We start from the raw sequence: 953,493 nt of genomic DNA, 5'->3' as shown, positions 1-953,493 counted from the left end.
TTGCCACCACAAAAATATATGGCATGTATACAAAATGCAAAATAGGCGTTTTGTACATATGGGTCCTTTTCCCTTTTCTTTACTCTCTTTTGGATAGAGACATAGTTGTGGTTTTGCTGAGTCAAAGCTTATGTACAGCTTTGTAGCCCTTTGGACAAAATTCCAAATTGTTCTCCAGAATGGTTGGTCTAGTTCACAACTCCACCAAAATGCTTTAGTGTACCTGTTTTTCCACATCCTCTCCAGTATTTATCACTTTCCTTTTATGTCATGTTAGCCAATCTAACAGGTGTGAAAGGGTACCTCAGAGTTGTTTTAATTTGCAGTTCTTTATTCATTAGTGATTTAGATCATTTTTTTCTGTGACTGTTGATAGCTTTGATCTTCTGAAAACTTCCTGTTCATGTCATTTGACCATTTATCAACTGGAGAATGACTCTTATTTTTATAAATTGGACTCAGTTCCTTATATATTTGAGAAATGAGGCCTTTATCAGAGAAATTTGCTGTAAAAAAAATCTTTCCCCAGTTTCCTACTTTCCTTCTAATTTTGGCTGTATTGGTTTTGTTTGGGGAAAACCTTTTTAATTTCATGTAATCAAAATTATCCATTTTATTTCCTATGATCCTGTTTTTTGTTTGATCATAAACTCTTCCCTTCTCTGTAGATTTGAGATAAATTTTTCCATGTTCCCCTAATTTGCTTATGATATCACCCTTCATTTATATAGATCATTTACTCATTTTTACCTTATTTTGATATATGGTATGAGATGTTGGTCTATGCCAATTTCTGCTAAATTGCTTTCCATTTTTCCCAGAAGGTTTTGTCAAATGGTAAGTCCCAAAATTGGATCTTTTGAGTTTATCAAACACTATCCTACAACTTTCTAAAGTTGTTAATTGTTTCAACTAGTTTTTTAATTGATTTTTGAAGGCTTTCAAGTATACCATCTGCAAAGAGTGATAGTTTTGTTTTCTCATTGCCTATTTTTATTCTTTCAATGTCTGTTTTTTTGTCATAAGGCTATAGCTAGTATTTCTAAATACTTGAATATTGAATTGAATATTGAATAATAGCAGTGATAATGGACATCCTGGATTTACTCCTGACCTTATTAGGGAAGGCTTCTAAATTACTATGTTAAGTTACTATGGGGTATAGTGTACTTAATCTGTTCCACTGATTCACCACTCTATTACTTGGCTAGTATCAGATCATTTTGATGATTATTGCCTTGTAATACAGTTTGAAATCTGGTACTGCTAGGCTGCCTTCACTTTTTTTTTTCATTAATTCCTTTAATTTTCTTGACCGTTTGTTCTTCAGGAAGAATTTTGTTATTATTTTTTCTAGCTCTATAAAATAATTTTTGATAGTTTAATTGGTATGTCACTGAATAAGTAAATTAACCTGAGGAGAATTGTCATTTTTATTTTATTGTCTCAGCCTACCTATGAGCAATTAATATTTCTCCAATTGTTTAGATTGGTTTTATTTGTGTGAAGTGTTTTGTAATTGTATTCCTGGGTTTGTGTTGTCAGGTAGATTCCCAAGTATTTTATATTATATAGAAATCCCTATGTAGATTTATTTTATATCCTGCAACTTTGCTGAAGTTGTTAATTGTTTCAACTAGTTTTTTACTTGATTCTGTAGAGTTCTCTAAGGATACCATCATACCATCTGCAAAGAATGATATTTTGTTTACTTGTTTTCTATTTTTATTCTTTTGGGGGGGGGTCCTTAAGGTTATAGCTAGCATTTCTAATACAGTAATGAATAACAATGATGGACATCCAAGATTCAGCCCTGATCTTATTGTGAAGGTTCCTAATTTATCCCCATTACGGGTAATGCTTACTCTTGGATTTAGAAGTACTACTTATAATTTTAAGAAAGACTGCATTTGTTCCTGTGGTTTCTAGTGTTTTTAATAGTAGTGGATGTTGTAAGAGTCTATTTCTTTATCCACAAACTTTCTCTTTGCTCCCAACCCTTACCTTTTACTTTGCAACTCCAAATTGTTTTGATGTCCCTTCCAACACCCTAGCTTTTCAGTTCTTTAACCTCAGCTCCCATAACCTGCATCTTAGTCCATCCATCAGAGATTACAACTCACCATGTCTTCAATAACTGTGCCACTTCCCTTATTTTTAACTTTGAAATTCTCCTCTTTAATCATAAATTCCTGTCCTTTGATTTCTACTTCTCATGCCTAAACCTATTTGCTGTCACTAAAAGTTCCAGTTCTTCTATGCCTCTTTCCTCCTTTCTTTGTTTTTCAGTCCTTCACTCCTGCTCTTTCCTCAATTTTCTTTCATTACCATGACCCTATATTTAAAAAATTCACTCTTGACTCCTTATTATTCCTGTTATTCAAGCTCTGCCTATCCTGAACCCTGGCTCACCACCTCCACCTTTCCCCCCCCCCCAGTCCTTTGTTATGTAATCCCTTTGATTGACCCTATACCACCTCCCTTCCACAACTTTTTCAAAGTTTTTCTCCTTAAGAGTAACCATTCTTCTTGACCAAAGAAGCCCATCCAATATGACCATTCTTAACTTCCCAGTGTGACAACTCAAAATTCATCCTTTCATCTATACTATAATTCTGTAGTCTCTTTTTTAAAAAATTTTAAAGATTTTTTTTATTTTTAGGCAATTGGGGTTAAGTGACTTGCCCAGGGTCACACAGCTAGTAAGTGTCAGGTATTTGATCTGAGGCTAGATTTGAACCCAGGTCCTCCCAACTCCAAGGTCAGTGTTATATCCACTGTGCCACCCAGCTGCCTCTCTTCTGTAGTCTCTTGAGAAAGAAGCGACCCTCCTCCTTGCAAAGGCTTTCACCTGTGCTTTGAGCCTGTCTTCTTCAAGAGATTTCTCCTCATTCTTTGCTGTCCTGTTTCTATTTACAATCTCCTTCCCATTGCCTACAAATTTTCTCATGTTAACCATATCCTTTAAAAACCATTGCTTGACCCTACCAAACCCCTCAGGCTACTATATTTCTCCTCGCATTCATTGCCAAACTCCTATAAAGAATTTGCTAACTTTACATGTACTACTTCTTCACTACTCACCCCATTGCTAGCTGGCTTCTGACTTCATCTCTTTACCAAAACTACTCATTGCAAAGTTACCAATGATCTCATAACCACTAAACTTGATGGCCTTTTATCTTAGTCCACATCTTATCTGACACTTCTGAAACTTGGCACTGCCCATACCTCCTCCTAGAAAATCATTTCTTGTTTTGCTTCTGTGACACTTTTTCCCCCCTACTTCTCTTCCTGCTTTTTAAACTCAGTCTTTTTTGTTGGATGACCATCCATTTCCCACCCCCTTTACTTACATGTCCCCTAAGGCCATGTCCTGGGCCATGGCCACACTCTCTCTCTACACTCTCCATCTGAGATTATGAGCTCCTATGGTTTCAGTCATCACTTCTACACAAATGATTCCCAACTCCATATATCTAGTTAGAATCTTTCTCTTGAACTCGTCCCACATGAAAAAGTATCTCCTGGATATCCTATATTCATTTTTCAAACTCAGTATGGCCAAAATGAGCCTCATTTTTTTCTTTTCCATAAACATGTCCTTCCACAGTCCCTGTTTCTGTTATGGTCACTGTCATCCTGAGCAGCGGTGGCCATCTTCCAGGGTTGTCATTGGCTGTTGGTGGTTTTTTCCCCCCATTTTCAAAGGTAGTAGTGTTGTTTTTTGTGTGTGTGTATGTGAGAGAGAGACAGAGGTAGCTCTCAGTATATTTAGGATTGACTCATTGTCAGCTGTATTTGTTAGCCCGTTGGCATACAAGAGCGTACCTCAGGTAGGGTCATTTTTTTTCCATTTTCACTTGCTGCCCCCCTCAGTGATATTTCTCCCAGACTCCCTTGATAATTTGGGATGGATGAATTCCTTTAATGTTTCATCATACCTGTGGCAACTAGCAGGAGGGCTGTACATATTTCTCTAAATCTTCAATAAACCCTCAGTAGAGACATAATGCTAGAAAGGATTGGAAGGATCTGGTAACTTTTTCCCTTCATCAGTACCTCATTCACTTAATTAAGTCCAGGAACCAGAGGAGGAAACATGGTGGAGGACGTTTAGGTGAAGATGAACAGAAACAATATTATAATTGGAGTATACTATAGACCACTTAGAAAGCAATAGATGAGTTCAGGAGACAGATCACAAGACTTCATATAGATAGTAATGAGGAGCTTCAATTATCCACATGTCAGCTGGAGTTCTTAGTCAAAAAACAGAGCAGCTAATAATTTTCTGGATTGCTTTGGTAATTCTGTTTTTCAAAAGGTGGAGAAAAGGAGAGGACCTACTGTCCTGGACCTGATTCTCACCAACAGGGAGGTATTTGTCAAAATGTTGGGAACCTTAGTTGAGAGTGACCATTCTGTTTAAGAATTTGTTATAAAGGAGAGGAAAACTGAGTGTAATCCAACATACATGTTATATATGGGAACAACAGATTTCAAGGGTTCAAAGAAAGAATAACTAAGATTCATGAGATAAAATTCTACAGGGGATGTCATCCCAGGAGGCATGGAGAAGACTCAAGAGTGGAATTCTGAAGACACAGAGGAATTCTGTGGTGTAAGAAAAGGAGTGAGGATCTAAAGAGGTGGATCAAATGCACAGCGATTCATTGAACAATTTTCAAAAAAAAAATGTATATATAAGATGGAAGCACAAGCAAGTAATGGGATAAAGAAGAAAATATGTCATGGTCTTAAAAGAATAGTTTCAGGATGAGCATCAGAATAAAAAAGCTAAAATGTAAAGCAGACAACAAAAGGTGGTGGGTTTTTTTTAAAGTTATAGGGGGAAACATCAAAAAAGGATCACAGAGGATGTTACGGTAAGGGTTGACAGACAAAGTGGAGCTACTTCGTACTTTGCATATACTCTCTCTGCTAAGTAGAATTATATTTAGACTGGAAAATGATAGCACAAAAATAAATAATAGGAAATAGAAACCTAAGATGGAATTGTGGACATAGTAAGAGAGCAGCACCTAGATTTCCTTAATGATTTCTAGATCTGGATGAACTACATCCTTGCAAAATGAACAAATTGATTAATGTCATTGCTGAACCACTGTCATTAACCTTCGAAAGATTATGGAATTTGGAAGAGGTACCACAGAATTGAAGGACAAATGTTCTATTTTTCAAAAAAGGGAAGATGGAAGCTGTAAACTATAGCCTAGTGACTTTCATCTCTGGCAAAATTCCAAAACTTACTACTAAAGGAATGGTTAATGAATGCCTAGAAAAGGAAGCATTGATAATTTCATCAATAACAGGTTATAGTAGACTAACCACATTTCCTTTTTGGAAACAATTACTAAACTGGATAATCAGGTGACTACTAGATGCTTTTATTTGGCAAAGTTTCTTGTTCTATTCTTTTGGGAAATATGCAGAGATGTAGACTAGGTGATATCCAATTAGGATTTGGAATGTTAGAATGACCAAATTAATGGTTTTGTGTTAGTTCTGGGGGAACGTCCCAAGGATCTGTGTTTGGCTCTGTGCCTTTTCACATTTTTAACTGATTTGGTTAAATGTCCAGATGATATAACTATTAGATTTGGAGATTAAATTTAAAGCTAGGAGAGATAGCTAACGTGTTTGATGATAGAGACAGGATCCCAAAAGATATCAACAAGCTAGAATGTTGGAACAGATCTAATAAAATGAAATTGAATGAGATTAAATATAAATTCTTATGCTGGGTTAAAAAATTTAACTTCACAAATACAAAGTAGAGGAACTGTAGCTACATGGGTATTTTTTAAAAAGTGGTACTTGAAGCTTAATGTGAGTCAGTGGTGATATAGCAGCCAAACATGTGATCTTGGGTTGCCTTAAGAGAGGCAGTGTCTTGGATTAGGGAAGTGACAGTCCTACTCTGTCCCTAATCAGACCACATCTGGAGAATTATATTCATTTTTTATGCCAAATTTTGGAAGATCATTTACAAGCTTACAGCATGGCATAGTGTATAGAGAAATGGCCTTGATGTTAAGAAAAGCCAGATTCAGATCCAATCTTCAATGCAAATTATGTGACCCCATACAAATCATTTAATTTCTCAATACTCCCAGGGCAACACTGAAGACTGTAGGTTACCAATCTAGATTAGTAGGAGAATTTCCACAGTGGGAGTTCCTCACAGAAATGAAATTATATAGGTTCAGAAAGACAAATTATAAATTGACCAGCCTTAGAACATTCAGTGGAATGCACTGAGGATGCTAAAAGGTTCATGAGGGTCAGATGAAGGAATTGGTAATGTTCAGTTTGGAAGAGAGAATACTTTGGGTATATGTGTGCACATGTGTAGGGAGGGACACATTTGAAGGGATGTCAGGTAGAGAGGATATGACAATTACTCCACTTGCAGGGTAGAACGAGGAGAAATGGATAGAGGTTGCAGAGGCAGATTTAGATTTGATGCAAGGAAAGATATCCTAAAAATTAGAGCTAGCCATAAATGGAATGAACTGCCTCAGTAATGAATAGGTTCCTGCTCACTAGAGATCTTCAAGCAAATGCAATTGAATGACCCCTTGCCAGGAATGCTGTAGAGTGGATTTTTATTCAGGTACAAATTGAATGAGAAGACCTTGAGATCCTGTCCACATCTGAGATTATGTTATGTTGTTTAATTTTCTTCTCATTCTAGTCAAAATTATTTCTTCAGGTTCTCTGATAGGATAGGTTTTTGTCCAAGTAGTCTGAACTCTAATTGTTTCCATGATCTGATATGCTGTAGTCCCTGTTAATGAATTTTCAAATAACAGAAATTAATGAAGGCTCTTGTTTTCAAGTGTTTTGAAACTGTGCTTTAATTTTCCAAGAATGTATAATGTCCCTAATGATATTGGTTGTAGTCCCTTGCTAATGGTGTCCCAAAAATTCATCACTCAACTAAACTTGTAATATAAATCTTTGAACTTAGTCTGGACGTTGGACAACAGATATTGGCCTCCACTAACAACATAAAAAACTTTCTTTTTATTGCTTCTGACCCTTTTAAGATGATTCTTTTACTTTTTATCACTTTTATGTGATTTTAAAAATCAGATGTATGTTTATATTCTAGTGACAGTGTAGTCAAGGTCTAGAAGAATTGTGTTATTTTTTAAAATGACATAGTATGGCATTGTCTCAATCATATTAAGTAAAGTGTAAAAAAAGTGACTTCTTGTGAACAGTGTTTAGAAAAATTATTTTAAACAATTTACAGATTCAGTTTTTAAATTACTTACAGGTTTCTCCATGTTTAATGTAAATACCTTCAAATCATTAGTATCACTCAAAATTTGCACTGGTATTTGTGTTTCTTGCTGTTACTTTGAAGGTTTTAGTCTACAAACTTAGCGCTCCAAAAGATGCTATCTATATTGAGGACTGTGACTCCATTTTGGCAAAGTGGCTCTCAAGTAGAGACACTGGTCTCAAGCTCCAAACAGGTGGGTTTTCATAGGCATGATTAACTGAAAAAACAAAGATTAACACACTTTTCCATTAATTAGACTTTTTTTCCCCATAAAAAGGGGACATAAACCAACTAAATGTAAACATTAAAAGAAAATGCAACTTAGAGCAAAATTTAAAGTGATATAAACACCTGTCTACAATTAGATATCTATTTCTCAACTGTTAAACTGTTCTCAATATTTGACTAAGCTAATCCTAATTTTTTTAAAAGTAGAATATACTTTTCTAGTTCAATACAAACATATCTTATTTGTTCTGTCCAAATCTTATTGTGGTTTATTCATGATTTAAGAACCATTGACCATATTCTAATAAAAAGTTTTTATAGGATTCCATTTAGCTTTGACTTTTTGTTGCTAGACACTATGCAGATACAGCTGCCTCAAATTCAGGAGACAGTGGAGGTAAATTGGATCCTTTCATAGCTGCAGCTTATCCAAACCATCTCAGAGAAGGGAGAGAAGAGAGCTAGCTCCATATTTAGGAGCTTAAAACGCCATGCACCACACACCCCATTCACCAAGTGTGACAAATTGTAAGATCTCTTTGCACTTGCAATGCACTTGCATTGAACTGAATTGCTAACACTTTGGCCATGTTTTGGGTTTTTTTTTTCCTTTCTATTTGCTCCCAGATTCTGTTGTTAACTAGTTAAAGTTATATAATCATACTCCTTTGTGGTGGTCATACTGTGTTTGAAGACCTAGGTTTTATTATCTGTGAAATATACAACCTACCTTTCCACCTCAGTTCATTCACACTGCCTAAATGACATGCCTTTTTTATCTTGTACTCTATGCCCCCTCCCATTGAAGCATTGAAAACTACCAGCCATCTCATGCTTCCAGTCCCACCCCAGCAGAGCCGGGGGAACAGACAGGATAAACCTTTGATTGCCTAATAACTTATGATAGGAACTGCCTCGTTTGTCTTCCTAGCAGCAGAAAGATGTTCTCAGCAGGAGGGTAGCTTGGAGCCCTTGCTGCAGCAGAAGAAAGACCTTGAGAAGTATCCAGGCAACCTGTATCTGAACCACATGAGGTGACAAGACCAAACAATTCCTGCATAAGGTGCAGGCTAGTCTTAGCCACTACACTCAGGACCAAGCAGAGGCTGCCTTTACCATCCAGGAGTACAGGAGTGAAATGTGACCCAAGGCTCGAGATATAAGCAAACCAAAGAAAATGCAAACTCAGTGAAGAAATACCTTGGACTAATACGCCCGAGGGGCATAGCCAGAAGACTAGAGTAACTCCATAGCAAATCCAGTGGAACCTCAGAAAATAAAATATCCTGACCACAAGGACTACAAGAGTATCTGGGAGAAATGAAGGAAGACACAAAATAAAGTAGGAAGGAAGGAAATAGTGGCAAGGAATATTGATCCCTTAGGACAGAAAATGAGAATCCTTATCCAAGAACTGAATGCCTTAAAAATTTTAATGGGTCAAACAGAAAATAATGATTCAATGAGACAATAAACATTAAAATAAAAAGATTGTAGAAATGAAAACTTCCCAGATTGTTTAATATCACCAGGCAGAGTGAAAATAAAATCCACTACTCACCTCCTAAAAAAGAAAAAGAAAAAAAATCCCCAGGAATGTCATAACCATAATTGAAAGCTAAGAGTACTAGAATGGCAGCTGCCACTGTAAAGGAGAAGAGAGCTTGAAATATGGTAATCCAAAAGGCATAAGATAAAGGCTTAGAAAAAGAATGAGCTATCCAGCAAAACTAAGAATAAGCTTACACACACATCCATATCCATATATATAGTGTATATATATATGTATATATATGTGTGTGTGTGTGTATATATATATATATATATATATAATGAAATAGAGGATTTCCAAGTATTCCTAGTGAAATAAATACTTTGAAATAGAAATACAAAAGCCAAAGCAATATAGGAGGGTATGTACATTTATTAAATTGGAAGGGACTGCATGAAGATGACTTTACATGCCAGTAACAGTATAAGAAAAAAATGTTTTCTCAGAACCTTTCAGGGTCACAAGGAAAAGTAAAAATGACAAGGTAGACTCCTAGGGATAGTTTTATTCTATTTTGATGGGCTTAGGAGAAGAAAGAAATGGGAGGGATAGAGACTATACTGGGAAGGAAAGGGAGGGAAATCACTCACATAATAGAGATGCATATAGTGAAGAGTATACAAACATGGGAAGAGAAGTTGGGGGAATGAACATCCCATGAGACTCACATTCATCTGAAAAAGACAAAGGAAATTGGAGCACAGTTATACAGTCCTCTCACTCCCCTGCACATGCAAAAGGTTGCAGTATAGAAATACATTAAACTTAACAGGGAAATAAAAGGGGACCAAAAGGGAAGAAGGGAAGGAATGGGGATATGAGGGTGGGCAGGGTAGCTAAGGGAATAGTAATAGACATAAACTCTAACATTGAAGGTAAAAGGGGAAGGAGGAGATTAAAAGGAAATGAAAGTAAAAACCTGGCAGAAGGTAAGGGATAAGCGGAGGAGAAGATCAATAGAAATTGATCCTTTCATATGTAGATCACAAATATTAGGCAAGCTTCCTCTCTTTTAGCACTTTATAAGAAAGAGGAGTGGGGACAAAGACAGGATAAGTACAAAAGGATGGGGGGAGGGAAACAATAATCACAACTTAGTAAATATGTGAATTAACCCATAAATCAGAAAAGTAAATAGAATATATTTTTAAAAAGAGAATTCAGCAATATGTTCTTTACCAGAAACAAACTTGAAACATGAAGATTCACAGAGTTAAAAAGATGGGCTAGATTTGTAGTATATTTTATTATTATTATTATTATTATTATTATTATTATTATTCAACTATAACAACTAAAAAAAATGAGGGACAGCAATTATTTCGATTAAGGTTACAACAAATACAGATACAGGGGCAGTTAGGTCGAACATCAGCCCTGGAGTCAGGAAGACTTATCTTCCTGAGTTCACATCCAGCCACACATCTGTGTGACCCTGGGCAAGTCACTTAACCCTGCAAAAACCTCAGTTTCCTCATCTGTAAAATGAGCTGGAGAAGGAAATGGCAAACCACTCTAGTATCTCTGCCAAGAAAGCCCCAAATTGGGTCCTGAAGAGTTGGACACAACTGGAAAATGACTGAACAACTGAAAAAAAAATAGGCATAATAAAAATATAGTGAATGCTGAAAGGTAACATAGATAAACCAAGATTTAATAGTAATTCACTGAATATCATAACATCTAAATACTTAAATAACAAGTCATTTGAATTTCAGGGGGAAAAGATAAAATTATAATAGTGGGGGACCTCAATGTACCCCTTTCAGACCTAGAAAAATCCAACAATTTTTAAAAAATTAATGAGCTAAATAGAACTTTTGAAAAACTAAAGATAATAGATCTGTGGGAATTACTATATGGGAACACGAAGACATTTACGTACTTTATATGACACCTTTACAAAAACTGATCATGTATTGGGACATGCAGACCTCACCAAAAATTACAGAAAAGTGGAAGTAGTAAACTTGTTATTTGCTGATGACAATGCAATGTAAATAAAGGGCTTTTGAAGAAAGAATTAAAAATTAATTAGACACTAGTGAGTCAAAGAATAAATTATAGGAAAAATGGAAAATTTCATCAGAAAGAAACATGAAATGCAGCTAAAGCAATTCTTATGGAAAATGTTATTCCTCTAAATGCTTTCATCAACAAAAGAGAGAAAGGGCAACTAAAAAAATAACAAGAATTAAAAAAAACCTAAATGTAAGAATTCTGAAAATCAAAGAAGAGATTAATAAAATTCAAAGCAAAAAATGAATTGATTAATAAAACCAGTAGATTAATAAGCTGCAAATATGATTGAAAGGAAAAGCAATTTGTTCATATAAAAATTAAAAAGAATTCACCTCAATTGATGAAGAATAAAGGAAACTATCAGAAAATGTTTTACTCAATAATATGCTCACAAAACTGATAACTTAGAGAAAGTGAATGAATACTTTAAAAATATAAAAATGCTCAGGTTAACAAAAGAAGAAAAATATTATCTAAAGAATTCAATATCTGAAGTTCTCTGATAATGGAGAGATGCAACAGAGAAGAAAAATTATAAACCAGTATCCCTAAATAAACACATAGAGGTTTTAAATAAAATATTAGCAAATATGCTATAACAGCTTATTACAATGATTATACAACTAAATTGTATAGCAGGATTGGTTCAATAGAAGTCTACCAACATAAATGATAATGTATGATAACTATATGATTATTTAAATAGATTTTGAAAAGGCTTATGACAAAATCCAATATTCATTTCTAGAACACTAGAAAGAATAGGAAGGGATTTTTCTTTACTATAGTAAATAATATCTATTTAAAACGAAGAGCAAACATTGTTTGTGAGAGAGAAAAATTATAGGTCTTTTCAAAATGCAAGAATGTCCATTATCACCATTTTAACATTGTGCCAGAAAATGCTAGCTCTAGCAACAGAAAAATAAATGAGGGGTAGCTGGGTGGCACAGTGAATAGAGTACCGGGTAGGAGTCAGAAGGACCTGAGTTCAAATCTGGCCTCAGATTAAACACTTGACACTTACTAGCTGTGTGACCTGGGCAAGTCACTTAACCCCAATTGCCTAAAAATAAAATAAATAAATAATAAAAAAAGAAAAATGAATGAAAAGAATAAACATAGATGAAGAGGAAACAAGAATATCATTTTTCACAGATAATATTATGGTATATCTAGAGAGCCCTAAAAACTCAACTCAATTAATTGAAACAAATTCATCAAAGTTATGGATAAAAATATGAATCACATCCATCATCAGTATAAAACATTTGGGAGTCTATCTGTCAAGACATACCAACTACAAAACACTCTACAAAAATACAAACCTGAGCAATTGGAGAAATATTAATTGTTCATAGGTAGGTCATGCCAATAAAATAAAAAATGATAATGATGTCTATTTGTTCATTCAATGCAACATCAACATGCTAACTTATTTTATAAGGCTAGAAAAATAATAGTGATTTGTATGGAAAAACAAAAGGTCCAGAAGCTCAAGGGAAATAATGACAAAAATAAGTGGGAAAGAGAGGCCTGGAAATACCAGATCTCTACACAATAAATCAAAATTATTTGGTACTGGTAAAAAAAAAATTAAAAGGTCAATCAGTGGAATAGATTGAATACATGACTTGCAGAAGCAAATGGACACAGCCTAGTGTTCAGTAGATCCAAAGACTCCAGTTACTGGGATAAGGACTCACTATTTGACAAAAATCTTGGGAAAACTGGAAAGCAGTCTGGCAGAAAATTAGATATAGACTTAAAATTTCACAATCTGTGCCAAGATAAACTCCAAATGGATATGACAAGCATAAATGGTGACGTAAGCAAGTTAAGGATAAAGGAAGAGTTACCTTTCTGTTCTATATAAAGGAAAGTGTTTATAATCAAACAAGGTATAGAGAGGATTACAAAAGATAAAATGGACAATTTTAATTACATAAAATGAAACCTAATTTTCAAGTTTCCAGCATTTTTTGTTAAATAGTAACTTCTTATTCTAGTATTTGGAGTTTTCAGATTTAACAAACACTAAGCTATTATATTTGTTTACTACTCTGCTTTTTAATCTAACTTGTCCCACTGATCAACCTCTTTATTTCTTTACCTGTGCCAAATTGTTTTGATTAAACTATGTAAGATTAAAGTTTTTGCAGAAACAAAGTCAACATGGTTAAAATTAGAAAGGAAATAGTCAATGGGGGGAAATTCTTACAGCAAGTTTCTTTGATAATGGTCTTATATCCAAGATATAAAAGTATCTTACTTAAATTTATAGAATAAAAGCCATTTTCCAATTGATAAAAGGATAGGAACAGGCAATTTTCAAAGGAGGAAATCCAAACTATTAACAAATATATTAAAAAACACACACCAAATTACTAATTAGAGAAATTAAAATTAAAGTGACTCTGAGGTTGCAACTCATACCTATCAGATTGGCAAGTATGACAAAAGGTGTTGGAGTTGTGTGAAAACTGGTACAATAATGCATTGCTGGTGGAACTGTGATTTGTTCCAGCCATTCTGGAAAGTAATTTGGAAATATGCCCCCAAAGTCACCAAACTGTGCATGCCTCTTGACTCAGGATGCCATTACTAGGTCTATATCCCAAACAGGTCGAAGAAAGGGGAAAAGGACCTTTACATACAAAAATATAACGGCTCCTTTCATAGTAGCAAAAAACTACAAACTAAGAATACTCACCTATTATATTCACAATTAAATTATAGCATATAGATATTATTGTATCATAAGACATGATAAAATGGACAGTGTCAGAGGAAACTGAGAAGACATGTATGAAGTAATGCAGAGTAAAATGAACAGAATAAGAACAATTAATACAATGATAACTTTATGAAGAGAAACAACTCTGAAGGTTTTTAAAACTCATCCAATGACAAAGCCACATAACAGAAAACCAAAATAACAAAAACCAAATAAGCTATACAATTGGAAATCTAGGCTTCTATTTTCAAGTGATTGAATTTTTTAAAAATAAAGGATATGTCTATTCAATGATTTTAAGTTGCTTCAGATCAGTGCCCTTAGCTTCAGTTTCTCCAAAAGGAATATCTGTGATGGATGTCTGTGTGTGTGTATGTGTGTGTGATTCTCCTCACTCTTGGAAGTGTTTTGTTCCTCCAAAATTTGGTTGCTTTGCTAGAGTGTTCCTTGGCTCTCTAGTCAATCCCCTAGAATTTTCTCACTTGGCCTAAAGTGCTAAATTACCTAATTCGGAATAACCCTTTTGGAATTTTCCACTCTGAAACAAAATTTGGTAATTAATTCTGATTCAGGTTGCCATTAACATTTAGTAGCTTTGCTACCAGTAATATACATTACTGATAATATATTTTCTTATAAAATTTTCTATGTGTTATAGAATTTTCAAATTCAGAATTATAATTACTGTATGTAAAACATTATAATCAGAAAGTGATGGTGTTGGTTTCTCCATATTTTGACTTTGTTCAGTTGTCAGTCAGTTAATAAACATTTATCAAGAGCCTACCATGTGTCAAGCTGGGAGTGAAAAAAGGTAAAAGATAGTCCGTCTTCAAGCTTATAGTCTAATGGAGGAAACAACAAACAAATATGTGTAAACAAACTAACTATAGGACAAACAGGAAAGAATTAAAAGAGAAAAGGCACTAGAATTAGGAGGGTTTAAGAAGATGGGATTTTAGTCGAGACTATAAACTAGGGAGGCCAGTAGGTGGAGATGAGGAGGGAGAAAATTCCTGGCTTGAGGGACAGCCAGAAAAAATACCCTGAGTCAAGAGGAGTGTTTTGTTTGTGAAACAGTAAGGAGGCCATTGTCACTGGACTGAAGTATATATAGAAGGGGAATAAAGTGTAAGAAGACTGGGAAGGTAGGAAGGGACTAGGTTATGACAGTCCTTGAACACCTAACAGATAATTTTATATTTGATCCTAGAGATGATAGAGAACCACTGGAGTTTCTTAGGGGGGTGACATAGGTCCCTCTAATGGCCTAATGGAGAATAGTTTTGAGTGGGGAGAGACTTAAGGCAGGCAGACCCACCAGTAAGCTATTGCAATTGTCCTTGCATGAGATGATGAGGGCCACTAGAGTGGTGGGAGTGTCAGAGGAGAAAAGGAGGTATATTCAAGAGATTAGCAGGCCTTAGCAACAGATTGGATTGGGGGGAGGGAGTGAAAGATCATGAGGAGTCAAGCATGACTCTAGGTTGAGAGCTTCAGGGGCTGGGAGGAGGGTATTGCCCTTGATAGTAATAGGAGAGGGGGAAGGTTTTTGGGGGAAGGATAATGACTTCTGTTTTGGACATAGGGGGCTTAATATGTCTATTGGGCATTCAGTTCAAGATGTCTGAAAGGCAGTTGGAGATGTGAGATTGGAGGTCAGCAGAGAGGTTAGGGCAGGATAGGTAGATTTGAGAATCATCAGCTTAGAAGCGTAATGTCTATGGGAGCTGATGAGACTACTAAGTGAAACAGAGGGAGAAGAGAAGACAACCCAGGACAGAGACCTGTGGGACACCAATGGTTAGAGGACATGATCTGGATGAGGATGGAGCAAAGGAGACTGAGAAGGAGCTGTCACCATTATAATAAAAATATGGTACGCTTTGCCTTAGAAAAGTGAAGGAGGCAAATCTAAGCAGCAGAGTGGCCAACAAATGGGTCTACGCATCATTAGCACTATTGGGCACTCTTCCTCTCTGTTCTTGGCTTATCAGCATTTTATTCAGCAAATGATAGTAATAGGGTTTATAATAATTGTGCTAGAAGTTGTCATATAACTAAGTACTGGCATTAGGAATCAATTTCTAAATTTCTGGGGAGCAAATTTAAAAATAAAAGACATTCATTAAAACCTTGGTTAGGTGGAAAATACTTATATTGTCTGGAAATTGGAGACACACCACCTGATACTTCCAAACCAACTCAAACTGACCAAATAATGCCCAAGGAAATTTTATAATTGATTGGCAAATAAATGGTTCAGCTGAATGCTTGAAAAAACAGGAACTAGAGGAATCCTAGGTGAATGAAGAGGAAGAAAGTTGAAATAACAGGGAAGGAAATACAAAGGGCAGGAGTATATAGTGAGAGAAACCAGTCAGAAGAGAGGTGAGTAAGCAGATGATAATTTTAAAAAGTAAACTTGTATGGAATGTCATATTAATTTGTACACATCAACTCTCTACCAGCTATATACCCAATGAGAACCACTGTGCAGAATGATGAGCTCAGCTGGTATCTAGAAAATCAATAAAAGTCATCCATCAAAGAGAAAATTATACCATATACTTATGGACATTCAAAAAAGTATTAATACATTTGAAAGATTTCTAATAACAAGAATGAAATCAAAATAGGTGTGGTATCTAATAAGGTCAATGTTTGTCTATTAAGATGACATAGTATGGTGCATAGGTCATTGGACGTAAAGCTAGGTATTGGTTCTAGGTTCAAGTACCACTTCAAATGTTGTCTCTGTGACCCTGATTAAATCACAAAAACCTCTCCATGCCTTAGTTTCCTCATTTGTAAAATGACAGGGTTAGGTTTGATAGTCTATAAGGCCCCTTCCAGCTTGAAATCTATAAAATCCTATGAGCCACAACTCTGACTTATGTGTGTATCCCTGTTGATTAGCATGAATCCAGATCTTAGCTGCTCCTTTGCTCCAATTATGATCATGGTGTAATGGAGAGAAGAGGTCAGCTCTATTCCTGAGTTAATGAGTCAAGAGGTTTTTGTTTTTATTGGCTTGGTTGATTTGTTGATTACATTTGTATGGGGAGTTCATAGGGCTTTGTGTAAATTCTATCTGAGAGGGAATAGTCTTCCATCTTTTACTAAGACAGAAATGAAAACCACCAGAATTGAGTGACTTACCTCAAGGTCATTAAGCCGTTGAATGATAAATTTAGCCAAGCAGAAGTAGGCCTTTCACCTATGTGTTAAAATTAATTCACTAGGCTATCCAGGAAAGGTCATCAGTCTTCATGACCATGGCCTAATAAGAGTCAGGCAGCCTGCCTAAAAGAGATTTCCAAAAGTTTCTCCTTGTATTTATTTTTTTATCTCCTCTAAATGAAAATTTATATTTATATGTAGAGTATGGAATAGCTATTTAATTAGTTATTCAGATATTAATTCAGTGTCCTTATGTGCAGGTTACCATACTAAGTTCAAAGAAAGATGGAAAGAAATATAAATCACAGTCTCTGACCTCTTATAATTACAGGATCTTATTGTTGGAAGTCACCTAGGAGACCATGTCGACTAACATGTACCTAAGCAAAAAGCCCTCGATACTATCCCTGGCTTGCGGTGTCTGTCCTTTCTTCAAAGGCCTCCAGTGAAGGAGAGCCACTGGACCCTGAGGCAGGCAGCTGCAGTTCTAGAGAGCCCTAGTGGTGAGGGATTTTTTCCTTGCATTGAATCTAAATCTGCCTCTTTGTATCTTCTTCCAGTGCCCCTATATCCTGCCTTTGGGACCAAGCAGAACAAATCTAATTCCTATTCCACATAGCAACCAGTCAAATGTTTAAAGGTAGCTGCTGGGGCCTGCAAAGTCTTCTTTTCTTCAGGCTAAACATTCCTAGTTCCATCCTCATAAGTGTGATCTCCAAGGCCCTGCACTGTCCTGGTTGTTCCTTTATGATATACTCCAGCTTATCAAGTTCCTTTTAAAAATCCAGTACCCAGAATGGATTTTAGACCTCCAGAGATGGTCTCACCAGGTCAAAGTACAGCATGACAATCACCACACTTGAAGTGGATATTATGCCTTACTAAATGCAGCTTAAAATGGCATTAGCTCTTTTTGACTGCCAAATCATACTGTTGGTACGTATTGAAGTGGCAGTCCATTAGGAAACCCTCCCCCCCCAACCAAGGCGTTTTTTTGGATGAACTACTGTCTAGCTATGTCTTTTTTATCTTTTACTTTATTTTTTTTTAGCCCAAGGGCAACACTTCACATGTATCCCTATTAAATTTCATCTTATTAAATCATCTCACCATTCTAGTCTACTGAGGTATTTTTGAATCCTAATTCTTTTATCTAATGTATTAGCTATCACTCTCAATTGCAAAAAAATACATCATGTATACACATGTATATCTGTGTGTATACACAGATATACATGCTATATATACACGCATATACTCATTTATATGAGTATATGAGGAAAGGAGGGTGAGAGATTAGGAGAGAATGGTTATGGTTATAATATAGACATACAGACAGGGAAGCCTCCATGGAGGACTTAGGACTTGAGGAAGGCCTTGAAGGAAGAATCAGATCCAGGCACACAGAAAAAAAGTGGGGAAAGGCATATAGGAGGTGAACATGTATGCTCTTAATCTACTGATAAGGGGATACAGTAGAAAGGACCTCTGAGGGTATTTACTTATATTAGGAAATACAGGTGAAACTAATGCAAATTTTGTTAATGAAAGATTTTATGCAAGCCTGATGGCCCTTGAAAACTGCTGATGAAGCTAAATCGTGTTGCCTCCTAATTCTGCTGATGTTTCTTAACTGGTTAACATGTTTATGAATGTATTTTGTGATCTGTGATTTCAAATTGTACCATCACTAACATTTTCAAGAGGAAATAATTCCCTATATTATTTAACATCTAAGTAGATTACATTAAGATGTTTAAATATGAAAGGCTGAAAACAGTTATGAAAGTTACCTTTCTTCTGTGTAAAACAGAAACTTTTATGAAATCAGTATTAACTTGACTAGGGACATATAGAACCTGGGTTTTTTTTTAATTAAAAAAGTTAGCTTCATAGAAACACTTAAAATTATTCAATATAAGATCACATGTAAGTATTATTATCTGGAAATCCATTTTCTACAATTTTAGCCCTTGGCGAAGTAAATGCTGGTCCTTTTAGTTTGTGAAATCCAGACTCCATGGAACTCCATCACAGAATGATTAACTACCTAATAAATAGCTTATTATCCTTTTTTGTAGCCTGATTCTCATACGTTACAAATAGCTCCCAACCCTTTGCCGAAAGCCAAGCGTGAAAACAGATGTTTAAGAGCTGAAGTTGTAAAAAAAATTTGGCTTTTCTTTTAAAGTGGAAATTCTTCTTGAGAAAATCAATTCCTCCAACAAAGCAAAATTGAAAGTAATATATTTATGGATTCTGGGCCTTAATGCAGTTCATGTTTATTAACTTGTGATGTGTTAATTCTAAAATCTGAATTTCCTTTCCAGGTCCTGCTGGTTTTGAATTTATGTTGCAGATAGCAACACTATTGAAATGTAATTGCTTTTTGTTAACTAAACAGTGGAAAATTCAGAGAATTATAGAGTTGGAAATTTAAGGGACCTTAGAGTTCATCTATCAGGAAGAGTTGGACATGACTGAAAAAATGACTCAACAACAGAGTTCATTTAATCCAACTTGCTCATTTTACACAAGAGGAAACTAATGTTCGTTAAGGAAAAGTGCCGTGTCCAGTGGCATGTCCAATGGCATGTAGTTAAGTTTATGGAAGTACTAGAAACTGGGTCTCCTGATTCCCAGCAGCAAAAACGACAGATTTAGGGACAGGAACTTAGAGAGCCAAATGCCATCATCTTATAGATTAGGAAATTGAAAGTCAGAGAGTTTAAATGATCTGCCCAAGATCACGTAGGTAGAAACTTGTAGAGACATGACTAAAAACCAGGTTACCCTTAAGTAGTCCTCTTTCTAATATATCACATTACCTCTATAGTAGGAGATACAGTGGATGTAGGAAATACATTTGGTTGGAACTTGGAAAAAAAAAGTCTTCCATTCTTAGTAGACATACCCAGAGGAGTAGGGCATTATCCAGATTAAACTATTAGTAAAGACTAAAATTATAACTTGTGGTGCCCAACCAACCAACACAGCAGTACTTGGCTTCAAATTATGAAGAACTGGAAGTGACCATCCAAGAAAGATTAATGGTTACACACTTAGAGATGTTTACTAGATGATGTAAAAGGTCCAGTGGGAATCTGAGGCCCAGTAAGCCCTGAAGTAGGGGCATCTAGGTGGAGCCATAATGCATAGAGTGCCAGGCCTGGAGTCAGGAAGACTCATTTTCCTGAGTTCAGATCCAGCCTCAGACACTTACTAGCTGTGTGACCGTGGGCAAGTTGTTTAATCCTGTTTGCCTCAGTTTCCTCATCTGTAAAATAAGCTGAAGAAGGAAATAGCAAATCATTCCAGTATCTTTGCCAAGAAAACCCCAAATGGGGTCATGAAGAGGCAGACACCACTGAAAACAACTAAACAACAACAAAGCCTCTAACCCCCAGATCATCACCTGGCTGCAGCAGATACCTCTCAGAGAGTGGACTCTGTGCTCCTGGGATGTGGTCAAAAAGAAAGAACCCTGCCCTCTCCCCCATTTTCCTTTCTGTGGCACAGAGCGATTTGTGTGGGGCAGGAGAATCATGGATGGGTTGTTATCTGCATCACTAATCATTCTGTCTTTCCCTCTGCTTTAATTATTGATTATTCCACTGCTCACAGTGGCTATTCCAAACTTTTTATCCCTCCTCAAATCTCCCAGGGCACTCTTTCCCTGTATGGAGTCAGGAAGACACTTCAAGTGTTTAGTAATGTGAGTTTGAGACAGAGGAATTAGTGTTCTCTTCCAAATGAGTGATTTGTGGACACTTCCTCATTTAGAAACCACATATGAATTTCAGGTGAGACAATCAGGTGTATTTATTTACTGTATTGTAAATAAGTAATGTATTATGCCTACTGCTTTACATGTCTACATTCAGCTTCATAGCACTATACCCATGGAATTCTATTCAGTATATGTTGATTACAATTCCAAGCTGATGCAAAAGGACATTTTCTTCTAACACTTTCAAATAAAGCAAGTTCATCCTTTGGCAAAGCATCATGACTTAATTTGGGTTATTAGACTATAAAAGCCCATAGGCCAAACATTTATTTAGAAATATTAAGAAAACACAGAGCAAATGAAATTGTGTTATGGTAGAAAGTTACGAATTTATAGTTAAGGGAGGGTGTGTGTCAAGGGGTCTGTTAGCAGAACTGAATTAGTAATTAGTCTGATTTCTCAGGCACAAGAAAAGCTAATTGTCTGTGATCCATTCTGAGATAAGTGTAGACCGTTAAAACTTTCCATCCATTGAAAAATATCTAAGAATTCCCTGCTGTGTCTGAATTCTTTCCATTAACTAAATGCTCAAACTTGGATCAATATGTTAAATATATATTTGGATTTATATTTTTTGTCCTCATTTTTATTTGTTCTCTCCCCCTCCTTCCTTCCCTCTTCCTGGAATTTCTTAGAGCCTAATCTCTCTCTTCCTAGAGTTTTCAGTATTCCCTCTGTAAAGGGACCAGAATCAAAGCATGTTATATCTCCGTGACCTGCAGCTTCTTATCTTGGAAATCATGTTTCTGAGTAAATTAAACCTTAGGAAACTCTTTAGTCTTACCATGTATAATCTATAAATCTTCATTTTACCAATACTTGGTTCCAGTGCTTCTAGGTACTTTTTTTATTTCCTCAAGTATGTCAGATTTCTTATTTCATCTTGTTTTCCTGAGAGGCCAGTGATTCTTAAATTATGTCTAAAATACTTCAGGTCTGAGGCATTGTTTTCCAGATTGATTGTTTTTTATTGTAGTATTCTTGTGTGTTTTTTCCAGTTTTGCCACCTTCCAACTTTGTGCTAGTACTCCGCGTTGTATCGTTGAATTTTTGAGCCTTGTCTCCTTCATTTTCACCCGCTTCCACCAGGGTATCTCCTGTTTAGCTAAACTCCAATGTCTAAGTCTCTGACATTTCTTTCAAATTTTTTCATCAAGAACTCTAATTTCATTCTATTTCTCTATTTTTCTTTTTTTAATTTGATTTTTCAATTAAAATTTATTTTCCTCCTAACTTCTCTAATAAAAAAGAAAAAACTTTGTAACAACTATACATATCCAAGTAAAGCAAATTCTTTCATTGGCCATGTCTGAAAAATATCTCTATGTCTGCACCCTGATTTCATCCTCTTTGTCAGGAGGTGAGTAGTATGTTTGTTTCATCATGGATCTTCTGGGATTGTGGCTGGTCATTGCCTTGATTAAAGTCCTTAAGTTGTTTGTTTTCACAGCATTGTTTTTGTACAAATTGTTCCCTTGATTCTGCTTCCTCTACTTTGCATAAGTTTGTAAAAGTCTTCCCAGTTTTCTTGGAAACTATCTCCTTGAATATTTCTTATAGCACAGTAGTATTTCTTTACTGTTTCTCATTTCTTCCTTCTATTCTTTTATTAGACCTTTAAACCTCTCTTGTGGGAGTTCTTCGACTGTTCCATTCTCTTTTCTGAAGTTCTAGTTGTTATTCCAGAATTATTCTCTTCTGTTTTCTCCTGGCATTCTCTTATACTATAGTATTTATTTCTTGCATTAGGAAGATTTCCTCATTCTTTCTTTTTTTTAATAGGAATTTCTTTCCTTTTTACTGTTTTAGAAGTTGTTGGTTCTTCCCCTCCCCCAATTTATTTGGCACCTTTCTACCTATTTGAAGTGATGAAAGGATGGCATGCTTATTTAGACATCTTTTTGGAAGTCCTCTTCTATTAGCCCTTTCCTGGACTTTTGTAATTGTTTCCTAACTGATCTCCCTGTGCCTAGTTTCTCTGATTTCTATCCTTTACACAGCTGTTAAGGCTTTTTTCTAAGATATTTGTCTGAACACATCACTCCTGCCTAAAAACCTTATTCTTCCCATTGTTCACATGATAAAATGCAAATCCTTTATCCTAATATTTGAGGTCCCCACAGTTTGTAATCCAATCTGCCTTTCTAATTTAATTTCATGTAATTTCCATTCATGTACTCTACATACTATTTCATTTCATTCTGAACTCTCCTACCTTCCTGAATATGTGTAAACCATTCCTCATTCCTAGAAGAGACTCTATCCTTATTTCTACCTGTTGAAGTTTACAAAGGGCTTCACATATATCTTTCATTAGAGCCTCACCACAACTCTATCAGGGCAGATACTAAGATATTATCAAAATTCACAAACAAGGGAACTGAGGCTGAGATGAATTAAATGCCTTGACCAGGGTCACATAGTAATGTGGACTGGATTTGAACATACTGAAGACAGGATTGGAACCCAGGGCTTCCTGACTCCAAGTCCAGCATGCCATGACAATATGCTGGGCTATGAAAAAATAAAAAACCACTAAGTCAAACTTTGGTAATTCTTCCTAGAAGGAGAGCCTGAAGATGTTCTTACCCTCCAATAAGGCTTAAGGAGCTATTGGTCTCCAAAGAGGCCTCTGTCTAAATCATGTCTTTTCTTACATAGAAATTAATTTTTTTAAAGCTAAAGTGTTGTTTAAAAAATAGCTTTTAGAGTTCACTATGGGAAGTCAGAGAAAGTTTAACTTGAGTCGAACAGCCTCTCTGACCCTCAGTTTTCTTATCTGTGAAATAAGGGCATTGGACCAAATGATGTCTAAGATTCCTTTTTTTTGAATCTCTGATATATGATCCATGACTTCTTCATGAAAGGACTTAAACTTTTCTCTGGAGTTGCTGTTTTATAAAGATGAATCAATTTTTAGGTTACCTCCCTCTTGGTTCATAGGATTTCCGCACATTAAGTGATATTACTGATATGATGTTTTATCCTTATTATGCTACTTTACAACTCACAAAATACTCACCTCACTATTTCTGAGGAGCATGGATTTACCGATGAGGAAATGGGTTCAGAGAAACAAAGCAACTTACCCAAGTTCATGCAATAAGGGAGAGGTGGCAATCCAGACTTGGTCTTCTGTCCCAAGACTCTCTTTCAGAAGCACATTCTAAATACTTTCTATATTATACTGCAGGGAATCTTTAATATCCTCCTATATGAAACCAATAGCCTTTAGGATCTATATTTCTGTCATAGCCTTTCAGTGTGGCCCTGAAAGATTCACCAATTTTGCTCAACTCAGATGGGGCAATCATAAATGAATGTTGGCCACTTGAACTGAGGAACATCTGGAATCCCAGCTACTGAGGAGTCGGAACATCTGGAATCCCAGCTACTGGGAAGTCAGAAACTGACTGATTTCTTGAGCTCAGGAGCTCTGAGTTGCAATGGGCTATGCTGATCAGGTGTACAGATTAAGTTTGGCATTAATACAGTGAAGCCCCAGGAGGGGTTGGGGTGAAGATGACCAGGTTGCCTAAGGAGGGGTGATAAGGCCAACAGGAAATGGAGAAGATCAAAAATCCTTTGCCTATCAGTAACAGGATCAGGCCTGTGATTAACCCTGTAAAACCAGATTGGGTGAGATGCGGAGGTGAAGAAAGAAAGAAAGAAAGAAAGAAAGAAAGAAAGAAAGAAAGAAAGAAAGAAAGAAAGAAAGAAAGAAAGAAAGAAAGAAAGAAAGAAAGAAAGAAAGAAAGAAAGAAAGAAAGAAAGAAAGAAAAGAAAGAAAGGAAGGAAGGAAGGAAGAAAGAAAGAAAGAAAGAAAGAGAAGGGAGGGAGGGAAGAAAGGAAGGAGGAAAGAAAGAAAGAAAGAAAGAGAAGGGAGGGAGGGAAGAAAGGAAGGAGGAAGGAAGGAAAGAAGGAAGGAAGAGAGGGAAGGATAGAGGGAGGAAGGAAGAAGAGAAACAAAGAAAGACATGATTGATTATGTGAATGTGATGGAAATATCATATACTTTACTACAGGATTGAACTTGACAGATAAATTAAAGATATACAAAAGGGTTTATCTTCTGCATGAGTCCTTGTCTGGAAAGCTGACCTTAGCAAAGAATAAAGCAAGCTGAGGCTGTTTTCTTTTCCCTGTCCCACCAGGATTATCTACCATATTTTGATGCTCCTCTCTTACAAGCTCAGTACTTTCTAGTCCCCAGCTACCCTAGGGTTCTCCATTGTGATAACAGACCACTAGGTGGCGTGGCAGTCCAGGTTCCAAGCTGTAACCTACCTCCTCCCCTCTAATGAGACTCCCTGATTTTGTAACACAGTGACATTTTTGTGTTTATATCCTTGGCATCTAGCATAGTGCCTGGCATGTAGCAGGAATTGTTGACTGATTGACCCTTGGATAGCTAACAGTGGAAGTGACTCTGTGGGAATTTCACATAGTTTAAAGTCCAGAGGAAGGGATATTTGGAGTCAAGTGAGCCTCTTCAGGTCCCTTCAATCACATCTCTTTGTCTACATGGGGAAGCGGACAACAGTGTGGGGCAGAGGAATGAACATTAGAGTTGGAGATTTTTGAGTTAGAATGCTGACTCTTCTACTGATGACCTTTATGTTCTTGAATGAGTCACTCAACCTCTGGTTTATTTATCTGTAAAATGAAAACTTTCCTATTCTTCATCTCCACTCCCCACAGCAAATGCTGGAGCTATCCATTTCAAGCTTTTGTGTATTTAACTCCTTTGTATATATTTGTTTTGTTCACTTTACATTTATGCTGAAGATCTTTTTTTTAAATTGTCTTTGAGATAACAGTGTATTTCTTTTTTTAAGCTTTTGTTTAGCGTTTTATTTTTCCTCAATTACACATAAAAACAATTTTTAACATTCGTTTTTTGTAGATCTTTATATATGTACTTTCCCTACCCCTTAGAATATAAGCTTGTTGTGAGTAGGATTTATTTTTATTTTTGATACTTGTATCCCCAGTGCCTAGAATGGTACTCATCAAATAGTAGGTGTCTAATAAGTACCTATTTATTGGTTGAAGTGAAGATTATCTCTAAGGTCCCTTCCAGTTCTAAATCCATGGTCCTATGAATGGGCAGCTTGGTCACTACCTGATTACAGAAGGCCACTGATAAGTAGGGTCCCCTTTACCTAATGGAATATTCCAAACAAAGGCAAGTTAGAAATATTTTCTAACCTATATAAAATATTCCGTTAGCTAGCCTTCTTCCACTCTGGTACTTGGCAGCAAAATGATGAATATCAATAACAAACTTGGTATTCTTTTCTGTTACCCTGACCTAAAGTCCTGCTTGTTCTGGCTAAGTAGGTTAGTGGTTATTTCAGAGATGGGAGGAGCCTTATTCCTGAAGCTCGTACCTTTATCTTCAATTGTGACAGAGTCTTCTCCTAGGTAAGTATATGTGATGAAATAGGATCTTTAGCCACTAACACTGGCTAAGAAGCAGAGGATGGCAATGAAGCACAAAAAAGAGAGAACAGTGAAATGATGAATAAAGAGAAACAAGAAAAGGATTCTATGAACTGATTGCAGAGTGAAGTAATTGGGGCAGCCAGGTGGAACAGTGGATAGAGCACTGGGCCTGGAGTCAGGAAGACCTGACTTCACACTAGCTGTGTGTCTCTGGGTAAGTTTCTTAACTCTGTTTGCCTCAGTTTCCTTATCTGTAAAATGAAGTGGGAAAGGGAATGGCAAACCACTGCAGTATTTTTGCCAAGAAAACCCGAAGTGGGGTCACAAGGGACTCGACTGAAATAACTAAACAACAACAAAAGAGCGAAGTAAGCAGCACTAAGACAGCAATGTACGCAATGATTACAACAATGTGAGTGGAAAGAAAAAATACACACAAATCACAAGTGAATATTGGAGAATTGTAAAGAATCAGCATGGCCCCAAAGAAGAGAGATGAGAAGGCTCTTTTGCAGAGTTAGAAGGTCTACAATGTGGCACATTCCACATATTTTTCAGCCTTTTTGGATACATTGATCAGTTTTGCTGACTTTTTATGTTTATGTTTTTATCCAAGATCTTATACTTAACAGAAGCAAGCAAGAAAATAAAGCATCATCTCCTTTATTGATGTGTTCTTCGTGAACAACAATAACAAAAGGTTTCAGACAGGCAGCTCTGTCTAGGTCTCCAAAGAGAGACTGCTGGGAAACAGTTTGTAGTTTTCATTGCCAATGCTGCAAGACAGGTTGAATTAGAATTAGTAGAGTTAATTCACTGGGTGAGAACAGTGCTGAAAATTCTGTGTATTGGTGCCTGGGAGACATGGGCTACTGACTCAGGGGAATGAGAATGAGTATAGGAGGAATGGATAAATCTTCACATGAGAGAAACGAAAGAGCAAGTCTGCCCTGATCATAATGGCAACTGATATTATAGCACGCCAAGGTTCAAAAAGTGCTCTACATATCCTCTCTCATTTGGTTCTCAAAATAAGCCCATGACCTAATGATTACAAGTTTATATCCCATTTTACGGATGAGGAAAAAGAGGTTCAAGGATGCTGAATCTTACCCATAGCTGTATGGCTAATAAGTGCCAGGGGAGGGATTCGACCCTAGCTCTTTCCTGACTCCAAGACCAGGATTCTTTTAACTATAATGTATGATAGAGGGTTAGGAAAATCTTTTATTTTTCTAACCCCGAGAAAACTTAAAGCACTCTTAAAATATGACAGATTCCATTGGAAAAGACAAAAAAAGTTCAAAGGTAATACACCATTTAAAATTAAAATACCAACCAATCATTAATGAATTGAATATTATTTACTTTTGATTAGGTGGCAGGAGTGTGACTCCTTGTCTCTAGAAACATAGAGGAATGACTGGATCCTTAGTCTGAATCCTGCTTCTGATAGGGGTGTGACCTTGGGCAAGTTCCTCTGCTAGTCACTTCTGGAATGTCAATCCAATATGTGCCTACTATGTGCAAGGTGCCATGCTAGGTGCTGAAGATTCAAAAGCAAAAATGAAAAACATTCTCTAAACTTAAGGAACTTATATTCTATACTCTGTGTGTGTGTGTGTGTGTGTGTGTGTGTGTGTGAGAGAGAGAGAGAGAGAGAGAGAGAGAGAGAGACAACAGGTAAAGAGATCAGTACATATTAGGTGATTTGAGGTGTGCAAGTGGGGAGAGACGGATCAATCAACCAACATGCATTTATTGAACATTTACAATAGGTCAGGTCCTATGATAACTGCCCAGGATTAGAAGAAAAAGCCAAAACAGACCCTGATCTCAAGGAGCTTACATTCTAACGGGAGAGATCACACACACACACACACATATATATGTGTATGTTTGTATGTATGTATATGTAGATATAGATATAAATAGCTATATCTGTTATCTATCCATCTGTCTGTATTGTGATAAGAGAATTTTTGGTTCAGATTTCTTAACAACAAAACAAAACAAAACAAAACAAACAAAACAACCCTCTGGCCCCGACTCCATCTTGAGCTTTCTGGTTTTGTTCGCTCAAAGGAGGTGGGTGACATCTCCTGCTGAAGTCTGCAAAATCAAGCTTGGGACATAAATTACAGCTCCAGTTTTGACCGATTAGTTCCTAGACCTTCCTGAGGCACATATCCTTATCTTCTCCTTCTTTTGTTTGTTTTCTGATGTGTACACCCTTATTTTCCCCTTCTGCCTTCTGTAAAATTCCATTGTTCCCATCTGCTTACGTATCCACAGTCTGTATGAGGTTGCTGAGACTGATGCTCAGGGCTTACTGATGTTTTGTATAAGATCTGTGCTCTGAGTGTGATAAAAATTGCTGTTTCCTATCTATGTATAGTGTACTGGTGATTGGCAGCAGTGCCTAGTCAGTGGACACTCAGAATTTTGTTGCAGTATACAAGCTATAGGCAGAGGAAGTGGAAGGTCACCTTAGAGGAGAAGGTGCTCAAAGACACTTCAGCTGAGTCTTCAAAGAAACTAGGGATTCTAAAAGGTGGAGGTGAGGAGGGGGAGCATTCCAAGCTCTGGAATGCAAAGACATGGCAGGAGATGGAGAGTCATGAGAAACAGCAAATTGATCAGGATGGCTAAATCATCCTGGCCAGGCCATAGAGTTCACAGAGAAGGGAATAATGTGTAAGAAGACTGGAAAGATAGAAAAGCACCAGGTTATGAAGAGTTTTAAATACCAAACTGGAGTTTATATTTGATCCTAGAAGTAATAGGGAACCATAGGAGTTTGTTATGTAGGGGATGACTTGGTGATACTTGTGTTTCAGGAAAATTATTTTGGCAGCTAGATGAAGAATAGGTTGGAGGAGGGGGAGACTTGAGATACAGAGACCAATCTCGAGGGTATTTCTTGCTGTAGCTCCTTAATCTACTATTATTATTCCTTCAACTCTGCCTCGGTCACACGCAAAAATGATCATACTCTTGATTTTGCCATCACCTACAATTACACCACCTCTCTTGTCAAGAAATCCCCTTATTTGACCACAATCTATTAGCTTTTCCCCTCTCCCTCAGTCTTCTGTTACAGAGCCCTACTTTTCATCCACAATTTGACCTTGAATTCCTTGACACTTCAACTCTCTCCCAGGCCATCTCCCTGATACTAGCCACTCTCTCCTCTTCTCCCCATCTTGACTCCGTGGTGAACTAATTCAACTCTATTTACATTTTCCTACTCTCTTGAATCACTAGACCTATTATCATATAACCAATTACACCCAGCCAAGCCTCAGCCTTGAATCACTTGCACCATTCACTCCTACACACATGCTACTGAGCAAAGTTTGAGAAAAAGCATGCAACTGTTTTGACTGGGTACACTACAAATTTATGTTAAAGAACCTCAACTGGGCCCTAACTGCTGCTAGACCATGCTATTATGTTGTTTAGCTCTGTCTGACTCTTTGTGACCCTGTACACCATACTGTCTGTGGGTTTTCTTGGCAAAGATACTGGAGTGATTTGCCATTTCCTTCTCAAGTGGATTAAGGCAAACAGAGGTTAGGTGTCTTGCGCAGGATCTCACAACTAGTTAGTGTCTGAGGACATATTTGAATTCAGGTCTTCCTGACTCCAGGCCCAGTGCTCTATCCATTTAGCCACCCAGCTGCCTCCCAATCCTACTATACTTCCTTTATCAGCTCATTATCCCACTCTGGAGTGGCTCTTCCAAAATCTTTTCATTCCTCCTCAAATTTCCCATGGATCCCTCTCTCTCCACCTTGTCAGCTGAGAACCTTGCCTCATATTTTACAGAAAAAATTGAGGCCATTCACTGTGAACTCCCTCTTCTCCACTCTTCTTCATCTCCTGTCACTCAGATACCTTCTATCACTCTCTCCTCTTTCACTCCTGTCACATGTGATGGTGTGGCATTACTCTTTACCAAGGCTGACCCTTCTACTTGTTCAAGTGATCCCATCTCCTCCAACAGAATGCCCCCTCTCTCATCCCCACGTTCACTTATTTTCAACCTTTTCCTTTCTACTTGCTCATTCCCTACTATGTACAAACATGCCCATATCTCTCTTATCCTGAAGTCACTCTCACTTGATCCTTACATCCCTGCTTACTATCACCTTATATCTCTTCTGTCCTTTGCAGCTAAACACCTTGAAAAGGCCATCTACAATAGATGCCTCCACTTTCTCTCCTCTCATTCTCTTCTTAACCCCTTATAATCCAGCTTCCAACCTTATCATTCCATCGAAACTGCTCTCTCCAAAGTTACTAATGATTTCTCAGTTATTAAATCTGATAGCCTTTTTTTCATTCCTCATTCTCCTTGACCTCTCTGTATCCTTTGACACTATTGATCAATCTCTCCTCTTTGATACTCTCTTCTTTTTAGGTTTTTGGGATACCACTCTCTCCTTTTTTTTTTCTTCTACCTATCTGAACTTTGCTGGAACTTTTTCCAGATCACACTCTCTAACTATAAGTATCCCACAGGGGTCTATCCTGGGCTCTCTTCTTCTTTCCCTCTATACTACTTTCACTTTGTGATCTCATCAGTTCCCATGAATTTAATTATCATCTCTCTGCTAATGATTATCAGATCTATTTTTCCTGCCCTGAACTCTCTGCTGATCTCTGATCTTGCATCTTCAAATGCCTTTCAGACTTGAACTGGATGTCTTAAACTCAATATGTCCAAAATAGAACTCATTATATTTGCCCTTAAATTCTCCTTCCCTCCTCTGCCTATCTTCCCTATTGCTGTGGAAGTCAACACTGTCCTCCCAGTTCCTCAGGCTCACAAACCAGAAGTCTTCCTGGACTCTTCACTATTTCTCACTCCCCATATCCAAGCTGTTGCCAAGGCCTATCAATTTCACCTTTGCAACATCTCTCATATGCTCCCTTCTGTCCTCTAACACTGCCTCTACTCTAGTGCATGCCCTCATCACCTCATATTTGGATTATTGCTGCCTGCTAACTATTATTATTATCATTGCCTATTTGTAGGTCTGCCTATCTCAAGTCTTTCCTCTCTCCAATCCATTCTCAATTCAGCCACTAAAGTGATTTTCCTAAAACACAGGTTCAGTCATGTCATCCTCCTACTTAATAAACTCCCATCCTATTACCTTCAAGAACAAATACAAAATGTTCTGTTTGGCATTAAAAACTCTTCGTAATGTATCCCCCTTCCACCTTTCCAGTCTTCTTACACCTTCTTCCTTAACATATACTTTTTGATTCACTGACACTGGCCTCCTGGCTCTTCCATGAACAAGACACTTCATCTCTTGGGCTCTGGCCTTCTCTTGAGCTATCTCCAATCCCTGGAACACTTTCCCTCCTCTGCTCTGACTACTGCCCTCCCAGACTTCCTTTAAGTCCCAATTCTGCAGGAAATCTTCCCCAATCCCTTTTAGTTACAGTGCCTTTTCTCTGCTAATTATTTACTATTTATTCTGTATGTAATTTGCTTTGCATGTATTTGTCTGCATGTTTTCTTCCCCTTTAGATTGTAAGCTCTTTTACGGCAGGGACTGTCTTTTGTCTCTTTTTGTATCCCAAGCACTTTGCACAGTGCCTGGCACATAGTAGGCACTTAATAAATGTTTGTTGGTTGATAGTGCCTGTGAGAGGTGATAAGGGCCTGTAGTGTAGAGAATGGGATGTATTTGAGAAATGTGGAATAAAGAAAGGACAAGATTTAGCAATTGATTAGATATGTGGGATGAGTGAGAGTGAGGAGCTTTGAGTGACTTGGAGGTTTTGAATCCAGGTGACTAGATGGTTGGTGCTGTCCTTGACAGGAACATGGAAATTTGGAAGAGGGATGGTTTTGGAGAAAAGAAAATGAGTTCAGGGTGAGAGATGGATCAGGAAAGACCTCCTGAATGAGTAGCACATGAGCTGAGTCTTTAAGGAAATCAGGGAGTTTGAGGTAGAGGTCAGGACTGACTGCATCACAAATATAGTAGAGAGTGGGTGCAAAAAGCCCAGAAATGAGCCATGCAGTGGATAGAGCAGTAGGCCTAGCATCAGGAAGACCTGAGTTCAAATCCTGCCTCAGACACTTACTAGCTATGTGACCATAGGCAAGTCACTTTGTCCCGTTTGCCTCTATTTCCTCATCTGTAAAATGAGCTGGAGAAGGAAAGGACAAACCATTCCAGTATCTTTGCCAAGAGAACCCCAAATGGGGTCATGAAGAGTTGGACACAACTAAAAGGACTGAATGACAACAACAACAAAATGCGAAGTTTTGGGAAAAAGTTTCGGTCCAACTGGCTGGGACAGGGAGTGCATGAAAAAAAATAACATGGAATAATCCTGAAAAGGTGGCTGGGGCAAGATCATGTAGGGCTTTAAATACCGAACTCAGAAATTCATAATATATTTTATCCTAGAAGCCAAAGGAAACCACATAGTCTTGTGCTATTGGAAGATGGTTTTGGCAGCTGGGTGGAAGATGGATCAGAGAGGGTAGAAAATGGAAGCACATTCAGTTAGGAGATTATTACAAGCATCTATCTAATAAGTGATGAGGGCTTGAACTAGGGTGACAGCTGTATGCCTGGAGAGAAAAGGAAGAATAAGACATATGTTGTGGGGGTAGAATCAGCAAGACTAGGCATTTCACTGGATGTGGGAGGAAGGTGGTGAGGAAGAGGGAAGAGCCAAGGATGACTGTGAGGTTGAGATTTGGGGTGAGTGAAAGAATAGTGATGGTCTCAACAGATATGGAGGAGTTTAGGGAAGGAGGAGATTAAGAGAATCAATAGTCACTAAACTGTTATTCAGTACCTACTATGTGCCAGTCACTGTGCTACACTTTAGGGATACAAAAAGAGGCAAAAGACAGTCCCTACTCTCAAGGGGCTCACAAGCTAAAGCAAAAGAACCAGGAGATCAGAAGTCAGAATGTGAGTGATGTGGTCCAGATCTACAGGTGACCAGATATGAGGATATAGGGGCCATTCACCTTAAACTCATACAGAAAAATAGGTAAGAAAAAAATCAAACTCTTCTAGAGAAGGAAAGGCGCTTAAGAGAAGAGAGGACACTGGCCTATCCCAAGGGATGAGGATGGCAGAAATCAGGATTGACATACAAGAGTAGGAGTCTAATATTTTTCCTCTGACCCTACTTCCTGTCTATAGTTGGAATATAAGCTTCTGGAGGGCAGGGATTATCTTTTGCTTCTTTTTTGTGCCTCCAACACTTAACACAGTGCCTGACACATAGTAGGTACTTAACAAATGTTTATTAATTAAGTGATTATAATGTATGGGGAAATTGTCATGGTAATTGTTTATAACCATTCATTCACCTTAACAATCCTGGGCCCACTAAGTTGTGAAACAGTGATGGAATATGGAAGAATATAAATACTTTCTGGACAGAAGTTCAGGCTATTGTACGTTGCTGAGATTCTCACCGTTTCAGCAATCAAAACCATCGGAAGTTCAAATGCCTATTAAAAATGAAACTCATGACAATACAGAAGTTCTGAGAAGTGGCTTTCTTCTCTGTGGAAATACAATGGCAAGACAGTGTTTTTGTCCTGACCTCCAGGTAAGGAAAAGGAAGGACAAGGGAGATACTGTTCTGAATACTAGCCTTTGAGGAAAGATGTGTGAAAGTTGGACATCTTGAGGTTCCTGCCTCAGAGCATTGGTCCCTTCTGAAATGAAAGCCCCATGAAATGAGATATTTTTCATACCTTGGTGCCTCAGGGCAGAGAGCAGTGGGTACTCAGTGCTGCTAGTGGTCCTTTGGGGAAATGATGATGAATGTTGGGAACCTCTCCCTCAGCCTGGGCAGCTTTTCTGCTGACCAGCATGATTAATGGTAAGTCTTTTCCCTAAGATATTTCAATTTGTTAGTGATTCAAGTCATTGATTATGGTTCTCTCTAAGTTGGTAGGAAGGTCCTCTCCCCACAACCTTCCATCTTACCTCTCCTCACCTTATATAAATCAACACTGTGCTATTAGAATTACAAATGCAAAAGGACTGATGGTATTTTGAACTGAATGTTCCCAGGGGTCTACTTTGTTTTCTTTTTGTCCTTTTCTGTCTCTTTAAAAAAAATCGTCCATGTTTAGAATATGCCTTTAAGTGGTGAGAGTGAAAGTCACTCTGGTGGTGGGAATCTCAGGCAGATGAAATCCAGTCAGCGAAGAAAATATTTTAAGATAGGTGGACCTTTTGGGGTTTTTCAAATCACGCTCCTCCCTTTGATTACATGTAGGTCTAACACTTACAGTGCTGATATAAAAAGGTATCAGGAATTCAGAAGGCCGAAGGAAAGTGGCACTTCCTTGCCCTAATAAAGATTCCAGTCAGGGAGACAGATAACTGTAACTAGCACGGTATGGATGGAACTTTGCCTCAGGTGTTAACATCTAAAGAGGCGATCACTGTATTGATCCCCTCCTATTGGCCTCTGGTGCAATTGCACCCCTCCCCCCCTTCCCAGGCTTCTAACCTTAGTATACTGTCACAGTGACACTCATCTCCCAGAGCAGGATCCATTTTCCTCCCCAACTCCTGTGAGGACGAGGGAGATCAGGACTCTTTGGGGACCATTCTGCCTCCTTTCCCATCACAACCACTCTGGGTTGGATTGTCTCTGCATCATCACCCAAAATGTACATCTATCTCCATTTTCCTGCACTCAACTCCCCACAGCAAAATTTATCCCAAGAGTAAGCTCTTGGTAGATTAGTCTGAAGAATATTCAGTCCATGAGGAAAAGTTAAACATTCTTAAAAGTTTTGAGTTTTAAAGCTCTAGATCCTCAGTTATCTCGGAAAATGACTATTTAGAATAACCCTTTCTACAGTTCAATAGTTCAAAGTAGCTTAGGATTTACTATCTAGCAGTGTGGTCAAACCCAAACAGAAGCACGTTTCAGTAAACCTTACATAAGGATCCCTGAAGGCTACACTTGGACTTAGAAAACCATATATTAACATTACCTATGTTCTATTGTATTTTAACTTATTTTGTGAAATATTTGCCAAATATATTTTAACCTGGTTCAAGCCATACTTGGGAGGGTAGTGATCTGCTTCATACCTCTGCTATGCAGATTTTCAAAGGGAATTTGAATCTGCTCGTGTTTGGCGTCACCTGGCTTAGTACAATGGAAAACCTGCCATTAAAATTGTGCTTTGGGTTTTCATGAAGAACTTTGTAAGCATCATTGCTGTAATTCACAGATCAGTAAGTCAGAACTCAATTGGAAATGTAATTGACTTTAAGAATGAGAAGCAATACGTGCATGTAAACCAGAAATGCAGGATTGGTTTACTATTAGGAAAACTATAAACGTAATTGACCATTAATAACAAGAACAACAAAAATTCTATGATCATATTAATAGATACAGAAATTTGTTTTGACCAAATATAATACCCATTTCTGGTAAAAACAAAACAAAACACTCAGAAACATGAATAAAGGGGCATTTCGTGATCATGATAAATGCTTGTTGTTTTTCTTACTCACAGAGGACCAAAATGACATCGCTATATCAGGGTCAATGTACAGTGTGTCTGACTGTGGCTGATCAGACCAGTACAAGCTTGGAAGACTCTATCACAGGTTAGGAACAAATAAACCATGTAAACATTTGGAATGGAGATGTTGCTAAATCTGCACATCTCACAAATAGTGTATATGTAAAATCAGCTTTATATATAATGTAGAGATCTTCAAGTAAGATTAGAGCTGGAGGTAGGATGCTCAAGGGTCACCACTTCTCTTCTAGATTGTCTATGTATGATGGGGCAGAAACACCTGTATCAGATCTGTAAGAAGAAGAAAGATTTTTCCTTTGCCCAATCAGCTTTGCCTCTGGTTTGGACATCAACTTGACACAAGTATTTTTCTTTCTTTCTTTCTTTCTTTCTTTCTTTCTTTCTTTCTTTCTTTCTTTCTTTCTTTCTTTCTTTCTTTCTTTCTTTCTTTCTTTCTCTTTCTTTCTTTCTTTCTTCCTTCCTTCCTTCCTTCCTTCCTTCCTTCCTTCCTTCCTTCCTTCCTTCCTTCCTTCCTTCCTTCCTTCCTTCCTTCCTTCCTTCCTTCCTTTCTTCCTTCCTTCCTTTCTTTCTTTCTTTCTTCCTTCCTTCCTTTCTTTCTTTTTCTTCCTTCATTCCTTTCTTTTTCTTTCCTTTCTTTTCCTTCTCTCCCTTTTTTCATCTCTCTCTTTCATCTAAGATGGGAAGGGAGAGAAAATAGATTTTTGTTAATTGAAAAACAAATAAAATTTTAAAAATACAGTTGCCTTAGAGGCACTGAGACACTATATCCTGCCCATGTTGATTCAAGTCAAGAATGGAATCTTCCACTCTTCCTGAATCTGAGACAAGGACTCGATTTACTATGCCAAAAATTAATACAACATGGTGGAGCTGGTCTAGTTGAGGCATCCCTGACAATCATCTGCAGGCCCTGGGAACAGAGATCCACCAACCTGGCCCAGAAACAGAGAAGTTCCACTGATTACCAGAGCCTAAAAGGCAGCACCTGCCCATTCATTTCCAGACAAGGCCTATATGAGAAAGCAAATGGATCCCATTCATTGCTGGCTATCACAATCAACCAATCAAAAATCATTTATTAAGTTCCTACTATGTTATAGACACTGTGCTAAGTGTTGGCAATACAAAGACAAAAAAACAAAAAACCAAACAACCAAATAAAACAGCTGTGGCCCTCAAGGAGTTTACAGATATACTTTATTTTTAAGATATATTTTGTATATGAATACATACATGCATATGTCCATATATATCTATACACCCACATATAATATGTTCATATTATGTATGTGTACAAAATAAACAGAATCTCTATGTTCTCCATTAGCTAGGGCTGTCTAGTTAATGTATTAACATAGCACCTCACTTGTTTTTGGTGCAATAATCTGGTAGGACTATAGAACCTATGGAATACTGCTATTGCAGTTGAGCAAAATCTGCTCCTGCCTCTCCTAGTGTGTGGATTTCACATGGCTGATATACCTTTAAGGGCTTTGTCACTTGCTCAAGACAGAACTGTCTTGCCATCTGTGTTCCATTGAGGGTACGGTCCTATTATCTGGACTATTGTGATAGGGTTCTCAGGAGCTCATCTTGTGATAACTGAGTCACTTAAAGAATGGGGATCTTTGAGGAGGTTTGGCTCACAGGCTGGTTTGAGGTGGGGTGATCAGAGACTCCATCTTTATTCAGTAATAGGCAGGTAGAGAGTAGGGAAATTAGCTCACTTGTGACAGGAAGTATTTTTCTTACCTACCTTGAGAGGGAGGTTGTGAGGAGAAAATGACATCACAGATGTACAAGCCCATCGGGAGAAAAGGTTAAAAGTACTTTAGAAATAGGAGGCAGAGCCAAGATGGCAGAGTGAGAGCAGTGACTTGCTTGAGCTCACCCCCAAACCCCTCCAAATACTCATAAAAAATGGCTCTAAACAAATTCTAAAGCAGCAGGACCCACAAAAAAGACAGAGTGAAACAAATGTCCAGCCCAAGACAACCTGGATGATTGATCAGAAAGGTGTATCGCACCGAGCTGGGAGAGGAATGCTTCTCAGCGTGGGCTCGCAGGCCATGGCAATGCTGGAGAAGGTACCAGAGGACTGAGTCACGGGCAGCTGTGGAGGTTTCCAGACTTCTCAACCCACGAACGCCAAAGACAACTTAGAAGGTCAGTGGGAAAAGTCTGTTTCTGTTGGGAGAGAGAAGTGCAGGATCCTAACCCCAGTCCCCAAGCTTGGCCCTGGAGTGGCAGCTGCCTCCTGAGCTTCCAGTCCACAGACTGAGGAGGAATCAAGTGGCTGATCAGAGGGGCATTGCAGAGATCTCTTGCCAGTGCTGAGGCAGGAATCTGTTGCTTTGCCTGTGCTTGGATCTGGGTCACAGTTCTGGGTGGTGGTCCCGGGGTGAGGAGGAGTGCTGGCCTGGTGGAGCTTGTAGTGGCTATGAAGAGAAAATCCTCCTCACAGTTCTAAGACAGAAAAGAGAGCTTGTGGTCACTTACAGACCAGAGCACAGGCCAGGAAAGGAGTAAACACCTCGCCCCTTATCATTCCACCTTGGAAGAACTGAAAATTTATAGGTCCCTAGAAGTATTTCTAAAAACAACTGTACAAACCCCCAAAGCTTGGGACAGTACATTCTCCATATTGGGATCAGACCTCTACCTTAATAAAGAGTTTATAACTCAAGTAATTGGCTGGGATCACGAGCAAACTTCGCAAGAAGTGTCAGACCGTAGAACCTTTTTTTGGTAACAAAGAAGATCAAAACATACAACCAGAAGAAGACAACAAAGTCAAACCTCCTACATCCAAAGTCTCCAAGATAAATATGAATCAGTCCCAGGCCTTGCAAGAGCTCAAAAAGGAGTTTGAGAAGCAGGTAAGAGAAGTAGAGGAAAAACTGGGAAAAGAAATGAGAGTGATGCAAGAAAATCATGAAAAACAAGTCAACAGCTTGCGAAAGGAGACCCCAAAAAATACTGAAGAAAACAATACCTTAAGAAATAGCCTAACCCAAATGGCAAAAGAGGTCCAAAAAGCCAATTGGCCAAATGGAAAAAGAAGTCCAAAAACTAACTGAAGAAAATACTTCCTTAAAAATTAGAATAGAGCAATTGGAAGCTAGTGACTTTATGAGAAATTAAGACACTGTAAAACAAATCCAAGAGAATGAAAAATTAGAAAACAATGTGAACTACCTCATTGGAAAAACCACAGACCTGGAAAATAGGTCTAGGAGAGATAATTTAAAAATTATTGGACTATCTGAAAGACATGATCAAAAAAAGAGCCTAGACATCATCTTTCAAGAAATTATTAAAGAAAACTGCCCTGATATTTTAGAACCAGAGGGCAAAATAGAAATTGAAAGAATCCACCGATCACCTCCTGAAAGAGATCCCCAAAGGAAAACTCCTAGGAATATAATAGCCAAATTCCAGAGTTCCCAGGTGAAGGAGAAAATATTACAAGCAGTCAGAAAAAAACAATTGAAGTATTGTGGAAACACAATCAGGATAACACAAGATTTAGCAGCTTCTACATTAAGGGACCACAGGGCATGGAATATAATATTCCAGAGGGCAAAGGAGATAGGATTACAACCAAGAATCACCTACCCAGCAAAACTGAGTATAACACTTCAGGGGGAAAAATGGTTATTCAGTGAAATAGAGGACTTTCAACCATTCTTGATGAAAAGACCAGAGCTGAATAGAAAATTTGACTTAACAAATACAAGACTCAAGTGGAACATGAAGAGGTATGGAAATCTGTCCTACCCTACAGGAAAATAGAGGGAGAAGGGACAAGGGAGCAGGGGAATGATAGACAGGAGGGCACATTGGGAAAGGGGGTAATCAGAAGCAAACACTTCCGAGGAGGAACAGGGTCAAAAGAAAGAATAGAATAAATGGGGGAACAGGATAGGATTAAGGGAAATAGAGTTGGTTTTTCACAACATGACTACTATGGAAGTGTTTTGCATAACTGCACATGTATAGACTATATTTAGTTGGTTGCCTTTTCAATGAGGGTGGGTGGGGAGGGAGGAAGAGAGAAAATTTGGAACCCAAAGTTTTAAAAACACATGTTTAAAAAAATGTTTTCACATGCAACTGGGAAATAAGAAATACAGGAAATGGGGTACAGAAATCTATCCTGCCCTACAGGAAAATAGAAGGGGAAGGAGATAAGAGAAGAAGGGGAGAGATAGAAGGGAGGGCAGACTACGGGAAGGGATATTCAGAATGCATGCCATCTTGGGGTGGGGGAGGGGTGAGTTGGGGTAAAAATTTGAAACTCAAAATGTTGTGGAAGTAAATGTTGAAAACTAAAAATAAATTTTAAAAAATAATAGTAATAATAAAAAAAAGTACTTTGGAAATACCAAAGTTATCAATAGAAGCTAGTTGATCCATCCAAGATCACTCACATAAACTATATATAGGCAGACACTGAATAAAGCCATAAACACTGGATCAGTCAGTCAACCAACAAACATTTATTAATGTTTGTTGGTAGTGTGTGCCAGGTTGTCCTACTGTGCCAAGTGCTGGGGATACAAAGACAGGCAAAAGACAGTCCCTGTCCTCAAGTTGCTCACAGTCTAATGGAGAAAGACAATATATAAAAGAAGCTGAAAAACAGTAGGGCACATGGCGGTTAGGGGGCATGATGAAATCCTGTAGCCAGGTGGGGTGAAGAGTTGTCTGCCCTGGGTCCCCTCCTTAAATAGAGGATCTGGGAGGAGGTCTCTGATATCCACCTTCTCCAATCAGAGGGAGGGGCTCAAAGGGCAGGGGGTGGTGAGGAAATGTGTTTCAGAATGGATTTGATCTTGTAGGAAGATGAGTTTCTGGGGACAATGAAGAATTGCTAATTCAGACAGGATGAAATTATGTGAAATCAATATATCCTTTGAGAAGAACTTGAATTCTCAGAAGAATCTCTAGACTTGGAGAAGTTATGATTTAAGAGAAAGAAAGAAAGAGAAAAAGAAAGAAATGTTCCTGATTATTTGACTATAAGACTTTTGGGGAGAGGTGTCACACTGCAAATACCAATTCTTTATGCAGCAGCTTCAGCCTATTTCTTATTGTCTTGTCCTTAGGGGAGGCAGCCTGACATAGTTTATATAGAATAAAGACTGGATAGTTGCTTCCAAATGAACCTAGACACTCAAAAAACCAAACCAAACCAAAACAAAAAATCCCCCATAAATCAACCAACCAACCAAACAAACAAAAAACCAACAACCCAAAAAACTGAGATAAACAACTAATTCAGATGGTGTTTTATTTAGTGGCACATTTCACCTAGAATTTTTAGGAGCCCAAGGTCTGTTTTTTTCCATTCTCAAATGGATGTTTAGAAGTAGCTCCTCTGCCCCTAAACTCTGCAAGAGGACTTCCACTGCTTCTCCAAGTCTGTTTGTGAAGAAAACTTGGCATTTTTAGTTTGGAGTTTCTTCTCATTCATTTAGCCGTTTCACTGACCAGGGCTCCTCAAGTTCTGGTTAATTATTAACTATTCACCTGTTCTAGGCTTATTTCTTTGGAGCAGGAATTCCTCTGGCTCAGTTCAGCCCCTGGCCAAAGAGAACAATGGCAGGTAAGGCTAAACTTGTTTATTGGGTATCCCTTCAACTTCTCTTTGGCTGGACGCTGGCAGTGCATAGTGGTGCATGGAGCTAGGGGTGCAGTTTTGGGGGGAGGGTGGCAAGCTATAGTAGTAGCTGGCCCAGGTGGCCTGCTCCAGGAAGAGTTGGAGCCATGCCAGGGGTTTCAAATGTCTTGAAGGCTGTCAAGATTTTGCTGTTTTGTCTGTTCGTTGCAGCATTGGTGAGCACAACAAGCCCCGAAGGAAACAGAACTGGGTAAGAAAGAAAATTACCAAAGTCCCCTGACCTTCAATTTTCAAGTAATGTCTTGAGGGGGTGTATGTCTAGCTCTGGGGAAGGAGATTTAGGGGCTGCCTTGTGTGCCAATGAATCTTTCCTCCCTTCCCCAAAGAGGAACATGTTTGGTGCCTCTTAACTGTTCGTGGTTATTGTGTGACATGCTCAAATGTTGCTCACAAGGGAGAAGCAGATAAGGGCTCCTAGCAAACTTGGATTAAAATTGCATTGAAGTACCATTCCATGCTTTTTTTTTCCTCCATGTTTTTGGGGGTTTTTTTGCCCTCTGTTATTCTGAAACTGTTAGCTTACTAAGAGGAAAGAAACCTCACCCTTTGAGTTCAGAATCTAGTCTAGATCAGTGTGCATGGTGTAAAAATTAATTTGTTGAATTCCTAGGTTTCTAATTAGGTACAGTGCTAAAGTATAGTCCTTGCTGTGATCTCTTAATGGGCCCTCTCTCTTTCTCTTTGTGGAGGGAGCAGTTTTGCTCCTATGGTGAGGAGGAGCTCCCCTACCTACCAGCCTTCCCAGGTGGGCTTGCCCAGCCAACTGTTCTCATCACTTCCTGCAAACGAGGTGTTCTTGAGCCACCAGTCAGAGTACATAAAATTAAGTCACCTGCCACTGGTGCAGTGTTCAATTCAAACCATAGTGCCTCTGATGTGCTGCATTGGAGGGACTGGGCTGAATGACTCATTGTCCTGAACCATGTTCATGCCCCTTTCCCAGGGCCTGGATGAAATAGCGTATGCATGTGCTGCTTTCCACTGAGCTTCATAGGTTCTTTATTTGGGAATCAGTCAACATTAAAAAAATTCTTCCCGGGGTTCAGAGCACATTATCCATTATGGAAGGTAAATGGATTATGGGATCATAGATTAGAGCCAGAAGGGACCTCAGGGGTCATCTAGGCCAACCCCTTTATTTTAAGGATGAGGAAATCAAGGCTTAGGGAGGTTAAACGATTCATCCAAAGTCAGGCATATGGTAAACTATTTTAGTGAAAAAACAACAACAACAACAACCATGTTGAATGATTTGCATACAGGAGACATGGAGGTTGGAAAGTGACATGGACATGGAAAGTGAGTGGGATCTCAAGTTGGGTTCAAATCTCAGTCCTGTCACTTAGCACCTGTAGGACCTTGGGTATGTCCTGTCATCTTCTAGGCTTTGGTTTCGTCAGCTGTATAATGGGAGATTGGACTGGATGGCTTCTCTTCCACTTCTAATTGAAGAGACCATGATCCTCTGGTGAGGCTGAGAAAAAACCCTTGTCTTCCTTTCATATCATCCTAAACTCATTGTTTTCTTCCCTAACAGACTAAGCCCTGATAAAAGATAGTGTCTGGGTTATCTGCAGATGACTTCAAGATTACAGGGTTTGGGATAGCAAAGAGAGGATGAAGATGTATGTAGCTTTCTTACCTTCATTATAATCACTGTCCTAAGAATTGATCTGCAGGGTTCTGTTGACCATGAAGCAGGAATGGGAGTCCCTCAGCTGACAGCCCATCTCCATCCAGGAGCAGATAAGCAAAATCAGGAGGAAGTGAGACAAAGATGGGAGAAATCCATGGTAATCAGGGACCTTTTAAAGCCTCAGAAGTGTACCAACATTTTAAGGTGTAGAGAATCTGGCTAAGCTTGATTAGATTCTTGGAGAGATTTACAATGTACCTTCTAAGTAGCTCTAGTAAGGTGGTATACAGTAACCAGGAAAAGCTTTCGACCTACAATGCGGATTCTTCTTCCATAGAATCTAAGACTTCACGTTAGGGATTTTGGGCAGCCTGCACGTTAAAGTAGAGAACAAATGTGGCACCTTGTGTCAGTAGTCATTGTGTCTTATTTAGTTTTTAAAAAGTTCGTTTTTAAAAGTACTTTATGACTCTTTATGTATATTTTTGAGGATCATCTTTTACCCATTCTTTTTTCTCAATTACATTCATTTTTAAAATTTTTGGTTCTCTAATTCTTTCCCTCCTTTTCTCCCCTCCCCTTCATCAAGAAGGCAAGCAATCTGATTTATACAGGTGCACTCATGCAAAAATTCCCATATTCTGCTTATGTTTTTGAATGTTTTCACTCAAATTGCTTATAGAGGACTCTTGATACACTTGTTATATATCATGATTTGATTGTTTATACAGTTTTCCACTTGTTCTATTGAGTTTATCAGTCTAGAACTTTTTGAACTGCAAACATATGGTTTTATTAAATAATAGTCATATAAAATTGAAAAAAAAGGTCTTAACCAAAAAGCTCACCTTTGCCCTTCCTGTACTGAAGTGGTTTCCCTTCCTGATTAGAAGATGACATTGGAACCCTGGATGAACATATTTTCAGCAAAAGCCAGATCACCTACATAAACAGTTCCATTAGTTAGTCTGTGCCTATACTCTTGGCAAAGCAGTCTTTGTAGGGCAACCATTGAGAGAGAGAAATTTAACAGAGCCATTAACTAGCAATTTCTGCATATGGGGCAAATAGCACATGCCTGGGGCAAGTGAATGAAGCATGCTACTGGGGATGCTGCCATTGGCAGGGACGAAGGGCAAACCAGGAAAAAAGCTTATGTGGTGTAGCCTCTAGCACATCATCTGGTATTTTCTCATTTTACCTAATTATGCTTGTTAACTAGGTGCTAAGCTCAATTGCTTCCATGCTGTAGCAGAACTGTGCTATAGCATCCTTTAAATTTCAGTGCCCTAGGGCAAAGGTCTGATTGCCCCTACCAGAGTTACAATTTTGTCAACAAATGTTGATTGAGCACCTAGGATGCTCTGCACTAGAGGAGAGAAGAAGATGAAAGAAATGATACAAATCCTGCCCTCAAAGGACTTGGTTATATAATTAGAAGAATAGTACAAATATATAAAATATTGCAATACAACTTAGAAGGAGTGCATAGGAGCAGTACAGAGCGGTAAGAGAGATTCAAGAAATATTAAGCCTGGCTGAGGGAATCTGGGGATGCTTCACGGAACAGGTGATACCTGTTCTGGGGAAGGAAGGAAGGGAAGGAAGTAAACAGGTTTGAGATGTGGAGAGATAATCAGCTCAGAAATGAAGAACGAAATGAGCAAAGGAGGAAATTATATGTTGTATCACTGACTCACAGAACCTCAGATTTGGAAAGGAGCACAGAGGCCATCCAATCTAACCCATATTTGAATAAAAGTTATCTCAACAAATCTGGTCATCCAGACTTTTCTGGATCAGTTAGTGAGGGAGTACCCCCTACTTCCTGAGGCCCTTGATTCCTCTTCTGGGTGGCTGTAATTGTTAGGAAGCTTTTCCTTACACTAGGCTTAAATCTGCCTCTCTTGTGACTTCTCTTCATTATTCCTACTGCTGCCTTCTGAGGTCAAGCAGACAAACCAAAGCCTCCTTCTACCTCCCCAGCCTCTAAGTATCTGAAGACAACTATCATGTCTATTCTAGGCCTTCTCTTTTTTATGTTAAACATCTCCTGTTGCTTCAACGGATCCTCATGTGTCCTTACCCTGAAGCCTTTCAACATCTTCTTTGCCCTCCTCTAGATGCCCTGTGGCTTACCAAAGTCTCTCCTACAAGGTGATGCAATGACCACAGAACTCTCAGAAACAGAGACAAGTAAAGTAGAGGCATTGCCTTTTTAGATACTATGCTGATCTACAGTCTAAGATGACCTTAACTTTTTCGAGTTCATGTTTCACATTATTGACTCATATTAAGTTTACAAACTGAATCTTTTTCAAATGAAATTTTTGTCTACCTGTGACTCTCCCACCTTGTTTGTGAGATTTTTTTTTAATCTAAGTGTAGGACTTTACATGTATCCCTATTAAATTTCATCTTATTAGGTAGCTCAATGTTCTAGCCTACTGAAACCTTTTTAGACACTATTATCTCCATTTTATCCTTATCTATCTTGTTTGTTCAGTTGTTTGTATATTATCTCCCCCATTAGACTATGAGCTTCTTGAGAGCAGAGGCTCTTTTGCCTCTCTTTGTATCCCCCAGCACTTAGCACAGTGCCTGGCACATAGTAGGCATTATATAAACATTTATTGATTGATCATCTCAAAGTTTTGGTTACCTCTCTTCATTTTGTGTCATTTGTGCATTTGATAAGCATACCACCTTTGCCTTTATTCATGTGATGGGTAAAAATGTTTAGCAGCTCAGGGTCAAGCACACAGATCACTGATGCACTCCGCTAGAGACTTCCTTCCAAGCTGACATCAAACCATTATTGAATATTGTAATCAGGTAATCATATTGTGCTAAGAAGTTTTATTTTGAAACTGATGCCTCTTTATGACTTTTTTTTAAATGTCCTTATTAAGTCAAATTAATGAGCATTTATTAAGTACTTTGTGCCAGGCATTGTGCTAAGTGATAGAAATACAACTACAAGCAGAAAGAAGGTCAGTTATTGCTCTCAAGGACCTGAATTCTCATGGGAGAAAATAACACATAAAAGAAAGCTTAAAGGGGGTGAGGGGAACTTGGTAAAGAAAGTCCAGAGAGTCAGGACTGCAGCCTGGAGAGGATTGATGACATGGCTGGCCTAGGTTTCCTCCTTAAAATGGAGCTTCAAGGAAGATAAGGCTGAAGGGACAGAAGGTGCTTCTAATATGAGAAGTCTAGGGGTGGGGAGAGAGCTTCCAGGGGGAAGAGTTTTCTGCAATCAGGTATATCATGTGGAAACGTATAAGATTCTACAAGCATAGTTTCCTTGATACTGATGATGACTTCCTTGAGGAGGTACTACCTGGTTATTGAATATGGGACTGACATGCACTTACATGCCCAGTCTGAAAGTGTACGGAGCTAATATGGCAGCATAGCAGCAGCAATTCAACAAAACTCTCCCAAGATTCTCCACCAAACAATTTTAAAATAACACCTCAACTTGAATTCTAGAGAGGCAGAACCAACAAAAGGTCAGGGAGACATTTTTTCCAGCCTAAGACAACTTAGGAATTCAGCGGGAGAGGTCTATGACACTGCAGTGGGGGCCAGTCTGTAGCACATATGGTGGCAGCACCAGCCCCAGAACCAGCACCAGCACCAGTGATGAGCCTTTGCAGTGACTGCAACATCAGTAGCAACAGTTTCAGAAGCTCTTAGCCCAGAGATGGTAAGGGGGTTGGGCAACTGGTCAGAAAGAGATCACAGAAAGAGATGCCCTTGAACTGATACTTGGCACAGAACCCAATTGCACTGACCATTGTTTCAGGTCTAAGCTCCGGTGCAGAGAAAAGCACTAGTGTTTGTGACTTCAGGAGAACAAGGGAACAGAAGCTTTTCCTGGGTAAAAGATCAGAGCACAGGGCAAAGAAGTAATAACAACACATCTCTCAGGATCATACTTCCTTGTAAACCACAAAAAACTTACAGGCCCCAAGAACTAACTCTGAAAACAGTAACTGAAAAGCCTGAAGTTTGGGAAAATGCCCCACCCTACCCCTGAAACAGAGCCTAACTTTAACTTCAAGTTAAAACTCATGGAATAGGCTTGAAAACAAACAAACGAACAAACAAAAGGACCTGACCATAAAAAGCTACTATGGTGACAGGGAAGATCAAGACATAAACTCAAAAAGAGATAACATGAAAATAGCTATAAGCAAAGTCACAAAGAAAAAACTGCTAATTTGACACAAGAATTCCTGGAAGAGTTAAAGAAAGAGATTAGAGTGGTAGAGGAAAATTTGGGAAGAGAGATGAGAGTGATACAAGAATATTATGAAAAGAGATTTAACAGCTTAATAAAAGAAGCAAAAAAATACTGAAGAAAATAACTTTTTAAAAAATGTAAATAGTATTTTATTTTTCCAATTACATGTAAAGACAATTTTCAACATTCATTTTTATAAGATTTTGAGTTCCAAATATTTTTCCCTCTCTACCTCATCTTCCCCCTCCCCAACACAAGCATCTGATATAGATTAAACATGTGCAAGGTAAAACATGTTTCCAGAAAATATTTCCAGAAAACAACTTAAAAAACAGAATTGGCCAAATGGTAAAAAAGGCACAAAAATTCACTGAAAAAAAGAACTCCTTAAAAAGAAGAATTGGCTAAATGGGAAAAGAGATTCAAAAGCTCATTGAAGAAAATAACTCCTTAAAAAATTAGAATTGGGCAAATGGAAATTAATGACTCCATAAAATGTCAAGAAAATAAAACAAAATCAAAAGAATGAAAAAAATATAAGAAAATGTGAAATATCTGACTGGAAAAACAACTGATTTGGAAAATAGCTCAAATAGAGATAATTTAAGAATTATTGGACAAGTGAAAGCCATGATCCAAAAAAAGCCTAGATATCATATTTCAAGAAATCATGAAGGAAAATTATCTTAGATTATCTTAGAATCCAAATATCTTAGAATCAGAAGGTAAAATAGAAATTGAAAGAATCCACCAATCACTTTCTGAAAGAAATCCCAAAATGAAAACTCTCATGAATATTATAGTCAAATTCTTAAGGTCCAAGGTCAAGGAGAAAATATTGCAAACAATCAGAAAGAACCATTCAGATCCCACAGAGCCAGTCAGGATCACACAATTTTAGCAGCTTTCACATTAAAGTAATGCAGGACTTGGAATATGATATTATGGAAAGCAAAGGAACTAAGATCACAATCAAGAATAACCTACCCAGTAAAACTGAGTATAATCTTTCAGTGGGACAAATGTATATTTAATGAAATAGAGGACTTCCAAGCATTTTTGATGAAAAGACCAGAGCTAAATAGAAAATCTGACATTCAAGCACAAGACTCAAGAGAAGCATAAAAAGGTAAACATGAAAGAGAACTCATAAGGAATTCAATAAGGTTAAATTGTTCACATTTCTATATGGGAAGTTGGTAGATATAACTCATATTATTATTAGGGTAGTTAGAAGAAGTTTACATAGGCAGAGGGCATGGTGTGAGTCAATTATGATGGTATGATCTAAAAAAAGTGGAAGGGTGAGAAAGAGGGATACACTGGAAGAATGGGGAAGAGGGGAAGCATGGATTATTTCACATAAAAGGCATGCAAGGAAGAGCTTTTACAGTGGAGGGGGAAATGGGAGAGTGAAGGCAGGCAATGCTTGAATCTCACTCTCATCAAAATTAGTTCAAAGAGGGAAGAATACACACACAAACACACACACACACACATATGCACATACACATGAGCACACACACTCAGTTGGATATAGAAATCTATCTAACCCAATGGGGAAGTAGGAGGGAAAGGGAATAACAGAAGGGGAGTGATTAAAAAGGAGGGAAAATTAAGGCAGTGGTCAGAAGCAAAACAGACTTTTGAGTTGGGACAGTATAAAAAGAGAGAAAGAATGAGAAATAGAAAAAAATAGAATGGAGGGAAATACATAGTTAGTAGAGGTGAATAGGATGAACTCACTAATAAAATGGAAGTTGATAGCAGAATGGATTAGAAACCAAAATCTAATAATATGTTGTTTACAGGAAATGCACTTGAAACAGAAAGAGATACACAGTTAAAATGGAGCAGATTTTATTATGCTTCAGTGGAGGTTAAAAAGAAAAGACAGGAGTAGCAATCATGATCTCTGACTAGGCAAAAGCAAAAATATGCCTATATAAAAGTGATGAGCAGGGAAACTACGTCCTTTTTTTTTTTTTAGGCAATTGGGGTTAAGTGACTTGCCCGGGGTCATACAGCTAGTAAGTGTCAAGTGTTTTGTCTGAGGCCAGATTTGAACTCAGGTCCTCCTGACTTCAGGGCTGGTGCTCTATCACTGAGCCACCTAGCTGCCCCAGAAACTATGTCTTGCTAAAGGCACCACAGACAATGAAATAGTATCAGTACTAAACATATATGTACCAAAAGGCATAGCATCCAAATTTTTAAAGGAAAAATTAGATGAATTACAAGAGGAAATAAACAGTAAAACTATACTAGTGGAGGACCTCAACTTTCCCCTCTCAAAACTACATAAATCTAACAATAAAATAAATAAGGAAGAAGTTAAGGAGATGATTAAAATCTTAGAAAAGTTAGGTATGATAGACCTTTGGAGGAAATTGAATGGGAATAGAAAGGTGTATACTTTTTTCTCAGCTGTATATGGCACCTTCACAAAAACTGACCATGTATTAGGAAATAAAAACATCACCAACAAATGAAGAAAAGCAGAAATATTACGTGTATCCTTTTCAGACCATAATGCAATAAAAATTACATTAAATAAAGCATGGGTTAAAAATTAAGTGGAGGGGGCAGCTAGGTGGTGCAGTGGATAGAGCATTGGCCCTGGAATCAGGAGGACTCAAGTTCAAATCCAGCCTCAGACACATAACACTTACTAGCTGTGTGACCCTGGGCAAGTCACTTAACCCCAATTGCCTCAACAAAAAACAAAACAAAAATTAAGTGGAATTGGGGATTGGCTGAACAAGTTGTGGTATATGAATGTAATGGAATACTATTGTGCCATAAGAAAGGACAAGCAAGCAAACTTCAGAAAAACCTGGAAAGACATGTATGGACTGATGCTGAGTGAAGTGAGTAAAACTAGAAGAACATTGTACATAGTAACAGCCATGTTGTGTGATGACTAACTTTGATAGACATGGCTCTTTTCAGTAATGCAAGGATCTAAGACATCTCCAGAAGTCTCATGACGGAATAATGCTACCCACATCCAAAGAATGAATTGTAGAGTTTAAATGCAGATTGAAGCATACTATTTGCTCTTTTTTTCTTCTGTTTTATTTTGTTTCTTCTTTCTTGTGGTTCCTCCTATTGGTTCTAATTCTTTTTTACAACAAGACTTATGTGAAAATGTGTTTAATAGGAGAAAAATAATTGGAAACTAAATAATCTAATCCTAAAGAATGAGTAGGTCAAAGAACAAATCATAGAAACAACAAATAATTCCATTAAAGAGAACAACAATGAGACAACATACCAAAATTTGTGGGATGCAGCTAAAGCAGTACTTAGGGGAAAATTTATATTTCTAAATGCTTCTATCAATAAAAAAGAGAAAGAGCAGATCAGTGAATTGGGCATGTAATTAAAAAAAAACTGGAAAAAGAACAAATCAAAAATCACCAATTAAACACCAAAATGGAAATCCTGAAAATGAAAGGTGAGATTAATGAAATTGAAAGTTAAAAAAAGCCATTGAACTAATAAATAAAACTAGGTGCTAGTTTCATGGGGGGGAAAACCAATAAAATAGATAAAATATTTGTTAATTTGATTAAGAAAAAGACAGATGAAAACCAAATGACTGGTATCCAAAATAAAAAGGTTAAATATTAAAGCAATTATTAGAAGTTATTTTGCCCAATTACATGCCAACAAATCTGACCATGTAAGTGATGAATGTTTACAAAAATACAAATTGTGCAGGTTAACAGAACAGGTAATAAAATACTTAACCCTCTCTTAGAAAAAGAAATTGAGCAAGAAAAAGAACATGAGCTCCTTAAGAAAAAATCCCCAGGACCAAATGGATTTACAAGTAAATTCTACCAAACATTTAAAGAACAATTAATTCCAATATTATATAAACTAGTTGGGGAAATAGGCAAAGAAGGAGTTTTTACCACATTCCTTTTATGACACAGAGATCGTTTTTATACCTAAACCAGGGAGAGCAAAAACAGAGAACGAAAACTATAGACCAATTTCCCTAATAAATATTGATAAAAAAAATTTTAAATAAAAATACCAATAAGGAGATTACAGTAATATATCATAATGATCATATACTAGGTAGGGTTTATATCAGGAATGTAGATGTAGAGCTTGTCCAATATCAGGAAAACTATAAATGCCATTAACTATATCAATAACAAAAACAACAAAAATCATATGATTTTCTTCATAGATGCAGAAAAAGCTTTTAAATAAACACGACACTCATTCCTATTAAAAACAATAGAAAGCATAGTAATAAATGGAGCTTTCCTTAAAATGAAAAGCAATATATATCTAAAACCACCAGCAAGTATTGTCTGTAATCGGGATAAACTAGAAACCTTCCCAATATAATCAGAGTGAAGGAAGGATGTCCATTATCACCATTATTATTCAGTATTGCATTAGAAATGCTAGCTCAAGCAATAAGAGAAGAAAAAGAAATTGAAGAAATTAGAACAGGCAGTGTGGAAACAAAACTGTCACTCTTTGGAGATAACATGATGGTTAGAGAACTCTAGTAAATTAACTAAAACACTAGTTAAAAAAATGAACAACCTTAGCAAAGTTGCAGGATATAAAATAAACCCACATACATGACCAATATTTCCATGTACTACCAACAAAACCCAGCAGGAAGAGATAGAAAGAGAAATTCCACTTAAAGATCTAAATAGCTGGTAACTAAATAACTGAAATATTAATTGCTTGTGGGTAGTCTGAGCCAATAAAATAAAAATGACAATTCTACCTAAATTTACTTATTCAGTGCCATGGCAGTCATAGTACCAAAGTATTATTTTATAGAGCTAGAAAAAATAATAGCAAAATTTATCCAGAAGAACAAAGGGTCAGGAATGTCAAGTGAATCAATGAAAAAAAATGTTAAGGGAGGGAGGCCCGCCTACTTGTACTAGATCTCAAACTCTATTGCAAAGAGTAATCATCAAAATAATTTGACACTGACTAAGAAATAGAGTGGTGGATCAGTGGAATAAATTAGATACACAATATATAGTAGTAAATGACCATATCTAGTATTCAATAAACCTAAAGACTGATGCTTTGGGTGAGGGGGGGAGCAAGAACTCATTATTTGACAAAAATTTCTGAGGAAGCTGGAAAGCAGTTTGGCAGAAAATAGGTATAGACCAACATCTCATACCATATGCCAAGAAAAGGTCAAAATGGGTACATGATTTAGACATAAAGGATGCTATCACAAGTAAATTAGGGGAACACAAAAAAAATTTATCTGTCAGATCTATGGATAAGGGCAAAATTTATTACCAAACAAGAGATAGAGAGGATCATGGGAAGTAAAATAGATAATTTTGAATTCATTAAATAAGAAGTTTTTGCACAAACAAAACCAATATCGTCAACATTAGAAGGAAAATTGGAAACTTTCATTCATTTATTTATTTATTTAGCTTTAAGATTTTATTGATATATTTGTTTTATATCACTTTTATTTCCATGTCTATTCCTCCCTTCTCCCTACTAAGCAATTCTGAGAAGGAATCCATAGACTTCACCAGACTTCCAAAAGGGTGCATGACACAAAAAAGGCAAGGAATTCAGGGGACAAAGGGTTCCTGTGGTTCCAAAACACACATCAGATTTTTTTCCCATTCTTCCGTAAGGAATGATTATATTTACCAGTCTACAAGTTTTTTTAAAAATAGTCTTCTTTTACAGAAAGCTGATCTCAGAATGTTTTTAAATGCATAAAATAAAATACACAGGGTTACAAAAGAAACCAATTATATTGAAATATATTTATTAAATTATTAAAATGTATTTGTCAAAATATTAAAAACAAATGAAAACATTCAAGTTGTCAGACCCCAGGATAAGAACCCTTGGTAAGCAATGAATGGTGGTATTTGGCCACTACATATGAATAAATCTTATCAGAAGAGGAGACAAAGGCCTCCCCCCCATCTTTGACAAGCCAGTTTTTTTTTTTAAGATGAAGGAGATTGTTATCTATTGCCCCAATCTAAATGTGCAGGGAAGAGCTTGACCTGACTCTCCCCCTCTCTCCTACAATCTGAGTGTGCAGCCAAGTGGAGAAGATGGGGTGGGACAGCACAGCTTCTACCTCACTGGTTAATGTGTCCTTGTAGTCTCCGCTTCTGAACTCCTTTTCTCAAACATCGCTATGAGCTGGAGGGTGAATGGTGATTAATTACAGTTTCCTTTCTTAGCAAAGGCCTTTCCCCTGGCCGGGCATGCTGACTTTACTTGACCGTGGGTTGTTTGGCCTGATTCTTCATTATGGGATTTTTCCTCTCTACTGAGCCTCAGAGAATTGGAAACTAAGACTTGTCAGTGACACCTTTTCTAATCCATTTTCTTTGGAAAGTAATAAGTCTCACCTAACCCAGAGAAAACAGTAACAGGTAGGGCCTTCCCCAATGCCCCTTATTTCTAGTGCCTTCCTTCTGTTAATTATTTCCCATTTATCCTGTGTATAGCTTGCTTTGTATGTATTTGTTTGCATGTTGTCTCCCCTGTTAGATAGAATGGAAGAATGTGGCTACCCTAAAAAAGTATTTGGGGCTCCTTTCTTGAATTCAAAATTCAGTGGGAGAGCTTGAGCCACAAAGAGACTCATCGCATTGTCTTGTTAATTTTAAAGATGAAGTCTTTCCAGACTACAACAAGCCAATCAAATGCAGCTACCGCCACTCATCTGGTAGGGGATGCAGAGTGCCCCGATTTGGGCATTCCCAGGGAACCTCATGGAAGTGAGCATGGCTGGGACGGGCCCCTCTAGGAGAAGTGAGCATGACGTGAGAATGGCTGGGACGGGCCCCTCAAGAAGCTTCCTTGTTAGTAGAAATGAGCTTCCTCTGAAGACTCCTGTACTTTTCAGAAAAGGAGAAAGTTAATGACAAAATGAGGGGTAGCTGAGCTCAAGTTATCTTTCATGAGGTTCGAAAGCTAATGCTAGAGAACACTATGTCTCATTGAATCAGTTCTCTCAGTTGTGTCTCTCCTGTTTTCTTCTAGGTCAGAGAATGTTGTTAGAGGCCCATCTTGCTGGTTATGTGACTCTGAGCAAGTCATTTAACCATTTAGAAAGATTCTTTAAGTCTGTGAGAAGCTGGTGGTGGGTTGGGGGAGAGGGATTTCCTCAGCAGACGCTCCCTAGCCTATGGAAGAAGGAGACAAAAACCTCCAGCCTGGAGTCTGACACACAGTAGGTGTGCTGCAAATGTGCGTGGAATGAAACTGAATTGTGGGAAACTTTGTATCAAGTTAGCATTTCTGGGGGAAAAATATGTGAAGGAAAATAAATTGTAAGTAGCTTACTAGGTCCTTGTTTGATATAACTATTTATGGATTTGAGCATGTAATTTCTGCATATGAAGCATGGATTTTGCTGATTTAGTCATGCTTATATCTTGCTAAATGTAGGACCTTTATTTTAACTTCTCAGGAACCATCGGGTTTTCTCCCTTGGTGTAACTAAAGCAGAATTATTTAGTTTTCAAAAATAAAATGGGGGGAAAGGCCATTATAATTAAAATGAGGCATTGTTTACCAATGTTCTGAATTCCACAGCCCTTGAAATGTTTCTATTTTCGTACCAATTAGATTTAACTCTGAAGCACAAAAACCTATGTTCCATGAAAATTTGTAGGCCTCTGTCTCACAGTTCTTATGTTCATGAGGCACTTGGGCTCTCAGACTCAGCTGCCTCTCCTGTAAAATGGGGATAATAACACTTACCTCCCAGGGCTATTGTGAAGATAGAGATAATATCTGTAAAGAACTTTGCTCACCTTAAGGCAATGTATAAATTTTTGCTATCTGTGGACTTTAGGTATTAACAACAATAATAATAATAATTTATATACACTATTACTTTAAGGTTTTCAAAGTGCTCTACAAATATTTCTATTCTTACCACAGCCCAGGAGGTATTATTATTATTTCCCATTTAACAGATGAGGAAACTGAGTCAGGCAGAGGTTAAGTGGCTTGCCTGCGGTCACACAGCTAGTAAGTGACTATGAGGCTGAATTTGAACTCCTCTTCTTGACTCCAGGTCCAATCCAGGTCCAACACTCTATCCACTGTGCCCCAGTATATCCCGATACCGTATAACTGTAAATATGTGCTTTTCTTCAAGTAGGAAGACAATGCCCTGGTTCTGGTAAGTAATGCCCAGTTAGCTGTTTTTTGCAGTTGCAGTGACCAGTAGGAATATAGCTCTTCCTTCTTCTTCTTCTTCTTCACCCAATGGTCACTTAAAGGTGAAAATTTAGTGTAATGTTTTAAGAGTATGGTTTATTCAATGATTCTGTTAATGAACATTATTTCTTTTATCTTTGCAATTTTATGGTCTATCTTTATTAGTTACTATGAGCAATTAATCTAGTGAAATTGAAGGAATATTGACCCTGTAGTCAGAAAACCTTTGTTAAAGTCTTGACTCTTCCAGTGACTTGCCATGTGATCTTAGACAAGTCACTTCATGTTTCTGAGACTCAGTTTCTCCATCTGCAAAATGGGTATAAAAATAATATTCTCATTCCCTACCTTACAGAGTTGTTGGGAGGAAAAAAGGGATAATTAAAATGTATATTCATATCTAATTATATATTATATATGCTATTATAGAGTATATGTAATATAATAAATATATGTTAATCATATACTTAATATATTGATCGATATATTAATATAATAATGAATATGTTGTGTATAATTACATGTGATTATATATAATTTCTTTGGAACCTTAGAGCACTAAATAAATATTAGGTATTCTTGTTATTGGCTACTGGGAGGAGGCAGTATGATGTAATGAGAAGAGCTGTGGACCTGGATTCTTATTCTGGTTCTGGCTACTCAGGTGGAATGACTTCATGTCTTTGAGTCTCAGTTTTTTCATCTGTAGAATGGGGAGAATAATGCCTATAATATCAACTTTATAAGGTTGTTGTGAGGAAAGTGCTTTGTGAATTGTAAAGTGCTATAATAAGAGAGAGATTATATAATTTCATACTCAATTTATGTATTTTATGCTTATGTTTTTGGCCATTATTTCAGCTAGCTTTTTCATTTGCTATTAATATTTTAATTATGCTTTTTATTTCTTCATGTGTCCTAAGGCTATTTGAAATAAAAACATAATTTTGTAAATTGAATGAATAGATACGGTTCACTTATAGAAAGGAAACAAAGAGAATGATAAGAGGAAAGTATGATACTTTCTGCAGTGGTTACAAAGCAATTTCCTTAATTTCAACCAAGATCTGCTTACCTATAAAATGCTATGAATACTAGAACACAGCTTTGCTTCCTAAAACAGTAAGTTATTTCCCCCTTTATTTAATAATAAGTGTTTGCATATCTTTTTGTTTAGGGCCACTAGGTTGCACAATGGACAGAGTGCTGGGCCTGGGCCCCAGACACTTACAATCTCTGTGACCCCTGGCAAGTCACTTAATCCTTAAACTCAGTTTCCTTATCTGAAAAATGAGCAGGAGAAGGAAATGGCAAACCACTTCAGTATCTTTGCCAAGAAAACCCCAAATGGGGTCATGAAGAGTTGAATATGACTGAACAACCTCAACTATTTGTCTGTATATCATCTATTCATTAACGTTACCTGGGGTACACACTTTTATAAAGGGGTCCACCAGCAAAAGCATCCAGATTCCCAGACACCCTGGGAGTCAGTACCTACTAAAAATCATGGCTATGAGCCACTCTCCCACCCAGGTGTTTACTTTGATATTTCATTAAATCAAATGAAATAATATAGGGAAAATGATTTGCAAACCTTACAGTGGTATATGTGTTAACTATTATTACTAGCAGGCCAGAAGATACGTAAGTTCAAACAAAAGACATTTAGTGAAAAAGTCTGTCAAACAATGTGACAAGATAAGATTTTCCCCATGTACACATAGAGTATACTCTCCTGCTGATAACCATACCTCCAATGGGGGTAGGTATCCAGATAAAGAACATTTATGATGAGGGATAATTCATGGATGGTACTCACATGGGAATATGTATAGCCAGGGCTGCCGGTGCTGCATGGCTGCTGATGTCTCCTGGTGATGGCACATACTGGTCTCTCTGCTCTCCCCTGCTTGTGTCATCTCTGATAGGCATTGCTCTACTCGTTGGTCACTACTAGGCAGTGGGATGCTGGGCATCCTTTGGGTGAATGGTTAGGAGCCACCAGAATCAGTAAAGGGCCACCAAAAGAACGTGAGCTACACAGAATGCTTCAGGCTAAGATTAAGTCTTTTCTCTTTTAACTCTCTGTGTTTGGGTCTGAGTCAAAGTCTCTTTTCCCAAGAAATTATCTGACTTTGGTTTAGATATTCCTTGTAAGTTTTGTGGGCATCTTGTGCCCCTAAAAGGTCATTTTGGGAAGTTCTGCCAAAACAAAATCCCACAAGAGCTTCAGGGCAAATGGGCCACAGATCTCACTTCATTTCTAAGACCTTCTTTGCAAATAAATCTCGGCAAGAGCAAAGACAAGTGAAGGTAGAGTTATTTTCCTACTCCCTCCTGGACCACATTCCTTTCATTATTATTGTTACCCATCAGCAAAAAACCAAACTTACTTTTCTTTTTAAAGCAAAAACCAAAACTAAGTTCTTGGAGCTGTATTCTGGCCAGAAAAACTTAATTGCATCACTAGAGGTGGCAGGACAGTGGGTAGGGCCTTGGGTCTGGAGTCAGGAAGACCTGAATTCAAATCCAGCTTCAGATGCTAGTTGTGTGACCCTGGACAGATCACTTAACTGCTTTTTGCCTCAGTTTCCTCATTCGTAAATGATCGCATATGCCTCCTAGGGTTATTGTGAGGATCAAATTAATTAGTATTTATAAAAATTATTCTCTTCCCTTCCTTTCTTTTCCCTTCCCTTGATTGTACCACTAGATATACCTAGGACAACTTCAAAACCATCATATAGATTTGGTATTAAAACAAATCAGAGGGGCAGCTGGGTGGGTCAGTAGATAGAGCACTGGCCCTGGAGTCAGAAGGACCTGAGTTCACATCCAGTCTCAGATACTAGTTGTGTGACCCTGGGCAAGTCACTTAACCCCATTGTCTAGCAAAAAAAGACCAAAAACAAATCAGGCACTATAGAAACCTGACATCAGCTTTGAGCTATAGTATGGTAAAACTGAGGGGTAGCATGTTATACCAACTTGGTGAACTTTTAAAATGCTACGTGTGTCAATGCATATTATTGTGGTTATTGTTATCAGCATATGTGGAATCCTGCATATATGTAGAAAGGTACTATAACATTTGGGTTCTTACTCTGAGCTCCCAGTTAACTACTCTGAGTTCTAAGTATTTTGTAGGTAAAGATTTTCCCCAATTCATATGCTTTACTTTTACTAGTCATCCTGGTGACTCAGGTTACAACAAAGGCATTGTAATAGTAGTGTGATAACATTAACAATAGAATATCTTTCCCCACTCCATAAACTTTGAGCCCATTTCTCAAAATACACACACAGACACAGACACAGACACACACACACACACACACACACACACACACACATTCACACTCCATTTAGAGGAAGAATTATCCTCCATAAAATATCTGCATGTGGTCGATACATGTGATCAGGGCACCTCTGAGAAGGAGCACACGTATGGGGAACTTGTATGATCAGGGCTCATGAATGAAAGGAAGATTCATGACTTCTGATGCTAAAATTTGCCTTTTTTTTTTTTTTACTGATATCATTGTGCTGCTTTCTGCTGTATCTAATTCTTACCAGTCACTATTTCCCATTGAATTTCATCAGGTGTTGCATCTCATCTGCTCCCTACTGAGTATGTCTGCTGCTGCAGCTGGTCTTTAGCTCTCCAACTATTTTTTGGAATCACCTGTCTAACATTAACTAGTGATACTGTGGTTAGTAATCCACTTCCCTGCAGGGAAGAATTTGTTGATCAGGTCTTTTAGCTACCTTCTTCATTCACGGGTGAGTGCTATGGTTAATAAGCCTCTTGTGTGTGTGTGTGTGTGTGTGTGTGTGTGTGTGTGTGTGTGTGTGAAAGAGAGAGAGAGAGAGAGAGAGAGAGAGAGAGAGAGAGAGAGAGAGAGAGAGAGAGAGAGAGAGAGAGTTTAGTACTCTCTTTGGAATCACCTACTACTCTGGCCTTTGTCTACTGGCGATGTTGTGATTAAAAAGCCTATCCCCCATAAAGTAGGGTTTATAACTCTCTTCAGCCCTCAGCTTTCTCAGCCAGTCAGTATGAATCTGTTTCCAGCTTTCCTCAGTCAGCTCAGCCAGTCCCTATGAAGCTCTCCCCTTGCCCTTTTCCCCCTTAGCCAGCCTACACTAGAAGCTTGGCTAAGGCCAACAACCCTGCTTTTTTACTTATCTTTTGACTCCTATGTTAATTGCTCTTGCCTTTACTGTCAGTTTTGAGTATCTTAATCGAATGTTATCTAACTTATGTTCAGAAGACTATTTTGGTTCTTAGGTCTTATACCCCATGACTGAAGTAAATCTCCCCAAAGCTCTGCTTTCTCAAATGGAAAAAGAACTGTGATATCAATGGTGAGGAAACTTTTTACCCCTCTCTCTATCATGTTCTTCCATTCTATGCAAATAGCTGTAGTGGTATTGGTTAAAGAAGGCTGAAGAGCAGGTGTTCTTTGACTTATTTCATGCTAGAAATGTTTCTTATCCAGATCTTTCCCACATTTCTCTGTAGCAGAGAGGAGAAGTTGTAATATAATGGAAAGAGTATTTGACTTTGGATTCAAAAGACCTTGTTTTGAATCCTGGTCCAGACAAGTCATCTAATGTTGCCAGCAATCAGATAGTGCACCGAATGGGAGGGTGTGAAATAATGAGAGAATGGGCCAGGCAGAGCAGTAAAGACTGACTCAGTTTATTCATCTGAGGGTTCAGGTTATATAGAGAAAATCCAGCCTATCTTCAAAAAGTCCTCCCTGTGAGACACTCCCCAAAACATCTACTGAGGATGTGACAAAATACATTTCCTCGTTATCAGGGTTCCTAGATTGGGATGTATTTTCCAAGGCTTTTTCCTGGCGCCCAGGTGCCACCTGCATAGAGGAGTAGTATGTAAATCTAAGGTTCAAAGAGTGAGAAGGAATGTCTCAGAAAACCTCCCTTGTAGGGGGAGATTTGGAGAGCCCTGCTTTCTAAATAATTGAGCCCTGTGGGTTAAGACTGGGCAAGAGTCAAACTCTGTCCTGGATCTTAAACCCAGATTGGATTCTTTAGAGCCGGCCCTCAACAATCTAAGTCGTCTAAGCTTCATAAGCTTAAGTTTCTTCATCTATAGAATGGTTCTAATAATAGCTCACATTTTGCATTTCTCTGTTACTTAAAGGTTTCTAAAGTATATTGCTCACAACAACCCTGTGAGGTAAACAATACAGATATCACTGCCTCCATTTTATAGAAGAAAAGATTGAGATTTAATGACTTGCCCAAGGCCACATGGCTAGTAAGTACCAGAGCTGAGACTCGAATTCATGTTTTCTGATGTTGGGTCCAGTGTTCTTTCATTACCTTCAGGTGACTCTGGATTGTGTTATAATGATGGATCCTAGAAAATTGTGTGCAAGTACTTCACAACTATGAAGTGTTATAGAAATGTCAATTTTCGTTAGGAAGCCAATATAAAAGTCCTAGGTTCCTAAAGGCCATGCTAGAGGAATGTCCTACTGAACTGGAAAGACCACAGACACAGATCTGAAAACAGACTGAATTTGTTGATTTCAGCCTAGTTAATTTCAGAGAGGCTTATTATCAGAAGACTGACCACCAGGTGATTGAAGATTTTTGGCCAAAGTACCTCATAAAATCATCTAAAGCATGGAGGGAATAATTACACAGACAAAATCACAGATCCTTGAAGGATTATAGCATTTTTAGGAATAGGTATAGGTGAATGACCAGATTCCTGATGTGCAGGTATGGAACTCATTTTGTTGCCAGTGATTTAACTTGCAAAACTTTGAATTGCTGTGCTTGCTTTTTATGGTTTTACGAGACAAACTGTATAGTGTGGATTGTATACTGCACCCCTTACAACAGGCCTACACAACATATGGCCCTCCAAAGGATTTTGGGCGGCCCACAAAAGATGTAGGGTTGCCACTGTGCACTCTTCTATTTGTCACTGACCTGCAGCAACCAACCATTGTCAGTCTCTAGTCTAACCTACCTGCAGCCCAAGGAAATTTACAAGTCCTGTAAGTCTGCCTTACAAAGTCTGTGACTTTCGGGGATTTTTGTGTAGAGAAGAGAAACAAACACTATTCATTTTACCCATCTAATTAAAGTCATGGATCCAGATGTTCCATCTAGGTCATTGGGCATCTGGGAAGGAACAATACTGAGTACCTTGCATATAGTAGGTGCTCAATAAATGCTGGCCAAATTAAACTGGAAACAGTAATTGAGGTGAAAAAAAAAGCCACTTATTGGAAAGTTTGTCCTCTGCGTCTCTGTGTGTGTTTGTGACTCTGTCTCTCACACCCATGTACAACTTGTGAACTCATTACAGCCCATTTGACTGGAATCATATTTACTATGTTATGAAAACTGTCTGAAAGGTGCTGCCAGCGACTGCCTGGGCGAGGAGGTCTCTGTGAAGCTGTTTGCACCAGTGACAGTTATGGCTGTTTTCATGTGCTCAGTCATTCCTAGCCCCACTTTGCTGCCTGTAAGAACTGAGGGGAACAGCTTCGGGGCAGAATCTCAAGTAATCCTGCCATCTCCTGGCGGGGCCAATGAGGCTTTAAGGCTAAGTGCAGATGGAATTGAATTCGACTAGCATTTATTAAGCACTGCCTGTGTACCCAGTGACTATGCTAATTGTTAGGGCTACATAGATAAAACACTCACTGTCTTCAGGACTCTTACATTCTACTGGATATTAATAACTTCCTCTGGAAGGCAATGTGGCACAGTGGGAAAAGCTAATGTTCTCTCTTCTCCCCCCCCCATCAGAGATGTTAGATTCAAATGCCACTTCTTTTTTTTTGTGAGGCAATTGGGGTTAAGTGACTTGCCCAGAGTCACACAGCTAGTGAGTGTTATGTGTCTGAGGCCGGATTTGAACTCATGTCCTCTTGCCTCCAGGGCTGGTGCTCTATCCACTGTTCCTCCACCTAGCTGCCCTGTCAAATGCCACTTTTGATACTATCTGTGGATGTCTTCAGGCAAAATTGTTTAACCTCTTCTGCCTCAGTTTCCTCAGCTGTAAAATAAGAGATTGAACTAGATGTCTTTGGAGCTCTCTAGATCTATGGGTCTGCCAAGGGCTTTACCTGCATTATGTATTTGATCTGGACAAACACCCTGGGAGGTAGGGACACAGGATCATAGCTCTAGGGCTGGAAGAAACTTTATGGCCAGTAGTTCAACTCCTTCCTTTTACAGATGAAGAAACTGACGCCTAGGGAGGTTAAGTGATATGTCTGAGATAACACAGGTGGTAAATAACAGAAGTTGGATTTGAATCCATGTCTTCCTGACTCCCATTCTGGAGCTCATTCACTAAGCAGAGATGCCTGGTCTCTGATGCTGCTTCAGTCCCCTCTGGACAATCCCTCAAGTTCTGCCTCCCACAGGGAATAGGGGTGAAGGCAAGGAAATGAAGGGAGGGATCCATCAGTCTGACAACAGATAACAGGGGATGGAGTCAAGGAAATTGGGCAGGGAAGAAGCTTCTCTAAGCTGCTGTGGGGCTGTGGAGTTTCAGCCGGAATTGCCATAACCATAGACACTGCAGCATCCAGGTCTTTGTGGGGCAGAGAGACAAAATTGTGTAGAGGAATGAGCCCTGGGATGGGAGCCCTGAAATTTTAGACCTTGGCTCTGCCATTTACTTCCTGTGTGACCTTGGCCAAATGACTTTACTTCTCTGGTGTTATTTCTTTAACTGTCGAATCAATGGGTTGGATTAGATCAGGGATTCTTAACCTGGGATCTATGAACTTGTTTTTAAAAATAGTTGGCAACTCTGTGTCAATATGATTGGTTACCTTTGTAATCCTTCATGTTTTAATCTGGATCCCTGGGGCAGACATAATGAAGATGACCAGTTAGTACAAGATGTCTGACACGGTGATACCCAAAGGTTCCTTGAAGTTGCTTTTGTTGAATAGGCCATATTTCTGTCTGTTCTACACTTCTGAGTACATGGCATTCATGGCTACCTCAAGGAGCAAAGAGAAGAAACTGTTTTGCAATCCCTTCCTGATCAGCACCATATTTGCTAGAAGTGACTTGAAATCTACTGAGTCAATCACTTGGAAGAAAGAGCTCTGGAAAAGGATTTGACACTAGCTAACATGGTAGTATTCATGGCCTAGCTGGGAAGGAATTTTAGGGACAATTTTTCACTTTCCAGCCTCATGTGGACCTGGCCTCATAGCTATTTGGTTCAATTTAAATGTTGGATGAAACTCCTACTACTGGATCTATAGATTACTTACTACATACTGAAAATGCCCATGTAACCAGAGTTTTGCCAGATTCCTTTCTTAAGTAGAAGAAACACTTATATTAAATGTGGGTCATTATTTGAACATTAATTTTCAAACATTAATAGTTAACAGTTTTATTTAAAGTAGCCTCTTAACTGGCCTATTAAAAAAATTCATTTTTTTCTTCCTTTTCCATAACTTTTGCAAGAAACCCTGCTGGGATTTTCTCCCTAGCACTCTAAGATAAGATTTCCAAGGTCACACGTTTAGAATAATTCTTAGTATCTGTACCCGTCAGGTCCTGAGATTACAGTCACCTCTCACTGTTTCTAAATGTATGACATCCTCAGGCTAAAAGAGACTACCCAGTACAGGCTTCCCATCCAGATAACAGCCACCTGTATATAAAGGCACTGAGATAATTGAATAGATGCCAAGGTCAAAGCTTTCCCAGAGACCCGAGTTCGGAAACACTGTCTGTGATCTCAGCCATATATATGCTGACCAACCAATACTGCTGAAGTCTTTAAGGCTAGATTGAATGCATACATTTATGCTTACGGTGAGGATTTTTCTCCATATAATCAAGGGTGATTCAAGCTCAGATTGCACTCTGCCAAAGGCCTATTGCTAATGAGCACTCTGCCGGAGATTGAGTCACTGATGCCTGAGAAAAATGTGGGAGCTGATGAGATGTTTATATTCATCATAGGCCGGGAAGGAACATGAGATAGTGGGGGTCCAGTGCTTGCTATGTCCTTCAATAAACCTACCAAGTTATGACCTAGACTCTATTTTTACCTCTTATGGAACACTAAATAACCATTCATTTTGAGAGCATTTGCTGCTAAATGTTGGGGGAATGAGCAGAAGAGTACCTCTCTGGCTTTTCAAATTTAGAATAGATGCTAATAGAAATAGTGAAGTCTGACATAGGCTCAGATTTAGGAGGAAGAAGAATAAAAACTTAGTTTGGGGTACACCAAGTTTGAGGCAGCAGTGGGACATCCAAGTGGAGATGTCCTAAAGGCGACTGGATGTGCTCTTTGGACAACAATTACTTTTCTGTCATATGGATAGTAGCGGTTATTATCTGAGGGTTTGAGACAAAGCGCTGTACAAAGACAACTAGAGAAGCAAGAATTAACTGATGGGGTTCATAGGTTCATAGATTTAGAGCTTAGGGACTTCAGAGATCATGGAGTCCAACCCCCTCATTTTGTAGATTTAGGAAACTGAGGCACAGAAAGGTTCAGTAACTTATCCAGGGTCCTACAGCTTAAGTGATTGAAGGGATTTGATCCCAGGTCTTCCTAACCAGTACTCTATCTACTATACCATCCTTCATTACTAAGGCTTGAATTCTGATAAAGACACAAAAAAGGAATACTTCTTTTTTGGGAGCTGTTAAAAGGAGCACTGCCCTTTGTACCAATGATGGGTTATAAGGAAAATGTGTTAATGCAATGAAACCTGCTGAAATTAAATTCTTAAACTGTATATAGAGAAAAGTTATCTGTCTAGATAAGGTCAAAGTGCCTGACAGAGTCAAACGCCTTAGATCAGTTTCATTGTGAAGAAAATCCCCACAGATCATTCATGTTCATGGTACCTTTCCAGTCTTTGTAACCTTCCCTTGTAACAAAATACATAGCCGACTGGGGCACAGTCCCTTCTTTTCTAAGCCTCTAATTGTGATTTTGGAGAGTCTGAAGGAAACGAGAGGTAGGTGGGCACTAAGAGACAGCCAGAGGAAGCTCAGCCTGCATCCTCTAGCAAGGTTGCTGGGCTCTGCGTTTGCCACAAAGATGAAAGGGATAATGATGAGAATATTAACTTTCTGAAGAAGAGGTTTGCCTGGAATGGTAGGCTCTGATAAGAAGCCTGAGAGGCAGGAAGCTGGAGGGCTAATCTGGGCCCAAGTGAGATCAGGAGCTTCCTGGGAAAGGGAGCCTACAATCAGCACCATGCAGGAAAACAGCAGGGGCACTGAGAATTCGATTTTTTTTTTGGAAAGTCAGGAAGTTGGCAGTTGAGTCAGGGTTATAGAACCAGCTGGAAAGAGACCTAAACACTTGGCTCTATGTCATAGAGCAGCAAGGGCTTAGTAAGTGAATTTAAAAATAGCTAAGTTTTTTTTTTTAAGCTGGACTCAGAAAAGAGTTCTATTTGGTAAATACTCTAGCCTACCAGCAGCCCAATGATATGAATTCAGAAAGAAAGAGTTCATGCAGGCAGCTGCCTCTGTAATATTCCCAAATCTACACAGAAGCTCTTTGCTCCCTCCTTGTTGAAGCTGAATTTGAAAATATTTTGGCCAATGGTTTTTCCCTTACTTTTCACCTGACGACCCAGAGGTCTGCCATCTTCTTAAGTGAGTTTGTCCTTTGATTCTGATCGAGATAGCTAGAATTGATATAGGGCTTTAAGGTTTCCAAAGCACTTTACTTGCGTTCTCATTTGGTCCTCAGGAGGACTTTGGGAGCTAGGAGCTATTGTTATCCCCATTTTACGGATGAGAAGACAGAGGCTAGAAAGGCTCAGTGCCTGACCCAGGGTGACACAGCTTGGAAATGTTTAAGGCAGGATACAAAGTCAGGTATTCCTGAATCCAAGTTCAGTATTCTCTATACTAAGCCACCTACCTATTTTTAAAAAAAAAGTTTATTTGGAAGTATAGTTATCTGGTTCCAAACCATGATGTGAAGTCTGGTACTGATACAGGTTGGTATTGTACTTACTTACTTAGGGCTTTACAATGAGTAATAAGCTTGGGAGGTACCTTGGGACAGTGGGAAGGTACTGTATTTGGAATCAGAGGACCTGGGTTAAAATACTGTCTCTGTCACTTAGTACCTGCATGACTTTGGGCAAGTCACTTAACAATGGCAACAATAATAGTAATAATGATAGTAGTAATCATCATCACAACAATAATAATTATCATTTGCATAGCACCTGCTCTGTTCCAGGTACTGTGCTAAGTGCTTTACGAATATTATCATATTTGATCCTCGTAACAACCTTGGGAAGTTGGTAGGTATTTCATCCCTACTTTACAGATGATGAAATTGAGACAAAGGTTAAGTGACTTGCCCAAGGTCATACAATGAATAAGTATCTGAGGCCTCAGTTTTCTTATCTGTAAAATGAAAGGATTGGCTTTCATGGAGCCCAAGGTCCCTTCCAGCCCTAAATCTAGGACCTTAACAAAACTCAGCAGTCTTTCAAGGTGACAAACCTCTGCTAGAGCTGAATGGGGCTCTTAAATTCTAAAACCAAGCATCACTGGACACCAACCATGCTCAGGGCAGGCTTTGATGAAGAGAAACTGAAAGTTATTTGAAAAGGAAAAAGTCAGGTGTGTACAAAAGCCAGCTCCTGGTGAAGGCCGATTGTTAAATTTTCTGTGTGAGCATTTAAGCTTGAAAATTTACAAATGCTACAAATCAGGGATTGATTGATTGTTCTATTGATTGTTTAGTCTTAAGAAATTGATAGAGAAAATGCATTAGTAAAATAAAGATTAAACTTAAAAAAGTGTGTTGAGAACACATTTTTTCCCCTTAGAGAAATGATTGTTAAATATTTGCCAGCATGCCCCTGGAAAAATGTGACATAGAGGCCCCTTGAAATAAGATATCTCTGTCTAAGGATTCTTGGAACTTATTGTCACTGGTAGAAAAGTCCTAAGTTCTTATATTCAGTATCATAACACCTCCCTTCTGTGCCAACATCCCCTCCACACCCCTACATTTCCTATGCATCCAAGCAGGGTAGTATAGGAGTAGCCTTGGGCTGTGGGCTAACTGACTTGCATTCCGTCTCTACTTTCTCACTAGCTAGTTGTGTGACCTTGGGCAGTAGTTTTATAGGACACAACCACTCTGGCATCTTAGTTTCCTCATTTGTAAAATGAAGGGAGCTAGACTAGATTATCTCTAAGGCCTTTTCCAGCTTAGAAATTCTAGGATTCTATGATTCTGAACTCATTTAACAACAGAAGAACCCTAGTTTCAATTAAATAAGGGCTATCATAGAAATGCTTTGGGAAGAAGGGATAAGTTATATTCCCCCTAAGTGTCACTCATTGACCCTTTGAAAATCGTGAGTGGAATACCCAAGTAGGAAATTCATAGCCTGGGTACCCCGTGGGTGCAGTGAAAGGGAAATTATGACTTGGAGATGAATGAGCTGTCTTCTTAATGAGTTTAACCAGAGCTGAAAGTCCAGAGCAACTGGTCATAGGATTAAAAGTTCTTAGAAAGAAAAAAGAACAGAAGTAAATTTTGACCACAAGATGTATCTGTCTACAGTATCTTCAAACCCAAGTGAAAATAAACAGAAAACAATATCTATTTCTTAGTAGGCCCAAGCTGAGTTGAGAAGAGTGGGGATCATGTTACTGAGTGTGCAATCCCATATGCTCTATAATGTGTCTCATGACACTAACCATAATAAAGACAATAGGAACAGCCCACTTCTATCACCAGGGCCTCTACAATATTTATGATGCAGGGAGATAGCCATCTTAACCAGCAAGAGGAAAAAAAGAGATGATGTATCAAAGTTCTGGAAATGGCAGCTGGTAGATAACTGGCCAATCAATTCATTTATAGCCTGTAACTGCTGCATGGAAATACTGAAACCAATACCCCTAATTAAAGGCGTAATGACAATTAGTTGTCTCCCTTTAACGGATTCCTAATATTTCAATGACTTGTTTTTATACCAGGAGGATTTAATCAGAAGGGGTCATAGAGTCCTGTAGTTTTATGTTTTAAAATTGATGGGCGTATATCTTTACTCTCATGCATGTGATTTTTGTACCTGCATTTGTTTCTGTTGTTATTGAGGCTTTCAGGAAGTGAAATTGATCTTTGATGACAAATAGGTATAAATATTTCATCTGCAAGAAGGAAACTTTATCGCACTGTAAAACTTGGTCCTATGTTGCTCCATCACTTTCCCCGCAGTCTCGGGTCTTGGTGCTCTTGAGAAAAGCTTCATTTGATCCTGCTGTGCAAGGTGACCCAGAAGAGCTCGGTTTCTAAAGCAAGTAGAGCATTTACCTGCCCCTTCTCCTTCCTTTTCTCCATTAGTCCTTCTTGTTCAGTCATGTCCAATTCTCTGTAACCCTATTTGGGGTTTTCTTGGCAAGGATACTGGAATGGTTTGCTATTCCCTTCTCCAGTTCATTTGACAGATTAAGAAACAGGCAAACAGGGTTAAGTGACTTTCCTAGGATCACACAGAGAGGTCGAATTTGAACTCAGGTCTTCCTGACTCCAGTCCCAAGGCTCTATCTACTGTACCACCTAGCTGCCCTTAGTGGATAAGAATAATTCTGAGGATGAGTAGTAACAGAGGTAGGAAGAGTCCTTACTGTGACTTTTGATGTATTTTCTTTGTGCTGGACTCTGGATTTTTTATTTAAAAAAAAATTCTGAACTTAACACCAAATAAAATGGGTATTTGCATATACATAGAACAGAAAAAGAGGCTTATCCTTTAAACTACGCATCTCTATTATGTACAGCTTGTTTTTAAGTATACAGTATAATCAATATATAGCTTTCCAAGCTATCCTGCTTTTCTAGTCTTCCTTCTTTTCTCTCCGTTAGAAAAAAAACAATGCTTTAATCACCCTCTTTTCTTTTGACTATCCTATGCCTAATCCTCCTTGCTCTCCTGTGTCCTAAGCCTATGGGGAGCAAGATAGAAAAACAAAGCTCTTGAAGCAGATACACATAATTAAGCAAAACAAATTCCCACATTGACTATTTCTGAAAATATGTCTTAATCAGCATCTTGAGTCTATTATCTTTTTCAAGGGGTGGGTACCATGCTTTATAATCAATCCCCTGGAATTGTGGTTGGGTTTGTCATTGCATTGACCCAAGTTCTTCAATCTTTTGAAGTAGTCTCTACAATATTGTTGTAGAAATTGTTTTCCTGTTTCTGCTCTGTATCAGCTCATATTCCAGTTTTTTTGAAATGATCTATTTTACCATTTACTATGGTAAAATGATATTCCATATTATATTTTATTATTATATTATAATTTGCTTAGCTGTTCCCCTAATAGATGGGCACTTCCTTAGTTTTCGGTCATTGGCTACTTCAAAAAGAGCTGGCATATTTTTTGAGGGTATATATGGCTACTTTCCTCTTTGAAAACTGCTTTTAGTCATATGTGGTGAACGACACCTGTAATCCTATGTACTGAGGAAGCTGAGGCTGCCAGATCTCTTGAGTTCAGGAGTTCTGAATTTCACTGGGTATGCTGGTTAGGTGTCTCCACTAAATGTAGTATTTAAATAGTGAATCTTACATTTACTAGTTGTGTGACCCCGGGGCAAATCACTTAAAGTCTTCCAGCCTCAGTTTCCTCATCTGTAAAATGAGGATAATAATAGCACCTATCTCACCTCACAGGGTTGTTTGGAAGATCAAATGAGATAACACATAAAGCTCTTTGCAAACGTTAAAGTGATATGTATGATATATAAAATATATATATGAATATATGTGATATGTTAATATATAATGTGTGATATATGTAATGTGATATGTAAAGTGATATATATCACTTTAAAGTTTGCAAAGATATTTACACATATAAGGTTTGAATATATATTATTACTTATTATTATTAGCTATTAATGTGTATTATTAATTATTATTACCCATCATTACCAGTCATTTGAATTTATAATTTCAGATTCATCTTTTATTCTTTCTTTCTTTCTTTCTCACCTTGGTCAATTGATCTCTATGTCCTTTTGATCCTCTGTTTTTAAAGTCTCAGATATGGCTCGTCCCAACTATTTCCAAAGATAATCAAATGATACCATTCTAATTCATGCCCTTTATCTTTCAATAGCCTCCAATAGCTGGTCTGCCTGTGGTCCCTTTGTCAGCCCAATGCATTGTCCAGAGCAGTCCTAAAGTGTGCCCCCTTCTCTCACATCACTTCATTAACCCTTCTGGGGCTTTTCAGTGTCCACAGCATAAAGTGCAAATTCTTTAGACTTGCATTCGTAGGCCTCCATACTTTGGTCAACATACTTCTTACGCAGTCCTCTTTCAGACTTTACACAGGATCACAGGTTTAGAGCTGAAAGATATCTTAGAAGTCATTGACTACAACCTACTTATTTAGTAGTTGTTGGAAAATGAGGGACATTAAGTGATTTATTTAGGGTCACATGGTTATTATGTGTATCAGGCAAGAATTGAACTGCACTATTCTGGGCTGCCTGTTCTACAGCATCCCCGTTGTTCTGTTCATTATCTACCAAACAAAAAACACCTGCATTTTCCCACCTTTGAGTCTTTTCTTCCTGTTTGAAGTGGTTACTCCCATAATTTCTTGTTCAAATTCTGTTGTTGTTCAGTTGTTTCAGTTGTGTCTGACTCTTTGTGCCCCTATCTGGGATTTCCTTAGCAAAGATACTGGAGTGGGTTGCCATTTCCTTCTCTAACTCATTTTACAGATGAGGAAACTGACGCAAACAGAGTTAAGTGATTTGCCCAGAGTCACACAGCTAGTAAGTGTCTGAGGCCAGATTTGAACTCAGGAAGATGAGTCTTCCTGACTCCAGGCCTGGCATTCTATACACTGTGCCACCTAGCTGCCCTAACCAAATTCTATCCATCCTTCAATGCCTGGTTCCACTTTGTCCTCTCTCCATCCCCAACCCCGCCCTCACCCCCTACCCCATGAATGTTGCCCAGCCCATGATCATTTTTTGCCCTTCTTTAAAATGTATTGTTTATGCCAGTCATATAGTAAAGATCCCATATTGCCTTCTGACACTTCTAATATTCTTCTCTTATGTTGTTTTTTTTTAGCCTTTCATAAATATAACTTGTTTTTGTAACTAGATTTTTAAATTCTATGGACTATCTCTCCCGCTGAACCTAGAATGGCTTGCACATGGTTTTGTGTTTGGTGAATGTTTATGGATTGATTCCTGAGCAACCCCAAACAAAAGAGCTCTTTCGTAATTTTTTTTGGAGTGGTTAAAATAAACTTAAAATAAGGCAGGGATTATTTCATTTCTGTCATTATATCCCCAGTGCCTCCACAGTGCTTGGTGCATAGTAGATACTTAATATGTATTTGTGCAGCAGTGACTACCCTGGCCCCCTTACCTGAAAGCCAGATTTGTTGTATTTCACCCCTCCCCCAGGGTTTGCCTTAAAAAGTTTGGAGGGAGCCTAGCTTTTGTCATTGGCTCAAGCCCCCACCATTTGTGTTGCCTTAATTTGGGGTAATCCTCAGAACCCCAGTTCCATTTAAGCATTTGACAGTCATATTAGTTTTTAACAAAGAAATATTTATGTCAGAGGTATAGTAATAAGAAACATACATCCCCCTTACAACATTTTGGTCTCTGGGAATGGAGGTGGTGGTGAGGAGTAGGTTCACAGCTTATTTTAATTCCTATATAGCACCAGTTCTACCGAGTTCCAAGTCCCAAACCTCATTAAGCTTGACCCCTGGCACCTCAACTTCTCAAAGCTTCCCTCCTGGGTTGTCAGAAACATCTAGGCCTGAGTTCTTGGCTCCAAGATCACCATACTTGAGCTCCTGGATCTGGAGACTCTTCTGTGTGTGTCAAGAACTGAAAAGGACAAATGAAACAGATCTAAACTCCTAGCCCAATTTCTGGGGCCATAGGGCCTGAAGAATGGTAGAAGGTAAATCTTCTTCCCAACACTCAAGTTTAGTGCATGGTACCCATGCTTCAGGTGAACTGATATTCACCCCTGGACATAGCTGGAAAAGAGAGCGCAATTATACCTTAGTCAAGTAGATTTAGGGATGAAGATGTTTCTGCCTGTGCGGCCAATGAAAAGAGTTTGTTCCCACTCAAGTGGCAGAGGAATGCAGAATGTCTTCTCTCAGGTCCCTCACGTGGATGCTGTGTCTTAGGTGATCTGTGCATGCCCAAAGCCTCTTTACACTCGTTGATTGATTGATTCTGCTAGATTGTACTCTTCATTAGGAGCTCACAATTACTTTTATGCCTCTTCCCAGTCCCTATGCTTGCACATAGTAGGTGCTTAAGAAATTAGTGTTGAATACATGAATCAGACCTTAGAAATCACTTGGTCCCTCTCTCCCTTATTTTACAGATGACGTAATTGAGGTCCAGAATAATGAAATGACTTGCCCAAAGTCACTCAGTGAGTTAGTGGCAGACTTCTCTCCCAGTTCTCATCATATTGCCTTCAATTTATTACCTAAATTTATAGACATTCTTTTGTTGAACATCAGTGACAACTTCAGGTTTAAAATGAGTATGACAAAATCGTATTTTACTGATTTATTATGAGCAGCCTCTGATTTTATTTTTAGATTTTAGAATAGTCTTTCATTAGCAAAGAGTTTACTCCCTACAGTTCTTTTTAAATAAAAATTGACAGAAGGACCCTTCAAACATTTACTCACATTTTAGAAAGTCCTGAGGCCTATGTAGATAGGCTCTTGCTTGATTAGAGCACGCATTATGTATTTGGGTTATTATGCCCTAGGAGAGAATGCTGTCCTTTTGGAATATGGCCAAAAGTCAAGTGAGAAGAACAAAAACTGTTGCCTTTTTGAGCTAGAATTGAATCCTAGCTTAGAAAGGACCTTTAGTGATTTTGCAGCCCCTTAACTTGATTTAAGAAAGGACTCAGGGGTCCCTTCTTAGAAGCCTTTCTTCATTCCCACTTCCCTGTCCCCACATAACTTTGTATTCACTTATTTGTGAATGTGTTACATCCTGCAGTAGAATATAATTTCCTTGAGGGCAGGAACTCTTGTTCATTTTTGTCTGTGTAGGATCTAATAGAGTGCCTTGCATTTTATGTTATTTAGTTGTTTTCAGTTGGGCCTGACTCTTTGTAATTCCACTTGGGATTACTGGGATATTGGAGTGGTTTGCCATTTCCTTCTCCTTCTCCTTCTCCAGCTCATTTTACAGATGAGGAAACCAAGGCAAACAGGGTTAAGTGACTTGCCCAGGGTCACACAGCTAGTAAATGTCTGAGGTCAGATTTGAGCTCAAGTTTTTCTGACTCCAGGCCTGGCACTCTATCCACTGTATCACCTATCTGTCCAGTGCCTTACATAGTAAGTGCTTAATAAAAGCTTGTAGAATTCAATTGACGATTCAAAAGCATTCTAAACAAAAGACAATCTCTAGTATTTTCTTTTGGACTATTATTAAAGTTTCATTGGTGACTTTTGTTTTTATATCAGGGTCATCCGCGTATCCCACCGCTACCCCCAATCTGCTTAGTCTGCCCTCATCTAGCAGTAGTATGCTGGTAGTACTTGGCTGGTGAGAAGTGTAGCTTCTCCTCACTGTCCACTCAACTTCTGTAGAGGGTTTGATCTCCTCCTCCTCCACACACTCACCTTCTCCCCTGGACCTGTCTTTCTTTCCAGCCACTCCCTTAGCTCCACCCTTTGTTTGGGCTTGGTTTTCCTTTCAAACCCAGCTTGAGAAGACAGTGGGAAGGGGAAATAGGCGGAGCCCAGCCTCAGCTCATCACAGTCTCCCCCCTACCAAAACTACTTAGATGTTTGCCTAGAAAGGTCCAAGTTCACATTTCCTTCTTTTTACCCACAGAGTTGTAATACCTCTTCATCTGTGTTATCTACCACTTTGTTTTGAAGCTATGGCTATATTTCTCTTTATACTTTGGTTAACACCTCATTATCTACGATTACATCTTTGGAGGGGGAATCAGTTGGTCAGGGACTAGCTCAGGCCCTCCCTCCCCCTTATACACTGGCTAACCACATTCATCTTACTATAAAAAGACAAAAGCAAACCATTCCTTAAATAGAGATAGGAAATAGGCACACCTCCCTGAGGCTTAAGAAAGGAAGAAAAAGGCAGTAAAGTAGCAAGCATTCCTTTCTAGTGCCCAATCTCCTTTGTAGCCTCAAGGGGGCAATATATTCACAGCAAAGAACAGATAAGCAGAATAATAGACTTGCCCATATCCAATAGTATAGTCAGTGGTTGGAACCATACTCCTTCACCTCCCTAATGAAAGACTATTCTACAATCTAAAAAAAAAATCAGAGGCTGCTCATAATAAATCAGTAAAATACGATTTTGTCATACTCATTTTAAACCTGAAGTTGTCATTGATGTGCAACAAAAGAATGTCTATAAATTTAGGTAATAAATTGAAGGCAATATGACGAGAACTGGGAGAAAAGTCTGCCACTAACTCACTGAGTGACTTTGGGCAAGTCATTTCATTATTCTGGACCTCAATTACGTCATCTGTAAAATAAGGGAGAGAGGGACCAAGTGATTTCTAAGGTCTGATTCTAAGGTCTGATAGGGACTGGGAAGAGACATAAAAGTAATTGTGAGCTCCTAATGAAGAGTAGGATCTAGCAGAATCAATCAATCATCTTTTCTCAGGGGCCCAATTTAGTCAATATAGTTGCAAAATATTCGGTTCTTTTAGTGTTCTTTTGGTTTATGTTGTTTATTCAGGAGAATCTTTTTTTAAAAAATAACATTTTATCCCCGCCATTACATGTAAAAACAATTTTCAACTTTTTTTTTAAAGTTTTGAGTTCCAAATTCTATCCTTCCCTCCCTTTCCTCTTCCTTCTCTGAGACAGTAAGCAATCTGATATAGGTTATACATGTGCAATCATGTAAAACGTTTCCATATTAGTCATTTTGCGCAAGAAGACAAAAAAAGAAAGAAAGAGAAAAAAGGAGTGAAAAACAATATGCTTCAATCTGTATTAAGACGACATCAGTTCTTTCTCTGGAGGCAGATATCATTTCTCTTCCTGAGTCCTTTGGGATTGTCTTGCATCATTGTATTGCAGAGAATAGCCAAGTCATCCACAATTCTTCTTTGTACAATATTGCTGTTACTGTGTACAATGTTCTCCTGGTTCTGTTCACTTCACTTTGTATCAGTTCATGTAAGTCTTTCCAGGTTTTTCTGAAATCATCTTGCTTGTTATTTCTTATAGCACGATAACATTCCATTACAATCACACCTCTACCAATAGTACATTAGTGTCCCATTTTCCCCACATCCTCTCCAACATTTATCATTTTCCTATTTTGTCATATTAGCCAATCTGATAGGTGTGAGCTGTTACCTTGGAGTTGTTTAATTTGCATTTCTCTAATCCATAGTGATTTAGAACATTTTTTATATGACTATAGAAAGCTTTGATTTCTTTGTCTGAAAACTGTTAGGAGTATCTTTTTAAAAATACTCTAAGAAATAGAAGCCTATATCCACTATTCTAGTATCTGATAATCTTCAGCATTTAGCCTCACAACCATAAGGTTCTCATACCTAACATATTTCACAACTCATATCTAACTTAACCTTTTAGTGATGACAACTTCATATTTCTAAAGAACTTTAAGATTTCCTCATAATTGTACTAAGAGGAAGATATTGCAAGTATTGTCACTATTGTTTTTTGTTCATCCTTCTTTCTTTCTTTCTTTCTTTTTTTTTGGTGAGGCAATTGGGGTTAAGTAACTTGCCTAGGGTCACGCAGCTAGTGAGGGTTATGTGTCTGAGGCCGGATTTGAACTCAGGTCTACTTGACTCCAGGGCCTGTGCTCTATCCACTGCACCACCTCATCCTTTCTCAAAGAGGACCAATGATATCATGCGAGTGATGATTTGTGCCTAAATTGGATTTAAATGAGGCAGAGCTGCACAAAATCATCAGTCTCACTCTCTCCTCCAGAGTCATCAAAGTCCAGTAGAGCCTGAGGAAGAAACAGGCTTAGGGAAGGGAAGTGACTTGTCCATGGTGCTTGGATTGCAACCCAGATTTCGATAACAGATCCAGCAGTCCATCTGCTTTATCCACTTTGCCTCTATGCCTGAGTGCATTTCCCTGGGCAATGGGGTGTGTGTGTATGTTTTAAAAAAATATCAGTCAACAAGCATTTATTAAGCACTTAATATAGGTATTTTGCTAAGTCATGAAGATACAAAGAAAAAATGAAAACAGTCCCTGCCCTCTAGGAATTTTATATTTTAATGGGGGATACAACACACATGTATGTATATACATACATACATACATACATACATACATACATATGTATATATGAATGAACATACCAGATACACACAGACTACGTACAAGGTAATTTTAGAGAGGAAGGCACTAGCAGCTGGGGAACTCAAGAGAGCATAGAAAATTGCCCCAGCCTATATAACAACCCAGAATTTATTTGAAGATCAATAACTGTTCCCCTAATCTTTTCTTCTCCAGACTGAACAATCCTAGGGGTTTTTTTTTAGTCTTATTAAATAATTCTCATTCTCCTGGCATTTAATTATCTTCATGGTTCTCCTTTGAACCTTCTCCAAGTTCTCCATTCCTCTTGAGCTGTGAGTACAGAGCTGCAAAATTAATTACACATAGTTTCTGAAGGCCAAAGATTAAATCCCAGAAGTAATTGTTTCCTAGTATCCATTCTTTTCTTGAGGGTAAAGTGAAAGTGTAAAATTTGCTGAAGCAAACACTGCCAGATCCATAACTAGGGTGCGTCATTGAGGGCTTTGCTTCAGGTGTAGGTTGGTAGCCAGCATCCAAAGGGCTTGCTTCCTCCCCTTAAGTGGTAGGTGATGGTGGTGGTGGTGGAAGTCCACTAGGATTCCCATTCTTGTGCATCCCAGTCCTCTAGTCATTCACCATAGCCCCTGCATCCAAAGCGTGACCACACCCATTCCCTTGCCTGGCTCCTTATGGTCATTGGATCATGGAGTCAATCACAGAGTCAGAGCTGGAAGCCATCTAGTCCAACTCTCTCCTTTTACTTATCCATTCTGAAATGTGAATTGGGGCAAGGAATCAACCAAAATCTCCCTACACAGGGGCCAAATCTTCCCAGATTTGCCAATTTACCTTGTTCAGAAATTGTTGCTTAGGACTTTCAGCATTGCTTTGTGTGTGTGTGTGTGTGCGTGTGCGCATGCACACATGCACTCACATGTGCACCAACAAACAAACTGCGTCTAATTTGTTTCTATAACAGGAAAGAAAAGTTAACAAATTCTTTAATAGTGTTTCTTTTTATGCTTTAAAGTACAGAGTGGATAGTTGTGAAATACTTTCAACTTAATCTTAATAAGCTCATAGAAGTACGGGCTAAGGTTATATCCTTGGCTGGATCTCCAAAGGCATATACAGGCAAACTTTGCTATGAGCAAAATTAATGTTTGAAAATAACACCACACAATATTTAAACTCTTTAAAACCAAAGAACAAAGGCTGATCTATATTGGTAGAGGGAGTTTTCTCACTGGGAGTTTCCTATAGCAACAAAATAATAGATGTGGTTAAAAAAAAACAGGTTGCAAAGTGCTTTCTTCACAACCACCCTGTGAGAGGTAGAGGTAGTGTAAGCATCATCAACCCCATTTTACAGTTCATGAAATGATATTCAGAGAAGTTGAATGACTTACTCAGGACTGTATAGCTGGTGCCTGAACCAGGTGTTATGGTTCTGGAGTTACAAAACAGAAAATTGGAAAGCAGTTATTCACTTTGCAAAAATACTCTTAACTAGGGATTTCCTTTGGTGTATTTCAAATATAATTCATTTTATAAAAATATCGTTACCAAAATGTTCAGTGAAGCTTCTGTTGCATAAATGAAGTTTTATACATACATATGTGTATATATATATATACACATGTACATATACATGTAATTACTGTTCATTGTTGGGTTTGTATATATTTATGACTGTGTTTTGACACACAAAAGATTTTCCCCATATAGAAAAATTTTGGGATTGAAAATGAGCAAATTAATTTTACATTTGAATGCAACAGGGAAATCTATTTAATATGGTGAAGAATTCATCTTCCCAAGGGACTAAACATCACCAGATCTCAAATTATACTATAAGATAGCTATCATCAAAATTATTTGGTCCAGAGGACCGATGATAAAGAATGCTACATACCACCTGGAAAAGAAAAGATGGACTCAGAAATGCAGTGTGAAACATACATTTTTACATGGCTGATGTGGGAATTTGTTTTGCTTGATTAAACATGTTTCTTACAAGGGTTTTGTTTTTCTTTTTTCTTTTTCTCAATGGAGAGAGGTAAAAGAAAGAAAAAATGAATGCCTGTTAAATTTTTAAAAATTTTAAGAACAGATTTAGTGCTGGTAAAATTTAGAAAACTTGATCAGTGGAAAAGACTAGGTAGGCAAGAATCAGAAACAACAAAATTAAATTATTTCCATATTGTCTCCCCAATTGCAAGGTCAATAGATTGAGAACTTGAATAGTATTTATGCCTTTGTATCCTCAGTGCTTGACATAAAGTAAGCACTTAATAAATGATTGCTGACTTAGTAGATTACTGTTTGATAAACCCAAGAACACTCACCACTAACGTAATACACTGTCTATCCTACAAAAACTGCTGAGAAAACTAGCTAGGGTATTATTCTTTAAAAGTCAAGACCATAAAAGATAGAATAGTCAATTTTGATTGCATACAAACAAAAAGTTTTTGCATGAACAAAATTAATGCAGCTAGAGAATCAGTTAATTGGGAAAAATCACTGTAACAAATATCTTCAAAAAAGGCTTGATAATCCAATACATGTAGGAAATAGACACAAATATATAAAAACCAAAGTAATTGAAAAAGTCTGAAAACATAATCAATGTGTAACACTTATGGACCTCTCACCTCCATGGAGGTTGGGGATATCTTCTTATACTTAATTTGAGTCCTGTTAGATCTTTATACATTTATTACATTCACTTTAATTCTTGTGTGTGGTTATTCTTTCTATTTACATTGTTGTGGTTTTGTGTATATTGTTTTCTTGTCTCTTCTTACTTCACTCTGAATCACTTCGTATAAATCTTTCCATGCATCTCTGTAATCTTTACATGTATTATTTCTCATAGCATATTAATGTTCCTTTAAATGCACATGCCGCAATTGGTTTAGCCATTCTCCAATTGATGGGCATCTACTACTTTATGTCTGATTCTTTGCTACCACAAAAAAATGCTGCTATAAAAATTTTGGTGTAAATGAGTACTTTCTTCTTATCAGTGGCAGAAGCCCAGTAATGGAGTCTTAGGTTTAAAGGGTATGAATGTTTTAGTGATTTTATTTGCATAATTCCAAATTGCTTTCCAAAGTGGTTGTACCATTCACAGTTTCACCAACAATGTATTAGTGTACCTATTATTCCACAACCCCTACAATATTGACTATTGCCATCTTTTGTCATTTTTCCAATTTGCAGGATGTGAAGTAAAACTTCTGGGTTGTTTTGATTTGCATTTCTCTTATTACTAGTGGTTTGAAACATTCTTTTATGTGGTTGTGAATACTTTACAATTATTTTGAGAATTGTTTATTCATAACCTTTACCACTTATCTATTGAGCAATAGCCACTAGTCTTGTGTTTATTTATTAATTTTATACATATCTTGGATACCAAACCCTTATCAGAGAAATTTATTACCAAGGTATTTTTTCACCATTTGAGTGATTCCTTTCTTATCATAGGTGTTTTAATGTTGTCTGTGCAGAAGCTTTTCTGTTTCATGTAATCAAAGTTATCTATTTTATCTTTTTAAATTATCCATAACTGTGAGAGGTATATGATCTACTTCTCTACTATTTTTTAATACTATGATCTTTAATATTAAGGTTGAATATCATTTTAGAATATATTGTGGAATATGGTTTAAGGTGTTAGTCTAAGCCCAGTTCCTGCCTGATTGCTTTCTAGTTTTCATAGCAGTTTTTAATCAGATAAGGAATTTTCCTCTAGGTAATATATATTTTCCACTTTACTTAGCACTGGATTATTGAATTCCATTGTTTATGATTCTACCTTGGCTAGTCTGTTCCATGTAGTTATCTATTTTTTAACCAATACCAAATGGTTTTGATGTATGTTGATTTACAGAGCACTTCTTAAACTGTTGGTCATGATCCTATATGGGGTTGCTAAAAATTTGGCAAAAGTAAAAGGTTTCTGAACATGCAATGACCAAAAATTAATTAAAAATCAAACATGTAATGAATCTGAGGTATTTCTGGCAGCGCTTGCCCATGTTGCCTGATGCAACTTCACTTTAGGCTTGGTTCTGAACACAAATCATGCGCACTTTGCACAGTGCATGCCCTCGGGCCACGCAATGGCAGGCAATGCTGCCAAAACATGAAAAGGGGTTGCGAGTGGAAAAAAGTTTAAGAAGTCCTGATTTATAATATAGTTTGAGGTCTGGAAGTGCTATTCTCTGTTTTCAGCATTTCCCTTGATAGTCTACACTCTTTTAATCATTTCCCTTGATATTATAGATGTTTTGTTTTCCCACATGAATTTATTTCATTCAACTTATCAAGTATCCCTTTAGTAATGTCATTGGTATAGCATTAAAAGCATAAATTAAATTTGGTAGCATTGTAATTTTTATTATATTGGCATGGCCTAGCCATGAACATTGAATATTCCTCCAGCTATTTAAGTTGTTCTTTATTTTTTAAGGAGCACTTTGTAATGGAAACTGTAAAAGTCTTTTTAATACTTTGTTGGATTTATCCTCAGATATTTTATGCATTTTGTAATTATTTAGAATGGGATTTTCCTTTCTACTTTTTCTTCTTTTATTTTGTTGTTATTATATAGAAATATAGTTGATTTTTGAGGGTTTATAGACTGAAATTTTGCTGAAGCTAATGTCTTGATTAGTATCTTTGTTGATTCCCTAGGATTTTCCAATTATGCCATCATATCATCAGCAAATAGGGATAGTTTTATTTACTTTCTTCTCTTCTAATTTTATCTGCATTGACTTTGTGCATTCACAGTTATGATTATTAATTATATATTTCCCTTCATTCTATTCTCTTACCCTTTTCCTTCTCTTTGTTTCTTGTTCCCTTCATATAAAGAAGAAAGTGGAGAGGAAGAAGTGCACTCAGCATCAGTGGTCTAGGTTTGGTGAGATCTGCTTCTGTTTTCTTATCCCTCTTCCCTTCCTCTCTCCCAGAGACTAATCACAGATTCTTACACCTTCTTTATTACCTTTTAAACCCTTCTTCTTCATCCACTCTTCATGGTTAGAATGGTTTCATTTATGACTGTTGTGTTAATCCCTCTTTGGATCTACCTTTCATTTTATTCCTCCATCTTCCCTTTCTGCTTTCCCTATTGAATGAAATATATTTATATACCCAATTATGTGTGTGTGTATGTGTGTGTGTGTGTGTCTGTGCGTGCGTGTGCACGCATTCTTTCCTCTTTCGACCAGTTCAGATGAAATTGAAATTTTTGTCCCTGCTTCTGCTACCCCTACCCCTTCCTGATTATATGAAATTATCTTCCCCGTCTTCCTCTCCCTCTCCCCAGTGTATTTCTCTTTCCTTCTTTTTTTACCCTCTTTTTTTTTTTTGTTTTTGGTGAGGCAATTGGGGTTAAGTGATTTGCCCAGAGTCACATAGTCAGTGAATGTTATGTGTCTGAGGCCGCATTTGAACTCAGGTCCTCCTGACTCAGGTACTCTGTCCAGCTTTAAAAAAACCCATCCCCAAACCCTCTGTTTTATTAAACTGCTTCTGATAACCTTGATGATAGGGTTATGAGGGGACACATGTACCATTTCCTCATATTAGAATGTAAATATTTTATCTTTATTTGGTCTCTTATGATTAGTTGCTCATATTTACCTTTTAATATATATATTTTTAATGACTCCTGTATCTGCACTTCAGAGTTTTTATGTATCTCTGGTCTTTTCATTATGAATGTTTGGAAGTCCTCTATTTTATTAAAGATCTCTTTTTTCCCCTGTAGGAATATGTTCAGTTTTGCTGGGTAAGTGGTTCTTGGATCCTTTGTTTTCTGGAATATTGCATTCCAAGCTCTCTGTTTCTTAATGATGGCAGCTGAATCTTGCGTGATCCTCACTGAGGCTTCTAGGCACTTGAAATCTTTCTTTCTTTCTGGATGGTTTCTTTGATGTGAAAGCTCTGGATTTTGGCTACAATATTCCTGGAAGTTTTCATTTTGTGGTTTCTTTCGGGAAGCAACCAGTGGGTTCTTTCTCTTTTCACTTTGCTCTCTGAGATCTGGACAGTTTTCTTTTGTGATTTCTTGAAATATATGTTGTCTAGTCTCTTTTTGGGGGGTCATGGCTTTCAGCGAGTATTGCTTTTCCAAGATCTCAGCGACAGTTCAGGTTGGAAACTCAGAAACTTTCAGTGCTCCTAAAGTGCTCTGATCTAGGCCCAAGTCTAATCATTCCCCTTTGATTTGAGTGCTGCAAACTTCTGATCTGAGTTTGGGTCTAAGCAACACACCTGTGGGCTTGCCCCTGGTTGGAGCAGCAATTTATTAGTTGTTATTGTTCAGTCATTTCAGTCATGTCCAACTTTTCATGGCCCCATTTGGGGTTTTCTTAGCAAAGATACTGGAGTGGTTTGCTCCAGCTCATTTTCAGATGAGGAAACTGAAGCAAACAGGGTAAAGTGACTTACCCAAGGTCACACAGGTAGGAAGTATCTGAGACCACATTTGAACTCAGGTCTTCCTGACTCCAGGCCCAACACTTCACCTACCGTGCTACTCATGTGACTCACGCACCATAAACCAGCTGGAAAGCTCTGGTGGTTCAGAGTGACAGACTTTCAGCCTCTCATTTGTTGTGGGATTCCCATAGTTCACATACTAGGGCATGCTACTGATCCTCACTCTGAAGTACATCCCATAGCTGTAGATCCTGTCCTCAATCCAGAATTGTGTCATAAAAAGTAGTAAATAATAAGGTTGTTCCTGTCTCTGCACGAGGTTGAATCCCTCTGGCTGGGTCTGGGACTTCTTGTCCTGGTGAGCAGCCTCAGGGTTCTTTCAGTCCCTGTGCTGGCTAGCTGTGTGACCTTTACCAGCTAGACCCTATTTCCAGGATTTGCAGATACCTCTGGCTCCATTTGATGTCCTGAGCTGGAAAAATTGCTCACTACGATTTTTTTTTCTTGGATTTACCAATTAGGACTCAGTCTGGTATGTTTTTCTTGTTTTGTGTTGGTTTTGGGGTGGTTTTTTTTTTGGTGAGGTAATTGGGCTTAAGTGACTTGCCTAGGGTCAAACAGCTAGTAAGTATAATGTGCCTAAGGTCAGATTTGAACTCAGGTTTTCCTGACTCCAAGGCCAGAGCTTTATCCACTGATCCACCTAGCTGCCCTTGTTAGGTTTTTTTAGATCTTTGTTGAGGAACTGTGAAGGATAGCTTATCTATAATTCTTTCTCCTAGTCTGCCATATTTGTTGTGCCCTAAACAAGCAGTTTTCAAAAGAAGAAATGCAAGCAATCAACAATAATATGAAAGGTGTTCGTTCCAGTGTTGAAAGACTTTAGAATACTGCTCAATATAATATCCTATTTGATCTCAATTGACAGCAAATCATGCATCCTACTCTTAGCAGAGATGGTGGGCTACAGGTGTGGAATTAAATGTGCATTTTCAGACATGGTCAATGTACTAGGTTTTGGTTTTTTTAATTTTGTTACCAGGAAGGGTTTTATTGGGGTTTGGGGAAGTCACTGGGAAGTGACATTAATGTTAAGGGAAAAAGCACCAATAGAACTTTTTTTAAATGACATTATCCTTTTCCAGGTTTCAGATGTTGGTTATGACTTCTTTCTGTTTTGGTCTGTTTTAGGAATTTAGGTGGGTTATGTTTTAGCTAGGGATTAAATTTTTTGTTTTGAAGTATCCCTTTGTACCCAAAGTTTCAACTCATGTCTCAGTTTTGGTGAGGTCTGTTGAAATATTAATTTTCAGAGCACTGCTTTTTCTCCAACTGGAGGGAACTCTTGAAACTTTCCACCATGAAACCAGGTGTCTGTCCCTGGCCCTTCTTATTGCTAACCCCCAAGAAATCCAGCAGAGGGCATGATTTCTCTGCTTAGCTTCTGTTGCTGGGACAGTATTTTTTCCCTGCTTTCCTTTTTCTGATTTACCAGAGACCACACACCGAGTCCATCCTGGTATTTAAGGCTATTTTCCTACTGCTAAGGGAAAGAACATGAATGTCTGCTATAATTTTACAAAACATCCTTGTTCATCCTTTTCTCTGATGATGCTGTCTCCTTACCCAAGAATTGTCTGGCCAGATTTTTCTAGCTGGTTCTTAGCCTTGGTTATTACCTGCTTCCCTCTTACTGGATCATAGGACTTTTCGACCTGGAAAAGGACACGAGGGGTCACTTATTCTAACCTCCCTTCTTTTTAAGATGAGAAAACTGGAGCCTAGAGAAATTAAAGAGACTTTCCCAAGGGCACACCAGTAGGATTTGAACCCAGATATTCCTTACTGCAAATCCAGAATTCTGCATTGTGCTGCCTGTCAAACCCAGGTCCTCTTATTCCAGGGAACCAGCATTTTCTTTGTACTGAGATTTCCTATTTCTCTATACATTCTAAAAAGCTGATTACCCACAAAATAAAGAATTGAATATAGAATTCAAAAATGTTGACAAAGTATAGAATTGAATCCTGTTTGACAATAAAGTGTATCAAAATTATCATGGTTTTTACCAAGTGAATGATGTCATCCTGGTGTGCCCACCTCCCAGGCACTAGTTTCCCTTATTCAGTATATGAGCACCAGTTATGTCCAAGGCATTTTGCTGTGTGCTCCCACATTTTTGCTAGTAGTTTGTGTAAAGACTAATCATAGCTAATCTTCCTATTATCTTTTTCTTTTAAAGGATAGTCCATTTATGTTTTTGTTTGATTATATACGTCGGTAACAAGGGTTTTATTTTTCTTGCTAAGGGAAGGAGGTGAAATGGGGAGAATGTGGACCTGCAAATAAAACAAAATTGAATCTTGAAAAAATAAAAAAAAAAGGCAGTCCATTTAGATGGCTGGAAAGAGTGAGAGAGGAAAGGAGGGGAAAGAATTATTGCTACCTGATAGCATAACAAAAGGCATACAATTAGCTCAACTGTAGCTAAATTCAGCTCACTTCTCATTGTCTACAATGTAAATAGCTCACATAGAAGTTCTTTCTTTAGACTGACTATAAATGGAGATGGACCAAAGAAAGCATTTGTTTCTTATCTAGTATTTGTTGTAAACAGATCAACAAAGCACTATTGCTATGAACTATCTACCAGGACACTGAAAAAGCTTTGTTTCAGAGAACATTTTTTTTTTACATTGGCATTTACCTGGAATGCAAAATAAAAGTACATAGAGTTAGATCTGGAAGACTGGCCTTGGAGTCAGGATGGACTCCAGCCTCAGACACTTGACATTTACTAGCTGTGTGACCCTGGGCAAGTCACTCAACCCCGATTGCCTCACTAAAAAAAAGCAAAAAAAAAAAAAGATCTGGAAGAGATTTTAAAAATCATCTGGTCCCACCCCTTTATTTTACAGTTGAAGAAATGACCTAGAAAGGTTGAATGCCTTACCTAAGGTCATGTAAGTGGCACAGCCAGGATTCAAACATAAATCTATCTACTCCCATCATGGTGATTCTCATTTTTAATGCTTCCTGTTTCTACTTCTGTACCTTTAATATGAGAATTTGCTGACCTTAAAATGTTTTCTTGGGTCATTTAGACAAAAAAATATAGATATAGATAGATAGATATAGACCTCTCTCTCTTTATCTCTCTCTCTCTTTCTCCCTCGCTCTGTCTTTCTCTCTTAAAAAGAGGAAGCAGCAATGAAAAGCCTGCTGCACGTGGAGTTGGAGGATCTGAGTTTGAATCCTGGTTCTGCTACTTACTTTGAGTGTGATGTGGGCAAGTCACCTAACCTCTCTGAGCCTCAGTTTCCTCTTCTGTAAAATGAGGGTGCTCTACTGGATGTCCTTTGAAATTACTTCCAGCTACAAATATATGATCTGAAGAGAAGCCCTTCAAGAAGTGGACTTATGATTATCCAAATGCATCCTTTCCACCACCACCATGCCCAATACAGCCCATAATCAGCCTGCATATTCTGCTAATGCACAACTTTTCCATTTAAAAATATTGATCTTTAAAAAAAGTCAATTTGGAGGATTTTGTGTTATTTAATAGTACTTATATAGAAATACAATGCTAAATTTCTTAAAAGATCATTTCTACAAAGATATATATATATATGTATATGTATATATGGGGTGTGTATGTGTGTGTGTGTGTGTGTGTGTGTGTGTGTGTGTGTGTGTGTGTGTATACACTGGTTCCTTTGAGCATCTTATCTAGGAAGATGAAGGAAAATGCTATCCATTGTTGAATGTCAGGTATTCTTTTGTGCTGTTGAGGAGAAGAGCTGGTCAGCAAATAGCCTAACAGCTCTTTCATGGTATCAGCCCCAGGTTACTGTGGCAACCCTAGTAACTCTAACTTCTATGTCAGACACACTATATTCACTGAAGTCAATAGTGATCACTATCACAGGGTAATCAAATTCAGCAAATGTGTTGGCTCTAACATGGCTACACCTTTGAAAGCTGACTCTTCTATTTACTAGTTTACAGCTAAAGGTTGGCTAGAGTTTAGCAAGAAAGAGTACTTGGCTGACAATGCTTTACATGTAGTAGGTACTCAGTGGATACTGCTGGTAATTCTTCAATTCTTTTTTTCCAGATTAGATTCAAAAGGACGAGTTGATTGCTCAGAATAATCTTGCTCTTGGCTTTGCTGTTGATTAGCTGTGTGAGTTCTGGCAAGGTCCATAATCTCACTGAGCCTATTTTCTTACTTGTAAAATAAGAAAATAACAGTTTCTCCCTAAATATTAGAGATATTTTGAAGGTTCATTAGTTATGGAAAGTTTACTCTCATAAGCCAGTACATCTGTGATCTCTTGTGTGGGTATTCCTTTAATTGACACAAATCATAATCCATCCTTGCTGGATGAGTGATCTTGCCCTATGTCTTCCCATAATTTGCCATAGGAGGTATACCACCCTGCTGAGGGTTGGCCTCAGATTCACTTTATATTATGTGGGTACCAATGGAAAATAGAGATTTTCCATCAGTTATCAGTCAATCTTTCTGTGTGACTGGCTCATTTTTTTTCCGGTCATATATTTCCTTGGTGACATTCTTTAAATTGTTTCTTCTGAGTAATTTCTTGTTTGTAATGCATTGTAGCTTGTCCATGCACCTCTCCATTATCTTTTGGGTAATCCTCCACTCAATTCTATAAAGATTATAATATGTCATGGCTTACAGTTACAAAACAACTCATGAAACAAAGAAGTAAAATGCCTTCGGTCCTTGTGTGTCCACCTTCAGCCTCTGAAACAGCTTTGGCAGAGTGATAGAAAGTCACACACTTTTTAGACCAGCTATAAGCATTTTCTTAGCTATCAGTAATCTACATATTAAATCCTTGTCCAGTGGCCAGTGAGTGAACATACTTACAGGTAGAACTGCATTGTATCAGTCTTGACATTCTCACCTAAATGAAACCAGAAGACAAATGGAAGTTGCAGCTACATGGAAAGATGACTAGTAGGTTGATAGAATTGGTTTTTATCATGGTCCCACAAAGGCAACAAGAAACATGATTTCATGAGATACCTAATCATGTCATATTCCAGTGCTGATGATTATGGAATTAATATAACAATAATACAATAGTTTTAAAATATCTAGGAGGGAAAAAAGAAGATTTGAATTTTTAAAAATAGAGATGAGATTCAAAAATGTTGTGGTCCATTGTGGCAAGGTATGCCTGTAATCCCAGTTACTGGGGAGGCTGAATTTGATGGATCATCTTGAGTCTGGGAGCTCTGAGCTATAGGAGGGGCTATAGTTGACCAGATGCCCAACACTATTCTGGTGAACCCCTGGAATGCCCACCAGGCTGCTTAAGGAATGGAGAACAGGTTGAAAAATAAAGCAGGTTCAAGCTTCCTCACCAATCAGTATTGGGATCAGGCTGTGAATAGCTTCCAGCTAGAATGAGTTAGAAAGACCCAATCTCAGAAAAAAAAAAAAGGTGTAGTGACTAGCCTTAGAGAGGAGAACAAATTAGGTCAGAATTTTGGAAATCTTTTTTCTTATTCTACCATGATGTGCCCTTTATGTATCTAGAAGCTATTCGGACACTGAATCAGATGCTGAGGCCATGAAGAAGGAAAAAAAAATGTCCCTGCCTTCAAGGATGTTTCCTTCCATAGGACCCACAACTTTCTGGGGTCATTCAGGACAGGTTTGATCCAGAAACCAGTTCTTCTACCATGGAGACTCCAATTTCCAACTTTTAAGTTCTGGCTTGACTTTTAGCATCACTTGAAATTGAGGGACAAAACCCATGAAATGAAAATATGGGTATGAAAATAGAGCAGAGAAATGGATTATTTGGTTGTGCTAAAGATAAATCTGTTTACAGTAAAAGCTAATAGAATGTTCTTTGGAATAGGGAGGTAGAGAAAACTAGAAGTTGTAAGCTCAATTTTTCCTTCTTTGTATTTCTCTAGCAGCCTGGGGGTAGGAACCTGAAGCAATTCATTTTGTATTAAACCTTTTTAATATAAATTAGAGTCTTACTCCAATGTCTCACGGAGGCGTGGAGGTGACCTTGTGCTCTGGAAGGCTATGCCAGTCAGCAGTGAGGCTTTGGCAGGTCCTTCCAAGGTAGAAAGCTTTGACTTTGAACGTGCACGTGGCCCTGGATTCTTTGTCACCTGCAGTTCATAGGAAATTAACACCAGAAAGCTGACCACTGGCTGATGAGTTTTTTGGCTACAGACGCTCAAGATCACCAACTAAGGTGTGGAGGGCTGTATCAGTTGAAGGAATACCCTTAATAAAAATTCAATATATCACACGAAAGCTAAAACAAACTTTTATTATCTGTGAGATATTCTGCTGTTTAGGGATCAATCAGTTACAAGCATGTATTAAGCCCCTGCTGTGTGCCAGGTACTTTATATTATATACAAGATACATACAAAATAAATGTGAGGTAATTTTTTTGAGGGGGAGAGGGGAAGCTCTCCAACTAGAGAGATCCAGAAAGGCCTCATGTAGAAGGTAGTGTTTAAATTGAGTTTTGATGAAAGTAGCAGTTCTGAGAAGTCCAGGTGAGGAGAGTGCATTTCAGGCATTTGCAGGTCACCACATAGATTCTGTGGAAATGGGAGATGGAACATTGTGTACAAAAAGTAAGAAAGCCAGGAAGCTGGATGTATGATGAAAAGTTAAGAAGGCTAATTTGTGTTGAAAAGTACATGAAAGGGAGTAATATATGATAAGGCTGGAATGCTAGATTACAACCAGGTAGCAATGAGCTTTTTAAAAAATCTATTTGTTTTTAAAGGAAATTAAGAATAAAGTCCCTTATTTAGGGGAAGCCTACTTTCTGGGAACGTGTTTCCCTGAAGGTGGTTCTGTGTGAGTTTAAGAATAACCGTAATGATGTTGTAATAGCTATTGTCTCCATGGCTTTGGAAAATAAGTGCAGGCATAAGTGGTGTGGTTCTGTTGTTTTTCAAATAGGGAAAAGTTGCTTCCCAAATTCAAGAAATGACCTTGTGAGGTAACCTAGTCCACCCCTTGGCCTGAAGGCAGTACAGTACTTAAACCATTTCTGGAAAGATGGTTGTCTATACTATTATTAGTATCCATCATTTTTTTCTCTCATTGGATTAAGGGAATTTTCCACATATCTTCCCATCAAACAAAGCTATTTCCTAACAGAAGTTCCAGAATCGTTGGCTTGTGGCCTTATACTATTCTTAATTCCTAAAACACTTTGTGGTTATTTGAAGGTATTATTCTACAGAATAAATTATACTTTCCATAGCTCATAGACCTTACTTCTTTTGGGGTCTTTACATAGGTGACTCTGATAAAGATGGCAGCTCGTACGCATTTAAATGAATGGATTGTATCTAGTTTGCCTTTTGTCAGTTTTGAGGCCTGTTACAGAAGAGAAATTATGCAAATTGGTGTCCTGCTATGCAGTGGCAAACATACTAGCTATGCATAGCAATGAGCCTCTTCAGTGGAAGTACTTTATTTTGAGCAGGATGTGGCAGCTACACGTGGCATCTTTTTTTCCCTTTTATATTTATTAATAATTTTTCTCATTGCCTTTTGTTTTCACATCACAGTCATTTTCAGATATATTGCTTCTCCCCATGAGCCCTTCCTTGTAAGAAACAAAACCAGTGAAGCAGAGTCAGTTGAAACCATGAATGTGTCTGAGAATGTATGCCACATACTGCTTCCCGTAGTTGCCCTCTTCTCTACTGAAAGGAGAAAGAGGCATTTCATCATCTCTTCTCTGGGGGGCCAAGACTGGTCATTAAAATTAATTTGGTTTTTTAAAAAAACTTTTATTGATTGTTTTTTGTTCTTGTTGCATTGTGGACATTTTCAAATATGTTTCCTCTTGTTAACCTTCAGTGCAACTTCCCTTGTAAAAGCAATAATGAAAAACTCAGCTAAGTGAAACTAACTGATACAGCTGTTACTTATGCAACAATTTTGCATGCATAACTTTCACCTTACTAAATTATGGAGGGAGGTACATTTCCTTATCTCTTCTCTGGGACCAGGATTAGTCTTTATAATTACACAGCATTTAATCTTGATTAGTGTTCTCTTTGTTTATATATTGTATGCTGTTTTCCTGGTTCTTCTGGTTCCTGCTTACTTTGTCTGCATCACTTCATAAATACCTTATAATATTCAGAATTGCTTATATTCATTATTTCTTGAGGCACAATAATTTCCCTCATTACTAATAGCTCCTACTCACAAAACACTTTAGGGCTTGCAAAATTCTGCAAATCTATTATTTTGTTTGATCTTGACAATAAATCTGGAGGTAAGAGCTATTATTACCCTCATTTTACAGATGAGAAAATTAGGGCTGAGAATGGTTCAATGACTCCAATGACATCTAGGAAATGTCTAAGTTGGGATTTGAACACAGGTCTTCCTTACTCTAAGTCCTTAATTAATATGCCTACCCAGACATCTCTAATCAATGGACACCCACTTTGATTCCAGTTTTTTGTTACTATAAAAAATGCAATGCTATAATTATTTTGGTACATTTACAGCCTTTCCTCTCATCTTGAGTTCTTTGGAAAGAGGAATTTGTAACAGAGGTTTGAAGGCTCGTCTGGAACACACATGGATTAAGCATCAGTGGTGGGAGCAGGTGGGAGCAACAGAAGTAGCAGCAGCTTTAGGAGCTCTCAAGCCAGAGATGTCAAGGGGACCTGGCAACCGGTCAGAAAGAGATTACAGGGGGCCCCTGTACTAATGCTAGATGTAGGACCAGACTCTGTTTGGCAGATCTATTGCTTATACTCACTTCTGGGTTATAGTTCAAGTGCAGAGAGGAGCACTTTTGGTCAAGAGGGTGCTGGAACCCTGAAAAGTGGTATCACTTTTGGTCACAAGGGATCAGGAGCCCTTTCAGGGTAATGACCAGAGTGTAGACCAAGAGAGCAGTGACTACCTATTTCCCTGGATCCCATCACCTTGGGAGCACCAAAAACTTCTAACCCCCCCCAGAACTAGCTCTGAAATCAACTGTGTGAAAAAGCCTGAAGTTTAAGATAGTGCCCCATCCCCTGAATCATGCCCAAAACAGAGCCCATCTTTAACATAAAACTCAAAATCAAGAGATAGGGTGGATAAAAATGAACACACAACAAAAAAGAACCTGACTATAAAAAGCTACTATGGTGACAGGGAATATCAAGACACAATGAAGTCAAAATACTACAAACAAAGCCACAAAAGAAATAAATGTGAATTAGACATAAGCCCAACAAGAATTCCTAGAAGAGTTTAAAAATGATTTTTAAAATCAAATAGTAGTGGTAGAGGGAAAATTAGGTAAAGAAATCAGAACAAAGGAAGAAAATGGTAAAAAGACAATTCATAGCTTGGAAAAAAGAGACACAAAAAACACTGAAGAAAATAACACCTTAAAAAACATAATTGACCAAATGGAACATGGAGTACAAAAATTCAGTGATGAAAATAACTCCTTAAAAATAGAATTGGCCAAATGGAAAAAGAGATACAAAAGGTCACTGAAGAAAATAATTTCTGAACAATTAGAATTGGGCAAGTGGAAGCTAATGACTTCTTGAGACATCAATAAACAATAAAATAAATTCAAAAGAATGGAAAAATAGAAGAAAAATAGAAGAAAATGTGAAATAGTTCATTGGAAAAACAATTGGAACAACTGCAAAATAGATCAAGGAGAAATAACGTAAGAATTATTGAACTACCTGAAAGCCATGATCAAAGAAAGAGCCTAGACAGAATATTTCAAGAAATCATTAAAGAAAACTGCTTGATATCCTAGAACCAGAGAGTAAAATAAAAATTGAAAGATTCTACTGATCACTACCTAATCTTCCAAAATGAAAACTCCTAGGAATATTATAGCAAAATTCCAGAGCTCCCAGGTCAAAGAGCAGCCAGAAAGAAACTATTCAAATACAGTGGAACTTCAGTCCAGGTTCACACGAGATTTAGTAGCTACCAGGAGTAGAGGACTTAGACTGTGATATGATTGAAGGCAAAGAAGAGCTGGGATGACAACCAAGAACAACCTATTCAACAAAACTGAGTGTAATCCTTCAAGGGAAAAAATGAATATTAAATGAAATAGAGGACTTTCAAGCATTCCTGAGGAAAAAACCAGAGCCAAATAGAAAACTTGACTTTCAAATACACAAGATTCAAGAGAAACATAAAAAGGCAAACATGAAAAGAGAAGCCATAAAGGACTCAAAAATGATTAAACTATTTACATTCTTATCTGGAAAGATGATATACGTAATTCCCAAGAACTTTTTCATTATTGAGGCAGTAAGAAAGATTCTTTTTTTAAAAAAGGCAATTGGGGTTAAGTGACTTGCCCAGGGTCACACAGCTAGCAAGTGTTAAGTGTTTGGTCTGAGGCTGGATTTAAACTCAGGTCCTCCTGACTCTAGGGCCAGTGCTTTATCCACCGTGCCACCTAGCTGCTCCAGTAAGAAGGATTCTACATAGAAAGAGCGGGTGGGAGTGAGTTGATTTTGTTGGGATGAAATAAAAAAAATGGATGGGCAAGAAAGAGGGCTGCCCTGAGAGAAGGGAGAAGGGAGAGGAAGAATGGGGAAAATTATCTCATATAAAAGAGGTGTACACGTAAGAACTTTTACAGTGAAGAGGAAAATGGTAGGGAGGGCAGCTCTTGAACCTCACTCACATCTAAATTGGTTCAAAGAGGGGGAAAATATACATATATGCATACACATATTCAACTGGTGATAGAAATTTGTCTTATCCAATAGGGAAGTAGGAGAGGAAGGGGATAAGGGAAAGGAGGGAGGGGTGATAAAAGGGAGGGTAGATAAAAGAAGTCAGTGGTCAGAAGCAAGAGAGACTTTAGAGGAGGAACAAGATAAGAAGAGAGAGAAGGATAAACAGAAGAAAATAGGATGGAGAGAAATGTACTTGTTAATAATCATAACTGTGAATGAGAATGGGATGAACTTACCCATAAAACAGAAGCAGATAGCAGAAGGGATTAGAATCCAGAATCCAACAATATGTTGTTTACAAGAAATACACTTGAAACTGAGGGATACACACAGAGTAAAAATAAGGAGCTAGAGCAAAATCTATTATGCTTCAACTGATATGAAAAAGAGATAATTGCTGACCTTGGAGAAAAGGGTTTCAGTAGAATTATGAGGTCATAAACCAGATTGCAAGGAGTTGAGAAATGATTGGGAGATGAGGAAGTGACACCATTAGGTATAGACATTCACTAGCTATAGACACTGCTTTTCCTTCCTCCCAGCATGCTGTTTATCACATAGATGCTTTCTCAGTAAGTTGATGGATGTTATTCAAGAAATAATTCCTTTCTTCTGGAATCTAGCTTAGAATCTTGTGAGGTGCCTCTTAGACTCTCTCTCCACCCCCTCACTACCTATCCCCGCTCCAAAATTTATTAAAGTCAAATTAGGGATCCTGGAAAATGATCAGTTTTGATTGTATGGTATGTAAAATGATGAGTTATGGTGACAAAAGCACAAAAGACAGAAAAAGAAAGATATGTGTGTGTGTGTGTGTACGTACACATGTACATATACACACATATGTATATATACATATCTACACATATGTGTATATATACATGTACACATATATGTGTATGTACACATGTACATATACACACATATGTATATATACATATCTACACATATGTGTATATATATACATGTACACATATATGTATATATCTATATCTATCTCCAATTGAGCTGAACTGATTGGCAAGTGAGGGAACATAAATTTGCCTAACCCACCATATTTAGTTAGCCCTAGGCCACGCTCCACCTCCTGTTTGCTTATTTTGCCACCCTCCCCTTAATCCCTCCCTTTATGTCTTGCTGTGGGAACACTAAGTAATCAAATAAAGCTATCTGGGCAAGGCCAGACAAACTTCCCTCACCATCCCTGTGACTCTCCAGATGAACACTCCCTTCCCAGGCCGCCATTCTCCTCTATACGTGTGGTCCCTTTTCCCCCGCTCCCTCCACTCCCCTTAGAAAATAAGCTCTTGGGGCAGCTAGGTGGTGCAGTGGATAGAGCACCAGCCCTGGAGTCAGGAGGACCTGAGTTCAAATCCAGCCTCAGACACAAAACACTCACTAGCTGTGTGACTCTGGGCAAGTCACTAAACCCCAATTGCCTCACAATAAATAAAAGATTGATTATTTTAAAAAAAAGAAAGAAAATACACTCTTTGAGGGGAGGGATGATCTCACTTTTGTATTTATAGCCTCAGCACCTCGCCCAGCCTTTGGCACATAGTAAACATTTAATAAATGCTTTCTCCTCTTTTCCTAAGGGATATTAATTCACGAGCTGGCACACGTGGCTATGTTGAGTAGCTAAGTTGTTTTGATTCCGTTGCTTATAGAGATAGGAGACAGTAAATGGATCAGGTTCACTACCAATTAGCATCACATTAATCTCAGCTAATAATGAAGAGAGGCTGCCAAGGCTGGAGCCTATTTATCTGCCCTTTCCATAACAAGCACCTTACAGTAACACTTGGCACATTGTTGGGCTGAAAGGCCCTGGATGACAATGTGTCTCCTGTCCTGGGCTGCACAATCCTGAAAGACACAATTTCCAGGTTCTGAAGTATTCTGCTGTTATTCGGAGGAAGGAAAAATTCAATCTCAGATAAGATGGATTCAGAAAATAGGTCACTGATGTAAGTTTGCAGCTATTTTCTCCCTTGCTTTCTGTGGGCGCCTTCTTCAAATTGCTTTTTTCAAAGGGCAAACGAAGCCATGGGGGCTGTCAGGATGAGGGAGGGCGATGATAGTCCTTCTGGTCTCAGGGATCACTGTTTTGTCAGGGGTCTTGTACCCTTACATCCCCATGACTGGTGTCCGCATTTTGTCCGGGCTGTTAAATTGCTGTTAAAGGAGAGGCTGAAAACCCCTTCTTGGCTATTGATTTTTTTCACACACCCGGAGCATAGTTCACAGTCACTTGATTTGCCACCTGCAGTTTATAATGGAACGGACTCGTGGGATTATGAACCACTTTATTTCTGTGCAGAGTTTCCCAGCTTGAGGCCAAATTGAAGGGTATTAGTCATCAGCAATTTGCAATTGTTTTAATGTACTTCACTTGGAGGAATTGTAAGCAGCTAAAGCGAAGATAAATTTTCCAGCACCAATGCGTAGCATTAATGAGCGAGTCAAAACGTGATGATTTCCTTAAATAGGTTTCATAGGCTGGTAAGTTTGTATGAGTCCAGGGGGCAATGTGAGCTAGAAGGTTCTTTATTGAATCTGTGGTTTTGATAATAGTTCACATTCAATGATTTTTGGATTAAATATATATGGTATAGTTGCTTTTTGATGTTTGCATATGTTCAGGGTTTGAAAATTATTCAGAGATATTTTGCTTTACATGGGCTCAAATCAGGGTGGTGGTCTTGTATAATCATCAGCGTTTATAATAGCGCAAAGGGGCTGGTTGTCCTTTAGCAGTGTTTGTACATGAGAAGGAGAATTTCCCTGTGATGAGCTCTGCTGTGATGTGATGTGATGATTTCTGAACAGGGGTGAGCTGGCCAGGCAAACAGCACTTCAAGAAAGTCGTGACACACATAAAACCTTTGAAAAAAGTTGAATTACTTCAGTCCCCAAAGCTTGAAAAGAGACAGACAAAAACCCAAACTGAACTGCTAGTTATACAGTATTTTCCTTAGCCCACAGTTTTTTGCCTGAATACACATTTTTTAAAAATTCAGACTCTGAAAGCAGCAAAGACCTTTATTACTCAATTAGTACAATCTGACCAGGAATTTCCTCTTCAACATCTCCAATAAGTGATGATCCAGTCTCTACTTAAAAATCTCAGCTCAATTATTGCCACCTTCTAGAGGCCTTTCCTAATTCCCCCAGTTGTTAGTATCTCCCCCCCCATCACTTTGCAATATATGTATATTTACTTATCCTTTATTTGCTTATCTCTTGACATTTTGTATTCTCCCAGGAGAAAGTATACTCTGTGAGTGAAGGCACTGACTCAAATTTGTAACTGTATCCTCAGTACCTAGGGCAGAGCCTGGCACATAGTCATTCAGTCATTTCAGTCATATCCAACTCTTTGTGACCCTTTTTGTGGTTTTCTTGGCAAAGATACATTTCCTTCTCCAACTCATTTTATAGTTGAGGAAACTGAGGCAAACTGGGTTAAGTGGCTTGTCCAGAGTCACACAGCTACTAAGTGTCTGAGGCTGCATTTGAACTCCGTTCTTCCTGACTCCAGGCCCACTGGTCTATTCACTGTGCCACTTAGCCGCCAGGCACGCAGTCGTCACTTAATAGATTCTCTTTGATGAAGTGATTGATTGGTAAAAGGAGCCTGGATATGGAGGCAAATGACTTAGGTTTGAATCTCATCTCTTCTCCTTATATCTATGTCTTCTTGAACAGGTCACAACCTCTCTGGGCCTCAGTTTCTTCATCTACAAAATAAAAGAGTTGAATCAGTTTCTAAGCTCCCTTTTCAAAGTGGCCCCAGAGGGCAGAAGTAGGAGCAGCTAGATGTTACAAACAGGCAAATATAAGTCTGATATCAGGAAAATCTCCCTAATAATTACTGTTGAACTTTCCAAAAAGAGAAGGGGCTGCCTTGGGAGGTGGTGAGGAAGGATGCCCTTCACTGGAAGTCTTCAGACAGAGGCAGAATAACCACTTGTCATTCCATGTTAGTGGTATGTTAGGCTGGGGATTCCTCTTGGTTATGGGTTGGCCTAGATGGCCTCTGTAATTCTGTGACAGGGAGTCACCACGCTCGTATTGCTTAAAAAATCATAAATCCAAGGTGGGGCAGCTAGGTATCGCAGTGGATAGAGCACTGGTCCTGAATTCAGGATGACCTGAGTTCAAATCCAGTCCCTGGGCAACTCACTTAACCCCATTGCCTAGCAAAAAAAAAAATCATAAATCCATTGTGTAAGTCAACATAGAGGAAATCAAGAGCCTTTTTATACAAAAGAAAATTGTTGCATATAATCAATACTTTTTATTTTATTTTTTTTGTTAATAATTTGATGGCTTTATTAATAAAATGATTAAATTACCCAGAAACTGTCTCTAGAAAGAACCTTTTTAAAATTTGTTTATTTTGATTTATCAACAACCACTTCCATAAGCTTTTGAGTTTTGAATTTTTTCTTCCCCTCCCTCCCCACCTCCCTCCCCAAGACAGCTTGCAATCTGATATAGGCTATACATATACATTTCTATTAAATACATTTTCATATTAGAGACGTTGTAAGTAAGAATTAGAACCAATAGGAGGAACCACCAGAAAGAGGAAACAAAACACAACAGAAGAAAAAAAAATAGCAAATAGTATGCTTCGATCTGCATTCAAACTCCATAGTTCTTTCTTTGGATGTGGATAGCATTTTCCATCATGAGGCCTTGGAGATGTCTTAGATCCTTGTATTGTTGAGAAGGGTTAAGTCTATCAATATTAGCCATTGCACAATGTGGCTGTTACTGTGTACAACATTCTCCTGATTCTGCTCACTTCACTCAGCATCAGACCATACAGGTCTTTCCAGGTTAATCAGTACTTTTTTACACAGTTTTATGTCATATTTGATCACCTACAACACTTTAAGGTTTACAATTCGGGGGTAAGTAGAACTTTATTATCATCATTTTATAAATTATGAAGTTATAGTCCTGGATTAAGTGACTTGTCCATGGTCATATAGCTAATAAATATCAGAGCCAGAATTCAAACCCAGGTCTCTTGAGTATACATCTAGGGCTATACTACTGGGGATAATATTGCTGGCATAGCCATTTTCTCATAGATCCTATTTATGTTACATTTTAGGAAATGCTGGTGTAAGGCTTTTTGTTTCTAGTAGCTATAGCAAATGGGATATAAAAAGCTCTCTGCTATGACCACTCCTCTTTTTTCCATTTGGACCTTGCAGGGAAGGACAACGGTACATATAGATGTTGATGGTGTGGCTTGGGGACACAAAGATTAAGTAAGATTTATCTACATTTCAGAGGAAATTAGTGAGTCTCTGGGATATTTCATCCAACATCAATATCAGTGAGAGATGAAGCCTCTGGACAGTGGGGACTGAGCCACAGCTGATGAAGAAATAGAACAGGAGCTGGGGATGCTGCCTTCTAGTCCAGGTCCTGGGGAAGTAGCGTAGTATAGGAGGAGGAGAGATGATAGGGGTGTAGCCTTCCCCAACCTTAACTTCCTTTCCTTCTTAATGCCACCAGTTCTGGATTGGACCATAGGCCTTTTCTTGGACTGGTTCTGGGATGAGGTATGGAGATCAAGGTTGGTGGTATTCCAGGGAAAGAGGTTGTCCTGAGCTACTTCTGTGGAGTCAAGGGAGAAAGGAAGGAAGAAGATGAGAGAAGCAGTGGTAGCTAGAAGGGAAAAGGAAGGTGTTTGTGGCCATTTGCCTGGGGCAGCCATTCCTGGGTGGCCATTCACAGGCATGACATATGTAGATAAGTACAGTTATCCCTTCCACACTGAGATTTTCCCCACCACAGTTTGGATATATAGTGGGTTGGTGCAAGAAATTAAGTGGGAATTTTTTGAGAGTTTTGAGGGGGCCACAGAAGACAAAGGCCAATAGACAACACAGAGCCTATGACCAAATAATTAACCCAAATTTTACAATGAGGTACTGTAAACCCCCCATAAAAGAAAAAGAAAAATTCAGACTTCTTTCATAGAACAAAGGGAGGGCCAAAAAATTTTACACAGATTTTCCAGAAGCAAGGGTGCAGCACTCCTAACCCCAGCAAAGTGGAAGGGATAACTGTTGATGTTTCTCAGTGGCCTTTGTCAGTTTGAGATATATGTAAGTCCTATACATATGGTTGCTGGTATGGGATTAAGTATGAGAAAGTGTCACACAGATGGTAAGCCCATCCAAAGCTGAACCTTGAAGCATTAGTCTAGTTTGGATAGAGCAGAGAAAAGTGGGAAGTACTTTCTCTGGTGGAAAGAACAATAGGAGCAAAGGTTTGGAGACAGCAATGAGTATGAAGTTCAGGGAACAGATAGGACCAGACTCACCTGGCTAGAGAGGCATCAGGGCCTGGTGGATAGAGCTAGACTTGGGGTCAGAAAGGCCTGGGTTCAAATTCCATCTCTGACACTTACTAGAGATATAGTTGTGGGCAATTCCCTTAACCTCTTTCAAGTATAGATGCCTCCTCTATAAAAAGAGGATATTAATACTGTTATTTACTTTATAGAGTTGTTAGGATATTGGCATATAATTGGGTGAAACAGATCCTAATAATTATTTTATTTCTTTTTCATTAGTTATGAATTCACTTTTCAAAATTTTGAAACTGGACATTTGGTTTTCTTTTTCTTTTTTTTTTTTTAAACAAATCAGCTAATAGCTTATCTATTTTATTTTTTAAAAGCTTCTAGTTTTATTTATTAATTCAATGTTTGTTTTTCTACTTTTAATTTTATTAATTTTTTGGTTTCCAGGATTTCTATTTTGACATTTAATTGGGACTTTATAATTTGTTGGTTTTCTGTTTTTTTTCTTAAGTTGCATGCCACATTCATTGATTTGCTCTTTCTCTGTTTTATTGTTGCAAGCATTTAGCGATATAAATTTGTAGTGATATAGCATATATAAATGACTTGAAAGCCTTAAAGTGCCAGAAAAATGCCTGTTATTATTGCATTATATCTTATAATTTTATTATTAAAATAGTGGATGTGTGTTGTGTGTTGAGAGAAAGGATTGATTAGACTGGTTTTTGTATGTAGACAAACCCCGAGTGAGACTGAAGAGTTATGTTCTCAGATCAGTATCTAGCTCATGATGGGGTGATGGCCCTGTCACTTGGGTTATATCTGTTAAGGACAACAATCTTTACATACTAGGAATCCTAATGTTCCCACAGGAGTACTTGAGTAGTAGAGGGGGTGCATCACATAGCTAGTCGAGAACATATGATAGAGTAGGGAGAGCCCCAGGAAAGGCTTCATGAAATATCCCAGGATCAATGAATAGCAGGCATGCCCCAGCTTATACAGGGAAATCTTATATCCCCACTGTTTTCTGGAACAAGGACTTTGTCATCTCTCCTTATGACTTGATTGATGAATGAAATGCCTGTGAAACACTTTGGAATTTCCTAGAATTAAGAGTTCATCTAAGTATGAAAGAATCTTCCTGCCCAAATAGAACCCTCATTTATCATATATAATGTGCTCTAAAATCCTATTACCTCTTGCATAATATTTTTGTAGGGCATACCTGATGGACTCTTCTTGGAGCTGAGCTACCTTGGTCACTTCTGAGGACACGTGCTCAGTGATGAAGTTCTTTAGGATGCTGATACCTTTATGGGAGAGAATGCCCCTGTGCCTTGGTTAGTAGGGGTTCATCTGGGAACTACTGCTAATTCCCAATCAACCTAGAGAGCTTAATCCCTTTTTGAGAGTCCCACACATGTTTGGGGCTGAATTTAGCTTGTTTGCTTGCTTGTTCTAGTGCTAGATGAATTCAGATCTCTCCTGGGTGGGCCCCAGGGATTGTTAGGGAAAGCTGAAGGGATTTTGTCCAGAGTTTCATCTGGATTGTACTGTATATTGGCAGGGGATTTGTTGGGGGAGAATCCATGGGTTTCTCTATGTTGCAAGAACCCGTGGAGGTGTTTTCACTCAGGACAGTTTGGTTTCTCACTTGAAAGTAAAAAGACAACATTCAGTTGGCCCTAGGTCCTTAATCCTTTTGAGGAGATTTCTATGTGTTCTGGGAATTTATTTGGGATTATAATTTTTTTTTTCCTGAGGGGAAGGTTATCTCTCTTATTTTAAAATTTTGTTAATTGTTTATTTACTTCAATTTAAAATCCCCCCACCCCCAATTGTTGGGTTGGGATAGACTTTTATAAGTGCTAGGTAGGCAGTAACTTATGATAAACTTTATAAAATGTCATTTATTTGTTGTATTTGCTTAACTCTATATTGGAGAATGATTGAAACCTAAAGACCTGCCAACTGTGGCAATTCTGGACCATCACAAAAAGACTGTTCATTTTTGAATTGTCTAAGAACAATGCTAAGTTTTGAATTTAGGAGGTCATTAAGAACTATACAAGGCACACTTTGTTGAGACTTTTTGTTATAAGGCTTCTTCTAGGGGAAGGCACTTGAAAGGACAGTGATTAAGCTTCTTTTGGTCTCCAGAGAACTTTCCACAATTAGGATATAGACTAATGTGCCATGTGTACCATAGCTGATTTACTGAGGGCAGGTAGAATACACCCATATTTGGGTATGCACTGAATTCCCCTAACAAACTTAGATTATACATATGCTCAGACTTGAAGGATTTTGTGATGACACAGCTATCCCTTGGTCCTCATGATGACAGTATGGTAAAAAGGCTGCCTCAAAAAGGATCAGTCACTGAATATCCATGAAGACCCACTCACTTTGTAGGTTTTTAAAGCAAGACAAGTTCCATTCTCACTCCCTTTTCGTTTTCTCTCCTGAATGTGTAGCTTGGAACTCATTCTGGAACTTCCTGGAGGTGGGAGTTAGGGAAGAAGGATGCCACCCCTCCCTCCAACTGCCATGTTGACTGCTCCCACATAGTATGTAGTACAAGTGCTGGCTAAGTAACCCTGAGAACGGATTGTAAGGTCCTGGTTGCCTCTTCTGCTTTGACTTCTTTCCCTGAGCATAGGTGAAGCTGCAGGGTTCTTGAGACGAACATTTCCACCTTTGGAAACAACCTTGGGATTTCAAAATGTCAGGGACTCTTGATAACTGTCAGAACCGTCCAGCAATAGGAGTTTTCTATAATTCTGTGCTACTTGAATATAATCACTTTGTAAGAAGATGAGTCTAAGCCCTGTCCTGGCTTGCCGGGAGATAAGGACTTTTCAAGATTTCTTTGAATAGTGCGGAGCTGAGACGAAACTGAAATAGCTATTCACCCCTCCTATAAAATGTCTCATGTTTTAAATATTGATCTCCTGGAAGAGCATAATAGGAGTTATAGGTTATTGTATCTCATTTTAAGTCTTTCTCAAGGTCCTGTTGATGAGTCCTTCACTTTTTAAAATGTCTCTTTTGTGAGGAGGAAATAAATATGTCCTATACCTGATCTACATTGTTACCTTTTTAACCCTCTTTTGGGGAGACTTTAGACACAGGTCAAACCTAAGCTTTAAGTGATTTTCCCTGGGGCTCTTGAGTGGGGACATAAGGAGCTAGAAAAGGCCTAATAAAGAAGTCTGATCTTTCTCTTTAGATGTCAAGCTCCCCCCAGGACTGAACCTAGTCTGCATAAGCCCATCATTTGGGTGCTGTAAGCGGGAGGTGGTATGTTCATTCTCCTCGGGCCAGTGTTATTCTGTTGTTACATATAAATACTGTTGTGGTTTTTTTTTTTAATTTTCCTATTGTGTACCTTGGTGATTTTTTCTTTAACCAACAATGGTGTCTGAATTCCATTTCCTGAGGGAGGACAAGGATTTTCATAAATGTTTCTCAGACATAATTCATTTTGCAGAGGAATTTAGCCCTTTTCACAGAAGGAACACATTTTTAGGTGGCTATATGGAGATTTTTTTTTCCTACAGAGCCATTTTCCAGAGTCAGAAATGATGATAAATGGCTTTTTCAGCAATTCATGAAAACAATGATTTCCTCTGATTTTTTTCTAAGACTTTTTTTTTTAAAATCAAGCTCTGCTTTAGCACCACATCTTCCATTGCTTTTCTGGCCCCCTCCCCCTCACACAGCTGTGGTTCAGCTGTGTTTATCAGGGGTGGGTGAATTAAGTCAGTGAAAAGAAGAATTCCCTGATTGAGCTTTGTTATTTCATTGACAAGGCTGAATAGGACACTTCCCACCCCCAATCTTGTGCAGTCTAGTAATTGTTATTTTTGATCCACAAACAGGAAAGGGGGCAGACTACTGGAGTTTTAACGTCTCTTTAACATCTCTCTTTGGGCATCAGAGTGTACTGAGAAGGAACCTTGGACTTAGAGTTAGAACATCCACTTTTAATCCAGCCTCCACTGTATAACCTTGGTAAAGTCGCTTGATTTCTCTAGGCCTCTGTTTTTTCATGTGTCAAAGGGTGACAAGTGCTAAGCTGCCCAATTCATGGGGCTCTTGTGAGAATCTTTAACTATAATGTGCCATGTAAAAGCCACTGTTATCCTTGTTCCCTTCTGAGTGTCCCTACTAGTACTTCACCCTGTTCAAGATAGGCACAGCTAATATATATATATATATATAATATATATATATATATATAATATATATATATATATATATATATATATATATATATATATACACACACATTTCAAAAAATCCAATATGAATAACATGATGTGAGATAGTACACCTATTTGTAACCAGTTGCAGCCCAGTGCATTCTGAACATATATTTGTGTGAGCCTGATTCTGTGTCTCTGGATACTTTTCTGGATAATCTCCATGAAACTTTTCCTGAGACTATGCCTACTCTATTTTGGTTCATTCATTTGACAAATATGTATGGAATAACATATAAAAGGCAATGTGCTATATGAATCTGGAGGATGCAAATTGAAGAAGGCAGTCATTCTCTTCAAGGAGCTTATAGGATCAAATATGTAGCTTCAAGGATCAAATCAAGCATGGACACAAATAGCTACAACATAAGGTAAATGTGATAAGTGCCATAGGAGGCCCAAACCAAGGTACCATGGGGGCTAAGCTGAGCAGACTAGACACTTTTAACTGACTTTCACAAGATGATTTCAACAGTGAGAAGGAGAAGGTATTCCAGGTACAGGGATCAGAATGAGTAAAGGTACATATATGAGAGGTATAGATTTAAAAGTTACTCAAGCAACAGAGAATACATTCATTGGACTAAAAGCATACGGTTTATATGAGGAGAGAGTCTGAAGATTTTGGAGGAGGGAGTGATACATTTAAAACTCTGGGTCAGGTAGACAAATACAGCATAAGTGTGGAGGGAAAAAAGACTAGAGCAGAGCCATAATGAGAAATTTCTAAGGCTGACAATTGAGCAATGTTTGGGAACCCTGTGAGGTAGGTAGTTTTTAAGAGTTATTATCCTTATTTTACAAACAAGGAAACTGAGGCTTAGAAAGGTGAAGGGACTTTTCCCAAAGTTACACAGTTAATATGTTTCAAAGCCTTAACTACAGTATAAGAGAGTAAAGATAAGTCTCACAAAATTCTGTAGGAATCAAGAAGGCTCTGGCTTCCAACATTTCTCTCCCCACTTCCATCCAGAAGAGAGGGAAGGAAAAGGGAAGATTTAGGAAGAGAAAGGGATAATTACCAACAATGGGTATAGTTTCAGGGAGGGAGTGGCCTGTCTTCTAGAATGTCCAACCCTTTTCCCCAATGGCATGGGGAAAGATAGGTCATTGGGGAAAGGCACTGTGGTGATGGGATTTTGAGGATGTTGTCCCCAGGGTGACTGGACAGCTGCTAATCCATTGCATCCCCATTTTAGGGATTCTCCTTGCCTCCCAAACAACTGTTTCACTCTGCAGCAACAGTGGAATCATACAGCTGGTACCTAGATCAGAGGATCTAACATGATTAATGCTTATTGCTCCCTGCGGCTTAAATATGCTAACAGATCACGGCTATTGCTAAAAAAAAAAATCCTCAGGAAGTTTCCCAGGGCAACTGGACCTGCACCCTCAGTTTCCTTCTGCACTGTCCTCCTGTTAAAGTCATTGGAGAAGAGAACCAGAACAGTATAATGTTGTGGCAGTAAAAGGAGATGGGAGAATCCAATACAAGAGAACAGTTAACAGTATCAGATGTTGTGGAAAGGTCTAGGAGGATGAAAACTGAGAAAATACCACTGAATTTTGTTGAATATAAGCTTGCTGGGGACTTGGATCAGAGAAATTTCAAAGGAGACTAGCTAGGAGGGAGATGGGAAGGAGGGGTGTTGGAAGCCAGAGGCTTCTTGACTCCTATAGAACTTTATGACACTTGCCTTGGATACATATTAACTGAGTGACTGGGAAAGTCTCTTCACCGTTCTGAGCTTCAGTTTCCTTGTTTGTAAAAACAGGGATAATAATAGTTAAAAACTATTTACCTCACAAGGTTGTTGTGAAGAAAAGCTTTTGAAAGCCTTAAAATGCTATAAAAATAGATGTATACAATGTATATAATGTGTGTATGTATATATAAATATATATAGATAAAGATAGATAAATTGATACAGGTATATCTATATCTTCTACTAGACTGTAAGCTTCTTGTTAGCAGGGACTGTGTTTTATTCGTCTTTGAATCCCCTTTAAGGCAGCTAGGTGGCGCCATAGTGCATAGCATGCTGGGCCTGGAGTCAGGAAGACTCATCTTCTTGAGTTCAAATCTGGCCTCAGACACTTACTAGCTGTGTGACCTTGGGCAGGTTACTTAACCCTGTTTGCCTCAATTTCCTCATCTGTAAAGTGAGCTGGAGAAGAAAATTGCAAATCACTCCAGTATTTTTGCCAAGAAAACCCCAACTGGGGTCATGAAGAGTGGGACATGACTGAAAATGACTGAACAATAACAAAAGCACCTATATTAGGACCTTAGGACACTGTAGGACTGAGAGGGAAAGACAAATGCAGGTGTTTCCTTGTGGCTGTGGAGGATTTTCTCCCTATTTCTTCCTATTGTGAGAGCAACAGCAAAAGGAGGCAAGAGATCATAATTCTGTGAAGGGAGTATTTAGAAGTACTGTGAAATAGGTAGTGCCCTGGTATTTGTATTCCTATGGAATCAGAGGCCAGCCAACTTTGAGGGGAGGGGCAGGCAGGAAATACTGTATTTGGGCAGGCACATTAATGCACTGTTGGAGCTGTGAATTGGTCCAGCCATTCTGGAGGGTAATTTGGAGTTGTTCCCAAGAAGTCACTAAATTGCACATATCTTTTGATCCAGAGATAACATTGCTAGGTCTATGGCCCAAAGGAGATCAAGGAAAGGAACTAAGGGGCAGGAGTGCCCATAATTTGGGGAATGGCTGAACAAATTATGGTATAGGAATGTAATGGAATGGTATTGTGCCATAAATAATGATAAAAGGGATAGTTTCAAAGAAACCTGTGAAGACTTGTATGAGCTGATACAGAATGAAATGAGCAGAACCATGTAATGATGATACCATAAAGACAAATGATTTTGAAAGACTTAGGAACTCCAGTCAATGCGGTGATCAACCATGATTCCAAAGGATCATGAAGAACCATACTATCTGACCTGACAAGTGACAGACTCAAGCAGAATGAGACATATTTTTGGACCTGACCAATATGGAAATTTGTTTTGCTTGACTATGCATATTCGTTACAAGGCTTATTTGTTTTTGTTTTTAGGGAGAAGGGAGGTGTAAGAGGAAGAGAAAAAATACTTATTAATTGGAAAACAAACAAAAAAGAAATAGGATACATGTTCAAGTAAGAATTGAAAGAGACAGTGATTGCACTTAATTTGTGCTTATAGTATGTCCTAAAAGAGGAAAGGGGCAGTGGTTAGGTAAAGAGATTGAAGCCTTTGCAATATTCATCTCCAGAGTGATCTGATAGGTAAAAAGGATAGCGAGTAAGTGTGGAAGATTGAGGTTCTTGGTGCTCCGTGATTTGTCATGGGTCTCCTTTCCTTGTATTGGCATTGTGGTGTACAAAGGAGTAGAGCTGTGACCTGGTTGCTAGTCCATTTCCCCATGGAGCTCTGATCTTGGAGTCCAGAAGGGTTGTATTCAGATCTAACCTCTGCCACTTAACTGTGCGTATGTATGTGTGTGACCCTGGACAAGGCACCTAGCTTCTTTGAGACTCAGTTTCCTTGGCTGTAAAATGAAGGGTTTGGACTGATTACTTCTAAGTTCCCTCTTTCTTCAAATCTTTAATATCCTATGAATATAATATTTGAATAATAAAATTTGTCTTAGTGGTGAGCAGCCAAGCTCACTTGGGATCATAGAATCATTGATGTAATGATAGAAAGGATCTTAGAGTCTATCAGATCTTTTGGGTCTGTGTTTCAGATGTACATTGCTTACGTTAATGGATGGGTAGGGACCTGTGTGGGAGAGGGCACACATTGGGCAGTTTAAGAATCTTACATATGGGGGCAGCTAGATGGCACTGTGGATAGAGAGCTCTGGCCTTGGAGTCAAGAGGACCTGAGTTCAAATCTGACCTCAGACACTTGACACTTAGAAGCTGTGTGACTCTGTGTAATCCCGATTTCTTCACTAAAAAAAAAAAAAGAATCTTACATATGCACAAGGAATAAGGATTGGATCTATGCATTCATTGCTACAGGGAATTCTCAGGTGAGGAAACATTTGTATGTAGGTCAGCACCTTCTCTGCAGGTCAGAGTGAGTTGTTGATAATACTGACCTTAAGTGATTTGCCTGTGGTTATTTGCAGCTAATAGGTATCAGAGGTGGGAACTTAAATGCAGGTCTTCCTGGCTCCGAGACCACCTCTTTATCTCCATTTGCTGAATATAGACAGTGCTTGATAAATATTTACTGAATCAATGTTGAATGAGCTTTACTGAAGAGCAGATATCTCTTTTATTCTAGTGAGAACCATCTTCATTAGTCTCCCCAATCCCAACCCTAGCTCATCATAGGGGGAAGGAAGGAGGGACTGCTTTGTCGCCTTTCTCTCACCCCGCAAGGTTCCTTTAGGAATCTACTACTAGCAATGATGAAGTAGGGTCTTTATTTACTTACCAGCTAAAATGTACGAGAACCATCAAAGACATTTTCTTACTTTGAATTCTCTTAGTCTTTGAGGTTATTTAAGATGCATTTGTAGAAGGAAACTCATCTGAAAATTGGTGGATGAAATCTAAATGCAAAAAAAGTCAGGATATAGGTATTAAGAAGCCATGAAATTAATTCTAACACTTCTTTTAGTTAAAAATAGTGAATTTTTAAAATTACTTTAGGATTAAGAAAATAAATATAGTCCAAAAAGTAATTTTATAAAAACAGTCTTCTTCTTCTTCTTCTTCTTCTTCTTCTTCTTCTTCTTCTTCTTCTTCTTCTTCTTCTTCTTCTACTACTACTTCTACTTCTTCTACTTCTTCTTCTTCTTCTTCTTCTTCTTCTTCTTCTTCTTCTTCTTCTTCCTTCTTCTTCTTTCTTCTTCTTCACTTTTCAACTAAGCAGAAGTGTTTATGGATTGATTTCTTTTATTTTTATGGCTCCAGTACAGTGGCTGGCCTTGTGTTATGTTGGTTGACCTTGGGCTACAGACATTAAGACATTGGTTTGGCTGTGGACTTCAGATATCAAAACTTCAAAGATACCTTGGCCTGAGATTCTTAGATATTAGCACTATTATCTACATTACAATAAAATTAAGGTACCAATGAAAACTTCTGAAAGATTTCCAAAAGAGGCAAATGAAAAGCCCTACCACTCAGCAAACCATCCATGTAACTCTCTAGTACTGATTGATTAAAAATAATTAATAGCAAATTATTTATTAGTTTATTTTATTTATTTTATTACATCATTTAATTATTTAATTATATTGATTTAATTATTTATTATCTGAAATAGGGTAGTTAGGAGAGAAGTAGACTTTCATTTGCAGTCCCAAAAGGGTTGTTTGGAAGGAAGAACGTATTGCAACATGGTGAAATGTGAAATCCCACCATATAGCAGAAAACCTCAAACTGCTACAAAATCTAGGAAAATTAATGCTTGCTGCATCCTACCTAGAGTTTTATCAATCCACATAGATTGTGTTCTACGGGGCAAGAGGACTACAAAAATTTGTAAAAATTAATAGTTTTTTTTATCTCAATGATTTTCCAGCTCAGTAAAAGTATTTTAAAGTTAACTTTGTTAGTTTTGCAGCTCTCAGACAAATTTCTCTTATGTGTCAATCGTCCTATCTATCAATCTGCAGATGGGTTCATCCATTTGTAAAAAGGCCAATTTTGAAAATTGGCTTTAATAATTCCACAATCTTTATCATAGTATCCTGCACTTGACTTTAGGTTGTCTTGAAATTGTTCTCATCATTTCATGTGTTATGATAGAATTTAGAGAGCATCTATTCTGATGCCTTAATCATATAGACAAGGTTAAGTTATTTGTCCAAGATCACACAGTTATTAAGCAGAAGGACCAACACTCAAGTCCAGGTTTTCTGACTCTAAATCTAGTACCCTTTTTTTCATTATACCACGTTGCTTCCTTAGGCAGGTGGCTCAGGGAATAGAATGCTGGGCTAGGAGTTGGCTTCCTGAGTTCAAATTCAGCCTCAGACACTTACTAGCTATGTGGCCTTGGGCAAGTCACTTAACCTCTGTTTGACTTAATCCACTGGAGAAGGAAATGGTGAACCACTCCAGTATCTTTGCTGAGATAAGCCCATGGACCATAAGAATCAGACACAGCTGAATCAACTGAACAGCAAATGTTACTTCCTTAAATTTTGTGTTCCTAATTTGCCTCCTTTGAATAGAAAGGTAGGGAAAGATGGATGCTGAATGTTGAATATGATATAAGGTGTGATTTTTTTTTGCTCGACTGTTTTTGTCAAATGGGAGTGTTTGATGGAAAGTGGTTATATTGGGAAAGGATTTTAGTGTCAAAAAAACTAGACATCAATTAAAAAAAAACTCAACCTGAGGTCCTGTCTAAAAGGTACGTTTCTGAAAATAAAGGTTCTCTATTTCCCCTCTAATGCTTTGCATACAGTACACATTTAATAATGAATGAATGAATGAATTAGGGTAGTTGCTTCTATTATGGGACAGAGTAGCAGAACATAAGGGCAATTGGCAAAAAGAAGCCCTGACTCTGGTTAACTGAGTGGCAGGTGCTGGCAGTGCCATCAAACTGAAAACACAACCTTATGCCAGAGTTAATGGGAATTGTGTGTAATGCTCACTTAAACACAGGAGGAAATGATCTCATCCATTTGCTTATGACTCTAGGTGGGATTTTTAGCTTCTGGGCCTCTGCAGCATGTAACAGGTGAATGAACAAGGAACTTACCCAGGAGCACCTTTCTCTCTTTTCCTTAGTTAAATTTTTCTCACTGTTTACCACAGCTTGTAGGGTCCCTCCTGAAATCTGCACCCCTTATTGACTTTTTCTCATCTCCTTGGAGGTTGATGAGAATCTATAATTATGTTGGACATTGTCTTATTCATTTTCTTGCCTCCCTCTCTTCTCACTTAAATACAGGCTTAGAGACAGGCTCTCAGGTGGGAGATATTCATTTCTCTATTCCATTGTCTGACATGCATTTTCAGTCTTGGGGAGATTCTGTCTCGAACAACTCTTGATATTTCTTTTCAGAGACCAATGAAAGTGATTGTCAGGCTTTGCTCTGATGGGTTCTTTTGTTCACTTTGTTTCCAGATATTGATGTGTTCTCTCCTTTCCTCCTTGAGGAAGAAAGAACAGGAGTTAGATGGCAAAAAGGAGGTCACTTACTCTTCTGACTATTGATTTCTCTGGGTGCTGTTCAAAGGTTCATTAGTTTTTCCTAACTACAACTCTGTGGTTAGCAGCAGTTAGGTTGCGTTGGGACATCAGCCACAGCAGGAGACTGGGCTGAAATAGCTAGGGGTAGGTGACTTTCTTTCTTTTCTTGAAAACACTTTCTTTTCACTTCAACTTTTTAATCCCTGGACAAAGATAAAATTTACTTCTAAAAAAAAGGAGTGGAATGCCTCTGTGTGTGTGTGTGTGTGTGTGTGTGGTGCCATGTCAATGTTTGGTTACCTCCCACTTGAACAAGCAGCTGGTCCACAAGGGATGCTAAGATTGTTTTTAGTCTGACTGTAGGGAGTCAGGGAAACAGGGCTTTCTGTGTGTGCAAACACTGGAACACATGATTTCTGAGAGGAGATGCTAGGATTGTATAGCGGATGGCATCAGCTTACGGTGGGATGTTTTGCTATTTGCTCTTCAGCTCTATGACCTTTTTGAGGCCCTATAGACTTGACAATTATAATAATGATGGTGGTAATGATAATAGTAAGAGTGATCATATTAATGAATCATAATTATATAACACTTCAAGCCTAATAAAGCGATTTCCTTATAACAACTCTATAAGATAGGTTGTCTAAGTTTTATCAGTCCCCTTTTAGAAATGAAGCTATTAAGGCACAGGAAAGGAAAGTCATACACCTAGCATTGTGTCAAATCCAGGATTCCAACTCAGGATCCTGATTACCAATTGAGTACTTAACAAATGCTTATTGATTGATTTAAAGTTTGAAAGGTGCCATATATATATGTCATCTTGTTTGATCCTCACAACAAACCTGTGAGATAGGTAGTGTAATAATTATGATGCCCATTTTACAAATGAATATAAAAAAGAAATTGAGGCTCTAAGAGATTAGTTAGGGATAATTAAGAGGTTATTTAACTCATTATTATGTAGCTAATCAGTATCTGAGGTGAGATTTGAACACAGATTTCCTAATTTTAAGTCAGTGTTGTATCAATTCTGTTCAATTCAACAAGTATTCATTAAAGGCCTACTGTATTCTAAGCAGGTATGTTCAGTTCTTTCAATCTGTGGCATCATTTGAGGTTTTCTTGGCAAAGATACTGAAGTACTTTGCCATTTCCTTCCCCGGCTCATTTGATAGATGAGAAAACGGGCAAATAGGGTTAAGTGACTTGACCAGGATCACACAGCTGGTGTCTGGTGTCAGATTGAACTCAGCTCTTCCTGATTCCAGGCTCAGCACTCTATCCACTGTGCCACATAGCTACCCTTAATAGAAGTCTCATACTTTTGCAATTATCCACATCAGAAAGACTCAAAAGCCCAATCTGTAACAGCATGATAGTGGGCTTCAAACAAAATGAAGTTAAAAGATACAGAAATGGAAGCTCCCAACCTCTAAGAGATCACAATTGTAAATGGCTGATTCAAATAACATGAACTCAAAGAGCCAACAATAAACTACTAATCGTTCACTCATTCAGAGTAAATCATTGCAATGGGATCATGGACTCTTAGGAAATAGCTAGAAAATTTGTGATTTGAGTATTGGAAAGAGAGAGCTATTTTTCAGAATTGAGTAATGTGATGGACAGGCAGTGAGTAAGTTAATATTCTTTTGGCAGTTACAGTAACCTTGTTTCTAGAATGGGATTATCTTTCTTGTTTGGTGTCACCTTTATCCTCCAGATAATTGGTGATTCTTTTAGCAGAAGTGTTGAATTGCAAGAGTAATATGGGATACAACAATACTTTACTCAAGGTGAATAGTGACATTGGTAAAAAGCCACTTAGACCATCTACTAAATACTAACAGTATATAGAAAAACAAAAGCTTCATTTTAGCACTGTTTTCTAAATAGTTTTCAGACAGATTGAGGTCCATGGAATTTTCAACTGGTCCCAAAGTTTTGTATGAGCCTCCTTCACACTAAGAGGAACCCTCAGTGGTAGATAGAAGGCTGGCTTTGGAGCCAGCAAGACCTGAGGTCAAGCCCACTTCTGACCCATACTGGCTCTGTGACTATAGGTGAATTACTTTAATTCTCAGAGCACTAGGCCACTCTTTATGCCTGGGGGACTGAGGCACAGTAGAAGGTAGTGGAGACAAAAAGGAAAACTACAGCTTGATATTAGGAGAAATGTCCTAACCATTAGAGCTGTACCAAGGTGAATTGAACTGCCTCAGGAGGAAGTGGGTTCTCCCCCCCTCCCCTGGAGGTTTTTAGGAGACCAGATAGCACTTCTTTTTTTAAATTTCTTTTTATTTTTTATTTTTCAACATGTGTTTTTAAAACTTTGGGTTACAAATTTTCTCCCTCCCTCCTCACCCCCCCCTCATTGAAAAGGCAAGCATATCAATACAGGTTATACATGTGTAGTCATGCAAAACACTTCCATAGTAATCATGCTGTGAAAAACTAAGTATATTTCCCTTCATGCTATCCTACCCCCTATTTATTTTATTCTCTCTTTTGACCCTGTCCCTCCTCAGAAGTGTTTGCTTCTGATTATCCCCTCCCCCAATCTGCCCTTCCCTCTATCAACTCCCTGCTCTCTTGTCCCCTTCCCCCCTTATTTTCCTGTAGGGTAAGATAATTTCTATACCCCATGTATGTTATTCCCTCCTTAAGCCAAATCCTATGAGAATAAGATTCACTCATTCCCTCTCACCTTCCCCCATTTCCCCTCCATTGTAAAAGCCTTTTCTTGTCTATTTCATGTGAGATAATTTATCCCATTCTACTTCTCCCTTTCTCCTTTTCCCAGTATAATCCTCTCTCATCCCTTAATTTTATTTTCCAGATATCACCCCTTCATCTTCACCTCACCCTGTGCCATCTATCTATCTATCTATCTATCTATCTATCTATCTATCTATCTATCTATCTATCTATCTATCTATCCATCCATATAATTTTTTTCCCTCCCACTACTCTAATACTGACAAAGGACTCATGAGCTACAAATATCATCTTTCCATGCAGGAATGTAAACAGTTCAACCTTAATAAGTCTCTTATGATTTCTCTTCCCGTTTACCTCTTCCATGTTTCACTTGAGTCGTGTATTTGAAAGTCAAATTTTATATTCAGCTCTGGTCTTTTCCTCAGGAATGCTTGAAAGCCCCCTATTTCATTGAATGACCATTTTTTTGCCCTGAAGGATTATACTCAGTTTTACTAGGTAGGTGATTCTTGGTTGTAGTCCTATCTCCTTTGCCCTCCAGAATATTAATATTCCATGCCCTATGTTCCCTTAATGTAGAAGCTGCTAAATCTTGTGTTATCCTGATTGTGTTTCCACAATACTTGAATTATTTCTTTCTGGCTACCTACAATATTTTCTCCTTGACCTGGGAATTCTGGAATTTGGCTATAATATTCCTAGGAGTTTTCCTTTGGGGATCTCTTTCAGGAGGTAGTTGTTGGATTCTTTTAATTTCTATTCTGCCAGAGGACCACTTCTCAGTGATAATGCAGAAGGAATACTTGATCCGGTACAGACTGAGCCATAGAGCCTCTGAAAGTCTATGATTCTGTTAAGAGTATCAGGAAGAATTATACAGAGGAGAGATCTGGATAGGGGCGGGCCTGTGATTTCATTAGTGTGGGGAACTCCCATTAATGCAGATCAGTTCCTTCCTTCTGTGATTCAGACTCTAGGCAATAAACACATACACACACACACACACACACACACACACACACACACACACACACGCGCGCGCGCGCGCGCGCACACGCGCACCTGTGAGTGCCTACTTGGATATTGTATGGCTTCTTTCCTACCCTCTATATGGGAAGACTGAATGAGCCCTTGTAAATGTTTACTGACATTTTCTGTAGGTAGAAAATATAAAGGGAAGTTTAATCAGGAAGGGAAAAACTTTAATAATCAATTTCATCAGTTCAGCATCTACACATAGAAAAGCAACCCAAACCATTAAAACCACCCCAAAATAAACAGAGCAACCTTATTACAGGTACTGGAATCTCTCTTCCAAATCCAGTTATTACTATATCTGAAGTCAGTAGAACTGGGTTTAAATTCTTATTTGATAATATACTATATATGGGGTTCTCACAAATTACCTAAGTTGCCCTCACTTTAAAATGAGGGTGATGGGCTTATCAGGGGTTCTAAACCTGAGGCCTTGGAACTCTGTTTTAAAAATATTTTTATATTTAAAAATAATTTTGACATAAATATTTATATTTAAATATGATTGGTTTCACTTGTAATCCTATGTATTTTATTTTATGCACCTAAGTCATTATTTTCTAAGAAAGAGCCCATAGGCTTCAGCAGACTTCCAAAGAAGCCTACGACACAAAATAGTTTAAGCATACGTGGACTTAGAAATGAAGTACACGGCTATCAATACATAAACTAATTGTGGTATGGAATATTGCTGTGCTATAAGAAACAATATGTGATGAATACAGAGAAGGATGGAAAGATCTATATGAACTGATGCAGAGAGAAGTAAACAGAGCCAATGCAAAGAACAACCACATACACAAATCAAAAGTAAATATAACAAAATTATAGAGACCAAGCAGAACTCAAATGTAGAAATCTGAGAACCCAGTCTACCCGTTTGTGAATGTGGGAGGTCCACAGATGTTACAAATTGCTCCTGTTGTCAGACTTTTTCAATGTAATGATCAGTTCTGCTGTCTTTTTTTTTTTGTTCTCTAAGAACTGCTATTTGTCATATGGGATGGCTCTTTGGGATGAAGATGGAATAACTATGATGATGTAAGAAACAGAAAATATCAATAAAAACTTACTAATAAAAAAGAACACTTGGACTAGATTATTCCTAACTCTAAATCTCCGATAATGTGAATCTTTGATTGGTGTTGACAGCTACCATTGGGTCAAGTGAGGTGAAATCAGGTGTTCTCCTGGGCAAGGGGAGAGTAGCTGCCCCAATTATCTGCAGGGTGCACCTGCATGGTAGAATCCTGTCAAAACCACAGAAACAGGGAATCAAACAGTTTTGGAATCAGAAGGGTCTTCAGATGTCATCTAGTCCAACCTGTATGTGAACATGAATCTCCCCTGCAACATTCAAGTGGCCAGCCTTCAACTTTCCCTTAAAGGTTCTTTAGTTATAGAAAAATATGCTCCTAGAACAGCCTGGTCTACTTTGAGATAATGCTACTGGTTGGGAGCTTTGTCTTGGCATCAAACCTAAATTTGTCTCTCTGCAACATCTACTTTTTCTTTTTGCAGTCAAACAGAGCAAATCTAACCCCCTTTTATGTGATAACCCTTAAAATACCTGAAGACAGCTCTCATGTTCTTGTTTACTCTTTTTCTTTGGGGTAATTTCTTTTCTTTTTTTTTTTTTTGGCAATTGGGGTTAAGTGACTTGCCCAGGGTCACGCAGTGTCAAGTGTTTGGTCTGAGGTCAGATTTGAACTCAGGCCCTCCTGAATCCAGGGCCAGTGCTCTATCCATTGCGCCACCTAGCTGTCCCTTCTTTGGGGTAATTTCAAGGCTCCACATCATAGGGATTGCTCTTCTCTGGACACTCTGGCTCTCCCCCAAGTGTGGAATGCTCTCCCTCCTCATCTTTCACCTTCCTTGTCTTCCTTCAAGTCCCAGCTAAAACCCCATCTTCTACAAGAAGCCTTTCCCAATCCCTCTTAATTCTAGGTTCTTCCCTCTGTTCATTATCTCCCTCTGTGTGTGTGTGTGTGTGTGTGTTTGTGTGTATGTATACATATATATATTGCTTGTACATAAGTGTTTGTATGTCGTCTCACCCAGTAGATTGTGAGTTTTTAGAAAGCAGGATTGTCTTTTACCTCCTACCTTCCCTATTCCCATGGAGGGCAACACCATCCTCAGGCTTATTCTTCACTATCTCTCACCTTCTATATCCAAGCTGTTGCCAAGGTCTGTCAATTTTACCTTTGCAACATCTCTTGAATATGTCTCCTTCTCTCCTCTGACATGGCCACCACTGTGGTGCAGGCCCTTATTACCTCATGTCTGGATTGCCTGGTGGTGGGTCTGTCTGCTTCAAATCTCTCTCCACTCCAATCCATCCTCCACTCAGCCACTAGAGTGATTTCCCTGAAACTCGGGTCCAGTCATATTACCCCTCTACTCAATAAATTCCAGCAGCTGCCTATTACTTGCAGGAGCAAATACAGAATGCTCTGTTTGGCATTCAAAGTTCTTTGGAACCTAGCCCCCTCTTACTTTTCCAGTCTTCTTACACCTTCCTCCCAGTCACTTACTCTTGGACCCAGTGAAACTGGCCTCCTGGCTGTTCCATGAACAACTCACCCATCTCTTGGCTCCACACATTTTCTCTAGCCAGTCCCCTATTCATGAAATACTTTCCTTCCCCTGGCTTCCTTTATGTTCCAAATATAATCCCACAGTCTACAGAAAGCCTTCCATTATCTGTCTTAATTGTAGTGCCTTCCCTCCATTAATTATTTCCTATTTATCCTCTATATAGCTTTCTTTGCACCTTTTTTTTTCCGTTTGTACCTTTTTCTTTGTTTGCATGTCCCCTCCCCCCCATGATTGTAAGCTCCTTGAGGGCAGGGACTAATTTTTGTCTTTTTTTGTATTCCCAGCTCTTAGCAGAGAGGAGGCACTTAATAAATGTTGATTGATTGATTGATTTGTATCCTCAAGGCTTAGGCCCCTGCCTACCACATAAATGCTCATTAACTCACCAGCTTATCAATGTCCTTCCTACAGTATGTTTCCTAGAACTGGATATGGTGCTCTAGTTGTTGCATGACCAGGGCAGATCAGAGGTGTACTGTCACCTTCCTAAACCTTGGTGCTATGCTTCTCTTGATGCGGCCTAAGGTTGAATTAGAACTTTCGGTTGCCTTGTAGATCATTGAAACTCCCATATCTTTTTTCAGATCAGCTGCAATCTAGCTGATTTTGATGAGGATAGGTTCTAGACCCCAGAAAGGAAAAATCCTGGACTTTCCCACATGGCCAAGTCTCTGGCGGTGCCTAAGGCTATAATCCCATCAACTAGCCTTTCATTGTAGCTACACCGAATCCCCCCTCCATTGTCTTGCCTCCCTATAGCCTCAGGACACTTCCCACCCTTGGTAATTTCATTACCTCATGGACTACTTGGCCACTTCTAGATCTCTCCCACAGGCTTTCTGTATATATGGTCCATCTTGTCTCCATTAGGATGCTTAGATTCTCGGCCAGATTCCTAAAATCTAGCCACTGCTTGGATTCTTAAAATCTAGCCACTGGTCAGATTCTTATAATCTAGCCACTGCTTACCCATGTTCAGGCTCCTTAAGAGTCTGCCCAATATGACATTGTTCAAATAAACCTTGTCTTTGGGTAAAAGAAGGCTTGGGTTGAATTCTTTTGGACAGGACCCACTTGTTGTGATTTTGGGGTCCCAGCACCCCTGAACCTCTAAACTGCATCAATTTTATTGAACTCAAATGTAAGATCTTGCATCTGTCTCTGTTAAGTATCATCAGACTAGATTGGTACCATTATTCCAGCTTGGTAGAATCTTTGGGGATTCTTCCTCTATCATCTAATGTGCTAGCTAATCCTTTATGTCAAATTTGACAAGCAAATCATCTCTGTCTTTTATCCAATTCATTGATAAAAATATTAAGGAGCACAGACCCAAGCACAAATCCCTGGGGCACCTTCGCAAGAGACCTCCTTCCAAGCTGACATCCATATTATGGATCCAATGAATCCATCTCCTTCCACATAGCAGGGCCAAATTCAAACCATCAACCTTTTTTTCCCCTTTAAATGCTTTAGAAGACATTTTTCAACCTCAACATCAGAGTTTGACTTGAAATCCATCCCAACACCTGAGGGAGTCATCCTCATGTGGAAATAGTCAACAACAGTTGGTCAATAAACATTTTGTTGTTGTTATTCAGTTGTTTCCAACTCTTTGTGTGACACCACCTGAGGTTTTCTTGGCAGAGATCCTGGAGAGGTTTCCCATTTCCTTCTCCAGCTCATTTTACAGAGGAAGAACTAAGGCAAACAGGGTTAAGTGACTTACACAGGGTCACACAGCTAATAAATGTCCGAGGACAGATTTGAAGTTGGGAAGATGAGTTTTTTTTTCTACCCACCACTTGATCTAACTACCCCCAATAAGCATTTACTAAGTTCTTATTATGTGGTTGGCACAAGTTGAATTTGCTGAAAAATCTGCTGTGGGCATTTGGCTCAAAAGAAACCAGCCATTTTCAGAAACTGTTTTCTGTTTTGTTTGGGATAATACAGCCAAAGCCTAAAGAAAAACCCAACAACAACAACAACAAAACCCACAACATTTTCCAAATGCAATGGCTTTAACATACACTGAGCCCATGGGGGTGTTAGGTACCATTTATTTATTTATTTATTTTTAACCTTCCCATTCTCTTCTTCATTGTCTTTTTAAAATCTACATTATTTATTTTTAGTTTTCAACATTCACTTCCACAAGATTTTGAGTTCCAAATTTTCTCCTTATTTTGTCCTTCCCCCCCACCCCCCAAGATGACATGCATTCTGAAAACCCCTTCCTCTAATCTGCCTTCCCTTCTATTCCCACCCCCCCTTCTCTTATCCCCTTCCCCTTCTATTTTCCTGTAGGGCAGGATAGACTTCTATACCCCATTGCCTGTATATTTTATTTCCCAGTTGCATGTGAAAACAATTTTTAACATTAGTTTTTAAAACTTTGGGTTCCAAATTTTCTCCCTTTCTCCCTCCCCACCCACACTCATTGAGAAGGCAAACAACTTGATAAGGTTATACAGGTGTAGTTACGCAAAACACTTCCATTATAGTCATGTTGTAGAAAACTGACTATATTTCCCTTCATCCTATTCCCCCCCATTTATTCTAGTTTTTTTTTGACCCTGTCCTTCCTCAGAAGTGTTTTCTTCTGATTACCCCCTCCCCCAATCTATTTATCATCCCTGCCTCTCTTGCCTCTCTTATCCCCTTTCCCCCTATTTTCCTATAGGGTAAGATAGATTTCCATACCCAATTGAGTGTGTATGGTATTCTCTCCTTAAGCCAAATCCAATGAGAATAAGATTCACTCATTCCCTCTCACCTTCCGCCATTTCCCCTCCACTGTAGAAGCCTTTTCTTGTCTGTTTTATGTGAGATAATTTACCCCATTCTACCTCTCCCTTTCTCCTCCCAGTATAATCCTCTCTCACCCCTTTATTTTATTCTCCAGATATCACCCCTTCATCTTCAACTCACCCTGTGCCCTCCATCTATCTGTCTATCCATATAATTTTTTCTCCTCCAACTACCCTAATACTGACAAAGGTCTTATGACTTACAAATAGCATCTTTCCATGTAGGAATGTAAACAGTTCAATCTTAGTAAGTCCCTTATGATTTCTCTTTCCTATTTACCTCTTCATGTTTCTAGCCACCATTTTTTAATGCGTGTACCATTTATGTTTCCTGTAAGGTCTTAGATCAGACAAAAGCTTGAAGGCATCTTCATGCTTTTTCCCCCTTGTTCAAAGGTTAAATTTAAAATTGAAAACATGTTTTTGTTTTCAAGAATTTATGGATTACAGCAAGGCAGCTCCTTTCAAAGGTTAGGTCTCTTCTGTTGGCTGTCTCTATGCTACTTGAAAGGTTCTTACTCTGGTATCTCTCCAGAGCAAGGAGGTGACCTTGGTTTCTCAAACACTCTGCCCATGGAGCCCAAACCATTTTAGATCCTACTGAGTTGGAAAGGTTTTGAGTACATGACCAGGTATCAGACCTTGTATTTCCATCATACAAGGGTCAGTCTAGTTAAGTTAGGAAGAGGTCAAAACCAGGAGGTTGGACACTAGGTGATGAATTTGTGGGGTAATAGTATGGAAGGGAGGGGTGTAATCTTCATCTACGGTCAAAAGACCCACATAGATAAGATCAAATTGTTGAAATAAATCCCTGAGGATTTATATCCAATATATTAAAATTATTTATATATTTTGAGGGATATTGGCAGGAGGGATTCAGAGGCTGCTAAAGCTGTAGCCTTATTTATCCTGTCTCCCTTTGTGATTACCTTTCCCCAGTACTAATTCTGAGCTAGAACACCACTGTTATCTATACTCAGGCTTAATATTCTAGTATTAACCAGAAAGATTTTTCTTTCCATAGGGTTGGTTTTAAGCTATCAGATAGGCTGCCACCAGCTGCCTGTCAAAGTGAGGGCATCACTATCTTCACAGAGCAGTATAAAGCTGCTACTGTTTGAGCTAACTGTTTAATCAATGCACTCGTTTATAGAATCAGGGATTGATGGAGAGAGAGGGTGAACAGCCAAGGTAGTTTCAAGACCTTTAACCTTCAGTGTATTCTAGATGCCCAGACAATACTTGACAGGTGTGTGAATTAACAAGCAATAACCTTTCCACATCTTCTTTCCTTGAAAAGTGGTGTCTGCCTTAAATATACTGTGCCATTTGGATTCACTATTCATTCTTACTTTGATATTTTGGGTCTATTTCATGGACCAGTGTGCATAATCCTTCCACTGACAAAGATCACCATTGACCCCACACCTTCTCATCCTGTGTGATGTTTATTCATGTGTTTCTATAAACACATGTATGATCCATCTACTATTTTGGAGACCTTACTCTTGGTCTTGTGATATTTCAGGAGTGCTTATGTAGAATTTGGTTTATCCTTCTATCTTCTTTCATTTTTACCACATGCCCAGAACATATCCTTTTCTGGTTGTGTGTGTCCTTGAAGATGTCTTTTATGTCTCTTCTTTCCCATTATTCTTTCTTACCCCTGGATAATTATCTATTGTGTCTGAGAGAACAAATAGGGCTGTGATAATTGTCCAGTGAGTATATAAGCAGTAGGTAATGAAAACTAGTGTTCTTGGAAGCTGTGTGAATAGAGCCATAACTAGCAATTTTAAGGGCCTGCAGGAAAAAAAGTGCACCCTGTACAAGCAAAATTAAACTCACCCTTCAAATTTGAGGGGGAATCTACCTCTGTGGATGGAAATTCTGGAGCATTTTACGGCATCTACTGGGAGATCATCATCTGGGGAAGGGGAGGAGGACTGAGCACATTAGGCCAGGGATGCCTCTATGAGAGGAGAAACTACATGGAGCATCTTGTAGTTTCCTCTTTTAACTAATCATTTTGGCTAACTAGAAACTAAGCTCAGCTGTTTCTATACTTTGGAAGTATTGCAGGTGCTCTCAATGCCCTCTAAATTTTGACAAAAATTTGGGGAAAAGTCCTGGGGAAAAGCCTTGATCATCCCACCCTATTATAGCTCTGGGTGTGAATGGAAACATATGCCCTCTTCTCACTATTTTTCAGAGATATATCCTTGCCTTTGTTTCTCCTCCAATATGTAAATTTGAAAAATTCATGTTATGTATAGGGGAGACAGGGTGGCATAGTAGAAACAGCATTGGCCAGAGAATCTGGAAACAAGGATTCTAGTCATAGCTTGGCTGCTAATTTGCGGTATGACTATGGGCACATCACAATATTCCTCTGTTTCAGTTTCTGTAAATGAAGGAGAAGGACTAATGAAGCATTATATATGTTCTAGATCTAAGATTCTACAATTCTGTTGCTTCATTTACACACATTAAATCTATGCCATTTGGCTGAAAAAACAAATTCTAGTTATTATCTCGTTAGAAAAATTGAACTTTGAACCCAGGTTTGCTATGCTCTTGGTAAAATACTTTTATTATTATTGAAATTATAATAATTAACATTTATAAAGCACTTTATGATTTAAAGCACTTTCCTTAAGGCAACTTTGCAAGAGTTATTATTTTCATTTTACCAATGAAGTAATTGAGATCACACAGTTTGCGTGTGGCAAAACCAGGACTAGAAGGAGTTCTCTTGACTCCCAGATTAGTGTTCTTTCATTCAAACAACCATTAAATTACCGCTCAAACATTTGTTAAACTCCTGCTAAGTGTGAGGCACTGTGCTAGATGCTGGAGACATAAAGTTGAAAAACAAGAAAGTACTCTAAGAATTTATAGTAAAAAAAAAGAATTTATAGCCAACTAGGAAGTATGGGTTAAGTCTAAAAATAAATGGATACAAGGTAGAGTGTGAAGGGGCAAAGGAGAGAACTTTACTTGATCTAGGTAACCTTGAGAAAGGAGAAATCATTTGTATGTGGAAGATCAGGAAAGCTTCCTAAAGGAGGTAGCACTGAGTTGAGCACTGAATGAAGAGAAGAATTTCACAAATTGAGCAGAGAGCAAGAGAGTACGTTCTAGGCATGGGAGATGACTTCCCTAAACATGGGGTGCAAGAATGAAGGACAAGATGGGAATAAATGTCAAATTCTACATTTGGATTTATGAGTTAACTTGCACAAAAGTTGGGTGGGGAAGACTTGGCCAGACAACAATTCGTGTATAGAATTTGGAGTTTTTAATAGATTACAAAATGAATATGAGTCCGCATGTTCACAGAAAAAGCTATAATGTTATCCTTGTTTACAGCAATACAAGCATAATTTCTAAAATGGGTCCATGAGTCCCACCGCAGCTACTCTGAGTCAAATGAAAGGATAAGATGCAAACATAACTGGAATGCACAATGGTTAGAGCACTAGACTTGGAATCAGGAAGCTCTAAATCCAAGTTTTACCTCAGATTCTTACTAACTGTGTGACCCTGGACAAGTAACTTAACCTCTGAAGAAATTTAGTTTCCTCATCTTTAAAATAAGGATAATAATAGTACTCACCTTACAGGGTTGTTGTGATGATAAAATGCGACAATATATGCAAAATACACTGTACATCATATAAACATCAATATATATATATATATGTATGATTACATGTACATAATATGTATAAACAAGATAATATCTGTAAAATTCTTCAAGTACTATATGAATGTTAGGTATTGCTATTATTATTTCTCAGAACTCCCATAGCACTCTTTGTCTGTAGTATTTGTTTTGGTACTTAGCTATATAATAAAAATCACACTTCATGTGTCGCACATTGTAGGCAAAACAGGTTACAAAACATTTTCATGTCTGTGACCCTTTGAGTTGAGAGCAGATAGAATGACTTGTTCAGTGTCGTGTGGGGACATGCTGTTGAAGTCCAAAAAACTCAGAAGAAAAGGTGGGCCCCTTCTCAAAATGGAGGTCCTAGGAAGAAACCGTAGTGGGAGAAAGGGGCTGGCATGATGAAAGGATGAACCAGAGTGAGGAGGTTGCAGAGGGAGAGGCATTTTTCAGGATGAGATCCCAGGTCCTGAGGCAGCTGCACTGTGGCAAGGTCCAAAAAGTCAGAAGCAAAGTCCAAAGGGGGAGGCCATAACTGCCAATTAACTATGCTATTCATTTTTAAAGGTACTATCCAGTTTTAAATCAATCGTTCCATGATTTCATTTGAACCTCACAATAACCCTATGAGGTAGATGTTATCATTATCAACATTTTATAGATGAGGAAATGTCTTTTTCTAATTCTAGCATAAGATGTTCACTATTAGACAGTATACAATAGGAAGACAGTAATGGGAAATGCCAAATGTCCTTTTGGAAAGATAGCTGAATATTCAAATTGGAGGGAATTCTTTCTGCTTTTTGTCTTCAAAATGATCCTATAAGAATGATTGGTTTTGTTTGTTTGTTTTCATGCAATAGAAAGAGACCAAAAAGTAGTTGCTGATTAATCCAAGTAAGATTTCAATAAAATAATTTCAAACATGTTTAAGATTAATCTGGTAAACTTTATAATTTTCTTAGCAGAATATATGAAGACAATACAGAGGGTAAGTAGACTGCTTGTCCCAGGTCAAAAGGCTAAGTTTGGAAGGCCATGAGACAGAAAAAAATTAGGCGTGGAAGTGCAAATTGAAATTACACAGCATGAAACAGAAATGCCCTTTTGGGGTAACCACCAAAACCCAACAACAACAACAACAACAAACTGGTTGAGCTCATTAGAATTTGCTGTTGGAGCCTGATGGCTCCTCCTCTTTGATATCATAGCAGAGAGGGCGTGGAAGCCCAGTCATTGAGCCCCAACCCAGAGCCTAGTGGCCTTTGTGTGGGACCAGCCACGGGTGAGCTTGCATTCCTGCTGACGCCAATGCTGGTGGTTTGGCTTTGTGGATCTCTAATCTCAGCGACAAGTGCCTCTTAGAGAAAGGGCTAGGAGTTTGCTGTTCATCATTAACCCTTTCATTGTAATTCCTAGGAAGCTGCTGTGTTGGGTACTGGATTGTTCTCTTCCTTTGTATATTTTGAAACAGGTGCTGCTATACTTCTGCTAAACATCTTTATAGGTTTTCCAATAGAGATTTGAGACCTGTTTCCTTGGCCTTTAGCCTGAATTTGACCTGGGGTCCAGCAACCTGCAAATGGCAAAGGTTATGGAGCCTGAAGTCATTTCCCAAGCACATTACATCTCAGGCAGCACAGGTTTGTAGATTTAGAGGAAGAAGGTACCCAGTTATCTAGGTCCATCTAGCCCAATCCTCTCATTTTACAGATGAAAAAAAGCAAAGATACAGTTTGATGACTTGCCCAAGGTTACATAGGGATTGTAAAGTCCTTGAGGGCAGGAACTGTTTATTTCCCCACTTTTGTATCCCTAATGCTTAACACAGTGCCTGGCACATAGTAGGCACTTAATAAATGTTTATTGAATTAAATTGAGTATGTGGAAGAGTTTGAATTGATTGCACTTTCACTCTAATCCCAATCATCTTTCCACTATATCCTGCTTTTCTTTTCCTAGGCTAACTATGGCATTAACCCAGGATCAAGTCATAACTGATATATTCCTCCTTGTTTCTTCTTATTCTCCCTGAAGGGTTTTGTGTGTGTGTGTGTGTGTGTGTGTGTGTGTGTGTGTGTGTGTATGTATTTGTGTGTAAAAGAGAAAGGGAGCTAGAAGGAGAGATGGGGATGGAGGCAGAGATTTGTGTGCACACACATGTATGCATGTATACATGAGTAAGAGATACAGAGAGATAGAAGGAGATGGGGAAATAGGCAGAGGGAGGGAGGCAGAGACGTGTGTATGTAATTTTCATTTTTATTGTCTTCTGTGCAGAGGAAACACCTCATTTTTGCCTCTCATTCTCTCCTCCTCCTGCTTCTATTCCTCATAGCAACTTTTTCTTTTCTCAGCTCAAAAACAAAATTAACCAAACCCAGTCAAAATGCAGTATTCTCATGTAGGAGGTTAAGATAACAAATGCATAGTTTTTTGTAAACTTTAAAGCATCATATAAATGCTAGCTATTCTTATTATTGGGGCAGCCAGGTGGCACGGTGGGGAAAGTGGTGGGCCTGGAGTCAGGAAGACCTGAGTTCAAGTCTGGCCTCAGACACTTACTGGCTGTGTGACTCTGGACAAATCATTTAACCCTGTTTGCCTCAGTTTCCTCATCTGTGAAATGAGCTGGAGAAACAAATGCAAACCACACCAGTATCTGTCAAGAAAACCACAAATTGGGTCAAGAAGAGCAAATCATTATTACTATTATTGTGAAACATCGTGTTATATAAAAGAATGTTCTCCAGTCCACTAATACATTGATGATGACACATTTTCCTCCCCACCAGGAAACCTCTGTATGGATTATTTCAATATAGTCCCAGCATGCTTGGACTTGAGTCACTTCCAGATCCCTCAGACACCTGGGAGATTATAGAGACCATTGGGAAAGGCACATATGGAAAAGTCTATAAAGTAACAAATAAGAAAGATGGGAGCCCTGCAGCTGTAAAAATCCTGGATCCAATCAGTGTGAGTAAAATTAGCAACAGCAATCACATGGTGGTTTTTTTTTTCCCATTCTTTTTAATGCTCACTGAAGTTTCCACTTATTTTCCTGGCCCTTTGTAAAGGTACACATTTTCCTGAAACCCAGCAGGGACTTGAAAGCATTTTGAAAAGGGTAATGAGTTGTAATCACAACTAAGAGAAAGAGACATGGCTAGAAATTTGCCTGGTTTTTATCTTATTGACAGTTCTGTTGTTGCTATTGTCAAGGCGTTACGCCTGGATTCTTAACTTTTGAAATCATTCTCTTTGAAAGACTGACTCGTGTCACTCGTGGGCTATTGGACGGTGGCAGTGTAATTACAAAATGACCCCAACTCAGAACATTCAGACATAGTGAGTTGACAGCATAAAGGAATAATGTGTGCTTATTTTCTCTCTCAGCAGGGTGAAGAAAATTAAGCCTTTTTTTTTTTTTGGCCGCAGCATACTAGGCACCAAGGGTATAATGTGGCCTGATTTATGCATAATGAGGTTATGTGCATCCTGTCCTGCATTAGGCCTCTTGGAGCTAAGCAGCTGACTGCATTGATAATGCCATTAAAAAAAAAAACAACTTGGAGGAAAAAAGAGAATTGTAAAAAGTTGTACTATTAGCATGATGGGTGATTTTTTTGGGGGGGGCAATTGAGGTTAAGTGACTTGCCCAGGGTCACACAGCTAGTAAATTTCTGAGGCCAAATTTGAACTCAGGTCCTTTTGACTTCCACTGTACCACCTAGCTGCCCCTGCTGCTGAGTGATTCTTAATTGGGACTTAAATGTTTGAATATTTTTAAGCCAAAATGTTTTGGAGACATTGCGATGACAGCGGCATTCAAATTATTGTGCAGATATACTTCATTAAATATTTATTTGGCTATGATGATAAATTTGTCTTCTTTCCTTGGAGAGATGGACTTAATCCAAGATATGTTTTCCTCTAATTTAGGATATGGATGAAGAGATTGAGGCAGAATACAACATTTTGCAATTTCTTCCAAATCATCCAAATGTGGTCAAGTTTTATGGAATGTTTTATAAAGCTGACCCAAATGTGGGCGGACAACTATGGCTGGTCCTAGAGGTAAGAGGGGATGGGTTGGGCATGCTGAATCTGGCTTTCACCTTCAACTTAGGAGGATAAGACACCTTCTCTTGGCAATAATATTTTGCAATGAACATTTGGACAATCGTTTGTACTTGTTGTCCTTTCTCTAATAGACCCTTATGAAATGATAGCGATCTTCAAAAAATAACCAAGTCAGTCTCCTGCGTATTAAGCATATCTTGTTGCTTAATGCATTTGCCTATCTTGGTCTTCAAGTCTTGGCATTCTTCTTGTTTCTAAACCAGAATGTATAATAGCAGGAAAGAATGGCTTTTGACTAGCAAAGACACTTTTTCTCCAAAGCCTTGGAAAAGGTAGATAGGAATCTCATTTTCACAAACTTGATAACCCAAATTCTGTTTAATCTGCAAAAATTACATTGGCTTCATTCATATGTACCAGTTTTTTTTTTTACCAGCTTTTTCCCTCCCCTCCATGTGGTTAAGATAAAAGATTATTAGTGTCTGGATACAAGGGAAGAATTTCTCCATTATTTTTGACTGATGGGTCAATTCTCTTTAGCCCTACCTGGACATTTTTAGACCTTGAGCTTCTAGACCAAAGCTTATTTTCAGGGCGCAAATGTAAACCACACATGTGAAGTGCCGGAGGTCCTTGGAAGAAAATTAAAATGGGAAAGGCAGATTGCCTGATTTCCCTTTTAGGCTCTTCCTTCCTTTTAGTTTCTATCATCTGATTATGTAGAGGCCTCAGGACTGTACTAATTGGCTGTGCTCTTGTATGGATTGACTTTGTGAAAGTCAGACGTTAGCTCTGAGGGACGAACAGGTTGAAGGGAAAGAAGCTTCACCATTTCTGTCCCATTAATGGTCTTCCCCTCCCAAAGTGGGATGTTGAGGGGTTTGGCATCCAGGAGATCTTGGACTATTTGGTTGACTAATTAGTTTATATTAGAACATTCATCTATTATCCTCCCATATTTTTGAAACTGTAATTTTACCCTAGAAATTGGCTTTAAAACAAAAAAATTCCATCCCCTCCCCCCAAATTGGAAAGTGTCATTTCTGGAATTAAAGATTCAGTTGTCATCCATGCTGTTGCATTGCAAGGTTTAAGTCATTGATCAGTAAGTCTAAATTTCTGCTTGTTTATACCTGACTCCTAAAAGATAAGTAGGGAAGATGCCTTTTTAGAATTTCCTAGTTTCTGCAACTCAGACTGAGGAATTTTCAGGTACCTTTATTTCTGCTTTAGCCTAGTGGTCAGACCTCCTTGTAAATGCTGTGATCAGACTAGCCAGCCAGAGATATGTTTGCTAGATCAATTCCCAAATGGATGTTGCTTGTTAAAGATAGTAACCAAATGGTGACCCTCACAAGTATAGGTTGGGTATCTCTGAAAAGACTCCCTGTGTCTGTGTAAAATGAGAAGCAGCCTGAAAGTATCTGCTGATCCCTAGACAAACTTTATTTTACCCCACTGACTGTCTCATGTTCAAAGTTGGATAATTAGGCTGAATTACTCACTGAATTATGCATGCACCCCCGCAATATAATATCCTTGAGATTTATGACTTCTGCATAAAAGTTGTTCTGTGGATGGGCCAGACTTGTTGGCATGGTCATTGGGAAGTTCTGGGGTCCTTTCTTTGCTGCACTTAAGTCGCAAAGGTCATTTGCTGGATTGCTAGCTCCAGTCTCTTCAATGGCTGTGATTTTATATAGAATTGTAGAATGACATATTATTCAGAGCTGGACTGATCCTTAGAAATCATCTAATTCAACCTCCTCATTGATGAGTAAGCTGAGAGGCTAATTTACTTGCTTAAGTTCTCAGTCAGTTAATTGCAGACTTAAGTCTCTAACTTGGGTTTCCTGACTTCCAGATCAGATATTTTTCTATGATACCACCCTGCTTTATCATATACTAAAGTCTGTCACCATTTGGATTTGTCTGGTATCAGTCCACCTTCTAGTCTTTCCCAGCCTTGTCTTTCTCCACTCTAGTCCATCCTCCATGCAGCTTCCAATGAGATCTTCATAAAGTACAGGTCTGACCAGTCACACCCTCTTTTCCCATTCAATAAATTCCAGTGGCTTCCTTTTACCTCCAGGATCAAATATAACATCCTCTTTTTAGCTTTTAAAGCCCTTCATAATCTGGCCCTTTCCAACCTTTCTAGTCTTCTTATACTTTAATCCCTTCCATGTACTGTACAATCCAGTAATACCAGCCCCTTTACCTTTCCTCTTACAAGACACTCCATCTCCTGACTCTGGGTGTCTTCACTGACTGTCCTCCATGCCTCATCTCTGACTCCTGCCTTCCCTGACTTCCTTCAAGTCTCATCTAAAATCCTACCTTCTGTAAGAACCCTTTTTTGGTACTGCTTAATTCTAGAGCTTTTCCTTCCGAGATTGTCTCCAATTTACTGTGTATATGTATTGTGTAAACATAATTGTTTGCCTGTTGTCTCCCTCCTTAGATTAAGAAACTCTTTTTGCTTTTCTTTGAATTCCCAGAGCTTAGCTCAGTGCTTGCTGTGTAATAAGTTCTTAATAAAAGCTTGTTGACTGACTGACTGACTCCATTTGTGGTGGAGATGAGAGTTTTGGACTCATCTTCTGCCATATGCATAGCATTGGTAGAACTCCTCATAGTAGACTAGCTAAATGTTCCTGGTAAGAGCCACCCTCAGGTGGGTAGCAGCCCACTGCTGTTTCTACCTCTAAGTACAGGTCACTGAACAAGTGCCCAGATATTGCATAGACTAGTTTTACTCCATAAGTCCATAAAATAACTATTCCCTTCTCATAGGTTGAAAAGCATTATTGAATCTAGAGTTTCCAAATCTTTGTTGATGCTTAATTATCTGAAATTTTAATTTCCCTCCATTTAAAATTTATTTATTTATTTTTAATTTATGGAATAAAACAAGCATTTCCATAACATAGTATGATAAAAAAAAAAGATGATTGCATATGAAACTGCAAATCTATTATGCACAACTTGCTGTTCCTTTTAAATATATAATTCCTTCCATTTTTTTGCTCACCTTTCAGATACATTGATGGAGTCAAGGATACAGAAATTTGTTCAGTTAATGTGAAATTCTGCCATGTCCAGATGCTGCTATATAAATAATATAATTTGGGATCATGAGGATTTCTTCCTTTTCTTTTTAGGGGTATGGACAGAAATAGGGACTGGACCTGTGATTTCATTAATATAAGGTTCTTTCAGATGAAGAAAACTCCCTCTACCAGTGTAGGTTGGCCCCCTCCCTATAGCTCAGAGACTTAAGAGAGTTGTCTAAGGCACCAAGATGTGAACAAGGGCTGCGGGCCCAACAGCAGATGCATTGGTGTCAGAAGTGGGATATGAGCTCAGGCCTCTCTGATTCACAAGTCATCTCTCTAGTCCCTGGGCCATGCTGCCTCTTTTGCTCTTAAAGTCATTCAAAACTCACTTTTGGTTTCTGCTTAACCAAAATCTTTATTTCTAGGCCTCGCTTTATGTATAGATAAAGTAGATGGCTACTGACCCAAACTGTCTCCCTTACTGACCTGTCAAATGCTTGAAATTTCTAATGTCACTCCTTTGGATTCATCACCAGAAGGTTCTCTGCAAGAGGATGAACATTTCAATTATGGCAGCTCACAAAGACAGTTTTATGTCTCGTCTACAGCCCTTTGACAACCTTCTGAAAGAAGACTGTCACAAGGTTGCTGTATGTGGGAGTGGGGGAGAGTCCTCACACCAATGAATTATAGATTCCTAAGTATTAAATATGCTAAGTAATGTCATTCTGTAAGGGTCCTCAAAAGGAGCCATCTATCTTAACTGGATTAAGGTACTTCTATAATCTGGGAGGGAAAACATATGGGTTATTACACTTATTATCATATAGTAGTCAGGGGGATTCTTTTTAATAAATATTCCCAATTACATGTAAAAACAATATTTTTGAATCTGTTTTTTTTTAAATTTTTGAGTTCCAAATTCTGCCCTTTCCTTTCTCTACTCTTCCTCCCCCAACCCCAACCCTGAGACCTCAAGCAATTTGACATAGGTTATACATGTGCAATCATGCAAAACATATTTCTGTATTAGTCATGTTGTGAAAGAAAACACAGACCAAAAAAATGGAAAAAAAATGAAGTGAAAAATAGTATACTAGTATGCCTGTATTCAAACTCCATCAGTTCTTTCTCTGGAGGCAGGTATCATGAGTCCTTTGGAATTGTCTTGGATCATTGTATTGCTAAGAATAGCTAAGTCATTCACAGTTGATCATCATATAATGTTGCTATTACTCTGTTCTCTTGGTTCTGGCTCACTTCACTTTGTATCAGTTCATGTAAGTATTTCCTGCTGAAAACATCCTTCTCATCATGTCTTTCCATTATGGTCATATACCACAACTTGTTTAGCCATTCCCCAATTGATGGGCATTCCCTCAATTTCCAATTCTTTACCATCACAGAAAGAGCTGCTATAAATATTTTTGTATATATAGGACCTTTCTCCTTTTAAAATAAAATCTCTTTGAGATACAAACCTAGTAGTGCTATATTGCTGGGTCAAAGGGTATGCATAGATTTATAGCCTTTTGGCCATAGTTCCAAATTGCTCTCTATAATAGTTGGATCAATCAGTTCACAACTCCACCAACAGTATATTAGTGCTCCAGTTTTCCCACATCCCCTCCATTTATCATTTTCCTTTTCTGTCATATTAGTCAATCTGATAGGTGTATATGACTAGAGATAGCTTCGATTTCTTCATCTGAAAACTGCTTATTCATACCCTTGGACCATTTATCAGTTGGGGAGCAAGGAGGATTTTAAGAAAAGTTGTCCTAAGATGAATTTTCACAGTAAAGAATAAATTGAAGTGGTTCTTGCCTTGGTGGGGGGTGGTCCTGGGAAGCCAAGAGGCAGCTTGAGATTCCTGAGAATATGGTGGCATGGGGAATGGTAGGGCAATAAACTTCCCAGATTTATGACCTTGGACAAATCATCTCATCTATTTCAACCTCATTCACCAAATGAGGATGAATAATACTTGCACTACCTACTTCAAAGGGTTTGGGTAGTATAGACAGCATGCTGTGTGAATGGAGGAAAGGAGACCTCTATGAGTGATATTGTGGAGGCAGAAATGACAAGATTTGGTAACTGACTATATATATAAAATGAATGAGAGTGAGGAGTCAGGGATGACACTGAGGTTTCAAATCTGGGTGGTTGGAATGGTGGTGGTATCCTTGACAGTTACTGGATGGATTTGGAGTCAGAGGAACAGGGATTCAAATCCCTCTTGCTATGGGACCTTTGGCAAATCACTTAACTGCTCTTGGCCTAATTTCCTCATCTGCAAATGAAGGAAGGGATTAGATTAGATGACCTCTAAAGGCCCCTCCTAGCCCTAGATGTATCTTCCTCTGAAATGAGATAATATGTACAAAGTGCTTTACAACAATAAAGTACATGTAATATTATTTTTAATGGCAATTTTAAAAAGATGGTGGTGGGAGGAGGCTGAGGTGCCAATACAAACAGCTTACTTCACAACTCTTCTCAGAATACCTCCCCCCCCCACTTCCATCTCTTAGAGATATTCAGATATATCTTTTAATGAATTCATGGGGCCATGACCTTCTAGCTGGAACTTTTCTCCTTACGATTCCTTAGTATCCTAGATAGCTCTGACTTTTTCTCCTGAATCTCTCCAAAGATCATGGAAATATTTTGTGGACCTTCTATAAGAGAGGCACATCTGCCTCTCTGCTTTATGGATGTAGGGTATTGTGAAGGCTCACAGAGGCTCTATGTCCAGTCTTCACTAGAACAGGAATCCCCACCACAAAATCCCTAACGAGCAATTATCTATCCCTCTTCTCACATTCCCCATTGCTGTCAAAGGCACTGCCATTGCTCCAACCACCCAGATTTGAAACCTCAGTGTTATCCTTGACTTCTTACTTTCATTCACCTGATTACTTATGTAATTCTTCAGTTACCCAATTACTTACCAAATCTTGTCATTTCTACTTCATGATATTATTCATATATTATATATACTTCTTTTTCCCACTCACATAGCCATCGCTTTACATAAGGCTCTTGTTGCCTCTCACTTGGACTATTGAAATGAGTCTCCCTGTCTCAAGCCTCTCCTTATCCCTGTCTTGCTCCACTCAACTTCCAAGTGATTTCCCTCCCTGTAGCTGCAACCCTAGAAAAATGGTTCCCTATTACCCCTCGAGTCAAATACAAACTACTCTGACATTTAAACCTTTCCATAACTTAGACCTTTTGTATCTTTCCAGGCTTCTTATACATTACTCTTCCCTGGCCTACTTGCAATCACTTAAACAAAACACTCCATTTCCTATCTTTGGTTGTACTCCATGCCTGGAATGGTTTCACTCTTCACCTCCATCTTTTAGAATCCCTGGCTACCTTTGAGATTCAGCTCAGATGCCACCTTCTACAAGAGGCTTTCCCCTAGCTGCTATTGTTGTTCCCTCTAAAGTGGATTATGTACTCCGTGTATTTTGTATAAAACTATTTATGTCCATATTGTCTTCCCAACTAGAATGTCAGCTTCTTGAGGGTGGGGTCTATTTTTTGCTTTTCCTTTTTATCATTGGAGCTTGGTCCACTGTAAACACTTAATAAATGCTTGATTGATTGACCAGTCGATCAGTTCTGCAAACAGTGCCAGTCTATATCATACTTTAAAATTTTCTCTTCCCTTGCATTTTAGTCCAGCCATGCATTTTAGGAGAGGGTTTATGAAAAAAACTCACAAAAGAAAGTTCTAATATGTTGAATATTGTCCTGCTTATTCAGAATATTGTGGCGAGATTTATGTTGGCTTTGCTACTACCACACTCCCTTTTCTTCCCTTTGCTCATTTATATGCAATGCCAGATGACAGGTTATCCTATGGAATAATTCTAGAGGATGGAAAAATCTTATTAAAAGGCACCTTAAATCACCTCAACTAAAAAAACAAAAGCAAATAAAAATGTAATTTCCAAAATGCATTACCAATTGTTAACAAAAAACAAACAAAGAGCCCTCTTGTGATAGACAGCTATTTCATTTGGGAGATGAAGGGAAAACACATTCATAGGCAATATGCTGTGGAAGAATTGGTAGATAAGTTTTATGCTCAATGAATATTAAATCTAAAAAAAACTCAGGGAAAGATCTATAAGTTCTGTGATGGGAAACCATCTAAATGAAATATAATGAGAAGAAGTTATATCTTCATGAAAATCTTACTTCCCAGAAAAATATTTGGTTTTTTGCTCTAGTAAGGCCAGTACAGTTGTTTTCTTTTTAAAATTTCAATGGAAGAATTTTGGAAACTGTAAACTATGGATTTTCTCCATCAGAGGCTTTAGGTAAGTATTCAGCATTCAATCTGAAAATAATGGTTTGAGGCAGGAGAAAATGAGACTGGAATTTTGAAAGAATTCCCCATATTTCTGCACTTGACTGAAGAATTAACATATTTTAAAATCCAGAGCTTTCCCAGAGTTCTAGGTTTTAGGCTTTAGGATAAGGTCTAGACAATGATGAATCCAGAACACACAGGAATAACTCCAAAAGACTTCTCTAATCCAGCATCTTCATCTTCCAGTACCCAAAATTCACATTTTAGTTACTTCTGTTTAAAGCATTGAAAATGTAGGAGGCAAAAATGTAACTTGGGAGGGAAATATTAAGCCATTGTCACCTGTAATACATTATAGTGAATTTATCACATTTTCAAGTCATCAATATAGGCAGTCTAGTTTAAAATGGTAAAGAGGACAGGCCAGTTTTGACTGAGGGAAAGCAAATTGGGTAAGATTTGGAGGACTATGTGAACAGCAGGCCCTTGTAGTGGGCCTGTAGTAGTAGAAGAGAGAGGGAATCCTGGGTCCAAAATGAGGAGGAAACCAGGCATCTGGGAGTGAGGCCAATAAAAAAAGGCTTAGGAAAGAAGGTGCTGAAAAGTAGCATGGTCCAGGGGAAATCACTTGTGGAGTCAGAGGACTTAGATTCACCTCTGCTAATTAACTTCTCTGGGTATCAGTTTCCTCATCTGTAAAATTATGGGACTAGGAGACCTCTGGGATTCCCTCCAGTCTTAGTTGTATGATCCTGTGAATTCTTCTGTTTGCCATTTGGTGGGGGGGACACCTTAAAGGAAATTTATTGGGATCCAATGATTTTTTTTTTTTACTGGAAAGGATCTCCCATTGCTACAAAGTCATATGTTATGATTACAAAGACTTCAGGTTTCCACCTGGGGCCTTCAGAATTCTCCTGTGAATGTTATGAAAAACTGATGTGGAGAGTAAATGATTTTTTTCTATTTCTCTTGGGGCTAGAAAAAGAGTAATGCTCATTAAATTCAAGATTCTTTAAGCAGCCACATCATCCTGATGATGATGGGAGCGTAGGGAGAACTCTGGGAATGGAAACATGCTCTTTCCGCTGAAACAGATTGTCAGCTGTGTGGGAGGGAATGAAGGGGCTGCCACCTTTTCAAGCTCTAGGGGAGGAGGAGGAGGAGGAGGAGGAAGAGGAAAGAGGCTTAGTTGCCTCCTCTCTTCCTCCCCCCCAACTCCAAGGGGGCTATTTTATTTTATGCATTTATAGATAGTTCCCTGGTGTGCCTCCAAGGTGATTCACCCTTTTTTGTTAAGCAATGTCAGCTAGCATTTCTCTTCTCTGGCTAGGGCTGGGTGCTGAGTAGTCCACCCCCTGCACCGTCAGACTTCCATGGCGAGATTGTCAACTTTCAGGGGCCACCTTCCTCCAAAGGGGACCTGTGCAGTTTAATTGCATGTTTATGAGATTCACTGGAAGGCAAGCAGGCAGGCAGGCAGGTCCTCAAACACTGACATTTAAACAAACAAAAGACACCTGCTTAATGAGAGCATCTCATTGTTCTGTGGTCTGCAGCTGAGCCGTTGGTCCTGGTGACAACATGAGCGCTCTTAATTCTTATATGGGCTCTGGAGGTATAGAAAAAAAAAGTTTATAGGTCAGCTTGCTGGATATGATATATTGCTGCGTTAGGGCTCTGTTGCAGAATGGGCTGTTTTCAAAGTAGGGCAGGAGAGATGCTATAATGTGGTTTTGGGAAAAAATCCCAGGAATACTCTGACCATAATATAGCATTTCACTGATATTTCCTCTCTGTAGAGTTTTAAGAGCAGAACTGTGAAATGTTCTGGGGTGTACCTGATGTAGGTGGGTGCCTGGGCTATAGGTCTGTGATAATGAAAATACTATCATGATCCGTGTTTGAAGAAAGACCCTTCTTTTTTTTCAAGGACTTACAGAAATTTACAGCAGGAAGGACACTGGCTCTGAGGTCAGAGGGTCTGGGTTCAAATCCCACCTCTGATCCTCTTTATGTGACTTTGGACAAGTCATTTAACCTCCCTGTGCCTCAGTTTCCCCATCTGTAAAATGAGGCTATTGGACTAAATGGCTTTTGGGACTCCTTTCAGTTCTAAACCTATGATCCTATGGAAAGTTGGTACATGCATTTCTTCCTAATCAGCTTAGGCCAGGTGAGGGAGAGGGAAGAGGAGGGGGCTGTCCACCCCCTTCCTCCCTTGTCCCCCTTCTCCAGAATCTCCTCAGGCAGCCCATGGGTCATTCATCGCTCCCTGGGGCCCCCAATCACTGTGGGGTAGGGGAGATGACACTTATATTTGAAGCGAAGGGTGGGACAAATACTTATTTTTGATGTTTCCTTTAAAGGTTCCTGAGCTATCTGGCTAAAAACATTTCTTACACTTGTTACTATGGAAACAAAGGACACATTTTGACCTTTGTCGCAGTACCAGGTGCACATTTTACACACTGGTGAACGGAGTTACTTGACATTCCTGTAAAATCTATCCTGGGTGGTTGACTCCCATGGGGTCTATTGTGCGTGTTGCTGAGGGTTGGTGCTCTTATCTGTGATTAGTTGGCTAGCCAATCTGATAAACAGATACACGAAAAAGTGTAAATACCCTCTCCCACATTTGCTTTTTTTTTTAGGCTATCGGGGTTAAGTGACTTGCCTAGGGTCACAGAGCTAGTAAGTGTAAAGTGTTTGGTCTGCGGTCACATTTGAACTCAGGTCCTCCTGATTTCATGGCCAGTGCTCTATCCACTGTGCCACCTAGCTGTCCCCCACATTTGTTTTTAAGAATGCTTATGTCCAAAGGAGAGAGTAAGTGGGATTTTAAAACACAGAAGCACATTTGGGGTTGGGGGTGAGGGAGACACTGTCTAGATAAGGAATTATTTGACTTACTGATTCTCAAGGCCCAGTATGTGAGACTATGCAGACATCTGAGGACCACCTGGTCCCTGTGCATTCCTGATGGTGCTATCACGGAGCCGAAAGATGGGATAGGACAAAGTAATTCTCAATCTAAAATAAAGAGGACTGGAGGCAGCTGGATGGCTCTGGAGTCTGAGTTCAAATCAGGTCCTCAGAACTTACTAATTGTGTGATCCTAGGCGAATTATTTACCTCTGTTTGCCTTAATCTGCTGGAGAATGAAATGGCAAACCTCTCCAGCATCCTTGCCAAGGAAACCCCATTAACAGTAGGGTCCACGGGGTCAAGAAGTGTCAGACATGACTGAACAACATTATAATACCAAAGTAGCAACAAGAAAGGTCTTTACTGGAGGCAAAGGAATTATAATTTGGGATACCAAGCATCATCTAAGTACTGGAGTGCCTGTGAGGAACAGAAGGAGCAGGGTTTAAATACACTTCAGCAGGAAGGGAGGGAGGGAGTCCCTGGAAGGCACAGCCTTTCCAAGCTGCTACTTAAGTTGTTTTGCAAAATAGCCCAAAGTCTGAAAGTCTGTAGAGAAGGCTGGGGAGGCTGGAAGAACGGTGACATTTGGTCAGAACAGTGGGCTCCGTGTGCAGCAGCAGGGAGTTTCCAGAGAGACCATAATATCAACTCCAGCTGGTTCCAACCTGTTCTACTCATGGGGTCAGGGTCAGGCAGCCCCTCTGATGGCTATATTCAACACAGTTCTTTGTGCTTTTTTCCCCCCCCTTCCCAAGCAGATATCCACAAAGCTCGGTTGGGAACTGTGGTTATGTCTTCCCTCTGGCTTCATTCTTGCGATATCCTGTCCCCTCAAGTTCCTACAGGGGAATATTAGCAATTGTCTGGGTGATGATTTCTTTCTCAAGTCTTGACCCAAGAGACTATAACAGCAAGAACCTTCAAATGGGAGATTATGGGAGGCCCCAGGCTTAGTTAGACAGGACCTGGGTTAGTTACTTCCCTTGCTTCCCCGAATCTCTGTATCCACATCTGTACATTGAGAAGGATGAAGCAATATAGTCTCTTAATTGCCTAATATGATTTCCATGGAACCACACATATTTCTAGACTAGATAGTTCTGCCATTCTTTGACTCTGTGTGATATACCAGCCATCCTTACGTGCTTCTTAAAAAACTAGATTATATAGATAATAGCATATATATATGTATTACATTTACATAGCTAGGTGCTTTTACAAACATCCCAATCCTTACAGCAACCCTGGGAGATAGATGTTATTGTTATTTCCATTTTACAGATGAGGAACCGGAGGCAGGAGGAGGTTAAATGACTTACCCAGGGTCACACAGCTCATATGTGCTTGAGTCTGCGTGAATTCAGGGCTTCCTGACTCCAGGCCCAGCACCTAGCTGCCCCAGAGATTTAAACCTCAAGAGTTGTTGTTTCGCTTTCGTTTCTCGAAGACATAAGGAGGGTGATGTCTTGACTTGAAAATGAATTAGATTTTGATGCATATCAGCTTGGTTATTTCTTTTTTATTGGGAGAGAAGGAGAGAAAGAGAGGTTCAAGAAATAACCTAAATTATTAATGGATCTTAAACTTAGACTTAATTTTTTTTATAGTAAGCTAAACGTACAATCCATTAGTCTGCAATAGAATAACACACGAAGTTTGGAAGCAGAATAACTGAAATAGTCCCCCCACTTCCCATGTCCTGGCCTGTGTTTTAAAGAGCACTTAGTCACTTGTTTTACATAAATGTAATTGATCATTCTTAAGATCCTCTTGGGGATGGTGAGGTAGAGTGAGTGGTCAGTAAGACTCCTTTCCTCACTAAGGTATTTTTAAGATATTTAATTATGTCATGCTAATGCACTTGTAGACTTGGGCAATTATTTTATCTTAAGATTTTATGTTCATTTTGATGTTTCCCTACCCTTCTTAATAGAATGCTCTGGAAGATGTCAGATGTAGGCACTGGGCCCAGAAAAGTCTGAAAATGTCTATGTTATCTACAGAACAGAGAGAATAAGGTTTGCCTACTGATTTGTCTGGTTCTTTCACTTTTTCTTATGGGGCTGAGAGGTTTATGGAACATAAAATCCTGAAACTCTCTCTGAGGTAGGAAGAAAGTATTCTGGGAGGTGGAAATCATGATGTAACTTCATAGAAATTATCCCATTCCTAGTTTCTTGAGTTGTCCTGATTCCTAGAGAGGGCTTCCTTGCAAAGAGGTCCAGTTAGCATTTCTAAAGGGAACTGTTCTTTTGATTGGATGATACTTGCCAATGCTGCATCATTCTCCATATGTTTCACCAGTGATATTTAACTATTGGCTAATGTTCAGTATCGCCCAGATGATATCTGACATTGATTTGGCTAATATCCAATGTAAACTAAAATTTAAGAATAACCCTTCCCCTTACCTCTTCTTTTGAGCATTTTAATTTACTAGATTAAAGTAAAGTGGTTCCTAGCCTTATATTTTCTCCGGGGAGAGAGTATGTGTGTATACATAGACATGCCACATATATTACATACAAAATATTGTAGTCATTGCCAGCCTGGCAAAACCCAGTTCTATAAAGTGATGGTCATCACCATAGCATGCAATGGCAACTCTGGAAATGAAAGAGACACAAAGATAGGGGAGTGGTTAGGAAGGAGGAGGAGGGGCTGGTAATTTGAAAGCAGAGTTGAAAAGTCCTGTCTAAGAATGATGAACTAATGATATAAATAAAAATAGCTTTGTGTGGGTCCTAATTGTATTGCGCCCTTCCCCTCACCCAAACTTTGATATATGGTACCCCATTAATGGGAAGCGCACAGCTATTTTTCCCCTTTAGATCAGAATGTTTCATCTAAGCTGTTGGCAGCACACGCCATCAAGTCTGAGCATAGAGATATGGCCGCTGCCAGGTTTATATTGCCTGCCAGCGGGAACATTGATGGAGTGAAGGTTTGAAATGACTATAATTTGTTGCCTTCCAGTTCTCAAGTGCATCAGTCTTGCCTCTTCTAGCCTTTTCTCATCTTCTCCCTAACCCCCAGACGAAGTTAAAAAAACATTTTTTTTAAAGATACAGCTCACCAAGAATGAAAATATTGAAATACTCCCCTAAATTATCAGAGACTATATATTTATGTGCCTTTCCCTCCCAACTCCAAAATAAAGACTCATTTACAAAATATTTCTCTTGCAGTTAAATTTTATGTCATCTTTTTGGTTATAAATTATCAGCCACAAATCATCACCTTGACTAAAGTGTCACCTTATGGCAACTAGATCAGCCTGTACAATGCAAAGCTGACTTCTAATTAGTTTGTTCTGGAGTTTCCGAGCTGAGGATTTACCTAGTAAACTCTAAAAATCTAAACGAGTTTGGTGAATAATCAAAAGATCTTTGTTTTTCTTTTGTATGTGTATGTTGTTTCTCCTTCTCCGTCCTCTTTTCCTACCCCTTTTCTCTTCTCACAGCTGTGTAATGGAGGCTCTGTCACGGATCTTGTCAAAGGCCTACTGAAGTGTGGTCAACGGTTGGATGAAGCTATAATCTCCTACATCTTGTATGGGGCGCTTTTGGTAAGGATGCCTATGAAGCAGAGCAGATCATGAGAGCACAGGGTGCAACTTGCCATCCCTGTTTTCCATGTATACGATGAAAATACAACAATACTGTATTATATGGAAATACAACAATACTCTTGGTTGAGGGGGCCAGTTGAGGAGGAAGGAAGGGGAGGGGTAACTTCCAAGTGATCCCCCAGACAGATATTTGTTTAGTTCAAGTGCAGACTGTCTTCATTAGATTTTTTTTTAATAGCAGGATAATTGTTTTCAAATAAGAGCACTAACTTTTTTCCTTTGGTGACTGCCGTTTGACATGCAGGGTCTTCAGCACTTGCACAACAATAGGATTATTCACCGTGACGTCAAGGGGAACAACATTCTTCTGACAACAGAAGGAGGAGTTAAGCTCGTTGACTTTGGTAATGACTGTTTGCCATTTGTTTTCTTGACTGTCTCTGTCTAGCCAGAGGCTGCAATTTATTGTCTTCTTACTGGGGGCCTTGCTGCAGCACCACAGGCTGTGAGGGGCTTTTCCAGTTGAAAGCATGGCTCCACGGGCTGCACAGTGGAGGGGGAGCAGATGGAGCACCCTAGGAGATGCTGTCATGGCCTCTAGTTGGGGGTTTTAAAGCATTTCCTATTAACAATAAAAATGTTACCCCAAAAAACCTTTTAGTAAAAAAAAAATGGTTGGTATTCTAGTAAGAGTACTCTGTGTCTGAGGGCAATTGCCTTTAATTTGATTTTTGACATTCCTTCTTTTGCATATGAAAAGAAAAAGCCATTTGGTCTCTCACACGACTTTTGGTTGCTTCAGGCACATTTATTCCCAGTGAGCAGAAGGTAAAATGGTCCTGTGGTTCTGAGAGCTAACTTCCATTTAAATTATGATTATTGCTGTTGCATGTGAGGTTGGTTAAACTGGAAACATTAGTATGAAGTAGAAATGGTGAGAGGAAATATATACTGATCTATATTCCCACAGATCTTTTCAGCATCTCCTCGGGAAATACGTTTACAAGGATAGGCCAACAGGCCCTAGAAACAGCATGGTGTAGCTGATAGAATACCGTACTTGAAGTCAGTAAAATTTGTGTTCAGATCCTGCCTCTGACACTTAGTAGCTTTGTGAGCCTGGACACATCAGTGTATTTCTATTTACTTGAGAATATTCCATAGGACTTATCTACTAAGTAACAGATGAGTTGTCATCTTCTTTGGTGGAGAAAGTTCCCACACCTGGAGTTCTCCATGGTAATCACAGATTATCCATGTAAACAAGCATGCCATCTGATGTTTTTATTGTTTATTGTTGACATTTTATTATTGTTTTTTGTCAATTAGTTGTGTCTGACTCTTCACAACTCCATTTGGGATTTTCTTGTTAAAGATACTGGGGTGATTTGCCATTTTCTTCTCCAGCTCATTTGACAGATGAGGAAACTGAGGCAAACAGGGTTAAGTGACCTGCCCAGGGTCACATAGCTAAATGAGCTAGTATTTGATTGAACTCAGGCTCTCTTGGCTCCAGGGTCAGTACTCTATCCACTGTGCCACCTAGCTGCCCGAAGGGTTGGTTATATTCCAAATAGAAAAAAACAAAAACCTGGTACTAAGCAACCTCAAGAATCCACTAGTTTAAAAAAAAAGAAAAGAAAAGAAAAATGCAGCACTTTTATCTTTATATATTTATTTACAAAATGTCAAATATAAAACCAAAAAGAAGATTTTTTAAACAGTTCTATTAGGATATTTGCCTAGAAGTATTAGTCGTTTTAATAATAGAAAGGAAGCCAGGAGAATGAGATCCTTAAATGAGTTAAATGACTAATTTGTGCAAAAAAAAATTCATTTGAAAATAGATCATGAAACTGGTTGGGGTTGCTTTAGTTTTCTTTATTTGCTAGTGAGAGAATAGGAGAGAACAGAAGGCAGCATTGAGCAATCATGACCCAGACTGGAGTGGATCCTACGACATCAAGGCCAGAGTCAGAACTAGGGTTGGATAACTGGAGCTTTGCTCCAGGGAGCCAAATTTAAGGAATGCTGGAGTCCTTCAGCAGAATAGAAACAACTGAGCTTAGTGTTAAGTTAGAAAGAATGATTAATTCAAATAGGAAACTATCAGATGACGGCTGCCAGGGACCTCTCTAGCAAAGGACTAACGTTGAGGTTGCACAGTTTCCCCTAAACTTCTTCCCTGCTGAGGAAATGCTTCCAGCCTCGTTCTCTGGACGAGATTTTCGGTACTTGTCTTGTGCACAAAGAGCCCTAATTATGTGCCTGATCAAGCCACTTGGCAAAATGTCTTCCAGTGGATAGTCAGTGATCTCTCCTAGGCTGAAAGTGCAGTGGTCACTAACAGGCCCAATCCCACTACTGAATGGCGGGGTGGCTTTGCCTTGATTTGTTTCCTGCCTGATCTGATTTGCTCCTCCTTACTCAGCCTCTATCATTCCCCACTCCAGCACACCATATTGGTGCTGGCCTCCATGCACACACCAATGGCTTAGCCCATTGCAGCTCAGAACACCCAACTAGGTGGAGCAGTGGATAGAGTTTAGGGCCTGGAGTCAAGAAGACCTGAGTGTTCACGTCTAGCTTACTGGCTTACACTTACTGGCTGTGTGACCCTGGGCAAGTCACTTAATTTCTGTTTGCCTCAGTTTCTTCATCTGTAAAATGGGGATAATAATAGCACCCACCTTCCAAGGTTGTCGTGAGGAACAATGAGACAATATTTGTAAAGCACTTAGCACGATGCATTCACAGTAAGCACATAGAAACGTTAGCTATTGTTACTATTATTGTTATTATCCTTGGCCTCCCCACCAGCAGGGGATTATAGGCATTCTCACCATTCTCAGTTTTTCCTTCACTTCTATACTGCCCCCCCAACCCTCCATTTTAAAATGTTTGATTGAGTTGACCTGAGTTATTTTACCTGGTTATTCACCAACCAGTTTGGTTAAAAATCAACAAATATTCACTGGATTAACCATTCGCACAAGTTGGGTGTGCAAATAGGGAAAAAGAACACATTAAGAGCTCATGGTAACCTACTGACTACCAAGCATGTGCCTGATTTCCCTGACCCTAAGGGAAGGCAAGCCAGGTCTGGATGTGACCTGGAATAATCCCACGATTTCCTGGCTCTGGTAGGGAATAATGGCTTCCTGGTTAAAGTCCAGATCAATGTTCATTTGAAATGCAGTGCTTATGGGATTAGATTGTTAGGATAAAGGAGGCAAATGGGACCCTACTCCACAAGCATCAATCAACTTTATATAAGCAACTCCACTTTACTACATAAGCATCCCTTTCTAAAGGCAAACATCTGCCTTCCATATGTTGGGATGTACCAAATGGAATTGCTTCAGCAAAGGTGAAACCTCTAGGTCTGGCTCTTAGTAGGTCAGAGATTTAGCATTAGAAGGAGAAAACCAAGACTTAGAAATTCTATGATTTTTTCAAGATCACCCAGGTAGAAAGGGGAAAAGCTGGGCTTTTGAGCCCCTCCCCCCTTCAGAAAATTCATCGTTCCTGAGGGTCACATGGTTAGTGCTTTTTCAATCAAAACCAAACTTGATTGGAAGGAGTTTGTATGTGAAGAGGGCTCCATGACATTAAAAAAGTTTAAGTTCACCCTGATCCAGTCCATTATCCTCATTGTATTTATTTATTTATTTTCAGCTTCCTCATTTTATAGATGAGGAAGCGGAGACTCAGTGGGGATACTTAGCTTACCCAAGATCACACAGGTCATAAGGGACAGAGCAGGGATTCCTACTTGGAGCGGTGACCCCAAACCCAGAAATTTCCCCATTGTACCTCACTGCTAGTTTTTGGTTGCCCCATCTATGAGAATGAAGACAATCCCATGATAGGCCATGCTTCCAGTCCGTAGTCATGTTTGTGGCCAAAACATACTCCTCTCTAGTGAATTAACTAAAACTGAAAACCGCGTGAAACAGCATCACTGGCTCACTGCCATTTTCCATCACTTACTTTATTTTAGGTGTTTCAGCTCAGCTAACCAGCACACGTCTACGAAGAAACACTTCAGTTGGCACACCATTTTGGATGGCTCCTGAAGTAAGTGATGTGTGTCTAGACTATGTCACTGGGGGTTTCTGCGTGCTAACGCAGTGTCTTGGTGGTATATTCTTCTGTAAAGTGTCAAGGGAATAACATAGGAAGGAGAACATTGGTTATTGTTGTTTTTTTTTCCCTGGCTATATAGTGATAGTCATTGTCATTGCTTAGTCAAGCATGGTTAGATAGCAGTTTATCTGGAAAAAGTGTGGCATAGTGAAAACACTATTTGATTTGAAGTCAGAGGACCTGAGTTTAAATCCTATTTCTTATACTTACTACGTGTCTGACCTTGGGAAAATCAGTTAACCTCTCTGGGCCTCAGTGTCCTCATCTGTAAAATAAAGGGGTTTGACTAGTTCCATTCCAGATCTAAAACTATGATCTTGGGAGTTTTAGAGGACTACAACCTTAGTACGAGTTAGCAGTGCAATGTGATATCTGAAAAAGCAAATGTAATCTTGGGCTGAATTAGGAGTGAGTCAGTTTAGACAGTCAATTAACATTTATTTTTATTTAGTTGTTTTTCAATTGTGTCTGACACTTTGTGATCCTATTTGGGATTATCTTAGCAAAGATACTGGAGTGGTTTGCCATTTCCTTCTCCAGTTCATTTTACAGATGAGGAAACTGAGTCAAACAGGGTTAAGTAAGTGGCTCAGGGTCACGCAGATAGTAAGTGTTTGAGGCCAGTTTTGAACTTAGGAAGATGGGTCTTCCTGACTCCAGGCCCACATTCCATGCACTATAGTGCCACCTAGCTTCTCTAGCATTTAATAAATACTTACTAGGTGCCAGCAGCCATAACTAAGTTCTAGGGACACAAATAAACGCAAAAACCAGATCCTTCTCAAAGAGACCACATGTAACCAAATATATACAAACGAGCTATGTACAGGATGCATTTGAAATAATCAACAGAAGGAAGACTCTAGCATTAAGGGAGGTGAGAAAAAACTTCCTGTAGAAGGTGAGATTTTAGCTGGCACTTGAAGGAACAGGAAACCCAAGAAGAGGGTCATGTGTTTCAGGAACAGGAAGGTGATAATTTTACTATTTGCAGCTAAGTGGCACAATGGATAGGACACCAGGCCTGGAGCCCGCGAAAGACTCCTCTTCCTGAGTCCAGATCAGGTCTTAGACACTTACTAGCTGCATGACTATGGGCAAGTCACTTACTCCGTTTGCCTCAGTTTACTCATCTGTAAAGTGAACTGGAGAAGGGAATGGCAAACTACTCTAGTATCTCTGCCAAGAAATGGGTCACGAAGAGTCGTACACAACTGAACAACAACAAATTTTACTCTATTCCATCTTTGTCAGATCATATCTGGAGTATTGTTTTCAGTTTATTTGCCACCATTAAGGAAGGATATTGATAAACTAGAGGGGGATGGTGAAAGGCCTTCAGTCTATGTTGTATGAGAATCAGTTGGAGGAATTGGAGATGTTAAGTGTGGAAAAGAGATGACTGAAGAGTTAATGGTAGCTGTTTTTAAATTTGTGAAGGGGGGCAGCTAGGTGGCGCAGTGGATAGAGCATCGGCTCTGAGTTCAAATCTGGCCTCAGACACACAACACTAGCTGTGTGACCCTAGTCAAGTCACTTAACCCTATTGCCTAGCCAAAAAAAAAACATTGTGAAGGGTTATCAGATGGAAGAGAGAGTAGACTTGTTCTGTTTGGCCCCAGAAAATAGAACCAGGAACAGTGAAAGGAAGTTGTCAAGAGGCAAATTTAAGCTTGATAGCAGGAAAAACTTCTTAACAGAGAGGTCCCCAAGTGGAATGGGTGGACTCAAGCACTCACTGGAGGTGTTCAGGCAGAAGCTGGATTACTGCTTGTCCATTTGTTTATAGTGGGGATTCCTGTTGTGTGTAGGTTACACTAGAAGGCTAGAGGTCCCGTCTCACTCTAAAATTCTGTGACTTTGTTCTCTGCTACCTGGCATACAATCACTCCTCTTGCGCTCTGCGGTTGTGGTGGTTTTTACTACTATTATTTTGACAAAATGAAGGCCTGGGCCCGATTCAGTCCCGGTGCCATCTAAAACCAGTTTACAGGACCTACTGTGACATGACGCATGTGGTGGTTTGGGAAGTCTTCCAGCTAGATAATAGCATGCTCTGAAGCAAGAATATCTAGTCAAGTGAACGTTTAATTTGTGCAACATCCTGCCATAAACATGACTGTGCCTCCGGGATGGTACAAAGTGGCCTCTTTAATAAAAGGACTAAAGTATGGAAGATGTGCCAAAGGGATTAGGAGGAATTTGGGGGCAGTGAGAGAAGGGCTCTTCCTTCCTCCGGTTTAAGACTAGCGGGTCTCTTCTTTAAGGAAAAGCATAATTGAGGTCACTGCACTCTTCTCCATGGTGGAACAGCAGTGTGCTGTGCAAGGTCCTGTTCACATCACAAGGAGCAGCAAGATGGTGGCCTCAGAATCAGCAAGTGTAATTAAAAGAAACCTACCCTGAGTTTTGCACTTTTCCAAAAGGTGTTTGGAATAAGAAGAAAAAAAAATTTTTTCCCACCTTTCCAACTGTAGTAGCTGTATTGAACAAAATAGGTACAGTATTTCTTTAGGGGGTAGTTTCGTGGTCTAATAGTGAGCTTTTAATATCCAGATTCCCTGGAACTGGTTCAGATCTCAGCAGGGTCAAGTCAACTCTCCATCCTGCTGAGGTGGATAAATTGAGTAGAGGCAGTTTACTGTGCGGGAGTCCCCTGGATGTGCCTTGGAAAGGCCGACTGGCTGACTGCTCTACATGCAGGCGCCAAAGATTCCATCACAGACATTGAGATCTGCTCTGTGGCCCTTCCTGCAATCCCTGGGATTTAGCTAAAAGCCCAGGACTACCAAGCATCATTTCACTCCTAGTGTTTATTGTCCAAACGAAAACTATATTTAGCTAATACAATGATGGAAGCCTACGTCCAGTGTTCTTCTCCTTTTGCATCATCCACAATAACAAATTAAAATATTAGACATTAAATATTTAATTGGTAATGATTCAAAATGAGGGTATTAATTGTGGAGTCATGAGAAGAACACAGACCTGAGTCTGAATCTTGGCTCTGACACTTAGTAGATATGTGACTATGGTCAAGCCACTTTATACCTCTAGGTCCCTGTTTCCTCATTTTGAAAATGAAGGGAGGAGGTGGAGGAGGTGAAAAATACATAAATTTTGAAAAAAACAAAAGAAAGGGGTTGAACTAGATGATGGTCTCAACCAGTTCTGAAATCTTAATGCTAAATCAATATTCTTTCCTACTAATGGACAATAGGAGGTGAAGGTTCATACAGTAATTTTACTATGTTCTCACTTTTGATTATGGGCATATTTGAATATGGGCAGCTAGGTGGTACAGTGGCTAGAGCTCTGGGCTCAGGGTCAGGAAGACTCATCTTCTTGAGTCCAAATATGGCTGTAGACACTTACTGTATGACCCTGGGCAAGTCACTTAACCCTGTTTGCCTCAGTTTCCTCATCTGTCAAATGAACTGGAGAAGGGAACAGTATCTTTATGAAGAACTCCAGTATCTTTGTGAAGAAAACTCCAAATGGAGTCATGAAGAGTTGGACCCAACAGAAAATGACTGAACAACAAAATATTTGAATAAGGACCCTTTGCTAGAATACTACAATCACACACACTACTAAAAGCAACACCAATTATTGATTTGTATATATTTAAAAGAGGACAATATTACTACTGTTGGTTATTAGTCATTAAGCCTATTTTTATTTAGAGAGATTTAAATATATTCTTAATTATTTTTTTTTACTACTTTGATTTTCCTCCTCATTTCAAAAGCATCAGCAACTGAGATTTCTAATTTAAAACGTGCTGCTCCCCAAACTAAATAGCTAAGTGAATGTGACCCTCCTCAGATTAAATACTGGCTAGCTGTCAAGGAGCACAGTTCTTCCAGACAGTGCAAAGTAGCAACATAAATTAACTGTCTCTTCAACACTGCCCATTCATTCTCACTAACTTCTTGATTGAAGCTACTAAATGTTGTAGAATAGAAACTGTCAGTCAAGCAGAACAGTAGAAGAAATATGATAAGGCATGACTGACTAAGTGGAAACTCTATACATAGAATTGTCATAGGATTCTCAGATGCTTTTGTGCTACCTGGACTTTTGGGAGAGGTAAGAGAACAAGATACGTTGTGGCTGTTGTTCAGCCTTTGTTCTTGAAGAGACCTGTGACATCAGGAAGAAGATGCCGTGACTTGCAGGTGAATTGGATGTAAGTGAAGCAGGGCTGTGCAAAGTCACCAGTCTCACTCTCCGCCGCGGTCATCTGGGTCCAGTGGCCAGATATAGATCAGGATGACTGGAGATGACCCCGAACAAGATACATGTAGAACAGATGAAAAATAACCTTAGAGGGAAAAGAACTAGCAGCTGGGGCTGGGGGGGGGAGGGAAAGGCTAGAGATGCCAATGGGAAGATTAATAAATATAACAAAAGAAAGTTTTCAATGATGGGTACAAATGGAAAGAAGAGCTAACATTTCCCAGTCAGGGTTGGAAGAGAAGGCCTGAGAGAGGGAAAGGCTTGGTCAGAGCCCATGTGGCCAGAATAGAAAAAATCCCATCTCAGATAGCCCCAGGGGTTAACATTGCTGCCATAGGCTACCCATACCTAAGTCTGCCCACCCCTTCATTCCCCCCTCGCTTTATAGATGGGGAAACCAAGGCCCAGAGAGTCAAATATGGAAAATAAAGACTAGTTATAATTGCAGTAGTTTACATTTGTATAGTGTTTTAAGGTTTACACAGAATGATTTCCTTACAACACTGTAAGACAGGTAGTACAAGTATTATTATCACCATTTTACAGATGGGGAAACTGAGGCTGAGTGGTGAAGTAACTTCCTCAGTGCCACTCAGCTAATAAGCATGAACAGACTAGATGAATTCTCAGGTCTGTGCCAGCATAAAATTCTATGACACTATGATTCCTCATATTGTGATGAAGCTATTACTTGGACTCTAAATGACCGGTAAAAGTGGGTGATGGTTTGGGTAATTTATCATTGAGAAAGGATGAATTATCACCTCTGGAGCCAGCTATTTCAGAAAAGGCAGAGTTCAGTCAGATGTCTTGCTTCAGGTCACACTGTCCCAATGGGTGGTACACTTGGGACTACAGCCACTTCTTACTGCCATAGCTAGTAAGCGTCTAAGGCAGGATTCAAACCCAGAAACCTGATTTCTGGAATTGTACCTTTCCTACTACATAACGCTATAGTCAGTTTAGAAGGCAACAGGACATAGGTAGGGAACTGGAATATGCTAATATGTGTCAGGCACTGAGTTAAGTACTTTACAAACATATCATTTGATGGTCACAATAATCCTGAGAGGTATGTGCTGAACTCCATTTTACAGTTGAGGAAACTGAAGCAAAGGTTAAGTGACTTGACTAGGGTCACACTGCTGGTATGCGCATGAGGTAAGATTTGAAGTTAGGTCTTCCTGACTCTGGGTCCACTGTACCACCCAACTGCCTCAGACATCAACTGTATGACTCTCAGCTAATAACCTCTTATAGTCTCCGCTATAAGAGTTCTTACCAGGGGGCTGGGATTGAATCCCTTCTAGCTTTAAAATTGATGATCAATGATTATATGAAATAACAGAATCAGGATTGACACTCAGGTCATGGTGACGCCAAATGCTGAGCTCTATCCACTACACCTTGCTGCCTTTTTGTGTCACTGATTATACACAAGTGAACAGCCCACAAATACACCACTTAATTAAAGTTCATTTGTCCAATTTAAGAGATATTTTTACTTCAATTTTTAGTTCTGTTCTAGATCAATGAAGCTCTCTCTTTAAGTCTCTGTTCCTCATTGTTTCTGTGTATATCACAATTCACATCCTTAGGCTTACTCTTTTTGTCATTTCTCTCTTGCCTCTCTTTTCTATCAGTTACCAAATTCTTGACAATTCTACCTCCTCAACATGTGTCCCTTCTTCTCTCTTCCCTCTTTAACAGGGGCCTCCACCACCATCCACATGAACTATTGCAGTGGTCTCCAAACAGGTCTTCTGGCCTCCATGAACTATCTGGTTTAAATCCATTCTTGGGTCCATGGTCAGGAGATCCTTTCTCCTAGACTTAGTAATAATGCCACTAATGCGCATGAAAGTCTTCAGTAGCCCACTGTTGCCTCCTTTGTAAAGTTGACTCAGTAAACATTGTAGTTAACATTCATTAAGCGCTTAGTATGTGAATTGCATATCTCTACCAAGATAGATATGAGCCTGTTCTCCAGGATCTGACAGTATAATAGGAAGGGGCATAAGAACCGAAACAACCATGATACAAAGAATAGTGAGATAAGTCAAAGGAGAGCTCTAGGCAAAGTGTTATGGGAAATTTGAGGAGGGAGAAATAGTTTTCATTAGGAAGGACTATATAGAAAGTTTAAAGGAGGAGGTAGCAACCAAGTTGGCCCTTGAAGGATAGGGATAGAATTAAATGGATTATTGGTAGGGGTGAAGGAATCCATTCCAGACAAGTTCAACATATTTTGCCTGGCATTCAAGGCCTCCCACAATCTGACACCATTTTCCTTTTTCAACCTCATCTCACTCAATCAATAAGCATTTATTTGTCCATTTATCTATCTATCTATCTATCTATCTATCTATCTATCTATCTATCTATCTATCTATCTATCTATCTATCTATCTGAGTTAGGCAATGGGATTAAGTGACTTGCCCAGGGTCACACAGCTAGTAAGTGTTATGTGTCTGAGGCCAGATTTGAACTCGGGTCCTCCTGAATCCAGAGCTGGTGCTCTATCCACTGCGCCACCTAGCTGCCCCAATAAGCATTTATTAAGCACCAACTTGGAACCAGGCACTTGGATTCAAAAATTGGAACCAAACCTACTCTCAGGAAGTTTATATTGTATCAAGGGAGATGACATATAAATTTAGAAGCATGTATAGGGAAAAAACTATATGTATACACACACGTATATATATACACATACACAAAATAAATACAAAGTATTTTGGGAAGGAGGGCCCTAGCAGTTGGGGGAATAAGGAAAGGTATGTAGAACAGAAGTTCTTAACTTGAGGTCTGATGGGATCTGTGGATAGATTTCAGTGGACCCATGAACTTGTATGGGAAAAAAGTAACATCTTTATTTCAATATGATTATTTGATTTTTTTTTTTTTGTAATCTTATATATTTTAAAAAACAGCATGCTGGGAAGATATCCATAGATTTCACCAGATTGCTGAAGGACACAAAAAAAAAGGTTAAGAACCTCTAGTATAGAAGGAGGGTCTTGGACTGTGTCCTGAAGGAAGAGAAGGATTTCTGTGAGGCAGTGGAGAAGAAAAAGGGCATTCCAGGCATGGAGACAGAAAATGGAATGTAGTGTATGTAGAATAGAGGGCAGTCCACTACATACCCTAAGACCTACCCAAGCAAGACCACCCTCTGTCCCTCAAATGTGCCATGTGCACTCTCGCTTCCTTTGTCCGTGATGCTCTCTTTCTCTATTCTTCCCCTCAACATCTTAACACTCCATCCTCTTTTTAAAACTCATCTCCAATGTTACTCCTTCCATGAACCTTTTTTGATTCTCCTAGTGGATAACTTTTTCTCTTAGTCCTTATATATGACTCTGTTTTGCAACTCTCTCAAGAACTTCTCATGAAATTTTGTCTATAGTTTCTTATTTTCCCAGAAAACATTGAATTTTATAATACCAGTGGCTCCATCTTATCTAAAGCTATATCTCCCCAGTGCCTTACACAGTATTCTAGGGGGCACAGTGAATGAAGTACTAGGTCGGGAGTCAGGAAGACCTGCATTTAATCTGGTCTGATGCACTATATGTGAGATCTTGGGCAAATTTCTTCACCTTTATTTGCCTCAGTTGCTCACTTAATTAGCATTTTTAATTTGAATTTGAGTCTTACGATAATGCAATAATGTGGGCAGGGTAGATATTATTATCCCTGTTTTATAGCTGAAGAAAGAGATCCAGAAGAGATAAGGGATCCAGGTCTCCTTATTCTTGATTCGGAGCTCTTTCTACTACTTCCTGTGGAAAATACATGTGAACTATACGAGGAAAGAATTTTAGGAAGAAGCAGCAGCAAAGTGGAGCGTAGCAGAAAGAGCAATGTGTTTGGAGTCAGAATAACTGGGTTCAAATCCTGACTTCGTCACTTACTAGCTGTGAGCACACAACCCTGGGCAAATCACTTAAATTTTGTGGTCTTTAGAGTAGACAGCCTCTAAAAGACTCCTGTTAGCTCCACAGTCCTACTACACTAAATCACTTTACCCCTATGTCAGTTTCTTCATCTATATGTAAAATTAGGGAGGCTAGACAGATGATTGCTGAGGTCCTTTATAGAATTTGCTGATTCTTAGATTTTAGAAAATAGTAAATATGTCAGGGAAATATTGTGAAATAGGAATGGGAAGAAATATTTAATAAAGAACGCCCAGAAGGGAAACACCATCTGTGATTTTAAAAATGAATTCACTCTTAAATCCCACCAACACATGAGAGATTCCCAATCTACAAGGATCTGATTCACACTATATCTTGCTAAAACAGCCAAAGGTCTGTTTCTGTATTGGAAACAGGCCTGGGAATACAGTAAACATTTGTTTCTTTTTAGAAAAAATATTTTTTTCTTCCATCTGCTCAGTGTTGCAAAGGAGAGCTAATCAGTGGTGCAGAGAAACAAATCTGGTGTGATAGATCTGAAAATGGGTCTCCCGCAGCCTGGCAAAGGGTCCTGGCTATGGTACAGTTGCCATAGCAACTCCTTTAAACCAGAGCAGAAACACAACACACTTTTAGCAACTATCATGTGACTATTAATTGTGCCATCAGCTGACTTAATGGCCCTATAATAGCAGCATTTCTTTTGGCATTGCCAGGAAATGGCATGACAGATGAGATCAGTGAAAGCACTCTGAAAACCGTCTGGGGCTTTTGAGTTACACAGATTATACAGATGCCGGATTATCTTTATCAGATTTTTGACTGATGGTAAAGATCTAGTCTTAAATTTTTTGGCATCAGGATCCTTTTACATTCTTAAAAATTTTTGAGTTCAACTCCCCTCTCCCCCCATACACATACACCCTTACCTTTCCCCAAAAGCTTTTGTGTATATAGGTTATATCTACCAATATTTACTCTGTTAGAAATTAAAATGTCTTAGCATCTTTATGAAACTAGTTTTGACCTTGTGGACCCTCTGAAAGATTCTTGGGAAATCCCAGGTCTAGACCTCACTTTGAAAACCAACAGTCTACTCCAAGGGCTTTAGCTGTCCAAACCATGTCATTTAAGAAACTTCCTAATAGTAACCTACTTAATGGTAATCATCAGAAGGAACCAACTTAAACAACAACAAAAAAAAGAAACAAAATTAAACAAGCCATCTAAAAATAAAATACCATATTCTAATCATTTAAAAAAGTATTAATCTTTCGTAAAGTTATTAGAGGGAATTCTGGAGGTGGAGCCAAGATGGTGGAGTAGAAAAGCACTCAGTTGAGTCCTCTCAACATTCCCCTCCAAACAACTTTGAGATAACAACTCAAATTGAATTCTGGAGTGGCAGAGCCAACATGTGGTCAGAGTGAGATATTCTTCCTACCCAAGACAACTTAGGAGAGAGGAAAGAGAAATCTGTGATGTCGGGGTAGAGGCTGAGCCAGAGCCATGAGATTGCACAGTAGAGGTGAGCCTTGTTGGTAGTGACAGCAGCAACAGTTTTAAGAGTTCTCAAGCCAGAGACAGTAAGGCAGCCTGGCAACTAGTCAGAAAGAGACCACACTCTCTTTGGCAACTCCATTGCCTATACCCACTTATGGATCATAGTTTAAGGGTGGAGGGGAGCATTTTTGGACAAGAGGAAGTGGGAGTACTGAGGAACAGTATCACTTCTGGTTCCAAGGGATCAGGAACCCTGAAGAACAATATCATTCCCAGTCCCAAAGAAGCAGAGGCCCTGAGGAGCATTAGTGATTGCAGACCAAGGGATCAAGGGTCCTTCCTGCGTAAGAACCAGAGTGCAGACCAGGAGACCACATGTCTCCCCAGATTATATCATCTTGGAAGCACGGGGAACTTCCAAACCCCAAACTAGCTCTGAAGATAGCAGTATGAAAAAGCCTGAAGCTTTAGACAGTACTTCTCTCTCCTCCCTACCCCCCAATCTGGGAAGAGAGCCCACCTTTAACATAAAGTTCAAAATCAAGAAGCAGGATGGAAAAAGAAACAAACAAAAAAAGAACATGAACATAAAAAGGTACTATAGTGACAGGGAAGATCAAGACACACACTCAGAAGAAGAAAATAAAGTCAAAACAGCTACAAGCAAAGCTTCAAAAGAAAAAAAAGTGAATTGGAGATAAGCCCAACAAGAATTTCTGGAAGAGCTAAATAATTATTTTTAAAATTAAGTAAGAGTGGTAGAAAAAAATTAAGTAGAGAAATGAAAGCAAAAGAAGAAAATTATTAAAAGACAATTAACAGCTTGATAAAAGGCACCAAAAATACTGATGAAAATAATACCTTAAAAAACAAAATTGGCCAAATGGAAAAAGTGGTATAAAAGCTCACTGAAAAAAATTATTCCTTAAAAATTGGAATTGGGCAAGTAGAAGCCAATAATTTCAAGAGACATCAACAAGCAATCAACATTAAAAGAATGAAAAAAAGAGAAGAAAATGTAAAATATCTTATTGGAAAAATCACTGACCTGGAAAATAGATTGTAGAGAGATAATTTAAGAATTATTGGACTACCTGAAAACCACGATCAAAGAAAGGGACTAGAACATCATATTTCAAAAAATTTCTCTAGGAAAACTGCCCTGATATTCTAGAACCAGAGGGTAAAATAGAAATTGAAATAATCCATGGATCATCACCTGGAAGAGATCCCAAAATGGAAAATCCCAGGAATATTAAGGCCAAATTCCAGAGCTCCCAAGTTAAAGAGTAAATACTTCAAGTAGCCAGAAAGAAACCATTCCAATACTGTGATCACACAAGTCAGGACCACACAAGATTTAGCAACTACTACATTAAAGGAGTTGAGGGCTGTGAATATGATATTCTGGAAGGTAAAAGAACTGGGATAACAACCAAGAGTAACCTACTGAGCAAAACCAAATACAATCCTTCAAGGAAAAAAATGGATATTTAACAAAAGAGAGGACTTTCAAGCATTCTTGATGAAAAGACCAGAGCTGAATAGAAAATTTGATTTTCAAATACAAGACTCAAGAGAAGCATAAAAAAGTAAACATGAAAGAGAAATCATAAGGGACTCAATGAGGTTAAACTATTTATCTCCTATGTGGGAAGATGATACATGTAACTTCTAAAAACTTTATCACCATTAGGGCAGTAAGAAGGATTCTACATAGAAAGAAGGGGTGGGGAATGGGTTGATTATGTTGGGATACTGTAAAAAAATTAGATGAGAAAGAGTGATGACCTGGGAAAAGGGGGGAAGGGAGAGGAAGAATGGGGAAAATTACCTCACATAAAAGAGGCATGCAAGGAAGAGTTTTTATAGTGGAGGGGAAAATGAGAGGGTAATGGCAGACAACACTTGAAACTCATTCACATCTAAATGGTTCAAAGAGGGGAGAAAAGTGTGTATATACACACACACACACACACACACACACACATAGATGTATGTATATGTATGTATATAAGCATATGTGTTTGTATGTGTATATGTGTGTATGTACATAGACACACGCACACACACACACACACACTCAATTCACAATAGAAATCTATCTTACCCAACAGGGAAGTAGCAAGGGAAGGGGATAATGGAAAGGTGAGGGTAATAAAAAGGATGACAGATAAAAGTAGGCTGTGGTTGGTGGAGTTGTGAAATGATCCTACTATTTGGGAGAGCGATTTGGAACTATGGCCAAAGGGCTATAAAAATGACCCAGCAATAGCACTTCTAAGGCTATATCCCAAAGAGATCATACAAATGCAAAAAGGACTCATATGTACAAAAATATTTATAACAACTCTTTTGTGGTGGCAAAGAATTGGAAATTGAGAGGGTGCCCATCAATTGGGAATGGCTGAACAAGTTGTGGTATATGAATGTAATGGAATACTATTATGCTGTAAGAAATGAGGAGCAGGCAGAGTTCAGAAAAGCCTGGAAAGACTTGCATGTACTGATGCCGAGTGAAGTGAGCAGAACCAGGAGAATGTTGTACACAGTAACAGCCACATTATGATGACTAACTTTGATAGACTTAGCTCTTCTCAGCGATGCAAGGATCTAAGACATCTCCAAAGGTCTCATGATGGAATATGCTATCCACATCCAAAGAAAGAACTATGGAGTCTGAACTCAGATTGAAGCATGCTATTTTTTTCTTCTGTTTTATTTTGTTTTCTCTTTCTTGTGGTTCCTCCTATTGGTTCTAATTCTTCCTTACAACATGACTAATGTGAAAATATGTTTAATAGGAATATATGTGTATAGCCTATATCAGATTATGCACCATCTTGGGGAGGGGAGGTGGGGAGGGAGGGAGGGAGAGAAAAATTTAAAACTCAAAAGCTTATGGAAGTGATTGTTGATAAATCAAAATAAATTAATAAAAATAGAAATAAAAAAGTAGGCAGTGGTCAGAAACAAAAAAAACTTTAGAAGAGGGGATAGGATAAAAAGAAAGAAGGATGAATAGAAGAAAATAGGATGGAAAAAATGCACAATTAGTAATCATAACTGTGCATGGGATGAACTCACCCCCAAAATAGAAGCAGATAGCAGAATGGATTAGAACTCATAATCCAACAATATGTTGTTTGCAAGAAGTATACTTGAAACAGAGAGAGATACACACAGAGTTAAAATTAGGGGCTGGAGCAGAATCAGTTATGCTTCAGCTGAAGTGAAAAAGGCAGGAGTAGCAATCATGATCTCAGACAAAGCAAAAGCAAAAATAGACCTAATTAATACGGATAAGCAAGGAAATTTCATCTAGCTAAAAGGCATCATAGATAATGAAGTAATATCAACACTAAGCCTATATGCACCAAATGACATAGTATCCAAATTTTTGAAGGAAAAGTTAAATGAATTGCAGTAGGAAATAGACAGTAAAACTATACTAGTGAGGCGCCTCAACTTTTCTCTCTCAGAACTAGATAAATCTCACCATAAAATAAATAAGAAGGAAGTAAAGGAAATTAATATAATCTTAGAAAATTAGCTATGATAAACCTTTGGAGAAAACTGAATGGGAATAGAAAAGGGTATACAGGAATGCAGGAAAGCACAATTATTAAATACATCATTTTCAGACCATAATGTAATTAAATTACATTTAATAAAGGGCCATGGAAGTATAGATTAAAATTAATGGGAAATTAAATAATCTAATCCTCAAGAATGAGGGGTCAAAGAACAAATCATAGAAACAATCAATAATTTTATTAAAGAAAATGACAACAATAACATTTACTTAGGGAAAAGTTTATATCTCTAAATGTGTGCATCATTAAAATATAGAAAGAGCAGATCAATGAATTGAGCATGCAACTAAAAAAAAAAACTAGAAAAAGTACAAACTCCCCAATTAAACATTGGAGTAGAAATCCTGAAAATCAGAGGAGAGATTAATAAAATTGAAAGTAAAAAACTACTGAGCTAATAAACAAAACTAGAGGAGCAGTTTTTATAAAAAACAAGAACAACAACAACAAAGGGGCAGCTAGGTCGCGCAGTGGATAGAGCACCGGCCCTGAAGTCAGGAGGACCTGAGTTCAAATCCAACCTCAGACCAAACACTAGACATTTGCTAGCTGTGTGTCCCTGAGCAAGTCAGTTAACCCCAATTGCCTAAAAATTAAAAAAAAATTTAAAAAAATGAAAAGAGGGAATGCATCACCAATAAAGATGAAGTTAAAGCAATTATTAGGAATTATTTTACTCAATTATATGACAATAAAACTGATAATCTAAGTGAAATGGATGAATATATACAAAAATATAAACTACCCAGATTAACAAAAGAGGAAATAGAATATTTAAATAACTGTCTTAGAAAAAGAAATTGAAAAAGCCATTATGATGAGCTCCATAATAAAAAAATCTCCAGGACCAGATGGATTTACAACTGAATTTTACCAAACATTTAAGGAATTATTAATTCCAAAATGATACAGATTATTTGGAAAAATAGGTAAAAAAGAAGTCTTACCACATTCTTTTTATGACATAAATATGATTTTGATACCTAGACCAGGGAAAGCAAAAACAGACTAACTACAGACCAATTTCCTTAATGAATATTGATGCAAAAAGTTTAAATAAAAATATTTAGCAAGGAGATTACAGCAATATATAAAAGATCATACACTAAGATTAAGTGGGATTTATACCAGGAATGCAGGGCTGGTTCAATATTAGGAAAACTATCAGCATCATTGACCATATCAATAACAAAAACAACAAAAATCATATGATTCTATGAACAGATGCAGAAAAAGCCATTGGCAAAGTATAACATCCCTTCCTGTCAAAAACACTAGAAAGCATAAAAATAAATGGAGTATTTCTTAAAATAATAAGTAGTGTCTATCTAAACCCAAGACCAAGTATTATCTGTAATAGGGATAAACTGGAAGCCTTCCCAATAAGATCAAGGGTGAAGCAAGGATTTCTGTGATCACCACTCATTCAATGTTGTACTAGAAATGCTAGTTATAGCAATAAGACATGAAAAGAAATTGTAGGAACAAAAATAGGCAATGAGGAAATAAAACTATCACTTTTGCAGATGAAACAATTAACAACTTCAACAATGTTTTAGGATTTAAAAAAACCTGTATAAATCACCAGCATTTCTATTTATTACCAACAAAACTCACTACAAAGAGATAGAAATAGAAATTCCATTTGAAATAACTGCAGACGATATAGAATATTGGGAGTCTACCTGCCAAGACAAACCCAGAAAGTATATGAACACCATCACAAAATACTTTTCACAGAAATAAAGATAGATCTAAATCAGGAGTGGGAAACCTTTTCATGATGGAAGGCCCCATTTAACTGTAATCAAATAAGGCCGCATTCAAGAAACTTCAATTAGATATACTTAAAAATGTACATTATTTTGTAAAAATCTAACTGCTATGTACTTAATATTTCAAATACTTAACATTTCAAAAAATGAAAACTATTTGTTAATTTTAAAGTTAATGACTTTCTTGTGTCTGCTTTTTGTTGGAAAGCATTTGAATATTTGGTTGCAGCATGGAAGTCTACAGTTTCAGCTGATCCTCTAGATGGGTATCAGTCATTTATGACCTTAAGGGCGTCTTGTTTTGGGTTAGGTAGGAGAATGTAGATTTGCAGCAGTAAGTGGTTGAAAAGTCAGAAAACATTTTTTGGGGCATGTTGCCAAAGGCTTTGGTATTCTACTGTATTTTTCCATATTTCAATTGGATCTTTCTTAGCATCAAACAATGACTTCAAAATGTCATCTGCTGAGAGCTCAGTCAATTCCATCTGTAGCCCTTTAGGTGCCTTGGTGATATTAACTAGGTGTGGCTGAAATGCTAATTTGAGTGTAATGTCATGATTCTCAAAGTCAGGGAACCTTTCATTGTATTTTCCAGTTATTAGGTCTGTTGACAGCTGCGTATTTTTCAAATAATTCACGTATATCATCCTGTTCATCAGTGACCTTTGCTAACTCATGAAAATGTTCATCTGAAATTTCCTTTTGAAGAAGAAATGTTTTGAAAAAAGATAGCTTTTTTTGAAATGCTTGAATTTTTTGGCCACATATGTATAGACTTAGTTTTACATTGCAAAGAAATATTCAAGTCATTTTGATTTGACATGATATCACACAGAAATGCAACATTTTTATAGAAATCTTCTTTCAATAATTCACATTGCTGATTCTGTTCTTCATAAGATATAACTATCTGTCCTTGCAGAGATAAAATTTTGACTAATGCCTGTCCCTGTGATACCCAACGCACTTCGGAATGATACAGTAAATCTACCCTAAATACCTCATTGTTCAACTTTAGCATATTATGAAGCTGACAATGCCATGTTGCATTTGCACAAATATAGTTAACAATACTTATAACTTGTTGCAAAGTGCCACTTAAAAGAGTAGCGTTAGCACAGAGACTTTGCTGATGCAGGTTACAATGAAAAGAAATGAGAGTATCTGGATCTGTTAATTTTTTTTTTTATCTATGCAATAAACCTCTCATGTTTTTCTGTCATGGAAGGTGCACTGTCTACATGCACTCACTAATTTTACCAAATTCAGTCAACTTCATGACATTTATCTTGAAAGTTGTTGAAGATATCTGTTCCCTGTGTTCTGTTCGCAAGAGTGCCCAAAGCAAGTAACTTTTTTTTTTGGCTAGGCAATGGGGTTAAGTGACTTGCCCAGGGTCACACAGCTAGTAAATGTCATGTGTCTGAGGCTGGATTTGAACTCAGGTTCTCCTGACTTTAGGGCCGGTGCTTTATCCACTGCACCACCTAGCTGCCCCACAGGTAACTCTTCAGAGCAAAAAAAGTCTTCTGTTATGACCTGAATGAAGTATAAAACCTATGCCTGAGTCAATAGTATCAGCTGATTCATCCAAAGTGATTGAATAATATATATTTTCCTTTTGAAGTATTGCGTGAAGTTGTTCTATTAAGTTGAAGGTTAATTCATGCTGCTGGTCAGTTATGGTTCTCCTTGAAAGAGGCAGTTGTTTGTACTTTGAAACATTATTGAGGTCTAACCATCCTATAACTTTGACAATGCATTCTTTCACAATTTCTACTACACTGGCTTCCCTTTTTTCTATGAATATATAAGCTACTTTATAAGTTGCTTCAGTGGCATTATTTCCAGGTATTATTGCTGCTAGAAAGAATTGTCTTAGCTTTTGCTTTTCATCTTTTAATTTCTGCAATACAACCTTTCATGCCTCTCCCTCTAATTTAAAATATTTGTGGTCTTTATGAGTGTTATAATGCTGATGAGCATTGAATTTCTTTAATGTTGATATTGCAGTATCACAAAGCAAACAAATCATCTTATCTTTAGCAGGAACAAGATAATATAATTCCCAATCCTCATTAAAAAATCTATTTTCTTACTTCAGTATTCTCTTGGTCTTCTTTGACATGATGGGCTGTTAAGCAGACAGAATTTAAAAAATTCTGTTGAGTTGTACAACTATTCACAAATTCCACTTCAAACAGAAACACAGTACACCACTGTCAAAAGCTGATAACAGACTGGTGTACTCGACCCCATAAATTCTCGCCAACCAGTCTCCTGTGGTAGTGGTGCTAGTCAGGCAGGGGAAGTTAGAACTAAATAATGAGCATGGCAGCTGCCAATTTGGCCCTTATGGCTTACAAATGTTCTAATTGTGCTGGTCAGTCTGGGAGGATTATTTTGTTGAAGCTTATTTTATTCTTTGGTACTTTAAATAGGTTCATTTTAAAAATAAAGTAAAAATATAAAAGATGAAGAAAAATGTATTAATAAAAATAAAAGGGCTTGTTCTGTAAAATTTGGATTTAGTCAAAAGGCTTAAGGACCTAGAAGGCCACATGTGGCCTTAAGGTTGCAGGTTCCCCACCTCTGTTCTAAGCAATTGGAGAAACATTAATTGCTCATGGGTAGGCTGAGTCAGTATAATAAATATGATAATTCTATCTAACTTAACATGCTTATTCAGTGTCATATCAATGAAACTACCAAAGAATTATTTTATAGAGCTAGAAAAAATAACAAAATTCATCTTGAGGAACAAAAGGTCAAGAATCAAGGGAATCAGTGAAAAAATGTGAAAGAAAGGAACCTCGAGTTCCAGATTTCAAATTATATTACAAAATGGCAATCATCAAAACGATCTGGTTGTTGGTCAGCCATGTCCAGTTCTTCATGACTCCGTATGGGGTTTTCTTGGGAAAGATACTGGAGTGATTTGCCATTTCCTTCACTAGCTCATTTTTCAGATGAGGAAACTGAGGCAAATACAGTTAAATGACTTGCCCAAGACACAGCTAGTTAGTGTCTGAAGCCAGACTTGAACTTGGATCCTCCTGACTCCAGGTCTGGCATTCTATCCATTGAACTACTTAACTGTCCAAACAATCTGGTACTGGCTAGGAAATGGATAAGTAGAATGGATTAGATACACCATAGTAAATAACCATAGTAATCTAGTACTTAATAACCCTAAAGATCCAAGCTTTTGGAATAAGAACTAAACATTTGACAAAATTGCTGGGAAAACTGGAAAACAGTTTGGCAGAAGGTATGGAGAAACCAACATCTTATACTGTATGCCAACATAAATGGATAAATGATTTGACATAAAGAGTGATATCATAAGTAAATTAGGGTAGCATGGAGACATTTACCTGTCAAGTTTATGGATAAGGGCAGAGTTTATAACCAAACAAGAGACAGATAGGATCAGAGGAAGTAAAATAGACCATTTTAGATTATGTGAAATTAAAAAGCTTTTGTACAAACAAAACTAATACAGCCAAAATTAGAAGGAAAACAGGAAAATGGGAAAAAAACTTTTTACACTAAATTTACACACACACACTCACACACACACACATACACATGCACATATATGGAAATGAGCCAAATTTGTAAAAATAAGAGACATTCTCTAGTTGATGAATGGTCAAAGGATGTAGAAAGGCAGTTTTCAGAAGAAAAAAATCAAAGCTATCAATAGTCACATGGAAAAATGCTCTAGATCACTACTGGTTAGAGCTATGCAAATTAAGACAATTGATATACCACCTCACACCTATCAGATTGGCTAACAGGACAGAAAACAAAAATGACAAACGTTGGAGGGGATGTGGAAAAGTTGGAACACTATTGCACAGCTGGTGGAATTGTGAACTAGTTCAACCATTCTTAAAAACAATTTGTAACTATGCTCAAACAGTTATGAAATTGTACATAACCTGTGACCCAGCAATGTCACTACTAGGTCTGTGTCCCAAAGAAATAAAAGAAAAGTGACAAGAACCTATTTGTAAAAAAAAAAAATTATAGCTGCAATTTTTGTGGTAGCAAAGAATTGGAAATCGAGGGTATGACCATCAATTGAGGAACGGCTGAACAAGTTATGGTATATGATTGTGATGGAATACTATAAGCAGTATGATTTCAGAAAAACCTGGGGAATTCATGTAAAGTAAAGTAGGCAGGACCAGAACATTGTACATAGTAACAACAATATTGTAACAGTGATCAACTGTGAAATACTTGGCTACTCCTATCAAGACAATGATCCAAGACAATTCTAGACCCATAATGAAAACTGCTATCCACCTCCAGAGAGAAAACTGAATGCAGATTGAAGCGTACTTAAAATTTTTTCTTTATTTTTCTTGTTTTATTTTTTGTCTATGTTTTCTTTTGCAACTTGGCTAATGTGGAAATGTTTTATATACATGTTCACATGTATAATTGATATTAAATTGCTTGCTTTCTCAAGATGGGGTTGGGAGAAGGAGGGAATTTTGAACTCAGAATTTTAAAATATAATTGTTAAAAATTTTTTGCATGTGATTGGGAATATTTAGTGAAATAATTAAAATAAATTTTTAAAAACTTATTAGGGTAATTTGATATCCTATCATAACACTAGAGATCAGATTATTAGGTACAAATAGCCTCTTGAAAAATTCATAGTAAGAAAGAATGTATCTTTGAAAGAGGTACCATAAAGTAAGTGATGTTGTTAGGGATGAAAGGCAGGGGGAATTTATGCTCCCTCCATCTCTGTCTCTCTCTCTCTCTCCTTTTCTGTCTGTCTGTAGTAGATGTTGCCAAAATAAACACTTCAATACATATTTGAAAGCAATTCCTTTTTTAAAGGAATACTTGAGTGTTTTAAACATATTTTATTATAAATTTAACATTAAGCATCATTCTGATCGATTCAACTAGCTTTGCAACAATTACATTGAAATACATGAATTTGAAAGCATTTAATATCAGAACTTTTTAAGACCTCTAAATCTCCATCATGATTCTTTCTTTATTCCTAATTCATTTTCCTCTTATGTGAATATAATTAATATATACTCATTTCTTCCAATTGTTCTTTCTTTGCCTTTTTTATAAAGGCCTTTTCATTTTTTTAATGTTAGGTTGTTTTTGTTTTGTTTTGGGCAATGACAAATAACATGGCTACAAAGATTTTTTTAAATAGTTCTTTTTTGATAATTTTTGTTAACACTCTCAGGGTGTATGTATACATCCATCTATGGAATTATTTCATCAGAAAGGATGATCATTTTTGTGTGTTTTTTTTCCCTAAAGCTTTCTAAAAAAGATTCTGCTAGCTTGTTTCTACCAATAAGGAGTGAATGTACCTGTTTTTCTATAATCCCACCAGGATTGACATTTTATTTCTATTAATTTGGGGAGGCGTTGAAATGAGCACTAGATTTGGAGTCAGAAGACCTGAATTCAGATTCTGGCTTTGCCACTTACTTGAGCAAGTCGTTTTGCCACTTGGGGTCATCTGTAAAAAACAAAAAAAAAATAGGGTGGACTAGATGATCCATTAGAGAGTTCTAAATCTATGATCCTATAATTATTTTGGTCAGCTTATTAGGTATGGGGTGGTACCTCAAAGTTAGTTTAATTTGTGCCAGCAATTATGAGTAAGGTAATATTTTTTCAAGTGACACTTAACACATTATATTTCCTTATTTGGAAATTACTTGAAAATATCCTTTGACCATTTATCTATCGTGAACTAGGAGTTGCCTTTGAAAATTCTTAATAGTTTCTTTTTTTTTAGATGCCAAACTTTTAAGTTATATTTGTCATAAATGTTTCCCTAGTTTCTCTTTATGATATTATTTTTAGTTGTAAACATATTTATTTTAATGTAACCAAGCACATCTATCTTGTCCATAATAATTCCTTCTATTTGTTTAAAAGGAAAAAAAATTCTGCCCAGAATTGAGATAGAAATACTATTCCATTTTCTTCCATATATTTATAACATTATAATTTTATAATTTTGTAATTTTTATAATATTCTTAGATGTGTTTGTGAAGAAAATAACCACCTCTTATGTTGTTGATTTTTGTTTCTTAGTTTTCACATTCATTTATTGAATTTACTTTGATATTGCAAGGGTTCTTGATTTCCTCTCTTCTTCAATTAGATTGCAGCCCCTTCATATCTTTGTGAATGGTCTTTATGAGTTGCTGTGACTGAAAAAAAATTTATGAATCTGTTTGAACTTAGCTGGGTTGTCCATTAGTGATAAATACCCAGTCTGATCTCACTCAAAGACTTCTCAGCTTAGTAGGACGTAGTACTCAGGGTCACCTGCATGACATGATGAAGTATGACAGGAAGACTTTGGTAGTGAAACTTACTTCCAGACTTTCCTCTTAAATTCATGCCATCAAATCCTTTTGCTGTCAGCTATTCATCTTCAGGCCTTTCTCTTTTTTCCTTAAGGGCTTTAGCACCATCTTCCCCTCTACCAGAACCTTTGCAATCATCCCTGGTAATTCAAGTTGATGACCTTTCTAATACTCTTGCCTTCTGATTCATCAATCACAATTTACTTCAGCTACCAGGAGATGGTTGGTAGTACCTTAGATCTCATCACCACCTAAAATGGAATCCACTATAATTTCAGGCTATTTAAACTTAACTAGACCATCACCCCTTCACAATAATCCCTTTGTTTATTTGATTGACTCTTTGTCACTTTCCCAGAGGGGCTATTTCCCAACCATCTCCTCTTTCCTTAATTCCCCAAATACTCTTTCTTAGAAGATGATTTCATTTCCTACTTACCTGAGAAGATTGAGGTCATCTGCCCTGAGCTCCCTTCTCTCCCGTTTCAAAACTTTTTTTTCTTCACTGACTTTCTCCTTTTTTCTTTCTTTCTTTTTCTTTTTTCTTTTTCTCCTTTTTTTTCTATAGTCTTGAAAGCTGAGGTTGACCTCTTTGTCTAGGCCAACCTCTCAGTTTTTACCATTGGTCTGATGCCTTTCTGTTCTCTCTCTCTCAGAGATTATTCTATCAATCATATTCTCTGTCCTATTTCCTTTCTCCCTTTTCTTCAGCCCCTTCTTTTCCAGTTGGCTTCTTTCCTACAAATACACTCAGGTTTCTCCTGTGTTAAAAAACACCTCACTCCTTGCCTCCTCCCCTTCCCCAATCCTTTTCTTTGACCCTGTCATTCCCTCTAGCCACTATCCTCTCCCATCCTCTCCCCTCTTCATTGTTAAGCTTTTAAAGAAAGTCTAGTCTATAACTATTGTCTCCATTTCCTGAACACCTATTCACTCTTCAATCTCTTGCAATCTGGCTTCCAAACTCACTATGCTACTGAAACTACCCTTTCAACAGTGACCCTTCTGATGCCACATTGTGTGATCTTTTCTCATTATTCTTTCTACTTGGCTTTCCTGCAGAATTTGACCCTCTTGACCAAAAACTCTCCATTGTGTCACTCTCCTTTGGCTTTGGTGATGCTTTTCCCTCCAGGTTCTCCTTCCTTGTTTGTTCCTTTACTACCTCCTTCACTGATTCACTGTGCTTCTCCTGCCCTTTTTCTCTCTACTCTGTTTTCTCCATGACTTCAATTATCACCATTATGCAGACAACCTCAGGTTTTATATTCAGTTTCAGTGTCTTTCCTGAGCTCCACTTCCGCAATTCTATTAACTGCTGGACATTTTCAGTAATATTACCAATACCTGAAACTCAACATGTCCCAAGCTGAACTCTTCCCTAAACCATCCTTCCAGGTTTTCAAGATCAAAATCTTAGAATCACCTTTGGTTCCTCTGTCTCTGTCTCTCTCACTCTCTGTCTGTCTTTCTCTTTTTGTTTTTATATCTCTGTCTCTTTCTTTCTCTCCTTCCCTCTCCCTCCTCCCCTCCTCCCCAACAGCCAGTGAGTTGATAAATCTATTAATCAATAAACACTTATTTTTGTGCCATCAGTTCTGCCTCTTAGATCTTTCTTGTCTACATTATCCCTTCTCCATTTGATTCATACTATCATTACCTCCTTTTTTAGGCCCTCATCAACTTCATTATTTTAATGGCCTTCTAATTCTCCATGCCTCCATTCTCTCTCCATATTCAATCTATCCTCCATGCAGCTGGTGAAATAATATTCTTAAGGTCCAAGCCTGACCAGATCATTCCCTGTGTCCAAGAACTTTCTGTAGCTCTCTATTGTTTACAGAAGGAAATACAAGCTCTTTAACCCAGTATTAAAGGAACCTCCACAATTCAATACCACCCCTGCTCTTCCAACCATATTTCATGTTACTCCCCTTCCTGAATCCTTTGTTTCAGCCAAGTTGGACTTCTTTGTTTTTTCTTTTTTTAAAAAAATTAATTGTATTTTATTTTTTCCCAATTATATGTCGAGATAATTTTTAGCATTCATTTTTATAAGATTTTAAGTTCTGTATTTTCTCCCTCACTCCCTTCCCCTCTTCCTAAAATGGTAGGCAGTTTGATAAAGGTTTCGCATGTGCAATTGTGTAAAACATATTTCCATATTAGTCATAGTTGTGAAAGAAGAAACAGATCAAAAGAAAAAAAAACACAAAAAAATAAAGTGCAAAAAGGTATGCTTCCACCTGCATTCAGAGTTCATCAGTTCTTTATCTGGATATGGGTAGCATTTTCCATCATGGGTCCTCAGTACTTGTCTTGGACCAGTGTGGTGCTGAGAAGTGCTAAGTCATTCATAGTTGATCATCACACAATGTTGCTGATATTGTGTATGATGTTTTCAAATTGGGCTTCTTAGCTGTTCCCCTATCTTCTATTTTCCTTTTGAATTGTAAAATTGAAATTTTATTTTAATTCTATTTTTGAGACTTAGTCAAGCTAGATTTAATATTCCCTTTCTCAGTTCCTTCCCCTTGGAAACTTTACCCACCGCCCACATGTGAAAAAACTAGCCTAAAGGTCAAGCTTTTGTCTTACAATTACCTCCATCTTTGTAGGCCCACCCATCACCCATTTTCCAAAGAAACTTCATTAACCTAAAAGATCAAATAACATCAATTTAATCTAATGTAGCAACTTCCAAGCCTGAATCCTCCTCCTATACCTGAGGACCTTTGTCTTGTGACTCAAATCACATATATTGACTGTGGTTAACAAAGTTTTAGAAGTGTGGGTCCAAATTATGTGATCTTAATTCTGATGATGTTGTTGATAGCCAATCAGAAGACATCTATATTGCTAGAGATTTTGTTCTGTCATCTTGCTAATTGTTATGAAAGACCCTATCAATCCTTACTCAGTGTCTCTGGAATAGCTGAGACATTGACCATCTTGATTAATAAATCTGTGCTTTATCAATAAATTGGTAATGGTTACAACTCTGCGCCTCTGTTACCTTAATTTCAAACATGACAAAATATATAAAATTTGCTCTTTAAAATAGGAAAAGAAATAAATTGAAAAGCTTATGAGTTGATAAGTAGGGGTAAAGTCACTCCAGGAGTCAAGGCTGCTCAGATTTCCTGGATTAGCTGAGCTCCTAATTTTGTTCTTTAATAGTCTAATTCTAGCACTAATCTCTATACAGATATGAAGAAATCTGGTCCCTAAAATCAAAAACATATTTTACTTTGTAGATGAAATCAACATTCTTGGAAATTTTAAAAATTTCTGCTCTTTGGTACTACTCATCCTCTATTCCTGAAATGATCCCTTTCCTCCAAGGTGTTCCTTAGAATGCTTATCCTTCAAGGTTCAACTCAGGTGCCACTGTGTCTTTGAAGTTTTTACCTCCCACTCTCTCCCCAACTTATGGACCTGTCCCTCCTCAAATTTCCCAGGAACTTTTTGTCTGACCATCCTTTGCCCTGTGAGTGTTGTACCTAGTACCCTCCTTGTTTGGGTAAGTGATCATCCTGTTTTTTTCAGTCGTTGTACTGGTACTTCTTAGTAAAGCACCTAACACACAATGACCAGCTAATAAATGTCTGCCGAATTGAATTAAAGAATATTCTCATTAGATCAAGATGTGACCTTCACCTTGCATTGCAGCTACCGGGTGGTTTCTAATTAGGTCAGCACAAACCTGACTTTAGATTTAGCTTAGGACAGAAGCAATGACCAATTACTAAGCACAGTCATCAGTACTTCTTATAAAACAAGAGTGGTTTTTGTTGTTTTTTTTTTAGAAACCGTCTCATGCAGGCATAATTCCACTTTCTATGTATGAGCCATCACATCCCTAAGTCAGAGGAATTTAACTATTTTCATTGCTGCTCTTAGAATTATTTGGTTATCATTCTCCTAGCTATCATTTCTTTCTTTCTTTTTTTTTTTGGGGGGGGGCTAAGCAATGGGGATCAGTGACTTGCCCAGGGTCACACAGCTAGTAAGTGTTATGTGTCTGAGGTCGGATTTGAACTCAGGTCCTCCTGAATCCAGGGCTGATGCTCTATCCCCTGCGCCACCTAGATGCCCCCTAGCTATCATTTCTATAGGTCTTTTTTCAAGACTTTAGTCCAATTTCCTCTCAGATTCTACTAATTTTTTAGAACACAAATATTCACTAGTGCTTTAAGCATCTCTGTGAGTCATCCTAAGGACCAAATGTCTCTCTGCAACTTTGGATCTCAGCTCTCCCCTGCTTCCAGAGTTCCTAACTTCTACAGTCCTTTCTCTACAGTGGCTTGAAACCACTTTTTACATGTGGTGAATAGTTTTACTGTATCTTATCTCAGCTATTCCATAATTTGACCACTCAGGGCTGGCTCCTTCGTAGAGAAGGATAAAACTAGGCTTCTAAAAAGGGCCTGGCTTTGCTTTTTAAAAACCTCTGCATATGTTTATTTCATCTGCCAAAGCAAAATATGTTTTTTATTTTAAGGACCAGATTTCTTTGTATCTATCTGTACATAGACTAGTGTTAGGATTGAACTATTAAAGGGGGAAATTTGGAGAAATCTGAATACCCTCAACTCCTGAAGTGACTTTACCCATAAGCCACTCATCCCGTAAACTTTTCCTGGCCTTTAGATAGTTCTTTTGCTGAAGAGCAGCTTTCCAAAGGAAAATAGATGCCCTGCCTGGTGTCCTGGCATTAAAGATATTTCTTCGCCATGTTTGAGAAGTTTCTGTGGTATTTTATACAGTATAGAACTCTCACTTCTTTCTTCTCTTCCGAGCACCCTAGCTTTTCTACCCTTACAATGGTCTTAATTTCTCTGTCTTGGGGTCAGAGTAAGCTATTTTGGATTTGACTCATCACAGCCACAAAATTTAGACAACTGAGTTCTCAATGGTCAGTTAGCAAGTAAATTGTGGTTTTATTTTAGTTGGGCCTCTGTTTTCCTTAAATATAAGCTACAAAGTGGCTCTCCCAGGTGTGTGCTAGGTGAGGATGATGCTAGGATTTCAGTTTAGTTCAACAAATTTATTAAGTCCTTAGTATATGAGAGCACTTTAGTTTTCCTGATAATGCAGTAGTTGTTGTTTTGTTTTTTTTTTGGCAAGGCAATTGAGGTTAAGTGACTTGCCCAAGGTCACACAGTTAGTACATGTCAAGTGTTTGGTCTGAGGTCAGATTTGAACTCAGGTCCTCCTGACTTCGGGGCCAGTGCTCTATCCACTGTGCCACCTAGCTGCCCCTTGATAATGTAGTATTTGAACAAATATACAGCTCCCATGAGAAAGCTGAACATTCAGCATTCCTTCATTTATTTGAGAGGATTTTGGTTAAAAATTTTTAGTCAATATTCATTAATGATATTGTTATATGGTTTTTTCCTATTGTTTTTTTTTTCTTTCCTTGGTTTAGGTATTAGGACTATATTGGTCTCAAGAAAGGATTCTTGTAGGGTTCATCCTTTCTCAATTTTTGAGGATAATTTACGCTCCCTCCTTCTAATCCTATTACACCAGAAGAGAACTAAGTTGATGGCTTCAGGGAAGTGGAAGGCACTTAAGCATCTAGCAGAGGTTTAATTCCCGGAAATTTCCGATGTTACTTGATGTTCCTGAACAAAAATGCTTTGCTCGTCCCTTATTCGCTCATCTGTGCTCGCTTAGTCTCTCAAGGGCATCAAGCCATTTTATTCTGAGTCTCCCTGCCCTAGAGACAGATCATCCTGTGCTTTGGGAAATTGTGCTTGGCTTCTGAGGCTCTGAAGAACAAGATAGGCTCCCAGGGGGCTCCAACCGTGAGATGGGTTCCAGGCAAGTGCTCAAGATTGTGCCATGACCGAATGTTGTTTGAGCTTTGAATCTTAGGTCCAGCTCACATCCCTAGCTGGAGCCCTGGCAAAGCTGAGTCATATGTCGGATGTCAGATGGCAGGAGGGAGGTGGGGATCTGAATTCAGGACGTGGGAGTGGCATATCATCAGCTCCTTCTGAGGGGACTAAAGATAGTAGCCCATCTGGAATGCAGGGAGGAGTGTGCTCTGGGGTGAGGCTCTGGGTCCCAGAAGAGGAGGGGAGAGCACATTCAGCTCTGAGGATCTGCCTCCAGTTAGCTCCATGCTGAGAGAGGAGATGGAAGCTAATTGCTAGGATGAGGCTTTGAGGCTTCCCTATTATTCTTCATGTATTCCTCCTCCAGCTTTCTGTTCCTTCACCTCTTCTCCTAACATAGACATAATCAAGGGTTGCTTCAAGGTCTATACTGAAACATGACGAACCAGATCTAGGATTTCATGGATGTAGGAAGCTCTTGGCAAAGAAACGCCCTCTACCAATGGTGATCTGCACCTGCTTCGTAGTTTATAGAGTTAGTGTTTCCTGGAGGCACTGACAGGTCAAGTCTGTCCAGGCTCATAAAGCCAGAATGTGTCGGTCTAGACTTGAACTCAGGTCTTCCTGACTGCACATTAGCCCTTCATCTTCCACATGATGACTGATTCTAACATTAAAAGAGGAAAAACAGGATTATGTACTGGCTGTTTGATGTAGAACTTTGGGTTTATCTTGATTCCTTATTTGGTATCACTAATACCATCTAAGCATCTAGGTGTGGCAGTGGCCTGAGTCAGGAAGACTCATCTTCCTGAATTCAAGTCTGGCCTCAGACACTTACTAGTTATGTGACCCTGGGCAAGTCACTTAGCCCTGTTTGCCTCAGTTTCCTCATCTGTAAAATAAGCTGGAGAAGGAAATGGCAAATCACTCCAATATGTCTGCCAAGAAAACCCCCAAAAGGGGTCACAAATAGTCGGACTCGACTGAAAGACTGAAGTACTATAACCAGAATCTCAGAATTGAAAGGAATTTCACAGGGCGTCTAGACTGACCCATACCTGACTATGAATACACTAGTGGTCTTCTAACCTTGGCTTGGAGACCTCCAGTGAAGAAGAAATCCACTACTCCCTGATGTATCTCAGTTTATAGCTCTAATTGTTATATCAAGTCTAAATCCAACTCTGCTGTTCTGTTTCCTCTATTTCTACTCTCTTTGCTCAAGCAGAAAAGTCTAATTCTTTCATTTCATAGCCCTTCCAGTACATAGAGAGAGATATCATGTCTCTCAAAGATGTTTCTTCTCTAGGTTGAGTATCCTCATTTTCTTCATCTGACCCTTCTTTAGCATGATCTAGAAGCCCATCACTATCCCAGGTGCTCTACTCTAGACATTTCCAGTTGGTCATTGTCCTTCATGATGTGTCAAATGATTATTTAATCCCTATTTTATTCCAATCAATATTATTCAGTTTAGTGTGATTCCATAAGGGTAGCGATTATTTCTGTTATACTTGTCTATTGATAGACATTTGGTCAGGTTAGTTGACTAATACTGGTGCATGTTTTTCATACCTTATATTAATTAAATAAGGTTAGACAGTTTCTTATATTAGGCCCCAGAACTCTAACAGTTGGTTATAAATTCACTTGCTCAACCACAGGAAGCTAATTAGAGGACTTCCACCATTTCTTTCCTGATGAGTAAGTTACCAAGACCAGTGTGGTGGAGATGACCTAATAATATAGAAAACTCCCCCAATTCCCCAACTTATTTTTCTCCTTCTGTCCTGCATCATCCCTCTCTATTGCCCAACATGAGGAAATGACCTTTATTTGGCCAGTGGATATTCTTTGCCTTGCTTTGCCAACAGGTGACCTTGTCTACTGGCCTGTCTGCTAGCCCTCATTGTCCCAGGGTCAAGGCATAGGTCTGTCAGCCAATGAAATCCTGCATTTTACTCTTCTTCATCTGTATCATCTGGTTATCAAACACTATAAAACCTAAGGCCTTGGAAGAAGGGGGCATCTCAGACCGTGAGGAAGATTGCCATTCATTAAATTGGGCCATGTCCCTTCAGTAAGGGATTATTGGCTTGGAAGCTCTACCTCAGCTGTCTTTTATTGCAGACTGGACAATTTTTGGACCCACACTAAAATGTGGTGCCCAGTACAGAACACAGGTAGTCTGATGACCTGAGTAGAGTCCAGCAGCACTATCACCTCCCTGTTTCAGATGCTTTGACTCTCTTAATTTAGGTTAGACTAGGACTGCATACCATTTCTTTGGATTATTGTCTCATACCGTTCATTCCAATGGAACTTGTAATCTTTTAAAGCCCTCAGTTTTTTTTTTTCATGTGAACTACTGCCTAGCTATAAGTTGTTTGTCTTGTACTTGTGAAATTGCCATTTTGAGCCCCAAAGTAAGACTTCGCATTTATCCCTTTTAAATTTCATCTTATCGCACTAAACTCAAGTCTAATATGTCAAGATCTCTAGGGATCTTGGTGTATCATGTTGGCTATTTCTCCCAGCTTTATGCCTTTGGCAAATTTGATAAACATGACATCTATATCCTTATTCAAGCCATTGATTAAAATATTAAACAACACAGGGCCAACCACCAGTCTTCAGGGTGTTCCATTACAGACTTTTTTTTAATTTGACTTGAACCATCAATAACTACTCTTTTGGTCCAGCCACTTAATTTACCTATAGCCCACATCTCTCCATCTTTTCCATATGAATAATCTAAGAGAATGTCATGTTTTGTTCAAATCTAAGTATAGCGATAGGATCTTAGATGCAGAGCTAAAAGAGACTTTGGAGGCCATGTAATCCAATCTTCATTTTACAGATGAGACAGCTGAGACCAAGAAATGTTAAGTAACTTTCCTAAAGTCATTTCACTAGGTTGGGTAAATCACAGAGAGAATTCAGGACATGCACCATACCCAGCTCCATTCTCTTTAAAAAAAAAGTGACTGACTTGTTCAGCTATAATATCTGCCAGTTTTTTGGTATCCAAAGATATAGTTTATTTGGGCCTGATAACTTGGACTTAGCAAGAATGACTAGGCATTCTTTTACTATGGCTTATTCTTTAGTATCAAATCAATATTAGCTATTTGTGTTTTGCCCTTTTCTATCCAAAGATCATTCTCTTTTACAGAGAAAACAAGCAAAATTAGTGTTGGGTAAGTTTGCTTTCTTTTTTATTAGTTATAAATGTCCCATTCACTCCAAGCAAAAGTCTTAGATCTTATTTGATCTCCTTCTTTCCTTAATATAGCTAAAAATTCTGGTTTTTTTGTTCTTACCTTTTATCACCAGCATCAGTCCATTATGAGCTTGATTATTCCTGACCTCAGTTTTAAAGGACTGTGTCCTGCTTTTGAATCCATCCTATTTGTCCTTCTATTTTATACATATTTATTCTTAAAATCTAAGTCAGTTGATGAGTTTCCTGTGTGTCCACATCATTCCACATTGTTTTCTTGAAACAACTCTCCCTTTTCATAATTGTTTCTCTCTGGGTCTTCAGAATTTTATTTTTACAAATTTCTTATCTCTCCTGGACTGACATCCCATATAGAATTTTAATACATGGAATCTTACTTTTCCTTTCTCTGAACTCTTTGAAATCTGCTCTCAGAACATCTGTGTGTGTTAGACTATCCCTGGTTTTCTTCTTTATCACAAATTTTAAGATGGATTGGTCATTCTCCCACACACCTAAGTTCCAATCATTTCTACCCCAATAAGTTTTACTTTGTTGGTAAGAATTAGGTCCAAAATATCAGTTCTACCCATTCATCTACTTTTTGAGGCATGAAATTATCATTAAGTCAAGTCAAAAAATTATTAGCTGTTTTATTTTGGGTAGAGAGAGAGAGATATCCTGCAGATAGATGTCTAGATAATTGAAGTGCCTTTTCACTAATATGTCATGTCTCCATGTCAAGCTTGTGATCTTTTTCCCAAACTTCTCATCTATTTCCTCTTTTTGTCCAGATGGTCTCATAGTATACTCAACTGACAATATCCCTTCTCTTTCTGCCTCCTTTTTTCTTCATCCTAATGTTCTACACCATTGTTCATTCCTCTGGTTCCTGATTTTCCTCAAATGAATATATCTTCTTAGTGCACAATGCTATTTCAACCCTCCTTTTTTAAACCTGTCTTACTAAAAAAAAAAAACCAATGAGATAAATTTTTTTCAGAGCCATATTCTAGTCATGGGTCTATGTATACCTGTGTGTAGGCTCCCAAAACCTTAGGATTTATTTTTGATTCCTTTTTTGGGGTTTTGTAAATTTTTTAATGCATTTCTAAAGTTATTCTTCCTTGAATTAGTTATTGATTGCTCCTTCTTGCTCCAGTTGCTCTTTGGTAGCTCCAGTTGGTGAGGAGGATGACTGGGGAGCGGGCAACCAAGAGATAGGGAAAGTTAGAGGATAGCTAATTTGCTTCTTGGCTATTTAAAATGAATGAATGAATGAAAAAAATCTATTAAGTGCTCAAGCCCAGAGGACAAATGCCCTTCCTTATTTCATCTTCTTAAATATCATTGCCACTTTCTCATATACTACACTGGACAGTGAGGCGGTAGAGTCCAAATACTCCATTATTGTAACAAATGAAAATAGATCACTCTAGAAACATCTGGAAATCTGTTTCATTTCAGATCTGTTTGCTGTCAAAAAATGTTTTAGGGTTGCCTGGCCAAGGTCAACCTTTGTCAACTTTAGGGTTCCTTTGCTAAGATTTACCTTATTTCGAACTCAATTGTTTTTCATTGTTTTGTGACACAATACTCTTTGTAATCTTCTATCTTCCTTTTCTACACGTTTTAAAAATGAGTCCATGCTCTAACCTAGTATAGCGCTTGGTTTCCATGCTTCCCTTTGCTTAGCAGGGAGATCAAGTATCCAGCATTTTTTGGCCTCTTCACTGTGGCAACAGTTTTATAATAACCGTGATTCCAGCTCACAATATAGTAAAATGAAATCTCTAGAGAACCTCTTCTTCTCTATATCAGACAGGATGTCCAGTTGAGTGTCTTAGGGAGATATCATTGGCTCTAATCCTGGCTCTGCAATTAATTTGTGTCATGATCTTAGGTAGTTACTTTAGCTTAGCTGAAGGGATATAGTATGTGGCCAATGTGTAGTTCAGGGCAGCCTGAACAAAGAGCTATTGGCATTCAGAAGTCAGGGAGATGGCACTGGAACTCAGAAAGCATTTGAAAACACAGAGCATGGTGGCATAATGTTAACACAAAGCAGTGCTCACTCTGAGTAGGTATGCTTCACCCCTAGGCTAGTGGAGGGCTAGGGAAACACACCTACCCAAAGTGATTCCTGCCTGCTTTGTTTTAAATTGGCATTGTGTAACCATTCTGTGTGTATGCTTTTAATTTGAGCCTTGTTTTGTTTAAGGAAAAAGGAGTAAGCTTTGTGTTATGATCCTGGGAAAAAGGCTTATAGACTTCGCATTTTAAGTTACGACTCTTTCTGGGTTTCATAAGAACAATACATTTTTAATTACTTCAGACACTTTCTCACTATACAAAACCTACTCTTAATTTTGGTTCCATGAAACGATTTTTTAAAAATGTATAAATTTCAGTCCCTCCAACTCTGCCTAGTCTAGGCCTTTTGCCTTCCTCCAACATCTTTCCCCACTCCTTTAACCCTCCTCACAAAAGAACTTTGGCTTCCTACTTGAAAGATGCCATAGTTCTTTCCTGGAGAACCTTTCTGTGCTAACATAGACTATTCCTTTGTAAAACATTAAGATGTTGGAATCTACAAAAACCTAAAAACATCTTGTACCTGGCATTGGGATGTTTCCAGTTGCTGCCCAATTGTGAGGAAACTCTATTCTCTATCATTTCCCTCAATAACAGTTTTGTGAATTCTGTTGCATGAATTCTCTCTGGAAGTTTAAGAGTCAGAGTTTCTTCTTAACCATCCAGTTCCTCTTATTTATCAGCATGTCACCTGCATTTTGGGCCTTTGAGGTCAGCCAAGGACTAAGGGCTTTGGGCCTCTTTGCTTTACAAAGCTTTTCGGCTTTGATGTAGCTGAATTTAGCTCTTTAGAAGAACAGCATCTTGCCTGTGTACTTGAGTAAAATTTCCATCTCAACCCCAGGCTGTAATTTGGGATTGCACAATTGACTTTAGGAAGGTGAGAAATCAGAAAGAACACAAACAAACCTATTTGGTTTTGACTATAACTGAAATGAAGCTTGGATTTAGGACTTCTGAACATCTTTAAAAACTGACAGGAAATTGTTAATACCAAATGCTGTATTAACTGTCATGCTAGCGATATCAGAATTCCAGTAATGTCCTTGCAGATTAGGTTGAGCTGAGCCACCCTAGAACCTTTCCTTGCAAACAAAGCCAGCCTGAGCCAGACAGAAGCCCCTGATGCCCTTGCCCTTTCCATTGGGATTCATGGCATGAAGGTCAAACCAGCCAGAAGGAAGCAGTTTTCCTTGCTTGGATTGCCATGGGTCACTGGGGTCTCATAACCAGGCCTTGCTACTTCATGCTACTTCTTCCTCCTGTTCTCCCATAGGTATAAAAACCTTTTTCATGGGTCTTTGGATTGGGAAACCCATTGCGCTCTGCACTCACGGGACATAACCCAGGGTGGCAGGTTTGCTATCCTGTTATCTCAATTAAAGACACTTTATTCCTCAACTCATGACTTTGATTTATTTCAGGACATTAAACAAAATAAGTGTTCATGGGATGGGGGTGGGGGGAGCAGGAAAGAAATTAAATATCAATTGCTTTTTTTTTTTTAAAGAAATTTGTTTTCCATGGCCACACATAACACATTCTTCCAGGGTGGATGGTGGTGACGTTTTAATGGTACTTGTAAATTGTAAGGTACTTAATTACTTTGACAGCATTTGTTAAAAAGTTCATGATGAAAGTAAAATTCACTTCAGTATTTTCCCTTCTCCTTAGGTTAGACAGAGGCTTTAATAAGTGCACTGAATTAATTATCATTCTGAGGAAATCTAGGCTCTCCGAATGCCAGGGTTCAGATGTTGGCAAGTTTTATCAGCCCTTTTCCTTCAGCTCAACACAGATGGTATTTGCTGATTGTGAAAGTCCTTGAGATGAGGGGACATGGTTCTTACATAGCTGCACAGGGTGGAAATTTCAACTGTCCCAAGGACTCTCCTTATCCTTTATCTTCATTTAGTTCTAAGAAGTAGCTTGAGGCAGAAGGGTCTGGAGGAGGAGTTACTCTAGCTCCCTGAGCCCTGTACTTCCCACAAGGAGGGGGCTTAGCTCATCTTTCTTGTATTTATTGGGCATCCTCAAAAATTAATTGTGTGTGGGAAGCCTAGTGCTTCAGGCCTTGAAGCTACAGCCGAGGTGCTACAGTCTAACCACTGGTAGAGCCAAGAATAATAATAATAGGTAATAACAATAAGAGATTACAGTAGCAGGCATTGGTATAGTATCTTAAGGTATGCAAAGTGCTCTAAATATGGTATATTAAATGATCTTTACAACAACCTTATGACATAGGTGCTATTATTAACCATTTTACAGATGAGGACACTGAGTGAGAGAAGGATCTAGTGACTTGCCCAGGGTCCCACGGCTAAGTAAGTGGAATTTGAACTTGGGCCTTCCTGACTCCATGTCTAGGGCTCTGCAGACTTTACCACCTAATTGCCTGCCAAAGAGAAATTCTTTGCCCTAGTTTCAAAATTTCATCCCTCAGTATTTGAATATTGTGCCATTGGTATGTTGGGTGACTGTCGTAGTATTGTAGACCTTAAGCTGGAAGTGACTTTGTAAGATGAATTGACAATTCCGTAAATGAGAAAACTGATGTCCAAAGAAATAAAGTGATTTGCCTTAGGAAGTAGCAGGCAGGATTTGAACCCAGGCTACTGTGTGTAATACCGGGTACTACATGTGCCACTTGACTTAGACCAGACCTGTTTTAATTGGGGTAAGGGACTCCCAGGGTGGAAACGCCCTCTGTCAATGTAGAGCTGCAGATGCTCTTCATCTTCTATCTTAGGGAATTACCAGGGCCATTGAGAGGGTAAGTGACTTGCCCAGGGTCACACAGCCTCATCTGTGTCAGAGTCAGAACTTAAACCCAGGCCTATCTGACTTCAAGGCTGGCTCTCTAACCACTGAGCTATGCTGACATTTCACTTACCACAAAATAAATAACCACATCCCATGGAAAATGCTATTTCTTGTCATTAAAATGTATTTCTAAGATACAATATTAAAATATATCTTTCATTTTGCGCCTTTACACACATACACAGTGTTGCACCTTAGGCTTTTGTCAATCTTATATATTCCTGTCCCAACTATATCATTCAGTCAGTCAACAAGCCTTTATTTAGTACATACTATATGCTAGGCACTGTGCTATGTCTGGTAGCAATTTATTCTAATTGCATATAAAGTAGCCAGGAGGGAATAGCACATCCCTGGCACATAGTAGGCTCTCAATAAATGTTTCTTGATGACCAGATAAACAGTATCAAGTGTGCTGGCCTTGGAAACCCAATCTTCTCACAGCCACATTATACATTTTAAGAGCTATTTATTTAATCAGCATTTTCCATGGGCTGGGAGAGAAGTGCAATTTGGAGGTGAATATGGTAAGGCTCAGAGAAGTTAGATAACTTATAAAAATCAACCAGCAAATGAGTGGAAAAGTCTAAATTAAACTTTGCAGCTCAGGGAATTTCTTTATCAAGCAGAGTCCCTAGTGCCTCTTCAATAGAAGAGCTGCTGACAGCTGGTTTTTCCCTGTCATTGCACTGAACTGCGTGACTCCTGTAGCCAAGGAAAATGTAGGCAGTTGGTAATAACAACAACAAAAATCTATTGATGATCTAAATAAATACTAAATCTCTTAAAGTAAGAGAGGAATGCAGGGAGGTAAAAATGCTGGCTATGATTTAGTGTCCAGGCCATTGTCCTTCCCAGCGAACCCATTCCTGGAGGGAGGGCAAGTGAGGTCCAGTAAGGGATGAGATTAGTGGAAGACTTGGTAGGTACTTATCTCTCCTAGGGGAAGGGGAGCTAAAGGACAACTGACCTGCTTTCTCCTTGTCTCCTAATTCTGAGACTTGGTGCTCATCAAATGCATTAACTCCCAACCTTTTCAACTGGAAATTAGATGGATTGAATTGTAAAGGAGTCTTGTTATTTCTCTGGCGTGCAGAATGAGTGCCCCTTTCACTTCTAAAAGGAAAAGGCTATCTGGGTTTAGGTGATGTAGGCTCTGCTTTGTCTAGGCCATAGAGCCAATATTTGGGAGATTATTTGGCCTAGGAAAAAAGAGCTAGGTTTCTGATAGCTTCCAAATGCGTTTGTCTTCTGATTGTTTATTAAGTTCCTACTGTTTACAATTTACTTTGCTAGAAGACTGACACCCTTCCCTCCCCCTTAACAACATGACAGATTAATAAAACATATACTTTGAATATAATAAATGCATAAGAGAAATGTGGCAAACTCCCACCCTCCACAACCCCAGGACCTCATTCCTACACAGGATTCCTACTGTGTACTCAGACCATTGAGTCTTGGGAGTGAGGAAAAAATAAGTTTTGTTTGAACTTTCTTGCTTATTACCCCTGCACCAGCATCAAAGAAAATCTCTTCAACAAGGCTCGTGGATTGTGCCTGTGATTTCCCCCAAAAGGAATAACAGGGTACTTTTTAGAAAGGGAATCCCTCTACAAAGTAGTGGATATTAGGTATAGCATAGTAATTTATTTCTTTTATCATAAAAGGAATGCTTACAGAATGAAAGACTCCTAAGCAGATATTAGCATATTCTTAAGAGGTGAAACATATTTCCCCTCTTCTATCATACTATCCCAGGAGACGAAGATTCTTCGAAGACTTGTGGGGGTGCTGAACGTTGGAGCTCACATTCACCTTGGAGCTCTGCTGTCTGAACATTCACACATATGAAGTCCCAATCCTCTGACCATCCAGGAATGGCTTAAGTTTTCTTCTTCCTTTCACCTGGGGCGTCCTTCTCCTTGAGAAGAGCCTAGTTGCAGGAAGCACTTCCCACTGGGAGAGCAGCCCTGATTCAAGCCCTCTGGGCTTCTTGAATTCTTGAGGCTGGAAATGTCTCTCTCTCAAGATGACCGTTCAGTGGCCTGTGCTCGGAAAAAGAAACTCAAAGCAGAAGAGGCATCCAGGAACCTGAGGTCACTGTCGCCATGGGCTAGCTGGGGGCTGCAATGGCTGCCGGGGAGGGAAGGGTAGAGGGAGCAGAATCACCTCTTTCCCCTTTCCAGAGCTCCAACGGACACCTGGCTGGATGTGATCCAAAAGAACAGAAGAGAAAGAGAGAGAGACAGAGAGACAGAGACAGAGAGAGATGGAGAGAGACAGAGAGAGACACACACAGAGACAGACAGAGACAGAGAAGAGAGAAAAGAGAGACAGACAGACAGACAGACAGAAGCAGAGACACAGAGAGAGACAGAGACAGAAAGACAGAGCTTTTGGGAAGGTCTTACGCTGTGCTGAGGGGTGGCTCCACCTGGCGTTTTTACTAATTATCTTCAGCATAGCCTTTAGTAGTGGAATCCTGGAGAACCAATAAGAGCCAATGAAGGACCTTTAGCAAGAGGCCAGAACACATGCTCATCGCCATGCATACTCTGTGGAATGGCTCCCCTGCTATACTGGTATAAACTGCTATGAAATCAGATTATCCCTTTGAGTGAAGAAAGATAGCCCTGGGAATGACAGCCTTAGTTTTATGATTCTTCCCAAAGTAGCGCTTGACTTTCAGCCTACAAAAGCCATTGCTTTGTGTTCAAGTCTGGATATGGTCCGTTCACCAACATCAAGAAAAGCAGCGTGGTGTAGCGTTGGATGTGGGAGTTGAGTAGACCTTGGTTTGAATTCTATGGCTGACACTAGCTCTATGATCAAGTCACTGGTATCTCTGAGTCTCATTTTCCTCATCAGCAAAATGGGTATAATAATGATGCATATCCCACAGGATTGTTGTAAGGATTAAGCGATTTCGTGTATGTAAATTACTTTTCAAGCCTTAAAGCACTACGTAAATGTTAGCTATAGTATTTCTTGCTCTGCTCCTGACGCTCATTTTCCTTAAAGGAGTTATTAGCTCAGCTCAGCCTGGCTTCTACTCAACAGATGCTCAGATATTTTATGAATTACTGGGGAGGAGAAGCAAATCTCCTCATTTCCTCTTTCCATCAACCTTCATGGTGTAGTGAAAAAAATACACAGACCTGGAAATCTGGAGGTCTAGAATCTGGGCCTGAATTTGCTGTGTTATCTAAGAGAAATGACCTCACTTCTCTGGGCTTTTGTTTCCTCATTTATAAAGTGAATGAGTGGGACTCGATGATCTCTAAGTTTCTTCTAGTATACTTTGAAAATAAGCATTTCTTTCTATTTCCACAGAAAACCCATGTCTATGCACAAAAATCTTTGTTATTTGAGATAATTAATAGTCATAGAATGTTAGATTCAGAAAAGCCCTCTGCACTCATTGCAATTTGTGTGACCTATATGGCATTTGTCTTATGCTACCTTCTGGGTTTATTATATATGTACATATTTTAGCTCTTCTACTAATCCATTGTCAGCAAGGTGGTGCTATAATGCTCAGAGCTCCAGGCCTGGAGTCAGGAAGAGGAAAAGAGCCGAGTTCAAATGAGACCTCAAATAATTCCTAGCTGTGTGACCCTGGGTAAGTCACTTAACCCTGTTTGCCTCAGTTCCTCACCTGTAAAATGATTTGGACAAGGAAATGGCAAACCACTCTGGTATCTTAACCAAGAAAACCCAATTGGGCCATGAAGTGTATGAAACAGTTGAAATGATTGAACAACAATAACTAATCCATCAATCAATAATCATTTAAATTAAAAACAAATTTTAACACTAAAAATTTTTTTCAGTTCTGAATTCTAGTCCTCCCAGCCCCTCCCCCACCCATTAAAAAAGCAAGTAATATGATACCCATTATATATTCAATAATAGTTTATTAAGAGCCTACTGTGTTGCCAGGCACTGTGCTGAGGGATACAAAAGACAGTGAAAGAGTTCCTTCCCTCAAGGAGCTTACATTCTATCAAGGTGAGACAACATGTACATAGATAAAGTACAAAAGAAATACTAAAAAACCTTATGGAGGGAGGTGATAGTGATGGAAGGCCCTAGTAGCCAAGAAAGACTAAGTCTTAAAGGGAGCCAGTAACTTTGAGAGGTGGAGGTGAAGAGGACAGCCTTCCAGGCCAGGGAGCCAGCCATTGCAAAGGTGTGGAGAGGGTAGATGGTGTGATGTAATGTGTGAGGAATGATAAGTAGGCCAGAGAGTGAGTGGAGGGGAGCAACATGCAGGAAGGGGCCAGGTTGTAAAGCATTTTAGTGGTAATACAGAGCTGTTGAAGTTTATAGAGTAGGAGGGTTGAATGGTTAGACCATGGTCAGGAAAATCACCTCGGCACTTTGCTGTTTACTAGTAGTTCTTGTAACTGCCCTGAGAGAAGGAATTGTATCTGTTATTAGGATTGTGATCTTAGAATTCAAGCTGAAAAATACCTTTGAGGTCAGTTAGTCCCACTACCTACTTTACAAATTAGAAAAGCAAGAGGTGAGTGACTAGTCCACAGTCATGCCATCAGTCAGCTGAAGATCTAGAATTTGAACCCAATGTCTTCCAAACATAAACCCAGGATTCTTTCATCTATTTCACACGTGTATACCTGGTACCTAACAAAGTGCATTGCTCAGAGCAGGTACTTAACAAATATTTGGGTGGATAAGTAAAATCTGTCTCTCCTTTGTTTTTATTCATATCCACTATACCACACTTGAGTTCTAAGCGCAACAAGGCATCAACTGATTCCATGTATTCTTTTGGGAGGTCTTTTCCTGGAGAGTGAAGGAACAAAGACTAATCAGATGTCTCCTAATGTCATTGCCAAGGTGCCAATTATATGTCACCTGGAGACAAGGAGAAAGCTGAGCTAAGGAGAAAGATTATTTTTTCTTTTCTTCCTAAAGGAATTATTTCTGGCTTTTCAGGTTAGATTGATAGAGAATCTGACTGAGAAAAGGGATGACCTTCAGGGGATATGCCTTCTCCTAACAGCTTCTTAAAATCTTCTCACTTAAAAGAGCTACATCAATAGAAGGTTGCTCTAGGAAAGTGCTTTGAGAGGAGAGCAAAAAATTGGCAGGCTTCTGTTTAGGAAGGATGTTTTTCTGAGGCAAGGTGATATAGCGAAAGAAATACTCGAGTCAGATTAGAAGCTACCTCTGGCACTAGCAGTTTGACCTTAAAAAAGTAACTTAATCTTTCCAAGCCCCAGTTTCCTCATCTATAAAATGGGGATAATGCCACCTGTCATCTTTACCTCACAAGTTGGTTTTGATGAGCAAGGGAAATGACCTCAGGAGCATCCCTTCTACCAAAGGATTTCGAGCAGCTTAGATGAAGCAGGCTGGTGGGCATGAAAATCATGTTTGTCTGGATCCACTGACTAAAGAGAGACTATGCTTTGAAGAAACGATCACCTTCCCCCGGTCCTGGCAGCTGAGTTTTAGTAGAGAAGAAATGTGTCTAGGGTAGGGGTGGGGATGGAGTTCTTTCTAAATACAAAGATCCTGTGGTTGAATGAATGAATGAATGAATGAATGACAAAAAGAATTAATGAAAAAGAGCATTTATTAATATACTTCATTGTGACTCAGGCACTGTGCTAAGAGATATAAATACAAAAGTGAGACAGACAGTCCTTGCCCTCAAGGGGCATACATTCTAACAAGGGAAGACAATATACTTAGTAAAGTGATTGTCAAGAAAGAGTGTTTTAGTTTGGGATATCTATCTCCACAGATAGCTGGGGTTAAGAAGTGGGGTCCTAGGACAGGGGTTGCAGCTGAGTGGCTTAACTCCTTCTAGGCATGGACCCTGGAGGTCTGGTTTGCAAGGCAACCGTGGCAGTAGTTGACTGGAAACTGATCAGTCAGACCTCATAGTGCTTTGCATGTAGTAGGAACTCAAGACATAGCTGGTAAATTTAATTAGACAGCAGTCCAGAATATCTATTGCTTGGCATCATTGATGAATCAACAAGCATTTTTTAAGTGTCTGCCTCTTGTGGCACGTGCTGTGCAAAGTGCTAGTGATAGGAAGACAAATAATAGTCCCTGCTCTCAAGAGGCTTACTTTCACCTGGAGAAAACAAATGCATACATAAATGTAACCACTAGGAGGACTTTCACCAGGCTTAGTTTGTGGTCTGATGGAGGCAGATTCAGGGATGTTCTGAAGCCAGCTCTGACCAGCTGGTGGCAATGGCCAATTGTTAAAATATCAGAGTGAACATTTTTACATTAGAAATGAGCAGTGGCAGCTAGGTGGCGCAGTGGATGGAGCACTGGCCCTGAAGTCAGGAGGACCTGAGTTCATATCTGGCTTCAGACCAAACACTTGACATTTACTACCTGTGTGACCCTGGGCAAGTCACTTAACCCCAATTACATGGAAAAAAAAAAGAAATGAGCAGACAAATCAGGGCTCAAATTATGGTTTTGTTAATTTTCTAGATTTAAAAAAGGGATGGAGGAAATATTAATACAGATTGAACTTTAAAACTATGTCTTATGTGCTTTTTTTTCCCCCAGAGAGCTAGTTGTTAAAACATTTACCAGCATACCCCTGGGTAGATTGAAAACGCCTGGGTTTATAGTAATTCATTTTGGTCTTGGGAGTATACTTTTGAAACATATAAATGTCTTCTGATTATGCCCCCAGTTAGAAGGGGATCCCAGCCCTGCCAAAGAAAATTTCACTCTCTCCTGTGTGGCTCCGAGAGCTGTCCATGCCATGAGCAAAGTAAAGGTCACAAAGAGATAAAAGGAACAAGGTTAACTCCAAATATCTATGAGAAAGATCAGTCAGATGAAATCTTTAACAGGAAAAAAATTGTTGTCCTGTCCCTTGCTGCTGCCCTGCTAGCTTTTTGCCTGTCACAATTTCCCTTGTAGGTGTGAATTTGAGGAGAAATTGCTGATATTGATATCAATGCCCTATGCTGTCAACCTCCTTCCTCTCTTAAGATCTCTTGAAACTCTCACTATGATGAAAATCCTAACCTTCAATCCTGATAAGCCATTAGTTTCTTCTCTTCTTAAGTTGGGAAGAAAACAATTCCCAGGGTCTTTTGTGATGTAGGCTCCTCTCAAGGCAACCAGTTTAAGCCTTACCAGAGGGACATGTATATACACAGAATAAATAAAAAACAGAATAAGTAAAAAAAATAAAGGTAGTTTAGGGATGGAGGGTACTAGAGTTGGGATTGCGAAGGGAAGGTCATGAAAGGTTTTCTGTAGAAGGCTATGCTTGTTCATGGAATCATAGGTTCATGCTGGAACAGACTTTAGAAGTCACCTAGACTCAGTTCTCCCTAATTTTATAGGTGGGGAAACTGAGACCCAGAGAGGTTAAGTGACTTCCCTAAGATTACACAGGTAGTAACAGAGCTGGGGGATTGCACCTAAATACTGTTCCCAAATCCAGCACCCTGTACTAGGCATTGTACTCCCTACAATCAATGGATTGACACATTTTTTACTTTTGGATTAGCAATCTTGTTGTGTAGACAAAGCCAAAAACATTTGACTGCAGGGACCGTGCCAATACTAAATCACTGCCATTCACAAATGCTTCCATTCTGCAGATCATGTTTAATTTTTTTGGTTATAATTCTATGAACTTTGTTGTGAAGGTGGGTTGCTCAATAGTTCTTTCTGCCAGGTGAGGGATATATTTTAGAAAGAGAAGAATTTGGCCAGTTGACAATTTTCAACCATTAAACAAGCTGACCTCATCTATTGTCTGTAGCCAAAAGAGTTTTGCACATTTATGAAAATAGAAGAGGAAAAGTGGGATCTCTCTCTTTTCTTTTCTAGTTTGTAAGATTATAGGTTTGAGTGCTAAGGGACATAGAAGGTCACTGTAGCCACTTCCCTCATTTTACCACCATAATACAAGTTCCCATCACCACATGACTGGATTCTTGTAATAATGTCCCAATACGTTTTCTTGGCTCTACTCTCCTCCCCCTTTATCCATTCTCCAGGCTTAGTCCTGTTGATAAATAGAATGATGGAGGGTGCCCCTTTCTGTAGGAGGACTTTCCTGAGGACACTTCTCCCCCTTTTTTAGAGGTGTCTCCAGGGGTGTGCTTCCAACTTTAATATTCTGTGAATCTATGAATTCCATTTAAATATAGAGTCGAGTCTGCATAAAACCAGAATATGAGCTATAGTTGGGCTCGGTAATCTGTGCCTTCTCCATTTTCCGTGCACAGCAGCTCTGCCTTCCAAAATCTTGCTTGCCTGTATTGTAGCAAAGGACACGAGCCAAGGACGGTGCTGCACACCTTTCCTTAGAAGCTCTGACCCATTCAGTCTGAGTCTCTTTTCAAGAGCTGGCAGGTCAGTGGTATTAATTGTACAGTGTGTATCTCTCGCTAGCAACAGGAGCAGAAAGAATCAGAGCTCTGTGCTTTTACCAGAGCAGTGTTACAACACTGCCTCCAGCTACTACTTCCAGCATGTGCCAACATTTTCTTTTTGGCCTGGAAGAAGAATGTCTTGCTCCAGGTGGCCCTCAAATAGATGAGGGAAATGTTTCAGTTAAAAAAAAAGTACCCAAAGCACCTCCCTGTCCTCCCTCCCTCCCCCTTCCTTTTGCCCATCATTTGATCTTTCCTAAGGCAGCCTGAATACAAGGAGTCTTTGCATTTGTCTCAGGAAGCTCATGAGAACAGATCCTCCCCATAAGATTTAGTGTTCACCAAGCAATGACAGATGAATAGCTTGGTGACAGCTGGACAGCTAGGTGGCACAGTGGATAGAGTGCTGATCCTGGAGTCAGGAAGACTCATCTTCCTGAGTTCAAATCTGGCCTCAGACACTTACTGGCTATGTGTCCCTGGGCAAGTCATGAGCCCTGTTTGCCTCAGTTTCCTCAGCTGTCAAATGAGCTGGAGAAGGAAATGGCAAACCACTCTAGTATCTTTGCCAAGAAAACTCCAAATGGGGTCACAAAAATTTGGATATGACTGAAAAAACAACTGAACAACAATGGGAGATGACAGAAGACTAAGAATGACAAGTTTGGTGGCATTCTGTCTCTGTAACTTTTAGACCCAATCAAAGCAGCTGATGCTGCTGAAAAAAAGAAAGAGTAAGGTCAGATAGACATTGATAGGAAGAAGCAACATTTGAGGAAATTGAATCTTTTATACTGATTGTGTCATGGATCAGAGGCAATACGGCATGATGGAGAACATGCAGGCGTGGGAGTCAGAAAGAAATGGATTCAAATTATCCCTCTGACACTTAATAATTATGTGACTAAAGGTCTCTGAGTCTCAGTTTCCTTGTCTGTAAAATGGGAATGATAATTCTTGTCACACCTACCTCATAGAGTTGCTGTGGGGCTCAAATGAGATAATATATGTAATAAAGTGCTTTGTAAACCCTTAAGGCACTGCATAAATGTTAGCTATTATTTTTATTACCATGAGAAGCAAAATGGTACAGAGGAAAGAATACTGGACTTGAAATGAGAAGATCCAGGTTTTAGTCTTGGCTCTGCCCCTTATGAGGTGGGTGACTTTGGAGAAGTGGCTTCTGTGTGCTTCAGCTCCTTCATTTGTTAATTGGCAGTAATTTTACTTTCATTCCTTGTCTTGCACAGTTATGAGATGCAAGAGAGAATGTTATTTAAAGGATCTTTAAACTGTAAATTTTGATTAGTAATGTTAGATCTCTGGGAAACATGATAGAAATTAGCCATTTCAGTCCCACTTTTCACAGATGAGGGAGCTAAGTCCCAGAGAGGTGACTTGCTCAAGGTCATAGAGCTTGTGGAAGAACTGACATTAGCTGTTGGCATTGGCTGATCTAAGGTTCTGATCCCCATTTTACAGATGAGGAAATTGAGGCAAACAAGGGTTGTGTCCAGGGTTACCCAGCTAGGAAGTGTTGGAGGCTGGCCTTGAACTCAGGTCTTCTTGATTCCAGGGCCAACCTTCTGTCCACTGTATCATGCTGCCTCTCTCTATTCAGTATTTTGTGAATAGTTACAAGTATAAGGACACTGACAATATTTTTGTTTTGTTTTTGTTTTTATTGAACATTTAGGTACAGATTGTCTGGCTAGTGGATGGGTGTGTGTGTGTGTGTGTGTGTGTGTGTGTGAGAGAGAGAGAGAGAGAGAGAGAGAGAGAGAGAGAGAGAGAGAGAGAGAGAGAGAGAGACATAATATTTTAAAAACCAACTTCATGGCTGTTCTGTGAAGACCCTAAGACAGCCAGGTGGTCATATGTTTTGTCTTGCTTTTTGTTTTTTTGTCAAGAAACACACGGAGTGGTAGAACAGTCAGTCATCTTTAAATAGAAAAAAATCAGTTTCCTCTTACTTTAGGGATTCTAATTCAGCGTAGGCAGGGCAGCAGAGAGGAGGCTATGATTGACAGAAGACCTCTTATGACATTGAGGTGGGTGTGGCCTCCTGCCTAGTGAAGGTTAATGTCTCACATCCTGCTTTTGTCCGATAGGTCATTGCTTGTGAGCAGCAGTACGACTACTCTTACGATGCTCGATGTGACGTCTGGTCCCTGGGGATCACGGCTATAGAGCTGGGGGATGGAGACCCACCCTTGTTTGACATGCATCCTGTGAAAACCCTCTTTAAGATTCCAAGGTACGGCACTAGATGGCTCTCTTGATTCATTAGTTTGATGTTTGGGGGGGAAAGAGTCTAGTTAGAAGGATGATAAATATTTCATAAACAATTTGCCACTGAATTCTAAGAAAGCTTCAGTGGAAAAATTATTATTTTTTTTAAGAAAGAGGAAAAATGGTCTTGTAAGAGAACCCACAAGGAATAATGACACCTTGTTGAAACAATTGCTTTCAATCCTTTCCTGATTTTCTTGGATGTTGATTTTCTCAGCTCCCCACAGAAGACTATAGATATAACTCCGGATAAAGGCATTCGTCTTTGCGTCTTTTATTTTTAAATCACATAATCATGCATTTCAATATTATTCAATCTGAATGTTATTTCAGTGTATTGGAGAAAGCATGGCAAAGAATGTGTGTGTGTGTGAGTGAGTGTGTGATAGATATTCCATCTTTTACTGAGTGAGTCCATCAGAAATGTCTTAGAGAGGCTTCTTACTCAGGTGTGAGTTGGATGAGACAGCCTTTGAGATCAGGTGGTCCTCCAAGTCTAACATTCTGTGAGCCTGTGATAACCTTCAATAATGATCTCAATGAGAGCAGAATCTATGGAGAAGAGTCATCTGTGGAGTGTGTTTAAATGTAAATGTATTTTATACCTGTCTTTATTTAATAAAGGGTTTGTACATGAGTCTGGATTACATAGCAAGTAGGATATTTATTTTATTGTTTATATCTGGTTTTTCTTCTGAATTGGACCTGCATCTGGGCAGCTTTAGGATTTTTAGTTACTGGAAAGAACTGGGGAAAGAACAATAAAAAGCTGCTATCTGAGGACTCTGTCCTAGGCTGGGTGCTGATTGACATATATTTACGTCTTCCACATTTCATTTACAAAGGAAGCCTGGGGGCTGGCTGATAGCAGTTTAAAGGCATTAACAATACAGGGGTTTGACCTTTCCTTATCTGCACAATCACATAGTTATCACAGGCTTTCAAAATTTCTCTTGATTGCAATTTGCATTTCTGATTAGGTCTATTTATATGCAGATGAGGCTCCCTAGCCTTCTGCGTCATAATGTTATCTACGTCTTCTACTTCCACTCAACCCAGATGGGAACATACAACCACTCTCTAGAAATGCTCTGGGCCTAAGCCTCTTTTTGCTTTTACAGAAGCATAGGACTGGTTCTGGCAATTAAAGGAGAGAGGGAAAATTGAGGTCTTCTAACAGAATGGCAGGTCCCTATAGGGCAGAAAGGTGCATGCCCCATTTTGTTAAAGTGAGGTGCAGAGCCATCAGAGGAGAAGTGTGGGTCACTCGATTCATCTTTTTGGAAATGGCCACAATGTTGGTATAGAGACAATATAACTTCCCCTGGTTCCCCAGTAGAATATAAATTCATTGAGGGTAGAGACTATTTCCTTTTTATCTTTACATCCTTACCACGCAGCACAGTGCCTAGCACATAGCAACCCCATAAATAATAGCTTCTTTTTTTTTTTTTTAAAGTGAGGCAATTGGGGTTAAGTGACTTGCCCAGAGAGTCACACAGCTAGGAAGTATTATGTGTCTGAGGCCGTATTTGAACTGAGGTCCTCCTGACTCCAGGGCCCGTGCTCTATCCACTGCGGCACCTAGCTGCGCCCCATAAATAGCTTCTTAAATCAATTGATAGGAGCAGCTAGGTGGCGCAGTGGATGGAGCACTGGCCCTGGAGTCAGGAGGACCTGAGTTCAAATCCGGTCTCAGACTAGACACTTTACTCTTGACCCTTACTAGCTGTGTGACCCTTTGCAAATCACTTAACCCTACTTGCCTTGCCAAAAAAAAAAATCAATTAATCAATGATTCATTCATTGACTAATTCAACTAATTCAATGACTAATTCAATAGATGTTTATTAAACCACTGCTATATGGAATACACTTTGTTACAAATTGGGCTTCCTTAGACCCTCCCATTGTCTAATAAACAAGCCACACTGTAAGTTACAGAATAGCTGATAAGCTGCATGGTGGGTAGAAGGAGTTTCCTCACTGGGGGACTCCTTATACCATTGAAATCATAGGTCTAGACACCCAACCCCCAAACTCCAAAAGTACATGGAAGGCTATGACATAAGCATTTTTGTTGTTTAGTTGTTTTCAGTCATGTCTTATTCTATGTGACCCCATTTGTTGGTTTTCTTGGCCAAGTTTTCTTTGCCATTTCTTTCTCCAGCTCATTTTACAGATGAAGGAACTGAGGCAAACAGGGTTAAGTGACTTGCCCAGAGTCACACAACTAGGAAGTGTCTGAGACCAGGTTTGAACTCAGGAAGATGAATCTTTAGGCCAGGCACTCAATCCATTATGCTATCTAGATGCCCATGATATAAACATAGATAGAAAGTAAATTAGAATGTAATAAATACCTGTCCTAGTGCACAGAGGGCTGGTCTAATGTTAGGAAGATCTGGGTTTAAGATCTCCCTTTGACACATACTGCTCATGTGACCATGAGAAAACCACTAATTCTCATGCTTTAGGTCACTCTCTAAGACAGTTCAGAAGAGTTGTGATTCTGTATTGGTGCAGGCAGTGTCCTACAGTGATGCAGACACAGATTTGGACTCCACCCTCCCAACCTGAAAATCACAGTTAAAGACAAATCAAAATGACCAATCAAAGACAATCAAAGAGGAGAGCAAAGTATTACAAAATTAAATGATGGAAAAATTACTTCCCCTTGGGGATACTTGTGGAGGAGGTGTCTCACAGAAGAGATGCATCTTAGCTTTATCTTGAAGGGTGCCACCAGGAGAGAGGATGTTGTTTGATATAGAAGGTGAGGAAGGGGAATGTCTTTCAGTTATATGTAACAGCCTTGAGAAACTAATTATTTTTGATTCAACAAGACAAAGCCGAGTTAGACAGTGGTTGTGTTATTTAGACTATTAAAAGACTTCCTCCTGGAGATCGAATTCTCTCTCTACTACACCTCTCTGTTTACACTCCTCCTTGTATTTGGGCAAACTTTCTCTTCCTTTGCAATTTCCTCACTCTCACTTCCCTAGTCTATGTCATCCAGAAAGATATCAATGGTTCTAGGGATAGGGAGTAGCTTGGTAAAGAGAAGCAGCTAGGTGGTACTAAAGCTCTGGACTTGGAGTCAGGAAGACCTGAGTTGAAATGTGACCTCAGATATATACTCATGGGTAGCCTTGGGCCAGTCACTTAAGCTCTCTCTGCCTCAATTTGTTTATCTGTAAAATGAGGACAATAGCACCTATCTCACAGATTTTTTTATGAGAATAAAATAATATTGGTTAAAGTATTTCACTTATCTTAATGCTAATTATTATTATTATAGCTGAAGTATGTTTTGGAGGGGGCAGGAAATTTGGTCTCACTTCTTTAGTCTAAGTTACAGTTTTATTTACAGAATCTTAGAATTAGAAGAGACCTAAGAGGCCATCTTATCTCACTCCGTACATGACCATGAATGTATAAAATACCTAATAGGTAGTCAACTAGCCTTTCTTTGAAGACCTCCAAAGAGAGGTCCTCACAAAGCTGACTTTCACTTTTGGACAGCTCTAATTACTGAGAATTTTTCCTTACATCTAACAGATTATGGGTCCATTGATTTCTTAATATATCAGTCCTGGCATCCCTTGAGCTTGGCCCAGTCCCATTACCATTTTCTTTAAAGGAGTCCAGTCAACAAGCACTAATTACACACCTTCTATGTGCCAGGTGCTGCTCCAAGCCTTGGACAGATCTTATAACCTTGGTAGAGCCTTATTTTTCACAAGATTACATAGCTAGTCAATGACAGAACTGAGACTGGAAGCCAAGTCTCCCTTAGTATAACCTTTGATTTTTTACCTCTGTTTAGTTCTTACATAGGTGCTGGCCAGGTCAATCAATCAACCTGATCAGTCAGTATTTATTGAGCACCTACTGTATGTGCCTAGCAATCTGTGAGGGGCAAGTAATTGTTAGCTCCAGACTTTTACAAGTCCACTTTGTATTTGGGAAAACAATATAAGTAGAAAGCTAATAAGCAGGTTCTTATGGTCCATCTCTAGTCACATAACTCCCACTACTGAATATCTGCAATCGCTAGTCAGGAAAGGCAAGCAAATGACCAACAAATCGAAACATTCAGTTGTGGATTCCCTTTAGAGCATTTGCCTGCATTACTTTTCTTTTCTTAAAATCAGGAAAAGTATACTGTGATCATTGTCACAAAATCACTGACCTGGTTGTGCTGGATCACCCTGGATCAGGCTAGTTGATACTGAGTGGTCAAGTGCTGGGGACACTGGCTTAGCAGGCCAACATATATTCTGTTTTCCAGCTCAGACAATGTTTCATTGCTTAGTCTCACTGTTCTCATGTTGCTCTCAGTAATGGACTTTTCACTTTATTTGCCACTGGCCATGCATAAGCTAGACCCTGAAGTATGTATTGCGCTATAGGCCAGCCATTTTTCTTCCTGGCAGTGGGGCTAGGGTCAGGCAGAATAATCCAGTAGATAAAATCAACATTTGGCTCACTGTTGCTTGCAAGTATGAGCAAAATAGTCCTTCATTAGTTGGTTTTTTAAGTCTGTTGGCCCTACTCTGTAAATATGTGCATATGATGTTGATTTTTGTGGCCAAAATTTTCTTCCATTCCCTAGGAAGGCTTTTTAGTGGAAAATGGAGAGATCTGCCATGATGCTTGACCATCCTGTTCTGTGGCAAAATAAAGCCCTAAACACCTCCTATATATGTGCCATTGACTCCCAATTATTTACATGAATAGACAAATCTAAATGGATAATCCTCTAACCATTTGTATTTGGCTTTAGAATATATATTTGCCAAGCTGTTTAAATATGACCTTGTTTAATATTCTGTAAATAAGCTACAAATCAAATAATGGAGCTTGTCTGTGACGACCTGATTAGAAAGGGGCTTCTGTTTAACTTTTGTTAATACATTCTGAGTTGGGAGTAGGCAAGAATTGCCCAGTACCAGCCTCCAGGCCTTTCTCAAGCCTTCCTGAATCAGGGAAAGGTGGTGAAATGTAATGTATGGATTTCAGAGTACCCTTTACTCATGTGTGAAATGAAAGGTTTGGAGTAAATGTCCTTGAAGATCTGCTCTAGCTCTTCTGTTTTTTATGATTTTCCACAGAGATGCTGGTTGATATGTACAGTGAGAACCCCAGATATCAAAAAGCAGGTAATTGAGGAGGGTGCTTGCTTAGGCACTGTTAGTGAACTGGAGACAAAGCTGGCCTGGTTGAGGACTCTCTTGCTCTCTTTTCTCTTGGTGTCTGTTTTTTTTTGTCTTTCTCCCCCCTCTGTTCATTGTGATATGACAGTCAGTAACATTTTTACACATAAAACCTATCCTTTGGTTTAGCAAAACAGTCAGCATCTGACATTCTGTCTGACACTTTTACCCCAAAGATTCCTGTAGGATTTTGGATGGTGACAGATGCTGCTAATTGTCCCTGGCTGTTTCCAAAAAGAAAAAGAAAGTGCAACCATCCTAAGTCCAGGGTCTGTCTAAATACCCTGTTACAACAGTGTATCTGTTCTGCCACTTTTAAGGTGCTAAACAGCCAGCTGTCCAGATTTGGCCTCTCTCCACTAGAGATCTTTTTGAACTTTTACAAGTTCTGGAAAATGGCCTGAACTGGACATACTTTTTGGTTAAAAGAAAATGAGTCTCTCAGGCTCCCTGTTTCAAGAGCCAATGGAAAGAAAAGAAATACAATTATTTTGGTCTCTTGGCAAACAAGGCAAATCCCCCTTCTTTACAGGTCTTTGGCTAATGGTTCCTTTCCTCCTCCTCTGTCTTTTGCAACTCTAAAAATGGAGTAAAATAAACCAGTGGCTGCTTATAATGGGTACACCCATCATATAAACGAAGTGAGTCTGGTATTATTAGCATTAATCCGAGTTCAGGCACCAGAATCAGTTACCAATGTATCTCAGTACACATTGATTAGTTTTACTTCATTCATTCCTCACAGAAAGAAGCAGACAATTTCCAAAGATCCCAATAGAAATATTTTTAGTTGAAGGTGAATTTAGTTGTTTGTTCATTTACTCATTTGTTCATTCAACAACTATTTATTAAGGGCTTACTAAGTAACTAGCATTGTGTTGGGAGTTGTGAGAAATACAAAGATAATTAAGAGTTCATATAATATAAAATTCACAATCTAGCAAATATACTATGTTGTATATAAATATTAAATAACCTTAAAACAGAATAGATTATAGCACAAGCATCCTCCTAATCACCTAGGCTTGTAACCTTGGAGCTCTTTGACCTTTCCCTCTCTCTCATCTCCCATATCTAGTTACCGAGTTCTGGCCTTTCTACATCCATCTGGCCTTTCCTCTTCATTTTCACTGAAACCATCCTAATTAGATCTCATCTCTTCTTACCTAGACTAATGTACTAGTTTCCTAAATGGCCTGCATGCCTCTCTAGTGTATCCCTCTCTGCAATTCATCCTCTATATTTCTGCCTGAGGAATCTTCTTAATACATTGCTATCCTATTATTTTTCTGCTCAAAAATCTTCAGTGTTTCCATATTGCCTACCACATAAAGCATTGGTATTCTAGGTCCTTCACCTGGCTTCAAGCTGCCTATCCAATTGTCATACTCCTCTCCTCATGTTTGTCATTCCAGCTATACTACTCTGTCCCTGACTTTCCTTCTGGTGCCTTCGCTTGTGCCATTCTCCATGCACAGAATATCCTCCTTCTGACTCTGTATTGTTCTGCTGAAATCCCTCTCTCTCCTCAAGGCCAAACTCAGATGCTTCATTCTCCATGAAGCCTTTCCTGACTTTCTCTCTCAAATTATTCATAGCATGTTGTCTGGACTTCTCCTTTGCACATATCTCACTTTCCAATTATAATAGTTATTTGTATGCTTGTTTTCCCCACTGTTACAATTCCTTACCAATAAGGCTGGTATCCTAGCTATCTTTGGATTCCCACAACCTAGCACTTTTCACACAGTGAGTGCTTAATAATTGTTGAATTAAATTGAATAGGAAAAAGCATACAAGGTACAAAGTGTTATATGAAATCTGAGCAAGGAAGCATCATTTCCACCTGGGGTAGATCAGGGAAGGCTTTCTGGAGTACTTGGAACTTTGTATTTTGAACTGGTCTTTGAAAGATAGATAGGGTTAGAGATGTGTCAGGGATGGTAAGTAGCCTTATGTTTTGTGATGGTATGGATTCGAGCAGCTTCCACGACCACAAGATGCTTGCAAAAACAGATTGTTTGGGTCCAATACAAAAATGCTTGCTAAAGTTTAAACTCTTCCTTAAATAATTTTATTCTTGTCTCTTTTACTTGAGAAGTTAGCTTTTGGGTTAGTGTAGAGGATTGTATCAATTAAGAAATTAAAGAATGACTAAGTCATTTTGACTACTATAAATACCCAAATTAACTACAAAGGACTTATGAAGGAAGACCTGTGAAGGATATCTGCACCTGGAGAAAGAACTGGTAAATAGAAGTATGTACAGAATGATTTCTCACACACACACACACACACACACACACACACACACACACACACACGTCTAATGGTAGCCATCATTAGGGCAGGGGAGGGGGAGGAAGAGAAAAAGGTGAAAAAAAAAGAAATTTACATGATAACTTTATTACATATTGTATGTAATGGATTTACAATTTCATGTGCAATCATCGTTTTTGAAATTCTTCTGTGTTGTAGAAATGCTTGTTTTATTTCATAAATTAAAATAAAATAAATGTTTAAAAAAGGAAAAGAAACTAGAGAGTAGAAGCCAAGACTAGTCAAAGTCATATCTAAGCATGTATCAGCATCTAACCTTCCCCTACATTTATGGACAGTCAATTTAGGAATGATCTGAAAATAAAAACAAGTGGATTTTAAGGATTTGGAGCAACTAGACTTTGTTCTCTAATTCTGAACACTGGGGCAGTGTAGAGACCTACAGACTGTAGGTCAGGTCAGTGAAGGCTGTTTGGGGAGGAGTGGGTTGTTGCAAGCAAAATAATTTTTGAGCCTTAAAAGTCTCTACAGAAAGAAGGTGATGATTCAAGTTGATCATTTTATCCAAACCATTAGTTGTGCTTTCTGGACTGATGCTGAGCAAAGAATACCCAGCTGCTTTGGGAATCTCAACGATCTTTGCTTCCCATCTAGCGCCAGCCAAAAATATTTCTTCTGGGAACCCTGGAAACCTCTGCTTCTTTCTCCAAGGAAAAGAGAGAAATGAATCAATGACATGCCTGGAAATGATCTTCTCTTATGTGAACTGGGAGGCATACATTTTTTGTATACAAGGATAAAGTGTTAACAAGTTACAGGAGGCCAAGACTGTCAAACCTCCTACACTCCCAACCCCCCTCTACTCCAAAGACCCTGTATACAGATACTTGGGAACATGATGTTGCAGGAACCCCTGATATCATTCCCTGTCAGGAGAGTCCTTCTTCCAGGATTTAGAGGTAGGAGAACCTTGGCATCCCAGGTTGGCTGGTGTTTTTGGATTTCTATGTATTCCTTGTGCATACACACACACACACACACACACACACACACACACACACACACACGTATGTATATACATACATGTATGTATGCAGGCAATGTCCAACTGAGAGACCAGTTGTGTTCTAATAGTTCATTTGTAAATCAATTATTTGGAGTTCAGAACAAATATTACCATAAAAATGATTTGTGCCAGGTGGTGCAATGGATAAGGTGCTAGGCATGGTGTCAGGAAGACCCGAGTTCAAACTGGGCCTCAGACACTCACTCCCTGCATGACCCTGGGCCAGTCGCTGAACCCTGCTTGCCTCAGTTTCCTCATCTGTCAAATGAGCTGGAGAAGGAAACGGCAAACTACTTGAGTATCTTTGCCAAGAAAACCCCAATGGAGTCACAAAGAGTTGGACACAACCAAAGATGGCCAAACAATAACAATAAATTATAGGCAATGTTTAGGGGAATCATATTTTCTTGACAAAAATCAAGATACCTGGGTCTGACAAGGGTTATTCCTTTTGAAAAGCCTCATAAAAAGTGCATTCATTCTTCTGGTGCCAAGATGGCAGAGTAAGGAAGGAACCCTCGGAAGCTCTCCCAAATTTCCCTCCAAACAACTAGAAAACCACCTCATAATTGATCTAGGATCTGGGAAGCAGCTTAAAGCCCAGCAGGAAAGGTCTTTCTCACTGGAATGGGAAGGGAATGAGGTCCAAGAGCAGCAAAGGCTGCAGCCAGCCTCAAAGCTGGGGGCCTGCAGCAAGGGTTCAAGCCTAGGGCAATTCACCAGTGAGGCCACACCCTCCTACAAACCAGCTGCCCCCTAGGCAAGTGAGCAGTCAGTGAAGTTGCAGCAGAGGCCTCACCCTAGCAACTCCACCCCCAGTACAGCCACCAGCTGGGCCTTGACCCCATTGCTGACCAGTAGTGAAAAAACCAATAAGTAGATACAACATTGGTTAATTTGATTTAAAAAAGTAAAGAAGAAAACCAAATTACTAATATCAAAAATGAAAGGGGTAAATTTACCACCAATTAAGACAACTGTTAGGAGCTATTTTGTCCAATTATATGCTAATAAATTTGACAATCTAAGTGAAATAGATGAATATCTACAAAAATATAAACTACCTAGATTAACAGAAGAAGAAATAAAATACTTAAATAGGAAAAGGAATTGAACACGCCATCAATGAACTTCCTAAGAAAAAATCCCAAGGACCAGATGAATTCTGCCAAACATTTAAAGAATAATTAATCCCAATACTGTGTAAACTATTTGGAAAAATAGGCAAAGAAGGAGTCCTACCGAATTCCTTTTACAACACAAATATGGTGCTGATACCCAAACAAGGAAGAGCCAAAACAGAGAAAGAAAATTATAGACCAATTTCCCTAATGAATATTGATGCAAAAAATTTAAATAGAATACTAGCAAAGAGATTGCAGCAATATATCACAAGTATCATGCACTATGACCAGGTGGAATTTATACCAGGAGTGCAAGGATGGTTCAGTATTAGGAAAACTGCCAGCATAATTGACCATATCAATAACAAAATGAACAAAAATAATATGATTATCTCAATAGATTCAGAAAAAGCCTTTGACAAAATATAGCACCCATTTGTATTAAAAACACCAGAGAGCATAGGAATAAATGGAGCTTACCTTAAAATGATAAGTAGTATTTATCTAAAACCATCAGCAAGCATTATCTGTAATGGAGATAAGCCAGAAAGAAGCCTTTCCAATACAACCAGGGTGAAGCCAGGATGCCCATTATTCATCTCTATCACTTAATGTTGTAGTAGCATTGTTAGCTATAGCAATAAGAGAAGAAAAAGAAATTAAAGGAATTAAAATAAGCAAAAGGAAATAAAACTATTATTCTTTGCAGATGATATGATGTTATACTTAGCGAATCAACTAAAAGTTGAAATTATTAACAAGTTCAGCAAAGTTGCAGGATACAAAATAAACCCACACAAATCATCAGTATTTCTATAGGTTACCAACAAAGTCCAATAGCAAGAGATAGAAAGAGAAATTCCATTTAAAATAACTGTAGATAATATAAAATATTTGGGAGTTACCTGCCAAGACAAACTTAGGAACTATATGAACATAACTATAAAACATTTTTCACACAAATAAAGTCAGATCTATACAATTGGAAAAATATTAATTGCTTATGGGTAGGCCAAACCAATGACAGTTCTACCTAAATTAATCTATTTATTAAGTGTCATTTCAATCAAACTATCAAAAATTATTTTATAGAGCTAGAAAAAAAATAATAACTAAATTAATCTGGAAGAACAAAAGCTCAAGGATATCAAGGCAATCAATGAAAAAATGTGAAAGAAGGTGGTCTAGCTTTACCAGATCTCAAACTCTATTATAAAGCGGTAATTATCAAAACAATCTGGTACTGGTTAAAAAATAGAATGGTGAATTCAGTGGAATAGATTAGGTACAGATTACATTATAATAAATGACCATAGTAATCTAGTATATGATAATCCCAAAGATCCAAGCTTTTGGAACAAAAACTCATTATTTGACAAAAACTGCTTGGAAAATTGGAAAACAGTATGGTAGAACTAGGTATAAATCAACATTTGGCATACCAATATAAGATCAAAATGGGTACATGATTTACACATAAAGGTTGATACCATAAGCAAATTAAGAGGGCATGGAATAGTGTGTCTTTGAGATTTATGGATAAGGCAAGAATTTAAGACCAAAGAAGATATAGAGAGCATTACAAAATGTAAAATAGATAATTTTGAATATATAAAATTCAAAAGTTTTTATACAAACAAAATCAATGCAACCAAAATTATAAGGAAAGCAGAAAACTGGGAAAAATTTTTACGAGTATCTCTGATAAAGGCCTCGTTTCTCAAATATATAGAGAACTGAGTCAAATTTATAAAAATACAAGTCATTCCCCAATTGGTAATTGGTCAAAGGATATGAACAGGCAGTTTTCAGATGAAGAAATTAAAGCTATCTATAGTCATCTGGAAAAAATGCTCTAAATCACTATTGATTAGGGAAATGCAAATTAAAACAACTCTGACATACCATCTCATATCTATCAGATTGGCTAATATGACAAAAAAAGGAAAATGATAAATGTTGGAGGGGATGTAGGAAAACTGAGACACTGATACGCTGTTGGTGAAGTTGTGAACTGATCCAGCCATTCTAGAAAGCAATCTGGAACTATGTCCAAAGGGCTATAAAACTGTGCATGCTCTTTGATCCAGCAATACCACTGGTAGGTTTATATCCCAAAGATATATAAAAAAAAATTAAAAATTAAAAAAAAAGGAAAAGGACCTATTTGTACAGAAATATTTATAGCAGCTTTTTGTGATGGGTAAGAATTGGAAATCAAAGGGATGCCCATCAATTGGGGAAAGGCTAAACAAGCTATGGTATATGATTGTGATGGAATATTATTGTGCTATAAGAAATGTCAAGCAGGATGATTTCAGAAAAACCTGGAAAGACTTATATGAACTGATGCATAGTGATGTGAACAGAACCAGGAGAACATTGCACACAGTAACAGAAATATTGTTCAATGAACAACCGTGAATGACTTAGCTATTCTCAGCAGTGCAATGGTACAAGAAAATCCCAAATGACTAAAAATGAAGCATACTGTCTGCCTTCAGAGAAAGAACTGATATTTTTTGAATAAAGACTGAAGCATGCTATTTTTCTCTTTTCATTTTTCTTTTATTCAAGTCTTGTTGTTCAAAATGACTAATATGGAAATGTTTTACATAATTGCACATGTATAACTTATATCTGATTTGCTTACCATCTCAGGGAAAGGGGAGGGGATAGAGAGATAAAATTTGGAACTCAAAACTTTAAAAAAATGTTTAAAAATTGGGGAAAAAAGAACACTCATTTTCATGTTGTAAGGACTGCCCCTTAAAAATTGAGGGCAGATGGTCAGGATATGTACAAGTGAAATTGTATTGTTGATCATTTGCCTTGGATATATTTTGGGGTTAAAAACTTGTGGGCTAGCCTGGGAACCTGATCACCATGTATAACGTAAGTTTTTAGCAACTGCTTTACAAACAGACTTTTGGAACATGTGTCATGTTTAGGTTGAGGACCCAATGAATCTTTCCTGCCAGGGTCTCCTTCCTTTTTAGCCTCGATCTCTAACAGCAGAACTCAAGAGAGTCCATATGGTCCATATTGGGACACTGGCAAATCTAAGGCGCAGTTATCAGTGAAAAAAAAATGGAGAGGAAAGAGAGGAGAGTGGGGTACAGTGCTTATGGTAATAAGTATTAATATGTGTAGGATCATAGGTTTAAAGCTAAAAGACACATTAATGATCATCTAGTTCAACTTTCTCATTTTACAGATAAGGAAAATGAAGCCTAGATGGGTTAAGTTTCTTGTCTATGGTCACATGTTGCTGATCTGGGATTTGAACCCGGTTATTACAATTCCAAATAGTGTCTATAACACTATTCAATGCTCTCTATTATCTGTGCTTATTGGGAACCAAATCCCTCAAAAGAATTTTCACACAAAATAGGTTTTAAAAAAAAAAAGAACAAAGGCAAGTGTCCCTGTTTCCTATTTCAGAAAGATATCATATTATACGTAGTGGATAAAATCAGTTGACAAGTACTTATTAAACACCTACTATGTGCCAGGAACTGTACTAGGAGCTGGGAATGATGAGAAGATAAGGTTATAAGCCTAGGTGGCGGGGGTGGGGGAGGGGAGGAAGAATGGTGGTGCCAGTGATGAAAATAGGGAAGAAGATAAGGCAGAACTGATTTGTGCAAGGTGTTTAGTTTTGGACATATTAATTTTGTTGATGAAAAGTCTCCAAAGTAGAAATGTTCTATAGGTATCCAATGATACAGAACTGGAGTCAGGGGTAAGATATCAGGACTAGGCATAGAGCTCTGAGAGTCATAAGTGTAGAGGTTATAGCTGAAGAGATGAGACAGAATTAGTCCACTGAGAGGAGTATGGAGAAAGAAAAACAAGGGCCAAGAAGTAAGCTTCAAGAAATGCGCACTATAAAGCTTTCCTAATCCTAAATTTTCTAATTCACCAACTAAATCATCCCCACAAAGAAACCAGTCATTTTACCCTGCTCCTCAGCTGCAAAAAGAGGTTGGGAGGGAGGAAAATTTCAAGTCATCAGTGATTGCCTGACAATTAGAGAATTATCAGCCAGGTGTTTTCCTTTAGGGCTATGGAATATGAGGAGAAGGAATGAAAACTAAACTATCATTGAAGTGATGAGTTGAGGGCTGGTTTAATAGCAAAGGATGCCTGCTTGGATTTACTCACAGACCTGTGGTTTCCTTGCTAACACACAACATTTAGCTCCTTGCCTCTCAGGAACCTTCCCACATCTAGCATTTCTCATAAAGCAGGAGGCACTAGAATAATTGGGATCATTTAGCACTTCCTGAGTACCCAACATTGGTATGGTTCTGATGGTTCTTCAGTGAAGACGCAGAACATCTTTTTAATAGTCTCTCCTGGGGAGGCTCCTAATTCCACTTCCAGCTTCTTTTAATGTGAACTATTCAGTATTATTTAGTCAGTAAAGCCTCCCCTCTCTGCCTTGTGTTTTCTCCAAGGATTGCTGGTGGGGTGAGGACTTTGACACTCCATTTCCTTGGATAGCTGGAGGCAGGAGGCAGAAGTGCCCCAGAAGGATCCCCCATCTGAGTAACATATTTGGTAATTCTTTTTTTTTCTCCACCAGAGTAGAGCAGCTGGGGCTATTGGTTCATGCTGAGGTGATGCTCTGTGCTTTCTGGGCTTTAGAAGAGGGGGAGGATTCAATGCTGCATGTCCACTGACTGGGAATGAGTTGACAAAGCAGAATGAGCTGCCAGAACCTTTAATTCAGTCCCAGGCTCTGTAAAAAGCCACCCAATTAGAAGGGAAAGATCAGTCATTGTTATAAGTTATTGGTTTACTATAAAACAGATGAGTAAATGCAAGGTAATCTGTGGAAGGAGAGGGCTCTAACAATGGGAATCATCACTGGGAAAGGTTTAGTGTAAGAGGAGGCACCTGAAGAATTTAGGCATTCTAAGAGGTGGAGGTGAAAAAAAAGTGGACGTTGAACATTCGGGACAAATTGGGCAAAGGCATGAGGTTATGAAATAGGATGGTGACCTAGGGGTCTGGCTAGAATATGGCAGAAAGTGAATCTGAAAAGTTAGAGGAAAGTGTTAGATTTTAGAAGAATTTAAATTCCTGGCTGAGAAATGTGCTTTTTATCTGAGAAGATACAGGGAGCCTTCTTGAATAGAGGAACGACATGGTCAGACCCATGGCAGCTGTAAGGATGATGGATTAGAGAGGGGAAAGACTAGAAGATGATTACAATTTTCCAGGAAATGGACAATGAAGGCCTGCAGTAGGGTAGAGAATGAGCTTTTTGGTGATTTCTGGTAATGACCTGATCCTATATATCGGTTATAAAACATATATTCTATAAACCAATATGTAAACCATATGTTCTATAACCAATATATTCTATATTGTTGTTGTTACCGTTTTTGTTATTTGGGTCTCCCAGGCCAGATTGAATTCATATTCCGTGTTAGGCTTATAGCTTCATACCAAAATGGAGGGCTTATGAAGCACAGAATCTTTCAGGTAGCAAGCAGTTGGCTCCAAACCTCTGAATCCCCAGAAGCCAAGCTCCCTAGTCTAACCTTTGGTGCCCTCCAGCTTGGGGCCTTTACCTCTCTGTGCCTCCATTTCTTCCATCTATAAAATGAGTCAGTTGAACTCGATGGTGTCTGTGGTTCTTTAGTTCTAAATCTATCCTTCTGCAGCCCCCAATCTACTCTAGATTGATGTTGGTCATCTTTGACGTAGAAGCTTCTGGCTTCTTGGGGTTCAAGGTCTCTAGTGGATCTAAGTGCCCTCCAAAGCTGGTCTTTCTATTTCTTCTACTGTATCCATACAGTTTTGCTTAGTGGTGTTGATTTTGCCTTGTGTGGCTCCAGGATTGGGTTATTTTTCCATGAAAAGAGTTTTCTATATAATATGTCAAATAATGATTCACTCCAGTCATTCATTTCAGCTTCTCCTGGGAATAGAGTCTTGCTATTGGCACTATAGTTGTCTTAAGAAGACCATCATTCATATCAAGTCTCCCCATTAGCAGATACAATCCAGAAAGTTGCAAGAGCCAGCATCCTGTACTTGAAAGAACCCTGGACTTGAGACAGAATATTTGGATTTAAGTTCCAGCTTTGCTATTTACTAAGCTATATAACTTTAGGCAAATCACTTTACCCCTTTGAGTATCAGTTTCTTCATCTGTAAAATGAGGGGATCAGACCAGATGATATATGTGGTCTGTTCCTGCCCCTATCATTCTATGAGTCTTTGGAAACTGACTTCCCTCTAACCAAGGGACATTGTACAAGGGGAATTAAATGAAGAAATTAGATTTAAGAATTATGTGTGTGTGTGTGTGTGTGTGTGTGTGTGTGTGTGTGTGTGTGTGAGAGAGAGAGAGAGAGAGAGAGAAACAGACAGACAGACAGACAGACAGACAGACAGAGAAAGAGTCAATAAGCATTTATTAAGTGCCTACTATGTTAAGTGCTGGGGATAAAAAAAAAAGGCACAAGACATTCTCTACCCTCAAGGAGCTCACTGTCTAATGGAGGACAAACCAAGCAAAAACTTATGTACAAGGGACAGCTAGGTTGCTCAGTGGATAGAGCTCCAGTCTTGGAGTCAGGAGGACCTGAGTTCAAATCTGGCCTCAGACACTTGACACTTATTAGCTGTGTGACCCGGGGCAAATCACTTAATCCTGATTGCCTCACTAAAAAAAGCAAAAAAAAAAACCAAACCCAAAAACAAACAAAAAAACTTATGTAAAAGCTCATGCTCTCTTTCTCTCTCTTTATATATATATATATATATATATATATATATATATATATATATATATATATATATATATATATATATGACTGAGAAATAACAAAGGGAAGGCACTTGCATTGAGAGGGATCAGGAAAGTCTTCTTCTAGAATTTAGGATTTTAATTGAGACTTCAAGGAAGCTAGGAGATGAGAAGTGTAGAGAATTATAGGCATGTGGGACAGCCAGTGAAAATGCCCAGCACTGGGAGAGTCTTGTGTGAGGATTTTATATTTGATCCTGCAAGTAAGAATAATAATATTCTTATTATTAAAAAACTGGAGTTTATTGAGTGGGTATGTGTGTGTGTGTGATGATACGGCCAGACCTGTGCTTTAGGAAGATTTATTTGACAGCTGAGTGGAGGATGAACTGGAGTGGGGAAAGAATTGTGGCAGGGAGACCAACTAGCTGCCTATTGCAATAGCCTATGCATGAGGTGATGAGGGCCTGCACAAGACTGGTGGTTACGTCAAAATAGAAGGATATGTATATATGTATGTATGTATGTATGTATGTATATATGTATGTATGTATATGAGATGTTTTGAAGGTAAAATTGAGAAGATATAGCAACAGATTAGATATGAGGGATGAAGGAGACTAAGGAGTTAAGGATGACATCTAGGTTGTGACCCTGGGTCACTGTGGGGAAGGTGATGTCCTCAAGTATGGAAGCAGGGAGAGTTTGGGTGGCAGGAAAATGAAGTTGATTTTGAACATCTTGAGTTTAAGGTGTCTATGGGACATCTAGTTAGAGATGTCCAGTAGGCAGTTGGAGATGTAGTCTGGAGGACAGGAGGGAGGTTAAGACTGGATAGAGGTCTACAGATTGTCAAATGATTATACAATTTATAAGGGCTGATTAAATCAATAAGTGAAATAGAAAGTAAAGAAAAGAGCCCAAGGGGACACCCATTGAAGATTGAGATAGGTAGAAGAACCAGACTAGGCTAAATCGTGTCAGGGAAACCTAGAGAAAAGAGATGATCCAGGGGAAGAGGGTGATCTGCAATGTCAAAACCTACAAAGAGATCAAAAGAGATGAGGACTGAAAAAAGGCCATTAGAAATGGCAGTTAAAGAATGGTGTGTCTCATGTATTGTTGGTAGAGTTGGGAACTGATCCAACCATTCTGGAGAGCAATTTGGAACTATGCCCAAAGGGCTATAAAACTGTGCATACCCTTTGATTCAGCAATACCACTAGTAGATCTGTATCCCAAAGAGATCATAAAAAAGGGAAAAGGACCCATATGTACATTGAAAATTGAAGGCATGCCCATCAATAGGGGAATGGTCAAACAAGTTGTAGTATATGGATGTAATGGAATACTACTGTTCCATAAGAAATGATGAGCAGGCAGATTTCAGAAAAGCCTGGAAAGACTTACATGAACTGATGCTGAGTGAAGTAAGCAGAACCAGGAGAACATTGTGCACAGTGATAGCAACATTGTGTGATGACCAACTTTGTTAGACTTAGCTCTTCTCAGCAATACAATGATCTAAGACAATTCTAATTTCATGATAGAAAATGCTATCCACATCCAGAGAAAGAACTGTGGAGTCTGAATGCAGATTGAAGCATATTTTTTTTGCTTTCTCATTTTTTTTCCCTTTTGTTCTTATGCTTCTTTCACAACATGACTATTGTGGAAATACGTTTAATATGATTGTACATACATAGCCTATGTCAGATTGCTTGCCATCTTGGGGAAGGAATAGGGGAGGGGAAAGGGATGGAGAAAAAAATTTGGAACTTAAAATCTTATAAAAGTGAATGTTGAAAACTATCTTTACATGTAATTGGAAAAAATAAAATACTATTAAGTGGGGGAAAAAAAGAATTAGAATTGGAAGGGCCTTAGAGACCATCTTATTCAATGCTCTCATTTTATAGATGAAGAAGATATGGTTCAGAGAATTTGTTATTTATACCAGTACACAAATATAGTAAAGCCAGAATTTGAATTAAAAAAAATGGGGTGTGTGTATATATGTGTGTGTGTGTGTCTGCTGTTTGGCATGACCCTGTGATTTAATATGTGTAGGTAACTCCTAGTGAGAAAACTTTTGGTACCAAAGCAGATCAGCAAATAGATTTCGAGTTGTGGGGGGGCGGGGGGGCAGGGGGGGGCACTGAGAAGATGAAGTCAAACAGTCAGTATGGAGATTAAATCCAAGTGTTTCAGACTGTCAGCCATGCCTTTCTGCTTTTCAAAGAAAAACAGTAGATAGCATCTAAATGTTCTAAGGTTTGCAAAGCATTTTGTATATGCTATGTTGCTGGAATCTCACAACAACCCAGTAAAGTAAGTACTACTATTATTTCAATTTCAATGAATCACTAACATTTATTAAGTGCCTAGGATGTGCTAGGCACTGTGCTGAGCACAGAGGATACAAAAAGGGGTAAAAGAGTTCCTGCCCTTATGTAGCTTACAATCGAATGGGGGAAACAATATACAAACAAATATGTACAAAGTAAATTTTATGCACACACACATATATACACAGTCACATATATATATATATATATATATATATATAATATATATATATATATAGAGAGAGAGAGAGAGAGAGAGAGAGAGAGAGAGAGAGAGAGAGAGAGAGAGAGAGAGAGCGGATTAATAGGAAATAATTAACAGAGGAAAGGCACTAGAATTAAGAGGGGCTGGGGAAGGCTTCCAGTAAAAGATGGGATTTTAGTTGGGACTTAAAGGAAGACAGGGAGGTCACTGGTCAGAGAGGAGGTGGGAGACTGTTCCAGGCATGGGGCACAACCAGAGAGAATCCCTGAAGTTGAAAGATGGAGTATCTTGTTTGTGGAACAGGTAGGAGTCCAGTGTCAGTAGATCAAAGAGTATGTGTTGGGGAGCGTAAGAAGCCTGGAAGGGTAGGTGGGGGCTAGGTTACAAAGGGCTTTGACTATCAAATAGAACATTTCATATTTGATTCTGGGGGTGACAGGGAGACGCTGGCATTTACTAAGTGGGGAAGTGACATATTTGGGCCTATGCTTTAGGAAAATCATTTTAGTGGTTGAGTGAAGGATGGATTCACGGTGGTGGAAACTGAAGCCGAGTAAAGTGAAGTGACTTATGCCTGGTTTTGAGCCTTCCTTTAAGTCTAGCACTTTCCCTCCTCCAACATGCTACTGCTGCTTTTTAAGGCTGCTAGCATCCTGTAGGCAGAGCTGAATGGGATGTTCTCTTTGTGGTGCCTTTGGCTGTATGTGCTGAGTAATTTATTTGCTAAGTGGTATAATCATCACCTGCTTCCCTGCCCCCACAGGCCTCTTACCCTAGCAGCTGGGCCCACTTAGCCAGCGTCTATAGCCTGGCCCAGACAATAGGGCCAATTCTGTCCCTTGGCAGGGGTTGGGGGGGTATCCTGAGGAGCTCAGTCTGTAGCTCCCTCAATCAGCATTGAGTTAGCTTTGCTGTTGCTCCTACTACTGCCTTGTACTCAGTTCCCTTATGACCGATCCATGGCTTAATTTCCCCATCCCTGCCTTGCATCCCTTCTTCTGTGCCTAGGGTCCTATCTCATATGCCAGTTTCCCAGTAAATGAGATTCTGCCTCATTCTCCATTTTCCCTGTGACTTTCTTTTATTCTCCTTTTGACTAAAGTACCTGACTTGTTCTTAACTTCCCAGGATGGGTTCATTTTCCTGTTCTCAGGGCCTCCTAGTGACTGTATTCCTGTCTTGTCCCTCAATCTCCCCAGTGACTGGATTTCTCAAATTTTAGTCTCCCTGGGACCAAGTCTTCAATATTTACTGCCAAACCTCACCAATGTACCCACCAGTTCATCTGGATCTCTGTAAATTGCCTTCTATACTCCCACTTGGATAGATAGCCTGGATCTAGGATTTGATTTGAACTTTTTTGTAGTAGAACTCATTCTGGCTGTCTCTTCCTCTATGGACTCATTTCCTGATTCAGAGACATAGTCTATCTCTAGGATAACCAAACCCTGCTTATACTCTCATGTTCTGACCTCCTTTCTTTACCTATTCCTGAACATCTGCCTTGACACTGGGGCTTTACTCTTCCGGATCTGGCCTGTTCTTTCAGCGACCAAACTCTGCATCTTACAAGCTGTGCTTCATACTTCAAAGGATCCACAGTTTCATCAGTGTCTTTGTGGGTTCTTTCCATCTCCTCATCTCCTGGATGCCTTCCAGAGAAGTGATTAGGGATTGGTGGGGGAGGAGGATGTATAAGTCACTCACTGTTCTTTCCTGAACAGTCCTTGACTGACATTTCCTGGGAAACCAAGAGGCAGGTAGATGTCACATGGCTGAGAACCTTCAACATCCTTCCAAATAACAATAACTCCTATTCACACAGCTTTTTAAGGGTTTCAAAGTGCTTTCATTATAAAAAGTCTGTAAAACAGGTAATATATTATTATTCCCATTTGACATACAAGCGAACTGGAGCTCAAAGGGTTAAATAAATTGCCAGAATTTTACTTTAACAAATTAAAAAGCTGTAGGCAGCTGCTGGATGGTTCTGATCCTAGTGTCAGAAAGACCTGAGTTCAAATCCAGCCTCAGACATTTACTAGCTTTGTGACCCCAGGGAAGTCACTTAGCTTCTGTCTGCTTCAGTTTCCTCATTAGTAAAAGGAAACTAGTAATAGCACCTATCTCCCAAGGTTATTGTGAGGATAAAATGAAATATTTTGTAAGTGCTATGTAGGTGCTAGCTAAGTGCCAGATCTGTGATCTGAGCTCAAACCTAACTCCTAGTTTGGTGCCTGTCCTTCTATACCATGCCACCTCTTGTACTTTTATTAGAATCTGGAAAAATGTGTGCAAACACCCCACCCTCAGTGGGTACCCCTTCCTACTCACACACCAAGGTATACCTTGGAGTATGCTCCAAGGAAGGGAGGAAGGAAAGAAGGAAGGAAGGAAGGTGAAAACAAGAAAAGGAAAGAAGGAAAAAGGAAAATAAGCATTTATTAAGCACCTATTATGTGCCAGGTACTGTCATAAACTCTTTGCAGACATTATTTCATTTTATCCTCACAACTCTGAGGTAAGTTCTGTACCCCCAAGAGAAAGAAGGAGGTAAAAAAGCATCCAATATACTACAAGACTATTTTAGTCTTCAGAGTAGTGTGAGATGCTGAACTTAATTTTGGGTTCCTTTCTTCTCTCCACCCCCCCCACCCCCCCCCCAGTTCTACTGGTCTAGAGGGTTGAAGAGGGGGAGTTGATTGGAACAAAGAGTGACAAGAACATGGCTCTTGGTCTTCACCTCTCCTATGCCCCAAATGGATGGGTGACCAATTAAGAGAAATATTTCAGTTATAGACAGATAGCTATTCCCCGTGTTGTGAGAACTAGAATTCCCAAAAGGCTAATCCTTTGCTGTGTTTACCAAACAGTTGTGGATTCACACTGAGTCTTTGTGATCCTAATGGTTGCTTTCACTGGGTCTAGGACTTGAAAAAATTCTAATGGAGAAAAAGCCCTGGAGTTGAGTTGGGCTAGTTGAACTCTCTGAGAGTTCAGAGATCTCTGGACCTCAGTTTCTTCATCTATAAAATGAGAAAGTTGAACTAGAAGATCCCAAAGATTCATTCCGTCTCTAAATCCTATCATGTGATCACTGATAATTTTACTGAGTCAGAAGTTTCAGGGAAATATTTAGTGGCTCATGTAACATGAACTGTCAGGCCCATCCCAATTTGTTCATATCCCCATTTTCCTGGCTTCCATACTGATCACAGGCTTGAAGAGGATTCTGGAACTGGTTAGATAATGAAAATGGATTCTACATTTGTCATCTTTCTCTGTTCATATTCATGGACAGGAAGGGAGTGGGTTGGGAACTCAGCATTACTCTTGGGTCCAGGAATTTGGCATTGTCTCTGGAGCTATCTATCTATATCCATCTGGCTCAGCTTCCCTCTCTGCTACTCTCATCAGAGGAACAAAGGAGAAGTGAGTTGGGATCCATTGGTCTTTGGATAATAAGTTCATATGTGGCTTGTAAAGGCTCTCCTTCTTTCCCTTCAACTCCCACTTCTCTAATGGCTTTCACATGTTGGCACCAACGGGACTGTTGGAAATAAAAAGAGAGGCAGAAAAAAACCCCTCTGGCTCTAGCCAAATATGCATATCAACAAGGAAATAATTAGCTGGCTCAGAAATGAGAATGCTCTCCTAGAGTAAGACAAAAAGTAAAAGGATTTCTCCTAGCTGAAAGGGAACTAAAATCAGCATACATGGGACAGACTGACATTTCTGAAACAAATGACCCAAGAAGAGAAATGATATACGAGTGCATTTGGCAAAGTATGAAATCTTTACGTATTAAAACTTTATTACATTTCCCTGGATGTGTCTCTGTGTGAGTTCCTGATGTAAGAACAACTTGTGTTTTCTAAATTCAGGAACAATATTATGAAGGGAGGTAAGATTCCCAGATTAACTTGTAAAAATATTTAATTCAAGATTTAGATGAATCATAGTGCTGATAATACCATGGAACCTAACAACTACCAACAACTTTTTTTTGGTCTAAGTGTTTGATTTCATTCATGTTGAGAACTTCTTGTGAGGAAACTGTCTCTACCAAGGCAGATTGGCAACTGTTCTGCAATTAATAATTTTAGAGAGTTGCCTGCAGCCATGAGAGAGTCATTGACTTGCATAGGGTCTTACAACCAGTATGTGTTAGAATGGGGACATGAATCCAAGTCTTCTGACTCTGAGGCTGTCCCACTATCCATTACAGAATATTTTAACTCCCTATAATATTGTTTCTATTGGAAAATTCTTCCTAAGTTCTCTCCCTCCAAACCCCCTGGATTTTTTTTTTGTCCTCTAGGCCTTCAAGTGACTGGATGCCTAGCTTGTCTTAGTTCCCATTTAGAAGGACAAGAATTTTATTAGTTTAAACATTAGAAGGAGAATCCCAGCCCTAGTCTCAGCTCCTTTCCCCCTAAGGGAGCAGAGATTTCCCAGTTCATTGAATGAATGGAGCTTTCCCTGACTCTGACCACTATTATTGTGGAGGTGGGTAATGGACAAAGACTGGGACAGAATCTTTACCAGTGGCTATTCCTCTGGAGAGTAGGGATGGGTAAAGGAGTATTGGAGGGAGAATGTGACAGTGGAACCAGGGAAAAGGGGCAAGATTATATCTAAAGTGGCTTTCATTGAGATGGGAATTATGGTGCTGAGGGAGTCAGGGAAAAGTAAGAAGCAGAGGCTTCAGATAGTCTATACACTCATACCCACATGTATAGTTCTATAACAAAAGTAATGAAATTTAGGGGGCAAGGTTTAAGGCAATTAGAGGCAACAGGTCAGTCACAAATAGTCATAGACAGTTGGCTCTGTTCCACTGGGCCAGAGAGCTCAGGCAGAGTACTAGTACCCTGGATAGCTCTCCTGAGGTCTCTACTTAATCTAATACAGTATTCAACATTTTTTTTTAAATGACTACTATGTACCAAGCATGTCTTTAAGTGCTGGATGATATGCAAAGAATAAATAAGGCATAGCCCCTGCCCTTGTGAAACTTACATCTAATAAAGGGATATGACACGCAGTGATAAACATAATGTAAATATTTGTGTACGTGTATGTACAAATAGTAATAGCTAGCATTTATGTATATCACTTTAATATTTGTAAAGCACTCTACAAATATTACTTCATTTTATCCTTATAACAGCCTTGGGAGGTGGGTGAAAGTATTATTTCCATTTTATAGATAAGGAAAATTAGGCAGACAGAGGTAAGTGACTTGTCCAGTATCATGTAGCTTGTAAATGTTTGAGGTCAATTTTGGAGCTCAGGTCTTCCTAACTCTAACTTTAATGATCTATCCATTTTGCTAACTACTTGCTTCATCTAGCTGTCTCATCTTATTATAGTGATTTCCTCTGGGAACCAAGTTTCCTTCTGTGACATATAAAAAGTTCAAGAGACTAGTTTCCAGGTAATTAATCATTTTATTAATCATGCTAGCAAATAATTAGCAAAAGGGGTCAGTGACACTCTTGAATGCCAATGACCCCTCATGGAACTCATTCAACAATTATATGCCCTTGGAAGAGTACGTGTTCCTGAAGGTGGCAATCAATTCTGATTGCTTAACAATTAATGAGAAGAATGAATATTTGCATTATAGGTGGGCTTATTCTAATGAGGGGTTAGGGGACACGGCTGATCACTCAGTGTTGGTCAAACAGACTCAGCTTTACCCATATCGCTGTGGGGCAATCTAGACAAAAGGGAGAATCCACCCCAGACCTGTTTGAATAAAACACAATGAGCTGGAATCCATCAATTCATCTAAACTAAAATTTCGTTACCTTTTGAACAGATCTGAGTTTTCCCCTCTCATTATCAGCCCTTTACTTCAAAGGCCTCCTGAATAGCCTACAAGGGCTGATTTCTGAATGAGGAAGTAGAAAAGGGGAAAGATCTTAGTCCTAATTCAATAATTGGTTATTAATATGAGACAAATTATTATTTTCTTCCTCTCTTCCTTCTTTCCTTCCTCTCTCCCTCCTTCCTTTCCTCCTTCCTTCATTCCTTCCTTTATTAGTTCATTCATTCCTTCCTTCTTCCACACTCCCTCCCTTCTTCCTTTTTTCCTCCTTTTCTCCTTCCTTTGTTCCTTCCTTCCTCCCTCTCCCTCTTACTTCTTCCCTTCTTTTCTCCTTCTCTCCCATTCTCTCTCCCTCCCTGTTCTAATGGAAATTACCCTCCCCCATCTCCCCACTTTCCTCTCCCTTCATAGACATAGAGCTGGAAGATACTTCATCTCATCTTATCTCCTCATTTTACATATGAGGAAATTAAGGCACAGAAAAGTTAATTGACTTTCACGAGGTCACAGGATAATAAGTGTCAGGGGAGATATTTGAGCTTAGGTTTGCTAACTCCAGAACCAGTGCTCATTGTCTATATAGAAACATTTCTAAGACTAGCTTAAAAATGGAAATGTTAAAGTAAATCTGCAACTCAAAGATAAAACTCTGTGTGTGTGTCTGTAAGAGAGAGAGAGAGAGAGAGAGAGAGAGAGAGAGAGAGAGAGAGAGAGAGAGAGAGAGAGAGAGAGAGAGAAACAGAGAGAGAGAGACAGAGAGAGATTTGGAATCTGTTTATGAATGACATCCAGATAGCTTGTAATCACTGAAAAGATGTCAGTTTCCCAATTCTCTGGTATCAGGGCTTGCTGTGCCATATCTGACAATGACACAGATGAATCTTTCCTTATTTTATTTCATTTTAAGAATAAGAATATGATTTTAAAGCCCAGCATACTTAGCTTTTCTTTCCCTCTTTATACAGAGGGTGTCTGGCCTGTCCTCAAAATCTTTTGAGCTGCAGTTGGAGGTAGATAATTAAGATTATTTAGCTGCTCCATATTTTTAGACTCAATTTCAGAGTAATGATAAATTTCTAGCCTTGAAAATCGCTGCCCTGGGGATTTCAAACCCCTAAAAAACGGCCTTTAATATATGTTTTAGATTGAAGCACTTTCTGTATATCACTTGGAAGATAGCTACAGTAGGAAACTTATTCCCATTTCCTCTTCCCCACCAGCACTACCTTCCCTTCCCCTGCCTCCCTCCCAGCAAAATCTCTGCCAATCTAAGAATGATTGCAAACTCCTAGAGGCAAGGATGAGTGAGCTATAATTGTTGAGGACCAGGTGTGGAATGGAGCTGCAGGCACCTGGATGGTACAATGGATGGAGCTCTGAGCCTAGTGTCAAAGGGACCTATGTTCAAATCCAGCCTCAGACATTTACTAGCTTCATGACCATGGGCAAGTCACTTAACCTCTGTTTGCCTTCATTTCCTCCACTATAAATTGGAGATATCAATATCAGTCACCTCCTAGGATTGTTGTGAAGATCAAATAATATGACATTTGTAAAGCACATAGTCAGCATATAAATATTAACTACTACTACTGCTATCACTGCTTCACAGGTAGTCCAGTTCATAGGAGTTGGTTTTGTAGCTTATCAAATTATATATTCCTTTATAATTTAAGAATAAATTAAGTGGAACAATAATGGATTGGTGTGCCCTCCAACAGAGCACATCACAGTCTGTAGGATTTTTGTTCATTTCTCCTACAAATCCTTTTTAGAGGGATCCACCCAACAGGTTGAAGGCCTTTACCCAAGTCTTTTAGCATTTTGGGGATAGCACAACACTGGGGCTATCCATCTGTATGCATAATTCTTTCTATATAACTTCCTTTTCTAATCATACATTTCCTAGATGGCAGCTTTTTCCCCCTTTTTCTGTGCAAGACATCGCTGGTAATATGCTGAAAGCTACTTATTCCCACCATGCATCTTGCTATTGCTCTTTCAGTCACCCAAAGCATGAATTATTCAGTTTTTGGTATTCCATGATTCTTAGCCACATAGTATTACCAAGAGATTATCATAGTAATTTTATTTTTAAAAGAAATTATAGTCTTACTTTTATGTGTTTTTATTGATATTTTCTGTTTCTTATATCACTATAGTTACTCCAAATATCCCTCTTCTTTTCCCTCCCAGAGAGCCATCCCATATGACAAATAATATTATGTGTGTGTGTGTGTTTTGTTTTGTTTTTAGGCAATTGGGGTTAAGTGACTTGCCCAGGGTCACATAGCTAGTAAGTGTGAAGTATTTGGTCTGAGGCCGGATTTGAACTCAGGTCCTCCTGACTTCAGGGCCCGTGCTCTATCCATTGTGCCACCTCGCTGCCCCTCAAATAATATTTTTTAAGAGAGGAAAAAATCAGCACAACTAATCAATACATTGAAAAAATCCAAAAGTATGTGTAATTTGTAACACCTGTGGACTTCTCACCTCCATGAAGAAGTAGGTTGGAGTTTTAATTTCTTTTCATTTGAGTCCTGCCCAACCTTTATAATTTTGTTCTATTTATCTATTTTTTGGTATGTCATTATTTCCATTACATTGTTGTAGTTGTAGTTATTGTGTATGCTACTTTCTTGTCTCTGCTTACTTTATTCTGCATCAGTCATATAGATCTTTCCATGCTTCTCACTATTTATTACACACATTATTTTTTACAGCACAGTAATATTCCATTATAATCTTGTGCCTATTAGTATTTTGTAAAGAAAGATTTTGTTGTGTTCATGTCAAAGAGTAGCTTAGAATCTTTGAAAGTACAGTATAATTTCCCAAATATAATCCTGACTACTTCCTTCTACCTATTTAGTTCTAGACCCAAGGCCTTATACATCTGCAGTACTCGTTCAGGATATATGTTCATCAACTAAATCAATGGACAGTAAATCCAACTGCATGTCTTAGTCTGCACAATAAGCATTTTTCATAATTTTTTCCTTTCTATATCTTGGGAAGCCAATTTCTCTTGCGTGATTGTAAGTCTTATTGGGTGGCTAGATGGGAGATGGGACAGAGAGCCCTGTAAGGTTCCAAGAATTAATGTAATCAGCACAATGTCATTCACAAGCAGAAGCATGTAAAGAACTTCTTGATCCATAGTGAATCCCTTTATCATTTGGACACTAAGACACTGGCAAGTACTTTTGGCAAACATATGCCTCCTTGTTTTATGTTTCATTTGAAAATCAGTGTATAATTGAAAAAATATTATCTATTTGGTTGTATCTATAAAGAAATATTCTATGATCTCATACATATTAGACATCTATGAGAGGGGAATCTTTTTTTAAAATTTTCTTTTAATTTTTAGGCAATTGGGGTTAAATGACTTGTCCAGGGTCACACAGCTAGTGTGAGAGAGGAGAATCTTTAAGGCTACATTTTGATCTATTAAATCCAGTGCTTTTTTTTTGCAATCAACAAATAATAAACGTGGTAGAATCTGTGTTCTCTACACTTTTTAGTCAACCACATGACAATTCTAAGAACATGCTGTTCTAAGACTATGAAGAATTCTGCTGTAGAAAATCATCTGCAAAACCCTGTTCATTTCCTTCCATACAAGGATACCCTTGTTATGTGAATAGATTCTCAGTGGTTTTCAGTGGTATGTTAGTGGAGTTTCTACCAAGCTGTAAAGACTTTGAGTGTGATGTCATAACAAATTGTCTTCTGTCTGTGGACCAGCCTTGCTAATTTTAGAAAGACTTATTACCAGTCGATTGGCCACTAGATAATGATTTTTTTTTTAGCTACTGAAGCCCACAAAACAAATTAAAAATCGGACCCTCAATCCTCTTTGTCCCCTTTCTGATTCTGTAGAGAGGATGCAAAAATGTCAAGAAAAGGTAGGGTACTAAGAGGGTACTAAGAATCACTTAGGTCTTTTAAAAAAACTTTGGTGCCTATGAATTTCATGGTAGATAACATAAATTTGAGATGTCTGTATATTATTATAATAACTCTTTATATAGCACTTGACAGTTTGCAGAATGTTTTACATTTTTTATCTAATTTGATTCTCCTAATTATCTTACAAAGCAAAACCATAGATACTATTTTTCCTATTTTTCAGAGGAGGAAACTGAGAATAAATGACATGTCTATAAACATATCTAATAAGTGTTAGAGGCAAGATTTGAACCTAGGTCTTACTGAGTCTAAAGCTAGCATTCTATCTACTTTATTATATTACTTCTGACAGGCAATTATATAAATTATAGGGACAGCAGGGCATAATGAATAGAGGGCTGGCTATGGAGAAAGGAAGACCTGGGATCAAGTCCAGCCTCCAATACATACTAGCTGATATGACCATAGGCAGGGCCATATAACCTCTCAGTGCCCAAGTAATTCCCTAAGATTACAAATGAAAGAGGTAGAAATAATGACTTATAGTGATAAAATAACAGTTCAAGTCTATACCACCCTTTTCCCCATTATAATATCATGACTGGGATTTATATAGGGCTTTAAAATTTTCAAGGTGCTTTCCTTCCCATTACTCATAAGGTAGATAGATTTAGATTTATTATCCCCATTTTACAGATGAAAAGACAGGCTTAGAGTCAACTAAATTACTTTTTTTTCTTTCAGTTTTGTTAAATCTCCTAACTGATTTTCAAAATTTTTACTTTGGTGTTTAGTTGTGTCTTTTAAATTTTCTGGCTTTCTACATATTTTAGTTTCTTGCCCCATTAATTAATCTGTTCTTTCTCTCATTTTTTTTGATGAGAAATAATTTTTTTCTTCAGGACTTCTTTGAAAGAGTCCTAAAAGTTTTGGTATGTTATCTTGCTGCCATTTTCCTTGGTGAAAGTCTCTACTGTTTCTATTATTCTTTGACCCATGAATTATTTAGGATTAAGTCAGTCAGTAGCCAATTAATTTTGAATTCTCTTTTACAAAGGTCCTTTACTGAATAATTTTTTTTCACATTGTGATTAGTAAAAATGTGTTTTATATTCCTGCTTTTCTGCAATTGTTTGTGAAGTTTTTGTGCTGTAATACATTGCCAGTTTTTGTAAATATATAGTATGTGGCTGAGAAATTAATCTATTCCTTTTTAGTAAATGCCAGATATGATATTGATGATGATCATAATAATACTAGCTCAAATTAAGTAACACTCTACTCTTTGCCATGGACTTTACAAATAATATTTCACTTGATCTACAACAATGCTGGGAGGTAGATGCTATTATTATCCTAATTTTATAGATGAGGAAACTGAGGCAGGCAGAGTCTAAGTAATATGTCCAGAGTTACCCAGCTAGTAAATGTCTGAAGCAGAACCTAAATTCATGTCTTCCTGATTCCTCAGTGGTGCTGTATCCACTGCATCACCTAGCCACCTCATCATATCTAATTTTTCTAAAGTTCTATTCAGGTCCTTGATTTCTTTCTTTCTTTCTTTCTTTCTTTCTTTCTTTCTTTCTTTCTTTCTTTCTTTCTTTCTTTCTTTCTTTCTGTCTGTCTGTCTGTCTTTCTTTCTTTCTTTCTTTCTTTCTTTCTTTCTTTCTTTCTTCTTCTTCTTCTTCTAATTTTTAATTAGATTTGTCTAGGTCTGAGAGGATACTTTGAGATTCCTAATTACTATAGATTTACTCTCTAGTCTTCCTGTAAATCTATTGACTTTTCCTTTAAGCAATTGGATGCTATGCCATTCAGGGCATATATATGTATGCATATATGTATATGAAAAATATTTTTGATGAATTATAACTTTATTGTTTGCATGCAACTGCTAATGAAAAAAATTATGGTACTACTAAGGTTCAACAATCTTAACAGCAGAAAACATTTTACAATTTATTGTCTATGGTACATTTAAATATAGTAGAACTTCCCACTTCAGCTCTGTTAATTAAATTTATTTTTGCTGTTGCCTTATCTGAGATTATGATTGCTACACCTGCTTTTTTCAGTTCACCTGAAGCATGATTTTGATTCAGCCCCTTATTTTAACTCTCTTTATATCTTTTAGTTTGTGTATTTTTTGTAAACAGCATGTTGTTAGAATGTTTTCTAATCTGTTCTGCTGCCCTCTTCTGTTTAATGAATGAGTTCATTCCATTTATGTTCATAGTTATGCTTATTAATTGCACTTCCCCTCCATCCTGTCCTTTTATACTTTTCCTTCTTTGTCTCCCACTTTCTACAGTGAAGAAAGGGGTATTAAGAGATAAGGAATTCAATTGACATCTAGTGATTTATATTTTATGCAATCTACTTCTATTCCTCTTTTCTTCCCTTTATCTAATGTTCAGTCACAGGTTCTTACTCTTTCTTTCTTTATTTTTATCCCCCTTCATACTTTAGCCTCTAAAGATAAAGTTTATTAAGCTCTTTGTGTCAGTGTGTATATGTATGTATGTATGTGTATTCAATCCTTCTTTGTCTAATTCAGATGAAAGTAGCCTATTTCCTCCCTTCCTTCTCTTGCACCCTGATTATGTGACATAATTACCTCTGCCCCCTTCTTCCTTAGTGTATTCCATTTTTGGTTTTGTGCAGTTCTGGGCTGGATGAAGGGACTTATTGAAGTTTCTCTTTTGAATTTTTGTTTATTATCAAATCTAGTGTTTCTTTTAAATCATTGGTAGAGTAAAAGTGGGAATGTTTGTCTCTTGTATGATCTACCAATGTCCATCTTGGCTAGAAGTGGCTAAGTGATTTAACATTCACATAGCTAGGAAGGGCTGGAGGTGGGGCTTGAACTTCTAATTCCAAGTCCAGTATTCTTTGTATTATATCAGGTTTAGGCTAGACTAAGTTATGTTTTACGTATGGAACTGTTTGGCAGTATTAGTTGTAGAGGATAGCCATGCTCAGCTAGGACTGGAGTTAGGCTGTTCTACTGGTAAAGCAGAGTGCTAGGTGAGGGCAGCAAGTTCCATGGATAGCTCCTTGGGAGAACTACTGTCCTGATAAAGTCTAACTCTGTACTGAGTCCTTTTATCACAGGTAATGTCAATTAACTATACTACCTAGTCATGGATATCTGATAGTTAAAGAAGTCTTGCACATATTTTTAGCTTATTTCTTATAAGTAATGGGACTCTCCTTATCCCAAGAGCTTTTAATTTCTGCATCAGACACAATGGTCATATCTTCTGGCTTGACCTGATGTTTATGTTCCATGGGAAGACTAGAAGGTTTATTTAAGGGACCTTGTTTTCATCTGGGTGTGCTAACAGTAATGACATTGTATTGATGTTAGTGTCCTGTACTAATGTTTGTATGAGTAGGAGAAAAATGCCTCACTTCCACTACTGATAGAGAAAAATGATTTTCTGAATTGGATTGGTGTGGGATCAAACCCAGGATGGATGTTTGTAAGTACTGTATGAACCTGGAGATAAAGGAGAAGGATTTGTGAAAAGAGCTCACTTAGGAGGAAAAATGAGAACTTGGGAATCAAGCAGAAAAGACTACTTTCTCAGAGATCATGGGAACTGAGAAAAATAACTATTGACTTGGATTTGAAGGTGAAAGTTAGAATGAATTATTATGAAGGGACAGGGTGACCAAAAGGATCAAGGTACAGAATAAGTCAGCCAAACTAGGAGTGAAAGAAGGAAGAGACTGAATAATACTTTAAGCCAAGTCAAATCAAAATGAGCAATATACTTGGAAACTATTCTATTTGGTTCCTTCCTTCCTTCCTTCTTTATGTCCTTCCTTTCTTCCTTTTTCCTTTCTTCTCTCCCTTGGGAATGAGCATGGTATGTTCATGGAGACTGTGATACGATTGGCTTGACTAGTATGGAGTGCTCATGTTGGGAAACAATGAAAGAAAAGATTTGATAGGTAGAGTTAGATCAATTGTGGATAACCTTAAATGTCATGTTGGGGAGTTTGGATTATATCCTTGGACAATAGGAAGCCATTGGGAGCTTTATAGATTTAGAGATAGACAATTAGAGATTGAGAGATAGAAGGGACCTTTAATGTCATCTTCTGTAACCTCCTCATTTTACAGATTAGAATATTGAAGCCCATGGATGTTAAATGACTTTCCCATAATCACATAGTTAGAAAGTAGCAGAACCAGAATTGGATCTCGGCTCCTCTGATTGTGATACAATCAGTGCACTGCCTGTTCCCTGTTGCTATTGCTGTCTTTCAGCATGGTCCAGGGCTACTTCTAGCTTAGTCCAGAAACTCTTCTCCATTCAAATAGCAGCTACTTTCTCTCTCTACTGCTATCAGCTCATATCTTTATTGCCCTCATCCAAACCCAACCTCTTCTATGTGGCTGCTTTTTACTCCCAGAACCCTTGTCTCCTCTTCTTTCCACATGTACTTTGAGCCCATGTTATTATAGGAAAGGAGTTACCATAGTGTAATTTATTTAAAAAATGAGCCATGTGGTAGAACAGCTCGTCTAGGGCTGGCCTTGGAGTCAAGAAGATCTGGGTTCAAGTTCTGACCATGCGATACTAGATGGGTCATAAACCTCTAGTGCTCTAGGCAACTCTCTAGGACTATAAATTGCAAAAAAAGTACTGATCTGCATTGATAGAACAAATATCCTCATCAAGAAGTTCTCTATACTAAGGAGATCTCAAGTCTAGTCCCATATTAAAACAATAAAGTAACATGGCCTAATAGAAAGGGAGAAGGAAAGGGAACAAGCATTTATTAAGTGTCTACTATATGCCAGACAGTATGATAATCACTTTACAAATGTCATCTCATTTGACTTTCACTACAATCCTGGGAGGCAAGTGCTATTATTATCCCCATTTTACAGATGAGAAAACAGAGACAAATGGACTTTAAATGACTTGCGTAGGGTCACACAGCTAGTAATTGTCTGAGGGAGCATTTGAACTCAGGTATTCCTGACTCAATGCTTTACTCTGAGCCAGGCTCAGAGTGCAGAAGCTGCGGGTTCAAATTCCACCTATGACCCATACTGTCTGGATGACCCTAGGCAAGTTGCCTAAGCGCTCAGTGCCCCAAACAGCTCTGTAAGACTCTAAATTATGAAATAAGTGCTAGTTTGCATTAATAAGACCATAGGCTGGAAGGGACCTCAGTGGCAATCTAATCAAATTACATTTTTACAGATGAAGAACTGAGGCACAGAAAGATCAAGTGACTTGACCAGGGTTTCACAACTAATGTGTCAGGTAGGATTTGAACCCAGGTCCTCTTGGTTTCACAGCCAGACCACTAAAGGGAATTTCCCTCTGGGAAGTTTCCTCTACCATCAAAATCATGGGTCTTTTCAGGTTTTCCCCTTCCCAAAAGTCAAAATAATATTTATTTGAGAGTAGAAAGAATAGGGTTCATGGAATAGTTTTTAAGTGAGAAAAATGACCTTGACTTTGTCAACTCGTGGTATGAAGTCAGTATAACAATGTTGTGGAGTAAGTGGAAGAAAATGCAAGAGGTTAGGAATATGTGCATGTTTTAACCCCACATCAATACTGGAAAGGTAACCTAATCTTAAAATAAATGTTATTATTTTATTTCTGAATAATTTACCTCTGTCTCCCTTCCTCCAAATGGAATCTTCTAGGTAGCTCATAAATTTCCTGTATAGGGACCTCCAGTGCCTAAAGATATAGATAAATCACACTGAGAAGACACTCAACCATGAAATGATTCCGTTAACATGTCATCTGTCTAGACTATATTTTCAAATCTCTAACAGAAGGGTCTAAATTATGAAGGGAGGTGGTCTTGCGAAGTTGATAATTTGGGATTTGATACTTTTCACCCCTTCCATCTGCTGCTACCTCTTAAGAGCGCCTTGGCTGGCACAGTAAATAGAGTAAAACATGTTCCAGTGTTGACTGTCATTAGAATTAACCATTTTAACATTAAATGGACCCATAAATTCTTCAAGCTATGTTACCTCATGAAAAGTGTGATACATCAGTGATCCTCATTTAGGCTTACAGCTCTAACACATTTTGAAATTTTGAAAAGAAGACTAATAGCTGGATTAAAAAATTTCTCCACAAAGATAGGAGTCTTTTGTAATACCACTGATTTTTCGAGAGCTTATGCGTGCACAGCTTAATATTGGTTGATCTAGAAAATTTGTTCATTCATTCATTCTCATTCATTTCCAACATTATTCAGGGCAATGAAAGGGTAAGTCCACTTAATACCAAAATTGATGGCCTTGTCCTGTTCAAACAGCTTATCATTACTGCTGGCATTTGGTTTTTAAAAATGATTAATAGGGGCAGCTAGGTGGCGCAGTGGATAGAACACTGGCCCTGGATTCAGGAGGTCCTGAGTTCAAAACCAGCCTCAGACACATAACACTTGCTAGCTGTGTGACCCTGGGCAAGTCGCCTAACCCCATTGCCCAGCCCCCCCCCCAAATTAAAATGATTAATAGTTTATGGTCTTCAGTTACCTTTTATTTTTTTACCTGATCCCTAGGTATGATCATTTAGCTCAGTCAATGACCATTCCAACCAACCACTCTTCTTCTTCTTCTTCTTCTTTTTTGGCTAGGCAATGGGGTTAAGTGACTTGCCCAGGGTTACACAGCTAGTAAGTGTTATGTGTCTGAGGCCGGATTTGAACTCAGGTCCTCCTGATTCCAGAGCCGGTGCTCTACCCACTGCCTCACCTAGCTGCCATTCCAACCACTCTTCTTGGAAGGGGATCCATAGCAGGGCTTCTTCTTATCTCTGAAAGCAGAGAGAACAACAACATGATGTTTTCTACCAGCATTAGGAAGGTTCCAGTCACACAAGAAAAAGAGTGCATTGAGAGCTTTAAAGGATTTACAGAGTATCTTAAAGATTTGGCTGCTGCCTTCAATGAACTTAGACTTCTGCCTATAAATAAAAGAAAGACATATATATGGGCAGCCTATTTACTTTTAGACTTAGAGGCAACATAGTGTAATGAAAAACATATTTAACGTGGCGTCAAGAGACTTAGGTTCACGTCTTCTCTCAGATATTTATTACCTGTGCGATTTTGGGCATGTCACTTAATCTCTTAGAGCCCTAGTTACATTTGTAAAATGGCAATGATGACATGTTAATAGCAGCTAGCATTTCTATAGCACCTTAAAGTTTTCAAACATTTTACAAATATTTCATTGGCTATCACAACAACCCTCTGAGGTAGGTTCTATTATTTGTTCCTTTTATAGATGAGGAAACTGAGGCTTAGAGGTTAAATGATTTGTCCAGAATCACACAGCTAGTAATAGCTGAGGCAGGATTTGATTTACTACCTACCTTACTGGGTTGCAAACCTTAAAATGATCTTTAAGGTTAATTGTTCTTATTGTTACATCATCACAGTCATTATCTTTATTATTATTATTTACTTTTAGTGGAAAGAACACTGACTATATAGTCAGAGGATTTGATTTAAATCCCTGCTCTGTCATTTACTTCCTGTGTGAGCCTGGGCACTTAGCTTACTGGGTTTCTGTTTCCTCATCTGTAAAATGAGAGGTGTAGATGATTTCTAAGCTCTGTATAATAAGTTCTAAAACCTATGATCCTATATATTTTGTCTTTTGAAATAGTAATAAATCTCACTGAGGAGGCATTGTACTATTCTAGGGCATTATACAATCAGCACATCCATTCCATCCAATAAGCCTTTACTAAGTACCTCCTAGGTGCCAGGCACTGTACTAGATGCTGTGCAAAGACAAAAAGGAAAAGAGTCTCTGCCTTCACGTCAGTTACATTCCACATTTTCCATACAAATGGATCTTCCCTTGCAGCTCTGCATAAGACAGCCTCCATGACTCTGGGGAGTTCCTTTGTCTAATATGTATATCACCCTGTTCTGTGCTTCTCTTGATGCTGATAATCAGGGAAGTGGGAAAAGGAAGAGAGGAATTTTTTTAAAAGCCTGGTTGATCATTTTTCATCCAGCTAAACCCCCAAGGTTTTGAGCCACTGCAGGGCCAGGATGATCAAAAAACCTATTTTTGTGAAATGATGTTTTTAAAGTAATCTTGCGTATTATTCCCATAAATTATGCCTGACCACATTTCTACAATTGACTCCTCTTATTCAGGAGTCATTTTAGCTCCCTGGTTGTGAGTAGTAGGAGAACAAAAGAACCTGTCTGAGGAAAGAAATTGGTGTCCCTGAGCTCTGGCATTCTGCAAATGATGGGCACTCAATATATGTTACTTGCATGACTGAGAGAGCTGAAAGTGATAACTATTATGACTAGTACCTTGAGCTTTTAGAGTACCTTTCTGTTTGAATTTGCTTTCTTTGATCTTCACAAGAATTCCTGAGGAGAGAGGTCCTATCCTGAGCTTATCTCCTCTTTCCCAAGAGAAGTATGGGTCAGTAGAGCAGTTACATGAGACCTCTTACCACACCCCATAAAGCCAGAACAGCACACTTGGGTGACCCCCCCCCCCAATGTAGGTTGAATAAATTCTCATGAATCCACATGGTTGAGCCTTCAAAGGAAGCAAGGTCACTGATGGATCTTGCCTTTCATACTGCCCAAAGCGGATAGGTCATTGAGTGAACATGGCAGCTTCTCCACCCTGTCCTCTAAGTCATTGCCATTCAGCCTCTGCCTCTTTTTAGTTAGATGTAATTAGAAAAAAAGTTTTTAAGCTCAGGGGATCCATAAACTTGGTTGAGAAAAACATTACATCTTTAATTTGACTAACTTCTAATTGAAATTTAACCTTTCCTTCAATCATTTAAAAACATTATTCTGAGAAGAGGCCCATAGGCTTCACCAGGCTGCCAAGGGGATACATGATACACAAAACAGGTTAAGAACCCTTGAATTATAGGCAGCATCATGTAGGGAAAGAGTGCTATAGAAGGAGGGGGGGTGACCTGGATTCTCATTCCAACTCTGCCTTTGGCTGACTGATTTAGGATAAGTCACTGAGGTCTCTAGGCCTCTTCTGTAAAGTGAGGACCAGTGTGTTAGAACAGAAAGAGCACTTACTCCTTCTGGGGTCAGCAGATATTGGTCCACATTCCACCTCTCATATTTGCTACCTGTGACTTGGACTTAATCTCCCTGGAACTCCATGGCCCCACCTAGAATGTGAAGAGGTTGGACCACATACTCTTTGAGGTCCTACCTAGTTCCCCATCTGTGAACACTGATTAGATGATTTTTGATGTACCATCTAGTTTGAAGCCTGTGAGTATAAACTGAACGGGGTTGTTGACAACTTTCTGACTTAAAACTCTTAAACCTGGAGCGTATGGTTATTCTGAGAAAGGGTCCATAGGCTAAAGCCTATTCAGCATTTCTTGTGTCTCCCTTTTCTTTGATCTTCTGTTTTAGACTTTGGGTCAATCCTTTCATCTGAATAGCTGCTTATGTCTTATATACACCTAGAGGAGTGGGACTGATCATAAGTGTAGTCACATATATTTAGACATTTTAATTTATTTAATATGTACATGGAGTTAGAGTTTCCTGAACTTGTTATTCATGTTTAGAGCTGGAAGGGACCTTAAAGTTAAATGAGGAAACTAAAGCTAGAAAGGTGAGCTGATTTCCCTATTTGCTTATCTTTAACATTAATTTTTAAAAAAATGTTGAGCTCCAAATTCTCTGTCCTGCCTGCCCCTCACTTAACCCATTGGAAAGGCAAGCAACATATCAGTTATACATTTGAAATAATGCAAAACATTTTATTTTTTATTTATCCTTTTTATTTATTATTTTTAACATTTATTTTAAAAATTTCCCTATTTGAAGAGATATGGAACTGTATTTGGAAACAGTACTAGTCTTAGGAGGGAAGATTGGAGTTTGAATCCCAAATCTAACATTTAGTAGCTGGGCCCATTAATTTTGCCTCTCTTGGACCTTAGTTCCCTCCTCCATAAAATGAGAGAGAATAATCATTGAACTACCTATCTTAAACATGGGTCTGTAAGGAAAACACCTGGAAAACCTAAGAGCTCTGTAAGTAGGTGTGCTGTTTTCTAGTGCCTTTCACATCAACTAGCCTGTTAATATTCTGAATTGAATCACAAATGATGTTCACCTAATTATTGTGCCACACATCTATCAAATCTGTGCCAAATTACTTGAATGTTCATATGTTGTTTTTATTAAGAATCCAGGGCTGACAAGAAGAACTCAGTCTTGGGACATGCTTTAGAAAATTTTTAATCTTTCCTTTTGGCTTCTCAGGCATGTTTTTATTAGGGAATTATTTTTTGTCTTATACAAGAAACATGACCCCAAAATAACCAGTTAATTAAATGAGAAAAAAATTCAGTCGAACTTCTTATTTGGCACAATGCAAAGGAAAAATAGTTGTTTTCCCTTTTTTTCACTTTTTAAATTAACTATGTGAGCATTGGGATTTGTACCCAGGCCTCCTTTTGATTCTGAACCCAATATTCTCTCTATTCTCTCTCTCTCTCTCTCTCTCTCTCTCTCTCTCTCTCTATCTATATATATATATATATACATATATATATATATTTTTTTTTACTCTATACACTCTATAGTCTATTCTATATTATCCATGTCAACCAATGATATCTTCAAAAACAGAAATCCTAGTCACTTCCTCTAAGCTCGATCTACAGAATGTCCCATTGTCCAACAAGCTTGTTTCTTTGAGGAGTGGTCTGGAATTTCCAATTCAGGCCTTGATATGTGTGGGGTGCTGTAATAAGATAAAAAAAAGCAAAAATAGTCTGGGATATAGTCTGGGTCACATATCAGGACAAAACCTTACAGAGACCCCTAGTAAGTAGTCAAAACCAAGTGGTTTTGTGTAGGTTTTAGCTTTATGACTATTGTTCTAGAACAGGAGTTCTTAACTCCTGGGGTCCGTGAACCTGTTTTTTTTTTTTTAAATTGATATTTGTATTTCAACATAATTAGTTTCTTTTGCAACCTTGTGTATTTTATTTTATACATTTAAAAACATTATTCTGAGGAGTCCACAGGCCTCACTAGACTGCCAAAGGGATCCAGGATAAAAAAAAAAGGGGAAAGCACCCTCGCTCTTGAGTATAGATTTCTTTCCTGCACCCAGTTCCTTGGAGCTGTCCTTACCTGTTTATGGAAGTGGTTACCGGTGTATTATCCTGGCCGGGTTGAAGTCATAACAGAGGCATTTTTGGTTTGGGATTAACTTGAGGTCTTTTGAAATCACCAGAATACAATATGAATAGTCCTGCCGTGCCACTCTGATCTACAAACATGTAATCACAAAATCACAGACTTCTTAGAGATGGCAAGAGATCCAACAACTTGCAAAGACCAACATCTCAGCCCCTTTCTTGGGATGCATTGAGAGCGCTATTTGATTATAAGTTTCTTAAAAGCAGTTCTGAGTTGTACCTGTCTTTGTCTCCCCAGCATCCAAAACAGTAATGTGTACATAATTTATTACTTTGGCACTTAAATCAACACTGTAATTTCACTCGTGTGGGAATTCCATCCACCAATGAAGTTAGTAACACTCCCTACAACCTAATAAATAGTCATTTAAACCAGTTGTGGCCATCACCCTGCGGCCTTTCCTTAGTCTTATCCTCAGGTGACAGAGCTACAATTTTCCCCTGGGGCTTGGATACACACACACCCCTTTCAGGTTGGTAGAAACTGTTAGACCTTGATCTCTGCTGCCACAGCCTCCAGGAACCTAGGGTGACCTCAGCCCTGTGAAGAGGTACTGTAGGAACGCTTTAGCAGAGGTTCTTGCACACAGGTATTTTTAAAATGCATATTGAATTGAATTTTGTAGAACAGAATCTAGTCTATACCCTTGGTCTTAGACTGTGTAAGAAAAGTCCCATTCCTCGGTTTCTACCTCATAAATACAAATTTTACATTTCATTGTATGAAAGCTCATCCTAATGAAATTAGCAAGGATTAAATGGATTGTGTGTATTTTGTTGCAGAAACCGTACTCTGATTTTAATTGTATGGTTTCTTGCTGTAATTCACTTGTATATCTGTGAATAGGCACATCTGGATAAAGCCATATGAGATACAATAATTCATCATTAGCGTACTATTATTGTTTGGAAGATTAAAAATTATTACCATTATAATGACAGATATGATTAATATTAGTATTCAGCTCCTTGCAGGTGGATAATGTAATTCCTGACCAATATAATTCATTATCTGTCCAGTAAACATAATTCATTGATCTGTTTCCTTTTTTTAAGAGGCAATTTTCTATGTAAATTCCACCCACACATAAAGACTTGATTCTTTCTGAAGCCAAAGGTTTTTGTCTTTGTTTTCTTTGTATTGTTTTGGTCTCTTATCTCTATCTATATAGCAAAGTATTTCTGGTAAAGAAGGTGAAGTGTCTTCCCAAATAGTTTAATTAATCCATATGCTGCCCATTTCATACATTGTATGTACAGAAGCCATTCTTGCAAATCATCTCTCAAAGGGAAATTATTACTATTCCAGCGTCCCTTCTGTAAGCAGGAGGGCATTCCTCAGATCCAGTCACTACCATTTTGTTTGGCTCCAGTGAAAAATTTCCTGCTGACAAGGTCAGACCCTGGATCTGAGTGCAATCAAGTAGGGAGAGGCAGCACCAACATCTGGGGCCAGGCTGTATGGATGGCCAGCCACGTATTATTGTCTGCCATATGCCAGGAGATCATCGAAATGCAGAATTCTGGATGAATTTACAAGCTTGGGCTTAGCCCTGGATTTCAGTACTTTGTAATGATCACATGCATAATCCTGATGATTATTATTGTTGTGCCCCTGGATGGTTGTGTGTTTCTAGGGCGTGTTCTTATGCTTAAAATAGGATTTCCATAGAAGCCAGAATAGTTAATGGTATCTTTCATATATCACAGCTGTCCTAAAGCATTCTTTTGAGTGGTAAACCTTTAAGCCTGCTTCTCTCCCATCTTTCCCTGTAAAAAACAAACACCAAGTCATTAAATCAATGTATCGATTTCTGATTTTTTTTTTTAAAAAAAGGCATTTTTGACTCTGGGAAAGTGTGTATACATGGAAGAAAATACACTGTGACTGAGTTTGATAATGTGGGGAAATCTCTAGGCTCCCTTTTCACAAAATGAAGGCAAGTTGGGAGAAAAAAAATCTAGCCCTTAAAAATAGTTAACAGTCTGTTGTTCATCATTACAGCTAGGAAACACTTTCAATTAAGCTGGTAGGCTGCAGTCAACTGTCTCTAATGTTGGTAATGTTTTTGAGAGTAGAATTCTCTGATGCATCATAAGAGGAATATGTTTTCCTGTGGAATTTGATTCTTCAAATAGAAAAGTGGCTGAAGTCTGGGAGATTAGTGTGGGTTTAGATAGCTCTGTTTTAAATACGTATTTATCTCTATCATTATCAGAAGTCCCCAAGAGGCCATTGATGGTTTATTAGATGGGCTCAAATAGAATAACAGCAGTGCTAAGCTTTTTATTCCAAACAGAATGGGTTACCAGAGTCAGAAACATTACAATTATTTGTAGATGCTCTGTAGCCTTGGAAACAATATGGCAGCAATGACATCAGCAGCAATTATGTGTAATTTTTCTCTTCAGTTTATCACCAAGGTAACCAGAGCAGGTTTCCCTGCTTGAAATTTTAAGAATGTTGCAGTCCTATATACCGGGAGGATGCATGAAGAATATATTCAGAATCCCTGATAAATTATTTTCTGTTTCCCTTATAAAAACAGCCCTTTAGGACTCAAATAGTGCAAAATATCTATTTTTGGCAACAGTTGCAAGCTTTTGAAGCTACAGTGATGGTTCCAAATAGTCTAAATAATAAAAGAGTCCACAGTAGGGTTTTCATTTCACGTGGCTATTCTCTTTTACCAGAGATATTCCTGAAATAACAAGTCACATTTCTATAGCCCTTTAAGGTTTATAAGTCACTTTTCTCCCAACAAAATGGGTAGGTGGGTAGTCTAAATATTATTATACCTATTTTACAGATGAAGAAACTGACAGAAACAAAGTAAACTTCCCAAAGTCACTCAGCTAGCAAATATTAGAGCCAGGATTTGAACCCAGGTCTCCTGACTCTGTATCCATCACTACACCAAATTGCCTCTGTGATAAACAACAGTTGTGGCACACAGATGAACTTTGGACCTCTCCTAAAGCTATAGGGATGGGAAGGCCAATGGAACATCCTTTTCCAAACCTGCACAGAACTGGTACCTTTCCTAAGACTCACGTCCCTAAAGCTACAAGTCAACATAAGCGTTATGTAATTTGAAAATGATTATAGTCATTGGACTCACCAAGAGAGTTAGTGTTTCTTCATCCTTACTAGAAATGGTCTAGGTCATGCTTAGCTACATTCATCGTAGGGTAAGGACCTCAACTATTGAAGAGATGTGTGACAGTACCAGTTAAAATATGTCTGGTAATGTAATAGCAACTCCAATGGGATACTTCTCTTCTACCCTGGCAAATCCTAGAGCTGACTTCATGCAATTTGGTTCCTTTACACTATTTGTTTGAATGAATAAGCAGATACACTTATGAATGAAAGAATGACGCTAGCTGTTTGATCTTGGACAAGTCACCGAAAATCTCTGAACTTCATTTCTTCCTCTGTAAATTGGGGGTGCTAATATGCCATCATCATTATTACTACTTCTACTGCTCATCCACTAAACTCTTCTTTTGTTGTGGTTTTTTGTTATTTTGTTGTTTGTTGGTCCCTTGGGGACTTTGCTGGCGGAGAAAAACTAACAGGTCCTAATCTGTAGGGAATGATTTTGAGTAAGAGCCTAGCGATGGTCTGGATGCCTGGCAGCCAAGGACCAGCCTCACTAAGTTCAAAGAGGCACATTATTATTTAGGAAGGCCTAAACTGGTTGCAGGGTGATGAATTTTCCCCCCCTACTCCTACACACATCCCCCACAGTGACTCTTTAAATACTATTTAGTAACTTTAGAAGAGTTGCTATCTGCATTTCTGGAGAAAGTACTCATACTGATAAGTGCCCAGATCCTTGAAGTTTTGAAGTATGAGACATCATAATCATAACCATCCTCTTCCTCCTTATACTTCAAGGATCTGTAATTTCCTTGATGTTGATATTTTCTCTGACAACACAGATCACGTTCCCTCAATACTTCAGAAGTTTCATGAGCTGTGAATGGAGGATGTCATCATCTGCTGACCAATCTTTGGTGGTGAGCTTTTCAGAACTTAGGCTTGTCTTCAAATGACAAGCAGATAGTAATAAGTCCATTCCTGGTCTGGTACTCAAACCTTTCTATTTGGTTGGACCTATTCTATCATCATGAACTTTGGAAACCTAAAGTCACCTCCATGCTTTGATGAGACATCCGAATTTTTTATTTTATTTTATTGGTGTTCGGTTGTATCTGACTCTTCATGACTCCTTTTGGGGTTTTCTTGGCAAAGATACTGGGGTAGTTTGCCATTGACTTCTCCAGCTCATTTTACAGATAAAGAAACTGAGGCAAACAGACTTAAGTGACTTGTCTAGGGTCACACAGCTACTAAGTATCTGAAGCCATATTTGAACTGTGGTCTTCCTGACTCTAGGCCCACTGCTCCATCCACTGCAGTACCTAGCTGCCCATTAGAATAGGATTTTATATTATAATAAGGAAACCCGAGAGCTAGGTAGCTACCTCACGAAGACTAATAAGATTCTATTAGGTTTCAAAAAGGAAAAGGGGAATCTGTTATTGATCCTTCTATAGAAGAGACATGAAAAAAATCTAAGCTAAAAAACAAGAAGGGCAACATAACCTCTTGACCAAGAGGTCTGTATGCCATTTTAAGACGTTTTCCCTTTAGAAAAAGCTTCTCCTCTTTAGAAGTAGCCATAATAATTTTCTACAGATTCTGAATCAGGCAAACCATCTAGAACCAAGAGGAAATGGTCTAGGGTAAAGAAGGACTTCTAAGAAGCTAAAATCATCAAAACCATCTGGGGGCCAAAGAAGACAATTGGAGAAGTTCAGTGGAGGAAGTCCTCAAATCCTGAGAGGATTCCATGAAAGCCAGAAAGGTAAAGGTCTTTATCCACTGGGGACCCAGGAGTGAATGGAAAGCATCAAAAGAAGTTAGACCAGAACCTGTAGTTCCAGGTTGGGGAAGCAGTCTCTTTCAAGGTAAGTTCAAGATGGCCTATGGACTATGGAGCAGATTCTAACAGAGACCAAGAGTCCCCAAAACTTTGGCAATGTGAATCAACCTTGGCTAACAACCTAAAAGCTTGACTTGACCAAGCATTTAAGAAACCATGCAAGAACTGAGGTCAGCTGACTCCTAGGACAAGATCTAGCCACAATCCTCTGTGCTATTTGTATGTAGTCAGATCATCTCATAATAACAATAACAACAATAATAGCTAGCATTTAGATAATGGTTTAAGGTTTGCAAAGTGTTATACCTATGTTATCTCATTTGATTACTGCACCTATCTCTTTTGATCTTCTTGTCTCTGAAGTAGATGCCATTATTATTTCAGTTTTACAGATGAATAAACTGAGGCTGAGAGAGGTTAAGTGGCTCATAGTCCAGAGTCATACAACTAGTGTCTGAGGCAATATAGAACTCAGGTCCTCCTGACCCCAAGTTCAGCAATCTTACCCATCATGCCACCTAGATTAAAGTTCAAACTCAAACAGAAGGAAAGCTTAGAAGATTCTAGGCCTGCTTCTCCCTACATTTTATATGGAAGATTTCTCTAATGTAATTTATTACTTCATAATTTGAACTTATGTGTGTTTCCATGTAGAAGTGATTAGCTATCAAAAACCCTCTAAAAACTTAAAGAAGGGTTGTGTGATAATTTCAGAGAGAGCAGAACAGGCGAGAAGAGAAAGGGTCAAGTGAGGAAAACTTGGAAGAGAACAGAAGTGGCATCAACAGGAAGCTAATAGACAGAATTTGTGAGACAGACCCTGGGGTTCACAGATAAAGAACAGTGAAAGCCATAGGGCATAGCAAGTCTGAGGAGCCTCAAAGGGAAAGGGCTTCAGAGAAAGGAGAGGAGAAAATGGTGCTGAAGATTAACTTCACAGTTGTTGCTAGCACCAATCAAGGTTGCCTAAACCTTGGTCAGTTCTTCAACGGATGGATTTAAAATTCAGCCATTGTTTGATGCATGGTCTAGGAGTGCCTTGCACCTAGAAGTCACTTAATAAATGTTTATTGACTTGAATCATTCCTTCATACATCTTTATTGTAGGGTAGAGTTTATGGCAGCTAAGTGATGCAGTGGTTAAGAGTACTAGATCTGGAGTCAAGAAGTCCTGAGTTCAGATATGGCCTCAGACATTTCCTAACTCTGTTGATAACAGCACCTACCTCCCTGGGTTGATGTGAGAATCAAATGAGAGAATATTTTTAAGTGCTTTGTAAACCTTAAAATGCTATATGAACATTAGCTATTATTATTCTAAATGTAATGAAATCTAAGTATAGGGACCAGGAGATGCCTATAAAATTGAGCTAATATACATTTGAAGTCCTTTGTATTTGCAAAATGTTTTGTAATTTTGACTACTGGATCTCTACAGTATTCCTCTGAACTTAATTCTGTCTTTAGATTTTAAATGGCAAAAGGAAAAACAATATCACATTCTTCTCCATTACCTATCCTTCTTGTTCTCCCACCAGTCATTCTGAGTAATGGGGCAAGGAGTCGTTTTTGATGCATCTTCCTCATGTCAACTAAAGGAGAAGGAAATTAATCCAGGGGGCAGTAACTATGCATTTGACTGAAGTTCTGATCCCTCTTTCCCCCAGGATTTGGAGGGAAGGTGGGCAAGGGGAGGATAGCAGTACTTCAGTTCTGTTGGAGACTTTAATTTTGGATCCTTATTTTAGAACAAAATTTTCTGGGTTGTGTTTCACTTCTTCCCCTCTCTTTGTCTTTTGGAAACAAATTTTTCTGGCTCATGCTTCACTTTCTTCCCTCCCTTCTTTTTCTCTCCTTATCTTTTTCCTCTCTATTCTTACTTTTCCTTCTCCTTACTCTTCTCTTCCACTCCACTCCCCCACCCCCAGCCCCAAATGACAGAGGAATAATGACAAGGCTGTGAGATGGGGAAGGAAGGACCAGAGGGAAGGTGGTCAGAATTGTGAGAGGGGAGAAAATCTCCCTCAAAGCCTCCATATCTCCTCAGCACCTTATCCTTTTTTCATCTAATTCTACCAATCAACAAGAATTTATTAAGTGTCTGTTATATGCTAAGTAGTAGGGAATTCAAAGACAAAAATAAAAGTCCTTGCCTGTAAGGAGCTTATGGTTTATTAGAGAGCCACATATATAAAAGTAACTTGTGGTAGGATCAGTATCTACCAGGATTCTTCCTTTCTCATGCAACAGGTATGCAACAGAGATTAATTTCCCCTAAAAGGCAGCAAAGCCGTCTCCAGGACCTGACTGGTCTCAGCCTTCCTTTGAAAGAAGCTTCCTAATCACCTAAGGGCATAAAAAGTCGGACCTTTCCAACCTCGTGAATGTTAAAAGACCATAAGAGTCACCATACTCTAACCTGCTCACCAGATGCATTGTCATAAATCTGTGTCTGTAGAAGTGCCAGTATGTCCTTGTTGAATATCATTGCTATGTTAGAGCAAAGTAAACTTCTTTTTGTTAACTGTTTAATGACTTATGAGTGTCTCATGTCCCAAAAGCTAGCAAGGTACTGGTGTCAGGCTTACCCATAACACAGAAAATAAATACAGCCTGGTATTAAGGCATTCAGGGAGAGATAATAGGTGGACACCAATATTCCCTGTCAAACAAAGCCTTGAATTGAGGTCACATGAGTTATCACTAAAGAAGAGCTGAGTTTAGGATTCATAGCTGAATTTGCCTATTCAGTTCCTTAACTCCTTAAGCTATTCTGCTTGTCAAAAAGCAAAACCAAATTTGGTAATTTCTCCCATTTATTAAAAAAAATGCCTTGGGGTTTGGCTAAAGGATACCACTTCATAGCTTATGAAATATTTTTGTCCCAATTAACTAGGAAAAAATATAAGATTATTCTTTCTTAAAGGGAAAAGAAAGTCAGACATTTAAAGAGTAATTCTACCCTATGAATGTTTACCTTTTCACCCCACTATTTTTTTTCCATAGAGGAATGATGGGAAATATGATTTCATTTTCTGGAAGCCTCTGTCTGGGACAACTAGAGTGTGTCTGATGAGATAGTTAATTTCTGGGCTTGCATTAGGTTTCTATTGCAGGTGTGCCAAATAGCAGCCTCTTATATCAAGCTCATAGGCCTTTAGTGTCAAAAATGGCTCTTCAGATATTAATATGTGTGTTTTAAAAATAGCACCTTTTCCCTTTCTGTTCTTCACTTAAATCTTTCTGCACATATGTCCTTCTAAACCACCACTGAGCTAATTCTCTTCTTGCCCCCCTGACACCTCCCAACCTAACATTATGTTTGCATGATCACATGTGAACATAATGAATTAGAGTGCAGCACCCAAAATGCACACAACCCAGTTGTTTTGTGCAAATAGAGTAGGCATTTGCTCATGAAAACTGGTTAATTACAATTGTAGACCTGGTCTGTATTGGATATTTACTAACCAGGTATTCAGTTAAATGATAAAAGGAATGGAGTTTTTTATCACCTCAATTTTGTTTTAACATGGAGCATCTTGCTGGTCTGTCTACTTTTGTATGGTGCTCAAATAGGTGCTCATCTGTGTAAGTGTACACTTAATGGAAAAGGACAGGCCATTGGGGCTATTGTGTCTTGGGCATGGTTGGGTAGGTAACAGGGCCGAAGCTTCAATGGTACTATAGATGTCCAAGCAACAGTAACAACAAGCCTGGAGCAAAGAGATTCTTGGTGATTCTCCCTTCTCTTCCCTTCCCTCTCCTCCCCTCCTCTCTTCTCTCCAACTCCCATTTTTCCTTCTTGCTCAGGACAGCCTCCTTGGTATAAAGGGGGTGGTATTGAACAGTCCAACTGGAGGAAAGTTGTTCAAACTTATCTTGCTACCAGGAAATCTGTACAGTGTCAACATAAATACTCATTTGATGGTTTTCCAGCTATTGGGTGAGCTACTAAACAGTATTATTAGCACTGGATGGGAAGGGGAAGTCCAGCCTGAGTAGAAATGTGTAAGGAAGAAGGAGCAGAACCCAGGGTGTGGGCATCAGTGTATGAATGTGGACAGTCCATGGGAAATCCCAAATACTTTCTGATTTGATTAATTGGTCTCCAGTACATATGGAACTGAAGGGTTACCAGTAATGTGAAAGCCCTGGGGGATCATCATATAAAAAGCTGTACAATCTTTGTGAAAAAGTGAACCAGTGAATGAAAAATAATTAAGTGCTATGAGAACTAGGGATACAGATTCAAAGGCAAGACAATCCCCGCCTTCAAGGACCTTACCTAACATTCAAAAAGGAGTAACCCTGCTGAGGAGCGGTGGCCAGAGAAGAGAAGAGGTTTTGGTTTGGTCTTTAGGTTTGGTTTGGTCTCTAGGATGTTGAGTGAAATAATTGAGCAAATTTTTGATACGTCGTTTCTGGAAGTAATGGTATCATTGATCTGATTATAGTACCCTGAGAAAAGTGCGTGTGCGTGTGTGTGTGTGTGTGTGTGTGTGTGTGTGTGTGTGTATGTGTATGTAGGAGTGCTATAGAGAGGCACTGTGTTCCTTACTGGCAGGAGAAAGATTCATTTTGGAAGCAGCCTATCTTCCTCCTGGTTAAGCTGATCATTTCAAAGATGGACACATTAATGGTTAGCCAGAGACTGAACAGAAGAATAGACAGACCCACAATAGAGTATGGTTGTTGTCACAGATTAGTGAGAGTATGCAGGTCCTTTCACACCTTTGCAAATTGAATTGAGATAAATTTTATCTTTCCATTTATAAAATAGTGATAGTCTCAAGTTGCAGAGTGCAAAATTCTGAGATCGCCATAGTAACTATGCTTTTCATGGAAAGTAATTGAAAAATAGATACTTTTTTTTTTTTTTACAAAAATGGAATACTGATGCTCATATCTATAAAGGAATTAATTTACTGACTGATAGAGGGGAGAAGGAGAAAGATGAGCCATCTAGTTGCATTTTAATGTGATTGTAATTATGCCCAGGGTTGCAGTCAGCTTGAACTTGTTCTTGATTTTTACAGTGGAGAGTGCTATTTGCACAGTCTGTCTTTAGATGCTGTTTCCAGAAATACGTATAGTAATAAGGAACCAGCAAATGTATTTGATAAAAATTGAAAGGAGGCTCCAATTTGTTTCTTGCCATTATCAGTCTGATGAATGTTAAAATTGCTTGCTGGGTATTTAATTGCTATTCATGATTAGTGCAGCTCTGATACTATAGAAATATCTTCTGTATGTTTGCCATTAGCAATTAGGGATCTCTTCCCTATCACAGGTGTAATCATAAGCCTGAAGATATAAAAATTTTGAAGGAAAAATGATTGGGGTAGGTGACAGCTATAAAGCATGATAATGATCTTGTTCCAGAAATTAATAATGTATTTAGTGGGTTGGTATTATTTTAAGGAAGGCTCACATGTGTACAAGCTACATATTTATGTTGGTTTGTCCCCTGGAATTCTTCTGCAGTGATCTGGGGTTACTTCTAGGATAACTTGTGCTGCTTCTGAATCAGGTACCATGGAGCAAAAAACTGACTCAAAGGAATGGTCCTTCAATACTGGAGTATCAGACACTATGACAAGCAGTAGGGGAAATGTTTTGGAGAAGAGTCTCATTACCAAATCACACCATTCAGCCTTTGTCTATAAGGGTATTCCCTCTTGATAGGAGTTGTGATAATTTATCACCTCTCTCAGAACTATTCATATCATACTAAGGGCAAAAGCTTATCCAAATGCAGAATTTCAGATGTCAAACGGCAAATAGAAGACTATTTTGGAGAGTAGGCACTCCTCCTGACCTCCTGACACCATATAGTAAAGTAGCATCATCTAGGGGTGGCCCACTTTGCCTTCTTGCAAGGTCAACTGCTTTCAGTGGTTGCCATTTCTGGGATGCCTTGGTTGAAATACACAAATATTTTTCTCACCTCAGGGCCAGTAAACACTTTATTTCCTTGATTGCTGCAGATAAGATTACCAAAGATAAAACTTGTTTAAAACCTATCGCAAAATCATGTATGAAACCAGGAGGAGGACAATGTAAGACAGCAATCAGTATTGCCTTACAAAGCAGAAAAGAGAGTTGCCTGGAGAATGAGTCTGCAAAGACCTTGACATAGTAGACCCAGATAAGTCTTACGATCCTGAGAGCATTTCTAGATGAAAGTGGAACAAGGACAACAAATGATCAGGAAAACAAAACAGGTCTGCGGTCATATCTTTAGTGACCTTGACTCATCGCCAACTATAGTAAAACTGTAACATTTGGAAATAACTACAGCAACAATAATCCATTATAATCTTAACTTATATTAATGTTAGTAGATGATATAGACTCATATGTCCAAAACTGAACTCATTATCTTTTCCCCAAATCCTCCTATATTCTAAACTTCTTTATTTCTTTTGAAAATGCTCCTAAATTGCCACTATTCTGGGTTAATGCCCTTGGCATTTTCTTGGACTCTTTATTTGCCCTCACCTCACATATCCAATCAATTACTAAATCTTGTGATTTGTACCGTCACAACACCTGTCCCCTCTGATCCCTTTTCTCTACACACACAGATAGAAACTACTTCAGATCAGGTCATCGTCACTTCTTGCCTAGATTATTATAACAGCATCCTAATTGGTTTCTCTGACTCATCTCTTTCCCATTCCAGTCCATCTTATGTGCTGTTGCCAAAGAAATCATCTTTTAATGCAGTTCTGACCATGGGATTTCCCTAAGTAGTCAGACACCCCCCCCCCCATCCCCCATGGCTTTCTTTTACTTCAAGAATAAAATATAAATTTCTCCATTCAACCTTGAAAGTTCTGTACCACCTGGCCCCCATATATCTTTTCAACATTATTGGACATTAGTCCATGTTCTGCATACTTCAGTATAGTCAAATTGATGGCTGACCTTTGATACAAGACCCTCTCTGGTCCTTGTGAATGACACTCCAACTCCTATCTCTGTGCCTGGCTGTCCCAGATGCCTGGAGTACACTCCCTCCTAACCTCTGCCTCACTGAGTCTCTCAGTTCCTTTAAGATATAGCTTAAGCACCATTTTTTCCATAGTAGTGCCTTCCCTTTCAATTGTTGTTGATAGGTTCAATCATTTTCAGTCATGCCTGACTCTTCATGACCCCATTTGGGATTTTCTTGGCAAAGATACTAGAGTTGTTTGCCATTTCCTTCTCCAACTCATTTTACAGATGGGGAAATGGAGGCTAATAGGGTTCAGTGACTTGCCCAGGGTTACACAGCTAGTAAGTGTCTCAGATCAGATTTGAAATCAGGAAGATGAGTCTTCTTGACTCCAGGCCTGGAGCTCTGTGCACTATGGCGCCACCTAGCTGCTCCTCCCTCCCAAACTACTTTGTATATACTTTGTATATAATTGTATTTATTGATTTTATGTTAATGTTGTATATATAAATGTATTTTTAAATACCTTTTGTTTATTAATAGTGTTTGTTTTTACTTTGCCTAAATTTCTCTAAGTATCTTTCCCTTTCCCCCTCCCAGAGAGCCATCTCTTAAAACAAAGAATTTTTTTTTTTTTTAGCAAAACCAGTCTATGCATTCAAAAATCTGAAAATATGTGCTTTGCTTCACTGCTGTGGACCTCTCCTCCCTCTGGAAAGGAGTAGGGGGGGATCTGTCTTCTCATAGCTCTCTTTGCAATTTGCTGGCCCTTTGTAATGCTACAACTTTCACTTTTGACTGTCTTGTAATGGTTGTTCTTTCCATTTACATTGTGGTAGTCATTGTTTAGAATTTTTTCTTGGCTCTGCTTACTTCACTCTGCATCAATTCATGTAAGTCTTTCCATTCGTTTCTTTATTGAGCATATTCATCATTTCTTACGCATAGTAATATTCCATTACATTTATATACCACAATTTATTTAGCTATTCCCCAATCTATGGGCATCTACTTCATTTCTAATTCTTTGCTACACGAAAGTACTATTATAAATTTTTGGAGTACATTGACCTTTCTGCTTGATAGCCGCCTTGGGGTAGAGGCCTAGGAGGGGAGTTATATGTGTTTTTATATATACTTGTTTTCTCCCCCATTAAAATATAAGTTTCTTTCAAGTAGAGATTATTTTATTCTTTGTACTTTATTCTAGGCATCTAGAACAATGCCTGGTACATAACTGGTCCTTAATTAATATTTGTTGTTTGACTTAATTTGGATCACCATGTGACATTTCCATATGTGTAGCCCTGGTGCTCTATGTATTACTGTTGCTATGGATGATAATGAGAAGAGTTATTATGGGAGATGTTCAACAGAAGGGACCTCAGAATGAATATATGGGAGGGCAGCATGTTCATGTGAATACCCATAGACTACCTGAGAAAGGCACTCTTTATGTAGCTTTGCCCCCTTTTTCTTGACCAATAGCAGAGCCTAAACCTGAGAATGTACTTCACTAGGGCCCTCTTGAATCTTGTTTGTTTAATTCTGGGTTTTTGACCCTGCTTCTGCTTCAGTTGCTACCTTTATTCCCACACCCTTTCTGCTCCACAATTTACATAGTTCTTGAGCTTGACTTATCTCTGGTCCCTTTCTTGAAAGAAACTTTTTGGAGGCCATTTTATAACCCTGAATGCTGCCTTCCCCCTCCCCACCTCCACTTCCCCAAATCAAAGAGACTTCATTTAGAAACAAGGGACCCTGCTCAGGTACAGCCCTGGATAAAGTAGATAATAAGGTACAAAGGACAGGAAACTTGAATAATTATGTTAATAATAATTTATGCTTACATGGTATTTTATAAGTTCAGAGGGCTTTCACATACTCATTTGGGTAAGGTCCAACTCATTTGATAAAACTATAAGAATTGATGTTCTTTCTCCTCCCTCTTTCCTTTTCTCTTTCTCTCCCCTCTTACCCTTTCCCCCTTTCCCCTCTCCCCTTCTCCTCTCTCTCTCTCTCTTTCCCCCTCTCTCCTCTCCCTTCTCTTTTTCTCTCTTCTCTTTCCCTCTTTCCCTTTTCTCCTTTCCTTATCAGTATCTAATCAGGAAGATCAGCCAGGTTCTCATTTACCAGATCTCTAGGAGATAAAAACAATTGTTAAGGAAAAGAGGTGCTGAATTACTAGGAGAGTTTTATTCAGTTAGTTGATGAAGCTTGGTGTGTGCTGGCACACAAATGCATCAGGCTTTTACAGGCTACATCTGGGCTGTCAGGTGGGAAAATATACAGGCATTGAAAACATCTTCTATCTATATAGAACCTGGAATTTGATCTGTTGACAACAGGGAGGGTAATTTCCTCTAATACTAAATCAATCTACTTATCAGTGTGTGGTGATCACACAGCTGAAGTTTAAACATATTCAGTTTCTGGCATCATCTGTGATTCAACCAGATTTTATTTTTTGGCAATTCAATTAATAAAGAATTTTCTGCTTATATATCATTGAAGATAGCCTGGTTTTAAATACACATCTTTGTCCTGGTAATTTAATTGGGAAGTTGGGCATATTGGTGTATTCCTTGTAATAAACTCTAGCAAATAGGATGCTTATCTGGAATTGAGAAATGAATAAATGCTTCAAAATCCAGTCACTCAAAAAATCCCCAGTAAGTTCATAGGATCATAGATTTTGAGTTGGAAGGGACCTTAGTTGTTCTCTTATGCTTCACATTTTCAGATAAGGAAATTGAGGCCGTAGACGTTAAATAATTTGTTCAAAGTCTTGTAAGTATAAAGTAGCAAAATGAGGATTCAAACCCAGGTCCTTTGATTTTGGAATTCAGGCATTTTTGAGTTTTGTTAAACTCAACAAAGTTTATATACAGTTCTAATGATATCCAGTTCAAAATCAAAGCAAAAAGTGGTATCATGAGTATTTGATATTTTGAGGCTACATGGTGCAGTAAAAAGTGATGGATTTTGAGTCGGGAGAGATCTGCAGTCAAATCTCATCTTCAACACTGGTTGCATGATCACGGACAAGTCATTCAACACCTCTCATCCTTAGTTTTCTCATCTGTAAAATAGGAATAATAATTCCTGTAGGACTTAGCTCATAGGCTTATTGGGAGGATCAAATGAGATAATGTGTGTAAAGGGCTTTTCAAGACTTCTAAGCATTATATAAATATTAGTTATTATTATTAGTATCATTAAATGGAGAAGAGAAAAGGGCCAGGCCCTTTTATGGAAGATGTCTTTTGCCAGGTCCCAGATTCCAAAGACTTGCCAGAACTTGGTCAGGTGAGTTTAATGAGTTATAATTAGTATTTTTATGGAATACGCTTGTGATAGCAGCGGTGTTTACTTTGAGTGATTGTTAGGGAAATACATTTACAGGGTCTATGATGTGGGATTATTCTTGACCAAACATAGACTGTAGGATCATAGATCTAGATTTAGAAGGGACCAAATGGACTATCTAGTCCAACATCCTCATTTTATGAGGAAACTGTGTCCCAGGAAGCATAAGTTTCTTGCCCAAGGTCAGCATCAGAAGCAGCATTTTAACTCAGGTCTTCTGACTCCTTTCTTCTGTACCACATGGCCTCCTCTATATTACATGTAATTTTGTTTCTTTTCTTGTTCTAGACAGTCTGTAGGGAAAAGGAGCAGAATGGTCTCTGATACCCAATGGGGAAAGCTGTAGAGAGCTAACTGGGTTTCTCTCAGACACCAGAGAGATGATTATATTTAGCAAGAGGTAAATTAAAGCCTTCTCTAAAAAACTATAAATGCGTAGGTGTGGGCTGAAGAGAAGAGCAGGCCGAAAGTGCTTTCACTGATCGTACTGCTGCTCTGAAATCCTAAGACCCAATGCATTGCCAGAGTGAGTCCAGTATAGGACTCTTACTCTGAGAAATGAAAAGCTAAAGTCTTTAAATTTGATTACTAATAGGCAAAGTCAAATGTAGGTGGTAGGGTACTTATCTTGTAATTAGGGCTTGCATTTCTTTAAATTTTGCTTCAAATCCTCTTTTCTTTTATGTTGGTGTTAGAGCTTGATTAATATTTTTTTTGCCTTTTTTTAATAGAGTTTATTTTAATAGAAAAAGCACAATAGTAGGTGAAATTTTATGTTTCATCTCTCACCTGTCTCAGTTATCTATACCGAGGATAAGTCTAACTATTGGGCTTACCTTACATGAAGGAGGTACCACTATCTATCTTGTGTCAGCTACACAAATTTCAGGCAGAGTGCCCAAAAATGAACCGTTTGCTAAAGGATATTCCTATTATAGGTATAGACAAAGTCAAGGGATCAGGAATCAAGGAGAAGAAGACCACAATAAAGTAGGGCCCAGGATATAAATTCTGTAGCAATAATTGAAGTTGGTTGAAGTACCATGATGCAATTGGCTAGTTTAGAATGTGGCAATAGTAATCCCAGACACACATCCTTGGGAGTTAGAAGATGTTCTGCTGAGTATTTGATCATGTTCTGTTGAACCTATACCATAAATACTAGTTGCTGGTTTCTTGCCTTTTCTACTCTAAATAAGTAACTCAGTTTTTCATGTAGGTCTTGAATGACAATGGAAAAATTATGAGAAAATGGTTGCTAGACTCTGCTTTCCCATGAGTACCTTTTTTAGCCCTGTATCCACACCCCTTGAAAGATTTGTCCTAGATTTGGCATCCTTTTTTAGGTCCAATGCATGAACCTCCTCAGTATTTTATGGAATCTGTGTTTAGGTCCACACACATAAATAAATCAGTTTGAGAGATAGGTAGTGGTAGAGAAATAGGAGTTGAGTTGGAATTTTTAAAAAAGTTATTTGACAATAGTTTTTTGTTAACCTGCTACTAACAAGTTGCTAAGAGATTATTGAGTTCAAATAGTTGTTTTCAAAATAGAACTGCTAATCAACTCAGGTGGCCAGAACATTTTGTTAATTGGCCTAATATCTTATAACTGGAGGTGGCCGTAAAGGCCATCAAGGGCAAATCCTAATTTTGCAGATAAGGAAAGTGAGACCCAGACAGGTTAAGTAATTAAAATCAGAGTAGTAAAACTCTGGGGCTGGAAAGAATGTTGGAAGTCATATAGGACAGGCCCTTCATTTTATAGATGTGGAAAGTGACTCCAAAAGAAGTCAAGTAATATAGATCCAGAGAATTGTAGATAATCAGAGCACCTTAGACATCATGGAATGTAATTTCCTCATTTATAACCCAGAAACTTTTAATGACTTTCCAAAGTTCCTACAGCTACTTAATTACAGGGCTAAGAGCCAGATATGATGAAGCCACAGTCATGGGTATGATTCTCATGAGACAGCATTTGCTCTCTGTTCCATGGACCTAGGCTACATCTGTAATGCCAACTATCTTGGAAATGTATGCTGTGGTTACAAGAACATACTCTTGGTGGATCCACCTAAGTCTCTCATCTCTTCCAGAAGAACAATCCCTACCCCCCTTGATGGTGTTGGTCAGTGGTATCAGCTGTATACATGAAAGGGTACATATATATATATATATATATATATATATATATATATATATATATATATATATATATATATATATATATATATATATATATGTAGATTGTACACATAAATATGTGTATTTCCCCCTACACTAACATGTGTGGCCACAAATCAGTGGGAGTAGGGGAATATTTTTCATCATTTCTGTTTTCCCTACAATATTATTGCAGAAATCTACACTTTCTATGTCCTTTTAGAAATTATTATGGTACTTCAAAAAGTATGGAACTATAAACTGCATTCAAAAAAGCCCTAGTAACTACAAGAACTTGAAAGAACTTTTGCATAGTTGTGATAATATTAAATTCTGACCATGCCAAGAATTAAAAACAAAGCGTTCCTAACTAAGAGGCATCTTTCTTACACCAGAATCTTTGAGATTTCAAAAATGTGAGGCTTTGAGACTTCTGTTGTTTAAGTAACAATATTCCCTACTTTTCATTTCAACTAAATGACTTATAAAGTGATTTTGGGTCCTTAGGTCTTCAGGGTAGTGGATGAATTTACCTTTTACCACAGCCAATGTCAGTAAGATGGTATATTCTCATTTGTTGGGTCAAAAATTTTTGTGACATTTGATCAATGTGATGAAGGCTTTACTGAATTATCTGCCTTATATACATGACATCATGAAGTCATTGGACCTACAGTATTTGATTTTGTATTCACATTATACCTTTGTCCTATGTTTTTTCCCCCATGATACTCCAACTGCTAACTTATCCCTATGAAGTACGAAGGCAATTTTTTCACCTTCATGTCATGAACCAAGAAAGTGAGGCTAAATGGCTTCTGTTGGGTAACTATAGTAATAAGTCATGGTATAGTTTGGAAGAAAAAAATTGAAGTTGGAGGGAGAAGATTTGTGCTCCAGTTCCCACACTGATGGCTTCCTAGTCATATAACTTTAGTCTGATAACCTAACTCTTTGGACTTCAGTTGTTACCTTTGTAAAATAAGGATGCTAATATACTACTTACTTCATAAGACTGTTGTGAACAAAGTGTTTTGTAAATATTAAAGAACTATATAAACATTAGTTTTTATTGAGGCCAGAGCAAAACTTTGAATGGAGAGGACTTCATCAGCTTAGCCTCATTGTCTTGGAGGACACTGATAATCAATTACCCCCCTTTTCCCAAGCAAATTTGATGGCTCATCTCTTTGCCTCGTCCATCCATTCAATCAACAAATGTTTATACAGATTACCATGATAGGCATTGGGGGAGATATAAAATTTAGATAAGACATGGTCCAGACCCTCAGAGCTTAGAAGTAGCACCAATATAGTATGTTGAGTACTAGACATGGAGTCAAAAAGACATGGGCTCAGATCTTGACTTTGATACTATGTGAATATGGGCAATCTTTCTGAGCCTTCATTTCCTACCTGTAAAACGGGGATAAAAATACCTTCAGTGACTACCTCATGGGATTGTTATGAGGCCCAAATGGGATATTTCATACACACACATACACATATAAATACACACACATATATGTATGCATGTATATATGTATATGTATTTTGTGTATATATATACACACAAACATATATACATACATATATGTAACAAATATATATAAATGGGATTTTATATATTTAAGTATGTACATATGTATATACAAATCATTTTCTAAACTTGAAAGTGATATATAAATGACATTATGGTATAGTAGCAAGATAAGAAACAGACACAGTTAACCATCATACATAATATTACACGAAAAGTACTTTAGAGGGTTGGGAAAGAGAGGGCCACATGAAATTCCAGGAGAAAGGTTGCTGCTGGCCTTGCACATTACAGTAGTGTTGGTGTCATTGCTGTGTTTGTACCCTTTGTAAGTCTCTCAGGCTCATGTTAGCTAAAAGCAAAAGCTGAATAAAGGAGAGCCTACTTTAATCATTTCTTCTTAGCTGCGTTGCTTGAGGAGAAAGACACACTTGGCTTCTTTGCTTCCTTGTCTTTCCCAGCACCAAGACATTTCTCTGGTATGGCAGGTGTTAATTATTACTACCAGTACTGAGGATTTGTGTCAATGTGAGTGCAGAAATCATTGATCCTGTAACAATCCTCCATTATGCAAGGTCGATGCTGTGTTCTGCTAGACCTTGCTTTGTGGTCCTTGCAGTGCAACTAATCTCTCTGTGTATGTGTGTGTGTGTGTGTGTGTGCGTGCACGCACACACATGCATTCTGAGCTTCAGAGCTCAAGATGTCTGTCTGGTTTCAGACACCCTTAAAATTGATCTCATTTCTCACCTTCCCTTCAATGCCTCACCAGTCAATCCCTTTGTTTCTTCCTGTCCAGAAAATTCTGTTGCATTTTTGTGGCAAGGATGATGACCCTTCTCCACCTTGTTCTAAACCTTCTCACTAAAAAAACAAAAACAAAAAAGTCTCAAGAACACACCACTAATACGCTTAGGGCCATTGTCTAGTATGACTTCATTTCCTCTTTAATTTATTTTTAAATTCTGAGTGATTGGTTGCTCATGAATGGGAGATTGGCTGAATTGGTCAGACTTAGTCCTCACAAAGTCAACCCCAGTAGCTGACACACACCTTTACTCAGACTCCCTCTCCCCTCTCCTCTCCTCTCCTCTTCCACCCCTGCCTTCTTACACAAACATTTTCTTCTGGCTTCCTCTAGCTTTTGCTCTGAGCAAACTTCCTTAGAGGACAGGCAGAGTTTGTCCATCAAGCTAAACCAAATTGTGATTTTGTGGTAGGGGATACTTTAACACTGGTTTGAATGGAATAGAAAAATGTTAGGGTGGCAGAAATCTGTCAAAAAGGGTGCCTCTTGCTGTACCACATTGCCTGCAAAACCAAGATTCCCAAATGCAGGTTAATCACATCTCATTCCCAGGGACAGTTCATCCTCACTGATGAAAGCAATGTGGCATAGCGAATAGAGTGCCCCATTTAGAGTCTGGAAGACCTGGGTTCAAATCTTCTATCTACACATACTTATGTAATCATGGGAATGTCACTTCATTGTCTGGGCCTCAGTTTTTTCATCTGTAAAATGGGGATAATAATACCTAGAGTAAGTTCCACACCTATGTAAAAGTACTTTACAAATTTTAAAATTCTGTTTAAGTGTCAGTTGTCATTTTAATACATGGAAATAGGTTTTTTTTGGTGACCTACAATTTATCTTAGATTTTAGGCATTCATACTTCAAAGCAGTAACTTCACAGAAGGGGGGATGTTCCAGAAAGGAGGTGGCATGCTCTTCCTTAGAAATACTTATTTTGAAATTAAGAAGATATAAGGGATAGAGACCTCCATGAAATTTGTTTGGAGGGCTCAGAATTTAGACTCTTTTGCTAATAGCCCCATTCCCCAGGGAGAGAACTCCCTTCATCCATGTACCAGCGAAACAGAGATTATGGAAAAGGCATTCACTGGATTTGGGGTCAGGAGACCCGGATACACATCTGGGCCCTGGTACTTATTACCTGTATGACCTTGGACAAGTAATTTCTCCTGTTTGGGCCTCAGTTTCCTCATCTGTAAAATGAGAAGTTTGGATCAGATGATCTCTAAGGTCCCTTCTAGCTCCAATACCTATGATTCTAAATGAATCATGTAACTTTTAGTACTAGAGGGGCCTTTAGGGGTTGTCTGATCAAAGCCTCACCTTTCTACAGATGTTGAAATGATTTCTACAATGGGGAGGTGGCTTGCCCAGCATCACATGGGTAGTAAGTATTAGAGTTAAGATATGAATCTAGACTCTCTTATCTCAAATACAGTGAGTGCCATTTCCTCTGCTGCATTTGCTTCATTGGTGCACAGGTGAAGGGGGTTCAAACAGATTTCTGCCTCTAGAGATTGAGGTTATTAACATAGGGCTGTAAGTTAAAGTTTGGGCTCCCCAGCACAAATTTCATAGAGGATTTCTATATCCTTTCTTAATAGCATAAATAAATATTCCCAGGGAAGAACCTGCTTCCTCTTTTCTTGGGACTGGTTTCTAAAAAGGAATTTCTTTGAAGATGTGTCTATCTAAACTCAATGACCTCAAAAGCCCCTTCTACCTCTAATTCTATGATCCTATGATATCAAAAGCTCAGATTGATCTTAGTGACTTAAAAGTATCGAAAAAGTTTGATATTAATTTAATATGTATGATGATGGTTTGCAATGTCACTAAGTAGAGTTGTTTGTGTTCTCTTTAACTATCTCAAGAATTTTGTTTCCTTTCTAGTCAGGTGCTATAAAATCATTAGCATTCTGTTCACTCAGTCCCCTCCCCACACCTTAGTAATTTGGCATTCTTATTTCTAAATTCATAGATCTATGATTTTTAATAGGAAACAAAACACTACTTGGCGAAATGGTTTGCAAATAAAAATTCCTTATGTTATTTCTTCATCTTCTAGAACTAATTTTACCTGCCCCTTCAGTCTAGAAGGTCATTTCACAAAGATAATGCCATCATGGAATCAAGGATCCATTCAGTTTAATGTCTTCTCGAAAGAGCAACTTTAACTGGAGAATAAGGTGGCATTTAATCTGCTCCAGCCAAAGCCTTTTTTGGGTTGTTTTTAAAAGCAGTCCAACCTGACCTGTCCCTGTCTGAATGAAACCAGAAATCAGAGGCAAATGACAGAAATAAATGACTCTGTTAGCCACTAATGAAACCTTGCCCTTGTGAACTTGGTCTGTAAAAGGTAACATTTCCAAAAAAAGGGTCAAAGACAGTCCAGCCTTCCTAAAGGCTTCCTAATTTGTATTACCATATTTTACTTGACTCCTGTCAAAGTCCATAGCTAGGATGAAAAGGCCTTGCAGAAAAATGAGAGAAGGCAGCTATTGCTGAGGACAAGCAGGTCTTTTATTTGGCTTGTTTTAGAGAGGGTCCCAAAGGGGAAGTCAATGTGGTTTAACTGGAGATATCCAAGGAAGTAGGAGGCAGGGACAAGATGGAAAAAATGCTGATCCCTCCCTCCCTTGCCTTCACATTGGGCGTGACATCTCCAAAGCAGGCCTGGGAATAGGCAAGGAAGGGATTCAGTCAGGGAGCTTAGACATGACTTCCTTTGAAGAAAAAGAAAATCCTTGATTGTCTACCAAAAGGTTACTCCTAGGACTAGTCACATGTTTATACCAAATTCTTGCTGGGACTCCTGGCTCCATACTTCAGGGGAATGTAGACAGCTGATTTGCACAATTGAAGAAGGGAGATTAGGAGCGATGGGTAAGGAGTCATCATAGCTCAGAATCATAACAGCTTATATGTTTTCTAGAAAGGAGTAGACTCCCTTGAAGGCAGATCTGATTGGTTTCCCACCCCTGAGTTCACAAGCAAGAAAGCATCAGTCATCCAGGAAAATGGAAACCTCTCTGTATAGAAGAAGCAGATAGGCAGAGTGTCAGAAGAGGGGCAAAGGACATGTGCAGGCAATATCGTCTGTTGGACCAAGAGAGACTCAGCAGGGAAAGTCAGAGGCTTTGTTTTGTTTTGTTTTATGGATGGCAGCAACTCCTCTCTGATCTATTTGAAAATGAAGTTTGCTGAAGCATAACTGTTAGGAGGACCTTGAGGGGATTAAAGAAGTTCTACAGGTCTCTGGTGACTTTCTGAAATATATATCTATATGTATATGTATATCTATATATATACACACACACATACATACATACATACATATATATATATATATTTATTTTGATTTATCAACAATCACTTCCATAAGCTTTTTTTTGGGGGGAGGGGTTGGCTAGGCAATGGGGTTAAGTGACCTGCCCAGGGTCACATAGCTAGTACGTGTCAAATGTCTGAGTCCAGATTTGAACTCAGGTTCTCCTGACTCCAGGGCCAGTGCTCTATCTACTGTGCCACCCAGTTGCCCCACCTTCCATAAGCTTTTGAGTTTTAAATTTTTCTCCCCCTTCCTCCCTATTTCTCTCCCCAAGATGGCGTGCAATCTGGTTTAGGCTATACATATACATTCCTATTAAACATATTTTCACATTAGTGATATTGTCAGTATATGAAAGATATTTTTAATGTCACCTCTCCAGCCTTTGACTAATTCTTGCTGTTCAGCTTTGAGACTTTGCTGAATCCATTGAACGTGCATTCTTACTGGCTTCCTTGGTCAAGTCTGGACTTGGATCTCTTAGAGGACATCCACGCTGACCAGGCACTACCTCCCCCTCCTTTTGGCAATTTCTCTAAGCTCTGGATGACCTATCTGTTGGCCTCAGGAGGAACTGAATGAGAGTGTGGATGGCTCAACACAGCCCACCTCCACTGTTCAAAAAAGCAACTCAAAGGGAAGATCCTCCTTAAGCAGAACTAGGGACAGGAGGAAGTTTGTCTCTGGTAGATCTTTTCATTGATCTTTTTGGTACCACTCTTTACCCCAACTGCGGTATCTGCTGCCCTTATGCATTGCTCCCCACCTCTTCAGGTCGTTAGTGTTCTTCCCTGAACTACCCTCTATGTGCATGCTTTGTGCTTTCCCCCTTTACACTGAGTCAGGGCAGGGAGGATGCTGTAGGAGTCAGAAGCTTCAAGTCCAGGCTTTACCATTTCCTAGCTGTGTGGTGCTGGGTAAGTCACTTACTTTCTCTGACCCTCTATATAAGATGCCCTGCTTCCTTCATATTGTGAGGGACTAATAATATAAAATAGATGATAGAGCATAGCCAACTGTGAATTGTGTGTCAGGGACTACGTACCCCATTATGTACCCCATTCCACCCTAATAGGATTAGATAATTTTATCCTTTTCATGAGCAGCTAGGTGGTACAGTAGAGAAAGTGCCTGCCCTGGTGTCAGGAGGACCTGAGTTCAAATCTGGCCTTAGACACTTATTAGCTGTGTGACCTTGGCTAAGCCACTTAACCCTGTTTTCCTCAGTTTCCTCAAGTGTAAAATGAGCTGGAGAAGGAAATGGCAAACCACTCCAGTATGTTTGCCAAGAAAACCTCAAATGGGGTCGTGAAGAATCAGACACAACTGACTTCCCAAACAACAACAAAATCCTTTTCATGTTTTCCTGAACCCCAAAGAGTGACTTAGATCCGTGAGAGACCATTTTTGGTTATTGCTTTGTTACCCATCACCTCACACTACATAGAAAATTGCCTGATCTAGTAACATAGTCAGCCCAGCTCAGAGGACTTTGGCTCTGTCACGGAGCACAGGCAGGGAGGATGCTGTAAGGAGTCAGAAGCTTCCAAGTCCAGGCTCTACCATTTCCTAGCTCTGTGGTCATGGGTAATTCACGTACTTACCTTCTCTGATCCTCTATATAAGATGCCCTGCTTCCTTCATATTGTGAGGGCCTAATAACATAAAATAGATGATAGAGTTTAGTCAGCTGTGAATTGCTGTGTGAGGGACTATTAGCCATAGCATATTAAATACACTGCAGCTAGTTATAATAATATCTTACATTTATAAAGCACTTTCATATAAATAGCAGCTCATAAATGCCTCAGATGTGTCTGAAAAACCATCACATGCTTTCTGTGTGGGTTGGGCAATGTTCATTACTAGGCTACCTGACTCCAAAGCTCAGATCTATTTTGTCTCTATATTTTTTCTTCTCTCATGCTCTGTTCTCTCTCTGTTTCTCTCTGTCTCTGTCTCCCTTTGTCTCTGTCTCTCCCCCACCCCTTTCCTGCCTTCTCTACCACCGGACCCCCTCCCTCCCCCTCCCCTCCAGGCTGATTTCTTCACCTCAACAGCTGCGGGGATCAACTTTACTCCAGCTGTCTGTCAAGTCTTCAGAAGCCAGCCAGAATGTAATTGTCATTTATTTTTCGCCCCCTCAATAGTAGTGGGGAAAAAAGCGTCGCTCAAAATTGCAAGGAAATGGGAGCCAGCTCGGCTTTGTGACTTGCACAGAGCCCCTCGCAGATAATTACTGCCATTCATGACTGGGCCCAGGAAAGAAAACAAGGCTTCAATTTGGGTTTTAGTGAATCAAGAGCCTGGTAGGGGGTGGGAGGTGGGATTTTTTTTTCTTTTCCCCTTTCCTCCCCTTACAGCATTTCCAGGAAAATAATACCCTGCTGGAGGCCTCCTTCTAGCTCTCATATTTTATTATGCTTATTTAATGTCCATTTGAAACCTGGCTCTTGGTGCCAAAATTTTGAGTCCCCCACCTACCCCACAGCTCCAATCAGATCTAATTTGAATTTTCTGATTTAAAATTTTATTCTTGCATTCTAAGATTGCATTTCATTGATTCATTCATTCATTCATTCAGCAAATGTTCATTGAATGCCAACCATGGGCAAAGCACTGGATAGCACAAAGGAGGATAATGAAGTCATGTTCTTTTACCTAGATTCCCCTCCCCCACTTACATCTTGGCCACTCGGAGTCCTATCCATCTCTCTCCTCCTGCCAGTTACCTCCCTGTAAGAGCGACCTCTAACCCCAACTTTGCCCTCCAAATTCCTGGAAAATTTTAATTGTACCTCTTATATAGCATTCATCACATAATTATTGCATTGTAGCTATTTGTATGCACACTGGTGTTCCCTACCAAGCTGAAAGTTCCTTATGGAAGGGATCGTGTCCTGTTCTTTTTCTGTCTCATAGAACTGAGCAGTGCATATAAGTCACTCAGCAGCTATTTGTTGAATGAATGTGGGTTCAGAGAAGAGAGAAATTGCTGTGAGCTAGGCTGGTTAGGGAAGGGTTTGAAGAAAGGGCTCAATCTGAAGGATGAGTAACATTTGGGTAAGCAAGGAGACCAGAAGGCTTTTTTAAAAAACTTGGATACGATATATTTGTTGACTTCATAATTACATATGTATATATGTCTATTTTATATGAACTTGCTTTCTCTCCCATCAGTGTGTAAGCTCATTATGTAGGAATTGTTTTATCCTTTTACTTGTATCCCCAGTACATAGCTCAATCCCTGACCCACAGTAGGGACTTAATAAATGCTTCTTGATTAACTGATTAATAAATGATTATTGAATTGAATTGAACTGGAGTAAAATAAAGTGAATCCTTGGTGTAGAAACTCCCTTTATCCTTAACTTACAGTCTGAAATGGGTTGGCTGAGGAGCTTTTTACTTGTTTTGCCTAAAAAGATTGAAGGTTTGGGAAATTTCCAATTTGAATCTATAAGTTCAGAGAACCTGTTATACTTTACCAGCCGATTCCACTCTCCCTTACCCCAGCCCCTCTTGGGTTCAGTCTAAGAAGGACAGAGGTGGGGAACCTCGAGGTCGCATGTGGCCCTTTAGGTCCTCAAACGCAGCCCTTTGACTGAATCCAAACTTCACAGAACAAATCCCCTTAATAAAAGGATGAAGTGAAGCTTGGAATCAGTTAAAGGGCCACTCTTGTTCTATACTTTCCTATTTGGAATCTAAAAACCGATGATCATGTCTATCTTCTGTTTAAAGCTAACTCACTGATTCTTGGAAATCTGCAGAAAAACAGACTGCAACTTCCCTTGTTTCTGTATTCTGTCATATGCAGAATTGCCTTGGACAAGTTTTGCTGTCAATAACCTCATATTCTGTTGAATTGGATAGCTAAACATCCCTAATTACACAGCTGTCTTGGTGTTCTAGGCCTTACAAGGATAACCCTGGTCACATCCAGGAGATCAGAATGATTCTGTGTGATTTAATCACACAGAGCTCTAGTGCATGAAAATCTTTTATAATACTTCTGAAACTAAGCTATTCTTTGGGGTGAGGGAAACAAACCAGGGTAAGTACTTAAAATAAGATCTAAGTCAGAAGTTTGCTTCACATTGGCAGTCAGATTCTAGTGGTAATTGTGATTATTTAAATCTTTTCCATCTATATTTTGGGAATTCTGGCTTCCTTAGTCTAGTAGGAACCTTAGGTGGTCAGACCTTTTTTCTTCTAATATTTATTGTTAGCATGTTTTTTTTTTATTCTTCTGCATTTCCTAATGTATCTCTCCCCTAGAGAGCTATCTTTTATAACAAAGAAAAAAAAAGAAAAAAAAAGTTCAGCAAAACCAAAATAATTTATCAGCCAAGTACAGCATTACATGCAGTATTCCACACCAATTGCTTCCCACCTTGGCAAAGCAGAGACCTCATATTTTTTCTTTGGGACCAGGCTTTGTCATTATAATTTTTCTGTTTCAATTGTTTTGTTGTGGTCATTCTCTCCATTTACATCACTGTAGTTGTATAAATTGGGCAGCTAGGTGGCACAGTGAATAGAGTGCTGGGCCTGGAGTCAGAAAGACCAGAGTTCAAACAGACATTTACTAGCTGGATGACCCTGGGCAAGTCACTTAACTGTGTTTGCCTCAGTTTCCTCATCTATAAAATAAGTTGGAGATGGAAATGGCAAAATACTCCAATATCTTGGGCAAGAAAGCCACAAATGGTGTAACAGAGAGTTGGACCTGACTAAAATGACTCAGTGACAAAAAGTCTTGTGTGTGTGTGTGTGTGTGTGTGTGTGTATATATATATATATATATACACACACACACACACATACATATACATATGTATATACATATACATATATATATATATGTATGTGTGTGTGTGTGTGTATATATATATATATATATATACACACACACACACACACACACATACATATACATATGTATATACATATACATATATATATATCTATATATAGATATATAGATATATATAGATATACACACACATATATATATATATCTATATATAGTTTTCCTGGTTCTACTTGCTTTGCATCAGTTCATTTAAGTCCTCCCGTGCTTCTCAGATTAAATGGAAAAGCATTTATAGAGTGATTACTATGTGCCCCTCCCCTCCTTCCCTGGAGAATCTCAGTACTGCATTAAGTGTTGGGGACACAAATACAAAAAACCAAAATGGCTCCTGCCCTCAGGAAGGGAATCCTAATAAGGCAAGACAACACATATGGGGGGAGAGTTGGCCAGGGAGGGAGTACTTTGGGTAGCAGAGTAACAGGGAAGGTGAATGAAGTTGTATGGTATTTTCCAGGAGTGCTGATTTGATTATTACTCCCAGAACAAGAGGTGTTTTTGCGGGGAGGGGGTATTCAAGTGAAGGCACAGCAGGACGGTGGCCAGGGAGTGCAAGCAGCATGGTGGGTCTTCACATTCCTAGAATGCCCTCCCAACTCCAACTCTTAAAAGCCCTATTTTCCTTCAAGACTCAGATCAGGTCCCACTTTCTCCTTGAAGACTTTCCTGATGTCTCCAGCTGCCAATGCCTACTTCCCCACCCCATTACCTTGTTTCCTTTTGTATATGCATATTCCCTTCCCCCTTCATCCTAGATTATCAGCTCCTTGAGGGCTAATTATTGTCTTTGTGTACCCAGATCATGACATAGCACCAGGCACACAGTAAGCATTTAATGCTTGGTTGATTATAAAATTAGAATAATACTATTTGTACGTTGTGCCCCATAGGGTGTTATGTAATAAAGGTTCTATATTATTGGAAGTCATCATTATATTGGTACTTGGCATTGTTTAAAAGCATGGGAGAAAGAGCATAACATTAATAAAAAAGGCTTAGGAGGCGATTCTTTGTTTTTTGTCTTACTATTCTGTTTAAATGCTTTTGCATTGAATTAATAGATAGGTCTCTGTTTTGGTCTAGTAAGAGAGAAATACCAGATGGAGGCTCATGAACTGTGGTTTTTTTTTAATTGATGGGACAGAATGGGGGTCTTCCTAATAAGGACATATTTTCGTTAGACCATGGAATAGCCTTGTGAAGTAATATTGAGATTTCTCCATTTGCGTTGAGACAAAGGAAGCTATTAATACAATAATACTAGAGAGAAAAATCCCTCAGTGACTAAGCTTAGACCATTTCCATTTTGTCCCATGATTGTGTTTTTGTTTGAAAAGATCGATTTCACATTCCTTGCTTTTACTTGTGACCCTCCTCCTTGAAGTAGGAAAATGACCCATCAATGAACATGCATTCACTAAGTGCTTTTTATGTTCTAGGTCAGGCCAGCACAACTTAGCGTCCTTGTGCCATAGAGGATTTCCTCTACATACAAAGGATATTTTCCTCTACATTTTTCATGGGCCATTCAAAATCCTTTGGCTTGCCACAAGTGACCTGAGGGCCCCAAGTTGTGCTGGGAATTCAGGTCCAAAGGATAAATCTAGGAGTTGAAAAATTTGAATTCTAGTCTCGGTTTTGTCACTAACTATTTGTGGCAACTTGGGAAGTCACTTTACTTGTATGGATTTTATTTTTCTTATGTGACTTCAGTCTTGCCTCGACTCTCTGGACTCTATTCTCCTCGCCTTTCACGTCGCCACCTGGGAAATCTTTGCCCTGGGACCCTTCTCCTCTCGTTGATGGCTCCTTCTGTGGCACAACCATTGTAGCAAAGACTCCAGCCATTCTGAAATCCTCATTTGTACCTCCCCTTTTTTCATATTCCAAATCGTGTACTCACTTGATGCATTGTGGGTATCCTTCTTCCTTCCGCCCACACCAGCTTTCTAGCTCCTCTGTACGTTGTCTTCCCTAATCAGAACGAAAGCTCCTTGAGGGTAGGGGCTGCCTTGCTGGCTTGTACTTCTATCCCTAGTACTTAGCACATTGTGCTGCACTTAGTAAATGCTTAAGAAACACATTCCCTATCTGCAAAATGAGGAGGTTGGACCAGATAATCTCTAAGGCCCTTTCCAGATCTGCCATCCCATTATTTGACGTGCTGCAGAAAGCACTGGGGTCCTTATAATAACAACAAAAATAGCTATCATTTATTTGGCATGTTAAGTATGTGAAGTGCTTTACACATATATTACACATATTATCATTTGATCCTTGGATCAATTCTATGAGGTAGGCGCTATTGTCATTACATAATATATTACATGTATATCTATAATATGTGTAATATACATTAATTTTACAGATGAGGAAACTAAGGCTCGGAAGAGATGCATAAGGTTATACAGCTAATAAGTATCTGAAGTAGGACTCAAACTCGGGTCTTCCTGACTCGAAGTCCAGCACTCTACAAACCAAGCAATGTCCAAGGAAAAATAAGCTCACAGGTTCTACAGGATGCTTTCTTCTCTGATTGACTTTGGAAAAGTCACTTGACCATTCAGTTCACCATTTCTTCATCCCTAGTTACAATTCAATACTTTGAGAATTTTCTTCCAAAGTTTTTCCTCTGACAATACAGATTCCAAATCTTAGGAGATCATCTTCACGGATTATTCTGATTTTTTTTTTTTAAATCAGAGCTTACTGAGTGTCCAGTGCGGTAATGATTAGTGTCTTTTAACTTAGCTAGACTGGTCCTTGGATGACAGGCATGTAGTCTATTGTCAGGCTCACCTGTGATGTCTCTGCAGCTTGATAGAACCTGCCAGTATTTGCCATCCACTGGCATAACCTTCCAGAATCCAAGGTCACCTCCATTTCACAGTGAGTCATTGAAAGAAACTAGTGAAGCTTCCTCATTTATATAAGGGAATTATTGAATCTTAGTCATTTCACAGTTGTGCTGTGAAGATAAATAATTACTACATTTGTGGGTAAATTCTCTAGCTTCCTTAGCATTTGGCCCAAAGAAAAATGTGAAATAGAACAGATAGCTTCCAAGGTCCTTTCTAGTTTTTGACTTCTACTGGTACTCAGCAAATGCCCTTAGGTGTGGGTTGATTTCCTACAGACAATTATTGAGTGGTAATAATACTGCTGTTTATGTCTTTGGTTCAGGAAATGGGCAGTCACATATGTAGGATAGGCAAATAAACACTGTGCCCTGAACAATGTTGCCCAAAGGATTTAAGGAGGACAATGGTTTGGGTGTAGGTGCAAGAATGTGTAGGTATAGGTGCATAGGCTACAGGTTTTAAGTTCTAACTTAGTCCTCCAGCATGGTTGAGTAAAGCTCTAAGCTAATCTGTATCATCTTGGCTCTAGTAGCCAGAGGCATTATGGAAATTTAAAGGAATTTGTTCACACCAAAACAAATATCAACTGAAATGGGTGGGGGGTGAGGGGAAAGTACTCTGCTAAGATGACTGGGTGGCTGTGGCTGTGAGATTGATGAACAGAAGCTGAGGTGTCACTTAGAACATGGGTTGGCTCACAAAAGAATCTCACTGTTGTGGGAAGGAGCAGCTTAGCCACAATTCAGCAGAAAAGGAGCAGATCAGCCTATCAATATAAACATTTATTAGGCACCTACTGTGTGCCAGGAACTGTGCAGTAGTAGCTCAATGGAGATGTTAACTAGCAGCTACAATTTACTGGACTAGTAGAAGTTAGCAGCATCAACCCAGTGGAGAAGCTGACTAGCAGCATCTTTAGTGGAAAAGTGAGGATGGCAGTAACAGCTCAGTAAAGGAACACAAGGTAGCAATCAGCAGAGAAGACAACCCAGCTCATGGTATGGTATCAACAGTAATATGGGGAAGCAGTAAGAAGCAAGTTTGGAGGCAGAGAGATGTTCCGGCTGGGCCAAACCGTTTGAGCTATGAGTTTTCTCTATCTCACCAGTGTTGTGGGAATCTGTGAGAGAATGTGCCTTTGTATTTTATAGGTTTGTGTATATGGGAAGAGGGGAGGATGGGAGAGGTACCATGGTTATTTACCTTAGTATTCTTTTAAGTTAAACATTCTTGCTTTAAGTTAGTTTGTACTGTAGTTTATTCTGGGAAAAGGGAAGTATTAAAAGAGGGCTCCTGAGCTAATGAGTTCTTTTTTTAATATATGCTGTCTCAAAGAGTGCCTTGAACTTAGGTGTAGCTAGAGCTGTAGCCATAATAGAAGATGATTACTTACCTTAATATACTGTTTGACTCAGCCCTGTAGAACACTAAGTATTCAAGGAGCTTAGATCTACTGAATCTCATTGTCTTTACCTACTTCTCTCCTCCTCCCATCCTAGGAAAATATCAGTCATTTATTCCTTTGTTTCTATGGATCTATCTCTACCCATGATATTATTTTATGTATTGTTGTTTTTGTGGAGTGGATTAATAACATTCATTAGAGTATTTTTCAAGGAAAATCCCAACTCCTGTTGGAGATGGGCATAAACTTAATAGATTTGGCTAAAGGATAGATACTTATAGATGACCATGGTCAGGGTCCTTCCGTGTAAGGAGTGTAGTATCTGATTTATGGGGATTTGATCCAACTGCTCTAAATCGCTACCTCAGTTGTATAGTGCCTAAATTTCTTGCCACTAGAATCATAGGAACAGACAATACTAGAGCTGCAAGAGCATATGGAGGCCATCTTGTCTAATGCCACCATCTTAGAGATGAAGAAATTGTGACCCAGAAAAATTATGGACTTGGACCAATCTCACAAAGTGGCAAATCTATTAAGTAAGATACTGGTACCCAAATCTGTTTAGAGCTAGAACTTGTGCGATCAGCTTAGGCATGGACTGTTAGGGTACCTGATAATCCAGCACCCCATAAAATAAATATGTAGTATTTTTCTCAAGAATGAGAGGGTGGAATTTAATGTAGACAATCAGGATAAATTTCTAGTGCAGCACCAACATACAAATATGAAACAAAAGGTTTGTACAATGAAAATAGAATTGATAACTGTAATCTCAATGGTGTGAAAAATGCATAAAATGTTACTCCAAAAGAAATAGGTTATTTCTAGGCATGTAACCCAAAGAAATCAAAGAAAGAGGAAAAGGATATTAAGCTATCCATCTATCTATCCATCAATCTATCTGTCTGTCTGTCTGCCTATCTATCTATCCATCAGTCTATCTGTCTGTCTGTCTGTCTGTCTATCTATCCATCCATTCATCCATCCATCTATCCATCTAAGCTCTTTTTGTCATGGCAAAGAACTAAAAAGTAAGGGAGTGCCCACCAATTGGAAAATGGCTGAACAAATTACACGAATGTAATGGAATACTACTGTGTTACTGCTTCTGGTCAAATTAGGACATACGTTAGTCCCAAAGCCTATTTCTTAGTTCTTCCTTCCTGAAGGTTATAACAGTGTTTTATCCTCTTCATCCTAAACTGTGCCAAACATGGTATTCCGCTTTCCTACTTCCTTTCAGTTATGTGGAGTAGCAGTCTTCACCTTAACTCTCACTATTCTCTGGTAGCTGCATGGGAGGTTCTGTTTGGCTTAGGGAAGGTATCTATTGGTAATCCATTTCTATTCCTTTTTATAGTACTAATCCCTCCCTTTATAAGTCAGAAAGATTCATCTTCCTGTGTTCAAATCTGGCCTCAGACACTTACTAGCTCTGTAACCCTGGGCAAGACACTTAACCCTGTTTGCCTCAGTTTCCTCATTCTTAAAACGAGATGGAGAAGGAAATGGCAAACCACTCCAGGGTCTTTGCCGACAAAACCCCAAATGGGGTTACAAAGTCACAAAGAGTCAGACACGAGTGAAATGATTGAACAACAACAAAAAGGCATGACCTGGAACTGGCCAGATTGCAGATGCCCTGAGGCATCTGAGCCCACCCTGAAACTTACCACTGAGGTTGTAAAGGACTAATGGGCTAAAAATGCATACTTGGTATGTTTTTGCTGCTGTCGATGTTGACAGATTGATTTTTCTTTCTCCTTATTAACATGCAGCCGACAGAGGGAAGCAGTTCCATTTGCCAGGTACATTTGCCTTAAATATACTTACTGGCATTCTGACTTCTTTCTAGAGGTATATTAGGTATTATGATAAATTAGCTTGGCCCCCTGGGTCATGAGAGATAGATTGATTTAGAAGACTGAGGAACAAATGCCAGTTCACTCATTTGTATGTCTTCAGTGTCTTCCTCCCTTCTTTTCATTCAACTCATTCCGCCATTTTCCTTTTTTTTCCTTGTCTCCTCTCTTGTTATGGCTCTCCATATACATTACCATTTCTTGTTTGTTCAACCACATTTATTCTTAGGCTCTGTGTCCTTCCCAGACCTCTACTTTTGGTCCACTGGTTGGGCCTGTTTAAGCCAGAGATCTGACCACAGGCCAGAGAAGTCAGAATTAAAGAATTGAGAATTATCCACATAGAGATGACTGTTGAAACTGAAAACAAACGAGCTTGTGGAGGCTTTTCCCAACATAGAACACCCCTCTTAAGGCCTGACTCCTTCTCCCATTGGTGAGTTTCTCCTAGAGCCTCCATTTTGTGAAGGGGTCCAAGTGGCCTTTACTTCCTACCCAGCCCTATTCCTGGCTCCTAGACTTGAAAGTTTCAAGATGAGACAACATGGTTTGGAAGAGCCAGAGCTAGGAACTTGGAAATGCAAAAAGTATTGAGTGATTCTCAACCACTGAGGAGAGACTTATGCAAATGAGCTTGAGCCCCAGCTTGTAGTAGAAAGGCCTTTGGAGGTATTTGTAAAAGCAAATGTAGAAGCTAGTGTTAGGAGGGAAGAACAGTCAGGAAGGACATCCTGGGGTTCTAAGGAAACCTCAATCATGTCCTATATCAGGAAAGTTGTACAATTCTGATTTATTTATATCTATGTTATGTCCCCCTTCTACCTGTCTCTTAAGCTGGCCTATTCACTTAGAAAAATTTCAATAATCACATGTAACTGATTCCCTTTGTGATTTTATGCATAAAAATATTGCTGTGAGAAGGTGTTCTTAGGCTTCACTAGACTATTGGTGGGGTCTATGACACAAAAAAGGTTAAAAACTCCTTTCCTCATAGAATGTAAGCTGGTTGAGGGCAGGAGTTGTGTCGTTTTTCTCTTTGTAGCCTCAGTACCTAGCAGAGTGCCTTGCATACAGCAGGCATTTAATAAATATTTGATGAATTGAATGTTGCGTAAAGTGGTGGTGTCAAACTCGTATAGAAACTGGTATATAAGAATCCCTGTGAGCACATATTAACTTAGAAAACCACATATTAACATTATTTATGTTTTACTATGGAGGCAGCTAGTTGACTCAGTGGATAGAGGGCTGGGCCTGGAGTCAGGAAGACCTGAGTTCAGATCAGGCCTCAGACACTCACTAGCTGTATGACCCTGGACAAGTCACTTAACCCTGTTTGCCTCAGTTTCCTCATTTGTAAAATGAGCTGGAGAAGGGAATAGCAAATAATTCCAGTATCTTTGCAAAGAAAATCCCAAAAGGAATTAGAGTCAGACATGACTGAAAAACAGCTAAACAAAATGATTCTTTTACTAGGTGATCATAATAATTGCCAACATTGATATGATGCTTTAAAGCACTTTAACAGATTATCTAATTTGCTTCTCACAACAACTCTGTGACACAGATTAGCTATTGTCATCTCCATTTTTACAGATGAGGAAGCCAAGATATAAAGAGATTAGGTGACTTACCCAGGATCAGTTGGCAATGTCTGAGGCAAGATTCAAACCCAGGCTTTTCTGATTACAAGTACAGTGCTATAACTGTGCCACACATATGTTCTAGGAGTCTAGGGGGGAGAAAAGATCGTGTCTGGAGATTAGCCACTTTTCCAATGCTATTTCAGCTTTCTACACAGCTCTCCTTAGCCCACCAAGACATCTGGAAACTAATCCAAGGAACATTTTGTTTGGGATGCTGAGTGATCAGTAATAGAGAGGATGAGCTGCAAATGTTTTCATCTGTCAGGTTTTATGTGTTCACTGTTGTTCAGCTACCTCCAAAGTCACAGCTGGTAAAACCAAATGGGTCATTTTACCACAATCAGACCAACATCATGGTTCAGTGAACACCATTTGTCCTAGAGGGTGAATGAAGCCGGGCACCTAATTACAGCTTACAGTTAATATACTTATAATAGGCAAAAAGAAAATGACTGCTTTGAATGTTTTTCCTCCAACTAAAATCATTTAAACGACAGATTGTACATATATTCCTTTTTAAAATTATTATTTCAATAGACTTAGCAACCTAGTCTATATGAGGGGAAAATCCCAGGAAAGGCCTTAACTGAACAGATTGTATCATCAGATCTTACCACACTGTTTCTAATAGGGGAAATTAGCAGCTGAACATCAACACCAGTCACCATGAGCAGACTTTGGCATGCAGGCCCCGGTAGAAAAGCTAAGAATTTTTTTTAGTGTGCTTTGAAATTAGGCCACTAGATAAAATGCATGTCAGAGCTCAAAAGAAGCACACCCAGGCAAATTTGCTCTGAAATGAAGTCTGTCTTCTATGTTAAATCTCTAGGCATAAGGTCTGATATCTGAATGAAAGAAGGGAGGGGGCTCAATGATTGTGGTATGGTAGGGCTTGTGGTGAGTGAATAAATGAAAAACGTGTAGAAATAGGTAGTGTCACTAGCTAGAGATGGTTTTTCTTCTCCCCTTTCCAAGAACAGAAGACACCAACCAGAGAAGCCCTCCCTAACTCCCACACTTTTGGTACCTCTGGCTGTGTCCCTATGTACCTAGGGAATAGAAAATGGGGCTTTGCCCAACTGCAGGAAATTTAGAGGACAACAAAAATACTGCCCCAGGACGTATTCCTTTTACCCAAAGGCTTCTTAAACTTCTTAAACTTCCTCCAGTAGTAGACTCTGGTACCCAGAAGCAAAGACTTTAGTCTTGGGAAATATCAATCTTTACCCTGGGAAATATTGTGCAATTTTGAGAAATGACTTTTAAAAATAGATCCCTCCAGGGCCAGATACTAAAGGAAGTGAATACCCTGTCACTTAGTTTAGCAGGGCAGAAGCCTAAAGGTGCCCCTTGTCAGGCTTCCTCTGTCAGATGACATAACTCGGGCTCATCTAGCACCACCACCCCTGCTTCTTTCCTCAGGCACAGAAATGTTAGTTATCACTTTGGCCACGTCGACATGTTCCAGGCACTTAGTAGGGCTATGATCCTTGTGATTAATACTGATGATTACAAAATGAATTGATTAGGCTGCTGTTAAGGCAGCCAGAATCAATAGGTCTTTTCACATCTTCTGTAGCTGAGGTTTGGTCTCAGCCTCATATGAGGTCTCTGCTCATTTGTTTTACCTGGTGACCCAGCAACTCCCATGGACACATTTTATGAACCCAACACAATTGCTTTTTATTTGTCATTTCTGCTATTTTGGGAAGGCAGCAGAAACAATCATTTATCTTTCCTGTCATCGCTTCTTTTTAGATAGAGAAAATAAGGTCTTTTTTCTAAATTTTTTTTTGGGTGAGGCATTTGGGGTTAAGTGACTTGCCTAGGGTCACACAGCTAGTATTACCCCCTAGCTGCCCCAGAAAATAAGTTTTCTAGACAGCAGAAGATCTATTTCCCAAGTGACCCCTGAAGAGCTGCTCAGGAGAGAAGGGGTTTGAAAGTCAGAATAGAAAGAGTGGCCCACGGCCATTCCTCTAAGTTGGAGTTCGTGATCAGGTCTCTGTTTCATTTAGGGTGAAGTCCTGGGAGAGGAGGAAAAATATAGGCAGGAAAAAAGGGGCAGAAAGTGGGGAGATGCCATAAAGGCTGGCTTCTTTCTTCTTCAACCTGCAGAAAGCAAGAGGCATCAATCCTCTGATAGATGAGTTCACCTCTACGGCATCCTTAAGGAAGTAACCACCCCAGCTATGCTAGTCTCAAACCTAGCTCAGCCCATGACACCCCAAACCTTGACCTTCCGCTCCTCCAGGTGGTCAGCTTCTCTTTATGTTTGGTCTTCCCCCATTAGAATATAATTTCCTTGAAGGCTGGGACTACTTTTATTTTTGCTTGTATTTTATTCCCAGCACTTAGCACAGTGCCTGGCACATAATAAGAGCTTAATAAATATGTTCTCTCTCTCTGTCTATCTCTATCTCTGTGTCTCTGTCTGTCTCTCTCCTTATCTCTCTCTCTCTCTCTCAAAACTGGCTCAGGTTGAATTGTGATGTATTATTGCCCAGTGTGGTGGTACATTCCTGTTATATCTGTTACTGGCAGGGAAGAGACAGTGCCAGGAGTTCTGAGCTGAAACAGTCTGTACTGTTTGGTGCCAATATAGGGAATCCCCAAGAGTGGGAGGTAACCAGGCTGTGTAAGGAGGGATGAACTGACCCAGATTGGAAAAAAGCCTGATAAAAACTTCCATGTCAATCATTAGTGGGATCAGGTGTGTGATTGGCTACTCTTCTTCCAGCCTGGGTGAGCTAGGAAGAATCAGTCTCAAAAAGAGAAAAAAAGAGTGAATTACTCAAGCTTGTCTTTGGTATCCTCCTAATATCACTTTTCAGTAATGTCTCTCCCTGCTTTGGTTATTCTTCTACCCTCCCCTCTCCCTAATACTCTGCTTTTGTACAATTCCCATAAGGTTTTACTCCAAAGATGCTGTCTAGCCAATCCCCTTCTCCCACATTGTATGATAAAGACTGAAGGGCGTAGCATTCTTCTATAATATCCATTTAATAGTGAACATCTGAAGAGTCAGAGGAGTGAATTTTGAATCATGAGTAGACAGAGATATTTGGGGACAAGATTTCTTGTTGTTCAGTCGTTTTTCAGTCTTGTCCAACTCTTTGTGACGCCATTTGGGATTTTCATGGCCAAGATACTGGAGTGGTTTGCCATTTACTTTTCCACCTCATTTTACAGGTGAGGAACTGACGCAAATAGGGTTAAGTGACTTGCCCAGGGTCACACAGCTACTATCCAAGGCTGGATTTGAACTCAGGAAAAGAGTCTTCTTGACTGCAAGCCTGGTGCTCTATTCACTGTACCACCCAGCTGCTCGTCTAGCATCCCTCATATCTAACCATGTGACTATGCAGTTTACCCTTAAGGTGCTGGAGGGTAATTAAAGAAGTTTCTCTGTGAGGACTTTGGATTTTCCCAAGCCACAGAGAAGTCCTCCAGAGGAGATAATCCTACTATACCCAACTTGGTAACCTGTTCCAAAATTTGATGATCATAAGCATTTGCAAAGATAACATTCCTTGTGCATAACAATCCTCTTTAAAATTATTCATATGAAACCAGGTATGAAGAAAAATACACTAACAGCATCCATTCTATATAGGAAGTATATTCACCAAAGGCACTGTGAGAGTACTTCCATCTCTGATGAGCCCTGGGCATCAACGGCTGAGTTTGATTATGTTACCAAATTCCTTACTGAAGCTGTTATTTAAAGGAACATTCTCCCGAGGCGGCTACAGTGAATCACACATTGAGACTCTCACCCACTCATCCTTTCCATCATCATCTCTATCCTTTTCTGTCCTTGACTTTCTCATATATGTTAAATGAATCCATGCTCTGTTCTGCAGAGAAAGAAAGCAGCAGGCAAGAAGGGATCCAGATGTGCTTTGGGGAGACTGAGATTTGAACTTTCTAGGAATACTCCAGCTAGAATGTTGTAAGAGTGGCTGGGTATTGACAAAGTTCAGTAACAGCAGCCAGTTCAAGCACAGGCCTTGGGAAATCATTATCTTTGACCTGGGGAACATTATATTTTGAGAAATGACTTTTACAAATAGATCCCACTAGGGCTAAATACTAAAGGAAGTGAAAATCCTGTGACTTAGTGACTGACTGTCCATGATTCTGTATGGGATGATTCTGTGCCATGACTTGACATAAGTCAACTTGTGTCTTTAAAGGACATACCTGTACTGTGTTAACTAAAATTTAGTTTCAGAAGAACCCCCCAAAACTTGAAAAGTAAGTACAAATCCTTGCTCATTTTCTTAATGCTACCTTACTTCAGTATTGGGGGAGCTAGGTGGCACAGTGGATAGAGCACAGGACCTGGAGTCAGAAAGACCTGAGTTCAAATCTGACCTCAGATACTTACTGGCTGTGCAACCTTGGGCAAGTCACTTAACCCTGTTTGCCTCGGTTTCTTCATCTATAAAATGAGCTGGAGAACAAAATGGCAAACCACTCTGGTATTGTTGCCAAGAAAACCCCAAATAGGGTCATGAAGAGTCAAACAAGATTGAAAACAACTGAACAATGACACCAGCAATCAATATCATGCTCAGTTATCTAGAATTAATTACCTGCAAGTCAAATTCTTATTTCCCTAGGCTGGATTTCCTGGAGGCAAAATTGTGATGTAGGAAGCTTTTCTCCTTTTAGTGCTGCTATTCGTCTTGAGACAAACATCTCTCCCAAAGGACAGTGTTCTTATGCTACTCCCCTGGCTTCTCAAGACTCTTTCCCTCCCTCAGTACTCCTCTTATCTTGGGATTCTCATCAAAATTTACTTGTCCTGTGTTCCATTCCATCTGACCCTTATCCTCTGTTTAAGGTAGAAACTGAGAAACTCTTTCGTGTATTTGTGTGTTAAGGTGTACTAAATCTAGTCAACAGATGTATTAAGCACGTATCATGTGCCAAATGCTATGCTAAGCATTGAGGAGCTAAAGAAAGACCTTCTTCTCCAATAAGCTCTCAACAAACTCAGTCTAATGGGGAAGACAACATGCAAACTTTGTACAAACACTATATACAGAATATATTGGAGATAATTAACAGAGGGAAGGCACTAGCTTTACTAATGACTTAAAGTAGAGGTGTCAGACTCATGGCCTGGGCCTAGTGCCGCCAGAACCAAATTACAGTGTAACTGGGAAATGTTTGATAACATAAATAAAATACGATAAAACGGAGATAACGTTAACTTGTGGTTTTCTAAGTCAGTGTGCAGCAGGCAGGATCTGTTTCTATTTAAGTTTGACACCATCAGGGTTTTGGGGCACAAAAAACAAGTGGTGGCTCAAATGGCAAAGATTTTAAACACAGAAATACTCTGATAAGGAAATAATTTTTGAGCAGGGGAGTTTTTTTCTTTAAGTTTTCTGAAAGCCTTTGGTTTATACATCATAGTTATTTCTGGCTATATGGTCACCCTGACAGCATCAGCCTTTTCTTGTAACAGAAGAAAAAAAAAAGACAGTTAAGGAAAACCAAACAATTAACACAGTCTGACAGCATATGTGTGTTTCACACCCCTAGCACTCCAACTCTCCAGCTAAAGGAGGGAAGTAAATTTCCTCCTGTCTTATGGGCCTAGATGGATCATCAATGTTACAAGATGGTTCCATATCATCTTATTGTTCTCTTGCCTTAGATTGTTGTAGTTGCTGTGGTGTTTTCTTGGTTCTGCGTCCTTATCTCTACCTTGGTTAAGGGTCCTTTGTTGTTGTTGTTCAGTTGTATCCGACTCTTTGTGACCCTGTGGACCATGGTATGCCAATATTGTCTGTGGGTTTTTCTTGACAAAGATACTGGAGTGGTTTGCCATTTCCTTCTCCAGTGGAATAAGGCAAACAGGGTTAAGTGAGTTGTCGTGGGTCACACAGCTAGTAAATGTCTGAGGCTGGATTTGAACTCAGGTTTTCCTGACTCCAGGTCCAGTGTCCTATCTGCTTAGCCACCTAGCTGCTTCCTTTAGGAGTCCCTAATTCCCTTAAGGACAGGGGTTGGGGTGGGGGGTATGGAGCTGGGGGGGGAGGCCCTCCATCCTTCTGAACCAATTTTGTTTAATTTATGAAGCTATGGCCTTGTTGACCATATCCTTTTTATGATATCTAATTTCAAGCTTAGAAAAGTTTTTCCCAACTTTTACCTCTTTAGCAAAAATTCTGTTTATGTGTGTGTGTGTGTGTGTATGTGTGTGTTCATGGATGTGTGCATGTGCATTATTTCTTTGAATCTCTTCTCTTATTTTCCCTCCTGTTCAGCCACTGGAGGCCACATGGATTTGTGGTAGGAGCTCTTGAATGGAAATCAGGAGAACTGAGTTCTGGTCCTGTCATTGTGCAGCTTCAGATAAGTCATTTAACCTCACTTGGCCTCCATTTTCTCATGTACCAAATGAGGAGGTTGGACAGGATTGTCTCCCAGGTCCCTTGCAGTTCTCAGAGGCTGTGAGTCTGTGGGTATTTCATAAATGTTCTCATCTGCACTCTATAATTTTCACTTTCTGATTCAGAGCCAGATACCACTGATTGGTACCATGCCCAGGGCAACAGGTTCTCAGAGGTAGCAAAATTAGCACTCGTAGTGTAGGCTTTACATTTCTCAGTAATGGCAACCTCCTTTACCGTTGCTGTGTGGAAGAACTGCCTGCTCATTCTTCAGGGGGCAGGACAATCAGTGCTTGCCCAGGGCTGCAAATTAGCTCACAGCTTTCCTGCATTAAGAATTATGTAGCTTCAGGATTGCTGGTGAGAGCTATTTATTACATGCAAAAACCAAACCCCCCTAAATTCACATGCTTTTAAAGTACTTTATTTTGAACAGGGTATTTGTGCCTTAAAACAAAAGTAACCGTTGCAGGCGTCTGGAGCCTCACACCACCTGAGCACTCAGAGGCTGCCACACTGGCACAACATTTAGCTATTCCCACATTCTCATTATAAACTTGAATCCCATTAGTCCAACATGCTGATATTACTGGAACAGCAGGCCTATGCATAGCCCGAACCAATGTTCTCAGAATGTTTGGAGCTCAGATACCTTGCTTTATTAGAGCCTTCTTGTGTGTCTAATGAGCAGAGTACATTTGGAACACTTTCCTAACAGAATATCTAACTGGAGAACCTCCTTGACATGGAAGACACTTGGAATGGACATTTGTGCTTTCATGCCTTGTAGTTATGCTGTTTCCCCAACTTGGGGGAAACACCCTTACCTCTTGCAGTTCTCATATTGAATCCCTCCTTCTAAGCCACCTCTTAAGGGAAGCCCTTCTTGATTAGCATCACCCCGCTGTTATCAATCTGCTCACCTGTACAGTAGATAGACACACATGCATCCATTTTAAACAATCACCAAAGTATTTATTAATTGCTTACAGGGTGCAATGTACTAAGCATTGGGAATCCGGGGAAAAAGTGAGAACAGTCATGAACTTCAAGGAGCTTACTTTCTAATAGAAACCCATCTCAAATCTGTCGGTGAGTTAGGGGGATGTCTACCCCAAGCATATGAAGACTTTCACCTGGCAGAATGGGTGGATGAAAACAGTTTCTCCGATGACCACGAAGGCAGCTGAAGCAGGCACTGTGGAGCACTTGGAGCTCGGTTAGACATGGAAGACACCAAGGTCATCCACTGCATCCTGGGCTATTGCCAGCCATCTTGACTTTTGTTCTGCCACTGGGCTTTGATGACTCTGGAAGAGAGAGGGAGGCTGAAGACTTTATTCCACTCTGCCTCACTTAAATCCAATCCAGATCAATTCATGATGTCACTGGTCCTCTTTGGAAAACAAAGAACAGGCAAACAACAACAACAATATGACATGGATGTCATTGGTCCTCTTTGAAAACAAAGGAGAAATAACAACAACAACAACAATACATGAGATACTGGAGTTTATTGAGCAGTGGAGCGATGTAGTCAGACTTGCATCTTAGGCAGATCATTGCGTGGAAGATGCGCTAGAGAAGGGACAGACTTGAGTCAAGGAGACCAATGAGGAGGCTACTGTGATTGTTCAGGTGAGGGGTGATGAGGCCCTGAGCTAGGGTGGTAGCTGTATGAGTGGAGAAAAAGGGATACACATGCAAAATGGGGTAGAGAAAGAAATTACAAGAGGCAGAAAATAAGATATATGGGAGGAGAGTGAGAAGTCAAGGATGACCCCAAGGCTGTGAAACTGGGTGACTGGAGTGGTGATAATAACTTAGACAGAAATAGGGAAGTTCAGAAAGGAGGTGGGTTTTGGTGGGAAAATAAAGGTTTAGATAGTGTTGAGTTTGAGATACCTTTGGAACATCTAGTTTGAAATTTCCAGTAAATTATAAAAGAGTTGCCAACCTGCATTGGTAAAAAGAGTCATTCTGTGAGTTTTCCCACACTGATGAAATCTCAGGTCTGGAAAAAACCAAAAACAAGTTGTAATGAAAAGGACCACAAAAGGCTAATCTATAATTATATAAAACAATGGAATCCATATTGCATGGGTCTATCTGAATTTTCCCATTCTTGCCATTTATCAAGTCATATGCAGATCTCCATTTTTTCCATTAGCTCATCCTTTACATGCTTCCACATATTGTCTTTCACTAGTGAAAGCTTTTAGCACAGTGCCTGGCATATGATAGGTGCTTAATAAACATTTACTGATTGACTAGTGAAAGATTATATCTATTTATTTTAAAGGCTTGTAGGGCCACAGAAGTATAGGTTCGGAGCTGGAAGGGACCTTAGAGATCACCCCTTCATTTGATAGATGAGAGCACTTCAGCCCATAGAGGGGATATGACTTGTTCGGATTCATGTAGACAGCTAGTGGCAGAGATGGGATTTGAACCCAGGCCCTCTCCATATCCAGTGTTCTTTCCATCCTATGCTGCCTAGTTCTATTCCTTGGCCCATGTCTGCATGACTATGTAAGTTAATGGACTCAGTTTCGGTTTAATTAAAAAGGGATGATAGTGAGTGATCCCACTGTCTTGCTGAGTTTGAAATACAGTAACATCTGCAGAAGAGATAGAAATGGGGAGGAGGTGGCTTTCTCTTTCATTAAATCCCCCCAGCATGTTGTGCCGTTCAGGTCCTGGGGTACCTTTCAGTATAGCACAGTAATAACCGAGGGACTGTGGCACATTTGGAAAGTGCGTAGGACTGAGAATCAGTGGCCATTAGATTGAATCCTTCATCTGCTACTTAAACTGCCTTTGTGACTTTGGACAAATCACTTAAACTATCTGGGCCTCAGTTTCCTCATATGTAAAATCAGAGGATTGGACTCCATGACCTCTAAAGTCTCTTTCAGCTCTAAAGCAGCCTTCAAGAGATATTGAAGGAAGAGGGGAAAGCTATTTACCCTTCTACTGAGCACCCCCAGTCTGTCATTGTGGCCTAGGTATTATTTCTTCTGTATCTTACACATGTCCCTCTTTCCTTATTATCTGGTGTCTTTTTTCTCCACTGTTAGTTGCAGCCCATCCCAGTTTCTGTGGTTTTCTCTTCCTCTGGTCTGCTGGTCTCCTTGCTCTACTTTTCCCTTTTCTTTTTTCTTGTTCCTTGCCCCTTCTCCCAAAATTCTTGGCTTAGATGTTGTTGGGATTTTGTTTCCGTAGCTTGTTTGCTTGCCAATGAGATCATACATTTTTCTAGTTTAATCTACCAATCATGTGACATCTCCTTCAATTTTTGTGTCTTCTGTTCTTTTAGTAGCTGCTTGTGCTTGCAGCTTTGGGGGATACTTTGGGGTTTATGACTATTCCAGATGGCTGATGATATCAGTTGTCTCTGCACCAGATAAGGGGCATTTCCCTGAATGAAACAATCTTGGATTATCTACTCATATCAGCATGTTACTGTTCTCCTCCAGTTAGCAGAGTTAGCAGAGGTAACAAAGAATTGACATGTACACATATATAAGCACATATTTATAAACACATTTAACAAAAAATTGACATATACATACATACACACATACATGTACTTACATATACAAACACATAATTAACAAAGAATCAACATACATATATACAACATTTAAAAAGGAAGAAGATTTTCGAGGAAATAAATACATTCTGTCTCTAAATCTTTCAGCTCTAAATTCCAGTTATATGGTCCCATATATACATACAGACATACACACACACATATGGATATACATATATGTGTGCATGTATATATTACATTTATGCATACGTATGTCCATTTGTTGAATTAAAATATTTGTAGAGTCATATGTGATCATATATTACTATGCAGTATATGGTCATACATACTATATATGGTTCATAGTTACCTAGATAGCTATGGAATATATCTACAGAATCATAGATTTAGAATTGGAAGAGACTTCTTTCTACCTCCTCGCCAATTTATATGCACACACAAACATATATGCACGCATACACACACATGCATATATATGTCAATTCTTTGTTAAACTGTGCTAATGGAGAGGAGCAGCAAAATGCTGATATGAAAGAAAATCCAAAATTATTTTATTCAATGATGTCCCACTTTTCTGGTGCTCAGATAACTGATGTCATGTATATGTTTGTAGGCAGGCAGAATAGAATGATGGAATGAATAAATTTTCTTTTATCTGCCCATGAGGAAATGACGTGGTCTCTAGACTTTGTAGTAAATTTCCTTGACTTTGTTTCAAATCCTCAGTCTGGAACCATAAAATTTCTTTTTCCAGTGCCTTTTTTTTTTTGTCAAAGGTAAGGTCTGAAGAGTACAAGTTGTTACCTAAAGCATAGGCTTGTTATGCTGAAAGATAATTTAAGTATACATTAGTCTACCCTGTTCATTTTACAGATAAGGAAACTGAGGCCCAGGTAAGTGGAATGATTTGCCCACAGTTTCACAGCTCATAATTAGGGAAAGCCAGCATTCAAACACACGTCTTTTCACCCCAAATCCATTGCTCTTTCCTTCTGCCAATGCATTTTATTTCAGAAGTTGGGTTTGTCTTTTTGAATGGCTCACTGATTGCAGTTTTAAGTTATCCACTAATCCTGACCTTCCTGTCCCAGCACAAGGACGCTGATTATTTTCACCAGTAAGAGTCTGGATTGCTTCCTTGCAATTTCTCTGAGCCCTGAGCAGATAAGTGCATCTTTTAGGATGCCTTCACTGGGGATCATAATGTTCTCAGAAAAGAAAAAGCTATACGTTTATGATAGGCCACAGAAATGCGTGGAGCTTTAGCTAGAATAAAAAATGTTCCCTCTTGTCTGAATATTCATGGAGCCATTTTGACTCTGCACGGTATTTGGCAAGAGGTCATTGACTTTACATTAGTACTCCTCGCAAGGCTCGGTATTATTTGATAGGTGTTTCTAATGAGCTCATAAAATGGATTCTTTGTTTATAAAACTCCATTATGGAACATTCCACAGACATTGAAGTGTCTCTTATGTTTGAAGCCCTGGGCTGGGGTGGGCAGGATGGAGTTAAATCAAATGAGGTCTGATTACTTATGGAGCCAATACTCTAATGAGGGCTATAAGGCATATACAAATAACTATAACATACATTAGAACATGATAATATATAAGAGAAGGGTAGCATGCATGGTGTAGTGGATAAAGAGCTGGGTGCAGAGTAAGGAAGACTTGGGGTTAGATCCTTCCTCTGCCATGGACTGGCCATGTGATCTAGGCAAGTTACATAATCTCCCAGTGCCCTCGGACATCACTCTAAAACTACACAGAAAAAGTGTCTGCCTACACTTGTACAAGCTTCCTCGTTCATGAATTTCCTATGTTAATGAGCCACAGGTCCAGTCTCTATCCCTATAAGAGAAGCAATAATAATAATACATTATATAGATTTTGACACTTTACAAGGGTCTCCCTCATAATTATCCTGTGAGGTGTTGTTGTTCAGCCGTTTTAGTTGTATCTGACTCTTTGTGACCCCAGTTGGAGTTTTCTTGGCAAAGATACTGGAGTGGTTTGCCACTTCCTTCTCCGGCTCATTTTACAGATGAGGAAACCGAGGCAAACAAGGTTAAGTGACTTGCCCAGGGTTACACAACTAGCAAGTGTCTGAGGTCGGATTTGAACTGATGTCTTCTTGATTCCAGGCAAAGCCATAACTAGAACAAGTCTACTAGGACTTTGACCCACAGAATTGATAGGTAGAAGGTTCCCTTCATTACTTTATTTTTCTGGTTTGTTATGCCTGTGCCTTGGGTCCCTCACCAGCCTGTACCACATATTGTGACTTCTCCCTTTCCCTTTTCCAGCCCTGGGCTGCCACTCTCAAAGCCCTGTTGTCATGGCATCCTCTTTCTAGGCCCACCTTCCCAGTGCCCCTCTCCTGCTTTATCCCCTCAGGGGGTGTGGAATGGAGACAATTAGCTATGCTGATTCTCTATGGGATGGGCCATTCATTCTCCTATCAAGACTGTACCTGGGATGGTCTGTCTGCTGTGCTAATTCCTAGTTATACCTCTGGAGTTGGTAGAGCAAGTATTATTATCCTTATTTTAAAGATGAGAAAACCAAGACTAAGAAAAGTTAAATAACTTTCTTATTATGAATCAATTAATAAACATTTATTAAGCAGCCTCTTGTGTGCTAGGCACTGTTCAATGTCTTGGGGATACAAAAAGAAGCAAAAGACAGTCCCTGCCCTCAAGGAGTTTATGATCTAATGAGGGAGACAATATGCAAATATATACAAAGCAAGCTATATATACACAGGATAAATAGGAAATAATTAACAGAGGGAAGACATTGGAATTACGAGGGGTTGGGAAAGGCTTCCTGTAGAAGGTGGGATTTTAGTTGAAGCTAGAGAAGTTAGTATCAGAGCAGAGGAGGAAGAGCATTCCAGTTATGGGGAACAGCCAAAGAAAATGCCCAGAGCCAAGAGACAGAGGGTCCTGTTTGTGGAATATCCAGGAGGTCATAGTAACTAGATAGAAAAGTTTGTGCTGGGGAGGAAAGTATAAGCAGACTGGAATGGTGGGAGGGGACTAGGTTATGAAGAGTTTTGAATGCCAAACAGAGCATTTTGTATTTGACTCTGGAGGTGATAGAGAATCGCTGGAGTTTACTGAGTAGGGGGTAACATGTGCTGCCCTTACTTTACAAAAATTATGTTGGTGGCGGAATGGAGGATGGATTGGAATGGGGGAGAGACTTGAGGCAGGCAGACCCACTAGCAGGCTATTCCAATAGTCCTGGTGTGAGTGATAAGGGCCTGCACCAGAATGGTGGCAGTGTCAGAGGAGAGAAAGGGGCATATATGAGAGATTTTGCAAAGGTGAAATCGAAAGGTCTTGGCAACAGCTTGGTTATGGCAGGTAAGAAATAATGAAGAATCCAGTGTAACTCCTAGTTTGTGAGCCTGAGGAACCGGGAGGATCATGTTGTAGAATTAGGGAAGATAGGAGCATAGGACAGTTTGGGGGATAGATTATGAGTTCAGTTTTGGACATATTGAGTTTAAAATGTCTACTGGATATCCAATTTGAGATGTCTGAAAGGCAACTGGAGATGTAAGATTGAAGGTCAGCAAAGAGGTAGATAGGTTTAAGAATCATCAGCACAGAGATGGTAATTCTATTCATGGGAGCTGGTGAGATCACTAAGAGAAGTAGTGTGGATGGAGGAGGAGAGTCAAGATAGGAACCCTGAGGGACACCACCTATGGTAGTATGGTGTATGATCTGGAAGAGGATCCAGCAAAGGAGACTGAGGGGCAGTCAAATAGGTAGAAGAAGGTCTGGAAGAGGATCCAGCAAAGGAGACTGAGGAGCAGTCAGATAGGTAGGAGAAGAATAACAACAATCACAATAATAGCTAACATTTACATCATGCTATCATGTGCCAGGCAAGAGAGTATCAAGGAGACAGAGTGATCAGAAGTGTCCGAATCTGCAGAGAGGTCAAAAAGAATGAGGATTTAGAAAAGACTATCCCCATGATTTGGCAACCATGAGATCATTAGGAGCTTTGGAGAGAGCAGTTTTGGTGGAATGATAATGTTGAAAGCTGAATTGTAGGGGTTTAGAAGAGAGTGAGAGGAGAGAAAGCAGAGGAGCCTATTGTAGTTCCCTTTTTGAGGAGTTCAGCTATAAAGGTTAGAAGAGATATAGGAGGATAGCCACTAGGGATAGAAGAATCAAGTGAAGGTTTTTTTTTTTAATATGGAGGAGACATGGACATGTTTGTAGGCAATAGGGAATGAATTAGAATAAGCATGTGGATCAGAGTGCAGATGACAGAGGGGGCAAACTGTTATCACATAGCTAATGTCAGAGCCAAGACTCGAACTAGAATTTTCTGCTGCCATATGCTTTTTTCTTATATGCCACAAAGGTGAGGGAAAGTCACTACCATATATAGGGTTGGGGGCTGAATCAGGAAAACTTCATGAAGGATGTAGCATTTAAGTTGGTTAGGATCACAACTGGTAGAGAAGGAATTAGAGAGAGGAAAACAGGTATATGAACAAAATCAGAGAAAAGTAGAAGCCATGTTTAGGTCATGGATGGGTGTTTAGTTTAGCTTGAAGGAAATGGCAAACCACTCCAGTATCTTTGCCAAGAAACCCTCAAATGGGGTCACAAAGAATTGGAAACGACTGAAAAGTGACTCAACAGCAAAAAGAAAACATGAAAAGAAGTAGAATAAGATAAGGCAAAAAATGTAGGTTAGAATCAAATTGTGAATACCATAAAGCTGTCCGATTTTGCAGTGGTCAGGGTAACAAGGAACCAACCTCTATATCCAAACTGTAGGTGGAAGTGGAGGGAAATGAATATTGAATACAATTCAATCATATTTATGTCACTGAGTAAATGCTCACTTGTATTTCCTGCTGTTTGTAAACGTTCTCTAAATGAGGTCTGACCACTTGAATTCAGCAGGCTCCCTGCCTGACTCCTCCTCCCCTCCACACACATTTTTTAGGGATCCTAGGCATGTACACCCATTAAGAGTAACATATATAACGCTGTTAACTGCACAGTAGGGCACTGACTCCACCATCATGCTGAGCAGGAAGCCCATCATCTCTCTTTAGAGATGGACCCCTCTGAGGAGAGTTACAAACTGTTGCCAATGGGGGCAGCATGGACAAAGATGTGCTTTAGATGGAAATATGTTTTGCGTGACTGCACGTGTATAACCTAAGTCAAATTACTTGCCTTCTCAATGGTGGGTGAGGAAGAAGAGGGAGGGAGGGAGAGAATTTGGAACTCAACATTTGAAAAAAGAATGTTAAAATTGTTTTTACATGTAATTGGGGAAAATCAAGCATTAATTAAATAAAAAAAAAGAGATGCGCAGCCACCATTTGGTACCTCATCCACAGATTGAGAGAGAACTACTATTTCTTGGGCACGCCCAAATCAAAGACCAAATATTCTACAAGCTCTTCTTTCTTTATAATACTACCTGTTCTCCCTCTGTTTATGGTAAAAGAAAAATCACTTTTATGGAGACTCATTTGACAAAGCCCAAGCTTGGTCTCTGTGGGTGCAGGGTGACCTAATGGGGTCCAGGAAGCTTCACTCAAGTACTTTCTGAACACGCCCAGCTTTACAAACGGAGCCCTCTCAATATGCAGAATAAGACATACATTTTAGGACATTGCCAATTTGCTTGACTATGTATATGTGTTTTTCTTCTTTGTTTTCCTAGTGGAGGAGGTGGGAAAGCAAGGACAAATAGGGATAGGGCTGAATAAAAAGATGATTATTGAGACTTTCTTTTAAATGGAGAAAAAGAACAGAAGGAAAGTGAAGCAAGCAGGATAGCTTTGAAAGCTATGTTGATTTTATTATATACTTAAAAAGAAAAGCAAGTTGTGTGGTATATAGTGGAGATCTATGTCATGTTCAATCCTCTTTTTCTTACCTATTATGTATATGCAAATATCTATTCCATTTGATATTTAAATTTGGCATAAAAATTAATTAAAAAACAAGTGGGGCTGCACGATCAGGGTTTAGATAGGTGCTTTAGAGTCCTGGACTTGGAGTCAGTAAGACCCGAATTTGAATCCTGCTTCAGATATAATCATAATAACAATAATAATAAATAATAACAATAACTAACATTTATATAGCGCTTACTATGTGACATTGTGCTAAGCACTTTATAAATATAATTTCATTTGATACTCACAACAATCCCGAGAGGTAGTTGCTATTATTATTATTCTCATTTTACAGATGAGGAAACTGAGGCAGACATGTCTATCTGACTCACCCAGGATGACATAGCTAATAAGTGTCTTAGGCTGGATTTCAATTTAAATCATCCTGACTCAAGGCCCAACACTCTACCGTTCCACCTAGCTGCCCTAAGAGGTTAATTGACTTGCTAGGGCTCACAGAGCTGATATTTATTAGATGTGGGACTAGAATGCGAGTCTTCCTGACTTAAAGGTTGACCTTCCATCTACTGTGTCATGCTGCCTTTCATTATGTTGTTGTTATTCTGATTACTTGTAACTCAGCATGAAGTACAGGGCCTTGCATAGAACAAAGATTTAAAAAATATTTGTTGAATGAATGAGTGAAAGAATGAATGTATGAAAGAATGTGTTTTAGAGGTTTCTAGGTTTTCTACCTAGAAAAATTATGCTGACTGTGTTTAGTGATATTAGCAAATATATTGATAAGGAAATATTAATACTGTTTTTCACCTTTAACAGAACTGGTTTTTTTGTTTTTTAAAGAAAAAAAAACCAATGCTGTTTTTATTTTCAGAAATCCTCCACCTACTTTACTTCATCCGGAAAAATGGTGCTGGGGTTTCAACCACTTCATTTCACAGTGAGTATGTCTTCCATTAAAAATTGCTTATCCAGCGAGGCTTTAAAGAATAATTGGGGTGAAATCTAAACTGTGGAATTTACTTGGCATTCAGAGTTATTGTATAGACTAGTAGGTTACAGCACAGAATTTATTCTGGTAAAAGACAGAAGATGCTTCTGTGGGATCTGAAAAATAAGTAGTTGATCTTGACCTCGTCTCACAATTCGCCTTGTTAGATGCAATGAACCATATATATCTGAGAAGTTACTTTGACCCAGAGTAAGCCTGTTAACATTTTTTGTTTGCTTGACACTCTATGAAGACTTGATACCTGAAATTTGTCATACACATTGGAACTTCCTGTTGGGGGAAGGGAAAGAGTGGCAGTTCTTTGGAGAATTGTTAAATAATAGTGGTATAGCCTGCAAAAAAAGATTCCTTTGGGTTTTATAATACAACACAGAGCCCAGGCCATAGCAATAATTCCTTTTAAATCTTCATTTTATAAGTTTTATTTTTCAATGAGAAGTTGTACTGGGTTCAGAGGAAAAAAGACCTGGGTTTAAATTCTGCCTCTGATGCTTATTAGTTATGTGAACCTGGGCAAAGTATTTAATCTCGATGTACCTAGAGAAATGCTTTAGGACTCATCTACTGAGCCATGGAGGGGTTGTCACATTGGGAAGTTATGCTGATGAAATCACAACTCCTTTGGGTATTTACCTTTTTAAAAATCAGCAAACTATTCACTACAAAAATGAAGGTAGTAAAGCAGCTGAATGTTCCATTAGCTAATTTATTCATGTGAAATGGATTCAACCAGTGAATAGTTGAAACTAAATGATAATAATAATAATAACAACAACAATAACAATAACACATTTACACTGTGTTTTAAGGTCTACAAAGTGCCTTTTTCACAGCAACATTATGACAGAAGTATAAATAGAGTCAAAGGGTATAGGTTCGCATCTTAGATTTGTCATTTAACTACTTGTTTGATCTTGGGGCAAACCATTAATGGATTTCAAATACTTTGCAAATCTTAAAGTCCTTTTAAAATGTGTACCATTATTTTTTACATATGTATTAACGCATTCTATATTTATATAAATGTGTACACTATATTTAAAAAATCCTTAACATTTGATAAACATAATTATTAGTTTAAAGTTATTGATATATTTTGTTTTCTATCACCTTTCTTTCCTAATGTATTCTTCCCTACATTTCTCTATCCAGTGAGTCATCCCTTATAACACAATTTAAAAGGCAGAGGAAAAAAAGTAGTTCATTAAATCTAGTCAATACCAAAGTCAAATCGTATGATACATGCTGTCACTCACCTCCAAATACCCCCACCTCTGAAAAAAGGGAGAGTGATGCATTGTCTTATCTCTTCTGTGGGGCTAAGCTTGGTTATTACAATGATATAGCTTTCATTTAATATATTTGTTATTTTTGTTCTTTCCATTTATATTGTTGTAGTTATGTGTATGTTATTTCTTGCCTGCTTTCTTTACGTTTTATCAGTTTTTGTGTCTTCCCATGTTTCTGACTAGTCTTCATATTAATCTTTTCTCATAGGCATTGTACTCATTGGCTGCTAGAATATAGGCCTTGATGGCAAGGAATGTTTTTGTTTGTTTTTTTCATTTTATCCCCAGTGTTTAGCACATCTCCACGTACATACCAAGCACTTAACATATGCTTATTGATTGATTGACAGCCATGGGTAACTGTTTTGTTTCTAGTTCTTCACTACCCCCCAAAACACTGTTAGAAGTATTTTGGTGTATATTATACCTTTCTTTCTAATTGACCTCCTTGAGATATGTGTTTAGCACTGGGATTTCTGGATCAAAGGGTAAAGACAGTCACTTTTAATCTTATTCTTAGTATAATTCCAGATTATATTCTAGAGTTTCTAGAGTGGAAATTGCATTTCCGCCAATAGTATATTAGTCTGCCTGCCTTTTTACAACCCCCAACACTGATTATTCTCATCTTTTGTTGTTTTGCCAATTTGTTAAATGCAGTTTGAAACCTCAGAATTGTTTTGATTTGCATCTCTCATATTACTGGTAATTTGAAGCATTCTTTCATATGGGTATTATTACATTGCAATATAAAATTCTTTTGAGAACTGTTTACATGCTTTGACCACTTAACTAGGGAATGACTTTTGGTGTTATGTGTTTGTGTTATATATCTTGGTATGTCTTGGATGTTAGACCCTTATGAGATATATTTGGTATGGATTTTTTTCCTAATCAGCCCCATCTAACAACATTAGTTAAGTTGAATTTATTAGTGAAAAATATTTTTAATTTCATGAGGGACAGAGCTGGGTTGAAGAGGAAGAAAAGAATCTCAAAAGGAGTATAAGGGTGATGGTTGAGAATGAGAGGGAGAGCAAAGCCATCCTTCACCTGCTGCATACTTTTGCCCACATCTGTCTACACAGCCCTCATGCCCATGCACAAAGAAACAGAGTAATTAACTGTCTCTTGGTCTTATTTTTTGACTTACTTACAGTCTCTTCACTCTACATCTATAGCACTTAGATTGACAGCAAAAGGCTAGATCTACCAAAACCTTCACCTGGGGGTGCTAAGAATATCTAAGTCTGCTGAATACTGAGTTTGAGGATGGCTATCTTATGCTTAAAAGAAATTTATCTTCAGAATCATTGTCTTTTGTTTCAGTTTGGGAGTGGTAGGATTTTTTCTTTTTTTTCCATCTTGGGAACAGTGTCTCCTAATGGGTTTCCTAATTGGTTCTTATCTTACCCTCACTTTAAGGCAGGCAAGTCTACACGCTCTTTAAATAAACAGTGCACCTACATGAAAATCCAGAATTACCAAAAATATAAAAAAGAAATTCATCAATCACTTCGTGAAAGGATTTTTTTTCTGGACAAAAAATATTAACAATAGGATTCCATTAGGATTGTGGATCATAGAATTATATATTTAGAACTGAAAGGGACCTTAGCAACTCTTAGTCCATTATCATTTGATTTAACAAAAAAACATGGACTTCCATATAGCTTTTCAAGAACACAGAATTATAGAATTACAGAACACAGAATTATTAGATGTAGATTTAGAAGTGACCTTTGATACCCTTTAGTCCAACCTCCTTCATCTTGCAGAAGAAGAAACTGAGACTCAGAGAGGGAAGTGAATTTCCCCAATTTCCTCAAATAGTAAGTGATTGAGAAGTGATTTGAATAGAAGTCCACCAACTCCATAGCCAGGAGTTTTTCTACTGTATTATAATGCTTCCTGGATCTGTTGAAAATGAGCTTCCCCTCAGCTGAGGTGGAGGTGAGTATGGGGGCATAAGGGTCACTGGGAAAAAGGGGATCCTTATTTACAGTGAGGGTGTGAGGCCATAGGTCACATTAGCACAATCCACAGAAAGTGACATCCTCACCTAGAAATCCCATTTTCTCACTCTTTCAAAGGCTGCCTTACTGATTGACCTTCCTAACCTGAACATTACTCAGCCTAATGAAAGCGATTCAACTTTATTTCTTTGATATACCTATTTAGCCTTAACTAAAAGTAAACTCTAGTCCACCCTAAGAGAATGCCATAGTTGGCTGTTATACTTAACTCACTATAATCTTTGCCCATTTACCTCTCCATGAGACACCCTTATTCCATGCTGCTTCTTCTCCAATTTATGCCGCAAGTCTAAGCAGAAACATCCTAGGATCCTGATGTCGTAGACTTTATTGAACATCTGTTCCCTTGCCTAGCCATGGTGAGCATGAAGCTGAACTAGAAAGTTTCCATGAAAAACAGACACTCTTTTCCCATAGTCTTATCTGAACAAATGTATTTTTTCTTTTAAAACAATTTTATTGATACCTTTTGTTTTTACATCACCTACGTTTCCAAATATATCCCTTTCCCTTTTTCTATCTGGGGAGTCATCCCTTGTACCAAAGAATAAAGATGAAATTCAGTTCAACAAAATTAACTAGCACATCAACCAAATCTAACAGTACATGCAGTATTCCCACACCTCCACACAGGAGGAAAGGAAGTACATTTTCTTTTTTTTTAATTTATTTTTAAAATGTATGGAATAAAACAAGCATTTCCATAACACAGTACAATAAACAAGATAATTGCATATGAAACCACAAATCCACTATGTACAACTTGCTATTCAAAGTTATATGTGTGTATACACACACACACACACACACACACACACACACACACACACATTTCATTTTTGTGCTGCTAACAAAGGATTACAAGGAAATGAAGAGGACAAGGGCAACCATAAATGTGTCTGACAAATAAGATTAAACCCATCAGGTGAGTAGCAGGAAGTTCAGTCAGGCTGCTCCCAAACCTACTCCCCCAACCTCAAAAATGTACTAGACTGACTCCTGATCAGGAAATCCAAGAAAAAATATCATAGTGAGTAATTTTTCTAGCCCAACTCAGCATAAGGAGATATGGTCACTGGGGCCAGGGATTTAGCCAGAGACAGCTGTGAGAGAGTGACTATGTATCACAGCAAAATGTCCCAAATTCAGGAACAGAGAGGCTTAAATTTGTTCAGGGTTCAGAAAGAGGTACAAACTGGCATCTGTGTCACTCATTGTGACCCAGTTTCAGGTCACTGATTCAGGGATGACTAAGGAAGCAACCTGTGCCTAGGGGTAGCATTCCAAGTGAGAAGGGGTGGCAGACCATAAGCTGTGTCCAGAGCAAGGGACAAGTTCAGAAGCAAGCAGTAACTATGTGACCTGAACCCAGGGAACAGAGTAGGGTCAAGCCCAGTCTGAAGCCTGCGATGGAATAAGCAGTGTAAGAATATCAGCCCATATGGGAACCTGTAGGTCTGTCACTTTGAATTAGCAGAGCTTTCCAGCTGACTGATAGTGGCTGAGTCCAGCAGCAGTTTACTGGAACTCCAAATGGCGCAAGTCCACAGACCTGTTGCTCAGACCTAAAACCAGATCAGGAACTTGCAGAGCTCAAACTAAAAAGGTAGAAATCAGACTTTGCTCTGTATCAGATTACTATGAGAAAACTGAAAGTTTTTAGGACCCCACGTTGAATAGTTCCTGAGATCCTGGAATAATTATAATAATAATAATTATATCCACATCCCAAGAAAGCAGCAGCAGGACCAGCCCAGACATTCCATCTGAAGGTGCACAATACCTAGCCCTAAAAAAGTTTGGAGTCAGAAAGTAAGCTAAAAGAATGAACAACCAAAAAAAAAAAAGAATCCCATCACTAAAAACTATTATGGTGACAAGATGCTCAAGACACAAACTCAAAAGAAAGTTACTTTAAAATGTCTAAAAGCAGAGTCTCAAAAGGAAAAACCATAGCTTGGTCACAAGTTCAACTAGAATTTCTGGAAAAAATGAAGGAAGAGTTTTTAAAAAGCACTAAAAAAGTTTTTTTTTTATAAATGAAATGAGAGAACTAGGGAGGGGGAATTGGAAAAGAAATATGAGTTATAGAAGAAAGAATTAGAGAATTAATAGCTTGGTACAAGAAGTATAAAACCTTACCCAAGCAATAAACTTGCTGAACCAAACATAAGGTAACACCCCCATGAGACAACAGAAATATTAAAGATAATGTCAAAAGATTAAAAAAGTAGAAGCAATGTAGGATATATCACAGCATAAGCAACTGATACGGAAAACAGACTGAGAGATAATTTAAAAATCGTTGGACTAACTGAAATCTATGAGCCCCCTCAAAAATAATAAAAGCCAGATACAGTATTATAAGAAATCATAAAATTGTGAAGATCTCTTAAAGCCAGAGAGCAAAGAGGAGCTCAAATGATTCCACTCATCACCGCCTGAAAGAAACTCCAAAATGAAAACTCCCAGGAACATTAGAACCAAAATCCAGAGTGTTCAGATCAAAGAAAAAATACTACAAACATCTAGAAATAGAAAATTCAAGTAATGAGAAGCAACTACAGTCAGAATCACATATGATTTAGCAGCTAACACTATATAGAGTAGAGAGTTTAGGCTATGATATTCTAGAAGGCAAAAGATATAGGCTTACAACCAAGAATAGCTTGTCTAGCAAAACTGAGTATAATCCTACTGTTGGAAAAAAAAATGGATCTTTAATGAAATAGACTACTTCCAAGCTTTCCTAATGAAAGACCAGAGCTGTATAGAAACTTTGGAGTGCAACAGTCAAGAAAAACGTGAAAAGGTAAACATGAATAAACAATCACTAAACAAGGATACACCACTTACATTCTGATATGGGGAGATGACACAATGATGCACATGTTCTTGAAGAACTTTATTATCATCAGAAGTCATAGAGGGGGTCTAATTACATAGAGGGCCTGGGATTGATTCTATTATATTTTGATGATTTTAAAAGAAAAATGGAGATGAAGAGGAAAAGGAACATGCTAGGTGGAAGGATGGGAGGGAGGAGAAAGACAGGTAAAGTTATCTCATGTAATTAGCAAGATTCTACAAACAAGGAAGAAGGGGTTAGAGGAACAGGTGATACTTGAACCTTACTCCCATCTGAACTCGTCAAAGGAGGGAGGAAAACACACACACACACACACACACACACACACACACACACACACACACACAGAGTTGGGTACAGAAATACTTTTACTCAATAGGTAAACAGGAGGGAAAGAGGAAAATAAAGAAAGGAGAATAAGAGAAAGGGTAGGTCAAGGGAGGAATTAGTATTGAGCAAAGCAAACTGTAACTAAGGATGTACAATTTTTGTTGTTTTTAGTTGTGTCCAACTCTTTGTGGCTCCATTTTGAGGTTTACTTGGCAAAGATACTAGAGTGGTTTGCCTTTTCCTTCTCCAGTTTATTTTACAGATGAAAAACCGAGGCAAACAAAGTTAAGTGACTCACTCGGGGTCATATAACTAGTAAGTGTCTGAGGCTAGGGTTGAACTCAGGAAAATGAGTCTTGTACCTGCACCATCTAACTGCCCCCTCCACCCCTCTCACCCAAATCATATAGTACTCTTTTTTTTTCACTTTCAAATAATTGGAAACTACCTATCAATTGATGAGCAACCGAACGAGTTATGGTATGTGTATGTGATGGAATGCTATTGTGTTATAAGAAATGATAAAGGGGATAGTTTCAGAGAAACTTGAAAGGATTTATATGAATTGATGCAGAATGAAGTAGAAAGAACCAGGGCAACAATATACACAATGACAGCAATATTGTACATAAAGACAAATACCTTTGAAAGACTTAGGACTTCTGATCATTTCAATGACCAACCACAATTCCAGAGGACTCATGATGGAGCATGTTAGCCACCTCCTTAGAGAGAGGTGAAGACGACAGAGGAAACATTTGGAGCAGAATGAGGTGGCCAATGTGGGAATTTGTTTTTCTTGACTATACTTGTTTATAACAAGGGTTTTACTTTTATTTCTTTCTTTCTTAGTAAGAGTGAGAAGGAGAGAAGGCAGATTTTTGATGATTGAAAAAATTTGATTTTAAAAATATTAAATCATTCTTTAACAGAATAAAAAATACTCTTGGTAGAAATACCAATCTCATCTAGCTGAAGTAAGGCAGGAGAGGGAGTAAGGACTCCTTTTATTCTCTCATTATTTATTTATTTATTCCCTCCCCCCCCCCCCCCCAGTTCTCCAACCTCTCTTGAGTGAATGACTGCAGCAACCACAGCCCCAGTCTTGTACCTTTCTTCTTATCCCTTTGGCCCATGCCTCTCCAGTCTCCAGGAAGGCATGGTTTTGAGAAGGGGTCAGTGCCTATGTGCAACCACTGCTACCACCCATCGACATGACTGGGAAAAATGCCACCATCTCCCTCCTAGTTTGTCCTTTCTTTTCTTCTCCCCCCCATGCCCTTCTCCTGATCTTTTTAAAGTCCTAAACCATGTATTATTTCCTTGCTTTAGGAGTTGAGCAAAAATCTCCAAAACCCAGAAGTCTTTGAAGACTCAGACCTCTAAAGCCACTCTAGAGGAAACATTGTACTTTTCTGAAGTGTCCATGTTCATAATTTCTTATTGTACTACATTATGTAATATTGCATTGCATAATATTGTATGTCCTACTATTTGTATAGTAATTCCCTAGTTCATAGGCATCTATTTCATTCCAAGTACTTGGCTACTACAAAAAAGTGTTTATTTTAGTATATGTGGATTTTTTTCCCCCTACCTTTGTCCTCTTTATGTTATATGTAAGATTTCCAGAATTTTATGATTTCCAAAATGGTTGTACCAGTTTTCAGCTCCACCAACACTGTATTAGCGCCCTTTGAACAGAAGTGTTGATCTCAACCATATTCTCTGTTTAGACCAGTTATCACAGAAAAACGGATCTTTTGCTAATCTCAGAAAGAGAACCATAGACTGTTATAGCTAAAACGACCTCAGGCTTAGAATTGAGTTCATTCCCTGCCAACCCAAACTATAGTGTAGTCAGTTGAAATTATTGTAAATGTATTCTGACCTTTGAAACCTTAGCATAGGGGCTCTCAGTGGAGTCAGGGAGTGGAAAGGGAAGAAGCCAAGGTTAGGTGAAGCAGGATAGAGGGAGAAAGAGGAAGAAAATGTAGTGTCTCTCTCTTCCTTCTTTCCTCTCTACATCTGTCTATATCTATCTATCTATCTATCTATCTATCTATCTATCTATCTATCTATCTACCCTTTGTCTGCCTATCCCTCTATCTATTATCTATTTATTTGAAGACAGGCCAAGAGGAAGGCTATCTACACCAAGGTCACACAAGGAATAAGAAACACAATATGGAATTTGAAGCCATTTCTGACTCAAAACCAAGTTCTCTTCCCACTTTATTTTTTGAAATGTATAGGGTTTTGTTTGGTTGGGTTTTATAAAGGAAGGACCATCACTAGTAAAAGCTTTGTGAGTTAGTATTTGCCCTGGACAAGATGAAAAGCCCTGATCTTGTCCAGCCACCCCATTTTACAGATGAGGAAACTCAAATTCAGAGAAGTTAAGCATTTTGTCCCAGGTCACACAGTGAATGGGACTAGAATCCAGGGCTCCTAACTGCTGGTCTTTTGTTCTTTCCAGTACATCAGCTGCTTGGCAGGCAGTTGTTAAGATGACCAGTTTTAATAGATTTGTCTCACCCTAGTCTAGTCATGCCTCACAAGATGAGGAATGAGCCAAATATCATTAGGAAAAGGTTGCCCTGAGATGAACCTCAGAATTTTGCAGGTTAAGAGTATCTAGCATATTTAATTTGGTGAGGAAATACCTTTAAAAGTGGGCCTAGAATCCCATCAGTAAACCAGGTTGCTGGGTTTAAAATAAAATAATGAAAACATCAGGCTCTTTAGTTGCAACCCTTAGTCATTAGTGATAATTGACTCATTTATATGTGTTAGTTATGCATTTGTCACTGTGTGAGTCCTGACAGCTTAGTTACATAAATTTAAGGCAAGACTCCTATAATTCCGTATTGCCTTTTATCCTGGCTAGGAGCCTGCCTGAGGGTTTTTTTTTTTGTCACTTCTATGACAAGTGGTTGGCTTTATAGCAATTTCTTTATCTGCTGGTTTCCTGTTGGCTAATGCCATTTGCATAACAAGTTTATCTAGGCAAGTACCAGTCCAGACCTCAGAAGTGACATCCCAGCTACATTCAGCATCAGCTTTTTAATTTTGATCATATCATAGCAATGATTGCCTTCTTTCTCGGTATTGCCACACCCTGTCCAGAGCAGATTTCCCCATCTCCTTTGTTATTTCAGTTTATTGTACATCTTTCAATTAAAAAACTAAATGGCTACTTTTGCCTCGTCTCTAGGTTTTTTCCTGTTGTTTTTCTAAAATATGGTAGGGCTTATCAGCAAACAGATTCTGGCCTTATTTTGTCCAAGGCTTTTGCACTCTAAAATTAGACAATAAAGATAATTTTTATTCCTTTTAGTTTCACTGATGCCATTTGTTCTTTATATAATACAGATAGTTCTCCATATCCTCCCTTTTACTCTTTCCCTCATATATAACCTTTCTTTCTTATAAAGAAAAATAGCATATATGACATTTAACATACCTAGTCTCCCAACTCTCTATTGAGAAGAGAGAGATGTGTTAGGGCAGGAATGGGGATCCTGTAGCCTAAAGGACATATGTGGCCTTCTAGGTCCTCAAGTGCAGCCTTTGACTGAATCCAAACTTCACAGGCCATAGGTTCCCCACCTCTGTGTTAGGTCATCTATCCTTTGGACCCAGTTACTTGGGCATTACTGTTTAACTGAATTTAGCTGGCTTCCAGTGTCTTTGTTATTGTCATTTAAAATTATATTATTGTAGTCATTGTCTATGTTGCTCTCTGGGTTCTGAATAACTTCTTAGGACTCTTCCCATGTTTCTGGGAGTTTTTCGTATCTGTCATTTCTTATGGTACAATAATAGTCCATTACTTTCCTGTGCCACAGTTTGTTTGGCCTTTGCCCCAATTAATGAGCACCTAGTTTCTTTCTAGTTTTTTTTTTCTTACCAAAGGAAATGTTGCTATGAATACTTTGCTGTATATAGGAAATTTCCTTCTGCCTTTGACCTCCTTGAGGAACATGTCCAATAGTGGAATTTGGTGCATCAAAGGGAAAGTGATTGTTTTTCATCAAGGGTATAATATAGTTTGGTTTTTTAAGTAGAATTATACCTAAGATGCAGTGACTAGAACTTCTTGCCAGAGAACTGAAATTTAGATGAGCATGATTCCTCTTTTGGCAAGCCTACACATTGTCTGCACCCTGGATCGCCTCACCCAATGGTCTATCACTGTCACATCTTTCTTTTAGGTTTTGATGACCCACTTCTTCTGCATCACATTCTCTTTACCTCCTGGGGTTGAGGAAGATGATAACTATCATACCTTCTCCTAGTGCCTTCCCTCTTCCATGGTCCTTGCCTGAAAGGCACCTATGAAGGAGAAGGCCAGTGAGTGCTAGAGTTGGGATCCAGAGTTTTTTCTGAACCCTACGTGAACTCCTCTGCTGTCCAGCTCTGCCCTGTCCCCAGCCTCAGCAGTGTCCTCGTTGTGCTTGACATCATGGTCTCTGCCTGATATCTCCTTCATGAGCTCCACACTTGCCTTATGTTCTAGATGTCTTACTTATGGCTCTGGTTTTGACTTTTTTTCGTGTCTCCCAGTCATTAACTGTACTGATTACAGCTTCCTGCAGCAAGATGACTTGTTGACATGTTTGATTATCAGACTCAGAATTGGTGCAAAAAAGTTCACACATGAAATTATGAGGCATAATTTTCTCTCTTTCTGAGCAGCATCCCAAAGGGTAGAAACACTTTAGTACTGGGATTCTTTTTTTTAAGCTGGATTATTAGGGGCAGCTAGGTGGTACACTGGATAGAGCACTGGCCCTGGAGTCAGGAGGACCTGAGTTCAAATCCAGCCTCAGACACATAACACTTTACTAGCTGTGTGATTCTGGGCAAATCACTTAACCCCAATCGCCTCACAAAAAAACAAAACCTGGACTATTTTTAATTCTGTAGCTACTCAAAATGATAAGCCTTTACCTTATTCCTCTGGTTAGCAGTGAAATTCAGCTTTAGGACCTTCCTGCTTTCCCTCTGAGCCAGAATGTTTATGAAGCTAAACATCACTTTGTTTGTTTTCTATATATTGATCATATCTCCCCTCAAGTCAACAATTCAGCTCTGGTATCCTAATCTTGTTTTGTGTTTCAAGGATGCTTAATTCTTCCCTGGCTTCTGCAATGTCAGTAAATAACAAACTTTGCAAAGATAAATACTCTAGCTGGACGATTGATAAAGCTCCCACAAATATTCTTCTTGGTCTTTTAAATCTTCTTGTATTTATTCTCAGGAGGGGGTGAGCAGAGCTAATACTTCCTGGAGCAGAAGGATACAATAACCTTTGTTTACATTACTTCAGAAATTTGCAATTTTAATTAAAATGAACAGTGGTATCTCCATTGACAGACTCTCTCCTTTTCAAATTTATTTGACCAATGATTAGCTATTAAGGCTCTTTGAATTAATTAGTATCTCTTGAGCTAAAGGGAATTAGTAAATTAATAGAAATTCAGGGAGACACCCAAAATACAAAAAAAAAAAATGAATTTAAGGCCTAAAATATTCTTCTCCTAATATGTAATTTTACAAGTATATGTACAAATACAACCAAGATTATTCTCTAATTGTGAAAATTGTGAATTCTATAAATATTTTATGAGAAGCTCAGATAGAGCTATTCGTTTCAAGGTTGAATTTCCCTGATGAGATTCTAATTTAGATCACCTAATTGATCATATAAAGACTCCAAGGGCCCTACTCTGTTTTCACTCATGGCCCACTTGTAATCTCTCTTTTCCCACTGGATATCAGATTTTCTTATAATTTGAACCAAGAAGTAGCTCTGCAAGATTTGGAACTTGCTTCTACAAAACAAATACCTCACCAGAGTCATAGGATGCAATACCTTCCCAGGGAATGGCAGGACTTTTGGGGGCCTGGGTTCTGAAGAGGAGCAGAAGCCAGGAAAAGAGGGTGAACAAAGAGGGTGATGCCAATTCTAGTGGGGAAAAAACAACAAATAGCTCCACATGTATAATAATCTAACAAATATAATAGATTTCACATTGACTGTAGGGGAAAAAAGTTAAACAATCCAGATGTGTGTCACTGTTGTAGATTGTAATAAATTCTAATCCTAGATGTATTTTATAATCTCCTGTGTTAATTTTCATGCTACTGGATTTTTTAGCAACACCAACAAAAATAATGTCCAGCATTTGTTTTAGGGTTTACCAAGTGCTTTACATATGTTATCTCATTTGAGGTAACTCTCTGAGGCAAGTACTTTTATTATCACCCCCATTTTACAGATGAGGAAGCTGAGGCTGAGAAAAGTTAAGTGACTTGCTAAAATACACAATTAGTGAGTGTTTGAGGCAGGATCCACCACTCTTACCCACTATATCACCTAACTGTAATCACAACCAGTAGGTAGTTAAATAAGTATCAGACCTCAGATACTTACTAGCTGGGTGACCCTGGGCAAGTCACTTAACCTTGTTTGCCTCAGTTTCCTTATCTGTCAAATGAACTGGAGAACACAATGGCAAACCACTCCAGTATCTTTGCCAAGAAAACCCCAAATGGGGTCAGGAAGAGTTGGACAGAACTGAAAGACAACTAAGCAGTAACAACAACCCTATGTACAAATTCTTGAGCTAGGTGCAGGGAATACAAGGATGAAGAAAACAACATAGTCTTTGCCCCAAAGAGTTTGCGTTCTATTTAGGAAAATTCTTGGGTCATCGAATAAGAGCTTCTGAGACGGAAGGCCCCTTAGAGGTTATTTAGTCCAACCTTTTCATTGTATAGATGAGAAGCTAATTCCCCAATAGTTAAAAGCTGCTTAAGGTCACACATCTAGTTAATAGCAGAGCCAAGACAAGATCTTCTGTTTCCCTCCTTAGTATTCTTTCTATTCCTTAGCCTTTCACAAGCCAAGGGCCAGTCTTGCAACCAAGCAACTGTTTCAATTATGCCTCAGATAAGTACTTTGCAAAGATAAGTACTCTAGCTTGATATTTGATAAAGCTCCCCCAAATATTCTTCTTGGTCTTTTAAATCTTGTATTTATTCTCAGGAGATGGTAAACAGAGCTAATACTTCCTAGAGCAAAAGGTGTCCAAGACTAGGGGGCTTCCATTGCACTTTGCCCATTTCAAATCCGATATGAAGTATTGTTTTCAGCTCTAGACACCAAGAATTTGGACATATTAGAGTGAATCTAGAAGCGGGTGACCAGGCTGATGAGTAGACTGAAGGCCATGTTTAGCTTGGCCAGAAGACTTAGAAGAAGACATGATAGTTGTCTTCAGGTATTGAATAGCTGTCAAGTGGAAAAGAGATAAGACTTATTCGGCCTGGTCTCAAAGAACAGAGTTAAGAATGCTGAGTAAAAACTGAAGAGAGGTGAATTTGGGCTTGTTATCAGGAAAACCTTCCTAAAATAAGAACTATTCAGAAGGGGAATGAGCTGTCTCAGGAGGTAATGATTTCCGTCTCACTGGAGGTTTCTAAGCATAGGCTGGACAACTATGGGTATATTGTAGAGAGGATTCTTGGTCCAACTTGGCTTATTTTTATTGTTCTCTAATTCTGTGACTGATGTAAGGCCATGAACAAATAGCCAAAGTCTGTCTTTTCCCAGAAAGAGAGGAACTTCAATTTTTTAGTGTGGGTACTTTCTAAAGTCCTACAAATCACACCACTAGGCAGCAACTTACTCTTTCTTCATTTGAGACTCCTTGATATACTCATGTTCTAAGCTGAGAGAAGTGGCCAACATTAAGAACCATGGCAGGGCAAACTATGACTGCCCCCTCTTCCAGCTTTGAAACCGTGACTGCCACTTTGGTGCCATCCTAACTGGTTTTCAGTCCTCGTGACTCTTAACCTAGGCCCCTTACCAATATTCAGAAGCTTGGAATAGCAGAAAGATCACTGGACTGGGAGTCAGGAGACCTGAATTCTAATGCTGACCCCACATAAACTCCCAGTAAGACACTGAGCAAGTCATTTGAACTCTCTGGGCCTCAGTTTCCTGATCTATAGAATGAAGGAGTGTGATTAGATAATTTCTAGCTTCTATAAATTTTTAAGTCTCAGTGACCTGCATCTGAGGAATACAACCATGAAGAAGGCCCAGGGACAAAAAAAAAGTTGAACATATAATTTATGCTACGAGTACTTTCTCCTTTCAGGTTATAGCTGATGACTACCAAATGCTCTGTTCTGTTCTGGTCTATTTTATCCATAATGTTATATGTTGTAATATATAATAAATAATTGTATGTTATAATGTTATATCATATTAATCATGTTATACGTAATACATATATATTTATAGATGATAAAACTGAGGTCCAAAATGGTCACACAGATAATAAGTGACAGGATGATTATTTAAACTCACAGCTTCTTACTCTATATTTCACATTCCTTGCACTATACCACACTGTATCTAATCTAACTTCCTCATTGTTTGGCTTCATACACATGTGTGTGAGTTAGAATGTTAAAAAGACAACATGCAATTTATGTTACCTAGTACTCTATTCTTTTAGGCTGTAGTTAGGCAGGTAGGTGATGCAGCAGATAGAGGACTACTGGGCCAGGAGTCAGGAAGACTCATCTTCCTGAGTTCAAATCTAGTCTTAACTAGCTGTGTGACTCTGGGCAAGTCATTTAACTCTGTCTTGACTTTCCCATCTGTACAATGAATTGGAGAAAAAAATGGGAAACCATTCCAGTATTTTTGCCCAGAAAACCCCAAATGAGGTCACAGAGAGTCGGACATGATTGAAAACGACCGAACAATGGTAATGATGCCTACCAAATCAGATATAGATCTATATAGATATAATACAGTTAGAGATACATATTCATAGATATAGATAAAGATTTGAGTTGGACTTAATCTTTATGGTTCTATGATTCCTTACACCTCTAGATCTTATATATGTTGAATGAACGTAATAAATATCAGCCATTGACCTCAGGTGTCAGTGGGGCAGGGGCATTTCTCAAATCTTTCCTGGGGCCTTTTGCCTAGAGCATCTTAACCATCAGACTGAGTAATCATTTGGTAGGAAAACTTATAATTGGTTTTTTGCAAGGATGGCCATATGTGTATATATCTATGTATACACACACATACACACACACACACACACACACACACATATATATACACACATATATGGGGGTTACGGAATAAAGACTGCTAAAACATTTTTAAGGTTGAGTAGGGGCTGAGTCTTCCCACAAGTAATATGACAAGGTGGCTAGTTGAATTAGATACCCCTCCCCACTATAACTTTTGCACAGACTAATCTTCTTGAAAGAGACTTATACTAACTCTCTGAGAAGTAGATATAAGAGGAGAACCCAGATATACACTGGCAAAGGGTTCCAAAGAAGGCATTCCTCTCTCCATTTTTGTCTCAGGGAAGCTTGTAAACATTTCTAGTTTATAAAATTTTGATTCAATTCAGGTTAGAAATCTCTCTCTGCTTACTACTTCTACTTACAACTTCAGGGTCAGAAATCACTTCTCTACTGCCTTTTCTTCTCTGCATCACATGAGATGCATGGATAGCCCTTTTTGCTCAGTCTCCTCCTGCTACCCTCCTACTTGGCATTGCAAAGGAGAACACTGATCACACAATGAGAGCTAGTCCCTTCTGATTTCTTTATATGACAATGGGAATGAATGGTAGTAAGGGAAAGAACAGAAAACTCAAAACTTTCATTCATTGCATCCTCCCAACAACCCTGGATGGTAGATACTATTATTATTATTCTCATTTTATAGATAAGGAAATTAAGGTGGGAAGAAGCAAAATGACTTGCCTAGGGTCACAAAACTAGCACACGTCCGAGGCCACCTTTGAAAGCAGGTCTTCTAGATTCCAGGTCCAGCACTCCTTCTGCTCTAACTTCCTTGCTCCTCTGGGTTTTTGTACCTCTTTAGGAGTCTACACTGTGTAACCTGAGCATTCTGTAATAGGCTTATTTGATCATTAAGGAATCTATTTGCTAGAGTTTATATCTCTGAATCTGTTATTTTCTATTACCTCTTACCAGGGGTATCAAAATCCACTGAATACTCAGTGACTGGAAGGCCTTTTTTTTTTTGAATAGGGTTTCTACTTCTGCTTAGAATTATCTAGCCCAGCCCAAATTAGAATGTGTTAAAAGAAATTAGGTTCCAGTTGATGGAAATCAGGTTAGGAGCCTGAGAAATCAGGTTCAAAGAGCCAAAGAAATATTATCTCATCTTTCTGGTGAACAAAGAAAAGATCTGAGAAATTTATGCTTTGAGAGCATACTTAGTGTCTCATACAGTCACACATCATATGACTTCTAGTGATTTGGAAAAGATTGAAGTCTGACTTCTCAGACTACGAAAGCCTGCTCCAGACCTTCTCGGTGGAATAGGGATTGGCTACCCAGGGTCACCTTCTCTGTAGCTTCCTCCTGCTCAGCCAAGCCCTCACTCAACCACCTACCTCACTGGAAAGATCTGCATGAACTGAAACACAGAGAAGTGAACAGAACCAGGAGAATAATTTCTATACCACCATTATAAAGATAAACAGCCTTGAGAGATGTAAGAACTCTGATGATCAAAGATGAAGTAAACTACCCACATGCTGAAAGAAGGGTGATAGATTCAGGGTGCAGAATGCTGAATGGACATAATAAATATCAGCCATTGACCTCAGGTGTCAATGGAGCAGGGGCATTTATCAAATCTTGGGACATAACTGACATGAGATTTTGTTTTTCTTGACAATACATGTTTGCTATAAGTTTTCCTCCCTCATTAAACTATAAACTCCTTAAGGGTGGGGACTATCTTTTACTTCTCTTTGTATCCATAGCACTTAGCATGGTTCCTGGCACATAGTAGGCACTTCATAAATGTTTATTGATTGATTCCCTCCCCGGTGAAGGGGGGGAGGGATGAGGAGAGGTGGGAGGGAGGAAAACTAGGTTTTCTTTAATTAAAAAAAAAGATTGAAAACAATATATAACACCAAAAACAACAACCACCTGTCTTGAGGTTTTTTTTGTTTGTTTGTTTTTTGAGAGGAGCACTATATTACTTTCACTGCCGTAGTTTGTTGGCGTTAGCCCTTTCCATGGACTTTGAGAGATCAGTGATGGTGCCCTCATTTTACCAAGTGAAGAACCAAGAATCTTAGATGTTAGATGACACCCTTAAAGTTTCACATGGGGCCTGGGGTAGCCAAGCAGAGGTGTTCATGTAAGGGTCCAGCCTCTGGGCTGCCCTATCTCTCACTGTAAAGATGATTTACCCTCCACATAGGAATGGGAGGGTCTTCAGCTTTGTGTTATGACTTGTTTCCAATTCATTTTGAGGCAGGCTTATGGCCCATGGTGAGGGAAAGGAATTTTGGGAGCCCAGAAGCTCTTAGCCCATATATTTGTCATCCCTTGATGTAAAATTGAAGTGGCATCCCATATCACAGATGAAGCAAGCTAAGGGTTTGTTTAAAAGTGTGAGATGGCAGCTAGGTGGTGGCTCAGTGAATAGAGTGCTGGGCCTGGAGTCAGGAAGACTCATCTTCATGAGTTCAAATCTGGCCTCAGACCCTTCCTAGCTGTATAACTCTGGGCAAGTAACTTTCCTCAGTTTCTTCGTCTGCAAAATGAACCAGAGAAGGAAATGACAAACCACTGCAGCATCTTTGCCAAGAAAACCCTAAGTGGGGTCACAGAGTATTAGATATAACTGAAATGACTAAACAACAACATGATAGAAAGAGCTAGATCTAGAGTCTGAGTATCTGAATTTAATAATAGTTCACATTTACATGGCCCTTAAGAGCTGGCAATGTATTTTTCATGCATAATTTCTTTTGATCTCCATGATAGTTTTGTGAGGTAGGTGGTATCAATATCCCTGTTTTATATAGGGGAAAACCTGAGGATCAGAGCAGTTAAGTGATTTATCCAGGTTTACACAAATAGTAAATATCCAAAGTGGGTTCCAACTCACATCTTCTTAACTCTGAAGTCCAGCTCTCTGTTCACTACAGCACACGGCCATGGTTTGAATCCCAGCCTCCATCTTTCTCTCTGTGGGAAAGTCAGTCTCTTTTTCTAGGGCCCAGTTCCTCATCCGTAAAGTAGGAAGGGCAAACTAGATGACTGTTGGGGTCGATTCTAGCTCTAAATCTTACAGTTAAGAAATATAATTCATACAGAGGCACAAACAAGTATTGGGTAGATTTTTTTAAAGAGAATTATTGTGTTTGGAGATTTCTACTCAAGTAAAAGTATTCTTCAAAAGGTCAGTCAGTGAGTGTCTCTGGCACTTTCCCAAGATCTCCCAGGGTGTAGGCCCTTGATGTGTATAATATTTGGCAGGTTCCCCCATGTGCTTCATCTTTTTTGACCAAACATAAAATAAAATAAAACCCGTAGTTTCATGCTGCTTCTTTACTCTTCCAGCTGCAACTTGCAAGGGGATTTATTGAGAAAACAGGAGTTGGTGGCATTCTGTTATTAGAGTATTTATCATATGGTTATGGAAGGCTAGTAATTTATGAGCCTTGCTAGCAAAGCCAGATCAATACAGAGATAAATGTGCTCAGTGCAATAGAATTTATATCATCCACATGATAATTGACCACTGTGTCATACATTAAATCATTCATCTCATTATCTGATATTACTAGCAGGAAGGGTAAAATATATGTGATTTATTAAAGCACACAAGTTTGAAACCTATGACCCATTTAACCTGTTACATGTCCTTGGCTTCAAATTATGCAATTGCTGATCTGCACTAACGGGATCCCACCTAGAGAGCTAGATAGGTCTCTTTTTTGGACCCAGACATTTCCTGTCAAATTAGACTCTATAAAGAAAAAAAAAAGGGGGCTTACTTATTCCTTTCTCTTCTCCTCCCTTCCTCCTTCTCTTCCTTTCTTCTTTCCTTCCTTCCCTCTCTCCTTCTCTTCTTTCCATTTCTTCTTTCCTTCTTTTCTTCCTTCCTTCCCTCCCTTTCTTCCTCTCTCTTTCCTTTCCTCCTTCCTTCCTTCCTTCCTTCCTTCCTTCCTTCCTTCCTTCCTTCCTTCCTTCCTTCCTTCCTTCCTTCCTTCCTTCCTTCCTTCCTTCCTTCCTCTCTCCTTCCCTCCCTCCCTCACTCCTTCCCTTCCTCCTTCCCTTCCTCCTTTTCCCTCCCTCCCTCCCTCCCTTTCTCCCTTCCTCCCTTCCTTCCTTCTTTCCTTCTGTCTTTCTTTCCTTCCTTCCCTTTCTTTTTCTCTCCCTCCCTTCCTCCTTCTCTCCCTTCTTTGCTTCCTTCCTCCATCCCTCCCTCCCTCCATCCCTCCCTCCCTCTTCCCCTCTCTGTTTCCCTCTCTTCCTGCTCCTCATTCAAAGACTAAATCAAAAACAATAGGAATAAAGGGACAGGCAAGTGGGCCAGAGAGGGATATTCACATCACCACCAGATCATTGCTATATATGAAGCTGATGAAATAGCCCCTTTGCTGCACCTGTCTGTTACATGTGACAGGCTAATACCAGCTTAATGCTTAGAACACAGCATTGTACACTTGGAAGGGTAGAGCACATGTGAGTGGGGGTGGTGGGTTAGGGAGACAGAGAAAGGAAAATGGAAAATTAACCACTTAGAATCTGCCCAAAGGGTTTATCTCCTTGACGTAATAGGAATTTTTTCTCTCTCCTTTGTCCACTCTCTTGCAGAGCATTCATTACCCATGATGTCTGTCTTCAGAACCGTTCTTCTTGCAGTGGTTAATCAGAATCCCTATTATTCGCTAAATTAAGGTCTCCAGGCTGAGATTTCCTTTCAGAAAGGATTAAAGTCTCCGATGAGACTTTGATATAATAGATGGAGCTGTTCTGCTCCATCATGTCAATGATTGAGCATTAAGGAGTCCCCAAGCTCCCGTTGGCAGTTAGTGTCTTATTCACTTCCTTTCCTAAAAAAGAAAAATATTTTAAGAAAATTTAGTGCTTGTGAAAAGCACTAGGTGATTGGCATCCCTAGGGAGCAAATTTTCATTTCTTGGTCTGAAAGCACAGGGTAGCAGCTTTTCCTTCTGGTACTGCAGCATCCTCCTAGGCAGAAGGGAAACCATTTCTCTGGAGAACAGTTCAGGCATCACATTTTATTTCCATTCTCGGCAGCTCTGCTGAGAAGATCAACAAAGGGATCTCCTGGTGACCATCTTGGTGGGGATTTGAGAATAATGACCTTCTTAGGAAGAGTGTGAAACTCACATTTCAGTCAAACCTGCAGGTTTTTCTACCATTTGATCAATCACATGTTTTAGTCAAATGTTATAATGAGCCTACTTAGATAATCTTTACGCGTTTTGGTTCCCAAGAGGCATTGTAGTATAGTCAGGAGGGTGCTGGACTTGGTGGTCTAAAAGACCTGTTTTCATACCCCATCTCTGACACTTATTAGCCCTGTAACCATGGACAAATCACTTAATTTCTCCCAGGCTGCAGAAGGTTCAAATTAATGTATGTGAAATACTTTGAGGTGCAGCTAGGTGGCATATTGTTTAGAGTGACAGACGTGGAGTCAGGAAGACTGATTTTCATAAGTATCTGGCCTCAGACACTCTAGCTGTATGACCCTGGACAAGTGACTAAACCTCGTTTGCCTCAGTTTCCTCATCTGTCAAATGAGCTGGAGAAGGAAATGACAAACCTCTCCAGTATCTTCGCCAAGAAAACCCCAAATGGGGTCATGAAGGGTCAGACATGTTTGAAATGACCAGATGACAACAATAAAGTACGTTTTTGCAAACTTTAAAGCACAATAGAAATGTCATTTATTTTAATATCATCATTGCCATCATTATCATTATAAAAAGGCATCTATTAAGTGCTTGATCTATAACCTTGCCGGAGCGGCCTTCTGTCTGTCTCTCACATAATGTTCCATTTTCCTTCTTTGTAAATTTGTACTGGTTCTCCTCCATTCTTGGAATGCCCTCCTTCCTCACCTGTTGGAATCTCTGGTTTCCTTGAAAACTCAAGTCAAGTGCTACCTTCTGAATGAAACTTTTTGTTATTCATCTAGCCTCCAGAAGCTTTCTTCCATAAACTAGTATCTAGTTTGTGTATGTTCTGGATATACTTATGTGTATTCTCGGGGTCTCAGTTCCCTCATTTATAAGTGATAGGATGGACTGGATGACCTCTAAGGTACCTTCTAGCTCTATAGCTGTGTTCCTATGATTCCCCTCTTATATAACATACCCAAAAAGTGCCCAGACAACCTTTGCTCGAAGACCTGCAATGAGAGAGAGCCACTACCTTCTACAACAGTCTATTCCATTTTTCAATAGCTCTAATCATTAGGAACTTCGTCTTTTTATTTCCTTCTTTACAACTTTTACCTATTGTTCTTTGCTTTAGCCTCTGGAGACAGGCAGAGCAGTCCCTCTTCTACATGCTGGTCCTTCAAATGCTTGTCTTGTAGGCAAGGACTGTCCCATGTTTACTTATGTATCCTCAGTCCTCAGCACAGGGTCTGGTGCACAGTAGAGGCTGATTGAATCTATGGTAATTTTACATGAGCTAAATACTTTGTAAAGAGAAATACTTCCAAGAATACAGTTAATAAGCATTCTCATACCTGAGTGAAGCTTAACTTGGGAGAGCTGGATCACCACCAAACAGCATTAGCAAAAATACTGGGGAAACTGCTATATTTCAATGTTATCTTATTGTTAGCCCAGTTACAGTGTAAATGGAATCTTATTGCTACTAGGAATCTAATGTTCTTACTGAGACCATCGTTGCCTCAATATTTTTTTTTCAGCAATCTTTTGGAAACATTCTTCTGTTGTTTTGTTTGCCTCACATAGACTATATTATGGAATTAATATCATTAGTCCATTCTGTGAAAACTCAAAGTTAGGTGAACCAGTTAGTTAAAGGTGGCCAATTAGTTCCAAAGGAACAATGGTCTAAATGGGTGATTGGCTAAACAATGTTATAGCATGGTTTTATAAACTTTTTTCCTTTAAAGCTCTAGTCAAATGCTAAGTCCTACACAAGACCTTTTCTGATCTTCCTGCCTCCTTTAGTGTTATCACCTTCTTGAGATCACTTTGTATTACTTGGAATATATACTTTTGTATTTATCTATTCATGTATATCTTATATGTCCCCTCCCCAAGAATGTAAGTTCTTTGAGGGCAGGGACTGATTCATTTTTGTTTTTGCGTTCTAATGTCTCCCACAGTATTTTTCACTTGCTAGTACCACCTGCTTTTAGTTATTGCTGCATATGATCCCTATATTTATTTTTGCCCATCTGTTTTCAGCTAGAATCTGCAGAAGAATGTAAGATTTATTTTACACTAGAAGAACCTTGAACAGTGACATCATTTTCTCCATAGCATGCAACTTCATGTCTTCACGTGCATTTTATCCAGTCAGTGCTCTTGATAATGATGGCTTATGAGTAAATCAAGAGCCTTTGTGATTAAGTATTTATCAGAGTCCCTGGGCATAAATACACTTTCCTTCTATAGGTACTTAATTCATAATAACCATTAAAAATGGCCCCATGTGATTATTAGCATATATCACAGGACCTGTCAGCTCTTTTAATGTAAGATGCCCAGTAATCTTGGTTCATTTCATATTAATACAATAGCATGTCTTAAATTTCCTGAGTCCTTTATGCCCATTTTGTACAGCACTTATTTTTTAAGTGTTTCAAAACCAGTTTTATTTCAACTACCTGACATTCTTTGTAACTTATACAGAACGGTGCAGTCATTAAAACTCTTTCACATTGTATAGTACTTATTAAAGGACCAAAGTATGCTGGTATTATCTTTGTTTGGACATGCAACATGCATTATGACAGCCAAAAAAAGCTAATACAAAATTAAACTGCCTTAGAGGCCTGGTGTGCAGGACCAGGGAGGGAGATGAGAATCGGTCCACAAGCATTAGATACCTACTATATGCCAAGCACTATGCTAAACATTGGTGATACACAGAAAAGTCCCTGCTCTTAAGGAGCTTTGAGTCTATTGGGGGAGACAATATGCAAACAACTGTGCACAGACAGGATATATACAAGATAATTGGAGATAATCAACAGAGGAAAGACATTAGCATTATTGGCATTAGAAAAGGCTACTGTGCAGAAGGTGAGATTTTAGCTAAGACTAGAAGGAAGGGAAATTAGGAGGTAGACATTAGAAAGAAGAGAGTTCTAAGCATGGCAGATGGCCAGTGAGAATGCCAATGAGTCAGGGGATCCAATGTTGGGCTTCATAGGACTACTGCACTCTACCCTAGTCAGATCCAATCTGGAATATTGTGTTTAGTTCTGAGCACCATATTCTAGGTAGGATATTAATAAGCTGGAAAGCATATAGAAAAGGTCAGTTAGTGTGGTGAAGGGCCTTAAGATCATGTCATGTAAAGGTCAGTTGAAAGAACTGGAGTTAGAAAAACTGATGAAGGGATAACTCGAGGGAAGGAGACTTATCTAGCTTCAAGTGTTTGAAGGACTAGCATGTAGAAGAGGGACCTGTTCTGCCTGTCTCCAGATGATAAAGCAAAGAACAATTGGTAAAAGTTGTAAAGAAGGAAATAAAAAGACAAAGTTCCTAATGATTAGAGCTATTGAAAAATGAAATAGACTATTGTAGAAGGTAGTGGTTTTCTCTCATCGTAGGTCTTCAAGTGAAGGTCGTCTAACCACTTCTTGGGTATATCATATAAGGGGGAATCATAGGAACATAGTTTCAGAGCTAGAAGGTACCTTAGAGGTCATCCAGTCCATCCTATCATTTAGGAAGGAACTGAGACCCAGAGAAATTAAGTGACTTGCCCAAGATCACACAGAAGGTAGTAACTGAGCTTGCTTGTTCCTATCTGGTTAGAACCAAATGGTCACTTTCAGTTTCCATGTTCTATGATTTCATGAAGTAGACGGTCCTTTCCCTCTAGGAACTTGCTGGATCAGAATTCTGGAATCCTGGGCTTTGGTCTGGCTCTAGAATGATACTAACTAGCTTTAATGATGATGGGGACACCTCTTAATAAAACGTAGACTTAACTGTGCAGGCATTGAACAAGATAATCGCTCGGATTCCCTTCCTGTTTTAGCAATCAATAGTTAAGCTTGTAGTTTTCTCTTACAAATCTGTCACCCACTGGCTTCTCCCCTTTGTGATTTTCCCATAGCCTATTTCCTTTGTTGTTTGTACCCCAAATTTGGTACTTGGTTTTATTCTGCCTCATGTTTTTCTCTGTTATTTTAGGTGAACAGATTTCGTCTTGTTAGAAGCTCATTTTAAGCTCTTAAGCACCCTGAAGGACAAGTGTTGGGTCTTTTACTTCTCATGTGCCCTTCACAGTGCTTGGCATACAGTAGGCTTTGAGGTTGAACTCAATTATTTTGTTCCAATCAGATACAAAAGGACTGAATGAGGCAGATAATTAAGAAATAAAGAGGGCTGTGGATTTGTTTAGTCTAGGAGGGCAAGTTGGGTCTGGAGTGGAATTAGAATTCATGCCCTCCAGGTACTTGAGCTTGGACTGTGAAACAGACCATTATTGTTTGTCAAAATTGAAATTGATTTTAAATCAAGGAAATTAGCCAGACTTTCAAAAATAGTAATGCCCAAGGATTCTGATGATGGAACTAAAATTGCAGAAGTTTTTGGCAAATTGTCCAGCTCTAAAGTTTCTTTTTTTGAACAAGTCATTGCTCAGCCCTGAATGTCTGTCAATTACCAGACACAAACATTCTAAACCTTATCTTCTATTCTCAGTCACTCAACTCTACTCTAAGCTCTTTTCTCTCCTCATAGGACCTCACCTCATACTTTCCTGAGAAGATTAAAACCATCCAGCCTAAGCTCCCTCATATCCTTTCTTCCCATCTTCGTCTATCCTTCATCTTTTGTTCCATGCTAGGAGGATGACATAATCCTGCTACTTGAGACCTTGATCTCATATTCTCCCATTTCTTTTAGGAGCTTGACACATCAACCATTCCCTCTATTATCTTTTTGTTTGTTCGTTTGTTTTTTGTTTTTTTGCTTTTTGGTGAGGCAGTTAGGGTTAAGTAACTTGCCTAGGGTCACACAGCTAGTAAGTGTCAAGTGTCTGAGGCTGCATTTGAACTCAGGTCCTCCTGACTCCAAGGCCAGTGCTCTATCCACTGCACCACCTAGCTGCCCCCCTCTCTTATCTTTAATCTCTGCTTATCTACTTTAACCTGCAAATTAAAAGATCTACCTTTTCTTAAACAAAAATATTCCCTTACCCATCCTCCACAAACCTCAAACTGATGTATTATTTTTGTTGTCCCTTTCACTGCTAAAATACAAAAAAAGAGTGGTTTTCATTTACTGCCACCATTTTCCTGTCAAGCACTCACTCCTCAACCCTTTGTAATCTTACTTTCCCACCAACTTTTTAGTGTTGCCAATGACCCCCCCATTATAACTAATTCAGTTGAATTTTCTCAGTACTTTTTTCCCTTGATCCTTCTATCCAATCCTTCCTCCTGCATATTGTCCCAAACTTTGGCTTCCATGACACAACTCCTTTCCCGAATTCTTTTCCTAATTGTCTGATCATTTCCTAGCCTTCTCTCAGTCCTCAAGCTTTCGGTATCCCCCAAGGTATTCTCCTGGACCCTCATATCTTCTCTCTTTCATGGTGATCTCCTCTGGTCTGATAAATTCAGTCCACCTCACTTCAGGAGCCTCCCAAATCTTCGTATCCTCATCGTATCCCCTCCCATATCTCTAACCACTTGATGGACAACTCCACTGGCACTTTAAACTCATTATGTCTAAAAATGGACTCATCAAGAATTAGAGAGAGAAGGCTTGTCCCTCTGTCACTTAGTCCCCGTGTGATCTTGTTTTTTTGGGTTTTTTTGGGCTAGGCAATGGGGTTAAGTGACTTTCCCAGGGTCACACAGCTAGTAAGTGTTATGTGTCTGAGGCCAGATTTGAACTCAGGTCCTACTGAATCCAGGGCCGCTGCTCTATCCACTGCGCCACCTAGCTGTCCCCCATGTATGATCTTAGATAAGTCCCTCTCAGGGTCTTAAGTCCCCCATCAGTAGTATGAGGATATTGATCTGGATGGCTTTTAAAACCCTTTCTAGGGGTGGCTACGTGTCTCAGTGAATAGAGCTGTGGCCTTGGAGTCAGGGAGACCTGAGTTAAAATCCAGCCTCAGACACTTAACACTTACTAGCTATATGACCCTGAGCAGGTCACTTAATCCCAAGTGCCTCACCAAAAAGCAAAAAAGCAAAAAACCCAAAAACCAAAAAACCCAACCAAAAAGAAAAAAACAAACCTTTTATAGCTCCAAATATATGATCACATGGTTTAGTAATAAATAGTAATAAATAAGTTAAAGACAGTATTTCATTACTGCTTACTATGTGCCACTGTGCTGAGAGCTTTATGATCATTATCTTATTTGAGCCTGAGAACAACCCTGGGAGATAGGTGCTATTATTATCCCCATTTTACACATGAGGAAATTGAGGCAAACAGAGGTTAAATGACTTGTCTAGGGTCACACAGCTAGTAAGTGTCTGAGGCCAGATTTGAATTCAGGTCTTTCTGACTTCTGTCCCAGTGGTCTATCCACTGTGCCACTTAGCTACCTGATCCCCCAACCTCCCACCCAAAGCTATTCTCTCCTCTAAAATTCTAAATACTTTAAAAGAAAACACAAGTTTTGGCCAGCACCTCTCTCAGCTACAACTTCCCAATTGGTAAGCTATGACTTCAGCTAGGAGTGAAGGACAGTCTTTCTGTACCTTAATTTAATGATGGTAAGGCTGTGTCTGCTACCTACGTAGACTATAGGTTCACTTCTCCAGTATTGTAACCAGGCAGCATTCTTCCCTGGCTGTCTTTGCCTCCATTGTTTGTTTCCTTCCTCTGTCAACTTTGTGAACTACTAAAGGTCTAGAGAGATTGAAGTGGCAGAAGCTGCCCCTTGCGTAGAAACCAAGCAGCAAGGGGGGAAGAGAATGCTTAAATAGCAGCAGACATGGGTGGGTGCCAAGAGAAGAATAGGCACCCAAGAGAGAACCAAGGCATTCAAGTAGGTACCAAGTAGGCACCCAAGAGAGAGATTAGGATTGGTTGGTTATGCTTAATAGAAGTGAAATGTGAAATGGCTAATTATCAGCCTTGCAAAAATATGTCTATGTCCCATTGAGGCTTGGATATTGGCCTTTCAGGTGACTATTCTAGTGGTGATGTATGAGCCAGTGAATTGTTGTGGTCATTCTGTCAAGTGTGCTGTGATTTTCTTGTACTTATCTTGGCTTACTTCAAGTAGGAATAAATTTCCTGTCCTGAACCCAATTTGTATTCTTACATTGGGTACTTCTTTTACTTTCCTTCTTTTTGGAGAAATTCTAGAATAGAGTCAAAAATATAAATGTCTATATCTTAGTCTGACAGTTTCTGTGGTCGAATACCATTTCTTTTTTTAAAAATTTTTTTATTAATTTATTTTGGTTTATCAACAATCACTTCCATATGCTTTTGAGTTTAAAATTTTTCTCCCCCTTCCTCCCCACCATCCTTCCCAAGATGGCTGACAACTTGATACAGGCTATACATATACATTCCCGTTAAACATATTTTCACATTAGTGATGTTGTAAGTAAAAATTAGATCCAATAGGAGGAACAATCAGAAAGAGGAAACAAAACTCGACAGAAGAGGAAAAAAAATAGCAATTCAATTTCCATACTTCTTTCTTTGAATGTGGGTAACATTTTCTGTCATGAGGCCTTTGGAGATGTCTTAGATCCTTGTGTGGCTGAGAAAGGTTAAATTTGTCAATATTAGTCATTGCACAATGTGGCTGTTATTGTGTGCATCGTTCTCTTGGTTCTGCTCACTTCACTCAGCATCAGACCATACAAGTCTTTCCAGGTTTTTCTGAAGTCAGCCTGTTTGTCATTTTTAAAAAATTTATTTTTTTAATAATTTATTAATTTTTTATCTTTAACATATATTTTTAAAACTTTGGGTTGCAAATTTTCTCCCTTCTTCCCTCCCCACCCACCCTCATTGAAAAGGCAAGCATCTCGATAGAGGTTATAGATGTGCAGTCATGTAAAACACTTCCATACTAGTCCAGTTGTGAAAAACTGAGTATATTTCCCTTTATCCTATCCTATCCCCCATTTATTCTATTTTCTCTTTTGACCCTGTCCTTCCTCAGAAGTGTTTGCTTTTGATTATACCCTCCCCTCTATCAACCCCCTGCTCTCTTGTCCCCTTCCCCTATTATTTTCCTGTAGAGTAAGATAGATTTCCATACCCCATTGTGTGTTATTCCATCCTTAAGCCAAATCCTATGAGAATAAGATTCACTCATTCCCTCTCACCATCCTCCATTTCCTCTCCACTGTAAAAGCCTTTCCTTGTCTGTTTCATATGAGATAATTTATCCCATTCTACTTCTACCTTTCTCCTTCTCCCAGTATAATCCTTTCACATCCCTTAATTTTATTTTCCAGATATCACCCCTTCATCTTCAACTCACCCTGCACCCTCTGTCTATGTATGCATGCATATATAATCTTTTTCCCCTCCCACTACCCTAATACTGACAAAGGACTCATGAGTTACAAATATCATCTTTCCATGCAGGAATATAAACAGTTCAACCTTAATAAGTCTCTTATGATTTCTCTTTCCTGTTTACCTCTTCTATGTTTCACTTGAGTCTTGTATTTGAAAGTCAAATTTTATATTCAGCTCTGGTCTTTTCCTCAGGAATGCTTGAAAGTCCCCTATTTCATTGAATGAACATTCTTTTACCCTGCAGGATTATACTCAGTTTTGCTGGGTAGGTGATTCTTGGTTGTAGTCCTATCTTCTTTGCCCTCCAGAATATTAATATTCCATGCCCTACGTTCCCTTAATGTAGAAGCTGCTAAATCTTGTGTTATCCTGATTGTGTTTCCACAATACTTGAATTGTTTCTTTCTGGCTGCTTGTAATATTTTCTCCTTGACCTGGGAACTCTGGAATTTGGCTACAATATTCCTAGGAGTTTTCCTTTGGGGATCTCTTTCAGGAGGTGATGGTGGATTCTTTCAATTTCTATTTTGCCCTCTGGTTCTAAAATATCAGGGCAGTTTTCCTTGATAATTTCTTGAAAGATGATGTCTAGGCTCTTTTTTTGATCATGGCTTTCAGATAGTCCAATAATTTTTAAGTTCTCTCTCCTGGATCTATTTTCCAGGTCAGTTGTTTTTCTAATGAGATATTTCACATTCTCTTCTTTTTTTCATTCTTTTGGATTAGTGTTACAGTGCCTTTATTTCTCAAATTGTCACTAGCTTCCAATTTCTCCATTCTAATTTTTAAGGAAGTATTTTCTTCAGTAAGCTTTTGGACTTCCTTTTCCATTTGGCCAATTTTGCTTTTTAGGGCATTCTTCTCCTCATTGGCTTTTTGGACCTCTTTTGCCATTTGGGTTAGGCTATTTTTTAAGGTGTTATTTTCTTCAGTATTTTTTGGGTCTCCTTTAGCATCACTCTCAGTTTTTCCTCTACTTCTCTTACTTGCTTCTCAAAATCCTTTTTGAGCTCTTCCATGGCCTGGGACCAATTCATATTTTTCTTGGAGGCTTTGGATGTAGGAGCTTTGGCTTTGTTGTCTTCTTCTGGTTGTATGTTTTGATCTTCTTTGTCACCAAAGTAAGATAATATAGTCTGACTCTTTTTGCGCTGCTTGCTCATGATCCCAGCCAATTACTTGAGTTATAAACTCTTTGTTAAGGTAGGAGTCTGTTTCCAGTGTGGAGAATGTACTGTCCCAAGCTTCAGGGGTTTTGTGCAGCTGTTTTCAGAGATACTTCTAGGGACCTGTAAATTTTCAGTTCTTCCGAGGTGCTATGAATAAGGGTGAAGTGTTTCCTCCTTTCCTGGCCTGTGCTCTGGTCTATGAGTGACCACAAGCACTCCTTTCTGTCTTGGAACTGTGAGGAGGAATCTTTCTGTACAGCCACTACAAGCTTCACCACGCCAGCCTTCTCCTTGCCCCAGGACTGCCATCCAGAACTGTGACCCAGATCCAAGCACGGGCAAAGCAAGAGAATCCTGCACCAGCAGAGAGATCCCTGCAATCCCCCTCTGAACAGCCACCCAATTCCCCCTCAGTATGTGGGCCAGAAGCTCCAGAGACAGCTGCCACTCTGGGGCACACATCAGAACTGGAGCTGGGATCCCATGCTTCTCTCTCACTGTAGAAACAGACCTTTCCCACTGACCTTCTAAGTTGTCTTTGTGTTCGTGGGTTAAGAGGTCTGGAAACCGCCACAGCTGCCCGCAATTCAGTACCCTGAGGTCTGCTCCAGGTTCGCTGCAGCCTGCGTGCCCATGCCAAACTGTGCTCCTCTACCCGCGTAGCACGATATACCTTTCTGATCAACCATCCAGGATGTCTTGGGCTGGAAATTTGCTTCACTCTGTCTTTTTGTGAGTTCTGCCGCTTTATAATTTTTACCATTTTTTATAGGTATTTGAAGGGGTTTTGGGGGAGAGCTTAAGCAAGTCACTGCTTTTACTCTGCCATCTTGGCTCCACCCCACCCTTTATCATTTTTGAATACTATTTCTGCATGGAGAAAATAGTTCCACAGTTCTTAAAAACGTTCCCTCCCTCCCCCAAACAATCCTCTTTCTTTACCTGTTGTATTACAAACCATGACTGCAATTCTTTGATTTACACTCTGTTATCTCCAGTCCCAAACTGAATTAACTTCTTAGCACCACAACTGATCTCTAAAACAATATCCTGTCCTAGGTTTTCTCTGTTGACCTCAAGCTATTTGACAGTCTCTCAGAAATTACCTTTTTAAGGTCTTTCCTGGCTGCCAGCAGCTTGAAGTGGTGTTCATTTGCAGCTGATAACAAGGACATGCCCTCCAGAACAAATGTGCTTTTTCTGGATATAAACAACCTTTCATGTGCTCAACTAGAGTCATGACCACACAGGTACTGTCAAGGGAGCCAGGCATTATGGTTGAGAGATGTTAGAGGAAGCAAAGTTGTGCACTGAAAACAAGCTGGTGTAAAGCACAGCTGAGACACTGTAACTCATCAGCTGCTGTCCTCACTAAAAGCAGTTAGCCTAGAGTTCTCTTATCTAACACACCAGCATCAAAGCCTCCTTTGATGCTGGTGATGTGATAACAACCATACCACCCTAAATCCCAATTCCAAGTTTTCTAGAAGGTGAATGCAGTGGGCTCCTATGTTTTTGCAACGTGAAAGCCTGTGAAGGATTAAATAACTTGAGGAAATCATCCTTTTCAATTTCTGCTTTTCTGTTCCCACTGGGGCTCCTGGGAGTTTGTTTGCCTCACTCTAGGTCAGCAGTTCTTAACCTGAGGTCCATGGACCATCAAATGGACTATGGATAGATTTCAGGGGGTCCATTAACTTGGATGGGAAAGAATTTATGTCTTTATTTTCACTGACTTCTAATTAAAATTTAAGATTCCTTCAATTATGAATGTAGGCAACAAACATTCTGAGAAGGGGTCTATAAGTTTCACCATATTGCCAAACAAAAACAAAAACAAACTAACAACCATTTGTAAGACCTTGATCACTAGGGCAAAGGAGGCTTATATGGTCTTTGTGTTCTCAGAGGAAAAAGAAGCCTGGGAGTAAAGGGAGGTGCCATTTTGTGTCAGTCTGTCAAAAGAAGAAGGAAATGGAGGAGCTGGTCCAAATTGGCTATACTGCTAAGAGTGGGACCACTGATGGGAATGATTCCCAGACCTGTCTACCCAGACTTGTATCTGAGTACATGACCCATCTCTGTCAACAAGAACAAGAACAAGGCAAAGAGGCCTGCATCTCAGATGCTGCATCCTGTCTGGGCCTCAAAGTTATTTTCCTGACTTCAAGCCCCGGCAATTTGTATTCTTGACACTCTCTGCTTTCTCTCTTGCTCTAATACGATCTACGTGTTTTCCCCAGTGCATCCATATCTTTCAGTTCTGATTGGCTTGCCCTTTGTGTGTCTATCATGTTCCCAGGATCATAGGATAATAGATTTTAGTGCTGGAAGGTAACTTAGAGGCCCTCTTGTCCAATCCTCTTATTTTACAGAGAAGGAAACTGAGGTCCAGAGAATAGAAGTGATTTGCCTGACATCACACAAATGGTAGGGTTTCAACCCAGGCCCACTGACTCCAAATCCTATTCTCTGCTCACTGTTTCTTGCTGTCTTTTATGGAAAATATACTCAGAATCATGTAATCATAGTTCTAGAAGTCAGAAACCATAAAAGTCCTCTGGTACAACACCATGAGAATCTAAGTCCCAGAGAGGTTAAGTGATTTGCCCAGTGTCACATGAAGTAGTAAGTGGAAAAGGGAGAATTCAAACCCAAATCCTATGACTAAAGGTTCAACCTTCTTTCCATCATACCACACTCTCTCTAAGAGAGTTTCTTAGATGATAATGAGTTTCCTAACATATTGTTTCAGCCTATGATGTGGACTTGGCATCCCTAGCATTTCAGCCAAGATCACAACTGCCATCTTTACTTATAGCTATGCTATGTGCACCTCTCTAGCTTTTGTACATGTGTTCTCACTTCCCACCTACAGAAGGCAGTCCTTAACAATAACAAAAATAATAATTGCTATCATTTAAGTAGTTCTTTAAAGTGCTTTACAAATATTATCTCATCTGATCCCTGGGAGGTAGGTTTTATTATTATCCCCATTTTACAGGTGAGGAAACTGAGGCAGAAAGGAATTAAGTGAATTGTTCAGGGCCACATAGCTAATAAGTGTCTGAGACAGGATTTGAACTCAGATCTTCCTGACTTTAGGTCCAGCACTGTGCCACCTGTCTGGCTCCTGAGCCTTTTTCTGTTCTCTCAGTTGTGCCTATGTGAGAAGTTGTGAGAATTATACAGTCAGAGGCTCCAGGACCCTGACATATGCACTATGAAAAGGAAAGAGATAATTCAGTTTTCTTTAAGATTAATCACCTAATAGATTCAAGGGGAAAAAATCCAAGCTCTGTAAGCCACAAGAAAAAAAAATCCAAATCATGAATAATTCAAATTAAAAAGAACAGTGAAGTTCTACCTCATGTGTATCAGATTGGCAAAGTTGACAGAAAGGGAAAATGGCAAATGTTGGAGGGGCTGTGGGAAAACAGGCACATTAATGCACTGTTGGTGGAATTGTGAACTAGTCTAACCATTCTGGTAATCAATTTGGAACTATGCCTCAAAAGTCATTAAACTGTTAATATTCTGTGACCCAGTGATATCACTACTAGCCCTTACTCCAAAGAAATCAAGGAAGGAGGAAAAAAAAAATTGGCAAAAGAGAACCTGAGGTTAAATCCCAGCTCAGAGTTTACTACTACTTATATAAGCTTGGTAGAATCACAATTTGTTAAAGCAATACCACTACTAGGCTTAAATCTAAAAATGAGAGAGAGAGAGAGAGAGAGAGAGAGAGAGAGAGAGAGAGAGAGAGAGAGAGAGAGAGAGAGAGAGAGAGAGAGAAAATAGACTCGTATTAACAAAAATACTCATAGCATCTCTTTTAGTGGTAGCAAAGAACTGGGAATTAAAGGGGTTCACATCAAAAGGTGAATGACTGAATTAATTATGGCACATTAATGTAATGAAATACTATTGTATCATAAAAATGATAAAAGGGATGGTTTGGAAGATTTGTAATGAGTTGATACAGAGTGAAGTGGGCAGAACCAGGTGAACAATTAATACTATAACACTAACTTTGTGAAAATACGCAACTTTGAAAGTCTTAACAACTCTGATTGGTACAGTGTTCAGTTATGATTCTGGTGGATCAGTGATGAAAAAACTGCCCACCTCCTGTGAGAAAGGTGATGTATATACAGAATGAGGCATGTATTTTTGGACATAGCCAACAGGGCCAAAACAAATCATTTTTTTGTTTGTTTGTTTGCCTGGGTGTATTTGTTAACAAGGTTTTTTCTTTCTTTGGGAGAGTGGGAACAAGAAAAAAAAAGCTTATTAATTGCAAAATAATTAATTTTTAAAAACCAACTGTTTAATTTTTATTAGTCCCTCAGGCTGATTGCTTTTTGCTCACACATAGGCCAGTGATTCTGTCTTTTCAGATTAGCTATAAAAACACCTACGTACAGTTTAGCCCTACCCTCCTGAAGGGATATTTCCTTTGCAAGAGAAGACACTGTGAACTGTTACACTGAAGGAGACAGGGTAAATGTAGACCCTAGAGGACATTCTCCCCTTAATGACTAGGCCTTCCTCTTCTCCCACTTCTATTTGACAATCACTGGAGCTGGAGCTATAGGTAATACAATAATACAGCAGTAATGTTTCTTCTTAGTATGAATGGGGATGTTTTAGAATGCTGAGGAGCGTGCAGTAGGAGAATCAGAAAGAAAATGAGAAAAAAAGGAATGAATTCTAAGTCTTATCTACATTCCCCCTGTGTGCTTAGTGAATGAGGGGTTTCACCATTGTGGTCTTATTACATTCCTCAGCATTTTCAGCTTTTTTCCCCTTGGTCAAATGTCCCTATTTGACTGTGATTCTTGATAAATCATTCCCTATCCTTGCTCCCCTCCTCCTTCTAGGCATCTGATTTTCTTGTAACAAAATGGCAGTTTACATGGATAGAATTGCTATTTCTTCAACAATGTTATCATGTGGGTGCCAGGGGATGTACGGCTGCCATTGGCTCATTCGTCAAGGAGGTGCTTGCTTGCTCCTTGCTAATAAATGCTTTTGATTTTTTTTTTTTTGCTGGTAATTGTGGGAAGTGGAAACAGTATTTAGGAACCAGGCTGTGAGAGAGCAGCAAATGGCTGCAACCTGTGTTTAATGTGGTGACACTAATGAATTCTGAGAATTAATTTTCAGCCAAGAAAGCATGATGGAAGGTACTAGAAATTCAAATGAAGTAATAGATTGACTTTCATCAAGGCCAGCATGTATTTGTGTCTCTTGCTTCCTCTATTATTTTTTCCTTAATGTTCAAGTAGCCTACCGTGTGCTTGTCATTCCCAGGAATATATGTCACACCATGAAGGGATGGTACCAAGTATGAATGGGGATGTGATTACTAACAAGTCCCTATAACTCTAACAATCTATAGTCCTTCAGTATATACTTTACAGTAGTTTTTCAGCAGCCTGACACTGTAACTTATTTTAATAATAGATGACATTTATGTAGAACTTTAAGGTCTGAAAAATACTTTACACATTTTTTCTCATTTGATTCTTGAGAGGGTGCTATTATTATTGCCATTTTACAATGGGGAAAACTGAGGTTCAGAGACATTAAGTAAGTTGCCCAGCATCATACAAATGGTAGGTATTTGAGGCAAGATTCAAATTCAGGTCTTTCTGCCTCCAAATCCAGTGTGCCAATCACTATGCCCTTTGCCTCCAAGTGGAACCACAGAGACCTCAGGACAGAGACTTCCACCAATCAACTGAGTTTGAAGAATGGGTCTAAATCAATTACAATGGGAGCAATGAGATGACAGAGGGGAAAGGAGCACATTACTCTCAACTTGAGAGGTATTGTCATCACTTAATGAATTCCTCGTTCCACTTTTCCTTGGAAGAGAGTCCAATTGAATAGATACAGGAAAAAATAGCCTTGATCATAGCATTCCCTTGGTTCAGAAAACATTACTTTTCTGCATAAGCAATTTTTAAGGACACTTCAGGAGAGATGACAGCAGCATGAGCCTTTGTCTCTCCTGTCGCCTCACCTCAGTCAAATGAGAGAGCTGGCACCCACAGAGAAAACGTCTTGCCATTTCTTTAACAATGTGCTCCACACTAGATGGCACCCTTTTTACACTGCAAGAGATAAACATTTGTCAAATACCTTTAGGCAGTCAACATGTTGGAAGAAGATCTGGTCATATTAAAAGGTGAAAATGCATAATAGGAAAACTTGTGTCCCCCAACCCAGTCTGGTACATGCCATTCCTTCTTTATCAAGGAAATCAAAAGTGTATGGGTGCTTCATCATTTCTACAGTCTCACATAAGACACCAGACAAGTTTGTCCATACATCTTTTGTGGACTATCTCCTATGCTTGGGAGCATTCTTCTAGGAATGCTGAAGATCTATTATTTCTCTCCCCCTCCCTCATTAAATCAGTCTTCCCACCCCCCAGCAGGTGGACATGGAAGAAATGATGAGCTGAAGAATGTGTACAGGTTTCTGTCATCAATTTACACTGTCGCTGGAGACAGGTAGGTAATGTAGATGGACCTGGAATCAGGAAGACCTGAATTCAAAATTTTGCTTAGATACTTATAGGTTGTGTAATCCCAGGCAAGTGACTTAACCTCTCTGAGTTTCATCTTCATCCTCAGTAAAATGGAGATAATAATACCAACTTCTCAAGGTTACTGTGAGAATTGAATGAGATAATATATGTAAAACACTTTGTAAACCATAAAGTACTATATGAATGAATGAAGCATTTATGAAATACTTATTATATGCAAAGCAATGTGCTAAGGCTAGGAATACAGAGGAAAAAGTAAGACAATCCCTGCTCTCGAGGTACTCACATTCTAATGGGAGAGACAACACAGGTAGAAGGTTTCATCTGCAAGTCAAATGGAAGAGTCCCAGAGTCCTTAGGGTAAAGTGGCAAAGAAGATGTTAATGTGTCTTTTTTTTTAATCAATTAATTTATTTTTAGTTTTTAACATTCACTTCTACAAGATTTTGAGTTCTGAATTTTCTCCCCATCCCTCCCCTCTCCCCACCCCAAGACAGAGTGAAATCTGATATAGGCTCTACATATACATTCATATTAGACCTATTTTCACATTAGTCATGTTGTAAAGAAGAATTAGAACCAATAGGAGGAACCACAAGAAAGGTGAAAACAAACAGAAAAAGAAAGAGAGCAAATAATATACTTCAATCTGCCTTCAGATTCCACAGTTCTTTTTCTGGATGTGAATAGCATTTTCCATCATGAGTCTTTTGGATTTGTCTTAGATCCTGCATTACAATGTCTCTTCTTTTCTGTCATTTCCACTGATAAAATCATACCGATTTCTGATGTTGAACCATCTGGTGGTGCCAAGGACTCTGATGGCAAGAACTCTCCTTTCTGGGTCTTTAGTAGCTGTGGCTGTGGCACCTGCGGGAGCTATTGCCGTGCTACATCTGCACAGGGGCTGATTCCCAGGATTGTGGCTGAGGATACTGGGCTGAGCATTGCTATTCCAAAGGTTCTTGGGTTCAGGGACCTGTGCTGTCTCCATCAAGGTCTAAGGGGGAGATGGTGGTCAAGGTGATCATGATGGTTCAACTTGCCTGGTACATGATGCCTCCTGTCTCTCCCTCAATGTTTCTTGCTGCATCAGCTAGGAGGGCTTGCTAGCCCTGTGTGTGGCAGTTAGTTGACAGATGGTGAGGGTGGCTGACCATTTCTCCACAAGAAGTGCTTCCCCAAAGGATAGCTTTGAGGGAGCTATGGCTATAAAAGCTCACTAACTAGCAGCAGCAGCAGCAGCAGCAGCAGTATTGCTGTTAACAAGGGGAAAGGAATAGCCTTGTTTAATTTGGCAAAAGGACTGAAAAAAATTGAGCTCCAAGCTCTTCTAAGGAAGCTACTATAGAAGCAAAGGCAAATTACTGCCTAAATGACTGGATCCAAGACAGTATCATTCCAGGTACATACAGATATGCATGTCTTTCTTGTTTCCCTTGCTATGCCTGTGATCATGATGTTCTCACAGCCTAGGGCACCCTTTTATTTCCCTTCTACCAATTCTTGTACATAATTTCCATCAAAACTCAGATCATTACAAAAATATTTATAGCAGCTCTTTTTGGGGTGGCAAAGAATTAGAAATTGGGAGGATGCCCATCAATTGGGGAATGGCTGAACAAGTTGTGGTATATGAATGTAAAGGAATACTGTTGTGCTATAAGAAAAGATGAGCAGGCAGACTTCAGAAAAACCTAGAAAGACCTGCATGGATTGATCCTGAGTAAAGTGAGCAGAACCAGGAGAACATTGTACACAGTAACAGCCGCATTGTGTGATAACTAATCTTGATAGATTTAGCCCTTCTCAGCAATGCACGAATCTAAGACATCTTCAAAGGTCTCATGATGGAAAATGCTATCCACATCCAAAGAAAGAACTGTGGAGTTTGAATGCAGATCAAAGCATACTATTTGCTATTTTTTTCTACTGTTTTGTTTAGTTTTCTCTTTCTTGTGGTTCCTCCTATTGGTTCTAATTCTTCCTTACATCAGTAATGTGAAAATATGTTTAATAGGAATATATATGTGTAGCTTATATCACGTTGTGAACCGTCTTGGGGAGGGAGGCAAGGAGGAAGGAAGAGAAAAATTTAAAACTCGAAAGCTTGTGGAAGTGATTATTGATAAATAAAAATAAATTAATAAAGAAAACTCAGATCATGACTCACTTTCTCTGATTGACTCCAGCCCATATTGACCTGCTTTTCTGTAGGTAGGTAGATAGACAGATAGATAGATAGACAGACAGATAGACAGATAGACTATAGATAAATGCTATAATCTTGCATTTTCTCCCCCAGATGTTTCATGTATTGAGGCCTTCTAGGTTCCTCAAGGGCATAGACTATGTCTTCCACTTTCTTGGCTGTGTCTAACACGGTGCACATAGAAGGTACTCAAGCAGTGCTTGAGGAATGAATAATATGAGATGGAATGTTATTCTGAAACATAATACTATCCCTTAATTCATGCCCAGCATCCATCTTCATCTTTGGACAGCTATTCCTAAGAGAGTCTACAACTTCTTGTCTCATTGTTAACTGAGAGACTGTGTGGTAAGGTGAATAAAAAGAACATGGGACTTTGGTTCAAATCCTGACTCTGTCTGATACTTTCCATGTGACCATAGATAAGCCTCTGAACCTCAGTTGCCTCATTTGTGAGATGGGAATAATAATATTTACATTACCTACCTCACAGTATTGTAAGTAAAGTTCTCTATAAACCTTATAAAGCTTTTTAAAGTGTGAGTTATGAATAGTGGGAGCAGCGAGGTGGCACAGTGGATAGAGTGCCAGACCTAGAATCAAGAAGACCTGAGTTCAAATCCAGCCTCAGACACTGTGTGACCCTGGGCAAGTCACTTAATTGCTTCAGTTTCCTCATCTGTAAAATGAGCTGTAGAAGGAAATGGCAAACCACTCCAGTATCTTTGCCAAGAAAACCACAAATAAGGTCATGAAGAGTCAGACATGACTGAACAACAACAACAAATATTAATAGTAATAGAAGAATGATAAATCGCCTTCAGCCCACCTCCTATTTCCACATAGGTATATTCTCTTACAAGAGTATTAAGATTTCTTAACCAGAGTCTGAGGCTTGATGTCTTCATAGCCTTCAAGATACAAACCTTCAGCACCATTGGATGTACACACTACAATTCTGTTTTGTAACTTTTAGACATTTAGCTCTTACTTCATAGCTCCAAAGGTACGAATCTCTCATAATGAGCAATTCCCCCCCCCCCCCATGGCAGCTAGGTGGTGCAGTGGACAGACTGCTGGTCCTAGAGTCAGGAAAACCTGAGTTCAAATCTCACCTCAAACATTTACTAGCTGTGTGACCCTGGGCAAGTCACTTTACCTTTATCTGCCTCAGTTTGCTCATCTGTAAAATGGGGATAATAATAGCACCCACTTCCTAGGAATTTTGTGAGAAAAAAATGAAATGATGTTTTAAAAAACCCTTTGCAAATGTTAAAGCACCATATAAATGCTAGTTATCACCATCACCATCCTTATTCTCACTAGCAGGGCTTTGTTTACGTCCAAACTGAGTAAAACTAAACTATACCTCTTAGTTGTGATCCCTATGCATAAAGGGAGGAAAAAAGGTCTTGTCAGTTTTCTTCCCTTCTTAGATCTTTAAGTGGCTCCCAATTGATGTACTTCCCTCTGGCTTTTCTTTTTCTTTTCTGCTTTAGAGGAAAGAAGGCAGTGTGGTACAGTGGAAATTGCTCTAGCTCTTGAGCTAGAGGACCTGGGTTCAAATCTTACTCCTAATTCTTACTACCTCTATGACCTTGAGCAAGTTAATCTCTCCGAATCCAGTTTTCTCATCTGTAACATGAAATGGTTGGACTAGATGGTCTCTGAGGTCCCTTACTTCTAGGTCAATGATTCTCTGTTCATCCACAAGGCCTCTTTCCTTTCCTGGGCTTGGTTGTTTGTTTTGTAGGGGGGAGATGATATTGAGAAGTGGCTTCCTCTTGAAAAATGATGATAGTGGCATTGCTTTTCCATGGGATTTTTAAAAATCTAAAATAAGACATAACACTTTTTGATTGCATCCTGGAACTCTACCAAAATACCCTAAGAATGGAATTCAGGAGGAGATTAGCCCATGTTCTACTTTATCCAAGGAGGATTAGTTACTGAAGAATGAAATAGCCTTTGTCACATGGTAGTTTCACCTGTAAGCCAGCTGGCTCCATGGCACAGACCCAGAAGAGAGTGTTAGAAGGATGCTTCCTTTTTTTCCCTCCTTTTGTATGCTGTGATTGAAGTTGTCTTTTCTCCCATCCTCAGACTCTACTAGAAACCATGAAGGCAGACACAATGTCATCTTAATGTACTCTGAAAGAAGGGCTTTTTTTAAAGCAACGCACACTAACGCTGCCAGTCTCTAGCCAAACTGCTCCTCACTCACGCTATTCTCCACCTTCCATCCTTGTGCCTTTGTACTGGTCATTCACCATGCCGGCATTGCACTTCCACCTGCCCGTCACCTCAGGAAGTCCTCCTTCTTTCTTTAAGATACAATTCAGACACCATCTTCTACAAGAAGCCTTGCCTGATTTCCCTCAACTGCTAGTAATCTCTCTCTCTCTCTCATGGAAACCTGAACCTAAATACTTTATGTAACTAGAGAACTGTCCTTAGAGTCAGAAAGACATGAGTTCAGATCCTGCTTCTGACATTTAACAGGTTGTGTGACTCTGGACAAGTCACTTAACTCCTTAGCGCTCTAGGCAGTTTTCTAAGACTATAAATTGCAAAGATGGAACAGACCTGCATTTGTAGAGAGAGTTACCTCACCCAAGTATACTAATGAAACCACTGTTCGAGGCCCTAAGTCCAACTTTTCCAGTTATGAAAAATATGCTTAAATTCCCCCCCCCCCATTTTCACACAGCCTCCATTAAAATACTCTTCCTATAAGCAGAGGTAACCCTGAGTTCTCAAAGGCTTTTTTCCCACCTGCAGAGCACAAGTTAAACCAAGCCAAGGAGGTTTATTAAGTACCTACTGTGTGCCAGCCACTATGCTAAGCACTGGGTATATGAAGAAAAGCAAAAAACCAGCTCCTGCTCTCAGGGGGCTCACTGTCTAATGGGAGAGACAACATGCAAACAACTCTGTACCAACGAGCTATGGACAGGAAAAACTGGAGATAATGTCGGAGGAAGGGCACCAAGATTAAGGAGGAAAGACTCTCTGGAAGACCTTCCTGGTCTAGAAAGTCTTTGAGAATGATTCCAATAACAGACTGGGCTGTAGCTCTGCCATTCGACGACCAGCCCCTTTAAGTACTAAGAAGCTCATCAACAGCTTGACCATAGACTGATGGATTTTTCATCCACATTCACTCTTGAAGCTTGGATTCCGAAGGGACTGTAAGCCCTATAACCACACTGATGAAATGATGGCTCCTTGAAGCATTGTTGTAAGCAGCATACATATAGCAGGCAGAATTGCAAAAAATTAGGAGGAAATTTAAGTTGAAAAAAAAATTTAAAGCAACCAAACACACACACACACACACACACACACACACACACACACACACACACATTACAAAAAAAGGTCCCCTTTTCCTCAACATCTTCCTGCCCCCACCTGTAAAAATCAAATGATTGATTTCTTTCTCGGTAAGGGCCAAGGGTGGTATTTATAGCCCCACAGTCAGCAGAATGGAGATAATCTAAGTTCTATTGGTTTTCCTAGCTGAAAGCTATTTTAACGGATGGGGGGGGGAACCCACAAAACTCATCTCCCCTTGATCAATTGTAGAAATGACCAGCAGAGAAATTTACAGAGTATCTTTCAGTTCTAGTGAACACAGCAGAGGCTTAAGACCTTTTGTAAGCTTACTAGTAAAGGATTAATGCAGGGATTGTGCTTAAATGTTCTCAAAAATATTCAAGGTGAGGCAGGATATTTAATAATTTGTCAACTAATTTCATAACCTATAATGTATTTTGTTTTAGATGTTGATGGTGTGTCAGACAGCTTAGGGCAACTTATATTGCAGCAAATTCATCCCAGACTCCACTGTGTTTAAGTCTTGAAGTGCTTAAAAGCGTATATGTTGTAATTGTTTCATACAGCTATTCAGTGTAGAAATGCCATGGTAATTAGTGAGGATATTCATCAGAGTCGGTTTCACTAGAAATTTCCTTGTGTCAAAATCATCTTTAATAGCACGGGGCATGAAGCATGCAATTTTAAGTCATTGTCTTCTTTAAAAAGCTATTGAGTGTGAAATACAAAGGTGGTTATACCAATTAGCCACAGGAGGAGCTTAGATGCTACACCATTTTGAAAAGGTGGGATTTCCCCCCTCCCTCCCTGTTTGGATTATTTCATTCCAATTTACCTGAGTTATATTTCAGACAGTCATTTTTCAGAGCTCAGGTTTATCAGCTTCCCTCAGAAGTCCATTAGAAATCAAGGGTTGAACTTTGCCCTGTGATTATTTGTTTCCTTACTGGATACTCCAAAATGCATTTTCCCAAGATCAAGTAAGGAGACCTTTCTGTATTTTGGATTTCCACTCAGGGCCAGCACCCCATTCTCTTTGTCATTGAAATCTAGGAGGTAGACTGATCCACTAGATTTTAACTGAAAACATTTATTTGAAGGAACTTTAATTTACTAATAAAAAAAATTCTGTCTTCTGTTCAGAATATTTTGAATGGTTGAAAATAATGTTAACTGTCAACATAGTGTATTTTTTTGAAAAAAGCTAAAATAGTATTTGTGCTATTTTAGAAAATGAACCCAGATAATAAATTAAATGTTGCCTGTCCTGGATATCAGTTTAAAAAAAACTGCTATGGACGGTGAAATATTTAAGTAATATTAAGGAAATAGGACCTTCTTTCCAATACTTGCATTAAGTACACACATCTGGATGGCTAATAATGTTCTTTGTTGTTACTGTTTTTTGTAACCAGGTGTCTTATTAAGGATTTTGAAAAGCGCCCATCTGTCACACATCTCCTAGAGCACCCATTTATTAAAGAAACCCATGGTAAGGATTTGGCTTTGCAGAAACAGTTGGCTAAGCTTCTTCAAGACCAGAAACCATATCGAAGCTCTGTTGTCAAATCCAGGTAATGTGCCCTACATTTTCCTACAGCCACTCTCTGATTATTCCTAAAACATCCTTTCAAATGTCTTCATTTGCTAGCCATTATGACCAGTAATTATTATATCTCTGCATTTTCAAGAGCTTTATTTACATTTAGTTAAGTGCTCCAAGCTCTGGGAATGAATGCAGGGCTTTCCATTTGTGCTTTTACAGCTAGTTTCATTCAATCAGAGCTGAAATCTCATCTTGTTCTGGTGGCCATTCAACTCTTTTTATATTTATTCAATGCATAAAAGTATCGCCAGTAAAGGCAACTATAGGAAATAAGTAACTGGTAGATCCTGTGAAAAACTTTCTTTGGGTGAGTGCTAAATTACAAATATGACTGTACATGGAAAAATAATTTGGGAAAGATTAAAAACTGAAAGGAGCGCTTTTTCTGTAGTATGGTCAAAGGTTGTTTTCTGCTTAATTAAACATGCCCAAGAGACAATTTAATATTTCAGATAAGTCACATAATCCTTGGTCCTATCCTTTAAAAAATTTTAACCAAGTTTCTTCCTTTTTTTTTAAAGATAAAGTTTAAAATGAAGGTTCATTTCATTCAAGATCGCTTAAAGAGTGTTGGTTGCTAAGAAATAGTTCTCTGGTTTCTGTCCAGGAGGTGGCAGAATTTCTCTTTTAAAAAAAATGAATTTAAATGCTAATGAAGATTCCTTCCTCAACAATCATTTGGTGATGTACAATTTGCTTGGACACAGATAAGCTTCAGTCCATTTTTATTAAAACAACACTTGAAATAATGTTGATGAAGAAAATTAAATGTCATGATTCGTAAGTCATGGAAATATATGCTTATTCTATAAGAACTTTCCTGATTATAAGCAGAATACTCCAAATATTTCTGTGAGGCTAGGAATGCTAAGCCAGGGAGAAGTATAGTTTCAGTGTGAATGTATCCTGCTGATTTCTCTTCTCCTGCTACAATAGTAGCAACTTCCTGCTCTGTACCATTTTGGCCTTCCCCAATTTTTTCATCCTCTCCCTCTGCATTCTTTTAAAGAATTGACTTACCATATAGTGAAACCAGAGAATTTCTACTGGTTTAGTGTCCTAAGAATACCAAATGAGTCCCATTTGGCTTCATTTCTCTACTTCCTCCCCCCTCCCCCTTTTTGGTTTCCTTGTCTTGCCCAGAAAGCTACTTTTAAATAATCCAAGGCAGGTTAGCCACTTCCTTCTAGGTTATATTTTGAAGGCTGGCAGAGAAAATTTCCCAGACTTCCTTGACAAGGTCATTCAACTCTGCTATTTGTCGCTTTCCCTCTCATGCCTGACAGCTGTCTCTTCAGATACAGTCTTTTTCTTTATTATCTCTACAAAAATAGCTACCAGCTTGGCTTCCATTACCTGAGAAAATCTGTCCTTCACTCTCCCTCAGTGCTTCTAATTCCTATTGTAATTCTTGTGCTACTTTGCCAAAACCTGAGTTTTTCTTTTCTTTTCTTTCCTCACAGAGAAAAGAGAGGCTTAGCCATAGACTCAGGAATCTTTGATCCCACTTAGAAAGTTGAAGTTTCTTTGGACAGAGAGATCTTTATTGATATCACTTATAGGGATAGGCATAGGGATAGGGACTATATCTGCGATTTCACTGATGTAAGGAAGTCCTGGATAAAGAAACTCTTTGTACCAATAGAGGTTGATCCCTTCTCTGCACCTTATACACTACCTTAGAGAGTTGTCTCCAGAGCAATGAGAAGTTAAATAATTTGCCCAAGGTCATATAGTAGGAATGTGTCAGACCAGGACTTGAACTCAGTTCTTCCTACTGTGGGCCCAGCCCCCTATCATCATGCTGTCTCCCAAGATGATTTATAATACTAGTAGATGACATTTACATAATGCTTTAAGGTTTGTAAAGTACTTTGCATACAACACCTCATTAGAGTATCACAGCTCTTCTAAGTACTGTTAGCCCCATTTTGCGACTGAAGAAACAGCAAGTGTTAGAGGCAGGATTTGAACCCAAGACTCCAAGTCCAACATTCTGTCCACTACCTATGAAGTTTATGTACAACACACAGTAATTTGCAAAATGCTATAATGTACACAATCTCATTTAATTCTCTCTCTCTCTCTCTCTCTCTCTCTCTCTCTCTCTCTCTCTCTCACACACACACACACACACACACACACACACACACACACACACCCTTTGAAATGGACAGGGCTGGTATTGTTAGACCCATTCTACTGGATTAGAGAATTGAGTCTTGGCATGATTAAGTGATTTGCCCAAAGTTACCTTTCTAGGGAGTAGTGAAAAAGAGATTAGAACCCACCGACAGTTTCCATCTGTTGGTATTGACATCGTAGGATTTGGGGCTTGCTTTCAGTATATATTTCTAGAATTTCATTTGAATGCCTAACACCTATTTACTAGCCTAGAGTGACAATGTTTATAATCTTTTTAAAATTATTTTTACAAAGTGTAATAATGCTGTGGCATGAAGGGTCAAATTTATCTTTCAATATTCTCACCCAAAGACCTGGTAGCCTTTGTGTATTGAATAGCCCCACTATACCTTTAAACTCGTAAAAATGATTGGATTAAGAGCTAGAAGGGACCCTAGAGATTATAGAGCAATGTGGGACACTGGAAAGAGCACTTACTTTGGAGTCAGAGGATCTGAGTTTGAATCTTGCCTCTGTTACTACCTGTGTAACCTTGGCAAGTCAGTTGCTCCCTTGGGCCTCAGTTTCCTCATCTGTAAAATGGACTAGACAGTCTTTGTGGTCCCTTCTACCTCCAAATCTAGGAACTCCCTCATTTTATAGATGAGAAAACTGAAGCTAAGAAAAGTAAAGAGATTCATCCAAGGTCACACAGTAAACCAGTGGCAGAGATAGTTTTGGTGCCCAGCTTTCCTAACTCCCAGGTTTATGTTCTTTTGCAGGTATCCTGGCTATAATACACCTAAAGAAAATTTATTAACACACACACACACACACACACACACACACACACCCCTTTTGGCAGAACTCCTGGCCATGAGTCCTAGATCATTGCTTGGTTAGCTCCTTCTGTCTTCTGATCTAATGAAGTTTCCACGTTGTCTTGAATTACCTATCACCATTTACAGCCATTTCTTTGTTTTTGCAAAAGGAAGTAGGAGCTCCTCCTAAAGTAGTCAATGATTACCTCTTTTTGCACAAAGTGACCCTGGGAAAGTCACTTAACCCTGTTTACCTCAGTTTTCTCATCTGTAAAATGAGCTGGAGAAGAAGCGGAAAGCCACTCCAGTATCTTTGCCAAGAAAACTCCAAATGGGGTCATGGAGTGTCAGACACAACTGAAATGACTAAACAATAATAATTCTATTTGTATTAAATATCTCCCCAAATAAAAGGGATCTTTAGGACTACATTGCATAGTACAAGTCTATTATTTAGAGCCCAAGATACTAGGGAGATTTTATTGTTTGTTGTTGTTTAGACTTCTAATCTGAATCTATTCATATAATATAACTATGTGATCAAATAGTATGACCAATTCAACCTAGCCCAGGTATCCTTTCAATCTTCTTAGAAGGGAGCTGAGTGTCTATATTCTAGCCATTCAAGAACTGAAAAATCACTCTACTTTCTCCTTTTTTTTAATTAGACCCTGGTAAGTAAGCACATTACTAGAATCTGGCAAGAATAACAACTAGAAAATTGCTACTAACCCCCACTCCCAATCCAATCCAAAAAACATTTATTAAGCACCTGCTAAACACAAGGCAACATGTTAAGCACCAGGGCTATAAAGACAAAATGAAGATAAAATCCTTTCTCTCAAAGAGTTTTCACTTTATAGAGAAGATATGACTTGAAAAAAAATAAATGAGACAGTAATACCTTAAAGATGGAGAAAGGTACCAACTAGGAGAGAAGTATCAGGAAAGTCTTCCTCTAGTAGATGGTACCTGAGCTGTACCTTGAAGGAAGTTATGGACTCTTAAGATACAAAGATGAGGAAGGAGTGCATTCCATGAATACGTGATAGCCTGTGCAAAGGTGGAGATAGGAGATGATATTAAAAGTTCCAGGTATAGCACATAGACCAGTTTGACTAGAATAGGTAGTATATAAAGGAGAAATACTGTGAAGTGAATAGAAAGGAAATAGAGACTATGAAGGGTTATCCTAGAGATCATAGGATACCAGGGGTTCTTGAACAGAGAAGTTGTGTGGTCAGATTCATGCTTTAAGAAAATTATTTTCTCAAAAGCAAAGAGAAACTAGAAGTCAAAAGACCTAATAGAAGGCTGTTGATATAATACAGAAGAGAGTTGATGAAGCATTAACTAGGGTGGTGGCTGTATGAGTTGGCAGGAGATAAAGATGCAAAATATGTTATGGAGGTAGAATCAATGACTTGGCAATTGATTGAATGTGGTTGGTGTAGGAGAGGGAAAAGTTGAATATGACTCCAAGTTTATAAATTCAGTTGACTAAAAAGATGGTGGTGCCCTCAAAAAAAAAAAAAAGAAGTTTATAGGAAGGAAGAGTTTAGTGTGGAAAGTAATAAGTTCCATTTCAGATATGTTGAGTTGTAGGTGCTGATGGGACATCCACTTGGACTTATCTGGAGAGCAGTCAGTGATACAGGACTGGAGACTGGGGTAGATATATAGATCTAGAAGTCATTTACACAGAGGCCCAGGTGATAATTAAATCCATGGCAGATGATGAGGTTACTAAGAAAAGAGTATGGTGAAAGAAGAAAAGAGAGCCCATGCTAGAGTGCTCTGGGGCACCCATGGTTGGAGGACAAGAAATAGATGACAATTGAGCAAAGAATACTGAAAAGGAATTGTCAGACACATAAGAAGAAAAGTTGGAGGTGACAGGGTCATGAACACCTAGGGAGAAGAAAGTACCTGGGAGGAAGATGAGCCACCAGTGTCAAATGCTGCAGAGAACTCAAGAAGGATGATCTCTTGAGAAGAGGTCATCAGCTTTAGCAATTAAGAGGTCATTGGTAATCTTGTAGAGGATATTTCCAGTAGATTGGTGGGGATGGGAAGTCATCATGCAAGAGGTTAAAAAATGAATGGGAGGAGTAGAGACAGTTTCGTGTCTGTGCCTATGTTATCTTTCCTCAGGAGAATGCGAGGTCCTTGAGGTCAAAGACCATTTTGCTTTTGTCTCTGAATCCCTTGTGCCTGATACAGGATTTGACACATAGCAAGTACTTAATAAATACTCTTTGAATTGAAATGAAATTTAATTGAGTGTAGATGCTTTTTCTAGTACCTGACATGCCAGATAGAAACTACCTTATAAACCCATCTTTGGGTACACAAATGCCCATAATCCTCTCATCTCTGATGTAAAGCCTGGGAAGGTCAACATTCAGCATTCCAACTCCAACCAGATGGGCGTGTGTGTGTGTGTGTGTGTGTGTGTGTGTGTGTGTGTGTATACATATGTATCTACCTTGATTTTTATCCATTATCTTCCCACATGAAGCCAAGTTTACCACTCCTAAGGAAAGAAGTAATAATGTTTAGAAAGAAATTGATCATGTACTTAATATCATTGACTTATAGGCAGCTGCTGAGTCTCTGTCTCAATCTACTGCTTCCAGATCATAGGGGAAATAGAATTTACGATCAGATTTTGCTTGGTGAAGATGGAGAACCTTGACTGATGCTTACATATCCCCCAGCACAAATTTAATGATAAATACATTCAAATTCATAGAATGTCAGTGCCTATCTGGCACTTCCAGATGCTCTGGATAAACACATTTTCCTCAATGAACCTGGTAAATCAAGTGGCATTGATCGTGTTGAGATGTTCTTGAAATAAACTCTCCGGGCTTAGCATATGGAAGAGTGCTGTAGTTGGCTTGGCAGTTGTTATGTTCCTCATGACAGATGGCCTTGAGTTCCCTAATGTTTCTTCTTTGAAAGAGATAAGAGCCCAATGTGGAATGGTGTAGCCCAAAAGATTAGCCAATTATAGTTTTGAGTTTGAGGATAATGGATGATTTAAAAGTTCAGAAATGCTTTTGAACCATGCAGTTTCTGAATTTGGATCCAGTCCTAGAACTATATATCCATTTACTTTTGACCAATTATTGTGTCTCCCCTTCACCCCAAAGAAAGCAAATAATAAAGGATTTTTTGAATTTTGAATGCAAAATAATTTTTATGAGTTATATATAAATGAATCTTACATACACAAGCTAATTTCTTCTTATAATATCCATAAATTTAAAAAGAAGTGGTAAAAACATCTATTTATATGTATAAAAATGCATGTATATTTATTGCTGTACAAGAGCATAGTCAATAGAAAGTAGGTCCAGGAGCCAGGAGTTCAAGCCTTTCTTCTACTACATACTAGATATGTGATCCTGGGCAAGTCACCCTTATAAGTGCTCTAGATATCTCTCAAAGACTTTAAGTTACAGAGGAAGTGCTGTCTTTCATTGATAGAAGGAGTATCCTTATTCACAGTTCCTTATACAATAGAATTCCAGGTCTAGTCTCTATACCTAAAATATATTAGAAAAAAAAGTGTATTTGTGGATCGCTGGAGTTCTAGGTTTTGAATGATAGCTCAGGCAATATGACCATTGTTTCCTGTATAAGTGCCGCTGTGAAACAGGATGAAAATGTCTTCACTATAGTGAACAAATATGTAGCTCATACAAAAAGGATCGACCTTTGTTTTCAGAGCAATAGTAGTCTACTATTTTTTTTTTCCACAACCTGGGCCTGTTTAAAAACTGTACGTATTATTTATTTAAAAACTACAGGTCCTATTTTGTCGTCTCAGTCCTGTCCCCATAAGCTTTACCTCCCACAGGAGGCTTTTCCTCAGCTGCCACAGCCTTCCCCTCTAAGGCCTTTGGCCTTCTCTGTTAGGAGAGGGAGGGTAGGACAGCATAAAGAATACTGTATTTGGAGAGAGAGGAAATCAGAGGACTTGCCTTCAAATCCTGGCTTATTTATTATTTGTGTGATCTTAAGCAAATCACTTCACTCCCTTAGGCCTCAGTTTGTCATCTGTAAAATGAGGAAGTTGTAACAGATGACTTCTGATATACTTCCAACTCTATATCTTTTTGTTTTCCTCTTTGCTTATGTTTATTTCCTTTTTTATTTATTTGCATTTTAGTTTTCCCTAATTACATGTAAAAAACAATTTTTAACATTCATTTTTACAACTTTGAGTTCCAAATTCTCTCCCTTTCTCTCTCCCCACCCTCCCCAAATTGAGAAGGCAAGCAATTTGATATAGGTTACACATGTGTAGTCATGCAAAACATATCCATAACAGTGATGTTGTGAAAGAAAACATAGACAAAAAATAAAGTTTTTAAAAAAGTGTGCTTTGGGAAGCTAGGTGGATAGAGTGGATAGAGCACCAGCCCTGGAGTCACAAAGACCTGAGTGCAAATCTGGCCTCAGACATGTAGCACTCACTAACTGTGTGACTCTGGGCAAGTCACTTAACCCCACTTGCCTCACAAAAAACGTATGCTTCAATCTGTATTCAGATACCATCAGTTCTTTCCCTGGAGATGGATAGCACTTTTCATAAAGACAACTTCAGAGTGGTCTTGGATTGTTGTATAGCTGAGAATAGTAAGTCATTCATAGCTGATCATCTCACGATATTGCTGTTACTTTGTACATAGCACATTTCACTTTGCATCAGCCCATGCAAGTCTTTCCAGGTTTTTCTGAGAGAATCCTGCTCATCATTTCTGATAGTGGTCCATCATAATCACATGCCACAACTTATTCAGGCATTCCCCAATTGATGAGCATCCCCTCAATTTCTGATTCTTTACCCCCAGAAAAGAGCTGCTATAAATATTTTTGTACATAGCCTTTTGTTTATCTCTTTTGTTTGGAATACAGACCTAGTAGTAGTATTGCTAGGTCACAGGATACGCATGGTTTTATAGCACTTTGGGCATAGTTCCAAATTGCTCTATAAAAATGGTTGAATCAGGTCACTACTCTACCAACAGTGCAGTAATGCCCCACTTTTCCCATATCCCCTCCAACATTTGTTATTTTTCTTTTCTGTCCTATTAGCCAACCTAATAGGTATGAGGCAGTGCCTCAGAATTGTTTTAATTTGCATTTCTCCAATCAGTAGTGAGTTAGAGCATGTTTTCATGTGGCCATGGAGAGCTTTGATTACTTCATCTGAAAACTGTTCATACCTTTTGATCATTTATCAGTTGGGGAATGGCTCTCATTTTTATAAATTTGACTCAGTTTTCTATATGTTTGAAAAGATGCCTTTATCAGACAAACTTGCTTCAAAATTTTTTTACAGTTACTGTTGCTAAATGTATTTTCCTCCATGCTATTTCCCCCCCAATTCATTCCATTCTCTCTCCTTTCACCCTATCCCTCCTCAAAAGTGTTTTGCTTCTGACTGTCCCCTGCATTCTATCTCCCCTTCTCTTATCCCTTTCCCCTCCTATTTTCCTGTAGGGTAAGATATATTTCTATACCCAATTGAGTGTATATATTATTCCCTCTTTGAGCCAACTCTGATGACGGTAAGGTTCACTCACTACCCCCCACCCCTACTTCCCCCATCTTCCCCTCTACTGTAAAAGTTTTTTCTTGCCTCTTTTATGTGAGATAATTTACCCCATTCTATCTCTCCCTTTCCTCTTCTCCCAGTACCTTCCTCTCTCACCCTTAATTTTATTTTTTAGATATCATCCCTTCATATTCAACTCGTGCCTGTGCCTTCTGTCTATATATAATCCTTCTAACTGCCCTCATAATGAGAAAATTCCATGAGTTACAAATATCATCTTCTCATGTAAAAATGTAAACAGTATAATCTTATTAAGTCCCTTATGATTTCCCCTTCCTGTTAACCTTTTTATGCTTCTCTTGAGTCTTCTGCTTGAAAGTCCTCTATTTCATTGAATGTCCATTTTGTCCCTGAAGGATTATACTCAATTTTTCTGGATAGTTAATTCTTCATTGTAATTCTAGTTCCTATGCCTTCCAGAATATCATATTCCAAGCCCTCCAATCCTGTAAGTTAGAAGCTATTAAATCTTGTGTTATCTTGACTGTGGCTCCATGATATTTGAATTTTTTTTTTCTGGCTGCTTGCGATATTTTCCCCTGGACGTAAGAGCTCTGGAATTTGGCTATAGTATTCCTATGAGTTTTCATTTTGGGATCTCTTTCAGCAAGTGATCAGTGGATTCTTTCCCTTTCTATTTTACCCTCTGATTCTAGAATATCAGGGCAGTTTTCCTTGATAATTTCTTGAAAGATGATGACTAAGCTCTTTTTTGATCATGGCTTTCAGGTAATTATATATACACATATATATCTTGGATCTGCTTTCCAGGTCAGTTGTTTTTTCAGTGAGATATTTCACAATGTCTTCTGTTTTTTCATTCTTTTGGTTTTGTTTTATTGATTCTTGATTTCTCATAAAGTCATTAGCTTCCATTTGCTCAATTATAATTTTTAAGGAATCTTTCCTTCAGTGAGGGTTTGTACCTCCCTTTCCATTTAGCCAATTCTACTTTTAAAGGAGTTTTTTTTTCTTCAGTGAATTTTGTGCCTCTTTTTCCATTTGGCCAATTCTGCTTTTTTAAGGTATTCTTCTCATTGTCTTTTTGGACCTCTTTTACCATTTGGCTTTAACTTTTTTTTAAGATGTTATTTTCTTCAGTATTTTTTTTTTGTCTCCTTTACCAAGCTGTTGAATCGTTTTCATGATTTTCTTGCACCACTCTCATTTCTCTTCCCATTTTTTCCTTTACTTCTCTTACTTGATTTTCAAAATCCTTTTTGAACTCTTTCATAGCCTGAGACCAAATCATATTTTTCTTGGAGGCTTGGATGTAGAAGTTTTGACTTTGTTATCTTTTCTGAGTGTATGTTTTGATCTTCCTTGTCACCATAGTAACTTTTTAAGGTCAGAGTTTTTTTCTACTGTTTGCTCATTTTCACAGCCTATTACTTGACTTTTAACTATATGTTAAAGTAGGGCTCTGCTTCCAGGGTGGAGGTTACACTGTTCCAAGTTTCAGAGGTTTTGTGCAGCTGTTTTCAGAGATACTTCTAGGAACCTGTAGGTTTTCAGTTCTTCCAAGGTGATATGATCTAAGGAGAGGTGTTTACTACTGTCCTAGCCTGTGCTTTGGTCTGTGAGTGACCACAAGTACTCTTTTCTGCCCTGGAATTGTGAGGAGTGTCCCCACTCCAGTGTGGCCTCAAGCTCCAGTGTGCTAGCACTCCTTCTCTCCCTGGAATTGCCACCTAGGACTATGACTCTGATCTAAGCATGGGCAAAGCAACAGAGTCCTGCCTCAGTCATAGCAAAAAGACCCTTGTAATTTCCTTCTGACCAGTTGTTCAACCCCCTTACTGTCTGTGGGCTGAGCTCTCCAGAAGCAGCCACTGCTACTGCTGATTCAATGGCTCCCAAGTTTGCTCCTGGTTTGCTGGGGTCAGGGCTGTGTTGGCGTGGCCTGTGGACTGAGAGGTCTGGAAACCACCACCGCTGCCAGTGATTCAGTCGCCCTGAGGCCTGCTCCAGATTTGCTGGGACATGGCCTGTGATGGCCCGACCTGTGCTGGACTATGCTCTTCTCTCACCCTGGTACAGCAGAGCTTTCTTGCATACCTTCTAAGTTGTCTTGGGCTGAAAATTTGTTTCATGCCATTATTGTGGGTTCTGCTGCTCTAAAATTTGTTTAGAGTCATTATTTAAAGGCATTTGGAAGGGTTTGGGGGAGAGCTCAGGCGAATCCTTGCCTTTACTCTGCCATCTTGGCTCTGCCTCCTCTAATTCCATGCCACCTCCTATTAAAAACCTTTCCTGGTCTCCTCCACTGTTAGTGTATCATGCCCCTTCAGATTACATTGTACTTATTGTTAATGTATCTGCTTAAACATTGTATCTAAGGGGCAGTTAGATGGCCCATTGGATAGGGCACTGGTTCCAGAATCAGGAGGACTTGACACTTATCAGCTGTGTGACCCTGGGCAAGTCAACCCCAATTGCCTTGCAACAGACAAACAAACAAACAAACAAACAAACAAACACCAACATTATATCCAGCCCACTAAAGAAGTAATTACTCTTTCTCTCATATCTCCAATTGAATGAATTTCTCTTAGGACTTAGTGAACTGACAATTCTCTTCCCTTGGCCCTTCAGTACTGAAGAGCAACTCTATCCAACCACAAATGCTTGTAACCTTATGTAGCCTGAGTCCAGCAGGCCTGGGAAGGCAAACAGAACAAGAACAGGGCCACTGTGTGCCGGGCTCTGGTTGGGGTGGAGCAAAGTAGTTGCCCCCTAAACTGAAAAATCTTACAAGTTAGGTTGCCAACTTCAGCTCTGGTTTCAAAAAGCAATTAGCTATAAGGAATCTGATTGCTTTCAGCTGTCATTTCCTCTAAACGATGGTAATAATAGCAAGCAAAATTTTGAAAAATAGGTTTAGGTGATTACAAAATTCTCTCTAGGCACAGTTTAATGGGGGTTATATTCAGATTTCCCAAACCCCTCCACATGGCTAAATAACAGGTATCATTAATACCAAATAAAATGAAAACCTAATTTGGGCAAAGAAACACCACTTTGGGAGATGGTTATACAGAACAGTCCTTATTCACATTGGAAATTACACATCATTCTGATCCAGGCCAGCTATTTGAGACGTTACAATTTAGTGATGTCAGTGTTTCCATTATTAGTTCGTGGCCGACACATCAGAAGTAAATACTAGGATTCACGATGCATGGGAAATTAGCCAAGGAGCTTTCAGGGATGTCAATGGGAGTCTGACTATTAGTTGTCTTCTCCTTTTGGTAAACCTTTCTCCCACCTAGCTTTCATCCCAGAAGTTCTCCTTCGTCATTTTTAGTTTGAGGTTGGGATAAGAGCTGGACCAGTGTTTTTATTGACTTCTCTGATTTTTTTCTGGTATGGAGCAGCTAGATGATAAAGTGGATAAAGCTGAGACTGGAGTCAAGCAGACTTGAATTCGAATCCAACTTCCAACACTTACTAGTTGTGTGATCCTGGGCAAGTCACTTCATAACCTCTTTGCTTTAGTTTCTCCATCTGTAAAATAGGAAAAATAATAGCACCTACCTTTTAGGATTATTGTGAGGATCAAATGAGATAATAATTGTAAAGCACTTAGCACAGTGCTAGCACATAGTAGGTGCTATGTAAATATTAGCTATTATTAATATTTATTATTATTTTCTGTTTTATCTCCAGCTTCTTAACATCAGTGTTATTGTTGCTAATTTTAATAGGTATAGGGAGTGGACCTTTGATTTCACTTGTCTAGGGAATTCCCATGTGAGGAAACTTCTACCAATGTTTGTCAGCACCTTTTCTGATCTTGTCTTCTTAGAAAGTGCTCTAAGGTGTCAAGAGACTAAGTGATGTGCCCAGGGACACATAGCTCATATGTGTCAGAGGTAGTATTTAACCTCAGGTCTCCCTGACCCTGAGACTACCTGTCTATCTATTCTGCCGTACTACCTCTCTTACTTTTGGAGGTTGTTAAGTGGATAGAGTGTAGGGCCTGGAGTCAGGAAAACCTCAGATAAGTTTGGCCTCAGACACTTATAAGCTATGTGACCCTAGGCAAGTCACTTAACCCTGTTTGCCTCAGTTTCCTCATCTGGAAAATGAGCTGGAGAAGGAAATGGTAAACCACTCCAGGATCTTTACTAAGAAAACTCCAAATGGGGTAACAAAGAGTCAGACGCAACTGAGACGACTACACAACAACAACAACAACAACAACAACAGTAACAACAGTAACAATGACCTAGGTAAATAGGAGTGAGATAAATGTACTCTAAAACTTTACATCATAAGTATCTACAATTTAAGTTCATAATGGCAGAGCCATAACCGCAAAAGAGCTAGCATGGGGCCAACATAAAGGACTTTGAATTGACTGGAGAATGACACAGATTGTCATTCATCAATACCTTGTGGTTCTTCCTTCATGCTCATTTCCCTTTCCCCTCAACTCTTCAGAATGCTTCCCAGACTTCTCTCTTATGATTCCTTCCCAGTCCTCTGGATTTGTTTATCCCTATGCATTCTTTGGCTGGACCTCAGCATGGCATCCCCTTTACTCTTTGGGACCAAGCCCTCCTTCTCCCCTATCCCCTGGCCCCCCAACATGTAGGATGTTCTCTCCCTTAAGTCTATTACTTGTCTTTAATCATCAGCATTCTTTGGTCTTCTTCCCCATAATGACTATATATTTATAATTCATTGTATTCTCTTGGAGGAGACATTACAATTATCTGGTGTTTATATGCTTTACAGCTTCCAGATTCTTTTACATGTATCATCTTACTTCTGGTGCTTCCCTCTTGTAAAACAAAAACAGAGAGGTTTGGGCCAAGAAAGAGATCAACTCTTATAGGCAAATTTCCCTCATGAGAAGATATTTTGGTTTTTTCTCTTTCAGAAAGTTGAAATCAAGGAAGACCTTTTCTTTAAATTTCTGAAAGGGTTCCCACAACTAGCCGGGGAAAAAAAATTGTTACCCGTGGAATTAGGAACAAGAACTTGCTCATGTCTGGGCACCAATTCCCATAGGCCATGAGGAACTTCATTGTGTCTCTACTTCCACAACTAATTATGACCAAGACAATTCTGGCAGCACCTAACCTTTTAAAATGAGCACACTGGGTAATGTCATTAATATCTTTTACCAGAATGGAACTTGGGAAGAAGATTGAGCTATTAACAGAAAAATCTCCTGCTTATAATGCTTACACAGTCACAAATAAATATAATACAAAATAAGACAGGGTAAAATGCTTAAAATCAGGGTAGAGAGAGGCTTCATGAAGGAAGCAAGTAGTACCTTAGTACCTTTCCAGTCTTCTTATACCTTACTTTGTATCACTTACTCTTTGATCCAGTGACACTAGCCTTCTAGCTGTTCCACTATCAAGACACTTCATCTCTCAGCTCTGGGCATTCTCTCTGGCTATTCCCCCATGGGTGAAATGGTCTACTCCAACTATTGACCTCCCTGGCTTCCTTTAAGTCCTAACTAAAATCCCACTTTCCACAGAAAGCCTTTCTCAACACTTCTTAATTCTGGTGCCTTCCCTCTGTTAATTATTTCCTATTTATCCTGTGGTTTGTCTTGTATATATTTGTATATTGTGTCCTTTATTAGACTATAAACTCCCTGAAGTCAGGAACTGTCTTTTTCTTCTTTTGGTATCCCCAGCATTTAGCACAGTTCCTGGCACATAGGAGATACCTAATAAATGTTTATTGATTGATTGGCTAACATGATAAAACAGAAAAATGATAAATGCTGGAGAAAATGTGGGAAAATTGGAACACCAATGTGTTGGTGGAGTTGTGAACTGATCCCACCATTCTGGAGAGCAATTTGGAACTATGTCCAAAGTGCTATAAAACTGTGCATACCCTTTTGACCCAACAATACCACTTCTAGGTCTGTATCCCAAAGAGATCATACAAATGGAAGAAGCATACACATGTACAAAAATATTTACAGCAGCTCTTTTTCTGGTGGCAAAGGATTGGAAATTGAGGGGATGCCCATCAGTTGGGAAATGACTGAACAAGTTGTGTTATATGAATGTAGTGGAATATTATTGCTCTATAAGAAATGATAAGCAGGCAGACTTCAGAAAAACCTGGAAAGACTTATATGAACTGATGCTGACTAAAGTGAGCAGAACCAGGAAAACATTGTAAGCAGTTAATAGCCACATTGTATGATAACTAACCTTGATAGACTTAACTCTTCTTAGCAACACAAGGATCTAAGGCAATTCCAAAAGACTCATGGTGGAAAATGCTGTCTACATCCAGAAAAAGAACTATGGAATCTGAATGCAGATTGAAGCATATTATTTGCTCTATATCTCTTTTTTTGTTTCTTCTTTCTCGTGGTTTCTCCCATTGGTTCTAATTCTTCTTTACACCATGACTAATGTGAAAATAGGTTTAATACGCATGTATATGTTGAGCCTATATTAGTTTACATGCTGTCTTGAGGTGGGGAGGAGAGGAGAGATGGGGGGGAAATGTGGAACTCAAAATATTATGGAAGTGAATGCTAAAAACTAAAAATAAATAAATTTATTATTTTTTAAAAGGAAAACTATCAGCATAATTGACCATCTCAACAACAAAACCAACAAAAGTCATATGATTATCTCAATAGATATAGAAAAAGCTTTTGACAAAATGCAATGCCTATTCCTATTAAGAAAACTAGACAGCATAGGAATAAATCGGGCTTTCCTTAAAATGCTACATAGCATCGATTAAAAAGCATCAGCAAGCATTATTTGTAATGGGAGAAAACGAGAAGCCTTCCCAGTAAGATCAGGGGTAAAGCAAGAATGCCCATTATCACTACTATTATTCAATACTATACTACAAATGCTAACCATGGCAGTAAGAGAAGAAAAAGAAATTGACAAAATTAGAATAGACAGTGAGGAAACAAAACTATCACTCTCTACAGATGATATGATGGTATAATACTTGGAAAATCCTAGAGAACCAACTGAAAAACTAGTTGAAATAATTAACATTAGCATAAGTTTCAGGATAGAAAATCAATCCATATAAATCATCAACATTTCTATGTATTACTGTCAAAGTCCAGCAGCAAGAGATGGAAAGAGAAATTCCATTTAAAATAATTGTAGGCAATATAATATACTTGGGAGTCTGCCTGCCAGGAAAAATCCAAGAACTATATGAACACAATTACAAAACACTTTTCACACTAATAAAGTCATATACGAGCAATAAGAAATATATTAATTGCTCATGGGTAGGCCAAGCCAATGTAATAATAATGACAATTCTACCTAAATTAATTTACTTATTCAGTACCATACCAATGAAACTACCAAAAATACTTCATAGAGCTTGAAAAAGTAATGGCAAAATTCATCTGGAAGAACAAACAATTCAAGAATATCAAGTGAATTAATGAAAAAAATGTGAAAGAAGGTAGCCAAGCAGTACCAGATTTCAAACTGTATTTTAAGGCAGTAATCATCAAAATAAATTGGTATGGGCTAAGAAACAGAGTGGTGGGTCAGTGGAATAGATTAGATACATGGTATACAGTAGTTAATGACCATAGTAGTGTTTGATAAACCCAAAGACCCTAGCTTCTGGGTCAAGAATTCACTATTTAACAAAAACTGCAAGGAAAACTGGAAAATAGTTTGGCAGGAACAAAGTATAGAGAAACACGTCACACCATGTGCCAAGATTAGGTCAAGATGGGTACATGATTTAGACATAAAGGGTAATACCATAAGCAAATTAGGGGATCATGGAATCATCTATGTGTCAGATCTATGGAGAAGGGAAGAATTTATGGCCAAACAAGAGATAGAGAAAATTATTGGATATAAAATGGATACTTTGAATACATTAAATTAAAAAAAAAAGGTTTACACAGGTAAAACCAAGGCAACCAAGATTAGAAGAAAAAGTAGAAAACTGGGGAGAAAATGTTTACAGCAAGTTTCTCTGATAAAGGCCTCATTTCTCAAATATATAGAGGGCTGAGTCAAACTTATTAGATAAATGGTTAAAGGGTATAAACTGGCATTTTTCAGATGAAGAAATCAAAACTATCTATAGTCATATGAAAAATTGCTCTAAACCACTATTGATAGAGAAATGCAAATTAAAACAGCTCTGAGTTACTGCCTCATACCTATCAGATTGGCTAATTTGACAGCAAAGGAAAATGACAGATATTGGAGGGGATGTGGGAAAATCAGGACACTAATGTACTATTCCCAAAAGGCTATAAAACTGTGCATACCCTTTGACCCAGCAATTTCACTACTACATCTGTAGCACAAAGAGATTTTTTTTAAATAAGAGGAGGGAAAGGACATATTTGTACAAAAATATTTAGAGCAGCTCTTTTTGTGGTGGCAAAGAACTGGAAATTGAGGGGATGCCCATCAATTGGGGAATGGCTGAACAAGTTGTGGTATGTGATTGTGATGGAATACTATTGTGCTGTGAGAAATGATGAGCAATATTATATGATGATCAACTGTGAATGACTTAGCTATTCTCAGGAGTACAAAGATCTAAGACAATTCTGAAGGACTTATGATGAAAAATTCTATCCACCTCCAGAGAAAGAATTGGAGTGTGATTACAGATTGAAGTGTATTCTTTTTTACTTTATTTTTTCTTCTTTCTTTCTTTCTTTCTTTCTTTCTTTCTTTCTTTCTTTCTTTCTTTCTTTCGTTCTTTTTTTCTTTCTTTCTTTCTTTCTTTCTTTCTTCCTTTCCTTCCTTCCTTCCTTCCTTCCTTCCTTCCTTCCTTCCTTCCTTCCTTTCTTCCTTTCTTTCTTTTTCTTTCTTTTCTTTTTTCCTTCTTTCTTTCTCTTTTTTCTTTCTTTCTTTCTTTCTTTCTTTCTTTCTTTCTTCTTTCTTTCTTTCTTTCTTTCTTTTTCTTCTTTCTTTCTTTCTTTCTTTCTTTCTTTCTTTTTTCGTGTTTTTTTTCCCACAACAGGACTAATATGGAAATATGTTTTATGTGACTATACGTGTATAACCTAGATCAAATTTCTTGCTATCACAAGGAGGAGAAATGGAAGGATGGAGAAAATTTGGAACTCAAAATTTTAACCAATTAATGTTAAAAAAATGTTTTTGCATATAATTAAAATATTTTAAAAAGACTTCTCAGGTTTTTCTTAAACCATCCTGCTCATCATTTCTTATAGCACAGTAGTTGTCCATCACAATCATATATCACAACTTCTTCAGCTTTTCCTCAATTGATGTACATCCTCTCAATTTCTAATTCTTTGCCACCATGAAAAGAGCTGCTACAAATATTTTTGTACAAATAGGTCCGTTCCCTTTTTCTTTGATCTCTCTAGTATATGGTCCTAGCTGTGGTATTGTTGGGTCAAAGGATATGCAGTTTGATACACACACACACACACACACACACACACACACACACACACACATATGTATATATATATTAGCATAGTTCAAAATTGTTCTCCAGAACAGTTACATCAGTTCACAGCTTTATCAACAGTGCATTAGTATGCCTATTTTTCTACATCACCTCCTGCGTGTGTCATTTTCCTTTTCTATCATGTTGACCAATCTGATTCATGTGAGGTGGCTACCTTCTTCTTACTTTAACCCATGCAGAATGTGCAATGAGGTTTTGAGACTTTATCCAAAGACTTTCTCCATCTCCTGTATATTCTGCCCTAATACTTCCAACGATGACGCTGCCAAGTACTGAATTCCTATTCAGGTTGGTTGACACCCAGATGGACCTGCTAGAGAAGCTGTCATTGTTCTGGAAATCTACTACAGTCTCCTCTTTCCCCTCTCTTCTCTCTAAGGTTTTGGATCCCAACAAACTTAAAAAAGATCTCTGGCAACACATTTAAGGTGAAGTAAAAAAGGAGGGGTAGAAATCATGAGCTAAAGCAAATATATGTACTCACTACTTGCAGTTAACGTCTAATTCACTTCTCTAATGTGAATTTTTCATAAGAAGTTGTTTAGAACACATTTTAATTCATATTGATTGTGATATCTTTCTGGTCATTAAGATTACTTGAATTCTTTCTATTCACTTGCAGCATAACTGCAGGACATTAAGCTAATAGAGAGCTGGTGAGTCTGTCAAAGAATTTAAAGCTTGTGTGACACTATGCTTGAAACATTCTGCTAATCTAAATTTAAACAACAACAACAACAACTAAGTGAAGACGTCAGCATTTTCCCCAGTTCACCCAGCATACCTCTTCCACAAAAACTTAGAAAACATACCAGGCCATCTGATTGGGAAGCCAAAAAAAAAAGTCACCATAGTTTATTTTCCAGGCTGGGCAGCTTAGCAAGGTAGAAGGGTCTTGCATAATGGAGTGGGGCCTGGCCAGAAGCACAGTGAAGTAGGAGTGGGAAGTGTGGTTGGGAGCATTCCAGCACCCAAACATGATAAGAAGGCTGAGAATGAACACAAAGTTAGGAAACACTGGGGCAGAAAGAGATCCAGGGGATCCCTGAACCAGTCCTAGGAGTAGGAACAGGTGATACATGGCAGCCCTGTTGCACTTTACTCAAGAGAAGCATAAAAGGGGAGGATACACATAGCCTTTCAGAACTTTATACTCACCAGAGGTTTTGGAGGAGTCTAATTAGACAGAGAGAATGAGTATGTTTCTATTATATTGGGATGATCTCAAAAGAAAAATGGAGGATGGAGAAGAGAAATGATTTCACTTAGAAAGGGGGAAGGGAGATAAAAATAGGGAAAAGTATCTCACATAAATGGGTTGTGCAAGGAAAAATATATTCACATACATACATACATACATACATACATATATACATACATATATACATATATACATACGTGTATGTATTGAAGAGCAGCGGAGGCAAGAAGAGCAGGTACTACATCTCAACTTCATTCTCATTTGAACTAGTTCAAGGAGGGAAAAATATGCATATATATACTCATATGGATATAGAAATTCATGTTACTCAACGGTGAAATAGGAGGGAAAGAGATTAAGAGAAAGGGAGGGGGGGTAAGAGGGAAAATAGATTAAGAATAGCAGTGGTCAGAAGCAAAACATACTTTTGAGGATGGAACAGAGAAAAAAGAGAAATACAAGTGTAAGAAAACAGGATGGAGAGAAATACACAGTTAGCAATTATAAGTGCAAATAGGAATGGGTTATATTCCTTCATAAAATGGAAGAGGATAGCAGAATAGGTTAGAAACCAGATTCCAGCAATGTGTTGTTTACAAGCAATACACTTGAAAGAGAAAGACACACAGAGAATCAAAATAAGGTGCTGGAGCAGAATCTATTATGCTTCCCCTGAAGGAGCAGAAATCATGATTTCAGACAAAACAAAAGCAAAAATAGATCTGATTAAACAAGATAAACAGGGAAACTACATTTTGTGAAATATGCCATAGATGATGAATTAATATGAATACTGAATATGTATAAACTATGTGGCATAGAATCCAAACCCTTAAAGGAAAAAAATTAATTATAGGAGGAAATAGACAGTGAAACTATATTAGTGGGAAACCTCAATTTACCCTAGATAAATCTCAGACCTAGATAAATCCAAATAAAATAGACAAAAAAGAAGTTAAGGAGATGAAGATATGATATGATATGATAGACCTCTAGAGACTATTGAATGGGAATAGAAAGGTGTATACTTATATCTCAGCTGTGCATGGCATCTTCACAAAAATGGACTAACTAGTAGAAAATAGAAATCTCACAGACACATAGAGAAATATTAAATGCATCTTTTCCTGACCATAATATATAAAAATTGCATTCATTAAAAGGCCTTTGAAGCATAGATTAAAAATTAATTGTAAATTTTCATCCTAAATAAAGGGTGGGTCAAAGAACAAATCATAAGCAAATAATAATTTCACTAAAGATAATGACAACAGTGAAAAGATACACCCAAATTTGTGGCATTCATCCAAGGCAGTACTTAGGGGAAAATGTATATTGACAAATATTTACATCAACAAAGAGAGAAAGAACAGATCAATGTATTAGACATGCAACTAAAAAAAAAACCAACTAGAAAAACAACAAATTAAAAATCTCTAATTGAACACCAACATAGAAATCCTGAAAAACAAAGGAGAGATTGAAAAAACTAAAAGGAAAAAAAGATTAAGCTAATAAAACTATGAGCTGGTTTTTGAAAAAAGAAAGGATAAACTATTAGCTATTTTGATGAAAAAGAAAAAAAATTATCAGTATAAAAATGAAAAATGTAAATTCACAACCAACGAAAAAAAGTAAAAGCAATTATTAGGACCTATTCTACCCAATTTTGTGCCATAAAACTGGCAATCTAAATGAAATGGATGAATATTTACAAAAATATAAAGTGCCTAATTTAGCAGAACAGGAAATAAAATACTTAAGTAATTCTATCTTAGGAAAGAAACTGAAGAAAAAAAATAAAGGAACTCCCTAAGAAAAAAGTGCTAGGACCAGATGGATTTACAAGTGAATTCTAATGAATATCTAAAGAACAATTGCAATGCTATATAAATTGTTTGAAAATATTGATAAAGAAATCCCATCAAATTCCTTCTATGACACAGACACATATGATTTTGATACCTAAACTGGGAGATTAAAAAAGAAAAGAAAATTATAGACCAATTTCACTATAGAATGTTAATACAAAAATTTTAAATAATATACTAACAAGGAGATTGCAGCATTATATCACAATGATCATACACTATAACCAGATGAATTTATGCCAGGAATGTAGGGAAATTTGATATTAGGAAAGCTAAAAATATAATTAATCATATCAATAACAAAAACAAAAATCAAATGATTATTTCAATAGATTCAGGAAAAACTTTTGGCATAGTACAACATCATCCCTGTTTAAAAAAAAAGGACTTTAGAAAGCAAAGGACTAAATGGACCTTTTCTTAGAATAAGTAGTATTGGGGCAGCTAGTTGACACAGTGGATAGAGTACTGGCCCTGGAGTCAGGAGGACCTGAGTTCAAATGTGGCCTCAGACACTTGACACTTACTAACTGTTTGACCCTGGGCAAATCACTTAACCCTGATTGTCTCACCAAAAAGAAAGAAAGAAAGATAGAAAGAAAGAAAGAAAGAAAGAAAGAAAGAAAGAAAGAAAGAAAGAAAGAAAGAAAGAAAGAAAGAAAGAAAGAAAGAAAGAAAGAAAGAAAGAAAGAAAGAAAGAAAACAATAAGTAGTATCTATCTGGAACCAAGAACAAACATCTGTAATGGGGATAAAGGAAAAACTTTCTAATAAGATTAGGGATGAAGAAAGGATGTCCCTATTACTATTTGATATTGTACTAGAAATGCTAGCTATAGCAATAAGACAAAAAAAATAAATTGAAAGAGTATGCATAGGCAATGAGGGAAAACCCCCCCCATTACTTTTTGCAGATGATATGATGGTTTACTTATAGAACCCTTGAGAACTGACTAAAAAAACTAATCAAAATAATTAACAACTTCAGCAAAGTTGCAGGATATAAAATAAACCCACATAAATCATCAGCATTTCTCTATGTAACTGACAAAACCCAGCAGGAAGAGATAGAGAAATTCCATTTGAAATAACTATAGACAATATAAAATACTTGCCAAGTCATGCCCAAGAACTGTATGAACACAATTACAAAACACTAAACACAATTAAAGACAGATCTAAATAACTGGAGAAATAGTAATTTCTCATGGGTAGGCCGAGCCAATATAATAAAAATGATAATACTACCTAAAACTACCAAAGAATTACTTTATAGAGCTAGAAAAAATAATAACAAGATCACCTGGAAGAATAAAAGATCAAAAATATCAAGGGAATAAATGGAAAAAAATGTGAAGGGGGATGACAGCTAGCAGTACCTGGTCTCAAGCTATACTACAAAATTGTAATGCTCAACAGTTTGGTACTTGGTAAGAAATAGAGAGACTGATCAATAGAACAGATTAGGTATGAAATAGACAGAAGCAAATGAGTAAAATGACCTAGGTATTTAGAAACCTAATTTTCTCAGCTACCAGGTAAAAAATGCGCTATTTGACAAAAACTTCTGGGAAAACTGCAAAACTGTCTGACAGAAACTAGACATAAACTAACATCTCATACTCTATACCAAGATAGGATCAAAATGGGTGACATCATAAACAAATTAGTAGAGCAGAGAAGAAATTGTCTTCCAGATCTCTGGATAAGGAAAGAATTCATAACTAAACAAGAGATAGGTTCACAGGAGGAACAAGGATAATTTTATCACATAAAATTAGAAAGTTTTTGCACAAACAAAATCAATTCAAGTAAAATTAGAAGAAAAGCAGGAAACTGGGAGTGGGGTATTTGTAGCAAATTATTCTGATAAAGTTCTTATTTCTAAAATATATGGAAATAGGGGCAGCTAGGTGGCGCAGTGGATAGAGCACTCAGGAGGACCTGAGTTCAAATCTGGCCTCAGAGACATAACACTTACTAGCTGTGTGACCCTGGGCAAGTCACTTAACCCCATTGCCTAGCCAAAAAAAAAAAACAAACCAAAAAAAAAATGGAAATAGAGTCAAATCTACAATACTAACCATTCCCCAATTGATTTTGTGTGTGTGTGTGTGTGTGTGTGAGTTTTCAGAAGAAATCAAAACTAGCAATAGTCATATGAAAAAATGCTCTAAATCCCTAAAAATTAGAGAAATTTACATTTAAGAAATCTCTGAGATAACACCTTATATCCACCAGGTGGGCTAAGGTGACAAAAACAGATGTCAGAGAGGATGTGGGAAAATAGGTACACTAATACACTATTTTTAGAGCTGTGAACTAATCTAACTATTCTGGAAAGCAATTTGGAAATGTGCCCAAAAGGCTGTACCTACCCATTTACCCAGCAATAACATTACTACTCTGATAACCCAAAGGTGTCAAAGAAAGAGAGAAAAGACCCATATGTTCAAAAGTATTTATGGTAGCTTCTTTTTGTTGTGGCAAGGAAATGGAAATTAAGGGGATACCCATCAGTTGGGTAATGGCTGTAGAAGTTATGGTATATGAATGTGATGGAATATGATTGTGCTATAAGACATGATGAACACCTGGGAAGACATGTATGAACTGATGCAAAGTAAAGTGAACAGAACCAGAAAACAATGCATATAGTAACAGCAATACTGTAAAAATAATCAACTTTGAAAGACTTAGTAAGTGATCAGCACAATGACCCACCATATTTTCAGAGGACTCATGATGGAACATGCTATCCTCCTCCAGACAGAGAACTTATGGACTCAGAGTGCAGATTGAAATTTTTTTTCCTCTTTCTTTTTCTTGCTCCCTTCCCCACATTTTTAAACGTTGCTAATCTGGAAATTTATTTTGCTTGACTATACATATTTGTAGTGGATTTTCTTTTTTGCTTTCTCAATGGGTGAAGGAGTAGAGAGGGAGATGGAGAGAATTTGAAACTAAAAAGAAAACAGAATAGAAAGTCTTTGCTTTAAAGAAGAAACTAATGCAAGCATAAGAAAATAAAAAGACTTCATGCTTCACTCTTGTGTGACTGAGAATAGTTGTCTTGGTGACTGGCTGATAGAAGGTAAAGTTATAGCTTATCACAATTAAACTGACTCCTTTAACAATCTTGGGAACATTTATAAAAGAAGTTTAATGCCTTTGTTGTTGTTCAGTCATTTCTGACTCTTTGTGACCCCATGTGGGGTTTTCTTGGCAAAGATCCTGGAGTGGTTTGCCATTTCCTTCTCCAGCTCATTTGACAGATGAGGAAACTGAGGAAGAGTTAAGTGATTTGCCCCGGGTCACATAGCTAGTAAGTATCTGAGGCCAGATTTGAACTCTGGAAGATGAGTCTTCCTGACTCCAGGCTCAGCACTCTATCCACTATGGCACCTTGCTTGTATGGACTGCCAAGTGAAACAACTTTGCAACTGGCAAGACATGGGAGTTGGGGGTGGACTGGAACTAGCAAAGGGGAACTTAGCACTTAGGTCTAGATGTCGGCTTGCACAGGACGTGTACTTAGTGCTCCCCCCTCCACCAAATGTGGTTGGCTTCACTGACCTGTGTAAGTTGTTAAGCCAACTGACTGGGGAAAAATGTTGCTATGACAGTTTTTAGTTTGATCTTCATTATTAACATTTTCTTCATCACTTTCTTGTCCAGACAATCAAGAAAACCATAAATTGAGCCCTGCTTTATAGTATTTGCCAATTTCTGAGGAGCAAATGCTCACACAGAACATTCAACTATTATATCTCAGTTAGAGCTGACTGTAGCACAACCCTGCCTGTCCGTTCCTCAGAGTCCCTCACCCTCCCACTTCCTATCTTCCCTCCAGAGTGGGGCATGCTATTCTTTTACTCACAATATGCCCAAGCTGGTCTGGGGATGCCCCAAATCAGAGATCAATCAGCTGATGGGATCACCTGTGAAGATGATCAGTGTTGGCCATATGATCTGCTTCCACTCTTTCCCTCCCTAATGCTACTTCTATAGTAAACTTACCCTCTATTTCCCCTTCATTTCTCTTGCACCCTTTAGAAGCCTCCATGATTATCACACATGAGCAAGATTTCTGACTTTAGAGTCAGAGGACCTTTGTGGCCTTAGACAAGTCACTTCATCTCTCCAGGCCTCAGTTTACTCAGCTATAAAATGTTGGGATTAGACTAGATGCCCTTTAAGAATGCTCCCAATTGAAAATATATGACTTACAATCCTAGATCTCTTCCTTTCATCCTCTGGCACTCACTGAAATCTAAATTTCTACTTAAGGCATCACATTTCTTGGTACCTGATCTAAGGCTGGCTGTTCCTTCTCTCCTACACTCTTATACCCAGGTGAGGTGGAGATTTGGCATATACCTTTCTCTCCTCTGTCATTTTCAGACTCTTCCTCTGCTGCCATCACTTGACACCTTTTTTCCCTTAAAGTTTTATGTATCCTGTCTAGATTCTTGTTGCTGTCTTCTATGGATCTTCAGATCATTCTTCCTCCTCAATAAGTTGGGTAGCTGGCTCACAGTCTTCTTTACCCCGCTGCTTGCTCCTTTTGGACTCTGCATTCCCCGCCTCCAACAGTTCCTTAATGTCATCAATTGCTACATCTGTCTCCAATATATTTCATAGACAATGGTTCCATCCTTACTTTCAAACACATACACGCATATGCATTTGTGCACATACATGTACGTACGTAATGCACATATACACATTCTCTGGACTTAGCTTCCATGCCTAGTTTGCTTCTTGATTCTACTTCTGCAGACCTCTTCTTCCATTAGTGAGTTCTTCCAGGAACCTCCATTTTGGGGAAGAACCCCAGAACAGACATTCCTCATTCCAGGTACTGCCTTCCTCACCTCTGCTTTGTGACTCCCCTTTCATGTGTTGCCTTCTCCCATTAGAATACAAGCTCCTAGAGGGCAGACACTAGCTTTCTTTTTACTTGTATTTGTATTTCCAAAACTTAGCAGTGTTTGGCAAACAGTAAGCACTTAGTAAATGCTTTTGTCTGATACACACCTATGCACACATATATGATAACTGATTTTGCTGTGGTTGCTAGGATTCTTAATTATAGGTTTGAGAGAAGTCTAGGATGGAATATTCTCTTCTCCTACCTAGGACACACATAACTCCTTCCTGCCTATCTCTGGTTCTGCACGCAACACATGCCAGAGAACTTTGAGAGAGTTCATCTCACTCCTGGAATTTGTGGCCCTTAAAGGTAGTACAACTGAAAATAAGTGTCACTGCCCATTTCATGAGGTAGTCAGTCATTCTTAGAACATTCCCTACCAGGAGACATTCCTTGGTGATAGTCCTATCTTCAGGGAAGGATAGTTTTGCCTATTTGGTTGGTGAGAATATATGCCATAATAAGTACTCCTTATTCTCATAGTAAAAAAGTCAAATTCTACAGGTAGTCAGCTAGCATTTATTAAGCACCTGTAACAAGTCAGGCACTGTGCTAACATTGGGGATAGGAAGAAAGGTAAAAATCAATGTCTGCTTTTTAGGAGCTCACAGGCTAATGAATAAGATAGATAAACAACTATGTATACACAAGATTAAACTGAATAAACTGGGCTTAGTCTCAGAGGGAAGACATTAAGATTATGAAGAGTTTCCTTCTTTCTTTTCTTTTTTCTGTTTTTTTTTTTTTAGCCAATCAGGGTTAAATGACTTGCGCAGGGTCACACAACTAGTAAGATTTGAACTCAGATCCTCCTGACTCCAGGGCCAGTTGGTCTATCCACTCTACCACCTAGCTGCCCCTATTATGAAGGATTTATTGCAGAATGTTGGTCTTCAACTGAGACTTAAGGGAAGTTGGAGAAGCTAGGGGTGGAGATGAGGAGGGAGATCATTCCAAGCACAGAGGAAAATCACAAAAATGCCTAGAGGTGGAAATGGAGCATTTGTATGTGAGGAATCTCAAGGAGGCCATGGAGGAAAATGGGAAGACTAGAAGAGAGGAAGGGGACTGGCTGTGAAAGGCAGCCTTTGGGTACCCAACTCTATAACTGGGTAGGCAAGCACTTAGAATCACAGACTACTACAAGTGGGAGGGTCATCGAAGATACCAAATCCAGCATTTTGCAAATGAGAACAATGATAGGGCAAGTGATTTCACCAAGGTCCTCCAGTTTAAAAAACAGTATTACAGATCTAGAACTTAAGACCAATACCCTTTCCATTCCTACAGGATTCCTGAAGCATGCCATTGTCCCCTGGAATCCTATCCCTAAAGCAAGAGTGGTATTGCCGAGTCTACCACAGAAGCTGGGTTACAAAACCAAAATTTGACAGCTAAAGAAATGGCAAAAAATAACGTATATGTTTTCTTTGCAAAATACCTTTAAATTCAAAATGTATGACTCAATATGCAGAGCTTCTGAGTGTACCATTGCTCCCCTCCCTCCCTGCTGTCTGTAACAATGTGCATCATTGGTTAGGAGAATTTAATCACATGACTCTAACTTTCCACATGGTAACTCATGCAAAAGCAATCTGTCAGAACCTGTCATCGAGGATCAGAGCTAAATATCACCCAGTAGGGTAGAGCTGTAGCTCAGTGGGTGTCCTTCTCTGATGCTCTGATGGTGATTGTAATGAAAGGCAGGATGGGGAGAGCCAGGCAATGGCTGTGTTTCCCCTTCCAAGGTGATTATAACATGTAATTTCTGTCCCTGGAGAGGATGCTTTCCTTGTTCTCCCAGTTAGTTGCCTATTTTTCCATCATGTTGTTGAAAATAAGTCACTACTTATTATCACAATCATTTGGGATTAGCTAAAAAATTTTAAAAATTAGGTGAGTGCAACAGATTAAATCAGCAAAATACAGAAGCAACCAAACACAGTAGCCCAGTCTTTGAAGAGCCCAAGAACATAAACTACTAGAAGAAGGGCTCCTTATTTAATAAAAATAGCTGGAAATATTCAAAAGCAATTTGGCATAAAATAAATCTAGACCTATATTTTATACCATATTCAATAATAATGGATACTTAAATATAAATGATGATATCCTGAAAAAAATGGAAAGAACAAAAGAAAAAAGTACCTCTCATGTCTGTGGTCATGGTCAGAATTTGTAAGTGAGCAATATATTAAAATGATTATGATAAATAAAATAATCAACTTCAGTTATATAAAGTTTTTAAAAAGCATTTGCAAGAATAAAATCAATGCAGCTTGAATAAGAAGGAAAACTGTCAAAAGAGGGAAAGCTTTGGATCACATATCCCATTTTAAAAATCTGATATCCAAGATATGTAGTAATTAACACAAATATTCCAAAGAACAATTCCTCAATATATGTGGTGAAAGTATATGAACAGTGTTCCAAAGAATAAATATTATCAGTAACCATCTGAGAATATGCTCCAAATAATAAAACAGTAAATTAAAACAACTCTGTGGTTTTTACTTACAACAATCAAGCTGAAAAAAGATGATAAAATACAGAACTATACAATGCTGAAGGATCTATGAGAAGAGAGGTATATTAATATATTATCGATGGGAGCTTTGCATTGGTCAAGTCATTCTGGAAAATAGTTTGTAATAATGCAAAAAAATTACAAAACCATCCATACACTTTGGCCCAGCAATCCTACTACTAGGTATATACCCTAATTTGACCAAAGACAAAGAGGAGGGTGCCAAAATATTTGTAGAATGTTTTTGGATTGTTTTGTGGTAGTAAAATCTTGAAAACTAAATGGGAGGGCAGGATAGGATTAAGGGAAATAGAATTAGTTTTTCATAACATGTCTACTATGGAAGTGTTTTGCATAACTGCATATGTATAACCTATATTGAGTTGTTTGCCTTTTCAATGAGGGTGGATGGGGAGGGAGGAAGAGAGAAAATTTGAAACCTAAAGTTTTAAAAACGTATGTTTAAAAAAAATGTTTTCACATGCTACAGGGAAATAAGAAATACAGGAGATGGGGTATAGAAGTCTATCCTGCCCTACAGGAAAATAGAAGGGGAAGGGGTTAAGAGAAGGGGAGAGAGACAGAAGAAAGGACAGACTAAGGGAAGGGATATTCAGAATGCATACCATCTTGGGGTGGAGGGAGGGGTGAGATGGGGCTAAAATTTGGAACTCAAAAAATTGTGGAAGTGAATGTTGAAAACTAAAAATAAATAAATTTATATTTTTAAAAAAATCTTGAAAACTAAGTATGTGCAAAGGCTGAATAAACGTAATGGAATACTACTACATCGTAAGAAATGATGAATATGAGAAATTCAGGAAAGATTTGTGTATACTGATAGAACAAATCTAAAACTAGGAAAACAATACATACAGATGATGGGGGGTAGATGATGGAAATTACATTCACTATCAAAAGAGGTAGTTTTGTTGGTCAATCTTGTTTACCTGTTTTTCTTTGTTACAAGGAAGGGTTTGAGTGTTGGGAGGAGTATATATCAGAGAATGCATTGTGGTACAAAAAAGAAATGGCCACAACATAACTTTTTCAAGTCCACTACTCAACTTTTGAATATTTATTTTTATTATTACCATTTTGATTTTAATAATAATGTGAGCTCTGACTATTGTTACCTTTTTAATTCTACCTCTAGAATATCTGTTGCATCTATCCTCTTCTCTCTACTCATATAGACACCTCCCTCATTCAGTCCCTCAATCTCTTCTCACTTAGATTATTACAACAGCCTCCAAACCATCTCACATGCTGCCAAAATAATCTTTCTAGAGCACAAGTCTGAACATATTGCCTCCTGCTCAAGAAAGCTCAGTGGTTCCTATTGCCTCTAGAATGAAATAGCAACTCTTCATCTTGGCATTTAAAGCCCTTTATAATTTGGCTCTACCCAGTGGGGGAAACCCCTCCCACTAATTTTGGAATCAGAGGAGTGTCTGTCACACTTACTACCTGTGTGACCTTGGGCAAGTCATTCAGCTTCTCTCAGCATCAGTTTCTTATTATATACAACCTTTATAAATTATATATAACCCCTTCTAACTGCAGGGATTGTGTCATGTGGTCTCTGAGGTGACTTCCAGCTCTAAATCTTTGATTCTATCATCCTACACCTTTCCAAGCTGATTTCACAATAATCACATTCACAAATTCTATCTTCTACTTCTTCTGTACCTTTAATACCATCTCCTGTGGGAAATCTTGACTAATTCTCCTGTTAATTGTTTTTTCCCCCTTTCTCTTCTAGATCATGTATATATACATATGTATCTGAATATCTTCTTCACCAAGTAGAAGGACTTAATAAATGCTTTTTCATTTCATTCCATAATCATTTATTGATGAGCATAAGCAAACAACCATGAAAATAATTTTAACAAGTAGAAAAATTCTATAAAGACTATAATGAGCAAAAACAAATCAACATATTCATTAATACTTTCCAACTTTGAGATGAAAGAAGGCCAAAAAAAAAACCCAAAACAAAAACAATGTTGAAAAATATGATTCAGGATTGAAAAATGAATCCAAAGATTAATGGACTGCTGAGAAGACTGCTCTTGCCTATGTGTCATAAATAACTTCTTTAAGGAGCCAATTAGACAACCCTAGACTAGGTGTCCAATGAATACCATCCTTTAAAATAAGAAATTATTTTAAAATACAGAAAATAACTGACTGTCAGTTTGAAAGAAAAATTCACGACTTTGGCACAATTCTGAACTCTAGATCCAGAGATAAATTTATTCATTATCAATCCACACATGATTGCTTAGAAAAAAAGAAATCCAAATGTGTAGTTTCACTTGCTTATTGAAAAATCTCTGTCTAAGCTACATTTTTATAGTGACAGTGAAACGAACAAACAAAAATTCTATTGAAAGGCAAAGCAAAAATATGAAGTTTAATTTTAGAGTTTTGGATTTACTTAAAATAATAACTTATAATACTACATATACTATAATATAATAATATTAAATGTCAGGGCACCCTGGAGAATCATTTTCCTAAAACCATTCAGTCTTATTGGAGAAAGAAGTAGGCCTCTTAATTAGATTAATCCAGGGATAATACTGATCTTCTAATCATCACCCACATTGATTTTCAGTGAGTTCAAGGTTCCCCTCTGAACTTTGATCAAATTTCCTTTTAGAAAATGTTTAGGCCTTTGATAAGAGGATAGAGGTGGGAGTAGAGGAAGGAGATATCTATGCAGGACATTGTTTCCTTGAAATTTAAGTACTGATACGGTTTTTCTTCATTCAGATAAGTCCAAGGATTTCAAAATGAGCATACTATCTTAATATTAATTCTTAATATTTCAAGAGAAATAGGAGGCCTTAATAGATATGCTTCTATAATGACATAATGGTAATTTCAGAATCAGTTTTCTGAGTGTAATTAGATGATTGACTGGTTAAAGCAAAGTTCAAAATAAAATTCCAATATGAAAGAAAATGATAAAGATAAAAAGATGTGCTATTAATTTATACTACTCCAACCCAACACTCCTTCTCTGTGCTGTGGGCATTCTCTCTAGCTGTCCCCCATGCCTGGAATGCTCTTCCTCTTCCACTCTGAATACTGACTTCCCTGGTTTCTCTTAAGTCCCAACTAAAATCCCACCTCCTACAGGAAGCCTTCCCCATCTCTTAATTCCAGTGTTTTCCCTCTATTAATTATTTGCTATTACCTTCTATGTAACTTGCTTCATATATATTAGTTGGCATGTTGTTTCCCCCATTAGATTGTAAGCTCCTTGAGGGCAGGGACTGTCTTTTGTATCTCTGCATTTAGTACAGTGTCTGGCACATAGCAAATGCTTAATAAATGTTTATTGAATTGAATAAATGAGCTGTCAACTCCAAAATATGGGAACTAGGTAAATATAAAGACATGGATTATGATTAGCACCATTACTTAGAGAACCTGCTGCAAAAGAATGACCATAATGAAAAGACCAGAAGACACTTCCTTCTCCTCAGGAAGCAAAAACTGGTTCTCCTTGGCAAGTGGAGGAACCTAGCAACAAGAACAGCACTGATTTAGACGACATTCGCAAAATGTTAAAAAGAAAGAAAACTGAAGATTCCAAACAATGTTTTCTCACAGCATCAGTGGAGGGGAATATGGAATTCTAGAAGACTTGGTATAAGACAAGATAAGTTAGATCATCCTAAGAACATTTGCAGATGAAGCTGGAGGTATTACAAATAGTCATTAAATGGATCAAATCTATTACTATTTTGTAGTGATATATAGTATTCTCATTAGCAATAATAATGGAACCATCCTTTGAATTTTACTACTTCAGTACCCAAAAAACTAAATTAAGAAGTATTAATTTTGGGGCAGTGAGGTGGTGTAGTAAATAGAGGTCTGGCCTTGGAGTCAGGAAGACCTGAGTTCAAATCCAGCCTCAGACACTTAACACTTGTAAGCTGTGTGACCCTGGGCAAGTCACTTAACCCCAATCGCCTCATCAAAAAAAAAAGTATTAATTTCACTAAAGTAGATTAAGTTGGAAAGAGCTGGGACATCTGATCAAATATGTAAAAAACAAATTCATGTTGGCAGCAATGTAATTTTTAAATTTATTTTTAAATATTCTGAATATAAATACCAAATAAAATGAACATTGCTTTGTACAAAGTAGATCTCAGTTTTCTCATCTGTAATGTTACGGAGTTGGACTTGATCTCAAAGGTCCCTTTAAATTCTAAATCCCATAATTCCATGGATCTATTTACCAATTTTCAAAATATCTAAGAGTGGAAGATTAAAAAATGGAAAATATCATTTTATTACCTCTAAAATATCACCAAAAAGATAGGAACTACTGAATTACACACCTGCTTTCTTGTCACTATAAAATCTTTATGAGAATAGTCTGACCACACATCAAGGCTGTTTCTGATGAAAACATTGAAGGAGAACAGGGGGTCTTTTGGAGAAGACTTTTCTAAATCAGATTATCACCTTCCCAGTCACATCACTGTTGGAGTGATGATTCAAATATACGAACCTCCTATAATCTCTTGTTCGTTGATTTCTCCCAAACCTCCAAAGCGCACCAAACAGCAATTGATTCAGCAGAATAAACTGTAGCCTTAAAGGCTCACCTAAACAAACATCTCTTATACATATGTTAAACTCATATAAGTTTCTTCAGTAGCAAAAGAGATACCTTTGTCCAATGATCCACTAAAAATTAACATCAAGTGAGGCAGTAGACAGGAACACATAAATATGGAATATATGGTTAGTGTGTATCATGGATTATATTCATTATGGTTGTTCATTCATTTCAGTCGTGTCTGACTCCTTGTGACCCTCTTTGGAGTTTTCCTGGCAAAGATACTGGAGTGGTTCGTCATTTCTTTCTCCATTTTACAGATAAGGAAACTGAGGCAAACAGGGTTAAGTGACTTGTCCAGGGTCATACAGCTGGCTAGTGTCTGAGGTCAGATTGGAACTCAGGTCTTCCTGACTCCAGGCCCAGCAGTCCTCTATCCACTGTGCCACCTAACTGCCCTTTGCAGAGTCCCCAGCCAGACCCCTCCTCCCCCTACAAAAAAAGGTGAGCTATTTCCATATTTATTATAATAGTAATGTTTCCAGCTGGCATTATTCTTCTTGATGCCCACAACAGCTCTGGAAGTGGTGCTTTAAAGCTTACAAAATGGTAAAATGCTTTGGAGAAATACTCCTTTTCAGGATAATGTTTTGTGGGTTGTACTGAGCTTAAGAACTCTCCAGGGGCTCCTCAATGAGATCCTTAGTTATTTAGTCATTTCTTATGTCTATAGTGGAAAAACAAAATGGATGAACAATGCATATTGCCCAGAATTAAGCATGCACTTGAACGAGCAGCCCATTGAATTAAGTTTGTCTGCTTTTCTCTCTCTCTCTCTCTCTCTCTCTCTCTCTCTCTCTCTCTCTCTCTCTCTCTCTCTCTCTCTCTCTCTCTCTCCATCCATCCATCTACCTATCCCTTCATCCCTCTAATGGGGGAGACAAATACATAGAAAGATATGCACTACCTAAATATACACCTACCTACCTACCTACATACATATGTACACACACACAGAGTATTTAAGTCCAAGCTCCATGAGAGAGAGATCATCAGCAGTTGAGGGAAATCAGGAAAGGCTTCTTGTAGAAAATGGTGTCTGAATTGTATCTTAAAGAAAGAAGAAGGACTTCCTGAGGTGACGGGCAGGCAGAAGTGCAATGCCTGCATGGTGAATGACCTGTATAAAGGCACAGTGATGGAAGGTGGAGAATACCGTGAGTGAGGTGCAGTTTGGCTACAGACTGGCAGCGTTAGTGTCCACTGCTTTAACAAAGCCCTTCTCTCGGAGTACATTAAGATAAGACATTTGGTCACTGTGTCTGCCTTCTGGAAGGAATGCTTTCTTCTTGTGAGACATCTAGTTTATAGTATAAACACTGATGCTTTGCCGCGAATTCACAGGCACGAAACCATGTATACTAGAAGAACTTATCATGTGGAAGCTCCGGAAGAATGTTCCCTGGATGATGATTTGGTCAACCTGGAAGTTCTAGATGAGGTATGGTGCCCTGAGAGAGGGAATTCTCATGCTTGTTGACATGATTTCTTATGAATTCATTTTTCATTCCTATTGAAGCCTTCCTTCTACTAAAGTCACATCAAAGTTAATTGTTTGTAGCCTTGGCATGAAGCTGAGGGAATAAGTAGGCACTGCGATTATGATCTTATATTATGCATTCATTTATATTCTATGGAGTGATAAAGAAAAAAGTGGTTTCAATAAATCCCATTTTGTTGTAGGCCTGAATGATGGATGACATCCACTGAAATTATTTTCTGTTATAAAATTTTCAACTTATCCCTGAAAATCAAGATTGTTATTTCCTCCTCTTAAAGAAGAATCATATGTTTAGGGGAAAATTAAGCTTAGCATAGCTTGAATTCTAGAATGAAAACTGTGATAAACCCTCTGTAAAATATGCATGTTTAATAGAGCTGTTAATTGCAAGAGACCTGTGTCTTCTAGCTCTGGGGAACCTTAACTCTAATGCCTAAATCACTGAAGTATGATAAAGAAGTGTTTGAATTCTCCATCCCCACAACATAAATTTGAAGCAGAATGCAACATGAAATAAAGTCCTCCTTTGTGTGTGCTTAATCAACAGGAATTTCCTATTAAATAAAATTCTAAGTGGAAAGTTTTAATCAGGCACAGCAAGTTAGAAAAAAGGAAAGGGAAGGAAAGAAGGAAGAGAAAGGAAAAAAAAAAGAAACTTCCCTGGTTATTTCAGAATCTGTTATGCAGTCCAAAGCATATGAAAGCCTTTCAAATTCATTCTTCTTTTCTTTTTTTTTTAGTGAATGTCTATAATAAAGAAATAACTTTTGGATTTAATTTGGCAACTTTATCTTTGAGAAAAAATATTGTTCATGTCAATAATCCAATTCAATAAATCAAGCATTTATTTAGAGCCTACTCTGGTGTGCAAGATTGTATGCTAGGCACCGAGCATAAATAGACAAAAAAAATTACCTGACCTCAAGCAACCTACATTCTGGGGCAATGACAACATATATTCCGATAAGTGTTTGGGGGGAAACAATACACTTGTTTTTGAGTAGCAGAATAAGAGAATTGTAGAATTATAAAAATAAGTTCAATACTTCTCATAGACTCTGTCTTCACCAGAAAACAAAATACTTAATTTTACACTTAAAATATCTTATTCTTTTCAGGATACAATTATTCACCAGCTGCAAAAACGTTATGCAGACTTACAGATTTATACATACGTTGGAGACATCTTAATAGCCCTAAACCCCTTTCAAAATCTCAGCATATATTCCCCACGGGTAAGACACACCTCAAGGTCTGTATCACTCCTTTGTAGCTGTTGCCTCTCAAACTGGATCTCTGCATGTTAGGAGTCATGGTGACTTTTAAAACAGATATTTTAATAAATGACTTTAGATCTTTTCCAAATGTGGGAGAGGTTAAGGGAAAAAGTGTTTTTTTCATTAATGAATATTTGCTCAAAAATTTTAAACAAAATTATGTCTTATGGATTACAGGGACTAATCCGAAAATCGTTCCTTATGACTAAGGGGGATTTGTGCCATGGTTGCAAGGCTGGGTTAACACTAGGAAAACAATCAACATAATTAATGATATTTAAAAAAATGAAACATCCCAAACCACATGATTAGAAAAAAAAAGCCTTTGACAAAGGACAGTGCAAGGCCAGGCACACATCCCTGAGCCTCTCAACTAGGGAGTGGAGGCCTTCCACCAAACTGACATAGACTCCTAAGGTCTGGCTATGCAATCAGGGGGAGAGTATTTATTAAGCACCTACTATGTGTAGGGAACTGTGCTAATGTACAAATGTAATCTTTACAAATGTAATCTCATTTGATCCTGACAATAAGCCTAGGAGGTAGATGTTATTATAATTATAATATATTATTATATTATATTATAATTCCCATTTTACAGTTAAAAAAACTGAGGCAAATAGAGGTTAAGTGAATTGCTCACACAGCTAGAAAATATCTGTCAGGATTTGAACTCAGGTCTTCATGACTGTAAGGCCAGCACTGTGTCCCCTGTGCCACCTAGCTGCCTTGGGCATCATGTTGTAGGTTATTAAATTTCAAGATTTGGGTAAAGATGCATTGTCATAGAGAATTATAGATTTAGTAAGAATGAGATCTACAGATTTTACAGATGAGAAAATTGAGGCTTAGGAGGTTAAGTGATTTGCCCAAGGTCACATAGGCAGTTTCAGAGGCAAGATTTGAACCCATGCCCTCTGACTCTAAGGGTTAGTGTTCATTCCTCTTTATAACATACTTTTTCCTTTCTGCAGTTTTCCAAACTGTATCATGGTGTGAAACGGTCCTCAAATCCCCCCCACATATTTGCCTCTGCAGATGCTGCATACCAAGGCATGGTAACTTTCAGCAAAGACCAGGTAAGACTTCATACATCCTTATTCCTAGCACTGTCAGCAGGAACACATTGTTCTGCCCTGCTTCTTTCTATTCAGCATTCGCTTTGCCACTTGCCCATTGTTCAGAGAGCCTTCCATCCCAGTTACTGACAGAACACAGCAAACTAAACTGTCACCCAATCAAATCCAGCAGTCCTGGAGAGGTCATAGGAGCAGAGAACATGAAAACACTTCCTAGGAAATATGAAGCATTAACACAAAGAACATTCATTTGCCTTAGCACAGCATAGTAAGGACATGTCTAATAGGAATATAATGGGGACATAGAGCAACACAAATCCAATTATATAATGATGATTGAAATAAGAATATATTGTACCACCATATAAACTGAATTATTTCTTTTTAAAATCTTAGGATTGTTATGATGGGGCTTTTCTTTTTTTTCCTTACACGGTTAACAGTGACCACTCCTGTTAACGTGGATGTTGATATATGATTATGGAATTGTGAAAGTGCTGTATTAACCTTCCAACTATTGGCTGGTTAAGAACAGACAGACCATCTATTTTAATTTTATGGGCTTTCCATTTACAGTTGTGATGCATTCAACGTTACAGCTGTAAAAAAGTCAACCTCTGACCACCCTTGACTTTACTTTCCTTTGCCCTGAGAGCTGAGTTTGAAGCTGTGACATTAGAATGTGATGGATTCCTGCACTTTTTTTTTTAAAGGAGAGAATAATTTCCCCTGCGTTTGAGGTCAGACTAAAGGATAGCTAGCTAAGATTTTCGGCTTTGTTGAACAGCAGGATGAGGCTGTGTCCAGGGAAACTACACTGTGCAAGAACTGCGTTCAGTTAGTTTTAGAGACAGCAAGGCATCCTTGGCCAAGTTTCTTACCACATGTGGAACTCTCAGAGATTTCAAAGTGGAAAGGGTGGTGAGAATTTCTAAGTGGAGAGATTGTCCAAGGATGTAAAATCGTATTCTTAGTAGAGATTGATCCATTTCCTTAATCTTCTAGAGTAGTAATGTCCAGTTTGAAGAGAAATGGGGATAACTAAACTGGGCAGCTAGGCAGCACAGTGCATACAGCACTGGGTTTGGAATCAAGAAGACACAAGTTCAAATCCAGTCTTAGACACTTACTAGCTGTGGGACCCTGGGCAAGTCACTTAACCCTTGTTTTTCGCAGTTTCCTCATCTGTAAAATGGGGACTGAAGCTGTGGAATTAAAATGTGATGTGAACCTGAATTTTTTTTTTTGCTTGATAGTTTATTTTAATCATAATGACAAATGTCTCTAATAGTGATAGTTTAAAATCATAATTTCACAGCATTCAGATGAAAAGTGGAATTAATCTTTTTAAGTGTTTTTTAATTTTATTATTTATTAATTTCTTAGTTTTCAACATTCACTTCCACAAGATTTTGAGTTCCAAATTTTCTCCCCATCCTATCCCTCCCCCACCCTAAGATGGCATGCATTCTGAATACCTCTTTCCCTAATCTTCCCTCCCTTCTATCTCCCTCCCCTTCTCTTATCCCCTTCCCCTTCTATTTTCTTATAGAGTAGGATAGATTTCTATACCCCATTGCCTATATAATCTTATTTCCCAGCTTCATGTGAAAACTACTTTTAACATTTCTTTTTGAAACTTTGTATCCCTGAATTTTTTAAAAGAGAGAACAGCACCTACCTCCCAGGATTTTTGTGAGAATCAAATGAGATTAATAATTATAAAGTACTTAGCACAGTGCCTGGCACATAGTAAGTACTATATAAATGTTAGTTATTATAATAAGAATTATTATTACATAAAGATTCCTGTGGGTAACATATTGTCTTAGAAAACCTTATATTAACATTATCTACATTCCATTATATTTTAATTTATTTTGTTAAATATTTCCCATTTACATTTTAATCCAGTTCTGCCTGCATTGGCTGATTGCATGTTTAACACCTCTTCTCTAAAGCATCTCTTTACTCAACTGAGCCTATTTAACTCCTTGTCCTTGAAATGTCTTTCTACTCTTATAGTTTTCCTCTGCTTTGAATTTTTTTTGTCATTTAGAGTTTTTGGAATTATGATTTGCATAATGGATTAACAAAAATAGATGTGTGCTATTTATCAAATAATGCTGACTTGATTCTATACAAAAATCATAGCTGAACATCCGCTTTTGTTGATTATATTCTGAGTTTTCTACTTGACCTTCTGTTTACTGTATCAGTGCATTATCATCAGTGGAGAGAGTGGTTCTGGGAAGACAGAAAGTGCCCATCTGATTGTCCAGCATTTGACCTTCCTGGGAAAGGTATTTAATGAACCATGTAACACAGTGATAAGAATGTATTGCCGATCAAGTATTTTGTAAAGAAAAAAATGCACAATACTTATTCTTACTCATGCAAAAAAAAACTTTGTTGATTGATTCTTCTGTTAATGTATCCCCTTTGGCTAATGACATGCCACCTTCTCCCACGTAGTAGAAAAAAACAGGCCACATGAGCTTCATTATATGCAATTAAATTTTTCAAATTTTAAACAATAACATCAGGAAGTAAAAGTGGCAAAAGTATCAGGAGAGTTTTAGGGGTAATGTCCCAGGGATGACTTAAATGATGGAAAAATAAAGTATTTGGGGGGATATTGAAGGAATAGGAATTTTTCAGCGTGGATTCAAGATGGTGAAAAGTGTCCTTAAAAACAACGGTCTTCAGATAGCTGAAGGCTTAATATAATATATAGCCAGCCGCAGACCCAAGAGAAGTATGAATACGCTTCTGTAGTGTTCCTCACGTAATGCATTGTAGGTCCACTGCCCCTGGTAGTCTTGCCAGGTACTTCTCTTCCCTGCCACAGTGGGAGTTTAGGTTAAATCTGAGGAAGAATGTCCTAATGGTAAAGGGTTTATTAAACACTAGATTACTAAGGAAGGTTTTCCCCGGTGTTCTATGTCTTTCATCTGTTGGGATTGTTTAAGGTGTGACTGCCTCCCAGCCCTTCAATTCTATGGAAGACAGTGCTTTCTGCTTGAGGATCCTTGTCTTGAAAGTCATTCTCTACCACTAGCTGCTGCGAACACATTTGGAGCCCTCCTTCCCGCATCATAAGGAGAATTTAAGAGGACAGGTGCTGTGGGTGAACATAGCAAGTGTATTCATTTTGGAAGTTCTTCACGCCCTTTCTCTGTTGTGTATAGGCCAACAACCGGGCTCTGAGAGAGAAAATACTCCAGGTGAACCCCTTAGTGGAAGCATTTGGCAATGCTTGTACTGCCATCAATGACAACTCGAGTCGTTTCGGGAAGTATCTGGAAATGATGTTCACACCAACGGGAGCTGTAATGGGGGCAAAAATTTCTGAATACCTCTTGGAAAAGTCCAGAGTTATAAAACAAGCTGTGTAGGTGCAATGTTTAATCTTTTTAAATCCTTATTTATATAAAATTATATAAGCATTATATAATGGATACAATGCTGGATTGGAAGTCAGTCAGACTTGGGTTCAGATCCCTCCTGGCACATATGCTAGCTGTGTGACCATTGACAAGTCACTTAACTTCTCTTATTTAACTCCCAAATTAGGATTACAAGTTATAGAAAGGTTGTGATTTGTGTTGGTAGAAGAAGACTGGCAAAAACAAAGTTCTCTTGTACAATTGAATATGAACATAAACTACAATTTTTTAAAAATGGTTCCATTATCACACATATTACAGCCTCTGTGGTTAGAGAAGAGCAGTCAGTAGTTTTCTTTCCTGGGCTAGAGACCAGTAGCACTTCTTTGTCCAACATTTGTCCAGAGCAACATACAAAGCTGTATTCCCAAGTGGATCTTGTCTAGTAGATTAGCACAGCCATGTATATAGTAATCAAAACCATTAAACTTTACATTCCTATTTTGTCAACAAAATTCACCCTGGATTAACTCATTCACCAATGCTGCCAGCTTTCTTCTAAAAACTTCAATCTCCACTTTATATTCTGTAAATCATCTGCTTACATCATGCATAAAGAGTTCTCCCCAGGAGCAGAGAACACCATGACAATGAAACAAAAAGGCAGTAAGGCGCAATAGCGTATAAGTATGCCTCTTTAGTATTCCTCATGTAGTGCATTCTAGGTTCACTGCCCCTGGTAGTCCTGCCAGGTACTTCTCTTCCTCTGCCATCCAAGGCAATAGGAAAACTTGGGGATTCACCTTAGACAAAAGGAGAGCCCCAGCTTTCTGCTTGCATATATGATTGTGATACATTTTTAATATTTTTAAAAATAGACTCAAACTGGTGGGAATTGTTATGTCTCTGAAGGTATATATGTAAAGCACAGAACTGATTCTGCTCTAATGACCTAAAGAAACCCGGGCCAGGATTGACTGGTGTTATTGAGGCTCCTGAGCAAGGATCAAGGTTTCATAATAAAAAACGGGCTGTAGAATGATATATTTAGCCAGAAGGGACCTTGGAGATCACTTCAATCCTCTGTCCTTATTTTGTAAATAAATAAATTGAGCACCACAAAGAAGGAAAATGACATAGTTCAATGTTTCTCGAATTTTTTGGTCTGTTCCACTTTGCGCTCTTAAAAATAATTGAATATGGGGAAGCTAGATGGCGCAGTGGATATAGCTCTGGCCTTGGAGTCAGGAGGACCTGAGTTCAAATGTGGCCTCAGACACTTGACACTAACTAGCTATGTGACCCTGGGCAAGTCACTTAACCCCGATTGCCTCACCAAAAAGCAAATTAATTAATTAATTAATTAAAAGTTTGAGTGTCCCTTTATACTTTAAATTTTTTTAAAAAGCTTTTGTTTATGTTGGTTACATCTATTAATATTATTGATATTTGTTAATATAAATGTCACATATTTATTTAAAAATATTTTCCAAAACAAAATGTAGTGATGAGATGCCATGGAAAAGCTATTTAACTCTGGAAGCCAATTTCCTCAAGTGTAAAATGGGGATGATGCTCTAGCATCTAGTTTATAGGGCTGTTAATGTGGTTCACAACAGAGTGATGTTGGTAGAATGCTCTGCAAACTTTAAAGTACTTTATAAATGAGAGTCATTATTTTTGCCCAAAGTCACACAGGTAAAATTTCCAAAACTGAAATTTGAACCAAGATCTTATGACTCTAAATCAGAGATTTTTCCATTGGAGGCAGTCAGGACTCTGAACCAAAAGTATCATGAGGAAAGCAGCATGAAGTAAGGAACTTTGAATTTAGAAAAATAGAAGAAGAAAAAGTGAAAAGCACATAGATTTAGAGCCATAAGAAACCTCAGAGCAGGGGTTCTTAACCTGGGGCCATAGATACATTATAGTATGTCTATGGACTTGAACAGGAAAAAAATGCCCATTATTATATTCATTAATCTTTGGTTTCTTTTGTAATCTGATGTATTTTGTTTTATGCATTTAAAAACATTATTTTTGAGGGAAAATCCTTAGCCTTCACCAAACTGCCAGAGAGATCTATGACATATAAAAAAAAAGAACTCTGCCTTTTAAAGGTCATTTAGTCCCACCCTCTCCTTTCATAGATGAGGAAATAGACCAGAGTGGCATAGTGATATGCCTAACGTCCAACAGAGAGTTAGTGGCAGTGTAGGGATTCACACAAATGTCTTCTGGCTCCAGCTCTAGCCTTCATTCTACCATACCATACTGCCTGTCTGGAAGACACCCATAATAGCTGATGCCAGGATGGTGAGTGTAGCACATGGAAGGGGGATTCAGACATCAAAGTCCACTCAACTAACTTCTAAACAAAAGGAAGAATAGAATGTACCTGGAAGGAAAGAACAGGAACAGAATAGGACTAGGAAGAAAGAGATACTGGCAGATAGGATTTTCTAGATTAAGAGCTAGCCACTTTGTAAGGAAAATGACTATGTGAGGCCATTTTTAAAAACCAGGAGCCAAAGAGGTAGACCTGGCAGTCCCAAGAGGGAAATACCCTTGTCTTCTTGAGACCAGAAACGTTTTGAAAGAAAGTAGGTTGACCCAAGACTGTAGTACTTTAGACTGGTGACCTTAGTAGAAATGAGGACAGGCAGAGCTTGGTAGGTTCTGCTGAGGATAAGTTTAACTTGGTAGGGTCACAGTCCTGGATTTCACCTCCTTGGATAGGGAACCAATGTGCAAATCCAGAAATATTATGCTTTGAAAAGAGTTCTTGGATATCACTTTAACAATATTCCATTTTTTTTCCAGAGGAGAGAAAAATTTTCATATTTTTTACTATATTTATGCTGGTCTTTATCACCAAAAGAAAATTTCTGAGTACAGTCTGCCAGAGAAAAAGCCTCCTAGGTAACTATATGGTGATTCTTCTATTTAAATAAATATGTAATTAGCAATGAGCAAACACTGACATGCTGAGTGAATGCTTTCTTGACTGAAGCTACACAGTCTATTTAGCTGAGACTAGTAATAGGTGTTTAATCCAATATTCCCTTGTTAAAAGTTACCCCCCAAAAGTAGTTTTACATGGCAATGACTGTAGTCACTGCCTGGATTTCCTATGGAGGGATTAAATTTTCATTTGTAACCACGTTATCCGTCTACATGCATAATTAGTTCCACTTGGTAGTTATAGTCTCTTAGACAAATGCACCTGTGAGAAAATGGGTTGAGGCATGCATGGCATTCGGGGTGCAACTTTTTAGACAAAAGCTAGTACTGTGTGGTAACATTCCTTTTCATTTAGGTACATAGATAATGAGACAGGAAGGGTGATGGAAGATATTATTGCTAAAGAGTCATATGGAAAACAATTTGAAGAAATTCAGCACTGCTTTAAGATTATAGGGTTCACTGACGAGGTAAGTGTCTGCCAATAGATAACTCCTCAAATACTAGAAGGCAATATTTCTGTAGAACAACCTCTCCAAATGACATGTTATACTCTGGGAGCTTGGGATTGGTCGAGAGAACCCTCAGATTCTGGATTCTTTGAGAATCCTGGGTTTCTTTCAATTCTTAGTTCCAGTTCCTCCTTCCACATTAAGCCTCTCTCCATCCTCCCAGCTATTAGTGCCTTTCTTCCCCCACCCACATATCTTATATTTGTTTTGTGTATATATCTCTATGTGGACATGTTTGTCTCTCCTGTTAGAATGTAACTCAGGAATGTGAGACTGTTTCTCAAGTGCCAGAAGCGCTTCACTTTTGTCTTAATGTCCTTACAGCCCATTTCCACTCTTGGCACATGGGTAAATGCTTAATAAATGCTAGTTAATTGATAGAGGGTATCTTGAAAACATGGAATAGGATTGTACCATTTTAGACTTAGAATTTGAAGGGACTTTAGAAGCCAACAGTAGAGGCCAACAATTTCATTCTACAGATGAGAAAAATACCGTGAGAGAGCTGGGGGAATTTTGGAACATAGTAAAGGCAATTAATACCATTTTTACATAAAAAATTGACACACATAATATGTCCTTTTCACTACCTTCTTTCTGATGGGACCCCTATTCACATTCCATTAATCACCTTTCAGTAAATGCTGCATTACAGTTCTGGGACAAATATGAGCCAGGTTGATGGTGGTAACTGTCCTGGGACACCTTGATCCTAGAACAGCATAATGGCCAGGCCCCAGGGCAAGGCTGGGGAGGCTATGGAGGGAGAGGGAGAGGTGTGGCAGGGAGGAAGAAGCAGAACAGGAAGGAAAGTGGACCATCTAGTAGCTTCTTACTTCAGCAAAGTATTATTGTTCCCTAGGTGCTAAAAACTCTGTTGTTTCCAAGTTTTGAAAGAAACAGAAATGTTAGCAGCATCCCCAAACCCTAGGACAAAGCTCCATTCACCTCACCCTATTTAAGGCTGTGTCCTCTGCTTTAGTTGGCTTAGAGATCAAGGTACCCACTTTTGACACAATGAGCTAATTGCTTTCCGAATTCCATAGGGATTGGGTTATGAGCACCACAGAGCTCTATATTTTGGAATTCTCACTAATGCAGGCTAGCTGTGATAGCAAACTTTGAAAGAATCCCATTTTCATTAAATGATGCTATCTTTCTCCATATTTGTGGCTGTTGTTGTAGTCATTAAATTGAATCATTTATGAGAGTACTTTGTTGTCTAGTTTATACTCAGGGATGTTTATGGAAGTAACTTCTTGAGTGCCAAGACAAATTCATTTATGCCCCTTTAACTTGTGCATAGTAACTTAATTCTGTGAGAGTATATAGTCATCCATTTTTTACTGTATCTGTGATTGTTGTACTACTCTTATCATATAAGATACAGACTGTCTCTATTAAATATATGCTAGAGGTGACAAGATATTTATAACCCTGTGCAAAAAATATTATTCTGTGATATATTCATGTCACAGTTTCTGGGCTTCATGCCATAGTTTTTGCAAACGATATATATTCTTTTGCTTTCTCAACAAAGGAAATGAGAGATTAGGCACTAGGAGGGAAAGTTAAATCTTAAGGGATGAGATTACCAGACACTCCAGTTACCCTGGGACAGTCACTCTCGGTAAAAGACTGCTGCTCTAATCCAATGAGTTTGGCTGAGACTTCACTCCCCTGTGTGGTTGGATTTAATCATAATAATACCTTTCCTCTTTCTAGCCAGCTGTTAATTTGCACTGTCAGCCTCCCACAGACTTTAAACTGACTGACAGTGGAAATTCCCAAAGGTTGGGTAAAAATAGAAATATCTTTCCCTTGACTCTTTAGAGGGGAACAATTAAACACACTCAGGCATCTGTTAAAAGAGCTTTTGTTAATTTATAATGCTGCTTTTGTTAATAATTATGAGAAAGAATCTAAGAACAATTACAATGCAAGAATATAGTTTCAAATAGCCTTGTGCAATAGGTTTAACATTTCCTTAAAGGTAGGTTTTAAGAATGGAGATCTCAGATTTGGGGGCAGAGATCTGTGCAGTCTTACAAAAAGAATAGCTCCATCTCCTAGAGGAAGTGTACAGTGATAGTGTCTAGGATTAGAAATTAACTGGAGCTGGTCATGTTGGTGCATACTTGTAATACTTGCTACTGGAATAGGCTGAGGCTAGTGGAGCCCTTGAACTTGGAAGTTCTGAGCTGCAGTAAAACCAAGGCAAATTGGGTATCTACATTAAATCTAGCACTAATATGGCAAGCAGAGGGGCCATCAGGCTGCCTAAGGAGGGACAAACTAACCAAGGTCAGAAACAGAGCAGGTCAAATCTCCCGTGTCAGTCAGTAGTGGGATCAGCCCCATGAGAAGCTGCTGTTCCTGCCTGGGCAAGATAGAAAAAGAAAGAAAGACAGAAAGAAAGACAGACAGACAGACAGAAAGAAAGAAAGAAAAGAAATTAGCTGGAAAGAAAAGTTAAGTGGTTCTTTATCTGTCATAATATTACAAAAATGCAGAATAGAAATAAAAAAATAAATTGCTAGATTTAGTAAAATGGTAAAAAAATGCTTTTACTTCAATTACTGTTGAGCACGTTATGAAGAATGGTAGTGTGTGTGTGTGTGTGTGTGTGTGTGTGTGTATCTTGACTGCTTCCCATGTTAAATGCTAGGATACACCTTATTTTGATGCAAAGTGGGAAGGAAGGTATCATGGTTTTTTTGTTTGTTTTTTTGTTTGTTTTTGTTTTTCCCAAATGAACTTATCTTTCTAACCCGTGTACATTTACAGACAGGTCTACTATACTGAGTGGCTACTTTACCTAAAGTCATGTCTGTAAATAAGAATAAACCAGGTGTTGACTAGATTCACAAAGATTCAGATGACTTCAGTCAAGCTTCTTTCCTAGTCCCTTTCCTTTCCCACATTATTTCCCATATCAGTTAGTTGAATTGACTAAACTTTGCACTTTTGGCCCATTTTATTTTTTAAGGAATTCTTCTCCTCAGTGAGTTTTTGTGTCTCCTTTTCTGTTTGGCAAATTCTGCGTTTTAAGGAGTTGTTTTCTTCAGTTAAATTTTTGTCCTTCCTTTTCCAAGCTATTGACTCTGTCTTGCATACCTCTCTTTTCTTTTCCCAACTTTTCCTCTGCCTCTCTTATTTGACTTTTAAAATCCTTCTTGAGCTCATCCAAGAAGGCTTTTTGGACTTCAGTCCAGTTCATATTCCCTTTTGAGGTTCCAGATGTGGGTTTGTTGACAATGCTGTCCTCTTCAAAATTTTTGCCTTGATCTTCAGTCTTCCCATAATAAGAATCTATGGAATGCTTCTTTTTACTCATGGTGTTTGCTTATTTCCTGGCCTTTAAAAAGATTGAGCTCTCCTGCTGGGGAGCTTCTTGTATTGGGAGCCTGGGGCCTGGTCATGGGCTTTATGTACTGGGGCCTCCAATGCTAACAGTTGGAGGCTGTAGGGTTCTGACAGTTTACCTGGTGTTGGGCTGGAATCAGCAACACTGGATTGGGTAGTCTGGCCCCATGAAGTTGCCTGCTCACCCCTGGCCTTTCCTTTCACTTTCTTTAGCTCCTTGAAGATTGATGTTTCTCTGCCTGGGGCTTTCTCCCTTGGAGCTGTGCTTCCCAGAGTTTTGCTGAGGCACTGGGAGACTTAGGTGCCTTAGAACACTGTGGCACATGGTGGTTTTATGAGCTGATTTCCACTGGTTGCCCTGCCCTACTGAGGCACTTGGGGGTCCTGGTGTTGGTGCTTGCTGCTCCACCACCTGGGGTTCAGGATCTCCCCCTGCTATGTTGAGGTGGGGCTTTCCAGTAGCTTGCTGGGATGTCTCCCGTTCTGTACTGCTCCCCCTCTCCCAGGGCAAGAGGGGCCTTTCCCGTTAATCCCTCCAGCTTCCTGGGCTACAGGATTGCTGCACCCCATCTTTCTGCTGGTTCAGCTGTTCCACAGTTTTTCCTGGGGCAATATTTTCTGGGCTTTCAGAGATTAATAAGGGAGGGTGAGAGTGACTTACTTCTAACTCTGCTTTCTTGTCTCCCAGAAGCGGAACCCTAAACTTTGCACTTTTTAACTAACAGTTCTGGTATCATATAGAGATAAACTAATGAGTCAATTGAAAAATTCTGTCACATTATTTGGCTGTTACTATTGAAATCATCTTAGCTAAATGGAAGTCGCTGTCCTTTTCTATAATACCTATTAGTATTTTTAAGCATTCTTTCCCTCTGCCTCTTCATTTTACTACCAGGTCCTTACAATAGTATTTTTGGGACTTTTTTTGAGGGGTGGTAGTGTCTAAATTTGAGATTTCATTAATGTGAGGAACTCTCATTGTATAGAAATTTCTTCAATCAATGTGGATTAGTAAGTCAACATCAAATGAGACAATATTTTTTAAGTGCCAGGCACATAAATGTTTGTCTCCTTGCTCTCATCTGCAACTTTTGTGGCCACTCAAAGATTAGGTGAATTGCTTGTGGTAATACATCCACATCTTCCTGACTCCAAAGCTGGCCCTGTATCCACTACACTAAATCAAACCTTCATGTGTTCTAGTCACCTACTAGTTATGTGATCTCAGGGAAATCACACAATCTCTTTGCATCCTACTTGTCCTCATCTATAAAATGAGAATAATACTCTACCTACCTTATGGGCTTATTTGTGAAGATCAAATTAGACACTATGTAGAAAGTATTTTATTGCCTATAAGGTGCTATATACATGTGAGCTATCATCACCATCACCACCACCACCATCATCATCATCATCATCATCATAATTCTCAATAGCAAAGCAAAGATTTCAGAAAAAGCCTCTTGTTGCAACTGAATACCTCCAACAGAGATGAGTCCTTTTCTTTAAATGAAAGGCTGCTTTAATGAAAATTATCCCCAAATCTTTTTGATGTAGATCAGTGAGTCTGTCCTCCATTTTCAGTGATGTGATCCTGTATAATTGTTTGACATCATCACATGTACTCCCTCCAAAAAGGGCGACTCAGTAACACATGTTCTCTGCTCTCAATCACCCTCTAAGACCCATGTCTACTTTAGTCTCCCTGTGTACTTTCAGGGGCATTTGGAGTTGTGCCTTCCATATACCTCATGGATTAGGAGTTTCTCTTCATTTTTCTCCAAATACTGATATTTTTTCATGGGAGGGCACTGTGACTGAGCCACACACCATCTTAATGCTTTAACAACCAGTGGAAGAATGTGCCAGCCTCCAATAGCGCCAATATCTACTCTCTCCATGCTCCTACATATCAAGTTAAGCTTAATCCTCCGGGAGTCTGCACAAAGATTAACTCACAAACTGTCAGGGGTCCATACCTGTACATGCCCTAAAATACCAGTCCTGACTAATAATCATTCAATTTCTCTCTTAGCTCCTGATACACGTTACTGCTCTTTGCTTTAATTCAATTATTCCAACCACAATATTAATTCTCTGACCATTCTTCACTCTCCACCTGCTCCATATACTATTCTCTACACAATTGTGTAGCCGGATCTAACACTGCCCTGGCAAAGGCAGTCATCAGCATCAAGAAATGGTCTTGAATTCTTCACACCTGGGGAGTAATTAGCAATTACAGGCATCTGCAAATCCCTTTTGCCTTCCATGCACAGATGTCTGCTTTTCAAGTCAAGTATCCTGAGAGTCTAACCTTATACAGTATGGCACCTCTATATTGTAAGACAAGAATAATCATAATATAAATTTGATTTATATATATGTAACACAATATATATAACACAATATATAAACACAAATACATGCACACACACATGTTTGTGTGCGTGTGTGTGTATGTATTTGTGTTTCATACTGAGTGTTAACTTTTTAGGAAGAGGCCTAATTTTTTTTTAATCCACTAGGGATTTCCCAGGATAAGATGGTGGTTATCTTTAAGATATAATTGTGTGTTGTATATCCCTGAAAAGTTACAAAGTGAATGGATACAGACTCAGGCTGCAAGGGCTCTTTAGGTGATTTGGGATAACTTTGTATTTACTCTGTTTGTATACGTATATGTACACATGCATGTATATGTATATGTGTGCATGTGTATATGTATACACATATATGCATATATACAGACATACCTATTGTCTCCTTTAACAGAAGATAAGCTTCTATTTCATTTAGCACTGCCAGTACCTAGTTAGCACAATGCCTGGCACATAGCAGGTGTTAGATCCCCAGCCTTCTACATACTCTGCAATCCAATGACAGTGACCTCCTTGCTGTTCCTTGAACAAGACATTACATCTCCTGACTGTAGGATTTCCTGGCTTCCTTGTAGTCCCAGCTAAAATCCTACCTTCTGCTGGAAAGCCTTTTTTGATTTTCCTTAATTTACTGCTTTTTCTCTGGTGATGATTTCCAATTTATCTTGTAAATTGGGCAGCTAGGTGGTACAGTGGATAGAACTTAGACCCTAGAGTCAGGAAGACATAAGTTCAAGTCCAGAATTAGACACTTACTAGCTATATGACCCTGGGCAAGACATTTATCTGCTGTCTGCCTCAGTTTCCTCAACATAAAATGGGGATAATAATAGCACCTACTTTCCAAAGGTTATTGTGAGAATTAAATTATGTAATATTTGTAAAGCACTTAGCACAATACTTGGCATATAGTAGGTGTTTAATAAATGCTTATTCCCTTCCTTTCCTACAAAATTTGTTTATGTATCGTCTCCCCTGTGAGCTCCTTAAGGACAGGAGCTGTTCTTTTACTTTTCTTTGGATCCCCGGTGTTTAGCATAACATTTAGTACATAGTAGATGTTTATTGGCTGACTTTCATGGTCAGATTCTTGTCAGTAAAATTACTTTGACAAATGTCAAATTGAATTGGAGAGGGGAGAGACTGGAAGCAGAAAGACCAACGAAGAGATCATTTCAGTAGGGAAAGGAATGTGAATGAAAGATATTGTGGAGACAGAATCCCCAAGACTTGGTACATACAGAATGATGGGAAATCAAGAGTCAAGAACAAGTCTGATTTGCAAACCCACATGATGGAAAGATGGTAGTACCCTCAACAGGAACGGGGAAATTTGGAGGAGGAGCAGGTTTTAGGAGGAAAGATAATGAGTACTATCTTGGATCTGTTAAGTTTGAGATGCTGATAGAACACTCAAGTATAGAATATCTAATAAGCAGCTGGGCCTTGGGTGTTTGAAAGAAAGATTAAAATGGGGTACATAGATTTGGGGGTCATCTGCATCACTGAAGCTACGGAAGCTCATGAAATAACAGAATATATATATATACACACACACACACACATATGTATATACACATATACGCATATAGGTCTATACATAATATATATCTATAAACATGCATACATACACACATACACACACACAGCCCGGGGCAAAGCCTTGGGAGTATATCCAAGTTATAACTGGGAGATGAATAATGATTCGGGAGAGGAAATTGAAGAAGAGTGGTCAGACAAAGGGTGAACACGACCAATGGAGAGTAGTGTCACAGAGGTGAAAAGAGTAATGCACAGATCATTTCTGGATCCTAAACCCACCCCTCCTCTAAATTCCTTATTTCTTTTGATGCTACCACTCTCCTCTTCCCAGTCACCCAGATTCATAGCCTTGGAGTCATCTTTTCCTTTTCATTCTCCCTCTCCCCCAATGCATTTAATCAGTGGCTAAATTTTGTCAACGTCACCTCCACAGCATCTCTCTTATCATATACTTCTCTCCATTTATTTTTAAAAAATGATATTTTATTCCTCCCCCAGCCAAGTACAAGGAAAAACAATTTTTAACATTTGGATTTTTTAAAGTTTTGATTTCTAAATTCTATCCTTTCTTCCCTCCCCTCAACCCTCCCTGAGATAGGAAGCTGCCTGATATAGGTTATACTTGTGCAACCATGTAAACCTATTTCCATATTAATCATTTTGTTAAAGCAAACATGAACCAAAAAAATTGAAAGAAGGAAAGAAAGTGAAAAATAGTATGCTGCAGTCCGTATTCAGATATCATCAGTTCTTTCTCTGGAAGTAGATAGCATTTTTCATCATGAGTCCTTTGAGATTGTCTTAGATCATTGTATTGCTGAGAATAGCTAAGTCATTCACAGTTGTTCATAGAATGATATTGTTGTTGCTGTGTGCAATGTTCTCCTGGTTCTGCTTACTTCAGTCTGTGTCAGTTCATATAAGTCTTTCCAGCTTTTTTTCTGAATCATTCTGCTTGTCATTTCTTCTACTTCAAAAATATTCCACTGCAATCATATACCACAACTTGTTCAACCGTTACCCAATTGATAGACATTCCCTCAATTTCCAATTCTTGGCCACTACAAAAAGAGCTGCTATAAATATTTTTGTATGAATAGGTCCTCTTCCCTTTTGAAAAAAATCTCTGGGATATAGCTTCTCTCCACTCGTAATGATGCTACCACTCTAATCCAAGCTCTTATCCCCTCTGGTGTTAATTATTATAATGATCTTATTGGACTATTGGTACTTATTGGTACTATTTTTGTACTACCATAGTAGTACTAAACTATTATAATGGTACTTATTGGTCTCCCCATTTCCAGTCTCTCCCCTTTCTAGTCCATTTTTCATGTACCTTCCAAAATAATCTTCCAAAGCACAAGCCTGACCATGTCACTCCTCTTCTCAAAAATCTTCAGTGGCTCCCCATTGTCTCTAGTATATAATGAAAATTCCCTAGCCTAGCATTTAAAGCCCTAGGTAATCTGGCTTCCACCTCCCTTCCTAACCCAGTTTCATACTATTCTTCTCTACAAACTCTGTGTTTTAGCCAACCTGGGCTTGTTTCCCAAACTGGATATTCCATCTCCTGCTCAATGATATTTGAACAAAGTGTCCCTCCTACCTGGAATGAGATCCATCTTCATCAGTACCCCTCAGAATCCTTGTCTTCTCTGCAAGGCTCAGTTCAGGGACTCCCTCTTCCATGAAGCCATTTGTGATCCCTTCTCCCTAGCTGTTAGTGTTCTCTCCCTCCTCAAATTACTTGGCATTATACTTATTTTTATACCCACTGTACTTTCCAAAGTTTAATCTAAGTGCCTTCAGGGCAGGGACTATTTTTTGTCTTTGTTTCTCTTCTTTGAACACTGTACCTTTTTTGTACATAGTAGGTATTTGATGAATGCCTCTCAGTTCTCCATGTGCCATAGTGAAATTCCTAAAGGGTAAATCTAGCTATGTTATTCCCCTACTCAGGAAAGCTCTGCCTCTGGGATCAAACACAAACTCCTTGGTTTGGCATTTAAGGCTCCTCACCACCTGGCTCCAACCTACCTTTCTAGGCTCATTGTATATTCGTTCATATGCTTTCTCATCTTGGCATTCTTGCTCCTCACGCCACATTTCCTCTTCTGGCCCTTTTGCAGACTCTCTTGAATGCCTGGAATATACCTCCTCCTTACCTCTTCCTCTTAGAATCCTACCTCCTTCTAGAGCTCAGGCTCACTTGTCCTCAAGCCTTTCCTAGTCTTCACACACACACACACACACACACATATACACACACACACATATACACACACACACATCTTGTATTTATTTTGTATAAATTTTGTATATATCTCAAGTCCCAAAGCCCATTGTTATGGGACTCCCTCTTCACTGGTGGAGATTAATGCCCTGGCATACCAATGGGCTTTGGGACTTGGGTTATACTTGTATACTTAATGTATACTTATCTCCTGAAAGAACATAAGCTCCTTACAGGCAGGGATATTTCGTTTTTATCTTTGTTTCCCTGGCACCTAATACAATGCCTGGCCCATAATAGGCACCTAATAAATGCTTTCTGATGGATTGAGTTGAGTTGACTTGAGTTGAATGGAATGTATTAGGCAACCTGGTGGGAGTCTGATTTAATGTGGTTAACTGAATGAAACTGAGCCTAGTAAGAGACTGTGAAACTATGGCTTAATTCATCAATAGAGAGCTTAAACTGTGGAACTTTCACATGCTCTAGAATCAGTAAAATGCCCTCCCTAAAACACACATACACACAGAGTACACACACACACACACACACACAGACACACACACACACACACACACCCCACTACCACCACCACCACCACCACCACCATTGTGGACTTCCCCCCGAAAAAAAGCTGCCTAAGTCATATGACTAACATAATAATTTGAATAACTCAGAAAAGGCCATTTTGGCTTTCATTTAAATCTGATATTTTCCTAGAGCGGAGACACTTTTTAAAAGAAAATCCTCATTTAGCTTTGCTATATTACCAGGCAGCCAGCAGATGGCACTGTTGCAGACGGGTTGGCTCCTACTTATTTTGTTTTTGTTTTTTGTGCTTATCTGAATGCTGTAGGCATGGGGGCATCATCATTTAGGAGCTATTTATTTTAGCACTAATATAGATCTCCGCCTGAGTGTTTTTATTCTGGAAATATTTCTTGGCTGTAGAATTGCTGGTTACAGAGAAACAGGCAGAAAGAACATGGTGCAGGAGAGAATCAGAGAATCTGGGTTGCAAATCCCTATTCTGAAACTTACTCTTATGAGCTTCAGGTCCCTCTTCTGTAAAATGGGGAAATTGGACTAGTGAAGGGCTTTTAACCTGGGGTCCTTGAATTTGCTCTTTTAATATCTGTATTTCAATATAATTGGTTTTGTTTGTAATCCTATATATTTTATTATATGCACTAAAAACATTATTCTGAGAGGGAATCTCTAAGGGTCACCAGGCTGCCAAAGGGGTCAAGGCATAAAAGGGAAGGAGAATGTAAAGGGAATGAGCATTTATTAAGTGCCTACTGTATGTCAAGCACTGTGCTAAGTGCTTTACAAATATTGTCTCATTTGATCCTCACAATAACCCTGGAAGGTTGGTGATGTTATCATCCCTGTTTTACAGTTGAGGAAACTGAGGTAGACAAAGATAGATGACTTTCCTGGGGTCACATAACTAGTAAGTATCTGAGACTGAATTTGAACTTGGGTCTTTCTGATTCTAGGTCCAGAGCTCTCTCTATTGCAATACCAAGCTACTTCTAGGAGGTTAAGCAAAGATCTAGTACAGGGTAACTTCTAAGAGGTTAACAAAAGAGGATAAAACCCGTGGACTAGATAATCTCTAAGGTTCCTCCCATCTCTGAACCCATGAATACAGTGGAATGATAAAATGAATTTATCACATCTATGTTATTTGCTCGTACCATCGTGAACATGGGGGCTTATCCTTTTCTCTTTAAGCTGTTTATTCTACTCCCACATCTTGTTCATTACAAAGGCAGCAGGGTCCATGAGGAAGAGCAAGGACTCTGGAGTTTGAGGACCTGGGTTAAAATCTCACCTCTGATGCTTATTACCCATGTAACCTTCAGTCATCAACGAGCATTTATTAAACCTTCTTATTTGCCAGACACTGTGCTAAATAATGAGAAAACAAATACAAGAGGAAAGAAAGATAGTCCCTTCCCTTAAGGAGCTTACATTCTAATAGGGAAGATAATATTAAAAGGGAGCTGAAGAAGAGAAGTGGAATGTACCCAAGCAGAGGAGTTGAGTCAGCCATGTGGTCTGAGGAAGACTAAAAGCCATCTTTGGCCTGGGTCTCCTGAAAATAGGGGAAAAAGGAACCAGCCAATTGGAAGGTGAGGCCTCAGGGGTGAGGGTACTTCCAAAGAGAGAAGCAGTCCAAGGGCAAAAGGAGTTTGTAGATTAAAGAGGTTTTTATGGCATGGTAGACTATGTCCTACGGAGATGAGTCATCAGAGCATCGTGGAGGGGAATGAAGCTTTGGACCAGTCATTTCACTTCCCTGGGCTTTATCTGTAAAACGTGTGTGGAGGGGTAGATTTAATGGCTTCTAGGCCCTTCCCAATTCTAGATCTGAGATCCTACAGCTCACCTTTATTTTAACCTCATGGCATCACAGGCACATCCCTCCCCTTCCATAAAAATCACATTCAAAATCAATTAAGTTTTTCTCCTTGTTTAAGAAAACAATGCAAAAATCAGAATTTGAGAACTATAGTGTTACTGTAGTCTGATTAATAATGATTCAGAAAAAAATGGTTCTTGGTGTCCTTTTCAGGAGGTGCATTCTGTGTACAGAATCTTAGCAGCGATTTTGAACACTGGGAACATCGAGTTTGCATCAATATCTTCGGAACACCAGACGGATAAGAGTGAAGTGCCCAATTCAGTGGCCTTGGAAAATGGTAACTATTTGATGCTCAGGCCCTGTGTTTTCCTAGTACGTGTTAATGATGCTACTGTTTCTGCTACTACTGCTGTGGCTGCAGCTGCCCTGGCTGGTGACAGTTTCGGAAGGCCCTGGGCTCGAGCCCACATCTGGGTTCTGTTGTATTCCAGCTGCCACCCTGCTTGGCATCAGCTCAGAGGAATTCCAGGAGGCTCTCACCTCACACTGCGTGGTTACCAGAGGGGAAACCATCATCCGCACCAACACCGTGGACAAAGCTGCTGACGTCCGAGATGCCATGTCGAAAGCCCTGTATGGGAGGCTTTTCAGCTGGATTGTAAATCGCATCAACACGCTGTTACAGCCAGACAAAAATATATGGCAAGTCTGTGTGTGCATCTCTGTGGGTAGAGGGTGTTGGGAGGGGAAGGGGATGGAAGGAGGGGAGGAGAGGGAGGAGAGAGACAGAGGGAGGGGGAAGAGGAAGAGGAAGAAGGAGGGAAGCACAGAATAAGGAAAAGAGAGGGGAGAGTAGGAGGGGGAGTGAGGGAGAAGGAAGGGGGACAGGAAAGGGAAAATGGGAGGGGGAGTGGGGAGGAGAGAGTGGGAGAGAGAGAGAGGGAGGGGAGGGAGAGAGGAAGAGGGATGAGAGGAAGGGAGTGACAGAGAGTTTAGAGGTTTGCTCAGAAGATAGCATTATTGATTTTTTTTTCAAGAGAAAGGAACAGACATGTATATTTTGAACTTTAAAACAGGAATCATCTGTTCTTTATTTTTTTCTTAGTAAGACATAGCTGGCTATACCCTTACTTACAACAAGTTGATGAGGTCTCATTCCATACTGTGTTTATTCCCAAGGGAAGCATATAACTTATTCTTCCCACGGGCAGTTTGTTGTTGTTGGTGGTGGTGGTGGTGATGGTGGTGGTCCTTCATTCTTGAAGAGAACGACATCAGGAAGGTAATGTCTTGACTTGCAAGTGAATTGGCTTCAAATGAGGCTGTGCAAAGTCACCAGCCTCACTCTCTCCTCCAGAGCCATCAGGGTCCAGTGGCAAGATACAGATCAGGACAACTGGAGATGGCCCTGGAAACAGTGAGAGACCTTGGCCTCTTTAAGCTAAGGTCTTTCCCAGGTCTCAGTTTGTCTGAGGCAACACCCATTCAGGGAAGTCAGTCATGTAATAGAAAAAGATGAGAATGTCAAACCCAATAGGAGTAAATGAGAGGCAGTACAGTGTAGCAGTATCAGGGCTGACCTTGGGAGTTGAGAAGGCCTTGATTCAAGTTTTGCCTCTAACATCTCCTGGCTCTATGATCCTGAAAAAGTCATTTAACTTCTCAGGACTCCAGGCAACCCCAAAGACTAAATAGGTGAATACCTGCCTGATGTAGGCATCTGCTGATGAGGTCATACGTGTAGACCGAAAGAAGGAAAAGAAAAGAAAAAAAACAAGAGCAACTGGGGGGAGAGAGACAGAGACAGAGAGAGAAACATAGAGAGACAGACAGAGAGAAAGACAGAGACAGAGAGAGAATATCATCTCTATATGGTCTCTCCATGTATACCAAGTTCTATTTAGCAGGGAATCTGTTCTTCCTACGCATGCACACAGGTTTGTAAATGTGCGCATTTTATCTGCTGTCCAGAAGTGCTTTCTCCTTGTGAGGGATATCATGCTTTTTTCCCCATGCAGCCGTGCAGAGCGTGGGATGAATGTTGGGATTCTGGATATCTTTGGATTTGAGAACTTCCAGAGAAACTCCTTTGAGCAGCTCTGTATAAACATTGCCAATGAGCAAATCCAGTACTATTTCAACCAACACATTTTTGCACTTGAGCAGGTAAAATTGAATTCTGAAATAATTAAATATGATAATGGAAGTGTTGAGGGTAGGAGATGATAAACTCCCTCCAAATTGCCTACGGCCCAAAGCAAAAACTCTGGTAGAGAGGCTGAAGAGGTAAGATTTTGGAGAAAATGGGCTGGCTAATGAGGAGATTCTGTTTTTAATAGAAAATTCCTGTCAATAACATGTAAATAGTCTAAATTTAACCCAAATAGAGAAGTCTAGATCTTTTTAGAAAGGTGCGGTTTCCTACGTGTGTGGAACTGGTGACAAGCCAATTATTTAAATACTCCTTCAAAACAAAATCCCTTTATCTGTGGACTAATTCCACAGGTCATAGTCCTCCCCCCCCACCCCCACTCTATTAGAAAATATGTAAGATATTAGCTAAAATGGGACTGATGAGCTTGCAAGTAGGACCTAGTTCCTTGTTGCTCTCAACACCCCACCAATGCCCCCATACCATAAATTGTGTTGCCCTCAATAACCACCCTTGCTAGAGGTCTTGCTCAATTTTAAGGTTCCATAGAAGGGCAGTGAATGTCCTTAGTGCTCTAGAGATGGGAATTAAGTCCCTATGAGGCTGATGGTAAGTAAAACAGAAGGTATTGGGTGTAGCAATGAGCTGGCTTCTAGTTTCCTGCTTTTGCTATTGCTCAGGGTTGCTCTTGTCGTTAGCTTAGAGAATTTACCAAGACCTTCCTCTGGGATACCCTTCCTTCTATACATAACAAGATGGTATGATAAGAAAAATCATTCTGGCCAGTCTTCTCATGTATAGCACTTTACTGGAAGAAATGATGATGGGGCAGCGATGTGGCACAATGGATAGAGCACCGATCACCAGCTGTGGAGTCAGGAGGACCTGAGTTCAAATATGGCCTCAGACACTTGACATTTACTAGCTGTGTGACCCTGGGCAAGTCACTTAACCCCAATTGCCTCACCAAAAAAAAAAAAAGAAAAAGAAAAAGAAATGAGGATGAGATACATATAAACTAGTTATTAGTTAGGACATTCTCAAGACCTAAAGTAAATACCAAGTGCCCTTTGGTCCACCTTTGGAGAAAATTCTGATAGCTTCTTCAGTTGTTCTGGATAAATCTACCCAGGGCTCCCTCCTCTCCCAGTCCCTGTTGCCAATTCCCAATCCTATCTATTCCCAGTCAAAAATCTTTTTGTCTGCTTCTTTGAGAAATCTAATTCTCTCTGAGTCTGTCACGCTAGATTGACTCACTCCATTGCAAGAGAAATCTTACCTCCTGGTCTAAATCAGATGCTTAATGAAAAGGCTTTCTCCTCTCATCAGCCTCCCTCCTCTTCTAGCCGTCCCTTTCACTCTTCTTTGTTTTTGTTCTAAAAACCCTATCTCTCTTGGGAGAAATAGACAAGCATCTCCTTTTTATCAACAATCAGTTGTTTGCTACAAGTCATTAACAGGCAGAGCCAAACAAACATTTCTGCACACAAGAAAGCATACAAATATCAGTGGCACTTTATCACAGAAAGTTTAATGCTATCACTCACTAGAAATTTCACAGGGATGATGACAGGGACCATAATGGTACCTGTGATCTCATTGATATGAGGTACTCCTGGATAAGGGAACTCCCCCTACCTATGTACATTAGCACCTTCTCTGAAAGACTACTTGGGAACTAAAAAGTTAAATGACTTGTCCAGGGTCACACAGTCAGCGGGTCAAAGCTAGAACCTGAATCCCAAGCTTCCTAATTTTGAGACTGGCTCTCTATTCACTCTGCTGCACTTCCTGTTAGAAACTTCACAGCAAAATGATATGTTGTTTGTAATTTAACCAGTCAAGTGTTGGGGGGTAGGGATGGGGGAGAAAGGGATTTTGTGTATTCTTATTAAATTATCCAACAGATGGAATATCAGAATGAAGGAATTGATGCCACAGTAGTGGAATATGAAGACAATCGCCCTCTCCTGGATATGTTTCTCCAGAAACCAATGGGACTGCTTTCTCTCCTTGATGAAGAAAGCAGATTTCCCCAGGCAACAGACCTGACATTAGTTGGTATGTATTTTTTCAAGAAAGGAACACACATTCAGTCCAGAATGTGGCATCTGTTCACCTCCTCAAGGCAAGGGGATCTAACATAAAGCTTCACATATCCTGTAATTTTTTCAGCTAGTAATACGTGTGTAAAATGTAGCCCCCTTTAAAATTAATTAGAACATTTAGCAAGTGACAAGTAACATTTATGCCCTACCATCTTCCTAAACTCAGCATGTCTAAAATTGAACTCATCCTTTCCACCCACCCACCCCAAATCCTTCTGACTTTTCTATTTCTGAAAATAGAGCTACCAGAATCCCAGTCACCAAGGTCTGAGAGTTGTATTCATCTTTGACTCCTCTTTCCCTTCCCACAGGCAGTCAGCAAATCTTATCATGTCTTCTTCAGATCTGGCCCACCCTTTCTGAGAGGCAGGGTGGCCCAGTAACAGAGAGCCAGCCTCAAAGTCAAGATGAGCTCCACCCCAGTGCTTCCTTTGACACCTATTGACTGTGTGACCCCATGGAAGTCTTTCACCTTCTCTTGCTGAGAAAGTGGTCGACCTAAATGGTAAAGGGAGTTTCCTTGCCTGAGCATTCCCTAGATCAACAAAATCCCAGGTTCAGTCCCCATCCCTAACCTTCCTTTCCACACTCACTGACACAGCCATAGTCTAAACCCTCATTATTACGTGCCAGAATTATTACATATACTTCCTAAGTAGTTTTCCTATGTCTGTCTCTCTTCTACTTCCATCCTGATCATGACTGCTAGATTAATCATCCCAAAATGCTAGTTTTATTACATCATTCCTCTGCTAAAATATTTCCAATGACTCTCCACTCTTTATAGGTTAGAGATAGAGCCTGGAATTCAAAGCCCTTGACAGTTTGGCTCCAAATTCCCCTTTCAGCCATAACTTTTATTAGTTTCTTCCATGTTGTCTTCATAGAAGCCAGATTGATCTATATATTCACTGCTCCCCAAACATATGATTCTCATTGAGGCAGTTAGATGGTACCATAGATATAGTGCTGGGCCTGTAGTCAGGAAGACCTGAGTTCAAATCCAATATCAAACACTTAGTAGCTGTGAGTGACCAAAAGCAAGTCACTTAACCTTTCTCAGCCTCAGTTTCCTCAACTGTAAAATGGTTTAATAACAGCACGTATCTCCCACAGTTGTTGCGAGGATCAACTGAGATGATATTTGTAAAGTGCTTATCATAGGGCCTGGCACATAGTAGGTGCTGAATAAATGCTCATTCCTGTCCATTCCCTTTATTCTCACTTATTCATTTTTACTCATATTATTTTCTCTTTCTCTCTGGGCTGCTTTCATAGCTTATTGTTGTTGTTCAGTTCTTTCAGTCATGTCTGACTCTTTGTGACCCATTTGGGGTTTTCTTGGCAAAAACACTGGAGTGGTCTGACATTTCCTTCTCTAGCTCATTTTACAGATAAGGAAACTGAGGCAAACAGGGGTAAGCTGACTTGCCCAAGGTCACATGGCTAGTGAGTGTCTGAGGCTGGATTTGAACTCAAGTCTTCCTGACTCCAGGCCTGACTCTTTCTACCGTACCACCTAGCTGCCCTGTTTCCTTTGTTTATTCATCTTCTACTCATCATTAAAGGCCTTGTTGAATATTCAGCTGCTCCATGGATCCTTCCCTGACCATTCTAATACACAGTGATTTCTCTTTCCTATGAATCATAACAATTTTATCTGTTTCATTCATTTCATGCTTAATCATATACTACCTTGTTAATATTTCTTACATTGTTATTTTTTTTATCATAACCTCATTTTATTTGTTGTTCAGTCATTTCAATTGTGTCTGACTCATGGTGACACCATTTGGGGTTTTCTTGGCAGAGATACTGGAGTGGTTTGCCATTTCCTTCTCCAGCTCATTTTACAGATTAGGAAACTGAGGCAAACAGGGTTAAGTGATTTGTCCAGGGTCACACAGCTAGTAAGTATCTGAAATCAGATTTGAACTCAGGAAGAGGACTCTTGCTGACTCCAGGCCCAGTGTTCTATCCACGGCACCACCTAGTGGCTTTTTTTTCCCTTCACCTAAATTATAAGATCCTTAAAGAACGGAATCAAATATTACTGTATAATCATGGATATCCAACTATTACTTCTCTCTCTCTGTCTCTGTCTCTTATATTGTGAATATTTTGTAGTTACTTAGATGTGTGTACCCTCTCAACCCCCAGTATGCCATAAACTTCTTGAGGACAGGGACCTTTCTGTTTCTTTATCTCTGGCACCTTACACAGTGCCTTATAAGTAATGATTGCTTAATAAATGCCCATAGGACTTAACTGAAGTTTTTTGTTTGTTTGTTTGTTTTTCAGTACAGCACTGTCTGTCTTCCTGGCAGATAGTTAGTAAATACTTGATGACAGACTCAATGAATATTTCTAACCTTTCCCTTATTGGGTGGGTGAGATTATTCACATAGCAGATTGCATTCTGCATTTTTTGAAAAGTTTAGTCTATTGACACCTCTATTAATTTCCCTGAGCACCTATAAATCTTACGTGTTGCCAAGATGAATTAAAACTCACATTATCTTCATCCCCTCGGGACAGCTTCTGTCCTGAAGTAAATTGGTGATGTCTCTGGTATTGCAAAAAACATTTGTGGGGAGCTCTTAGGGAGAACAGGAGCAGCATCATGCTGGGAAACCATGAACTCTGGGAAATATTGCCTAGTCAGATGCCTAAAGAGGGGGTGAAGTCACAAAGAAAATGTCCAACAGAAACACCCCCCTTCTAGCCTGATCTCTCTAATCCAAGTGCAGTGACTCTCTCAAACTTAGCCCTAATTCTCTTTATTTAGAATCTAACCATCTAAGTTTCTTTATTCAGAAGCTAAATTTAAAAAAATCTAAGTTTCAGATGTACAGGGGCTCTTAGCAGGCCCCTGTGTCTGGTTTAAGTGGGAAGGCTGATCCAGACGCTCTCAAGGGTATTTCATGCTATGGTTTGCTTGTGTCTTTAAACAGATAAATTTGAAGATAATCTTCGATGTAAATACTTCTGGAGGCCAAAACGAGTGGAGCTATGCTTCGGCATTCAGCACTATGCTGGAAAGGTAAAAGGTGTTTGACTGTTATTGGGTCTGAATTTAACAAGAGATAAGTGGCTACATCGCCATATCTGTGAAGCTTGGGTAATTGCTTGCAGATTTCTTTCTTTTTTTAAATGCTTCTTGAATCCCTACTCATAACTCACAAACTTTCACAGTGGGATTGATCACAAAAGTTGCCTCTGGCATAGAAACAAGTTTCTCACAGGGGTGCCCTAGAGAGGGGCCATCTGCCTCTTACCTGAGGTATTGCCTAGAAGTGACAGCTCTCCAGAGAGCAAACATATTACATCTTTTCCCAGTGTGTTTAGCTGTGAACGTTCAAATTTTAAAGTAATTCTGGAATGGGAATAAAACTGGGAGGGCTGATATAATTTTAGGCAAGGCCTACAGGGAACCGTAACATCCAAATAAAAAGCCAACAAAATCAATTAAACGTCCAGATGTTTATTCTACCCAACACCAAGCATCAAAATATTTGGAGACATGGGGTCATAGATTTTGAGTAGGAAGGGACATTAGAAGCCATCTGGTCCAATCTTCTCACTTTATAAATGAGGAAATTGAAGCTTAGAAAAGTTCATTGACTTGCTCAAATTCACACGGATAGTTAACAGCAGGGTCAGGATTCGAATGGAGGTCCTTTGATGACAACTCTGCTGGGCTAAGCTGTTGATGACAATCTAAATCGTTTTCTTTTTATCCAACTACTGTGACATTATATGTCAACTTAAATTTCATGTTCCAATAGCAAAGTCGAGGCAGACATTGAAAGTTTCCTTTTTAAAAATATATATGGCTTACATTTATTTGCCTACATTATCTTGTTATAGCCTCACAACAACCCATGAGGTAGGTACTCCATGTATTGATATCTCCATTCTATAGATAGGGAAATTGAGGTGTCAAAAGTTAAAGTGACTTGCCCACGGTCATGCTGCCAATAAATATGGGAAAGGGGATTTGAACTGAAGTCTTGCCGAGTCCAAGTCAAGCATTGTATCTACACATACCATATTCTGCCTAATTATATCATATTATACTATCTACCACATTATACCTTACCTTTGTATAATGCTTTAGTTTTAAAAAGGGCTTTGACACCCACAACAATGTTGTGAGTCAGGTAAGGCCAGTGTTATGTCTGATTTATAGAAGATCCTTATATCTACCTCTCAGGATTGTTGTAAAGGTCACATGAGAAAATGAACATAAAGCATTTTGCAAACCTTAGAGTGTCAGCCATGATGATTAGCATGATGGTGATAAAACTGAGGCTTGGGGAAGCTATGGGTTATTTTCAAGATTATCCAGTTAATTCACTTCCTAATAGAGAGATGAAGTACTGTACTCAGAATGCAAAATGAAACATATTTTCTTTTCACATGGCTAATGCAGAAACGTGTTTTGCTTTACTATAAATGTTTGTAATAGGGGTTTTGGTTTTCTTTCTTTCTCCTTTGGGAGATGGGTAGTGGGTGGGTAGGAAGACAGATTTTTGCTGATTGAAAACAATAACATTTAATTTAAAAAAAGAGATTATCTAGTCTGCTGTGCACAAACCACTATGCTAGGTGTTAAGGGGGATACAAAAATAAGTAAAGACAGTGTCTATCCTCAATTAGCTTCCATTTTCATAGCAGGGATAAGGCAGATATACAGCTAGCTGTGGTATAAGGCAGAACATGATATATGTATCATAACACTGGTTAAAACAAAATAGCTAAGATTTATATAGTGCTTGCAGGTTTGTTAAGGACTTTACATGGGTTATCTCATTCCGTCCTTACATCCTGTGAGGTGGGTGCTATTATTATTCCCACTTTATAGATGAGGAAGGTGAGGCTAAAAAAAGTTGTTACATGCGCAGGATCTTACAGCTAGTAAGTGTCTAAGTCAGAATTTGAACTCCAGCCTCCTTGATTGCAAATATAGTGCTCTCTCTACTATGCCACTTAGCAGCCTAACTGGGGAGGTAAAAAAGGATACTTCATGTAGGAAATAACATTTGATCTGGACCTTACAGGGTGAGAAATTTAGGAATTGTGAGAGGTGGGAAAGAAGAGATAATATTGGTATAGGGAATGACATAAACAACAGCAAAGAAGTAGAAAAGCTGGTGGGTATTTGGTGGAAAATAGTTAGTTGTAGAGTTTTAGAAGAGCAGGGAATGATAAGGCTGCAAAAGTAGGTTTAGGGACTGTGGTGAAGGTCCATGAGTGTCTCGATAAGGAGTTTGCTTTTTTCCCTCTAAGCAACAGGAAACCTTTAAAGGTTTACATATCATTTTTTGCCACTCAGTTGGAAAATGCTACTTGAAATAGAAGTCTGAAGATTATTCCATATGGTCTCCTGTTCCCCCCCAGTTTATTGAAATTCACTTAGTGTGTACATATGTATATGTATATATATATATATATATGTATATACACACACACACACACACACGCACACACACACACACATGTGTATATATATGCATATATGTGTGTGTATAGGTATATATGCATATATACCTATACACACATATACATATATACACATACATATGTGTGTGTATTATGTATATAGATAGATAGATAGATATGTATACACACATATTAAGGAAGTCTTTATTCATTCCACAAATGCCCTTGGGTGTCTCATCATTATGTATTTTCCTTAAAACATTTATCTGTTCCACCAGTCTGGGATCCCTCATTGATCCTCAGCAATTGGTGTGAAGGTTGTTTTACCACTAGATGTCTCCTAGTGTACTTTTTCCACCTTATACTTCCCTAAAAGTGGTAATAACAATGTACTAAATGTATCTTTGTAATCCGTAATAGTTAATATGGTGTAAGACACAGTAAAAATTCTTGGACTACAAGTCTAAAGCCCTGGTTTCTAGTCCTGAGTCTGCTACTTATTAGTTAAACAGTCTTGCGTAAAACATTTAGTCTTGTGTTTTTGTTTTCAGTCAATCAATCAGTATTTATTAATTGTCTGCTGTATGCCAGGCAATATGGTAGGGACTGGAGTGAGTTCCTTGAGGACAGGGACTGTCTTTTGCCTTTCTTTGTAACCCCAGTATTTTGCAGAGTTCCTCACACATAGCAGATGCCTAAATAATGTTTATTAACTGACCAATTAAAATATAAACACAAACAATCACTACTCTCAAGGAGCTCATATTCTTTTAGAAGAGACAAGCACATCAGTATGCACGCACAATAGCTATTATGAGAATAAATACAAATAAATGCAAGGAAGTTAAATATGAAATAATTTGGGAGGGAGGGCATGCACTAGCAGACAGAGATCAGGAAAGGTTTCATGTAGAAAGTGGTTCTCAAGCTGACTCTTGAAGGAAGAGAAGGATTCTATGAAGCAAAGAAAAGGAGAGTGTGTTCTAAGCATGAGGATTGGTCAGTGCAATGACAGAGAGATAGGAGATGGGGTGCTGTGTGTGAGGAATAGACAGAAGGCCAGTTTGGCTGAATCAGAGTCCAGCAAAGGAAGTCACGTATAATGAGAATGGAAAGATAGATTGAGGCCAGGTTTGAAGGGCTTTAACAGTTCAACAGAGGAGTTGATATTCAATTATAGGCTATAAGGAGCCACTGGAGTTTTTGAGTGGTGGAAAAATACAGCCAGTTCTGCACTTATGGATAATCACCTTGGCAGCTATGTAGAGGACAGGCTGGGATGGGGAGAGACTTGAGGCAGGGAGACCAAATTAAGAGGCCATGAGAGGTAATGAAGATCTGAGATTAAGATGGTAGTCACGTGAAGAGAAGAGGTTAAATGTAAGAGTTGTTGTCAAGGTTAGATGTGAGAGGTATTATTGAAGTAGAAATGGCAATATTTGGCCAGTGATGGACTGTGTGGAGTGAGGGAGCATTAGGAATCAAAGATAACACCAATCAATCAGTAAATAAACATTTATTAAGCACCTACTAATGTGTCAGACACTGTGTTAAGTGCTGGGGATATGTTGTTAGTCATGTCAGACTCTTCATGAGCCATTTGGGCAAAGATACTGGAATGGTTTGCTATTTCCTCCTCCAGCTCATTTTACAGATGAAGATACTGAGATAAATCGGGTTAAGTGACTTGCCCAGGTCACACAGCTAGTAAGTGTCTGAAAACAGATTTGAACTTAGGTCCTCCTGACTCCAAGATTGGCACTCTATCCACTGTGCTGCCTAGCTGCCCACTGGGATATAAAAAGAGGCAAAAATCTAGTCCCTGCCCTCAAGAAGCTCACAATCTAGTGGGGGATACAAGAAGCAAATATGTACAAATATGCTACATACGTTATAAAAGAAGGAAGACTCTGGAATTAAGAGGGGTGAGGAAAGTCTTCCTAACTTCCTAACTTAATGTGAGATTTTGGTTGAGACTTGAAGGAAGCCAGTAGGCAGGGATGAGGAGGGAGAGCATTCCAAGCATGGAAGATGGCTAGAGGAAATGCTCAGATCTAAGAGATGGTATAGGGGCAGCCAGTGGAGTGGAGAAATCAGGAAAACTCATCTTCCTGAGTTCAAATCTGGCCCCAGACACTTACTAGCTGTGTGACCCTGGGCAAATCACTTAACCCTGTTTGCCTCAGTTTCCTCATCTATAAAATGAAAGGGAGAAGAAATGGCAAACCACCTGCTGAGAAAACCCCAAATGGGGTGATGAAGGGTCAGGCGTGAGTGAAACAACTGAACAACAAGAGATGGCATATCGTTTGTGGATCATAAAGGAGGCCAATGTCACTGGATGCAAGGGTATAGAGCAAGGAATACGGTATGAGAAGACCAAGAAGAGGCTGGGTGAGGGGCAGGGGGAGCTGTTAGATTTTGAAGTTCCTTGAACATCAAACTGAGGAACTGGAAGAATGGTGGACATTTGGAAGATGAGTGGGTTTGGGGGTGACAGATAATGAGTTTTGCTTTGGACATGTTGAGTTTGAGATTTCATCTGTAAGATAACTTGTTCTGCCCCTCTCAAAGAGATGTCTCATTAAATGAAATAATGCATAGGAAATGCCTCAAAAGCTCCAAAACAATGGAATAGTAATAACAGTAACATAACTATAATGTAATATAATACATAAATCATAATTAAATAAAACATAAATATAAAACAATATAGATAATAATAGAATATTAATAATAATAATAATTAATAATAAACCATGAATACAAAGAATATAGAGAAGTAAAGGAAGATGTATATGAATTGATGCAAAGTAGAGTAAACAGCACCAGGAAAACCATATACACAATGACTACATTGGAAGGAACAACAATAACAACCAAAATTGAATACTTCAAAATTAAATGACCAAATTTGGCCCCATGGCAGAGATAAGAAATACATCTCCATCCTTATTTGCAGAGGTGTGGAGATTAGGGGTGCAGATATATTCCACTGCATATAATGGCGGTCTTGTTTAATAGTAGTTACTTTTGTTGAACTGCTTTCCCCCTTTTTATATTCTTATTTTAATGGATGATTGAAAAGGGAAGTGAGGTGAGATATATTGGAAAATGAAGGTGATGTAAAAAAGGATACCAGGTTTTTAAAAAAGATAACTATAAGATGCTATATAAATGTAGCAAAGCTGTCCCTCACATGTAGGGTAGAGTATTGTGGTATGGCTTGAAGGGAGGCAGAATAGACATCTCCAGCCTCTTCTCCCCCCTCACCTCCTTCTCCGAAGGTTGAAGCCAGAATCTTGGCTGCTTTGATCAGGCTAGAATAATGTCTATCTACTCCTTAAATATTATCAGTCTAAAGAATTTGGTTATCAGGTTCAAGCTAAATTTTTGATTGCTCTTTCTTTCATGGGGAGAGGAGGATCCAAACTTTATATCCATGCCTTGCCTCTCTTTCCATCAAACACCAGTTCCAAAATAAAGACACATAGAAAGTAGCAAAGAAACCCATTTATCCAAGTTAATAGCAAATCAGAGAGAGTACATATAGGAGAATATATACCAGACAATACAGGGTAAAAGTTCTCTCATTGGGAACAGGTAGCTCCGCTCAAATAAGAGAGTCCTAGATCTCAACCAAGGGGAGATTCCCTGAAGCCTCTAGTAAGTATGGCAAGCAGGAGACAGAGACATGATGGAGATTGACAGCTCTTCTCACATCAGCTTCTTCCCAGGGTCTTATTTTCCCCTCAGCAATCTTGGGTGGGGTTGGCATCATTCATCTTCTCTCTCAAGCTGGAAGCCAGAAATGTCTGAAGCAATTACAGAGATCAAAGACTCAAGAGACTCAGAGAGACTGAAGAGGTCTCCTCTCTCCCAATCTTGCCCCTCACACAGGAGCAGGGCATTGATTTCCACCGAAGAGGGGACAATAGCAAAGACAGGAGACAGTCCCATACCGATGGGCTGTGGGACTCAGGTTACATAAACATAGGGTTTTACCAAAAATAGACAAGAGACCGACTTCTTAGCAGGATTGGTTACAGGACACTTCACACACATTATCTCATTTGATTCTCACAACAAGCCTGTGAAATAGGCTGTTGTTGTTTAGTCATTCCAAGTTGTGTCCAGCTCTTTGTGACTCCATTTGGGGTTTTCTTGGCAAAAATACTGGAGTGGTTGCCAGTTCCTTCTCCAGCTCATTTTACAGATGAGAAAATTGAGGCAAACAAGATTAAGTTACTTGCCCAGGGTCACACAGCGAGTAAGTGTCTGAGGCTAGATTTGAACTCAGGAAAATGAGTCTTCCTGATTCTAAGCCCAGTGCACCATCTAACTGTGTGAAGTGGGTACTATTATTATTATTATTATTCCCATTTCAGATGTAAGAAACTGAGGCTCAAAGAGTTTAAATGACTTACCTATAGTCACATAGCTTCTAAGTATCAGGGATGAGATTCAAACCCAGGTCTCTCCTGGCTCCTTCACAACACCATATTACCTCTAATCAGTAGTAGTTGTAGTAGTAGTAGTGGTAGTAGTGGTAGTGGTAGTGGTAGTAGTGATAGTGGTAGTAATAGTAGTAGTAGTAGCAGTAGTAGTAGTAACAATAATAATAATAATAATAATAATAATAATAATAATTTATTTCTACACTTGACTAGATAGGCCAGGGACTTGACCTTTGATTTAATTAGCATAAGAAATTTCTTTGTGAGGAAACTCTCTATCAATTCAGATCAGCACATTCTCAGCAACTAGAGCATCGAGAGGTTGCAACTTGCCCTGAGTCAGAATGCGTGACAGGAGGCACTTGAACTCAGGTCTTCCTGGCTCTGAGGCCAACTCTTCTCATCTTCATGTTGCTGTACTGGTCCTTCACCGGGAGAGGTCTCTGACAAGAAGTGAAGGTGAAGGGGCCCATCAGCAGCTGCACATCCACCGTGCTTTATTTTGACTTCCTTGTCCAGATTTAGAAAGCACAGCTGCACCAGGTTTGAATTCTCTTCAGAAGTCTATTTTTAAACCACTCTCTGTCACAGCTAATTACCCACCTTAGGCAAATTCTCCCTGTTACTGACAGCAGGCAGCTTATTTTTTGCTTATTTACTGTTTCTGATGCAGGTTTTATACGATGCTTTTGGCTTTCTGGAGAAGAATAGAGACACATTACCTGCTGACATCGTCATGGTCCTGAGAACGTCAGAGAACAAACTTGTTCAACAGCTCTTCTCCATTCCATTAACCAAAACAGGTATTTATTCGTCTGCTAGGCTAGGCTGAGCCACAATGCGCAGGTGGTTTCCATTAGCCTTGTGGTTCTGCTAAGCCTTCTAATCCTAGACAGCGAGTTCAGAGGAAAAAGCCATTCTTAAAACTTGAGAATGAGATTTGAAAACTGCCTTGTAGGTAAGGGGTACAGGGGGGTGCTGGGGTGAGTCGGGAGTGGGGTTGATGTGAACAGTCTCCTGCTCCAGAAAGGTAGTTTTAAGTAGGGATTCTTCGCAGGGTTTTTTTGGGTTTTTTTGTTTGTTTGTTTGTTTGTTTTTAGCACTTGACTATTTTGTTTTGGTGGCACAGTGGATAAGACTGCAGTCAGGAAGACTCATCTTCTTGAGTTCAAATCCAGCCTCAGACACTTATTAGCTGTGTGACCCTGGACAAAGCTCTTAAATCTCTGTTTGCCTTAGTTTCCTCATCTGTAAAATGAGCTGGAGAGGGAAATGGTAAACCATTCCAGTATCTTTGCCAAGAAAACCCCAAATGGGTCACGACCCATTCAGACACAACTGAAAAACAATTGAACAACAAATTACATATATGTGGATGTTGCCCTAATTAAACAGAATCCTGCTTGTCATTCAAATTCCTTCATAACCTGCCCCCCTACCTGTCCAGTTGCTCTTACATCTGACACCCTCCCCAATCCTCCACTGTGTACTACACCATCTTTGGTGCAGTGACATTGGCCTCCTTGCTATTCTTCCAACAAGATGCATCATCATCCAATTCCCAGCATTTTTCCTGTCTGTTCCCCATGCCTGGAATCTCTCCTTCCTTGTCTTTTCCTCCTGGCTTTCCTGGCTTCTTTTAAATCCCAGCTAAGATTCCACCTTCTATAGGCAGCCTTTCCCATCTCCCTTAATGCTGGTGCTTTCCTTCTGTATCTTGTTTATACCTAATTGTTGGTATGTTGTCTTCCGCATTAGATTGTGAACTCCTCCAAGGAATGGGACTGTCTTTTGTGCATTCCTAGCACTTAGAACAGTGCCTGGCACATAGAAGGCACTTAATAAATGTTTATTGAATGAATGACTGACACATATTAGATGTAGATATACAGTTGGTCCTTATTGTTCTTAGATTCCATATTTATGAATTCACCTACTTGCTGAAATTTATTTATAACTTGAAAATCAATGCTTGCTGTGCTTTAGAGGTCATTCTGAAATGCCAAGTCTTTTCTGACTAATTGAAAGTGAGATTGTGAATGCCTTGAGGCCTCTCTGTTTTCAAATAGGAAACTTCTATTATTTCCCTTCTATTTTTGATCCGATAATATGGATTTACCTCTTTGTATATATAGAAATACCAACCCAAGTCATGATCTATGACTCAGAAAAAGTCTGCGGTAGGCGTTTTTGTTTATTTAATACTATTTTATTTTTTTCCAATTGCATGTAAAGACAATTTCAACATTCATTTTTTAAAAATCTTGAGTTCCAAATTTTCTCCCTCCCTCCTCCCTAAAAAGGTAAGAATTTTATTTTATTTACATTGTGTATGTGCAATCATGTAAAACATATTTCCATATTAGCCATGTTGTGAAAGAAGAAACAGACCAAAAGGGGAAAAAAACATGAAAAAGAAAGAAAGTGAAAATAACATGCTTTGATCTGCATTCAGACTCCATCAGTTCTTTCTCTGGATACTGATAGCATCTTCCATCATGAGTCTTTTGGAATTATCTTGGATCATCATATTGCTGAGAAGAGCTAAGTTATTCATAGTTGATCATCACACAACATTGCTGTTACTGTGTACAATGTTCTCATGGTTCTGCTGACTTCACTTAGTATCAATTCATGCAAGTCTTTCCAGATTTTTCTGAAATCTACCTGCTTGTCATTTCTTATAGCACAATAATATTCCATTACATTCATATGTAGAGTAGGTATTCTTAATTTTTTTTATGTCATGGGTCCTTGGGCAATATGGTGAAACCTATGCGCCCTTGATGATCTGTACAATCCTGGGCAAGACTCTTAACTTTTGCTTGCCTCAGTTTCCTTAACTATAAAATGTGAATAACCATACAGCATCTGCCTCCCAGGATTGCTAGGAGGATCAAAAGTGTAGAGCAGCAAAAAAATTGAGTCATCAGATGCACACATTCCCAGCTGAGGGTGAATGAGAAGGTAATAATGCTCTGCCTTCTTGTTTTAACTTTCATATTATAAATGGATATCTTTTTCCAAGTTTAGTGCCATTTTTTTCACATTTTTGTGTTCTTTGATGGTGATTTCACCCCAGAGGAATACTGAAGTGTTATCTAGTTTTCCTAAGCACAAGAAGGCTGTGATATCCCTTACAGAGAAAATACAGGTGTTAGAAAAGTCTCATTCAGGCAAGAGTTATAGTATTATTGGCTGTGAGTTCAATGTTAATGAATCAACAATGCAACACACCCAGAAAAAGAAAGAGGAAATCTATCAATTTGTACTTGAGGCTGCTCTGGAAAAATGCTAAAGTAAATGTGACTAGAGGCTTGCAGGAACCTAACCCTGTATGTCCCCTAGGAGCAATGGCTCAGTATTCACTGATTCAGTGTTTGAGATGATTTTATAGAACATAAGTATTCTGAATAATGAGAAGCAACTGTAGATATAGACATTGACATAAATATAGACAGATGGGGGTAAGACATAGATATAGTCATAGACATAGACATAGATACAAATATAATGGGGAGTTATCAAGGACGTCCCTTCACTGCTGCCTGGGACACCTCCAATGTAGCGGGGCATGTATACTCTGGCTCCATGGAGAGATATGTTCTGGTTAAGTTCTAAAAGGCTTGTGCTTTGAGTTGATGAAGTGGTTCCTTATAACAGGATGACTGAGAAGGTTGTCTACTGAGCTTGGAAATGTCACCCACTCACTATGCTATAAACATAGAAGAAAAAGGCCCATCCACTCCCTCTCTTCTTTTCTCTTTTGAAATTCTGCCAGCTCTTTCTTGGTTTTCTAACAAGGCAAAAAGGGAATTTCTCTCTCTTTTACCCACCCAGTAATCATGGCAGTGAGAATATGTGTCATAGTTGCCATGGTCAGTGCCTATTATTTCATCCATATAGGAAGCTCCCTCTACCAGTGCAGATCTTGACCTGCTCTGAAAATTAGAATTTTAAGGAGTTGTCCATAGCCCTAAGAGGCTGAGTAATTTGCCCAGGGTCACACAGCCAGTAGATATCCAAGGTGAGGCTTAAATATAGGACTTCCTGACTCTGAGACTAGTTCTTTCTCCATTAAGTAGCTCTGTCTGTTTATTGGTCTCTCTCGCTCTGTATACAGACACACACACATACACATACACACACACATACACACACACACACATACATATACACATATTATATAACATATAGTGTTATATTAATTATATCTTATTATTACATTACATCACATATAACTTCCTTCGAAGTGCATAAAGCCTCATTGAGGCTTCTTATAAGCTGTGCCAGGGAAGTATATGCTTGGGTAGGTCCTATGAATCCGAAAGGGTTTGGAAGACTGAATGTCTGTTGTCTAGGACCGACTGAGCAGAGAAGTTTGTCACTAGAGCAACAGCAGGGAGAAGAATTTCTTGACTGAAGCAATTGTCAGAGAACATCTAATAAATTGTAAAGGTGTGATCTGATGCTGCATGGAGAGAGCACCTACAACCCTGTATATTGCTCTTTCCCGAGTACTTGAAGGACTGGCAGGTGTAGAAGAGGAATTTAAATTGTTCTTTTTGGCTCCAGAGGGCAAAAGTTCAGGAGCAATGGAGGGAGATTACAAAGAGACAGATTTAAATTTGCATTATGGAAAAAAAAATGATTCCTACTACTTAGAGCTATCCAAAAGTGAAATGATCTGCCTTGGGAGTGGGTTCCCTCTCTTAGTAAGTCTTCAGGTAAAATCTAGATGTTTTCCTATACAGTTTTTTTGTAGAGGGAAACTCTTGAACATTTACAGGTTAGTCTAGATGGCCTCTGTGGTCCATTCCAACTTGGAGATTCTATGATTCCATGAATTAATGGAAACAGGAAGTGCTAAAGTCTCCATTTGAATAGAGAAGAAATAAGCCTAGAAATACCTCTGGTTACCTTTACATTGAATGGAAAATTTTTGAATGGCTTTGGCAAGAGTTAGATCTTTCTGACTAAAGAAGTTTTTAATTATTTACCTTTGTCTTGGGAATGAAATTTTGTCACTCAGATTTTGAAAGCCATTGGGATAGGAACTGGTCCTGTGATTTCCTTGGTAAAGAAAACTTCTAGGTAAAGAAAGTCCCTCAGTGCAGGCAGAAATTTATGTTCTTTGTGAATATAAGACTTCTCTGAAACTAATATTCTTTAACAGTTGACTAGAGTATGTTGCATGTCAAATTTATCAAAAAGGTAAACTAAGGCAACTTCTCCAAGCAAGATATCATCTATTAATAGGCATTTGTTGTTCAGTCATTTCAGTCTGACTCTTTGTGATCCTATTTGGGGTTTTCTTGGCAAAGATACTGGAGTGATTTGCTATTTCCTTCTCCAGCTCATTTTACAAATGAGGAAATGGAGGCAAACAGGGTTAAGTGACTTGCCCAGGGTCACACAGCTAGTAAATATCTGAGGCCATATTTGAGCTTAGAAAGATGTATCTTCCTGACTTTAGACCCAGCACTCTTTCTAGCTAGTGCCACCTAGCTACCCCCAACAGGGGCATACAGCTTCATAATAAAAGGTCAATGACTTGCCTCCATTCATGCCAAAGACCCCAAATTAAAGATGCAACTAATTTTCATAAGCATAAAACAAAGAACAGAACAGAAACCATATTATTGGTCAGTATCACAGGAATGAAGGATCATTATTAGTTACATTAAAGAAAGTGGATATAGCCCATAAAGTGGGCATAGCCCACATGTGGGATGGAGACCACTTCTTTCCATCCCTAAGAAATGCTTTTGGGAAATTTTATGGGTCCTGGCTGCATTCCGGAGTCACTGCTAGGGACCCAGGCAATATAGACTCACTGGCACCTGGGGATTAGATAAGACCACCTGAATTACTAAAGATGGGACAAGGTCAGTAGTTAGTCCAGCTTCTCAAGGATAATGTACAAACCTTTCAGGAAATGCTAATGTTTTATGGGAGTATTGAGAGCAAAGTTTTTCTTTAACTAATAGTCATTGTGGGAAAGCTTAAGCCTTTGGTATCTAATTCAATGAGAAAGGAGACTAAACTTTGAAATTCGTGAGCTTTTTCACTCAGAGACAGAGAGAAGGCTTTAGGCTTATTCCATAGATTCAGAATATGGTTACAGAATAAGGTCACTTACAGAATAAAATCAAATATAAAATACAGGATTACGAGTTAATACTCACAAGTACTTGGAGGTTATACATTACCAGTAGTCACACAATAGATGTCAGAGGTGAGACTTGAAGCCTGATCTGCGTGGCTTTCGGGCTAGCCCTCCATCTGCTATGCCATACTGCTTCTCAAATAAAGTGAACTGTTTCTGAAATGTGATCTTTACTGGTAGCCAGGCCATGCTATGTTAAAATGTTTGAGTCTCCTTTATGCCAAGAAGACATTAAACACGTCAGGTACATCAAATGCCAAAGCTGTGAGGAAGAGCTCTCTTTAGAGCTTCAGAAAGTCGTCCTAATTTAGGGCACATCTTTCCTACCTTGTTTTTCCCCTTGGCCTTGTAAGCATCTTCCTTCAGTCATTATGCCTGAAGTTTCTGTCATTTCATTCCCAATAGCGAATCTTTCTCTTTTTTCGGTTCTTGATTAATTCCTTCTCTCTTCTCTCTCCTTGACTGTACCTAGTTCGTCTTTCTCTCCCCCTTGGTGTTTCCCTCTCCTACTCATCCTCCTTTTCTGACCATGAAGAAGGATACATCCTATCCTTCTCCCAAGACAAGACACAAACCGAACAAACTGAGATCTGTAGCATCTAGACCTAGAAAGGAACTTCTGAGGTCATGAAATTTAATCCCTCCATTTTACTAGTGAAGAAACTGAGGCCCAAAGAGGGATGGTGACTTAGCTGAGTTCCTGCAGATAGCAAGGGGCAGATGATGGATTACATCATCTAATTCCAAATCCAAGAGCACTTACTCTTATACTAAGCCCACCTTGAAACTTTGATCTAGGGAGGTGTTGATATAACATTCTGTACCTACCCCTAACACAATTCAGTTCACTTCAATTTAATTCAGTTGAACAAGACTTCATTAAATACCTGCTCAATACCTTGCATTGTGCAGGGCATTAGAGATACAAAGACAAAAACCAAAAAGTCCACAACTTCAAAGAGTTTCCATTCTATCGAGGGGAAACCACAGGTACAGAGATAGACAAATCCAAAAGGTATATAAAGAAAAAATAAAAGAATTTTGTTAGAATAAGTCACTTTACTCTGCTCAGGGTAAAATGAGGGTGGTGCTATTCTGATTACCTCTCTCATGAGTTGTTGCAAGGAAAAGCTTATAGAAATGTGAACTATTAGCATTACTTTTTACTAATCAGTGCTTTGTAAGCAGAAGTGTACATGAAAATGTTTGACAACCAGCAGGAAAAAAAACCCTGAAAAGTTTAATCTGCATGATTAACATTTTCTCCATCACTTTCTTAAGTACAGGCCAGGGGTGGGGAACCTTTGGCGTGGAGGATACACGTGGCCCTCTAGGTCCTCAAGTGAGGCCCTTTGACTGAATCAGAATGTAAAGTTTGGATTCAGTCTACAATAAACAAAACAATAAATCAAGCCCTAATCTGTAGTGTTTTCCAAATTCCCAAGCGTAAATGTGCACACTGAACATGTACCAATCAGCTCTCCGGAGTACGAGGAGCTGGCTCCAGCACACCTTTGTTTGTGGCATTTTTGAGACCCTCAGAGGATGGTTGTCAAGCACATCAAAAGTTTCACAGTCCAGAAGAATAATTTCTTCACTGGGCTTGGGCCAAAAAAATCTTTCTTATAGTAACTCAAAATGCCTTGCATACGGCGGGTACCCAAATATTTGTTGATTACATTTTAATTTCATTCTACAAGGAAAAAATATCCTGCTATAGAGTCTTTATTCAAATAGTCTCTAATATAAGTTCATTATGATATTATCTATTTCTGTCTTTTTTTTCCCCTCTAAGCACCCTCCCTCCACCTCCTTCCAAAACAAAATAAAAACCTTGTGGGAGTTGTAGTGGTATCAGATTATCTTCATTGTTCCACCCTCCAAGGTATGAAAGTAGAACTAATTATGGGTGCCTTAGAATAATTATACTTTGCTCAAGAGAGAGAGGGGGTGGGTTTGTGAACTAAAAAGACCCTTGCTTTTTAGTCCGGAAGATGCATCCTAAGCAGTTATTCTTGTTGCTACATTTTTCTCTTCCCTTATAAATCCCCTCTCTTTTAACAGACTGTTTCCCTAGTACAATTTTATGAAAATGTATTTAAATTTCAGTAGTACTTACAGTGAGAAACCCACCTGAAGTACCTCATGTGGATCAGTTGGCAAAAAATTTTGTATTTTGCAGCAAGTACACAGTTTTGCAGTTATACACCTGTTTCATCTACATCTGTGGCCAGCTGTGATGAGTAATGAGATAAGCAAACAAGGAATTTGAGAGTAAAAGATAATGTCAGGGTGAACTGGTTCACCCAGTCATTGAATTCAGGAAGAAAAAACAGTGTCCAGGGATGAAGGTGTTGAAAGGAACCAAAGAGTAAAGGGAATGCTGCAAGTAATGAGGACAAAAAAACGAGTTTGGGGTCAAAAGGCATACGGAAAGACAGAATAATGAAAGATTGTGGTCAGGTAAAGGAATTTGGAATGTAATAAACATGGAAGTGGAATGTTTGTGGGTGATGGAAAGGTCAAGAGTATGTGTAAAGCTGAGACAGAATAGAGGAGTGGATCATGAGAATTGAGTAGACTGAGGAAATGGGAAGTTAGGTATATTAGAAAGAGCATAAATACATATGGTAATCTCTGAGTCATTCCACTAGAGATCCCTCAACCTAGAGAAAGGTCCAAATTTTACCTAAAGGAAAATTCCCTCAAGTCTCTAGGGAGGAAAGCAGGAATCAAAGACATGTAGAGTATCTGGGTTTCACCTACCAGAAAATTTGCTGCTTCCCAAAGTCCTTTCTTTCTCTCTCCTTGGAGTCAGTCCTCTCTGAAAGCAGGAATGAAGATTCTCCCTTCTCCACAGCTCTCTCACCAACTCTATTGCTCATGTGAGCAAACAGTATTGAGTCATCATTCTCATCACTGAATTAGGAGTCTTGCCTAACCATTAGCTCACAAAATGCCTCAGGCTTGGAACCAGCATTCTATAGTGCTAGGGTATAAGAGTTCCAAAAATTGTTAGAAATCATTGGCCTATACACAGGTCACAGGCTTCATTACATTAATCTTTATGGCTGGTTGCACATTTAATCTTTCAGCAGAGGCACAGGATAACGGATGCCAACAATGACCTCCAGATCTTTGCTTTTCCTCAAAAGGGACTCTAATTGGGGCAAGCCTCCTTTGATTTGCCAAATACTTGGGACTCAACTGTTTCTGCCCACAGAGCCAACTTCATCTATGCACAGGGGTGTACTCAGAATTTTATCTTCTGTGGCTCTGTTTGGAAATAGTTGTGTGAGAGCTTTTAAAAAGGAAGGTGAAAGAATCCCTTTTCATCATTGTTTCTCTCCATCTCCCTCTTGAGATCATTGGCACCCTTGCTCAGCAAAGGGTTTATGCATACTAAAAGAGGGAGGTTGCCAGGTCTGAGTTTGGCAACCTACAGGGGAAAGGAAAAGCCTGGCTGAGCTGTATAACTATGGCTTGCTACCTTTGCCTTATCTCAACTCTGAAATAAAGATGAAACCAGGTTTTTAACTTTCTTTGAAAAGAAACTCTGTAAACAAAGTATCAGAGAGCCTATCACTAACCTGTTCTCTAGCCCTCTCTTGAGACTGGGAGGGTAAGAATAAATTCTGGGGGCAGCTAGGTGGTGCAGTAGAGAAAGCACTGGCCCTGGAGTCAGGAGGATCTGAATTCAAATCCTGCCCCAGACACATAACATTTACTAGCTGTGTGACCCTGGGCAAGTAATTTAACCCTTTTTGCCCCCCCCCCCGAATGAATTCTGGAGCCTCTTCCAGAAAAAAATAGTGACAAGAAGCAATTGAGGAATACTTCCTTTCCTTCACCCTTTTCTAATCTTTAGACTGTTGTATACATGCCTTCTACAATTATAATAATTGAGAGACAATTATAATAATTCCAGTGGCTATGTGATCTTGTATAAGGTCACCCACTACATCTTGAGCCTTTTGCCAGTAATCTTGACCTTTGTCTGGGCATTGGATTTCAATGAGTCTGAAGGAGAGTGTGAGGCTGGTAACTTTGTGCAGCTCTGCTTAACTTAAAACCAATATGTGTGCAACTTAAGACATCACTCTCCTGATGTCATTGGTCCTCTTTGAGAATGAATGACAACAAATCCTTGTACAAAATACTAAGCTTCTCCTTATCTGTGAAAAGAGAGGGTTGGAATAAAATCACATTTGACTTGAAATGTCTGTGGTTATATGATTCTATAATTGTTTAGCAGAAATGATTCATTAAAACATAGGGACATAAAATGAGAGCTGTGAGGAATTTTAAAGGCCACTGAATCCAACATCTTCATTTTACAAATGAGGCGCAGTAAGCATCACTATCTGACCCTAAGTCTTATACCCACCTTGAAAATCAAAGGAAACACAACTTTCAGCTTGGTATTTGTAGTACTATGGGAAATCTGAGTAAGGCCTTGTCAGATCTGTTCATAGCTTTAGAACTTCTAATTTTCCGGCCTTTGGTAAAATTCAACACTTTTCAAATTTGTGGACACTAGATGGCGATGTTCCAGAATTAAGAATTCACAGCACAGCCCCTACTGTTGTGTTACTTACCTTAAACATCAATAAGGACCAGGAACAAAGAGATAAAAATCATCTTTCTTCTTCTAACCAAAAGAACTCTCTGGGTGTCATGTAAGTTTATCTGATTCCTTCCTGGAAATGACTTTGCCCTGCAAACTGAGATGGTGGTGAAAAAGAAATGAATAGAAGAAAAGAAATTTAGCTCCAAAAGACAAATACTTTTTGCCTGTAGAAGAGTTTTGTAGTATGTATCTATATATCTACACATGCTTGTAGATGTGATATATACATAGATGGATGTATGCATATAAACATGTATGTATGTAGATGTCAAACTATATATATATATATATATATATATATATATATATATATATATATATATACAGTTTGACATCCACATCAAACATAATAATTCCTTTGATTTACTCAGTCCCTTCCCCCAAAAAAAAGTTGATTGTATTTAAGATGCCATTTCTAGAGTAATAAGTACTGTTGGATTTTCTAAAATTATGTCAGCTTACAATTTCTTTTATCTTTATCTGGAATTGGGACACCAATTTGTATTGTCCTATAAAGCTTTTTAACCTCCCACTTCAATTCAAAATCCTCACCAGATTTTGAGCATAGTACAAAAATAATATTAAATTTCTGAATTTTCCCATCACTTCCACATCCTCTGCCTTCAGTGGGGGTGTAAGTGTAGCCTTTGAAAGGAAAGTGGGAAGTATATGAAAGGAGAATGTACAGCATGTGCTGAAACAGCATGCAATTTCTCAGTCTCATACAGTTGGTGTGGGGGTGAAGCAGCACATTTGCCTTCTGGAAACAAAGTTCTAAGTTTCCTGGAGTTTAGGAAGAAGTCTGTTTCATATCCTTGGTGTAATGGAAAGCCATCAGGGGCACTGCTGCTCTTTCTCATCTTATTTTCTTTCACTCTCTGGTATTTGCCACCATGATTCATCTGTCCTCTCCCTCTGACTTTGTGGCCCCCTTCTCCCATTGGTGAGTTCTTCCGGGAATCTCCATTCTGAGGAAGGGACCAGACAAATGGTACTTCATTCTCCAGACTTTGTCACCATCTGGATCCCTCTCTCCCCAACCTTTTAACTCTCTTTTATGTTGCGTTATTCCTCCTTTTCCATTAGAATTATGCTCCTTAAAAACAGAGACTGTCTTTCTTTTTGCTTATGTTTCTATCTCCAGGGCTTAGCAAAGTGTCTGGCACATAGCACCTATTAAAGGCTTGTTGACTTGGCCTCTTGATTTGACGTATACCCTGAGTCTTCTTGAAACAGCTTGGTACTATCTTGGTGACTATAGCTGTTACCAAAGTTATTTTATAAACTTCTCCTATGTTGGTAGAGCTAAGGGCAAAAGCAAAGAGGCTCAATTTTGAAATCCATTAATGGTTTCCACCAAAAATTACTAAAATTTAAACCTTGCAATTGGATAAATACTATAACTGGTTGCCTTTGGAGAGAAATTCATGCTGCTCAGAGGAGCCTTTCATTAAAGTCTAAAAGAATGGTTTCTTTTCACTGTATAGTTCTTGGTCTGATTGTATTGTCCTGATTTCCAGTGTTGGACATGGGTTTCTTTTTTTAAGTTGTTTTTTTTTTAAATTCAGTTCCATTTTATTTTCAGGGCAGTGTCTTTCCCTTTCTCCTCCCTACCCTCATCTACTCCTCTCTTGCATTGAGAAAGCAAGAAAACCAAAATCCTTTACAAAGATATATAGTCAAGCAGTTACTGCTTTGGCCATGTCCTAGATAGATAGGTAGATAGATAGATAAGTAGATGGATAGATAGATAGATAGATAGATAGATAGATAGATAGATAGATAGATAGATAGATAGATCTGTACTGAGTCCATCCCCCTTCTGTCTGAGGTAGGTAGCAAAGACATGAATTCTGTTGAAGGGAATAATAGAAAGAACACTGGCTCTAGAATCAGAAGAATTGGGTTCAAACTCCATCTCTGTCACTTACTATCTATATGACCTTGGGCAAGCCAATTAATCTCTCAAGGCCTCAGTTTCCCCAAACACAAAATGAGGGAATTGGACTAAATGATTGTGAAGGCCCCTCCTACATCTAGAACCATGATCATGTGGTCCAAAGTACTGCATCGCTAATAATTTCCTTTATTAGTGGATCTCAAAGAAAGAGATAGCAAAACTTTTTTTTCCACAGCAGTTTTACTGAAGCTTTAGCTCTTTTGTTGGAAGCCCATCACCTGAATTCAGGTGCAGAGAGATTCCTATCATTTCTCCCATTCCACCTCGCTCTCTCTGTGTATCCTAGAGTACTGAAAAGGTTAAAAGGATGGGAAATGATTTCATGAGACATGGGGTCATAAAGAGACATGCATGGCTCCTCCTGAATTCCTGAAGCAGCAAGCTAACTGGTTTCCTCTTGGTGGTGTAGAAAGTGGTAGAAATGCATACTTCTCCCCAGCAATTTCTGATTTCTAAGATTCCCAGTTATGATCAGGTAAGTGGTGGCAGCTGGAGTCAGTTTCTCCCCCTCCTCCTCCTTCCATTTCCTTTATGTCTTTTTTTTTAATTGTTTCCTCTCCACATGCCTGTACCACCATTTTGCCTTCTGAAGAGCAATTTCAGATGTAGCAAAACTTGGTTTGTAACCCTTTCCAGGGAAGCTGAGTTTTCTGAACATTATATGTGTAGCGACTCTATCCATTTAGAAATCTTCAGCTAGGACTATTAGCACATGAATGGTATAATTTAGAAAACATTGGAGTGATGTTTTAAGAAGATGTATTTTCACTAGTAGAAAAGAGTTCTGCTTACTAACCAAGAGCTAAAGAAAAGTGTATCTGAGTAGGAGGGTGAAGTTTCAGACAGATTCCACAAAGTCTAGTTCTTTAGATCTTTTGAATTTTGGTATTGGTTCGGGAAGGAGCCAAAAAGTTGTGGCAAATCAGAGCAAAAATAACCCAAGGAGATTTGGCTTAAGTCAACACTTAGAACAAAAACTGTTGGTTGGATCTAGGTTTGAACCAAGGTGACTTTGGTCCACTCCTTATTCCTTCGAATCCCTCTGTGGAGCTCACTGACTGCTCCTTTGAAGTCTGGTAGGAAAAAAAAAATCAGCTGCAAATTTTGACAATCTCTCCTGACAATTCGCTGCCACAAATGAACTTTTTCTTTTATTGAAGCCACTGAGGGGGAAGTGTGTACAATTTAGGATGATATGTCAATCACCTGAAAATCATTTATTAAGCATCTTTCTGCTCTTAGTGCTATACTGAAGTGGTTTAAAAGTTGAAAGAATAGAGTACTAGTTCTGACCTGGATTAATTTATAATGACAAGATCAATGAGATATACACAAGCTGATGTAAATATCAAACGAGCAACACTATGGAACACTGTGAATAAATAAAGATTAATAATATGTAAGTGCAAATATTGCCCCCACCCCACCCCATACACACACTGATACTCACTAGTTAACTGTATCCCTAGGCAAGTTTCTCAGCCCCTCTAAATATCCCCTAAGCTCCCTAAGCCAATAGTTCTTAATGGGGCTGTGGTTAAATTACAGGAGGTCCCTGAACTTAGATGTAGGGGGGAATCATCTTTATTTTCACTAAACTTTGGTTTCCTTTGTATTTTATTTTATGCATTTAAAAACATGAGAAGGGGAGGGAAGCATTTATATAGCACCTACTCTATGCCAGGCAAGGAAAAGTTTTCCTTTTAATTAATATTATCTCATTTGATCCTCAAAACCACACCCAAGGTAGGTGCTTGCTATTTTGTAGTTGAGGAAACTGAAGCAAGCAAAAGATTAAGTGACTTTTCAGGGATTTCCTAGTTCATAAGGTTAAGAACTCCTACCCGAGACCTTTTCCACTAAGTCACAGAGCTATTGGGCTGCATGATTTAATTATCAGTTCTCAGCAACCAAGATTTGTCTGTTAGAATTTAAAGAAATGGGTACATATAGGGAATTCATCTGTTAAAAATTCTTTTCCTTTTTCAAGGACCAGCTCAGGTACCTTCATGAAACTTTTCTAGATTACCCCCAACTAGAAGTAATCTTTCCTTCCCCAAATCTCTCATGCTTCCATGTTTGACCTCTTCTATTTATTTATTTCATTGTAACTTATATTTAGTTTTTTTATAGATGTTCTATCTCTTTGCTAGATTGCAAGTTCTTTGAGAGCACAGATAATTTTTTTCATATTTGTATTTCCAGTGCCCAGAACAGTGCCTTGCATATAGTAGATACTTGATAAATGTTAATCACATGAATAAATGACTGATTTATATAAAAGGGAAAACATCACGATTTAGCATAACACCTGTTCTATCTCCTTTGGCAAGGTTATGGTGAGGGTAAAATGAGGTATAAAAGTAGTATAAAATGTATGATGACTATATTATAATGATGCCTTAATTAAAAGGATTCCTGGGAAGAAAGTGCTCTGAAAATAATCCAGTGTGCCATTGGAAAAGATTTAGGTTCAGTCTACTTAACCCTGAATTAGTAGCAGAGGCTTCTCTCTTGGGAAGGCTAAGACCATAGTACATGGGACAGGTATTCTTATCTCTTTAACCCTATATTATCCTTACCTCTGCAAATGAAATTTTTGATGACAAAATGTATCATTGGAATGTAACCTAGAATTGAAAGATTTAGAGCTGGGAAGGGACCTTAAGAGATTATCTAGCACAATCTAGCACAATTATCTTCATTTTACAGATGAGGAAACAGAGGCTGAGATAAATTGATTAACTTATCCATAGTTACATAACTAGTAAGTGTTTGAGCCAGGATTCAGATTCAGATTTGCTAATTCCAACCCTAGTGTTCATTCCATATACTAAACTTTATTAATAGATGCAATTCCTATGCTAATATTTGTTGACTAAACTGACTGATTAAGACTATTAAAGTACAATTGGGGTGCAACAAATCATTCCTCTCAGGAGGAGGTGGATAAGCGGGTGCGATGGCAAAGTTCTTGAGAGTCAGAATCACAGTCTGGAGAGGAATAAAGCAAGACCTGTCTGGGCCTATCCCCAAATGGAAGCCCTTGAAGGTAACTCACCAACAGGAGAAAGGGGCTGACCTGGCAGAGTGATATTGCCTAGTGAGAAGGTCCTAAGAGCTGATGGAAGGTTTAGGATATGAGGGCAGCTGTAGGTCGTGGTGGCAGAGTCCTTAAAGTCAGAAAACAAAGCCAGGTGGGAAATGAAGCATGGCAGGTCTAGGCAAGTCTCTTTACTTCCTGGGACTCATTTTCATCATCTATAAAATGAGGCATTTAGACTAAATAATCCTTAAGTTCCCTTCTAACTATAAATCTGTGAGTCTGTGCTCTTAGGAAATTTCAGAACACAACTTATTATACTGTTTAGTTACAGAATTCACCTTTGTTCAGCCTAACGCACCTGGTTTCTCACTTTTAACCTGTTTCATTCCCAAATCAGCAATTTCTCTTAGTTCCTGTTCCTCAAGGAAAACAAGGCCCTTTATGGCTGGGTTCCAGGTGAACTCAGGATGAAATGACTTTCTCTGAAGTTATCTGATATGTTATGCTAAATTGAGCCACCATGGTTCCCATGACCTGAAAAGATAGCTAACATTTTGAACTGCAGAATTAAAATCCAAAAAGATCTCAACTAGGTAAAACACTCATCCAACAGTCTGATAAGATGAAAAGTAATAAAGATAAATGTAAAGGCCCAGCTTGGGTTCAAAAAATCAACTTCACCAGCAGAATATAGGGTGGCTAGACCATAGTTCATATGATAAAGATCTGGAGATTTTAGGAGACTACAAGCTCAAGAACTGACACAAACTCAAGCTACAAGAAACAAACTGCCCAGAAGGAAGTAATAGCGCTGCTGTCCTGTGCCCTAGAGCACCAGGTCCACATTTTAGAAATGCCAGTGAGAAGCTGGTTCCTGTCTAGAGGAGAGTAACCAAGATAGTGAGGAAGATGGAGCCCTGTGAGAGGAGGACCAGTTAAAGGAAGCGAGGATATAGAGTCTGGAGAATACTCCTCAGGGACAAGCTACCGTGACAAGTCATTTAAGGTCCCCACACCTCCATTTTCTCATCTGTAAAATGATGGGGTTAGACTCAATGGATCCTAAATTCTCTTCCATTTCTTAATCTATGATAAGTTTGATCATAGTAGGCACGGGTCACCATACAGAGAAGGAGATTTATATTGATTGCTCGTAGGCTAGGTCCTTTGTGATTCTTTTGGTCCTGTCCTATTTTTAATGTTTTGTTACTCTGAGTGCTTGAATCGAAACTAAGGGCCCCTTTTCTATTGCAATGAAGGCCTAGAACACAAGTCAAATTCTCATGTTCCCAGGGTCATTCCTGGGTGGGATCTCAAGCCAAAAAGAGAGAAATTAGTAAGAAGCCCCCTTGATCCATGCAGACCTAAAGTTTACATGTATTAATAATAATAGCAATAAAAATAGTTAGCATTTACAGAGAATTTTAAGGTTTGCAAATGTTACTTCTTTTGATCCTTACAACAACCCTGGGAGGTAGGTACATTTTATAGCTCTGCGTCCGAAGTCATGCAGATAATAAGTACGTGGCAGGATTTGAACTCTAGTCTTTCTGACTCTAAGCCCTGCACTCTCTCTACTATGCCACCTCGTTGCCTGTATTAAATGGGTCATGGATTACATATGTTATTGTAAGCTCTTTCTTGCCCAGCTCTTAGGTTTATTTATTAATTCAGTGCTTTTCTTTCAATTTTGTTAATCTCCTATTTTATTTTTAAGATTTCTATTTTTATTTTGTTGACTTTCTTTTTATTTATTTATCTATTCTTTCTCTCTTTTGCTGATGAAACTCTTTATGGATATAATTTCCCCCACGAAGGATGGCGTTGGCTGGATCCCAAAATCTAAATGGAATAGATGAATATTTACAAAAATTTTTAATGCCCAGATTAACAGTTTGTGGACAGGACTCTGGAGGAGGGTGATAGCCTCTGGCTTAAACAAGCCCTTTGTACTTTTGATAACCTGTGACTCCAGATGACAAAGGTGTTTGATCAGGAGAGCTCAATCAGCTTCTCACTTATGGATCAAATATTTGGTTTAACAAGACTTTGACCTCCCTGTAGTGTTTAAAGTACCTTACAGCATATCAGAAACATGCTTAATCCACGTAACTCATTGCTGGCTTAGAGCCCACCAGATTTGGTGCTTAGCTAGACCATTTGAAAAAGTAGTAAAATTCAGAAAGAAACTCAAGGAAACCCAGACCCATAAAAAAGCCCTCATATCCATTTTCCGGCTATCTACATAACAAAAAGAGAACAGAGACTACCATTTAATCTAAATGTTACATTGGCATTAATTGGGGATGCCTGTAAGCAAACATGGCACATGAATAATTAAAATAAACTAGTAAAATGTGCACCCAAGTCACACACTACTCACCGGACTTTCAACCTTCTGATGGTATTTTAGCCAGTCTCCACTTCTCTTCTTTAACTTTTTTGTTTTTTGGGGGGGAGGTAGCCTTCTGGCCCCTCTCTTGCAAAACCATCTGGGTCTCATCTATGGAAATATGTCTCTGCTCCTTCCAAAGTGGAAAAATAAAGGGGCTGAGAAACATCTTGGCTTCTGAACTAGCCTCATAGAACACCATAGAAGGGAATAACAGAGCAACTGCCTGTGATTAGTAGAAAGAAAGCAGATTTTGGAATCTAGAGGACTTGGGTTCAAATCTCAGCATTGCTACTTTCCATATGACACAGGGTAATTCACTTAACCTCTTTGTGATTCAGTTTCCTCATTTGTAGAATGAGTTTTACTCTGGTGATTTCTAAAGGCTCTAAAATCCTGTTATCTGCTAATTAGGAATAATAATAATACTAATAAGAATTATAACTAAGGAGGGAAGGAGGAAGGAAGGAAAGAAGGAAGGAAGGAAGCAAAGGGAAAACTTGTGATTAGACTTTGAGGGAGGGAAAGAGAAGCTAAGCAAGGAAGTTAAAACAGAATGAAATATAGAGCACCGATGCTGAGCATACCCCTTGCTCACACCCTCTTCTTTATGAAGAGGAGTTGCAATAGAGGGAAAAGTATAAGACAATAGAATGGGGGGAATATACAACTATTAATCATAACTGAATGTAAATGAGATGAACTCATCTGCAAAACAGAAGAGGATAGCAGAATAAATAGGAAAGCAGATTGCAATTGATCATAAGAAACAAAATTGATTACAAGAAATATACAAAGATCCACAGAGTTAAAAATAAGTTGCTGGAGCAAAATCTATTAGCTTCAGCTAAAGAAAAAAAGGCAGGGATAGCAGTCATGATTTGATAGGAGGCAAAAAGAAAAGTAGACTTGATTAACAGAAATAATCAGGGAAACTACATTATGCTGAAAGATACCATAGACAATGGATTAATATCAATACTAAACATGCATGTACCAAATAAAATAGCATCTAAATACTTAAAGGAAAAGTTGATGAGACACAGGCAAAAATAGAGAGTGAAACCATAATATGGAAGGAGGGGAAGAAGAAAACAAGCATTTATTAAGCTCCCTTTTGTGCCAGACACTATGCATATCTCATTGGATCCTCACAATTCTGGGAGGTAGGTGCTATTATTATCTTCATTTTATATTTGAGGAAAATTAGGGAGAGGTTAAACGACTTGCTCAGAATTATATAACTATGATTATAACTATAATATAAGTGTCTGGGGCTAGATTTAAACTCAGGTCTTCCTAATTCCAGGCCCAGTGCTTTATCCACTGTGTCACTTATATATCCAATTTCAATGTACCCTTCTCAGACCTAGAAAAATCTAACCAAAAAATGAAGCAAGAAAAGTTAAGGATTTGAATAGAACTTTAGTAAAGTTAAATATGATAGCCTTCTATTAATTATTGAGTTAAAATAAGAAAGGAGTATTGATACTTGTCAGCTATATATGACATCTTTGCAAACTTCACAAACAAATTTGAAAAGCAAAACTATTAAACACTTTATGGATCACAATGTAATAAAAATTATATTCAATAAAGGGCTGCTGAAGATATGACTAAAATCTGTTAGAGACTATATCACTTAATCTTAAAGAATAAGTGGTTAAAGAACAATTAATAGAAACAATAGATAATGTCTTTAAAATAATTACAACAATGAAACAAAATACCAGAATTTTGGGACGTAGCCAAAGCAATACTTGGGAGAAAATGTATATCCATGAAGACTTTCATCAGCAAAAGAAAGAACAGATCAATGAATAAAAAAAAAAGAAAGCCATTAAAAAACACTAAACACCAAAATAAAAAAATCCTGAAAAATCAAAGAAATTAACAAAATGGAGAGCAAAAAAGCCCTGAATTAAAAAAAACAAACTAAGAATTAGGGTTGGTTTTTTTTTAATAAAAAATAAACCATTAGCCAATTTAATTAAATCAAAGAAATAGAAAAACCAAATTACCAGGATGAAAATTTTAAAAGGTGAATTCACCACAAATGAAGAAGAAATGAAGGAAAGCATTTGAAACTATAAAACTAACAGTCTAAATTAAGTGGACGAACATTTACAAAAATAAAATAATGCCCTGATCAACAGAACAAGAAATAATGGCCTTAAATAACTCAATCTCAGAAAAAGAAGTTAAAAAATTGAAAAGCCTCCTTTGACAGAAGAGGGAAAGGACTGAATGGATTTACAGTTGTATTCTATAAAAAAAAATTTAAAGAACAATTAATTTCAATATTATATAAGCTATTAAAAAGTAGAAAGAATCCTACCAGACTCTTTCTGTTATATAAATAAGTACTTAATACCTAAAACAGAGTAAGAAAACAATAGACCAGGGTGGGGAAGCTGCTTCCTCAAGGCCAAATGTGGCCTTCTAAGTCTTCAAGTGCGGCCCTTTGACTGAATCCCCTTAATAAAATAATTTGTTCTGTAAAACTTGGACTCAGTCAAAAGGCTGCAATAGAGGACCTAGAAGGCCACATGTGGCCTCAAGGGTACAGGTTTCCACCTCTGCTTATAAACTAATATCTCCAAAAAAAATTGATGCAGAAATTTTCAATAAACTATTAGCAAGGAGACTACCACAGTGTATCACAAAAATGTACCTATGACCAGGCTAGATTTCTATCAGGCTGGTTCAGTATTAAGAAGACTATCAACATACTAGGCTAGACTAGAACATACTGGAACAATAAAAATCACATGGTTATGTCAGTAGAAGCACAAAAAGCCTCTGAAAAGATACAACACTTATTTTTATAGAAAACACAAGAATACAAAAAGAAGTTACTGCTTTCCATTTGTATGGCATGAATTTATCAATGGGGCCTTTAAGTGTTTCTGCAAATGCAGCAAATAAGATGCTTTCACTATTATTTCTAACCCCAAACCTCCATACTGGTGCATTCCTTCACATTATCTATCTTTGATTTTTTTTTCCCAAAAGGTTTATCTTTTTGTTTTGGCAATTAGGGTTAAGTGACTTGCCCAAGGTCACACAGCTAGTAAGTGTCAATTGTCTGAGGCTGAATTTGAACTCAGGTCCTCCTGACTCCAAGATCAGAGCTCTATCCACTGTGCTACCTAGATGCCCCATCAAAAGATTTATCTTGTTTCTTAGTCATTGTTACCTGGGTCTTTGGATATGTCCTTTAACACATCTTGTCCTTTAATAACACATACTGAAACAAGAAATTCCAAAACCTCAATGTGTAGAGATTTCCATAAAAACCTCTGATGTTAAAAGAGTTAATATTAGCTGGGAATCATGGCCACTTTTCTCCTATGACTATCTGTTTAAGGCTAATACTATAATTCTTAAATATATGCATATATATACCACAGTTTTTATTTTGAAACATCACTTTAATTTAGAGCCATTTTGTTGCTTTAATGCCGTTGTCAAACATAGCATAGGCAGCAACTCTGATTTATCAAATGGTCAGAAAGAGGAAAAATCACTCCAGTTCTCTTGGCCAGTGTTTGCCTTCTTCATTGAAATGAAATATGTTTCCATTTAAGATTAAAGGTTCTTTCCTTTTAATTCCACAGCTCATACTAGAGAAAAAGAATCCAAAACCATTTACAGTTTATTAATTCATCCCACTATAAAATCTATTTATAATAGGACTTTAGGGTCATTTTTTCCTACTAAAAGATAACTGTAGGCACTTTAAATCAAATGAATTAGAAACCAAGTCATTATAATTGTAATCTCTCTACTTAGAGATGGATCATAATTTAACATTTTTCTAAGAATTTGGGTCAAGTTAATAGAAACTGTATTTTCTCTTTAGAACCCAGGAGGTTTTCCTGCTTCTAACTGTCTGATCTATATGTTAAAAGCATATAAAAGTTAATCGTTTTCGTTTTGCTGCCAGTGTGTTGTGTGCAAAGGAAAGCTTTAAACCACAGCTGTGCAAAAATGTAATAATTGTGAACTTTGCCAGGTTGCAGATGTGGGACATCAGTAATCCAACTTAAATGGAGCTTAACTGAACATGAGGGTTTGGGAGAGAAAAAGAACTGATTATGCTTTATTTAAGTTCATGTTCGAATGAGTCTCCTTTAGAGAGTGCTCATGAAGTTGCCTGTGGTTCCAAGGGTCCACAGGTGAGTTATAGGTTTTCCAGGTACTTAGGTGTTGTCTGGTTTTGCTAACGGGAAATGGCTAAACAATCCATGGAATTCAGGGTGACCAAAATAATCAGAAAAAGATAGAGTCAATCAGGTTGACAATAATAATAGGATTTAGAGCTAGAAGGGTCCTTATTTAAATATCATCTGATCCAGCCTCCTCTGTCTCCACTGGAGAAGCCAAAAAAAAAAAGTGAGAACATCTATTGTTGAGATATTTATATTTAGTTGAATGGACAAACTTTAGAGATTGCATATTGGTGTGTATACACACACACACACACACATACATATATGTATGTATACATATACATATACACACACACACATATTGATATATGTGTATATATGTAGGTATATGTATATGTGTGTGCATGTATATATACACACATATGTGTATGTACATATACATACATATATACATATATATCAATATGCAATCTCTATAGCTTGTCCATTCAACTAAATACAATTATATATGTGTGTGTGTGTGTATGTTATATATATGTATATATATGTATATATATACATATATAAAATAGATGCTGCAAGTAGACAATGAATGAGTTGGGCTCAGCATTGAATAGGAGGAGAGTGGCTGAATTACTGCCTTTGGGCAATTGCAAAGATCTTTTCTTGACCCCAAACATTTTCCTGGAAGCAAAGGCTCTTTTTTAATGTCAATATTTTCCAAGCGTTATTGAATAGGAACGCTACAGTCTCTGAAGAATTGAAATGGACGATCACTCAAAGGGCAGTGAAGGGCATAGCATCAGTATAAGCACATGACGAAGAATTGTTGTTGTTTGTCCTTCATTCTTGAAGAGGGCCATCACATTAGAAAGGTGATGCCATGACTTGCAAGTAAATTGGATTTAAGTGAGGCAGGGCTGTGCAAAGTCACCAGTCTCACTTTCTTCTCCAGAACCATTTGCATGTAGTGGCAAGATAAAGATCAGGATGACTAGAGATGGCCCTGCACAAAGAATTATGGAGTAGCTGTAAAGGTATTTTCAGACAGGTGGTAATCAAAAGGTGTTAAGAATGATGAAGGAGTGGTATAAATGATGTTATCAAACCAATTTATATGCAAAAATGGAGAGGGTTGATCATGAAAGAGGAGTTAGAGTTCATCATCACTGATGAACAACCCATGTTCCCCAATGGAATATTCATAAAGTCAACATGTAGTAGTCTGGCACAGAGGGTAGAGCCCTGGACCTGGAGTCAGGGAGACCTGAGTTCACATCAGGCCTCTGATACTGTGTAGCTCAGATTGTATGGCCCTGGATAAATCAATTAAGACCTCTCAGCCTCGGTTGTTTTTTTTCATCTGTAAAATGAGTATAATGATAAAGCTACCTTACAGGATTATTGTGAGAATCAAATAGAATAATATTTGTAAAGCATGTTGTAAACCTTAAAATGCTATATAAATGCAAGCTATTATTATTAGCTAGTAGAGTAACTGGGTGTGACTGCATTTTGGGATGTGATGAATTTAATAATAATATGTAGTTGACAGCTGCTCAGTATAGTATCTTTTTGTCCCAAAATTTTTAACATTTCTATTTAAAGTTTTGAGTTCCAAACCCTGTCCCTCCCTCCATCCTTAAGCAATCAGATATAGGTTGTATGTGTGCAATTATGTAAAACATTTCCATACTATTCATTCTGTACAAGAAGACTCAGACAAAAGAAAAAAGAATGAAAGAAAGAAAGTGAAAAATAGTATGCTTCAGTCTGTATTCAATCAACGTCAGTTCTTTCTCTGGAGGTGGATTGTGAGCTTCATTATGAGTCCTTTGGGATTGTCTTGGATCATTGTATTGCTGAGAATAGCTAAGTCATTCATAGTTCTTCATTGAACAATATTGCTGTTAACTGTGTAAAAAATTCTCCTGGTTCTGTTCACTTTACTATGCGTCATTCACTATGCATCAGTCTTTCCAGTTTTTTTAATCATTCTGCTTGTCACTTCTTATAGCACAATAATATTCCATTATGATCATATATCACAGCTTGTTTAGCCATTCCCCAATTGATGATCAGCCCTTTGATTTCCAATTGTTAGCCACCACAAAAAGAGCTTCTATAAATATTTTTAAACAAATAGGTCCTTTTCCTATTTTTTTTTATGTCTTTGGGATATAGACCTAGCAGTGGTATTGTACAGGATCTTTTTTAAATGATTTTTTAAGTTATTCTAAAAATTTTATACTTTATGAGAAGCAGAAGGATAATTTGCTTAATATCACCATAGGAACCAATTAATCAATCAATAAGCATTTATTACGTGTCTACTATGTGAGAAACAGTATAGAATAATGGATAGAGTGGGCTTCAGAACAAGGAAGACCCAAGTTCAAGGCCCACCCTTGATACATGTTAGCTCTCTGAACCTGGACAAAATCACTTAATTTCTCAGTGTTCTAATTTCTCTGAGACTATATATGGCAGAGAAGATGCAGATCTGCATTGGTAGGGGTAATTTCCCTATACCAATAAAATCACAGGTCTCATATTTATCTGTATCTTACCATGCACTAGGAATTATGGTAACCCAAAGGATACCAAAAAGCAAAAGCAAACAAAACAACAACCCCAAAACAAAAGGGAAACAGTGCCCACCTTTTAAGATTTTACAATCTAGCTACAGAAGGCAACTTTATAAATGTACTTATATACCAAATAAATAAAAGGTGACTTAAGGAGAGGGCATGAGAAGATAGGGAGTAGGGGTAGAATCACGAAAGAGTTTATGAAGAAAGTGATGCTTGAGCAGAGCCTTAAATGAAACCAGGGATCTTAAGAGAAGAAGGGAGAAAAGAGTATGTTTCAGGGATTGGGACAGCTGGAGTAAGGCAGAGAATTACTGAACTGGAAGATGGAGAGCAAAGAAAGGTCCAGTTTGGCTAGGCCACAGAGTATGGGAGAGGGAGAAATGTACAATGAAGCTGGAAAGATAGACAAATTGGGGCCAATTTAGGATGGGCTTTAAAAGCTAAATGGAGGAGTTTATATTTGATACTTGAGGCTGTAGGGAACCACTGGGCTTTATTGAGTAGTAGACAAAACCTTCAGACTTATGTAAAGAAGTAGAAAATGGGGAATGGTGTCTAGGGGTTTGGGGATGAAGAGAAGGAATGAAGAGGGAGCTTACACTGAATGAGCTCCATTTTCTCTGTGAAGTTTGAGGCAAGGTCCTCAGTTGTAAAGGAAGGGGGAGTAGGGGTATTTATGTGTGCATAGAGTGGGGTTAAAAAGAGAAGGTTCTTCAGTAAGTATAATATGTAATGGGGACAAACTAGAAGCATTTCCAATAAGATTGGGGGTGAAACAAGGATGTCCATTATCACCACTGTTATTCAATATCGTACTGGAAATATTAGATTTAGCAATAAGAGAAGAAAAAGAAATTGAAGGTATTAGAATAGGCAAAGAAGGAACAAAGCTATCACTCTTTGCAAATGACATGATGACATACTTAGAGAATCAAATAAAAAAACTAGTTGAAATAATAAACAACTTTGGCAAAGTTGCAGGCTATAAAATAAACCCACATGAATCATCAGCATTTCTATATATTACCAACAAAGCCCAACAGCAAGAGACAGAAAGAGAAATTCCATTTAAACTTACTGTAGACATTATAAGATATTTGGGAATCTACCTCCCGAAACAAACCCAGGAACTCTATGAACACAATTACAAAACACTTTTCATACAAATAAAGTCAGATCTAAATAACTGGAAAAACATCGGTTGCTCATGGGTAGGCTGAGCTAATATAATAAAAATGACAATTCTACCTAAGCTAATTTACTTATTCAGTGCCATACCAATGAAACTACCAAAAATATTTTATAGAGTTAGAAAAAATAATAACAAGATTCATTTGGAAGAACAAAAGGTCCAGAATATCAAGGAAAATAATGAAAAGAAATGCAGGGGAAGGTGGCCTAGCAATTCCAGATCTTAAATTGTATTATAAAGCAGCAATCATCAAAACTGCTTGGTGATCAATGGATCAGTGGGATAGATTAAATATGTAAGACATGGTAGTCATTGACTAAAGTAATCTGTTATATGATAAACCCAAAGACCCCAGCTTCTGGGATAAGAACCTACTCTTTGAAAAAAACTGCTGAGAAAACTGGAAAAGAGTATGGCAGAAACTAGCCATAGACCAAAATCTCACACCATATACCAAAATAAAGTCAAAATGGGTTCATAATTTAGATATAAAGGCTGATACTATAAGCAAACTGGGAGAGCAAGGAATGGTTTACCTATCAGATCTATGGAGAACTGAAGAATTCATGACCAAACAGGAGATAGTGAACATTATGAAAAGCAAAATGGATAATTTTGATTACATTAAATTGAAAAGTTTTTGCACAAACAAAGCCAATGCAACTAAGATTAGAAGGAAGGTAGAAAACTGGGAAAGAATTTTTACAACCAGTCTTTGTGATAAAGGCCTCATTTCTAAAATATACAGAGAATTAAGACAAATTTATAAGAACAGAAGCCATTCCCCAACTGATAAATGGTCAAAGGATATGAACAGACAGTTCTCAGATGAAGAAATTAAAACCATCTTTAGTCATATGAAAAAATGCTCTAAATCAATATTGATTAGAGAAATGCAAATCAAAACAACTCTGAGGTACCACATCACACCTATCAGATTGGCCAACATGACAAAACAGGAAAATGATAAATGTTGGAGAAGATGTGGGAAAATTGGAACACTAATGCACTGTTGGTGGAGTTGTGAAATGATCCAATCATTTTGGAGAGCAATTTGGAACTATGCCCAAAGGGCTAAAAAAATGTGCATGCCCATTGACCCAGCAATAGCACTTCTAGGGCTATATCCCAAAGAGATCATACAAATGGGAAAAGGACCCACGTGTACAAAAATATTCATAGCAGCTTTTTTTGTGGTGGCAAAGAATTGGAAATTGAGAGGATGCCCATCAATTGGGGAATGGCTTTGTGCTATAAGAAATGATGAACAGGCTGACTTCAGAAAAACCTCGAAAGACTTGTATGGTCTGATGCTGAGTGAAGTGAGCAGAACCAAGAAAACGTTGTACACAATAACAGCCACATTGTGCAATGGCTAATATTGGTAAACTTAACCCTTTTCAGCAATACAAGGATCTAAGACCTCTCCAGAGGCCTAGTGATGGAAAATGCTATCCACATCCAAAGAAAGAACTATGGAAGTTGAATTGCTATCTTTCTTTCTCTTCTGTTGAGTTTTGTTTCCTCTTCCTGATGGTTCCTCCTATTGGTTTTAATTTTTACTTTCAATATCACTAACGTGAAAATATGTTTAATAGGAATATAAATGTATAGCCTATATCAGAGTGTATGCCATCTTGGGGAGGGTGGTGGGAAGGAAGGGGGAGAAAAATTTTAAACTCCAAAGCTTATGGAAGTGATTGTTGATAAATCAAAATAAATTAATAAAATAAATTTAAAAAAGAGAAGGTTCAGAACAGCTGATAATGGGAGGGTTAGAAAATCAGTTAGAGAGGAACAGGAAAAAAAATTGCCTTGATGCAGTGAGTATCCAGTTTATATTACATAACACAAATTTGCCATGGCCTCATCTACCTGGCTGTAGGTATGACTCCCTCGGTTGTGTTAAGCATCATGTGAATAGAAGCAAAGAAGACAGCTTGTGGGAGTAATGAGGGAACAGGAAACAAAGGATTCAAGAGCTACAGGACAGGTTTGGTGATTAAGCTGTGGAGAGAACAGTTGGCATAAAACATAACCTTAAGTGGCAGCTGTAGCTGGAGTTTATGGGAATAGCTGGGAAAAGCAACCTAAAAGAAAATCAAATCAGCAACTGGTGAATTATTAGGTGTCCCAATATTTCTTTCCATTCCTAATAGTTCATAGCATAAGGAGGATAAAGCAGAATTTGAGAAGAATCTCTGACCTCTTACCAGAGTGGTTGAGAAGCCTCAATTTGGATAACAACATTAGCCAGTTTGAGCAAGTTACCTATGATGTTTTTATGAGGAAAGAGGTGTTTGAATAGAATGCTGTGCTCTGGATTGCATTTAAACACTGATAATATTAAAAAGTGATAACATCAGGGACGTTATTATTAAAATAATAGGGATAACATTATTAAAAACAGTCTTTCAAAGATGTTCTTACAGATCTGACATAGGGCAGAGAGACAGACCTTTTTGCAAAAGTCTTTGGCCAAACAACTATTCATAATTTCTTTTATATTTTGCTATTTTTAATTAGACACTGGCTATTTAAATGTGCATTTGATTACTGCCATTTTACCAGTGAAAAGTCCTAGTAAAAGTTTTCATTTCCATAAGTTACTTTTAAATACTTTTTTTTTGCTATTTTGAAATATTTTATTTTTCCCAATTACTTGTAAAAATAATTTTTAACACTAATTTTTAAAATTTTTGAGTTCCTAATTCTCTCTCCCTCCAGCATCTCATATCTAAGGCAAGCAATTTGTTAAGGCTATACATTTGCAGTCATGTAAAACATATTTCTGTATTAGACATGCTGTGAAAGAAAACACAGACAAAAAAAAATTAAAGTAAAAAATAGTATGCTTTGATCTACATTCAGACTCCATCAGTTCCTTCTCTGGAAGTAGGTAGCATTTTTCATTATAAGCTGTTCAGAATTGTCTTGGATCTTTTTATTGCTGAGAATAGGTGAATCATTTACAGTTGACTATTGTACAATATTGCTGTTAATGTGTACAATGTTCTCCTGGTTCTGCTCACTTCACTTTGCATCAGTTCATGTAAATCCAGGTTTTTCTGAAAGCGTCTTGTTCATTGTTTTTTACAGCACAGTACTATCCCATTACATTCATATACCAGACTTTGTTCAGCCATTCTCCAGTTGATGGGCATTCCCTCGGTTTCCAAGCCTTTGCCACCACAGAAAGCGCTGCTATAAATATTTTTGTACATATAGCCCCCCCTCCCCCTTTTTGGGATCTCTTTGGGATACAGACCTAGTAGTGCTATTACTAGAACAAAAAGTATGGGGCATGTACAGTTTTATAGTCTTTTTGGCATAGTTCCAACTGGCTCTTCAGAATAGTTGAATCAGTTTACAACTCTACCCAGACTGCATTAGTGTTCCAGTTTTTATACATCCACTTCAACATTTGTTATCATTCTTTTATGTCATATTAGCCAATCTGATAGGTGTGAAATGATACCTGAGAATTGTTTTAATTTGTATTTCTCTAATCAATAATGATTTAGAGTATTTTTTATGTGACTATAGATAGTTTGATCTCTTCTTTTGAAAACTACTTGTTCCTATCCTTTGACCATTCATCAATTAGAGAATGACTTACAGTTTTATAGATATGACTCAGTTCTCTGTATCTTTGAGAAATGAGGCCTTTATCAGAGAAACTTGCTGTAAAAATCCCCCCCCTCCAATTTTTTGCTTTCTGTTCAATCCTGGTTGCATTGGTTTTATTTGTGAGAAAACTTTTTTATTTAGTGTGATCAAAATTATCCATTTTACATCCTATAATGCTCTCTATCTCTTGTTTGGTCATAAATTCTTCTCTTCTTCATAGATCTGACAGGTAAACTATTCCATGCTCTTCTTATTTGCTTATAATATCACCCTTATGTCTAAAGCATGTATTCATCTTGACCTTATCTTGGTATATAGTACGAGATGTTGCTCTATACCTAGTTTGTATTATACTGCTTTCCTGTTTTCCCAGCAGTTTTGGTCAGATAGTGATTTCTTGCCCCCAAATCTGGGATCTTTGCATTTATCAAACACTAGATTACTATGGTCGTTACCTACTAGGTATTTTGTACCCAATCTGTTTGACTAATCCGCCATTCTTTCTCAGCCAGTACAAGAGTGTTTTGATGATCACTGCTTTGTAATACAGTTTGTGATCTGGCATTACTTGATCACCTTTCTTTACATTTTGTTTGTATTGATGCCCTTGATAGTCTTGACCTTTTGTCTTTCCAGATGAATTTTGTTTTTCTTTTTTCTAGCTCTATAAAATAATTTTTGGTATTTTGATTGATATGTCACTGAATAAGTAAATGAATGTAGGTAGAATTGTCATTTTTGTTACATTGGCTCAATCTACCCACGAGTAATTAGTATTTTTCCAGCTGTTCAGATCTGACTTTATTAGTGTAAGAAGTGTTTTGTAATTGTGTTCATATAGTTCCTAGGTTTGTCTTGGCAGGTAGACTCCCAAGTATTTCACATTTTCTACAGTTATCCTAAATGGAATTTCTCATTCTATCTCTTCCTGCTGGACTTTGATGGTAATATAAATAGAAATGTGATGATTTACATGGATTGATTTTCTATCCTGTAAATTATCTCGACTACTTTTAAAATCGATTCTCTAGGATTCTCTAAGTATACCATCATATCCTCTGCAATGAGTGGTAGTTTTGTTTCCTCAGTTCCTATTCTAATTCCTTCAATTTTTCTCTTATTGCTTCTTTTATAGCTAGCATTTCTAGTGCAATACTGAGTAATAACAATGATAATAGATATCCTTGATTCACCCCTGATCTTATTGAGAAGACTTCTTGCTTATCCCCTTTAGAGATAATACTTGCTAATATCTTTAGATAAATACTACTTATCATTTAAAGGAAAGCTCCATTTCTTCCTATGCTTTCTAGTGTTTTTAATAGGAATGAGTGTTGTATTTTGTCAAAAACTTTTTCCACATCTGTTAAGATAATGATAAGATTTTTGTCACTTTTGTTATTGATATTCTCAATTATGCTGATAGTTTTCCTAATATTGCACAAGCCCTGCATTTCTGGCATAAATCCCACCTGGTCATAGTGTATGATCTTTGTGATATTTTGCTGTAATCTCCTTGCTAGTATATTACTTAAAATTTTGCATCAATATTCATTAGGGAAATTGGTCTGTAGTTTTCTTTCTCTGTTTTCTCTCTTCCTTGTTTAGGTATCAGATCCATAATTGTGTCATAAAAGGAATTTTGTAGGATTCCTTCTTTGCCTGTTTTCTCAAATAATTTATGTACTAATTGAATTAATTGTTCTTTACATGTTTGGTAGAATTCACTTGTGAATCCATCTGGTCTTGGGTTTTTTCTTAAGGAGTGCAATGATGGCTTGTTCAATTTCTTTTTCTAAGATAGGATTATTTAAGTATTCTATTTCCTCTTCTGGTAATCTGGGAAACTTATATTTTTGTAAATATTCATCTATTTCACTTAGATTGTTAGATTTGTTGGCATATAACTGAGCAAAATAGCTCCTAATAATTGCTTTAATTTCTTCTTAAATAGTGGTGAATTCATCCTCTTCATTTTTTTTAAATTTTGATTTATTTTTAGCTTTCAACATTCACTTTTTATAAGATTTTTGAATTCCTAATTTTCTCCCCTTCCTCTCCTCCCCCTTCCCTAAGACAGCATGCAATCTGATATAGGCTATACTTGTACATCATATTAACCACATTTCCACCTTAGTCACGTAATGAAAGAAGAATCAGAACCAAAGGGAAAAAACACAAGAAAGAGAAAATAAACAAACAAAAAATGATAAAATAGTATACTTCAATTTGCATTCAGACTCCATGGTTTTTTCTCTGGATATGGATAGCATTTTCCATTGTAAGTCCCTTGGAATTGTCTTCAATCATTGTATTGCTGAGAAGTTGGTCATTGCACAATGTTGCTGTTACTATGTACAAAGTTCTCCTGCTTCTGCTCGCTTCACTCAACATCAGTTCATGTAAGTTTTTCCAGGTTTTTTCTGAAATCTGCCTGCTCATCATTTCTTATAGAACAATAGTATTCCATTATATTCATATACCACAATTTGCTCTTTGTCTTATTTTTTGATAGACATTAATACGCCACAACTTGTTCAGTCATTTCTCAATTGACAGGCCTCCCCTCAATGTCTAATTCCTTGCCACCACAAGAAGAGTTGCTATAAATATCTTTGTACATATGGATCCTTTCTTCTCTTTTATGATCTCTTTGGGATACAGACCTAGAAGTGCTATTGCTGGATCAAAGGGTACGCACAGTATTATAACCCTTTGTGCATTGTTCCAAATTGCTCTCCAGAATGGTTGGATCAGTTCACAACTCCACCAGCAATGCATTAGTGTTCCAATTTTCCTACATCTTCTTCAACACGTACCATTTTCCTTTTTTGTCATATTAGCCAATCTGATAGGTGTGCACCCTCATCATTTTTGAGACTAATAATTTGGTTTTCTTTTTTCTTTTTTTTAATCAAATTAACCAATGGTTTATCTATTTTCTCATTTTTTCTATAAAACCAGCTCCTAATTTATTTATTAATTCAATGTTTCCTTACTTGCAATTTTATTAACCTCTCCTTTGATTTTTCAAGATTTCCTATTTGATGTTTAATTGGAGGTTTTAAATTTGTTCTTTTTTGTAGTTTTTTTTTTAGTTACGTGTCCAATTCATTGATCTACTCTTTCTCTATTTTATTGGTATGTGAATTTAGAGACAAAATTTCCCCCTACATACTGCTTTGGCTGCATCCCACAAATTTTGGTATGTTGTCTCATTGTTGTCATTCTCTTTAATGAAATTATTGTTTCTATGATTTGTTTTTTGACCCACTCATTCATTAGGATTAGATTATTTAGTTTTCAATTAATTTTTAACCTATCTTTCCATGGCCCTTTATTTAATGTAATTTTTATTGCTTTATGATTTGAAATATATATATTTAATATTTCTACTTTTCTGCATTTGGCTGTGAGATTTTTAATGCCCCAATACATGGTCAATTTTTCTGTAGGTACCCTTACCCAGTGGTAAGGAAAAGATATATTCTTTTCTATTCCCATTCAGTTTTTCTCCAGAGGTCTGTCAAATACAACTTGTCTAAAATTCTTTTCATCTTCTTAACTTCTACCTTCTTTATTTTTTGGGTTAGATTTATGTAGTTCTAAGAGGGGGAAAATTGAAATTCCCCCACCAGTATAGTTTTACTGTCTTTCCCCCCTTGTAACTCATTTAACTATTCCTTTAAGACTTTGGGTACTATACCATTTGGTGCATATAATTTTTGTAAAGATATTACTTCATTGGCTATGGTACCTTTTAGCAAGATGTAGTTTCCTTGCTTGTCTTTTTAATTAGATGTCCTTTTGCTTTTGCTTTGTTTGAGATCATAATTGCTACCTCTGCTTTTTTTTTTTTAACTTCAGTTGAAGCATAATAGATTCTGCTCCAGTCCTTACCCTTACTATGTGTGTGTGTCTCTGTTTTGTGTGTTTCTTGTAAACAACAGATTGTAGAATTCTGGTTTTTAATCCACTCTGCTATTTTATTCTATTTTATGGATGAGTTGATCCCAATTATATCACAGTTATGATTCCAACTGTATTTCCCTCCAACCTATTTTCCCCCTGTTTATTCTTTTCTCACTTTCTCCTTTCACCCTGTCCCTCCTCAAAAGTGTTTTATCTCTGACCACCACCTCTCCCAATCTGCCTCCTCTTCTACCAGTCCCTCCCATTTTTCTTGTTTCCCTCCCCTCTTTTTTTCCTGTAGGGTAAGACAGATTTCTATACCCAACTGAGTGTGTATTTTATTCCCTTTTTTAGCCAATTCCAATGAGAATAAGGTCCAAGCATGCCCACCATCCATCTTTCCCTCCACTGTAAGAGATCTTTTATACCTCTTTTATGTGAGATAATTTACCCTATTCTACCTCACCCTTCTCCCAGTACATCCCTTTTCCTCATCCCTTTATTTTGTTCTTTTTAATATCATCCCATTATAGTCATCTCATACCTGTGTTCTTTGTCTATGTATACTTCTTCTAACTGTCCTAATGAAATTCTTAGGAATTAAAAGTATCATTTTCCTATGTAGGAATGTTAAAAGTTTACCTCATTGAATCTCTTAGGATTTCTCTTCCCTGTCTGTCTTGTATACTTCTCTTTCATCTTGTATTTGAAAATCAAATTTTCTATTCAGCTCTGGTCTTTTCATTAGGAATACTTGAAAGTCTTCTATTTCAATAAATTTCCATTTTCCCCTCTGAAGGATTATACTCAGTTTTGCTAAATAGGTGATTGTTGTTTGTAATCCTAGTTCCTTTGCCCTCAAGAATATCATATTCCAAGCCCTCTGATCCTTTAATGTAGAAACTGCTAAATCCTGTGTTATCCTGACTGTAGCTCCACAATATTTAAATTGTTTCTTTCTGGCTGCTTATACTCTTTCCTCATTGACCTGGGAGCTCTGGAATTTGGCTAAATTATTCCTGGGAGTTTTCATTTTGGGATCCCTTTCAAGAGGTGATCAGTGGATTCTTTTAAATTCTATTTTACCCTGTGGGTCTAATTTCTTGAAATATGATGTCTTGGCTCTTTCTTTGATCATGGCTTTCAGGTAATTCAACAATTCTTAAATTATCTCTGGTTTCCAGGTCAGTTGTTTTTCCAATGAGATATCTTACATTTTTTCAATTTTTTTATCCTTTTGATTTTGTTTTATTGTTTCTTGACATTTCATAGAGTCATTAATTCCTACTTCCTCAATTCAAATTTTTAAGGAATTATTTTCTTCAGTGAGCTTTTGTGCCTTCTTTTCCATTTGGCCAATTTTATTTTTTAAGGAGTTGTTTTGTTCAGTGAAATGTTGTACATCTTTTTCCATTTTTGCGCTTCCTTTACCAAGCTGTTTACTTTTCCCCTGATTATCTTGCATCACTCTCATTTCTTTTCCCATTTTTCCCTCTACCTCTCTTATTTGGTTTTTAAAATCTTTTTTTTTTTTGATATCTTCTAGGAATTCCTTTTGAGCCTGACACCAATTCACATTTTTCTTTGAGCCTTTGCATGTAGCCAGCTTGACATTATTATCCTCTTCTGTATTTGTATTTTGAGCTTCTCTATCACCATAGTGACTTTCTATGATCAAGTTCTTTTTGTTGTTGTTGTTTGCTCATTTTCCCACCTATTTACTAATTTTTAACTTTACGTTAAAATTGAACTCTGCACAGGGTGAAAGGACTGCTATACCAAGTTTCAGGTTTTTTCATGCTCATGTTTTCAGAGCAAATACCGAGGACCTGTAAGTTTTCAGTTCTTACAAGTGGCATGTTCACTGTTCTCCTGCTGTACTCTCTGGTCTGTGAGTGACTACAGTTACTGTTTTCTGTCCTGGAACTATGACCAGAAATACCCTACTGTCCCATAGTAGGGAGCTCTAGAGCAATAGCACTCCTCTATCCTGGGGTCTATGACCCTAGCCTGTGACCCACATCCCTGTATGGGCAAGGTAATTGAGTCCTGCACCCAGGGCGAGTAAAGTGTCACCTGTAATCTTCTCTGACCAGTTGTCTGGCTCCCTTATCAGCTGTGGGATGAGAGCTCCAGAGGTCCCCACTGCTGGTTCAGTCATCCCCAAGGCCTATGCTTACTTGTTAGGGTATGGCCTGTGCTGAATTGTGCTCCAGTCTTGCTCCAGTCTTACCCCAGTAAGACGGACTTTTCCTTTTAACCTTCTAAGTTGTCTTGGCTTAGAAATGTTTTTCACCCCATTGTTTTGTTAGTTCTGCTACTCCAGAATTCATTCTGAAGCATTGTTTTAAAGTTGCTTGGAGGGGAATTTGGGAGACCTCAGGAGGGTCTTTTCCTTTTCTCTGACCTCTTGGCTCTGCCACTTTTAAATATTTTAAATGAATCGTGTCTTTTAAATTACTGTAAAGTTGAATTCCTTGATCTTAGCTTCTTCTTCTTCTCCTCTCATAAGTACACCATAATTAATAAGGTTATGAAACACAAAAAGGTATCCAGGCAATTTTATTGGTGATAAGGTGTGACTAAAACAATGTAACTAACCCCACAAACCACAAGGAACATCTGCCTCATTACCTAACCTGTTAACAACAGTACCTACACTGGGGGAATATGACACTATGAGCCCAGTTGTAGAAAGCAAGAACCCTACATCCTCCCAGGAGGACTCATTTATGCCAGAGGACTACCTCAAAATAACAATACATTTACACTTAGAGATAAGCCTTGATATATTTGTTAAGCAAAAATAACAATTATTTTAATGGTCTTTTGGTTCTCTCTACTCCATGGGAACCACAAATGACATATGACAAAATCTATGCATCTAGCCAGTTAATAAACTAACACAAGAGGGCAGGTAGGTGGTGCAGTGGATGGAGCACTGGCCCTGGAATCAGGAGGACTTGAATTCAAATCTGGCCTCAGACACTTGACACTTACTAGCTGTGTGACCCTGGGCAAGTCCCTTAACCCCATTGCCTAGCCAAAAAAAACAAAACAAACAACAACAACAACAACCCTCCCCCCCCCATAGTAAACTAACACAAGTTAACAGCACAAGAGAGGGGTTCAAGCCTTCTCCTGAGCACCTATTTTACAACCAAGATAGAAGAGCTCACATGCTTTCTTAACTAGAGGAGTAAAATCTCATCTGTAGGATTTAAAAATTAGTTCATTAATTTTTCTAATCCACAGGGACTAGACCTATGATTTCAGTGGTATAGGCAATTCCAAGGTGAGAAAACTGCCTCTACCAAGACAGGTTGACTCCTTCTCTGTTCCTAATAGTTTTAGAGAATTGCCTAGATCAGGTTAAGTGTCTTACCCAAGGTCTCACAGTCCATTATGTATCAACAGCAGGACTTGAATGAAGACTTCATGGCTCCAAGGCTAGCTCTCTGAGGACTACATATACCACAATGCCTCTCACTGGTACCTTGGGTCCTCTAGAGCAGGATTTCTTAGCCTGGGGTCCACTGATAAATTTTAAGGGGTCTGTGAACTTGGGGGAAAAATAACATGTTTATTTTCATTAACTTCCAACTGAAATTTCACATTTCCTTCACTTATGCACAAAGGCACTAAAATATTTTTCTTAGAAAGGGTCCAAGGCTTCACTAGATTAGCAAAGAGGTCCACAACACAAAAAAGGTTAAGAATCCCTGCTCTAGAGAGAGCGTGCAGCTCACTGCATATGTAGCAAAAAATATTCATATGATTGATATGTTTATGAAGCATACTGAGAATTTAAGTAATGCATACCAACATCTATGAAGGACAAAACAGGATTAGAAACAATAACGATGTTTCCCAAATGACTTCTGGCACACAACTGATGGAGCAGTATACTTCATATTGAGAATTTCATTGCACGACTGAACACATGTTAACATGTCCCAACCTGTCTTGTCACACAACACAAAAGCTGGGAAGAACAAGGCAACTATTGACTTCTCCCTGTCTCACCTCCCCCTGAACCAATCCACACTTCATTACCATCGCATATTGCATAATGTAGATACAAATTCACATTCACATATTGCTTAATAAGTAGAAGTGATGGAGAAATTCCATTTGAATTACTGAATTCAGCATAAAAACATAAAACAATCAATTAATTTCTATATGACAAAATGCATATTGAACAGTATCATTAGTAGTTCTGAACAATTTTTCAGATGGCTATTCATAATTTTTATTTCTTCCTTGGAAAACTATTTATATCCTTTAACCATTTGTTTACCAGAGAATGGTTTTTATCTTATATATTTGTGTCAACTACCAATAAAACATCAGCTTCTTGAAGAAAGAGACCATTTTGTTCTAGTCTTTGAATCCTTAGCACACAGACAATGTGTGATACCCAATAGGTGCTTGATAAATGCTTGTTGAATGAATGAATTAGATTTTGGATGCCAATTTTTTGTCAATAATTTAATGCAAAAAAGATTCCCCAATCCATACTTTCTTTTCCTATTCTTTTTTCTTTTCTTTTACTAATTTATTTTGATTTATCAACAATCACTTCCATAAGCTTTTGAGTTTTAAATTTTCTCCCCCTCCCTCCCCAAGACAGCATGCAATCTGATATAGGCTCTACATATACATTCCTATTGAACATATTTGCACATTAGTCATGTTGTAAGGAAGAATTAGAACCGATAGGAGGAACCATAAGAAAGAGGAAACAAAACAAAACAGAAGAAAAAAAATAGCAAATAGTATGCTTCAATCTGCATTCAAACTCCATAGTTTTTTCTTTGGATGTAGGTAGCATTTTCCATCATGAGATTTTTGGAGATGTCTTCGATCCTTGCATTGTTGAAAAGAGCTAAGTCTATCAAAGTTAGTTATTGCACAACGTGACTGTTACTGTGTACAACGTTCTCCTGATTCTGCACACTTCACTCAGCATCAGACCATACAAGTCTTTCCAGGTTTTTCTGAAGTCCACTTGCTCATCATTTATTATGGCACAATAGTATTCCATTACATTCATACGCCACAACTTGTTCAGTCATTCCCCAGTTGATTGGCATCCCCTATATTTCTAATTCTTGGCCACAGCAAAAAGAGCTGCTATAAATATTTTTGTACACGTGGGTCCTTTTCCTCTTTGTATGATCTCTTGGGGATGCAGCCCTAGAAGTGCTATTGCTGGGTCAAAGGGCATGCATATTTTTATAGCCTTTTGGGCATAGTTCCAAATTGCTCTCCAAAATGGTTGGATCAGAGAGGCGGAGCCAAGATGGCAGAGTGAAAGCAGTGACTTGCTTTAGCTGTCCCCCAAACCCCTCCAAATACTTGTAAAAAATGGCTCTAAACAAATTCTCAAGCAGCAGAACCCACAAAAAGACAGAGTGAAGCAGATTTCCAGCCCAAGACAACCTGGATGGTTGATCAGAAAGGTGTATCACCCCAGGCTGGGAGAGGAGCACAGTGCAGCATGGGCACATAGGCTGCAGCAAACCTGGAGCAGACCTCAGAGGACTGAATTGCAGGTAGCTGTGGAGGTTTCCAGACTCCTCAATCCATGAACATCAAAGACAACTGAGAAGGTCAGTGGGAAAAGTCTGTTTCTGCAATGCTGAGAGGAGAGCATGGGGTCTCTGCTCCAGTTCTCCTACAGAGCGTGGGTCCCCGGGGCGGTGGCTGCCCCCTGAGCTCCTGGCCCACAGACTAAGGGGGAATCGAGTGGCTGATCAGAGGGGGATTGCAAGGATCTCTTTGCCAGTGCCGAGGCAGGAATCTCTTGCTTTGCCCGTGCTTGGATCCGGGTCACAGTTTTGGGCGGTGTTCCTGGGGCGAGGAGGAGTGCTGGCGCGGTGGAGCTTGTAGTGGTTGTGGAGAGCAAACCCTCCTCACAGTTCCAGGACAGAAAGAGTGCTTGTGGTCACTAATAGACCAGAGCACAGGACAAGAAAGGAGTAAACACCTCACCCCTTATCATACCACCTTGGAAGAACTGAAAATTTACAGGTCCCTACAAGTATCTCCGAAAACAGATGTACAAACCCCCAAAAGCTTGGGACAGTACACTCTCCACATTGGAAGCAGTATCTTACCTTAACAAAGAGTTTAAAACTCAAGTAATTGGCTGGGATCATGAGTAAGCAGCAAAAAAAGAGTCAGACTATATTATCTTACTTTGGTGACAGAGAAGATCAAAACATACAACCAGAAGAGGACAACAAAGTCAAAGCCCCTACATCCAAAGCCTCCAAGAAAAATATGAATCAGTCCCAGGCCTTGGAAGAGCTCAAAAGGGATTTTGAGAAGCAAGTAAGAGAAGTAGAGGAAAAACTGGGAAGAGAAATGAGAATGATGAAAGAAAATCATGAAAAACAAGTTAACAGCTTGCTAAAGGAGACCCCAAAAAATACTGAAGAAAATAACACCTTAAAAAATAGCCTAACCCAAATGGCAAAAGAGGTCCAAAAAGCCAATGAGAGAACAATGCCCTAAAAAGCAAAATTGGCCAAATGGAAAAGGAAGTCCAAAAGATTACTGAAGAAAATACTTCCTTAAAAATTAGAGTAGAGCAATTGGAAGCTAGTGACTTTGTAAGAAATCAAGACACTATAAAACAAATCCAAAAGAATGAAAAATTAGAAGATAATGTGAAAGATCTCATTCAAAATGGTTGGATCATTTCACAACTCCACTAACGATGTATTAGTGTTCCAAATTTCCCACATCTTCTCCAACATTTATAATTTTCCTGTTTTGTCATGTTGGCCAATCTGATAGGTGTGATGTGGCACCTCAGAGTTGTTTTGATTTGCATTTCTCTAATCAATAGTGATTTAGAGCATTTTTTAATATAACTATAGATGGCTTGAATTTCTTCATCTGAGAACTGCCTGTTCATATCCTTTGACCATTTATCAATTGGGGAATGACTTATATTCTCATCAATTAGACTTAGTTTTCTCTTTTTCTATTCTTGCTGCGTTAATTGAGGAAACATAGGATCAGGAACTCTGTCAAATGCTTCTTTGAATGTCCCCATTGTATTTCTCTAGCACAGTGCCTTGCACTGGAGTTGAGTGACTTATCCAGGGTCATGGGGTGGGGGGGGAAGCAAATGACAGATCCAGAAGTTAGTTGAGGTCTTTGAACTCCAAGTCTAGTGTCCTACATCAAATTGGCTTTTACAGGGAATTATGTTCAAAGTAAAATCTTGATTAACTGGAAACATTAATAGAAATCCCTTTGGAGCATGCCAGGAGAAAATGTTCAAACCCAGGATGGTAATGGATAGAATTTTGTCGCTCACCATCTTTAAAAAAAAAAAAAACAACCAAAAACTTTTGAGGCATATCCTAGGATCTGCATGGATTCCATTTAATCTCCTATACTTTCAATGCTTACATCTACTGCAGTGAAACTGATCTGAAAAGTTAAATCAATCAGAACTCCTCATTCATGTAAGCATTCTGTTTAATCTAATCAGCCAGTATTTACTGAGCGCCTACTGAGCAACCCACTGTGCTTGGCTAAATAAAGAAGAATATGGCAGGGTCTCTGGTTTCAGATTTAACATTTAGGATCATAGATCAAAGGAGCATAGATTTAAAGCTAGAAAGGACTTCTTGCATCATCTAGTCCAATCCTCTCACTTCACAGATGAGGAAATTGAGACCCAGAAAGACTTAGTGATTCTAATCAATACAACAATCCAAGACAATTCCAAAAGACTCATGATGAGAAATTCCATCCACCATGAAAGAGAGAATTGATGACTTCTGAGTGCAAATTGAAGCATACTTCTTTACTTCTTAAATTTTTCTTGCTTTTTTTTTTGCAACATAACTAATGTGGAAATATGTTTTACATGACTTCACATGTATAATTGATATCATATTGCTTGCCTTCTCAAAAGGCAGGGGAAGGACTCAAGGGAGGAAAAGAATTTGGGACTCAAAATTTAAAAAATGAATGCTAAAAAGAAATAAATTATACATAAATAATTTTAATTAAAAAAAAATTGAGACCCAGAGAGATTATATGACTTGTCAAGGGTCACATAAATATTAAGTAATACAATTGGGCTTCAAACCCAGTGTTTCAGACTGTATGTCATGTGCTCTTTGCCCACCCAAATTTAGTTGGGCCGATGACATACGTGAAAAGTTAAAAATTAAATAACAAAGCAGGGCTAAATAATTCAAGACAATAAAAGAGTTCTGACAAAGCAGTACATTATTAGTTGAATAGCGCATGACAAACATAAAATTCTGCGACAGTTTTAGGTTTTGTATTACCAATGGAAATCTTTGACCTTTTGCAAAGAGTCCTTGGTACAGACTGGCCTATGACCTCCATCTCATCCATCTTATTGGACATACTTAAGAATGTGCTGCTGACTGTGGTATGGGTAAGCTTCTGTATGTCTTATAGTCTATATTTTGAGTATGTATATTCACAAGCACTCAGTAACTCCCATATAACTGTGTCCAGGGAAGTGAATTTATAAAGTTATGTCAGGCATGGCCCTTAGAGTAGGTAAATGTAGACAACTTCAAACTGACCTTTGTAAGTAGGAAATTATTTCATTATTTGTATTTCTATCCCCAGTACTTCGCAAAGTACCTGTCATATGCACTCAATAAATGCTTATTGATTCATTAACTTTAGATTATCATTAATAAGCATTTCTTGAGTTCCTGCTGTGCATAAATGAGCAGTGAGTATCAGCCCCAGGCCCTGCCTTCAAGAGAAACACAATATTTTTAAAGAGAGAGTACACATACACACACACACACACACACAAAATAAATAGCAATATGGGATGCTATAGCTATCTGACGTTGGACAAGTCACTTAAACTCTTTGATCCTCAGTTTCCTTATCTATAAAATGGGGGAAATGATGTTTGCTGTCCTTCACCACTTCCTAAGAATTGTTTGTGGAGATTTAACATACCACATAAATGTCAGCTACTGTCCTGTGAAGGCTTGACTACAAACTATATTGTGTAGCAAAAGTAGCTAGAATTAGCATGAAGAGAAGCTAATTCTAATGTTCCATAGTCAGAAAAGCAATCCATGTTTTTCCTGTGCTGGGCATTTATCCCAGTTGGGATAAAAACAAATCTAAATTGATTTTGACTTGTCTAAAAATCTATAGAAAAAGACCTTGCTTGACTTGGAAATTAATTAATATCATATACTTATTCTGGAAATCGTGCCACAGCTATTCAAATTAGTGCAGCTGCATGGATCCAGGAGCTGCAAGAGATATAAAATCCAAATTTGTTTTGAATCTCTAAGAAATCAGACAATGGGAATCCACAAATATTCTCAAAAACTGAACCTTCAACCAATAATTTTGCATTAGTCCTTCAAATCCATTAAGTTCACTTTTTTTTTTGTGGCATTATCCCTATGGTTCTGGGGTGGGATATCCTCATTGAAACTTTCTTGGCTGGTGGGGATTTTTGTGAACTGGTAAAATGCATGTGGTCCCAAGTTCTCTAAGATACTCAGCTGTCCTCCTGTGGTGTTGAAAGAAGGGCCTCAGCCATTGAGCATCATTGCCAATTTAGCAGAGTTGTCCTCCAGCAGTTCAGAGTTCTCTTACCCGCATGCTTTGTAAGTCCTGCCCTAGCCTAAACTACATCCCAGAGTGAAAAAAAGGATCATTAAGAGTCTCTCACGTGAGTAGTGATTTGTTTAGCATCTTGCTTAATAAATTGTTCAACATCCTGTTGACCCCTAGAGGGCAGCTGTAATGTCCTGAATGTTGAAAGAGCTGGGAATGAAGGACATGATTGAGCCACAGAATTCTAGAGCTGGGAAGGTTCCCTAGAGCTCCTGTTTAGGGGTTCTTAACCTGGGGTTCTTGAACATTTGATTCATTGTATAACTTTTCTTAAAAATTATTTTATTTTTAATTTATGGAATAAAACAAGCATTTCCATAACATACCACAATAAAAAAAAATTACACATGAAACTGCAAATCTATTATGTATAACTTGCAATTCCTCTTAAATATATAATAAAATTATCATGTAAATTTATTTTCCTTTTTTCTTCCGTCCCCAGCCCCTAGAGATGACTACCATTAGACACAAATGTGTGTGTGTATATGTGTATGTATGTATATACATGTATATGTAAAATCATCCTTCTAGTTATCAGTTCTTTCTCTGGATGTAGATAGTGTCTTCCTTCATATGTCCTTTATAGTTAATTTGATTTTTAAAAATACATTTTGATAACTATATTTCAATATAATTCGGTTTTTTTGTAATCCTATGTATTTTATGCTTTTAGAAACATTCTTAGAAGAGGGCCAAGGTTTTGGTAGGCTGCCCAAGAGGTCAAAAACATGAAAAAGGTCCAATTTAGTCCAATCCCCTTATTTTGCAAATGAGACATAGAAAGCCCAGGGTAACGGAACTAGAACATAGGTCTTAAGCAGTGTTCTTATCACAGTCTCCTTGTCAGTAGATATCATTTTCACACCAGCTTGCTCACATCCACTTATACAAATCCAGATGACACCTCTAATTTGCATATCATATGGGGGGCAGGGGGAATTCCAGAAGATTGGACACAAATCAGGAGATTCTTTCCTTGGCTGGAATCAGGGCCTCTGCAGGGAGACATTATAGTTATCCCTTCCACATCCTGACTTTCCCAATCAGGGTTCTAGTATATCCTGCGCTGGCATAAGAAATTAAATGGTCCTGTAAGTGTTTTGTGCCTGAGATTGGAAAATACCTTGCCGGGAAAAGATTGACGTTTTAGGTGTTATTGCTTCTGGACAATGCGCCTGGCAACCCAGAACCCCATGAATTTCACATTGAAGGTGTTGAAGTTGTCTACATGCCACCTAATACATTTCTCATTCAGCCTCTTGATCAGGGGGTAACATGGACATTTAAGGAGTACTACCCATGCTACTCAAGTTTTTAAAATGTCTTTTGTTATACATGTAGTATGTCCAGCATTATTCTCCTCAAATTTGTTTCATTTAAAAAAATTTTCACATTTATTTTGTATTTTTATTTTTTTATACAGTAATTTTACTTAACATTGGCCTACATGTAGCCTATGATCAAATACTTAACCCATATTTTACAATGAGGTACTGTAAACACCCCTAAAAGGAAAAGAAAAAATTTTATTTGGATTTTATAGACCAAGAGAGTTCCATGCCTCTCCCCCCACAGGTGGAAGAGATAACTGTATTGTTAATGGGGTTGTCAGTGGGAGACAAATCCTGGGAGTATTCACAGGGGTCCCACCTGGATTTTTGATGAGACTGCTTCTGGAAGTTTATGATGAAATTGAATGGAGGGACCCAGGTCTCCACTTCTGAGTATTCACAAGTATTTGGTGACTGTTTACTATCTTCTTGTTCTGTGCTGAGGAAGGGACCTGTTTGACTCCTAAGCTAACCCGGGAGTGTGTTCAAAGGCCCAAACAGAAAAATTTGCTTTCTTTCCTTCCTGTTGCCACAAGATTTAAGAGCTCTCTGAGTTCTGGAGGGCCAGTGGGGAGGGAAGGACTGCCTTTCTCCTCAAACCAGGACCACGTGGGGGCACGTGGCCTCCCAGGCAAGTCCACTATCCCTCAGTTTTCCACCAAGGCTTTTTGTGTGAACATCTAGGTAGTACAAAGGATAGAGCTCTGGGCCTGGAGTCAGAAAAATCTGAATTCAAAATCTGGTCAGAGACACTAATTATGTAAACCTGACAAAGTCACTTCACAACATTTGTCTGCCTCATTTTCCTCAACTGTAAAAGTGTTGTACTAATAGCACCTACCTCTCAGGAGTGTTGTGAGAATCAAATGAGATCATATTTCTAAAGCACTTAATATAGTAGTTCCTGGCACATAGTAGGAGCTTAATAAATGTTTGTTTCCTTCCTTCCTTGTATAAACTCCTAATTTTGTCTCAAGAGTCAACCAAAAAGGCAATTTCCTCACCACACAGCAAGTAGACAGGAAACAGTTACCAAAAACATGTGCCCGTTCTCTGGAATAGGGTACCCTCCATTCCACTTTAATAATCATAAACTTCCACAAGCAGGCTCACCAAACATCTATGTGGGTCCTCTGTGCATGTTCGCTGGCTTGAGCACTCATTGACCAATTCCCCATTACATTAGAACTGTCTACCCAACCAGGGTTTCTCTAGACTAAGAACCAACCTGAGTTGAAAGTATGGAGAGAGTAGCTATACATCTTCTGCATTCCACCTCAGACAGCTTCAGACTCCTTCTTGAATGTCCTGGATTGTAGAGAAAGCCATGAGTACCTTCTATTTATTAGCAGTGAAATCCTGGTCTAAATAAAGGGTGGAAGATCTGTCAAATTTCAATTTCACTACACAGTGCTGGCTGCCTTTCTAAATAAGCATTACCATTTTTCCTGTGTTGTTTCACCTCATTTTCCTTTTATGAATAAATCTAGAAAAACATAACAAGATGCCCTTTGAAGAGGCACTCATGAAATAGTCATTCCATTAAAGGAAAAAAAAGTCAGTATGTATGAATGTTGCGATTCCACATTTGATTGAACAACATTTCCCATAATTGCTTTTAGGAACTCAAGGGAAAGGACTTAAGAGCCAGTTAGACTTGGATTCAAGTCATACCTCAAACACTTAATTGGATGACTTTGGCAAATTTGACCTCTCTGTGCCTCAGTTTCCTCAGGGAAGAACTGATGGCCTCTGATATTCCTTCTGGCTCTGCAATCCTGTCTTCTCACAGAACGTGACTATATTCCAACTAGCATGACATAAGAAGTGACTAGCAGTATCTAATACAAAACTAGAAAGAATGCTCCATGGAGATTCAGGAAATAAGCACCTTAACTTCTACAGGGTTACAAAAAGGCACAGAAAGAAACAAGCGAACAGAGCCCTCTCCTTCTCAAATGTGAGTGGATAGGAGTAATGACCAATATGTCACTAAAGGGCTTTTTGTGAGTGGAAGAGATTAGACTTGTGCTTAGCCCCAGAGGATAGAACTAAGAGCAATAGGTGAAAGATGTAAAGAGGGAAATCAAAGCTTAATATAAGGGGGAAAATATATTCTAATAACTGATAATTAGATACTGCCTAATAGAATTAGTAATTAATCATTAGAATTAATAAATTGATTATTAGAATTAACAACAATTATTAGAATTAACTGATAATTAGAGTTATCCCAAAGTGGAATGGGTTGCCTTGGGAAGTAATAGATTCCACTTTACGAGAGTGTATCATATCATGGGATCACCAATCTAGAACTAGGAGGAACCTCAGGAACTATGTCATCCGACCTTCCAATTTTACAGATTAAAAAACTAGGATCATAGATGTAGAGCTAGAAAGTGTGTTAGAAATCAGTTAGTCCAGTCCTCTTATTTTGAGGATCCTGAAACTGAGAGAGATTTAGGAATATTTTCAAGATTATCCAGGTTTGTAAGTAGCAGCACAGGGTTTGAGAATAGATTCTTTGACTCCCTTTTTCATGATAACATGGTTTTCTTCATTTCTCTTTACTGATTCATATGAGCTTACCCTTTGTTGGTACTATGTCACATGAACTAAGTTGGCCAACTGTCTAGCAGCCCTGAGTTCTTTACCAGCATAGGAAAGCCTCAACCCCAAGAAGGTGGGGTAAGTGTGGAATGACTGGATAGTATATATATACCCTTCTAGTAAAGGGTAGGGGGTGCTCACCAGAAAGGTGGGTTGCTTGACTTCATAATAACCCCAAATTATTTTCCTACATTGTTGGAGGGTGTCGGCCTCAACACAGGGTGATGTTCAAAATTTGAGCAACTCTAGTTGTGCCAGGGAAAAGTGGGGCCCACTAGAGGGGAAGACATTCTTGACCCTTTGCGTAATTTGCTTCACATCCTTTCTGTATCCTTTGTTGTGTCTAATTAACAGTTCTATGTGTTATGTATTATTAGCTTAGTACTTGCAAAGGAATGAAGACTCTTTAGATGAGAGCTAGAAATAAGCCAAGTTCAGATATTCCCAGAGCAAACCCTAGGTGGGGGCGCAAAACATTGAGTTACTTTTGAGAAACTTCTAAAACTGAACTCAATTCATGTGAATTCATTTGGTGGTAGGCCACAAGTTACATTTATAAGGCATTATTAAGAGACTTACCTAAAACTAGGAAGTCAATGAAGTGTGATGTAATGGAAAGGGCTGTGAGTTGGGTTCTAGTACAAAATCTGTTCCTAACTTGCTGTGTGAGCTAGGTCATGTGTCTGGTACTCAATGACTTCATCTGTAAAATGAGTAGTTTGAACAAGATGATCTCTGAGGCCCCTTCTAGCTCTCACATGGTGTGATTTAAGGTATATTATGTGCCTTTGTTGAATAGTCATTCTTTTATGAAGAATATCTTAATATTATCTAACTAGACTCAGTATTAGCTTAGGTTTGTATAAATATGTTCAAATTTAAAAAAAAACAACACAACACAACAACCCTGAATTAAAACTGACATGGTGAATTAAAAAGTTAGGTTACCTTTTTTGTTAACTTTTTTTTTTTTAAGTGAGGCGATCGGGGTTAAGTGACTTGCCCAAGGTCACACAGCTAGTACGTGTCAAGTGTTTGGGCTGAGGCCGGATTTGAACTCAGGTCCTCCTGACTTCAGGGACAGTGCTCTATCTCCTGTGACACCTAGCTGCCCCATTAGGTTACCTTTTTTGAGGAAAAAGAGAAAGTTTGATGTAATTCCCACATGACTAGATTTCAGAGAAAAACAGAACTAACTGTACAGAGGGAAGGTACGTGGAGATTATTCCTGATTTTATTAAAACATGGAAGGGTCAGGAATCTGTATGGGGTGAAGTTTATCCTTCCAACTGTCCCTATCTCAGTTTTCAAATTAGAGGTCAAAGATTTGTAGTTTGGAATTTCTTCCTCTAGAAATATTAAGAAAAATGGGGGGGGTGGGGATTGCCTGCCTCATGTGTTTGCAATTCATAATTGTTTGGAAGCAGAGAAATAAGTTCAATAGATCATATGATATATAGAACTGGAAAGGACCTTGGAGACATTTTGTTCAGCCTTATTATTTTAGAGATGAGGAAACTGGAGCCACAAAGAGGAGACTGGCCCAAATACACATGGATACGGAGCAGTAGAGCTACTACTTTCAAACTCACCTTCTTTGGACTGATTAATTTGTCTCTCTCCTAAATTCTTAATCCTGCCCCTCCATTCTCCATGACCAGTCCAGTGTCCTAGGCCCTGCCCGTCACACTAGTGGTGAAACCCAGATCCTAGCCAGATTTCTTGGTGAAATCCAGATCCCAAACCAGCAAAAGCCCTACCCCTGCATCACAGAATGTTGAAAAGACTTCAGAGGCCATCTGATTTAGGTTAAATATACCCAGGTTCTTCTACCAATCCCCATATAGCATGATCTTGCCAATTGAAAACAAACCCCAAACCTAAAAAAAAAAGTTTTTAGAAAGAATTTTATTGTTATTTGGCAGAGGAGAGAGCTGGAAAAAAAGATATGGCTCCCAAGTCTCTGTGAGTTTTACATCATATAGAGTTCAAACAAGGGTATAAGCAGAGGGGCCATTTCCAAAAAGGAAATCAGTTTCTGAAAAGGACAGTTTCAGATGTTGGTTGTTATGTACACCAGCAAATAAATATAGACAGTCAAGAAAACTTGGTGGAAGCCAAAATACAGGTGTTAAGTGAAGACCCCAGGCCCCCAAAGAGGGAACCTAACATGAAACGGAGTCCAATCACAGATTACAAAGCATTTATTGTCTGAGAAAAAGCTTGCAGGGAAGAGATCTTTCAAGGGTGCATGAACTATGGGTCAAGCACAGTGTTAAGCACTGGTAATACAAAGAAAAGCAAAAAGAGCCTTGCCCTCAAAAAGCTCCCATTCTAATGGGGTCTGGGGAAGGAGAGAAGAAAGCATGTAAAAGATTAGTACGGGGATATATGTAAGTGGGACTGGAGCTGAGTTGTGAAGGAATCCAGGGCAACTAAGAAGGAGAGGTCAGGAGGAAGAGCCTTCCAGTGTAGGGGAACATCCATGACAGAGAAATAGAGATAGGAGATGGAGTGTCAAGTCTGAGGAATTATGGGTAGGCCAGTGTAGCTGGATCATAGATATACATAAAGCTGAAACAGCATGTAAAAGGATTGGGAAGTCCAGATGGGGCCAGGTTACAAAAAGTGTTAAATGCCAAACAGAGGAGTTTATTTTTTTCCAATATATTTTTACTTATTTCGTTAAATACTTCCCAATTACATGTTAAAAATTTTAACATTCATTTTTTGAGATTTTGAGTTCCAGATTCTCTTTCTGCCTCTGTCTGTCTCCTCTCCTTGAGAAGGCAAGCAATATGATGTTGATTATACATGTGAAATCATACAAAACATTTCCATATTAGCCATGTTGCAAAAGACAAAAAAAAAAGAAAAGGAAAAGAAAGTTTAAAAAGTATGCTTCAATCTGCACTCAGAGTTCATCAGTTCTCTCCCTGGAGGTGGATGGCATTGTTCATCATGGGTCCTTTGGAATTGTCTTGAATCATTGTCTAGATCGTAGCAGCTAAGTCTTTCACATCCTTACAATATTGCTGCATAAAATGTTCTCCAAACAGAGGAGTTTATCTTTGATACTCAACCTGGGTGGATTAATACATTAATTAAGTTAATTAAGGGTTAGCAAAATAGACTAGGATTAGTTTGTTGGAATAATGGAGCCCCAGGGACAGAGAAATTTTGATGGAAGGGGCTGCTTAATGTCGATATAATAGATCAAATCTGGGGCATGTGGAGTGGAGGGGTGTGGGAGTGGGGAGGCAGCATTAAGGACACTGAACATCTGGATCAAGGGTAAAGAAAGGAAGAGGGTTACAGAAAAGGGGGCACCCATTTTACCCATTCCATTCTTTTTGTGCCTAGAGTAATATTGGGCTATAAGTGGTCCTGACTAGGGATGCTTACAGGCAATTAGTGTTATTGGTTTAAAGGTTATCCCATCTTCGTGCTTTTCCTGAAAGGACACATGGGCTCCAGCATTCTCTAACACTTGTCTAATGGCTTTTATTTCCTTCTGGGCACCTTGAATTGGCTTGGATGGACCTTGATGTTATCCATGAACGTTCCCTGGGCTTTGTTGAACATATGTCAGCCCATGTGTCTGTCATGTTATTTCTGCCCTGGCTAGACAGGGCATGGACAGCAAGCTGAGTTTTAATACCCAGGTTTATCTTCATCTAGATCTTTCTGGAGATAATGTGTACATTATGACAGCATGAAAAATTTAGGTTTTATCAATTGATACTCTTCATAAAAGGAAGAAAAATTAATTGCTTTTTGGTGGGGCGGGAAGCATGATGCAGTAAAGGGCTCTGAGTGAAAATAAACCAGAGAGATCTGGGAGCAAGCTGATTCACTGTTTACAGAACAGGGAAGAGAAACTTTATTACCTCCTGTGAAACATCCTGGTTTTTAGATGGAAGGCTGTTTGTAGGGCCAAGGATCTGTTTGTTAGTTTTAATGGTTTAGGAAGCAAGAAGTGGGGAGTTACTGTTCTTTTAAAAAGTAATGTTTTGAGACCATCGGATCACAAATCTTTAAAGCTCTGATTTATATTTGGCCTGGGAAAATTTAATGAAAATATTTGTTTCAGCTTTGCTGAAGCAGGAATTCTACAGGTAGCACCAAGAGTGTCAAAGGAAACACAAATAAAAGCTGTTGGAGACACTTACAAAGAGATATCAGTGCAAAGGGAGGTGGGGGTGGTGTAGCCAGTGAGAGATAACAGTGGCCAGCCAGTGTCTACTCTTGGTAGGTTGGTTCCCATTTGATGTCAAGAGATTCCCCCAGCATAATGGGTAGACCCCTACAAAGGATTTATGGGAGGATGTAGACAAGAGTTTCTACGGGTAAGAAGACAAGGATGGATTGCAGTGTGCCGTGTTGAAGCCACATCCATAAAATTATAGATTCTCTGACAGGAGTTAACAGTCATGTTTGAGGTTTCAGTAAGGCTTTAACCTTTCCCAAAGGAAAATAAAGGAAAAAACTGTCTGTTCTGAAAAGACAGTGGAAATGTTTATAAATCCCCTCCCCTGCTAAACCAGTCTGGAAGAAAGAAAGGCTCATCCCTTTCTACCCCCTCTTACTCTCTTCCTTCCTCGTACCCCTCCCTGCACAAAACCACAGCTCCTCCCATTGAAATGAATTCCCCACATTCTTAGCTTGGCACTGGAGAGGGGGCACTTTCAAGCCCTCAGTTACAATTGTAATCACCTTCTCCCAGCTATTAACATTCATCCTCTAGTCTTAGATAAACTTCCTTTGTGTTGGGAGGAAAATTGAAGACTGCAGGGCAGATCCTAACACCATCTAGCCCAGTCACATTGGATAAATGGAAAAACTTTGCCATATTTTGAAGCTATTTTAAATTGACTTAATGGACCAAATATAAAACAGATTCATTTTGGTAGGCTAAGGATGTGATGGTTTGATAGGAGCAAACTGTAGCATATTGCTTTTAAAAATGTAATATATGATTCTTCCTACGCAGCTTAAAAAAAACTTTCCACAAAAACCACATTGTAATAGCCATAATGTAATTAAGTGTGAAATTAGAACATTCTAGGCATTACAAATATAACAGCGACCACAAGTAAGTAGACTACCTAAAAGACTGAAGGCAGAGAGAGAGGAAGATGAGATGATAAATTTTGTTTTATAAACTAATTAGAAGCTATTTAATAATAACATTTATGAAATCATTATGTACATTTAAAAAGCATGTAGAAAATTGTGTTTTATACTTAAATCACAAAATTTAGAGCTGAAAGACCTTAGAAATCATCTAGTCCAGGGATTCTTGACTTTTTTTGTATCCTGGACCCATTTGGCCTGGGGAGCCTTTTAGTCTGCGGAAGCCCATGTATATCCCTTTTCGGAATGTTTTTAGATGCACAAAATAAAATACATAGGATTGCAAAGGAAACCAAAAATTAATGAAAACTATGATATATTTTTCCCCATCCAACTTCCCATACCCTTTGAAATCTATCCATGTGCATGCTTCATGGATCCCAGGTAAAGAAATCCAGATTCTAGAGACCGAGGGGGTTCTTAATCTAAGATATGTGAATATTTAAAAATAATGGGTTTCCTTTGTAATCCTATGTGTTTTATTTTATGCCTTTTCTGAGAAGGGGTTCTTGTGCTGCCAAACAGATCCATGATTCAGAAAAAGGTTAAGAACTCTAATCTGATCCCTTTATTTCATCTAGTCTAATTCCCCTCTCAGGAAACCAAGGCACAGAGAGGTTCATTGATTTTCCCAAGGTCACACAGGGAGTAAGGAACAAAGCCAACAGAATCCAGTGCTCTTTCCTTCCAACCCTGGAGTAGACATTTCAAGTATCATTATTCCTAGTTTGAAGATGAATAAACTGAGACTTCAAAAAGTGTTATCCAAGGCCACAAAGTTAGTTAAGTGGCAGAGGCAAGATTCAAATCCAGGTTTGGGCTACCTCTCCTAACCCTTTGAATTTTTTTATGTTGAAAAGTAGCTTCATAATACTGCTAGTTTATTAGTATTTTTCTTTTATATTTTTATTATTTTACTTATTCATATTATTTTTTAATAGCTAAGAGACTCCAAAGGGGGGAAATTTCCCTTTCCCCTTTATAGCCTAAATTTTTCTTTCCAGTAACAAGCTAACAAATTACCTTCCAACCAGAATGCGTCCTGAAATCCTAAAACCTGCAGAGGGCAGTAGAGACAGGCTGAGACGTACATTTGACTTCTGAAATAGGACTCATAGGATCTTGCCCCAGTCCTTTCTGTTAAAGGGGGATTGGTATAGAAATTGTGAGCGGTAGTTTCTTGAAAATAGATGGAAATCCTCTGAAGCAAGAAATCACCCCCTTTTAAATGTACCAGCTGAGATTGTCTCAGACTGTTTCTTCCTTTTCTCATTAATTTGGGAGCACAGAGATTGCCAGGGGTTCTTTGCAGTTGGAATGCAGCTTCTATCTCGACTCTAGTCCCTTATAGGATATAAATTCTTTTAAATGCTTTTTGACTTCTGTTTTCTTTCCTGTGCATTCTTTAGTGGTTACCATTAAGGGAGACTCAGAAGGGTATTTTGGAGCAATGAACCATCTCTAAACGGAAATCGCCAGATAGAGTGTTGATGCTAACAGGCTGCTTAACATTTAAAAGAAGTGTGAACGCTTTATTTACATTTAAATTAAAATGGAAACTTATTTATGTGTTATGTTTCTGAAAGGTGTGGGGTGCTTCTGCTGGGGCCTATTGTTTATTCATTCTGTAAATCCTTTGAAATGTGTTAAAATGCTTCCCCCTCATTATAAAAAAAAAACACCCAACCCTGCCACCCCTGGATTAGGACTTTGATGTCACCAATCCTGCTTCAAAGGGTTCTTTCAGTGCTATTAATCACAGTTTAGCCTCTGAAGACACAGCCAGAGAAAACATTTGGACATCTTGTGCTAGACTTGCTAAAACTTTGAAATCTTCAGTGTCTCGCACATGTAAAATTCACAGCGGTACCTTTCAGTGACAACTTTATTTTAAAACTATTGTCTTGAGCAACCTTTATTTTCCAGAACAATTGCATGATGTGACATCCTTTAGCATAAGGATCAGATTGAGTTTACAAACAAAAAGGCCCAAAAGATATACTTCAGGTCACTTAGTGCAGAGGGCAGTGATTTCCTAAGAGGACTGTAAATCTTATGAGAGAAGTCTCCTTACAATCCGGAGAGGTAAAAGCCACAAGGATTAGGCAAATCTGGGAGAGTTAAAAGTTCAAAGGGGAGATTGTCTTATCATTTTTCTCATCTTTCGTTAGCTTTAGGGCCAGGGATACCCTTCAGAACACAGCCCAGAATTGAAGGGATTTCATGGTATTAACTTCCTTCCTACCCTTTTTTTTGGGGGCTGAGGGTTTGGTACAAATTTGAAGAGGTCACAGAAAAGTAATCACACTTGCTGTCCTTTTATGAGGACTATGAAATGTTATGCTGTGTGTTTTCAATGTCCCTGTCCTGACATCATCCTGAGAATCACAGAGAAATGACAGTTTTTCATGTTCACTCCTCATTGACACAACTATATTTTGGTCCCTCTCCATTCTTGTGCATTTGTCTCTTGTGATGGTTGAGCAATGCTGATGAACCTCTATCTATGTCCTCATTTTTTCCAGTAATGGAGTACAATTATCTTTCCAAAACAAGATATCCTTTGCTTTTCATTCAACTCATGTTCTTTGTCTTTCTCAATAGGTAACTTGGCCCAGGCAAGAGCAAGAGTGACAGCAGCATCTAGGTCTTTGCCTCCTCAACTCAGTGCTGGGAGAGTCAAGGTTAGTAACAATCAATCCCCTAGCCTCCCAACCCAAACAACCAAAAAGAAAGGGGCTTCAGATATATCCACCTCCAAGCCGAATGTTGTATGTGTTTCTCTGAGGAATAGAGGATTGCAATATAGGGACCCTGATGAAGAGGTGTGAAGACGTTCAAAGAATGTCAAGGAAGTAGTTGTGAAATGTGAGTTGTCTGTCACAGTGCCCTTAGCAGTCCTGCTGTCTGGAAGGAAGGATCACTTCCAGGTAAATAATAATGCTCCTTCATAAGTATTTAGTGCCAATCTGTGAGAAGATCAAAGTATTTCTCCTTGGGTTAGGAAGGTGACGTTCCCAACCAAAAGAGACATCTATAAAAGAAAGTCAACAGTGGACACTTTTCTGGGGATGAAAGTCAAGCTCTATTGGAAATAATCCTGCCCAAGCTAAGGGCATCTTATTCATAACATATTATTTCCATGACAACACAGTATCAGCATATTGATAAAATGGCAATGACTTGTAGTGTATTTTAGCTTAAGAAGGAAAAAAATAGAAAGATCTTAATTAGGATATTGGAGAATATAGATTTAATGCTTTTAATGATGGCAAGCTTCTTCTCTCAGGCTCAAAAACCTATCTCTCTGACATAAATGTTCTCCCTATGCTATGTAGTTTTGAATTATTTGGCCTCCATGATGTCTAAAGAATCAGAGCAACCTAAAAGTCAGTGGAAGTGATGGTAGACAAGAGGAATGAACCATATTTCCAATGATGAGCCTTGGTAAAGTCAGGGAAGGAGAAATCCGGGGGGGAAATTTATAACTGAAAAAAAAGAGGTGGACCAGAAGATATGAGAAGCAATGTGAAAATTCAGTATTACTCCTTACCTTGACTAATCAAAAGAAGGAAGAGATCCTTGTCTTCTCATCTGTGTCCCTCCCATTCCATCCCAGGTGATACGGGATAAAGTTGCCCAGAAATACACTGAAAATCATTACTAAAAATGTATTTTCATGTGCTATGTCATGGAGTGATCACAAGAAAGATTTTTTTTTTACTAGGGTATAGACAATTTAGAGAAACAGTATGGTAAAGAGGGTCAGCCTCAGAGTCAAGAAGACCTTGGATCAAGTCCTAGCTTTGACATGTACCTAGGGAAAGCTATTTAACTTTTGTGGCTCAGGCTGCTGATTAGAGGCAGCAGATAGGAGATTGCGCAGAGGAGGTCCACCACACTGATGACATCACATATCTGGACTCTCCCCATCCCCCCCTAAAGATAATTTGATAATAGTAAAAACCCTTGAGGAAAGATGTTATCAAGCAGGTAAAGAATGTTTTAACATTTGAGACTACAAAATATTTATCATTTATTTGGACTAGGAAATCCCAATGAGAATGATAGAGAAGTCTAAATCCTTTTGGGGATCTTTCCTGGGTCTACTTTCCTCCTCGGGCAAGTTTATTTATTTATTTCTTTGTTTGTGTATTTAGGAGGCAATGAGGTCAAGACTTGCCCAGGACCATACAGTTACTAAGTATCTGAGGTTAAATTTGAGCTCAAGTCCTCCTGACCCTAGGGCCTGTGCTCTATCCATTGCGTCACCTAGCTGCTCCAAGAGCAAGTTTACATTTCAGTAAAGAAAACTTTTAAACAATGCTATACTCTCAGGCCCTAAGAGCTGGCCCAAAATGCATAGAAAAGGCATCTGTATTCACAAAAGGGCCTACCCACCTTTTCATAGAATTTAGAATTGGGAACGATGATAGAAATTATTTAGTACAACTTCCTCATGTTATAGATGAGAAAATCAAGGCCCAGAAATGGTAAGTGATTTGCTTAAGGTCATCTAGGTAGCAAATGACAAGTCAAGATTTCCCTGGTCTTTTGACTCCACATCCGATGTTCTTCCAACTAACATTTCCTTTCTCTTCTTTCCTGAAACTAGAGAAGAGGCATCTACATATGGCGGTAACAACCAAGCAGGGAGGCTTATTCACTTGCTAGGGCTCTGTACGTGTAATTTAGCTTCTAAAGGCACCATCTGACTAGTTTTCAGGCTAGTAAGTCTGGCCTGTAAGTGTATCTGACATACTTTATTTCCTGGGCAAAAAATCCTGTTTGTTCAGCTCCAAACTGAGTGGGGCTTTAATCTGAGTTGAACGATAGAATGGAAGAATTGGAAGGGATCTTAGAGTCACTTAGTTTAAACCTCTAAATTTATGTTTAAGTGATTTGCTCAGGGTCACACAGCTAGTTAGTGGCATAACCAGGCCAAGAATTCAGGTCTCTTGAGTCTAAGGCTAGATCTCTTTCTTTTATTCTCTGCTGCCTCTGGGTCAGATACTAGCTTAATTCACTATTTCAGTTTTCTAAACTCTCTGGCACTGGTTATTTGGAAATTAGAGCTATTCCAAATTGGACTGGCTTACCTGAGTAGATAATGGATGGACCTCACGGGAAGTCTGAAAGCAAAATCTGGACGGCCATTTTCTGGATATGTTATAAAAGAAACACTTTTTATGGCTGGGTTGGACTAGACAGTCTTTGGGGTCCCTTCCAACTCTTCAAATTCAGGTTTCATAGAAAATAATATTTCTGTAAATTCAGTGGGAAAAATGACTGGTTAATTTCATGGTTCCCAGTTTTCCAGTCTTATTATTGATTAAATCAGACACCTCTGTTCTTCCTTACATCCTTTTTAACTTTCTCACGCTAAAGCTTTCTTTTTTCTTCTAGATATATTTTTATTTATTTCATTAAGTATTTCCCAATTACATGTAAAATTTTTTTAGCATTCATTTTTTAAAAATTTCAGTTTCAAATTCTTTCTTTCCCTCCTGAACTTCTCCCACCCCATGAGAAGTCAAGCAATATAATAGCGATTATTCACATGTAGTCATGCAAAACATGTTTCCATATTAGCCATATTGCAAAAGAAAACACACGCAAAAAAAAGAAAACAAGAATAATCATAAAAAGTTAAAAAAAAGTTTGCTTCAATCTGCACTCAAGAGTTCATCATTCTCTCTCTGGATATGGACAGCATTTTCCATCATGGGTCCTTTGGACTTGTCTTGGGTCGTTGTCTTGATCAGAGGAACTAAATCTTTCACAGTTATCATCCTTCCAATAAATAATTGCTCTTATTCCATACAGTGTTCTCCTGGTTCTGCTCACTTCACTTTTCATTAGTTCACGTAAGTCTTCCCAGGTTTTTCTGAAACTATCCTGCTCATTATTTCTTATAACACAATAGTATTCCATCACAATCATATATTACAACTTCTTCCCCAATTGATGGGCATCTCCTCAGTTTCTAGTTTTTTGACACCACAAAATAGAGCTGCTATAAACATTTTTGTACAGATAAGTCCTTTTCCATTTTCTTTTATCTCTTTGGGATACAGACCTAGTAATGGTATTGCTGTGTCAAAGATTATGCAGAGTTTTACAGCCCTTTGGGCATAGTTCCAAATTGTTCTACAGAATGGTTGAACTAGTTCTTTACAACTCCACTAACCATGCATTCCCAACAAAACTTTTGTGCTTATTGAATGAGATTTATCCTATCTAGTTTTTCCCTCATTGATTCTTTGGAAAATCTTTGAGAGAAAGATGGTGAAAAATTATGAGCAGCATTCCTTCATAAAACAATGAGGAACACAAAGGGGAAAATAATTTAAATAAAGTTGGAAAAAAAACCCAGGAAAGCAGTTACAAGGAACTTTAAGGATGAAACTGGAAGGAGGACAATAAACAGATAAAAAAGGAAAAGCTCTACCAAGATTTTTATAACAAACTCTCTTCCCTATCGAGGACCTAAAAGCCATGCCATTAGAGTCCCAGATGAGTGCTAGAAGAATTGAAAATGAACATGAAGGGAAAAAATAGGAAAAGTAGCTGTAATAGACAGGCAGACAAGAGATCAGTGATGGAAGCAACACAATTTTGAGGGCACTAAGGGATCAATTCTCAAGATAGGTTATAGAGAGAAGGACACAGAATGTATAAAAAAATTGGATTTTATTATTATTCCTCCCCACGGCAACTGATAATTAATTTACAAAACTATGGAATGGGAGCAGGTACACCCAGTTCTTTAGGTATGTGCTAGGAAAGCCCATGGTGGCAAGCAGGGTGCAATCACACTTTAATAAAGCACAAAGGTTACAGAGACAAGCAGCAAAAGGGATACAGAGTTAAATGCTGTGGGGATGGGATGGAGTGGTGAAGGAAGGCAGGCAGCATGGGGAAAAGGACGGGGATGGGAAGAGGCAGAGAACATGCGACACGTTACCATGGATCAGGGGTACTAGGCATCATGGACCCAATATGGAGATGAAGAAGTACTTGGACATAGGAGTCTAAGGTCTCATTTTTAAAGGGATTTTGGGGAAACAGACTAACTCTTATCTGTGCCACCTTGGGTTTAGTTCATTAACATATCCAAATCATGTCAAAGTTGGTAAAACTTTAAAATTAACATATCATCTCAAAATTATCAGCACCTTTTGGTTTTCTGCTGGTCTTACTGCAGAGACCTTGACATATCCTAGGACCAAAGGATTCAGACAGCAGCACCTAAATGGCTTCTGGTGATTCAGCACATATTACCAGGATGTGAATTTTGGTTAATATATGATACAATTTGTAAATTATGGTCCTTTGATCTTTCGGAGCATTTGTATGTGACTTCCAGGTTCCCCTTTGCAATCATTTCCTGCTATTGCGTATTTATATTGTCTACTTAAAAAAATCACTTACTAACACTATATGGAAAGGAGTAGGGGGACCAGGGAGATGAGAACAAGGTACACTTTTAACACTTTCGACACAGCAACTGAGAAAATATAAATAATTGCCGACTGATGTGCCTATCTTCTCATCAATACATTTTATGAGAATAATCTACATGTGCATTGATGGCATCCTTGATGAGGACATTAGAAAGGAACCAGGCATTCGTTTGCAAATGGTATTACACAGTAGATAATATTTTTACTATAACATCATCAACTAAAAATGTAGAGAATATGCAATGCCATCAATTTTCACTGATTATAAAAAAAATTTTTTTTGATTCACTGGAGTAAATCAGCAAGCTCTCCACCAACAAGGTGCCCATACATATATCAAAATCAGACAAGATATTTTGAAAGGTATCACAGTAGAATTAACTTTATTTGATGACCATTAATTTGATGATCATTAATATCAAGTGAAGTATTAAACAAGAAGAGATATACTCACCCAACCTATTTACCACTGTAATGGAGGAGGTCCAACACAGATTAGAAGTTAAGGAGAGATTCTCAGTTTATTTTCCAGTTTACAGATAACACTGTGCTAATTGCACCAAGCCCAAGAACACTGGTGAACCTCCTAAATAAAATTAATAATCGCTTAATAGACTTTGGCCTAACTTTCTACAAAGGAAAAAAAATGGATGGATGAAGAATGTTTACAATCTAGACCAGTGGTCCTCAAAATATAGTCTGAGGACACTGGAGAATTCCCCAAGACCTTTTGAGGGAATCTGCAAGGTCGAAATTGTTTCATGATAATATTGAGATGTTATTTGCCTATTAAAATATTATTCCCTTTTCCAATTACATATCTATGTGAAGCTCTACCAAGAGTTTTGTAACAAACTCTCTTCCCTATCGATGATCAAGTAGCCATGCCATTAGAGTCCCAGAAGAAGTGAAAATGAACATTAAAGAAAAAAAATAGAAAAAGTAGCTGTAATAGACCAGGTAGACGAGGAAAAGATCAGTGATAGAAGCAACACAACTCAACAGATTGGGTGCAGAAGCAGATATGAGAATCCAGCTGTTTTTCATTATGCCAGACATTAAAAAGATTTGCAAAAATATGTAAAACAATTCTACTTGTCACACTAAATTTTTTATTTTGGAAAAGTTATTTCTCATAGGAATACATTGTTTATGTCAACATGTAATGATTTATTATTCTTATTTTAAATGCTTAAGAACAAATATATATTTAATTTTACCAGTTTTAATTTATACTAATTTAATTTCTAATATGATAAATATCGATAGATATAATCTGCATAAACAGAAACTCTTTGGGGGTCCTCAATAACTTTTAATAATGTAAAGTGGTCCTCAATTTTTTAGAGTGTAAAGGGGTCCTAAGACCAAAAAAATTGAGAGCCACTAATCTAAACTATAATATACATTTAGATAGACAACCCATGGAGGTCATCCATTAGTATGTATATCTATAATAGACACTGCAAATGGAAAGTGAACTGGACCCAAAATTGAACAGGAGGAGAGAAGGCTGGACAGCTTTTGGGAAATTTCTCTTGCTTCTTGAGTGCAAAGCCCAACTTTTTTATTTTTTAAAAAATAGTTAATTATTTTTATTTTTTTAATTAACAAGCATTTAAAAATCACTCTATCCTTCTAATTCTCCCATTATTCCACTGATCCCAAACTCATCTTTTGAACCCCAGTGTTCTTCTAGTAATGCCAAATGACTGTGAATTATGAATTACTACTGTCTTTAAAGATGTGAAATTAAGGATGAGAAAGGGTAATAGAAAGGCACATAGGAAACGGAGATTGGCCACAACATGTTATACATGAGGAAGTCTACTAAAGTGGTGTGGGGGAGAGCATGAGAAATACGTACAACCATACAGAAACACACAACAGGGGAAAAAGATGGGCCACTCACAGAAGCCTTTGGACTGTTCTTCTAGTTTCCCTGTTGGACAATGAAAATCCCAAAACACGTCAGGTGGATCCACTGTGGCAAATTTATAAGAGAACATTGATGAAAATCACCCAGGTTGGAGAAGTATGGATAGATTTTCATCTGTAGCACTGGAGAGAATACCCACAATGTGAGATTATTGATCCATTAGAAAACTAGTGTATTAGTGAAAGAATACCATTATCAGAGACTTTATTTTTGTAGAATTTTAGAATCAAAAGGAAGTTTTTATATTACTTGATCTAAACTCCATCATTTTACAGATGAGGAAACTAGGGCCAAAAGAAGTGAAATTATTTGCCCATAGTAGCAAGCAGCAGAAAAAGGATTTGAACCCAGAAACTCTTATTCTAGATCAAGTGTTCTTTTTCACCAGACTATGTCAGTCGAGCACTGGACCTAGAGTTAGGAAGACTCATCTTCCTGAGTTCAAATCAGGCTTCAGACACTTACTAGCTATGTGACCTTGAACAAGTCATTTAACCCAGTTTGCCTCTGTTTCCACATCTATAAAATGAGCTAGAGAAAGAAATGGCAAACCATTCCAATATCTTTGTCAAGAAAACCCCAAATAGGGTCATGAAGAGTCAGACATGACTGAAAATGACTGAACAACAACAACTGCCTTTTTTTAAATGGTGTATTATTTGGTTATCTGTTTAATGTTAGTGTTAAAATGTCATATAGTGTTACAATGAAATTTCCTGGAAAAGATGTCCTTAACTAAAGATTCCAGAGATGTCTCTGAGTAGTATTTGTTAGAGTGCAAAGTAAGCTAAGGAACCCTTTTTTGCAATTTTATTTTAATGTATTTTTATTTCCTTCATTTTATTTTATTTTTTAATGTATTTTTATTCTGAACACTAAATAAAATGGGGGGGTTATATACATATATACATATGCATATATGTATGTATATATATATGCACACAAATATATATGCATACACACATACAGTAGGACAGGAAAAGAGAAACTACAGATCTATGTTAGGTACAGCTTAGCTTTTCACAAGTTCAGCCAGTAGCTTTCAAAGCTCTGATGCTTTTCCAATATGTCATTCTGGCTTTCCTTATGTTCTCTTCTAAATTATTTTTAAAGATACCTCAATGTTTTTTTTGCTTTTTTTGGAAACACACTTCTTACTGTGCAGTATCCTTATTTGGTCTGGACAGGGTATTTCATCAGCATAGGGAATTTCATGTCAGTATGAATCACAAATGTATAGTCTTAGAGAGTTGACAAAGACACTGAGTTCCAGGATTTGTTCCTAGGCACACAGTTACTATGTGTCAGAGGTGAGACTTAAACCCAAGTGCTCTTGGGTCCTCTATCCATTAATCTACTCTATAAGAGCTGTGGATGTTAGTGGGAGAGAAAACTGATCTTTGATATCATTCCTTTTGATTCACACTGGGATGAAAGTATTGAGAAAAGGTGCAGAAACTGGGTGCTGTGAGTTTGAGGATGATATCTCCCCAGAAATTTGACCTTGGAGGTCAAAGAACTGGAGCCTGCAGAATCGTATTGATTCGGAACAGCTGCCTCTCTTACAGGAATGAGCCTGATACCCTTAAGGTATTTGTTAGCTCATTGTATCCTAAAGGTAAAACTGGAAGGGACCCAACGCAAACACCAACTTGTTCAAACTCCTGATTTTACATATAATGAAACTGAGACTCATAGGCATCCAACTGACTTGCCTACAGTCTTACCAGGAATGTCAGATGATGCCCTCTCTAGAATTCTCCCTTGAAAGTGAATTGGGAGCTCAGACCTCGGAGTCAGAAGGATCTGAGTTCAGATCAGGCCTTAGACACTTGACACTTACTAGCTATGTGACCCTGGGCAAGTCACTTAACCCTGATTGCCTCAACAAAAAGCTGAAAAAAAAAAGAAAGTGAATTGCTTGGATTGGCCTTTTGGTGTTTTGAGGATCACCTTCGTTATGGAGAAAATTGACCTCAAAGAAGAAACACTCTAAAGGCAGTCATTTTGGTTTGAATTCTTTAGGCGTCTTCTGAAGATGCTGTGGCATAAAAGACAGAAGCAGAATCATAGAACATCAAATATCAGTAAATACTTATTATTAAATGCTTACTATGTGCCAGGTGCTGTGCTAAGCACTGGAGATATGAAGGAGCAAAAGACAGCCTTTGCCCTCAAGAACCATACAATCTAATGAGAAAGTCATTTAGATGTCCTCTGAAATTATACCTGGATAAGCCTCTACTCTGTAGCATACCAGCGATTAGCCATTCAGCCATTGCTGGAATATTTCTAGAAGACAGATTGGTGGAGGTAGAGGGGAGGGTTCCACTATTCTCTAGTTTAGCAAATGTCGCTTCTGGAGAATTCTAATTGTTAGGAAGCTTTCCTTACCTCAAAATGAAATTTGGTTCTCTGAAACATCTGCCTCTCTGAAATTTTTATACATTGCTCCTAACTTTGCCCTCTGTGGGGCTAGCCTATGAAGTCTAATCCTTCTTCCTCCAAGTCACTCTTCAAATACTTGAAGGCAATGGTCATGCCACTCCTATATTTTCTATTCTCTAGGCTAAACAGCCAGAGTTTCTTCAATTGGATCTCATATAACATACTCTCTAGTCTGTTCACTCTTATCGGGGTGGCTCTTTTCCAGCTAGACTTTCTTAAAATGTAGAACATAAAACTGGACACAATAAATATGGGCTGACCATAGTAGAAAACAAGATTATAATCTCATTATTTCTGGCTATTATACCTCTCTTAATGATGCCTGAGACAGCATTTACTTTTTTGGCTACCATGTCACACTAACACACATTGAACTCATGGTCCACTAAGACCTTTAGATCTTTTCCACAATTATTATAATAGATATAAATACTCCATATTAATATGAATACTCCCTTCAATGGTGCCAATTTAAACTCATAAAAATAATAGTAATAGACAGCTTTATCATAGTACTTTATGTTCTACAAAGCACTTTATGTACACACACACACACACACACACACACACACATATATATATATATATATATATATATATATATATATATAAACTCATTTGATCTTCAGAATAACCCTTGTGAAGTAGGTGCTATTATCATTCCATTTTTTAGATGAGGAAACTGAGGCACAGAGAGGTTAAATGAGCTGCCCAGGGTTGTACAGCTAGGAAGCATTGGAGACAAAATGTGGACTCAAGTTTTTCTGATTCCAAGTTCTATGCTCAAGGCACTGTCCCACCTACCAACTCATCTACACCTTCACAGAACCATAGAATCAAATTTTTAATCAAATTGCCTAAAACCAATTCACCTACAGCCTATGGTAGAATCCTTTCTTAGTCATTTAACTGAATGACTCAAGGGGGCCAATGAATGAATGAATTTCCCCTGTAAGCTGCTGAGCAGAGGCCTGAAATTTTCCCAATTCCTCTGGAGTAAGGCCTTGTTTCTACCCAAAGCTAGATCAAAATGAAAATGTTTGATTCCAAAGGGTATTGAGTCAATCCCTCAGCATCCATTAGCACATTAGCAGGAATGAATTAATTGGGTAACTAGGTTTGCCTTAGTGGAGTAGGATCCTTAGGGAAATGGTTCCAGGCTAGTAAATTGTGTTGTCAGAAGTGAGGAACTATAAACAAAGACTCCCCAAGGCAATCTTAAAACCCCTAAGTCACCCCATCTAAGTAAGATCCACAGGAAGAGTCCTGCCTGCTGGGAATCTGAATATCAACTAGCCAATTCTCTAGGAGTCTTCTCTCCATTCCGCCAGGCCCACCGTGAATCAGCCCCAGGTCCCCAGGTCTGGCTCCTCCCTCTCTCTTCTCTTTGCCTAGTCCTGCTCCACCTGGATGAGAACCCTGTTTAAACAAACAAACAAAACACCATCAGACTTTCCAGGTCTGGGTGCCCAATTCCATCAGGCCCCCAGTGGATCTGACCTGTTTCCACTGTCCCCAACTGCCCATCTTTAGTGTGAATATTACTTCTCAATAAAGCTGACTTGTTTTATTTTTCCTGTTTTGTGTGCTCTAATGTTTCCTTACCCTGAACTTTGGTATCCTGACTCTTCCTAAATCTGTAATAAGATGAGAAGCTAGAAGAGAAAGGGCCAGACCGGAACAGAGATCCCTGAGAACAGCATAAATGTGAGGGGTGTAGACTGGTAACTAAGACATTTTACCTCCTCAATGATGTCCTCTAAATATGCCTCAGGCTTCTTTCTTGCAAACTTTTTCAGCCTGGGCTGTCCAAAACATCTCTGGGCTTTCAGAGTGCTGGGGTTCTATTGTTCAGTAGAGGTGCTGTAGAGGGAAGAAGCTCAGTTGATAATCTGCTTGTGGAAAGTTTGCTGTTAACTCCAGATGAGGGTTTTCTGCTCCAGGATCAGTCCTCTGACTCTTTTCCCTCTTACCCCATTAACAAAGTCAAACAAAACTGAATGTTACAGTTTTGCTTCAGCTGCATATTAATGCAACCAAAGCCTTAATTGGCCATTAGGCCACAGGCTACTTATGAAGAATGTTACAGAAAGTTTTTGTGGATTGTTTCACCCTCAGCCCTCAGGGAGTTGCACATTAGTCTGAGAATATCCCAAAGCTATTCCCAAATAGGATCCTAGGACTTAGACCTGGAAAGGGTTGTAGAGATGGCCTCAGGTTCCCCACTCCTGGCTATAGTCCAATTCCTTCATTTTATAGGCCCAAACCATAAAATTAGATGTCCTTGAAAGGAAAAAAAATGCAATGTATGTTAGTATGTCAACTAGAAATATACCTAGAGGCTGTACTAAGATTTTATTCAAACCAGATTTGGAGTAAAAGCATGGCTTTTCTTCAAGTCAATGTGGTTAATCCTCTGTGTAATTATCTAGATTTCATGTGTAACTTTTGAAAATTTGTTTCCGTTTTGATTCCTGGTCTTATGTATGAATTGATTTCCTTATCAAATGACATTTAAGCTTTCCTTTTCCTTCTTTGGCTCTTGCATGCAGTCTCCTAAATACCTTCTCAAGGTAAGATTTGTACCTTTATTTGAGTTGAGAAAGGTTGTGGAAAAAACTTACCATACCTCAAAAGCGGCTGCCCATTGTGTGATCCATTGAGTGCATCACATGTGCTGATAATGGCAATATTTAGTTCAAGTTCATAGTTCGTAATGTCACCTGTTCAGAGTGGATGTAACCTGCCATAGACTAAGTTAATGCTAACATGTTTTGTGAAAACCAAGTTGCTTCTTATATTTGCTTGTTTTGAGGTTGGGTTTTTGTTTTATTTGCCCAAGTTGCAATATAGCAACATAATCTGCTTGCAATTGATAGCTATAATTATTTTCATTCACAATTCCCTCTTTCAGAAGAAAGCTCCTGGTCTACTACAGTTAGGAGTGACAGATAAGTGATAATCTTTTAGTTCACTTATGCCCTTTGAGAGATTTTGTTCTCCATATTCAGACTGGAGAGAACATTTCTAAAATGCAAGTTAATCACTAGAGAGGTGTGATGATTTCAGAGTTTGACTGTCACAGAAAGAAATTGATCATTTTCCATGTCTTCTGGGGTGGTCTGCACATTGTGCTTTTTCCTGTGGACAGAGAAAGAAATAGTAGAATCCTTCTGTACCTGGAAATCTTTCCTTATGACCTGACATCATGGGATGCTCTTATTAGACATATTTTAAATCTACATGTTTTTACTATGTATCTCAATGATTGAAACATAGGAAAATATGGAGTTAACTTGGAAATTATTTTACATTTGAAAACACTTTACAGGAGTGAGAACAACATAATAAATGAATGAATGAAAAGGCATTTGTTAAGCATTTACTATGTGCTTGACACAGTGCTAAGCACTGGAGATGCCAAAACAAGGGAGTGAGACAGTCCCTGTGCAAAAGGAGTTTATGGCACTTTTAGGAAAAGACCACACACAAAAGGTCAAAAGTGTATGGGGGGGCATGATGACAGGGTACAAACGCAGCAGCATAGCTTTGGGGATAGCCTAAAAGTACAGAGTGGCTCGAGGGACCTGTCAAGATAAAGTCATATCATAACCAAGTCACTAATCATAACCAAGGCCCCAAGAAGCAGGACTGAGGTCCAGTGGAAGCAGGAAAAGGCCAGAGGGTGGGCAGCATGGCTTGGAGAAGACTGAGATGTAACATTAAGACAGCTCATTCCTCTATTTCCTCCATAGCTGTACCTACTATGATGCCAATTACTGAGACCACTCAAGTGGCTGACCATGAAGCCTTTCAGGTTCTAGAGAAACTCATAGATTGATCCAGTATCTATTTTCTCATCACTTTCTTCTGGTGTTCTGTTTGTAGGTGGACACTCTAGAAGTGATGAAGCATCCAGAGGAAACTACTAACATGAAGAGACAAACTGTGGCTTCTTATTTTCGGGTATGGTGCCTTCTGTAATTATAATGATAAAAGTAAGCCCTTGATTTATATAGATATGTGTTTCTACATAGTGCTCAAATTCTGTGACATAGAATGTGCCTAAATCTACCAGGATTTAGGCTACCTTTGACTATGAGGCCACTAAAACAGCTATGTCTCTAATATCCTAAGTTATGCTAAGTGGGTGAAAAAGTTAATATGGCTTCTAAATGTGCCTAAATTATAACCAGGGCTCTGCTTAAGCCCTGAGAAAATCTGATTCAGCATCTGATTTAACCTTCCAGATAGTACTGGTCCATATCAAGATCCTAGTAGTCCCCAACTAGTTTTTTTTTTCCTGTGGCTTGTCATCGTTCCTGAATTTCCCACCAGTAGAAAAAAGTTTGGCCAAAACCTGTGTCCCAGAGACCCCTGTTAAAGGCATATATGTTGCATGAGAGGGATAACCCATTATCCCTAACATGTTACCACAGAGTAGATTATAAGATTAGCTGTCATGCTAACTTCCAGACATTCTGAGGCAGTGAGACTTAGGAAAGGATTTTTTGGGGGAGAGAGGGGCAGGAAAGAGATCAACAGCATTGAGTATTGCCTGAGAAGGCAGATCTAGATGCAATATCATACTAAGTGGCCAGATGTAGGTAGCCTAGCTTAGATGGCACTACTTGTCTTAAAGAGAGGGATGAAGGAAACACAGAAGATAAACTTGGCTTGCTTTAGCATTTTGCCTATGACTGATTTTGCTCTCAGCATTTTTATTCAAAAAAATTTCACAAGGTGTTTTACCAATCATTTATCCTGCTCGTAGCCCTGTAAGTTAGGTAGATGGTAACTGTTATTTTATAAATCATTTTTATAAGTAGAGTTTTCTATGGAGGAAAAGAGGTGGATGAGGTACAAGCTTATGATTTCATCTGTGGGGGGAGCTCAAATATGAAAATTCTCCCTGTCAATCCAGATAAGCAAATAATCTATAATATAGTTTTAGAGAGTTGCATGGGGCTCTGAGAAATTAAGTGATGTACCCATGGTGACTCAGTTAGTATGTGTCAGAGAAAGGCAAGGCTTAAACTAAGAAATTCTTGTCTCCAAGGCTGGTTCTTTATTCCTTATTTCATGATGTTTTTCATACAGATAAAGATATAAAAATGAAATTGAGTTACCTAAAATCACAGGAGTAGAATTTTTGGCTCCCAGTCTAACAATCTAGTCATAAGCAAGGAATGAATGAATGAAAAAGCATTTATTAAGTTCTTACTAATACTATGTTAAAGAAGAAAATAAGACTCTTCCCTGAAATGTTTGTATTCGTAAAAGAGAAGGCAACTTACTGGTGATTTCCAAAAGACTTAGTGTAGTTTTAAAGCATTTAGGTTACTTCCAGGCACCAAAACAACTAGCAATCAGACCACTGTAGTTAGACCCTTTAAGTTAGCTGATTTAATTAGACTGGATTGTCTAACCCCTCTGTTCTCAAACAAGTACATTAATAGTCTTTTATTCTCTTAAGATCCTCCCCATGTGGATCTTAAATATGTTTTTCATAGTTTTCCAAAAGAAGAGTTGTGTTTGGCTTTTGTTGTTGTTTTAACTTTTTTTTTTTAGATTTGGTGCTTATTTATCAATTATAATTTGACTGTGACCAATTTTCTAATGAAATTCTGGAGGATCCTTCAATCTCTGTTTTTAGAATAAAAAGTGAAGAATGATATAAATGTGGGCTATACATAGAAAATTTTTGCATTCCTAGAAAACCTACTCATTTGTCTCTCTGAAGAACTTTGGACTAGATTGTGTGACATGGGAGACACTGGCACAGGGCTACCCAGCATGGTGTGCCTCCACTAAAGAAGGCACTGTGCTCAATGAGCAAAGCAGAGCTACAGTAGCCCAAAAGAAATGTGAGATGTGCTAATTTAGAGACATGTTCACTCCAGATGTTCACATGGACTATTTGTTCCCAACCTGTGATAGAGCCTTCCAACCTTGTATTGGTCTCAGCAGCCACAACTGGACGCACTGTACCTTAACTCCAACATTTTGGTCCTTGTCGAGAATCAAGGACAACAACCAACCAACTAATTTAACAGTTTGATAAAATATGGCATATCCCTTTCTAGGTATAAAGGGAGGTGTAAAAATACCTTTTACAGTCTGAACTAGCTAAGGCTTTGGTACAAACAAACCCATTGTTCAGTCATGTCTGATTCTTTGTGACCCCATTTGAGGTTTTCTTGGCAGAGATACTAGAGTGGTTTGCCATTTCCTTCTCCAGTTTGTTTTACTGATGAGGAACTGAGGCAAATTGGGTTGAGTGACTTGCCCAGGGTCACACAGCTAATAAGTGTCTGAGGCTAGATTTGAACTCAGGAAGATGAGTCTTCCTGACACCAGGCCCAGCATGCTGTATACTGTGCCACTTAGTTGTCTCATAAATAAATGCCATGATTTTTCTGAGCTGTGAGTTACCTTTGTTTCTGGTCAATGATAAAAATCATGACTTCATAGATTTTGCGTATTCTTATATTTCATAGTTATTCTATAATGTCTTTTAAAAAACCCCAGGCATGGAATCCAGCAATAATCATTTAGGGTCATAGGTCATTGTGGAATCATAGATTGAAATTGTGAGGAGACTTCAGGGTTCAAAAAGAAAGCTTACGCTTTGTCTACATGAAAACAGAATTTTTTGGCTAAAAATGTTATTTGGCAACCATTTTCACAACCGCAGAAAATTTTTTTTCAGAGAGAAGAAGCATTCTGTGGGTGGAATTTTCTACGCCTGAAAGTGTTACATCCTCTGGTCACACTTTTTCCTCCTATGTATAATGTCCAGTTTGTCACCATCATTTTAATCATCAGTACTTTTTACAAATAACTACTCTCAAGGAAGTTGGTTCATATTACTAATCTATCCAACTACTTAGATTAGAGTTTTAGTTTTTTTTTTTTCAAAAAGCTTATCAAATCTCCTATCTTAACCACCCTCTCTGGAAATTTCTTTAAGGATAGGCAGCTCACTGGTGTAGAGAAGAGAGTACAGAACCCAGAGTAAGGAAGACCTTCATTCAAATTTGGCCTCACATAGTTAGGGCAAGTCACTTCAAATCTCTCTGCCTCGGTTTCCTGACACATAAAATAGGAATAATAATGACACCTTCCTCTCTGTGATGAAGATCAAATGCGATATTATTTGTAAAGCACTTTGCAAACCTTGAACAGCTGTGTAAATGTTCCTATTATTATATTTCGTATTTGCTTATCTATGTCTTTGTTGCTCTCAACCCCTGAAAGGGATGTAAGTTCCTTAAGGGCAGAGTATTTACATTTTTTTGGATGTATCCCCAGTGCCAAAGCACAGTGCTTGATGGAGAGCAACCAGCCTTTTAATCTACCCCTCAACCCCTATTAAAATGGCTAATTATTCATTGGGCACTTATGGTATATCTTGCCATGTGGAATACAAGGACAAATGAGACATAATGTCTCCTTTCTTGGACTAGGATTCGTAACCTTTTTTCTCCTATTACGGACTCCTTCAGCATTCTAATAAAGTCTATGGACCCCTTCTCATAATGATATTATCAAATGCATAAAATAGATAGGTGGTTTTACAAAGGAAACAAATTTTGCTGAAATGTGGTTATCAATTTAAAAATTCATGGATCAGAGGTTAAGGACCTTACTCTAGAAGCTTATTACCATAAAGGTAAGATGTAAACACAGGAAACATTTAAATAATCATATAAGACAACAAAACAAGCTATATCACACAGTACTGTGAACTTATAGAGACAGCAAGTAAGACAATAAGCCAAGAATTCAGAAGAGGAAGAAATCACTATTAATTGAATTGGTCTGGGAAAACATCATAGAAGAACTGAAATTAGCAGGGACTTAAAAGATGGGTATAAATTGTGAAAGGAAGGAAGTCTTTCTAGAAAAAAAGGGAAGACACCCAGGTCAAAGAAGCAAAGAGAAGGGAAAATATCTCCCAGGGAATAAAAGGAGGAGAGAAATGCCTTTCATTGATCCTTCCCAGATAGATTCCCCCCAACCTTCTGCTATTTCTCTTTCATCCCTGAACAAACCTTTTCACTAGGTGTCAGAGTGTGCCTGAATTTCTTCCAGAATTGGCTTCTGAGGGTCAGGTCCATCCCATTCACCTGCCCTATACTCCCAGCCTATCCTCAGTTTCTTTCCTTGATGGTACTGCTCCATGATTGTCAAATGGTTCATTGCTAATACTGCTGGCTCCTCCCCCTTAATGTATTGTCATTATTCAGAGTCTATACAGAGTATATGCTCTTAGATATCAACTCAGGCAAGGTTAGAACAGAATAATTGCAAATAGCTAACAACTGGTGAAAGTTCAATATATGGCCAGTAAAGTTTCACACTACTTTTTGGGGTCCCTTGCAAGATGTTCCTCATTTTTTATATCCCTAATATCTAATTTGATATAATTCCCATTCTTTGTAAGCTTCCTTGTGGTAGATAGAGAGAGATGGATGGATAGATGGATGGGTAAAGAGATGATTGATAGCTTGATGATAAAACATTTATTAAGCTCTTATGTAATAAATACAAGCACACAAGACAGTGCTTGTCTTCAAGGAGCTTACATTATAATGGAGTGGGGGATGAGAAGAGTTTCAAGGAAAGAGCAAGGTGGCTGATGATTAGGGAAGTCCAGAGAACAAATCTACCTGGAAATGAAGTGACCATGGCTGGGGCACTTTAAGAAAGAATTCTTAGGGTCTGGGTTAGGAAGTTACCAATCAGGAGAACAGTGCTCAGGGTGAAGGTTTCTCTCTGGTGAGAAAGAAGCTGAAGTAGGAGTTGGATAGAAAAGTCTGAAGAGTGAATGAGTTCTACTTCCTTCAGGAGTCTACATTTTTTAAAAATGCCTTTTCTCTGCAAAAGCTTCTTTAATAGGATGCTACCTCTTAGTTATGTTTTCTTTCTTTTTTCAGCATCTGCTATTTTTGGTCCTTAGAATACATTTACCTTATGCTTTCAACAAGGTATTTTTAAATAGTTTTCAGATTTCCTGTGGATTAAAGACTTTTTCAACTTTACCTTTCAATTTTTTCCCTTAATGCCTGAATTTTGCTAGTTTCCTTTTCTAAAATTAAATATCTACACAATACATCTCCTTTAATTTTTCCCTCTCCCACTTGGATGTTGAATTTAATTATGTTGTGTTCACTATCATATATTAGTCCACCCACCAAAAAAGAGTCATATTTCATAGAATAATATCCCCATCTTACAAACTGTTTTTTTTTAAACCACCACTAAAGTCTTTTAAAATCATGATGTATATTCATGGCATTCATGGGTTTTGCCAGTGGGGAAGAGATATGCAGTAGATAGTTAATTTTAGGAAACATAGCGTGGACAGAGGTCAAAATTCCTGTCTCTGAAACTTGCTGCCAGATTTCCCTGAAACTGACCAACAATCTATTTGAACTTTAGTAGCTAAAAACTACACTAAGAGTTTTGGAACATCCTGTATATAAGAGAATAGTAGCCACAGAGGAGTGTCTCCAACAGGAAAGGCAGAGAATGGTGATGTTTTGAAGATGCCATTTGAAGTGGAAGGGGAAGAGTGCAGGATGAAAGATGAATAAAAAATACTCTTTTTCTGTAGGAATCCTTTCTTACGTTCTTTCCTCATCCTTCTCTGATGGTGGGATTCTTTTCATTCTATGCCTGCCTGATTTGCAGGGCTTAGGGATTTAGCATCAATTTACGTTCTTACTATACAAATATAGTATGGGCTACATTCAAATATGCACTTTCTGAGAGCACATATACTTATGGAGACCAAACTCATGATGAAAAGTTCTATTACAGAGAGAAGCAAATAATATTGCCAACTACAGGCCTATTTGGATATGGTCTGGGGAAGTACTCTTTGATTTTCAAAATATGACTGATCCAAGAGACTTCTAGGTCTGTAGTTGCCACTACATGGCAATGGCCATCATATTTTATTGTTAGAATGTAACTTTTAGGTCATTTCAAATTTGTGAAAAGGAAGTCTATTTCCTTCACTGTTAGAAAAAGACTTTGCCACAGGATGATGTTGATGATTGATGATGATGGTAGGACAACAGCAATAGCAGCTAGCATTTATATAGCACCTTAAGGTTTGCAAAGCACTTTACATACATTATCTCTATTTGAGCCACACAAAAACCCTATGAGGTAGATATTACAGATAGTTGTATCCCCATTATATGAATGAGGAGACGCAAGCACAGAGAGGGTAAGTGACTTTTCTCTGGTCACACAACAAGTATCCAAGAGAGGATTTAAACACAGATCTTCCTAATTATACTCTATCTAATGTTCCACACTGCTGCATAGAGACATATATGTTTTTCTGGACAACTTCTAGAATGGGATGCTCAAAAGGAGAATCTGTTTTTTTTTTAAATGACAATTTCTCATACTACTACCCAGGATCCAAAGCTGGAGGTAGAAGGTATGGGAGAGAATGGCCTTCTTCTTTGGGTTATATATGTAGTGTATATATATATACATACACACACACACACACACACACACACACACACACACACACACACACACATATATATATATATATATATATATGTATGTATGTATGTATATGTATTCTTTGAGAGTGCATACCTTACTTCTTTCTTTTATCTGGTACCCCTACTAAGTCATAAATTAACTACTATGTAACACAGAATATACTCTTTAACATAGAGTATGAGATTACATTGTTATAATGTGAACTAATTCAAAGTAGATATTAGTATATTAGTTACACTGTATAATTACAAAGCGCAGGGATCACCAACTTTTTGTGAGAAGGAAAAACCTTTTCAATTCCCCAAATGCTTTGAAATCACTATGATACTGAGTGGGTTGGAGAGGAAATGAAGGAGAATACGTATGTTAAGAATAAAGTCAACAAGTATGGAGAGAAGCACCATGGATAGCTCCAAGAGAAGCTAAGGTGAGAGGGAAGCAGTGTTGAGAGAGTAAATGGTGAGGACAGGGTAACTTTCTTAGGGATCTATAGAAAACCCTAGAGATCTACTGATTGGTTAGGTACTCAGATTTAGCCCCACCCTGACTGACGCCATTTTATTAGATAAGAACCTAATCCTTAATTTAGCGCTGCCCCCCCCCAATTCTACTATACCCTAAGGTAGCTAGAACCATTTTTCTCAACTTCTCTGGTCCTTTAGGATTAGGTTCTTTCCTGAATGATCATTCAGATGAATTCCCCCTTTAGGCAGAGTGCAACTCCAGGCAATGCTAAATACATTCCAGAGCTCACATACAAGTCTTTTTGAACTAATTTTTTTTGGTGGGTGTCCAACCTATTTTAATTTCCTAAAATATCCTTCTTTTTGCTCCTGATCTTAGCTATTTTAGTTCTAGCAGTGCAGCATGATGGATATGGTGTCAGGAAGACCTAGGTTCAAATCCTACCTCAACTATGTCCCTCTGGGCAAGAAATTTAACCTTTCTGGTCCTCTGTTTTCTCATTTATAAAATGAGCCAGTTGGACTCAGTGACCTCTAAGGTCCTTATCAGATCTAAATCTACTATCTCATAATCTCTGATTTATTCTTCATTTTACTCTTGTAGTTAAGTTTCTTCCTTCTCTGACTCTCCTCTATCCCTCACATATACCGGGTTAAAATTTTCCATTCCTAAATCCCCTTCCTTTCACTTATTAACCTTTTAAAGCACTTATATTGAAATCTTACAAGTCAGCTTTTATCTTCTGTACACAATTTTTGCATACAATTCAGGGAAAGGGGTATTCTGGACAACTTATTGGTAGGCAATTCTTGTGTTCCTAAAAGGGAAGAAGTATCCTGTGCTCTACCCCAATACTAACAATGGGTCAAAAGGTTTATTTAGGAATTTCTCTTCTCTAAATGCTGCCCCCTGTCCCCTTCACTCTGCCCTTCTCTGTCTATCCAATGTTGCCTGTCCATTCCCTATTCATGCACACTATACTTGAGCAAACACATATTTTTATTACATTATGAAGGGATATATAGTGAGATATGAGCTCCACAGCCAAGATTATTCTCACAAGTTCCAGTTTTGTGTTGTTTAGTCAACTTTGACCAAGATGATGAGTATCAGATAAACTCTTCCAGATGCCACTTACTGTTTGTTCCCTTGGTTAAATCCTTGAACTCCTTCCTACTCTATGGCAAAGGGCTCCAAATAGATTGTACACACAAACCTTTGAGTCTATGTTATTGGTACCCCCATCTCGTGATCTCCTCCAGCTTCTCCTATTTCCTTCTCACAGATTTACTCCCTCCCACAATCTCCCCAATCTCCTCATGTACTCTTTGGTTCTTGTACTCCAGTGTCCTCCTTACCCTCTCCCTAGTGCAGGGGGCTATTCCTAATTCCACTTATTGTCACAACCTTCTGGATATTGTCATACTTACAGTAACTCGCTCCCACATACATTACATCTTTGCATGCCTAAATTAAATTTGCCTTCAAAGACTCTCTATGACTACACAAAAAAAATAGTTTCATTTATTCTATAGTCAAACCTACTTTTGGACCCCATAAGTATTACCCTGCTTGATCACCCATTGTGCTTGATCAGTATTGACTTCTGGCAAAGATTTTTCACCATTTGCCTGCCTTTCTTCTCATTTTAGCTGCATTAGTTTATGATATTTATTTAAAAATTAGTTTTATGTTCTTATGGTCACTCCTCACATGAAGATTCTATTATGATAGAGACAACCTATGGGCAAGCCATTGGAAGACCCTGAGTCAATTGTCCATCATATCTCCATCCATATGATGGATCCACTGTCCATCACAACCAACCTTCTCACCTCTACCCTCCCTGCTTCCCTCCTTTCTTTCTTCCTTTCTTCCCTTTCTCCCTCCGTCCCACTATCCTTTCCTTCCTTCCTTCTTTCTTCCATTTCTCCAAATCTATCATTCTTTACAGGCTCTTTCCACTCATTAAAAAAATTCCTTTTCCCCTAATTTTAATAACAGTTGCAGTTATACCTATGGTCATGCCTTGGACTTATTGGTGACATTTAATTCTAAACAGGTTATCTATTTACAACCAGTCTTTGTGATAAAGGCCTCATTTCTAAAATATACAGAGAATTAAGACAAATTTATAAGAACAGAAGCCATTCCCCAACTGATAAATGGTCAAAGGATATGAACAGACAGTTCTCAGATGAAGAAATTAAAACCATCTTTAGTCATATGAAAAAATGCTCTAAATCAATATTGATTAGAGAAATGCAAATCAAAACAACTCTGAGGTACCACATCATACCTATCAGATTGGCCAACATGACAAAACAGGAAAATGATAAATGTTGGAGAGAATGTAGGAAAATTGGAACGCTAATACATTGTTGGTGGAGTTGTGAAATGATCCAACCATTTTGGAGAACAATTTAGAACTATGCCCAAAGGGCTACAAAAATGTGCATCCAGCAATAGCACTGCTAGGGCTACATCCCAAAGAGATCAAACAAGTGGGAAAAGGACCCACATGAACAAAAATATACATAGCAGCTCTTTTTGTGGTGGCAAAGAATTGGAAATTGAGAGGATGCCCATCAATTGGGGAATGTCTGAGCAAGTTGTGGTACATGAATGTAATGGAATACTATTGTGCTATAAGAAATGATGAACAGGCTGACTTCAGAAAAACCTGGAAAGACTTATATGGTCTGATGCTGAGTGAAGTGAGCAGAACCAAGAGGACTTTGTACACAATAGCAGCCACATTATGCAATAACTAAGAATGTTAAACTGACCCCTTCTCAGCATTACGAGGATCTAAGACATCTCCAGAGGCCTTGTGATGGAAAATGCTGTCCACATCCAAAGAAAGAACTATGGAAGTTGAATCGCTATCACTTATTTTTACCTTCTGTTGAGTTTTGTTTCACCTTTCTGATGGTTCCTCCTATTGGTTTTAATTTTTACTTACAACTTCACTAATGTGAAAATATGTTTAATAGGTATGTAAAAGTAAAGCCTATGTCAGATTGTGTGCCGTCTTGGGGAGGGTGGGGGGGAGAAAAAGGGAGAAAATTTTTCAACTCAAAAGCATATGGAAAAAAAATTTTAAAATGAAAATGAAAATAAAAAAAAATAAACAGGTTATCTACTCCTGCCTTAAAAGCTTACCATTAAAAAAAGACAACTAAAGAGACAATGTAGTCTAGTCCAATAGGTGTGGCAGCATGAAAGTGTGGGTCTGGATTATAAGTCTAATGATTAGTTTAGTAGGAGACCTTGGACATATCATGGTTTAAACATAACTGAGTTTTTGCCAAGCATGAGCAATGCATAGCACTAAATAATTACAACTGAAGAATTTTAAAGTATTAGTTATAAACTAAATCCTCATTTTCCCATATTTTTCTCCATTTCACTTCAAAGATGCCAGTAAGTTATTATAAATATAATTTATCCCGTTTGGCATTAACTTTCTGGAAGTCATTTTGTTTAGAATCTGAGATAATACGTAGTTTTTTTCCTGATAGTATTCACTGATGGATCTGCTCTCCAAAATGGTAGTTGGACAGCCTCATTTTGTCCGCTGTATTAAACCCAATGATGACCGAGAAGCCCTGAGGTTCTCTAGAGAGAGAGTGCTGGTACAGCTTCGATACACTGGAATTCTAGAAACTGCCAGTATCCGCCAACAGGGGTATTCCCACCGCATCCTCTTTGAAGAGTTTGTGAAAAGGTAGGACTAGCATCTTTAATGATATTTCTTTAAATGTGTTTATCTTCCAGTCCTCCTAATCCTTTTGTAATGGCTGCTTTTGTATAGTTTTCTCAACCCTTATATGTAACTCAATAGTTGCTATATGTATAACTCAGTAGTTATCATATCCTTACTTCAACATTGCACTGTTTTTGTTGTCAATTCAGTCATGTTTGACTCTTCATGACCCTGTGGACCATACTGTCCATGGAATTTTCTTGGCAAAGATATTGGAGTGGCTCGCCATTTCCTTCTCCAGTAGATTAAGGCAAACAGCAATTAAGCAACTTGCCCAGGGTCACACATCTACTAAATGTCTGAGGCTGGATTTGAACTCAGGTCTTCCTGACTCCAGGCCCAGTGCTTTATCCACTGAGCCACCTAGCTGCCTCAACTATTACATTATAGTTGCACTTTTATCTCCTCAACTCCATTGTAAGCTCTTAGAGGGCCAATTTTCATCTAGAGTTCTTAAGCTTCACAACTGGCACTCAATAAATGAGTAGACGATTGAATGAAAAGCATTTATTGAACACTTACTATGTACCAAGCAATCTAGAAGGGCTAGAGCCACAGTACAAAAACAAGAAAGTCATAGCCCTCAAAAAGCTAATGTTCTAATAGGAGGAGGCAACTCCATAGGAATATGGTGAACAAGGAAGGGGATTTTGGTCTGGGAAATTGCAGAGATGATGAGTGGAACTATAGAGGAGTTGACAGATAAGACACACTCTTCCCAGAAACAATGGTGGCATTGATTTAATTCTAGTTCCCAGAGCAAGAGGTGGAAAGTGGGGTAGGGGCAAATAAGGGTGGCTGAAAGGCAAATGCTAATAAGGTTGCTGGAGTAGACGGCTGGATAGAATGTAAAGTATAGACTGGTTGATCTGGGACTGGTCAGATATAGTAGGGTTATGTGAGATTGTACATACTCATGCATTGATCAAGTTCAACCCCAGGGTGAGAGCTCCAAAACCGAACAGATTAAGCCCCCAGCACATGGTGTCTGGAAGTCTAGAGTGTATTATGACAGGGAAGTTAGCAAGAATATGACTGTGGTGGATGGCTAGATGGGATATGATATATAATCTGGTTCATTTGGGGCTAGCTACACATGTTGGGTTATGCTTTTTGGATGAAGATATGTGGGGACCAGTTGTAAAGGACAAAAGTATAGGAGACCTGGGTTCTGATTTGATATAAAACCTCTTATAACATGGTAAGGCTTCCATACTTCATCTGAGAGCCCTAGAAAGGGCTACCTAGATGAAGTTACTTTATCAGATAGTCTTTGCTCCTTTCTAGTCCCCAGTTTCTTGATCTACAAAATGAGGGGATTGGATTAGATAATCATTAAGGTACATTAAAATGCTAGTATTCCAGAATTCTGAGTTATTTCCCACATTCAGCTGACAAAGTGTGCTATATATGGAGTTGAGAAGATCTGGATTCAGATTTCACCTCAGATCCATACTAGCTATGACCTTTGGCAAGTCTCTTAACCTCTCCAAGCCTTAGTTTTCCTCACATGTACAATGGGAATGATATCAGAGAATTGTTGTAGGTGTCAAGTGAAACAATGTATACAAAGTGATTTATAAACCTAAAAAAATATGACCTATTACTACTCCTACTGCTGCTGCTGCTGCTGCTACTGCTACTACCATTACTATTACTATAATTACCACTGAGGACCAAAAGTAAAACAAACAAACAAAAAAACCTTCCCCTTACTGCTGTTAACACAGGGAGAATATATGTATACATGGTTGCTTATAAATATAATTTACACAGGACTTTTCTATCAAACCTTACAACAAAGCGCTATTAGCATGAAGATGTCTGAAGCACAACCCTCCAAAATTAATCACACCACATCAGCTATTATTTGTCTTTCCTTTATGGTTATTCTATGACATGCCAAATGTAATCTCAACTACTTCTCAGTAAGAAAATGGATTCTACAGATGGTTGGTTGCCTCACTGAGTTTCTTGAAGCCTCTCTAAATCCACTGAGAAAAGAAAAATTAATAATGATAATCATAGCTAGCATTTATATAATGCTATAAGATTCACAAAGAGCTATACTTGTTATCTGATTTGATATCAAAAAAAAGAAAGAAAATAAACCTTGAAATGTAAAGTTTATTCTAAGACAGGATGGGGGATGCCCTTAAAAAAGAAGTGGTCTTTTAACTCTTTAAAAAATTCTGAAGTAGATCATGGGACTGGGGGAAATCTCCCTTTAACTTAGAAATGTGACTAGTCAAGTATTTTTAGTAGCTAAGTAGTTGAATACATGAAAATATTTAAGAAAACAGGTCAAATGCTAAACAGATTGGCACTTCTTTGTTCCTAATCAAAAAGCCATTAGACAAGTATGAACAAGAGTTTCAAAATGTCAGTGATTCTGAGGATATCAAAGATTTCTAAGCCAGCAAGTTAATTGGTATTTTGATCCTTTTCAGCAACTTAACAACAAAATGGATGAGCTAGCAGTTTTCCCCCTTGATGTTATTAAACAAATAGGTGAGCTTCTTATCTTCCTGTTCAATAGTGCTATTTTGTAAACTCTTAGCAGGAAATATGCAGACAAAACAATCAAAAGCAGGGAACACAGCCATTCAGGGTTTATCAAGTGAAGGTAAATAAAAGATAAAGTCTTGTTTAATGTAACTCTTTACCTTTTTGTATCTTCCTGTATTGGAGATGGAAACCCTAAAGTGTGGGCCTGAAGAGTTCAGAGATTGTGTTGTCTGGTTGCAGGATGTTAAAGGCCTTCTTCTGAAGTCACCTCAAGTTATAAACCCTGATTTATTGAACCTTAAATAGAGCCTCCTTCTCCTCTTCCTGCCTTAACATTTTCAAACACCACCTAGAGTCGCGAGCCAATCCAGGGTCACCTAGCTCCAAAGCCATCATGCTGCTGTTCTCTGACCATCTTCTGTCCATTTAACAACCATCTTCCTGACATACCGTTGCTCATATCCTCTAACCTCCTATTCCACCTTTAGCTCTGGAATAGTAATCAAAGCATAAGTCTTAGAGCTGGGAGATATCTTAGAACTCAGTGAATACATCCTTCACATTTTACAAATAAGCAAACTGAGGCTCAGTGATTTGCTCAGGTTCAAACAGGTGGCAAGTGTTGGAGGTAGATTTGAACTTCACTTTTAAAGACTCATGATGGAAAATGCTAACCACATCCAGAAATAGAACAATTGAGTCTTAATGCAGATTGAAGCATTGCCTTGCATATGGTAAACACTGAAATTCTTTTTCATTCATTCATTCATTCAGCAATGAAGCTTTTAAAGTTACTTCTTGGTGTGCCTCTCCCCTCAGCAACCACGCTGAGGGCCAATTGTCCTGGTCACTGGAAGCCCAGTGAGCAATCTTTCCCATTACAAGTTCAGAAGCAAGAAGTGAAACTGGTGACCTAGGAGATCATAGGGTGCTTTAGCATCTCTTTGGTTTCTGTGTGTCTGCCACAGTGTGGACAGCTTGGTATTTATGCCCAGTTTCATGTCCATATGCACAGGTAAGATATGTTTGTATGAGTTCTGACAAAAGTCCATAGTCTAGTAACCCAACCAGGATTTTTTTATACATCTAGATACTTTATTCCTTTACATGATTTAATTTGAATGTATACTCTCTCCACCAATACAGATAGCAACTCTTTGAAGGCTTAGTAGATGGTCTTTGCTTATTACTTTGGTAAAAAAGAAAGAAAGAAAGAAAGAAAGAAAGAAGGAAGGAAGGAAGGAAGGAAGGAAGGAAGGAAGGAAGGAAGGAAGAAAGAAAGAAAGAAAGAAAGAAAGAAAGAAAGAAAGAAAGAAGAAAGAGAAAGAAAGAAAGAAAGAAAGAAAGAAAAGAAAAGAAAAGAAAAGAAAAGAAAGAAAAGAAAAAGTTCATCACCCCAGCCTGAGAGTAAGCCTCTCTAAACATAGCTAGAAGTTGGTCAGCAGGCCCATACCTGATGCCTTTTCAGCTTGGTAGGACTTGTCAAGGCTTACATTCTCTTGGAATATCCCTAGAGGCCCCAGGGCCACTTCCATGTTATAATGAAGCCATGTAAGACCCTAGTGGAGGTTTCAAAACCAGGACTGGAAAGGTCAGAGAGCCATATCTGCCTTACCTACAGAGGAGGGAGGCTTTCAAGCATCTTGCCCTTCTCCCTCTCACTATCCTTTTCCCTCTAGATATCATTCTTGTAGCCTTCTCTATCTACCTCTTCTCTTCTTTTCCCTTTATCCTCTTCATTATTCTCCCTCATTACCCTATCAACTTTTTCATCTCTCTTTTTTAGAACCTTTTCTCCCCTAGTCCTGATTTATGATTTGGTACATAGACTCCTTCCATAGGATGCACATGGTAACTGTCTAAAATTTACAATTTTAAAAGAGTTTCCTGGGACACTAAGAGGTTACTTGACTTATCCATAATCAAACAGCTAACATGTGCCAGAAGCAAGGCTTCAACCGAGGTCTTCCTGACTCCAAGGCTGGCCTTGCATCCATTTTACTACCGTTTCTTGCTCTCACTAAACTTTAACCAACTGGCTGATGACATGCAGTGACAAGCCTCTCATAAATGGTGTTTCACTTCCACGAAACATTTTTAATAGAATACTGACAGATCATAAGACTTGGGGTAATTTAAAAATAATTCCTCATTAGGAAAGGATTAGGGGCTTCTTGGCTAGATGATCCCTAAAATTCCTTCTAGCTAGAAATTCTGAGATTAGAGGCTGTTTTCTTTAGGAGCTTTTAATATATCCAAAAGTTGATTTTTTGAAAAACAAAAGAACAATAGAGTTAGAATGTTAGGATATGATATGGTAAAAATACTACCTCTGACATTTATTAACAGTGTGACTGGTCAAATCATTTAAATCTCCCTGCGCCTTAGTTTCCTCATGTGTTTAAAAAAAAAAAGGGATTTGGACTAGATGGCTTCAGAGGTCCCTCCTATCTCTAAATCCTGTGCTCTACTACTTAAAATCGGTGTTTCTCAGGGGCAGCTAGGTGGTGCAGTGGATAGAGCACTGGCCCTGAAGTCAGGAGGACCTGAGTTCAAATCCAGCCTCAGACCAAACACTTGACACTTACTAGCTGTGTGACCATGGGCAAGTCACTTAACCCCAATTGCCTAAAAAAATAAAAATTAAAAAAAAATAGGTGTTTCTTGGGGACAAAAGAAAAAAGATGTATGACATCACATTTTTGGTTTTTGTTTTTGGCTAGGCAATGAGGTTAAGTGACTTGCCAAGGGTCACACAGCTAGTAAGTGTTATGTGTCTGAGGCCAGATTTGAACTCAGGTCCTCCTGAATCCAGGGTGGTACTCTATCCACTGGGCCACCTAGCTGCACCTACATAACATTTTTAATGTGCTAATTCTCTCTAGACAGTGAGATGGAAAGAGCTGGGGCCTCGGAACAGGAAGACCTGAGCTTGAATCTTGGCTTTGCCACTAATTAGATGTGTGACCTTAGTCAAGTCTTAGTTTTCCTCATCCATTAAAAACGAAGGGGCTTGGTTGACCTCCAAACTACCTTCAGTCTCTGACATTTTGTGACTTTTTGATTCTGTTAAAGACTGAGACTTTAATGCATTATTTATTCAGTACACCATTGCTTTGCTGCCCATAGATAACAGCTGTAAGTCACTACTTCCTCTTAGACTTGCTAGAGTTTAGGTGTATAGATTGTATAGAATTTATGTCCTCTGGTTTATGGATACAGTTTGGTACCATACCTATAGTAAATGTAAGTAGTATATATTGGAGACTGACTGAATATGTTGTATGTAAATAAATTCATTCACATGATGTAGAGGAAAGATCATGGGACTTCTGAATCAGGAGAAACCTGGGTTCAATCCTGACTTCCACACTTATTAGCTATGTGACCTTGGGCAAGTCACTTCTGTCTTCCTCTATTTCCTCATCTGCAAAATGAATATGAAAATACTTACAATTCCTACTTCCCAGTGTTGCTGTGGGGGATGAACATAGCAAATCCTTTAAGAGCTATACAAATATGGGTTGTTGTTTCATGGAAGCAAAGTCCACTTAACTCCAAGTGGCAACATAGTTCCCTTTCAGAGTTTGAACAGGTAGTCAGATTAGTGTCAGCCATTAACTGCTGCTATTTTCCTATGTTTAAAGTTAGTTATAAAATAAGGGGTCACTGAGAAGCTATTTTCTTTGTATATAGGACATGCTTTCATTAATGCTAATGGCAGCGATATACCTAGGGAGTGGAGAAGGTAGCCTCAGCTTTGATCTCTGCTTTTATGTTTCTGTATATGTGAAATTTCAAGTAAAGGTCACTTTTCATGTTCTGTTTCTCTGGCAAAGCGAATTGTAACTGAAGATATATTCGCATATGCTTTGTTTATTCTACAACATTCTAAGTAATAACCATTTAAATTATGACTGTTTTAGAAATTAGTTTTATATTCTGACAATCCATCCACCTTGCTCCCTCTTTCTTATTAGAGACATCTAATTTTCTTTTCAGATGTCTTTCTATTGCCCTCATCTAGAACCTTACAATTTTGTGTCATCTGGTTTAGGGAATTTCCAGCAAGGAAATAAGGCTTCCCTTTCATGTTGGTTTTCAGACACAGTAATCCTAGGACTATTTGGGATCTGTTTAATGTGTACAACGCCTTAAATTTCTCCTTTTCAGATGTTTCCTTTGAACAGTTTCATGTTTCTAATTGTTCTTTTTCCATGTTTTTTCTTTGTGATTAAAATGGGATTTATTAAGGATTGTAAATTTATCAGAACACCTGGCTATGATAGAGAAAAAAAAATGAAAGAGCTGGATAGTGGGACCACGGCACATTCACACAAAATGACTTTAAAGTAAAAGGATAGATTTTTTTTATAGCAAATATAGTAGAATTTTCATGTCCAAATGAGTATTGTTCTCTTCCTTGTAGCCTTCCTTAGAAGTTAACCACTTATTCAAAAGATGGAAGCATTGCTGAAGACATTTTTAAAACTCCTATTTCATAATTGCTCTTAAAGCCTTTTAATGAAACTCATGAGAAATGGCAAGTCAAGTCAACTGATTAAGCCCTTACTGTGTGCCAGGCATTGTTCTAAGTTCTGGGAATACAAAGAGAAGTGAAAAGTCTTTCTCCTCAAGGAGCTCCCAGTCTAATGAGGGAGACAACATGCAATCAAGTAAGATATATGTGGGATAAATATGGTTTCATGATTTTGTAGCAACATCTTTTTTTTTTAACAAAAGAAATCATTACCACATTTGCTCGCCCACTTTATTCATTAGATTTGGCTATGAGTGGTTCTAAAAATCAAATCTACCTTATTTGTAACCTTTTGAGAATGCTTGAAAAAATGTATCACAGGCTCAGAGAATTTTTTTTCCAAAATAGTTTCAACAATGAGTTTTTCAAGTGCAAAAAATATCCAGCCTCCCAAGATGACAACTTTACAAAGGAAAACATTCATCTGGAAGTATAAGTTTTGGAATGCCTGTTTAAAAATAATTCTTAAGGACAGATGTCATAGAATGGCAAGATGCAGGGCTGCTGAGAATACTAAGTATTTGGGGTTATAAGCATTTACTGTCTAACATTTATGAAGCCCTGATGAAATGTTATGCTCAGTGCAGAAATAGAAAAGGACATGGTCCCTGATTTAATGGAAATTATTTTTTGAAAAGAACTTAGCCCTTGCCTTCAAGTTCCTCAGCCTCCTCACCCCCATGACCTACATCAATCACTCCTTTTCTGCCTTATATACCTCCATAATTTTGACACCTCCATGATCTTAAAATGTGAAATTCTTCCTTCTAACCATAATGTCGTACCCTTCCATCTCTCTCCCTCTTCTCTGTCCTCCCAATCCATCATTCCTGTTCTGGCTTCATATGCCTTTCTTCAAAGGCTTGGTCTTTAAGTTGACTGGCTAACTAACCCCTGTCCTCTACCCATGACTCTTTGCTCCATTGTCCTGTTTCTACTCGTGTCTTGCCAATCCTCAAACCTAGATCATTATTTCCTTTAACTCTACTTCTAAATTGCTGGAGAAAAATCATATCACTTTTTCCACTAAAAATTCATGTTAACTAATCTCAACTGGACCCAGTATGCCAAAGAGGAAAACTCATTCTTCTTCAATTGACTTTCCATTATGGTTACCTCAGCAACTGTATTCAAATGTCAAAGGCAGTTTGGTGTGGTGGGAAAATGCTGGATTTGGAGTCAGAGGACCTAAATTCAAATTCTGGCTTGGATACTTATACCTGTATGACCTTGGGCCTCTCTGGGCCCAATTTCAAATTCTACCTCTCTGGGCCTCGATTTCCTCTCCTGTAAAATAAAGGGATTGTAGTAGATGACCTTTTAGGCCCCTTCCAATTCCAAATCTATGATCTTCAATCTCTCCTTACCTTCATCCACTCCCTTATCAATAGACGACCTTGCCTCCTACTTTACCAAGAAGATAATAATAATAATTGTAATAATTTTGTTGTTGTTCATTTGTTTCTGATTCTTTGTGACCCTATTTGGGGTTTTCTTGGCAAAGATACTGGAGTAGTTGGCCATTTCCTTCTCCAGTTCATTTTACAGATGAGGATACTGAGGCAAACAGGGTTAAGTGATTTGTCCAGGGTCACACAGCTAGTAAGTGTCTGAGGCCAGATTTTAACTCAGGAAGATGAGTCTTCCTGATTCTAGGCCTGGCACTCTATCTACTGCATCACCTAGGTGATGATGATGATGATGATGATGATGATGATGATGATGATGATAAAAATGACAACATTTATATAACTCTTTAAGGTTTTTCAAGTGCTTATCCCCATTTTATAAATAAGTAAACTGAGGCACATAAAGGTTAAAAACCTTTGCCTAGAGTCATACAGGTAGTAAATATTTGAGGTAGAATTTGAATCCAGATCTTCCTGGCTTAAATACAGTGCTCTATCTATTCTACCACCTAGCTGCTTCTAGATCACAGCCTCTAGAATCTGTCATAAACTGCTTTATCTCCCTACTCTCTCAGCTCTCCCTCTACACATACACACACACACACACACACACACACCCCACACACACACCACACACCCTTAACCCAATGTCTCCTTATTTGCTTCAGTCTCTGAGAAGGGAAGTAGCCCTTCTCCTTGTCAAGGCTAACTCTTGTTTAGTTTCTTCCTATCTCCTCCACAGCACTGGCCCAACAGTCACTCCTCTTTTCTCTCACTTTCAATTGATCTCTTTCTGCTAGTTGCTTCACTGTGACTTAAAACCTGCCCAGTTCTCCCCCAGCCTTAAAAAAAAAAAAGCCTTCACCCAACCTTGCTATCTCCTCCTTTTTGGTGCTGAGCTCCTCAAGGGGGTTGTCTTCTCTCACTAGGCTCTCCCATACCACCAACTGACAGTCTTCCAACCCCACCAATTACCTAAAATTGTTACCCTCCAGGTTACCCTCAATCAGTCAATCCAAGATATCTGATGACTTCCCATTCTTCATCCTCCCTGACTTCTCTTTATCTTTGAACACTTTTTTAACCACTTGCCCTTTCTCTAGCTGACTTGTTTAACTGTCACATAAGTAGTAAGTGGCAGAATCAGGATTCAAACAGGTCCTCTATTCCAAATCCAGAGTTACTTTCATTGCATCCTACTACTTCCCTGAATTGGCCTTGTAAAATACTTCCATTAAAATATTCTATACTATGAAATTTCCTTGTGGACACTCTGATCAACTTAGACAATGAAGGTAAACAGGATGTTGTGTGCTGTTAAGGAGGCTAAAGAAAATGGGACCCAATCGACAAGCATTTATTAAGTGCCTACCAGGTACAAGGCATTGTGCTGGATTCTAGGGATGAGAAGACAAACACGAAATACTCTTCCCCCTCAAACAGCTTATATTTATATGACCCATGAGGTTGGTTATCGGTGGGAGAAATTTCCTGGAAAAGTGAGGATCTCCAGCAGGTACTGTGCCCCATTTTGTCAGACTCACTCTTTAGCTGTGTTTTGTTTTAGTCTCTGACCGAAGGGAAGAGCACCTGACATAAATCATTTTTTTAATGTGCATCTTAGGAAGGCTTGTATATCTCTCTGCAGTAAAGCAAACACCTTCCAAAATTCCTTGGAAATTGATTTATGTTGTATATGTCATGTTAGGAGATAATATTTAGAGATGTTAATGGGTTACTCTGACATAATGATTATGATTTATTGCATTCTCGGGATCACTAGATTTCCCTCTAGGTGTTTCTTGTGGTTGGCATTCTCAGTGAGGCCAAAAAACCAAAAACCAAACCCTCTTCCCTCCTTTCAGTAGTGTGGTTTCTGACCATAAAATTTCATACAGTTTAACTCAGGAATTATGGTTTTCTTCCCCACCTCCATGCCCTCTCACTCTCAAAGGTCAATGTGCAACTATTGTCAAGTTCAAAATCTGAGTTCCCAAGCAAAAAATACTACAGTTGCTGACAAAGTTTCTCTTTGCTAATTATCTAATAGATATTTGTCGAGATAAAAAGGAACTTTCAAGAGTCCTTAAGTACTTAAGTGCCACCTATGTGCTCAGTATTTTGCTAGGCACTGGGGGCCAGGGAGGAAAGCAAAGACATATAATTCTTCGTGGCCCTTGTCTTGAGAAGCTTATAATCTACCATCAGTCCCACAGTGCTTTGAATTGTAATATCATGGGTGCAGCTTATCCCTGCCTTCTCATTCTGTGTGTTCTTCATCATCGTCCTACAAATACACTACAGAGTAGAGAGGGTCTACCCAATGTGTCATAGAACTTCCTCTAGTCTTTTAATATGCTGTGGATACTAGTACAACAGCCCAGCTGTCCATCTCTTATCCTTCTTTCACTATATGATTGGCTCTTTTCTTTTTCTAGGCAGATACATCCTTGAGGAAATATGAATGGCTATAATTACGATTAAGTTTAAATGAAACATTTGGAATATTTTAGAACTTACAAATGCATGATACTGAAAAAATGTGATGCAAAACTGAATTAAGCTGATTAATGTTTAGGTTTTTAGATTCTCATCTCATGGAAAACCAAGATCTCAGGGGTATTAAAGTTACAAATAACCTGCAGGGTTACGATGGGCATGAGAAGACTATAGTATATTAACAACAACTTACCCTCAAGGTTTCACATATAGTACACTATTTAGGGTATATCTGTACAAACACCCACATATATGCACATTTCTACACATACATACATGTACATTCTACACATACACGAAAACAATGTGTGCCATGAATAATTATATGCATGTGTATGTGTGTATACATATATGAATATGTATCAAGTTAGTCTGTGAGGGATAGATCCACATGTGTACACACACATACACATATATTTCTATGTTTACATGTGAATATATGTGTGGTTATAGTAGCATATATACGGCACATTGTATATATACATAGACACATGTCTGCATGATTTGCTAGAAAAACAGATGAATTGGTCATGTACCAAGAATGAGAAACAATAGGTAGATAGCCTGATTGGTGCATTGTTATCTCCAAAGCAGTATAGGTCATGAAATAGAGCTGGAAGAGACCTTAGAGGTTATCTAGCCTATCCCCCTTTTGAACATGAGGAGACTAAACCGGAGAGATTAAGTCACTTATCCAAAGTCACAACAGTAGTGACAGAATACAAACTCAGGTCCTCTGATTCAAAGCTTGATGCTCTTTCTATGACCTGGTGGTGAAGGCCTGTCCTGTGTAAGGCATATCTGCCATGGAACATTTATGGAAGCTCAGAAACAAGAATCAAGAAGGCATGGAGGGATGTGCATCTCTGCCTCTATAGGGAATCCACACTGCTGGCTCCAAGAAGCTGTAGCATGCACAGCAGCCACACCCTGGTAAAGCTGACAGGCTGAAAACTAGGTTGAAGGTAGTTGATAAACCTCAAACCTGTTAGTGAGTTAGAGGAGGTGTTTACCCCCAAGTAGGTGAAGACTTCCCTGATGGAAAGGGCAGATGAGAACATTTTGCTCCAACAGACACAAAGGCAGCTGAAGCAGGTGCTATGGAGCTTCTGGAGATCAGACATCAAAGACACCAAGGTCATCCACCGCATCCCAAGCCATCACCAGTCATCTTGACGTTTGTCCTGTCACTGAACTTCAGTGACTCAGTAAGAGAGAGTAAAGCTGATAACTTTGTGCAGTTCTGACTCACTTAAATCCAATTCATGGGCAAATCAAGTTATCACCCATGATGTCATTGATCCTCTTTGAAAATGAAGAATGAACAAAAGCACTGATTACCAATTTTTTTACAAATTACAAATTACAAAATTATAAATCCATCATGGCATCAAGATCCACAGTAGCATTGAAAACATTTATTAAAAATCTGTCTTTACTCTATTTATAACTAGAAGGGACCTTAGAGACCATCTAGAGCAACCGTTCTTCCCACCCCCTCATACACACACACACACACACACACACACACACACACATACATACATACATATGTGTATAAATATGTATCTATAGATATATAGATATAGATGTATGAAACTGAGGCTCTGGGGTAAACATAGATAGGATGTATCAGAGGCAGGATTTGAACCCAGGTCTTCTTGATTCCAAGTTCAGAACTCTCTATGAAATACCTGCTTGAAAAATATTTGTAAATGGTGATGACGGTCATTCCCTTCTTAAGCGTCATGGAGGTGGCCATGGGTTCTTGAAGTCTATGCCACAGAAACATAAAATCTGGCAAATTCTGCTAAGCAAAAAAGGTTTTAAGTATAGGCCTGGTAGCAGACTATGTGTTGTTGTCCAATGACCAGCCTGGCTAAGTTTGGAGAGACCCTTTACCAGATGCTTGGCCACCAGTTAGTGAATTTTCACAGGTGTAGCTATTCATAAAGACTATTCCTGGACTAAGGTATGGAGGGGTTGCCATCTTCACTAGGAAGGAAGTGCCAACACTGATGAAATTGCATATCTTCAAAATATTAAGCAACAAGTATCGATCAAGCCCCTACCAACCGTTAAGCCCTGTGCTGGGTACTAGGAATGAAGATGTAAAGAAAGGAATGATTCATGCCCTCAGGCAGCTTACATTTTAAAAGGAGACAACAACATATAGGAATATATGCAGAATAAATACAAAATACTTAAATACAAAGTGCTTTGAGAGGTTCACGTAGAGAGTGGTGCTTGAGCTGCACCTCAGATGGGATTTTATGAGGCAGATATAAGGAGGGAGAGGGCATTCTAGGCATGGAAGACTCGGGGACAGGCAATGCCAAGACAAAGACAGGGAGGTAGAGTGTGGAGAGACAGAGAGAAGGCCGTGTTGACTGGATCTAAGAGGACAGGAGACAGAGTAATGCACAGTAATCCCTAATAACGACCAATAGCTCAAAGAACTCCTTCACAGAGCTGAAAGAAGAGTTTCAAAAAGACAAAAGTCAACTGTTAGGAAGCTCCATTGGGGAAGTTAGGATAGAGTGCTGGGCCTGGGGTTGGGAAGACTCTTCTTACTGAATTCAAATCTGGCTTTAGACACTTACTAGCTGAGTGATCCGGGACAAGTCATTTAGCCCTCTTTGTCTCAGTTTTCTTATTTGTAAAATGAGCTGGAGAAGGACATGGAAAACCACTCCAGTATCTTTGCCAAGAAAATGCCAACAGAGCCATGAAGAGTTGGTCATGACCAAATACCAACAAAGGAAGCCGCATTTCATTTTGTTGCTTCTTTTCCTTAGCTGTGGGGACAGGTAGATGTTTGATCTGCCTCATCAAGTTATCTATTCTTCCTCCACCACTGTCATTTGTAAGAACAAACATCAAAATCTGTAATAGTTTTAGAAAAAAATGTATCGTATCATTTGGTAGAGGAGAATGAGCTAGAAAGAAGGTATGGCTCCCTCCCATCCAGTCTCTGGAAGGTTTACATTACACAGGATTTAGACAAGGGTACTTACATATGAACCCACAGAAACTCAGGCAATTTTGTCAAAAGTGCAACTTGAAAGCAAGGTAGATTGAGATGGATATCAGTGAACATAAACATTCAAGAAAATTTGGGGGAACCCAAAACACAAGTTTGTATGGACCTGAAATTAAAACTGTGTGAGTGGACCCCAAACAGACATGTTTTGGGTGGACCTGGGGAGCCCCAAATTCTTTGTAGCCATCTCCAGCATTTCTGGAGAGTTACTGTGGCCAGGTAACATTCTGGGTTCAAACAATCTTGAGTCACAGAAAGTTAAATTTAAACAGTATAATAAATTAAGTTTTCTGAACACTATAATAAAGTTTCCACGCCTCCAAGGGGAGAAAGAGGAAGAGAAGGAGACAGACAACCATAAACAGCTCTGATATATCTTGTACCTTCCTGTTTGCCTCATTAAATGTCCTTCCCACAGCCAGAGTCTGCTCTAATTCTTATTTAGCCCTGACTATGTGGGCTAAATAAGAGCACCATAGGATGATAGATTTGGGACTGGATGGGAACTTAGAGGCCACCTTGTCCAACTCCCTCACTTGAGATATGAGAAAACTGAAACCCATTGAGGTGGGGTCACTTGACCAATGACTTCCAGGCAGGAAATGAACTTTCTGGACTTCAGTTTCCTCATCTATAAGGTCCAGGGTAGCTCTAACAATCTTTGATCTCGTGATCTGTAATCTTATGGCAACTAATTGGCTTTTTATCCAAATAATCTTTAAGTTGACTGAATCTAGCCTCCTTTCTTTTTGAATAATCTCCAGTCCTCTACACCACTTTTCTTGTAATTTGTGTTTTCTTTGGGAGATTCCCTATTAAGAACTTATGAAGAAGCATTATCACTCCAAATGTTCACTGAGTGACTACTGTGTGCCTAAGCCTAGGGGTAGATAAGTTAGGCACACCCCTAAGACACAACATAGCAGAGACAGGGAAACAGAGTGAGAGATACTTTTTAAATATTACTTGTTGTGGATGCACATCTTTCGGATGTCAGAAAAATGTTGCTTTCCATGGCATTCAGGCATTTATTTTGTGAAAAGTCAGAGTGCATGGGCAACAATGAGGGTTCAAAGCCGCTGATTGACAGTGGGGCGTGGTACACCATGGGAGGTACATCTTTGAACTTTGTCTCAGGTGGCTTGTCCTGGCTTTGCACATGGCATGATGGTAGCTCCTCCAGGATGTGGGCTGAGAAGGAGGAGGACAGGGCGTGTGCAGGAAGTGGCTAGCCTAATATTGGGAAGGAATGTACAATTTTAGAAAGGTGGAGTCTGAGCAATGCAATGGCTGCCAAATCTCTCAAAAGCTGCATTACTACACAGAGGCCTAAACTCAGGGATTTGATGCTTCCTAAATGTGTGATGACTTACTTTGTAGCAGATGGTGGCCAGCTGTTCTTCATCTCCTGTGAGGACAAAGCATAGGGGGGGAAAGGGATTTGAAATAAAGGGGCCTAAGTCTAAAGGTGAGGAAGATTTTTTTTAAACAATGAGCCAGTAGTCACATATACAAAGTAAAATGAACAATTAAGGCAATTATTAAAAACAACTAAGGCCAAAAAAAGTCTCTTTTACTTTAGCTGGCTGCTTTCTTGGGCATCATCAAGTGTTTTCTAACTACTAAATTGTCCAGGTAGAATCATAACTTGGGCAGGTGAGGGTTGAGGAGGGCTTTTACAAAGGGATGTTTACTTCAAATGTATAGCAAAAATAAGCATGCCAGCATTTCCCGCAAAACCTCAGGGATAGACTCTCCTCTATGCCATCTTGGTCTCTGAGGGGGGTAGGCTTATAGCATAACTCAGTTACTACATTAGCATTAGTCCCACCAAATTCATACCTAAGTGTGTCATGACTGCTGAATGAATTCTTATCTCAGCTTTTGCTGGCCTGGGTCCAAAAGGTCATTGCTAATGATAGTTCTTTGCTGCTTGGGACATTGACACTACACTGGTTCAAGAACCCAGACTCTGGAACATCAGAATGCTGAAACATCCTCCTGACCTTTCAAAATTACAAGGTCATAGGTTCCACTTGCCTTCTCCTAAAAAGGAAAACAATGCAGAGGCCAAGGACCACGGCCTTTCACAGAAGCACAGGACTTCAGAGGGGAGAAGGCCCCCAGTCTTTGCCTCTTGTAACTTGGGTTCTCACTGGAAGCTAGAAGTGGAGTCATTAAGTGAAGCAAAGAAAGCAGAATCGGTGCTTTAAAAAATGCCCTCAATTTCCTTGTTCATGCTGTGGCGCCTTGTTTTGTTGTTGTTGTTGTTTGCCATTATTAGGGATTAGATTCTTTTTGCCTTGGAGAGGCAGTATGGTATAGAGAGAACATTAAACCTGGAATTAGAAGACCTGGGTCCGAATCCCAACTTTGGCAATTAGGAACTGTGTAACTATGAGCAAGACTCTTCCCTACTTTTAACTTCTTTCTTCACCTGTAGAATGGGAATAATAATCCTCTTGCTATCTACCTTAGAGCATCTTGATGAAGAAAGTATTTTGTAAACCTTGAAGTGCTAATAATTATTATTCACTCTGGAAGCTCGAGTCAGTGGGAGGAAGTTGCAGAGAGGCAGATTGTAGTTGGATAGAAGGATAAAACCTGGATAAAAACTGGAGCTGTCCAGAAGCAGAATTGGCTGCCTTGGTGAGGAAAGGCCTCTTAAGCCCCGAAACTCTTCACACAAGAGGCTGGATGACCACTCAAGGAGAGTATATAGCAGATTCCTACTCAGGTAAGGGTTGAATTATGTGATGTTTGAGATCCTTTTCAACCATAAAATGTGATAGGAGGAATCCCCCCACCATGATCAATTCTGCTTCCATCATAACTATTAGAATTGCTGATATATGACTTTCAAAGTGTTTACATTAAAGAATTAGGCATTTAAAAAGCTATCGGACTGACTGTCACTCCTATGGGTAACTCTATTATTTAATAATAATAGTAATGGTATTTATATAGTACCTTAAGGTTTACAAAGTAATTTACAGATTATCTTTTTTATAATAGCAGGTGCTATTATTATCCCCATTTTACAGATGAGGAAACTGAAGAAGTCAGTGGTCAAGTGACTTGCTCAGGGTCACAAAGCTAGTATCTGAGGCCAGGTTTGAACTTGGGCCTTCCTGACTCTAAGTCCAATGTTCTAGCCATTGTTAAAGGCCAAGACAGCTTTTGGAGCCTAGATCAGGGACAAGAGTTTGTTAACACCAAGTAGAGAGCCTCACTAGGAATCTTACAGTTAGGGCTGCCAGTCATAATCTCAACCAAATATTTTCAAATGCTCTTTACCAAATCTTCCTGTTCCCATGACAATATAAAGAAGAGGACTAGGAACAGTCACTGTATAGTGGTTCTGATATTACTGTTTTGTCTAGCAAGAGCTGGTTAATTAATTACACTTCAATTTGTGCAGTTAAGAATAGGACGGGGGTTCTTAACTTTTCGTGTGACATGGAACCCTTTGGCAGTCTGGTGAAACCCATGACCCACTTCTCAGAATAATGATTTTAGGTACATTTTAAAAATATACAGGATTACAAAATAAACCAGTTATATTGGTTTTTAATTTTTAAATTTCATGTTTTATTTTCAGTTCTGAAATCTTGTCCTCCCCCCTCCCCACCCATTGAGAAGACTAGAAAAACAAAACATATTACATATATGTATAATCACACACAAAATTCCTTCTATGCCCATGCAAAGAAAGAAGGAAGCAAGGAAGGAAAGAAAGAAGGAAGGAAGGGCACAAAAGAGAAGAAAAGATGCTTCCTTTGGAATTTGGAAAATATGTGCTCTTTGGAATTGTGGTTGGTCATTGTATTGCTTAGAGTTACTAAGTCTTTCAAAATTGATTATCTTCATAATAGTGCTATTGCTGTATAAATTGTCCTCCTGGTTCTGCTAACTTCACTTTGTATCATTTCATACAAGTCTTGCCAGCCTTTTCTGAAACTCTCCCCTTCATCATTTCTTATAGCACAATAATATTCCATCACCGTCAATATACCATAACTTGTCCAGCCATTCCACAATTGATGACAATAACCTCAATTCTTTGACACCACAAAAATTGCTGCTATATTTTTGTACATATAGGTCCTTTTCCTCTTTCTTTGATCTCTTTGGGTTATAGACCTAGTAGCAGTATTACTGGGTCAAAGAGTATGCAGAATTTAATAGCTTTTGGGGTAAAATCCCAAATTGCTTCCCAGAATGAAACCAATTATAGCAAAATAAAGTTACCCAAATATTTAAGAACAAATTCTAGGGTAAGAACCACTGAAGTATGATTTTAACTAGAAATTATATTTAAGAATGACTTCTTCTTAACCATATAACAGTAATTAGAGCAATTGACCAAGAGTCTGAAGGCCTAAATTCAAATCTAGCCTCAGACACTTAACTAACTGTGTGTCCATTACTTGGACTTCCACGTGAAGATAAGCAGAAGGAAAGGCGGCCAGCAGCGTGTTGGAAAATATGGTTGCAGATTAAGAAATGAAAGAAGCTGAAGATTTGTGGACCACTCACAAACCTCTCACCTATGTTATTGTGAGGTGTCAGAAGTTCCAGTTGAATATGGAAAGCAGTGAACAGTATCACACCAAAAAATAAAACTGGGATCTCTTAACAAACCAGAAATGACTGATTGGTCCTTTTGGAACCAGCAAAGGTCAAAAATCACCTCCAAATGAGAAGAAAAGGTAAAGATTTCATTTGTTATCAGAAGAAGGACCAGCATGGACTAAGAAATCAGGGAAATTCCTTAGTGGAGGAATTACTGATTAGCAGGCAGGGGAGGAGGTTAGTCCAGAGATAAATGAAGAGAAAATGCAATCCAAAAGCCAAATTCACTGAGGACTATTTTCCAAGGCATCATTATCACCTCACAAAATATCAAAAAGCATTGGAGGAAAAAATGAGCCTGCAGAAAGCTTGTTGTGAGAACCATACAAACCAGACTATTTCAAGAGCCTCTATAGGTGATATGGAAGGGTGGTAACAAATCAACATGAAATGGAACAGATTTGTCAGGCTCTCTATTGATCTAGTCTCACCACTGATGAGAGTTGGAATGACCACATTTGGACTCAGTCATCTCAGCATCCATATTTTATGTGAAGAAATGGAAATTACATTCAAGAATAAAAGTTGGGAAGTGACTGGAGTTGAACAAATAAATGCAGAAGAAATCCTTGATGCAGGTGGCACAAGTTCAAAGGCAGTGGGAAATTGATTTTCAAGATATTTCAAAAGGGAAGATTCCAAAATAATAGAAATGGTCACAGACAGCATATTTACTACAACGGTGAACAAAAATGCATTAAGAACTGTTAAGATATATGCCTGTTTCCTCCTTCCTACAAGACATTTATGAGGATCAGCTAGGTTTGTATTGAGGGTGAAATATTAGAAAGGAACAGGCAGCTTACTATAAACTATATTTTCCATAGTCACACAAGGTATAAAAAAATAAAAAAATCCTGAAGTATTTATAATTTGTTAGTTTTTAAAAAAAAACTACATTTGACTCAGTAGAGCTGATTACTGCTTAAAGGTTCTCTTCAAAGATGTTGACCATATCCATGCTAACATTATTAAATGTTGTCATTGGTAGATGAAACCGCAAAGATGACTTTGATCAATATTCCTTTGAATACTAATATCAAGCAAGACAGGAAACAGAGAAAGATGCTTGCCAAAGGTGTTTGACAGTGCCATGGAGGATATTTTGTGCAAAGTCCAAATGGAAAAAGGATTTCCTGTAAATGGTGGAATTCTCCAGATGTTCTTGTTTGCTGATGATATTGTGCTTATTGCACTTAGCCCCGGAATACTACAGGGCTTCCTCAATTAGATCCATGACAACTCAAGATCTATTGGACTAATAGTCATCCACACAGTTAAAAAGCAACAACAATAACAAATGGATGAAGACTACATACTGCCCAGATTATCACGTGTAATTGGATAGAGAGACCATTCATTTAGTCCATTAGTACATGTACCTTTGGACAAGGCACTGAAGCTGAAAAGTAAGCTGAACCCAGAATTGACTAGGAGGAAGAGCTACAGCTGGATTGAATTTGAGAAACTGTGAAGTGCTTTCAACAGTTCCAAGGTGCTCCCTATCAACAAAGCCCATCATTTTTTGTTTGTTTGTTTGCATCATTATTCTACTAGTGGTACTATATGACTATGAATTACAGAATACCATGACCTCAGAGGAATTAAGTTACATGTGATACAAAGGGCAATGGAAAGATGTATAGTGTGTGTGTGTGTGTGTGTGTGTGTGTGTGTGCATATGTGTATATATATATATATGTATATATATATATGTATATATATACATATATATGTATATATGTATATATATATATATATATATATATATATATATATATATATATATATATATATATAAAAATAGTATATCACCAGTGATGACTTCCATGCATGAAGGGAAAAAAGCCTCTTCCTTCTATCCGTGAGTTATTCAAAGAAGACCTTGAGTATGCTGGGTAGTTCCTTTATGGAGGATTCATGAAGGATCTGGATGTGACTCATACAGGATGTGAAGGCATGGATAGGTTATGATCTCTACCATTGGAAGGGGTGCGCATTTGAATGATATTAAGGATATGTAAGCAAATACGATTTGAGGGGGAAATTGGTTAGTCACCTGGTCTTAATGAGGTCAGGAAAAGCAAGGTTTTAAGATTCTTATCTCGACCCTTCAAATGATTCTTTGGATGATTCTTAAAGAAGCTGAATTACTCCTCTACCTCTCCATTTCATTAAATATAAAATTAAGGTAATATTGAGGTCCCACAGAAAGCCTTTCCTGATTTCCTTGATCAGTAGCATTGTAAGCTCCTTGAGGGCAGGGACTACTTTTCATTTGTTTTGGTATCCCTACTGCCTGTCACGTAGTATGTGCTTAATAAAATGCTTGTTGTCAGATTTGTGGAAGGTACTACAACTGAAATTTTAAGAGGCTTAGATGGCAGTCATGTAGTCTACAAATAGACTTGTAGAATGTTAAGAACTAAGTCTTCAAGCAGAAAACGAATACCAGTTCTCATGTGTCTTCCAGTCAAAGAGAGTGATTACGGCTTATGTTTAATATAGATCTACCAAAATTGAAAATCATGGCAACAATTGCTGAGAAAAGGCATAGATAGGAAAGTCTAATTTTAAAAGCATTTCACCTAGAAGGGCAATAAATGGTAATAAGAGAGCCGAAATAAATTGTGAGAAAACTTAATGCACTGCATGACCCATTTGAAAGGGTGAAGTTAAAACGCTATCAGGCTGTCACCACCAAAACAACCAAAACCCAAAGCCTTTGAAATCCTATTATTGGCTCAGAGCTATACAAGGATCCCATATTAGAAGGAACAGATAATTTGTATACCTCTGAGCACAAAATTTCAAATTGGAAGAAGAATAAAACCAGCATGGTTAGGGAATGATCTCATATAGATGGGGCTTTGAAAGGTATCTTTTAAAAGGTGCAAATCCTGTCCAGACAACCTAAAAATGTGAGAGCACATTGCCTTGGATGAGGCATAAAAAATTGGACATTTAAGGGGAATGGAAACAATGTGCAAAGCTCATAGAAGAGCTATGTAAACTACATAACCTCTTCATCTTCTCTCTCCTTGCCCCATTCACAGCAATTAGAGTAGCATTTCTAAAACTGTGTTTATGGAACCCTGGTGTTCTGCCATAGGCAAATAAAGGTTCCATCGGAAAATTGCAATGCTGGTTATATTTTCCTCTCTAAAATATTAAATGTAAAAGTATTTATATATAAAAATACTTATTGCATATGACAATTTTCTGATCATGGAAAAACAGGCTTAATTTCCTCAATTTTCTTCTAAAATTTTTTGAACTTCTGTTTATCCCAGAGAGTTTTCCATATATTTATGGAGTTTGTCAGCATATTACAAGGCCCAAAGGTTTCAGGATCAAAAAAATTTAGGAAATACTGAGTTAGAGAAGCATTTAAGAAAAATAGAAAGAGTCAAATTGATTATTTCCCATAGAAAACAATCCAGGATATCCTTCCCACCATGTTATAACAACCAAAGGGCAGCATAATGCAGACCACCTTGTATTAACCAAAATCCATCTACTCCCAAAACATTTTCCCTCCATTTTAAATGAGTTCAGTGCCTGATTTAGTGTTTCTCTCTCCATCCCAATTCATGTTATCATATGAGGGTACTTAATGTTCATGTTGATGTTCTCTCAAACATCCTAACCTCTAAGTTACTCTGTCTGTTCAACTCTCCCAAACTACTTCTTAATGCCACCTTGGTTATGCATGAAGATGCCAACATCCTTGATCTTACCATCACCCATAAATGCTCTACTTCATGATCAAGAACTTAGAAATTCCTTTATCTGGTCAATATCCTGTTATTCCATCTCTGCCCATGCCTTCCACTTTCTAAACACATTCTTCATCCTCATTATTACCTGTAATCTCTCCTACAATCTCTCAGAACTTTACCAGGCTATCACTCTTGCTCTACCCACACTCCATTCCCTTCCCAATCTCAACACTTTTGTGAATCCAGGTTAACCCTATACTATGTCCCATAAGTCACCTCTACAACACCTTTCACATCCATCCTCTTCTCTCTACTCACACAGCCACAGTCCTAATTCAGGCTCTCATCATCTCTTGACCTTTGCATGCTTTCATGCAATTGCAATAATGTCATAGCTGATCTTCCTGCCCCAAGTCTCTCCCCACTCCAGTCCATCCTCCATTCAACTGCCAAAGTGATTTCCCTAAAGGTGCACATTTGAAACTATCACCACCTTCTACGTCTTCTTACCTCTACTATCCAGTATCTTCTGTTTGGCATTTACATTTCTTCACAACCTAGCTCCTTCCTTTCCTACGTTCTTGCATATTACTTTCCTTCCTCACACTCTGCAATTCAGTCACACTGGCCAATTCCATGTTCTATGCTTAGGACATTCTAATTCTTGTCTCAGTGTCTTTGCACTGGGTTCTGCCATGCCTGGAAAGCACTAACTCCTCATCTCTAAGGCTTGGAATCCTTGGTTTCCTTCTAATCTAAGCTCAAGTCTCCCCATCTGAATGAAACCTTTCCCAATCTCCCTAGCTGCTTGTACAGTCTCTCCTCAAACTACCTTTTATTTATTTTACATGGAACTGGAGATTGAAGAGGGCGTGTACAGAACTACCCTACCTTATTCCAGCACACCTTGACTATCACAGTGCTTAAGTGCTTTGAGGATTACAAAGCCTCTAGCTGCTTTTAGCCAACTGTGAGTCAGCACTCAATGGTACTTGAGAATGATGAAATAATCCCCTCATTGGTGACCTGGCAGGAAAAGCCAGTGCCTCAGTGAATCTTTACAGTGAATGACCTGCCCTCATGTGAACTCTCTTCTATTTTTCATTCTGACTGCAGAATGTGTGAGTTCCCCTCAAACCTTTCCTCTGAAATTCAAAAGTTCATCCGTCGGGTCAAGGGTAGGAGAGAGAGAACTCTGTCCTCTCCTCCCCACTAAGACAGAGGTTAATTGACTTGCCTAGAGTCACACAGCTAGTAAGTGTCTAAGGCTTGTTTTTAACTTGGGTCTTCCTGACTCTAGGCTCAGTTATTTGTCCACTGTGCCACCCAACTGCCTCAAGAAGGCCTGGAAGTCTGCCACGATTGGCCTTGTGACCCACCTTAGGTCATTGGGCCTCTCTGGGCCTCAGTTTCCCCATATCAAATGAGGATAACAGTATTTTTATTACCTACATCATGGCTATGGGGATGGGATGAGATAGAAAGTGATTAGACTGCCTCAAGAAATAGCAGATATTCTCTCAAAGACTAAAAGATCACATATCTGGTATGCATAAATGGGATTTTTCTCTTGGCATGCATTGGAGTATAGCTCTTAAACAGCTCTTAAATTCTGTGATCTGTGATCCTGGTTTATAAACTTTATGGCATAGAAATATCAGCTATTAATACCTCCCACCAAAAGAAAAATAACCTACTCTGTGATTTCATTGGTGTGGGTATTTAATAGGTTTCCTGATAACCAACATAAGCCCAATTTCCACTCTTTTATTCATCAAAAGCACAAATCTTTGACTCCACCCCCAGAAAAAATTTCCTCTACCTCCTCATATTTCTTAATTTGTTTAGCAGCTGCATCCCTTTGCCTTGATCACATTCTACATTGTGTCATGCTGACTTTTATACAGCACGTTCTAATGGAAAGAATGGTGGGCTTTGGAGCACAAGACCTCAGTTGGAATCTTGGTTCTGTTTGACCATGAAAATATCACTTAAACTTGCCAAGCCTCAGTTTCATTATCAGTAAAATGGTGGTGATAACACATTCACTAATTACTTCAGAGAATTATTGTCAGTGAAGCACATCTTAAAGCACTCTATAAAAGCAGTGTGGTACAGCAAAAGAACATTGACTCTGGAGTTAGGAGTAACACCTGGGTTCATCTTTTTATTCTGGACCTTAGTTTCCTCACCTGTAAAATGGAGTCAATGGCCTCTGAGGTTGCTTTAGCTCTAAATCTATGCTTCTGTGTGAGTTAGTATTATTATACCATCTATCCCCACCCCCTTATTAGTTTGTGACTTGAACTCAGGGACAGTGATTGTTTTTTTCATTTTTGTATTTCTGGAGAGTGCTAAAAGAAACATTTGTGGAATTGAGTTAGTTTGACTGTCAATGACTTTAACCAACTGCCCTTTTTATTTCTTTTGCACATTTTGTACATTTTGTTCTAACATAACCACTTTCCAGTGTTTGATTGCCACCTCTTTCCCTCTCTTTTGAGGGAAAGAAATGTAACTAAACAAAATCATTTAACGTTAACTATCAAGACTGCCAGTTCTGCCCTCTCCTATAGTTTAACATTCTAACCACTCTTTTAAAAGATATTTAGATCAAATTTAAAAATAAATTGATGTCTGTAGTGCCATTAGCAGGTTTTTTTCATAAATAGTCAATTCTTTCTTCACTAACAAGCCTGCCCGAGTCTTCCTGGTGGCTCATTCATAACCTTTGTGCTGACTCAACGTCAAAGTGCCCTAACATGCTTATCTCTCAATGAAGATGGTTTTCTCAACCACAGATGATCTTTTCACTTGCCTAAGCTTGTCAACAGCAATATGCAGGAAAGGCCTTTATGACCAGTCTCTATGAACTTGAAGTTCCTATTTCCTTTCTCTATCTGTGGTAGAAGAGAATGAAAAATTCACATAGACTGTCTACAGTTGTTTTAAAGGCCCTATGACTACTTTTCTCCCAGTTACAAGGGTAATTTTTTTTCGCTTCTATCCTTCAGCTATTTTACTATTTTAACCAGAGTTGGGTATAGTTTGTTTGAAACATAATAGGATATTTCTCTTTCCATTCCTTTTTCTGTCAATGCTCCATCTCAAAATGTCCTCCAAAGATTTAGATACCTGTTTCTAAGACTTATGATGGAACATTATGAACAGTAATTTTAAACAGAAATCAAATGGGATTTTTGGACAGAGACATACACTAATCTCACTATAAGGGCAATGATTTGCATGTTTAGACAAGGTAGCAACAGGGGAAATAGATCAGCTCAGACCCCTGCAGCTTTTCCTCCAAATTCCAAACTAATAACCCTATTAGGGAATGCAACATAGAAATGAGTCTTTACATTTCCCTAAATTATCCAGGCTCCCATGACTGATTTTTCCCATAGATAAACTTATTGATTTATTGATTGCCTCCACCAGATCCTCTGCCAGTTCAGTCTATGAGAACAGGTCCAGAAAGGAAATTACATGTGCTCATTCTTTTGGTCATCTCCTGACTATAAGGCTCAGTAAAGCACTCCAACTAAACTACAAAACAAGATGTATTTTAACTATTTGGCTTGGGTCCCTTCAGGTAAGACATGGCCCTGAAGCCCCTAGGATGTCCTACATATCTAGGTCTCCTTTGCTGGAACATCTACTAATACTGTACAGAAGGAGGGAAATAATGAAGAACATTTTTATTATTACCCAATTGCTTTAGAAACTTTATGTTTCCTGGGCAGTTTGATGACCTCACTTCTTTTCAGGTATTGTAACCTGATTCTTCTGGAGCAGAAGGCCCCCGAGCATGAATCGGATTAGCATCTCTAAATAAACAATATAGTAAAGTCCATAATTAATTTCTCAGGGCACATTAGCCCATGTGTATACATATCCTCCTCACTTGGAAATTAGAAACTGCTGACCTCTACCACAAACCAGTTAGGACAGTCTGACATAGTCTCCTGGAGTCAGAAGGGGGTCTTAGAGGCTGTTTAGTTCAACATATCTTTATAGATGAGGGTTCTGACTCTGTTTTAAAAAACAAACAAGCAAACAACTCCTTTTCAGATCTGACACCAGGGACTTTTTCTTCTACATCTGGTGTATTCCACATAGTGTGCAAAGTAGGTGCTCAGGAAATATTTTATTATCACCAGCAACAATTATGAGAATCTACTATGTGCAAGGCTCAAATGATTGATGTACAAGTCCATGTAATGTCACGGTCTAGTGGGACTGGATACCAGGTAATCAATCAATAAATGTTTATTAAGCACTTACTACATGTCAGGCACTGTACTAAGGGCTGAGAATAAAAGTAACAAAGAATGCAAAAATACATATTCACAAGGAACTTACATTCTAATGGAAGAGACAAGTACATCCTAAATATTAAAGTTAATACAAATATTTACAGAGTAGTTACATGCAAGGTAATTTAATAGGGAGGACATTAGCAGTTGGAATCGGGAAAGACTTCCTTCAGAATGCAGTGCTTGAAGCTGTGCCTTGAAGGAAGAGATTGAAGAGCCAAGGTAAGGAGGATGTAGAACAGCTAGGAGGTGCAGTGCATAGAATGCCAGGCCTGGAGTCAAGAAGACTCATCTTCCTGAGTTCAAATCCAGCTTCAGACACTTACTAGCTGTGTGGCCCTGGGCAAGTCACTTATCCTTATTTGCCTCTGTGTCCTCATCTGTAAGATGAGCTGGAGAAAGAAATGGCAAACTACTCCAGTATTTTTGCCAAGAAAACCTCAAATGGGGTCACAAACAGTCAAACACAACTGAACAACAACAGCAAAAAAGGGAGTATGTTCCAGGAGTCTGGGGTGGCCAGTGCAAATGCAGAGAAATGGAGATGGAGTGTCATACTCTAGCTTCCAGTCTCAATCTAACTACTGACTTTGCATGCCTCAGGCATTCTGTGCTTGGGTTTTCTGTCACACACCCCACCTCCTTCCCCATATACTTTTTCACACATCCATTCCCACTGGAGATACTTACCTTTCCACCATCCCCAAAATCAGATCAGGCCAGGCTGTGACAGGGAAACCATACTGAGCTATAACAGTGGGGAGCTAGAGATGAGGCAGGGCAAGGGAATCTGTGCTGATGTCATTCCTGCTGAGGAGGGGCAGAGGCCGACAGCTGGCTTCCACTGCTCCTCCTCCACTCCCGTAGGCTCCAAAAGCCATCTGTCTCAGTAGGCCATTGGGCAGTGGCCCAGATGCCCTGTGGCTTTGCCCAAGCCTACCCACTAGAGTCTCTGCACTAGAATGTGCCTTGCCATTTCCTCACAAAGGTGGAAGTTGGGATATCTTAGAGGCTGAAAGGGTTCCCAGGATCTCTGAATACAAATGTTTCCAAGGAGCCTGGCAACAAACAAATTAAACTTCTAAAAAAATCTCCTAGGTCTGAGCTAAAAGGTTAAAAGTATTAAGTACTAACCAAATATCTCTCAGGAGAATGATATGAGAGTGGTAACGAAATAGGTTTTTACAACTTTTATTTAAATGGAAGAAGCTCTCTATTTGAGTATAACCCAAAGGTAACAGATTAGGGATGTGTGTGTGTGCACGCGTGCGTGTTTGCATGTATGCATGTGTGTGTGTGTGTGTGTGTGACAGAGAGAGAGATGGTAGAAAAATCTTTTTGGCAAGGAAATACAGCTCATTTTTAAGCTTCTAAGGGGTTAAATTTATTATATATGGCAGCAAAGAGGAAAGGAGGAAAACATCTTCGAATTTCTTTTTTAAAGAAAAAAATGATGGCTAGGTTTCTTAAAGTGATATGTTCAAGAAGTTTTGTTTTTGTTTTTGTTTTTAAAGAAAAATGGAAAAACTCTTTAAATTATTCTTTGAATTAAAAATAAAAACTGACCTGAAAATTCAGAAGTATACCAAAACAAGTCTGTAAAACAAGAGAACTGAAATATTGATATCATGAAAATAAATGTATTTACACGAAGTATTATTCCTTAAATGTAGGTACTGTTTTGCAGATAGTGCTGGTTGTATTATGACAGTCTGCATACATTCTGCATTGCCTACATATTGCTTCCAAAGGTCATTGAAAATATGCACAATAAAGTTAAAAATTATTTTGAAAATAGTAATACTGTAGCATTATAAAATTATAACTTGCAGAGCTCGTTCCTATCTTTACTGATAGACATAGAGGGAATTTTCTTATAGGGAGTTCCAACATTAGTGAAATCATAGGTCTGGTTCCCTACCTGCCACAAAAGAAATGCAGTACCATCTACTTTGTTTCTTCCTTCTGTCCTTCCTTTCTTCCTTCCACCTAGCCACCTAAGGCTAGAAGTTCTGCTCTAGACTTTTGACCTGCTCCATTTCCTACTTGAGACAATTGACTCCTCCTTAGGCAACCAGGTATCCCATACTCCCAAGAGGCCTATTGTATTAATGCTCAACTTAGTGTGAATACCTAATTGGCATAGACCATTACCTCAGCACTCCAGAGGATAACAATCAGGTGGCCTCAGTCTCCCAAGTAGTGTGATTTACCACCACCATTTTCAGTGTTTTCTTTTAATATATAAGCTGCTAGCATCTAACTTGAGGCACGAATGATTTAGTTTTGCATTCAAAAGAAGCTATTATCTAGTATTTCAAAATTGCATATTAAATATCAAATCCAATAAAATCATACCTAGCAGAATAACAAAATTAGGTAATTTGGGGAAAGGATCCAGATCTGTGATTTCATGAGAATCAGAACTCCTGATGAAAAATCCCTGTAGTAAGGCAAGCTAGCAACTGCTCTGCAATTTATAATCATGGAGAGTTGCCTGGGGCAGGAAGAAGTTAAGTGACTTGCTCAGGGGCACCAGTAATCATTTTGTGCTGGCTGGACTAGATCCTGTTTCATTCTGACTCTGAAGCAAATGCTCTCTCTGATATGTTGTACTGCCTCTCCCACAACTAAAAGCTAAATGAAACATTACAGCAAAATCTCAAGGACATGGGAAGTATAAACCACAGATTTCTACTTACCCACTGTAACATTACCATCTTTGAAGTAATACATGACACATTATTATTGGTATGCCGAAGAGTTTCACTAATAATAAACAGACCATAGAGTGTTATTGTGTCCTTCATAGTTGTATTTCACTGCATTCAAAGACCCTGAAGCATGTACCTAATTGTTCTCTTTGCCTCATAGGTACTATTACTTGGCATTCAGAGCACATCAGTCACCACTTGCTAACAAAGAAAGTTGCGTTGCTATCTTGGAAAAGTCCAAACTAGACCACTGGGTGTTGGGGAAAACAAAGGTAATTTTTATCTTTGCTTTTAGGCATATCAGTCACCATCACGTCATAAATGTTTGCCTCTGTTCTCTGAAGGTTCTGTTAAATAAATGATCTGAATGACTCTGTGCCCCGCCCCCACTTAGTAAGTAGCATCTTAATTTAGAAGAGACTTCTGGTGCCTTTGGTCAAGTATGGCAGGACCTTAAAGGGGAGAGACTAAAGCTTCCTTCCGGTTAGTTGCACGGCCTCTCTGGCTGGGGCTGTTTCCTTTTTTTTTGTCTTTATATCCCCATTGCCTTGAATATAATCAGTATTTAATATTTATTAAGTATATAAATTGAATTGAATTGAATATGGAGTTATAAAGCAGTTGGATATTTTTTAAATGTCTTTTCCTTTTTTTTCATGCTCCTGCCTATGCCCTGCCTTTATTGGACATGTCATTAAAATCAATGACAGTGATCAAACTATTTTTTAAAAATCTGAATTTGGATAGAAGGAACATGTAGCTACATTATGTATAGGTGTTATATATGCAGTAACTAAGTGCCCTCAATGTATTTCATCTTTGGTAATTATTCCATTTGGTGTTACTATCTCTTTCATATGAAATAAAATCTTTAAATTGCCAACCACAAACTGGACCAGGAATCCAGCTTGAACATAAGTATTGAAATGCTCTTGTTATTATTATTCAGGGTTCTGAAGAGCTCATTTGTGGACTACACAGGTCCCTTCCTTCTCCCTTCTTTTTTCTACTGGCCTCTAAGCTGCTTCTGTTTGTTAGCATTTCCAGCAGAGGGTGTACAGGGTCAGAGAGATGAGATAAAACCTCAAAGCTGGTAGTAGCTCAGGTAAAAGCTGTAGCAGGAGAGAAAATCAAAGTTATTGGCTGAACAGAAGCTCAGGGGTTATCTTTTGATTTCCTTTGTCATATTATACCTGCTTCCTGTTACTGCACATATTAGAAGATAAATTGTCCTTTACAAATGGAGTGTATTAGAATAAGCTATACAAGTCACCTATGTAATGAGAATAATGAAAATAAGGGAGTAACTTACTATTACTCACTGTGGCAATACCTACATTTCACAGGTTAAACTAATGACAGGTTGCTTTGGCTTCCCCCTCCCAGCCACAGATGATTATTTGTTTGATTTCTGATTGTACTGATTACAATGCAGCAATGACTTCCTGGTGATGAAGCTATTCATATTTCTATTTAGAATATTGTGTCTAGAGTGTCATGCCTATGTGCGTATAATACAGTGCTTAGCAGAGTGCCTGGCACATAGCTCCTTTTTAAAAAAATTTTTTTAATTAAAAAAATTTCACACAGCTTCTTAAAAAATGCTTGTTGCCTTGACTAATACTGAAATTGTTGTTTGTTTCAGGTTTTTCTCAAGTATTACCATGTAGAGCAGTTAAATTTGCTGCTTCGAGAAGTTATAGGCACAGTGGTGGTCATACAGGCTTATGCCAAGGGGTGGCTTGGAGCTAGGAGATATAAGCGAGTTAAAGAGAACAGAGAAAAATGTGCCGTTACCATCCAGGCAGGTAAATGTGCTCATTACCTCTCTCCTATACTGGGTTGGCATTTCAAGTTGTGAAGTTGTCTGCTAATCACCTAGAGCTTGGCCTAATAGTGCAATCAGAGTAATAGCCCTCAATATCTTTTTCTATCCCTACCTAAAAGAGACACATTTCAGAATCATCACCAAATTATCTACTGTGGAATCGGGGCAAGGTCCTGGCTTCAATGTTTTTACCCTTATGGACAATACTAGGTTCTCCACCCATCGATGGAAGAAATGTATTAGTCATGCAGATCTTTCAATCCATTCCAACTCATCTCCTTTTTAATGTAGAATGAAAGCCTCTCATGGGAGGGGGAAAGAAACAGATAGAGACAGAGACAGAGTGAGAGGGACAGAGAAGGACAGAGAGAGAGAGAGAGAAACAGAGAGAAAAAGAGAGAGAAAGACAGACAGAGAGAGAATATTTATTAAGTTCACTACGTGCAAGGTGCTAGAAATACAAATACAAACAAAAAGAAAGACTGCCCCTGTCTTCAAGGAATACCACCCATAAAAGGGAACTGAAATGGGGAGTGGGTGGGAAGAACATATCTTTTATTAAGGAGATTGGGACCTCCAAGGTGGGGGGGGCAGTCCGAGGAGTCATGGGCTGGTCTAAATTTGAAAAGAGCAATGATGGGTAATGTGGGTGTTTTTTAAAATGGAGATATCCCCAGCACCTAGCATGATGCCTGGCAAATGGTGGTTAAAACATGCTTCTTGAATGAAATTGAGTATTTTTTCATTAATGTATTTGATAGTATTTGAGTGAATGGGTTTTTGTTGTTATTGTTATTATTATGGATAGTTTTCCTCATTCCTAGGGGAAAAAGTGCTGGGCTCAGGACATATATTTCTATTGTTATTATGCCCAAAGCACTTTACTCTACCCAGGATTCCATTATTGAGCAACTTGGAACCATTAATTGTGATAGTTATAAAGATGAGTGCTTAAATTGGGAAGGAGCTGTTCCCCACCTTCTTTTTAGGCATTAATTCTACTCCCTGATGGCTAGAAAATGCAAATTACCCTTTTTCAAATCCCTCCCTTTTCCATTTTCTCCCAGATCTTTCCTCATTCTCTCTCCTTTCCCATTTTCTCCAACTTCCTTTTCTTCTCTCCCATTATTTTCTTCCCTATGTTTCTCTTTCCCTTAGCTTTCCTTTTTGTCCCACTTTTCCCAAATCCAAAGGGACAAAAGAGGATTACTCCAGTACCTCAGTGCTAAACCTCCACCAACCCCAAGTCCTAAAGACTCCTTGTGTGATAGATTGTATGATAAGAGATCTTGGTACCTCCAATCTCATCCCCACGTGATGAGATAGATGTCTAGATCTCTCCAAGTGACTGGAGTCATTTACTTTCTCAACCCAGTTGCATGGAAGAGGAAGCTTCAGGGAGGAATCTGAAAATGGAAGATTACAGAGGTTAGCACAGCCTCTCCATGAAGATGGCATATAATATTATAAAACATTCCCATATTTTTTTAACCACAAGGTAGAATTCTAGGAACAAGGAACTCATTAGAACTGATGACAATGTAAAAGGGAAGAGCATCAATAAAAAAGGAGAGAGAGAAGAAAATGTAAGAGGAAAAGAGAATGGAGCGAGGTAAAAGATTAAAAAAAAACCCAGCCAATCTCAACAGTATAGCACTTTCTTAAATTAATGTCATTCCCAGCACATGGTTTTGTATTTTTAGCCTGGAGAGGATATGATGCTCGCAGGAAGTTTAAGAAAATAAGCAACAGAAGAAGTGAGGCTGCTGTTCATATTCAAGCAGGTAATTAAAACATCATTTGCATGGTTCCACTTCCTATACTGAAATTCAAGGCAGAATTCAATATTGGTGCTTTGGCCAGAGGGTCACAGGATTTAGAGATGGGAAGAGTCCACAGAGACCATTTAATGTACAGCACCCTTCTCTGCCCCATGTCATAGATTCTCTCCCTTAGCAGCTCCTTCCCTCTGTCACAAAGGCAGAAAAAATGGGGGGGGGGGAGAAGGGATTTCTTAACAAGATGAATCCCTGAAAGCCCAGCTCTCATAGTTGAAACTCTGGCTCATTTCACTACTGTATACTAACTCCTCTGGGCTCTCAGAGGGTTAAGTATGACATGCCTTTGGTGGCACAGCTTGGCTGGGGCTGCCTGGGAAGAGCCAACCCTGGCTGCTGGGCTCATCCATCCCATCCCTGGCTGTTGTCATTTTGATCTTCTACAAAACATCGGTGCCTAATGCTGCTGTTAAGGCTGTTCCTGCCAGATTGGTCTCTTTCCCTAAGTCTCTAAGCACTTCTCTTCATCTAAAGCTGACTATGTGTAATTGAGGGTCTTGAAGAAATAGGCCCTAGAGTACTACTGGAGTCTCCTAGAGAGCAGGAAATTAGAGACTGAATGGAACATAAGTGACCAGTACAGTGAAGTCAGCAGCGGCAGTAAGGGATATTATTTTAGCTATTATCAGCCTGAAGCAAAATTGAAAAGCAACAAAAAATATCTTATGGTATCTCTGCCTAGAATCCAGGCAAGATAAAGTTCAAGATCCCAAGAAAGCTCTGTCTCTGGCCCAGGAAGTCTCCCACCATAGAACCATTGCTTCAGTGAGACCCTTCTATGTTCTATTTGACTTCTTGACATCTTCATTCACAATGAAAATATTTGGAGTCGGGAATAATTTAAAAGTAAATTTGTAATTTTTAAACAGACCCTCTTCCTCTGCTCTTCTTCTTCTCCCCACCTCCTACCCCCAAAGAACTCTGGGCCTTACAACTTCAAAGGGTTAGGAAGAGGAATGTAATTCTACTTACAGAATAAGAAAGGAAGGTTGGAGTTTATATAGCCTCAATCTCCCAACACACATATACACAGACTGTCTCCTTGTTAGAAAGAGATACTGCACTGATTTCTGGTTGGCCAAGAGCCCAACATGTGTTTTAAAATATAAACTTAAAGCTCAGATGTTGGAAATCCACTACAAAGCTCACTTGTCAGTATATAGAAATCATAAGCCAAATTCTACTAAATTCTGAAAACTAGATTGCATGTTTTAACTTTGCAGGTTTATTCAGTTATGCCCGTGTACAAAGGTGCATAGCAAGTAATTAACTGTGATAATCACATATGACTCTGTATAGTAGACTCATAGGAATACACATTTTGTAAGAATAAAATAAGAAAGCCTGAATGTCTTTATTGCTCCAATCCTCTTCTGTCAAGGGGCATCCTTAATGGTAAACCTGAATGAATATATGCTGTATGTGCTGTGGGTTAGCCATGCTTGTGGGAGGAAGAAACTTGGAACTTGGGCAGAGCCCTCCTGTCATCACCAGTAGAACTCATGTATAATATCTGAACAAGCTAAGATGATGGGTTGAACACAGTAAGATGAAATTTAGTGGGAATAAATGCAAAGTATATTATTTAAGCTTAAAAAATCAACTGCACAAATGCAAGATGTTTTGGGTAGGCAGCAATTCATCTGAAAAAAAGATTTTAGTGAACTGCAAGCTTATAAGTCAATAGTCAAGGCTTCACCTTCCTGATGTCATCAGTCCTCTTTGAGAATGAAGGACAACAATAAATTGGTTACCTGCTTGGCCAGAAGACTATATTAAAACAGAAATGCAGAGGGAAATGGGATTTTAGCTGTCTTCTGAAACACCAAGATTGTTAGCTCTTCCTTGGACTTATTACATGTATGACCTTAGGCAAAACACTTAATTTCTCTGGGCTTCAGTCTCCTCATATATGTAATGGGGATAAATTATATTTGCCAAATTTACCACAAGGTATTAGGTTATACATGTTAGTTAAAATGTATTTAAGTACTTTGTAGCCATAAAGAATAACCTATTTGAAGATGAGTAGCTGTTGACAATAGCAAGGTTCAGATGCATTTAAGGAGAGTGATATCTAACGTTCTAAGGAGCAGTCAATCTGGTAACTTTCTCCTCTTCATAGGGTTGTAAGATCATAGCACTGAAGCTAGAAGGCACCTCAAAGCCCATCCAATTGAACCACCTTCATTTTACAGACAAGGAAGTCAAGTGACTTATCCAAGGTCATACTGGTCAAAAGAATCAGAAACAAGATTTTAAGCCAGGGGCTTTCTGCTGTACCATGCTATGCCCCCATTTTTAGATTATGTAATACTTTAGTATTTCTCTTAAAGGCCTAATTGAGTTTTTGTTTTGTTAGCTTTGCAAAATGTCACTTTCTAACTGTGAGCCCCTGATCATTATTGCACTGTTACATTTCAAGGGTAGCTCAGGTCTCCAGACAAAGTTGGTCCCTTGCTTTTAAAAGTCTCTGGCAAGAGGCTAAGGGGTGTTATTATAGCACAAAGATTATGTTTTCTGAGTTCTTTCTTTAATTTATTATTTTTTAAAACAAACCACTGCATTTGAAATTTAGATGCTCTGGGATTCATTTCTTGTATTTCCAATTCTGCCCCTTCCCCCAAATATTTCTTTTTCAATGGTGTCACTAAGATATGTTGTATGTTTTTTAAGGAGCAGTTCTTGAAATTTAGGAAGCATTTGGCTTACATGTTTCTACAGAACAGCGCATATTGAAATTTGTTTTCCTTTCATCTCCTTCCCAATAAAAGCAGCAGTAAGGCTTATCCCTTTAGCTTTCTCAGAACTTCCTTTCAGAATTCCCGACCTATTACAGCACATTCACATACCAGGAACAAGATGCCTTTTCATGCTGTCAACCTTTTTCATCTGAAATGTAAATTAATTCTTGCTAGTGTGCCTTGACAGAGATCAAAGTAGGGGTATTAACCTTATTGGGCCTTCTCCTCATCAGAATCAGTTCCAAGGACTGGGAGGTTGGTGCTAAGAAGTCTATGTTCCCTGTTATCTGTGGCCCTCCTCCAGGCAGGCCTCTGTCTACAAGTCCACATTTCAAAGGCTCTGATTCCTTTTGTAAATGACCTTATCATTACTTTAAACTGTGTGGAAAAAAAAAATTATTTGCTTGAATAATTCTTGAGGGATTATCCTGCTCATTTTAATTGTGGGCCACTTCATTCAGATTCCTGGATATCATTTAAGTGGTTCTGACAGCAAGGGATCCTACAGTGATAGGAAGCGGGAAACACAACTCCTGATTGGGAACCCCTGACTTGCTAAGATTGTTCATTTCTTGCCTGTCAGTCTTTGAGGTAGGCCACATTTGCATTTTAAAAATAAACAGATGCCTTTCAAATACATGAGCTGGTGGTCTGGAGATCTCTGTGGGCCCAAACAGTTCACCATCCATTGATCAAATGTTGGAAGAAAAAACAAACTGAAAAAAATACCCAATATACATGAGGATACATTTCCTATGTGTATAATGTTACGCCAACAATGAAAGGCTTTTATGAGAGAAAGGAAGGGTGGGGGAGGGGGGATTTGTAAAAGTGTAACATTTTATGAGTTTCAAACTTAAAAAAAAAAGAAGTTTGAATATCACTTTGACCAGAAGCCTCTTGTTTTGCTGTGTACTTATTTCTTAGTACCATGCCACCTTTTTATGGGCCTACCCCTGGAAAAGGAACAAACCAACCCATCTAAACACTAAATAATTTAAAAAACATCCCTGAGCAAGAGAAATCAAAATGTATGTGTGACGTTTTTAGCATTAAAATGTTAGGCGTTGGAGATAAAAGCTGCTAGTTATCCATGGTTCCATTACTGATGGAGCTTTTATTAAAAACCAACAAATTGCAGGACACTGATGATAGATTAGCTATTAAACTGAAAATGCCTATTTTGCTCACTGAATAATAATAAAGCAAGCAGACCAAGAGAGACAAAGAGAGCCTGTTCTTCTGGGCACTTAAAAAATTTTTTTTACACATGCATTGGCATTAAAACTATCCCTATAATTCAATATCTTTTTGAAAAATTAGAGCAGCCAAACTAGGGGGCCTCCCTGATGGGAGGGGAAAGGCTATCTCATAGATAATATCATTAGCCCCCAGGGTTGTGAAGGGAATTTCAAATAACCTTACCCTAGGTTTGTTTCTTCAAGCCCTCCCCATTCTCATCCCAGCCCACTTCTTCCCCCATCATCTCTCTCTCTCTCTCTCTCTCTCTCTCTCTCTCTCTCTCTCTCTCTCTCTCTCTCTCACACACACACACACACACACACACACACACACACACACACACACACACACACACACACACCCTTGGGAAAGTGGAACAGGAAGAGGCAATTGGTTTACAGCACATTCTTATCTAATTGCTTTAGTACTGTGGAAATGTGTTGTTTTCCCTTTCCCCCCTGTCGTCTGATCTTTCCTTTCCCTCTCCCCAACTAAAAACCAGATGTTATCAGAATATAACCCAGGGCATTTTCAATGATGGTTGATTCCCCTTCTGGCCAGCTGGAGTTGAGGGTGCTCTAGGAGACCAAACTAGGTAGGCTCTGCATCAGCCAGAGAGAAGTCTATTTTCTTTTTAACATGGGAGCAAGTGTATGCTATCCAGCCAAATCAGTGGCCCCTTAAACCACCAGTTTAATCTATTGTATATTGTATATATTTGCTACTCACATTTCAGCCAAACTAACCTGTTTGTTTTCCCTTGCACAGCCATGCCCTACCCCATGCCTAGAATGCGATCCATCTTCAACTCCACTCCCCCACAACCCCAAGATTCCATCCAAGCTCAGCTCTAGGGCTACCTCCTAAAGGAAGTCTAGACTGCTCTCCCCAGTTACTAGTGCTCTTCCCCAGAAATTACTTCATATAGATTTTTATTTTTATTTAAATTTAAAAATTTTAATATTTAATCTTTTAATTTTGTATTTAATTTTTATTTTGTATTTAATTTTCTGTGTATGTGTTGTTTCTTTCCCCTCCCCTATAACCCCTGTTCTTAATCTCCACCAAGAAAATATAAATTCCTTGAAGGGCATGGACTATTTCGTTTATTTAACCTTTCATTTATTTAGTCCTTGTTCTCTTCCCTTGCCCACTCTCTCTCTCTCTCTCTCTCTCTCTCTCTCTCTCTCTCTCTCTCTCTCTCTCTCTCTCTCTCTCTCTCTCTCTCTTTCTCTCCGTGTATGAGGCAATTGGGGTTAAGTGACTTGCCCAGAGTCACACAGCTAATGAGTATTATGTGTCTGAGGTTGGATTTGAACTCAGTTCCTCCTGATTCCAGGACCAGTGCTGTATCCATTGTGCCACCTAGCTGCCTTGTCTTTCTCTCTTTTTAAAATTTTCTTCTTTCTTTCTCTTTTTTATCTTATTCTTGCAGAAATTTTTTTTTTGCATACTTCCTCTCCTGTGTTTAACATAGTGCCTGGAACACAGTAGGTGCTTAATAAATGAGCGAATAATTATGAATTTCAGCCATTTGGAAGAGGTTGTTATAGGTGATCAGGGCTGCTCTAAATGCTGCTTCTGGAGGTAGAAAGTCCCAACCCACATTCACAAATGCCCTATGCTACATTTTAGCCCAAATTCCTCATGGACATTTTTTTTTCATCCTAGAAGAATCTGGTTTAGTCAGTCTTGATTCACTTGATTGTAAGAGCACAGACTTTTTAATGTTTGATGGAGCTTTGGCCTTTAAACTACTTTCTGTGAAAGACCTCCAAGCCTTTTCTGCCCTTAAAAGAGATTCCCTTTTTCTCATTACTTCTAAGTCCACTGTAAACAGGTAGTAGCGTTTGGGACTAGATTTCCAGAAATAGCACTAGGACTTTAGGGCCAACAACAACCATAAGATAGATATGTTTAAATTGGTTCCTCAATTTCTCCATTGGTAAAATGGAGGTAATAAAACCTGACCCACCTCAGGGGGACAATGTGTGGAGAGAGGAGGTGATATGTCTGAAAGTATTTTGGAAGAAGCTACTGTAGAAATCCAAACCCGATATTAATAATAAAAAGCACTTGCCCACATGAAACACACCACAAGCCTCATGCTTCTTGTAGGCTAAGAACTGCTTTGCACATTTCCTACCCAGAAAATAACTGTGTTCCAAAGTACACATGACCACAAGGTTGACAGGACCCGGATTGTCAGTAAGCATTGCTGATTGGAAGAAGTGAGCAAAGAGGGCTGGCCTTAACTAATTCACAGTGTGACTAGGGGCTGGCCCTATAAGCAAACGGCCAAGGACCAATGAAAAGAAAAAGGCCTTGGTTCTCTTACCTCTCCCCCTGTCTTTCTCTCTTTAAAAATTTTCTCCTCTCTTTCTCTTTTTTATCTTTATTTTTTTTTTGAGAAAAATAACAGTACTCATGGGAAAATAGATTTAGAAATGGAAGGTACCTCAGGGGCTGTTGAGTTTCAACCTCCTTATTTTACAGATGAGAAAATTGAGGCTTGCCCAGGGTCACATAGCTAGATCATATAGATCTTCTGGACTTCAAAGCCAGTAAATACTTTATTCATTACATGGGAAGAGGCTTAATTTTCCCTAAGAGAGATAGCATGGCACATTGGAAAGGAGACTGGATGTGAAATATGAAGACCAGTTTTTGAGACCCTCTTTTGCCATTTGCTAGCTATATAAATCTGGACAAGTCACATAGTCTTTCGTGGGTCTCAATTTCCTCATGTGTAAAATAGGGATAATAGTATGAACACAACCTGGCTCTTAGGGTTGTTTGGATGAAAGTGCTTTGTATACTACAAAGAACCATCTTTATGTAGGTTATGTAGAAACTCTATACAGGGCTTGGCTCACATTAATCCTAAAATTGCATATTCCTAAACTTGCTAGCAAATGACTTAGGTACAAATAGGACCATTAAAATATATTTGGTGAAAAAAACCATATTTGATGATGAGAATGAAAATGATATAACCTCAAAGAAACCTATTCCTTCTTAAAATGTAATTTAAAAAATTAAGACTGGGCAAAGTATAAATACAAAGTGTAGATGAAAGCAAGCTGAGCTTAAGGTTCTAGTATAAGATGGCCAATCTGGCCTGATAAAGGTCAATGAAACTTGGTTTGATGGGACCTATAACCACGATATAGTTCTGAAAGGGTATACCTATTCAAAGGAGACAGTTTATAAGGTATAAAAAGAAAGGGGGAGGGGAGAGAAGGGATAGTAAATACTGTATACTGAGAAAACATACACATGAGGAAATTGAATAACTAGAGTAGAAATGTGGTAGTTTGCATTTGGGTAAAAGTCAATAGAGGTGTTCATCAATTTGGGAATAGTTGAGCAAACTGTGGCATAAAATGTGATAGAATACTATTGTGCTTCTGAGATTTGGATTCAGAGAAACCTGAGGTCTTGTAAGAACTGATGCAGAAAAAATGACTAGAACCAGAAGAACCATTTGCATGAGGACCATAATAATGTAAAGGAAAACACCTTTGAAAGACTTCAAAACCCTGATCAATGTATTGAATACTCATGACTTCTAAGGAATGATGAATTATATCTTCCTCCTAATTAGTGAAGAGATGATAGACTAGAGATGAAAAACAAAACATATTCTCAGACATGGCCAATGTACTGATTCATTTTGTTTGGATATATATAATATGTATGCTTACATATATGTATAGACACATATATACACACATGTATATAAGTATAAAAGGTGTGTGCATATATGTATATACATGTATACACACATGTACAGTTGTTGTTGAGTTGTTCCAGTTGTACCTGACTCTTTGTGGTCCCATTTGGGATTTTCTTGGCAAAGATACTGGAGTGGTTTGCCATTTCCTTCTCCAGCTCATTTTACAGATGAGGAAACTGAGGCAAACAGGGTTAAGTGATTTGCCCAGGGTCACACAACTAATAAGTGTCTGGGACTGTATTTGAACTCAGGAAGATGAGTTTTATGACTCCAGACCCAGCACTCTATCCACTCTGCCACCTAACTCTGTGTGTGTGTGAGTGTATGTGTGTGTGTGTGTGTGTGTGTGCATGTGTAGAGATAATACACATATCTATATCTATCTATCTATTGTGAGAGACAAACAGACAGATTACAAAGATGACCCGTTTTTAGGGTTTAGTTAGTAAATAGAGATATAAAAAAGAGAGAAAAGGATGTCAATAAAACATTAAAAATATAAGGAAGAAAACAAAAAAGTCCTAGAACACAAAAAAAGGACAATTTTGTCACTACCGTTTAAAATTTAGTAGATGCTTAAAAAAATCAAACTTTATGTAACAGCAGTTAATGGTTTCATGTAAAATCTTTTTTCTTTGTACCTCAGAGATATTGTGGGTTTGATTCCAGACCACCGTAATAAAGCAAATATAGCCATAATGTAAGTCACACAAATTTTAGGTTTCCCAAAAACATATAAAAGTCATGTTTACACTATGCTGTAGTCTATTAAGTGTGCATACTTTAAAAGATATTTTATTGCTAAAAAAGGTTAACCGTCATCTGAGCCTTCAGCAAGTCTTAATCTTTTTTTCCTTGTGGAAGGTCTTGCCTCAGTGTTGATGGCTGCTGACTGATCAGGGTGGTGGTTACTAAAGTTGGACAATTTCTTAAAATAAGACAACTATGAAGTTTGCCACATCAATTGACTTCCTTTCACTTGGACACTTAGAGGCCATTTAGGGTTATTAATTGGCCTAATTTCAATATCATCTCAGGAAACAAGAAAACTGGAGGAAAGGGAGAGATTGGGAATAGATGGTTTGTGGAGCAGTCAGAATATACATTCATCAATTAAGTTCACCTTCTTATATGGGCACAATTTGTGGTGTCCCAAAGCAATTACAACAGTAACATCAAATATCACTGATCACAGATCACCATGATAGATATAATAATAATGCAAAAAGTTTGAAATTTGTAAGAATTATCAGAATGTGGCACAGAGAAACAATGTAAGCATATGCTGTTGGAAAAATGGCACTAATAAACTTGACTGATGCAGGTGCCACAAACCTTCAATTTGTAAAAAACACAATATCTGCAAAGTGCAATAAATGAAGTGCAGTATAACAAGGTATGCCCATATGAAATGCCCATGTTTGTTGATGTTTACATTTATAATAAAAATTATTTTAAAAAAATAATAAGGAGAAAATAGAGAGAAAACAAAAGCAATATTCTCATCAGTATATACTAGACTTCTAGACTAAAAGAAGGAATAGATGAGGAAACTTCACAAGTCTGGCAAGGAGGCATAACATAGTGTCTTCACTACAGGGAATTTTAATTATTTGGACATCTGCTAGCGCTCTCTCTCTCTCTCTCTCTCTCTCTCTCTCTCTCTCTCTCTCTCTCTCTCTCTCTCTCTCTCTCTCTTTCCTGGCAAGATGACATCTGGAGTATCATATGTAGATCTAGGCACCATGCTCCAAGATACTGACAAATTAGATTGCATCTACAACAAGGTGAACAAGAGATAATGGGAGAACTAGAGACCATGACATGTGAGCATAAATTTTTTAAAATAGGGGTTCTTAGCTTGGAGAAGAGAAGACTAGCACTTGATAAATGTCTTCAAATATTTGAAGGGCTGTCATGTGACTTGGTCCCAAAGGGCAAAACAAGGCAATAGATATAATTGTGGAGGGGTAGATTTTGGATAGGTGTAAGGAAAAAATTTCCAAATATTTAGGACTGCCTACAGATGGAAGGAAGGTCTTGGAAAATCATGGGTTTTCCTTAATTAGAGACATTCAGAAAAGGGCAGGATGACCAATTGTCTGATATATCATACACTGGATTTCTGTACAGGTACTAGTTGGACTAGGCCTCTAAAGATCCTTATAACTTGGTGATTCTTTGAAATCTCAGTGCAATAAATACAATTACAGAAAAATCTGTTACAAAAAGATTTCCAGATGCCAATTGATCTGATAGAAGAAAAATAACAACCAAACAATTCAGGGGATTTCTTGGAGGGTTTTGTGCTTTTGTTTGTTTTTTAAAGACTGGTTCTCCCAATCTTGTCCAGGCTAGAAGGGCAACTCACTACTCAGTCCCATTCTGAGAAGTAGAGAACCTTAACCTACTCCATTTCCAACCTGGGCCAGTTCACCCCTCCTTAGGCAACCAGTTCAGACACCTGATTTGCTTAGCCTTACTACAAGCTAGTGGTGTAGTAGATAGAGCACTGGGGTTGGAATCAGGAAGACTCATCTTCTTGAGTTCAAATCTGGCCTAAGACACTTACTAGCTGTGTGAGCCTGGGTGAGTCACTTAACCCTGTTTACCTCAATTCCCTCGTCTGTCGAATAACCTGAAGAAGGAAATAGTAAGACTGCTCTAGTATCTTTTCCAAGAAAACCCTAAGTGGGGTCACAAAGAGTCAGATGTAACTAAAATGACTCAACACCTTGGAACATCTGACCACAAGAGATCCATAAGCCTAAGTTTTCCCAGCAGCAAGTAGCAGGGATTATAGGCATCTGCCAGTGGTGTTTTGTTTTGTTTTGTTTTGTTTGTAAAGAGATGTCATGTGTATCGTAGTGGATTTAGGCCATTCATATAGAAAAAATTTTTCTATGACTTGGGATGTTCTGCTGTTTCTTTTTCCCTTCACTTGTGTGACATACTCTAAAGTTGGCTCACTCCAAGTTCATGCAACTTCTCCTACAGCAAAGTCACAATCTCCAAAAATCCAAGAGTTAGCTATCTTGACCTGCTGTCTGCTCATGGGAAGAACCTCTCTCTTCAGATTAATCCAACGAGTTAAATATTCCAGATAAACATTGTGTTTAACACTTTGTGAGTAATAAGTGAAGGAGTAACATCTGAGTGACATCCACTTGGCTGTGAGTTCAAATCCCAACAGCAGAAGCCATTGCAGGATCAGGATTTGATCTTTTGGGCTGTGAAGTTTGAGTCATAAACTGCTTTGTCTGGGGGAGGGAATGACAGCTGGTACCCATTCTATTCCACAAAGTTGTGACTTGAAAAGCACAAGCAACAGGAGCCTGCTCATTTCATAATCTTTGAGCCAAGTGCTTAGTGTCAAAACGAGCACTAGTCAGTGATTCAAATTGGTGTGATGAAGTTACTCTCTTCGTAGTCAAATATCTCCCCATTTGATTCTTTTCCAAGCTTGTTTGGAAGCAGGAGCTTCCTATTAAAAGAGAACACTTCCAGTTTAAGAAGAAGGTGTCATTGTTATGAATTGGAGAGGGCAGTAAATAACATCTTTTCATGGGAAAGCAGGCTCTTAACCAAAATAAAGCAAGATTCTAATGGTACAATTGTTCCCTCACTAACCAATTCTCATAAAGCTACATTTACTTCTTTTAGTCAATCAGTTGTCTAAAAGACAGCCTGGTATAGGGAGCCAGTCTGGGAGTTTGGAATTCTGGGTTCAAATCCTCCCTCTGACCCATATTGAGTACCTGTCATTTAATCTCTCAGGTGCTCTAGGCAACTATACATTGCAGTGGGAGGGAATGATCTTCATTGGCCCAGAGAGTTTCCTCATCTCAGGTTCCCTGTTGTGATGAAATTATCAGTAATATTCTCCCCCTTCCCGCAAAGTCAAATCAGTTAAGAACATTTACTGAATTTTCATATTGTATTTAGAGTAGGTCAACAAGCATTTGTTTTTCCATTGCCAGACATTGTGTTAAGTGCTAAGGATTCAAAGACAGGCAAAAACAGTCCCTGTCCTCGAAGAGCTTGCATTCTAATGAGGGAGATAACATGCAGACAATATATACATACAAGTTATATACAGGATAAATGGGAGGTAATCTTAGAGGGAAAGCAATAACAGTGGTGGGGACTGGAAAAAGCCTCCTGCAGAAGGTGGGGTTTGATCTGGGCCATGAAGGAATCAAGGAAAGGGAGAACAGTCCAAGCATGGACAACAGCCATTACCAAGGCAATTTTACTCCCTTGTACACAGAGTCCTTCCTAACGGAGTTAGGACATAATATAAAGAACAGCAAATAAGCTGGTGTAGCTGGATTGAAAAGTAGTAAAATGTTAGAAGATTGAAAAAGTATGAAGGAGCCAACTTGTGAAGGGCATTAAATGCCAAACAGAAAATTTTATATTTGATAAGGAGCCACTGGAATTTATTGAGCAGAAGTTTATTGACTTGGTCAGAGCTGTGCTTTACGAAAATCACTTTGACAGCTGAGTGGAGCTCTTGGATGGAAAGATTCTTGAGGCAGGAAGACCAGTGAGAAAGATGAACACAATAGTTTAGTCAAGGAGCAATGAGCACAGTATGTACTGTTTTTTTTGTTAAATACTTTAAGGTCACACGCAAAATAGAAAGCACAGATTCTCCCTGAGGGGACCCACATAAAACTGACTTAAGAGAGATTTAAAACAAGGACAAATATGAAGAGCAGAACAACCCTGATGGTGATGAGAGTTAGGAGAGAATGGAATGATCAGAGCCACTAAGATGCTTCAAAGGAAGGGAAATTCCTGGAGAATGAAGAAACTAAGGGATCAAGCTGTTCTAGTGCTGATTGTAAATGAAGTTCTAGGTCTAATGAAGTTCTAAGTTCACCTCTCCCTCCAGCTATGCCATGAAGCGAAGGATACCAGCTTTGAAGAAAGTCCAAGCCGAAGTAGTCCTGCAACCTGGCCCTAGCCTATCTCTCCATTTAATTTTTCAGAGGCTTTTACATCTGTTTTCTTATCTGATCTGCCCAAGTACTCTTCCCCCAAAAAGATTAGGAACCTACAGCTTCAGACATGAGGCCAGAGTCATTAAAATACGAATACATGATCTTAAGATGACATTCCTCCTCCTCCTCTCCTCTATGATCCAGCCGAACTAGTCTTCTCCCTGCTCCTCACACATGACCTGCCTGGAATGTTCTTCCTTCTCATCTCCACTTCACTGAATACCTCTCTTCCTTGAAGATATAGCTCAGGCACCATCTTCTGTATGAAAGCTTTCCTGATCCCCACAACTGCTAATGCCCATCGTTCCAAATTTGTATTCAATTATTTTGTATATATAGTTATTAACTATATGTTGTCAATATTTACATATATGTACTTGGTTTTAGATTTGTATCCTCAGTGTTTAGCACAGTGCTCTGTACATGGTAGATGCTCGCTAAATATTTTTTTCATTGTTTGATTCAAGTACAGAAAGGCTGTGATTTTGGCACCAGGGATCAAACTAAAAATGTCTAAAAAAAATTCAGGAAAGCCTAATTTGGGATTTAAAGGGATTGACTTGAATTAATGGCCAAGAAGATAACTTCGGAGATTGACATTTAGATAAAGGAAAAGGGGACATGTTTCAGAATCCTTTAAAAAAAATTACAATATTTCTAAGCTGTATTCCAAAGGTACTTGCTCACCGTACTGACCAATAGTTGGGATCTTTCTGTTCTGATATGATGGCTGTCGACCAGCTGTCACTAGAGCCAGAAACTGAGCAGGCGTCTTGTGTAATCAGTCGACAATGGTTATGGAGTGGAAGGCTGATGCTTTTACACCTCATCTGTATGCGCTTTCTCTGGCAGATACAGTTGGTGGCTTTTGCCAACCTCATTATCAAGGGAAGAAAGATTACCCTTCCTAGATCATCATCCTTGGATAATGAATGAAATCCATGAAAACAGTGTCGTTTACTGGGAACAATGTCTGTGTCTGTCTACAGGTGGGTCACTGAAAATTAGTTCAGGTCAGGGAGGGCTGTCTGGTAGAAGAAACAGATCTGTGGAATCCCCAAAGACCCAAGTATATTTTAGAAGTCAGGAAGCTCATCTTTTGCCTTCTTGATGGTAATGGGGGTTGAACAAGTATTCTCTGATCAACTGAGTCTCCCTACCCTGTACTTTTATCAAGCAGGTTGGGAGAACTCCAGTGTCAGTGTCTATGATCAACTCCCCACTATATATTTATGAAGTGTAAGAAACAAAAAAGAGAGCAAAGTTTAAATGAGTTTTTAAAGGAATATATTTTATTTTTCTTCCTTCTCTTTCTTTTCCTTTCCTTAATTCCCCTTCCCAATTCCAAGTCAGGTTTACTTCATTTCCCTATCTTTTCTCCATTGTACTCTCCCACCATAATCTAAAAAAAAAATCCTTTTATCATAATATTTTACAAATATATAGCCCTTTAACTTTTCAAGGACTTTTACATGTATTCTTTCATCTGATCAGTACAAATCTTCTTCCCCAAAAACATTATTGTAGGTTTAATAATAATAATTAGTATTCATATAATACTTGAAGTTTTGCAAAATATTTTACAAGTCTTATCACATTTTACCACCACAACAACTCTGAGAGTTGGGTACTACTATTATCCTCATTTGATGAGAAAACTGAGGTAAACAGAAGTCAAATGACTTGCCCAGAGTCACATGGCTAGTAAGTCTAAAGCCCAATTTGAACTCAGTTCTTCCACACTCAGGCAGGTAAGTGGCTGTATGGGGTGTTTAGGGAGGATTAGCAACTATGGTGTGAGGGCTTGCCAATCCCTTTTCAGGACTGCTCATCCACTTTTGGTGTCCACCTTCACTGTGGTTCCAAGAAGCTGAAGCATGCATGGTGGCCACGCTGCAGTAAAACCATCTCAGCAGATGTGCTAAACCAGATTGAAGGTAACCAACAGGCCTCAAACCTCTTGGTGAATTAGGGGGATATCTACCCCCAAGCATTTGGAGACTTCTCTATATGGAATGAGTGGATGAGAACAATTTGTTCCAACAGCAATGAGGACGACTGAAGCAAGTGCCATGGAGTATTTAGAGCCTGGTCAGACATCAAAGACACCAAGGTCATCCACTGCATCCCATGCCATCTCCATTTATCTTGACTTTTGTCTTGCCATTGGACTTTGATGACTCTGGAAGAGAAAGTGAGGCTAAGGACTTTGTGCAATGCTGTCACATTTAAATACAATTCACACACAAGTCAAGACATGGCCCTGTGATGTCACTGGTCTTCTTTGAAAACAAAGGACTAATAATAACAGCCAGGTGGCACAGTGGATAGAGGGCTGGGTCTGGAGTCAGGAAGACTCATCTTCCTTGAGTTCAAATCCAGCTCAGACACTAGCTGTGTGACACTGGGCAAGTCATTTAACCCTGTTTGCTTCAGTTTCCTCATCTGTAAAATGAGCTGGAGAAGGAAATAGCAAACCACTCTGTTATCTCTGCCAAGAAAACACAAATGAGGTCAATGAAGAGTCAGGCACAATTGAAAACAATTCAACAACAACAACAACAACAACAGCAACAACAAAAACAACTTGTTCCGTGTCTGTTTCTCAATCAACTGAGCCACCCAACTGCTAGCACATGGCATGGCTACAAATAACATAGATTATAATGTGATAAATGGAGTACCGAAAGAAATGGTAGGAAAATGATAAGGAAGGAGAGATTATTTCTGGCTAGTGGTTGTCTGGGAAGACTTTGCAGAGGAAGGCCATTAGACTGTGAGGTCCTTGAGAGGATGTGGGAGTCTTGACCTTTTGGTATCCCCAACACTTTTACAATGCCTTACACATAGTAGTCACTTAATAAATGCTTGTCTTGGTTTGACCTGGAAAGTTAGCACCTAGATCTTGCAAAATATGAAAAAGCCTAACAGATGAATCATAGATGCAGAGCTGGAAGGAGCCTCACAGGGAGATGAAAGGGGATGATTTCTAGGTCCAGTAAACAGTTATTTGTGCATAGGAGCATTTGGAGAACCTCACCATCAGCAGGGACTCCCCCTTTTATTTGAACTCTCTGCAGGACATCTTCCAAAAAATGAAAGACACCTTAGCTGAGCCTATGTCTCTGATTTATACAGTCCTTGTAGGCAATACTCACTAGATTGTTGAACAAGGCTCTCTCCATAGTTGCATATGTTATACATTTTCTATATTTTTAACATTCATAGGAGAGGCTCCATTGGAAGAAAGCTTCCAGGGATAAATTTTCTTCTACCAAATCAAATGCTTTTTTAAAAAATCAATAAATTATAGACACAGGGGATCATTTAACTCTCAGTCATTTCTGTGACTGTGAAGATGTGTAGAAAATAATCTACAAAGACCTGTGTGTTTTCTTCTCACATTTTTCACTAGGCTCTTCTCATAAAGATTTTACAGAGATGTGAAAGTTGGCATAGGTCAGTAGTTTTTAATACCTTCTTAGCTGACTACTTTTGATAAAAAAAAAACACCATACATAGTTTTTTTTCCCATTCTTTTGGAATATCCCCTTCTTTGAGCTATATTGAAAACAAATTTTGAATGCCTTTAAATTGTGTTGCCTTCAGCAGAGATTTCTTCTTTATTTGGTCAGGTCTACACATTCTTCCCAGCTTAATTTTCTTAAGTACTACTGCCAGTTCTTTACATAGTTAATACATTAGGTACTGAAGGAGTAGAATCTAAATGTAGTGGTTCCACTATGGCCACCAATGATAATAGAACACAAGACAAATATTTACAAATCTGGACCATTTCATTCATCTATATCCATATCTATATATGTGTATGTATGTGTATATGTGTATACATATGTATGTACATATATGTGTGTTCATAAATATTGTGGTTCTTCTATCTCCATTTCATCTACAAAGAAGAATAATCTGATTTAGCTAGATAGCATACCAAGCTCTCTAGGCAGACTTTCATTTCAGCAGCCTTTTATTATATTTTGAGAATTTTTTTGTCATTCACAGTCTTATTGTTTTACAAATTTTACTTAGCTCAGGGATTAAAGTTTGCTATATAAGTTAATATCCAGATTTTTAAAGCTTCCTTCTACTAATGAATGTTTAGCATCACTTCAACTTCAAGAAATGGAGATAAAATCAAGTCTTAATTTTTGTTTGTTTTCCATTTTTCTTTGTAATAGGCAACCTGCTTTAACAGGCCATATTGATTATAATTGATTACGGTATCTCCTCATCTTTGTTCTTTCCTATAATTTAATATTTACCTTGACCTTTGCCATAATACTATAGAGTTCTATTCCAACACCTCATCAAGGAATGGAGGTTCTCAAAGGCTGAGCCATTGGAGCTCAAGCTCTGGCATGGTCTACTATGCTAGAACAGCTTTCATGAAAGTCCTAGAAATAGACTGCTTTCTGAGGACCAGATGAGCTAAGTCTGGAGAATCTAAGTATGGAGAAGTCTAATCACTTGGTGATGAATGGCCATGACAATCCATTAAACAAAGAAAAACCAAAATGATCCTCCATTCTTCTTTGTCATTTAAATCACTGGGTATCTAGTATCCACTGAATTAAAATTCTCTGTATCTTCGTCCTCTGCAACACATAGTGGTACACATACTGCAATTCTCTTCATGGCTGTTTGTTTGTTTATGCTTATGACGAGGCCAGATCATCAAGCAACTCATGAAGTCATGTTTCTTATTCATTGTCTTTGAGTATGTGATGGAGCAAATTTTGCCAACTTCTTTATTTGCTTCTCTGAGGAAAACCTGAATCATAAAAAAAAATTGCCTTTTTGCTATAAATGTTAATGTTTCATCTTTGCTTTTACTTATAGGGATAAGTGTCAACCTAGAATTATAGGAACATAGAATTTACAGCTTAAAGGAATCTTTGAAATCATCTTGTCCCCCCCCATTTTATAGATTAGAAAACTGAGGCCCAGGGAGGTTGTAACTTACCCAAGATCACACACGTGACAGAACCAAGATTCAAACCCAAATTTTCTAACTCCAAATCCAGTGCTGTTTCCATAATAACTAATACTAATGTCTTTCTTCAGTTGTATATCAACCCCTTGGTCAATTGAAAGAGTCCTCCTGTATGCATCTTTGGACAGCGTGTATGCTTTGATTCTAGGCAATCCATGTCAGGAAAAAACTGGCAAATAGGAAAGCACCTACAGGAGGGCAACCAAAATGGTGAAAGTGGTACCCAGTCAGGATTGGTGGAAGAAAGTGGGAATATTTAGGCTAGAGAAGAGAAGCTTTGAGGGCAGAGAGGATGATAGTTGTCCTGAAGGATTTGTAGAGCTGTCATGGGGAAGAGGGATTAGACTTTTTGTGTTTGGAAGGAGAAGGCCAAGCTTAGGGTGAATGTAAGGAAATACTTCCCAAGAGCTACAGCTTTCCAAGAGCTGAGAGGCCCTGGAAAGTATTGGCTTCCCCCTCAAAAGAAATTTTAAAGAAAGGCTGGATATTCATAGATTGAGCATGCTTCAAAGAGGATTGTTTTCAAGAGGGAATTTTAAAGCACTTTACATCCTGGCATCTTCCTGCCTATCTAAGTCGTCTTATGCTTTCCCCTTTAGAATTGTTTCCTTTTAGCTATTATTTATATATGACATTGTATCTTCTGACTGCACCTTTTTACTGGCTTTCCCTCATGCTGGAAGCCCCTCCCTGCTCACCTCCAACTCCTGGCTTCTTCGGCTTCATTCAGTTCACATTCCATCTTCTTCAAGAAGACTTTCTTAGTCCCCTCCTTTCCCCCAGTACCTTTCCTCTGATAGTACCTTCCATTTATACTGCATATATCTTATGTGCACAGTTATTTGCATGTTGTCTGTCCCCATTAGATTGTGAGCTTCTTGAGATTCAGTTTCCTTGTCTTTAAAATGGGATAATAATAGCACCTACCTAAGGTTGTGGTGAGGATCAAAGGAGACAATACTTGTAAAATGCTTTGCAAACCTTAGAGCAATATATAAATGCTAGTTATTATCCTGTTATCTTTGTTACTCATGTTATTATTGCCACTGGAGGCAACCAATTCCACTTTTTGATATCTGTAATTTTTATGTCATACTTGAAACTTTTACATGTTGGCAGGCTTTATCTCAGAACTTGCTTTGTAGGTGTATAACTTCTAACCACTCACATTTCATCTCCATATAGTCATGGGGTGTTGAAAATTGACTTTTATAGTGGGGCAGCTAGGTGGTGCAGTGGATAGAGCACCAGCCCTGAAGTCAGGAGGACCTGAGTTCAAATTCGGCCTCAGACCAAACACTTGACACTTACTAGCTGTGTGACCCTGGGCAAGTCACTTAACCCCAATTGCCTTAAAAAAATTGACTTTTATAGAGGAAGCTAAAATATGAATTTGTAATATAATAAACTTAATGGAGGCAAGGTCTCAAAAGGCTAAAAATTTGGTACAATATAAATCTTAGGTGAGTGTACTATGCCCAGAATCATTACTGAAGGAAATAGAAGATGTAGGGAAAATGGCTCTCCCTTCTCCAACCCAAATATTTTTATATTTATTAGGTTTAGCTAATAATAATAACTGAAATTTAGATAACTCTATTACCTAAGCTTTCAAACTGTTTTCCATAGATTATCTTATTGGATGAACATCAAATAAAGTCTTGAAGTAGAAAAGGAGCTATATCACAAATAGATAGAAAATGTATGTCTCAGGGGAAAGATGTTTTGTTGTTGGGCAGCCAGGCTTAGTTCCATATATGTATATATATATATATATATATATGTGGTTTTTTTTTTGGTCCTTCCATACTAGGGTCCTGGGTTTACAGATCTAGAGTCGGAAGGAACTTCTGAGGCAATCTAAGCCAACCCCTTCATTTTATAGGTGAGGACACATGAGGCACAGGAAGATAATATGATTCACCCAAAGTCGCAGAGATGGTATGTATCAGAAGCAGGCCTTGAGCTTTTGGCTGGCACCATCTTATTCCAGTGATTTGCCAAAATGAATAATACAAAAGGAAAGAGGCGAGGGACATTATGCATGTTCTCTTGGTCTCTTTGCAAACATGGTATTCCCTTTGGCTGTATATATATGTGAATCTCCAAGAAGGGTGATATTGTAGATACTGAAAGTACAGACAGAGTTCAGTAGTGAATGCCACATAAATATTGTCATGAGGAATTGACCTGTGGTGTTATTCGGCATGCTGTCAGCATTGTTGTAAACAAGAAGGTAAAGGCAAAAGAATTAATGTGAAGTTGGAACATATTCTAAGAGTTGAGCTAACTTTATGGAAATATGTTTTGCGTGATTGTACATGTATAACCTATATCAAATTGCTTACCATCTCAGGAAGGGCGGGGGGGGAGAATTTGGATCTCAAAATTTAAGAAAAAGTGTTAGAATTGTTTTTACATGCAATTGGGGAAAGAATATTATTTTTTAAGAAAAAAAGAGTAGAGCTAACTTCCTGAAGCGTGTGAAAGAAAATGATTAGAAGAAGGAAGGAAAAGAAAAAGGTTCATGGGTCTGACCGAAGCATCAGTTTGCTCCACCCAGAGAAGCATATTTTATGAGAACCAATGGCAAGGAGCCTGAGTTATTGAGACCAATCTTCTATGAATTCATGGGATGAAATAATTGTAAAAATAATAAAGATTTATTTTAAGATAAAAAAGGTTTTTAGATCAGGGAAAAAAAGCAGCAAAATTTGGACTCAGGTCTTCCTCACTCCAAGGACAATTCTTTATCCACTATATCAAGCTACCTCTTAATTCCTTGTATACATGCTGACATGATCCCCCAAATGCTAATACCTTTTCTCCCAAACAAATTTAACAAAAAATATGCATCTGTGCATATTTGTAGTTATTAATTTTATATTTGTGCCACATATATTTGTTGTTTTTTAATAGTATCTTATTTTTCCCAAGTTACATGTCAAGAAAATTTTTAGCATTCAGTTTTACAAGATTTTGACTTCCAAATTTTTCTCTCTCTCTCCCTCCCCTCCCCTCTTCTGAAAATGGTAGACAGTTTGATATAGTTCATGTATGTACTATCATGTGAAAATATTTCCATATTAGTCACAGTTGTGAAAGAAGAAACAGATAAAAAAAAGCATGAGAAGGACTAATGTAAGTGAAAAAAAATATGTTTCAATCTGCATTCAGAGTCCATCAGTTCTTTATCTGGATAGCATTTTCCTTTGTGAGTCGTTATGCTTGTCTTGGATCATTGTTTTACTGAGAAAATGATCATCACACAATGTTGCTGATACTGTATACAATGTTTTCCGGGTTCTGTTCATTTCACTTTGCATCAGTTCATACAAGTCTTTCTGAAAACTGCCTGTTCCTCATTTCTTATTGCACAATAGTATTCATTCATATTCATATTCATACGAATAACATTTATATATCACAGTTCATTCAGCCATTTCCCAATTAATGGACATCTCCTCACTTTCTAATATTTTGCCACCACAACAAAGGCTGCTATAAATATTTTTTTACTTGTAGGTCCTTTTCCCTTTTTTATGATCTCTTTGGGATGCAGCCCTAGTAGTGATATTGCTGGATCAAAGGGTATGCACGGTTGTGCTATATGTATTTGTATATGTGCTTTTGGTCTCACCTCTTAGAATATAAGGTTTTTGGAAATAGAAATTCTTTCTTTTATTTCATACTTGTATCCCTGGCACCTACCACCATGCCAAGCACACAATAGGTGCTTAAAATGCTTGTTAATGATTGATTAATGCTGATCACGTATATCTGAACTTCAGACTTTTCTTTAATAATCTTTTATCCCTTCTCCCCACTTTTGCTCAGCCTTCCTGAAGTCCTGCCAAGATTTGTTGAATACTAGAGACAGGTTTTGATTCTATTTATTGCCTGAAGTAAGTCAAAGCTTATGAAACTTTGGCCTCTCAAGAAAAAGTCTTTCAGTGACTCTGGCCCTAAGGTGCATAAACCTCAAACTTAGAGAGACCAGAAAGAAACTAGAGGCATTAATAAAGGAGAGAAAAGATGGATTGATGGAGTGAACACTTTAGTGAGAGGCCTTGGGTTCTTAGTCCCAGTTCTACCACTAGTTGACATTTCTGAGAATCTTCTCTATGAAGGAGGCCCATAGTCAGCGTTATTCTGCTAAACCTGGAACATCTGGTCTTCTTTGATCTGAATTTCAGCCATACTGAGAGGGAATCTGGTATGATGAATAGAGCACCAGAAGTGGAGGCAACACAGCTTGGGTCAAACTTGTCTCTGACACCTACTAGCCGTGTGGCACAGGATAAGTCGCTTAACCTATCTGAACCTCAGTTGCCTCAACTGTAAAATGAAATAGTTGGCCTTGGAAGGCCTCTTCCTGCTCTAAATTTATGAGCCTGATTGATTCCATAAGCAGTGAAACCCTGCAAGGCAATCAGTCAATCAATAAACGTTTATTAAGTACCTACTATATGGCCAATCATGGTGCTAAGCACTGTGAATACCAAAAGAAGAAAAAGACAGTCCCTAACCTCTAGGAGATTACATTCTAATAGGACTACTATCCCAATGTCTTGTTTGGAATCTGTTTGGGTTAATCAATCAGCATGCTATAATGGGAGGAATCACTGGTCTTGGAATCAGAAGATCTGGGTTTGAATCCTAATTCTGCCTCTTATTAGTCATGTGACCTTGGGCAATTTGCTTCAATTGTTTCCTTATGATGGGGAAAAATTGTATTTTCACTACCTTCTTCATAGAGTTTCTGTGAAGAAAATGCTTCTATAAAAAATGTAAGCTTATTAATGTGGGCAGCTAGGTGGTACTGCAGATAGAGTGCAGGCCCAGGAGTCAAGAGGACCTGAGTTCAAACACTAGCTGTATAACCCTGGGCAACTCACTTAACTTTGTTTGCCTCAGTTTCTTCATCTGTCGAGTGAGCCAGAGGAAGAAATGACATCTGTGTCAGAGAACCCCAAATGGGGTTACCGAGTCAGACATGACTGAAAACAACTGAACAAAGCGATTAATATCACCATCATTGGTAAATGCACACCTAGAGAGTTGAGGAGAGAAATGCAGAAAAGCACTATGGGAATGAGAGGTTGGCGTGTTGAATCATTAAAAAATGTTAGTTTTTAAAGGAGGATTGAGGGGAGGTGGGGAGTGGTCACTGGTCTAGGCGAACTCCATGTCCCATAGAACTTTTTCCTGGAGTAGACTCTCAGGTGTTTTTTTTTCTTTAGTTTTAATTTGAAATAGATCATAATCTTTTATTCATTATCTCCTCAAATGAATGCAAATCTGCTAAGGGTTACTTCTAGATTTTCCCCAGATATGCTTGAATCTTTAAAAGGACTATATCCCTGTTACAGGCACCTGCCCTTGGTTATCATTTAACCCCATTCAGGCTAGGAACACCCAGCCATAGAGCCCTTGCCTTTGGTGAAGTCCATTTTTGCTATACTTTCTGCATGGCCCTGGGTCAGTATTTGGGGAGTAGGGGAAAGGGGTAAGGTGGAGTGGTTTTGGTATTTAAGTAAATACTCATTTGATTTATGTATTTTGTTATTTAAGACCATAATTTCTCCTCATGGCTTAATTTCTGTAGACTAGTTAATAGTCCTTTAAACCAGATATTTACTTGAAATTTATTAAGGGAGTCACTTAAGTCATCTTTTAGCCAAGCAATGCTTTACTTCCTCATAATTCAGGCCCTTTGGTCAGTTTGTTCAGCTCTGAGTTTCCCAGACCAGCATACAAGGATTAGGACATTCTCCAGGGATTAACTAAAGTTATTTTGGCCACACTTGGAACTGCTTAAAATTCAATGATGATCTTACATTCCAACCTGAAATCACATCTTTTGTTTATTCATTTGTTTTTGTTTTGGGCTTTTTTAACCCTGGCCCAAATACCTTTCTTCACTTTTAAGACAAAGCCAAGAGGCACTGGGGAAGATTAGACTTCTTATAGTTATATTAAGAAGATTTCACATGGTTCTATAAGAGTTCTTAAACTTCAAATAATTCTCCCAAATCAATATTTTGATGACTGAAGTGTAAGTGAATCAGAAACATGAAATAAATAGTCTCCTCAATTACAGAGAGCTTTGAAAATGAATAGAATGATCATGGACTTTGTTTTTTAAAAAAATAGGAAGAGAGTAGCTGGAGGCATGGGACAATCCCCAAATAGAGAGGATCACAACCCTCTCTTTTAATTATGGGGTATGACACCCTTATATCTAGAGCCCGGAGTTGTGATGTTTTTGAGCATCTTCCTGGAGCTTTAAAAGTATTCATCTTTTTAACAAGTCTGTTAATGAGCTGTTGTTGCCTCTTTAAATAATGGGAACCCCCTAAAAGGTATTAGCAAAAGTTTTCCATCAAAGCTCTATATGAAAAATGTCATTCATTATGCCTTAATTGTGAGATATACATTGCAGTAGCTCATGGTGCTATCAACTGAGGCCAAGAGAATGAAGACTACAAAAGGAGTCACTAGTATAAGATCTCTCCCTGCCTTTTCTTCCTTAAAGCTGAAGAAGCCGATGCCCAGAAGGGGAAGTAAATTGCCCAGTGTCACACAGGTAGTGGATTATTAGAATACTCAAGTCTCCACCTCTGAGCACCATGCATCTTCCATTATACTTTGTTGCCACTCCAGTGAACAATGAAAATTCTGTAGGTTGTTATTGATGGGAGTAGGAAAGATGGTGTTTCCTGGCCCTGGTGGGAGTGGGGTGGAGAGGAAAGGAAGAGTAGTGAAGCAAAGAAATTGTTTTTGGTTTGGGGATGAATTGCTTGGTGGAAAAGGGCACTGACTCTTGAGCCAGAGGACCTGGTCTGACCTAGGACTTTTAACACCTGTATGACCAACAGTAAGTCATTTCAACTCCAGTGCTATGACCTCCTCCTCTGTAAAATGAGAGAGTTGAACCAAATTGCCACTGATGCCCATTCTAGCTTTAGGGCCTTGATTGTATGATCCTTCATTGCAGTATCAGTCAATATAAATACAGTGCTTTGCTAGGGCAAAAGAACCTCTTAGATCTTTATGATAAAGCAGTTGGATTGCCAAGACAATAATTTATTTAATATAGATAGATAGATATAGATATAGATATAGATATAGATATAGATATAGATATAGATACCTACTTATTTTCTTAAATATTTCCCAATTACATTTTAAAAAATTTTAGTGTTCACTTTAAAAATTTTTCAGATCCAAATTCTCTTCCACCCTCCAGCCCCTTGAGAAGGCAAATAATGTGATGTCGATTATACATGTGAAGTCATGCAAAACATATTTCCATATTAGCCATGTTACAAAAGAAAACACCACCAAAAAAACCCCGAGAAAAATAAAGTGAAAAAGTATGCTTCAATCTGCACTCAGAGTTCAAAACAATCATTTTTTTAAAGGGTCACTTCATCTCTTTTGAACTCAGTTTTCTGGTTTTTAAGATGAGAGAAGCTGAACTAGAAAAATTCCTAAAGTCTCTTCTAGCTTTAATATTCCATTATTATAACTTAGAGATGCAGAAAGTAGAGGTGTCTCTTTGGAGAATTCCAAAGTACTCAGGGTAGTTATGAAAGAGGAAAATGATAGAAGAACTATAGGGACCATCCCCCTTTTGAAAATTTTATAACTGGGATTGATAAGGAAAGAATCCTCAGAATCGAAATTTAATAGGCTAATAGGTTTAATAACTTTGTTGTTGTTGTTGTTGTTGTTGTTGAGTCATTTCTGACTCTTCCTGGCCCCTTTTGGGATTTTCTTGGCAAAGATACTGGAGTGGTTTGCCGTTTTCTTCTCCAGCTCATTTTCCAGATGAGGAATTGAGGCAAACAGGGTTAAGTGACTTGCCCAGGGTCACACAGCTGGTAAGTGTCTGAGGATGGATTTGAACTCAGGAAGAAGAATCTTCCTGACTCCAGACCTGGCACTCTTTCCACTCTACCCAGCTGCTCAGTGATTTATATTCTAGAAGTCCTTTAATCCAACCCCAATATTTGCAATGAGGAAACCAAGTCCCAGAAATGTTAAATAACTTTCCCCAAGGTCACACAGGTAATAAATAGTGGGAGAAAGATTCAGACTCCATCCTTCTGATTTCAAACTGAGCAATCTTCATCACAGTGCCTTTGAGTTTCTATAGGATGTGACTCTAACAGGGCCTCTCTTATATAGACAAAAAAGTAGATGTCTCTGTAGCATGACCTGAGGGGCCCTGGAAAACTCAGCTACCAAAGAATGTCTCTTACCCGCTGCATTGCTTGGAATTTCCATTATTAAGGTCCTTTGGATTAAGCTATTATGTCTCCAGAAAGATCCTGTTCTAATGTTGTAGGTATAATATGATGGGTGGATTGGCTGTGCCAATCTGATGTTGATGAGGTCACCATGGTCCAGTGTCTTGTCTACAGATTTGTCAGTTTAGAAACTTAATTTTATAAATTCACTTAGGGGGATCAGGCTGTAGGGAATTAAGTTACACTTATCAAAATCACCAGACTTTTAAACCAGAATACTAAAATATTAAATTATAATATAACATATATCTGGCCCAAGAACCAGGACTGGTTATCTCCACAGGGTAATCTCTTTCTCATGGATAAATCCACTCAGAAGCCATATTATAGACTAAGGAAGAAAATATAATATTTTAAACTAATTAGCCTGATGAATTTCCCTCCTCTGCTCTAGAGATATTTCTGTCAAAGAATCAAGATGGAAGATTTATCTAGAACCAGAGCCCCTCTCCCCTAGTGTTATATTTCTGACAAATTCTAACTCCCTGGTTATCCTTTCCTACATTCCATGCAAACCACTGCCCTCATCTTTACAAAATCACCCTCAATTTCCAAAGGCTTTCATGTTAATGATCTTTCAAATTATCTGTACTGGTTACCCATTGCTTTATATTGACCACTTCCTGATACCATAGAGAAAGGCACCTCAGTCTCATCAGGAACTGGAAGTGTTCCTCAAGATTCTGTCCTGGTCCCTCTTCTCTTCTTCCTCTATACTACATCGCTTGGTGATCTCATCAGCTCCCATGGATTCAATTATCATCTCTATGCTGATGATTTTTAGATTTACTTATCCAGCCCTAACCTCTTTGATGAGTATCTGGTATCTCTGGTAACTCATTTCCAGCTGCCTTTCAGACATCTCAGACTGGATGTCTAGTAGGCATCTTAAACTCAACATGTCCAAAGTAGAACTTACTATCTTTCCCCCAAAATTCTCCCTTCCTCCTACCATCCCTATTTCTATAGAGTGCAACACCATCCTTCCATTTCCTCAGGCTCACAAACTAGGAGTCATCCTGGACCATCACTATCTCTTACTCCTCACATCCAATCTGTTACCAAGACCTTTTGATTTTCATATTTGCAACATTTCTCGAATACACCACCGTCTCTCTTCTGCCACTGCCACTATACTGGTGCAGGCCCTCATTGCTTCATGCCTATATTATTGTAATAGCCTACTGGTGAATCTCCCTATATCATCTCTTTACTCCAATCCACCCTCTATTCAGTCACTAAAGTGATTTTCCTTACGCATAGGTCCTATTAAGTCACCATTCCTCACCCTTACTCCCTATAAACTCCAGTGATTCTCTGTTGCCTCCAGGATAAAATACAGAATGCTCTATTTGGCATTCAAAGATCTTTATGGCCTAGCTCCCTCCTACCTTTTCAGTTTTCTTATTCCTCACTACCCATCCCATACTCTTTGGTCCGGTGACACTGGCCTCCTGCTGTTCCTCAAGCAAAACGCTCTGTCTCTCATGTCCAGGAATTTTTTTCTGACTGTCCCCCACACCTGGAATGCTCTCTCTCTTCTACCCTAACTACCCACTTCCTTCTCTTCCTTTGAACTTTCCAACTAAAATCCCATTTTTTCCTGAAAGCCTTCCCCATACCTTCTTAATTGTAATGCCTTCCCTCTATTAATTATTTACTATTTATCCAGTATATAGCTTGCTTTTTATCTATTTATTTGCACGTTGCCTCACCCATTCTTTGTGTCCCCAACACTGAGCACAGTGTCTGAGACATAGTAGGTGCCTAATAAATGTTTATTGATTGATCAGTTGATTCTTTTTTTTTTGCAAATCTATTCCTCTTAAATACGTAATAAAATTACGTAAATTTCTTTTTTTCCCCTATTTTCCCTCTCCCTGCCCTAGAGATGGCTACTATTAGACACAAATACTTACATATACATATATACACATATATATGTATTGCATATATGTATATAAATCTGTTAAAATCATTCTATACATACTTCTATTTATCAGTTCTTTCTTTGGATACAGATAGTGTCTTCTTCCTTCATAGTTTATTTGGATTGGTTCATTCTTACATCTTATAGTCCCTCTCCCCAACATACTTTGTTATCCTATGACACCGGCTTCCATGCTGTTTCTCAAACAAGACACCCCATTTCCTGACTGGGCATTTTTCCCGGCTGTCCTCCATGTCTTGAATGTTCTCCTTCCCCATCTCTTGTCTCATCTTTTGTTTCCTTGCCTTTATTCAAGTCCCAGCTATAATCCCACCTTCTAAAGGAAGCCTTTCCCAGCTCTCTTTAAAGTTAGTGTCTTTCCTCTGCTGAATGTTTTCCAGTTGATATTGTATATTGCTTGTTTGTACATAGTTATTTGTATACTGTTTCCCTCTTTAAACTGTGAGCTCCTTGAGAGCAGGGATTGTCTCTTACCTTCCTTTATATCTCCTGCATTCAGCACAATGCCTGGCATGTAGCTGTTGTTGGTCATTTGTGTCAGTCCTCACTCTTCATGACTCTGTTTTTGGAGTTCTTTGCCATTTCCTTCTCCAGCTTATTTTTACAGATGAGGACTCTGAGGCAAAGTTAGGTGACTGGCGTAGTAGGTACTTAATAAATATTTATTGAGTGACTTGATTTTCAGCCCATGATCCTCTGTCTACTTTCTGATATTATCAACCATTATTACAAATTACTTTTTTCAATAAATTACCTGTGACCTAGCACAGAGTTCAGTCTTGAGAGAATGGGAATTGGGATTGGCAAATTTTGGTGGGATACCTCAAGGGGAGATCCAGGGAAGCTGTGGAACAGCATGAAGAACCTGGGAATCTAGTGTTGGGAAAGAAGGTACTGAAGGTGGAGAAGAGGAAAACAGTGGGGAAAGGACATTAAAAGGGGAAATGGCTACCAGAGAGCAAGTTCATATCTCAGGAGCTTTAAATGTCTGTTTGTTTGCTCTCAGTTTTTAGGGGTTATCTTCTCCGAAAAAGCAATACAGGACCCCAGATCCTCCCTGGCTTTGCAGAAGGTAGAGAACCCACTAACACTGCGACTGGAAACCCTCATGGAAGCTGGTAAGTCTTAGTCCTTGAGTGTGACAGGGCCTGAGCATGGTCACCCAGCATCCAATCAACACTTAACTGGGGTATTGATTCTTTCCCCAATCTGGAGAGTTAGATGATTTACCTATTTTTTTAAAATGTTATTTATAGACCAAGTAGTGTGTGCTTATTATCCTTGTTTCTGGGCGAAGCTAAGTCTGATGGAATGCTTGAGCTTGGGAATGTTGAGCTACAGTGGGGCTAACATTCAGAGTGAAAACACTAAGTCTAGCACCAGAGAAAGGGAAGGAGGATGGGAGGGAGGGAGGGAGAGAGAGTGAAGGAGGGAGAAAGGGAAGGGAAGAGAAGGAAAGAAGGAGGAGGGCAAGGAAAGAAGGAAGGGAGAGAAGGAGAAAGAAAGGAAGGAAGGAAAAAAGAAAGGAGGATGGGAGGGAAGGGAGAAGGAAGGAAAGAAAGGAGGGAGGGAAAAAGGAAGGAAGGAAGGAGAAGGGAGGGAGGGAGAAGGAAGAAAGCAGTCAAGGAAGGAATGAAGAAAGGAAGGAAGCATTTATTAAGTGCCTGCTGTGCTCCTGATACTGTGCTAAGTGCTTTACAAATACTATCTCGTTTGACCCTCATTATCTCCATTTTACAATTGATAGTTAGAGGTTAAGTGACTTGCCCAGGGTCACACAACTAGGACACATCAGATTTGAACTCAGGTTTTCCTGACTCTAGGCCCAGAGCTCTATCCATTGTGCCATCTCACTGCCCTTATGGAGGGGCAATCTGGCCCAGTTCAGAAACCAAGCAGATTTAAGCTTCTGGGCTAATAAGCAGTGAAGGCAGGCCTATGAGCAACCAGAGAACTTCCAGCCTAAGTGAGATATGGGGACCCAGTCAAAAAAATTATTAAAATATTGTGGTTTGAGCTGGCAGTTAGTTCCCAAACCGTACCCAGACAAAGCCCACTATAAAATATGTTCCCCAAAACCAGTTTATGGGTTGTTAAAAAAGAAAAGAATGCTCTGTCCTTTAACTCTGTTACTAATATGGCTTGTTTTGCTTGACCTAAGTTTTGTTGCCTCTCAGTGCTGACTTTATTTATGCCTTTGTAGTCATTGTTTGTACAGATCTTTTGGTTTTTCTTTCTTCGCATCTTCCCAAGTTTCTATGAATTCTTCTTATTTGATTCTTTATGACACAATAATATTCCATCACACACACATATACCATAGCTTGCTTTTTGTTATTGTTGTTCAGTTGTTTTTCAGTTGTGTCCAACTCTCCGTGACACCATTTAGGGTTTTCTTGGCAAAAAAATGGCAAAGTGGTTTGCCATTTACTTCTGCAGCTCATTTTACAAATGAGTAAACTGAGGCAAACAGGGTTAAGTGACTTACTCAGGCTTAAGTATCTGAGGCCAAATTTAAACTCAGGAAAATGAGTCTTCCTGACTCTGGGTCTGGCACTCTATCCATTGTGCCACCAAGTTGCCCAATATATTACTCATAACACTCTATAATTATTTACTGCTTAAGGTGCCTTTAAGGAATTTTTAGTATGAACTTCTTGGATCACCTTCAAGAACTCCCAAGGGATTCACACTAAATTGGAACACCTGCTGTACATGGACCTAACTCCATCAATCATTATCTCAGTAGTTTAACCAATTTTCAATTAGCATTTATTGAGCACCTACTAGACTAGAGATTTCTAAATTCACTTTAAGCTCTTAATCTGCAATCCTGTGATCTACTTTTAGTGGAATGATGACTTCATCCTAAGGTTACCATTTTTTTTCTCTTTAAATAACCAGTTCTTGTTGGCTAGTCATCTATAAGAAAATTAATTGGGCTCTCAGGTACTTTTTTAATGGAAAAGTATGTAAAAGTTGTTATGAAAGTTCAGATGCATTTTGTGTAGCCGGGAAAGCTGTATAGACATCAGTGGATCTATGACTTGCCCATGGCTGTGGATCATACTTTATCCTCATCTCCTGTGTTGTTATGATTGCCTTTTCCCTCCCTATTAAGTGTCTATAGTGTATTTACCCACCCAATGTGCTGGAAGGTGGGCTCTGACCTTTTAAAAATATTTTGTGGATACCAGTGCAGTACTCAGACTGTCTATCTGTTATCCTCCTATTTTACAGATTGGCCTGCTTCCTTTAATTTTCATACACATATGCCACTTTTCGTGTTCAACTCACTTAAACTCCTTAAACCTCACTCTGCTTCTTGCTGTTGCCCTTCCAATCATCTGCAGTTTTTATTTTTCTGCTATTATGGTGTTTCATGATTTATAACCATAATGTATTACCAGAATATTGCTGCTTAAAATATGAGCTTAGCATCAGGGAACAGCTTGGAATCATTGAAAATGCTATGCAGTTTCCAGAAAATACAATCCAGCCTGATATTTTTCACTCTGGGCCCAGAACATTGACCATTTGTAGAAAATGTCCAAGACTAATTCAATGGATATCCATCCAACTGCACCTCACCATCTGAGCTATATGCATTCTTTCTCTTTTAGTCTTTTTTCCCATTATTTTATTCTCAGCTTAAATATAAGATAAACACTTCCATTAATCACAGTAGAACAGAAAGAGAGGTTTGCACAGGAAACTGAGAACCTCTATGATATGTAACTTGCCTTTCTTTTTTAGTATATAAGAAACAGAATATATTACTTTCAAGGCTGTCCTGCTTGTCTGTGATTTCTTCTGGTTGCCCTCTGTTCCTTTCTGTACATTTCAGAAACCTGTTTCAATGACCCTCTCTCACTTTTTCTTTCTTTCTTTTGGGGGAAGGCTGCATTATTCCTAGCTTTCTTCTCCATTCTTACTTCTTTCCACCCTCATCCCCCATGAAGGAAAAAAACCGTTGTGACAAATATGGAGAGTAAATTCCCGCTTTGGCTTTGTCCAAAAATTAATCTCATTCTGTAACTTGAGTCCATTACCTCTTTGTCATGAGGTGGGTAGCATGTTTCATTACCTATACCAGAGTATATCTGGGAAAGCATGGCTGGTCATTGCGTTGATCAGACCTCATAAGTTTCTCAATGTTATTTATTTTTTGTTATTGTTGTTGTTCAGTTATTTCAGTCACGTCCAACTCCCTATGACCCCATTTGGGATTTTCTTGGCACAAGTACTGGAGTGATTTGCCATTTCCCTCTCCTACTCATTTTTACAGATGAGGAAACTGAGGCAAACAGGGTTAAACAACTTGCCCAGAGTCATATAGCTAGTAAGCGTCTAAGGCTAGATTTAAACTCGGGTGTTCCTGACTCCAGGCCTAGCACTCTATCTATTATGCCACCACACTTAATAGATATCTATTGATTGAATAATTAAATCATTTGATGTGGTAGGGCGAAATACAACCATAAAGGTTATCCTCCAGCAAGACATTTCTCATTAGTAAGGCTTCCTCAAGATCCCTTGGTGGATACTACCACTGAAGTAACATTGTTTAACCATATTATGAGAATCTACATCAAATAAAGCAGAAACAACTAATCCATCAATCATGCAACATTTATTAAGTACCTCCTATGGGTCAGACATTGTGCTAGGTGCTAGGAGCACAAATTCAATAAATGCAACAATCTCTGTTTACAAGAAACTTATATTCTAATGGGGGAGAAAACAAGGACATATATGTAGATATACCTGTGTATCTGGATATGTTCCTGTCTCCTCCATTAGCATATAAGCTCTCTTTTGAGCAGGGATCTTGAATATATAATGTATATATTATATATTTGTATATATGTAGTTAATAAATAATAAACAATGATGGATCTTCAACTTTATCTCTCACTTGTCTATGAAAATATGCTCTATTATAGAAAATAATCTCTCAAAGTTTACCTCTTTTCTTCTCTTGCTTTCATCAAGAATATATGGACCATCCTTATAAGTATTTGTAGAGAGGGGCAAGTCGATGGCACAGTGGATAGAGCACCAGCCCTGGAGTCAGAAGGACTTGAGTTCAAATACAGCCTCAAACATTTGACACTTACTAGCAGTGTGACCCTGGGCAAGTCACTTAACTCCAACTGTCTTGCCAAAAAATATATATTTATAGAGATAAGAAAATTGGTATTTGGGTCAGTAATTGCTGATGTCTTTTCTTGATGGTATTAATGTCCACGACAATACTCATTGTTTGGAATCTTCTCCTTTTCAAAATGTCTTGAAAAATCTATCTCTAAGTGACTTTAAAGTTATGTTGTATCCCTCTGCTTTTTCCGAGGTAATTTTAACTTCTTCCAGTAGCCCACCAGATACTGTTGTATTACAGAATCCAAATGTTGTAGTCTCTCACTGTCATTAATGATAAAGATAGATTTCCATAGAAATAATGGCCTATCTATCTATTACATGTATCTCATGTATATGTGTTGTCCTAGTTTCATCTATGAACGTTCTTGGGATGACCAGTATCAGTTAGGTATCACCCCAAGCCTTTTACAGGTTCATATTCCTTTCCACTGCTTTTTCAATTTTTCTGAGTTAATATTGCTCTTACTCTTTGCTAGTTACTCTGTGTGTATGTTTTTTAAAATGAGCTTATGATCTAAATTGTGTTGCCCCTGGCTACCACATCTATCTGCTTGGCAGGGGGTTGGAATAGCAAACAACTGGTATCAGGTCAGTACATAACCCATGAGAGATTAAAACACAATTATCAGTACCAGGAAGAAAAGGAATAGAACATTAAAAAAAATCTTCTGGAAAAAAAAATTACTGATACGGGCAATCCTTGGCAGATACAAGATGGCAGGTTTCAAATGTATAGCTTAGAATCACAGTTTATAGGGGCAGCTAGGTGGGGTAGTGGATAGAGCACTGGTCTTGAAGACAGGAGGACCTGATTCAAACCCAGCCTCAGACCAAACACTTGACACTTACTAGCTGTGTGACCCTGGGCGAGTCACTTAACCCCAATTGCCTAAAAAATTTTTTAAAAAAAGAATCAGAGTTTATATCATAAGACTGAGAGGAGAGTTAGTAAGCAGATGTAATTTCCTAGTGCCAGAACTAGCTTGTCCAGTTAAGCAGATGAGGGATGTGGCTGCAACATCAACATGGTTTTAACCAGAAGCCAGAGGGGTAGACAGTGGGATTCACATAGGAAAGACTAATGGCATATCAAAAAAGGGGATGTGTCACAAGACATGAATTTTGTTTAGTCTTATTGTGGTTTGGGTAAAAATGATGTGTTGCATTTTAGATTATGGTTGATTTTTTAAATAAGACCTATAATTTAATCAGTGTAGGCAACATGACTAATATGGAAATATGTTTTGCATGATTACATATGTATAACCTATATCAAATTGCTTGCTGTCTCAGGGAAAGGGGGAGGGAAGGGAGGGAGAGAATTTGGAATTCAAAAATTTTTTAAATGAATATTAAAAATTGTTTTACATGTAAATGGACAAAAATAGTATTCCAAAAAAAATTCCATCAGTGTAAGGAGTTCTTAGTAAGGAAACACCTTCTATCAATGCAGATTGATACCTGTTCTGTAGCTTATAGTCTTGGAGAGTTGTTTGGACACTGTGAAATTAAATGACTGGCTTAAGGTCACACAGCCAGCATGGATCAGAGGCAAGTCTTCCTGATACCAAGACCAGTACCATTTCTACTTAACCAAGTTGCCTTCCAACTTGGATTATATATTGTACTATAAATTTAAGTGATAGGAAAATATGGGCATGATCCTTTAACAGGCTGAGTCTACCTGGAATGTTGCCTTCACTTCTGACGTTGTCCAAATATTTCATGTCCCTTAGACCAGGGTATTAAAAAGACATAGCAGGCATAGTGAGGATCAGTATGCTGAATAGACAAGATCAGTTGATTTTAATTTAGAGGGAGCACACTTTTAAATTAGTTCAGTTAATAGAGCATTAGCTTAGAGAAACAATTTGGTTTTCTCAAATACCCTTAACCTGAGGTGCTACCATATTCTGAAAGAATATTGATATAGTTGGGGTTAGAGACTGAGACTGACTAGGTCAGCTTATGAGAACTCAGCTCAGAATTACTCAGAGAAAATAATCACTTCACTGACCTCTGTAAATGGCACTCATTTAAGAGCTATTTTACTATTAGTTTGTCACTTATATGCTCTGGGAGAGATTTCTATTTAAGTTACTGACATGTTAAATTTGTTTTATCATTTCTACACAAAAGATTTAGAATTGAATGGTAGGCATTCATTGTCCTGACTGGTGTTATCTTTGAATCTTTATACATTCCTAAGCTTGCCAGGCCCATTCAGTCATCCCTGACACCTAGCTGGCAGCAGCTCACAGATGGTGACAGCAGAAGCAGAGGGCTGAGGGAAAAGTCCTAGGTGGACTCATTAAAATCTAGCTCAGATTGTACCCCAAGCTTCAAGTAGAATAAATAAGAGACAGCAAGGATGTCATAGACCATTTAGCATTTTAAAACCTGACCTGTCACTTGTGAGTAAGGTCTTTAAACTAGAGTTAAAATGGCTGAATTACACCAAACTCTAGCTTCTGATATAATCTCCATCATGTACCATTCAGCGTTCCAGCACCATGTTACTCTGAGCTGTTGTAAAGTTTGGTTCCATTCCTTCCTTCCTTCCTTCCATCTTTCCCTCCCTCACTTCCTTCTTTCCCTCCCTCCCTTTTTCCTTCCCTCCTCCCTCCCTCCCTTCCTCCCTTCCTTCCTTCCTTCCTTCCTTCCTTCCTTCCTTCCTTCCTTCCTTCCTTCCTTCCTTCCTTCCTTCCTTTCCTCCCTCCCTCCCTTTTTCCTTCTGTCCCTCCTTTCTTCCTTTCTTCCTTGCTTCAACAGACACATTACAGCATCTCAAACTGAAAATGTCCAAAATAAACCCATCTTTTCACTAGGTCCTCCCTTCTTCCTAACTTCCCTACTTCTGTTCAGGCCACACCGTTCTTGTGTTTACCCAGGTTCACAATACAGGAATTATCCTTTACTCTTCATTCTCACATATACAACAGAAGCAACTAGGTAGCACAGTGGATAGACCCCTGGATCTGGAGTCAGAAAGACCTGAGTTCAAATCCAGCCTCAGACATTTACTAGCTGTCTGACTCTGGGCAAGTCACTTCACCTCTATGTATCAATTTCCTCATCACTAACATGGAGATGATAGCAAGTCCTACCTCCTAGGGTTGTTGTGAAAATCAGTGAGATAATATTTGTAAAAGCACTTAGCACAGTGATCGATACATAGTGGTTCTTAATAAAATGCTTGTTTCCTTCCTCCCTTGCCACATCTAATCAGTTGTGAAATCTTGTCATTTCTGCTTCTGCTACATTTCTTTTATCTGGTGTGTTCTCTCCATGCATACTTCAGCTAACCTAGAGCAGCACTGCTCCCTTCCATAGACCTTCTGATGCCCTCACTTGGTAGTCAGACAGCCGTGTCTGACTCTTTGTGACTCTATTTAAGGGTTTCTTGGCAAAAGCAATGGAGTATTTTGCCATTTCCTTCTTCAGCTCATTTTTAAGGTGAGGAAACTAAGACACATAGGGTTAAGTACTTGCCCAGGGTCACACAGCCAGTAAGTGTGTGAGGCTGGATTTGAACTCCGGAAAATGAGTCTTCCTGAAGTCAGACCTAGCACTCCGTCCACTGCGCTGCCTCTCTGCCTTGTTGCTAGTGCTCCTCTCCAAATTATTTTACATTTATTTTATATATCATAAATCTCACATCTCTTTTATCTATGTAGATGTTGTATCCATCTAGTAGAATGTATGTTTTTGACTGGATAGCTCCAAGGTTTAGTACCATCCTTGTAATTCTTGTTATTGTCATTGTGGTTTGTTCTATATTTTTTTGAAGAGGACCAATGACACCATGGGGTGATGTCTTGACTTGTGAGTTAATTGGATTTAAGTGAGACAGGGCTGTACAACTCATCAGCTTCACTCTCTCTTCCTAAGTCATCCAAGTCCAGTTGGACAAAAGTCAAGAAGACCATTGATGGCCCTGGGATGCTATGTGTAACTCTCTAGATCAAAGTGTTCCCCTTCCCCTACAATCATTACTCCTCTGTGTGTTGTCTCCTCCCATTGACTGTGAACTCCATGAGAGCAGGGACTGTTTTTTGCCCTTTTTTGGGTATCATTTGTACTTAACACAGTTTGTGGCACATAGCAGACACTTGAAAATGCTTGTTGACTGACTGGCCTAGCACATAATAAATGCCTAATAAATGCTTTTTGAGTTTAATCGAATTGAAATAGAGTTGCTAGAGGGAGTAACTACATCCCCAGTTGTATGTGCTGAGGATACAAATATAAAAGCAAAGACAGTCCCTCCCCTCAAGAGGCTTATATTCTAATAGAAGGAGACAACACCCATAGGGGAGTGGGTAGGAGGACACTTTATGACAAGTTAAAGGTATAAAGGATAGGTGGGCACATCCCATCCAGGAACAATGGTGGGTTTGGCAATGGTTTGTGGTTCCACAATTAGAAGAGGGAAGGAGGGCCAGAATGTGTTTTTGACCGCAACCTTGAGAGCGCTGTGGAAGAGGCGGCCGTATAAAAGGCAAAGATGTGAAGCATGGTGGGTGTTTCCCTGAAATTGTGTCACCAACCAGGACAGGGAATCACCAGGGCTGAGATGCCTCAAGGGCAAATATGTGGCACCAGGCAATTGTTGAGGACATTGTGGAGCAGAAGCCTGGAGAGGAAGGAGTGCACTATATGACAAATAATATAAGAAAAGAAATGGTTCTTTCTTCCATGATGTTTTCTTCACCTATTGATAATCTCCCCCCTTTTAATCCTGATAAATAAAATAATAAATAATTATGTCCTTAATTCAATTTGTCTTCCACATGGCAGACTTCACAGGTGGCTTTTATCTGAGGTTTCTTGGCATAACTAGGGTAGCTAGTTGGCACAGTGGATAGAGTACCAAGCCTGGACTCAGGAAGGGCTGAGTTTAAATCTATCTGTGTGATCCTGGGCAAGTCACTTAACCTCTATTTGCTTTAATTCACTAGAGAAGGAAATGGCAAGCTACTGCAGTATTTCTGCCAGAAAAATCCCAAATGGGATCATAAAGAGTCAGATATGACTGAAACAGCTAAACAACAACAACAAAACCTATATTACCTCAAAGGTCCCATTCTATGAACAATAGACAAGCAAAGAAAATAATCAAGGTAGAAGGCAAAGGGTATGGAGGCAAAATTTGCTTGGTTCATTTAGGATATTGGTTTCCTATTCTCTGTGAATGCTGCCACGTGTCTTCAAAATGTGCCATTCATACAAGTGTTTGTGGAGATATGTGGCAATCTGTATTCCCTAACCCACAGAGAACCTGGCCCACACTCTGCCCTGCTGTCTGGGAGGCAGTTTCACTGCCTCATCACTTCTGAGATCAGCCCAGTTGGCTCCCAGCCCCCAGAGCTGCAAAGATGACACAGAAGAAAATAATGTTTCCACCTCAAAAGTTGCCAGCTTTTTTTTTTAACTGACTGAGTCACGTGTGTTCCCATCTCTGGGAATTTGAGTTCAAATATAAGCAACCCACAATAAAGCTGCCCTCTGTTGGACTGTGTTGTGAACTACTGGGTAAAACCATCGATATCAATATTATCAATCTCCCTCCTTTTAAGGCACTTTTCCCCATGACAGTAGAGCTAGGTTATGCTTTGTTGTTCAGTTGTTTCAGTCATATCTGACTCTTTACTACCCCATTTGGAGTTTTCTCAGCAAAGATACTAGGGCGGTTTGCCGTTTCCTTCTCCAGCTCATTTAACAGATGAGGAAACTGAGGCAAACAGGGTTAAGTGACTTGCTTAAGGTCACACAAGTTAGTAAGTATCTGAGGCCAGATTTGAGCTTATGAAGATGAGTCTTCCTAATTCCAAGCCCAGTGTTCTATCCAGTATACCACCTAGCTTCACCTAGGAAAGTTTGAGGGAGCATTGATATAGATACTGAAATCCTCTATCATAAGAGCAAAATCTGGAGAAAAGAGGAGGAAGGTGAGCTCCATTCCAACTCCGAGTCTATATGATTCTATTAAGTGCCTACCATGTGTGATAAACAATGTTAGAAGCCAGTTCTGCCAAGATGAAACATGGTATAATACCAAGAACATTAACATTAAAAGTATTTTTACATAAAAAAATATCAATAATGGGAGCAAATTAGAGAGGAAGCATGTTTAAAATTGCCTTAAGGATATCTGATAAATTTCCATTTAGTTTGAACTTCCACATCTTTAGGCTTTTGCTAAAGCATTTTCTCCACCTGACACTCCTCTTTTCACTCTGTGCTTCAATACCAGATCAAATTCTGTCTTCTCCATTAAGCCTTCCTTAGTAACTCTCTCCTTTGGCCTCTCATGGCACTTAGTTTAAACCACTGCTCTTGGGATATTTACCACATATTGCCTTTTTTTGGGAGGCTGCGTGCTATAATGGAAAGAATATTGGGTTTGGAGTTAGAGGCCTGAGCTCACATCCCCTCTCTTCTATATGTATATAACCATGGGCAATACTCTTAACCTTTCTTAGTCACAGTTTCCTCATTTGCAAAATGAGAGAATTTAATTAGATGACCTCTACTGTCCTTTTTAGCTATGTCTTTGATACTATATCTTACTCTTTTGCTAGACTAAATTCAATGAGAGCAGGGAATTTAATTTTTTGTATCTCTTCAATGCTTAGCATAGAGCTGTGCAAATAGTAGATATTCAATACGTATCTGCTGAATAAAAGAATTCATTTGTATAAAAAAAGCTGAATTTTTATTTGTGTTGGGTTCAGGGGCAAATCTGAGTCTCTTGAAACATTTATTTTTACTCTTCTAACATGCTTCCAGCCAGTCTTTATCTTGGCTTGAGCCTCCTGATTTCTTCCGCAAAAGTGTAATATTGGCTTTTGCTTAAGAAGCCAGAGACATTAGCTAAATAAGGAACAGAGTTTCTATTTGCACTGAGTGCTGAATTTCTGGAACAGATCTATCTTTATAATGTGACAATGAGCACCAAGTGTGGGACGATGCTTAAATGTGCATTTTCTTTAGGAAGCTGTTATTCCCATGTGCAGATGTTAACTATTACTAATCCATTAGCAGACCACTTGCTATTGCTAACACACTTTTTGAAGGGTAGCTTGTTAGATCTAGTTCACAGATTAAGAGATGGAAGGGACTTTAGGGATTATCTAGTCCAGTCACTTCATTTTACAAAAGAGTAAATGGAGGCCCAGAATGGATAAAGAACTTGCCCAAAGCAATACAAATATTAAGTGGAAGAGTCATGAACTGCTCCAAATCCAACATACCCTCTCCACTATAATAATGTGGCAATCTTAAATGAAAATGACAGGTGAACATTTTTTTCATATTACAGAATCTGTGTTCTTGGTCTTCTATTTCAATTCAATTCAGTAAACATTTATTAAGCACCAACTATGTGCCAGGCACCTACTATATGATAAGCACTGGGGATACAACAAGAGGCAAAAAGGCAGTCGTGCCCTCAAGGATCTTACAGTCCAGTGGGAGAGGCACCATGCAAACAAACATGTACAAAGCAAGCTACATATGGGATAAATAAGAAATAATTAACAGAAGAAGGTACTGGAATTAAGAGAGGTTGGGGAAGGCTTCCTATTGGAGATGAGAGAATTGTGATATATCGGAAATATCTGTTGGCTTAGGTGTGGTTGGAAGTGGGTGGGATGTCACATGATCAGACCTATGCTTTGGAAAAATCACTTTGGCAGCTATCCTGGGTGGAGGATAACCTGGAACGGGGAGAGACCTGAAGGAGTGAGACCAACAGAAAGCTACTACGATAATCCAAGCATGGAGTGATGAAAGCCTAAAAAAGATGGTTACTGTGTGAGTAGAGATAAGGGAATATATTCAGGAGATATAATGAAAGAAACTGCAATATTTGGCAACTGGTTGGATATTTGTGGCAATTGAGAAATAGGAGTCAAGAATGTTATCAAGGTTGCAAACCTGAGTAACTGGAAGGGTGGTAGTGTCTTCAACAATAGTAGGGAAGTTTGGAAGTGGCATGGGTTGGGGGGGAAAGATGAAATCTTTTTTGCCATGTTGAACTTAAGATGCCTACAGGCCATCTAGTTCAAAATGTCTGATGGGCAGTTAGTGATGCCAGACTCATGCTCAAGAGAGAGACTAGTGTTGGATAAGTAGATTTGGGAATCATCAGCATAGAGATGTTAATTGAAATCAAGAGAACCGATAAAGAATCCAAATTAAAGAATAGAGAAAAGAGAAGAGGACCCGGGAAAGAGTCCTTGCTAGTATCCGTAGTTGGTGGAAATGATGCGGTGTACATGATATACTGATGAAGATCCTATAAAAGAGATTGAGAAGGAATGGTCAGACGTGTAAGAGGAGAACCCAGAGAGGAAAGGGTATCCAAGAGGAGAAGGTAATCAACAGCGTTAAATTCCACAGAGAAATTAGGAAAGATGACTATTGAGAAAATGCTATTACATTTGGCAATTAAGAGATCACTGGTAACTTTGGAGAGAGTTGCTTCAGTCAAATGATGAGACAGGAAGCCAGATTGTACAGGGTTTAGATGAGAGTGAGAGGAGATGAAACAGAAGCATTGATTGGGGGTAGCTTTTTCAAAGAGTTTAGCTGAGAGATCAGTCAACAAGCATTTATTAAGCTTAGAGAAGGAATGATAAAGGAAGAAAGCTGGTGACCATGATCGGATCTAGCGAGGGCTTTTCAAGGATACAGGAGGCCTCGGTGTATTTATAGGCATCAGGGTACGAATCAATAATTAGGGAGAGATGGAATGTTGGAGAGATAGTGAGGATGATGGTGGGGGCAATCTGCTTGAGAAGAGAGAAAAGGATGAGATCAAGAGTACATGTAGACGGGTTGGCCCTGTAAGCAGAAGGGCAACCTCATCATCAGAGACTTCAATGAGAGAAGGATAGGAAATCAGTTAGGGAGAAGGATTGCCTTGCTGAAGCAAGGGTCCATTTAAATTAGCTAGCATAAATTTGTAGTATAATCAGTCAGTCAGGTCTTGTGATTTTTTCCAATTCTGTATAGCATTACATAAGTAAGGGCAGTTGAGTCAAAGAGTGGAGGGCTGGGATTTGGCAAAATGTGATTGTCAGTAGGACCCTAAGTGAACAAGAGATTCAAGAGCAGAGGATAGTGTGGTATTGAATTGGTTCGCCAAAGGGTCAAGACTGGGAAAGGAAAAGAGTGCAGTCAGGTCAAGGGTGATAACCTGGGATAGCACTGAGAGATGCTGGGTTTGGAGGTCACTGTGAGGATGAAGAATAGGTTTAAAAGGAGTAAGACATAGGGAAAGATGGAAAGATAAAAGATTAGGCTCAGATAAAGTAAATTCAGCATTCTTTACAGAGAAGTGGAACATTTATGGGTTGTGGTCATTGCAAACAAGAATTTGACCATCCCTGTATATAACTAAAACAAATTGGAAGAGTAGATCATAGGAGTGGAATAGTTAGAGGAACTGAGAAGTTGGAGTGTTTGAGGGAGCTTCAAAATGTATGTTGAAGTTTCTTAGAATGAGGACAGAAGTTAGGGTGGAAAGAAAGACCGAGCTAAGCACTGAACTCACTGACACCGAAAATGTCCTGGGAGTTGGTAGATAACCCCAGAATTGCATCAGATGATAAATTTGAGCTAAAGAGTCTCAAAGAAGGAGAAGCAAATGATAGTAGCAAAAGGAGAGCCGAGAAGTGACACTAGGGAATGAGGAACGTTCTGACTCTTCCACCGTGACCAAGAGTTTGGAGTATGAGTCTAAGTACAATGAGTACTAGAATGAGTTGCCAGGGACTCAGTGTCATCAGGAGGGAGCCAGGTCTCAGAGAGCACCAGAAGATGGAAGGAATAAGAGAGGCAGTGGTGTAGGATGGGAACAATTTGTTAATTGTAGAGCAGGTATTCCAGAGAGTACCTTGGAAGGGGATGGCAGATCTGGAGTGGGATAATGTGGGTAGATAGGGTTGAGGAGGAAGGGAATAGGAAAGCAGATAGCTGAGGTTGGGAGGAGGGTTATCCTTTGACAGCTAGAGGTTCTATAACATAAGGATACAGAACATAGGAGGAGGGAGTAGATTAACCATTGAGGAATGAGTCCAGGCAGAATAACAGTGATATTGGTTAATAAAGGCAATGATAAGGAGGTTTAAGATTGATCTTCTAGGTGTCATCAGAGACTTCAGCTGCCAAACCTCCATATTACTGTGACCTAGGAAGTATGTGATAACCCAATTTGTAGTAGATATGAGTATTTGTCCTAAGGCCTGGCTAGTTGCACCCACCTTTCCATCAGGAATTTAGTCACTAGGCATTTATTAAATACCTATTATGGTCCAAACAGAGAGTGAGGAGATATATTTGTCCAGAACACAGCTTTTCTGTTTGCTATGCTCTTTGGCCAACCCAGTAGCCTAGAGAAGAGCTGGGGGGTAGTTTGTACTAAAATGGAAGCCTGTTAAGAAGGAAGGAGATGGTTTGTCAGAGTCTGTAAGCATTCTGGGGACTGTGTTGTTACTATTTAATATACTACTGTGCACCTTTATTAATATTACTACTGTGTAATATTCTACAGTATGCCAAGAGTGGTGGTATCAGAGAACTCGGTTTGTTGAAATGGTTTTTGCAAATCTTTTTCATATGCCTTCTGTTTGTTGTCCTTCTTACCTTCTCATTCTTGAATGTCCTTGAGGTAACTTTGTTTACTCAGATATCTTGCCAAACTTACTTTAAACTGGTTTTGCCCTACTGCTGAGTCTATTTTTATAAAATGACACTACTCATAATTGGACATGACCATTCTTCACAATATTTTATGGACAAATATATATTCTAAATTACTGTTGACTTTTGCAGCCACATTTCCCCTTTGGGCAAGTCAGATATATACTGGCTAGGGTGTTTTCTGAGTACTTTTGGTTTCCTCATCGAAATTCATTTAGATTGTTTTAAACTTCTAGATGAAATTATTATGGTCAGTGTCGATGTAATTTCCACTGTCCATTTATTATGTTTGATTTTAAATAGTATTTAAATAATAAAAACTTATATCATTTTAATTGTACAGCATATCTTTGTACCTTTTCCTCATTATTGTTATTATTATTATTTTAAATTCTTAGTTGTGATACGTCCATGATCTGATGGTGCACAGTTAACTCAATGGTAACTTTCCCATGAATAAAAAGTCCTTTCCAATTTGGTAGTCCTATTCCCCACTTCCTAGTGATGGTGGGTCTCTCCAATAGGCCATATTCTCCAGTGCATCCTAAGGACTCCCTGGCCTTGCTGCCTACTATATGTCCTCTTAGAATTCCAAGCCTTGCCATCCACTCTGTATAATCCCCTTAGGACTCTGGGTCTTTCCATTTACCTGGACTTGAAGGAAGCCAGGGAGGGAGGTCAGTAGTCAGAGTGGAGGAGGGAGAGTATTTTCTTCTTCTTCTTCTTCTTCTTCTTCTTCTTCTTCTTCTTCTTCTTCTTCTTCTTCTTCTTCTTCTTCTTCTTCTTCTTCTTCTTCTCCTTCTCCTTCTCCTTCTCCTTCTCCTTCTTCTCCTTCTTCTCCTTCTTCTCCTTCTTCTCCTTCTTCTCCTTCTTCTCTTCTTCTTCTTCTTCTTCTTCTTCTTCTTCTTCTTCTTCTTCTTCTTCTTCTTCTTCTTCTTCTCTCCTCCTCCTCCTCCTCCTCCTCCTCCTCCTCCTCCTCCTCCTCGAGGCAATTGGGGTTAAGTGACTTGCCCAGAGTCACATAGCTAGTGAGTGTTATATGTCTGAGGCAGGATTTGAACTCAGGTCCTCCTGACTCCAGGGCCAGTGCTATATCTGTTGCCCCTGAAGTAATGATTCTTGTAGCCTTTGGGTACATGATAAAATCTATTGGGCAAACTCCTTTCTTGGCCCAGCTCTCCAAAAATATAAAGGAAATAAATGCCTGACACACTTTTAAGTTTAACCTGCATTATTAACATTTTCTCCTTCACTTTATGAAGTGTAGGAAATCAACAAAACAAATCAAGTCCTAGTTTATAGCATTGCCAATTTCTGAGGTGAAAATGCTCACCCTGAAATTTTAACAACTGGCCCTCCAGCTGGTATAAGCTGGTTGCAGCCCAGCCCTACCTTGTCAACCATCCTTCCATTTAGATATTCCTTCTTTCTTCTGATTTATAGCAAGAATGGCAAGATTGGCATAATTCAACTCCTCAAGCACTATGTCCACTCATTGGTTACTGAACCAGGGTCTCATGTTTAGCGTGCCAACAGTCAAACTGAAGTTTGTTTACAAGCTAAAAACTATCCCTTCCCCAACACATTTTTTCCACCAAACTTTCTGTACATGCAAACTTAAGAGGAATTCCGTATGTCTAAATAAAGTCTGCTATGTCCCAACTTAGACTTTCCCTGTATTTTGAACACAAGATCAGCATTTCCCTTTAGAGAAATCATCTGTCTCTGTATTATCTGTCCAACTTTAGCAAATTTAAGAAGAAAAAACTTGCTTAAGTCGAAATGTTGAAGGAAAAAAAAACATGTTTGTCTGGAAATGAATTTTAAATAAGAGCATTTCCTTACGGACAGTTTAAAGTCTCTGCTTCCTGGAGAAGCTTAGATTATATTCTTAAATGCATAGTGAGAGGAGGTTAATTCTATGTCATTTCCTATTGCAGTTACAGGCTTTGTCATGGGAAATCATTAACTTTGTTCCATTGTCTTTTCTTAGTTATGAGAATGAAGTATTTGCATATTAATGCCTGAGATGTTTTGTGAATCTCAATGGCACTTTGCTGCTAACTGCTCTGGGTAAATTTGCCTTGGTAGTCACAGTGCCCAGTAGCAATTAAAGAAAAAAAAAACCCAAGAAGCCATAGTCATCTAAAGGCCTTTAAAAGGACATAAAGCTATGTTCCCCTTAAAGACCACTGCCTGACATAGTGGATAAAGTGCTGGATTTAAGTCAGAAAAACCTGGGCTCAAATCCAGTTTTAGACACTCACTAGGCATGACCCTAAGCAAATTATTTAAGCTTTCCCAGCCTCAAATTCCTTGTCTGTAAAATGAAGATAATAATACTTACATTCCTAACTGCATGACCCTGGATAAGTCACTTACATGCTGTGCTTCATTTTTATCATCTGCAAAATGGAAATAATAATAGCACCTACCTCCCAGGGTAGCTATGGGGATCAAATGAGAAAATATTTGTAATATAAATGCTAGTTATTATTATTGTTGTTGTTATTATTATTATTATTACTTAACTCACAAGCTTATTGTGATAATCAAATAACCTAATGTTTGTCAAGTCGGCAAGCGTTGAATAAGCACCTACTATGTGCCAAGCAATGTGTTAAGTGTTGGGGAGACAGAGAAAGGCAAAATCAGCATGTAAAGTGTTTGGCAAACTTTAAGGCACTGTGTATATCAGTAATTATAGGCACTATAAATTCTATCAATCTGTCAACAAGCGTTTATTAAAGTCCTTACCCTCAGGGATCACATCATCAATCATGAAGATAGCATATTCATAAACAAGATAAACATGGGCTAATTTTTTTCCAGTGAAAGAGGGTACTTACTAGCAGCTTAGATAGTCAAAAACTAATGGATTTTCATTTTTGAAGTGCCCTTCCTCTTCTCCAATATTACCTTGTATTTATTTCACATATGTTCTCCCTCTTGTCTCTCCACCCCAGAAGAATATAAATTCTTTGAGGACAGGGGACCAGTTTTGGTTTTGTATTCCTAGTCTCTAGCTCAGTGCCTGGCACATAGTAGGTATCTAATCAGTGTTTGTTGACTAAATGCATGACTGACTGTTGTGCAGAGACCTAGAATGTTGAGCTCCAGGGTAAACAAAATCCTAGCAACTGCTGGGATTGGGAAATAAGATAATAAACAGTTCCTGATACCAAGATTTTAATGGTCTAAGATCAACGTACCCTGGAGACGAAAGGCGGGAAAGGGCCATCCTCCACTCTGGCTCATATCCTCCCGAGAGAACTGTGTGTATCCACAAGAACAGCCAGCCCTTTTGGCTGTTTCCCAGGGCTCAGAATGGTGCTATCATTTTTGTTTGCTTTGCAAATATCTTAATGGGAAATGGTTCAACACCACCCTATGGGTTAATCTTCAGAGTTCTGCCTGACAGCTGTTAGGTTTAGGAGCCACATGGTCATCTTCCGTCGGGATGGAGCTGAAGCTGATTGCTGCATACAGGGCCAAGGCTCTGCAGATCTTCTTTAGTTACCGAATTTACAGTCTGACGAGGAGTCCCCCACTGGCTTATATTTTTATTTTGTTCTGCCTGAGAGGGTCAGTCGCTTCCTCATTTGCTTTCTCTTCCTTTCCCTTTCTGCCCAGATGAAGCCACTTGTTTGAATTCATCTCACTGAACAACAATCATGTTTTACTGAGCCCATGCAAGCACTTACAGGTTGTTGTTTTTTAAAAGAAAGAAAGAAATCAAATGAGCTTGGTACCTTTTCTGTGTGTTTATTTGTTTTGAATTATATTGCAGGAAGAAGAGGCTGGAATGTTTGAGGGGAGGGAGGTGGGAGAGAATCTGGTCTCTTTTCTTTCAACCTCGTAAGCTTGAATTCACCTGAGGATTTTAATATATATATTTGGTAAACAAGCCAAGTCATCATGATACTTTATGAGTCATTTCTTCCTTTCAGGTGGTTTGCTCTTTTTCTAAAGCTGTTTTTCAATTGCTACTCTTCTCTGAATGGAATTAAGTCTTTGCTTCCTCTAATCTAGTGTGTTGGCTGCTGTGACATTAATAATTACTTTCCCAATTTCTTTCTGACCTTTGTAGTAAGGTTGGACAGTACCTGCTAAACAGGCTAGATAAAATTCCTTTGAGGCCAGATTTGGTAGAGAGTGGGGAGGTGGTGTGTGTGGGGGGGGAGGTGAGGAAAGGAAGCAGAAAGACTGTTTCCCATCTCTAAAAAATGCAAAAAGTAAATCTTACAACCATAGGTCATAGATAAATGTCCATTTACCTCTGGGGTAACCTAATTCTATTTATAAGGCACCTGTCTTCTGATTTTTCCCTATGGTCCCAAGTTTTCTGGAGCTTTCATCCTCAATGTCATACTCTCTCCCTACAGGAAATCACTTTTAAGTCTGCCCTTCTTAACCCTTTAATACACACTCACTTACACTACCTGTTTGCCTCAGTTTCCTCATCTGTCAAATGAGCTGGAGAAGGAAATGGCAAACCACTCCAGTATCTCTGCCAAGAAAACCCCAAATGGGGTCATGATGAGTTCGATATGACTGAAAAATCTCTGAACACACAAACACTATACTTCCACTTTGGTCTGGGTCCCTGAGATACACTCTTATTTTTTCATTTAGATTAGTGACCACCTCAATTTCCTTGACTTCTACGTCATCTCTAGCACCAGGGTTTCCTTTGTATCATGCCTGACTCCTGATCCCCACCCACCACATTCTTGCCCATTCTCTGTAAATTCACAAAAATGTGCTTCTGTTGATCTTCATTCAATGCCACATATTAGATGTATTCCACTTAAGTACCTCTTAGCCTTCTTGAAAAAGAGGAAATAAAAGTGGACCTTGTTGTTCTAGATGTTAAAAGTCAAAAGCAATGTTAAAACACAGCTTTTGAGGTATATAAAAGCTATAATGATCACCCACTGAGCTCGTCTCCCACTTCCCTCTTTAAGTTACCTATCACAAAGTAATATTAGGACAATATTTTAGTCTAAAGTACTTGGTACCCCATGCATAAGAAACCTTTCTCAGTATTTCTTAATATTGTCATCATCATCATCATCATCATAATTAGCTTTTGTATAGCACTTTAGGGTTTGCAAAATACTTTATTCGTGTTAACCCATTTGACCCTCACAGCAATCTTGGGAAGTAGGTGCTATTATTATTTCCATTTTACAAATAGGGAAATTGAGGAATGGAGCAGTTAAGCAACTTGCCCAGGGTCACACAGCTGGTCAGTGTCTGAAGTGGGATTCTAACTTAGGTTTAATTGATTCCAAGGCCCCCCACTCTATCCATTATACCATCTAGCTGCTGCTGATAAAACTCCCTGAACTGAATCCTCTTTGGCCCTTTACCAAAGGCCTAACCACTTTCTTTAAGGAAGCTAGATGAAAAGATCTGGAGGGAACCTTGTCTTCCTTGAAGATAAGGATGCCATCCTGCTTGACCAAGGTAAAAGACCTCTTAATGGATCCACTTATGGCTAGTATCCTCTCTCCATTCTGCTTAAATCTGATTAGGGTAATGATCAGACAAAAAGATGGGAGAGAAGTCTTTAATTAGTTCAATTACTAAAGGGATCCTTAACCTAGGGTCCCTGTGGATAGATTTCAGGAAAGTCCATGAGCTTGGATGGAAAAAATTCAATCTTTATTTCAATAGATTTGATTTCCTTTATAATCCTATATGTTTTAGTTTATGCATTTAAAGATATCATTTTGCAAAGGAGTCAATTGGCTTCACCAGACTATTGAAAGGCTAAGAACCAGAGTTCATGAAAGTGTCTCTTAAATTTACCTTGGACCAGATGGAAAGAAGAATCCCTAGAAGAAGTGAGCAAAGATGGATTAAATAATTTTAGGAAAATCTCTAGGGCAGATGCTCTCCAACTTTTGGGTCTCAGAATCCCTTTACATGCTTAAAAATGATTGCAGACCCCAAAGAGCTTTTGTTTATGTGGGCTATATTTATCAATATTTATTGTATTAGAAATTAAAACTGATAATTTTTTTTAAAAAATTTACCTACTCATTTAAAAATAACAATCTCATTATATATTTATATAAATAATATTTTTTTTTATTAAAAAACCCCTAAATTTTCCAAAACAAAAGAATTTAGTGAGAAGGACAGAATTCTTTTACATAGTTTTGCAAATCTCTTTGATGTATTCCTTAATAGAAGACAGCTGGATTTTCATATCTGCTTCTTCATTCAATATCTCTTAATATTGTTTTGAATGAAATATGTAAAGAAAATATGACCTCATACAAATGTGTAGCTGGAAAAGGGAGGAGTATTTTAATAGGCAAATAACTTCTTAGTATTATTTTGCAAATAGTTTTAATCTTGAAAACCCCCTAAAAGTGTCTTGGGGAACCCCAGGGACCTCAGAGCAGACTTTGAGAACCATACAACTTTAGAGTTTGCAGACATTTTAAGTTACTGTTGTACTGAGACTGTTAATCTAAGCTCTGAACCTTTGTTCAATATTGATTGTAGAATATTGTCTATTATTCAAGGATATTATAAATTACAAATCCAAATTGGCTTATGTTAGAGAAATTTTCAAAGGCTCATCTTTTGACCTCTCTAAGCAGAAAATGTTTAGAATTAGTTCAACCTGAATGATAGAAACTGTTTCTGGAAGTCTTGTGGCTAAAATGCAGAGAAAAGAATTTTCTTCCATACAGTTCCGAGGTTGCCTCCTGAGTCTACCAAAGTGAAACAGAGGAAACCCTGTAAAGGAAGTTTCTCAGAGTCATTGGAATCCTTAGACTTTATCCCAGGTCCAAAGGGTCTGTGCTCTGGCATTTGTTTAATAGAAATCAATTACTGTTTTTTTTTATTTTTTATTCATTTTTGTTAGAGTCTAAAATCACAAATAGATTTATTTGTTTTTTTCTGTATATATTTTATTTTTAAAATTAATTTATTTTGAATTATCAACAATCACCTCCATACGCTTTTGAATTTTAAATTTTTCTCCCCCACCCTCTGCCTCCCTCACCAAGACAGTGTGCAATCTGATATAGGCTCTACATATACATTCCTATTAAACATATTTTCACATTAGTGATGTTGTAAGTAAGAATTAGAACCCATAGGAGGAACCACCAGAAAGAGGAAACAAAACACAACAGAAGGAAAAAAATAGCAAATAGTATGCTTCGATCTGCGTTCAAACTCCACAGTTCTTTCTTCTTTTTTGATAGCATTTTCCATCACAAGGCCTTTGGAGATGTCTTAGCTCCTTGTATTGCTGAGAAGGGTTAAGTTTATCAATATTAATCATTGCACAACCTGGCTGTTATTGTGTACAACGTTCTCCTGGTTCTGCTCACTTCACTCAACATCAGACCATATAAGTCTTTCCAGGTTTTTCTGGTCAGCCTGTTCATCATTTCTTATAGTACAATAGTATTTCATTACATTCAGATACCACAACTTGTTCAGCCATTCCCCAGTTGATGGGCATTCTCTCAATTTCCAATTCTTTGCCATCACAAAAAGAGCTGCTATGAATATTTTTGTACATGTGGGTCCTTTTCCCATTTGTATGATCTTTCTGGGATATAGCCCTAGAAGTGCTATTGCTGGGTCAAAAGGTATGCACTTTTTTATAGACCTTTGGCCATAGTCCCAAATTGCCCTCCAAAATAGTTGGATCATTTCACAACTCCACTAACAATGCATTAGTGTTCCAATTTTCCCACATTTTCTCCACCATTTATCATTTTCCTATTTTGTCATGTTAGCCAATCTGATAGGTGTGATATGGAACCTCAGAGTTGTTTTGATTTGCATTTTTCTAATCAATAGTGTTTTAGAGTATTTTTTCCATATGACTTTAGATGGCTTTAATTTCTTCATCTGAGAACTACCTGTTAGAAATGAATTATTAAAAAGGATAATTATAATCACCTTATATTTTAACATTCTTAACCTGAAAGACCACTTTTATATTTATCATCTCATATGAATTTCACCAGAACCCTGTTAGACAAGCGTTAATTGTCTCTACATTATGGAATGGTAAAATGATTTATCTAAGATCATCCAATTTGTAATGTGCTTTTGAGTAAATGGAATCAATGGTGCAAAGAGTTGTTTATCATTTTGCCTGTGTAAAGTTCTCTGTTTGTTATAGATCGAATATGGAATCCCTGTTCTGTAGAACTGACAACCTAAGGCATGTTGGAAGGCTTCAGTTATCCAAAGAATATTCTGAAGGCTATTGAGAGCTGTCAAGGCCTTGCATGCTTAACATAATTAATCTGGTAACCTCTGCCACCAGATTAGATACTAATGTAAAGAGACATAGTCTTTAAATTTTTTCACCTTTTTGTTATTTTGAACTTGGCATATGTTAATATACATGAATGCTTTCATATACGAAGAAGAACCAAAAAATAAAAATAAAAAAGAGACTTCTGAATGAAACCATAAATCTTTTCTCTGAACCACATGGGGATTTTTCAAGTATATTTCAAATTTAACATGGTAGTCAAGGGCATAATCTTAGTGTTTGCCAAAATCATTTATTTATCCAAATTCAATCTTATATCAATGATATATATTCATTTCTGGTTGGCACAATTTAGGAATGACATTGACTAGGTGGTACATTGGATAGAGCACTGGGCTTGGAATCAGGAAGAGACTCATCTTCATGAATTCAAATCCAGACTCAGACACTTCCTAGCTGTGTGACCCTGGGCAAGTCACTTAACCCTGTTTGCCTCAGTTTTCTCAACTGCCAAATAAGCTGGAGAAGGAAATGGCAAACGACTGCAGTATCTCTGCCAAGAAAACCCCAAATGAGATCACGAAGAGTTGATCGTACCGGAAACAACCCAACAGCAACCACAACAACAACTTGACAATCTGTAGGGCTTCTTATGGAGGACAACTGGTATGGTGAAGGGCTTTACTGTGACTATGGTTAAAGGAATGGGAAATTATGAAGAAAAGAATTTGGATTTAATGTAAGGGAAAACTTCCTAACCACTAGAGCTTTCTCAAAGTGAAATATACTGCCTAAAGGAAGTAGGGGGTTCCACTCAATGGAGGTTTTCAGGCAACAACAGTATGACTAGCTTTTGTGTATATTATTGAGGGAATTCTTGTTCATATACTGGTTCAGTTAAATCCAGGAAGCATTTATCAGGTGCCTAGTATATGCCTGACACTGCTAGGCTCTAGGAATAGAAAGCCAAAAATGAAAATGGCCTCTGCCCTCAAGGAGCTTTTGTTTTTTTAACTAGGAAAGACAAAGTGTACTAGGAAAATATAAAATATCTCCAAATTCTATCACGCAAACCATCAACAAGCATTTATTATTCGCAAGGCATCATGCTAACCATTGAAGATACAAAGACAAAGGTGAAAGTCACTGACATGCCTAATTACAATTAAGTAATTTGGGGATGGAGAATTGATAACATTTGGTGGAAGTAGGAAAAGCCTTGAGTAGGAGGTAGCACTTAAACCAAGTCTTGAACATGGGTAAAGATTCCAAGAGGTAGATGTGAGGAGGAAGAGCACTCTAGGCATGAGGACCAGCCTTTGCAAAGACATGGAGGTGGGAGGTCAAATGTCATATATTAGAGGGAGTAATGTGAAATTAGTCTAGGAAAATAAATTGGAACCAGATTAAAAAGAGTTTTAAATGTCAGAGACGTTTGTATTTTATCCTAGAGACCATAGGGAGCCCCCTGACCTTCATGAGCAGAGGAGTGACGTGGTCAGATAAGTGCTATGAGAAAATAAATTTGACAACTGAGAAAAGAATGGATGAGAGAGGGGAGAGACTGGAGACTGGAGACAGGTAGATCCATACAGAGGCTATTGTAATTGTTACGACTGACCTGAACTACTTGTACTAAACAGCCCCTGAAAGCCCTTCCAACTCAGATTCTGTGGTTCTGTGAGCACTGGAAATGTCTGGCTTTTTTAAACACCAAAGAACACACAGACAAAGTTATGGTGGTTGTAATTTGCAGGCCACGAATGAGTAAAACAGATTTCTCCCCCATGAGTCAAGAGTACTTTATGGAAGAAAGGTTCCCTATTTCTAGCTGAGTCTTCAGCAATAATTGTGGCCTTCAGAGATAAAGATTGAATTAAGGAGGTAGAGAAGAATACAAAATAGAAATGAGATTTTTTAAAAATAGCTGGAAAATTAAGAATGCATGGGCTTATGGGGAAGGGGAGTAATCCTGAGTCAAACAAATACTGTCAAATAGAAGCCCCAGTGGGATTTGTGGGAGCTAGTGTGTGTATGAATATGTCTGTGTAGACATAGATATGTGTAAAATACTAACTTGGAGCAACTGCTTTATGAAATATTTATTATCTGTTTCTAGCCCTGTTTATAATTACATCCTTGAGAGATGTCTTCTAGATCTTAAAGCAGCTATACTATCTTTGGGCAAACTCATAAATAGCTATATATATATTTGAATATAACTTGCTTTCAACTCAAATGGCTTGAGGCTCCAATTAGAGGAGTACCCGTTCAAACTGGCCATTAGGAAAAGCAACATTCTGTGGACGGTGAGTTACATGGGAACCGTGGTACAGATGGTTAGTTTCTCAAAATCCCTTTAAGGCAGGATTTTATGACCTAAAGGTGGGGTTTGATTATCATTTGTTGCAAAGGGATCAGGACAATATTTTTCAATGTATGCCCAGAATTTGAGAAGGATCAAGTCTACACAACTTGTATTTACTTATCTCTATCAGTTCAGTCATTTTTTCCAGTCATGTCTGACTCTTTGTGACCCCATTTGGGGTTTTCTTGGCAAACAGACTAGAGAGGTTTGTCATTTCCTCCCCGAGCTGATTTTATAGATGAGGAACTGAGGCAAACAGGGTTAAGTGACTTGTCCAGGGTCACACAGCTAGTAAGTCTCTGAGGCCTGATTTGAACTGTCTTCCTGACTCTAGGCCTCTAGGCCTGGCACTCTATGCTCTGTGCCACCTAGCTGTCCACTTATCTGTGAACCCATTGTATTCCGCAGAATAATGTAAGCTCCTTGAGGTCAGGGATTGTTTAGTTTTTCTGGTCCCTAGGGCCTAGCACATACCCTTGTACATAATAGATGCTGGTTAAAATGTGCTGTGAATTCAAAGATTAGCAGACATTTTGCTTATCTGGAACCAGTGAAAAATTAGTAGTTGCCAAAATCTATGGTGTCCAAACTTTCCCATTTCTTTTCTCCCCTGTTGTAATCTTTCTTAATAGTACTGATTTAAAAAAAAATGTTTTCTCCTCTCTCATTTATGCCAACCTAGAAAATCTGAGAACAAATTTTAAGGCTTCACCACCCCTTTGTGGTCATTTGCTTTGGGGAAGAAGGTAAACACCTACATATTTGTGTACAGAGACTGGTTATTGGTACAACTGCTTCAGGAATTTGGAATTTTTTTTATCAATTTGGAAAATAATTTAAAAAACTTGCAGTGGAAACTCTGATGAGCAGAACAATGAGAAAAGTCATGGCATTCCAAATGTAAACAGAGAAAACAAAATTGGGATCCCCTCTGATCAGCCTCCCCTACTCTATCATTAAGGTTAAAATTGTCTCCAAAATGCAGTTCATGGAGAAATTTAATTGGCTTCATCAACATATGATGATAACAGTAGAGATTAAGAATGGATTATCCCAACTCTCTCTGACCATTTGTGTAGCATTGACATTGACAAGAATGTATAATCTTTTCTCATTTGACCTTCATGATAATCTCATGGGGTAGGTGCTATAGGTATTTGTGTATGTGTGTGTGTGTGTATGTGTTTGTGTGTGCACATAGACTTGTGATTTCTTGTTGTAAGGAGCTCCCTGGTGAGGAAGTTCCCTCTACCAACTATAGGTATAATAATCAATATTACTACATATTATATAGGTTATTATACCTCTAGAACTTTTGGTATAATAATCCTCATTTTACAGATGATAAAACTGAGGTCCAGAGAGGGAAAATGACTCACCTAAAGACACATAGGTACTAAATGTTAGGGTGAGAATTCAAAATCAGACCTTCTGACTAGTGTTCTAGCATTATATGACACAGCTTATTATGTTGATGAGTGAATAGCAGAAAGTCATTGAACATAAGAGTTTTAAGGACCTGAGGGAACATTAAGTCCATTTCCCCCAATGAGGAAACTGAGATCTAGAAGGTTAAGTGATTTGCTTAAGACCATACAAAATGCAAAATACATGATCATACAAAAAAAATGTAGGACAGGTAGGTGGTGTAGTAGACAGAGTACTGGACCTGGAGTCAGGAAGACCTGAGTTTAACTCTGGTCTCAACATTTACTAGCTGTGTGACCCTGGGCAAGTCACTTAACCCTATTTGCCTTATCCATCAGTGACTTTCATCTTTGTCTTTGTATCTCCAATGGTTAGCACAATGCCTTGCACATAAATGCTTGTTGATGGCTTGCTTAATTGAATTTGGAGATATTTCATATATTCTTAGTATATTTTGTCTTTCCTAGTTTGAAAAAAAAAAGCTCCTTAAGGGCAGCTAGGTGGTGCAGTGGATAGAGCACCAGCCCTGGAGTCAGGAGGACCTGAGTTCAAATCTGGCCTCAGACACTAGATACTTACTAGCTGTGTGACCCTGGGCAAGTCATTTAACCCCATTGCCTAGCCAAAATAGTAATAATAATGATATTAATAATGATAATAATAATAATGATAATAAAAGGTACAGCCTTTTTTAATAAAAGTGTTTAAAAAAAAAAAGGAGGGCAGCTAGGTGGTGCAGTGGATAGAGCACTAGCCCTGGGGTCAAGAGGACCTGAGTTCAAATCTGGCCTTAGACACATAATATTTACCAGCTGTGTGCCTCTGGACAAGTAACTTAACCCCAATTGCCTCACCAAAATAAATAAATGAATGAATGAATAAGCAAATAAACAAACAAACAAACACAAACAAATGAAAGCTCCTTCAGGGCAAAGGCTATTTTGATTTTGGGCTTTCTGTTCCTAGAACCTAGCACAGTATCAGGCAAATGCTAGGCACTTGATAAGTGGCAAACCACTCCAGTCAGTATCTTTGCCAAGAAAACCCCAAATGGGGTCATAAAGTGTCAAACACAACTGAAATGACACAATGACATATAACATAATGCCAGGGGGAGAAAGGGGTGACTAAAACCAAGTTCTCCTGATTCCTCTTCTAATACCTCTTCTATGATACCATTCACTCTGTAGAGCCTCATATAACTAGTCTTGAACACAGTTCAGAAAAAAAGTAAGATAAAACTAAACTGGGGCTACTTATCTCAGCCCCTCTAAAAAACCTTTACCTAATAACATAACATAATACTGATCACTCCCCACACTCTTGTCCCTCATAGTCAGCGCCATCCCCAACCCCACAGTGAAGACCTTGATTGTTCTAGAATTGCTTTTTGTCTCGCCAAAAAGAAAGCAGACAACTTGAGAACAGTGATATGTCTTATACTGTCTCCTCTGGTGTCTAACAAGGTGCTGGGCACGGCGTAGTGGATGCTAAAAAATAGCTGTTTATTGTTCAAGCGATTGGTGCAGTGATAAACAGTGGAAAATATCAATATCATCAAGCAAAATTTATTTACTCAGGAACATTAGCTGTATAATGTCTCATAAATTATGCATCAGCTTATACTCTTCTGATACATTTAGGCTCAACTTGTGTTTTCCTCAAAACATTTTCCATTACTATTCCCCAATCCCTATCTTCAAAGACATTCAAAAGATAATGTGTGAGAAAAATATAAAATACCCACCTTATGCAAATATGTGTATGTGATTTACATACTAATGATGCTGAGAAATTTTGGAACTGTTTCATACTGCATTTATGCCATTACATCAGATAGTCCAAATGTACAGATTCTATGTAAAAACATAAAGAGGAATGTAAGAATTAGGATTGACTTTAAGGTTCATGAGGACAGGGATTGCACTGAATGAATGAATGAATGAATGAATGAATGAATGAATGAATGAACAAATGAATATTGGGTCAGACCAATAATTATTAAGACTGAATATTAGATCGGTTCAAAGCCGTATTTTGTCTCTGGCAGCAACACTAAAAATTGTATGGAAAGGCATGGTTGTTATCTTTGTTTAATCTCAAAAATTTAGAGTCTCCCCACCAATTTCTCTTATTAGCCTCTCATAGTTCTGTCATCCATTAAATTTAATTCAACCTTTTGGAAGATTATTTGTTTTACATTGTCACTCCTTGTGAAAACAGCTAATCTCAAAGTTGAGTAGTTTTTCTTATTCTAAATCACCCTCCCTAGGGTCCAAATAGTTCTCCCTTGCTCTAATTATATCCTGATCTGGGCCTATCTCTTGTATTATGGTGAGTTGGTTGCTGTTTCTGGGACCCAAATCATTGAATTTTGTCTGAGGTGCATGAGTGCAAAGGAATTGAGATGAAGCCCCTTTTTTATTGGATATGGTGACCCCGTGAAAAGTAGAGAGAAGCTACAGGTTTCATAAGTTAGCTTTTATTAAATGGTTTCAGTCATGTCTGACTCTTTATGACCCCATTTGGGGTTTTCTTGGCAAAGATCCTGGAGTGGCTTGCCATTTTCTTCTCCAGCTCATTTTATAGATGAGGAAACTGAGGCAAACAGGGCTAAGTAACTTGCCCAGGGTCACACAGCTAGTAAGTGTCTGAGGCCAGATTTGAACTCCTGACTAGGCCTGGAGCTCTGTCCACTGCACCCCCAGATGCCCCTAAATTAGCTACACCTCCAAGTAGAAAGAAGGGATCAGCAAGTGACAGACTTTAAGTGAGGTCAACAAAAACAACAACAACATGAGATTAGCTACAATCCCTCCTACATTGTAAATTGTATATGAGTTCTTTTCTCTCAAAGCTGTTACCTTTGCTTTATAGAATTTTACTTTTAGAACTAGAAGGGACCTCAAAGACCATCTTGGTCCAACCTCCTCATTTTGCAGGTGAGGAAACTGAGGCCCAGAAAAGTTAGAATTGCCCAAGGCCACACAGCTACTGTGTATCATAGGTAGAATTTGGCCTCAGTCTTCTGATTCCAGAGCCAGTGCTTTTCCAGCTGTACTTGTTATATTTGCTGCTTCATGCATAAACCATGATTTTAGAAATTCTAAGTACTGAAAGAAAGAAGGTAATCTGCATGAGATCACATATGTTAAGCATTCACTGTGTGAGGTAGCATGATGGGCATCATAGATACCGAAATGGATATTGACATAGATTCTGATCTCAGTGAATTATAATCTAATAGGAAAATGGCATGTGCACGGGTAACTAGGATAGAAGGAAGAGCATATTGATTGAAGAAGGGAAGGTCCAGGCAGAGTTCTATAAGAAGTTTGAAGAGAGGGAACTGACTTCCAGCTTGGGGACATGTGGGTGATCAGGACAAAGCTTTATGGAAGATATGGCACTTGAACTGGGCCTTGAGAAAAAGGAAGTGGGGTAAAGTTGAAAAAGACAGTGAGGTGGTGCAGTGGATAGAGTGCCAGGCCCACAATCAAGAAGACCCGAGTTCAAATGTGACCTCAGACATTCCCTACCTGTGTGACTCTGGGCAAGTCACTTAACCCTGTTTGCCTCAGTTTCTTCATCTGTAAAATGAGCTGGAGAAGGAAATGGTGAACCTTTCTAGTATCTTTGCCAAGAAAATCCCAAATGGGGTCATGAAACATCAGTCATCACTGAACAAAAAAATTGAAAAAGCATTGGGTTTGAAATAAGGACCTGAGTTAAAATTTCTGCATCATTACTTGCACCTATATGATCTTGGGAAAATATTTAATTTTTTATCCTCTCCCTCTCATCTCTTCTAAAAATTAAAGTATTGGATTTTTAAGGTCCAATTTAATGACTTTTAAGGTCTTATCCAGCTGTAAATCTTTTGTTTTATTATTCTTATGTTATTATTATTTATTAGCAAATAGAGACAGATGAAAACAAGGTAAGAATGGGGGGTGAGGTAGAAAGCAGTTTGGTTGAACTGGAATATGGACTACATTTAAGAGCCTGTAGATTGGAATAAGATTGTGAAGAGCTTCAAATGCCATCCAAAGTTTTCAAGTAGAAGAATGATATGAATAGAGGTCTCCATTTGGGTCCTTAATTTTTTTTTCAATTTACCAAAATTCATTTTCTCTCCTGCCTACTTCTCCATTCCCCTACCAATTGGAAAAAAAGAAAGGAAAACAAAGCCCTTGTAACAGATATGTATAGTCAAGTAAAATAAATTCCACATTAACCATGTCCAAAAAAATGCATCTCTCACTCTGTGCTGAGTCTGTTACTTCTCTAAGGGGGCAGGGAATATCTTTCTTCATGACTCCTCTGAAATTATAGTTGGTTCTTAACTCTTTTGAAGTTGCTTGTTTTTAGCATATTATTATTATTGCTAAATTATTCTCCTGGTTCTGTTCACTTCGCTCTACCTCAGTTCATACAGGTTTCTCTGAAACCATCCCTTTCATTATTTCTTACAGGATAATAGTATCCCATCATTTTTATATGCTGTAATTTGTCCAGCCATTCCCCAATTGATGAGTACCCCTTCAGTTTCCAGTTCTTAGCCTTCATTTAAAAATGCTATTATAAATGTTTTTGCATACATGGATCCTTTTCCTCTTTCTTTGATTTCTTTCCAGGGATGGGGGAGGGCATTTAGAAACCTCGTTATGGTATTGCTAGGCCAAAGGGCCTAATAGTTTAATAATTTGGGGGGCATAGTTCCAAATTGCTTCCTAGTATGGCTAAACCAATTCACATGTCCACCAAAATTCATTAACATACCTGTTTTTCCCCAGACTTGTTAGCATTTATTATTTTCCTTCTTTGTCAACATTGCCAATCTGATAGGTATGAATTGATACCTCAGAGTTATTTGAATATGCATAGGGTTGTACTGTGGAAGACAATAATAGAGTTATAAATTAGATCCAGGAAGACCAATTAAGAAACTATTACACTAGTCCAGAAGAAAAGTGATGATAGCCTGGATCTTATTGATTGCAATGGAAATGGAAAGGAGAGGAAAGATACAAGAAATACCATGAAAGTTTTTCTTAAGGGATGGCTAGGGAGCATCCAGAAAGAATAGTGATCACAAAGAGCCAGCAAGAATGGGTTACACAAGGTAAGCCTCATTTCCTGTTTTGACTGAGTTACTAGACTGGGTGATCAGGGGAATTCCAGAGATACTGTTTACCTATATTTTAGCAAAGCTTTTGACAAAACTTAGGGTGTTTGGTCACTGTATCCTCAGTATTTAACATGATGCTTTTATATAGTAAGAAGTTCACAAATGCTTGTTGATGGGACTAGATGCCATCTTTGTAGGAAAGATGGAGAAATGATAATTACATTAGAAGTGTTAATATACTTAGAAAGGTTAAGATATGGTTGAATGACTTGGCCCAAAGAATGGTCTTTAGTGGTTTAATGTCAGCTTGGAAAGAGATCTCTGGAGGAGCACTCTAGAGAATAGAGAACTCTATTTGGCCCTATCCTGTTTTAATATTTTTATCAGTGACTTCACTAAAGGCATAGATGCCATACTTATCCAATTTGCCTGTAACACAATTGGGAAAGATTGTTAACACATTGGATATCAACATTGAGAAAGATCAAAAAGAAAAAAAAACCCACTGGGCGAGACCTAATAAGATAAAATTTAGTGGGGATAAATTTTAAAGTCTTATACTGGGGTTCAAAAATTCAAGTTCACAAGTACAAGATGGAAGAGTTGTAGTTAACACTTCATCTAAAAAAAAGTTCTTGGAGTTTTATAGTTAACTTCAAGCTCAACATAAATTAAGTGTGATATGATAGCAGAATATGCTGATGTGATCTTAGGTTACTTTAAGAGAAGCACTGGGTCTAGATCTAGAACAGGAAAGGACCTTGGAGCTTATCTTTTGCAGCTCTCTCATTTTCCAGATGAGGAAACTGAGGCCTGAAGAGTTTAAGTGACTTGTCTGAGTGGCCAAGGTGGAATTCAAACCCAAGTTGTCTGGCTTCAAAGCCAATGCTCTTTCCACTGTACCCAAATGTCTCCCTAAGTAACAAAGACAAGGGAGATGACAATCCTGCTATACTTCACACTGGTCAGATTATATCTAGTGTTTTTTTGTTTAGTTCATGGTTTCACATTTTAGGAATTATGGATAAGTTGGTTGGTACACAATGGGGAATAACGAGGATAGTGATACGTCTTAAGTTCATGCTTTATGAAGATTGATGGAAAAAACAGAGAACCCTTAGCCCCAGAGAAGTCAACATTTAGGATAGAATAAGATAGCTCTCTTTAAAAACTTGAAGGGCAACCACATGGAAGAAGGATTATAATTGTTCTGTTTGAGTTCAGAGAGAAGAACTGGGAGCAATGGGTAAAAGTGGCAAAGAAGCAAATTTAGGCTTGATATAAAGAGGAAAAACTTCCCAACAGAATTGTCCAGGAGTGAAATGGGCTTCCTCTTCTAGATCGGGCTTCCCCCTCACCATACCTGTAGCCTTCAAAGAAAGACAGAATGACCACATGTCCAATATCTGGTGCAAGGGTTGATTGGACTAGAGGTCCTTTGAGATTCCTTCCAACCCTTCCAATCCATGAGATTCTATGATTCTGTGAAGATATAATCTACAGGACTTGGCCACTCATTGGTTTGGGGTAGGGCAGAGTGAAAAATAGGAGAGTGGAAGATGACTCCAAGATCCGAGAAGACAGAAATAAAAAATTGAGGGAGAAGAGCAGTGTTGGGGGAAATATGAATTCAATTTTGGACTATTGAGTTTGAGATGCCTTTATGATACCATGATGGAGATTCCCTCAGCGGGCAGTTTTTGTTATATTATGTTATGGATATGCTTGTTTTATTCCATGAATCAAAAATAAAATAAATTATATATAAAAGAATTTTATAGCTGGAGCTCAGAGGATAACATAGAGTTGTGACAACGGAAAAGAACATTGGTTTTAGAGCCTAAAGACCAGGGTTTATATCTCACCCCTTTTACTTATTATCTGTGTAACTATGGGTAAGTCATTTCACCTCTCTGAGACTCAGTTTCCTCATGTGTAAAATGAGAGGTTTGGACCAGATGGTCCCTAAGGTCTCTTCCAGCTTAAAAATATGTTCCTATGAAAGTTGGGAGTCATCTGCACAATGGTGATTTTAAAAGGAGAGCTTACTGCCCTGGCCTTCTGGCTTTTAAGTCAAGCCCTATGAATCACTTTCCTGGAGCCTGATTACCCCCTAAGTGAATTGACAAAGCTGAGTCCTTTCAAAGCTAAGAACCAGCTTGACTCCATGGTAAAGCCGATAAGCTTTGCCTGTCTTCAGTATAGTCCCCCTCACCCCTGAAGACAAAAAGGAGAGAGCTCCTAAGACATTCTCAGCCTCTTCTTCTCCTCAGGATGCCTCTCTTCCCCATAACAAAATAACAGTGGGGTAGATATTTCAATAGAAAGAATAAGGTGTGTGTGTGTGTGTGTGTGTGTGTGTGTGTGTGTGTGTAGTGTAGTTTCATTGAATTTCAGAGCATGTGGTGAGTGAAGCATTCTCAACATTTAAGTGAGCCAAAAGTTAGAATTTCTGAAAAGACACCATTCTCTAAAACAAACAAGAGAAGACTATTAAATGACTAAGGCTTGTGGGTAACTTGATTTGTAGATTCTTCATTTTATCATTTAGCACGAGCCTTTACTATAACCCAGTGATGCAATCACAGACACACAACTGCCCATGTGTAACCACAGGCATCCATGGTAACTGGAAATTCTGGGGCTTCTGAGAACATGGGAATAGCTGAAGGGACCTTATTTGCAGACTTAAGGCTCAATGATACTGCTGTATTCTTATTCAAAGAAACTGATGATTATCTTTCCCTTACAACTTCCCCTCAATTCTCCCTACCATGAAACAGACATCAGCATGCCTGGTGAAGTCACTGGCAGGGAATTAGGATTCACTTCAACTTTGGAAGAGAATTAACTTGTGTGATCACTGTTTAAGGCAAAACAAAATTTGGCAGGATGGATTATTCCTAAGGGTTTGAGTGTGGAGGAGAGGAAACTGAAGTGACATTTCCCAGTGGGAGAGCATAAGGGTTGTCATCTGTCCGTTCGGTCCCTATGAGCCCATGTCAGTTAGAGGACTTTTCAAATGTTCAAACTGAGTAGGGTAAAGGTGGGGAGGCGGGGTCGGGGAAGGAAGATAAGAGCATAGCTCCTGGACCAAACTAGCTTCTCTACTTTGCCTCTAAATCCTCTCAGGACCCCTGGAGGGGCCGGAATCAACCTGTCTCTCTGATGGCCCTTTATATCCTCAAGGCTGTCTTGGGACTAGAGCAGACCTCCCAGGGAAACTCAAGCATCATAAGGCCTATTATTCTTGTATTTGGTCTTGAACTTTAGGGGCTATAGAGTAAGGTCCCAGAGCCCCAAAAGCCCAAGATTCACAAGAAGGATATATCTGTTACACCATGTGGCATATCCACAATTTGAAGGTTCACCCAGATATACTGTAATATTCTGATATTCTTTGAAAGACCCTAACACATCACCAAACACAGCTGTGTTGCTTAGATGCTTCCATAAACAGATGGATGTCCAAGTTAATGTCATATCAGGACAATAAGCATTTATGAAGCACCTACTGTGTGCTAGGCACGATGAAAAGTGCTGGGGATTTAAAGAAAGGCAACAAACTGATTCCTGCTCTTTAAGGAGCTTACAGTCTAATGGAAGAGAAAAAACCCCACATTAAATAAACAAACAAATAAGACAGCAACATGCAGACAACTATGTACAAACAAAATATAAGCAGGATAAAATATACATAATTAACAGAGGAAAGGCACTAGCATTAAAGAGGGTCAGGAAAAGTTTTTACAGAAGGCGTGATTTTAACTGGGGCTTAAAGGAAGCTAGGGAATGGAGATGAGGAGGGAGAGAATTCCAGGCATGGGGAGAGCCAGTCAAAATGCTTAGAATCAGGAGATGGAGTATCTCGTGTGGGGAACCACAAGGAGCCAAGTGTCACTGGGTCACAAAGTTGGGCAGAAGACTAGAAAGGTAATAATGTCTCCAAAAGTCAAAAGTCAACTTCAAGATTTACATATACAAAGAGTTTTGCAGACATTGATACATTTGATCTTCACAACAACTGTGTAAAACTGTGGACATCTTATTATCCCTATTGTACAGATGAGGAAACTGAGCCTCTGAAAGTTTAAAGGGTTACAACAGCAATTAAGCGATAAGCCCCAAACTCAAGTCTTCTGACTGCAAGTCCAGCATTATTTACACCATACCTCAATGCTTTTTTTGTGTATTCAGTTTGAGTAAAGACCATAGATAACTGAGGCATAGCATCATAGAGCTGGAAGAAACCTCAGAGAGCATCTAGTCCAATGTCATCATTAAATAGATGAGGAAAATGAGAAAGGTCTAGAGGGATGAAATGGTCAAGCCAAAGGCACAATTGTAATGGAGAGAAGCCTAGAACCCCTGCTTCCTGCTCCAGGATGATCTCCACTACTCTGTAACCTCTTGTTGCCATATTGCTCTGCCTCCTCTGTAGGAGATTATTATAACTCCAGCCCAGTAATAACAGTGACAGCTATATGTCAAGATCAGCACATAGTCAGAGTCACTCAACTCCTGGTCCTACTTTTATAGTGCTTTTAACTTACATAGTACTTTGAGATTTGTAAATGAGGAAGCTAGATGGCACAGGGCTAGAATGCAGGACCTGGAGACAGGAAGATTTGAGCTCAAATCTGGCTTCAGACATTTACTGGCAAGTTAATTGGCCACTGCCTGTCTCGGTTTCCTCATCTGTAAAATGTACAATTTACCTCCTATGGTTGTTGTGTGGATTGAATGAGATAAGATGTGTAAAGTACTTTGCAAATCTCCAATTATCATAGGATGCTAGCTAGTATTACTATAAATTGGCTTACAGACCTCTCATTTGAACCTCACAATGATCCTATGAAGTATGTGCTATAGGTATTATTGTCTCAATTTTAAAGTTCATGGATATTAAAGTGGAGATATATTGAACCCCTTCATTAATTCATCCAACAAGCATTTTTAAAGCACCTACTAAGTGCCAGCCACTAGGTTAGGTGAATACAAGAGAAAAATGAAAGTGTTCCTACCTTCAAAGAGCTCAAATTACAACTAAACTACATAGTAAGTGGGTCCCTTTACCTCTGGACCTCAGCTTCCTTATTTACAAAATAATATGGTTAGACTAAGGGCAGCTAAGTGGCACAGGGGGTAGAGCGCCGGGAAGACCTGTGTTCAAATTTGGATTCAGACACTTAGGATCTGTGTGATCCTGGGCAAGTCACTCAACCTTGTTTGCCTCAGTTTCCTTGTCTGTAAAATAAGCTGGAGAAGGAAATGACAAACCACTCCCATACCTTTGCCAAGAAAACCCTAAAAGGGGTCATAAAGATTGGAACATGACTGAAACAACTGAACAACAACAATAAGATGGTCAGACTAACTAGACTTTAAAGTTGCTTCAGCTCGCTCAGTTCTGTGTGGGGTGATCTCATCAGGCAGACGTGCTCGCTGGAATTGTTCTATCTCACAGTTGTAAATACTGCAGTTGGTTTTGTTCTGTTGTTGGAATCCCAGAGCTGGCTGTTGCTGCACTGTAATATTTAAGAACTGTTATTGGGATATGCCTAATTGAAGCTGATCATATCCTTTTGATCAGGGGGTAGGGGTGGGGGGAGAAGGGAAAGGACAAAGCAACATGTGAACTTAATAAAACTGTGTTCTCTGATGAATTTTTGGTGAGGGAGGGAAAACAATCAATTCAAAGCTTCTTTCATTAAAAGAAAAAAAATTTTAACTGTTATTTTTAGGCAACAGCTTGCCCAGAGCTCTCCCAAGGAGTCTGATGTTCTCCCCCTGCAAATAAACAAGGTAACTGAAAGTTTGGATGCCCCAAGTCAGGGGAGTCTCATTTCAGAGACTGGTCTGAAGGATGCCTGGATCTATCTATTCAGTCCAGCTATCCCCACATGAAACTGTTAGTGAGGTTTTGAAGTCTTTGAGACAAAAAAGCCAGCTTACTAAAGAACTCTAGTTCAGCAGAAAGACAGGGAGGTACAGTGAACACAAGAATCAAAAGGCTGGAAATTTGCTGCTGAGAATAAATGCGAGCTGCTCCCTGAGGTGATTTGTCTGCGCACTTCACTTTCTACAGATGTTAGAGCCTCTTTCTGAGTGAGGACCCGAGGTTCTCTGGTAGCACTTTGATATCCTGCTCGAATTCAATATGTGAAATGGGGGAGTCGCTCTGTGACTTGGAGCACACAGCCAGCTTTGAAGTCTGATCCAATTTTGGCTGCTCAGTATTTGATGTTGAAAGGATGAAATGAAGAAAATGTACAGTTTTTGCCAGTAACTCTGCTGAGCATATGTAAGATTAAAAAAACAAAATCCTTTGGATGATGTACTTAGAAATGTTAAGTAGATTAATACCTTCCTATAGGCCAGTGGGGCTTCCCCCCACCCTTTCCCTTGCTTATAGATACAAATGGAGTGTAAGAGAAAAATAAGCATGTAGCTGTTTTTTAAAGATTATGGTCTAGAATGAACTTGGGAGAATATGAAGGTCTACAAGTTCAGGAGAAGAAAAAGGAAAGAAAGAAAGAAAGAAAGAAAGAAAGAAAGAAAGAAAGAAAGAAAGAAAGAAAGAAAGAAAGAAAGAAAGAAAAAGAGAGAGAGAGAGAGAGAGAGAGAGAGAGAAAGAAAGAAAGAAAGAAAGAAAGAAAGAAAGAAAGAAAGAAAGAAAGAAAGAAAGAAGACAAGAGAAAGAGAAAGAAAGAAGACAAGAGAAAGAGAGAAAGAAAGAGAGAAAGAGAGAAAGAAAGAGAAAGAAAGAAAGAAAGGAGAGAAAAGAAAGAGAGAAAGAGAGAAAGAAAGAGAAAGAAAGAGAGAAAGAGAGAAAGAAAGAAAGAAAGAAGGAAAGAAAGAAAGAAAGAAAACAAGAGAAAGAGAGAAAGAAAGAGAGAAAGAGAGAAAGAGAGAAAGAGAGAAAGAGAGAAAGAGAGAAAGAAGAAAAAAGAGAGAAAGAGAGAAAGAAAGAGAGAAAGAAAGAGAAAGAGAGAAAGAAAGAGAGAAAGAAAGAAAGAAAGAGAGAGAGAGAAAGAAAGACAGAAAGGAAAGAAAGAAAGAAAGAAAGAAAGAAAGAAAGAAAGAAAGAAAGAAAGAAAGAAAGAAAGAAAGAAAGAAAGAAAGGAGAGAAAAGAAAGAGAGAAAGAGAGAAAGAAAGAGAGAAAGAGAGAAAGAGAAAGAAAGAAGAAGGGAAGGAGGGAAGAAGGAAGGAAGGAGGGAAGGAAGAAGGGAGAAAGAAAGAATGTTAACAAGACACAGGTGACTGGTTTCAGTCACCAATAGCCCCAAGTATGACCCCACTTCATTCCAGTAGAGGGTTGAAATGTTAGACAAAGTGAATCACATTGGCTTTGCTTCTTCCTTTACAACCAGGGTTAAGGGCTATCTTAGTTAAATGGGAATAGCATTTTCTAGGTTCCTTATTCACAGTGTACAAATAGTTTCTTTCCCCAATTGGTTTCTTCTGAAGCATGCAGTCTCCAGGAGTGATTCACTACAGTCTACTCGGGTGTCTGTTGGTTCTCCGGATCTTCGATTCTCAAGTCCTAGGGAAGACTCACAAAAGCCAGGTAAGAAGTGCCCTGAGAAATAAGGTTACTGCTCTCAGTATTAACAAGCTATATGTTGCCTGTGCTATTTGTAAGTTTATTTATTGACGAGTCATTTCCAGCAGCCGTCTCCTGAAGACAGGAAGCAATCGGTGAGGAAAGGAATTGATTGTAGACACCCTCTCTACAGACATGAAGGTCAGGTTTGTTGGAAATAGGAGCAAAGGGTTCAAGTGTCAGAATCAGAACGGCAGGAAAGGAAACCTGAATCAAGGGATACAAACAACTCTCTACACTCTGTAAAAGGGAACTTTCCTTCTAAGCGATGAAAATGTGTGTTGCAAACTCTATTTCTCCCTGCAGTTGCAAGCCCCCTGCACAAGGAAGCAGCTTCAAAACTTCCTCCATCTTATAAAAAGAAAGACAGACAGACAGATGGCTGGCTTGCATTGTAGCAAATTTGTTCAGCCAAACAGAAAAATCCGGAATCTGGGCATTGATATGGTGCAGCTCCTCGAGGGCAGAGACTGTCTTTTGTATTTCTTTGTATCCTCAGTGCTTAGCATAGTGACTGGCACATAGCAGATGTTTAATAGAGGCTTATTGACTAACTGACTGCATCTGTGTTGGGAGTGATTCTATCCTTCTTGCTAACATTGTCATTTTTTAACCCAGTAGGATCAGTCCTATCTTTTTGCCTTCTATGAAGTGGTCACTCCTGGCACTTTTTTTTTTCCTAAATTCCATTCTACAAAGTGTGATAAAAAGTTAATTTTCATCATATGTATATGACTATGATTTACAATTACGTAAGTGCCCAAACTGATTATGAGGAATATTTATGAACCAAAAGAAAATGCCAAATAGAGTATGTGAGTGTTTAGGCTACTTCAAGGGAAGAAACCTTTTCAAATTGAAAGCCTTGGTGGTAACCTCTGATGCGTGATCTCTTTCTCTGACATAGGCACATGGTTCTCAGCCCATACCTGACACGTTGGTATCATTTTCTTGTTCTGCAGCCTATTTGTCAGTGACAAGAGAGAATCTTTGTAGAAACGTTGTACAGAATAGGAAATTCATTATAAATTTAATATGACCTTCAGTCCATATGGAGCTCGAATTCTTGGAGAGAGACCAGAGAGGGTGTGCCCATCAAAGCAGAACTCTTTTAAATAGATATATGTTAAACAGTAAACCTGTCAAGGAGAAATATTTTCCATGCCCCAAGCCAGTGTTTAGGGATGGGTTAAGGAGACACTGGGGAGAAGGGGGGCGCAAGAGGAGGGAGCAATGTGATAATTTTGGTTCCTAGAGTGATTCAGTAAAACTATACATTAAAGCATTGGCAATTATTGTTGTTCAGTCATTTCAGTAGGTCCAACTCTTTGTCACTCTGTTTGCGGTTTCCTTGGCAAAGACCCTACAGTGGTTTGCCACTTCTTTCTCCAGCTCATTTGACAGGTGAGGAAACTGAGGCAAACAGGATTAAGTCACTTGCCCAGGATCACACTGCTGGTAAGTATCTGAGACCAGATTTGAACTCAGGAAGATTCATCTTCCTGACTCCAGGCCCAGTGCTCTATCCACTGCTCCACCTTGCTGCCTCTAAACAGCAAGTGGGAGCTGAGATGGAGGAGGGGAAAAACAGGAAGAAAGGAGGGAGGAGATAAGAAGCAAAAGAATGCTTGCTTTTCAGTATATGTAAATGTAATATTGGTTTGTTCAACAGAAGAATTTAACAAGATAAACTAACAGAGAAGCAAACCCAGGAAAACAAAAATATCATCATAAAACATGGTTTTCAGGAGAAAAAAATAAAATATCTCATACTTTAAATGAATAACTAATAAGGAAACCATTTCTTCTATAAAAGGAAGCCAAAACTTTTGAACATTCCAAATTATTCACATACTTGGTTGCTATTCATTTTAAGTATACATTTTTGAATTCCCAGTGCCATAGAAATTGTAATAGAAGCAAGAATGCAATGAAACAGCAAGTAAGCACCATTTAAGTGACAGCTCATTTTAAATGCACTTGTGATAGTCTTGAATGGAAAAACAAATCAATTAGAACTCCTCTACTCTCACTTCTAATAGGTGCAGCATGCTAGTAGAAAAAGTTAGCATGACTTGTTTTTTGGAGGCAAACATGAATGTTTATCATTGCACACTTTCCAACCAACTGTCCCCTTTTGGATGATGTTCTTCCCCACCAATGGCCTGTGTTTGATCTGAACTCAATTTTTCATGGAACCTGGTGTCTAGTCCTTTTCTAATCTGTTCATAGTCACATGGAAAAAATGTACGTTGGCACTTTCCACTTCAAAAACACGAACATACAAAAATGTGTTCTCATATGTGGTGAAAAAAATGACTTCATCAAAGCCTATGTGCTTTATTAAGCAAAGGTGGGAAAGAAATATTAATTAAGATGATTAAATCATGACAACTATCTTGAGCATACTGTCAGGAGATCTAAAATGAAATGAAATGAAAGTATTGTACTAGGTGATCTCCATGATCCTGGCTTTAACATTTATATCTCAGTGAAACACTACTGCCTTACGAGTGTGATTATTGAGAGTTGATTCATTTTCCATATCCTAATAGGAAGAGATTGCATATAACAGGTAAAGGATATTCAGAAAGCACAGGACTTTGCTTCCTTATCTAAAGCATTTAATTTGTGCTGCACCAATAGAAAAGTCTGGAGTTCTGACTGACTGTTTTTGCCACAGTAAAGCATTCTTTTAACCTTATACACTTGGGAAATCAACTGGCCAACATAAGTGACATTTCCCAGATAACCTAAAAATCTCTTTAAACTGCACAGTTTTTTCTATTTTACTTATTTAGAAACTCTCCTATGTATCTTCTTAAAGATCTCTGAACATAAGTTAAGCATTTTCTTGATATCATCATGAACATCAGGTGTTGTAACAGGAGTAGACTTCCAGAAACTATGAATGACTGACTGAATAAATGAATGAACAAATGAACGAATGAATGAATGAAAAAGAAATGATTAAGTGCTATAAGGATGTATGTATATTAGCTTTACTATGTTCTATAGAGAATAATGGGCAGCTATGTGGTGCCATAGTGCACAGAGAACCAGGCCTGAAGTCAGACAGACTCTTCCTGAGTTCAAATCTAGCCTCAGACACTTATTAGTTATGTAACTCTAGGCAAGTCACTTAACCCTGTTTGCCTTAGTTTCCTCATTTGTAAAATGAGCTGCAGAAGGAAATGACAAACCTCTCTAGTATCTCTACCAAGAAAACTCTAGATTGGGTCATGCAGAACTGGACACAACTGAAATGACTCAACAACATTATAGAGAATAATACCGTACTGTATAGAATGAGGACCCGTTCTTAACTCTAAAAATTTTCACAGACTCCACACATGATAGTAAATATGCTATTTATGTCTGTTAATTGAAAAGCTTTTAAGTGAATTTATACTTTATTTATCAAAACAACATCTAAAAAATAGTGTGGATTAGTGGAAAGAGGGCTAGTCTTAGGATCAATATGACTTAAGTTTAAGCATTGCCTCTGACATATGCCAGCTCTGTGACCAGGGATAAGTTACTTAACTTCTCAGTACCTCAGGCAACTCTCTAAGACTATAAGTGTATATTCTGATCTGCATTGGTGGAAAGAGTTTTCATATCATGAGTCATCTACACAGATGAAATCATAGGTCTGATTCTCTACCCACACTCACCCCTGAAAGAGAGAGCAACAGAGAATGAAAGAAAGAAAAAGAAAGAAGAAAGAGGAAAGAAGAGAGAGAAGAAAGAAAAAGAAAGAAAAAAGATTAATACATAATTTTGAAAAAAAAATAGTAAAACATAAGTATGAGACATCATTGTCTGGAAAAAAAAAGCTTGCATATATGTTATACTGAGTCACATTCAGTATTTTATTGAAGCTTACTGAAGATTAAAAGGACAATCCTTGATATACACATGAATTTCTGGATTTTCGGCAATTACTCTACATCTCCTGCAAGGGTCTGCAGTCCATAGTCTAGGAACTACTGCTGCCCTGTTAGAAAGAAGGCAACATGGTTCAGTGGAAAATATACTGGATTTGAAGTCAGAGGATTTGAATTCGTATCCTGGCTCTACCACTTACTACATAGATGATCTGATCTGGATCAGTCATTTAATTTCTCTGGACTTCAGTTTCCTTACCTGCAAAATGAGAGAATTGCACCCGATGATTTCTGAATTCTCTTCTAGCTCTAAACTTGTGATCCCATGATAACCTTTCAAGAGCCTTAATTCTTCCTGACCATCCAGTACAAACTTGACAGAACTGTAAGCAAGGGCTATTGAGATGGTGATTAATTACAGTCTATGCTGTGCCTTCTTACATTGATCTGATTTTAGTATTTTTTTTTTCTTACACAAGACAGGTCTTCTCAGCAAACCTCAGGTACGTAGAGTTCATGACTGTTTTTAAGGTACACATTGTATTATCCTCCTGTGCCTTTCATGGTGCACATTACTGGTTCTCCTTATCTTGGCTGTAATTCAACAACCAGAAAGAAAACACCAGGGTGGATTTTTCTCCTTGGCCCTCATAGTACTGGAACTTGAGCTCAATCTGGACAAGAACTATTACAAAAATAGAAAGCTACAACAGGCAAAACAAGCCATTAGGTCAATGCAACAGAGCCCCCCAAAGCTGGCAAAGGCCAATTGGAAAGGATTGAAGTACTTTGCCAAACTGCAACCACCCTTATCATAACGAGCTCAGATGTCATCCATTTGGAGATAAATGTTTACACAATGGAGTCTCAAACAAAGTCCAAATAATCTCTCTGGGAATCACATGGAAACCAGACTGCACTCTTGAAAGCTTGGCTACTGCTCCTTTGAGGTCCCTCCCAAATTTCATTACCAAATGTCACATACAATGCTGGGTAAGCCACTCACTCTTAATTTCAGGGCCGTCTTTAGGATTCTGAATCCTTGCTGTTTTTAGCTCCCTGGTTGTTGATGCTGTCCTCTACATTTTGTCCTATCCCATCAAATTTGCCATAAGCACATCAGTTGTATTTATTCATTATGATCATGAATGTCATATTAAAGAAAACACAGGCAATGTACCTGATCACCAGTATGTGGTTAGGAGGAGACACACACACACAAATGCCTTTTCCCTTAAAGAACGTTTTTAGATGGGAAGATATTTCCCCATTACCAGGGTAAATGTTATATTTGCTTACTTCTTAGAAGCAATGTGAATAGATCGACTACACGCAGATGTGCATGTGTGATCACATGTGCACAAGAGGGGGGAGGAATGATACTTTTTTGTATACATGATTTCTAAGAGATTGACAAGTCTATTGACTCAGTTTGTTATTACATATATTATATTATATTATAGTATAGCATAGCATAGCATAGCATAGCATAGCATAGCATAGGATAGCGTAGCATAGCGTAGCATAGTAGTATAGCGTAGCATAGCGTAGCATAGCATAGCATAGCGTAGTATAGTGTAGTATAGTATAGTATAGTATAGTATATGTTATTATATTGTATATTATAGTTATTCCCAGTGCTGGCTTTATGATTATTACAGTGTCCTTAGCTGTCTCAGGTATTGTTATGAATTTGCATCTTGAGATTAAAATTAATTTTAATTCCCTTTATATATATTTGCTACAGAGTAAGAAGGAATCTTAAAATAGAGGACATCTGAACTGCCAAAGGTTTGGGAATTACTGCTTTAGGAGAATGTTATTCCCATCTTCCTTCAATAAGGAGAAATTGTTATCCTAACCTCGTTTAGCTTAGTTATTATATAGCAATATCAGTGAAGTGAGAGGCAAGTGTAGCATAGTAGGACAAGAGCTAGATTCAGAGTCAGGAAGACCTGGATTCTAGTCCTGCCTCCAACACATGTTAACTAGCCTCCAGGCACTCTCTAGGTTCATGAGCTACCTGAGCTACATCACCCGTGCTACTCCAGGTGTTCCTCCCATCATTGAAATCACAGATCTAGTCCCTCTCTCCTCTTCCCTGCAAATCAGTGGAGCCCCTAAAGATCTGTGTATGGAACCAGGGATTTGGGGTGTCCTGGGGCAGGGAAATACCATTATTGCCTTGTGGTTATAAAGAATAGGATTTCCATTTCAACAGGCAGTCCTGAAATGCATAATATATACAAAGCACTGTGCTTAGTACATAGACAAAAATGAAACCATGCCTGTCCTCAATGAGTGTACATTCTACTGGGGGCATGCAGCACATACATACAAAAAATTAATGCAAGATAATTTGAAGAAGAAGGGAACACTCTTAACTGCAGGAGAACTCTAATAACTAATAACTACTTCCTTCTTTCTCTTTTCTTCCATGCTGACACACCCAGCCTCAATCAACTGAAACCTGTTAAAGACCTTAGTTTAAAAAGGCCAAGGTTTCTCACTGCATCCAGGGCCATCTTTAGTCATCTTGATCTATATCTGGCCACTGGACCCAGATGGCTGTGGAGGAGAAAGTGAGACTGATGACTTTGCACAGTCCTGCCTCAATTAAATCCAATTCAGTTGCATGTCATGGCATCACCTTCCTGATGTCATGGTCCTCTTCCAGAACAAAGGACAAACAACAATGCTGACATACCTAAGATTAGAGAGAGACTCCTGATGGGCCAAGTTAGAGCAGGAGCACAGAAGCCAGATAGAATAGCTTAGAAAATTTTAGTACCTGATTAATCCAAGATAAATTAATATTTTTATTTATAATTACCTTATCTGAATTTGTATGTTCTTTTCCCTTTTAAATAAATCTTAGATAATGCACTGATGTGTGGAGGTATGTACATTTGATGTATCCCTTCAGTAGAATGTCAACTCCTTGAGAGCAGAGGCTATATGGGGAAATATCTTCTCATGTAGAAATATTCTCTAAGTTGAAAGTAATTGTCTATATCTGTTTTCCTAACTAGATACTGCTATGTTGAAACCCATGCCTGGTAGCCTCAATAACTTGCACATTTTGGGGGGAGCCAGATTCTATTTTTATAGGGAACTCCCAGTAAGGAAACTCCCTCTACCAATGCAGATCAGTACCTGCTCTGCAATTTACAGAATTAGAGAATTTCCTGGGGGCTGAGAGGTTAAGTGACTTAATGTTACATAGCTAATATGTATCAGAGGCAGGATTTGAACCCAGGTCTTCACTTCTATGCCAGCTCTGTATCCACTATGCTACACTGTCTTGCACATAGTAGGCACTCCATGAATGGGTTTTTTTTTTCATTTAAATGTAGCAGTAGGGTTCAGTGGAAAGAATGCTGGATTTGGGATCCAGGGTTCAAATCATAGTCTGTATGACTTCGGGCAAGTTAGTTAACCTCTTTGGGTCTCAGTTTCCTTAGCTGTAAAATGGGGTGGGGAGGGGTGTGGAAGTAGATGATCTCTAAACTCTGAATATGTACCACTATAGTCCTCTGAAGTGAATAGGAACAAGGTGTCAAATATTGGTGGCAGGGGTAGAAGCTGGAGGTGATAAGTAATCAGGGTACAAATACAATAGATAGCTAAACCCAGGGAGCCAAGCTGGCTTAGAGCCAGAGGCAAGTCCATATAGCTCGGTGCCTTAAGTTTGGGACTTAGTGAGTAGATTAATGAAGATAGCCATAAGTAAAAGTAGAAGCCCTGGGGGCCAAAGGCAAAGGACAGTTTCTGAAAAACAGCTAGAACTCTCAGGAACTTACTCAAGACTCACTGAGGCCTGCAGCCCCAATCTTTTCCGAAGTGTCCTTTCGCTAAAGCAGAATTCTGTTTTCTAATTTTATACTTATTTGCTTTATGTGAAACCTCTCATACCTATAGTCAGTCCTAGGAACATTTGTCTTCTAGTTTGACTTGAAGAACTTTTTAAAAATGAAATATTTTATTTTCAAACAAACACACACCTTCTCTCAATCTCTCCTCCTTTCCCCACTGAGAAAGCAAGAAAAATAAAATACCTATTGCAAACATGTCTAGCCAAGCAAAGCAGATTCCTGCATTATCCATATCTAGTATGTCTCATTCTGTACTCTCAGTCCATCTCCTCTCTATCTAGAGATGGGGAACGTGTTTCAAACGTGTTTCATCATGAGTCCTCTGGAATCATGGTGTTGGTCAGAGTTCCTAAGTCTTTCAGAGGTGTTTGTCTTTACAATGTTGTTTTCATTATACAAATTGTTCTCCTGATTCTATCCACTTTATTTTGTATCAGTTCATAAAAGTCTGCCCAGATTTCTCTAAAATTGTCCCTTGAAGGACTTTCTTTAAAGCAGATGAGATCTGCCACACATTCTCAGTTACCCTTACCCTGCAGAACAAATTAGACAAAAAAACCCAAACATGACAGCAAATATATTAAAGATGTAATGGTTCACCACAACTTAGACCAATGTCTAAAACTGCATGTTGCAAAAAGGTTTAAGTAAGAGTATCTTTCACATCTGTCCTCACCTTTTCATTTCCAAACACACCAACCGAATTCAGGCTTTCATCATGTGGGGAACTGTACTCGATGCCTCCCAAGGTGCCTTCAAGCTCTAATATTCTAAGATTCCTTCTTGCAAAACAACTGCAAAATGCGTCCAGAAGGATAAATTACTTGTCCAAGGTCACACAGAAAGCAAACGGTAGGATTTGAACCCAGGTCCTCTGACTCCAAATCTAGCATTCTTTCTACTTTTTTCTACTTGGCTCTGCAGAGAGGAACTAGGAATAACATATGAATGTTTCAGTGAGGATGTATTTAGGCTTGATATGAGGAGGAACTTCCTATCAAGTAGCACTGAGAGCCAAATCCACCCTGCCACCTGTTTTTTTTTTTAATTTTTATTTTTAGGCAACTGGGGTTAAGTGACTTGTCCAGGGTCACACAGCTAGTGTCAAGTGTTTGGTCTGACGCTTGATTTGAACTCAGGTCTCCCTGACTTCAGGGCTGGTGCTGTATCCACTGTGCCACCTAGCTGCCCTCACGTGTTTTGTTTTGTTTTGTTTTTTAAATGCCACATCGTATAACCCAGGAGTTAAGAATAGGTTTTAGGTTTGTTTTTTTTTTGTGAGGCAATTAAGTGACCTGCCTAGGGTCACACAGCTAATAAGTATCATGTGTCTGAGGCTGCATCTGAATTCAGGTCCTCCTTACTCCAGGGCTGTTGTTCTACCCGCTGTACCACCTAGTTGCCCCTAAGAAGAGGGTTTTTAAAAATTTTTAAATGCAATAAAATTTTATGTAAGAACATTTAAAAAAAACATACTTAGGTCCCAACCAATATAAAAAGAGGGGGAGGGCTATAATTTGTCCACTCATCAAAATGATGATCTCTAAGGTCCTTTCCAACTCTTAAATCCAGTGATTCTGTGCCACCCCCATTGCCCCTGAATATGTAGAGCTGGAGAATAGTAAGGGATCTAGGTTGAGTACTCTGTTTCTGCAGTCCATCCTTTTGCTCTGACTGTGGAATAGCTATTTCCTGGCTTCTCACACCTATTTCAAAATGGTGGTAGAAGTGATAAGAACTCTGGATTTGGAGCTAGAGTGCTATTGCTTAGTCATTTTGAACTGTATCCAACTCTTCATGGCCCCATTTGGGGTTTTCTTGGTAAAGATACTGGGAAAGTTTGCCATTTCCTTCTGTGGCTCATTTTACAGATGAGGAAACTGAGGCAAACAGGGTTAAGTGATTTGTCCAAGTTCACACAGCTAGTAAGCTCCTGAGGCCAGATCTGAACACTGAAAGATGAGTCTTCCTGACTCCAGGCCCTCTATCCACTGTGCCACGGTGACCTACCTTCAGATCCCACCTGTGTGACCTTGGATAAATCACATCTCCTGGGTTAATTTTCTGATCCATTAAATAAGTGGGTTGGACTGAAGGAATTCCAAAGCCTCTTTTAGCATTAAATCTTCAGATTCCCCTAGTGGTGAGAGGTGGGTGTAGTAGGCATGTGACAAGCCACAATGCCTGAGACCATAATCCTTTTGGAACTGGGTTAAGGGATGGAATTTTTGTGGACCATTATCTTGCATGCAAATTATCTAAACTCATTTAATCTCTTTGCAAACTTGGTTAGTTTTTCTAAATCATCTCTAGACAGATTGTTACTCCAAACATTTCTGAGGGGAAAAAAAACCCAACCCCACTAAATTTTTATTTTGCTTTCCTAAATGCTATTAGGTCAAGATGCAATTTTTGTGTATGCCAAGTTCCAATTTGGCGGGTTCCCAGGACATCAGGAATACAGCTGTCAATGCAAGGAGGGTCAATTTCTGAGTAAGAATGTCAAAGTTTGGCTTCCAGAATTTGATGTTCATGGCATAAATGCTTATTGCGCCTAGAGAAATTTTATTTCCTAACTTGTGATTTATTTGCTTTATTAGGTATGTATCATATTATGCAGGCAGTTAATTCTGTTTAACAATAACCTTCCAGGTTTCGTGTTTGGCTTCAAGAACTTAACTAAATTTCAATAGATGGGTTCTCTCCTTTCTCCTTCCCCTTTCCTTCTACCACGAGTAGAGCCCCATGAAAAAGAGAAAGTAGCTAGGTGATCACTTACTCAACCGAAGACTGTATCTAACATGGTTTGTGTGTTACAGGAGGCCTTGGCTTATGCGACTTGTCATTTGCATGATTTTTTGTGTGTCTCTAAAGAAGGAATGTTTTTCCTTTGGACTTCAGTTTTTTATTATTTTTCTTATTCTGTTTATCTTCCAATTCATTGTCTGTAAGTAAATATTCTTTATTTTTTTAGTATATAATAGATGTTTAATAAATACTTGTTGAACTGTTGCATGTGCAGATTTTTGTGAGTGCTCTTCACCTCCCATTTTGGCCTACTTTGTGGGTTCAGATCCCCAAGTAAGTATTCTTAATGCCAGGATAGGCATTAAGTATCTCCTGCCCCTCTTTAAGACTGCTCTCTAACAGCAATTAAGACTAATGAAAAGGTTGGGCAGAATCCAAAAGACAGAATGGGAAAAAACTGCTCAAAACTTGCCCTATGGGAAAAAATAAGCATTATATAATGCCTACTATGTGCCAGGCACTGTGCTAAGTGCTAAGTTGAGCTTCATAACAACCCTAGGAGGTAGGTGCTGTTATTGTCTCCATTTTACAGCTGAGAAACTAAGGCAGGGATGAAGTGACTTGCATAAGATCACACAGCTAGAAAGTGTGAAGCTGAATTTAAACCCAGATCTTCCTGACTCCAGGCCTAGCACTCTGTCCACTGCACCAGCCTCTGCCTCTATGGGACCTTCCTAATTTCCTCCGATCTTGATCAGGTGGGTTATGTTCTCTTCAAGCAGAGCCTTTTTATCTGTTAATCTATCAACGTTCTAGGCTTGGGAGCAGAGGTAACAGTAACATCTGCAGCACAGCGCCATCATCCCCCCACCCCAACCTCCCAACTCCTGCATTGTTACTAGAGAGACACAGAGAACAACAAGGAGGGTAGACATTGATACTTTGTGTGCTACAAAGCATTTTCCTCTCAGCAACCCCAGAAGCCAGGGGCCTTTCTCCCTCTATCTTTGCTAATTAATGAGGGATGTGGTAACTCCTGAAATTTTCGCTTGCAATCAGGGGTATGTTGGAGCTAGCTCATACTGACTCCACTGATTTTTTTTTAATTTTCAGTGTGAGCATTTACACCACTGAAATAGAAAAACTACAGAGCAGGGCTTGATTTATTGTTTTGTTGATTTCTTGACTTAAAGCGAAGGAGAAAACAAAGATAATGGAGATTAAACTTAAAGTATGTTGTGCTTTTGGAAAACTCATTGTTAAATGAACTCTTTCTTTCATTTTACAGATGAGGAAACAGGCAGACAGAAGTTAAATGATCACACACAACTAGTTAAGTGTCTAAGGTCAAATCTGAACTCGGGTCTTCCCGATTCCAGGCCCACAGCTCTAGCTGTGCATTGTCTGGAAGTGTCAGAGTTATGTTCTGCACACCAGGCTGATCTCCACCAGTGCATTTTGAGCTATCATATACTGCCTCATCTTGGCTCAGAGAATCCAGGGCTGAGAAGGGAGATTGTCACTGCTTCTCCAAGAGCTCTCTTGAGGCAAAGTATGTTATGTTGGATAATGATTTTATTTTCTTAAATGTTTTTCCTCTTCATTATAGCAAGACCTATAGAAAAAAATAGAAGCCTTGATTTGTTGAGCATTCAGCTTGGTGTTTAGCCCTGGGCTATGGCTTCTCTTACAAAATGCTTTGCTTATTGTTTAGAACTCAGAGGGAGCTAAGGTGATTGGACTCAAAGGTGAGAAGTCAAAAAAGGAAGACATGCCCATCCCCCACCTTCCCCTTTATGGATATTGGGTCTGGCTATTTCATGGAGATGGTTTTTTTTATCTGGGATTGCTGGTAGATCTGGACCAAAATCAGTTGAGATAAAACTGAACAAATACATCTCTGATTTGGGGGAGGGGTATGCAGAAAGAAAGGTAAAGAAATTAAATTCAAAGAGGCAGCTTTTTTTTTTGTCAATGGAAAATGATTCACAGAGATTTCCTGACCCCGACGTTGAGCTTTTCCAAGCTCTATTTCCAAGCTCTAAAAAAAATCTGCATAAGCCTTCTCCTCCTTCCTCCTCTTTTCTCCCTCCTTATCCTTCCTCTTTTTTCTTACTCCTCAGTCAACCAATTAACAAGTATTTGTTAAGCACTATTTCTTAGGCCCCATGTTAGGTACTAAGGATATAAAGGCAAAGATAAAAACTGTCTCTGCTCTCAAGGACCTTAAATTCCCCAGGGAATTTAAACAACAAAATTTATACAAAATAAACCAAAGGTAAATTGGGAGGGATGGCACTAAGAACTGGTGGGAATAAGGAAAAGTTTCATTGTAGAAGGTGTCATGTGGAGTTTTAAGGAAACTTGGAATTCTGAAAGGCATAGGTGAGACAAGGGTACATTCTAGGCATGGCAGACAGCCAGTACAAAGGTGTGGAGGTGGGAGATTAGAGTGTTATGGTTTTGAGGAAGAGCAAGAAGGCCGGTTTTATAGGAGCTCAGAAACCTGGGGGAAGGGGAGGAAGTAATGTATAATAAGGTTGCAAAGGTAAGTTGGGGCACAAATCATGAAAGACTTTAAAAGTTAAGCAGAAGAATTTGATCTCAGAGGTAATAGAAAGCTGTTGGAATTTATTGAGCAGGAGAATGACATAGTCAGACCTGCACTTGAGGAAAATCACTTTGGCAGCTGTGGGCAGGATAAATTTGGAAGAGAAGAAAGTTGAAACAGGAAGACCATTTAGGGGGCCATTACAGTAGTCCAGGTGAGAAGTGAGGATGGCCTGAACTAGTTTGGTGAGTATATAAGTAGAGGGAAAAGGATGGATGTGAAAATTGTGATGGAGGTAAAAATGACCAGTTCTGGTAGCTGATTAGACATGTGGGGTGAGATGTGAGTGGGAATGGGTAAATAGTAAGACTGTAAACATAGGTGAACAGAAGGATGGTAAAGACTTTGTCAGAAATAGGGAAGTTTGAAAGACGGCAGGGTTTAGGGCAGGGGTGGGGAACCTGTGGCCTAGAGGCCACATGTAGCCTTCTAGGTCTTCAAGTGCAGCCCTTTGATGGAACCCAAACTTCACAGAACAATGTATTCTGTGCTCTGTGTTTGTGATTATGTTCCACAGGTTCCTCAGCCCTAGTTTAGGGGAAAATTAACGAGTTCTGTTCTGGGCATGTTATGTTTGAAATATCTTGGGGCAACTAGGTGGTTCAGTGGATAGAGCACTGGCCCTGAAGTGAGGAGGAACTGAGTTCAAATTCCACCTCAGACCAAACACTTGACACTTACTATTTGTGTGACCCTGGGCAAGTCACTTACCTCCAATTGCCTAAAAAAAGTCTACAACACATCCAATTTAAAATATCTAATAGACATTTGAAAGATGCAGGACTGAAGTTCAAGAGAAAGATTAAGGGTGAATTGTTGTCCTATTGTTGTTTGTCCTTTATTCTCAAAAAGGACCAATGACATTAGGATGGTGATGTCTTGGCTTGCAAGTGAATTGGATTTAAATGAGGCAGGGCTAGGAGTGAAAACATACAGCGCATGAACATATATCGTTTGTTTAGAGATGGTAATTAAACTCATGGGAGCTAAGGAGATCAAGTGAGAGAATATAGAGAGAAAATAAATAAGGGCCAAAGACCGAGACTTGGGGGACACTCATGATAGGGACATGATGGGGAAGGTGCATCAGTGAACAGGGCTGTTGGAGGGGAACTAAGAGAAAGCAGTTTCAAGAAAAATCCAGAGAGGCAAGATTATCTATGAGGAGAGAGGGTAGTCAGCAACACAAAATGCTACAGAGAAGTTGAGAAGGATGAGTACTGGGGAAAGGACCATCAAATTTGGAATTTAAGATATCATTTAACTTTGGAGAGAAGTTTCAGTCGAATGATAAGGTTGGAAGCCAAATTGTCTCTCCCTTCTCATCCTTTTCCTGCTTGATAATACTAGTTCCTTTAACCCTGCCCCTCCCCCTACTTTCTGTCTCTTTCTCAGGGAGTAATAATCAAATAAATATTACCTTTGCTGCTGTGAAGGAAGTACCAATCTGCTACTTTCCTCTAGCTCTACTCAGTATCTCTGTGCCTCTGAGCTGTAGACTTAAGACCATAAGATTACGCATAGATCTAGGAGTGGATGGAATCCCAGAATCCTTCTAATCCAACCTGACTCATTTTACAGATGAGAAACTGAGGTTTGAGGAGGCTTGGTGAGTTGTTCAAGGTCACACAGGTGTCAAAAGTGGGTTTTGAACCACTGTACCCCTCTGCCTCCTTAAAAAACACCAGTATTGTCTTGGATACAACTGAACGACAACCCTCTCTGAAATACTCTTTATTTTCCCTTTCCTACCTTTCCACTGGGGATCCCATGAAGACCCCTGTTCTATTGTTATCGAACTGCCCTTAATATCAGGCTTGTACCCTATCCCTCCTCAGAAATTACTTTGTATACATTTTACATATGTGTAAATAATGCACGTATACATATGTGTCCCCTCATAATAGAATATAAGCTCTTTGGAGGCAGGAGCTATTTCATTTTGTCTTTGTATCCATAGCCCCCAATATAATGCCTGGCACATAGTGGGGGCTTAAAGGGTGCTTATTGAATTGAACTGAATAAGTATAAGATTCCTAATGATTTTTCATAAAGCTGGAGTAACTTTGTTTGTGAGACTTAGTCAGTGAAATTGTCCTCCAAAATAGGATCCCATTAACACGTTCCTCGTGACGAACCACGTTTCCAAATACTGTGCTCTCCAGGTTGTCTCCTGTGTTTTCTATTATCCATTTTCTATTTTGTTCCTTTTTATTTTTTCTATTATTAATTTTTAAAGCATTGTAGATTTGTCTAGGAATTTGGATAATGGCACTTTGTTCTGGGTGCTATACGCAGTGAAAGGACCTCCTGCTCAAGAGTTTATCATCTTGTACTATAACCATTACATAAGATGAGAATGTGACCCATTTGTTGGCATGTCCCATGTTCAGCAATTTACATAATGGAAGCTAGTTATGTTTCATTGATTCTCCTAAATGAGATCATTTAATATTTAGACTTCTTGTTTTCTTACACTCGTATTTCCTTTTCCATCCTCAACCAAAAGTGCATTCAGTAGTTGTTTCATAATGAGCTGTTAGAAAAATCATTCTGTGCCAGTTTTGAGGCAGTTTAGTCTGACCGTAGATGAAAAAACACAAAGTTTTGCCAAAGGGATCCTTCTGTCTTAAAAAAATCATTACAAACTTAATAACCACAAACATTAAAATGCACAAATTAAATATAATTACATGTGAATCAATTAACTCCAAACTACACTATTTTGAAGGAAAGACAGTGTGTGTAAACTTTAATGCAATGTAGCAATAGCATTAAAAGCAGAAATTAATAACATCCCTTTTTTCATTAAAATTCTGCACAGTATTTTCATTAAGCAGACTATTTGAAAGAACAAATTTAAACAAGCTAAACAGCAAACACAAGAGATCTACAATGTATTTAAAAGATGGGTTTATACACTATTCTAATTTCAAAGGCAAAGATTTTATTCAGAGAAGCGCTAGATATGTATAAAGCTTGCCCACTCATCTCACTATATCTACTGGCCAGCCCTAGACATCAGAATATGTTTTCCCATTCCTATCCCAGTCAGCCAGACATCTCACTGCCTGATTCTGCTGATCTTTTCCTCCCAACTTGGACCTGTACACTTCACATTGGAGACCCTGAGACCTGACCTTCCCTACCCAAGGGTCTTCCTCTTGGATGCATGCTCTAGCTCCTGGGGAAGTAAAATCACTCATTTTTGGAGATCTGCCACAAGGCCCAACCCAGTTGATTAGTGGCTGAGTATATACAAAATAACTCACAGTCCACTGTATCTACTGAGTAGCCTTGGACCCCAGACCATGCTTGAAGTTCACAACCAATCAAACCACTCAGCAAACTGAAGTCATCGCACCATCTGCCAGCACATCTTCCATATTCCTGAAGCAAAACTCTCCCCTGTAACATACTGTCTTTCTCTATCAGAATGTAAGATCCTTGAGGGCCGAACTGTCTCTATGCTCCTCTTTGCCATAGTTTTTGGCATATAGTAAGGGCTTAATAAATAAATGTTTTTTCATTTATTCCTTTATTCCAAAAATAGGCATACTGCTTAATTTAAATGTTAAGCTCTATATTTGTGCATAAATCAGAAAAGTATAGCTAGCTCTTGGATTTCTCTAAGCTATTGCTGATTTGTCCTCATAAAGACAAAATGTTTCATGCTAAGTCATTATGCTGGCTTTGAATGCTATGCAGTAAGTATTCTAGAGATCGTTTGCTCCTCTTCTTTTCCCTTGCTCTTTAAGGCACTAGTATACACACACACACACACACACACACACACACACACACACACATTTATTAGAGAAGAACAAAGACTAAATTTCTCAGAATGTTGTGGGCCAAAGGCACAGGGGAGAACGCACAGATCCTGGGCACTGAATGGAGAACAGTGGACACTACTGAGAACTGGAAAGCAGCAGGTTTGCCCAGCAAAGAAAGGGCTGTGGCAGTGGTGGAGGCACTGCTGTTGGGCAAGGCCTGGGGCTTTCAAAATGGAGGCAGGAGTTACAGCAACCTTGTTGTGTATACAAGTGGGCCAGTAGATATAGACTGAGTGTGAGGAAAAGGATCAAGCAGAGAGCAACGCTCCAAGGGTTGAGCCAGAGGCAAGTGAGGGTGAGGGCCAAGAGGGGATATCCATGCTGTCTCCACTAAAGAAACTCCAACTCTATCCACATTGCAGGAACTTCTCAATTGATGTCTTGAGTTTTTTCCTTGCTAGTAGGCTCAGTCTGGAGTCTCATCTGTGTCCTTATCTGTTTGTTTTAATAAATATGCTTATGTTTGAACTGCTTATTGGTTGCTAGTAAGTGATCTGATTTGAATACCCTAAAAGTAAGTAAAATTCAGAGAGACAATGAAGGACCTTTTGGGTAGAAGATAAGACCTAGATCATTTGAGAATATTAGTCGTTATTAATAAATCTTCAAGAATGAACCCCATCTTCCTTCAATTGACCAATGGGTTGAAGTTTATTATATAGGTGAAGATCTGGATGGGGTTGGTGGTCAGAACTCCTAAGGAGCTACCCCTAATCTCTAAAAATCAAACCACACCATTCATTTTTTAATCCTTTACCAGAGTATGTAACTCTCTTATTCTCCCACGCAAAAGTCCCCTTCTCTCTCAGGGGAAGACTACAGGAACTTTCTGCAAAAGAATTCTGAGTTTGGATTCTGGAACTCTAAGCAAAAATTTGGAATGGTTTTAGGAATGCTCTTGCCACTACAGGCCTGCAAGGTGGATATTACAGGGGTTGTAGGCTAGTTAGACAAATCTTAACCAAAGTTCTGGCATTGTTAGACCACTGCCGATGAACTAGGCCAACTGGAACTTTTGGCAGGGCTCTGGAGCAAGAATCGATTAGTCACTAAGTGCAATTAACTGAAGCCAGCCTCCATTAGCATGCCTTCCAGTGAGAGTTTCAAACATCAGAAAAAAATTGAGGTGATACAGAAAGGAAATGGGATTCATTCGTTTATTCCACAGACATTTATCAAGCACCTACTACAGAACATGATGCTAACAACCTGGTGAAAAGTTGTTTCAATGAGACACAGCCCCTTATAGAACGTCCAGTACAATAACGAATGAAGCAGTCAACATTAATAATAGTAGAAGGAATTTATTCTTTAGCATTTTATTTTTTATTTCTTTTTTTAATTTGGGTATTTATGTAAGTTTTTTTATTTTATTAATTTATTTTTAGTTTTCAACATTCACTTCCATAAGCTTTTGAGCTTTAAATTTTCTCCCCTTCCCTCCCCAGGACAGCTTGCAATCTGATATAGGCTCTACATATACATTCCTATTAAACATATTTGCACATTAGTCATGTTGTAAAGAAGAATTAGAACCAATAGGAGGAACCACGAGAAAGAAGAAACAAAACAAAACAAGAAGAAAAAATAGCAAATAGTATGCTTCGATCTGCATTCTAATTCCATAGTTCTTTCTCTGGATGTGGATAGCATTTTCCAGCATGACACTTCTGGAGATGTCTTAGATTCTTGCATTGCTGAGGAGAGCTAAGGCTATCAAAGTTGGTCATTGCACAATGTGGCTGTTGCTGTGTTCTCCTGGTTCTGCTCACTTCACTGAGCATCAGTCCACATAAGTCTTTCCAGGTTTTTCTGAAGGCCTCCTGCTCATCATTTCTTATAGCACAATAGTATTCCATTACATTCATATACCACAACTTGTTCAGCCATTCCCAAACTGATGGGCAGACCCTCAATTTCCAATTCTTGGCCACCACAAAAAGAGCTGCTATACATATTTTTGTACATGTGGGTCCTTTTCCCATTTTTATGATCTCTTTGGGATAGAGCCCTAGAAGTGATATTGCTCGGTCAAAGGGTATGCACATTTTTATAGCCCTTCAGGCATAGTTCTAAATTGCTCTCCAAAATGGTTGGATCAGTTTGCAACTCCACCAACAATGCATTAGTGTTCCAATTTTACATCTTCTCCAACATTTATCACTTTCCTGTTTTGTCATGTTAGCCAATCTGATAGGTGTGATGTGGTACCTCAGAGTTGTTTTGATTTGCATTTCTCTAATCAATGATTTAGAGCATTTTTCATATGACTATAGATAACTTAAATTTCTTCATCTGAAAACTGCCTGTTCATATCCTTTGACCATTTATCAATTGGGGAATGACTTGTATTCTTATAAATTTGACTCATTTCTCTATATATTTTAGAAATAAGGCCCTTATCAGAGACACTGGTTGTAAAAATTCTTTCCCAGTTTTCTGCTTCCCTTCTAATCTTGGTTGCATTGGCTTTGTTTGTGCAAAAACTTTCCAATTTAATGCAATCAAAATTATTCATTTTGCATTCTATAATGTTCTCTATTCTCTTGTTTGGTTATAAATTCTTCTGTTCTCCATAAATCTGACAGGTGAACTATTCCTTGCTCTCCTAGTTTGCTCTGTTTAGCATTTTAGAACATAAATAGACCATAAGATCCTGGCAGGGATTTTTTTCTGGTTGTTGTGGTCAGGGTTCTGCTAGACCTGGTATAGTGCCTTACATGCAGTAGATGTGTTGAATTGAATTGAATTAACTTGAACTAAAGTAACTTATTAAAAATTCCATGAAACTTTTTCTGATTTCTGACTGCAACGTGTTGAATTTCAGTTTAGAATTTTATCCTTTTTTTCTTTAGAGAAAAACAGCAGAAACGACAAAAATCTTAATTACCTTAATTACTCTGTAGTCTTTCAATTAAAAGCAATTGGCATCTGAATTGACCTGCAGATGGACCAGTAATAACACATTTTTAGCTGGATTTAACCAAGCCTGACTTAGGCTTTTGGGACCTAATTGCTCTCCTTTTCTCTCAATGATTTTGATGGCTATGACTTTTAGATATGGCCCTATTCCATGAATCAGAGGTTGGTAGATGGCATCTTGCTTGGGTCATAAGTTGATGTTCTGCTCTTCTCACCTGGGAACTTTCCAGAGTCAACTGAACTCGAGAGCTGTTCTCTGAAGCTGTAAAATTTTTAGCTCTTATTGACTTAGCATCAATTTGTGGTAGTTGTTTTCTTATTCCTTTTTCCCTTCCCCCTCACCTTCCATCAAGAAGACATCAAAGTGATATACTTGACTTAGCCTTAAGAATTCATTTACCCTAATTGTTGGGCTTTGACATCACCAGGTGAAGACTCAGTGTGGTAGGGATGAAGTACTAAGGTCATGCCCCTACATGGCCTTCAGACATGAAAATAATGAGAAAATCCATTTTCCTTCTCCCTAATTCCTTCTCTCTCTCTCTCTCTCTTTCTCTCTCTCTCTCTTTCTCACACACACACACACACATACACACACACTCACACTCACACCCTCTTTTGTAATCAATAAGCATAGTCAAGCAAAACAAATCCATATATTTGGAGGCAGCTAGGTTACACAGTGGTTAAAACACTGAACCTGGAAACAAGAAGACAAGTTCAGATCTAGCCTCAGATACTAGCTACGTGACCCTGGGCAAGTCATTTAATCTCTGCTTGCATCAGTTTCCTCATCTGTAAAATTGGTATACTAATAGCATCTGCCACCCAGGGCTTTTGTGAGGACAAGATGAGATAATATTTGTAATGCTATTTGTAAACCTTAAGGCACTATATAAATGCTAGCTATTATCATTACTATTATATATTCAGCATGTCTGAAAAAGTATGTGTCATTCTGTCCCCCTAGTCTATAACCTCTCTTTCAAGAGGTGGAAAGAATATTTCATCATCATTTTAATGTCAGTCATTACATTAATCAATACTTTTATGTCTTTCAAAGTTATTTTCCTTTGCAATATTATAGTCATTGTATAAATTGTTTTCTTGGTTCTACTCACTTCACTCTGAATCAGTTCATACAAGTCCTTGCAGATTTCTCTGAATCTATTCCTTTCATCATTTCTTACAATACAGTATTATTAGTATACCATAATTTATTCAGCCCTTCTTTAATTTATGGGCACCTCCTAAGTTTTTAGTTCTTTGCTACAACAAAAAGAGTTTCTCTAAATATTTTTGTACCTGTAAGTCAATTTTCTCTTTCTTTGATCTCCTTGAGGCATAAACCATTTAGGAAGGAGTATCACTGTATCAGAGGGTGAACATAGTTTAATGACTTTGGAGACATGGTTACAAATAGTACTGACAACTCCACTGAAAGTGAATTATTGTGCTTATTCTCCCACATTCTTTCCATGATTTTCACTTTCCTTTTTTTGCCATCTTTGCCTATTGAATGCATGTAAGGTAGTTATTATGTTACTATAATTTGCTTCGATCTTATTAATGAGTGGGCATTTTTTCACGTGATTGATGACACTGTGCTTTCTCCTTTTGTGAACTGCCTAGTCAATAGCTAAACTTTGACACTTTATTTATTAGAGAATGGTTTTCATACATTTATAATTGAATCTATTCCCTGTATATCTTGAATATCAGACCTTTACCAAAGAAACTTGCTGGAAAGGTTTTTTTTTCTCACTTAACTGTTTCCCTTCTAACTTTAATTTCATTGATTTTGTTGGTGCAGAAGCTTTTCAATTTTATGTAATCAAAAAGGTATATCTTATATCATATGATCTACCCAAATCCCATATCTTGCCAATATCTCTTTTCCTTCCTATTGATAGTTGAAAAATATCCTTCTTTCCCTGTTCCTCTAATTTGTTTAAGATGTGACCTTTTATCTTGATCACGTGTCTATTTGTAGCTTATCATATGTGGAATGAGGTCATGATCTAAATCTTATTTCTGCCAGAGTGTTTTTTGTTGAGTAGCAAGGCCTTCTTCTTGGAGTGGGGGCTCCATATTGAACAATGTGTTAACATGTTCATTTCTTTCTGGGTCTTGTGTACCTAATCTGTCCCAGTAATCACTTTTGCTATTTTTAAAGCAGTACTAAAAAATTTTTATGATTACTACTTTGTAGTGTAGTGTGAGATCTGGTGCTGTTAGATCCAGCTTCCTTTATACTTTTCTTTTTCATTGTTACTCTTGAAGTTCTTGATTTTTTGTTCCTCCAGATGAATTTTGTTATTTTTCTAGCTCCATGAAGTAACCATTTGGCAGGTTGATTGCTATGGCACAAACTATTTCTTTTTTATTAAGCTAAAATTTGTTTCCTTGATTTGCAACCATATAGCATCACAAGGAGCAACTAGCAGATAGAGGGCTGGGCCTCAAGTCAGGAAGACCTGAGTTCAAATTTATCTTCAGATGCTTACTAGCTGTGTGTCCCTTGGCAAATCACTTAACTCTGTTTGCCTCAGTTTCCTCATCTGTCAAATGAGCTGGAGAAGGAAATGACAAACCATTCCAGTATCTTTGGCAAGAAAACCCCAAATGGGGTCACAACTGAACAACTAATGAGCATCATAAGAAGAACATCAGTGTTGAAGAGTTGGATTTTTTTTGTCAAGGGACAGCTTGGGGTCATTGAAAGTATTGCACAATTTTCCAAATGCAATTGAATCTCTTGTCTCTATCCTTTTAATTTTGGGTACTGTTTATTGTCTCTCTATAGTGCTTGTCTAAGATATACTGAAATAATTCAATGACTTGTCCATCAAACCTAACTAGACAATAGGTATTATTCATCCACTTTAAATGCTTATGTGTGTATATATATTTGTAAATATTTTCACTCCAATAAAGGTCTCTCAGATGTTTCATTATGATTTATAGGTGACCCTGGGTCCTACATAATTAGCTCTAATAGGTTTTAGTAATTGTAAAGTCTATAAGAATGGTCTGATGATGGACTGAATATCTGTTGGCTGAGGACCAGAGTAATTAAGGCTGAAGAGACCTATTTTGCATATGAAGAAACTGAATTACTGATCAGTTAAGTGACTTGTCCAAAATCACATAAATAGTAAACAACAGAGCCAGGATGCAAACTTGGATCTGCTGATTTTAAACCCAATGCTCTTTCTATTGTACCACACTTTAAATATAAGTAACCAGACAAGCAGCAGTAATAAGATATGAACCTAAATTAGGGATAAAAATGTCCTCGTAAATTATATGCAAATCTTCACTGCCTTCCTATTTGCCATTCATGGGTGTGGGCCCTCCAAAGGTACTAAATATACTTCTCAACATTTCTCCTCTACCCAATCTCCATCTTGTCTCTGAAGTCCAACATCATCTCAGTGGGTAGAAGACTGAGCTGATCAGCCTCTTCCGTAGGTAGGTCAGATGAGGCCAAAAAGAAGTTTCCAGGTCACATAAGGAATATGTGTTAAACCTATATTCTTATGCTTGGGCCTCCTGATTCACCATGGCCAAACTTCCTCAATTACTATTCTACTTTCACTTCCTATTTATAATATAAGCTCCTAAAATATCTGTTTGTTATATCACTATTGTAACTTGCCAAATGCCATGTAAATTATGACTATAAATAGATTGGTTTTTCCATTGTGCTTAAAATAGTTATCTTATCACTTTATAGGCATGCCTTTTACATAGCTAGCTGCTAAAAAGAAGGAATTAATTGATGAATAAAGAGTGAGCTTTCTGTCCCTGGACAAACCTGCTAACAGGAGAATTTATATCACTGACAAAAAAAAAACACAACAGAATTAGGGGAGTTTCCATGAAGTCTGAAGATGTCTTCAGATTGTGGTCTAAAATGGATTACTCCTGGAATCACTACTTGTGGACAGGTAATCCTAGCTATAGTGCATTAGCCTTGAATGTTATGATTAGACACTTGAACTTTGTGTCGTATAAAATAATTTAACGAGGTGATGAGGTGATATAGTTAAAAAAACCCCCTTGGTTCTAGTCCTAATTCTGCTTTTGTTGTTTAGTTGTTTTCAGTCACGTCCAGCACTTCATGATCCTATTTGGGATTTTCTTGGCAGAGATACTGGAGTGGTTTGCCATTTCCTTCTCCAGCTCATTTGACAGATGAGGAAATGGAGGCAAACAGGATTAAGTGATTTGCCCAGGGTCACTCAGCTAGTAAGTATCTGAAGCCAGATTTGAACTCAGAAAGATGAGTCTCCCTGACTCCAGGCCAGGTATTCTATCCACTCTACCACTCAGGTGCCTTAGTTCTGCTCCTTACCTACGTAACTGTGGGCAAGTCACTTCCCTTCTCAGTTTCTTCATCTGTAAAATGAGAATGAAATAGATATCCCCAGGGTCATCCAAGTATTTAAGAAGATTAATCTGGCAGTATTCTGGAAGACAGATTAGAGTACCTCTGATTAACAGAAAGGAGACAATTTGCTGAGAATTTTGTAGATAGATTTCATGATTTGGTAGGGATTGGACTATTTGACAACTAAGCCTACTATTCTACGATGTAAATTTTGAGATCATTTCTATAATACAAACATGAAGTGATAAGGGTCTGAGCTATGGTGATAGCATTTGGGAATGGAACAAAATGAATGAATGTAAGGCTTTATAAAGAAAGGGGAGGGAGTAAGAGTTTATATAGCACTTGCTATGTGCCAGACCTCTGTACTAAGTGCTTTATAAATATCTCATTTTAGCCTCACAGCAACCCTTCTAGGTAGATGCTGTTATTAACCCCATTTTACAGTTGGGGAAACTGAGGCAAACAATGGTAAATGACTTCCCCAGAGTCACACAGCTAGTAACTGTTTGAGGCTACATTTGAAATAAGGCCTTCCTGACTCCAGAGCCAGTATTCTCTCTATAAAGAAAGTATTGATAGGACCTGGTGAGTTACTGGATAGATATGATAGTTAAGGGAAAGCAGAGAATTGAAGATTGGGAGTTTAGGTACCTGGGAATAGTGCCGGTGATAGAAATGTCCCACCCCCTGTGGTGGAATATGGGAAAGAAGGATGACTTTGCTTTTTGCCATTCACTCATTCATTCCACAAACATTTATCATGGGCCTACTGTGTGCAAGACACTTGGAGACATACTGAGTTTTAGGTAACAGAAGGCTGGATGAGTAGAGAAGGCTAGGAGGATGCTGGAGTACAAGATTATAGCTCAGAAGTACAACCAGGGCAAGGGTTCTGGATCTGGGAGTCGTATACAATCAAAACTATGAGAGTGAATGACCTTAGCCTACAGACTAAACTTGGAAGTGTGCTTTCAGTTAGGAGGTGGAAAGGGAAGAGGAGCAAGCAAATGAGACATAGAATGATGCTGTTTTGTGTCCTGTTTGGTTATATGAAATACTTGACATGAAAAAATTGGAGTGGAATGACATAGTAGTAGCATGGTCTTCTGATTTTTTTTCCTTTTTAAAAAATGTTTAATGTATTTCATTTTTAATTTATGGAATAAAACAAGCATTTCCATAACATAGTATAATTTTTGAAAAGATAATTGCACATGAAACTGCAAATCTATTTTGTACAACTTGCTATCCCTTTTAAGTATATAATAAAGTTATCATGTAATTTTATTTTTTTTCTTTTTGCATAGTCTTTATAGATGCGTCTGCTAAAAGAGTCACAAGACTGGTAATCAGGGGACTTCTGTAGACTTTAGCAAAGTTGTTAATAAAAATGTCCTTGGAAAAGATGGAGAATTCTGGACTATATGGTAGCACAATTAGATGGTGAAATGGTTGGACCCATGTTAACATGGAAAAAAGTTTCCAGTGGAATGCCCCAAAGACCTTTGCTTGGCCCTGTGCTGCTTTAACACTTTTTTCAACCACTTAAACAAAAAGTGTGCTGAGCATATTTACTGATAACACAAAGCTTGGGGGGATAGCTAATACCCTAGGTGATAAAATAAGGAATCAGAATCTTGTAAGGCTCTAGTATTGAGTCATATACAATAAGATGAAATCTAATTGAGGTAAATGTAAAGTCTTGTATTTGGGTTCAAAAATTCAACTTCCCAAGCATGAGATGAGTGAGTCATGCCAAGACAGCAGTTCATCTGAAAAAGATATGGAAGTTTTGGTGGATTATAAGCTCAGTGTGAGTCAACAGTGTGATATAGCAGCCAAGAATACAAATATGATCTTATGCTGAATTAAAAGAGACAGAACTTACAAGAATAAGAAATTGATAGTTCTGCTGTACTCTGCCTTTGTCAAAACACTTCTGGAGTATTGTGTTCAGGTCTAGGCTCTTCACTTTAGAAAAAGATCATTGATAATCTGGAGTGTGCACAGAGAAAAGAAATAAGAATGGTCAGTTAAACAAACACATTTATTAAGCGCTTTGTGCCAGACACTGTAAAGGACCATAAATTCATGCTATGTGTTGATTGGTGGAAGGAACCAGGGATGTTTAGCTTGGAGAACAGAAGACTTAAGACGTATATGGTAGCTATCTTCCAGTATCTGGGGGATTGTTATGTGGAAGAAGACATACACTTCTGTCTAACCTTAGAAGGCATGACAAGGAGCAGTAGGTGGAATTTTAATTTTTTTCCAGTTGTGTCCAACACTTTGTGACCCCATTTGGGGTTTTCTTGGCAAAGATACTGGAATGGTTTGCCATTTCCTTCTCCAGCTCATTTGACAGATGAGGAAACTGAGGTAAACAGGGTTAAGTGACTTGTCCAGGGTCACCGGACCGTAAGTATCTGAGGCCAGATTTGAACTCAGGAAGATGAGTCTTCCTGACGGCAGGCCCATCATTCTATCCACTGTACCATACCACCTATGTAAATTTAGGCTAGAAGTAAAGAAAAACTGCCTATTAATTGAAAATGTTCAGAAATGGAATGGCCATTGCCTCTAGATGTTCCTTTTCATTAAACATCTTCAAGCAAAGCTAGACAACCATTTGTTAGGTACATTATAGAGAGAATATTTTCCCTCTCTTTTTTTCAGATATAGATTGGCCTCTGAGATCCCTTCAAACTCTGAAATTCTGTGATTCTGTGTTCTGTTATCTACCCTTGCTTCCATATTCTGTACATGTCAAGGCAACATACATTTATTAAGTATTTACTATGGGTTACATTGTGCAAATCCCTAGTAATACAAGTAAAAACAGAAAGAAAGGCAGTCACTACCTTTAATAACCTTATATTCTAATGGGAGAAGACAATACATAAAAAGCTGAAAAGGGTATGGGGGTTGAGGGAAATGAGGGTATCCAACTAGAGGCACTGGACTCTCTTCAGAGCGGCAGGAAAAGACTAGTCTGGAGAGGAATGGAGAGATATTTGACCTGGACATCCTACTTAACACGGAGGTTCTGGGAGGAGTCATTCAATCAGAGGGAGAGCCACAGGGCCAGATGTGAGAAACAACTCAGAGGTGAAATGAACTTCCAGGCTGAAGAGGTTTCTTTGGCATGGTAGAAAAAGTTCTGTTGGAGGATCAGAATGTACAGCCTAAAGAAGAATGAAGACTTGTCTTTTTAAAATCTGTATCGAGTAGTGACTCAACCTGTATGTCCACCTCAGTCTCTTTTGACAGTACTCCATTTTCCTCCTCACCAGAATTGTTGTTCTTGTCTTTGGGCATTTGTGAGAGATATCTATCCCTCTTGGACTGACATGCCTTGTATAATCTGGGTCCATTGGATCTTACCTATCCTGTTTCTGAATCCTTTGGTATATGTTCTCCACAAATCTATATGTATGTAAGACAATGCCTAACTTCTGTCTCCTCTATCACAAATTCTAAGATGAAGTGGCCCTTTCACCCCAAGGTTCCCACCAGTTCCATCCCAGCAGCCAGTTTCTCCTCCTTGGTGACAATCAGATCCAGAATAGAATTTCCCCCCTTTGGCTCCTCCACCATCTGAAAGATGAAATTGCCATTAAGGCAAGTCAATTATTAGCTGTTATCCTTTTTTTTTTTAAGGCAGTTGGGGTTAAGTGACTTGCCCAGGGTCACACAGCTAGTAAGTGTCAAGTGTTTGGTTTGAGGCTACATTTGAACTCAGGTCCTCCTGACTTCAGGGCCTGTGCTCTATCCACTATGCCACCTAGCTGCCCCTTAGCTGCTATACTTTTGGAAGAAAGAGGATTCACACAGTTGTTTGGATCATTGAAGTTCCCCATCATTACTGTGCCTTTGTGCCTTCATGCCATACTTCTGATCCGTTTCTTTAGCTCCCTGCTTTCCTCTTTCTGTCCAGGTGGTCAGTAGGATATTCTAATGAATATATCATGTCTCTTTCTGCCCCCATTGACCATCACACAAATGCTCTCCACAAGTTTCCCTGTTTTATTTCCTGGATTTTCTTAATATACAATGTTGCTCTGCCCCTACCCCACTCTTTTACCTAATTTCTTTTGAATAAGTTGTATCCTAATTCTAATCATGAGTCTCATCCCATACAGGCTCAGTGATACCAATGAAGTAAATTTTGCCACCTTGCCTTAGATTCTCTAATTTATGTTGCTTGTTACCTCATCTTTGTACATTTGAGTCTAGACCGCTAAGGCCATGGGTTTTATTCTTGACTCCTTTCTGGGCAGCTTTGTGACAGAGTGGATAGAGCACTGGACCTAGTAGAGTCAGGATTCAAATGTGATTTCAAACACTTATTAGCTGTGTGACCCTAGGCAAGTCACTTAACCTCTGTCTACCTCAGTTTCCTCAACTATAAATTGGGGGTAACGATAGCAACTACCTCCCAGGGTTATTGTGAGGGTCAAATGAGATAATAGTTGTAAAGTACTTAGTACAGTCACTGGTACATAGTAAATACTTGATAAATACTTGTTTCCTTCCTTCTTTCCTTCTTTTCTCCTTTTATTCCTTCTTTCCTTTTTTCCTTCCCTCTTTTGTCCTTGCTTTTTTCCTTCCTTCTTTCCATTCTTCTTTCCTTCCTTTCTCCCTTCTTTCTTCCTTCTTTCAACTTCTATGTGTCTCTATCTATGTATCTTCTATGTGTCTACATCAAAATCACTACATCTTCCAGAATTTCTGGACCAAGATCAGTTGGTCATGTCCACTTGGAATATTGATTTTCTTATCACTAACAACAGTACACTAAAATGGAATTTAAGGATAAGCAAAATGTCAAAACTAGATCTTGCTGAAGGATGATAACATCTAAATCTAGAACTGGATGGGACCTCAGGGGTCATCTAGTCCAACCACTTCATTTTTAAGAATGAGGAAACTGAGGACTAAGGAGGTTAAATGATTTGCCTTAAGCCAAGCAATCTGCATCAGAGGTGGGCTTTAAACACAGTTCCTTTGACTTTGGTTCCAGTCTCCTTTCCACTGTATTATGTTGAACAGATTGTTTATTTATTTGGGAGGGGGAGGGTGGGCTTTCTTCATTCCACAACCAAGTTATGTGCAAGTCATTTAATGTCAATACTTACTAAGTAAGAATAACATACCTCTTACCTCTTAATTTCCCAGAAAGGGGTGTGGCAAGGATTAATGGAGTCATATTTGGGAAATAGGTTGGTCTCATTGGATGAAAAGCACGACTTAAGTACATGGTGTGTTCTGACTAATAACAGAAAAATTAAAAACAACACATGGAATATTGCATTAATATTATTATTATTTTGATTGTCAAAGTTCCTGGAAATTTTTATATGGGAAATTTATAGGGTTATAATCGACCTCACAATTGAGTCTTTAATTAAATACACATTAATTGAAAGGGTGAGACTAGGACTATACCCCCCCAATTTTTTCAGGATGTGCTAACTCTAGCCACTAAGTCTTTTATCCATTTTATGGAGCAAGTTTGAATTTTGAAGAATCAATGAGCAAATTCTAATTTCCTTTGCAACATTTTTGACTGATTAAATCATGGCAATGCCATGTGCTCTCAGCTTATTAAAATGCTGGAATAACCATGTCGTTAACAGACAGTGCTGGTAAGTAGGAGAAAGGGCCCCCCTTTTTTCTTTTCTTTTTTTTTTCTTTGAAGCTGCAGCTAGTTGTGAATAGGTCCAGTATTTAAAGATGTACAAATGGGCTCTGCACTTAGAAGACAACTTAGTGTAAGGCAAGAGTAAATCTCCACGCATAATTCCAAAGTTCAAATGTTTTTGATTAGCATCCTGCTGTCTTATTGGTACCTCCTGGAAGGCAGTAAGATTAGAGAGTGCGTGAGTTCCTTATATCTCAGCAAGATTGAGTCCAGGTCCAGAGTGCAGGGCAGGAACAAGATGAAGAGGAGCAGCCATAATCCAGGCTCCTGCCCCATGGCCTCAGTCCTTCAGTCATGTTCATATGGTCATTTTTCAAGGATTTCATCTTTGATATATGGTCATGTTTTTGGCAAAGTGGCAAATGGGTGGTAGTCTATGGGATCTTTATGGAGTAATCTAAAATGGAAACAAAACCTGGTGTTAAGCCAGATGCTTGTTTGCATGGGTAATAGCACATGGGTGAGAGGGATATTCATTCATTAAACTGATGAAAGGGAGGAAGAAGAGAATGTTACTTGGGTATAAGCCTGATAAAAATTGACATAATATAGAATCATGATGTTAGATCTCAGAGATCACAGAGTATGACTCTTTTTATTTTTCACAGATGAGGGAACAGAGACCAAGAGAGATCAAAGTGACTTAGTATAGTACTGCAGAAGGAGCACCCAGTATTGGTGTATAAGAGGACCTGGGTTCAAATTCTACCTATGTCATTTGTGTGTGACCTTGGGGAGGTCACTTGGATTTCCTTCTTTCTAAAAGGAGAAGTAATGAATTCTTCAATATCTATATGACTTGTCCAAGGTCACCCTGGTAGGACTGACACTAGAACCTAGACTTTCTGAATCTCAGACTCGTGTTATTTTCATTCCATCATGTGTTAGTCAACTTCTTCTAGTAGAAGGATTGCCCCAATACCGTATGTAGGTGGTTTTTTTTTTTTAAATAGAGAAGAATTTAAAGGAGATCTTGGTGAATTGTTTTAAAATCCCCAACTGAAAGTTTAAATTTGGATGCTGGAAGTAAATGGAATAAAATCTGATCTTTCCTATGCTACATTTTGGATGGATTATGCTCATAAAGATAGGGGATGGAAGATGGAGGGGGAGTGTGGACATGGAGTGGGGAACTTGTAGGAAAAGACTTGGAGGCTTTTTAAAAAATTCCCTTTGTTGCACTCTTCAAATACGTGACACCTGAAACTGTGAGCATTGCTTCTTTGATAGAACTACATGATGAACTGTTTAAGGAAGTTCACAGAGTATAGTTCCAATCTGGAGGAGGAAAGAACAAATCAGAATTGCGTGCTCCCTGAGCTCAGCTTCTGATTAGCCTGAGATTTCAGGGTGGTTTTTTCCCCCCAGGGTTTTTGGCTGAATAGTCTGGGAAGCAAGTTGACAGGCTGGATGGCTCTTCTCAAATACCACTGCAGAGCCTTTGGGAAGAAAAACCAGTAGAGGAAAATGAAATGCAGAGTGATAAACAAAAATGAATGTCCCCATGAGGAAAAACACACCTTTTTCTGCCTCATGAGAAAAAAGAAACCCAGCAAAGGAAAACTACAACCAGGATATAATGAAAAATAGGTGGGAAATAGGGTCTAAAGCAGTAATCAAGCAAAGTGAACTTTTAAAAGTATGATTGGATTATTTTAAAAGGAATTTGATGATCAGCCGACAGTTGGCCATTTTTAAAATAATACACTAAAAAGAATTTCTAGTTTCCATGTAGTGATTGCTTAAAAATTTATTGTGTTCACATAATTAAAATATTAATAGGGAACATATCTTTTTTTTTTGGTACTTTCATCCTCAGCACCTAGCACAGTGTCTAGTGCATAAGAAGAGCTTAATAAATACTTGTTGGATTGATTGATTGATTGATAATTCATTCTAGGGGGTTTTGTGGTATAGTGGAGAGAATGCTGGCTTGGGAAGGAGAGCCTGGTTCTGAATGACAGCTTTTCCACTTACTGCCTTTGTATGGTAAGATAAATCCCTTTTACCTCTCTGGGCCTCAGCTTCCTCATCTATAAAATAAAGGAGTTGTATTAGCTGAGATCTAAGGTTCTGTCCAGGTGTAAATCTGTTATGAGAAGGCACAGCCTTTACAGATATAATTTCACCTTCATAATATCCCCGAGTTCTGAAGGAAGTATCATAACCATAGTTTTAAAGATCAATAAATTGAGTCACATAGAAGTTATAAGTACTTACTGTGTTGCAGCGAAGTTAGCCACCTTACAACCAAAGTTTCTCTGGAGTATGCTAGGGACTCTCAAGGCAGAGCCCAGACTGAAGCCAAGGGTCCTCCACTTTCTGGTTTGCTTTCTGATTTACTTGACCACACCCAGAGTTATCATAACACTCTACAGGATTAGTTCTGCCTAGGTATTAGCTCTACAATAGCCAGAATAAGGGAGGTTAAAAAAAAAACCCAAACAATTTCCCACAGATGGCATTGGTTAAGTCAGTGAATGATTTTGCTCGGCTCTTTTCTGGCTCGAGGAAAAAGTTGACGAGAAACACAAATCTTTTTTTTTTAATTTTACTTTTAGGCAGTTGGGGTTAAGTGACTTGCCCAGGGTCACACAGCTAGTAAGTGTCAAGTGTCTGAGGTCAGATTTGAACTCAGGTCCTCCTGACTCCATGGCCAGGACTCTATGCACTGCACCCCCTAGCTGCCCTGAGAAATACAAATCTTGTATGTGTACCCTGTAGTTTTTTCTTACCCACCTCCAATAGAATCACAGCCCTATGTTCATAAGGTCCCTTCCCTTAGGAGACCACAGTACTCTTCCAATTTGCTATACAAGAGAGGGTTTGGTTTCATTGGGTCAGTCTTTGGTTCTTAGGGCCCTTTAGAAGTCAAAAGTGATGGCTCTTCTACATGAGGAGGTAAGCCAGGAGAAGAAGCCTTGAAAAATGCAGTGCACCATTAGAATACAGACAAGTGCTTGGAGAAGGGATTTAAATATTTAGCCTACACAGTAGAATTACTGAAGCAGGATGTTGGCCAGCAGACCAGTGCTGACACTGTCAACCAGCACCACTGAGAAAGGTTTTGTAGAATTCTTCATAGCTGCCTGGGGACACGAACAGAAACTGATCTTCCACCATGAAGGAAGTCAGTGGCGTATGTATATCTTGTGAGACACATTGGTATCCCAGCTGGTCAAAGACACTAAGCTTTGGGATTGCTAGAGAAAGCTAGATTTGGAAACCTTTTTTTGTTCAATCAATCTGATTGTAACTTATCAGGCGTCAAGACCTGTCAGTCACAGGACTGTGACATTACAGAGAACACCAAGTAGAGCAAGGCTGAGATATCACGCTTGATCTTTTCCCACCACCGCAATGGAAGGTCAACATCATAGATATTTCTTTTCCCTTGAAGTTAACTTTTACTTTAGGTGAGCTTTGTTGTTCAGTTGTTTCAGTCATGTCCAATTCTCCCATTTTGAGGTTTTCTTGACAAAGATGCTGGGGTAGTTTGGCATTTCTTTCTCCTTCCAGCTCATTTTACAGATGAGGAACTGAGGCAAACAGGGTTGGGTGACTTTGTCACACAGCTAATTTCTGAGGTCAGATTTGAACTCAGAAAGATGAGTCTCCCTGATTCCAAGCCCAATGCCCTCTCCACTTTACCACCTAGCTGCCCTTTTTAAGTGAGCTCTTATTCTTTAGAACAGTCAGGACCTTGTTTTCACAATTGTCCAGAAAGATACATTTAGCAAGGCAAGAAAATGTAAACTGTGTAAAGGCAGGGCTTTTTTTTTTCTTTTTCTTTTCAAGTACTGTGCCTGGCATGTTGTAGGTGCTTAATAAATGCTTGTCGGATGTTAATAAACTTATTCATGCTACAGCTTTATGTAGACTTACATAAAAGCTTATCTGGAGCCATATGGATAAGCAGGTCCACTTTCTTAGCCATTCCCTTTTGGGTAGAATGTTCTACTTGAATCCATGAAAATGCAGTTGAATTTTCAATTGTACCCCAACCATGAGATTCATTTCCTCTTGTAGAGTTTGTGAAACAAAAAGAGAGACTGTACAAACTCAGTTTGGTTATTTTCTCAAGCATCAAGCTTTGAATTGATATGCAGGAAGAATGCAAGTCCTGAATTTTTTTTTTTTTTTACCACTTGATTCCCTGAATCCTGGAATTGAGGCTTGATGTTTGTTTTGCCAATTTCCTCTGCCAGAACTGACTCTTTCTCTAAACAAGGATCCTGTTATAAGAGGAGGTGGATTATTTGAACATATGGATATTAAGAAGTTCACATCATTGATAGATGCCTCATCTGCCACAGCCAATTTTGTTAATTTGGGAAGGAATTGCAGGCTCTGGCCTGATTCTGGGGGAAGATCCAAGATGAATGCAATAAGTTGCCAGAAAACTATTGTTTCAAAAATTGTGAAACAAGATTTAGATCCTATGTGTGTAAATTCCTGGCTGAAGAAAAGACTTTTTCCAGTCCAGAGAAAAGACCAACGCCTCTCAACTGTTATGATAGAGGCATTATATTCAATTCATATCAATTCAGGAAACATTTAAGTATGTTTTAGATGCCAGGTGCTGTGCTATATACTGAGAATCCAAACTCAAAAGCAAAGATGCTGCCCTCCAGGAGCTTACTTTCCTTTGGGAATAGAAATGGAGAAAGATAGGGATAGAGATATGGATATGGACATGTATTTGAATATGGATATATATTTGTATTTGTGTATAATATATAAAATGTTAAAGGGAAAGGAGGCTTGGATAAAAGTCATATAAGTAATAAATCATTGTGGATTTTCTTTTGTGGCTTTTAATTTAACCCTCACCTCACCACTAAGTAAAGGTTGATCTTTTATTTCTAAATATAAAATTTGTACTAGTTGATTTGGGAATATCTTTGAATTAGGAATCAGAACTGAGAATTCAGAAGTCAAAAAGCCTAGGTTTGTTAAAATGATCATTATTAGTATTCTCTAATGGTTAATGGAATAGGTATGGTATTAATGAGTATTGCGTTGTTTTTCTTTTTCTTTTTTTGCATATGAAAGATAATAAAATAGTACTACTGTTCTACTCTAGTACCAGTGTGAAAGAACTGAATATACAAATACATAATATGAGATAGTCCCTATGCTCAAAGAGCTTACATTCCAGTCAGTGAAACAACACACATAGGGGACTGGTGGTCAAAGGGAGATGTTTTGGTTTGAGAAATGACTGCAATGGGAACTTAGGGAGTAGATTGGCACATTCATTTTGAGTTGAGATTTAGAGAAAAACTTCTAGCTTTGAGAGTTTTTAGATAAGTAATGACCATTTTGTTCAATTTAACCAATGGCTGGATTACGAATTCCTCAAGTACAGAGGTTATTTCACCTTTGTCTTGATGTTTGTGTATATAGCACTATACCTGGAACATAGAGAGTACTTAATAAATCCTTGTTGAATGATTAATTGTTCAAATAAACATTTAACCAGCTTCTGTGCTGGGAATTGGGAATACAAAGATGAAAAAAATGGCACAGCCCCTGTTCTAGTTGAGGAAATGAGAGAAATACACACAGATAAAATAAAATAATAAAAAAATAATAAAAGTATATGAATAAGGGTGCTCTCTGGAGCAGAGCCCATGCCCTGAGGGACTTAACCTATTTAGCTCTAAAATTCCCACCATGGATCTTGAGCTGTCCTGATTGGTAAATGCCTCATAGGGCTACCTAAATCTAGCGGTCTTATGTTTCACCTTGTACTATCTTCTTGCCTGCTGCTGCCCTCTCTCCCTTTTCTAGATACTGAAAGCATAGGTCAATCTACTTCCCTAAAATTCCGCACAGTGTTCCTGTATCTTTTCAAACCAAAACATCGTTCCTTGACCTAGAACTAATCTCCAAATGTAAGAGTGTCTCAGTTTTGTATTTGTGTCTCCAGTACTTTGCAAATAAGAAATGCATATTCATTCATTCATTCAAGAGAGGCCAAACGTAGCTTGAAAAATTCTAAGGGGGAAAGTTGCATGGAAGAAATCAGCATGTGATTTTTAAGGAAGGAAAGGATTTCAACAGGTAAACATGTGGGGACAGTAGGTAAAGTGTGTACAAATGCCCGAAGGCAGGAAAGGACAAAATTAAATTGGAGAACAGAGAATAATCCAGTTTGGTTAGAATATAGAGCACATGAAGGGGAACAGTGGTAGACAAGGCAGATTGCAGAGAACTTCGGTTGTCCTGTTTGAAAATGAAGGATAGGGGGCAGCTAGGTGGATAGAGCACTGGCCCTGGAGTCAGGAGGACCTGAGTTCAAATCCAGCCTCAGACGCATGACACTTACTAGCTGTGTGATTCAGGGCAAGTCACCTAACCCCAAATGCTTCACCAAAAAAACCAAAAAAAAAATGAAGGACAAACAAGAAGGAGTTTATACGTTATCCTGTAGGTAATGTGAAGCCCCCAAAGGTTTTTCAATAGGAGTGATGTGATCAGAGAAATACATTACCAAGAGGCAGGAATAGACTAGAAACAGGAAAGTTAATTTGTTGGCTAGTATAATAGTCTTGGGCCAGAGTAGATGACATTTAAATAGCATTTATACATTTGCAGAAAAATACATTATTTCTTTTGAGCCTCAAAACAATCCTGTCAATTAGGCAGCATAGGAATTTGGGTCCCTTTTTTATAGTTGAGAACTTAAAACTTACGTTAAATTATTTGCCCATAGTCAAATGGCTTATGTGTGTGTGTGTGTATGTGTGTGTGTGTGTGTGTGTGTGCATGTATGTATATATCTATATCTATATCTATACATATACACACACATACATACATACATATTATATATAATATATACATATCAGAAGCAGTTTGAACTCAGATCTTTCTGACTGGAGCACGGCACACTAATCTACAATGTCATTCTCCTTCTTTAAGAGGATTCTAAAGTTATGAACGTAGGTTAATGGGAGACTGATGGTACCATCAATAGCTATAACGAAATTAAGGGGAAGGGATATGTTTGAGGATTAAGAAGACGTGTTCATATTGAGTTTGAGATGTCCACTCAGGATCACATTTTTATTATGTTTTCTTGATCATTCCTGCAAAAATGTATAAAGTTGGCTTTAGGAGTGTATTATTGAACTATACTGTGGTATCAGATGGACCTCACAATAGCTGGTATAGTTAACCTAATTGTTTTGAAGTGTTTTCCTTAAGATATAGATATTTCCTCCTTTATTTCCCATTGCTTTTAGAGTATTATAGCATGTCAGAGCTGGAAGGGACCTTAGAGATCATTCTAGTCTAGCTCCCTCATTGTATAGATGAGGAGACAGACCTAGGAGTATGAAATGACTCATCTAAGGTCATATAGCTGGTAAAAAAATATTTTTTAATATTGGAATTTTCAAAAATTAATCATGTGGACTTCTAGATATATGGTTACTGAACAGATGGATAACAGCCAAGGCCCATCCTATCTGCATGCAGCAGGCAGGTGATTAAAGATTGCTACAATTACACTTCTCCTGTTGGTTTGCCATGACACCATTATAGTTTCCCCAGAATTCTTCTGTAAACATAATGCACGTGTCACTCTATGGAGGAGAATACTATACTATAAGACCTAATTCTAGTCTTAGCTATACTTCTATATGGCTATGTAACCTTGGGCAAGTTACTTCAAGTCTCTGGGCTTTAGTTTTCTTTCCTTTTGTGAGGGTAGACTAGGTGATGCTTTAAAATCTTTTCAAATTCTAAAATTCCATGATTCTGGGTTACCTGAAATAATACACTAATGCACTTTGTTCATTAGACTACCTAGTTGACATCTAACAGAGAACAGGGCCATGAAGAGATGGCATACAGGTTAGAAGAATTTGTTGAGGGACTTAAGGGGCTAGAAATTCCATAACATCAGACGGTACCAAGAAGAGTACCAACAGTGGGCCTTAGAAATTTAGGCCAGAAGGAAGGCACTGGTGGCCTGGAATGATATGAGAATTTGTGAGGGAAAAGAGGTTGTTGGGACGAGGTGAGATGGCTCAAGAGATGTGAGGAGGTAGCAAAGACAAAATTCACCTCGGTTTGAGAATGCATCTTTATCTAGCCAGCTCTCCAATTCAGAGGTGGGTTATTCAGTTATAGATTGTCTGAGGCCCTGGGCTCCTTCCCTATTCCAGCATTTTCTAACTTTTTTCATTCTCTACCAGAAGGCCAACAGAGGACAGGGAGAGAAGCAAAACTGAGGTTCATATTTATTTTTCATTGCTGATTCCTAAGTCACCATGCTACAGTGAATCGTGGAGATATTATTGTGGAAAATTTGTAAGCAATGAGAAGAATCACTACTGTATCTGTCCTGCTCCAAAATTCAAGTGAATTCTAGGGAGATGCACAATTTCTAAAATAATCTCTACAAATGTTAAATTCTACATTTTGCAAATGTATACAGCATAATTAATGGTATAAGTAGAAAGTATAACACATGCTATGAATTTGGTCCAATTTTTCGTTCTCCAGCCACTGGCTGTTGTATGAGTTAATCTTCTTCAGAGTTTTCTTCTGAATAATTTTTTTATATCATGACCCTTCAGCACCTAACGTAGTTTTTTATATTACCTTGTACTAGTTAATATCCTCTAGTTTTTTTCTATGTTTTATCCACATCCTTAGGGTCAAGTATTTGACTACAACATATGTTGTTTCCTTAACTAGAGTATAAGGTCCTTGACGACAAGGATCCTGCTTTCTACTGAGCTTGTCTACTGAGCACTTAGAATTAAACCTTTAAGAGTTCCATGCAATCTGAACAAATAAACTTTGATTTTTTGTGTGGTAGACTTTGTAGAGACTGAGCCATTGTTTAAAAGAAACACATCTCGTAATATCATTTTCTTGGAGAAAATAGTATGAAACAACCAAAGAAATAACAAAGTCAGCAGTAAAACTGAATTACTTTAAAGAATGTAGGATGTATATGGGTCAAAGGACCAAAAGCATATACTGTGGTTACCTATACTAGTACAGGCTGTGCCAAAAGTCTTAGCGCTGTTCTAAGCTTTTAAGTTTTAATAGCTTAAAAGTGCACTAAGACTTTTGGCACAACCTGCAACTCAAGGTAAACCTTTAGACAAATATAAGATTTTATTCTTCCAAATATAATGAGGACAAACTTTTGTGTAGTTTACAAAGGGGACCAATTAGTTAGTTAAAACTCTGGGCAGTTATGCCCAGGAGTAATATAAGAAGTGGACTTTTTAAAAAAGAGGCAATTGTCATTCTAAGTGCAAAAATCACGATAACTGTGCAGAAATTGTTGGTAGCATCCAGCAAGGAGAAAGACTTAGAATTCTGTTTGACATAAAAGATTGCTGAAAATAAAAATAAATTGCTAAAAATTTTAAAAAGATCTCTCAAGTCCCAAGGGTGAAAAAATTACCCCAAGAACAATACTGAAAGAAGACTACAAGTTAATGGTTGCTAAGATAATAGTATTTAGAAGGAATAGATGCAAAACTAAATAATATGTGCAAACTCTCCTGGCTGCAGTTTAGTTCCACTATCATATTTACTTAGTTGCCCTTCTTCTATAAAGTCAATACTGGGCTAATAATTAACTAGTTTATAGTGAACTTAAAGATACTAATATATAGTCACTAACCTGCATTGTATCTGGATAGTACAACCCTATGTAGTGAAAGTGTCTATCAATATCTGAGGAAAGCTTGGTTTTTTTCCATCTCTGTGACAGTCAACTCAAGTAAATCACATAATCTTAAATAGGATAACACTGAAATGTGATTATGTTAATACAAGGTATTTATTTTATATTTCTTATACTGATCCTGGAGTCTTCTTATTTAAGGTTGAGAACTATTTAGGCATAAATGGATTAATTTTACTTGGTCACTATTTAATTTGTTGAGATTGATCAATTTAAGGTACAATTGTCAAGATTTCCACCCAATTTGGCAATTTTAGCAATGCAGATATTTTCCTTTTGCCTAAGGCAATAATAGACAGGGATGCAAACATCCTTTAAAGAGGGTGTCAGCTGATTTACATATTTTAAAAGTATTAAGATCAAAAGTAATGAGAATTTAATCCATATGGCATGTAGGAGATAAATAGGAATATTAATACTATATCAAACACTAATTGCAGAAAACACCGGAGATCAGATTTTGAGAATGAAACAGAAGGATAAAAATGAACTCTTTATGAAGTTAAGCTCTGGTTCTCTTGGGGGAGGAAAGGGACAATTAGGGTTGGTGGGTTTTATCCAAGGATGAAATAGAGGCTTGGAGACAATTATTTATATATTTCATTTTACTTTACCAAGGAATATGGAAAGGCCTTTTAAATGAGCTTAAATGAGTGGTATATATCTTTTTGGTCCAAGAATTCTTTTATTTTTTTTTGTGTGTCCCCTTCCATTAATTGTCCCACAGAAAATTGCAGAGGCTAGGGTAAGGCAAAATCAGAGCTTATGAAAACTAAAAATCCTCCATCGATGATACTAATTAAAATATCTGGAATTCACGTAGCACTTTAAGGTTTCCAAAGTATTTTCCATGTATTATTTCATTTTATCTTCACTACATCCTTGTAAACTTAGATACTATAGGTAGTATTGTCCCCATTTTACAGAAAAGGAAATTGAGGCCCAGAGAAGTTATGTAACTTTACCCTGGTCACACAACTAATGTATTTTAGGAACAGAACTTGAAAACAGTTCTCTCCTGACACCTTTTTACAGTATACCATAAATGGAGAAGATCTCAACTAAGGCAAGCTCTGGTGTAGGTGATTGCTGTATTTTCTTTCATCTGTGTCCAGCTCTTTGTGACTCTATTTGGGGTTTTCTTGGCAAAGATACTAGAATAGAAACTTTTATTTCCTTCTCCAGCTCATTTTACAGATGAGGAAACTGAGGCAAATGGGGTTAAGTGACTTGCCCAGGGTCACTCAGCTAGGAAGTGTCCGAGGCCAGACAATGAGTCTTCCTGATTCCAGGCCTGGCACTCTGTCCACTGTGCCTCTGCAAAGGCAGTATTTCAGTGGTTGACTTTGCTCAGATAAAGAGCAGACATAAATGCTTAGGAATTCACTGTCCAATTCAATCCATATGAAGACTGTGCTATTCACCCATCTTTGCTAGAACATATATTTCAGTGGGTTTTTTTTTCCAGTAGTAGTTGTGGTTAAGGGGGCCAACCTCTTTGTCCCTCCCCCCCTCAAATGGGATGCATTTATTATACAACTGGTCAAAATGTTTACTGGTCAAAATGAGACAGTTTTTCCTCTATGTGAAGCTAATTGGCTTGTGTGGAAATTAGACACGGAATCTTGGTTTCAGTGGTAACATACTAACAAGCTTAGGAATAGCTGGAGTTGAAATTAAATTACAAATCAGGGAAAATAACCAAAAATAAAACTGACTGTTCTCTATCCCAGTTATTTTCCCACCTGACTGTTTCTTTACACGAAAATAGGAAGTAACAGAAAGATCAAACGTATTTTAATATTAACATCTCCAAGACTGTCAAGCTTGAGCAATTCTGGTTACTAATACAATCCATACACCTATCTTGAATTAAGCCTATATACCAGCACTCAGACCTCCAAATAGGACCACTAACAGGGAGAATCTCTGGCTCTTAAATGAGCCTTGAGGGAAAAGATTTGAAAAACAAATATCCTTAGGTAACTGCCACTTGGGAATTATAGCAGGAGTAATGGAAAAGAGTGTAAGACAGAACCCACTAGGACTGCTCCAGGTTCCTATATGACCTCCCCTTCTTAACACAAGAAAACTGCAGCTAAGGACATTAATGGGCTTTTCTGAATTCCCCAGTATCTCCTCTACCTTTTTTTTAAACCTTTTTTCCCCCTTGATCCTTATTTACTCCCTACACATGAGCAGCAAAATATTGGGCAACAAAGACTAGGGTCCAGCCCTTCAGAAGGTGAGCCCAGGGAAGATAGAAGACAGATAGATTCTATAGGGAGTTTTAAGGATCTTCAGATTTTAAGACATTAAGAAAGGCATACCTATCCTGAATTAGCCTGCCAATAAAGAGATAAGAGTAAAGTATCTGATAATAAAATGGTTTCCAGATAATGATTATCTTGGGCCTAACCAATATCAGTAAATCTAAGTTTTAAGGAGTTTTAACATTCTATGAATTTATAGATAGATAACCACCTATTAAGGATATTGAAGGAAGAAATTCATGAGTCGGGTAGGATAATGCAAAATAACCTTCTAGGTCTTTTCTAAGCCTCCAGCAGTAGTAATGAATGAAGCCAAGATCCTAAGATTCCATCCATATTCTGAAAACATCAAGTATATCAAAAAGGAAAAAAACAAGATATTGGACTTGACTTAGTCTTATGACCACATTCATCTGTCTGATCCTTTCCCTAAGTTTTTAAAAGTTTTGAGGTATTTGGCAGTTTTTCCAAAGTTTAGTGGTGAGGAATATACTATAAGAATATTCAAAGAGTTTTTAACTCCATATACCCTTTGACCCAGCAATACCACTAGTAGGTCTATTTCCAAAGATGATTAGGGAAAAAGGAAAAGAACCTATATGTTCTAAAATGTCTCTAGCAGTTCTCTTTGTGGTGGCAAAGAACTGGAAATTGTGGGGATGCCCATCAGTTGGGGAATGGCTGAATAAGTTGTGGTATGTGATAGAGATAGAATACTACTGTGCTATAAGAAATGATGAGCTCAGTGATCTTAGAAAAACACGGATGGACTTGCACAAAACAATGAAGAGAGAAATGAGCAGAACCAAGAGAACACTGTATACAGTAACAGCGATGTTGTGTTAAGAACAACTTTGAGTTACTAAGTCATTTTGACTATTATAAATACCCAAATTAACTACACAGGACTTATAAAGGAAGATGCTATCTGCATCTAGAGAAAGAACTGACAAATAGAAGTATGTGTAGAATGATTTTATAGGTGTATGTTGTGTCTAATGGTAGCCATCTCTAGGACAGGGGGGAAAGAAGAAAAAAAAGAAATCTACATGATAATTTTAATATATTTTTAAAAGGAATAGTACGTTGTACATAATAGACTTGCAGTTTCTTGTGCAATCATCTTTTTATTATTCTACTATGTTATGGAAATGTTTGTTTTATTTCATAAATTAAAAATAAAATAAATTTTTGAAAAAGAGGCAGCTTGGTGATACAATGGATAGCACAATGGTCATACAGTCAGAAAGATCTGAGTTCAAAGCCGGCCTTGGATACTTACTAGCTAAGTGTCCCCAGGAAAAGTCACTTAATCATTATTAGCCTCAGTTTCTTCACCTGTAAAATGTGGACAATAACAGCACCCATCTCTCAGGCTTGTTGTGAGGATAAAATGAAATATTTGTAAAGTATTTTGCAAACCTTAAAGTGCTATATGAATACTAGCCATCAAGTTCTATGAGACACCGTATCTGTTGCAGGTGTTCACATACCTGATGTAGGCCATGCACCCTGTGAGTGTTTAATTAATGTGTTGATTGAAATTCCCTTTGATGAAAGCCTGCCTATTCCTTAGTATTTATATATCTCCAGTTACAAGATACTAAACTCTGCAGCTCAGAATCTAATTTATGTTCCCTTTATAGCTATTTAGATTTTTTTGGCAAGTTGCTTCCTTCCCTTTTACCCTGGGTCTTTTCATCCATTTGTCTCTGATTTGTCTCTCCCTAGTACAAGGCATTTTTTTTTAGTTTTAGTCCCAGGTGACCACAGGCCTGGACAACCCTATTGTAGGTTGCTCAGTTCTTCAGCCCTTTTTCCAGATTCGTGAATTATCTGCCTGAGAATCAGCGACTCAGACTCCTCATTCTTGAGGATGTTTCAAGCCAAAGGCCTACAAAAATGTGATTTCCTCAAAGAAGATTGTGAGTTCTCCCCTGTCCATGATATTTTGGCTTTTAGATGATGTTTAAAAAGTCTATCTTAAATTTGAGAGGATTCATTTTCCTGCAAGAGAATTTAAACAGGGAAGCATTTCATCAGCTCCTCTCCCCAAGTCCTGAAGTACTTCTGAAATGTGAAGCAAAGAAGTCTCTCACTGCCCTGGAGCTCTTTCACAACATCAAAAGCTTTAATGAAAATGTTTTCCTCAAACCTCAAGCATTTCCAAATATTAAATGTGAAGAGGAAAGCTTTTTCTCTGTCCTGGAAGTGTTCTAAAGCTGCAGGTTTTTTGTGGGGGGGGGGAGGGGAGAAGAGGAGCTGTTTTTCCTCCCTTATTATTCTGAAATAGATTTAATCTTATTCCCCAGTCCCCTAAACAGGGTAACATAAACAAACATACCTGTGTGGGGGCTGGCTGGTCTCCAGTGTTATTCTCAATGGTTCATTTGGAAGAAAGAGGAGGAGCACAAGTCCACCACAAAGAAAAAGCAAGCTGTTAGCCTAGGCTCGCAAATGCAGTGATGGGAAGTATGAGGGATAAAAGCTTAATGCCAGGCCAAGAGGTGAGCTGTTCTATAGAATAGTTATAGTGGTGGTTATGATGGAAAGGAAAGTAGCAAAGCAGGTTTCATTCACAGGTGATCCATTTTAACTGATAAAGTCTTGTGGGCTAGTTGAGGCTTTCCCTAGGATAGCTATTTTATTTTAGTTGGAGTTGCATCCTCTCTTGGGATGCTTTTTATTGTTTTTAGATAAGTGATATGATCCAAAGGACCAATCTGTGAATGGAGATAGAAAACTTCAGTGTTGTGTGATTATTTTCTGCTGTTATATGTCACTAATGAAGCATTTCAGGCATGTACAATAATACTCCTTATTTTTAATTTACCCCAATCTAATTATCCCTAATTTTTAATTATAGTTTAATTTTTTCTGAAATTTGTCCCCCCCCCCTTCCCCCCTGGAATTAAATATTCGAGAAATAAAGACTTCAGTAGGGCTCTGTGACTTCATTAAGATGAGCATTCCCTCCAATAGTTCAGATTACAGCCCATCCAGACCCTTTCATGTTGTGTCATTCTTGCTACCTTTCCCTCCAGGTTCTTTAAGAGTACTCAATAGACTAGAGGCCTTTCTTCGAGTCTTTTAATATTTTGTGGCTGCCTCTGAAGCACCTGGACTTCATTTCTCCCTCTCTCTTCATGACCAGCCCAAGTCCTTTTCATATATGTCGATGGATGATGTCTTTTGTCAAAAAACAACTTTTTATGTACACATTATTGTCAAGAATCTGCTGCAGCTTACTTAGACCCACCAAGCTTTTCCCACTGCCCTTGAAGCCTCAGCACTCTATTCCTGTGAGGTGGTGGTGGACCATAATTCACAGTCATCTGTCATTACCAAGAGAGAGGTTTCTGCGGCAGTCAGCAGTTCGGGATTTTTGAAATGTAATATAGTTAGCTACCCAGATGTGTTTAGCCTCCTTCTATTCTTCCTCTTCAGTTCTGGGATCACCTCCTCGTGCATTCGCAGGACCTGTCCAAGGTATATGTATAGTCGAACAAACTCATTGGGTTGCCCATCCCTTTGCGTGACAAGATCTGGGAAGTATTCATTCTTGGCCGCTTGGTTTGTCTTGTGTAGATTGTTGTAGGTTTCACTGAGGAGCTGCTGTTGCGTTCGGTTGCTTGGTGCAACTAGCTCAGTCATTTGGTGGCTCCCTACTGCCTTTAGGGGTAAAGCACAGACTCCCCACCTTAGCACTTAAACCCTTTCACAGTCTGGTTTCAGCCTGCCTTTTGAAACCTTTCACATTACTCTCCTTTATGAACCTTATATTCCATCCAAACTGGCTTACTAGTTGTTCCCATATTCTACATTCCATCTGCCATCTCTAGGTCTTTGCTGTATGCCTGAAACTCACTCATTTCTCACCCTTGCCTCTTGGACTCCCTAGCTTCTTCGAAGGCTCAGTTCCTATTGAAGCCTTTCCAGAGTTCCCTAGTCATTAACGTTCTATCTTTCCTCTGATTACCTTGTATTTCACCTATGTACCCTAACAGAAGCTTTAAACTGGACTAAGACTTTTAGTACACCCTGAATAAGACATTTGAGGGCATGAATTATTTTTGGTTTTGTCTTTGTACCCTCTTCCTTTTTTTTTTTATTTAGGAGGCACTTGATAAATGTTTGCTGAATTGAATCTAGGATTATCTACAGACACTCATTCCCAATCAGGACTCCTTTTTTTCTTTTTGGACTTTGCACAAGATGGCCTCTGTGACTACACAAACACTGGTGAACAGAGTTTGACCTAATTTTATGCCTTCTTTGATGTTGATATTCAGCAAATCTTTAAACGTCGTCCTCTCTGAGAGCCTCCCTGTCAGGGAATCGTGCCAGAGCTTTACTTGCATGTGAAGAATCTCCACTTTGTTTGAAGAGAGCCTTTCAGGTTGTGTTTCTGGTTTTGAAATTTTGTTAAAACATGTGTGTGTGTGTGTGTGTGTGTGTGTGTGTGTGTGTGTGTGTGTGAAAGTAGAAAACCCAGTCTAATCACCTCTAGCTCTTCTTTCAATTATATGTCCATTAAGATATGCTATGGTGGAGAAAATCCTCTACGGTAGTCTGCTTCTTCCTCTCTTGTATTTTTGGGAAGGATAATCTCAGTGTATACAGGCCATTCTAATGAAGATTCTTCAGAAGTCAGGAAGTGGCTCAGTAGTTGCTGATGTCTTCTGGGTGGACTCTTTTTTCTTTTGCAATAGTATCATCTGTGATACTTTCCATTTGGGTAGAATCTTCCCCTCTTTAAGATATCTTGACACCAATCCCTGAATGCCTTTAAGACTGAGTAATTCCAGGCTCAGGTTTCTTTCAAACAAAAGCAAGGAAAAATTCAAAGCTAATTTAGCAGACCATTCTGAATTCATTCTCTTATGCCTTAAGGAAGTGGCATGGAGTACTGGAAAGAACACTAGATGTGAAATCAGGAGACCAGAATTCAGACTCCAGCTACTTATTATCTACCTTTGGACAAGCCACATGATATGTGAGCTTCCAGAGAGGACCAAGTTTAAAGATCTGCTCAACATCAACATCGAGCAAGTCATAGAATTGGGAGATAGTATTCACCAAAGTGTTTGCTGCTGTCATGGAGGATGAACACTGTAAACTCCAAGTAAAAGGACTCTCCCTCTCTCACTCTCTCTGTCTCTCTTTCTATCTGTTTCTCTCTGTCTCTCTCCACCTGTCTCTATCTCTGCCTGTCTCTGTCTCTCTCTCTGTCTCTCTCTCGCTCTCAGTGCCACAAGCTCTTAGCACCTCAGTTTCTTCATCTACCATTTCCTGAGTTCTGTTCCTCAAATCGGAGGCAGAGTTGGTCATACAATCATTACCATATGAGAAGCCAGAGTCATGACATAACCAAAATGAAATCTCCAAATCAAAGATTTCAAAGCATTTTGATGAATGCGTTAGTCTTAGTCTCAGGCTCAACTAACAAACATTAGCAGCATTTTGTAGATGGGGAAAAGAAAGGATTAACACTTTGCCTAAGATTACATATAGGGAATCAGGATTCACATTTAGAGTTCTTCTTTCCCAGACTTAAAACTTTATTTTCTCTCTTAGTTCAATTTAGTAGGATCATGCGTGATGGTGGTAGATAGAACGCTGGAAACAGCGAGACCTGAGTTCAAATCCAGCCTCAGACACTTACCAGCTGTGCGGCCCAGGGCAAGTCACTTCACCTCTCTCAGTCTCAGTTTGCTCATCTGTAAAATGGAGATAATAATAATAATATCTGCCCCACAGGGTTGTTGTGAAGATCAAATTAGATAACATATGTAAAGTTTTTGCAAACCTTATAGCACTATGTAAATGCTAGCTCTTGCTGAGATATGAGACATTGAGGGGTAGGAATGATGGCGAGGACCCCCCCCCCCCAAAAAGGAAATCTTTTCCTTAAGAAATCTGCTAAAGACTAAGTGGTTGTCGTTGCTGCTATTCAGTCATTTCATTTATGTCTGACTCTACCTGACACAATTTGGATTTTCTTTCTTTTTTTTTTTTTTTAGCTAGGCAATGGGGTTAAGTGACTTGCCCAGGGTCACACAGCTAGTAAGTATTATGTGTCTGAGGCCACATTTGAACTCAGGTCCTCCTGAATCCAGGGCCGGTGCTCTATCCACTGTGCCACCTAGCTGTCCCTACAATTTGGATTTTCTTGGCAAAGATCCTGGAGTGGTTTGCCATTTCCTTCTCCAATTCATTTTACAGATGAGGAAACTGACACAAACAGGGTTAAGTGACTTGCCCAGGGTCACATAGCAAGTAAGTATCTGAGGCCAGATTTGAACTTAGGAAGATGAGTGTTTCTGACGCCAAGCCCAGTGCTCTAACTACTGCACCACCTAGCCACACCAGGACAGAGTAGATTAGGGAATAAATATTTGCAGGCCTGAGGCACAATAATATTTGTTGTATGTGGACAGAGTTGACTCTATCACTTACTATCCAAGACATCATGCAACTCTCTCAAACCTCCATCTTCCCTCAACTTCCTCCTCAGTAAAATGGGGATAATCATTTCAACACCTACCTTACGAGATTGTTCTAAGGGATCGTATGACAGTCTGTATATAAAAATGCTTTGTAACTGTAAATTACTACATAAAGCTTAGACAGACATTGCTCTTTTTTTTTTGCATGTTTATGTAACCCATTTTTACCCTAAAACTAATTATTCACATAGACACAGTACATTTGTATAAAAGAAGATAACAATTATTTTTTTCCCTGCCTTTCTCTTGATGTTATGACTAGTAAAATGAAGAGGACTGAGGACAGGAAGGACAAGGAAACTCAGTATCATTTAACTAGAGAATTTTTGTATATTATTTCCTGTCACAAATGAGAACCGGCAATTGGCATATTTTTCTTCATTTTATTTGCTTTTCATGTAACCCCTGCTTTTATAACACTTCCAGAATAATGTGATTTTGTAATAGCGACACCCCTGGTCTTGGTTCTAAAAGTCAGTGCTTTAATGCTTTTAAAGTAAGACTCTGCAAAACCTTCTTGAGGACAAAGTTTTGTCTATTCCTGCCTTTGTGAATTTCTCACACCACCAGGAGCAGGTACTCTCCTCACACAGTTAACTCCCAGTTGACTGAAACTTCACCAGCAGAGTTGTAAAACCTATAGTAGCCATATTTTCTAAACAAAAAAAAAATCAGGACACATGGTCTGGCAAAGGATATTTCTTTCGCAAAGGCTCATTAAAAGTGCACTTTCTTTTCCTGGAACTGGTACTGTCCCAGGAAATCTGGGACGAATTGTTCCAGAAAACAATTTGGAGTTCTACTAGAAAAGTCATTAGATGGTACATTATCTCTTGACTCAAAAATCCCACCACTAGTCATACACCCCAAGGAGGTCACAAACGGAGGGAAAGGACTCTTAGGTAGAAAAAGATTTATAGCAGTCTTTCTGTGGCAATAAAAAACTGGTAACAAAATGGGAGCCCTTTATTTGGGGAATGACTAAACAAATGGTAGTACATGAATAAAATGGAATGTTATTGTACTGATAGAACAAGTAGGCAAAATTCAGGGAAATTTAGAAAGGTTTGTGTGAGTTATGGGTTTACCCAAAGTCTATGTCTTTTCTTCTCCAAAGTATTAGAGTAAAGACAGGGAAGGATAAAAGATTGGGATGGAAAGATGGCATGGAAAGATCACTGTCTCTGGAATGTAAGGATTTTGGTTCAAATCTCACCCCTGGTGCTCACTACTTTGTGATCTTGAACAAATCACTTCAGCTCCTTTGGGCCTCCCTCAGTTTCCTTACCTATAAAATGAGATTTGGATTAGATGGCCTCCAAAGTCCTTTCTGGCTCTAAATCTAAGGATAAGGTAGCCTACTCTTCTAGTTCTTATCTTCTAGGGCTGCATGGCATTCACATCCTTTTCAATTCCTTTTTACTTTCTGGGTCCAGTTAAGCCATAGAAATTACATGTGTACCTAAAACTATCAGAAATCACAACTGGTTCCTGCCATAAGCCATGACTCTCTGCTAACAAAGTGAGTGTTACATGAAAGAACCTCATACATATCCTAGAGAAAAGAGCACTGGGTTTGGAAATAAGACCCCTGGGTTCAAATCCTGGCTCTGCTACTCACCTGTGTGGTCTTAGGCAAGTCAGTTTACTGGTATAATTGGAAAGAAAATCAGATATCAATAAAATTTTAAAATTACACATTAGAGAACAGAACGATGTTTAGAAGGAGAGAGACAAGCAAGGCAACATTGGTGTTACCAATAAAATTTAAAATTTATTTTAAAAAAACAATCTGCAATAGATTCACCATTTTATATATAATCAAGCCCCATTTTAAGGCTTTCTTTGAATGTGGAAGTGTTTATATTTACTGATGATCTTCTAATTTATATATATATATATATATATATATATATATATATATATATATATATATTTTTTTTTTTTTTTTTTGGAGGCAGTCAGGGTGAAGTGAATTTCCCAGGGTCACACAGCTAAGTGTTGGAGACCAGATTTGAACTCAGGAAGATGAGTCTGCCTGACTTCAGGCCTGGCACTCTATCTACTTCACCACCTAGCTGCCCTGATGATTTCTTTTTTAAAGAGGAAGAGAACATCAGGATTGGAGTCAGGAAGACTTGAGTTCAAATCCAGCCTCAGTCATTCACTAGCTATATGACCCTGGGCAAATTACTGAACCTCTGCTCGCTGATTACAGATTAGTTATCTGTAAAATGGAAATAAAACAGTATCTACCTTTCGTTGAGTCAATAAATATTTATTAAGTGTTTACTATGTGTCAAGCATCATTGTAAGTGCTGGGGATACAGAAGGAGGCAAAAGATAGTCCCTACCCTCAAGGAGCTCACAATCTATCTGCAGGGTTGTTTTGAGGTTCAAAAGAGATAATATTTGTAAAGCCCCTAGCACAGTGCCTGGTACATAGTAGGTGTTTAATAAAAGCTTATTCCCTTTCCACTTTTTGTATGACTATCACAAACTCTCCATTTCTATAAACAGATCCTCATATTTCAGCCATTTGTTTTATTATTGTTTGTCAACATATTTTTAAGTTCGTGTGGCTGTCACTCAGAGTGAGCCTTTTGGTTCCACCCTCGGATCCTTGACATTTCAGACTTCTTTAAGTCTTTAATCTATTTACCATGTAGTCTCAGAATATCTATCAGTCCTTTTGCTTTTTCCTGGTTTTTTCTTTTTTGGAGAAAATATTTATCTTCTTATACCTGCCGTTGGGTGATAGGTCTGACATTTTGCGAATATTTTAGTGTTTTTGTTTTGATTCTTTCTATATCTGTTTGTCCATTTTATTAAAAATATGTATTTGTATAGTATTTTTCTTTAAAAAATGTATGTATATATGTATATGTGCTTTTTTTCTGGAAAACTAACAAAAAGCTAAACTACTTAGCTAGTTACAAGATAAACTGGCAAAATATTGCACAGAAAAATTAGATGATCAAATGTGTATGGAAGCTCTTTGAAAAGCAGGTCTTCTACAGTGGATAGAGCACTGGCCTTGGAGTCAGGAGGACCTGAGTTCGAATTCCATCTCAGACCAGAGACTTGACACTTACTAGCTGTGTGACCCTGGGCAAATCACTTAACCCCAATTGCCTCACCAAAAAAAAAGAAAAGAAAAGAAAAGAAAAGCAGATCTTGTCAATGAGCCAATTTCTCTTGGGGTGGAGGTGGGGATCAGACAGGGGGAGGTGGAAATGCACTTCATCCATTTTGAAATGCTTGGAAATAATAGCTGAAAAAAAACCCCTCAGAGTTGCTAGTTATTTGTTTTTTTTAAAATTCTCTCAAGAATGGAAAGTACCAATAATATTCTATTCTGATGCCTCCCTATGGTGTGGAGTTGACTTTGGGTTCTTGAAGATTAGAACAGTTTCTCCCAAGCCAGACAATGGACATCTGAGGACTAACCTAGCTAAGTTCCAAGAGGTCCATCATCAAAAGACTGGCCACATATTTGGTGGAGCATGAATTTTTTATCATTAGCAACTCAAGAAGGCATGTAGGGGTTGCAGTCTGTGTCATGGACAGACTATCCTTATCAGTGAAATCACAACTTTCTTTGGAAGCAACAATGAAAAATGTATTAAAAACCTAATCTCTACCCACTGCTAGTGCTAAAGATACAATGTTATGGTAGGATGACAAATGGAAAAAATAAAGCAGCAAAAAAAAGAAGAGGAAATAAGGAAGATGTGACACGATATGATATTATATGATTGATATGATATATGATATGACATGATGTGATGTAATATAATATTATGTCATAACTATATTTTAGGTCCACTAGGTAGCACAGTAGATAGAGCACCCAGCCTAGAATCAGAAGGGCCTGAGTTCAAATGTGGCCTCAGATACATACTAGCTGTGTGACCCTGGGCAAGTCACTCAACTGCAAAATGAGCCAGAGAAGGAAATAGCAAACCACTCTAGTATCTTTGCCAAGAAAACCCCAAACGGGATCACAAAGAGTCAGACATTACTGAAAACGACTGAACAACATGCTATATTGTATCATATTATACTATATTATATGTTATGTATTATGTTTGATGATGGTGGTGATGATGATAGAATGTCTACACGATCATTTGGTTTGATCTATATCCAGTAAGTCCGCTACCTAGTTAGGCAACCTTTCTGCACAGTGGGTCTGGCAGATTCCCACGACATTGAGCCATTGCAATTTCAGAGACATGATTTATTGAGAGCATAGAACTTCCAGGAATTGATGATGTCCTCTTTGATGTCACTAGGGGGTAGGATTTGTAAAGAACTTAAGGGGAGATGTGGAATTCAGTAGGTGGCAATTACTTCTTCTCTTAAGATACTACAGAAAAGAACAGAAAACTTGACAAGTGTGAATGAATGTGAGTGGAGAAGAAAAGGTATTTCCTCTTCTTTCACATGAGGTGCATTGCCAAGAATCTAGTCATATACTTCTGTTGTTGTGCACCATATAATCTCAGGAGCTCACCAGCAAGTCTGTGTTTCCTATTATGATCAATAACTAGTCTTAACTCCCCTCTGGATCCAAGACTTCCTTCCTTCCTTCCTTCCTTCCTTCCTTCCTTCCTTCCTTTTTTTCTTTCTTTCTTTCATGCCCCTAGAGAGTTGTGGCTCCAGTATTCCCCAGGATAGTAAGTTCAGGATAAGCAATGAGAATTACATATTTAAACCTTTTGTTAAGAAAAGCAATGGTTATTGTGACTTGCCTCTCTTGTGGGGAGAGGGGTCAGAGAGGGAACTGGTAGTATGTTTTGGTCCCTGTATTGAGCATACCTTCTATCTGAGGCCAGGTAGACCCTTCTAAGAATAACAGAAAACAGTCCACACCTTTTCAGATAGGCCTGAAAAACAGAACTAGCTCGTTACAAAACAGACATTGTAGCCAAACATTTTAATGAAAGCTTCTCTCAACTCCCTGACTGCTCCAGCCCTTATGAAATTCCCCATTTCTGAACTTTTATAGTATTTCTGTTCTACATCCTACCCACAGCTAGATCCTTGGCCCCTTCCACCATTTCAGTGACATGTCTACCACAACTCTAGATTCTCCGCTTAATCTCTGGTTTACTCTCTCCATTTCTGAGTAACTCCCACCATGTGCTCTTTCCTTTCCTAATCCTCACTACAGTAAATTACAAAAATGCACTGGGATTTAGTTCCTGTAATTTTATGCCATTGAACTGGAACTTGAGTCCTCACTTCTTTTTGATAACCCTTTCTCTCATCAGCTCACATCGTAGATGCCAAGATCATGCATTTCATGCTGGGCCATTGCCAGACCTCCTGACTTTTATCTTGCCACTGGACTTCACTGACTCTGAAAGAGAGGATGAGGCTACCGATTTTGCACAACTCTGCCTCACTGAAATCCAAGTCTTGTAGAAGTCACGACATCACCATGATGTCACTGGTCTTCAAAAACAAAGGATGAACAGCAGCAGCATCTGTCTATAAGAAATGCAGCCAGCCAGCTGGAAAACCCAGGCCTGGCCCAACCACGTTCTCGTCTTCACCTTGCATCATGAAGCGAGGTGATGTCTGCCCTTCCACAGCTGATTCGTGTTCGGCAGGTCACGTCATCATTTTCAGCCTCAGTTCTCTCGTGTGTAAAATGGGGATAGCTGCTTCCCTGAGTTGTTTGCATGATCAAATACAATCATGGCTTGGAAACCAAAAAATGCTACATATGTAGGGATAAAGTTATTATGACTGCAGTTAATTAGAGAGAAAATATAAGCTATCAAACAAACCAGGCAGAAGACATGGAGGGAGATTTTCAGGGATGTTTAGGGTGAAAGCTTAAATCAGGGAGGTTGGAACTATTACCTTGGAGTCCCTCCTATGTTGTTGTTATTATTCAGTCGTTTTTCTGGCTGGAAGGGGCCCAGAGTTCCATTAGTCCAACCACCTTATTTTATAGATGTGGAAGCTGAAACCCATAGAGCTCGTGTGACTTGCCCAAGGTCACACAGCTAAGTAAGTGGCAGAGCTGAGATCCAAACCCAGGTCCTTTGAGTCCAGCTCAGTAATAGCTAGCATTTATATAGTTGTTAAGTTTTGCAAAGTGCTTTAAAAATATTATCTCATTTATCCATGCAACAACCCTGGGAGGTAGGTGTTACAATGATCTCTATTTTACAGATGAGGAAACTGATGCATATAGGTTAAGTGACTAGTCCAGGGTCATGCAGTGATTAAATGTCTGAGGTTTTATTTCAACCTGGGTCTTCCTTACTCCAGGTCCACCATTCTATCCACTGCATTACTTATCCTCTGTGGTTTGCCTTTGTGTAAACAACAACACATCCATGTCTTGCATGACATCCATATATGATTCTTGTGTATGTCTTCCCACACATCCTCCACTGAGAATCTATCCAATATACTAGAGGCCTTCCTCGTAATCTTTTCACATTTCACAGATAGCAGTGCAAGGCTCAAACTGTCTGACATCCTTTCTTCTTGTCACATGACCGGCTCACCTCCTTTTGCAGCCATTCATTTCCTTGGTGATTGATTGAGTGGTTGGGTGGTTGTCCTTCATTCTAGAAGAGGACCAAAATGACATCACTATGTTAGAGTCAAGTTACAGTGTGTCCGACTGTGGCTGATGAACACAAACAGTCCACGTGAACATTTGGGTGGATGCTCTAAGTTTGCGTATCTCGTGTTTCTTTTGAGCTACTTCAATTCTGCTTTGCTCATAGAGCACAGTGTGTTCTTTGATGAGGGCACACCATGCTGGGCAGTCCTGTGTCAGTGTCTCCCACGTTTCACGACTGATTCCAGACACCTTTGGAGTGTCCTTATATCTCTTCTTCTGACCACTATGTGAGTGTTTTCCTTGTGTGAGCTCTCCATTAAATAGTCTTTTAGGCAAGAATATATTTGACATTTGAACAACATGGTCAGCCCATCAGAGCTGTATTCTCAGCAGCAGAGTTTGAATGGTTGGCAGTTTAGTTCAAGATAGTAATACTTTACTTGATGATGCACACTTCTTACATGAAGGTTCTCAATGGATAATATTTGGTAGAGCATGAATGTCTCAATCTTTGGATACTGCATCTGAAGCCCATATTGAATGCAGCCCTCTCCTTTCTTCTCCACAAAATGATGAAAAATTACATTCCCTTAGCCAGAATGATTTAGCTTTTCACGTACAGTTATATCTTTAAAAGACTGGACCACTTAAGCAATCCTGTGACACGCATGAAATTACAACTTCGTTCTTCAAAATTGTCTTGGCAAATATCTTTGTCTTTTGTAAGTCACTCTTCCTCTTTCATTCTCCCAGGCTATGCCTACACAGTGCCAGACATCTGGATGAAAAGTGACAAGTTCATCTCTAAATCCAGATGTTCTATGTATACAACACAAAACATCTGGTTCATTAAAATCATCTGGGTTTTCCACTGAATTTTTCACTTTTCAGCTTCATGTTCAGGGTTGTTTAGATGCAACTTTTGAACAGTTATCTCTCTGTGTATCTTTCTCCCATTTATTTTGAAAATAATATAAAATCAAGCTGAAAGAGGAGCCAGTGGCTCAATAGGAACTGGTAGATAAAGTTTTTTTTTAATTAAGAAAAATAGCATCTGTACTCCTATCACAGTTTTCATGAAGTATTTATTTACTAATTAGTCAGCAATGTGAACTGGTTGATTTAATGGTCTATCATATGATTTATGTATAACTTGTATTAATTGTACCAGTGAAGATGAAGGGAAAGTATAAATTAATGCAGAAAGTGTAGTCCTTGTCACTCCTTTAAGAAAATATGTGTAATTCCTTTCTACTTGCTTTGTCTCCCCCACCCCTTCCCCACACCTTGAAGTGTTTCTTGGCTTTTAGAAATGTTTACTTAAGCACCCTCCAAATAGTGGGCTGTCTTTCTGTTATTGCCCCCCTTCAATTACTAGAGAGGAACTAGGTTTTGATGTTGGCCTTTCACGCTTGTTAACACAGTGTTAACAAGACTTTTTATTGATCTGTAACTTGACTCTTGATAGTTCCGGTATTTCAAAGGGAGAAACCAATAGGTCTGAATGAAAAGACAACGTCCAGCATCATGGTCAGAAGGGAGTGCCTCTGAGACAGAGGTTTTCAGATTTTCCTCTTGTGATGCCACCCTGCAGGTGGGGGGAAAGAATCAAAATAAATCACAAAACACCTCAGAACCCTAAGAAGTTTTTTGCTATAAACTATGAGCTTCTTGAAGACTAGCATCATTTATTTTCCCACACTTGCCATAGGACCTAATACAGTTTTGTACATAGGGGAGACACTCAGTAAATGTTCCCCAAACATTTCACCGATCTACGAAATGCTTCCTAGCTATACACGTCATTATTTCTGGTGATTCCTCCGATGCTTAGCAACAGCAGCAGCACTTTGAGGAAGGGAGCCTCTTGAGGGTAGGGACTGTTTCTTTTTTGTCTTGGTATCTTCAGCAGTCTCATACATATAGTAGAAATGTTTACTTAATAAACATTCAATTTAATTTAATTGAAGTTTGAATCCTAACTCAGTTATTACGTGAGTAAATTTTATATTTTGTTTAGATATCATTATATAAATTTTTATGTAAGTGTATATTGCATATCATACTTATAAGTATTGGTAAGCTACTCTTCACTCTGGGCCAATGATTTCAGCCTCTATCTAAATCATGTGATCCAGGGCAGGTAGGTGGTACAGTGGATAGAGTGCCGGCCCTGGAGTCAGGAGGACCTGAGTTCAAATTTGGCCTCAGACATTTGCTACCTGTGTGACCCTGGACAAGTCACTTAACCCCATTGCCTGGCCAAAAAAAAAATTAAATCATATGATCCAGTACTATCAGAAAGGCCTACTATACAGGTCGCTTTCCCATGAGTAGACCCAAGTTCCTTTTGTGCCACAACTGAGCTGGCCCAGCAGAGTCAGAGGTATATTTTGTGGTCATGGAACAGAGCAAAACAGTAATGAGGATGAAGCCAGTATCCTGGCCCTCCTTGGCACCATGTAAGGACAAAGGAGACTGCCGGAAGAAGCCACACAGCTGTGCCAACTGGGTCTATTACATATTTTCATTATCTAATCTCAACTGAGCCCTCCAGACTGTATTGTATGAGGTCCTGCCATATGAAGGTCAGATGAAAGAACTGGGGATGTTTAGCCTGGAAGAAAAAAAAAGGCTTCAGAGGAACATAATCACTATCACGTATTTGAGGGGCTGTCCTGTAGAGAAAAGATACAATTTATTCTGCTTGGTCTCAGGGGGCGATATTGGGAATAATGGGTGGAAGTTTCAGAGACATAACTTTAAGCTGGAAGTAAAGAAGAAATTCTAATGAGTGCTATTGAAAGGTGGACTGGACTGCTTCAGGAGGTAAGGGCTCCCTTTCACTGGAAATCTTTAAGTGAAGGCTGGATGACCACCTCTTGGGTTTTTTTGTTTGTTTGTTTTTGCTGCTGAGACTGGTTCTTCCCATCTCATCCAGGCTGGAAGTACAATTAACCATTCGTATTTGTTGTTGTTCTTGTGTCATTTCAGTCATGTCTAGCTCTTTATGACCCCATTTGGGATTTTCTTGGCAGAGATACTGGAGTGGTTTGCCATTTCCTTCTCCAGCTCATTTGACAGATAAGGAAACTGAGGCAAACAGGGTTAAGTGACTTGCCCAGGGTCACAAAACTAGTAAATGTCTGAGTCTAGATTTGAACTGAGGAAGATGAGTCTTCCTGTTTCTAGGCCCAGCCCTCTATCCACTGCACCACCTAACTGCTCACTCATGAGCCTGATACTAATACTCATCATGCCTGGAAGCTCCAACCTACTGTTTCTGATATGGGGTGGTTCACAGCAACTTAGGCAGCCTGGTGCCTCCCTCCATCTCGGGGCCTCCCTCCATACTGGGGGGCTCGTGACTTAATATGATCAGCTGATGAGTGTTAGCCTAATGCAGCTCAGAACTTCTCAAGTAGTCCACCAGCCTCAGCCTCCCCAGTAGCAGGGATTTCAGGTGTGTCACACCATACACACCTTGTTGATTATGTTACGGGAAGAACTGTAGTTCCAATAGGGGTTGGATCAAATCACTTCTAAGGTCACTTGCAATTCTGTTCTTCTGTGAGCATTCCATTCATGTTGTATCCAAAGGAATGAGAAATAAAATCAAGAGAATGTAGTTGCCTAATTCTGTTGTGTATTAGACTCTCCTAAATTAAGAGAGACCTCCGTATTTGGATGAGCTCTTATCTGAAAGGTAAAGCCATTAGTATTTTGGTCATTTATTTAATTGGGCCACCTCCAAGCGTGCTGATCTATATCCCGACACTGGAGTCAGATGGCTCCTGAGGAAAAAGTGAGGCTAGTGACTTTGCATAGGTCTCCCTCGCTTAAAGCCAATTCACTTGCATGTCATGGCATCACCTCCCTGATGTCATGGTCCTCTTCCCGAACAAAGGACAAACGACAACAACAACATTGATTTAATTATAAGTAATGTCGTGTTTTACATGGGTCAGCTAAGTGGTATAGTGGCTAGAGCTCCAGGCCTGGAGTCAAAAATAGCTTCAGACACTTATTAGCTGTGTGATCACTCAACCCTTGTTGCTTCAGTTTCCTCATCTGTAAAATGAGCTGGAGAAATGACAAGCCACTCTAGCATCTTTGCCAAGAAAACCCCAAATGGGGTCATGAAAAGTCAGGCATGACTGAAATTGCTGAACAACAACCATGTTTTATACAAGGTTACTTATCTGATCCATCTTCCACATAGCTGCCAAAATCTTCCTAAAATTAAGAATGGCCAGGCCATTCCCCTTCATATTTCCTATTGGTTGGTTCAAAATCCTTAGTTCCATTTCTGTCTTTACAGTTGGAGTCCAGACTCTTTCCCCATTAATCCCCTTCATATTCTCTTGACTTTTTTTAGATCTTCCAAACATAATTCTTGTCTTTTCACAGGCTATCATCTTGTCTAAAATACCTCCTCCTCCTCCAGGAAGCTTTTCCAGATCTACTAGTTACTGATCCTCTCTCCTTACATTATCATGTATAGATTTTATCTATTTACATACTATAATCCCAGTATAACATAAATATAATATAATTCACCTGCTGTATCCCAGTATAATATAAACTCCTTGAGGGCAGAGGATTGTTTGTCATCTTTGGCTCTGTGAGGTTGACAGGAATTGGCCTGGACCAAGTTGGAATGGATTGGATTAAATTGACGAGTTATTTCCATGATTATAGACTGGGCTTTTACCGATGTGATTTATGTGTTTTACTTGGAGATACTGCACACTGAGACAATGTTTTCACACAGAGATTTTTCTGATTATCTTTTTGTGTGCATCAGTTCACCACATGGTCCCTTAATTTAGAAAATATTCAGCAATTACATGTGGAGTTGATATTTTACATAAAAGCAAAGATGGTCCCTGTTATGTAGATTACTTGGGGGAAAATCTCTTTCTTTCTTTCTTTTTTTTGGCCACAGAGATACATGGCCCCAGAAACAGCTCATTATTTTTGAGTTTCTATAAAACAAAAAGTTCTTCATTTAAAAACAGAGCTGCTCCTGGATGCTGGGTGAACTTTGGCACTTTGGGCTTCGTTTGTTCTAATCTTATTCGAAGGCATTGTAAGTTTTGCCTTGTGCTTGAAAGGTTTAGTTGTTGTTGTTGTTGTTGTTATTGTTGTTTGATGGATTTAAAACACAAAACTTCCCTCCTGTGCTGATTTCCCCTGAAGAATTTCGGTTCATAGGATCCTACCTATCTTTCCTCTGAAAGCTTTGAAATCTACTCTCCCCAAATCTAAGAACACAAGATCCTTGCTTTATTTATAACTGGAAGGGAAGGGACCTCAGAGGTTATCTAGCCTAACTAACCTCCTTATTTTACAGATAGAGAAACTAGAAGCCCAGAAACTAAAAGTCTGTGATTTCCCCAAATATGCCTTGTTAAAATGGTATAACTCCACAATTTTATTAGGGGTATATTCTTGGCCTATTCTTCCAGAGAAAAACATAATATGACAATTTGTCAACTAAGAATTTATATGAACTTTATTTGAACAACATTCAGCTAAAAGCTTTAGGACCCAATTAAGAAAAATATATAATATATTGGATTGTTATCTTGTCAAGCCTCCCTTAATGCCTGAAAGCAGCAGTTTCAGAGTTTAATTCATGGAAGGCAAAAACAATTCCTCAACTGGGCCTTCAGAATCCAGAGAAATCAGTTCATTTTAGTCTGAGCAACAAGAATTAGCTAGATTTTCAGGCCCAATTCTGAAACAACGTAACACTAGTTTTTTGTAATGCTTTGTTGTTCAAGAAAAGGCTTGAAAAGGCAGATTTTCAGACACAGAATAATGTCAAGTTCACAGCGGGATAAGCCAAATCAAAGTATGCTGCACATGTGTCCCATTGAGTTGCATTCTCTAATGAATGTACTCTATCTTAACCACTTTATGAGGCCCCTTCCCACTCTAAATCCTCTGATCCTCATATTATAGATGAAGAAATCAAGTCTCATAAAGAGAGACAGCCTGGGGCAAAGAACAGAAGTCTGGTCTTGGAGTCAGTATAACCCAGGTTCAAGTGCTGCCATCTTACCCACACTGTATCTGGCACTCTGGGAAAATCATTTAACTTCTCAGTGCCCTGTGGAAACTAAGATTTCAAGTCGCAGAAGTTACTGATCTGCATTGGTGGCAAGAATTTCCTCACTAGGACTTCCTCATACCCATAAAATAACGTTTATCTTGGGGAGGGGGGCAAAGATAGAGCACTGAGCTTGGATTCAGAAAGATTCCTCTTCATGAGTTCAAATCCAACCTCAGATAGTTACTAGCTGGGTGACTTTGGGCAAGTCACTTAACCTTGTTTACCTCGGTTTCCTCATCTGTAAAATGAGCTGGAGAAGGAAATGGCAAACTACTCCAGTATCTTTGCCAAGAAAACCCCAAATGGAGTCATGAAGATTTGGATGTGACTGAAACGATTGAACAACAACAGGTCTTTTGTTTTTCTTTTCAAATTGTGACTTGCCACAATTTCACAATAAGTGTCAGAATTAGGATTCAAACCTAGGTCTGGTGTTATTTCTACTATTTATCTTTTTCCCATATCAATGAAATAGTAAAGATCCACAAATTGAAATTGTCAGAGGCTTATTTTTATCTATGATGGTTTTTCTAGTTGGGGAATAATCAGTCTTCCTGTAGATTTCTAAAACTTAACAGGCTTATCAAGGTTGACATCCCATTTCTTTGCCTGACAGGTTTTTTAAATACAAATGGAAATTCTCTTCCATTTTTAGTTTAAGGTTGAATAAAATTTCTCATCGTAGGAAAGGGGAAGCTGGTCCTTGTCTGAACTATATCCTGTGTGGTTCAGTGGAAAGAGTCCTAGATTTGGAGTCAGAGGACCTGGGTTCAAAATGTAGCTCACTCACTTGTTGTGTGGGCAGGTCGTTAAATCTCCCTGGGCTTCACTTTGCCTATCTGTAAAATAAAGGAGTTGGACTAGTCGACCTCTTAGGCCTTTCCAGCTATAAATCTAGGGTCCTGTATTCCTGATTTGGGGAGGGCAAATTTCAAAGCTTTCAGAGGAAAGATAGATAAGATCATATGAACTAGAATTCTTCAGGGAAAGGTCAGCCCAGGAGGAATGGCAAACCCTCAAAAAAGAGATTTCTGAAAACATGAAGAGAATTGATTTTGTGATGAAGAAAAGGGAAAGCTGTGTAAATGTGCAGGGAACTCTAATTCAACTTAGTTTTTTTTTTTAAAGACATTTGTCGGAAAGGGAAGCAAGGGCAAATAATGGAGGATGTACACAAGAGTGTGTCACCATCCTTTAAAAATAATGTCGGGGCACTGAAGCTCAGAATAAGTTGACACTAGTGAGGGTGAACAAGGCAAACCTATAATTCTATGACAAGAAGAAGGGTTTTTTGAAAGTTATGTTGGTGAAAAGAAGAGTATAAAAGAAAGAACAAGATAGCTGTGTATGGTAGATAAAATGATGATAATATACGATGGAGAGAGAACTATACAAATTTTATTTTGCTTTGGATCAGAAAGAAAAGAACAAAAATGACTGAAGAGAAGTAGAAGAAAACAACAAAGCACCCAAATATCCTTGCTGAACCCAAGTCACCCAGGACCAGATAACCTATTTCCCAAGGTATGATTACTGAGTCACTATCAGGGCTCTTTGGAGGATTGAAGACAATGGAAGAAATGCTGCAGAATTAGAAAAGGGAAATGTCACTATTTTTTTTAAGAAAGGAAGAAATTAAAATCTGCAAATGATAGATCAATCAGCTTGACTTCACTCTGGTAAAATTCTAGAATGTGTCATTACAATCAATGGTAAATAAGTATCTGTAGGGGAGGAATGATCAGAAAAATACAACATGGCTTCATCAAAAACGGGTCATAATGGACTAACCTCATTTTCTTTGCTTGGTGGGCTTACTAAGCTAACAGGTTAAGGAAATATCACAAATATTTTACTCAATTTTTACCCAGAGAAGCATTTGGCCAAGCCTCTCAGGTTATTCTGATGAACAAGATAAATAGTTATAGGCTAAACCTGCGGTTTTGTTGATAGCCCTGCTGTTCTCTGCCCTGATCAGATCACATCTGGATTATAATGTTGAGTTCTTCGCTTCCCATTTTTTTAATATAAATTTATTTATTTTTAGTTTTCAACATTTACTTCCACAAGATTTTGAATTCCAAATTTTCACCCCATCTTTCCCCTCCCCCCACCCCAATATGGCATGCATTCTGAATACCCCTTCCCCTAATCTGCCCTCCCTTCTATCTCTGCCCCCCCCTCTTATCCCCTTCCCCTTCAATTTTCCTGTAGGGCAGGATAGACTTCTATACCCCATTTCCTGTATTTCTTATTTCCCAGTTGCATGTGAAAACATTTTTTTAAAACCATATGTGTTTTTAAAACTTTGAGTTCCAAATTTTCTCCCTTCCTCCCTCCCCACCCACCCTCATTGAAAAGGCAAGCAACTCAATATAGGTTGTACATGTGCAGTTATGCAAAACACTTCCATAGTAGACATGTTGTGAAAAACTAACTCTATTTCCCTTAATCCTATCCTGCCCCCCCATTTATTCTATTCTTTCTTTTGACCCTGTCCTCCTCAGAAGTATTTGCTTCTGATTACCCCCTTTCCCAATCTGCCCTCCTCTCTATCATCCACCTGCTCTCTTGTCCCCTTCCCCCCATTTTCCTGTAGGGTAAGACAGATTTCCATACCCAATTGAATGTGTATGTTATTCCCTCCTTAAGCCAAATTCTATGAGAATAAGATTCACTCATTACCTCTCACCTCCCCCTGTTTCCCCTCCATTGTAAGAGCCTTTTCTTTTTTTGTGAGATAATTCTCCCATGTTACTTCTCCCTTTCTTCTTCTCCTAGTATAATCCTCTCTCATCCCTTAATTTTATTCTCCAGATATGACCCCTTAATCTTCAACTCACCCTGTGCCTTCTATCTATCTATCTATCTATCTATCTATCTATCTATCTATCTATCTATCTATCTATCTATCTATCTATACATATACATACTTACAATTTTTCTCCCTCCAACTACCCTAATACTGACAAAGGTCTCATGAGTTATAAATATCATCTTTCCATGCAGGAATGTAAACAGTTCAACCTTAATAAGTCTCTTATGATTTCTCTTTCCTGTTTACCTCTTCATGTTCCACTTGAGTCTTGTATTTGAAAGTCAAATTTTCTATTCAGCTCTGGTCTTTTCATCAAGAATGCTTGAAAGTCCTCTATTTCACTGAATGACCATTTTTCCCCTGAAGGATTATACTCAGTTTTGCTGGGTAGGTGATTCTTGGTTGTAATCCTATCTCCTTTGCCCTCCAGAATATTATATTCCATGCCCTGTGGTCCTTTAATGTAGAAGCTGCTAAATCTTGTGTTATCCTGATTGTGTTTCCACAATACTTGAATTGTTTCTTTCTGGCAGCTTGCAATATTTTCTCCTTGACCTGGGAACTCTGGAATTTGGCTACAATATTCCTAGGAGTTTTCCTTTGGGGATCTTTTCAGGAGGAGATCAGTGGATTCTTTCAATTTCTATTTTGCCCTCTGGTTCTAAAATATCAGGGCAGTTTTCCTTGATAATTTCTTGAAAGATGATGTCTAGGCTCTTTTTTTGATCATGGCTTTCAGATAGTCCAATAATTTTTAAATTCTCTCTCCTGGATCTATTTTCCAGGTCAGTTGTTTTTCCAATGAGATATTTCACATTGTTTCTAATTTTTCATTCTTTTGGATTTGTTTACAGTGTCTTGATTTCTCATAAAGTCACTATCTTCCAATTGCTCTATTCTAATTTTTAAGGAAGTATTTTCTTCAGTAAGCTTTTGGACTTCCTTTTCCATTTGGCCAATTTTCTTTTTAGGGCATTCTTCTCCTCATTGGCTTTTTGGACCTCTTTTGCCATTTGGGTTAGGCTATTTTTTAAGGTGTTATTTTCTTCAGTATTTTTTTGGGTCTCCTTTAGCAAGCTGTTGACTTGTTTTTCATGATTTTCTTGCATCACTCTCATTTCTCTTCCCAGTTTTTCCTCTACTTCTCTTACTTGCTTCTCAAAATCCCTTTTGAGCTCTTCCAAGGCCTGAGACAATTAATATTTTTCTTGGAGGCTTTGGATGTAGGAGCTTTGACTTTGTTGTCTTCTTCTGGTTGTATGTTTTGATCTTCTTTGTCACCAGAGTAAGATAATATAGTCTGACTCTTTTTGTGCTGCTTGCTCATGATCCCAGCCAATTACTTGAGTTTTAAACTCTTTGTTAAGGTAAGAGTCTGCTTCCAGTGTGGAGAATATACTGTCCCAAGCTTCGAGGGTTTATACAGCTGTTTTCAGAGATACCTCAAGGGACCTGTAAATTTTTAGTCTTCCAAGGTGGTATGATAAGGGGCAAGGTGTTTCCTCCTTTCCTGGCCTGTGCTCTGGTCTATTAGTGACCACAAGCACTCCTTTCTGTCCTGGAACTGTGAGGAAGGTTTCCTATCCACAGCTACAAGCTCCACCATGCCAGCATTCCTCCTCCTCGCCCCAGGACTGCTGCCCAGAACTGTGACCCAGATCCAAGCATGGGCAAAGCAAGAGATTCCTGCCTCAGCACTGGCAAAGAGATCCCTGCAATCCCCCTCTGATCAGACACTCAATTCCCCCTCATTCTGTGGGCCAGAAGCTCAGGATACAGCCACCACCCTGACACCCATGCTCTGTGCTCTGCGCTCTGGAACTGGCTCTGAGACCTAGGTCTTCTCTCACTGCAGAAACAGACTTTTCCCACTGACCTTCTAAGTTGTCTTTGGCATTTGTGGGTTGAGAAGTCTGGAAACCACCACAGCTGCCCACGATTCAGTCCTCTGAGACCTGCCCCAGGTTCCCTGTGGCCTGCTCCCCAACGCTGCACTGTGCTCCTCTACCTGCATGGCGAAATATACCTTTCAGATCAATCATCCAGATTGTCTTGTGCTAGAAATTTGCTTCACTCTGTCTTTTTGTGGGTTCTGCTGCTTTAGAATTTGTTTAGAGCCATTTTTTATAGGTATTTGGAAGGGTTTGGGGGAGAGCTCAATCAAGTCACTGATTTCACTCCTCCATCTTGGCTCTGCCGTCAAAAATCCTGTTGCTATATGTTGTTTTTGATTGAAGTATACGAAGAAAATTCAGCCTTGTACAGATATGTAATTGGAAATTGAGGAATATGTAATAGGTAAATAACATCTTACTAGCATTATGAAAATAATTTTGATCTTGCAGACCCCCTGAATGAGACTCGGGGAGTCACAAGAGTCTTTGTGAAGATCTAGGATGACTACAGTAGTACAGTTAGATATGTTAATAATTAGTTGAATGGCCAGACCTAAAGAGTAGCGATTAATGGTTTTTAATGTGAACTTAGAAGGAATTCTCTCCTGAAGAGTTTAGATAATTCCATTCTCCATAATCTTTCAGAGAGCACTGATAATGACTCAGTAATCACAAGTTCCAGTTCTTTCAATACCTTGGAATGTGGGTTATCTGAGCCTGGTGATGAGCCCGGTAAGGACATTTGGGTATGTTCTTACTGTCTTCTACTTCTCTAGGCTTTCAACTCCCTTTTGGCCATTTTTGTGCTTTTTTTCTGATCCAAAGCAAAATAAGATTTGTGTAGTTCTGTCTTCTCTCTCCATTGTCTATTATCACTGTTTCATCCACCACACACAGCTGTCTTATTCCTTCTTTGGTCCTGTGTGGTTGAACATTTTTATCAATGATCTGCATAGTGGTGAAGACAAAATGCTTTTCAAATCTTCAGGTGACATGAAGTTTGAAGGGATGACTTAAAAGGTGAAAAACAGACTCCAAATAACATAGAAAGATTGCAACAGACTAGAATGAAATGAAAGCTAATAGATATAAATGTAAAGTCCTAAAATTGGGTTCAAAAAAATCAACTTTACAAGTAAAAAGCTCAGGAAAATGTGACTAAATAGTATTTTGTCTGAAAAACATCTAAGGAGGTTTTAGTGTACTGAAAGCCCAATGGGAATCAACAGTGGGGTGGATATATCAAGCCAAGAAAGTGAATCAGATAGGGGGCAGCTAGGTGGCTCAGTGGATAGAGCACCGGCCCTGGATTTAGGAGGACCTGAGTTCAAATCCGGTCTCAGACACATAATACTTACTAGCTGTGTGACCCTGGGCAAGTCACTTAACCCCCATCGCCTAGCCAAAAAACAAAAAACAAAAAAAAAGTGAATCAAATGGTAGATTGCATTAAGAGAGGTAAAGCATCTAAGACAAGGGAAGTGATCATCCTGCTGTACTCAGCTCTCTTCAGACCACATCTGGAGTGCTACATTCCATCCACCATACATCCTAGGAAGGACATGGGCAATCTGGATAGCTGCCAGAGGAAAACAACTAAAATAATAAAGGACTTTGAGCTTGTATTATATAAAGTTCTCTTGAATAACTTCAAGATATTTAGCCTAGCAAAAAGAAGATTTGGGAGGGTGCTTTGGTTGTGGGGATTGGACATGATGGCCATTTCTTCAAGTAGTAGAAGGGCTGTCCTATGGAAGATGGATTAGACTCATGTGTGGCCTCAGACGTCAGAACAATGGGTAGAAGTAGCAGAGAGGTCTATTTAGGCTTCAAATAAGGAGAACTTCCTCACAATTAGAGCTCCCCAAAAGTGGACTGGGCTGCTTCATTGTGACCCCTTTCCCTCCTCATGAGAGATATTATAAAAAGGAGGCTCTTTTTCGGTTACAAATGAGACTAGATGGCCTCTGGGGTTTCTTCCAAGTGAGATTCTGTGTTTCTGTGATATACTGATTGCCCCTGCACCTAACTGTCCAGTGGTGAAGGGAAGGACAGAGGAAGGGATTGGAGAGAGGAAAACAAAAATAAGAAGGGGGGAAGAAGAAAGAAAGATTTAAAGGGAAGGATTAAAGGAAAAAGAGGGACAGAGACAAGACTGAGATACAGACAGAGACAGATTCCTCTATCTGCAAGCCCCAGAGAGTCCATTTGTCAGCCCTTTTTCCTCCTGTCACTAAAAGGAGAAGAACAAATCTGTTAAAGGGAGAGATCTTGCATGACAAATTCATTCTCTCTTTCTCTCTCTCTCTCTCTCTCTCTCTCTCTCTCTCTCTCTCTCTCTCTCTCTCTCTCTCTCTCTCTCTCTCTCTCTCTCTCCCTCCCTCTCTCTTCCCCTCTCCCCTCTCACTTTTCCTCCCCAAGGGGTAGGGTTCCATGCTAACAAAGTCAAGCTGAATTTTGAAAGGAAAGAAAAGAAGGGAGCACTATCCTCTTTGAAACATGAGGACAGGGTATATTATCCTTTGATAGCAAATTTGGAGTCCCACTAATACAGAGTCACTGAACAAAGTGTTTGGCAAGACTTCTGGGGTGCCATTGTGAACAACACTCTTGATAGAATCTGTAGCTCTGCAGTGACACTGATTCGGGGCTTGGAGATGGAATCTCTGAGTCAATTGATTTGAGAGAATGTGTCCTAATTGAGGGAAACCATTGATGTACACTTAAAATAAGGAGACCCATCTGATAGAAAACTAAATATTTTCTAACTCCTAATCCCCTTCTTCATCAGAATATCAGCTCAGTTCTCAGTATTTACAAGGTATGCGTAATGAAACTGAGCTTTTGGAAACTTTGTTCTAGGTTTTTCCATCTTCTGCCCTCCTCATTTTACTATTTATTTGTTTTATTTTGTTGACAACTTGAGGTATCGAGAAATTCTTTTTTTCTGAAAAAATAATCATAGCAATTAATTTGGGTCTCTGCTGTCTTTTGCATGCATTCTGCTGGCCATGGATTTAAGAGATTATACTGTATCAATTAATATGTGCCCTATTTCAGGTCTGCCTTCCCAAATGCAAATCTCCTTCCTATATAGATTAAAATTCCAAGGTCCCTGTGCTAGTAGAAACATAGGGCTGTGTTTCTCATGATTAAGCTAAATGAATAGATACTTCTTTCCCTAATTTCAAAAATCAAAGTTAGACATCTGAAATATAAATTTTATCATCTTTTTTTTCCTATGAAAATCCAAGGTTATATATACTGGAAAGCCTTAATTAAAAGCCTGAAAGGGGAAAGTAATAATAGGTCAGATAATAAATTTCATTTTTTTTTAAAAAGGTCACTGACAAAAGATAGGAATAGGCAGTTTTCAGATAAAGAAATCAAAGCTATTTATAGTCATATAAAAATGTTCTAAATCACTATTGATTTGAGAAATGAAAATTAAAGCAACTCTGAGGTGCCACCTCACACCTATCAGATTGGCTAATATGGCAGAAAAGGAAAATGATAGATGTTGGAAAGGATGGGGAAATTGGGACACTAATATGCCGTTGGTAGAGTTGTAAACTGATCCAATCATTCTGGAGGGCAATTTGGAACTATGCCCAGGGGGCAATCAAATTGATCCAGCAATGCCACTGCTAGGTCTATATCCCAAAGCCATAAAAAAGAGGAAAGGACCTACATTTACAAAAATATTTATAACAATTCTTTTTTATGGTGGCAAAGAATTGGAAATTGAGGTGATGCCCATTAATTGGGTAATGGCTGAACAAGTTGTGATATGTGAATGTAATAGAATATTGTTGTGCTATAAGAAATGATGAGCAGGTGGATTTCAGGAAACCCTGTACTGATGTGAAACACAAACTGATGCAAAGTGAAGTGAGCAGAACCAGGAGAACATTGTACACAGTAGCAGCAACATTGTGCAATAATCAACTATGAATGACTTAGCGTTTCTCAACAATGCAACTATCCAAGACAATTCCAAAAGACTCATGATAGAAAATGCTGTCCTCATCCAGAGAAAGAATCAATGGAGTCTGAATGTAGATAAAAGCGTACTATTTTCACTTTCTTTAGTTTTTTTGTGTTTTTTCTCCTTTTAGTCCGTTTCTTTTTTCATAGCATGACTAACATGGAAATGTTTTATACAATTGCACATATATAACCTGTAGCAAATTGCTTGCTGTTTTAGGGAAGGGGGAGGGGAAGGAAGGAGGGAGAAAATTTGGATCTCAAAAAAATTTTAAAATAATGTTAAAAATTGTCTTCACATGTAATTTGAAAAATAAATTACTATTAAAAAAATGAAAATAAAAAGGGCATCAACTGTACCTTAGTAAATCACATAAATTCATTGACCTTAATGGCTCCCTTTCCCAACTTCTTGCCAAGACCACTAATGATTATCTCTATGTTTGTAAACATATACAAACTCTTCTTCCAGGTTCTAAAGTCATCAATAATCTGATCACAACCTACCTTTCCAGATTTATTTAATATTACTACCCTTCATTCACTCTGTTCCAATTAGCGGTTCCTTTGATACATTTTCTCATTTTGTGCATTGGCCCCGGGTAATCATTCTGCCTGGAATACCCTCCCTTCCTCTTCTCATCTCTAAAAATCCCCAACTTTCTTCAAGGCTCAGCTCAGGTGCCATAGCTCTTACCTGAAGCCTATTTAGATCCACCGCCATTATTAGTGGTCTCTCCCACCTCAAGTTACTTTGTATTTACTTATTTGTGTACTAAGTGGTACCACCACCAGCAGCAAGAGCAGAATTTAGGTCAGGGGCTGTTTGTGTTTTTGTATTCTCAGCACCAGTTTATTGAATATATGTATATACAATAGCTAATTCTTGTTGAATTGATATGTAATACACATATACAAATAAACATATATTGTTTATATGTGTTATACATAGTATGAAATCATTATGATTACCACTTTGTAGTGTAGTTTAAGAGATTTAGCACTGCTAGGTCTCTTTCTTTCCCATTGTTTTTCATTGATTCCCTTGATATTCTAGATCTTTTGTTCCTTCAGATGAATTTTACTATTTTTTTCCTTGCCCCATAAAGTAATTTTTTGCTAGTTTGATTGGTGTGGCACTGAATAAGTAAATTAATTTAGGTAGTATTATCATTTTTATCATATTGGCTCAGCCTACCCACAAGCAATTAATATTACTCCAATTATTTAGATCTGTCTTTATTTGTGTGAAGAGTATTCATACAGTTCCTGTGTGTGTCTTGGCAGGTATACTCCCAAGTATTTTATACTGACTCTAGTTATTTTAAATGAAAATTTTCTAGCATTCTTCCTGGATTTTATTGGTAATATGTAGAACTGATGATGATTTATGTGGGTTTGTTTTATATCCTGCAACTTTGCTGAAGTTATTGTTCTGATTACTTTTTGTTGTTGTTGTTGTTGTTGTTGACGCTCTAGGGTTCTCTGAGTAAACCATCATCTCCTCGGCAAAAAGTGACAGTTTTGTTTCCTTGTTGTCTATTCTTACTCCTTCAATTTCTGTTTCTTGTCTTATTGTAAAGGTTACAGCCAGAATTTCTAGTATGATACTGAATAATAATGGTGATATTGGATGTCATCGCTTCACTCCTGATCTTATTGGAAAGGCTTCTAGTTAGCTTCTTCACAGTCTAACTCAAGCCTACCTTCCTAATCTTATTGCATATTATTCTCCTTCATATATTCCATGTTCCAGCCAAACTGTTATACTCGCTATTACCCACACATGAAACTCCATTTCCCATTTCTATGCTTTTGCGTTCCTTCCTTTTTTCTACCTCCTGGAATCCCTAGCTTCTTTCAAAGTTCCGCTTAATGTTCACTTCCTATAAGCCTATTATGATCGCACTGGTTACTGGAGTTCTCTCCAACCAACATTACTTTGTATCTACTGTGTATGAATTTTGTATTTACTTGTCTGTGATAATATTGATTCCCCCTAGTAGAATGTAAGTTCCTTGAGGTGAGAGACTATTTCATTTTTATCTTTATATCACCAACACCTTAACAGTGCCAGGCCTGCAGCAAGCACTTAATAATTGCTTATTGGGTGATTGAATGATTTATCCATGGCAGTAAGTGGAAAAATTGAGTATAGTATCCAGAATGAGACGTGATAGCCCCAACATATTCTGCCTTGATAAGACCACCTCTGGAGTATTGTCTTCACTGAAAGACCCTGTGGTCATTATGGATCTTCCTAAGTTCCATTAGGTCCCCATATTTCCACTGATCCAAATCCCACCCATCCTTTGGTATCTTAGTAAAGTCTTACCTCTTGCATGAAACTTGCCTTAATTAGTCCAGCCTTTACTGTCTTTCTCTGAATTACAGTGACCTTCACTTATAATCTAGTATTTAGTTGTTTTATTTTCTCTAATTGTTTCATGTATGTTAAGTCTTGCCTCTCCAAATAGACTTTGTGGATTATGATTTAGCATTTATTAATATTGTTCAAACCTACCTTTAAGTGGCTAGAAAATTGTCTTAACAAAAAAAGCTTACTGCAGAGGTCAGGCTGATCCCAGAGACACTCTTGGGAAGCTAGATAATTTTAAGAAATGCTTAGATCCCACCCAGTGTTTGTTTTGGGTCCTCTCAGGTCTTGTTTTTCTCTCTTTTTTTTTAGTTTCTAGGTAATTTAATCATTTTATCAATAATGATAGTTTGTTTACTAATAAAAGGATGTTCATTTGGCCATCTCTTCTCTTAGAGCAAAGACCCCTCATGGCATTGGGCTTATAGTTTAAATGCCCTTAGAAGAGTAAGTGTTCCTGAAGGTGTCAGTCAACTCTGATTGGTTAACAATGAGAGAGGGGCAGCTAAGTGGCACAGTGGATAAAGCACTGGCTTTGAAGTCAGGAGGACCTGAGTTCAAATCTGGCCTCAGACCAAACACTTGACACTTACTAGCTGTGTGACCCTGGGCAAGTCACTTAATCCCAATTGCCAAAAAAAAAAAACAATGAGAGAATGAATATTATAATGGGAGGTGGACTATATTACAATGAGGGTCTTGGGGGTACATGGCTTGGATCACCTAAGTCTTGGTCAAAGAGACATCAATTTCCATACCATCAGGTCTTGTATTGAGTCCACCCAAGTTTGTATTTTGTGTTTCCCCAAACTGATTGACTTACCTGCTGATATACATCTCAAACTGCCCTTCTCTTGGAGACTAGCTGCTGCCTACATGAGGCCAATCAGGCAAATGTATTTATACCTTTGTCTGAACTCCTCACAAAGACTTGTACAGGGAGCCACCTTTCTCTCTTCTCTCTCTCTCTCTCTCTCTCTCTCTCTCTCTCTCCTCTCTCTCTTCTCTCTCTCTCTCTCTCTCTCTCTCTCTCTCTCTCCCCTCTCTCCCTCTCTCCCAAATGGCCTACTAATTTTCCTTCTAAAACTATTTCAGATTCTGGGGTTTGTTCTTGTGAAAAATAATTTCAAGTTCCTTGAGGACAAGGATAATACCTCCTATTTCTCTGTATCTTTACTAGAGACTTGTAAAGTTCCAGACACATAGTAGGTGCTTAATAAATATTTATAAACATTTAATAATGCAACTTGACCTACATGGTATTAAATAGTAGGGGTAAGAGACTAAGGATCACAGTCTTGCCACAATCATGGCCCCAATGTGGGGATATGATTTGTTTGACTATGTATATTTGGTACAAGGGTTTATTTTTTTTTCAATCGGGGGTCAGGGTGGGATGAAGAGAAATTCAATTGTTGTTCACTGAAAAAAAAATAAAATTTAACTTAAAATTGAAAAGAAAAACCAGTCTTGTCACTGGCACAGTCATTTATATGTCATTAGCATTAGAGGCTTCTAGACATGGTCAAAAGTTGGTTTGTGACTCTCTAATGACTCCTAGACAAAGAATCCAGCCAGAGGCACAGCTTGAAGCAGCTGAGATTTGTCTTCAATTTATCAGGGGAATGCATAGTATGGTTGAAAGAATTTGAATTTATAGTTAGAAGACCTGAGTTTGAGGTCCATCTGTAACCTTGACCAAGTCATTTCACTTCTCCAGGCCTCAGTTTTCCCATACAGAAATGAAAGGATTCAAATAGTTGATCTCTAAGGTCCCTTTCTATTCTAAACCTATGATCCTATGTCTCTGACTCCTTTCTCTTCCCTTTCATCATCACCTTAGACATGTACCAATGCCTTCGTAATTCCCCTGGAGGCCCAGAGCCTTCCCTTCACTATCTTCTTCTCATACTCCATGCTTAACCAGACTTTTTCTATTCCTGCCTCAATCAAACATGGCTGTCCTACATCAGATATTAACTTACATGACAAAAGTAATGTGATATGTTTGAGGATAATATTATTAATAGAACCTTAGGGCAACTAGGTGGTACAGTGGATAGAGCACTGGGCCTGGAGTCAGGAAGACCTTAGTTCAAATCTGGTCTTAGATACTTACTAGCTGTGTCAACCCAGGAAAGCCATTTAATCTCAGTGTGCCTTAGTTTTCTTGTCTATAAAATGGGAATAATAATAATAGTACCTACCTCTCAGGGTTGTTGTGAGGACCAAATGAGATAATTATACAGCACTTAGCACAGTGCCTGGGCCATAGTAAATTCTATATAAATGTTAACTATTGGCTATTATTAGAATCATGGAATCTCAGGATTGTTAGGCTGTCTAGTCCAATCCACAGCTGAGTAGGAATCCCTTCTCCAATATATCCAATAAATGATTGTCCAACTTCCACTCGAAAACCTCTGTTGATGGGGAGCTCTCTACCTTCTAAGGCAGCCCATTTCATTTTTGGGTAGCTTTTCTTAACAATCATTTGGAATCTTTCCCATCTATCAAATTTAAATCTGTTTCTCTGAAATTTCTATCCATTGATATTAATCATACCCTCTGAAACCAAGAAGAAGAAGACATCTTTATTCTATAAAAGAGCTATTTAAATGCTTGAAGACAACTACCATGTTACCGCCAAGTTATCACCCACATGAACATTCGTCCTCAGTTTTGTCAGTAGATCTTTGCATGACCTGGTCCCTAACTGAACAATAGAATCAGGATCCAGGGTCACTATGCCAGTCCCCTTTCTTTGGAAGTCTTCTAGTCTGTCAATATCCTTCTTAAAATGGGAAGCTCAGAGGGGTGGAGCCAAGATGGCAGAGTGAAAGCAGTGACAGCTCTCCCCTAAACCCCTCCAAATACTGGTAAAAAAAAAATGGTTCTAAACAAATTCTAAAGCAGCAGAACCCACAAAAAGACAGAGTGAAACAAATATCCAGCCCAAGACAGCCTGAACGGTTGATTGGAAAGGCATATTGCGCGAGGCAGGGAGAAGAGTGCAGTTCGGCATGGGCGCACAGGCTGCAGTGAACCTGGAGCAGGCCTCAGAGGAACGAATCACAGGCAGCTGTGGCGGTTTCCAAGACTCCTCAATCCAAGAACACCAAAGACAACTTAGAAGGTCAGTGGGAAAAGTCTGTTTTTTCAGTGAGAGAAGAGCTAGGTCAGAGCCAGTTCCAGAGCTCAGAGTGCGGGTGCCAGGGCGGTGGCTGTGTGCTGAGCTTCCAGCCCACTGACTGAGGGGGAATCAAATGGCTGATCAGAGGGGGACTGCAGGGATCTCTTTGCCAGTGCTGAGGCAGGAATCTCTTGCTTTGCCTGTGCTTGGATCTGGGTCACAGTTCTGGGTGGCGGTCCTGGGATGAGGAGGAGCACTGGTGCGGTGGAGCTTGTAGTGGCTGTGGAGAGAAAACCCTCCTCACAGTTCCAAGAGAGAAAAGACTGTTTGTGGCCAGTCACTCAAAGACCAGAGCACAGGCCAGGAAAAGAGTAAACACCTCGACCCTTATCATACCACCTTGGAAGAACTGAAAATTTACAGGTCCCTAGAAGTATCTCTGAAAACAGCTATACAAACCCCCGAAGCTTGGGACAGTATATACATTGGAAGCAGACTTTTACCTTAACAAAGAGGTTAAAACTCAAGCGGTTGGCTGGGATCATGAGCAAACCTCGCAAAAAGAGTCAGACTATATTATTTTACTTTGGTGACAAAGAAGATCAAAACATACAACCAGAAGAAGACAACAAAGTCAAAGCTCCTACATCCAAAGCCTCCAAAAAAAATATGAATCTGTTCCAGGCCTTGGAAGAGCTCAAAAGGGATTTTGAGAAGCAAGTAAGAGAAGTAGAGGAAAAACTGGGAAGAGAAATGAAAGTGATGCAAGAAAATCATGAAAAACAAGTCAACAGCTTGCTAAAGGAGACCCAAAAAATACTGAAGAAAATAACACCTTAAAAAATAGCCTAACCCAAATGGCAAAAGAGGTCCAAAAAGCCAATGAGGAGAAGAATGCCCTAAAAAGAAAATTGGCCAAATGGAAAAGGAAGTCCAAAAGCTTACTGAAGAAAATACTTCCTTAAAAATTAGAATAGAGCAATTGGAAGATAGTGACTTTATGAGAAATCACAACACAGTAGAACAAATCCAAAAGAATGAAAAATTAGAAAACAATGTGAAATATCTCATTGGAAAAACAACTGACCTGGAAAATAGATCCAGGAGAGAGAATTTAAAAATTATTGGACTATCTGAAAGCCATGATCAAAAAAAGAGCCTAGACATCATCTTTCAAGAAATTATCAAGGAAAACTGCCCTGATATTTTAGAACCAGAGGGCAAAATAGAAATTGAAAGAATCCACCGATCTCCCCCTGAAAGAGATCCCCAAAGGAAAACTCCTAGGAATATTGTAGCCAAATTCCAGAGTTCCCAGGTCAAGGAGAAAATATTGCAAGCAGCCAGAAAGAAACAATTCAAGTACTGGTGGAAATACAATCAGGATAACACAAGATTTAGCAGCTTCTACATTAAGGGACCACAGGGCACGGAATATAATATTCCTGCGGGCAAAGGAGATAGGATTACAACCAAGAATCACCTACCCAGCAAAACTGAGTATAATCCTTCAGGGGAAAAATGGTCATTCAGTGAAATAGAGGACTTTCAAGCATTCTTGATGAAAAGACCAGAGCTGAATAGAAAATTTGACTTTCAAATACAAGACTCAAGTGGAACATGAAGAGGTAAACAGGAAAGAGAAATCATAAGAGACTTATTAAGGCTGAACTGTTTACATTCCTGCATGGAAAGATGATATTTATAACTCATGAGACCTTTGTCAGTATTAGGGTAGTTGGAGGTGGAAAAATTATATGTATGTGTATAGATAGATAGATAGATAGATAGATAGATAGATAGATAGATAGATTAGAGGGCACAGGGTGAGTTGAAGATGAAGGGGTGATATCTGGAGAATAAAATTAAGGGGTGAGAGAGGATTATACTAGGAGAAGGAGAAAGGAGAGGTAGAATGGGGTACATTATCTCACAAAACAGACAAGAAAAGGTTCTTACAGTGGAGGGGAAACAGGGGAAGGTGAGAGGAAATGAGGGAATCTTATTCTCATAGGATTTGGCTTAAGGAGGGAATAACATACACACTCAATTGGGTATGGAAATCTGTCTTACCCTACAGGAAAATAGGGGAGGAAGGGGACAAGAGAGCAGGGGGATGATAGAGAGAAGGGCAGATTGGGAAAGGGGTAATCAGAAGGAAGTACTTCTGAGGAGGGACAGGGTCAAAAGAAAGAATAGAATAAATGGGGGAGGCAGGATAGGATTAAGGGAAATAGAGTTAGTTTTTCGCAATATGTCTACTATGGAAGTGTTTTGCATAACTGCACATGTATGGCCTGTATTGAGTTGCTTGCCTTTTCAATGAGGGTGGGTGGGGTGGGAGGAAGGGAGAAAATTTGGAACCCAAAGTTTTAAAAACACATGTTTAAAAAAAATGTTTCCACATGCAACTGGGAAATAAGAAATACAGGAAATGAGGTACAGAAATCTATCCTGCCCTACAGGAAAATAGAAGGGGAAGGGGATAAAGGGGGGGGCAGAGATAGAAGGGAGGGCAGACTAGGGGAAGGGGTATTCAGAATGCATGCCATCTTGGGGTGGGGGAGGGGCAAGATGGGGTGAAAATTTGGAATTCAAAATCTTGTGGAAGTAAATGTTGAAAACTAAAAATAAATAAATTTATATTAAAAAAATGGGAAGCGAAGAACTCAACATTATAATCCAGATGTGATCTGATCAGGGCAGAGAACAGCAGGGCTATCAACAAAACCTATTCACTAACTTGTGTCTCCATTAATGTAGCCTAAAATCACATCAGCTTTGGGGGCTGTCATGTCACGCTATTGGTTTATGTTAAGATTTCAGTTAACTAAAATGCTCAGAATTTTTTTTTCCCATACAAACTGTTTTCTAGCCAAGAACTCCCCTATTTTGTACTTTCGAAATTGATTTTTGGAACCGAAGCGAAAGAATTTTACTCTCTGTTAAATTACATCTTCTTTCGATCAAACCAGAGTTCAACCATGCCAAATTCCCTTATCCAACACATTAGCTTACCCCCCCAGCTTTGTATCATCTACTCATCTGATATGTATGGCAATTGCACCATCATCCAAGTCATTGATGAAAATGTTGACCCGAACAAGGCCAGGTCAATTCTCTGGGATGCTACACTAGAGACCTCCCTCTGGGACCATGTGAACTAAATAATAACTACTGTTTGAGACTAGCTATTCAACCAATTCTAAATCTATTGAATTATACAGTCGTATAGCCCATATCTCTCTATCTCATCCATGAGAATAGCATGGAAGACTGTTGAATGTCTTGCAGAAATCCAAATATGTTGTCCGTGGCATTCTCCAGCTCTAGTAACCTGTCAGATGAGAAAGTGAAACTGTCTGGTAACAAGACCATAGATTTAGAGCTGAAGGAACTTCAACACGTATCTACCTCAGCCCCTTTACTTTGTAGATGAGTAATTAAATGATTTGCCCAAAGTTCCAAAGATAAGGACTAGGGAACTGGGATTCAAACCCAAGCCCTCTGATTCCACATCCAGTTTGCACTTCCCCACACAGTCTTTCATGACCCTTATTTGACAAAAACAAGATGATTCACAGTGATTGCCACTTCTCTTTCTAAACGCTTACGAATATCCCTTTTATAGTACAGTATGTTCTAGAATTTTGCCAGGAACTAACTTAACCTGATAGCCCCACCCTCATTAGAAAATCATCATCTTTTTGCCTGTCCCCAGGCCTATAGCTCCTCTCTGGTTCATGACAGCTTTTCAGAGTTAACTGACAGTGATTCATCAGTCATGTCTGCCAGTTCTTTCAGTGCCCTGTGATGTTCAGACCCGGTGACTTGAATTATCTCAGAACAATGCTTGATGCCCTGTTGCCACCTCCTCATTTATCTTGAGTTCCATATCCCTGTTAACTATTTTTTTTGGTTTTCTTTTCTAAGTCCAAAGATCATTCTACTTGACAGACAAAACAGAAGAAATCTTGTGTTTGATTTTATCATTGTGTATCATTGTCCACATTTTTCATATATTCCTCTGCTTTCAAATGGGGGGCCCTTCTCATGCAAGCTTTTCATATTAATAAGGACCATCTACATGTACAATGCTTTAACCAAATGTCACTGTGCTAATTTCTGGTTCTAGGACAAGGAGGTATCTGAGAACAGGCCTCAGATCATGTCACGTAGATGACTGCCCATAGATATGGTGGGTTCACCCTAACTCCACCTCCTCTCCTCAGACCAGGCTTCCTAGCCCTGCCCTCTTGCTCTTGAAGATTTCAGATGGACCTCAGAGTATAACTTCAGTCTTACAGGCCAGTGTTTCTAGATATTTAAATGCTTAAGCATAATCACAGCCTCCTCATTGGGCTTTCTTTGGTTTAAGATTTCCAGCTCATAAGAATTTGTGAGAAAATAGTAATTCCTTTAAAACAAACATCTCTCTGTTGTCTTTTCCCCACCCAGCCAGTCTACCACTTCTCATTTTTACCCTTCTCTTCTTTGCCTACTTTGCCCTCTAATCTTGTCAACCTCCCTTTTAATAGAGAATGTCCTTCAAATTTAGCATTTTGAGAATGGAAGCATTTTAAGGAAAAGAGTCCTAAATTAAGGTGGGTTCAAAAGATCATTTTCACTAACACACCATAGGTGGCTCTGGGATGATTTAATCTATTTGTCTTTGATTATGTAGGAAACAGGATACCAGCATCAGCTCTGATATCCCATACTTACTAGATACTAGGTATTGCTTCAGCATCTCTCACCTTTTTTTCACTGTCTACATTTTATTTTATTTCAGTTTACCTATCTTTCTGCTGGAACAAGAAAATTCTAATAGTACATCTTGGATTTGGTGGTGGGTCCTAAGCTTGAGGTGGCAAAGTTTGCTGTTTAGGTATTTGTAGTAGTACTTAATGTTAGTGTCACTTCATCTGCCTCTGAATTTCTGGCTTATTTCTCTGTGGTTCTCTTATTTGTTGTGCATGGAACAATAAAGCTTCCAATAAAAAAGTAATCAGAGCCAAGTAGATGGATACTGAAATGCCAGAGTATTATGGGGTGGGATGGGTGATAAGTAATTCTAAAAGGAGTTAGTTGTGTAATTTATTTCAGCACAGCATCTAAGAGTCATGATCATAGGGTCTGGGGAAAGCCAAATGATTGATTTTGCAGAAAATATTTGTTGTTTTAATTACAGAATCATATGGGTCTTTTGGCAACCAGCAGATGCCAAAACAGACTTTAAGCACCATCCTGAGAAACTTGTGATTTGCTTAGTGTGCTTGTAATTTAAAGCATATGGCTTCACATTCAACGGCAGTGTCCAAAATGGAGACATTAGTCATGAATCACCCCATTGGAGAAAATGCATGGCTTCTGTAACAAGTCTTTTCAAACTGTGTATTCAAATGTTTCTGTTTAGGGGTATAAACAAAAATCAGCTCTCCCCATTTTAGCAGCATGTTACTGGGATGCACATGGCATCAAAGAGCCTTGCAAACAAATTTCCCTAGCAATCTATGGCTTTTGGCAGTATGGGCTGCCTCCATCTGAGTAAACAAAGCAATTTGGTGACTGAAATGTGGGCTCCGAGGTGAGCAGAAAGTCTAGAAGCATATTTTCTCTTTCAACAGCCTTTCCTTCCTTCACCCTCTCTCCCATTCAGCTCTTCAAAGTACAACCAACATTCAAGGACAGCAAGGCCATTTGGGACCATGGAACTGTGGGTGCCTCAGCCTGTAGCTGCTCTTCCTACGGGAAGCTACCGCTTCTTTTAACTGGAACACTGTGGCTTCTATAAATATGGTCTTTCTGCTCAAGAAGGGCTAAGCTATTCATGGCTGAGGATGTGGCTGTAGCTCTCTGCACCTTTGCCTTAAGGACTGTATAATGTGATAGTCCAATGGAAAGAGAGATGGAATGGAGAGAAATTTTGGAGTAAAAATTTTGAGCCTGCCACTTAGTAGCTAAATAACCTTAACTGATTAAAAATAATAATAACAATAGCTAACATTTCAGGTTTGCAAAGCACTTTCTAAATATGATCACTGTTTATCCTCATAAAAACTCTAGGAGATAGGTGTTATTATTTTTTCCCATTTTACAGATGAGGAACTGAGGCACATAGAGATTAAATGATTTGCCTGTGGTCACGTCTCTAGTAAATGTCTGAAACTGGATTTGAACTCAGGTCTTCCTGACTCTGGGTCTAAATACTCTATCCACTGTACTACCTAGCTTCCTTGAACCAGTTCTTTAGCTTCTCTGGGTCTCAGTTCCTCAAAATGAAGAGGACTAGTTGACCTCCAAAGTCCTTACCAGCTCTAAATCTACGATACTATTGTTCTGTGATACCTGTGATTCAGAATAAGCCATTCTGTCACTGATGACTTAGAGATTTAAGGGATCCCCAAAGCCATCTAATACAACCCCCCCATTTTACAGATAGGAAAATTGAGGCCTGGGAGATTATGTGACTTTCCAAATAAGACATACTTGTAAGGGGCAGATCTTGAACTCAAACCCAGCCTCTCTGATCCTAGAATCAGCACTCTGTCCCTTGCATCAAGTTGCCTCCCAATAATGGCTGTATTGGCCAGCCTATTACTATTGTTTCCCAGCAGCAGATGTTAACTATTCATTTAGTTTGCCTGTCCCCATTGCCTTCATTTTTTCTACTCACAGTGCCTTCAGCTCACCATACAAGACCTCTTTTGATATCCAGTTGTCACTCACCTACTATATACATTCAGCCCAGTGACACTGGATTCTAGCAAACAGTTCTTTAATAATATGGACTGACTGTGCTCCAGGGTTTCATAGTCAAGTATATCACATTTTCCTACTTAATAGAAAAGTTTTGCCCCCAGATGACAATGACACTACTCAGGAGCTGAGAGTGGCATCATGAGGAAATTGAAGACAGTCACTTCTTTTTGGATAATCAAGTTTGGTACTGTGCTGGGATCACATTCTGGGTTACTTTCCCAAAGAATGTTCTGCCTTTCTTGACTGAAGTGCCTAATGGATTTTAAATAAGAGAATTTTGAATGAAACTAAAAAAACAATTTGGTATTTGTAAATTGTGCAATTCTTCAAACATGTATCTAGGACAAAGTGTTTGCTGAATTGGTATGAACAGATGTACAAAACATTTTGAAGGAAAAATTGATTGGATTTGGCAACTAGTTGGATGTAAAAGATAAGACAGAGGTAAGTCAAAGATGATTCCAAAGACAGCAAATCTATAGGGTTGTGTGGCATTTTTGTAAATTCTTTAAAGGTAGAAATTATGTTATCTTTCATCTTTGTATCCCAAGTACCTACTAGAGTAGATGTACATAGTAGGTGCTAAACATCATTTGTTGAATTGACTGCCAAAAGCAGTTCAAGCACAGCATAAGGTGACATCCATGAGTAGTTTTCAAAGTGAGCTTTAGCTTGGTGCTCTGTGCGCTAGAAAAAAATCTACCCATTGAGTGAATGGAGTGAAGGTGGTAGGTATCCATCTGGAAAACCATAAGTGGAGCCAAGGATCAGAGGATCAGAGATACAGAGTTGGAAGGAGGTATATATCTATTTATAGCCCTCCTACTTCGGAGACAGGAGGCCCTTGATTCTTGGTTGTAGCTTCAGCAATAGGAACTTGCACCAAATAACAGTATTTCTGCTTTGTCAGCAGCTTGGTCAATGACAGGCACCAGTTCAATTCAACAAATGTTGATAAAGTGCTTACTGTATGTAGTGCACAATGCTGGGAATACAAACATGAAAAATAGCATCATCCCTCCCTTAAGGAGCTTACAATTTAGTAGTGCCTCCCCCCTCCCCGAGTTCAATAACTTGGGGTCATCTTTGACTTACCCCTCTGTCAGAGGTTCTTAAGTTTGGGGGTGTGTCATGGATCCCTTTGGCAATCTGGCTCTCTTAGGCATAGCCAACTAGGGCAGAGTGAGCAGGGCTTTGCTCAGGGCACCAGAATTTATAGGGTGCTGATAGCACTTGAGATCTTTAGTGGCATACAAACTACAAACTTATCCCTTAATTAGCTGTAATAATTAGTTAAAATAGGAAACTACCAGATAGCCTACTTCCTTCCAATGGGGCAGCACCTCCAATGTGCTCCTCCCCCACTCCCCTTCGTGGTAGTCTCACCAGTAGCACATTGGAGGGCATGTTTGTTCCCTGGCTCCGGGTGCAATTTGGGCTACTTGCCTTAGGCACAAAAATTGCTAGCTATTGTTCTGCTTTTAAGATCTTTCTTTGGGAGAGCTTAATGCTCTGTTGATACTGTCTCATTTATCTTTACAATTTCCCCCTGAGATAAACAGGGGTTGGGCATTCATTATTAGTAACTGTCGGATTTGATGAGGACCAAATATTCGAGGCACAGAGAAGTTGGGTATCTTTCCTTAGGACATGCAAGAGGCCAGTGGTGATGGTTTGCATTCCAGTCTTTTCTTGGATCGTGACTGATAGGAGATTTTTTTTTTACTTGTATGGTATGAAGAAACCTGGGCAACCTTTTTAAAGCGCAGGCTAATTTGCATAGAAGTTTTAAGATGTTCAGAAAAACAAAGGTCTAAGCAGGAGTTCTTAACCTGAAGTCTGTGAACATATTTTAAAAATATTTTCATAACTGTATTTCAAGATAATTGGTTTCCTTTGCAATCCTGTGTATTTTATTTTATGCGTTTAAAAACATTATTCTGGGAAGGGATCCATAGGTTTGATCAGACTGCCAAAGGGGTCCATGACACAACCCCTTAGAAGCTAAGTTACAAAATGAGGGAGCCACTTACCCTTGGGGGAGGGGGATATGTGAATGGAGAATGAGGGATTTCAGGGTGAACTTCTGGGAGCAGCATCATTTTGTAAAACACAAAGGTAATATTTTTCCATTTCAAGAAAACAGCTCACCCAATCGCCTCACCAAAAAAAGAAAGAAAGAAAGAAAGAAAGAAAGAAAGAAAGAAAGAAAGAAAGAAAGAAAGAAAGAAAAAAAGAAAGAAAGAAAGAAAGAAAGAAAGAAAACAGCTCAGTACCATGCAATAGGGAGATAGAAATGCTGGTATTTTATAGAATACTTTCAGATAGATAGTAGATAGGTAGCTAGATAGACAGATAGATAGGTAGATACATACATACATACATACACATATACATACTGATACTGACAGATGATACTTTTAGACAGATATTAAAATCTCATTTGATCTTCACAGCATTATGAAATATGTTGGGCAGATATTATCCCAGTGTTTCAGGTAATAAGTAATAGTGTATTTACATAGTACTTTGTCATTTACAGAAAGCTTTCCTCGCAATAACCCTGGGACATTAACAGTGAAAATATTATTAGCCTATTTTACACATTAGAAAACTGAGGCTCAGATAAGTTAAGTAGTTTGCCCATAGCCATCCATCTAGGTTCTGGTGTTTTTTGTTTGTTTTATTCAGTCATTTTTGCGGGCATGACCACCTCTTCATGACCTCATTTGAGGTTTTCTTGACAAAGATACTGAAATGGTTTGCCATTTCCTTCTTCAGCTCATTTTACAGATGAGGAAATGGAGGCAAACAGGGTTAAGTGACTTGCCCAGGGTCACTCAGCTAGTAAATATCTAAGGCCAGATTTGACTCAGGAAGATGAATCTTACTGATTCCAGGCCCAGTAGTCTATCCACTGGGCCACCTGGGCCCATCCTTGACACCAGACCTTCTAATTCCAGTTCTTTCCAAGTCTGCCATGAGGGCTCTAGAAGCACTCTGGTATTTGAAGTTCAAGAAAGAAAACCACCTATGTCCTAGTAGAGACAAATTAGGAACCCTTAAGACTAAGAAATTTAGGGCTGTATTAAGAAAGTGGTTGACACCTATCATTCATCTTTGTATCCCCATAGACCCTAACACACAGTTGTACATAATAGACACTCAATAAATAGACATTTGACTCCCTGTCGAAAGGGAGATCACACACACACACACACACACACACACACACATACACACACATACACATACACACAGAGCAAGGGAGAGACAGAGACAGAAAGAGAAAAAAGGAGGGAGGGAGAGGAAGAGAAAAAAAGAGACAGAGAGAAAGATAGAGTAAGACAGAGACAGAAAGAGACATAGAGAAAGAGGAAGAGAGGGAGAGAGAGGGAGAGAGAGAGAGAGGAAGAGAAAGAGAGAGACAGAGATAGACAGAGACAAGGAGAGACAGAGACAGAGAAATCATGGGAACAAATTAAAATAAATGTAGTTGAAAAACAATGCAAAGGTCTTGGATGTTACCAGAGGTAGGCGGAAAAATGTTGGCTTTTATCTAGGTACAAAGTTAAACCAAGTCTATAATAGTTAAATCATAAAAACAGTACTTAATCTATATTTGGACATTGTGTTTAACCCTTGCTCTTTATAATTTATTATATTGCTTATAAGAAGCAAAAGTAAGCACTCTAGGTATTGTTTTCTTAATGAATGATTCTATTGTTGAAGAGTTAGCCTAAGGGAGAGGGCATGGTGGTTGGCTTAGGACCCATGCCTGACTACAGCCCACCCCTGCTCATTGTGCCTGAGTGATCAAGTTTCTTCACCTGGTGTCAGTTGTCCAGAGTGCAAAGTATATCACCTAGAAGGAGTTAACTCACTTGCATGGGGTAATGGGCATCCCCTATCCCATTTTGTGGCAGAAAAACCATATGGCACAGGAGGTTTAAATATATTTACATGAATGTTCTAAACTGTTTCTCAAACAATGATCTAAATCTGTTTATGTTTCACCGAAGTAAAAACTCAAAGCTTTTTGAAGTCAATCTTTCCAAACGGTCATAGACATTCTCTCCAAATCTCCTTTATTAGCTTTGGGTAATTTAAATTTTGTGAGGAGGAGAGTAATGTCATTAGCGACACTTTGGTTTTCCATCTTTTAAAAATAAACAGATGGACTTCAGGAGAATTTTAATAGTTATCCTCCTGATTCTGTTAAGTGCTGGGTGCAAGAGGCTAGCAAGGACATTAGGTAAGGTTGGTAAGCTGTGAGTTTTACTGTTAATTTGCCAACTAATTTGCTTGGTACCTTTCTTTCACTTCAGACCTCTTGCTTCACTTTCCCTTTTTGAAGGACAGTGAGAGTCCTCCACAAGTACCTACCTAGAAGAGGTGTAACTGGGAATCTTTTCCCCTGGGGCAAAATCAACTGAGAACCCTTTCCCTAAGCAGAAGGGAGAACAGCCTGAGGGAGGGAGATAAGGACAAGATGGAAGGATGCTGCATGATCCCAGATGCTCCACAGATAGAAGTCAGACTGCTCTAGGGAGGGGAAAATTCTTCCTTAAAACAGTGCCCACCAAGTGAGGGCACTTGAAGGTCAAGATCTTTCTGAATAGAGGCGAAGCTGCTTCAGAAGGGAGGTGTACTTTTGCGGACTTCAGAGGGTCCTAAGGGCTAGACTTCTTCAAGGGAAAGAATTGCTTTTCTTGAGCAGGAGCAATGTCCAAGGGGGCAGAGGCCTTCAGTGCCTCAGAAATGTCAGGAATGAAGTATTCCTTAGTCATGGAGAGAAGAGGGATTTAATTAACCAGGCCAATGCTCAGACATAACAGGGCCAAAGCATGGACAGAAAGAGGTCCCTGGGCCTCCATCCTCTTCTCTTTGAACCTGCCTTCCTCCCCTATCCTCTCCCCTCCCCAAAAACTCATAGGCACAAGCCAGCTAAGGACTTTATGGAGGGAAAGATACAACTTCCAACCCCAGAATCATAAATCATAGATTTAGAGCTAGAAGATGCCTCAAAAGCCATCTAAGTTCAACCCTCTCATTTTACAGGTGAGGAAATTAAGGCCTTGGGAGGTTAAATCAGTCAATCAAGTGCTGAAGATACAAAGAAAAGTAAAAGACAGTATCTGCTCTCAACAAGTTTGGAGTCTGATGAAAGAGACAGCATGCAAAAACCATATAGACAAGCCATATACAGGATCCACTAGACATAATCAACAGAGGGAAGGCACTAGAATTAAGAAAGATCGGGAAAAGCTTCCTCTAGAAGGTGGTATTTTAGATGGGTACTGAAGGATGCAATGAGGCAGAGATGAAGAAAGAAGGCATTCCAGGCATGGGGACCAGTCAGTGAAAGCACCTAAATCTGGATGGAGTGTCTTGTTTGAGGAACAGCAAGGAACCCAGTGTCACTGGATCTCAGGGTATGAGGTATAACAAGACTGGAAAAATGGCAGGAGAAAGTCATGAAGGGCTTTGAACACCAAACTGAAGACTTTGCATTTTTTTCTTAGAGGTGATATGTACCAACACGGAGAGCTAAACCCCCACCAGCCCACCCTAGATATAGCTATGCTTCCTCAGCATAGTTTATAAGGGTACATGGCGCGTTCAGGAGCACCAGCTCATCTGTGGCTTGCTGAGCCCTTTTCAGGCCTGCTCATCCACCTTTGATGTCCACCTGATTCACCCAACTCTCACCTGTGGCTGAAAGAAGCTGTAGCATGTACAATGTCCACCCCCTAGTAAAAGCATCTTGACAGATGGGCTAAACCAGGTTGAGGGTAACTGACAGGGCCTCAAGCCCATCAGTTAGTTAGGGATATGTCTACCCCAGGCATGTGAAGACTTTTCCCAGCACAATGCCAGATAAGAACAATCTATGCCAATGGCCATGAAGGTGGCTAAAGCAGGGTCAGGCATCAAAGATGCCCAGGTCATCCACTGCTTCCCAGGCCATTGCCAGTCATCTTGACTTTGTTCCAGCCACTGGACTTCAATGACTCTGGAAGAGAGAGTGAGGTTGATGACTTTGTTCAACTTTGCTTCACTTAAATCCAATTCACCCAAAAATCAAGACATCACCTGTGATGTCATTGGTCCTCTTCAAAAATAAAGGGCAAACAACAATAGTTTATATGAGCTTTCATATTTGCAGGTGCATGTATAAATTACAAAAAATGTTTTCATTAATAATCTACCTTGTTTGTAAACATCTATGAAATAAATTCTAAAGAGACTATGCAAGGAAGAAAAGAGATCTATAAACACACAGCAAAAAAAAATGTATTTAAATGATAAACAGCTAGTGTCTTTCCTTCCCCACCATTCCTTCTTCATAATCATATTATGAATTTTATGTATTCTCACATAAAATCTACATGCACTTCCTCTCGTCATGGCAAGGAAGGCTAAAAGTATGGCCATTGGTTCCTTAATGTTTAAAATTTCTTTCATAAGAAAACATTTTGGCTCCTTAGAATCAACCACCTGGCAGAGAAGATGCAAAATTATCCTCAGGACTTTCTATCTGCCCCAACTGGCTTTTGGGAGAGCCCAGATGAATTTCTTCCTTCAGTTACCAGATTTACACGAAGCTAACCACTGCACTGAAAGACAGATATGCAAATCTGGGTGAAACTGGAATCATTCCAAGGAACATAAATAAATGTTAATCATATAAGGAAAACAACAAGGAAGGTTTTTGTTTTCTACCCAAATCTCCTCCCCAGACTGTTAACAATGCTGCACGGGGCCTGATCAATATATTAGTGCTTGAGAACCAAAATCCTTTGGAATAAATTAGTCTGGCAGGAAAGAAATAAACAAAGAACAAATTAACATGTTTTTAGACATTGCTTAAATTTTCATGAATGTAGACCTTGAGATGGTATGATGAGTTCCCAGGAGTCCCTGCTAATATTTGGCTGTAATTAAGAGTTGCCCTTTCATGTTTTATCTGATGTAGGTGGGAAATCACCAACATGCTTGCTGTGTTCCTTCCTCATGCTTCCTAACAAATGCCTCTGTTTACTTCATTAATAATAAATGAAAGCCATGTAAGTAGTCCTGTTACCCTGTCATACTTCACTCTAGTTTCACCTCCAGCTCAGAGTTGCCACATTTCAGGATTCTACATCAGTGAGACACTACAACAGACATTCCTTGGTAACCCACAGACATTAAATTTTCAGGCAATCAAATAGAGTTCATGACTATTGCTATTTCTCCCTATGTGTCTGTGTAGGCAGGATAGAGTTAGGTTTTGTTATTTTAGGTGTTAAGGCTGAGCCTGCCTAAGGACTTTTGATAAGGATTTTTGGGTAGTTCTAGGTAAGGATTACCCAATAAATCAAGGTCTTGAGTTTGAAGGGTAAGAGAGAATTTCAGGAACAAAGACCGAGGAGGTACCGTTAGGCAGGGGGACACTTAGACTCCGTGGCCTCTGAAGTAAGAAAAAGGTTGGAATCAATGGCTTCTTAAGTAACGTATAGTTCTAAATTTATAATCCAATGGATTGAACCACAGTTTTATCAGGCAGATACTCAGCATAATCTTCCTATAGAGGAGAGCCAGAAGCAGTGGTATCCAAGATCCTACTCTGAGGCCTAAGCCCCCTTCCAAGGGTGGACCTGTAGTACTATGAAATCTTTTCTCGTAAAAAAAAAAGTTTGGTTTTTTTTTTACAATTTATTTTCTTACATAAAATTTCATGTGACCCTTAAAGAACAAAGTGAAAGACATCAATTTTAAATTCTCCTACCAATTACAGACAATCTCTCAAAGGAGGTACTTGGGAAAGGATATTTTTCATTGGATATTTTTGCCATCAACCTAGCAATAATATATTTAATGTATTTAGAACTACATCATGGAATTCAGTTGTACTAGTCTTTTTACTTACTTTTAGTGCTAGGTGTAGGGAGAAAATTTTTAAATAGCCTTGGAATGTTAAGCACCTTTAAAGATGATAGCTTCCGGACTAAAATAACTTTTTCAAACAGTATCATTTCATAATCCCAGCACTGAGTGGTAGCAACTACCTAAAATATACGTTTTGTCACAACCATCTTCTTGCTAATGTAGACAAATATATCCAAGGAGAAAACAATATGTAGGAATACATTGAAAATGACACCAAATTACTGAGGGAAAAATCACGAGACTTTTTATGCATTTCTATTTATTCATGGAAAGGTCATTTAAAAAAAACGCTTGTTTTGATGTGTTTGAAGTAATCAGCTTCTGAAATAAGTAAACTATAATTGGCATGTTTCTAGTTCAGATGGGCTTAAGTGTCCCGTATTCTCAATATTCAGAGATATTGTATGAGTATACTGACCTAAGGTAACTGTTAATTGACCCTAAGGAAAGGCAAGGTTCAGCAAAATATTGGGGGGGGGGAGTAGTTAATTCCATAATAGTTAGGTTCCAATGAATAATAAGCTTTCAATGGACAATAGGCCAAATAGCTTTTCAGCAGGGTTTCACAATACTATTGTAGGATTTTTTCATAATGTGTTAATGATATTGTTGTGAAATGTCTAGTCACAGCAATGTTCTATAGAGTATGCCTCCATGTCAAAGCTACCATTTACTTGTTTTTCAGTAAAGAGGGGTTAAAGAGGACCAAGCAAACCCCTGCACTCCAAGACCAGAGGATGCCATAGAGTTACTCTTTATATCCTAAAGACTGAGATTTTTAACCCAACTTGTTATCAAGCTTCTTTAACCTTCTTAAAATATTCAGACTCTCACCTGCTAAAAAGTAAGGCAAATTCATTACAACTACAAATATGCTACTTCCTGTAATGGATTTTTTTAAAAAGGCAGTTTACCCACCCCCCCAAACTTTATAATTAGAGGCAATATCTAGATACCTAAAAAACCAGGCTAGTCTTTTTTGATACATCAGCTGATTTTATATATCATATATGCATATATGTGTATATACATATATATGTTGTTGTTTTTCAGTCATTTCAGTAGTATCCAACTCTTCATGACCCCATTTTGAAGTTTTCTTGGCAAAGCTACTGGAATGGTTTGCCATTTCCTTCTCCAGCTCATTTTACAGGTGAGGAACTGAGGCAAACAGGGTTAAGTGACTTGCCCAGGGTCACACAGCTAGTAAGTGTCTGAGGCTATATTTGAACACATGAAAATGAGTCTTCTTGATTCCAAGACTGGTGCTCTATCCATTGCACCAAGTATGCATATGTATATGTGTGCATATACATCTCTATATAGACATATATATGTATATGTGTGTATACATACATGGAGAGAGTGAAAGAATTTAAAGTTACTTAGACACTTAAGAGACCAAGCAGAATGAATATATTTATCTCATGACTGGGATAGTTTGTTTAAATAATTTTTAAAAGACGTGCCCAAAGTCAAGGGAAAAGATTGGATGCATTTTCAATGTACTTCCGTGCCCTCTGAGCTCAGCTGAAAGTACTATCACCCTTCTCATAAAACTTGAGAGTACTTTGCCTGGACCTCTCCTTTGCTTTATCACGTTCTGTCTTGTATCATAGTTTCTTGTGCACAAGTCATTCACACACTGTTAGACCAGTCTCCCTGAGGGCAAGAACTATGCCATTTTTCATCTTTGCTTCTCCACTCCCTAGAAGAGTGCCTTGTTCATGTCAATGCATAATAATTTTTAATATTGAGTATAATTTCAGAGCTGACAATCTATGACTTCTCAAAAATGAATATCCATTGTGGCTTGCTTGCTTTTGTTATTTGGAGACAAGTCATAGGCCAACTTTTTTTAAATTTTTTTAATTCTTTTTTGTTAATTTATTTTTAGTTTTCAACAATCACTTCCATAAGCTTTTGATTTTTAAATTTCTCTCTCCCTCCCTCCCTGCCTCCCTCCTCAAGATTGTGTGTAATCTGATATAGGCTCTATATATACATTCCTATTAAACATATTTGCACATTAGTCATGTTATAAAGAAGAATTAGAACTAATAGGAGGAACCACAAGAAGGAAGAAACAAAACAAAACAGAAGGAAAAAAAGAGCAAATAGTATGCTTCAAACTTTATTCCAACTCCATAGTTCTTTCTCTGGATGTGGATAGCATTTCCTATCGTAAGTCTTTTGGAGATGTCTTAGATCCTTGCATTGCTGAGGAAAGCTAAGTCTATGAAAGTTAGTCATTGCACAACATGGCTGTTGCTGTGTACAGAGTTCTCCTGGTTCTGCTCACTTACAAGTCTTTCCAGGTGTTTCTGAAGTCCACCTGCTCACCATTTCTCATAGCACAATAGTATTCCATTACATTCATATACCACAACTTGTTCAGCCATTCCCCAATTAATGGGCATCACCTCAATTTCCAATTCTTTGCCACCATAGAAAGAGAAGCTATAAATATTTTTGTACATGTTGGTCCTTTTCCCATTTTTTATGATCTCTTTGGGATACAGACCTAGAAGTGCTATTGCTGGGTCAAAGGGTATGCACATTTTTATAGCCCTTTGGGCACAGTTCCAAATTGCTCTCCAAAATGGTTAGATCATTTCACAGCTCCACCAACAATACGTTATTGTTCCAATTTTCCCACATCTTCTTCAACATTTATCATTTTCCTGTTTTGTCATGTAAGCCAATCTTATAGGTGTACCTCAGAGTTGTTTTGATTTGCATTTCTCTAATAAGTAGTAATTTAGAGCATTTTTTCATACAACTATAGATAGCTTTAATTTCTTTGCATGAAAACTGCCTGTTCATATCCTTTGACCATTTATCAATTGGGGAATGACTTGTATTCTTATAAATTTAACTTAGTTCTCTATATATTTTAGAAATGAGGATAGACCACTTTTTATAGTTTTATTGATAACTTATTTTTTTCATACCAGTCATTCCCCAGGTACAGTGGATAGAGTGCCAGGCCTAGAGTCAGAAAGACTCATCTTCCCGAGTTCAAATCTGGCCTCAGATACTTACTAGCTGTATGACTCTGGGCAAGTCATTTAACCTTATTTGCCTCAATTTCTTCATCTGTAAAATGAGCTAGAGAAAGAAATGACAAACCACTCCAATATCTCTGACAAGAAAACCCCAAATAAGGTCACAAAGAGTCAGACACAACTGAAAAATGATTGAACATTTCCCCATATATGGCCTCTGTCTCATTGAACCCTCTTTTGTAACAAAGAAAAACAGTTATTTAAAATCGCCTGACAAAAGGAAAACATCCAACAGAAATGTAGCAGTCTGCACCTGCAGTCCCCCACCTCTCTACTGAGAGGTCTTATAAGTTCCATGGGATCATAGATGTGGTGTGTTCCATTAGCTGTTCTCCAGGACCAACACTGGTCTTTATAATTAAGCTGAACAGGGATTATATACATTTTTATTGACAAGATAAAAACACCAACATCTAGATCCTGAAACACTATTGGAAACAGACTAGATGGAAGAGCTGGCAACCTTTTAAGAAAGAAGAGCCATTTCCACACAAGTCTTTGAATAGAACTTTTCAGAACTATATTATCAACATTTTTCAATTAATATCAGGAATGTCCCCATCCCTGGAATCTACTCCATTCTTATATCTGTCTCTTAGAATACTTACTTTCTTTCAATGCTCAGTTGATGAGGAGAAGGAGGAGGATGATGAGGAGGAGGAAAAGGAGGAAGAAGAAGAGGAAGAGGAAGAAGAGGAAGAAGAAGAACACCAATAGTTGCCAGCTTCTAAACTAGATTATATCTTTCTATGTAAGGGCCCTTTCAGCTCTCAGGTTACTTCTAGACAGCCTCTGTCTTTGGATGTAGAATTTGTAGCCCTCACCTATGTGACCTGAGGCCCTGGTCAGGTACCTGAGACAAGACATATATAAAAACCACCTTAGAAATTGAGTGTTTTGATTTATTTTTTAAGATCGTAACTTTAAAAATGATCAAACCAAATATGACATAACTAGAGCTGACTGATTTTCCTTTTTTTGATCTTAGATCACATTTTTAAGTTTAAAGACAGAGCCCAGATTTGTTATTAATCATGAGTCCTGTCACGATACAGGTGCCATAGGTACCAAGTGGGTTATTGTACAATATATGTAGATTAATCCGAGTATACACACTGAAATTAACAGGACAAAAACTTTAGTAAAGAACCATTGCAACAAATCGTGTGTAACCAGCTGTGGTCGCCTTAGTTTTCGTTCTTTATATACTGGAATGTTCATGTTTGTTATTAATTGTTAAATTCACTCTAAAAAGAAAATTTAAATTAAAACCAAAAAAATGAGGCATTGGTGTCCAGAGCAAGAGTCTATACAGATTATTGAGCCCAGTGGGGTAAGGGACTAACACTGGGTCAAGAGAAGAGTAATACCTCATTCCTTTACCTCTTCTGTCTGTATTCCCCAGAGGGAAAACTATGAAACAATAGAGAAGTCTACACTGGGAACCAAGCACTACAGAATCCAAACTCTGCGAGGTGTTTTTCCAAGAAGGGGATTTGAGCTCCATGATTTAAAAAAAAAGAAAAAGCCAGCCTCAGTAGAGTTCACTTATCAGCGATGAGCAGCTTTTCACCCCCGGTCCAGATGGTACATAGAGCCAAGCCAGGCAGAGACCCTTAGTCTCCTGCTGCCTTTTTATGCTGGCCCTTGATTGCCAATGACCCCCAGCTGGACTGGCTCCCTGACCCATTTAACCCCTCTCGGCTGGACCTCTCCAGCTCCTGCAGGGAGAGGAGAGGTATGAAAGTCGGGGATGGAATGATGCCAAGTCGTCCAGGGCTGCCACCCCTAGGTCTGAGACAATGAAGTGTATCTCAGCACCATCACCAAAGGTCTTTCTGAACCATCCAATGGAGAATACATGTTAATCCATTTTTCTATAATAAATGCAACCTGGTAAATATGACCAGCTTTTCCTATTGTCACCATTTTATACAAATTAAAGCTAAGAGAAAATGGTTCTCTAAATAGATATTTCCTTCAGGTACGTAGAATAGAGAGCATCAATACAACCAGAAATAAATTTTTGTTAGTTTGAAAATTTTAAACTAACCTTTGCCAAGGCTACTGGATGAGTTTAGGAGAATGCAAAGGCAATATGTCATGATGTGAAGCCAGGGTAAATGCAGCATAAGGGAAGAAGATCATTTCCTGAGGAGATCCTGTAATAAGGTGTATCACATAGGAAATACCTTCTTTTGCAGTTGCATTTATAACAGCTTTATATATTTGCTTTGCTTGATGATATTGTTGTAAATTCTTTTTTATATATTAATTCATAGAAAAGCCTTGTGTCCAAATTCGTGGAATCTTATAAGCACTTTATTGTAGGATAATCTGTTACTAGAGGGAGAAAGATCACCAGGCTATGTCTTGTTGCTATAATTGGGCTGTGTTGTTCTGTCTTGTCTGGTTAAGGAAAACCCCTTGAGTTCATTGTAGGTAAACAGTACAATGAAGCCGAGTGGTTCTGTTACCCTAAAGAACTAAATGCTAAATTCTTAATTTGAATACAACTACAAAAGCATTCTGCCATCCTCTTTTTTTTCCCTCCATCTTTGAATTTTTTTATTGGATTTTTGGACCAAATTTGCATCCTGCATAATGCTACAAAGATTTCCCTAAAGAGCTAAACAAGATAGAAAGTTAACCCAATGATATTAATGTGGATTTTTTTTTTCACTTAGTACAGTTCCCTTACTATTTTCATTGGAATTCTAGAGAACTGGGACTAACGTAACCTTGATACTCTGATTTCTCACCACTAATGTGGCAAGTTGGTTTTTTTGCTTTGTTTTGTTTTGTTTTCATTTCCTTCACCTAAAGTGAAGCTCAGTCCCATATTTCTAATTCCATTTTGGCTTATACTTTACTTTCTTTTCTGTTTCTGATTAATTTTTCTCTCATACCCACTAGCCATTTGGTTGCACAATCTCACCAAGCAAAAACAGTTCAGCTTAAACATATGTTATAAACCAGGCTTATTCAGGGAATCTGTGATTTCACTAGTGTGAATCCTTTCTCCACTAAGAAAACTCACAACCCCCACAACCCTTAAGCCTGGGTAGACCTTTTTCATGAGAAGCTAGAAGCCAAAAAAGAAAAAAGGTAAATCAACCTATAGCCAGTCTTCAAGCCTTGGCAAACTAAGGTAGTATCCAATGATAGTTCCAGTACCAGTGGCTCGTCCTTGTAACCTTTCCAGACTGGTGAATGTTTTCTATTCTTTTAGCCTTTGAAAACCCTGGGGCCACTTGTACACCGTGGTAAAGCATCAGAAGGATAGTGTTTGGGAAAGTTTACAATACACGTGGACATATTTCTCTTATTGAATGCATTACTCATATAGTATAGTACTGGTAGAGTCTGTGATGTTAACTTGTACTCTCACTCCTTGCTGTTGTACTGCCGTAGTAGTGGGGTTGCCTTATTGTAACATCTTTGCAGCACTTTAGTCTTACTAAACCTCTTCAGAGGAGATCCATTTCCTTTTTTTTAAATTACACAGTCAGGGTTAAGTGACTTGCCCAGGGTCACACATGTATTAAGTGTCTGAGACCTGATTTGAACTCAGGTTCTCGTGACTCCAGGGCTGGTGTTCTATCCACTGTACCATCTAGCTGCCCTTCCATTTCCTTTTTATAATAAATAATATTATAATAGAGGGGCAGTGTGAAAAAATTGGATTGAGAGATGGTCTCAGATGCAGGAAGACCCAGATTCTGGGTTTGGTACATACTAGCTAGATGACCCTGGGAAAGTCACTTAACTTTTCAATGTCCCCAAATAACTTTCTAAGACTATAAATTGCAGAAGTGCTGACTCATATGGATTGACAGGTCCAATCTCTATTCCTATCCTATAACAAAGTCTCAGCACATTTATATATTTTTTTCTGAAGACCAATTTGAAGTTATAATACCTGGGTTAATATTCTGGCTCTACTACTTACTATCTATGTGATCTTGGTTCAACCGTCCTAGACTTCCCTTTTCTCATCTGTGAAACAGCAGGAATTTTAATAAGATCCATAGTTTTTTTATCTTGTCTGTGTCATGGGCTCCTTCAGCAGCCTGGTAAAATTTAGAAACCCCTTCTCAGAATAATGTTTTATTGCCACATTCATAAGTGAAGGAAATACTAAAATTCAGTGAGAAGTTAATGAAAGTAAATACATGATGTCTTCCCATTCAACTTCACGGACCCCCTAAAATTCATCTGCAGATCACATGGGAATCCATAGGTCCCAGGTTAACATCTCCAAGGTCCTTTTAAGCTTTAGGCCTGTAACAGAATATGCTTGGGGAAAATGTCAGATTATCCGCCTTCATTAAAATCCTGGATTTAAAGCTGGAAGGGACCTCAGAGGTTCTCTGCCCCATAGCTTCATTTTACAGATCAGTCAATTAATCAGTAAACATTTATGAAGTGCCTTCTTGGGCCAGGCATTGTGCTAAGCACTGAGGATATAAAAAGAGGCAAAAGACAGTCCCTGCCCTCAAGGATCTTACAATCTAATGGGGGAGATAGTGTACAAACAAATAGATATAAAGCAAGCTATCTGCAGAATGAATAGGAAATAATTAACAGCAGTTAATTAATAGCACTAGAATTAAGAGGGGTTGGGGAAGACAATGCAGGAGGTAAGATTTTAGTTGGGCCGGAAAGGAAGCCAGGGAAGTAAGTAGCCTGAATGGAAGAGGGAGAACATTCCAGGAAGAGGGGATAGCCAGAGAAAATGCTGGAAGCCAAGAAATGGTATGTCTTGTTCTTGAAACAGCCAGGAAGCCAATGTCACTGGAACAAAGAATAAATGTCAGGGTGAAGAAGATTGCACAATCATAGAATTTGAGAGTTGAAAGTGACCTCAGAGAAGACCTAGTCCTGCTCATACATGAATTCCTGCAAAAACTCACCAAAAGAAAGGATTGTCCAGCCCCTGCATAAAGACCTCCAAGGAAGAGAACCTTGAAGACCAGGACATTTAAGTGACTTTACCCAATGTCGTGCAGGCATTAAGTGGCAAAGCTGGGCTTTAAACATAGACTTTCTGACTCCGAGTCCAGAGCACTGAATTGAATTGAGTCAAATTATTAGGAACTCCAGATTGCCCCACAATGTGTAATTATAGCTAATACGTACATATCACCGCATATTTTACAAAGTCCTTTCCTCACAACGCTAAAACAGTGTCTCAAATTTTCCACATGGTGACATTTCACAATAGTTAAATTCACTTATCATTGTGCATAATTTCTATCACAACTAGAAATCCTTCCACTGCCCCCTCAATCTGTGCCATTAAGTAAAGAAGTTTGAGAGCAGCATTGTGAAGGTGGGCTCAAGAGAAGCAACTAACTAGTGTTTTAACATCCAAGTGAAATGTGAGGAATAAATGGGCACTTATTAAGCGCCTACTATATGCTAGGCACTCCATTAGGGAATATAAAATACAAATATAAAAAAAAGTTCCTTTCGTCAGAAGCTTACATTCGAATAATGGGATACAAAATATATTGAGAAGTGAGAGCCAAGGAAGGGTGTTTCAGTCTAGGGAATCACAGGGATGGTGAATGGAGCCATAAGGCAATCAATGATTATCACACTCTTTCCAGATTTCCAGCGCTGGTTGTAGGATTATTTGATTACTGCTCACAGAACAAGATGGCAAGATCCTACTGGATCTGTTGATGCATAGCTGGAGCAAATAGCATGGTCTAGAGTACTGGACAATAATAATATAATAACTAGTATTTTTATAGTGCTTTACAAACAGTTATCCCGTTTGTTCATCACAAGAGCCCTGGAAGGAAGATGCTATTACTATCTTCATTTTACAGATGAAGAACCTGAAGCAGATGGAGGTTAAATGACTTGCCCAGAGCCACAAAGCTAATAATTGACACTGGATTTGAATTCAGATCTTCCTGACCACAGATCTAGTACTCTATCTACTCTATCACTGACATGCCTTCATTATAGATACAGATACAGGGGTTAGTTGAACATATTACCATTCATCCACTGCTCAGTATAACTCAGTCCCAGGAGCAGGGCCAAAGTTGAGTGAATTAACTCCCCAGGGTTAGGAGGAAGGGCATCATTTATGGGGCTGTGGTCCTCCTGGGGAGAAGGGAGGAGGCAATGAAAGGACAAATAGAAAGATGCCCATGTTGGGCAGGCTCTGATGTTCCTGGAAACAAAAGATTGTGAAGACTTGGAATGAGTGAGTCATGAATAAATTCTTGAGGGAGATATTGCATCATACAAATATTCTGAATAATAAAAAGTAAAACAAAATGGAAGGAAACCCAAAGGCAGTCAGCAACTAGAAGCACATGCTGAATCTGCAGAAACTATTGAAAGGACAGTGTTTTTCAAAACTTTCCACATCAAACCAACCCTCGTGAGACATTAGAGTTTTTGCCCTAAATTTCTGGTTTGCTTTAAAGAGAATTTCACTAGGTCAGAATGACTTTTCAGCCTTGCCATCTATTCACAGTTCAACCTTGGCAAACTCACTTTAGAGCTTCAGACTTCTGGAAAATGTAGATAGTATTTCTTTATTCAGCAAAATTGTTCTCTTGTACTGTTAGAAATTGTTTCCCTGCCTCACAGGGGATTAGAGGCCATCATGCTCCACTCTTACCAACCCCAACTCCTTTCATGCTGTCTCTAGTCCAAAGACCAAAGGACTTCCTAAGTCCTTCTTTTCCTGCTGACTTGGCTTCCCAGGCTTCTCCTGCATGCTCCATCAAACTTTACCTGTTCTATGTTCTCTCCTCTCTGAACACTGTCTATTTTATAAAGATATCTAACTAATCTAGTGTTGTAGAGTAGGGCTGAATCAGATTAGTTCTCTGGTAGTTTAGGTCTAATATTGGAATGAAATGAAATACTCATAGGTCATTCAACAGTCAACTAGGGGAAATTTAGTTAGCAATAGCAAAGACATTCAACAATGATATTCAGTGATATAAAAAGGGAAGAGAAGCCTCTGTTAAGAGCCTGCTATGTGCCAGGCACTGTAGTGAATGCTTTACAAATATTATCTAATTTGAGTTTCCCAACAGCCCTGTGAAGTAGATGTTATTATTATCCTCCTTTTACAGTTGAGGAAACTGAGGCAGAGAGAGGTTTAAGTAACTTGCCCAAAGTCATAGAGCTAGTAAGTGGCTGAGGCTGGATTCAAACTTAGGTCTTCTTGACCCCATGTCCACTTAGCTGCCTCACTCTCCACATTGATTTATCTGAGCACAGCTTCCTGGTATTAGTTATACTTTTGTTCCATAGGCAAAAGCCTCAGAGAAGGAGCTGGAGCTTCTTATGATCTTTTATATTCAGTAGAATTGGAAGCCATTCCAACACCCTGAGCCATTCTTTTGAGACAAACAAGTCTCAAGAAGAATTTCAATACCTCCCAAGGAAAATTATTTGTCTAACCCACATTGGGTTAAGGCCTTAGGAAAAGATAGACCAGCCTTATGTGGCAGGGACCTTGGAAATATTGCTTCTATCATACCGCACCTTTTGTTTTCAGGATCCTAAAGGTCTTTAAAGTAGCTTCCACCATTTAAATGGTTTTAGGACTGTTACTGGACAACCCTGATCTTGGAGATGTAAGAGGCCCATCATAGGCAGAACCGGAAGAGGAAAAGTTTTTAAAAAAAGGAATTTAATGAATGGCTGCCTGAAGTAATGGCTGAGTATGGGAAAAGGAAGACCAAGAATGTCAGGTTTTGCCTTATCCCTTCAGAAGGACTGAATCCCAAATCTAAAAAATCTGGTCTAGGAGGTAGGGGATAGCAAAATCTCTGTAATTCACAGTGGGTCTGCCAATCAAAAGAGCTGACTGTGAGCAGAAGTATCAGGAATATTAAGGCTAAAACAAAGATACTTATCATTCCTGCATGGTCATTTATCCTCATGATGGGTCAGGGTCATCTATAGTAAAGTAAATAAGAGGTCTTTGCCCTCTTACATGTAACCTGTCCTGATGCCAGAGCCAATCTTGAAAATTTCCCTGTGCCACCAGCCACTTAGTATGAACTGGCCACCACCTAGGACCTCTCATTCCCAGAGAGCATATGGAGAACATAGGAAAAGGGGGAAAAATAAGCTGGGTAGAATCACTTTCCTCTTACTGAGAGAAAGCAAGCCATCTCTCGACAGTGCCACCCTATTGTCCTCCAAATCTTCTCTGCAGAAGAATTGTCCGGTGATCACTGAGCGCCATACTGGCAATAATATGGAATGACCAATCAGTTCTAGAGAGCAAAAAGAATGGCTTCAATGGGCCTACCTTTGCCATTGACCATGTCAGTGTCAGCACCCACTGGGGCCCTCATTTTTGCCAACTGCCACCACGGTCCAGCAGCTGCCACTGCTGCTGGGACCCAGGCCCACATCTACTCTGATGCATGCTGCCACGGATGCTGGCACCTGCACCACTGACCACTTTGCCAAGCTCAAAGGCTACCCCTCTTCTTGTGCAGGTGGTCATGAGTGCTGTCACTGTGCTGCTGTCACTACTAGGGCCTAACTCTGCCTCCCCCGCCCCCCCAGACACACTTTATGCAGCGACAGAGTATTGCCATGGGTCTGATTACTACCCCTGCTAAGAAGATCTTCTCCCCCAGCCCCACATACTAGGGAAGGGCACTGAGGGCCTGAGAACTGCTTTGTTTCTTCTCTTGTACCAGAGCAGGAGCACTGCCTGGGGTACCACCATTGCTGGGGTCCGACTCTGCCTCTCTAAGCCAGGGCAGGCAGTTGCCATAGACTCAGTGCTGCTGGCTAGTCCACCATGTTGATGAAATCAGGAATAATGCATTGAGACGGTTCAAGTAACTCAGAGGGACCACTCAGGCTCATGGTCGTTCACCTAAGCTCAAGGAAAAAGGCACAAAACAAAAGAGGTAGCCACAAATTTCTCTAGGCTAGTACACATATCATATCTACCATCTTAAAGTAGTTGCTGGCATTTCTGCTAAAGTGGGAGAGGGCACCTGGGTCTTAAAGTAATTCTTCAGAACACCTCATTCACCCTTCACTAAAAGTCTCAGAAAGCAAAAGAGACTTACAATGCATAGTTCCAGATCAAGAGGGGAAGCTATTTCTCATTTTTAATTGATTCAGCCCTCCCTCCACCCCAATAAGGGGCAGCTAGGTGGCACAGTGGATGGAGCATGGACCTTGGAGTCAGGAAGACCTGAGTTCAAATTTGGCTTCATATACCTACTAGCTGTGTGACCTTTGGCAAGTTATATAAAACCTCTGTTTGCCTCAGTTTCCTTACCTGTAAAATGGGGACAATAATAATAGTACCTACCTCCCAGGGTTTTTGTGAAGATTAAGTGAGACAATAATTGTAAAGAGCTAAGAACACACAGTGCCTATTACATAGTAAGTGCTACATCGGTGTTAGCTATTATTATTTATCATTATTATCACTAACGGTGGGAATGTATATATACCCCTGGTACAAGAAAAGCCTCTAGGATCCTGGAGAGGATCAGGCAACTTCCTTTCAAGGGCTTTTCCCAGACCCTCGTAACAAAAAGTACAAACAAAGTTCATCTAGTCCAGCACTTAATGGACTTCAGATGGCCATTAAATAGACTCAAACAGTTTTTTAGTGCAGTGTTTCAAACTATACTGAACTATCCCCAAAGGTGGGAGGGAGGGGCAGTCCTAGGCCCAGTCCGAGGCCTAGCAAAGTGGGCCTAGAGACCACTATCACCTGGAAATTTAAAATAAAAAATCCTACAAATCCAACAAATGACCACTTACTGCTATTTTTATCAAAACATAGTTCTTTTTTATTATTTATTTTTGGTTTTCAACATTCACTTCCATAAACCTTTGAGTTTCAAATTTTTCTCTCTCTCTCCCTCCTCTCTTCCCTCCTCAAGACGGCATGCAATCTGATATAGGCTCTACATATACATTCCTATTAAACATATTTTCACATTAGTCAAGTTGTAAAGAAGAATTAGAACAGGGCAGGTAGGTGGCACAGCAGATAGAGTACAGGCCCTGGAGTCTGGAGGACCTGAGTTCATATCCGACCTCAGACACATAACACTTACTAGCTGTGTGACCCTGGGCAAGTCACTTAACCCCATTGCCTAGACAAAAAAAAAAAAAAAGAATAATTAGAACCAATAGGAGGAACCACAAGAAAGAAGAAACAAAGCAAAACAGAAGGAAAAAAAAGAACAAATAGTATGCTTTGATCTGCATTCAGACTCCATAGTCCTTTTTTTGGATGTGGATAGCATTTTCTATCATAAGTCTTTTGGAGATGTCTTAGATCCTTGTACAACATGGCTGTTACTATGTATAACGTTCTCCTGGTATTGCTCACTTCACTCAGCATCAGACTATACAAGTCTTTCCAGGTTTTTCTGAAGTCTGCCTGCTCATCATTTCTTATAGCACAATAGTATTCCATTAAGTTCATATACTACAACTTGTTCAGCCATTCCCCAATTAATGGACATCCCAGGGTACAGTTCTTAATGATACAGAACATGTTCACATAGTCTCTCCTTGCTGAATGACCACAGATATTTTACTCCCAGGAGTATTGGAGGATGCCTCCCCAAAGTTCCACTTTGCGTCTGCTACTCTGCCTGGTTTCAATTCTACTGAAAACGCCCTTCTTGGGATAAGCTCATCACTGCTAAATTCACCCCTGTGCTGCCAACTCGAGCCTTGATTGACTTCACCTCCCTCAGCCTCCTCTCCCCTGTGTGGAGGCCAGAATACCAAACTCCTCCCAATGCTTTCCTTTTTTGAGGGAAGAAACTGGACTTTCAGATCACTCCGCTTTGCATCTGCTGCCCTACCTTGTTTCAGCTCCACAGAACCAGGTACCTAAGACATCCTGTTCCTCCCACCACTTTCCTGACTCCTTGTGTGTGTGTCTTTCCCTTTGTAGATTGTAAGCTCACTGAGGGCAGAGACTGAGTTTCTTTTTATTAATTGTATCCTCAGTATTAGTATAGTAGCTGGCACATCATAGGGGCTCAATAAATGTTTATTGAATTGGACTGGGGAGCAACTATGGCTGGAGATATAGATGGTAGAGATAGATAGATAAACATAGAGCCACAAATATACACATTTCTGTATATATGTATATCTATATACATGCATGCATACATATACATACACATATGTGGATCTGGGTATATCTGGGGCTCATCTCTCATCTTCAGAGAGATGATAGTTAAATCTCAAGTTAATGAGGCAAAGGAGTGTAGAGAGAGAATAGATGCAGGTTAAAATAATAACCTTGAGGCCTCTAACTATAGGGGCTATGGATATGATATGATATAGGGGATATGGATACGAGCCAGCAGAGGAGACTTACTTAGAAGTGGTCAGACCAGAGAGTGACATCATAAAAATCTACGTGTAAGAGATGACACTTGAACTGAGCCCTGAAGGAAGAAAGAAAATCCAAGAAGAGGCAAATTCAGACCATTTCCAGGAGAGAGTGAAAGCCCATGTAAAGACCCAGAATCAAGATGCTACTAGTGAACTGAAAACTCACCATCACCAGAGCTCACTGCCAAACGTTTAGAAGTTTGCATCAAATACATCATTTCCTCCAAAGCAAACATTTATCCACCTCCATACCCTTTAGGAGCATACTGGAAGCATTAGAGATAGTTTGTTTTTTCAGTCATTTCAGGTTCTTTGTGACTACATTTGGGGTTTTCTTGGCAAAGATACTGGAATGGTTTGTCATTTCTTTCTCTAGCTCATTTTACAGATGAGGAAACTGAGGCAAACAGGATTAAGTGACTTGCCCAGGGTCATACAGTTAGTGTCTAAAGCCATATTGGAACCCAGGTCCTCCTGACTCCTAGAGTTCTATCCACTGTATCACCTAGGTGCCTTAGAGATAGTTACTTCCATGGAAAAGAAGGAATCTTATTTTTTTATGCAAATGTCATCATGTGGGTGCAACTTCTTAAAGCGTTAGTACGATACTAGTAACTGAAACGTAAGTGTAAGTGGAGGTCCTCACGTGACATGACACAGAGATTGGATGATTTTCTGATAAGTAAGAATAGTAAATATATCAAAGTGAATGATTAAGACCCAAAAATGGATTTTATGGGTTGAATCATCCATTTTGGCTTTTTAGATTGAACAACTTATCCAGATAATGTTATCAGCTTTTACAGAGTAAAGATATAGCCCATGATTTATTTCAAATCTGGATGAATATAGGAATTATTTCCTCTGGTTGGAAATCCTGAAAATTCAGTCAGATTTACAAGCCAAAAGGATGGAATTGAGCATTATTTGTAGCTCTGCCTCACATAACCTAATTGTTTTTCCAGGGCCTCTGTCTATCATCCTAAATAGTACAACACGATGAATTGCAGGATGGATCCCATTCATGGCATTAACCCTTGGAGTGCTGTAAGGACCTTATTCTAATTTTGCTTCACCTATAACACAGTCCCTGTTGTATAGGTCCTGAGGTCTGCACCAATATCAGTCGAGGAAAACAGCTGAAAAAAATTCAATATCTGCTTTCTTTGTGAAGGTGGGGAACTTAGGGTATGGAACATTAAGCATACTGTCAGAGCTGGTTGATACTCGAGAAGTTTTATTGAACTGTTTTTCCCCATTCTTCAGTTTTATTCTTTGTTAATACCTCTCTGATAGGGTAAGAGGGAAATGATGTATTGGAAAATAAAAGTGATAGGGCAGCTAGGTGGCACAGTGGATAGAGTACCAGGCCCGGAGTCAGGAAGACCAGAGTTTAACTCCAGCCTGAGACACTTACTAGCTGTATGACCTTAGGCAAGTCACTTAACCCTGTTTACCTCAATTTCTTCATCTGTAAAATGAGCTGGAGAAAGAAATGGCAAACCATTCTAGTATCTTTGCCAAGAAAATCCCAAATGGAGTCACGAAGAGTTGGACGCAACTAAAATGACTCAACAAAAACAGCAATGAAAACAAAAGTTAACAGTGTTCTTTTAAAGTAAGAAATTCTCTGTATTAATTTGATATGTTATAAAATACAGAACTCATCAATGGTGTATTAAGAGGTAGGGCTATATAAAAGAAAGAGCATTGGGTGTCACTAGGCATAAAAAGGCCTGAGCTCAAGTCTCATTTTCCTCAACTATATGACTTTGGGAGTGATTTCTCTTTAATCCCTCTCAGCTGCCATTTCCTTATTATAATACTGATAATACCTTTACTATCTATTCAGAAGGTTGCTATGAATAGCAAATGAGATGTCTATATGTGGAAAGACTTTGGAACCACAGAGCACTAGATAAGTATAAGCTATTATTATTGTCAAATGTTCCAGGGTGTTTTCCACCTAGATCCCTGAGACTGTTCCTGTGCCTTGTCCTTAATGGGGGCTGGGGCAGCCCATGACTGACCAAGGTTCATTGTGCGGATGGAAACCACCCTTGCTTGAGGAATAAGAAGAGTCATACCAGACAAATATCAGCATAGATGGAGGTCAGAAACACAGAGCGTCAAGCTAATATTTGGATCTAGAGAGACTAGTTACTCATACGGAAAAACCAGAAAAGGGCTTAAAACCAGGGGTTTGCTACAAGGTCATAGAAGTGCGGCTGGGAAGAGGGAAAGGAAAAGTTCAGGTTCTGGCCTGAAATGTCTGAGTACTGGGGAAGGGGTCAATGTAGACATGGGTTCAGTTGGTTGCACTGAAGGAAGGGCTTTGTGAATACCTGAGAACCTTAAGCCTGCCTTCAGTTTTTGCCAAATCTGCTTTGCATCCTGCTGCTGCCTCCAGGGAATCCATAGGCCAGCTGACATGTGGAGGATGTGAGCAGTGACATTTACTTGATGCTCTTTGGAGGAAGGGCACCATTCCACATTGCAAATCATTACAATCGTCACTGAGCTCATTCTTCTGTTTTCCTTTGAACTGTGACCTTTGTGTCAAATACGAGTGTGCTTTTCCACTTTAAGGAAACAATGTACAAAACCCTCTAACTAAGGAATAATTGCTTTGAATAGTGACCTCCCCTAGGGAATTTTAAAATAGGGTTTAACTTACAGAAATCCATTTTATACACAACTTTTCAGGAATGTATTTGTATTTATAACTGTATTTATTTGTATCTCTAGGACATAGCATAGTGCCTGGCGTATAGTAGGTTCTTAATAACTGCTTGTTGGTTGACTGATTGAATGAATGCATTTACTACATAGAACAAAGTATATCCATAACAGGTTTGACCACTTATTATTTTTCTTCACTTTTTCAAGTGAAGAACTCCACCTAAATCACCTTCCATTCACTTTAAAAGGAAGTGTCCCCAGTGTTTAAGGACAGAGCTCCATTAATGTAATTTCTTCAGCTCCTGTTAAGTAAAAATAAATAGGTGGTTCAATTTTACATTTGTGCCATGATATGAATATTAAAAGGGTACATTTGTTAAAAATCCATGGGAGAAAAATTGAAAACAAACTTGATAATAAATCTGCCATTGTCAGACTTGGTAACTTAAAATACAACCTTGAAATACTTCCTGGGGTTCAGAAGATGCTAACAAGGGTTACTACTCCAATCATTAGGAACATCCCTGAGAGTTAAACGGGAAATACTGTGTTTGTTTATTTGAGTTGTGTTAGCAGAATTAGATCAACCAGGAAACCCATTAATAGCTAAGAGACCAGCTTATACTGATGTGCCTTTCTCTCCCTCCAAAAGTACTGTATTTTAATAGTTTACTCAAGTTGACTCAAAATGTCCTGAAGCACAATGAAAAAATGAAAATACTTTTCCCTTTCTTAGATTACTCTAGAGCCCTTTTGGAGGGGGAAGGGGACATTAAGGATGGGTGTTCTATAGGTTGTTGTCTATGTGTCTCATAAGAATCAGATCTCATCTCAAAGTTGCAATGGAAAGGACACTAGATTCCATGAAATCAATTATTTGTAAAGGAAATGGACCATGGCTTAATTTGACAAGTTATTTTCTCTTTGGAGATTTTAAGCATGCTCTCGTAGGAGGATTCCACAACCAGGTCTTTTACAAAGTAGCTTCTTAGTGTTACGGTTCAATCGACCTTTTCCTCCTCTTATTTCCACCACCTCTAAAGAATGCAGAGATCAATTATAGTTTTCAAAGCATTTAACTAATACTAGCACGGGCACTGTTTTCCACCAACTACAACCCTCTAAAAGCTTTACTTTTTCTCTGCCCAGCAGAGTGTGTGCTCCAGATGGCTTTCAACTCTCTCTCTCTGATGAACTGCAAATTATCTTAAAGCAGCATCTTCCAGATTGGCCTCATTGTTTCATGCCCTGATAGCCTACCAAGGGAAGCTGCCCCTCTGTGTTGGACTGAAGCTGACCACTAACCAGGAGATTCCATTCCTGAATGCTCAGATAGGAGCTTAGGAAAGATGAGGGCAGAAGACCTGCAAAGAAGTTAACACCTAACCCTTTTCTTAAAGATAACTTCTCTTAAAGCTACTATACTATGGAGTGTTCTCCGAACATCTATTACAATGGAACAAATTGGTTGTTAAGGACATTTGTAGAAAGTACTTTTTTGGGGCCTAAAAATACTCAAAGATTTTTCGTGACACCTGGGATGGCTCAAAAATGTGTTCTCTTATTCTAGGTTCAGAAAACTGTGTCGAACAGAAGCTGAGAACACCTCGCAGAAGATGTCAGCAGCCCAAAATGCTGAATAGCCCTGAGGATAACATGTACTATAACCAGTTAAACGTGAGTTCAAAGTGGCCATAAAGCGTTTTACTGGCTTTGTTTCCAGTTAATAATTCTGTTATTAATACCTGTTCCAGCCCCTCCAGCCCCACCCCCATGCTCTTCTCCTCTCCTCCTGAACATGTGCTTATGCTCTTTATCTGTTGCTTTCATGTCAGGATGTCTGCCTTCACGGTGAATAATTGATGCGGTTTATCAAAGACGAGCAAGATGCATGCTTCATCAGGCTCACTTGAGCCCTTTGATCAAAAAAATTATGCTGTGACTTCTGATATTATCAGCATCTGCTTGCATTCAACACAAAATCACTTTGAATTAAAAATTAACGACTTGCTGCTTTGCTTTGACTGTGTGTTCTTGGCCCTCTCCACAGGGAACTCTAGAATATCAAGGGAGCAAGAGGAAGCCAAGAAAATTTGGGTAAATATCTGTCTTCTTAGTTCTAAGCAACTGTAAACAGAAGGAGTCCTTTGTGATATTACAGAAAATGCAAAACTTTCTAGAGAGATTTCTAAAAATAAGCAATTAGAATACTCAGCCATTATTAACACTGGGAACTTAAAAAAAAATAGCAAGTATACAACTTGTATCTACTAGTATCTAAGAAGGCTCTCCAATGAGGGGGTTGGATTAGACAGTCTTTAAGGTACCTTTTGGAAGCAACATTCTAGTACTCTGGGAGTCGGTGAAATTGGCTCCTACTGGCAAATGTTCTTTTCCATTCTTTCCCATAGGTACTCCCGAGAATTTTAGTTTCCCTTTAGTGTGGGAGAGATAGGAGGTTGTAGCCTTTTATCTACAAATTATATGTAGCATGCACATATTCACACACACACACACACACACACACACACACACGTACTCTGCAAGTATGACAACTTTTACAGAATAACCCATGGATCAGAATTCTATCTTTACCTGCAAAAATCATCCCCAAAGGTCAAAGGGGAATTTAGGCTTCTGATTCTTGGATAGTAGGGTGAAGAGACAAAAAAGAAGAACTCATCAGGGCTCTTACTCAGGCTCTTAGAGAAAGCACTTGCCTCTCCAAGGAACCAGAGACAGACAATTTGTTTCCCATAAATCAGCAGTCCCAATACGATAACAACTTCCAGCCACAGCTCTCTTTGCCTCATTATAGGTGTGTGACCCAGAAGTGAAAGGTGTAGCATACAGTCATTAATCTCCCTAGCCATACAGGTTCCCTAGAAAGTGATTTAAAGAGAGAGAGAAACCCTCTACCCTTAAAGCAATGATGCTTCCATATGATTCCAGCCCTGTCCTATTCAGACTGTTTGTATAACATTAGTAACACTACTGATGGTACTGAAAGCATCAGGAATGCTTTCGCTCTGTTTTCTTTTCCCCACAAAATTAATTCTCTTTCCTTGTCATAGCCAAATCAAAGTGCTTGATGGGGGAGATGAATATTACAAATCGCTGTCTGCTGTGGATTCCATCCCTGAAGAAGATGGCTCCGTCCACTGTTCACCGCTTTCCTCATCTTCTGGAGGACAGCCTTTGGCTAAAAGCTGAGCTGTGCTACCTGCCCCTCAATCTGCTGCTGCTGGTAAGAACAATCATTATTAAATCCCTGAAGCAGCCTTTAACCTGAAGGCACTGAAATCATGCCGGGGAGTCTGTCTCCCCCTTGTTAAGTGACCCACCTTAACAAACAGACACTGTTGTTTCTAGTACAAACCACCGTAGTTCTGGTACAAACCATTATTTCAGGCTTGACTCAGCAATTTGATGCCACGTGGCAAAAAAAGAATGACTTCTCACTGAATATTGGAATAACCCCTTAGCAGAAAAAAAAAATTAAACACACACACAATGTATGGCATTACATCATGTCCTGTTTGAGCAGAAACATCTGAAAACACGAGTTTGATTTTCAAAACCACCCAAAAAGAGAGCGGGGAGACGGATGTTAAAGTTACTAGGAAGACTGGGTCTGGCTTTCCAAAACGTGCTCCTTAAAAGTGGTATTTTGACATCCTCCAGCTCAAAGCTAAGAATCTTGCTCACAATGCTGCTGGCTCCTACCACTGCTCTGCACATTCAGTGTTTGCTCTCTAATTGATGGACTCCTTTCTCTGTGAGTAAAAATGAGTTAAGCTGGAAAGACCAAATCAATTGCAGTAACAGAGGAGCACTAGAGGGAATCATTTAACTGACCACATCATTATGCATTGTAAGCATTAATACAGGTTTGGAGGTACACATGAAGCAAATGTGTAATGGGGGAGGAGGGAATAAGGTGTTTATTTTATTAGGCATTGAGATGCTTACAGAGTAATAGATGGCTGACTGTCACCAATAGGGAGCAATAATAGCTCTCCATTTGTATTGCAAAATTCAGAAATGGTTTATATAGTCATGATTAGAATTTTTTTAATTCAGTATATTTCAGTGGGAAAGTATCATCTCCCACTCATTCATCATGCAGTTTTTTTCACATTTCATAGCCAGAAAGAACTTGTATTGTCTGAAATAGTTACAGAGTCATGTACAACCTTCTCTATTCTTATCTGGATTTGGACTGACACCCTTCTCTTCCCTCCTCTTCTCTTCTCTTCTCTTCTCTTCTCTTCTCTTCTCTTCTCTTCTCTTCTCTTCTCTTCTCTTCTCTTCTCTTCTCTTCTCTTCTCTTCTCTTCTCTTCTCTTCTCTTCTCTTCTCTTCTCTTCTCTTCCCTTCCCTTCCCTTCCCTTTATTTCATCTTCTTCTTCTCTTTCTTTCTTTCTTTCTTTCTTTCTTTCTTTCTTTCTTTCTTTCTTTCTTTCTTTCTTCTCTTTCTTTCTTTCTTTCTTTCTTTCTTTCTTTCTTTCTTTCTCTTCTCTCTCTCTCTCTCTCTCTCTCTCTCTCTCTCCTCTCTCTCTCTCTCTCTCCACTTTTCCTTTAAAAAGTGGTTTTTGCTTAAATTGACTAATCACACTACCTACTCTTTAATGGCCACTAACTGGTTATAAATCAATTTGAGTTACAAACTAAACTGAATGGCAAGTTAGAAAAGGCGGTGTGGTGGAAAAAAAATCCATCAGACATGATTTCAGAGGAGTTAACAGTGACACTTATATGCCTCCTGATTCTCACTCAGCAACATCTGATGAACTATAGGTATGGAATGAGGAAGACATTATCAAAAATGGTCAGTGTGTGGACAGGTGGTGCAGTAGATAGAGCCTCGGAGTCAGGAGGACCTGAGTTCAAATCCAGCCTCAGACACTTGCCACTTACTAGCTGTGTGACCTTGGGCAAGTCACTTAACCCCGATTGCCTTATCAAAAAAAAAAAATGGTCAGCGTGTTGATTTGCTTCACTTACCTGTTTTTTGTTGTTCTGTTTAGTGGGGGATAATCAGAGATAGGGAAGGAGTGGGAAAGAGTGATGTTGATATAAAAAAAGAACATTGATACTAAAAGGAAAAATGAAAGAGAATTAGGTTTAGAAGTAGGTTTTAGAAGTGGATTTAAACATTGGAGGTTAAGTCCTGACTGTCACTGACAAAGTATGTGACCAAGTCCCTTGATCTCTCTGACTACAATTTCCTTACTGAGAGGCAGAGTGTCTGGCACATAGCAGGCGCTTAATAAATGTTTTATCACTATTGACTGCCTGACCAACTGACTTCTCTGTAGAATAGGGGAAATAATCTTTGAACTATCTACCTTACGGGGTTGTTGTGCAAAAGTGCTCAATAAATGTGTGTTCATTGTCACAATATTATATATACAAACGAGTATGACTGGTGTAACAATGTGACCAGAACCACCAGTTTTTCAACCAGTCAAGACTGTAGTACCCATTTGTGTATTTAGACATAGCATCTCAGCACCCATCCCCATGCCCCAGTTTGTTTACACAATTATCTCACTATTGGGCATTATATGAGTTTGTTCTTATCATTGTCATTCAGTCATTTCAGTCACATCCAAATGTTCATGACCCAGTTTGGGTTTTTTTTTTCTTTTAAATAATATTTTATTTTTCCCCAGTTACATGTAAAAGCAATTTTTAACATTCATTTTTTAAAATTTTGAGTTCCAAATTTTCTCTCTCCCTTCTTCACCTCCCCCTCCCTGAGACAACAATTTGATATAGGTTATAAATGTACAATCATGTAAAACATATTACCATGTTAGTCAGGCCCAAAGGGGTAAAAAAATACAAAAAAAAATACAGAAAGTGAAAAATAGTATGCTTCAATCTGCGTTCAGACTCCATCAGTTCTTTCTCTGGAAGTGGATAGCATTTTTTATCATAAGTCCTTTGGAATTGTCATGGATCATTGTACTGCTGAGAATAGCCAAATCATTCACAGTTGATCATAGTATAATATTGCTGTTACTATGTACAACATTCTTCTGGTTCTGCTCAATTCACTTTGCATCAGTTCATATAAGTCTTTCCATGTTTTTCTGAAATCAGCTTCCTCATCATTTTTTATAGCACAGTAATATTCTGTTACAATCATATAGCACAATTTGTTCAGCTATTCCTCAATTGATGAGCATCCCCTCAATTTCCAATTCTTTGTCACTATAAAAAGAGCTGATATAAATATTTTTGTACATATAGGTCCTTCCCCCCCCCCCACTTTTTAAATCTCTTTGGGATACAGACCTAGTAATGGTTTTGCTGGATCAAAGGGTGTGCACAATTTTATAGCACTTTGGGCAAAGTTCCAAATTGCTCTCCAGAATGGTTGGATCAGTTCACAACTCCACCAATAGTGTATTAATATACATTTAGGGTCTTCTTGACGAAGATACTGAAGTGGTTTGTCATTTTCTTCTCCAGATAATTTTACAGATGAAGAAACTGCAGAAACAGGGCTAAGTGACCTGCCCAGAGTCACCCAGCTAGTAAGTGTCTGAGGCTGGATTTGAACTCATGAAGATGAGTTCCTGACTTCAGGTCTGGCACTGTATCTGCTGCACCACTTAGCTGCCCCATTAGTTAGTTAACAAGCATTTATTTTAAATGCCTGCTGTGTGCTAAACCCTGGCACATGGAGTTGGAAGCATAGAATTTAGAGCTAGTATAGGGATGTTAGAGTTTCATGAGTGCAACCTATCAACTTATAGATGGATAGAGACGCAAGTTTGTGGCCTGGGCAAGTGTCACAAACCATACCTTGTGCAAGCAGTATGGAAGGTACCCACAAATCTGTCTAACATTTTAGACAAATTAATTTTGGAGGACGTAAGTAGCCTAGGGAGAAACCTCAAGACAGAAGACCTGTAGAAGAGGACAGATCCCAGGGACATTGGCCCCTATGGATGGAGACCCTGCAGCTGCTGGAGAGGTCATCTCAAGGGGCAGAAGCCCAGCAAGGCTGGGTTGTAGACCCACCACCTGGTAGCTTCCTATTTTAGTCAATTATTCTACACAACTAGTTGCTAAGATCCCTTGTTTCTACCTACTAAAGGAGTAAAAATGTCATAAGTGTCCTCTAAATTTAGGTACCTTGAGACAAAGCCCTGATTGCTCCACCCTAATTATGTCTGGGCTGATGAGGAAATTGAAGCCCAGAGATGACTTCTACATAGGCAATACATTGGCAGTCATGTAGGCAGTAAATAATAGTGCCGGGATCGGACTTCGTTTCAATGGATACTTATCAAGCGTTTCCTATGGACAAGGCACTCTGTTATTTGTAGGGGTGCAAAACCAAAATGAAACCATCCCTGCCCTCAAGGAGCTTATATTCTACTTAGAGGATATAATATGCATATGGTGGTGGTGTTTTTGTTATTGTTGTTGAGTCACCTCTGACTCTTCATTAGTCCATTTGGGGTTTTCTTTGCAAAGATACTGGAATGGCTTACCATTGCCTTCTCTAGTTCATTTTACAGATGAGGAAACTGAGGCAACCAGGGTTAAGTGATTTGCCAGGGTTACACAGCTAGTAAATATCTGAGGCTGGATTTAAGGATCTAAATCCATAAGAGAACAAAGCTATCAAAGGAAGGCTTAGACAATGGGCTTCAGCATTTGAGAATAGAGCTCACACTAATTCCAGGAAGGATCAGGGATGGCTCCATGGACATAGTAGCACTGAGCTGATCATTAAAGGGAGGAGAGAAGGTTTCTCTAAGGCTAAGATGAAGAGGCAGTACATGCCTAGCCTAGAAGGCCTGCCTGTGGGGGTTCTAGAAGCAGGGGATGGCATGTCTACCTTGGGGAATAGCTAGTAGACTGAATATGGCAGTTAGACTGAAATATGGGGTGTGTAAAGTGAAATAATGTGGGGAACAAAGCTAGAAAGGGAAGGCCAGATTGTGAAGAGGTTCAAATAGTAGGATAAGGATAGTTCAGGGGGGCAGCTAGGTGGTGCAGTGGATAGAGCACTGGCCCTGGATTCAGGAGGACCTGAGTTCAAATCCAGCCTCAGACACATAACGCTTACTACCTGTGTGACCTCATTGCCTAGCCAAAAAAAAAAAGAATAGGATAGGATAGTTTATCCTTAGGATATCCTAAGATAAGGAAAGTTTATCCTAGAAATAATAAGGAGACCTTGAAGGTTGTTTGCGTTTGTTTTTGGTTTTGTTTTTTAGCAGGGGAATGTGATGGTCAGGTGCTGAATCTTACGTAAATTATCTTGGCAGCTATGTGAAGGTTGGATTAGAAAGGGGAGACTAGAAGCAAGAAGGTTAACTAGGAGTTAATTAGAGAGTCCAAATGAAAAGTAATGAGGCCTGAACTAAGGTGGTAGACATATGAATGGACAGAAAGAAATAGATGAGTGATGTGTAAGTAGATGTGGCAAGAAGGCAACTTATTAGATATGAGGAAACATTGTGGTACAGAGGAAAGAGCATTAGCTCTAAGTTCAGATCCCACTTCTGACACTTACTATGTACGTGACCCTGAGTGAGTTTATAACCTTCTTGGGCTTCCATTTTCTCATCTATGAAAAAGGAGAGTTGAACAAATTTCTTTCTAGTTCGGCATTTCCCTGTGATGAGGGAAAGAGAAGAGTCAAAGATACTGAAGTGGTTTGTCATTTTCTTCTCCAGGTAATGAACCTGAGTGCCTAGGTCTTTTGACTGTAGACCCAGTCCTCTTACCACTACCTAACCCTCTCTTCTCACCTATTTCATTAGTGTGGCATCAACTAAGATTTGTCACTCTCCTGTAGATGATGCTACTGGTGCCGGTTGCTATTCAAAGCCAACCTTGCCTCTAGACTGAATAGGAAACTACTTATGTGGGGTGAGCACACACCCCAAAAATCATCCCCCCCTAAAAACACCCCCCAAAGAAGTCTGTCCCACTGGATATGTTACCAATGCCTAAAATTACCGTGTTATTCCTTTAAGTTCTGGTGCCTACATCAATGTTTTGCTTATAGTGAACACTGAGTACTATTTATGAATTTTACTTGAAGCCACTAAATACTACTGCTATAACAACCACAGTAACCACAACCACAACCACAATAATAATAACAACAATAACTCCATAATAAAAGTACAGATCTCAAAATATCCTTTGGAATTCGACCAATTAAATGTACTGGAACCAGATGATTATCACAGACAGAATCATCTCCCATAATTGTCCCAGTATAATATTGAAATTTAAGATCATATTTAATAGATGTAGCTGTGCCAAATATGCCCAATTCCCAAGTTACACAGGATAAAAAGCTTTCAAAATATAGAGAAGAAATCTCTAGCAGAAGAAATAAATATGTGGGAAAAGGATGAAATACAATTCTTCCCCATTGTCCTGTCTGCTGCTATTGTCCCAAAGATGCTTCCATCAAGCCTACAGGATATTTGCTGACATCCAAATACTATTATTCAATTACAAAAAATTATTTTTTTCATCTGTTTAAATAGGTCACAAAACATTAAATATAAAGCAGTAATAGTAGGGTAGTGACTTATTCCAGAACTGTTTTTTTTTCCTGAACTCCATTGGAAAAGATGAAAAGAGAAATGAATAACATTAATATACCTACATATGGTGATTTTCAGATTATTAAATGCTTTCTTTCTAAAATACTGTAAGGTAGATAGTATAGTTATTATAATTCCCATTTTGCAGATGAGTAAAACAAAGCTCAGAAATTAAATGACTCTAAATGAATTGTGGTAAAAATTTCTCAACCAGAACAATATGAAGCTTTGAAGATAAATTAGTTTATCACGTTAGCTAATTGCTAAAAACAGGATCCCAAAGGATTTCATGTAGGATGGGTAAGTTTTGCTCTGAAAAGGTATAAAATGAGAAAATCTGGAGTATAAGGCACAATTAGGTAGAGATCTAGAGGAGGGAACACAGAAGTGGAAGGCCTGTGGGCAGTCAGGAAACATCATTAAGTCATTAGGTATCTATTCTTAAAGGAAGACTGAATAATTGAGAGAGGGGAGGGTTGGAGGGACAGTGAAGATATACATCACCCAGTGCTCAGTTTTGCTTAGGATCAATCCTACTTCATTTATGATTATGACTATAGGGACACCACACATCAAGATTAAAAACTTAAAATGTTAGTGGAATATCTCATTTTTATGTTGTTGTTCAGTCCTGTCCTACTCTCCATGTCCCCATTTGGGGTTTTCTTGGCAAAGATATTGGAGTAGTTTGCCATTTCCTTCTCCATCTCATTTTACAGATAAGGAAACTGAGGGAAACAGAGTTAAGTGACTTGCCCAAGGTCACACAGCTAAGTGTCAGGCTGGATTTGAACTCAGGAAGGTGAGTGTTCCTGACTTCAAGCCCAGCACTCTATCCATTGCACCACTTAGATGCTCTGGCAGGTTTTATTTACATAAAAGCAAACATTTGGGTATTCACCTTTAAATATCTGGGTTACTGAGCATACATGAAAATATTTTGTTCAGAATTTCTGAAAATAAAATCATAGAATCTTACTGTTTGAATAGATTTAGAAGTCATCCAGTCCACCTTCCCATACAATTCAGGAAACTTTCGCAGCATCCTTGACAGTTGAACATCGAGCCTCTGCTTAAATATTCCCTGCTTTAAATCCTACAATCCTGTGACTCCCAATGAAAGGGAATTCACTACCTCCAAAAGCAATGAGTTTCATTGTTGGATAGCTCTAATTGTTAACAAGCTATTTCTTCATATTGAACCAAAATCTGCCTCCTTGTAACCTCCACCCAATCACCCAAATGGATAATTATCATGTATCCCTTACTGTCTTCTCTTCTTCAGGCTAAACACTCTCCATTCTCTACCTGCTCCTCCTGTGACGTGGTTTCTAGACCTGTCACTATCCTGGATGTCATCCTCTATCACAGGTTCCCAAAGTGGGCAATACCACCTCCTGGGGGGCACTGGAATGAATGGGGAACACTGAATAAAAATAAGGAGGAGGTGGAAGCATAAGGGAAGAAGACATGGAAATTTTGAAAAACTATTCGTACATGTTTCATCTGTTGTGTAACACAGTTAAAGTTGTAGTGATTACATTATTTTCCACACGCAAAATGAAATTTATAACTATTCAGCGGTCAGGTCCACCAACAGGTCTTAACAAGCAAGTGTTTGCAGGCAAGCATATTGGGAAGTCCAGCATGCATCAGCAGGAATATGTGTGTATAATAACTTGTTTACAATATGATACTGCGTGGTTACATGATGCAATAGTGCATCATCAAAATTTCAATGCAGGAAAAAAAATCCCACAAATTTACAATAAATTATTAAATTTAAGATGCATCATTTTTTTTAAAAGTTTTTTTTTTTGGCTAGGCAATGGGGGTTAAGTGACTTGCCCAGGGTCACACAGCTAGTAAGTGTTATGTGTCTGAGGCCGGATTTGAACTCAGGTCCTCCTGAATCAGGGCCAGTGCTCTATCCACTGTGCCACTTAGCTCCCCCTTAAAAAAGTTTTTTTTAAATGATAAATTTTAAAAAACTATTAAAGGGTTAAAGAAAGTCGATTTCCAGGGGGCACTGAGTAATTTTTTTTAAAAGGGAATGGTAGGCCAGATAAATTGGGGAACCTCTGCTCTACATGCACTCTTGTTTAGCAGTGTCCCTATTAAAATGTGATGCCTAGTATATGACACAATCATCCAGATATTGCCTTCCAGACTAAAGTACAATAGCAGTATTACCTTCTGTGATCTGTATGTTTAAACTTCTACTAATGCAGCTTAAGGTTGCGTGTGTGTGTGTGTGTGTGCGTGTGCGTGTGTGTGCGTGTGTGTGTGTGTGTGTGTGTGTGTGTGTGTGTGTGTGTGTGCTTATAAGACATAGCAGAGTATCAGGCCTGGAGTCAGGAATTTAGAAGACCTAAGTTCAAATACAGCCTTAGATATTTACTAGCTGTGTGACCCTGGACAAGTCACTTAACCCTGTTGCCCTCAGGGACAGAAAGTATTTAGGAATCTGATAATTTTTCTTGATAATTAAGCCTAAGTATAAAGGGCAGCTAGGTGGTACAGTAGATAGAAGACTGGGCTTAGAATCAGGAAAACTCTTCTTCGTGAATTCAAATCCAGCCTCAGACACTAGCTAGGAGACCCTGGGCAAGTCATTTAACCCTGTTCGCCTCAGTTTCCTCAACTATAAAATGAGCTGGAGAAGGAAATGACAAACCACTCCAGTATCTCTGCCAAGAAAACCCCAAATGGGGGTCACAAAGAGTCAGACATGATGGAAAAAAAGACTGAAAAGACACATCATACTATTCATTCATGTTAGTCAAATAAAATTCCCAGACCTTTGACATATGACCAGCTAAGTCAAATCTCTTCTGCACTTTTGCAATTAATCACTTTAACACCAAGTGTATGATTTTTACATTTATCTTTGTCAAGTTTTGTCTTATTTAGCTTTGTCCCACCATGAGTTTTCCATTAATTCTAGCAGCTTCTTGGCTTGTCCTTCATAATCTGCCTGACTATAGTCACATCCATGCCAGATACAGGTGAATTTGGAGCAACATTCCTTAGCCTGCTGAGGTCATTTTGAATCTTATTCTTTCATTTAGTTATACTTCCAGTTTGGTTTGACTTGCAAATATGATAAACGTGTCATCAATATCTTTCTATAACTTGCTAATAAAATGTTGATAGGACAGGTCCATGAATGTATAAGTATTATGTTTGTTGCATAACGAATAATCCTTTCTTTGCTGTATACATATCATGAAATTGCCTTTCATTTTAGGTTATATTACACTCTTCCTCCCCCCCCCCCGCCGCCACGCATTCTTTGTGTTAGTCACCTCCATTTTCTCTTTCGTGATTCAATGAGGCAAAATAAAATTAAATCATTCCAGTGCATTTACCAATTCTTAGAAACTGAAACTTTCTCTTTAATCCTAAAAAACAATGGAAGGAAATCTTAAGCAATTGAAAGATTTCCCCGTCCCTTCAGCCATCCCGTCGTTGCTGATGTCCTTTTGACTTCATTGTGGCTTAGCTCACTTGATCTTCCTACTTATCTTTACAACCTCTCCTCAGATAACACTAGAGAAGCAGTCTGTGTCAATAACTTTTCAGCTTCAAATGCTGCTCCTACTTAAGAACTGACCTTCAACTCCAAATTTCTAGAAGAAATACCCTCTGCACTGTGCTATCCATTAGTGACAGCTCATTTTTACATGGAGAGACTTGAACTCACAGAGCAACATCAATAACTTATGTCACAAGACTCATAAACTGCATGTAAAATATTTTTGCTACAGATCACTGCCATTTTTAGCCATTCATAAATTTTCAGATTTCTCCCCCGAAATATACCAAAAAATGTTGCATTTTTTGAGTTTACCTTTCCCAGACATAAAAAGGGTAAATCAGATGACAGGTCGGAGCTACAGACTGTCTACACTCACAACCCAACATAGCTTTATGTGAATAATAGTCTTACTGAGAGTTAACAATTTAGTTTGTTACTCAAAACAAAGCAAACAAGCAAAAAGAAACAAAAACAAAAACAAAAAATAATCTCGGAAGATATTAATGTAGTGGCTACACATCACAGAATCCAAACTTCACAGAACAAATTCCCTTCATAAAAGGATTTGTTCTGTAAAACTTTGACTCAGTCAAAAGGCCACACCCAAGGACATAGAAGGCCACATGTGGGCTCGAGGCCACAGATTCCCTACCCCTGGAGCCCATATAAAGACTATGGGGGTCCTTATCCCACTTCCACTCATCGTGATGAGTTGGGTCTCAAGAGGGCTGACTAGCTACTTCCCCTCTTCATTGTTCTAGGTCTATCCCTGTGGAGCAATGAGGTTTTCTCTAATCTTATCAGCTTGAGTTCACTTTTTCCAATGTGCTCTCTGTAATATCAATCACCATTTACAGTTTATATCTCCCATATATAATTAATTAACTCATGAATAGTGCTCCAATATCAATTTGCTCCATTAACATCAATTCTCTTTTACAAAGGGATATTTACAGAGATGACATAGCAGGAACATTGGTTATGTTTTATAACACTCTACCCTAATGAGAGTGAACTCAAACTTGAAGCAATGTGTCTTAATTAACGGATAACCAGCTAGGACATAGCACCTCGATGCTGGTTCCACAGCTGGACTGTGTTCTTGCAGATTGGTTCTGCAATAGGTCCTACCTTATGCTCTGTGCGAGGCTTGGCTGCTGGCACACTGGGGTGTGGCCTTCAATTCCTGAACCTCTGATGGCTGACTCTTTTGACCTTTAGAAGTTCACAAGGCATAACTGTCTCTAATACTTCCTCACCTAAAAGCATGAGAGAATAACACACCGGAGACAGAAGCAACAGCAGGGTCATATGTTCTTGAGCCCTGGCTTGGCTTGGCTTCTCACTCTGAAGTGGAGAGCAGAGCCCTCCATTACACACGCCCAGAATCAGGCTCACCTCAGTCCAAGAGGACAGTTGCATCCGTCAGAGCACACTGTTGGATAATCCTGAGGATTAAGTTCTCATTGACTTGTTTCTCTTTAAATTCACATATAACCAGAAGGATAAAAAGACTCAAGGTCTTTCTCTCCACCCAGAGGCTTATAGCATTTCATCCTCCTTACTAAAACACAGCTAGGGAAAGAGAGGAATTGGTCACAGTTAGGGACCTTTGAATGCACACTTAGTTTCCCTTAGCAGCCAATTAAAAGTTCCCTCTTGGTCACACAATGAGCTAATAGGAAATAGTCATAAAATATCTGCACATACTCTGAAATGGACAATGAAACCCTCTATTACACATGCCCAGAATCATACTCACCACAGTCCATGAGGGGAATTGCATCAGGCAAAGAAAGCATACTGTGGATGCCTCTGAGGACTAGACTTTCATTGACTTGTCTCCCTTTACATTCATATGTAACCAAGAGTACAGAATGTGGAAACTAACAATATTAATAAATTAAATTAATAGACACTTGTCAACTGTGAGGTAATCCTGTTGACCATGTTTTGATGGGATGGCGGAGGATCTATGGAGGAAGACAGGAGCAAAGACAATAAAAAAATAATACCAACCTCTGCATTGGACATACTTGGAAATCAATTCAACTCAACAGATTTCTAAGTACTTATGCAATCTAGCATGTTATGGACCCCCTTGTGGAGTGTTTTTAGGAGGACAAGAATTACATGAGATGAGAATGCATCACTAAGTTGCAACCTACACTAACAAAGGTATGCCCATTTTAATCAGAGATCTACATATTTATAAAACATGTAGTATAACCATTTCCCAATTGATAAGTGGTCAAAGTATACAAACAGACAATTTTTTTAAGAAATAAATTGAAGATATCAATAGCAATCACATGTGAAAAGCACTCCACATTATCAACAGAGAAGTGTGCACTAAGGCAGCTTTGAGCTTCCACTTTATATCCATCAGATTGGCAAAGTTGATCCCCAGTAGAGAAATGACAGATATTTGTGTGACCATGGTAAAACAGGCATCCCATGAGTGTCAAAGGGAAGTTAAATACGATGCCAAGATTTTGAAGATAGGTGACTGGGAAAATCATAGTGTCATCTGTAGACAAGAGGGAATTGGAAGGAGAGATGGGCTCGAGGAAGATTTTATTTTTGAACCTGTTCAGTTTGAGGGGCCATTGGAGTCCTGGCAAAAATGTCTAGGAGGTAGTTGGGAATTCCTTGCTATTATGCTCAGAGGATTCAATGATCATGTTCTTTTTAAAAAGATATTTATTCTATTTTTAATTTATGAAATAAAACTAGCATTTCTGTAACATAGAATAATAAAAATATGATTGCACGTGAAACTGCAAACCTGTTATGTGCAACTTGATATTCATTTTAAATATGTAATAAAACTTTCATGTGGGGAAAACAAAAACACAGGCACCCCACTGTTGATGGAGCTGTGAATGGGTACCGATAGTCATTCTGGAAAGTGATTTGGGACAATGTCCCAAAAGTTATTAAACTGTACATACCCTTAACCCAGCAATGCTCCTACTAACTAGGTCTAAGGTTACCTCAGAAAGATCAAGAAAAGAGTAACGGTATCTATACGTACAAAAATATTTATAATAGCTGTTTTGTGGAAGAAGTAACTGGAAACTAAGGGGATGTCCATCTGTTGGGGAATGACTGAATTAATTATGACATGTAAATTCATTATGCCCTAAGAAGTAATAAAGGGATAGTTTCAGAGAAAACTGAGAAAATTTGTATGAACCGGGAATGGCTATGGAAGACCAGAGCAAGAGATATGGACAACAGAATCAAAGTTCTTTTCTAGTCCAGTCCCTTCACCTTTAAAATGAAAGGAGATTATATTTGATTTTAAAGTCCCTTTTAGCATTAACTTTAAGTCCTTAAATGTACATTAGATTCTTAAATCTAGAACTGGAAGGGACCTCAGGGGCCATCTAGTAAAGTGAGCAGAACCAGAAGAAAAATTTTTAGAATAACAAGAATGTAAAGACAAACAACTTTGTAAGACTTCAGAACTCTGATCAAAGCAATGACTAGCCATGATTCCAGAAAGCCAGCAATGAAGAATATTACTTACCTCCTGACAGGAAGGTAATGGACTCAAGGTGCCGAATGAAACATACATTTTTTAATATGGCCAACACAGAAATTTGTTTTGCTTGACTGTGTATTTGTTACAAGCATTTTTTCCAGTTGTTGAAAGAAGAGGAAAGAAGTGCTTGCTTGTTAAGTGAAAAAAAAAAAGTAAAGCCATTTAAAATAAATATGAAGAGCATGCTCAGTGCTAAGGATACAAAGATGAGAAACAGCATAGTTCCTGCCTTCCAGTTGTTAATAAACCAATAAAAGTAGGGGAAAAGTAACAGAGTACCAGAACAAGAGAAATGGAGAGCAGGATCAGAGGTCCTTTCAGGGTTCCTTCCAACATCAACTATAGGCTTTTAATTGTTCATTAAGTTCATTAATCTAGAGCTGAAAGAGACCTCAGAGGCCATCTAGTCTAACTCCCCTTGTTTTATGGGTTGGGAAACTGTGACTCAAAGAAATTAAGTGATTTGCCCCCAAATCACAAAGGGAGTAAGTGTCAAAGGTGAGATTTGAGCCAGGTCTTCAAACTCCAGAGCCAATGTTCTTTCCACAATACTCTGACTTCCCAGGCTAACTCTCCCAGTTCTGGAGCAACTACACAAACTACTTTTAGATAGTTCTAATTATTAGGGAGCTTTTTGTTGTTCTGAACTGAAATCTGCCTCTCTGCAGTCTCCACCCAGTGTTCTGCCCTTTAAGCTAAGTAAAATGAGTTTAATCCTTCTTCCAGTGTCTGCTTTCACAACTGTTGGTCAGAATTGGGTCAAGAAAGTCCATTCCCCTCATCATTTACTCCTTTTTAATTCAGTTTTATTTTCTTTTCAGTTCCAAACTCTTTCCTTCCTTTTCTCCCACCTATTGATATAGCAAGAAAACTAAAACCATTACAAATATTTATAGATATGTAAAACAAATTTCCATGTTATCCATGTTCTGAGAAAAAGAAAGAAATAGAAGACAATAAGTTTCACTCTTCACCCTAAATCTATGCACTCTATATCTGGAAAAGGATAGCTTGTTTCATCATGAGTTCTTTAGAACTGTGATTGGCCATTGTATTGATCAGAGTTACTAAGTCCTCCAGAGTTGATTATCTTTACAAGATTGTTCTTACTATATAAATTGTCCGCCTGGCTCTACTCAATTCATTTTGCATCAGTTCATACAAGTCTTCTCAGTTTTCTCTGAAACCATCCTTTTCAACATTTCTTCCAGTACAATAATATTCTATCACCATCATAAACCACAACAGGTTCAGCCATTCCCCAATTAATGAGTATCCCCTCAGTCTCTATTACTTAACTACCACAAAAAGAGCTACTACAAATATTTTTGTATAAGTACTCCATCTTTTGATGGATGAACTTATCTGCAAGACAAGTGAAGAATATCCTAGCTTCTCTGCTTTTAGCAGAGATATTTCCAGCATATGTCCAAATAATAGAAGTTCTTCATCACCACTGTATCCTGCCTTGGTTTGACTGAGGCAACACCCATTCAGTGATTAAGTTTAGGTAAGAAATGAGGCAAGGAATGGCCTCTTTTACCTAGTTTAAAATAAATCAATCTGGGAGGGTAAGACCCTTGGGGTATCTTGGCAAAACAGAAGCAATTGCTATTTATACTCACTTTCAGTCAAACTGAGACCTGGGAAAGACATTAGCTTAAAAATGCCAAGGTCTCTCACTGCATCAGGGGCCATCTCCAGTTGTTCTAATTTATATCTTGCCACTGGACCCAGATGTCTCCAGAGAAGAGAATGAGGCTGGTGACTCTGCACAGCCCTCCCTCACTTAAATCCAATTCACTTGTGAGTCATGACATCACCTTCCTCTTTGAGCCACGGTCCTCTATGAGCACAAAGGATAAAAAACAATCCTGCGTTGGTGCCAAATCTATGATCTGCTTTTAGAACTCAGCATTCGATTTCTCCCTTGGGCTGAGCAGTGTTTCATATACTACCACCACAGTAACACTTCAGCTTATCTCACCATCTACCCTCACCTAAATACTTTCTACCACACTGACACTTCTGGTTAGTAGATTCCCACACAGTAGTATTCCCTTTTGCCTGTACTTTCATATCATGAAAAGAGTTTGGACTCAGCTAAAAATAGGATCACTTTGAATTCATCTAACCATTCGCCCTAAAACATTGTCTTTTAGTATTGTTTTTCATGTACTTGCTTGAGGGAAAAGCCCTCTTACTTCTCCTTTCTCCCTTCTCTCCCTTCTCTTTTATTTCTCCTCAAACCTCGCCTCCTCTTTTTCTCATCCCTAGAACTGAGAATATGTATAGGCAATTACTTGAAATACAACACACTGAGTAACTTTTTAAAAATTGTTTTTTATAGATATACTTTTTTTTTCAATTCAACAAACATTTATTTAGTAGTCACCATGCACAAAGTACTATGTTGGGCTCTTGGGATAGAAAGAAAAACAAGCATCCTACTAGGGGGAGGGGAGAAGGATTCAAAATGTATATAGATAAATTAAGTACAAAGTATATACAGAGTAATGCAAGTAAATTTAAGAGGTAGTGGTTACTAAATGGGGTGAGGGAAGGGGAAACATGAATCAAGAAAAGCCTCACGTAGGTGGTAAAGTTGCACATTTATGACACAAAAAATATTCTCACTCTATTGTGAGTAACTATTTTATCATATGTTAATGCAAAGCCTCAAAGCTTCCAGTTATGTCATTATGAACACAAAAAGATAAACAAAAGTAAAACACAAGTTTTCAACTTTATCTAGGCATACAAATGCCTTGACTCTGTCCATGCCCCTCCCTTTTCTTACTGGTCACCTTTACCATCTCCCTTTCCTCTATCGTTGACTCTACTGAGAGAAGGTCATGGAGTCGATAATACCTATACTAGGATTCAGTAGACAAACCCTTACTAAAAATGGCAGCGCTTTAGATAGAAGCTGGTTGATCAATTATCAAGGATGTTATAGGAGAAATTCCTGCATGGGATAATAAGTTGGCCTGAATGACCTAAGAAGTCCCTTCCAGCTCTCAAAGAGTTTTGAAGAGAAGACATATAAATAAGAAGGTATAACTAATAATATTGATCAATATATGAGAAGTACCAAAAAATGTATGTAGATAATAAGTAGTATAGGATTTGAGCAAAAAGAAGAAAGATTGATCTAGGAGATGCTCCAGGAAAGCATCAAGGAAGATGTGGGGTGTGAGTGGAGCCTTGAAAGATAGACAAGATTTGGATAGGTAGAGATAAAAAGGCAGTTCATTTCAAGCAAGGGAGCAACATGCAAAAAGTCCCTAAAAGGAAAAGCTTGGTTGGTGAGTAGGCCAATGCTTTGGGCCAGGTCTGACTTAAGCCATTCTGGTGGTTTAGGTTCCGGATTGGTACCAAATGAGACGCTTATTGACCATCTAACAATTAATAAAAATTTTAACTACAGCTGGGAAAGAAAGGTTCAGCAAAGATACAGCACTGATTTCATCTGGGCACAGCTTACCTACCTCTGCATTTGCCCTGCTGGTGCACCCATCAGAAGCATGGGTCAAGCCTGATGAACATTATATTATATTCCTGTTTCCTTGTTCTTTTGTACTTGTGAGCAGGAAGCTATGTCACCAATTTGAGTCTTAATCCCCTTGGACCAGTTAATCTTAGAGGATGGTTTTGTTACCTTTTAAGGGACAACTAGCCTACTTTGTATGGAGGAGATGTAGCTCCTATGACAACCAGAAGGTTTGGGAGAGAAAGAATAGGCCAGAGCCAAATTGTGAAGGATCTTGAACTCCGGACATTTGAGTCTTTTTTCAGTCATGTCCAGAAAGGATAATGCCATATACTAGCAGCCAGTTATTTTCCAGTCTCTTCTAAGAAGGATACTTCAGTTATTAAATTAGGAAATATCTTTGTATATCTCTCTAAATATAGATATAGATATACATTAGCACATTTATTAAAAACCTGTGGTGTGCTAAGTGCTATGGATATGACAGAAGTGACCCAGTCCCTGCCTTTTTATTTTGGCTGGAGGAAACGTGTACATATATAGGCATATGTATAATATAAATAAAATAAGTACAAGATAATTTGGAGGGCAGTTCACTAGCAACTGTGACGATCAGGAAAAGATTCATATAGAACGTGGTGTTTGAGCTGAGCCTCGAAGGAAAAGAATGATAAGATGCAAGAATTAGGAGGAAATGCATTGTAGGCATGAGGATATCACCAATGCAAAGGTCTGGAGAAGGTAAATGGAGTACTGTATATGAGAAAGAACATTTCAGCTGGATTGTAGACTGTGTGAAGGAGCATAATAGATAATGCCTGGAAACGTATATTGGATCCAGGTTTTAAAGGACTTCAATTGTGAAATGGAGTTTATATTTTGTCCTTTAGGTAATGGAGAATCACTAGGGACTTGTTGAGAGATTTGTGGAAATAGGAATGACAAGGCTTGTCAGACATAGCTAAGTGTGGTGAGTGAGAGGGAGGAGTTGCAACCACAGTTCCAAACCTTGGTGACTGGAAAGGTGGTGGTGCCCTCCACTGAAATAGTAATGTTCAGAAGAAGGATGAATTTTGGGGGAAGGATGAGTTTGGTATCAGATGTGTTGAGTTTGAGATGCCTAGAGATCATCCAGTAGACAGAGATACAGGTCTGGAGCTCAAGATAGAGACTAGGGCTGGATACAGAGATCTGGCAGTCTTCTGCTTAGGGGTGATAATTAAACCCATGGGAGCTGATGGGATCACCAAGTGAAAGAGTATATAGAGAGAAGAAAACAGGGCCAGGACAGAGAGTTGGGGTATACCTTCAGTTAGGGGCCATGATATAAATGAGGATACATCAAAGGAGATTGAGAAGGAGCAGTAAGACAGATAGAAGATCCAAGAAAGAATAATATCATGACAACAGGAATGGGAGGAAAGGGGAGAAGGCAACAAAAAAATTATTGTTCAGGAGTACCTGAGTTCAAATCCAGCCTCAGACCAAAACACTTGACACTTACTAGCTGTGTGACCCTGGGCAAGTCACTTAACCCCAATTGCCTAAAAATTTACAAAAAAAAAATTTAATTATTGTTCTTTTCCTTCTGATTCCATATTTGATTTAGCTTTCTATTCTGAGTCTATGACAGTGTTATTTCCTTCAGGGTGAATGTTCCTAGAAGGCAAGGCCAAATCTATTTCAAATTTATCTCTGTCTAGTACAATGCCATGTACATAGCAGAGTTAATAATTGTGTTTTCCAGTTCTAAAGCACTTTGTAAATTGAGAAGTTTATAAATACAATGTGATGATGATAAGTGAGGAGTAATCTGAACTATGTAAGAGAAGAAAGAGCAAGAAGAGAGGTTTTGTGTTAAGAAAGAGAGAAATGTTGCAGAAACAGAGAGGAGGGGGAACAAAACCTAGATTTTGGAGATGCTGCTAGAGCAATAATAGCCTTGTATATTTAGGACAATGGATGGCATCTAAGCTATTATTCAAATGCAGGAAAGTTCCTAGTCACTTTGGATTGAATAGAGTGAAAAAGATAATGAAGTTATTTAAAGTAAGCTTGCAAAGGTAGGGGCCCAAGCTACTTTGAAGGAAGAAAATGTTAGTTAACTCCAGGAGAACTACACTTACGTTACATCAAAGTATGGGAATGGGGAAGGATGAGCAGAGGAAAGAGGGAAAATTAAGAGATAATTCAGAATATATGTGAAATATTATCTGTGTAATATTCCCTGCCTCTTGAATCTTGCTTCCCACTCCATCCTTACATGTATATTTTATAATAATCATTTTGTGGAAACAATTGTTCTCCAATGAAAGCAACCAGTTAATGGAAAAAGAAGTGTCAATTATGCATTGGCAATTATTTTTCTCAGTGGTGAGAGAAAAATTGGAGAAAATAAAATGGAAACTATGTGAGTGAACTCAGGAGAAGTTACTTATTGGTAAATGACAATAGGAGCAAAACCTAAGAAATTAAAACTCCAAAATGTTTTCAAGTATCCAAAGGGAACAGTATCCTGTTATAAGATAATTATATTATTTCTGCTGTGTCTAAGAAAACAATTGTATACGTGCATGTGTATGAAAAGCCGAAAGTATAGAATGTGAAATCTTGAAGGACCTTGGAGCTTATAGGAGTTAGAGCTGGAGATAATTTATTCCATTTTGTAAATGAGGAAACTGATGTCCATAGAGGTGATGCTATTTGCCCAAGTTCATGACTGGTAAGTGGCATCCTGAAATGCCAGTTGAATAACATTTCCTTGCTGTTGCTGCAAAAATATCTTTGCATGTGGGCAGAAAGAGCACTGGGGATGCTTGAAAACAATTCTTCCCTAACACAGCCTAAAACAATGCCTAATTTTAAAAATATATATATTATTTTTACTTGGCATTGGGATGTGTTTTAGTTCTTATAGTTGAATATGGGCATAACATGTTCTGAGAACACAGAGGACTTCTGACTAAATTAATCAATCAAGAGCTACGTGTTGATTAGAGCAGATGCTCCAAATGGATTTATTGATTAAAGCATAAGCTCCACATGGATATGCAATATAAAAATAAAAGTTCATTTCATAAAAGCATCTGGGAAGGGTGAAAGGAGGCACCTTTCACAATTATGGCTAAGGAAAGAATGCTTAAATAAGGGACAGAGAAAATCATAAAAGACAAAGTAAATCATTTCTTTCAAATGAGATTTAACATCTTTTTCATGATCAAAATCAATGCAGCTAAAAATAGGAAGAGAAATTGTCAAGAGGGAAAAATATTTGCATGAAATATCACAAACCATTTCCCAACACACTATTAGTCAAAGCATATTAACAGATAGTTTTCAAAAAATGAATTGCAAACCATTACACCTATTTGGAAAATTGCTCCAAATCACTAATAATAACAGAAAAGAAAAGACAATTTTGAAGTTTCACATCAGATACATCAAACTGCCAAAAATGAAAAGAGACAGAAATAATGCTAGGTGAAGTAGGGCTGTGGGAAAACAGATACACTAATAATCAGTTGGTGGATCTGTGAATTGGTCCAATCATACTAGAAAACAATTTGGAATTATGTGAGAAAAGTCATTAAACTCTTCCTGCCTTTTGACCCGTAGCCTCACTACTTGGCATATACCCCAAGAAAGAAAAAAGCAGAAATAAAGGCCACGTCTACTTAAATGTTTCAAATATTCATAGCTGCGTTTTTTAATATACTAGGAAAAACTTGGAAACAAAATGGATGCCCATCAATTGGGATTGGCTGAACAGACTGTTCTATTATGCATATAAATTTAGTGAAAGCTATTATACCATAACAAATAACAAATAGTCATAATAACATGGAAAGACTTGTATGGACTTATGGAGAATGAAGTAAACAGAGCCAGGAGAACAATATCGACTATAATGATGTAAAGATAAACATTAAAACAAGGCTGATAACTGAGTAACTGTAATAAGAAATTTTGAACCAAGATACCCTAGAAATGACTGTGATATAAAAACAAAAGGCATCAACAAAATTATTTTAGAAGCCCAGATATTTACTGAGTATCCACTAAATGCTCTGTGCAAGACATGGGGAGTTATCACCTGGAATGCTTTAACTGGACTACCCTGTCCTCAGGAAGCTTAGGTAGAGACATTGTTCAGTCATGTCTGACTCTCTGTGACTCCGTGGACGATACTGTCCATGGGGTATTCTTGGCAATTCTTGGAGTGGTTTGACATTTCCTTCTCCAGTGGATTAAGGCAATCAGAGGCTAAATGACTTGCCATGGGTCACACAGCTAATAAGTGTTTGAGGCCAGATTTGAACTCAGGTCTTTCTGACTCCAGGCCCAACATTCTATCCACTGAACTATCTAGTTGCCTCTAAGGTAAAGGCAAGAACTAAATAACAAGAAAAAAAATCCAATATCAAAGCTGTTTAGAGACAGTGTTTTACGTAATTAACTGATGGATGAAAATAGGTTATAAAAGTATTATGCCTTTAGAGATGGGTGAGATCACAACATGGCACTAGGTTTTGTTAAGAAAGTTGGGCATTTCAAACCCAGCCTCAGACACTTAACACTTACTAGCTGTGTGACCCTGGGCAAGTCACTTAACCCCATTGCCTCAGCAAAAAAAAAAAAAAAGTTGGGCATGAGGCGGGGAGGGAGGTCAGCTTGAAGACCATGTAGGATTTGGATGAGGAGGAGGAATCATTAGAAGATGGAGGCAGAAAGAAAGAGACTACACTATATGTAATCACTTTGGTCAGTAGTGGTAGACAAGGTAAGAAAGGTAAGTTGGAGCACTGGAGCAGAATGGAAAATGTTTGAATATTACATAAAGATTTTTCAATTTAGCTTTTGGACTAATGCAGTGCTAGGAGAGATGGGGTGTTGGTTTCCAGGGTAGGGGTTGGAAAGGGAAGTGGGTATAAAGATAAAGTCTGTCAGAAGCTGGGACACTATCTTGCTTCCTCATCTTGCTTCTCTGTTTGCTCCTTATTCTGTGCTCTCTAGTATCAGCGTATGCTAAACACCAGCCTAAATAGAGCTGACCTCCCTCCCCACATACACACACATCTCTTGTTTTCTCTCAATTTTGAGTATTCTCTGGGAAAGAAAGTATTTAGGAATCTGATCATTTTTCTTGGTAACTGAGCCCAAGTAGAAAGGGCAGCTACGTGGAGTGAGTAGAGCACTAGCCTTAGAATCAAGAAGACTCATTCTCGTGAGTTCAAATCTGGCTTTAGATACTTACTAGCTGTGTGACCTTAGGCAAGTCACTTAACCCCATTTGCCTCAATTCACTCATCTGTAAAATGAGCTGGAGAAGGAAATGGAAAACCACTACAGTGTCTTTGCAAGAAAAATGCCAAAAATGGAGTCACAAAGAGTCTGACACAACTGAAAATGACTGAATGAAAACAACAACAAATAAGGCATGGTGATAGAATGTCTGTGAATGCTTCAAATCAAGAAGCAAGTTACCTATTATACATTATCATGCCTTTTAGAAATAGGCTATCCATCATCTTGCATGTGGAGATTGAGCTTCATTATACTCGGATAGAAGTCTAACTGTGCTATCATCCATAGCATCATAGCTTTGCATCACAGAATCTAAAGGCTGAAAGAGACCCAAAAGTCCATCAAGTCCAGCTTATAGCTGACCAAGAATATTGTCTACATCCCCAGTTAAGTCATCCAGCTCTGTTTGAAAATATGCAGTGAGGGAGAACATTCAACTCATGAGAGTTCTAATGCTCGGCAGATAAATCATGATGAGGAACTTGGGTAAGGAAGTGTTGCTCAGCTGACCCAACTTGAGGCGTTCTCAATTGCCCATCTTTGTTGGTGACCCTTCTCTGCTATGGCTTGAGCATCTCCTTGCTTCCCACCTGGTGGGAAGCTTCCCACTGCTTTGTGACTTCTCTAATTTCTTCTTCTTGCCCCTGGGTTGGTTATTTTCTCTCTGGTCTCCTTTACAGCTTCCTGTTATGTGTTATTTACCTCCCCATTAGATTGTAAGCTCCTGGAGGGCAGGGACTGTCTTTCTTTTTCATATTTGTATCCCCAGGGCTTAGCCCTTAATAAATGTTTGTTGGCTGACTAATTCTTAGGAAGTTTCTCTTTACTTCAAGCTGAATTCTACTCTCTGCCACTGCCACATGTAACTCCTGGTTTTCTGCCCTCTAGGGCCAAATAGAATAAGTCTGATCCATATCCTTCAAATATCTAAAAACAACTATGATACCTACCACCCCTACATCTTTTCTACTCCAAATTTAATACAAGTTCCTTCAGCCAATCCTTATGTGGCATGTTCATCAGAGACGTGCTGGTATTTAACAACCGACTCTTGGGGGAGGAAAGTGTCTGTGATGTAGTTTTAAGTTTAATCTGCATTATCAATATTTTCCTCATCACTTTCTTAAGCCTAGACAATCAGCAAAACAATAAATCAAGCATTCATTTGTAGCATCTGCTGATTTCCAAAGTATGAATGTTCACACTGAGAATTTAACAATCAGCTTTCACAAACCTGTATGAGCTAGCTCTAGCATATCTCCATGTGTTTTCTGATTCTTTTAGCATACAGATTGCCTTCTTATGGATGTGCTATTCTAGCTTGTCTATGTCACTCCTAAAATGGGATTAAACTCAGGATTAAACACCATGCCCCACCTAGATGCATCTAACCAGGGCAGAGTATCTTAGAACTATTACTTCCCTCATGACTGACACTATGGTTCTCGCCAGAACCTAAGTGGTGTGGTGAACAGAGCATTGGACCTGGAGTCAGGAGGACCTGAGTGTAAAGACCTTTACTAGACCCAGACCTAGACCTCTACTAGCTATGTGATTCTGACCAAACCATTTAACCTCTCTGTGCCTCAGTTTCCTTGTTTGTAATATGATTATAATAATAGCATCTACCTCCTAGGGTTGTTGTGAATATAAGGTGAAATAATATTTTTAAAGTGCTAGTTATAATGACAATTAATAATAATATTTAGCACTTACCTAGCTGTTTAATGTTCACAAGGTACATGTTAACTCAGGTCTTCCTGGTTCCAGATCCAGCACTCTGGCTGCCTTTCTGCAAGTCACATCCATGTCTTGTTGTCTTGTGCGATTCTTCTTCTTGTCTTCCCATCCATTCCATGTACAGAGGACCTACCCATTATGCGGGAGGGCTTTCTCTTAAGTTTTATTTTATTTGTTTGCATTTTACATTTCATAGAGACCAGTGTAAGACTCAAGCTGTCTAGTGGCTATCCTTCCTTCTTTTTTTCTTTTTTTGTGAGGAAGTTGGGGTTAAATGACTTGCCCAGGGTCACACAGCTAGTGAGTGTTATGTGTCTGAAACTGGATTTGAACTCAGATCCTCCTGACTCCAGAGCTGGTGCTCTACCCATTCCACCACCTACCTGCCCTTACCCGTCCTTCTTGCTACATATCTGACCCACCTCTTTTGACAGTCATTTCATTTCCTTGGTGACACCTTATAGCACTTCTCGAATGAAGGTCCTCGATGAAAATTAGTTGGTAGAGCAGGGGTGTCTCAATCTCAGGGTGCCTTCATGTGGATACCCATTTGGCTTCAGCCTTAATGCAACTCAGAGTTCCTGTACTCAAGCAATCCATCCACATCAGCCTCCATTAGAAGAGAGGATTGTAGGCATGGGTCTCCAGGCTCTTTAAAAGATCACATCTGCCAGTTCTTTCAGCACCTTAGGATGAAGCTCACCCAGGCCTAATAACTTAAGTTCACTGTGCTTGATGCCTAATCATTTTATTACCCTGAGTTTCCATTCTCTGTTAACCAGTTTGATTCTACCTTTTTTTTTTCTTTTTTAAAAATTTATTTTTTTTATTTTCAACATTCACTTCCATAAGGTTTTGAGTTTTAAATTTTCTCCCTCCCATTTCTCCCCCTACCCCACCCCAAGATGGCGTACAATCCGATATATGCTCTACATATACATTTGCGTTAAGCATATTTTCCCATTAGTCATGATGGAAAGAACAATTAGAACTAACGGATTCTATCTTTTGTAATATTAAGATAATTCATATTCTTGGAGGAGAACATAGAAGGAAAAAGTTGCATAGTTCGGGATTTTCATGACCTCCTGTTATCGTTAGTCCATTTACCTTAGACCTCCTTTGATCATTCTCTTTGTCCTCAAGAAAGTTTTTAAAAAGGAACAACCTCCCCCCCCCCCGCTTTTTTTTTTTGTGGAAAGAGCACTAAACATCTAGACTCTGTTTGGTTAAGTCTCTTACTCTCTCTGAGCCTCACAGTTTCCTCATCTATATAATGAGGGAATCTCAGGACTTTGGAGTCATACGGCCTAGAATTCCACCTCATCTCTGCCTCCTGCCTTCCCTGGCCTCCTTCAAGTCCCAGCTAAAATCTCACCTTCCCCCTGCATGTTGTGCCTTCCCTCTGTTGATTATCTCCAATTGGTTCTACATATATCGTGTTTGTTCATACAAAGTCATTTGCACGGCGGCTCCCTTCCTAGATCACGAGCTCCTCAAAGGCAGGTGTATTTTACCTTTCTTCGTATCCTCAGCCCTCAGCACCAGTTCCTAGTGCATAGTAGGTACTTAATAAAGATGTATTGATTGACTTATCATAAATCAAGAGCTGGATGGGAATGGAGAAGTGATCTTATGCAACTCCATCATTTTACAAATGAAGAAGGGAAGGGAAAGGAATAAGTATTTACATGATAGTTGCTATGTGGAAGGCACTGTGCTAAGCACTTTTTACAAATATTACCTTATTTGGTTCTCATAACAACCCTGTGAAGTAGGGGTAGTTGTGGGAAACTAAGGCAAACAGGTTAAATGACTTGCTGTCGGTCATATAACTACTAAGTGTCTCAGGCTGGATTTGAACTCAGTACTTGCTGCCTCTAAGCCTAGCATTTTATCTACTGTGATACATAGCTGCCTCTTAATGAATATATCAAGGCCCAAAAAAGTTAAATGATTTGTCCACAGTCATGCAGCTTGTAAGTGAACTGAGCTGGTATTCAAACTCAGATTGTATGATTCTAAATTCAAGATGCTTTCTCCCACTCATCAATGCCCCCTATATCCTCCTCCCTTATTGGAACAGATAATCTCTAAAGTCCCTTTCAGGTCTAAAATTATATGGTCTACACAAAATTTAATTTTGAATGTAATGAGAATCATATTTAACTGAATAAAAACCTTTATATTATAGAAGTACTTTATTTCTTTTTTTTCTTTTTTGTTATATTTTAAGTTCCAAACTGTCTCCCCTCCCTCCCTCCCCAAACTAGAGAAAGGCCACCATTTCACACATGCATGCACGCATGTGCACACACATATGTGTATGTGTGTGTGTGTTGTGTGTATATAAAACCACACTATGCATGCTCCTGTTTATCAGTTTTTTCTCTGGAGATGGATAGTATTCTCCTTCACAGGTCCTTTGTAGTTTATTTGAGTTTTTATAATACTCCATAACTTAGTCATTCACAGTTATTCTTCAAACAGTATTGCTGTTACTGTATACCATGTTCTCTCGGTTCTGTCATGTTACTCATTAGTTCATGCAAGTCTTTCCGTGTTTTTCTAAAATCTATTATAGAAGTATTATAGATAATCCCTTTCTCCCTCCTACGGTAAATGTGTAGACTTTTGTTATTTTTCCATAAAAACAAAGCAAATGTACCACCCTGAGGATTGTATAGCCAAGAGGAAAAACAACAACTCTGCAGTTTCAAACATCCAGAGTACCAGGGAATCCTTAGGCATAAAACATTGGAAAGGGAAGGAAATAATTTATAATAGAAACACGTCACTCAGACCAGCATATTGTAAGTGCCAGTTGATCAAGTTATGTCATGGCAATTTAAGTGTGTAATTCTTTTCTAGGGGTGGGGTGGGGGAGGGGAGGAAGGGGTTGGAGAAGAGTTGGATTAAAAATTCTCCTGTTACATTATAGTTTATGCGCAATCTGTCAGCAGGCACTGGTTCTCTAAGGAGACTAGCACATCACTAGTACGTTTATAGAAACCAGATTCAGTATATCTTAGACAGTAATTGATTCAACTACAACCTGTATTTAATGATCTTTTACTATTCTTCAGCTGTCCAGACCAATGCTGTATCTTCTTGACTTCAAAACACCTGGATGAATAGTAAAATCATTCATTTCTCCAAATAAAGACATGACTGACATTGAGTGAACTGAGAATCCAGGCTAAATTTTTCACTTCTGATCTAGATGTTTTGCTATCACTTCCAAAGAGAAGTCCAAAAATGATTAAAATTGCGGTGTAAAATGGATACAGTAAAAGCTTGTTAATTTGGACTCTTCTTCAGAATTTGCAATAATTTGGATAAGGGCTGTGTGATTTTTATTGAAGAAAAATTGGTCATTCTATGAATTTCCAAAGTCTTACTAATGAGAGAGGCAGTATGGCACATAGATAAGGGCTGGACTTCAAGGCAGTTAAGACCTTGGTTTAAGTCCTGCTCTGCTCCTTCCTTCCACCCCAGAGGGCAAATTACTTAACCTTTCAATTTCTTAAACAACTGCCTAAACTTGTAAATTGAGGAAAAGTTCATTATCTGCAGGGTAGCAAGAGTTTCCTTATGTTCCATATATTCCACATGTTCCTTATGCCAATGAAGTCTTTGGTCCAGCCTCATGAAAATTCATTCATATATCAGTATAATATCCATTTCAAATCAAGGGCTCAAGAAATTAAGAGCACCTTCAATGTTCCTTTAATTTATGAATCTATCCATAGTAGTCAGAGACTATAGTAATCTACTTTTTGATAAACCCAAAGACTCCAGCTTCTGGGATTAGACCTCACTATTTGAAAAAAAATTACTGGGAAAACCAGAAAATAGTATGGCAGGAACTAGGCATAGGCCAACATCTTATACCCTATACCAAGATAAAGTCAAAATGGGTAATGATTTATACATAAAGGGTGATACTATAAACAAATTAGGAGAGCAAGGAAATGTTTACCTGTCAGACCTATGGAGAATGGAAGAATTTATAACCAAGCAAGAGATAGAGAACATTATGAAATGCAAAAGAGTTCATTTTGATTACATCAAATTAAATAGGTTTTGCACAAACAAAGCCAATGCAACCAAGATTAGAAGGGAAGCAAAAAGTTGCGAAATAATTTTTACAGCCAGTATCTCTAATAAAGGTCTCATCTCCAAAATATATAGAGAACTGAGTCAAATTTATAAGAATACAAGTCATTCCCCAATTGATATATGGTCAAAAGATATCATCAGGCAGTTTTCAGATGAAGAAATTAAAGCTATCTACAGTAATATGAAAAATGCTCTAAATCACTAGTGATTAGAGAAATGCAAATTAAAACAACTATGAGGTATCACACCACACCTATCAGATTGGCTAATATGACAAAACAGGAAAATGATAAATGTTGAAGAAGATGTGGGAAAACTGGAACACTAATGCATTGTTTGTGGAGTTCTGAATTGATCCAACCATTCTGGAGAGCAATTTGGTAACAATACCCAAAGGGCTATAAAACTGTGCAAACCCTTTAATCCAGCAATACCACTTCTAGGTCTGTATCCCAAAGAGATCATAAAAATGGGCAAAGGATCCGTGTATACAAAAATGTTTATAGCAGCTCTTTTTGTGGTAACTAAGAATTGGAAATTGAAGGCATACCCATCAATTGGGGAATGGCTGAACAAGTTGTGATATATGAATATAATAGAATACACAAGAAATAATGAGCAGGTGGACCAGAAAAACCTGAAAAGACTTGCATGAACTGATGCTGAATAAAGTGAATGGAGCCAGGAAAACATTGTACATAATAACAGCAATATTGTGTGATGACCAGCTTTGATAGACCTAGCTCTTTTCAGCAATGCAGTGATCTAAGACAATTCCAAAAGACTCGTGATGGAAAATTCTATCCACATCCAGAGAAAGAACTCTGGAGTCTGAATGAAGATCAAAACATACTATTTTTCCTTTTTTTTTTTTCATTCTTTTCTGTCTCATAGTTTTTCCCTTTGGTTCTAATTCTTCTTTACAACATGACTAATGTGGAAATATGTTTAATATGATTATACATGTATGGCCTATATCACATTGCATGCTGTGGGAGGGGGCGATGGGAAAGAGGGGGGAAAATTTAAAACTCAAAAATCTTATAAAATGTTGAAAATTAAAAGTAAATAAATAAATGAATATTTTTAAAAAGAATTTTTTCTAAATTTATGAGTCTATCAGTTAATTCTTGTAGGTTAAAGGTCAAGATAATTTCTATAATTGAGGTCTAATGCAAATGATAGTTTTTTTCATTAACTGACCTCATTTAGTTTTTACTCTTCATTTACATCTTAGCCTGTAATTTGTATTATATGTACAAACTGCAGTAAAAAGTTATTTCTTTGAAAATATCCTATAGTTCCAACTTTTCACAAAATCAGACTGGTCCTCCCTCTGTCCCATCTAATTTTAATCCTAACCTTCTCTCCCTCCTTATATATGAACATATAGGACAGGAATACATATATTGCCTTCTACTAAAGCATAGGTCTGATCATGTCATCCCTGTACTTAGCAAACACCAGTGATTCTCTGTTGCCTCTGGGATCAAATATAAAGTCCTCTGACATTTAAATCTCTTTACAACCCAGCTTTCCCTACCTTTACAGCCTTCCGGTGTTCAAGGAGGACTATTACAGCCTTCTGCATGGGGTGTTCAGGGAGGATTGGCACCTCTGGTATAAGGGCTTGCCAAGCCCTTTTCAAGGCTGCTCATGCACCTTTGGGGTCCACCTGTCACCCATTTGTCATCTGTGGCTCCAAAAAGCTGTAGCATGTGCAGCAGCCACACCTGGATAAAACTGGTCTTGGCAGACAGGCTACCCAGGTTGAGGTTATCTGAAGGGCCACAAACCCATCGTGAGTTAAGAGGGTATCTAACCCAGGCACGTGAAGACTTCCCCACATGACATGGGCAGATGAGAACAGTTTGTTCCAACAGCCAAGAAGGCAGCTAAAGAAAGTACTGTGGAGGGCTCAGACCTTGGTCAGACATTGGCTTTGGTCTTGTCATTGGACTTTGATGATTCTTGGAAGAGAGAGAGTGAGGCTGATGACTTTGTGCAACTCTGCCTCACTTAAATCTAACTCACTTACAAGTCAAGAAATTATCCATGAAATTACTGGTCCTCCTTGAAAATGAAGGACCACCACCAACAGCTTTCTGACACCTTATTCCCCTCGGTTCACTATAATCCACTTCTTTTGGCTTAGTTGCTCTTCCTCACACACATAGCACTCCGTCTCTGGCCTACATGCCTGAGCCGCTCTCCCTCCTCACCTACATCTTTTAGAATCCTTGGCTTCCTTCATGAGTCAGCTCAAATGCCACCTTCTACAGGAGGCTGTTCCCATTTTCCCCAATTTCTAGTGACTTCATCTCAAAAATTACCTTCTGTGTTTCTTGTATATTCCTATTTGTTTACATGTTGTATCCTCCATTAGAATATAAGCTCCTTAAGGATAGTCAATCAAGTAGCATTTATTAAGTGCCTACTATGTGCCAGGCACTGTGCTAAGGTCTGGGGAGGGCTTGTATTTCTCTTTCTTTATACCTCCAAAGCTTAGTACAGTACCTGGCATATTGTTGTTAATGTTCAGTTGTTGGGTTGTGTCCAACTCTCCATGACCCCATGGACCATATAGTCCATGGGGGTTTTCTTGACAAAGATACTAAAGTGGTTTGTCATTTCCTTCTCCATTGGTTAAGTGACTTGCCCAGAGTCACACAGCTAGTAAGTATCTGACACTGCATTTGAACTCAGGTCTTCCTGACTCCAGGACCAGCACTCTATCCATTGAGCCACCTAGCTGCCCCCAACCTGACATACAATAGACACTTAATAACTGCTTGTTACCTGACTTACTGAATATTCTTCCCCGATTCTACATTAGTGACATTTAACTATTAGAATATGATATGTAGTTGTATGGATACCCCATAGAACTTAGCTATCAGTACACATATCTTAGACAGAAACAGCCAGTGGACAGAGAGCTGAGCCCAGAATTTAAAAAGAAGTGAAAAGTACATTAGATTGTCTTCGGGAAATTGCACTTTCTTTTCATGATCCCAAGCTTCTTTCTAAAGCAAAGGTCCATCTTCTTATTACTGGTATTCTTCCAGTGATATTTCATGGCTACAAGCGATGGAATAACAGAGTTTCCAAAGAATTGAAGCCAAGAATCACCCAAAAGGCAAGTAAGAGAGGGAATGTGGGTACAAACAGGCTTCAACATATTGAGGAGTTATAAAGATAAAAACATTTAAGTGCTTACTGTATTCCCAGCACTGGTGATACAAATAAAAAAGCAAAACAGTCCCTGCTCTCAAGAAGCTCAGATTGTCATGTGGGAGAGGACATTTCTAAGAGGTTTTAATTGCTAGGTAGATGCAAAGTCCAGTGGTCCTTACAGTCCAGTGCAAAGCAGATGGTAATGCAGCTTCTTTTCATCTCATTTCCATTGATTAAAAACCATATCCTTCTCTGATTTTGACATATTTGACAAAGCCAAGAACTTGGTGGTGAAAACTTCCTTTTCCAGGTCTTTAAGTAGCTATGGCTGCTAAGGAGACAAGGGATACAGCCCCTACTGAAATAGTCGACCAGTCACTTCTCCACAAGCATTACTTCCTTGGACAATGCCTGAAAGGACACTGTGCTGGAAGCAAGGCCAAGAGGCATTAACATTTACAAGACTTTTCAGCTGACCTCCTTGGCAACAGCAGCTGGTTGGTTGGTGGTAATGGGGATGGTGGGCCTCTTCTTCTACATAATTTGCTCCCCTTGATAATGGCTGCAGAAGCACTATAGACAATGCTATAGAAACAAGATCAGAAAAAAAATGGGTCAATGACATAGAGAGTGAGAGATGACCATCAGGCATCTACCTCCCCTGGTATCTATACATTGCCAAGCAAACAAGAAGATCCCCAGCATGTTAGATGGACCCTGGTAGTATATTTATAGAAGGACATGGACCAGAATTGTTACAGAGGGTGGACAGATAATGGAATTGGGATTATCATGGGAGAGAATACCCACACGAATAAGCTCACAGATCTGCTGGAGTCTGATTTTATAAAAAATCATTGCAGAATGTTTTCTAAAATACCTATTTTAGTATAGAGTGTACATAAAGAAACAGTGAAAAGTAAGATGAGGTCAGGTAATGAAAAATAATTTGCATTTAGAACTTATTATATAATTATAAAACCTATTCCTTTACCACACAAGAATATCTCTGAATTCAGAAATTAAAGTTGGAGTCTCTAATTCCTCAAGCCCTTGATTTGAAAAAGATACAGATATTTGAATGGGTTTCCCTCATTCTTGAGTAAGTCTGAAAATTCACAAAAAGAGATTTAGATGTATACTTTTCCAACAAAAATAACTTAGTGTGCTAGCATATTCCTAAGACCTTACCCCAAAACCTGAAGATGAAAGCAATGATTTTAGTCTCCGGTGATAACCTATGTTCCATTTAGCTTCCTCAGTGTTCTTTTCTAACTTTAAAGAGGTCAAAAAAAAAAGTTTTCCTATCACCTTAGAGACCTTTTCATTAGCATTTTTTTTTCATTAGTATTTTTTTGTAACATTCACTCTTCAGAGCTAGGACTCTGTTTATCCCATTTTCCACAAGAGTCTATAATTTTCCACAGATTTCTATACAGAAATAAGTACAACTTCCCTGCCCAACCCACAATCTTCACTGTAACTAGAGTTAGAAAAAAAGTTAGTCCTGTATTGTCATCTAGTTTGATTACCTCATGGTTAATTAGCTAACATTCCTAAAGTGCTTTGAAGATGAAAGTCACCCTAAAAGTGCTAAGAATTGTTAAGTATTATTAAAAGAAAACATAAAATCGATCCATTGTTAACATTAATTTGTACTTTATCATGTCTTACTATCTTCTCCTTGACATTTAACATTTGTCTGTGGAACCTCATAAAGTGGTGGGAGTTCCTATGTCTATTTCAGTTGTGATATACATACACTAACCTCATATTACCATTTGGCTAAATTTACTCAATGAAAGATGGAAACTGGAGACAGCAACATATTGACTGTCCAAAGGTAGCCATACTTTGTGGTAATTGGACAACTAACTAGTTAAGTGAACACACATCTGCATTCCAGATCTGCAGTAGGAAGTGGAGCTGAAAGGGTTTTATCATTTGGAGTTGGAGTTCTTAACATGAGGTCCATGAACTTGTCTTTTAAATATGTTGATAACTGTATTTCAACATAATTGGGTTTTGTGTAACTCTGTGCCTTTATACATTTAAAAACATTCTACGGAGTCCAGAGGCTTCACCAGATTGTCAAAGGGGCCCATGCCACGCCCCCCCCCCTAAAAGGTTAAGAATCCTTGATTGAGAGGTATCCAACTAAGCATTTCAGCTTTGCCTTATGTAATGCAAAATACACGAAGGAATAGTAACCTTAAGTAAGCCTTTACTTAGCTGTATGAGCTTGAAGCTTGTGCCATTTCTTTGCACCGATAGCTGCTTGCCGACCCCCACTGAATAGATTAGGACCTTACATTATGTAGTAATGACTCTTCCCTACATTCTTCTGTCCTCATAGGGATTTAAACTTTTCTGAAACCGGAGAACTGCTCCCTGCTATCTCACCTCTTGTTCCCTCCTCCCTTCCCTCCCCACATCTTCCTACCCCACTAAATCCTGGAAAGGACAGATGGACGGAAAAAACTACACCTCCAGACTGTGTGGCTGGCAGGCTGCCATTGTCTGATTGGCGGTAGAGAGGGCAGGGCTATACAGTCCTCTAAAATAAAACGTTCTTAAATATATTCTATTAGGAAAGCATATTTAATACCGGAAATTATCGATCAAATACATTCAAAACATTCGCAATCTTGCGCGCAGAGTAAAAAGCAAAACAAGCTCTTCTTGTCCTCCCAGCTCACTGGCTTGGTTCATTCATAGTAAACACCACTTCAGTTCTAGGGAAGTTAATCCGCAGCCCTGTTACAGGAAACCCGTACTTATTAAAGTAACATTAAGTGCTCTTTTTTTTTTTTTTAATATTGATCTTCTCCTCTAGCTTAATGATAGGAACTCTGATGTTTTAATAATAACCTTACAAGCCTTATCTCATTTTACTTCGCTGTATTACTAAAAGATGCAATGGAAACTAAGTTAGCATAAACATTTTGCAGATGTCTTTAAAGGCTAGGCAAAAAAAAAAAAAGATTCAATTGCGCTGCATGTTAACAAAGATGCCTGCAAAACTAAAAGATAAAAGGGATCCTCCAGTGTGAACATCAAAGAATTGTTAATGACAAGAAATACCATTAGGGTTAGCATCTCTTTTGTTTCAACCCCTTCACACCTGCAGTGTGTTGGGAGCTAAGCCTTTGTTCAAAAATTTGAATTACCTCCATTAGCATTTATAGAAAAATGGTTGCAAAACAAGAGAAATGTGCTTTTGGTTTTCCCCTGGCTTGGAAAGTCAGAAATTAGTTCTTTTCTCTCTCTCTCTCTCTGTAGGTTTCCTTCAAGTTACAGTATATGCTGCAGTGAAAACTATAGGTCAGAGGTAGTTGAAGGCAAGTGAGCTTGGTGGAAATGTGGGGATCTCTTTTGTCACCACACACACACAAAAAAGGAGGATATAAGCAACTTAGAGAATCACACATAAGAAACTCAAACATTAGCAAGAGCAAAATCAGAGCGTGAAATTCAGATTAGCCCTCCACAGGCTGTGAGAGGAAGGGGGTACTGGGAGACTTGGCATGGCTAAAGGTGTAACCTGTTTCATTTGGCCCCTGAAAAATTTTAACAGATGGTGGGACCAGCTGTCTTTTTCAGCCATTTAATAAACTCTTCGGTGGTAACAGTTTGGGAAGTGGGGGTTTTGAGTTTTAGGCCAGAGGAGAAAATAAAGAAATCTGTCTCAATTGTCTTTGCCAAGTAGTCAAGTCTGGAAACATTGTGAGAAGTTAAAGTGAAAAACCTAATCGATGATACTGTCTTCATCATGTGGAGAGGAAAAAAATTGGGAGCAGGAAAAACAAATCACTTTCTGCTAGAGTAGACAGCTAAATGCAAGATTGCTTTTATATTAGTGTCTTTATCTTGGATCTTCATTTCAGCTTTTTAAAAGGCAATATATAATTAAAATGTTTTCAAGATCCAATGACAACTTAGCTACATTTTGAGGCAACTCTCCATCCACAGCCCTGGAAAAAGTGCCCTTTATTAAAATGTAGAACTTACATAATATAAACACTTGTCAAGATGAATGAGTCAGCGAAGTCCCTCCAATTTACATCATTAGTCAAAAAATGGCAGAGAAACCTGTTAGTTATGTTGCTGTAAATACACAGGGCTGAAATCCAGACCTCAGTGGTACACCCATTTGCTCACATTCTTAGCCGATTTTCAAATTGACCTATTTTTTGAATACCTTTTTTGACTGAACAGTTAAATGGCAATTCTCAAGTACAGTATAGGAAGGTCATTTTATTTCCAAAGCATATCTGCCATCTTAGAACACAACCATTCTTTCTGCAGACTTAGATGTTAACCCAGTTGAACAACATCCCCTTCCTTTTGATAAGTCTCTAGGTTCTGTCTACGATAAAGCCTATTATATACACAAGTCATGGACTGCCCTTCAATTGCAACACATCAGAAACACATTTTAAGTTAAGAGAACATTTACGTATTTTTAGATGCCTGGTACATGTGAAGTTATAATGACAACAGAAACAGATCTAATAAATCTCTGCTGACCACTTCCACACTACTTCCCTTCAGCTTCTGAATGGCTTGTGAAACTTTGATTTCTAAGCAGGGCAGCAAAAGATGAGGTGGGAGGAGCAGAACTGATTCTGCCTTGAATGGGAGACCCGGTCCATCCCAACCCTTAATGAGTCAAAGGCAGAGAGAGACACAATTCTACTGCCACTGATTTATCAAATGCATAAGACAAATTGTTTCCCTTCCTTTGTGGTTCAGTCTGTAACACCAGAGCAACCTTACCTGCCACTTCCCTAGGTGTTTAAAAGTTTGTAACAGAAATGTTTTTAAAGTCCTTCACATGAAAATTCTAAATGCTCATACACACGTCATCAAAATGACCATCTCAGTCAGTTGCTGTTAGCTTGATCAGTTAACTGAATTGGAATTCAAGGCAGAGAAACAGTTTCAATTTATTACTCTTTTGGTTCTGTGCATATTTTGGTTATAAGTTGGCAATGATGACTTACACATGAGGAGTGATATAAACAACATCATTAAAGACAAAGTTTGACAAGGAAAGGAGATAATCTGATCATGTAGCAATTGGGAGATGGATAATCTGGGTGTTGTACTGGCACCCCCAAAATGTTAAAAGAATTAAAGGGGGCCCTCCTCTGTGGAGGATTCAAAGATGTAAACAAGGAAAGGGGAAAATGTAGATGGTTTGCCATATGCACCTGCAGAGGGAATTCCTACAGGAGTGAGAACATGGATACATCCAGGTATCAAAGTAAGTACAGCTCACGTGTATACAATGCTTTGTGATCTAACGCCAGTCCTTTGTTTAGAGCCACTCCCCAATCAATGGGAATGCCACCAATCACATAAAGAAGGTCATACTTTATCTCTAAGCTTTGCAACTCTAATGCTAATAAATTTTCTGAATTTATGTAATCTTCAGTAAGGTATAGATCATACTCTTTGGGAGAAAGACACGTCTTTCACTATTACAAGAGCTTTGCAATATTTTAATAAGTAAAGTTTTAAGAAGGAAAAATAAATCAGGTCTAACTTTATGGAAGTAGCAATAATAACATATGAAAACAAAGCTAAATGTGTGATAAGAATACTGGAAGTTTGCTCAAAGGAATTTCCTTATATCCTGATCTCTACAGCTTCATAGATAAATCACAAGGAACTACCTAAAGCACATTGGGGTTAAGTGATTTGCCCAGGAACCCACATCTAGTGACAGAGATGGGATTTGAACTGACACCAAGCCATTCTATCCATAAGCAGGCTACTTTCAACTAATTCCAGCTACTCTTCCAAAAGGCAATACCTTTCTGTCTAATAAACTGGTTAGAAGTACTTAGTCAATTCAGATAGTTTGATTATTAACATTAATTCTGTCAGACTATGAAGGGTGTAGAAATTGACCCTCAAATGAGTATATGGGGAAAAATCCTAAATTCATCACTGTCTCTTTCCTTACATGAAGGACTTTGCTCTATTTCATGCCTTCAAAATAATGTAATTAATGTAATTCACTTCATTTCAACCAACATTTATTAAACTCCAACTGTGCAAGGCTCTGGCATCAGTAAATAGAATTGAACATATGACAACCTTGCCTCCTCCCCCAATGCCTAATACAGGTAAATTATAGTTGGGGTCAGTGTTAGGGAAAGGACTTCCACCGGTTGCTACAACTGCCAAATTCTTATGGGTCACCTGCGTGTGAAGAATACCCACATAGGGGCACCTAGGTGGCACAGTGGATAGAGCACCGGCCCTGGATTCAGGGGGACTCAAATCCCGCCTCAGACACATAACACTTACTAGCTGTGTGACCCTGGGCAAGTCACTTAACCCTCATTGCTCAACCCCCTCCCCAATTAAAAAGAATACCCACATATACACGTGGCCCCCTCTTCTACAGCTGGTCACCTTGGCATCATTGCAGCTAAGGGTAAAGTTCCCAAGAGTGGCAGTGGTGATTAGCCACCCCTTTGCTGTAAGATAAAAGGACTTCTCCAGAATGTCTACAATTCACGAGTAGCAACAGCAGTAGCAACCATTAAGAATTATCTCATTGATACAAGCTAGGGTTATTCAAGTTGACTAGTTGGGCTTTATTTATGCTGCTTCCTCTGTGCTATTATCCCCCCTATAAATATGCAAATATTTAAGCAATATCTGACATTTATTTGACTTAATTTTGCTGTGGGGAATCTCCATTTGGATCACAAAGGACTACAGTGCTAAATCAATCAATCGGAAAGTATTTGGTACCTATTATATGCTAGGCATTCTGTATGTGGATGCCCAGGTGCTTTCCATAGTCGTAAGCAAATCAGCATTATTCTTACCAACCCATAATTTTCCACCTACCAAATGCTTGCATTACCCATATTTCTTCAACTGAGTTAGGTTTTCAGCTATCTTTATGTGGTTTGTTCTTTGTTAAAAGCTACATCCTCTCCATTTACACACTATTCAATGAAGGATATTTTTAATTATGTACAAAAGATAGGATAGCTGTAATTGAAATAGTAAAGGCACTGAAGCATGACCTGTCCTTGTCGTTTCACTATTGATTCAAAAAGGGGTAGGGGGTGAAGGGGAGAATGGGATCTTTTTTTAAAAGCTTTTTTAGTTCAGAATCAAAATCCTTTAATAATGAAACACCCCTTAAAGATTGGGGCAACATTTTATTTTACTAATTCCAGGAAGAGGTAAGTTATAAGCACTGGTGAGATTTGGGATCCCAGACACCTGTTCAGTGGAGGGTAGCTGATTACGGGGTCCTTTGAAGAGAGAGTAGATGTTTTATTGTTTTAGCCATATGTCCCTAGAGTGGCTGTAGCATTTGCTTTGAAGGAAGCCTCCTGTTGGCTAACTTGTCTGCTATCTGAGAAGAGGTTCAGGGATCATATGCGTAGGAGGGGCCAAGAATCATCTGAGAAAGAAACAGGGGGAAATTTCAACATGAAAAAAGGTTGATTTTGCATTTTTCCTCCTATAAAAAGTAACAGCAACATAAGCCAGCTGGAAGCCTTCAATTCTTACTAAACATTGCACTCCTCCTGCTCAGAGCTCCCCCAGTGCCCAGGGGGATCTCCCCTGTGGCAATAATGAGTTGCCTCTGACCACTATATGCACATCTGTTTGAATATTGTTTAGGCAGGTATTAACAGGAAGAGGAAGTCCATTGAGAAATAAGAAAAAAAAATTGTTGGCCTACAGATTTCTTTGGACTAGCCAAAGCTAATATGTTGTTAGCCTCAGAGCCTCTGTGTAAACAGAGAAAATTAAGTACCTAGAAGACTTTTGTCCTTCTCCCATAGAATATGACCTGTCCCTTACTGAAGATTACATAAATTCAAAATGGGAGGGCAGGATAGGATTGAGGGAAATAGAGTTAGTTTTTCACAACATGTCTACTAAGGAAGTGTTTCACATAACCACATGTACAACCTATATGGAGTTGCTTGCCTTTTCAATGAGGGTGGGTGGGGAGGGAGGAAGGGAGAAAATTTTGGAACTCAAAGTTTTAAAAACACATGTTTTAAAAAAATGTTTTCACATGCAACTGGGAAATAAGAAATACAGGAAATGTGGTATGGAAGTCTGTCCTGCTCTACAGGAAAATAGAAGGGGAAGGGGATAAGAGAAGGGAGGGGGGAGAGATAGAAGAGAAGGCAGACCAGGGGAAGGGGTATTCAGAATGAATGCCATCTTGGGGTGGGGGAAGAGGTGAGAAATTTGGAACTCGAAAACTTGTGGAAGTGAATATTGAAAACTAAAAATAAATAAATTTATATTAAAAAAAAGATTACATAAATTCAGTAAATGCATTAGCATCAGAGTCGAAATGCTTAGCAATAGAAATAAACTCTCAGACTGTTTCAGGCACCTTTACAGGGGTCACCATGGTTCAGGGTCTGGTTCCCAATTCTGCCCTCATGATATCAGAGATTTAGACTTGGAAGAGATCTTAGAAGCTGTCGAATCCAGCTCCCTTACTCTATATATGAGAAAACTGAGGCACAGAGAGGTTAAGTGACTTGTTCAGGGTAACACAGCTATTTAAGTGTCTGAGGCAGGATTTGAATACAAGTCTTCCTGACTCCAAGTCCAGGGCTCTAATTATTATGCTGTCTAGCTGCCACTTAATTTTCTTCAATTCAACAAATATTAATTAAGCATTTATTATGTACAAGGCATTCTGCTAGGCACTAAGCATATGAAGACGAAATTGAAACATATTCTTATGTGTATAGGAACTTAATTTTATCAAAGATGATCAGGTTCTTTCAGAATGCTTCTTTCTGACCAAATTTATGAGAGATTGGTCTGTAAACAGAATGTATTTTACGCATTCACAATGAGAACTGTAACTGACAAAGGACCAGAATACTTTCATTGGCTGTTCAGATCATTCTCTTCTCAATATGAAAAAATATTTTAAAATCAAATTGAAATTTGAAAGTTACCTTGTGAATAGAGGCAAAGCAAAGAGCTTTGGATGGTCTTAAAGGGTAAGATCATCATAGTTTGGTGCCCCCTTCTCCACTGTCAGTAAATATAGTACTTGCCAAGTTTGGGGCACTCTCCTCATAGTCAGCAACGGAAAAACATGACTCCTTAGCCAACATTCTTCTCAATGTTCCTTATCAGTCTCAAAGCTTCTAGCATTATTACATCACAATCTTGAATTATAATTACCTTTAATTTTTTGTCAATTACATGTGAACAAAAATTTTTAACACTTGTTTTTTAAAATTTTGAGTTCCAAATTCTCTCCCTCCCTCATTCCCCTTCCTTCTCCTTGAGAAGGCAAGCAATTTTAAATTTGTTATACATGTACAGTCATGCAAAACATTGAAATACAATTAATTACACCACAGCTTATATTATGATAGGCACATTTTGGGATGAGATTGGGGAAAATACCCTAAACCTCATCAATCACATTCATAAATAATCTCTTAGGGTGGATTATTTCCTGGACAAATTTCTACTGATGACTAAACTCATACATTTTATATTGCCTCAATCTCATTTTCAGAGGATAACATTTTCTGACCTTGTTCCATGAGTTATAGGACTACATCTTATTTGGGTTCTATAGCACTCTAAGTCCAGACTACAATGAGTAAATTTACAATGATTCTTTTCATCTGAGATGCATGATAGATAATGCGTGGGCCTCAGAGTCAGAAAGACGTTGGTTTAACTCTTACAAAGATCGCTTTGGCTCTTCCAAGCTGTGTGACTGTAAGCAAGTAATCACTTGGGTTCTCTGACCTTCAGCCCTCCTCATTGTAAAATGGGAATAATGATACCTGTAGTACTAATCTCACAGGTTCACGGCGGGGTTCAAATGAGAAATTATATGTGTATAGTGTTTTGCAAACTTTAAAGCCCTACCTAATGTATGTTATGATGAGTTTGAATTAAATACAGCTTTTTAAAAAGAATATAGTTTCCCATCAGAAAGTAGTAACATCAGACCCCTGGATCATTTTCCTTTCTTGCTATTAGTCCAAGTTCCTTTTATTTGATCATTAGGAACTTCCAAAGAAAAGATAATGTCCCAAGAGTCTCTCCCCTTCACAGAGTTACATATTTTGGATTTGCTGACAGCAGAGTTTAGAATATAAATCTTGGCAGGACATTATTCTTTGAGAATGGAAGAACTGCATCCTGAATCTTTGAAACAGCTGGGGCCAGATGGAAGGAGAGTGTGAATGTGACAATACCTATGAAAGTTGTTGGCTTGACTGCTCTAGGGAACCAAGTTCTCCATCGGCAGAACAGATACAATATGGGCAACAACACTGACAGGCAGCCCCTGTCACTCTGTGTCTCAGCCTTGCCTGTTGGAGATACCCTCTTGGAAGAAAAGAGTAATTTGGTCTCTGTGGTGATTTAATCCATTAGCCTAGCTGCTGAGACCACACAAAGGGTACCAATGGTAAGAATGACCTGGGTTTTTAATTTTAAGCACCTGTGTGTTAGGAAGTAGAGTTTGACACCCCCCCCCCAACTCTTCACACAGATCCACCAGCTGTCATCAGATGGTGGCAACTTCTGGTCACTCCCAGAATCTGAAGCCTATGGCCAGTCACAAGTCTCCATGGTTATATCATTAGTATCATCCAGATTGCTCATTAGATTGTGGCATTTTAAATGTGCCTAAAACAGCTACCAGAATCTTCTCCATGAATGCCTCTTGGAGTAACAGGAAATGTTTTGGTTTCCTCATCTAAAACACACACACACACACCCTTTGTGAATTTATACTTCCATGATTAACTCTTCATTCTCTTTCCTACAAAGTGCATTTGTGCCTTTGCCTATACTCGTCATGCAGACCTGGTTTGATTTCCTGTATAACGTATGTGCCTGTTCAGTAAAGGCAGTATGATCTCAGTCACTAAAGCCTTCTTCTCTTGGGTGGGAGCCTTGGATTGTAATGCCTTAGAATGTAATCTCCAAGAAGGCAGGGACAGTGACCAATTTATGGCTAATCCTCAGAGAAGCTTCCATTGGAGTAGAAAAAACAACGAGCCGGAAGATGGGCTCAAGTCCTAGCTTAGCTGCTCACTAGCTGAGTAATTTTAGGTAAACCATTTCATAAAGTTGGACTCAGTTTCCCCCTATGTAATAAGCAGAGATTAGATTTAATGATCTCAGAGTTTCTTTCCAGTTGTAAATCTCTGTTTAGATAGATGATGGCTAAGGCTTATTACACTTCAAACACTGTATGATTCAAAGTATCCTTTAGGCAGTAACAGGACCGTGTTATTTAAGTCCAACCAAACCACCCCTGACTACAACTTTTAAGCCAGTAACAGGTACCTTACTTTCAAGACAACGAAAAGGATAGTAATAGCTATATACCATTTTAAGGTTCTCACCATGCTTTATCTCCTTTGATCCTCACAACCCTCTGAGACAAGTGCTATAATTCTCCCATTTTTAAGATAAAAGAGACTGAGGTACAGAGAAATTAAGTCACTTCGGTCAGATATTCCTGATTCCAGGCCTAGCAATCTATTTACTCTGCCACAAGGCCTCTGAGGGCAGTTGGCCTATAACAAAATCCACACTTTCCATGTCATCTTTTTGGTCCAAATTTAACTTACTCCTTCAGTTCAAGGTCACAGATACAAAAATATTTAAAATGTGCTTTGGGGAATGAGGTTAAGAAACTTTTAGCTAAATCCCTGAAAATGAATGCTTAGCTGGATAAGTGTTTGGGGGGTAGGTAGAGATGGCAAACGCAACATGCTGGGATGAGTAAGCAAAAAATACAGAGAAGTGGTGAGGCCGCTTACACAGAGCCCTTAAAACTGCCTTGTGGCTTGTCCTAGGGGAAACAGTGGAATATGGCAGAAAGCACACTGATTTGAACTCAGGGATTTGAAGTCCCAGGACACCTGGAACTGGTTATCCCCTAGACAGTTTAAACAGGTCCAAAACTAAATCAATCAATCAATAAACATTTGGTAAGCACCTACCAAGTGCCAGGCACTGTGCTAAGTGTGGGGATACAAAAAGAAGCCAAAGGCAGTCCCTGCCTCCAAGGAGCTCACAATCTATTATCATTTTTTTCCCCAAAAACCATCACCTTCACTTAAATTTCCTCTTACTGTGGGGGTGGGGAGGGTACCACCATCCTTCCAGTCACCCCAGGCTGACAACCTCAGTGTAATCCTCATTTCCTCACTTTCACTGCTCATATCCAATCAATTGCCAAGTGTTAGAGGTTCCATCTTTGTTCTGTCTCTTCTATATCCCCTTTCTCTCCTCTGGCACTGCCATCACTCTGGTGAAGGCACTCATCACCTCAGACCTGGACTATTTCATAGCCCTCTGGTCAATGTCCCTCAGTGCCTCAAGTCTTTTCCCACTCCAGTTTATCTACCACTCATGTGTCAAATTGATCTTCCTAAAGCACAAGACTGACAGTAAATTTCAGGAGTTCCCTAATACCTCCAAGATCATATATAAAACATGTTGCTTGGCTTTTAAAGTCCTTCACAACCTGACTCCTTCCTACCCTTCCTGGCTTACTCTACTCTATTTTCCTCCCCTTATTCAGAGACCCAATGATACTGGCCCTCCTTGCTATTCCTTACACAAGACCCTCCATCTCCCCACTCTGTACATTTTCATTGACTAAAATTGTCTGTCTCTTCAATTCTACCTCCCAGCTTCCCTTAGTATAAGCTAGTTGAAAGAACAAATGAGTGGTGTGTTTCCAATAAAGTAGAATTCTACCCTACCCTACTTCCTCCATCCAGTCCTACAATAAATGACCTTCTACAAACACCCAAATCACCCAATAACAACAACAGAGGACCGTTCTCTGTGCTGGAGGTTCTAAATTCCCAAGGTGCCAATTCCCAGAAAGCTGACTTCACAAATAAAAATTGACTTAGTTTTATATTAGGAACATAATCAAAAAGCAGCAAGAGCTCTTCACAATATGGAGAAATTAGCAGTAATAGGATGGCAATCATTTGGTATCAGTAAATTGTAAAGAACTATATCTGCTATATTACTGATGTGTCCCTGTGGAAAGTGGAAAGATTCAACTGTAACACTATGGTTTGGAGCATGGCTGAATTGGGATCATAGATTTAAACTAGGAAGGGAATTTGAAGGTCATTAAGTCCAACAGCCTCACTCTACAAATGAAGAAAATGTAGCAAAAGAGGATAAGTGACAAGCTCAAGGTCAAACAGCTGTTAAATAGCAGATCCAGGATTTGAACCCAGGTCATCTGACTACAAATCCGGTGTTCTGTGTATAACACCATTATCACCAGTTTTATAGACTAATCTTATTTTGCAAAGTCTTTTTGGCACGTAGTTCAAGAAATGTAATTTTACTATGATTCCTCTTTGTTGTTGTTGAGGTGCTTTAGTAGTGTCTGACTCTTCTTAACCCCATTTGGGGTTTTCTTGGCAAAGTTACTGGAGTAGTTTGCCATTTCCTTCTCTGGCTAATTTTACAGATGAGGAAACTGAGGCAAATAGGATTAAGTGACTTGCCCAGGGTCTCACAGCTAATAAGTATCTTGAGGCCAGATCTGAACTCAGGTCAATGAGCCTCCCTGATTCCAGGCTCAGCACTCTATCCACTGCACCACCTAGGTGCTCCATAGTTCCAAATGCATATAATAATGAACCAGATTATTTTCCTTTCCAAACCAGCTGACCTTCCACATTTCTGATTTTTTCCATAGTCTATCATTTCCCCAGTCACCCAAGCTCAAAAGCTAGTCTAACATGTTCTCTTACCTTTGGTTCTTCCACTACCCTTTCCTCAAGTCTTATGGATTCTTTCTTCCTGATGATTCTCACACCATTTGTTTCCCACTACCACCACCATATTTTATCCCCTTCATACTTCTTACCTGAACCTGCTTTTAATCTCTCTTCTCATTTGCCTTACATATCACTACTAAATTAATCTTCCCAAAGCATAATTCTGATCAATCACAAACTCATCCCCTAGATCCCACTCAAAATTGGTGGTGAAGTGGATATAGTGTCAGGCCTGAAGTCAGGAAGCTCATCTTCCTGAGTTCAAATCTGGCCTCAAACTGTGTGACTCTGAAGAAGTCACTTAGCCCTGTTTGCCTCAGTTTCCTCATTTGTCAAATGAGCTGGAGAAAGAAATGGCAAACTATTTCAGCATCTCTGCCAAGAAAACCTGAACTGGGGTCACAAAGTGTCAGACACAACTGAAACTACTCAACAACTACAACAACAATGAGGACATAGAGCAAGGTAGCCCCATCCTTCATTCTGAATTCTATGACTCTCCTAATGTAGCCTAAGATCACATTTACTTTCTTGGCTGCCATCTCTTACTATTGACTTCTATTGATCTGGAAGCCCACTAAAGCTCCCAGGTTATTTTCAGACCAACAGTTTATCTAACCTTGCTTGCCCCACCTTACGCTTCTGATAATTATTTTTAGAATCCAAGGGTAGTACTTCATTCTCATTCCTATGTAATTTAATCTTATAGATTTGATCCAATGCTCTAACCAAGTTCTTTGGAGATCCTGACACTGTCACCCAGCTCTTCACTATCCTTTCTAGCTTTGGGTCATCTGAAGATTTGATACATATGCCATTTATAGCTTTATCCCAGTCATCTATCAAAATGTTAAATTGCATGGACTTGCTGGGTACTTCATTAGAGACCTCCTCCTCCTTAGCTGATGTTGAACCTTTAAAAGCCATTCTGGTCATTCACTGGTGCTAATTCCATTTAACTTCATTATCATCTAGAATACATCCCTTCATCTTTTCTATGCGAATTGAAAGGGAGACGTTGCCAAACACTTGGCTAAAATCTAGATAAACTATATCGAGAACATACCACTTTGACAGAAAGGAGATGGTTAGTCTGGCATGCTCTGCTCTTGGTCTGGCTCTTTGGCGTCACTGCTTTCTTTTTTAGATAGTCACTAACCATCCTTTTAACAATATGTTTTAAATTTTGCCAGGAGTCAAAATTAAGCTTATTAGTCTAAAGTTTGCATTTTCTTCCCTTTAAAAAAAATGGGGATGTTTTCTCTTCTTCCATAACATTGCTCTCATTCTTTATACTCTTTTGAAGGTCTCTAATAATGGTTCAGAAAACACATTTGCCAGCTCTTTTGATACATGCAAATATAATTTATCTGGGCCTGGTGACTTGGGTTCATCAAGAAGAGTTAGATTTTCTCTTCCTACTTCCCTCCTCAATTTGGATGTCAAGTTCCTATTAGCCATTTTTGGTTGGTCCTCTCCACGCAAAAACTCATTCTCTGTGGCATAAAAAGAAGAAGCAAAATTAGTTGAGTAGCACTGCCTTCTCTCTTCCAGAAGGCTGATGAGCATGATATAGTAGAAACAAATCCTTTTATTAAGGGGATTTGTTCTGTGAAGTTTGGATTCAGCCAAAGGGCAGCACTTGAGAACCTAGAGGGCCACATGTGGCCTTGAACCTGCAGGTTCCCCACCTCTGAAGATGCACCTCCTACTTCTGATACATACTAGTTGTTTGACCATGGACAGTCACTTCATCCCTTTGAGCCTCAGCTGCCTGATCTATAAAACAGGCATAATGAAATCACCTATGTCAGAGGGTTGTAAGAAGGGTCAAATAAAATAATGCATGTAAAATGCTCTGTAAACATTTAAAGCACTAGATAAGCATTAGGTATTCTTATTATTCTTTCTACCCTCAGCAATAGTCTTATCTCTTCTTTGATTTATTCTTCCTTTTCCTCAATTTAGGGATAGGAGTTAGACTTATAATTTCAGTGATGTAGGGAAATTCCAAATGATGAAACTTCCCTACCAATGAAGATCAGCACCTTCTTTGAAACTCATAGTCTTAGACAATTTCTTAATATAGCTTTTTTAAAACCTTATCTTTTTTGTTATCCTTAGCTTTCCTTGCCTGCTTCAGCTTATTCTGAGTTTTTACACTCCTGACAACATTCTTATTGGGTTGACTCACACTTTTAATTTAATTAATTTTTTCAATCAGTGAAAATCTATCTTCTCTCCCTTTCACCTCCCCCATTCACCTCCCATCCTTGCACTGAGAAAGAAAGAAAAACATACTTACTTACAAACATGTGAAGTAAAACAAAACAAATCCCCACATTAGCCCATGTTCTCTCTCTCTCTCTCTCTCTCTCTCTCTCTCTCTCTCTCTCTCTCTCTCTCTCTCTCTCACACACACACACACACACACACACACACACACACACACACACGTGTGTGTATGTGCATGTATATACATACATGTGTATGTATATATACATACATGTGTATACATATATGTCTCAATCTGCATTCTGAGTGTATTATCTCTCAGGTAGGAGCTAAGTAGTATGTTTTACCATGAAACCTCTGGAATCATGGTTGGTCACAGCACTGATCAGAGTTCCTAAATCTTTCAAAGGTGCTTGACTTTATGATACTGTTGTTATTGCATAAATTGTTCTTCTGATTCTGCTTGCTTCACTCTTCATCAGTTCATAGAATTCGCCAACTGTCCTGTCATCATTTTTTACAGCCCAATAATATTCCATCACATTCATATACCATAATTCATTTAGCCATTCCCCAACTGACGAATACCCCCCTCATTCCAATTCTTTGCCTCTGCAAAAAGAGCTGCTGTACGTATTTTTATATGTGTAGATCCTTTCCCTCTGACTCACACTTTTATACCCATCCTCCAACACGTTCCCTTGTTTCTAGTTTCTGTTTATACCTTTTTAAAAATCTAAATTGGTTTGTGAGTCCCCTGTGCATCCATATGCACCTTTTTTCTTCTTCCCTATTATTTCTTGTGTCTTCAGCATTTCATTCCCAAAAGTTTTCCAAACCTCCTATACTGACTGTACTGCAAAATTTTAGTACATGGAATTCTCCTTGTTTTTTTCTGTTTGAAATTTGCTCTCTGCAAATATAAGAGTATACATCAGACTATGCCCAATTTCCTCTTCTGTGTCACAACTTCTAAGATGGAGTTATCCCTTCCTCCCCAAAATCCAACCATTTCATCCCCAGCAACTAATCCCTTCTTATTGGTGAACATGATATACTTTCCCTTGTTGGTTCCTCTACTTTCTGGAGAAGGAAATTATCATTAATAAAATTCAAAATTATTTGCAGCTCTGATTTCAGGAAGGAAAAGGAAGAGCTCCAGAAAATATTGGCTCTACTGAAGTTCCTGTTTGCTTCTAAACCATTCCCAGTTTGTAGTCTGTGTCCCACACTCCTTATCTAGCTCTTCTTTTTGGTTTGTAGTATTCTCCAATGACAACGATCACTTCTTTTCCTACCTCAGTGTTTCTATACCAAAATGCTCTCCCCACTGCTTCCTATCTCTGGTTCCTTGTTATTCTCACATAAGTATCTCTTCTTTTTTAATATCTGTATTGATAGCTTTAGTTTTTACATCATCCACACTTCCCAATATATCTCTCCTTCCTCCTTTCAGAAAGCCATCCTTTATAAAAATAAGAAAGATGAAAAAAAAAAGAGATCAGTAAAACTAACCAATATGTCAACCAAGTCTGACTTTATATATAGTGTTCAACACCCTTAGTGCAGCTTTGCAAAAAACAGCACGTGGTAAATTCTCCTATCTCTTCTTTGGGGACAAGCTTGGTCATTATAATTTTGTAGATTGTTGTATTGTTCTTCTTTCCATTTACATTATATGTATTATTTTTCTGATTGTATTTATTTTACTTTTCATCAGTTCATATAAGTCTTCTCATACATCCCTGTATCAATCACATTCATCACTTCTTATAGCACATGAATATTTTATTGCATCCATTGAATTTGTTGAGACACTCATCGATCAGTGGACATGTTTTGTTTCTTATTCTTTGCTACCACACAAACAAAATGCTGTTATAAACACTTTGGTGAAAATTGAACCTTTCTCTTTTTATCATTTGCCTCCTTGAGATATGTGCCAAGCAGTGGAATCTCCGTTTCAAAGAGTATACATACATACATATATATATATATATGTATGTATGTATGTATATATATATACACACACATGCATATGTATATGTATATATGTGTGTATATATGTATATGTGTGTGCATATATATATATATATATATATACACACATTTTAGTTTCTTTCTTAATATAATTCCAAATTGCTTCTTAATTTATAATGGTGCTCTTCCTTTTCTCACCTCTATCTCTGTTCTTTTACCCATTCTGTTCCTTTTGAATAACGTTTGCCCCCACAGAGCAACATCCCAGTCAATGGGTCTCATGCCACCAAGTCTCAGTGTTACCTGTGAGATTAAATTTTATTCTTTATATTAGTAACTCTGACTCATAGTTCTTGTTACCCACGTTTTATGAATTTATATATCTGAAGTCATGAGTTTTCTTGTTAGATTCTTTCTTGAATTTTTGTCTTATGAATTTCTGAGTGTTCCAACAGTTGTTTTTTCTTCCTATAGTATAGCACTTTTTATGGTATCCAGTTTGGTAGATATATAGGTGGTGTTTTTTCTCTGCTTTTCATTAGAAAGCCCTTTTTAATGTGATTTACAAGAACTGAGGCATGTGCATTCATACTGGCCCTTTGGTGCATTCCATCTCTGTGCAAAACCATGTTACTTCTATATTTTGAAGCCATGGTCTCGAAATCCAAATTTTTCTCAAGCACTATCTTATTATCTTCCCAAATCTAATGTTGCTTCTTGCCTTCAATCAGTAGCAGTGATGAAAATATCACCTGTAAGGTCTTCTTTAGTGCTACTTTCTAGTTTCCTTCTGGCAATATCTTTTGTTTTAGGTGCAGTGGATAGGGTGCCAGGCCTGAAGTCAGGAAGGCCTAGGTTCAAATTTGACCTCAGACACTTATTATCTGTGTGACCTTGGGCTAGTCACTTAACCCTGTTTACCTCAGTTTCCTCATCTGTAAAATGAGCTGGAGAAGGAAATGGGAAACCACTCCAGTATCTTTACCAAGAAAAACCCAAGTGGGGTCACAAAGAGGGGAACACCACTAAACAACAACAACAGAGAAATAGAATGGTAGATCAGTTCAATTGATTAGGTACACAAGACACAATAGTTAATGACCATAGTAATCTAGTATTTGATAAATGCAAACATCCAAGCTCATGAGACAAGAACTCACTATTTGGCAAAAGCTGCTGGAAAAACTGGGAAGCAGTTCGGCAGAAACTAAGTATAGACCAACGTCTTATGTCTTATACTGAGATAAAATCATAATAGGCATATAATTAAAACATAAAGTGTAATATCATGAGCAAATTAGGGGAGTATGGAATTGTTTACCTGTCAAGTCTATGGATAAAGGAAACATTTATGACCAAACAAGAGACAGAAAGCATAATATAAAATGGATAATTTTGATTACATTAAATTAAAAAGGTTTTGCACAAGCAAATCCAATGCAGCCAAGATTAGAAGGAAAGCAGAAAACTTGGGGCGGGGGGGTGGAGAAATTTTACAGCAAGTTACTCTGATAAAGGCCTCATTTCTCAAATATATAGAGAAATGAGTCAAATTTATAAGAAGATAAGGCATTCCCCAATTGATAAATGGTCAAAGGATATAAACAAGCAGTTTTTGGAAGAATAAATAAAATCTATAGTTATACCAAAAAAAATAGATGCTTTAAATCGCTATTGATTAGAGAAATACAAATAAAACAACTTCGAGGTACCACCTCATTGGCTAATATGACAGAAAAAAGAAAATCACAAATGTTGAAGGGAATGTTGAAAAGTTGGGACACTAATGCACTGGTGGTGGAGTTGTGAACTGATCCAACCATTCTGGAAATCAATTTTGAAATATGCCCAAAGGGCAATCAAACTGTGCATACCCTTTGACCCAGCAATAGTAGGTCTATACCCCAAAGAGATGAGAAAAAAAAGGATCAGTATGTACAAAAATATTTATAGCAACTCTTTTTGCAGTGGCAAAGAATTGGATATTGAGAGGATGCTGAACAAGTTGTGGTATATGATTGTGATGGAATACTATTGCACTATCAGAAATGATGAACAAGATGATGTCAGAAAAACCTGGGAAGACTTATATGAACTGATGTAAAGTGAAAGGAGCAGAATCAAGAGAACATTTTATATATATATATATATATATATATATATATATATATATATATATATATATATATATATATATATATATATATAGTAACAGTAATATTGTACGATGATCAACTGTGAATAGCTTAGCTCTTCTCAGCAATATAATGATACAAAATGATTCTGAAGAATTTAGGATGAAAAATTCTCTCCACTTCTGGAGAACGAACTGATGAAGTCTAAATACAGATCAAAGCATTTCTTTACTTAATTTTTCTTGGAGTTTTTTGGCCTGTGTTTTCATCTGCCACATAACTAATATGGAAATATATTTTGCATGACTGCATGTGTATATTGAATGGCTTGCTTTCCCAAAAAAGGGGAAGGGGAGGGAGAGAATTTGGAACTCAATTTTTTAAAAAATAATGTTAAAAATTATTTTTACATGTAGTTGGAAAAATAAATAAAATATTAAAAATTTTTAAGAGAAATCTGAACATTAAACACTATTAACAAGCATTTATTAATCATCTGCCAGGTGCCAGGCACTGCAGAAACAAAAACAAAGAATGAAACACTCCTTACTCTGAAGAACCTTATGTTCTATAAAATACAACAAGTACGCATATAAGGACATGTGTAATAAATATTAAAAGAATAATTACAAAGTAATTAAATACAAGATACTTTGGGCACTAGCGCTTATAGCAGTCTGGAAAGACTACATGTAGAAGGTGATGCCTGAGCTTCATCTTGAAGGACAAGGAGTCTATGAGGCATGGGGGAACGGCCAGTGAAAAGGCATGGAGAGGGATGACAGAATGCTAGGGGACAACAATGGAAAAAAGGCCAGGTTACTTGGATTGTAGAGTGTGGGAGGAAGAGCAATGTACAATGAAACTAGGAAGATAGGTTGAGACCTTGTTGTGAAGTGATTTAAAAACTAAAAAAGTTTAAATTTTATCTTAGATGCAATAGAGAGCTATGGTAGTTAATTGAGTAGAGGAGTTACATGGTCAGATCTGCGTTTAAGAAAGATTACTTGGACATCAGCATATAAAATGGACTGGCACAGGGAGAGACTTGGAGAGGCACGGAGATGAATTAAGAGGCCATTTTGATCATCTAGGTGAGACTTGATTAGGGCTTGAACTAATGTATTAGATATCAGAGCAGGGACAGGATGTGAGAAATGTTATAGAGGTAGAAACCACGAGATTTGGCAACTTACTAGATATATGGGTTAAGAGACAGTATAGAGGCAAGGCTAATGCCTATATTGTGAACCTGGAAGACTAGAACAATGGAAGCTTTGAACAAAATAGGGAAGTTTGGAAGAGGGGTGGATTTTAAGGGATAGATAAAGAATTTTGTTTTGGACATGTTGAATTTGAGATAGCTCCAAGATACCCAGCTTAAAATATCCAGTAGGCAACTGGTAACATGTGATTGCTGTTTTGGTCACACAGGAGTGGGGAACCTGAAGCCTCAAGGCCACATGTGGCCCTCTAGGTCCTCATGTGTGGCCCTTTGATTGAATCCAAACGTCACTGAACAAATTCCCTTAATAAAAGGATTTGTTCTGTAAAATTTGAACTCAGTTAAAAGGCTGCACACAAGGACCTAGAAGGCCACATATGGCCTCAAGGCTGCAGGTTTCCCACCCCTGGATTGGAACTCAATATGTTAATCTGAGTCATTAGCATAGAGATGATAAACCCAGGGTTGCTAATGCTCTCTCACTAGAGAGAGAGAAAGTAAAAAGAAAAGAAAGAACCCAGGACAGATCCACTGGTACATCCATTGTTAGAGGGCATGATATAAATGATGAGCCAGGAAAAGAGAATAACAAAGTGTTTAGACAGGTAGGAGGAGAACCAGGAAAGAGTAGTATTGTGAAAAGTCAGAGAATAAAGAGAATTCAGGAGAGGATGGTCAAAAGTGTCAAATGCAGCAAATAGATGCTGAGGGAAAAGGACTGAGAAAAGAGCATCATATTTGGCTATATAGAGTGGTTAACTGCGGAAAAATCAATTAAGTGATGAGATTGGAAAAGGTTGAGGAATGAGAGGAGAAGAAGTGGAAGCAACAAATGTATGCACATTTTTCAAGAAGTTTGGCTGAAAAAGGGAGTAGATATAAGGGATGATAATGAAATGGAAGGGAATGGCATCAAGGATATCTATAGAGACGTTGGCCTTGGCAAGAAGAGCCTCCTTGTCACTCAGTATAGGTGATTACACAATTCTTCCTGCTCTCTATAATTTCTGGAAGTGAAATCCTAGTTGTTGTTGTTCAGTCATGTCTGACACTTCTTGACCCCAATTGGGATTTTCTTGACAAAGGTACTGGAGTGGTTTTCCATTTCCTCCTCCAGCTCATTTGACAGATGACAAAACTGAGGTAAACAGGATTAAGTGACTTGCTCAGGGTCACACAGCTAGTAAGTGTGTGAGGCTAGATTTGAACTCAGGAAGATGTGTCTTCCTGACTTCATGCCCAGCACTCTATCCACTGAGCCACCTAGCTGTCCTCCCTTCCCCACCCCAACAACAATAACTAAAGGTAACACAACTCTTCCTGCTCTCTATACTTTCTGTCCCCCTGCCCTCCCCCTTAGTACCTTGTCCCTTGGTTAGCTCTTTGAGCTAGTTTCTCTTTCCTGCCCTCACTTACTTCTTACTTACCTCTTATCAACTTGCCTTTATTACCCTGTCTTCCAACTCCCTTTCTTCTTCTTTCTAGAGTCCTTCTCTTTCTCCTTTGCCTCCAGTCCCTCTCTTTCTGACCTGCCCTCCTTGCCCTCCCTCATTCTTAGGTCTTCATTCCCTTGAATGAAAGATACCCTCATTTCCTTTTGAAATACCTCTGATTGTTAGCAAGTCTTTCTCTATATGAGCTGAAGTCTTACCCCTTTGAAACTCCCATCTTTTTCTCCTAGTTCTGTCTTCTGAAGGGAAGCAAAGCAAGTTTATATATATATGTATATATATATATATATATATATATATATAGTTTTTTTCCTACAATTATATGTTAAAACAATTTTTAGACATTTGTTTTTTTCTGTTTTGAGTTCCAAATTCAATCCCTTCCCTTCCTTCCTCCCCTCACCGCTTCCTGAAATGATAAGCAATCACATGTAGACTATACATGTGTAACCATGTAAAACATTTAAAATCATGTAAAACAATTTCCATATTAGTCATTTTGTACAAGAAGACTCGAATAAAAGAAAAAGAATGAAAGAAAGTACAAAATAGTATGCTTCAGTCTGTATTCAAACAATATCAGTTCTTTCTCTGAAGGTGGATAGTACGCTTCATTAGTCCTGTGGGATTGTCTTGGTTATAGCTGAGAATAGCTAAGTCATTCAGAGTTCTTCATGGAACAATATTGCTGTTACTGTGTACAAGGTTCTTCTGGTTTTGCTCACTGCACTTTGTATCAGTTCATGTAAGTCTTTGCAGGGTTTTCTGAAATCATCCAAGCAGAGCAAGTTTAATTCTTTCCAATATAATAGCTCTTCAAATGTTTGAAATCAACAGTCATGTCACCCCTAAGTCTTCTCTCCTCCAGGGTAAATATCCCCACAACTGTTCATTTATATGGAATTGATTTTCAGACTTTTCACCATCCTGATGACCCTCCTCTGGATATAATCCAGTTTGCCAAACTGAGCACAGAACTCTACATGGGTTCTAATCAGAAGAGTGGGACTTTGACATCTTAAATGACATTTGCCAAATGCGGGTATTTCCAGCTTAGAACATCTAATATAGCACTAGTAGTGCTACCAGCTAGGGTGGCACAGTAGAGTGCTAGCCTTGGAGTCAGGAGGACGTGAGTTCAAATCCAGCCTCAGACCTTTACTAGCTGTGTAACCCTGGACAATTCATTTAACCTTTGTCTGCCTCAGTTTCCTCAACTGTAAAATAGAGATCTTAATAGCACCTACCTCACAGAGTTGTTGTAAGAATGAAATAATATTTGTAAAGTGTGGTCCTTGGCATATAGTAGGTACTTAATAAATGCTTGTTCTCTTCCCTGCATATTAAACTAAGGTGTACTACCCCCTTAGGAAGCTACAGTGTCCAACATCATTTATGTGTTCATCTTTCACATGACTAATTAACAGAAGCCCTCGGAGCAAGTAACAAATTAGAATACGATAAAATGTAAAGTAAGCTAGTTTTTCCAGAAATAGGTTTTTTTTAATTGCTTTACAATCAAGTATACTTTTAAATTTGCAATCTTGAATCGGCACTGATTATGAGCAGGGCAAACAATCAACAATTTGGATTAATACTACTGGAATTTTGCCTTTTTCTTTGGAAGTTCTCCCTACAACTTCAGGGTGGCTTAAGATGAAGAAAAGAGGTAGCTTTTATGACTGACAACTCCCCCAGTATCAGATCGCTATAAACATGGGAGCCACCTGTGTGCCCTAACATTGAGTTTACTACCGTGCCCAGGCTAGCTGTCTGAGCAGCTGCAGGAGCCCCACGGTGAGCACTGGAATGCATTTCTGGTAGGAGCATCTGGATGGATGGCAGGCAGGTGTGCTCGCTGGCTTCTCTTGTGGCCTCTTAGCCAGCTAGCTGGCCTGGTGAAGGTATTGGCGCTGAGTGGAGGTCAGGCTCTTGATGAGCCCCTTTGTTCTCTTCAATACCATTGTTTCCAGACTCACCTATTGTTGGGAAAGATTTGCTGATTTTTGTTAGGAACACAAACCACTACAAAAAGTCCTTTTATGTTGATGAGGGGCATTTTCCTGGCTCCTCTTTGTTTGATATGGAAATGCCTCAGGCTTGCTTTATGGCCACACACATTCTAGAAGGAAGTGTGAGAGAGACATAAAATTGCACCTGCCATAAAGGTGGCTGCCCTGTGGTTCTCTCTAGTAGTCTTTGAAGAATAGGCAAAGAAGTCTCTATCAGAGCAGATTCCTTTTATGTACCTAAGTATGAGTGTATAGGGATATACAAGGTGTCCTAAAAGTCTTAGTGCAGTTTTTTTGTTTTTTTGCTTTAGTAGCTTAAAGCTGCTCTAAGACTTTTGGGACCCTATATTATGTGTGCACAAACATAATTAGTCCCATTAAGGAATCCATGAGAAATCAAGCTCCTCCAGAATGAGGCCACCTGTGTTAAGAGAATATTGGCTATCATAGGAAGTCAGTCAGTCAGTGAACCAGCATTTACTAAGTGCCCAAGATCATGTGTTAGCAAAGAGGAGCCAATAAGACAGGAAGTATGGCATAATGTCAGAGGAGGCCTTTGTTCTAATCCCAACTCTGAAATTACATGACCTTGGGTAGCTATTTTCATTTTCCCATCCTTAGTTTCCTCATTTTGGACTAGGCAAGGGATAGTAACCTTTTGGTGTCATGGACCCTTTTGTCAGTCAGGTGAATCCTTCTCAGAAAAATGTTTTAAATGCCTAGAGAATGAAATACACAGGATTGCAACAAAAACCAATTATATTGAAATAATTATTGATTTTATGTATTTGGACATAAATAGATGTGGGTATACATAAATGTGTATACATGTATATATAAATGTATAAATACATTTCCATTACACACACACACACACACACACATATGTGTATATATATATATATATATATATATACACACACACACACATATATGTGTGTGTGTGTGTGTGTGTGTGTGTGTATAAAACTGTGGCAGGCCAGAATATATATGCCCAACTTCTAGCTAAACAGGCTGGCTTGGAAAAGATGATGAAGTTGGAGAATTCTTCCTTAACCATCCCCAGGCTATAACTTCTCCTTTCTGTACCCTTTCCCTCATTCAGAGGTTACCCCCCTCCTCCACTCAAACACCTACTACCTCCCCACCTCTCTCCTCCATTTAAAGAGATATTCCACAAACATTTATTAATCACTTAATATGTGCTAGCTATGTATTTGTTGAGGATATAAAGATAAAAAATAAAGTACATACTAATGGAGGGTGGGTAGAAGGAGTTACAACACAAATAAATGTAAAACTAGATAGGGATAAATGGGGACAAAAGAGAGATCCAAAGTACTCTAGAAAATTTTGAAAAGGAGAGAACACTAATGGGGAAGGGTCAATGATCTGTAAAGGCTCCACAGGGGAGGCACTTAAACTTAGCACCTCAGATGAGCCTTGAAAGAGGTTGAGGAATGTGAAAGATAGACCTGAAGACTGCATTTCAGGAATGGAGAGAAGGAGGACAATAGCCTGTTCCATACATAGAAAGAGAAACCGCCCTTTCAGTTAGAATACAGGTTAAGAGGTAAAAGATCTCATCTCTGTCATCTTTACCTACTGATTGAGTGACTGAATGATTATACTTTATTGTAAATTACCTTTAGGCCAAGTGTTGCCTTAAACTGTCATTTGCCTTTTCACTCTCACCTATCCAATGGAAGGTGATGTCCAGTGTTGGAGAATTTAAGGCAGGGATTCTTACCTTTTTTGTGCAGCATGGACCCCTTTGTCAGTCTGGTGAAGACTGAATCACTTCTCAGAATAATGTTTATTGTCTACATTCATAAGTGAAGGAAACACTAAATTTCAGTTAGAAGTTAGTGAAAAATAAAGATGTAAATTTTTTCCCACCAACAGAACCCTTAAAATCTATTCAATCTGGAGACCCCAGTTTAAGAATCTCTGATTTAAGGCTTTAGTAAGCAAGTGAGATGTTTCAAAAGGAGAATAGAACAATATTCCAATTGTCTCTAGCTCTTCTTTCCCACATCTTCCTTTTTCCTTCTTTCCCTCTTCCTCCCTTTCCCCTACCCCTGCTATATAACTAAGTTCCAAGTCTTGTTAATTCTACTTCAGCATCTTTCTTATCTTGTTCCCTTCTCTCTGTTCATCTTGCTATCACCCCAGGTTGGGTCCTCATTATCTTTCATAGAGACTATTTCATAATCTACTAACTGGTCTCCTTGCCTCCATCTTTTCCTTCTCCCCACCATTCTTTACACCATCCCTTGCTTAAAACTCACTGGCTTCCCATGCTTACAGTATAAAATACTGTAAAAATACTGAAGAAACTGAGAACATTTAGCCTGAAGAAAAGAAGGCTTGGGAAGGGACACAATTGTTGTCTTCAAGCATTTTTAAAGGAGAAATGGGAGGAAGCTGAAGACAGGCAGATTTCAGTTCAATGGAACACAACAATTCCCAATAATTTGAGCTGTTCCAAAGTGGAATGGCCAGCCTCAAGAGACAGTGGGTCCCCTCTCTCTCTGGAGGTCTTCAAGTCAATCTAGGTTGACCAACTCATTGGAAATGTTGTAGTAGGTATTTTTTTCCAGCTCTGGGCTAGACTTTTGTGGAAAGGCCTTTGTGTACCCTTCCAACTTGGAGATTCTGTGATCCTGGGTGGGTAGCAGTTGGGGAAAGAGAACAGTGTCCCATTCATTACTCTGCTCCTAGCAGCCTGCTCTTGGGTCAATCACTTATCCTCTTGGGGTTGGCAGGATGGAAAAGAGGTATTACGTAAATATGCATTATTTCATACTGATTTGTTGCTCAAACAAAAAAAAGGTTTTTTGAAAACAATATACTGCATTGTATTACTGTTATGAGGAAACTACTCAGGTTTTTTTTTTTTTGAGTAAGCAGGCTGATAATTTTTTCAACTCCTACTGGAATCTGTTGTGGGCCAATCTTGAAGTCAATCAATAAACATTTATTAATCAACTACTATGTGCTAAGCACGTGAATACAAAAAGAGGCAAAAGATACTCCCTGTATAACACAATTCTTCCTTGGAAAAAATCCAGCCTTCCTACTATTGTCCTCCACATTTTCAAATGGATCACTGCCTCCATACTCCCCACTTTCCTCTACAGTGTTTATTAAGACCCTGACTTTGCTCACACTGTTTCCTGTGACTAAAATGTCTTCCTCTTTTCCTCTTCCTTCAATGCTGAATTCCTACCTATTTTTTAAAGCCCAATTCAAATGCTGTCTACTTCAGAAAACTGTCCCTGCTCTCCCTACCCCCAGTCATTGATGAACTCCTCCCAAGGTGAATTTACCTAGCACTAGGATTGCCTCCCTTTTATGTCCTTGACATGCTTTGTGTGATAGTTATTTGTGGGTATGTCTTGTATCTCTACTAGAATATAAGTTCCCAAAGGGAACCATCTTACTTAAACTTTGTAACTCCCCCAGTATCTAGCAGCCAGTCACTGAGTAAACAAGTATTATTATGTTCTATGTACCAAGCTCTGTGCTAAGTACTGGGAATACAAATATAAACAAAAAGAAAAAAATAGTCCCAGCCCTCAAGGAGCTTACATTCTATTTTTAAAAATTATTTATTTTTCACATTCATTTTTTTTTAATTTTGAGTTCCAAATTTTCCCCCACCCCTCCCACCCCTTCCTCAGTCATTGAGAAGGCAAGAAATGGGATATCAATTATACATATGAAATCATGTACAACATATTTCCAGTGGACCTCAATTTAAACCCCATCTCTGATATTTATGACCACTGTGACATTAGACAAGTCATTTAACCTCATTGGGATATAATTTCCTTTTCTACAAAAAGATGAGCTAGGAGTAACTGACATGTTACGTCTCTTCCAGCTCTAGACATATCATCCTTTGAGTTAAATTACTTGCTCTAAATCAAAGATATAGTGAGTAGATGGGAAAGCCAAAATTTGAGGCCCGGAGCTTCTGATTTCTTGCTGATTCCCCTGTACCACACCTCACTGTCTCTTTTTGTTTTAATACTCTGCCTTTTTTCAAGAGATGTCTATTTGTTTTAGAAGAATCTTTGGACCTTATAACACCTTTCAGAAAGAACAAAGAAGGGATTGTTATGACCAAGGAAATACTGTGAACACCCGAAATCCTGCATTACAGAAACACCAAGTTTTGACATTATTGTTAAAATGATCTTTATCATTATTAACTTATGCCTGGTGAGGTTAAAGGCTATACCCAAGATAACTAAAGGTCATAGACCTCACTTTTTTTTTGTTTGACTGTACATATGACCCAAAGGTCAAACCAAACACCCAAGAATGCTTCTGTCTAGATAGAACTATGTTCATAAAATTTCCTTTTACTACTTCTGATAAAATTGAAGTTAACTGAGTAACTGAAAGATTGCTTATGATTCAGAGTTCAATTTTTAGATCTAATGTATAATGTTTAAATAAGTAAACATTAACTTCATAAATGACCCAGGCCTGGAGAATGGAGAGAAAGCTTGGAACACTGGACTTGAGAGGCAGAAGACCTTGGATCAAGTCCTAGCTCAGTCACTTACCTAACAGTTGTGTGACCTTGAGCAAGTAACCTCACATCCCTGATCTGTGAGAATAAAAGGGTTTGATCTCCAAAAGTCATTTGTAGCTGTCCTATATTGTGATTCTTAGTTGTGTGGGGAACAAATGATATTAATAAACAGCAATATGGATATAGGGTGATATAGTGACTAGAGTTCTGGACTTGGAATCAGGAAGATCTGAGTTCAAATCCTGTTTCAGACACTAGCGATGTGATTCGGAGGCTGGTCACTTAGTCTTTCTTAGCCTCAGTTTCTTCATTTGCAGAATGAGGATAATGCTAGCACCTTCCTCCACGGGTAGTTGTGAAGATCAAATGAGTATGTAAAGCACTTTGCAGGTGGGAGAGCCAGTAGAAAAGCCAGAACTGGAGCTGACCCTCTTCTGACCCTATGTTGGTTTCCCTACCATACCACACTGTCTCTCTCCAATAATAACACTCTGCCTTTTCTCAAAAGATTTCTATTTGTTTTATAAAATGAAAATGAGTAATGAAACTGGACTTGTGGCTAAACCATTTGTGCCTTCCAAAAACTATGTATAGCATATGAAGTTGCTTTTGAAGCCTCAGCAGCCCAGGGTATGTATGCTGTGTTACAAAGAACATTGTTGGGAAGGGGTGCTAGAGGAAACATAAAGGAGAAATATCATGGACCCAAGACCAGAATTCTTAGAACAAAAGGCCTTATCTCTGATTCCCCTAAGTAATGTCAACAAAAAGTTACTCCCGGAGAAAACTGGACAAAAAGCTTTCTGATTGTTGGTTGCTGGGGAGCAAGATTTTATTATAAGGTGAACAGCCAAACTTGGATGTTGGGCAAATCACTTAATCTCATTGAGGGTCAGCTTCTTCATCTGTTCAATGAAAGGGTTAGACTAGATAACTTCGGAAGGTTCCTTCCGGCTCTAGAGCTATGGTCATAGGATGATTCTTTTTATAATAAATCCCTAAATAAGCCATAAAAATGTGCTATACTTTGTATATCAAAATTATGTTTCAGTCTTACTTTTAGTAGGGCAGGTATACTGAGGGAAGAGATCTTGGGGGGCATATCTAAACTGTTCTGTACAAATTTGCTTACGTGACCTGGAGAAGACATTTTTCAATAAACTTTGAGGGTATTTTTAATGGTGGGTTATTGACTATAATCTCTATGATGTATAGGTGTTCTAAGGTGGCTTACTTGTTGAGAGAAGAGATGTAGGGATGCAGGGGTAGTGCCAAGACACAGCCAGGTAAAAGGCAAGCTTTACTTATTGGCCAGGGGCATGGTGCTATTAATGGACCACACAAAGAATGGCAGAAGCTGGGCAAAGTCTAAGCTGGACCTTTTATCCCTGAAGAAAAAGTAGCTATTAGAAAAAAAGAGGCCCTAGGAGAGCAGGAGCCCAGAAAGGTGGCTCTTAAGTCCTTTCTAGGTTATGGTGAGAGAGTCCATGAGCTATCAGGTGACACCACATGGTAGGCCTCAAAAACCAAAATGCATTTAAAAGCTTGAGAGGCTCCAGTTATTGCACCAGAGGAATGCTTTATTAGTACTCTTATTGTCCTTATACCCTCTATACAATCTGTGAGTTTACTATTTTTCCTGTAAACAAATGCCCTTGATTAAAACTCAGGACAATTTGGGTTTAGCAAAACGAAAGGATGGCTGCAGAAGCTAGAACCATCTGGAGACTGGTGTAGTACAGAGATCTGAGGACAGGAGTAAGCATCAAGTTCAGGATGGGTTAATGCATTTTACCAGGGAGGCTTTAGAACATCAGTCAGTGTCTTTTAGAGATCAGTTCATCCTGGGCCCGGATTAAGACAAATACTTCGTAGATCTTGGCTTATCAGTCATGATAAAAATCTACTCCATCTGTAAGGTTGTGTGTCCTTACAGTGACCAGTGGTATGTATTTGCATGCCCAGAGTTGCAGTCTTTGGCAGCTGAAAAAAAAAATGAAAATAACTCATTTATATGGAGATAAAGTCCTTAAGCTGAGGACCTCATTAGCTCTATGCTTAAACTAAACCAAATCACATCAATCATTGGGTTTGGAGGATAAAGGAAAAATCAGAATTTTGTTTACTTTTTTTTTAGGAAAACACCCAAATTTATCATTTGAGCCTTTATTAGTAGCTATTTAGTACATATTGATACTACCACCAAGATTTCTAGAAGTTTGCTCTCTGGATTAGTTGTTGTTGTTAGTAGTTCTGCCCCATAGCATGTCAATACAGTTCATGGGGTTTTCTTGGCAAAGATGCTGGAGTGGTTTGCAATTTCCTTCTCCAGTGGATTAAAGCAAATAGAGGTTAAGTGACTTGCCCAAGGTCACATAGCTAGTAAGTGTCTGAGGCTAGATTTTAATTCAGGTCATTCTGACTCCATGCTCAGTGCTCTATCCATTCAGCCACCTGGCTGCCTCCTAGATTAGTACTTTACTTAAATGGAAGCTTTGTAGCTTTCAAATTTTAAGAGAGTTAACAGAATATGTGCCACCATAAATGGATAACAAAACATAAAAATTATTGCTTCTTATCTGTTCTATATTTAATTATCAGCAGAACAATAATGTCACTGTGCTGGTAATCTATGAAAGAGAAATCAGAGAGAAGGGCTAGTCCACAGTGTGAAACCTCTTACTCCCTGCTAGATCTACTATTATCTTACTGGAAGGCTGAGCCAGATGATCTCATTATATCTTTAGTTCTTCGTATAGAATAATGACAGCTGAGAGTCAGAAGACCCAGACACTTCTGGCCCCATTCATAGCATGTAATTTGAAGGGTACCAAAAAGCCCATGCCTGAAATTATCTCTGTCTCCCCAGGTGGCTGAAATTTACACCATAAAAATCACTCCTTAAGGCACTGTGTGCAGGAAGTACTCCTCAAGTGCAAATATGCAATCTGACTAATATTGACTGGTAGCACGTAGTTTACAGCTGATTATCAGTTTCCTCTTCCAATTTTAAGGCTCCTTCTTGAAATTTGAGCTCCAAGAAGACTTGACTGTGTCTGTACTTTTTTTGTATCCCCCTCAGTACTTAACACAGTCCTGATTATATATTAAAAGTTCAGTAAATAGCTGTTAATTCATCAAAGCTGAAAAAAGCAAAATGGAATTTTACTCTTTCTTCTTTCACAAGATCTGTGAAACATCTGGATGAATACTCTTCTATCCATACAGATCTCAACTCAAAATTCCAAAGACTCCAAGATTTACTAAAGAGTTTTCATGAATTGCTGTGGGTGAAACAGTATCTATGGAAGCCAGTGCTCTGGGAATGCACCTCTCCTACCCTTACTAAGGCTGATTCCTAGAAGCAGTCTCTAGGCAGGCTGGTCAAAGCCTTCCTAGCTTGGTTGGACTTTCTGGAGTTTGTGTGGATATTGGCATAGCAAGAAGAGCTGAGTTACCTCCATGCCAAAATGATATATTAAAGAAGGGTTGTTAGTGGCTTATTTTGGGGAGAGAAGGAAAGCTGCACACAAAATTTTAAAATATTTTCAATGGTGAATTTAATTTTTTAAATTTTCATTAACTTGAATCACTTCATTCGTGATGCTGTTAATAACTGGGATTGAATCCAGAAAACCCTGAAATCCTCCTACCTGAAGCAAAACTGTAGTTAGGGACTATTCTGAAATAAAACTGGTGCTTACTGAAGCATTAAGTATATATTTTGAACAGGATACTCATGTTGTAAATGGGACCTTACAAAGAAAAATAATACTAGAGACAAAGACCAAAAAAAAAAAAGCAGTGGGATTGGATTAAGTAGATACAGGTTGTCTCAAAAGTTTCAGTGCAGTTTTCTGTTTCTAAAAGCTTAAAACTGCACTAAGACTTTTGAATCATATGGAGAAGATTCATGCATGTCATGAGGAGGAGTCAACATCCAAAGTATCCAAAGGAGATGAAGATACCAAAAGGGTGAGGGGAAATAGATCTGATAGAAATAGAAAAGAAAGTCAACAATGGAAAGGACATCAACAGCTAATTTCCCATGTATATAAAACTTTCATGCCAAAGATAGAGCTGTTATGGTGCAATAATCGAGAGCTCCTGACTTAGTAAGTCTTGATCTGATCCCACCTCTAATGCTAGCTGTGTGATTCTGGGCAAATCATATGACATCTTTGAGTCTCAGTTTCCTTAGCTGTAAAATGAGAGGGTTAAGTTAGATAGCCTTGAAGGGTCCCTCCCAGCTCTAAATCCTAGGATCCTGTGATCTCTGGAATGGACTAATAATCCTTTAAATGACACAGACCTTTCACCACACATTCCTGTAAAATCATGTCATTCTGGGTTCCTCAGCCTTGTCCCGAGGTTTGGGGTCATGAAGAGTCAACACAACTGAACAACAGCAGCAGATATTAATTGAACCATTACCGAGTTCTACTTGACAAGAATAATAATAATAGCAATAATACTATCTAGCATTTATATAACACGTTGAGGTTTGCAAAGCATTTTACAAATATCTCATTTTATGCCCTCAATAACCCAGGAAGTTAGATGCTATTGTCCCATTTTATAGTTGAAGAAACTAAGGTAGGCAGATGTTAAGTGACTTGTTCAGTGTTAGCTAGCTACTAAGTGACTGAGGATGGATTTGAACTCTAATATTCCTGAGGGTTACCCAATGCACTATCTAGCTGACACACTCCTAAACTCATCCTTCCTTACAAAGTAATAAAAATATAGCAGAGATGAGGCAGTGTGTTCTCATGCAATGGAGTTAGAAGCCTAACATGTTCTCGCCCTTGCCTCTAACGCTCAGGAGTTGTGACTGTGGGCAAATCATAGGATCATAGATTTAGAGCTTAAAGGAATCTTTCAGGTCATCCAGTCTAAGCCCCTCATTTTACAATTGAGGCCCAGAGTGATCCACAGCTGCAAAAACAGGATTCATACCCCAAAGCACTGCTTCTAAATCCAGAGCTCTGTCCATTGCACCACACTGCCTGTCTACTTCATCTGTCAACCTCAGACTCTCCCTCTGCAAAATGTTGATAAAAATACCTATGTCAAGTATAGGGTTACTGTGAAGAACAAATGAGATTTTTACAAACCTAAAAGCTATATAAATGAGAGATGTATGTAGACATAGATAAAGATAGAGATATACACAAATTCAGCTTAGACATAAAGGGCTGAAAAGAGGAAGTTTAAGTGGTTTCTAAGATAATTTCCTGATCTAATATTCTGAGATTCTGTAGTATCCTAATGTGCTAAGAATGCTACTTTTTTTATTGTAAAAGAAAAAGAAAAGTCACTCTTTTCCTAGGACTCAAAGCTTTATTACAGCTTGTGGCAACACACAGATTTGAGTATTTATGCCAAGGAGTGTCAGGGCTACTAAAGACCCAAATCTAAGTAAGAGCAACTGTTTTGTGATAAAGAAAAAGAGAGAGAGAGAGAGAGAGAGAGAGAGAGAGAGAGAGAGAGAGAGAGAGAGAGAGAGAGAGAGAGAGAGAGAGAGAGAGAGAGAGAGAGAAGGAAAGGGAGAAAGAAAGGAAGGAAGGAAGGAAGAAAGAAAGAAAGAAAGAAAGAAAGAAAGAAAGAAAGAAAGAAAGAAAGAAAGAAGGAAAGAAAGAAAGAAAGAAAGAAAGAAAGAAAAGAGGGAAGGAAGGAGAGAAAGAAAGAGAGAAAGAAGGAAAGGGAGAAAGAGAGAAAGGAAGGAAGGAAGAGAGAAAGAAAGAAAGAAAGAAAGAAAGAAAGAGGGAAGGAAGGAGAGAAAGAAAGAGAGAAAGAAGGAAAGGGAGAAAGAGAGAAAGGAAGGAAGGAAGAGAGAAAGAAAGAAAGAAAGAAAGAAAGAAAGAAAGAAAGAAAGAAAGACAAGAGGGAAGGAAAGGGAGAAAGAAAGAAAGAAAGACAAGAGGGAAGGAAGGAGAGAAAGAAAGAGAGAAAGAAGGAAAGGGAGAAAGAGAGAAAGGAAGGAAGGAAGAGAGAAAGAAAGAAAGAAAGAAAGAAAGAAAGAAAGAAAGACAAGAGGGAAGGAAAGGGAGAAAGAAAGAAAGAAAGACAAGAGGGAAGGAAGGAGAGAAAGAAAGAGAGAAAGAAGGAAAGGGAGAAAGAGAGAAAGGAAGGAAGGAAGAGAGAAAGAAAGAAAGAAAGACAAGAGGGAAGGAAGGAGAGAAAGAAAGAGAGAAAGAAGGAAAGGGAGAAAGAAAGAAAGAAAGAAAGAAAGAAAGAAAGAAAGAAAGAAAGAGAGAAAGAAAGAAAGAAAGGCAAGAGGGAAGGAAGGAGAGAAAGAAAGAGAGAAAGAAGGAAAGGGAGAAAGGAAGGTAGGAAGGAAGGAAGGAAGGAAGGAAGAGAGAGAGAAAAAGAAAGAAAGAAAGAGAGAAAGAGAGAGAGAAACAGAAAGAAAGAAAAGAAAGAAAGAAAGAAAGAAAGAAAGAAAAAAGAAAAGAAAGAAGAAAGAAAGAAAGAAAGAAAGAAAGAAAGAAAGAAAGAAAGAAAGAAAGAAAGAAACCTCAAAGGTAAATCAGGGGATATCATATTACAATTCCCTTGCCCACTTCCTCTGTCCTCAGGCCCCCCCTCCCCCACCAAAATCTTTCAGATTGAACAGGACAAAGTTTGATCTCTTCCATGTTGAGAGTTTGGAACAAAAGCAGCTTTCTGCTTGAGCTGAACTTCAAAAGGCTGCTGAGTGACTGCTCTAAGTAATACTTTGTTGTAGATCTCAGAGGAAATTCACAGATGTCCTTCTGTAACTGTGTGCAGTTCCAAGGACCTTTTAACCGAGCAGAGAGGTGTTACTGTATTAACCAGACCGATGTCTTGCATTGGGAGCAATACTAGGGAGACCCACGAAGACTAACCGAGGTGCCAGATGTAGTTAAGTTCAGGACCCATTTTTCTTCAATGAGGTTACCTTATGGGCCAATAAATGTAAAATTCGGTTAGGTGCCCGAGTTGTTTCTAGACTAGGATTTTTATTTTTATTTTTTTAAGTAGAAGGGAGTTAATCTCTGGTTTGACAGAAGCCAATGATACTTATGGAATTACTCCAAATGAAAGCAGGGAAACTCGGGAAGTGGGTGGTTGACCCGGGCACCAGGTAGTGACCCAGGTGCCACATATGGAGGAACCAATTTAGAAACCGGATTGGGGCAGACCGGCTCACGGCCGCCCACGGAGAGTGCTCCCCTCCCGGTTTTACAACTCGCTTCTTCTTCCCGCAGGTTGCCTTTGTTCCCTTTCTCCGTCCGCCTGCCTGGAAGAAACTGCGGAAAAACTGACTGCGGAAACTTCCCTGGTCCGGAAATCTGCCCTTGGCTGCCGCCGCGCTAGAGAGCTTCTGCTGGGCTGTGGCCGCTTCGCTCGGCTGCGCACCAGGCTGCGTCTCCTCGGGTGCTGCAGCGGCTCCGGGCCAGCCGGCAGGGCTTCCAAACTGCCCCTCACCAACCCCCGGTTCAAGTTGTCTCGGCATTCAGGTAATGCCTACTCCGGGGTGGAAGACCCACGTGGCATTCTTGCTTCCACTTGGTGGAGAGGGAGGAGGGAGAAAATGAAGTACAGTCCTTTCCCCCTTGTTAAATCCGTGACCCAAAGGCTAAGTGGTGAAGCTGACTTCCCACCTTTTCTACTCCTCCCTCGCCACCCTCCACACCGACTCCCCTTTTTTTCTGCCTAGGCTCCATGCACTTGTTTGTGAGCTCGGCGCGCAGCCCTCATGGGTTTGCTCCCCTTCGGGCTTCTGCAAGCTTGCAGTGCGTTTGGTCTTTTCATGTCTCTTTATATTATGGCGGAGCAGCCACACACTTTTCATGAGAGCAGTGCTTTGTGTAAAAGCATTGGCATTTGGCCTTGATACCTGTATCTCTTGATGATTGCAACAAATTTCTAAAATAAATATTGTACTTTGATCTCCTGCCCATTGCATTTTTAATGGAACACCACTTCCTTAAGAATACATTTCAGGAGGCCCGGAGGGCTAACCGTGCTAATTATCGGTGAAGAAAATGTTCTCAAACTTCTCCATAAGTCAGAGAGATCTGGAACCAGGGCGATTGTCCCCATTGGGTGACAAGAGAAGCTAACCGGGCAGGTGCACCTCTATCCAACTTGATGCCCAAGTACTCTTTGACCCCAGTATCTTTTTTTCCCCCGGGCCAGGAGGAGCGAGGAGAATGCTTTCGCACAACACCGGATTCCTATTCTTAAGTGGGGACCTATGTAGAAAACTCTCTGTCGTAGTAATAACAAACTTTGGAATGGGGGCAGGGGTTCCTTTATGTCTTTTTACTTTCTTAAAAACAAAAACGGAAATCCTTTTAAATATATATAGGGTGTGGTCTATCTAAATGGACTCGCCCATAGCTTCCAAGCTTTCTCGATACCTGGGCTTTTGCCAGCCTGGTGACCAGGAGCTGAGTGTCTAGTAGAAGAAGGGACTGGGATGAGGGGTAGAGGCCGGATGGGTGGCAGAAGGTGAAACTAGAATCGGACCTAGGGGGAAAAAAAATTGAAAGGGAAAAAAAACTTTTTGAAGTTTCGAAACTTGTGCAGAGCGAAACAGGGTTGATTTGTGGAGTGCCAGATATACACGTCTGGGTGTCCTGAAGGGGAAGGTTTTCGTTAATCAGCAGGAGATGAGATGTGGGCTGTGAATCCTTGCTGCAAACGCCACTCTTCCGCCCCTCCTGCTGAGCCGGACTCCAGCCCCACCTCCGGGCTAAGACTTAGCGAGCCGAGAAAGGGGGTGGTCTTCAACCCCCCCTCCTCTAAACTACTGCCTTCTAGGTTGCACTTCAGTGTCCAGTGGAGCTGGACGATTTGAGGCGGCAAGGGTATACGGGGGGGGGGGAAGGGGGCGAGAGGAGGCTCCAAAGAGTGGCTCGGGACGTGCTCCCTGAGATTCCTCCCACGCTGCTTATGGGCAGGATAATCCCGCATTTTCTATAAATTATTCACATTTCACAACTCTCCGAGCTAAGGAAGGAAGCTCACCGATTCGAAGCTGTCGGTGGAGCTGGTGGGTCGCCAGAACAGAGGAAGAGGGAATGTAATCTGATATCCTAAATTGGATGGGGTGATGGTGAGGAATCGGAAGGGATCCCAACATAAATCCCAGATTCTGAATATTCCAATGGGTCTCCTCCTTCCCTTCACCTTAATATTCATCCAGGACAGATCTGTGAACTACTTCCAACCACCTCCAGGTCCAACTAACCCGTGCTAGGAAGCACCTAAATTGTACATATTATGTATAGTAAATCCATCACATCTACTTAATCGATGTCGGTTGGATACCCCTTTTACCCTTGCTCCAGGATTCTGGTTAAACAGTCGGAATAGGGAGGAGTGAGGAGAGAGACCGCCAGGGTATGAGCCACATGCCCGGGGTGGGGCAGAACATCTAGGGGCCCTAGCAGGGCGGCCAGCTCTCCCCAGGCCTTGGTCCAGAGCCGTGGGAGAGGACTCCACTTTCCTAATCCCTTCAAAAGGCTCCGAGCTAATACAGGCCCTAGTCATCCTGGGAAGTCTTTGAGGGGACAGAGATTGTTACTGTGGGGAGGTCAGATAAAGAAATCTGTGGGCCAAGACAGGAGGAGCACAATCTAACCTCTGCTACTGACTGCTGGGTCGTATTACCTGCTGAGTAACAGTTGCAAAAATGTAAACTCTGGGCAGCGGTGGGAAGCTCCTAGTCCCCCTGTGGAGTCTTTTTTTTTCTTCCTCTTCTTTCTTTTTTTCCTTCTTTTTTCTTATTCCTGGGGCATTACTGAAACAGCTTTCAAGACCTGCCTCTCTACCCAACCTCCACCCTGACTAGCATTCAATTATACTGATTTTCCACTCTGATCTTAAGTAAAAACTAAATATATTGTAGTCCATACCACCTAGAGAAGGAAGAAGGACTACTGAGCAGGGATCAGATCACCTGGGGAAAAGGAAGTTCAGAGAGCAGGAGACAAGAGTATAAGTCTAGAGGAGGGGGAGGCAGGGCCTCAGCAGGGTGTCTAGGCCATGCTCTTAACCTGTCAACGCCTTAACCCCTTAGCCCTTTAATTACTAAGCAAGGATGGAAAAAGTGAAGGAGGGAGTTCCTCTGTCTTTTGAGAGAAGGGTAAGAGGAAGAACATAATGGAGGACAGTAGAACTCTTCACAGTTGACCCCCTGGAAGATGTTATTTTCTCTTCCAAATGTGACCAGGGATCTAAGTTGGTGTGGCACAACGTGGTTGTTGGGGTGAGCTCTGTTACTTTGTTTTGTTCTTTTTCCCTTATGGGGGTTCACTTTGTGTGTTGAGAGATTTGTGAGCATTACTGTTTATGTTTTTGTTGTTTAGTATCTTTATCACTTCTCAAGCAAAAACTTAAGGCTGAGACCATGATTTTCAATAGTTCCTTTCAGTCTGCTTTGGTTCATCCCACATCTAGATTCAGATTGTGTAAAAAAAAAAGTCCATCTCCATCCATTTATGACAACAATCAACCTTCAGAATAAATAATCACTAGCTGTGTTTTTAATGGCCTTCCAAGTTTCTATCGGAAAAGAACACAACCCTTGGATGGACTTTCTTTTCTCTCTGGTTTTGGCGTTGTGTTATTTTGGGTGTTCTTTAATTTTGAAGTAGTATTGCTGGTGCAGGTTTGCTTTTAAGCATTTCATCAGCTCCCTAAAAGAAAAAGTTCAGATAATTACTAAAGAAGCCTTACTAACTGACCCAGCATTTCAGCCCAGCTACGCATTCAAACTGCCAGCAGCCACCAAAAGATAGAGAAGCAACATGTTGTTTACAGTCTCTGCCCTCAACTTTCAGGAAAAACGAAGTCTGGGGAAATTTTACCATTATTTTGTGAGTTAGAAATGGACCTCTATGGGCCATCGCTCAGGTGAAATTTTAAGTTGGCGTGGGGGGGGGGGGTATGTGCGCGCGCGCTTGTGTTACTCCCAGCCGCCAAACAAAAACTCCTGGAATCCGGAGGCAGATTTCTCTGGAGATAACAAAGACACATTGTCACTTTAGGCTCAGCCTCTGCTACAAATCCTTAATTGCAAGTAAAGAGGGGAAAAAAAGGCGAAAGGGGATCTAGTGTCTCTAGCAGCCCCAGTGAGGGTCTCCAGGCGGTGAGGCCCCCTTTGATCAGGAAAATCCAATTATTTGTGTATATACATTTCCCACATAGTGATTACTTCATTAATTGTCCCGCCTTTATCTCCTCCCTACCCATCCCCCCTAATAATCAGTTCTTTTATCCAGACCAACAAACACACCATAGGAGCTTTGTGGATTCAAAGGATTTGCTTTCGCTTCTGAAAGAGCCGCTATTCTTTGATGATTGGGTAGCGGCAAACTTCAAAGCCATAAATCTTCCCTCTGACTGGCTGGCGGCCCAGCAAAGTCCTTATCAAATTCTTGGAGGTGATCCTAGAGCACTCAGACAGTCCGCGGAGAGCGCGGGGCACGGGGCGGCCAGGCAAGGCAAGGCAAGGCGTGGGGCGGGGAAGGGGGGCAGGACAGCCGGAAAGCGGGGGAGCGCACCCCTGGGGGGGGCAGAGGCGAGCAGAGAGGGGCCAGACACACAGGCGAACGAGCCGACCGGGCAAAGAAGCTGGGCTGCTCTTCGTCTTCGCCTCGGAGCCTCCATGCCTCTGCACTGCCCTGCTGCCCTCCCGTCGCGCCAGGAGTGGTAGCCATGGCCGCTGTGGCGGTCCTGCGGAACGACTCCCTGCAGGCTTTCCTCCAGGTCAGTGCCCGGGGGGCCTCTGGAGGGGATGGGTGTTGAAGGATAAGGAGCCCGCTGGAAGGAAGATAAGCGAAGTGTTTGTTCTTGTATCTTCCTATCGCCTCGGAGTGCTCGGAAGTTTCTAGTCTGCATCTACTTCAAGACAAGCTCAGGAGGAGAGAAATAGATACTTATGTCCAAGGAAAGTCAGGCCTGAAACTTTCACTACCTCTCTTTCCTCTGCCAATATCCCCTCCAGTCCTAACTTTACGCATTATTGGCAGCCAGGTGACTAGGAGTTTGATACTTGGGGCTATAGGGAGTTGGCTGGCCGAAGTGTGTCGGTGGGTGTTTCCGGCTGGAGTGAAGGAGGAAGGAGGGTGGCGTGGAGAGAGCCTTTACAAAGCGAAAGGTCTGAGGCTTACCGGGTAGGAGCTTCCTGCTGGGGGAAGCGAAGGGAGAACCCTCTGGGAATGAGGAGGAAGAGAAGGAAAAAGAAGGAAAGAAAGAGGAAGAGGAGAAAAGGGGGGGAAGAGGAGAGAGGAGAATGGAAGCAAAGCAGGTCACTACCGCAGTCGATGTTTATAGATACTTTTCAGATTGCATTGTCTGAAGTGAGCTTATGTTTACTAGAAGGCAGCCGTTGGTATTCATCTCGCCTCTCACTTTGTGCCAACTTTTTTTTTTGCCCTCCTCCAAATCAAAAGGATTAATTATGCCTGTTTCCACTAAGTTTTTTTTTCTTCAAATGGGGAACGATGTGCGTTTTGTTCCTTTTTGGCTCATGCATCAAAAACTTCCCCAGCACTGGCTGCAAGAAGTGTGTGCCGGGCGAGTTCTGTGACTGGGGCGGTGGCGGGTTGGTGTGAATTGAAGGGGGTGAGGGGTGGCAGTATAACAACTGGGTGTAGGTGTGGTGAACGGGGCTCGGGATCCTGTGGATGGAGCGGTAATCATTTGTTTCTTCTCCTCCCCAACACGTCCCCACCCCACGACCTCATCACCTCTTCCTATGCAGGACCGTACCCCAAGCGCTTCTCCGGAGTTGGTCAAACACTCGCCGCTGGCGCTCCTGGCGGCCACCTGTAGCCGAATCGGACAGCCGGGTGCGGCCGCCCCTCCGGACTTCCTACAGGTCTCCTACGACCCGACTCTGGGCTCACCCTCCAGGATTTTCCACCCGTGGACTACCGACATGCCAGCCCACTCTCCAGGAGGCCTACCTCCTCCCCACCCCAGCCTGGGGTTGACGCCTCAGAAGAACCACCTGCAGCCCTCTTTCGGGGCGGCCCACGAACTTCCCCTCACCCCACCGGCAGACCCCTCCTATCCTTACGAATTTTCACCGGTCAAGATGCTACCCTCCTCCATGGCAGCCCTGCCGGCCAGCTGTCCCCCAGCCTACGTGCCCTACGCCGCCCAGGCCGCCCTGCCACCTGGCTACTCCAATCTGCTGCCCCCGCCGCCGCCTCCGCCACCGCCGCCGCCTCCCCCACCGCCGCCACCTCCCCCGCCGCCCTGCCGCCAGCTCTCCCCTAACCCTGTCCCGGAGGACATTCCGTGGTGGAGCATCCCGCAGGCCGGGGCCGGGGCAGGAGGCCCAGGCGTGCCCGGGGGCGGCGTCCCAGGGGGCTGCAGCGGGGGCCACCCGGGTCACCACGCCCCGCGCTTCCCCGCAGCGGCTACTGCTGCGGCCGCGGCAGCCGCCGCCTTGCAGCGCAGCCTGGTGCTGGGCCACTCGGACTTCGCCCAGTACCAGAGCCAGATCGCCGCCCTGCTACAGACCAAGTCCCCCCTGGCGGCCACGGCCAGGAGGTGCCGCCGCTGCCGCTGCCCCAATTGCCAGGCAGCGGGTGGAGCCCCTGAGGCGGAGCCCGGCAAAAAGAAGCAACACGTCTGCCACGTCCCCGGCTGCGGCAAGGTGTACGGCAAGACGTCGCACCTGAAGGCGCACCTGCGCTGGCACACGGGCGAGCGGCCCTTCGTCTGCAACTGGCTCTTCTGTGGCAAGAGCTTTACGCGCTCCGACGAGCTGCAGCGGCACCTGCGGACTCACACGGGCGAGAAGCGCTTCGCCTGCCCGGAGTGCGGCAAGCGGTTCATGAGGAGCGACCACCTGGCCAAGCATGTGAAGACGCACCAGAACAAGAAACTCAAGGCTGGAGAGGCCGGGGTCAAGCGGGAGGACACCCGGGATCTCTGAACGTCCCCACCACCACAATCCCTGATTCAGGCCACTGCGCCCTCCCCGCCATTGTCCCGGGACCTCAGGCCCAGGGAGCCGCTTGCACCGCGGGGAAGCTTTGGATTTGTTCAGCACTGGGGCCTTAGGACAGACTGAGGATTTGCCCCCAGCCCAAGCTTCTCGCCCCATTCCTGGCAAATTCGGCGCTTTCCCGGGAAGCTTTCAGTTGTTTTCCTGGCAGTTCTCAGAGGTCTGAGAGGTCAAAAGTAGTTGGTTTAAGGGGGGGTGATGGAGCGTGGTGGGAGGGGAGGAGGTGGAGCAATAGGATTCCGAAGCCCTAGACTGGAGGTTGCCCGTCGAGTCTCTGTCATTCCTCAAGAGGAAAGACCCTAAGACCTCCAGGGGAGTGCAAGGGTCAGGCCTTTATGCTCCAAGGCTTTCCTGACCATCTAAGTAGTTTAAAAAGCAGCTCAAGTCCTAAACAATTTGGAGGCTTCTAAATGCTATGGCTTTTGCTGGGACAGGAATGAGCTTTTGTGTACAGGTTATTTAATAGCTTTGTTAAATAATTATTATTATTATAATAAAGTGTTTTCTTGTCTTTGGCTCCATGCAGGGGCTCCAGCATGAAATGTTTCTGCGACTGCAGTGTGAAAATAAATACATTAACAAGGGGTCACCTGGGGAAGATCCCACTGAGTCAGTCTCATGTGATCATTTCTATCTTCGAATGACTTAACAAAAAGCTTAGGTTTCTTCAAGTATTGGTGTGGTTTTTTTCCCCATTAGACAGTGTCTTGTATTTAGCTTGGTTTGGGTAACAGGTTTGAACCTGAAGGCTATTCAGCCTGACGTGGGCTGAGGGTGGGAGTGGGAGGTCTAAGGGAGACAAACCTAAGTGTATCAAACAATTTTTAGCAAACTTAGGGGAGGGGCTGAAATTTCCTAATTGTACTTTTATTTACTGACACCTCTGGCAGTGTAGTCCTACTGTATTAACTAAAATATTTAGGATTAGAACAGGGAAATTCCCTTTTGAGTTTTATTTGTTTGTTGCCTGCTGGAAAGTGCTGACAAATCTATCATTTCCTACCCTGTCAAGCAGACTAATCTGCTGATTGCATACAGTAGATTATTGGGAAGTAGACTGGGACATCTTGGAGAACAACACTTTTGTGCAGGCTCACCTCACCTAGTTATTAAACATAAGGACAGAGCTTCACAGAAGGTTTTGGACCTAACTTGTTCTCCAAGATTGACTGAATTGCAATATCACTTTACCTTGATGTTCAGCCTTGTAATTAAATGTATCCTTTCTAGTAAGAAAATTAAAAATTGTTTCACTAAGGATAGTAGCTGTATATGGACAATCCATGTAGGGAAGAAAATCCAGGCCCCTTTAATATCTTTGGGTTGTACTTCTTAAAAGATTCAAATAGTCCAGTGTTTCCCCATTAGAAAATGTGAAGTATGGTCATATCTTGGAAAAGTTAGACCCACATGTAATTTTTCCTAAACTTTTGGAAAGGCATTCCTGTTTCTATACACTAGTGTCTTTCCACTATTGACTGCCTAATTAGAGATGTTTTCCTTTTCTAATTGGAGTGGCTGCAGTATCTAGAAAGGTTAGAAACTTTTGAGTCCATAATTATTAAAGGACTACTTTTTAATTTTTGTTAAAATGTTGAAATTAAGCTAGTGTTATAAATACCAATTTACTCTATTAGTAATGTAAAATAAATACATTTGTTTCTGAAATTTTATGCTGCTAGAAATCACACTGGTGAAGCAACTTAGTGTAAAATGCTAAATGAGCAGTGGTGAGGTGGTTTCTTTTTTAATTCCTTTCAAACATGTAGAAATAACTCCTGGAACCATTCCTATAATGACAATACAATTTAATCTGAAAAGCTGAAACTGTTTACCTTATTTAAGCTACATTGAAGGGCAAGTGTTGGTTTCCTAAACAAAAACAACAGAAGAAACTCCTAGTCATAGAAATTGAAATCTGAACCATTTGAAGGTAAGTTAAGATTCTCTAAATCAATTCCATGAAGAAATATAATAATAAAATATAGGGGGAAATGCACTGAAAAATCAGAGACAAAGAAGATTTTTATCACAGAAATGCAAAACCTCCCTTAACCTATCAGTTGAAAAATATCCTGAAATATGAAGAAGAAATGAACAGTAAATGTCATGTAGGGTATTTAAGGCCACAGTGGTAGAAAGAGCCAATTTCAACTTTGACAGGAAAGGCTCTTAGCTATCATTTGAAAAACTTTAAGACAATACCAAAGATTAAAGTTTTTTGGAAGAGTTTTCATAAATAGGTATTTAATACTAAAAACAAGATAAAACTTATACCTTAAAAGTATATTGGAAAGCAAAACATGTATTTGATGATAGGATAACTTTTTTAATGGCTTTATTTCACTGAACCACAAAATTTAAGAAAGAAGTAGGATGATCTAGTATAGCTGAAAAAGAGTTGGTACTTTTTTAATTGAACCACTTGCAAATCTGTGTTGTAGTAAGTTTAAAGAAAAATGTGTTTATACCTGAGCCAACTGGAGACAAAAAAATGTGTTTCTGTTTTTCCAAAGCCTGGAAAGTTTTTTTTGGTGCATTCATAATGAAAAACAAGCTAATAAATGTCTCAAAATAGTACCTATTATTCAATGCAGAAATGATTTAGATTTTATAGAATATTCAGCTCTTACTTTTTTATGTGTTGTTTCCTTAATAAAAATTGTTAAGAGTACCATCAAATTAAGGCATCAATATGCAAGGATAAGTAATGAAATCAGGTATAATTATGGTTAAATAGTATCTATCAGAAAAAAAATAATGAAATTAAAAAAAGTTTTTAAATCAACTTGCTGTTGAATTCAAATCGAAAAGCAATAAATTTTTTTTCTTAATTGCCTAAAAAAAAAGCCATAGTTTAATCCAAGTACCTTTATAGTAGTTCCTGTCAATAGTGCAACAAAACAATTATTCAATTCAATCCCACCACCCAAAAAAGGGAAGTAGGCAGTTATTTAGAATCCTCAAATAACTTTGACTTGAAACCACAGGCAAGCTACTTTGAAGTCTCAGTTTCTTCACCTGTAAAAGGGAGATAATAGCACTTACCTCATAGGGTTGTTGGGAGAATGAAATGAGGTATGGTGAATATATGGCCCTTTGCAAACCTGAACACACTATTTCAATGTCAGCTTTTATCTTTTGATATGTGACCATGACACAAGAAAATTCAAATTTGCTGGTTGCAAAATGCAGCTGCAGCTTGAAAACTGTCTCACCTAGACAACTTATCTCTATGACCTTCATAATAAGGGGTTGTATAATACTAAACTTGGTAGCAATCTTTCATTTTCCATTTTTTAAAAAGAAAATATGCAGCTACTACTATAGTCAACCAGAAACATTATTAATACTTTTCAAGAAAGTGCTTCATTGTGTGCTATCTCCCTTATTAGCACAGTTATGTTGTATTTCATCCAAGATCAGCTCAGCTAAAGTTCTAATCTCATGACCATATACATCACACAGCTTACAATGCTTGGTATAGAATGATAATCTGAAACAATGACATTTGTAAGAGGCAATAGCTATTCCCCAAAGTTTCTCTATGTTACTCAGTGAACACTAATAATATTTAGTAGATAATCAGTTTTGAATGGTGGCTTCAGTGTTTTCTCCCTAGTTTGCCCCTGTAATAACAGGCTCACAGCATACATATCGGTAACTGTGACTACAAATTGCTGTAAACCAATACCAGGTAAATAATGATACGGGGTTTTTATAGACATTAAAATGTTATGGTGTATAAATATTCCAAGGTATCCAAGCACAGGTCTGATTACATAAAGACCACAGAATTAGACCCAATCTCTAAATCTTTGATAATAATTTTAATTACAGTCACCTATGGCTTCAAATTTAAGATAGTTGAAAACAAGGCATTTTCTGTTAAATGTAATTCCCTTTCTGCATGGCTTGCATGAGAAAAATGTAGCTTCTAAACAAGGGGGCCAAGTTTTTTAAGGAAGTAGAACTGCTTGGTTTTTCAATGAGATAAATACTGAAGTGGGGAGAGAGGAAAAATAGGGGAGAAAAGGATAGTAAAAGCAGATGGGCTTTTGTTTGTCAGAATTTTGCAAACCAGATGCCATAATCTTTCATTCTCTTCTGTGTTATATCCTCCCAAATAAGAGTTTATTGAAACTGTATCACTTTTTTTCCCTCTCATTTTCCTTTCCTCTAGGCTTGCTTTGAGACTACTCCATGCAACTGAAGGCTTTTGTCCCATGATTCATCTCTTGCTGATAGTTTTATTCACATTTTCCTCCTTATCAAAAGGAAAGTGCTACTTTAATATTATTAGAAAACTGATAGGTGATAGGCTTCATGCAAGAAAATTTTCATTTACCAGTGGTTGGACTGGTAATTTGTCCCTTGGACATTTAGTCTAAGTAAACATCAATGGGAAAAGGTGGCCCTCCAGTATGCTCACTGATTTTTGCTCCAGTGTGCTTCTCCAGTTTGCTATTTGTTCATCATCTTTTCAGTGCATTAGATAGGATCTCTGTTCTGGTCCCAGTGTTCTCTAAGGACCTTCTGGCCTTAATGGTTATATTTAAAAGAACACCATGTGAAGTGAAACTGGAATACATGTTAGGTTATGTAGACATCTGATACAGGTAAATTCAAGATCTAATATAGATTGGATGATGACTTGGTTTGGCTATTTATATTGGTTAAATTAACCTAAGAGTTCCCAAAGCTCTACTTTGAGTTATTCAGACTTAATGAATATACTCTGGTCTTCTGTAGAGCTATTTGCTGTCCCCTCCCTTCTTGATTAATATGTAATTAAACTGAATAAGAAACATCACCAGGGACAGCAACTTTTCTCATTATTTCATTTGCTGGCATCCTACAACAAATAGCTAAACTAGTGTCTTTGAATGAGAAATGTTATTTGCAGAACAGAGATTTAATGACACTGTTCTAGACCTTAGAACCTTTTCAGAGACTACACTTTACACTAAATTTTTATCATCGCTCCCATATTGCTAATTGAAGATTTTCAGGTGCTGATTGCTTATGTCATAGACTCTGTTAGAACAAAACAGGCAGTGTTAACATACTTTTTTTCATGCTGACATGTTGATTGCTTCACTTATTAGACATTATGAATATTTCCTCTTCAGTGTCTTTAATGATTATGCTGAAACATAATCCCCAATGGTGCATTTCACACTTGAGCATAATCATGAGAGACATAATTCAGTCCACACATATGAATTACAGTGGTTTCCACACACACACAAAAAAATAGCATGCATTAACTAATACATGAGACCAAAAGAATCAGTCACCATGGTAGAGAAGAAAAATCAAGCCAGTTGTTTGACATCATTTGATAGACAAATAAGTTGGTTGATTGAATTTTTCACTTTTCAGTGAGTCTTCTAGTCATTGTGAAGTTCAAAACTTTATTGAAAAAGTAAAGCCCATATTATACTTAAATTTCACTTTTAAAGCATTTAGATGTAATCATTGTGTGTGTCCACATCTCAATTTTAACATACAAAGCATGTTGAAAAATTCTAATCTAAATTATGCCAAATACTAAGATAAAAACTTTAAAATGCAGTCATATGATTATTTCATTTTTTTAAAATAATTTATTTATTTTTTGTTTTCAACATTCACTTCCATAAGATTTTGAGTTCCAAATTTTCACCTTATCTCTCCCCTTCTCCCATCCCAAGACAGCATGTAAATTGATATAGGCTCAACATATACATTCATATTAAACCTATTTTCACATTAGCCGTGTTGTAAAGAAGAATTAGAACCAAGGAATAAACCATGAGAAAGAAGAAACAAAAAAAAAAAGAAGAGAGAGCAAATAATATGCTTCAATGTATGATGTTCTCTTGGTTCTGCTCGATTTACTCAGCATCAATTCATGTAAGTCTTTCCAGGTTTTTCTGAAGTCTGCCTGCTCATCATTTCTTATAGCACAATAGTATTCTAACACAATCATTTACCACAACTTGTTCAGCTATTCCTCAACTGTCCAGTTCTTTGCCACCACAATGTGGGTCTTGTTCCCATTTGTATGATTTCTTTGGAATACAGACCTCCGATTATTTCTTAATATTCAACTATGTGGCAGCATTTAGATAGGAGTTCTTAATCTGGGGTCCATGAACTTTGTTGTTTTTATTTCTTTAATCCATATAATTGGTTTCCTCTGGATCTATATATTCTGTTTTATGCATTTAAAAACATTCTGCAAAGTTCAAAAGCTTCACCAGCCTGCCAGAGGGGACACAAAAAGATGTTAAGAATTTCTGATTTATATGAAGGATGGAAAACCATCAGTTCTCAACTTCATTTCATCCAGCTCTCAAGGCAGGTACCAAGAATCAAAATCCTTATCTGTGCCCATTGTCGGGAAAATGCTGCACAGTTCTAAGTTTTTAGCAGCAATGCCTGGCAAGGCCACAAGATAGTGATTATAGGATCATAGGTCCAGAAAGGAACTTAGACATTATCAATAAGGAAACTAAGGTCCAGAAAGTTAACTGACTTGCTCAAGGGTCACACAGGTAGTCAGTGGCAGAGCCACATTCAACTTCTACAAGTTCAACTCTCTTCCTTCAATAGCAGGCTGTTTTCTATTTTCCCCATTTGTCTTTGTAGTTTTTTGTGTTCTAGCTTCTGCCTTTATTTCAAAATTTCTCTTCTTTGCTATTTTTTGGGGGGCAAAGAGATATACCCACGTTTCCCTTTGTGACTCTTTGCATATCTCTTATTTTATTAAAAGTCCTATTACACGATACTAATAAGGGAAAATGCTTTCTCCTCCTTCTACACGTTTCAACTAGCTATAATAAATATAAATGTGAAGTAGGTTGTTTTGTTATTTTGTTCATTGACATTTTAAAAGTAGATGAGTGAGATTTTTTTTCTCCCTTAAAGAAACCTAATGTTTTTGTGGGTTTTGAAGAAAAATAATTTATGCAGCCCTGTATTTTTGCCATGGGTTACTGACTCTCAACAGAAGAAAAAAATAAAGGTCCTCAAAAAGTGATTGAGACACAAGATTTAAAATTCAGCCCTAGGTCATGGCTTAAGAAGCCTCTCACAGGTTAGATTTTCATTACAAAAGCATACCAATTATCAAACAAACTATTACCTAAATCTGTAAATTTAGCCTTTTTCATTGTCAAGCTGGAGTTTTGATGAAGAGGATTGAAACCAAGACAAACTTGAGAACATTTAACTTTTTTTCCCCCTTTTTTTGTACTCTCATTGAGGCTACTCTACTTGTTTAAGACCTTTCTCTTTCTCTCAGACCCTTTATTCTCCCTCTGTTTGATCCTACAATGAAGTCTGTGTCTTCTGTCAATAGTACCATAGTCTACTGCCAGGAAAGCAACTGTGGTATCACAAATTCGGTATTATGATTCCAGGGCAAGCTCAAACTAGGGTTTGGAGAAGAACGTTGCTAAGATGTTTTCTAAGGGAAAAGCACTCCCCTCATCAATCATGAGAGCGCTTGATCTTAACCCTGCCAAGAACACTGTGTTTTATGCCACAGAGCAACCATAAGAATTTTTTCCACTATAGTTGAGCCAGGGTCTCTCTTCCACTGGAGGTCTGAGACTGGGGCAAAGGGAAATGGATCGTGGGGTAAGATGCTTCAGTTCATCTGGAGAATCATGAAGCAACCTAAGAGGAAAGGAAAATAAGAGAGAAAAGTGAACAACTTAAATGTTCAGCCAAATCTTATTTTAGAGGACTACAAACAGATGAACAAATAGAATGAAAGATTATAACATCCTGTTTACAAAAATCTAATTAACAAAAGCTCACTTGATTCTAGGTCACTAGAATGGTCTCAAACAGAAATTAGAGGAAAGCAAAGAGTAATTAGGTTAGCTATTATGCAAGCAATATTTATACCTTGAGATATTGTATCAGCATTAGTGTTGCATTAGTTCTGACAGCATATCTTGTTCTCTTATTCCAGTCATATGTGTACCACTTATGTTCTCTATATAATGAAGGGGATGGACCAGAGCAGGGTTTCTTAATCTTTTTTATGCCATAGACCTCTTTGGTAGCCTATAGACCCTCTCATAGAATGATTTTAAATTCTTAAAGGAAATGCTAATAAAGATGCAATTTTTTACCCCATCCAAGTTCACAGATCCCCTGAAATCTATCCATGGAGCCTCAAGGAGTCTCTGGACTCTAGGTTAAGGATCCCAGAGCTAGGGGATATCTAAGGTCCTTGATATGTCTAAATGTATGATTCTATGATACTTGAATGGCTATGATGTTATCAGTGTGAGTCTTGGCCCCATTGATGCTATGGGAATGACACGCTAAATAAATGCAGGGTAAAATGAAGCGCTGCCATATTTCAGTATCTGTTTGGATTGTCCACTGAAATCCTGCTCTGATACTTTAATATGGTGTGAAGGTGAACCTGGGTTCTCAAGGACCATGCCTATAGTTCAGAAGTTCTAGGGAGATTCTTTGAATATGGCCCAGTTACAGATTATGCCTGTCATCTAAGGAAAAACTACCTAAATACAGAGAAACTCGTTATTGAAAGTCAGACATCAGCTGATGATCTTACTGTATGCTTTTGTTTTTTAACCACCCAACTCATGAAACTATCTAAGAAATTGAGGAGCTGTAGTCTTTGTTGGTGAAGGGAATACTTATCCTAATTAAATCACACATCTTTTGAACTGCTGAAGTAAATATATTAATCAGATTCTCTACCAAATTCCAAACTTTGTTCCCAAATTGCTAAAATGAGTGAAACTTCATTTTTTCTCCTGAGATTTCTAGTGATTCAAGTTGATATGTAGACCTACATAACATACCTACAGTAGATTCAAGTCACATATATGTATGTAGCATTTGCCTATTTGAGATTATTGGAAATGACTATGGATTTAAAAACATTTGGGCATTATACTAAATGTTTTCTCATTGCAGAGATGCTTTGTTGTAAACAAATCCCATACAAGTGGTTCATCTGCACTATTTTCCTTCAGCTTTGGCTTTTAAAAGGACAGATTTTTCTGTCCTCCACAAGTGGAGAGGTAGGGACTTTTTAGACTTCTTCAGAATGCCAGTGTATAGAATTAATTGTACTACTATTATGAGAAAGGCTACAGAGAGTAACTGCAATATGTAATAGGTAGAATCTTTATTGGAAGAAGCTCAGAGAAACAATTCACTGAAATAGTTGTCAACCCCTTTTTAAATAAGGAAAAAGTGGAGATCTCTAAGAAATGAAAAGCGGGTAAGTCATTTGGCCAAAGTCCAACAACAAACAAGAACAGAATTCTCCTATTCCAATGAGAATGCAACATTAAGAGTTGTGTATGCATTATGCAAATCATTGTGTAAACAATTGTTCTTTTGTATTATTTAGTACCAACAGATGATTTACATTTTCTATTATAAATCACACATATCTGTTTTACATAGTAATTAGTTAAGTTGCCCACCCCATAAAATTAAACCATGACACTTAGCAACATCTGGTTTCTTAAAAAGAATGCTCAGCTAGCCAAGCAATCTGATTTTCTACTGTCAATGAATGATTAATAACTCAAACACAAACACTCAGGGCATATATAAACTTCAGTGCAATAGTGGGAAAAAATGTACCCTCAGATAATGAAGAAATGCAATAGTTGCCCTACCAAAAGACAAACATGTTCAGTGTGAGCCCCAGAAATGCTGAGATATCTTTAAGAGATGAATTCATAGGTCTGAGATTTGTTATAAAGGATCATCCATAGTCTTCAAGGTGGACTAATTGTGTATCTAAACCAGCTGACTGCATTCCAAATCCCGATTCATTCAGACCCTGTCCTTCAAATGGTCCTAGAATAAGAACAAATATCATTCTTTCCATAAATTTCTTTCAGAACTGGGCCTCAAGCCAGAACCTAATTTAGGTTTTGATTTAAAACAATTGTTGGTAAAATAAAACAATATAACTTAAGTTAAGAACTTCAGCCACTCAAGCTCCCTTTCTGGATCCTTGGAACTAGGTTCATTATGCCTTACAGGCTAGAGATTCTTAAGGAGGTCCAGCTGCTTCTGATTACCTTGCAGCCCATAGAGATGGGGATAACATGGCAGTTCTTGCTGTCTAAGGAACACTAAAGATCCTCCCATGGTAGATGAAGGACTAGAACTCTGTTCGCTGTTCCAACCAAACAGAGACAACTCACTTTTCTCAAACCAGTGATGTCTATGGCCTGTTTATGTTTCCTCAAATTCTCCTCAAATGTTTTTATTTTTATTCTTTCCCAGACCAGGGATTTTTAGTGCAGAAACTCCCAACACCGATACAGATGGACAATTCTACTGCAATTTACATTCTTAGAGAGTTGTATGGGACTCTGGGAAACTAAATGATTTACCCTCAGTTGCAAAGGGTCACCTAGCCAGTCAAAGTCAAGACCAGGTCTTCCCAATCCCAAGGCTAGCCCTTTATCTGCTCCACCACTTTGCCATATCCTTTTTATGGAAGGAAAATTGATTCCAGAGATGTAAATTACACACATCTATTAGTCTAATAACTCTTTCAAATCAATAGATGCATTTGGTGAATTATGATCCTTGAGAACTCATTAGGCTAGGAAGCTCTTAGCATAGATACACCTTCTACCAATGCAGATGCACATTTCATTGGTAACTTAGAGTCTTAGAAAGTTGCCCATTGATAAGTAGTATGTGTTAGAGACAAGACCTAAACCCAAGTGTTCCTGAGTCTGACTGGCCTTCCATTCACTATGCCATGCTGTTTCCCTTTGCTGTTATATGTGTTTAAAAACAATTTAGCAAATGAAACAATAAATAAGCTTGATGCTAGTTATAGCACATATCCTGAATGATTAGTAGACATCTAAGTGATCAGGTGGAATTTTTTTTTAATAGCTGCAGGTTCCCTAGCTGTTTGCCAAAGTTAATATTATATCTGCTTTTCCACCCTGTTCCTCTTATTCTTCTTCTGCCATTTTGTTTCAGTAAGATGAGGTAGTTGTTAACCCATGATGAAACTGAAACCTGACACACTTAGATGGAGTGAAAAATGTATCAGGGCTTAAGAAAGATCTGGAAGTAAAAATTCAGGGTCAATGGGACTACAAATTACTAAGACAAAAGGAGTAGAAGTTGGGGAACTTTCTATACCATTTGACAATACATAAATGACTAATAAACATCTTATTTATCTTTTTGCTTTAGATTCATATGCTCCCTCTCCCCCCTCCAACTCTCATGATAATGTTCTTTCCCAGCTATTCACTGCCTCTTAAATCTTGTTACTTCCCATAGCAGGAGGCATTCTCTATTTTAAACATCTATAGAACTTTTAAATGTTTGTTTCATTTTTTGCTGAAGTTTCCTTTCCCCCTATCCTCCAAGGAACTTGGTTCTTTATTTGGAACACAAAGTAATGGATTTTATTGTGTACTTTTTTTTTTTTAGAAATTGGCTTTTAGAAATTCAGATTTTCCTTTGAAATCAGAGTTCTAGCTTTTCTTCTCTTCCCTGATTCTTCAACTCTTTGCCAATAAAATGATCCCCCATTTATTTGTATGGCATGATTCTTCTCATCAACTCCATTCGTGGCTCAAGTTACAGTATCCAGTTAGAAGGAGGAGGTAAGGGGAAGGAACAAGTATTTATTGAGCTTCTACTATGTAAGTAGCCAAACCCTAGGCTATGTACTGGGGATGCAAAGAAATGTAAAAAACAGTCCATGCTTGCAAAGAGCTGGAAAAGGAAGACAATATGCAAGCAACTATATACAAACAAGTTATATAGAGAACAAGTTGGAGATAATCATCAGAGGGAAGGCCCTGGAATTAAGAAAGGCATCCTTTAAAAGGTTGAATTTTAGCTGGGACTTGAAGAAGAAAGGGAAGCCAAAAAGTGAATGTGAGGAGGGAAAGTATTCCAGGCACGTGGGGCAGCCAATGAAAATGCCTGGAATTTGGAGGTAGAGTGTCTCGTTCAGGGAACAGCAAGGAGGCCAGTGTCATTGAATGAAGAATAGGAGAGTGGGACTATAAACCAGGAAAGTGATAGCAGCTGGGGCTCTATAACCATCTGGCTCTCTCCTACCATTAGTTTAAATGGAGGCTGGAAATCTCCAGGATTTTTTTAAAAGGTCTTCATTTTCTCTATAATGGGGAACCAGCCCTTGGGAATCCTGCCTTTAGAGAATGTTCTGCTTGATGGTAACTCCAGTGGTGACTTGAAGAGCCTGCTTCCAGAAAAATGAAATGGAGTCCCCTACGCTCCACCTCAGAGCATGTGGAGATATTTTATGACTGTTTCCTTTTGGCTTACTATATGATAGTAAATGAATTTTAACTGGCAGCAGAGCCAGAACTGCATGTGCATGTAAGAGTTACCAAGACGCCAAATTTCTCTCTTTTCTTCCTGTTGACCACAAAGAGTAATAACACCCCTCTGAGCTCAGTGAGCCTCTCCTAGACAAGACTGTATCAGGAATGGGGCCACCTCTTTCCTTTGGTACAGGATCTTGTGAGATCTCAATAGGGTGGGAAAACTACCAGAGGTCCTGCAGCAAGTATAAGGAAGCAGCTCAAGGCATGACCTGCTTGAACCAGCACAGAAGTGGATAGATCTGGCAATTGAGATCTCTCTTCCGATCTATTGGCTATGCTGCAATCAGAAGTGAACTTGGTAAGTGAATGCTTTGCAATAGCTGCTGTAAGTTTTCGACTGTTCTCCCCAAGGACCTAAGTGGTAGGGGGAAAATTGTGCTCTCATTTTGTAGGGGTGGGGGAGAGCAGACCTGTTTGTACTTTCTTTTCTTTTTTGAGGCAATCATGGGTAAATGATTTGCCAAGAATCACACAGCTAGTGAGGTTCAAGTTTTTTCCATTCTCCTCACCCCTTCTTGTTTGTACAGACTTCTACTTGTGATTATGTGAGATACTTTTCCTCATCCTTTCTCTCCACCCCTCCCCAATATATTCCTCTTCTCTTTCCTGTTCCTTCTTTTAATATCATCAAGACATGACAGAACCACTCCCAGGTCCTCTAATTAGACTTCCTCCAGGACCCCTGATGATGATGGAGCACTAAAAGCAGAGGCCTGCTAACTTTGGCCTGGCCCAGAGTAAATTGTTATACTGTATGGTGCTGAAGTGTCCATCACTCCTTCCTGGCAGTGATTTGACAATAAATTCAAATTCATTTTCTTCATGTATTCCTGCCATAGGGCAAGGAGGAGATAGTCAAATAAAGTACCAGAACAGCCTAGGGTATTTGATAGCAATCTGAAGGAGAGATACATACTGACTGTAATAATAATCCTGGCTTACGTGTAATTATTGGTATACCAGCATTAGCTAAAAATTTGTCAAGAAAGCTACATATAGAAATATCTCCAGAAAGTCTTCCATATCCTTCTATACTTTGAGGCTAATTGTTTTCCCTTAGTCTCAGGGTTCTATATGTTTTAAAAATGAAAAAGTGGTTAATGTTACTTTTAAGCCACAGAAAACATGCTAACATGTCCAAGTCAAATTGTATTATCTTGAGTGATAATCATTTTATTAATAACTTTCTTGTTCAACAGTTTTCTTCCTTTGGGTTTGTACAGTTGGCTTATTTGGAAAAGTTATATCAAAATGGGCACCCCATAAATTTAGTTAGTATTATTATTTCCATTCTTAAGGTAGGGAACTGAAAGTTTCAAGGTTAACTACCAAAGTGGGACCCTCCCCCTCAAAATAAGCTCTTGGCAAATAATATCAGGAATGTATTTCATGGAAGAAAACGAGAGCATAAAAAGAAGAGATGAAATAATCCATCATATCCAGAAATGGAATGTTTCCTCATCTCTGTTTCTAATATGAGACATATTTTCTGGTGAAACAAACCCCTTAAATGATATAAAATTGGGGAGTGATAAGATTGTAGTGAACTCGAGGGCCATAGTATAATGAGTAGCTGACTCAGGAGACATGGTTTTAAGTTTAAACTCTGACATTTACTAGGTGTGTAATTATGAACGAGACATTTAACCTTCCTGAGCCTCAGTTTCTTTATCTGTAAAATGTAGATTATAATGCCTCCTGTCAAAGGGTTGTTTTCAGGAAAGAGCTTTGTGAATTGTAAGGTGCTACACAAATGTAAGCTTTAACAAGCATAACTTGCTTTACACAAACCTACTATACATGTTCTAATCTGGATCATTCACTTTACAAAAGGATTCATAGTAAGACTCCTCAATAACAAACTTCCCTCCTGCATTTAAATTATAGTTAACAAAAATTCCATTTATAGCCAACTTTTCAGAAATCCATGGTATATAAATTTAGCTATAGTTATATTACACTGCCAACACATGCTATGGCACCTAATAGAGGGGTCTGGTATCTCTTCTCTTTTAAAAAATGTAAATCAATGCATATAATTGATGCTTCCTTGTTAGTCTTCTCTAGCATCACAAAATTTGTCTAAATGAAGCAAAACAATCAAATACAAAGAATATTCAAGGCATTTGGGTTCTTAGCAAGGTTTCTGGCTAATTCTTAACTCTGAAGTGAAGGTACACTAACTCTTTTCACAGTTAGTTTTTGATTGGGATGATTTAAAGCTGCCCCACCCCCTAGATAGGCGTATGAAAGCTTTCCAGGAAAAAAAGAAAAAAGATGTAAAAATTTGGGACGTTGCTGTTGCTATTGCAGTGCTGGACTGGGGCATCCATTCTGGTCCCTTTGTCAAAGAACATATCCTTCAGTACAGGGTGAGAGCACATGTCCAGCTCCATGAGAGGTGCCTCCTGGAAGAAGGTTCAGTCTCAATCCAGTGTACATAATCTATATCCCTCCCGCAGAAGTTTAAACACATTACTTCTTATTGTGTGTAGACAGTGTGTGTGTGTGTGTGTGTGTGTGTGTGTGTGTGTGTGTGTGTGTGTGTGTGTGTGTGTGTTTCAAGGACGACTCGGAAAGATATGATCTGAGATCTGGCCTACTCATCATAGTTGCTGTTGTTTGTCCTTCGATCTCAAAGAGGACCATGATATCAGGAAATGATGCCACAACTTGCAAGTGAATTGGATTTGAGTGAGGGATGGCTATCAAGGTCACCAGCCTCACTTTCTCCTCCAGAGCCATCTGGGTGCAGTGACAAGATATAGATCAAGACGACAGGAGATGAGTCCCACTCATCATAGAGAAGGATAATCACAATGCCTACCTGGGGGTTGGAGAGATGTGAAGGAAGTGGGGAGAGTGAGAGGAGCAGGTTTAATATTATCAAGACGTGACAGAGCCACTCCCAGGTCCTCTAATTAGACTTCGATCTCAAAAAGGAACATGATATCAGGAAATGATGCAATGACTTGCAAGTGAATTGGATTTGATTCAGGACCACCAAGGCTGTAGGATCTTTCTTCCAGTCTCCAAGAGGAGTATTGGGCTAGAATTATGTCTACATGCTTCTTTTCTTATGTTTAGTCTAGGGATATGATTTTAGGGGTTCAGAAGGAAAATACAGTCTCCTGGTTACTGATTGTGTGACTGTGGGCAAGTAATTTAACTTGAGTCTCAGTTTCCTCATTTTTAACATGGGAATGGTAATACCTGAACTACCTACCTCACAGGGCTGTCAGAACAAGTATCGTCAAGATTTACAAGTGTATTCAGCTGTTTCAGTTATGAACAACTCTTCGTGACTCCATTTGGGGTTTTCTTGGCAGAGATATTGGAATGGTTTGCCATTTCCTTCTCCAGTTCATTTTACAGATGAGGAAACTGAGGCAAACAGGGTTAAGTGACTTGCCCAGGGTCACACAGACAGTGTCTGAGGCCAGAGTTTGAACTCAGGAAGATGTTCATGAGAACAGACCCCAAAATTTGAAATAATTTTAGAAAGAAATTTATTATGTTGTTTAGTTGAGAAGAGCATGCCAGCAAAGAAGTAGCTCTCTCTCCTTAGACTCTGGAAGATTTATATCATACAGGATTTTGACAAAGGTTTCTCACACAGGAACCCCATGCACCCCACATATGCAGTTAAGAAATTTTGTTAAGAGAGCAGCCAGAAAGCAAGGTAAATTGTGATAGATATTAGTAATTGTAACCCAAAACAGAAGCTTGGGGTGGACCCCTCAGGAGTTCCTGGGTGTGATAACCCAAAACAAGAATGCTTTGTGGTGATCCATGGCCTGGAGGAATTGGAAATACCTTATGGACATCTCTGACATTCCTAGAGAATTACTGAGGTCAAGCAGCATTCCGGGTATGGAATAATTCCCCACATACACTCCCTACACAATATAATAAATCATTTCTCCCATGGAATTTATGATCAAAGGACCTATGTTCAAGTGCTAGTGTTACTATTTACCATGTGTGTCCTTGGGCAGATTACTGAAGCTCTGTGGGGCACAGGTTCTTCATGTGAAAAATAAAGGGGGGGGGCAGCTAGGTGGTGCAGTGGATAGAGCAACAGTCCTGAAGTCAGGAGGACCTGAGTTCAGATCTGGCCTCAGACCAAACACTTGATACGTTCTAGCTGTGTGACCCTGGGTGAGTCACTTAACCCCAATTGCCTAATAAATAAATAAAGGCTCCTTAAGGAGGTGCCATTTAGCTCTAACATTCTAACTACGTACATCATAATATTATAGCTATCTCATTTATTATTAACTATCTATAGCTCCAGTCTTACATTGCTGCTGTTCAGTCATCCAGTCCATTCTGAATCTTCATGGCCCTGTGGACCATATGACAGTACGTCCATGGGCTTCTCTTTACAAAGATATTAGAGTGGCTTGCCATTTCTTGCTCCAGTGGCCTCAGACAGCCTGGAGATTAAGTGACTTGCCCAGCTGTAGTTGGTCTTTCATTTTCGAAGAGGACTGATGACATCACAGGATGATGTCTTGACTTTCCCGTGAATTGGATTTAAGTGAGGCAGAGTTGCACAAAGTCATCAGCTTCACTCTCTCTTCCAGAGTCATTGAAGTCCAATGGCAAGACAAAAGTCAAGGCAACAGGCAATGACCAAGGATGAAGTGGATGACCTTGGTGTCTTTGATGGCTGACCAAGATCCACAATACCTGCTTCAGCCACCTTCATGGCCACTGGAACAGTTGTTCTTATCCACTCATTCCACCAGGGAAAGTCTTCACATGTTTGGGTAGATATCCCCCTAACTCACCAAAATCTCTGAACCTGGTTTAGCCTGTCTGCAGAAACGATTTATTGAGGTATGGCCACCGTGCATGCTACAGCTTCTTGGAGTCAGTGCCAGATTTGAACTTAGGTCTTCCTGATTCTTGACCCAGTGCTCTATGCATTAAGCCATCTAACTGCCTACATTACCAACTGCCTTGTGGACCTTTCAAACTGGATGTCTTATTGACATCTTGAATTCAACCAGTGTGAAACAAAACTCATTTTATTTCCCCTGTAAACCCTCCCCTCTTCCAAACTTTCTATTATTGTAGAGGACCCTGCTAATTGCCCAGTCATCCAGGCTCATAGATTTGGCATCACCCTCTTTTCTCCCACTCACTTCACATATTCATTATGTCAGCAAGTCTTGTTTCTACCTTCACAATATCTTTCTGTGTCTGTTTCTCTCTACTCACACAAATACTGACCACCCTAGGTCATCTCCTCCTGCCTATTCTATTCTCATAAGCTCCTATTTGGTCTTTTTACCTCAAGTTTCTCCCTATTCAAATCCATCTTTCACACAGCAGTCCAAGTGATTTTCCTAAATTGAAAGTCTGACTATATTATTCCCCTACTCAATAAACTATAGTGGTTGCTTATTAACTTTACAAAATATTATTGAATCTTTATCTTATCCTTTTTATATTTTAAAACAATCATCAGCAACATTAGTTTATACCATAAATATTAATTTATATGTATATAATTTATGAATAACTAGATTTTACTTTACATACAAACATTAATTTGCATGTATGTATTATAAATATGTACTATACATATATTGAGGATGCATACTTAAGTTTTTTTCACTGATGGGGTGGAGTGTATGATCAAAAATGATGGGAGACCACTAGTCTAATAGAGGGATAAGACACTATACTTTACCCTACTTAGCAACATGTAGAATCTTGTGTTTGGTTCTGGAAGGCACATTTTAGGAAGATTGTTGACAAACTGGAGCGAGTCCAAAAGATGGTGAGATGTAATAAAAGAATACACCAAACAAAGTACAGGTTGTTTAGAGAAGAAAAGGCTTGGGAGTGGGGGTGAGGGGACAGAAGAAGGAGAGTGAGAAGGACAGAGCTGATATCTGAGCAAGTATTTGAAGGCATGTCATATGGAAGAGGGACTCAAGTCATTCTGCTTGATAGAAACATAAACTTTGACTTGAAATAAGGGAAAACTTCCTAATAATTATTGATATCCAAAAGCAGAATGGGATGCCTTGGGGAAGTAATGGGTTGCCCTTCAAGAGAGGTCCTCAGTCAGAGGCTAGATGATCAGTTTAATTCACTTTTCCTGTATTATGTACAACTTACACTTCTTTTTCAAATAATGATAACTTTATCATGTATGTAAAGTATATAACTTTCATAGTCATCCTATTTTTCTGCAACTTTTTGTTATCTTCTGTGAATTTTTTTCAAAAGTTGCCTTAATTACTCTCTTTCTTTTCTTCTCTTTTTTGCTACCCCATCCCCATTTCCTCACCTACTCCACAATTGAAAAAAGAAAAGGAAAGCCCTGGTAATAATGATGCATAGTCAAACAAAAACAAATTCCCACACTGATCAGGTTTCAATTACTCTGCATCATGAGTCCATCACTTATCCTTCAGTTGGTGGGATAGAATGCTTGGGAACTGTGATTTGACCAATTTAATTCATTCAACACACAGCACATTGTGCTAGATGCTAGGGATACAAAGAAAAAAAGACTTCTAAAAAGTCCCTGCTTACCTTTTAGAAAGGAATACAAGTAAAGAGAGGAGTAAAGGGAAGTAAATAAAAAACAATTTGAGGAGGGAGAGATGACTAGTAATAGGGGAATCAGGAAATCTTTTGGTAGCTCCTGAACTTATCCTTGAATGAAGCTGAGGATTCTAAAAGATGGGAGGTGGGGGCAGCTAGGTGGCGCAGTGGATAAAGCACCGGACCTGAGTTCAAGTCCGACCTCAGACCAAACACTTGACACTTACTAGCTGTGTGACCCTGGGCAAGTCACTTAATCCCAAATGCCTAAAAAAGTTTTAAAAAAAAGATAGCTAAAAGATGGGAGGTGAGGATGGAGTATATTCCAGACATAGGCAACAGACTGTGGAACAAACTGTTTATATAGGCAGAGATAGAAGATAGAAGACCAAATTCTGGGAACAGCAAGTAGGTCAGTAGGTTTTGTTGGAACCTAGGGTATTTAAAGAGAAATAATAGGAAGCAAGTCTGAAAAGGTATGGGGGACCCAGACCACAAAAATTTTTTTTAACAAAAACACTAATTAAGTGCTACTACTTGCAAGGTACCATTAGGTGATGGGAATACAAAGATAAATGATGAATAATCCCAGCCTTGAAAGAGTTTACAGAAATGTCAAACTGAGAAATTTGTATTTTATCCTAGAGGTTCTTGAGCAGGGGAATAACAGGGTTTTTGGAGGGTAAACCCAAAGACTTGGGTTTTTGGAGGGTAAAATAGGTAACTGTGTAGAAGATGAACTGAAAAGAAGGCAGGCAAATCTGGGGATCCAACGAGTAAGCTATTGAAATAGTCTTGGCATGAGCATCCAAACTAAGATGGCGGCTGTTTGAGTGGAGAGAAGGGGATTGTAAATACAAGAGAAGTAGTAGAGATAGAATCGATACAATCTGGCAAGTCTGGGGATATGAGAAATAAGGAAAAGGGTTGGAAGACAGTAAGAGTTAAGGTTGATGCCGAAGTTGTAAGCCTGAGCTAACCAGAACAGGAAAAGGAAAGTTTGGAGGTGGGGTAGGCTTAAGCGGAAAGACAATGAGTTCTATACTATATTAATTTTGACACGCCTAAATGATAGCCCAAGAGGAGCTGTCCAGAAAGGCAGCTGATGATATAAACCTGGGATTTAGGGAAGAAATTAAGGCTGAATTTATAGGCTTGGAATACCAAGACTTGGGAATCATCTGCATAAAGATGATCATTGAATCCATGGGAGCTAATAAGATCACTAAAAAAGAGGACAAAAAGAGAGGAGACCACTTGCCAGGAATGTTGTTGAGAATACTCCTGTGAGATAGGGGTTGGATTAGTTGGCCTCTAGGGGTCCCTTCCACCTCTAAGATTGTGTGGTTCTGTAACATAAATACAAATCATTACATGATAAGTACACTAGAAGGCTGTAAAACAAAAAGCCCATAAGGACTAGCCAGAAATACAATAAATCTTATTAGTTACAATTTAAGCAAAATAATATTCAAGGTTGATATTTCACAAACATGCAAATCCACCAACTCATCAAAAATAATGGGAAAACAGCTGTTAACACGAGACCTCCAACAAAAATGTTTTGTGCTCCAGGCTCCCCCTACTGGCTCTGTAATTGTAAATAAAGGGTGCGTAGAGCTGAGCTAACAAAATGTTGGAAGTCAGAACAAAGTTTCCCTTGCTATCACAAAGGACATCTTAGTAAAGCAATAAGGACACCTAGCACTGGGGCAAAGTTTTAAAAGATAACTACCAGTTGCAGCAACTGTCACAAATTCTATCTTGTCTGAACGCAGCCTTGTTCTTCACTTATAACCTTTCAGAAATCTGGTTGTACTCTGTCCAGTTATTTTTTGTCAATAAATAAGAGTTTATTTTATGTTAAGAAGTGGGAAAATGAAAACTGTTTCTCCCATTGGACAGCCTATTAAAGGAAGGCAGAAGAGTCTTATGTTATAAGATGGGGGAGGGAATAAGCATTTATATAGTGCCTACTATGTTCCAGGCACTATGCTAGGGGCTTTACAATGACAATCCTGCAAGGTAGGTTCTGCTATTATCCTCATTTCACAGTTGAAGAAACTGAGGCAGACAACGGCTAAGTGAAGAGACATAGCTAACAAGTGTCTGAGGCTGGATTTGAATTCTGGTCTTCCAGACTCCAGGCCCACTGTGCCACCTAGTTAACATATAAACAGTGTGACCTTGAAAAAAATAAAGCAATTGGTACAAACTTTAAACATCCTTAAACAATTAAGAAAATAAGCATATCCCACTTGCAATGAGTCAAAGAAATGAAATTAGAAGACAGAACCAATGCATTTTGAATTCATGATGGGTTTCCAGAAAACTAATGACTATGGATTTCCTTCATAAATCTCTACTGTTCATGTGATGAACATGAGTTCTGCTGTTGATCTATTTTATACCTGATGGCCAGCGTTCTGAACCTTTTTAAATTTAGTTAGGCTGGCCCTTCCATGGATCTGTCTTTAGGTTTATAGTCTATGCATTTCCGATTTAGTAGTGTTAAAGAAAAAATATTCATACTGTACTTTCCATTTAGGTTCCAGTCTGCCAGAAACAATTTTATTTAATTTAAGATTAGTCTAGTTCCAAGTTATTTCTGATAGAGAGCAAGATGTCCAAAATGACAATTTCACTATGCCCTCTGACATGTCTTTACCCCAAGACAAGTTTAGATTACATTCATAGGAATCTCAAGGAAGAAAGTCAAGACATGTAACAATGCATTTTTGGGTTAACATGCAAAAGTTGAACATCCAAGTCTCTATCTCTTTCTTCTTGGACCAGGCCACTCTGAGGAATCAATAGCGTTCCTCCCAGAGATCAGTATTGAGAATCTAAGCTGGGTTGGAGCCCTAAAGAGTAGGATAGAAGCAAGTATATTGGTAAATATTTAACAATCAGCTCTCAGAAAAAATGTACCTGGCACACATTTTAAAGTTTAATGGGCATTATTAACATTTTCTTCATCACTTTCTTAAGTCTACTGTAGACAATCAATAAAAAATTAATCAAGTGCTGATTTGTAATGTTTCTGAGGCTCACAAGGAAAATTTTGCAATCCTCAAGGCAATACACTCCAGCATACACCTGGAAATAGGGCTTGTCTCATGGAGTGAACCGTAGTCAAATTTCTTCAGCGGATAGACAAGAAGAGATTGTTTTTAAGATGGGTCAATGTCCTTGATATTTCCTGAGTGAGGAAGGCAATGAGGTCTTTGGCTATTTTTCTTTTTTTTTCCTGCATCACAAGGTTGCTCCCTCTTTTTTTATAATTAGTTTATTTTTAGTTTTCAACATTCACTTACATAAGATTTTGAGTTTTAAATTTTCTCCCCCTCCCATTTCTTTCCCCCCAAGATGGCACGCAATCTAATATAGGCTCTCCTTATACATTCATGTTAAGCATATTTTCCCATTAGTTGTGACATAAAGAACAATTAGAACTAATGGGAGGAACCACAAGAATGAAGCAATAAAACAAAACAACAGAAGAAAAGGAGAGCAAATAGCATGCTTCCGTCTGCATTCACACTCCATAGTTCTTTGTCTGGATGTAGACAGCAATTTCCATCTTGTGTCTTTTGGAGTTGTCTTATATTCTTGCATGGCTATGAAGATTGGCTATTATGCTTAATCCATTCACTTAATGAAAGGCTTTCTCCACCAATACCCCCCTTCAAACTGGGAGTTAAAGAAAGGGTTCTTTAATAGTGCAGAGCGCAAGATTTTCAGTTTAAAAAACACTTTTAAAAAATATATTTCCACAGTGGCAACTGGTGCTCAGATCGGACAGAATTTTTAGTGGAAATCACTGAATTTGGAGTACTATTTTATGAGTTAAAAACTGAAGAAAAATTAATATTTTTTAAAAAACTACAAATGTGACTTCCCCAGACTGGGGTCAAAGTATTTTGGACAAATCATTAACCTCTCTGAGACTGTTTCCTCATCCTCATCTGATCAGTTTTCAAACAGGTAAAATGGAGATAATAATTCCTGTGCTTCTACCTTCTTAACATCGTCTATCCTCTAACACTGCTACCACCTGGTACAGGCCCTTATCAGCTCGAACCCGGACTATGGAAATAGCCTGCTGATTGGTCTTCCGGCCTTAAGTCTCTCCTCACTCCAGTCCATCCTCCCCTTAGCTGTCAAATTGATCTTTCTAAAGTGCAGGTCTGACCATTCAATAAACTCCTGTTCAATAAACTCCAGTACTCTCTAGTATCTCCAGGGTCAAATATAACACCCTCTGTTTGGCTTTTAAAATCCTGGCCCCTTCCTACCTTTTCAGTACTGCTACTACTAGGAAGCATGTATAATGCTTTAAGGATTGCAAAACATTCTACAAATATTACATCATTTTATCCTCACAACAATCCTGGGAGGTAGGTGCTATTATTCGACCTATTTTATTAATGAGGAAATGGAGGAACTAAGGTTAAGTGACTTCACCAAGGTCATACAATTAGTAAGGATTTGAATTCAGGTCTTCCTGACTCCATGTTGAGCACTCTAGCCACTGTGTCACCTAGTTGCCCCTCAGGTCCAGTGACACTGACCTTGCAGTTTTTTGCACAAGACACTCTATCTCCTGACTTGGCATCTTCAGTGGCTGTCCCCCATGCCTGAAATTTCTTCCTCCTCATCTCTGCTTCCTGACCTCTGTAGCTTCCTTCAAGTCATAGCTAAAATCCTACATTCTACAAGATCCTGTTCTCTCTCAATGCTCGTACTTTCCCTCTGTGACTACATATCTTGTTTGTACAGAATTGTTCACATGTTGTTGTTGTTCAGTCATGCCTGACTCTTTGTGACCCCATTTGGGATTTTCTTGCCAAAGACGCTGGAGTGGTTTTCCATTTCCTTCTCTAGCTCATTTTACAGAAGAGGCAACTGAGGCAAACAGGGTTAAGTGACTTGCATGTTGTCTTCCCCATTAAATGATGGGCTCCATGAGGGCAGGGACTGTTTTGCTTGTCCTCAGCACTTAGTACAGGGTCTGGCACACAGTCAGTGCACAAGAAATGCCTAGACATTGTGCTTTTCACTCTTGCATAATTATTAGTTACTAATACCTTTACTACTTAGGAAGTACCCCTTTCCCTAGGGTCATCAATATTCATTAGTTCCTCCCTTACAGACCAGGAAGTAAGATTTTTACATCTAACATTTTGTAAACCAGTTTTGATCCACTGCTATATGCTATTTAATTAGAGGTCATGATGGTAGTGGGGAGTTTCCTTTGTTTTTTTACAGCTTACTTGGATAGAACAAGGAAAACAGAGACTTGTCAAGGATTTCTCCTATTAGTTAGTAACATAGCAATTATAAGTCATGAAAACTTAATTTTAAAAATTGTTTTCAGATGTTGCCATTTTGCACAAGATGCTCCATTTCTTCACTCTGGGCATTTTCACAGGCTGCCTCCATTCCAGGAATGCTTCCTTTTTCATTTCTGTGTCCTAGCTCCCCTCAGCCCCTCTTCCCTCCAATCTCAGCTAAAATCCCACCTTCTTCAGAAAGCCTTTTCTCGTCTCCCAAAATGCTAATACCTCCCCTCTGAGATTGCCTCCAATTTACCCAGTATTTATCTTGTTTGTATATGGTTTTTTTGCATGGTATCTCCCCTCATTAGATTGTGAACTTCTTGAGGGCAGGGCTTAGCACAATGCCTGCCACATAGTAAACAATAAAAGCTTGTTGCCTTGACTTGTTGACCTGACAAACAAACACAATGAAACATTCTTTTTGGTTTATTTTGCAGGATAAAACCTAGTTTAACCAAGGTACATTTTTAAACAGTCTACTTGAGGGAGAGAGGGTGGTAATTTGCCTTTGTCTTATCAAACAAACTGTGAGTTATTAGCAACTCCACTGTGAGCTTGAAACACTTCCACCCAATGTTTAACCTACTAGCCAGAAATCTAAATTGAACACTAGGAAAGATGAAGCTGAAAGAATAAAGAAAATGTGAGTGGGGGCAGTTGCTCTGAAAAAAGGTGGAATAAAATGCTCAAACTTAAACTTTTTATTTATTCAAATTCAGTAACAGCCTCACTGATTTCTATTCTAGCAATAAATCTTTGCAGACAATTCTCAAATGCAGTAAAGTTTCAGATACCTAGGGTCTATTTCCTAGAAATGTACAAATTTCTTTTCTGTAATAATGGGGGGGGAAATGACGGATAATTAAAATTCTATAGGTCAGCAGTTCTCAGACTTGTTGGTCTCAGGACCACTTTACACTCTTAAAAATTATTGAGGACATCCAAAAGAACTTCTTTATGTGAGTTATATCTATCAATATTTACCTATTACAAATTATGTCTTATTATTATTATGAAAATAGTTTTGACCTTATAGACCTCTTAAAAAGGGTCTTGTTGCTGAGGTTGAGCCACGTTGCTGTCCACACTTCCCAAGAAGCAGATAAAAAATGTAATTGGGAAATTGCTAACAAAATAAATAAAAATAGAATAGAATACAGATAATGTTAACGTGTGGTTTCTAATTCAACTTGCAGCGCAGGGGGATCCTTATCTATGGCTTCTATTTGAGTTTGACAGCACTGTTGGAAGCAATCTCCTCACCTCCAAAAATTCTCATTTCCTCTTTCTGCACCTACTCTACCCCTTGGTGGTGACTAATTAGCAGCCAAATGGGTTAAAGGCAAGCCCCCAAAGAAAGAAAACCCAAGGGCCTGGATAACTTGGCCAAAGCAGTTTGACTACATGATGATTCACTGTATTAAAAGCACTAATTCAAGACTCCTTGAGCTATTTTGTGCTTTAGAATTCCCAAGAAAACTATGTTCTTCCTCTGATGTCCTCGTTTTTGTTTTTGTTTTTGTTTCTGTTTGGTGGTTTTATTCCTATAAATTCCTCTAAGAGGCATGTTTTCTTGCAGCCTCTGGGGACTTTGCTTTTACTCTATGGTCAAAAAGCAAGTCTAGGAAGAAGCTTATTAAAATGGAAAGAGTAAAGAAACTGTGAGTCTGGAGCTCAGAGATCATTGAAAAGTCCAGCTCAGACACAATACAGTGTGATCATGGGCAAATCACTTAACCTCGTTGATGTCAGGCCTATCTACCTCTTGGGGCGGCAAGGTGGAGAGGTGGAGCTGTGGGTAGACTCATCTTCCTGAATTCAAATCTGTCCTCAGGCACTTACTAGTTGTATGAACTTGGGCAAGTCACTTAACCCTGTTTGCCTCAATTCCTCATCTATAAAATGGGCTGGAGAAGGAAATGGCAAACCACTCCGGTATCTCTGCCAAGAAAACTCCAAGTGGGGTCACAAAGAGTAGGACTAGACTGAACAACTGCTTCATACCTTTACTGGGAGAAAATCTAAGTTCAGCAAATGGGAGACTCTGCAACCTTTCTTTCTTTATGTAAGAGGATGGGGAGCATGAATTACTACATGCCCTTCACTCTTTTTTTCATTTTTTTTTGTCCCTCATTGCAACTTAGGCTAAACCTTTAGTCATTTGTATATTTGTTAGTCTGACTCCCCTCTTTTCAGTCAACAGAACATGTTTGAGCCCCAGCAAAACTTTCTTTCTCTACATCCTCTCAGTCACAAACATTTATTAAGTGGTTATTACCATGTGCCAGGCACTGTGCCCCTCTCTCTCTTTTCCCTTCTGCTTTCGGCCCAGGCCCCTCTTCCCAGATCTACCAGGCTTTCCTTCCTTTCGGAGCAGCCTGGTTTCAAAGAGCCCAGGTATGTGCAGCCAAATAACCCGGGCTGGAATCCAGCCTCTTGCTTTTGCTACCTGCACGACCTGGGACCAGTCACCCCATTTCTCCAGGTCTGTTTCCTCATTGCTAAAATAAAGAAGGGACTGGAGTGGATGCTTTCCAAGGCCTTTCGCTGCAAATCTATGACCCAGTGATCCCTTCGATTCTGCTTTCCACTCATTTTCTCGTTCTCCTCCTCTCTTATTTATTCTTCTCTCCCTCCACCCCGCGCCGTTTCTTCCCCTCTTCTTTTCTCCTCCCTCTTTCCTCCTGTTTCCTCCTCTCCTTCCTCTATTCTCTACCCCTCCTTTCTATTTCCTCCCCCCTAAGTGCTTAAGCTCTATTGTCCCCTCTTTGCTCCCCGTTTTCTCCTTCCCTGCCCAGTTTCTTATTCTTTTCCCCCCCTCCCCATCTTTTCTTCTCTTCCCTGTTTCTTTTTTCCTCCTCCCCTGATCTCTTGCCTCTGTTTCTTCTTCGTGGCCCCTTAGTGTTTCCTCCCTTCTCCTTTTCTCTCTTCCTCCCATTTGTTTTGCCCATTTCTCCCCTCTCCCTTCTCCCCCCTATTTCCTCCCGCAGTCCCCTCGGGCGTCTCCCTCCTCCTCCCCTCGGGTGTCTCCCTCCTTCCCTTGGAGTTCTCCCCTGGCCCCGCCCCCTGCCATCCCTTGTGGGCGGGACTCGCCGCTGGAACGCGACGGTTGCCTAGGGGACGGGGCAGCTTTGGAGGGGGCTGCTCAGTGTTTGTCTAGCTGGGCTGAGGGAGCGGGGCGGCTGGAGCGAGCCCCCCGAGGGCCGGGGGACACTGTTTGTGGGTCAGTCGGTCGTTCCTCCTCTTGGGTGGGCGGCACTTCGGCGACTGGAGAGGGGGCGATGAGCCGGTAAGAGGAGCCGGGGTCCCCTCTCCCCTCCCTCTTCTCTCTTGTCTGACTCTGCTGCTTATCCCCCAACCTTCTCTTCCCTCGCTGTAGGTACGGGCCTCGATGCTCCGGGGCTTCCAGGACGGTGCTTTCTAAGGTAAGGGCGAAGCCGAAGCTTGGGATCGCTTTCTACACCCCTCTTACCCCACCCCCAACCTTACTCTGGCGATAATCAGATGAGAGAAAAAAAGATCAATTCAGTTCCCCAAGCATTTATGAAGTGCCTTCTGTTTGCAAGGCGTCCCTCCGCGTGGGGCGCACCTAGAAGCATCAGGCAAAGATACAGGTCACTGCTCTCCCTCCACTCCATAGCTCCCACCCCCTTCCAACTCATTAAAAAGCCTTGGACTGGAAGTCATAGTTCTCGGGCTCTTGTCCCTCAAAGAGTCTGTGACTCTAGGGCCTCTCTCTTTGTCTTTTTGGGTCTCAGTGGTTCCATCTATAAAGTGAAAGGAATTGTGACTATGGTTTCCAAGGCCCCTTCCAGCACTAATAAGTTTGGTTCTATAACACCGACGTTCTACGTTCTTGAAAGCGCAGCCTTCCATCCACACCAGCTATTCCATTTGTAAACTAGTAGTGACGATGATTGCTCACACCTGTATAGAGAGACAGGGCTAAAAGTGGCCAATTTCCCTTCGTGGTAGATCCCCGTGGAGGAAACTGAGCCTCAGGTAGGTTAAGTGTCTTGCCTAGATCCATAAATCGTGTGATTCCAAATCCTATATACTCTTTTCCCATTACTTCAGCTTCTGTCCCTAAAATAGATTATTCTCAGTGTTGTATAATACACTCCAGTGGCTGGATGTGGTCTCTCTTGTTTTTAAGTACATAGTTTTCTCCTATTCAGACTGTAAACGGCCGCAAGAGTAGAGTCTGTTCTTCCCTGTATTTCCAATAACACTTGATAGACTAGTGAGTCTGCTTTATTTGCTTAAAAACATACATTAGATTATTTTGCAGGGCTAGAGTAGACCTTGTATCCATGTAATACTACAGAGAATGTGGGTATTTATTTGTCTATGCAAACTAGTTTGAAGCCCTCAAACTGGGATCCTGGTGGGGTTCATTTATTATTGGTGGTGGTAATGGTTTGTGTTTTCAACAATGGTATCAGACTTCTGTCTTCTTTTGAATAAATTTAGAGTATTCTTCGTAGAAGCATAATCAGTGCTTGCTTTTTTAGAGAGGTTTTGTTTTCTCCTATTTATAGTCAACAAATGGCTGACTGTATTATCCAACCAAGTGACTAGAAGTTTAATGGGAATATATGAAAACCTGGGGGGAAAATTTCCCATCCTATCATTTCCTGGTTTTCCCTAATCTATTCACTTTATACTTTCCCCTTCATATTTTTACCTTCTTAGTTCACTTAAACCTTGGCTTTTGGACACACAACAAAAATTCCCTGAGCACAGATGCCCAGACAATTGAGGTCTTCTGGCTAATCTAATTTTCAGGTTAATTTAGATTTGACCAGAACGCTATTTTTATCTTCTACCCTTATTGTAAAATCATCTGTTCTTGCCTTATAGTAGAATATCATGAACATAATTGAATTTTTTTATTTTAGCATCTTGAAGTATCTGAATCATTTTGAATGTTATGATAATAGTGAGGCACTTATTAAGTGACTACTATTTGCCAGGCTCTGTGCTAAGTGCTAGGGATATAAAAACAGCAAATTAAACAATTTCTGCTCCCAAACAGTTTATATTCTATCAGGGCAGGCAACATTTACATGCATAATTATAAACTGACTAAGAATCTACAGAATAAATACAAGGTAGTTAGAGAGAAGGAGCAGCCAGGTGATGCAGTAGAGAGAATTCTGGCCCTAGAGTCAGGAAGACCTGAGTTCAAATGTGACCTCAGATGCTTGCTAGCTGTGTTGATCCTGGGCAAGTCACTTAATCCTGTTTGCCTTAGTTTTTCCTCATTTGTAAAATGAGCTAGAGAAGGAAATGGCAAATTGATCTAGTATCTTTGCCAAGAAAATCCCAAATGAGGTCACAAAGAGTCAGGCATGGCTAAAAAAATGACTGGATAACAACAAAACTTAGGGAGAAAGGGCTCTAACAATTGAAGGAGGATCAGGAAAGCTTCATATAGAAAGTGGTACTTGAGCTGCATCTTGAAATAAGTGAGGGATTCTACAAGATAGAGGTGCGGATAAAGGGAGTACATTTCAGGTATGAGGAATGACCAGTGGAAAGGCATGGATATGGGAGATGGATCACCATATGCAGAGAAAAAGGCCAGTCTGGCCCATAGAGGTCAAGAAAGATTGCAATTATAATGAAGTTGGAAAGATAATGAGACCAAGCTGTAAAGCATTTTAAAAAGTAAACGAAGTGGAAAGTATTGGGCCTCCTGCAAAGACCTACCTTGGATTCATCCTTATAATGTGGAGGTAAACTTAGGTTCTTAAAAGTCTCTGCATTAAGAATGTAGCTCTGGTGGGTCCTGCCAACCTGGAAAGGTTTCAGGTAGTCTGTGAAATATTTGTTTACCTCAGAGGACCAGCCTAGCCAAGATCAAAGTAACTGATCACCAAAAAGTTGCCCATCAATTGATGGTTAATTTTTTTTTTAAGCACAGCAACTCATGACACTGTTTACTAAGCTATGAAGGAGTTGTAATCTACTTTAGTAGAAAGTACCCACAACAGTTATAGTCTAATCTTCTGAGATATTGAATCCTAAGTATATAGCATTGTAGATGGCACAGATTGAAATCTCAGTTCATGTCCCAAGATCCAGACATTCTTTAGAAGTTGCTTTTAAAAGTAAGTCCTTGCTACAATTTGTTTCTTTGTGTTTGGCCTTTCAGCTAAAAATTTAATGTCCCCATTTTTCTCTTAAAACACAGGTTAATTAAGGTTTCCCTGTATGCAGAACGGTATGGTTTACAGAACCCAGGTTGAAAGGAGCCTCAGCAACTATTAAGTCCATTTTGAACAAGAGTCCCTTTCATAACATACTTGACAAATTGATCTTTCAGCCTTTGCTTGAAGACCTCTACTGAAGGTAGAGACCTTCACTACCTCTAGAGACAGCCCATTCCACATTTGGCTAGCTTTAATTGTTAGTTGATCTTTAATCAAGATGAAATCAGCTTTCTGCAGTTTCCATTTGCTCATATTTGGGTCTTCTAGGAGCAAGCAGAATCCCTCTTTCATGTGATAGCCCATACATCAGCTATCTTGTTTCCCCAAAATCTTTTCTTGTCCAGGCTAAATATCCCCAGTGCCTTCAACCTACCTTCATCTGGCATGACTATGAGGCCCTTCACCATCCTGATTGCCCTTTGGATGGTAAAATTATCAATGCTAATATAACATGAACCCACAAAATCATATCAGCATTTTATATATATATATATATATATATATATATATTAATATTATATATATATATATATATATATATATATATATATATATATATATATATATATATATATATATACACACACACACACACACACATATATGTGTGTGTATATATGTGTGTGCATGTGTGTGTGTGTGTGTGTGTGTGTGTGTGTGTGTGTGTGTATATATATATATATATATATATATATCACCCCAACAAAGCCCTGCATGAAGTGGTAAGAGATATCCCATTTAAAATAACCATAGACAGCATAAAAATACCTGGGAGTATACCTGCCAAGACAAACCCAGGAACTATATGAACATAATTATAAAGCACTTTTTATACAAATAAAGTTAGAGTTAAATGATTGGAGAAATATTAATTGTTCACAGGTGAGTCAAGCCAATGTAATAAAAATGATGATTCTCCATGAAGTAATCAACTTATTTAGCACCGGTCCAATTTAACTACCAAAAAATATTTTATTGAGTTAGAAAAAATAATAAAATTCATTTGGAAGAACAAAAGGGCAAGAATATCAAAGGAATTAATAAAAAAATTTTTTTCAGGAATATAATAAGGAAGGAGATCTTGCAGTACCAGATCTTAAACTGTATTATAAGGTTCTAATTATCAAAACTATATGGTACTGGCTAAGAAGTAGAATGGTGGATCAATGGAATAGAGTAGATATACAATACACAGTAATAAATTATTAAAGTAACCTTGTGTTTGATAATTTGTGTTTGATAATGTAAATATCTAAGCTTTTGGGATAAAAACTCACTATTTGGTAAAAAATTGCTGAGAAAACTGGGAAGCAGTCTGGCAAAAATTAGGTATAAATAATATCTTATACCATTTACTAAGATACGGTCAAAATGGATACAGGACCTAGACATAAATGGAGATACAAGTAAATTAGGAGAGCATGGAACATATTACCTATCAGATTTATGGCTAGGAGAAGAATTTATGAATAAACAACAGATAGAAAGCATTGTGGGATATAAAATAGATGATTCTGACTACATTAAAATTTAATAAGTTTTTGTACATATAAAACCAATGTAGCCAAGGTTATAAGGAAAGCAGAAAATTGGGGTAAAATTATACAGTTTCTTAGATAAAGGCCTCATATCTCAAATATATAGAGAACTGAGTCCAATTTATAAGAATGAGTTATTCTCTAATTGCTATATGGTCAAAACAGAAAGTTTTTGGAGAAAGAAATCAAAACTAGATACAGGCATATGAAAAATGCTCTAAATCAGTATTTATTAGAGAAATGTAAATTATAACAACTTTGAGGTACCATCTCACACCTGTCAGATTGGCTAAAATAATAGAAGGGGAAAATGACAAATGTTGGAAGGGATGTTGAAAAATTGGGACACTAATACACTGTTGGTGTAATTGTGAACTGATCCAGTCATTTTGGGGAGCAATTTTGAATTATGCCCAAAGAGTTATAAAACTGTGTATACCTTTTGACCCAGCAATACCATTATTATGTCTGTTATCAGGGAAAAAGGAAAAGAACCTATAGGTTATAAAGTATTTGTAGCAGATTTCTTTGTGATGGCAAAGAAATGGAAATCGAAGGGATACCTATCAGTTGGGGAATGACTGAATAAGTTGTAGTATATGATTGTTATGCAATATATGTATATCATATATATATATATATACATATATGCATATACTGTGCTGTAAGAAATGATGAACAGGTTGATTTTAGAAAAAAATGGAAAAACTTGCATGAAATAATGAAGAGTGAAATGAGCAGAACCAAGAGAACACTGTATAAAGTAACAGCAATATTGTTTGAAGAGTAACTGTGAATGACCAAACTCTTTTGAGTTAAATGAACATTCAGATCAACCATGAAGGACATATGAAGGGACGTGCTGTTCACCTCCAGAGAGAACTGATATATGGAAGTATGTATTGTATGGTGGCATGTATATATCTATATCAAATGTTGGCCTTCTCTGTTGTGGGGCTGAGAAGGAGGAAGGGAGACAACTTGGAACTCAAAATGTAACCAAAAAAAACCCAAATAAAATAAATATAAAAATAATTATCAATGCCCTTCCTAAAATGTGATACTCAGAACAGAACATAATACTCCCAAGTGGCATAGTGGAAAGATAGACAGATAGACAGGGCATTTTAAGTGCTTATTATGTGTCAGACTCTGTGGTAAGCTCTGGAGATAGAAATACCAGTAAGCAAGACAGTAAACAAGAATGTTACACTCTAATAGAGGGAAATACAGTGGGTAGGGGCATGAAGGACATGATTTGGAGCTGGTGGCTGGGAAGTGAGTTGAGAGCAGAGCCAAGGCTTTGAAGTTAGAGCAACATGATTTAAATCCGACTTTGGACAATTTTTCTTATCGCTGGAGTCCTTATCCACAACAGCGCAGATACTCTATGGCCCCTTCCAGATATGGTCAGATCAGGGCAGAGTACAGGGTGATTACCAACTTCCTGGATATTATGATTTTCTTATCAGCATCTTAAATTTAAATTATTTTGTTTTAATAATAAGGATAGTTGACATTTATATACTGTTTTAAGGCTTGCAAAGCACTTTATATATGTTATTATCTCATTTGAACTTCACAATTCTTAACTACCTGTTATCATCTGCAGTTTACAGATAAGGAAACAGCAGCTCCAAAACCCATGTGCATTCCACAGCATCTCTTTCAGAATTTTAGCACCATTTTTCTCTCTCGTGAATGTCAGTTTTTTTTCTTTGTCTCATCTCCAACCCTTCTATGGAGAGCCTGGGCATCTTGCCATTTACAAAAAAAACAACCCTATCAACTGGTGGGGGCCCTTATAAAGGTATGTAGGACCACTTGTTGCCTATAGGTGAATGGTCTGGACCCTTGATGAGCAGGATCAAAGACTGACAGACACCTCAGTGTCTCTAAGCAAAGGAGACCACCTTCCAGTTATTCAGAGAGTATGTGATCCAAACAGTGGCTCTGAAACAGACATTTCAAGTGAGGAAGATTCTGTGTACAGCCCAACCACCAGTTCAAATAATGGAAAAGACTGAACCGTGAGGCAATATCTGTTCTGCCTTAGGGATTCCTAGGGTACAGACGCACCCTGTAGAGCATAATACTGATAGCCTCAGCCTTCTACAAGTTCAGTTTTTGCAAGGCAAAACTATACAGTGGTGTATAAATCACTTGGTACAAATTAAAATTATCAAATAAACTTTATAACTTTTTATATCTTTAATTGTTTAAAACATGCAGGAGATCTTTTACTTTAGTCACATGTTACACAAATTGACATTTGAGTCTATAAGACATTAGCATTCTTTAATTCTTTCATTATGAAACCACCCTTTTGCTCTAGTGGGTACCAACACCTACCTTTAATGAACAACCCATTTTCCTAAGTCTAGTCTTGATTATAGCCCATATATTTTCTTTCATTCGATTTTTCTTTATCTGTCGCTTCTGTGATTTCATCATGTGGGCTGAGGTTGGGAGGGACCTGTTGATTAAGGGGTGTCTTTATCAACCCTTCTGCTATGACAGAAAGATATTTCACTTCTGAATATGGGTTACGAGATTCTTATCAATGCCCCTCATAGGACAGGTCGGGTGGGTCTGGAATGAGAGAGGAATGGCTTACTTTGAAAAATAATCTAATAACCTGTATCTGAAAGAAAAGCATATTAACTGGGGCAATTCTTCTTCACTTATTACCTCAGCCATCTAGCTTTGTGACCTTGAATACAGGCCTCAACACTTTCCAGAGTCAAGAATTTAGAGCCATGTAGAATAAGTTCTATATGTTAGTTGGTTTGACTGTATGAGGTAGATCTGCAGACAAATACAAGGACTAATGAAAGGCTATCATCATGGGCCAGACCCAGCAGACACAATCCCTCTTCCACATGGACAATCTTTCAAACACTTGAAGAAATCTCTCTTGTCTGTGAAGAGTCTTCTCTAGTCTGAACATCCTAGCTTCCTTTAACTGATCCTCATGACACATGGTCCCTGGTTCCTTCTCCGTCTTGATCACCCTCTAGACCCTCAGCTTCTCATCAGCATTTCTAAGACATGGCACGCAGAATTGGAGCTGGTGCTCCAGGGCATAGTGCAGCAGCACTGTTACTTCTCTTTGGGCTATTTGTCTTTTAATGCAGCTTGTGTTTGCGTCAGTTTTTTGGGTGCTGGTCATACTATTGCCTGATTGAGCCTGTAAGTCTCCTAAAATTCCCCAGATTTTTATCATGTGAGCTATTGTTTATCCACCTCATCTTCTGCTTACAATGTTGTTGTCGTTTTAATCCAAGTGTAGGAGTTCACATTTATCTCTTTTATTTTTCTTCTTTTTGGACTTGACATTTTTGGTTGAATAAATAATCTTTTTTGTTTTTTATCTTGAATTAGCTATCCATTCAGGTTGGTGGTAACCATGGTGGCTCAGTCTAGCGTATCAGTTAACTTCAAAGAAAGTGGTTTCAACATGGGTTCTACCTGGAACACAGCCATAAGAAGGCTTGTTTTCCTTGAGGAAGAGAAATAGATTGGCTGATCAGGGAGTGAAACTGAAGTGAGAAGCCAGATATACTCAACAGAACAAGGATGATTCTGTAAACAGATTTCATAAGATCGAGGGATCAGATTTAGAGTTAGAAGGAAACTTAAAAGTCATCTAGTCTGAACCCTACTTTTACGAACGACAAAACTGAGGCCCAGGAAGTAAAGTGATTGCCCAGACCTGCCATGTTTCATTTCCCCATCTGACTGTGCTTCTGATGCTGCTGTGACTCAGCTGCCCTCTCTCACTGGACCTTCCCTCAGCACCATGGATCTTCTTATCTGATGATTTCCTTCTGCCATTCCAGCCCAATGGTGAGTTCTTTTTGAAACCTCCGTTTTGGAGACAGGCCCAGACAGACCATGCTTTATTTTCCATCCTGGCTGTGCTTGTGACTCTAAGGACTTTGCCACTATGGCTTCATATCCTCCTCTTCCCCTTTTATGTATTGTCTTCCCCCGTTAGAATTTAAGCTCCTTGAAGGAGCTTTCTTTTTGCTTCCAATTGTATCCCAGGCACTTAGCACAGTTCATGGCACATAGTAAGTGCTTAATAAATGCTTGTTACCTACCTACTTTGCCCAATGCCACACAAGGTAGTAAGTAGTAGAGCCAAGATTTGAATGTAAGTCTTGTGACTCCCAAGTCTAATTCTTTTTCCAGTGTTCCACATTTCTCACCTGATAACATTTAATATTCTAAATATGGTAGGAATATACTGTTCTGAAGCACCCCCTATGAAGGATGAGTAGTGAGCTTCTGTAACTTCTTCTATTATAGAAGCAGAAATAACCAGCAGTTTTTACAGGAAAACTGTTTCCAGATGATCTAGATATTTACCTCAAAAGCAAACAAAAAGAAATGAGCTTCTGTACTAGTTGTCTATACTGCACAATCTAGGATTTGATAATATATTGATCTAAATTGTTTCCAGTGGAATGTAAGCTCTTTCAGGGACCGTCTTACATTTTTATTTATATCCTCAGCCTAGCAGATAATAGGCACTTAATAAATACTTATTTGATTGATGGTTCTTTATTGTTTTATATATGTGAGGCTTATTTTGACCAACTAAACTCTGAGGCTCCTCGGGACAATGATTGTGCCTTATATATCCTGTATATTCCCCCAGCCTCCAGCACAAAACAATGCTGGGCATTGGTGCATAATAAATACTTGTTAAATTTTATTAAGGAGAAGCAAATTTGGTTAGGAGAAGCAAATTTGGTTAGTTTTATTGATGTTTAATACTAAATTTTTATAAATCACTTACACACACACATATGTATATGTATGTATATATTTAGAAAGAGTGTTCCAGACATAGAGGCATAAGAATTTGGAGAATTACTTGGGGTCTTTGTTCTCATTTTTTCTTGATCATAAACCATGATTTCCAACATTTTTCATTTTTTACCATCTTGCCTAAGTCTACCTTTTCACTGAAGTCAGCTTCAAACATTGAGTTTGAAGAATTTTTTGAGGTTCTTCATTTATTTCTCTGTATCCCCAACCTCTGCAATTGATGGTGTTTAAGCTGCTGTTATCTTCATCTTGATCTTTAGCTTAGGCTCATCAGTCAGCAAGTATTTATCATGAATAGTGCAATAGACGAAGTGTCCCATGAAATAATGTGTGCCTTGTTGCCCTTGGGCACACAATAAAACCAACTCTGGTGACTTCATTATTTTATTTTATAAGAACTTGTGAGCTTTCCTTCTCTTTAGCTGTACCTTCCCTGTATCTCCTTGTTTAATTTGGAAAAGGATGCCAGTAAATATTTGATTTGGTTTCTCCAATGCAATGGTGACCAGATTGTTCTCACATTTAGAGTCACAGCGGTTATGTTAAAAGTATATAAAAACTATGATTCTCCAAAGCTTCTGCCCTGTTTTCTGCAAATTAATCATGGTCACTGTCAAAGCTGAAGGGAACTGGACCATACTGAGGGCTATTTTATACTTTTTTTTTCAAGGATTGTCATGAGCAAATAATTCATGACTTTGTATGCAGATGCCTGGATGTCCCTCTGCTTCTTAGACGGGAGACATAACCTGTCATCAGAATTAGAACCACAGCCCTTCTAGCACCTCCAAGACCTCTCATTTCCAAGAGCCACTCATTTTGATGATTACTGCTTTGTGTATAGCTTGAGATCTGGTACTGTTGGGTTCCCTTCCTTCCCACTTTTTTTTTTATCATTCCCTTGAGATTCTTGACCTTTTGTTCTTCCAGATGAATTTTGTTATTTTTTTTTCCTGGCTCCACAAGGTAATCATTTGGTTTGATTAGTATGTCACTAAATAATTAATTTAGTTAGTATTCTCATTTTTATTATAGTGAGCTACCGCAAGTAATTAATATTTTTACAATTATTTAAAAGTCTTTATTTGTATGAAGAATGTTTTGTAGTTTATTCATAGAGTTCCTATGTGTGTCCTGGCAGGTAGACTCTCAAGCATTTTATATGCTCTGTAGTTATTTGAGATGGAATTTCTCTGTCTCTTCCTGCTCCTTTTTACTGGTAATATACAGAAATACTGATGACTTATATGAATTTGAAATCTTGCAACTTTGTTAAAGTTATTGTTTCAATTAATTTTTAGCTAACTTTTGAGGATTCTCTAAATCTTCATAGCATCTACAAAAAGTAATAGTTTTGTTTCCTCTTTGCCTATGTTTATTCTTTTTCTTGTCTAATTACTATAGTTAGCATTTCAGCACTGGGTGATATTGTAATGTTGATGTTGGACATCTTGCTTTTCCTTTGATCTTATTAGAAAGGCTTTTAGTTTATCTCCATTAGGTTTAATGCTGGCTTTTGGTTTTAGATAGATACATGCTAGGTGGTGCAGAGGATAGAGTGCTGGACCTGAAGTCTAGCTGGCAGTTTCTCAAATACTTGAACAAGACAGGTGTCATGACCTCCTTAAGTCTTTTCTTCATGTGGCTAAAAATCCCCAGTTTCTTCAAATCCTTATATGTCTTATAATTAAAGCATTTTCTAGGGTGTATTGGAGCCAGCTCAAACCTGCTTGAGAGATTCAAATGTTAAATTTTCACAGAGAGCATTTACACTTGGAAATTGGTAAGTGCTATAAATCTGGGTGTGATTTATTGCTTTGTTGATTGTCTAGGCTTGGGAAAATGATGGAGAACATGTTAATAATGCAGATTAAACCTAAAAGTGTGTGGTGAGTACATTTTTTTTGAGAGTTAGTTGTTGAACATTTAACAACATACCCCTTCCCTTCACCATCCCAGTTGCCTTCTGAATATTCACCATCCTGGTTGCCCTCCTGTTTATCAATGTCTTTCCTAAAATGTGATTCCTGAGAACTGAACACAGTACTCCAAATCTCATACCAGAATAAAGTATAGCAAGGACTATATTATGGACCACCATAATCCTGGCTGCCACCTCTGAGTTTGCATTAGGTTCTTGGTTTTTTTACTTCTATATCACCCTACTGACTCAGACTAAGTTTGTAGTCCACTAGAACCTGCAAATCTTTTTCAGATGAGCTGCTATCTAGCCTTGCCTTTCCAATCTTGTACTTGTGAAATTGATCTTTATACCCAAGAGCAAACATTTTTCATCTATCAATGTTAAATTTCATCTATTCAGTTTGTACCCAGTGTATAGTGTAAAATCCTTCCTAGATTTTTTTCATCATGTTAGTTAAAAAGAAACATCTGTTTTCTATCATGTCTTCTTTTAACATACGGTCTTTGACTTGTGTGAACTGATGCAAATTAAAATGAGCAGAATCAGGAGCACATGATACACAATATCAGCAACATTGTATGATGATCAGCTATGAATGACTCAGCTCTTCTCAGCAACACAATGATCCAAGACAAGTACAAAGGACTCATGATGGAAAATGCTATCCATATCCAAAGAACTGATGGACTCTGAACGCAAATTGAAGCATACTTTGTTTTTTGTGATTTTTTTTCTTTTTTCTTCTTTTTCACAACTACGACTAATATGGAAATATGTTTTACATAATTGCACATATATAACCTATACCAAATTGCCTTCCATTTTAAGAAAAGGGGAGGGGATGGAGGGAGAAAAATTTGGAACTCTAAATTTGTAAAAATGGATGCTAAAAATTGTCTTGACATATAATTGGGAAAAATACTATTAATTTTTTTTTAAATCTATGCAAACTCTAAAAAAACATACTATCTTTGTAAATAATTATTATCAGGACTACTATACATATAATCAGTAGCTAAAATCATAAGATGTGAAAATAATAAAATAATTTGAATGAACTTTTTTTCCTTCAACAAACATGGCATTTGTTTGAATGCACATCCCCTTAAAGGTACACGATTATCCTGATTTCTAATGTAACACTTATGCTTTAGTCTTCTCTGGGCCATGCCTACTGTATCACTCCAGGGTTCCAGGGACTGCTCGGATGTTTCTTCTCTAATCCCATTGAATTGTCTCCCCACTTGCCACCCCCCTTTGTTAGGAATCTGCTCTTAGCACTCCAGTTCCATTTAATGATTTACTATCAAATAGTTTTTGCAAAGAAATATTTATTCCAAAGACAAAGCATGAACAAATTTGTATTTTCCCAACACCTCCAGAGCATACTCTCTGCTATATCACCTTAGTCTCTGGGGCAGAGTAAGCTCAAATCTAGCTCAGTTCCTATTTAGCTTTGGACCTACCAAGTTTATGTCCAGATGTCACATGACTGCCTGTTAAGTCTTTATGCTGGACTGGGGTCCTGAAGTTCACTCCTGAAGTTTGTGCCTTACTCCTTGGGGCATCAGTGCTGTGCCAGCTCCAGTTCTGAGTCCCAGATGCTCATTCTTCTGACTCTGGTTCAAGCATCTGTTTCCTTCTTAGAATGGAAAGAACACACTAAAGGGCCTGAGACCTGTTGGGCCTCAGATGTCCCTAAAGCACTTTGCCTTCTAACACCTCTCACCAGATGCGAGGGTCAAAGAATTCATCAAATGAATAGCTGAAGCTGACAGGTCTTTATGAATGCCTCCACAGCCAATCAATGGGCCTCCTGGATACCACTCATGTAGCCGAAGGGGACCAGTTATGGAATATCTCCAAATACCTTACCATCCCTCTAAGGCACTTTTTTTTTTTACAGGTTATCATGATTCTCTGCTAACATAATTCCCAAGCCATACCTCTGTGTGGAGGCATTTCATCAATCAAAAAAGGTGATGGAATCTGCTCATTCAGAACCTTATTACACCAAACACTGAAATTCTTGATCTCTCTCTGCATCTAAATGGCTAACAGTGAATGAGTCAATTCCTCATCCTAACCTCCCCTCCCTCACCTCCAATTGCTCTCTAGTCTATATTTTTAAATGCATAAAATAAAATTCACAGTATTGCAAAGGAAACCTACTATGTTGATATTTAGTTATTAAAATATTTATTAAAAAATAAGTCCATGGACCACAAATTAAAACCCCTTATCTAATCCAGGCCTCTCATTTTCCAGATAAGGAAATTGAAGTCCAGTGTGGTTAAGCAATTTGCCCAAGATCTTAGCTAGTAAGTGAAAGAGGTGGATTTAAACTCCAGGTCTCTGACACCAGATTCATTGCTCTTCCTTTTACACTGCTTTGCTTCTGAAAGCACAGTACACATGTGAGTTATTATTTTTGCATAAAAATGTTATAAATGATGGTTAGGTATAGTTGAAATAATATTTGTAATGCATTTCCAGTATGTTATGGATTACATAGGCTTTTGAGGAGGCAGTGTGGTGCCAAGATATGAGAAGTTTTTTTCCCTGTGACTTATATGTTACTAAAAAATTTATCACTTCCTGGCTTTTAAATAAAAACCTTTAGTCTCCGAGCAACAACTCTCAAATGTCAAGATTTTCACTGCCAGCTTTCCTCTCTAAATTGCCAGTAAAAATCATTGGCCTACATTTAGTATCTCCTAAGTCAGACTATATAGGACTTCGGTTTTGTATGCTTTTTACTAATCTATCTTGCTCTGCTGACTCTGCAAAGTAATATGTAGTATTCTTCATGTCTTCTTGTTGTTGACTCCAAAAAACTACATAGAAAAATCTTCAGATGTGTCTCAAGGACTTTTTTAGCGATGTTCATAGACTTATCCTCAAGCTTACTGAAAGAGAGGATACCAAACACATGGAAAAAAATTATTATATAGAAAAGGTGACCAAGAAAATAATAATTACCAATCTATATGCCTACTTTGCCATTTCTTCAAAATCTGTATGAGAATAGCACACAGGCCTCACAGGCATCTCCATACTTATGAAGGTCATACAAGTGACTGAAAGGTTTAGAGAATATAAAATTGCACTGCATTTATTGTATGATGATAATGAAACATTTGATTCAGTACTTACATTCAGCAAATATCTGTTGAGCCTCTTGTGTGTCTAAGGCAAAGCGTTAGGCAATAGAGATCCAAAGACAAAACAAAAAATAATCTTTGCTCTGAAGGAGTTTATATATAGATAGAGAGAGAGAGAGAGAGAGAGAGAGAGAGAGAGAGAGAGAGAGAGAGAGAGAGAGTGTTTTTATATATATGTGTATATGTGTGTGTGTGTATATATATTTTTTTTTTCTGGGAAATTTTCAACTGTGTTAATGATTTTCTTTATCCATATGAGATATTTGTAAAAGCAACAACAAAAAACAACACAGCACAGTACCTGGCACATTGTAGGTGCTATTTAAATGCTTATTCCAATCTCTTCCCACGTATCACATGGATTGGATGGTCCTTGAGGATAAGAACTATTTCATGTCTATGTTCTACACAATTTCTTAGTCTAGCATCTTGTGTTCCATGCTCACTAAGTAGTGGAGATGTGCTAATCATACTTTGATATGGTTAAGACAGAAAAAATAGATATTTTAAATGTTTAGAGTAAAGCCCTTGGGCCTTGGCAATCATGACCAAGAGATCGTATGTCACCTTTTAAAACTTGGAAAGCGCTATTGTTAATTTCCTTGAAAGTTCTTTTCCAATAGTTTGTTTCTCATGCATATGTCAGAAATCATACAAGTTTCCATGAGACATGTAACAAGAGGGATAGCTCTCCTTAGCCTTTCAGTTATTAATATCAAGTGAGGCATAAAACAGGAAGATGAATACTCACTAAAGGTATATGCCACTGTCACACAGATGTGGTAGAAAGAGCGATACAGGTAGGTAGAGGCATTCCCTATAGTTTTATTTGAACATGTTTCTACTCTCCTCCGCATTCCTCTGCTTCATGAGGTGATATTGCTTATAACTGCTTATTTTCTTTCTTAAGATTGTATACATGTTTATATTTTAACTCTGTATTTCATCTTCATTTGACAAAAGTCAAATATATTTTCAGATGAGCTGCTATCAAATATATTTGCTTACTCAAGTGTTTTCTTTTTTATTCATTTTTTCATTATTAATTATTCATTTATTAATTATTCATTTTATTTGTTTTATTTTTAAATATAAAAAGACAAAAACATTCCTTGTACACAGCACAACACTAAAAGAAAATTCAATATGAAACCACGAATCTCCATTTCAGTTCGCTTATTTTTGAAAAACTATGTAATAAATATTTCACATCATTTTCAAAGCTACCCTGCTTTTTTGTGCTTCCTTCTGAGTTTTCTTTTGTTTGCTAATGTGCACTTTTATTAATTTTTTTCTTTCTCCCTGTTTACCTCACACTAGAGAAGGCCACCATTAAACACTGATATGTATATGTGTGTGTGTGTGTGTGTGTGTAAAACCATACCATACATCTTTTTTATCAATTCTTTCTCTGAAGGTCAATAAGCATCTTCCTTCATAGGTCCTTTGTAGTTGATTCTAGAATTTATAATACTCAAAATAGCTTAGTTGGTCAGAGTTGTTTTTCGAACAGTATTGCTGTTACACATTCTCCTGTTTCTGCTCATTTTGCTCTTCATTGTTTTCTGCAAGTCTTTCCAAGTTTTTTCTAAAATCAACCTGTTCATCATTTCTTATAGCACAGTAGTATTCCATCATAATCATATACCGCAGCTTGTTTAGCTGTTTCCCAATTGATGGGCATCCCTTCAGTTTCCAGTTTTTTGCCACCACAAAGAGAGCTGTTATGATTATTTTAGAACATATAGGTTCTTTCCCTTATTCCCTAATCACCTTGGAAAACAGACCTACTAGTGGTATTGCTGGGTCAAAGGGTATACCCAAGTTTTATAACTCTGTAATGCTAGATTGCTCTCCAAAATGGTTGGATGAGTTCACAGTTCACCAACAGTGTATTAGTGCTCCAATTTTTCTATATTCCCTCCAACATTTTTCATTTTCCCCTTCTGTCATTTTAGCCAATCTGATAGGCGTGAGATGATATGTCAAGGTTTTTTTAATTTGTATTGCTCTGTAATCAATAATGATTTAGAGCATTTTCTCATATGCCTGTATATAGTTTTGATTTCTTCATCGAAAAACTGCCTGTTCATACCCTTTGACCATTTATCAATTGGGGAATGACTCATATTCTTATAAATTTGACAAAGGACTAAGGTGTTTTCTAGACTCTTGCTCTCTTTGTTATGGCAATTACTTTACACTATACAATAATTTCTTGGTAAAATTATTATAACCAGCACTGATGTATTTTCTTTTGTCCATTTCCTATTGTTGATGGTTAATTAAGAGTTTAAATAGTCCAAGATTAAGTTGTTTCAGTTATGTGCTATATCTTTTTTCTCATTACTCTTTCTTCTTGTTGTTTATCAATTCCAATCTTAGCCCTGCCAAGCCAGTCACCAAGCATTTATTAAGAGGGATTACTATGGGCTAGGCACTTCTAAGCATAAGCATAAGACAGAAAACAGTCCCTGCCCCTAAGGAGCATACATATTTTAATGGGGGAGGCAACATGCAGCTGACTAGGTACGTACAAGATGTATAGAGAGTAAATGAATATAATCTTACAGGGAAAAGCCTCCTGAAGCAGTTTGGCTTTGAGCTGAGTCTTGAAGGAAGCCAGAGGACTATGAGTCAGAAGGAGGGGATACATCATTTCAGACACACAAGAGAGCCAGTACAAAGGCACAGAGATGGGAGACTGAGCATCATATTCAAGGGTCTGCAAGTATCCCACTGTAGCTCAAGTGCATGGAGAGGATTAAGGTGAAAGAAAGCTAGAAAAAAGTTGGAAGGGGTTGGGTAAAAAAGAACTTTAAATGCCAAATGGATGATTTTAGATTTGATCTTGGAGGTAATGGGGAACTACTGGAGCACATGGTGGTAGGATTGGCATGGTCAGACCTGTGCTATAGAAAAATCACTTTGGCAGATGAGTGGAGGGTAATTTAGAATGGGGAGAGACTTGCAGGAGGAAGAGCAGTTTTAGAAGGCTATTGCAGCAGTTTCAGGTGAAAGACAATGAGGTCCCAAATGAGGGTTGTGGCTATATAAGTGAAGAGAAAGGAGTGTGTACTGGATATTTTGTGAAGTTAAAATGACAAGATGTGGCAATAGATTGGCTATGTGGAGTGAACATGAGTGAGAAGTGGAGGATGATACCAAAGTTGTGGGCCTTGGTGACTGGGAAGGATGGTGGTGCCCTACAAGTTTGATGAGAAAAAGTGTGAGATCTCTTTTGGACACGTTGAATTTGAGATGCTAATGAAATATCTTATTCAAGATGTCCAAGGAGCAGTTGAGGATGTGTGACTAGTTCAGCATGCTAGAGCTGGGTGTATAGATCTGGGAATCACCTTCATAGATATGATAATTGAGCTAATGAGATTGCTGAGGATGAAGTCACTAGGCTACACAGGCAGCTGTTTGAGAGATAATTTGCATCAAAAAGTCCTTTTCCTCCATCTTAAAATACAATATTTTTCATTTATATAGGGCTTTTTGGCACTCAACATGTCTAGCACCAATTCTTTTCTCAAAGAAAGTGGTCATGACATAAAGGTTTGAAGCTTCTGTGTAATCTACAAGTCTTGGCCTCTCATTTCTTGTTCCTAAATCACACTTTCCCACATATTTCTCTCCATCCTTACCTTTTTATTCTATTGAGTTGAACTCAGCAAATACCAATGTGATTTAATTTGAAAGGTCTTACCAAGTTCTTTATAGAATTTGTTTATTTCATGATGGTCTTTTTGCAACTATTTATCATTAGTGTTACAATATATGATGACTAAATGTTCTGTTAAATAAAGGTTCTTGTTGCCTTTGGATGTGTGATAAAAACCCACTTCCCTAACTCATTTCTTTGACCCTCCAGGATACCCATGAGCCATCTTTCCATTTAGCTGCAACATCCTTTTTCTAGTTTGTTTATAGCAAGAATGTCAAGATTGGTATGACATCTTTTCCAATACCATGTTCACTTGTTGACTATTGGACAAGGATATCACATTTTAGAGTACCAGTAGTCAAATTAAAATTTATTGACTGTCTAAAAATTGTATGAATCTAAGTAACTGCTGCCCCTTTTTCCAGAAGGGAAGGGGGCCATATAGCTCTGGGGATCATTTAAAATTTTTATAGTTTCTTGGGTTGCCATGGCCAAAAGAATTGATCAGGTGGCCAGCTTACTGCCTTTTCATAGGGCCATACTTGGAGACCTTCCAGCATGATAGAACCTGCCAGGCTCCACTGATAATAGGCTTAGAGAACCCAAGATCACCTCTATTCCATGATGAGGCAACAAAGTTAGACTTTGTGGATAACCTCAGAGAGCTATATGATCTATATGTCTATATTTCAATGGAGACCAATATCTATATGTCAATCAGAGAGCTATATGTCCTATAACCAGAGTGAGATGTAACTGGTGACCAGTCCATATGCTGCATTGAGATAAATAATGCGAGTTTTATCATCCACATCTTACAAATGAGGAAGCTAAGACTTTAAGTGATTTGTTTACGGTCACAAAGCTATTGATTATCATAGTTCGTTCATGATACAAATTAAGTTCAGCATTCTTCAGTTCATATTCAAAGACTGTTAGAATTGGAGATGACTTCAGAAGTCATCCACTAATACCTGTACCTGAGTGAATAAAAGCCTCCTTTATAAGATATCTGATTATCCTCTAGCCTTTACTTGAAAACCTTCAGTGGAAGAGAAATGGCCACCTCTTGAGGTAATCCCTTCTACTTTTGGATAGCTCCAATTATTAGGAAATTTTTCCTCGAGTATGTATGGTAGGTTAGGTATGTGCCCATATAAATTGTTTAAATGCAGTTAGAGGAGAGGCATGAATAGATGTCTCCAGAATCTTGCCCACCCCTTTCCAAGGAAGCAGGAGAAGGGGCCACAAGGATGGCCATACTTGTTCCCTCTCTGAGAGAGAGGGGGTGGGGTACTAGACCAGAATCATTATCTGCCCCAACTAAATATTGCTGATCTAGGGAAATGTTCAAACCTCTTTGCTAGTCACTATTCCTTAAAGGGGAAGGTATATACTTCAAACTTACACCTTCAAATTTACTTCTTCCCACCAAAAGCTAATTATGCAATCAATTGACCATCACAAATAACGAATGAGTAAACTCAGTTATCCAAGAAGATGTCTAGCAAACAGAAATCCAAGAAGTTGTATAGATAAGACTATACCAGAAAATACACAATGAATGAATTCTCCCTCTGGGAGCAAGATAACTCAACTAAGAAAGAGAAGCCCCATTCTGATCCAAAGGGACGTACCCTGAGTGGCTAGGCATCTGGCATATGCTGAGAAGCTGGTTTTCCCAATACGTCTGCCTTCCAAAGCCTGTTCTCTCTCTCCACAAATCTCTCCCTGAAGAGAGTCCAGAACATTGCAAGTCCTCTCTCAAAGCAAGATTGAGGAAGATTTTCTCCCTTCTGAAGCTCTCCTGCCAATTCCACTCCTCACATGGTACCTGATGAGTAATCATTCACTCCACCAGTCTGGATTTATGCCTGAGCAGCAGCACGCTAAGTGCCCCTGGGCAATCCGGGTTACACTTATGTTAAACTTAAATTTGCCACCTTGCAGTTTCCTATTTCTTCTTTTTCTGTCCTTGTAGCTAAGCTTAACAATCTCTGAAGCTGATCTCTCTTCCATATGACAGCCCTTAACAGGAAGCTAAAATGTGTCCTTCTCAAGGTTAAACATCACCATTTTTTTTCCAACAGATTAGCATACAGTATCATCTCAAAGTCTTTAACCATCCTTGTTGCTCATCTTGGGACATTCTCAAACTTCTCAACACCCTTCCAGAAATGTGGCATCCAGAATTGAATGTAAAACATCAGTTGTGGTTAAATCAAGTCGGACTACAAAGTTATCGTCACTTCCCTGGCACTAGACTTTTTAATGGAACCTAAAAATCTCTTTTTTTGGCTGCCATATCACATTGTTGACTGATAGCTAGCTTTTAAGCTACTAAAACATCCAGCTCTTTTTATACAAACTGCTATCTACATAGATACCATCCATCTTGTACTTGTGACTGTCTTTTGAACCAAAATGTAATGTTTTATGCTTATTCCTATTAAATTTTATCCTATTAGATTGAGCCCAGCAGTATACCATATCAATCCTTTTTGGATTTTGATTTTGCAGCCAAACTTGTTACCTATCCCTTCTAAGCTCTGTGTTATTTGCAAATGCGATAGGCCTCCTGCCTATGTCCTTTGTAGCATAGACTCTGGGCTCACTTTCCCAGCCCTACCTGAACTGGCAGTTTGTAGACTTTCTGCACCTAGTTTATGCCTTTGGTTGACTTACTGAATAAGTGTCTAGAAAATTTTCACATCTATTTTACATCTTTCATTCTGTAACTCAGAGACCTATTATCACATAAAAGACATCAGAGCACAGAACATCTTGTTAGTTATTTTAATTAGGTTAGTGTGTATGACACACCCAGGGATGTTGTGAAGTTCATATGAGATAATGGATTTAAACGTACTTTGCAAACCTTAAAGTATTATATCAATTCCAATCACTCTTACACTCTTACTGAACTTTGGAATATATACCTTCTCCTCCAGTGGACACACACACACACACACACACACACACACACACACACACACACACTACCCCGGATTCTAGCTTCAGGCATTTTCTCTGGCTGTCTGCCATGCCTAAAATTCTCTTTTTCCTCATCTCTGCCTCCTGGCTTCCCTAGCTTTCTTCAAGTCTCAAGTAAAATCTCACCTTCATGAAGCCTTAATTAATTCTTGTGCCTTCCTCCTGCTGATTATTTCCGTATTATCCTGTATGTAACTTGTTTGCACATTGTTGTTTGTGTCATGTGTCCCCCCTGTCCCCACCAGATTGTGAGCTCCCTGAGAGCAGAGGCTGTTTTTTTTTTTAATCGCCAGCATGAAGCTTTGTACCTGGCACATAGCAGGTGCTTACTAAATGCTCATTGACTGACTAACTATCCCTTTAATAATATATTCCAGAATTTTGCAGGAATCAAAGTCAGCCTTATTGGCCTAGAAGAGTCTATAGACTCTCTTCTCTTTTTTTCCCCAAACTGGCACATTTGCCCTTTCTAGTCCTTCTCTATTTCCCCTCCCTCCTCTCCATCATTTTTTAGAAATCACTGACCATGGCCATTGATCATATCTGCCACTTTTCAGCTCCCTAGGATGAAGTTCACTTGAGCTTTGAACTCATGTAGGAACACTGGGTTCTTTCCTATTCCTTATCCTGATATCTTTAAAAAAATTTCTTCCAGTGGTACATATTTTTGTTTTTGGCTGAGAAAACAGAAGTAAAATAAGAGTTGTTGAAATCATAGATTTAGAGCTGGATGGCACCTAGAGACTGATAGATCCAATTTATTTTGTAATGAGGAAGTAGGCACAGAGAGTTTAAGTGATTTGCTCAGGGTCACATAGCTAGTAAACATCTGAGGTAGAATTTGAACCCAAGTCCTTATGTCTCCCAAGTGGGTGCCCTGCCCACTCTGCCATTGCTGCTCCCTCTAGCTCTGCCTTCTCTCTTCACTTGTCATCAACCTGCCTACCTCCAACAGCAGCCCTGTGCTTTCTTTGATCCTCCTCTTCTGTCTAGTCCAGCCACACTTTTGTAAAAGAACCTTTTTGTTCTTGACATTCCTTGACACCCTCAGCATTTTGAATTTTAGCATTCCTTGGAAGATTATCCCATGTTTTTGTATTCCTTTTCCATTATTGGTCCTTGTTTCCATCTTTTGTGCATGTCTTAAAAATTTAAGTTGGTTAATAATTTCCTAGGGAATCCACATCATTTTCTTTAAACAAATTTCTCCTTTCTTTACTCATTGGAATGGCTTCCTTTCAAACTTATTTCCATCCTAGCAGTCCATTCTTCCTTGTTGGTGAGAATCAGATTCAGAATAGCAATTCCACTTAGTAGTTCATTCGCTTTTTTGTAGGAATAAAGTATAATTGTGCCAGCTCAAAAGATTGTTTGCGGCTATGCTTTGAGTATGGCTCCAGCAGATGTCTAGATGTCTAGCCCCCATCATTTTTATATCAAGCCTCTGGGCCAGGTTTGTGATCAGTTTCCCAAACTCTTCATTTCTTTCCTCTGACTAGTAGTTGGTAGTATATTCTGATGACAATGTTGCTCCTGCTATTCTGCCTTTATGGAGCTTCATTCACTCAAATACTCTCTAGTATACATCTCCCCTTTGCTTCCTGGGTTTCCTCATGTGAGTATGCTTCTTAACGTGCAGTGCTACACACACACACAAACACACACACACACACACACACACACACACACACACACACACACATACTAATTTTACCTATACTGGTTCTTTTGAGTAAAGTATACTACAGCCAAATCCAGATTGCAGCTGTGGGTTTCATTTCATTAAGTCTCAATAATATCTGAGGTCAGAATTGCCTCTCTGTTTTAGGATCTCCAAAGCAAGACCTTGATCTTTTCAATTTTAGATTATTGCAGATCTGCTCTTTACCCTGTATAATCCATCTCTTGCACTGATAAAATACTCTTCTACTGAAAAACCTTCCATGGCTGTATGTTGCCTATAGCAGTAGTGTTTAACTCAAAAAGAAAGGGGCCCACTAAACCATATATGAGGATTCCTGTGGGCTGAATGACTTAGAAAACTGCATATTAATGTTATGTATGTTCTATTGCATGTTCATTTCTTTTGTTAAATATTTCCCAATTACATTTGAATCAGGTTCTGAGAGCAATGGGGGCTTGACACCGTGGGCCTACAGAAAACACAAACTCTTGTCTTTGGCCTTTGAGGTTCTCACACCTTGGCTATACCCTACTATACATCCTTACATACTTTATGTACTTATAGCAGCTAAGGGCATCTGGAGTCAGGAAGACCTGAATTCAGATTTGGCCTTAAACACTTACTAGCTGTATGACTTTGGGCAAATCATTTAACCTCTGTTTGCCTCAGTTTCCTCAACTGTAAAATGGGAATAATAACACCTGCCTCCCACAGTTCTTGTGAAGATCAAATGAGATATTTGAAAAAAGTGCTTAGCAAAGTACCTGACACATAGTAGGCCCTTAATAAGTGCTTATTCTCTTTCCTTTCACTTATCTCATACTGTTCCCCTTTACATATTCTATATTCTAGCCAAACTAGGCTCTTTCTTCCAGTTATTTTCCTGCCCTCTCCCATCAGGCCCTATGCCTGATTCCTACCTGTTTTCTGTCTGTTAAAATCCTTTCCTTCTTCAAAGGTCCTACTCAGCTGCCTCTTTGATGAAGCCTTCCCTTAGATTGCTTTATATAGTTGCCTATCAGTAAAGAGTGAAGATAACTTGGATCTTTTCATAGCACTTTGCTTAAATCATTCCTTTGTGTCTTATCACTCTATCCTTTCTATCACTGTTACATCACTGCATGTGGGTCTTTGCCCTTTTTTAAATAGTAAGCTCCTTAAGGCCAAGTTCTGTGGGATAGGTTTTATGGGATAGGTATATTCAACACCTACTACTATACTTTGCATGGTAGGCATTTACAAACGTTGGTTGATTAAAGCATAACTTTAGTGAAGTTCTCGACTACATCAGCTGGAATTTTACGTCAGATTAACTCTCACAATTCGTAGTTTGGTTGTACAGTGCAAGAAATTCTCTGCATGTTCTTATTTTGTTTCTCAAACTATTCAAATGACCTCAAATCTAGAAGCAGGGATCTGTTGATGCACTGTCTGATCCAGTATAGAAATAGCTTGATTAAATTTAATTGTACTGTGACATTAACCTAAAGTACCTGTGCCTGGGTGAAAGTGAAAATCAACACTTTTCCTAAATTAACCCCCAAAGCAAAACACAGAGGATCCCATAGACAATGACTGCTTTAAAAATGAAGTTGTGGACTAAAAAACTTACCTGGGAGACTGCTAAGAAGAGAAATTGTCTTTGTTGAAAAGAATACTGAAGGTTCTTTACCTCACTATTGTAGCATGCAACAAAATTCCTACAGGCCTAACTTCACATTGAAATAGTGAAATATCAAGAATCAATATATTTGCTTCAGTTATTTTTTAGTATGATTTGTTGGTGGTGATGCCTGGCTAAATTAGAGTCACTCACTGTAGCAATTGGAGTGAATGTTTGCTGAAAAAACTTTAAAAATTAATAAGAGGCTTGATCAGTTTCTCCTACCTGTTTCATTTCTTTCATTTGTCATCAAATCTCTGTCCAAATGAGTGATTGTACGGTATTAAGTGTCCCTACCTGAAAGGGGAAAATAAAAGCCATGCATAAGATTTAGAAGCTTAAAGGTGATTTATTAAAGGATATTCTTTACAGTCAGCCGGAAATAGGAGTGGTATGCTATAGGACTCCAAATTGACATCCAGACCGTAACAGTTCCAAAAATGGCTTGTCTTCCTTCCTTTTTCCTTAAGAAAAGTCCCTTCTCTGACATGTTGTAGATTCTAGTTCTAGGTTCTACGATAATGATTAATTGAGAGCAAGATATTACCTGTAATTACCTGTACCTCCATCTACAGATCTATGGGATCTCTGAGCATAGTAATTGGTTGAGGGGAATGAGAGTATAGAACTATAACATTTCCTGATTTATTCAAGGTGAACTAAGAAAGGGGATATACAGGGTCTTTCTCCATGATGTCAGTTGCTATGTAGAATCTAAGTCCCATATTTAAGAAGTTAACATTGAGAAAAGGAGAAACCATTTTTACCCAATTTTAGGGTAAAAGTGAATAACAAGAATCAACACTTATGGAACACATGACGATTATCTGGCAAGTACCAGAGAATGGCCTTGGGTTGTTCTTTCAAATGATAAATCAAAGGTCTTATCAAATCGTTCATGAGGATGTCTTTCTATCTTGGGATACTGTGTACGAAATACTAACTCTGATTATATAGGACAGGGGAGAATAAACTTCCAGTATATTAAAGACCCCAACAAAGTCTTATTTATTAATATTATTGTTTGACCTTCATTTTCAAAAAGAACCAATGACATCATGGGGTGATGGTTTGTGTGTGAATTGGACTGAAGTGAGTCAGAGCTGCACAAAGTCATCAGCCTCACTCTGTCTTCCTGAGTCATCCAAGTCCAGTGGCAAGGACAAAAGACAGGATGCCTGGCTGTGGCCCTGGATACAGTGGATGACCCTGACATCTTTGATGTCTGACCAAGCTCTAAGCACTCCACAGTGCCCGCTTCAGCCACCTTCATGGCTATTGGAGCAAATTGTTTTCATCCACCCATTCTGCCAGGGAAGTCTTCACGTGCTTGGGGTAGACACTAATGGGTTTGAGGCCTGTCAGTCACCCTCAGTCTGGTTTAGCCTGTCTGCAGAGACAGTTTTAACAGGTTGTGGCCTATGCCCTTGCTACAGGTAAGTGCTGGGTGACTGCTAGTCCTCCCTGAACGCCCCTTATGCCCCATTTACTTATTTACTAATGTAGTTTTATATAAACATATATAGATATAATCTTTAGCAAGCAATGTTGATTCATTTACTTTCCTCAGAGTGAGAAAGACTAGCACTTGGTGATACAAAATTCTACAAAGCAAGACAGTGTCTTTATACGAAGGGGCATAAAACTATTTTTTGTTTAGTCGTTTTCAGTCATGTTTGACTCTTCATGACCCTGTTTGGGATTTTCTTGGCAAAGATACTGGAGTAGTTTGTTTTTTTTTCCTTTTCCAGCTCATTTGACAGATGATAAAAGTGAGGCAAACAGGGGCAAGTGACTGGCCCACGGTCACACAGCTAGTAAGTATCTGAGGCCACATTTGAACTCAGGTCGTCCTGACTCCCATAACTCTATCCACTTTGCCACTTTGCTGCCCCACTAATAAAACTATAGAGGTCAAATATTATAGAAAGCATTTGTAGCAGTTAAGGTTTCATAGGCCCCACCACACTAGGACAGGAGAGAACTTTCTAGTTTTTACCATCCAATACCTTTACCAGGGTGAGATAAGAATAAGAGATAGCTCTGTAATTCATCTCAATTTAAAATATATATATACACATACATATATATACATATATATGTATGTGTGTATACACACACACATACACATACACACACCCACATATATATATAAAGGTCTGTCAGCAATAAGGTTGCAATTACTCAGTTAATCCAAATCCTCACTAAGCCATGATATTCAAGTGACAGCAAAACAAACTTACCGTGATTTAGAAAAACAAACAACTTCTAGGAGATGCTTTAGGAGCAGTGCAATTTGTCCCAATCTCCACATTTACAAAGTCTGGTAACTGATATAATGCAGAAGCATTGCAAGATAATAAATTGCACCTTCCCCTCCCCCCAAAAAAGATTCAAATATGCTCATTATATTGAACTTGCCAGTCTATGAAAATAAGAGGATGATGACAGATAGGTTACAACAATGCATCAGTGAGGAGAATTTCCACACCGAGAGTTGTGAAAATGCCAATGAAATGCTAGCTCATGACAGTGCAGTTTATTCTGATTTTTTTCTATCTGTTTTAGTAATTTAAATTACAGTTATAATGTTGTATATTACATTTGAATGAGAAACTGCATTTATAAAGCTTATTTTCATTTCAAGTATTTTGTAATCAAATATCTATTATAAAAAAAGAGTTCTACCCATTTTCATCTACTTTATAGTGTAAATGTCTATCCATGTCTCCATTTTATTATATTGTATACAACACACATGCCTGAATTGGCTAGTACCTGTAAGTTTACCTGAGGAACTTTGAGATTTTTCCTGTACTTAAATGTTTAATATAATTTTCTATCTCTTTTTAAGAATGTGTGGCATTTTCTCTTCTTAAATACTAAGATGATGAATATTCAGTATAGATTCCATATGAAAGAGATCATTTCTGTAGTCCATTTTGCCACAACCAAGTATTTGCTGTATAAGTGTTTATCACCAGAGATGTCAGTTTGCATTTTCTTGTTGCTTAGGGGATGCATTGTGGATTTTTTTTTTTTTGCAAGTAAAGCTAGGCATTTTATAGCGTTTGGAAAGTTTTATGTTTCTTTGACATACATTTACTGGTTCTCATTAAGAGCACTTTGTGTAATTGAATTGTATACATTAACATTATGGTTAGCAACCAACTGGTGATTTATTAATGAGCTCTTTCTGTAATTTTTTCAGGCTCCAAGAATGCTAAAAGTAATTGGCCCTGAAGGTATTTTGAATAAGTTTTTATTTGTTTTGAATGAAAAACATTGTTTAGAAACATTTGAATGATTTAATGTTTATACTTGTATAGCTATATTTTCAATCCATTCATTTTCTTCTACTGAAGCCCTACTGTGATGTCTCTTATTGGTATGAAGGTGACTGTATGTAGGTTCTCAAACGCTTATGCCAGCATTCATTCATTCATTCATTCATTCATTCATTTATTCAACAAGCAGTAAAAGACAAAAAACAAACAGATCTTGACTTTGAGAAGTTTATTATATGGTATTAGCAGACACAATATCTGGTTGATTCTACTGAGATGGAAAAGTTTCAAGCATGGACTTAGTGATAGACTGGACTATGTTATTGCCTGAGGAGCAGCCTAGAAAAGTTCAAGGAGACTGGTTACTAGGTTGACTACAGAGTGATTAATTTTTTTTTTTAGCAGCAACTCTCAAAGACCATCTACTAAGTTACAGGGGGGGCTGTGTAGTGTATCAGTAGAGGAAGTACCCCCTGACAAAATTATAGCTTCTTGAAATGTTAAAATAAGTTATAACTGATATCATATTACATTATAAATTATAATTATATTCTCTTATAAGTTATCCAATAAGTGAACACTGCATTTTTTTTATAACTTCTTAACATTATTACTCTGTATTTTTAAAAATGTTCTACACTTCCTCTCATTTTAAAACCAAGACCTTTATTTTTCTAAAACTAGTAATAGTAGTGGAAGGGAAGGGGTTTCCCTTCTCTATTAGTTGATATAGTCATACATGATGCGATTTTGATGTATAAACAAGGTGGGTGCATCTATGACCTGATCCTTTTATGAAGTATGACCACTTTTCTGATTAGGTCAAGAAGAGAATACCTGAAAAAGCAGAATTACTTTTAAATAGATGAGTTTATGAGTCTGAAAGTTCAAAGCTGTTGTGGAGAAGGCTCCTTAAGGGGCCTTAAGGGAGGGGAATGGATTTTCTCTTCTCTATCCCCCATCATCCATCCTATGAGAACTACTGGAGCAGAGAGGGAGCAGAGACATACACACTCCTGATAGATTTCAGGTACAGAGAGACAGGCACCCAACATTGAAAATAGATTCAAGAAGCATGATTGCCGGCAATCAGGAGTGAGGCTGTGGAGCAGAGCAGACCCTGGGAATTCAATGTAAGGATTCTGCAAAGCGAGAAAGAACTTGTAGGCTACATGGTACTAGGAGTTGCCTTTGCCACATGTGTATCCTACATATACTTTCATTCCTGCCTTCCATGTCACTCCAAGTGTGAACCTACTCTTTCTATGGATGTGTATTTACGAAAGTGTGGTCCAGGTTTATAGGGTGGGTTGGAGCGGAGGTGGGAAGGGGGTGTTTTATACATACTCTTTGTACTATGGTATCTTAGTAAATGCTAGAAGCTAATTGTGTCTGTTGTTAATGGGAAGCACACTAGTAAGGACTTACTAGCTTTCATGGTAGGAATACAGCCCCACAGGGTACCCCTGGAACCTAAGGTAGCAACTACCTTCTTGGGACTCAACTTGCAAGTTTAAGTTGGGGGAAGTAACCCAGAGGATTTCTTAAAGTATTGTTAAAGATTTTTGGTTGAAGATTCTTCCAGAGGAAAGCTTGCTCATGAAATTATTAAACTTTTTCATTTTTTCCAGGCTCAAAGTAGCAGTAGAATTATATTGTAGGACATAACTATTAAAATTGTCAGCAAATTTGAAATAATAAACTGTTCGATGGAGAGACCTTAGGGCAGGGGTTTTTAACCTGGGGTCCATGAACTTATTTTAAAAAATATTTTGATAATTATTTCACCATAATTGTTTTACTTTGATATCTCATATATTTTAGCTTAAAAACATTATTCTGAGAAGGGGTCCATAGATTTCACCAGACTACCAAAGGAGCCTGTGGCACAAAAGGGAATCTATTCTGATAATTCTCTTACTTTAAAGATAAGGAAGCTGGGGCCCAGAGGGACTTGTCCAAGGCCCTGTGACTGGTTGGTGGAGCTGGAGCTAGTAACTCTCCTGCCTTTCAAGCCAATGGTGTTTTTACTACATCTCACTCAGGCACATAAAAGGTCAGATTAGGAAGGTAGGTTCAGGCAGACAGGGAAGGTCCCAGGGAGATAAGGAAAGAAAAGATAATCAACACACGTGAAAACATGAGGTTAGAAAAGCACAGGGACACAGAATTCTTAACATTTTGCTGCAGAAAAAATCATATTGTTTTTTATTCTAAAACAGGGGTCAGCCATTGCTTGAAAAGTGGTAGATAAAATTTTCTTCATAGAATCTGGACTAATGGAAAATGCCTTACCTTAATTTGAAAGATAAGAAAGTAATATTTAAAATAAAGTTACTATAGTTGCATTTTAAATTCAATTTTCTGATTTTTTATAAGTTGAAATTCAGATACACTAGAAAGTCTATTTCTATACCAATGTATGTTATAATAAGACATTTCAAAAGAGATAGTTGCTCTGCTGAAACTTGTTCCATTTCCACTTTCCCTATTAATATCCATCCTTTGGAAGTCTAGAAATAAACTTGGTTTAAGCACATCTGTTTTAAAATTGCCCTTTTTTGTTGCCTTAGTACCTTTTCTCTCTCTCTCTCTCTTTTCCACAAATTGTATATTCCCATGTCTAAGAAGAGTTTGTCTATCTGTTAAAGCCAGTCTCATCTAAGTAACCTTTTAGGTAACCTTTAAATTTATGCCATTTCTCATTTTATATGGCAGGATTCTTAAATCCAGAAATTGGGTAGATATATGAACCTAGCCAATATCCTGAATTTAAAAAATATATCAAGCTTTTTCTTCCTATTTACTAACATAATTCTTCATCCATTAAGAAGGGGAAAAAACAACTTCATAAAGTGGTTTTCCCCAGCTGGGCAACTGCTGAATAAAACTTGGAGTAAATCTTGCCTTCTAATTTAAGTGGTTTTATTTCACATTATTCAAGGACTCACAGTTATGTGGTCAGTAAGTTGTTTCAATACCAACCCCCACCACTCAAATGGTCTCGTATTCCATTCATTTACTATGGGGTGTGAATTTGGTATTTACTCTATGTATTCTTTTCTCCCTTTTCTCCACTTCTATTTTTTTCTTGTCTTTTCTGTCTCCTGCTGCTTCTCCCATCTCTCTACCCAACCTTTTAGATTTTGTACCAAAAGACATCTATAGTCTTTGGTAGCCAGAGTGGTCTTTTCTTTGCAAATGACAAACTGACCACATCCCATCAGGTATAATCTTTGGGTCTTCACCATTTTGGGGTTATGTTTTATTTTGTTGTTTCTGGGTGTTGAAGGACTGCTTTGCCTCCAAATACTTTTTTGTGGAAAGGGATTTAATTTGGGGTTCTTAACTATTCTTAAAGACTATTATTACATAAGTCGAAATGCAAGATACCTGAGGGTTTACTAGGATTGGAACTGATGAAAAACTTCCCACCAAAAATTAATATTCCACTCTTAAGCTGTTAAATATGCTAAACATTACGGTAAAATGTTTTTAATTCAGATTTTTTATTAGTTTTAATTACTTTGAGAAAATAGAATTTTTAAATATTAAGATAAGGCAGCTCCATAGAATTCTTACTGTGCCTCAGCCTGTAAGGAAGTGACCTGGATTCTTAAAGATTCTGCCAGCAGAGTTATGATAAGTTCTCATAAATTTTAGGACCCTGGAAAGACTTCTAGTAAAATATTGACAGCTGTCCACTAAGTGGTGAATTGTCTTTTGCTTTAGTATGTAGGCTTTTTTGTATTTCAGTTAGTTTTTCTTTTATGTATTTATTTGCTGTGATATTTACTGTATATATATATATATATATATATATATATATATATATATATATATATATATATATATATATATATATATTTGCTATTGATATTATTTCATTATTTTTGGTGCCTTAAAACATATATTAGTTTCCGTGTATATCTTTTATGTCTTTGTTGAGGGCATCTATTTTTTTTTAACTGTTACTTTATCCAAAATCATAGCGACAACTGATGTCTTAAAATTCTGCTGAAGTATAATAGCTTTTATTTCAACCCCTTACTTTAAATGTATTTCTATGGTCTAACTGTTTGCAGTGTTTCTAGGTAATTTTCTTTGTATGATTTCCTAGAATATCTCTTTGGTTTATCATGTTTTCCAGGACAATGATAGCATTTGACTCTCTTGCCAAGTTCTGTTTTTAAGGTCAGTCTTTAATTTGATTTGTTGTTATTTGTTATTGTTAACATGAGTCTTCATGTGTTCTTCCAGTTTTGCTGGTTCAAATTTTTTCTAATATTTGTTCTTTCATTTGGAATTTTTAAAAGTTCCATCTGTCATCTTTTCCATAGGATCTATTGCTTAACATTTTTCCCCATTGTATGTTCTAAGCTATTGATCATTGTTTAATCTTCTTGTATTCTTCCATAAGAGGCTGTGTCACCATCCTTATGGTTGTTAGATCCTCCTTTATTTCTTTTATTGAGCTTCTAAATCACTCTGTAGGTTGTTATAGTTTTTTTGTTCTTTCTTCTGGGGTCCAGTTAATAGTTTTAAGTGGTTTTTCCCCTTTCTGGAGATTTCTTGCTCCTTTTATCTTGGTAAAATACTACTTCTTGCTTTATAGAGGCTCAATAGACATTAAATGATGGTGAAATTTATCTTATGGCATTTCCTACCTAGTCAGATTTTTTGGGTGCAGTTTAGCTTTTTTTTCATAATAATAAACATAACCCTAAAGTACAGCCAGACTTGTGGAAGAAAAAGGAAATTCAGAGAGAATTGAAACCAATGAAAGCACATTACAGGTATGAGAGCAGATTGGGGGTTGGGAGTGGTCTCCTCACCTATAGAGGAATGGTTTGCTGATTAAGACAAAAAATAAAAACTTCCAAGAGTTTTCCACAGATAGCAGTGGTGATCTTTCTGGTCATGTCATCTCAGGAGCTGGAAAGCTCCATGGCTTCTACCATGTTCATGCCTTCTTACCGGGCCAAATCCCGCAAGCTTACTGTCCAACCAGTTAGCCTTAGCAGTACAGAAGAATAACTGGGAGTAATATGTGTTGGTCCCAGAATTTGTCATGGACAAGATGCCAGGACCAGTGTACTTCAGGATTAAGTCCTCATCAGCGAATTTCTCTGTAAATGGACTTGCTTCCATTCCAGTGAAGTTATGGTATGTGAAATCACTATGCTGGCACATGGACCCAGAAATGATTCTGTGAAAGCAGAATCCCTTGTAACCAAATCCCTTCTCTCCAGTTTCTGCTGTCTTTGGAAACTTGTCTGAAAATGGCTCAAAAGTAACTTGAAACAAGAATTAGTTATTGACGGCAATATTGAAGTACATGATGGAATTGGCCTTAACCATGGATGGTTAAGCTAGGGGTGGTGGTGGAGGCAGTAAGGTTTGATGCCCAATGGATCACGTGAAACTGAGGGTTCCTTGTGGCAGCATCTGCAAAACCTCAGAGGGATTATTTCATAGTAAGAGGAGATGTAACAATGTTAAAACTCATAAGTCAGGTCTGAGTACCTATCGCTTCACTTTTGACTTAAGTGGAGATAATAGAGTTCCAAAATGGAATTACTTATGCCAAAAGAGGAAAAATATAAGACCCCCTCTCTCTGTCTTAATATTTTCTTCCCCCCCCAAATATTTATTCATTATGTTGACACTCGTGTTTTGCTTACTCACTTTTCTTGAGTCAAGTAGTTTTTCTTTGAAGTTTCCTTGGGAGGATTTTAATTGTTTATTGCAGTTGCAGTTTTGAAGTCATGAAGGGGATTGTTTTAGATACAACAACTCAGAAATCTAACTGGTTTTCCCAAACCCATCTTTTAAAAATCACTATTCTTCATGTGATATGACTACAAATCCTGGAATACCACAATCCTTGATTAATGAAAATTTCAAGGACAATGGAAAAATTCTTGATGGGCAGGGGACTTCAGGGGGGAATAGTAGAATAGGGTCTGTATCAATTCAGCTAACCAGGTTCTTTTGAGGGAATCACTCAGCATACTCTGCTGCAAGTGTTGAATCATTTTATAGCAATAATAAAGTATACATGTATATTTGAGTCACATCACCCAGATAATCAATTTAAGTCCCAGAATTCCCAGATTTGTAGCTTAACAGGTGGTTTGTCCAATCAGCAGGATTCTGAGCCATTCAGAAAAGCACCAAGAGTTTTGGTCCAATTCCCTTTTGTTGCACACCTCCATTATATTCTCAACAGAAGAAGAATTGTCCACAAGGTTAGCATTAGCTAATTAGATAATTTGTTGGAGTGGTAATTGGTCATTTTGCAAGGTGTTCTTACTTTGGGCTACATGTTCTTTGTGCTCATTCCTTATTAGATCATTAGCCAACATATGCAGGTATCTTTTTCTCAAATACTCAAATGGAGCTGTGAGCTCATTGATTAGAAATTTCCCTCCAATGGTGCAGATTGCAGTCCACCCATGCTTTCTCATCTGTAGGGTACCTTCACACCAAATTGGGTGGCCACCTTGCTGGAGGCCTTCTTCACTTTCTCTGAACATCTCCAGGGTACCTGTACAGGACTCTGTATATTGTTATCCCTCATTCTTGCCATGTCACCACACTTCTTTTCTCCCTGTCATATAATCCCTTAATGTTATCCCTTCTTCCTGTTCTTCAGAATTCCTCAATGGTTGTATGTTGGCAGCCTGGTCATACCCACCATGCATCTCTCTATTGCCATCTGTGTGCTATTTATCTTTCAGAGGCAGTTATTTTCCAAGTCTTCCTGCCAAATAATGACACTGGCAAAATGTTGCTTTTATTTTTTAAACATTTATGCATTCGTTCATTTATTTTGTCTATTTATTTAGATGGTCACTAAACAGCGTTATTTTGTTATTACATCTTCCAAAGAATCAGGAATGAGCTTGATGTATGGATGGGAGTAACTTTGCTTTAAAAGCGCTCATAAGATAGTGTGTAGTTCTACCAAATCAAATAATTTTTTTTGTAGTCCATAAGCACTAACCCAATGGGATCGTTTATTCATTAAATCTTTCAGCTAATTGTGATGTGATAAATATGTAGTCCATTTTTTAATATCACTTGTAAAACCCTGCTCATTCCCTTGGTATTAACATCATTGAGGATGCCTGTAATTCATAAACATTTTGCATAAAGTAGAGTAGGCATATAGGTTGGTAGTTATTGATGTCCTCTTGGTCACCTTTTTCAGTTTAACAAGGTATGAGATTTTTTTATACCTTTGGTATCTTCCTGTCCTTCATGTATCTTGTACACTGGTCCCTCACTACCCCCTGAGCTGTACTACCTCCAGCACAGTCATCTTCTATATATACTTGGTCCCATCGGGCAGCCATGTCTAGGCCAATGAAAAGAGTGGGGTTTACTCTAGGCAGCTGAATGGGTGTGTGCCTGAATCAAATAATATTTTGCTGAACGACAAGATGCTGTCCATGGGGTTTTCTTGGCAAAGATGCTGGACTGGTTTGCCATTTCCTTCTCCAGTGGATTAAGGCAAACAGAAGTTAAGTGATTTGCCTAGGGTCACACAGCTAGTAAGTGTCTGAGGCCTGATTTGAACTCAGGTCTTCCTGATTCCAGGCCCAGCTCTCTTTCCACTGAGCCACCTAGTTCCAGTCTTAATAACTGTTGCTTATTCCCACGCTATTGAGCTGCTATACCTGTTCCTCTTGATCTGCCAGGCCCCAGTAGGGGTGGATGAGTGTAGTAAGGGTGGGAGGGAAGAGAAAAGCTGTGAGTCAGTAAGGTGCTTGCCCTCCATTCACATCCTGTGAATCACTTGTGAATCCTTGTGCTCACACACAAGGTGAGAGCAGAGGATGGCTGTTCACGTGGCCTGGCCGTAAACCTACTTGTGGAAGAACATGGAGACTGTCTGGTACGGTCCACTTGGGGAACCAGCAGGGGAATGGAGAGCAACAGAGACAGGCTGTAGCTGAACATGCTGAACAGCCTTCCTGATCTCCTCAGCTTTAGTATTTACCTCCTATACTTATTGGGTTATTTTGTACACCACCTCAGGTGCACACACCTGAAATAAGTGTTTAAACTTTTTATTTGGTGTGCCAGACCATTTTTCAGTATGAAAGCAGTAAACGTCCTAGGCTATAAGTCAAAACATTAAACATAAAGTTGTTTCTTTTCTTTCCATTGATTGTTGTAAAATAATTTCATATGAATTACAGTAGAAACAGTCCATTTAGTGTATATGATAAAATAAGTACCCAAAAATATAATATATAAAGTATCACATGGAACTCTCAGCTAAATACAATATTAATTTAATTAAAAAATTAGAGATTCAAAAATTTTTTATCTTTTAGCTTAACTAGTTATGTTTTTGTTTTTAATTTGATTTCTCTACAGGTGAAGTGTTTTTGGAAGCTGACTTGAAAATTTCAGGGTAAGAAAAAATAATCCATATGACAAATTAATGTTTTAAGGCAATGGATGATATAGCGGGAGCAAGTTAGCACCAGGGGCAACTAGGTGGTACGGGAGATACAACACTAAGTCTCTGGAGTCAGGAAGGCCTGAGTTGAAATCCAACTTCACATACTTACTATCTGTGTGACCTTGGGTAGGTCACCTAACTTCTGTCAACCTCAGTTCCTACAATTGTACAATGAGGATAATAAGAGCACATACTTCCCAGGGTTGTTAGGATAAAATGAGGTAATAATTATAAAGCACTTGGCACAGTGCCTGACACATAGTAAGTGCTATGTAAATGTTAAGTTATAATAATAATAATAATAATTATTATTATTATTATTATTATGTTTTTAGGCTTGGAAAAGTTGCTTGGGCAAGTGGTTCAACAGAGCTGGTCAATATGTTGATGTTGTAGCATCTCCAGGTTATCTCAGATAATGTCAGAGGATATTCTTTTATGCTTGGGATCATTTGATTTGAGATTATTGTTCTAAATGCAGTGTAGTTTCCATACAGAGTCTAAAGAATGTACTATGGACTTCTGGTGATAGAGCCAAGATGGCAGAGTAGAGGAAGTACTCAGCCTAGCTCTCCCAACATTCCATTCCAAACAACTTTAAACAGTCCCTCAAATTAAATTATGGAGTGGCAGAACCAACGAAAGGTCAGGGTGAGACATCCTTCCAGCCCAAGACAACTTAGGAGGTTGAAAGGAGAGATCCATGACAGGGGGTAAGAGCTGGCCCAGAGCCCACATGGATGCAACACAGGTGGTGGGACTTGGTGATAGTGACAGAAGTGGCAGCAGCTTTGGGAGCTCTCAAGCAAGAGATGGTCAGGGGATCTGGCAACTGGTCTGAAAGATTACGGGGGCTCACTGTGCTAGCCCTGGACCCAGGACCAGACGCTGTCTGGCAACTCCACTGCCTATACCCACTTTCAGGTTACAGTTCAAGGGAGGAGAGGGAGCACTTCCCTTCACAATAGAGCAGGGCCCTGAGAAGCAATAATGCTCGGAGCTGCAAGGGATCAGGAACTCTTCCTGGGTAAAGACCAGAGCACAGACCAGGAGAGCAGTGACCATGCCTCTCCCCAGATGACACCACTTTGGAAGCACTAAAAACTTCCAGACCCTCAGAACTAACTCTGAAAACAGCAGTGTGAAAAAGCCTGAAGCTTGGGACAGTCCCCTACCTTCTCCCCTGCCCCTTCTCCCAGGTGAACAAAGCCCAATTTGAACATAAAGTTCAAAGTCAAGAAGTAAAGTAGAAAATGAGCAAACAAACAAAAAGAACCTGACCATAAAAAGCTACTGTTATGACAGAGAAGATGAAGACACAAACTCAGAAGACAATAATGTCAAAACAGCTATAAGCAAAGCCTCAAAGGGGAAAAAATGTGAATTGGACACAAGCCCAGCAAGAATTCCTAGAAGAACTAAAACTGATTTCAAAATCAAATCAGAGTGGTAGAGGAAAATTCAGGAAAAGAAATGAGAGCAATACAAAAAAATATGAAAAGACAATTAACAGTTCAGTAAAAGAGGCATAAAAAACTTGAAGAAAATGACACTTTAAAAAACAAAATTAGCCCAGTAGAAAAAGAGATATAAAAACTTATTTGATAAAAACAAATGCTTTAAAAGCAGAATTGGCCAAATGGAAAAAGTGGTACAAAAGCTCACTGAAGAAAAGAATTCCTTAAAAATTAGAATTGGGCAAGTGGAAGCTAATGACTCCATGAAACATGAAGCAACAATAAAATAAAGTTAAAAGAATGAAAAAAATAGAAGAAAATGTGAAATATCTCATTGGAAAAACAACTGACCTGAAAAATAGATTAAGCAGAGATAATTTGAGTTATTGGATTCCCCAAAAGCCAAAATCAAAAAAAGTCAATACATCATATTTCAAGGAATTGTAAACAAAAACTTCCCCAATATCCTAGAACCAGCAGGTTAGTAGAAATTAAGACTCCACCAATCACCACCTGAAAGAAATAGATACCAAAATGAAAACTCCCTATAATATTATAACCAAATTCCAGAGCCACCAGGTCATAGAGAAAATACTTCAAGCAGTCAGGAAGAAACCATTCATATACTGTGTGGCCACAATCAGGACCATACAAGATTTAGCAGCTACCACATTTAGCCCCCCGGTTTTCTCTCTAGAATTCAGCTCATTTCTATGGGTGGTTATCTACCTAAAAATTCATTAAAGACAAATTAAATTTCACAAAGAGAATCTGTGGGATAAATCATATGACCTAAAGAATAGATTGTCACTTGTTCAAATGCCCAGATTTTTTTCCCTGAAACTTAGTTTATTTCAAAAACACTTATCAAGCTCCTCTTATGTACCATCTCCTGTGAAGGCTACAAAGCTGAATGGAACACGATCCCTGCCTGAGTAGGTTTACACCAGAGGTATCAAACATGTATCCTGGCAGCCTTGAGGTCATTGAACCAGATGACAATATGTGGCCTGTTGGAATCCTTATATGTGGTTCGGTGGTATTCATTTCTGTTTGAGTTTGACATTACTGGTTTACACTGTTATAAGGGAGATTCCATTTATACATCTAACTATGACACAGAACAGAATGTGATATATGCTACCAGCACATTCCAGATTATTGTAGGGCTTCTGAGAGGTCATTTTCTGCTGGGCAGATCAGGAAAGGCTTCTTGGAGTAGATGACATTGGAGCGAGACTTAAAGGGATGGGTACAGTTTGGAAAGGTGGAAACAGGGAGAAAGGAGGTTCTGAGCATAGGGAATAACAATGAACAAAGTCATGAGTGTTTGGGGAGCAAGTAGTCCAGTTTGGTTGGAACATAATGCATGAATGGGAGAAGTGGAAAAGAATATAGAAAAAGTAATATTGTGATAAAACTTTAAGAGTTACAAAGCACTTTGTTCACATCAGTCCTGTGTGATAGATTTAGGACAGATTCTGAAGGACCTTAAATAGCAAGTGAAGGCCTTTGGACTCTCATCTTACAGACAATGAGGAGGCATTAAAGATTTTTAAGCAAGAGAGTATCAAAATCAAATCTGTGCTTTAATAAGATAATTCTGGCCTTAGTATATAGGATGGATTGAAATGAAGACACACTGGAAGTCAAGGGTCAAGATCCTAGCCTAGGCCACAGATAATGAGTTCTTGAACTCAGTAGTAGGCAATGACTCTGAGAGTATAGAAGTAGCATAAAATGGGCCAGGGGTAGGAAACCTGAGGCCTCAAGGCCACAGGTAGCCTTCTAGGTCCTCAAGTGTGGCCCTTTGACTGAATCCAAAGTTTGTCTAGCAGCTAGAGTGCCAGGTCCAAAGTCAGGAAGACTCAAATTCCTGATTTCAAATCTGGCCTCAGACACTTAGTAGCTGTATGACCCTGGGCAAGTCACTTAGCCCTGCGTGTCGCAGTTCCTCATCTGTAAAATGTGCTGGAGGACGAAATGGCAAACAACTCTAGTATCTTTGCCAAGAAAGCCCCAAATGGAGTTACAGAGAGTTGGACCTGACTGAAATGATTGAAAAACAACAACGAGAGTAAGGAAGTAGCATTCATGGTACAGGAGAACGCATTTAGTTTCAGGAAAAATGGAGAGAAAAGAGTCAAAATTGACTCCATAGCTTCCTGACTGGAGGATGGTGGTGACATTAACAGAGACATGGGGAAAAAAAGGCAGAGCAAATTTGCAAAGGTTGATGATCATGAATCCAGTTTTAAGTGTGTTAAATTTGAAGTGCTACACGGCACCCAGGTGAAGTACAGGAGGCAGATGGAAATGTAGATCTGGAGGTAGAGAAGTTGGGGCTAGAAATATAGACTTAGAAGTCATCCATGTAACACTAACCTGTAGACTAGGAAGGATGAAAGAGAGAGATTGTTTAGAGAAATTTGTGGGAAGAATTTAAAAGGAAATAACAAAATTACCTATAGGTGACATGCAGCTTAGGTTCTGAATTTTACATTCCAAAAAGTCCTGGATTTTTAGGGAAAAATGTTTAAGATGACATGTGGGTATAGGTCATGGTTTAGGAAAAACATATGAGGGCGCAGTGGATAGAGCTCTGGCCCTGGAGTCAGGAGGACCTGAGTTCAAATCCAGCCTCAGACACTTGACACTTACTAGCTATATGTCCCTGGGCAAGTCACTTAACCTTGATTACCTCACTAAAAAAAGAAAAAAGAAGAAAGAAAGAAAAACACATGAGCTTTTTGCCGTATAAGAAAAAGATGTTGCAAGCATTTATGGTTGTCTTCCCCTGTTAGAATGTAAACCCCTTGAAGGTAGGATCCATCTTTCTTTTTTGTTTGCATTTGTATCCCCAGCCATATCACAATACCTACAACATATTAAGCACTTGCTAAATGCTTGTTACCTGCTTGATTTTGCCCCAATCAAACCACTGAGTAATGTAAGCAAGGCGGAAAATAAATAGTATAATTGGATAACCATCAAACCAAAAAATGAATACAAAAATAGTCTAACTTGTACCTATCTAGGCATTAACAAACATGTGAAAGCCAAGTAAAGTAATGGGGGAAAAATAGGAATGGTTGTTGTCTAGTGTCAATCCATGCTACAGAGCAGCAAGTACCAAAACTATTTGGTTGAAAAACAGAAAAAGTGATCAGTTGAACAGATCAGGTAAACAAAGCCCAGAAACAATTGAACATAGTTATGAGGTAGAAAAGAGTGCTTGAGGCAGATGGAGCAAGCAGGCCATGAGATAGGAGAGAGAATGCAGGATGTGACCAGCCAGAAAAGTGATCAAAGGAGACTATGCATTGAAGCCCCCACCTGGACTTATCTGTGTGCTTTCACAAAGCATCCTCGATTCCAGAACAATTCTTCCCCTCCCCTTCCCTGTTGGCTTTGCTTATCACCTGATATCCCAGGCATTTTGGAGCCGTGCTTGCTCCTCCCATTCTCTTGTCCCCTTCCTTTTATTCCATAAAATTGTATTTAAGCCATACCTTTGACCTGGCTAACTGCCTTTGCCTCCTATGGGAAGCAGGGGCCGCTCTGTGGCCTATGCTCTGCCTCCCACATGGTGTAGAGCCCACTGGGGCTCTGCTTCACAGGGAACAGGCCCTCATGGGTCCTCCCCCAAGGTGGTCCAAGTGAATTCTTTCAGGACACACTAGGACCCACACATCTATTCCTCATCATTTCAGGTATCACTCCAATATTTTTGGCATTCACCTTGAACTTATCACCAATGGCTACAGAGAAAGTCTAAGTGAATTCTTTCACACCTGAACCAGCTCTCCCAACTCTAAACCTCAACAACAGTAGCATAATGTTAAGTAAATCTAACAATAACAGCTACTAAGATAAAGACCACTTATTATCTGACCAAAACTGTTGGGAAAACTTGAAAGCAGCCTAGCAGAAATTAAGTTTAGATCAACATTCACATTATATATCATAATGAGCTCCAGATGGATGCATGACCTGTATCTATAGAAGGTCACATCATTAAAAAATTGAAGAATAAGGGAAGAAGATACATTCCACAACTATAAGGAGCAAAATTTTTAACTAAACATGGAATAGAGATTCTGACCCTGTCCCTTACTTTCTGGATTTCAAAACCATCCCTCTTCTACAATCTCATCCTTGAACTTCCCCTAGTGCTGGGCCCTGCTCATCTTAGAACATCCTATCACCCCTGCAGCCTACTTACCTTGGAACACCCCTGCATAAGGCCAGACTCCATTTTGTGAAAGGGCCCAGGCTGACCTGCTTCCATTTTCCTCCAAGCCCTGTTCCTCATCTTCCTGATTTCATAATCATGCTTCCTTGCCAGGTACCTTCTTCTCCAGTCCTTCCCTCATCCTCCTCAGCTCCTTTCCTTTATTAGAATGGAAGCTCCTTGAGGGCAGGGACTCTTTGTATGTGTATCCCAGTGCTTAGCACTGTGCCTTTCACATCGTGCTTAATGTTTGTTTCCTTTCTGCCTAATAAAAGACAAAATGGGCAATTTTGGTTACATAAAACTGAAAAACTTTTGCACAAACAAAATTAATGCAATAAAATGTGAGGGGGAAACTTGTTAATTGGGGAAAATGTTCATAGTAAACTTTTCTGATAAAAGTCTTAATATCCAAATGATATTGGTAATTAAGACAAATTTAAAATAATAGGAACCATTTAGCAGGAGATAACTAATTAAAGGATACAAACAGATAATTCTCAAATTTTAAAATGCAGGCTATCAATGCTACATATAAGAGTGCCCCATATCAGTAAATAGAGAAATGGAAGTTAAAATAACTCTGAGGTTCTTTTACCCTTCAAATTGGCAAAGATGGCAAAAGAAGACTTTTTGTAAGGGGTATAGGAGGACAGGCACTAATGAACTGTTGGTAAAGCTGGGAATTTGTTCAACTCTTCTGGAAAGTAATGAGATCTTTATCCCAAAAGTTACTAAACTCAGCAATAGCACTATTAGGCACATGTCCCATAAAGATGAAAGAATCTATGTACAAAAATATTTATAGCAGCACTTTTTGTTGTTAAAAAAAAAACTAGAAACAAAGTGGTTACCTATGAGTTGACGAATGGCTGAACAAATTGTGGTACGCTACATTAATGAAAATGAAAATTATTGAGCCATAAGAAATTGAAAGTCTGGTGGGAAGCCTTGAATGAACCAATGCTGAGTGAAGCAAATAAAATACGGATCACAGTTTACGTGACTGCAGTGATGTAAAGGAAAGCAACTTGGATAAATTTCAAAATTCTAATTGATGAAGTATCCTGTTGACTCAGAAGATTGATGATGAAGAGTGTTTTCCCCTTCTTGGAGGAGGAATGATGGAGAAGAGGTGTGGAAAACAGACCTAGATTTGGAGATGTAGCCAATGTGATTTGTTTTACTTGACTATGTTTAGGAGAATTTAATGGGTGATGAATGCAATACAAAAAGAAGGGAAAAAGGAGAGAAGAAGCTCAGTTAAACATTTAAAAATACACAAAAGAGAAGAAGGAAGTTTACATGGGGCACAGCTAGGTATGCCATTGTGTTACTATAATGTTAAATTTAATATGTATTTAAATATGTTTAAATATTTAGCATATAGTAATTAATAGATTAATTAAAGATAATTATATTTATATTTGTGTATAATTACATGAAATATATTTTATGTAGTAATTGATATAATCCATATTAAATATGTTAATATTTTATGTATTTTTAGAGGTAACAAATTCTTCATTTCAGTCATAATTCTCTGTTTTTAAAAAATATTCATGTTAAGTTCATAATAAGTTATAATTTTTAAAACACATTGTCAAACCTGTGTAAGGCAAGAATTATTTTTCTTAAATATTTTTGCTGGAGGAGAGCAATATATATTTCTTGCACGTGCTTACTTCTAACTTGGTTAAAGAATATTGGATTTTTTTTAAAAGTCCCACTTCTAGTTCATATAGTAATAATTTTTTCCTACAAGTCTAGGAAAGACTTATACAAATTGAATTGTACATATTATACTATAATAGCATTATTAAGGGGCAGCACATTCTCTGCTTTGTTCTTTGGGGGAATACAGTGGGGGTGTATACAAGAACATTGTGAATATGAGCCGAACTCACGTTTTTTTAGGTTACAATCAGTGGGGAAGAGAGGAAAAGGAAATTCATAGGGGGAAAGAAAGGAGATTTTCTGTTTGTCTTTGGATGTTAAAATCTCAGGGCCTTAAAGTTTATGAAGAGCAGCTAGGTGGCACAGTACACACAGCATTAGGCCTGGAGTCAGGAAGACCTAGGTTCAGATCCAGCCTCAGACACTTACTAGGTGTGTGACCCTTGACAAGTCACTTAACCCTGTTTGCTTCAATTTCCTCATCTGTAAAATATGTTGGAGAAGGAAATGGCAAACCACTCCAGTATCTTTGCCAAGAAAAGCCCAAATAGGGTCACGGAGAGTAGGACATGACTGAAAAACAACAAAAAGTTTATAAGCTGAGTCAACATTGTATAACATCATAAGGAAGGGTAGATAAGATTAGAGGTTATCCCTTCTGTCTCTTTTTTCCAGGCAAAGTCTCAGCTGAAGCTCTTTTCTTATCACTGAAGAGGTTATCAGTGTCTCTTGAGGCATTTTACAACATTTTTAACCCAAGAGGATGTAGCTTGAACAGACTAAAATTAATATAATTGTATTGGAAGTAATCAGTACCGACCATGAATTCAAATCAATTCAGCAAACATTTATGAAGTCTTTCCTGTGTGACAGGCATTGTGTTACTCACTAGTATACAAAGATGAAAACTCTCTGGACCCTGCCTTGAAGGAGTTTACATCCCACTGAGTAGGGAGGGAGTGGAGAATAGCATGTCAGCATGCAAAGAAATGTGAAATAATAGTGGGAGGGGGAAGAGCCAGACCTTACAAAGGCATCAGCTGGGTGACAGTAAGCAGGATGCTTAAACCTTGCAGAGCCTTAATCTCCTCCTCATAGGTTGTGCTACATGACTGAATGCTAAGATTCGTTCCAACTCTAAATCAATGATGCTGTGATCTGTAAAATGGGCATCATAATTCTTGTATGGTCTACACCAATGGCTGGTGAGAGTTATATGAGTTAATGGATGTGAAGATTTTTTTGGAAACTTTAAAAAACTAATAAAAGTTATTATGAATAAGGATATACTCAGTATCTTATAGATAAAAAGATATTTTGTTTTCCTTTTAAATATGTTCTAATGACTAGATAATTATGGAATATTCTTTTAAAATATTTTATTTTCTAGGCGGAATTGTTTAGACAGACCAGAAACTACTAAGGTAAGAAGAAACTTTTGTAGGCTATTCTTTAGAGTGCTTCATGGTCATCTGGTCATGTATGTGTACATATGCATGTTTTTTACTTTATTAAAACAAGGCGTTTTAGTTTATCTGTTAGAAATGTTTATTTAAAGGATCTGAGTAAATATTTTTAAATATCCCAAACTGAAATAATGAGGAAAATGTTTATCTCTTTTTCTGTTTTAGGAACCAAAGGATAGACACTATGGCAAATTGCAGGTGCTTGATCCAAATGGTAAATAATTCATTACTTTAACAAGAATATATTTGTAATAACTATCAGTTTATCATAATTATTAAGGAGAAATATCACAAAATGGCTGGCTATGTAACTAAGTAGCTTTAGTAATACAGTTCTTTATTACAGTATCTTTATTTCAGAAAATAAAGGCTAAAATGTTTGGTAATCAGAATTTACATCAAGGGAACCAACATTTAAGATACTGAGGCTATTTAACTTGTTTTTCAGAAGAAGTGGTTATTGAACCAGCTGAAGCAATGTCACGGTAAGGAGATGTCTTTGGTTGTGCAGCTGATCTATTACATGCCTCTTAAGCAATTAAAACGAGATAATGCAATCATTTCTCACTCAATTAAATTTGAAAGACCGGAAATGCATGGATTAGCACTTTAGCCTTTACTTCAGTTAGTACAATTGTTACTTAGATTGAAGGGCATTAAAAATGGAAAAGTAGATATTGATAAAAATTGTATAAGATATATATTGGAGAAAACATTCGTTTCAGCCTTGTAAATGTTATAATGCTGAATATTTTATGATTATTTTTATGTTTATTTAACTTATCACAAAAATAGCATTTACTATTCATTCTCCAATCCCTTTTGGTATTTCATGATTCTTTCAGGACGTATGTGTAAGGGAATCTTTGGTGTTTAAAATAAAATTGACTTAATATTTACTAATACCCTACTAGTTATAGCTTCTCAAAATAAAAATTACCACCAAATGTTAGTCAAAATAAATTGAGACAATGTTGAAAATAGCTATAATAGTAGAACAATTTGTTAAAATTATTACAGATCTCTGTTCAGCCACCAAAATAGAGGTGGAAACAAAATACATGCTTCCTGCCAATTTTGATTTCGAAGAAAAATTGTAAAGGAAATGGTGATCTATTCATTTAGAAACATTGTATCCAGCATGTTTTATAAGGTTCTGTTCCTGATTAACTGGTGTTTATTTATTGTAGAATTCCATCTGATCTTATTTCAACCAATAATAAAAATAAAATAAATTCTACCATTTGACTTTTTTTCAATTTTCCAAATACCAGACTGATCTTATTTTAACCAATGTGGAAAAAATAAAATAAATTTTACCTTTTAACTTTTTATAATTAATGTTTAGGCAAAGTATACTTTGGGTTTTTCAGTGTTGAAGCTATAGCTCAGGTTACATTTCTTCTGTGCCTGGAATATTCTCTCTGTCTCTGCCTCTGTCCCTGTCCCTCTGTCTCTCTCTCTCTCTCTCTCTCTGTCTTCCACCTCTTTGTTTCCCTGACATTTTTAAGACTTATCTCAAATTACACCTATTGTAGGAAGCCTTTCCTAGTCCTCCCAAGTGTTGTCTCGCCCATTAAAATTTTAGCCTCTGGAGCTCAGGAACTGTTTTTGTCTTCCTTTGCAACCCCAGCACTTGACATAGTCAAACCTACACTTTAGGAAATTGCTTTAGTAGTTGTGTGGAGGATGGTTTGGAGTTGGGAGAGATAAGTCAGAGGCCAATTAAAGAAGCTATTGCAGTAGTCCAGGCAGGGTGGCAACATGAGTGCAGAGAAAGGCATTGTATAGAAGAGATGTTGATGGGACTTGGCAGTAGATTGTATTTGTGGGTCAAGTGTGAGCAAGGAGTCCGGGATGATAGCAAGGTTGTGAGCTTAGGTGACTGCGAGAGGATGTTAGTGTCCTTAACAATTATGGGAAAGTTGGGAAGAGGGGAGGGCTTGGGGTAAAAGACAGTGAATTCTGTTTTGGACATGTTGAGTTTTTGATGTCCACAGGACATACAATTCAAAATAGCCAAAGCAAATTGTTGATACATGACTAGACTTCAAGAGAGAGACTAGGGTTGTGTGTGTAGACTTGGGAAAATTTGCATAGAGATGATCATTAAATCCATAGAAACTGATGAGGTCACCAAGTGACAGTGTGTTGAGAAAGAATAGACAAAAAGTCCAAGATAGAGCCTTGGGGCATATGACAATTTAAGGGACATGATGTGGATGATGAAGTAGGAGATCCCAGAGAGAATAATACCAAGAAGACTCAGAGATGACAAAGTACATAGGAGGAGAGGGTGGTCAGAAGTGACAAATGAGATAGAGGGGCCAGGGAATATGACAATTGAGAAAATACTGATCCTATTCCAATTGTCCTGCTTCCCAAGTTGCAAAGAACATATACAACGCTGTTCTGTGGAAAACTAAGTTTTTTCATTCCAAATTGATTTGCAAGGAAACTGTGAGAATATGGCTTACTTGTTATTGGTGGCCTATGCATTGGAAATGTGTTTCCAGAGTCTGCAGAGAGTTAACATAATACAATGGAAAGAATGCTGAACTTGGAGTTCGAAATCTGGGTTTGGCTCCCAGCTCTGATTTTCTGATAGCTATAGGACCATTGCCAAGAGATTTAAGCACTCCGAATCTCAGTTTACTCATCTGTAAAATGAGGGGAAAAAAACTTGTACTACCTATTTTATGGAAATGTAAGGAAAACACTGTGCAAACATTAAAGTGGCATATAAATGTGAACTGTTCCCTCTAAAATGATCATTTATCTATGGGCCTGTAGTTGGTTTCACTAAGAAAAATAAGTGTTTGTTTCCCATAGGAGCCAAGAGCAAAAGACCACTGCCCTTCCCAACATGTTGTTGTAAACTTCTCCACAGGATGGGATGTTCTTATGTGACATTGACTGCATTAGGCATTGTAAGCTTAGCGTGGTGGCCAGGAGCACACCCAGTTCTGTAAGCCTACCTTATTGTAAGGGTGACTCAAGCTGCTTTCAGGAGCATTCCACTTGTGGTCCCACAGGCCCACCTGCACAAGTGCAGTCTGACTACTGTTCCAAGGACACAGTTCAGCTATTGGGAAAGATAGGAGGAAATGAACTCGCCATTTCCATTTGTTGAACTCTAACTCTGCATTCTGGGGCAGCCAGGTGGCTGAGTAGATAGAGCACCAGGCCTTGAGTCAAGAAGGCCCGAATTAAAATCTGACTTCAAACACTTAGTAGCTGTGTGATCCTGGGCAAGTCAGTTTACCCTGTTTGCCTCAATTTCCTCATCTGTAAAATGAAGTGCAGGAGGAAATGGCAAGCCACTCCAGAATCTTTGCTAAGAAAACTCCAAATGGGGTCATGAGGAGTCAGACACAGCTAAAACAACTGTATAACAACAAATATGTAATTTAACAGGATTTTTCAAGAAGGTAACTTTCTTCCTAGAACTAGAACATCTTATTTCAGGAGCTACTATGTGAAGAAGCAGCATGATAATCCAGTGTAACAGAGATTCAGGAAACACGGGTTCTAGCCCTGGCTGTACCATTAATTAGCTATGTATGTGACCTTAAACAAAATAAGTTAATCTGTCTATACCTGAGTTTTATCACTATAAAATGAGAGCGTTAACCCTTTTGCCCTTACTGCTTCTAAGATTCAGTTTATTGAATATTTCAGAAGTGTAAGAGATGGAACTCTGTGTTAAATGGTTATTTCTCCTAAGACTATTAATAATTACGTATTAAAAACTAGTTTTTTTAAAAATGTATGTATTTCATAATCAGTAATTACTTGATTACAAATAATTTTATTTCTTTCATCAATGTGGAAATTCACCCTACTGATAGAACTCTGTGATTTTTATAATCTTAGCAAGTTGTCTGGGATGTTGAGACATTAAGTGACTTGCCCGGATCATACAGCTAGTGTGTGTTAAAGGCAAGACTTTGAACCCCCATCTTCTAGACCCCAAAGCAATGTTTCTAACTGTCATTCTAGGTTGCTGCTGTACAACTAATTACATAAACTCTATGTGAAAAGAATATTCTATAGATTATTCCAGCTGTTAGAACAATGCATGAGAACCTTCAAGATAGAGTAAATATTTCTCTGCTTTGTAACTCCCAAGGAAAGTCATGCAGTAATGAAACCTGCTTATCAATCAATGAGGATCTCCCTTTTCTTTTGTTCAGTTAGATGTTAATTATCTTTGAAAAAAAAAGCCAGTCTCACTACCCCCAAAAAAACACCCTCGCAAGTGTTTTCAATCTATATCAAATAGCAGGTTGTTAGAGGTTTGTTTTTTCTTTTTAAGTGCCACGGTTTGGTCTAAGTGGCTATCTAAAACTGGACCAAATATAGTAATTCATAACCTCTATTACTTTATTATTCCAGAAATGAAGAATTTTTTAAAATTAATTTCATCATTTTACAGAAATTTTACACAATTGGTATATCTTAGATTATTACGTCTTGTGTAATTCTTTTCATGTAGAATTGTAGGCTCAGATTAAGTAGTAACAAAATTTTTCCAGTTCATATTAAATTTATTTCCAAATCAGATAGATTTCAATTTAAAACTTGGATAGCAGCAATGAAAATATCGATATATCTTGTTATTTATTAACATAATTATCTGCATTATACTTTGACTTCTAGTTGATTGACTTTTGGGTAGTCTTACAATTCTATTTAAGATAGAATAAAAAACACAATCTGACCAAAGCTGATGAACATTAAACTCCTTCTGTGAGAACTGAGAATTGTTTAATATGGGTAGTTATAAAATCATAGTTTTATAACATAATTTATCCCTATAGTAATGACAAACCATTTTTTATCTTGTTGCTGAAAATACTTTAAGTAAAGTACTCTTGGGAAGCAGACGAGAATTGACAAGCAAACCTTACATGGCAACAACAAAATCCTCTCTAAGTATAGCTAAGATATCCTCAGAAAAGTAAGTTTTAACTGATTTTGTTTTCTACTTTAGGCCTAAATTAGGAAAAAATTAAATCATTTTTAAAATGTTACAAAATGAATAACTTTTTTTAGGTGTTTCATCACTTCATGGATTCATAAATATCTGCAAATATCTAGATATCTCTTAATATTCCTTTAAAATTGCATAAACATCTATAAAATTATTTTTAAAACTATCTTTGTTTTCAAGACTGTAAGACCATTTAAGATGTTTAAGCTAAGTAGTTAACTTGTCTTCAGACCTGGTAGCTTACAATAATCATCCTAGTTAAATATTTCAAGGATCTGATTTTGTCAGAGCAGATTCTTCCTCCCCAAATAACAAATTGTAATCCCTCTGCACCTCAGTAGTTAGTCGTTTGAGTTCCTGTGGCCAATTTGGTGATAAAATTCTCTCAGTTTAGCTAGTCTAGTTGTCAGGTAACAGGCATACATGGGCTGTCTCCAGACTTGTCTTAATGAGCAGAATGGATAGAACTTGTCAGAACTTTCCACTTAACCAACACATTGAAAACCAAGACTTGCCTCTATGTACAGTGAGGCATGAAAATAGGACTTTCTTCTTCTTCTTCTTCCTCTTCCTCTTCCTCTTCCTCTTCCTCCTCCTCCTCTTCTTCTTCCTAGGCATTGGGGTTAAGTGACTTGCCCAGGGTCACACAGCTAGTAAGTGTTATGTGTCTGAGCACGGATTTGAACTCAGGTCCTCCTGAATCCAGGGCTGATGCTCTATCCACTGCGCCACCTAGCTGCCCCCAGGACTTTATTCTAAATGATATCCAATAAAATACTTCCCTCATTATCTTCTATACACTATACCCACAAAGGTTACCATATGATAGAAAGTAAAAATATATATCTTTCTACAACTTTTGGGTATAGTGAAGTAAAGGCTAGAAAGAAGAATCAAGACTATCTTCTTTCCCATCCTCCACTCCCCAGGACTAGAGGTGATTACAAAAAAATAAGCTACTACCAAAAAAAAAATGCCTAGGCAAAGGAGAAAGAATCCAACCATAGAGAGTTACTATGGGATTAGAGAAGACCAGGGTTCATCTTCAGAAGAGGATAATAAAGCAGAGAAATCTTCTTCTACCCCAAAAGTAATGTCAAATGGTCACTTGTCCAAAAAGATTTCATAGAAGAACTTAAAAAAGACTTTAAAAATCAAATGGGAGAGACTGAGGAAAAATTTTTTAAAAATAAGAATAATCCAAGAAAAAGAAGAAGATTATAAAAAGAAAGTCAATCAATTAGAAAAGGAGATCCAGAACCTTAAGAAAGAAAATGACTCCTTTAAAATCAGAATTGGGCAAGGGGAAGCCATCAAAGTCATAAGAGACCAAGAAATAATAAGACAAAATATAAGGAATGAAAAAATAGAAGAGAAGGTGAAACATCTCATAAGAAAAACAACTGATCTGAAGAACACAACAAGAAGAGAATACAAAAATAATTGGACTACCTGAAAGCTATGATAAAAAGAAAAAAAGAATCTTGATACAATAATACAAGAAATAATGAAAGAAAATTGTCCTGAAATGTTACAAGAAGGGAAAGTAGAAATAGAAAAAATCCACCAATCACCACCTGAAAGAGATACTACGAGGAAAATCCACAGGAATATTATAGTCAAATTCCAAAACACCTCAGCTCAAGGATAAAATATTACAAGCAAACTTACATATGGCAGTGCCACAGTTAGAATCACACAAGACTAGCAGTGGCAACACTAAAAGATCACAGGTCTTGGAATACCATACATAGAAGAACAAAAGAACTGGGCTTCTGGCCAAAAATCTCATACCCAGCAAAGCTAAACATAATCTTGAATGAAAAAAAATGGATATTTAATGAATTGGCAGACTTTTAGAGCTTTATTAAAAAAAAAAGTATGACCTTAATAGAAGATCTGACATACAAAAGCCAAGAGAAATATAAGATATGTACCAAAGACTAATTGCAAGAAACTCAATAAGGACAGACTGTCTACTTTTTATGTATGTAAAATATAAAACATATGTCTAAGATTGTTATTGGGTAGTTCATAAGAAAGATCGGGTAGCCCTAAGCATGATATGAATTCAAAAAGTAAAACCATTCAGGAATGGCTAAAAAGAGTAATTATCTTATACAAATGAGGTACAAGAGGAAAAACTGACACAGAGGAATTAGAGGGGGGAGGAGAGCTGGTAGTTCTGGAAACTTAGTTTCATCAGGAAAGGGTTCAAGAGGGAACAATGCGTGCACATTCAGAAGAGTATAAAAGGCTTCTAAATTTAGAAAGAAATAAAACAAGGGGATAGGGAGGGAGAAGAGACTAAGGGAGGTGTCTTTAGAGGGGAAGGTGAGAGAATAGATTAAAGGGGGATAGAGAATGATGTTTAGACTAGTGGGAATGGGAGGATAAGGGAGGGATAGTTGGAGAGAGGGGGTAGGTTAAGTAATAACAGGGCAAGATAGTGGGCAGAAGTAAAGTAGAAGAGTTAGGAGGAATAGGAAATAAGCAATACACACAAGTATACAAAACAAAGATTAGGAGTAGAATCTCTTAGGGAAAGTATATGTTGATGTGTATATATATGTGTCTATATCAATATTTGTATATAAATATATCTATGCTTAATTATGGGGGGAGGGAGAGGGAAGAAGAGAGGAAAAAGAACAAAGTAAAAAGTGTATAGCAGAGAACAAAAGAAAACCTACAAGGAAGCAAAGAAAAGATGAACAACTTTTAATACAAGGTATAGTATTTAATATATAGGCTTTCTTGAAATGGAAATTTATTACTATATATTTTGAATCCTCTCTTAGGTTCTGCTGTGCACTTGATATTTTTTTCTTATTTTATATTTAAGTTTTAATGTTTAAGTTTATAATATGTTTCTTTTTTACTACGTTTTCAAGTTTTAGTATTCAGGACTAAAATTTAAAAAATAATCTACACACACACACACACACACACACACACACACACACAAGTATCTACTTTCTCTTTTCTTCTCCTAAGAGAGGATTGATCTTATGGTAGATCATTTACTCACCTCCTGCTTACCTCTTGCCTAAGGTATTTTCCTTTATTTTAAAATTTTACTTTGTTACTTAAGCTAACAAATGCTCAACTATTTGTATTCTATTTGAGATAACTGTTCTAGAGAAATGAAATGTTTGGTTCAGACTGAACCTGAGGGCTTGGGAGCTTCTCTGAAACAGTTGGACAAAGTGGAAGAGCAGTATTGAATGGTTAGGAGCCTGGCAATTCAGGATTTTTAGAATTCTCTCTAAATAAAATTGTGAACTGGTGAGAACAGCAGGCTTTAAGAAAACAAAGGTAGACATTTTCCCTCCTTGCTGTCTTTTCACCAGCAGCAGCCCTTTGCCATATCAGGCTTTGAAAAGAAAAGCCATACCTTGAAAAGGTGGAGAATGAGTTCCTTGGAAAGGACCAGCCAAACTCCTAAAGAGGAGTGACTTGTTAGGGAAGCTCCAACCACATAAAGAGGAGGGAGTGAGTTGGTTTTTGTTGTTACTGTCCTCTCATTTTTTCAGTCTTACCAGATTCTTCGTGACCCCATTTGGGGTTTTCTTGGCAAACATACTGGAGTAGTTTGCTATTTCCTTCTCCAGCTCCTTTTACAAATGAGGAAACTGAGGCAAACAAGTGACTTGCCCAGGGTCACAGCTAGTAAGTGTCTGTGGTCAGATATGACCTCAGCTTCTCCTGACTCCAGGCCCAGCACTCCATCCACTGCACCACCTAGCTGCCCCTGTGAGTTGCATTATGATGCTCAATAGATCTGCTTGCTCAGTAGATAACTGATATCTTTACTGCCTTCCTTCCCAACTCTATTTAATGCCTACATTTGTCTAGGGTGATTTAGGTAATGGTATTACCTTTAAGTAGGACTAGAATGGCACCACTTACTTAGTTGGAAATCAATAGATGTTTGTTGTGGTAGAGGATGAACTTATAGATGTACCCGAGAGTCCATAGTTTTGTAAGGTCCTACTGAAGAGAACCTATGGAAATAGGGAGATAAAAGATACATATTAAATAACTCTTGAGCTGATGATTTGTTCAGTCTCATTGAATTAATTCTTAGTGGTTCCAAATAATAAACTTCCAAATTCATATTGAGACCATAATGATGTTGGCCTGTTGGATGTTTTTTCATAGAACTGTTGAAGGCATTACCACATTTCCCCAGCTGTACTGGTCTGATTCTATTTTGTATAAATAGAACTCAGAGAATTCATTTAACATTTATTTATTTATTTATTTATTTATTTATTTAGCCATTCATTTATTTATTTGCTTATTTGTTTGTTTATTGAACAAATATGTTTTAAGCAACTGTACTGTGCTAAGGATGAGGTACAAAGATGATATATATTTATATTTAATCTTTATATAGAGTGCCTAAAGAGTCTACAATATTCTTTGGAAAATAAAGATATGTACATAGATAAATGCTTTGGTGATGTTATCAAAGTCCTTACTCTCTCCACTGGTATCATACTTGCCCCAGATAAATATAATGCCAGTTAGAAGAAGAGTAGAAAGAGTTTTGAGATCAGATGAAGGAGAAACCAGGCTGAGCTGGAAGAATCAATACCAGATTCATGGAAGAGGCATAATTTAGTCTATATCTTCAAAGATAGGCAGGATGTCAACAAGGGAAATGGGGATGGGAGATTCTAGGGGCAGAGAATAGTGTGAGCCAAAGGCGCCCAAGTGGGATAGTGTATAAGAGAGGTTTGGAGAACAGCAAATAGTGAAGTTTATCAAGAGTTCAGAATGTGTGAGTATGTGAACCAGTAGCTATTAAGGGAGCTATGTTGCTGTTTCAGTCATGTCTGACTGTTTGTGACCCCATTTGTGATTTTCTTGGCAAAGATATCTGGAGTGGTTTGCCATTTCCTTCTCTGATTCATTTTACAGATGAAGAAACTGAGGCAAACAGGGTTAAGTGACTTGTTCAGGGTCACATGGGTAGTAAGTGTCTGAGGCTGGATTTGAACTCAGGTCTTCTTGACTCTAGGACAGGCACTAACATGTTACATCCAGATTGTAGAAGGCCTGGAATGCCAGGCTAAGGAGATTGAATTTTATTCCATAGATAATGGAAAGTTACCCAAGTTCTACCACACTGGAGTGATACTGCTGGACTTTTGCTTTAGTAAGATTAATTTCATGACAGTGGTTTGGGAGAGGAAAGCAACTGGAAGAAGGAAGACTTATTACAAAGTCATTGCATGTGAGAAGTGTTTATTGCAGAGACAAAATTCACAGGACTTAACAGTTATTTGAATGGATGGAGGGAGGTAGAGAGAAAAATTTTTAATGGCTCTGAAGTTAGGAGGATGGGTGACTGGGAGAATGGTGAAACCATTGCCAAAAATTAGAAAGTCGGGAAATAGTGCAGATTTAAGGAGAGAGGTGATTTATTTCAATTTTAGACACGTTTAATGTTTAGACATTTGAGGTACTGATGGGAAATCCAAGTAGAAGCCCAGCAGTCAGTTGAAAATTTGAGTCTGGAGTTGGGGAGAGGGGTCAGAGCCAGAGGTATAAACTTGGCAGGCAATCAATAAATTAAGCACCTACTATTAGACATTAATTGTGGTAGACACTGAAGATATATAAAGAATGAAACATCTCTATTTGCAAGGAGCTTACATTCTAAGGGGCACTGATACAGAATTAATTAATAGCTGAAGCTGTAAGAATAGATGGCATCACTATTAGAGAGGTATGAAGGGAATAACTTGTATCAGAGCCTTCTGAATTGGGAAAAATCATACGGGGGCCCATTTTGTCTATGATTAGATGATGTACCATATGAGATAGAGATTTTCACCTAGTAATTCTATCTAGCAAATTCCAAGGCTCTCATTTCACATTTTGGATAGTAGAATTTTTTTGTTTTATTTTTTAAAAAATCTGTTTTAATGATACCGTTTGCTTTTTCTCATCATAAGTTATTTCTGGATACACCATTCCTACTTTTCTGCCAGACAGTTGGAATTTGACAGTGATAGCAATTGAATATTGAGTGATTAACCAACTTCTAATCCTGTCAGTTTCTTCATAGATGATTTCTTTCATGATAGCAACACAAATGGCAGATATAAAATGTCTGCATAATTATCTTTATTGTGCATATTTAAGTTGATAAACAGTGCCTCTATTTTAGGAGCATATCCATTAGAAAAATATATAGAAACAGATAGAAGCCTATGTGGTTATTGTAGCAAACTTTTCATTTCTAAGTTTTTCAATTCAAGTCACTGGTTAAATAAGTGTTAGTGCTATAGATTGGTGTATCAAATGTAAAGATGTAGAACTATGAAAAAATTTAAAATATTTATGTGATATTTTTCTGTGAAACATACATGTAGCATTTGTCTTTGTTTTTAATCTTGAAAAAGAAATTTGATTAATGTAAAGCATTATGAAATTGATTTTTATTTTACCAGTCACATTGGATGCCTATCTTTCCTGAATAATATATATCACATGAGTTTCTCTCATTACTGCCAGATTTAATACCCATTAACATCATTAAATATTTTCAGAACTAAGACCTAAAAATGAAGGTTAGACATTTATTACTTGAGCTTCTTATTTTAAAAACAAGATTTTTTATATTATCCTCAGGTAGTAGAAATACTATTTAACTCTGTTCACAAGTACAGGGTGTCCCAAAACTCTTAGTGCAGTTTTAGATCCTAAAGATCAAAACTGCACTAAGACTTTTGGGACACTCTGTATGTCATTTAGCAGATGATTTATAAATTGTAAAAGAAATATTGGCTTAAGACCAATATGTCCATTTTCTTCACTTCAACCACAACTTACTCTTCCAAATAAGGATGGCACCTGAAGGAGCTAGCATGCCACACTATGGAACTTTCAAAAATTTCTAGAAATGCTGTCACAGTGACAAAAAATGATATAGAAATGTGATTTTTGTCTTTAGTGATTAGTTTGGTGCTATTATAATATAAACACCAAGTACTTGGAAAAAAATCATGGACTTTAACAAAAAAAAGACAAGAAAAATGTTAATAACTTCTGACCTGTGTGCCCTGTTTTCCAGTGCTACAAAATCTTTATAATACTAACCTACATATGTATATCAAAGTCATCCTTATTTAAAGATGTGAAAAGTGAAGAGGCAGACTTTCATAAGTGATACTCTCCAGTAGACCATATCTTTACAATCACACAATTAATTGACTGAAGGGATGAGGGTGGGAGGGGGGAGGTGAAGGAACAAACATTTATTGAGCTCCTACTATGTGCCAGGTACTATGCTAAGGACTTTACAAACATTTTCTCACTTGATCCTCCCAGCAAACCTGTGAGCCAAGGACTATTATTATCCCTATTCTATGTAAATTGAGTAAACTGAGACAGACAGAGGTTAGTGACCTGCCCAGGGTCACACACTGGTAAGTGTCTAAAGCCAGATGTGAACTCGGGTCTTCTATTGTCTGTACCGTCTGGCTGCCATGATAATACAAGATCTCCTTGTGCTTCTTGTTTTTTGATTATAGGAAGGTATTTGATTTGGTGGAAAGAAGTACCACCTGAAAATATCTTCTCAAACAAGGTGTTTCCCAAGCATCACCCATGACTCCTTGACCTGCTGCATCAGGGATAGCACTTTTTTTAATTCAGTGATCCTCTGATTCTTAATACCCAGGGTGACATGTAAAACAGCTGTGCTCACTGGAGTTATTTTTGACTGTCATGGTGACTGTCCAGCACAAAGTCCAAATAGAAGAGATGAATGTTCTCTCTATATAGATGGATGTTCTTGCTTGTGGATTATATTGTGTTGATTACTACAAGCCCCAGAACACTGCAGAGCCTTCTAAGCGATAACCATAGTCAGTCAAGAGCATTCTGCCTCAGTTTTCGCCATACAGGAAAAGCCAAGGGGATAAAGAATTGCTGTTGCCTATACTGTGATGTGCAGTTTAATGGACATGCTGAAAATTCACCCTTTAGAAGAAGCATCTTGAGCAGAATCTGCCCAGAGATAATGTGCTGGGCTTGGAGTCAAATGTAAGGAGAGCTGGCTGGATTATTTTTGGAAAATCACAGAGTTTTTTATGACTTTGCAAATGAAAGGTTGTTCTTTTTAACATCAGGCCGTGGAGTTCCACAGTCTCTTCAGAACTCAAGTTTCGGGTCGCCCATAGAGTCACGGAGGGCTATGGAGACGGGCATGAGTAAGCTACAGCACTTTACTGATGGAGAATCACACTGGAGAAGTAGTTTAAAAAATATATGTATGAGAGATTGTGACCAGAAAATAGGGTGGATCACTTCATGCGGCGGGAGGGAGGGATAGCCAATAGATAGCCCATGTGCCTCCAATTTCATTCATAGACTATCAAGCAAGCTGGAGGAAGGCAGACCGTCAGATGCACTGAGTGGACCTTCTGTAGAGGACGTATGGCAAGTCGTACAAGGGAGTCACATGGGCTGAGTAGATACTGGATGGGTTGTAGTTGGAGAGGTAGTAGTCCCATCAATGAGATCATTGATCCATCAAAGTATTATTATGAGAATATTGTATTTGTATTTTTCTACCTATCATTAAAAAAACCACTGCCCATGTTAAGTCCTTATAAAAGAAACACAAAATATTCTGTTAATCATCATTTACTTTAATATTTAGGAAGAAAATTTCCTCGAAGAGTAGTGAAAATAAGGATTTCTTTACAAATTCAGACAATAAGTTGTGTTCATCTTCCTTCTTACGAGAAAAAACAGGTAACGGTTTTCATTCAATTACAGATGTGTCTAAATTAATTATCTGTCTTCATATAAATCTGTGAATGAAGGCTTACTTGTCTTAATAGATAGTGTTTGGTATAATCACTAATTAAAAGTAGGTCTCATATTTGTCTTATGAAATTTGAATAATATAGTATTTATATTTTTGCTAAGAAATCTACATACATTATCTCATTTGATGTTCACAACAGTCCCATGAATTAAATACAGATGTTATTATCCCAATGGTGGTAGAGTAGCATGAGTTCTTCTGTATGGTGCTCCTGGTGTGAAAACTCCCTCCACCAAGGCAGATCCATATTACAGATGAGAAAACTGATGCTCATAGAGGACAAGAAACTTATTTCTTGCTGTACATCTAGTAAATATTGGAGGAATTTGAGAACAGTTCGATCAAATTCCAAATTCTATGTCCAGAACTCTTTCCAGGATGCATCTTGCCTTATTGTCTTTGCCATTCATTATATAGTAGATACTTGGCTTTAGGGCTTGTCACTGTATCTTTACCTAGAGAACACACAAATTCTAGGCCCTTTAGGTCTAATTTTAAGTAATAACTGGTTCCTCTGGCTATTTTAGGGTAAGGTAACACACCCCCAACTAATTCTTTTTTATAGCAACAACAATGTATGTGTTTTCCAAATTTTAAATTGCTATGTATCAGCTACTGTGATGATAATGATGATGATGATAAAACATAGTTCTGTTTTGTGTAAAAGAAATTTTATTTCCTGAATTGTGTATCTGAACATCTTGGATATATGTCATACACACATGTAGAACATATCTAAATATTTAGGCTAGTTTCTGTGTGTATGTGTGTATGTATGAATTTTCAGAAACCAGCCTATATCCTTGGGCCTATTGTCTAATGGCAGATGAGCCCTGTCCATCTGCTTGTTCCTTAAGGATACAAATACTTGACATTTACTACTGTCATCCATCTTTTAAATTATCCCAATTTTAAATTCCCCCTGAAAGTTCTGGATGTGTTGCTCCTGCTCTCACATCAGCTGCTTCTCATTATTGCAAGTCAGGAAAGGCCTTGGCTCTGAACTCTAAGTAGAAGCACTTTGCTTTGCTCCTAGTGAGAGGAGTCTAGCTTTAAAATTCTGCGATTCTTTGATTTCTAGTGAAAACACCACATCTTCTCATTTGGGATTGGGACTGGTGGGCCTGAATGGGCATCTACTCTTCCCTTCATCCTGTCACTAATGTGTCCCCCCTGCTCCTTGGCCTACTGATCTCCGCTGTCATTCGCATCTTCATTTTGTTGTAAAACAAAGCAGCCTACTTAACCCTACTTTATTTCCTATCTAACTCAGCCCTGTTCACTCTCAGCATTTGGTTTCACCTGCACTCTTGAAACAATGTGGTCGAGTACTTATCTTGTGATCAAGGAAGACCTGGGTTCAAATCCTGCCATCCAACAGATACTGTGTGGCCATAGAAAGTCACTTAACTTCTGAGCCTGAGACGTATTATAAAGACCAAATAAGATGATGTAATGAAGGTATGTAATATACAGAATGCCCCAAAAATCTTAGTGCAGTTTTAAGTTTTAATCACTGTACTAAGACTTTTGGGACACCCTGTGTGTAGAAAGAATTTTATAAGTGAATGCTAACTACTACTATTACTAGTAGAATTAGAATTATCCAATATAATATAAACTTCTTGAAGTCAGGGGCTATTTTGTTGTCTTTATATGCCCAGCATCTAACACATGCTTGTACATAGATGATTAATAAATGCTTGTTGAATTCCTTTACTACTTTATAGAATTTGTTGAGGTTCCTTCATTTTTCCTTCTTTCTACCTCAAAATATTATTGTCTATGCCTACATTTTCTCTCTTTTTTATTTTTAAATCTCATTTATTATATTCTAAACTTAAGAAATAAAACAGGCATTTCCATGACATAGTCGAACAGAAAGGTGATTGTACATGAAACTGCAAGTCTATTACATACAACTATTCCTTTTAAATATACAAAAATAAAGTTATCATGTAACTTTCTTTTTTTTCTTTTTTCTTCCTTATCCCTCTCCACCCTAGAAATGACTACCATTAGACACAGACACAGGCACACACAGACACACACACACACACACACACACACACACACACACACAAAATCATTCTATATATGCTGCTATTTATCAGTTCTTTCTCTGGATGCAGATAGCATCTTCTTTCATACGTCCTTTGTAGTTAATTCGGGTATTTATAACAGTCAAAATGACTTAGTGACTCAATGTTGTTCTTAAAACAATATTGCTATTACTATATACAGTGTTCTCTTGGTCCTGCTCATTTCATTCTTCGTTATTTTGTGCAAGTCAATTCATATTTTTCCAAGATCATTGAGCTTATCATTTTGTATAGCAAGTAGTTGTCCAGCACAATCATATACTACAACTTATTCAGCCATTCCCCAACTGATGGGCATCCCTGAATTTTCCAGAGCTTTGCCACCACAAAGAGAGCTGCTATAGATATTTTAGAACATATAGGTTCTTTTCCTTTTGCCCTAATCATCTAGAGAAACAGACCTCATAGTGGTATTTCTGGGTCAAAGGGTATATGCAGTTTAATAACTCTTTGGGCATAATTCCAGATTGTTCTCCAAAATTATTGAATCAGTTCATACTTCCGCCAACAGGAAATCAGTATCCCAAATTTTCCACGTCCCCTCCAACGTTTGTTATCTTAGCCAATCTGGTAAGTGTAAATAATATCTCAAGGTGGTTCTAATTTGCATTTTGCTAATCAATAATGATTTAGAGTATTTTTTCATATGACTATAAATTGTTTCCTATTAATGTCCTTTGACCATTTATCAATTCAGAAATGACTTGTATTCTTGTAGTTTTGACAAAGTTCTTTATGTACTTGAGATATGAGACCTTTATCTGAAAAACTGTCTACAAAAATTTTTGTCCCAAATTTTCTGCTTCTGATCTTGGTAATATTTGTTTTATTTGTACAAAACCTTTTTAATTTCATGTAGTGGAAATTATCCATTTTATAGCTCTCACTGCTCTCTGTCTCTTGTTTATTCATAAATTGTTCATGTATCCATAAATCTGATGGGTAATATGTTTCATGTCCTTCAAATTTTTTTGTAATATATTCCTTTATATCTTGGTCATGTATCCATTTTGACCTTATCTTGGTAAATAGCGTAAGATATTGATCTATGCCCAATTTCTGCCAGACAGCTTTCTAGTTCTCCCAAAAATTTTTTTTTTACCAAATAATGAATTCTTGTCCCAAAAACTTAAGTCTTTATACTTGTCAAATACAAGGTTACTATATTTATTTGGTGTTATAAATTGTATGTCTACTCTGTTCCACTGATCTACATTTCAGTTTCTTAGCCAGTACTAGATAGTTTTGATAATTACTGCCATATAATATAGTTTAAGATTTGGTAGTGTTAAACCTCCTTCCTTTACCTTTTTTTCATTAGTTACTTTGATATTGTTGACTTTTTGTTCTTCCTATTGAATTTTGTTACTGGTTTTTCTAATTCGGTAAAATAATTTTTTGGTAATTTAGTTATGATGGCATTAAATATGTAAATTAGGTAAATTTGACATTTTTTTACATTGGCCCTGCCTACCCATGAACAATGAATATTTCTCCAATTATTTAAATCTTATTTTATTTTTATAGGAAGTTTTTTTTTTTTATAATTTTGTTCATACAGTTCCTGGGTTTGTTTGGCAGGTATATTCTCAAGTATTTCATACTGTCTAGAGTTATTTTAAATGGGTGTACCTTACTATCTCTTCTTACAGGGTTTTGTTTATGATATACAGGAATTATATGCCCTTCTTTTCTCTCTCCCTTCTGTCTGATAGGAGGAAGTGTGCTAGGAGATTGAGAATTTGGAACTAGAAAAACAAAATGAATTTTAAAAAAGAATGTGGGTATAGAGTTTAACATGGGAAAGACAGAGGTCTATTTCTTCCTGTAAGAAAGGACAAGAGAAAGAGCAGGGGATATAAGACACAGAGGAACAGTGAAGGTGGTGCTCAAGCAGTAGCACCTTCAGTCTCTTAGGGATATCGGATCCAGGCTGTGTGCTAAGAATGGGAGGGGGAAAGGATCATCGATGTTAGACATTTTAATGTGATGTGATGAATAAGGGGGATATTATCCATTTACTTCTACAGATCTGTCCCACTTTTGTCAGGGGTATCTCTCTGGGGAGAGAAATATGGAAGAAGTGTTTGTCATTCTGACATGTCATGTAATGAAAAGGGATGAGAAACAATGTCCTACATAATTATTGTGAAGAGGAATTCACTGTGTAGTCAATGGTGCCCTAGTGTCATGAATGAGTGTAATAATGTACTCTCCTAAATGCCGGATTATCTAACTTACCTTGAGATCATGATTTGGGCAGTGGGAAGAACATAATCCACTAGGTGTAGGGGGAAATGTAATTAATTACTAATATTGAAAAACCAGTCAAAGAGGGGATTCCATTATATCTAATCCATATATTTGTTTTTAGGTTTTGGGAGTAGAGGGAGAAGATTAGGTAAACTAGTCAAAGAAATAGTAAAAATTTAAATTTAATAGCTGTTATTTATTTTTTATTTAAAAAGATTCTGTTTGAAAGTACTATTAGGTAGAAGGATTTTTTTTCTGATCTGAGCAACAGATTTAAAAATATACATGCTTCTAAGGACAAAAAAATATATATATGGTACTTATTCATTAGCCTGTATATGAAATTAAGCAGCTTCCTCCATCAGAGTGGCTAACTGATTTTAGATATGTCTAGGTACAAGAAAATAAGGAAAAAAGGAAAAGGAAAAAAAGGAAATGAATATAATGTCAATTTCATATTGAATCTTTATAATATTGAAATTAAAGTGTATAATAATTAAAGATAAGTACACTTTGATCCATGTACACAGCAAAGAATGGGTCAGGAACCAGACTAACCTCTCTGCTCCATATTTTCAATTCCATGCTTCCCTTTCAGGGTCTTGTTCTCTCAATTATCACATTTCCCCTGGCTTCTTCCATCTCCTCTTTTCTACCTGTGCTTTCCTTTCTGCTTTCCAACATACACTGATTTCCCCCATCACAGAAACATTTGCACGTGATCTTATTGCCAGCCATCATCTTGGTTCTCATTTTCCTTTTGCTGTGAGATTTCTTGAGTAAGTTTTCTATACCTAAAACTATAGTTATCCCTTCCACATCCTGGGGTTTAGGGGTGTGGCACCCCCAAATCTGGAAAATCTGCATGAAGTTTTTTGCACCTACTTTGTACCAGGGTAGATGTTGAGGGCTGATCTTAAGAGTCTGATATGGGTTTAAGATCCAGGACAGAGTTTGACCTTTGCCCAGGCTTTTACCCAAAGGGCTCAATAATTAAGAAGCATGGTTCTCCAAATCTCTCCCTGTTAGGAGGTTCCTGAGACATTCCTTCTCACTCTTTGAACCTTAGATTTACATATTCACTCCTCTGTACAGGTGCCAGGAAAAAGCCTTGGAATTTACAACTCTATCTAGGAACTCTGATAAGGAGGAAATGTATGTTATTACATACTTAGCAGATGTTTCGAGGAGTGTCTCATGGGGAGGACTCTTTGAAGTTAGGATGGATTTTCTCTCTATATCCTGTACCCTCAGAAAAATAAACTGAGTCAGTTTTTCTGCTCCGTCTGGCCCACTTCTTCACGTCTTATTTCATGCCTTTCCGTTCAGTGCACTATCTGGTTGCGGGCAACAGGTAGAAGTCTGAATTATTATGCTATTAGAAGATAAAATATAACGTTGTACATATATTTCATGCATTTCTATACTTTTTCTGTGTCATCTGCTGGCTTTCACATGTTGTCTGTGGCTTTCACAAAACTCCCCAAAAATTCCCATTTAATTTCTTATGCCAACCAGCAACGTAGCAAAACCACAATGGGGAAAGTCCTGATGTGGAAGGGGATACCTGTACTCATTCTGCAAATATTCCTTGTGCTGTCCTTGTCTTTGTACCTTTGCCTACCCCACCCTCTCTGCCCCCCAGCACCTAGCTGGTTTCTATTTTTAAATTCACCCATTCAAGTTGTACCTGTCCTTCACTTGGCAATGAATTGTACATCTCACGTACTTTGTTATTCTCCACTTGTAACCACAATACATTCCTGAAAGCTGTATCCTGGGAAGCAGAGTATATTTTTCCATAAGACCAATGTTAAAATTGAAGTTTGGTTTCCTTGCCAGAAAGTCAGTCAGTATTATAGATTTACAAATATGATGAATAATGAGATAAACAACACAGTGCAAGCCTTAAAAATGGGTATAAATATAATATATACACTAATTATTTATGGGTCTCCAAAGAGCTAATATATTACGTACAGAGCTTAACATAAAAATCATCCCCATTCTCGCACCCATTCTTGCCCTTTACAATCTTTGATCTCAGTGGAGTTCACATTTTCCAGCAATATTTCTGGGTGATAGATATACTCCCAACCTATGGTCTGCCAGTCCCCACTTCCATTAACATTGCCTCTTTTACTTGTGCTGTTACTGAGTCTGTGAGCTGCCCTTCTCTCTTTAGGAGACACATAAAAATGAAAAGCTGCGTTTCTCATTGTTGGAAGAGCACACACCATTTACTTACATTTACCTTATGCTGTTAGTCCAGCTTTTTTAGGACTGTTAATAATAGCCAGGTAATGCTTCCCCTTGCTCTCTTTTTCTCTACGTTAACCTCCTTCAAAACCCACTAGGCTAATCCCACTGGGTCAGTGGGAACCCACTCTGTCCTATTGAGAAAATTCTCCATGTGCACATAGTCAGAAGCTCCCTAGCCATAGATAGGCAAGACTGCTGTATGTCTTTTCCCCACTTAAACCAAAAGATCAGACACAAGATCATCCTGACCCAGTTCTAACTAATGCTAACTAAGGTGAAATGCGCTAGGCTGGGCCAGGCTCAGGATTTGAATAAAGATGCTCATACATCACCCAACATTTAACCAGAAAAAAAGTTTATTTTTGACAGTACTGGGTCAAGTAGATGCAGGCCCCTCCCCTCCATAAAGAAACATATAATTGTCAGAACCATGTGTTGACTTTCATGGCAGGGCGACGTCCATTAAATCTGAGGCTCACTGACTCCCTGCACACTGTCCTTTTTATATCCTACACAACTGAGAAGCCATGTCAGAGGCTTAAATCCTAGTTCCCTGGACCAAGAAAGTCTCAGAAATAGCCTTTTAGTAAAAAATTAGCCCAGCCTACATGACAGGGACCCTAGTAGATATTGCTCCTATCACAGGGCCATTAGCTCAGCTTTGAGAAGAGTTTGAAAGATGAGAATTACTAAGGCAAGAACAGTATCTTGACTGTCCAGAATGTTGTTAGAGTTATCCATGCACCAAATGAACAGAATTCAAAGCAGCAATATGAAGCAACTGAGTGTGCTATTATTTACTCTCCTATCATTACTTTCTTATGCCTTATCTTACCTCCTCAACTAAATTCGTCAATCCTGGAGGGTAGGGACTTTCTCTGATTTGTATCCCCACAATGCTTTACACATCAGAATTTATGTTCATATCATCTCTTCTGTTAGAATGTAAGCTCCTTGAGGGCAAGTTCCATTTCACTTTTGTCTTTGTACCTTCAGTGCCTTCATATGCTTATTGTTCTGTCATTTCAGCCATTTGGGGTTTTCTTGGCAAAGATACTGAAGTGGTTTGCCAGTTCTTTCTCCAGCTCATTTGACAGATGAAGAAACTGAGGCAAACAGGGTTAAATGACTGGCCCACAGTCACAAAATAAGTGTATGAGGCAGGATTTGAAGTCAGGTCTTTCTGACTCCAGGCCCAGTATTTTATCCGCTGTGCCACCTAGCTGCCTTGTATATAGTAGTTGTTTAATAAATGCTCAATTGATTGATAGTTGTTCGGTAAGTACATGTTTTTGGTTGATTTATCTGAGCCCCAAATTTTCCTTTGGTTTGATTCCCTACTTAAATACTACATGAATCAAAGCATCAAATGTGAGAGCTATGAAACTGTAGAGACAGAATTTAAGTGACTTGTCCAGGGCTACAAATCACTCATTTTTATCTTCTTTTAATAGTAATAAATTAAGGGACTGAATTTCAAATAGATTTAGTTATTATAAAAGAATTGTACAATCCTGATCCCACCTTAGCAAAGAGAAAAAGATCTGACATCATTTTCTAGAACAGCAACATGAAAATTGTCATTGGTCAAACCAGTGTTCCGTCCAGCCCAGAGTTCTGTTTCTGACTATGTCACCAAAAGAATGGCATATAGCTTTCCCTCTTGAGTGCAACCTCAAAGATTAAGGAGATAGATTAGATAGATAGATAGATAGATAGATAGATAGATAGATAGATAGATAGATAGATGATAGACAGACAGACAGATAGAAATATAAAACAAAGCGTTCAGATTTCCCTTGACAATCCATAATGAGTGTGCCCTAGATCACTAAAAATCGCAGAATGGGAAAGCCTGAAGGGACCTTGCAGAACATCCTTTTCAGACCTATCATTTTACCTATACAGAGAGATAAGGAGCAGGCCTATGATTTCACTGGTGCAGAGAACTCGTAGGTGAGGAAACTCTACCACAATGGATAGGCCCTTCTCTGCCACTTGAGTTTGAAAGCGTTGCCTCACGTATGGACTAATCAGGTGACTTGCCAGGGTCACATCACCAGGCTTTAGAACCCTGGCCTTCCTGGCTCTGGGACTAACTCTATACACTATATCTTTTACCCCTCATCCCTGAAATTACATAAGCCCTTTTTTGACACGTACTTCCATAATAGTAATTTTATTATTTATATATCAGACATCAAGGCAGTATATTGGATAGTGTACCAGATTTAGAAAGATAATTGAATTTGGATGCCTCAGACATAAACTTGTGACCCCGGGGCAAGTCATATCACCCCAGTCAGCCTCAGTGTCCTTATCTATAAAATGGGGATAATAAAAACACCTTTTGTTGTTCATTCCTGTCCAACTCTTCGTGACCCCATTTGGGATTTTCTTGGCAAAAATACTGGCGTGGTTCACCATTTCCTTCTCTAGCTCATCTTACATATGAGGAAACTGAGGCAAACAGGGTTAAGTGACTTTCCCAGGGTCACACAGCTAATAAGTGTCTGAGACCAGATTGGAAGTAAGGAAGATGAGTCTTCCTGACTCCAGGCCTCACATTCTATCTACTGTGCTATCTAGCTGCCCTTAAAAGGACCTACCTCATAGGATTGTTGTCAGAATCAAATGAGATAATATACATAAAGTGCTTTGAACACCTTAAAATGCTACATAAATGGCTAGCTCTCGTTGTTATTATTATTATTGCGATAAGCTTCAAGAAAGGCTTATATCCATTAATTTATATGAGCCTTTTTTGCAGCTGACTTCCATAATAAAAAATTTATTGATACTGTACTCTAATGACAACTATAGGTACTGAATAGGAAATTAAAATAGCCAGATTAAATAATTCACAATAGCCCATTAAATAGTTTATAATGCATATTATGCCAAATGGCAATATGAGGGATCTAAAAATGAACTCACTTTATTCAGAGCTAATTCCTAGTTCCTTAGAAGTTCTATTTACATATGAGAAGTGTAGTGTCATTAGTTACAAGGAGAGAAAAACTTCCTTTCCTGATTGGGGATCCCTAGTTTCTGTCTACAATTCAGGCTCGTCCAACATTGTTCCTCTTTTCATCCTCCATTATGAGCTCTTCTGTGATGTCAGTTGTAAAGTTGGGTAAAGCCAGGTAGTCAGTCCTCAAGAAAAAGGGGCTGATTGAAATCCGGATATTACCCTAAAGGATCCCAACATGCTTAAGCCAATGGAGCCTCAGAAACACAGAACAGGTAAGTCTGGTCATCAATTCCACACCTCTGGACATATTGGGTCTCCTTTTTGAGTGCTTGGTTTTTTGCATGTGTTTTGCCACCCAGAAGTTTTAGTGATGGTCTTTTGTGCTTCCCTAATACTTTCTTTTCAACTTTCTGATTTTCCTCATTTGCTTCACTCTTAAAATGTTGGCTTCTATATTTACCTAGATAGTCCAGCTCCAAGTTACTCTGCTTCCATGGAAACCACCTCTCAGGATGGTCCACGCTGTGACAGCTCTGGAGATACAGGTGGGTACAGCACAGGTCCACTTTAGAAGCCCCTAAGATTACTTCCATAAAGGTAGAGGCTAGCACTTTCAGCCTCTCATTAAATAAATAGTCTGAACTGTGGAATTTTATTATTTGTCTTGATTAAAAAATACACAATTATTATTGGAACAAATATATCGTGGCTTTGATCTCAAACCACTTTTTACAATGATCATATTAATTTCTCTTTGCTAATATTGAAACTACTTTCTTCTTATCTCTACTCCTTTCCTTAATTCAAAGTTCTTTAATATTTTTCTCTCAGATTTCAGGGTTTGAAGAGACTGTTCTAAGAAGTATTCTTCATATCTCGACCTCCCCTGTCTTATGCTTCATTATTAGCTCAATAGTTAGGCTATTTATACCTCATATTTGATATAGGCAGCGAAATAGCATAGTAGATAGAGCACTGAACCTGAAGTCAGAAAGACCTAAGTTCAAATCCTGCCTCAAACATTTCTAGCTATATGACCCTGGACAAACCACTTAACCTCTGTTTGACTCATTTTCCCTATGTGTAAAATGGGAACAATAATAATACCACCTATCCTTGTTATGAGGATCAAAATGAGATATTGTATGTAAAGTGCTTTGCAAATCTTTTAAGTGTGATATAAATGCTAGTTATTATCATTTCCTTTTGTGGAGGAGTCAGAAAATATTTCTTGGGGAAAACATTTAAATGACTAGCATTCATTTCTTGTTTTATAAAATGGTATCTTGTTTGGTCCACTGAAATCTCTAGCATTTGACAAGAATATGGTCCTTAAACATAATAATTGCTCACATTTATATAGTGATTTTCAGTTATAAAGTGCTTTATGTACATTGTATCATTTCAACCCCACAATAATTGTGTGAGGTAGAATACAAGTATTATGATCTCCACTTTAGACATGAAGAAGCTGAGTTCCAGATAAGATCAGTCATCAGGTTACACGGTAACAAGTGCTGGAATCTTTCACTTCTTTCTAAGCCCAAGGCCCAATTGTCATGAATCGTTTTCTGACTCCCCCCCATACTACTGCCTCCCCAAACAAAGAATTTTCTGTTTACTTTGTTTATATTTGATATTGCTTGTATGTGTAGATATCGTTTCCCATAATAGAACATAAGCTTCTGGAGGACAGGGACTGCTTCATTGCTATCTGCATGTGCCTGGCATAGAGTAAGCACTTGACAAACGCTTGTTGACCAATTGATTGATTGATCAGTCCAAGGTTGTATCTGACCACAAATCTGATATTCCTGCCATCCTTCCACACCGCCTCTGCACCTCAAGTGCTAAGTTGGTTGGTGTTTTTCTTCCAGTTGCACAGCAATGCTGCCTTTAAAGAAAGTGTCATGAGGATTTGGTTGGTGGTGAGTGCCTCACGAGGCATCTCTGCCCATGGAGGAGGAGGTGAGAGAACCTGCTTCTGGGATATCTGATGAGAAAGAGTTATGAGGAAGTGCCCAGGAGAGGCTGGGGAACACCCAGAGACCCCTTCTGGTCTATGAGCAAATGAGAAGCTCTTTGGCTGCAGAGGTATTCAAAAATGAGATCGGTTTATTGTCATTGTCTTTGACTTTGAAAGGATGTGCTCCAAAACAGAAAGCCAGAGGGCAGAATCAGCTCCAGATTATGCTGTTGTATATCACAGGTCTGGGAATATCAGCTTTGGATTTCTTAGTTTTTGAAGGCTGATCATCTAAAGAATATTCATTCTGTGTTTTGGTTGAAATATAGGTCAAGATATAGAAGTTGCAAAAAATAATGAGGACTCCTCACAAAGTCCTGATGACAGGCTGTCAGAAACTGCAGAAGATGACGAAGAGAAGCAATATATTGATGAATATGTTGGGGAAAATGTTGCACCATTGGAGTTAATGACAGAGGTAAATTTGCTTATACATTATTATATATGTGAAAGTCATGTTATTACATCTTTGCAAATAATAATTTTTTAAACTTACCTATACAGACATTTACCTGGCCACCATCTTTGGGACCCACTTCCAGATTCTTCTTGGAGTTTCTCTGTTGTGCTGATGGCAGCACTAATTGAGGAAGGGGCTCAGGGCAAAGCGGAGTTAAGCTTCAGCAGCTCTGCTTCCTCTCACTAAGATTGCCTTGAGATGTGTCCTGAGGGCCATCAACAGGCCCTTTACTCTCTCTGTTTGCTCCCTTGGCCCGCAGTACCTTTTCTCCTCCCCTTGGATTTCAAATTCCTATCTATATTTTAAAGCCCAATTCTGATTTTCTTTTGCAACACTCTAATGTGCTTAGTTGTGTAATATTTTGTATTACAGTTGTCTTATATTACAGTTTATGTCTTATCTTCCTACTAAGACTATCTCCCTGAGTTAGACATGATCTTATCTAAATTTTATAAGGCATAGCAGTAACTGTACAGAGATGCTTAATAATGAAGAAAAAAAAGAAGGGGGTAGGAGATAGAAAGCAGGATGAGGGAGGAGGAGATATGAAGTATGTTTATACTTTTCTCTTCCTGTTTTTTTTTAACTTCTTTCCCACTAACACCAGGTAGAATTAAATACCTTATTTGTGAAACTTGAATCAGGCATCCCAATGTGCTAAATACTTCTGTAGAACATTTATTGACATGGAAGCCCTCCAGTTTGTATCTTAAGATGAAACAGTGTATTAGAACACATAACTTATATGAACATGTAATGACCACTTTGTTGGGGAGAGAGAGGAAGTCCCCCCTTTTTTTGGGTTCAGCAGCCAGATCCAGAATCCCAAATCTAGAGTTAAGAGGGTGCCTTGAAGCTAATTTGATCCCAAACTCATTACACTGTTAAGAAGATGTAAGCAAAGAAGAGTTAAGTAATCCAGGTAATAAGTGGCAAAGCCGCATGGGATTTGACGCCAGGTCTCAATTCCAGTTCTAGTACTTTTCCCCCCACAACTACCCTACCTGGAAAGGAGTAAGATATACTTACTCCCTATATTTGTCCAATTGTTTTTATTCATAATATTTAACATGGATATTTGGAAAGTCTAGAGTTATGACCCAACCCATTTACTAAATCATCTGTTTAGTTAAAAATTAAATATAAACACTTTGTTTTTACTGTCCTCATTTAGGATATCTAAGCTGCAAGAAAGGTTAAGATAATGAAAATTTGACTTAGCTACTAACTCACTTGTGTCTTTAGGAAAATTGTAATTTATAATACATAGTTTTTATGTTTGAAAAATAAAGATAATTTTTCTTGCAACTAGATTTTTTTTGAAGTGTTCTGAGATTCCTGGGTGAAGGATTAAATAGATACAAAATATTACCTTCCTTCCTCTTGTTATCACAGAGACTTGAAAGGTATGAATAAATCATCCAGTTTTGGGGACTTTCTTAAAAAAACCCTCTTTTCTTACTCCTTTAACCAGGGGTGGGGAACCTGCAGCTTCCAGGTCACATGTGGCCCTCTAGGTCCTTAAGTCAAAGACAGGAAAGGGCCACACTTGAGAACCTAGAGGGCCACATGTGGCCTTGAGGCTGCAGGTTCCCCACCCCTGCCTTAAACAAAAGCTTAAGTTCAATAACAGAGGTGTAGTAATACTAATATAAAATATCACTTCATTCTTTTTTTCTTTTTGGTGAGGCAATTAGAGTTAAGTGACTTGCTTAAGGTCACACAGCTAGTTAAGTATCAAGTGTCTGAGGCCAGCTTTGAACTCATGTCCTCCTGATTCGAAAGCCAGAGCTCTATCCACTGTGCCACCTCACTGCCCCCTCACTTCATTCTTAACATGTTGTCTAGAGAATGGATTTTGGTTATACAAAAGCATATTACCAAAATGTAGCAAACTGAATTCCTGTACTGTTGACTCCATTTACATCTTCAACTTTGCGTCTTCACAATTGAAAACCAATGGGTGATGTCAATTTGTATGCTAATAAAAATGCATGGTTGCAAAAAATTTTACTTAAAATGGTTAAGTCCTTTTATACCTATGTCACTGTGCCATACATTTTGGAGTATAAATAAATGCACACCAATGAGAAGTTTCCTGATGCCATCTTTCATGGTTCTTGGTCCTGCTTTCTTCATGAACTGAAGCTCTTCATTGCACAAATCTTCTTAGTTTCCAGAACTAAGTGGAAAATTATTAAATGTTAATATTTATGCCATTTAGGTTTTGATCATCAACTATAGAAAAAAATCTAAAACTTTTTTTTATGAAGGTAGATTACTACCACATCCCCACTATGAAATTTCATGGGGAAAGAAGAATTCCTCTGGCATTCTTCCATTAAAAGTAATAATGCATAAGAAAAATGAATAGAAAAAATTATTTTAATCCACATTATTTGAAATCATAATTATATACATTTTGGTCTTTGCTTCCAGCTCAATAGAAATATACAGTGTGAATTCAAATAGTTCGACCACCTCAGGAGATTTATTAGTCTTCTAATCAGGACCCATCTGCAGTGCCTATGCTCATGATTTTATCATTAAGTGGTTAGAAGGAGGCTGTTGAAATGTAGCTTAGCTGAAAAAAAGATTCCTTTAAGCAATCTTCATTTAGATAAAGGAACTAAATTACTCATCATACAAGGCCCTATAACTATGATAGGAGTGTTGCCCATTTTCAAAGAAGAGGTATATTCATCTATCATGACCTATCTTTTTATAGTAAAAACTCACTCATATAAAACTTTGTTTTTTTATTTTAAATAGTTTACGTTTTCCAATTACATGTAAAAGCAATTTTTAACATTTGTTTTCTTTAAATCTTGATTTCCACATTCTCTCCCTCTCTACCTTTCCTTTTCCCCTCATTGAGAAGGCATGCGATTTGATATAGGTTATGCGTGTGCAGTCATGCAAAACATATTTCCATATTGGTCATGTTGTGAAAGAAAACTCAGATCAAAAGAACCCCCAAAACACAGAACTTTATAAATGCTTTTCTCACAACTTCAATTTGAGGTGGGTAAATAAAAAAAAGTATTATTGTGCTTGTTGTATAGAGGGGGAAACCAAGATTCTGAGGGGTTAAATGACTTGCTCGTGGACACAAAGCTAGTAAGTACCAAGTCAAGTCAACAAGCATTTCTTAAGCATCTTCTATATACCAGAGAGTGGGTTAAGCACTGAGTATGTGAAGAAAGGCAGAAACAGCTCCTGCTCCGAAGGATCTCACAGTCTAATCTAATAGATGATACTGAGGCAAAAATACAAACTCAGGACTCCTGATTCCAAGTCTAACATTCTTTCCACAATAAATATCTGGCTATCTCTCACATATATTTATATTTATAAATCCTTGTGATTTTAATAGTATAAATAATTTACAATATTTTTGATTCGTCATTCTGTTTTTATGTTAAATATATATTGTTTATTTACATTCAACAATCACAGCAAAAATTTTTTAACCTTCATTTTTTAAAATTTTGAGTTCTAAATTCTCTCCCTCCTATCCACCCCTTTTCCACCCCTTGAGAAGGTAAGCAATATGGTGTCAATTATACATGTGAAATCATGCAAAATATATTTCCATATTAGCCATGTTGCAAAAGAAACCACTCCCCCAAAATAAAACCAAGAAAAATAAAGTGAAAGAAGTATGTTTCAGTCTGTGTTCAGAGTTCATCAGTTCTCTCTCTCTCTCTCTCTCTGGAGGTGGATAGCATTTTTCATCATAGGTCTTTTGGAATCATCTTGCATCATTGTCTTAATCAGAGTAGCTCAGTCTTTTACAGTTGATTGTTACAATATTGCTATTATTGTGTACAGTTTCTTCTGGTTCTTCTCACTTTACTACGTATCAGTTCATTAAAGTCTTCCCAGGTTTTTCTGAAACCATCCCCTTTATCATTTCTTATAGCACAATAGTAATCCATCACAATCATATATGCGACAACTTCTGTTCAGCCATTCTCTAATTATAGACAATTCTTTGCCACCACAAAAAAAAAGGTGCTATAGATATTTTTGTGCAAATAGGTCAATTTTCCCTTTCCTTTATTCTCTTTGAGATATAGACCTAGTATTTCTGGGTCAAAGTGTGTGCACAGTTTTATAGCCCTTTGGACATAGTTCCAAATTCTTCTCCAGAATGGCTGGACCAGTTCACAACTCCACCATTGCATTAGTGTCTCAATTTTTCCACATCCTTTCCAGCATTTGTCTTTTTTCTTTTTCTATTATGTTACCATTCTGACAGGTATGAGGTGATACTTGAGAATTGTTTTAATTTGCATTTCTCTAATAAATAGTGCATTTTTTATGCAACTGTTGATAGTTTTGATTTCTTCTTCTGAAAACTTCCTGTTCATATCCTTTGATTTATCAATTGGGGAATGGTCTGCTTTTTTTTATAAAATTGACTTAAGACGTTATATATTTGAGAAATGAGGCCTTTATAAGAGAAACTTTCTACATATTCCCTCCCCCCCCTTTCCTAATTTCCTTCTAATCTTAGCTTATTCTGTTTTAAAGATAATTTATTTTATGTTCTCAGTTAAGTCTGATTGTAGTCATGCTTTAGCCCATTGTCCATTGACAGTTAAAATACTGTCTTTTAGTTAAAAAAAATATTATGTAAGCATCTGCCCTGGCATTCTGCCTACTTCATTTTGTGGTGAACAATGCAGCCAGAAATAGGATGTTTTCATGATTGACAGCTATAAGTAATGTTTATTCTTCTCCACCACTCCTTCAGTAGATCCATGTTTTCATTGATTCTCCTATTTATTGCTTCCATTTGAATTGTCTTAAAGGGAAGATTCTGAAGATCACCTGGCAGGATAAGATACCAGACAGAGAGGTCCTTTCTCAAATCAAACTGCCAGACATTCAAACTCTACTGCAGAGAGCACAACTTCAATGGGCTGGCCATGTTGTTCAAACACCAAACATACAGTTGCCAAAAAGGCTATTTTATGGAGATCTCACACAGGGCAAGCATTCACATGGTAGTCAGAAGAAGTGATACAAGGGCACTCTCAAGGTCTCTCTTAAGAACTTTGGAATTAGTTGTGTGACATAGGAGACACTGGCACAGGACACCTCACTATGGTGTGCCCACATCAGAGAAAGTGCTGTGCTCTATGAGCAAAGCAGAATTGAAGTAGCTCAAAAGAAATGAGAGATGTACAAATTTAGAGAATCTGCCCCCAATATTCTTATGGACTATCTGTGCCTGACCTATAGTAGAACATTCCAAGCTAAAACTGATCTGATCAGCCACAGTCAGATGCACTGTAACTTGACTCTAGCATAGCAATGTCATTTGGGTCCTCTTCAAGACCGAAGGACAACAACCACCACGATCCTCATGTTTACTCTCACCTATCTACTATGCTTCTGATTCACCTCTTGTCCATGACACAGAACCTCAGGACTTCCCATTAGGAAAGGATATTAGCAGCCACATAGTGTAACCCATAACCAAGCAAGAATCCCTTCTACAAAGGAAGAGAAGTCCAGCCTTTGTTAGAAGACCTTAAAAGAGGGGAACTCTTGACTTACAGAGGCAACCCATTTCACTTTCTACTTGCCCTGCTTGTTAGGAGTATTTCCTTATAACAAGCCCAAATTAATCTCTTTGCCAATTCTACATGTTGTTCCTCTACGGTCAAGCAGAATGAATCTAATACTTTTATGTTGTAGCCTACCAAATACTTGAAGATAGTTATCGTTTCTCCCTGAGTATTTGAGGCTGACATTTCTAGGCCCTTCATCTGATCCTTATATAGCATAAAATCTAAACCCTTTACCATCCTGGTTGCCTCTTCTCTGGATGGTCTTCAGCTTATCAATGAACTCTTAAAATGTAATGCCCAATACTGAATACAGAACTCAAGATTTAGTATAAGCAGCATAGAGTACAGTGGAACTATCACTGCCTTTTTCCTGGCAGTCATGCCTCTCTTAATACAGCCCCAAATCACACTATTTATTGAGCTTGGAAATAAGGTAAAACGTATATAGTTATCCCTTCCATGTTGGGGGGGAGGGGAATAGGGGCATGGTGCCCCCTTGATCTGGAATATCCAAGGAAAATTTTTTTATCCCTCCTTTCCTATTAGAGAAGAAGTCTGAATTTTTTCTTTTTCTTTTATGTGGTATTTAGAGTACCTTATTGTAAATTTTGGTTTAAGTATTTGGTCATAGGCTCTGTGTCATCCATTGGAGACCCCCTTCTAAGTTGATATTGAACAGTTAATATTCTTTGAGTCCAGTCATTCAGCTAATTATGAATTCATGTAATGATACTATTGTCTAGCCCACAACATTACATCTTTTCCACAATAGCAGGAGAGACTAAATTTAGTTAAATACTTTGCCAAAATCTAGTAAACTGTATCTACACCTTTCTCCTGATCTACCAATTAGTAATCTACCTGTCCAAATAAGATTAGTCTGGAATGACCTATTTTTATATAGTCATGCTGATTCTTTGGGATTACATGTCCATTTTCAGATACTCACTCACCAGCACTGCTAATATAAAATAATACATTATAGAATTTTGCTAGTAATAATAGTCAAACTTATTGTTAGCAGATTCCATTCTCTCCCCCTTTTTTTTAATTGGGACAGTTAATTCTTCCTTAATCTTTGGATACCTCTTATTAGTGGCTTATCAAATTCTCCTACCAATTCTTTCTATTCCTGAGGATATAACTCATCTGGGACTCATGCAGTGTTGTTAAGTGCTCTTTTAATACCTTACTTATCTTGGGTATCAGTTCTCTCAGCCATTTTTGTTCTATCCTTTCCAATTCTTTTTTTTTTTATCAACTCTTACTTTGCTTCTAATTTTTCAGCCACTGGAAAGGGTAAAATAAAAATGGCTAGCAGGTTGTTGATATCCAAGAAAAGTAAAGAGATATTAAGTTCTTTCTTTTTTTGAAGAGGAAATAAAGTAAATTGTTAGAAACTCTTCTATTCAATTATATGCTAACAAAACTGGTATCTTAAATAAAATGGATGAATATTTACACAAATATAAAATTGCCATATAAATAGAACAATAAATGGAGAATTTAAACAAGCCTACCTTAGAAAAAAATTGAATAAACTGTAAATGAGCTTCTAAAGAAAAAACCACAGGCCCAGATGGATCTACAAGTAAATGAACATTGAACTCCTACATCACTGTTTGCAAAAATAAAGAAGGCATCCTACCAAACTCTGCACCTATGTATAAGACAAATGTGGTCCTGATACCTAGAGTGAGAGAAAGCAGGGGGAAAACTCCTTGGGAGAGAAAATGAGAAAATAAGAATCAAGAGACTCTACCTTCTCTTTGATGGCAGTTGTCATCCCATCTGCCCTTAACAGGGATCCTAGCCTCCTTTGATCCTCCTCTTTCCACCACTTTGACTTTCAGAATGCTTTTGTGTTCTACCTAGCTCTTCTCCTGCTAAGGAATTCCTCTTCCTAGCACTCCTGACACACTCTTACAGAGCCATGCCATGCCTTTGTATCCTGTCTCTTGCTAACTGACCCTTCTTACATTTTCTACACCTAGCTTTTAAAAACCTAAGAGAGTTTTTGTGTTCCCTGTGTCGCCATGTTGGTCTCTTCAGACAACCCCCCTTTTTCTTCCTCATTGTAGTTGTCCTTCTTTCTTCAAGGTTTCACTATTGAGAGCTTGCTATCCCACCTAGATTGACTTCTATAGAAACAGTCTGAAGGATCTTATCTTTCCCTCCTTTGAAGCCTTTAAAATCTTTTCTGTCCCTAGAGGAAATTTATGTCCTTATTTCCTTTTCCATATCACAAAGTCAGGAAAAGGGGAGTGGTCACTTTATCATAATCATGCTCAACAACAAGCATTTATTAAGCACTTACTGTGTGCCAGGCATCGTGCTTAAGGGCTAGGGATACAGAGAGGCAAAACTATGATTCCTGCTCTCCGGGAGCTCACATTCTAATGGGGGAGGCAACATGCAAACAACAAACATACAAAATATATACAATGTAAATGGAAAGTCATCTTTAAGGGAAAGTTCTGGGTAAATTTGGAGAGGGGTGTAATAGGCAAGGCCTTCTGCAGAGAGTGGGATTGAAGCCAAGTCAAGTGGGAGAGCATTCCAAGCATGAGGGATGGCCCATGAAAAGGCACCTAGTGGGGAGACAGAATGTGGCATTTGTGGAATGGACAGTGCTGCTGGATTGTAGAATGTGTAGAGAAGACTGGAAGCGAAAGAAAGGGCCAGATTCCTCTCAAGGTTCCCACTCTTTTCCCTCCAGCAACTGTTTCCTCCTTATTGATAAGAATCAAATCCAGAATCAAAGCTTCCTTTGTGGGTTCCTCTACCTTTTGAAGGCTGCTCTACTTTTAAGAGAGAGGAAGCTCCAGCAGCAGATGTCTGGATAAGCCCCCATCATGGTTACATCATTGCTCTTTGCCAGGCTTGTGGTCTGTTTCCCAAGCTCCTCATTTACTTCTTTTCTCTGTCCAGGTGGTCTATTGAATCTCCCTCTATCAAAATTACTTCTGTTTTTTGCCTTCATCAGTCTTCAACCAAATATTATCCACCATGCATTCCCATTCAGGTTCTTGGATTTCCTCACTTGAGTTTGTCTTCTTAAAATGTAGTGTTACCTGGTCTTATTTTATCATCCCAGTTATGAAATAACTTCCCTTAAAATCACTGCTGGCAGTGGGGCAAGGGAATACCATCCAATGTTCTGGAGGCCTTTCTTTTGATCTTTTGACACTAGAAGACTAGGCTGATATCAAAAATATGTTAGAGATCTTTGTGACAGATTCTAAGTTTCATGAAGACAGAGATCACATCTTACTTATCTTTGTATCTCCCACAAATGTAATTATATAGCATACTGTTTACACATATCAAGTGCTTAATAAGTGGTTGTTGAATAAATTAATGATTTATTTGGGGTTCTTTTTTAAAAGACTTTTTCTATGGCCCTGTGAGTCTACATTTCTTCCAACTATTTTCATTGTGAATGTATGCCAGGGTTTCAAAGAAGTGTTAAAACTATATTAAATCAAAGCAGTGTGAGGAAGAGGAGATGGGAGTGACCCCCTGACCAGCCGCTGCAACCTGTGCCCTGACTCTGCTACTCCTACCCCTCCACTGTCACCACCATGCCCAAGAGAAAGGCTGAAGGAGATGCTAAGCAAGACAAGACCAAGGTTAAGGATGAACCACAGAGGAGATCAGCATGGTTATCTGCTAAACCTGCTCCTCCAAAGCCAGAACCCATACCCAAAAAAGCACCTGCAAAGAAGGAAAAGAAGTAACCCAAAGGGAAAAAGGGAAAGGCTGACTCCAGTAAGGATGGGAATAACCCTGCAGAGAACTGAGATGCCAAAACAGACCAGAGACAGGGGAGCAGAGCCAAGATGGTGCAGTTAAAGCAGTGACTTGCTTGAGCTCTCCCCCAAACCCCTCCAAATACCTGGAAAAATTGTCTCTAAACAAATTCCAGAGCAGAACCCACAAAAAGACAGAGTGAAACAAATTTCCAACCCAAGACAACCTGGATGATTGATTGGAAAGATCGGTTGCACTGGTCTGGGAATGGAGTGCAGTTCAGTGTGGGACACAGGCAAAGACCAGGCCTCAGCAAACCTGGGGCAGGCCTCAAGGGACTGGCAGTCTCCAGACTTCTCAACCTACAAACACCAAAGACAATTTAGAAGGTCAGTAGGAAAGGTCTGTCGGACCATGATGAGAGAGGAGCTTGGTCCCAGCCCCAGTCCCTGTGCAACCCTGGGGTAGTGGCTGCTTCCAAAGCTCTCGGCCCACAGACAGAGGAGGGATTGAATGGCTGATCAGAGAGGGATTGCAGGGATCTCTTTGCTGATGCTGAGGCAGGATTCTCTTGCTTTGCCCTTACTTGGATCTGAGTTGTTGTTCTGGGTGGAGTTCCTGGGGTGAGGAGGAGTGCTGATGTGGTGGAACTTGTGGCAGTAGTGGAGAGGGAATCGTCCTCACAGTTCCAAGGCAGAAAAGAGTGCTTGTGGTCACTCATAGACCAGAGCCCAGGCCAGGAGAAGAGTAAACACCTTGCCCTTGATCATACCACCTTGGAAGAACTGAAAATTTACAGGTCCCTAGAAGGTATCTCTGAAAAAAGCTACACAAAACCCCTGAAGCTTGGGACAGTACATTCTCCACACTGGAAGCAGACCGTTACCTTAACAAAGAGTTTAAAAGTCAAGTAAATGGCTGGGAACATGAGCAAACAGGGCAAAAAAGTCAGACCATAGAACCTTAGTTTGGTGACAAAGAAGATCAAAACATACAACTGGAAGAAGACAGCAAAGTCAAAGGTCCTACATCCAAAGCCTCCAAGAAAAAATAAGAATTAGTCCCAGGCCATGGAAGAGCTCAAAAAGGATTTTGAGAAGCAAGTAAGAGAAGTAGAGGAAAAACTGGGAAGAGAAATGAGAGTGACATAAGAAAATCATGAAAAACAAGTCAATAGCTTGCTAAAGGAGACCCAAAAAAATACTGAAGAAAAAAAACAGACCAGGCACAGAAAGCTTTGAAAGTGCTAGAGAGGCCAAGTGAATTGTGTGAATTTTTGATAACTGTGTACTTCTGGTGACTCTACAGTTTGAAAAACTGTATTTATCAAGTTTTATAAAAATGCAGAATTTTGTTTTACTTTTTTTAAGTTATGTTGTTAGCACACAGAACACTTGGTTGTTTTGGGGGGATGAGGCAGATGTTACAGATAGGATGGCTTAGAGGTTGAAATGGGTTGGAATTTCTTCCCCTCCTAGTTTTTGAGAGTACTTTTCTTGAATACTAAAAAGAGGTTCCCACGTGCATGTGCACATGCGCATGATACACACAGATATGAACACTGATACCCTCAGCCTGTCTGGTGGGGGTAGAAGTGGATAACTTCAAAAATTTGTACTTCATCCCTGTCTGCCATAAGCATCAACTTGACTCCTCCAAACCCAGCAGCCTATCAGGACCTGCCCCTATTTCCCTCTTTCCCCCCAACCCCCAAATCAATTGTGTTGAATACCAGTTTTTCAGGTGATCCGGACTTGAATTATGGCCCTGAGAAGACCTCCCCAAAAGAGCTCAAGTTCCTTTCATGTTGGGGATCTTTTCCAATTAAGAATTCTTCAGTTTTTATTTCATTTCTTCAAAGTCAGGGTAGGCTCATGAAAAGTTGTTAAACAATATATGCTCAGTGTGGAAGTATCCACCCTCACTCTAAACTTCCTCTGTTTAAAATACAAAATAAAGACTCTTCATTGGGAAAAAAAACTATACTAAATCTATTTGATTTTGCTGGAGAATAGTGATGAATTTCTTCCCTAGTAGCATCAAAGTCCCTAACAGTTTGAGCCCATGTATTCTTACAAAGCAAAAGCTATAGCATGTAGTTTATCTCATGTAAAGCAAGAGCTATTCTACTTACTCCACTTCAAACTCCTCTCTCAATGGAGGCAATGAGGTTGTAGTAGAAAGTGCATTGAATTTAGAGTTAGGAGGGAGACCTGCCCTGAGATCCTGCTTCTCATATTTCATTGCTGTGTGACTGTAGGCAAGTCATTTAGGCTCTCTTTTATAAGCAGGTATTATTTTGTAATACCTATGACTGTTGTGAGGAACAAATTAAATAAGGTGCATAAAGTGCTTTTCAGACCTTAAAGTACTTTCTTAAGTCAGTTATTATTGTATTATTTGAAATGACCAATCATAATAAGGCACTCAGTAAATAGTTCTTTGTTGTTTGATTGAAGGCACACTCCTAAACGATGTGTATAAATAATTAATAGCTAAGGGAAGAGGTAATATCATAAGTCTTACTTAACTCTAAAACCTACTAATTGTTCATTTTTCTTTTAGTTCCTAAGAGCAGTAATGAGCCGAAACTACGCTGTGGCAAAAAAATTATGTCAATTGAGTAAGTACAGTTTTCTTATGCTTTTCTTTCTTCCTTCCTTCCTTCTTTCCTTCCTTCCTTCCTTCCTTCCTTCCTTCCTTCCTTCCTTCCTTCCTTTCTTTCTTTTTCTTTCTTTCTTTCTTTCTTTCTTTTTCTTTCTTCCTTTTTTTCTTCCTTTCTTTTTTCTCTCTTTCTTTCTCCCTCCCTCCTTTCTTTTTCTTCCTCTCCTTGTTTATTTCTCTCTTTATTTCTTTCCCTCTCTCTTGGTCTCCCTAATCTTGCCCAGGCTGAAATTGCAACAGCTAGCCTGTCAGTCAATAAGCAGAAAAGCAGGAGGAAGGTGGGGAAGTACCTGGTGTGGAGGCATGATGCAGAAGTCATGAGGAATACAGCCAGGTGGGAAATGAAGACATTGCTGATCTGGGCTCCTCCTTGAATGAAGGTTCTGGGAAGAAAGCTTTCTGCTTCCAATCAGAGGGAGGAACAGGCCCCTGGGGCAAAGGCCTTCAACCCATTGCCAATAGGCGTGGAAATTTGGACATGCTCCATTTCCAATGTGGGTTGCTTTACCTCTGCATAGCACCTGATGTCCCCCTACTCTCATGGGCTCATCATATTAGGCGTGGACTTAATATCAACTTCAGCCTTCCAGTAGCAGTGATTATAGCCATGCTTGGTTCTCTTTTGTATTTCCAAATAAATAATTGTCAGATGTGATTTCATAATAACAAATATAATTAGCCAGATTGCCCATAAATTCATATAAAAATAAATATACAATTTAATACATACACACACACTAGTTAGATAGAAGGTAATTTTGGGAGAGGGCATCAGTAATTTGGAGGCTCAGAAAAGGCTTTATATAGAAGATAGTTCCTGAACTTCATCTTAAAGGAAGAGAATGCATTCCAGGCATGGATGGATGCAAAGGTGTTGAAATGGGAAATGAAGTATCATGAGAGAAGAACAGACCAAAGACCAGTTTGGACGATAATAGATGTCATGTTCAAAGAAGCAACATAATTTGGGGCCAATTTCTGTGGGACTTGAAAAGCTAAACATGGGATTTTATATTTATTCTAGAGATAATAGGAAGCCACTAGAGTTGGTTGATGAAGGGAGTCACATGGTCACATCTGCACTTGAGGAATATTACTTTGGCAGTAGTGCGTAAGATGAATTGGGAATAAGGAGAGATTTGAGGCAGAGAGACAAGTTAGTAGCCAATGGTCTAGGCAAGAGATGAAGAGCTTGAAATAGAGTGGATGGAGAGAAGGGATTAGGTACCCAAAATGGTGTGAAGTAGAAACAGCAAGAGTTGGCAACTTCATGGATACATGGAGTGAAGAAAAGTGAAGAGTCAAGGATCACATGAGATGACAAACCTGAGACACTGGAAGGATGGTGGTGCCCTCAACAGACACCAGGAAGTTTGGATGAAAGAAAGGTTTAAGGGAAAAGAAACTAAGTTCAGCTTTCGCCTTGTTGACTTTAAGATGTCTGAGAAATCCAGTTTGAAGTTTCCAACAGACAATTTATGATCCTGGACAAAACTTAGAGGGGATACTGGGCAGCAGGATATGTAGTTCTGGGAATCATCAGCATGGAGATGATAGGGATGCCTGCAGCACTGAGTGATTAAGTGACTTGCCTAAAGTCTCAGCCAGAATATCAGAGGCATCAACTTGAACCAAGGCCCTCTGAACTCTGAGGCCAATTCTCTATCCACTACCCCACAATGCCTCTTTTGGAAATCCAAAGTCCCATTAATTTTACCTTTGCAATATGTCTTACATCCTTCTGTCCAACCCCTCCTCTCCCTATATACCCAGGTACAGGTCTCCATCCACCTGGACTCTGCAACAGTCTAACAGCCTCCAGTTTATTTGTCCTGCAACCTGTTCTTCGTACCCCTATCTTCCTTACTTGTAGATCTAGTCATGTAATACTCTGCTCCAGACCCTACAGAGTACTGTTCAAACTAACTCCTTTGGCTCACATTTAAGGGCAATCATGATCCTGTGCTACTCTTATCTTTACAGCTTTAATTTATATTAATACTCTTCATGAGCTTTGTACACTAGCTCAACCATTTGCAATCCCTCATTCACATTCTATGCTTTCTCACTTCCTTGCCCTTATTTGTACTATTCCATATAAAGTTTTCTTCCCTTTTAACCATTGAATTCAAACTCGATGTCTTAAGAGACATCTCAAATTCAACCTGTCTGAAAAAAAACTCATTATCTATTCCCCAAAACCTTCCCCTCTCTTGAATTTCCCTAATTCTGTCAAGGGTACCGTTATTCTTCCAGTCTCCCAGGTTCATAACTTTGGCATTATCCTTGATAATTCTTCCTCTCCCTTTGTCTCACTCATCTCACATACTCATATACCTCTCACATTCAATCTCCTCTTTCTATGTATAGTCACAGGCCTTATTATCTCTTGCTTATACTTTTACAATACTATCCTAATTGTTTTCCCTGCATGTTTCATGGTTGATTCTTATCAATCCTTTAAAGTCTAGCTCAAATCTTTTCCAAGAAGTTTTTTCTTAACTGCCCCCTCCAAATATGCATTCCACTTGGTAATATTCCTTTCCTATATCAGACCACATTTTCAATTTAATCATACATCTCTCATACACTTGTGAATTACTGTGTTGGTTAATTGTGTGTGTGTGTGTGTGTGTGTGTGTGTGTGTGTGTGTGTGGTATTTCTTTACTAGAATGTAAGCAGAGACTTATCCATGAGTTTTCTCTGTCATCTGAACTTTGTATATCTCTCAGTGCCTAGCCCAGAGAGAGAGAGATTGATTTCCCTCCTATCACAGGCAACTAAAGATTCTAAGTGGGAGAATTTGGGTCTTTTAATATTTACTTCATTACTACTTTGATGGACCCAAGATCTCATGGGTAGTGTTACTCCTGCCCTCCCCACACATGAAAACCTGTCTAGTCCTGTCTCATCCGAAGTGATTCTTGTTCAAATATTTCCATAAAACTTCCATAGAGGGTCTATAGTACACTGGAGGTTGTCTTCTGAATCCTGTATATAATGCAACACTTGGGCTGTCTTCTATATTCCTTTTGGTTCAATTAACAAATAGTTGTTAAATGCTTACTATTTGCAAGGAACTGTGCTAGGTTTATACAAATACAGAAAAGCAAATAATCCCTGCTCTCAGAGAGATTACATTCTACTGGAGGTAATCAACATGGATTCGTAAGGGTAAATAGAAAACATATACAAATTAATCTGGGTGAAAAAGTATGAAAGGTCTCATGTGGTTGGACACTGCAGCTAAGCCTCAAAGGATTGAGGGATTCTAGAAGGCAGAGGGGAGAAGGGAGGCACAGCCTGGGCAAAGACTATGGAGGAGGGAAATGGAATGTCATGTTTGGGGAAAAACAAATAGGACAGTTTGGCTGGAATGTAGAGTGCATCAGGGTAACTAATAGAAATCAATCTGGAAAAGTACAGTGGAGGCAAATTATGAAGACTTCAAATACCAAACAAAGGACTTTCTTGAATAAGAACCTGTGATTTCATTGGCATAGGGAACCTCCTGGCTGAGGAGACTCCATTCCAGGGCCACCCCGTACAGACAACTTGTATTCTTAGGGCCCTAGAGCACTGAGAAATTAAGTGCCTTTTCTAGGGTCAGACAGCAAGAATGTGTCCAAAGGAGGCCTTAAATCCAGGTCTTCCCTCCTGACTCTGAGGCCGGCTCTTTGTCCACTATTCCACACCAAGTAAATCTTCCCATCAATTCATGATAATTTTCCTAGGGAAAATTTGAACTATCATAATATACTGTGGGGTCAGGGTCTACTCCCTAAAACATGTCCTGTCACAGCCAGTGGAAGCTTCCCCTGGAAAGAGGGAGCTCTGCTAAGTCACACCAGTATATCGGGGAGTAAAGGAAGTTTACAGTCACCTAGAGTGGACCTAGTCCCACTCTCTAATCTTCTATAGCTCCCTGTATCCTGACTCCTTCCTTCCTCTGCTTAACAAACATGCTTGTGTTGTTCCCACTTACTTGACCCCACTAGCTATTATCCTCCATCTCTCCTTTCTCCAGTAAACTCCTTGAGAAAACTGACTGCACTAAATGTATTCTACTTCTCCTCTACTTGCTTCTAAATTCTCAGCAATCTTACTTCTGACTTTCTGTCATCTAGTTCATCAGAAGCTGTTCCTTACAAAAGTCCTCTCCAAATTTGGAACCCAAAGTTTTAAAAACTAATGTTAAAAATTGTTTTTACATGTAATTAGGGAAAAAATAAAATACCAAATAAAAATTTTAAAAGGTGTTCTTCAGTGATCTCTTAATTGCCAAATCTAATGGCCTATTCCCAGTCCTCATCCTTCTTTGACCTTTCTTCAGCTTTGGCTACTGTCTGTCATCCTCTCCTCCTGGATACTCTCTTCTTCCTAGATTTTTGTGATATTGATGGAATCTTGTGATTGTTCTCCTACCTGCCTTACCTCTTATTCTCAGTCTTCTTTGTTGGATCTTCATCCAGGTCATGTCCACTAACTACAAGTGACTTCCACAATTACTCTGGACTCTATTCTCTTTTTCCCCCTCTATACTATTTCACTTATTTCATTAGATTCTATGGGTTCAATCATTACGTCTATGAAAATGATTCCCGGGTTTATATATCCAGCCCTAATCTCTCTCCTGAGCACCAATTCCACATTATCAGCTTTATTTTGGACATCTCAGATCAGATGTCCTGTAGACATCTCAGACTCCACACACACAAAAACAGAACACACAGTCTTTTCCCCTAAAACTTTTCCCTCTTTCCAACTTTTTTCTTATTGTTGAGGGTACACCATCCTTCTGGTCCTCAGCTTTCCACTCACACTCTCTCCACGTATCCAGTCTGTTGTCAAATGTCATTTTTATCTTCACAGTTTCTGTATCCCCATCTCTCTACTCATGTACCCACTACCCTAGTATGAGCCATCCTCATCTCTTACTTTATCTTGTGTGAGAGCCTTCCTTTCTGTCTGACCTTTCTGTTTCAAGTGTCTCCCCATAATCCTTCCTCTACTCAGCTGCCAACATGATTTTCCTAAAATGCAGGTCTCACTGTGTCACCCTCCTCCTCAAAAGACTTCAGTGGTTCCTTGTGTCTTCAAGGATGATGATAATGATGACAATGATGATATTAACAATAATAATAACTAACATTTATGTAGCACCTTCTATGTACCAGCCACTGTGCTAAACATTTTATAGATCCTATCTTCTTTGATCCTCATATTGACCTGGGGAGGTAGATGCTATTATTATCCTCCTTTTACAAATGAGGAAACTGAGGCACACAGGGTTAAGTGACTTGCCCAGGGTCACATAGCTAGTAAGTGTCTGAGGCCAGATTTGAAGTCAGGTCTTCCAAACTCTGGGTCCAGTGCTCTAGCCACTGCACAACCTAGCTGTCCATCAAATATAAACTCTTCCTTTTAGCATTTAAAGCCCTTGACAGCCCAGCTACTTTCTGTCTTTCAAGTCTTCTGCTTTTCCCTCCTCCACACACTCTGTGAGCCAGCTCTAGCGGCCCACTTATTGTTCATTACATGGACGTGCTCTCTCCAAACTCCTATTTTTGTTCTGACTGCTTCCTGGATTTGTAGTTTTTAGTTTCTGTTTCAGTTTAGTTCCTGGCTTTTAGTTTCTCTGGCTCCTTCAAGACTCAGCTCAAATCCTGTCTCATACTAGAGGTTTTTTCCAGCATCTCTGTGCCCCAGTTGCTAATGCTTTCTGTTTGAAATTACCTCCCATTTACACTATATATGTATATATCTTGTGTGTGTGTGTGTGTGTGTGTGTGTGTGTGTGTGTGTGTGTGTACAGAGAGAGAGAGAGAGAGAGAGAGAGAGAGAGAGAGAGCAAGCAGCTAGGTGGCACAGTAGATAGAGTGCCAGACCTGAAGTCGGGAACTCATCTTCCTGAGTTCAAATCTGGCCTCAGACACTAGCTGTGTGACCCTGGACAAGTCACTTAACCCTGTTTGCCTCCGTTTCCTCATCTGTAAAATGAGCTGGAAAAGAAAATGGCAAAACATACTAGGATCTTTGCCAAGAAAACCCCACATGAAGTCACAGAGAATTGAACATGACTGAACAACAACCACAAATTGCAATGTCTTCCCCAGTTATAGTGTGAGCTCCTTGAGAGCAAAGGGCCTTTCTTTGTATCCACAGTGCCTAGCACATAGTAAGCACTTAATAAATATATACTGACTGACTGCTGTCTCCCAGATACCAGAATGCTGTACAAATAATATACCTTCCTCCAACTTTTGATAGTCAAACAGCTTATCAGACAGGAGAGGAAACTGACTGCACCTTGACCCTAAGATCCATACCAAGAGATAACCTCTTTGCCTCTTCTCTGATGAAATAAGTAGCCTATTCTGACTGGCAGAATCATACCATTGAAAACACTGCTTTAAGCCATGGTCTAAAATTTACAAGAGGTTAAAGGTTATTTTTTTGCTTTGTTTTATGGGCTGCCATACCATTAGATTTCTGGTGACGTTCCTCTCTGTTGTTAGCCAGATTGGTCCTTGGAAAACAGTTTCGATCTGTTGTCAAGCCCATACTCAAAACCTTTCAAGCATAATAGAACCTTCCAGAATTTATTCTTTCCTGGAATAACATTGGAGGACCTAGGGTCACTTGCACACCATAATGAGGCATCAGAATAACATTTTGTAAAGAGCTATAATCTGCATAATTGGAGGGAACTATCCATTTGCACATTAGAGTAAAGATTATTAGAAATTTCAAGAAACTTTGTCAGGAATATATCAATCATACTTAACACATCTCAGATGTGTGTTACTTTATTGTTCTTTTAAAAATCTGTATGAAGGGTTAGTAAATTGATAGTATCTTCCCTCAAGCTTCTAATAGAAGAACTTCATAGTTAGATAGCATAGTGCTGCCAGTGAAAGGATATAAATTGCTTGTAGAACACTAAATTGTCTGCTATTTGCCAGGTTATGAATATACTAGGTTAATAACACACATGATGTTCTGCCCACCCCCCTGGAAGCTATGAAGATGAGCAGTATGTTAAGTAGATTATGAATGAGAGGAATTAAAAAACCCTGAGAAATAGGCCAAAGAAGACCATTGGAAAGGGCTCAAATGGGGGTGAGAGGATGGAGTATGTGAAAATATTTTTGATCTATATGACATTAGGAAACCACTTTGCAGCCTAATAAGGAAGTGATATGACCATGTTACATGAACTTGAACAGACTTCGAGAGGTAATGGAGGATAGAAGGGCCTGGCGTATTACGATCCATGTGGTCACAGAGTCAGACACGACTGAAAAACTGAACAACAAAAACGAGTACGTTAATGACAATGACAAAAAGGGTCTATGAGAGGAGAATAGTATTGATGGTCCACTCAAGAAGACATTCTAGTAGTTCGATCAGGGGCCTGTACTAAAATGTGTTCTGTCAGGATGAAGATGAAGGAATGAATGAATCAGAAGTGTGAAAAAGCAGCAAGTGTGAACAGAAGCATGGATATATGAAGTAAAGAATAATGAACAAAGCTGACTTAAAATTTTCTTACTTGAGAGGTGAATGGAAAAGTGCCATTACTCCTATATTGAGAAAGCTAAACGTTTGGGGGCTTGCATAAGAAATATAATATGCTTTGTCTTTGTCAGACATGGTAGCACATACCTGTAGTTTCTGCTGCCAGAGTGGCAGAGTGCTGGCAGACTTCTTGGTCTCAGAAGTCTCAAGCTGCAGTGGGCTAAAAAGGTGGGGTGTACTTCCCTGAGTTTAGCATTAATATAGTAAGCATCTAGGAATGGGGATCCACCAGGTTGCCAAAGGAGACCTGAACCACCCCAAGTAGGAAACAGAACAGATCAAGGCTCCAATGCCAGTTAGAATGGCACCAAGCCTATAAAAATAACCCCTGCCTGTACTTGCAGTCTAAGAAAGCTAGAGAAACCCAGTATTTTTTATTTTTATTTTTATTTTCTTTGCTTTTTGGTGAGGCAGTCAGGGTTAAGTGACTTGCCCAGGGTCACACAGCTAGTAAGTGTTAAGTGTCTGAGGCTGGATTTGAACTCAGGTCCTCCTGACTCCAAGGCCAGAGCTCTATTCACTGTGCCACCTAGCTGCCCCAGAAACCCAGTATTTTAAAAAACTTCTTTTAAAATTATTTTCGTGTATTTGTTAGATATTTCCTGATTACAAATAAAAAATTTTTGAATAATTGTTCCCAGTTACATGTAAAAACAAGTTTTATCATTTTTTAATAAATAGAAGTATGCATTTTACATATATATACCCATTTGTGTCTAATGGTAACCAACTCTAGGGTAGGGAAGGGAAGAAAAAAAGGGGGGGAAAATTTACATGATAATTTTATTATATATTTAAAAGGAAAAGTAAGTTATACCTAATAGATTTGCAGTTTCATGTGCAATCATCTTTTTTATTATACTATGTTACAGAATTGCTTGTTTTATTCCATAAGTTAAAAATAAATAAAAATTTACCATTTAAAAAAAGTTTTGAGTTCCAAATTCTCTCCCTCCGTTCCTTCCCTCCCCCTCCCTGAGATGGTAAACAATATGATATGGGTTATCATGTAAAAAAAAAATTTAAACAATCATTAAATAAAAATTTTAAAGGAAAAATGCCTTTCTTCATCATGTTTAACTAGAATTAGCAATGAGACATTCAATTAGAGATAAATTAGTGAACAAAAAAGTAAACAACCCTCCCTTCCCTAATCTCATCCATTAGCCTAGCTTGTCCTGCAGCTGGATTACATCGTCTTTTGGGAAAAGAAAAAGACACTGTGTCCAAGAAACGTTTTGGATCCCAGATAATGAATGAAGCCTAATTGAGATGTTAGTGATTGATCATATTTGTTACTTACCTCACCATAGAAATGTAATGAGAATTAATAAGGTAATATTTACAAGTAAGGTTATATAAGTAAGGGTTATATTTTAATATTTTTGATTTGTTACTTATAGTTGTTATTTTAATATTACTATATAAATAAAACATTCTACTTACATATAGATATGCTTTTGGTTATGATTTTTAGTACTTATAGTTGCATGCAGTTTCATATTCCATGACTGACAATTTAACAACTTTTCTCTATGGGATGTCTATTTACTAGAACACTTTGACCATTAATAATGTGAATTGTCTCTTTCAGTTCTGATCTATGAACCAGAAAATCCTGAAGCCAAAGAGTTTTCCTCACTGATTGAAGAAAAGTTGCTAATGGGTATTTTTAAAAATTTGAAACTACTTCTTTGTTTCATAACCAGTTGTCTAAAAATTTGTTACCAAGAGAGTGTGAATTTCATTCTCAGATGGAGATAGTTAAGAAAAGAGCAGACAACTACCTCTAATGTCTTAAGTTCAGACAAGATTGAAATCAGAGGCATGAACCCTCAAGGTCTGTTTCCTAGGGTTTCATTAACTACACAATGCAAGCTAAAGTAATTCCCATGATTTCTAGACCCTAGGCAGAGCTTTCAAAGACATGAGGCTACTGCTGATCGCTTTCCTACTCTCTAGTGCTAAAAGCACAGGTTATCTCATAAGCCACAGGAAAGGCCTAAATTGTCTTCATCTTTATATTTTTATTAAAAAAATAAATGCTTTGCTAGAAGAACTATGCAAAAACCATGTTTACAACTTTCTTTTAAAAAGATCTACGGTAAATTTAAAGTTCACAAACAATTATATTCAAATAAGAATGTGCTCCTTCATTGATATATGATGTCATCCTGGGAGCAAGTTTTCAGCACTAACTTTGTGTCTTAAAATAATAATTTATCAAGCTTCCAAAAATGGCTTATTGTACATTGGGGAAATCTCTTCCAATATTTTCCACTGAATTTATTCAAGGTAAAAGCCAAAACACAAAACTTCTATTTGACCCAGAATTTATTATCTAAAAGTTTATTTATCTCTGTAGTCTTCAAAAGAGCATATTATTTTGAAGGAGGAAGTAAAGTGTTTGCAAAAGAACAATGCTTTAAGCAAAATGATTAACAATTCTGTTTATTTCTGTGGCAGAAAAAAGCCATGCTGGAGAAGAAGAAAGTGACGATAGTAGTGGTGATAGTGAAGAAGACAGCAGTGATGATAATGATCAAAGTGAAGACAGTTCTGATGAATCTGAAGATATATAAAAAATCCTATGACTTCCATGGCCTAATGGTTTTTCATTCATTTTTAGTAACATTCACATTCTTTTTTATTAGCATTTACTATCAAAACAGAATGATAAAAGTGAAATTGGCTCTGATGAATCTGAAAATATCTTTTTAAAAACTCTATTACTCTCCTGGCCTAATAGTTTTCAATTCATATTTAGTAATTCCCATTATTTTTATTAGCATTCAAAATAAAAACATTTTCATCTTTTTTGTTTGTTTTACAGCATTAGCATATTTGTTCTTGAGATATCATAGCTATTAAATAACCTAATTACAGTGGAGTGGATGTGTGAGAGTAAGTCTAAGTTTAAATAGTGCCTCTGATACTAGTTGTGTGTCATTGAGCAAGTCACTACCTCTCATCTCCAAGTAACTCTCTTAAGGCTATAAATTCTAGAATTGATCTGTATTGGTGGAAGGAATTTTGTCCATAGGGAACTTGATGTACTAATGAAATCATAGGTGCTGATCAAAACCCAAGTAATACAGGGAATACTAGCTCAGGCCTTTAGGAATGGGTTAATCACCATTTTCATTTCTATTAGTGATGATAGCTACCACACAGGTAATCAATGCAGTGACTCCCACCTGAGGAGTGCTAAAACAAACAAACAAAAAAACCCAACCCTCTAAAGCCAAATTGTGTACTGATTTGAAAGTGGGAGGAAGAAATAATGAAAGAACTGAAGTTTTTCAAATAGAAAACTACATTGCAGAGCAGGAATACCCCCAATAATAAGAGTCAATATGAAGTCATAAGCCATATATTTCTCACCTGTAGGGTATGGGCTTATTTTTTACTTTTAAACTTGATTACTATGATGACCAGTGATTAATGTCCCTGACCCCCTCAGATTATACCCTCTCCTGGTGAGGAGTTGTTGAGGGAAAGGGTACCCAGGTGGGGGCACTTAAATGCTATTGAGTGAGAAGCACAGGTAGGAGGGCACAAAGCATGGCAGACCTGGGCCCACTTTCCAAAATGGAAGGCCCAGAAATAACCCACCAATGGGAGAAAGGGAACAGCATGACAAAGGAGTCTTCCAGGGCAAAAAAAAAAATTTTAGGAATTTTCAGGGTAAAAAAAGTTCCATCCACAGTCACATCTCAGAGGGTTACCATCTCATAGAATTTCACCACATCAAAATTTTCCAAAGCCATCTCTCCATGATTCTACCTTTCCCATTCCACTATCATTCACACTGTACCTACTCTCTGACCTCATCATGACCTCCAGTCTCTTGACCTCATTTTATCCTCTCAATCTTGATAACATTTACCTGAACACTCAGTCTTGACTTCACATGCCACTTTAATGATTGATTATTGACTACCCTAAGATCCTTTGTCTCTCATACTTTCCACTATTTCCAAAACCCTAGGTAACATCTCTAGGTCTTCTGTTCATGATCCCAGGCTGCTGTATCACAAGACAATGTCACAAAATTAAACTGTTTGCCTGCTATACACTTGTAGCATGATTTCAGCTGGGCCCCCATTGCTGTTCAGCAGGTCTGTTACACTGCTCTTACTGAGTCTCACAGTGAATGTTGCAAACATTTTTCTTCCCATAGGCTCCACATTGCACCCTGCTCTGGTTTCACACCCAGCTAATGACTTAGCCTCCTACTTCACTAAGAAGACTGAAGCCATCTAACTGAAATTCAATTAGCTTTTAATCTTCACTATTCAAAACTCAGCACTGTCACCCCCTCTCCTTTCTGGATGAAAAAATTTCTCAGCCTTAAAGATTCAGATTTAACATGCTTATGCCTCTAATAATAAAGGGGTGAATAATATGTATCTTCAACCAAATCAGAGAACAAGCAAATAATTTACTCACATTTTAATAGCCACATTCAGCAACCACTTTGTAATGTGTGGAAAATGTGAATAGATCACAGTATCTAACTTTTGTTTTTAATTTGGGGAAGGCAAAAAGAACCTGAAAATTTCAACTGTAGTTTGTAAGACAGAAAAAATCCATTCCCTCTTCTGTGACATATATGTTGCAAGAGAACCACTGAAAGGCCTTTAGTTTGCAGAATATGTAGAAAAGAATTTTGTAACAAAAATTTTTAATGAACCCCAATAAGTCTCCTTCCTGACCAGCCTGGTCACTCCTTTGGAATGTCCATCTTCCAACCTTCTAAGGGTAAGTGTGCTCCGTCTTTGACCTTCCTCTCTTTTGTCTCTACACTCTGCCCTTGTGATCTCAACCATTCCCCTGGCTTCAATGACCACTTCTAGAAAAATGATTCTCAGATCTATATGTCCAGTCTAACCTGTCCCTCCAGCACCATAGCTAGGAAAAGCCTATAAGATTTTGCCCCTGAACACAGAAAATTAGAGGATGCTGATAGAACATGTAATCCTTCAGCAGGATAGAAACAACTGAGTTTTGCACCTCATTAACAAGGATAATTAATTTAAATAGGAAGCTATCAGGTGGCAGTCCTAGCCCCATATTGGCTCTTCCCCCAGCCTGCTGACCCTCATTCCCCCATTCTCCACCACCACCAGCATTTAACTGGCATATTTTGTGCTTGTTTGCCCCAGCACAAACATTGCTAGTATTAAGTCTACCTCTGTCCTCTGAGTGCCAGTCTTGTATTTTCACCTGTTTGTTGAATAGTTCCACCTGAGTGTTTCTCTAGACCCTCAAACTCAACATGTCAAAATTTAAGCCTTCTCTCTCTCTCAAATGTGCCTTTCCTCCCAAATTCCATATCCCTATTTAGTATCTTTTCAGTCACCAAGCTTGCAAACCTATCATCTTTGACTTTTTTCCACTCTCACCCTTCAAATCTACTCAGTAGCCAAATTGTATCAACTATACTTCGAAATATGTCTCCCATTTGTTTCTGTCTCTTCATTCACACACTTATTCAAGGTGCGTATCACTTCTCACCATTGTAATAGCCTCCTCAATGATTTCTCAGCCTCAAATCTCTCCCATTGTATTGTAGGATCATAGATCTATTGTTGAGTTAGAAGGGACCTTAGAGAACATGTATCCCAACCACCTCATTTTACAGATGAGGAAATGGGCCCTGAGAAGTTGAATGATTTGGCTCAGGCCATATAGCTAGTAATCTACAGAGTCAGGATTCAATCTAGGTTTCCACAATCCTAGTCTCTGTGCTTCAGATTCAGCGTTCTTTCAAATTCAGCCGCATCATACTTCCTCGAATCCAATCTATCCCTAACACAAGTGCCAAAATAATATTCCTAACAGATGGGTCTTTAAAAAACTTTCAATGGCTCCCTAGTCTATATATAATAAAATTCAAATTATTTATGCTAGTATTTGAGGCCCTGCACAGTCTGGCTCCAACCTACCTTTCCAGACATTTCACATGACTTCCCTTCTTTTATTCTATACTTCAGTCAAACTAGTCTCCTTACTAGTATCCTGGGCTCAATCTGATGCTTTCTACTTCTGTGCATTTGCCTAGACTGAACTGAATGCTTAGGACTTAGACTCTCCACATTCTCTCTAGCTGAAATCCTTCAAGTTTCAGCTCAGCTATCACCTCCTTCCTGAAGACCTTCCTAATCCCAATAACTGCTTTTTACACAGTAGAAACTTGCTAAGTTATTGTTGAATTGAAATGTTAAAAACCTCATAAACATAGTTTAGGCTTGAAGCTTGAGACATAAAGATATTGAATACTCTTTTCCTGCCACTTGAAGGTTAATAAAGTTGTGTCTGAACAGAAGAATAAACTAATCCTCCCCTCTTACCCATAGTTCAAATCCCACCAGTCTCTTATGATACCCATTTAAAAAGATGCTAAATCTGGAAAGGGTACAAGAGAGGTTTGAATGTAAATTCAGCCAGAACTTGAAATTTTATTAAATCCAGCAAGACCCAAGCCCTATGGTGGAACTATGGGACTGTCAGTAAGCACAGTATTCCATTAGAGATTTTAAATCTTAAAAATCCCTAGGGAAAGTTTTGAAAATTTGTTTTGGATCTAGTCAAGTGGGCATGGGTAACCTAAAAATGTCTTTAATTTTTCTGGCCAACACAAAATGGTTGGGTCTAGATTTTGCTAATTTTCTAGTTTCTATTTGTGAGAGTATAGGAACAGAAGGACGTCTTTGCTTAATGTCAAAAGACCCCTTTTTCTGCTGATATTGTTTTGGAGATGTCAGTGGTCTCCCGACCCTTTCATCTGAGGTCAGGAATCCGTATGTGCATCATCAGCTCACGGCATTCAGCCCTTTCAGTCCCTCAAAAGAAAGGCCTAGCTTTGGAGAATGTTAGTTACATGAAAGAAAACTAGAAAGATCTTGGTTCTTCTTTGTTGCAAATACTGTTAATTTTTTGTTGTTGTTGTTGTTACTTCCTCAGAAATTGGAAGCTACCGCCACCTGGTGGTATTTAAAAAATTCTTTAGCGGTTGAGACAGCAAGGGTTTGGTGGTCTATTGAGATTTGCATACGGCAATATGCAACAAACATAAATCACTCTGTCATCTTGATTAATTTCTTTTGGAATATTTTCATCTTCTGGATATTAAGGGGAAGTCAGCTACTTACAAATCACTCCGAGGAATTCGATTCTCTTCTTTAGAATGAAATGGTTGTGATTTCTAGAGTAGATTCCCTAGCTTCCTGCCTGGAGCCTGGATGTATGCTTTTGGCGCTCTGACGACTGCTTTGAATATGATTTAGATTTAGCCATGGTCCAGCAAAGAAAATCCTATTTGATTTTTATGGTTAAGATAAAAAATAAAATAAAATAAAATAAAATAACACCTGACTTCGATGACCACAGAAGAAATCCCACACAAGAAATGCCGAGTTCAACATTAAGGCAACATTTCCGCACAATCTCTGTCTCGGGAGATAGACGTTTAAGTGGTGAGCACTGCCATTTTTTTTTTTGGCCATAAATTAGAGACTTAAAATAGACCTTAAAGCATCAGCTGAACTGAACTAGCCTTGCAATTTAAAATTATCTTTTCTGGAGGCTAAAAATGCTAAATGTGCCGGGGAAACGAGATCGACGTTTATCTACTCACCTTGATTCGGACCACATTTTATGCTCCACATCTCCACAGCTGCCTGTTTTAAGGCTCCCCTTTTGCTTCCCACGTCTCCTGTCCTTCCCATCTCCCCTCCCCACTCCCATCTCTGATCCACTAAGAGGACCTGGACCCAGAATCCGGGATGGAATCTTTAAACCTCCCAGGGAAAAGAAAGCGTAGGCGAAGGGACAGAATCCAAAGCCCCAGATACCTCTGACCCGAAGAAAGATTTTCCTTCCAAAAGTGAGACCCCAGCTGTGCAGTTCTTCACTCCAGGGCTCAAAACCACACATGGGGTGGGGGGTGGGGGGACAGTAGTCTGAGACCAGGGAAGAGGAGATGGCGCAAATCGCCCCCCTCCCCTTCTTCTGGCTTTTCAACGTTTGTTTTTATTTCATCAAAGCTTTGGATCCTGGATCAAATGAAAACAAACAGCTGTGGGGATGCCACTCCCTTCCGCCTGCAAATCCCATTGCTAGTTCAAGTTCTGGAGCTGATTCCTTTATTTTCACCTTTACTCTTCCTCTCCCGCCCATAAAAAGAAACAAATACATGAAAAAGTGGAAACAGACAAAATAAGAAAACTGCAGACCATAGATATTCCAAACAGACAGCTACAATCACCCTAAATCCGTTACCGAGAGAGGAGTGGAGAAACTTAACCCTGGAAAAACAAATATAGTCCCTGAGGGAGATGGGCTAGGGGACCTGGAGGGCTATCCGCGAGAAGACAAGAGTGGATTGGGGTTGAAGGAAGTCTGGACGCTGTCCTTAGTGCTGAACTTTGGCTGATCATCCCACTTCAGGTTTAGGAGGTGATAGCACGGGATGAAAAATCAAGCCCATCAGTTCCTCTTAGTCATTGCAGAGAGGTCACCTGAGGTGCCTAAGGCATATTGTGTGTTTGTGCATGTATGTGTAAAACAACAAAATGAAACAGACAGCATGACCTCAAGTCCGACATTCATCTTGCACAACTATACCACAAGCTTTCAGAACAAAGGCTACTTACAGAGCTTCCTCTCAAAAAATCGAATTCCTGTCCCCACTAACCAGCAGATTTTAAAAAATCAAACAAAACGTCCTCAAACCAAAAACCCTTTGAACTCTCACAGCTGGAAGGATTCAATTTTAACACGAATTCCTTAGTGTCATAGATGTTTCCATCCAAGCTATATATGTATTTTTTCCCATTATCTGAAAGGTTGTAGTGTATATGTTTAAAATGTGAGATCAAAGTGAGGATGTTTCGAAATTTCTAAGTCCACCAATCATCCAACAAGCACTTAGTAAGCGCTTGCTGTGTGTCAGGCAGGAATCAAGTGTTGAACAAAAGTATGAAGTAAACGAATCTCCTCTTCATCTAAACATGACAGAATTCCAAGGTCTTAGGGAAAGTTAAGCGGACAGCGAGAGAGCAATTTGGATTCTCTCACAGTGGCAACTGCAAATGAAATAAGCATTTATTTCCCTCTACCGGCTGGGCTCATTGTTCGATTGCGTCGCTAATGATTTAATATGGGCAAAAGATCTCCCTGATTGGTGAGAACGACCGCTTTAGGGAGCAGATCAGATGAAGTGGAGTATGAAGGAGAAGAACGAGAAAAGCAGAGCTTTGCTCACCGTATGTAAACTGCACATTTCTATTAACTGGTTGAAATTCAGGCTGCCTTTTGTGCGCTATTTTTGATAATGTGTCTAGCGCCTGGAAAACACACGTTGTTCTTAGGTGAGACCTGGCTAAGAGAGCAATGCCAACTATTAATTAATGCCAACTGACCTGCCGATTAAGATTCGTTTGTGGATAAGGGTTTCTGGTAAGGTTAGGAGGAGGGTGGAGGGCATTTCCCCGTGTGAATTGGGTAGCATTTATTTAAAAAGGGGGGGGGAACCTCACGGCTACTCCCTTTTGCTTATCAGAAAATATTTCCTCCTTTCCTCCCCGTGGAGTCTTCTGCTTCCCTTCCGGAATTTTCGGTGGTGTATTGGGAAATTTCGAGTTTTCTACTGTCCCTGTGAATTTCGAAGAGTCATTTTAAGGAAAGGGAGAAATAGGGTTCTTCTCAAGAGAGTTGTGGGAACCCTCGCTGCCACCAGCCATTTGAACGCACAAATAAAGAAACCCAGTCACCAGCACGTGCAAACCGTTTGCTCGCTGGGTCGCAACACGAAAATGTTGCAGAGTAAAAGATTTTTTTCATCCCAGTTGACCACACCTAGTTGACCTCACGAAATTTTCTTCGCCTCTTTATGTAAACAAAACAAAACAAAACAAAACAACAAAGGAACTGAACAGGCTAGAGGGCTTGAAGAGGAAAAAAAGAGGAAGGAGGCGGGGAAAGAAAACGTTAAAGGGGGGGGCTAAAATCCATAGTGGCTGTCAGTGTAGCCCCCTTAGCTGCTGTACCCAGGTGTTTTCATTCCCACTTCAGCAAGAGGACAGTTCAGTCTTTGGGTGCCTGGCGCCCTCTGGTGGAATGTGCCTCATGAAAGGTTTCCTTATAAAGAGGGGCATTTTTTCACCCATGCATTGTTATCTATGAATTAATTATTGGGTTCATTCAACGATTGTCAAAACAAAGATACTATAAGAGGGCGTGAAAACAGAGGAAGAAATTCGGCTCAGCTGCAAAGTAGACAGACATTCATTCTCAGTCAACTCTGTCAACACCTGGATCCTGTACCACTTCCTCGATTAGATGCTTACACGTTTCTAGAGACGCGTTCATACTTGCAAATAACCTTCACGATTTTAAAATATGGCCAAGTGTTTAATAACGCTGAACTTTCGTGCCCCACTCCACCAGACTACAGTATTTTAAAAAGTGAGTGCAGCTAGGACGGGAAGAAAAAAGCTCAAGAGGTAAAAAGATTACTCTCCACCATTTAAATTATGTATACATTCCTGTAGGTGGAAGTATCCAAGCTCGGCTGAGGTGATCTTTTAGGGTTAGAATCAAAGGCACCAGTCTGTCCCCAGAAAAAGAGGTGGAAAATTGTAAATATCTTTGTTATTCAGGCGATACTCCTACAGCTCTCCCAGATCCTTTCTCTCTATGAGCAAATGAAGATGAATTCTGGCGCATTTTTCTCACCCTTCGGTGTGTCCAAGTGTCAGGTCGGGAGGAGGAATGCCAAGGGACTTGAGAAAGGAGCGAAGTGAAAGCCATTTTTCCATCTCCTCGGAAATATATTAGAAAAGGGGAGGGGGAAATGGCTCAGCAGAATGTGATGGAGGAGTGAAAGCGTTTCTGCCCTCCAACTCTTATTCCCACCCACTAGCATTCCTTGCTCTTTCAGAAAATGGAGCGTGTTGAGTACGTACTAGATTACTCATTCCGGGTGCAACTTCGTGATCTGGATCGATAATGGAGCTATAAAGCCCATGCACCTGCAAATAAGTCACAGCATTCAGCCCGAGGAAAGCCAGCCGGCTTTCACAAAGCCTCGTGATTCTCCCACCAACGTCTTTCCCGCCTCCCCACTCTATCCACACCCCCCAAAAAAAGAGAGCACGAAGAGAAGATGAGCCTTTAGCCTCTCTCTCTCTCTCTCTCTCTCTCTCTCTTCTCTTCTCTCTCTTCTCCTTCTCTCTCTCTCTCTCTCTCTCTCTCTCTCTCTCTCTCTCTCTCTCTCTCTCCCTTCTTTCTCTCTCTCTCCCTCTCCCTCTCCCTCTCCCTCTCCCCCCTCTGTCTCTCCTTCCCTCCTCCTTTCTCTCCCTCCTTCTCCTCCCCCCTTTGCCTCTCTCCTCTGCTCTCCTCCTCACCCTTCCTTGCCGGACCTAAGGAGACAGCTGAGAAGAAAGCAGCCACTGCATCTACTAGAGGTGACGGACAGTAAGGCTGTGATTCATGCCTGCGTAGGAGCGGAGCTGAGAAGAGCAGAGCCGATCCGCCTGCCTTGCATAGAGCATCCAGTAGCGCTCCTGAGCTGAGGAAGAGCTGAGAGCAGCCAGTCAGCCCCAGGTGCATTTTCAACACCTAAGTGCTTGCTTGGTATACGGGCGCTGTGCCACCTGGAGTTTATAAACGTCTGTCCTTTGCCCAGCTTCTGAAGTGCGCTATTTCCCCCTTCATCCTCCAGCTTTCCCAAGACTCGGAATCCGTCAGCCAGCTCGCGCAGTCTACCTCGGTCCGCAATTGTAAGTGACTAGCCAGACCCCAGCCGGCCAGCTCCCTTTTGTGAGCCGCACAGACCGTTTCCTTTCTAACCCCAAATAGTCGAGCCACGCCAATTCGGCAAGCTGGGAGAAAGAGGCTGCTCCTCTGGAAGTACAAATGGGAGCGGGCTGGGGGAGGGGGTACCATCAATTTCTCTTTCCCCTTTTCCACTGTGCTACCCGAAGCTATCTAACCAAAAGAACCTCGCCAAGAGTCACTGGAGCCGCTCAGAGCGACAATAACCTGTTACTTCTATTACAACTGCTAATCTGTCTGGCTTGCTCCCGGGGGTTGGTATTGACTTGTGTGGGGTGTGTGTGTGTGTGTGTACCCGCGCATGCGAGCACTTTGGGTAGAGGTGAAGCTGCAAGTATTTTATTCCAGAGGCTTAAGTCTGATTGAATTTGCACCTTTCTTCTCTCCTAACGGCTCTGGACTCCCTCAAGTCTCTTTCAAGGGCTTCCCAAAGGCGCGCGGAGCAGGTTTCAAATTCCCCCACCTCCCTAATCTGGGGCGCAACTTTGTTTCCCCAAAGGGCAAGAAAATGTGGGCGAGAGATCTGGAGATTAAATGAGAGGAACACAGAACAAGACTCCTTCGCCCTGGTCGGGGTACCAAGCTTCTCAGTCATGGACCCAAAAGACGGACTAGTCAGGGAAGAAGCCTTTGACCGGCTAATTTAGGAAGGGAGGGGGTGGTGGTGGGATAATTGTCCTTTCTCTAGGGTGACTGTCTCTGTACCTCAACCAAGTCTAGAAATGTCTCAGTTCGGAATATCTTGGGAAATCTGGTAGGATAACTTGCCTCACGGCCAGTGCCCTGTCCCTAGAGCAACATGAATCTTCTTGCCCTTTCCAAGGATTAGCCAGACACAACAACAGAAACCAGACATCCTACCAGACGTGCCCCGCCTCTCGTCTCCCCCACTCACCTACTCCCTCCCGCCGAGCGGAGTCCTCGCTTGAGTATTAGCTTTGAGTATTAGCTCTCTTTCGCCCTCCTCAGAGCAGGGCTCCAGGGCATTGCGTTCTGACCTCTTAGGTCAGATTATAAACTGTGCTTTCCTCACCCCGACCTCCGATCTTATTTCCTTGTCCTAGCACAGGATGTCCTCTGTCTTTCCTGGACTCGTAGAATCGAGGCTCCGAGATGGAAGGCCTGAAACACGGACCATATTTTTGTTGCTTCTCCTCTGCACGCTGGATTGACAGCAGCTCTGGGGCACGCCACTCCAGCACTTCATGAATATAACCAGGGCCCCTTCTTTTTTCCCATCTCCTCTGCCCCAGGGCAAGGGGGAGCCTCTTGACTTTCCATTCCCTTGTGCGGGTCCTCAAATCCCCTTTTCGCTTCCTCCTTACCTGGATATCCCAAACGTGTAACACCTTCTCTCTTCTTGCAGTCGGCTCCTTAGCTAACTGTCGGCCTCCCACGTGAAAGACCCGAGAAAGCAGGCAGACCCAGGACTCTGGCAACAGAGCAAATGGCATCTTCGGCACCTTCCTCCTCCTCCTCCTCCTCTTCCAACCCAGGGCCGGACTCCAATCCCACCAACCTTCGCCCTACCAGTAAGTCCTGTCAGAGCTTCTTCCTGAAACTCTTAGCAGGGGATGGAGATTTGGGGGGAGGGGGGAGGAGAATTGAAGATTAGAAAAAATCAAGCTATTAACCTAGTAATCCAAGGTCCCAGATGTGGTTCGGGAGTCTAGAAGAGCGGAACAAGTGGTTTGTTTTGTTGTGTGTGGTTTATTTTGATGTGAAAGAGATCGTGTCTGGGTCTAGAAAAAAAGGTGAGAAGAGCTGGGAATCCCTAAGGAAAACCAAGAACATTTCTGTCTCTAGAATTTGTTGAGCCAGGAGCTGACCTCCCTCCTCTCCCCCCAGCCGCCCTCCCCACCCCTCTAGCTCTTCGCTAGGGAGTCTATAATCAGCGGAAATTTGGGCTTTAATTGCAGCTTTTCGAAAACCCCGTGTCCCTAATTGCCCCGAATTTGCGTCGAGCTATTGAAGTGTGAGGGAAAAGCAAAAGACGGGGAAAGTGGAAAAAATCAGTTGTGGTTCTGCCTTGACAATTCAGACAATCAATTAGGAGGGTTTTTTTTTCAATAGGAACGGAGGGTATAATCATTATGAACGAATTAAATGAGGAGCCTGCAGGGGTGGGGGCGGGTAGAGAATGGTCTTTCTGGGGCAGATCCAGAGAACCCTGCCCTGTACTTCTCCTTGAGACTGACAGAAACCCATTTGGAGCGTGGCTATTCTGGAAAAAGGAGGAGGATAGAAAACAGAACCCTAATAAAAGGGCAGCAATCCAACCAAACGCAGATTGTTTCCAAACACATCCCGCCCCTATCCCTGTTCAAGGTTCACCTTAGCTCCTTCGCCCCGCCCCCGTCCCCCTTCAACCCCATTGTGGTTTAAAATAGAATTAATTTTCTTGGAGTCTAGAGGATACAGATAGCTACTTAAATGACCTCCAGCCCAGTTGTCCCTTTCCATCTTACTCCCTTCTCTCTCTCCCCCCAACTTGGTGCATAATTACCCTCATAACAAAGAAGATGTATCAGGAGAGGAGCAGAGCCCACCCTGATGGAGATTGTCGCACCGACAGGCTCATCTCTGCGCTCCAGCGCCACCGCTCTGGGCCGATGGATCCCCTGGAGGCGGGGCGGAGAACGGGAGAAATTCAGGGAGCTGGCTTTTTGTCTTTCTGCTAGCAGATTTATTTGTTTTCACTATTCATTACTATCTTCTCTGCTGTCCGGCCCAGTTTTCCAGCTTACAGTCTACTTACTCTGGACAATGTCCGCCTCCCCCAGTTCATGCCTCCCCTCCCCTTTTTTCCTCCTTCCATGCTCTCTTGTATTTCCTCAACCAGCTTCTTTCTTCCTCCTCCTATACGTGCCCTGGACACCTCTCACAGTCCTTTGGTGCTTATTGAGTTTGGCCTTAAGCCCTTGCAATTTTTGTTGTTGTTAGGTCTTACTAGCCCATATTTTCACAAAGAGATTTTCTGAGCATTCAAAACCAAGGCAAAAAGAAATGAAAACAGAGGGTGGGGTCCCTAAAGATTTCCAGTGAATTGGTAGAAACAGGCAGAGGTGTTTGATTTTTTCCCTTATTTGTTTTGCTTAGGGGCTGAGGCTGATCACCCAACCCATGCCCTACACACCCACAGTTTCATCCTGGCACAGTCCAGACTGCCATTCCTTCTTCCAGGGGACACACAAAGTGATAACAGGAGCGTAGCCTATCACTTTCACAGACCCAAGCCAGTATTCCACAGTTACCAACTGTCCTCTCCCTCTATCTCTAATTACCCAGCTTTCCCTGAAAGCGCCTTTTGTTTGTTTGTTTGTCCCTGGCAGGGACATGGCAGGAAAAATGTATTCCTTTTCTGTCCCTCAGCCCACCCCACCCCCACCAAACCCATTTTCTTCCACTACCACCCAAAGCCTACATTGATCACAATTATTCCTTGATTCAGCAGATCATGACTTTTAGGTCTTCAAAAGAAGTTCTTTCCATCTCCTTTCATTCTTGTCCTCCTTCCCTTAAATATCTTACTCCATTTGATCCTAGAGCAAAGAGACTTACAACATTCCTCTCACCTCTACTTGGTTTTCACTATAATGTGGTCTCTCTGAGTGTATATCAATAGTGAATACACTGTTTCCTTCTTTCTCACCTTTTCCTTTGTCCTTTTGAGCCATCTAGCAATGATAATGGTCCCCATTGTCTCCAACAACGTGCATACACAGTGGTTGAGGAACTAGGGATACATGAAAATGAAAGAAATTTGTAGACACAAACTGGAGCTCCATGGGGCACTAAAAAAAATGCCTACAAGTACTGGTTCCTCTAATTCCTCTTCTACAAGAAAGCGGGCTGAGGCTAAGGCGGACACCGGCTCAGGTAAAGGAAACTTAAAACATTCCACAGCATGCTGATATCAGTGAGATTGAAGTGTCCCAATACTAAAACCCCCTGGAATGCCTTTTCTTCACTATCCTACCCTGTTCACCCCACCATTTTCCGTAGACTCTACTCTGGAGCAAGTCCACAATGAAATCTGTCCAAGGAAAATGGGGGTGAGGATTGGAGGCAGGTGGGTTAATGAGGAAGAAGGTTGGAAAGTGGGAAAATGGGGAAAGGGATCTGAGGCACACTGTCTTTCCGACTCCGAAGTCCAGCTGAAGGGCAGTCATGCAAGCCCTATCATCTAGTCAAATACTATTTTTCACCCAATTAATTCCTGAACTCTTCTGCGACCCCATTTCATGCCAGTTTATTTTAAGCTGCCACTCTGCTGGAGACCTGCCAGGAAATTATGAGATGTTTAGGTCCCAGATGCCTTTTTGTTCCTTTGCTGGACTGATGTGAGGGCCTTTTCACATCTGTTGGACTGAAACAAAGGACTTCTAGGCTGCTCTGTTTTTCTCTACTTGCTCCCCCCACCATTGTTCCTACCCTAGGATCAGTAGCCTACAGTTAGTTTGCAGAGTAGATTCCTTTCTGATTTTTTTTAACCTTCATTTTATATCCGTGAGGTATTTCATGGAGACAGGTTTGGATGCTATCAACGACTTTTGTTTCCTTCTGTAGTAACTCTGGGAAGGGGGGGCAGGAGATGAATGGATGTTTTTAATGCTAAATTTTCTTCCAAAACCCAACGAAAGAAACAGCTTCTGTTTTCTCCACTCTAACCATCCCACTTTCAGTCCTGTTTACCTCCCAGAATTGCCTCCTAAATTTGCTTTCATACCCTAGTGAGTGATTTTTATCTTTCTTTCTAGCTTATGACACCTGGTGCGGGGTGGCCCATGGATGCACCAGAAAACTGGGACTCAAGATATGCGGTAAGAGAAAAAATATGCACCAGAGCTAGAGATGGGATGTGGTCAGGGAGAGAAAACCCTAAGCCATGGCCCCCAACCTTATTCTGTGGATATCGGTTTATTTTTTAATAAGGCTTTAGGTAGTAAGGGGAACTTGGCCTTTTCGGGTCTTCTTTTCTGTCTTTGAAAACCTCCAAGCCTCCATCCAACTCATTGCTTAGGACCAGAAGCATTAGCTACACAGGACTTTAGATTTAGAACTGGGACTCTCCCAGGCGGCGTTTTTCCGCGAGCCCTCTGCGCCTTCTGCTGGCCCAAGGGCGCCAATACAGCAAGGTCGAACCCGAGGGCTTCGCTCTCAATCTGCCTGCAGATTGCGCTCCATCGGCGAAATCCGCCCCAAGGTACCAGTTTAGCCTATGTGCTCAGGCAGAAAGACGGCTCCCGAGGCTCTTGCTTCTGGAGGCAACCAAACTGATCAAGAGGTGTTTTCCCTGAGCAGTGTTTGACTGGGTTGGCAACAGGCAGGACGTCGTTTCTAAGGGCCATCAAAATGTTCATCATGAGCTCTTTCCCCTAAAATTTCATGTTCTGCTCTTCCGTCTTCTCTCGGGGGCCAAGGAGGAATGGATGGTTTTCCACTCCTCTGTGGCCAGAATAAGAGCTATCTGTGAAAGGGGAAGAGATTGGGATGCGTGTCCTAGAAGATGGTAGAAAAAAAAGGATGAGAAGCTAGGAAATCCCTGTTGGGGGAATAGGGAGGGTTGAGACTACTAAGACGGTGTGGTGCATACAAAACCTATTTGGTAAAGCTTTGCGGGGTTCTGTCTGCCTCTAAGATGGAAGGGCTGTGGAATTAATAAACAGAGAAGAGAATGAGCAAATGGAAGCTTCCGAAAGGTGAGGGGATTGGTAGAGGTGAACAGGGACGGAGAGGATATTTGAAGAATCTTGTGGGGAGTACTTGAAATAAATGAAATCTAAAAGAACAATAAGAGATTTTGTTCTAAGGGAAGCCGATTAAGCCGCTCCAGCCGAGTAGCGAGAACAGTGATTTTTTTTTCCCCTCTCTCTCTCTCTCTGCTGCGTTTCGCCGTCTAAAATTCCCAAACCTTATCGGACCAGAAAATACGGATCTCCCCAGGGCGAAGGGAGGAAAAAGCTTAACGAGAGACTTATTAAGAGCAATTCGTCAGAGGGCTGGCTGGGTGAGATAGCAGCATTCATTGCCTGCGCTGTTCCCCGGCACGCACGAAATGGACAACTAGGAAACAAATACTCAGACAGTCGGATGGCCAAGTTACAGCTAGAGATCTATTTGGAGATAACAAGCTGCCTTGGCCTTTCTTTTTCGGTTGTACAGCCCTTAAATGTTTAGAACCCATCCAATGACAGCCACCTAGAACATTCAGATCTTCGTTCTGTAATTCCAAACCTTTTCCCTTCCTCCCAGGTTTCCTCAATTATCTTCGGACCCCTTTTTTCATATCTTAGAGGGGCAAGAAGGTTTAAGGTGCTCTTCTCCCTTGGGTGAAGGCGATTGACACTAAGAGGGATATGCTTGGGAAAGGGATAGATAAGTATACACACACACACACACACACACACACACACACACACACACACGTGTCAAATCAATTTAAAATACCAATCCACTGGTGATGTTTAAGAATAGCAGCCTTAGGTTGAGCCTCTCCCCTGCTCCAGCCTCGCCGCCCTGTTCCCTTCTGCCTAGATTCGTAAAGATTCGAGATTAAAGGGAAGGTGGTCAGGGAGCCTACAATTTTTAATTCATATCTTCATCTTAAAGACTCCCCCCCCCCACTCGGTGTGGGTGTTGGAGGATGGCGAATAGGGAGAGGTGACAGAGGCTCGGAGGAGAGGAAACGCAAAGAGCTAGTTGCTTTGTTCTATAAATAGCCCCCTCCCCCCAATCTGGGTTTAATGGGCCGTTACGGCTAGGGTCCCTTCGGCGACTGAAGCGCCCGGCTTCTCTGCTGTCATTTTAATGCAGCCCGGCAAGCAGAACTGATAGAGTAACGCCCCGCCGCACTCCAGCCCCGCGCTATGGCCCCCGCCCGCGCAGTAAGGGAAATGGGGGTGGTTGAGATCCAGTGGAAGTAGGGAATAACCGGAGGAGGGGGTGAATGGGGAAGAGAAGCCCACGTTCACTAGCAAAGCACTTTGTGAGCCTTAAAGCTCCAAATACATGTAAATTATTATCAAATAAACGTCCAAAGGGTTTTTTTTTGGGGGGGGTTCCCTCCTCAGAGGGTCAGATTCGCTATGTGGATAGAGGAGAGCAGGAGGAAAGCAAACGGAATTAGACTCCAGCCCATTCCCTTTAGCCGGGTCACTGACTGCACAGTATTCACTTCTGCCCAGCTTTCAGGAGAGCCTATGACCCTCCATAGAGATTCACTAGGGCCAGTCCAGCATGGTGGAAAGGCAGATAGCTTAAAGTGATTTCTTTAAAAGAAAGAAAAACAACAACAATAGCAACAACCTTGGAGTACAGCATCATCTGTAGTAATAGAAACCTGATGGGGACTGAGCCTGCTTGGATAGGGTGTCTAGGAGAAACACTGGTCATTCTCCGGTCCCTGGTTAGCTGCTGGGGAGGGGGGAGGTGCTCCGGACACGCTGGACAAGTGCACTTGGAGAACACAGGAGCCCATTATTTCAATTAAGTCCGTCCTCCCTTCTCTGTGGGAGGTCAAGGTCTGTAGAGGATGAGTCCCACTGAAGCGTGCTGCTTAGAGATCCTTGTCCTGCGAATTCATTTGATTCCCTATCTCTCATTTTACAGAAGCATTGACCCCTCCTAAATCTCTGTAATTTAGAGGTCGCACAAAAAAGCAAAGAAGTCACAGAGGAGCCCGGCTCTGGGGGGTGTGTCTGTCTGTCTGTCTGTGGGTGTGCCACTGCACCTGTGCGCGCTGAGCTTGTGTAAGCGTGTACCTCAAGTATGGGAGGGAGGGGGGGCAGACAGTGTATGTGTAAAAGGAAAATTACCTTTTGACAATAGCCGCTGAATTTAAGATCGTTAGTTGGAATAGAAAGAAGGAGAGAAGAAGAGAGAGAATTGATATTAAGCTAGTCTGATAGCAAAGGAAAGACTAGTATTCGTGTTTTAAATAATTTTTCAGATTTTGTATTTCGATTATCAGATTATGGAAGGGAAAGGTAGGGGATTCGGATAGAACACTTCCCTTTAAAGATTTTAGGAATAATATGGAGTTCCCACGGAAGTAGCCTTGGCTTCCGGTATAGCTTGGAGTCAAGGAGATCAGGATTAAAATTCCACTCCTGACAATTTAATAGTAGTGTGGCTTTGAGCAAATCAATGAGCCTCTATGCCCCTCTGACAACTCCTTAGGACTTACCTACTTAGAAACTAGAAGCATTTGCCATCTGCATTAGTAGAGAGAGCTCCCACACAATTACAGTGATGAAATTTCACATCTGCAGATAATTAGACATTTAAATCCAAGGAGGGTACAGGTGCTTCCTTCCACCATTCACTCATTCCACAAATATTTGGGAATGTTTGCTTACATCTGCCCTCTTCTTTTACAGGATCATAGATTTAGAGGTGATCCAAACCCCTTACTTTACAGATGAAGAAACTGAGGTCCAGGTAGTTTATGTGACTTGCCCAGGGTCACAAAGGTAGTAAGTAGCAGAGTTCAGATTTAAACCTAGATTCTCTGGGTTCAAAGACAGTGCTCTCTCCACAGTACAGCACTGTCTCTCAAGTGTTTGCCTTCAAGATTGTTTCAGTTCAACCCTTTGCTAGCCAAATGCCCTCTCAAGCAACCCATTTTCTCTCCCTTACCTGAAGCTGAGGAGAGATTAGGGGCTTTTTACTGGCCCAGCCCCCTCCGTCATTCCGGAATTTTGTCTTCCTGACTTTGGAGTCTATCTCACCTCCTCAGGTCATTATGGCCAGGACTCCATTCTTAGCCGCCCTCTTCCCCAGAGTCACCTCGTGCGGATCCAGTTGTCCTAGCCCAACCTGGACACAGGACTGAATTTGGGAGATTATTCTTATGGAGCATTGGAAATAGGCTTCAAGAGGAAAGACTGGGTGGCTAGCTTTCACATCTTCTGCTAACTCTACTCTCAAGAAGAGGTGTCGTCACCTGGCCCCAAACTCCTCTTCCTTCCTCTGTCTCTCCCCTTAATTCCCTCAAAGTTTCTAGGGGATTCATCTCTAGGACTCTGCTGTGTCACTCTCTTCCACTGCCAGACACATCAGTTATGGGTTTGGTCCTAGGGAGATTAGACATCCAATTTGCTCAGACAGCAAGCCTCTGGGCAGGGATACAAATGCAAAAAAGAAGCCCACCATGTACATAGCATACACCCCAAACTGTACTCTTTAAATGAGAGCATTAGACTAAGAGTCAGGAAACGGTTGAAATCCCTGTTCTGTTACCTCCTAGTTTTGTAATGTTGGATGCCACTTAACCTTTATGGGCTTCATTTCCTCATATGTAAAATTGGGGGAAGGGGGAGAATGTGACCTTTTAGTCTCATTCTAACTAAATCTATGACTCAAAATGACTAAATTTCTTGATAGCAGTCATAGCATGCAAATAGGAAAAAAACAAACTTACTGTTTTACATAAGGCTACCTAGAACTATGAAAAAGTGAGCTCAGCACCATAATCCCAAAAGAGAATGAAACTCATAGGTCTCTTATACACCTCTCTCTTTTCCTCCCCCATCCCTGCCTCTGGAACCCCTGGGAGTGAAGTTATCGAAATGAGACAGATTCAGGTGGTATTTCTGGAATCCAAATATTGCAATTAGTTTCCTTGAATTACCAGAGGGTGGCAAGGGCAGTAGAGTGAAGTAGCACAACTGCTGAAAGCCAAACTGAGCTTCTCTTTTGTCCCTAGTTCCCCCACCCTTTCCTCCAAGGTGGGTGTGTTGACTATGGTTCAGGACCTTGCCTTCCACCTCTCAGCTTCTCAGAGAGAGAAGGTCATCTAGACAACTTCATGACCTATCTAGGCGATCCTATGACCCATCTACTACCTACCCATTCACCTCTGGGGAAAATGTCAGATCCTTTAAGATGCTGATAAAACTGAGTTCAGTCAACTTCCTCAGGTTTCCAGGATAAATGAATGAGTCAGAAGAGAGGAGAAGAATGGGTGGGGGGTGGAGTTTAATACCTGGTAAAGGAATAAACCAATGAAGATCCATATATTACCATGCCCCACCTATCAAGTCTTCCAAATGGTGGCATCTTCTAAACACTTATTCTGTGTAGCTACACAGTGCAGAATTCGAACTAATGTATCAAAGACACAGGGAGACAAATTTCAGCTCAATGGGTGCAGGACAAGAGGAATCCAAAGCAATGACCAGGGACTGTGTATATGAGGATTAAAGCGCCTAATGGAGCTTTAATGTCTCCAGTCTCTGTACCCTATCCTCTTCTAGTCCTTATTAGAAATGCACTTGAGTCTTGGGAAAGTAAACCTTGAATCCACTGAAAGACTATTCCTCCTGGAGCCTTTTAAGACTTTTTTCTGACAATTGTGTTTCCCAGAGAAACTTAAAATATTGCTAAGAAGAATAACTTATATTGATTCAGCACTTTTTATTTCCGGACACTCTGGTTCCAAGCCACTTTACATGTATTTCCTTATTTAATGCTCAAAACAATTCTACAAGGCAAATAGCAGAAGGCTTTATAGTGGAGGGGCCATGTAGTGTAGTGAGTAGAGTGTTAGCCTCACTGCAAGAAAGACCTGGGTTTGAGTCCCTATTATGACCTTTGGCAAATCATTTAAACCCTCAGCGCTCCAGGGAACTTGTTAAAAGTCTAAGTTGAAGAGAAGATGCTGATCTGTTTTGGTAGATGAAGTTCCCTCTCTGATGAAATCACATGTACCCAGTTCCTTTCCCAATTATTATTCCCATTTTCCATATGAGGATGCTGAGGCCCAGGATTTGGTGTCAGAGGAATTAGATCCAAATCCTAGTTTTGCTGCTTACTGTATGTGTGATACTGGGTAAGTCAGTTTCCTGCTGTATAAAATTAGGGGCTTGGGGCAGCTAGGTGGAGCAGTGGATAGAGCACCATCCCTGGAGTCAAATCCGGCCTCAGACACATAACACTCACTAGCTATATGGCTCTGGGCAAGTCACTTAACCACAATTGCCTTGCCAAAAAAAAAAAGCCTAAAATTAAGGTCTTGAACTAGATGGTCTTGAAGGCTCTTTCTAGAGCATTTGATCCTATAACTTGCTCACAGTCATATTGCTAGTAAGTGGCAGAGCTCCTACTTAATATCCGTACCTCTTACTCAAATTGCAGTGTTCTAAATAACAGGAAAATCAGAACTCTTTGTTTTTACATACATCATAGTAAGGACTTGAGAAGGAAATCCTGAGGGGCTTAGAAAATTTTGAAGGTAAGGAGATCACCAGTGGATGGTGGGGTAGAGGGTATCTATGAAAAGTAGTGCCCTCTGACTTAAGTGGTACTTAGACCCATCTGGTATAGCTCTGTTGGCTTCTTGAAGGGGCTCTTATTCCTGAAATCAACTGTATTAAAGCCACCCCTACAGAGAAATTGTTATTCCCTCTAAGCACTATCACCCCAGCTGCAGAAGATGTATGTCTTCATTTGTGGGACATTATTCAGGACACAGGGACTTCTGAGGAGATTTTGGGAATTGAATGAACCACACTGACTCCATCTTGTGACTCAATTCAGGATGTAACTCAGTTCCCTTTCTATTCAATTATGGGTCTAGTTCAATTTCTGTCTTGTGAGAAAACTTTATTCAATTATGGGACTAGTAAGAAAACTTTATTGCATTGTTTGAACCTAACCTTGCATGGCTGATAAGCTGGACTACCTCTACCTGTTGCCTGGAGACCCTTGACTAAGAGCCTAGGTCAGAGGTAGGGAACCTGTGGCCTTGAGGCCACATATGGCCCTCTAGATCCTCAAGTTCAGTGCTTCAACTGAATCCAAACTTCAAGGAACAAATCTTTTTACTAAGGGGATTTGTTCTGTGAAATTTGGATTCAGTCATGAATGTGGCCTCAAAGTCATAGGTTCTCCACTGGCCTAGATTATACTGACCAGAAACCCAGTTAGATCCAAAGATTGATGCAAGGAGTTTTCTCACAATTACATATCTTAAGTAATCTTATCTAAAAAGTGGCTCTGTACTGGTCAATCAGTTACTGTTTCCTTGTTCCTTTGATTGAATACAGACATTTGGTGAGGAGTAGAACACCTCTTTTTCCAATTTCAGGGAATTGTACCTGTTCATTCTCCCCCTCCCAACTTAGAAAACCCCTAATCTTTCTTCCAATTAGAAATCAGATTACTTAATCTTTCATCCTGTTAATTGTTTTCTTTTAATGCACAAAAATCTGTTTCCCCTTGTATTTGGGGTCTAGTGCCAAGCTGAGAAGGCCTGGTCCTGATTTTTTATTCGATCGACATGCATTGTTTAATGAATTGATATGCTCACAAGCTCAAACCTTTGTTTCCTTAGTTATCTGAGATTTTACCCAGCTGTATGTCCTAGAATCTCCTTCTTCCCAATGGTGTGAACCAAGGAGAAAGAGGAGAGAGGCAGGAAGAACAACATTTCAGGTCTGAGTCAGAAAAATTTTGGTCTAATCTCATCAGTAGACTTCAGGTGTGGGGGATGGGAAAGAACTCCCCTCCTGGCCTATCCTGACCCCCTCCCTCCCTTTGCCTACACAGTCCATAAACCCTATGGCTGCTTGCAGTGACAATGATCCCATCCATTCCCTAAAACCCTATTCCTAGGGCTGGTTACTGGAGTGGAATGTGTCCAATTGACTTAATTCAGAGCTTACTGTCACTTTCAGAGATGGGAATAGACTTCATTTATTGTTGGGGTTTTTGGGTTTTTTTTTCTCTCTGAGCACAACTGGATCTGTGCCACCAATGTCACTTTGTGTTGTTTCCTCCCTGCCGGAGGCAGAGAAATCATGTGTGTGTGTGTATATGTATGCGTGTGCAGAGACTCAGCTACACTGACTATAAGAGAAAGAGAAATCCTTTTGGACAGCTTGGGTTTGGACCCTGCAGCAGCTGACTGTAAGCTGGAGAGTCCTTGACTACTTTTTCCTACATTAACATAGGCTTCCTGCAAAGGACCAACAGCCTGGAGGAGAAGAGTCGAATTGTGAGCGCCTTCAAAGAGAGGCAGTCCTCAAAGAATCTGATAGCATGTGAGAACATTGGGCGGGAGGCTCGGTTCCGCCGAACTGAGACCGACTTCTCCAACCTGTTTGCCAGAGGTAACGCACTTGGCTCCTTCATCCTTCCCTTCCTTCTACAGAGGCCTTTTTGTTTACTTGTTCTTGGATTTGATAGTACTAGTAGCTGGGGAGGTGGGGAGAGGACACTGGGATATTTAATTCATCTCCCCAAACCCTCATTCATCAAAGCTGTTGTCCTTATATCTCAGGGACAGGGGGAACACTCTTCCTCCTTTCCTGACTCCCCAGATCTTACTTATTTTGGATGCTGATTGAGAATGTCAACACCACCCCTCAATTTATTATAGAAATCTCATCTTCCAGGGATACCTTTAGAAGCCAAAATGTCAGAATTGGAAGGGACCTCATTTAATCCAACCTTTTAATCAATTGAGGGATCCATTCTCCAGCAGACCTACCAAGAATCTCTGCCTAAATACCTCTACTGATAAGGCAGTCCACCCCTTTTTAAACACCAATAATTGGTGGGAAATTCTTCCTAACACAGGGAGGCAGAAAGCTTGTGAGGTCTTGTGCTGGCCAGAAAATAGAGCACAAAGACCTGGGCAATTTGGGTTGGTTTTGCTGCTGACAGACAAAAGCAGGAATGTGGGCCAGTAGGCTAGAGTTCAATGATGAGAGGCAGAGGACCTGGTTCAAATCATACCTCCAGTCCAAAGGACTGATGGAGAATCATGCCGTCAACCTTTTGACAGAGAAGTGATGGAGTCAAGACAAATGTTTTGGACATGACCATTTCAGGAATTTGTTTCCCTTGACTATTCATATTTATTTTTCTTTTTTGCTGGGGATGGGAGGTAAGGAGAAAAAATAATTTTTATTAATAATAAATAAATTAAAATAAATCCTGCCTCTGACGCTTACTATCTGTGTGATCTTATGCAATTCACTTACCCTTTCTGGGCTTCAGTTTCATCCTCTATAAAATAAGGGAATAGACCAGAAGGCTCGGGAGGTTCCTTGTATTTCTCAATTCTAGGACTTTACTTTCTTTCCTTAGTTTTGCTTTTTAGAAAAAATTAATATTATTTTTTATCAAAAAAATCTTATTTTTCTCCCTCCTACTTCTTTTCCGCTTCTTCCTTGTTGTGTCGATCAAAGTCCTCTTAGCTTTACTTTTGTAGTATAAGAGTAAATCTCCACATATTTTATATGGGGTTTCTTTGGCAGAGTCCTCAAATGGGTTTGGGGAATGCAACATCTCTGTCTCCATACATAAATTGAGTTGAGATTCGTTATAACATCTACCTTTTGGTCCTAGTTCTGCCTTCTGGAGATTTTTTGAGATAGTCATGTCTGACTCTCCATGACCCTATTTGGGATTTTCTTGGCAAAGATACCATAGTGGTTTGCCATTTCCTTTTCCAGCTCATTTTATAGATGAGGAAACTGAGGCAAACAGGGCTAAATGACTTGCCCAAGGTCACACAGCTAGGAAGTGTCTGATTTGAACTCAGGAAGATGAGTCTTCCTGACTCCAGGCCCAGTGCTCTATCCACTGCCCTACCTAGCTACTCACAGAGATACATGGAATAACTCTATTCTCTCTTCAACATTACAGCCTTTCAAAGATTTTAAGATAATTATCATGTGAACCATCCACCCACATCTTCTCTTCTCCTTTTCTTTTTCAGGCTAAACATCTCCACATGCTTAGGGTGTGTGGGTGTGTGTGTGGGTGTGTGTGTGCAGGGGAATATTAACTTCATAAATTTAGAGGTGGAAGGGACCTTGGAGGCCATTAAGTCCAACATCATTATTTTACAATGAGGAGACTGAGACCCAAGGATGTTGAGTGACTTTCCCAGTGAAACATAGCTAATAAGCGTATGAGATAGGATTTTAACTCAGTTCTTCTTTACTCTATGTAGCACTCTACCCAGTACGTTACCTAGCTGAGGGTTGATGGTCCTAGGACCAAAATGAGTCTGAGAGTTGGGGATGGTGGTGCAGACAGGAAGGAATGGGAAAGATATTGCTGGTTCCCAGGCATGAAGCATCAATTAGGTATTAACTCTTTGCTATCTTTCATCTTTCAGACCTGCTTCCGGCCAAGAATGGGGAAGAGCAAACTGTACAGTTCCTTTTGGAGGTGGTGGATATCCTCCTCAACTATGTTCGGAAGACATTTGACAGATCCACCAAGGTGCTGGACTTCCACCACCCACATCAGTTGCTAGAAGGAATGGAGGGCTTCAACCTAGAGCTTTCTGACCACCCTGAGTCTTTGGAGCAGATCCTTGTGGACTGCAGAGATACTCTGAAGTATGGAGTTCGAACAGGTAGAGTCCCAGGCAGCTACATGGAGATTAAACTCTATCCTCCTTAGTCTCTTCCTCAACCCGCCCCCATCCCCACATGTACACATAGCTCTAAAGAAGGATTGGCAAGATCAAGCTATCTCAGTGGCAATCAGTCCCATGCCAGGTAGCCTGCGGGAATGACATGAACTGTCAGAATCATGGGGAAGGAGTAAATTCTTCTGGAGGTTCTCCCTGGCTTTCTGGTATCATGAATTTTTTCCTAGTCTGCTTGGCGGAAATCAACTGATTCTGGCCAGTTCATCACTGTTTAAACCACAAAAACAATAGCAACACAAAAACTTAAGTATTTATTTATATTTTCATTAATTATAATTTTTAATATATTTAAACAGAATGATCATTTTCATATACATAGTGTATGGAAAGAAAAGGAAAAATGAGATGGTATGTGAAACTGCAGGTCTCTATTGTGTATAGCTTGCTTTTCTTCTAAAGTATATGATAAAATCAACTTGTTGCTTTCAAAGCTATCCTACTTATATGGCCTTCTTTCTGACTTTTCTTCTGATTTTCTTTCTTTAAAGAAAAGCATATCTTTTCTTTCCTTTTTTTCTTTTCTTACCCTAACGCTATCCCCTCCTGTTCCTTCCACTTATTCTCCAATAGGGATAAAGAAAAAGAAAAACAAAGCCTTTTCAATTTACATACATATGTGCATACATACACATATATGTATGTATATATAGCCAAGCAAACAAATTTCCCACATTATGTGCATCTAAAAATGTATATCTTATTCTGCATCTTAAGTCCATCATCTTTGTCAAAAATCAGGTAGCAAGTTAAGCATCTGCTTATACTTGGTGCCATGCAATGCATTAAACAGATAGGAGACTGATTCTTCTTGTTTCTTTTTTCTCTGTGGTTTCGTCACTCTTTCTATTGACTCCTCCTCTCCCTGTTGCTATCACTGGGTAGGACTCAGACTCCTGTTTATTTTTTTCTGTTACCCAATTTATGAAATCAAACTCATCAAGCCTTCTTATTATCTCTTCAAAAAACCTATTCGCTCTCAGCCAAAAATCTCTCCTTCAAGCTAAATGTCCCCTAGAAGTAACCTGGAGACAATGCAGCCAAAGCAACCAAAGACAATGCAGAAGTTGGAGGTATTGGCTCATTACTGTTGTTCTTTGTGAGCATAACCCAACCAGCTCATATCAAAAGTCAGTGGTCTTGTGGCTCACAGGGTGTATGGAGACATATTCGCATCCATCCAGAGATCAAGGGGAAACAAAATGCATATCTGGCTAGGTAGATATCTGGAGACCCAGCCTTGCATTGGACATTCTTTGTGAGTCTCTCATTAATCAAAGAGTAATTTTAAAAAATTATTATTATTATTATTATTATTATTATTGAAAATATTATTTTCAGTGAACAAAAACTTTCTCACTTTCTCTCCCTCTCATCTCCCTTTCCCTCACTGAAAAAGATAAACAAAACAAAACAAACCCACATAACAAAATGAATATTCAAAGAAGCATCTTGAGTACATGTCCTCTCTATTAGGAGTTGGGTAGCATGTTTCCTTCTCATCAGTCCCTTGGAATCATAGCTGGTCTTTGCATTCATCAGAGTTCTTAAATCTTTCCAGTGTTATTGTATAAATTGTTCTGTTTCTGCTCACTTCACTCTGTATAAATTCATGTGAGTTGAAGTTAAGTTTCCTGGTGCTATCCGGTTAGCTGAATTCATCTAAAGTGCCAAAAAGGAGAGGCTTTGCCTATACGGGTTCTCCAAAGATCCACATTCCAGGTGCTTGGAGGAGGAGGTAGAATTTGGAGAGTTGCCCAAGGTTGTCAGCAGCACGTTCTCTGTTCCTAATTGCCACCTCTGGTTAAATGAGGCAGCTTGGTCAGTACAGTCTTTCTTGCAGACCTCTCTGGCCTTTCCAGTTTACCTGAGGCATTCAAAAGCTGCAGAGTATACTTTTCTTTCAGTCTCCAGTTCTTTGCTTGAACACAGTGCCCTGTCTTGGGATACTCCTCATTCCAGAAGAACCATTGGGTCATTGTTTTGGTGTCTTCTAGCATCGTAGACTTACTTTGACTTTTTTTTCCTTCTGCTGCCTGGCTTTGGGCCATTTCACCATAAGGTAGAGTCTCTGCCACATCTTACCTTCACTAAAAACAAGAAAACGTTAAATCTTTTGGGGAGGGGGTGGAGACTGGGTCTCTGTAGCCCAGGGTAGAAGTATAGCCGCCTCTACTGAGCCTTGCTTCACTGATGATCAGCACAGAAGCTTTGACTAATTTTGTTTTTCTAACTCGGGCCAGTTTGCTCACTCCTTAGGCACAGTGTGGGGCTCACCATATTGGTCATGGCCCACCCCATCAGCTTTAGTCGAACCACAGCTAAGAACTCCTGAACTCAAGTGATCCACCAGCCTCCCTCTCCCCAGCAACAGGGATGATGGGCGTGGGCCACCATAGCTACTTATGATAAAAACTCTAGTAAAGGTTTAATGGGACCTTTGGCTTTCATTGGCTAAAGTGAGGTTTGAAGATAACCGGTGGGTTTAATGTACACGTGTTCTTCCCTCCTTCCCCACCCTCCACCCCCCCCTTTTAAAATTGATTGAAGCGTGACTTTTTGGTGACTCAGAGTTTTGCATTTATCTGGCTTTTTGTTCCACATTGATTCTGAAAATATTTTATTTTAATTTAAATTTATTTTCAAGTGGACTTTTTTATTCCTTTTTTTCAATTCCAAATTCTCTCTCTCACCCAGCCACTCCCTCAATGAGAAAGCAAGAAAAACCAAACCTATTACAGATATGTGTATGGTCATACAAATTTCCACATTAGCCACTGAAAAATTTCTAAAGGGTGTCAAGATACGCTTGAAGTTTGGTTGATGATTTGGTCATCCACTTTGATACAAATGGTGACTGGTAATTTTTCAAAGGAGTGTTCTTAATTATCTAAATATGATTTCGTACTTGGATAAGCAGAGGGTCACCTGATGGGTAGTGATACTTGAGTGAGATCTCTCTGCAGTTCATGGGATATTTGCCCTAGACAATCTAGAGTTGTCTAAATGAGCTGTTAGAATCTGGTCCTGCTTAATTAGATGAATTCCTTTATTAAAATTTTTATACATCACATGAATTTCCAGGTTTTTTCTCCTGGGAACTATTGGGTACAGAAGGTTATGATTTAAGAAATGCTTCCAGGGTGAGCCCAGATGACTAGGTGTATGTCTAAATGAGTGAATGACATGTTCAAGGAGATGTCTATATTACAGTGGAATCAGCTCAGACATTCAAATATATCATTTTACATTTATGCTATTTTCCATTGCCAAACAAATTTTTATTTTTTAAACCAGACCTGTAATTTCATGGGTATAGAGAGCTACATACTACTGAGAATCTTCTACTACTTGCGCAGAATTATACCTTTTCTGAAGCTTACAGTCAGAAGGTTGCCTAGAGATCTGAGAAGTGAAGTGAGTTTCCTATGGACACACAATCAAGTATGTGTCAGACAAGGCACTTGAACCCAGACCTTCCTTCTGAGACCAGCTTCCTATGCGCTACCCAAGGGTACCTAGCTGAAATCGTCTTCTCTTTGTCTCTCCTAAGGGAAGTTCCCTATTCTCCAATCAACTAATCAATAAACATTTATTAAGCATCTATCATGTGACAGGCCCTGTGCTAAATGCTGGGGATACAAAAAGAAGCAAAAGACAATCCCTGCCCTCAAGGAGCTTACAACCTAAGGGGGGGGTGGGGTGAAACATGCAAACAAAGCAAGCTACATAGAGCATAAATAGGAAATAATTAACTTAGGGAATGCTTGGTGACTGAATGAATGACAGCAGAGCAGGTCAGTGCCTACTGCTGTGGAATTCAGTATAAGAGATCCTCAGGGGCTGATTACATTCATTTCATAATTTCATCAACTTTCAATATCTTTGCCACCACTATTTTCCTCGCTATGAATGCCAAATTGACCAAGGCAATGGTTGTACTAAAGGGCTTTAGTATCAGGCATGTTAATAAAGGTATTATGAGAACAAAGGACTTTAGAGTCTTTTATGAATAGTAATTCAAAATTCACAGTCACAACAATATTTAAGTCATTGGACTTTTATTATTAACTCCATTTATCATCTCCATTATTTGTCCCCATTATTACTGTCACCATTTTCCAGATGAAGGATACTGAGGTTCTGTCTATACAGGACCTGAACACAGGCCAACTTGAGTGAAAAGTTGAGTAAATCAGTCATTTGGCATCTTGATGTGGTTTTTGACAGAACTCACTGGCTTGATTGGATGACTTAGCTTCATAAGACACAGAGAGTCTAACTAACTGGTCCAAAGTCATGTTACATGATGGAAGCGTCAAAGCCAAGACTTTTTCCCAGGTCCCAGCACCATTCTCCCTCACCAAGGGGTTCGCCTTCTGAATCAGTCACAGGAGGAGCTAGATTAGTCCAAAGCTGACTCACATGGAATCTCATCTCGACCCAAGGGGCTTTGAAAGAGGTCACACTCTATTGAAATTGAAGGAGTAGTTTAAGTTCCCAAGGGTATTTCATCTTGTTTCTGCACTGGGAAATTTAACGTGAGAAAGATTTGCAAACCAAAATCACCAGTCACAAGAAGCAGAGTGATTGCCTTTATAATGCAGCAGTTTCTGCTTTATTTTAAAACTGCCCCAGTTTTCAAGCTGTTTTGTGGAATATCACTAAGCTTTGAGCTTGATTTCAGAGGGGACAACTATGCCCTCCCATTGTGTGCCTTTTGGTGCTATTGTTCATGATGGAGTACAGGGGATGATACATCATGGGTCTGACCTCATTTGGCAATCCTTGTGTTCTTTTTTAAAAATTATCTTTCAATTTTATTTTCAGTTGCGAATTTTCTCCCTCTATCCTTTCTCCCTCTCCCCCACTTGGCCAGAAAACAAGAAAAAAAAAATCCAATATGTCCAAATAAATCCAATAAATTCAAATAAATATATATATGGTCATGCAAAACAAATTCCCTCATCGGCTGTGTCTGAAAAAAAAAAGAAGGAAGAAAAGAAAAAAAAGAAAAAAGAAAGAAAATATGCTTCAATCTGCACTCTGAGCCCATCAGCTCTCTGTCCAGAGGTGGAAATCCTCACGTTCCTGTGACTGTATGAACACCCAGGCCCAAAGTGATTTGTATCTGCTATTCTTCTCTCACCAGGTCATCCTCGGTTTTTCAACCAACTCTCTACTGGATTAGATATCATTGGCTTAGCTGGTGAGTGGCTGACATCAACTGCTAACACCAATATGTAAGTCCTATACCGTTTTCTTCTTTTCTAATAAGCAATATTGATAGATTTTTACTGTTAATTTGTGTTTTTAGAGACTAAACCCTATTAATTTATTATAAATTGGCAAAGATTGCTAGGGGAATTTTCTGCTCTAAAATCCTTTAGGCATGTGATTTTGGTCATAGAGTCATAGATATCATAATAATAAATAACATGTAGCATTTTAAGGTTTGCACAACACTTCATGTATGTTAACTCTTTAGATCCCGAGTTGGAATCTCAAAAAGTTATCTTGGTCAATCCTCTCATTACATAGATGAAGAAGCTGAGACCTAGAGAGATTAAGTCATTCATCCAAGGTCACATAGCTAATAAACAGCGAAATGGAATTTGACCCCAGATCCTCTAAATCTAGAGTCAATATCCTTTCAGTGCTGGGTATGCAGTAGGCCCTCCTTGACTCCGTGACCCTGGGCAAGTCACTTAAACTCTCTCACTCTCATTTTCCTCATCTGTAAAATGGGGATAATAATATCTGTAGGTAGTATCTACCTCAAATGGTTGTTATGAGATCCAAATGAAATAATAGGTATAAAGCAGTTTGCAAACTTTAATGACTGTATAAATGTCAGCTATCATTAGCATCATTACCACTCAATAAACACTTTTTGAATTGAATTGAATTTATGTATCTCAGTGACAAAATGATTGAAAGAAATGGTGACTCTAGAGATTATTATTTAAATTGAAACTGTGGAAAAGTGCCCATATCACCAGGAGAGGGTAATTAAAAAACCTTTCTTGCTCTCTAGAATTCATTTTCCTATTGATAACCAAAGCCTTTGACCATTATCCTTAAAGCTGGAGATCTTTCTACCTTAGGTTCTTACTATACATTCCAATCATTTTGGAGAAAAAAAAACTAGATCAGTTGTTTGATTGAATCAAACTGATTGTGGAGCAACTGATTGTTTAACTGAGTGTTACTTTTTTCTCCACACCTATTCATATTTGTAGGCACAGCCTTAAAATTGCTCTCTATTTTTGTAAGTTTGTATAAAGCTCTAAATTTAATTTGTCTGATGGGCAATTATTACCTCCATGGCCATCCAGCAATGATCCATAAGTTTCTTCTCTATACATTTATCCTCTGTTCCAGCTGTGTCAAATTCATAAAAATGGGACTATTAAACTGTACATTAAGGATTCCTGTGGGCTACATATTGTCTTAGAAGACTACATTTTATCTACGTTCTATTTTCTAAAACTTTGTTAAATATTTCTCAATTTCATTTGATCAAATTTGGGAGTGATGAAGCCTACATGTTTGACACCTCTGCTCTATCAATCAAGAAAAATTACAAATTAGCCTTCTTTTCTGGGTAGGACTCATAGCCAATGGAGCATTTTCCTTTTCTATCAATACCATAATAGTTCTGTGCCTCCAAAATGGTTGCAACATTCACTAATGTATATTGGAAACAGTACCTAATAGTCAAGTGAGAATCATTTGTATTATCTGATGGGCTTAATTCTTGTTAAGATTCTCAGCATTTGTATTTACAGTAAAGGAGATTCAGAAAAATGAATTTAGGTGGGAAGGTTGTATGATTTAAAAAAGAAAGTCCTGTTTGACATCAAGATGGAATGCAGGCTACTCAAGCTTAAGATGTTTTGTTGTACTTCAAGACCAAACTACTACCGTCCACAACACCCTAAGGCCATTTTGAAATTGTGTATTGATTTGCCTGTGTTTCAAAAGTGTAAAATTGTTGTGAGTCAAAATACTGACCAGTTACAGAAGACAAGTTTCTATTAATTAAACAAATATTCTTGAATAGCTTGCTATTTTAAACTGGTATAAACATGAGAAAGTGTCTAAATATTAAAGTCTTCAGTGACATATGTCCTGAGTGATGACATTGATCTGAAAAATGGAAAATGAAAGGAGCTTTAATTTGCCCCATCTGTGGGTAATGGTTAACATAATGAGGTTTAATCATGTGACTGATGAGGCATGCTATTCAGACACATGAAACTCAAGTTAAAGGTACATTGTTATTTTAATGTCCATCCCATACAAAATTCTCCTTTTGTTCACCTTGTCATCTTTGAATCTATTACTTTGTGATTCATTATATAATTATATAAAAGACAAAAATTGGCTATAGTAATTAATAACTTTTAAAAATCATAGTATATGCTGCCTACTTAAAGCATCAGTTACACTTAAAAAACTAATTATTTCATTAGAAAGCTAAATATGAATTTGTTGTTATTCAGTCACGTCTGACTCTTCACAATTCCATGGACTCTATCCCATCCATGGGGTTTTCCTGGCAAAGATACTGGAGTGGTTTGCCATTTCCTTCTCTAGTGGATTAAGGCAAACAGAGGTTAAGTGACTTGCCTAGGGTCACACAGCCAGTAAATGTCTTAGGTCAGATTTGAACTCAGGTCTTTTTGACTCCAAGCCCAGTGCTCTATCCACTGAGCCACCAAGCTGCCTCCAAAAATATGAGTGTACTAAAACCCAACTCCTCAAAGAAATACTTTGATATCTTCTTGTGGTTTGGAGGTAACCCTAGGTTCTAAAAAGGTATGCTAATGGAGTGTAAGTTCTGACAGGTCCTACTAAATTGGGAAGTCTTCCAACATGGGCCTGACAAGTAGACTGTGCCTATCATCTGCCCAAAGATGAGTCAAGCTAAGTTTAGAGAACCACATAACTGGAAGAATGGACACCTGGCAAGTATATTTTTTGAGGGGCCACAGCAACTATAGTGAGCATTCACTAAGGTGTGGAGGGATAACTATCTATATTGGTGGAGGGAGTACCCACGTCCTTACTAATCTCAGATCTTTTGAAATATTCAAAGGGCTCCTGAAATCAGTGGGTAGTTGTCCATATAGCACAAGTGCCTTTTTTAATGCCGTTGATTAATTTACTTGACTGTCCTTAAGGGACTAGTGCTTATTTTGTCAACATTTTAACTGGGTTTTTTTCCTAACACATCTGGCTAAAATGTCTAAGTAATTAACATTAGCTTACCTCTGAAAATTTATGACCCAAATATCTTCTTCAAATGCTTTTCCTTTAACCAGAAAATCACACAAATCAAAGTCCTTTTCTCCTCCTTCCTAATCTAAATTGAACCATGAAATGTGAAAATATATTTCAGCCATTGAAGGTCAAAGCAAACCCCTTTAATGGCACATGGTAATTGCAGCTGTACTGCAGAGTGGAGATTTTAAAAATATGATACGATTCCAACAGATCAATAGAGAAGGCTATTTAAAATAGTAAAATAGCTTCTGCCAGTTCTCAAGACAAGGCATTGTCTAGAGAAGGGGTAATAACTATTATCTAGAAATTGTAAGCCAGTTCTATGGGAGGATCGTGAAATGTGGCAGGACAGTCAAGTTCTTTTGGGAGGAATTACCTCCCTGCTGACAGTCATCTTTTCCATCTGGATGCAGTGTTCAAAACATTTCTGGGAAAAGATGGGAAAAAGGATCAAGCTTTTCCAGGTAGGGTTTGCATCAATGATGCACTCGTTACCTGAGCTACATTTTCGTCTGGTAGGCAATTACTATGAAGAACAATGACCATATTCCATTATCTATGTAGGTTTGTAAAGTGTACACCCCTATGACATCATTAAAATGGCCACCCATGACATTTCTGCATTGTTAGCACAGAAAAGGATATCCTTTTATTTCAGTTTACTTCAGTTTATTCACCCCATCAGTGTAAGCCCTCTGTTTCAGGATGCAGACTCCTAAGCCAAAAGTCCAAGGCAAATCCATGAGGGATTCAGACTAACAGGGCACGGTTCCCTCCTCTCCAAGGGCATTTGGTTTTCTAGGACTGCTTTGTAGCTTTGTTGTTGTTTAGACATTTTTCCATCATGTCCCACTCTTTGTGACCCCATTTGGGGTTTTCTTGTCAAAGATACTAGAGCACCTTGCCATTTTCTTCTCCCATTCATTTTACAAATGAGGAAACTGGGGCAAACAGGGTTAAGTGACTTGCCTAGGGTCACAGAGCTAGTAAATACCTGAGGCTGAATTTGAACTCAGGTCTTCCTGACTCCAGACCTGGCAATACATCCACTTCACCACCTAACTGCCCTTGTATCTTTGTATCTACCTACAAATACTTGATGACAATACTCATCCTTAGTGACAAGCTCACTCATAACTACTGCACTATTTCATTAGGAATTCAGAGTAGCCAGGCCAATAATTTCATAGAAATTTCACTCAAGATATTTTCTCTGCAAGCTGCCATGATGTTGTAGGCCTAGCTACATTTTGTCAGAAAAGTGCACATTATCAATAGCTCTTATTACCTAGGAGAAACTACCCTGCCAGGGAAAAGTGGGGAAGGTGGTCAACTCTGGTTTGGCCAAGACAGTAGAATAACAGGAGCCTCCTGTGTGTTTCTTCTTCATTCACTGCCCCATCCTTCTTATCCCAGTACTCTCTGATCTCTTTGTTAATTTCCCCAAAGATAATATTAAAATCTCAAAGTTTGAAGGGACCTCCGAAGTCATCTAGTCCTCCTATACAGTGATCTCCTCCGTGACACCCCAACAGATAGACCAAGTCTTCATACCCACATTGCCAATGCTCCATTCCAAGTTAGAAGCTCTAATTATTTGGAAGATTTTCCTTAAACTCAGCCAAAACATGTCCCCTTATACCTTCCACTACAAGGTTCTAGTTCTTCTAACTGGAATCATACAGAAGAAGCCCACTCACTCTCCACGTGACACCCTTTAAAATATTTGAAGGCAATATCTTGCCTCCTTTTAGCCTTCTCTTCTCCAGGTTTAACAACCTCTGAACCTTCTAATGACATGGTTTTGAATCCTCACACTACCTTGTTCACTTTCTTTTGAAAACATTCCAGCTTGTTATTTTTGTTCTTAAATTGTGGTAGCCAGAAGTGGACACCACAATACAGGTGTGATCTGACCAGCTCTATTCCCTCCCCCCAAATCTGGACAATATATTCTAAATTTTATGAAGTGGTAAAAACTAGTGGGGAAGAAATTCCCTTAGGGCCCATTACTCCTTGAGGGAAGTACGGTAGATGAGTCACCCTCCACCTTGATCCTAGGATGGAAAGATCAGAGAAAGGACTACATATAATCTTTTGGTAGGAAAGCCACCCCAGATATTTGGGCCAGTACAGTAGAGTTTACTCATCTTTCCCAATGAGCATATAAAGAAACTAAGGCTATCCTCAGCATCGTTCTGATACGAACTATAGCCAGCTCATTTCTTACTTTTAGGGCCCAGTTCCTGTATTTCAACCTGTTTCTTTTGTCTCAGGTCCAGATTTCTTGTTCTCTACTCCTCCCACCTTATCCTCTGACAGTATAACTGGCTGCAGGATCCTGACTTGAATTCTGATCTCTTGATGTCTGTATTTGTTCCCACCTGTCCCTCAGGGGACCTTCTCTATCAGAAGCCAGGCAGAAAGAGGCCCTTCTAACCATATATGGTACCTTCTTATGGGGATATCAGAGCTGGCATCAGGGTCAAGAAGGTACAACATTGTCCTAGAGGGGAACTGGACTTGCCTGCCAGATACTGAGTAAGGGCAGAACTGAGATCAGGAACAAAAGACAGAGAGCTAACCTGAAGGGGAAGTGTCTCATCAGGACCACATAAGAGTTTTCAAGCAAGTTATAGCTAAAATCAGGAATTAGGAGGCATGGAATTAGACAGATCATATCATCAGAGTAAGATAGATAGAAAACAAGCATTTATTAAGTTCCTACTATATGTGGTGTACTATACTAAGCACTTTACAATTATCTCATTTTATCCTCACAGCAACCCTGGGTATTATCATTATCCCATTTTACAGATTAAGAAACTGAGCAGGAAGAGGTTAAGTGACTTGCCTATGGTCACACAGCTAGTAACTGTCTAAGTCAGATTTGAACCGAGGTCTTCCTGAACCAAAGCCTGTAGGTGTTCTATCCATTGTAACCCTTAGCTGGCTGTAAGACTTGGGTATTGGGAAGAAGCCACAGAGTAGGAGGCAGAATGGGTTGGTACCAGGTGCTCTTGTTATTGAATTCTCTAAGCTTTCAGTTTTTTAAGCAAATTTCTTTTTTTTTTTTCAAATGTCAAGCATTTTTTTCTCCCTCCCATTTCTGCATTGCAAAAAAACAAAAAAGAAAAACCTTCTAACCAATATTATAGTCAAGTAGAACAAATTGCCATATTAGTCATTCCAAAAATCATGTGCCTCATTCTGCATATCCATCACCTCACTCTTTGGAGGTGGGTAGCCTTTTTCATCACTGATCCCCTGGACTCATGGTTGATCACTCACTGATCAGAGTTTTTAAGTCTTCCAGAATTGTTCATTTTTACGATGTTAATGTTATAGTATAAGTTGATCTTCTACTTCCTAACCTCTGTTTCCAAATCCCAAGAGTGCTGGCTAACCACCACGGTCCAAGGGCAGGGGCAGGCCAGAAGTCAGCATGAGCAAACTTGTACCTGATCCACCTGATTAAGCAAGTAGGACAGAAAGATCGCCTGCTCAGGCAAAGCAGAAGCTAATTAGACCTGGTCTAAAGCCAGGCAAAAGGCAAAGGGCAAAAAGCTGGACAAACCACGACATCCCATTCCTGTCCTTTCTCCCTTGTCCATCTGGTTCCTAGCTGATCATTTGACTTTGGCTCAGCTGCTAATGCAATCTGTGGTCAAGGCTGACCAGTCCTTGATAAGTTTCTGATCTCCTGGGTTTCTGACTGTTTGTTCCTGGCCTTACCACAGGTCAATTCTAACAAGCCTTCTTAAGAAGTTTCATGAGTATCTAGTGTACCCACTGTGGCCAGCTCAAGCAGTCATGCCAGCATCTCCACAGTGTTAAAACAGTTCATCCTCCCAATGGGTTTTTGGAAGCTCAGATACACCCTCTGCCAGCTCACTTGTTCGGTGATGTCACACATCATGAGTTTGCAACTTGGTACTTTAAATAGCACAGGCTAAACCAGGAACCCTTCTCTCTTCTTCTTCCTTTGTGACAGCCAGTCTCCAGCATGCCATCAGACATAAGGGATTGTTGGTTGCCATGATGATGGGGCTCAGAGCAGGACCAAAGCATGATTGTGGCCCTCCAGAGGTGATGGTAATTAAAAAGATGACAACCAAGTGTTCTTCCTCCTAAGCAGTTCAGTGTCAAACTAAGAGTGGTGAATAGATTCTTTCTGGTTAAAAAATTCTGCCACCAGCAGAAATGCCATGAGAGCTCTCTGCAATAATTTTTCCCCAATGCTATAACTTTCATTAAATTGATTGGTTTTTTTCCCCCTACTCTTGGACATGAGAATTGTTTCTTGTATCTTGTGTCTGAAAATGGCTTTTCAGACATTAAAAAAAATGTTAAGGCCAGCAAAAATTCCACTTGGCCCACATTCTCATTGGCTCCGCCCCTCACTAACTGAGGTTGCAGCTTCCCCTTCCTAGACAGATTCACCCGCTCTTGCTCCCCACATCACAAGGCTAAGAGAACTCGGGCATCAACCTTCAGCTAATAATCAGAGCCTACTGCAAAGACACCGATGCTCAAAGAGACTAGACAAAACGAATAGCAAAGAGCGACAGAGCATTTTAAATATCTTTTAGGCCTGCTGCTTAATTTTCATTAGACCTACCTTAATTTTTTTTTAGGCCCTGGACTCAGGGACATCCACTTATTTCCATAACTGGATCAAGGGGAGCATTTGCCTCTCTTCGGGGATCACTTTGTAGTTCATAGCCTACTGCCTGAGATTCAGTTTGGCATAAGACAAGCACCACATGCCAGGCCATCTGATGCCCTTTGCCTAGAGTAGATAGAAATACCAGTTGACTGCCTTCTTGTTATTTGTAATTGGTAATTAGAAAATCATCCTTTATAATTACTCTTGACAGATATCGACTACATGGTACTGTCGAAACAAAATTGTCCTTGGGGATTATCAGTAGAAAAAAATCCACATAGATAATTGCGCTTAGATTTTTAAAACCCAAGCCAATATTTCTAATCATTTTCACAGTTAGCTTTCTGATGTTCACGATTTTTTTAAAACACCCTAGGATTTTTGGCATCAAAATTTCATATTATGTAAGTATGAAATTGGCAGTGATTGAAAATTTTTCTTTGCAATCTAATTTTATATATAACTTTCAATATATTTATAATGAAGATATGCATTGTCATATAATCTTAGGCTAAAAGGGACCCAGAGATGTTGCCTAGTCCATTCCCATGCCTGCAGGTAGGACCATATCCAACTATTCCAATAGGAATCTCTCTTATTCTCTTAGTGATCATTTAAAAAAAAGATTTTAAGAGAATACCGTCAGCTGGCAGGTTTATCTAATTTTTTTTCATATAATTGTCCCTCCTTAGATTCAATGGGAACACAAAAAATTTTCATAAAATAATTTGTGAATAAATCATAAATTTTCCTAAAGCTAATTTATTCTCCAGTCTTCCTGCCAACATACACACACACACACACACACACACGATGGGATTTTTTTTAAAAGAAAAAGAAACCATTATATTTGCTGCATTCTTACAGAGGCTTTGTCTCTACAATTTCTGAACCACTACGCAGTTCAGTCAAACTTCTGGTAAATCCAGTAGGGGAAAAAAATCAACACGACAAATTTATTGGTTAAATTGACTGGTCAATAAAATAGTAGCTCCAGTAGTTTCTAGTAGTTCTGTGTAGGTTCTGACAGAGTATTTAAAACAAGTACCGGTATCTTGGAGAAGGTATGAATGTTTAGTGTTTTCAGGTACTGTCTACACTGGCAGATTGAAGTGAAGAATTTTAATTATCTGGGAAATTCATCCTGATAATTAATTTAATGTTGTCTGACAGCTTATGACTGGTGACTTGCTCTATCTCCAATAAAAATATTTTATTAGAGATTTGGAAGATCTTTCTGAAGAAATACAACTTCCTCTAAGTGAGTTCCTGAAATGAGTGGTTTGTCCTCATTATTCATTTTCTTTTTTCCCCACCGTCTTTTAAGGTTTACATATGAAATTGCCCCAGTGTTTGTTCTCATGGAGCAAATAACACTTAGGAAGATGCGAGAAATCATTGGATGGTCAAGTAAGGATGGTGATGGCATATTTTCACCTGGTAGGTTTATTTTTCTTTGTCTCATTAAAGCCACAACATTTAGAGCTTTGTTCCCTGGATTGGGTGAGGATACTTCACAAAATGCATCCAAAAGGTTTGTGGAAGAATATTGAAATTTTCCTGAAGTTTTTCAGTTCTCCAGACTTCCTGCTTTGAGAGATGTCCATCTATATAATGCCTAACCAACTGATCAGTTTAAGCAGTGAAGTCAAACTACTAGTCAATGGGGGGGGGGGGTGGAGAATCAAACCAGTTTAATGAATATTGGATTTTTGTCCAAAATGGTAGATCTGATAGTCTTATGTAAACACAAAATGATTCTTTAAAACAAGCACAAGTGTTCTTAGGGAGTAAGTTATGAGTTTACTGTACCCTGGTTTGGGTAGGGTTTATATGTGGTGTCCCAAAAGTCTTAGTGCAGTTGTCAATTTTATACCTTTAAATTGCAGCTGTAGATTGTAAATTTTAAAAATTGTGTTTGTAAAGTAAAATATGCACTTTGAAGAATACACAACTATTCTGTTGTAAACATCTAGTTAATCTAGACAGATAATTAATGAACCTGTAATATCCAGATAGTTGAAATAAGTGGGGGGGGGGAAAGGTGGGTGTTTATCTAAATTAACTGTATGATCGCTTCAGTTTCTGGTTTTACTTTCTGTGCACATTCAGGTTCTGTTTTCATCTAAATTTTCTAAAATCATTTAGTTTCAAACAAAAATATAAATGATTCAGCCATTTAAGTGCTCTTTGAGGAGACAAGGCATTGTCATCCCACACACATTTATCAAGCACCTACTGTGTTCAAAGCATTGTGCTGAGTACTGGAGATACAATGACAAATAGTCTCTTCCCTCAAGGAGCTTCCATTGTAATGGCAAGTAGGCAGGGGACTGAAAATTCAGGTGGCAAGAACTTTGAGGAAGTAGTGTTTTGCCACGGAAACAACTTCAGACTATCACAGTGCTTGACATATAATATGTGCTCAATAAAGAATTGATTGATTTATTGATTGAGTCATTGGTCTTTGAATCAAGTTCAGATTGAAAACAGGAAGATTCTACTTCTTGATTAGTACTGCCATCACTCCTTCTTCCACTTCTGTTCAATTTGAGAAAGGAAGGCCACTGTGGAAGAACAAAAAGCCAATTTGTAAGGTTGAATCTAATAGTTCTATGATGAAGACTTCTACCCCCCAATACAGACGGGAAGACAGAAGTTGGAACCATAGTGGCCACAATAAAGGAGCTAAAGTAATTAGGGGATAGCCCAGAGTATCCCAATCCACTGAGATGTCATTCCTTCCCACTCTTACCTCCCTTTATCTCGAAACTCAAGCACTGACTTTGTTGTTAGGGGAAATAGTAAGCACAATGACAAATTCTCCTCAACATATGTCTTGTTTGGTTACAGGGGGTGCTATATCCAACATGTACAGCATCATGGCTGCTCGCTATAAGTACTTCCCAGAAGTCAAAACCAAAGGCATGGCAGCTGTTCCCAAACTGGTCCTCTTTACCTCAGAACACGTGAGTTGAAGCTCTTGCTTATGCACCATAGTCTATCCTAAAGGAATGCCTCCCTTGTCAATACATGGCTCTTTTTGTTGCAGAGTCACTATTCGATAAAGAAGGCAGGGGCTGCACTTGGCTTTGGAACAGACAATGTGATTCTGATAAAATGCAATGAAAGGTAGGAGGGGAGGGTGACTGCTAACTTTTTTGATGTATTAAATGTGTTCATCTGTTAAATTTGTTTTACTGTGCTTAAGGGCTGGCTCAGTACAATGTGCCAAGCTGCTAATGAGCTGGTGAAAATATCTGATTAAATTACTTTCTCCTACATCTGAAGCTCCTTCACATGCAGCCTTGTTGATGCTTCTTTTAAAAAAATCTATCTCCTTCTGTGACAATTACAGGGGGAAAATCATCCCAGCTGATTTGGAGGCAAAAATTCTTGAAGTCAAGAAAAAGGTACGTCTGGACAAGAATCAGAAGTCCTGAGTTTGAGACCAAACCTGAATACTTACTTGTCCACATGTGACTGGAAGCAAGTTATTTATTTTCCCTAAGTCTCAGTGTCCTCAACTGAAAAAAAAAAAGGATATTAAAACCTATCTTATATTCCTACCTTATAGGTTTGTTATAAGGAAAAATTTTTGTAGTATGGTGTCATGGAAAGGGCACTGGACCTTGAATTAGAAGTCTTGGATTTGAGTCCAAGCCGTGACTGTATGATCTTGGCCAAGTCATTTAATTTTTGTGAGTCTCAGTTGCTTGTCTAGATAAATAGATGTAAAGATAGATATTTAGATAGATGATAGATAGATAGATAGGTAGGTAGATAGATAGATAGATAGATAGATAGATAGATAGATAGATAGATAGATAGGTAGGTAGGTAGGTAGTATCTGCATGACCTTCATTGTGACAAAGGGGCTTTAAACTATAATGTGCTATGTAAATGTGAGTTGTGACATTGTAGCCATATAATACAGATAACCTCTAGTGTTTACATTTTTAAACCTACTTCTGCTCTGGAAATTAAAAGCCATTATTAAACTAAAACATTATTTCACGAGAAATAGCATTCTGCAGTAGATGGTGAGATGGCTTTACAATCAGGGAAGACCTGGATTCAGGTCCCACTTCTGACACATAATGACAAAGTCCAATCCGTCAATGTCCCCAGAGGACTCTTTAAGATTAAAAGTTGCATAACAGGTGCTGAATTATACAGGTAGAGGGAGTTTTCCCACTGTAAGTACCATACATCAATGAAATCACAGGTACAGACTCCCAAAACATCATTTCGTGTTACTTCTAACATTTATTTCCTCCACTGTTTGTTGGTCTGATTCTCTACAGGTCTCTCTACATGGTGCCCACAAAAGCCAATTGAAAAGTGAAGAATTCAGCCCAAAATCAGTTATTTTGTCTACATTTTGCCAAATAATTCTGTCTTTGTTCTTCTTTTCTTTTTTCTTCTTTCCTCCTTTTTTCTTTGTTTTTTTCCTTCCTTCCTTTTTCTTGTTCTTGCTCAATTGACTGCTTGCTTTAGTATCCTATAGACACAGCCTTATTTAACATTTTACTTGCTTTTTATACTGGTACAATCTCAGTTTAACATTGGAGTCTGTTTAGCAAAGCTATTCTCCTGTTCTAGCTTATGGCACATAGTAACAGGTCTTTGCTGATCCAATCTCGGCAAATTCTATTAAGTGAAAAATCTTGTCGAACAGATGTATTCATGAAGGTCCTGCCATGTTGCAGTCAATCCATTTAACAATAATGTTGTTTTGGTTTAGTATTCATGCCTTCTGCTGTAACTATATTTATTTACTGGGCTTTCTGTAGAAGAGAGATAGATGAGAAGGAAAGAGATTGCCAAAGTTTGGGCAATAATTCAACAACAGTTTCAATTCAACATACATTGATTAATGACCTACTATATGCAAAGTACTTGCTAAGTGCTGTGGCTAGAAAGACAAAAATGAAGTCTTTGTCCTCAGGGAGATTACATTCTAATCAGGTGTCTCCACACACATAGCATGAATATAGTCCAAGGAAAATGGAAATGGAGGAGAATACTAACAACAGGAAGGTTCATGGAAGGCTCTATGGAGGAGGTGGTATCTGAATTGAGCCTTACAGGAGGGCAGGCATTCTGAGAGGTGCAGATGAGAAAAGATGGCATGCTAGGCAGGGAGGATGGCTTGAACAGAGGCACAGGGACTCTTCACTCCCAGATGTCTCTAAACTCATTCCGGTTCTATTACAATATTTCTTCCTTTCTCATTTGTACCAAAATTTTTGATATATCCGATTTTTCAAGTTCTGAAAATGAATGAATTTTTGTAACTAACTACTACATTAACATAGTCATAAACCAAAAATATTTTAGAAAGGATGCCAACTAAGAAGGATGAACAACATCCATGTAAAAAAACCCCACAAAGTTTTTATATGATGTCATACAACAGTTTTGCCACTCTGTATAGGAGGCAGCATGAAGTAGTGGCAAGAAGAGCACTGATCTAAATCACCTTTCTGTGCCTCAATTTCCTCATCTGGAAAATGAAGGAGCTAAATTTAGATGATCCCTAAGATCCTTTCCAACCCTTTGCCCTATGATTTTATGAATTCTGTCTTGGTCACTTAGCTGTGTTTACCTTCAATCTCCCAATCTGGAAGCATTTTTAATAATGTTTTTATATCTGATGCCTTTGTCTTTTCATCAAGATCTTTGCCCACACCCACATAGGTTAAACCTTCCCTTGTGAACAAAAAGAAAAAAGAAAAAGAGAAAAGGAATTTCATATCTGCTAATGCATATACTATTCTGTTCTGATAGTCCCCCACCTCTCTGCTTTGAGGGAAGAGATATGTTTCATTCTGTTCTCTGGAACCTTCATTAACTTTGCAGTTACTCGAAGATCAACTTCCTTTGTCGGTCTTTTCATCTGTATTGTTGTAATCTGGTGTTTTGTGCAATTAGTTCTACTTATTTTACTCTGTATAAGTTTATACAAACCTTACCATGAATAAGTATTTACTAAGCTCCTATGATGTGCTAGGCACTGAGGATACAGAAGCAAAAATGAAACAGTCCCTACCCTCAAAAACCCTACATTTTTTCAGGAGAAAGAATACATCCATATAAGGAAATATAAAGCAATTTCAGAGGGCACTAGGAAAGGTCTTTGGTAGAAGATGGCACATGAATTGAGTTGTCAGCAGAGCAAGTAATTTTAAGAGACAGAGGTGACAAGACAGTGCATTCCAGGAATGAGAGACAGCCTGTGCAAAGGTACAGAGATGAAAGAAGGGCATCATGTATAATGAAAAGCAAATAGGCTAGTCTAGCTGGAACCTAGAAAAGGAATGGGAGGGGCAGCTAGGTGGCTCAGTGGATAGAGCACCAGCCCTGGAGTCAGGAGTACCTGAGCTCAGTTCCAGCCTCACACACTTACTAGCTGTGTGACCTGGGGCAAGTCACTTAACCCCATTGCCTAGCAACAACAAAAAAATTAAGAAAAGGAATGGTATATGATGAGCCTAGAAAAATATGTTGGACATAGGGCAAGTCACTTCTCTTTTCTGACCTCAGTTTCCCAATCTGTAAAATGAAGGGGGGTGGACTAGATTGCTTCTAAGGTTTTTTCTACCTCTATCAATCTTTGAGTTTAATATGATTCACTTCAGGTTGTTAAAAAATGAATACAAACAATTCAGCCACCATCATTTGAAAGCAAGCTCTCTCATACCTCTTGGTTCAAATGAAAAATGTTAAAGACTGATTAGTTCTTTTGTCTTTTGCCGTATGCTATAGGGATATGTTCCCCTTTACGTCAACGCAACTGCAGGCACAACTGTGTATGGAGCTTTTGATCCGATACCTGAGATTGCAGATATATGTCACAAATACAACCTTTGGCTGCATGTCGATGTAAGTGCTGGGACACAATAGCCCAAATCTAGCAAGGTGAAGGAAATGGCTCTTTTAGAGAACCCTGACTGTTTCCGACCCCCCAGTTCTGTCCACATCCTCTCAGTCCCATGCTTTCCTTTGGTCCACAGCCTGACCAGTCTGGACAAATAGCCAAAGTGGCATCATAGACTGGCGTTTCTTTAGTTTTCTCTGGCCCACTCCAAAGCTACTTAAATTTTCTTTGGTTATGTCCACCAACTTCTCCCATAGCAGCTTCATTTGGGTAAACTTCTCCTAGATGGCAAAAACATGAGAGAAGGGATAAAGGAAGTGGCCACACATGCTTGGTTACCTGCTGTCAACACAGCTGTTCATATGCCCTTTGCTTAAAAAGATTGATCTAGAAACACAATGACATGGAACCACTTATGTAATACCAGCTGAGAGTTTTCCCTTCAATTGTTCTGAAGAGACTTAAAGGACAACAGAGAACATTTTCAAATATATAACTATATTTCTTCTCTACTTTCTTCTCTCTTTCTCTCTCTGCCCCCAAAGCTGTGCTGGTAAATATTTAACAACCAGCTCTCTTTTTAAAAAAAGTGTACATATGACCCACTTTAACATTTAATCTGCATTAACATGTTTCCATTGCTTTCTTAAGTCTAGACAGTCAACAAAACAATGAATTAAGTCCTGATCTGTAGCATTTGTTGATTTCCAAGGTGCATATGCTCATACACTGAAAGTTTAACAATTTGGCTCCAGCATACCCCTGCTCATCCTGCTTCTCTCTCTCTCTGCTCTCTGCTCTCTCCTTTTTCTCTTCTTCCTTCTTCCTCTCATTCTCACTCTATTTCTTGCTCTTTCTCCACCTTCTCTCTTTCTTTTCTCACTGTATCTCTCTGTATGCCTGTCTCCATCTGCTTATCTTTTTTAACCCCTTATACCTGGACTGTCTTTTCTGCTGTGATGCAGATAACAAAACATAGATTACAAACACGATTTATTTCTGTCTCTCCCTGCCCTCCCCCCACCCCTAGTATTTTACACGGTTACCCTCAGAGAAGCCTGGACATTTTGTGACTGCCTTAGGGACCACTTGAGTGACAGCCATATAAGTGGTATTTCAAGATACACCTCATTGCAGTGAAAGCTAGGAAACAGCCACCTTCAACTCTGCAGTGCTCCCCAAGTGGTCCCTGACTCAAGCAGCAACCTAAGAGAGTCTTTTATCTTTACCTCGTCAGTACCTGACATCTTTGGACATCTGTGGTGCTACCACAGACTTAGACCTTAACTAACCTGATCTCCCACCTGCCACCAACTAACTTGCACGACTGGAACCTGGGTTCACACACCTCTCAGCAAAATCCTCTTTAAAAAATGGCAAAGATTAAAGCTTGTTGCCAGATGAAGGTTTCAGTGGGTTTATTTTGCCATAGGAACTTCTGGGTCTCATCTTCCATATGAGCCCGCACATTTAAAGAAAGCTAAAGAATGGCCAAGTAGCCTAGGAAAGAATTTGGAATCTTTATATGGAGTTGATTCCCTCATCCCTCTTCTTTCTCTGCTCTCACAGGCTGCCTGGGGAGGAGGTCTCCTCATGTCCAGAAAGCACCGTCATAAGCTTGATGGCATAGAAAGGTATGGGGCACAGTTTCCAGGAATCCTACCGTTTAAAGTATCAGACATGTACAGTGTGGACCTCTGATTCAGGGTGGCACCTCCTTTGATTACCTTGCAGAACCAGTTATTTTTCTACATAGCTGGGAAACGCTCAGCTGCAGAGCTTGCAGTTTGCCCTGTTCACTTGCTAATTCATTTCCCTTCTTTCTCTGCCTTATTGTTGCTGGCTCCTTTGAGATAGAAATTGGGGAGGGGTTTGAGAGAACATCCCTGCCTCATTTATTACACCTTTTCTCCTCTCCAGTTCAAGGCTGCTGGCAAAAAATGTAGCTTATGAATAGAGGGAAAAATCATAGCATTGGCCTCTCTTTCTGTTCCTTGTAGTGACTTCTCTGGCTTAAAACCACTTCTCCTGGCCATCTCCTAACTTTGTAAGGAAAGAGCCCCAGTAAATAAGGATGACCATTCAAAACACAAGCAGTAATGAAGGGAAGCCACAGACAGGAGCCAATCCAGATGCAATTTAGATTTATCAAACAACTTACAGTTTTAAGTTTTTAATTTGGGAAAACCTGAAACATATTTTGACTCCAGGAATTTTCTTCTTTAGTGTGAATATATATATACATATATACATACACATATATGTGTGTGTGAATATATGCATATATATGCATACAAACATATACTGCATGTGTATAGTATATTGTGTACACATACTGTATGTGTAGAGTATATGTACAGTATATATATACACATATGTATATACACACATTCACTAAAGAAGAAAATTCCTGGAGTCAAAATATTTTTCAGATTTTCTTAGATTCAAAATTTTAAATTGGAAATTTTTTTTATAAATCAAAGAAATTCAACAAACATTTATTAAGGACCTACTGTATGCAAAGCTTTTTGATAGAAGCTGGGGCTAGAGAGACAAAAATGAAGTCTTTGTCCTGGGGAGATTACATTTTATTCAGGCTTCACAACATGCACAGCACAAGCATGGTCCAAGGAAAATGGAGATAGAATAGAACATTAACAATAAGAGGGCTCATGGAAGGCTTCATGGAGGAGTTGGCACCTGAGTTAAGAATTCTGGAGGTGGAGATGAAGAAAGATGGCATGCTAGGCTTGGAGAATGGCTTGGCATATGTCAGGCCTATACATATATGTTATGTTTATGTTGTGTATGTGTGTATACATAGGAATGTATTATAGATTATGTATTATGTGTACATATACATACACGCATGCATACATACGCAAGTAGATGGCGCAATGGATAGAGAGCCAGGCCTGGAGTCAGGAAGACCTGAGATCAAATCTGACCTCAGACACTTACTAGCTGTGTGACCGTGGGCAAGTCACTTAACCCTGTTTGCCTCAGTTCCTCATCAGTAAAATGAGCTGGAAAAGGAAATGGCAAACCACTGCAGTATCTTTACCAAGAAAATTCCCAATGAGATCATGAAAAGTTAGACACTACTGAGATGACTGAACTCCAACAAAACAAAAACTTATATATGTTAGCTTATGTTACCTAAAGAAAAATCAGACCTTGACTATATCATCTTATTTTCTATTTGAAGCATAAATATATTGTTTATTTAGAATCTCTGGGAAGTTCAGAAAAGTTTATGACATTTCATGAGACAAATATAATTCCTTAAGGGTAGGACAATCTGTTGTGCAAAGAATGAATGGGCTCTTGCATTTTGAGTGACCCTTAGCCCATCCCCTTGGCTCTGCAGCCCTTATGGCTTAAGCAGGGCTCTAACCTTTGACCCCTGGGGATGAGATGAAAATCCATTACTTGTCATCTGAATATTTTGCAAAGTACAATAGATTTGCTTTCTTCATTATAGCTTTTGAAGGAAGGAATTATTCAGTGTTTCTGTATTTATTCACACCATATCTACATTCTGCAGACACAAATATATCTACTAAATACTTTCCCCACTAAAGGACCTCTGTAACAAAAGAAAGTTAAGAATTTTGGGTAAGGGACATGGTACGGGAAGGTCAAACAAACATTTCTCTTTTTTTTAATTTTTAGGCAGTTGGGGTTAAGTGACTTGCCCAGCTAGCAAGTGTCAAGTGTTTGGTCTGAGGTCAAATTTGAACTCAGGTCCTCCTGACTCCAGAGCCATGTTCTACCCACTGCACCATCTAGCTGCCTCTCAAACATTTCAATGAAACCAATGATTATTGGGGGCAGAGTCCACCAGGTTCACCAGGGAATGTTTAATAAGCTTGCGTATCGGGGCAGCTAGGTGGCGCAGTGGATAGAGCACCAGCCCTGGATTCAGGAGGACCTGAGTTCAAATCCGGCCTCAGACACATAACACTTACTAGCTGTGTGATCCTGGGCAAGTCACTTAACCCCATTGCCTAAAACAAACAAACAAACAAACAAACAAAATAAGCTTGTGTATCATTGAAGCAAGAGTGCCAAGGTTTTAATCATTATATATTTCACTTAGGGATGTTGCAAAATCCTGGTTAAGGTGCTCTTTAGTCACTTAATTGTCTTGGATAATTGATTAGGATACTAGGAGACCTTGCTTGTTAAATTATAGTTACAATGAAAATGGTAAGATTGTGATCATTTAGCATTTAAATAGCCTTTCTGTGTAGCAAAACTTTATGGTTGACTAGGCTATAGGCATTTTTAGGAATTTCCTCATACCTCCCAGTAAGAGCAGTTAGTTAGGATGGTACATAGAGCACTGAACCTGGAATCAAGAAGACCTGGTGTTCAAATCCAGCCTGAGGCACAAACTGTGTGACCCTGGGCAAGTCACTTACTTTTTTTATTCCTTAGTTTTCTCACTTGTAAAATAGGGATAATAAAAGCGTCTACCCCCCCCCCCAGGGTTGTTGTGAGGGTCAAATGAGATGATATCCATAAAGCATCACATAGATGTCAGCTATTATAGGGAGATAGACATGCAGTTAGATCCATCACCATCCCATTTTATGGATAAGTACAAGAAGGAAGGGTGTCTGAGTCACTTTCCTAGTAATAAGTGGCAGAGTACTTTTTGCTCACTGCACTGACACTGTGTTTACCGGTCAAACATACGCAAGCATGTTTATTCAATCAAAGTAGGGTTGTGGGTGAAGAGTATATCAGCTTATGTATGTGCAGTGATGACTCCCCAAAGAACATGATTTATTGTGCCCCACTGTATGCATCTTCTCTTATAAGTACCAATTTCTTCTTCTTCCAGAGCCAACTCAGTTACCTGGAACCCTCACAAGATGATGGGTGTTCTGTTACAGTGCTCTGCCATTCTCGTGCGAGAAAAGGTTTGCTTTCTTTCAGCAAATGACTCTGAAGTACCAAAGGTGTTGGTAGCTGGAGAGAAGGGAAAGAAAGGGGTCGGTGCTACAGCAGCTGGAGACAACTCTAGCAACCCCTGTTGGTAGGCAGCCAAGCTGCTGTCCCTTCCAGACATGGATTTTTGAGGTTCCTGAGCAAAAATCTGTCTGGATGGGATCAGGACCAGGTTTTGTAGGCATCAGTAACCTATTACTAACCAATCCACAAGTATTTATTAAGTGCCTGCTCTGGGGCAGGCACTGGAAATATGACAAATGTGAAACAGTCCTTACATTCTAATGTGGGAGATAGCATGTGTGTGTGTGTGTGTGTGTGTGTGTGTGTGTGTGTGTGTGTGTACAGAGAGAGAGAGAGAGAGGGAAGAGGTGAGGAGAGAGAGAGAGAGAGAGAGAGAGAGGAGAGAGAGAGAGAGAGAGAGAGAGAGAATGAATATATCTAAAAAGAATATAATGTTTTATGGAGGGAGGGTAACATATGAGAGGATCAGAAAAGGCATCATGTGCAAGGTGACATTTGGGCCAAGTGTTGGAAGAAACCAAGGATTCTAAGATGAAGAGGGGAGGAAAGATGGTATTCCAGGCATGGGCCAGTACAAAGACAGACAAATAGAAGATGAGACAGTATGTGTGTGTGTCAAACAGCAAGGAGGACCATGTGGCTAGACTCCAGAGAACATGGAAGGGAATCCTGTGTAAAAAGACTGGGAAGCTTGGAAGTGGCCAGGTCGTGAAGAGATATGGGCCAAATGGATAAGTTTATATTAGCTCTGGACTGCTTGCTGGCAGTCACTGGCCTTCTTGTTCAATATCTGTAGTTGTACTGATGACTGAGTATTTGATATAAAGGTTATTTAAAATCTCTATGTCCAAGAGGACAGGAGTGAGAAAGAAAAGGTGATAGCCCTACCTGATGAGGTAACTTCCTACATTAAAAAACCTTTAGCTGCAAGTTGTTAGCATGGACTTACATTTCTGTGAAAGAAATCAGAAAATTAGAAGTAAGGAAGAAGGGAAAAAAAGGAATTTACATGATAACTTTTATCATGTAATTTATTTAAATTATATATTTAAAAGGAATAGCAAGCTATATATAATAGATTTGCAGTTTCATATGCAATCATCTTATTTATTATGCCATGGAAATTATGAAAATGCTTGTTTTATTCCATAAATTAAAAATTAAATAAAAAAGGAAAAAATAGGCTGGTCCTAAAGAACAAAATAAAGCTGTTATTATTTTTTAGTTCTTTAAATTATTAGTTTTTTATCTGACTCCAGAGGCTATATTCTGAAGACAGTTTCTATAGAGGAAGAGGAAGTCAGGAAGCAAGAGAGCTCTGCATTATACTTCTCCCAAGAGTAACCTTCCCCTTAATGGGACAAACAACATAGAGTAGCTTAACAATACTATTAGCTGTGGAAAAAAAAAAAGCTGTGTGTCATCCCAAGTCCCCTCCCCTGCATGTATCCAGTCATGCTTTACAAGATCAGCAACATAATATGCAAATACTTCTCTGTTTCCACCCCTAGGGCATACTCCAAGGGTGCAATCAGATGTGTGCAGGGTACCTATTCCAGCAAGATAAGCAGTATGACATTTCCTATGACACTGGAGACAAGGCCATACAGTGTGGCCGCCATGTGGACATTTTCAAGTTTTGGTTGATGTGGAAAGCTAAGGTAAGCAAGGAGGGAATCCAGGAAGTAGGACAGAAATGCTTTTAATTCCTATGTTCTGAGGGCATGGTAGATAACATTAAGCTGGGGGAGGTAGCCTTGAGGCCACTCACCTGTTATTAACATTTATCACAGATAATTGGCAAAGTGGATAATCCATAAAACTGGGACTGCCAGCCAGTTTGAAGGATGGGGATTTTTGGCCGTGTGGAACTTCATACAGTCTTGTTAGTCCACCCCAAATCAGCCCTTCTGAGAGCTTATCTGTTCTCTTTGTTAACACCAACCCATGCAGACACTTTGCACTTCTGCTTAACCCTCAAAGCTTGTGCTTAGGACTAGTCTGACTACTTGTCAATACTTGTACCCAATGAAATATCTGAGATTCCTGCTAAGCCATGAAATGCACAAAGACCAGTGGCTCTCTCCTACCTGCCTACTGATCAAGACAAAAGTGTGACAGCAATTGGCAAAGCTGCTTGGGTGGGGTGGGAACAAGGGATGTTTGGTCAGGGTTCACTTTCAAGTCCAAGGTGGAGGGATATGTGGCAGGTTCCAAAGCAAACAGGACTTCAGACTGACAGTACTGGGCAGTGAAATTTTTTGGAAGATAAAATCTCAAAGGTCAGAAGGTCAGATTTTTTACTGGGGGTTCTCTTTTACTGTTTAATTATTTTAAAAAATAATATTTTGCCTTCTGACAAATGAAGATAATCACTTAATGCTCCAGTATTTTTATTTAAAGTCTTCAAATAGCAGAGATACTTCAGGTGGGAGGTTGAACCGTGACCTCTGAAGTTCCTCCTGACTCTAAGATTCAATGATCTTAATACATAAATGGGGAGATGATACATTCCTATTAATATCTCTCTTCCTTTGAAAACAGGGCACAGTGGGATTTGAAAATCAGGTCAACAAGTGCTTGGATTTGGCAGAGTATCTCTATGCCAAAATTAAAAACAGAGAAGAATTTGAAATGGTTTTTGATGGTGAGGTAAGTCATCACAGTCTATCCTGACTATAAATAACATATGTTGAGGGCTTTTGTTTTGTGGAGTGTTTCCATTAGTGACTATTGTGAGGCCATGTTTGTCCAGAGTGCCAGGTATTATACCCTGAACAGTCTTTTAAGTTTTCCTCATTGGTATTTATCCCACAAGATATATACTACTGTCCTAGACATCTTGGATGTGTTTTTTAATGATGTTGTTTTGGTTGACCCAGAATTCAAATTGGAAGTGGCGTCATTAGACACACTAGCACATTCATAAACAGTTTTTCCTCTTAGGATGTTCAGTGATTACTTAGTCTGGCCTATCTAATTTTGGGAAAGTGTGCACAGAAACCATCTAGGACAGCTGTAAAACTGACCTATTTTCCTATTCTTCAAGGGCTCTGGGAAAAGGCAGCTGATATCTTTCCTTGCTAGTAGTAATCATCTCTCCTAATCTCTACAATCAGGAATTCATTTCTAACTCAAATCCTTACTCCTGCAGGATAAATCTAATTTTCCCCTCCTCCTTTCCTTCTATCTTCTGAAATTAACCCTTTACAAAACTTTTTCTTTTTAGTTCCAGTTCTCTCTTCTTGTACATGAATAATAAAAATGCCTTGGCTAACTCAGAAAAATGCAGTTTTGAATTTATTCTTTAATGATCTTATTTGTCATTTAGTTGATTTGGGTATTGTCAAAAATTCCACCACATACATACAAATATATGCACATATGTTTGTGTATATGTGTGTGTTGTCTCTCATTATACCACCCCTTCGATTATAGTACAGATCAAATCATGTGCACACGTACATAATAGTACATCATACATTCTTCACTATAGCTCAGAATGTTTATTGGGGATGTTACATGGGTCCTCTGATATCAGCTTTAAAATGAGGTTTTACTTTGGCGCTGTGAAGAGAATAAGATAAAAGCTAACTTTAACCTGAACTTAGAGCAACATGATGCAGATTAAAATTTGAAATGGATGTGAAATGGGATCATTTTCTAGTAAATGAAAATTTCACAACCAAATACAGTTAGGAAATAAATGTTTATCTGGAAGATATTAAAAAAAAACACCTTAACTATAAAATGTCCAAGAACATTTAGAACTCTGAATATCCAAAGGAGATCACAAAACCTATACACTTAAGCTCTTACACTTCAAAATGTTTTACTATTTGCATTTTTTACACACCACAATCATTTCCCAATAAACCACCTCCCCCATAGAGCCCTTCTTTATAATGAAGAAATGAAGTTAAGTGAAACCAACAAACATAATGCACTTAAACATTCTACACCTGTGGTCCACCACCTTAACTCCAAGAGGAAAAAAATGTTTCATCATCAGTCTTCTGGAACTAAAATTAGTAATGGCATTTAATATGAATTTTGATTGTATTGTCTTAATTTAATTTAAATCTCATTTAATTACTGTAATCTTTGTGCATTTTGTTTTCCTGGCTCTGCTTTCTTCACTGTGTGTCAGTTCATACAAGTCTTTGCAGATTTTTCTGAATTCCCTATAATCATTGCTTTTTAGAATGCAACAACATCCAATTATACCCACAAACCACAGTTTGTTCAGTCATTCCCCAATCTATGGTCACCCACTTGGTTTTCAGGGGTTTTGGGGGTTTTTACTACTACAAGAAGTGATGCTATGACTATTTTGGTATAAATGTCGCCTTTCTTTTTGTTACTGATATTCTTGCACTACTGGGATTATTGTCCAGGAATAGGATTCCTGGGTCAAAGGGTATGAATAGTTTTAAAAGTTTTCTTATATAATTTCAAATCGATTTGCATAATGGTTGGACCAATTCACTGCTCCACTGACAATGTATTAGTATATCTGATTTATCAGAGTTCCTCCAGTATTGACTATGTAACAGGGGTACACAGATCACCAATCTTGGCTCACTCATTCTCATATTTTATCTTACCATCCTAAAATGTAGGATAATCCAGAAGTATATTTGTATATTTTCTCATGAATTAAAAAAAATTCCACCTATTTCCTAATTAATCAAGTCTTCTTAGAGCTTCCACTCAGGTTCATCAAATATTATTTGTATTTTAAACTACAGAAAGTTATTTTCTCTATGGTAATTATTTAAATCTCTTTCTGTATTAAATCCAATAATCTCCTAGAATTAAATAAATATTAGGGTTACTAAACATTTATAATTAATAATATAGTTTATTAACAATAAAGTCAATAATAAAACAAAGACATGGGTAATTATTTACAGTATTTAGCTGTGAGAAACACCATGGCCAGAGTCACCTTAAGCCCTAATTATGATGACATACGACTTCACTTCTGAGAGTATAGTCCATACCATTTAGTATTCTTAGAACAACAAATCTCTCCAAAAGAATTAGTTTCATCCTCTTTGTAAGACAATATTTACAATAGTTTCACAAAGAAAGATGTCTTCATCTTCTTTCTCCTTGGGCTCTGTCAGTCTTTCTCCAGATGTGACAGAAAAAATGTATTTTTAGCTTTTATCAAATCTTCATTCTTGATAGTATCTCTCTGGGCTGACTCTTCATAAAGTTTTTTTTTAATTAATGTTTCCATAAAATAATAGTTAAGACAGTTTTCTCAAGAAAGAAGTCTCTCCTTATCTTCCTTCTCTTGGTTTTCGGCACAATTTCTCATAGATTCTCATAGATCAAAGTTAAACTCACACATTCTCCCTGACTCCATAGAGTCACTCAGTTATAGTTGTAATTATAATTCAGCTTTTCTGATTTTAAAGAGACAGTAACAGCTACTATATTCTCCATCAGAAAGGCTTTTGAAACAGGGTTTTAAACTGACTCTTTCGTCTTCTTTGCCAATTTGATGGATGTGAGTTAAAAACTCAAGTTGTTGTAATTGCATTTGTCTTTATTATTAGTTATTTGGAGCATTATTTTGTATGCCTGTTAATGGTTTATATTTCTTCTTTTGAAAATTATTATTTTTGGCCACTTATTTATTGGGGAATAACTCTTAGTTGCTGCATTTTACTCACAGGAGAGTCCCTCAGACCATCACTCAGAGACTATTTACTTTTTTATATATAATATTTATACATACTATATTTTAACAAGTTTCCCAGTTTCTGAGACCACTGCAAATTAGGAGGAAGAGGAAAAACTTAAGGGGGCAGACATATTGACAGCAGACAGAAGTGACAATTGACAGTGTGAGAGAGGTAGGAAAAACTATGATAAACAGAAAGAGAAGAACTAAAAAAAAACCCACAGTAGTCATGAAGTCATGTAATGAAGGATAGAAAACTCCAAGTACTCCAATGGTCCCTAAGGACATCACTGCATTAAAACGCAACACGAAAATGCATTCTCATAAATAGGGTTCTGAGTCACAGGCATGCTGGAACCAGCTTGAATTATCAAGAGAGTCAATGGTTAAATTATCAATGTGAACATTTGCACCTCAGAAACTGGTTAACTTTACAAATCAGGGCACGATTTATTATTTTCTTTATCTAGACTTTAAAAAGTGATGGAAAATGTCAATAATCCCGATTAAGCTTAAAAGTGAGTCATGTGTACTCTTTTTTTTTTTTTGGTGAGCTGGTTGTCAAACATTTACCATCACACTCATGTTCTGAGTCATCAAGAAAAAGTTCAGATATGTTAATTGTAAATAAAGTGAAATCTGCAAATATTTATTGATCACCTACTATATAGAAGGAACGAGAGAGCAGGGAAGTATATCAAACTTTTACAAAAGATTTTCAAGAAATTTGTGTGCATGCAAACATTGTCATACATATATTTTAAATTTAATTGCTTGAAGGGAAAATTCTCACATATGGAATGTCTTATTCCCTGGTTTTGCATAATGATATTAAGTGTTACTCTATTTAGTACATCAGCATTTATTCAAACGTGCCATGCTGTTAGAAATCTGAAAGTTTTGTCCTGGCAGATCCTCCCACTTCATCTATGACTTTAAGTAAGAATTTTGGGTTGGGGAAAACCTTTCCTTAGATTTTCATACTCTTTACTGCATCATTGTTTTTGTCTCCACAGCCTGAGCACACAAATGTTTGCTTCTGGTACATTCCACAAAGCCTCAGGGGGATCCCAGACAGTGATGAGAGACGAGAAAAACTTCACAGGGTATGGAGTACATACAATCTATCATCTACCCTTCAGCATTCTCTCCAGCAGCCTAGGGTTAGCTTGTTCTCATATGATGGTTCTGCTCATCTTCATCGAAGATTTTTGAATAGCTCACTTTTCTTCTTTGAGTTACCCTTGTTACAAGGGAACTTAACCTTTGTTTTAAGGTCAACTCAACTCTGTAGCTTTAGTAAGGCATCAGTTTCAGTATTCATGGGAGTCCCACTTGGAACATAGCCAGGATTCATCTCTCCACATCTGTAAAATGGGCTGGAGAAAGAAATGGCAAACCACTCCACTGTCTTTGGCAAGAAAACCCCAAAGAGTTGGACATGACTGAACAAGACTGAACAATAACAACAAAAGAGAATGAGATGAAAGTTTGATGGAAACTTGGCTCAGTATTTGAATTTTCAGTTACTTACCAAAAAAGAATTGCATATCTAGTTGAGAACATTGCTTGAACCTGTAAGTACAGCCACAGAGCAAACAATCCAGCCCTCTATTCAAACAGTTCTATAGCCGAATGAGAATCAAATTCTGCCTTTAGTTGGATTGAATCTGTTCCTCAAGGTGATAATTGTTCTGGTCACGTCTTCTATATTAATAGCCATTTCCTTTCTAGTGGATTGCTTTCTTATAACAAACAGAGTAGTCTCTCAAGTTTTGAGGACTAGAGTTGTTGAAGAGGTATAACAAGTAGTGAAGTAGCTAATTAAAATTTAAAAGGGAGTATCTAACACTAAAACTCAAATGCTCAAATGAACTGAAGGGTTTTGACCTTTACCTCAAAAACCTAATGAGCTCTGGCAATGTCTCTCTCTCCCTATATCTGCCTCTCTCTTCCTCTTTCTTTCCCTTCCCTTCTTCCTCTTTGTCTCTCTCTTCTGTGTGTATGCATATATGTATCCATATATGTATATATACACATATATGTATATGTGTACGTATGTATGTATATTTGTCTGATCCTTGTTTTCCCTCTCTATCTCTTTCTCTCATTTGCTTCTATTCTCTCAATGTCTGTATCTATATCTATGTTCCTTCCTTTCCCTCCATCTCTTTTTCTCACTGTCATTTTTTTCTATTTTTTCTCAGTGTATGTTTCTCTCCCTCTATCTCCTGTGTTCATCTCACTTTCTCTCTCCTTCCCTATCTCCTTACTTTTCCCTTACTTTTCTTCTGTTTTTCACTTTTTTCTGCATTTAACAGACCACAACCTAAAACTGAAGGTATTTTTTAGTAATTGTTGTGCTCAGTGAACAAAGTTTTATATTCCCTGTTTTTAATTTAGATGGTAGATGAGTTGAAGTATTTTTATTCCTTTAAGAAAACATTCACCCCAAATTAAATTGCTTTTTCTATGTAGCCAAGAATTTATTTTTTTGCAGGTAAATGACCTGTGAGAATATTGTCACCTTTTGTCTACATGGTGTCATAACCAGTATTCAGTTCAGTGAGGCACTCCATTAAATCAACCATTGCCACTGAAAACAAAACAAAACAAAATCAGATGTTAAGACTAACTGGATTTTTTGTTTCTCAACTATTTGGCATTAGATAGTCACAGCTTCAGAGTGCAAAGGCCTTGCAGGGCAGTAAAGTCAGGGTCTGTTAAACTTAAAATGCCTTAGAGTAGCCCTTTGAAGACAATGACTTTTATACCAAGAATATTCATGGGTCATAAGTGCCTTAAGGTAAGTAAGAGAAGGGAAAGTCAGTCTCTATGTCTGGATTCCCACAGTATTTAAACAAAGCAAATCATAAATTAGCCCTCGGTGTCATTGCTGGGATGAAGCAAACCCCAGTGGGACCATTGACCTACAACCAGGGAAGGAATAAAATGTAAAAGAGGATACATAAGATGGGAAAAGAAACAGAGTAAGAAAGTAGAAGAAGGGGGTGAGAAGAAGGAAAAAGAAGAAAAGAATGAGATCTCTATAATGGAAAGTAGTTGAGTTCCATTGGCAAATCCTTCATGACAGTGAACTTCAATAAATGTTCTTATTCTTTCCAAATTTGCCAACCAAGAATATAATTCAGAAGTATGCTTAGATAATGTAGATTGTCTAAAAGTTCCAGGTAGAGAAATAGATATAACTGAAAAGATAGACCAATTTGATGAGGTTAAAATATGGTATGTCACCAGCTTTATAAGTGCTACAGTTAGAATCCCATGTCCTCATTCTAACAAGGAGAAATGTGCTATTTCTTAAATAACTAGATTGTTCCCCATCCCACCTCCCCATCTACCAACACACATTCTCTCTCTCTCTCTCTCTCTCTCTCTCTCTCTCTCTCTCTCTCTCTCTCTCTCTCTCTCTCTCTCTCTCTGTCAACACATTCAATCTCTACCATATAGCCTTCCCCCAACTGCTTTCACAAACTCCAAGACAACGGAGAAGACTTATTGCCATACCTAGAACAGGACAACTGGTCTGCCCAGGACAGAATTAGAAGGCACTAACTGTATTTGCCAAGTTTTAGCAGGGTAGAAATATTAGAACTCAGCAAGAACAACTGAAGTGGAAGCTATCAAATAATTGCACTCCACCCTGCACTGTTATCCTGCCTCAGTCTCTTCAGCAGTAACTTCATGCTGATGTCTGAGTTTTCTGTCTGCACCCCAGGGGAACAGTGTTAACCCCATCCAATATTAGGCATCTTTTATGCAATTTATAATGGGTACAAAAATTTCATGTTGCATCTCTGTGAAAACTTTCCAGATGTTGCTCCATTTCATCCCTCAAAAGCATTTGACATAAGGATCCACTCCCTTCTTGTGTTTATCCAATCCTATCCTCACTTCAGAGTTAGGGAATAGTAATTAGCCAACCAATAAATATTTATCATTATTTCATTGGTTGGCTAATATTTCTATAGCACTTTAAGGTTTTCAAAGCATTTTACATGTAATATCTCATTTGAGCTTCATCACAATACTGTGAGGTAGGTGCCATTGTTATCCTTATTTTACGGATAAGGAAACTGAGGCTTAGAGAGGATGTGACTTTCTGAGGTCACACTGGGAAGAGCCTAAGGCAGGGTTTGAACCTAGATCTTCCTGACTCCAAATCCAGTCCTCTCTGCTGCCAATCAGTAACAGTAGTGAGATGCTTTTTTTGGAGGCTGACACAGACAAAGACTGACAGTGTGGCTTTCGTCAAGCTCCAAATGGCTATAATTGTACATGGCTAGCTGGAGCAAATTTTTGGTAGTATTTCAGACCTGTATTAAATAACTGCAGTTTATTCTGGTGCATGAGCTTGGATAGATGCTCTTTTTCAGCAGATATTGTTGGAACTGACTTTGATGATGTGCTGATCTCTTAAATTCATGAGGTCTCCTTTTAAACCGAGCATCCCAAAACAAGATCTCTTATCCTATAGTAGAAAATGGAGGCATCCATAGAGCATGGTCCAGGTACACTAGCATATTATAGTGCACCTGGCCCGTGTTCTATGTATATTTATGGTAGTACAATACTTTGCAGTTCTTTTAGGATACTGTCCACATATTTGGCTCTGACTGGTATCTGTTCCAATGTTCCAATTAACATTTTGAAAATAAAATCTGCTTTCTTCCCCATCTGTCTATTGAAGCAAATTCTGACCTCTTAAGAGTTGCCATTGTTGAAAAATTCATCACCTGATGGCCAACCTTTTGGCAATTTGCCCTTTTAATACTTAGCTTAGCTGGTCCTCAAACAACAGACATGCATAACCAGTCTCCAGGCTCACTCAAAGCCTTTCTAGTTTGGTAAAAACCTACTACAGTTCTTATTTCGGTGGCATAGCCCTTGAGAGGCTATGGTTACTGCTTGACCAGGTGTGTGCTAGAACCAACTTGTGAGAGCTAACTGTTAAATTGTCAGTGTGAGCATTCACACCTTGGGAATTGCCAAATACTACACATCAGGGCTTGATTTGTTCTGTTGATAGTCTAGATTTAAAGTGACAAAGAAAATGTTAATAATGGGGATTAAACTTAAAAGTGTACTTTTTTTTAATTGAGAAGGTTGTTAAACATTTGCCAGGTTACCTCCTTTCCTGACCCAATGTGGTACAAGAGGAAGACCAGCAGAGGATTTCTTGTATAGTTAGTTAGACCATAGGCACAGACATAGACATAAATGTAGAAACATATATATGTAAATAAATGTACATATTTGGTCCAGATTGTATTTTAATTGATGTAAGAAACTACCAATGTGAAAACTCCCTCTACCAATGAAGATTAACAATTCATTTTTAACTTATCATCTTAGTTTTCTAAGCTGAATTGGGACATTGAAAGTCTTTGTCTGTGATCACACATTTTCCAGTGTTTGTCAGAGGCTGGACTTAAATCCAAGTCTTCCTAATTCTATCCATTATGGCACACTGCCTCTTCTGTGGCACATCAGCCATTATAAAAATAAGAATTTTTAGCATTTGCCTTTTCTTTTTATTCTTGTCCATGTTTAAAAAAATAGCAAAGGTATTTTTAGCCAGGTTGCTCTTTCCAAACTCCCCACCATACCCCAAATGTGTTAAATTATTTGTTATTACTTATTATTGTTATTAATAACAATAGCTGTTAGCATTTATATAGGGTTTTAAGGTTTTCCAAGTACTCTGTGTGTGTGTGTGTGTGTGTGTGTGTACTAACTCATTTGAAAAACATTTTTAAAGGGGCAACTAGGTGGTGTAGCAGAGTACTGGCCTTGGATTCAAGAGGACCCAAGTTCAAATCCAACTTATATACATAACACTTATTAGCTATGTGATCCTGGGCAAGTCACTTAACACTGTTATTATATTATTATCAAAAACAAAAGCTTTACTTATAAAGATTTTCAGTTTCATATATAATCCTCATTTTCCATTCTTTAAATATGGAAATGTTTGTGTTTGTAGATTCACAGATGGAAGGGACCTCAGGCACTGATTTAATTTGAGCCCCTCAGTCTGTCAAGTTAAGAATAAAAAAAAATTAAAATGACTAACATTTCAAAACAAACAAAAAAGAGATCTTAAAGTTGGCCTTATGTATTGTTTTGTGTTCTCTATCACAAGGTGGCACCGAAGATCAAAGCTCTGATGATGGAGTCTGGTACAACTATGGTGGGATATCAGCCTCAGGGAGACAAAGCCAACTTCTTCCGGATGGTTATCTCAAATCCAGCAGCCACCAAGTCTGACATCGACTTCCTCATTGAGGAAATCGAAAGATTGGGGCAGGATCTGTAATAACAATTGGCAAACCTTTTCTTGCTTTCATGAGCTGTTTTCCAGAATTGGCTGCTTCACACCCAGTTCTCCAGAATACATTTCATGGAAGTTTCCTTTCTAAATGTTCCATTCTCCTATGGCACTCTAGAACAAATCCCTGTAAGTTGCTGAAAACATATAGGCCATTTTACTGAGACAGAAAAAATATATAATTGTGACATGTACTGCTAAACCTTATTTAAGCCTGTTTGTTGTAGTTAGCAGGAAACTAATAGGTCTTAAAAGAAGTTGCAGATGAAAAATTCTTTACAGTATATATGTACAGTTATATATAACTATATATATATGTATAGTGAGTAGGACTTTAGTAATAAGCAGCATGATTTCCACTTTCAGAGAGCCAATTCTTCCTTCAACAGTCACTGAGGAGGGGGTAATGTGCTGCAAACCAGCTTGCCAAATGAAAACAGGGAAGCTTTTATAAAACTGTAGTTCTGTAATTACAAAGGAAATTACTATTTAGCAGGACTTAATCTTACCTTCTGTTAGTCTCTCCTGCCTGACATAATCAATTAGGAAAAGCCAGAGCTATAACTAAGGAGGAGCAAGAGAGGCTTTGTCACAGGATGCTAACATTTACAGGGCATTGACAGCACTTGCATTCCTTCATCAAGTAGAAACAACTGACCTCAGCACCTATTTAGGAAGAATAATTAGTCAAAATAGGAAGCTGTCAGAGGACAGTAGCTCCCTCCCCCAGTTGGCCTGAATCCCAGGTGAGCTTCTTTCAAGCCACATTATACTCCATTTCCAGGTGATGACCTCACCAGCAGTAGCTTCAAGGGGTCCTGGGGTGTCTCCTCCAAAAGGAGGAGATCTTGTGTCTTGATACCTAAGTTTTTTCTCCAAGGGAGGTCTTCTTCACACTCACCCCACCTACCCTAGGTGAATTTGTCTTACTGCTTGCCCCAGGCACAGGTATTTTGTGGTGCTTTCCCTGAGCTCCATAACTGCTAATTATAGCTCTGGGAAAGTCACCATCTGCTGCCCAAATAGCCACACCCTCTCCATTAGTGTCATAGTAGGGGACAGTAGTAGCACAGTCCTTGTCAATAGATATATTCTTGCTGTATTTTTAGAGATTACTTTGTGTAGATTGTGTATATTATTGTTAAATGACTGTGGTGGGGGAAGGAACACACGTAATGGTTTCAATAACTGTTCAATTGTAGGTATATGAAATATTTGCTTTATTTATATGCAGAGATTTACCATGTTAAGAGTTGTCTTGTATTTTCTTCCATTTGTAATGTATCTTATTGCTATATTACTGAAGTAAGTTTGAAATAATGTTTATGGTATTTTAGTGTATTTGTGAGCCAAAGAGAAAAGAGTAAAATTTAGTGACATGTGCATTTCTATTAGAGTGCCCTTAAAAATAATCACTTATGGATCATTTTCCTGTCTCTAAAAGGAATTCTGAAATTGTACATACAGTTGAGTATACTGAAACCCCTTTTCTTCCATAGACTCTGCACCTTTGTTACCCTTACTGTGTCTAGTTTTCTGAATGCTTTTCTAGTGACTCCTGGCTAACAACCAGGCCCTTGTACCTTTTAGTAGATCAGGACCAAGCTCTGTGACTAGCTTAGCTAAATTCTATGGCAACATTTCCGAAGATCCTTGTGGATTCTCGAGCAGCTCTGACCAGGCTCACTGCTGTTTTGCAGAAAGAACATTTTAGAGTATACATGAGAAAAATGAATAAATAAAAAAGTTCTCCTTGGAGAACTTAGGCAGAGTGGTTTGCCAGTTCGTCTTTTTAATTGAGAGAGATGTTTCCAATTGCAGTCACCTAGGACACCTGCAGCTCATTCCATTACCATTAGCTGGCTGACTGTGTGGCTAATTGCCTGCGTTTCACCCTCATGATCACACTAAATCTCCATTCAATGTCAAACCAAAGTCCCAGAACCACCCAGGATCTGCAAAATTTTATTTTGGCCAGTCACTAAAATTTGTTGATTTCAGTGTCTTGGAAAGGTTTTGCCCTCTTATCTCATTTTCCATTTTGCTGTTTGAGGCTTCATTTCTTGGTGATTCTATGAAAGTGAGAGGCATAGAATGAAACAATTTGTCCTGCCCAGCTTGGGTTGGGTGGTTCTAGTTTGCGTGGGTAACTTCCTTACAGGAAAGAATGACATAACTGTGAAGGGGTCCAGAAAAATAATGAATAATCTTTTGCTCGGAAGGGCTTTTAAAAAAAAGTTTGAATTCATCCTATGACAAAATTCCAAAGTTTTCTGGATATGTGCATGTGATAGCTCTAGGTAAACAGTTCCCTTTTGTAAGAGGCAGCATGATATGGTGGACAGGGCACCAGACTTGTAATCATGAAGACCTGGGTTCAAATCCTGCCTAAGACATTAGCTTTGTGGCTGGATGTCATTTTACCTCTCTGTTTCTTCAATTGTAAAGTGAGGGGTTTAGATCTTAATGGCCTTTAGGGTCTTTCACATCCCTAATTCTGTGACCTCATGAAACATTTGCATACAGTTCACTAAGTAGAGAAATGGAATTGTGTAGGACTGAGAAAGAGCTAAAGGCAAAGATGAATGCTCAGCTAAAGATGATTTCCCCAAATCTTAGCCAGAATCCATAAATGGTTTTGATGTGATGGAAGGAACACAGAACTATAACTTGGGAGACCTGGGTCTGAATTTCGACTCTACTATTTAAACTCTGTGTGGTCTTTAACAGATTTGGTAATGTTGGAGAGAGCTCTAAATTTGGGTGTGGAGGACTTGGGTTCAAATACTGCTCATTTCATTTAGGATCTATGTGACTTTGGGTCTCAATCTCTTCATCTATAAAATGAGAGAATTGGATAGGATGGCCTCCCTTCTAGCTCAAAATTACTGTGATTCTACAATTGGCATCTGTTGATTTTTAAGTGTAATAGCAAATACATGATTGGGCAGTGCAATGGCATAGTGTATAGAGTACAGGGCCTGGAGACAGGAAGACTCATCTTCCTGAGTTCAAATTTGGTGATACAGTTGGCCTAGAAGGGAAAGTATTTTTCAAGGCAGTATTTGTGGTACCTTCTGACCTCAGCACTTAGTAAAGACTGAGTCCTTTCTAGAGTAAGCCTCTAGGAGTAATTCTGTAATCCAAGGCTTGAGGTTCAAGTTCAGGCCCCAGTGGGTAGATATATTTATTTGGAAGAAGAAAGCCAGTCAGTTCCCAATCCTGAATATTTGGTTTTGAGATTTTCCCCTTTGAAAGGAGCTGCCTCCCATCTATCCCAAGTGTACTTCCCCCAGGAGAATATTTCCTGGCAACTTACCTAAGATGAAAATATAAGGTATATTCTCTGTATTCTTGTGTTTCCATAGTCTAATTTGTGGAAAGGAATACATGACCTAGATTTTCCGATCCCTAAATCTGACTTCCATTGGGTACATGACTAGTCATTTCCTTCCCAAAGTGACTCTTTTCCCTCTTTCCCTCTTTGGCAGGCATTGTTTTGGAGTCTGGTGATTTTCAGTCAGGAGAGAATTCCTATTGCTCCCTAACCTAATCCATGAGTTTGGGAAAGGATAACTATTAAAGAAAGCTGAAAACATCCAGTGTTTGTGCCATGGAGCCCTTCTTTAAAGCATTTAGGATTAGCCCGATATCTCTGACAGATAGACACAGAGAATGCCAGGTACCTGAGGGAAGCTCAAAATTTTAGAATAAGTTATTAAGAGCAAAATATGTGAAATTATTCAAGAAACAGACTGTTCTGACTTGTTAGAAAACTTATTAGAATGATAATGATAAGCAATGAAGTTTTAATTTTTTCTTTTTTAAAATTAATTTATTTTTGAATTATCAACAATCACTTCCATAAGCTTTTGAGTTTTAAATTTTTCTCCCCTTCCCTTCCCACCTTCCTCCCCAAGATGGCACGCAATCTGATATAGGCGATACATATACATTCCTATTAAGCATATTTTCACATTATGAAGTTTTAATTTTTCAATAAAACTTTCAAATGCCTCCAAAAATGGTTTTCTACAAATCCTTTAGGGGTTCATACTCTTCATAAAAAAGAGTAGCTCTTCATCTTCACCAAGACGTTGATGGCCCCAATTCCTCCTTTTCCTTGTCCTCCTTTCCTTCCCTCTCTTCTTCACAGAATGAAGGTAATGAGTAATGGGATGGGGGAGGAGTGGAAAGAAAGGAAACTAATTAAAAGTGGACGGGGGAAAGGGAGGTGCACCCAAAAGAGGATGTGAATGACATTGGCTCACTTTACAATCTTGCCATGGTCTAAACCTATAGTTTGGTAAACAAGCAATCCCCCTAGAGTCCAGCTGAATACTCATAGACCCAGAATTTGGCTATGAATCTCAAAATCAATGGGAATTCCAGGAACAGGGCTATATGTGAAAAGGGCCACAATGAGCACAGGGTAACTGGGACTTTGCCCAAGGGTGACAATGTTGGTGGGGCACATTTCCATCCAATGGTGGTCGTTTGGCTCAGCAGTAATATCACCTTCCAACCAGCATGATATGGTAGAAATAGTGATGAATTTGGACTCTTAGAACCTGAGTTCAATTCCCAGCTCTGCCATTTACTATATGTGGGACTTAGAGGAAGTCACCAAATCATTCTGGGCTTCAGTTTCTTCATCTGTCAAATAAGGGGGTTAAACTAAAAGATCTCTGATATGTCTTCTAGCTCTAGAAGATACTATAATACTATGATGGGAGGCTTCTCTGCACTCCAAGTAAGTTTTCTGTGACCTGGCCCTGACTCCTTCTCCTGGTGGCCTATCCAGTAGCAGTATCTCGGGGTCTCCATCTCCCTGCCATGGGGTATTGTGTCCTGAGGTCTGAAGTTTCTCTGTGGTGACTATCTTCCCACTGTCCCCTCCCCATTCCTATCTCCTCCAGGTACCAAGAGAATTCCTAGTTCAGTTTCATATATGAAAAATGCCCAAGAAATGAATTGCCCTATTGCTCTGCTCACCATCGCTGCAACTTTCTGGTCCAAAATATTCCTTCTTCACATATGTGTTGTCTTCTCATATTAGAATATAAGCACCTTGAGGGCAGGAACTGTCTTGTTTTTTATATCTGCATACCAACCTTAGCCCAATGCCTGGCACAAAGCAAGTAATTAATACATTTTTTTTGTTCATTCATTCATGTTTACCTTGAATCTCCCAAGGAGGACCTGAGTTCAAATCTGGCCTCAGACACTTGACATTTACTAGCTGTGTGACTCTGGGCAAGTCACTTAACCCCAATTGCCTCACAAAAAAAAAAAGCCCAAAAAAAGGTATACAATAATTAAAGAGGAACCCCTGAGGTTTCTTCCTATTCAAGATGTG

At 38.7% G+C, this 953,493-nt stretch overlaps 4 protein-coding genes and 1 long non-coding RNA gene across 6 annotated transcripts; 4 read left to right on the top strand and 1 right to left on the bottom strand.

The window, feature by feature from the left end:
- The first annotated feature begins 127,689 nt into the window (after positions 1 to 127,689).
- On the top strand, positions 127,690 to 759,761 carry MYO3B (myosin IIIB). The gene is made up of 34 exons (XM_078146159.1): positions 127,690 to 127,863; positions 128,830 to 128,964; positions 142,757 to 142,861; positions 143,169 to 143,268; positions 146,868 to 146,944; positions 192,946 to 193,091; positions 285,656 to 285,721; positions 329,628 to 329,786; positions 364,388 to 364,484; positions 365,663 to 365,779; positions 366,796 to 366,900; positions 369,120 to 369,203; positions 370,092 to 370,294; positions 373,113 to 373,211; positions 373,609 to 373,723; positions 385,878 to 386,004; positions 386,159 to 386,359; positions 387,679 to 387,833; positions 389,727 to 389,880; positions 392,882 to 392,970; positions 400,503 to 400,632; positions 454,880 to 454,959; positions 468,017 to 468,094; positions 478,657 to 478,862; positions 508,451 to 508,562; positions 509,936 to 510,098; positions 511,822 to 511,902; positions 540,977 to 541,088; positions 578,784 to 578,844; positions 580,511 to 580,610; positions 689,478 to 689,584; positions 689,958 to 690,004; positions 690,982 to 691,154; positions 759,078 to 759,761. The coding sequence occupies exons 1-33, from the start codon at positions 127,717 to 127,719 to the stop codon at positions 691,118 to 691,120; spliced, it is 3,897 nt and encodes a 1,298-aa protein (XP_078002285.1). The 5' UTR covers positions 127,690 to 127,716; the 3' UTR covers positions 691,121 to 691,154; positions 759,078 to 759,761.
- On the bottom strand, positions 525,961 to 531,077 carry LOC144454552 (uncharacterized). Its single transcript, XR_013483044.1, has 3 exons — positions 530,400 to 531,077; positions 529,672 to 529,889; positions 525,961 to 529,479 (listed from the first exon to the last, which is right to left on the bottom strand). It is a non-coding gene; the product is annotated as an uncharacterized LOC144454552 (long non-coding RNA).
- Positions 759,762 to 763,379: 3,618 nt separating the features above from the next.
- Positions 763,380 to 766,453, top strand: SP5 (Sp5 transcription factor). Of its 2 annotated transcripts, none has more exons than XM_020990941.2 (2): positions 763,380 to 763,590; positions 764,588 to 766,453. In XM_020990941.2, exons 1-2 carry the CDS (start codon positions 763,540 to 763,542, stop codon positions 765,770 to 765,772), a joined length of 1,236 nt encoding a protein of 411 aa, XP_020846600.1. In that variant the 5' UTR covers positions 763,380 to 763,539; the 3' UTR covers positions 765,773 to 766,453. The 2 variants fall into 2 exon arrangements, with proteins under 2 accessions (XP_020846600.1, XP_078003102.1); XM_078146976.1 differs by lacking the exon at positions 763,380 to 763,590 and adding an exon at positions 763,601 to 764,131.
- A 14,032-nt stretch (positions 766,454 to 780,485) lies between these two features.
- ERICH2 (glutamate rich 2) lies at positions 780,486 to 886,725 on the top strand. Its single transcript, XM_078146158.1, has 14 exons — positions 780,486 to 780,611; positions 793,142 to 793,440; positions 793,531 to 793,576; positions 821,060 to 821,093; positions 829,527 to 829,563; positions 838,373 to 838,406; positions 838,614 to 838,662; positions 838,897 to 838,933; positions 852,128 to 852,222; positions 862,354 to 862,434; positions 864,185 to 864,333; positions 876,279 to 876,336; positions 885,554 to 885,625; positions 886,426 to 886,725. Exons 1-14 carry the CDS (start codon positions 780,486 to 780,488, stop codon positions 886,539 to 886,541), a joined length of 1,233 nt encoding a protein of 410 aa, XP_078002284.1. The 3' UTR covers positions 886,542 to 886,725.
- Positions 886,726 to 895,262: 8,537 nt separating this feature from the next.
- Positions 895,263 to 951,734, top strand: GAD1 (glutamate decarboxylase 1). The gene is made up of 17 exons (XM_020990942.2): positions 895,263 to 895,748; positions 897,170 to 897,335; positions 900,564 to 900,626; positions 908,760 to 908,918; positions 910,940 to 911,182; positions 916,410 to 916,500; positions 925,546 to 925,658; positions 927,072 to 927,187; positions 927,271 to 927,350; positions 927,577 to 927,631; positions 930,990 to 931,106; positions 932,671 to 932,735; positions 935,954 to 936,032; positions 937,596 to 937,745; positions 938,629 to 938,736; positions 942,799 to 942,888; positions 947,949 to 951,734. The coding sequence occupies exons 2-17, from the start codon at positions 897,251 to 897,253 to the stop codon at positions 948,120 to 948,122; spliced, it is 1,788 nt and encodes a 595-aa protein (XP_020846601.1). The 5' UTR covers positions 895,263 to 895,748; positions 897,170 to 897,250; the 3' UTR covers positions 948,123 to 951,734.
- The last annotated feature ends 1,759 nt before the right edge of the window (positions 951,735 to 953,493 follow it).

This window comes from Phascolarctos cinereus, unplaced genomic scaffold (assembly GCF_003287225.1).
Source record: "Phascolarctos cinereus isolate Bilbo 61053 unplaced genomic scaffold, phaCin_HiC Scaffold_726;HRSCAF=1367, whole genome shotgun sequence".
Classification (NCBI taxonomy): Eukaryota; Metazoa; Chordata; class Mammalia; order Diprotodontia; family Phascolarctidae; genus Phascolarctos; species Phascolarctos cinereus.
The sequence above is the reverse complement of the archived record's forward strand: the minus strand, read 5'-3'. Positions and strand labels throughout refer to the sequence as shown.

Coding starts and splice junctions, on each gene's coding strand:
- MYO3B (XM_078146159.1), top strand. CDS start 127,717: ATGCTTGGACTTGAGTCACTTCCAGATCCCTCAGACACCTGGGAGATT. Junction 369,204..370,091: donor ATTTGACCTTCCTGGGAAAG/GTATTTAATGAA, acceptor TGTTGTGTATAG/GCCAACAACCGGGCTCTGAG. Junction 468,095..478,656: donor CTGTGGCTTCTTATTTTCGG/GTATGGTGCCTT, acceptor TTTTCCTGATAG/TATTCACTGATGGATCTGCT.
- SP5 (XM_020990941.2), top strand. CDS start 763,540: ATGGCCGCTGTGGCGGTCCTGCGGAACGACTCCCTGCAGGCTTTCCTC. Junction 763,591..764,587: donor CCCTGCAGGCTTTCCTCCAG/GTCAGTGCCCGG, acceptor CTTCCTATGCAG/GACCGTACCCCAAGCGCTTC.
- ERICH2 (XM_078146158.1), top strand. CDS start 780,486: ATGAAAGCTTTCCAGGAAAAAAAGAAAAAAGATGTAAAAATTTGGGAC. Junction 793,577..821,059: donor CCAGGACGGTGCTTTCTAAG/GTAAGGGCGAAG, acceptor TAATTTTTTCAG/GCTCCAAGAATGCTAAAAGT. Junction 885,626..886,425: donor TGAAGAAAAGTTGCTAATGG/GTATTTTTAAAA, acceptor TTTCTGTGGCAG/AAAAAAGCCATGCTGGAGAA.
- GAD1 (XM_020990942.2), top strand. CDS start 897,251: ATGGCATCTTCGGCACCTTCCTCCTCCTCCTCCTCCTCTTCCAACCCA. Junction 908,919..910,939: donor CTCCAACCTGTTTGCCAGAG/GTAACGCACTTG, acceptor TTCATCTTTCAG/ACCTGCTTCCGGCCAAGAAT. Junction 931,107..932,670: donor ACCTTTGGCTGCATGTCGAT/GTAAGTGCTGGG, acceptor CTGCTCTCACAG/GCTGCCTGGGGAGGAGGTCT.